This window comes from Rhinatrema bivittatum, chromosome 3, assembly GCF_901001135.1.
Source record: "Rhinatrema bivittatum chromosome 3, aRhiBiv1.1, whole genome shotgun sequence".
In the NCBI taxonomy this organism is placed as follows: domain Eukaryota; kingdom Metazoa; phylum Chordata; class Amphibia; order Gymnophiona; family Rhinatrematidae; genus Rhinatrema; species Rhinatrema bivittatum.
The window spans coordinates 375,192,785-376,346,217 of record NC_042617.1 but is presented as its reverse complement, the minus strand read 5'-3'; the positions used below and the strand labels follow the sequence as shown (position 1 = coordinate 376,346,217).

The following is a 1,153,433-nucleotide window of genomic DNA, read 5'->3' as shown; positions in this document are numbered from 1 at the left end:
TTGAGAAGTCATTTTGAATTTCTCTTTGTGAATGTATTTGTTGAGCGCACGTAGGTCTAGAATTGGGCGTAGACCTCCCGATTTCTTGGGAATGAGGAAGTATTGGGAATAGAAACCGGTGTGCGGTGTCGTGGAAGGTAGTTCCCAAATGCAGTTTTGCTGGAGAATAATGTTTACTTCCCGTAGGAGAGGGTCTTTGTGCGCTGCTCGATGTTTCTGTGGAACTAAGTGTGGTATGGTTGGAACCGATGTAAAATGGAGAGTATAACCTTCTTTTATTATTGTGAGAACCCATTGATCGGATGTGATTGTGGACCATGTTGGGAGGAATTTAGTTAATCTTCCTCCTACTGCCAATGTCAAAGCCAGTGGTGAAAGTACCCTCAAAAAGATTCCTGTGTTTTTGCTGGCTGGGATTCTGTTGTTGGGTGAACTTGTCTAGGGGCTCTTGGCCTAGGACGCGAACCCTGTTGCTGGTAAGGCTGTTGTCGAGTCAGCTGGTACAGCTGAGGCCTATAATAAGAATATGGCCTGTAGCTGCGCTGATAAGTTTGGTTTTTATATGTTGGGTATTGTCTTCTGAACGATCCAGGTTGATGTGGAGACATTAGGGACAATACAACCGTTTTTTGTTCTTTCAGTTTTGTGACTGTTTCAGTGAATTTGTCACCAAATAGATAAACTAGCTAACCTCCCATGTCGGCCAGATAATCATGGACGTCGTCCCTGATTGCGCTTGACCGGAGCCATGCTAAGCATCTTGCAGCTATAGAATTTTCTGACGTTTTTGATAACATCTCGAACCCTTTATATATGGATAACAGATGTTGTAAACCATGTTGTGGAATTCAGCAGGCAGGGTAGTCTGAGGATGCCTGTGTCAGGCATGGCTTAAGACTTTGCAAATTTTCGAACAGGTACTGGGAGATAAAAAATTGATGGTTTTGAATTTTGGCGTTAATCATACTGGATTGATACAATCGCCTTGTATGGATGGTGGTGTATTTGAATGCAATCTAGAGTTTTTTGCATTGCCGATTCTACAACAACTGACTGATGTGGTAATTGTACGGTCGCATAATAGGGAGACTCCCTCATGCGATATTTAATATCTGTTTTGCATGAAGTGGATGGAGTGGTGAGAGGTATGTCCCATGACTTCTCCATGAGGGCACTGCAACTAGCTCTCTTGGAGTATCAAATACTTTTGAAATGCCCATCATCTCCTGTCTAGGATTGTGGAGTCTTCTTGTCTCCACATTTAGAAGTAGACCTACTTTCTCTATAAACTGGGAGTGTGTGTTAAATCCTCCGGTGGGTATGCCGGTTCAGGTGTGACCTCAGCTGGGTCTGAGGGGTATCCTGTTGAAGAATAATCTGAGGAGGATGTCAAAGTAAATTCTTCTAGGGGTGTTGATGGCTTCCTTGGTTCTTCCTTCAGTGATGGCCCTGGAATAGATAGGTCTTTCCGCACAGATGGAACTTCCCCTGGAGGAAGTGTGGAAGGCAGGTTTTGTTGTTGTTGCTCTATCAGCCTCAAAGATTGTGATAACAGACATCCTATCTAGGTCATAGCTTGTGAAGCTAGCCTAGATGGTATAGACGGTAGAGGCTCTACTGGCGATGGTAGCTTAGGAGGTACAGTGGTCAGTGGGTCTTTTGGATGCACTGGTGGACCTGGTATGCCTCCAGGGGAGGATGAAAGGCTAGGCTCCCTAGGCCTTTTATGACCAGAGATATGTTTCTTGGGCGCTTCGGGTGCGATTGTTTTTGTTTAATCCTGCGTCTATGAGCGTCAGCTGCTTTTGCCATTGAGAACCTGCATCAACGTGAGTCGGATGCGTCTGTGCTGCTTCAACGCATTTTGCTCCATGCGTCGGTGCTTCGATGCGTGGATGTTCGAAGCGTGTTGGTGCTTCGGACGCGGCTCCTTATCTTTGCTTCGGGAAGTCGCACGGCAGCAACACCAGACGCATCCCCCGAGCCCTGCCCTGTTCTTGAAGGGGCATTAAGTGTGGATATTGTAACCTAGGGGGTTCAACAGAAGAAGCCTTTCTGTGGGATGCTGCCTTCTTTTTTCTCTCAGGCCCCGGAGATGATCTAACAGAAGCCTCTGAAGAGGGATAGGAGCCCGATGGTGGTGCCCTAAGTTGCTGTATTCGAGCTGCGCGCTGGCACTACACTCTGTTCATGACCAGGTCCTAGGCATATGTAACATGACCGACTGCCATCAGTCACTGACATTATTTTGCCACAAGTGTAGAATTTAAATCCTGGATGAGGCCTAATAAAATTAGCCTCTCTTGTGGTGAAAAAGTTCTCTCTTCCTGTTTTTACCTCACAACTGTAACTCAGAGTCTGGAGAGACAGAGCTCTGCTTGCTATCAATTGTGCAGGAAAAAAAATGGACTGAGGAGCCTGGTAAGATACAAGGGAGAGTACCTAGCTGAAAGATTTTACTAGACTTAAAGAGCTCCGCCACCTAGTGGCACGGAAGATGTACACAAACAGCATGGCTAATTCAGCTGCTTATCTACGTGAAAATGTTTTTTCTATAAAAGATCACCACTTAAGGTACCAGTCAAAATCTGAGATGGAGGAGGGACAGGAAGCAAGCTTTTATTGTTACTCTTAATCCAAATTCTCCCTCAGTTTCTCTGACTTTTTCCCCTCTCTCAGTTTCCCTCTCTCTCCTCTCTCTCATCCCCACAATGGCTCTCTCCCAGACATTAAGGCCTGACTCCCATGCCAAATTCTAGATGTCCAGGTTCTTTCCCTCCTTATTTTGATAAAAATCATAAAAAAGTAAGAAGTGAATTATGAATGCTTATGAGAGATGCATAAATAAACAGAAGCTATGCTTGAAGCCTTGACAATTGGCACTACTGCTTACAAAATTTTAAACTGTTGCTCATTCAACCCTTGGGTAAGAAATAGGAAATGAAAGTGCTTTGTTGCTTTACTGTCCTTCAGGGAATCCAACTACAATTCACTTCAGCATCTGGAGAGATCCAATGCTGTAACTTGGTGCAAGCTTATTCCTGGGGGAATTCTGAGCCAAACAAAAACTTATGTGCACAATGTCCCTGATTTTCAAAAGCATTTACACAATTAAAATTGGGTTTTACATGTGTAAATGCAGTTCACTCATCTAAGTGGGCTTTTGAAATTTACTACAACATATGCGAGTGAATTATCCATAGGATATTCATATGTAAGTGCATGTTACACATGTAAATGGCTTTTTAAAATTGCTATATGTTACATTTATACATGTAACATTTAAAATTCACCTGATGGGGTAATTTTCAAAATGATGTGGGCATGTAAAAGTAGCACATATTGTAGCCATTTTCAAAAGCCCATTTATGTGCATACCACCCAATTTTAAGTACATAAATTCTTTTGAAAATTACCCTCAATATATAGTTCTGCATATCATGTTTGAGTGAGATTCAGCAGAACTGAAAAGTAGCAAATCTTCAGCCAACCTCCTGTCCCCCACATTTCTGCTGCCCTAGGTACAGGCCTAGTGTGACTACTGAGCAATATCCAGGCCAGCCATCAACCCTACAGCAACCATTACCACTTCTATGAAGATGGGGCTAAAGACGGTACATAGATATTTTCAAACTTTCATCTTCATTTCATTTTTTTACACTTTCTATACTGATTGTAAAGCATGTTATTCAAGCAGCTGTACAGATTAAAGATATGGAAAAATCAAATTTAAGTAAAACAGTGATAATAAGTAAACAAAAACATTCAAACTTGAACAAATATAAAAATTAAACAAAATCAAACGACACCTTCTCTTCCCTGGCCAACCTATCCCCTAGTCTCCACCATGTCAAATCCCAGTCCTGCATTTTTTTTTCTCCCTACTGAACATTCTCAAAAGAATAAATTCTAGTTTGGAGAAAGATGACTTTCCTTATTACTTGAATATTGACACAATTTTGCATGACTTTAGATTCAGAAATGGCACCAAGCTTTAACCATCATGGCTTAACATCGCCTCTACAACAGTGTGCGGTGTCTGTCAAAAAAGGCAAATAATGTTGGGAATTATTAGGAAAGGAATGGAGAATAAAATAGAGAAAGCAGATTTACTTACCTATAACAGGTGTTCTAGGACAGCAGGATGTTAGTCCTGATGCATGGATGACATCGGATGGAGCCCGCATGGAAAACTTATGTGAAACTTTCTAGAAACTTTGACTGGCATGCTGAGCATGCCACTATTCACGCAGAGTCCCACAGTGTCGTAACATAGGATAACCCCAACTCCACGGTGTGGTGGGCGTGTTTCGTGAGGACCAATATCCTCCTGTTACAGGTAAGCAACTCTGCTTTCTCCTAGGACAAGCAGGGTGGTAGTCCTCATACATGGCTGAATCCCTAGCTACAGGCTATCCAGAACAATGAAGAGAGCAGCAGACACCTAATCATGTGCCAACGGGCCAAGGTTATTGAGGAGAAAGATTTCCAAAACCTAGGGACGAAGATTAGACACATGGCAGAGACCATTGTCTTTTCAGAAATATTACCTGTTCATGGAAAGGCTCTGCCATATAGATAACTTCAATGTTTGGCTCAAAGCATGGTGTAAATCAAGTGGTTTTGGTTACATTGGTGGCTGGGGCTGTGTAGGGAACAGTAAAAGGTTATACTGTAAAGATTTGTCTTTGGTCGGAAAGAGGATGCTAAAGTGAGAAATTCAGAGCATAAACTATGAGGCATTTAAACTAAAATGTGGGGGTGGTGGAGATGACCAATGAAATTGCCATGCGTCACCCCCAAGCAATAAGGAATTGCGAGAAGAAAACAATCAGCTCAAAATAGCAAAAAAGACGACTAAGAAGAGCAGCAATCCTAGGGATATGAGTTGGAAAGCTATGACTACAAATGCTCATAGTCTGGGCAATAAAATCCCAGACTTGCAGTTCAAGTCTGCTGGTGGAAGCAGACCTGGACATAGTTGCTGTTACAGAGACCTGGTTCACCGAGTCTCATGATTGGGATACAGCCATACGGGGCTATAACTTGTTAAGGAAGGTCAGAAAAGGGGGAGGAGAAGCTCTGTCAGAAATAATATCCAAGCAAATGAACTGCAAGGAATGGGGAGTAGAGAAGAAGCACTATGGGCCATGCAAAAAAAAAAAAAAAAAAAACAACGGATGAAGGTGCATCCTTTTTACTGGAGTGGTTTACAGGCCTCAGACTCAAATGGAAGAAGTAGGCAGAGATCTGGTTGAAGACATCCAAAAGGTGGGAAAGAATGGAGAAGTGTTGATTGTTGGAGATTTTAATCTGCCGGACGTAGACTAGAGAATCCCTTCTGTGGAATCTACCAGAAGTAGAGAGATAGTGGATGCCCTGCAAGGGGCTCTGTTCAAACAAATGGTAATGGAACTCACGAGGGAGGGAGCTATACTCGACTTAGGGCTCACTAATGGGGATAATGTGTCTAACGTCCGGGTGGGCACCCACCTGAGCACCAGTGATCAAATGGTATGGATTGATATCGCAAACAGGATTCAGAGAGGTTACACGAAGACCTGAGTTTTGAATTTCAAAAATATGGACATATCTGGAGGTAGAAGACTGGGAGGAAAAAAAAAACAAGGTGGAACAGTGGGCCAAACTAAAAGGAGCAATTACAAAGGCAACAAATCTATATGTTAGAAAAGTAAACAAAAGTAAGAGAAATAAGAAACCAATCTGGTTCCCAAAGGACATGGTTGATAAAATAAAGGCAAAAAAAACAGTGTTCACGAAATATAAAAGGATCCCAAGAAGAGGAACACTGAAGAATATCTGGTGAAACTGAGGGAGACAAAGAAAGAAATCAAGAAAGCAAAACATCAGGTGGAAGAAAGGATTGCCAAAGAGGCAAGTTGAGGTGACAAACCATTTTTCAGATACATCAGAGAAAGGTCTGAAGAGGTATGGTGAAACTGAAAGGTGACAAAGATCAATGTGTGGAGAGAAACAAAGAAATGGACAAAATATTAAATAAAAACTGCAGTTCAGTGTTCAATAAAAACGACCCTGGAGAAAGACAGTCACTAGTTGATAGGACTGTGAATGGAAGTGGAGAAGACGAAACTCAATTTACAGAAGAGAATACAAGGAAGGAGCTAGGAAAACCAAGTGGACAAGGCCATGGGGCTGGATGAGATACATCCCAGGATACTGAGGGAGCTCAGATTTGTGCTGGTGGGTCCGCTGAAGGACCTGTTCAATAAATCCCTGGTAACAGAAGTGGTGCCGCAAGACTGGAGAAATGTGGTGATGGTCCCCCTTCACAAGAGCAGGAGCAGAGAGGAGGCTGGAAACTACAACCGGTTAGCCTCACCTCGGTAATGGGAAAATTAATGGAAGACTCTGCTGAAGGAAAAGATAGTGAACTATCTACAATCTGGTGGGTTGCTCAACCTGAAGCAGCATAAATTCAGCAGGGGAAGGTCCTGTCAGACAAATCTGATTGATTTTTTTGGATTGGGTGACTAGAACATAAGAGAATTAGATCAGGAAAGAACACTCAATGTGATTTACTTGGATTTTAGTAAAGCTTTTGATACAATCCCACTTAGGAGACTTGTGAACAAAAGCTTGGAGGAGGGTGCCAAGGTAGTAGCATGGATTGCAAACTAGTTGACTGACAGGAGACAGCATGTAATGGTAAATGGAACCTACTCTGAAGAAAGAATTGTGTTAAGTGGAGTGCCACAGGGATTGGTTTTGGGACCAGCTCTGTTCAATATATTTGTGAGCTACATTGCAGAAGGGATAGAAAGTAAAGTTTGTCTATTTGCAAATAATATTAAGATCTGCAATAGAGTGGACACGCCTGAAGGCGTAGAGAGAATGAAAAGTGATTTAAGAAAGCCTGGAGAGTGGTTGAAGATTTAGCAGCTGGGATTCAATGCCAAGAAGTGCAGAGTTATGCATCTGGGATGTGGCAATCCAAAAGAGCTTTATGTGATGGGTGGTGAAAGACTAATGTGCACGAACTGGGAGAAGAACCTTGGTGTGATAGTCTCTTATGATCTGAAGGTGGCGAAGCAATGTGACAAGGCAATAGCTAAAGCCAAAAGAATGCTGGGCAGCATAGAGAGAGGAATAACCAGTAAGAAATAGGAGGCGATAATACCCTTGTACAGATCCTTGGTGAGGCGTCACCTGGAGTATTGCGTTCAGTACTGTTGCCTGTATCTAAAAAAGGATGAAGACAGGATAGAGGTGGTCCAAAAAAAAAAAAAGTGTGATCAAAATGGTGAGGGGTCATTATTGGAAGACTTATGAGGAGAGGCTGAATATGTATACCCTGGGAGAGAGGAAGTACAGGGGAGATATGATACAGACCTTCAGATACTTAAAAGGGTTTAATGATACACAATAGTCAAACCTTTTCCATTGGAAAGAAATCAATAGAACTAGAGGTCATGAAATGAAACTCCAGGGAGGAAGATTCAGAACCAAGGTCAGGAAATATTTCTTCACAGAGAGGGTGGTTAATGCCTGCAATGCCATTCCAGAGGAGGCTGTGAAGATGAAAACGGTGAAAGAATTCAAAGGGGCATGGGATAAACACTATGGATCCCTAAAGGCTAGAAGATGAAATTAAAGAAAAGAGTGCATGGGGGTAACTGGGAGAACCTTGCTGGTGTGGCAGTTGCTACCCTTAACAAATAAACCTTGATACTGTTAATGCAACACCATCATTGCTCTCTGCTTCAACAGCAGTGGGAAAATGGGAATTTGATTCAAACAGCAACCAATGATGGCTCCAACTTTTACGGTCTGGGGAACTAATAAGCATGGGGGGTAACCTGCACAGTGCAGCAGATACTGGCATAAGCATAAACGTTTTGGACAAACTTGGTGGATCATTTGGTTCTTTTCTGCTATCATTTCTATATGAGAAGAGAGCCCTTGGAGGTGTTTGCTGAGACATGTTTCGGGGTAAGTGGAGTGTGTTTGGTGATTTGAATTGCTGGGGTAAGGGGGGAGGCAGGGTTCCCAGGGGTGTAGGACGTGGTAGTGTTCGTAAAATTATTTCTCCAACACTGGCAACCCTACTACCCTCTCAGTTACTTTTCCCTATGCTTCCCTCCCTTCCTCAATATCTGCCCACCTAGGGAAGTAGGAAGTGAAGAAAGAATGGATGGCAGGGATGTACTGTGTAGCATACGTTCTCTCACACTCCCCATGCATTCTTGCTCTCTCTCTCTCTCAACTTCCTTCCCCTGTCTCATGCCATTATCCCACTTCTTCCCTCATTCCCCTCTTGCAACATGCCAGATTCATGGTATTAGCAAACCCACTCCCTCTGGAGATCCTAATCCAGTGAGAGGCACTCTGTTTTTTCTTGGCCACAATAATGAGGATTTCTGCATTCTGTGCCTCTACAGCCTTCGTCCTTACAGGCCCATGTCTATTAGAGATGTGAATCTGTTCCGGAATCGTGTTCGTAGATCCGCGGGAAATCTTCATTTCCCGCAGTTCTGACCGCTTTTTTTTTTTCCGGCTGTCCCAAACCAGAAAAACAAAAACCCACCCCAACCCTTTAAATCTATTTAGAATCCCCCACCCTCCTGACCCCCCCCAAAAACTTTCCTAAAGTACCTGGTGGTCCAGCAGGGGTCCTGGGAGCGATCTCCCACTCTCAGGCCGTCGGCAGCCAGTAAACAAAATGGTGCAGATAGCCCCTTTCCCTTACCATGTGACAGGGGCTATTGGTGCCATTGGCCAGCCCCTGTCACATGGTATGAGCAATCAACTGCCAGTGCCATCTTAAAAAATGGCGCAGGCCATCCATTGCTCCTACCTTGTGATAGGGGCCGGCCAATGGCACCGATATCCTCTGTCACATGGTAAGGGCAAAGGGCCATCGGCACCATTTTGATTAGTGGCAGCCGATGGCCCAAGAGCAAGAGATCGCTCCCGAGGACCCCCCCTGGACCACCAGGTACTTTAGGAAAGTTTGGGGGTTTTTTTTCTGTGTGCCCTTTCTTCTCCCCCCCCCCCCCAAATGATAAGAAAGCCACATGAAAATTTTGTGGGGTTTTCCTATCACTTTCAGGGACCCCCCGATACTTGACAGATTAGAAAATATCATACAATATTTTCATCCATCAGAAAAACGATCCCTAATCTCCCACAGCTCTGAAGAGATGCAATAGTTGGGAGCTCCAGGAACCACAAGCCTTACCTGGCTTTCCTTGTCAGAATCTGCGGCTCAATACCATCAACTGCCTTCCTCCCCATGACCTGCACTACCCTCTACAATAGCCAAAAACATTTTATGACTCCGCTATAGTCTCTCCCTCCCATCTTTGGCCCAAGTGGCTCCATCTTACTACTTATGCATTGCTGATGTTTAGTGCTACTTGTGAAACAGCCAATCACTGGTGGCCTTGCACCAGCATGCCCCACCCATGCTACTCTGATGTACTGCCAACTGCACTTCCAACTTCAAGTATCTGAACTGGCAACAGCAGGGAATGTGCTTCCACTGCAGGCCAGATCAAACCGTTGCTGCTGCACCCAGATCAAGTTCCTTCTGCTAATGCTGCCAAAGGCTGCATGAAATTCAGCCAAGAGCTGCATCCAGCCCTTTGGCCATAGTTTGGGGACCAGGCCTAAAGACACATGATAGCAAATCCTTTTAGATGGTAATCTGTTCTAGTACTATAGTTTACAACTTAATGGAGTAATGCGCAGCCAAAAAGTATTGTATTCAAGGTGCACAAAAAAAGTCTTAAAGGGTTAAAAAAGCAAAAGCTGAAAGCTGCATTTCAGGCCCAATTTAATTTAGTCCCAAATCCAATATGACTGCCTGTGTGGACTCTGGAACTCTCTGATCCCTTTTCTATACTGGCATCATGGCACAATTTCCATTATCAGGCAACCAAGTGGACACGTGCACCAAGCAGAGAAGGGGGCAACATAGGGCAATCTAGACTCCTGATTTTGAAGGCCAGCATATAAGGACTGGCAAACTCTACTCCCCCCCTCAACTAAGGCGATGACATATGCGAGCTCGTGAACAGCACACAAGCACATTTCTGAAATTTAATCGCTGGGAAAAAAAAAAAAAAAGAGAGACGCGTGTGATAAGTCCATACACATTTTCTGGTCGACCCAATAATGGGGATCACAGCCCGCAGGGAAGGAAGCCCTCACCCCACTCGTGCTACTTCCATACGAACAGCAGCAGATCCCGGCCAGCAGAGCTGAAGGGGGAGGAGCCAACACCATAGAGTCGGGGGGGGGGGGGGGGATTTAGCAGCGGACGCAGGGATCCTTGCAAGAAACTCAAGTGGGCCCCTAACCTCAGGCTCTGGGCCTCCTCCCTCTCACCAGCTCCCTGCGCCGCATGAGTCCGATCCCCAGTGCCTGCGCCTGCACCATCACCACCGCTGCCCTGATTGACACCGGAGCTGTTACATACGGGTCCGTCACAGCAGAGAAGACGAAGGGTGTAGCTTAACAATCCTGGGCTTTCCTCGCCTTAAAAGCTACACCAATACTCATGGGGATAAGGGGAGAGAGGGGGGAGAAATCCAGACCCCGCGTCCCTAAAACACCTCCCTCCCCTCCATCCACACCAATTTCTGCTTCGAGTTTTCTACTGCAACGTCCTCTACAAACCTGACACCCCGACGCGTGCAAACAAATCAATCGCATAAAAAAAAAAAAGGCAAAATCCATCTCCCAAAGCAAACGTGCCAAAAAAAAATAAATAATAATAAAAAAAAGTGATAAATGCTACCGTTGGCTCACAATTAACAAAAACCTTCAGTCTGACTTAATTCGTGCTCACCCGTCGGCTCCACATCCGAGGAAAATAAAATAAGGAACAAGCCGACATCATGGAGGACAGAAGGAAAAAAACAAAAGGAACATTTTGCAGGAAAATGCAAAACGAAATAACGTTACATTGCCTTCAGTCATTTAACCAGCAGGAATATGTCCTTACCCAAAAAACAGCGTTACAATATAAGCAAAAAAAAACCCCAAACCGCTAATCGATCAGGAACGCTCACCTTTCTCTTGGGCATTTTTATTTCGCTAGAGCGTGTCGGCTGGCGGAGAGCGAGAGTGGATTTGCAGCTCTGTATATGTAAGAGAAGTGAGGAATGATAATAGATACAGTTACGAGCTCCCGGCTAGTAGGGATCTCCCTCCCATGACCCCGCCCTGCTCCTATTTCTGAACCACCTACGATAACGAGACACCCGCCAACTCGCCATTCTCATTGGCCCAGCCGGCATTCTAAAAAGCCCACGGAGGGCCAAGCTCCGCCCCCCGCTTCGGATAAGGAGAGGGGCGGAGGCAAGCAGCGTCCGGCCATGCTTCCCTGTACAGTGGTAGTAAACCCCCGCGTCTGGTGGCTGTGCCGTCGGAGAGCCGCCAATCGGGACGGGGGCTGGTCCCTGGTTCAGATGGAGGGCACGTGCGCAGCTAGGTGACGTAATTGCGAGCGGCCGTTGGAGCTGGGGCTCGGCGGGGAGTGGGTGTAGGTGTGGCGCTGGCGCTCGCGCTCGGAGCGTTTTGTTGTGTTTGGAGTGGAGAGCTGTTGAATTTGGACGGCCAGCGCCATTTTATTGTAAGAGGGCTGAGGAAATTACTCGTTGCTTCAAACGGGGTTGTGCCCTCCGTTTCGGTGTTCCACGCTGAGTGAAGGTGATTCGCGTTGGAGAATTAGGACTTTCTCTAATGCAGGGGATTCCCAACCTTTTTGGGTGCATGGTCTCCTTTTCACCCACCAAAACTGTTGCTGAACCCCCCCCCCCCCCCCCCCCCCACACACACACAATACTTCGCTTTAATTTTTACATGCTGTTATATGCAATATACAGAAAAGTTATCAGGGTAACGAAGAAATAATTATATGCACAACATTCGTGATATATATATTTTTTTAATTTATATTTTATTGAATTTCAAAATTTTTCACAAAGATACACTTTGCTTAAGTAACATGATACAATTTCAAGAAACAAACACATTTCAAATTTTTAATAAAGAAACATAGTAACTTTCATCCTAGTATCCGTTAGACCCCAAGCCCTGGGGGTGGAGAATATCAAGGAGAAAAAAAAAAAAAAAGAAACCAAGAAATACAGGAAACGACCTAGCAGGTACAGCTACATTCACTTAATAAGTCAGTCTATGATTCCAGTTGCTGTTCCTATTTTCCTTGAGTGTACAAAATTTCTCAACTGTTCAGGTGCTGAAAACACAAAATTATCTCCTCTTAATTTCACTAAACACTTTGCAGGGTACCTTAAATAGAAAGAAGCCCCATGATTCAGGGTATCTTGTCTTAAGGCTAAAAAGCCTTTTCTTCTTGCTTGTGTAATTTTAGATAAATCAGGAAATATCCTAATTGGTTGCCCCATGAATGGATTATTTGCTTTTCTAAAATACTTCTTCATGACTGTGTATATACTTGTGTATATAGTTGGTTTACTCATATTGATTTATATTTATATCTAGTTTTCACCCCCCTGTTTAATGTACTCTATTGGTTATATGTAAGGGCCCCGCCCAAAAGTTAATCTTGTTCCGCTGTTATATGTAAGGGCTCCGCCCAAATGTTTTTGTTTTTTGTAAACCGATGCGATGTGTCAACGGATGTCGGTATAAAAGAGACCTTAAATAAATAATAAAAAAAAAAAAAAATGACTGCACTCGGATCAGATTCAGTCAAAAAAAGTAACCAATAATGTAGCTCTTTCTACAATTTCGTAGTGAGATGATTCAAGGTAATCTGTGAGGTTCTCAAAATCCATAGGTTGAATTTGGATTTGAGACTTTGTGCCCGATGGTAGAAAATAAACTTTGTCCATGGGTGGGGTTTGGTCAGAAGTATATTCTAATATTTCCAGGAGATATCTCCTCAATGTAATACGAGGTAATTCCCCCCACCACTTTGGGAAAGTTTAAAAAGCGCAAATTCAAGTGTCTTAGTCTGTTCTCCACATATTCGACCCTCCTACTCAGGTTGTCGCCATCCTGGATGAGGGAACTCTGCACACTTTTAATTACTTTTAAATCTTCTTCCATTTTTTTTGAATTTTTCCTGATTTTCTTTAATTTGTTCTTTATTGTTTTTAGAAATCATGTCCATTTGTTGAGATAAAGTTGTTATCTTACTTGAACAGTCATTCACAACATTACCCATATCTTTTAATAGGTCCCAAATAGACTCAAGAGTTATTGTCGCTGGTTTTGAAATCATAGTAAAGGCTGGCTGAAGATTATTCAGCATCTCACCTTCGCCTCCAGTAGCAGATGTTTCCACAGCCTGGATTCTGTCCGCCTCTCCGGTTGAGGATTCCAGCGTCTCTGGAGCGAGTGCACTCCCTGCAGTTGCCCCCTCGGCCCCCAAACCAGTAACAACCGTTCCGTGGCTCTGGCTGGTCGGCTTCTGCTGGTGTTCTCGCTCCTGCGGTGGAGGTCTGCCGTCCGGGCTCAGAGAGACTTCTTCCGAGGTCGAAGGTAACTCTCCTCTGCTTCCTTCGACAGCCGGACTCCTGGCCCCTTCATTGTAGCCGTTTCCAAGCACTGCTGAATAGTTTGCTGCCTGGTAGGAGTCAGGGTTACCGAGGGATAGATCTTACTTAGTCTTCCCCTTCCTTTTCGCCAGCATATTGAAACGCAAAGAGGAAAAAAATGTTTTAAGGAAACGCGATCCTCGAGCGAAGCAGTGCTAGGGTCCTGCCGCCATCTTGACTGCACCCCCCCCCTAAAGCGATTCATTCATGATATTAAACTTACTAAATGATGCTTACTGATATAAATTGAATACTGTAATTGCAGAGCACAGCAATAACTATACAGAAATGTACCCATGTCTGGTAACTTATGGACAACAGGCAGTCTCACAGCTGGATCTGAAGTTAATAGGAATGGACTGGTGGCTGAAAAAAAGAGACTGGCAATGGGAGGGATGGGGGGAGAGAGAGAGCTGTTGGAGGGAGAGAAAGAGCTTAATGGGAATGGACTAGGGAGAGAGACACTGGTGGAAATGTGTTGAGGGAGAAAGACTGGAAGTAAATAGCATGGAGAGAGTGACTGAAGGGGATGGACTGGTGGAGGGGGAGAGAGTAACTGGTAGGGATAGACAGCAACAATCAGGGATGGACTGGTGGAGGGAGAGAGGAGGGCTGGTTGAGATGAATTATGGAGCAGAGAGAATGAGAGACTGGTGGGGAAAGGGAAAGGATGTTTGAGGTAGGCCTACATCAGTAAAAGGGAAAGGTGGAGAGATGTGGTGCACACATTTTTTGTTTGTATTAAAAAAAAAAAAAAAAAAAAAAAATCACCTGTGACAGGCAACCCACTCTGTTAAATTTCAGTGGAGGTCCAGCGTCTCTCTCTACACCTGCCTCTTTATCAAATTCTGTACATGAAGAGACAGGCTATGTCTGGCCAGTTTTGTAGAGTAGTCTAGTCTGTGATTCTTCCTAGGCTAGACTATTGAAATGTTCTGTACATTGGTCTCTTTCGATATGAATTGTGAGCTTTCCAGTTGCTAAAGAACTTAGGCCAGCAATTAAATGTGTGGCTAGGGAAAATAAATCATCTCTTTAACTCTTCAAGAATTGCATTGTCCACCAGTGAGTACGAGACTTCAGTTTAAGGTAGTATGTTTGATACATATAATGACAAATTCAGAAAGATTGCCATTGATGCATACCATGCTGTTGGTTCCTAATCCTTCTAGAGCATTAAGGTTTCCTCAGAGGATTGCTTGACTGACGTTCCTTCAGTGTGTGATGTTCAGCTATCAGAGAGTTGGGAGCAGTGGCTAGTCCATCTTTTTGGAAATCTCTGCCAGACACGATTCAACTCACAACTTACGTAAAGTCTATTAAAAATAAGCCTGATTTGGCTTTTATTGACTGCCTGAGACTTTTGACATAGGCAACCTATTGGAACTCTGTCTCTCAGGCTGATACAGTACAGTGCGCTCCGGCGAATGTGGAGCCAAGATGGTGGCGGGCATGTAGCGGCAGTTCGAATCTGGCTGATCCTTTTCTCTTTGCAGAATCCTTGGAAAAGAATGCTTCCTAAAAGGAAAGGCAGAGTCAGGGTATATCCCTTGATGCCTTCAACTCTGCCCGGCCAGATCCCCAAACTGACTGCAATTTATCCGGTTGGGGGAGCAAGCCCCGCTGATAGGAAGCCGGTGGGAGTGGCGAATCTATCTGGGGAAACATCTCTAAGCCCCCCCCCCCCCCAGATCTGAGAACTTCAGCAGCGCCAGGACTTTACAACTCTCTAAGCTGACGCCGAGCGAAGCGGCACCAAAGAGTATTGCGAGCAATGCCGAGGGAGCAGCCTCGGAGCTGGAGGACCCCGGATCAGCAATGGCGTTTGGCGAGACTGACCAAGCAGGAGCGGTAGTGAGAGTGGAGACGGACCCTAGGATTGGAGTTGCGCCAGTCCCAATTGGGGAAGAGGCGAGAGGGAAACAGTCGAAAGAACACTCCAGGCTACAGACTCTCCTAGAGATGGAAGACATCGCTAAACCAGTAACGGTAACTCTTGATTCTTTAGGGAATTACATGCTTCATACTGCCCTATGTTTAATGGCTATTCTCAACAACTATCTTTGCTGTCGGGGAAAAATGGACAAGTTATTGCTGGAACAGGATAATCTGTTTCAAGAATATACAGACAAGATTGCTGCGTTAGAAGAATCTGCAAAGTCAACTCAGAATGTTTGTGCAAAGTTAATTCAGGACAACTAAACTGTGTCTAGAAAGCTGGAAATTATGGAGAATAAAATGAGAAGATTAAACCTAAGAGAGTTAAACTTCCCAAGAGTCATCGGTGAATTACCACGTGTAACCCTAAAAAAGTACCTCGTAGAAGTACTAAAAATACCTAGTGTATATTTTATTTATTATTTTTATATACAGACATTCAATCTCAATTGAGATATTACACCGGTTTACATTCAGGTACTGTAGGTATTTCTCTATCACCAGAGGGCTTACAATCTAAGTACCATCTCTTAACAAAGTGTACTTTTTACCATTTAAGAGGGGAGGGGAAGTTAATCAGCCACAGCTAGATATTGGGAACCTGACAGTTCTTAGAGTCCTCGCTTGAAATAATAGATCGACCTTGCTGGTTTCTTTAATTACAAGCCGTTAAGCCCGTCACAACGGGCTACATTACATTTTTGTTTTCGGTCCATTTTCGAAAACAGCACCCTCCTACACTTTTTCTCCCTCATTCCCCCTTCCCCCCTCAGTCACTCACCCCCCTTCCCACCCCTCAGTCTTACTCACTCTGTCTCCCACTGCCTCCTTCCCTTCACTCTCACCTCCCTCCCCTTCCCTCAGTCACTCCCACCTCTCTCCCCTTCCCTCAGTCACTCCCCACCCTGTCTCAATCCCATCTCCCTCAGCCCTCCTCCACTCCCTTTTTCTCTGCTCCACAACTTCTAACCCTTGCACTTACTCACATCCCTGTCTCTCACCTCTCCCTCATTCTCACTCTTCCCCCCTCCCTCCCTCGCCGCTGCCGCCGCTCCTCGTCGTCATTCGCCGCCGCTGCCACCGGACGCCGCTGCCCCCCGACACCGCCGCCATGTTTTGTTTTTTTTTGACGCTGGCTAAGACCGACGTCCTTGCCCGCACATGCGCAGTAGAGCTGTGCTCTACTGCGCATTTGCGGGCCGTCGGTCATGGCCCATTTATAAGGTAGATTGAGTGATGTAAGTCTGACTATGAGATACTACTTTCAACATTTAGGTGAAAATTTTCTGGGACAACCTGTCCAAATATTCCCCGATATGGTCAAAATAACACAGAGGAGAAAAGCCTTTTTGTTGATGAGACAGGAATGTAATACAATTGGAGCTAAGTTTCTTCTAAGGTACCCGTGCACGTGCATGGTAACATATAATAAAGATGTCTTAATTGCTCTGGAGCAAAGAAAATAAAGAATGTTTCTAGATTCTAGAAAAAGGGGCTTGTTAACATCTTCCCCTAGAGATTACCCTTTGAATGTCTCAGACAATAGTAATGAAGGATAAATGATTTCCATGCCTGTAAAGCTAATTACTGATATTTGACTTTTCATTCTTTATTTTTCTCCCTTTAAATCTATATCCACCCCCCTCTAACACAGGTTGTGGTTAAATTTTATTTATATTTGAAATTTCCTTTTGGAGTAAGATGTAATGATGGCAAGATTGCTGAGTTTCTGTGCAAAGTTTTTGTCTGCTTTTTATTGTTAAAAAATTAATAAAGAGAAAATTTAAAAAAAAATTACTAAACACCCATAAAATATTTCAAAACAGAAGACACATCAAATAACAATTAAAACTAATAGGGATAAAAAAAACCCACTGTTCTCCATACCTGGGAACTTTTGTATTCCTCTCATCCTGGGATGGCTTGGATTAGTGGTGTGAGGTTGGGTCTTTAAACTTTAGCCTCTTTCATATAGGTACATTCTATAATGCACACCTGTTCATTCTTGCACACATACTCTCTAACCCACATACATGTTCTTTGGCTTCTACATGCACTGTCTCACACTCGCAGGTGCTAACTCCTACATGCGCCTTCATACACAAGCTCTCCCACAGGCTTCCACACACACACACATGCATTTTCACCCCACAGGTCCCCTCTATCACACACAATCTGTCTCACACTTGCTCTCACTCCCACAGGGTACTTGACACACACACACATTTTCTCTCACATGCATATATGCTTTCAACCCCACAGGCTACCCCTTTCACATGCACACACTCCCACATGCTGTCTCTCTCAGGCTCCCTTACACCCAGACACACTCACTACTGCATGTTCTCTCTCATTCACACATACACAAGCTCTCAATCTGGGCTCCCCCCCTTCTCTTCTGGACCTCTTCTTCAGCAACTGCAGGATGGGGTTCACAGCAGCCAGCCATGCATCTTTGGTTGCTGCAGCTGCACTTTGCATGGAGCCCCTGTTATGATTTAGCAGACTCGTAGGTGTCAGTGGACCACAGGTTAGGAACCACTGCCCTCTTGTGTTTTTATCTGGAGGGAAAAAAGTTCAGGAGTTCTATATTTTCTCTGCCCAATGGCTCTGCTCTTGATTAAAGTCATACATCTGTTACTAGCTTTCAAGATTTAAGGAGACAATAACATTTTGGCCTATCTCTGACAATATGTGAGAAGGGCAATGTCCTTATTAAGTCCTTCTGTGTTTGATCATTGTAACATAATAACAAAACACAAATCCATATACAAAAAAATCACAGTCCTCAGAATCCTGCATCAGCTCAAGGACGGATTCTGCACAAGAACTGGCACATTCTGTGACAAGAATGTAGCATATTTACATGTTAATGTTGATTTTTATTTTAATTTGTAAAAGTAATTTTTTTTTTTTAATTTCTGTGTTCAGTAAATGTATTTTGCTTTTATGGGGGAAAGGGAGGAAATGGATCAAGAAAAGAGGACTTGAGTTGGAGGGATGGGGAAGGAATTTCAGGTGGGAGGGATGGAGGCACAGAAGGAGTGGAGAATGGGGGAATTGGGGAGGGGGAAGGGAAGACAATGTAAATCAATTGGGGAAGCGGAGGAAAAAGGAATCCTGTATTAGGAGAGAAAGGAATGATTCACTTGCAGTCCTCCTTTCCTTAATCCCTTCCTTTGTACCCCACAGCTTCTCTGCCCCTCCACACATGTCCCTCTGACTCCATTATTTACAGCTCCATCATCTTGCTCTCTGCCCTTTTCCAATCCTTTAGCTCATAGCCTTCCTCCACAGCGATTCTCTCACCCTGTAGCATCTTGTCTCCCCACTCACTGTTGGTGCCTGTATCTCCTTGCACCCTGATTCCCTTTATTCGTGCACTTCCCCACTGATTCTCTCACTTTCCCTGATCCTCCTCATTCATTCTCTTGCCCTCAAATTCCCCTCATTCATGCCACTGCATTCCCTCCAATCCCTCATTCACTTTCTTGCCCCATTCCTTCCAATCCCCTTCAATCTTGTCCAATCATCTCTTCAATCATTTTATTTCCCACTCTCCATCTCTGCATCTGTCCTTCCCATTCTGGCTTGGAGTTAGGAAGAAGACAGCAGCAGTCGCAGTACCTTAATCTGCATCCTTCCCGTTTGCTGCTTGGAGCTGCTGTCACACTTTGAACTTCAGAGGACACTGTAGTGCTGCAGAGTTTAAAGCATGACACTCAGAGCCAGCAGCAATGGGCAAGTTGTGACTTGAGGCACTGCTGCTGTCTTACGAATAAGCCAGGATCACACCTATGGGAATGATAGAGAGATACAAGGGCTGCCGCTGCTGCTCTTGCCCTGTTCTGCAACAAATCTGTGGGGAATTCCACAAGAAGGGTTGGATTTTGTAGACTTCCTGCACTCTTGGGAGAGCACGGACTCTGCAATAAAACAGACAATCCCATAACATATTGCATATGTAATATACAAAATAAAATAATACATAACTCAGGACTAAAATCAGCATCTAAAGAATCTGTATTGCATCATTAAAAAACTGAAACTATGGTCAAATAAGACCACGTCATCAAAGAATATATTAACTGGAATAAACAGACTGCTTTACAGACAAGCCTTAGAAAATGGCTGAAAAAAGCTAGGCTACAGAGCCATGACTTTCAAGCTTCTGGCATGTTTATCATGATATTTATGACACGTTTTTTCACCAGGAGAGTTCAAAGTGAGTTACAGTTTGTTACATTTAAATACAAGAATCCAGACAGAGGTACAATGAGTACCAGCTAAGGCAGCTGAGTTTGCTACATAGTTCTGATGAGATGAGCTTTCCTGTGCAGGTAAATTTAGTGTTATTTGTCAGTCCAACAAAGTACTGATTTCTGGGGCTGAGCAATGATTGTAGCGGTTTGGGTAGCATGTGTGCAAATGTCAGTATGAAAGGCTGAGAGCAAATGTTGCCTCAGGTTTTTAATAGCTTTCTGAAGGATAGGGGGTGAGGAATTCCAAAGGTTTGGGCATTATCCCAGGACAAGCAGGATGATAGTCCTCACATATGGGTGACGTCACTGGACAGAGCCCTATCACAGAAAACTTTCTATCAAAGTTTCTAGAAACTTTTGACTGGCATACTGAGCCCACTGAGCATGCCCAGCATCCCTTGAGCCACAGAGGTCTCCCTTCAGTCTTCGTTTTTCCATGCTGCAGTTAGCATCGCGGTGAAGGAGCCCTGTGTGACTTCCTCACACATCAAATTTGAGAGAAGTTTTAAAACAATCTCTTTTCATCCCCTACATAGGGGTCTCCCTGTCACCACCGGCTGGTGAGTACAGTTTTTCCCATTTTCGATCGGGTTCAAAGAATGTTTCTGTTAGAAGGCCGTCGATGGCTGTCCGGCCTTCATTATGACAACAGGCTTCAAAAAATGTCCGTGCACTCGCACAATGTCTATCACCGTCCCGCATGTCAAGTGTGTCCTGTGCTTGGGTGAGTGTCACGATGTTTCTTCCTGCCCTCAATGTGCTGAAATGACGGCCAAGGGCAGGAGGGCCCGACAAGAGAAGATGGAACATCTCTTCCATATTCAACTTATTCCATCAACGTTGACTCAATCGTCTCCGGCTGGAGCGTCTAAAAGGTTAGTCGTTCGAAAGCATCGAACTGACGGCTCCTGAGACCGGCTATCACTGACTCTGTCCTGGGCATCGGTAAAATCGACATCCATGCTTGAAAAGAAAAGCACAGAGCATAAAGAAAAGCATCGGCAGACGTCAACGTCAGAGGCCTTATTGTTGCCGAGAGAGCCATCTCCGAAGAGGTCTCGTATACAAGAGCAATCAACACCTTCGAGACCTACTACTCCAAGACTATTCCCACCAATAAAGGTGCCGGGAATTGAGCCACCAGAGGGACCTATAAGGGAGGAACTGGACTCTTTTTTTTATCCGCCAGGCAGTGAAAGAAGCTCTCCGGGTTCTTTGGCCATCGACACTGCTGGAACTGGTGCCGGTGCAGTCACCGATGCCTGCTCAGATACCAATACCGGATCTCTCAGTTTTTCAGCCAATTCTGTCAAAGCTTGATGCCCTCATCTAAGCTTTTCCGATGCAACCATCGGCACATAAAACTCTGATTCCCATCAGTGAAGATGATGCCTTGGGGGGCCTCTCTGCCATCTGAACCCATACCAGGGCCCTCTGGACTTTCTCGGCCGAAAATTCCGATATCTCCTTTGCCTCCACAAAAACCATCGATGCCTCTTTTTATACCTCATGCTTCTCCTCCATGGTGCCCTGCATCGGCCACTTGGGATGACAGAGACACTGACACTTCTTCAGAGGACATCTTGTCTGAGCCGTCCCCACCTGAAGACAGGAAAAAGTCACTCCCAGAGGACTTATCTTTTACCAACTTTGTAAAGGAGATGGCTGATACTGTTCCTTTTCAACTAGTATCAGAAGAAGATACCAGACAGAAGACCTTAGAGGTTCTGCAGTTTGTGGACCCTCCTAAGGAGGTTCTGGTGGACCTGCAACACAGGCTGTGGGAACACCCCTGTTCAGTACCACCGGTGAACAAAAGAATGTATACCATCTATCTGATGCAGCACATCCCTGGTTATCAGTGGGCCCAACTCCTGCACCAATCAGTGGTGGTAGAATCCGCCAAGAAAAAGTCAAAGCAAATACACCCCCACTCATCAGCTCCTCCTGGCAAAGAACAAATGTTTTTAGACACTCTAGGAAGAAAAGTTTTCCAAGGTTCAGTGTTGGTCTCCAGGTTAGCAACATATCAATTGTATATGATGCAGTATTAATGTAACCTCTGGAAACAAATGCAACAGCTTGCGGAGTCTTTACTTCAGCAACACCAAGACTCAGTAAATGAGATCATACACAAAGGGCTGGAGGCAGGCAAGCACGAGGTACGTGCTGCCTATGACAGTTTTGAGACCTCTTCAAGAGTAGCTGCAACTGGAATCAGTGCACGTCGCTGGGCCTGGCTCAAAGCTTCTGACCTCAGGCCTGAAGTTCAAGAGATGCTAGCAGATCTGCCTTGTGTTGGTGATAACCTTTTTGGAACAAGGGTTCAAGACACAGTAGCTCAGCTAAAAGAACACTCTGAAACTCTGCATCAACTGTCTGCTATCCCACAAGATACCTCATCTGCCACACGTCACACAGTGAGAAAGGACACCAGAAAGCCCTACTATAGACCACATAGGTACTATCCACCAGCACCCTGTGGTAGAGCATCCAGACCAGTGCAGAGAACTCAGCCTAGACAAGCGAGAGCTTCTAGGCCTCAGCCTCCTCCTCAGACAGGCCCAGCATCAGGGTTTTGAAAACCTGCCAGAGGACAGCAGCCACTCCACCAACCCGAACACAGAGTTACCAGTGGGAAGTCGGGTCTCTCTCTTTCAGCCCCATTGGTCAAACATCACAACACATCAATGGGTGCTATCAATTATAACACGAGGTTACAGTCTGGATTTTCTCACAGTATCCAAAGTCTCTTTGGATATACAAAGATCATAATCACTCTTCTGCAAGCAGAATTATCTACCCTTCTGAGAACCAGGGCTGTGGAACCAGTTCCTCGGCAGGGCAGAGGATTCTACTCTCACTATTTCCTCATTCCAAAGAAAACAGGAGGCCTGCATCCCATCCTAGACCTCCAAAATCTCAACAGATATCTATGGAAAGAGAAGTTCACAATGGTCTCCTTAGGCACCAAGCATCTCCTTCTTCAAGCAGGAGCTGGCTCTGTTCTCTGGATCTGCAAGAAGCTTACGCTCACATTCCAATATTCCTTCCTCATCGCAAGTTTCTGCATTTCCTGGTGGGTCATCAACATTTCCAATACCGGGTTCTGCCATTCGGACTTGCTTCAGCACCCTGAGTATTCACAAAGTGGCTAGCGGTAGCAGTGGCTCATTTGCACAAAAAGTGTACACGTTTTTCCTTACCTGGACGACTGGCTCATCAGAAGCCAGTCAAAGCAGGGAGCTCTCACCTCTCTCAGACTCACAATCAATCTGCTCCACTCATTGGGATTCCTAATCAACTACCTGAAATATCATCTCACCTACTGCAATTCATCTGAGCAGACCTGAACACCATAATAGCAAGAGCCTTCCTCCCAGAGGACCGTGCAGATACACTCTCCTCAGCGAAATCTTTGTGCAAAAAGAAACAGGTGACAGCAGTTTCTAACTCTGCTCAGCCACATGGCCTCCATTGTTCATGTCACTCCTATGGCCAGATTAGCCATGAGAATAACCCAATGGACATTAAGATCACAGTGGATACAAGCCATTCAATCACTGTCAGCTCCAGTTTAAATAACCCACCAACTATGTTCATCTCTCCTGTGGTGGGCGAACAAAAACAACTTGCACACAGGCCTACCCTTCCAATAACCAGTTCCCGCCATGACGTGTATTTGAGTGTCTGAGATACTCGCGCCCTAGGAGGCCATGGGAGTGAGCATGGCGGATGGGGACGCCCATGCTGGTCTGGAAATGCTGAGACCCTCTGCACCGGAGACAGCCATCTTACCCAAAGAGAGAGGGGAGAAAGAGGTAAGGCAGAACGGTCGCAACCTACAAATCCCTTATCCCCATCATGATTTCCCCATCATGATTTGTAGGTCGCAACCTACAAATCCCTTATCCCCATCATGATTTCCCCGTTTACCCAAACTTTAGGCCTAGCTCTCTTTTCTTTGATACTATTCAACGCACAATCACTCGCCAAGAAAACACTAATTCTCAACGACATTCTCTTGGACAAAAGTCCTGACCTCTGCGCCATAACTGAAACATGGCTTAAACAAACGGATACCGCACTACTAAACCAACTTCCAACTCAAATCTATGATATCTTCTCTATCCCCAGAAAGAAAAAAAGGGGTGGAGGTATCCTCCTAGCAGCCAAAAAAGAGCTAAAAATCACTCAATTCCCAATCAACTCCCCATCAAAAATAGAAACAGGTCTATTCAAATCTGACAGTCTACAAATCCTTCTAATCTATGCTCCTCCAGGCCTTCTGGAATCCGATGCTTCACCCATCCTAGAATTAACAACAACTTACCTAAATCTGGAGCATCCTGCTATAATATTGGGAGATTTCAACTTACACGTCGACGACCCCATCCTCTCAACCAATTGCGAATCCTTCCTAACCGCCATGTCGGCCATAGGGTTCAAGCAGATCATAAATAAACCCACCCACAGAGCAGGTCACACCCTGGACCTTATATTCGTAAACTCTAGCATCTCTCACTCAACTCCACCCAAATGCCAACCTGTTCCCTGGTCTGACCATACTCTAATATCTTCCGCCTTCTTGCTAGAACAAATAAGCAAAAAACCTGTCCCACAACCTGAATTCATTTACAGGAAATCTTGCACATCCGAGGAATTACACAATCATCTTGGCCCAGAACTCCCTCTCATAGACATCTCATCACCCAACTCAGCCCTCCACTCTTGGTCCATGATAACAGAAACTGCAGCCAACAATCTCTGTCCTCTGGCAACAAAAAAACTCGTACACAACTCCTCCAAAAGACAACCTTGGTTTAAAGAAGAACTTCAAAAACTGAAACACTACCTCCGACAGAAGGAAAGCAAATGGCGAAAAACACCAACACAGACATCCCTCTCTGCTTACAAACTCGCACTCCACCAATACAAAAGCGCTACATTTAAAAACAAAAAGGGACTTCTTTGCACAGAAGATCCACCATATTATCTTTGATTCCAAAGCCCTCTTTGCCTATGTATCTAATTTAACGCAAACCATGACTCCTGACATCCCTGCCAACCTAGCACAAGAAAAAGCAGAGGAGTTGGCCCTCTTCTTTAGCAACAAGATCTCCAACCTAATAACACAGCTGAGAACCAACACTTCAACACCACCCAAAACATACTTCCACCACAACAAAGACGTTACTCTACAATCCTTCGAACCCATCACTAATTCTGAAATACTGTCTACACTGAAGAAAATGAAACCTTCATCTCACCCTTTAGACCACATCCCATCCAAACTTCTCCTGCTAATACCAGACACAATCTCCAATGCTCTGACAGACATTATTAACTGTTCTCTAGCACAAGGAATCTACCTGGACAACCTGAAAATTGCATCCATCAAACCGCTCTTAAAAAAACCCAACTTAAATCCTAATGATCCTACCAATTTCCGTCCTATATCCAATCTCCCTTTCATAGCTAAGGTAATGGAAAAATTAGTTAACTCCAGACTCTCCGACTACCTCGAAGAACATAAAATTCTGTTCCCATCTCAATATGGCTTCAGAAAAGCTTTAAGCACCGAATCACTACTAATTTCACTGACCGACTACCTCATCATGGGCCTGGACAAAGGTCACACTTATCTACTGATCCTCCTGGACCTCTCAGCCGCCTTTGACACGGTTAACCACTCCACCCTACTAATCCAATTAGCAAACATCGGAATAACAGGAACAGCACTATCATGGTTCAAATCGTTCTTAGGGAACAGAAAATACAAAGTCAAAATTCACAACAAAGAATCTCAACACTACTCTTCATCTACGGGAGTTCCACAGGGCTCCTCCCTTTCACCAACGCTCTTCAATATCTACCTGCTCCCTCTTTGCCAACTGCTAACCAACTTAAACCTTAAACACTTTCTGTATGCAGATGACGTCCAGATAGTCATCCCCGTCAAGGAATCATACACCAAAACTCTAGAATTCTGGGAAACCTGTCTTCAAAAAATTGATGGACTCCTCTCAAACCTTAATCTAATACTAAACTCTTCAAAAAGCGAACTCCTCCTAATTTCATCTGAAAACAGTAACATCGACACAAACCCTCCACCCAATTTACAAACTCCACAAGTAAGAAACTTGGGAGCTATCATGGATAACAGGTTAAACCTAAAAGCATTCATAAATCAAACTACTAAGGACTGCTTCTATAAAATCCAAGTCTTAAAAAGAATAAGACCACTCTTCCATTTTCATGACTACAGAACTATTCTACAATCAATAATTTTTTCGAAACTAGATTACTGCAACTCTTTGCTATTAGGTCTTCCATCATCTCACACCAAACCCCTTCAGATGGTCCAAAACACGGCTGCTAGAATATTAACTAACACACGGAGAAGAGACCACATATCACCAATCCTCAAAGATCTGCACTGGCTGCCAATTCATTACAGAATCATATATAAGTCCATAACCATTATTTACAAAGCTATACATCAACACTCTCAGCTCACCCTTCAAATTCCTCTCAAAAAAAAAAATTCACGTCCAAAAGACCAATCAGAGAGTCCTATAGAGAAACCCTACAAGTACCACCCTCCAAATCCATGAGGCACATAACCGCCAGAGACAGGGCTTTCTCCACTGCAGGACCAACATTGTGGAACTCCATTCCACCAGATTTGCGACAGGAACCCTGCCTTCCTACATTTAGGAAAAGACTTAAAACGTGGCTATTCACGAAAGCCTTTCCTAAACTAAACCTATTCCATTATTACCTATTCGCTCAGACTTTGCCTTAATCATAGTAATTAATATCCCTACCTCATAAGGGCAATTCTTCAACGCTATAAGCACATTGACTGGCATATATGTTATATATTTAAACCCCTGCTTCTTTTCTCTGATCCAAGTTATATTACTCCCGTGTTTTATTGTAACTGCATTCCTTAGCCTTCTCTTGTTTAACGTTTTTTACTACTATTACTATTATTTTATTATTATTATTACTTAGATCAATGTTATTTATTGCCTTTTGTTCCCTATCTACTTGTTAATTGTAAACCGACATGATGCGATTTTATCGCGAATGCCGGTATAGAAAAACTTAAATAAATAAAATAAATAAATAGTGGAGTTCCTCAGGGATCTGTACTTGGAGGTGTTTTTCAATATATTTATAAATGATCTGGAAAGGAAAACGAGTGAGGTCATCAAACTTTGTGAGACTGGAAGAAAGGGCATCCAAATGGCAGATGAAATTTAATGTGGACAAGGGCAAGGTGTTGCATATAGGGAAAAACAACCCTTGCTGCAGTTACACAATGTTAGGTTCCATATTCCATCAAATGCAGCAACACTGAGCATCTTCTATTAAACTGAAACAGACAATACCAACCAATCACTACAATGTTTTACTTCTTGTTAAACTTTTTATCTCTCCTCTAACTCTAATCCCAGTTAGAATAACCCCTGTTCTATTGTAACTTTTTCTTCTGTGCACTTGTTATACTTTTGTAATGTATACTCTTACGTTTTAGCTATGTACGTTATAATGTATTGCTCACCCCTTGTTTTATGTAAACCGACATGATACGAACTTCCGTGAATGCCGGTATAGAAAAACACAAATAAATAAATAAAAATAAAATATTAGGAGCTAACACCCAGGAAGAAGATCTAGGCATCATAGTGGATAATACTTTGAAGTCATTGGCTCAGTATGCTGCAACAGTCAAAGCAAACAGAATGTTAGGAATTATTAGGAAGGGAATGGTTAATAAAACAGAAAATGTAATAATGCCTCTGTATCGCTCGGTGGTGAGACTGCACCTTGAATACTGTGTACAGTTCTGGTTGCCACCTCTCAAAAAAGATATAGTTGTGATGGAGAAAGTACAGAGTAGGGCAATCAAAATGATAAAGGGAATGGAACAGCTCCCCTATGAGGAAAGACTAAAGAGGTAAGGTCTATTCAGCTTGGAGAAGAGGCGGCTGAGAGGGGATATGATAGAGGTCTTGAACGAGTAGATGTAAATTGGTTATTTACACTTTTGGATAATAGAAGGACTAGGGGGCACTCCATAAAGTTAGCAAGTAGCACATTTAAGACTAATCGGAGAAAATTATTTTTTTACTCAATGCACAGTTAAGCTCTGGAATTTTTTTTGCCAAAGGATGTGGTTAGTGCAGTTAGTGGAGCTGGGTTTAAAAAAGGTTGGATAAGTTCTTGGAGGAGATGTCCATTAACTGCTATTAATTAAGTTTACTTAGGGAACAGCCACTGCTATGAATTGCATCTGTAGTATAGGATCTTCTTGGTGTTTGGGTAATTGCCAGGTTCTTGTGGCCTGGTTTTGGCCTCTGTTGGAAACAGGATCCTGGGCTTGATAGACCCTTGGTCTGACCCAGCATGGCAATTTCTTATATTGTGTAATCTGCAAACATAAAACACTCCAAGGAATTGCATCCAGCAAGGATCTCCAATCTGCATTCTTCCTATAATCCTCTGCAAAAACATCCTGTAGGGTCCATGTGCAGCTAAGACCAAAAAAAAAAGAGATGAAAAAGAACTGTGCCACATCCAAACCTGTGATCTGGCAATGCCTTCTGCTGAGGCTAGAATCTATCAGAATTACAACCCAACCCCCCCCCCCCCCCCAAAATTCACACACATGATTTCTGGACATATATGTAGCACCCCTATGGTTGGCCACTAGATGTCCCTAGTTCCCCCCTAGATGAGTACTATGAATTAGCAGCTCCTCCCCAATGAGGTAGCTGAAGTAGAGTTTTGAAGAGGAGTCGAAGGGAGAGGAGCCTTAGAGTGAAGGGTCCATCCCTACAGAGAAGGCTACAACGTTTCCCAGATCCTTTTGGGGAATCAAGCCTATGCACATCCGGCCAGGTTAGGAGCCATGAAGAAAAAAGTAAAGCAGCGCCTGGAGATAGACTGAGTCTGAAATACTATGGTCTGGGCTACAGCCTGGGATTTAAAGAAGGAGAAATTCCCAACTACAAATCTAAGGAATATTTGGAAGACCCCTGAAGGATCTTCGGTCAGGAGGCGAGGGCAGGTTGGGGCATCCTGTGAGGTCGGCGGGACCCAGGTAGGACTGGAAAAAATACCCAGGGAACTGTCACAAGTCAGGGCCAGCCAAGAGCAGGGAAACCACCATGCTTCCCAGTTCAAGGGAGTCAGGACTCAGCACTTACACAGGGAGAGTAAAAGAATGAATTGTACAGACAGTTACTGCACTTGGAAATTGATTACAAGTTGCTCAGAATCATTAAAACTTATTTAAACACTCATCCTGTGCTCAGCTATCTTTGCTACAAATCACCAAGGGCACATTAAAGAGAGTCACCCCACCACCTGGGCCAGAGCAACAGTTACTCCCACAAAAGGAACTTGCCCCTGGGGGTTGTGACAAAGGAAAGAAAGCCTAAGAGACATTCTTTTCTGTGCCCTCTTGAGAAAAGGGCTCCATATTTTTAAAGAAAAACAATGCAGTCACTGTAAAAATCATGCATAGGAAGAAGGTGAAAAATTCTAGACACTTGCATAATCCAAAAAATTAAAGTTAATATACTGGGAAACAGAATAAACCATTAAATCCCCAGAAAAACACATTCACAAGTCAAAACGTGTGTGTGTGCGTATATGTCTGTGCCAAAGTCACCAAATTCAAAATAATGTAGCAACAATGATCATTAATTCCAGTGCTTCATACTTGTATCTGAAGAGTGAAGTCTGTAGCATCAATAATTTGAATCTCCTTTGGCGTCCATAATTAAAGCATTACAAAGAAAAGATAAAAAAAACCCCAAACTCAGCTACAGTATACCCAAATAAGATCCATAGGCAAGTACCAAATAGCAGTCAAATCATAGTACTTCCCAAAAATAATGAATTACTGTTGAATATCAGTGAGGAACAGAATTATGGCAGTGAATCATAAGCTGAAATTGTAAACAACTTCAGCCCCTTGAGTCCCCATATTGACAAAAAAATAAAAATAGAGGGTTAGTTAGCTGTAATCAGGTATTGTTAGAACATATAAATTTGCCATATATTTTATCAGTTTGTTCTTGAGAATGTAAAATGATCAGTTTGACATTGTGAATCACTTTTAAGCAAGAAGTAAATGGGAAGGAAATTCTAATCCCCTTTTTGGAAAGTTCAGAGCAGGTCAATGTCGAGGCTCTACGATTTGCCATAAACTTCACGGAATAGTCATTAAAAACAGAAGCTTGTTGCTCTGATTTTCCAGCAAACCAGCTTTTTGGTACACTGCCATTAGTTTAAATTTATCAGCGTAATTCAAAATGCATGCAACAATAGGTCTAGGCCGCACCATATTGTCACATGCCACATCTATCCCATGGGTCTTTTCCACCAGCACTGGTTCTGTCTCGAACGAGAGACCCAAGAGTTCTGGTAACCAAACCTGGACTAGCTGGTATAGGACTGCCTCCTTCAACGATTCAGGCATTCCTATGATCCAAAGATTAATCCTTCTGTTTCTATTTTCTTGCTCTTCTAATCTGTCGACCAAAGACATATTTTCTTACTCTAGTGCCTCCAGCTGCCCCAGTATTTGATCAGATTTTGTCTCCTGAACAAAAACTCAGCCTTCTAGCTCAGTGAGTTTGGAAGTATGTTTGTCTAAATTTTACCTCATTTTATTGAGTGAGGATTGTAATTTAATTAAGGTATTTGCAATAGTCATCAAAACATTTTTTGAGATCTTTTATGAATTCCTCTTTGAGGTTAAGTAGAGACAACTCAACTTGACACCTATCAAAAGCTATGAGTCTGTTATTGTCATAAGTGGAACATGGATTTTTGTTGACATACCTCAGCAGAAAACATCAAGCAACCGAAAAACACTAGTGATTCCAGAGGCATTATACATTGGCACAGCATAAAAACAAAATAACTAAGGCTAGAGAGTAGTATTGAGCAGATTTTAGAAGGCCCTCATCAGATTTTGTGCTATGAACAATCTCTCAGACAACCAAATTACCAGAAGTCTTGGTGATTTTAATATGCATGTGGATAGACCCTCTTTCCTATAATGTTGATTTCCTGGATGCAGTGTCTTCCTTGGGTTGGACAGTTTATTGGCTCTCAAACACATTGCAGAGGTCATACATTAGATCTAGCTTTTTTGCATGAAAGTTGATCCAATAGGAACAAATTTAAATATTTTTATTTTGAAGTCCTATGGTTTGACTATTTGGCATAATGTCAGTCATCGATAACCTTCCTGTTTCTCATGGAATCTGTAGAAGTGATCACGTATTGAGATTGAACAATTACATAATATTTAGATGTCCAATTTATTTGATGTCTCCTGTAAGAATGGTGAAAAGAGTTTCTGGCTGGTTTAAGTCTTTGAATTTGGCACTAGATACTATTGCGCCATTGAAGCCCTTTAAATACAAGCAGTCATTATGCTCCCTCGTTTTCCCAGAAGAGAGGGAGAGGACTGGAGTGAGTATAAGTGTGAGAGCTTGTGTGTGTGAGATTGATATACACACATTCTCTATCACAACATATCCCACACAGGGGGGAACTATCTTAAACCGATATTATCTCAAAAAATTAATTTTTGGGAAATTGTATCAGAATAAATGTGCTCTCACAGTCGCCTGGCTCTTGCCCACATAGGGCTGCAACCAGGCCCCTTTGTACGCCCCTTCATACACCCCTGAGAAACTCCACAACAATGAATGAACCAACGACTAAACCAGAGCCAACAACAATGATCATGGACAACGAAAGAATGGTACCAAGACTACAAGCTATCAAAACCTGCCTAAACAAAGGTAAATATGGAAACTACTACTCACACAAACACAGAAATAGACACATAGCAAACGAAACTAAGAAAACTCAATCCACTAATCTCATACAAATAAAAAAGACCAAAATAACAAACAATTCCATCACAAATAATTTATTAATGATAACGTTCCTGTTAGTAAATGCACAATCAATCACCAAGAAATTCCCTATAATTACAGACCTATTATATGACACAAAACCAAGCTTCATAGCTGTTACTGAATCATGGTTAAAAAAAATCAGACACTGTCTTAAAAAATCAAATAGCACATAAAAGCTATGATGTCTTCTCAATACCCAGAATAAATAAAAGAGGCGGGGGATTACTCCTAATAATAGAAAAAAGATTTAAATGTAAACTAATACAGACTACACCACCAAGAAACCATGAAATTGCTCTGTTTGAAACGAACACCATACAAATTTGCCTTATATACTGCCCTCCTACCCTATTAGAATTAAACATCTCCCCTCTAATTGAATTCCTAACACCCTTAAACACCTCTAAACCCACAATTGTACTAGGTGACTTCAACCTACACATGGATATGCACCACTTATCCAACACCTGTCAAACACTGATAGATTTCATGACAGCAGTAGGATTCACCCTAATTACTGACAAGCCCATCCACCAAGCAGGACACTCTCTAGATTTATCTATATAAATAAAAATGTTAAATAGTTTGTACGTCGTCGCTAATCTCACCAACCGCTTAAACGAATGCGTTCAAATTTGCACACAACATTCACTTCCCATACGGGAAGGATCTTATACACTTACATTACATATAGGTCACACCTGTGACAGGTAATACAAGTTTAAAAATTGCTTACACAAAACGGTGACATCTGGTGGCCGTCAGCACAAGCGCAACCTCTTACACCTTTCACACACCACACCCCACCCCCACACAGGACTATTGTCTTTCATTCACACTCCCTCATAACACACAGAAATCCACATTCATCACACCACACACCCCCACCCACACGCCTGCCAATGTCACTTACTTCACCCACCCTCCCAAAACACACCAAAACACGAATTCCTGGCTGCTACATTGGGAAGCCACGCATTTCACACACCCTCCGAATTTAAATTAAAGTACCCTCTTCAACCCACCCACGTACTGCACTTCGATCACACACTACACCTGCTACAAGTCCGTGCTTCTCCGCCGGCACCACAGGAACGGTCCGGGACACATTGCATTCAGTAGGGCCGTCGGATGCCAGCAACCAAAATGGCGCTGGCGGACCTTGCCCTTACTATGCTATACGGAGACAACAATGATGTCGGTACACCATGTGACATAGTAAGGGCAACAGCCCGTCAGCGCCATATCCTCAGCGGACATTTGCCCTTACTAGGTCAGGAATCATGACTCACCACTTTCACCGGTGAAGGTTTGCGACATGGCAGCCGGCAGAACAAACCCTAGCACACACCCTCACCACCGGCTGGCAGTTTACACATGTAGCTGGGGAGGAGCACAGTGGGGGACAGTTCTTATTTTCTGCCGCGCGTTTTTCACGGGGGGGGGGGGGGCACTGATTCTCCACATCTCCCGAGAGGGGGGCTGTAGTGTGGGTTGCTCTTTCGCCGGGTTGGGGGGGGGGGCCCCCCAGGAAGGTGTGCTTGCATATTTAAACTATTCTTTGCTGGTGCTGTTCATTTGGGGTAAAAAACAAACAAACCACAAACTGTAACCTTTTATTGCTCTGTTCTGTTTTTTCAACTTAACCAGGCTCAGCTACTGCACCAATTGCTTTCAAATTTGGACACAACCTTGCTTTCACTTTCGGCAAGGTTCTTCTCTATCTAGATTACATAGATGTCACACGGTTACAAAAAACCCCATGTTTTTACATGTGTGTGGGGAAAACAGTGACATCTGTTGGACAGACATGCAACACACGCTATCTAACTTGGGAAATGAAGCTGCTGTACTGCGCATGCGCGGGCGGGAGCGCACGTCGGGCAGAGCGGGATCAACATGGCGCTGGGAGGGGCAGCAGCGGTGCACGTCGCACACAGCGGGACCAACATGGCGCTGGGAGGAGCAGCAGCGGTGGACCGGCAGCAATATCGGGTGTGGTGGTATCGGCCGGCCGAAATTCGACACCTGGGAGGAGCTGCGGCGGTGATCTGGTACGGCTCACGTGCACGACAGGGAGGGATCCTCGCTGACCTCACGCCTTCGGGAGCGGGCCACGCAGAACCACACGAGGGAGAGGGACGGGGGGGGGGGGGGGGGGGCAGCTGGGAGGGCATTGCAAGCCAGAGGGGATCAGAATCAGGGAAGGAGATTGAGAGAGGGTGTGGTGTCACTGACAAAAGGGTAGGGAGTAGGTGGGGAGAGGTGACAGTGAGGGGAGGGTGAATGAAGGGGGCAGAGACACAGAGGGGAGAGGTGAGTGTGAGGGGTGAGAGTTGGTGTGGGGACAGGGGAGTGAAGGGGGGGTTAGTGACCGAAGGGGGAGGGGTGAGTGTGAGGGGAGAGAGCTGGAGTGGGGACAGGGGAGGAAAAGGGGGGTGAGTGACCAAGGTGGAGGACGATGTGTGACTGAGGTATATGAGCAAGGGGGAGGGGGGAGGGGGGAAAAGAACCTGACTCTGCCACTGCAACATGTGGCCAGGCACAGCTAGTCATTTATAAAACACAGACAACTAGAACACATTAAAACAGAATATATACTGATACCGTGGTCAGACCACTTCCTAATAGAATCCGCTATCAAACATACCGAACAACAAGTGACTCAAAAAAGAGAACCCATTGAATTTGAATATCGCCCACTTTTTAATATAAGACAACCTAAAAGACAAACTAGAAGAAAAATTAGCTGAAATAGATTGCACCAACTGCGACTTTGCCACAACAGCATGGATGCAAACAACCAAAAACTTAGCTGATGAGATAAACTATAGCACTGAAACACTACCACTTACGCTAACAGACAACATCATGAGAGGTTTCGACAGCGGTAAACATTACATTTTAGTAATGCTGGACCTATCAGCGGCATTCGACACAGTAAACCATGATATCCTATTAAATAGATTAGAAGAAATAGAACTATGCAACACAACAATCAAATGGTTCAAATCATACCTAAATAACAGATATTTCCAAGTGCAAATCAAAAAACGCAATGTCAGAAAGAATAAACCTTCAAACAGGAGTTCCGCAGGGATCAGCCCTATCTGCCACACTATTCAACATATACATGCTGCCGTTATGCCACCTGCTAGCTGGTCTGGGCATCTCACACTACATATATGCTGACGATATTCAATTAATACTTCCAATTAATGACTCAATTGAGAAAACATTAACCTTAGCCAACATGTATATATAACATGTAGATATAATAAAAACAGCTCTTAAACCAGATGGAATTAGTTATTAACATAGAGAAAACAGAATTCCTACATCTTGAATGAAAAAACATCACAAGCATTCAAAACCCAATCACAATCAATAACAACCAAAAAATACAACTGGCAGAGAAAGTACGAAACCTTGGAGTGATTATCGATACGGAACTAAGTATGAAACAACATATCTATAAAAGTAAGAGAAGGTTACGCCAAACTTATGACTCTCAGAAGACTTAAACCACTACTAACACCAAATGACTTCCGGTCAGTACTACAAGCATCAATTTTTTCAAGCACTGATTACTGTAATGCCCTTCTACTTGGATTACCCCACACCACGATAAGACCACTACAGGTATTACAAAACACAGCTGCAAGAATTTTAACCGGTAAGAGAGACCATATCACCAAAACCTTAATTGAACTACACTGGCTACCCAATGAACAAAGAATTCAATACAAGACTCTTTGCACCATACATAAATTAATACACGACGAAAAGGCAGAATGGCTGAACACAGCCCTTCACGTACACGTCCCTAATAGAAACCTGAGATCAGCAAACAAAGCCCTACTAACTATTCCCTCAGTAAAAACAGCCAGACTAACGCAAGTAAGGGATAGGGCCCTATCCCTGGCAGGACCTATAATATGGAACACAATGCCTTTAGAAATTAGAACACAAAGAGACATCAAAGCATTCAGAAAAAGTTTAAAAACATGGCTATTTAAGCAAGCATACCACAAAGGGAATGAAGAGTAGAATCCAGGGAATTGTATGATGCAGTCCAAAGAACTACACACACACATCAGCTTACTCAAATGGTGTGTGTGTGTATATTTTATTTTACTTTACCTCTATTAGACTTAAGTGTTAATTTATCTTATAGCTGATATACTTAAAGTAGACATGACTTATCACAACCACTAAATAATATTTAATATGAAACTATGATACAGTATTTGGGACCTGTTTAATATAACTCAACACATTTAAGTTTGAAATTATGTGCCTTATTGTGAACCGTTGTGACGGCAACTAGCTTAACGATGGTATAGAAAAGATTTTAAATAAACAAATAAATATCGTGTATATCGCACACACAGTCACCTCATTTACTCTTTCCCAACAAATGAAGGTTTTTTTTTAAAAACCCCATCACGTGACCCACTTTTTAAAACCAATCTCTCAATATTTGTCTGAATTATTACCCAACACCTAAGTGCTCCAGATTTCTCCCAATTTTTCAATATATTTATCGCATCAACACCATTATATTCAATAGCACTACTAAGTCCTTATCTTTTTGCCATTTCCTCCGCTGCTCAGTAGGCTCGCTGTTTCACAGAGCCGCTGCTATATATACACACTCCCGTGCCTCCCGACATCGGCGATGTTTCGGCGGTAACACCCGCCTTCTTCAGGGGATTTCTCCTATATGTGCAACACAATTATTCTCACTCATATCAGTAAATATCTAAACATTTTTTTAAAACTTAATGGCTCAAACAATGCAACTTACTTTCAGTATTCGACCGCACCCGGCTCCTCTCACCGGCACTAATTCAAAGATGGCGCCTCACATTCAATCCCTCCCCCTCCAAACACTAATGCTTTTAAACCAATCAAACTCCCAGATTCTCCTCCAATCCGCTTTCAGGAAAACACTGACCAATCCACTTCTCTATTAAGTCCCTCCAGCTGAACCGTACCCAATTTAAATATCCACTTTTGTTCCTTCCGTAACAACTTAAGATCAACATTGCCTCCCTGCTGATCTTCTTTAACCACTTCCAATACTGTACATCTCAAGTCCTCAAAACCATGACCCTTCTCCGTACAATGTTGTATCAATGGGGCTTCCATAACATTTTAAGGCACTTTTATGCTCTATAAGCTGTATTTTCAATTTCCTCAACGTTTTTCCCCACATACAGTAGTTTACAAGTGCACCAAATAGCATTTATCACTTGTGTAGAGGCACAGGTAGTCCTCACAAACGGAACATATCCATATCCCAATTGAAAACTTGAAAGGGTATTTGAATGCGCCACTGCACACATAGAGCATTCCTGACATGGAAAATGACCAACTTCCTCACTCTCTCTTTCCTTAAACCTATTGAGAAAAAAAAATGTACCACAATATCTTTGATATTACTACCTCGTTTATAAGCCACCATTGGCTGATCTTTAAAAACTGCGTACGTTTGCAACATACACCAATTTTCTCTAATACTCTGAGTTACCCTCTGTATCCCTTCAGAAAATGGTAATACACATGTAATCCTATTTGATGAATTTTTCTTTTGTGGCTTTAACAGTAGGTCCCTGTTGTTCCACCGAGCCCGCTTAAGGGCTCGCCGGACAACTTGTTCAGGATACCCCCTATCCAAAAATGTTGCCCATTTCTTTAGATCTTTCTTTAAATTCTACAACAGTAGAGCAAAGTCTTCTTAATAGCAGAAATTGGCCATAAGGGATGCTATTGGCCAGATTACGTGGATGATAGCTCGAATAACTTAACGTGTTCCTGTCAGTGGGTTTTTTAAAAATAGTGAAAAAGAATCATCCTGACTCAATTTCAATCTGGATATCCAAGAAGGCAACCCTTGTGCCTCCAAAATTAAATGTGAACTCTATGGAAGAATCACAATTATTCAGCCATCTCCCAAATTCATGAAACTGTTCCTTCCCACCCTTCCAAAGTATGAGGATATCGTCTATAAAACGACGCCACAGATTTATGAGTTGTCTATAGGGACAACCCTCCAACCATCTTTGTTCAAACCACCCCATATAAAGGCAGGCAACACTCGGGGCCATTGTTGCCCCCATTGCTGTACCACCCACTTGCTGGTAATACACCCTGTCAAACAGAAAAATTTTTTTCTTTAAAGCTATTGCTGCCAAGGATATTACAAAATGTATGCGGGGTACGCACTCTGATACCCCTTTCCACTAATCTATCCTCTATTACCAGTAAGGCATCATCCTGGGGGATATTAGTATACAATGATACTACATCAATGCTCACCAATGCCACCCCCTCCAAAGACACATCAAGATCTTCCAATAACCTAATTAAATCACTCGAGTCCCTAATATGAGGGGAGATCCGGAACCAAAGGTCTCAAAAATACGTCCACAAACTGGGAAAGTGGTACCCCCTGGCCGATTATAATAGGACGGCCTGGAGGATTATCAAGACATTTATGTATTTTTGGCAGATGATAAAATACTGGTGTTCTTGGATGTTCAACCTTCATAAATTTATATTCCCGAACCGTAATCCAGTCCTTCAATAATGATTCTTCCAGTAAATTATCTATATCCATTTTCAGCTGTTCCATAGGGTCACCCTCTAACTCTACATAAAACTTATTTCTGCCATCCCATTATAGGTCTCATCCCTATATTCAGTCCTATTCATTATTACAATCGCCCCTCCCTTATCTGCCCCCTTCACTATTAAATCAGGGTCCTTACTTATTTCCCTCAAAGCCTCATCTTCAGCTCGATATAAATTATATTTTCCTCTTAGGTTGCTGGATTGTATTCTATCTATGTCTGCTTGGACCAAACGTGCAAAAGTATGGATTACAGGGTCCATATTACCAGGTGGACACCAGGATGAATGTGGTTTCACCAAAGAATCATCGGTTGTACTCCCTGGAGGAAGATTCGCAAAAAACAGTTTCAGACGCAATGATCTTAAAAAAAAATTGCTGAAAAATCTTGCAAACTTCAAAATGATTAAATTGAACTGTCGGTACAAATGAAAGGCCTCTATTCAAGGCCCTTATGTGAATATTGGTCAGTGACTTTTGGGAGAGATTTACTATTTATGTTCCTTCACTACTCGATTCCGCCCCTGGGATCGTGTCCACCTCTTTTGGTACCTCTGCCCCCCTTGCTCTTCCTGTAAACTCGGTTGAAAATGAGCCTGCCGCTCTTGTCTGGGTTCTAAAAAAGTGGGTATTTTTCCACTACCTCCCATCGATCCTGATCCTCCTCCTACACGCACTATTTCATCACCCGAGGAATCATCTGAACTGGAGTCAAATGTTTTTTGTTGTAATGACTACCTCTTCAGCTGAGGATTCATCCAAAAATAAATCGAACTCTTTTTGTAGTCTTGTTCGTCCCTTGTAAATTTTTAACACGATACTGGTTGCAGCCCTATGTGGGCAAGAGCCAGGCGACTGTGAGAGCACATTTATTCATATACAATTTCCTAAAAATTAATTTTTGAGATAATATCAGTTTAAGATAATTCCTCCCTGTGTGGGATATGTTGTGATTGATAGATTTATATGAGGAGGATTGGAAGCCTTATATAGTTAATTTTGTGTGAGTTCATTACGAAGAATGTGTGTATATGAAAGATAAAATTTGTGTGGCAACCTCCCACCTCACTAATCCACAACTCAGGGTGACTGGAAATCAAAAAGTTCCCAGGTATGAAGAATTGGGTATTTTTAAAGTCTTATTAGTTTTAATTATTGGACATATGTCTGCTATTTTTGAAATATTTTATTGGTGTTTGGTAAAATTTTTTTAAATTTTCATATGAGTTTTAAATTATTGGATGTTCTACTTATCAGCTGTTTTGAAATATTTATTCTTTTTATTAATATGGTTTTACTATTTTATATTTTTTGATTTTACTGTTTGAAGCTTTATGAGGAATAGTGATGTTCTGTTTTTCCATTGTTGCATTGCATACAGAGCATGGCTTGTTGTAGTTTCTACTTTACGTTTTGACTACATCTTGATGTTTATACTTTATGGTCTCTTTATTCGGCGAGGATCTGTGTTTTGCATTTGTGACCCCAATGAGTTAGTTTGCCAGCATGTAGCTTCTGTGTAGGGATCTATAGCAGCCTGATATTTTACTATTTGAGTCTAGCAGTTTTGAGTTTATAGTATGGCAGGTTTGCTTTAAATTCTAGGTCCATTTTTTTGCAAGCTTTTGAATTATTGCACGATGGTCTTGGTAGTGGAGGCAGTTCATGTTGCTGAGGTGACACAAGAATTTGAATATTATTTTTCTATGATGAGTGCTATTGTGAAATGCCCTTGTTCTGCCTTGCATCCTTTGTTGTCGGAGAGGAGGCGAGAAAGGGGGTTGAGACTAAAATGAGAGAGAGACTCCTGGGGATGTTAACCCTGCCAAAAAAAATCAGTTCTGGACTATCCCACTGTTGGTATCTAAACAATATACTTATGGGGGTTAATAAAAATTAATAAAAAATATGCTAAGATTTACTTTTAACAACTCATTTCGCTGGCTGTATGGTGTGATGGTGTATTTTCTCACACTTGCTACTCTTCTTCTTCTTCTGACCAGCTTGTAGCACTTGAGGACCAGCCTTGCCTACCTCTGATTTAAATCTTGGCACACCACTTCAGAAAGATTGCCTACCTCTCTCCTAGAAAATGTGAAATAATTTGGAACATCATGGAAAGGATCTCACCAGTAAATGCAGGCCAAGTGATGGTCTATGATGGGCACATCTTGAACCCACTTTATTGCTTCTGGGCCAAAAAAAAAAAAGGAAAAGTCACAATTTTTCTAATTTCCTAATTTTTTTTTTTTTTTTTTGAGGGTAATGGGTTAAAGAAAAGAGAATAAAAAAAAAAAGTGAAGGTGCAAAATGTGAATAATGAGAGAGCGCATCAGTTGCTAACATGGACAAAAAAGGACTATGGAGACCTTTTGGGTTGTCTGAGAACTATGCCATATTGCTACACTGCTGGAGCTGATTCATCGTGCTTGTCAACGGTGACTACCGCTTTTGACTTATCTTTGCATAGCAACATAGATTATGAAAGCGAACAAGGTTCATAAGGCCTATAGAAATTTATATTCAAAAGGGTTTGTCCAGTCAAACTAACACTTAGCTGGACAAACCCTGAGGTTTTACATTTCCTATTTGTTTGACTGCCCTTGAGTTATCTGGGTAAGTGGAGGGCAGGCCCGACTTACCTTGGTACATTGTCAGGATAAATTTGGACCTTTAAAAATATCCCCTTTTGTCTGGGTAACTCTGGTCACACACTTTTGTGTGCAAAGTTACCTGGAGGAAAAGGGTATGGAGCTGGAGGCATGGCAAGGATGACCTAATATATTATCTGGCTAAGTTTAGGAGTATGTCAGAGCAGTCCTAAAGTTAACCAGATAAGTACAAACAAAAAAAAAATTCCAAGCCAGCGAGCCCAATCCCTAGCTCCCCATCTCCAAAATAATATATTCTTAGAGTATAGCACATCAACCCCAAAAGGAATTGAAATGTGGGTTCTGTAGCACCCCTCTCCCGATACTGAAATTGCCCAGTGGGCTCCAGGCCATTTCCTAATTCCCTACCTCACCCTAAATTCCCATGGCTACTGGGAGCAAACTGCCAGAGCGTATGCTACCGGTGTTGCAGTTGTGTAATCCTCTTAACAATGCTGGTATGCTGTCTACAGTCCTGTGCTCCCAGCAGCCTTGGCGTGGGGTTCTGGATGAGATAGGCAGGTTGGGGCTGTGGGTGGGATTAGGAGACAGCTCAGAATCTGCATTTCAATATCTGAGATAGTTAACTTTCTCTGAGCCCTCCTGACCTCAGGACGCCGGTCAGAGCTTGGCCCCCTTCCATCAACCGAGGAGCTGAGTCGCAGGCTGATGATATCAGCGGGCATACTCAGCAGGGTGGCCCAGACACCGACCGAACGGTTGGAGAGGCAGGAGATGTCCTGGAACCCCGAGGGTTTGAGGAGCCGAGGAGAGGAGTGGAGATGGCAGAGGATGGACCCAGAACAACGGGAGAGACGAGTGGACTCGTCGAACTCTGGGTAAGAACTCTCTCCCAGCAATTGATCAAACTGGTGGTTATTACCCTGGATAACATCTGGGAACTCATGGTGAGAATATCTGCTAAACTAGATAACCAAACCCTGAAGCTGGACGAGATAGCAGCTAAGGTTGGGGTGCTCGAACAGACACAAATCAAAAGTTTTTGGAGCAGGATAATTCTATAAAGAAAATTAACGATGATATAAAAAACATCCAAAGCACTAACGCTACAATGGTCTTAGAAAGAATTTCATCATTAAGAAGATTAGAATTGATAGATTTAAATGTCTCATATAATTTTCTAAGACTCTTGAACTTTCCTATAATATCTGGGGAGATACCCTTGTTATCCTTTAAAAAATTTGCATTGGAGGTTTTAAAGATTCCTCAGAATGAGATACCAGCTACTAGAAAACTCTTTTTCCTGCCAAAAAAAAAGTAGCACACCGATTATATTTCCCTCTCAAGTTTCAGATTTCCATAATCTGACTGATTACCTAGAAAATTCTAATGCTGAAATTATTGATCGTGCAGTGCTCTTTGTGTCTTTCTTTGATGAAACAGCTGTATCTTCAATTATGAAGAATTACTTAAAAAATATGAATGTTCCTTTTTGTGGTGGTCTTGTCTGGGTATACCCCGATCTAGCTAAGTCTACGCAGCAGCGTAGAAAAGAATTCCTACTTATGAGAGCTGAGACCATAGCAGCAGGGGGTAGTTTTAAACTACGTTACCCCTGTAAATGCATAATACAACTGGCCAGAAATACGTATGTTTTCTTTTTACCACACCAACTGAGGGATTTCTTATCTGGTAGGAGACCTCCTGAAGAGGTATAAAGAGGTCTATATGGAAAATGGGTGGTGACAGGGCTTATAAATTTGTAATTGTTTCTATATATATACTCCTCGTATAGTTTAATTTCTCCCCAAGTTTCCTATGTAACAAGAGGATGATGTTTGTAATAAGAATTACTTGGAATCTGTTCTTTTGTTAAGGGCAGGATAGTCCAATATTTTGATTATAATCTCTGTATTTCTGATACAAATATTATGTTTGTATATTTGGTTTAAAAGCTGATAAATAAAACATTAAATTAAAAAAAAATATCTGAGAGAGTTATAGCCTGCAACTTTGTCAATCTTTTTTCCAGCTTTAGGAGGCAGCTGTCAAGCACCATGTGGCAATATGTTTAGTTAGTGGGGGGAGGGATTGGGCCTGCTGATCCAGGAGGAGTTTTTACTTATCTATATATTGAATTTAGCTGGTTAAGATTAAAGTTATCAGAGTATGACTTTATACCTGACCTGTTATATTCAAATATAGCCAGTTACTCTGATAACTTTAGCCAAGTATTTCAGTTGGAGCCTTGCCCACTGACCATCTTTCATAAGTTATCCAGCTAACGAGTTGGATAACTTGTCTGCTCCTTGGCTTACTGAATATGGACCTCTCATAATTTGCCTAATTTAATTCCAGTTCTATTTCCCATTGTTTATATCTCTAGCTCTACCCATCTCTACAAATTGTGGTAATTGGAAGGCAGCGAACTTTCCTCTTCCCAAATTTACTCCAATCACTATGGCATCTTCTTCCAGAAGTTTCTTGTTTTTCACCTGGGTTTCTCTCCTATCCCTTTGTTATGGAGGCAGTGCTTGCACATTTTCTCTCATGCATATTCATTGTTGATAGCCTGAAAACCTGACTGGCTGGTGGGCACTGCTGCAGAAGACCCAAACTCAATTCCCAGCCCTAACATCTGCTCCCCAATGGGGCTGGAGAAGTTGCGGAGATAGCATTCACAGCCCCTAGGAGAAATCTCAGCCATTGCTAAATGGTGGTTTTATGGTTGGCATGGGGTTACTATTATAAGCACTATACAAAAACTTAAAGTTTCCACCTCCTGGTCATACTGTGCTTGCAGTCTCATAGGGAGCTGCAGTCTATGTCCCCGATCAGACTGGCACTGCAATGTGTGGGCTAAGTGGAAGGGGCCAAGGCACCTGGCTAGTTCTAAGTGAGGGTTAATTTAATATTTTTAAATTTATTATTCTACCTTTTGTGACATCACATTCAGGCACAGTAGGTATTTTGAACCCTGGTTTATAGCCTGCTGATCTAATCACTAGGCTGCTCTTCTACTGTAGTCCATTGGAGGCCAGTTTTGCTTGGAGACCCAAGGAACAGAAGGAAACTGTGGGGCTAAAGAAATACAATTTTGTAGAGGAGCAGGAGAGATGATGCATCTGGGTATTGCAATCCAAGTTTCCCAACCTCCTGGAAGACCTCTGTGTCACTGCTAGATTAGGTGGTCCTTGATTCTGTGAACTCATCATACTTTAATCCTAAATTTGGCAGCTTCCTTTTTAACCCAAGAGTTGTATACTGATAGGACAGCCATGGAGCTTCCACAATGTTTGTGTTAATAATGCAATCCTATAGTTATTGCACTGCATTTTTCTCTGATCTTTCTATTTAGTGTTGGTCAGGAACATCAGATGTAAGAGCAGAGACTGTTCTCTCTCAATAAATCAAACACCAGCAGTTTCTATTCCTATTCAGGAATCAATATCTACATAATAAAAGCTGGAAGGAGGGTAGGTGGGGGGAGAAACACACTACAGGGTTTCAACTGAAACACAGAAATGACGGCAGAAGACAACCAACTGGCCCATCCAGTCTGCCCAGCAAGTGTTCACACTTAAGTATGAAAAAAATATGTTACTCTGACTGCTGAGTTCAGGACCCTTATTGGTAACTTTATGGTTCTAATTTCCTTCCACCCCTGCCATTGATGAAGAGAGCAGTGTGGATCTGCATCAAAGTGAAGTCTCCAATTTAATTGGTATGGGGTAGTAACCTCCGCAATAAGCAAGCTACTCCCACGCTTATTTGTTTACCCAGCCTGTGCAATTCAGTCCTTGTTGGTTGTTGTCTGAGAAGCATATTGACTGAAAACAAATTAAAGCTCACAGCTAAGACAAACCAGTAAACTAAATCTTAAGAGTAAAACTTGAAGCAAAATGAAGTTGATGGATTATTTGGTCAGCTTTATTAGTATGTATGTTGGTGAGTCAAATTGTACACAACTATTTTTCCAGCATATTCCTATTCTTTATATTTGTATGCTTAAATTATAGAATTTGATGCATCTTAGTTCAAGTGCTGAAATATTTCTGAGCCTGTAATGTTCTTATTGATCTTCACGATCTGAAGGAAAGCTGTGCTGCATATCAGCATGCCTGAATCTGTAAAGGGTTCTTAGGAAGATAGGATGGGGCCAGCCTTCAATTAACCCCCTTTTGGAGATCACACAGATTACAAACTGTCTTTGTTAAAAATCTTAAATATTACAAATGATGTTAAAATAACTTTCAGCTAACTAGGTGAATGATAGATGCATCAATCTTATTCTACAATAAAGCAGTCTTGCAAATACCCTTACAAGGATGGATTAGCCTTTATTTTACCCACAGGATAATTAGAGGCTTGAACTCTACTTCACTTGCTCAGCTTGAACAAAAGAAGCAAAAAAAAAAAAATTGAATTACTGTACATTTAAATATTCTTATGACAGTACAAGAACACTAAGGGACTATGTTAGTTTAGAGGACTAAACTACAGTGCTTTTGTCCTCTTATCTCCATGTCTATATGATCCACTGAACAGCAACTGGCAGTCTTAGAGAAAATCATTATGAAGGTGACAATATAATCTTGTGATCAGAAGAAAAAGGTTCATGTGGAAGTCCAGGAACTCAAGCATGGGTGGTCAATGCCGGTTCTCAAGAGCCACAAATGGGCCTGGTTTTGGGATATCCATAATAGATTTGCATGCACTGCCTACATATTCATCTAATGCATATTCATTGTGGATAGATTGGCAACCAGGCCTTTTGTGGCTTCTGAGGACTAGAGTTGGCCACCCCTGCCTTAGAGCAGTGTTTCTCATACTAGTCCTGCCATACCTCCTAGCCAGTCTGGTTTTCAGGCTATCCGCATTTGCATGCCTATTCAGTCTGTAACTCCTGTAGAAACAAGGCTTGCTAATGGATACTCCAGGACCCATTTGAGAAACAGCACTAATTTCATGACCCTGTGTAAATTATTTATGGGTCCATATTCAAAAGATTTATGCAGATAAAATTTGCTTTAAACCACTTAAATCTGGACCTTTAAAAAAATATCCCCCTTTGGGTAACTTTGTCCAGACAATTTTTGTGTGGACAGAGTTACTGTGATAAAAAGAGTAGGGGGTGGAGGCATAGCAAGGGCGAGCTAACATCTTTAGTTGGATATTATCATATTAAGGGCGATCTGGCTAAATTTGTGTGCACAATTTGGTCCATAAATAGCTGTCCTAAAGGTATCTGGATAGTCAGTGGAACACTTATCCAGCTAAGTTCCACTGGATAAAGATAACTGGACAAAGTTATTCAGTTATCTTACCCTCTCCGTGTGTTTTTGAAGAGGGGGCTCTTAGAGAGCAGTGTTTTAAAGACATCGAGGCAGTGGTATGTTATGGCTAGATCCTTTGTCTGAAACCTGCCTGGCTGTTGCACTGCCAATTATAGCTGTCCAGGTTTACTAGGCACCCAGATTTAGACACTTTGAAAGTAGGTGTTGGTGGTAGCATTTGCCTCAGAGGGATAAACTACACATCTATCATTTGTTTCAAATGCATGCACCTTATTTTTTCACTGTAATCCTAGCTGCACATAACAGGGGCAAGTTCTGTAAGTACTCTTCCATTCATGTAACTTTAGAGAATTTTCAAAGAGAAACTGTACAGTTTAGTGAAAACTGCCCCCTTAATGTCCACTGGTCCCTATTCTGCAAATTTAATTTGTGTAGAACAGACTTGCATCACCACAGTACAGATCTGAAACTGTGTGCATGAGAAAAAAAAAAAGGAAGTGGCTCAGGAATTTTGCAGGATAAAGATCCCTGCTATATTAATCCAGATTAACTAGAAGATAACAAGAATGATGGCCCCCTCCCCCCCTTCTGTAAAATCTTCCATGTAATTCAGAAAACAAAAATGTGACACTAAGCGTTAATAGTTCTTCTTTTGCTTCAGGCCAGTTCTCCAAATGGAGGTCCTAGAATCTGAATTTATGATGCAGCCACACAGCTAAGGGCCAGCTCTTTTAGTGGAGACCATAAAGGAACCCTTAGTCCAGCTGCTCATTTCCTGGCCTTTATAACCATACCTTGTTACTTTAGACATCTACCTGAAAGGCGACTGTATGCATGCATCTGAAAAATTTCATTAAACTATTAGGATCCTGGTTTGGATGAAATGTATTAGACACCTACAAACTATTCAATGCTTGTTAGTGTACTGCAAAGAACGCATGGTGCCAATCACTACAGTATTCGGATATCAAGTAGGGAGAAAATTCAAGACCAAATTAACAAATGAAGAAATACTCAAGCTCACAGCACAGAAATATCTACATAAAGTTTAAGGCAACAATAATGATGTTTCAATCTTGTTTTAGAAAATGTACATCTTTAACCATTATCTTACAGTGTACTTAAAAAAAAGGATTTATTAAAATCAGACTGTACAAAAATGAGTACTGTAGTATTAGAAAGAGTCTTAAGAATGTGCAGTAGCTATGGCCCTGCTTTTCAAAATCACTCTTGGGTTTTCTTTCTAAATATATAGGTATTTAAACAGCTGAAGTAATAAATACTGTAGTGAGACATCTCTATATACATTTGGGAAATGGACTGTACAATTCTCACAAAACCACTTCTTCAATTTCATCTTCTAAAGAATCCACAACTTTCACTGCTGGTCTGCTCGTATGGGGTACACGGTGCCTAGAGTTCATGCTTTTCCCTTCACTGGAAAAGACAGCGTCATCTTTTGCTCTGACTTTGTTCCCTTTGTCCCACGGGAGAGTATGACCAGCTTCAAAGTCATCCTTGCCTGAAGCAAAGGGGCTTGAGTCATTGGGTTTTGAAGAAATGGTAGTGCTGGTGCTAGTACCAAACAGCTGCTCCATTAGATTGGACTTTTTCTCTTTCTGGATATTAACATCTATATTGCTAGCAGGCTTTTCTTCTAAAATGTCACTTTTTTGAGTAAACAAACCAGGCCTTCCTGAACGTTTTCCAAAAGAAGGTGCATAACTGCCAAATGCCAAATCATTGCTAGAGTCTGTGGTCTTAAAGCCTCTGCGCCCTTGCCCTTCGGCTTTTGGGCCAGGTTCACTGCTTCCTTGCACTGGGAGGCCATTAAACAGTTTTTGTGTAGGCTCAGAAAACTTGTAGTTTTTATGCTTTTTCTCTGGCGTATCATATCTCGGCAATGAATCTGGGAGTTGCATTTGTGAAGAGGATTTTGTGCCAAAGATGTCAGTGTAAGACGTGTCTTGGTTTTCTTTGTCAATTTCATTCATCCTTGCAAGCAAAATCTCTTTCATGCGCCTTTCCTCCAGTTTGTCAAAATCCAGTCTTTCATTTTCCATCTTAGACAGCTCAGTCTCCAACTTGACCTTTTCTTCTTTATCCAGATTTCCCAAGAAGGAATTATTTTCCTTTTGGATTCTTTCAAATTCTTCTTTCTCCCATTCTGCAAAAAAATAAAATGATATAAAATTTGTGCAGATCTTGGTAAAAAGCAACACAAAATGTTCACCTTTCCCTCAAACATGATCCTTTCTCCTCTCTATGTTTTTCTCTCTATCATGGGCCACTGAACACAAAGCACCAGGAGGATGGAGTCACAGTCCCAGCACCTATTCCTTCTCTCCCAGCTTACACTTCCTTTCTAAAAGGGAGGACATGAAGAGAAGCTGAGCACTGGGAGCATGCATGCTCACTCTACTGATGATTTTGTGTCCTTTACAGAGGTGGAAATAGAAGCAGGTACCTGAAGATTGTAGGTCCCATCAGTCTCAGACTCTGTCTTGCCATCCCTCACTATAAGTGGTCATTCCTTGAACATCTACATGCTTCCTCTAAGCAAATTACTATCTGATCTAGGAATCACCTTCTACCTATAATGCTGACGAAATCCAGTTCTACATACCATACAGCACTGACACTCTAGACACACATAAAAGCAATACAATATGAACTATCCCAACTCAAACTAACCCTAAACACAAAAAAACTGAAATCATACTGCTAAGAAGAAATCCACCCATAGTTACACCCCATCCACTAGACCTGGGTAACTTTAAAATTACACCCTCTGACCAAGTACAGCACTTAGGAGTGCAGATAGATGAAAGCCTAACAATGGAAAAGCACATAAAGAAATTAACAGGCTATGTGAAACCATTGCTGACTCATGAAGACTTCCGCATAGAGAATGAGAGTTTGCAGAACTAACAGACTACTGTAATTCTCTTTTACTAGGAGTACCTAACTGTCTAATAAAAAAGCTACAACTTCTACAAAATGCCTCAGCAAGGCTCTTAATAGAACAAGAAAATCTGATCACATCATGCACTCACTGATAGCTCTACATTGGCTATCTCTACAATCCCGAATTCACCACAAAATATTAACACTAATACATACAACCATCTATTCTAATAACCTAGGTCTGGTGGCCATTGGACTACAACCATACAAACCATAGAGATCACGAAGATCTCAAAGGATTATTAGCTGTGCCAACACTACTGAATACTTATCTAACAAAAAGAGACCGTGTGTTCTCCACTGCTGGCCCAATACTATGGGCCACTACCTGAGACACTACGACTCACCCCAGAAAGAGAGAAATTCAAAAGTAAACTGAAAACATGGTTATTTTAAAATGCCTATAACCTACAGTAACTTACCTGAAATCAGAGCAAACACCAATAAGGACAACAAAATGACCTGTACTCAGAAAAAGCTCCAATAAGGTCAGACATTAATGAACTAAATAGCCCATCATACCCAGACGACACCAAAATAATAAATCTGAAACATATTTTATAAACCCCTAACCTCTTATCCCAGTACCTTTAGTTAAAACACTAGATCACCCCGTAGATCTATATCTCACTTGATTACATTGTCAATGTTATGCCTATGTATAATATGTACGTTATGCAATTACTTTGTCATTGTATAAGTCATGCCATAATATGTATGTTATGTTGTAAACCTTTGTGATCTTTATTTGGAACGACGGTATATAAAATAACTAACTAAATAAATGTTATAAATTGTACAACACAATACTGAGATCTGACCATTTCCAACACTTGGTTACTAATAATTTCAGCCTCCAGTAGCCTGCAGCAGTTCATGGGTCAATTCTGCAGCAAGCTTCTGAAATTATGTGGCACATTTTGCATTCATTTACATCTTTTTGCATATTTAATAATTACATTTCTGTGGATTGAACCTTGACCATGGATGATGGTATATAGATGGAACAGAATAGCAAATTAATTTTACGTTATAAAAATGGAATATTTTTCTACCCTGCTTAGTGTCTGTATAATATTTTTGGGGGTGTTTTTTTTTAAAGGGATCTCAAATATCAGCACAGGGAGAAATACTTGGAATGTGAAGAAAAAGCGAAGTTGCTTACCTGTAAAAGGTGTTTTCTGTGGATAGCAGGACAAATCAGTATCTAACAGTGCCAAGATGGAAAACCTCTCAGAACTCAGAAAACTCAAGTGTTTTGAGCATGCGTGGGTGTTCTGGCATGAGTCTCCTCAGTCTTTGTAGCAAGCTAATGCCAATTTGCTCTTAAACTGGTGAAAATAGGAATCACTAATTAGTGAATAGTCCCTGTCCAGTAGCAGGTAGGCTGGGACTTCCTGACTGGATTCTAACTGTGTATACACCAGAATGCGTTTTCCCTCCTGGTGTAAGTACGTTTTCTACGATGCGCAGGTGTGAGCCCTTAAGCTCAGGTACCTTTACCTGGCAAACCTCTGGTGTCTGTTCACTCTTTGTAGATAGCGCCTTCAAGAGAATTTTCAGGCTATCATCATTAAGATAACATTCTCACTTTCCTTTATTTTTTTCTCCAGCTCCTTTGCAGTGGAGCTCTAGGAGAATACGATCAGTTGACCTCTGAAAATTAAGTCTGATTGAGGTATCTTTTCGTTCTACAGAACAAGAACTTTTGACCTCCCCTCCTTGCAGAACCTTAGAATAAGGAATTGGGTGTTTGTCCCTTATCATGGACTGTGTCCAAGAAGTCTTGTGGACTCGTGTCAACCTTTTCAGAAACTCGTTTCCTAAAAAAAGTTCTTCTTTGTTCAGATTCTGAGTACTTTCTCTAGAATCAGTTTTCTTTGGCCCTGAGCTCCCCCCTGTGGTGAGAGGTGGTACACCGGAGGTTCTGGGTGGACACTTCTTCCCCTTTGGTCTTCTTTTTGGCCGAGCACCTAGATTTGGACAAACGTCCATTCCTGTACTGGCTGTCACCCTCTGTCTTCAGAGCTTCTGAGAACTCTGGGCTAGACTCCAGATCATAGGATTCAGACTCAGCTGGCACAGAGTCAGTGGGGTAAACACCCTCTGTCTTCAGAGCTTCTGAGAACTCCAGTCTGGACTTGGGATTGAAGGATTCACAACCAGCTGACAATTCCAGCATCTCTAAAAGAAAATTATTTCTCACCTGCTAATTTTCGTTCCTGTAGTACCAAGGATCAGTCCAGACAGTGGGTTATTATCCCTGTCCAGCAGATGGAGTCAGAACAAAAATTCCAAAGGGGCGGTCCTATATGACCTCATCCCCTGAGCCTCAATCCCCAGTAATTTCTGACTCCAGCAGATTGAGCACGGGACTTGCTAGTCCCCAGTGCAGGTTTTCAGGTTTTAGGCCTTTCCTGTTTTCTTTGAGGGATCAAGAATATTAAAAAAAAAAAAAAAAATAAATAAATAAATAAATAAATAAATAAAAGAGAAGGATTGAGAATTTTTAGTTAGCCTGTTTTCTGTTCTCTGGACTTGGGATTGAAGGATTCACAACCAGCTGACAATTCCAGCATCTCTAAAGCATTAATTTGCTCTCTTTATAACTCTGTATGCGACACTTCAGTATTTTGCTTTACAACCTGAGTGTTTTCGTTAACGTTAATCAAGGAAATGAACTGTGTATGCAAAACTGCATTCTGATACGGGCTCACTTGAGCTACAACATCAGTTAACTCTGACTTCTCTCACGCACCATTTGCTGGAGAGATATCAGTTGTATATTTAAAGTATCAACTTTCATTTTCTGATCATTAGGTAACAGACACAACATTTTTGAACTGTATAATCTGTGTAGTTTAGACTTGAGGTAACTTTCCTAACTCCAAGCGTTCATGGCGTACATGGATCTGAAATTGCAGCAACCTGCTTGCTTATTTGGACATGTAACTGGCATTGATCTGGCTGTGCCGGGGCTCTTATTTTCTGTCCAGTATTGGATCTAAAGTCCAATTCCTGGATTGCATATTTTACAATCCAGAAAGCATGAAACACATAGTGAAGCTTTTTAAAGTGCTCACTAAAGTCACTTTCCTTGAGAGGTGTTCTCAGAACGTTTAAGAGTTTGAAACCTCTCATAATAACTGTTTGTGTTACAACTCTTCCTGTATTGGCGGGAGATAAATCAAAATGCCTTTGTCCCTAGTTGCAACAGGTGGCATACACTTTCGGACCACAGTGGGTCTCCCCCTCCTGTATCATGCTCTGAAGATTTCACTAAGGGGGAGTCATTCTCCCATTTGGAGCAAAATGGAAAATCTGCCCTGGACTTTCCAGACAACTCAGAGCGAATTCTGTTCATGGAATTTTGTGCTCCAACCACTGAATGCAAGTTCTGTTCTAAAACATTTTCCTCACTAGGGAATAAATCAAAAGCAGTCTCCACATCTGTGTGCAGCGTTTGTACAACAGATTGCTTTAAATCAGCGTTACTTTCTTGGAACTCAGCCAGCGAACGCAAACCTCCCATTTGTTTAACAAAGATAAATCATTTGCTTGTTGTGCTATGAAACTCTCAAAATCTGCAAGCTTGTTAATCAAAGTCTTAACTTCATTATTTGTGGAACATTGTTTTGTCAGCAAAGCAAGTTGATTAGAAATGCTTTGTAACTCATATTGGGAGTCCGTGGATTTGTTGCCTGGATTTCCAGGCACCAAATTCTGTATCAGCATGGAGGTATTCCAAAAACATTTTTAGAATCGGTTTATAAACAAATCATGAAAATACTCTTTTACCAAGATATATGGCAAGATCAAACTTTAATTAGAACACTGCTAATTTTAAAGTTAAACTGTATTTAAACAGATGTAAAACTGTGAGGCACTTAGCCTTGCTTTAGCTTTTCACACGGCACAGGGAAAACAAACTTTGAAGCTTCCCTGGCAGAAGTAATAATAAATTACCTCTTATTTGAAACTGCCAGCACCTGGAAGCATTACTGGTTAACCCACTACAGGCAGAATAGCAAAACTCCGACTGCACACTATGTGTCAGCAGATACTGTAATATCATGTACTGTAAATCTCAAGTAAATCACCTCAGACTATATAAGTGTAAGTGGATTATGTCGCCACAATGATGTCACTTGTTAATTAACAAGAACTTTGCTAAAAACAAACCTCAGTGGGCCCAGCCTAGTAACCTCAAAATATCTCGGTGGAACCTCCAACTTTAGGGAGTCTCTGGTGGGAGAACCTTACAACAGTTAGCAGACTTAACCAATAACCTATGATATGAATTCTTGGCTTTGAGGAGCAGATGATACTTTTATGTGGTAGTAAATTAGTTTATTAGCAGCATATGTGAAAAAAGTAACAGTACAATTTTTTTTGTAGTTTTTTGTTTTACAGTTTCAGTGTTTGTACCACTGTAAAACTATCCATGCACTGCCATTTGAGATGAAGTATAAATGCTATCTTTAAGCCTACCTGCATTTAAGCATTAAGCAATTGACAAACTCTAAATTAACCCAACCATTAAGGTAATTTAACCTGTGATCTCAGCTTCCTTTATAGTTCTGCACAAGATATGGGCCACGCCTGTCAAAAGGATACTGTCTCACACTATGGGTTAATCCAGTGAAATCCCTCTTAGTGGATGACAGAAAACCCAAAAATCTCACGGACATCTCCATGAAGTATAACGGCAGAAAAGGGGTTAAAATACACCAACTGGCCAAAAACCTCGCAATAGGAATAACTTGCAGACAGTACTGAGTATCCAAAACTCAGTATAAATTACAAGTCTTCTGTTATTATTCTGTTATAATTTGTTATAATTGTTACCATGTTATAATGTAAAATAGGGCCGATCTAGCCCTATTCCTTTAGTTATCTGGAAACCGATGTGATATCTCGATCAAATGTCGGTATATAAAAGAAATTAATTAAATAAATAAATAAATAAATAAGTCACCAGTGCAGCAACTGCTACAGTTAAATCTGTGGGAAAGCTCTCCTATCAGAGCTTGAATAATCTGTGTACATGGCACAGGAAAGGATCTTAGCAAAGGCTCTTTCAGATAAAGTTTTCTGGAATAACGTCTAGCAAGTGACATCTGTTCAGACGATGTCAGACATCAATAATCATCTGACTTCTTCTTGTAATTCTCTTGGATATCCAGCTCCATACGGTTCCAGCTCTTCTCCGGATTGGACATTGCCAACTCCTATAGACCCAGGATCAGTGGGATGCACATATCATTTATGCCTCAATGCATAGGAATATTCTCAGTACTCTTTAGAGTTAATTGGCAAAGGCAGATGCTAGAATACCAGCTTCATAGCTGGTATTCTTGCTTGATACAACGTTTCACCAAGGATGTTCTCAGTTCTGGTCCAAGGTTTCTTCCTCTCTTTTGGGAGTTGCTGACAAGTCTCTTAATATGAAGAAATAGTCTTTTCTCTTTGTATGAAAAAGGTCTTTATAAAAAAAAAAAAAAGCCAAAAATATCACATGGCTACAAGTCTCCATTTTTTTTCTTGCTCTTCAGGCCTAGACTTTGGTTTAGTTTTTGTGCAGTGTTAGGCCCAAATGTTCGTGCTGCACATCTTATTTTAGGGCCACTGGTGTTGAACCCCACAGTATCATGTAGATGTGTTCTGTTGTCCATGGAGAACACCTGTTATAGGCAAAGAACTCTGCTTCTTCCATGGACAAGGAAGACAATAGTCCACACAAGTGGGGTCTCCCAACCTGAAGGCTGCAAGAAAACATTTATGTTCTTACATCAACAATCAAACATGCAAACTGTGTATTTTGACAAGGATGGGAGGAAGCTGAAAAAAATTAAATGAGCTCGTGAGAACTGCTTGGCCAAAAATGCTGTCTTGATGTGAAGTATATTTTAGGCAGTAATGAGCAATGAAGATATGGCCAGAAGACCAGGTGGTAATCTTTCAAATATCTTCTAAGGAAGCTGTTGAAGCTTTCACTTGATGGGCTTTCAACTTAAATAATAATAAACTATTTAATTTGGTTGACTTCTCATTGATCAAAGTGGTTTACAATAACAAAAAGTTACATAAATCAAGTTCAAAATTAAAACAAACAATATAAAAAAAAAAGTTAGGAAGTTTTGTCCTGATTGTATTTATTACTGTTATACCGAATCAGAAATCCATGTGAAAAGAGTTCTTTTTGTAACTGAAAAACCCCATTTGACTGGCTGAAGGAGATAAATAGTTGAGAAGACTGTCTTTGTTCCCTCCAAAATAGAATAATAAAGCTCTTCTGTAGTTCAACGTATGAAGATCCTGTTCACCCTTATGGACATGTGGTCTTGGAAAAAATATTGCTAATACAATAGATTTGATTTAAGTGAAACAGAGACCAGTTTGGGTAGAAATTTAGGGCAAGTTTTCAAAACTATTCTGTTGTAGAAAATTTAGGTATATGGAGAATATGAGACTAGTGCTTGCAACTCGCTTACTTTTTGTGCAGAAGTTATAACTATCAAAAACAAAATCTTCCAACAAAGGAATTGTAATTCTGCTGTTGCTAGAGGTTTGAATGGTGATTTCAAGAGGCAAGCCAGAACTATATGTAGATCTTAAAGAGCAGAAGGATCTGTAAGCATAGGTTTAAGATAAGTTAGGCTTTCATGAATCTGGGAACTGTAGGTCACTGAGAGATAGGAATTCTTGTGGTATGCTCCTACAGCACTAAAATGGACCCTGACCGAGTTTTCAATCCTGGGTCAAAAAGGCTTAAAAAGGTATTGAAGTAAGAGGGGAACAGGACACTTAAAGGGTTCCTGATTGACCCATAAACACCAGCTAGAAAACCTTTTCCATTTGAAGTTCTAAGATCTTCTGACAGAGCATTTTCTTAATACTAGAATAGCCTTACTTACTTCAATAGGTAACTGTATAAAACAGTGGTTCTCAACCTTTTTCCCATCATGACACACCTGACAGACCACGTTCACATATGTGACACACTGCTCATTACAATTTACGGGGAAATAAAAAAATGGTCCAGTATTATTTTTATTGTTAAGAATGACACAAGGAAAAGATACATATTCTGTCTGAACAGAAATTGCATAAATGGTAAACATCCCACACCAAAACAGCACCAATTTCCAGCACTTAACAGTAACCACCTTACCTAAGAAAAGGCAACACTGAAAATTACACCAGGCCTTAAGACGATACATCTCCTATTAGGAAAACGGACCAAGTCAGGCTGCTATAGAGCCCTACACAGAAACTACACCCCAGCAGAGAACCTCACCTGAATCACATGTGCTGATCCTCACCTAACAAAGAATAAAGAGACCAAAACCTATAACTAGAAGCATGCAGACAAAAACTGAATTGGAAACCGCAACAAGCCAGAGTCTCTGTATGCAGTGCAACAAAGGAAAAAAAGAAACTTCACCCATCCTTATAAAACAAATCCAGAAATATAAAATCAGTAGCAGTAAAATCATACTAACAAAAAGAACAGATTATTTCAAAACAGCGGATGAATGGAATATCCAATAATTAAAAACTCATATAAAAAATGTCTGGATACCAATAAAATATTTTAAAATAGCAGACACAAAGACCCAGTAATGAAAAATAATAATGATACAAAAAGTGTTTTGCTCTGCATAACTGGGAACGTTTGATATCCTGGTGCACTGAGATTGTTTTGAATTAGCAGGAGGAGAGATGGTTTGCTTGCAACTTTCTCCTATCTCTCTCTCTCACACTGGGGAACCTTTTGGGGAAGGGGGGAGTCTCTTCCGAAGGGATGGGCTCCACCTTAACCAGGGTGGAACCAGACTGTTGGCGCTAACCTTTAAAAAGGAGAGAGAGCAGCTTTTAAACTAGAACAAAGGGGAAAGCCGACAGTCGCTCAGCAGCGCATGGTTCGGAGAGAGGTATCTTCAAAGGATACTAATGATTAGGGATGTGAATCGTTTTTGAACGATTAAAATTATCGTCAGATAATTTTAAAATCGTCCTAAATCGTTAGAGTGCACGATACAATACAAATGCCCCTGATTTATCGTCAGGGGCATTTGTATTGTCTCGTTAAATAGGGCACGGGAATTTTCTCACAGGACAAGCAGGATGGTTGTCCTCACAAATGGGCGACATCGAGGATGGAGCCCACCACGGAAAACTTCTGTCAAAGTTTAAACAGAACTTTGACTGGCCCCTACTGGGCATGCCCAGCAAGGCACTGACCCTGCAGCCAGCAGGGGTCTCCCTTCAGTCTTCTTTTTTCCGCGCAGCAGTTGCCACGCGGTGAAAGGAGCTCTCTAACCACGTTCCTGACAGGAATTTGGAAGTTAATTTCCTAAGAAAATTTGCCCCTCAGGGGTCTCCCTTCGACAAATTTTTAGTCATCTTACGGAACCCGGTAAGTTTTTTGCCTTTTTCCATCTACTACCGTCGAATTTGGCCCTTGAGGCCTGTTGGCACTTACCGATCCCCAGCCTAAATTTTGGCTTCAGGCCATGGCAACGGGGTTCCGCCGTTGTCCGGATTGTACCCGGACTATGTCCATCACAGACCCCCACAGGGTTTGTGTGATGTGTTTGGGTAGTGAGCATGATGTCCTGACTTGCACCAAATGTGCCTTAATGACACCCAAGGGTCGCAAAGCCAGGATGGAGAAGATGGGGCTCCTCTTCCATGCACCCACCCCAACGCCATCGATAGCATCGACGTCATCGGAACCGGCACCGTCGAAGTTGTACCATCATCGTCAACCCTCCGGTGACCGTCCGCCATCGATCGCTTCTCGGCCGTCGACTCCCGTCCCTTCCCCGGATGGGCGAGGGGATCGGAAGGAAAAGCACCGCTATCGACGGCACAAATCTCGGCCTGTCGAGGATCCACAGCCATCGACCTCTGCTCAAGCCGAGCCACCGACAAAGAAGCCGCGAACAGACCGGACACCCTCCACGTCTCGTTCGCAGGCATCGAGGAAACCCTCACCCTCCCGGGGTGCGGGGGCCGTGATCCCACCGGTTACGGTGGTCCCTCCGGCCCTGCCTCAGCCTCCCTCTCCCGTCGAGCCGGGTATGGTTACCCCTGGTCTCCGGGCAGAACTGGACCGGCTGGTCCAGGAGGCCATCGAGAAAGCGATGAAGAAATTGCAACCTCCATCGGCACCGTCTCCGGCACCGGTTCCAGTGCCGCCCCCGGCACCGGCACCGGCTTCGCCACCGAGGAGGGAACCGACCACCGAGCCGTTGATACAAGCGCTAGCACCGCTACTGAGCCGCATGGAGGCGCTCATGACGGCCCTTCCATCGGTGATTCCAGTGCCATCGACAACACCACCGTCTCCGACTGGATTTTCATCGGCAGGAGAAACACCGTTCCGGATTCCCCCTTCCGGGGTGGTTCCATCGGTGCCTTCTGGTATATCTCCACCGATATATCCTTCGGTTCCATCCATTCCACGCCAGGCACCGATTCCATCGACAGCACCGAAGCCATCGATGCCATTTCTGGTTCCACCTACGGCACCGATTCCACCTCGGTTTCCATCGATGCCTTTAGAGCCTCAGCCAGGTCCATCAGGGTTACAAACCCCACTTGATCCCTACGATACCTGGGGTGATGATGATGATACATCTTCTGACACGGATTTGCCTTCGCCTCCATCTCCTACAGAGAGTAGAAAAAGATCTCCTCCTGAGGATCTATCTTTCATTAATTTTGTGAAAGAGATGTCAGAAGTTGTACCTTTTCAACTACAATCTGAAGCTGATGACAGACACCAGATGATGGAACTCCTTCAATTTCTGGATGCTCCAAAAATCATCGCTTCCATCCCTATACACCAGGTGTTTTTGGATCTGCTCAAGAAAAACTGGGAATCTCCTTCATCAGTGTCCCCAGTTAACAAAAAAGCTGACTCCACCTACCTTGTCCAGTCAGCACCAGGTTTCCAAAAACCTCAACTGGATCATCGCTCTGTTGTGGTTGAGTCCGCGCAGAAGAAGGCCAAGCGTCTTAAGCCACACTCTTCTACCCCACCTACCAGGGACAACAAGTTCCTAGATAGTGTTGGACGGAAAGTCTATCATGGAGCTATGTTGATTTCACGCATAGCTTCATATCAACTTTATATGACTCAGTACAACAGAGCCATCCTTAAGCAGATGCAAGACTATGCTGACACGTTACCAGACCAATACCAACCGCAGCTTCAAGCCCTTCTTCACAAGGGATTTGAGGCAGGGAAGCACGAGATTAGGACTGCCTACGACATATTCGATGCTTCCACAAAAGTTTCAGCCACAGCCATCTCAGCCAGACGTTGGGCTTGGTTAAAATCATCCAACCTTCGCCCAGAGGTTCAGGATCGTCTTGCTGATTTACCCTGCTTAGGCGATAATTTGTTTGGAGAGCAAATTCAGCAGATTGTGGCGGAGTTGAAAGACCACCATGAGACGTTGAAACAACTCTCATCTGTCCCACCTGAGCTGACCTCCAAGCAACCGCAAAAGAAAGACTCTAAGAAGTCATTCTTTCGACCACGCCGTTATTACCCTCCATCGGCCAGGCCTCGTCCAGCTCGATCCTCTACTAGGCCTCAGCCGCGTCAGCCTAGGAAACAAAGGCCTACTGTAGCCCCTCCTCCTGGGCCTGCGGCTGGCCTTTGACTCCCCTGTAGGGAACACATGCCAAACCCCTCTTCCGGACATCCCTGTAGGAGGTCGACTGTACCATTTTCTACAACCTTGGTTGCAGATCACCTCAGATCAGTGGGTGCTAACAATTATCGCACAGGGTTACCACCTCAACTTCATAACTCTTCCGGCAGACTCCCCGCCTCTTCAAGCGTGGAGTCTATCCACCCATTTGGCTCAATTACAACAGGAAGTATCTCTTCTTCTGCAATCAAATGCTATAGAACCCGTTCCTCCCTCTCAACGAGGCAAGGGATTCTATTCCAGATACTTCCTAATACCAAAGAAATCGGGGGGACTACGTCCCATTTTGGACCTTCGAGCCCTCAACAAATACCTTCAAAAAGAGAAGTTCAAAATGGTAACCCTAGGCGCGCTGCTCCCTCTGCTACAAAGAGGGGATTGGCTGTGCTCTCTCGACCTCAAGGACGCTTATACCCACATTGCGATCACACAATCCCATCGCAAATATCTGCGGTTTCTAGTTGGCCACGACCATTATCAATACCGTGTCCTCCCTTTCGGTCTAGCTTCTGCCCCACGAGTCTTTACCAAATGTCTCGTAGTGGTAGCAGCATTCCTCAGGAAGGAAGGTGTCCACGTCTACCCATACCTGGACGATTGGCTAATCAGGGCCTCCACCCAACAGATAGCTCAATCCTCCCTAAAATTGACAATTCAAACACTCCTTTCCTTAGGGTTTCTCGTCAATTACGAGAAATCTTGCTTAGTCCCGTCTCAAACCTTATCCTTCATTGGAGCAGACTTGGACACCTTGCAGGCAAAGGCTTACCTTCCTCTTCAGAGGGTCCACACCCTAATATCCCTGGCTCGCCAGCTCCAGTCTCAGAACACTGCCACGGCTCGCCAGTTCCTCATTCTCCTAGGACACATGGCATCCTCGGTTCAAGTCACTCCCATGACCCGACTAGCCATGAGAGTAACACAATGGACTCTACGACACCAATGGATTCAAGCTTTTTAGCCTCTGTCCTCCATAGTCACAGTCACACAAGCGCTGCGCCTATCCTTAACCTGGTGGACGACTCAGGTCAACCTCCTTCAGGGCTTACCCTTTCTTCCACCGGATCCGCAAGTAATCCTAACCACCGACGCTTCTCACATCGGTTGGGGAGCCCATGTGGACGACTTTCAAACCCAAGGGTTATGGTCCAACGAGGAAGCCGAACACCAGATCAATTTCCTGGAACTTCGAGCAATCCGCTATGCGCTCCGCACTTTCAAAGATCATCTCTTTCATCAGATAATCTTAATCCAGACGGACAACCAAGTGGCCATGTGGTACATAAACAAGCAGGGAGGCACAGGCTCCTTCCTTCTGTGTCAGGAAGCTGCGCAGATCTGGGCGGAAGCCCTCTCCCACTCCATGTACCTCAGGGCCACTTACCTGCCGGGAGTAGACAATGTATTGGCAGACCAGCTGAGCCGTGTCTTCCAACCGCACGAGTGGTCACTCGATCCTCTGGTAGCGACCTCTCTGTTTCACAAGTGGGGTTCTCCCCGCATAGACCTCTTTGCGTCTCCTCAGAACCACAAAGTGGACGATTACTGCTCTCTCATTCGGAGCCAGCACTCTCGGCCGAGGGATGCATTCTCCCTCAAGTGGACAACCGGTCTGCTCTATGCATTCCCTCCACTTCCTCTTGTGTCAAAGACTCTCGTGAAGCTACGCCAGGACGGGGGAACCATGATCCTGATAGCACCTTACTGGCCACGCCAAGTATGGTTTCCAATACTCCAGGATCTCTCCATCCGCAGGCACATTCCTCTGGGAAAGGACCCGCATCTGCTCACTCAAAACGACGGATGCCTCCTCCATCCCAACCTCCAAGCCTTGTCCCTGACGGCATGGATGTTGAAAGGTTAGTCCTTCAGCCTTTCAACCTTTCAGATTCCGTTTCTCGGGTCCTGATAGCTTCACGAAAGCCTTCCACAAGAAAGTCTTACTCATACAAATGGAAAAGGTACACATCATGGTGCACTTCTCAGTCCCTTGATCCCCTTTCCTGTCCAATCTCCAAATTCTTGGACTATTTATGGCATCTCTCTGAATCAGGTCTTAAAACCTCTTCTATCAGAATGCATGTCAGTGCGGTAGCCGCCTTCCATAAAGGTGTACAGGGTGTCCCTATTTCAGTACAACCCCTAGTAACACGTTTTCTTAAAGGCTTGCTCCATCTGAAGCCACCCTTACGTCCTCCGGCCCCATCTTGGGACCTTAACCTGGTTCTTGGTCGTCTAATGAAACCTCCTTTCGAACCTCTGCACTCCTGTGAGTTAAAGTATCTCACATGGAAAGTGTTATTCCTTTTGGCTATCACTTCAGCTCGCAGGGTTAGTGAATTGCAGGCCCTAGTTACCTATCCGCCTTACACTAAGCTCCTGCAGGACCGGGCGGTACTCCGCACTCACCCTAAATTTTTACCTAAGGTAGTTTCTGAGTTTCATATTAATCAATCCATCATACTACCTATCTTTTTTCCCAGGCCCCACTCCAACTCCGGGGAACAGACTCTGCATACCCTAGACTGCAAACGAGCTCTAGCTTTTTATCTAGACTGTACAGTTGCTCACAGGAAGAGCACTCAATTATTTGTCTCTTTTCATCCTAACAAGTTAGGACATCCTGTGGGTAAGCAGGCTCTTTCCTCCTGGTTGGCGGACTGCATTTCTTTTTGCTATCAGCAAGCTGGCATTCCCTTTCAAGACCGTGTGAAAGCACACTCTGTGAGGGCCATGGCGACGTCAGTGGCACACCTTCGATCGGTGCCGCTTCCTGACATCTGCAGGGCTGCAACCTGGAGTTCTCTCCATACCTTTGCAGCCCACTATTGTTTGGACAAAGCTGGAAGACAGGACTCCATCTTCGGCCCTTCCACCTTCCCGGTAGGGTGCGGATGCCCTTTACCAAATTCCACCCCAGTTGTAGTGCCTGTTGCACGTCGTTGGGTGCATTTGGTGCAAGTCAGGACATCCTCAGCTCGGTACTCACCCATTTGTGAGGACAACCATCCTGCTTGTCCTGTGAGAAAGCAAATGTTGCTTACCTGATGTAACAGGTGTTCTCACAGGACAGCAGGATGTTAGTCCTCACGAAACCCGCCCGCCACCCCGCGGTGTTGGGTTTGTTTTGTTTTTACTTTCTAGGCACTGCCTGTAGCTTTGAAAATCAGACTGAAGGGAGACCCCTGCTGGCTGCAGGGTCAGTGCCTTGCTGGGCATGCCCAGTAGGGGCCAGTCAAAGTTCTGTTTAAACTTTGACAGAAGTTTTCCGTGGTGGGCTCCATCCTCGATGTCGCCCATTTGTGAGGACTAACATCCTGCTGTCCTGTGAGAACACCTGTTACATCAGGTAAGCAACATTTGCTATTTGGGGGAGGGCGGGAAAACCGGCACACCAAAACAACCCCTAAACCCACCCCGACCCTTTAAAACCAATTCCTTACCCTCCCCCACCCTCCCAAACCCCCCAAAAATGTTAAATTACCTGGTGGTCCAGTGGGGGGGGGGGGGGGGGGGGGCCGGTGCGATCTCCTGCTCTCGGGCCATCGGCAGCATTTTGTCTGCCACTAATTAAAATGGCGCCGATGGCCCGATAAAAAAAAAAAAAACCCACCGACCCTTTAAATCGACCCCCCTTAGCCTCCCCCATCCTCCCGACCCTTTTTTTTTTTTAGGGAGGCCCCTACTATAATAAGGGCTGATGAGTAAAGATGGCCGGCGCCATCCATCCAGTGCTCCTACCATGTGACAGGGGCCGGCCAACGGCACGGATACCCTGTCACATGGTAAGGGAAAGGGGCATCGGCGCCATTTTTTTTTTTTAGAACAGCTGATGCCTGGGAACGGGAAATCTGTCCCCGAGGCCCCCCTGGACCACCAGGTAATTTTAAAAGGTTTTGGGGGGGGGGGGGGGGGGGGTCGGGAGGGTGGGGTGGGTTTGTTTTTTTTTAGCGGTGCGGGCCTCCCTAAAAAACGATCAGATTTCCCCCCCCCCCAGCCGATTTGATCGTTAAGACGATCTGGCACACGATTCACATCTCTACTAATGATGCATTAGAATTAAAGCATCCAGACAGTGAGGTTCCAATAATTAGAAAAATAGTCCAAGTGCATGTAACTAAAAACTCACCTGAGCTAAAAAATTCTAACTTATCCCTATCAATTAAAAAGCAGAATGAAAATACAAACAAAAAACAAACTTTGAAATGTTTGTATGCTAATGCCAGAAGTCTAAGAAGTAAGATGGGAGAATTAGAATGTATAGCAGCGAATGACGAAAGACTTAATTGGCATCTCAGAGACATGGTGGAAAGAGGATAACCAATGGGACAGTGCTATACCGGGGTACAAATTATATCGTAATGACAGAGAGGAGCACTGGGGAGGAGGTGTGGCGCTTTATGTCCGGGATGGAATAGAGTCCAACAGGATAAACATCCTGCATGAGACTAAATACAAAATTGAATCTTTATGGGTAGAAATCCCTTGTGTCGGGCAAGACTATATAGTGATAGGGGTATACTACCGTCCACCTGGTCAAGATGGTGAGACGGACAGTGAAATGCTAAGAGAAATTAGGGAAGCTAACCAAATTGGTAGTGCAGTAATAATGGGAGATTTCAATTACCCCAATATTGACTGGGTAAATGTATCATCGGGACACGCTAGAGAGATAACATTCCTGGATGGAATAAATGATAGTTTTATGGAGCAATTGGTTCAGGAACCAACGAGAGAGGGAGCAATTTTAGATCTAATTCTCAGTGGATCACAGGACTTGGTGAGAGAGGTTTAACGGTGGTGGGGCCACTTGGCAATAGTGATCATAATATGATCAAATTTGATTTAATGACTGGAAGAGGAACAGTGTGCAAATCCAAGGCTCTCGTGCTAAATTTTCAAATGGAAACTTTGATAAAATGAGAAAAATTGTTAAAAAAAAAAACAAAGGAGCAGCTACAAAAGTAAAAAATGTCCAAGAGGCATGGTCACTTAAAAAAAAATACCATTCTAGAAGCACAGTCTAGATGTATTCCACACATTAAGAAAGGTGGAAAGAAAGCAAAACGATTACCAGCATGGTTAAAAGGGGAGGTGAAAGAAGCTATTTTAGCCAAAAGATCTTCATTCAAAAATTGGAAGAAGGATCCAACAGAGGAAAATAGGATAAAGCATAAATGTTGGCAAGTTAAATGTAAGACATTGATAAGACAGGCTAAGAGAGAATTTGAAAAGAAGTTGGCTGTAGAGGCAAAAACTCACAGTAAAAACTTTTTACAATATATCCGAAGCAGAAAGCCTGTGAGGGAGTCAGTTGGACCGTTAGATGATCGAGGGGTTAAAGGGGCACTTAGAGAAGATAATTTAATCTTTCTGCGATGGCCTTATTTCTTTGCTTCGGTGTTTACTGAAGAGGATGTTGGGGAGGTACCCGTAATGGAGAAGGTTTTCATGGGTAATGATTCAGATGGACTGAATCAAATCACGGAGAACCTAGAAGATATGGTAGGCCTGATTGACAAACTGAAGAGTAGTAAATCAGCTGGACCGGATGGTATACACCCCAGAGTTCTGAAGGAACTAAAAAATGAAATTTCAGACCTACTAGTAAAAATTTGTAACCTATCATTAAAATCATCCATTGTACCTGAAGACTGGAGGATAGCAAATGTAACCCCAATATTTAAAGAGGGCTCCAGGGGCGATCTGGGAAACTACAGACCGGTTAGCCTGACTGCAGTGCCAGGAAAAATAGTGGAAAGTGTTCTAAACATCAAAATCACAGAACATATAGAAAGACATGGTTTAATGGAACAAAGTCAGCATGGCTTTACGCAGGGCAAATCTTGCCTCACAAATCTGCTTCACTTTTTTGAAGGAGTTAATAAACATGTGGATAAAGGTGAACCGGTAGATGTAGTATACTTGGATTTTCAGAAGGCGTTTGACAAAGTTCCTCATGAGAGGCTTCTAGGAAAAGTAAAAAGTCATGGGATAGGTGGTGATGTCCTTTCGTGGATTGCAAACTGGCTAAAAGACAGGAAACAGAGTAGGATTAAATGGACAATTTTCTCAGTGGAAGGGAGTGGACAGTGGAGTGCCTCAGGGATCTGTATTGGGACCCTTACTTTTCAATATATTTATAAATGATCTGGAAAGAAATACAACTAGTGAGAATCAAATTTGCAGATGACACAAAATTGTTCAGAGTAGTTAAATCACAAGCAGATTGTGATAAATTGCAGGAAGACCTTGTGAGACTGGAAAATTGGGCATCCAAATGGCAGATGAAATTTAATGTGGATAAGTGCAAGGTGATGCATATAGGGAAAAATATCCCTTGCTATAATTACACAATGTTTAGTTCCATATTAGGTGCTACAACCCAAGAAAGAGATCTAGGCGTCATAGTGGATAACACATTGAAATCGTCTGTTCAGTGTGCTGCGGCAGTCAAAAAAGCAAACAGAATGTTGGGAATTATTAGAAAGGGAATGGTGAATAAAACGGAAAATGTCATAATGCCGCTGTATTGCTCCATGGTGAGACCGCACCTTGAATACTGTGTACAATTCTGGTTGCCGCATCTCAAAAAAGATATAATTGCAATGGAGAAGGTTCAGAGAGGCTACCAAAATGATAAGGGGAATGGAACAGCTCCCCTATGAGGAAAGACTAAAGAGGTTAGGACTTTTCAGCTTGGAGAAGAGATGGCTGAGGGGGGATATGATAGAGATGTTTAAAATCATGAGAGTTCTAGAACGGGTAGATGTGAATCGGTTATTTACTCTTTCGGATAGTAGAAAGACTAGGGGGCACTCCATGAAGTTAGCATGGGGCACATTTAAAACTAATCGGAGAAAGTTCTTTTTTTACTCAACGCACAATTAAACTCTGGAATTTGTTGCCAGAGGATGTGGTTAGTGCAGTTAGTATAGCTGTGTTTAAAAAAGGATTGACTAAGTTCTTGGTGGAGAAGTCCATTACCTGATATTAAGTTCACTTAGAGCAGAACTTTCAAAAGTGTGTGTAGCGACACTTTAGTGTGTTGCCTGAGGTGTGCCGCGCAAGCCCGGTGCATGTGACACACCGGCAAGTGGGAGCCAATGCGGCCGCCGGTGGACCTCATGCCACTGGCGGCTGAGCAGTGAAGTTTCACTGGGCTGGGCTGTGCTGTGTGTCGGAGACACACAGCAGGAAGATCGGCAGGGCCGTGGTGGAGCTCCTGTCAGCATGGCCTGAAGAACAAGGTCACGTTTAAACGTGCAGGTGCTCCTCCTTCTTCCTGCCCACGCGGCCCCGGAAGAAAAATGTTGCCGGAGCCGCACGGGCAGGAAGGAGGAGGAGCATCAGCTGCGTGCAGAAGAGGAGCAGTGGGCTGAGAAGAGGAGGCGGCCCAGTAGCAGGGTCCCCACTGCGGATCGGCCCGCGAAGAACAGGGACGCCGCTGCTGCGGATCGGCCCGCGAAGTTCAGGGAGGCTGCAGAGCCCATCCTGCAGCGACCCGTGAAGAGGAGCCCAGAGGTAAGAGAGAGGCTGAGGGCCTATAGAGTGCGTGTATGAGATTAGTTGAGAGATTGTGTGCGGGAGTGAGGACTTGAATGTTTGCAGAGACAGCTTGTGAGAGCCTTTGTTTTTGAGAGAGACAGCATGTACCAGTGAGAGCCTGTGTGTATGAATGATTGTATGAGAGAGCATGTGACAGTGAGAGTCTGTACTTGAGCAAGACAGCATGTGGGAGTGAGAGAGAGCCTGGGAGTGTGAGAGTCAGACAGCATGTGCAAGAGAGAGACTGTGTATGAATGATTGTATATGAGAGAGCATGTGAGAGTGAGAGCCTGTGTGTGTGTGTGTGAGAGAGAGAAAGCATGTGAGAATGAGAACCTGACTATGTTTGAGGGAAGAAGATAGATGGAGAGAAAAGAAATAGAAAAAAAGACAATATGAAAGGAAATGGCAAAAAAATAAGAAAGGGGAGGTGGAACAAAAAAGCCTGTGACCAACCGATTAGAAAACTAAGATCAGGCAGCAAAGGTAAAAAAAAAAAGAATAAATTACTTTTTACTGATTACCAAAGATTACATGTGCCAATGTGCAAGAGTAGCACTTTCTCTATGCGGATCTCACAATGTACGAGATCAACATGGAGGAAGTGGGGCCTGCACAGAGGAGGCAGCAGAATGGGCTTCAGTGCCAATAGCAGCAATCAGCGCCTCCCCAATAGCCGTGCGGCATCAGTGACAGTGGCAGCAGAGGAATGAGAGAGGCTCCGAGGTTGCTGGCAAAAGAAAGAGAGAGGGGGGGGGGGGGTCTGCCTTTAGTGTGCATGTGTATGAATGGGAGTCTGCCTGGCGGTGTATGTGTGTGAATGCATAGGTGCCTGCCTGAGGGTGTGTCTGTGTATGAGAATGTATGGATGTTTTCCTGGGGTTTGTATGTGTGAGAATAGGTGCCTTCCTGTGTGTGGTGTATGTGTGAGAATGAACTGGTGCCTGCCTGGGGGGGTCTGTGTGTGTGAGAATGAATTGGTGCCTGCCTGGGGGTCTGTTTGTGTGAGAATGAATGTGTGCATGCCTGGGGGATGGTGAGGGAGTGGTGTGAGAATGATTGGGAACTTGCCTGGGTGTGTGTGTTTGTGTGGGAGCCAGAGAGAGTGAGAGCATGAGTGTGTATGAGAAAATCCAGGGGAGTAAGAGTTTGTGTGGGGGGGTGTGTGTGGAGGGGGAGACAGTGTCTTAGAGCCTGAGAGTGTGTCAGTGTCTGTGAGAGCGAGAAGTTATGGTGGGTATAAGAACATGAATATGTATGTATGTGACAGTGTATGTGTGAGAGAGAATGGGCATGGGAGTATGTGTGAGAGAGAGAGGATAACCTCCTAATCCTCGACAGTATCAGGGTGACTGGAAATCAAGAGCTCCCACATATGGACAGCAGGGGCTTTTTAAAATCCTCATTAGTTTTAATTATTGGGTGTTATTAGATACATGTGCTGTTTTGAAATATTTTATTGGTATTTGGGAAATTGTAAAAAATGTATATTTTAATTAATAGAATTTCTATTTATCAGTAGTTTTAAAATATTCTTTAATTAGTATGGTTTTACTATTATAACTGATGCTTTATGTTTCTTTATTTTATTTGTTATGAGGAATGGTGGTTCTGTTTTTCCATTGTTAATACACAGAGTCTGGCTTCTTGGGGTTTCCATTTCAGTTTTTGTCTAATTTGTGCTCCTTTATTTTGTATTCTGTATTTGGTGAGGGTCTGTCTCTGCTCTGTGTGTGTGACCATGATGAGAGATTCTGCTAGCATAGGGATCTATAGCAATCTGGTTTGTTTTGTTTCCTCAGTAGGTGGTGTATTGGTATTCTAGGACCCAGTGTAATATTTACCCTTGCTTTTTCACAGGTAGGGTTATTGTTGTTTGAGTCCTTGGTGTTATTACTGTTGTGTTACAATGAGATTGCAGTATAGATTTTGAATGTCTTTTTTGCGAGGTTTTGTGTTAGTTCACAATGTGCCTGGCAGTGGAAGGTGTTTGTGCTGCTGTTACTGTGAGGTGACACCAGAATTTGAAAATATCTTTTAGTATGATGAGCTGTAAGGGAAACATCCAAGCTCCATTATTTGGGGGCATTTCAGTGGATGCAGAGTTACAGAACTGGAGATGCAAGATTTATATTGACATTCTGTCCCTTCCTATAAATTCCAGACTTCACTCTCATAGCCATATAGAATTAGTTGAATGAGGCTATCAAATAATTATATAGTGTGAAACTGGCCAGCTTTTTAAAATTACGCAGAAGACCCTTTGGACTTTCTTATTAACATCAAATATTCAAAATCTGTGTTCATCCCATCAAGCTCATATATCTCATTAAAGAGGTAAATTGAATAACACAATAACTTTGTTTTATTATTGTTATTCATAAATTAGAATAACAATCTTGGAATATTATATATTTTTAATATAAATGAGGTTTTCACAAGATAGGTTGTATCGTGAAACATTTTATTATGTATATATTTAAGGAAACATACATAAATTGTCGAAATACATTTCGTTCGTTTAACCTTTAACCTCTGGTTTGCTAGTAGACTGAATTACTGTGTCCCGAAATTATGTTTGTCTAAAAAGTGTGTCACCAACATGAAAAGTTTGGAAAGCTCTGGACTAGGGGATAATCCATGAAGTTAGCAAGTACCTCATTTAAAACCGAAGAAAATTCTTTTTCACTCAGTGCATTGTTAAGCTCTGGAATTCATTGCTAGAGGGTGTGATTACAGCAATTAATGTAGCTGGGTTTAAAAAAGGTTTGGATATTTTCCTAGAGGAAAATTCTATAAACTGCTATTAATTATTAAGCAATAGTAGCTTGAGATTTATTTAATGTTTGGCTACTTGCCAGGTATTTGTGACTTGGATTGGCCACTATTGAAACAGGATACTGGGCTTGATGGACCCGTGGTCTGACCAGTATGGCAATTCTTATGTGAAAATATTATTTTCTCAACATATTATTAAGCTCTGGAATTCATTTCCAGAGGATGTGGTGAAAGCTATTAGTGTAGCTACATTTAAAAAAAGGTTTGGTCAATTTCCTGGAGGAAAAGTCCATAAACAATTATTAAGGTGAAGTTGCTGAAATCTGCTGTTTTCCCTGGGATAAGCACCTTGGCATCCTGCCAGATATTTGTGACCTAAATTGGCTACTGTTGGAAACAGGATACTGGGCTTGATGAACGTTTGGTCTGAGCCAGTACGTCAAATCATATGTTCTTATTTTTATTATTTGTTTTAAAAAGTTGTGCCTATAATGAAATAATCAAGCTAGGCAAATTACAATCATCAATAAAAACAATTACAATATACATTAAAATAACAAATAAAAACATTAAAAAACATAATAAGAATAGAATACTCTAGTGCTTTCTAAATAACTTTAAAATCCTGCACAAGTCGCAAATTCTCAGGAAACATATTCCAAAGGGAAGGGCTAATAATTGATAGAGCTCGCTTACGTGTACATTGTAAATGTACTACTCTAAAATCAGGAACCTCAAGAAGGTTAGAAGACCGCAAAGCTCGAGATGGAGCATAATGATGAAACAACTCAGACAATACTTAGGGGCATCTTTTTAAAGAGCTTTATATACTAAAGTAGTATACCTCCGCGGCTGGGAAAAAGATAAAAACTTCAAGAGACTCACTAGCCTTTCCTCTCACAAACCTTGCTCCAAGCACTGCATAGCCAAAGCCTCTCAGTCTGCCTCCTACTACTATTTGGCTTTTTTTTTTTTTTTAAACGTTTATGTTCACTACCAAAGCTTTAAAGGAGAAGAGTTCATATACAGGGCCGCTTTAATAATTTATGAAGCTCTGGGCAAATTTTTGTGCATGGGCCTCTTGTGTTTTTCCCAGATTGATCCCACCCCCATGTAAGGAACAAAGAAATATTACACTGTTACATAATTTATTTTAAACAATGCTTTCCACGAATGAAGAATTACTTACAAAAGATTAATACATAAATTGTTTCATTTTGTGATGTTTTCTGTTTTCAAAACTGAACACTTCCACTCAATGCAAGACATGGAATACAGGGTCGACTAATTCCCTCCATCCTTATGTCCTCACTCTCCCCTCAGCTTAATTCCCCTCTATCCCACCCAACAATGGGTTCAAAGCAGAACTAGAACATTTTCCTTTCACCATACAAAATATGTATTCAAATTATGCTGTCACCTCAGTAATAGCAACCACAATATTCTGCTGCATCGGAGGTGGACCCTTGGGCCGAGGTGGGGTTGACGCAACCCGTAGGTAGGGACCTACAGGTCCCCACCATCGGCAGGTGGAGTGGGCTGAAGATAGAGGCCGCTGGAGCTTCACCTATACCAGCCCTCGTTCCCCGTGGGTTGAGCCTTTGGGTGCCGGGGCCGGCAGGACTTAGGTGGGCCTCGAGGTTGGTTTGTGAAGAAAGGTGGTTCAGCCCAGAGACAGCAGTCGATAGGTGGTGTAGCCCTACCCTGGACTGGGTTCGGTACAGGAACTCAGAGCGCCAATGAACGGAAAGTAACTGGAGGCGCTTAAGCAAAGAAAGGTCGGAGCCTTGTAAGTCCACGTCCAGGGAATAGACTAGAGGAGGCATCACGGACAGGCTAGGATCAGGGCCGGCAGCAAGCAGAGGTCATGGCAAGCAGTGTAGAATTCTGGACGCGAAGAAATCTGTAGCGTAGTCAATCAAGACAATGGTCAGGGCATGGAGAAGGCAGGCGTAGTCAATCAAGGCAATGGTCAGGGCACGGAGAAGGCAGGCGTAGTCAATCAAGGCAATGGTCAGGGCGCGGAGAAGGCAGGCATAGTCAAATGTAGCAGAGGTCCAGGGCTGGAGATAGGCTGAAGAGTAGTCAAACAAAGCAGAGTCGAAATCCAGAGAGTCAGTCCAACACATATAAAGGCGGGAAGGAGGAAGACAGGAACCTGGAACCACAGGAGTCAGGAACACGACATAGAGAGGATTCTCTATAAGCAACGAGTACTCGGAGACCTGTTGCAAAGGCAACGCTATGGAGCGAGACCTGAGCTTATATACGCGGAAGAGACTGATGTCAGCATCCGGGGCCGTGGCCAAGTTCCCGCCGCAGGCTCTTTAAAAGAATTAGCAATGCGTGCGCCTAGGGAGGGGTGTGGCGCTGATGACAGAGTCTCTCCGTGGGCCACGCGGAGAGGCCCGACAAGCAGGGGCATCTTGGCTGGCAACACTGGGGACCATGGCAGAGCCGGAGGCGACCCAAGGTCGGAGTTGGCGGCCCACTGCCGTCAGTGAAGAGGAACCAGGAGCTGGTGTCCATGCAAGAAGGTGAGAGGGCCTCTGGTCTGCCAGGGGCAGCACGCGTAACATATCCCTCCACTGCCAGACACTTATGAAGTAATAAAATCCTGCACATGAGACACTTAGAATCCATAGAGAAAGCCTACCATACCATACCCAAGACCCAAATGGCAACCTTACCTATGAAAAGAGAGCACTGCAAATATTACAACACTGTTATCGGAGAACTTGTTTTTATGAGTTTTATGTTTTTGTCCTGAGTGTCTTTTTTGATTATGAATGTTCAAATTGTAAATGGCCTAGAGCCTTGGCAAATAGGTGATTAATAAATATAAATTAATTAAATAAAGCAGAATAATTGATCCCTACACAGAAACTACATGCAGAAGAATCCCTCCCCTTTGTCACACACACACACAGAAGACCCTCACCAAATACAGAAAATAAGGGACCACAAACTAGAAACAGAAACATGCAGACCCTGAGAAGCCAGACTCATGCAGCGCAACACTAGAAAAAGAAATTTGTGTCCTCCTTTACTGATCAAAATACAAAATGTATTATTTATTAAAAGTATTTATATTCCTCATATAACTGATTTTCCTGCCACCGATGCAGAGATTAATGTTGGAGTTGCATCAAAGGTGAAGCATAAGGCTTAATGGTTAGGGGTAGAAACCGCCGTATCAAGCAAGTTACCCCAATGCTTGTTTACCCCGACTGCACAGATCAATGCCTTGTTGGATGTTGTCTGAATGTAAATCCTCTTTTCCAAATTTCCCCCTGCCGTTGAACCCGTAAGCCAATTGACGTATGCCAATCCCTAAAATCTGACCTCAGTCACACATGCAGAAAGAATACAGTCTCTCACCAAATACAGACTAAAGAGACCATAAAATATAAATAGAAACGTGCAGACCAACTGAACTGGAAATCACAAGAAACCAGACTCTCTGAATGAGGTGCAAACATCAAATACAATCAAGAAATATAAAACATAAACCATACCAAGAAAAAGAATGTCAAATTAGCTAAATAGAGCAACATCCAATAATTAAAAATGTTTAAAAAATTACCAACCACCAATAGAATATTTCAAAACAGCAGACACATCACATCCAATAATTAAAACTAATAAGGAATAAAAATAAAATCTTCCATGCTCCACATTTGGGAACTTTAGATTTCTAGTCTCCCTCTGATTGCCATAGATTGGAAGAGGGCACATAACTTTAACCTCACTTACACATACACACAAACTCTTAGACACATATAGAAGCAAGCAGGCACTCTCACACACATACACACACACGTGGGCAAGCAGTCACGCTCTCATATACAAACACATGCAGGAAGGCATTCTCACACACACCCCATACATGCAGGCAGGCACTATTTCACATGCACACACACATAGCCAAGCACTGTCTCACACATACCACTCACACAGGCAAGTACTCTTTCACATGCACACACACACATAGGCAAGCACTCACACATACACACACACAAGCAGGTACTCTGAAAATACATACACACATGCAGGCAGGCACTCTTTCATATGCACACACACGTAGGCAGGCACAAATACACACAGGCACGCACTCTCATAGGTACAGTCAATCATGTAGGCAGGCACTCTTTCACACACACAGGCGCACTCTCACAAACACATAGGCATTCTGTCATTCTCACAGTCTCTCACACACACCGGCAGTCTCTCACTCTCACATACATAGGCAGTCTCTTACTCACACACACTTTAAACTTCTCCCTCTACTTTGGCTGCTGGCTGCAGGGGAAACACCGGTGGACGGGCAGGGCCTCTTTTTCTGCTGCGAGTCTTCCTATTGCTGGTGGGGAGTGGGAACCCTGCCAACATGTCATTGCTCTGCGCTGCTGCACGGGGCCTTGCTTTACTGGCAGGGAGTGGGAACTCCGCCAGCATAACATTGTTCTGTGCCTTTGCCACAGGGCCTTGCTATTGCTGGCTGCCAGCGCATCTCATGGCGTTATGGGTTTTCTTGCCAGAGGCCCCTTGTTGTGCTGGGCCTGGGGCAATTTCCCCTTTTCCCCCTAGGTAAAAGTGACCCTGCCCATATAAAAGGAGAAAAAATGAGGACAGAAAGAGGAGTTGGGATGAAGGCAGTAGACTAACTAGCCCAGACCAGAAGATCCTGGAAGCCCCCTGGTCCAGGCACTGCTCAACTGAGGGAGGGAGCTGAAGGCTTTTACCTCAGGTGCTGCCTCACCTTTTTTCCTTTTTTAAATTAAGTCTTCCTATCCTAAGACTGGAGGGAGAGTTGCCTTCTAACACTTGCCTTCTTTTCAGTCTAACCAGGTCTTAGTCCACACCATGGGATGCACACTCTGCCATCTTCTGGAGACAGATAATACTGGCAGGATAAGGTCAGCACAGATGTATATAAGGGGTAAAGTTAGTGAACCTGTTAATCTCTGTCCCCACCTGCCGGTTGGAAAGCATAACCCATTTAGCTGGAGTGTTTTGACTGGATTAAGAAGAAATGTCACATAAGGACATGTTAGGTGGGTAAAGATTTTAGATGAAATAAATGACTGCTTTGTAGAGCAGCTGGTCCAGGAACGGATGAGAAGGAAGCTATTTTAGACCTAATGCTTAGTGGAATGCAAGATTTGGTGCAAGTGGAACTGTAGTGGTGCCACTTAGCAGTAATGATCATATCTCGATCAGATTTGACTTAACTGGAGGGAGGACACTAAAGAAGACTACTGCTCTAGAATTAAACTTTCAAAAGGGAGACTATGATAAAATGAGTAAAATAGAAACAAAACTAAAAGGTGCAGTTGCAAAGGTTAAGAGTTTACATCAGGCGTGGACATCGTTAAAAATGACTGTCCTTTCTGCTGCACCAGGCCAGAATATATGGATTTCATCCCTTCATCCAGCAGATGGATGTAGAGCATTTTTAAAAAAAATAAAATCACTAGCACATACAGAATCAGTATAGTCAGTATTCTCTGCCTCCAGTTCTTGTATGGACAGATGTTTCTAAGGCCCACCCTGTTTCTAACAGATTTAATTTCTAAGACTGATTTTTTATTTTGGCTGGTATAGTTTACATTCTGCCAGCAAGCAGCTTTATTTAAGAGTGGCAATGCTCCTGTGGTTTATATCCTCAGTGAAGTGAGACTAGATTTAGCTTCAGTTCCCTGGCCCAATTGGTGAAGGCAGGTAGAGCATTTTCAAAAGCTCAGAATTAAAGAGGAGATTTGGCATTGGGATTTTTTTTCATCACACAAAAAAAAAAAAAAAAAAAAAGTTGAGCTGTGAAATAATTGGCAGTATTAAACAATTTGACTAAATAGAAAAATTTGTCTTTAACAGTGCACCATGGCTGAGAAGAGCCGCTGGTATCTCTTATGCAGCTGCAAGCGATTAGCAGCAGCTGCACGCCATGTTACCGCAGAATAGGCTTCAAAATCAGGGCAAATATAAAAAAAAACATTTCTGAGCCTGGTCCTTCTTCTAAAATACAATGTAAAGCAGTTTTAAATTTGCAGGATCCCGTTGAGTCACAGAAATCTGTGGTTGCTAATGTCATGGTGGCCATTTTGATTCCATCGAGATCAGGTTCCAGTACAATAAAAAGCTTTCCTTGGGGCACCTGGAGCCACTGCAGCTAATACTAGAAACACTCAGAAATATGACACAATAATGGACTTTAGCATTCCATCAAAAAGGGATTACTCACCAGAATTTTTCAAGTTCCTGCATCAGGCTTTTCGTGCATTACAAGGTCAAGGGGAAAGTGAAGAGTGTCAATCTCAAAGTCTACCATCACCCACTTAAGTGCCACATTTTATTAATAGACCTCTAAAGACACAGAGATTAAAGAAGTTTCTAATATATATTCCCCAGTGCATTTATGATCCAGATGAGGAATATGCAGGCAGCAGTTATGTATCCCTAGAAGAGGGAAACATTTTTTTCAGAGGGGGATGAGGATGTGATAAATCTTTTCCACAAGGAGGAGATATCAGCCTTGATTTCACAAGCTAACTCTGCTAAGGTTGTCAGTGAGTAAAGTAGAAGAGCCCCAGACTGAGAACCAATTATAAAGGGTATGTGAAATATCACGTCTACGTTTCCTCTTCATTCAGAGTTAGAGGGAATGATATTTTCAGAGTGGAAGTCACTGGAAGCTGGTTACCGGTGTTGGAGAATATTTGCCTGCAGAAATGCAAGAGCATTTAATTCTGCAGCTTAAAGTAGATGTGATGGTTTCTGCAGTGACTAGAAAGACAACTATGCCGGTGAAGGTGGAGCAGCATTGAAGGATCCTCAGGATAGAAAAAAAAAAGAATGACTTTTAAACATGTTTTTTTCTGCTAATGCTGCTGCTGTCTGTTTAAGCTATGTTGTAAGAGCACTTTTGTGCTGGATTCAGCAATCTGCAGAAGGTGAGATGGTGACAAGATTAGAATCAGCCACAGCTTATTTGTCTGATGGCCTCTATGACCCTGAGCCGTAGCTTGCCTATGGCAGATATGGCCACAGCCATAGAAGCCAGGGCTCGCACAGTGTTGTGGAAAAGCCTCCTCCCAATACAGCCCAGAGGTTTGCCGGAGGAGGGGGGGGAGGCAGAGAATGAAATGCTGCGCCTGTTCTTGTTTGTCTCGCCTCCCCTTCAGAGCCATCCTTGAAGGGAGAGGGGGAAATAAGCACAAAAATATCAATGTTGCTGCCCAGCGGAGGTGGTCTGAGCAGGATCCCCTCCCTCTGCAGTCTGGAGCAATGCGGTCCACAGATAAGATAAATGGTCGAAGCAGGAAAAGCAGAGCGCCTGCCAGCTTGAAAAAATGCCTTGGTCTCCCTTCTCCCCCAGTGGCAGTTAGAGCGGCATGGCCCACAGGGCCACAAGAAATAGAGCTTCCCCTCTTCTCCTGGCAGTCAGGCACAGGAGGAGAAGCACCACCCACCAGCCAGAAGATACAGTATTGGCCTTCTCTAAGTCTGGAGTAGGAGCAGGTGCAGCATGGCCCTGATGCTAGAAAGAGGAGTCTGGTGAATCTTGGGGCTGAAGGAGGAGGCTGCTGCTCCTTCTGCTTCCAGGGGGGGAAAACAAGTGAGAGAGCGAGAAGTGTGTGGGTGTGATTAAGCATGGCAGAGAGTGAGGGTGTGACTGAGCATGGCAGAGAGTGAGGGTGTATGTGTGTAGGTGTAGGAGAGAGACAGGAGAAAGATTTTGCACAATAATCCCCCTACTCTCCCTCTGATAATCAATGATAATCTCAGGGCATCTGGAAATCAAAAGTTGCCAGGGATGGAAAACAAGGGATTTATTAAAAAATCCTTATTAGTTTTTATTACTGCATGTTATTTGATTTGTTTGCAGTTTTGAAATATTTTATTGGCATTTGGAAAAGTTTTATGAGTTTTGCATTATTAGATGTTTTTTTTTTATCACTGTTTTGAAATATTTATTCATTTTATTAATATAGTTTTATTATTATGATTGTTTTATATTTCTTGATTTTATTTGATGCCTTATGAGAAATAATGTGGTTTCTGTTTTTCCAGTCTTGCACTGCATGCAGAGTATGGCTTGTTGTGTTTTCCAGTTCGATTTTTGTCTACTTGTTTCTATTTATACTTTATAAATCTTTTTTTTTTCTATGTTTCAGGGTCTGTCTGTGTCCTGCATGTGTGACTGAGGTGAGGGATTCTGTTAGTTTGTAGTTTCTGTGTAGTGATCTATAACAGCTTGGCTTGTTCTGTTTTCCTAATAGGAAGTGAATTGGTGTTCTAGGACCTGGTGTAATATTTACAGTGTTGTCTTTTCATAGGTAGGTATAGGAGGTTTACTATATTATTGTATTTCAGTTTACTCAAGGCTTTCTCAAGGCCAAGCCCACACCCAGCACGTGTTACCATAGATGTAATACCATATGAATTCCAAGCATCTTTTTTGCTTTTCTGGTTGGCACTATAGCAGTGCATGTAAATATAATGTACATGTTAATGATATTTTTACTCAGAAGACTGTACTTTGAATATTCTTTTTTATCTATTCTAAATGTTCAATTTTTAATTGTGTGTGGGGAAGGTGTTACTGTGGGGGAGGAGGAGCACAAGGCTTTAAGGGGGAGGATGGAATCGCAAACATGCTGGGATTTCATTTTGACATTCCTGCAGGTGCTTTATAGTGTTGACTTTGTATCTGTATAAAGCAAGAGCAAAGTCTGCAGGTGTGCAAGTGCCCATGGCTCTGGCTGGTCCCCAGATTTTCAAAGAGAAACTTCTTGGGCAGTTTCCCAGCCTCTTAGATTATGTACACTGGATATGTCTGATGATAATGAGTCTGATCTATCCGTAAAATACAGATACAAATATTGTCCATGCTCATTATTTCAACATTAGAAACCTAATTAATTTAAACATGGTGAACAGTATTTGATGTGTGGATGTATATATATTTTTGTCTTCTCTGAGCCTTTTGATGGTTATAAGTTTTAATATGCATGCCATTTTGTACCCTGCCTAGAATTGCAGATAGAGTGGGTTATATATTTTTATAAATAAATAAGGCTCCAGGCGCCAGGATCCCTGTACTGGTTCCAATTGAGCTGGAAATCCAAAGGAGCAAAATAAAATAAAAATAAAAGTTCCCTACATATAACAGGAGTCTCCAAGATCATGGGTGTTGTACGATGTGCTCAGAGTGAGGGTGCACTTTTCCCCTTGGCCATAGGTGCCGAATGACCTGGCTACAGCTCCGTTATGACCTAATAAGAGGAGTAATAAAATCTTTAGCACTCTCAGTGGGTGCAAGAAGGCTTCTGCAGCTTTGCCACTGGGCAGCAGACTGATGGTCAAAACGTCACCTATGCAAATGATCTTTTAAAGGGAAACTCCTTTTTGAAGAGGAACTTGAGTGTTTAGTTAGAAATTTAGGAGAGGCTAAGCCAAAAAAAGTTTCCAGAAGACAGGTTCAGAATGAGTTTCTGAGCTTCTAGAGGGTACCTCCGGTATAGAGAAGTCAGACTATATTGCCCTGGCAGGCAGCTTGCATCTCAATCAACTAGGATAAGAGGAAAGATGTAGTCCTTTTGAGGAGCCAAAGGACCATTTTCTGAAGCATCTAGAACAGCCACCTCCATAGAGAATACCCAATCAGGTTCTGCAAGTCCATTCTGTTACAGCCAATAGGTGGCCTTCTCCAGCAGTATTTCAAAGAGTGGATTCGCATAACAACCGACCAGTGGGTCTTAGATATTACCAGAATGGGTACGTGCTGGAGTTGGCTTACCCAGTACAGGAGGTATTATAGTATCTCCATGTCCATTCTGTACAAAGAAAGGAGAAATTAGTACATATCTGATAATTTCCTTTCCTCTAAGGAAAGCAAGTCAATCCACACCATACCAGTGGATTATTCACTCCTACCAGCAGATGGAGACTGAGTAAAGCTGACTCACTGACATCAGCCCGCCACTATCTCTAGAAAAGCCAAACTGATTATACTTTAACATGACAACCATCATATTAACAGTCAACCAATCATGCTTCCAACCAACTGGGAAACACTGAGCTCAGCAAATAAAGGTTTATATCAACTAATTTTAAAGACTGGTTATATCATTTACCAGTCCTTCAAATTAACAGAAATGACATCCTTCATGGTCTACTTGCCAGGTACATGAGACTTGGATTGGCCACTGTTGGAAACAGGATACTGGGCTTGATGGACCCTTGGTCTGACCCAGTATGGCATTTCTTATATTCTTATGACACACTAAAAGCAAGTAGGCAGCCCAGGGTGTGTTGTGGATTGGCTTGCCTTCCTTAAAGGAAAGGAAATCAGGTAAGTAGAAATTTCTCCTTCCTCTGCACTCAAGCAGGCCAGTCCACACCAACAGGATATACTAAAGCTACTCTCGAACAAGGTGGGAGGCTGCCTATGGTCCCATCAACACTGCATGCTTGAAAGCCGTGTCTCTTGAGTCCTAACATCCAAGCAGTGATGCTTGGAGAAAGTGTGTAAGGAGGACCATGTCGCTACGTGGCAAATCTTTGATGGGTGACAACAACCAAAACTCTGCTCACGAAACTGCCTGAGCTCTAGTGAAATGCTCCCTGACCTGTCTAGGTAATGGGGCATCTGCATCCACATAGGTGGCCGTGATGACTTCTTTCACCCAATGTCTGCATTACTGCTTCTCCTTGTTTACTTCCACTATGCTGCACAAACAATCAGATTTTCTGAAAGAATGAGTAATCTTCAAGTACCGCACCAGATGCCGCTTAACAACCAAGGCAGGCAACAGACGATAGCCACATCCACCTGTATCCCTGTCCAGTGTGGGCAGGGAAACAGACTGATTCAAATGAAACTCTGAAACCACTTTCAGCAAAAAGGAAGGTTCAAGTCCTAGGCTGTGCCACTCACAGAGTTATTTATAGAAATGGCTCACAGCAGAGCTTGCAGCTTGGAGACCTGCCGTTCCGAACAGACTGCTACCAGAAAAACTGTTTTTTTCTAATTAACAATTTTTTATTAAAAACAATATTACAACAAAATGCTTGAGTAAGTTGTTTTCTTATACAAAGCACAATAAAAGTATAACCATTGTTCAATGCAAGTAAACAAAATAATATAACCAAACTGAAACCCTAAGCTGTCTTTAATATATATAATAAGAACATAAAAACACAAGAAGTTGCCATGCTGGGTCAGTCCAAGGGTCCATCAAGCCCAGCATCCTGTTTCCAACAGAGGCCAAACCAGGCCACAAGAACCTGGCAAGTACCCAAATACAGGTCAAGTACCTAGTCCCCTCCCTCCCACCCATCAAACTATAAATCTTTAGACTAAGTATCAGGTGGACAAGGTCATAGGGCAGCATGGAATAAGGCTGTAAAAAGAATCAGTTATCATAGTCCCTAAATAGAGGAGCACCAAGAAAAGAAAGCAATCATATGCTGCTAACCCATATATTTGAACATCAGCACTAGGCCCCCAGAAAAACTGTTTTTAAGTTGAGCAGCCACAAAGAGACCATGCAGTGGCCAAAATTATACAAGACCGGATTAAGGTCCCAAAAAGGCACCGGTAACTACAAGGGAAAACATAGATGCTTAACTTCCTTCAAAAACCTGGACACATCTGGATGGGAAGAAAAGAGTCCACCATTGACCCACCCCCATAGCAAAGAGCTGCTATCTGCAACTTCAGAGTGTTTAAGGCCAAGCCTTTAACCAAACCTTCCTGCAAAAATTCCAATATCAATGGAATTTCAACTTTAAAAAGGTGAGAATTTTCCCCGTATAGTAGGAGAGACTCCATATGTTACACTTAAGAAATTTTTTGCTGAAGTCTTGGGATTCTCTGATTACGGATATGCCTATAGTAAATACCTGTTACTTTTTACCTATCTCTAGGAATAATATGTTAAATGTTCCCTTTCAAGGTAATCTGACAAATTTCTTAGAAAACTTAGAATTAGTGGTTATTGATAAGGGAACTTTGTTAATTTCCTTGGTCACAAATTATGAAGTAAATAAAATCATGAAAACTTACTTTAGGAAATATCCTATCACGTATTATGATTCTAATGTAAAGATATTTCCTGACTTAGCTTTGGCCACATAGCAAAGATGGAAACAATTTCTAAATCTTCGCCAAGATGTAATAGCTTTAGGATACACCTTTCTTTTGCGTTTTCCTTGCAAATGTTTAGATAAAAAGAGGGATGAATGAAATATTTTCTTCACACTAGAACAATTGGCAGGGTTTATCGATCTTAAAAAAAACAGCCCACATCATCCCCAGAGCCATGATAGTAAAAAATGTAAGTGTATCATGCCGTATAAAATCTTATAGTTTTTCTTTAGAATGTAATGGTATAATAATTCTCCCTTCTTCTGCCTGAATTAGAATCAGAATTTGAATCATTGACTTATTTTTTAAGAAGTCATATACAATTATTATATCTTTTGAAAAAGTTTCTTACATATCTTTTTTCTAACAGTGTATGACATCTGTGTTTTCTGTTATGAATCTGTTGATTTGTTAAATTAAAAAGCTATAAATAAAGAATTAAAAAAAAAATAAAAAGGTGAGAATCTCATTCTTCACACCAGCTTTCAAACATTCTCCAAACCCTAATATAAGCTGGAGATGCAGAAAATTTCCTGGCCCAGAGCAAAGTGGAAATCACTGCAGAAGAATAACCATGCTTCAGCAATCAAGCTCTCTCAAAGGGTCAAACCATAAGACAAACTGACCCGGACAGTCATGCAGTATGGGCCCCTGATGCAATAAATCCTTCCTGAGTGGTAGTCTGAGAGGACTGTCCACCAGTAGCCTCTGAAGACTTGCATTCCATCAGCTGGTAGGAGTGCATAACCCACTGGTGTGGGTTGGCCTGCCTGAGTGCAGAGGAAGCTGTTATTCACACAAACAAATTGTTAAGGTTGCAAGCAATATATCCAGTGCTTCCAAAGGCGCAACAGCAGGGTTGTTAATCTAATTTGTAATTTCAAACCTATGGAGACTTTTTCTTAGCTGTGGCTTCAGTCCAGAAAGGCGAATATCCTTTTCTGGACTTATCAGAGGCATATTTTCATCTCTCTATGAGAGAAAGCAGCCAGAAATATTATTAATTTTGTATACATCGGAAAACACTACCAATTTGGAGCTCTGCCTTTCAGGTTATCAACAGCCCTCAGAACTATTACAAAGGTAATGACTGTAGTAGCAGCATTCTTAAGGATATATGGGATTATGGTAAATCTATACCTGGACAATTGGCTGAATCGAGTAGTAAACTTGCTTCAGAAACCCAGATGATCTAGTCACATTAATTCCAAAAAGAATCTCCAAATTCTTATTACAAAAAGAATTTCACAAGTCAAAAAGCACCGAAAGCCTGGGACTATATCCAGGTTCTTGGTACCATGGCATCAACTATACACGTAGTCCTGTGGTCAAGGGCTCCCATGAAAACTCCAATTAGCTCTACTCTTGAGATGGAAGCCCCAGGTACAAGGTTACAACTATCAACTTCCCCTTCCAGATTACATTAGAGAAAGCCTATTCTGTTGGGCGCACAAACCAAATTTAGAGAGAGGTGTAATCCTAGAGTTTCCGAGCTGATATTAACAATAGGTGCCAGCCTGGGGGGGTGGGGGAGTGAGTACATTGTCAGGATCAGTATGTACAAAGTCCATCACAGACAGAGCGCGTTTGTGGTCTATAAATCACCTAGAGACAAAGGCAAGAAGATTGACCTTGTTTTATTTTCAAGCAATACTCAGGGGGAAAGCAACACAACTGTAGTAGCATTCATAAACATCTGGGGGAAGTTGGCATCAAGGGACATCTGAGGAGACAGATCTTTTTACATGGGCAGAAAAAGCAGAGTTGCCTACCTGTAACAGGTGTTCTCACAGGACAGAATGTTAGTCCTTACATATGGGTGACATCATCAGGATGGAGCCCTAACACGGAACACTTTTGTCAAAGTTTCTAGAACTTTGACTTGGCTCACTGAGCATGCCCAGCATGCCACTAACCCTGCATCCAGCAGGGGTCCCCCTTCGGTCTCGTTTGTAGCAAAAAGTACGAGCGAAAACGCACAATTAAACTCTGGAATTTGTTGCCAGAGAATGTGGTTCGTGCAGTTAGTATAGCTGTGTTTAAAAAAGGATTGGATAATTTCTTGGGGGAGAAGTCCATTACCTGCTATTAAGTTCGCTTTGGGGTAGATTTTCAAATAGCGCGAATTGGCTTACTTTTGCTGGCGCATCAGGCGCAAGCAAAAGTAAGCTGGATTTTAGTAGATACGCGCGGAGCCGCGCGTATCTGCTAAAAACCTGGATCGGCGCGCGCAAGGCTATTGATTTTGTATAGCCGGCGCTCGCCGGGCCGCGCAGCCTACCCCCGTTCCCTCCGAGGCCGCTCCGAAATCGGAGCGGCCTCGGAGGGAACTTCCTTTTGCCCTCCCCTCACCTTCCCCTCCCTTCCCCTACCTAACCCACCCACCCGGCCCTGTCTAAGCCCCCCCCTTACCTTTGTCGGGGGATTTACGCCTCCCAGAGGGAGGCGTAAATCCCCGCGCGCCAGCGGGCCTCTTGTGCGCCGGGACGCGACCTGGGGGCAGGTACGGAGGGCGCGGCCACGCCCCCGGACCGCCCCGGGCCGTAGCCACGCCCCCATACCCGCCCCAAAACGCTGCCGACACGCCCCCTAAACGCCGCGACGACCGGGCCCGCCCCCCGACACGCCCCCCTCGGAGAACCCCGGGACTTACGCGAGTCCCGGGGCTCTGCACGCGCCGGTAGGCCTATGTAAAATAGGCTCACCGGCGCGCAGGGCCCTGCTCGCCTAAATCCGCCCGGTTTTGGGCGGATTTAGGCGAGCAGGGCTCTGAAAATCCGCTCCTTAGAGAATAGCCACTGCCATTAGCAATGGTTACATGGAATAGTCTTAGTTTTTGGGTACTTGCTAGGTTCTTATGGCCTGGATTGGCCACTGTTGGAAACAGGATGCTGGGCTTGATGGACCCTTGGTCTGACCCAGTATGGCATTTTCTTATGTTCTTATGTAAAATAATAAATCATAAGTGAACCCAACTCCACAGGGTGGCAGGCGGGTTTTGTGAGGACTAACATCCTGCTGTCGTGTGAGAACACCTGTTACAGGAAAGAAACTCTGCTTTCTCACAGGACAAGCAGGATGGTAGTCCTCACATATGGGTGAATAGCGAGCTAAGGATGCCTGAGTACATGTACCAAAAGTACCCAATGACATGCAAGAGGTAAAACAACAAGGGTGGGTTTGGTTAAGAGGGCAGCCTGAAATTCCCAGTGGGTCGCTGGAAGGAAGTTGGGTTATTAAGCTGAGAATAAATTGCGCAGAACAGACTGGCCAAAGATAGAATCTTGTGTGCAAGCCTTGTCCAGACAATATGCTGCAAAGGTATAGAGAGAACTCCATGTGGCAGCCCTGCAGATGTCACCAAGAGGTACAGAACGAAGGTGTGCTACCGATGTTGCCATTGCTCTAATAGAGTGCGCTTTAACGCATCCCGGAAGCGGAAGGCCTGCTTGCTGGTAGCAGAAAGAAATACAGACTGCCAACCAGGAGGACAGGGTCTGCTTGCCCACCAGGATTCCCAGTTTAGTTTTATCAAAGGAAACAAATAGCTAGGTGGACTTCCTATGGGTTGCAGTGCGTTCCAAATAAAAGGTTAGTACACGCTTGCAGTCCAAGGAATGCAAAGCTCGCTCACCTGGATGTGAGTGGAGTCTTGGAAAGAAAGTAGGTAGTATAATGGATTGATTTAAATGAAATTCAGAAACCACCTTTGGTAAAAATTTAGGATGAGTGCGAAGCCCCACACAATCATGGAGAAATTTCATGTAAGGTGGATATGTTACCAGCGCCTGTAGCTCATTGACTCTGGGAGCTGACATTATAATGAGAAGAAAAAGCACTTTCCAAGTGAGATGACGTAGCTCGCAGGAGTGCAGAGGCTCAAACGGAGGTTTCATGAGCCGTGCTAACACCACATTGAGGTCCCAAACAGGGGCCGGAGGGCGCAATGAGGGCTTTAGGTGTAGTAAGCCTCTCATGAAGCGCGCTACGAGGGGTTGTGTTGAAAGCGAAACATCCCCTTATGCCTTTGTGGTATGCGTCTATGGCACTGACATGGACTTGAATGGAAGAAGTTTGGAGACCAGACTCCAACAAGTTCCAGCGGTAGTCTAGGAACTTCGTTGTAGGACAGGTAAAGGGATCTATTTCCTTTGATGTGCACCACAAGGAAAACCGTTTCCATTTGGACCGATAAGATTTTCTGATGGAAGGCTTTCATGAAGCTACGAGGACATGGGAAACATCGTCCGAGAGATTTAGAGATTGTAAAATTAACCTTTCAACATCCAAGCTGACAGGGAGTGGAGGTTCGGGTGATGCAGTTGTCTGTTGTTCTGTGATATCAGAGACAGATCTGAACCTAGGCGAATTTGTTGACAGACTGAGAGGTCGCGAAGGATGGGGAGCAACACCTGGCGCGGCCAGTAAGGGGCTATGAGGATCATGAAGCCCTTGACCTGTCGTAACTTCACAAGAGTCTTGCTTATGAGTGGAAGTGGAGAATAGGCATACAGGAGACCCCTTGACCATGAGAGGGTGAAGGTGTCTCTTGATGGTCTTCTGTGACTGCGATGTAGTGAGCAGAAGTTCTCCACTTTGCAGTTGTGAATAGACACAAAGAGGTCTATACTCCGATACCCCCACTGTTGGAATATCTTCTCCGCCACCGTGGGGGTTCAGGGACCACACGTGGGAATGAAATGTGCGACTGAGTTTGTCCGCAATTACATTGTCCACGCCCGCAGGATAAGTCGCTCTCAGTAGCATGGAATGTGAGAGAACCCAAGCCTAGATTTGTGCTACTTCCTGACACAGTAGGTAAGAGCTGGTTCCTCCTTGCTTGTTGATGAACCACATCGCTACCTGGTTGTCTGTTTGGATTAGGATTGTCTTGTGGGATAGACAATCTTTGAAGGCTATAAGGGCATATCTTATTGCCCTGAGCTCCAGAAAATTTATCTGATGTTGTGATTCTGCTGCAGACCAGGTTCCCTGAGTTTGCAGGTTATTGACATGGGCTCCCCAACCTAGTGTGGAAGCATCTGTTGTCAGCGTTATTTGAGGTTCTGGAGATTGGAAAGGTAGTGCTCTGACTAGATCGGACTCCTGAATCCACCAAGTCAGTGAGAGACGAAGCTGCCTGGTGACGCGGACAATGTTGGACATTGGATGGTGGGCTTGAGACCACTGGGACTTTAAAGTCCACCTTGTTACTATCATGGCAAGGCGAGCCATTGGTGTAGCATGGATCAAGGACGCCAGGTGGCCCAACAAAATGAGAACATGACGAGCCGTTGTGGTTTGGCAAGTTCGAATAGTGTTTGCAAGCATTGCCAGATTATGCGTGCGGTCCTTTGGAAGAAAAGCTTTCGCTTGGATGGTGTTGGGATCCGCTCCAATGAAGGAAAGGAGCTGAGACGGAGTCAGGTTGGACTTTGGATAATTGACTAGGAATCCCAATGATAGTAGTAGTCGCAAAGTGAGATGGAGGGAGTGAAGAACTGCCTCCGCGGCCGGGGTCCTCAATAACCAGTTATCCAGATAAGGATAGACGTGAGTGCCTAGCCGCCTCAAGTATGATGCTACTACTGCTAGGCATTTCGTGAAGACATGAGGTGCTGATGCTAGAACAAACGGAAGCAGATGGTACTGGAAGTGCCGGCATCCGACTAGGAATCAAAGGTATTTTCTGTGAGACGGGGTTAATATGCGTCTTGTAGATCTAGAGAGCAAAGCCAATCTCCCTATTGGAGAAGAGGGAGAAGGGAGCCTAAGGTTACCATCCTGAACTTTTCCTTTCGTAGATGTTTGTTCAGGGCACGAAGATCTAATACGGGACGAATACCTCCCAATTTTTTTGGTATTAAGAAATATTGGGAGTAGAAGCCCTTTCCCCTTTGTAGAGCGGGAATTAGTTCTATGGCATTGGCTTGAAGGTGGAATTTTATTTCCTCCTGTAGAAGTGGAAAGTGGTCGGTTAAATTCCACCCCAGACAAGGTGGAGAGTCCGATGGTGTAGAAAGGAAGTTGAGATGGTAACCTTGAGCCACCACCGACAGGACTTACTGATCTGTGGTGACTGTGCGCCACATGTTGGTGAAATGGCAGGCGGGCCGCCTACTGGCAGAAATGGTAAAGGAGGAAGTTGACAATTGATCTCTAGTGGGGAGTCAAAATCCCGAGGAAGGACCAGGTTGTGAAGCTGGTTGCGCTTTCTGAGTTCAGGCCTGGCGGGCTTGACCTTTTTGATATGGTCTGGTTGGATGAGCCCGGGGTGGAGGAGGGTAGTATTTACGGGTTTTAAAGGTGGTTCTCTTAGCCTCCATTCTAAACAGCCGTTTAGAATGGAGGCTAAAAACAAAAGATTTTACAGCCGAAGAAAGGGATTTAGCAGTAAGGCCATAGATGACTGGTTCAGAATTTTGATGCATGTTTTTCCTCCATGGCCAATAATAGGGCACATAATACATGAAACAGAGAAAGAGGGAACACAAGTGGCCCTTGTGGCCCCAGATTGGGAAAGGAGACCAATCTGCGGATTAAAAAAAAAAAAAAAAGACTTCTAGCCGACTAACCCTTGAGGTTGCCAGGAGTCAAAGGGCTTCTACAAGTCCCAATCACAATGGATAACCAGTCTCAATTCTCACTTACAGCTTAGCTCTTGAGAGGTAAAAACTAATTAAAAAGGGATATTTACCTTTGATGATTAGGACACTATTAAAGGCTAGAAAGAACTCATCTCTAGCCTATGTGCAAATGTGGTGTATTTTTGAAGCATATTGCAAACAGAATAGTTTTATCTCTTTGGCAATCAGAGATTAGGGATATTCTATCCTTTCTTCAAAGGATCTAGATAAAGGATTAGATCTAGATTCAATAAAAGGTACAAACAGCAGCAATTTCATGCTTTAGAAGAACAATTAAAGGGAATTTGATTTGTGTCTCTCTGTATTTTGAATTGTGTATGTTGCCATATGGAAATTGCTTAGGCTTTAAGCCATTAACAAATTTTATTTAGCAGTCCATAAAGATGATTTCCTTTGTTGAGTTAAATGTTTACGCCCACCACAAAGATCAATAATTCCACAATGGAAAATACATTTAATGTTACATGCTTTAATCAAAGCATCCTTTGAAGCTTTGAGTGAAATTTCAATTAAGGACTTAATGTTAAAAGCTGTGTTCCTTAAATCAAATCACTTCAGCTAGGCGAATATCAGACTTACATGTTTTATCTTGTAGGGACCCCTTCCTTAAGTTCACAAAGAAGTCCAGTGACATCTTTTTGCTGAAAGTATATCAGTTTTTCATATTAAACAATTTTTCTGCCAGCTTTCCAGAAGGCAGAATGTAGAGGAGACATAAAATCTCTCAAATTTTAATGTTAAGACTAATTCTTATAAAATATCTAGAAGTAAAAATGATTTTCGTAAATTAAATAATTGTTCACACTGATTGGAGGCGAGACCATCTCTAAAGCTACAACTGCTAGATGGATTAAAGAGACGATACCTTGTAACATATATGCCAAAGTTAAGCCTGCCCTTGACATTATTAAAGCTCATTTGACAAGGGCAATCATCCTCCTGGGCAGACGTAGGAGCAGTAAGGCTAATAAACATATCTAAAGCAACAATCTGGACAACTACCGTAAGTCCTTTTTTGCAAGGCATTACAGATTGGATACCTTTGGTGCATCAGTCCTAAAAGTGGGCTTAATATCCACCTACCCAGAATGAATGGGCTTTGGTATTTCCCATATGTTCTGGCCTAGTGTAGCAAAAAGAGGAGGAAGGAGAAATTATATCTTTCCTGTTAATTTCCTTTCCTTTATTTCTGCTAAACCAGTTAACAAAACCCACCTGGGAAGTTTAGAAAAAAAATAAAAAAAGAAGAAAAGGATTGGTAATTAGAAGTTGTAGAATTTCATTTTCACGTTTCTTCTATGTAAAATGTTGTGTGGCTCAAGATAAAATTTTCTGAAAGGCAACTCTTCTTTTTGAAGCTAATCGATTATGATGTTTGAGCAGATCATCAGAAAGTTTTAACATTTTAATGTTTTTAGAAAGACTAAGTACAAATTTGTAAAATGATTTAAAATTACTGAAGATTAATTATATAGTTAGGTATTTTTTTGATTAGTTATTAAATAAATTAGTTTTGATAGATGAATACTGGCTATACCATTTTCGTGTGTGTCATATGTACCAGTGATGGCATAAAAACAAATCCTCTGCCTCCATCTGCTGGACAAAGGGATGAAACACACATGTTCTTGAATGTTGTAGCAGAAATAATTTCCTTTCCTTTAACAGATAAGAATTTTTCCATTTTGCAAGCCAAGCATTAAAAAAAGGGGGAAGGAAGGCCAAATGGCTACCATCATAGTTAAAAGGCAAGGTAAAAGAGGCTATTATAGACGAAAGAACTTCTTTTGAAAAATGGAAAGAGGATCCATGTGAAGAAAATAGGAAAAAGCATAAGCATCGGCAACTTAGAATCAAAACATTGATAAGGCAGGTAAAAAAATAATTCATAAAGAAGCTACCATAGAAGCAAAAACTCATAAAACGTTTTCAAATACTTCTGAATCAAGAAGCCTGTGCGGGAGTTGGTTGGACTATTAGATGATAAAAGGGGCACAAGGCCATAGCAGAAAAACTAAATGAATTCTTTGCTTCAATGTAACTGATGAGGATGTTGGACAGATACCCATGCTGGAAATGGTATTTATTGGTAATGACTCAGAGGAACTGAAACAAATCATGGTGAACCTGGAAGATATAATAGAACAAACTGACAAACTAAAGAGTAGCAAATCACCTGGACCAGACAAGTCTGTCCTCATCTCTATGGCCTTGATGGATGGCACTCAGTCACTACCAACATGCTGGCATTGATCCTTCTGGTTTCAACTAGACTGTACCATCGCCAGTGATGCTAAGTCATCCTCCCTTTATCGCATCCAGTATACCAAAAAAAGTAGTGCCAATATAGTTATTCTTCTGCTTCTATATATTTTTTTCCCATTTTATTATGCTAACAGTTTTAGCTCACTTACCATCACGCAGTTTCTGGGCTTTTTCTTCCAGAGCCTGCTGTTCTTGATCCCTTTTCAGCTTTTCTTCCTTTTCTCTTTTCCGTTCTTGCCACTCTCTCTCTTGCCTTAAGCGTTCTGCTTCTTCTTTCAGCACTCTCTCTAGATTTTCTTTTTCCTTAACAAATATGGGCAAAGAAAATTAGAGAAAGGTTTACTTTTTTCCTTGGGATTCTTTAGGGCTGGGTGTACTAAGGGTATTGCTACCTGGTGAGGACAATTTTCAAATCTTTTTACATAGCTGCCTAAAAAGCCTCCTTGAAAACTGCCCTCCTCCCAAGTCTGTGGGATAAAAGTATGTGCACTAGTCACAGCATATGTACTTTTACATGCTCGAAGAAAGGAATGGACATGAGGCAGACAGAGAAAGGTCAGAGGAAGCAAAGTATGCTCTGGGCTTTCACTATTTGCTCGTCCATAGCCAGCCTAATTTTCAAAGGGAAAACTGGCACAATCTGTGGGACTGCAAACACTACACTATTACGAAAATAGCCCAGTAATCATCTTAGGGAAAGAAACAGGTTGAATACAACTAGCTGCAATGCAGAAAATATAGGACTGGATAGTTGCTAAATATTTTTCAAGAGCAGTGTGAAAGCAATTTCCCCAGTAATTAATAATTTGCTGTCAAAACAACTCCTTTGGGTCCCTAAAATATTCCTATGTTTAATATATCCAAGTAGCTGGTCCCCTAAGAAGAGACTAATAATGCACTTTTGAATGCAGTAGATACACACTAGCTGCCAGTTGGAAAAAGATTAAAGAAAGGTTTATAGCAGAGTTTGGAAGTTTATTATTTGAGTTACCTCACAGCTGTTCAACGAAATGGGGTATCCTATCATGTGCTGGTTTGGGAACCATTTTTGTTATGATATAGAAAATCCAGTTAACCATTGTATTAGATTTAAGAATATGTGTGTGTGGGGGGGGGGGGGGGGGGGCGGAGGGAGGTATAAAATGGTTAATAGGGCTGAAAGTATGTATAGGTGAAGTATAGGTGAAATATAAGTCTGAAGTGAGATGTTTCTGGACCTATATATTCATTATCGATGTTGATGTCTTAATAAAAAAATTAATTTAAAAACAACAAAAATCAAAACAGTATAAAAGTAATGACAGATTGTAAGAGCCCTCAAATCTAAGGTTTTATTGATACTCCCAGAAATGCCCAGGTGGTTTAGAACAGGTTATTGCAGGTAACAATACGATGAAAGAGAGAGAAAGTTGAAAACATTTTAACTCTGTCTTTTACATGTGGAACAAGTAAAGCTATGCTTATCAATATAAAAGAAAAGGTTTATTTGTTTATTTCATATTTGCTTCAATTAAAACCTGCTAATGTAGGAGGATAACAGTGATCAGAGATGACTTCACTGCTGTGGAGTGAAAGTTAATAAATGGTCGTCTGACAGTAATCCAATGGAGTCACATACACGGATAACATAACTTATGTGCATTGGAGGATGTCTGGAGAATTTTCCCAAAGAAGCTTATAAGCATGTGTAGGAACAGAGCTTCATGACACCAGACCAACTCTCAATTTAATTAGCAAAGAGAGAAAGCGATAAAGAATAATTCCCAAAACGTGAGAGCATTAGGTTATGCGTCAATCTTACTTATTATACAGGTGTTCTCTGAAGACACAAGATCAACAAGTTGATCGCAAGACTACCACATGCATCAAATGGAATGTTTTCTAGAACTTTCCCGTAAAAACTAGCAAATCTTTGTAACCTGGCTAAGGCCACTAGAAAGGAGTTCTGAAGAGTTCCTGCTCTCTAAAGAGTTCAACAAGAGGACAGAGAGTTCTGATTTTACAGTGCTTTGCAAGTTGCAAGATCTTTCCTATGTAAGAGGGTCTTGGAAGGGTTCACAGGAGTGTACAAATAGTGTTGAGTGATAGCAAGAGGTGTCATTCGCCCAAAGGGGATGGGTTTGATGAAAGGGCATAAAGGTGCTTCCACAAGCACTTGGGGAGAAGCACGGGAAGAGGAGGAGAAGAGAGGTATTAGGCTCCTTGCACAGGATCCCTAGCTAAGAGAAGAATCTGTTTTGAAGCTAGCAGCATTCCAGACTACTGTGTCATCCAGAACATCAGACTTCAAGGAAAAGAGGAACTGTTCTACCTGGAGTAGCCAACAATGGATGACTTTGTTATGGCATTTTGCTGAGAATTTATGGGATTGGAGCCCTGGCAGAAGAAAGGATTTAGCAACTGATCTTTAATTCCTTGGAGTGAAGGAGTATGAAGCGGAAAGACTATAATTGTACTTCAATTTAATGGTTTTCTCCTCTTATTTCTTTTTTTTTTAATTCTTGAATTATAACAGGCAAAGCAAAATAATATGCAATTTTACAAATAAAGTATCAAAATAAAGCAATATATCATTAATTACCCTTATAATCAAATAACAGTAATATCTAAAGAAAAACGTATACCATTGAAGAAGAATCAAAATAAGCTCCTCTTATTTCTGATATTGAGACCTCTTTTGGAGGATTAAAACTTTCTACATTTTGTCTTTGTGGTCTTTACAATAAATTCTACTTTGTTTAGAACCAAAATAAAAGGTGTGGACATTGAGTTTGTGGCCAATCTCCCCTTGGGCCTTCTAGAATATTTCTGGTCCACAAGTGATTACCGTATATATTCGTGTATAAATTGATCTCATGTCTAAGTCGATAAATGAATTTTGATGTCAAAATCGCCTATGTGCATTCACCCGTGTATAAGTACAGGTTTAAAATGAGCAATCTATCAGGAAGATAAGAATTCAAGAAAAGCCATGTCCATACTGAAAAACATCATGCAGTGCGTTAACTTTAAAACAGGTCAACGGCACGACCAAAGTTAGCCACATAATTTAAGCAGTTAACGGTTAATATTAGAGTTAGCCACTTAACTTGTGCAGCTAATTCCACTCTGTTTCAGCGGTTGGCATGCATGTATGCGTAAACCTTGAGAAGAGTATACTATACGTATAAAGTATGCATGGATAGTATATGCAGATAGTACGTGTGTACGAGTATATATGGTAATCTTTGTGGACGAACCCCATTCCGGGGTGCAGCAGTTTCACTCACCCTCTCTGCAGTCTCCGATGGCAGCCCCCGTGGAAAGGGGTGGCTACATCTTCATTGAACATGCATGGGGTTTCCCTTCAATTGAAGCAAGCCCCACATAAACCTGATAACCGAACAGAAAATGGGGTTCCTTTCTTCAAAATGATGATAAACACCAAATATACTAACGTAAACCCCAAATTGGTTTTGAGACTATACTCAGATACAGCAGTTTTTATGTGGAGCAAGAAAAGGGATCTAAGGCCTTTTTCTCACACCCAAAGACAAACCTTCATTTGAGGTCCTTCCACTTTAGTGGATTCCTTTCTAGAAGTCAGAAGAATTTGAGAGACTGTCAGAGAACCCAAAGGATTGTTTTATGTCCACCTCAATGTCGAAGCACTAAGGGATAGAGAATAAATATTGGGGTAGAACAACAAGTCTTGGTTCTGTGTGATTAGAGTTGGAACCCCAGAAGAAAAACTAAATGTCTCAATCTGTCAAAAAGAATCTATAATGATCATAGCTCTCCAGTTCTTTGCGAGTTTTATTAAGGACCTTTCTCATTATTAGGTACTGGAGGATATTTTAGGAAGAGTGTAATTATTTTAAGTTGCTGTTATTGTTGTTTTTGTATATGTTAAGGCCAATATTTTAAAAAGCCTCCAATGGAAAACTTGTTTGGCTCAAGTTAGCTGGATATATAATAAGACCCGTGGCAAAACAGGCGCTAGTTATGAGCGTGGATTTTGATCATTGTGCGCGGATGAAGCTGCCGCTTTTGCGGGATGTAAAAACAAATTATGCAAATGATTTGTATGCAGAAATCCACGCACATACGAAAAAATGCATGTACCTAAGCATGGCAAGGGCCTATGTAATAAGCAGCCGCATCCGTGCTCAAAACCTGTGCTGATAATCTGCGCATAAAAGCAAATGAGCAAACAGGTCTCCTATTAAGTGAAAATATGACCCTGGAAAGTATTTTTAATATTTCAAATAACTGTACTGCAGAAAACATGGCAAATATTTTCATGGATGCTAATTCACACTGGAATAGCAGTGAGATAGGTGCTCAGTTGGGCACCAATCTGGATGCTCCGGTGCCGATATAGGCATTCAACCAGGAGTGAATATGGATGCTCTGGTGCCCAGAAAGGCACCTAGTTAATCTTGCCGCTCAAGTGCTGAACTAGGCGCTTACTTGGTTGCGAATCTATATGATCGGGCACCCAGAAAGGCGGCTAGCTAAGAATTCCAAAACTAAGGGAATATCCACCTTGAGAGGCTGAGAACCTCACTCAGTACACATCAGGCCTTGAAAACTTTCCAAACTCTAACATAGGCCAGAGATGTAGAAAATTTTCTAGCTTGAATCAAAGTGGAAATCACAGCAGGTGAATAACCACATTTCAACAACCAAACCCTTTCAATGGCCAAACCACAAGACAAAACCAACCTGGTTGGTCATGTAGAATGGGTCCTTGCCTCAATACATCCTTCCAAAGCAGTAGCTTGAGGGGACTATCCACCAGCAGCCTTTGTAGATCGGCATACCACAACTTCCGGGCCCAATCAGGGGCCACCAAAAGGATGGTGTTGATTTGACTTTAAAGCATCGATGCTCAGTGCTTTAGGGTCCTGTCTGCGACTGAAAACCGCTGAACTTTTCCATTGTCAGAGGTCGACAACAAGTCTAGGTACGGCACTCCACAAGGAGCTGAAAGGTTTCGTCCACTAGCTCCCATTTTTCCTGGCTCCAAGTTTCTCCTGGTGAGGAAGTCTGCTCTGATATTGTCCTTTCTGACAATGTGAAAGACAGATATGGCTAGAAGATGTTGCTCTGCCCATACCATGAGCACATCTTATCACCTCCAACACCTGCTGACTCTTGGTTCCACCCCGATTGATGTAGGCAACTGTCGTCGCATTAATTGAACTTATCTGGAACGCCCGAGGATCTAGATGCTCGATGAACTACAAGCACACTAGCCGAAACGCCTGTGTTTCCAAATGGTTGATGCTCCACTGACTGTCTTCAGCATTCCAGCAACCTTGCACCATCAACTCTTGAAAGTTGATGGTGCAAGAAGGCTCGCATCTGTCATGAGCACCAACCAATCCGGCATCTTCAGGGAAACTCCCTTCCTGAGATTATCTGCCTGCAACTACCACTGCAACCAAGTCCTCATCTCCGATGATAGGAGAAGCCTCACCTCATAGTCCTGCGGCTGCAGGTTCCATCGGGAAAGCAATGTGAGTTGAAAAGGTCGCATATGTGTCCTTGTCCAGGGAACTACTTACAATGCTGCAAACACCAATTCCAGGACCTGTAGATAAGATTACACTGTCGTGCTAATAGTGTTTGTCAGGGTTTGGACTTGAGCAATCAACCTTTGGATTAGACTATCCAGCAGAAACACTCTGCCCTGCTTCGTATCGAAGAGAACACTGAGATACTCCAGAGTCTGAGATGGCTGCAAACTGTTCTTGGCTTGAATCAACCAGTCATCCAGATATGGGTGAACCAGAATGCCATCCTTAGACAATGTTGTGACTACCACCACCATGACCTTGGAGAAGGTCCTGGGCACAATGGTCAGCTTGAAAGACAAGGCCTGAAACTGGTAATGGTGACCCAGAATGGCAAACCATAGGAACTGTTGATGTTCCCGGCAAATATGGATATGGAGATATGCCTCCGTGAGATGCAAAGGTGGGTAGGGAGAATACAAGGAATTGCCCTGATTGTACTGCCATTATATCTAAGCACACCATTTCCATTCGGAAATGAATGACCCGCAAAAGATGATAGACTCTATTGAGATCCAGGATTGGCCGAAAGCACCCTTCTTTTTTTGGTATGACAAAATAAATAGAATATCATCCTGTATTTTGCTGCAATTCAGGAATGGGGATCATGGCTTTCAGGTCCAACAGCCTTTGCAATATAGTTTCCACTGTTAACCTCTTCTGAGGGGAGTTGCATGGAGATATCATAAAGGCATCCAGAGGAATGCAAAGAAATTCCAGAGCATAGCCATCCCAAACCATTTCGAGGATCCATTGATCTGATGTAATCTGGACCCACCTGTGATAAAAGCGAGATAGATGCCCACATATCTCTTGAACCAACAGGTAAGCCTGCAAATCTTCATGAAGATTGAGGGGCTCCACTTCTATAGCCTGCATCCTTCCGAGGCCTCCTGGGGTAAAAAGACTGAGACCTACCAAAGGGACAGGATCTCAAGGAAAAAAAACCTCCCTTATAAAGACGAAAATGACGGTAGTCTTGACAGCAGCCACTTGCCCAAAAAGTCTGAGAAACTGGCTTCTTATCCTTTGACAAGCAAGAGACCTGGGCTTCCCCCCAATTTGCCATCTTTTCCAACTCGCTGCCAAACAAAAGCGAACTCTGAAGGGCATCTTGGTGAAACTAGACTTAGAAATAGTGTCGGCTAACCAATTGCGCAGCCACAACTGCCATCTAGCTGTTATAATAGAAGCAACTCCTCTGGCAGCTACACGAACCAAGTCACAGCCCGCATCAGCTAAGGCAAGCAGGCCCCGGCTGCACCATAACTCCGCTATCCAAAACGGTGCTGCCAGAGTCTTGAGAAAGATATAAGGTAGCTCAAGCTACCAGGGCACAACAAGAAGCATTTGCAAATTCATCGCCACTGCTTCAAAGGCTTGCCTAAGGATAGACTCAATCCTCCGATCCTGAGGATGGTGGTTTGCTTAGTGACAGAATACACCAAAGCATCTACCTTCAGGAAATACAACTGCTTTCTGGCCTGAAGATCCAAGGGATATACACCCGCCAATGCACGCTCCCTTTTAAAGCTCACCTCTGGTGTGCTCCATTCAAGGTCATTCAACTTTGAAGCATTGCGTAGGGTGACCAATATAGGGTCCTTCTTCTGCACACTTGAAGAGTCACCCCCAGCCACTCCGAGGATCTTAAAAGTGTTGTGACCATCGCTGCCTGACGTCTCCACTATGCCCACCTTACCGTTTTGGCAACTCCCTCTTTGCTTGTTGGAAATTTGGCTGCCGCGGCATCATCTTGCCGTTCCCTTCCGGTGTCCCTGGACGAGCTGGATGCTGCGCTCCGCCATGTTTCCCAGCAGCCTAAGGGTGCACACGTGGGACGGCCCCGACTCAAGTACCAGCAGTGGTGCGAACCTCAGGGGGGTCCTCCTGAGGTGACGTCATCCTCACCGGATATTTAAGGTCTCTGACATCCCTAACGAATCGCTTTCCTCCAGGTATCGGCGGATGGGATTCGTTCTCCGCATACCTTGCTACTCTGCCTCCTCAGACTTACCAGGGGTACCCACTCCTCGGGGCCTCGCTTTCTCTTTGCTTTTCAGATCGCAGTCTGGAACCGGTACTCGCTCCTCGAGGGCCCACGTTCCCGGACTTGCTACTGAATACCACTTCTGCCAGGAAGTCATCGCTGCCTACAACACCAGTGAGTTACCATCTCTCTCTCAGAGCGTTCCCTGGAACCAGGAACTCGCTCCTCGAGGGCCTACTTCATTCCAGCTCCTGGGCTGCTTCTAAGAGACTATTGTGTGAGTGTTACCATCAAGGTTCTGTTCCTGAACTCTGTATACCCTGCCTACTCACTATATTCAGTTTCTCTACAGCTCAGTTATCCAGGATCGCTGTTCCAGTATCTGAGGGACTACAGCCCAGCCGGGCACTACCAGCTCACTACTACCACCTCTGGTGGTTCCATATAGTGTTTAATAAAAGAACTACTGTGTGTCTGTTTCCGTACTCTGAGCCTGACCGGTGGTCCCTCTCGGGATCTTCCCCCGGGGGCGTGATCATCTGCCACTGGCCCAAGGATCCACCCACAACTACCACGAACACTAACAGATTGCTAACTCCATGGATCCGGCACAACTTAATGCCTTGCAGGCCATACCGGGCCTGGCCCAGCGCATTGTGGAGCAGCAAGACGCCTTGGAGAAACTTACTTCAGCATTTCATCAGCTACACAAACAGAAGATTCAAGGCACAGCTTCCAACCATGAAGGTCAGTTACAGGAGGTAACTTTAAAAACTGCTGAACCACTGGCGGCTCCAATCCGCTTTTCTGTTGAAATCCAAAAGGCCCGGGGCTTTTTAAACCAGTGCTGCATGCATTTTGTCTTACAGCCATCTTTATTTCCTACGGCTCTTTCCAAGACTACCTATATCCTGTCTTACCTGGATGATAAGGCCTTGTCTTGGGCATCGACCTTGTGGGAGCACAAGGACCCCATTTTGCAGGACATAGAAGGATTTATGGACTTGTTTAAATCCGTTTTCAATGACCCTGCTCGAACTGCTGTAGCCGGTTCTGCTTTGGTGGAATTGAAGCAAGGCAGCAGATCATTGGCTGAATTTGCCATAGAGTTCAAAACTCTTGCGGCAGAACTCCGCTGGGACCCAAATGTCTCAAGACACTCTCTTTTGCAGAGGTTTGGATACCTGTTTAAAGGACGAGCTGGCTGCTCGCGAAACACCTGACTCACTGGACGAATTAGTAGCCTTGGCCACTCAGATTGATCACCGGCACCGGGACAAAGTGAAGGAACTCCGGCCTAAGCTGTTACCTGGGTTGAAACAGGCTAGTTCTATATCCGCACCTCGGATGGTTCCAGTAATTCTTGCTGCTGATAAAGATGAACTGATGCAACTTGGTCATGGACATTTAACTTCCAAAGAAAGACGACTTCGGAAAAAGCGCAGCCTTTGCATGTACTGTGGTCAGCCCGGCCATAATGTCTCTACATGCTCCATTCGTCCGGAAAACGGACGGGCCTAAGTCCTGCAGGAGGACTGTTCTTAGGCCATACCACGCCCTCTCCTCCACTTTCTCTTTCAGTTTCTTTGACTTACGGACTGGTCACAGTTCAGACTCCTGCCCCGGTGGACTCAGGAGCAGAAGGCAACTTCATTCTCAGACGTCTAGTGGAAGACTTAAGGAGTCCCCTCATCAAGCTGAAAGATCCACTACTGTGTGATCATTTGAAGTGGGCTATGGACGTTCCCCAACACCGCCACTTCCACTGAAGCTCAGTGACGTCCCAGCAGCTCAGTCCACTGCTGCTGATATTCATAACGCTTTCCATGTTTCACTTCTGAAACCACTCATACTCAGCGAATTTTCTTCCAAACCTCAAGATCCACCTGATATCAATGCAGAAGACGACTTAGAATTCAAAGTCGAAGAGGTCCTGATGTTCGTAAAAGAGGCAATACTTTTGAATACCTTCTAAAGTGGGAAGGTTTCGGCCCCGAAGAAAACACTTGGGAGCCTCAGACCAATATTCTGGACAAAGAGATGCTTCGTCAGTTCCACCTCGAGCATCCTTCAAAACCCAAGCCTGGTACCCGAAGAGGAAATCGCCCTTTGAAGGGAGGTACTGTTGCGACCATCGCTGCCCGACATCTCCACTGCGCCCACCTTACCGCTTTGGCGACTCCCTCTTTGCCTGTTGGAAGTTTAGCTGCCACTCGTCATCTTGCCGTTCCCCTTCGGCGTCCCCGGACCGGCTGGACGCTGCGCTCCGCCATGTTTCCCCGCAGGCTAAGGGTGTGCGGTGCGGCCCCGACTCAAGTACCAGCAGTGGTGCGAACCTCAGGGGCGTCCCCCTGAGGTGACGTCATCCTCACCGGATATTGAAGGTCTCTGAAATCGCTAACGAATCGAGTTAGCAAGTGCTTTCCTCCAGGTATCGGCGGATGGGATTCGCTCTCCGCATACCTTGCTACTCTGCCTCCTCGGACTTACCAGGGGTACCCGCTCCTCGGGGGCCTCGCTTTCTCTTTGCTTTTCAGATCACTGTCTGGAACCGGTACTCGCTCCTCGAGGGCCCACGTTCCCGGACTTGCTACTGAATACCACTTCTGCCAGGAAGTCATCGCTGCCTACAACACCAGTGAGTTACCATCTCTCTCTCAGAGCATCCCCTGGAACCAGGTACTCGCTCTTTGAGGGTCTACTTCATTCCAGCTCCTGGGCTGCTTCTAAGAGACTATTGTGTGAGTCCATCAAGGTTCTGTTCCTGAACTCTGCATACCCTGCCTACTCACTATATTCAGTTTCTCACAGGACAAGCAGGATGGTAGTCCTCACATATGGGTGAGTCAACATTATTAGGGGATAATTGCAGGCTGAGAATGCTCAGTGCACTCAGTGTGCCAGTGTCAGTCAAAGCTTTGTAGAAACTTTGATAAAAGTTTTCCGTACAGGGCTCCATCCTGTGATGTCACCCATATGTGAGGACTAACATCCTGCTGTCCTGTGAGAACACCTGTTACAGGTAAGCAACACTTGCTTTCTCTACAGTTCAGTTATCCAGGATCGCTGTTCCAGTATCTGAGGGACTACAGCCCAGCCGAGCACTTTTCAGTTCACTACTGCCACCTCTGGTGGTTCCATATACTGTTTAATAAAAGAACTAGTGTGTGTCTGTCTCCATACTCTGAGCCTGACCAGTGGTCCCTCTCGGGATCTTCCCCCGGGGGCATGGTCATCTGCCACCGGCCCAAAGATCCACCCACAACTACCACGAACACTAACAAAAAGTCTGCGAGATCAGGCTTGGCAACTCATCTCTGTGAAAGAAATGGAGAAGAGTCCTATGTGGCACCACATCTGGGGAAATTTCCCCTTCCTCACTAGGGGAGCCACCACAGTCATCATCAGTGTCATCTTGATCCACATCCAATCAAACATTTTCAGGACGTGATATGCCACGGCATTTGCCCATGGTGACAGACACAAGGCAACTCCAAGTGCGTGAACCTAAACGAGCAAGTATCACTGACTCAGACAGATGCCCCTGTAGAAAGGTCTGTAGTCCTTGAAAGAATTCCACCCGGGAAAAGGAAGATGGCTCCACACCAGGCTCCATAGGCCCGAACCTGACATCCTGAGAGAGAGTCACCCCAGAAGACGAGTCAGCCAATGGATCAACTGAAGGAGGGGAGACCCCTGTCATGACGCCTCTGGTCTCACTCCCTTCAGACCATGGGGATGGACCAACATCAGCAAAATCAGTAGGAGGCAAATCCCTACAAGCATCCAGGCAGCGCTGTCATAGGTTTGCAGAAAGCGCCAGCTGTGTGTCCAGAAAAAATGCCTAGCAATATGTGTGTAAAAAGCAAGCCCAAACTAGACACACAAAAACGTGCATCCAGAAAAAATGCTCAGCAACTCGCACCCAACAGAAAACGCAGATCTAGGCGTACAAGGAGGCACGCAGGCACGCACTGACACACAAAACCACGCAAATTAACCACTGCGGTCTAACACATGCTAAGAAGGACAAGCCTGAGAGTGGGGCCTAGCTAAAAGGCTGATCAACCTGCTGTGATTCAGCTGTCTGAACACATCATAGAACTCCCGAGATGTGAATGCTGAGTTAGACCCAATAGGAAGAATCCTCACTAAAACAGTTCTTACCTTCTTTTTTTCTTTTTATTAATATTAAGTAAAATCTTATACCTGAGCTCAGCCCTCCCTGGCTGAGAGCAGGAACAGGTCCTGGCTATGGGGGGAGAGGGCGAAAGCCTTCACCCCTGAGCCTCTTTCGGCCTGCAACCGCTAATTATTTGTCCTCGCCAACCTTGGCTACCAGACTGAATGCTCTCTATTGAGGGAGGGGCTGAACTGTATCACCTCAGGAGGCAAGTGGTGATATCATCATCTCATCTTCTAGTTTTCTTCTTCCTTTTTTTTTTTTTTTTAAACAGGCAATCCCCATTAGGAAAATGCATGTCCACCATCTGCTAGAGAAGGAGAATACTGGCAGGCTGATATCGGAGCAGGACTATATATCCATGACAACAGCTTGTTACTCGGTCTCCATCTGCTGGCAGAGCTGCATAACCCCCTGGTGGGGATTGCCTGCCTGAATGCAAAGGAATATGTTTCTTACGTAAGAGGCATAAGTTGTTTGTATTATTCTAAGTAATAAATCTGAAATGTCTGAGAACTTCTTGGATCGTATACAAAGGTAAAATAAGTGGTAATCTTCAGTAGCATTGACACTCCCCACAGAGATGAGGGGGGGGGGGGGGAAGCAAGCAGTAGCCCACAGGCTACAGTATACCCTTATAATTGCTTACAAAGCCAATCAGCACTCAGTCTGTCAAAAGTTTTTATCTAGTCAGGAATGGAGACAATGTTTAGAACAAGCTTGTCCTCCAATTGAATGGCAGTTAAGAGGAGAAAGAGAGCAAAGTGTTACACAGGATTGACTGTGATGGAGTTGAGAAGTAAAGAGCTGCAAGGAATTCCCAGAGCAGGAAACAGCCTGAGGGAGAGAAAAGCCACCCTTTATACTCCACAGCAACAGAATTAGAGAGAGTCATAAATACAAGAATCCTATCTTGATAAAGGTCCAAATCGACTGGTATAATCAGATAGTGTGTGATTATTTTTTCCTTTTCTCTAAGAAGCAAAGTAGAAGGAATGGGAAATGCTTAAAGGAATTCACAGCCAGGTTTGACTCCCCCAGCAGCTGTGGACCTTACCTGTCAGCCTGCACTAGAAACAAAACCTAAAGCATTGTGAGTTTACAACAGTACATCTTCTGAGAGAGAAGCAAAGATTACTTGCAGAACAAGACCAGTGTTTAAAACCAGCTTTTACTATAAATGGGGTACTGTTAACCGCAATTAAAAAAAACAAAAAAAAACAAACCCTTAAGGATGTCACTGAAAAAGAGAGTTCCATTTACTTTTTTCATTTTAGGGTTTGTTTCTTCCAAAAGGCTTTTTGTATTTGTGTTATTTAATTAAATTAATCTGCATTTTCTACATTTTTCTTACCAAAGACGATAACTTTTAATACATTAGTGATTTAATCTATTCATTTAGATTTCTCTTTGTATATAAAAACAGAGCACTATTTGTTGTTATTGCATTTGGGTTTATTCCACTGCAAAGTTAAGTGGGCTGCCTCTCTCTGGACCCCTTCTATTCTCTCCCTATTCCTTCTGAGTTTCAGCCTCCACAAATGAACATGGTAGTCCAAACAAGGTACGGTTGTTTTCCTTAAAGAATCCCTGGTCTTTCTATGTGGAAAGGAGGCAGGAAATCTCCTTAATACATATACTAATGTCCCATATGCCTAGTGAAAACAAAGTAAGATAGAGTGTGATAGAATAAGTATGAAAGGTGAAAACCTGAGAGTCTGGACAGAGATTCAGATCCGAAATTGCCTATTTTTCCTCCTTGTATTAAATAATCTATGTTGTGTGCTATACTTGTAGCATATATTTTATTTAATTCATTTTCTCATGTGATTCCTTTCTGTATCCAGTCTTAAACCTGGAGTGGGGGCTGCATAAGCAATTTATCTCTTTTAATTTTCAAGACTTTTCAAATAATCACAAGATTACATCTTATAAAGAAATATTGACACAGTAAAATGGAGAAATATAATTAAGGCAATACAATGCAATTGAGGTAAAGTAAACATACATGTACCATAGATAAAAGAAAAAGGAAGTGGGGACTCAGCGTTAATGAGCAATACAGTCAGGAAACAAATATAAGAAAGAAAAAAAGAGGCGTTAAGCAGATTTACGACCTTCTATTTCTTATACCGAGCTGATATGGGGTGTAATTTAGGTGTGCATGTCAAAAAATGTTCTGAGTTGAGTGGGTTCAAAAAAAGACATAATTCACATTTTGATGCCTGATGCAACACTTGCATGGATATCGAAGTATAAAATCGTGCTCCCAATTGAAGTACATCCGAACCCATAGAAAGAAAATTTTTCCTGCGAGTCCGAGTGGGCTTGGTCACGTCAGGATAAATCCAGAGCTTCTGGCCGTAGAATAGACAGTCTTTATTTAAAAAAAAAAAAAAAAAAAAAAAAGCCTCAGCTCACTATTTCTATCCATCAAAAAAGCGAATGAGACCAGTAATGCTCTTCTCTTTACAACCTCAGTTTCTTGAGATATTCCCAATATTTCTAAAACATCCAGCGATGGTAGTTGCCTTGTTACATCTTCACCTCTCGCAATTGCTTGAGGGAGGTAATATACTTTTGTTATCACTGGCATTGCAGTTTCAGGGATTTTTAACACCTGGGTAATATATGTTTTGAACAAGAGGAGTAATTACATTTATTATTGGAAAATTCAGTACTCTTAAATTATGGGATCTCAGAATATTTTCTATATTTTACAATTTTCTATTATTATCTCAGACTGAACCAGTTTTTGTTGTATCTTTTCTGTAGCAGATATCCGTTGTTCCATAACTTCTAGTTTGAGGTTAAAAGATGAGATCAAATTTGCATTAGCTAATACTTGATTTTTTTGTATCATGAGTAACTTGAGACAATGAGACTATTGTTGACCCCTTTAGACTTAAGAACAGTCCATATTCCTTCAAGAGTCATAGCTGATGGACGCTGTAATTTAAGTCCACTCTTCAGAGCATTTGGCTGGGCCCCACCTTAACCTAAAAATAGGGCCTGAACCCAAATCTGTACCTTGCAGTGATTTATTTATTTTATTTAAATTCTTTTAATATACCGATGCTCAAGACCAGGTCTTATCGTACCGCTTTACAATAAAACTTCCGTGGGGCCCGCAGCTCCCGGGGTAAATCGATCCATGCCTCCTCCAGCTCTCTCAGGGATCATCCTGTCAGCCGCCTGAATCCCCAAGATCTCCTCAGAAGCCTCTGCCCGTCGCTCTGCCTCCAAATCTCCCCGATTCATCTCCAGGGCAATTGTTGCAGTCGTCAGGTTAACCATATTATCATAGTATGGAGGGGAAGGCTTGCTCGGCGCGCCGGGGCTTAGCATGATGTCAGGGATCAGAGGGGATGGTGTTCACTCTCCCACCGGCCCTGCAGCGACCATACCTCCCGGTGTTAATGTCGAACTCTCCGCAAGAAAGCAAAATTGCTTACCTTATAATAGGTGTTATCCCAGGACAGCAGGATGTAGTCCTCACATATGGGTGACATCATTGATGGAGCCCTATTGCGGAAAGCTTTCTGTCAAAGTTTCTAGAAACTTTTGACTGGCACTCTGAGCCCACTGAGCATGCCCAGCATGCTATCATATTCTCAGCCACAGGGGTCTCCCTTCAGTCTCGTATGTAGCAATAAGCTTTAGCAAAAAATAAAATAATAAAACATATCGGACCCAACTCCGCGGGGTGGCTGGTGGGTTTCATGAGGAATACATCCTGCTGTCCTGGGACAACACCTATTACAAGGTAAGTAATTTTGCTTTATCCCAGGACAAGCAGGATGCTAGTCCTCACATATGGGTGATTAGCAAGCTAAAGGCGGAGTCATTTTGTAGTGAAGCAACACTGAAGTATTGTTGGTGAAAATGAGGCAGCCAAAGATCACAGCAGGTTGGATGTAGAAGGAGTTGGGGTTATACTGGAAACAAGTTCTTGATTGTCCTTAGGCTGAATCTTGTCGTCCTTCTTTATCCAAACAGTAATGAGCTGCAAAGGTGTGAAGCGAACTCCATGTTGCTGCTTTACATAGGTCAATAACTGGCACTGAACGATAGTGTGCTACTGAGGTTGACATTGCTCTTACTGAATGTGCCTTTACTCGCCCTTGGAGAGGAAGGCCTGCTTTTTCATAGCAGAACTCTATGCAATCTGCTAGCCAGTTGGAGAGAGTGTGTTTGCCCACTGCTTTACCCAGTTTGTTTGGATCAAAAGATACAAAGAGTTGAGTGGATTTCCTGTGGACTGCAGTGCGGTCTAAGTATGCTAGTGCACTTTTACAGTCCAAGGTATGTAAGGCCTGTTCCCCTTGGTGAGAATGAGGTCTTGGAAAGAATGTGGGCAAAACTATGGATTGGTTCAAGTGGAATTCCGTAACTACTTTAGGGAGGAATTTTGGATGTGTATGGAGAACCACTCTGTCATGTAGGAATTTTGTATTGGGTGAGTACGTGACGAGTGCTTGTAACTCACTAACCCTTCTAGCCGATGTAATGGCTATGAGGAAGATAGTCTTCCATGTGAGAAATTTAAGAGCACAGGAAGTCATGGGTTTGAAAGAAGAACGCATGAGCCTTGTTAATACCAGATTCAGGTCCCATTCTGTGACAGGTGGCCGAATTGGTGGTTTAAGGTGAATTAAACCTCTCATAAATCTACTGACAAGAGGATGTATGGATATTGGTGCATCTCCCATCTTGTTATGGTAAGCTGAGATTGCACTTAAATGTACTCTTACAGATGATGTCTGGAGACCAGAATCTGAAAGATGGCATAAGCAGTCTAATAGAGAAGTTGTGGGGCAGGAGAAAGGGTCAATGTTCTTTGCCATGCACCACAAGGTAAACCTTTTCCATTTCGAAGAACAGTTCTTTCGTGTGGAAGGTTTACGTGAAGCTATAAGCACTTGAGAGACATTAGTTGAAAGACTGAGTGGTTGTAAGATCAAGCTTTCAACATCCATGCTGTCAGGGATAGGGACTGAAGGTTGGGATGGTGCAACCGACCCTGATCCTGAGTTATGAGAGTGGGAGCTACACCCAGGCGAATTGTTTGTCTGATCGAGAGGTCTAGAAGTATGGGAAACCATACTTGTCGAGGCCAATATGGGGCTATGAGTATCATGGACCCCTTGTCCTGTTGTAGCTTCACTAGGGTTTTGGTTATTAGCGGTATCAGAGGATACGCATATAGAAGGCTTGAGTTCCAAGGGCGAGCAAAGGCATCCTTGGCTGGCTGGTGTTTCTGTCTGTGCAGAGAGCAGAATCTGTCCACTTTGTGATTCAGGTGTGATGCAAAGAGGTCTATTGTTGGTTTTCCCCAACGCTGAAATATCCTGGTTGCCACTAAGGGATCCAGGGACCGTTCGTGCGGTTGGAACTGACGACTGAAGCGATCTGCAAGAACGTTGTGGATGCCCGCTAGATAAGTTGCCTGTAGAAACATGGAATGTGTCAGGGCCCAACCCCAAATTTGAGCGGCTTCTTAAAGTTGATACAAGCCCGTACCTCCCTGTTTGTTCAGGTACCTCATGGCTAATGTATTGTCTGTTTGGATCAGAACAGTCTTGTGTGAAAGGCAGTCCTTGAACACATGCAGAACATAACGTATAGCTCGAAGTTCCAGGAAATTGATTTGAAATGTTGCTTCGAGTTTTGCCCAAGTACCCTGGGTTTGGAGATTGTCTATGTGAGCTCCCCAACCTAAGGTGGATGCATCTGTAGTTAGTTATCTGTGGGACTGGTTGTTGGAAGGGTAGGCCCTTGCACAAGTTGTCCTTGTTTGCCCACCAAAGTAGAGATGAACGTAGTTGGTGGGTGATTTGAATTGGAGAGGACAGTGGTTGAATGGCTTGGATCCATTGTGATCTTAATGTCCATTGGGTTATTCTCATGGCTAGTCTGGCCATAGGAGTGACATGAACTGTGGAGGCCATGTGACCTAGTAAAGTGAGAAACTGATGAGCTGTTGCTTGTTTGTTTGAGTGTAGCGAGTTTGCCAACAAGGCATGTGTTACTGCTCAATCCTTGGGTAGAAAGGCTTTTGCGAGGATGGTGTTCAATTCTGCTCCTATGAATTGAAGCAGGTGAGACGGCATGAGATGGGACTTTTGATAATTGATGAGAAATCCCATCGATTGAAGTAGAATATCGATTGAGAGAAGCCAGAGCTCCTTGTTGAGATTGACTTCTGATGAGCCAGTCGTCTAGATAAGGGAAAACATGAACACTTTCCTTGTGTAAGTGTGCTGCTATTACTGCCAGGCATTTCGTGAACATTCTGGGAGCTGAAGTGAGTCTGAACGGTAGCACTCTGTACTGTACTGGAAATGTTGATGACCCACCAGGAAGCGCAGATACTTAGGATGAGGAGGGAATATTGGAATGTGAGCGTAAGCATCTTGTAGATCCAGAGAACAAAGCCAATCTCCTGTTTGAAGAAGTGGAAGCATGGTGCTTAGAGATACCATCCTGAACTTTTCTTTCTTTAGAAATTTATTGAGATTTCTGAGGTCGAGGATGGGACGAAGGCCTCCAGTTTTCTTTGGAATGAGGAAATATTGGGAGTAGAATCCTCTGCCCTGCTGAGTCCGGGGCACCGGCTCTACGGCTCTGGCTCTCAGAAGGGTGGATAATTCTGCTTGTAGATGAATTATGTGATTTTCGTTTAGCGGAAGAGGTTTTGGAGGAGAGTCTCTTGGAGTTGAGAGAAAATTGAGTTGGTAACTTCGAGATATTATTGAGAGTACCCATTGGTCTGTTATTATCTGTAACCACAATGGTTCTAGGAGGAGGAAACTCGGCCTCCTATTGGCAGGTTCGGTTTTGGATGGTGGAGATGGCTTTGGTCTCTGGTGGTGGCCTCAAAAACCTGCAGCTGGTCCAGTCTGCAGTGGAGGTTGAGGCCTAGCAGCTCTAGGCTGCTTGGGTTGAGATCTTTGCTGTGGACGAGAAGATCTACCTCTGGATGCTGGTGGGTAGTAACGTCTCTGCCTGTAAAAAGGTTTTCGATATTCCTTCCTTGGAAGACGGTGAGATAATGATGTAGCAGAGTCTTGCGGAACTGACGACAGTTGGCGCAAGGTTTCTGCACGTTCTTTCAGTTGGGCCACAGCATCCTGTACCTTTGACCCAAAGAGGTTGTCACCTATGCATGGCAAATCCACCAGTTTTTCCTGTACCTCAGAGGCCTGAGGTCAGAGGCTTTCAACCATGCCCAGCGACGTGCACTTATTCCTGAGGCCGCTACCCTCGAAGCTGTTTCAAAGTTGTCGTAGGCGGCTTGGACTTCGTGCTTTCCAGGTTCAAGTCCTTTGTGTATAATGGCCTGAGCTGTTTCTTGGTACTGCTGAGGTAGGGAGTTGGAAAGCTCCTGCATCTGTTTCCAAAGATTCCTCTGGTATTGCGTCATATATAGTTGATATGAAGCAATTCTTGAATTGAGCATAGCTCCCTGGTATACTTTCCTGCCTAAGGAGTCCAGGAATCTATGGTCTTTTCCAGGAGGAGTGGAGGAATGAGGTCTTATTCTTTTGAATTTCTTCTGTGTCGACTCAACAACTGATTGATGTGGCAGCTGTGATTTTTGGTATCCAGGAACATTTTGGACCAGATAAGTGGTGTCCACTCTTTTGTTAATAGGTGGAACTGAGCATGGATTTTCCCAGAGTCTATGCTGTAATTCCAAAAGTACCGTGTGGACAGGTATGGCCAGGACCTCTTTTGGAGGGTCCACGAACTGTAAAACTTCTAAAGTTTGCTGTCTCGTGTCCTCTTCAGATACCAAGTTAAATGGTATTGTGTCTGCCATGTCCTTAATAAAATTAGTGAAGGACAAGTCGTCTGGTGGGGACTTCTTTCTACCTTCTGGAGGAGAAGGGTCAGACATGAAGCTTTTGGAGGAAGAGTCAGAACGCTTATCTTCCCATGAATCATATGGGTCTTCTCTGCAAGGGGAAGTGGAAGAAGACCTCAGTGATCGAAAAAGTCCTGAAGGCCCTGGCTGCGGATCTTCAATAGGTCTCTGTCCAGGAACTTCTTCAGCTGGGTTAGATGGAACAGATTTCGGTGGGAGAGCACCGACGATTGCGTTGAATCTATCCATCAGTAGTTGAAATAACGCCATTTCCGGTTGTCCTGGGGCCCCAGGCACTGGTATCATCAGGACTGGTTCCGGCATTGGTCCGGGTACTGGCGACAGTAGAGGCGTCGGCATTGGTAGAATCTTTGGTACCGGTGCAGTCAGCGGCTTCGGTGCAGGCACAGACATCGGCGAGGGTATCGATAGTCGATGGTCCTGTAACGCTTGCAGCACCGCTTGGCGGATAAATCCGCTCAATTCCTCCGTGATAGCTGGTGCAGGCAGAGCAGCTACACGTGGTGGCGGTGGAGGTGTTATCGGTCCTTCCACAGGGCCCTGTAGAGGTTCGATGACTGGCACATCAAGAGGAGGTGAAGGCCTCGGTGTATCATGAAGGCGAGGCCATTTGGCGGTCGATTTCTCTGGGGTTAGTAGAGCCTCCGAAATCGATAGATGGCGATGTCGATGCTTCGGTCGATGTTCCGCCGCTGACTTCGTCGATGCCACGAATGGGGTCGGTGATGAATGATCCCTTGAGCCTTCCGGACGACGTTTTTTGAGAATTAGACGTTTTGAAACTCCGGCCGGAGATGATTGAATAGAAGTTGATGGAGAAGGTAAAAGTTGAAGATGGAACAAGTGTTCCATCTTTTCTTGTCGTGCCTTTCGACCCTTCGCGGTCATTTCGGCACACTTTGGGCAAGATGTTACGTCGTGTGATTGACCCAAACAAAGTACACACTCGAGGTGTGGATCTGTAATGGACATGGTTCGATTACAGTTGGGACATTTTTTGAATCCCATGGCCATATTTCCATCGACAGCCGTCAATGAAAATGAGAAGAAAAATACTTTTACTCAAAAGAGCCAGAATGAGAAAAAATTTGCTCACTGGCCGGTGGTAACGCGGGAGACCCTGATATGGGAGAGAAAAAGCAAGTTTGCTACCGTAAACGGTGTTTCTGTAGATAGCAGGATGAATTAGCCATGCTGTCATGGGATCTGTCAATCAGGTCCGGGAGGTGGAGCTTGTCAAAGCAGAGATCAGAGCTTTGCTCTCTGCGGCTGCGCATGTGTTCCCGCGCAGGAAAGTAACGGAATCTCCTCAGTCTGTGATTAAGCCTTAGTGTAGTCGAAGACGTGGTGACTGCCAGGGAGGAGGGTGGGTCAGCATGGCTAATTCATCCTGCTATCTACGGAAACACTGTTTACGGTAGCAAACTTGCTTTTTCCCGTCGATAAGCAGGGCTGAATTAGCCATGCTGTCATGGGAGTCCCAAGCTCCCGATCACGTTGTTTATGATATATATGTCTGTACGTGATCTTTGACAGTGTGGCAGTCACCGTGGACAGGAGGATAGAGATTGCAGGATTGCTTGCCCTATCTTCGCATCCGTGGCTGCTTGTTGATCAAGGCAGCAGTGAGATGTGAAGGTTTGGAGCGATGACCATGTAGCTGCCTTGCAAATGTCTATGGGTTGCACATTCCTTAGGTGTGCTAATGAGGCCGCTACTGCTCTGACTTGGTGAGCTTTTGGCTTTGAATGTAGTTGTAGTTTCTGTTTATGGTAACAGAATTTGATGCACTGTGCTATCCAGCTGGAGATGGTGCATTTAGCCACTGGTAATCCAGGTGCCTTTGGGTCAAAGGAGACAAAGAGTTGAGAAACACGGGAGTCCGAGTTTGTCCTTTCTTTGTAGTATGCTAAAGCTCTTTTACAATCTAGTGTGTGCAGTAGTTTTTCCCTATCATTTGCATGAGGTTTAGGGAAAAAGGTGGGTAAGTCCATGGTCTGATTGAGATGGAATTGAGAAACCACTTTTGGTAGGAAGGATGGATGAGTTTGGAGAACTACCTTTTGGTGATGAAATTGCAAATATGGAGAATAATGGACCAAGGCCTGCAATTCACTAACTCTTCGTGCTGATGTTACTACAACCAAGAATACCACTTTCCATGTGAGGTATTTAATATGTGCCGAGTCCATGGGTTCAAATGGGGAAAGCATGAGCTGTTCCAAAACTATGTTGAGGTTCCATGGAACTGGAGGCTTAGAGATTGGAGGACGAATGTGAGTTAGACCCTTGATGAAACTAGAGAGTAAGGGGTGATTGGATATAGGAATATTGTTAACTGGTCTGTGATATGCCCCTATGGCACTGAGATGAACTCTGATGGATGATGTTGCTAGACCAGCTGTATATAGTGTATGAAGATAATCAATAAGCAACTCAGGTGAGCAGTCCAATAGTGGTACACCTTTGGAAGTGCACCATGTAGAGTAACGTTTCCATTTATAGCTATAATTTTTCCTCGTTGAGAGTTTCCTGGATTCTAACAATATGAATTGTGCCGAGGTGGAAACTCCCTGTTCTGTTAGAAGGAGCCTCTCAAGCTCCACGCTGTCAAGTGGAGAGATGAGTGTAGCGGGTGTAGAAGCATCCCTTGATCTTGGCAGAGAAGATCCTGGTGATTCGGTAATCGAATTGGATCCATGATGGATAGTCTGAGAAGGAAACTGTACCACGGTTGCCTCGGCCAAGCCGAGGCTATGAGTATCAGTTGAGCTTTGTTTGCTATGCACTTTTGAATTGTCCTTGTTATGAGTGGTATGGGAGGAAAGGCATATAGGAGGCCTGTCGTCCACGGGATAAGGAAGGCATCTTGGGTGATCCTGAATTGGCTTGGTCTTATCGAGCAGAATTTGGGAACTTGAGCACTGATGTCTGTTGCAAAGAGATCTATCGAAGGCGTCCCCCACTGCATGAATATGTCTTGGGCTATTTCTGTATTGAGTGCCCATTCGTGAGGATGAAAAATGCGGCTTAGCTTGTCCGCTCTTGTGTTTGCAACTTCTGGTAGGTAAGTTGCCTGGAGATGTATGCAATTTTGGTGAGCGTGTTTGAAGATTGTCAGGGCTCCTTGCAAAGGGACCATGAACCGGACCCTCCTTGTTTGTTGATGTAAAACATCGCGACTTCGTTGTCCGTGTAAATCATTACCCTGCGTCCTTTCAGGTGGTCTTGGAACACTCGTAATGCATTCCGAATCGCTCCGAGTTCCAATAAATTTATTTGCAAGTTTTGTTCTGAGATTGTCCATAACCCTTGTGTTCGTAAATCTCGAGGTGTGCACCCCAGCCCTGTGGTTAATACTGCGTTGTGAGGAGGGGAACTGAACAATGCTCCCTTGAATAGGGTGGAGTCTAGGAGCCACCAAGTTATATCTTCTCTCATTTCGGCGGTCAATGATAACTTCTGTGTCAATGGTTGCAAATGCTGTTTCCATTGACGTTTCAAGCCCCATTGCAGGTGTCTCATGTGTAGTCTGGTGTTGGGAACCATGAAATTCGCCACTGCCATGTGGCCGAGGACTACTAAAACCTGTCTCGCTGAAGGTCTCCGAGTATGGTTCAAGGCATGTAACAGAAGATGGAATTGTGATATTCTGTCGCTTGGTAGGTATGCCCTGTTGCGCTTAGTGTCCAGGCATGCTCCTATGAACTGTAACTGTTGTGTTGGTTGTAGGTGTGATTTCTGAAAATTGATTACCAATCCTAATTCTTGCAAGCATTGTATCACTTGATGGAGATGCTCAAGTAAGATGTTTGGAGTTGGGGCGATTATGAGCCAATCGTCCAGATATGGAAAGATGGTTATACCTTGTTGTCTGAGATGAGCCATCACCAGTACCATGCATTTGGTGAACACCCTGGGTGCGGCCGATAGTCCAAAGGGGAGAACTTTGTACTGGTAGTGTTGATGCCTGTAGTGAAAGCATAGGTAACGCCACGAGGATGGATGGATTGGAATGTGTGTGTAAGCATCCTTCAGGTCGATGGAACTCATCCAATCGTTGGTTTGAATCAGAGGAAGGATTGATTTCAAAGATACCATTTTGAATTTCTCTTTGGTGAGAAATTTGTTTAATTCCCTTAGGTCTAAGATGGGACGGAGGCCACCCGACTTCTTGGGTATGAGGAAGTATGGGGAATAAAATCTTTCTGATTGGGTCCCTGGAGAAATTTGTCGAATTGCTTGTTGTTTGCGAAGCAAAGCAATTTCCTCCCCCAATTGTGGTTGGAAGCTGTGAATCTTGAGAGTGGAAAGATGAGGTAATATGGGTTTTGTGACAAACTGGAGATGGTAACCGTGTCGTACTATCTCCAAAACCCATTGATCGGATGTTATTCGCTCCCAGGCTGCCAGGCAGGAATGAATCCTGCCGGGTGGTGCTTGATGTTGTGGTGGTGGCTGGGTAACTAAAAAGATGAAGTCGCTTTCACTGCAGTAGCCGGCTGTTGTGCCTGCTGTCTCTGGTTACGTGGTTTACCTCTACGTTGGTTTGAGGTATTCTGTTGTGGAGCAGGACGCTGGTACGCAGGGTAAGCCTGTGTACGAAAAGACTGGTAAGATCTGTAGGGTCTCCTGGCATATGATTGCCTACGAGTAGATGCAATATAACGACGTGTAGTCGAATAGTTAGGATGTGATGTTAATGATTGTACTGCTAGAGCTCCTTCCTTCAGTTTACCTACTGTGTCCTGAACTCGTTCTCCGAACAGGTTATCTCCTGTACATAGGAGGTTTGTTAGTTTTTCGTGCAAATCTTCACGTATCGAACTTGAGCGTAACCATGCTAGTCTGCGGGTTGCAATGGCTGTTGCAGATGCCCTGGAAGATGTTTCATATGCTTCATAGATTGACCTCAAAAGGTGTCGAGAACACTCTTTCATGTCATGAAGAGGCGGAGGTATCTGATCTGCAGTCGAGGAAAGCATACCTTTTATAGCTTGTATGCACTCATATAGGTATTGTACCATGTAGAATTGATGGTGCATAATTCGGGCATTCAACATTGAGTTATGGTATATTTTCCTGCCAAACTCATCTAAATATTTGTTGTCGTTCCCTGGTGGGTATGAGGAATGTGACTGTTTTCTTAAATCTTTGTTTTCTTAAATCTTTGCACCGCCGACTCTACTACAATTGAAGCATGAGGTAATTGTGGTACAGAGTACGGTGATGTTTTCCTCATACGAAATTTTATGTCCGTTTTCCTGGAAACCGCTGCAATTGCGTAAGGTGTTTTCCAAGATTTCTCTAGGACTGAATGCAGGCGTTCTTGTGGTGGAAGAAATGTTGGTTCCCCTGGAGTATCAAAAATCTTTAGGAGATCAAGGGTTTCTGATCTAGGGTCCGTCTCTTTTTGGACCTCTAGATGAAGTATTGTACCCAATTTTTCTAGAAATTTTGGGTATGTAAGGTCTTCCGGAGGGGAATACGGCTCCTGAGGTTGTTCCTGTGGATCCGATGGGAATCCCATAGATGATGATGGGGATGTTTGCGGTGAAGGAGAATCAAAAGATGTATCCTGTTTATAATTTGGTGAAGCTGGTCGGTTTGCTATGGGAGATGTCAGAGGCTCCACAGACAGTTCTCTATTAGTCTGCGTCTTATGTTCCGGAGAACTGTCAGCAGCAATATTAGTCATTTTGAATGATGATTGAAGAGTTTCATAAAAACCTTGTAAGGATTGGGACAATTGATAAAAAGCCTCTTTTGTACGAGGAGGCATTATTGTACGATCATCTGGTTCTTGTGACTCACATGCTTTAGGGTGCATTGGAGTGTTCTGAGGTAAAGTAGTATATACTTTAAGGTCTTTCTGTTTTTAGTCGTATATTATGTCCCTCGAATCCTCTGAAGCTGTAGAAGCGGTAGAGGAAACAACTTGTATTACCTCTCTGTGGGAGAAGGTATTTGAAGTTGGTATATGAGATGATTTAGAAGTCGAAGGGCTTACGTCCCATGTTGCACTCCTCTTTGCCGACTTTTATGGTGGGAGTGTCGTGAGTGCTTATGATAATAGTGTGACAATGAGTCTGTATGACTTCTCCGTGAAGACTGTGATCGTTTTCTACATTTTATTGTAAACTCAGTCGAATTATCTCTCGAAGTAAGGGAAATACCAGAACGAGGTGAGGTTATTGATGGAGAGGCTGAAGAAGACCTTTGTGAGGGTCCACGTCTTCGTTTCAACTCATTTTGTAATACATGAGATGGGTGCTCATGTATCTTATTGCGCGGATTTGGATTTATGCGCGGATGTAGACTTGTGCGCATATCTTTCTGTTTTCCGTACACGCAAGAGTGATCGGTGCTGATGTCTGCGGCGTCGTGCGCATAGATATAGTTGGCACCGGGCGCACAGGTGGTGTCGGCGCTGTCTGCGGCGCCGTGAGCATAGATATAGTTGGCGCCGGGCGCACAGGTGGTGTCGGCGCCATGCGCGCAGATGTTGACGGCGCCGTGCGCGTAGAGTTTCCTTTGGTTGTGCGCAGACTGCTTTGGTGCCTTGTGCGCCGATGTCTTCGGCGCCCTGCATACAGAAATCTTCTGCACCGTGCGCACAAGTGTCTTCAGCGCCATGTGCATAGAAATGTTGTACTTCTTCAAGCGCCGAAGTGTTATGCGCCGACACTTCTGTATGCACGTAAGGCGCCTTAGGCGCAGAAGTTTTAGGCACCGAGATTTTTGGCGCAAATGTGTCCTGCACCAGCGATTCTGGCTCTTTTGATTTTTGAAAATCCGATGGCCTTTGTCGGCTTGCCACATCCTTACCTCCAAGATTGGAGGATTGCGGATCCTACGATGATGCCTGCTTTTTTGAGGGAGCCGGTAAAATCGCAGGGCCAGGCGACGAATGAGCCTCCGATGGCTCCGGTGAGGCAAAAAGTTCCTGAAGCCTGTAGGCCCTTTGCTTCAGTGCTCTGGGTGACATCCTCGAGCAAAATTCACAATCTTCCCGATTGTGATCTGGTCCTAGGCATCAGTAACATCGGTCATGGACATCCGTGACCGACATTACCTTGCTGCAATTACAGGGTTTAAACCCCGATTTTGACATGTTTTGTTTATTAACGCTGAGGAGAAGAACAGCTCCGCGTGCGATCCCGCATGCGGAAAGAACAGACTGAGAAGATTCCGTTACTTTCCTGCGCGGGAACATGCGCACCGCAGAGAGCAAAGATCTGATCTCTGCTTTGGCAAGCTCCGCCTCCCGGACCTGATTGACAGATCCCATGACAGCATGGCTAATTCAGCCCTGCTATCAACGGGAAATAATCACTTTTAAATCTGATTTTTAGTCAGAAATATGTGAGAAAACTCACACAGGCTTCTGCTCCGCAATGCCAAAAGCAGCGTGGAAAACCGAAGACTGAAGGGAGACCCCTGTGGCTGAGAATATCATGGCATGCTGGGTATGCTCAGTGGGCTCAGAATGCCAGTCAAAAGTTTCTAGAAACTTTGACAGAAAGTTTTCCGCAATAGGGCTCCATCAATGACGTCACCCATATGTGAGGACTAGCATCCTGCTTGTCTTGGGATAAAAACCTCAATGCGAGGTTGGGAAGGATCCAAAGATGGTGAGCTTAATGTCACTCCTCTTAGTCTTGCCTTCCTTTTAGTGTGAGGCATTATTGATTTGAAGAAATTTCAGAAACGAAAAATGTAGCGAGAGCCCTCTTACAGCGTTTCTTACTCGGCGGCCATCTTGGAGTCCTCAAACTCGCATAAGCAATTTAAATTGGTTATGGTAAACCATCAGCAACCAAGATAAATTCCTTAATATTGATGTTATATGATCTCTAAGGTTAGAGTTGGTCAGAAGCCTGGCTGCCATAGTTTGGATATGCTTTTTATTTGTGTTTAGGGTAGGCTTACATATATTAAGTTACAATAATCAATGTGTGATATTACTAACATTTGAACTGATGTGGCAAACTCTTTAGGTTTGAAAAAGAGCCTCTGTAAGTGCAATTTGTAATTGTTCTCTAAGATTGAAGTTATCTGGCCTTGTGTTGATAACTCAGACTAACTGGGTTCCTAGATCATGAATGATAGTATGGACTGGTAAAAAGAATACCCGAATCTGAATCTTTTTTCCTAACCTACAGCACTTCCAACTTTCCTGGGATGCATTTCAATTTACTGTCCCTCAGTCACAGAGATAGTGGTCAGACACTGATTGATGTTTGTACTATGACACTAATTATCCAGCTCAAAAAGAAAGTAGTTTCATATTGCTTGCGAAGAAACATTTTATAATCAATAATCAAACTCAACAGCTGGTAATAGGGAGCTGTGCATCAAAGACATGGGAACACTTATCTGGCATACCTCAAAGTTTGATATCAAGTGCAGTCAGCGCTATTTAATCAGATAAGTGTAACTTATGCGGCTAAGTAACAGCTGCCGAACATACACCTATGTTCAGTGGCTGCTGCCTAGCCACGCAAGTCACTTACACAGCTAAAACGTTAGCCACATAACTTGAGGGCAGATTAGGGTGGAGCAAGTTAGCCGTACAAGTTATGTAGCTAACTACAGATATTCGGTCTTAGCAGCAAATGTAATACGGCTAAATTTAGAAGAGCCATAGAGCAGGTCTAAACTTAGCCGGTTATAACTTATATGGTTAAGTGCGGATATATATACATATATTCGGTGGCTTAGCTGTGCTTCTGAATATACCATGTAACTTAGCCGAATAAGTTATCGTTTATCCAACTAAGTGGGTCATTTTCTATCCCTATCGCATGCGAAAAGTCCCTTTTCGTGTGCGATAGCTACATAGGGGCGGAGTCAGGACTGGAAGAGGAGGAGTTGTGGTGGTGTTGGGGCGGACGCCGCGGAAACTTCACTGGCGGCAAAAAGGTAAGACCCCTTATCGCCGCCAGTGGCGCTATTGGGTGCAAAAGCCGGCAACGATACCACGGTGGTGCAATCGCTGCCAGCTTTCGCAGGCCCGCCCCCCCGCGATTCACAAAGCCCTGCAATTTTAGAAAATCCAGGCCTAAGTTATATAAATGGACAGCTTTTAATACTGACCCCTTTATGTATAGCCAGTTTGTAAAAATTTAAGACTCTTCTCCCTTAAAATATCATTTATATGCCAATGACATAGTTGTTTCGTCTTATAGGATCTGTGGGACATCATCAGCTGGATTTGGTAAATGACTGCTTGCAAAAGGTAGCAGAATGCTACCCTGTTTCCCTGAAAATAAGACAGTGTCTTATATTAATTTTTGCTACCAAAGATGCACTAGGCCTTATTTTCAGGGGATGTCTAATAGAGCTGCTGGCTGCCCCTGCGTCAGCCATGCCTCACCAGTGTGCTGTCAGAGAGAGGTAAGAGTGTGCAGCATTCATGGTAGTCAGCTTGGGCTGACTCTGCTGCTTTTGAACCTCTGCACACTGCTTGGAAGGGGTCCCCCGACTGGTACTGCCACCATCCCCAGATGTCAGTAATCTTGCTGCCACTGTCACTGCTGCCACATGGCTATTGGGGAGGCACTGATTGCTGCTACTGACACTGAAGCCCATTCTGCTGCCTCCTCTGTGCAGGCCCCGTGGGCTTCCACTTTCTCCATGCTGATCTCGTACATTGTGAGATCCGCATAGAGAAAGTGCTATTCTTGCACATTCCCAAAGATTACATGTGCCAAACACTAAAAAGTAATTTATTTTTTTTTAACCTTTGCTGGCTGATGTTAGTTTTCTAATCTGTTGGTCACAGGCTTTTTTTTTTTTTCCACCTTCCCTTTCTTATTTTTTTGCCAATTCCTTTTATATTGTCCTTTTTTCTTCCGTATTTCTTTTCTCTCCATCTTCTTCCCTCAAACACAGTCAGGTTTCTCATTCTCACATGCATTTCTCTCACACACACACAGGCTCTCACTGTCACATGCTCTCTGACTCTCACACACCCAGGCTCTCTCTCACTCCCACATGCTGTCTTGCTCAAGCATAGGCTCTCACCGTCACACGCTGTCTCTCTCACACACACAGAGGCTCTCACATGCTGCCTCTGCAAACATTCAGATCCTCACTCCCACACACAATCTCTCAACTCATCTCATACACACACGCACACACACACACACTCTACAGACCCTCGCCTCTCTCTCACCTCTGGGTCTCCTCTTCGCGGGTCGCTACAGGAAGGGCTCTGCAGCGGCCCTGAACTTCTCGGGCCGCGGCAGCCCTGCTACCGGGCCTCTTCCTCGGCCCTGCTACCGGGCCTCTTCCTCTTCTTGGGCCGCTGCGACTAGGGATTCGCAGCAGCCCGCGGCAGCTCCTCCTCTTCTGCACGCGCTGATGCTCTTCCTCCTTCCTGCCCACGTGGCTCCGGCAACGTTTACTTCCGGGGCGCACAGGCAGGAAGGAGGAAAAGCATCAGCGCGTTTGAACGTGATCTTTTTCTTCGGGCAAGGAGGCTCAGCAGCCGCATGAGCCTCCTTGCGCCCGGGGGCATTGGCTCCCCTCGGGATACCACTGCTCGCATCTGCCCCTAATACCTTGGAAACTTTATTTAAAAAAAAAAAAAAAAAAAAAAAAAATGACGTCACAGGATTGACCGGCCCACCGGGGGAAGCCCGATCCCCTGATAGGTCAAATCCGCCCCTGTTTACAAGGGATGGCTTACTTTCAGGGAGGTCTTATATTTAGGAATTCGGCAAAGTTTCTACTAGGTCTTATTTTTGGGGGATGTCTTATTTTCGGGGAAACACGGTATCTAATGCATAAGCTGCCTACAGAACATAGTAAACAGCAGCAGATAAAGAACTGGTCCATTCAATCTACCTGGCAAAGTGTTCAGGGTTGTAATTGTCATTCCTTCCAGGTTACCCACATTCAGGAGTTATCAGATTTTAATCAAGTGCTTCATTTCTACCCTCTTGTCACTAGGGATCCTCTGTGTTTATCCCACGCCCTTTGAATTTTATCACAGTTGAGGATATATTCCAGGTATCAACCACTCTTTCTATGAAAAAATACTTCCTGATGTTGTTCCCGAGTCCACCACACTGGAGTTTCACATCATGACCTCTAGTTCTACCATAAACCTTTCCTGGTAAGAAGGTAATTTCTTGTGCATTTTTAAAACCTTGCAGATATTTAAAAGTCAGTATCATATCTCCTCCCATCTAGGCTAGGAGAGATAGCAAATGTTGCTTACCTGTAACAGGTGTTCTCACAGGACAGCAGGATGTTAGTCCTCACATATGGGTGACATCTTAGGATGGCGCCCAATCACAGAACACTTTTGTTTCTAGAACTTTGACTAGCACCTACTGGGCATGCCCAGCATGGCACTAAACCTGCAGCCAGCAGGGGTCCCTCTTCAGTCTTGTTTAAAGCTACAGGAAGTGACAAAAAATAAAATAAGAAAACGAACCAAACACCGTGGGGTGGTGGGCGGGTTTCGTGAGGACTAACATCCAGCTGTCCTGTGAGAATGCCTGTTACAGGTAAGCAACATTTGCTTTCTCACAGGACAAGCAGGATGGTAGTCCTCACATATGGGTGAGTAACGAGCTGAGGATGTCCGAGAAATGCCCCAAATGTACCCAAGATGTGCAACAGGCACAAGGACTGGGGTGGAATTTGGTAGAGGGCATCCTGAACCCTAACGGGCAGGCGGAAGTGTGTTGGCACGTCAAGTTGTAAAAAGGTTGCGCAAGACAGATTGGCCGAAGATGGAATCTTGTCTAAGCAATAATGGGCTGTAAAGGTATGGAGAGAACTCCAGGTAGCAGCCCTGCAAATGTCAGGAAGCGGCACAGAGCATAGATATGCTACTGAAGTCGCCATGGCCCTCACAGAGTGTGCCTTAACACAGTCTAAAAGTGGAATGCCTGCTTGCCGATAGCAAAAGGATATTCAGTCCGCTAACCAGGAGGAGAGAGTCTGCTTACCCACAGGCTGCCCCAATTTGGTGGAATGGAAAGAGACAAACAATTGAGTGCATTTCCTGAGGGTAGGTGTACGGTCTAGATAGAATGCTAGAGCAAGTTTACAATCAAGGGTATGCAGAGCCTGTTCTCCCAGATTGGAGTGAGGACTGGGAAAGAAGGTAGGCAGTATAATGGATTGATTAATGTGAAACTCCGATACTACCTTAGGTAAGAACTTAGGGTGAGTGTGGAGTACTGCCCAGTCCTGCAGAAGTTTAGTGTAAGGCGGATAGGTAACTAGGGTCTGTAACTCACTAACTCTGCGAGAGAAGTTGTTATTGCCAAAAGAAAGACCACTTTCCATGTGAGATAGCGAAGATCACATGATTGGAGAGGTTCAAATGGTGGTTTCATGAGCTTTCTTAAAATCAGATTGAGGTCCCAAAAAGGGGCCGGAGGGCGCGGTGGAGGCTTGAGGTGAAGCAAGCCCTTCAGAAAACGTGTTACGAGGTGTTGTACTGAAAGAGGAACTTCCCCGACACCTCTATGGAAGATGGCTACCGCACTGACATGCATTCTGATGGAGGTTTTTAGACCCGATTCTGATAAGTGCCAGAGATAGTCTAGAAACTTCATGGTGGAACAGGTAAAGGGATCAAGGGATTGAGAAGAACACCATGATGTAAACCTGTTCCATTTGTAAAGATAAGATTTTCTCGTGGAAGGCTTCCGTGAAGTAATCAGGACACGGGAAACTGGCTCCAAAATATTAAGTGGCTGAAGAATTAACCTTTCAACATCCAGGCCATCAGAGACAAGGCCTGAAGATTGCGGTGGCGTAGGCAGCAGTCGTTCTGAGTGATCAGAAGCGGGTCCTTTCCCTAGGGAATGTGCCTGTGAATGGAGAGGTCCTGAAGAATTGGAAACCACACCTGGCGAGGCCAGTGAGGTGCTATCAGGATCATGCATCCCCTGTCCTGACGTAACTTCACGAGAGTCTTTGAGAGAAGTGGAAGTGGACAGAATGCATATAGAAGACCGGTTGCCCATGAGAGGGAGAACGCATCTCTTGGCTGAGAGTGTTGGCTGCGAGTAAGAGAGCAAACGTTCTCTACAGACTCCAAGGTCCCCCGACAGTGGTCGATAGAGGTTGGACGGACTGAGTCCATTGTGACCTTAGAGTCCACTGCATGACTCTCATGGCCAAGCTGGCCATTGGGGTAACCTGTACTGAGGATGCCATGTATCCTAGCAGGATGAGGAAGTGGCGTTGCTGAGACTGTAGTTGGTGCGCGAGAGAGATGAGAGTGAGAGCTAGCTGTCGAGGCAGAAATGCCTTTGCCTGCAAGGTGTCCAAGTATGCCCCAATGAATGATAAAGTTTGAGATGGGACTAAGCAGGATTTTGCATAATTGATGAGAAATCCTAGCGAAGTCAGAGTGTGTAAGTAAGACATAGGGAAGAGAGAGCAGCCTGCTGAGTGGGAGCCCTGATCAACCAATCGTCTAGATAGGGGTAGACGTGAACACCTTGAGTCCTGAGGAAGGCTGCTACTACTACGAGGCACTTGGTGAAGACTCATGGTGCAGATGCCAGGCCGAATGGTAGCACTCTGTACTGATAGTGCTTGAGGCCTACCAGAAATCTCAGGAACTTTCGATTAGATAGAGTTATCGCAATGTGTGTATATGGATCTTGGAGATCGAGAGAGCAGAGCCAGTCTCCTTTTTGCAGAAGAGGAAGGAGGGAACCCAAGGTTACCATCTTGAACTTTTCTCGATGGAGGTACTTGAGGGCGCGTAGGTCCAGAATTGGACGAATGCCGCCTGATTTTTTGGGAATTAGAAAGTACCGGGAATAGAACCCTAGGCCTTGTTGGGAGTAGGGCACTGGCTCTATTGCTCTGGACTGGAGGAGGAGGGAGACCTGCTCCAGGAGAAGTGAGTGGTCGGATGTTCTCCACTTCAGTAGAGGTAGGGAGTCCGGTGGGATGGAGAGAAAGTTCAGGTGATAACCTTGAGAGATTATGGCAAGGACCCACTGGTCTGAGGTGATTGTGTGCCACCTGTTGTTGAAATGGCACAATTGACCTCCCACTGGTAGCTGAGGCAGTAGAAACTGGCTGCTGCTCTCTATGCAGGAGTCAAAAGCCGGAAGCAGGGCCCGGTTGAGGAGCTACCCGCTGCTTTTGTTTACGTGGTTGACGAGACTGGGCCTTTTGGAAAGGCCTCGTGGAATGAGTCCTAGATTGTGGTGGATAGGACTTCTTTGGACGGAAGAATGACTTTTAGTATCCTTCCTGAAAGGCTGTTTGGAGGAATACTCAAAGGGCATCAGAGAGAGCTGACGAAGGGTCTCATGATGGTCCTTGAGTTCCCACACCATCCGCTGAATCTGTTCGCCAAACAGATTGTCGCCTATGCAGGGCAGATCATATAATCTGTCTTGTACTTCAGGGAGCAAGTCAGACGACTTAAGCCAGGCCCATCTTCTTACCGAAATAGCAGTTGCAGATACCCTGGAAGCAGTGTCGAAGATATCATAAGAGGATCTGATTTCATGCTTCCCTGCCTCGAAGCCCTTGTGTACCAGGGCTTGAAGCTGTTCCTGGAATTGCTGAAGCAGGAACTCTGCAAAGTCCTGTATCTGCTTGAATAAGACCCTGTTGTACTGGGTCATATACAGCTGGTAAGAGGCAATCTGGGAGATAAGCATTGATCCCTGGAAGACCCGCCGGCCAATGGCATCCAGGAATTTCTGTTCCTTACCTGGGGGAAAGGAAGAGTGGGGTTTTGATCTTTTTGCCCTCTTTTGGGCTGATTCTACAACCACAGATTGGTGATCCAGCTGAGGTTTTCTGGAATCCTGGGGTTGACAGGACCATATAAGTGGTATCAGCTTTCCTGTTGACTAGAGCAACAGAACCAGGGTGTTCCCAGTTCTTTTTGAGGAGATCCAAAAGAAACTGGTGAATAGGGATGGAGGTTGTTTCCTTGGGAGCATCCAGGAATTGTAACAGCTCCATCATTTGATGCTTATCATCTTGCTCAGTCTGTAATTGGAAGGGAACCAATTCAGACATTTCCTTCACAAAATTTATGAAGGACAAGTCCTCTGGAGGAGAACGCTTCCTACTTTCAGTAGGAGAAGGTGGCGATGGCAAATCATCAGTGTTCTGAGATGAATCGTCAGTCCAGGTGTCATAGGGATCAACACCTGTCCCTGTAGGAACCTGAGAAGGACGGGACGATGGTATTCCTGAAGGTCCTGGTCTAGGATCTGAAGGCATCGAGGGAAGTACTGGAGTCACCAATGAAGGCATCGAGGGCATCGATGGATGGATCAGTGGTGCCGATGGGTGCATCGGCATAGATGGTTGAGGCATCGGCAGGACTCCCGATGGAGGAATGCAGAACAGTGTTTCCCCTCCCGATGACAAGGTAAGCGGGGAAGGCACCGGAGCCATCGGTGACCCAGGATCCATCGGTGGAAAAGCGGCTATGAGCGCTTCCATCTTCAAGAGCAGCGGTGCCCATGCTGCCGGAATGGGATTGATGGTAGGTTCCATGACCGGCGCTGATTTTGGTGCCGGGGGACCTTGGAGTCTGCATCGCCTTATTGATGGCCTCCTGAACCATCCGGTCCAGTTCTTCACGGAGACCTGGAGCAAGCAGCCCCGGCTCCGGAAGAGAAGAAGGAGGCAGAGGCATAGCCGAATGGACCACCGTAAAAGGTGGAGTCGCAGCTCCCGATACCCGTCCGGGTGAGGGTTGCCTCGGTGACCTGGTCGCAGATAGTGTCAGTGCCTTTTCTGGATGGGGTTTCTTCGATGGCGGCTCGGACGATGGAGAGGTCGATTATTTTCCTTCATTGATGGTCCGAGACTTTTGGTGTCGATGCTTCTCTCTACGATCCCCTCGGTCCTGAGGGGGAGTAGAGGTTGTCAAAGGCCGAGAAGTCGTCAATACCAGACAGTCACCGGCCGGTGGCCGATACTGGCGCGAAGTGGACGGTGCTGGTTCAGACGACGTTGATGCAATAGATGGCGTCAGAGTTTGAGAACGAAAGAGAAGTTCCATTTTCTCCATTCTGGCCTTGCGACCTTTTGGTGTCATTAAGGCACATTTGGTGCAAGTCAGGACATCATGCTCGCACCCGAGACACATTACACAGACTTTATGCGGGTCTGTTATGGACATGGTGCGAATACAGTCCGGGCACAGACGGAACCCCGATGCCATGGCCTTTGAAAAAAATTTTGCCGCGGTACGGTCGACGGCCAGTAGGCCGCGAGGGCCAAACTTGACGGGAATCAACCGAAAACGGGTAAAAACTTACCAGAGTACCGCGGAGTCAAAAAATTCAAAGGATGGACCCCTGTGGGGTATGAAAGTTTTTAGTAATTCCGTGAGGAAAATTCCTGTCAGGAATCTCTGTGGAGCTCCTTAACCCACGTGGCTACTGCTGCACGGAAAAAAGAAGACTGAAGAGGGACCCCTGCTGGCTGCAGGTTTAGGCTCATGCTGGGCATGCCCAGTAGGTGCCAGTCAAAGTTCTAGAAACTTTGACAAAAGTGTTCCGTGATTGGGCTCCATCCTATGATGTCACCCATATGTGAGGACTACCATCCTGTTTGTCCTGTGAGAAAAGGGGACTTACTATACCAACTTTAAATATATATTTAGGTCCTTAAGTTTTTTTTTCTTGTAAGTCTTCTGATATAGACCCTACCCCATTTTGTTGCCTCTCTCTGGATGTCTTCTATCCTCTTCCTAGTTTTTCTTTTCGAGAAACTCCAGGTGAGGCCTCACCAATATCACCTCCTTTTTCCTGCTAGTTATGCTTCTCTCTGTGCAGCCCAGCATCCTCTCTGACCATAGTCACTGTCTTGTCAAATTGTTTCACTACTTTCACATCATCTATTATCACCCTCAGATCTCTCTACCTGTAGGGAATATCCCAATTTTTGCTAACAGGACAAGCAGCTAAGATGGACCCTCTGATGTCAGTAAAAGTAGACATTGGCATTTGGCTATGTAAATCCAAATGAAGAAATGAGAAAGACTGCCTTACTGTGTATGTGACTAAGCTCGGCAGATTTATGGTCCCTCCTCGCCTGGGTGGAGCCAAATGGGGCCAAGAGAAACATATAGACAAATGGTGTGGTGTGAATCTGCACAAGAGTAAACACTAGGGGCCTCTTTTTATGGCTCCTAATGCCCATCTGGGAACAGAACTTAGTTTACTGTCAGAGATGAACAACTGGCAGTCTTCAGGCTGACTGCTTGCTGAACAAGGAGAAAGACAAAGGACTGGCCAGAGTGGGAAAAATCAGCTCATTAAAAGCCTTAATTATGAATTCAACTGACTATGCAAGAAGCTGCTGAATTATGCATAGGTGAGTCCTTAAAAGCAACAGGGTGCCAGCACTCAGCGTCATGGTCATCAGCCGATCATTACCCATCAAAGAAAAGATGGCCCATTCTAATGCTTTTGCCTCCCCTGGCTGAGCTTCATGCACTACTGCTGCTCCAAGAGGTCCTGGAATAGAGGAGCTGATCACACCAGTATTTGCTACAGACTGATCTTATTCCAGTATTATAAAGACTGGACTTATTTCTTATATTTCTTCTGACTATTGTAACAGACTATAGTCACAAAAACAAGTGAAATGTTAACAGATCGTTCAGAATGCGGCTGCACATATTTTGGACAACTTATGAGAATGGGATCATTGTTTCCACTGATGAAATCTTTAAACTGGTTCCCAATCACAGCCTGGGTACAATTCAAAATTATTATGCTCACTTTTAAAGCACAGAATGATGTGGGACCTCCCTATCTGCAGGATATGTTGAGACAGTATGTACCAGTATGCCAGTTATGCTCTATGCAAAAAGAATTGTTGAGCATTTAGAGTGCGTCAGAAGTTAGACTAGAAAGGACACGGAGAAGTGCTTTCTCTGTTGTTGTAGTACCTAAGTTATGGAATAGGTAGCCAAACAATCTTAGATCAATAGAAAGATTAGGAAATATGTTAAGGCATGTTTTACCTAGCAGATAATAAATAAAAGCTAACAAAAGGGTATGTTTATGCTGTGAACTCACAGTTATAGTTCTCAACTGAAAAAAATGGAGGAATTATTGAGAGTGGGGTTTTAATTAAGTGTTGAAAGATTTTGAGTAAAAATGTTTAAACTCCCAAGACATCAGTATTGAAAGTAGTTTGTCTGCCTAAGTCCTGAATTTAGCCAAACCGCAGGATTTGAAATCCCATTGGTCTGGTCGCCCCAGACTTCTCAGGCTAACTTTTTACCTAGCAAAAAAACTCTTTTGTATGCATAATTTAGACACCCATAGCAAGTGGTGCTTAGCTATAGGCATCTTCAGCAACCTCAACAAAACTGGCCAGAAACAGGATAAAAATGGATGCTTGTACTGCTTTGCCTGTTGCAATTGAGGGTGCCCAATGCATTTGAATCTAGGGATGCACAATTCTCCCCTTAACACGTCCTTTTTTGCAGACCCTCATTTAAATACTGCATCGGGTGCCCAGGAGATGTGGCTGTGTGCACGTTAAGAAAACAGGCCCCTCTTATTGCATCGGCCCCTAATTTAGGAGCATGAGGAAAAACACTGGAAAGGCAGTGGACTGATTAAAGTGGAAATCCATCACTATTTTAGACAGGAGCTTTGAGTGAGTGCAGAGCTCTACCTTATTTTGACTGAATTCAGTGTAAGGTGGTTAAGTCACTGAAGTCTGGAGCATGTTGACTCGAGAGAGGAAGTGTTCGTCATCTGGATTAGAAGCATGTTGCTGTCCCATAACACTATAGGAACTTTTGTGGGAAACATCACATGAAACATGTCCCTCTATGAAGCAGGTGTTTTAAGTAAATATGTTATGCAAAATATAAACCAATATTGGTGATCATGAGAGTTAGGAAAATTTTTTAAAATGTCCCTGGAAACAGGTCCCCTCATCCCTTCTATGGTCACATTTGTCCCAGAGGGGACAATTTTTTAGGAAAATTCTTGAGACACACAATACAATTAAAAACATTTGACAGCAAATCCACATTCTGAATTGGTAAATGAGGGATTTCATGGTTTTCTCCAACACAATTTCTAAGTCTAGGCTCAGTTTATCCTTTTGGACTTACATGCTTTCAGTCGGACTAAATATAAATAGCCCAATGAAGAACTTCCTCACCTTTCTTACAACAGGTTCATGTTCTTTTTGTTCCGTTTCAAAACCGAGCACAAAGGGAGGCAATGGCGATGGCAGCAACTCTGCTGGCATGATGTATTCATTAGTTTGTACACTTGTTGTAGTAACACTCTGACTTGAAGCTGTAATAAAATTATAAAGAGTTAGGACTCAAATGCATGAACCAAGCAGGAAGCCACTATGAGTAATATACATAAAAATGACATTAACTAACTCATTCCAAAGAGTTTTTCCTTTGTCTTCTACACCTCTTTAGTATCCTTCTAAAAAAAAAAATTCACTTTCAACCGGTTTGAAATGTTGGAAGTCCTAGCAGAAACCCAAGCATCCATGCAGATGGGTCTATTTGGCAGACAACAAGTACAGCAATAGTAAAAAATCCTATTTATTTCATTTATATACCGTTGTTCTCTTATTATCAATCACTGCAGTTTACAGCAACTTTCAAAAAGCACATTAAAAACATAAAATCAATAAAAGACAAAATACATGCAAAAGAATAACAAAATTTGAACAAATTCTCTTTCTCCTTGGATTACTTTGCTTGGATGAAAAGTCATGTTTTCAGATATTTTTTGAAAATTTTAAATCCTTTTGGCACCCTTAATTCTATTAGCATTGTGTTCCACAGTCTTGGACCTCCTTTTGACAATACCTCACTTAATTGGGTGCTCTGAAGTGAAACACAGGGTTTTATGTAGCCAGGTCTACCTGGCAGGCTGAGCAAGGAGGGCAGATGTTTGGACAATGGCCATGCTAGCATTAGTAGCTATGTAGCTTATTACAAAGCTGCATGGTTAAACATAGGAAAGGAGGTGTGCTGGGTCTGAAGTGCGTGTAAGATTTGGTGTGCTCATCTTCCTAAGAAGGTAGAGCACAAATGAACACAATGACAAAAACTGTACTAGATAAGGAGAAATATCTTAAAAGCAGTCACTCTGTATGGCTGGCAGTTGTGATAAATCCTTGTTGTGTGTAGTAATAGCCTGCATTCCATCTCCGCATTATAATATCAGTGATTATTCACTTATAATTGCAGTTAACCCTCTCAGAATTGCATGGCTTCCTACAGTGCAGACAGGACTAACTGGGAGAATAAATGGGCCAACTGGTCTTTTTCTGCCATCATGAGTTAAGTTACTGTTAATTTAAAACCAAGTTCTAAGTCAGTAACTGCATTGGTTCTAGAGATACCTGGATTCTTTGCAGTTGTGATACCTTTTATTGGACCAGCAAAAGAATATTCAAAGATGTTTGTAGAGGAGCTTTCCAGAACACACAGGCCTTTTTCATCAGATGTCCCAGGATATATCTGAAAAATGTGGTCGCAGAAAAGCTCCTGGACATCTCAGGATAATAATTCTGCTGGTCCAATTAAAAAAAAAAAAAAAGTATCAGACCCTGCAAAGAATCTAGTTATGAGCAATGAAATATTCAAACCCACCAGGATGCTCACAGAGTGCACACGAGCACAACTGTGCGCCCTGTAGGCGGCTCCTTTGCATCTAACTAGGCACCCAACCAGATGCCCAACCAGGCACACAACCTGGATTCAAAACCTGGTCACACAGTTGAGCGCATAAGCACAAACCGACGGAACTGAAGAGGGCAGTCTTGCACACCGAAAAACACGCGAAAACACCACCGCGGCCTACCATGCAGTGAACAAAACAAGCCTAAGAGCAGGGCCTAGCCAAAAAGGCTACTCATGTTCTCTAAGCTCCCCTAGAGATGGGGACAACCATCAGATTGGCGTGCCAAGCAAGCAGCCCGGGGGGGGGGGGGGGGGGTGAAGATTAGCAAATCACTGGGACCAGATGGTATGCATCATAGGGTACTGAAGGAACTAAAAAATGAAATTTCTGATCTATTAGTTAAAATTTGTAGCCTATCATTAAAATCATCCATTGTAGCTGGAGAGTAGCCAATGTAACCCCAATATTTAAAAAGGGCTCCAGGGTGATCCAGGAAACTATAGACCAGTGAGCCTAACTTCAGTGCCAAGAAAAATAGTGGAAACTATTCTAAAGATCAAAATCGTAGAGCATATAGAAAGACATGGTTTAATGGAACACAGTCAACATGGATTTACCCAAGGCAAGTCTTGCCTAACAAATCTGCTTCACTTTTTTGAAGAGGTTAATAAATATGTGGATAAAGGTAAATCAGTAGATGTAGTGTATTTGGATTTTCAGAAGGCATTTGACAAAGTCCCTCATGAGAGGCTTCTAAGAAAATTAAAAATTCATGGGATAGGAGGCGATGTCCTTTCATAGATTACAAACTGGTTAAAAGACAGGAAACAGAGAGTAGGATTAAATGGTCAATTTTCTCAGTGGAAAAGGGTTAACAGTGGAGTGCCTCAGGGATCTGTACTTGGACCAGTGCTTTTCAATATATTTATAAATGATCTGGAAAGGACAACGAAGAGCGAGGTTATCAAATTTGCCGATGATACAAAATTATTCAGAGTAGTTAAATCACAAGCGGATTTTGATACATTACAGGAGGTCCTTGCAAGACTGGGCATCCAAATGGCAGATGAAATTTAGTGTGGACAAGTGCAAGGTGTTGCATATAGGGAAAAATAACCCTTGCTTTAGTTACACAATGTTAGGTTCCATATTAGGAGATACCACCCCGGAAAAAGATCTAGGTATCATAGTGGATAATACTTTGAAATAGTCGGCTCAGTGTGCTGCGCAGCAAGTCAAAAAAACCAAACAATGTTAGGAATTCATAGGACGGGAATGGTTAATAAAATGGAAAATGTCATAATGCCTCTGCATCGCTCCATGGTGAGACCGCACCTTGAATACTGTGTACAATTCTGGTTGCCGCATCTCAAAAAAGATATTGTTGTGATGGAGAAGGTACAGAGAAGGGCTACCAAAATGATAAAGGGAATGGAACAGCTCCCCTATGAGGAAAGGCTGAAGAGGTGAGGGCTGTTCAGCTTGGAGAAGAGACGGCTGAGGAGGATATGATAGAGGTCTTTAAGATCATGAGAGGTCTTGAACGAGAAGATGTGAATTGGTTATTTACACTTTTGGATAATAGAAGGACCAGGGGGCATTCCATGAAGTTAGCAAGTAGCTCATTTAAGACTAATCGGAGAAAATTCTTTTTCACTCAACGCACGATTAAGCTCTGGAATTTGTTGCCAGAGGATGTGGTTAGTGCAGTTAGTGTAGCTGGCTTCAAAAAAGGTTTGGATAAGTCCATTAACTGCTAATAATTAAGTTTACTTAGATAATAGCCACTGCTATTAATTGCATCAGTAGCATGGGATCTTCTTGGTGTTTGGGTACTTGCTAGGTTCTTGTGGCCTGGTTTGGCCTCTGTTGGTTGCTGGGCTTAATGGACCCTTGGTCTGACCCAGCATGGCAATTTCTTATGTTCTTAAAGGATTTCGTACTCTTCATCTTTATCTAGTAACTGTTTATTTAAACAGGTAATTTCAGACTTTAAAGTCTTATTCTGGGTGCTAGCAATTATTAGTTTCTCAAGTAAATCAGCCTCATGTTCCCCATATCGTTATCTATCTTCTGCCAACTAGGCAGAAGATAACTTCTATTAATCTATTACAGTTTTCTTGCTTCAGTTTATCTGTCAAAATTCTGAGACGTTGTGACCAAGCCCTTGTAATATCTAACAGCAGCAATATTAAGGCTGAGCTCGGTTTATTCTTATTTTTGGGCATTGTGGCATTGATATACTCAGAAATCTTATTTTCTACATCAAATGATTTTAAGTCTGCTGTGACATTAGGATCCCAGGAGTTCTTCCCACATGCTGCTGCAATCTCCAAAAGGTACTTTCCCTTTGTTTCTGCTTTTAATTCTCCCTTACTGTCCTTTTGATTCTTAACAAATGACACCTTCTGTGACCACACGATGCTAAAGTTAAATACACACAATATTCTGTACACAGTTGATTTTCTTCTGTTCTATCCTGTTTTCTGCAGATTACAAGAAAAGTTCTTAACAAAAACTATACAGTCCCAAAATAAACGAATGTGCCCTTCACACTAAAAGATCAAGAAATACACAGGCATATAAATTAAAGGCTCATAAAAACTTTACACCTGGTCACCAAATTTGTTCTGTGTTCAGACCGTGCACACTTGCATTCATGCCCAGGGGTTCTGACCTGGGGGGCTAATCTCATTGAGGTCTACACTGGGGGATACCTGAGAGGCTTATCACCTATGTGCCCACAGGACTACTTCAGGGGCTTACTCAATATAAACACACACAATTACTGAGATTATACCTGGAGGCTTGAACCCAGGAGCTTATTCCCTACATAAATAGCCACACACAAACTTTGATTCAGTACATCATGGGTTCAGGTACTTAGGAAAAAAAAGTTTATTTGAACAATAGGAGGAAAGAACAAATAAGATCAGATCATACAGAAGAAAAAATGCTTTCTATATATAAAAAGCAGTTAGTGGAGCTAGGTTTAAAAAAGGTTTGGATAAGTTCATGGAGAAGTCCATTAACTGCTATTAATCAAGTTGACTTAGCGAATAGCCACTGCTATTTTAAATCCTGACAATGTATGATTGGAATTTCTCATTTAGGATCTTCTTTCCTGCCACTGTCAAATGTAGTAATCACAATGAAGGTGCACTTACATTAATACCTAATATCAACCCCCAGAGAAAATAATCATTTACATACTCATTATTCAATGTTATTAGAAAACATAATACAAAATATTAACTATACACATTAAAAACTATCACACTCATTAACTCCCCATTCACACACAAAAATACATTGTATCACATGATAATATCCAAAACACATAGGTCTACCTCTTAATCACTAAAATGGTCATTTCTTATACCAAATGACTAATATACAATGTTATTCAAACAAGTAATATGAATCATCATATTTTTCATAGAAATAATTTTCTACCAGATGTTATGAATGATTATTTTCTCTGGGGGTTGATATTAACTGTCAAATGTAGGCCATCCTTATTGTATAATTTTTTACTGCTCCATATACGACCTCAGCCTCCAATATATCCAAATCCACTTGCTTTACATGTTTTGAAATTTGCTATCTGGCTTATCTTTTCCCTTTCCATGAACAGGCAATATTTCAGAAAAGGCAATATTCTTTACCATGGGTTTAATCTCCTTTCCCAAACACTGGAAATCTTTCTGTACTGCTTGGATATTGTTTCTAGTGAGGTTATTGGTCCAAATGGGGACACATTAGCAAAATAATTTGTACAAAGTCTTCCCACAACCTTTTCAGAAATGAATGCTGCTGTTAGCATGACAGGAATTGCCAGAAAGGGACTGTTATTCTGGGACCAGAACTGGCATTTCAGTGGTGAAATCTCTTGCTGTTTTGGTGGTGATTTTGCTAAAAGTATTTCTATTATTTGGGATTGCTTAGTGCTGAAGAAAATTCATTGGTACCCTTAATAGTTGATGGGGTTGGCTTATTGTCTGTGCTGAAGAGAGACTTAGTAGATGGTGTTAACTCTAGCGTCAATCTTTTTCCTGCACCACCTGCCTTGGAGAACTTCCTGTTTGAGAGTTACTTCTATCTTTCTCTGCACTGATATCATTTAGCATAAAAACACGACTTACCTCCCTTTTTATAGAAGAAAGCATAGTGCTTAAGCAGAAATTGTGTTATATCATGACTTAGCATGAGAAGAGTCTGCCCTTTTTACATTGGATGACTTTCTCCGGTTTGTATAAGTAGAATAAGGTGACGTTAAAAAGTCAGAGTGTATAACTCCCAGCTTTTCTGTAAGAGCAATGAGTCCATTTCTGCACATTGTAAGAAGTCACACAACAATCAGGGAAATCAGTCAAAAGACTTCTTAGTGAATTTAGGACATTTCTTGAAGCTAGTTTTGAATCTGAGTTTTGAATTTGTAGCAATGAAAAAGGGTTAAAAAAAACATATGAGTGGCAGGAAAAATATAAGTGAGCAATTTCTCATCTGTTTGCCTCAGTGAAAAGAAAAAGACTACAGTGACTACCATGGTGGGTGGCAGCACAGGAAAGTCTGTGCATGCTCAGAAAGAATTTCTTGGTCTTTCTGAGCTCTGAGTGAACTTTTCTGACTCGGCACTAACAGTTGATTTCACCCTCACTTGTGTGGCTGAACTTATACTCCTTGTCCATGGAGAAAAAAGTGTGCTTTACCTGCAAAAATGGCCTTTTGTAAAAACTGCCTGCTCGATAAAAGGGTAAACATATGCATGTACCCCTGCATATAAAAGGGGTGTACCAGGAGACATAGTTTGGGCAGGTTTAGCATTTACATGCACTTTTTTAATTTAAAAAGTATGCATGCAAATTTCCTTGGAAAAGTACCCACATACGTTAGAGGTATAAATGTGTGGGGGCACATTTCCTGGTGTTATTTTCAAACTGAAAGCATGCACATATTTTTGCTTTGAAAATTAGTGTAAAGTCTGCAGGTATAAAGTACCATTTTCAAAGTTATTTTTGCAGGTAAAAACTGTGCTTCACCCGCAGAAATGACCTGTTATAAAATTGCCTACCCGATATACATATATTCTATTCTCACATAATTTTAACAGGACTAAGCGGAGGGATTCCCAGAGGGTGGGGAAGATTTTGCACTTACATTTTGTATTTTCAGAAATATGCATATTATTTTTCTCAAAAAATATTTGTGTATGCAATAGCAGGTGTAATTGTGTGGGGAGGAATTTGGGGGAAATAATTTTCAAGGCAAATTTACGCTTGAAGTTGCCTGTAAATTTGTGCGGGCTGTTACAAACTTACTCCAAGACATCCATTCACAACACAAGTTCTACTTTCTGAAATTTTCCTTACAGTGGTTTATGATCTATAATTTTTCTTAAACAGGAACACCATTGCTGAAAAGTGCTGTATTGCCACAAATTTACACCAGTTTATGGGAAAAAAATGTCTCACATACTTTTTAAATCCTCATTTTGTGCAGTTTAAAAAAAAAAAAAAAAAAAAGTGCTTTGATACTTGGTTCTTGTACTCGCAGATTGGTCATAAACATGTCAAGACTGATCCATTGCCTTTCTTTCATATGGGTCATCCACATGCATTAATGGCAAGCCCTGGCTATGCTGAAAATACTGATAAATGGTTTGTCTAGGTCAGTGGTCCCCAAACCTGTCCTGGAGGGCCACCAGCCAGTCGGGTTTTTGGGATATCCACAATGAATATGCATGAGAGAAAAATTTGCATGTTATGGAGGCAGTGCATGCAAACTTTCTCTCATGCATATTCATTGAGGATATCCCAAAAACCCGACTGGCTGGTGGCCCTCCAGGACAGGTTTGGAGACCACTGGTCTAGGTCATGGCCTAGCCTCCTGCAGCAACTCCTCAGTAGATTCTGCAGCAGGGGTTAGAAAATTGCCTGCCAGTTTTCAAGATAATGCAGCAATTCATTTACATAAATCAAAATATAACAGCATATGCAAATTAGTAGTTTTATAGATATTCTATCGTTTTTAATTTTTTTTTTAATTCTCTCTCCAACCAGTTGTGTACATCTGAATCATTTCATATTCTCTTTTCCATTTTTTGATTCATTTTTTTTATTCTTCCATTTCACTCTTCTGTTGTAACACTTTCTCAATCCAGCCTGTTTTCGCCTCCAGCTCCTTTTCTTTGTTATCTCACCTCTCTCCCAGCCTCCCTTCCTCTAATCTTTCAAACCTTGCTCCTCTCACCTTATCTATTCCTCCCGTTTCTCTCTTACTCATCCTTGCCAGTCTTTCAAACCTTGCCCACCTCTCCCTCTCTAATTGAACTGCTTGCTTCTTTCACCCCCTTTCCCTCACCCCTTTCAATCCTCTATTCATTCTCACTTTTCATCTCTCCCCATTCTATCCTTTCCCTCACTCCTATCTTCTCCACTCTCACCCCTCTGTTCTTTTACCCACTTTAACTTTCATTTTGCTCCTCTTTCTCACTTTTATCTCTCTCATTTTGCACCCCTCTTGCATCCCTCCCCATTCTCAATTCATCCCAGCCACACTCCGTGGTGCGGTATCCTGCCAAATGTGTGCGAGGCCGTAAAGGAGTCAAGTAGCAGGCAGGTGCGTGAGAGTCTAAGTGATGGCACTCTGGAAAAGTGCGCGGGTAGTGGACTTTGTGAAGGGATGGAATGTAAGAGAAGGAGGAGAGTGTCCAATGGTAGGGATAGTGAGAGAGTCCAGAAAGAAGGGGTGGGAGAGAAATAGTTTGATGGTGGGATATGGGTGGATACAACAATGTGCTATGCCCCGGAATTGGATGGGAAGAGAGCAAGATATTGCAGTAATGATTGTCACAAGCAGTTGGGGGACATGAAGCAATCAGTGAGAAGTAGCAGGAGAGTTGCTAGTTTTCCATTATTCTACAGGCAATGGCAAATTCTGCAGCAGTTGCCACAACATTGCTGGAAACAATGTCTTTTTGTCTTGCAAATATTGTAAAAACCACAAAACTTCTTTGGATATTGAATTAATAACCACATCTGGCAGTAGAGTAGTTAAAGGGTCACCTTTTTTCCTAGGTGTGACATCTGTTCCTTTCTTGGGGGATGGCTTCGACATGCGAAAAGCATATATATTTTTTGCATCAAGCTCTTTTTCTTTTTCCTAGACATGAACAAATAACAAATACTGCAAATTTCCTGTTTATCAATTTACTAAAACACAAAATAGTCTGTAGTCTGTAGGCCCTAATATAGCTGGCCAGGAAGCAATTGACAATCATTTACAGTTCATACTCAAAGGAAACTGTCTGATCATTGCACTTGGTTACAACAGAAATACTAGCAACTCTATAAAATAGGCACACTCTTTCTTCCCCTTTTGGAAACACACCAAGTTTTCCTTTTTTGCAGTCCTAATATATTTTATTTATTTTATATCTTTTTATATTCCTGCTCACTGAAAAATCCTTTGGAATTCACTCATATCCTTGAGAAAAGGGAAGTTTTAAAGTGTTTTCTAAACAGCAGATAAGGTTCTAGTCTAAGAGTTTCTGGCAATTTATTCCAGAGCGAGGAGCCAATTACTAAGAAGGAATGAGTTCTACAATGGGTTCTACTAATCTCCTTAAATGATGGAATCTGCAAGAAAGCCCTCTGACTAGATCATGAACAGTGAGCAAGAGAGTCGCAATTTAATTTCTCACTGAACTAGGCTGGACTTTGCTTCGTATTGTCCAAAAATCAGACATAGGATTGTGCATTCAGCTTATGTGGTAACCAGTGTAAAGCTAAAAGCAACAGCATAGCCAAGATATCTCAAGTAGTCAAAGATCGCTCTGGCTGCTGCATTTTCTGCTATCTGCAGGCTACACATGAGTCTCAAAAAGAAGGCCTAGGTAATCAAGATGTAAAATCACTAATGACTGCACCACTGCTCTGAATAGATGTTGATGCAATTTGCTAACAACTTTTAACTTGGCAAAAGTTAGATGGCCCACTTGGGAGATATGTTTTTCTAAAATAAACTCTACATATAGCGGACAACTTGCCAACTATGTGCAGAAGTGCAAAGTCTATGGATACTTTTTACCCACAGACAATATCAATTTTCAAATGGGAAAACATTCTCTTTGACAACTGGATCAGAAAAAGTATGCTCCCAGGCCTGCACCTATTTGACACTATTGACGGGTAACAGGTTGCATGACCATATCACACCGGCACTGTGTACGTTGCACTGGTTGTCGATAAAATGGAGAATTCAATTTAAAATTGTTGCAATGATTCCTTGTGCTTTAAAAAGAGAAACTCCAATGTGTGTGTGTGGTGCTTGGTATTAAAGCTATATAAGCCTCTCCGCAAACTAAGATCAACTGACCAAAATTTATTAGAGGTGCCAATGATATGTCAAGTTCACCTTGATGAGACGAGGGAACTTTTTAGGAGGCTGGTTCACAATTGTGGAAAGTCTGCCAGAGGAGGTCAAAAAATTCAGTACTATGTGACTTCTAGAAAACAGGTTAAGGCCTTTTATTTTAAACAAGCTTTTAACCTTGACATTTAGTTATTTGTAAGCTTTTATATACCAAAGTTTGGATCTAGCCTTCCCGCCGGTTTACAGTTATAACAATGTTTTACAGTAATAACACGAACGTTTGAGATTTGTACATTGAAAATTGTAACAAAAATATTAAAGGTTTGTACATTGAAAAAAATTTCAAAAATGTAACATTAAACAGTAGTTATAATTGTGGATGACACCTTAACGTTTTCATGGGTAGTCATATAATATAGCAGTTCTGCCATCTGGGGAGGATAAATATGGGTTTTCACAAGAGTTGCTTGGAGTGTTATTGTAACATGATTCTCAGATTAGGGTTTTGGGGGGGGGAGAATGATTAGTATGCTTTCGTGGCTAGTTGAGGGAGTAGAGTATATGTAGGTTCTATCTTATAATTGCCCGGGGGCCTCAAAAGTGCTTGGTGTTAGACGGGTTGAGAATGTTGTTGTGCCATCTTTGTAGGCTTGTTGAAATAGCTATGTTTTGAGTAGTTTAGTTTTGTAGCCTTAGGTTTTCTGGTAAGTTATTCCACAGCTGAGGTCCAGCTATCGAGATTACTCTCTGTCTTATGGTGGCGAGTTTGGCAGAAGTGACTGGGGGGATGGCGAGTAGGGCTTTATTTGTTGAACTGGTGTTTCGTTGTGGGTTAAGTTTTTTTATGATGTTATCTAGGCAATTGAATTCTTTGTTATATATTGATTTGTGTAGGATGGATAGGGTTTTGTACTCTATTCGTTTTTCGACGGGTAGCCAGTGAAGTTCTTTTAGGATTGGGGTAATGTGTTCTGTTTTTTTGTGGCCGGTGAGTATTTTAGCAGTGGCGCTTTGTAAAATTTGAAGTGGGCGTGTGATTGTTTTAGGTAGGCCTAATAGTAAAGAATTGCAGTAGTCGAAGCTTGTGAAGATCAGGGATTGAAGTATGGTTCTAAAATCTGGTGGATTTAGGAGGGGCTTTAGCAGTTTAAGGATTAATAATTTGTTGAAACCCTTTTTGATTTTCATGGCTATGTGTTTTTTGAGGTGCAATTCTGGGTCAAGCCATATACCAAGATCTTTGACATTTTCTCTTAGTTTGATGATGGTATTGTTGATTATCATAGTATTGGAGTGTTCTTCTGAGTTTTTTCTTTCAAGCAGAATGCATTCTTGTCTTGTCCATGTTAAGGCAGAGTCTCATTTGATTTAGGAGATTTTTTCTGTTATTGAGATATGTAGCGGATAATTTAAGGGCATTTTCTAAAGTGTTTGTTACTGGAACGATTAGTTGGATGTCATCGGCATACATAAAGTAGGTGATGCCGAGACTTGAGAGTAATTGGCAAAGTGGGAGGAGATATATATTAAACATGATGGCAGTTAAGGCTGATCCTTGTGGCACTCCGGTTTCTAGTGGAATTGACTCTGAGATGATGTTGTTTATGTTTACCTGGAATGATCTGTTTTGGAGGAAGGATGTGAACCAATTTAGAGTTTTATCGGCTAGGCCAATTTCGTGTAGTCTGTCTAATAGGCTTTTATGTTCGACAGTGTCGAAGGCCACGGATAGGTCTAGTAGAATTAGTATGTATTGTTGGCCTTTATCAAAACCTCTTTAAGACTGTGTTAGATAGGGTTAGTAGTAATGTTTCCGTGCTGTAATGCTTTCGGAAGCCATGTTGAGTTGGGTGTAGGATGTTATTTTGTTTTAGGTGTTCATGTAGTTGTTTGAGTACTACCTTTTCAGTTAATTTTGCTAGAAAGAGTAAGTTTGAGATGGGCCGGTAGTTGTTTAGTTCAGTAGGATCTAGGTTTTTTTTTATAATTGGTTTGACTGTGGACATTTTTAGTCTGTCTGATATTTCTCCTTCCTCTAGTGATTTATTGATGATTGTTGCTATGATTGGTGTAATGGTTTGTGATATTTCTTTTAAAGTTCGAATTGGTATTTTGTCGATTTCATGGCAGGCAGGGTTTAGAGTTTTAATTAGAATCTCAGTTTCCTTGGATGATACAGGTTCAAATGTGGACCATGTTGTTATGTCTTTATTAGTTAGACTTATGCTGTGGGTTGTGGGATTGTTTATATTTTCTGTAATTTTGATTATTTTGTTTTTGAAGAAGTTTGCTAGCTCATGGCTTAGTTTTTGTTTGGGTGTGAGTTGTTATTGTTGCTGTCTGAGGTTAAGTTTTTCACTATGTTGAATAGGGTTTTTGGGTTGTTTGAGTAGTTTGGGATTTTATTGCTGTAGTATTCTGGTTTTGTTTATCATGTTTTTATAGTGTGCTAAGTGTGTTTGGTATCTTGCTAGTGTTAGTGGGAATTTATTTTTGCGCCATTCTTTTTCTTTTTTTCTTAGGGTTGCTTTGGTCTCTCTCAGTTGCTTGTTGAACCATGGGTTCTCGTTTTTTCTTTTGTTATCAGTCCGCTTGGTTCTTTCAGGGTTTATGGTATTAGCTATTTCTGTTGTAATTTGGAGCCATGATTGGAAGGCTTTGTTGATATTTGATAGATCAATGTTTCTTAATTGTTTTTCCGAGTTCTTGTTGTAGTAGGTCTAGTGGGAATGGTGGTCTGTATTTGAAGGAGGGATTGGTTTTTTTTACTTTGTTGTTTGTGTCGAGTGTTGTTTGACAGTGTATGAGGTGGTGGTCCGACCATGGTATTGGTGAGTATGATACAGAGGGGTTTGAGGAGAATTTGTCATTTGTAAAGATGAGGTCTCTTATTTAGTTTTATGATTGGACATGATAATTTAGCTTTGTGGCACTTTTTATCCAGTTTTATGACTAGACATGTCCATAGTATTTATTTTTAGTACTGTTTTTATGTTGGTTTATAATTGGTTTTATGTTTATGATACTTTTGTGTGTACTTTGTAATCTGCCAAGAACTAAGGATTGTGCGGGCTATAAACTGTGAAAATAAATTTGTGCAATTTAATTTTTCAGTGAAATTACACACGGATGCATATGCCCATAACTATACATGTATTAACCCCTTTCTATGTGTAAAGAGTTTGCATGTGCTGGCACTATGCGCATACTTTTATTTGCAGAGAGGGTAGGGAATTTTTCAAAAGCCCATTCCATACCTAAAGCACTGTTTTACCTGCAGAAATGACTGAAAAAGTTCCCTTGGACACCTAAATATATTTTCAGTCCTAGTCATAACCTGCTTACTATTAGCAACTGGTTCAAGTAATTTATAATTATTCATATAGGAGTAGATTTTAAAAGGTTGCGCGCGGGCGTACATGTGCGAGAGCTACCCGGCGCGCACACATGTATGTCTGATTTTATAACATGTGCACGCAGGCGCGCGCATGTTATAAAATCCGGGGTTGGCACACGCAAGGGGGTGCACAATTGTGCAACTTGCGTGCACCAAGCCGCGCTGCCTTCCCCCGTTCCCTTCCCTCCCCCGCTCTCTTTCCCCCCTACCGTTTTTGTTTTCTTTTTGTTTCCAAACTTATTTCAGCCCTGGGGCTGAAGTAAGTTGCGCCGGCCGACTGCCAGCACGCGATCCCAAGCACAGCAGCAAATGGCAACTGTGCCTGGAGCTTCAGGCCCCACCCTCAGACCACCCATGCCCCACCCCTTTTTGCAAGACCCAGGATTTACACGTGTCCCGGGGCTTTACGTGTGTCGCTGGGCCTTTTTAAAATAGGCCCAGCGCGTGTAGCCTTTTAAAAATCTGGCCCATACTGTATGTCTATTCAGCTACCAGCTTTTTCCATAAGGTGTCACAATACGCTAATTTCCCTGTTTTAATCATCATCATCATTTGTTTCATGCCTTTCCAGTCAGAAAGATCAAGGTATGTTACAAGATATGTAGGGACAATACCTGTTAGAAGACACTAATAGGGTTACAATGGTGGAAAATACAAAGACAAATAATAAGAGTGGAACGGAGGCTACTAAGGATATATGATAGAGAGTAAGGCTCTAGAAAAGATAATTAGCATGCTGGAATTGTATGCATGATAAGAATGTACATTTAACATATAGGAGCTACATAAAGCTTCAACATCTAAAAGATCTGTACACAGCACTGTGGGGGCTAACTGCAGGGGTTTAAATTGACTACAGTTGGCACACCTTGTGAGCTGGTTTAAGGTTACATATAGATTTCTTAGAAGTCATAAGTTGGTGAGTAGCAAATGCTGCTACAAAAAACCAAGGTCTTTACAAGCTTTCTGAAGGATAAAAGATCTGGAGCATGTCTGATATGGAGTGAAAGGACTTTCTATAGCGTTGGGACAGAGCCTGCAAAAGTATTTTTTTCCTAGTTCTGATGCAGCTCATAGTTTTGAGTGATGGCACTACTAGATGCATCTGTGTTTGAGTGCACCTGGTGAGAGGGTATGTAAGGGGTTAGTGCCCTTGCAGGTAGATAGATAGGTGCCATACTAGAAGTTTAAACTTAAGGTGACAGTGAGTCGTAAGTGAGAGTATTGTTTTTAGAACAGGAGAATTATGTTCAAATTTGTCTTCCTTATCATATAGGCAGCTGCATTCTGTATGAGACAGCGATTTAGGGCATTGGGGATTCAGATGTAGAGGGTATTACTACGGTAGTCTAGACGAGAAATTATTGAAGTTTGGACAATAGTTGCAAAAACATCATCTAGGAAAGGTCACAGATGGCACAACTGGAGTACGTGGTAGAGAGCAAACTTGGAGACTGCTTGAATCTAGGGTTTCATGGTAAGTTGAGAGTCTATAATAAAACGTAAAGAGTGTTGGGATTGTTTCATTAAAGACTAATTTTAGAAAGCTGTGGTCTGCTTGAACAATATCTTTGAAGGTACCCCACTCTGAAGCATGTGCTCCTGCATGACTGGCGGTCTAGTTTAAAGAGTGCTCTATCTCCTTTTTTCATTATTAATTTGCTGCTTTAATTTACAATAGTTTTTCTTTAACACATTTGAATTTGGTTTTCTGCAGAAAAGACTCATATGAGGGGCAGTAACACTGGAATACTACAATTTTTTTCCCCCAAAATCAAATATAATGAGCTAAAAGTCTCATTGTTGAGGTTCTTTCATTCATTGCTCTATTCTCTCATTTTTAGGTATCACTTTGGTTCCCAGCCCTGTCCAAGTTCTCTCAGATGGATAGGTTTTTAGGATATCTAAATGATTAAGCCTGATATATATTTGCATGCATTGCCACTATTGTTTTAGAAATGTGGTATATTAAGTTCAATAAAGCAAAATTGCTTACCTTGTAATAGATGTTATCCCAGGACAGCAGGATGTAGTCCTCACATATGGGTGACGTCAGTGACGGAGCCCTGAAGTGGGAAAGCTTTCTGTCAAAGTTTCTAGAAACTTTTGACTGGCCCTGTGAGGGCACTGAGCATGCCCAGCATGCTATGATATTCTCTGCCACAGGTGTCTCTCTTCAGTCTCGTATGTAGCAAATGCGTTAGCAAAAATAAAATAATAAAATGTATGAGGCCCAACTCCGCGTGGTGGCGGGTGGGTTCTGTGAGGACTACATCCTGCTGTCCTGGGATAACACCTATTACAAGGTAAGCAATTTTGCTTTATCCCAGGACAAGCAGGATGCTAGTCCTCACATATGGGTGATTAGCAAGCTAGAAGCTGAGTCATTTTGTATTGAGGCAACAGTGAAGTATTGTTGTTGAAATAAGTCAGCCGAAGATCACAGCAGGTTGGTTGTAGAAGGAGTTGGGATTAAATTGGAAACAAGTTCTTTAAAACAGATTGTCCATAGGCTGAATCTTGTCTTCCTTCTTTGTCCAAACAGTAATGAGCTGCAAAGGTGTGAAGAGAACTCTATGTTGCTGCTTTACAGATGTCAATGATTGGCACTGAACGATAGTGTGCTACTGAAGTTGAGATTACTCTTACTGCGTGTGCTTTTACTCGCCCTTGGAGAGGAAGGCCTGCTTGTTCATAACAAAATTGTATGCAATCTGCTAGCCAATTTGATACAGTATGTTTTCCCACATGTTTACCTGGTTTGTTTGGGTCATAGGAAACAAAGAGTTGATTGGATTTCCTGTGGGCTGCAGTGCGGCTGAGATAAAAGGACAAAGCACGTTTACAGTCCAAGGTATGCAAGGCCCTTTCCCCTTGATGAGAGTGAGGCCTTGGAAAGAATGTGGGTAAAACTATAGATTGGTTTAAGTGGAATTCCGTGACTATCTTGGGGAGGAATTTAGGATGAGTACGGAGAACCACTCTGTCATGTAAGAACTTAGTGTAGGGTTCATATGTGACAAGTACTTGTAACTCACTAACTCTTCTAGCTGATGTAATGGCTATGAGGAAGATAGTCTTCCATGTAAGGAATTTTAAGTCACTGGAATCAATGGGTTCAAAAGGAGAGCGCATGAGTCTAGTTAAAACCAAATTAAGATCCCATTGTGTGACTGGGTGTCTAATTGGTGGTTTTAGGTGAATTAAACCTCTCATAAACCTGCTGACAAGAGGTTGTGTAGAGATAGGTGCATCTGCTACGTGATTATGGTAAGCTGAAATTGCACTTAAATGTACTCTTACAGATGAAGTCTGTAGACCAGATTCTGAAAGATGGTATAAGTAGTCTAGTAAAGACTTTGTAGGGCAAGTGAAAGGATTGATGTCATTTTGCTTGCACCACAAAGTGTATCTCTTCCATTTGGAAGCATAGTTCTTCCATGTGGAAGGTTTCCGTGAAGCTATAAGCACTTGAGATATATTGGATGAAAGATTGAGTGGTTGTAAGATTAAGCTTTCAACATCCACGCTGTCAGGGATAGGGATTGGAGGTTGGGATGGCGCAACCGACCCTGATCCTGAGTTATGAGAGTGGGAGCTGCTCCCAGACGAATTGGATCCCTGATTGAGAGGTCTAGAAGAGTGGGAAACCATACTTGTCGAGGCCAATACGGGGCTATGAGAATCATGGTCCCCTTGTCCTGTTGTAGCTTCACTAGAGTTTTGGTGATGAGCCGTATCGGAGGATACGCATAGAGTAGGCCTGAGTTCCAAGGGCGAGCAAATGCGTCCTTGGCTGGCTTTTTGTTCAGTCTGTATAGGAAACAGTAGTTGTCCACTTTGTGATTCAGATATGATGCAAAGAGGTCTACTGTTGGCTGTCCCCAACGTTGATATCCTGGTCACTACTAAGGGATCGAGGGACCATTCGTGTGGTTGGAATTGACGACTGAGTCTGTCTGCCACTACATTGTGAATGCCTGCCAGATAAGTGGCCTTGAGAAACATGGGGTTTTTCAGGGCCCAACCCCATATCTGAGCTGCCTCTTGACAAAGGAGGTATGAGCCTGTCCCTCCTTGTTTGTTGATGTACCACATGGCTACTGTGTTGTCCGTTTGGATCAGAACAGTCTTGTGTGTAAGGCAGTCTTTGAAGGCATGTAGAGCATAACGTATAGCTCGAAGTTCCAGAAAATTGATTTGATATGTTGCTTCGAGCTTTGTCCAAGTTCCTTGTGTTTGGAGATTGTGTATATGAGCTCCCCAACCCAAGGTGGATGCATCTGTAGTTACAGTTACTTGTGGAACTGGTTGTTGAAAAGGTAGGCCCTTGCACAAATTGTCCTTGTTCATCCACCATAGTAGAGAAGAACGTAGTTGGTGGGTTACTTGAATTTGAGTATGGAGTGGTTGAATGGCTTGGATCCATTGTGATCTTAAAGTCCATTGTGTTATTCTCATGGCTAAACATGCCATGGGTGTAACGTGAATTGTAGAGGCCATGTGGCCTAGTAAGGTTAGAAACTGGTGAGCTGAGCCACGTTGCTAGCAGTGAGATTGTTTCTGCACGATCTTCTGGTAGAAAAGCTCTTGCCAGGTTGGTGTTCAAATCTGCTCCTATGAATTGAAGCAGTTGTAATGGTGTGAGATGGGATTTTTGATAATTGATCAGGAATCCCACTGAATGTAGTGTTGCAATTGTTTGATTGAGAGAATCGAGAGCTCCCTGTAGAGATGGACTTCTGATGAGCCAGTCGTCTAGGTATGGGAAGACATGAGCACCTTGTTTGCGTAGATGTGCTGCTATGACTGCTAGACATTTTGTGAACACTCTGGGTGCAGAGGCGAGTCCGAAAGGGAGTACTCTGTATTGGAAGTGTTGATGACCCACTATGAAGCGTAGGTACTTGCGATGAGGAGGGTATATTGGGATGTGAGTATAAGCATCCTGAAGATCCAGAGAACAAAGCCAATCTCCTTGTTGAAGAAGAGGAAGCATGGTACCTAGGGAAACAATCCTGAATTTTTCTTTTTTTAGAAATTTGTTGAGATTTCTGAGGTCTAGGATGGGCCTTAGGCCTCCTGTCTTCTTTGGAATGAGGAAGTAACGGGAGTAGAATCCTCTTCCCTTCTGAGATTGAGGCACGAATTGTATTGCCTTGATTTTCAGAAGGGTGGATAATTCTGCTTGTAGAGGAATTAGTTGAGACCGTTGTTGTTGGAAGGCTCTCGGTGGAAATTCTGGTGGAATTGACAGGAAATTTAGTTTGTATCCTTGAGCAACTATAGAAAGCACCCATTGGTCTGTTATTGTTTTCCAGTGAGTGTAAAAATGGGACACTCTTCCACCCACTGGAAGTTGTGTGAGAGGGTTTAAAGGAGTGGCTTGTTCTCTGGGCGGTATCTCAAAACCCAGAAGCAGGGCCTGTCTGAGGTGGAGGTTGAGTACGAGGTGCCCTGGGTTGTCTAGTTTGGGCACGTTGCTGATGAGGCCTAGTAGATCTACCCCTAGATGTTTGGGAGTAGTATCTGCGTGGCCTGTAGTAAGGCCTCCTTGTTTCTCTGCGGGGAAGTCATCTAGGAGGCTGTGTGGAAGGATCCTGAGGTATTTGGGACAGTTGACGTAATGTCTCTGTGTGATCCTTCAGTTGTTGTACTGCCTCTTGTACCTTTTCTCCAAATAGGTTGTCTCCCAAGCATGGGAGGTCAACAAGTTTTTCTTGAACCTCAGGCCCGAGGTCGGATGCCTTGAGCCATGCATATCGTCGAGCAGCAATGCCTGCAGCTGCAGTCCTGGAGGCAGTGTCGAAACTGTCATAGGCCGCTCTTACTTCATGTTTACCTGCTTCCAGGCCTTTATGTATTATGGCTTGTGCAGGTTCTTGAAGCTGTTCAGGCAGAGAGTTTGTAAGTTCCTCCATCTGCTTCCATAAATTTCTCTGATACTGTGTCATGTACAGTTGGTATGCAGAGATTCTCGAATTTAGCATGGAAGAGTGATAGATTTTCCTTCCCAAGGAATCTAGGAAGCGATGATCCTTGCCCGGTGGAGTGCAGGAGTGAGGGCGGATTCTCTTTGATTTTTTTGTGGGCAGATTCAACTACCACGGATTGATGTGGTAGTTGTGCCTTTTGGTATCCTGGTGCTGATTGTACCAAGTAAGTTGAATCTACCCTTTTGTTTACAGATGAAACTGTGGATGGATGCTCCCAGATACGATGTTGCAGGTCTAAGAGCACCTCGTGAATTGGGATGGCCAAAACTTGTTTGGGGGGGGATCCACAAATTGCAGGACTTCTAAAGTGTGTTGTCTTGAGTCCTGTTCTGCTTCCAACTTAAAGGGAACAGTGTCTGCCATATCCTGTATAAAGTTTGAGAAAGAGAGGTCTTCAGGTGGGGACTTCTTTCTTGATTCTGGAGGAGAGGGATCAGACATGAAATCCTCAGAGGAGGAGTCTGAATCTTGACTATCCCAAGAATCCTCTTCTTCCTATGTATAAGGTTGCTTTGATGTGGATCTTTGTGGCAGATGTAGTCCTGATGGACCTGGTAATGGGTCATCAGTGGGAGCAGGTGGAAACACATGTTCTCCAGGTTTTCTGGGCAAGGTGTCTATGACATCCTGGTATCTTTGAAGTAGACGTTGGAAGGATGGTAGGTCATGGACATCATCATCATCCATCGGTGCTGGCCTCGATGGCATTGATGTTTGTCTCGACGTCGAGAGTGGCCTTTTCCCCGATGGAGGCGGCAACATGGGCATCGATACGGGAGTAGTCGATGGTAATTGCGCATATATCGACATCGACGTGATTATTATTCTTGGTGTCGAAGTCGACTCCCTCTAGCGTTCTCGGCGTCACTGTGGACACCGGCATCGGCAAAGTTGCCGGCATCGGCATTGACGAGCCCGTCGGAATTAGCTGTTCCCTCAAAGCCTGAGATATCGCTTGTCTGATGATATCAGACAATTCCGGCGTTACAACTGATGGTACCAGAGCAGTTGTAAGCGGTGGCGAAGGCTGAGGTGCTGGATCCGCTGCAGGGCCCTGCGGGGGATCAGAAGTCGAGATCGGAGGATGAGGCCCAGACACCGAGGTTTCCTCGGAGCATGGCCGCTTTGCCGTCGACGGATCCTGGGACGTGGATTCGGTCAATGGCCGTCGATGTCGATGCCTATGTTTCGGTTTCTGCGGATCAACGGATTTCGTCGATGCGGACGAAGACAATGAGTGATCTCCCGACGGTCCCGCAGTGGATTTTTTAAGCAAAAAGCGCTGTTTCGCTCCGGCCGGAGACGATTTCGATGACATTAACTGAAGATGGAACAAATGTTCCATTTTTTCCAGTCGAGACTTTCTTGTTTTCGGCGTCATCTCGGCACATTGCGGGCAACTTTTTAAGTCGTGATTTTCTTCGAGACACATTACGCACTCGAGATGCGGATCAGTAAGCGACATTTTACGGGTGCATACCGGACATTTTTTAAAACCGGTAGCCATATTGCGGTTGACGGCCGTCGAGGCAAATATCGAAAAATGAGAAAAAATTTTCTCCTGAGGAGAATAAATTTGAGACCGAGGTACTCACCAGCCGGTGAAGAAGAAAACCTTCTGAGAGAAATTGTGAGAGAGAATATCTAATAATATGACTTTTTCAGTCACAAAGTATTGAGAAAAAATTCTCAATGGCTCCTATCCCGCGATGCTAACTGCAGCGAGGAAAGACGAAGACTGAAGAGAGACACCTGTGGCAGAGAATATCATAGCATGCTGGGCATGCTCAGTGCCCTCACAGGGCCAGTCAAAAGTTTCTAGAAACTTTGACAGAAAGCTTTCCCGCTTCAGGGCTCCGTCACTGACGTCACCCATATGTGAGGACTAGCATCCTGCTTGTCCTGGGATAAATAATTATGATTATAATAATTTCATGCATATCCTGAAATCCTGACCAGCTGAGGTATGCGAGGACAAGTTTTGGAATTATTGGGTTACGCAATTTCATAAACCCTATACTATTTCAAACCTAATCATGAGCTAAACAAAGTAGCCATTAGTGTTGCAAACTACAAAGAGCAAAAATGCTATTGAGTTATTTTATCAGGAGAGAAATGTCAGTAAACACAGTCAATAGTTACCCTGCAAGCTATTGCTAACAAATTCGTTTATTTTTCTTTGTGAAAAAGATCTGACCATTTTTAAAAAATATCAGAGCACACAATGCTAGTTAGTAGCTCTGACAGAGCTTCTGCAAATTTTCCAGCCAAAAATATATTTTTTAATTCTCTTTTTTTGGTTCAACTCTCAAGCTTGTGTTTCAAGAGTTACTTGGACCAGAGACAGATTACATATTCTGGATCCCAAAGGCCAAAAAGTGTTTAACCAGGCTGTTTGCTCATCTTCTGTTTGTGATTTTAAGTTTTTGGGGTTTTTTTGCTGTGAAAAAATGATTGCTTCTTATTTAACCTAAATATACTGCATTTTTATTTAAATAGTTATAAAATAAAAACAGAACAAAAATATAAATTCTGTACCACAAGGCATATATAATGCTTTAGTGTCTAGTGACTTCACTAACTGGAGGACTTTTAGTGAGCATTAAAAATATTTTTCCCTTCTATCTCTGAGCCTCTAGATTACAACTAGTGTTTGTCTAGGTCCTCAACTGCATAGAAACACCTTAACCAACAGTTAAAAGTTTCCTGTCTCTCTAAAGCTATAAACCAATTATAGGTTTTGACAGTGACAATGTATAAACCTAACATCCCTCTTAAAGATATATACCCTACTAAATACAGAATCTTAAAAACAAATCAACTGGTTCTGTAACATTAAGTACTGAATTATGCATGCCCTGCATCTTTGGCGATTTTACCTTTAACTTCTGGGTTAATCTCTGGAGCTCTTCTTGCAGAGTTTTATTTTCTTCCAAAATCTCATGCGCCTTCTTCCTCTCCGAGAGCAGATGTCTCTGGAAACTGCTGTTACTCAGCTCCAGGTTTCTCTGCAACTCCTGGATTTAAATATTGGCAGAACAGGAGAACATAAACAAAAAGAGCAATTAGATTAGTGTAGAATTAAAAAGTGTGTGTGGGGGGGGGGGGGGGGGGATACACAACTCAATGGAGAACTCGGAGCCTTCTGAGGAAGCAAAAGAGTAACAAAAGCATGGAATAAGCACACAGAATCCCTAGCTGTGAAGAGTGATCAACAGTGCTCATTTATTTATTTATATTTAGCTTATGCCTTTTCAATAATAGCTCAAAGCAAGTTACATTATGGTATATTAGGCATTTCCCTGTACAAAGAAGGCTTACAATCTAAAGCCTAGATTCTTGAAAAAGCGATAATTATCGCATAGATTACGCCTGTGATAAGGAAAAGGGGCATAGTCATGATAATTCAAGAGTTACCGCACCTTATCGTGCCCGTGATATTTACACTTCACAAGTTGCGAAGTCCCGAGAGAGAGACTCTTTATAAGGCTTTAATAATAGTCAACTATTAATACTGCTATAGGAGGGCCAGCTAGGGCGAAAGAACATTGTAGAAATCTCATCTTTGTGTGACTTTCTTCACTCCAAATCACGTCAAATCTTCACCAAGGTCTACTGTGCTGTTCGTACATCTCACTCTGCATGTAAAACTGTCCCTAAAACCCTAGACCACCACCAAAACCTCACCTCAAGTTACTAGCTGGCTCTCCTATAACGGTATAAATAGTTGACTACTATGTGGGCCACCCCAGAGGCGATCTCTCTCTCTCTTTAATCCACCCCACTCTCCCCATGCCCGAAACAGAATTTGCAATATCGCAAATAGCATTTCAAGCATATCGCAGTTTAACGCCAGGAAAAAAAGGTGTAGTTATTTCTGGCATTAAACATGAACGAGTGTGCACATTATATGATCGCAGGATGCAATAATGCCCCTCATTTTCATTGATCCCGCCCAAACCCCTCCCCAATCCCACCCCTTTGAATAAATTTGTAAAATTTGCATTTGCGAATTTATCGCATGCGTTATGGCATTATTGCGGGCTTTAGGGCCCTAATGCCTTTGCTAATGCCATAACGCATTTTGATGAATGACCCTGTAAGTTTGGCGTTGAAGGCATTGTGTTAGAACAAAAAAGAAAGACAAACTAGATGGACCTTATCTGCTGTCAGGTTCTATACTTTTATAAGCTCAGGTCATTGGTTTATATTCTGCCCAGGAGGGAAATGAGTTTTCCATGCGAGAATAAGCTGGTCTACGGTAGGAAAAGATTGTCAAAATGGTGTGGGGTCTGTATCAGAAGAATTAGGAGAGGCTAAAGGATCTAAATATGTACACCCTGGAAGAGAGGAAGTGCAGGGGAGATATGATACAGACCTTCAGATACCTGAAAGGGTTTAATGATGCACAATCTTCAAACCTTTTCCATTGGAAAGGAAACTATAGAACGAGGGGTCATAAAATAAAACTCCAGAAGGGACGACTTAGAACAATCATCAGGAAATATTTCTTCACAAAGAGTGTGGTAGATGCCTGGAATTCCCTTCCAGAACAGGTAGTGAGGACAAAAACAGTAACATTCAAAAGGGCATGGGATAAACACTATTTTATTTATTTAAATATTTGTTACCTGCCCTTTCATAGTTCAGGTCGGGGTACAAAAGCACATCAATAATAGTTCAAACAGACATTACCTCTTAAAAACCAAACATTACATACTAAAACATCAGTAAAATCATATAAGGTAAGCTAACTGGAAAATATGTCTTTAGTGCCTTTTCAAACAGTTTCTGCTCCTTTACAGAGTATAACTCAGCTGGTAATGAATTCCATAAATTAGGTCGTGCAACCAAAATGTTGTGTTCGCATGTCCCATCCAGATGAGCATCTGTGTGAGATGGAAATTTCAAGTACTCCCTGATTTGAAAGCTGAATAGTCCTCCTAGGTGTATAAATCTTGAGTGTGGTATTAATCCAAGTGATGGTACATTAAGTAGACTGTGAATCATGGTTATAATTTTATACTGTATGTGATATGTAATAGGGAGCCAGTGTAGGGAAAAAGAGCATGGGGTAATATGTTCACAGATGGAAGTGTTAGTAAGAAGATGAGTTGCAGAGTTTTGTATCATCTGAAGTGAATGTATGACATATGCTGGGAGTTCAATGTATGAGGAATTACAGTAATCCATGCCGGAAGAGAGAAGCAACTGAACGACTGTCCTTAAATCTTGAGGTTCCAGTATAGGTTTGAGGTGGTGTAGTAGGCAGAGCTTGTAGAAAGTAGCTCTGGTGACTGTCTTATTATGATTATTCATAGATAAGGAGGGATCAATGAAAACGTCCAAGTTATGAAGTACATTTGTAATGATATCATGGTTATTAAATTTTATCTGGTAATGTTAGATGGCGGAAATAGAGAATTATAAGCTCAATCTTGCCAACGTTGAGTGATAATTTATTCTGGTGTAGCCGCTTGTATATTGATGAAAGACAGAGAGAGAGAGGACGATTGTAATGGTAAGAACTATATATCAGCATATATAGTGCACCCCAAGGCTCACTAATAGTCTACAGAGGGTTAGATAGATAATAAACAATACTGCTGACAGTACTGAGCCTTGAGGTACACCAGAAGAAAGAGAGAAGCAGGAAGAGTGCTGAGAATTGAATGTTAAACTATTTTGTTCGGTTTGTCAGATAGGATGAGAACCAGGAAAAACCACTTTGGATCCTTAAAGACTAAAGGTCAGACATGAAGAAAAAGGTACATGAAAGTAACCTGTATAGAGCAGCAGTTACAAGTCTTAACAGAAGGCATGGGGATTACTATCCTTAACCAATTAGCCTGATGTTTGTTACAAACTGCAACATCGCTCTCTGCTTTGATGGCAAGGACAAAAAAGGGGAATTAGATTCAGACGACAGACAATGCTAGGCCCTGACATTTATGGTCTGGGATACTGATATGTCAACAGTACGGATAATGCACTGGACTGCTTCTTCAGCCAAAACGCAAAGCACATTCAAGCAGCATTATCTAAAGTCTGCTCACCCTGTAAAAACAATTTGCTAATGGGTTTGACAGTTGCTTGGTTTAGATTGTAAATATTATTAGCCTTAACATAAGGCTTGGGAGGTAACTTTCATGGGGCAGCAGTTACTACCATAAGAAACTTGCTGGGCAGACTAGATGGACCATCTAGTCTTTGTCTGCTGTCATTACTATGTGTGGGAGCTCCTATGCGCGAATGCTGCCTCATGAGCCCCTCGATATTTTTTTGTCTGAGCTTCTATATATGACAAATTACCCAATAAACTGATAAATCTGTGGTAAGAACGATGTATGAATCAAAAACCACATACATCAGGACTTAATAGATTACCAAAAAGAAAACAATTTTTTTAAACCTTTATAAGTATAATCGGATGCCATGGATGCCCTTTCTGTTGATTGGGAGACTTTGGACATAATGGCATAGACAGGCATATTGCCACATTTTGAGCCCCTGAAGGAAGATTCTTTCGAAACACGAATCTTGTTGGGCTCTGGCTCTCAGCACTATGCACCAGAAAGGCTTCTAATATTGGCCTACTATAAAGAACACAGAAAGGTCTTCAAGTAGGAGAACATCACCCTGGTGTAGCAGGAAGTGATCCTGTAGCAAGGACCTGCTCTCCAGGTGATGCATTGTCCTCGCGTACTCAGGACAAGTCTCCCAGGGCTACTGCCCAGGAGGGAAGGGTTAGGCCAGCCATCATAGTTGGTGATTCGATTATTAGAAATGTAGATAGCTGGGTGGCTGGTGGACGTGAGGATCGCCTGGTAACATGCCTACCTGGTGCGAAGGTGGCAGACCTCACGCGTCACCTAGATAGGATTATAGACAGTGCTGGGGAGGAGCCGGCTGTCGTGGTACATGTGGGCACCAACGACATAGGAAAATGTGGGAGAGAGGTTCTGGAAGCCAAATTTAGGATTTTAGGTAGGAAGCTGAAATCCAGAACCTCTAGGGTGGCATTCTCTGAAATGATTCCAGTTCCACGTGCAGGTCCCCAGAGACAGGCAGAGCTCCAGAGTTTCAATGCGTGGAGGAGATGATGGTGCAGGGAAGAGGGAGTCAGCTTTATTAGGAACTGGGGAAACGGGAGACTTTTCCGTAAGGATGGGCTCCACCTTAACCAGAGTGGAACCAAGCTGCTGGCACTAACTTTCAAAAAGGAGACACAGCAGCTTTTAAACTAGAACAAGGGGGAAAACAGACAGTCACTCAGCATTGCATGGTTTGGAGAAATGTATCCTTGAAGGATATTAAGGAAACAGGAGAGTTAGGTCATCCCAACAGAGAGGTTCCATTAAAAGCAAACATAGTCCATATGCCTATACGTAAAAAAACACCAAAGCTATTGATTTACGAATTATCCCTAACAACTGAAAAGCAGGTTGTTAATACAAAAAAAAAAAACCCACACTTTGAAATGTCTGTATGCCAATGCCAGAAGTCTAAGAAATAAGATGGGAGAGTTAGAGTGTATAGCAGCAAATGATGAAATTGACATAATTGGCATCACAGAGACTTGGTGGAAGGAGGATAACCAATGGGACATTGCTATATCAGGGTACAAATTATATCGCAATGATAAGGAAGATCAATTTTGGTGGGGGTGTAACACTTTATGTCCGGGAGGGTATAGAGTCCAATAGGATAAAGATCATACAAGAGACTAAATGCTCAGTAGAATCTCTATGGGAAGAAATCCCATGTGTTTGGGTAAGAGTATAATGATAGGAGTATACTACCGTCCACCTGGACAAAATGGTCAGACAGATGATGAAATGCTTAGAGAAATCAGGGAAGCTAACCAATTTGGCAATGCAATAATAATGGGAGATTTCAATTACCGGAAATGTTGCAGAAGCACCTTGCACGTAAGTAAATCCAGCAAGTCAATAGTGCAAGTAAAGATTCAAAGTCCCATTCACTGAGTATAAGAAATTTATTAAACATGAGTCAAGTTCATCAATCATTTAATGCGGCAACTCCATATAAGTAATAGCAAACGTATGTGTTATAAGTCCCCCGACACGGTCCCGTGTTTCGCGGAGGCTGCATCGGGAGGGACCCAAAGGAATTATTCATATCTGTAATGTAATAGAGAATAAAATAGTGAGGAGAGGAGAAAACACTGCCAAACAAGTGATATAATTAAAGGTACACATACCCATTCAAGTCTTCTCAGGAGCGCACTCGCCCTCTGATCTGCACAAACATTTAAAGAGCCGAAAAAGGCGCGAAGGGCAACTCTCGCGAGGTATTGCAATCAGCGAACAAACACCTGTAGACGGACACTTCTAAATATTGTTAATAAAACAGATACCATTCAATATCTTTGTTGAGCCCAGAAGGGGCTACTGTGTTGAGCTCAGTGCGGAGGAACCCTCGGGATTAAACAGTAAAATTGAATGGAACAGTTTAATCAGACAATAAGATATTCTGGTGGAAGAAAATTACATACCATTTTCGTTGAAATACACTTTTACTGACATGCAGCATTAGTGTACGTTGATATTCATTGTTGTATAAAAAATGTATACGTCACGATGACGTTTTTTCCCATTCAATTTGATGGGGATTTAAAGTTGTTCATTGTCTCAACAAAAATCACGCAATAAAGTTTGCTGCTACGTGCAGCACGTTCACCGGGAACGATTTGATTGGTCACTTCTCAAAACGCAGGAGTACTATAAAAAGTTTAGCCGAGATAGTCAGCAGTTAGAAGCCCGCTTGTTATTAGCCACAGACAGTTTCGTGAGTACTAAAATTTGTTTCAAAATGACTAAAATTGCTATTGCTTTAAGGAAATTAATGTTTTTCTGTTATCCTGCTGTTTCTTAGAATCTGCCCTGAAGAAACTACATGTGAAACGTTGACGTTGGCGATTCTAGGCACATACTTGTTTCAAGCGGTGAAAGATATCGCAACAAGTTTGAAAGATAAGTGCAACACTGTGGCGGGGATTATAAGCACAGACTTGTTTTGAAACATTTATATTGCAACAAGTTTACTAAATTAGTGCTACATTATAGAAGGCAAAGCAATAAGTCTTCAAACTATGTCATTTTGTCTTAAGGCATAAAGTCACAATAACTATTTTGCCTGCTCTAACTTGGGCTGCATTCTCAAGTCGATACGGACATTGTTTTCAAAGGACATTCTGCAATGCGAAAAGGCACAAGAACTTTCTCAGTAAAAATTTGAATCAAATATACATTGAGGTTAATTTGTGGTAGACCAGCCGAATCAGCTTAAAATTTATAAGCCAGAAAATAACGGCTGTGCTATTAATGATAACACAAAACTGCAAGGGAAGTTCATTCCAACATAACATGCCAAGTCTTACCAAACATCTAGAACATTATGTTCAATAATATACATATAAGTTAAAAAATCTTTTTAAAGAAAAAATATAAAAAGAGACAACAGGAAACCTATGATCGAACTCACTGGTTCTTCAAAAACCTTTGTAAAAAATACACAAGGTTTACCAGTTCTGAGGTTTCTGTCTCTATTTAAAAAATCTTTTTTTAAATTTTGACCATAGTAGAATAAAGATTGGCTTTTAATAAAATTTGTTCGTTACTACTTATCCACATACAGCTGGTTAATTTTTCCTTTTGATACATTAGAGACTAGTTGATCCCAATTTCCTTGTTTTTAGTGATAAGACTGCTGTGCCTAGTGCTGCAGAGGTCGTTTGCTGTTGGAGGCAATAATGCGATGTGAATGTATGAATGGACGACCATGTTGCCGCTTTGCAGATATCAATTAAGGGAACTTTGTTCAAGTGGGCAACTAATGCTGCGGTAGCGCAGATTTGGTGTGCCTGAGGCTTTGAGAGTAGTTTAATGGAACATGTATTGTAGCAAAAAAGTATGCATTGTGATAACTAACTAGCTATAGTCCTTTTTGAGACAGGTTGTCCAGGATCATTTGGGTTAAAGGAAAGGAACAGTTGAGAAGGCCTCGAAGTTGACTAAGTCCTTTTCTTATAGTAAGCCAACGCTCTCTTACAGTCCAACGTGCGTAAAAGTTTTTCACGCTTGTTATTATGTAGTTTTGGCATAAAAATAGGTAGAGTTATAGTTTGGTTAAGATGAAAAAATGTTACCATCTTAGGAAGAAAGGAAGGGTGAGGATGAAGTGTCACCTTGTCATGGAATAATTCAAGGTAAAGAGAGTAGCGAACCAAGGCTTGTAGTTTGCTGACTCTCCTTGCAGAAGTAATGGCAATGAGAAAAACTGTTTTCCATGTCATATATTTGATGTGACTAGAGTCTAGTTCGAAAGGTGGAAGCATTAGCTGTTCCAGTACTACAATTAAATCCCATGGAATTGGGGGCTTAGTCACCGGTGGGTGAAGCTGGATCATTCCCCTTCATGAATCTAGCAATCAACGGATGGTCGGACATTGGAAGGTTATTAAAGGGTTCATGAAAAGCTGAGTTCATGAACTCGTACCGAAGTGGTGGCTAATCCTACGTCGTAGAGTGTGTGCAGATATTGTAGTAATTGAGTGGCAGTGGATGAGAAAGGGTTTATGTTCTTTGGAGTACACCAGTCCAAGTAGCACTGCCACTTTCCTTTGTAGTTACGTCTGGTTGAAGGTTTACGTGACTGAATAAGAATATCCTCTAGTTGAGAAGGTAAACCTAAGGGAGTTAGTATTTGCCTTTCAATCTCCATGCTGAGAGATGAAGTGATTGATTCATGGGGTGAAGTAATGAGCCCCCTAATGAGCCCCCTTCCTGTGTCAGAAGATGTGGAAGGTTTTGTATTGTTATCGGTGGATGAATGGAAAGTTTTACGAGATAAACGTACCAGGGCTGTCTCAGCCACACCGGGGCTATTAAAATCATGTCTGATACGTTTTGGACCACAAACAAAGGAGAGAGGAGAATCAACTCACTCAACAAATCTAGCAAATCAAATATCAATAAACTTGTTAATTACCCGGCAAATGACAATATCATCAAGATTGTTGCTCTAATGTTGTAATCTGCAGCCTCTCGCCACGCAATGGGCCGCAGGCTGTTATCAGCTTACAGAGCTTGGTTTTGTGTAATCATTTACTGTCATTTGTCCACCCACCAAATACCTTTATTCAAAAACTTTATTGATATTTTCCTAAAATTTAAACTTTAACTGAATGAAACGTTCTTTAAATATCAAATTCAACAAATTGAATACTTAGCCAAAAATTTTTTTCATCGAGCAGCTGCAGTGCTTTGCTGTTCAATTTAAATGTCCCAACATGTTTCGACTGAAGTATCAGTCTTCTTCAGGGGAATTGTAATATCTCGAATCAGGCCAACATATTCCATATATCCCGGACCGAATTTGAAGGTCTCACTAAGGATTCTGAAATGGCGCCTCAGCGTCCTAGGAGTTAACAAGTTTATTGATATTTGATTTGCTAGATTTGTTGAGTGAGTTGATTCTCCTCTCTCCTTTGTTTGTGATTGATACGTTTTGGATGCATTTCTGAATCGTTTGAGATATGAGTGGAATGAGAGGGTAGGCATACATCAAGCCCGGTGTCCATGGAATGAGAAAGGCATTTGGAGCAATCCTTTGATTGCTGGGGTAAATTGAGCAAAAGGTTTGGACTTGTCTGTTTGCTTCCATGGCAAGAGGTCTATCCTGGGAAACCCCCACTGTTTGAAGATGTTTTGTGCTACCTCTGGATTCAAGGTCCATTCGTGTGGATGAAAAATCCGACTGAGATGATCTGCTATTACATTATCCAGACCTGGAAGATAAGTTGCTTGAATCGATACTTGGGCTTTGACTGTCCAATGTAGAATTCGTGTTGCTTCCTGGCATAGAGTCCAGGAACTGGACCCTCCTTCCTTGTTTATGTAAAACATGGCTACCTGGTTGTCTGTATATACCATGAGGCTTAATCCCCTTATCTGATCCGAGAACGTTTTAAGTGCCATCCAAATGGCTCTTAGTTCCAGGAGATTCGTCTGGTATGTAGATTCCTGAGGGATCCACAGACCTTGAGTTTTCAGTTCGCCCAGATGTGCTCCCCAACCCCTGTTGGAGGCATCCGTGGTCAGAGTTATCTGGTGAGGTAGTAAACGGAATGGAGCTCCCGAGGCAAGGTTTTTGGGAAGGAGCCACCATTGAATGTCCTCTTTCATTGCGTTTGTAATTTGAATTCTGGTGCTGAGTGGCTGTATGAACTGAGACCACTGAGTCTTTAAACCCCATTGTAAGCAGCGCATGTAAAGTCTGGTGTGAGGAACCACATAGATCGCTGCTGCCATATGACCCAGAAGTTGTAGAACCAGGTGTGCAGATGTCCGATTTTGGTAAAGTAGGCTGTGTGCCAGTGATTGTATGTTCTGCATCCTGTCTTGAGGAAGGTACGCTCTCTGTTCTACCGTATTTATGAGAGCGCCTATGAACTGAAGTATCTGAGTCAGTTGTAGGTGAGACTTCTCGAAATTGATAAGAAATCCCAACCTCTGAAGGCATTCGATCGTGCGTAATGTATGATCTCTCTGTGTAAACTGATTCGATGCTACTATTAACCAGTCGTCCAGATAAGGAAATATTTGGATCGAAAGTTTCCTGAGGTGAGCCACCACCACTGCTAGACATTTAGTGAATACTCTTGGGGCTGAAGATAGGCCAAATGGGAGAACCTTGTATTGGTAATGTATATCCCGAACTTGGAAACAAAGGTAACACCAAGAAGACGGGTGGATTGGTATATGCGAATATGCATCCTTCAGGTCGATGGAACATAGCCAATCGTGCTGAAATTGCGGTAAGATATTTTTTAGAGAAATCCTTTTGAATTTCTCTCTCTGTATGTGTTTGTTGAGTAGTCAGAGATCTAGAATGGGTCGTAGGCCCTCCCGACTTCTTTGGAATGAGGAAATATTGGGAATAAAACCCTTGGTGATGTTGATGAAGGGGAATAATCTGTATAGATTGTTGAATTTGTAGGTTGTTCAATTCCGCTGTGAGGGATGTGAAGTGGGATAGTATCATCCTCTTCGGAGGAATATGAGGAAGAGAAGGAGCGGATTGAAAATTTAGAGAGTAACCGTTTTTGATAATGCTGAGTACCCACTGATCTGCAGTGATGGATTCCCAATTGTGGAGAAAAAATTGAAGGCGTCCTCCTATGAAAACCAGTAGAGGTGGTGGCTGTATTAATTTCAAAAAGAGGAGGCAGGTTTCTGTTGAGGGGCTGGCGTTTGTTTTACTTGTCTCTGTTGTCTGGCACGACCCCTAGAACTCGGCGGAGCTGTATTTCTTGGAGGGACATACAGTTGAGGCCTATACTGCGAATAAGGCCTATTGTATGGTCTGGAGTAATACTGGTGACGGTAAGGATAAAATCGATGTTGCGATTTTTGAGAATCTGCAGGAATGCGCTTTGTTCCTTCAAATGGGAGACTGTGTCTCCAAATTTATCTCCAAAGAGATTGTCACCCATACATGGGATGTCTGCTAACTTCTCATGTACATCAGTTCGAAATGTGCTGGGCTTTGAGCCAAGTCATATGTCTGGCCGCTATAGCCAAAGCCGATGCTCTTGCTGAAGATTCAAAGGATTCATAAATGGAGCGCAGTAAATGCCGGAGTCATTCTTCTATATCTAAGAAAGATTGGTGTGGTGTGTTGTCCTCCGAAAGACACAGTGGACGCAGTTTTTGGAGTGATTCGAAAAGGTACTGCGTAGTGTAAAACTGGTGATGCTGTATCCTGTTGGTGAGCATGGAGGAGTGATAAATCTTTTTGCCAAAATCATCTAGGCATTTATTCTCTCTGCCCGGTGGAGTATTTGAATGTAACTTATTACGTTTTGCCTTGGACAAGGCTGATTCTACCACGATGGATTGGTGAGGAAGTTGGGCAGATTCGTAAACTGATGAATTACGCATCTTATATTTGATGTCAATTTTCCTTGAAGTAGCCGGTGATGAGAAAGGAGTTTTCCAAATTTTAAAGAGTAGATTTTCTAATACAGAATGAGGAAGAAGAGCAGTGGGCTCAGGAGGAGATTTGAATATTTTTAATATACCGAGCATTTCAGCTCTGGGGTCAGGTATTCTTCCTGTTTCTATCTGAAGAAGACTGCCTACTTTCTCAATAAATTTTGCATAGGTCATGTCCTCCAGAGGAGAATATGGTTCAGGTAGTCCTTCCTGAGGGTCAGATGGCATTCCCGTTGAAGAATTCAAAGAATGAACTGATGGGTTGAGTAGGAATATCTTCTTTGATCGGTTCTAGAGGTTCTATACTTGGAGGCGATGCTGGAGAACCCTCTGGAGAATGCTGTGGTGGTAATTCTTTCGTTTTTTCCAATTCTTGGAAAAAAGAGCTGAGAATATCTGAGATTTTCGTCATAGTAGATGCCGCCAAAGTACCTTGTGGAGGAATGTGTAATTTTTGCTTTGGGGTTTTTGTTGGAATTGCTGCAAGCAAAATGTCCTCAGGTGCTTTTCCCTTGTGTTGACCTTGAGGAGGTATAATCAGTGAAGGGCAAATATGTTTTGTTAATGGCATTTATAAGGAAGGAGAACATCTCTTCTCTCTAGAAACTGATGAGAGACTGGCCAAAGAACTACCACTAGAGAACAGCCTGATGATAAAGATTCAGATGCCAAGAACCTTCAATTTCTACATCAGAAGTTAAGGACATTCTTGATGAGCTTCTAGATCTTATTATCTGTTTTGCAGAAGCTATATGATGTAACTGATGGCAATGTTTGCCCGATACACTTCATTCTGGTGATTGGAGGTGCATTGTCTTAGCGCCATGTGCTTTAGGAGCGTCCAGGATTAATCTATGCTCCCTAGGTGCGTCGTGTGATAGGCCTCACGCCGTATCTGTTCCGTGCGCCCTAGTTGCTCTGTGTGCTGTATGACGCGTCGTATTCATGCTTCATACGTTTTGAAGCATCATGTTGTCTTTTTGACGATGCTGTCTGCGCAGGCTCCGAAAAAGTACCCGCCTATACTTTGCGCCACAGTTCCTCTGCCGGATCCCTGGCTCTTGAATGAGGCCTTGAGGGTGTGTGAGACCCTGGCCTGTAACGTTTCGCGGGTCTCTTAAGTCCTGCTGGTCCCAGCGAGGACACCCGCTTCGGATGGGCCTTACCCGACTTTGTCGGTCCTAGTGAAGAATGGACGGAGGATGGTGGGGCCGAAGTGCCCATGCGGAGCCTCTCCATCTTCGCGGCCCGCGGAGACATCCTTCCACAGTCCCGGCACGACGTTTGATCGTGGTCCGGGCCTAAGCAAACGTAGCAATAAATTATGTGTTACCTGCAGAAGCACTCCCGATGGTGCCGGCAATCCTCCCCGACGCTAGCTTCCCTCTCGGCGTGGCACCGCGCAAATCGGGGCTTGACCACACCCCCTTTTGACGTCAGCTGCCGGCGGAAGTGCTGGGTAGCGCGGGAAAGCTTGCCTTATTTAAAGGGAGCTGCTTCTCTTCCTCGCTGCTTCGGCCATGAGTAGCCGCGGGGAGTTTGTCTGCTGTTTTCCTGCTGCTTGCTGCCTGCCTGACCTGGACTGTCTTTGGATTACTCTGTCTGCTGCCTGCCTCTGGATAAGTTGCCTTGGTTCTTGTTTGCTGCCTGCCCTGACCTGGACTGTTTGTGGATTACTCTACCTGCCGCCTGTCCTCGAGATTCCTTCTCCAGCGTCTCTACTAGTCAAGGTAAGTGGTCACCAGTCTTGGTTCCACGTATCATTGTAACAATATGTCCATCCGTAATGGACATAATTTTGCCACATTGGCAATATTTGAAACCAGATGGCTTTGGAGCCCTCTGGGATGAGAATTCATGAGAAAAACGCGAAAAATTGACGAAAAAATATCCAGTCAGGCAAAAAAATACGCTAAGAGAAAAAAACCCCGCGTACGAATGGAGCCTCTCAATCTCCACACTGTCAAATGGAGAGATGAGTGAAGTGGAGTGGATGTAGAAGTGTCCCCTGATCTTGGCAGAGAAGATCTTTTTTTTTTTTTTTTTTTAATTTTTAATTTTGCATTTTCAAGATATAATACAATATCCATTTACAGTAGAATAATGAGATTATACAATTCTCTTTCTATGGCAATTATTATTATAACAACTTTCACTTAAATTTCCCATTAATATTAAGGAAATTTAGAGACCAAGATAAGGAAAATTGGAGCTCTCGAAACATTAAACTTAACTCAGGCAATAACTGCCCTGTAAGAAGGAACTTCCCATTATCTATTACACAGATTCAGATTTCCCAGCCAAAAAGCCCCTCAATTGCCCTGGCTCTTGAAATATATACGTCTCATTCTGATATTTCAAGACACATCTGCAAGGGTATTTCAATATCATAATTGCCCCTCGATTTACCACTTCCATTCTCATTTGCAGAAAAGCTTTCCTACGTTCTTGAGTACATCTTACAATGTCAGGGTAGATCCAAATATTTTGTCCATAATATTTAATCTTTCTGTTTCTGAAGAAAAATCTCAAGACCATATTTCTGTCCTGTTCAAAGGCAAAAGAAACCAAAATTGTTCCTCTTATTTTAATCTCTGTTTGAGATGGCAATTCAATAATTTCAGTTAAATTCAGAGACTGCTGTTCCTCTTCCTTCTGATCTCCAACATTTAAAGTCTTACGAGAAATAAAGAAGGCTTTTGTTATTACTGGTATCAGTTCCTTTGGAATTTTAAGAACTTCCAATAAGTAATTTTTAAATGACTCAGCAGGTGAAATTTTTTCCATAACCGGAAAGTTTACCACTCTTAAGTTCATGAATCTTAGAGAGTTTTCAACTGACTCAAACTTTTTTTCCATTAAATTTTCAGACTTAATTAAATTAGTTTGAATTTTTTCCATAGTTGTTACTTTAGCTTCTATCTTCTCAATCCTTCCCTGATGTAGATGAATTATCTTCTCTGTATTCATTTCTTTCTTACTCATTTCTAGAAATGCCTTAGAGATGGTATCACGGTTTCAATGGAGGTTAAAGCATTCCATACTGTTTCAAGAGTCACGACTGGGGGCTTTCTTAAAGCAAAAACCGTAGCAGGTATAATATTTACCTCTTCTGTTTCTGTGTTATTGATATTAAATTCCGGTAAAGCCCTTATGGGGGTTTCGGGAGAGAGAAATAATTCTCCCTTAGGAGTTCTCTCACCCGCTTCAGACGCCATCTCTCCACTTTCACCGCCCAGCTCAGAGAGTGCCGTTTTTTCCCTTCCGGGGCTCGGCAGATTTTCTACTTCACTTTCGCTCTGTCCTCGGGGTGGGGATGGTGTCGACGGGGCCCCCGGGCTCAGCGAAGTCGTCTCGGCCAACGGGATTGACCCGAACTCCAAGGTCTCACCCTCAGCGGCCCTCGCTTCCGGCGGTTTGGGAGTTGAAGTGAAAAAGCTCTGAATTTTCGCCTGTTGGATACCGTCTTCTTTTCCAGGTAAATTATTTCTGATCTTCGCTTTTCGCTTTGTATGCGGCATCACTCAGGCGCTGAAATTCGCTGATAATACAGCAGGAAATCGACAAAGGAAACGTAGCTTTAACCAAGAGCTCTTTCGCTACGTCTTACAGGGCAGCCATCTTGGTCTCCCGGCAGAGAAGATCTGGGCGATTCGGCAACCGAATTGGGTCCGTGATGGACAGTCGGAGAAGAAAACTATACTACAGTTGCCTCGGCCAGGCAGAGGCTATGAGTATCAGTTGAGCTTTGTCTGTTATGCACTTTTGAATTGTCCTTGTTATGAGTGGTATGGGAAGAAAGGCGTACAGGAAAGCTTGTCGTCCACGGGATGAGGAAGGCGTCCTGAGCGATTCTGAATTGGCTTGGTCTTATCAAGCAGAATTTGGGAACTTGAGCGTTGATCTCCGTTGCAAATAGATCTATTGCAGGCGTCCCCCACTGTATGAAGATGTCTTGGGTGACTTCCGAATTGAGTGCCCATTCGTGAGGATGAAAGATGCGGCTTAGCCTGTCCGCTCTTCTTATTTGCCACTCCTGATAGGTAAGTTGCTTGCAAATGTATGCAATTCCGGTGAGCGTGTTCAAAGATCGTTAGGATCTCCTTGCAACAGGGACCATGAACCTGACCCTCCTTGTTTGTTGATGTAGAACATCGCCACTTGATTGTCCGTGTAGATCATGACCCTGCGACCTTTCAGGTGGTCTTGAAAAACTTGTAGTGCATTTTGAATCGCTCTGAGTTCTAATAAATTGATCTGCAAGGTCTCCTCGGAGATTGTCCATAAACCTTGTGTTTCGTAAATCTCGAGATGTGCTCCCCATCCCTTGCGAGACACATCTGTGGTTAAGACTGTGTTGTGAGGAGGGGAACTGAATAATGCTCCCTTGGACAGGATGGAGTCTAGGAGCCACCATGTTATGTCCCATCTCATTTCGGAGGTCAACGATAACTTCTGTGTCAACGTTTGTGAGTATTGTTCCCATTGACGTTTTAGTCCCCACTGCAGGCGTCTCATGTGTAGCCTGGTGTTGGGGACCGTGAAAATAGCCGCTGCCATGTGGCCTAGGACTACTAAAATTTGTCTCACCGAAGGTCTCTGAGTATGGAGAAGATGACGCAATTGTGATATCCTGTCGTTTGGTAGGTATGCCCGGTTGCAAGTAGTGTCCAGGCATGCTTCTATGAATTGCAGTTGTTGTGTTTGTTGTAGGTGTGATTTCTGAAAGTTGATCACTAGTCCTAATTCCTGTAAGCAGTCTATGACCTGATGGAGGTGAACGAGTAAGATGTTCGGATCTGAGGCGATTATCAGCCAATCGTCCAGATACGGAAATATGGTTATTCCCTGTTTTCTGAGATGAGCCACCACCACAACCATACATTTGGTGAAAACCCTGGGTGTAGCCGACAGTCCAAAGGGAAGAACTTTGTACTGGTAGTGGTGGTGCTTGTAGCGGAAGCACGGGTATTGCCAAGAGGATGGAAGGATTGGAATATGTGTATAAGCATCCTTTAAATCGATGGAATACATCCAATCGTTGGGTTGAATCAGAGGTAGGATCGATTTCAACGATACCATCTTGAATTTTTCTTTGGTCAGGAATTTGTTCAATTCCCGTAGATCTAATATGGGGCGAAGGCCACCCAACTTTTTTGGTATGAGTAAGTATAGGGAATAAAATCCCACATGTTGGGTTTTCGGGAAAATCCGAATAGCTTTCTGTTTGCGAAGCAAAGCAATTTCCTCCCCCTGTTTTGTTTGGAAGCTTGGACTCTGTAGAGTGGAAAGGTGAGGTAGTATGGGTTTTGTGGTGAATTGGAGTTGATAGCCGTGTCGTACTATATCTAAAACCCATTGATCTGTTGTTATTCTCTCCCAGGTTGCCAGGCAAGAAAGAATTCTGCCCGGTGGTGCTTGATGTAGTGGTGGTGGCTGGGTTATTAAAAAGATGGCGTTTATTTTACTTCAGCTGTTGACTGTTGTGTCTGCTGTCTTTGGTTACGTGGCTTACCCCTACGTTGAGTTGGGTTGTGTTGTTGCGGCGGAGGACGCTGGTAAGATGGATATGTCTGTGTACGAAAAGATTGATAAGACCTGTAAGGTCTACGGGCATAGGATTGTCTACGAGTAGATCCTACATGACGATGCGTGGTCGAGTAGTGAGGTTGTGATGTTAAAGATTGGACTGCTAGAGCTTCCTCTTTTAATTTGCCAACTGTGTCTTGAAACGTTCTCTGAACAGGTTGACTCCTGTACATGGGAGGTTTGTTAGTTTCTCGTGTAAATCTTCTTGTATCGTACTAGATCGTAACCATGCCATTCTACAGGCTGCAATGGCTGTTGCCGATGCTCTAGAAGATGTTTCAAACCCCTCATATCGACCGCAGAAGGTGTCAAGAACACTCCTCCATGTCATGGTATCCGATCTGCTGTCGAGGAAAGCATACCTTTTGTGGCTTGTATGCACTCATAGAGGTATTGCACCATGTAGAATTGATGGTGCATAATGCGGGCATTCAACATTGAGTTGTGGTAAATCTTTCTGCCCAACTCATCTAAATAATCGGTTGTCTTTGCCTGGTGGGCATGAGGCGTACGACCTTGCTTTTTTGAATCTTTGCATTGCAGACTATCACAATTGACGCATGTGGTAGTTGTGGCATAGAGTAAGGCGATGCTTTCCGCATGCAAAATTTTATATCCGTTTTCTTTGAAACCACTGACAGAGAATAAGGTGTTTCCCAAGATTTCTGTAAGATGGTGTGTAATAGTTCTTGAGGTGGGAGAGATGTTGGTTCTCCCGGAGTATTGAAAATCTTCAGTAGACCAAAGGTTTCTGATCTAGGGTCTGTCTCCTTTTGTACCTCCAGATGTAATATCGTTCCCAATTTTTCTAAAAATTTTGGGTATGTCAGGTCTTCTGGAGGGGAATATGGTTCATGCGGTTGTTCTTGTGGATCCGATGGAAATCCGGTAGATTAGGATGGGGATGTTTGCGGAGAGAGAGAATCAATAGATGTATCTTGCTGTTGAATTGGTGACATTGGACGTTTTGCTATTGGGGATGCCGGAGGCTCCACCGATGGTTCTCTAGAGGTATATAGTCTGTGTTCCGGGGAACTAACGGATATTTCGATAGACATCTTAAAAGATGATTGAAGTGTTTCATAAAAACCTGCTAACGATTGGGATAACTGAAAAAATGCCTCTTTTGTTTGAGGAGGCATTGTTGAACGACCAGATTGTTTTGGTAACTCACATGGTTTAAGTTGCACTGTAGGAATTTGAGGGGAAGCACTTGGCACATCATACTTCTTCCCCATATTGCCCTCTGTGGTCTTAACTGAATTATCTGAGGATGTAGATGCAGCAGAGGAAGTGATTTGTATGATGTCTCTACGAGATAAGGTGCCTGCACTTCGTGTGTGGGATGACCTAGAAGTAGAAGGGCTCATTTCCCATGTGTCCCTCGTCTTCCTAGCCTTTTGTTGTGAGTGATGTGATCGCCTATGGTGATGGTGTTCTGTGTGGATTCCACTTCCCAACGGCGATAGTCTCATACGTTTTGATTTCACCTCTGCAGAATTGTAATCTGAAGAGGTGGAATGCTGTATCTCAGGAGACTGAGGTCTTCTTTTTAATCGCTGTGGTATTGAATGATATAGGTATTTGGACTGATGTAGTTCATTGTGCTTCGATTTGTTTGATGTCGTGTGTTCCAATGCTTTCTGTGCCTTGTGCGCCGATGTTTTCTGTAGATTGTGCACATATGTCGACTTTGTGCATAAGTTTTTGGCGTCGTGCGTGCAGATGTCTCCCGCACCGTTGTTTCTGGCGCCGATCGCACAGAAGTGTCCGGCGCCGTGCGCACAGACGTTTCTAACGCTGTGTGATTTATGCGTCAACGGTGATTTGGGTGCAGAGGGCACATAACTTGTAGGCGCCGAAGTTTTAGGCGTCGTTGTTTCCTGCGCCGATCGCTGAGGCTCTGTCGGACCTCTTGGGTATATTGTCTCGGCAAGTCCTTACCTCCAAGCCTGGAGGGTTGAGGATCCCACGACGATGCTCGTTTTTGTGAGGGAGCCGTTATTGTCGAGGGGTCAGGCGAAGAATGAGCCTCCGATGGCTCCGAAAAACTGAAAAGTTCCCGTATCCTATAAGCCCACTGTTTTTGGGCTCTTGGGGACATTCGGGAACAAAACTCACAATTTTTAAAATTGTGCTCTGGCCCCAGGCATCGGTAACATCGGTCATGTCCATCCGTGACTGACGTTACCTTGCCACAAGTACAGGGTTTAAACCCGACGTTTTTGACATAAGAAAAAACAATAAACGCTGAGGAGAAGTCAGCCCCGCATGCGATCCCGCTCGCGGGAAAAACAGACTGAGGAGAATGTTACTTTCCTGCGCGGGAACACACACGGAGCCGCAGAGACCAAGAATCTAGTCTCTGCTTTGACAGGCTCCGCCTCCCAGGCCTGATTGACAGATCCCCATGACAGCATGGCTAATTCAGCCCTGCTATCAACGGGAAAACCAAGACATAAAATAAAAATAAGAAAATAATTAAACAAGGAGCACTTTGTCAAATGCCATCTGAAAATCCAAATATACTACATCCACCGGCTCACCATTATCCACATGTTTATTAATCCTTTCAAAAAAAATTACACACTAGTGAGGCAAGATTTCCCTTAAGAACAAATCATAAGAAGCTGTCATACTGGGTCAGACAGAGTCCAGCAAGCCCAATATCCTGTTTCCAATAGTGACCAATCCAAGATACAAGTATCTGTTAAGTACCCAAACATTAAATAGATCCCATGCTATGAATGCTGGAAACAAGCAATGGCTATTTCCATTGACCAACAGCACTTTATGGACTTCTCCTCCAGAAACTTGTCCAAACCTTTTTTTAAATCCAGATAAGCTAACTGCCTTAACCATATCCTTGAGCAATGAATTCTAGAATTTAATTATGCACTGAGTGAACAAGAATTTTCTTTGATTTATTTTAAATGTGCTACCTGCTAACTTCATGGCATGCCCCCTAGTCCTTGGGGAGGCTGGGCTGCTTTTCAGTAAACTGCTCCACTGCAGCTCTCAGCTTGGGACTCCCCACGTCATGGTTAATTCGGCTCTACTTGTCGATGGAGAAAGCAAGTTTGCTTACTATAAAAAAGGGGTCCTTTGTAGATAGCAGGATGAATTAGCCATGCTTACTATTTGCCCACCTCCCTGGAGAGTGAATTACTTAGCTAAAAGCTAAGCTTTGCAATCAGCGGAGGGGCTTGCAAGGCAGCGTGTGCACAGGAACTATAGGGCAAAAACTATGAGCTAGGAGAGAGGGGTCCAATTGGTGCTATTGAATCACATCATCCACATGTCATGGCTAATTCATTCAGCTGCTTATGAAGAACCCTGTTTAGGGTAAGCAAACTTGCTATAAAGTATCACCTTAAACTACAGTTTTGCAACATGCAGAACAAGTTTCATTCCTAATTTTATTCATAAAGATTCAGTGATCACACACTCCTGTCACTTTATTGCCAAAAATTCTGGTATGGAGTACTAAGTAAAAAAGAAATAAAAACATAATCAAGTCCTCTGATGATGTAACCACAACACGGATCAGGGAGGTGCAGAGGTTGAATCCTGTCTGGATATCACCAAGGCTTCTGACACTGTTAGCCACTAGCCAGTTTAGGAACTGATAAAGTAACAGAACTCAGATGGGGTGGTCTGTAGGAGCTACTCTGGTGAAACAAACAACAGTGGGTGCCTTGGGGCATAGCCCTGGCGCTAGTACTTTTCATTATCTATATAGGTGGCATTGCACAAACACTGGGAAAAAAATGTCTATTTGCAGGTGACACAAAAATCTTTAAGTGTACTGTTAAATTAACTACTTTTCTGTAGGATTCAGAAGAAAATATCTCCACTAGGAGTACTTTGAATGTTTCAGTTGTAGCAGATCAGGATAGATAACTAGTTCTTAGACAGTAATTCTAGAATAGAATAGTCTTTTGTGGGCACCCGGTCCAGATCTTTCCTGATGTATCTCAGGAGACAATTGCGCAGGAGAACATTTTTGCTGTTAAAAAGACATGTTACCCCCTAAGTGCATCTTTCTTTTTAAAATTTCCTTGTAAATGTATTGTTATCCAACTAGGCAACCAATATGTCTTTACAGATACATCACATCTTGAGAACGTTATACTGACAAAAACTGCTGATAACCAGTAATGGGGGTTGAGTATAAAAGGAGACAAATATATTATATATTTAATGTGCCTTGGGATCCAAGATGATAGAGTTCTTTGCTTTTTCCCCTAATATTGTTAGGGGAAAAAGTCCATTTTTGTGTGGACTTGTTTATTTTTTCCTCTTATTCTTCCTAAAATGTTGCTGGTATTGCATGTGTATTTTCCTTTTTTTTTTCAATGTATATTGTGAAAAATATAATCTTCTTTAAGCATATAGGAGTATTTACTTCCAGTTCTTGAAGGCCATGAACCATTTTGGATTTCAGGATATATCAGGATTGATGGAGTTTGAACTTGCAGTCCTGGGCCTTGCAGACCATGGACTTGCCACAGGGCTACTGGCTTTTCTGGGAGTCCCAACATTTTTTCACTGTATTCCTGGGAGATCTAGACACGCCTCTGCAGCATCCTATTGGACCAGCACTGGGTATATCCCAAATTGTCATCAGCAGTTAAGGCATTCCCAGAAGGCACACAGTGCTAGTCCAACAGTCTTCTCGGTGCCTGCCTTGTGAATACTCTACCTGTCCAGTCTGTGATCCTCACCTTGTTTCAGAGTTCTTGACCTGTAATCTTGTGCAGTACTCTTAGTAATTGTGCTTCAGTGTTTCTAACTATAAATGAGCTTTTGCCTTCTAATCAAGTTCTAGTATTCATGCAGTGCTATTTTGCTCCAGTGGTTATACCCTGCAGCCTAGCTAATGCTCTTGTTTTACCAACTAGCCTTCAGGTACGCACCTTCCCTCTAAGGCAGCCCTGGATTGCTGAGCCCAGCTATTTGTGATAGAATATCAATAACTTTTCATCTGCATACAACTGGTGTAAAACACAAATTAAATTTGCCTATTTTAATTGATTTGAAAACAATGGAACATGATCAAGGGTTGAGAAGCAGTGCTTCACTGGAAAAAGAGTCTGATATTAATGTTACCTAACTTTTTTCAACTATGATACTCTGTTAAAACTCTAAATGTTACTTTGTCCTCATATATTTTTTCCTGTAAACTGTTGTGATGGCAAAACCGAATGACTGTATACTAAACATGCAGAAGATCGCTGTCCTCTCTTGAACCCAGGTTTTGTTCCTTGAGTCAATTGGGGCTGGGTCAGGGGCAGGGATTAGGTTATGCTGTGGAGACATGTTCACAAACCTCAGGGGTGAGAGGCTCTGCTACTGCACCACAGGGACATTACTGACCAGAGACTTTCATTTCATTTTATTATACATGTAATTAAACATAACCAAGCAGCCCTAGCTCACATATTAATCACTATCAGGCCGATATAGAATAGTGCGCTCGGCCGAGCGCACCGTTTAGCCCCCATTTGGCCGCGCGTTTTTGACGCGCTATTACACCTGTATTACAGTATTATACTGTAAGGGGTAACAGCGCATGGAAAACATGCGGCCAACCCCCCCCAAAAACTAATAGTGCTCATCACATGCAAATGCTTGTTGATGAGCCCCAAAATACAGAAAGTAACGGCTGCCAAAGGCAGACAATATCAGATGGCACCGGGCAAGTGTACAGAAAAGCAGAAAAAAACACTGCTTTGCTGTACACCCTCCGACTTAATATCATAGAGATATTAAGTTGGAGGCCCCCAAAATAAAAAAAATTTAAAAAAATGCCCGCAGGTTGGAAAACAGACGTTCAATTTTGCTGGCATCCGTTTTCCGAACCCGTGGCTGTCAGCGGTTTTGACAACCGACGCCAGTAAAATTAAGTATTGGCTGTCAGACCCGCTGACAGCCGCCACTTCCACCAATAAGGAAGCGCTAGGGATGTGCTAGTGCCCCTAGCGCCTCCTTATTAGTGTGGGCCCTGATTTAAATAAAGAATCGGCGCCCAGGAGAGGTGCCTGGGCGTGCATTGGGAGAGCGGGTGGTCACTTCAGAGTGCCAGCTCTCCCGCGGACCTTACTGAATTGGCCTGTATGATGGCTGAGCTAGAGAGAAGAAAGGGGTAAAGGTGGGGAAAACCCCCTTGTATTTGCAAATGAAAGCTCATTACCTTAATTCAGTTCTAAGTTCTAAATGAACTGAAAGTTTCAAAGGAGCAGGAATAAACTGCTTGGACAAAAAAACCAAACAAAAAAAACCCCCAAAAAACTAGCCCCTCCAACAACAATAGAAACAGCAAGGTCTACAGGCCTGTTTGGTCACAAAACATTCTCTAAGTATAGTCAAGCATCCCACATGTTTATTTCTGGATTTAAATGCATTTTCTATGCTTTTCAGGTTCTTCCACAACATGCACAGAACAAGTATCAAATTTAACACATTCTGTCCTATTTCTGAACATCAGTAATCTGTAAAAGCATGCAGAGTTGCAATTTCAAAGCCACAAGCTGTCCTGCATTAGGAGAGAGGGTTCACAACAAAACCAAGAAAAGCAACCCATTTTTCAGCTGTTGCAGAGCTTTAAGAAATCCTTGACTGCAGCACATTTCAATGGGATAATAAGCTGTGGCCCACACTTCCCATTACAATGCCTCTCAGAGGTTTTATGTCATGTCAAGCCTATAATCAAGCTTGGAACTTCAACAGGTATACAGTTCTGACATCACTCGGTAGGATAAATTGTGAAATGTGTATAGTTTTTCTGTTATTCTCAAATACAACCCAGTACTCTTGGAGCAATAGAAGCAAAGCAGACAGCACAATCCTAGCATGCGTCAGACATTTGCTACCCCTTTATTTCACAAACAGAAGGGTAACATACATGAAGAGGGACAGAGTGTGAGAATAATGGTAAATAGAGCTGGTAGCACAGGGTCCTCCTGCCTGAGAAAGTGCAGCAGCAGGAGAAAGGGCTCACAAGGTGGACAGGGGCTGTTCTAGCACTAACACTTGGGGCACCATCAGGCCGATGCAATATCAGTCTGTGCGGCGGCCGCGCACGCAAAAAGAAGAGACTATGCTAAGTCACAAGCACGTGCAGCACCGGCCTGAAGGAGAAGAGCAGCACGACCAGGCGTGAAAAGAGGGGCAACGAAACCCCTGCAGCCGATGGGACTCCTTTCTCGAGGCCATGAGGGATGGAAGAGGAGGAGACTGCTGCTGCCACCAGTTGTTCTGTGGGGGGAAAGAGTGGACGTGTGTGAGCGACAGCATGTATGTACGTGTGTAGGGCTCTATAGCAGGAAGAATATCGGTGCTTGAAGGCCTGGTGTGACGTTTTCAGTGTTGCCTTTTCTTAGGTAAGGTGGTTAACTGTTTGAGTGCTGGAAGTTGGTGCGGATCTGGTACGGAAGGTTTACTATTTATGGAACTTCTGTATAGAGAGAGTATTTATCTTTCCCTTGTGTCATTAACAACAAAAGTAATATTGGGCCTTTTTTTTTTAAATTTATGCCGTGGATTGTAATGAGCAGTGTGTCACGCATGTGACCATTTATTCATCAGGTTTGTCAGGACAAGAAAAAGATTGCGAACCACTGTACTATATTATAAATAGAGGTGAGCCCTAAGATCACCTTCCTTGATCGTTCTCTTCACTCCCACCTATTATCCCTGGATTTTCTTGCAGCTGGGATTTATCAGATTGCCATAAGATCCCTGAAAATTTACAGTCTAATATATAGCATAGCAATGATGGCAATAAAAGCTCAGATGAACCCTCTAGCCTGCCCAGAAAATTTCTTATGGTAGTAACTGCTGCTGAGTGCAGGTTACCCACGTTTCCCTTAAGGGTAATAACTGCCACTAAGCTTTATGTTAAGGGTAGTAATATTAATCAAAGCCCAGCAACTGACAAACCCAAAACAAAATTAATGCTAGCAACAATTTTCTGGGTGAGAAGTCTTCTTGAAAATTTAGACAATGCTGCTTAAAGTGCTTTATTTTTGGACTTGGCCATAGAAGCAGTCCTGCGCTTTTTCCATAATGTCTGCATATCCTGGAAATAGAAGTCAAGGCCCAGTGTTGGCTGTCATCTGAATCCAATCCCTCTCTTATTTTCCCCGGCCATCAAAGTGGAGAGTGATGCATTAATTCCATCAAAATCATGAAAGCTAATTAGATATAGGGATTACTACCCTTGCCTTCTGTTAGGGGTAGTAGCTGCTGCTCCATGCAGGCAACTAACTCCCATTCACTTTTTTTCTCTCTCTTCATTAAGAACATGCCATACTGGGTCAGACCAAGGGTCCATCAAGCCCAGCATCCTGTTTCCAACAGTGGCCAATCCAGGCCATAAGAACCTGGCAAGTACCCAAAAACTAAGTCTAGTCCATGCTACTGTTGCTAGTAATAGAAGTGGCTATTTTCTAAGTCAACTTAATTTCCACCTCTAACCTTTAGGGATTCACAGTGTTTATCCCATGCCTTTTTGAATTTGTATACTATTTTCATCTTCACCACCTCTTCTGGAAGGACATTCCAGGGGTCCACCACCCTCTCCATTAAGAAATATTTTCTGATGTTTATTCTGGAGTTCTCCCCCTTCCCCAGAGTTTATTTCATGACCCCTAATTATACTGTTTGCTTTCCAATAGAAAAGGTTCAAGGAATATGCATCATTAAAACCTTGCAGGTATCTGAAGGTCTACATCATATCTCCCTTGCACCTCCTATCTTCCAGAGTATACAGTACATGTTTAGATCCTTCAGTCTCTCCTAAGCCTTCTGATACAGACCCACACCATTTTGGCCATACTTCTCTGGACCGCCTCTATCCTTTTTGAGATACTGTCTTCAGAACTAAACATAGTACTCCAGGTGAGGCCTCACTAAGGACCTGTACAAGGGCATTGTCACCACCTTTTTCCTTACTGGTTATTCCTCTCCCAATAATCTGGCTTTAGCTCTCACCTTGTCACATATCCTTCGCTGCCTTCAGACTGCCAGATACTGTCACCCAAAGGTCCGTCTCCCAATCTGTGCACATTAGTCTCACAACCCCCGATCACATACAGCTCCTTTGGATTACCGCACCCCAGAGGCATGACTCAGCAATTCTTGACAAGTCTGACTACTCTTCAAGCTTTCTTAAATCACTTTTCATTCTTTCTACTCCTTCAAGCATGTCAACTGCTTGAAGGAGTTTGCCTTCTATCTTTCCACAATATCTCTCAAAGATATTGAACAAAACTGATCCTTGTGGCACCTCACTTAACACAGTTCTTTCTTCAGAGTAGGTTCTATTTACCATTACACACTGTCTCCTGTCAGTCAATTAGTTTGTAATCCGCTCAACTACGTTGGCTCCGACTCCCAAGTTTTTCATTTTATTCAGAAGACTTCTATGCAAGACCATATCAAAAGCTTTGCTGAAATCCAAGTAAATTGCATTGAGCACTCTTCCTTGAATCAATTCTCTAGTCACTCAAAAAAAAAAAAAAATCAGATTTGTCTTAAAGGATCTCCCCTGATGAATCCATGCTGCCTCAGGTCCAGCAAGCCACCAGTTTGTAGATAGTTCACTAGCTCTTCCTTCAGCAGACTCTCCATTAATTTTCCCACCACCAGGGTGAGGCTAACTGGCCAAAGGTTTTCAGCTTCTTCTCTGCTACCACTCTTGTGAAGCGGGTGCACCACTGCTGTTCTTCAGTTACAAGGAACCATTCCCATTTCCAGGGATCTATTGAACAGTTCTTTCATTGGACCTGCCATCACATCTCTGAGCACTCTCAGTATCTTGGTATGTATCTCATCTGGTCCCATGGCCTTGTCCACTTTCAGTTAGATTAGCTCTTCCCATACATTCTGTTTTGTACACAGAATTTTGTCTACGTCACCACTGCCTTACAGTCTTCTTAACCTAGTCTTTCTCCAGGGTCTTCTTTAGCGAACACCGTACTGAAGTATTGAATATTTTTGCCATCTTTCTCTCTCTCCACACATTGCTCCTTGTCGCCTTTCAATTTCATGATATGACTTTGGGCCTCCCTTCTTTCTCTGATATATCTGAATATGTTTTGTCACCTTGCTTTACCTCTATGGCAATCCTTTTTTCCACTTGACCTTTTGGTTTCCCGATTTTTCTTTCTTCGTTTTCCGCAGTGTCACTAGATATTCTTCCCTGTGTTCCTCTTTTTAGGATCCTTTATACTGCTTGAATGCTTTTCTTTTTCCTTTTCTTTTTTCTGCCACTTCCTTTGAGAACCAGATCTGTTTCATTTTCTCTTTATGTTTTACTTTTTTCCTTTTAATTTGGCCCGCTGTATAGATTATATATGTATGACAAGTTTGATTTCCAAGGATTTTATTATTATTTATATATTTTATTTGACTAGGCCTATCTGTTGTGATATCTCTAGAAAATAGACAAAAAATGCATGCAAAAAATGTGTTTCTAGTTAAATATTGCTGTTGAGAAATAGCTGGAAAGAGCAGCCAAATAGTTCACTGTTAGTACAGCTACATGAATGTTTAAATATTGATTCTTGGCTTTTCCTGGGGAAGGCTGTATAGGCACACGCAGGCCGATACAAATTAGTGCGCTTGGCTGAGCACACAGCTGTACATGTGCTTGGATGTGCATACAAAACCCCTCATGCAATAAGGGGATTAGCACGTCCAAAACAAGTGTCCAAGTCAGCACGTAGCTAATAGCACTCATCACATGTAAATTCATGTTGAGGCTATTATCCCCATACAAAAACAAAATGTAAAAAAATGTGCACCGCACATTTTTACTCTCAGTTCTCCTGTCGCATTTCACCCAGGCTATCTGCATTTGAAGCCTGGGCAGAGGAAGAATTTGCAGCATGCTGGGGCAGGGGGAGCAGCCAGGCAAGCAGGGGATTGGGAAGTAGGGCTACACACTAGTTGAGAACCACTGATATAGTACATACATAAAAGGTGATTTTAGGGCTCATCTCTGTTATAATATAGTACATATGTAAGGCCTCAGTTGTTTGATTCTTAGATGGCTAAGGTATGTTAGAAACAGGATGTCCAGGACACCCTCACTCTGAAGATCTCCTTTCCTTACTGCCCAAAGAGACACACCAATGTGCTATGATGCTGCAGGCCACATCAGAATATTGCTTCTGCACTTCAGAAGCTGTGGGTAACCACCTCTTCACAAACAGTACTCTGCTCCATCCTGTGATGTTGAACTATGAGGGGATGTAAATGACTTACGTTAGCCAGACTCCCTGGGCAGGTCTATTTGCTCTGGGGGGGGGGGATACTGCAGACACACCCAATGGCCAGACTCTGGGCACACACTTACCAGAAGGAACTGCAGTTTGTGGCCCCCTGGAAGAGAGCTATTGCTGCAACAGCTGAGCTAGATGGAAGGGGGTGGAGACTGTTCCCATTTTACCAAATTCTCAGGCAGCTACAAATGAAGGCTCATAGCACCACAATCTAATACAGGTCAATTCCAAATGAGCTGAAAAGCCAAACAAGCAGGAGGCAACTAACAGACAAAAAATATCCAAACCAACCACAAAAAAAAACATTCACACCTTTGTGTCATACTACTTAAACACTCCAAGCTCTGCATTAATAGGATTAATTGGGGAAGGCAAAATTATTTATAATTATCAGAATAGGAAATATGTAAATCAGAAATCCTGCAAAGGCCTGTTATTTATTGAACACCTCCATTTTCTGAATGTAAGCACAATGCAATCATTTTTTATTCTGATTTTCCCAATACAGAAACACCCACAGGAGTTTAGGTTCCATTTTTGAATGCTTCCTGCCCGTCAGAAATACAGGCAGCATCAAGCAAGATCCCAAATGCAGTCCGTGAGGTCTGCAGGTCCTTCATTCATGACAGGCGATAGATCTCTCTCCTCCCACTGCCACTTCTCTGGAGCTGCTGAACTGCTCCCATGTTACTCAGTGCTTCTTCAACCCTTCCTGGGAAGATCTAAAAACTCTTTTGAGCAGTTTCATCTCCCTGCTTTATCAGGCAGGTTTTGAGGTTTGTCTTTACTTGCACACGTCAATCATTCTTTATTTGCCTTTGAGCTTTCATTGTTAAAATAATTATAATGCACAATTTCATGAAACACATGAAAAACTACAAACAAAATAAAAAGAATTACAGTGTCTCTAGGGTTTCATCTTCATATATGTCTAACAGCACGTTTTCCAGTTCGGATATGGCTAAGTTCATTATAAAAGCTGAACCATAGCTACCTGCTTCCCTATACCATACTGCTTATTAATATTACTTCTAACTTCACCAGTTTTCTGTGGGTTCTATAATCAAGAATCAGACACTTTCTAAAATCTTTTGCCACAGTATTCCATTAGGCTTGTTAAATCCATACATTTCTATTATTTCAGCAACACTAGTTTTTGTGAGGATAGTTCTCTGTCTTTTTAACCCTGAGCTGCTCACCATGTAGAAGCCTGTTTCCTCATTCAAAACCTTGGCACCAGGGACTATCAACATTTGAGACTGCTACTGCATTTTATTTATAAATTGCCCCAGTTCTCCCAATTTAAACAGCAGGATTCTACTGGATGAGGTAAGGAGACTGTGGCTACCTTCAGAGCCCTCAGGCTAGCAACCATGTGTCCATGCCAGAAATACTGATTTTTAATTGTAATTTCTTTTTTCACTTAAAAATACTATTTATATACAGACATCAGCTATTTGTATCAGTTGTCTATGGAAACAATCTTTTAGAGCAGAACTTTAGGGTGCCTGCATTAACTGTGTACTACACTAAATTAACACAAAAGCCAAAGGCTGGTTTTTACTAGCTGTCTTTAGCTCTCATAAATTGGGTCTACTGAAATACCTTTGAAAAGCACAAAGTATGGTATGCACTGACATGCAAGAGATCCTAATTCTCAGATCCTGTTCCTGGTCCCCAGGCCAGCAGGGACTAGGGACACTGCAGGCCCCAGGGCAGGGAGTCCCAGCCATCTCTCAACAGCGCTATCTGTTGGCTGCTTACACATCACTCTTGCATTGGGTAAGCAGCATAGGCCCTCACAAATCTTAACATAAAACGAGAGCTTCACCTTCATTCTCTTCTCATTGCCATCCAGCCGGCCCTCTGCTTGCACCAGTTTCCTTGCCAGCTCGTCCCGCTCAGCTAAGTGCTTGTCTTCAGAAAGTTTCTTCAGTCTCTGTAAAGAGCTTTTTGTCCGGTACAGCTCGTCCTCTGCGTCTTTCAGCTTTCCCGCAGCGGTTCGCTCCCGATCCTGAGATTTCCTCAAGCGATCCCTCAGGGTTCGGATCTCGTTGCTGTGCCGAGACAACAGCTGAGAGATCTCATTCTCTGTGTCTTCAAATTTGTTGAGGGCTTTCTCCTGCCTGAACTGCAGTCTCTTCAGGGCTTTGTTCTCCTTCTGCAGATCCTCGAGTTTGATCTGGAGCTCAGTCAGCTCGTTACGGAGCTCGTTGATTTTCAGTAGCCGGGCCGACAGAACCCTTTTCGTAACAAAATCCATGTCCTTTGCAGGAGGATCCTTGTTGAGGCTCTGGGACCGAAATCCCCATCGTGTTCCTCTTTTACTCGATGGATGCTTAGGGCCCACTTTCCTAATGCCTAAAAAAAAAAAAAAAAAAAAAAGGAGAATAAAAACTATTAAGCATTTTGGTACAGTCTGTATGCTAAAAATTCTCTTTTAGAAATGAAAGTAGGAAAAGGAATCTAAGCTTTCTTTAGCACTAAACAGTTATCCATGGCTGCCGGCAGCACAGCTTTTAAATATGCACTTCATTTACTTTTCGGGTGGCTCAGAATACTTCCAGCGTTTCAATTACACCAAATTCTAATATCAATTGCACATCTCTTTCCTCATTTATATTATATGTGTTTAAATGTTTGATTCTGTATAATTCTACACATTGCTGAAATTTTTAAAATTTTGCCACTTCTTAAATAAAAATTAAAAAAAAACAAGGCTCTAGAGCAGGGGTGGCCAACCTTACACAGATCAAGAGCCAAGAAATTGAAATGCACAGTATCAAAGAGCCTCATGTTTTCCAAAGACAAGGGGTCTGGGGGAAAAGGAAGGGGGCATAGCCGCTTCTAACATTCTCTCTCTCCATCTCAATCTGCCCTCACTGTTCCCACCAGTTTCTCTCCGAAACCCCATCCTGTTCCCACTAGTCTCTCAATCCTCCAACCTCCTGTTCCCATTAGTCCCTCAATTCCACACAATTCTCTCTCAATCCCTCCACTTTGTCCCCCCAAGTCTTTCAGTCCTCCCAGCCTGCTCCCAGCAGTCTCTCCATCTCTTCCCCCAACCTGACCTCACCTATCTCTCAACTGCATCCTGGCCTTCCAATTTCTCAACTCCCCCCAGCAACCTCTCTCTCAATTCCCCCACAAGTATCTTTCAATTTTTTCCACTTTGTCCCATCAGTATCACACTTAATACTCCCACTGTCCTTCCTGTCTCTGACCAGCACCTCCCTCTTTTTCTCCTCCTGTGCTCTGTCTGTCTTTCTCTCTCTGATCCTCATCAGTCTCTCTCAAAACCCCCCATTGTTCCTGCCAGTGCCTATCTCAGGAGCTCCAGTAAAAATTCTCCAAACCCTACAAATACAGTGACAGGGGCATGGCAGCTCCAAAATTAACAGCTCCCTTCCCACCTCTTGTGATAATTCTGCCCCCACTCTTCACCCTCTGCCCACCACAAAGATCAACTCTGTACCCACCCTGTCTCCTCTGCCCCTACCTACCCCCATCTTGCTTCTCTCCCTCTGTTCCTTCCTCAGCTCTTACATACTCCTTCTGGTTCTCACACACCTACCCCATCGCTCCCAACATTCACTCCTTTACACCTCCTCTTGCACTACCTCCTCTCCTCCTTGTGTCTTTCTCAAATCCTTCCCCATCCAATCACCATTTCTGGATCTCTGGCACTCCCATTAGCCTTTTGTTTCCATTCTCCCACCTGCCTCTGTTACCTTCCCTCCACCCCCTCTAGCTGTCTCTCACCCTTCCCTCTCTCACTTCACCATCAATGGCTGTCATCCATCCTCACACATCCCCCCCCCCCCTTCTCTGCCCCACTCTGACATTTCCATTTTTCTATCTTTCCCCAATCACCATTGCTTTCTTGCATATATATCCGCGCCCCCCCCCCCCAGCTTTCTTGCACCCTTCTACTACCTTTCCCAGTTCTTTTGAACCCCTTTCCCCTCCATCCACGGCTCTCTCATTCCCCTTACATGACTCTCATGCAGCACCATATTCTGGCCCTTTCTCTTTCTCTATTTCCCCCACCAAAGCACTGGTCCCCCTCAGATCTTTTGCAGAACACATGGCAGGATGGACTTAGGGGAGAAATAAGGTGCCAGACTTAAAGGGAGAAGGGGAAGGAAATGGTATTCACGTCCACACATGTTCCTCACAGTTTAAGCACCTCCTTATTCTGTCCCCTTGCAGCATTCATCCTTTCACATCATTGCCTTCAGAAGCATTCACTGCCTCTTGCATCACTTCTTCACCTCCCCTAACATTTATTTCATGCACTGCTTCCCCAAGTATTCATCAACTACATTCACCCCCTTTCCCTTGCAATAAAATATTCAAGCCTGAATAGAACTCTGGGTGACTCCTTCCACCCCTCTGCTTATACAGTAACAGAGTAATGACGGCAGAAAAGGACCAAAATGGTCCATCCAGTTTGCACAGCAAGCTTATGGTAGCATCTGCTGCACTGTCAGGTTATCCCCATGCTTCTCTTTTACTGGGTGATGAGCCTTCTTGAAAATTCAGACAGTTCTGCTTGATGTGCATTGCTTGTGGACTTTTCCGTAGAAGCAGTCCTGTGCATGTTCCCTTATGTCTGCGTATCAGTACCCAGACCGTAAAACTCAGGGTACCGTTAGCCCCCGTTTGGCCGTGCATTTTTGACGTGCTATTATTACCTCTTATAGCGTGTGGAAAACGTGCGGCCAACCCCCCCCCCCCCAAACTAATAGTGCTCATCACATTCAAATGCATGTTGATGAGCGTATTAGGTAGTCACCTGCAATACAGAAAGCAAAATGTGCAGCCAAGCTGCACATTTTACGCTCAGAAATTAACTCCTGCCAAAGGCAGCACCGGGCAAGTGTACAGAAAAGCAGGAAAAAAAACCCCTGCTTTTCTGTACACCCTCTGACTTAATATCATAGAGATATTAGGTTGGAGACCCCAAAAATTAAAAAAAAAAAAATATCTGCCCGTGGCCTGGAAAATGGACGCTCAATTTTGCCGGCAACCGTGTTCCAAACCCGTGGCTGTCAGCGGGTTTGACAACTGACGCCGGCAAAATTAAGCATCGGCTGTCAGACCCGCTGACAGCCGCCGCTTCCGCCAATAATGAGGTGCTAGGTACGCACTAGTGTCCCTAGCACCTCCTTATTAGCGTGCGCCCAGAAAAGGTTCCTGGGCGCATGTTGGGAGAGCGGGCGCTCACCTTGGAGCGCTGGCTCTCCCAAAGAATTTACTGTATTGGCCTGATAGTAAGCGGCTGGACCTGGAGCTGTGTACACTCCCCACCAGACAAAAGACCAGAGAGGAGGCGTGGGGGCTGGACAGGATGATGAGGACTAGAGCAGAGAGCTGACTACAGACTGGGGGGAGGAGAGAATACAGCAATGATAAGCCAAGAAAACCCTCTCTTCTTGTTCCAGCCCTTCTGTCTCTGCAGCAACCAGCAGCACTGTGAGGTCAGGAGGGAGGGGGGGCTGGAGCAGAATGGCTCTTCTCTGCTGTTTTATTCTGTGCGCTTCCTACTCCAGCCCTTCTTCTCGTGTCCTCTGCCGTACTGCTTAGTTGCTATGTAGCCAGGAGGGCAAGAGCCACATTTGTACATGAAAGAGCCACAGGTTGGCCACACCTGTTCTAGAGGCTTGTGCAGATTTATTTAAAAAAAAGGAATAAACATCTAAGAAAATTATTGTAGTCAGGCTATACCATAAAAATAAATAGTTCTATTTGGTTCCCTCACTTCGTTTATTTATGTGATTGTTAAGCCTACTGATATAAGGTTTCGGATATCACTGTTCCATTTGATTTGATGAGGCATTTTGAGAAAACCATGCCGGTTAAACAGTTCTACCTAATATAGCCATATCTAAACAGTCACAGATATTCTAAGCAGCAATGGCATGCAGATACAGAAGGCTGAGTCCTAAAGTGTTATTGCTAACGATGAAGCCTAGGACGATGATCATTTAATTTGCACTATATTCAGTTGAGTCTTTGGTTGTACAATAAGAGGACATGATTGGTATATTTTAGGAATACGCAGATACTAGTTACAGTGGTAACAAGGGACGTGCAGTCTAACAAGGAACTCTCTCTATTCAAACACTGGAAAGTGAAAAGTTTCTTCGTGCTCCTGGCCCAAAGGCAGACCAGCTCAAGCTGAGAACATCGCACTCACACCACAGTCACATCTCCCTTAGAATCCACCACTTTGATTGCCCTGAATTAATCTCTCACCACAGCTGTTCCTGCAACATTTGAGTTGGCAGTTAGAGCTGAGAAACTCTGGAGAAGAGAGAGGTTTCTTTCCTGCAGCCAGTAACTACTAAACAGAGAGCAGAACGTTCATGCCTACGTCCACAGATTACGCTACTGAGACATCACAGCCAAATGACAGGGCCTGGCTGCCTGCAGGGATATCACAAGGGTTATTTTACACAGCAGTACTTGCACTTGACAAGCCAAACACGCAAGAGGAATTACAAATGAAAACAAATAGGGAAACTAATCATTTGCTCCTCTGTCCATATCAAATTACTAGGTAAAAGAAAAGCATCTCCGGCCAGCCCTCAGGACTAACAGATGCAAGAACACTGACCTCCCAGTCCTCATAGGGCTGCTACTCGGTGGACAACTGAACTAAAGCTGCAGTCATGCATCTCCCCCAGCTCCTGAAAGTCTCAACTGCCTCGATCAATCCCAAACAATCCAAAGAGAGCTGGAGGAACCATAGCAACCAGCCCAGAATCAGAATGTGGAATCCTTCAGGATCCGGAGGGGAGTGGCTGCTACTTCATGAAAACCAACATGGATGCTTTAATGCAACAGTAAGGGCTTGCAAAGGCAGATCCTGTCAAAAAAAAATGCAGATAAGCACAGCCCCATCATCCCCAATTTCTCCCTCCTGAGGACTGGTATGGAAAAACTGCAAAGGAAACTTGTTACTATATACAAAATATTTTCTCTTAAGTGTACATTGAAGCTCCATCTATTTAGATCAGAGATAAAACTGCAGAGTAGATGTATGTGTCATCTTTGCTGGCATCAATTTTGTTGTGGTCATGCGATGATCTGATTTTGTTACTTGATATTTTATATGTATGTCTGTACTTGTGCTTCACTATTAGCACAAATGTTAAATCATTTTAAATCAATAAATAAAATAGAATGAATAGTGAAAGAGCTTATGGAGAGATACTTAAAATAATATTCTTTGTCCAAACCTCCAGGTTTTTAATTTAATTTATTTAGATTTTTATATTCTGCTTTTTGCACTTTTTCAGCACTTCAAAGCAGATTACATTCTTCAAACGTATTTCTAATAGCTAATAAGAATTTTAATTATAAATATTCTGTTTTAAAATATGCAATATTGGACAAAGGAAAATTGGTTCTTACCTAACTTTCGTTCCTGTAGTACCACGGATCAGTCCAGATTGTTGGGTTATGCCTCCCATCCAGCAGATGGAGACAGAGAAGTTTTTGACTGACACTGCCCTATATCCTGAGGTGCCACCTGCAGTCCATCAGTATTGAACTGTACCCAAGCCAGATAAGAAGGAATCCATTAAAAAGATAGCGAACAACAACTAAGAGAAATTGATTACCCTCAAACTGAGCAGAGGGCTAAGGAATCTTCAAGAAAATACATAATAAAAGTCATGCCCTCACACTCCTCCTGTGCGGAACTTGACCTGAGTATATCCTCCTGGTAAAGAACTACTGATGGAGCGGACTCTCCAAAACACTCTAGTCGGAATTGCATGGGCCTCTGGACTGATCCATGATACTATAGGAACGAAAATTAGCAGGTAAGAACCAATTTTCCTTTCCCTGTACATACCTGGATCAGTCCAGACTGTTGGAATGTATCCAAGCTTCCCTACACGGGGTGGGACCCAAACAGTCCCGCTCCAAGCACACTTCCCCCAAAACCCTCAGAATCTGGGGCCTGGACATCCAAACGGTAATGTCTGGCAAATGTGTGCAAAGACTTCACGTCACCGCCCTAAAAATCTCCTGCAGCAAGATCTGTTGACACTCTGCCCAAGAGGCCGCTTGTGACCATATAGAATGCGCACGAAGACTGACCGGGACCGGACGGCCCTGAACAATGTAGGCAGAGCTAATAGCTTCCTTCAACCATCGCGCAATAGTGGCCCTAGAGGCCTTGTGTCCCCTCCTGGGTCCACTCCGTAAGATGAAAAGATGATCTGAGAGGTGGAAACTGTTAGTCACTCTAAGTAACGCAACAGAACCCGCCAAACGTCCAATTTCCGTAAATCCTTAGCAAGAGGAGAGAAAGAATCCAAATCCGGAAAGGAAGGGAGCTCCACAGACTAATTCAGTTGAAAATTCGACACCACCTTAGGAAGAAAAGGAGGGAAGCATTCTCAAGGACACTCCCGAATCCGTGATCCGTAAGAAGGGCTCCCTCAGGACAAAGCTTGGAGCTCAGATACCCTCCTAGCAGAAGAGATAGCCACCAGGAAAATCATTTTCAAACAGGCTGATACAGTAAAAATTGCGGGAGAGCGGCTCGGCGCGCGCACAGGAGAGTGGCCTGTGCGCGTGATTCAGTAAATAAAAATATTCAAATTAGGGCCTGCTGTAAAAAGCGGTGCTAGGGACACTAGCGCATCCCTCGCGCCTCTTTTTGGACAGGAGAGGCGGCTGTCGGCGAGTTTGACAGCCGATGCTCAATTTTGCCGGCATCTGTTCTCAAACCCACCGACAGCCATGGGTTCGGAAACCGGACGCCGGCAAAATTGAGCGTCCGGTTTTCAACCAGCGAGCCGTGGGCCGATTTTAAATTATTTTTAACTTTTGGGACCTCCGACTTAATATCGCCATGATATTGGATAGGCGCTAATTTCTGAAAGTAAAATGTGCATTTGCATGTTGCGGGTGCTATTAGTTTCGGGGGGGGGGGGGGGGGGGCGTTTTCGACGTGCTATTACCCCTTACTGAATAAGGGGTAAGTTGAAAACGCGCATCCAAACGCGAGTTAACAGTGCACTCCACCAGAGCGCACTGTACTGTATCGGCCTGAAAGTAAGGTCCTTTAACATTGCCTGCTTCAGCAGTTTTATCAGGGGAGCACACAATCGCCTTCAGGACCACTTTAAGGTTCCACGAGGGGCAGGGATTCCAGATCGGAGGACACAAATGCTTTACCCCCCTAAGAAAACAACCCATGTCTGGATGTGCCGACAGGGCAACCCCCCCGCCGCACCTTTCCGCGCAGACAACCAAGGGCCGTCACAAGAACCCTCAGATAATTAAAGGGCAAACCTTTCCCAAGACCATCCTGTAAAAAGGCCAAAACATCTGCCGCCATGCTCCGGATAGGCACCACTTCGCACTCCTTGCACCAAGATTAAAAAATCCTCCACACCCTGACATACGCCAAGGAAGTGGAGGTCTTCCGGGATTGCAAGACAGTGGTAACGACTGCATCCGAATATCCCTTATTCTTCAAACGTTTCCTCTCAAAAATCAGGCCGCCAGACAAAAGCGATCTGCCCTTTCCAAACAAACGGAGCCCTGACACAGAAGCTGCGGCTTCCGGCAAAACTGCAAGGGCCCGGCCACGTCAGGTTGACAAGATCCGCGAACCAGGGCCGCCTCAGCCACTCCGGAGCCATCAGAATTATGTTGCCTGGGTGAGTCTCTATGTGGCGCAATACCTTGCCGATCAAGGGCCACGGAAACATGTACTGGAGCATGTCAGACGGCCAAGGGAGAACTAGGGCGTCCACCCCTTCTGCTCCTGGCTCCCGATGTCAGCTGAAGAACCTGGGAGCCATGGCGTTGTGAAATGTTGCCATAAGATTCATGAACGGTGTGGCCCACATGCGGTAGACGGCTCAGGAAGTTTGCCTGAACATTTTCCTTTCCTGCGATGTGCGAAGCTGCGATCCTTTCTAGATGCAGTTCTGCCCAGTGGATTAACTTCTGGGCTTCCAGGGCAACTAGTCGGCTCTTGGTGCCCCCCTGGTGATTTATGCAGGCCGCTGCTGTTGCACTGTCGCACAGAATCCGTATTGATCTCCTATGCACCAGGGGGAGAAGAACCTGAAGAGCAAGGCACACGGCTCTGGTTTCCAACTGGCTGATAGACCACGAGGACTCTGCCATGGACCAATGACCCTGCACTGATCTGTCCCGACAAACCGCCTCCCAACTGGACAGGCTCACTTCTATGGTTACAACTGTCCAAGAGGGAACCTCCAGGTCCATCCCCTGGCGAAGCTTGTCTGGGAGGAACCACCAGGAAAGACTGGACCGTGAAGACTCTGAAAGAGAGAGTGGAATCTGAAACTGCTCGAGAGGGGATCCCATCGGGAAAGCAAAGCTGATTGATTGAAGAGGTCTCTTATGTGCAAAGGCCCATGGAACCAGTTCCAAGGTGGAGGTCATTGATCCCAGGACTTGCAGATAGTCCCAGACCCTGGTTATGCGCATAGCCAGCAACAAGCAAATTTGAGATTGCAACTTCTAAATCCGCTCTTCTGTGAGGGACACCTTGCCCAACCATGTGTTGAAAAAAGTTCCTAAGAACTCCAGGGTCTGGGAGGGGACCAGATCACTCTTGGCCCAATTGACTATCCACTCCAAAGATCGCAGGAGACTCAGGACATGATTGACCACCTCCCGGCAGAGAGTCTTAGCCTTCGCTTGAATTAGCCAGTCGTCCAGATAAGGGTGCACCAGCACTCCCTCCCTCCGCAGAGTCGCTGCTACCATCACCATCACCTTGGTGAAAGTCCTAGGGGCCATTGCGAGACCGAAAGGCAGGGCGCAAAACTGATCCCCTAGGATCATGAACCTCAGGAATCTTTGATGGTCGGGCCGAATTCCTATGTGCAAGCAAGCCTCTGTCAAGTCCAAGGACACCAGGAACTCTCCCTTCTGAACTACTGCAATGACCAACCGTAAGGTCTCCATGTGGAAACGCGGGACCCAGACAGCCTTGTTTACCTTCAAGTCGAGAACGGCCGGAATGTGCCCTCCTTTTTTGGCACTACGAATTAGATTGAATACCTGCCCATCCCTCGCTCCACCGGAGGCACCGGCACAATGGCCCCCAGATCGCAAAGGCGGCATACGGTGACCAGCACCACCAGCTTCTTTCCTTCGTAAGAGCATGGGGAGACGAGGAAATGATCTCTGAGAGGCTGAGCAAATTCTAAAGCGTAACAGTGACTTACAATGTCTAAGACCTTACTGGTCGGACGTAATTTTGGCCCACTGCTCGTAAAAAAGAACCAACCGGAGGAGTGGACCGGCATCGCCTCATTGGGAAGATTTTGCTGTTCCCATTTTTTGGAAAACCCCGCTTCTGCCAAGCCAGCGGCCTCGAAAGGGCTGTTCCACGACTGCTGCCTGCCTGAGGTCTGCCTGGAAGACGAACCTGACGATCTGGAGGCTCGAAATCTCCGGTTCCCCTGAAAACAGGAGCAAGGGAGGGGAGCACCCCTTGGTTTCAGCTTGTCTTCGGGCAATTTGTGAACCTTATTTTCCCCCCAAGGATTTGATCAAGTCCTCCAATTCCTTACCAAACAGCAATTTGCCCTTAAAGGGCAATGACCCCCAGCTATGCCTTGGAGGAAACATCTGCAGACCAATCCCTCAACCAGAGGAGTCTGCAAGCGGAAATGGCCGACACCATGGTTCTAGCCGAGGTGCGAAGCAGATCATATAAGGCGTCAGCGTTGTAGGATACAATGTTCCGCCTGAAGAGCATCCGAATCCGACAAGGACTTGTCCGCCTGTAATTGCTGAACCCAGCGGAGGCCCGCTCTTAACAAAGCTACTACACATAATAGCCCTATCCCCTAGGGCAGAAACCTCAAATAGCTTTTTAAGATGAAGTTCAAGTTTGCGGTCCTGGAGATGCTTTAACGCCATCGCACCTGTCACTGAAATGGCAGTCTTCTTAGGTCACTGCTGACACACGGCATCTATCTTTGGGATCTTTAGAAGTTCCAGTGCCTCATCTGGAAGCAGATACAGCTTATCCATCACTCGACTAAACCTTAAGCCCTGTGTCTGGTATATCCCTTTCCCGGAACAACAGGTCAGTCATCGACATATAAAATGGGAAGGACCTAGTTGGGCCACAGAGGCCCAGCATGATAGGATCCACAGCCCCCAAACGAGAGCTTTCCTGAGGAGCCTCAATACCCAATTCTTCCAGAACTGCAGGTATAAGAGGGGCCAGTTCCTCTCTGCAGAAGAGGCGGACCACTCTGGGGTCATCTCCCTCATTAATTGGGTACTCAGCCAGCACCTGCTCTGAGTCTTGAACTGCGCCATCCAGGTCCCCTCCTGGAAGATCCTAAGCAAGAGGGTCTTCCAGAGCTGAGAAAGGCACAGAGGGGAGTGCCTTGGTCTGTGACCCTGAGGGACATAAAAGGCTTCTACTTCTGGTGGCCCCCCCCCTCCCCGGCGCTCTGAGGTCCTGTGCATCTGAGGAGCCAAGGTCCCCCCTGCCCTGAAGCTTTTGGCCTCTTGTTTGCCTTGAGAGAAAATCCCATCTCTCCATGCAGTTTTGCAGGCTTCTAGCCTTAAAGGCCTTGTGTAGGAGGAAAACAAAGTCGGAAAGAAAATGAGAAAGAAGAGTCTGAGTCCTCCATGTCTATGCCATCATGCAGCCTACCCCCAAATCGGTTCTCCTTGGAAGCTCCAGCCTGCGGGGATAAGGGAGGAGGAGAATCTCCCTCCCCCTCTGCGGGAGATGCAAAGGTCCGCAAAATGGCGTCCATTCCCTCGCTAAGTGCGAACAGGTCTTCCAAAGGCTGCCGCACCACAGCAGACCTCCCAAACTGCTTGACGACTTGCCCTCCCCACCGGGGAGGCATAAGGAGAAAACCCCGTCGCGGGATAGCGGGCATGCACACCCCTACAGGCCAGACCACGTGGCATCGTGAACAGCAGGGGGTGGGGCGAGAACAAGCACAAACTGCGCTGGAGAAAACCTTGGCTGGCAAGGACTCAAAAAAAGGGATCCCCTGATCTGCCCTCTTACCTGCTGTAGCCCCTCAGATCTTACCAATGCACCCTTACTTTTTTTTTTTTTTAAACACCAGCTTTATCAGGAGAACAGGCTGCAGGTTATAGGTCCCTCTCAGGGTGAGTGAACCGGGCTCCCCAGTATCAACCCTGACCGGCTGGAGCAAGGGATGGTCCCCGACCCTCTGCTCAGGTGCCTCTAATACCAGAGGGGATGGTCCCACCAGGACCTAGCAACCCTCTGGGAGGCAATAGAATCTTCCTAACTCCATCTTCTTTGTAAAACAAAAAATAATTTGATGGACTAGCTTTTTTTTGTTTTCTTTTGTCAGTCAGACTGCAGGTTAAGCTCCTCCACCATCTGCTGGAGACAGAGAAATACAATACTGATGGACTGCAGGTGGCAACTTAGGGTATAAGGCAGTGTCAGTCAAAAACTTCTCTGTCTCCATCTGCTGGACGGGAGGCATAACCCAACAGTCTGGACTGATCCGGGTATGCACAGGGAATTACAATTCTTATATTCTGCATGTGTACATAAATACATTATATAATTAGTATATAGACAGATGTTTCAGTTTTTCAAAGTACATAACAAAACAGGGGTTGAATTAGCACAAATTTGAAACTTGTAGGCAGTAGCATCAATTGTCAAGGAAGCCTTGTGTTAATTCAACCTCATTTTGTGTCCGATTACCATATGGCCAATATTCAAAAAATGAATTTTTCTGAAGTACATAAAAATCATCATAAAATTTCACAAACTGGAAGCTACTGATCTTTGAACACATGAAGAAAACATGGAACTGTGCTGGAATTTGCAGAGATACATTAGTATCTTTTTTAAGTTATAATGGTTCACAAGATGGCTAGTTTTACAGCTGTGGCCAACCTATGGCTCTTTCATATGCAATATGTAGCTCTTGTCCTCCTGGCCCCATAGCAACTGAGCAGTACTGTTGAGGACATGAGGGCAGGGACTGAAGCAGGAAGCACACAGAATGAAACAGCAAAGAAGAGCCATTCTGCTCCCCACCTCCACTCCGACCTCACAGTGCTGCTGGTTGCTGCAGAGATAGAAGGGCTGGAGAGTTTCCTTGTTTCATCCCAGCTCTATTTTCTCTCCTTCCCCCCCCCCCCCCCCCACCACCACCATCTGCAATCAGCAGCAGTGGATAGGAGAGGAGGGGAGGGGGTGAGGCTGGAGCCAACATACAGGCTGATACAGTAAAGTGTGCTCTGATGGAGCACACTGTTAGCCCGCGTTTGGCCGCACGTTTTCGATGCGCTATTTTTACCCGAAAACGTGTGGCCACCCCCCCGAAATTAATAGCGCCCGTAACATGCAAATGCATTTGATGGGCCTATTAGTTATTCCCGCGCGATTCAGGAAGTAAAATGTACAGCCAAGCCGCACATTTTACTCTCAGAAATTAACCCCTGCCAAAGGATCCAAAGGCAGGGGTTAATTTCGGCTGGCACCGGGGAAGTGTACAGAAAAGCAAAAAAAAAAAAAAAATGCTTTTCTGTACACCCTCCGACTTAATATCATAGCAATATTAAGTCAGAGGCCCCAAAAATTTTAAAAAAAATTTTAAAATCTGCCCGCAGCCTGCGGGTTAGAAGATGAACGCTCAATTATGCCAGCGTCCATTTTCCGAACCCATGGCTGTCAGCGGGTTCGCGAACAGACGCCAGTAAAATTGAGCGTCGGCTGTCAAACCCGCTGACAGCCGCCACTTCTATCAAAAAGGAGGCACTAGGGATGCACTTGTGTCCCTAGTGCCTCCTTTTACCGCGGGCCCTCGTTTGCATTTTTTGTTTTTCTGAATCGCGCGCCCAGGAGAGTGGCCTGGGCGCTCGCCCGCTCTCCCGCAGGTTTTTCTGTATCGGCCTGATAACTGCTAGCCAGCTCCCCCCCCTTCTCTAGCCTTCATGATCCTGTCAAAATTCCCACCCCCACCTGCTAGCTGGTCTGCTGTTTGATGGGAAGGAGCTAAAGTGTACACAGTTCCAGGCCTAGCAACTCACTGTACTCCAAAGGCTTGAATTCAGCTGACAGTAGAGTGGAGGAAGGAGTCAAAGAGCTCCATTCAGACCAGAATAATTTGTGGCAAGGGAAAGGGATAAATGTAATGAGGGCAGAAAAGCACCAAATGGTCCATCCAGTCTGCCCAGCAAGCATCTTCTAATAGTATGGGTCACACCATGTGGGTTACGCCCATGTTTCTCTTAAGGGTAGTAACTGCTGCTCTGTGCAGTTTTCCCCAAGCCTTATCATAAAGATAGTAATATTTACAATCAAAACCAAGCAATTGTCAAACCCATAAAAAATTACTACTAGCAATATTTTTTACTGGGTGAGGAGACTTCTTGAAAATTCAGATAATGTACTTGACATTTTATTTTATTTTATTTATTTATTTAAAAACTTTTCTATACCATGGTTAAGTTAGCTAACCATCACAACGGTTTACATAAGGGCACAACAATGAAACATATGGATGGTATAGATTACAACTTGGTTATGTGCCATCATTGTACGGTAACAATTCATAATTATAAACTAAGTGTGTATATGTTAAGCTTGTTTGTTGGGAACATTTAGGCGGTTTGGTTTTACCATTACAATGCATTGTTAGGTTAAAATAACAGCTTCTGACTTTGGTGCATCTTTTTTCCTCATCTGTTTTTCTCGTTCTCTTTGTCTTTATAAAAAGCTTATTTAAAAAGCCAGGTTTTCAGATTGGTTTTGAAAATTTTCAAATTTCTCTGCAGTCTTATTTCTAGTGGCATGGTGTTCCATAGTACGGGACCAGCCAGTGACAGTGCTCTTTCCCTTACTTGCGTGAGACGTGCTGATTTGACAGAGGGGATGGTTAGAAGAGCCTTATTGGCAGATCTCAGGTTTCTCTGTGAAACATGGACATGCTTTTTAGGACTTGGCCAGAGAAGCAGTCCTGTGTGCTTTTTCCCTTATGTCTTGAAACAAAAGCAACTGTCCAAGAGATGGAATCTTAAACAAACAAATTTCTAAATACCATCACTTTAACACGGCAAGATTTGCTGTAGCCTTAAAACAAAGAGACCTCATACAAATGTGGCCGAATTACCATATGCGGGTGCACAGGACGCCACTCAGGTTATACGGTGATAACTTTAAACAAGCACCGTTATGAATGTTCAAATCATCGGTCTCTTTGCTAAGAAATTCAAGTAAGGACAGCTTGTGTCCGTTTACTGGCAAACATGAAGCAGTATGAACGTTTTACTTATCGTGGTGTTGGTAGCATTTTATAGCGGAAATATGCAGTCAGGATATAACTGTTGGCACTGGCCCGACACGGCTCGTGTTTCTTGCACCAGCTTCCTCAGGGGCCTCACAATGCCACAACTGAAAATAGAAATACACATGGTGTCAATTCCTTGTTAAGCTGCAAAAAATAAAATTGGCAACGCTTAATACCTACGATTCCAAACACTGCCGCTCTGCTCTGCTACTCGGCTGCAAATCCTGTTAGGCAGCAGGATCCGCCATTTTACTCAACACTTATATACCTACCGCGGTAGGAGGAACTCATTAATTATGACGTGGGAGACAATTAAGTTGAAACGGGCGGAGTTACTAGATAAGCGATGTCCATTCAACAGAGTCGTTTAACCCCGTCGGTGATGTGGATGCCAAGGTAAAAATCCACCATTGTTCACGCTCATTAAGAATGTGATTAATATCCCCACCACGGGTATTGGGTACAATGTGTTCCAAGATTGTCCAGCTTTTTGAACATCGGAGTCCATGTGTTCCAAGATTGTCCAGCTTTTTGAACATCGGAGTCGTTTGAATACATCTAATATGGAAGCACCTATAGTACCGCATTGCACCACTTTCAATCATACTTTTGAGCAACTTCGCTGGACAATCTTGGAACACATTGTACCCAATACCCGTGGTGGGGATATTAATCACATTCTTAATGAGCGTGAACAATGGTGGATTTTTACCTTGGCATCCACATCACCGACGGGGTTAAACGACTCTGTTGAATGGACATCGCTTATCTAGTAACTCCGCCCGTTTCAACTTAATTGTCTCCCACGTCATAATTAATGAGTTCCTCCTACCGCGGTAGGTATATAAGTGTTGAGTAAAATGGCGGATCCTGCTGCCTAACAGGATTTGCAGCCGAGTAGCAGAGCAGAGCGGCAGTGTTTGGAATCGTAGGTATTAAGCGTTGCCAATTTTATTTTTTGCAGCTTAACAAGGAATTGACACCATGTGTATTTCTATTTTCAGTTGTGGCATTGTGAGGCCCCTGAGGAAGCTGGTGCAAGAAACACGAGCCGTGTCGGGCCAGTGCCAACAGTTATATCCTGACTGCATATTTCCGCTATAAAATGCTACCAACACCACGATAAGTAAAACGTTCATACTGCTTCATGTTTGCCAGTAAACGGACACAAGCTGTCCTTACTTGAATTTCTTAGCAAAGAGACCGATGATTTGAACATTCATAACGGTGCTTGTTTAAAGTTATCACCGTATAACCTGAGTGGCGTCCTGTGCACCCGCATATGGTAATTCGGCCACATTTGTATGAGGTCTCTTTGTTTTAAGGCTACAGCAAATCTTGCCGTGTTAAAGTGATGGTATTTAGAAATTTGTTTTCCCTTATGTCTGCATATCAGTACCCCAGATCGTAAAAGTGGAGGCCCATGTTGATTGTCATCTGAATCAAATTCCCCTCCCCCTCCCCCCCCCACTATCAAAGCAGAGAATGATGCTGCAGTTGCACCAAAATCATCAAGGTTTATTAGTTAAGGGTAGTAATCCCCATGCCTTCTATTAAGGGTAGTAACTACCGCTCCACGTAGGTTATATCCCCATGCTTATCAGTACCCCAGACCTTAAAAGTCTGGGCCCTTAGTTGTCTGAATCCAAATTCCCCTTTCTCCCTCTCCCTGCTGAAGTGGAGAGTTATGTTGCAGTTGCGTCAAAAGCATCAAGGTATATTGATTAAGGGTAGTAATCCCCATGCCTTTTGTTAAGGGTAGTAACCACCGCACTGAGCAGGTTACCCCAGTGCATCCTTGGGGTGGGGGTGGGAACAGTGCATGAAGTGAATGATAAGGGAGGTAAAGGAGAAGTGGTGCAAGAAACAGTGACATGAAAAGGGGTGAATGTTGCAAGAGATTGGGGGGGGGGGGGGGGGAATACTACAAGGAGGAGCTTAGGTTGTGGGGTAGATGGGTGTGATTACTGTTTCCCTCACCATCTCTCTATAAGTTAGCAATGCAAATTGGACTGTGTGGCATCTTATTCCTCCCCAAAGTTCATGCTGCTATCTGTTCTGCAACATGTCTGAGGGACCAGAGCCTGGGTGGGGGAAACAAAGGCAGGAGAGAGGATCCAGAAACAGTGTTGTATGACAGCTATGTCAGGGGAGAGAAGGAGGAATGAGCGAGCCAGAGATGAGGTTAAAAGGCATTCAAAGGAAAGTGGAAAAGCTGTAGAAAGGTATGAGAAAGCCAAGGGGAGGATGTGTGCAATAAAGTCAGCAACGGTGAGTGGGGAAAGGGTGAAAAAATAGAAATGGTGACAGGGTGGGGCAGAGGTGGTGATGGGGTTGTATGGATGAGTCAGAGGGGTGTGTGGGTGTCAGAGTTGTAGTCTCTGTTCCCCCACCTTGTCTTCACCAGTATCTCACTTAATCCTCCAACTCTGATCCTCATGTTTCTGCCGTATATGGTGATGAATATTGCCGGGTAGCTAATCAGACGGATAAATTTTCAGTAATCAGTCTAAATGGCTTTTGATCTTGACCTCATTGCTTTCATATCTGTCATCCTGTGTAAGTGCATCAGTCACTCTCAGCCTGCACACCCCCTTCCTCTCTCTGGTTCTATTTTCTCATCCTCCAAATGAGGGAAGCTGGCATTTAGTCCCTCCCTTGCTTGGGGCTCTAGCAGGGCTCTTCCATTTGCTTCCTTGCCATTTTCCTTGGCTTCTGCTCTGTTGCCTGTACCCTGGGCTGTTCCCTTGTGCTCTTTCTGCTGTACCTAAGATAGATGGCTGAGAAGCAGAGCAAGAATGCTGGGGATGGGAGGCAGAGAAAGGGGCAATGAGGGTGTGAAAAGCTAGGAGAAGATTTAGTGGTGAGGCTGCATGAGAGGAAAGGCAGGGGGTGAAATTGGGAGACAGAGGGCTTAGAGAATGGAAGGACGATAAACTCTCAGAGGGATCAAATAGGAAAGAAAGGGAAGAGCCGTTAGAGCAGCGGGCTCTGAACAAAGTAAACCAGGGTTCAAATCCCACAACCACTCCTTGTGACCTTGGGCAAGTCACTTAGTGGAGGCATAGAAGGCAGGGGAAAAACAAGCAACTTTAGGGAAGAAAAAGATAAGCTGTAGTGACAGAAAGCATGAGAGAAGTCAGGAAGGCGTGAGGATAGAAAGCAATGAAAAGTAAAAGAAAAAGATGAAAACTGAAATGGAGAAAAGAATGAAAGCAAAGCAAAAAATTTCACAGTCAAAATTAAAACAAAATATCCAGACACAACAGAAAGGTTAACACGCAACTTTATTTTTATAATGTTAAAGATTTACATATTAAATAATGTAAATTTAATACAAATTTACCACAACAGAATATTTAAATGCTTCTTGCAGAATTTACCCTTGAGCCACAACAGGAGCATAAGAGATGCTGTACGGAGTCAGACCAAAGGTTTATCGAGCTCAGCATCCTGTCTCTGAAAGTGGCCATCCAGGTCACAAGTACATGGCAGGATCCTAAAGAATAGATCCAATCCTTTTTGCTCATAATGGAGAAATTACTTACCTGATAATTTCATTTTCCTTAGAGAAGACAGAAGGACTCGGGACCAGAGGGTTTATGCTCCTCTGCCAGCAAATGGAGATGGATCAAACTGATGTCACAGCATATATACTCCTGCAGTGACCCCAGTCTGCCAGTATTCTCTTCAAAAACAACTGTGGACAGACTAGCAAAACACTTGATTAAAAACAGTCAACCATAACTGTACTCAACCAACAAGAAACCCTGAAATCTTGTAAGAATCTAGGTACCCCAATCTAGGGACTGGATGAACACTTACCAGAAATCCCTTGGGATCCGGAGCCCCACAGGAGGAATACTGACATACTCATGCGGCAGCTGAGGGCGGGAAGCTGATGTCATCTGTCTACACTAAGGAAAACGAAATCATCAGGTAAGTAATTTCTCCATTTCCTAGTGTGTAGACAGATGGACTCAGGACTAGTGGGATGTGCCAAAGCTATGCCCGAACACTATGGGAGGCTGCCTGTGGTCCAGTCAGCACTGCCCATGCAAAGGCTGCATCCTCCTGGGCCTGCACATCCTGTCGATAAAACCTGAAAAATGTTTGTAAGAAGGACTACGTCGCAGCTTGGCAAATGTCGACAGGAGACAACAATCTAACCTCCGCCATTGACAGTGCTTGAGCCCTAGTGGAACAAGCCCCAACCTGAGTAGGCAATGGCTTTTCAGCATCCACATATGCGGCTGTAACTACCTCCTTAATCCAGCGAGCTATGGCAGCCCGCAAAGCTGGAGCGCTCTGCTTACTTCCACCATGGAGGACAAACAGGCGATCCATCTTCCGGAAAAGTTCAGAAACCTTCAGATACTGCACGACAAGTCTCTTGACATCCAAGGAGCGCAGGAGGTGATACTCCTCCGCATCCCTGAACTTATCCAGGGACGGCAAGGAAATGGACTGACTCAAATGAAAGTCTGACATCACTCTGGGCAAGAAAGAGGGAACAATATGCAGCTGTAACGCTCCTGGCATCACCCAAAGGAACGGCTCCTGGCAAGACAAGGCCTGCAGCTCAGAAATTCGATGCGCAGAACATATAGCCTTGAGGAACAACCGCAAGGATAGGCTACGCAACAGTTGGAACATAGGGCCCGCCAAGAAATCCAGCACCAGTTAAGATGCCACAAGGGGACCAGTAACCTCAAGGGAGGCCTAAGCTGCTTCACTCCCTTCAAAAAACGGACCACATCAGGATGAGACGACAAGGAACCACCATTCACAGGACCCCTGAAACAGGCAAGAGCCACAACCTGCATCTTCAAGGAATGAAGGGCCAATCCTTCATTCAACCCACCCTGCAAAAAATCCAGAATGACTAGGCTCTTAACTGAACGAGGAAGAACACCATATTTTTAACACCAGGCCTCAAATACGCTCCAAACCCGCACATAGGCTAAGGAAGTGGAAAATGTTTGAGTGCGGAGTAAGGTGAAAATCACCGTGGAAAAATACCCATGCTTCAACAGGCGAGCCCTCTCAAGGGCCAAACTGTAAGACAGAACAGAGTCAGATTCTTGTGAAGAATCGGCCCTTGCTGTAATAGATCCGGGTGTGGCGGAAGCCAAAGAGGGGTCTCCACCAGGAACCGAATAGTCCTGAGTCTTTGGGTTCCAACGAGACAGTAGCGAGCGGTGAAGAGGACCCTATATGTGCCCTCGTCCACAACTCCATTTCCAGTGTTGTCGCCATTAAGCTGATCACCAGTACATAGAACCACACCGTCGGGCCTATATTGGTCACCAATTGACACACCTGAGACATCAATTTCTGAATTCAAACTTGTCCTATCCCATGTCGAACCAAACCCCCAGATACTCCAATGACTGGGGTGGCTGAAGACTGCTCTTGGCCAGGTTCACCACCGAACCGAGCTCCTGCAACCAGGAGATCACCTTGTGCGTCACCAGGCAGCTCTCTTCCTGAGTTCAAATCAGCCAGCTGTCCCCAAGTATGGGTGCACCAGGATCCCTTCTCATCTCAAGGCTACCGCTACCACCACCATAACCTTGGAAAACATTCTGGGGGCAGTGGCCAGACCAAAGGGCAGTGCCCAAAACTGACAATGGCGCCCTAACACCGCAAAATGTAGAAAATTGTGTTCCAAATGGATAGGAATATGAAGGTAGGGCTTGGACAGATCCAGGGAGGGCAGAAATTCCACCCGACTGCACTACCATTAACCATGGCATCCATAACTGGGAAAAAACAAGAGACATTACGCAAGGAAACCAAAATGGGATTTTTCTTCGTTCTGACATGGAATCTGTACCAGGAACATCCAGCTTCCTCAAGATCTGGGAAATCTGAGCCAGCAGTTCATCTCTATGAAAGAACTGTAACATGGTAGGATACGGTTCCAGTCCCAGAGGAATTTCCCCATCCTCCAGGGAATCAGGATCAGCCTCATCATCAGTGCCATCCAGATTCCTATCTTAATTACCTGCAGCAAACAGGCTCAGTCTGGCGTTGAACCATAGGATTGGATGAGGGAGGGGCTACCGGCTGAGAGTCCGACCTGACTGGATTGGGCAAAGCGGAGGACTGCACCTGAAGAAAGGATTGTAAACCCTAAAAAAACTCCATCCCAGAAAAAGCAGCCAGATCCAGGAGAATTTGGAGCAGGGCCCATGGAACTGCCTTCTCCTGCGGAGGAGCCACTCAAGGGAGTACCAAGGTCTGGCAAACCACTGGACAAAGCTGTAACCAAACCATCATCAGGATGGGAGAACCCTGGCTGAGCAAAATCAAACTCTCCCTGAGCATCCAAACAGCACTGACACAGGTTAGAAGCCACTTCAGGCTGAGAAGCCCGGATAAGACAGGCAACACAGAGAGAAAGGCACTTAGGCTTCTTGTTCACCGTTGCCATAGCAGCAGTGAATGTGCATCCAAACAGCTCGCACTCAAAACTTTATATGTGCACAAAAATTAGGCACCCCCAAAAAATATGCACACAACTTATGTGGGAAGACTTGCGCCTATCAACAGTTTATAAAGCTGTGTGCGCAAAATGTGCACAGCACATGCACAGAGCAGACACGCTGCGCACTCAGACATCCTGTAGAGCAGTGGTTCTCAACCGATGTGTCGCCAAGAACACGCAGGTGTGTCGCCACACTTCCCGATCCCCCGCTGATCCAGCTGCTCCCCCTACCCAAGCGAAATAGGTCCTCCGCCCGGGCTTAAAATGCTGATAGCCTGGGCAGAACAAGGCAGGACAGCTGGAGTCAGCAGCACCAGCATGCTCTCTTCTTTCCGCCGCCCCATCCCCCCCGGCCCGGAAGAGGAAGTGGTGAGCAGCAGGTGTGTGCACGGGAAGAAGAGACCATGCTTATGCAGGTAGCGTCGGCGAAAAGAAGAGAGGCATAGCCTGAGGAATGAACAGCGTGGCTCAGAGAAAAACAAAGAACGTCATCAACTCCCGCGGCCGATGGGACTCCTTTCTCCGCGAGGATTGAAAATGAAGTAGGTTGCTGCTGCCTTTAGGGTTAGAAGTGGAGGAGGCTGCTGCTGTTGTTAGTTCGGGGGGGGGGGAGGGGGGGAGTGAGTGATTGAGCAAGCATATGTGTTTGAGAGAGTGTGTGTGTGTGTGTGTGTGTGTGTGAGAGAGAGATAGCATGTATGTGAATGATTGAGAGCCTGTACATGTGAAAGAGTATGTGTGTGATTGAGAGCTGGTTTAGGTGAGAGAGCATGTCAGTATGTGATTGAGAGCCTGTGTGTAAATGAGAAAGAGAGAGAGCATGTTTGTAAGCATGTGAATGAGAGTCTGTGTGTGAGAGAAAAGGACAGCATGTATCTGTGTGATTGAAAGCCTGTGTGTGTAAGCCTGAAAAGATAGACAGCATGTGTGTAAATGTGTAATTAAGAGCCTATATAAGAGAGAAAAAGTATGTATATATGTGAGCGATTGAGAGTCAGTGAGAGAGAGAGAGAGAGAGAGAGAGAGAGAAGAAAGTTGCAAGCAAACCATCCTTCCTCCTGCTAATTCAAAACAATGTCAAGGCACCTGGATATCAAAAGTTTCCAGGTATGCAAAGCAAAAAATGTTTTGTATCATTTTTCATTGCTGGGTCTTTGTGTCTATTTTGAAATATTTTATTGGTAACTAGAAATTTTTGATATGAGTTTTTAATTATTGGATATTCCATTCATCCACTGTTTTGAAATAATCTGTTCTTTTTGTTAGTATGGTTTTACTGCTACTGATTTTATATTTCTTGATTTGTTTTATAAGGATGGGTGAAGTTTCTTTTTTCCTTTATTACACTGCACACAGAGACTCTGGCTTGCTGCGGTTTCTAATTCAGTTTTCGTCTGCATGCTTCTAGTTATGCATTTTGGTCTCTTTATTCTTTGTTAGGTGAGGGTCAGCACATGTGATTCAGGTGAGGTTTTCTGCTGGCGTGTAGTTTCTGTGTAGGGCTCTATAGCAGCCTGACTTGGTCCGTTTTCCTAATAGGAGATGTATTGGTGTCTTAAGGCCTGGTGTAATATTGCAGTGTTGCCTTTTCCTAGGTAAGGTGGTTACTGTTTAAGTGCTGGAAATTGGTGCTGTTTTGGTGTGGGATGTTTACTGTTTATGCAATTTCTGTTCAGACAGAATATGTATCTATTCCTTGTGTCATTTTTAACAATAAAAATTATACTGGACCTTTATTTTTTATTTCTGACGTAAATTGTAATGAGCAGTGTGTCACACATTTGAACATGGTCTGTCATGTGTGTCACGATGGGAAAAAGGTTGAGAGCCACTACTGTAGAGGGCAGACAACATGCACAGAAGCGTGCGAAAAATGCTTCCACAGCCTAACCATGGGGCACACAGGCAAGAAGCCTAACTATGGGGCCTAGCCCACCGGAAGCTGTTCAACCCACCAGGCTGCCCAGTTCCCCTAACCCCGATGGGAGCAAGAACAAGGTTTGAACAGCACGCCAAACACGGAGAACAGAGGAAATCCTAAAACCCCGCCAACTGTCTCTTTTTCGGAAGGTAAAACCTTTTTTTTTTTTTAAACTTACCAGAGCCCAGTGTTTAACGGCTGAGTACAGAGAAGGTTTCTGGCTGCAGGGGGAGAGGGCATCTGCCATCACCACCGTGTTCGGCCTCCTGCACCCACTGCCTTTCAGCTGTACAATCAGCTAAGCCCACACCGGGAAACCCAGCTACCGGCCCAAGACACATCTGAGGGACCACGGAAATCACCTCAGGAATTCTCAACTGGGGAAGGGACCACTTGGTTTCACTGCAGGAAAGCAAGGCTTTTCTTCATGTAATTTAAAATTCTCATTCCAAAATCTGAAGCAATCCCCATAGGAAGATGCACATCCACCATCTGCTGGAGATGGAAAATACTGGTACTGTGACGTCAGCTTGCTCCGTCTCCATCTGCTGGCAGGGAGCATAACCCACTGGTCCTGAGTCCATCTGTCTACATGCTAGGAAATAAAGAGATATCAGTATTGCCAGGCCCAGGACAGCAGCATGGGGGAGGGAGAGAAGGTTAAGATTTCGAGATATATTTAACAAGGAGGGGGGAGGGCCAGGTTAGGTGATGCTGATATCTCTATTTTAAACATTTCAAGTGGGTAGGGGGGTCCTGACCGAGTGGTTTGAGGGGGTATGGGTGACAAAAAAAAAGAGCTCACAAGCTTCCTATGTCTTCAAGACTAGAAAGGTCAGGTTCAGTCCCCAATGATTTATTGCAGGAAAAGCCAAACCTGAAACACCACGATGTCCTGTTCTGGACAAAAGACACTGGAAACCTGTGAGCTTTTTCATGTCTTTCAGATGAATTAGAATAAAATGATTTTTTTGTACTTCTGTGCTGGAATCACCAGTGGTCAAAAAACTAAGATCTTTGAACAAACAGTTAAAAAAAGCCTAGGAATGATTCCAGCAGTGAAAGGAATAGAGCCAAGAAAGATTCAAGTTTGACATTCTGAGATGGTGATACGGCTGTGAGGTACTCACTGTGGTTATGCAGAGGAGTACTGGAGGCCTGAGAATTGTGGCCTTTCCTCCGTGTAGTCAAGAACTGACACTTGGAGCTAGGCGTTGGTGACTGGTCAGAGGCATATGTTGCGTCCTCGTAGTCCTCAGAGTAAGAGGAGTTGCTAATTTTATCATCGCCCGAGTTTCTGTCACAGTCAGGTTCCTGGCTCCTTGTCCGTTCTCCGTCTCCCATTGCTCCAATTACTCTTTTCCTTCAGGGTGCTTATCTAGGGCTCATTTGTGGAAGATCTCTCATCATTGAAGTGTTCCTGCAAAGGCTTCTGGAACCATCAGCTTCTTGCAGATTATGTTATCCTAGGCTCAGAGAATACATTTCCAGAGTTCATACTGGCAGCCAGTGGACCACAACAGCAGTTCAGTGCTCCAAAACTACAGGAAAACAAACTAAATCAGTTTCAGCTTTATTTGACCACATTACACATTTCAGTTAGTGGCACTGTAACTATTTTCTCTGCTGCATTTTTTTTTTAAATGGGACACCTGAATAGATGATTCTATTATGCTGTATTTCTCTCACTTTTTGGAAGGAACCAAACAAAGGTGAATCTTAAGAGATGCACCTGCACAAAATAGCAGATATATTTGTGCAAATAGCACATATTTTTTCAAGTGCTATTTTATAACCTCACACATACATATGCAAGTACTAGTGCACAAACAAATTTGCTTGTGTAAAAAAAAAAAAAAAAAAAAAAAAAGAGGCAGCTTAGGGGCATTCTAGGGCAGGACCAACATTTACTTGCACAAATTGCGATTTTATAACCTGTGAACATAGGGTGCGTATGTCTGTTAACTGCACGTATTTACTTCAGCTATTTATCAGGTGTAAATCAGAATAAAACTCTTTATAGCCAAATACTGACAGGGTGAGGGGATCTGGATAAACTGGGGGAGTGCAGGCTGAAGAACTAGAAGGGTCTTGATGTCCTAGAGATATACTGGGCAAACTGGTGGACTTATTGGTAAAACTGGTCATTTCCTTCAGGCATGCACGTTATAAAATGTGCTGATTTGCACATGTAAAAGCCAACAAGTGCTAAGAAAAATGTGAATAATATTTCCTCGTGCAAATGTTTAAAATTAGGAGCATACATACACACTAACTGAATAAACCTATGTTCCCTCTAAGGATTGGGTTGCTGTGTGCAAAGGTTTTTACTCATGAGCAAAAATGTTTGGTTTCAGTACCCTGTGAGCATTACTTTCTTTGATGCAAAAAGCCTATCAATTTTATGCTCACTGAAAACCAATCCTTAGAGGGAACACTGGTAGCAGCAGGCACGCAACCTCTTTCACACACACAGTAACAGGCCAAGCCGATTCATTAAAAAGTGCAGGAGAGCCGGAGCTCCGTGTTGAGCCCCTGCTCTCCCGACGCATGCCCAGGCACCTCTCTTGGGCACGTGATTCTGTATTTAAATAAGGCCACGCACCAATAAGGAGGCGCTAGGGATAACAGCACGTCCCTAGTGGCTCCTTATTAGCGTTAAGGATGGCTGTCAGCAGGTCCAACAACAGACGTTCAATTTTACCGGTGTTGGTTTCCGAACCCACTATCAGCCATGGGTTCGGAAAACGGATGCCGGAAAAATTGAGCATCCATTTTCTAACCCGCCGACTGGTGGCAAATCTATTTATTTATTTATTTATGGTTCCTCCGACTTAACATCGCTAGGATATTAAGTCAGAGGGTGTACACTTTTCAGGGTTGCTAGGAATTTAACACCTGCCCAAGGGCAGGGGTTAATTTCTGAGAGTAAAATGTGTGGCTTGGCCGCACATTTTACTTTCACTATTCCGGGCAGCTAATAGGCTCATCAACATGCATTTGCATGTGAAGAGCGCTATTAGTTTCCGGGGTATTGGCTGTACGTTTTCCATGCGCTATTACCCCTTACAGTATAAGGGGTAATAGACGCCGGTGGGAAACGCACGGCCAATCGCGTGTTAAACTGTGTGCTCGGCTGAGCGCACTGTTCCGTATCAGCCTGTAACATATTTACATATTCACTCTCATACTCTATCATACATACATGCTCATTCTCAAAACACATATACATTCACTCTCATTCATTCCCCAGACTCTCATACACATACACTCAATTCTCCTCTTACACACACACACAAAACAGTAACTGCAAACCCTTTGAGAAATAACACAAACCCCTTTAAAAAAAAAAAAAAAAGACACAGATGCTTGCCATACCATACCAGCACACTCAGGACTAAAACAGCAGCAACCTTATCTATGACACAGCAGCAATACAAGTATTGTACCATGCCCTAGAACACTAATGCACACCTACTAGGGTTAACAGAACAAGCCGTAACTGCTGCAAAGCCCTACAGAAAAACTGCATAAGAACATAAATTGCCATACTGGGTCAGACCAAGGGTCCATCAAGCCCAGCATCCCGTCTCCAATAAAGGCCAATCGAGGCTACAAGTACATCCCATACTACTGATGCTAGTAATAGCAGAGGCTATTCCCTAACTAAACTTGATTAATAGTAGGTAATGGACTTTTCCTCCAAGAATTTATCAACTTTTTAAAACCTAGCTTCACTAACTGCATTAACCACATCCCCTAGCAACAAATTCCAGAGTTTAATTGTGCATGGAGTGAAAAACAATTTTCTGATTAGTTTTAAATGTGTTACATGCTACTTCATGGAGTGCCCCCTAGTCCTATTATCCGAAAGAGTAAATAAAAGATTCACATTTACCCGTTCTAGACCTTTCATGATTTTAAAGGCCTCTATCATATCCCCCCCTCAGCTGTCTCTTTTTCAAGCTGAACAGCCCTAACCTCTTTAGTCTTTCCTCATAGGGGAGCTGTTCCAACCCCTTTAATCATTTTGGTTGCCTTTCTCTGTACCTTCTCCATCGCAACTATATCTTTGAGATGCAGTAACCAGAATTGTACACAGCATTCGAGGTGCGGACTCACCATGGAGCGATACAGAGGCATTATGACATTTTCCATTTTATTCACCATTCCCTTCCTAATAATTCCTAACATTCTGGTTGCTTTTTTGACTGCCGTAGCATAATGAGCTGACAATTTCAATGTATTATCCACTAGGACACTGATCTCTTTCCTGGGTGGCAACGCCTAATATGGAACCTAACCGTGTAACTACAGCATGGGTTATTTTTCCCTATATGCATCACCTTGCACTTATCCACACTAAATTTCATCTGCCATTTGGATGCCCAATTTTCCAGTCTCACAAGGACCTCTTGCAATTTATCACAATCTGCTTGTGATTTAACTACTCTGAATAATTTTGTATCATCTGCAAATTCGATTACCTCACTAGTTGTATACCTTTCCAGATCATTTATAAATATATTGAAAAGCATGGGTCCTAGTACAGATCCTTGACGCACTCCACTGTTTACCCCTTTTCCACTGAGAAAATTGTCCATTTAATCCTACTCTCTGTTTCCTGTCTTAACTAGTTTGTAATCCACAAAAGGACATTACCACCTATCCCATGCCTTTTTACTTTTCATAGAAGCATCTTGAGCCAACCTGTGCTTGCTTGGTAGAAATAAGCAAAACTGATTTAGTTTTGTGCTCTGCTGTGATGCAAACAGGTCCACCAGTGGTAGACCTGATAAACTGAAGAGTTCGGCAGCCACTGACTACAGTAGAAACCACATGTGGTTGAAACACTCTGAGTTGATCCGCCAGCTTGTGGGAGATGCCCAGCAGATAAGTAATCTGAAGAGTAAACATTCGCCCAATGCCAGATTTTTAGCGTTTCTTGACAGATGAGGCCATGATCCTGGTCCTCCCTGCTTGTTGGCCAATTAAATCAGGATGCTCTTTCCACTGAAGATGTGCAAAAGTTGATAGCACGTATCTCATTACTCTCAACTCTAGAACACTGATGTGATAGCAGATCTCTTGAAGAGTCCAGAAGGCTTGTGTTCAAAGGGTTCCAAGTATGGGTTCTCCACATTCTGGTGAAGGCATCTGTTCCTAAATCTACTTTGTAAGGGAGCAACTGAAGAGCAGCTCTTTCCTTGAGAACTCATGGGTGTAATCACCACTTCAACTCTAGTTTCACAGTCATTGTGATCTTTACTGGAGACAACAGCAGTTGGGTTAGTTGATCCCATTGGGAATGTGGACTTCATTGGAGGAAATGGATGTGAAGACAAGACACCAAAACCACATGGATGGCCACTGCCATGTGATCAAGAGCCATTAGGAGTTGCTGTGCAGACAAGCAAGGAGAAAAGAGCAGGTTGCGGAAGAATGATGTTAGTCAGTCAGGAGGAGAGAATGTTCTTTCCTTTATCGAGTTTGTGTGAGCCGCAACAAATTTGAGACTGAGTGGGCTCCATGCTTAACTTCTTGAAGTTGATCAGAAAATGTATGCACTGTAGCAGAGCTATGGCTGAGCTCACAGAATGTAATACTTTGATCCTTGAGTTTGCTGTGATGACTCAATTGTCCAAGTATGGGAAGACTTGTATTCCCTAGTGATGGAGATGAGCTGCCACTACCATGAGGCATTTTGGAAAGACTCTTGGGGCTGACAAGAGGTTTCCACTACCTCTTGTCAGCCCCAAGGATTCTTTCCACTACCAGTACTTTGTACTGGTAGTGGAAAGAATCCACCTGGAAGTGGAAGTTGTGCCAATACGAAGTATGGTTGGGTATGTGAGCATATGTATCCTTCAGGTCCAAGGCACACATCCATTTGTCCTTCTATATAAAAGGTAGAATCATTATGAGGGAGTTCATTTTTAAATTTCTCTCCGAGTATGTGTTTGTTCAGGAGTCTCAAGTCAAGAATGGGCCGTAGTCCCCCTGTTTTCTTGGGAATAAGGAAGTATCAGGAATAGAACCCCAGGGCATATCGAGACTGTGGAACTGGTTATATTGCTTGTTATTGAAGAAGCAGTTGGACTTCTAGTCCAAGCTGAGATAAATAAGATGGATCCAGATGAAGCACCAAACAATGTGGGAGGGATGGAGGCCAGGAGAAATGCAACCAGAATCTAGACTGCAGAATTTGAAGGACCCAGGAGTCCTTTGTGATCAGAAGCCACTCCACCACAAAATGTTGGATTCTTTACCCTACTGGGAGAGTTGGAAATGGATTGTTCAGAGGGATGAAAAACTAGGCCCTAGTTTGGGTTACGTCTTATGTAGATTTCTGTGGCTGGTGTTTTGTCAAGATCCAGTTGGAAGCAACCGTAGACTACTGTTGAAAAGACCGATACAGCCCTCCTATGGAAGTATGGTCGTTTGTATGGATAGAATTGACAATGTGCCGCAGGAGCAGTCAAGAGCAACTGCACTGCCACATTCCGGTCTCTGGGCAACTGTCTCACGGAGCTTTTCACCGAAAAGATTGTCCCCCTAAGCAGGGGAGGACTGCTAATTTTTCATGGACGTCCTTACAGACGCTATTCACTCGAAGGCACACCTTATATCTAGCCCCAACAGATGTAGACAAAATACGTGAAATGGAATCGGAGAATTCATATACTGACTGGAGAAGCTTGTGGATGCCTTCTTCCATGTCTAGGAGTGGATGTGGACAGTAACTGCCATGCTTCGTGCCAGGGAAAGAAAGGCTTCAACTTCTGAATAGAGTCATGTAGGTACTGCACTATGTAGAATTGATGGATGGTAATACAAGTAGATAGCATTGCTCTTTGAAAAATGTTCTTGCCAAAGTTATCTAGAAGTCTGTCTTTTCCAGGAGGAAAACTTGAGTGAATGTATGTCTTTACTTTTTTCATAGCAGATTCAACTACTACAGACTGGTGAGGAAGCTGGATGACACCAAAACCTGGTGATTGTGGGGACTCTGAATCTGATCTAACTTTTTAGTGGTTAGGGTGATCGAAATGGGAGTTTCCCACATTCTCATTTGTAGAGCACTGAAAATGTGAACTGGAAGTGCTGCTGGTTCAGTCCAATATTTGCAGAAGCCCAAACAGCTCAGAACAGGGGTCTTTGTGAACATATATGCCCAGTGCAGTACCCATCTTTTCCGCAAACTTAGAATAGGTCAGATCTTCTGGTGGCGAGGTATGGTCTGGAGAATCTAGAAAAGGATCAGAGGCTATGCCAGTAGAGCCTTCATCAAGGTATAGGTTTGCTTACCCAGGACTCCAATGAAGAGGGTGAATCAGGAAGGGCTTCCAGATGACTTGGAGGAGGAACAACTTGGTCTAATACCTTCATCCTGCTCAAATCTGCTGCAACAGATGATGAAGAACCCTTGAACAAGGGTTCAGATGAGTTAACCCTTAGATGATATTGGGAATCTGGTCTGTGGTATCACCATAGCCAGAGTGGGGGGGAAAGGCTGGAATGTTCCTTCCGTCTCCTTGGACAGAAAGGTAAAGAAATACTGCACAAAGTCTGCAATTTGGTCGAGCTACTGATGTGTCCTCTAGCCTGGAAGAGATAGCAGAATATCCTCTTCCAAGACCAAGACAGACTCCTGAACAATGACAGGTGGCCTGTTAGAAGTGAGTGGTACTATAAAAGATAACTGGGTCTGCAGTCTCCAGGCGAAGTCCCTATGCCACTACTGTAGGCAGGGTAAGTGCCCTGGTTATCGACAATGGCAGGGGCAACCTGACCCCCTCTTCCGCCAATCCAGGATAAGCTGTATAGAGTTGTGTTGGCAAAATAGCTTGATAAATAGAAGTTTGAGGTGGTTGCGTCGATAGGGTAAAGTATTTAGATGCCTTGGCATGTTTTGAAGAAACTTTAGAGATGTGCGTTGAGGAATTTGGCACAGGTTGGTAATGTGTCGGTTGCATCAAAGTTTCACCATGTGTTCTTGCACTGTGCATCACAAGATCATGTATGGAGGCCTCAGGCTTGCATGGCATTAGACTATCGAGTGTGTTGTGCAGTATGTCCTGCACAGAGCACCTTGTTGTGCGGTGGGATTGGTGGAAGGTGTGTCGGGCAAGTCGATGCACCGTGCATTGCCAATGCTTTTGGCACAAGATGATGGCTTTCTTGACAGTGCTGGTACCAATGCATCATGCTTAAAAATGTTTATGCATCTTCCGACGCAGGCTGTGATGGTTCTGGTGATTGATGCTGCTTTGCCTTCAATGCAGGACAGCTGATGGAACTGAACCCCACAGCTTCGGCCAGAATGGATGCAGAGTTTTTGAGGAGCTCCCACTCAACTCCCTTCCTGGCGAGACAGATATGGCTGCACTGTAGAATCTCCTGCAACTCCAGAGAGATTTACACAGTTCTTCAATTCAAAGCGTCCTGAACCTCCGTGATTGCAGGGACATCCGTCTGCAGGCATAGCAGTTGTTCTGGTTGTGATCCAACCCAAGGCATCAATAATTTGTGGCAGTTGGTGAGGGACAATCTTCCCACAGATACAGCTTTTAAAACCTTGCACTATTATTGTTTTCTTTTACTGCCCGGACATGGTAGAAGACGTGGCCAGACTGTGCAGAGACTTAGGTGGCAGTCTCTGGGGCACAGGGAGTAGACCTGGTGTCAGATTGAAGTCTGAGGCAGGCGGCAACGGGAGTGCAGAGAGTCTAGGCTATGGTCAAGGGCAGATAGCAGGTGGACAGTCGTGATCCAGGTTGAGGTGAGCAGCAAGTGAGAGTAATCTGGTCACAGGCTATGATCAGTTCTGAGAACCGGTCCGAGGACAGGCTGGCTAGGAGAGCAGAGGTGAAGCCAAGGCTGGAAGACAAAGGCAAGGCTGGGCAAGGACCAGGATCTGAGGCTGAAGCAGCAACTCACTACATGAAGGGTAGTCAACCCATTGCTGGAGGTGAAGAGTGTGTGTCAACAGGTTCTTTATAGAGGTCCTGGCTTCATCGGGGCCTGTAAGCCCTTTCCCATTGCGGACCCTTTAAAACAGTTGTGAGTCCCATGCACCTAAGTGCGTCGAATGGAGGAAAAGGGAGGTGTGGCATCCAGCCGCGAGGCTGAGGAACACTCATGTCACAAAGCCAATCGGGGAACCTGGATGAGTGTGCTGGCTCGTGGGACCATCCTGCAAACCAGCAAATATTAACACTATATTTATATATCATTTCTTCTTGCATATCTTTCATAACTGAGCACATAATATAAATTGGCCTTGGATCTACAGTCTTGCTGACTTTGTGTGACTGTAGTGCGAAGTGTCACATGTTCCTGACCTCGTCAGAGGGAGTCTGCAGATTACTGGCACTTTGTATTTTTGTGTCTTCACCACACCCACACATACAATATGAAATATGGTGCAGTCAACACGTTCCCAGGCTGGAATTTATCTGATCTCCGTTACTGTAAAGCACTGAAATTATAGTATCTGGTCAGTGTGACCTCACACAGTGTGAAAAAAAAAAAAAAAAAAGACTACCATTGAGGCAGTATGCTACTTGAAACATTCTTTGAATCAATCCTTGAAACTCTACAGCTTTCATATCGGAGCTTATGGCCACCCAGATAATAGGGAACATTAGCCTGCATTGGAGTCACAGGGGTTGAACCCACCCTGGTGCCTTATATCAGAAATAAAACAAAGGGTCTCATTTAACATAACATAGAAATGACAGCAATCTCCCCAGCAATTTCTTATGGTAGTAACTACTGCTCCATGCAGGTTACCCCCAAATTTTATATTTATGGTAGTAATATTTACAATCAAAACCAAGAAACTGACAAATCCATAACAAAATTACTGGTAACAACATTTTTACGGCTAAGCAGGCTTCTTGATAATTCAGACAATGCTGCTTGAGCATGCTTTGTTTTTGGACTTGGCCTGTGATTTTTTCCTAACGTCTGTGTATCAGTACCCTGGATCAGCACTGGCGGTCATCTGAATCCAATTCCCTTTTTCCCCCCCTTCTCGCCAAAGCAGAGAGAGATGCTGCAGTTGTGCCAAAACAATCACGGCTAATTGGATAAGGATGGTAATTTCCATGCCCTCTGCTAAGGGTAGCAACTGCCGCTCCATGCAGGTTACCCCATGCACCTTTTTCTTCATTTCCATCTTTTAGCCTTTAGGGATCCAGAGTATTGTTTCCATGCCTTTTTGAATTTGTTTACGGTTTTCGCCCTCAGCACCTTCACCAATCTCTTTTGTGAAGAAATATTTCCTGATGTTGGTTCTGAGTCGTACCCCCTGGATTTTCATTTCATGACCCATAGTTCTACTGTTTTCTTTCCAACAGAAAAGGTTTGAAGTGCATGCATCATTAAAATCTTTCAGGTATCTGAAGGTCGGTATCATATCTCCCCCTGCACCTCTCCTCTTCCAGGGTATTCATATTATTTAGATCCTTCAGTCTCTCCTCACAATTCTTCTGATACAAACCCCACACTATTTTGATGACCTTCTCTGATTACTTCTGACCTGTCTCTATTCTTTTTTAGATACAGTCTTCAGAACTGAACAAAGTACTCCAGTTGAGGCCTCACCAAGAACCTGTACAAGGGCATCACCACCTCTTTTTCTTATATTTGTTATTTCTCTTTCTATGCAGCCTAGCACTCTTCTGGCTTTGGCTATCACCTTATCACATTGCTTTGCTGCCTTCAGATCTCCAGACACTATCACCCCAAGGTCTCTCTCCCAGTCTGCGCACATTAGTTTTTCACCCCCCATCAGATACAGCTCTTTTGGGTTATTGCATTCCGGCTGCATGACTCTCTACGTCTGGTCACTGAATCCCAGCTACCAAATATTTGACCATTCTTCAAGCTTTAAGTCACTTTTCATTCTCTCTATGCCATCATTACACATGCACTGCAGTGGTGTCGTGCCTCTTCTCAGTTCAATATAAGAACATACGAAATTGCCATGCAGGATCAGTCCAAGGGTCCATCAAGCCCAGCATCCTGTTTCCAACAGAGGCCAAACCAGGCCACAAGAACCTGGCAATTACCCAAACACTAAGAAGATCCCATGCTACTGAGGGAATAGCCACTGCTATTCATAACTAAACTTGATTAATAGCCGTTAATGGACTTCTCCTCCAAGAACTTATCCAAACCTTTTTTGAACCCAGCTACACTAACCACATCCTCTGGCAACAAATTCCAGAGTTTTATTGTGCGTTGAGTGAAAGAACTTTCTCCAATTAGTCTTAAATGTGCTACTTGCTAACTTCATGAAGTGCCCCCTAGTCCTTCTATTATTCGAAAGTGTAAATAACCGATTCACATCTACTCGTTCAAGACCTCTCATGATCCTAAAGACCTCTATCATATCCCCCCTCAGCCGTCTCTTCCCCAAGCTGAACTGCCCTAACCTCTTCAGCCTTTCCTTAAAGGGGAGCTGTTCCATCCCCTTTATCATTTTGGTTGCCCTTCTCTGTACCTTCTCCATCGCAACTATATCTTTTTTGAGATGCGGCGACCAGAATTGTACACAGTATTCAAGGTGCGGTCTCACCATGGAGCGATAGAGAGGCATTATGACATTTTCCGTTTTATTAACCATTCCCTTCCTAATAATTCCTAACACTGTTTGCTTTTTTGACTGCTGCGGCACACTGAGCCGACGATTTTGAAGTATTTGTCTGGGGAGAACAACTCTGAGATGGGAGGAGGAAGGTATTATGTGACAGATGCTGTCTTTGGAGAATACATATTACAGGTAAGAAACTTTGCTTTACTCTAAAGACAAGAAATATACCAAATCATACGTGTGGGACTCCCTAGTTAAGGGCTGCCTTTAACAAAAGGGGAAAAGAAAGCAAGACCTGCCAATGGGAAGAAATATCTTTGTTAGGAAAATCCTTTTTAATATAGAGATATAAAGATATATAAATAGATATTTTTTAAACATGGAAGATAAACTTCAATTATAAAAATTGACCCTAGGAGGGAAAGTTTGGGCTCCATCCCTCAAACAGGCCAAACCTATCCCATCAAGATGTTTCTGCATGGACTAAATTCACATTGCAGCCCTCCAAATCTTCTCAATGGAGGTAGACTTTAGATGGGCAGCAAATGCCACCATGGTCCTAACGTTATGGGCTTTTAAACTGAGTCATACAATTGGCCAACACAACAAGGCTGTCCAGAAAATAAAAAAAAGACAACTAAAAGTAATGCACCCTTGCCTCACGGTAAGACTTAACATCAGCTCGGGGCCTGATGTTAAATCTGCTGTGTTAAAAAGGGTGCATTCGCCGAGCGGAGATTTACTGCATTGGGAGTAATAGCTAATAGCGCTTATCACATGTAAATGCCATGTAGAAGAGGCTATTAGCTACGTGCTTGTATGGATGCGCGTCTGGACGCGCTAATCCCATTATTGCATCAGGAGTTATTCTAGCACGTCCAAAACACGTGTCCAAATGTGTGTGGAGCTGTGCACTAGGCTGAGCACACTGTATCGCATTAGCCCATGACTGTGCAGACTGAAGCGATTGCCACAAAAATTTGACCTTCCAGGTGAGCTACTTGAGCTTAAAAAAAAAAAAAAGTCAAAAGTTTCAAGGTCAAGGAAGACACAGCAATAGTTAAACAATGCAATTTAATACAACAAAACTCAACCATTAAAAATTAATGCATTTTTCATTTAAACAAAAGATACATTAAGAACAAAAGATAAATCCACTGCTTTGGGCTTTATCCCCGAGGAAACCATTTAAGCTGTGAACTTCCTTAACTTTGTTTACATAGCCAGGAAAAGTTTCTGCATCCCAAAATCCAGTTTCTGGCCCTCACAGCTTAGATGCTGAAGGGGATGTAATACAGTTCTTCAGTTTCTCCCATAAAGTGTCTCAAATCCTTCTGGCTTCTAGAAAGAAATCTACAAGGTGGTCTTAAGATTTTAAATGGAAGTGCTTTGTCATCTCGAATAAGGACAATGCCCTAGATTCTGTCTCTTGCTCCAAACAAAAGTACTTGAATATCTTCTACTTATAGTTTATTTCCCAAACTATGTGCCATGGTACACTGATGTATCTTCACACCTGATGCGGTGTTCCACAGAAAATTCACCACAGCTGGATGTTCAGATCCTGGTTAACACCCAGGCTCTTAAACATGTAGAAACCCCTTTCTGAGAACATCTGTAATTAGAGCAGCTCAAAGCAATCTGATGCCTGAGGCAAGGGGCGCCTGGCCCCCTCCCCAAAAAAAGTGCGGCACAGATCAAATCAGCAAGAGAGCAAAGCGAGGGCTGGGAATCTAGCCCCTTTGGCAATTTGAAATGATGGGGAAAGGGGGGTGGAAGGGAGGGTCAGGGTTTCCAGAGGAGTGGCAGATAGGGTTGCCAGCTTCCTAGAAATATTATCATTAACACTCTATCAAACTTATCAGGAAGCCTACCACCTTCTTTGCACTCTTCCCCAGCATTTACCCCATTTGGAAACAGAAGAGGGGTGACTGATGGGGGTCTGTGTGTGATGCATTCTTTCCAGGCCGCTACAAGGGAACTGGGCATCCCTAGGCGAACCTTACTGACTTGCACCCCCCCCCCCCAAAGCCCTGCCCTGATCATATACAATTAAAAATTATGCCTGTATAATAGATTTTACAACAAAAAGGACATTTAAAAGGCTTCTGATGTAAAAATATAGCTTACAACACATATATAATATTTACATGCACTGCTGTAGTTCCAACCAGAAACCTCTGCAACAAATATAAAAGCCACATATACACACACACTGTTCTCCCCCTCCGGAACACACAATCTGCAGCAGTCTCCACCTTCAGCCTGCGTGATTACTCCTCTTTCTTCTTGGAGCATAGGCCAATGCTGTTCCGTTCTTCAGGCCATACGGGCCAATGCTGTGCCTGCTCCTTCTGGCTGCAGTAATTGTGCTTACGTCCCACCCATGAATGCCCATGCAACAACCTCCTCTTCTGGGCCCATGGGCAGGAAGGAGTCACAATTGTAGCAGTCCTGCCACTGCCACTGTGCCACCCCCAAAACTGTGGCGCTCTAGGCAGATGCCTAGTTTGCATTGTGCTCCTACTGGCCCTGCACTCTCTCCCACCCCCCATACATTCTTGTTCCCTCTCTACTTAAAATCTTTTTCCTCTTACTCCCTCCCTCCCTCCCCTCATTCATAACCCCTTTCCTTTTCAACCCCTTCCTTCCCCTTAACTCAGCTCAGTTCCCCTTCCCTTGCCTCCACTCACACTGCCCCAGTCTTCCATGGAACTCTTCTTCCTGCTCGGGGGGGGGGGGGGGGGGGGGGGAGGGGAGGTGGCAACCTTGCGGGCATGTCATGTTTGTCATCATCGCAGGTTTATTCTTCCTGCCTGAGGGGGGAAACCCATAGGCATGTCATTAAAAAAAACAAAACAAACACCACTGGCATTTTGGATCTGGATAGAGGGTAAAGCGGCTATAGCAGAATTTCTTTTTTGGGGGGGCCACTTATTGCCACCCGGCGTGCCCATCTCACCCTGCTCAATGATAGAACCACGCCTGTGTGTAATCATGCCTCCTCTTCCTAGTTATAGCATGAGTCACAGAGTAGGCTAAGTAATGGGCAGCATGCAGGGCACAGATAGCTGGGCCCCACTTTGTGCTCCACAAACATTACGTCTTCAGCTGCCGCCTTTGAGTCATTCCAGCCTCCATCCTATCTCCAGGCTGACCGAGGTGGGAAGAGCTTATTCCAAGTTTTGGGAGCAGCAGCAGCCGTGAATAAGCTCTGGCACCCACATCTGGCAGCCAAGTTAACTGAGCCAACTGCCCATACCACACCGACTTCTCCCTTTTTTTGTACTTGTATATAGAGGGCTCCGGGTCTATTATGACGTGCTCATGTGTATCTCTAGCCCCTTTTTCTCTTCCATATTTTAAAACAAAGGGAAACTGGTGAAGACTAGCTCTTCTTTTGACCATATGAATCCTCTCTATGTCCACACCATCTGCTCCATGGACATTAATGATCCACACATTTTTATTAAAGCAGGTGTGCCTTGGGCTTGAAAAGGTTGGGAAACACTGTGATAAATTAATAAATTAAATGAAAATACCCAATGTCTTGGCCAAAAATGAATTTGACCAGGGTTTGGCAAGATAGTTCTGGAAGCAGGTGGCAACAGTTTCTTCCATCCCAACTGGGGCTCAGGAGATGGAAGAGATTGCATGCTCGGCCTAGGGAAGCAGCGGCAGGACTAGGGAGAGAGAGATGGAGAGTGAGAGGGCTCAAACGTGAAAGAAAGTGCAAGTGGGAAGGAAGAGAAAAGAAGAAGAAAGGAGAGTAAGAGAGCCAGTAACTGAAGAACTGAAGGAGGAGAGAGAGAACTGCATGCTTCAGGCTTCTGAAAATGCATTTGGCCATGGCGAGTTGATTATGATTCACTCAATAGTCCAATATAAATGCGTATGACATACAAAGTCTAATAAAAATGAAATGTATGCATATAAAGCTTCAATGTCTTTTGTATCTTCAAAATCTTTTATATAGCTTTTTTTCATAGAAGGACCATCATACTACCCTAGGGTCACTTATCATCAATCCCAAATGTCTGAATAAAGAGTGAATAATCAAATTTTTTTTGCAATTTTTATCACGCATATTTAAAGCTTAACTTAATTTAGAAAACAAAAAGTGTACTTCCTTTAAGCAATCCAACAGAAAAAAGTGTTCTGTACTTTCTTTAGACAATCCAGCAAGAAAGCACCCAACATGACATGTTTCGTAGCAGAACTACTTCAGGGGCTCCCAATGTAGGCTCTTTATCAAGAATGACGGTCACTACTTTTTTCCGGCATCCTTAAAAGTAGTGTCAAAGCCCTCATAGATCGTCCGAAGCAAATGCCTTAGGCCTTCTTCCATATGAGTGACAATTTGGTGCTGTGGTCTTTCCGCTTGGTTACCGTCAGGCTTTAGGGATTGCAGGCACTCTTACAGATATTGGGTTATGTAAAATTGGTGGTGTTGGATTTTGGTGTTAAGCATGGACCCCTAAAACACCTTCCCCCCCCCCCCCCCCGAAGTTGTCGAAATAGCAGCTATCCTTATCCAGATGGCCTTACCCGGATTCGACCACTACCAATGCGTGTGGCAATTGGACTCTGCAGAAGTCAGCTGACTTCCGCATCCTGAATTTTAAATCTGTTTTCCTAGAGATGCTAGGTGTAGAAAATGGTGACTCCCACGTCTGATCCATAAGCCCGTCAAGTACCGAGTGGGATGGTAGGGCCGTTGGTTCCGCCAGGACATCTAAGATTTTTAATAGCCCATGGACCTCAGATCTAGGGTGTGGTAATTTCTTGGTTTCAAAGTTCAGTACGGCTCCTACCTTTTCTATGAACTTCGAGTAGGACAGATCCTCCGGGGATGATGAGGGTTCCCGGGGGATCTTCCAGTGGATCTGAAGGTATTCCCGTAGAAGACTCTGGCAAGGATGGCGGAGAATAAAATGGTTCTCGATATGGTCTAGAGGCCAGCGAACATAGCTCTACTCCCGGTTCCTCCTCTTCCAATGCTAAAGGGCTTGAGGGCAGTTCAGAATGTTGAGTGGATACGACCGTTTCAAAAAATGATTGAAGGATCCCGATTATCTGGGTCATTGTTTTTGAAGCTGCATCTTGCAAGGATTGAGAGGCAGAGGATTATGTTCTTTCTTTTTGCCGGTAGAGGCACTTCTTTCCCCATGTTGGGGGAGTCAGCTATTGTGGTCTGCTCCGGAGAATATTGTTGCAGCACTTTCTTTTCCTTGCTTGGAGGTCTTTCCGAAGTAGAAGAGGAAGAACGTGCAGAGAATCTTGGAGCATCTGCATCAGAAGCTTCAGACCCCTCCATATCAGAGGGGGTAAGGGTTGCCCATCTATTCTAAGGATGGTGGAAAGGTCCCATCGTTGAATCCAGTGACGCATGCTGCTTATGTGGTGGATGCGTCAATGGTATGTTATGAGTCTTCGCCTTTGCTTTTGAATGCGTCGGCTCCGGCTGCGTCAACAGCAGAGCACGGAGTGGTGCAAAAAAGCTGCAAAGAATGAAGTTTTCCACAAGGCAAAAGGCTCAATCAACCCGCAAGGCTCACTGCTCTGTGGAAAAAAAAAATTGAAGAGGGTCCCCCCAACTGGATGCGTGGTGAAGAGCATCATCTGATGATGTCACCAATTTGTGAAGACTACCATCCTGCTTGTCCTCGGAGAAACGTGGATTTCATGGAAAGTCAGCACTTCACAGAAAAAATGTTTCAGCTCATGATTTAGTTTTAATTCAGCTTATTACATACACAAGAATAATTAAAACCATAACATTCTCCAAACCTTCATGTTATGTCTGGCTCACTTAGTCTCCTGCTTCCTGTTACTCTTCTCTCCCTAGTATTTATTGGTAGGTTTCTTTTTCTTCACTTTTTTTCTCTTATCAGATGCATTTTATCCATCTAACATGCTCCATTTAAATCTTTCATAACAGCTACCACACTCCTTTAATAGTCATTAATCACACCTACTGACAGGCTATAGTGGATCAAGGGTAAAAGGTATTTTCCACTAGCACAAAAAATGGGAAGTCTGTTGGTATATCTAATAGTCTAACAATTCTTTCTAGCACACATTCACAAGAGAAACTCTGAAAAACTCTCTGCAATAACACCCCTTTAATCCCATCATTCACGAACAGACATGGAGACTATCAATTCTCTTCAGCAACGCACTCACAAACCCTAACCACCAGATGCACATTTTTCCCGTCCTTTCCTTTCGTATTTTCCCTTTCTTGTTCCTTCATCCTCCTGCTCTCCCTAAAAGCTTTCTCTCTTTTTCCCACCCCTTCATGAGCAGGGAGGATAGGATTTATCCATCCCTGCAGTACATGGTCAGCTAGGGTTGTCAATTCAACTCCCCCCCACCAAAAAAATGCCCCCAGGCCCCTGCCTTGCCCCACCTATTGGGCCTCCCCTCCTCCTAAATCTCCAATTCCCACCTCATCACGGGTTGAGGAAGGTGGGGGAGAGGGCAGCTGGCTGCTTGGAGCGTGGTAGCGGCAGCTGCTGTCAGTCAATAAATGAGCGTGGGGACTCAACATGTGCATGTATTAGAATGATAATTTTACCATGTGTTGCCAAGGTAATACTCAGACTGACTAAATAAGATAAGAAAAGAGATAAAAATTACAAAATCATAAGTCGAGTAAAGGTAGAGGTTACAAAAAGTTCAGCATCAGGAACATGCCTCACGTTTTGGTGTTTATTTGTACTGTTCCTGGTCAGGTTTCATTTCTAGTCTAGTGGCAGGATACCAGATTGTTAGCTACTATAACCACTGTTTCTCCTCTGTCCCCAATGAATATAAAGAATTTATCTTGCTCATTCTTTAGTATGACATTTAAGTTCCTCTGTCAGCTTTCAGAAATATGCATCTCTGATATCTCTGTATCTTGCACAGGGAGAAATGCATTTCTGTTTCTATTTGTCCAATGATGCACTGCATACAGAGTCTGGCTTCTTGGGGTTTCCAGTTGAGTTTGTCTGCATCATTCTATTTCTAGTCTGTAATCACTTATTCTATATTTGGTGAGGGTTTGGTTTTGTTCTGTATTTGAGTTTGAGTTAAGTTATTCTGCTAGCATGTATTTTGTGTGTAGGGAAATCCACAGTTCTCCGCTTTCTCCCGCCTCAAGCATGAGTTTCCTAACAGGAAGTCCATGCCTGAAGAGGAGCTGGGGCCTGCTGTGGAGCTTGTGAGCACTCACCAATCTTCCCTGTAAGGACTGGGTTGCTGTGTGCAAAAATATTTGCTCCTGTACAAAAGTTTTTGGTTTCATTACCCTATGAACAAAAAGCCTATCAATTTTAGGCTCACAGCAACCTAATCCTTAGAGGGAACATTGGAGCAGCATGCACACAAACTCTCACACACACACTAACACTTGCATATTCATTCTCATACTCTTTCACATGCATACATGCTCATTCTCACAAACACACACACACACTCTCTCTCATTCCTTTTATTCACTCCTCAGACTCTCATGCACATGCACTCACTCAAACCCTTCACTGCCAAACACTGAGAAGCAACACAAAACCCTCAGGACTCAAATCAGCAGCAGCCTCATCTATGACATGGCAGCAATGCAATTATTAAACCATGCCCTAGAACACTAATATACCACCTACTGGGATTAACAGAACAAAGCCTTACAGAAAAACTATATGCCAGCAGAAATACTGCATCTCAGTTACACATGCACAACACAGAATAAGGGACTACAAATTAGAAAACAGAAACATCCCAATTTTTTTCCATGTTTCCTTCCTTAATCTTTTACCAATTCCTTTTACATGGTCTTTTTTCTCTCCCTCTCTTTCTCCACCGGTCTTCTTCCCTTGCTCCCTCCATCCACACACACACTGGCAGTCACACACAAAGGCTCTCAGTCGGCCATTCAATCCCACACACACACAGCCTCTAAAATCTCACCCACCCGCCACCTACATACACACACCTCCAGGCTCTTATCCCCCCACAGCTCTCACTTTCACCCACCCACACCTACAAGATCTCACCCACTTATCCCCCATCACACAGCCTCTCAACCACACATACACAGGATCCGACCCACCCATGCAGTCAGAGCACACATATTCTCGCCCTCACCCCACACACTCATCCACCCCCACACACACAAGCAGTCACCACCCTTAACCCATGCTCTCACCCAGCCAACACACCCACACCGCCTGGGACTCGTCCTCAGCCACTAGCAGGATGGGATATGCTGGTGGCCATTGTGTCTTCTTCCTCTTTCTGGCTGCCAGCAGAATGGGGTCAGCTGGCAGCCACTGCATCCTCTTTCCAACTGCTGTGGAGCTGAGTTGAGAGGTAGCAGCAATAGGAGTTGTGTTTATCTGAACATCATCTCCTGCTACCGCAGGGTGAATTTTACACTAAGAGCTGCGAGATTGGCCTTGCAGCAGCAAGAGATGTTTGGATAAATGAGACTCCTGCTACCTAGAAAGGGGTGTGATGCCACTGAATGGATCGGGCAGGGCTTTCGTTTATCCCTGCGCGATCTGATCCCTGCACGGGGTGGTAAAAGCTACGCATGCTTGCAGCTCAGAGGGAACAGTGCCGCTCAGTTCCCGCACTCATTGACAAACTGCTGCTGCTGCCACTCTTTTAGCAACTGGCCTCACACTTAGGATAAGATGAACTCAGGATGTGGAAGTGAAGGTGGCAGCAGAAAATATGGAGTGGGCTGGGAGGGTGGGGTCAGGAACATGGGAGTAGAAAAGGAATGAATGTAAGTGTACAGCCATAGAGGGGCAGGGTAGAAGGGAAGTGTTCGCTGCTTTAAAGGGAAGTCAGCACTCAGTAAATTGTCAGCACTTATATTATCAGTTTTAAAGTCCTGCCAGTTGCCAGCATCCCTTAAATAAAACTGGTCAGACTGGCCAAACACTAGCCAGTTGACAACCCAAGAGTTGGCTGCAGAACTCCATGGAATCACAGGCAAGAAGAGAATTCCCCTCATCCAGTTAGCCATATGGCCAGGAGGAAAACGGCAAGGACAGCAGAGAGCTGCAAAGACTGGAAAGCTGTGCTCTTACATCCCCATGGCAACGGGATCTTCACATCAGGAGAAAGTCCACAGAAATCCTGCTGCTCAAAAGGAAACCCTGCAGTTTCACTGCAGACAGAAGTTAAAATGTCAGCACAGTAAATATTTATGAAGCTGCCATGATTATAACATCTGTAGTTGCTTTAAAGCAGGTTAACAGATCTTGCATGTGCTCTCTCTGTTTTAAGAGGTTTAAAGTAAACACCAATTTTCACACAGCAACAGTCGAGACAAGAAGGAAAGCACAATAAGGCCACAATCCGAAAGAAGGGTTTCCACAGCTCACTAAATATATGGGTCCCTCAAATCAAAGTGAATAACCAGTCGAAAGCAGCCACGAAGCGAGCACTCAACCTAGTCAAGTCTACTTATAAAACCTATTCACGTAACATTGTGGTTTTTAAACAGACGAACAATTGATTCTGGAAAACTAAATGCGATTAAAAAGGGGCACCAGCATAAAAAGTAACTTGGGTTCAGTGAGAAAATGTCTAAACATACTCATTGTCAACCACAATAAAATCAAGTCCATAGGAGGTTTATGGAGTTCTTTTAAAGAGGAGAGTAACTAATCGGGAGCAAGGAAAAAAAAATACAACACACCCCAGGTCCTACCTTTTTTAATACATGATTTTCTGAATGATCTCCTCCTTTATGCTTATTTGCCGGACAAAAAAGTACAACGGGAAGGCGACGGATCCTAACAGACGGCATAATAACTAATCTGCCTGTTTATTTAGGAGGTAAATGGTTGCTAAGATATTGGGGGTTGGGAGCGGTTCTCTCACTCCTGCAGTGAACAGAACGCTTCAAGGACGGAAGCTTACGGGGGAAAATATGGGGGGGGGGGGGCAGAGGAGGCTTCTTCATGCAGCACCCGCACCAGCCCGGAATTTAGCGAACAAGCTTGGAATCGCCCCGAAAACCCACGAAGCCAGCTGAGGAGGAGGAGGACGTGGAGGGGGCCGTCTCGGGCAGTTGGGGCTTTCGGTTGGCTGCCGAGTGACGGCCGAGGAGGGTTCGACGCCGGAACGTCGTGCTCCTGACTGGCAGCTGACCAGACCAATCAATTTCCAAAAAAAAAAAAAAACAGCCTCCCTGCGCCCGCACGCGTTCCCCGAGAAGCCCGGTTTTGTAATTGGGCAATGAAAGCATGGCCCGCGGCAGGCAGCGGCCTCGAGATTCCGGGGAAGGAAGGGGGTCGCGCCCGAGAGCTTTCGGCACCCTTGGAAGTGACGCGTTTCTAGGTTACTGGTTATATATAGTTTTTCTTGACATCGACACAGGAAAATAACAAAAAAAAAGGGGGGTTTATTTAATTAAGCTGCAGTATTTCTCTTGGAGGAAAAAAAATACAATGGGGTTCCCTAAGCAGCAGTACTCGGTAAGGTCGCTTAGTAGATCTTACAGTATTTTTCCCAGTGGTAAAATACCGACAGCAAAAGACTGCGACTTAGGTGCCCCTAAAGCCAACATTCTCTGGCAGCGTAACCTCAATATCCCCCCTCCCCTGGAAGTCTCAGGAGAACCCCCCTGCTGCTTTAGATGGCCAAATTATTTACAAATTATAAATAAAAATGAATAAGTTGAATCCTTGGCCTCACCATTCCAAACCCCACTCCCTTGTCCAAAAAATTATTCTTCCCTCCCATTGTCGTACGCTTCCCAGTGGTAAAATATGGTCCAGATCAGCACTGCCATTTTGAAAATAGAGCCATTCGACTGTATAGTGACGTTTGCCTATAACAGGCACATTTTTTTGGCTGCAAGGGGGTAGGTTTTGGGAGGGAGGGGGTGAAGCCAAGGACATCACTTCTTCACTTTTATTTTTTTTTAAAACACTTTGGCCACCTCAAGGGACAGCAGGCATTGGGTAATATTCAGGCTAATTTGACACTTTAAGGAGAACCCTGGGAGCATCAGGACGAGCATGAGAATGTTAGGGCCATTTCGAGATATAGTTAACTTTCTTTAAAATAATGTAGCTTCAGAATTTTTTTGCAAACTTATTTTGTTTGCATCAGATTTATTAGCAATGAGCTGATTTGCAGGCATTTGCCTGCAACTCAGCTCACCACACCACCCGCATTGCACCAGGTTTGTTGGGCGATAATGCATATTTTGAGGAGGGAGAAATGTTAAATGGAGAAACAAAAATCAAGAAAAAGATATTTTAAAAATTATGTAGGCACACCAAAAAATTGCAGAAGTACTTTACTTTTGGATGAAAAATGTTTAAGATTTTAGCTATTGTGTATGCCAAATATGCAATGCTAGTTTATGCAAATACATATGCTATAGTTACACAATGTTAGGTTCCATATTAGGTGCTACCACCCAAGAAAGAGATCTAGGTGTCATAGTGGATAACACATTGAAATAGTTGGTTCAGTGTGCTGCGGCAGTCAAAAAAGCAAACAGAATGTTGGGAATTATTAGAAAGGGAATGGTGAATAAAACGGAAAATGTCATAATGCCTCTGTATCGCTCCATGGTGAGACCGCACCTTGAATACTGTGTACAGTTCTGGTCGCCGCATCTCAAAAAAAGATATAATTGCAATGGAGAAGGTACAGAGAAGGGCGACCAAAATGATAAGAGGAATGGAACAGCTCCCCTATGAGGAAATACTAAAGAGATTAGGACTTTTCAGCTTGGAGAAGAGACGGCTGAGGGGGGATATGATAGAGGTGTTTAAAATCATGAGAGGTCTATAAAGGGTAGATGTGAATCGGACGGTTATTTACTTTTTCGGATAATAGAAAGACTAGGGGGCATTCCATGAAGTTAGCATGTGGCACATTTAAAACTAATCAGAGAAAGTTCTTTTTCACTCAACACACAATTAAACTCTGGAATTTGTTGCCAGAGGATGTGGTTAGTGCAGTTAGTATAGCTGTGTTTAAAAAAGGATTGGATAAGTTCTTGGAGGAGAAGTCCATTACCTGCTATTAAGTTGACTTGTTAATAACCACTGCTATTTCTAGCAATGGTAATACGGCATAGACTTAGTGTACTTGCCAGGTTCTTATGGCCTGGATTGGCCACTGTTGGAAACAGGATACTGGGCTTGATGGACCCTTGGTCTGACCCAGTATGGCATGTTCTTATGTTCTTGTCATAGATTCTATCTCCCTGTACTGCTATTATAGAAAACTAGGGCCAAGAATTATAAAAAATCACTCATTTATAAAATCCTAATTTTGTAAAGTCGCAAAAAAAATAGAGATTGTGACAAGAACTCTTATTGTTCATTTAGGCTTTATACAGGTGAAAATAAGTGATATGTCCCAAATAGTCATCACTGCAGTGATTTGCAGATCTTAAGAGCCTTAGACCCTGCCCTCTGTTTTCCCGTGAGTTCAGTATCTGCACAAATAAGCAGGAAACAAGTTTTCAAATATTGCAGTGCATAATAACCGAGGTAAACCTTGCTTTTTGCAATGCAACTCTGGGTTTTCATGCCAACAGTCACTATGTAATTTTCCACATCGACTGTACACCTTTCAAGGCAGTGCAGTCTTGCTGCCAACAGATGGCACTGAAGGAAGAGAAACTCAGGTGTGGGGTTCAAAAGGGATTGATTCCTCCTCCCCATGAATCCCAGAGTGAGAAGGAGCAGGTATCATGAGCCCTGGTATCTCCTCTTTGAGTGGTAATGGGCAGGCAACATTGGTCCAAAGAGTAAGGAGGAGCAGCCAGCACATGGTACCTGGGAACAGATAAGATAGAATCCTCCTGAAATGTTCTCCAATTACTCACACTTCAATGAGCTGCCCAAGACCAATATCCCCCCTGCCCCCACCACTTCCTTGTGGGAGAGGCATTCCTGGTTGACTTCTGCCTTCCTGAGGAGGGATCTTTATCCTCCACAGAAACATCCCTAGCTACCAGGTTAGGACAAACAGCTCCTTACTTTGCATAATGCCTGTGCATTGTGAAAGTGACTTTGAAGATTTTACAGGAACAGATGTTTGGTTTTTCTTGGCTGTGGATTTTGATAATAGATGCTCTTCCATTCACCGCATGGTACTGCCATAGACCCTGCAGTGCTAACTTGTGCTCTTTTAAACCCTCTCGGGGGTGGGGGGACTGTATACATGCTTCCTTCCTTAGTTCTTGATGCCAAATAAAAGGAGAAACCTGTGAAATCTCAAAAGCTCATGAACAATAATCATATTTGAAGGATTAATGCCGCTATCAAATTCTGCACTATTCATGAAATTTGGCATTTCACCTATAGGCCTTCGCATTTTGCTCAAGTGGATTGAGAATATCCCCTGGAAATGCAGCAAGTTAGAACAGAGGCCTGGTTCATAATTCAAGGGCATGCCTCTCTCACATGAAGGGGAGACAGATACTAAAAAAGGACCCCACCAGTCAAGTAGATTTTCCAATTTGATTTCTTCTGGAAAATATCTTCTCTGTGTGTCAAATACGACCAGGCAGCAAAGGTCTATATTTGGGGTCCCAGATCTTTACAAAAACAGTACTCTGCCAGAGAAGGCTGTTACCATTATTTCTCATGTCATCCTCACTAGGAATCTCAGTTTGTGCTACAAGGCAGTGCAAAGAACAACAAAGCACAGGACTGAGAAAAGTAATGTGTTTGAGAAGCTGATCTGCCTTTCAGTGCTTCAATATATTTAAGGCTGTTGAAACATTTTTCTTACAGGACATGCTCAAAGACTAATCTCATTAAAGAGAATCTATGATTACATATCTTTGCAAAAAAAAAAAAAAAAAAAAGTGGTATCAAAGTGGTCTGATTCAGACAGACAATCTCAGGTCAGATGCAAATTTTAAAACCCAGAAATGTGGATGTTGGGGCAGGAAGAAGAAAGGAGAAAACATGGAGTTGCTAGTTTCTGTGTGCGGCAAAAGATTGTAGAAGCAAATAATTTAAGACTTCAGATCTTTGGCGGGTGTCTGTGACAATCATCTACAAAACTATGTTCTTATTCACTAGGTGCACTGCCTTGGTATACCTGATCAGCTATATCAAAAAGATATTTAATACATTTCATTCTCATGTGGGGTTTTTTTTTTGGTTTCTCCTTTTTGGATGCACTGATGCTTCCCAGTATTTGTTTTCCTGTGTAAAACAGGAAAACAAGGACTGCCAGGACTCTCTGGCAGATTGTGATACTTTACATTGGAGCACCGTAAGAATTATCCAAAGACAAGCGGAAAACAGGAATAAAAACACACAACCTGAGTGGATTTCTGCTAAAAAAAAAATAAAAATTTGTCCTTGGTTTCCTGCTTGCTCCTCCCATTGCGTGGTTTTCCATTCCTGCACTTGCTCACTTTCTCCCTCTCTCTGCCTTCCTAGGGCAGGGTTCCTGGTCCCATGCTCATTCTCTCTCTGCTTTCCCAAGGCAGGTTTCCCAGTCTCATGCACATTTTCTCTCACTCCTCACAGGGCGGAGGTTCCCGGTCCCACGCTTGCTCACTTTCTCCTCCCAAGACAGTGGTTCCCAGATCTGTGCTCTCTCTCTCTCTCTTACCAGGGTGGGGTTCCCAGTCTCACACTCATGGCCTCTCACCTCCAGGTCCTGTGCATGTGATCCATGCCCTTAAACTGACTATGTGAAAGAGGAACCTGTGCACACTGTGTTTTGCCCATTTTTACAGTGGGCACCATAACACCAGTGGCCCAACGTTCAGGGGCACAACCCTAATGCTTTGTCCTTTGAGTGAATTTCTTCCCCTTCCTGCCTTAAAAATAGTTTTTTGTTTTGTTTTTTTAAACAAAGCTATGCGCATTTTGTCTTCCTAACAACATCTCATCCATGTGTGTAGGGCAATGGAAAGTGCCCTTAAGCGACCACACACTAGAAATACAGAGGTAATTGAGAGCCTGCCATCAATCACAGAAGGAGGTTTTGTATTTTTTTTTTTTTTTACCTGTTCCCCTATTTATCCCTTCCGTCCTCTGATTTGTCTCCTGACCCATCCCTCTTCTCCCCTCTAGGATCCTCTGTCTCCCCTTCCTTTTCTCCCAGTCACACAGCAGCCATTTCTCTCATCCCTTTCCAGGCTCCATTCTTTTCTCAGTAACTTATCCTACTGTTCTTTTTCAGCACCCTCCCCCTCATAGGTTCAGTGACAGATTTATGATTTTTCCACCCCTAGGCACTGCTGGTGGTGTCACCAACCCCCCCCCCCCCCCAAAAAAAAACCCCAAACCAAACCTCCATAAGGATGAACAACGGGTGTAGACAAATCTAAAATATAGCTCCACAGTTTCCTGTAGCAGATTCTGCGGCAAAGATTTAAAATTCTAAAGCACACTGAAAAACCTTTCCAGCTTTTATTTAACATAACAAATATAGTTTTCCAACCTTGCTTGTGTCTGCATAATTTATTTTCTGTTTTATGGTTGAGGATATGGGATCTCAAGTTTCAGTCACAAGACCTAAGGAAACACAACTTAATTTATTTTACTCTATATATTTATTAATACAAAAATCCTTTTTATAAGCCATACATTGTTTTCACTTAAACAACACTTTACCCCCCTTAAAATACACACACACCCCCATCTATATAATATCAAACCCACATCATTCACACCACTCACACTACAAATATTATCATAAAAATCCAACAAAACAGGATCCTATTTGTTTCGCCTTGACGAGGCTTCCTCAGGGCATTTCTCTTAAAACATTCAAATTTCCATTAATTCACAATAATGTGGTCTAACTGGTGTATTCTATAACATCATTCTTCCCATGCCTAAATCCCCCATATTCCATCAACCATTAATGTAGAAGTTGTTCAGTCCCATCTGTTGACCATAAAGTTCTTGACAAACTCCTTCTCTCTACTTCGATGTCAATATTGTTTAAATCCTCTTCAAGCACACAATCGTGTACAACTCTCTTTAATTTATCATAAAACTCCGTCTACTTCCAGTGAGACCGCCACTTCAACTGACACGGAAAAGGTACCACAAATCCCTCAAATCTCCCAGTCATGACGAACACTATCGGCGCTAAACCAAAAAAATATATATATTACACCTTTATAGATATTTTACACTATACTTCATCACAGATTCCAACAACCACACAATCTTCTACTTACCCTCAACATTTACCTCTCATACCCATATTCTACGCCAGTGGTTCTCAACCTTTTTTTGGCCAGGACACACCAGACAGACTGTTCTCACATGTGTGACACACTGAACATGTGACCATCACGGGGCTAAATGTAAACATGCACTCTGCATCCACAGGAATCCCCTCAACCCCCAGCTAGGAGTGCAGAGCAGATCTAGGGCATTACCCTGCACAACTCGCCATACAAAAAGGATATTCTGGTTCTGATGACATCTCAGTAAAAGCAAAACAAACTCCCTTTACTACCAGGCACTATAGCCTTCCTTATGAAAAGACAGTAATTTACCACTAATACATATCCTATTGAGAAAACACAATAAATAAGATTGATACAAATGCCTACATGCTAGTAAAATACCTCACCTCGGTCACACACCCAGAACCTACCTTCACCAAGTACAGAAAATACCACACATTATAAATATGAAGACAGAAACTGAAATGGAAAACCAAAAAAAGCCACTCTGCATGCAGTGCGAACCTGGAGAAATGGAAAGCGAAATACAGAAATAGTCCCAGGATCTGCAATAATGCACACAAACTAACCCGCACAAAGTTACACCTGTATTATGGAACACACTCAAACAGTAACAACCATATCTAAGAAATACAACTATTAAACCAGGCCCTAAACACTAATACATTTCCTATTGGGAAAACAGAATAAGCCAAGCTGCTATAGAGTCCCACACAGAAATAATTGTAAAGCTTTACTAATAAATATTACAAAACAGCTGTGAAACAGAACATCCAACAATTAAAAACTCATAAAAATTATTAAAACATGTCCAAATATCAATAAAATATTTCAAAACAGCAGTCATCGCATAATACCCAATAATTAAAAAGGCAGTCAGTCAATCAAGAAAAATAAATTTAAAAAGCCACTTTTACTTACCTTCTCCAGCAACTCTCCTACTCCTTTCCCTTCCAGGCCAACAGCACTCACCAGAAGCAGCAAGGGCTGCTGAAGCTCTGTCCTCACAGTCCTCTTCCTTAGTGCCCACACACACACCCTCCCACACAAGACCCCCACGACTAGTTCTCTGTCTCTCTCACACACACAGAAACACATCAACTCCCTGACCAGTCTCTCAATCACAATCACACACAAATGCTCTCACACCCATTCACACCAGCTCTCACCCAGGCACCCATTCACACCCACAAGCTCTCACCCAGGCACCAATTCACACCCATACACACAAACTCTCACCAAAAACCTATTCTTCCTTCACTGCAAGGATGGGCTTCAGTTCTGCCATGGCTTTACTCCGGCGGGCCTTCTTTTTCGCTGCCACAGGGATGGGCTCCCGTGGCGGCCTTGCTTGGTCGGGTTTTCCTCTTCACCGCCAGGGGGATGAGCTCTCGTGGTGGCCTTGCTTGGTCGGGGGGGGGGGGCGGGTTTTCCTCGTCACCGCCAGGGAGATGAGCTCCCGTGGCGGCCTTGCTTGTCGGGGGGGGGGGGGGGGGGGGGCGGGTTTTCCTCGTCACCGCCAGGGAGATGAGCTCCCGTGGCGGCCTTGCTTGGTCGGGGGGTTCGGATTTTCCTCGTCACCGCCAGGGGGATGAGCTCCCGTGGCGGCCTTGCTTGGTCGGGGGTCGGGTTTTCCTCGTCACCGCCAGGGGGATGAGCTCCCGTGGCGGCCTTGCTTGGTCGGGGGGGGGGGGGGGGGGGGGGGGGGTCGGATTTTCCTAGTCACCGCCAGGGGGATGAGCTCCCGTGGCGACTTTGCTTCGGCGTTCGCAATGACATTCCTCCCACCCCACCCCCCAGACTATGCTATGGCCCTTCTCCCTGCCTCACCGGCCAATCAAAGGCTTCCTCCCTTCCTTCTACTTCCACTGGCAGATAGAAGGGAGAAGGCTTCCAATTGGCCTGCGGGGGCTGGAAAAAGGGAGAAGGAAAGAACAACGGGGCAGTGGGATACCAGGAGACGTTACACACCTGCCGGTGCTTAGCGACACACTGGTTGAGAATCGCTGTTCTACCCTGTTGCTTCTCTCTCAAACCTTCCGGTTCCGCTTTGGTCCAAAACAAACTTTTCAAATAAAGCTGTTTCAAACTCCTCCAGTCCCCCGATCCATATGCACACCCAATTCCTTCTCTTATCCTCCTTCTGTGTTTTTTTTTAATAGTATTATTTTTACAATCTTTCAAACATAAATCTCATTTCAACTCACAATTCTACTGCCGTAAAGTATAACGGTTACCTACAACACTCACGTCTCTTCCCCGCTTCTTCTCCCAGCCTGTATGCACTTAGGACTACTTCAACATCTCACTGCCAATCCAAACAAACGTTGTATGTCATTACATTTGCAATGTGCCAAATGTTACAACCACATTTCGACTCATGATACTACCAAAAAATATACCCATAATCTGCATCAATTACCTTAGTTCCACACATCCTCCAGTGGAACCTCCCTCACAAACGCCGCACCTGCGCACTCAACCCATTTACTCCCTTTTTAAACCTAATCACAAGTTATGCATTAAAAACCCATAATGCACTGTTACCACTAACATTATTACCACTCCTGCACATTACACCGATTTACTCCCTTTTAAAAAAAAAAAAAAAAAAAATAGATTAGATCAATTGTACATCAAACCCTATAATAAACTGTCACCATTTTCCATAGTCTTCAATCACCGCAAAAAAATAACTTACAATAATGTCCGCCATTCAATCTCCCGATTTAGTCCATTAGGATCAAGAGTTTGCCACTCAAAAATAAACCTCTGCTCTTTTAGAATAAGTTTTTTTATGACATCACCACCGCGCATATTGGGCCAGATTTCTGAATCAGCGCGTACAAATCTACGCCCGATTTTTTAACATGTGCGCGCAGCCGCGCGTATGTTATAAAATCCGGGGTCAGCGCATGCAAGGGGGTGCACACTTGTGCACCTTGCGCGCGCCGAGCCCTAGGGGAGCCCCGATGGCTTTCCCTATTCCCTCCGAGGCCGCTCCAAAATCGGAACAGCCTCGGAGGGAACTTTCCTTCCGCCCCCACCTTCCCCTCCCTAACCCGCCCCATCTAAAACCCCCCCTTACCTTTGTTAAATAAGTTGCGCCTGCCTCTGGGCAGGCGTAGATTGAGCACGCCGGCCAAGTGCTGGCATACGATCCCCCGGCCTAGAGGGACTTCGGAGGCCTCTGGCCATGCCCCTGTCCCAGACCGCTCATGCCCTCTTTTTTCGAGCCCCGGGACATACAACGCGTCCCGGGGCTTGTGCTCGGCGCGCGCAGGAGGTTTTCGGGGTTACGCGCCTTTGAAAATCCGCCCCATTGTGTTCCTGAATGAAAAAAAATCTTAAATCATCTTCAACATGAGCCATCTGAATCCAATGCTTCACCAATGGAGCCTGCATTTTGTTAGTCCTAATGCAACTTAAATGTTCTCGGATTCATACACTAACCATCCATTTAGTTTGCCCAATATAAATATAATTGCATGGACATATTATAGCATAAACCACCTGCATATTCCTACAATTATATTCTCTCAATTTATAAACCTGACCCGTACAGGGGTGTACAAACGTTGAAAACTTTAACACCAGTGGACAAACTGAACACTGTCCACAAGGCACCTGTCCCCTACCACCTCCACTATCATTCATATCACTCATAAGATCTAATTAAGAGATCTCTCAATGATTTATTCTTTTGGATGGCAAATACCGGTGGTTCTCTAAAAAGAGGATTGCCCGACAAAATATGCCAATGTCTTCGAATTATCTTCTGTTTTATTGGATTTTTATGATAATATATTTTTTTTATTTATAGTTTATTAATTTCTTATACATTTTACAATGAAAGAAATAAAGAAGACTTATGGATTACAAGGATCATATTTCAAAGAAAAAGTCACAAGAATCAAAATAAAAAACTTATAATTCCAAATTTAAAGTCCACATTATAGGGGAGCTCATAACAAAAAAAGGAAAAATAATAAAAGATCACAACCATATGTGTAATGGAGAAAAAACAAACTTTTTACCAGTTAATTAACCCCAATATTTCTAAACTGCCAATATGTACTTACCCCCCTTTATCTACTAGAAATATCTCTAGGTGGGCAGGTTCCGTGAAAATAAACTTATTCTTAAGAAAAGTGACCAAGCACTTACACGGGAATTTAAGAAAGAACATGGTCCCAAGTCCAAGTACTCTCTGTTTCATTGTTAGGAACTGCTTCCGCCTTAATTGAGTGCTTCTTGAGACATCCGGGAATACCTGGACCTTTTGGCCACAGAAGCTGAAATCTTTGTTTTTAAAATACTTTTGAAGAACCAAAATTTCCTTCTTGCTCTAAAGCAAATGCCACTATAAAAAGTGGCCCTGGTTGGAATATCATCCATACATGACTCCAAAAAAGTTGTTAAATTTGGGCTGTGGTGATAACATCTAGTTCCCCTTCCCGTGCGGCCTCCTCTCTTTTCATACTGGGCACATAATAACATTTAGATATGAGAATATCTTTTGTAATACACCAAACTTCTTTTGCATATTTTTTAAACATCTCCTGACCTGAAATTAATCTGGTAACCGGAAAATTCAGTAATCTCAAATTTTTATTTCTCATAACATTCTCAATCCCTTCTAGTTGCTTATAAATCATTAGGGAATCCTTCATAAAAGTAGTCCCAGATGTTTGTAATGACATTACTTGTGAAGAGGTGGTTGCATTTGCTGCTTCCAAATGTGCAATACGCTTGCTGTGGTCTTCCAGTAAATTCCTAGTCTCTTTGGAGAAATTGGTTGATTGTACCATGGATAAAGAAAGCATCTTTTCCATTTTATTGACAACTTTCCAAACATCCACCAAAGTTATATTATCAGGATTAGGCATCTCTATCTCCGATTCCGTTGATAGAGAAATCTCATCCTGTCTAGGTGGGGTACTCTCTTTGTGAACTGGAGATGTTGATACCATCAAATTGGGGGTAGCTGTAATACTAGCCCCATTTTCTACAGAGGGTATATTGAGGTCCTGGTGTTGGGCAGGGCTACTAGAGGTACCGGAGAAGGAAATGGCAGGAATAACCTCTCGAGAGGACTGACTCACCCGCCTGAGTATATGCTGGTCCATCGGTCCTTTGATCATAGTTCCAACGGGGGTAGACGCCAAAGGTCGTATTTTCCTTTTTTTCCCCATTGCAGGCCGATTCCTCACTGAATTCCCCCGAGAAAATCTCTCCCAGGGGCGTGCCCCCTTGGCGCACGCCACTGCACAGTGATTTAAATAGGTGCAGCAGGCAGGGAAAAATGACGTCAGGATACGGAAGTCAGGTCAAAACTCAAGCGGGTAGGTCCCTTCTCACCCGGGCGCTTTCCAGCGCAACTCCTCAGTCGGTGGGGCTCCCGTCCTCTGCCGCTGCACAGCGATTTAAATAGGTGCAGCACGCAGAGAAAGATGACGTCAGGATACGGAAGTCAGGTCAAAACTCAAGCGGGTTGGTCCCTTCTCACCCGGGTGCTTTCCAGCGCAACTCCTCCATCGGTGGGGCTCCCCTTTTTATGATAATATTTGTGGTATGTATGGTGTGAATGATGTGGGTTTGATATTACATAGACGGGGGGTGTGTATTATTTTAAGTGGTATAAAGTGTTATTTAAGTGATAACAATGTATGGCTTATACAAAGGATTTTTGTATTAATAAATATATAGTGAAATAAATTAAGTTGTGTTTCCTTAGGTATTGTGAGTTAATGGTATTAGGAAACAGAATATACCTTCTGTGGTACATTATCTCAAGTTTCAGTACAGGAAGGAGATCTCAGGGATGAGGAGAGGACAGGGTGAGAGAACCTGGGGTGGGGAAAAGGAAGAGAGAGAAGGACCAGGATTGGGATGAAGAGAAAGTGAAAGAACTGGAGATGGGAGAGCAGTGTGAGACAGAAAGAAGACTGGCGATGGGGAGGATGGGAGATGGTGGCTATAGAGCCAAGCAGTTATGTCAATGGGCAGACTAGATAGGCCATGTGGCCTTTTTCTTCCGGCATCTTTCTACGATAAAGGTCAGGGAAGGGGGGGAAGAACATCAGGAATGGGAGAAAGAAGAGTGAGAGGGAGGGAAGGTTCAGAGATTGAGAAAGGGGAGGAGGGAGAATCCAAGACTAAGGGAGAGGGGGATCTGAATAGAGGTTGGATGTGGGAGGGCAGAGGAGAAATATGTCCCTATCATGCTCCAGTCCTGCTCTCCCTGGCATCTCCATTCACCTAATCTTGCACACACCCATACCAATGCCCACACACACACACACACACACAGCCTCCCTTCCCCTTATGCCTCTCCTCTCACACTCAGAGATATGCCCCCAGCTGATCCCCTCATTCCCCAGCTGTTTCTCGCCCCAACAACATTCCTCAACTTAGCCCCTTCTAAACTCCCCAAAATGACTCCCCTTTGTTCTGTCTGCTACAGCCTTAACCCTAAACTTCCTGTCTCTGAATGACAGGAGGTGAGGAGCTGGGTGAGGGAGCAGAGTACCTTTTTTTTTTTTTGCTCTACTATATTTGCTCCAGGCTCACCTCTTCTCATCCTGCTCCCCGTAGACTTCCTGGGAGGGAAAGGGCTGGTTCAATAAGCAGAGAATTCTTCTCTGCTGACAGCTTCAGCATAGCTGGAAGGCAGGAAATCTTCAGGCAGCCTGCTGTCCCAGATTTTTCCATCCTAGTCACAGGCCTAGTGTGCCTATTAAAAAAAACCCAGGCCTGCAAAGGTTCCCCTTCCCTGTCCTCCTTTCCTCATGCAGAGAACCCTCCTCTTCCCTTTTATGTCCCCTTCTGCCCCATTCACTGCAGCAGGGGCAACGGTAGTGCAGGTTTACAAGGAGTGCAACTCTGGTCAGAGAAGAAACGTGTGAGGGGCAGGACGGAACTGCTGCAAGACCAGAAAGTGCAGAGGAATAGGGCAGAGCAGCCGTGCAGCCCAGGAATGCACTCCCTATGAACCTACACTGTTGTGTTTGGTGTTCAACCTGTTGCCACCAAGGTCACAGGGACAGCATCTCCTAGTTTCTGCTGCCTGCCCAAAGCTCTGGGGCCAGGGAGAGGAGTACCCACTTATCACAGGTTGCCAAGGGCTGCGATCACTGACAGAAGCTGCCACAAGCCCTTTTTTTTAACATTTTATACTTTTTAGTAAACTCTGTAGGTCTGACAAAAATCTCTACTGTTTTGGAAAAACAATCCTACATTTTCTTATTCAGAAGATAAATTAACCAGATTTCTAGAGCAACAGGAAGCACCCCAAGATCATGTTCTACAGCAGAAATTCCTTATTAGCAGGAAGACAAATGGACATGTTTTTAAAAGTACACCAATAAAATGGTACTATTTTTTTTTTTTCAGTTTTGCCCCTTGCTAACCACTTTATCCTCCCAGGGTGGAATCCCCAGTTCTCACTGATTTTTATTTCTTTCCCAGGCCTGGGAACAGAGTAGCTATGCCTGTGCTAACACTCTTTCTGGGACAGGGGGCATCTCTGGAATGTGCTTTCACCAGCCAGGGCAAGAATCCCCAGGTCCAGGCTAATTCTCTCTCTGATCCTGTGGGATATGAAACCTGCCTTCTCCTACCAGAGCAGAAATCCTCCGACTCCTGCTGAACATGTGGTGTAAGAGCTTAAGTACACCATATGGCAGTCATTTTTACAGCAGCCACTGTGAACAGTCACTGCACAGACTTTTGTCTTTTTATTTCAGACCATGTCTTATGTTAAAAATAAAATGACTATTATTCTTCAGAAAAAATATACAATTTTTACCTTTCAAAAGAGATCTCAACCAAGTCAGGAGGGCAATGCCCTAACAGAGCATCCACACTAAAAGAGCAAGTTCTGTTCATTAGGGAACATGACCTTTTTTTTTTTTTTAGATCATATAGGTTTCTTCTTCAGATGTCCTTGATATCTCAAAATGCTCAAGTACTGCATCATCTTTGAAAAATCCATACCTTGGTCCAAGAAAAGCCATCCAACCTTTTAGCAATAACTAACAGTATGTATCCACATGAATTCTAACCAAGGAGGAGACTCCCTCCTAGTTCTACTACCTTTCTCTGCCACTTTTGACATTGTCAAACACCAACTGCTTATACAACTGTTAAATGATATCAGCACTGGAGACACCGTTCTCAGATAGTTTGTCTTTCCTTGACAACAGAACTGAGGCCAACAAATCTTCCTCGGCTAAAGACCTCACCTGTGGAGTGCCTCAAGGTACAGTGCTTTCCCCAAGCCTCTTCAATGTTTACATCCATCCAATTCTGTGTTTCACAGTCCTCTCCTTGAGGCACACCTATCCAGGAGGTTTTCAAGATTACTACAATGAACATGCATGAGATAGATTTGCATGTAATATAGATCCAGTGTATACAAATCTCTATCATACATATTCATTATAGATATCCTGAAAACTCCAGGAGAGGGCTGGGAAACACTGGTCCAATCTATCACTCAGTTTTTTTTTTAACATTGATTGCCACCTCTTCCAAACTCTTCTTTATAGTAGTAGCCCAATGGTTCCACAATCAAACTCAATCCCTCACAAACTCAGACTCCTCTGGATAAAGTGACAAAGGCATCCCTTATTACTCTTGCATTCTCTGTCTGGCACTCCCTTACTACCAAAAGATTCCCTGTGAAGTCTGGGAGTCCAACCTTACAATACATAAAATCACATCTCAAAAGGTAGTGAAGACCTGCTTTATATATCTGCACTGGATTTATCAAGTTTGCAACTATTTCAACTATCAGATTGTGTTGTATATAATGCTGACTGCTGAATTTTGTCCTACTAAGCTTGTGTGCCAATATGTGACAAGTAAGTGCAGCTGCAGGATATTGGCTAAGTTAGCAAAATGTGAAAGATATGGGAATGGCCCACATAGGAGACAAGTGTGGTCTGTATGGAAACCAACTACAAAGGAACGTGTAGATACTGATAATAGACGATCAATGTCTTCCTACAAGGCGTGGGGAGAGAGTACTGAAGGAGAACAAACATTTGGACACGAAAGAAAGAGAATGAATGTTTGGGTGTAGGTGGTCTAGGAGAAAGAAGCCAAGCCAGAATGATACGTTTCGAAAAGATCAACACTTGGCAAAGGAAATCAGGAAAAAATGTATATATACACTTGTAAGATTGTGACATGGGTAAGGATGAGTCTAGGGTGTTCAGCGACTTGCTGAGCCTGCGCCTTTCCTTCCCAGACACTATATTGTGATTGCCTCCAATTTCTTCAAAATACAGCTACAAGAATTTTGGTTGGAGCCAAAGCACCTGACCACATGAAAACTATCTTAAGGCAACTACACTGGCTCTCAGTCAAAAACAGGATTCAATTCAAAGCTCTCTGTTTCATCTTCAAGTATGTGAAATTGGCCCAAAAATACCTCTCCTCACTTCTGTGCACATACAACCTTCATTTCTCCAAATGGTCCTTCTATCCTCTCCCGTTCTGGCTTTTGCCAGACTAACTGGCACCAGACTTTGTGCTTTCAGTTGCTTTGTTTTTATTTTATTTATTTATTTTATTTAACATTTTTCTATACTGAAAGGCCGACCGGATCGCAGTGTCCGGTCGGCCGGGGTAATGTGGGCCCAGGCCCACGAATAAAGGCGGGTACGGGCCGAGTCAGAGTGCCCGGTGGGCACCTGAGAGGCCAGGATGGGGGGGGGGGGGGGGTCAGCAGGAGGTCGCGAGGCGGCGACAGCTAGGCGGGGGTAGGGGCACGGGCTGGGTGCGAGCGCACGTGCGTTCGAGCCGGGAAGTAGGGGGGTTTAATTGGCTGTGGGGGGGGGCGGGACAAAGCTGTTTGGCGGGCAGGGATTGGGGCTGCAAGGGTCTCCGGGGGAGGGTTTATGCGGGCGTTGAGCCGGCTTGCTCAGTTGCTCGTGGCTTCTGAGCGGCAGGCTTCGTTTTTGTGCTGCACGGGGGTTTTTTGGTGCCGTGCAGGTTTTTGTGCGGGGCGGGCTTGGTCCTCGGTTGGCCGCGGGAGATTAGCGCTCGTCTCGTTCCCTCAGCGCCAGTTCTTGTGGTCTGTCGTCTGGTGTGCTGTTCGTGATCCGGAGGAACAGGTTGCTGGGGAGCCGGGGGCTGCCGGCTTGTGTGTGTGTTCTGGGCGCTGGGCTGACTCGCTGGTTGTCCTCATGGAGTCGGAGGAGGCTGCCTGGGTCCCTGGAGACGAGGAGGAATTCGGTCTGCCTATCCTGATGCCGGGCCGGCCTGCTGCAGGGTCCGGGACCAGTCGGGTGAGTGCTCGGGGGTTTGGTGGGGTCCGAGGTGGCAGGGGGGGGGGGGGGGGGGGGTTTCCACAGTTCCCCTTTTGCTTCCTTGTGCTGAGTCCGCGGATGCGGTGGGGTCCTTGGTGTCTGCCTTTCCTGTGTTGGGCAGGGGGCTGAGTAGGGGCAGGGGGGCGCGGGCTTCCCGATCCCGTCCCCGGGGTAGGATGGGTGCTTTGGCTTTTGTGGGGGGGGCTGGGCCTTTGGGCGGTGAGGGGGTTGGGGCGGGGTCTGGTGGCCGGGGGCGCATTGAGGGGGGGCTTCCGGAGCCTGTTTTGGTGGGTCTGTCGGGGGTTCCGGGGGTCATTTTCCCTGGGGAGCCTGGTAGGCCTGTGTCTCAGTCCGGTAGGGGGCGGTCCCGGGGTGTCCGGTTGCAGGGTTTTGGTAGTGGTTCTCTTCGTGGGGCAGATAGGGGGTGGAGGGCGCCGGTTGGGGGGGCTGCAGTACAGGGGCGCGGGGTTTCTGTGGGCGACGGTGGGGGTGCGTTGGGTCTGCATTCCCGGCCTCGGGGGGGTGCGCTTTGGGTTGTGCCTTGCGGGGTGTCGGGGTCTGATGAGAGTGGAGTGGAGAGTTCTGGCCTTCTGGAGTTGCCTCGCGGGCGGGGCAGGCCGGGGCCGCTGGGGCTGGGGGGGTCCTGGGCCGCCTCGGTGGAGGTCGGGGGCGTTGCTGTTGATGCCCCGAGTCTCGCTCCCGGAGGGGTATCTCCGCTGGTGTCTGGTATTCTTTCTCCGCAGGAGGAGTGGGACGAGGGCCAGTGGGATGCTCCTGGCCCTTCGCAGCGGGAGGCTTGGCGGACGGCAGCGGTGTCAGCTGAGCGCGGTGTGCCTCGGGCGCCGGAGGGGCCTGTCGGTGCTGTGGTGGAGGAGCGGCTTCCTCAGGGTGAGTTGGTTATCTTTCCTCGGGAAGGGGAGAGGGTGTCGGTGGGTGCCTTGGAGGATGGAGGGGTGGGGGCGTTAGGTGCGGTGGGGGTGGCGCAAGTCCGAGGGGGGGACGACGTGGGCGTGGCTGCGGGGCGTAAGAAGGGAAAAGGGAGGAAAAAGCGAGGGCGCTCGAGTTCGTCTGCGTCTACCTCGTCTTCCTCCTCCTCCTCGTCAGACTCTTCTGATTCGGGTCAGTCCATGGGCGCCGGGGCGCCGAGTGCGGCCTCTGATAGGAACCCGCCTGCTTTGGTGGCCCTTATGGAGTTATGGGAGGAGGTTCCACGGAGCCTTAGGAAGAAAATTTACGGCAGAAAGTTTATTGATATTTTCCGGCTCATGGAGGGTCGTAGGGGTCGGAGGAAGGGGAAGAAGAAGAGGAAGACCGGGGATCGTTTTCCCGGGGCGCATCCTACGGTGGCCAGAAATGTCCATAATTGGATGCGGGCTTTTTTGCGTTTGGCCAGCGTCATAGGGCACCGGGACCCTAAGCAGTACGGTCCCTTGCTGGCGTATGGTGACGCCATTCTGGCCGCCAGCAAAACGTACGAGGGTTGGTCGTGGTTGAACTACGACGAGCGGTTCCGGGATCGGATGGAGGGTAACAAGTTCATGACTTGGGGTACGCAGGATGTGGGCCTTTGGCTGACGCAGATGACGTCCAAGACTCCTGTTAGTTCGGGACTGCAGGGCGGTAGTTCTGGTCGGCCTTTTCGTTCGGGGCCTCCCGCGGCTGGAGCGGGGCGGCAGACTGTCGGGACCGGTGATGTCTGCTGGCGGTTTAATAGGTCGTCCTGTCTTTTCCCGGATTGTAAGTTCCGGCACGTGTGCGCCTCCTGTGGGGCTGGTCACCCCTCCTCTCGCTGCGGACGGCGACAGGGGGAGGGAGGGGGGGTTCCCCCGGGATCCAAAGCCCCTGGTAAGTAAGGCCACTCCGATCAGGGTTGCTAGGGCGGCCACTCCGATCAGGGTTGAGGCGTTGGTTCCCTGGTTGCGGTGATGTCTGCTGGCGTTTGTTCCCTGGTTGCGGTGATGTCTGCTGGCGGTTTAATAGGTCGTCCTGTCTTTTCCCGGATTGTAAGTTCCGGCACGTGTGCGCCTCCTGTGGGGCTGGTCACCCCTCCTCTCGCTGCGGACGGCGACAGGGGGAGGGAGGGGGGGTTCCCCCGGGATCCAAAGCCCCTGGTAAGTAAGGCCACTCCGATCAGGGTTGCTAGGGCGGCCACTCCGATCAGGGTTGAGGCGTTGGTTCCCTGGTTGCGGGCTTACCCCAAGCCGGAGGTGGCTCGGCTCCTGTTTGACGGGTTCTCTGGGGGATTTACTATTCCGTGTGCGGAGCAGGGGTTGGTGGGTGGGGGGATCTCTTGTCCTACGGTGACTCGGTTGTTGCCGGTGGTGACGGCCAAGTTGCACTCGGAGATTGAGCTAGGTAGGATAGCGGGCCCCTTTGAGGAGCCCCCGTTGCCCGATATGATTTGGTCCCCCTTGGCAATTGTTCCGAAGCGTGAAGCGGGCAAATACCGCCTAATACATAATCTCTCGTTCCCGGCTGGGGGGTCGGTTAACGATTGTATTCCACGGGATTTGTGTGCTGTTCGCTACGCTTCCTTTGATTCGGCCGTGCGCAGGGTTCGGAGGTGTGGCTTGGGCGCCTTGATGGCCAAGGTGGATGTGGAATCCGCTTTTCGGCTGTTGCCTGTTCACCCGGGGTGTTTTCGTCTCCTGGGTTTTCGTTTTAATCACCGGTTTTATTTTGACAAGTGTATGCCCATGGGCTGTTCCATCGCCTGTGCGTACTTTGAGGCTTTTAGTTCCTTCATTCACTGGGTCGTGGAGGTACGGTCAGGGTCGCAAGGTATTGTGCATTACTTGGATGATTTCCTCTTTGTGGGGCGAGCAGGCACATTGGACTGTGCCATCTTGTTGCGCTGTTTCCAAGGGGTAGCCAGAGATTTTGGTCTGCCGCTGGCGTCCGGTAAGACGGAAGGCCCGTGCTCTCGTCTGGTCTTCCTGGGCATCGAGTTGGATTCCGTAGCCATGCGTTCGCGTTTGCCGGATGACAAGGTGCGGAGGCTGCGGGAGCTGGTACGGAGGGCGGTGGAGCGGCCTAAGTTGTCCCTGGTAGAGTTGCAGTCCTTGGTAGGGAGCCTTAATTTCGCGTGCAGGGTGATCCCCATGGGTCGGGTCTTCTTACGACGGCTGTCTGCGGCGATGGCTGGCGTGCTCCGTAGGCATCATAGGATTCGGGTGACCGCGCCGATGCGGGCGGACTTGCGAGTGTGGGACGGATTTTTGGTGGATTTCAATGGATCGGAATTCTGGCAGACGGACCCCACATCCAATTTTGCTCTGGAGCTGTACACCGATGCGGCGGGGTCGGCGGGATTTGGGGCGTATTTTCAGGGGTCTTGGTGTGCTGCGGCGTGGCCGGACGCTTGGGCTCAGTCTGGGGTAACGAGGAACATCACCTTTCTGGAGCTCTTTCCTATTGTGGTGGCCCTTCATATCTGGGGCGAGCGGTTGACTGGGAAGAGAGTCGTATTCTGGTGCGATAATCTGGGGGTGGTGGAGGTGATCAATAGGAGGTCCGCTAAGTGCCTGCTGGTGTCGGACCTCTTACGGGAGTTGGTGTTGCGTTGCATGTCTCTCAATGTGACTGTTTGGGCTCGGCATGTTCCTGGAGCTGTTAACACTATCGCTGACTCTCTTTCTCGTTTTAAGTGGGACTTGTTCCGAGAATTGGCCCCGGATGCGGATCTTCGCGGGACTTCGGTGCCGTCTTTCCTTTGGAAATTTGGTTCCCGGAAGCCTGGATGTTGCTGAGGTCTTCGCTGGCGCCCTCCACGTGGTCTGCTTACGTGGGTGGGGCGCGCAAGGTGGTTGAATTTCTTTCTTCTGTTGGTTGGGCGGGGGGCCCGGTATCGGATGGCTTGGTTTTGCTCTTCTTGGAGGAGGCCCGGCGCCTAGGTGGTTCTAGGGCGGCTGTGACTCGGCAGTTGGCCGGGTTCTCCTTCTTCATGCGAGCGCATGGGTGGGGATTCCCCTCTGGGCGGTTCCTGGTGCGGCGGTTGTTGTTGGGGTGGTCCCGGTGTTCGGCGAGGCCGGTGGATAGACGGTGGCCGATTACGCATGATATCTTGTTGCTGCTCTGGGAGTCGTTAGCGGGGGTCTGTTCTTCTCCTTATGAAACCGTTCTGTTTCGGACGGCATTCGTCTGGGCCTTTTTCGGCGCTTTCCGGGTAAGTGAGCTGGTTGCTCGGTCGGTGTCCAGTGTGGAGTTTCCCGGCCTCTTGGCTGCGCATGTGGTGGTCACCACTTCCTCGGTTGCCATTCGCATACCACGGTCCAAGACGGATCAGCGTGGCCGTGGTTCTTCGGTGGTGTTACAGGCGGTTCCGGGTTTGCGTACTTGCCTGGTGGCTAACGCGGCGCGGTACTGCCTTGTTCGAGCTTGGGGTGCGGTCCAATTTTTGGTTCATGCCGATATGCGGCCACTGACGAAGTATCAGTTTGAGATGGTTCTTCGTTCCGCCTTGACTGCCGTGGGGCTCGACGCTCGGTCCTTCGGGACGCATTCCTTCCGTATTGGGGCGGCTACGGCTGCTTCAGAGGCGGGGTTGCCGGAGGGAGTCATCTGTAGGATTGGCAGGTGGCGTTCCAGGGCGTACAGGGGTTATGTGCGTTCCAGGCCGCCCCAGCCGTGAGCAGTAGTTACCTTTGTTTTCTTTTCAGGTGCGGTGCCTGCTGGGAAGTCCGCGTGGATCATCGGCCACTCGTATACCCACTGGGCGCATAAGCATGCGTGCGGACGTCCTTATGGGCCCCATCTGGAGTTACAACGCAGGGGGGTGACTGTGTTTTGGTTGGGGAGGAGGGGTATGGTTTGGGGTGACTTGATTGCGTGTGTGCGGCGGGAGCGGGATCGGTTGGGTCCTCCGCAAGCGGTGGTAATTCACCTTGGGGGGAATGATTGGGGAAAGATGTCCAGCAGGCAGTTTATTGGTATGGTGCGTAGCGATTTGATGGCAGTGTCCCTTTTGTTGCCGTCCACGGTTCTTTTGTGGTCGGATATCATCCTGCGACCCGCTGAGGCGCCTAGGGTCATTTGGAGGAGGAGTAGGGCTAAGGCCAACCAACAGATTGGGTCCTGGTTAGAAAGGGTGGGGGGCAGGCACATTCGTTACGAATGGTCTTGGGGTTCCTCCTCAGGTCTTTTTGGTAAAGACGGGGTGCACTTATCATTCCTTGGCATGGATCTCTTTTTGAATTCCATACAGGAAGCCTTGGAGGACATTTTTCCCCGGTGATTGGGTCCGCATCTTTGGGGGGTCACGGGTTTGTTTTACCCGTGTCTATGGCGGATGGCCCGAGCCAATGCAAGTCAATTATTATGTAAAGTTGGTCGCCATTAAAGGGGGGGGCAACTGGGGGCTATTGTCCGAGTGGAAGGCCCCTTGCTAGGAGAAGGCGGGGGCCGCATTGGCCTGATTCCTTGCTCGCCAGCGGCAGGAGTCCACCGGATTAACCTCTTGCTTAATGGCGGCGGAGGTCTGATCTTGGTGTAGGGGCCGGTGGGGGTGTTTGAGTCGGTTGGCTGGTATTGACCGCCTGGCTGAAAGGCGGCGGTCAATGGGGGATGTTGGGATAAGTTATTGTTAAGCGTTAAATGTTATAAGGCTCGGGTCTCCTGGTCAATAAAGCTGCGGCCCTGTTTTTACCCAATCTTTTGTGGTGTCAGTTTGTAAAAGAGGGCGGTTGTGAGTGAGTGAGGTCCTGGATGCCCATATTACGTTATTCGTAGGACACATCATGTCGGTTTACAAGTAACTGAGAAAGGAAAATTACAATGAACGAGGAAGGGGGCTAACTGGATAATATATAAAAGTACAGGTGAAGAGAGTCAACGAGCAGAGTTCCAACTTTTGCATTCATGCTAGGGTTAGATATGCAAGTGAACTATAAACAATGCTAAGGAGGCATGTGCACTTAAGAACTTAACATATAGAACTTATTTACAGTATGAAGGAGGCAAGTGCACGTATGTACAGATAAATGCTGGTGCAGGGGGGAGGAAAAGAGGGAGGGAGCGGGAAGGGAGAGGAGAAGGGAAAAGGAGCAGGGGGGTGTGGAGGGAAACAGGGGTACAACTGAGCAAGGGTATTTTCAGGGAGAGCTTGCTAAGGGGTGAAGAGGGCGGGGTAGGCAGAGGATGAGGGGGGCTAGGGGAGGGAGGAGTATATCTTGTTGTATATCTTGTTCCCAAGATATACAACAAGATCCTACAATCCTAATGCCAATAAACTTAATACCTAGAAGAGGCCTGGCTACTCAGGCATTCCTCTAAACTCCATCTTTAGAACTCTGTCAACTGTAACAAAGTTAGTAAAGAAAAGCATCTTTACCCTTGACTCCCCAATTCAACTGCAATATAGTCCATTGATCTACTCTCCCTACTCCATTTAACAGTTTCGTATCACTATTGTTCTGCCTATACCCCTAAATGACCAATCTATTTCCCTTCTTATACACCCCTCCATCTTGTTCCCTATATTGACTGTAATCTGATACATTTTGTAATAAGAATTTAAACTTTAATCCAATTTTAATTAGCTTTGAGACTAACTTGGAAAAAGCAGAATATAAAATATAAATAAAGAACAACCTGCAAAGGATCCAGTTCTCTCCAGGATCAACACAGCTACTGGATGTCTGTATTACAAGGATTACAAGCAAAAATAGTGCTCTCATGGATCCTCGGCTAAGAGGGCACTACAAAGATGCTCCTTGACAGTAAATGGGCAAGCCCTCACGATAAAATCCCCGCAGTGTGCTACTAATTGTATAACTCCGATTCAAAACAAAATCTCACTGGCACTGACACCCACCAACTTGGTAACTGTATATATTTTTATAGCATCTCTGGTCAGAACGGTTCACCATCACTGTGCCGAGAACAGAAGCAGTAATTAAACATATTTTCAAGTTTAAGATTTTTGTGTTTGACAACCGAAATTACCTAAATTAAATAAATGGTACCCATTAACCTAACATTTTTTTTATTTTTAACATATTTATAACCCACATCCCGGATTAAAAAAAAAAAAAAAAAAAAAAAAATCGCCCAAGGCATTTTTTTGCCCTACTCAGTGGCTACCATGGAATATTGCTGATACTGAAGAAATAAATTACTTCCTTAGGCGCTACCTTCTCTGTCAGCCTCACCACTGATGCTGATGTTTGATGGAAAATTAATTTTAGAGACTTTTGTTTTACCGCGAGGCTACTGCTGCGCGGAAAAAAGACTGAAGGGGGACCCCTGCAGGCTGCAGGATTAGTGCCATGTTGGGCATGCCCAGTAGGGGCCAGTCAAAGTTCTGGAAACTTTGACAGAAGTTTTCCGTGATTGGGCTCCATCCTGATGATGTCACCCATATGTGAGGACTACCATCCTGCTTGTCCTGTGAGAATACATCTTTCTGGATAAGGCCCTAAGATTAGGGAGCATACTATATACCTAAGGAACACAAAAATTCATACTAGCAATTGCCCCCAGAAATGAAGATGAGACCAGAATTAACACTGAACGAAAGCTTTTACTTGCAAAATGAAAGGGATGGTTAACCATGAACAATATAGAAATCTAAAGATCAAAAATAAGATACCGTGCTATAAATAGGTTTGTGCATCTATGTCTCCCATGCTGAATCCCTGTGAGAATGTTCGAGAGCCTTTTCTCCATTTTGAAATTCTAACCTTAGCAAGAAGGAGCCAGAAAGGAAGCCAGGTACACCATATATACCAGAGTTGCACTATACCTCCCAAAGTTCTGGCAATGACTCACATGAAATGGATTCAGCCAGGAACAACTGATGGGGTGAATTCCAAAATGTTATTAAGAAAAGAGAGAAATGTTAATAGCAAGCCATACTTCAGTACAGCTCCATAACTATAGCATAGTATGCACAAGAGTATTTATTTTTTTTAAATGTATAGCTCGTACTGATTGCAATGTTCCAGGCGGGGTACATCATTACATGCATACATTTAAACCAACAAACATAAAACCATACTAAGGCTGATCTACCAATATAGAATAATCAGAAGGAAATCAATCATCCTATAAGCTACAACTTCAAAACTTTGCATGCTAATTGCCGAATGCTCAATTAGAAACACAGAAACATGATGGCACAAAAAGACCGCATGACCCATCTAGTCAGCCAACCCAATTAATTTAGCTTTATAATTCCTATCCATTTCTTAGAGATCTCCTGTATTTATTTTCATGCTTTCTTAAATTCAGATACCGTTTTTGTCTCTACCACCTCTACTGGAGGCTGTTCCATGCATCCACCACCTTCTCTGTAAAGAAATATTTCCTTAGATTACTCGAGTCTACCACCTTTCACCCACATCCCATGACCCCTTGTTTTAAAGCCTCCTTTCTATTGAAAAAGGCTCACCTCCTGTTCATGGAAACCTTTCAGATATTTAAATGTCTCTATCATATGTCCCCTAACTCGCCTTTCCTCTAAGGTGTACATGTTTAGATTTTTAAGTCTATCTTCATATGCTTTAGAACAAAGACCACTGACCATTTTAGCAGCCACCTTCTGGACAGATTCCATCCTGTTTATGTGCTTTTGAAGATGCAGTTTCCAGAGTTGCACACAGTATTCCAAATAAGATCTCACCAGGGTCCTATACAGGGGCAATATCACCTCCCTTTATCGGCAGACCATTCCTCTCCCTACTCAAAGGTCAAGTCCTCTGAGAAGCCACTCTTCTGTAGGGTCAAAAGTGTTTGAAAACCCCTAGCACGATCTCTCAAGCCGAACGAGCATGGCACCAGCTTTTAATCCTTAGGTAACCAAGGAACCAGAGGCTCATCCTACTTATTGGCCTTTATTTGGTTTTTTTCCCCTATCTCACTCCCAAACTAGAGTGATCCTTTAAAAGGCCATTTTGTAAGATTGAAATTGCAACGGCACAGCCATAGCTGACGCTCAACCCTGCTTAGCTTCCGAGATCAGGCTCATCCAGGGTGGTGAGGCCATAGGACCCTGTCCTGAAATTCAAACCAGACTCACCACTTCCTGAGAAAAAGCAAGCAAGAGTGATCCATCAGGGAGCAGCAAGAAGCCATCTGCAATTCATTGCCACCGCTTCAAGAACTGCTTAAGGATAGCCTCAATTCTCCTATCCTGCACCTCCTTTAAGCCACTCCCCCTTCCACAGGGATAGTCGTCCGCTTGGCAATGACACACACCAGCACATCCACTTTCAGAAAGCGCAACTTCTCTCTCTCTCTGTCGGATCCAGGAGATACAGCGCTACCAAGGCTCATCCCCCCTTTAAAACTAGCTTCCGGGGTGCCCCAATCAAGATCTATCAATTCTTGAATAGCATGCATAATGCTCTACACAAGGAATCTAAATGGGATTCTTCTCTGACTCAGACATGGAATCAGCACCCGGCACCCCTAGAAATCTTCAGTGCCTGGTAGATCTGATCCAGCAACTCATCTCTATGAAAGAGACACAACATTGTTTTGTACGGCTCCAACCCCGGAGGAATTTCCCATCCTCCAGGGAGTAAGGGTCGCATTCATCATCCGTGCCATCTGGATCCCTATCATCATGACCTGCAGCAGGTGTTGACATACGCCAACACTTACTTGTGGGACAAGCATGCGGGGATCTGCAGTTTGCAAGCCTGACCTCTTAGACTTACCACGCGACGACTGAGCAAAACTTGCAAGCGGGACCTAGCCAAAAGGATGCTCAACCCACCAAGCTGTTTTGCGGCAGACTTGCACATAGAAGAGTGTGCAAATGCTGCCGCAGACCATACCAAAAGCAGAGGGCGTTGGTCCTGCGCCCTCTGAGAAGCCTTCCCCCACTAGACGAAACCTCTCACAAGTCCCCCTCCGTCCCAGTTCCGCATCATGCTGGGAAAGGCGGGCTCAATAAAAACATCCGGATATAACTCTCCCTAGGCTTCCAAGCAGTGCTGACACAAGTTAAAGGGGGGGGTGCCAAGCTGAGATGCCTGAATATGGCAACCAGCACAAGGGTAAACACCTGCTAACAACACATTCCTAAAGCATCTTGAAAATTGTGTGCCCAGCTGCGAGGCCACACATGCGAGCATGGACAAGGCACCCAAAAACAAGGTCTGTCCAATACGTGCATACTACAGGCGCCCAAAATATAGGCGCCCAACATGAGGTAAGTAGGCACACACCTGAGCATACACCGGGGCGCGCAAGCGCAAACTGATGTCAAACTGTTTCCCGGCAGACTTGTGTGCAGAAAAGCACGCAAATGCCTACCACGTGGTGTCTAAGCAAAGCCTGAGAGCAGGGCCTAGCCAAAAGACTGCTCAACCCACCTAGCTGCCACAACTCCCCAAGCTCCCTCGGAAGCAGGAATGGACATCGGATCTTTTTTTTTTTTTTTTTACTCTTTACTTGAGCTCAGCCTGTCCCTTCCAAGTATAGTTGGTTTCCGGCTGCGGGGAGAAAGGGCTAATGCTTTCACCACCGTGCTCGGCTTCCTGCACCCGGTAGCCTCTCAGCTGATTCTCTCCTGGCAGCTAAATCCACACCGGAAAACCGGCTACCGGACTGAGGCACTTGACTGAGGGAGGGATCTGCAGTTACCATCTCAGGAAAACTTGACTGAGGGAGGGACAATAAGAACATAAGAAATTGCCATGCTGGGTCAGACCAAGGGTCCATCAAGCCCAGCATACTGTTTCCAACAGAGGCCAAACCAGGCCACAAGAACCTGGAAATTACCCAAACACCAAGAAGATCCCATGTTACTGATGCAATTAATAGTAGTGGCTATTCCCTAAGTAAACTTGATTAATAGCCATTAATGGACTTCTCCTCCAAGAACTTATCCAAACCTTTTTTGAACCCAGCTACACTAACTGCACTAACCACATCCTCTGGCAACAAATTCCAGAGCTTAATTGTGCATTGAGTGAAAAAGAATTTTCTCCAATTAGTCTTAAGTGTGCCACATGCTAACTTCATGGAGTGCCCCCTAGTCTATTATCCGAAAGTGTAAATAACCGATTCACATCTACTCGTTCAAGACCTCTCATGATCTTAAAGACCTCTATCATATCCCCCCTCAGCCTTCTCTTCTCCAAGCTGAACAGCCCTAACCAGCACAGAAGAGCGGGGCGAATTAATTTCCTTCTTCTTTTCTCCTTTTATTTCCTTTTTTTTTTTTTTTTAAAGCAATCCCCGCTAGGGAGATGCACGTCTGGAGACAAAGAATACTGGGGAACTGCTGTCAGTGCAGTGATAAGATAGATTATATATATATATATATATATATATATATATTTTTTTTTTTTATTTATTTTTTTTTTTATTTATTTATTTATTTGCAGATTTTTATATACCTGGGTACGTAAGTAACATCACCTCGGTTTACATTAAAACAATAATTCAGCATTGCGCTTTACAATATAACATAGAAACTGAACAAATACAAAACCGTGTATAACTTTGTATTAAAAGAATATAATCGAAATATAAGAGACTGTGGAAATGGTGAAGAATGGTATAGGACTCAGATCATTAGTAGTAGGCTTTTTTAAATAGCCAGGTTTTAAGGTTTTGTTTAAATTTTTTGTGACAAATTTCCTGGCGTAATTCCGAGGGCATGGTGTTCCATATTGTTGATCCAGCAATGATGAATGACCGTTCTTTTGTACTAGAAAGTCTAGTCAGATTGGGTGCTGGGATCTTTAGTTTGGCTAAATGCTGGAATCTCGTTGGGTGGGATGAAGTGTTGAATTGTAGATGATCAGTGAACCAGTGCATATCTCTGTTTTGAATGGCTTTGTGTATTAGCGTCATAGATTTATATATTATCCTGGAAGCCACTGGTAACCAGTGTAAGGACTGAAGTGCTGGGGTAATGTGCTCGTGGCGGCTTGTGTCGGTGATAATGCGAGCAGCTGCATTTTGCAACATTTGCAAAGGTTGAATTGTAGCTTTAGGTAGACCCAGAAGCAGAGCATTGCAGTAATCAATCTTAGACAAAATAGTTGCCTGCAAGACTGTATATGTATATGTATATATATATATATATATATATATATATATATATATATATATATATATATATATATATAAAAAACATGACGTCAGCTCTGTCTCCAACTGCTGGTAGATGTGTATTACCCACTGGTGTGGATTAACCTGTTTGAATGCTAAGAAATTATCTAATACTACCACCACATAGCTCTTACCGCTATCAAATCCTCGTCTAAAGGTATCACAACTAGATATTGAGAGTCTCAGTACTCAGGGATTTATGAAATTAAATTGATCAAGAATATCAAATTTCTCAAGAAACATTCATTTATTTTAAAACCAGTTACTCAACCACTTTTGAGAGGAATGGTAAGGAAGATATAGGACAAAACCTTATAAACTTTATCGGATCAAGACCTTTAACAATGGTCACACTGATGCGATGTCCTCCTGAATTAATTTTAGTAGAGCAGATCAAGGGTTCAGGAGACAAGACTATGACTTTAATGCTATAATAGTCTGCAGTACCTCTATAGTAGCAGCAGGTCCCATCTCTTCTCTGCAGTTTCAAGGGAGTCAAATGACCAGTTTGTGTCATCTGGAAACCTGGCACAGATGTCAACAATTTTATCATTACAATAGTTGGCAAAAATCATCACACTTTGTTGGGACTAGGAAAGAATTTGTTTCGGTTGAAATGTTCTTGTCTGATCGAGTAAGATAGTCTATAAACCGAAATTATTCACATGGATTATTTCCTGGGGGGGGGGGGGGGGGGGGCAGGAATCCCTTATGGGTGGTATAGCAGAGGGTATAGACAGAATGGGGATGATGTAAATAGCCCCAAGTTAAGTCTGTTGGCTGAAATTTAGCACAATTTCTTAACACATGCTAAAAAAATATTTAACTCCCAGTACAGTAAGCAAATTTAATGTTCTGATCTATCTGATGTTTGGGTACTTGCCAGGTACTTTTGACTTGGATTGGCCACTGCTGGAAACAGGATATGGGGCTTGATGGACCCTTGGTCTGACCTAGTATGGCATATCTTATGTTCAAATGGTATGCTAATGCTTTGGGACTTATAAAAAAGTAGGCACACATACAAAATGTGCACACAAACATGAATAAAATGTGTGATCAGCACAGACTGACTGCACATGGTGGGTGGGAAGAGGGGTGTAAATCTGTCGGACAGAATTTATGGGCACAAAATTGTTTTATGTGCATGACATATGCACAAAAAAATGATTTATGCTTGTTTTGTGCACATACAATCTGATTTATGAGCACAAAAATGCTTTAAGCACAGAAGACATTTTTGTGCACATAAACTATATTTGTGCATAAAGTTTTCTGTGCATAAATCCTGACTTCATGTCCCAATACCAGAACTCCTGCTTCTGTCCACAGATTAACACTGGTGCTTGAAACTTTACTCCACCTATGACCAGGAGTAAATTTTAAAATGCTAAATAAATGCTAGCACACCTCTCTGCATTGGGGGGTGGGGGGGGGGGGGAGTAATAGCTATTGCCTTCATTAGCATGGGATTTCCACAGAGAGGGCACTAAGCAATATGCAAACATCTTTAGGCCAGTGCAATATCAGCACATGTTAGAACGGGCACTCATGATTGTAAACTTGTATGCAGACAACGCAGGAATTTGTGTACTAGCATGCAGAATAAAAATTATTTGCACAACTATTGGATTTTGGACTACTTTTGGGTTAGACTGGGTGACCAACTGGGCTGAAAAAAAATTTGGCATCTGGCAACACTGCTGCCAAGTATAACGTAAAAGGTATGTTGGATAGAGGACGCCATCTTACAAAGGTTACCCCCGTATTTTGTTTCTTGTTGGACATAAGAACATGCCATACTGGGTCAGACCATGGGTCCATCAAGCCCAGCATCCTGTTTCCAACAGTGGCCAATCCAGGCCATAAGAACCTGGCAAGTACCCAAAAACTAAGTCTATTCCATGTAACCATTGCAAGTAATAGCAGAGGCTATTTTCTAAGTCAACTTAATTAATAGCAGGTAATGGACTTCTCCTCCAAGAACTTATCCAATCCTTTTTTAAACACAGCTATACTAACTGCACTAACCACATCCTCTGGCAACAAATTCCAGAGTTTAATTGTGCACTGAGTAAAAAAGAACTTTCTTCAATTAGTTTTAAATGTGCCCCATGCTAACTTCATGGAGTGCCCCCTGGTCTTTCTATTATCCAAAAGAGTAAATAATTGATTCACGTCTACCCATTCTAGACCTCTCATAATTTTAAACACCTCTATCATATCCCCCCTCAGCCGTCTCTTCTCCAAGCTGAAAAGTCCTAACCTCTTTAGTCTTTCCTCATAGGGGAGCTGTTCCATCCCCTTTAATCATTTTGGTTGCCTTTCTCTGTACCTTCTCCATCACAATTATATCTTTTTTGGAGATAAGGCGACCAGAATTGTAAAGGCCACAAATCTAGAAAAAGATATAGAAGCATCCTTTTCTTGCAGTGAGTTTTATCCAGGATGGATGTACAAGAGCAACATTATCTCCTCACACGCCTTCCCACATCTTTCAGCATCGTGATGATTTTCTCCAGCGCATAAATGAGCACAGGATTTCCCAACTCACGCAGAGGCCCCGGTAATCAACTAAATGACGGTCACTCACCCTGCACCCCTCCCACTATACACACTCAATGACAAAAGAAAAAAAAAAGTTCTATTTCAGATTACTCACTTCTGGTTGGTTCAAAGCGAGACAAATCTCATTTCTCCTTGAGAGAAAAAAAAATCCCAGTGTCTTTACCAGCTAATCCTTCTCGATAATACAAATACGCCGCACGGGGCTGGCCGAGATCCTGAAAAACATTTAGTTCCTGTCACCAACAAGTACTTGGCATGTCAAGAAAGAGGGGGAGAAGGGAGAAAATGACAGCAAGCGAGACAGATTAGGGCCCCCCCTCACCTCCTGCCGTCCTCGTGCAACTTCCAGAGAAGGGGGCCGGCGCGCGACCTGGAACTCCCCGGACGCAGCTCCGTTGCTAGGCTGCGCAGGATTACTCGTGGCAAAGGGAAATGCTGACACACCAAACACACACACACGCGTGCGCGCGGCAAAGCGCACTACGGATTGGAGGAATGTGATGCCAGATCGGATTTGCTATCCGCAGGTGGTGAGGTGGTTTTTTTGATTGCCCAAGCAGGCTCTCCTGCGGTAAAATAATCGGTTGTTGAAACAAACTTTGCGACTAGCCAGTTTTCAAAAAACTTCTTTAACCCATATTTCTTTGTATGGGTACATTTCTTCAAATGAGGTATTATGACCTTTTTTTATACTGGTTATTTAATCATTTATTTATATTTGTTAACCTCCTTTTTGAGTTATAATTCCCCCAAGTCAATGTACGGCAAAATAAATTTGACATTAATAGGTCACACTGATGGTGAAGTGAACCCAATTAGAAAACAGTTGGAGTGGATTCACCTAACTATACTGGATGGAGAATTTCCAACACCCTTTCCGCCATGAGCTCTGACCCAAGTCCTACCCCTTAGCAGTGGAGCCCAAGATTAACATGAATGGGCAGTAGGCATATAGGTTTGAGCCCTACTAGTACTCTTATCAATAAATACCTTAGAATACACCTGACAACAGATTTCTTTATAGTCTGCAACAGCCATCATGCATCATGAGTGATGCTTTAAAATATTTTGTTTCAAGCACTTACCAACATTAAAATCGCTTATTGATCTATATTAATTTATTTTATATGTATTGCAGTTTAAAAATACACAATATCATATAAAAAGTAAACAAAGAACACTTCATAGAAACATCAAATTCAATCACACAATGAAACAAATAGCAATGTATTTTTGTGAATCCTCTTTCCAAAAATGCAGAATATATCATAGCTACAATAAAACAGCAATAATCTTAAAAATCATAAGAATTTAAGATTTGCAATGGGTGAAGAACAGAACTAGTTACAAATATTTTTTATTTTATCAACTAATATAAACTTCAATCAAAATCTATTGTTTTTTTGATCATCAAAGCTATTAAAAATTCAACATCTCCTAATCATATCAAAACCACCTCTAAACCTGTCAGAATGACACCTATATCATCGAAATGCAACAAACCTCTGATGTGCAACAAACATGTACAAAACAAACACAAAGACCAACACACAAAAAAACATAAACATTAAAAATTAAGACAAAAGCCAGTATGGCCGAAACCCCTTAGTGCACTCCGAACCTAACAAGGAACAGAACAATGTGATGAAAACACAGTCCTGAAAATCGTTCTTGATGAAAGTAAGACCATCCAGAAACCAGTTGCTTCAAGGTCTTATAGCTTCTGTAGATAACAATCCTACCATGTGGCTATATGTTATTGGTGTTCTCACTGTAATAAGACTTTAGATATCCAAGGATGTCAAAATTTGATGTCTAAAGATATCAGCTCTGATGCATAACTTTTATGATGATGAGTATACATGGTAAAAAACCTATTATGCCTGTCAATCTTGTGTAGAAAGAAAGGAAATATCTCTAATTATGAAACAAGTGGAACAATCCAATTATAAGTAATGTCAGTATGCATGGAGACCTGCATGGTGTTAATGCAGTAGACCTCCCATTAACCCAGGCCCACAGATCCGGCCAAAACCGCTTTGGAAGAGCCCAGTTTTAATCCATCACAACAGTGAATAGAGCGGGTCCCAGCTTCAACGAGTCCCAACACTGGAGCATTTCGGCAAAGAAAAATGTGCCTGCATCAGGGGAACTCTCATGAATCTCGGTAAGTAATGGAAGGTTCGTGGTCAAGTCCAAAAGCAAAGCACGTTCAAGCATTAAGAAAGGTGGGAGGAAGGCAAAACGATTACCGGCTTGGTAAAAAGATGAGGTGAAAGAAGCTATATTAGCCAAAAAAAACCATCCTTCAAAAATTGGAAGAAGGATCCATCTGAAGAAAATAGGAAAAAGCATTGTTATATTCTGGTATGGTTGTGGAGTCTGGATCGTAGTGAGAGCTGACTCCACCCACAGGGAGGAACCCTGTGGGGACTCACCACGATAGGCGTGGCCTCAGCTAAGACGGACACAGATAGTAATGAGACTTTATTAGACTGGAACGTAGATGAAGTACCCACCAAGTGGAAGGATAGACATAGTCCAGAGTAGAAGGTTACCTAGTGATGATATCCCCGGTAGTGGCCCGCGGAGTGGGGTACGTCGGGGAAGTCCTCCTCCCGATGTTACACTTCTCGGGGTAGATCCGGTAGTGGCCCGCAGTACAGGGTATGCCGAGAATCACACTGTCGTTGGTATGAGAAGTGCAGGAGATCAGCAGAGCTGGGTAGATGAGGGTACTCACTCTGAAGTGTAGAAGGTGGTCTGGTGAGGCGAGCACGGTAGTGGCCCGAGGCACGGGGTACACCAAAGGTTCCATCAGCAAGATGATATTGTACTTACAAAGCTTAACGAGGCTGTGTCCCCAATCAAGAGTAGATGATATCTCCAGGTAGGAAGGCCCTCTGAGGAGCGGATAGCGAGAATGCGACAAGGCCCACAAGGAGCGGGTACCTAAGGTGTTCAAGTCCTGGAGTCAGGAACAAGTTCAAAGTAGCAATAGCGAAGCATTTCCAAGTGGAGTGGAATTCAGCAGGAAGGAAGTCCTTGCTAACTCGTAGGAAGCATAGGCCGGATAGCTTAAATACACTGGCGGGTGATGACATGCGGAGGGGACGCCCCCAAGGTTCCCGCCATGACGGGTATAAGAAGGGGCCTGGCGTGCGCATGCCCTAGGTAATCCCCGATTCAAGATGGCGGACGCGATCGCCCACACCGTCCTGGGAACACCGAGGAAGGCGGTATTTGCAAGTGGAGGCCACCATTCTTCTGAGAATCGCTGGTGCAGGGAAAAAGGAGGTGAGCAACAGAGGTCGCAGTCGTCTGCGACTGACGGGCACAACAAGCATAAGCATTGTCAACTTAAGTGTAAAATATTGATAAGGCAGGCTAAGAGAGAATTTGAAATGAAGTTGGCCGTAGAGGCAAAAGCTCATAATAAAAACTTCTTAAAATATATCCGAAGCAGGAAACCTGTGAGGGAGTCGTTTGGACTGTTAGATGACCGAGGGGTTAAAGAGGCTCTTAGGGAAGATACGGCTATTGCAGAAAGACTAAATGAATTCTTTGCTTCTGTGTTTACTAATGAGGATGTTGGAGAGATACCAGAAGAACTGAACCAGATGAACTGATACCAGATGAACTGAACCAAATCATTGCGAACCTGGAAGATGTAGTAGGTCAGATTGACAAACTAAAAAGTAGCAAATCATTTGGACTGGATGGTATGCACCCCAGGGTTCTGAAGGAACTCAACCATAAAATTTCAGATTTATTAGTTAAAATTTGTAACCTATCATTAAAATCAACGTTATCCACTATGTCGCCTAGATCTCTTTCTTGGGTGGTAGCTCCTAATATGGAACCTAACATTGTGTAACTATAGCATGGGCTATTTTTTCCCTGTATGCATCACCTTGCACTTATCCACAGTAAATTTCATCTGCCATTTCGATGCCCAATTTTCCAGTCTCACAATGTCTTCCAACAATTTATCACAATCTGCTTGTGATTTAACTTCTCTGAACAATTTTGTATCATCTGCAAATTTGATTACCTCACTCGTCATATTTCTTTCCAGATCATTTATAAATATATTGAAAAGTACGGGTCCCAATACAGATCCCTGAGGTACTCCACTGCCTATTCCCTTCCACTGAGAAAATTGTCCATTTAATCCTACTCTGTTTCCTGTCTTTTAGCCAGTTTGTAATCCACGAAAGGACATCGCCACCTATCCCATGACTTTTTACTTTTCCTAGAAGCCTCTCATGAGGAACTTTGTCAAATGCCTTCTGAAAATCCAAATACACTACATCCACCGGTTCACTTTTATCTACATGTTTATTAACCCCTTCAAAAAAGTGAAGCAGATTTGTGAGGCAAGACTTACCTTGGGTAAAGCCATGCTGACTTTGTTCCATTAAACCATGTCTTTCTATATGTTCTGTGATTTTGATATTTAGAACACTTTCCACTATTTTTCCTGGCACTGATGTCAGGCTAACTGGTCTGCAGTTTCCCGGATTGCCCTGGATCCCTTTTTAAATATTGGGGTTACATTAGCCACCCTCCAATCTTCAGGTACAATGGATGATTTTAATGATAGGTTAAAAATTTTTACTAATAGGTCTGAAATTTCATTTTTTAGTTCCTTCAGAACCCTGGGGTGTATACCATCCAGTCCAGGTGATTTACTGCTCTTCAGTTTGTCAGTTAGGCCTACCACATCTTCTAGGTTCACCGTGATTTGGTTCAGTCCATCTGAATCATTACCCTTGAAAACCTTCTCCGGTATAGGTACCTCCCCAACATCCTCTTCAGTAAATACCGAAGCAAAGAAATCATTAAATCTTTCCGCGATGTCCTTATCTTCTCTGTGCCCCTTTAAACCCTCGATCATCTAACAGTCCAACTGACTCCCTCACAGACTTTCTGCTTCGGATATATTTTAAAAAGTTTTTACTGTGAGCTTTTGCCTCTACGGCCAACTTCTTTTCAAATTCTCTCTTAGCCTGTCTTATCAATGTCTTACATTTAACTTGCCAACGTTTATCTTATTTTATTCTGTTGGATCCTTCTTCCAATTTTTGAATGAAGATCTTTTGGCTAAAATTGTTACGAGCGCGCGCGGTCGTCTCGAGCTGGTGGTGAGCCCTTGGGCCACGGCGAGAGCTAGGGAGGAGCCCCAGCCACACCGTGGGAGGTGAGCTGGGCAGGCATGGTGAGCCAGGCGGGTACAGAAGCAGGCACAGAGTCTGACCCTCAGCCGGACCTGCACGCTCATGGTAGCCAACACTGGGAAGTTGACTGATGAACGGTCCTCCGACTGTTCCCGGCCCTTTCGGACCTGCCGCTGGGAACGGCAATGGGCAGCAGGCCGGACAGAGGCGAGGGCAGACAGAGTCCTTACACAGAAGACGTCAGACGGGGGCTGAAGCAGACATCCAAGACAGGCTGAAGCAAGACGTTGAAGACATCAGGGCAAAGGCTGAGGCAGACATCGTAGACAAGGCTGGAAGGAAACATGGCACTGTCCATCAGGGCGCCCTACTCAGCCCACCCGTGGGACTGAGTCGCGGACCACCCCGTCCCAGACGCGCCCTACACAGCCCAGGAAGGCTGGTCGCGGACCACGCTGAGGAAAGGAGGGTGCAGGGAAGACAGAGCGGAAGATCCAGGCGAACAGGAACTCCGATGCTGGGATACTGACATCCAAAGCCCCTTCGGCTGGCAAGAACAGAAGCTCAAGAGCCCGGGGGACGAATCCCTCCTGTTGGCCACTCCAGGGCCCAACAGGACAGAAGGCTCAGGAGCCAGACGAGGACATCAAGGAAAAGCAGGAACTGGATCAGGACATCAGGTAGTGGATATCCGGACCAAGACAGGACAAGGAGCCATCAATACATGGAGGACTTGGATCGGCAAGGTTACAGGCGACTGTAATGCTCAATCAAAGGCCAGTTGCAACTGACAAGAAAGTCCTTAAATACTGGAGGTAGAAGGCAACTCCCTGGGAGGAGCTTGCCAGGACCGCCCCTCACTGGTCCTATAAGTGGGGTAGAGAGCTGCGGGCCGGCCCCTAGGAGAAGGGCGTCGCCAAACAGGAAGTCCAAGCGCAGAGGCATGCAAGCCACAGGCACAGCTAGGCCTCTCAGGCCCTGGAGCAAGTCCCGGATGGAACACAGGCGAGGCCCCGGCTTCGAAGCGGCCTCCGGGAGGAAGGTGAGAGACCACCTGTAGCGCAGCAACAGGGGGGATCGTAACAAAAATAGCTTCTTTCACCTCCATTTTTAACCATGCCGGTAATCGTTTTGCCTTATTTCCTCCTTTCTTAATGTGTGGAATACATCTGGACTGTGCTTCTAGAATGGTATTTTTTAACAATGATCACACTTCTTGCACACTTTTTACTGCTCCTTTCAGTTTTTTTCTAACAAGTTTCCCTTTTGAAAGTTTAGCACGAGAGCCGTGGATTTGCATACTGTTCCTCTTCCAGTGATTAATTCAAATTTAATCATATTATGATCACTATTGCCAAGCGGTCCCACCACCGTTACTTCTCTCACCAAATCCTTCGCTCCACTGAGAATTAGATCTAAAATTGCTCCTTCTCTTGTCTGTTCCTGAACCAATTGCTCCATAAAGCTATCATTTATTCCATCCAGGAACGTTATCTCTCTAGCGTGTCCCGATGATACATTTACCCAGTCTTCCATTATTGCCGCACCTCCAATTTGGTTAGCTAACCTAATTTTTCTTAGCATTTCACTGTCCGTCTCACCATCTTGACCAGGTGGACGGTAGTATACTCCTATCACTATAGTCTTCCCCGACACACAAGGGATTTCTACCCATAAAGATTCAATTTTGCATTTAGTCTCATGCAGGATGTTTATCCTGTTGGACTCTATGCCATCCCGGACATAAAGCGCCACACCCCCTCCCGGGTGCTCCTCTCTGTCATTGCGATATAATTTGTACCACGGTATAGCACTGTCCCATTGGTTGTCCTGCTTCCACCATGTCTCTGAGATGTCAATTAAGCTTATGTCATCATTCACTGCTATACATTCTAATTCTCCCATCTTACTTCTTAGACTTCTGGCATTAGCATACAAACATTTCAAAGTTTGGTTTTTGTTTGTATTTTCATTCTGCTTTTTAATTGATAGGGATAAGTTAGAATTTTTTAGCTCAGGTGAGTTTTTAGTTACAGGCACTTGGACTACTTTTCTTATTATTGGAACCTCACTGTTGGGATGCCCTAATTCTAATGCATCATTAGTATCCTTTGAAGATACCTCTCTCCGAACCATGCGCTGCTGAGCAACTGTCGGCTTTCCCCTTTGTTCTAGTTTAAAAGCTGCTCTGTCCTTTTTAAAGGTTAGCGCCAGCAGTCTGGTTCCACCCTGGTTAAGGTGGAGCCCAACCCTTCGGAAGAGACTCCCCCTTCCCCAAAAGGTTCCCCAGTTCCTAACAAAACTGAATCCCTCTTCTTTGCACCATCGTCTCATCCATGCATTGAGACTCCGGAGCTCTGCCTGCCTCTGGTGACCTGCGCGTGGAACAGGGAGCATTTCAGAGAATGCTACCCTGGAGGTTCTGGAATTGCACTTACCTAAATTACAAGCAGTCTGTTATGATTCCTCCTGCAGCCGGTGCCGCGGGAGGTCTCTCACCTCTCTTCAGCTCCAGCAAGCTCCCCGATGCTGTTCTATGCGGTCCAGAGGCCGCAGATGCCATTCTGGCATGGCAGGATGCCGCCGCCGTCGTCGTCGTTCCGCGGCCCAGAGGCTGCAGCCCCAGGTCTTTCCCGCGGCAGGGAGCTGCTCTCAGCTGACTTCTTAGCGGCAGGACACCGCTTCTTCTCCGTCGGGGCATGTTTCCGGCCCAGCCCTGTTCCTGCACTGCAGCGGCAGCATGGCCACTGTCCATGGTTCTACATCTCCTGTTTCCTGTCTTCCTAGGCGCAGGGCTGTGCCTCCTTCTTAGATTTAAAGGGCCCGTGGCCGGATATGCCCCGGGCCCCACCTGGACTCCTGCCTGGGCGTCTTCTGATCTTCAGCCCTATTTAAGGGTCCTGCTTTCACTCTGTCCTTGCCTTCGCAAGATATTAGTCCTCCATAGGACTTCTCGTCTTCACTCCTACTGGCATTCCTTGTTCTTCGTGGGAACCCTCGTTCCGTTCCTGGTCTCTGCTGATGTCTTGATGTTCCGTCATCCAACCTTGATGTCCTGAACCCCTGGTTCCTCATCCACCTTTCTTGGTGTGCCACGGTCATGGTCCGTGACCAGCCCATGGGGGGCTGTGTAGGGTGCTACGTGGTACAAGCCTTCTTCTCGTCTGCAGCACAAGCCTCCGGAGGGTCATCCTTCCCTGTAGCCAAGTCCCGTCTTGGTCCTGTTCCGTGAGGCTCATTCCAGCCCTCGGATTCACTTGTGTCTGTTTCTGTCCATGACCAAGACTCTGCCAGAACCTGCTCCGCTCCAGCGAGGTCCATGACCAGCCATGGGCGGCTGTGTAGGGTGCGCACCGGTGCAGGCCTCTCCTGAATCTTCGATGTGTTCCAGTCTCAAATTCCACTTCTACTCCTGGAGTCTGCTTTGCGTTCAAGTGTGGTCTGTGACCAGTCCCGTGGGTGGGCTGTGTAGGGCGTCCTGTGTCGCAGCCTCAACCTAGTACTTGATCCTGAATCCTTGTTTCGAGTCCTTCCAAGTTCCAAGTCCTCGTCTGAGTCTTCCTAGCGCTCAGAGTCCTTCCAAGTTCCTCGTCTGAGTCTCCATGCTCCAAGTTTCTAGTCTGAGTCTCCACGTTCCAGATTCTTCGTCTGCCCTTGCCTCCTGTCCGGCCTGCCACCTTGCCGTTCCCAGCAGTAGGTCCGAAAGGGCTTGGAGTGGTCGGAGGACCACTCAGAGACCAACCTTGCATGGTTGGCCTCACTGAGGCTGTGCAGGTTGGCGGGGGCCTGGCTTCCTAGTCTCAGCCCAGGCTCGGACATGTCTCGCCTGCCTCGGTACCACCTTGGAGTTCTCTGAGGTTGTGCCGTGGCCCAAGGGCACACGATTCCCTTGGAAATGGGACCACTCTCCTAGCGCTCCCTAACACAGTCATACAGTCCCTAAGAGAAGAGGGGTTGACAGCTCTCCCTAAAAAAATGCATGTTGGCCGAAAGGGAAGTACAGTGCCTGGGTATGTTGTCAGAAATGGAGTAGTGAAGCCAGCCATAGCAAAAATAGAAGCTGTTGAGAAGTATGAGATGCCAAGGGTGAAGAAACAAGTCAGGGCCCTTTTAGAACTAATAGGATATTACATAAAGTTTATTCCTAATTTTTCTGACAAAGTGGCACCACTCACAGAGTTATTTATTTATTTTTATTTTTATATACCGATCTTCTTGCATTGGATACAAATCAAACCGGTTTACAGTGAAACAATAAAACTTGCCTGAGAGCATTACATAGAACAAGAAACATCTAAAAAACTTTAAGTAACATGGTATTAAAGTTAACATCTTATACTAGTTGCCTTGCATAAAACAAATAAAGTTAACAAGCAGTCGAACGCATCGAATAAGTTTGGGCTAGAATGCAGAGGGGGAAGGCGGAGGGAGGACAAGAAAAACAAAGGATCAGAATGTTTGGTGGATTTAAGGGCGAGTTTGAGAGCGAATTAAAAACATTCAAAACAAACCATACTTGCCAAGGGAATTAGACAGGATGTGTAGGAACAATAGCAAGAGTGTATGGCTAGCAAGCGGGTTCTGGAAACGCTAGGCTGAATAGCCATGTTTTCAGTTTTTTCTTGAAGGAATGCGGGCAGGGGTCTTGTCTGAGGTCTGGTGGGAGGGTGTTCCATTGAGTAGGACCTGCAGTGGAAAGGGCCCTATTCCTTAGCGAGGTTTTGGCTTGAGGGACAAAAAGGGTGCCTTGGTATGCTTTTCTAATCGGTCTCGTGGAGTTGTTGGTGCGCAGCTGGAAGGTAAGATCAATTGGGGCTAGGTTGTGTAAGGTTTTATGCATGATGGTCAGAACTTTCTAGAGAACTCTATATTTGATTGGGAGTCAGTGGAGGTTGTAGAGGATGGGCGTGATGTGGTCTCTCTTTTTTGAGTTCGTCAAGATCCTGGCCGCTGAGTTCTGTAACATCTGTAGAGGCTTAATGGTGGTAGCAGGTAGACCGAGCAGCAAAGAGTTACAGTAATCAACTTTGGTAAGGATGATTGATTGTAGAACCAGGCGGAAATCGTGTGAGTGCAGAAGGGGTTTTAGCTTTTTAAGAACTTGTAATTTGAAGAAGCACTCTTTAGTCGTATTGTTTACAAATCTTTTGAGGTTCAGCTGGTTGTCCAGGAGCACGCCTAGATCTCTTACATAGGACGCTTTTTTGAGGTTGTCCAGAATAGTTGAAGGGGGGTTGGGGAGAGAGTTATTATAGAAAATAGCTTCTAATCAGGTGAAGTAGAATCCCTCAGTGTATAGAAGCCTTTAAATTTCTAAAGGGAGACTTATGTTACCCAGTATAGACTTTAAGAGGAAATTTATATTGCTGACAGATGGTAGGCCTTGGAGCTGTTTTGTCCCAACAATAGGAGGGAGAGGAGCATCCTGTTGTAACACCAGCAAGGGAATAGGCGATGGTGAAATCTTGGTGCCAAGGGGTGATTGGCGAGCCTAGCAGGTGAACCTGTTAGACCTACCCCCATCAGCTGGTGGGCACACCCTGTGGCCGGACGGACTGGAGCTTTGCCTATACCAGCTGATTTCCCTGCAGGTTGAACCCTTGGGTTCTGGCAGCCAGCAGGTCTTAGGTGGGTCCCTAGAGTAGTGGCAAAAACAAGAGTCCAAAAACCAGGCAGAGATCAAGGCAGGCAATATACTAGGAGAATCAGTAGGCAGGTTGAAGGTAAGGGCAGGCAGCAGACAAGGAGAATCAGTAGGTGGGCCAGAGTTCAGGGCAGGCAGCAGCTAAGGATGATCAAAGTCCAGAGCTGAGGTCAGAATCCAGGAAGTCAGGTCGAGGGAGGGAGAGACAAGTTGAGACAGAACAATACAAGACAGAGGAAAAGCACAGATAGAAACAGAAGCAGACAGGGCAAGGACAGGGCAAGGTAAGGACTCAGGAATAAGGCAAGAGACAAGGATAGGACTAGAACGCAAGGTCACTGGAACACAGAACGAGCAAGAACACAGGAACAAGGCAACATGCATTGATGAGCAAGGAACACCAGGAGATCTGAGTTGTTATTTAGAATAGTTGTGGGTGGATCCTTGGACTGGTGGCAGATGACCACCTCCCCGGGGGAAGATCCCGAGAGGGACCACCAGTCAGGCTCAGAGTATGGAGACAGACACACACTAGTTCTTTTATTAGACAGTATACTGAACCACCAGAGGTGGCGGTAGTGAGCTGGAATGCCCGGCTGGGCTGTAGTCCCTCAGATACTGGAACAGCGATCTCTGGAGGCTGAGCTGTAGAGAAACTGAAATGTAGTGAGAAGGCAGAGTTTGCAGAGTTCATGTACTGAATCAGATGGTAACACTCACACAATGTCTCATAGAAGCCCAGGAGCTGGAATGTATAGGCCCTCGAGGAGCGAGTACCTGGTTCCAGGGAAAGCCCTGAGAGAGCGATGGTAACTCACTGATGTAGTTGGCAGTGATGACTTCCAGGCAGAAGAGAGTACCGAGTAAGTCTGGGAACAAGGGCCCTCGAGGAGCGAGTACCGGTTCCAGACTGTCACCTGAAAAACAAAGGAGAGAGCGAGGCCCCCGAGGAGAGGGTACCCCTAGTAAGTCCGAGGAGGCAGAGTAGCTTAGGTAGGATAACCCTTGCTAACTCGTTCTGTTAGCAAATTCTAAGACCTTATATATCTGTCGCGGGTGACATCATCTTCGGGGGACGCGCCCGAGGTTCGCGTCATCGCCGGTACTTCAGTCGGGGCCGCGCCGCGCGCGCACCCCTAGGCCTCCAGGAACCATGGCGGTTTGCAGCGACCAGCCAATCCGGGGACGCCGGAGGACTTCGGCAGAAGAACACCGCGGCAGCCAATCTTCCTGCGGACGAAGAGGGAGGCGCCAAAGAGGTAAGGAGGGCATAGAGGGCATCATAAACTGACAGACACAACAATCTGTTGCTGAAGTGAAGAACTACTGCGGGGCATGTGCCTAGATAGGCGGGTTACATAATCAGGAGGTGCCATTCAGATTCTGTCACTGTGTGCATATTATGTGTGTGCATGCGTACACCTATGGGGAGATCGGGCATGGCAGTATGGCAGCTGGTTCCGGCGACATTCCTGCTGTGTGAGACCGGGCGAGTGCACGAATCCTAACACTTGTATTGTATCTTAATTAGAAATTGAAGGACAATGACAAAAATTATTCAGTTAGAGAAAAGCAATGTTTGGCCATAAAATGGGCAATAGAAAGCCTGAGGTATTATTTGATAGGCCACTTGTTCACCTTAGTGACAGATCATACCCCTTTAAAATGGCTATACTTGATGAAGAATGCCAATGCTAGACTGACCCAGTTGTACATAATTTTACAGGCATACGATTGTAGGGTGGTTCACAAAGCAGGGATAAAGCATGTTAATGCAGATTTTTCCTGAGAAATAGGAGCCCTTACCAAGGGAGGGCCAGAAAGGGAGCTCTTTAAAAGATGGGAGGTATGTGATGGAATATTCATCCCATCGTGTCTGCTGAGGGAGATGGAGAGTGGTATATGGTGAAGGAGAGGCAGGAGAAGTTAAAAGGCAAGAGGCCTCCTGGTCAAATTATAAACAGAAAAACTATGAATCCCAGAGTGTAAAGGGTTCAGTGGAATCAAGGAGCTCTAGGAGTGGGGTTTCAAAGACTAGTGTGAGTGGAAAAATCAGGGGCCATTTTAAATGCAAGAGGGAGAGGAGAGAGAAGACTACCTTTCAGCAATAGCAGTGGGAAGCCTACCCAAACAAGAGTCATAGAAGGTATGTTGACCAGGGGTGGATTGGCCTATTGTGGGATCAGGCATCTCTGGTGGGCCGGTCACATTGGCCATGTGGTATTTCAGCTCCTGTTGAGGGATTGCCGCAGAACCCGATGCGGCTCGAGAGAGGTCTCGGCGGGGCTGTGACAGAGTCCAACCCCTCGCGGCCCAAGGGAAGTGTTGACGGGGCCGCGCGGCCCAAAGGAGACCTCGGCGGGGCTGTGATCCAACCCGATGCGGCCAAGCATAGGCCTACAGGCTCGGCATCAGGACGCATCTGCGGTTGCAGGGCCACTTCCTCCCACTTCCCCCTCCGGCAGTAAATGAGCAGTGAGGGCTTGGCCAAGGCCCAGAAGAAAGGAGGATGCCTGAGAGGTGTGTGTATGAGAGAAAGTGCCGCATGTGTGAATGAAAGAGAGAGAGCCTGCAAGTGTGTATGAGAGAGCCTGAATATGTACATGAGAGTGCCTGCATGTATGTATGAAAGAGAGAGAGCCTGAATATGTGCATGAGAGTGAGCCTGTGTGTGTGCATGAAAGAGAGAGAGAGCCTGAATATGTGCATGAGAGTGAGCCTGCATGTGTGTACAAAAGAGTGAATGCCTGCATGTGTATATGAAAGGGAGCCTGAATATATGCATGAGAGTGAGCCTGCCTATGTGTATGAAAGAGAGAGAGCCTGCAAGTGTGTATGAGAGCCTGAATATGTACATGAGCAGGCCTGCATATGTGTATGAAAGAGAAAGAGCCTGAATATGTGCAAGAAAGTGAGCCTGCATGGGTGCATGAAAGAGAAGAGAGCCTGCAAGTGTGTATGAGAGAGAGCATGCCTACATGTCCTTATGAGAATACCTGCATGTGTCCATGAGAAAAACAGAGAGAGTCTGCATGTGTGTGTGAAAGCCTGCATGTGTATGAGAAAGAGAGCGCCTATGTGTGTGAAGGAGAGAGAGAGAATAAAGATTGTGTGGCCTTCTTCACCCAAATCCACAGCAATCTCTGGGAAATCAAAAGATGCCAGGTATTTATTTATTTAATGGTATGGACAGCTGGAGATTTTATAATTATTTAATTATTTGTTATTTTAAAATTTGGGGTGTTATTTCATGTGTCTGCTGTTTTGAAATATTTTATTGGTGTTTGGGAAATATTAGAACAAATTTATGTGACTTTTTAAATCATTAGGGGCCCAATATTGAAAGAATGGCTGTTTAAGTAACTTGGCTGGATATAACTTATCCAGCTAAATTACATGGTATATTCAGCAGCACGGCTATGTTGCTGAATATATGCATATATATTTGTATTTAGTTGTATCAGTTATAACCATGTAACGTAGCTGGTAAACCTATGCAGCTAAGACAAAATATTGCTACTTAGCTGCATAAGTTGTGGGTGGAGTGACTTAGCCGCATACTTTATGCAATTAACTTTTTAGCTGTATAAGGGACTTATGTGGCTAAGCAGCAGCCACTAAATGTAAGCGCATATTCAGTGGCTGCTACTTAACGACATAAGCCCTACTTATCCAGCTAAGTAGCGCTGAATGCACTTTGAATATTGGGCCCTCTATGTTTGTCGGCTGTTTTGATATATTCTTTCTTTTCATGGTTTTAATATTATGAATGATGTCTTATATCTCTTGATTTTATTGATTGATGTTTTGTGAGGAGTGATTATGTTTCTGTTTTTCCATTTTAACACTGCATAATACAGTCAGGCTTGTTGTGGTTACCAGAGCATGTTTGTGAGCGAGAGAGAACGAGTGAGCCGGTGTGAGCATATGTTTAAGGACTATTTAAGCCAGTAGGCCTGTGTGTAAGTATAAAAGAGAGCGATCGAGCCAGTGAGCATTTGTATGAGTAAGAATGAGACAGTGAACATGTGTGTGAGCATGTATATAAGAGAGCAATTGAGCCAGTGAGCATGTGTGTGAACAAGAGCGTGAATGTGTGACACAGTGAGCATGTCTGTGAGACATGCTCACTGTGTCTCACAGACATGCCAGTGAGCATGTCTGTGAAAGAGAGCATGTGAACATGTGAGCATGTGTGAGAGAGCATATGATCTAGTGAGTGTGTGTTTGAGAGAGAATATAAGGGAGTTTGTGTGAGAATGAACATGTGTGTTAGAGAAAGAAGAAAGTTGTGCATATCTCCCACCCCTTACTAATCCATGACAATCTCAGGGTGACTGGAATCTAAAGTTCCCATATATGGAAAGCAGGGGATTTATTTTAGCTTTAATTTTAATTACAGGTATAATGGCTGCTGCTTAGCCACATAAGTCCCTTATATGGCTAAAATGTTAGCTGCATACGTTGTGGACAGGCAGTGGGTGGAGTGTTTTAGCTGCATAACTTATGCAACTAATTAATTATTGGGTGTTTGCTGTGTCTGCTATTTTGAAATATTTTATCGATGTTTGGGAAATTTACAAAACAATGTTATATGTTTGTAATCATTGGATGAGGTTTTCATCAGCTATTTTGAAATATTCTTTTTGAGTTTGGTTTTATTATTATGATTGCTGCTTTATATTTCTTGATGTTATTGTTTGATGTTTAGTGAGGAATGATTTGTTTTTCCATTCCATACAGAGTCTGGCTTGTTGCGGTTTCAAGTTCAGTTTTTGTCTGCATGTTTCTATTTATACTTTATTATCACTTCATTTTGTATTTGGTGAGGGTCTGTTTGTGTTCTACATGTGTGACTAAGGTGAGGTATTCTGCTAAGCAGACATGAGGGGTGGTCTCAACTGATTTGCATGGATGGAATGGGGGTCTACAGCTTTGTTTACTCACTGCTGGTCTAGATTATGCTCTATTTCTTAGTTATTTAGGAAAAATGTGACATTTATTTTGGAGATATTTGGGCTTGATTCTGCTGGGTTTCAGAGGTGACTTGGCGTGTTGATGCATGTGCTACAGAGAAAGTGCACAAGGGAGTCAGATACCCCGTAAGCCGATTTTGAAAAAAATCCCCCGGGCTGATATTTTCCTGCAGTCCGCCCCTGATGTTGACAGAGTTGAAGTGAACTGTTTGTGGAAGATGGAATATGACCAGGGTTTATAACTGATTAGATGCCAAGATGTACTGGACTTAAAATGGTGGCAGGGGAGGAACGCTGTGCAGCTGCTCAGAACTGTGTTTTAATTTTATTATGTTTGCAACAGCAGGGAAGGGAGCAGCTAGAAGGAACCCTGTGCAGCTGCTCAGGACATTGCTTTAAGTTTATTATGTTTGCTACAGTGGGGAAGAGAGCAGCTACAAGTAATGCTGTGCAGTTGCCCAGAACTGTGATTTAAACTTTCTAGAATTGCTACAGCAGAGGAAGGAAGCAGCTACAGGGAACGCTGTGCAGCTGCTCAGGACTGTACTTTAAGTTTATTATGTTCACCACAGCAGGGAAAGGGAGCAGCTACAAAGAACATACGGGCCGATACAGTAAATTCTAACGCGCGCCCAGGCCACCCTCCTTAAATGAGGGCCCGTGGTAAAAATAGGCGCTAGGGACACTAGCACGTCCCTAGTACCTCCTTTTTGACAGGAGCGGCGGCTGTCAGCGGATTTGACAGCCGACGCTCAATTTTTCCGGCGTCGGTTCTCAAACCCGCTGACAGCCACGGGTTCAGAAACCAGACGCCGGCATAATTGAGCATCCGTCTTCCGACCCGCGAGCCACAGGCACATTTAAAATTATTTTTTTTTTAAATTTTTTGTTATTTTTGGGGCCTCCGACTTAATATCGCTATGATATTAAGTCGGAGTGTGTACAGAAAAGCAGTTTTTTCTGCTTTTCTGTACACTTTCCCGGTGCCGGCAGAAATTAACGCCTGCCTTTGGGCAGGCATTAATTTCTGAAAGTAAAATGTGCAGCTTTCTGTATCGCAGCAGGAATAACTATGCATTTGCATATTGCGGGCGCTATTAGTTTCAGGGGGGTTGGCCACGTGTTTTTGATGCGCTATTACCCCTTACTGTATAAGGGGTAAAAATAGCGCGTCGAAAATGCACGGCCAACCCGAGTTTGTATGACTTCCTTGGATTTAAACATCTTTCCCACAGTCCCCAGTCAAATTCTACTGGTCTCAACCTGTTCCCAGTCCCTGGCCACAGTCTCTTTTTCCCAAAGTTCTGAACAGCCCTCTTCGGCCACAGTGCCCCTCTACTCTGGGTGTAGTAATCTATGGCCACGGCTTTAAGCACAGTTCTGGGCAGCTGCCTATCAGGCCGATACAGTACAGTGCGCTCTGGTGGAGCGCACTGTTAGCCTGCGTTTGGCCGCCGGTGGCCGCATTTGGCCACCGGAGCGCACTGTACTGTATCGGCCTGATAGGCAGCTGCCCAGAACTGTGCTTAAAGCCGTGGCCATAGATTACTACACCCAGAGTGGAGGGTCACTGTAACAGCTCTGGGGTGATTATCTGAAGTGGCCGAAGAGGGCTGTTCAGAACTTTGGGAAAGAGAGACTGTGGCCAGGGACTGGGAACAGGTTGAGACCAGTAGAATTTGACTGGGGGACTGTGAGAAAGATGTTTAAATCCAAGGAAGTCATACAAACTTTCTTACAACCAAAAGCCAAAGCAGTGTTGTTAGTACAATTGGAAACCCTAAGCGGTGACATTTATGTTGACAAATTGCTTGTAGTTTTTGCAGCTTAGGTTTCATGTCTATCACCTGCTGTTTGTGTGGGAGGCTGACTGGGGGCAAAATAGCTTGCATACATTTTAAAATCAAAGCTGTCTCTACTGTTTTCCTCCTCCTACCCTGTTAATGCTTCATTTTAGCCAGGCTAAAAATAGATGTGCTTGGGGTATGGAAGCCTGTGCATCCTTTTAGCTGAGCAGAGAAGGGCAAAACTTTCAGCCAAACTAATTTACCTGGGTAAAACTACCCTCCCCATCCCCTTCCCCATCCTCATTTCAAATCGGAATCAGCCACTTGAACTTGTAAAGGACTGCAATTAATCCACCACATTCTTTGATATGTACATGATGCAAAGTAAGACTTTCACATTAAAGGAATGACTTAAATGGGTGGGGGCAGAGACTTGATGGAAACTTTCAAATACCTCCCAGGAGGTGGGGCCTTTTTCATAGGAAGGGAAGCTCAAGAACTACGGGGTCATGAGATCAGGGTGAAAGCAGGAAGTCTCAGAAGCAATCCGAGAAAATAGTTTGTTCGTGGAAAGGGCAGTGGATCCATTAAACAACCTCCCTTTGGAGGTGGTAGAGATGAGAAAGTGTCAGGTTTCAAGAAAGTGTGGGACAGGCACAGGGTCATTTCAGGGGGAGTGGGGAAAAGAATTAGAATACCAAGGATCAATTAAGGTCTACAGTAAATGGGATGGGAGATGGAGATGGGCCTTATGGCTTTTATATACTGTCTTGTTTTATGTTTCAGTAGGCGATACCTTCTCATCCACTTTTTGGCTAAGATACAGCATCCAAGTAGTGAGCTGAGAGAGGCCTCTTTTTGGCCTTTGGGCTGAGAGTGAGAACCTGTGCAATATGGGGAGCTAATACTTTGCCACCCAACCCCAACAGGGACATGAAACTGTTTGGATCCTGGCCAAACTGGAAGGATGAAACCTGCTGTACAACAGAGTTTTCAATAGCACATATACTCCTTCTTCAAAAGTTTATTTAAATTGCATCTTGATGATAATGAACAAGTTAAAGAGAGAGTACATACCAAATTAATTGATGACACTATGGGATTACCGAAAAATACTAAAAAAAAGGAGAGCAAAATCCCAGAACACCTGCATCAATCTCTAAGTGCTAGCAGCCAATTTATGTATTTATTTATTTATTTAAAATCTTTTCTATATCGTCGTTAAGCGGGTGCCATCACAATGGTTCACAATAGGGCACATAACTATATGTTGTAAATAGTGTCTAGAATTCTATAATTACACAGGTGCCATCAAAATACTGTAACATAGTTTCATAATAAATATTTTTTGGTGGGTGTAATTTAGAGGATATGATGATGGCTATTGCACAAAAGGACACTAGATGGTGCTTTAACACCAAATGATCCTCTATGCCAGTACACAGTACTATTTTCCTAGCCTGATCACTTTGGCAAAAAACCTTCAGTTTTTTTTAGCCACATTAACTTCTAAATTAAAACATTACTTACTATTCCTTAATGATGTCATGCAACTTTACAGAGCAACTTGTGCAAATAAAACACAGTCTGCTTGTACAATAAGATGATATGCCTTTTATAAATATAAATATATGGAATTAGAAAGGCATTTACACAAGCAGAATAATGCAAACCTTACATTAAAAACTGGATGAGCGAATGTGTTAGCCATGGGAAAGATGTGTGTGAGAAGCAGTAAAATTGGGATCTTGTATGTTCTCCTCTTCAAGATGGTGGAGTACAAAGGAGGAAGACAAAACAAGATTGCTCTGGATTAGCAGAGACATCTTGCAAGTGCTCTCACTTTGTGTCTGGCAGCTAGGATGTATCCTTAGCAGTGTGAACAGGATAACTGAGCGGTCTGGATGGGCCAAATGGCCTTTTTTATTGCCATGATTTGCTCTGCTATTATATAGTGTGCCTGTTGCTCCTTGACTTTGTTCATGCAGTATTTGTAGTCCGACTTTGCAATCTTTAACCCTCTGACTCTATCCCTACCACTATTTCTTTCTTTCAACACTTCCACCCTGTATTCACCAGTCTCTATAACTCAACCTCCTCCTCAGCTCCACTAGTATCTTTCTCATACACCTCATTCCCATCTGTTTTTATAGTGACAGTTTCTCCACCCAGTGGCTGGAAGCAGGAAGCAGTTTTCTTCCTTCCGTGGATCAATGAAGCTGGAGCTGAGGGTTAGGCGTGCCGTCCGCGGCAGACCCACGGCGTGGTCCTCTCACCTTCTTACACAGACTCCAGCTCCTGGTTCCTCCTCGCTAGTAGTGGTGGGCCGCCGGCTCCGACCTTGGGTCGCCCCCGGTGCCTCCGGCTCCTCCATAGTCCCCAGTGTTCCAGGCCAAGATACCAGTGCTCGTCTGGCCTCTCTGCGTGGCCCGCAGAGAGACGCCACTACCAGCGCCGCGCCCCTCCCTAGGTGCATGTGCATCGCTGATCCTTTTGAAGGGCCCGCAGCGGGGACCTGGCCGCAGCCCTGGATGATGACATCAAACTCTTCAGTGTATTTAAGCTCAGGCCTTGCTCCATAACGTTGCCTTTGCAACAGGTCTCCTCGCTACTCAAGTACTAGTTGCTGCTAGAGAATTCTCTCTACTCTTCGTTCCAGACCTTCGTTGTTCCCGGTTCCTGTCTTCCTCGTTTCTGTCCTGTCTATGTTTTGGACTGACTTTATGGATATCAACTTTGCTTTGCTTGACTACGCTATTGCCTATCTCCAGACCCAGATCTCTGCTCGCTTGACTACGCTATTGCCTGTCTCCAGACCCAGACCTCTGCTACACCTGACTACGCTATTGACTTCTCCGTGATCAGACCATTGTCTTGATTGACTACGCTATTGACGTCTCCGTGATCAGAACTCAGCATTACTTGCCACAACCTCTGCTTTGCTGCCGGCCCTGATCCAAGCCTGTTATTGATGCCTCTCCTAGCCTACTCCCTGGACGTGGACTTATTAGGCTTCGGCCTATCTTTGCTTGAGCGCCCCCAGTTAACCTTCGTTCCATTGGCACCTTCGTTCCAGTACTGTACCCAGTCCACCTATCGTCTGCTGTCTCTGGGCTGAACCAACCTCTCTTGCTAACCAACCTCGAGGCCCATCTAAGTCCTGCTGGCCCTGGCACACAAAGGCTCAACCCGTGGGGAACGAGGGCTGGTATAGGTGAAGCTCCAGCAGTCTCTGCCTTCAGCCCTGTTATGGGAACGCTGGAGGCGGTCCCATTTCTGGGAGATTGGGTACCCTTCGATCATGACATGACCACAGAGGAGCTCCGAGAAGCGCTGAGGCAGGCAAGGAGTGTCCAAGCGCAAGCTGAAGATGTAGAACCCTGGCCTAGATCCAGCAATGCAATGTTGGTCTCTGGGGTAGCCCTCCGGCCACTCGATAGCCCTTTTGGACCTGCTGTACAGAACAGCAAATGCGACAGGATGGACAGAGGCTGAAGGGTGAAGACATCAGACTCAGATGAAGACTCAGGATAAGTGGGGATACACACGAATAGTCAGAATACTTGAAGGTTGAGACGAAGACTTGAAGAACGGATATGGACTCAGGTTGTTTGAAGAACTGAGACGGACTCAGGTTGCTTGAAGAGAAGGACTCGGAAAGAGTCACAAAGATTCTTGAAGAACTCTGAATAGGTACTGCCACACCCACACAGCCAATCAAGGCTGGTCGCAGACCACGCTGATGGTTCCCAACTCAGGTTACTTGGAGGTTCCACAATGAAGACTCCGTTGAGGCCTACACTGAGGCGCACCCCCCACAGCCAGGTAAGGCAAGGCACAGTCCATGCTATTATGATACAGGTTATGCAGAGTTCATTCATATGGACAAGGCAAACACAAGAGGCTCCGAAGACCTGGACAAGATACAGGAAAAGGAGAAGGGCCTCAGGATCCCAGGGACTTGGAGTAAAAGGCTTGGCGCGAAGCTTGAGTGAACTCAGAGTGTGGAACCTGAAGCTAGGCGAATTAAAAGCTGGAATCTTCTGGAGGCTTATGGTGCTGATGCAGAGGACATCTGGATAAAGGAAACTGAGAACAAGAAGACATCCAAAGAAGAGGACATCAGGACCTTAGTGGATCTGAAGGACGACACATCAGGATCTGGATGAACAAGACACAGGGTCCGACGAGAGACCTTGATGAAGACGAAGACATGGAATTCCAACATGGAACAGAGTGCCAACAAGAAGCAAGATGACGAGAAGTCCTAAGGAGGACTGGCGCCTTGCGAATGCAACAAAGCAATGAAGACAGGCCCTTTTTATAGGGCTGAAGGGGAGGCTCCCACGATGACATCACAGGAGGACCACTCCCTTGCTGGCCCTTTAAAAGGTGAAGAGAGACGCAGCCCCGCACCTAAGGAGGCAGGAAGTGGGCAGGACCTTGGAGAGTAGCATCCCTGCTGCTGAGAGAAGCAGGAGCAAGGCTGGGCCGTGGAACAGGCCCCGACGCGGGAACGGCGGTGTCCAAGCCACAAGAAGAAGCTGGGAGCAGCTTCCTGCCACAGAAAAGGCCGAGGATAGAGGCCCCTTCCTCCAGAGAGGACAATACAACATCGGTGGCCTCCGGGCCGCGTGGGAGTGCTGACAACGGTCTCCGGGCCGCGCAGGAATGCACCCAGATGGCTCCCCACCTGGGCAGCAGCTGGAACGCCAGCGGTCTCCAGACTGCGTGGAGATGCCATCGACGGCCTCCTGGCCTCAGTGCAGCACCGGAGTGGCTCCAGTCGCGCGGAAGAACGTCGGCGGCCTCTGGGCCACAGGAAAAAGAAGGAGGTGAGAGGCTGCCAAAGGCAGAATCGTAACAAGCCCACTCCACCTGCCGAGTCTGGAGTCACCGTTAAAGAGCGGGGTCCTCACCTACGGGTTGCGTCAACCCCACCTCGGCCCAAGGGTCCACCTCAGATGCAACAGGTTGCAAAGGCCATGGACTCGGTGGAGCCGTGTGACTTCCAGGCCACCCCAGGCCTGGCATCCAAGGTACAAGAACAGCAACAGTTTCTCGAGGCATTGGCCTCCTCCATGGATCGTCTTCACGCCCGGCTAGATGCCCTCACTAATAATCCAGTTCCTCTTCCGGCTCCTCCTCATCCACAGCCATCTCCTTCGATGCCTCAAGCCTTATTGGCACTCCCAGCACCCCCGCGCTTTAATAGTGACTCCAGACTCTGCAGAGGGTTTATTAACTAATGTTATATGCAATTCGCTCTGCAGCCCTCCGTCTTCCAGGACGAATTGACGAAGGTCACCTTCATCTTATCCCACCTTGAAGGGAAGGTGCTGGCTTGGGCTTTCCCCCTGTGGGAACGCTCGGATTCCTTGTTGAAAGAACTGACTCAGTTTGTGGCTGTGTTTCGACAGACCTTTGATGATTCTGGGCGACATGCCGTGGCAAGCACTAGGTTACTACATCTCCGTCAAAGTCAAGGAAGTCTTTTCGACTATACCATCAAGTTTCGGACTTTGGCTACTGAGCTTGCTTGGCAGGAAGACTGCCTCCGAGCTATCTACCTGGATGGACTCTCCTTGCAGCTGAAGGATGAGTTGGCTGCATGGGAACTCCCTTCCTCTCTCAAGGACCTTATAGACCTGGCAGGCCGAATCGACCATCGTCTCCAAGAGCGTCACCAGGAGAGTCGGATGCTCAAGAAGCCTTCGCGGGTTCACTCCCATTCACCACCTATTACCAATCGTGCTCTCAGCAGTGATACTAAGGTGGTCAAGACGGAAGAGACTATGCAGTTGGGTCATGGGCGGCTGACACCGGAAGAGCGCCTCCAGCGGAGACAAACCTGTCTGTGTCTGTATTGCGGAGCACCTGCTCACCATCTTCAGACTTGCCCTATTCATCCAGGAAACTCCCTGGCCCGAGTTCAGTAGGGGTCCTGAAATTGGGCGCAACTTCTCCGGCCCTTCAGTTATCTGTATCAATTACCCTGATCTGGGATTCCCGGTCCTTTTCGGTTCTTGCTCTGGTAGATTCCGGAGCAGGAGGTAATTTCATTCTGAAGGACCTTGTTCAGCTTTTGGGCATAAAGACCTGCTCGCTTGAAACTTCTCTATGTATTGCTTCTTTCTACGGAGAGCCATTACCCGACCGAATTTCCTTGACTACGGAACCTGTCCAGTTACGTTCTGGCGCCTTATGTACAGAGGAATTTGAATTGCTAGTGTTGGAGAAATCCATCCATCCCATAGTTCTTGGACTCCCTTGGCTACAGAAGCATTCCCCCCAATTCAACTGGGGTTCGTTGCAATTGGTGGAGTGGGGTCCCTCCTGCCACCAGTCCTGTCTCCAGAAAGTCATACTGCCATCTGTGGTTCCTCTGGCTGCTACGTCCTCTGGCATACCTGCTCCCTATGCAGCCTTTGAGGACGTGTTCTGCAAGCAAAAGGCCGACCTCCCTCTGCCTCTTCGAAGGTTTGATTGTCCAATCGATCTCCTTCCAGGAGCCACGCCTCCTTGAGGATGCACCTACTCTCTGTCTCTTCCCGAGAGGAAGGCTATGAAGGAATATATCCAAGAAAACCTCGCAAAGGGATTCATCCGCCCGTCTACATCTTCCGCTGAGATGGGATTCTTTTTTGTGACTAAGAAAGATGGGACACTTTGGCCGTGGATTGACTACCGTGGCCTAAATGCTATCACCCGTAAGGATAAATATCCCTTGCCATTAATTTCTGAATTATTTGATCGCCTCTAGGGTGCCTCCATATTGACAAAGCTGGATTTACATGGAGCGTATAACCTGGTAAGAATCCGTCCCGACGACATTTGGAAAACTGCCTTTAACACCCAGGACGGGCACTACGAATACCTGGTGTTGCCCTTTGGCTTCTGTAACGTGCTCGCAGTATTCCAACAAATGATGAACAAAATCTTCAGAGATCTGTTGTACACCAAAGTCATGGCTTACCTGGACGATATTCTCGTCTTTTCCAAAGACCTTGATACCCATCGTGCTGACGTCCGAACCGTTCTTCAGCGCCCTGGTGAGAACCATCTGTTTGCAAAATTGGACAAATGCTTGTTCGAGAAATCCAGCCTACCCTTCCTTGGTTATATCATCTCCCGGCAAGGGTTTTCCATGGATCCAGCTAAACTAAAGGGAATCCGGGATTGGCCACAGCCGATGGGCCTCAAGGCGCTTCAGCACTTTTTGGGATTCCTCAACTATTATCATCATTTCATTCCACATTATTCTACTCTGGCTGCTCTATTGACGGCCTTGACTTGTAAAGGCCAAGACACGTGAAATTGGCCCCCTGAGGCCGTTGCAGCCTTCCAAAAAGGGTCCTGTCTGCATCATCCCAATCCAAATCATCCTTTCCTAGTGGAAGTTGACGCCGCCACCATTGGGGCTGGGGCAGTTCTGAGTCAAAGCACCACTTCTGGTACCATAGTTCCCTGCTTTTTTTATTCCCGTAAATTTTCATCTGCCGAGCAAAATTACAGCAAAGGGGATTGTGAGCTGCTCGCCATAAAACTGGCTCTCGAAGAATGGCGCCCGTGGCTAGAGGGTGCACAACATAAATTTACTGTGTTTACCGATCATAAGAATCTGGAACATTTGAATCAAGCACAATGTCTCAACGCCCGTCAAGATCGATGGGCCTTGTTTTTTTCCAGATTCGATTTTGAACTTCGCTATCGCCCAGCCGACAAAAATCTCCGGGCAGACGCCCTATCACGATCCTTTGAGCCTGAAGACACTCCAGAAGAACCTACTCATATCATAGACCCGGCCTGTTCCTGCTGGAAAGACGGTCATGCCCCGATGACTCCAAGAAAGAGTTCTCCATTGGGCACATGATTCCAAATTCACTGGTCACCCAGGACGAGCACGAACGTTAGCACTGCTCCAGTGGTTCTTTCTCTGACGCGAAAGCGTACGTCAAATCCTGTAACATCTGTGCACAGCAAAAACCCCCGGTCGGTCAACCTTGGGGTCTTCTACAACCACTTCCAGCACCCAAAGAACCATGGACTCACTTGTCTACGGATTTCATCGTGGATTTTCCGCCTTCAAAGGGTCACACCGTAATATGGGTAACCATAGACCGATTTTCAAAAATGGACCATTTCATCCCTCTACCGGGCCTACCATCTGCTCCAGAGCTAGCATGTCTATTCTTTCATCATATCTTTAGACTGCATGGCCTACCCAAGGACATTGTTTCAGACAGGGGTCCTCAATATGTTGCCAGGTACTGGCGTGCCCTCTGCTGAAAATTCGGTATTAACATCAGCTTAACGACCACCTATCATCCCCAAGCCAACAGGCAAGTTGAGCAAATGAATCACTCCTTGAAGGCCTTCCTGCGCGCTTACATCAATGACCGACAAACAATTGGTCTGACCTCCTATCCTGGGCAGAGTTTTCTCACAACTCTCACATTACCACTGCTACTGCTGTCTATGGGAAACAACCATGACCACCATTGCCCAAAGCTCTATCACTGCCGTCCCCTGCAGCACAGGCTACTGCGGTTGCCCTTAAGACGTTATGGGAGCAGACAAATCTCCGCTTGCGTCAGGACACTTCCCGAGCCAAGAGAACTGCTGACAGTCGACGTCACTCGGCTCCTGAATTCCTCCCTGGCCAGAAAGTCTGGTTAAGTACTTGGTATATCCGACTTTGAATACCATCCCAGAGATTCACCCCTAGATATATTGGTCCTTTCCCTGTTACCCGACGTATCATATCAGCTTCGGCTGCCTCCTTTGCTGGGAATACATAATACATTTCATGTATCGCTTTTAAAACCTGTGATTCTATCTTGGCCTGCCCGGAAAGCCCCTGAGCCACCTCCATTGGTAGCATAAACTGACACAATGTACAAGGTACACGAAGTCCTAGACGTCCGCTGTAGGGGCCGCCGGTGGGAATACCTCCTTTCCTGGGAGGGTTACGGACCCAAAGAGAATTCGTGGGAACCAGCTCAGAACATCCTGGACAGAACTCTCCTCCTGAATTACCATCATGCCCATCCGGGAAAACCCCAACCTCCAAGAGGGGGGCGTAAAGGGGAGGAGTACTGTTACGCATGCCGTCCACGGCAGACCCGCAGCGCGGCCCTCACCTTCTTACACAGACTCCAGCTCCTGGTTCCTCTTCGCTAGTGGCGGTGTTACTTCGCTGCCCGTCGGTCGCAGATGGCTGCGACCGCTATTCCTCACCTCTTGCCTCACTGCACTGACTCCTTTGGGAAGACTTGCGGCCTTCGCTAGCTATCTCCGACCTGCCCACGGGCCTCCCTGGACAGTGTGGACGCTGCCGACCACCATCTTGCCCTTGGAGCTCCTTAGGCGCACGTACGTGCTTCCTGGCCAGTCTTATGCACGTCATGGCGGGAACCTCAGGGGCGTCCCCCTCCCTCGATGATGTCATTCTCCATGGACTTTTAAGCCAGCTGGCCCTGTCTGCCTAAGTCTTGGCAACGAGTTCCCTCATTGCTGAACCTGCTTCGCTCACCACGGACCTTCCGTTCCAGTTCCTGCTTCCTCGGCGTGAGACGTCCTGGGTACCCGCTCCTCGGGGGCCCTTTCCTCATCTCTGGCTATCCGCTCCTCAGAGGGCCTTGCGCCTAGGACCACTGCCTGTCCTGTTCCCCGAGGCTTCCTGTGGAACCATCATTACTTCCACTGTGAGTACTTCGCTTGCGGACCATAACCATATTCTCTCTACTGAGGAATCTTCAGTGGCGTACCCCGCTCTGCAGATCACTACCGTGTCATCCCTACTGAGGAATCCTCATCGGTGAACCCCGCTCCGCGGACCTCTACTGTATCATCTCTACTGTGGACCCTCACCGGTGTACCCTGCTCTGCGGACCATTGCCATGTCACCTCTACAGGGGAATCCTCTCTCTTGGGTATACCCCATTCCTCTGTGTCTGTGTGACTTTCTTACTTCACTCCCCATTCCGTGGGCAGTGTCTCTCTCTCTCTCCAGTACTTGCTGTCCTGCACACCCAGCAGCTGAGACTTCACCTCACGATGATGAGGCTCACGGGGCTCCTCCACGTGGGTAGTACCATTTCTCACCTTGGCCCAGGGCCCACAAACTCACAAATCCTAATAGATTGCCAAGTCCATGGACCCGGCACAGGTCTCGGCGCTCCAGGCCATCCCTGGCCTGGCCCAGCAAATTACTGAGCAGCAAAAGATTCTGGAGACTTTGGCTAGTGCCATTAATCAATTGAATAATCAGCTGGACTCTGCCTCGACACCTGCCAAGCCCAACCCAGCTTCACATGCGTCGCCATTCCGGCCTACAGTGCCCTTGCCGGCACCTCCTCGTTTCACAGGTGACCCCTTGTTGTGTAGGGGCTTTTTGAACCAGTGCAAAATGCACTTTTCTTTACAACCTGTATATTTCCCTGATGTAGTTTCCAAGACTACATACATCCTGTCCCTCCTGGATGGAAAAGCTTTAACCTGGGCATCACCCCTCTGGGAGCGAATGGATCCGATCCTTCAAGACCTGCCGGGCTTCCTTGCCCTATTTTGCTCTGTATTTGATGACCCAGGTCGAAAGGCCATCTGCGGGTCTACGCTCTTGCATCTGCAACAAGGTTCCAGATCTCTGACCGATTATGTCATCGAGTTTAGGACTTTCTTGTCTGAAACTACACTGGGACCTGGGCTGCCTGCATGCTATATTCCTCGAAGATTTGAGCCCACGTAGCAAGGACAAATTAGCAGCACGAGAACTCCCTGAGGCTTTGGATTCTCTTATCGACCTCACTGGCCGCATTGACAGCCGTCTTCATGAACGTTCACACGAGGCCAAAGGATCCAAGAGGATGGCTTCAGGTGTCCCATGTATTCGTCCAACCTCGTCCACTCAGACTGCCACTACACACAGCACCGAGGAAGAGGAACCGATGCAAATGGGTAGTAGCCATCTGTCCTCAAAGGAGAAGAGTCATCGTCAAAGATCGGGCCTTTGCATATACTGTAGTCAAACGGGTCATGTGGTACCCTCCTGTCTACTCTGTCCAGGAAACTCCCAGGCCTAGGTTCTGCTGGAGGACTTCTCCCTCACTTTCTGACCTCACCCTCTCCTCCGCTAACTCTGCCTGTTTCAATTAACACGAATGCTCTGGAATTTCACACCCTGGCATTGGTGGACTCTGGGGCCGGTGGAAATTTTATCCTAAGACAACTCGTGGAACACCTTCGGATCCCCACCATCTATACACTGACGCCATTACTGCTCTCCTCCATTCTTAGTGAACCATTACCAGGCGAAGTTACTTTCTCCACGATCCCCATCCGACCCCACACTGGATCTCTGCACACGGAGACTATTTCCTTTCTGGTATTAGACAAGGCTATACACCTGGTGGACCTCGGACTCCCATGGTTAAAACTTCACACTCCGCAATTTGATTGGAGCACTCTACAATTGTCCCAAAGGGGCAACTCCTGCCATAAAAAGTGCCTGAAGGTCGTATCTCCGATACCTTGCCTAGCTACTACGACATCCCTTTCGGGTCTCCCACCGCAGTACTCCTCCTTTGTGGATGTGTTTTCAAAGAAAGCTGTGGACACCCTACCTCCTCACCGCTCATTTGATTGCTCTATAAACTCACAGCCTAACATTGAGCCTCCCCGAGGAAGGGTCTACCCACTTTCACTAACAGAGACAAAAGTCATGTCTGAATATATACAAGAAAAGCTGGCAAAAGGCTTCATTCGGCCTTCTGCTGGAGCAGGATTCTTTTTTGTGGGGAAAAAGGACGGCTCCCTCCAGTTGTGCATAGATTACCGTGTCTTAAACGAGATTACCCAGAAGGACCGTTACCCTTTGCCATTAATCTCTGAAATTTTTGACAGGCTCCAGGGGGCCAAGATATTTACTAAACTGGACCTCAGGGGAGCTTACAATTTGGTCAGAATACAACAGGGTGACAAATGGAAAACCGCATTTTACACCCGCGACGGCCTTTTTGAGTACATGGTAATGCCGTTTGGTCTCTGTAATGCGCTAGCGGTATTTCAGAATATGATGAACAAGATCTTCAGAGACATGCTCTACAGTTGCGTCGTGGTCTACCTGGACGACATCCTGGTATTTTCGCAAGACCTCCTGAGCCATCACCAGGACGTCGCCAACGTCCTGCAATGCCTAAGGGACAACCAGTTATACACCAAGCTGGAGAAATGTTCTTTTGACCAGGAGACAGTCCCTTTTCTCGGCTATATAGTCTCAAGCCAGGGTTTCCAGATGGATCCACAGAAGACCAAGAATATTCGCAATTGGACTCAACCAATGGGCCTTAAGGTGCTCTGAAGATTCCTTGGGTTTACAAACTATTACAGATCGTTCATCCATCACTATTCATCACTGATCGCCCCACTCACAGCCATGACCCGTAAGGGAGCTAATCCTTCTCAGTGGGCACCCAAGGCCATGACCGCCTTCCAGGAGCTCAAAGAGGCGTTCTTACGTGAACCTTGCTTGCGACATCCCAACCCCCGACAACCCTTCATCGTCAAAGTAGACGCTTTGGACATCGGTGTTGGAGCCATACTCAGCCAGCATTCAGACAATCACACCTTGCACCCGTGCTCTTTTTTCTCCCGACGATTCTCCCTGGCCGAGCGTAATTATGGAATCAGGGACAAGGAATTGCTGATGATTAAACTGGCCTTCGAGGAGTGGCGTTCCTGGCTTGAGGGAGCGCAGCACCAGATCACGGTATATACTGACCACGGTACTATATACTGATCACAGACAGGCCCGCTGGTCTCTTTTTTTTTAATCGGTTCAGTTTCTTACTCTGATACCGGCCAGCTAATAAGAACGCTCAAGCCGATGCACTCTCTCGTTCTTTCACCACAGAAGATGTTCCGGATATCCCACGGCACATCATCAATCCAACTAGAGTTCTTCTCTCCACTACACTCACAGTGCCAACTGGAAAGACAGTGGTTCCCCGACCACTGTGAAGGAAAATCCTCCACTGGGCGCATGATTCCCTGCTGGCAGGCCACCCCGGACAAGCTAGAACTCTTTCCACCCTTCAGAGATTCTATTGGTGGCCAACCATGAAGAAAGACGCTCAAATGTATGTGGAATCATGTCCCACGTGTGCTCGTCAGAAGCCGCCAACGGGCTGTCCTTGGGGTCTCTTACAATCTCTTCCTGCATCTAGTGAGCCATGGACACACATAGCCACAGATTTCATTGTGGCTCTCCCTCCTTCCAGTGGCAACAACACCATTTGGGTCACCGTGGACCGATTTTCGAAGATGGCTCACTTTGTGGCGTTACCAGGTCTTTCTTCAGCCCCAGAATTAGCAAAACTGTTCATTCGCCACATCTTTCACCTCCACGGACTCCCGAGACACATACTCTCAGATCGAGGTGTTCAATTGACAGCCAGATTTTGGAGGTCACTATGTAAAAAGTTTAATATTGCCTTAGACCTTACATCGGCCTATCACCCACAGGCCAATGGTCAGACAGCGAGGACAAACCGAACCCTGAAGCAATTTCTTCGGGTGTATGTGAACTCTCAGCAGAATGACTGGTCCGATTTACTACCCTGGGCCGAGTTCGCCTTAAACTCCCACCAGTCTGCATCTACCGGGTCATCCACCTTTCAAATAATATACGGACTCCAGCCTCTGCCTCCTCTTCCACTACCTCTGTCTGTGTCTTCTCCAGCGGCGCAGGCCTCTGCTATAGAGTTACATCAACTTTGGGAACACACCAAACAACTTCTACAGCAAGCCGCCCAGAAGTCAAAAATGTTCTACAATGCCCATCATCGGGCAGCTCTTCAGTTTAACCCTGAAGACAAAATGTGGTTCAGCACTCACTTTCTTCACTTAAAACTGTCTGCTTTGCTCCCAAATACATCGAGCCTTTTGCTGTACTTCGCAGGCTGGGCCCAGTCATGTACAGCCTCCATCTACCCACATTGCTCTCGATTCATGATGCCTTCCACATCTCGTTGTTAAAGCCTCTCATCTTGTCCGAATTCCCCAAGAAACCTCCAGAGCCACAACCTCTGGCGTCAGAGGAGGACATTACTTATCAAGTACAGGACATCCTGGACGTGAGGAAGCGCGGGAAGCGATGGGAATACTTGATCTCATGGGAAGGATTTGGCCCAGAAGAAAACAGCTGGGAACCGGTAGTCAATATCCTTGACAAAGAACTGATCAAGCAGTTCCATGTCTCTCATCCAAGAAAACCCAACCCCCCGGGGAGGGTCCCTAAGAAGGGGGTACTGTTACGCCCGTCAGTCGCAGACTGCTGCGACTGCTTTGCTCACCTCTTGCCTCACTGCACTGACACCTTTGGGAAGACTTGCGGCCTCCGCTGGCTATCGCCGGCCGGCCTGCACCTGTTCCTGGGCCTCCCTGGATGGTGTGGACGCTGCTGAACGCCATCTTGCCCTTGGAGCTCCTTAGGTGCGCGCGCGCTTCTGGGCAAGTCTTATGCACATCATGGCGGGAACATTGGGGGCGTCCCCCCTGGATGATGCCATTCTCCATGGACTCTTATGCCGGCTGGCCTTGTCTGCCTATGACTTGGCAACGAGTTCCCTCATTGCTGAATCTGCTTCGCTCACCACGGACCGTCTTTTCCAGTTCCTGCTTCCTCGGCGTGAGACGTCCTGGGTACCTGCTCCTAGGAGGCCCTTTCCTCATCTCTGGCTATCCGCTCCTCGGAGGGCCTTGCGCCTAGGACCGCTGCCTGCCCCATTCCCCGGGGCTTCCTCTTGAACCATCTCTACTTCCACTGTGAATACTTCGCTTGTGGACCATTACCGTATTCTCTCTACTGAGGAACCTTCATCGGCATACCCCGCCCTGCGGACCACTACCATGACATCACTACTGAGGAACCCTCATCGGTGTACCCCACTCTGCGGACCACTATCATGTCTGAGGAATCCTCTCTCTTGAGTATACCCCATTCCACAGACCCTGTGGCACCTCTGTGTCTGTGTGACTTTCTTACTTCACTCCCTGCTCCGCGGGCAGTGTCTCTCTCTCTCTCTTCAGTACCTGCTGTCCTGCACACCCAGCAGCTGAGATCTTGCCTTCCGACGGTGAGGCTCACGGGGCTCCTCCCCATGGGAGGTACCCTCTCTTACCTCAGCCCAGGGCCCACAAACTCGCAAATCCTAACAGGCGGTGGGCCACAAGCTCCAGCCTCGGGCCACCCCCGGTGCCTTCGGCTCTGCCATGGTCCCCTGTGTTGCAGGTCAAGATGCCATTGCTCGTCGGGCCTCTTTGCGTGGCCCGCGGAGAGATGCCACTACCCGCGCTGTGCCCCTCCCTAGGCACACGTGCATCGCCGATCCTTATGAAGGGCATGCGAAGGGAACCTGACTGCGGTCCCAGATTATGACGTCAAACCCTCCAATGTATTTAAGCTCAGGCCTCGCTCCATAGCGTTGCCTTTGTAACAGGTCTCCTCACTACTCGAGTACTTGTTGCTGCTAGAGAATCCTCTCTACTCTTCGTTCCTGACTTTTGTTGTTCCCGGTTCCTGTCTTCTTTGTTCCTGCCCTGTCTATTTTTGGACTAACTCTACGGATATCAACTCTGTTTCACCTGACTACATCTACCTTCGGCCCACTCCACCTGCCGATGGTGGGGACCCATAGGTCCTCACCTATGGGTTGCGTCAACCCCACCTCGGCCTAAGGGTCCACCTCCGACGCAACACAAAGTGGACAAATCTCAATAGTGCAGATTGGATGGGTCATTTCTGATCTTTATTCACAATCACTTGCTATGTTATTATGTGGGCTGGATGTGCACAGGCTGAGAGAGATTGCCAATGTTCCTCTCTCCTCACCTACCACTGAATCTAGTCAAGAGAAAAATATTGTCCCTGCCAACAGCCTGTCCTCTCTTTCCAGTTGTCATCAACCAGGGCTCAAAGGAAAATGCTGCTGACCCTGACCAAAGCTATTTGAAGTAGCTGTTTGAAGGGAAGCATCAGATGCATGAGGAATTTGAGGGTTGGAAAAGCTGGAGAGGAATTAACTGTGGAAATTATGAGAGGGAAATGACAGAATATTGACTGGAGGATGTAAGAGGAGATGTAGGGTGAGGGGATCATCTGGGAAGATATGAGAGAAGGCTTGGAGGGCAAAAGGTGACTGGGTAGAGAGAGAGGAGATGGAAGTGACAGAATCTGCTGGGGTTTTAAGAAGGACTTGGAGGTGAGAGAGAGGATGGACTATGGAGGTGAGAGTAGCTAAGGCATGTAGGAGGAGATCAGCTGGAGGGGAGAAGTGTTACGAGCGCGTGCGGGCGCGGTCGTTTCGAGCTGGTGGTGAGCCCTTGGGCCACGGCGAAAGCTAGGGAGGAGCCCCAGCCACACTGTGGGAGGTGAGCTGGGCAGGCATGGTGAGCCAGGCGGGTACAGAAGCAGGGAGTCTGACCCTCAACCGGACCTGCACGCCCATGGTAGCCAACACGGGGAAGTTGACTGATGAACGGTCCTCCGACTGTTCCCGGCCCATTCGGACCTGCCGCTGGGAACGGCAATGGGCAGCAGGCCGGACAGAGGCAAGGGCAGACAGTCCTTTTCAAGAAGACGTCAGACGGGGGCTGAAGCAGACATCTAAGACAGGCTGAAGCAAGATGTTGAAGAGGAGGGCTGGAAGGAAACATGGCACTGTCCATCAGGGCGCCCTACTCAGCCCACCCACGGGACTGAGTCACGGACCACCCCGTCCCAGACGCGCCCTACACAGCCCAGGAAGGCTGGTCGCGGACCACGCTGAGGAAAGGAGGGTGCAGGAAAGGTCCAGACGAGCAGGAACTCCGATGCTGGGATACTGACATCCAAAGCCCCTTCGGCTGGCAGGAACAGAAGCTCAAGAGCCCGGGGGACGAATCCCTCCTGTTGGCCACTCCAGGGCCCAACAGGACAGAAGGCTCAGGAACCAGACAAAGACACAGGGCAGAACAACCGGAACTGGAACAGGAACAGGATCAGGCAGCTTCAGGAACAGACATCAAGGCAAGGTCAGGAACAGACATCAGGCAAGGTCAGGAACAGACATCAGGCAAGGTCAGGAACAGAGAGCCATCGACGCAAGGCAGACCACGGTAGACCTGGATCAGCAAGGTTACAGACGACTGTAGAGCCCGATCCGAAGGCCAGTTGCAAAAGGAAAGGAAGTCCTTATATACTGGAGGTAGAAGGCAACTCCCTGGGAGGAGCTTGCCAGGACCGCCCACTGCTGGCCCTATAAATAAGGAGGAGAGCTGCGGGCCGGCCCCTAGGAGAAGGGCGTCGCCAGACAGGAAGTCCAAACGCTGGCAAGCAAGCCACAGGCACAGCTAGGCCTCTCAGGCCCTGGAGCAAGTCCCGGATGGAACACAGGTGAGGCCCTGGCTTCGGAGCGGCCTCCGGAGGAAGGTGAGAGACCACCTGTAGCGCAGCAACAGGGGGGATCGCAACAAGAAGGTGAAGAGGATGTCCACTGGAGGAGTGGAGATTGTGAGTAAGGATCAAGGGGAGGCTGAGTGCGGGGATGCTGAACTGCAGAGAGAGTAACCACATACCTGCTAATTTATTTTGGTTCTATACTGGGGTCATGTGCATTTTAAAGTGCTAAAACGGGGTCACATTAACTAAACGTTTGGGAAGCCCTGCATTACTTATAAGAATTAATCAGTAAAAAGAAGTGTAAGTGTTAAAATCTCATATTACCTTTACAGGTAATGTTTTTGTGCATATAACCATTCTGTAAGGAGAGAAAGGTATTTTTAATATGCTATTAATCATTCTGGGTGGTCTTATGGGACCAATAAGATGGGATACAAGTGTAAAGAATAAAATAGAGACAGCCTGTGGAGCAGCTCACTGATGCAAGACACAGAGGCTGCAGAGAAAAAGTAAATCTTGCACTGCTGAGAAATATAAAAAATGTAATTTAAAAAAAGCAATGCTGTTTCAAACATATTATAGGAACTTATTCTACTGAGACCACCAATGTAGACATACCATAATGTAAAACAGCAGTTGGCTAACGTTAAAGAATTTGATGGAACATTTTCTAAACCAAGGCAGCAACTCTAAGCCTAAGCTTAACCCTAAAGCCTCTGTTCATAAATGAACAATGTACTGTAGCTGTTGTAGGCTCTTTTGATTTGACTGTAACTATTCGCGAGCCTTTATGATGTCATCAATCACTACAGCAAAGCATTCTTTTTTTTGTCCAGCAGTTCCTCCTGTTGCTTTGAGCTTGTCATGATTCTTTACTTGCAACTGCCTGGATTCTTCCATCCTATTTTATAACCTTCCACATAGCTCAAGCCATTACAGTGATAGTCCTTGGCCAGAAGACACAGGCCACAGCTACCTCAGAAACCTGATTTACATCTACCCTAAACCTGAACAGCAAATGTCGCCACTAAGCGTTGATCAAGAATCCCTTCTGCTCAGGGACTGTGAATATCACCACCAGAGTAACCCTGGCCCTGGTCTGTCTGGGAAGAAGAAGCAGCCCTGCCTGAGATCTGAACCTGAGTCTTCTTGTGTACATTAAAACATATATGTCACAACACTGACCACATCATAACAGCACACAGCACAGCTGCTGAGCCATTGACTCGCTCGTAGTTGACCGAACAGCAAGTAGATATAATTCTTCCTGGAAGTTTGGTTAATGATTGCTCAAATAAAGGTGTAACCCCAGCCTGGTGTGCGAGTCCTGCATGGGTGGGGCCATAAAAGTATAAGTTCTTTGGGACAGGACCCCTGACTAGCTCTTCTCTGTTGCCCCTTCCCCTGGGTGTAGATCCTTTGGCTTGGGCGGGGGAAGGGTTCCTTTTGCATCCCTTTGCAGGGGTGGCTAACAATCTTTTGGGAGAGGGGCAATCTCTCTTTTTTTGTAAGTGCTGTGTGCCCAAATAAAGATGCTGGATGCACTGGGTTAGTGTCCAAACTTAAATTTACTGAATAAAATAGTTGCAACTGACACAATAGATATGCTTTCAGCACCACAGTCTTTTCCCTTCTCAATTAGTTTTAACCTCTATCTGTGCAGGAATATTTAATAGGGCAAGGGATCCTACCACCCTCCTGTGTTAGGTGAGACGGAAGTCGTAGTGGGCAGGGCAACCTTTAAGCTGTGTAGGAAAACCCTTTCCACAGATGGTCAGAAATCCTATCTTTGCACAGAGTAATCTTTCTGGTCTCCCCAGGGGCTAAAGATTGATGTCTTCTAAGTTCTTTACAGTTCTTGTACTCAGAACCAATGTCAGGAAGTATTTCTTCACGGAGAGGGTGGTGGATGCCTGGAATGCCCTTCCGGAGGAAGTGGTGAAGACCAGAACTGTGAAGGACTTCAAAGGGGCGTGGGATAAACACTCTGGATCCATAAAATCAAGAGGCCGTCAATAAAGAGTGGGTGGCTCGCCAGAATGACGGCTACTGCCTGGAGATAATACCCTTATTCAATAAACATACACACGTTTACTGCGACTCCAACATCGCTCTAAGCTACAACAGCAAGAGGAAATGTGGAAAAAAGGATTCGCACTCACAAAGCGGGGAGTACCTTGCTTGTTACGGCGGTTACTACCCCAAACCAAATAAGCCTGATACTTCACTTTCAATGCACATCCAGCATAGCTCTCTGCTTCAACAGCAGGGGAGAAGAAAAACAACCAATAAGGGCTGAATAACATATTCTGGGTAAAACAAATAAGCATGGGTGTAGCTTGCTTATTGCGGCGGTTACTACCCCTACTACCCCTAACTAATCAAGCTAGATATTTCACTTGGATGCAGCTCCATCACTGCTCTCTACATTAATGGTGGGGGTGGAAGGGAAATAGAACCAAGAGCTAAGAGAAACAGATAAGTATGAGAGAAAAAATGTGTGAAGCTTGCTGGGCAGACTGGATGGGCCGTTTGGTCTTCTTCTGCCGTCATTTCTATGTTTCTATATGTTTCAGTTAGCAGTTCTTCCACTCTTTAGTTTGTCTCAATCTTTGACTCTCCTCAGAATCCCTTATGGGAGGGATCCCTGGATGGAGGCTTTTTCTTATTCTGCTCCACTGCAGGTAGGAAGGGGCAGCCAAAAATCTTCCTCCTGGATGTCTAATTTAATAACTCTTCCCTTAACTGAAAATAACACTGGAGTTACCACCACTCCTGGGGCAGGTCTTCCCTATTCCTGGGCATCCCAGACACAGGGTTCCCCATGCCCTGAGTCCAAGAAAGGTCCAGGCGTCCAGTGAGGATCCTATCATGAAAAATCTCAAAATCCCAAAAACAACCCAGAGGAGTATCCCAATCAGCTGTAGAGTAGACTGGTAGTACCTCCTTCTTGACTCTGGTCAGGAATCCCAGGCTGGGTTAGCCTGTTCCCTCTGATTGGACCTGAAAAGCACAAAAAAAAGATAAGCTCCTCGTTATCTCCTAACTCTCCAAAACTTATAATGGACTGCCTCCAGACTCTCAGGAGAGAGCTGTTGTAAAGCTTCCTAGGGGGTTGGCCATTTCCTGACCCCCATCCACTAACCTAGTCTAGCTAATGCTTCCTTGGGCATACTGGTTACCAAAGAATGGCTCTTGGTCACAAAGGTTTGATACAATAGGTGCTGAGCATACATGCATGGGTATCAATATATAAATTAGTATGCTTTATAGAAGGTACCTTTTGTTTTAGTGCTGGTTTGAGTGAGGGGTCCAATTGTTCATTGAAGCAAGGTGAGTGATTCTGTTAGTCTATATTACATGAGATAATACTCTTAGAAGAACTTTCTGCAAGATTATATATATATTTATTTAAATGACATGTCTGCTGTGGAACACTCAATTATGGTGGGTGTAGGAGGGGTGCATTGTTTCATTAACTGAATGTTCTTTGCTACCTTTATAGCAGTGTTTCCCAACCCTCTCCTGGAGGCACACATAACCAGTTGGGTTTTCAGGATTCCCACAATGAATATACATGAGATACATTTGCATAAGCTCATGCATATTCATTGTGGAAATCCTGAAAACCCAACTGTGTGTCTCGAGGAGAGGGTTGGGAAACACTGCTTTATAATAAATATTCATTGTTGTGGAAGTTAAACACAACTAAGCTGCATGACACATGCTCAGCAATTTATCCAAACTAAAATGTATTTGTAGCATGAACATTTAGTTTCTTCTTGGCTAAGCCAATGCTTAGATGCAGTCCTGGTCAATCAGCCTTTTCCTTTTTGACAGGGAGCTATATAAGCACTCTATATGTACCTTTTGGGCCTTCAATAATTATTTGAGTGTGGAAAGTAGTTGACTTCATGGATATATTTAGAATCCATTAAATCGGATTAGAAATGTAAGCTGGTTATGTAACAAGATTACTATTAAACATTGCAGAAAATTTGCAAACACTGCACTTTAAGCTTGTAGTCATTATCTTTGTTTGCTGTTTGAGGCCTTTTTTCACCCGTGAGAATAATGAATCCTTTTTATCCCTTTAAGAAACTAAAGCCTATGAGTTTTCAACACCATGAAATTGAAAGGAAGGTGGGACCTACATGATCTCAAAGGCTGATGTACAGTATCACTGTTGGACAATTCTTATCTTGGCTCAATAAATGATATTACAGCCCTCAAACAATGCAGTTTCGTTTGGAACAAGTGTGTACTTTTTCCAGTATTTGCAAATGGAACTTTTTATTGTTTTTTTTAAGTATAGAAATCTACTAGCAATAATGATTCTGGTGAAAACTGGTCTCTTTTTAAGTTGTGATATCTTTTTATTAGATCAGTGTTAGAATAATTAAAAGATGTTGGGCCCATAAAAGTACTGTCTAAAAATCAGAATCTTGTTTTTGAATAATTGATTAAAGGAGTATTTCTAAATCAATTGGATTGAAATGCTTGTCAGAGGATGTGTAGAATAGGGGCTGACCTAATGATCTAGCTGTAGTGCCATGTATTGTGATGTGGGAGATTTGGGTTTGATTTCTGAGTCCAGCTTCTGCTTCTTGGGCTGACCAGGGCTGAGTATTCTATCAAGGCAGCCTCAGAGAGCGTGAACAAAAGAGATTAAGCCGCTGAGCGGTTTTGGCTAGTTAGCCGGATAAACGTATCCAGCAAACTAGCAGGGTATATTCAGCAGCGGATTTGTGCTGCTGAATATACCTGACTATCTTAAAGTTAGCCAGATATGTTTATTTGGCTAACTTTAGAGCAGTATAACAACAACCTGTATGTGTATTTTTCTATAAAGATTTATTTAAACAAATTATATAAAAAAATTCATTTAAAATATGTAATACATACAAAACAGTATATATTATTCATATAAACTCATACACTCTCCACATTCATACCAATACAAATTTATCACATATAAATTACACATCAAAGATATCAAAATAATTTATTAAACACTCCCCCTTCAATTTTTTGTTTTTATATATATGTATCTTTCACAGTGGTACCCTCCTTTCAATTTCTTTTCATTTCTTCTTATTCTATTTCAATGTAAATTCTTCACAACATTTTCCTCTTCCCGACAAGAGACTCCTGTTTCACCCAAGGTTTCATCAGGGGATGTAACAGCTATTTCACACAGGATCACCACTAATATAACAGGGAGCCATATGCTTGAAATCTTCTCGTTGCTAAAAATCCCGAAGCATTTCCCGCCGATGTTTCAATATTTCTTTAATACAGCAACCTTTATAGTAATCTCTCTCGTACCATCAATATTAATCATCGCCAAGATCTATTTCAATGGTTCTTCAACAAGGCAGTCTCCATAATTTGCCTTCACATACCACCGATTTTCATCAGTGCCGTTTAGCTACCAGTCATCTTTTCCGTGGCGTTCTTTGGAGCCTGAAGAAGACAGAGCAGAGAATAGCCACTTTGGCACCGCATAGCAAGGAATATACAAAAAGGGGTTGAATCAGCACAAGTTTGAAACTTGTGAACAATAAATCCAATCCTCAAGGCTTCAATTCTGGCTTTGATGACTGGAACTTCTGCTTTCAAATTTATGCTAATTGAATCCCTTAACTGTGGTGAGACCTTGGTCCAGTCTGGTGAGGGACAAGCCCCGGATCCAGAAGTCAGGGGTTAGAAGATCTATGTGCGCCCCTCCTTACAAGTGAAGGGGCTGCAGTAACTCATCACCTCAGAGGAAGATTTGGATTTTGAAAGTGTTTTCCTCTTTTTTGGTTTGTGAGGAGGTTTAATGCCACCCCTCTTCACACTGGTCTCCTTCAGAAACAGACCTTTCCCAAGAGAGGTCACATCAGGAGGAGTCTGGAGCATGGAGGAGCAGAGAGAAGTGACAAGATCTTTGAAGACCCAACCCTGGGTTCCCCACCCTTTGGGACACAGACTGGGGTTTGACAGAACTGGACTCTTGTGGACTTCAGGTATGATTTTGAAACTAAGGGGATCCTCCTCACACTTAGGGATTTTCCTGCCCAACTGAGAGATTTTATTCTCTCACTCCCTGAGGGATATGTTCTAGCCCAGGATCCTGAACTGAGGACACATACACAGATATTTATTTACATTTATTTATATACTGCAAGTTCACTAGTATTGCAGCAGTTTACAAGGTAAAAAAAATACAAAATGTTTGAATTACAGAAAAAAATACAAAAACAAAACCAAATCAAATTAGAAATAAAACATTTACAGTATAACCTTCCTCACAGTTTTATTGATGTTTAGAGAAAATTGCCCTTAAGGTTCTTTGAAGTATTGCTGAATTGATAGGAAAAGACTGCCTTGATTGATTTGCTGCTGGAGAGCAGTTCAGTGAAAGAAACCAGTTTGACAGGTGTACTTTGGTCCAGTTATTGCTAATTGACTGGATTTTATTTATTCTGAAGAAAATCACAGTAAACTTGAACATTAAACTATCCTGTCTAGCACATGCAGCACTATCAGAGAGAAAGGAATAGTAACACAGAGAAAGGAGGGAATTCCACCAAACTGCCTGAGCTTTGAAGGTCATCCTTACCCCGAGTAGAATGAACCATATTCTTGGGGCAAGAATACTGGGGAAAGTGACAATTGTAATTAGCCCTGAGATATTATTTATTTTATTTAAAAATATTTATAGTCCACTTATAATAACGAATGCATGCTAAGCAGATTACAAAGCCAAAACATTAAAACAATAATAGAAAATAAACAATAAACAAACAAAAACAGCAATTAAAATAATACTTACAGTGAAAATGCAACAAGACCCATAAACTAGATAGAAGGGGCATAAAATTGAAAGCTGTCCATTCAAGTAACTTAGCTGGTGTCACTCTGATTTATCCGGTTAAGTTACAAGGGATATTCGATGGCATGGTGCCGCTAAATAGCTGTATTCAAGCTACTATTTAGCCGAATAAGTTATATCCAGCTAAGTTAAACCTGCTCATTGAGAGGTATAACTTACCTGCATAACTTATCTGGCTAAGGCTAAATTAAGATAAGTTATCCGGCTGAGTGGCACTGCCCAGATTCGCCACTGCCCGCCCACTATCAAGCTGGCTAAGAGATAGCCAGATAGGTCCTACTTATCCAGCTAACTAGTGCTGAATGTGATTACATTATCAGGTCCAAGATGTCTAAATAATTTCAATTAGAGGTAACAGAACAGGCTTCTTGAAAAAGAAAAACCTTTAGCATCTTCCGAAACAATTTAAGGTTCTTTAAAGATCTTAGTTCAACAGAAAGACCATTCCATAAAACTGGGCCTATAATGGAGAAGCAACAGCACTGGATTTGTCAATAGGCAAACATTTAGGGGCAGCAGACTAGCTAAGATTTGCTGCTTCCAGCTCTACTGCATCTCATTCAGCAGAGAATAGCTCTTTGCTATCCTGTAACAGATTCATACAGGAGGTGGAGGTAGGGGGCGAAAGCACCAAAAGTGCCTAGAAGTGGCAAAATCCTAAATCTGTCTTGGAGAGGGCATGGTTTCTTGTCTCTTCTAATCAGACTACCTTTACTGTTGGAATCTCAAGCAGATGGAGACCAGCAGAGTGTAATTATGGTTAGGAATAATACTTAAATAATTTAGACAAATATAATGGAGGATCATCTTGTAACGATTGTGAACATGGTTAAGACTTTAAATTTTGTACGCTGTAAGACAGAAAGCCAATGCAGTTGCATAGGATCGGGGTGATATGATGAGCTACAGAGGTTTGTAACAAAATGAGCTACAAGATGAGCTACAGAGTTTTGTAACATTTGTAAAGACCGCAGTTGATATTTTGGAAGCCTTTGCAATAATGAAAACTTGTACGATAGTCCTAAAATAAGTTTGATCTAAAATTGGCAACTTGAGCTTAAAGTTACCTGCAGACATAACAGAACTTAATTGTGGAATATAGCTCAAGTTGCAATCAAATTGAAAACTTAAGGTTACGAGCGTTATCCACAAAAACAGTATCAGCCCCATCCACTGACAAAGAAGCAAGATGAGCAACTTAGGTTTCCTAGAAATCCATAATGGATATAGCACATCCATTAAAAAGGGGGTTGCATTCTTGTGTGAAAGAAGCTTAAAAGCTGGCATTGCATACTCAGAAATAATATATTCATGATGTTACGAGCGCGCGCGGGTACGGTCGTCGTAAGCGGGTGGTGGTGAGCCCTTGGGCCACGGCAGGACTCAAGGAGGAGCCCCAAGCCACACCGTGGGAGGTGAGCTGAGCAGGCATGGTGAGCCAGGCAGGCAGGAACAGAAGCAGGGAGTCCGACCCTCAGCCGGACCTGCATGCCCATGGTAGCCAACACGGGGAAGTTGACTAATGAACGGTCCTCCGACTGTTCCCGGCCCTTTCGGACCTGCCGCAGGGAACGGCAATGGGCAGCAGGCCGGACAGAGGCGAGGGCAGACAGAGTCCGTAAACAGAAGACATCAGACGGGGCAGAAGCAGGCTGAAGCAAGACGGAGACATCAGGACAAGGGCTGAAGCGAGACACAGGAAAGGTCCAGGCGAGCAGGAACTCCGATGCTGGGATACTCACATCCGAAGCCCCCTCGGCTGGCAGAAGCTCAAGAGCCCGTGGGACGAATCCCTCCTGTTGGCCACTCCAGGGCCCAACAGGACAGAAGGCTCAGGAACCAGACGAGGACGTAGGTCAAGGCAGAGACAGGAAGACATCCGGGCAAGGGCTGAAGCAGACACTGTAGACAAGGCTGGACGGAAACATGGCACTGTCCATCAGGGCGCCCTACTCAGCCCACCCGTGGGACTGAGTCACGGACCACCCTGTCCCAGACACACCCTACACAGCCCAGGAAGGCTGGTCGTGGACCACGCTGAGAAGGAGGGTGCAGGGAAACTCCAGGCGAACAGGAACTCCGATGCTGGGATACTCACATCCGAAGTCCTTACGGCTGGCAGGCACAGGAGCAGACATCAGGCAAAGACACTGGACTAGGAACCATGGAAGACCTGGATCAGCACGGTTACAGCCAACTGTAGGACCTGATCCGAAGGCCAGACATCAAGACAGAGACACTGGACAGGGATCCATCAAAGCATATGTGATCACGGAAGACCTGGATCAGCAAGGATACAGACGACTGTAGGACCTGATCCGAAGGCCCTTTGCAAGAGAACAGAAGGTCCTTAAGTACTGGAGGTAGAAGGCAACTCCCTGGGAGGAGCTTGCCAGGACCGCCCACCGCTGGTCCTATAACTAGGGTAGAGAGCTGCGGGCCAGCCCCTAGGGAAGGGCGTCGCCCAACAGGAAGTCCAAACGCTGAGGCATGCAAGCCACAGGCATAGCTAGGCCTCTCAGGCCCTGGAGCAAGTCCCGGATGGAACACAGGCGAGGCCCTGGCTTCAAAGCGGCCTCTGGAGGAAGGTAAGAGACCTCCTGTAGCGCAGCAGCAGGGGGGATCACAACACATGACAAAAAAATTAAAGACAATAACTTGTAGTTGGAGTTACAGTTCTTAAGCTAACCTCAGAAGAATCATTTTGAAGAACTGCAGCTATTACACTAATGTTGGGTGTTTTAAGAAAAGCCATTGGTTGCAATTTAAAGAAGTATTGTCACTATTTATATTTCAAGATTGAATTGCCTTGTTACTTGCTTTTCTGGAACCTACCCTTTTTTGTATTTTCAATTTACTAATTTCTTGTCAACAAAAGTGCTTTTGGAGTTGTTTTTTCCTTGTGAGGCACCATATTAAGTTTCTTTATATTTCCTGTTGCAAGTGATGTCATAGCTTTGTTGGAAGTTTTTGCACATGTATATGTTAGATCCATCAGGGTGGTTTCCTGCAGGAAAATGTTATTAGAGAATATAAAAAAGAAGCAGCTCTTCTCAATATCTCAGAGTTTTGGGCTCAGTTTTGCCACTTAATTCCTAAAAGCGGCTGCAGGTGTCAGAAGTCACCGTGCTTTCATGAAGGGCCTTGTATCCTCAAGTGCCAGGCACATCACAAAGAATGTACAGTAAGTGGTTGAAATCTAGGTCCTCCGTTGACCGTATGATATATAATAAAATGTAAAATAACAACTAACCACCAGGAACGAGAATGAGGTAGAGACCTTAGAGACCTTCACATATGCACAGCAAACTGAGGTGTTAATGCATTGTCACTTTGTTCAAAAAGTCACTGTCATCGCTTTTGTCCTGAGCTACTATTTTTGAATCATCTGTCTCATTCAAATTTTTTAAATTGCAAGTAAAAAGTCAGGCTTTACTAAGTGTTCAGTTTATGGACGGAAAACTTATCTCATAAGGGGTTCACGTGAGCTGCTGCATTATTATTATTTTATAACATAAAAGAATACCTAATTCTAGATCCTGGTGGATAGTTGTTATTTTAGTTAGTGGAACACCTCCTAGCATTTACATTACAGTACAAAAGAATTTGCCACCAAGTATCGTGAGGCACTAAAGTTTAAGAAAAGTTTATTCACTGACGAGCCTGTCTCTTCTCTAAATCGTTCATGGGAGTTCTTTGGAATTGCAAAGATCTTATCTGATTGTCATAGGGGTACCAGGAGCACTTATTCAATGCTAACCCCAAATATGTTTTCCAAGTACTTTGAGGACAAGATTATTTTAATTTGTTCTGAAATAGCCAGCCAGAGAGTAGTTGTGTCTGATGTTTCTGTTGTTACTCAGACAGTTGTCATCTCACCTGATGTACCTAATCATCCAATGGATGATTTAACTTTAGGAAAGGTACTTCCACTGGCAGAAGGTCTAATTCAACCAACACCTGATGCTTCTGTTTTAGATTTCTCACAGTATTTTGGTGTTTTACATTGTGTCAGTCAGTGACCTAGTTTCATTTCATTTATTAAAACTTAATATCCTGCCTGTTGAAACATGTTAGCCAGGCTACTTACAATAAAATCACATATATAATAATATTACATATGTGAACATGTAAATTAGACTTGAAAATACAGACCAAGACAAAAGACATATCTAAATATCACAAACTGGCTTATAACACTGTATTGCATATTGAGAATGTTAACAGTTGTAAGCTTGTTAAAAAATCATGTCTTTACTGCTTTCCTGAACTTCAGGTACTTGGGCTCTATGTAGATGTCTGAGGAAGAGAATTCCAGAGAGTTGGAGCTTGGTAGCTAAAGGAAGAATCTCTGATAGACTCAAGACGAATAACTGAAGGCAATGAGAGGTGTAAGTAGCCTTGTTGAAAGGAACATAAAGTGTGACTAGGAGAATAAGGAATCAATTGTATAATTTGAATGGTATTAGTACTTACATTGTTAAATTGTACTACCTCTTTTCAGAATCCTATCCCTTCTGGATTGATTAGGTCCACGGTAACTGAATTATCATCAGACCAATCCTTAAAAACAGGGCCTTGATCCTAAACTATTGGATCACTATAGTTCTATTGCCAATCTTCCCTTTTTAGGAAGCTAATCAAAAAACGTATCTATTTGCAACTTACAGATTTATTGGATGATGTATTTCTTTGTTGCCAATAAGGATTTCAACCACGGTACAGTACTGAGGATGTGCTGCTGGGATTGATTAACTCTTTGTGCTCAGGCTTCTACCTTAGCTCTTCTCTCCATAATTCTGAGCCTAAGACAGTATGTCATATATAGCTCCCCTAGTACTAACAGTTCTCTAGCCACTCTTATTTAATACCCCATGATTTAGGCCCTTAGTTTCCTTCTATCTATTCAGCAGGTCAGGTGGACCTGGTCTAGGACTGGTCTAGGACTGACTTATAAGCTAGTTTTGTACCTTCTATTTATTTATTTATTTTTGGTTTTTATATACCGGTCTTCTTGCATTAGATGCAAATCAAATCGGTTTACATTGAACAATAAAACTTGCTTGAAAAAGCATTACATGTAACAAAGAACATCAAAAACATGAAAACCTGTTGGAGCAATAATAAAACACAGAGTTTGAATTGTTCATCTTTACCAGATGCCTTACAGGAAAACAAAAAATGGATTAAAAATTAAAATTAAATAACATATGGAAGTAACGAGAGAAAATAGAGCATGGGAGCACTGAGTGAAAATTATGAGAGAGGAAGAGGAGAGGGAGCACTGAGTGAAAATTATGAGAGAGGAAGAGGAGAGGAGAGGGAAGGGGAAAAAAAGAACAGAGGGACCAGAAAGGTGGTTAAAAAAGGAAGGATTAGAGGGAGGAAATTATAAAAAGAAACAAACAAATTGAATTTGCCATGGTAAATCTACAGTAAGAAATCAGGGAAATGCTAGATTAAATAGTTAAGTTTTCAGATTTTTCTTGAAGGATTGATGGCAGGGATCCTGTCTAAGGTCTGGAGGAAGTGAATTCCAATGAGGGGGAGCTGCCGTGGATTTTGTAATCATAATTCACTTTGTGTTTGTTCTAGTTCCAAACCAACACCCAACAAAAAAAAAACCAACTCTCCTTATGTTTCTCTTAACTTTATTTGTAATCACTAGTGCAGCTCAAATGCAATCCATAGCAATTTTTATTCTCCATAATCAAAATCATCTAGTTAATGCCAGTTCAATCCCCATATGTTTTGCTTGTGGCAAATGTTTCCAGGGTTTGACTGGGAAATAACTGGGCAACCCGGACACCTGTAGGCTCTTATCCGCCCCCACCCCAGTCTTGCCGGGCTCCCTCACTTTCACACAAGGAAAATGCGACACGCAATTTGGATGCAAAGGCCACAACCGTTTATTAGAATCCCTAACAAGGGAGTGTTAGGATTAATAGGTATGTGGGCCCTGGGCCAAGGTGAAAGATGATACCACCCACAGGGAGGAGCCCTGTGAGCCTCACCGTTGGGAGGCGAGGTCTCAGCGGACGTCAGACACAGCTGTGGAATAGTGTCTTTATTAGTGAAATAGAAAGGCACTGCCCATGAAGCAGAGAGTGCAGGAGAAAGTCACAGAGTCTGTGTGGTGGGGTATACCCAAGGAGAATACCTCTGTAGTGAAGACACAGCAATGGTCTGCAGAGCAGGGTACACCGATGAAGCTCCTCAGTAGAGATGTCATGGTAGTTGTCCGCAGCGCGGGGTACACTGATGAGGGTTTCTCACTAGAGATGTCACGGTAGTGGTCCGTAGAGCGGAGGTACTCACAGTAGCGAAGGTTGCAGGGGAAGTCCCGGGAAACAGGGCAAGTAGTAGTACAAGGCAATTGGCCCTCCGAAGAGCGGATAGCCAGAGATGAGGAAGGGCCCCCGAGGAGCGGGTGCCAGAGCGTCTCTCGCCAAAGGAGCAGGAATTGGACGGGAAGTCCATAGTAAGCGAAGCGGATTCAGCAATGAGGGAACTCATTGCCAAGTCATAGGTAGGCAGGGCCAGCCGGCTTAAATGTCCTGGAAGGATAACGTCATCCGGAGAGGACGCTCCCAAGGTTCCCGCCATGATGTGCTTAAGACTGGCCCATGTGCGCGCACCTAAGGGATTCCGAGGGTAAGATGGCGGTTGGCAGCATCCGTGGCATCCAGGGAGGTCTGGGAATGGAAGGCAGGTCAGCGGCAGCTGGCAGAGGCTGCAAGTCTTCCCAACGGAGTCAAAGCTGCAAAGAAGGAGGTGTGCAACAGTGGTCGCAGCCGTCTGCAACTGGGCGTAACAGGGAGTCTAATTAAGCACCAAGTCTGTTCAATAAATGTTTACAAAATCACAGCTGGACAGGTGCCAGAACTCTAATATCTGCCCAAGCGGAACCACGGAGTCTCGCGCCAAGCGAGCCCTGGACAGGCATTGTGACCGCCACAAACTGGATGGGATCACAGCTTGGACCACCACAAAGCAAGCCCGCTGCCTTATCCCATCCACCGGAGGGGATCCCAGCCTGGCTGCCACAAAGCAAGCCTTGCCAGAGCCCCTCACCACATAACAGCCTTGATCCATTGAGGCCCCGAGCACGGGCCCAACATCGATCATCTGTGGCAAATGGGTGAGGGCCCTTAGGCTTCTCTCATACATATCGGCACTCCCAGCTTTCTTCTAATGCTTCTGCATTTACAAAGTCACTCCTGGACTCGGTCGCTGCCGCCACAGGGGCTCGGCACGCAAGTGTGCGGAAGCATCTTCCCACCCGCTCATGATGAGCACCCCCTAAACAATGGCTATGGCCACTGCATCTAGGTGAAAAACCTCTGCATCGCATGCAAGGACAGATTATTTCCCAAGTCTGACAAGTGTACCCCGTCCAGGGCATAAAGCTCTGCGCAGTGCCTGTTCACCCATTAATGTCGCAAATGATAACCACCTTGGAGTTGTATGGCTTTGGCTACCTTCCGGTTGAACTTGGCACAGTAACTACCCCACCACCCAATGCATATCAAGCTATGATAGGGTATGATCTCAGACCAGCAGATTTTTATGGATGACCACGAGAACGTCAGGCAGCTAAAGTCTTTCCTGATTGCATTCATTAGAGCGATGCCAACACCTTTGCCTGTCATTGCCACCAAGGTGAATGATGATTAGGTCAGGCGGTGCTAAGCTCACTCTTCTCAACTGCAACGTGGGCCATAGCTGATGGCATCGCATGCCTCCTTGACCCAGCCAATCGATTGTCCCACCTTTCTGCAAGAGCCCAAGTTCATGACCAAACTTCCCTTCAATGGCTCTTCTGTGTACATATGTGATGAATGAGTGGCTGACGATCCACTGGACGACAGCTGCAAGTGAAATAGAAAACTAGGTCATGGCGCGTGCCCAGCCAGGTGCAAGTGCAGGGGAACCGTCCTTGTGCCTAATGTATGACGCATAAGCTCCTGACCTCTATTGACCCAACCGCTGAATTGCTGCTTCCAATGCTTCCACCCAGCGGTGGAAGCATTGGAAGCAGCTCCTATGTGGAATGAGTGAGTACTAAAACATTTGCTCTGGAGTCCCACCTCTGCTATGGCTTTCTTGAGCACTGCCGAAAATTGATAGCGTGTTAAAGGGGATTAATCGCAGTGTAGCAAAAATAAACCATTCCCTTTTGGGCATATGGCTAGGTATCGGGTTACGGCTGCTACTGGACATGTCTCCAGATCCCTGACCGCTGTCAGTGTGATGACTTGGCCACGGGCACGCTGATCAGACTTAGACTGCCTCAACTTTAGGCATAGGGTGCCATCTGTGATGCTGACGTCCTCCCCTAGCAAGCCCCGCAGCTGAGATGCCTTATGCGACGGTGCCGTAAACTCGCTGATGCTCAGGGCACCGAAAAATGCCAGCACTATGGTGACTCAGAAAAACGCAGTCTCAAACTCATCAGTAGCTACTGTGGGCAAGACGTGCCACAGTTGTAGCAGCAGATCATGGGTTAGTGGTCTCCAAGCATCGTGCTGATGCCCAGCTTAGCATAACTCTTTTCATCGTGAAATGGTGCTAAGCACGACCCGTTTCAAGCTTTGAGAAAAACGCTAGGGCCATGCAACGAAACATATTCCTGGACAGTCCCTGCCGCTTGGTGTGAACAGTGTATCTAATCAAGAGGTCCTCTGGAACCCGGTGGCTGGGCCAGGGTTTGCAATGAGACATGCTTTTACTTTGCTGTAGTTGCGGACGTATGAATTCCATGTAGCTGGGGCAAGTGATCTTCGCAGCATCTTGCACCCTGTCCAGTTCCAAAAGACCAAAACTGTTCCGGGACATCTCTGCCATTTGGTTTGGTTTGTGGCGCCAGCTTCCTGAACAGGGACCACTTGCAACGAGAAAGAGAGTCAGCTATCTCATTGCGCATTCCAGGAACATGCTTCACTCATGCAACAATGTTTGCGAGTAGGCAGCATAAAATAAATTCCCTCAGCAGCTCTGCCACCAGGAGGCACTTAGAAGTCTGTTTGTTAATTGATTGAACTACTGCCTTGTTGTCATACCATAGCACCTCTTGTTGGCTGCTAAGAGCACCGCCCAGATATGCACGGTGACAACGATGGGAAAGAGCTCCAGAAATGTGATATTCTTGGTTAGACCGCACTCGGTCCAGCTATCTGGCCAGAGCTCTGCACACCAATTGCCCCTAAAATAGACATCAAAACTGATGCCTCCTGATGCATCAGAGTATAACTGAAGGTTGTTGCTGCTGACTGGGCTTGGAAGCCAGGCTGAGACACCACTGAAGTCCTTGAGGAACTTGGATCAAAGCTTCAGGTTCTCCTTGATAGGTTTGCTAACCCGCAAGTGATGATGGCCATGAATCAGTCCTACCGTGGACTGAATCAAACGATGTAGGAAAATCCTTCCCATGGAAATAACCTGCCCGGCGAAGGCGAGGCTGCCTATTAGTCTCAACATGACTTTCTCGCTGCGCAAGGTGGCAGCTACCAACTCTGACAGTTTTGCTACTTTGTTGTGTGGCAGACTGTATTTCATACACGTGGAATCAAGCTCAATCCCCAGGAAAGTGAGGGCAGTTACCAGGCCAAGGATCTTGTCTTGTGCCAAAAGGACGTCAAATCTACTCGCCAAATCGCGAAATGTGTGGTACAGTTTAGAGCATTCCAGTGAATCCTTTTTTCCTATGAATAGGAAATCATCTAGATAGTGAACTAGCGATGTTAGCCTGGAAGCCTCCTCAGTTGCCCAGTGAAGGAATGTACAGAAGATCTCAAAAGAAGCGCAGGAGACTGAGCACCCCATTGGCAGACACTTGTCATAGACAACAGGGAGCTCTGGGAGAAGTATGGAGAGGTCCCGCGGAGCCAGGAGGGTAACCCAGTAGAGAGGCAGGTTAGAGGTAGGTAGTACCTGGGCAGGGACTCCGAAGGGGAAGACACCAGACAGGCTGCAGAGTGGGAGGCGTGAGACTGGCCATACAGGAGGTACTCCGGAGTAGCAACCCTGAGGGGAGAAGCTGCGCAGCATAGAGGATGGTGATGTAATGTTGTAGGCCAACCCGCTCGACAGGGAAGCCCCAGCCAAGCCTCTACTGGTAATGTATGCAGCCCCGATGAGCGGAGGAGTGCAGGCAGAGAATAGAATGTAGACGCGACCCCGAGGAGCGGGGAGGCGTTGGCAGTCACAGAGAAGTAGGAACACACTACCCTGAGGAGCAGGGAGACTCTGGCAGTCACTTTAATAACATGTGGGTGTGTCCCTGAGGAGCGGGGAGGCGCAGACACTCTGTATAGGACGCAGGCATTATCTCAAAGAGCGGGGAAGCCCTGTTGTAGAACTCACTGATTGTAGAGGTGTTCCAGGAGCGGGAGGCCTTGCAGGGTAGGACCCAGGAGGCGTGGTGCCAGCCTGAGGAGCGGGGTAGGCAAGGAGAGCAAGTCCCTGATGCGCACACTGTCCCCCGAGGAGCGGGTACCAGACAGAGTTCCAATCCAAGAGCCTGATAGCGAAGTCACCAGAACACGAAGCAGTAGTCGAAGAGACGTACGGAACTAGTTGCCAAGTCGGCTAGCTAAGGGCGAAGGTAGAGCTTAAATACACAGGTCCAATGACATCATCAAACAGGGACACCCCCAAAGTTCCTGCAGAAGAGTACACGTGGTTGCAGCTGTCTGCTCCCAGCATCCCCCGGGAGAAGCGTCCAGAGGTCACCGCAAGCGATCCAGGGATTGACTTCCTCAGCCCCAGCTTCCAGAGGCCTCACACCCTTTGCAGTAGATTAATCAAGCTACCCGTTCATCAGGACATAGCGTCTCAACATTTGTAACCGGAACAGAGAGGAGGGATTGAAGCCGAGGCTCACGTCTCTTTAGATGTTCAACAGTTTTGTGACGTCATTAATTACGTAAAATATTCATGACGTGTCCTCTTACGAAGTACTATCTATCAGGATAAACAGTGGTAATAGACAGTAGTGAATAGGAATTTAAATTATCCTAGAAATGAATGTAGATCTAATTCAGCATTAAGTCCCGTAGGTGCAACTGTATGTAAGCGAAAGATCCAACACTGTTCTGACTGTAGCAAAAGGCGTTCTCGATCTCCACCTCACCAATGCAAGGGAACATGATCAGTTGCACAAAAAAGTAAATTGGAAAAGGAATGTCCAAATTCTGTGCGGTGTGTCACTAGGGATTCATCTTCTCTTATATTATTGATGTTAGATCGATGTTCGATCATTCGTGTTTTGAGCATCCGTTTGGTCTTTCCAATATAAAGGAGCAAACAAGGACATTGTATTAAATAGACCACCACGGAGGAATTGCAGGTGGTATTGTGTCTTAAAAAAATCTTATATCCAGAATTTACTGTAAGACAATATTGAATGGTCATTGATGACCCACAAACTGAACAATTATGACACGGTTGATGTGAGCCAATACGGTTTTCAGACTGTGCGGGGTCAATAGAACTATCAGACCTCACCAAGACATTTCTTAAATTGGTGGCCCGAGAGAAAGTAATGTGAGGTGGTATTTTGAAGACATCATGTAGCTGTAGAACATGCCAATTTTTCAAAATAGAACGACGAATTTCTAAAGCAAATGAAGAAAATGGAAGAACACAGGTATGACGTGAATCCACATCTGTGGAATGAGGAAGAAAAAGCCATTCTCGTTGACAGTATTTGGCTCGATGATAAGCTTTACGAATACATTTACGAGGGTATCCACGTGCCAAAAAACGTTCTTGTAAAATTTTGGACTGATTCTCAAAATCTGCTGTGGTTGTACACAGACGTCTCGCTCTAATGAATTGACTTACTGGCAAATTTGTCTTCAAATTCTTAGGATGGGCACTGGTGTAATGCAAATATGTATTTGAACTAACAGTTTTGCGAAAAAGTGACGTCACAAAATTTCCTTCAACCAAAGTAATCTGTATATCCAAAAAAGTAATGGAAATCGATTCAATGTTGGCAGTGAACTTCAAATGTGTGTTGCAGGAATTTAACCATAGCACAAAGGCTTTAAACGTATCTTCATCTCCTCTCCATAAAATGAAGACGTCATCGATGTATCGCTTCCACGTTGTTGAACATTTAAAGAGACGCGAGCCTCGGCTTCAATCCCTCCTCTCTGTTCCGGTTACAAATGTTGAGACGCTATGTCCTGATGAACGGGTAGCTTGATTAATCTAAAGATAAGTATACGCTTTTTCATCTTTTATGTGATAATATCTTAAAGGTGTTTTATTTATCGTGTTTGTAGGATAAAGACTCTTATCTGTATGTTCTTCATATGCCCCTGAAGAAGCTTAACAGTGAAACACTGGCCGTGTTGGGCTATCATATGCTAAAGTAAAATCTGTTAAGAGTCTATTTTTCACCGATGGAGGACTATTTTTAAGAAAAAAGAAAAAACTTTAACAAAAAATATTTTTTAATTAATTAAAATATAAAGAAGGTGAATGATTGAGAAGACCGGTTGGTGTCTTGGATAAAGTCACACAGTGTCAGGCTTGCTGACACCTTCTTAAGCTATTATTATTAAATTTAATTTGTTTCCACCTTGATATTTGATAGATTTCAATTACCCCAATATTGACTGGGTAAATGTAACATCAGGACTTGCTAGAGACATAAAAGTTCCTGGATGTAATAAATGACTGCTTCATGGAGCAATTGGTTCAGGAACCAACAAGAGAGGGAGCTATTTTAGATTTAATTCTTAGTGGAACACAGGATTTGGTGAGAGGTAATGGTGGTGGGGCCACTTGGCAACAGTGATCAAACAGTGATCAAACAGTGATCAAAGTTACAATCAACATTTGTTGATTGTAACTTTGACTTATTCCTTTTTCCTTTGTTATCTATTATTAACCAGAATTGTTATCTTAGTTTACCCTTGTTAAAATGTAAACCGATCCGATATGGTTATCTACTATGAAGGTCGGTATAAAAAAAACTGTTAAATAAATAAATAAATAAAATTTAAACTAATAACTGGAAGGGGGACAATAAGTAAATCTACAGCTCTAACACTAAACTTTCAAAAGGGAAACTTTGATAAAATGAGGAAAATAATTAGAAAAAAACTGAAAGGTGCAGCCGCAAAGGTTAAAAGTGTTCAACAGGCATGGACATAGTTTAAAAATACAATCCTAGAGGCGCAGTCCATATGTATTCCACGCATTAAGAAAGGTGGAAGGAAGGCAAAACGATTACCGCCATAGCTAAAAGGTGAGGTAAAAGAGGCTATTTTAGCCAGAGAAACATCCTTCAAAACTTGGAAGAAGGATCCATCTGAAGAAAATAGGATAAAACATAAGCATTGTCATGTTAAATGTAAAACATTGATAAGACAGGAGAAGAGAGAATTTGAAATGAAGTTGGCCATAGAGGCAAAAACTCATAATAAAAACTTTTTAAAATATATCCGAAGCAAGAAACATATGAGGGAGTCGGTTGGACCATTAGATGACAGAGGGGTTAAAGGGCTCTTAGGGAGATAAGGCCATTGCAGAAAGACTAAATGAATTCTTTGCTTCCATGTTTACTAATGAGGATGTTGGGAGATACCAGTTCCAGAGATCATTTTCAGGGGTGATGAGTCAGACGAACTGAACCAAATCACTGTGAACCTGGAACATGTAGTAGGCCAGATTGACAAACTAAAGAGTAGCAAATCGCCTGGACCGGATGGTATGCATCCTAGGGTACTGAAGGAACTAAAAAATGAAATTTCTGATCTATTAGTTAAAATTTGTAACCTATCATTAAAATCATCCATTGTACCTGAAGACTGGAGGGTGACCAATGTAACCCCAATATTTAAAAAGGGCTCCAGGGGTGATCCAGTTAACTATAGACCAGTGAGCTTGACTTCAGTGCCAGGAAAAATAGTGTAAACTATTCTCAAGATTAAAATCGTAGAGCACATAGAAAGACATGGTTTAATGGAACACAGTCAACATGGATTTACCCAAGGGAAGTTTTGCCTAACAAATCTGCTTCATTTTTTTGAAGAGGTTAATAGCATGTGGATAAAGGTGAATCGGTATTTGGATTTTCAGAAGGCATTTGACAAAGTCCATCATGAGAGACTTCTAAGAAAACTGAAAAGTCATGGGATAGGAGGCGATGTTCTTTCGTGGATTACAAACTGGTTAAAAGACAGGAAACAGAGAGTAGGATTAAATGGTCAATTTTCTCAGTGGAAAAGGGTAAACAGTGGAGGGCTTCAGGGATCTGTACTTGGACCGGTGCTTGTCAATATATATATATATATATATATATAAATGATCTGGAAAGGAATACGATGAGTGAGGTTATCAAATATGCGGATGATACAAAATTATTCAGAGTAGTTAAATCACAAGCGGATTGTTATACATTACAGGAGGACCTTGCAAGACTGGAAGATTGGGCATTCAATGGCAAATGAAATTTAATGTGGACAAGTGCAAGGTGTTGTATATAGGGAAAAATAACCCTTGCTGTAGTTACACGATGTTAGGTTCCATATTAGGAGCTACCACCCAGGAAAAAGATCTAGGCATCATAGTGGATAATACTTTAAAATCGTCTGCTCAGTGTGCTGCAGCAGTCAAAAAAGGAAACAGAATGTTAGGAATTATTAGGAAGGTGTTACCCGCAAGGGAGCCCCCGGGCGCTGGCGTTCCGTCCCGGGGTTGACTTCCGGCTTGCCGCGGCTCCGAGCGAGTCGGGTTGTGGCCACGCCCCTGCATGACGTCAGACGCCGACAGGAGCGTCGGTCTGTGCGGGAAACTTGTGGGATTTAAAGAGGGTTTTTTCTCTTCCTCTTTGCTTCGGCCAGAAGTAGTGTTTGGATTGCTGCTTGCTGTGCTTTTGGTTTCCTGCTGTTTGCCTGACCCGGATTGCTTCATTGGATTTGTTGTCTGCTGCCTGCCCTGACCTGGATTACTTCATTGGATTCGTCGTCTGCCTCCTGCCCCGACCAGGACTGTCTCATTGGATTTGTTGTCTGCTGCCTGCCCTGACCTGGACTGTCTCATTGGATTTGTTGTCTGCTGCCTGCCCTGACCTGGACTGTCTCACTGGATCTGTTGTCTGCTGCCTGCCCTGATCTGGACTGTCTGAGGAACTCCTCTGCCAGCTATCTGACTCCCGGATCCCGTCCGTTGGCTCTGAGGGACAAGGTAAGCGGTCATTGACCAATTTACCGTAACAGAATTTACCGTAACAGAAGGGAATCGTTAATAAAATGGAAAATGTCATAATGCCTCTGTATCGCTCCATGGTGAGACCGCACCTTGAATACTGTGTGCAGTTCTGGTCTCCGCATCTCAAAAAAGATATAGTTGCGATGGAGAAGGTAAAGAGAAGGGCAGCCAAAATGATAAAGGGGATGGAACAACTGAAAGACTGAAGAGGTTAGGGCTGCTCAACTTGGAGAAGAGAGGCTGAGGGGGATATGATAGAGGTCTTTAAGATCATGAGAGGTTGTTGCGTCCGTCGGACTCAGACGGCTTCGTCCCACTTGCCTCACCTCAATATTCGCTTTCTTCACCAGCCTCGGGAAAATGTCGACCACTGCATCTGCTTGCCGCACTCCCCGGCGTCCCCGGAACGGCTATGGCAAGGCTTTCCACCATGATTCACCTGAGGGCCTCCTAGGGTGCATGCGAATGTTACCCACGTCTATATTCCAACGTTGGCACGAACCTTGGGAGCATCCCCCTCGAGTGATGTCACACCATTTGGGTATTTAGGCTGCCCATTTGCTGACTGACTTTGAGTTAGCAAGGATTGGATTCGTCCGGTCTAAGCTGCTCTGCCGCTTCTTGCTGCTGCTGGAAGCTCTCTACCCTCCGGGGTTCTACTAAATTGGGTATCCGCTCCTCAGGGGCCCTATGCTTCTTTCCAGGTGCCTATCCAGTATCCAGGTACTTGCTCCTTGAGGGCCTGAGTTGTCTACCTTGGTGCCTGCTACCAATACTTCTACCTGCTGGGAACTCCACCATTACAGCTACAAGAGTGTGAGTAATCTAACATCTACCAGTCTGTCTAACCTACAGCTTCTCACTGGAAATCTGCATTGGAGCTCCCTATACCACCATTGTGGGACGGATCTCCTCAGCCGAGGACCCAAGACTGTTTCTGCAGGAATCTGCTCACTACTGCCACCTCTGGTGAACTCTACAAGCTATACAATAAAAACTATCTCTGTGTTTGTGCATCTGAGTCTAGCCCGGTACTGCAGTTCCCCACGGGGCTCCTCCCCGTGGGAGTGGCCATCACTGCAGCACCTAAGAATCCACCAAACACCTTAAAACCTTAACAGAAGTATTGATCAAGTAGATGTGAATCGGTGATTTTAAATAATGGAAGGACTAGGGGGCATTCCATGAAGTTAGCAAGTAGCACATTTAAGACTAATCGGAGAAAATTCTTTTTCACTCAACGCACAATTAAGCTCTGGAATTTGTTGCCAGAGGGTGTGGTTAGTGCAGTTAGTGTAGCTGGGTTCAAAAAAGGTTTGGATAAGTTCTTGGAGAAGACGTCCATTAACTGCTATTAATCAAGTTTATTTAGGGAGTAGCCACTGCTATTAATTGCATCAGTAGCATGAGATCTTCTTAGTGTTTGGGTAATTGCCAGGTTCTTGTGGTCTAGTTTGGCCTCTGTTGGAAACAGGATCCTGGGCTTGATGGACCCTTGGTCTGACCCAGCATGGCAAGTTCTTATGTTCTTATGTATTTTGCACAAGACAGAAAGAAATGCATGTCTGTCTCTATTTTTTCAGTGTTGAACTGCATGTAAAGTCTGGCTTCTTGGAGTTTCTGGTTCAGTTTTGTTTTCAAATTTCCATTTATAATTTGTGGTCACTTATTCTGTATTTGGTGAGGGTCTATCCATTTTCTGTTTCTATGATCAAGGAGAGATATTCTGCTCTATTTAAATCATTAGGGGGTGGAGCTACCACAGGAGGCCCTGCCCCTTTCACATGTTCAGACACTTCTTCAGTGTCTCTGGATCTGCTAGTGCAGGGGATAGCCACAAATAAGCCAGGTTTTTAGGCTATCCACAATTAAGATGCATGAGCTAGATTTGCATACAATGGTGGCAGTGCATGAAATCTATCTCATGCATATTCATTATGGACATCTGAAAACCTGGCCTGTTTCTGGCTCTTGGGGGCCGGAGCTGGTCACCCTGGGGCTAGTGTGTAGTTTCTGGATAATGACCTGTACCAATGTGGCTTGTTCTGTTTTCCTAATAAGTGCAGGGTTAATGGAAGAGTAATTTGTGTCCTAGGCTAATCTTTAGTCATGCAGGCTCCTCCTCCAAATTACCTACTGGTGGCAGCTCCAACATTCTGTAAAAAGTGCGGGACAACTGGCGCTCCGTGTTGAGCGCCTGCACTCCTGATGTGCGCCCAGGCACCTCTCCTGGGCACACGATTCTCTATTTAAATTAGGTGTCCCCTAATAAGGAGGCGCTAGGGACAATAGTGCATTCCTAGCGCCTCTTTATCAGTGGTAGAGGTGGCTATCAGTGGGTCTGACAACCGACGCTCAGTTTTACCTGCGTCGATTTTCAAACCCGCTGACAGCCACAGGTTAGGGAAACGGACCCCGGCAAAATTGAGCGTCCCCGTCTCAATGTTCATTCCAGCTCTTTTCCTTCTCATTTTAAACAGTTGAGTATTCACTTGCAGACAAGCTAGATTTCGTTCACTTTAATTCACAACGCTCACTACTTGATCTTACAAACATTCTTTTAAACTATTCATAGTAAACCAATGCTTGAAAGCCGCTTGACACCCGCCACCTGCCCAAAATGTGTCTCCATACGTCCGCGACGCCCTCTGCCCGTCTTGTGCGATGTGGGATAAGAAGTCACCGACGTGGTGCACATGCATTACTGATCTACTGCTCTTTTGGCGAACGTGTGAAAATTGTCATTGCCAATAAAGTTATCGGACTCTGAAGCCACTTTACTTTCCGCAGGTGCGGCCGCGACCGCCCGAAGCTTCAGGAAAACACTCCAGCCCCCAGAAGCCCTTGCAGCGGTAGCATCTCTTTCCCTCTCTCTGCTTGAGAGGGCGGGTACGTGGCTGTGCTCTTATCGTCCGACGCCAGGCAGAGTGCTGACGGCACAGCAGAGCGGAGCGGGCGCGTGCTGTGGCTCTGGCCCCGGGGAGCTCGAGCCGCGTCCGGAGAGCGACGCTTCCACCTGACGGCGGGAGTCGCCGTCGCCTTCCCGCGCCAGCTCGGGAGAGGAGTCGGCCGTGCTGCTGCTGCCGCCGCCGCCAGGATGGGCATCAGGGTGTTCGTTGCCTCCTCCTCGGGCTCCGTGGCGGTGAGTGTCGCACGCGCCTCTCCCTTCACGCCCCAGTTTGCTGTCCTTACCCGTTCTTCTTTCTAGCTCGCGGTCGGGTTACTGGTCTCAGCAGATTTAAAGTTTTTAAAGGAAAATGGTTCAAAGGGTCTTCCTATCGCAGACTGGTTCGCACACGGGATTTTGACAGAGGAATGGCTGGAAGCTGCCAGAGAATCGGAGCTCAGATTTGGTGGGGGGGCGGGTACGGGGTCAGGTAACTTTCAGTGGGGTCCTGGGTCGGGTGCCTTACTGCCTCTGGCATCTGCGTGTTGCACCTCATGCTTGAGAAACCTTTACCCGAGTTATCTAGTGGGGCAATAAAAAGGCTCCTGCTTTCAGCCAATCGCTTATTTTAATACTGTGGCAATGATACATTGTATCTCCGGCTATGAGCGTTATCATGAATTATGCAATGTGGGCATAGTTATTTACTTCAGGGGCTTACCACAGAGCTAATCAATAAAATATATGGTGCTTTTTTTTTTTTTTTTTAATGCCCTCAAACAGGTAGCTCTAGATTAGGCAGATGAGTATTCATACATAACACAGGGCATAACTACCTTTCTTAAAATACGGCCCCCCCCGCCCCCAACTAATTTTCTAGTTGAGTGCCGAGAAGCAAAGAATGGTTTGTGTGCTTATAGATATACATAAAGCCAAAGTCTCAGCTGGCCCTCTACTGGTACATACAGCATAGACTATAGCTAAAGTGCAAGCTTTACTCAAATTCTCTTTCAATAGATATATATAAAATTCTCACAATAAGGGACCAGCTGTTACTTTTGAGACTCTTCTCATTCTGCAGAAAGGTTCAGGCAAGCTCCTGCCTCACGGTTCCTGCAGCTGGACAATGGAACTGTATTTGTCATTGTAGTTTGTTAGGCAACCAGCTTTCTTTAGTTTGATTTGCTACCAATGTCTGCCAAATTAAAGGACATTTTATTTGTCCTGCATTTAACTTTCCTGGGACTTTATAAGGCTTAATTTCTCAAGAGTGGAAAACATAAATGCCCTTGTGTTTTTGAGATGCTTGGGATGGTGGGATAGTACAGAGAATTTTCTTGGAAATTGAATTTTTTTAAAAATGATAGTGATAGAGAAAATGTATAAAGATTGTAGAACACCTAAAATGAGACAGTAATTGGATTTCCTTTATGTTTAATAACTTGCACTAAGAAAATGTCATTGTTTCTGCAGTAAGGAAACAAGTATACTGCAGTTGACTGCTAATTAGATTTAGTATTTGTTTTCCTTAACAAGAGAATTCCCTTAGATTTATTTAATTGCAGGATCCTTTCCTCCAATGTTTCCAAATGCTCTTTTTTGGTTTTTAAACAAATACAAAATAGTAGGGAAATTTATAATTAAACTAAAAAAAATCCCTTCCCTGTACAGGGTATGAGCTTTTATGTGATTGTAACCTCAAAAGAGAATAAATAACTCTAGCCAGATTTAACAATTCATTTCACACATGGGATTGGGGTTCTGTGGACTTGCATTTATTAAGATGCAGTTGTCAGTAATTCCACAAAAGAAATCACTAGGTCCAATACTGAAAGATGAACAATTATGTGCCGTTGGACATCAGTAATCCAGAGAACAATCACTTTTTTTATTCTTTTACCTTGCTGAGTTGAACACAATTCCAAAATCAACTTAACACTCCATGCTCCTCTCTTTAAATACAATTTATCCCTCTGGTACACTAAGTTTTTATGCTACTGTCCCAATTTAGGTTTCCTTGCCTTTTGAGATAACAGGAGATGCCATTTCCTTCCAGCCCACTGGGCCAAGTCCATTAGTATTTTGTCTGACTGTAGGCCAGTCCACTGGAGTGTCCACCTTATGCCCACCACAATGCAGTTGGGTACTTCTGTACTCCTAAAGTCAATATTTCCTTTACTTCCATATTTCTTGGGTAAATAGCTCTCTGTAGACAAAATCTCCAGGGAACCCCCATTCCTTGGTCTGCTAATTAACAGCACTGTTATGAAGGTCCCTATACCCTGGAATAAACAATGTGCGCTTCCATCTGATTCATGCATACTTTAAACCACTGTAAGGCAAATCTCTCTGGAGCTTATCCTCCTCCTGCCTCTCTCCTCTCTAGAACTCTATAGAATCCAGTCTATTGCCCAGTGGACTAACTCACTTTATTTTTAATTCCAGGCATGCACAGGGAGCAGTCCATTTCCCTGTTGCTATGGATATACTTATTCTGACATTAGTTATGGACCTTACAGATTCAAATTTGTACATATTTTACCAAAGTAATACATAGTGGTTGTTTTTTTTTAAAGAGAAAAAAATCATAATAATGCTAATAACAGTACAAACATTTTTCCAATTGACTTTTTCTTATGTATAACATAGATTTCAGTTCAAAACCAATACTATAGCTCTTTGAGGGCTATAACCCAGCAGAAATGCTTTTAAAAAATGTCTTTGTCCTCTTCCAGGAGTTCACTTCTGCTTCCCATGTAAATAACCAGTATAAGCTGGGTTTGGTTGGGTTTGGTTTTAAGATTCTGATCTAGGCTCTCTGTCAATCCCTGGCTTGAGGCTTCTCCACTCTATATCAGACTTTGTGCTTTTCTGAAATGTTTAAGTGGGAGTACAACTTGGATTTCTCTAAAATATCAGTTTGCCTGTTTTCTTGGTTCTCTTCCCTCATTGTTTCATCACTTGATCTACTTTATTTAATTCTGGTCATAATGATGGCAATTTTCAAAGCTATTTTCCTGTCTAAAAATTGTCCCTCTCTTCCCAGCTGAATATGTGCATGGGCTAAGTAAATAAAAAAGAAAATGTGGGTTGTTTTTTTTTTTTTTTGCAGTGCAGAGAATAATGGAGCGCCCCAGGGATCTCTACTGGGACCTGTGCTGTTTTAACATTTACATAAATGACTAGAAAAGGGAGCAGGTAGTGAAGTGATCAGATTTGCAGAAGGCATAAAATTATTCATAGTTTTTAAAAGATGAGCAGACTGGGGAGCTGGGCATTTAAATGGCAGACTAAATTTAATGTAGAGAAATGCAAAGTGATGCACATAAGGGAAAAATAATCCAAACTACAGAATATGCATGCAATCCTGGGTTGTGAATTAGGAGTCCCCACTCAGGAAAAAGGTCATGGAGTCATTGGGACAGTATGTTAATCTTCAGTCAAAAAAGCAATAGAATCTTGGGAATTATTTGGAAAGGAATGGAGAATATAATAATGCCTCTGATAGATCTATGATGTGACCTCACCTTGATGATTGTGTGCTGTTCTAGTTCCAAGAGAGATATAGCATAACTAGAAAAGATACAGAAAAGGGGAACATAAAGAGCACAAACTGTTCCCTCATGAAGAAAAGCTAAACAGGACTCTACAGCTTGGAGGAGCGATGGTAGAGGGGATATTAGAGATTTATAAAATCATGAGTGGCTGGAATAAGTAAATGGGGAACAGTTATTTACCCTTTCAAATACTAGGGGATTTGCCATGAAACTAGCAGGTAGTAGATTTCAAACCAATTTGGCCATTTGCAAGGGATAACCTACACAGAGTGGCAGTTACAACTTCAAAACAGAAGTGATATGACTACTTCAGGGCTCAAAGAAAGCATGGGAAGGCTAACAGTATGATGACCATTATGGCCTTGGCTATGCTTGGGACAGATATGAAAGGAGGGTTGAGAGATTGGGTAGAAGCAAGGTGGGAGTTGGTGTTGGGCTACATTTGGAAATTTTATATGCACATTTACCAAAAAAGATGCATCTCAACTGGGCAGATTGGATGGGTCATTTACTATGTTACTATGAGAGTATTTTTTTTTTTACTTGATGCACATTAACTGTGGATTTAAGTTACCGGAGGATGTGGTCAAGCCATCTAGCATAGCTAGGTTTTCAAGGAGTTTGGAGAAGTTTCTGGAGGAAAAGTCCATAAATAATTATTAGCCAAGTGGATTTGGGAGTGGAGGGGATGGGGAAGCTATTGGATTTGCTGGATACTTCCTAATGATCCAGATTGTCCTGTTTTGCTTATATGGAGAGAGAAATTGATTGATTGTTTTAGCTGAAGAGGTGGAGTTTTTGGGTTTGAAATCTGACATCTTTTTTGTTGACTAAATGGTAGGCTTCTGACACTGACGAAACAATGAATTATGTACCAACTTTTGACATTGGTCATTTTGATGATAGAGAATAATTCTATCACTTTTTTTTGTTTGTTTATGAATCAGTGTGTCAACTTTTGATCTTTGATGTATAACTTCAGCCAATCAATATGACTTTGTCAGTTTTACATTTCTGATTATATTAGAGACACCAGAACTAGTAGCTCATAAATGTAACTGGCTAAAACCAGGACTGGCAGTCTGTCCTGGAACACTTGGGGGCCACTTGGTAAAAGCTGCACAATAAATAAATTCGGTTTTCTTGTTTAGTGTGGGAGAGTGCCTTGGTGTGAAGAAATGTCAGTCTGGCACTGAGAAATGAGGAAGAGATGTCTCGTGGTGTAGATTTGTCATTTTATGAAAGAGTGTCCATTTGCATGAAGGGATCGCTTATGCCCGTGCGCACATACGTATATCAGGTGGTGAGAATGAAAGCCTGGTTGCAGGTATGACAAATGGGGCAGAGGACAGAAAAAGGAGGTGATGTGAAAAGGCAGAAGTATAGTTAGGATGGAGAAAAAAAAATAAATGTGAAAATAAAGTAACATTAAAAAGGGTAGCTTGAAAGTGGGTAAAGACACTGCTACTGTAACAATGACATGGAGGTTAAATGAACCCAGCTTTATTTCTGCATCCTCTGTTTCTTTGTCCCTTCGTATCTACATAGCATTCGCTTTTGACATTTGTATCCCCTCTCCATGTTCCAGTTCTGCCCTTTTCTTCTTTCACCTGATTTCCAACTCCTCCTACCCCCCCCCCCCCCCCAAAAAAAAAAACCCAAACAAAACTGAATTAAATGCCATATTGGAGCTTGATGGCTCTAGCCACTCTGTTTGGAGCAAAGATATATAATTTTTTTTTTTGTCTGATTTGCTGAATGCTAAATTCTGAAAAGCTCCTTTGTGCCTAGAAATGACCAAGGTTGAAGTGAGATGTTGGTTAATCATGTGTGGCCTCCTTTTGAAGACTGCCTCCCCTCCCCAGCCTCTGCAGTGGCAATTCTTGTCTCCATGGTGGTAGTCTGCATTGTTTAGGTTTAGGCAATGATTCAGTTCATTTACATCTACCATTAATGAGGAATTAGCACATTTTGATTTGATTGCTGTCATTGTTTTGGTCCCACTGTTTAGTTTAAGAGGAAATGTAATGGGGAGGGGAGATGTCATGGAATGGGGATTATTCCCTGAATGCTTATTTTCATTTTGCCTTTTTTTTTTTTTTAAATACACTTTTCTGTGACTTTATTTCTGCACGGTTCAGTTGCTAACTGACCCGTATCTGCTCTGATGGGGCTTGGCATAAAATCTTAAAAAAAAAAAATTGCATGCTCACAATAATTAGAAACTAATTATCCCTTTCAACAGGCATCTGTAAACAGAGAAGCCTTTCAGACCTTAAAGGACATCCAGACAACAAGCTTTAATAGTGAGAACAGCTTCCTCCCCTTCCACAATAGCTTTGATATTTTTGTACTGGCAGAAGGTGAGTTTACATTTTTATATAAACAAATGAGTAATTTTAGCATTCCTGGGAGAAAGCTAGGGTACAAAAACATTTAAGGTTGAAACAGATATTGAGAATGTGGCTTGGGACCAGAGTCACTCGGCCTATTTAACTTTTACATTTACTACTTTGCTTTTAGATACTTATACTGTGTTAGCTGTCATGTTGTCACCAAGATCACAAACCCTCAATGAGATTGAATCTGCCACTCTTTGTAACCGTTTGTTTTTTTGTGGTGTCTGCATTTCTTGTTTGACTAAGTACATTAGATATTACATTTGCTTTTTTTCCTCTCCCTTCTCCTATATAGTGTTGTGCACATTGTCGTGCCAATAAAATAAATAGATTATTTTTCTGTACATTTGTCCATAAAAAAAAAAGTTGAAAGTCCAGAAGAGGTAGTTTCCAGAGCTTTATTGCCAAGTATACATATGTTAACTTGTTCCACTAAACAGTTCTACATAGGAAAAAAGTTATGGAAATTAACTTTTTTCTTTTTTGAGGTCTAAGGGATTTATCTTATGGATAGACACTAGTTTAAAACAGTTAAACTGTAGAGAGTTGGTGATTTAAGGGGTAATTAGGGGAGAAGGAATGAAAGCAGACTAAAATCTCATAGGGCCATATTAGACAAACTTGAAGGGATTTTGCGTGTTAATTTTTATAAAAATATGGCTCTGCATTGGCCTCTGCCCTCGTTGAACCTGCCTGAGAAATTTTTTTTCTACCTTGGATTTCATTTAAGACTACAAGAATTATCAGAGTCAGACCAAAGGTCCATCTAGACCAGGGGTCAGGAACCTTTTTAGCTGAGAGAGCCATGAAAGCCACATATTTTAAAATGTAATTCCATGAGAGCCATACAATATGTTTAAAACTAAATACAAGTAAATGTGTGCATTTTATGTAAGATCACACTTTTAAAGTACAATAAGTCTGAAAATATTACACCAGGCCTTAAGACACCAATACATCTCCTATTAGGAAAACGGACCAAGTCAGGCTGCTATAGAGCCCTACACAGAAACTACACGCCAGCAGAAAACCTCACCTGAATCACGTGCTGACCCTCACCTAACATAGAATAAAGAGACCAAAACGCATAACTAGAAGCATGCAGAAAAAACTGAATTGGAAACTGCAACAAGCCAGAGTCTCTGTATGCAGTGTAACAAAGGAAAAAAGAAACATCACCCATCCTTATAAAACAAATCAAGAAATATAAAATCTTCAGCAGTAAAACTGTACTAACAAAAAGAACATATTTCGAAACAGCTGAGTGGAATATCCAATAATTAAAAACTCATATAAAAAATTTCCAGATACCAACAAAATATTTCAAAATAGCAGACACAAAGACCCAGTAATGAAAAATAATAAGGATACAAAAAATGTTTTGCTCTGCATACCTGGGAACGTTTGATATCCAGGTGAGCTGAGATTGTTCTGAATTAGCAGGAGGGAGGGGTGGTTTGCTTGGAACTTTCTCCTCTCAGTCACATACCAGCGCTCTCTCTCACACTGGCTCTCAATTACACACCTATACACACAGTCACTCACATATACACATGCTTTTTCTCTCTCACTTATATAGGCTCTTAATTACACATTTACACACATGCTGTCTATCTTTTCACACTTACACACACACAGGCTTTCAATCACATAAATACATGCTGTCTTTTTCTCTCACACACAGACTCTCATTCACATGCTTACAAACATGTCCTCTCTTTCTCTCATTTACACACAGGCTCTCAATCACATACTCACATGCTCCATCACCTAAACCAGCTCTCAATCACACACAGACATACATGCTCTCTCTTACTTATACACACAGGCTCCTAATCATACATACACATGATCTCTCACACACAAAGGATCTCAATCATACACACATACCCTTTCACACAAACAGGTTTCCCAATCGTAAACTTACATTCATGCTCTCTCTCTCACAGGCAGGCTCTCAATCACAGACATACTCTTTCACATATACAGGCTCTCAATCATTCACATACATGCAATCTCTCACTCACACACACACACAGGATCTCAAACACACATGCTTGCTCGCTCATTCACTCTCTCTCTCCTCCACCCCCACCCTGGGAACTCGCAGCAGCAGCCTCCTCCCAACGCTAACCTCCTTCATTTTCAGCCCTCGCGGAGGAGGAGTCCCATCGGTCGCGGTTGAAGCTCTTCTTTATTTTCCTCCGAGCCGCGCTGCACAGTCTTCTTTTCGTTGGACCGACGCTGACCACACTAGCGTGGTCTCTTCTTCCCGAGCTCGCGCCCGCTGCTCACCACTTCCTCTTCCGGGGCGCGGGAAGAAGAGAGCACGCCTGTGCCGCCGACTCCAGCTATTCTGCCATGTTCCGCACGGGCTGACAGCATTTTAAGCCCGGGCGGAGGAGGACCGGGGAGCAGCTGGGTCAGCGGGGGACTAGAAAGTGTGGCAACTGATTTAGGAGATTTGTCTGCGAGCCAGATGCAGCCATTAAAAGAGCCATATCTGGCTCGCGAGCCATGGGTTCCCAACCCCTGATCTAGACCAATGTTGTATCTCCAACAGTGACAAATAGCGGGAGCTTAGAGGACGTGTATAAGGAACATAGTGATCATCTTTTTGTCATATCTTTCCTGTATTGAGCTCTTAATGATTTAAGAGAATCTTTTTTTTTTTTTTTTTTTTTTTCAAAATACTTTTTATTAATATCGGATAAGCAGGCAACAAGCAACAGTACCAAAAACAGTACAATCCAAACAACAATAATATAACTCCAAGAAATGAGATAGAGAAGACCTCGACCGCTGCCTCACCCGACACTCCTTATAATGTTATTATTACGACCCCCGCTCCCAACCCTCCCCCAAACATACCCCAGCCACACCACAGACATTCCACACTCACTACCTATCCTATACCCCCTCCCCCCCTTTTTGTACCAAGCCAATCAGATGTGTAGCCATTGAGGCGTAGTCCATCTTGTACTTCCTGAGGAAAAAGCAAGACACAGGTGTCCCAGCACTGACAGTAAACCTTGTCCGGTTTCCGGTGGCCTGCTAGAAAATCCAAATGCTCCATTTGTGCCAGAGAGGCCATACGATTAATCCAAGCAGGGAAGGACGGGCGCGACAGTGGTGTCAACCAGTCTGCCAAGATTGTACAGCATGCCAATAATATGGCAACTCTTTCTAATTTAGCCTTTGATCTGCCTCCAGGCATCGAGGTGAGCGCAGTACTTCCCAACAGCACCGCCCCTGCAGGACGTAATGCGAGTCCTGTACAAGTAGCAATCGGCACCAAAACGTCCACCCAAAATGTCTGAAGGGACAAACAAGAGAATAACCGGTGAGGCAAGGTCCCATCCATTGTGCCACATTTTATGCATAGCGGCGTAGAAACCGGCCGCATCTGAAACCTGCGAACATCATCACAATATATCCAATGTAAGATTTTGAATTGCACTTCTCGGGCACTGATATCAGAGAGCAGCCGATGTAAAGATGTAAATGAAGTGGAGATTTGAGCTTCAGAAACAGATGAATCCAAAGTTTTAGTCCATTGATCGGCAATGTGTATCATCCGATTCATGCTACTGAGTCTCTGCCCCAGCTTTTTCCAGCCGGCAATAGTATTAGCGAGATAAGCAGTGTCAAAAAAAGTATCCGCAAACTTAAGTTCCGCCGTGAGCACTTCCGAGGTCCAAGCGAAGGACTGCAAGTAGTGTCGGGCCTGCAAAAAAGCATAAAACTGCTTCGGGAGCTGATATGTTCGCTGCAGCGTAGCAAAGTCTAGGAGCTGTCCAGAAGCAGGATCATATAAATAATATGCAAATACAATCCCCTTATTCGCCCAAGATTGAAAAATAGCACCACTATCCCGCCCTGGTATAAAGTCCAAATTGTGTACCAAAGGAAGCAGTAGAGACTGAACCCCCGACAAATGATTAAATCTACGCCACCACTTCCAAGCCCTTATACAGGGGTATAGCAATACAGTTGGATAGAGCGTTCCGCTGGGTGTATTTGTTCCGCTGGGTGTATTTGTATTTGCATAATCAGCTGGATTATGCTCAAGGGGGAGTTAGGTGCCGCCATATGGGTCAGCATCCCCGCTGCACACAGTTGAAAGGATCCCATCAACCATTCCCCCACAAACCTAAGCTGGCAGGCCACATTATACAAGCGAAAGTCTGGCATATTGAGCCCCCCCCTCTCCTTCGGTAATTCCAAGATAGAGTAAGCCAGCCTCGTGCAGGCCCCCTTCCAGAGAAATTTCTGGATACAAGAGCGCAGACAACGAACATCACTCCCCGTCAGCCAGCACGGTACCATGTGCAATAGGTAAAGGAGTTTTGGCACCATCACCATTTTTACCAAGGCACAGCGGCCAAAAAGAGACAGTGGGAGGTGGGTCCAGGTAGCCAACTGTGTCTTCAACTTAGCTAAGCATGGCGATTTATATTCAGAGTATATGAGTACTTCAGGTTTCTAGGGACCCACACCCCCAAGTATTTAATTTTGTCAGGTGCCCAATGAAAAGGAAAAGGGCCCCTCCAAGTTGCAGGCAAATGTACGTTCAAAGCTAATAAGAGAATCTTAAGTTGTGGTGATACCTTTTTCTCTGCAGACAAGCAGGAACAAATAGTCACAGAAGTGGGGTGATGTCATCTGATGATGCTGACGTGGAGAAACATTTTCGAAGTTGCAGGAGCATATACTTAAAATGTGAATTAAGGGGAAGGATCCAGCTTAGGAAGACCAGTACCCAAGGGGGGTCAGAGCCTAGTAGGTATAGAGAGAAAAGCTCCCCCTCAGACTGTGCAGACAAAAAGAGAAAACATTCTCCTTCAGCATCTTTTAAAAAGCATTGGTGCAGAAGACTAGGGTGCAATCTGCCCTCTGTACAGAAACACAGACACAAAGCCGGCGCCAACAGCTTCTTATTCATAGGTACAGAAACTCTCGCACCAAAACCGATCGGAACCAAGGGTTCATCTTGGCACAGACAGTTGATTATACATTCCCCACCTTTTTTTCATTCCAGAATCCAGTTCCTTATCAGTTAAGGCTTAGTCTTTTTCTTCATTTTCTTCCTCTATCAGAATGCCATTCTTTTTGTCCAAAAATTATGGTTAGATATTGTACAAAATATGTCAAACATAATCAAGTTCTGCACAGAACTCCTTCAAGCCCATTTTAGAGAGGCGAGCTACAGTCACAGTCTTCCATTAATTCTTACCAAAAAAATCAAGCTGTTCCTGATACATCTTCTATTTTTCAGGCTTTGAAACAGAAGTCTGTGCCAGAATGCTCTCCAGTGCTTCTTTCTGATTTTGAGGAGTCTGATAATTTTTATGATTCAGATTCTTTTCAGTCTGTAGAGGGCTCTATTTGATTACCTTCAGACTCTTTTCTCTGGAATCTCCCAGAAGTACCACTCCACCTGAAGGCATGCCTTCAAAAAATATCTGAATCCATACCTCCTTAAACTGGAAGGAGATCTGCAACAGTTTGAAGAATTCCAAAGATTTTAAGATTTATTCAGCCACCAAACAGGTGAAAGCTGTCCCTGTACACAAAACCTTACAGGACTTGCAAGCTAAAACCTGGGAAACTCCTCTTTCTGTACTTCCAGTAACAAAAAATATAAATATAAAGCACAGAGTTCAACAGTATCTGACACACTTATGTTTCGTGGCTCGCAGATAGGCCCCAAGAGCCATGGCACTTTCCTGACACACTGACCTGCTGGTCTCTCCTGCACACCGCCAGGTGCTCACTCTGTGGCAGGACAGTGGACTATGAACCAGGAGACCAAGGTTCAAGTCCCGCTGTCGCTCCTTGTGACCTTGGGCAAGTCACTTTACCCTACATTGCCTCAGGTACAAAAACTTAGATTGTAAGCCCTCTGGGGATAGAGAAATACCTACAGTACCTGAATGTAAACCGGTGTGATATCTCAATTGAGATGAATGTCGGTATATAAAAATAATAAATAAATAAATAAATAAATTATGCCCCTTCAGAGATTCTCTAGGCATGCATATGCCAGACTGGGCTATATTTAAAGAGCCCGTGGCAGGAACTTGGCTGTGGCGCCTCCCGATGATATATATATTTTTTTTTATTTAAGTTTTTTTTTATATACCAACATTCAGGACGATAGTCCCATCATGCTGGTTCACAAGAAACAGGGGTGCAATAATAATAAAACTTTACAATTTGAACAATAGTGCAGAAAAAGCAGTTACATATAACAAGGAAATCAATAACTTGGAGTGAGAAGGAAAATGAAGATCAGATAATTATATATAAGTATAGATAGCATTGAATAAATAACATTTATTAACGTTATTACTAGCGATATCATGACTTCAGCCATATATAGGGCTTCCCAGAACTCCTTCCTTCTCATCAGCAGTGGGTTGCATTTTGTATATAGAGTTGCTACTTCTCCTGTGAGCCTGATCCTGATCTTCTTCCTGTGCCTGCCTTGTCTCTTCAGCCTAGCCATCCTTCCTGCCCCTCCGTGTCAGTCCCTCTTATTGCCGCCTTTGCCTGCCCTTGGACTGCCTCCTCGATTTGACCCTAGCCTGGACCCTGACTGTTCTTGTCTGCAGCCTGCCTCTGACACTTGCTTGGATATTGACCCTTCTAGTTCACTGCCTGCCTCTGACCTTAACCTGATACTGGACCTATGCATATGCCTGCTCCTTAGAGATTCTCACCTAAGTCCTGCCTGTCCCTGGAATCCAAGGGCCCAACCCAAGGGGAAAGGGGCTGGTATAGGTGAAGCTCCAGAACAGTTTCTTCCTAGCCTAGGTCCGGCAGCTGTCGGTGAGGACCTACAGGACCTTCCCTGTAGGTTAAGCCAACCTCACCACAGCAAAAAGGGTCCATGGATCTTACAAACCCTGAAGTACAGCTCCCATGTGGTTCTTTGGTGGTAGAATTGCCTATGACAAGAGCAAAACAAAATAGGAAAAATATCTTCAGTGCTGCACCTCCAGGAAAGTTATTGGACAATACTGGTTAAAAAAAAAATTAGGCAGTAGTGTTACAATCCACAATCAAATTAAACTCACCCATCTTATAACGGAAGCTGAGGAGTGCCCAAAGCATATGACTAGATTTATTTATGATTTTTTTTTTTTTATTTATAGCCTTAAGGTCTTAGGCAACAGTGACTAGAAGACTCTGTAAAAAGCTTCTAAACTCTGAGAGGACATCCATGATAGAACAGTAGCTCCATGTACTTGGGGTAACTTATCCAATGCTGCTTTTAATTTTTCGCCAAATATTATAAAGGAGCAATGCACTATATTGCAAACTCTCACAACATCTACAGCAGACCATTTTACTCAGAAGAAAAACAAACAGGTTTTTAGAAAACCATTCTACTATTCTCAAAGGAGATATTATCTGTACTCCAACTATTAACCACGTCCATTTCCTCAGCAGCAAAATAGATCTCAAAATAGGTACAGATCTCAACAGAGAGAAACTCAACAGCTACCAGTCTGTCATCCTTTCAGTGGGGAAGAGCTTCAGTTTTTCTTCAACAGTGGTCTCTCATCACTTCAGACCATTAGGCTTAATTTTGTCAGTAACATTCTTTGATTATTTTATCAATTTCTACTGCCTCTAACCATTCCACATCCTCATTTTTCATCCCTGGATCAACTCTCAGTTCTCAAGCAAGAGAGTCCTTATTACTAGCTCATGCAGTATAGCAGGGGTATTTATTTTTAGAAACATGATTGCAGAAAAAGATCGTATGACCTACCTAGTCTGCCCATCCATCCAATTAATTTAGCATTACTTCCTTAGAGATCCCTGGTATTTATCCCATGTTTTCTTGCATTCAGATACTGTTTTTGTCTCCACTACCTCCACTGGAGGCTGTTCCATGCATTCATCACTCTCTCTGTAAAGAAACATTTCCTAAGATTACTCCTGAGACTACCCTCTTTCAACCTCATCTCATGACCCCTCATTCTAGAGCCTCCTTTTTCGTTGAGAGGCTCATTTCCTATGCATGGAAACATTTTGAGAAATGTATCTGTATCATGTACTTCCCCCACCTCGCCTTTCCTCCAGGGTGTACATGTTTAGATCTTTGTCTATCCCCATATACTTTAGAACGAAGACCACTGACCATTTTAGTAGCTACCTTTTAAACTGACTCCATCCTGTTTATATTCTTTTGAAGGTGCGGTCTCCAGGATTATACATGGTAATCCAAGTGAGCTCTCACTAGGGAACTATACAGGAGCAATATTGCCTCCCTTTTTCTGCTGACCTTTCCTCTCCCTATGCAGCCATCTTTCTGGCTTTTTACCATTGCTTTATTCATCTGTTTGGCCACCTTAAAATAATCAAATATAATTACTCCCAGATCCTGCTCTTCCTTTCGGGCTGATACAGAAAGAAGTGCGGGAGAGCCGGCAAGTGCCCGCTCTCCCGACGCGTGCACAGGCCAGTGTCCTGGGTGAGCGATTCAGTATCGGCCCGCATGCAAATGAGGGCCTGTGGTAAAAGGAGGCGCTAGGGACACTAACGCGTCCCTAGCACCTCCTTTTTGACAGAAGCGGCAGCTGTCAGTGGGTTTGACAGCTGACTCTCAATTTTACTGGCGTTGGTTCTCGAACCCGCTGACAGCCACGGGTTTGGAAAATGGATGCAGGCTAAATTGAACGTCCGTCTTCCAACCTGCAGGCAGATTTTTAATTTTTTTTTAATTTGATTTTTAAAAATTTTTTGAGGCCTCCAACCTAATATCGCTATGATATTAAGTCGGAGAGTGTACAGAAAAGCAGTTTTTCAGCTTTTCTGTACACTTCCCCGGTGCCGGCTGAAATTAACGCCAGCCTTTGGGCAGGCATTACTTTCTGTATCGCGCGGGAATGACCAATAGGCCCATCAACATGCATTTGTATGTTGCGGGTGCTATTCGTTTCGGGGGGGGGGGGGTTGGCTGCGCATTTTCGATGCGCTATCACCCCTTACTGTATAAGGGGTAAAAATAGCGCGTTGAAAATGCACGGCCAAACGCAGGCTAACAGTGTGCTACGCTGGAGCGCATTTTACTGTATCGGCCCGTTGGAGGTGAAATTATTCCAAGCACAAATACTGTACTTTTCCCTTGGGTTTCTGCATCTTAAATGCATTACTCTGCATTTTTTAGCATTAAATCTTAGCTGCGAGACCTTAGACCATATCTCAAGCTTTGCTAGTTCTCTCTTTGTTTTCCACACCTTCCTGGCTGTCCACCTGTTACAGATTTTGTTATCTTCGACAAAAAGACAAACCTTTCCCAGCAACACTTCCGTTATGTCCCTCACAAAAAATGTTGACAAGGACTGATCTCTGAGACCTACTGCTAGTAACATCCCCCTCCTCCTCAGAGAGAACTCCATTTGCCACTACCATTTCTCACCACCCAGTTAGTCATTCTAGGTTTCATATCAAGGGTACTCAATTTATTTGAAAATCTTCTGTGCAGAACAGTGTTAAAGGCCTTGCTGAAATCAAAGCACACCACATCTAGCGCTTTCCCTTGATCCAACTCTTTGGTCACCCAAACAAAGAAATTGATCAGATTCATCTGGTAAAACCATGCTGCCTCAGAAACGTGTGATCTATGGGATTGTAACAAATGCACTTTCCTCTAAGCATGATTCCATTAGTTTGCTTATCACAGAGATCAGACTAACTGGCATGGAGTTCCCAGCCTCAGCCGTACTTCCACTTTTATGAATAGAAAACATATCCGCCCTTTTCCAGTCTTCCAGGACTTCTCCAGATTCTAAAGAAGCATTGAAAAGGTCGGCCAGTGGAGCTGCCAGCACATCTCTAAATTCCCTTAGGGCCAGATGGGATACATCAAAGGGTACTATTGCCTTATCTACTTTACTTTAATTTTAGTTAGCTCCTCACGAACATACTGTTACAAAAATTGAGGATTACCTCCCTTCCGGTCTTATTTGTGTTCATTTTATGTGGTCCTACTCCAGGCCCTTCTACCGTGAGCACCAGACAGAAATATTTACCGTAAGTAATTTTGCTTTTTCCTCATCAGCCTCTACATATTTCTCCCCTTCGCTTTTGAGTCTCAATGCCACTTTTTTTGCACTTCCTTCTATTACTAACATATTATTCTTCTCAGCACATTTCTGTTTATAGTTTCTGGACTCTTTTTATTCTGTATTTGGTCAGGGTCTGTCTGTATTCTGCATATGCGACCGAGGTGAGCTATTTTGCTGGCATGTATTTTCTGTTTAGAGATCTATAGCAGCCTGGCTTGCTGTATTTTCCCAAAAAGAGGTATATTGGTGTTCTAGGGCCTGGTGTAATATTTTGCAGTGTTGCCTTTTTATAGATAAGGTTGCTACTGTTTGAATGCTTATAGTTAAGATTGTTTTGGTATGGGAGGTTTTTGGAACAGACTGCCAACCCCTTTTCTGAGGTACACTACCCCAGCTATGAGTGCATATACTCTTTCTCCCCCCCCCCCCCCCCCCCCCCCCCCCATCAAAGGAAGTATGTAATCAGCAGTGGACAGTTGTTACATGACCCAGGACTCCCCTGTCTCTGGACAGGGTGTTGCGTCCGTCACTGCTAGACGCCCTCACTCCGCCCTTTTTACCTCTGTGGCCACTCCCTCCGGGCCTGATGGATGGTTAGCTGCTGTGGAGTCTTATTGCCGTCTCCCGGCATCCCCGGACCGGCACGACTCTGCGGATCCGCCATGTTCCTGATGACGTAGGGCGGGCGCGCGAGCGCTCCGATTGATGTACCAGCAAGGGTGCGAACCTCGGGGGCGTCCCCTGAGATGACATCATCTACTTCCAATATAAAAGGTCTCAGTATTTGCTAATGAATCAAGTTAGCAAGGATTCGGAATCGCATACGGAATTCGTCCAAGCTACTCTGCCTCCTCGGACTTACCAGGGGGCCTCGCTCTTTTTTCTTTATTTCAGATTGCAGATAGGAACCGGTACTCGCTCCTTGAGGGCCCATGTTCCTAAACACTCTGAAGAGTCTCTACTGTATGGAAGCTATCGCAGATACAGATAATTGTGAGTTATCATTGTTCTCTCAGAGCTTTCCCTGGAACTAGGTACTCGTTCCTTGAGAGCCTAATCCTTTCCAGCTACTGAGCTTCTTTAAGAGCTTATGTGAGTTTTGTCATCTAGTTCTGGCTATGAACACAGCATACCCTGTCTACTCACTATCTATAGTTTCTCTACAGCTCAGCAACCCTAGGATCGCTGTTCCAGTTCCTGAGGGACTTCAGCCCTGCCTGGCATATCAGCTCACTACTGCCATCTCTGGTGATTCTACTAACTTGGCTAATAAATTAACTATCTGTGTCTGTCTCCATACCCAAGCCTAGCCGTTGGTCCCTCTCAGGATATCCTCCTGGGGGCGCTGCCATCGGCCCAAGGACCCACCTATCTACTTTCCTTTACAGCCGAGTGCTCTCTCTAAGAACTCCGCTGGTAACAGATTGCTAACTCCTCCCTTCTACAGGAGTCAAGGCATAACAAGATTGCTAACTCCTCCTACCATGGAAACAGATTAATAACAGATTGCTAACTCCTCCCCCATCAGGAGTCTTCAGCATCAGATCCATAACACAGGATGACCGCGAGCAAGAGCAGCACCTCTGTTGTGGGGTCACTTGGTCCCCAACTCCCTCAGCCATGGACATGGCAAAAGGATGAAAGGTATGATCTCCCATTTGATGGACTAGAACTTTCCTCACAGAGGAGGGTCCTGCAGGCAAGAATGACTGGCGATAGCTGTCCCTAAGAAAAGACACCCATAGAAGCCAGCAGGTATGAAAGAGACTCCTGAATAGGTGAAACCCTGGAGGGTCACCAGGGAGAAACACTGGACAAGCTCCCTCATGAATAGACCTGCTGCATCAGAGTGACAGAGGGAGAGCGCTACCACTTGACCGGTTCTTGGGGCTGGCGAGAAATCGTGAGTGAATGCCAGCCAGAGCAGAGCCATCCCTTCTCCAGGAACAGAGAAATGAGGGACACTCCTCAAAGGGATGCACAGTTGGGTGTCCAGAGGGGAACCCATAAGAGTTGCCCTGGAACTCAGTCGAATCTCCCCTTCCAGAGGGGAGAGGGAAGTAATGGGATTGGGGCCTCCTGATCCTGAAAGAACTTTCAACTCCCTAGAGGAGAGCTGAGGTGCCAAAGCGAACAACCCACCATAGGTAGTAAGCCTCAGATGGGGGAGATCACCATCGTAATTCATAGAGGGGCCCAAGTGAAAACAGTCCAATGAGTGATGCTGATAATTCTTGGCTCTGGCCTCCAAGGAGATGCACCAAGTCAAGAATTGAGGCCCCGGTTCAGAGAGAACCCCTGCCAGGGCCAGAGCCCTGCTGAGGGAGGAGAGGACTCCCGAACCACTCTCCCAATGTCTACTCCCCTCAGGGTCCTACCAGGAACGCAGTCCTAGGTCAGTCCTGTTGCTGAGGAACACAACCTGTTGTGTCTGCACAGAAGGAAAAACACACATACAGATGCCCAGACGGCAAAGGGCAACTGGAGGAACAAGCCCTCTGCTGTAAAAGCATGCTGAGCGGTACTCGTGCAGTGGTACCTGTCCCATGCGCCATACCTGTGGGTGGAATCCCATGCTACAGTGCACCAAGTGCCAGAGTCTGTGACTACATGCTGCCCCATGACAAAGCACAGTGTGTGATGATGCCTCCCCCGCCAATGCTGCTCAGCACTGTGTGATGCAGAACTGACGAGGAGGCTGAGACCATGATGGGACAATGGCAGAACCCTGGTATGGCTGAGGATTGCACAGACAGGGAGAATGCCACCTGCCATTGCCCGAGGCACTTGGAGTAGATGCCTAGCTTTTCCTGACCACGCATGTTGCGTACCTATGTCACAATAACTCTAGTGGATTAAAGAAAAACAATGTGATGATGGTGTCCCCAGAACCAGTGGTGCTCTGGGTAAGGCATGGTTGAGGATAGTGGTCTATGTTGTTGCACCCTCCAGTACCTGATAACACTGCGAGAGGCGGACCCTTGAACTGTGTTGGGAATGACTCACCTTCGATTCTCTCAGTGAGCGACAGCAGCAAAGTTCCTGGCAACTGAAGGTGCCCATGGGGTTCTGCAGTTATGTCTTGAGGCCTCCAACCACAGCCACTGATGCCTAGAGCGGTGACAGGGCCCACAGGGCAAAGCCACAACAAGGGCACCCAGCGACTCTCACCCAGGGCTTCGATGTGTTTGACCAATCCTCAATAGAGTCGGCATATAGTGCCAACCCCAGCGCCATAGACGCCCATGGACACCGACCGTCTGGTCCCAGTGGAGACTCTGGTGCCCGAAGGTATCAATGTACCGGTGGTACCAAGGAGGCCATGGGCGTCTGCAGGGAGAGGCGCTGCAGCCCATACACAGATCATCGATGCCCAAGACAGCTTACTTATTCATTCGAAGGTGTCGATGCAACAAGCTTGATGGTCTTGCAAGCACTAAGGCTCCAACAGCCGTAGCCAGTGAAGGGACAGCATAGAGCTCCTCAGGGACTCGTAGAGGACACAACCAAGGAGTCTTGAGGGCACGGGATCAGTGCACTTGGATGCCCCAGCATACCAAGGTGCCTTGAGTAGATGACCCCTGCGCTTGATTCGTTCAAGGCCAAAAAACCCCTGCCATCCAAGGGCTGCAGGGTCATGCGGAGGCTTCCAAGAGCCCTGGTGGTCAATGACCTCAGGGATGACCAGGACGCTTAATAGCAAACCCAGCGCTTGGTTGGTGATGCTCGACATAGTTGATGTGGGAACGAGAGGCATCGGTGGCCCTGCACCTCGATAGCCTTGAAGGTGTCTGTGATATCAGTGCAGCACCGCATTGTGATGGCATTGAGGCCATGCACTGCGATGACCAAATAGGCAGCAGCAGCCTCAAGGGTATGCACCTTGACAGCATCGCATCGAGGGGCTGCCACCGCTTCAATCTCAACAGCCTTGAGGGTGGCCACACACGCATCTTGATGGTATCAATGGCATTGAGGGCCCCATGGTCTTGATCAGTGGCTTCAGTTTGTGCTGCTACTCCGTAACATTGGTGCCCAAGCCAGTGCAGCGAGACTCCATTTCCAATGATGCCAATGGCACAGAAGACTTCTACGGCATCGTGGACAGTCACGTACCTCGACGGCATCAAGGATAACCATGGCGCAAATGGTGGTTCTGACATCAATGTGCAATGTGTCAGACGAATGGTGCGCTGGTCACAGCTATGCATGGGCAACCATTACTGGGCATGGCACTGAGGTGCGGCAGCAAGCTGCTAGCCCAGGCTCCTGCTCATTCTCTCTCCAAAGGAGACTGCAGTGCCAAGACTAGCAAGCAGTAGGGGAGACTACGTTTTCCAAGGCTCCTGCCCGTAGAGACTAGTTCCTTGGGATGTGGGGAGGATGAGCGCTCCTCCCCACAGGAACAGCATGGTCCTCTATCCTTGCATTGTCCGAATCCATTAATGCCAATTGATCGGTAAATCAACATGGAATTCCAGCCCGGGTAGAACTCAGGCAAGTCCCCAGGCTCAGCGGCCTACATGGATCACAGACTGACTGCATAAGTCAGAATTGTTGGCACCAGGGAAAGGGAGAATGAGAGAGCGCAAGGAGAGGACACAGATACAAAACTGCTGAAGCAGCTTTTCTCTTTAAAAAAAAAAAAAAAAAAAAAAAAAGTTACAGATTCTGCTAGGCTGAACAGGGGACAATCCATCATGTGGCTGGCAGACAGTTGGAAAGGAAAAAAATAAAACTACCTTAAGGAAAAAAAACAGCTGCAGCTCTAGAAAAAATCACTTACAAAAACTGTGAGAAGAGAGCAAAGCTGAATACTGTGAGCACACGGCTTCTGGGACCGCATGGCTCTGCAGAAAAAGAGACTGAGGGACTCTGACTACAGCTGCACATGCTCAGTAGGGCATGTTTGAGTGTTCTAGAATCTGTCATCAAAGTTCCATACCAGGCACCATCCGATGATGTCACTCGTGTGTGGACTACCATCCTACTTGTCCTAGGAGAAACAACTTCTCACCAACAGATTGTTAATCATATATGTTGCACTTGGTGCAAAAGACTGAATATTTCCCATCTTGCTCAGGACTTCTGTCTGCATCTTAATTTTTGAAGAGTTAAAGTTTTTAAAGTAGTTTTAATCTAAAAGTTTTTAAATTTTATTAAGTTTGTTTTGTTTGTCTATGAATGGCAGACTAAAATGAGTTGGTCACTAAAATCAGGGTTAACTGCAAGTTATAAATCACTAATTGACTTTTATTTTGATGATTTTTCTCCTAATGGGGTAATCAGTTTATCTAAAAAATGTGGGTGGGAGTTGGTGAGAGAGGATGGGTTAAAAATTAAACACCTTCTCAGATCAAGCAAGTGACCTTTGCAAACTTGCATAACTATGAACTTAGAATTTAATTCTAATTGTAAACTACACACAAGATTAATTCCCAGATTAATTCCACAGTTATAGACTTAATCCGAGCCAGAGACCTCTGTATGGAGGTATGGAATGCCCTACCTGGGGCTTTGAGAGCTTGTGATTATAAAAATATTTAGAAAGCTACTTAAGGCACATTTGTTTGTTCAGGTGTTTCCTTAATTTTATTTTAATATTTTGTATTTAATGTAATTTTTCTGTTTCTTTGCTGTATTATGTATTATTTTTCTTTAACTGTTTGTATTACTTTGCTTCTCTTGTAATCCGTCTAGCACATCTTTTGTTATAGACTGAATAAGAAACACTTTTCAAATAAGTGAATCATCTTAGACCTCAGAGTGACCTTCTACAACAGTTTTCTTAACCTCATGACTACTGACTTTGGAGGGACTGCCTAATGTGGCAGTAATGTCTTGTTGGTGCCAAACTGTTTCCACTTTGCAGTGATGGACTTGACAGTGCTCCAAGGGATATTCAAAAACATTGAAATTTTCTTAGCCTTCCCTAAGTTGGCGATTTGAATAATGTTTATCCTGGAATTCTTTTGGCATATTTTGACTTTTGTTTCAAATTCACTTCATGCGAAAAAACTCCATGAGTCTTTATCCATGAGTATTCAGATTGGCTCAACTACTGTGACTCGACACAAGTGAGCTCTGTAACTTATAGGCCTTGTAAAGGCAATTTTTTGAAAAGGAGCTAATTGGGTTTGTTACAATAATTACTATTTGCCAACATAGACTATTGTAATGCATTGCTGTTAGGTCTTCCTCAGTCTACCATTAGACCTCTACAAGTATACCAGAATGCCGTGGCTCGAATATTGACAGGAAAAAAGAAGTGTGATCACATCACACCAACATTGATAGCATGACATTGGGTACCGATAAACTCTAGAATACTATATAAAACTGCGTGCATAATACATAATATAATCTATGGAGAAAAGACACAATGGTTAAATACTGCGCTACGGCTGCATACTCCGCAAAGAAATTTGAGATCAGCCAATAAAGGACTTTTATCAATTCCCACAATTAAATCAGCACACCTCAGTCAAGTAAAAAAGAGAGCGCTGTCAATTGCAGGATCAAAACTGTGGAATATGGTACCAACTCAATTAAGGCTGCAACAGGAAAAAAAGTTTAAAGCTGAACTTAAGACATGGCTGTTTAACGCTGCTTACACTGAAAATTAGAAATAGGCATGCACTCAAGTTTAATATCCACAGCTGTTTTCTTAATTTTTTATCTTTTAAAAATGCTAGAAGCGCTATATTTATGCTTTTAGTATTTTTACTGATTTAATACTTGTTTTATTATATTTTACTTTTTAACAACTAATGTGTTTTTTGTAACTTTCATTCTTTTAACTATTTTAGCTGTTAATTCTTTTATAACTGATTGTAATTTCATCGCTTTTATATATTTATTGAAATGTTAACTGCTGTAAAAGTTATGCTGAGACAACGGTATATAAATGACAAATAAACCTTAGACTAAGGATGTGAAGGCTTATGCAATCAAAACCTTTTGTTTTTTTATTCTTAACTATATTTGGAATATAACTACATTTTGTATATTTTTTTCATAATTGAAATGTAAAGTATGTTTTGTAGACTATTGAAACAAATTCCTAATTGAATGCATTTTGATTTGTATTTTTTAGACAATGTGAAAAAAATCTAAGGGGCGGATTTTCAAACACTATGCGTGCCGGTACTTTTGTTCGCGCCACCGGTGCGAACAAAAGTACACCAGATTTTATAAGATACGCGCATCTTATAAAATCCGGGGTTGGCGCGCACAAGGGGGTGCACATTTGTGCAACCTGCGCGCACCGAGCCCAGCGCGGCCTGCCTGTTCCCTCCGAGGCCGCTCCGATTTCGGAGCGGCCTTGGAGGGAACTTTTCTTCGCCACCACCCCCTTACCTTTGTGCGCATCGCCGGGGGCGTGGTCCGGAGGCCTCGACCACGCCCCCGGGCCGGGGCCCGCCCCCGAAACGCCATGGCACGACCTCGAAATGCCGCGTCGTTTCGGGAACGCCCCCGGACACACCCCCTTCCTCCTCATTTCGAAAGCCCCGGGACTTACGCGCATCCCGGGGCTTTACGCTCGCCGGCGGCCTATGCAAAATAGGCGCGCCGGTGCGCAGGGGTTTTAAAATCCGTCCCTAAGGGTGTGAAGACTTTTTTTTTTTTTTTTTTTAAAGACTTCAATTGTATTTTACTATCCTCTATATTCAAGTCTGGTATCTACCTACCTTTTGATTATAATTGTTCAACATTATTCTGGACTTTAAAACATTCAGCCATGTTATGAGACTGTTTTGTTTTTTAAATTTATAATTTATCACAGGAAATTTGTACAGTTAATGCAACATCTGCTTGTCAGAAAACAGATGTTTCCCCATATTTCCCACCCTGCCCCTGCAGTTACAGTTTAGTAAAACTGGGCCATTGAAAAAGCCATTTATAACAGCAACAACTTTTTTTTATTAGATATTATCCTGTAAACATCGGTTTAACTTTTTTTTTTTTTTTTTTTTTTGTCTGTCATAAACAACAAACTGACATGAATTTTAACAAAGTGAATATCACGTGTAGGAGTAAGAAACTTGCTGAGACTCAAATGGATATTGCAGGCTTGTTTCCCCTTGGTACATTTGATCTGCTATTTTTGTACTATATATAAATACCATACAGCATATAAACATATTTTTTTAAACTGTTTATTTAAAACAGGAACACACACGATAGAAAGCAGTAAACACATATCACTTGGCATACAAAGATTTCCCTTAGATAGCATGGCTAATTCAGCCCTGCTATCTGGAAGAGTCAACGTGACCGGAGTAGGCGGAGCTTCCCTCAGTGTCAGAGTTTAACTCTGTGCGTCTGCGGGTCGACTTCCCGCGCAAATCAGTTTCTCTCCTCAGTCTTTTTTTTTTCCGCGAGCTGATAGCACGCGGGGTTCCCTCTCTCTCCTCGTCGGATTTTTTGCGATATTTCGCCGTTTTTTTTCAAGAAAATATTTTCAGGCAGTATGGCGCCTAAACCCTCCAGGTTTAAGTACTGCCAATGTGGCAAAATTATGTCCATCACGGATGGACATAATTATTGCTATATTTGTTTAGGCCTGGAGCAGGGACTGCGGTCTGTTTCCCAGGGCCAGAAGACAACGCGTGGACCGAATAGCGCGTTTGAGAGCGCCCACAAAGAATAGAGAAAAAAAGCCTACATCATCGGAACCAGGAGATTCTTCATCGGCAAGGTCAGCCAAACGTCCAGCGCCATCTAAAGGGGTCGAGGTTTTACCTCCTAAATCCCCACAAAAAAACTACCAGGAGTCTGGGCTCTGTTCCCGTTACCCCCCTTGCATCTCAAAAACATTTGACGCACTTTAGTTCGAAGCGTCGAAGCCATGAGGGTAGACGCTCGGAGCATGACGCATCGAGGCATTGTGAAGTGTTGAAGCACATCGGTGCACGATGACGCAATATGGCGCATTGCCTACGAAACATCAAGGCACATCTGCTCACCATGAACGCATTAGCAAACATCGAACACCAACTACGCTTCAGCCTAGGAAAAGTACACAGAAAACAAAACATGTTCTTCAGAAGCTGTTTATTTCCATTGTGCCGCGGCCAGATTCGGATGTGGAAATGGAACTCTTTCGACTCTGATCTCAGGCTCCATAGTTCAGTGGTATTTCACTTTCTAGTGGGGCATCTACAAAGCATCCTACTCCAAAGACCACCCAGGAGCACATTGTGCCTTTCGCAGTGCTTCCTATACCATCTATTCCACTAACACCACTTCCTTTCAGGCCACAAATTCATCTTGCCTTTACAGCAATGCTACAGATATCTCAAGCATTGAATACCTTTTTTGAATATTTACAATCTACTTATCCAAGGCAGGTGACTCCATCCTCACCACCTGCTTCTCTTGGGCCTTCACAACCTATTCCTCCAGTGTTGACTCCAACTCCAGCAAGACCAGATAACCCACTTTCTCATACTTCCACGTCTTCTCCCAGTTCATCCACAGGCATGCCTTCGGATCCACCAGAAGGCCTTCCAGAGCCCTATTCCCCACCAGAAGACTTAACCTATGCAAAATTCATTGAGAAGGTGGGAAATAGCTTAAAAATACAAACAGCAACAATTCCAGATCCTAGGTCAGAGGTTCTTGGCATTTAAAACATTTTCAATACGCCACCAGAACCCACAGCTTTACCCCCACATGACGTTTAAACTGTTTTATACAAGATGTGGGGAAAAACCATACTCAACAGGACCTGCATCCAGAAAGATTGATTTGAAGTATAGAATGCGGAATTCCACCATATATGACTCGGTACAATTACCTCATAACTCTATTGTAGTAGAGTCCGCTCTATCTAAATCTAAACGCTCTAAACTACATGCTAACTCTCCTCCAGGGAAGGAGCATAAATCCATGGATGATTTTGGTCGCAAGGTCTACCATTCGTCCATGCTTTCTACAAGAATTCAGCACCATCAGTTCTATATGATCCAGTATTTGTTTGAAACTCTGCAAAATGTATGCCCCCTTTGCTTAGCTCCTGAAGACTCTTTACCTCAACCATTTACTGATATGGAGGAAGGGCTACGACACTTACTGCACTCAGTATATGAATCTTTCGAATGGTCCTCATGTTCATCTGCAACAGCCATCGCAGCCCGCAGAATGGCCTGGTTAAGAGCTAGCTCCATAAGGGAAGACGTGCATGATAGATTGGCTGACATTCCCTGCATGGGGGACAACTTATTTGGTGAGAAATTCACAGAAATGGTTGCACATCTTAAAGAGCAGAAAACTGCAGTGTTGGCACTCACAACACCCAGGGATTCTCAATCGTCCTATAGAGTATTTTTCCCTACATTCCGAAGAAATTCCTTCCCGAGACCTGCCTTCCAACCCTACCAGTCTTATCGCCCTCAAACTTATTCGCAACAGCGATATCAGGCTCCAGCTCAACAGTCACATGGACGTCCTCGTCAACAACGTCCACAAAAGCAACCAACTCCGGCACCCCAAAAGCAGACCCTGGCTTTTTTGAGCAACCCCAAGCCGCCACCGCCACCACCTTTCATCGGAGGTCGCCTGCTGAACTTCTGTACCAATTGGACAACCATCACAATAAATCGTTGGGTGTTGGATATCATAAAAGGTTATCGCCTAAATTTCATTATTCCTCCAAGCATTCCATATGTTCCTTCTCCTCTGGGAACGTCATCCCACTCCACGTATCTTCAAGCAGAGCTACACACTCTCTGCATCCAGAACTCCCTTCACAAACTTCCTCCATCCCAAAAGCCCCACGGGTTCTATTCCCACTATTTTCTCATTCCAAAAAAATCTGTCCAATCCTAGATCTCCGAAATCTCAACAAATACCTTCAAAAGGAAAAATTCAAAATGACCTCCCTAAAAAAAAAAAATTCTACCTCTCCTACAACCCAATGACTGGCTATGTTCCATAGACCTCAAGGATGCATACTCTCATATACCCATGCATCCTTCATCCTGGCGTTACCTTTGTTTCAAGGCTCTGAAGGAACATTACCAATACAGAGTCCTGCCCTTTGGCCTCTCTTCAGCCCCGAGGATTTTCACCAAGGGGCGGATTTTCAAAGGCGCGCGAATAGCCTACTTTTGTTTGCGCTCCAGGCGCAAACAAAAGTACGCTGGATTTTAGTAGATACGCGCGGAGCCGCGCGTATCCACTAAAATCCTGGATCGGCGCGCGCAAGGCTATCGATTTTGTATAGCCTGCGCGCGCCGAGCCGCGCTGCCTCCCCCCGTTCCCTCCAAGGCCGCTCCGAAATCGGAGCGGCCTTGGAGGGAACTTTCTTTTGCCCTCCCCTCACCTTCCCCTCCCTTCCCCTACCTAACCCACCCGCCCGGCCCTGTCTACACCCCCCACTTACCTTTGTCGGGGGATTTACGCCTCCCGGAGGGAGACGTAAATCCCCGCGCGCCAGCGGGCCTGCTGCGCGCTGGGCCGCGACCTGGGGGCGGGTACGGAGGGCGCGGCCACGCCCCCGGGCCGTAGCCACGCCCCGTACCCGCCCCCAAAACGCTGCCGACACGCCCCCGGAACGCCGCGACGACCGGGCCCGCCCCCCGACACGCCCCCGACACGCCCCCCTCCGAGAACCCCGGGACTTACGCGAGTCCCGGGGCTCTGCGCGCGCCGGGAGGCCTATGTAAAATAGGCTTCCCGGCGCGCAGGGCCCTGCTCGCCTAAATCCGCCCGGTTTTGGGCGGATTTAGGCGAGCAGGGCTCTGAAAATCTACCCCCAAATGTTTAGCTATAGTGGTGGCTCACCTCCGAAAACGATCAATCCAAATTTTTCCCTATTTGGACGATTGGCTACTGGTAGCTTCGGATCCGGCTACCCTTCAAGTTTGCATGAGTCAGACCATACATTGCCTCCATACGTTCCCGATAAATTACGAAAAGTCGAATCTGCAACTGACCCAGACGCTGCAGTTCATTGGAGCACTACTCAACACTTTGGAGGAGGGCCTATCTTCCGGAGGACAGGACTTTCACTCTCATCTCCCTGGCTCAGAAGTTGCACAAGCAACGACAGACATCTGCATGTCAGGTCCTTCAGCTCTTAGGCCACATGGCGGCAGCTATCCATGTAGTACCTTACACAAGACCTCATATGAGATGACTTCAGTGGGGGCTAAAAAATCAATGGTCACGGTTCCAACAACCTCTTTCCTCTCCTGTAGAAATCACCAATCAGATGAAAATAGACATTCAATTGAGGATGACTCCTGTCAACTTATCAGGAGGAGTGCCCTTCTGCCTACCTCCTCATCAACTAACCCTTACGACAGATAGGCACCCCAACCTTTCCAGGACACATCTTCTCCACTTAAAAACTCAAGGCCGCTGGTCTACTCAAGAAAGCACACTCCAAATCAACCTCCTGGAACTTTGAGCAATTTGGAAAGCTCTACAAACCTTTTCTCCGCACCTCACGGGGAAAAAATCTGATCTACACAGACAACCAGGTTGCAATGTTCTATATAAACAAAGGAGGGGGGTCAGGTTCCTGGATACTTTATCAGGAACCTGACCCACATTGGGCAACAGAGACCCTCCTACATTGGGCATCCGAGAAGGGAATTACACTTCAAGCGACTTACCTGCCGGGCCTAGACAATGTTACAGCGGATCGTTTAAGCAGAGTATTCCATCCACACAAATGGACTCTAAATCAGGAAGTAGCCCTGTCAATTTTCCAACAATGGGGTTTCCGGACCATTGACCTCTTTGCCATGCAAACAAATTGTCAAACGGAAAGCTTTTGCTCAATCTATCCCAGCAGACTCTGATAAGCTCCAGATGCCTTCCTAATTCCATGGACAGGGAGCCTTCTATATGCCTACCCTCTCATTCCACTCATCTCCAGGACAGTCCAGAAATGCATTCAAGACGTAGCGGACTTGATGCTCATAGCCCCGGCATGGCCAAGGCAACCGTGGTATGCATATCTCATGCGTCTCTCCATATGCCCACCGATTCCACTGGGGGATCACCCATGCCTCTTGACTCAAGAAGAGTGCACCCTACTCCACCCGATGCACCACTCCCTCCATCTGACAGCGTGGAGATCGAAAGGACTGTATTAAGTCACTTTGGCCTCCCTTCGTACCTAGAAGATGTGTTAATTGCCTCTAGGGAAACCATCTACCAGAAGAAATTATGTAGGAAAATGGCACTACTATGCAGACTGGTGTGTGCCTCATCAACTAGATCCTTTCTCGTCCACAGCAGCTTAGCTGCTAGAATACCTCCATATGCTTTTACCTTTCTGATTTAGCATATGCTTCAGTTCGAGTACACATCAACGCCATTGCAGCGTTTCATCATTATTATAACGGTCTCCCAATTTCTAATCATCCCCCTCATCTCCAGATTCATGCGGGGCATACTGCATTTAAAACCACCAATGACAAAACCCCCAGTACCATGGGATCTCAATGTGGTGCTAGAACAACTCATGGTTCCACCCTTTGAGCCTTTAGATTCCTGTCGCATCAAATACCTCACCTGGAAAACAGTTTTTCTTGTTGCCATTACATATGCACGGCGAGTTAGCGAACTACAAGCTCTGGTTCATTATTCTCCTTATTTGGAATTTTACCACGACAAGGTCTCTCTGCGACACACCCCCCCCCCCCCCCACCCTTCATTCTTACCTAAGGAAGTTACTCCATTTCATCTCAATCAAACAATTACCTTACCTATTTTCAAACCAAAGCCTCATCTCAATGACTGGGACAAACTCCTTCACTCCTTGGACTGCAAAAGAACTTTGGCTTATTACAAGTGAAGAACTCACTCTCCATCCAGACTATCTCAGTTGTTCCTCTCTTTCAACCAGTTTCCAAACGAACCATAGTGAACTGGTTATGCTATTGCATTTAATTTTGTTACAGCAAACGTTCAAGCAAACCAAAAGTGCACCAAATACGTGCAACATCAACCTCAATTGCTCATCTTAAACGAGTATCATTCATGGACATTTGCAAAGCAGCAACTTGGTCCTCTCTTCATACCTTCACATCACACTATTGTATTGACAAACAGGCTGCTACAGATGCTGTACTGGGAACTGCAGCCTTGTCAACCATTATCAAGCCTTAGGACTGTCTACCTTATATCGGTTGTGGTCCTAAATCTTTAACTATAATCTATACGGCCACAACCCTGGAGCTGGGACTCCCAGGCAGCATGACTAATTCAGCCCTGCTATCGATGGGGGGGAAAAAGCAAGTTTGCTTACCATAAATGGTGTTTCCATAGATAGCAAGATGAATTAGCCATGCGATCCCTCCCATCTCCCTTGACATTCCCTATTTCTACTCAACACTTTTTTATTTTATTTATTTATTTTTTATATACCGACATTCCTGTAAAAATACAAATCATATCAGTTCACAATGTTATACACCTCGCTTGGTGACAAAGAGACTGAGGAGAGAAACGGATTCGCGCAGGAAGACGACTGCGCAGATGCAGAGTTGAAAACTCTGACACTATCGGAGGGAAGCTCCGCCTTCTCCGGTTGCGTCTGCTCCCAGACAGCATGGCTAATTCATCCTGCTATCTACGGAAACACCGTTTTTAGTAAGCAAACTTGCTTGTACAGCAAAAATGTATTGTAATAACAGGTGTCCCCTACCTTTCCTGGTTAACCTATGTCCTGTACCTGCAAAAGTAGCCCAATACAGTTCCAATGCACTATTGTAAGCAGAAGATTTGTCATAATGAGTAAGTAAGTTTTTTTCAGCTACATCTTTAAGCTGTTATGCCAGTGTAACAGCAGGGGAATCGTCTTCCAAAAAGTTGCTATCGTGAAACGAGCAGTCAATACTATCTGGGCACACAGCTGCCTTTGGAAACCATTGAGATTGAGCTCCCCCACATCCCCCAGCAGGCATCTACGTGGTATAAGCTGGACCTGCACAGCCAGACATTTAGAGATTTCCCCTTGTACTTCCTTCCAAAAAGTAAATACATAAGAACAAGACCACCACATATGTAAGTATGTGCTTTCTTTGACCATGCTTTCCCCAACAAGACCTTGAAGCAGAAGATGAACATCGAGCAAAAAATTCAGGACATCTGTATGTTCTGTGTAGGAGCTTATCCATCAGTTCCACCCTTCTACATAATGAGATCTTGAATACTCTTTTCCAAATATATTTCCTCCAATCTGATAAATCTAGGTCTAATCCCAAATCAATGTTCCACTTATTTATCAGAGACTGGGGGTGTCCTTAGTACCCTATATTGCCCTATAAAGAACTTAACTACCTTTCATTGCAAACCTTCATCCATCAGGGTTTTTTTCAATTGAGTTGGTGATCTTCTAGCCCATCCAGCATCCTCCAGCTGCTGAAGAACAGTCCTATCATACAATACTCTGGAAGAACAACAAATATCATAATCCGACTGAAGGTCTTTGAAAGTGACTCTGCTGTTCTCACCCATAATTGCCCCAAACAGCTCAGGCCCAAATCCCACCAATCTCCTATATCTGGGCTAAAAATATGAAGCGGACAACGATTGTTGCAAAGTAAAGATACATGGGAGAGCACATCCTCTGGCAACTGAAGACTCTTACATACCACTGGCAGGAGGTATGTAAGAGTTAGCATGCGGAAACCTGCAGACCCTAGAAGAGGTAGGAGGGAGGAAGATCAGATTACGCAAATCAAATATTATTTGCTACTCCAGCCTCTATGGACCTCCAAACAATAGAAGAATCATGACTCAGCCAGCCAGGAAGATAACTTAGTCTCGCCGCATGTTATCATTTTTATATTTTTTTTCTGATCAATGTAAACAGCTGATATCTTCCTTGAGATACTGCTAAACTGTCTTGGAGAACTCGTGTGTGTCTAATCTTTTGGTACATTCATGCCCTTATTCGGTTCTATATCTGTGTTTTTACATTAACTAGTGTTTTGATATAAAGTGACGTTGACTGTATATTACAAAATAAAGAAATCTGGTCCATATTTCTATCACGTGGCTTTATAGTTGTTAGTTTTTTTTTTTTTCATTTGTGATTAGTACTACAAAAAATTTTTGAATTTGGCCCGTGCCTGTCAGGCTGAAAACCGGACGCTCAATTTTGCCGGCGTCTGGTTTCCGAGCCCGTGGCTGTCAGCGGGCTCGAACCGCTGGCAAATTGAGCGTCGGCTGTCAAACCTGCTGATAGCCGCCACTCCTGTCAAAAAGGAGGCTCTAGGGACGCGCTAGTGTCCCTAGCCCCTCCTTTTGCCCATTTTTACCGCCGACCCTAATTTAAATACAGAATCGCACGGACTTTACTGTATTGGCCTGATTGTCAGTTGGCAGGGGTAATTTGGAATCTTTCTGCTCTTTACTTGTCTACTGAGATGCCCTAATTTCCCTATTCTCTTAGAATCTTTCAAAGATACATAGTTTCGAGCCATGTGCTTCTGGGTGACAGTTGGCTTTCCCTCATCTAGTTTAAAAGCTGTGCTATCTCCTTTTTTAAAGGTTAGTGGCAGCAGCCTGGTTCTACTCTGGTTAAGGTGGAGCCCAATCTTTTGGAAAAGGTGTCCCCTTCCATAAAAATGATGCCCAGTTCCTGACAAAACTAAAGCCCTCTTCCTTGCACCATCGTCTCATCCATGCATTGAGACTCTGGAGCTCTGCCTGCTTCTGGGGTCTTGCGTATGGAATGTGGAGCATTTCTGAGAATGTTGCTACTGGAGGTTCTTGATTTCAACTTTCTACCTAACAAACCTTAAATTTTTGGATTCCAGAACCTCTCTTCTGCACTTTCCTAGTCCATTGATACCTACATGTACTAAAACAGCTGGCTCCTCCCCAGCACTATCTAAAATCCTATCTGTGACACATGAGGTCCGCCACATTTGCATCAGGCAGGCAAGTTGTTATGCAGTCCTCATATCCACCATCCACCTAGTCATTGAGAGAATTCACACCCCCATGGTTGGATGTACTGGTGCAAGAGAACTGGGACTTGGGACCATATGTGTTCCCTGCATCAATTTGGCTCTAAGCACAGAATTAGGGGGCTTAATATGTGTTTAATAAATGCAAGAGGGTAAAACTTAAGAACCCTTGGCCTTTCCCTGGAGGAATTCAGTAACCATAAGGTACAAGTATAAAAGGTATGGCTGTGTTGCGTCGGAGGTGGACCCTTGGGCCGAGGTGGGGTTGATGCAACCCATAGGCAAGGACCTATGGGTCCCCACCATCGGCAGGTGGAGTGGGCTGATAGGCAGAGGTCGCTGGAGCTTCACCTATACCAACCCTCGTTCCCCGCGGGTTGAGCCTTTGGATGCCGGGGCCAACAGGACTGTCAAGGGCCTCAAGGTTGAATAGCAAGAGAGGTTGGTTCAGCCCAGAGACAGCAGACGATAGGTGGCGTGGTCCTACTCTGGACTGGGTAAGGTACTGGAACTTGGGTGCCAATGGAACAAAGACTGACTGAGGGTGCTCGAGCAAAGGTAGCCTGAAGCCTAATAAGTCCATGTCCAGGGAGTAGGCTAGGAGAGGAGTCAATGACAGGCTTGGATCAGGGCCAGCAGCAATGTGGAAGTCGTGGCAAGCAATGCTGAGATCTGATCACGGATAAGTCAATAGCGTTAGTCGAAGCAATGGTCAAGGTCTGGAGATAAGCAGTAGCGTAGTCAGACATAGCAGAGAGCTGGGTCTGGAGAAAGGCAGTAGCATAGTCGGGCAAAGCGAAGTCTATATCCGTGCAGTCAATCCAAAGCATAGGCAGGGCAGGAACGAAGAGAACAGGAACCAGGAACAACGAGGGTCAGGAGATGAGTGTAGAACTAATCCCTCACAGAAACGAGTACTCGAGTAGTGAGGAGATCTGTTGCAAAGGCAACGCTATGGAGCGAAGCCTGAGCTTAAATACACTGAAGAGTTTGTCATCATCCGGGGCCTCAGCCAGGTTCCTGCCAAGGGCCCTTCATAAGGATCAGTGATGTGCATGCACCTAGGGAAGAGTGCGGTGCGGGTAGTGGCTTCTCTCTACGGACCATGCGGAGAGGCCTGATGAGCAATGGCATCTTGACCTGAAACGCTGGGGACTATGGCGGAGCCAGAGGCACCCGGGGGCAGCCAGAGGTTGGAGCTGGCGGCCCACTGCCGCTAGCGAGGAGGAACCAGAAGCTGGAGTCTGTGTAAGAAGGTGAGGGGCGCCGCAGGTCTGCCGCGGATGGCACGCGTAACAGGCTGGACTGGTTTTTGAGGGCTTCAGCCTCTAATTACCTTGTACTTGATTGGTCTTATGTTATCTTAGCAGCATGTTTTTTTAGTACTTTATGATCATATCTTTATTGGAAGGCAAATGGATTGCCATGTCAGTGTTGCAGGTTAGAAAGGGAAGGAGATCCCAAATTTTATGGGAACATTCATTCTTCCTTACAAAACATTCATTCTTCCTTACAAAAGGAAGTATAGGTACCATTTATACCACTCTACATTTCTTTTATCTTTTTTTCTGAAGTAATTTTATGTCTGCTGCTTCCTGTTCGTCTTTGGTTTTTTTTTCCCGTCGATAGCAGGGCTGAATTAGCCATGCTGTCTGGGAGCGTGCACGTGACTGAAGTAGGCGGAGATTCTCTCAGTGAGTCACAGAGCTTTGACTGTGTGGCTGTGCGGTGGTCTTCCCGCGTGAACACAAGTCCTCCCCTCAGTCTCTATTAAAAATCATTGAAATGCCACTGGAACCGATGGCTTTGCCGCTCCATCCGGTTTTGGATGGAGTCCTCCAAAAGATGTGGGAAACCCCTTTCTCAACCCTGACTGCGTCACTGAAGACTGATTTTAAAATTTTGCATGAGAAACTCCATTTACGAGTCTGCCCAACTACCACACAATTCTATTGTGGTGGAATCTGCAATGGCGAAAGTAAAAAGATCGAAACTTCATGTGAATGCACCTCCTGGTAAAGACCACAGATAGCTAGATGACTTCGGACGTAGAGCTTACCAAGCATTGCTGTTATCTTCCAAAATTCACCACCATCAATTCTACATGATGCAGTACTTGTATGAATGTCTGCAGAACTTGCGTCCAGTTTGTCAGCTCAAGACACCTTGCCACAACCCTTCCTTGACATGGAAGAGGGCCTACACCATCTACTTAGGTCAATTTACGAGGCCTTCGAATCCTCTGCTAGGTTGTGTTCAGCAGCAATCTCTGCCCGACACCTTGCCTGGTTGAGGGCAAGCGCAATTTGCGACTATGTCCATGAAAAGCTAGTGGACATACCTTGCAAGGAGATAACTTATTCGGGGACAAGTTTGGTGAAACAGTCTCGCAACTCAAAGAGCAAAGCACCGCATTACTATCTCTTACTTCCCCCTCAGAACATCACGCACCATCTCGGAAGTTCTACCCTTCTTTCAAACGCAGGTCTAATCCAAGAGACCAATTCTGACCTTTTTCCCACGTACTGGTCGCCAATTTACAATCAACTGAGACCCTCTGGTCAACCCCATCAGTCTCGAGCACGCCCACGTCAGCAGAGGCAACCCAGGCAGAGCCCAGCAACTCCACAGAAGCAGCCGCCTACTTTTGAAACTCCCCCACTCCGAGCCACCCCCACCGCTTTTCATAGGAGGTCGTCTCCAATATTTTTATAACAATTGGGATTAGATCACCTCGGATCGTTGTGTTCTCGAGATCATCCGAGAGGGTTATCGCTTGAACTTCATAGCTTCTCCATCCCTTCCTCATGTAACCCGTTTTCGAAAGTCATCAACCCAGTTACCATCACGCCGGGCAGAAATCTGAAGTCTATTAATGCAGAGGTCTGTTCAAAGGATTCCACAACAACAGGATCAGGGACTCTATTCTCAATACTTTCTCATCCCAAAGAAGTCAGGTGGGCTTTGCTCCATTCTGGACTTACAGAACCTCAACAAACATATTCAGAAGGAAAAGTTCAAGATGACCTCTCAAGAACATCCTCCCTCTCTTACAACCCAACGACTGGATGTGTTCCATCGATCTGAAGGAGGCGTACTCACACATACCCATGCACCCCTCCTCTTGGTGCTACCTCTGTTTTCGAAGCCAGAACAGACACTACTAGTACAAGGTCCTGCCCTTTGGCCTTTCCTCAGCCCCAAGAGTATTTACGAAATGTGTGGCGGTGGCTCATCTCAGACAACTGTCAATCCAGGTCTTTCCCTATCTGGATGACTGGTTTTTAGTAGCATCAGACCCACATACTCTGAGGGCACACACAGTACGCACGATCAATTGTAGACAGCTGGGTGGCTGGTGAGCATGAGGATCGCCTGGTAACATGCCTTCCTGGTGCGAAGGTGGCGGACCTCACGCGTCACCTAGATAGTATTTTAGACAGTGCTGGGGAGGAGCCGGCTGTTGTGGTACATGTGGGCACCAACGACATAGGAAAATGTGGGAGGGAGGTTCTGGAAGCCAAATTTAGGCTCTTAGGTAGAAAACTTAAATCCAGAACCTCTAGGGTAGCATTCTCTGAAATACTCCCTGTTCCACAGGCAGAGCTCCAGAGTCTCAATACGTGGATGAGATGATGGTGCATGGAAGAGGGATTCAGTTTTGTTAGGAACTGGGGAACCTTTTGGAGAAGGGGAAGTCTCTTCCGAAGGGATGGGCTCCACCTTAACCAGAGTGGAACTAGACTGCTGGCGCTAACCTTTAAAAAGGAGAGAGAGCAGCTTTTAAACTAGAACAAAGGGGAAAGCAGACGGTCGCTCAGCAGCGCGTGGTTCGGAGAGAGGTATCTTCAAAGGATACTAATGATGCATTAGAATTAGGGCATCCTATGTGAGATTAAAATCCCCCCCCCCCCCCCCCCCACTATCATATTTCCATTCATCCTGGCCATGGACAGTGAGCTGAGATTTATAAGTCTTCCTAAAATGAATGTTGAGAATATGTATTTGTCTGAAGGTGTTATGCCTAGCTGTATTTGCATTGTTATACACAATAAAAATATTGAATTTAAAAAAAAGAATTAGGGCATCCTGACAGTGAGGTTCCAATAATAAGAAAAGTAGTCAAAGTGCCTGTAACTAAAAACTCATCTGAGCTAAAAAATTCTAACTTATCCCTATCAATTAAAAAGCAGAATGAAAATACAAACAAAAAACAAACTTTGAAATGTTTGTATGCTAATGCCAGAAGTCTAAGAAGTAAGATGGGAGAACTAGAATGTATAGCAGTGAATGATGACATACACTTAATTGGCATCTCAGAGACATGGTGGAAGGAAGATAACCAATGGGACAGAGCTATACTGGGGTACAAATTATATCGCAATGACAAAGAGAAGCAGCCGAGAGGCGGTGTAGCGCTTTATGACCAGGATGGCATAGAGTCCAACAGGATAAACATCCTGCATGAGACTAAATGCACAATTGAATCTTTATGGGTAGAAATCCCTTGTGTGTTGGGGAAGACTATAGTGACTGGAGTATACTACAGTCAAGATGGTGAGACGGACAGTGAAAAGCTAAGAAAAATTAGGGAATCTAACCAAATTGGTAGTGCAGTAATAATGGGAGATTTCAATTACCCCGATATTGACTGGGTAAATGTATCATCGGGACATGCTTGTTATTGTTTGTAAGGTTTTGGGTGGACCCTTGGACACTGTGGCAGCTGACCAAGCTCACGGGGGGGGTCCCGTGAGGGGCCACAGGTCAGGCTCAGCTTTGGGACACACAACACAGTTATATCTTTTATTAGACAAATTTGAGAAGCCACTAGAGGTGGCAGTAGTGAGTAGAGATGAAGCCCGGCCTGGCTAGGGTTCCTCAGGATACTGGAACAGCGATTCCCTCTATGGCTGTGCTGTAGTGGAGAAAACTGAGAGAGTGAGTACAGTGGAGCATACACAGGGTTCTGGTATAGAGCCTCGTTGGTAAAGTTACTCACACAGCAGTTTCTCCCTGAAGGTGACACAGAAGCTGGAATAGAGGCAGGCCCTCAGAGCGAGGAGCGAGTACCTGGTTCCAGGGAATGACTCTGAGGAAATAAAGTTGGTAACTCACTGATTATGTAGGCAGCGGTTTCTTCCAAGCAGAAGAGATAAGTTCAGGCAGCGAGTCGGGGAACATGAGCCCTCGAGGAGCGAGTACCCCATAGGATAAAGTCCAAATGTTGGAGTGGCAGAGTAGCTAGGTCCGGAGAGCAAATCCCATCCATAAAGAGATCCCTTGCTAACTCGATTAGCTAGCAAAAGTGTAGGCTTTTGTATCTGGGATGCGTGACAACACAGGGGAACGCCCCTGAGGTTCACGCCAAAGAGAGAATAAGAAGCAGGGCCGCGCACCCTATGGTACCTGGACAACATGGCGGGATGCAACGCCCAAGCCGGACTGGGGATGCTGCAGAGCAGGCAGACACCGCAGCAACCAGACGTCCATCAACCGCGGGAGGAGTCGCAAAAAGGTAAGGTGGGCGGAGTGGAGACGTCGGGCAGCGACAGTCGTAACAATGCTAGAGAGAAATTTCCTGGATTGAATAAATGACAGTTTTATGGAGTAATTGGTTCAGGAACCGACAAGAGGGAGCAATTTTTAGATCTAATTCTCAGTGGAGCACAGAATTTGGTGAGAGAGATAATGGTGGTGGGGCCGCTTGGCAATAGTGATCATAATATGATCAAATTTGAATTAATGACTGGAAGGGGGACATTAAGCAAATCCATGGCTCTCATGCTAAACTTTCAAAAGGGAAACTTTGAGAAAATGAGAAAAATAGTTAGAAAAAACTGAAAAGAGCAGCTACAAAGGTAAAACGTGTGTAAGAGGCGTGGTCATTGTTAAAATACTATCCTAGAAGTACAGATCAGATGTATTCCACACATTAAGAAAGGTGGAAAGAAGGCAAAACTACTATCAGCATGGTTAAAAGGGGAGGTGAAAGAAGCTATTTTAGCCGAAGGATCCAACAGAAGAAAATAGGATAATACATAAGCGTTGTCAAGTTAAATGTAAGACATTGATAAGACAGGCTAAGAGAGAATTTGAAAAGAAGTTGGCCGTGGAGGCAAAAACTCACAGTAAAAACTTTTTAAAATATATCCGAAGCAGAAAGCCTGTGAGGGAGTCAGACCGTTAGATGATCGAGGGGTTAAAGGGGCACAGAGAAGATAAGGCCATCGCGGAAAGATTTAATGATTGCTTCGGTATTTACTGAAGAGGATGTTGGGGAGGTACCTATACCGGAGAAGGTTTTCATTGGTAATGATTCAGATGGACTGAACCAAATTACGGTGAACCTAGAAGATGTGGTAGGTCTGATTGACAAACTGAAGAGTAGTAAATCACCTGGACTGGATGGTATACACCCCAGGGTTCTGAAGGAACTAAAAAATGAAATTTCAGACCTATTAGTAATAATTTGTAACCGATCATTAAAATCATCCATTGTACCTGAAGACTGGAGGGTGGCTAATGTAACCCCAATATTTAAAAAGGGATCCAGGGCAATCCAGGAAACTACAGACCAGTTAGCCTGACATCAGTGCCAGGAAAAATAGTGGAAAGTGTTCTAAATATCAAAATCACAGAACATATAGAAAGACATGGTTTAATGGAACAAAGTCAGCATGGCTTTACCCAAGGCAAGTCTTGCTTCACAAATCTGCTTCACTTTTTAGAAGGAGTTAATAAACATGTAGATAAAGGTGAACCAGTAGATGTAGTGTATTTGGATTTTCAGAAGGCATTTGACAAAGTTCCTCATGAGAGGCTTCTAGGAAAAGTAAAAAGTCATGGTACAGGTGGCGATATCCTTTCGTGGATTACAAACTGGCTAAAAGACAGGAAACAGAGTAGGATTAAATGGACAATTTTCTCAGTGGAAGGGAGTGGGCAGTGGAGTGCTTCAGGGATCTGTATTGGGACCCGTACTTTTCAATATATTTATAAATGATCTGGAAAGAAATAAGACTGAGGTAATCAAATTTGCAGATGATACAAAATTGTTCAGAGTAGTTAAATCACAAGCAGATTGTGATAAATTGCTGGAAGACCTTGTGAGACTGGAAAATTGGGCATCGAGATGGCAGATGAAATTTAATGTTGATAAGTGCAAGGTGATGCATACAGGGAAAAAATAACCCATGCTATAGTTACACAATGTTAGGTTCCATATTAGGAGCTACCACCCAAGAAAAAGATCTAGGCGACATAGTGGATAACGTTGAAATCATCTGTTCAGTGTGCTGCAGCAGTCAAAAAAGCAAACAGAATGTTGGGAATTATTAGAAAGGGAATGGTGAATAAAACAGAAAATGTCATAATGCCTCTGTATCACTCCATGGTGAGACTGCACCTTGAATACTGCATACAATTCTGGTCACCGCATCTCAAAAAAGATATAGTTGCGATGGAGAAGGTACAGAGAAGGGCGACCAAAATAAGGGGAATGGAACAGCTCCCCTATGAGGAAAGACTAAAGAGGTTAGGACTTTTCAGCTTGGAGAAGAGACAGCTGAGGGGGGATATGATAGAGGTGTTTAAAATCATGAGAGGTCTAGAACGGCATTTCAACGACTTTAGAACTGCCCTACAAGCCCTAATATTATCCAAAATAGACTAAAACGCTTTACTCCTAGGTCTCCCGAAAAACAGCCTTGCCCCCCTTCAGCTGCTTCAAAATGCAGCTGCACGTGTATTGACAGGCTCCCGTAGAAAAGAACACATCACACCTATTCTCAAACAACTTCACTGGCTCCCCATCACAGCCAGAATTCAATTTAAAACACTCACCCTTATTCACAAAGCCGTCCACAATCCTGACATGCTCTGGTTCTCAGACAGTTTACACATCCGTTTCCCCACCAGACCTACCAGAACGCCCTACACAGCAAACATTCACACTCCTTCTCCCAAACTCTTCCACCTAACAACCACTAAACAACGTGCGCTATCCCTTGCTGGACCCTCTCTATGGAACTCGATGCCCACCCACCTACGCCTTGAGTCCTGCTCCAAAAAATTCAGACAAAATCTCAAGACCTGGCTCTTTACACGAGCATACACATGAACCCCCTTTCATCTCTCTACTTTTTCCCACTCCCCGCCCCTCCACTCGCCGCCCCCCCCCAGCATAAGACCGATTTCCCTCCCTCATCTCCCTCCCCCTAACATTTTATTGTAAATAATACACTTGTATATAATTATTTTCATTGCATTTATACAACCATTTTATAGCATTTATCTTTGTTGTTCAGCATTTATCTTTGTTCCCCCCCCCCCCCCCTCTCCCCTACCCAGTTCTCTTATCAGTTCAATGTAAAGCCCCGTTGGCTATTTTTTGTTCCATGGAAACCGATGTGATGTATCTCCTAACGAATGTCGGTATACAAAAACTTTAAATAAATAAATGTGAATCTGTTTACTCTTTCGGATAATAGACTGGGGGGCACTCCATAGAATTAACATGTGGCACATTTAAAACTAATCGGAGAAAGTTCTTTTTTCCTCAACGCATAATTAAACTCTGGAATTTGTTGCCAGAGTATGTTTTTATTACAGTTATTATAGCTGTGTTTAAAAAAGGATTGGATAAGTTCTTGGAGAAGTCCATTACCTGCTATTAATTAAGTTGAATTAGAATATAGCCACTGCTTTTACTAGCAATGGTAACATGGAATAGACATAGTTTTTGGGTTCTTGCCAGGTTCTTATGGCCTGAATTGGCCACTGTTGGAAACAGTGGGCTTGATGGACTCTTGGTCTGACCCAGTATGGCATGTTCTTATTTTCTTACAAAACCTTGGTTTTCTAATAAATTACGAGAAATCGCACCTACAGCCTACCCAGTCATTGCAGTTCATTGGGGCCCTCATCAATATGGTAGCGGAAAGAGCCTACATACCACAAAACAGACTCCTCTCTCCTGCCTAGCACAACGTTTGCGCAGCCAATCTCATTCCTTTTCACATCATGTACTTCAGCTGTTGGGTCATATGGCGGCAGCTATTCATATTTTACCTCACAGGAGACTACAGATGTGTCGCTTACATCGGAGCCTAAAACACCAATAGTCTCAATTCCTACAACCGCTAACCACCAAGGTACAGCTAACCAGACCAATGGCTGAGGGCATTTAATGGTGGCTCTCCACCACCAACCTATCCATAGGAGCTCCCTTCCGAGTGCCTCCTCATCAACTAATATTCATGACAGATGCCTCCAGGAAGGGTTGGGGAGCCCAATCTGCCAATCTCAAAACACAAGGCTTGTGGTCTCCCAAGGAATCCAAATACCAGATCAACCTCCTGGAACTATGGGCAATCTGAAGAGCGCTACAGACCTTCTCCTCTCAGGTCCAAGGGAAACTCCTCATCATGTACACAGACAACCAAGTCACCATGTTTTACATAAACAAAGGAGGAGTGTCCTGTTCATGGACACTCTGTCGGGAAGCACTTCGGATACTCCATTGGGCAGACGCATCCAATGTATCCCTCCAGGCCACCTACTTACCGGGTCTGGACAATGTCACGGCGGATCACTTGAGCAGAGTTTTTTTTCATCCACATGAATGGACTTTAAATCAAGAGGTAGCTCTCACCATATTCCAACAGTGGGGCTTCCCGATAGTCGACCTCTTTGCCATAGAAGAAAACTGACAAGCTCAAGTCATTTGCTCCATTTACCCCAGCAAGATTCTGTATGCTCCAGATGCCTCCCTCATTCCATGGATGGAGGGCTTGCTGTATGCCTACCCTCCCATCCCTCTAATATCAAGGACAATTCAGAAATGTATTCAAGACATAGCAGACATGATTCTCATAGCTCCAGCTTGGCCGAGACAGCCATGGTATGCGTATCTCATCCAGCTTTCCATAACCCCACCGATTACTCTGGGGGCCCATCAACTCCTTACAGGAAGGTGGTTTAGTCCCTCCACCTGACGGCGTGGAGATTGAAAGGCAAACATTAAAGCACCTCGGCCTACCTTCCCAGATAGAAGATTTAATTATTGCCTCAAGGAATCCTTCAACCAGACGCAACTATGTAGGGAAATGGCATTGCTACTCTGGTGCAAACCACGGAATCTTGATCCGTTCTCCTCTACTGCTACAGATCTCCTAGAGTACCTCCACTGTCTTTACCAAACTGGTCTGGCTACCACATCAGTTTGAGTGCACATCAGTGCTATTGTGGCCTTTCATCACCCCCACAATGGCCTTCCCATTTCCAACCACCCTCTGGTCTCCCAGATTAATGCGAGGTATGCTTCACCTCCAATCACCAGTGACAAAGCCACCTGTACCCTGGGACCTTAACATTATCTTAGAACAGCTAATGATGCCGCCTTTCGAACCTTTAGAGACTTGCCACGTAAAATACCTCACCTGGAAAACGGTTTTCCTACTGGCTATCTCAGCTAGAAGAGTGAGTGAGTTGCAAGCCTTAGTTCACTACCCTCCTTACTTGGAGTTTAACCACAACAAAGTAACCATTCGACATCACCCCACCTTCCTTCCCAAGGTGGTATTTGCTTTTCATCTTAATCAGACCATCGCCTTACCAATCTTCATGCCGAAGCCTCATCACAATGAGCGAGACCGCGTCTTACACTTGCTAGACTGTAAACGAGCTCTGGCTTACTATAAACAGAGAACTCAATCTCCTTCCAGACCTTCTCAGCTCTTCTTCTCTTTTAACCCCATCGACCCTGATCAACCAGTCTCTAAAAGAGCTATTGCCAGTTGGTTATCGCAGTGCTTTCAATTCTGCTATAAGAAGCGCTCTATTAAACTAGACAAAAGACCTCATGCGCACCAGATACGTGCCACAGCGACATCAGTTGCCCACCTAAAGAAGGGTACCATTGCTAGACATCTGCAAAGTAGCTACATGGTCCTTCATACTTTTCACGTCGCATTACTGTCTGCAGCAACAAGAAGCCTCTAATGTGGCACTGGGCTCAGCAGTCTTGTCAAATCTTCAACACACCGATAAGACTGTCTACTCTTTCTACAGGTTAGTGTCTGTTCTGAGCTTCTAACATGTACTTGCATGGACACAACTCGGAAGCTTGGGACTCCAGACAGCATGGCTAATTCAGCCCTGCTATCGACTGGAAAAAGCAAGTTTGCTTACCCTAAAAGGTGTTTCTGTAGATAGCAGGATGAATTAGCCATGTGATCCCGCCCGCCTCTCTAGACAGTTGAAGAAAGGACACTTGATTTGTTAATTCTGCTTGGCTACAAAGAGTCTGAGGGGGAGGACTTAAATTCACGCAGGAAGACGACAGCGCAGCTGCACAGAGTCAAAGCCCTGTGACTCACTCTCCGCCTACTTCGGTTGCATGCACGCTCCCAGACAGCATGGCTAATTCATCCTGCTATCTACGGAAACACCGTTTATGGTTAGCAAACTTGTTTTTTCCAGTCAGACTAAATGGTTTCTAGTTACGGGCAAGTCATTCTGATTCTTCAATCTAGAGGTGACACAGGAACATTGCCCCTGCCTACAGAAAGTCCGTCATTTATCTTCCAGATTCTCCTTCACAAAAAATAATACAAGGAAGTAAAACAGTTGGCAGTACTTTTTTGTTGAGTGCATGCATATAATGGCGAGTTCTGTAAACTTAAATCCTTGTGGCTTAAGAATTACTGAAAGTTCCATCATTTCCTTGATGAAAAATGTCTCTTGGGCAGTATATGATTACAAATATGGGTTTTCATCTTTTTATTTTCTAATTCCAGTAAGAACTGCAAATTTCTTTTTTCTGTTAGCTCCAGTAAATGAATTATAACTGTTTCTGTGCTGTGTAATCTGTTCTGATGATAAAAACACATGTGAGGACTGAAAGACTGGATAAATACATGAGGGGGGTGGGTGGGCAGAATGTTGGATTAAGTATGTGCTCTAGGCAATCCTTGAAGCCTTGCACCCTGCTCCCACCAGTCATACCATTTGCACACACAATTAAAAATGATGCATTAATAATTGAATGTCCCTTTTATTGTAAAATCTAAGTACAGTCTTCTGAGGTAAAAATGTCACTACTTACAACATGTATATTATGTTTACATGCATTGCTGTGGTGCCGACCAGAAAACCCTGCAGAAAAGCGTTGGAATCCATATGGTATTAGGCCTATTCTTATGTGTATTGGGTGTGGATTTGAACCTCAAAGCCATGAATAAATGGAATTAGAATAGAGTAAACCTCCTATACAAAAACAGCACTAATTACCAAAAGCAGCAACCCTACCTATGAAAAGGCAACATTTGCAAATATTACATCAGGCCCTAAAACATCAATACACCTCCTATTAGGAAAACAGAAGAAGCTAAGCTGCTATACATCCCTATGCAGAAACTGCACACTAGCAGAATACACATTACCTCAGTCTCTCAATTCCTGAAAACTAAATGTAGCCCTGGTGCAATATAATTCAGTACTCCTATAAAATCTGTAATTCTACCTTGTAAACAGAACTTTGTACCTTTTAAACCCTTGCTGGTCATTTTGTGAGATTCCTGATTTGTGTGTGATATGACACCTAGGTGTTGTAAACCTTGTTACTTAGCAGTTCTACAAACATAAACTGAAGAGTCTGCATCTGCTATGCTGTGTTCCAGCTCACCAACCTGCTCTTAGAATGGACATATTATAAAAGCCCCTAGGAGGATTATGCAGACTACTTTCTTAAACTCTTCCTTTTGGAAGTTTCAACAGACTGCACGTATGAAGGATTGATGTTTGTTCTGAGCCTTTTGTGTTATGGTGTGGCTGGTATAGGAAGAGCAAAGAAGAATAAAGAAAGCTGTTTGATCAGCTCATGGGGATAGGAACTATACCAGTCTTGCTGTGAATAGCCCTTAACTTTGCTGTGAGACTGGTCTCAGAATTCCTGTACTCTCAAGATGACCCCTGACCCACCCTACCTACCCTCTCCGCACCCCAGGCTCTATACTCCAATGTAACTCCAGTTAGAATGTACAGCCCCTTTTAAATGCTAAGTTAAAATGTACAACCTATGTTAAATGCTAAATAAGCTATCTTTATAACCAGCTATAACTGTTGTAAATAAGCTTCTATATATATATATCCTTCTATATACACTATATTTCCTCATTAACCGTTATAATTAAGCCACAATGTTTAACCCTCGCCAATTACTCACTCTTGTAAATACTGTTACGTTCCTCTACTTTCTCAGCTGCTATCCTTCCTCCTTTACCTTCTCCCCTCTCTCCCTCCCCTTTTTCGCTCCTGCTCCATTACCCACCCCCTGTTTTTTGTAACTTTCTTCCTTTTCAAGTTTATTGTAAATCGGCGTGATGTGCTCGCACGAACACCGGCATATTAAAAGCTGTTAAATAAATAAATGTGTGTGGAGGGAGCTGCTGCTGTGTTTTGGTTCTAGCTTTTTGTGATTTGCTGGTGGATATGACACTAATTATAATTATCTCCACTCCTATAAATAGACAAATGCTGTTGGAAATGCCAGTATTGACTCAAGAGTGTATACATTTTCTAGAATGTCATTTTATCTATGAAAGTTCTGTCTTCAGTAAAATTGTAAATTTATGCTAGAACAGGATTATGCTGTCCAGCAGTGTCTAGTCAATCTTCTCCAGCGACGTATTCACTCTGCTGGTCCACAGCATTATCTGCTTGATTATGACTATTTTAAGAACCAATAGAACCAGATTTTCTGAATGGCTTAAATATATTTGGGGCAAGTAGGAGGTGTAACCACCACAGATGTACCATTATTTTCTGTGAGTTGCTTCATAAGCAGAACAAAGGATTGCTCACCCACATATTTGTGCTTTTTATCCACCTCCCAGATCTCTTGATCCCCCAAATATATTTACTCATGCCATGGGCTAGAATATCTTTGCTAGGTTCCTTGCTCCAGTCACACAGCTTCTGTTTAGTCGGAGAGCAATTTTTTCACTTTATTTTCCTTTCCTTTTATTATTTATGGACTTTTCCTCCAGAAACTTCTCCAAACTTCTTGAAAACCCGGCTACGTTAGATGACTTGACCACATCCTCCAGCAACGTAAATCCACAGTTAATTGTGCATCAAGTAAAAAAAAAAAAAAATAAATACTCTCATAGTAACATAGTAAATGACGACAGGTAAAGACCAAAATGACCCATCCAATCTGCCCAGTTGAGATGCATCCTGTTTTGGTAAATGTGCATATAAAATTTCCAATTGTAACCCAACACCAACTCCCACCTGGCTTCTACCCAATCTCTCAACCCTCCTCTCATGTCTGTCCCAAGCATAGCCAAGGCCATAATGGTCATCATACTGTTAGCCTTCCCATGCTTTCTTTGAGCCCTGATGAAGTCATATCACTTCTGTTTTGAAGTTGTAACTGCCACTCTGTGTAGGTTATCCCTTGCAAATGGCCAAATTGGTTTGAAATCTGCTACCTGCTAGTTTCATGGCAAATCCCCTAGTACTTGAAAGTGTAAATAACTGTTCCCCATTTACTTATTCCACGCACTCATGATTTTATATAAATCTCTAATATCCCCTCTTCCATTGCTCCTCCAAGCTGAAGAGTCCTGTTTAGCTTTTCTTCATGAGGGAATGGTTTGTGCTCTGTGTCCCCCTTTTCTAGTTATGCTATATTTCTCTTGAAACTAGAGGAAGCACACAATTATCAAGGTGAGGTCACATCATAGATCTATCAGAGGCATTATTATATTCTCCATTCCTTTCCAAATAATTCCCAAGATTCTATTGCTTTTTTGACTGAAGATTAACATACTGTCCACAGTGACTCCATGACCTTTTTCCTGAATGGTGACTCCTAATTCGCAACCCAGGATTGCATGCATATACTGTAGTTTGGATTATTTTTCCCTTATGTGCATCACTTTGCATTTGTCCACATTAAATTTAGTCTGCTATTTAGATGCCCAGTTCCCCAGTCTGGCAAGGTCTTTCTGCAATTCCTCACAGACTGCTCATCTTTTTAAAAACTATGAATAATTTTATGCCATCTGTAAAACTCATCACTCACTGCTCCCTTTTTTAGTCATTTATGTAAATGTTAAAACAGCATAGGTCCCAGTAGAGATCCCTGGGGTGTTCCATTATTCACCTCTCTCCATTGCAAAAACCCCCACTTTCTTTCTTTTTTATTTATTTAGCTCATGCATATATTTAGCTGGGAAAAGAGGGACAATTTTTAGACAGGTCCATTTATTGGGGCAAATAGCTTTGAAAATTGCCATCATTATGACCAGAATTAAACAATGTAGATCAAGTGATGAAACAATGCACACAAAATCTCTGGCTTCTCCACTCCCATGGAGTGGAGAAGCCAGAGATTGACAGAGATTGACAGAGATTGACAGAGAGCCTAGATCAGAATCTTAAAACCAAACCAAGCCCAAGCAAACCCAGCTTGTACTAGTTATTTACATAGGAAGCAGAAGTGAACTCCTGGGAGGGGACAAAGACTACTTTTTTTTTTTTTTAAAGCATTTTTGCTAGGTTATAGCCCTCAAAGAGCTATAGTATTGGTTTTGAACTGAAATGTATGTTATACATAAAGTCAATTGGAAAAATGTTTGTACTGTTATTAGCATTATTATGAATTGTTCTCTTTTTAAAAAGCAACCATTATGTATTACTTTGGTAAAATATGTACAAATTTGAATCTGTAAGGCCCATAACTAATATCAGATGAAGTAAACCCATAGCAACAGGGAAATGGACTGCCCCCTGTGCACGCCTGGAATTAAGAATAAAGTGAGTTAGTCCACTGGGCACTGGACTGGATTCTAGAGAGGAGAGAGGCAGATTCTGAGCTGAGAGATAGGAGGAGGATAAGCTCCAGAGAGATTTGCCTTACAGTGGTTTAAAATATACGTGAGTCAGGGGGGAGAGCACATATGTTTATTCCAGGATATAGGGACCTTCATAACAGTGCTGTTAATTAGCAGACCAAGGAATGGGGGTTCCTGTCTTTTAACTATTATGGAGCTAATACAAATTTAATCTACCCAATAACACCTAACCCTCAGCCTTATCTTTAACAAAACATTTCAAGATGCAATGGGTCAACAAAAATAAAACTTTTTAAATGCATTACCAAGCATTTGCCTGGATATTTGAGGAAAAAAGAAACTCCCATTGCTACAACCTTCTATCTTAGTTGCAAAAACTGCTTTCTACGTACTTGTATAATACAGGATACATCAGGATATATATATATCTGTTGTCCACAGAACAATCTGGTTTTATATTTACTATTTCTGAAAGATCAGATTCCTGTCCTGCTCTGAAACAAATGTAACAAGGTGGGTTGCTCTTAAGGAAATGTCATCAATTGAAGACTCAAGAAATGTAGATAAGAGAGGGACTTTGCCCTTGAAGAGAGTGCAGCTCCCCCTCATGAGAAACCGCAACCCTTCTGTTTTTAGGAAGTAGTAGATCTTAGAGCAGGGCATTTATCTGATGGGATAAGCAAGATATCTGCAATATATTTTTTTAAATCCAGGGCTGATGTCAATCTGGTCAATCTTGGAAAATTCAAGAAACACACATTCTTCCTTCTCATAAACATAGAAATGACGGCAGAAGACGACCAAACGGCCCATCCAGTCTGCCCAGCAAGTTTCGCACTTTTTTTTTCTCATACTTATCTGTTACTCTTGGCTCTTAGTAACCTTTTGGTTCTATTTCCCTTCCACACCCACCATTAATGTAGAGAACAGTGTTGGAACTGCATCTAAGTGAAATATCTAGCTTAATTAGTTAGGGGTAGTAACCGCCGCAATAAGCAAGCTACACCCATGCTTATTTGTTTACCCAGATTATGTAATTCAGTCCTTGTTGGTTGTTGTCTGTATATAGATCCACTTTTCTTCATTCCCCCTGCTGTTGAAGCAGAGAGTTATGCTGGATATGCATTGAAAGTGAAGTATCAGGCTTTTTTGATTTGGGGTAGTAACCACTGTAAGAAGCTACTCCCTGCTTTTTCGTGAATGCAAATTCTTTTTTCCACATTTCCTCTTGCCGTTGAAGCTTAGAGCAATGTTGGAGTCGCATTAACCGTGTGTATGTTTATTGAATAAGGGTATTATCTCCAGGTAGTAGCTGTCATTCCCGCGAGCCACCCACTCTTCATTCACGTCCTCTAGACTTTATGGATCCACAGTGTTTATCCCACGCCCCTTTGAAGTTCTTCACAGTTCTGGTCTTCACCACTTCCTCCGGAAGGGTACAATTTTCCAACTTCTCAATCTGACCATGTAACAACTATCTTTAACATGTGCAGTTTCCACTGCTTGCAAGACAGATATTTGAGAATTCAGTTTTGCTATATAATTTGTCCAAGGCATTGAGCCGGTAGTTTTAAGCCTGGATTTTTGTTCTGGTATCCATAGTTATCTAATTCATTTATTGTACCATAGCAGCTAAAGTCCAATTCAATCTGGATGCCACCTAACAAATATCCAACATAGTAATACTCATGGATTCCTGAGCCTTTCCTATGTCCTGAGGTAAAATGAACATAGCTGGTAAAGGTGCCCGTGTGACTAAACTGGTTTTAAGGGGGATAGCTAATGTCTTTCCTCCAAGTACTGCATTATATCCAAAGACTGTTTCTTCAGATTACAGATTCTAAAACGACTCAAACCACTCTTATTCTTCCGCGACTTCAGGACAATCCTCCAAGCGCTACTGTTCGCCAAAATAGACTACTGCAGTGCCCTTTTCCTAGGCCTCCCCAAATCCACTGTCAAACCACTGCAGATGTTACAAAATGCAGCTGCGAGATTGCTGACAAGTACCAGCCGTGGCGAACACATCTCTCCCATCCTCAGGAACCTACACTGGTTACCAGTTAATTTCAGAATTCTATATAAATCAATCACCGTAATACATAAAACTATCCATCATCATCTTCAACTCGACCTGGAAATCCCATTCAAACTCCACTCCTCTAACAGACCAACTAGAGATATTCTAAAAGGCACCCTGAAATTTCCCCCTACTAAAGCATCACGCCTCTCGATGACCAAAGACAGAGCTTTTTCGATAGCTGGCCCATCCATCTGGAATAGCATCCCTTCAAGTCTTAGAGTGGAGCCTTGCCTGTTAACTTTTAGAAAAAGACTCAAAACCTGGCTCTTTCACCAAGCCTTCGCCGACCCACCAGACAATCACTAGTTGTCCTTCACGCTTACCCGTTATGGTGATCACACTTCACGAATGGACTCTGAATCTTCCAGGTTAAAGCACCATTAAGCTTCAACCCGTGCGCCCTATGATATAACTTCATATTTATTTCCTGCCTTATCTTCTTTCCAGCTTATTGCAAGCTTCCAAGTTCTCCTACCCTGTTGATTGTAACTTTGACTCATTCCTACCTACTGTTTACTTTTTGTTTACTTGAATTGTTACCCCAGTTATATTCTTTGTTAATTGTAAACCGGTCCGATATGGTTATTTACTATGAAGGTCGGTATATAAAACTGTTAAATAAAATAAATAAATATATAAGAATGCCATTGATCTATTATCAATTTCAGGAGAGATAGAGGGCAAATTGGTCATCAAATTGAGTTCAGAACCATTTGGTCTACTCGGAGAACTTGTGTATCCTAAGATCAAGTGGACAAAGATGGATCTATATCCAAAGTAGGCTTTGGTGGGGGAGGGGGTGGTTTGTACCTGAACTCAGCAAAACTCCAGATGATAAAGAAGTCTCCTGTTGTCTGTTCAATCTGGTACTTAATTCTTGCTGAACCACATTTTGGTCAGTTGGGGCCTCTGGTGGGGACTGAAGATTTTGATGGAAAAATGTTTCCCTTCCTTTTCTTGCCCATCAAAAGCCCAAACTTTTCAAACCAAATCAGGCAGAAGAGGTTGCCCCTTTGTGCTGCTGCCACGTTGTTTTTGAAGAGGCAGTTGTCCCTGGGCAGTGACATCAGCGATCACTCTCTCCCAAATGGTGGGTAAGGGCAATTGGCATTGCCCATTCTCGGCAGGCTCTCCTCTCTCCTTCTTACCCAGCAGGTCTCCCCAACCACTGCTGCTGCTGTGTTGTTTTTGAAGAGGCAGATGTCCCCGGGCAATGATGTCAGCAATCACGCTCTCCCAAACGGCAGGTTAGGGGGAAGGGCAATCATTACCACTTGTTCTCGGCAGGCTCCCCTCACCCAGCAGTCTCCCCTTTTCCTCAGACTTCTAACTCAAAATGTCACACCTTGCAATGCTGCAAGCTGCTGTTATACCAGCAAGGGACTAGCCATTCCAGCAACCTCAGTGGAGATGCTCTTCTGAAATGTTGCACCCTTTCCTTTACTATCTATCTCTTACTCCTAGCTCAAAGGGTTTAGGAAACTAGGGCCATATAGTGGAGAATCCAAGGGATCTCCATATATTGAGCAGTAGGTCTTTTATTTTTTTAGAAGGATGTCTCGTCCTTTTCTACTGCATCATTCTAGAAGCCATATTGGTCCTGAAGGAAACTGGATACTTAACAGCATCACATGATACTTGTTTGACCAACACAGTTGTCCAAAGACTATGACACCACATAGGTATCCTCTTCTGATATCAATCTCCACCCACTCTTTTTTGAGGAGAAATGTCTTCACCCTTGCCTTCCTCTTGCCCAGGTTACATGCATAAAAGTACAATATGTAGGTGAATGGAACTGAGCCTCTACTTCCTTCTCTCCTTTTTTACATGCATATAGAAAACGTGCAGTACCAGGAATTGATGGTAACTTTTTCTGCTCAGCTGCTATATACCAGGGCTCAACACATCCCAGGCACCAAGCTACGATAATGCTTGGAAATTACATGGTGGTGTCTATGGCCTGGGTGGGCCATTGGGAGGGGGCGGAGGAGCAGTGTTCGCAACATGCACAGGCTGAAGCCGGAGCGAGTACATGGGAGGAGAAGGCAGCACAATCAGTATCTGCATAATGCAGGCCAAAGAGGAGGTGACAGCAGCAGTCTGCGCAGGCCGCTAGCATGTTGATGGGCTTAGGAGGAGCTGGTGGAGACCTTTTGGTGTTTTACCTGAAAAAGGGAGACTGATGGGGGGGAGGTAGGGAAGGGTTGTTTGAGAGATAGAGAGAGACTACTGAGGAGGAAATGGAGCATTGAGAGAGCTTTTAGAGGTTGGCCTTTCCTTTGGGCCTCTTTCCCTCATGCCCCTACTCCCTCTCCCCACAGTAATCACTCCTAGACTTTTCAGCTGACTCCTAGATCTAAAGAAAATTTGTCAAGGCCTGCTGTATACACCTTCAGCTCTGTTTTGATACTGAGCAAACAGCAGGGCAAGTGTAACCCCTCTCCTAATGGGTTGCAAGAACTGATGGAGGGTGGAAGGCTCATTCTCCCAAATTTTAGTAGGTTCAAGGTGTTGGTCATGCAGATGGTGAAGTAGACCTGAATAGAAATAGCAGGGATAACTCCCAATTCTTCTACTGACTGGACAGGGAAGACACCTTCTTCCTATCCTGCATGATCTCTGGCCCCTTGCCACCCATTAGTGTGGGTTCAAAGCATAAGCAGACAGATACCAACTGTTAAAACTTTATTTCTGGGTTGTCTAGCTGGAACTGCATACACTTTAGCATAGGGAAAAATTGCCATTGCTGAATAATCAGACTTCATGGGATACAACAGTCAGGATTAAAAATCTCCTCCACCCTAGTTCTCTGGAACATAATGTTTATATTCCACAAAGTTCATTGTTTCCTTTCTCTGTCAATCTAGCCCAAACTACAAGGATCAGACTCAACTCCCAGCTTTCTCTTCAAGTTTACCTCAATCTCAACACTCTAATAAAGTAATGGGGTTCACTCCCTTAAGTTTTACTCCAAACTCCTCATGCATTCAATCTTCTCCCTTGCTCTGCCCCAGCCATAGCGCATCAAATTTCACATCCAAAGGGGATATGCCATTTAATTTCCCCAAACTACTCTCTCTTCCTGGGACCCCGCTCTCCTATTCAGTCTCCATACTTCTCCCACTCCCACAGTATGTAGATTTCCCTGGCATCCTCCATGCATTGGATCCCTTGGTGGTACTTTCTTCATGTCAGGCACCCCAGACTCCTGCAGCTTCTGGCCATTTTTTCCTCATAAGCCTTGATTTCACCCCAGCTTCTCATTATTTCATTGGAATGAAGGAAAAACCTTCTTATTCCACAACATTGGGTCTTTCCCCTTGAGGAAAAGATCTCCTGCAGGGCCATGCTACCACTGGGAGGGTCCCTTGGTCCACCAGCTGGCAGGCTGGCCTCGTCAATCCACTGCATCCTGGATGTCCCTTCCTGTACTCCTCCTCCAACACACAAGGGCAAGAAACCACCAAAAGCTCCCACTTTAATACCTCCCACTAAACCTTTGTCATCCAATCAGAGAAACTCAGACGCACCCCCACCCCACTTTAACAAATCCTGTTACATTACTCATCTCCTACATATGCCATCCAGTGGTCACTCACTAGTACTACATTCAACCATTAACACATTTCCCAAACAAGTCAAACACAATCAATCTTGGGTCTCCCCCACTGTGAATATCTTGTACAAATAAAAACCAAAAAGAGGGTGCAGTATGGGGGTCTCCCCACACAAGTACAAGCTAGTCCATTTCGTAAACAGATCTGGTGTTTGTTTTGGGTTTTTTTGTATCTGTTGTCCAGTTTCTAAAGTTTTTTTAATCTACTTGTCACTTTTGACTGTAAGAACTACAATCCCAAACCTCATGTGCTGTGATGATTACAGTACAGAAAATATCGCTTTCCTTCTACTTTCTTCAGTGTGAACTGGAACTGTGCCCTAGGATTTCTTATGCTTTTCTTGTGCATGCAATGCACTTACAGTTCAAAAGAAGCAACACAAGAAAAATGAAAAGTAAAGACTATTTCAATGAGCTTGCAATGACACATGATATGGTCTGTACTTCACTATTCAACAAAACAACTTCCAACTTAGTAAAAGTGTATGTTAGTGTTTTAAATATCATTGCCATTGCCTTTCATAACCCAAACAATTATATTTTTAATTCAGTTTTTCTCCTTTTAAGATCTTTCATATGACTTAAAACACTAACCTCTATATGGTTGCAAAATTGAAGTAATTAAGTAATTTCTCAAGTTTCACCTTTTTCTTTTTTAATCCATTCACTAAGATGTTTCAGCAACCATGCGCAAACACATCACAAATCCGCTTTATGAAGTTCAGAAGGGAGATCACGTGATGTGCTGAGCCGGGAGGACGCACGTCTCACCGGCTCCTAGGCCCACTCCGCATATTGATGATATTTCTACTGTAGCTGACAGCCTATAATCCCTCGGCACTACTCCAAAAAGTAGGTGTATGTCCACCATTCGTGCCTGGTGCAGACAGTCGCCCGGGATGACCGCGAAAACCATGAGGTGGGACAAAGACAAGCTGAAGGCGCCTGAAACTGCAATGGCCACGACTCCAGGCGGTGAGTCGCCACCCCCCTCGGGTACACTAGCTATCGCGGACATTAAAGCCGCAATTAAAGAAGCGTTGGATGAAAAATGGGGGCCACTTACTACTCAGCTGGGGGACATGCAAGAGACTCTATTGGCATTACATCTGCGCTTAGACCAGGCTGAGGTGCGGATTTCGGCCTAGGAAGATGGCGCGATCGCGAGCACGGACCATGTGGCAGCCCATGAGACCCAGCTTAAGGCCCTACAGGCTAAAATAGAGGATCTCAAAAATCGAAACAGGAAAGACAATCTCCGCTTTATGGGCTTTCCAGAGGAGATCACCGATAATTCACTATGTGCTATGCTAGAGGAATGGCTCCCAGAGGTTTTGAGCCTCCCCCACCTTCGCGGGAAATTGGTAGTAGAGCGAGCACACAGGCTCGGTGCGAAACAAGCCAATTCGACCAGATCCCGGCTGGTTATAGCAAAGATTCTGAACTCTGCTCACAAATCAGAAATCTGGCGGGCAACCCGGAACAAATCGGCACTGCTATACCAGGGACATACTATCCGGGTGTTCCAAGACTTTTCGGCTGCAGTTTCTGAGGCTCGCAAGAGATTTACCCCACTGTGCTCGACTCTTTATAACCGCGGGATAAAATTTTCTTTATTGTTTCCAGCGAGCCTGAGAATATGGTACGAAGACAATCCTTTCTCTTTGAGACCCCAGCAAAAGCTCAAACTTTTGTGGACTCAATGGCTAAATAGTACAGGAGGTGTCGGCTGTTCAGCGGAGCACAAGAGGGATATTGTTTAATGATTATCTCGTAATTCTTCTTTCAAGCAGCTCACGCAGTGGTTTGTCGGCACCCAAGGATCACACAGTTCATTTTCAGGTTCCATTTTACCCGGCAGAGGGATTCGGATTTTTTTTTTGTGTGCCTTATTTTTTTAATTTTTACCACTAGCCCTGGACCAGGGGGAGAACTAACTTTTTAGACACTCTCCCTCAAGGGGTTGCCTGGTCTGGCACTTCCCGGTTGGTAAATTGGTGGACCGTCATAGGTGCAAACTATTTGTTGGCTGTGAAGGTAACAGCTCACCACATTCCGGGCCCGGCCTCAGCAGACGCTAAAATGGAGGAACAGTGGAAACGTGTGAGGGCTCTCCTATTAAGGACCCGGTGATGTGCTCCTATCTCCGCTCCCTCCAGAGCGGGAAACCTAAGTCGGTACGACCTGGGAAAAAGCAGTACCTCGCACAGAAGGGACAGAGCATGCTAATTTCCTTAGCACAATTTTTCTTTGCAACTGTTCTCTGTTTGTTCTATAGTATTTAAGTTTCTCACCACTTGCTGGTTGTTGGGGGAATATTCAATGTTTTGCACTCTCACAGCCATTTTCTTAATGTGATGTGAAATGCGGAGTGGGTCTGGACACATGGATCCAGATCTCTATGCCTTCCGAGAGGAAGGCTTTTCTTTTGCGGACTGGGATAGGGGAATGGGGGTCTCAATATGAGTGGGGGAAGGGGGAGAGGGTGGGTTGGGGGATTAGACATGGTAAGGTTACGATATGGGATAGTAGGGGAGGGGACGGGAATCTGGGATGGGGAGCTGCCTTAAAGGTACAGGAGAGAAGATGCACCGAAGAGGTCTATCTGGCATACAATGAGCTGTAGCTAATCTTGTTGGCTCAAAATATTCAATCCTTGCTGATTGATTCTAACCACGGTGAGGGCCTCAGCTGGGAGGGCCTTCACGGGAGATGCATGACTTTCGCACGGTATTACACCATTAGTCTGGTGAATATCTTCTAAAGCCCAAGTAGTTTCTTGGAATGTTTGTGGGCTGAACTCGCCCATTAAGCGTTCTAAGGTGTTGGCTCTATTGAAACGGACACCCGCTGACATTGCATACTTGCAGGAAACACATCTTAATGACAGTGAGCATATAAAGCTTTGCAGAGATTGGGTGGGAGAAGTACAGTTTGCTTCAGCTACTACCAAGGCGGCAGGGGTTGCTATTTTAATTCATAGGAAGCTACCTATTAACATCTTGAGAGAAATTAAGGATCCGCAGGGCAGGTACATTATTTTGGTTACCAAACTCTATCAAAGAAAAGTAATACTCTGTAATGTATATGCCCCTAATACATATGATTCTCAGTTTTTTAGAAGCCTTTATACACATCTGATTCCATATTTAACGGAGGTTCTGGTGATAGGGGGCGATTTTAATACTATCCGAGATCCTCAGATGGACGCCTCTCAGGGTAGGAGTTGAACTCCGGGGCAGGGGCCCAACTATGCTGGAGACCTCGCTCCATTTAGTGGATGTATGGCGTACCCTCCATCCCAATGACAGAGATTTTACTCACCTCTCAAGAGCTCATTCCACTTTCTCACGCTTGGATTACTTCCTCATCAGTACACATGCCTTCTCTGGGGTGGCAGATGCGGGGATTGAGGATATCATAATCTCGGACCATGCTCCGGTGTGGGTTGACTTTCAGTTCAGGGGCTCAGGCTTCCCCTCTCGGATATGGCGATATCCTTATTACCTGGCGTCGGATGAAAAATTTAGGGCGTACAGCCAGACGAAGTGGAGTGAATACTCCAGTCTCAATAAGGAACATGAGGAGCAGCCTCTTTTATATTGGTATACAGCCAAGGCCGTATTAAGGGGAGATATCATTTCTTATGTAACACATAGACGTAAAAGCCTTAACCAACGTATTCTATCCCTTACTGTTCAGATGCGTAAAACTAAACGGCAACTGGCCTCTACTAACATGGCGCCCTTGCGTTCACTATATCTTTCCCAACAATATGCTTTAAACTCCTTAATCCACCAACGCGCGAAGAAAAGCTTACTCTATTATAAGTAAGTTTTATCAATACAGTAACAAGGCGGGGAAGATGATGTCGAACTTAATTAAATCTACCCACCCATCCCGTTTCGTCACAGCATTACGCGGTCCCTCCAGCAATGTGGTTAGAAACACCCCGGATATACTGCAGTGCTTCCGGAGTTTTTTTAATTCATTATATACATCGGAGGGCTGGCAAGAGGATGCATGTGCTCAGTTTTGCGCAAAACTTCCAATCCCCTGTCTCATACCAATGCAACGGGATAACCTGAACAGACCAATAGGGGTGGAGGAGGTCCGGCTGGTGATTGTTGCCTCAAAATGTTTTAAGGCCCCTGGACCAGATGGCTTTACCGTAGAATTTTTTAAACTTTTGGTAGGTCAAGTCTCTAGCACACTGGCCTCTGTATTTACCGACTTAATTGACCACGGATCATATCCGCCACATACTAACATGGCGCATATTACTTTGATTCCAAAGGAGGGTAAGGATCCCCTTTCTCTGGCCTCCTATAGGCCTATTTCTCTTCTTAATTATGACCAGAAATTGTTGGCCAAAATCATGGCTGACCGTCTAGCCAGTATCCTTACTGAATTGGTGGGAGATCACCAAGTGGGATTCGTGCGTCAAAGGTACGCCTTGTCCAACATACGCAAAATATTGATGGCCATGACTATTAGCCAACAGTTATCACACTCATATTTGGCGATTAGTTTTGATGCGGATAAGGCCTATGATAGGGTGGAATGGCCTTACTTATTTCACATACTACAGACAATGGGATTTGATGGATCCTTTACAAGGGCAGTTCATTTGTTATATAAAGATCCTCAGGCCCTGATTATAGCTAATGGAATGCAGTCTGCTCCCTTTTCAGTGACCAGGGGTACCTGACAAGGTTGCCCGTTATTATTTATTTTACAACTGGAACCCCTTTTGTTAGCCATAGAATCCCAATCAGCTATTCGGGGAGTACGAATGGGACAGCGCATTTTTAAATGTGCTGCTTTTGCTGATGACTTGTTGGTCTTCCTCACCTCCCCAAGGGAATCCCTTTCTCCCCTGTTGCGTCTTATTGGGAACTATGGGACTTTTTCTGGGCTACAATTAAACAAATCCAAGTCTTCTGCTCTGGCATTCCCTGATTCTTTAAAAAATCAATGGTTGGGCTCCTTCCCTCTACAATGGGCGGATGGACACATTCGTTATTTGGGCGTGGATATTCCCTCCGACCCTGAATTAATCCACCAAGGCAATGTCCCCCGTTTACTGCAAGACACTGTTTATAATTTCTGGACTCAAAGCCAGGGCAACAAGAACACTTTTTACTCAGCAAGAGGTTTTCAAATTCAATTTATTTGGCTTCTTAAAAGACAAGTGTTCCTGTGAGATGCGATATGCCCTCTATCTGTAATAACTAGCATCTCAATGAATATATGACATGCCCTGACTTATATAATCAAAATACAGCACTACCGAAGTTTCCAGAATCACGTCACTGCTCAAAAGCTCAGTTACAGAGATACATTATGCTGTTGTCATGACAATCTATCCTGTATAGGAAATGCTTGTGAGGACCTCCCTCAACTAAAAATTCTTCTAACCCTGTTCATCCTCCCACCATAAAAGTTCCTTTATCAACCTGGCTTTGATGCACTTTGTTCTTCTGTTCTTCTCTTGATATTCTTTGTTGTGTAAACACATAGCAAGTCTGTGGTTTCAATAGGAAACTCAGCATGAATTCCGTTTTCTGGAGCCAGGACTTAATTAAAACTGTACCCTCAGGGGCATCTTCATTTACCTGGCTCCTGTCCGTTGAAATAGGCATTTGCAAGACAAAAGCCTGCATCCTGGTTTCCTGCAAAACAAGTTTCCCTGTATTGTGGTGCAGATATTGTCATTGATGCCTTTCTGGCCTGTAATTATAGAGCCTGCCAGTAGGTCGATCTCAGGGATATTCTGCAAGTCATGCTTAGAAAGGCACTCAGAGTTCATTCACCTCTGACAGGCCACAGTACAGCAGAGGCGTCTGGGTATTTTTCCTCTTAATATTGTGTATCTGATCAATCATATTCAACACGCAGAAAACTCTACAGAGCTGGAGTCATTTACCACTTTCTTTAAGTGGTCAGGTTAATTTATTTAAAATGACCCTGATGCCCAGATGGTTGTACTTTTTACAAAATGTGCCAATATGGTTAACACAGGGGGAATTGAATAAGTTGTATAGATGCATTCGGCGGTTTCTTTGGAGGGGAGGGAAATCTCAGATTCCATTTTCTAGGTTACATGCCAGGTGGGGATGTGGGGGGATAGGGATGCCAAATATTGCCCTCTATAATTTGGCCTGTAATCTGCGGGTGGTCAGAGATTGGCTGCTAGATCAATCCTACTTTACTCCTTTGATTGCTGATTCCGCGATAACATACCCTTATGTTCCCTCTTATGTACTGCAGTCCCCACCGTCTGTCCTTCCTCTTTTTTTTTTTTTTAAAGCGCTCGGCCCTGCTGCGACACCTCAGAAGAACTTGGCAGCGGTTGACTGATTCTCTCCAGGTTTCCAGAATGTGTGCTCCCTTACTACCAATTTGGGGGAACTGAGACTTTTCGCCAGGGTCCCAATCGAGTTCTTTTCAATTGTGGATCTCTAAGGGCATACGCAAGCTGGGACATGTACTCTCACAGGACGGGGGGATTCTATCTTTGGGAGAACTACAGCAGGTTTATGGTTTGGGACGCTCGCAAACGTTCGCGTATTTGCAACTCTGCCATTACGTTCAGGCCCTGGCAGACTCCTCTAGACATCCCCAGCTATTTGCTGCCCTAGACCGGGTATTCCGCTTAGAACGTTCCAAGGCATTATCTATCTATATCTGTATACTACAAATATCTGTGTGGTTTGAATTCATTAAATATCTACTCAGTACTGGAAGAGAGATGGAACAGGGATGGAGAATTCAGAGTAACTCAATGTATTTTGCGGCTGTGTTTCAGGCGAACAACCAGGATCTCGGCTAACATGTTTTATAGGGAAATGCAGTTTAAATTTTTATGTCGCGCATATATCTCTCCACAGAGGGCTAATCAGATGTCCATAGACACTTCTGCCACCTGTACTCGATGCCCTGAGACCACAAGTACATTATCTCATATTTTTTGGACATGTCCCTCAGTACATCGTTTTTGGCAAAAGGTGGCGGATTTTTTGGTAGACCTGTTGGATGTGGCATTTCCGATGTCCCCACTATGGTTATTATTTAATTGCATTTCCCCACTTCGGATCCTGGCTCTCGTCTTTTGCTGCAGAAAGCTAGTTTAGTGGGGAAAAAGATAATTCTCTCAGTGTGGTGTTCGGATGCCCCATCTTTTTGTGCCTAGAGGAACCAGTTCCATCCGCTGATGATGATGGAGAATCTGGGGTCACAGAACTCCCCACGTAGGAGACGCCTATTTCTTTCCTTTTGGAACCCATATTTGCAACAGCTTCCTCCTCGAGCACGAAGTCTGGTGCTGAATGGCTGATTGTTTATTTATCTGGACCTTTGGGAGCCCTCTTCGGGCCTTACTGGGACTTGGGCTCTTGATTATACAGTCTGAGACGACTGGGGCAGCTCCTCTGGGGGAGGGTGGGTGATTGGGACCTGTTGATAGGCTGGAATATCTGGCTCAGTTCGGGTTTTATTCCTTTTTTGAAGGTCAGAACCTTACCTGCACACTCTTGTATGCATAATATTTTGTTGTAAGGATAAAACCAATAAAAATTGTTTGAACTAAGAAGTTCAGAAGATTCACATTAAATTCAAGGAAAACGGTCCATCTTTTCTCATGCTTTTTGGGGTTTTTTTCCTTAAAGTAGAAGGGAACTTTCAAAAGTCTGTTTTTTTTCCCCCACAGTAATTACTATCTTGAAAGTATTGATACTGTGTGCACACATACATTGTAAACATTAAAGGTAGATTAAAAGTAGTCCATGCAGAAAGCATCCATCGAGATGAGAATACTACACTGGATGTTTGGGGGGTGGGGGGGGGGGTGATACAAAGTGACAAGGTGAGGAAAGAAGAAATTAGCAAAGGGCTGAAGATGGCTGAGATTGCAGAGAAGAAGAGGCAAAGAAGACTGTGATTTTGGAGATGTGGGCGGAAAAGATGTTGCATCTGCAAGAAGGTACAAGATGTGCAAGTAGATGTGGGGAAGGTCCAGAGGAAGAGCCAAACAAAATAGATCATTTGCTAAGATGACTCAAACAAGGGGAGCATGGCAGAAGATGGTTAGGACAACAGACCCAGCATGAGTGGGAAAACACATCTAAGAGGAGTTAGTGCAAAATTAGCAGGTCTTGTTGCTAAACCTCCTGAGGGAGGCTTTCACCTAGATTTTGTTGTTAAGGATACCTATACTGTGCCTGTTTTTGGATCTTACCCAAAATAGTCGCCCTTTGTTATCAGGTGCAATAGATATAGTTTTAAATTTGTCATAAAATTCTGTATTTTAATCTAAAAGGATGAGGGAGTTAGATTCATTTTTACTCTTTTTTTTTTTTTGCAAACATACCACAATATTCATTAAATACCTAGGCATATTCTTTTCCCCTGGAAGATGGGACTTTTCACTTGGGAGAAAATGTCTAAAACTCCAGATGCTACAGCAGGAAATAGTCTGTCAGCAATGATGAAACATTTTCCAGAGAAGTATAACTTCAAAACTTGCCTGCTGTACCTCAGGGCATCTCAAATATCCATTCTTGACTCAGAACAGGGCTAAAGGGCCAGATGCACATTTTACCATATTATTCAGTCTTGGTTGGTGAAAATTATTTGAGAATACATATTCTCCTTTGTGCTATCTTTAGTCACCTCTGTTGTACCATAAGCCTTTGCTTATCACAGAGAAAAGCTCCTTAGAGCTAAACATCCTCTATCTGAACTACACACAATTGCCACAATAATTGTGCATGGACATATGAACTTGTGGGTTCTCTAACCTAGAAATGACCTTGGGAAAAGTTGTGTTGGAGAATCCAAAACATGGGCTTTTGCATGCTACCTTTTGTGGTAGTCTTTGGGCATGCTTTATTATATTTAACCCACAGAAGACCAGAATAATTTGTATGAATTTAGGTTATCCTGGAAACCAAATCTGTTGGTGACACTTGAATAGTTTGCTGTCTGCAGGAGATGGCCACAAATTTTGGTCTGTTTCAGATGATGAGCTCCACAATCTTTTTAATCGCAGACTAAACTGTTAGAAAAAAATAGTACAGCTTACCCAATGATGATTTTAATGATGGTTTATAAAGCAGCTTTATGCTGCTTTATAAACCATCATTAAAATCAAACTTTTCTACTTATGGTTTTTAATCTGATTATAAAATCATCTTATGTTACATACAGAGCATGAATACAGCTTGAACAGCTGCAGAGGACTCGGGAGACCTATAAAGTAAAGGGGCGCAGCCATAAATAATACATACCTCCTTTTTTTTTTGTTTTAAATAAAAGCTGTATTTATATGGACAAAAAAGAACTAAAGAAGCAATGAAGTCATCATCAGGCAAATTATATTTTTTGGATTTTAGAGGTCCATATTCAAAAGCCATTTAGACGGATAATGAAGGCTATATTCAGCCTTTATCTGGCTAAATTCTAGCCGACTAATAAGTTAGGAGGGTACAATTTAGCTGGATAAGTTAGAGAAGGTCCAGGGGCATAACTGGGAGGAGTTGAATTAGCCACCTAAGGCCTGGATTCTCTAAGGTCACAGATGTTACAGAATCTGGCAGTAACGGGGGGGGGGGGAGGGGGGCTTTCACACCGAATAACTACACCATTAAAGGTGTAGTTATTCGGCGCGAAACTGGCAGCGATAAGGAAACTTACCTGTTGCCACCAGCGATGTGTCCTCAGCGTCTGCCCTGGTGCCACACCGACGACTCCTCTTCCATGGGCCGACTCCGCCCCGAGCTAGCTATCTCGTGCGATAGCGTTAGAGAATGATCCCCTAAGTTAACTGGCTAACTCCGATATTCAGTTAGCTGGATGATTTAGCTGGCTAAGTCTGGTCAAGTCAAAATGCTGTCTTAAAATTAGCCGGCTATAGTTATCCAGCTAACCAGTTAATAGGGTCATTCATCAAAATGCGTTATGGCGTTAATGCGTGTTAACGCCATAATGCATGCAATAATCATGTTACCACACAGCGCGAATGCAAAATTTTGAAAGGGCAGGATTGGGGAGGGGTTTGGGTGGGATTAATTAAAATGAGGGCAATATCCACGTTTTTAATGCCGGAATTAACTACACCTTTTTTCCTGGCATTAAGCTGTGCTATATATCTGAAATGGCTGTAACACAATTTGTGATAAAGATTGCAAATTGTATTTCAGCCATTTCTGGGCTTAGGAGAGTGGAGTGGACTTGGGGGGGTAGAGGGAGAGAAAGAGAGAAGAGCGCCTCTGAGGAGGCCTTCATACTATTCAACTATTTATATCGCTATGGAAGGGCCAGCTAATAGCTTGAGGTGAGTGTTACGCCGATCGACCATGGAGGTCGTGGTTGACCGTGCTTACCTTCCCGGTGCTCAGCTTCCTGCCTCCACGCCACCCGACGGCGAGCCTAACAGCGCGTTGGGGCCTTCTCTCACAGCAGGGCTGCCGCCGCCGGCTAAGCCCCCCCCCCCCCCCCCCCCCCGACGCTGCTAAGACGCGCGCCGGCAAAGACCTTTAATTTAAAGGGCCCAGTGCAGGAATCCTGGATCCACCCTCCAGATGACATCACCTCGGCAGGACTACTTAAGCCCTTCCTGCTCTACATGCCGGTGAGTTAGCAAGGCCTCTTCTTCCTAATTCCACTCCTCAGGATTCGTTCCTGCTGATTTCTTTCAGGTTACAGACGCCTTCGTTCTGTACTCTGTTCCGGACAACCCAGCTACCCGCTCCTCGGGGGCCTTGCTACGTTCCTGTTTCACCCTTCATAAGAACATAAGAAAATGCCATACTGGGTCAGACCAAGGGTCCATCAAGCCCAGCATCCTGTTTCCAACAGTGGCCAATCCAGGCCATAAGAACCTGGCAAGTACCCAAAAACTAAGTCTATTCCATTTTACCATTGCTAATGGCAGTGGCTATTCTCTAAGTGAACTTAATAGCAGGTAATGGACTTCTCCTCCAAGAACTTATCCAATCCTTTTTTAAACACAGCTATACTAACTGCACTAACCACATCCTCTGGCAACAAATTTCAGAGTTTAATTGTGCGTTGAGTAAAAAAGAACTTTCTACGATTAGTTTTAAATGTGCTCCATGCTAATTTCATGGAATGCCTCCTAGTCTTTCTACTATCCGAAAGAGTAAATAACCGATTCACATCTACCCGTTCTAGACCTCTCATGATTTTAAACACCTCTATCATATCCCCCCTCAGCCGTCTCTTCTCCAAGCTGAAAAGTCCTAACCTCTTTAGTCTTTCCTCATAGAGGAGCTGTTCGATTCCCCTTATCATTTTGGTAGCCCTTCTCTGTACCTTCTCCATCTTCAGGGTCAGCTTGTTCCAACTAAGGACGCTCTTGGTACCTGCTCCTCGGGGGGCCTTGCCTCGTCCTGGTCCTCCGTTCCTCGGAGGTCCCTATCTTCATCTGCCTGTCTCTACAGAGTGAGTACCCCAGCTTTCCAGCTTGTCTCTTTCTCTCACCCTTTCTACAGTGTGGATTCACGGCATACCCCGCTCTGCGGACCACTACCGGATCTACAATCTATTGGTGAGAGTTCATCACCGTGGTTCACACTGAGGAGTATTAGCGAGACCACTCCTCTGGGACCACCCTCCTCTGTTTGGAGACACTCTGCCCGCTCCTCGGGTTATTTCCATCATTGGCTGTATAATAAAGACTCTCTTGACTGCTGTGTGTGTACTATTTGAGCCAGCCTATTGCGGCAAGTCCCCCCAGGGTTCTTCCCTGTGGGAGGCTCCATCTCTTGCTATGACCAAGGGCCCACAACACCACCACAACACAACAGTGAGGTATTGGTGGTGGTTTAGGGGCCAGTTTTACATGCCAGTTTTTACATTCTATGTTCTCTTGCCCTAGCTTGATAGTACTTTGTTGTGGAGTCCATCAAGCTAGGGCAAGAGAACATTGTAGAAATATCATCTTTGTAAGACTTTCCTCACTCCAAATGACACCAAATCTTCACCAAGGTGTACTATGCTGTTCGTATGACTTGCTATGCATGTAAAACTGGCCCCTTAAAACCACCACCTCACCTTGAGCTATTAGCTGGCCCTCCTATAGAGATATGGATAATTGACTACTATGAAGGCCTTATAAATACTTTCTCTCTCTCTCTCTCTCTCTCTCTCCCTCCCCCTTGCTTCATGAGTAGCAAACTGCAAGTATTGTGTGCTGTAAAAACTTTAATATACCCCATGATACTACCTATGCATGATGTGATAATTCTAAAATTATTATTGACACATCCCTTTTTCTTCTCTCTCTCAGTATTTTACCTATGCAAAGTGTGGTGCGGTAATTCTAAAATGACCATAAACACACCACTTTTTCTTACCGCAGGCATTATTCATGCGATGATGTAGCATTTTGATGAATCTAGAAGTTAGATAGCCGCCTATATTCAATAGTGTGGCTGCACTGTTGAATATGCCTCCAGTCACAGATGTGGCATTTAGTTTGCTTTGTCATGAGGAAGTTCCTATACGACTTCAGGTGTGTCTGTGTTTTGTTTTTTTGCTGTGGAGTGAATCTGCGCAGGGTGTCTGATATCTTCAGTTTACGGATTCCTCTCTGTTTGGTTGTCCATGACCCTTTGGATGTTTCTGGGTGCTAGTCAGTAAGAATGTTGATCAGTTGGCTTAAAGCAACCTGTGATAATTTGGCAGCTGTCATTCAGCACTGTTTCGCTTTTCTTTGCAGGAGCAAAGCATTTTCATGTTGGGCAAGTGAGTACATGCTTGCTTTACATTACTCCAGTGCTTACGAGTAGCATAAGGCAAGTGTAGAGGTTCTGTTTTTTAGCAGAGTATGTTCCTCTTTTTGAGTTTGCAAGCCAGGTAGAATGACTACTGTATTGTTAATCAACCTTAACCACACCCAGAAAAGACAGTTTAGCCTCTTCCACCTGTGTAATCATGATTTCAAACAAAAAATAAATCATTAACTGGAATGTGTACATCTGATTCAAGATTATTCAAAGTTGCTTACCCTTCTCTTGCACACACCCCAGATATTCTTTCACGCTCTAGCTCCTCTCTTACATCCCCAAGTCTCTTTTGTCATTTACACTCTCTCACCCCTCACAGCCAGTCTCTCATCCCTTCAAACAGCTCTTTCTCCAAACATCTCCCTGTCCAGGATCATTAGCAAAAATTTTCTTTGGGCCCCAGGCAAAAGGTGGATGACAAATGGGGGGAATCAAGGACAGATTGACAGTGCTGCCTTTTTTTTTTTTTTCATTGTTAGGTTCAGTGGTGGGTGAAAGAGGCGCAGTAGCAGTCTCCACCAGCCCATATACACTCAGCCCTGCCTTCCCCCTCCCCCCTCCCCTCCTCTCATGGTTAGTCCCTAGCCCAACAGTGATCTGCAAGCAGCAGCATTAGTTATAAGTCAGCATAGGGCCTGTAAGCTTGTGCAAGCTCACAAACTCTGCAGCAGCCCCAGTCCCTCCTCACGCAGGACTTCCTGTTACCACAGAAACTCATGCAAGGGCAATGCCTTAGCAGGGTCTATGAACATGTGCTGGCTCAGAGGCCCCACACTCACTAATAATGCTGCTGACACCTAAAGAGCACTGCTGTTTGATGCACTTGTGACTCAGCTGAAGGTTTTGTCTTCTTTTGGGGTCCTGACCTATAAGCAGGTTTAGGGGTGCAGGGATCGCTCTGCTACAAGACACTGTCAGCTGCCTTCCCACCTAAGTCCAAGAAAAGACAATGGGTATTCTCATCAGAAATAGACTTTTATTTATCAGATTTGGCAGGATATTGCATTTAGAAAATAACAATTCCTACCTCTAACATCCTGGCCACTAAGCACCAGTTTTTCCTGAAGAAAGTTCTGTATCATGGGTGGTAACAAATCTTGCCATAAACCTTAACTTGTTAAGATATTAATACTTGTGGCTAACTTACCCCTGTTTCCAACTTCAGGCGATACCTCTGTTCACCTCTGAAGCAGGTTCGGCCTGGAGAATATGGGCAGGGGAGAGGCTTGCTTCCTGGGCTTGGTGCTGGCAGAGCAGGCAGACTGTGCAGGAAGGAGGCTAACTTCTGGCTCTGGTGCTGGCTGACTGTCTGGGCTGGTTCTCACCCTTCTTCGTCTATGACTCAGTGTCACTCTTCTCACCTGAGCTGGGGTCTCCTCTCTCTGATCACCTGGCCACAACTAGCCTTCTCGATAGCCAGGAGGACTGATTTGCTTCTGGCCCCCCTTTGCTTTCAGGGTTGCTTCAGCACAGATTTCAGGATCGCTCCCAGAATCCACTCTCAGGGTTTTCTCCCAAGGTTTGTGCTTCTCTTCTTCATAGCTTGCTTTTCTTTCTTCTTCCTTGCTGCACATCTTATACTTTCCAGCTGATGAATAACCTTGTGGTGGGTGGAAGGTCTTTTGCTGCATTGCAGGTCTTTTTCTCTCCTCTCTATTACTTTGGGGAAAGAACTGCCACATCTGTAGGTCCTTTTCCTCCCTCCCATTCCTTTGGGGGATGGGGGGGGGGGGGGGAGAACTGCCACATCTTTCTGCCAAGCTGGTGTCAGTGTGTTTCTCCATCTCAGGCTGCACCCCCTTAAGGATGAGGTCTTTCTGACCTCCGCGTGCTTTCTGTCCCTGACACTTGCTTCGGGTTGTTGCCTCTGTCTGCTTTAAATTTGCACAGGAACTGTCAAACAGGCACATCTGATAAGGTATCCTTTAGTGTATCAGGACAAGGCCTCTTCATTTTCCACAGCAATAATGTTTAAAGTTCATGTGGGTAAAGTTCCTTCTCTTGCTGTGGCAGTGCCTTTTTTGGGGCCTGCCAGAATTTGGCCTGTACATGGCTATTCATAATTGGTGCATCAGTGGTAAACATGAGATATCTCCCTAGAAGACCCACAGTTGGGAAGCTCTGACTTAAAGTATTATAGCAATTTTCATTCCAACAGTGCTGCATCTGAATTCAAATCGTGAATAATAATTTATTCTTGTAGCACTCCTAATAATACTTTGGAGAGTGTGGGATTAACTGTGTTATCATTATGTAGCCTCTGTTCTCGTTTGTAAGGCTAGAAAGGGGCATACAAGAGTCCCAGGGCCACTTTGTCAATTCCCTCTCCCTTCTGTTCACAATCCAAGGCCCTGGGGGTTGGGTGAGGTTCTTGCTGACGGAGAGAAAAATAAATCCTTCAAGACCCAAGATGGCACGGGTGACTCAATTCCTTTAATCTGGGGAGGTATCATTTAAAGTTTACTAATATGGGATGTGAGCACCAGTAAAATACTCTGACTCAAATTGAGTATCCAAAGTAAATCTTTACTGTAGAAATTCTTAGATGGCAACAATTGCATTTTCCACATCAGTTCTTGATACAGTTAGCTGGAAATCGCTGTTCTCCAAATTTTCTCCCTCTGTTCAAGTGTCTCTCAATAGTTTGGAGGGAAAATGCTCACCCTTCAGGTTTTGGGCAAAAAAAGGATTTCAGGTGGAGAGGGGTATTCTAGTTAGGTATAAAAGTCTACTTCCAAAATTGAGGGCAAAAATACAAGATAAGTCTCTGGCATAAACGCCCACTTTTACCTCCTTTCCCCAGGATGAAGGCTCTGGATGGGGGCCTCCAAGTATATAAAAAAAGTTCTTACTCAACAGTTCTTTTGGAATTAGTGCCAAAAGGGGTACTGGTCTCCTTCCTACTCCAGATAATGTTCTGGGTCATAAGACCTAGTGCAAAGAGTAGAGGAACAAACTTTTTTTTAACTCAGGAAAATAGCTCCTTTACCTTCAACTTTTAACCACAAAATGCCACACCTAGCTATGATGCAAGCTGCTTTTATACTAGCAGGGGGCTGACCATTCCAGCAACTTCATGGAGGAGCTGTTCTGCAGTGGTGCACCCCTCCCTCTGCTACCTTACACCTTACTCCTAGCTCAAAAGGGTTTTAGAATTAGGGCCATGTTGTAATGATTCCCAAAAGGTCATTATAGTTATGTTTTGAGGATTATATTGGAATTTATGTGTTGATTTTGTATTTGTATGTTCATTTACCTTAGTTTTGTTTTTATTTTAATATTGTAATTTTGTTTTATGTTATGTACCTGCCTCAGGCTCTGGGGAAAGGCGTTTAATAAATACCAAGAATAATAATTTATTCTGTACTGATTTTTCTTCTGCAGATCAAGAAAAAACAACAGGATGTAGTTCGTTTTCTGGAAGCCAACAGAATAGAGTTTGAGGAAGTGGATATCACCATGTCGGAGGAGCAGAGACGCTGGATGTACAGGAACATTCCTGAGGAGAAACAGCCTGCTCAGGGCAACCCACTGCCACCACAGATCTTTAATGATGACCACTACTGTGGAGTAAGTAGCATTGTTTGCAGGTTGGGGACTAAATAATGTGCTTTCTATTTTTATTTATTTTATTTATTTAGACATTTTATACACCATTGTTCCATGTGTAGATCACAATGGTTTATAAAGTAATCATTTATTTATTTATTTATTTATTTTTATTTATTTAGCATTTTTTATATACCAAGGTAGAGCAGAGTAGCCTTCACTCCGGTTTACAATTATAACAACCTGATACATAAAACTATTGAAGACATTGAAAAAAAACAACAGCATTTAACAATCTGAGAACAGTCATGTAAAACATATGGACAAGGCAAGCTATCCCAAAGGATAGGCGTATTGAAAATAAACCAGATAAAGGTGTACCAAAGGAAAGGTACATTGAGTAGACAGAGATCAAGTATAATGATAAGATAGTCTTAGATATCTGTAGGAAACTGGATGATTAGACAGAGGGGGAATAAATGACAAAATATGGGAAGCTGTGGGATTAAGTTTTGAGATTGTTGAGCAGGCTATCAGTATGAGATTGGCAGAGTAGCCAGGCTTTTAGTTCTTTCTTAAAAGATTTTGGGTTTTCTTGAGAGGCGAGGAACTGAGGTAAAGAGTTCCATAGTTTTGGGCCGATGATAGAAATGGCTCTGTTTCTGGTGGACGAGAGTTTAGCAAAAGGGAGTGATGGAATCACTAGCTGTATTTTACTAGTTGATCTTGTTGTGCGTGGAGAATACTGGATATGAATGATGTCATCAAGTGCGGTGTAGTTTTATGATATGTTTTAATCATAATTATAACTCAACAAACACACAGGAAGTATTCATAGTCAGGCTTTGATGTCAATCCAGAGAAATGTTCTAGTACATATTAAATTGATCTATTACTTAAGGCAAAGAGTGTTGGGCTCGTGGACCCTTGGGCCGGCTGAGATGACAGGTGTAATGCTGTGGAATCCCACAGCGGGCGGCGCTGCAGAGAGACTTCGAGGAGGGCTTCACCACTGGAAGCCCGAGGTCCCCCCCAGGAGGAGCCCGTAGGGACCCGGGCCTCTTGGTCTTAGGTGGATCCTATGCGACCAAGGATCAGAAGAGTAGCCTGCTGAGGTAATCAAACAATGAGATGGCACCCAAGAAGTCCGGAGAGACTTCACCCTTGGAAGCCCGCAGTCCGTCCCCCCCCCCCCCCCCCCCCCGGAGAAGCCCGTGAGGACCCGAGCCGTTGGGGCTTAGGAGAAACCTCTGGGCGGGGATGAAAAAGTACCTGCGGCAGTAGAGGGAGACGAAGCCGAAGTCCAGGAATAAGCCAAGGTAGGAGCCAGGAATCGGATGTCGAATATCAAAACCAGGGACGGAAGCTGAAGCCGGAGTCAAAGAACGAAGCAAGGTCAGGAGCCAGGAATCAGATGTCGAATGCCAAAACCAGGGATGGAAGCTGAAGCCGGAGTCAAAAAACGAAGCAAGGTCAGGAGCCAGGAATCAGACGTCAGGAACAAGCAGGAAGCACAACTAGCTACTCCGAAGAGTGAACCTCGTTTCAAGGCACTTGGCTGGCTGTGGTTGCCGGGTTTAAATAACCCGGCAGCATCTGACGTCGTCAGGGGCCTGTCCTTCTGTTTCCCACACTGGCCCCTTTAAATCAGAAGCCCCGGCGTGCGCGCACTCCTAGGGGGCAGGACCAGCTGCGGATCGTCTGTGGAGTCTCCCTCGCCAGGAGAAGGCCGGGGTAGGCTGCGTTTCAGGCCTCTGTGGCCAAGAAGGAGCTCCCGTGGCCGGGCCGGGCCACATGGTGAGTGAAGGTCCCAGAGCACGGCCTGGGACTGCAACAAAGAGTACGGATAATTAAAACAAAATGATAGTTTTCATGTCTTAGTCAGTGAGCTGTTTTGAGAATCTTGCATTCTTTGATTTGATTTATTCTTTATGATTCGATTATTATTTTTGCTGCCCTTTTTTTTTGTGGTTTTGTATATTCTAATGTTTTAAGTTAAATTATTTACGTTTTTGAAGAGCCATGTTTTTAGCTAACGTTTAAATCTTTCTATCTGGTAAAATACATAATGCCTCTGGCAGAGAATTCTGGAGCTTTGGACCCACTATTGAGAACCCTCAATCTTATTTGCATCAGTATTATGGGAATAGACAATAGTCCTTTATTTTGAGATCTTAGTGTTCGCTGAGGATTGTAAGGTTGTAGAGTCACTCCTAATAAGCCGTTGTTATTGGACTGGATGATCTTGAAGAATGTTAATACTGTATAGTAGATTCTGGCTTGTACTGATAACATTTCTCAAGACTGCCCACATTGATGCAAAGTCCGTGAGTACTTTTTTACCTGCAAGATTTGCACTAGTTTTCAGAGGGAGAATATGCCTTGAGAATATTTCCTGGGAAATAGTACATGTAAAAAAAAACCAAAACTTTTTTCTTCTTTTTTTTTTTAATATACAGGTACTTTTTTTTTTCTATACAAAATAACTAGATTTTCAAAATGTAATCTGAGTTTCCCTCTTTTACCTAGCCCACTCCCTTGGGAACGTCTACTCTTTACTCATCACATAATACTTGGATTGTGACCTTCAGGACCTGACTGTAAGCTTTCAAAGGGTTTCCTCTCAAATTCTTCTTGTGTGTCCTAACACATTTAAAGACGTAGTCTTTTATCTCATCACTCAAACAGCAGAGCTTGCAAATACATTAATTATCAAAAGCTGTTTGTACTGTTGTACAGCCTTGATATGTCATGTGCAATATAAAGTTATCCTATTTGCTGTATGTGGTTTTTTTTAATGTACAGTATCCATTTATATAAAGCAAAACTGAAAGTTTCTTTTTAGATAACTTGTTGCTTTTTGTGCAAATGAAACTTGTGAAGTTTCTGTGTTTCTAAGTGAGTGCGTCTGAGAATCTCCTGCCTTATTCAATAAGAAACTTGAATTGTGTGCTACTGATTTTAAATTTTTCCTTTTTGTGTTACTTTCTGAGAATAACATGTCTCCTCCTCAAGGACCTAGCTTGTTGTTGGGTTTCCTTATAGGCACAGCATGGGAGGAATCCTTTCTCATGGCTCAGACTCTAATTATATGTTGGCCTCTGTCCTGTCCCTTAGCTAGCTGGAAGGAAATAGCAAATGTAATATTACAAAGTAGCCACTAGCCAGAGCTTAGAGGCTGGCTTCAATGACTTGTGAAAAACTTGGTGGTTCAAGATAGATCTAAGCAAATCGCAGCCTTTCCCCTTACATCAGGTTTATTTGCTAATCTTTGGAAAAGTGTGGGTATCCTCACACTACAAACTGTGTAAATTACAGTACTGCTTCCAGTTTATTAATATGGTAGCATGTGGCTGTTGTATACTCTACCGGCTGTAATCATTCTGGACCTTTTATTAATTCAATACAAATATACTTCTTTTTAGATAAAGGTCTGTTTGTTTATTAGATAAAGAGATGGTGGTGGGGGAGGGAAGAGAAGGGATATTGGTGATGCCAGGGGTAAAGGAGAAGAGTGGAATGGGATGGTAGTGATCCAAGGGGTTGGTAGAGGAGTATTTATTTATTTTTAACTTTTATATACCGACATTCTTGCATTAAATGCAAATCATGCCGGTTTACAGTGAAACAGAAAAAGCAGGAAAAAATTCCTTAGTTGAATACAATGAAACAGCTTAGTTAACAAAGGAAACATTAATATAAATTTTTACATATACACAAAGGTTTGCACGAAGGGGTGCACAAAGGGGAGAGCCCCTTTGTCGCGCGCCAAAGGGGCACGACGCCTGGTGTTGAGGCTGTCTTAACTGTCCAATGTGTATATATATATATATATATATATATATATGTCGACAAGAGAATTTGTGTGTGTAAATATAAATATATATGTACATACATGAAGGGTAGCATGGTGTCAAATTCTCTTGTCAACCAGTCAGCTCTTGAAGCAGTGGTCAAGCCACTAGGCAGCCACAGTGCTAACCAGTGACTTAAAGGCCCAGTTTTGTTTCTCTTCAAGTTGCTGAATGTAGAAAGCACACACAATGACACATATGGAGACAGAGAGGCAGACATGCCACATACAGACATAAACAGACTCCACAGACACCCTACAACCAGACTGACAAACAGCTACACACCACACTTGAACACAGAGAGAGGCACAGACACATCACAACTAGACAAATACAGCAGACACACCACAGCCAGATAGAGAGAGAGAGAGAAATACAGGCAGACAAACTACATTAAACACAGACACACACTCCACACCCAGACACAGGCCACACAGCATAGACAAATGATAGAGTAGAACATTTTTCAAAAAAACTCATGTGCGAGTCAAAATGTTTAGGAGCTGGAAAATTCTCTAGCCCACCCTGCCCAATATTTTTTGTGCTTTTTACCATTTTCACTAATACCTACAGTACCTGAATGTAATCCACATTGAAGTGCCTGAAAAACAGAATATAAATCAAACAAAAATAAATTGTTCCTATTTTTCTCCATATTTTTGTGTTTTTTCTTAGTTTGTTCATCTTTTTTGTTAGGCTTTGTTTTGCTTGTTTAATTCTTTTTTTATAATTACTTTGTCTTTATTCTCTCTTTAGCTTACTTTCTTCTTCTCCTCCTTCTCCTTACACCTCCTCCCTCTGTCTGTTCTGCTCCTTTATCTCAATTCTTTTCCCTCAGTGGAGAGCAGCTGCACTCTCTCTCTGAGTGGGGACCTAGTGGCAACAGGAACTCCTCTAAGGCTGGGGATCTGAGGGTGGCAGGTCTTTAAGGGTTGTGGACATATTTCTCTCTAAGCTGAGTGTGTAAGCAATCACTCATACATTTTCGGAGCATCACTTACATAAATTTTTCTCTGTGCTATTTACAGAAATGCAACATTAATACTGGCACTCAAAAATTGGTTTAAAAAATTGTTGCTCACATGAAAACAAATTTGAACCCACCTAGTCACTCCTTGGAGGACTAGGGTGGGGCATTCCATGATGTTAGCAAGTAGCACATTTAAGACTAATTGTAGAAAATTCTTTTTCACACAGTGCACAATAAAGCTCTGGAATTTGTTGCCAGAGGATGTGGTTAGTGCAGTTAGTGTAGCTGGGTTCCAAAAAGGTTTGGATAAGTTCTTTGAGGAGAAGTCCATTAACTGCTATTAATCAAATTTACTTAGGGAATAGCCACTGCTAATAATTGCATCAGTAGCATGGGATCTTCTTAGTGTTTGGGTACTTGCCATGTTCTTGTGGCCTGGTTTGGCCTCTGTTTGAAACAGGATGCTGGGCTTGATGGACCCTTGGTCTGACCCAGCATGGCAATTTCTTATCGATTCCGTAGTCCGCGGTTGTAAGGTAAGGCTTTACCCTCATTTGCGATCGATTCCCATAACCCACCTGGATGACCTATTGTTTCAGGAATTGGCTCTTTGTTGGAGCTTCTCTCCAAATTCGTTGATTTTTTGATTCAGCCTTTTGTACTGTTAAGTCGCTCCTACATCAGGGATTCAGCATATTTGATAACAATATTACAGGATCTTCACACCCCACAGACTTCTTTTTTTGTCACTTTAGACATAGTTTCCCTATATTTGAACATACCCCAGGAGGAAGCATTAGTTCTCATTTAAAACATTCTTGAATCTCGTTCTGACCCCATTCGGGTTCTAACACAGTTTCTAGTGGCTTTAACCAGATTCGCTTTGACCAAAAATTACTTTCTTTTCAATTCAGTGTTTTACCACAAGTTAAAGGCACTGCAATGGGGGCCACTATGGCCTCCAGCCTTGCATTTCTTTATGTCACTAATTTTGAGGAGAAATTTGTGTATCCATCTAGCTGGTTTTCACAGCTTTACTTATGGGTCAGATACATGGACTACATTTTTTTTTAATTTGGTTGGGCATAGACATTCAATTTTGTTTCTAGATTGGTTGAATAGTTGCAAGACTCACCTCCAGTTTAATTTCAATATACATCCCTCTCAGATCTAATTTTTGGACATCTGTATTTCTTTTGAATCTGTTTCACTACATCTATTTTTCGAAAAGCCACAGACCATAACACTCTTCTCTCCTTTGACAGCCATCACTCCCACATCTTAAAAAATAACATTCCGTCCGGTCAGTTTTTAAGATTTTGACGGCTCTGCAACTCTAAATCCGAATACATTTGCCAAGCTAAGCCTTGTATGTCAACTGTGATTTACTTTTTACACCACAACCCAAGTCTTCTGATGGTATTATCAATTGTATTTTACCCTTTTCAGTTCAGAGCAAAGTTATAGTATCCACTATTCGTCGTCATTGGTCTGTGTTATCCTTGCATGAGACGTTTAGATGTCCTCTTCGTTTTACTTTTCACAGGGGTAGAAACCTACGAGATCTGCTAGTTCACTCAGAATTAGCTCCACCACTTTCTTCCGCTTCAATTTTCAGTGGCCATAATCCTTGTGGAGGCTGCTCAGTTTGTTCCTTATCACGATCTCTAACAGTTTTCACTAACCTGGTAACCAACAAAACATACCCGTTACACTTTAGTTCAAATTGTCTAACATCAGGCGTAATTTATATCATATTGTGCCCACATTGGATTGAACAATCACATAATATCTCAAACTTAAGGTTCTTTATAATTGATGTGATATCTCCTCCACGACGTGGGGGTAATTTCTCAGAGATTTTAATTCGAAAAGAACAAAGGTGGATTTATACTTTGAACAGTTTAATACCCCATGGGTTGAATAAGGAAATTGAATAGCGCTTTTCACATAACCTTGATGAGTTCCTTTTAGGTCCTCCGATCCATGTTTGTGATTTCCACATCAGTTTTCTTTCACGTGCGTTCTCCCTCACCTCTCTCTGGCTGTTGATTTTCGTGCCAATTTCTTTCATTTTAAATGGATTCCTGTTGTATGTCATCTTTGCACTCCCGGTCATCTTCCATGTTGAAAACACCACAGGTATGTGTTTATCGTTGTATAAGCTAATTTGGTCTCATCTTTTGTTGAGTCCATGCAGTATGTTTTGTATTTGTTTTTTCAGAATTGTTAAAGATATACTCGTCCCTCACGACGCAGCCTCGCGGCGAAACACGGGTCCGTGTCGGGGGACCTGCTCGTATACAAGTGTGCTATATCAAAAAACTGTGGAGATGCCATATCAAGTAAAACACATTTTGATCCCCATTCAAACTATGCGTGGACATTAAATTTATTCTACACATTCTCTTGGATTATTTGACCCTTATTCCTACATACATCCAGATATTGGGCTTTTTTACTCAGCTCGGCAATTTTTGCAGAATTGAGGCCAGTGTGTCTTGGAAACACAGAATGCTATACATTCCCTTACGCCTCCTTTCCTTTATGCATGCAGTGGTAGTGGTGCTGTCTCGTAGAACCTTAGGTGAAAAGCACCAAAAAGGAAAGGGGAGGTGGTGGATATTTAAACTTATTCATGGAAGGAAAGAATGTCTGTTTTCCAGGGCTCTTGATGAGACTGATCTTCTTGTATACCATCCAGTGACGCAGCCTGTTTTCCTACCACAGAGTTTGCTGACTAAAGGCAGTGTCTCTTTTTAAATTGCCATTTATGTGCAGACTGAAATTTGAGAGTTAATCCATGTGCAGTGACTGTGCTGAGTCAGTTTTACCATCGGAGTCCTAATATGATGTTTCTACTTCAGGGTTCATCTGCCTGGCAAAGCCTTTGCAGTTGGCTGGGTCAGCATTGGTTCTGTGGGAAGCAGACATTGGAGACTCTTTATATCAACAAAAAGGAAATTAAAGGAGCAAGCCATGTGATTAAATTTTATTTTTCTTGCTGAAATGGATTGTTTTATAGTTCTGCCTATTACACAATAAAAACTTAAGAACAATTTAAAGACAGATGGGAGCATAAGATAACGTGCATTTTATTTCTTCTTTTAGCTCTCCCTTACTCTCTAATGCCTGGGTCTGTAGGAGTAGTGCAACATATTTCTGTTCTGTGATCAGTGTACATTAGAAAGAGAAAATAGAAGGAAAATTTAAAATATGTAATAAAATAAGAAATTGCCATACTGGGTCAGACCAAGGGTTCATCAAGCCCAGCATCCTGTTTCCAATAGTGGCCAATCCAGGCTACAAGTACCTGGCAAGTACCCAAACACCCATGCTACCACTGCCAGCAATAGCAGTGGCTATTCCTCAAGTCAACCTGATCAATAGCAGTCAATGGACGTTCTCCTCCAAAACCTATCCAAACTTTTTTTTTAAACCCAGCTATACTAACTGCACTAACTACATCCTCTGGCAACAAATTCCAGAGCTTAATTGTGCATTGAGTGAGAGAGAATTTTCTCTGATTAGTTTTAAATGTGCTACTTGCTAACTTCATGAAGTACCCCCTAGTCCTTCTATTATCTGAAATCTACCCGTTCTAGACCTCTCATGATCTTAAAGACCTCTATTATATCCCCCCTCAGTCGTTTCTTCTCCAAGCTGAAAAATCCTAACCTCTTTAGCCTTTCCTCATAGGGGAGCTGTTCTATCTCCTTTATCATTTTGGTTGTCCTTCTTTGTACCTTCTCCAGTGCAACTATATCTCTTTTGAGATGTGGTGACCAGAATTGTACACAGTACTCAAGGTGCAGTCTCACCACGGAGCAATCGAGTCATTATGACATTTTCAGTTTATTCACCATTCCCTTCCTAATAATTCTGTTTGCTTTTTAGACTGCCTTAGCACACTGAGCGGACGATTTCAATGTATTATCTACTATGATGCCTAGATCTTTCCTGGGTGGTAGCTCCTAATATGGAACCTAAGATTGTATAACTACAGCAAGGGTTATTTTTCCCTATATGCAACACCTTGCACTTGTCCACATTAAATTTCATCTGCCATTTGGATGCCCAATCTTCCAGTCTTGCAAGGTCCTCCTCTAATGTATCACAGTCTGCTAGTGATTTAACTATTCTGAATACTCTGCCATTTTCTGTGCAGAATTTGGCAATTTGGGGAAAGGAGGGTACAAGCATGGGCAGAAAAGGGGAGGGGGTCCCTGCAGTAAATTATATGTTTTTGTTTAACACCAAGTAACTTCCAAATTGCTAAGGGACATGGTGTGGGTCCAGAGTGAGATCTGAGGGAGGAAAGTACAGCTTACAGAGCAACTTCCCAGACAGCTGCAGCTATTGGCTGGACTGTGTGAGATCATGTGATCTATTCCCTCCCTCCGTGCCACCCTGCTCAATCATCCCATGTTCCCCACCATGTGTCTGTCTTCCCTTTTGTTTCTGACCCTTATTTATTAAAGGCTTTTATATACCGACTTTCTTGATACAAATCAAATCAACTCAGTTTACATCGAACTAAGCAGTAACTATAAACCAACCACTCAACGAGACAATTTAAAAGGAGCATAAAGTTACATTATAACAAGGATGCCTTAACTGGGAGTAGGAAAAAAAAAAGAGAGGGAGAACAAAGATAAAGTATTATATTTAAATTTAAATTTCATATTTAAATTTTTTTAACCAAATCTCATTAGGAGAACCTCATTTTCAGAGCTGTCTTTATCATGATGTCCCAAGGCTGCTAATAGACATTTATTTAGATTTATTACACACTTGCTTTAATATGAAGTTCACCCAAATCAGGGTACAACATACTAGAATGGCAATCTACAATAAGAGATTAAACTTGAAATTAAACATCTCAGCAAAAGAATAGGTTGTAGCTGCAAGTTCAAGGCACTGGCATGTAAAAATGTCCCTTACCCAGGGAGCTGAGCATCTGATAATTCTCCTTCATCACGTCCTTGTAAAGCTCCTTCTGCCCTTTATCTAAATCTTCCCACTCCTCCTGGGAGAAATAGACAGCGATGTCCGCAAAGGATACTGGGACCTGAGCAGAAGCTCCTGCAGGCATTTTCCTCTCTGCTTTTTCTCCTCTCAGGCTTAGAAATGAATTGAGGGGGTTCTGTCTCAGGTTGAGGAACAGCTGAGTGTTTGCCTCTTGCAGTGAAGCTCAGGGGCTTTTACAGGAACAGCAGGAGAGAAGAGAAGGGCAGAGGGTGAGACTTGGGGTTTTTTCCAGCTTGAAATCTGCAAATGAAGGGAGAAAAGACTCTGCACCTCTCTGTGGCTGTGTCTCTCTTCTCTCCCCAGCCTGTACTTCTGTCTGTCTCTCCACCTTCTCCCCTGTGGCTATATCTGTCTCAATAGGGCTCACTGCAACCCCTCTCTGGGTTCCTGGCCCAGCATGCTGTGAGGGAGGGGTTGGGACCGAATAGCCATTGCCCAGACATCAATGGAGCCACTAGGAACTGAGGGCTTTACTGTGCCCCACCTCCTTTCCCCATACTATCCTATCACATCATCAGGCAAGGGGCCTTTCTTGCTAAGTAAGAGGCTGTGGGAGAGAGGAGGAGCCACCAGCAAAATCGGACTTTTAGCACCCGATTGGTACTTCTGACTGGAATGCTGCACACAGTACCTGAAAACCTGGCTATCCAGTCCAAAACCAGAAAGTTGGCAACCCTAGGTCTTCACTGGTGTATAAAAGTGCTGTCTCCTGCAATCGGTGGGGCTACGTTCCTAAAGCACAGCAATTTTGGGAGTTGGCATCAGAGACATACCTGTGCATGAGCACACAGGGCACTCACTTGATTCTATTAGCCAGTGCCCTGATCTCAGAAAGCAGAGAAGAGACCTCTGCTTCATGTTCAAACCCCTTCCCTCCCAGACATTGTGCAGGGAACAGGAAGTATCAGCCTAGAGTGGACAGGGCAGAACAAAGAAGAACCGCTCTGCTCCTTAATCCAGCTCTTGCCTTCTTGTTCTCCATCTCTCTTTCTGTTCTGCAGGGAAGTTATGGAATGTATGAAGCTAGATTGGACAGAGCAAAGCACTCACTAATCCAAACCCTCCCCATTTGTTTCTCCTTTCCTCCTGTCCTGCAGTGAACAGGAGGTACTGGTGGTGGTGGTGAAGGGTTGAAGCTAGAGAAGTCCAGAGTAGATTTTGTCTGCATTTTTCCATTTATAATTTGTGGTCCCTTATTCTGTATTTGGTGACAGCTTTTCTCTGTTCTGTGTGAGACCAACATGAGGTATTCTGCTAACACATAGTTTGTTCTGTTTTTGCTGACAGGTGGTATATTGCTATTAATAGTTTGGATTTTTAGCCCACCTTTCCAAGTAACGCTCAAGGCGGCTTCCAAGATTTTTAGAATTTAGGAGCAATACGTCCCTGTCACTAAGAGTTTACAATCTTAAGTGGTAAATGGGTCACCGGGAGATAAAGCAACTTGCTCAAGGTCACAAGGTGTGTCAGTGGGGAAAATGGGATTTGAACTCTGGTTCTAAGCCTATTGCTCTAACCATTAGGGTGGAGGAATAGTCTAGTGGTTGGAGCAGCAGGCTATGACCCAGGGAAGCTAGGGTTCAAATCCCACTGTCACTCCTTGTGATGTTGGGCAAGTCACTTTATCCTCTGTTGCCTTAGGTACAAAATATAATCCACTTTGTAGTGCCGAAAAGTAAAATTATTAAATAAATAATGGGAAGGTAGACAGCAGGATAAATTGGACACACAAGTGGGTGATGTAATCTGATGGCACTAATACAGACAACTCTCACAGAACTCAGAAAAGATGGCTTGGTTTGTGCTCTATGTGCAGTTTCTATACTAAATGTTTGAGTGCCAATGTGGTTGACTTGGCTGTCTGCACAGAGCTTGGACCTATGCAATGAGGGCAAATGTTCTTTATTCACTGGCTGCGAGTAGTTTTTTTTACAACTGCCTTAAGTGCAGATGATCCCTGTACTGAGACCTGCTGTGTTTCAGGATCCATCAGCCTCTTCATCCTTTGATACATGAAGTCTGCAGTGTGACTTTTGTTTTATTTTTTTTAAAGGGCTTTGAGGAGGATCCATTATCCTGGGTTGAATGACATAGCTTGTCCTGTAAAGGAAGTTCCTTACCTTTCTCATGCAGCCTGGCCGGCAGAGGGGAGACAGACGGCAAAGACTGAAGTGCCTTCATCTTGTAAATTCTGAATTGTCTCGACCTCTGGAACATCCTTGCACAGTTAGGTACCTTGTGATCCAGGCCAGGGCAAAAGTAGCATTTTTGATGCATATCTGTTGAGGTCATCTTCCAGCTGCAGGGGAAATTTTTAACCTTTTAGATCCTGCTCATTGAAGGAATTATTTCCTGATGCCCATTTTTACATATCTTAGTTAACTAGACTCAAATATGGTATAAAAACATTTGAAAGAAATTAAAAGTATATGAAAAAATGTTCCACTTGTGGAATGTTGGTACCTAAAAGGTTAAAATGCCCAGGCATATTGAATAGCTTTGTTGCCAAATTAAAATCAATTTTGGGTGTTAAGGACTTATCTAAGTACTCCTACATTTGTTTTTCCCTAGAGATGACATGGAAAGACAAAAATACAATGCATACACTAAAGAAAAGGAAATAACAAAGTAGTCTTAGTGGCAAGAAAACTAATTTTGTCGAGAGCTGAAAAATCAGTGAATGTGCAATAGCTTAGACTAAAATAGATACAGAGGACTCGTGAGGTAGCGGCTGTCTGGGTGAGAAATTCCATGTATGCTGAAAAACTGTTTTTCTGAGAACTTATCTGTCCCAAGGCTGTCGTAGGATGTTGCCCACGTGTGTGGCTAATTCAACCTGTTTGTTGATGGAGCAGAATACTAATGCTGTTTTAGGGTGCGGGGTAATATTTATAGTGCTGCCTTTTGATAGGATTGTTGCCACTGCTTTCCCTGATTATGAGCAAGAAGGATTGAATCTATTTTTTGGGATCCTTCCAGGTACTTGCAATCTGAGTCTGCCACTGTCAGATATTGGATGCTGGGCTTGACGGACTTTTGGTCTGACCCAGTATGGCCTTTCTTGTGCTTTTATGTTGGACTTCAGAAGTCCTAAGTTTAAGATGCCGAAAATATACTGTAGAGAAAGCCCAGTCATGAATCCATGATTTGAAGGGTACAGAGATGGAAAGCAATAAAAGAGAAAATAAAGAAGGCAATAAATCCTGTGAATAACAGGTAAACAAAAGGAAGAGAGAAAAAGGACAACTATTGCTCTCTAGGGAGAGGACAGAAATAAGAGCAAAGAGGCTAGCATTGAGAAAATATGAAAAAAACAACTGGGAGGAGGAAGACAGGCAGAATTAAAAAAAAAATAGAGGCAAGGAGAGCAGACACATAAGCAAAGACACAGGCAAAAGAGGCAATTGCCTAAAACCATCTTCAGGTATGAAAGGTAAAGATGCAAAAGAAAAGGGGGAATAGTTAAGTTAAAAGAAGAAATTTGGGTTTAAGGAGGAAGGGGACCAACAAAGCTTAAACAACTCAATTTTTTTATTTATTTATTTACTATATAGAAAGGAAATGCAAGTTTACCTATAGAAGGAACCAAGGACTTAAATGATATGATCACAAGCAGAAGAGAAAGTTCTTAAAGAATTTACATTTATTTATTTAAAAGTTTTTATATACAGACGTTCACTGTGAGTATCACAATGGTTTACATTAAACATGAACTTAGCTTATAAATGCCTTACAGAGAACTCTTGATATATGCGAGTAAAATGAACTATTTATAAATGCGAAGGAACATAACCCTGACTTAGCTTAAAGCTCTTTATATAGAACTTTTTGTAAGTGCGAATAATTATAAGGAGGGACGTTAGGTAACTAAGAGCAAGGTTGACAGAGTTTGTGTGTTAAGTACAGTGAATAGTTATTTGAGTAACTGGATACTACGTTACGGGGTAATTATCTGAAAAATTTGATAGCATGGAATGTAGGGAATTACAGAAGATTAAAAACGGGAGATTGAACAGAAATTTGGAAGCAGGGGAGGGGGTTTTACAGAAGAAGGGTAAAAACAGAACGTTTAAAGGGAAGTCTGGGGATGGGAAGGGGGGGGGGGGTGAGGGGGCAGTAATGTACATAAATGAGTAGCTAAACTGATGGGAGCATAAGGAAGTGGTGATGAAACACTTTACAGCCTTGTTCATCTTGTCCTCAGAGATGGGAGTGATGGGTTCTGATGAACTGGGGGAGAGCAAATAAAGTCCCATGTCAGAAAAGCGGGCACTATGAAGAGGCAGTATTGTGGGCATCTAATTTTGGCAGTTGGTCTAGCTATAGAAACGCTGCTAAAGAACAGGATATTTCAGTATATTGACAAGTGAGTTGCAGGACCCCAGACAAAATAATTTCATAAGGAAAGATCCTGTCAGACTTTTTGAGATGACAAAAGTGATGGATCATGATGGATGTTCCCTGTCAGATTTTCAAGAAGGCTTTTTACACACTTCTGCATAGAATATTAACCAAACTAGTCAGCATAGGAGTAGCAGAGAAAGCTGGTAACTGGATCAGGAATTAGTTAAATAAGTCAAGGTGGGGAAGTAATGTGACCAGCAGGATACTTCAGAGTAGTTTTTCTTTTCAATACTGTTAGTAATGCTGTAGTGGGATTTGAAGAAAAGAGGCATGTTTACAAAAATCTTTTACTGGTAATCACCCAGAGAGGTGGAAAAAAAAATAAAAAGAACACTTGTAAAACCTGAAATAAGTCGAGCATTTGCTGTGCTGCAGTTCAAAAAAAAAAAAGTAAATAATCATGCATCTGGGCAACAAAAAACCATTCGCCTCTCGTTGATTAAGAAGTCAAGAGCTGGAAATTAACAGGACTGAGACCTGTGAGTGATCATCTCAAATGACTTGAATGTTGCCAGTCAATGGAGCTGTGTGAGTAATGTGCTAAGTTCTGGAGCCCATAACGTTTTGTGAGGACTTTAGGTGGATAAAAGCAGTATCTGGAATATTCGGAGGGCAGAAGAGAAAAGAGCATATGATAGAAAAATTGTAAATATTTATCAGGCTGTAGGAAGTACAAGAAGTTGCAATTTTTTCATTAAAAAAAAAAAATCATCCAAGGACGATAGGTCATAGTATGAAATTGGAGGGAGGAAGATTCAGAGGAAGGATAGGAATACTTTCTTACTGAGAGAGTGGAAACCTAGAATAGTCTATCAGTGGAAATAAAAACTGACAATTTAAATGACCGGCGCTGGGAAAAGTGTGCGACTGCGGGGGCGGGGCGGGTGGAGTATAGGAGCGAGGGGGGGGGGGGGGCGCACAACGGCCGGCGAGTGCAGCGATTCAAATCGCTACACCGCCATTGGCCGAGGCAGGCAGCTCGCCGGTGACGTGGCAGGGTTCTCTGCTAGATGGACCTGGCTAGCTACAGAGGCAGGCTGCGTGCGGGCTTGCTGTGGTGCTTGGATCGCGGGCTCAGCAAAAAAAAAAAAAAAAAAATATCCAGGGGAGCAGCCAATAGCATGCTCTGCCGAGCATGCAGAAGCGAGGTCGCGAGCGAGGGGCTCCGTCCGGCCCAGGCCTCCCAGCCCCACCCCTCGTCGGAGGTCGTAGACCCGGTTCTCAGGGCAGGGCCCTGACTCCTCCAGCCGCTTGCTCTTCCTGACAACAAGGCAAGTCTGGCATGTCCCATTGAGCTCTGGTGAGAGCAGCCCTGAGGTGGGCTCCCCCCACCCCCCCCCCCATGCCCCGGGGATGATTTTCACCCCAACCTTTCCCTGGATCCTTCTGGCGTTGATTTCCCCTACCCCCCCCTCCCGGCCTCTGGCCTCCCACCCGTGAGGCAGTGGTGGGCTCCGCCGTCAGAGCCCCTAGTCGCAGGAGAAGCAAAGGAAAATCCCCAGTTCCCAGAAAAAGCAGCAGGGGGCAGGTAGTATCCGCAGGGGAGGGGCAGGCCCAGGGCGGTATGCCAGCAGACACCTCCCCCTCGTAATACAGCCCCACACTGTAGTGCAGGAAGAAGCAGCGCTTCTCAAAAAGGCAAGCGGCGAGCATCAGGGGCGATAGGTAGCAGACCCAGAGACTTTGCTAGGGGTGGTACGGAAGGACACAGCGCTGCACACAGCAGGGCATCCCAGAAGGGGTTCAGTGGTTTCCCTCCTCTTCTGACGGGGGATTCTGGCGGTCATCCAGGTAGGCAGCCCAGTGGGAACCCTCCTTTTCCGGCGGCGGGCAGGGGTTACTGGGGATGGGGAGGTTTTGGCAGCTGGCATACATGGTATGGGGACGGGTGCTATGGGAGCATCGCTAGGGCCAGCGCTCATGGCCAGGGATGGCGAGGGTGAAGGTGGGGAAGCCCAGGACAGGGGGTATCAGCTGCTGGTGGCAGAGGTTGGGGTACGCGTGGCCACCTGGATTACAGGTCTAGGGGCAGTTTTGCGGGCTGAATGTCTGTTCCTACAGATTCGGCAGGACCAGATTACCCTGGCATGTCCCAGCAGGAGGCCTGGAGACATAGGGCATTCTTATGGCCCATGGAAGGATGGGAGTATCGAGGTTCGGTGGTGGACAGAGCACCCGAGGCAGTGGGTGGCTGTTGGGAGCAGGAGCAGGTGAGTTGGAGCCTATAGGGGTATCGACAAGGGCACGTAGGGGCAAAGAGAGAAAAGTTACATCAGTATAGTTCGGGGTTGGATACCAGCTCGTCTTCGTCTTCAACATCTACCTCCAGCGCGTCTATAGTAGACAGGCGAGCCGGGTTGGGAGAGGGCCCTAGGCAGGACATGAGGCATCTGGCCTTAGTGTCATTGATGGAGCTATGGGAGGAAGTTGCAGAGGCGTATTCGAAAGAGGAAGAACGTTAATATTTTCAAGTTATTGGAGGGCAGATGGAGAGGTAGGAAGGACAAAAAGAAGAGTAGGAAAAAAGGGAAAGGAACAACGGGTCCTAAGGTTTCGAAGAATATTTTAAACTGAGTCAGGGGGTTCTTGCGTTTGGCTAGTGTAGTGGGACACTTTGAGCCAGCGCAGTATGGGCCTTTATTGGTGTACGGGGATAGTATACTGGGAGCTTTCAAGGACTATGAAGGTTGGGCCTGGCTCATCTATGATAAGTTCAAGAATAAGATGGCGGGGATTCACCATATGTCCTAGGGTACGCAGGACATTCATCTGTGGCTGACGCAGATGACTATCAAGAGTATAAGGAGCAGGAGGCGGAGGTACAGGGTTCATTGGGTCGGCAAGTGCAGGTAGCGTGGGCGGGGGGGGGGGGGGACAAGCTCCTTTTGGGCTGCAGGGAATAGTAGTAAGGCAGGGACAGGGGTCAAAGCGGCGATCGGAAGGTCTGTATGCTGGAGATTTAACAAGGCCACTTGTTTGTTCCCAGATTACAAGTTCAGACATGCATACGCCACTTGTGGCGGAGCCTATCCAGCATCCAAGTGTTCACAAAGTCAGAGTACAGCCCCACATAGGGGGGGCAAGCAGTGAGGTCCAGTTAGGAAAGGTGGAGTCCCCAGTGGTGGTAGAGGAGTTGCGTGTTTGGTTACGGCATTATCCAGATCAGAAGGCGGCAAATTTATTGTATTATGGTTTTCGGGAGTGTTTCAGGATTCCTTATACGGGGCCGGGGAGCGGGGGAAGGGTCAAAACGCAAGGTCAGTGGTGAAGTTAGAAGTAGCGAGGGCGAAATTGTAGGCTGAGCTGAGATTAGGGTGGATAGCAGGGCCTTTCGAGGAGCCAACGTTTCATAGAATGCACCTATCTCCGTTGGCTGTCATCCCAAAGAAAGACACAGGGTAAATACAGGCTAATCCTTAATCTTTCATACCCATGAGGCATGTCAGTGAATGATTTCATTCCCAAGAGTGAATGTTCGGTGTGATATGCCTCATTCGATGCTGCTTTGGACTTGGTACGGATGGCAGGTCAAGGAGCATGGATGGCGAAGGCAGACATAGAGTCCACTTTCCGGCTGCTGCCGATATGTCCAGCGAGTGTCCCCTTACTGGGGTTTTCCTTTGAAGGGCAGTATTTCATAGATCGTTGTTTGCCGATGGGTTGTGCAGTTTCATGTGCGTACTTTGAAGCCTTCAGCTCTTTTTTGCAATGGGTTACTGAGCGGCACACCCTTTGCGACAAAATGCTGCATTATCTGGACGATTTTTTTTTGTTTGTGGTCCAATCCATGTTGGGAGCAGCTAGACGGCTTTATGGAGGTGGCAAGACGGTTGGGTGTGCCAATTGCACTGGATAAAACGGAAGGGCCTTCCGCTCAGTTGACCTTTTTTAGGCATCGAGTTGGACTCTTGTGCAATGGTATTGCGCTTACTGGCTGATAAAGTGCTAAAGTTGTGAGAGTTAGTACAAGAGGTGAGGAAGTCGACCAAGGTCTCCTTACGAAGAATGCAGTCGTTGATCAGGTGGCTAAATTTTGCCTGCCAGGTCATTCCGATGGGGAGGGCTTTCATTTGGAGGTTATCTGCAGCTACCGTGGGAATTCGTGCGGGGCATCATTTTATAAGAGTGATGCGCAGGATTAAGGATGAATTTAGGGGTCTGGGAGGTTTTGTTGGAATCTTTCAGTGGGGTGTTTATGATACCAGACAGCGAGATATCGAATCAGGTGATTGATCTATTTTCCAACGCAGCGGGGTCCGCCCCTTTCAGAATCTATTTTCAGGGACAATGGTGTGTGGAACCATGGCCAGAGGATTGGGTGTCTGAAGGCCTTACCAAAAACATAACCTTTTGGAGTTATTCCCCATTGTTGCAGCATTAGCGATTTGGGGGGGAAAGCTAAGCAACCAGCATGTGGTATTCTGGTGCGACAATCGGGGGGTAGTGCAAGTGATTAACAGATTGTCCGCAAAATGCTTGAAGGTTTCGGCACGGTTACGGGAGTTGACAGGTATGTGCTTGCAGAGGAATGTTAGCATTAAAGCTAAGCATGTCCCAGGAGTTCAAAATATGAGAGCTGATGCCCTCTCTCGTTTTAAATGGAAGGTTTTCAGAGCGTTGCCCTGCAGGCGAAGTGGAAGGCAGAGCATTTTCTGGAGTACTTTTTGGAGGCTAGGGCGGAAGAAGAATGGAGACTGATACGGAAGTCGGTGGCCTATATTGCGAGAAGAAGAGTGGTGGCTCGTTTTCTACAGTCAGCAGGATGGGGAGGAGGGCTGGTTAAGGAGGAGCTGGTGGTGCAGTTTATACTGTGGGCAAAGTACAACGGTTATTTCTTGTTTTCGGTCAAAACACAGGTCGTGGGGTTTTCTTTTTTCAGAAGTTAAAAGGTTGGGAAAACCCGGTGCTAGGGGATGGCAGAGGGATCGGGGAAGTGAAGGTGACAAAAGGCAGCCCATCCAGTATGCAGACTTGATTCGCCTGACAGAACAGCTGGCATCGGTGTGTTGGTCAAGTTCTGAGGTGCTATTATTCAAGGCGGCCTTTTCTTTGGCCTTCTTTGGGGCGACAAGGATTAGTGGGTTGGTGGCGAGTTCCAAGGTCAATGCAGTGGGTACTGGGCTCATGGTCCATCAGATGTGAGTGCAGGGTGGCATGGTTACGATTTACGTGCAAAAATAAAAAAATGATCAAAAGGGGAAGGGTCAGGTCATCACGCTAATCCCGGCCGAGAATGCATTGTTGTGCCCGGTTCGGACCACACAGGAATGTGCAAGGGCACTCCCATAAGTGTCTGGTTCCTTCCTAGTGCACGAAGATGGTGCGCCGCTAACCAGTTTTCAATTTACAAGAGTTTTGAAAATGGTAGTGGGCAGACTTGGGTGGGATGTGTTAGCTCCCATTCCTTTCGTATTGGGGCAGCGACTACTGCAGTCGAATGCAGCATGTCAGAAGCTGGGATCAAAGCCATTGGGAGATGGAAGTCTAAAGCCTTCATGTACTATGAGAAAATAAGTGACCGAGGGGGGGGGGGGTCATACTGGTTATTAATTGGATTCTCTTCTTTTGCAGAGTTAAGGGGGGTTCTTAGAGTGCAGGGGTGTGCCTGGGTCGTGGATCACTCCTTTATCCACTGGGCACAGCGGCGGGCATTGCGAAGACCTTACGGGGAGCATCTGGATCTGGAGCGGTGGAATTGGAGGATTTCATGGTTTGGCAAACGAGGAATGAGATGGGCGGAGCTTGTATCCTTCCTGCATGAGCGGGTGGATTTTGGGGGGGTGCCAAAAATCATATTAATACATTTGGGGGGCAACAATATAGGGCGAGGGTCATGTTGAGAATTGGTAGCGGGTATGAGCAAGGACTTAGTGTTACCGTTCATGAACAGCGGGGTCTGTTCATGAACGGTGGTGCCACTGGCAGACAGAGACATTACACTACACGCTTCAGGCACGATTCTGAGCAGGGCCATTGCCGTCCAAGAGTGAAGGAGCAGAAACTGGAGAAGACTCTGAGATTGAGATTGGGTCTGCTGGTTTGCTGACTTTGGGGACTTTCCAGCGTGGGGCTGAGGAAGTTTCCACCCCTATTGTAGAGCCTCAACAGTTTGCCCCTTGACCATCCCTGGTTAAGACCAAAGCATTTCATGTTGGAAAACATATGGAAGGCAATTGAAAATCTTGAGACTTCATTTTCTTCACAATTAATCCCCTAGTTCTGGAAGTAATGCAAATGGGGAAAGAATATCAAATTTGGAAGTTACAAATGTTTTCTGTTGAGCAAAAGACTGAGGAAATTAAAACAGAAATTCAAGGACTTAGTTACTCAAGAACTTTAAGTGAAAGAGGACCCAACTTTTGAAAAATAAAGTAGAAAATCTGGAAAATATCTCTCGAGGGAAAAATCTTCATTTCATAAATTTTCCTAAGTCACCACATATATCAGCTAAAGATATGTTCAAGAAATATCTTGTGGATGTTTTCAAAGTTCCAGAGCAAGCAATACTCCCTCTATCTAAATCCTTTGGTTACCTTAATTCAAAAGGGGAAACAAAGTCCAAGTGGTTTTGCAAGAAATGGAGTCTTTAATATCTACAAACATTAATGTTTCTGAATGGCTGGAAACTTCAGATAGTTCTCTGGTAGAGGCTGCTACGATGTTGATATCATTTATTTTAGAGCTTGACCGAGACTGGGAACTAAGATTATATTTCAAACATCCCTCTGAATCTTTTCTCCAGTTAAACTTCAGGATATATTCTGATGATGTGTCTAGAGAAACTCAGAAGAGAAGAAAGCAGCTTCTCTTAATGAGACCTAGAGTGCTACAGATTTGGGGCTTATTTCTTGTTAATATTCCCCTGTAAATGTTTGATAAAGTTTGAGGGCAGTTCATGTCTTCTATTTGCCATCCGAACTGTCTTCATTTCCAAGTGATAAAGTGGTTCAGCAAGTAGATGGTGCTGGAATTCCTCTGCCCCCCGACTCCCTTTCAGCTGATGAGTTTCCTCTACAATTGTAAACTCCACTCTTTCAGTGCTATTTCTTTCTATTTTACTTATGTAATTTCTTGGCATAGTGTAAAGGGATCTCCTTCTGTGGACTTCAAAGGATGTAAGACATGCTATTATTTCCTATATTGTTTTCACTCAAATTTGTGATTAATTGTTACTCCTTTTTTCATACAAATTTTTCTTCTTGTAATTCTATTAAATCTACATACATAAAAAAAAAAGAGCCTGTGTGCAGGTTTAAATATTCATCTACCTGTGATGGTAGATCAAGGAGAGCTAACAAAACTGATGGGGGTAAGGTGTGATATCCTGCAGGTGTTCAAGCTTGTACGGCTAACAAGTAGATGATATCCTTAGTTGGACCAGTGTAGTTCAGAATCATTGGTGGACTGAATGGGGGGAGTGGAGAAATCAAAGGTAGAAGAAGGAAATAAAAGAAATAAATGGCTATGGAGACGCTCTAAAATTTTAGACATTTAATATCTCCTTGCACATGACGAACTGAAAAAGATGAATTGTAAAAACTTCGGCAACACTGAATTGCATATTTTTGTTATAATTTGCAGCGACCTTGCATTATATAAAGAATATTACTGCAAATGATTCCTGTAATTCCTTGTCATTGGAGGCTGTGATTTTTGGAATCAATCTTGCAATTAATATTGGTTCCTTGATATTTTGAAAGTAATTCTGTAACAATGGAGACAGCTTTTAAGATTACTGCAATTGCGACAATCCAGTAGCAACATACCTGTTGTTCCACCCACAGAGATCCAATCTGGCAGTAACATCAGAGGTCCAGGGCCTACTATTACAAGATTACTGTCATCAAATGCAAGCAGCATGTTAAAAAAACAAAGGACTGTTTTTTTTGTTTTGTTTTGTTTTTTGCAGCCAGAGGTTTAATCCCCTTGCTGTGATTAGGGTTGTAACATTTTGCCTGCCTCATAGGATCAGATGGCAGGGGAGGTTCTCAATTTTAGCTAAATGGCCAAGAAGGGACTGTTCTCTGCTCAGAGCTCAGACTTTACATTCGATCTTAGCTAAAAGCTTAGAAACAGCATCTGTTTTAGATTGCTTCTCAAACAGGCCCAGTCATTTTAGTGTCTTTTTAAGGGTCATTCTGGAGGGATTAGAAGGGAAATGGAGCCTGTTTGCTGATGATATAAAAGTCTGCAATGGAGTGAGCATCCCAGGGAAATAGGTGAGACTAAAAATGGAAAGCCTGGCCAAAGATTTCTCAATTGTGTTTAAATCCAAAATTATGCATTTGGGGTGTAGAAATCAAAGGGTCAAATATTTCTGCTGTTTATATTGTATGTTGCCTTCAGCTTACAAGCCCAAAACAAAATATAATGCCTCTGTATCAATCTGTAGTGTGACTGCACCTGGACTATTATGTGCACTGTCTGTTGCTCCCATCTCAAAAAATGATATAGTGGAACTAGAAAAGGTGCCGAGAAAACAAATTATTTAAAACATGGAATAGTAAAGGTATTGTTGGACTGTATCAATTTCTCATAGAACGTACCAACACAATTAAAAGTTTTAAGGCTCTACAAAAAAAGTATAGCCTAGTCTCTAAGGATTTCTATGCAATACTTGCAGGTTCGACATTATGTGTAATCATTATGTCAGAAAAACTCTGAGTTCCGCAATTATGTTGATATGCAGGAAATCTTTACAGGGAAAGAGAAATTCTTGTTCACCTCTTAATAAAGGTATTCAAAACATATGTAATGATAAAGTTGATAAATGGAAAAAGCAGGCTGAAATTACTATAAAAAAGTTGGAGGTCCAGATAATGCTGCGAGATTGCTATTCTGCAGTAGAGAATGTAGCATTGAGAGAAACCGGGCTATAAACTAATTCATTGTATGTATATACCTAGGTTCCGGTTGTATATGGCCAAATGAGAGATTCAGACGTGTTGAAAATGCCTAGATGAAAAAGGATCCTTCTTCCATCGTTTCTGGGAGTGTGGGAAGATATCTGGGTTCTGGGATGAGATTTTAGTAGAATTGGGCCAGATTGTAGACTTGTCTATTCCAAAGTTGCCTAGAATGTGTCTGGGTTTATTTGATGACTCAATGGAGATCCTCACTGAACATAAGAAGTCATTCCTTAGGAAAGCATTTATATTGGCGATTCAGACTATATTGGCTAAATGGATCTCCCCGGAAGTGCCGAAGAGAGAACAGTGAAAGGCACGGTTGTATAAGTTGCTACAGTTTGAATATTTGACTGCAAAAGACAAGTCGAATGAATCATGGAAAAGATGTATGCATCTTTATAAGAACATATTAAGCAATTCTAACTGAGTTTATGGAAGTGGATTTAATATATGGAAGTCTATTCGCTTTGGAAAAGAGGAACAAACGCTGGCACAGACTATATGGCAATACAGTATGCTTGATAACTTGGTGTTACTTTCTTGCTTCAAAAGTGGGAGCGGGGAAGGTGGGGAAAATAGGATGGGTTGATGTATTAGTTAAGAATGTAAGAATACTGGATATTTGTGCAGCGTTCAACTTGTTCTTGTTGAAAAATGAATAAAGATGAAAAAAATGCATGGCAGCCACTTAAATACAGCAAAAAGCACAATCGTATACCAGATGGCTTAAACCAACCTAACTTGAGTTGGGTAAAGCCCTATCGAAGCCCTTTTTAAAAATTAAAAAAAAATAAAATCTGCATTTAAAACAAAAAAGGCAGCTGCCTTGTCATACAGAGTCCAACAACAGCATTAGGAAATCTTTTTGAGCTGTCACCAGTTAATAACTAATTCCCTTAGTCTTCTTTATAATGTAATCACAAAAACAGAGTACTTAACTTGAACACTTCTGAGCCGATCAGACTTCTCAATGAGTTCAGGGAGCATCGGTTTGACACTCGATGTTTTGACATATTATCAAATGTCTGCCTCAGGGGCTGCTGACAATACTTCTAAATCAAAACAGAGAAAGTAGTGAAAAAATTTTGTCTTACCAGAAAGAATAGTCTTTAGGGCTATATGAACCGCAGTCTCAACACATTATAAGTATGGCTACTGTCGTAGACTGAAGATATGTGATGTCACCGTACAACTATGTAAAGGATTATTCAACCACTGGAAATACAGAACGTCTTAACAGTAATCAAAAACATTAATAGAAAACTGACCATTCTATCTTTTTTAGTTCTTGGGGAGACAGTATTCCAACTAAAGATAAAACGTTCCTGCTGTATAAGCAGTTTTGAAATCACCACCTCTGACTAGGTTGAGATAACACTGCAAACCATAGATCATGAACTGAGAGCCACTGTTGTCCAATGTGTTACCAAACGAGCTGCTTCTTGTCATTTTCTTTAAATGCAACTTAGTTGTTCTTGGATCCGGATACCCACTGATCTGCAAGTCTTACCAATATAAATTAGAGGGCAGAGGCATCAAACAGTGTATGCAACTTCTTTAGATTTGCAGGTGGTGTGATGTTGTAAGGAAAACGGTTTTTGAGCTGGAAATAGTAACGTATTACAATTAAAAGACAGTGGGTAAACATTACATGTTTGACACGCAAAATGACCTCGTGTCAGTTCATTGGGTGGAATGCCTGTGATTGAAATTTTGAATGTACCAGTAGATCCTGAAGACGTACTGGTTTCTTTATAGTTATGCCAAGCCATTTTTAAATAGATTGGCTGGTTGCATATCTTTTAAATAGATTGGCTGGTTGCATATCTTTGTCACTACTCTCGACTTCTAAACAAATAATTTTTCAAAATGTAATCATCATTGGCAATGTTTCTTGCAGATGAAGTGAAACAGAGTCCTCTTCTGCCTAAATCCACAAGAGAGTAGGTAAATGCTGCCATAGACAAAAAAAGATTTTAAAGAAGAGCATGACCACGGCATGGAGGAATATAACACATGAAATGTAGAACACGGTGGGCATGTATAAAGGAACACTACATGTTTCGATGTTGGGCAAGGAAAATGTGTACATTTTGGTATTGGAAGCTCGATGTAGATATTGATACATATTAAGAGATGATACAAAATGAACATTTATGTCTTTCCTATACTGAAGAGAAAACATGTTTCTATTTATTTGAAATCTATCTGACTGTACAGTGGCAACGATGTGGACTCTGTGAGTTCCATAAGCCAGACTAGAATTCAAAAACTGTATGTTGTGCATGTTATGTTGGCTTGCACTCTCAGCCCACAATTTGTCTGAGGAGGAGGGTAGAACTTTTAAGTTTTCCCTTTTCAGTGAAGGGTGCCACCCTCGCATTCTCATTTACAGACTTTCTTTCAAATGCTGTCCCATTGATCCTGATCAGAGCACATTGCAGTTCTGTACAGCTCTGTGCATGTTTAGAAGATCGCGTCCTCCGTTGCTCTTCACCTGACTACAAGTCATGGTAGGCTAATCAACAGGAAGGATTTGTTTTGGCAACAGGTAGGTTGTAAAACACATGAAGTTATTCTTTCAGTTTCCCTAGAATGAGGATAGGGATATTTTTGTTATTGTTTTTGCATATGATCTGTGAAGAGAATAAAAACAGACTTGTCTTAGTTAATGAAAAAAGAATTCACCACCATTGTTGAATTAACTTTAGGTAAAATAGTTGCAATGGTGATAAACTGAGAATAAATTCTGGATTTTTCATCAAGTATTTTTTTTTTCCTTCCAATTCCTGGCAGTTTGACTTGATCATGTTGCCAGTGCTTACTCATTAGTCTGTTTTTTGTTTTTCTTCATGTAGGATTATGACTCCTTTTTTGAATCAAAAGAAAACAACACAGTCTTTTCATTCTTAGGACTGAAACCCAGGCCAGCAACAAAGGTAAGACTTTTTTTTTTTTTTTTTTTATGTAGGCATTTATAAGTGACTTTAACTTGCCTTCATACTTCCCAATGTAACATGCAATTGTTCTCTCATGCATATTCATTGTGGATATCCTGAAAACCCGACTGGCTGATGGGCCCCCAGGACAGGATTGGGGATCACTGGTTTAGGGCACATGAGGGAACTAAAGTATTTTTAAAGTTAGGTGGGGGAGGGATCAAACACTCATCATAGAAGGGGCTAAGGGAGGGGATTATGTTGGACCACTGGGCTGTCGTAATGGCAGGAGTCATGCCCAGTCCCAAGACTGAGTCTCTGAACACAGTAACCAAAGTCTGTTTAGACCTGGGGCATGGATTCTCTGAATTGCGAGGGGGATAAAATTCCTGTGCCCAAGACTGGCAGGGGCGACGTCCTCTCTGGATGTTCTCATAATCTCTCTGGTGCAGCATTTTCTCCAAGCCAATAACCATGTTGGATGCTTGAGTGGGTGTTCCAAAATAACTTTTACTGTAACAAATCTTCAGTAGTTTATAGTATGTGTTTATACACATTTCTCATTGTTACATCCATAAGATGTGCACAGTTCTGATCCTGTTTTTTCCGTGTAAGTGTCCCTAAAGGTGGCTGTCTCTAAGATGGTCTCTTCTCCCAGAGTTAGAAAATAGGTTCTAAGCAGGGTAGGGGTCCCCTATCCAAAATAGGTCTCTGCAAGATGAAGAAAAATATGTGAGGTCCCCAATGCTCTTGAATCACATCCACTTAGTCCTCTTGCCTTCTGGGTAGAGACTCTGATGGGAGTCTCAAACTAAATTTCTTTTCCACTCCCCACTCTCCTCTCAGATGTTGAAGATGAAACTCTGAAAGTCCCAAACACTTAGCAACAGATAAAATCCTCAATCTCCTCTCCTGGGTAGGAAGTGTGAGCAGAACTTCCTCCCAAAACAAAAAAGGATACAAAAACTTCTCAAAAGCCAGAAATACTTCTGTGGTTAGTCATCCTCCATGTATTGTAGGATAGGAACATCAGGTTTTTTCCCTGACCGCCTCCAGGAACAGAGATTTACTCTAATTCCAAAAATGGCTCTCTAAAATTGTTCTCACAAACTGAGCTAACCCTTTCCAGACTGGTTGGGTATTGAACAGGAATGTGTCTCTCCTCATTAGTATCTGACTGTAAGGCCTAGACTAGGGAACAGAGGACTCCAGAAAGAAAACATACTTCTTCTAAATCCAGTTAGATGCTGCACTATTCTATGCACTCACCTGTACTTATGCAGGCAGGAGATACCACTCGGAGAAGGTGCTGGTTAGGAATATTAAGTGCCCTCCTATCTCCCTAACATAGCTTAACCTAAGGGGGTTCTCTACAATAATAATGCTTCCTATCATTCCAGGCAAAGGTAGAAAAGCACATATAGCCAGCAATAGTATTTTGTATTGCTACTTGGAAGAGAGAAATCAGCTGCAACAGAAATTTTTCTAACTTGCTTCCAAGTTGCTATTACCCGCAAAAAAATTGCTAGATAAACTAGATGGACCGTATTGGTCTTTATCTGTTGTCTTTCACTATGTTACCAATATATTGGTTTTTCTCTTTCTCTTCTCTCAAATCCTTTGTTGTAGGCATGTACAAATAGACACTGTCCTTTATTTTTTTTTCTTCTTAGCTTTTTGTCATGACAGACTGCTTGCTCAGTCCCTACAAATGTGTGAGTTTGTTTATTTTATTTACCAGAATTTCTATACTTGTATTTGGGACAAGCCATCATATCTGTTTACAATAAATACAGTTAACTAAAATTCAAGTACATTCAAATAAATAACATAAAGAAACTGGACATAAAAGCATTAAAAAATTAACTTATTACAATCTTATTATAAAATATCAAAAAACAAATAAAATCACATAAGACAGACAAATCAGAGGATCGCTCCAGTTAAATTAATTGCCAGAAGAAATAATTGTGCTCAGGTGTTACCCTCGGTGAAAGCCTGTTTGAACAACCATGTTTTAATTCTCTTTTTAAACTGTGTTAAGTTGGTTTCTAGTCTTAAGTCTGTTGGAAGTTTATTCCATATTTTAGTCCCACTAATGATGGAGCTCTGTCTCTCACAGAAGTCAGTTTTGCTGATACCAATGAAGGGATGGATAGTAAGCCTTTATTTGAAGATCTTAAAATTCTGGGAGGTGTGTGTAGTCGTATTGCAGCTTGGTAGCATAGAGGTCTTCCCCTCCAACTGCCTGCAGATCTGAAACCAGATCAGGGATTGTCAGAGAGGAAACTAAATTTCTGTGGCCTTAAAGCTACAGTTGCCCATTTCTTGCCAGCAGTGAATTTGTGTGCAGCATTTTAAAGTGCAGTACTTTTAGTAACTTGGGTTGCAGAGAGATGTTTACAAAAGAAACCTTACCCAAAACATCATTTCTAACTAGTTATCTATGTAATGGTTGGGGACAAAATGGGCAGGATCCAGAAGTGGTTTTTGTTTTGGGTTTTTTTTTAAATCATGAAATATATGAATCCTGATTTTCTCCCTCGTTTTATTACTCTTCCAAAGCATTTTAATGCAACTTGCAAAAACATGCTAAAGACATCTGAAAGCTGGCAGTTGAGAATCCCAAACAAAAGAACAACTTTCAGAATGTGTAGACAGATGGACTCTGGACCAGTGGTTTAAGCTTCCCTGCCAGCAGATGGAGACAGAGCAAGCTGATGTCACAGTAAATATAACCCTGCAGTGACCCCAGCCTGCCAGTTCTCAGTCTCCAGCAGATGGTGGATGTGCATCTCCCTATGGGGATTGCTTTGAGCTTTTTGGAAGGAGAAATTTGGAATTCTAAATTAAGATAAATAAAGCCTCGCTCTCCTTATGTAATACCTAAAGGTCATTCCCCCAGTTGAGAATTCTTGAGGTGATTTCTGTAGTCCATCAGAGGTGTGCCTTGGTCCAGTAGCTGGGTTTCCCAGCGTGGACTAGCTGCTAGGTCAGCTGAAAGGCAGCGGATGCAGGAGGCCAAGTGTGGAGGTGACAGCAGATTGCCCCCCTCCCCCCCGCAGCCGGAGACCATCTCTCTACTCAGCCAGTAAGTGCTGAGCTCAGGTAAGGTTTTAAAAAAAAAAAAGTTTTATCTTTGAATCAGGGTTTCTACTCCCATTGGGGTTGGGGAACTGGGCAGCCTGGCGAGTTTAACGACTCCTGGTGGGCTAGGCTCCGCACTTAAGATTTTTTCTTTCACACCACGTTATAGGCCAAGGCGGTGTTTTTCATGCGCTTCTGTGTGTGCTCTTCTGCCCTCTATGGACAGTTGGTATGCACAGTGCGTCGGCTCTGCGCATGCGTTGTGCACTCAGATGTTGGATGCGCTTTTTATGTACACAAACTTTACATTGTTCACACGCTTAGCTTGGAACACAAGTTGCGAGTGCATCTTGCCGCACTTTCTTCTAGGTGCTTATTTTTTGTGTGTATTCCTCTTTCAACGCAAGCCAATCAGACGCACATTTACCGCCGCAATGATGCCAGTAAGCAAGAAGCCTAAGCGTCTTCCTATTTGTGTTGCCTGTCATATTAAGACTTCTCAGCCTGACCTGTCTTCTATCCTGCCTAGCGGCTGCTTAGACGCTCAGGGATAATTGTCTTCCTCAGATTTTACTAAGCCTGGTTTCTCCCATTCTGATGATGGGTTGGTCATGACCTTGACTGGAAGGATGCCAGACCTTGGATAAGTCCCACAAATATCTATTCCCCACCCTTCAAATATATATTGTTTTATGTTGTGTTTATTTTTTGATTTTTATATTCTCATCTAAAAAAATATTGAAAGAAGGATAAGGAAGGTTTCATATGATCACTGCAACCTGCTGTCACCAGCCTTGTATGCAGTCTTGTTGTCAATTGTAATCCATAAACCAACCTTCCTCTTACCTGGGTTTTATTTGTTTACTATAATTTATTCAAACAAGAATCTTTTTAATTTTTTTTTTAATCTTTGTGGTGAGTCGTATGGAATTTCACAGAGAATGTTTAAGGTACATTGGAATTCCTCCAATAAATATACTTTTTTACAAGCTTATTACTAATTTTAAGAAACAACTTATTTGATAGATGATTCGCTGTTAAACTGTCACAATTCGGTCATTGATTATAAATGTTTATTAATCCCGGCATGACAACTTTAAACATTTAAAGAGACCACCACTTAGAGTTTGAATCAATTTACTCTATTTCCCGGAATCTTCAAATTTTACAGAGTATACTTCAACCGTCAGCGATGCTTGAGGTTCATCAGCTACTTACTTTCAATGCCAATGATTACTATTGCAAAACATTGGCTAAATTGATTTTAAAGTCCCAGTATTGGATTATTTGAACTTTCTTCTGCACTGCTGCTTATGATTTAGAACGGCTCACTCTACTTCCCATTCTTTCGGCTCCCCAATGTTGTCAAACTTTTTTCTGCCGGGTTCATCTAGACCGCCAGCGTGATGTTAAATCTTCAGCATCTTTGTCACTTCTATATAATGTTTAAAATATGTTCCCAAGCAACTTAGCTTTCACTTTCATACCTCACCACTTGTAAATCTTCAGCAACTATTTCACTAGTGTTTCCCCAACATCTTTAAATATTTATAATGCATTCCCAATCTACTTAGCTTTCTCTTTCTTGTTCCTGACATGGCCATGTTTCGATAAATGAATTTATCTTCTTCAAGGGAGTTATTCTTTTATTCTCCTCAGCATCGGGTTGCTCCTTGCCGCTTGAAAAAGCATTTAACAAGTCTTGGTTAAGAACATAAGAAATTGTCATACTTGGTCAGACCAAAGGACCATCAAGCTCAGCATCCTGTTTCCAACAGTGGCCAATCCACACTACAAGTACCCAAACACTAAGTAGATCCCATTCTCCTGATGCCAATAATAGCAGAGGCCATTCCCTAAGTCAACTTGGTTAATAGCAATTAATGGAAATCCTCCAAGAACTTACCCAAACCTTTTTTAAATCCAGCTACACTAACTGCACTAACCACATCCTCTGGCAACAAATTCCAAACCTTAACTGTACGTTGAGTGAAAGAATTTTCTTAGATTAGTTTTAAATGTGCTACTTGCTAACTTCATGGAATGCACCCTATTCCTTTTATTATCCAAAAGAGTAAATAACTGATTCACAACTACCCGCTCTAGACCTCTCATGATTTTAAAGAATTCTATCATATCCCCCCTCATTTTTCTCTTCTCCAAGCTGAACAGCCCTAACCTCTTTATCCTTTCCTCATAGCGGAGCTGTTCCATCCCCGTTATCATTTTGTTTGCTCTTCTCCATACCTTCTCCAGTGCAACTATATCTTTTTTGAGATGCGGTGACCAGAATTGTACACAGTACTCAAGGTGCAGTCTCACCATGGCGTGATATAGAGGCATTATGACATTTTTCCATTTTATTCACCATTCCCTTCCTAATAATTCCTAACATAGTTTGCTTTTTTGACTGCCACAGCACACTGAGCCAACAGTTTCAATGTATTATCTACTATGATGCCTAGATCTTTTTCCTGGGTGGTAGCTCCTAATATGGAACTTTACATTGTGTAACTACAGCATGGGTTGTTTTTTTTTTTTGTTTTTTTTTCCATATATGCAACTCCTTGTACTTGTCCACATTAAATTTCTTCTGCCATTTGGATGTCCAATCTTCCAGTCTCGCAAGGTCCTCCTGCAATTTCACAATCCGCTTGTAATTTAACTACTCTGAATAATTTTGTATCATCTGCAAATTTAATTCTTACTTGTTGTATTCCTTTCCAGATCATTTATAAATATATTGAAAACCACCAGTCCAAGTAAAGATCCCTGAGGCACTTCACTGTTTACCCTTTTCCACTGAGAAAATTGACCATTTAATCCTACTCTCTGTTTCCTGTCTTTTAACCAGTTTGTAATCCACGAAAGGACATCACCTCCTATCCATGACTTTTTTTATTTTCTTAGAAACCTCTTATGAGAAACTTTGTCAAACGCCTTCTGAAAACCCAAATACACTACATCTACCAGTTCACCTTTATCCACAATTTTTAACCCCTTCAAAAAAACGAAGCAGATTTGTGAGGCAAGACTATCCTTGAGAAATCCATGTTGACTGTGTTCCATTAAACCATATCTTTCTATATGCTCTGTGATTTTGATCTTTAGAATAGTTTCTACTATTTTTCCTGGCACTGAAGTCAGGCTCACTGGTCTATAGTTTTCCATATCGTCTCTTGAGCCCTTTTTAAATATTGGAGTTACATTGGCCACCCTCCAGTCTTCAGGTACAATGGATGATTTTAATGATAGGTTCCAAATTTTAACTAATAACTTTGAAATTTCATTTTTTAGTTCCTTCAGAACCTTGGGATGCATACCATCTGGTCCAGGTGACTTGCTACACTTTAATTTGTCAATCTGGCCTTTTACATCTTCCAGGTTCACAGTGATTTGGTTCAGTTCTTCTGACTCATCACCCTTGAAAACCATCTCCGGAACCGGTATCTCCCCAACATCCTCATTAGTAAACACAGAATTAATTTAGTCTTTCTGCAATGGCCTTATCTTCCCTAAGAGCCCCTTTAACCCCTTGGTCATCTAACGGTCCAACCCGACTCCCTCACAGGTTTTTGCCTTTACAGCCACCTTCATTTCAAATTCTCTCTTAGCCTGCCTTATCAATGTTTTACACTTAACTTGACTATGCTTATTCTTTTTCCTATTTTCTTCAGATGGATCCTTCAAATATTTGAAGGATTTTTTTTGGCTAAAATAGCCTCTTTCATCTCACCTGTTAACCATGATGGTAATCGTTTTGCCTTCCTTCCACCTTTTCACCTGCGTGGAATACATATGGATTGCGCTTCTAAGATTGTCCATGCATGTTGGATACTTTTAACCTTTGCAGCTGCACCTTTCAGTTTTTTTCTAACTGTTTTCCTCATTTTATCATTCCTTTTTGAAAATTTAGTGTTCGAGCTGTAGATTTAAATATTGTCCTCCTTCCAGTTATTAGTTCAAATTTGATTGTTATGATCACTATTGCCAAGTGGCACCTCCACTGTTACTGTTGGGAAACCCGGCCACGGACAGCTGTGACCGGGTTCCCCCTCTCTTACCCGTGGTAGCTGGGGCTCCCGGCTGGCTCCACCATGCCGGTCCAACCTGCAGCGAGGCCTTCCTGCGGTGCTCTCCTCACGCGGGAGATGCCGCCGATCTCTGCTGGGGACTCCACTCCTTAGGTGCACGGGCTGAAGCCCGGGATTTAAACGGGATGTGGCAGGAAACCTCGGCCTGGTCCCCCAACTCTGACATAAGCTACAGAGATCTATAAATAGGCCACTTCAGACCTTCTTGCTTTGCCTTAGCAACAGGTCGTACTCTTGGAGTAGCTAGTTGCTGTCTCTTCAGTTCTAGCTCCTGTGTTTCTGTCTCCGTGTTCCTGATCCAGTTCCTGCTTCGCTCCTGCCTCTGTGTTCCAGTTCCTGCTCCTGCTTCGGATTGACTCTCTCCATGATGCAGTCGTTTATTCCATCCAGGAACTTTGTCTCTAGTATGTCCTGATGTTACATTTACTCAGCCAAATTTGGGGTAATTGAAATCTCCCATTATTACTGCACTACCAAATTGGTTAGCTTCCCTGATTTCTCTTAGCATTTCATCATCCATCTGACCATTTTGGCCAGGTGGATGGTAGTATGCTTCTATCACTATACTCTTACCCAACATACATGGGATTTTTACCCATATAGAATCTTCTGAGCATTTAGTCTCTTGTATGATCCTTATCCTGTTGGACTCTATAACCTCCCGGTCATAAAGTGCCATACCCCCACCAAGTTGTTCCACCCTATCATTGCAATATTTTTACCCTGATATAGCACTGTCCCATTGGTTATTCTCCTTCCACCAGGTCTTTGAGATGCCAATTATATCTATCTCTTCATTTACTGTTATACACTCTAACTCTCCCATCTTACTTCTTAGACTTCTGCATTGGCATACAGAAATTTTAAAGTGCGTGTTTTGTTTTTATTAACAACCTGCTTTTCAGTTACTAGGGATAGTTTGGAATTCTTTAGCTCAGTGATTCTTTACTTATAGGCACATGGACTATGTTTGCTTTTATTGGAAACTCTGTTGGGATGCCCTTCCTCTACTGTTTCATTAGAATCCTTCAAAGTTAAATTCCTCCAAACCATGCACTGCCGAGTGACTGTCTGTTTTCCCCCTTGTTCTAGTTTAAAAGCTGCTCTATCTTCTTTTTAAAAGTTAGCGCCTGCAGCCTGATTCCAATCTGTTTGAGGTGGAGGCTGTCCTTTCAGAAAAAAGCAGCCGGGTCCAGACCAAGCTTTGACTGGCTCCTCCACAGGCAAGAGCAGTTCTGTGGGACAAGCTCCATTTCCTTCTGGGCTTGGTCTGGACCCGGCTGCTTTTTCTTGTGTGGAATTTTTTTCAAGGCTTACAAGCTTTTCTTCAGGCTCAGTCCTTCGCTTCCCACATTTCTGTCTGGTTGGACCCTCAGCCGGTGGCTCCTCCCTCTTCCAGTCCTGTGCTTAAGCAGCGGAGCTCGCCTCTGCTCCCTGCAGGTGTTCCAGACAGGAATCCGGATGGCACTGATGATGAAGTTGATCCAGATTCCCTGGAAGATGGGGAAATTCCTTCAGAGCTGGAACCATATCAAACTATGTTGTGGGTTTTTTTTCATAGAGATGAACTGCTGGCCCTGATTTCCCAGACCTTGAAACAGCTGGGTGTCCCTGATTCGGATGCCATGTCTGAGCCAAGGAAGAATCCCATTTTGGTTTCCTTACGTAAAGCCTCTCATTTTTTTTTCCCTGTGATGGATGCCATTCAGGAATTGCTTGATCTCTGGAATGGGACACTCCAGAGGCAAAGTTTAAAGTGGGTCAGACATTGGAAGGCCTGTACCCCCCTGGATATGGCTGTGAGTGAGAGAGCATTTGCATTTTCCCAAAGTGGATGCACTGGCATGTGCCATCTCAAGTGGATGACTATCCCCTTAGAGGGAGGAGCGGCCTTGAAGATTGTATATGATAGAAAGATTGAGGCTATTCTTAAGCAAGCCTTTGAGGCTGTGGCGATGACTTTACAGATTGCTTCCTGTTGTGCCCTAGTGGCGCGATCTTGTCTGCTTCTCTCTCAGGAGGTTGAGTCTAGAGGGAATTCCAAAGCGGTTATGGAGCCTGCTGCTGTCTTTTTAGCAGATGCAGACTGTGATTTGGTCCATACCTAGTCCAGAGGAGTGGCTTCGGCGATAGTGGCCAGGCATCAACTCTGGTTTGAGAAATTGGTCTGCTGACACAGCCTCCAGAGCTAATCTTACCAAGATGCCCTTTAAAGGCTTGCTCTTGTTTGGGAGCGAGTTGAAGAAACTGGCCAGTAAGTGGGGCAAGTTTCCGATTCCTCGGTTGCTGAAGGAAAGGAAACAGTTACAGTGCCCCTTTTGGTATGGGGGGGTCATCTCCGGGGGTTCCAGGTGGTTTCGTCCCTATGGAGGGTCAACGTGTTAGTGGACTTGGCCTTTCTGTAGGTCTGTCCTTTCATCCCCGACAACCCAAGAGAGGAGTGGACCTTCCGGACCTTCCCAGTGAAGGTTTGCCAACCCACCTTCCAGAACAAGAGAGAGAACAGAAAGAGACGTCCCCCTATCAGAGGTGGGTCAAGATCACATCGGACTAGTTGGTCCTGGAGGTGATACGAGAAATATGTGCTGGAATTTCACAGTATTCTTCGGGATATGGTCAAGGTATCCCCTTGCCACTCCCCACAGAAGAAGCAGGCAGTGGAACTCACACTTCAAAGGATCCTCTGGTTGAGAGCTGTGGTTCCGGTGCGCACATCTCAAATTATGGGATGATATTCCATTTATTTTGTTGTGCCCAAGAAGGAGGGCTCCTTTTTGTCCCATCCTGGATCTCAAGAGGGTCAACTGTCATTTGAAGGGGACTCATTTTCGCATAGAAATGTTACGCTGTGTGATAATGGCAGTGCAGTCGGGTGAATTTCTGACCTCCTTGGATTTGTCAGAGGCTTACCTTTACATTCCCATCCAATTGGAACACCAATGCTTTCTATGCTTTGCGGTGTTGGGGCACCATTATCAGTTTCGGGTGCTGCCCTTTGGTCTAGCCACCGCTCCAGAACATTTTCCAAGGTTATGGTGGTAGTGGCAGCCTAGCAAAAAGAAGGATCCTGGTGCACCCGTATTTGGATGTCAGGCTGATTTTAGCCAAGTATCAGGAAGAGAGCCACCTTTTGACACACAAGGTTATCTTCTTATTGTAGGAGCTTGGTTGGGTGGTGAACCTGACCAAGAGCAATCTTCAGCCATTCCAGTCATTGGAGTATCTGGAGGTTTGGTTCGAGACAGGGCAGGACAGAGCTTTCCTACCGGAAATTCGGATCCAGAAATTGATGTCTCAAATGCGTCCATTGGTGAACACCATACGCCTAACTGTTTGGTCCTACCTACAGGTGCTCGGCTTGATGGTAGCTACCCTGCAAGTGGTGCCGTGGGCAAGGGCGCGTATGCATCCTCTTCAGTGCTCTCTGTTGTCTTGTTGGAACCCGCAGTCTCAGGACTATGTGGTGGTGCAGGAGAATCATCTGAGAAAAGGAGTTCCCTTGTCCTCTCCAACTTATTTGGTACTCACGAAAGATCTGAGCCTCCACGGTTGGGGGGCTCACTGTTTGGAATTAATGTCCCAAGGGCGTTGGAATGCCAAAGAGTCCTGTTGGAACATCAATCGCCTGGAAGCCCAGGCGGTATGACTGGCATGATTGCAGTTCAGCCACAGGCTGCGGGATCAAGTGGTTCACGTGATGTTGGACAACGTGACGATGGTGGCCTATATCAATTTCCAGGGAGGAACCAAGAGCCAGCAAGTGTCATAGGAAATAGACCAGCTTATGGTCTATTTCCTATGACATCTGCAGATGATCTCGGCCTCTCACATTGCAGGACAAGACAATCAGCAGAATCATTTCAGCTGATTGTGGTTTGCTGGGACCTTCCGTTCCTAGACCTGCTGGCGACTTCTTGCAGTGTGAAGGCTCCCTGATTCTACCATCACAGGAGAGATCCATGGTCCCTGGTAATAGACACTCTTGTACAGGTCTGACCGGAAGACAGATTGCTTTATGCCTTTGGCCATGGCCCTTGCTGGGCAGGATTATTTATAAGATCGAAGGTCACAGGGGGCTAGTACACCTGGTGGCACTGGACTGGCCCAGGCTTTCGTGGTATGCGGATTTGCGAAGACTCCTGTTAGAGGCTCCCCTTTGTCTTCTGCCGCACATGGATCTTTGACAGCTGAGACTGATTCTTCATGAGGATCTGACTCTGTTCTGTCTTACGGTTTGGCCCTTGAGAGGGCTCACCTGTTTAAAGCATGGTTATTTCTCTGCGGTGATTGCCACCTTGCTTTGCGCTCGCAAATTCTCCACATCCTCGGCTTGTGTGGGTTTCGAGAGATTTTGAGGCCAGGTGTGAGAAGTGGGGTATTCTTCCTTGTTCAGTTAAGATCCCACTCATCCTGGATTGTTTTGCAGGATGGGTTGAATAAAGGATTAGCCCTTAATTCCTTGAAGGTGCAGGTTGCGGCTCTTGCTAGTTTCGGAGGCCCAGTGAATGATGTTTCCTTGTCATCTCACCCTGATGTGGCCTGTTTTTAAAGGGAGTGAAGCATCTTAGGCCTCCCTTGAGGTTACCCGTTCCATTGTGGAGTCTTAACTTGGTTCTGGATTTTTTAGCGGGTCTTATGATCCGACCACTGCATAGCCTTTCTTTGCAGTTGTTGACCTGAAGACTGTGTTCCTGGTGGTTGTTTGTTCAGCATGTCAAATTTCTGAGCTGCAGGCCTTGTCTTGGCAGGAGCAGTTCTTCAGGTGACTCCGGGGGCATTACAGCTGCATACTATTCCATCCTTCTTGCCCAAGGCAGTCTCGGACTTTCATTTGAATCATCAGTCTCCTTGCTATCCCTGGAAACAATGGAAGGGAAAAATCAAATAGTGGTACATAGCAAATTCTCGCTGAACTTATGTCTGTAAATAGAATGAGTTTTATAAAACACAATTGGAAAAGAGAGAAGCTGGGCCTGAGAGAAAGAAATAGGATAGAAGTCTTATGACCAATTGAAATACAATAGATATGAGTAGTTGCCAATAAGACGATAGGTGTGGTGAGAGAGAACGGGGATGTACACTTAAGTAAGTTAGTGGGCAAGGCTGTGGAGTAAGAGAGAAAGGAGAGCGTAAAGTTAAGTATAAGCCTGTAGGAAAAGCCATGTTTTCAGTTTTTGCTTAAATTTTATTGGGCATGTTTCTTGCCATAGCTCCGGTGTCATTTTGTTCCAGCAGCTCGGCCCGGCTATGGTTATCGGACGCTTCCTAGTTGACTCAAGAGTGGTGGTTTTAAGTGTGGGGGTGTGTAGGGTGGCTGCATGTTGTGTTCTAGGGGTTCTGGAGTGTTTGTGGAAGTAAAGATCATTATTGAACCATGTCATGTTTTCATTGTGTAGGGTCTTATGTATTAGAGATAAGGTTTTGAACATGATTCTCTGCGCAATGGGGAGCCAGTGCAGATCTCTGAGTATGGGAGTAATATGTTCCGATTTTCTGTTGTTGGTGAGTATGCGTGCTGCAGCATTTTGAAGCATTTGTAGTGGAAGGATGGTAGTTTTGAATAGGCCTAGAAGAAGGGCATTACAATAATCAACTTTTGAGAAAATGAGGGATTGCAGTACAGTACAGAAATCATGTTGGTAGAATAATGGTCTTAATTTCTTTAGAGTGTGTAGTTTGAAGAACCCATCTTTAATGGTGGTGTTGATATGCTTTTTAAAGTTAAGGTGGTTGTCTAATGTGACTCCAAGGTTTTTAACAGTGTTAGTGATGTCAGGAGGAGTGAGTGATGTGTGAGTGGCAGCAATTGTGTTTTTGTAATTCTGTGGGGAAATGACCATAAGTTCTGTTTTATCAGGGTTAATAGCCAGACTGATGCTAGTAAGGAGGTTACTAATGGCGGTGAGGGCAGTATCCCATGTTTTAAGAGCATCATTAAGGGAGTCAGTGATGGGGATAACAATTTGTACGTCATCTGCATAGATGACGTACATAAGGCCAAGTTCTGTAAGTAGGTGACAAAGAGGGAGGATATAAATATTAAAGAGAGTAGAGGAGAGGGCAGATCCTTGTGGTACTCCGTGATTTATATTGTACAGTTGCGATTCATGGTTTTCGAAGTTGACTTTGTATTGCCGTCCTTGTAGGAAGGCTTCAAGCCATTGCAGTGGTGTGTTAGCTATGCCGATTTCCTTGAGCCGTGTAATGAGAATGTTGTGATTAATAGTATCGAAGGCCGTGGAAATGTCAAGCGTGGCTAGTAGGAAGGATTGACCTTTGTTGAATTCAGTAAGTATGGTGTTGATTAGAGAGATGAGCAGAGTTTCAGGGCTCATAAATTTTCAAAAACCATGTTGCAATGGTGAAAGAATTTTAAATTTTTCTAGGTGTTCAGTGAGCTGGGTGTTTACAATTTTTTCAAGGATTTTTGCTATGCAGGGAAGGTTGGAAATAGGTCGATAATTGGTTAGGTCAGAGGTATCAGCTTTGGGCTTTTTTAGAATAGGTCTGATGATAGCTTGTTTAAGCGTATTAGGGATTTCTCCGGTAGCTAATGAGCAACTGATAATTTTAGCAATTGGGGGTGCTATGATTTCAGGGATGGAGAGAAGATATTTGGTGGGTATAGTGTCACTTGGATGTGTGGCAGGTTTCATTTTTTTAATGGTATTTTGAATCTCTAGGGACGTGGTGGGTTCGAAGGCATTAAATATAGCAAAGGAATCATGTGGGATGGTTCAAGTCAGGGGATTATTACCAGGGAACCGTGCCATGATTTTAACTATCTTCTCATGAAAGTATTTAGCTAAGTTCTCACTTTTGGCTTGGGCATCTTTATTACAGGTGGGAGTGGTATTGGTTTTAGTCATTTGTGTTACATATGTGAAGAGAGCATTTGCATTAAATTGCAGGTCATGTATTTTTTTTGCATGGTAATTTTTTTTTGCGTTTAGGGTTTGCTCACGATATATACGTAGGGTTGCTCTCACGATATATACGAAGGGTTATACTAACAGTGTAACAAAAACAAACATATAAACAGAAGAAGCAAAGTTACATTCAACAAGGAGAGTAAACTTGGAAGCTTAAACAGCTGGAAAGAGAGGCCTAAGAGGGCACGTGCAGTGTAATTAGCTGAATGAGTTACCGTATTTGCCGGCGTATAGGACGCACTTTTTTCCCCACAAAATAGGGGGAAAATATGGAGTGCGACCTATGCGCCGGTATTCAACACTAACGCCATCCGGTGGGGGGGGAAGTGATGCGGTGGTGTCGGGGAGCAAAAGGCAACGGCCAATCGGGCGGCGCACCCTTGCTCCCCGACGCCACCACATCACTCCCCCCCCCCCCCCCCCCCCACCGGACGCTGTTAGTAATTTTGATTAAACTAACAGCATGCTGCAGGAAATGCTGAGGGAGATCCAGAGCCAGATCGGGTAGGCAGCTGCTGACAAAATACTAACAGTGGGCGGGGCGGGGGGGGGGGGGGGGGGGGGAAGTGACTGGCCTTGATTCCCTGCCTTGTGCATCATTCTCCTGTGCTGGGTGAAAGGGGCTTGCCGCGCTTCAGCAAGAATGATGCACAAGACAGGGAATTTTGATTGTCTACACATTTTTAAGGACAAAATAATTTTCTAACTTGGCAAGCCCCTTTTGCCCAGCACGGCCAAGTTAGAAAATTATTTTTTCCTTAAAAATGTGTAGACAAAAGGGGGGTGCGTCTAATACGCTGCTATGTCTTATACGCCGGCAAATCCGGTATATCTGGCTAGCTCTAGACCTGCTATTGAGTAGGTCTAAATTATTCACTTAACTTAAAGCTAGATTCATCATTTTGCTATAAATTTCACGAGAATAGCACCTGTGATTTAAAAAAAAAAAAAAAAAAAAAAAAGCATGGTTAGGGTAATTTTCCAGATACCGCATTGCATAAACACGAGAAGTGCCCGGACAGGCTGAGAGAGAGAGACACTCTTTATAAGGCTCTTTATATAAGTAAATTATTTATACCACTATAAGAGAGACAACTAGTAACTCAGGGTGAGGTTTTGGTGGTGGCTTAGGTTTTGGGGGACAGTTTTACATGCACAGTAGACATCAGTGAAGATTTTATGTGATTTGGAGTGATGAAAGGTACACAAAGATGAGATTTGTACAATGTACTCTCAACCTAGCTTGATTGCAGCTAGGTACAGAGTGCATCAAGCTAGGTTGAGAGTACATTGTACAAATCTCATTTTTTTATATCTTTCATCATTCCAAATCACATATAATCATTCCTGATGTCTACTGTGTGGTTTGTACCTCTGACTGTGCATGTAAAACTGCCCCCAAAACCTCACCCCAAGTTCAGAATGGCCTCTTTTACAGTGGCATAAAAAGTTGACTAATATGTGTGCCTCCCCTGAGGTTCTCTCCCCTCTCCTCCTCCCCCAAAATGGGATTTGCGATTAATATCGCAAATCCCATTTCGGGCATAACATCAGGAAAAAAGGTGTAATTATTTCCGGTGTTAAATCCTGCAATAGTATGTTTTACACTATTGCACACGTTAAGCACTCCTTATTTTCATAAACTCCATCCAAACTCCTCTCATTTGAATACATTTTTAAAATTTTGCATATGCATCTCGTGATGCGTTATTTATTGCATGCGTTATGGCATTATCGTTGGTGTTAGGGTCCTAATACGATTTGATGAATGATCCCCCCTCTGCTGGATAAATCTGAATATTGGCACTTATCTGGTTAAGTTAACTGAATAAGTTGCTCAGCTTGTTGCCCTCCCCTAAGATAGCCAGATAAATGTTTATCCAGCTAAGTAGATATCTGGATAAGTGGCAGCAGCTGAACATAGCTGGATATTTGGCATCCACCACTTAGCTGGATAAGTAGGGACTTATCTGTCTATGTAGCACTAAAAAAAAAAATCTGCCTCTATATATACAGTTATATGGTTCTGTTCATAGGAATTGTTGGAATATAAGCAGCACCAAAGGCAAGGAGAAAGAAAGATAGAGGTATGCCTCACTAATAAAGATTATATCCCATCTAGTAGCCCTTGCAGACCCACTCCCTTCCCCCTACAGGTTATACACACCCGGGGAATATTAACTCCTTGCTGTCTGACTGGAGAATAACCATCTGCTGTCTGCCCTTCAAAACAACTGACTTCAGGGACATTGTGGATAACTGAAATTAATATACCAAGTATTATAGCCTGAATTCCAAAAATTGTGGAAACCACCAGGCTGCTGCAACTATCAGCAGCTAGAAGGAAGCCTGCTTGGGCTCCAAGTTCTGGGGAAAATAAAATTCTCTATTTTGTACAAGTCTTGCTTAATACTGGCGATGGTCCTCTTCCTAAATCATAACTAACACAGTTGTAAACTTTTTTCCCCTCCCCACAGGAGGCAGAGCTGTAGAAGACATTGTAAGACAAACACAAGCACATCGTGGTGAAAAACACCCTTGCTGTTCAGCACAAGTCTACTTCCCAAACTGATCACTGTGATTTACGTTGTTTGCACCATCTGTACTCCTGCTTTCCATAGAAGTGGATCTTCCCAAAAATAAAAGGACTGCAAGGATGAATACAGAATAGTAATGAAATGGGGATTTGTGAGGTATCCATCAGCTTTTCCAGAACTCGGAGATGCTGCCTGAAATAGCCAGTGTCAGTTCTGGATTGGTATGGCTTTGAATCTTTGTAATGTTTGTAATGACAAAAGGTAGATGCAGAGAGGCAGGCAGACAGTCTGCAAATGTTCACATTGTCATGGAGTATCATACAGTATTTGTCATGGCTGCTTCTCTCGCTCTGTCTTGTGTGCAGTCCCACACCCCCAGCTAATCCCCCTGTGGTCATACAGTCACAGAGTCTAGAGGACATCCCCCGAGGGGCAACAGAAAGCTGCCTTGCTTGCAAGACAATGAAATACAAGCTGATGATCGCTGAAAGTGTAAAGACAATTTTTGAAACGTTGCAGCTGCGTCACGCTGCTTTAGGTATAGCAAGCTCTCCTTTTTGGTTCACAGGTGCCATGCAGGCTCTGTTTTATTGTGAGCACCATTCTGTATAAGCGCTTTTGGCAGATTTCCTGTGTTAAAACTTGGGCTGTTTAAACATCTGTTAAAGAAGTGAGGCCTACCCTTTTCCCAAGGAAAGTAATCATCTAGTATTTTTCATGGATACTTTATTTTTGTGTTCTGATTTAAATTGCCATAAAATGAAAATATATATTTACTTGAATTTTAAAATGTAAAGTTGTTTGCCTCTTGTAGTCTTGTGTCTCTTTTGTAGTTGCTGATTTGTTTGAAATGAATTATTGCTGTTTTAAAGTTACAGCACATTCCTAATTTTTTTTTACTTTTTTGGAGGGGGGGAGGGGTTGGGGTAATTCTTTTGAAACAGGATTTCTAATCAGTTTTGAATAAAGTCTGTAAGCAAAGATAACCCAGTGCCGTGAACATTTCTGCTTGTGGAGTGCATAAGTAAAAAATTTTAGGCAGCAGTACATAATTGAAAGGCATTCTGTTCCACCTGGTAAAAATCTAGTTTTTATTGTTAACTGGTTACTCCCTTCCCTTCCACTTCCTTCTCCTCCCCCCCTAAACACATTTTACTTTGTATGGTTTGTGAATGCTGATTACATCTGCTGTTAAATGTAGCCCAGGTTGCTTAGACAGTTCATGTTGTGGTTCAAAATCCAGTTTGGAACCAGTTGTCTAACTCAGTGGTTCTCAATCTTTCTTCGGTCTGGACACACCTGACAGATGGTTCTCACATGCATGATGCATTGAACATGTGATGATCTTGGGGCTAAATGTAAACATACACTCTGCATCCACAGGAAGCCCCCTCGACCCCCAACAATGGGTGCAGAGCAGAACTAGAGCATTGCCCATGCAACTCACCATACAAAAAAGATGTTCTGGTGACATCTCAGTAAAAGCAAAACGAACTCCTTCTACCAGGTGCAATATCCCTTCTTATGAAATGATAGTAATTTACCACCAATGCATGTCCTAATGAGACAACACAACACATAAGATTGATACAAATGCCTACATGCTAGTAAAATACCTCACCTTAGTCACACACACACACAAAGCCGACCGAGTATAGAAAGACCACACACACAAAGCCGACCTACGAGTATAGAAAGACCACAAATTATAAATATGGAGACAGAAACCAGAATGGAAACATAAAAAAGCCACTCTGTATGCAGTGCAAACCTGGAAAAATGGAAAGAGAAATAAATCACCTAACATAATCTCAGGATCTGCAATAATGCACACAAACTAAACCGCTCAAAGTTACACCTGCATTATGGAACACACTCAAACAATAACAACCCTATCTATGAAAAGGCAACACTACAAATATTAAACCAGGTCTTAAACACTAAGACACCTCCTATTAGGAAATCAGAACAAGCCAAGCTGCTATAAATCCCCACACAGAAATAATTGTAAAACTATGCTAACAAATGTTACAAAACAGCTGATGAACAGAATAACATCCAGCTTTTAAAAACTCATAAATGATAAACAATTGTCCAAATACCAATAAAATATTTTGAAACAGCAGACTCATCACATAATACGCAATAATTAAAATGGCAGTCAATCAAGAAAAGTAAACTTAAAAAGCCACCTTTACTTACCCTCTCCAGCAACTCTCCTACTCCTTTCTCTTGAAGGCCAAAAGCACACACCAGAAGCAACAGTGCCTGCTGAAGCTCTGTTTTCACGGTCCTCTTCTTTAGGGCCCACAACCAGTCACACACACCAATTAAACCCCATGGCCAGACTGTCTTTTACTCACTAATGATCTCCCTGACCAGTCTCTCTCGCTCTCACGCCAGTCACATCTGACCAATCTTTCTCTCACACACATACCAGTCACCTTCCTGACCAGTATGTCTCCTTCACACACCAGTCATCTCCCTGACCAGGCTTATCTATCTCTCACAGAAACATGTCACCTTCCTGACCAATCTTTCAATCACACACACACACATGCTGTCTCACTTAGACACATAGGGATCCATTTTAAAACCCCTGCATGTGCGTGCAGTTCCCGGCATATGCACATGGATGCGCCGACTTTATAGCATGCATGCATCGCTGCATGCATGCTATAAAATATATCTATGTGCACCCTGATTTTATAATTGTTGTGCGCATGTCGAGATTCACGCGCATGGGAGGGAATTTTGTAAAGTATGCATGGTGACGCAATCAGGCCTTTGCCCAGTTCCCTCCCAGTCCGCTCCTTAATTGGAGCGGACTGGGAGGGAACTTTCCTATACTATCTACCCTTCCTCCCTTTTTCCCCTCTTCTCCCCAATCCCTAAACTAACCCTATCTACCCTATTATTTCTTTTGTTTCAGTACTTACTTCCTCTTCGGAGGAGAAATAAATACTGCATTGGCTAGCTGCCGGCGTGCGCTTCCCCAGGACAGGACCTAATGGCCGCTGTCCCGGTTGGCCCCCACCTAGACCATGCCCCCGGCCAGCTGCTTTTTGCTGGCCTGGCATTTCTGTGTGAACCGGGAGATACGGTGTGGCTGGGCCCTTTCTAAAATGTGCTCGTTGTGTGCAGGGCCCGATGCATATCCCCCGGTATTTGCATGCACAGGCCATAAAAAATTTGGGCGTTACTGTCAATCACACTTGCACAAACATGCTCTCTTACTTAAATACAAGCTCTCAATCACATGCATATGCTCCCTCTCCCTCTGGCTCCCTCTCACTCATGACTCCTCCCCAGCACAAAAGGCAGCTGCAGTAGCTGCCTCCTACAGCCCCTGTGGCCCGAGGATGAAAAATCCCATAATCTGTGGGGACTAATTTGTTCTTTCTCCCATTACTGATCGCTGGATGCACTTCATTTTGGTCTAGGCACACGTTGCTCCTGGTTCTTTATTCATCATAGTCTTATCTTCTTCCTGTGCACCCCACTGTATATCACTTCCTGTTCTGGGCCGTGTGGGCGGGAACAAGAAAGGGCTATGCCGCTGATGTTGCCAGATTTCACTGATGCTGCCATTCCTGCCTGGACAGAACAGTAGCAGTGTTAGTGGAAGAATATCTGCATCTCGCTCGATGGAAGAGAGGGGTGGGAAGCACAACCGGGACAGTGGGTCACTGGGAAGTTGCAACACACCGATTGAGAATCACTGGTCTTAACTCCTTGGGAGAAGGAAGTTAAATGAGAATTGTACCATGGATCATGTCTAGGTTGGCTCTTAATTGCAAAAAACTGCTTGCCCAACATTTTGCTGTACTGATTTTGTCCATTGAAATAGAGGAAAGAAAATATTTATTGGAGGTGGGAAGCAAGAAGAAGGTAAAAGATATAGTTTTGTTAGTATTTTCACATTTAGTTCTGGTTTTTTTTATTCTTTTTAGATCTACAGCAAGACAAAATAAACCAGATTCTGCAAAAGAAATCATCCTAAAATATGTGTGCCAAAAAATAAACTAGATGATGTAAAAATACATTCCAGTTAGCTGAGGAAATAGGGGGAGGGAGGGTGAATAATCGTTTCAGGGAATGTAGCAGAGTATGTCCACCATCCATGACCATCATAAGTTAGAATTGCACTATGCATTTATCTTACTTACCCTGGCTCAGTTTGTTTATGTGTGCAAGATAGAGGCAGACAGCCAATGATATTAAGTTTTACAGCTCATACAGTGTGTGACATATTGTTTACTTGATGACAATGGCAAAGGTGTTTGTTTTTTATTTTAAATAAAAATTAGCCATTGAAAAGTAATTTTCCAAATGTTTTCTTTCATTTGTTCTTGTCTATGCCTATTCAAGTTTACTGATACTTGTAATGGTGAGCTGTCTATTTATTTCTTTAAGTATACTGACAAATTGTCATGTGTAAAACACCCACACATAGTACTCATTGTCTTATTAGGGTTCAACTCATTCTTTTCTTACTGTAATTTTACTTTCCAGATTAATGTATTACTACTTTTGTTAATGCAGTATGCATACCTTGAATAGATCTTTAAAAATGGAGTGCTGCATTAAGGATTTTGTCCTTGTATAGCATTAATTGAATTTTTAGTGTAAGATGGTTAAATAACTACAAAATAAATTGCATTAAAGAGCAAAATATTTTTTTTAATTATTCATTTTTGAAGTTCTTCAACCTAAAATCTGAAAAATGAATAATTATATTTCTACATACTATAGAATCGCTTATATATAAAAAATGTTACAAAATGGAGGATTAAATTACCATATTTTGCAACCACACAACCCCCCCCCCCCCCCAAAAACCCACTAGTTTATAATGCTAGCCCTATTTTTGGACCATTGTATTAAGCATTCCCGTCGAAAGCCTTCATGTGCCTTACACATAATCCGGTGGAGTCAACGCAAGACAGTATCTCTTTTATAAGGTGACAAGAATATTTTTGTAAATTTGCCTCTATTGTCCATCCTTATTTATACAGAGTTTTGTGTGTTTAGAGACATCACTATTTCAATTTCATTTGGTTGTATACATAGAATATTGTTGCGTCCATCACTGCTCGACGCCCTCTTTACCTCTGGGGTGACTCCCTCTGGGTCTGATGGACGGCTGGCTACCACGGCGTCTTCAGGCCATCTCCTTCCGGTGTCCCCGGACCGGCTCGACGCTGCAACTCTCCCATCTTGTCCTGATGCCTAGGGCACGCATGCACCTCCCGACTCTTGTACCAGCAAGGGCACGAACCTCAGGGGCATCCCCCTGAGATGACGTATTTTGCTTCCAATATTTAAAAGTCTTTGAAAACACTAACAATTCGAGTTAGCAAGGATAAGCATACGGCTACATACTCACTTTGGCTATCCAAGCTACTCTGCCTCCTCGGACTTACCAGAGGTACCCGCTCCTCGGGGACCTTGCTCTTTTCTTTATTTTCAGATTACAGATAGGAACCAGTACTCGCTCCTCGAGGGCCCATGTTCCTGGACACTCTGAAGATTCTCTACTGCCTGGAAGCTATCACTGCTACAAACTGTGAGTTACCATTGCTCTCTCAGAGCTTTCCCTGGAACCAGGTACTCGCTCCTTGAGGGCCTAATCCTTTCCAACTCCTGAGCTTACTTGAGACCTTATGTGAGTTTTGTCATCTAGTTCTATTCATGAACTCTGCCTACTCACTTTCTACAGTTTCTCAACAGCTCCGCCATCCTGGGATCGTTGTTCCAGTACCTGAGGGACTACAGCCCTGCTGGGCATATCAGCTCACTACTGCCACCTCTGCTGGTTTCTAATAACCTGTTTAATAAAAGAACTAATGTGTGTCTGTCTCCATACTCCAGCCTAGCCGGTGGTCCCTCTTGGGGTATTCTCCCGAGCACGTGGTCATCTGCCATCGGCCCAGGGATCCACCCACAACTATATCAGATTCATTACAGATTGCTACTCCTTAGCAAGATGATATGAGACTATACGGTCGCTGACTCCTCCCTCTCCAGGAGCCCGCTACACAGAGCTTTCTCTACAGATTACTACTCCTATCTGATTGCTCCTCCCATATAGCATCTTCTCCATACAGATTGCTAACTCGAGCAGCAGATATACATCAGCTTGCTAACCCCCTAGCAAATTGCTAACAGATTGCTAACTCCCAGCTCTAACACAGCGCTTTCCTAACAAATATGTACTACATATGACAAACTCAAGATTTTCAGGGTCATTCATTAAGCCACATTAGGGCTCTAACACGCATTATATTGTGTGATATTACCATGATGGTGCATGATATACATGATATTTTGTCTCCTTGCCCAGATACCCTCTCCTATTACCATGTGTAAGGAACTGCATATGCATGAGTCCCTCTTGCTGAGACCCATGCCAGTGGCGGGTGAGCGAGTCTTGGCATGGGCCAGACCATGACTGAGTCCAAAAGTGTAGGCAAGGACAAGACTGACAGCTTGCGACAAGGCTGAAAGTGCAGTGAAACCATAGGAGGAAACTAAAGCAAAGCTGAAGGATGAGAAGACAAAACCAAGCTGGAGCCAAAGGCAGGAACCAGGCTGAAGGGCTTGAGCAAGACAGAAGAAGCAGGAACCTGGAAAACTTGCTGAGGCAACAAATCCAAGGCCAGGCAGGCTCAGTAGTCTTAAGCATGTGACATCATCACTGGGGTGGGTAACTAACTCTCCCCCCAACGTGCACCGAATCATGCACACGTACTCGCTAAGCGTCAGTATCACACGCATCAGAGCGTCCAATGTCAGATCTCTGTCACACAGTGAACATCCGCTGCTGAAGAGTCTGGGAAGGCAGTTGAATTCTAACAGTACCCTGTCCTCAAGCTCCCTTCTCAAGCCTTTTCTCTTTGGCTTCTGAGGAGACAAAAGGTACTGTTTTACCAACTGGGGGTTCAGGGGTCCAGACCCAGGATCTAGAGATTCTTTGGTTTTGCAATTGAACTAAAACATTCAAAACACAAGACTTAACTGAAGAAAAGGTTGAAAGCTTGGACAAGTCACGAGACTGGTCCTAATCAACGGACAAAGGTTCTTTGGCAGGAGGACAACACAGTTCAGAATTCACATAGGAACAGGATGTACATTGAAGCAGCAAAACTGGCACTTCAGATGAGGTGGTTTGAAGTGAAGAGGCCAGAGACAAAGATTAAACAATACAATGTTGTCGGCAGCACAGATTCCATTGGTCAATCTGTAAGGGATTCCAGTCAATAGTGGTTGAAGAAGACAGCCAGGGTAGTCCAAGTACAAGAGGGCTGGATGCTTTAGATAGTACTTAATGTTCTCTTGGTGAAACCCAATCTGCATCGTGATGGGTGAGGAAGCTGTAGTCACGCTACCAGGTAGGGGTTCTCTGTCGACGGACGAAATGACAGAGGAGGTGGTGAAGCTGGTAGTAGGGTAACCACATTGATGTAACAGTGATTCTTGAATAAAGTTGCCCCCTGGCTCGAATCTACTAAAGCTTCAGTCTGAATGGAGTGTTTTCCATAGGTAAGGCACACTGGAACTGTTGGTAGCAGAGAGGAAGCAGGATGGTGCAAGGCTGCCTTCCCAATGAGTCTTTGCTTTATAATAGTTTTCCTGTCTCAGGGGGCAGTGACTGACAAAATGATCATGTGCGGCACAGTAGAGAAAACGATTTTGCGATCTTTGCCTCTGTTTCTTATCAGGCAAAAGTTGGGTATTACTCAATTGTCTGGGTTCTTCGAAGGCAGCTACCTTTGGTGGTTCCAGGATGGATTGCAAAAGATTCAGAGGTATGGGAACCATGAGCGAGGTCCGCTGAGAATTCTTCTTTTCAAGAGCCTGTTCCTGGAATCTCAGGTCAATACGAATAGCCAAGGCAATGAGTTCTTCAAGGGACGGAGGAAGGTCCTGGGCTGTAAGATCATTTATTTAGTGTTTTTTCTTGACCGACCTTCATCAGAGATATCATGCCGGTTTACATGTAACAGGGGAAAACAAAGAAGGAAGAGAGCAGTTACAAAAAACAGGGTAAAGAGGAACTGGGAGGTGCAAAGGAGAGTGCACGGAAGAAAGAGAGCATTAGGCATTAGAGGTGTGAATCATGTAATCAATCGTCTTAACGATCGATTTTGGCTGGGGGGGAGGGAAATCTGATCGAGGTTTTTTTTTCTAAAAATCGGGGGAGGGCGGGAAAACCGGCACACCAAAAAAACCCTAAAACCCACCTGAACCTTTAAAACAAATCCCCCACCCTCCCGAACCCCCCCAAAATGTTTGAAATTAGCTGGGGTCCAGTGGGGGGGTCCTGACACGATCTCCACCCACTCTCTGGCCACCGCTGCGTTGAGAAATGGTGCCGGTGGCCCTTTGCCCTTATCATGTGACAGGGCAAAGGTAGCGCCAGCACCATTTTGTTTCCTAGCTCCCGACGTCACGCGTGCGGGAGATCGCCCCCGGACCCCCGCTGGACCCCCAGGGACTTTTGGCCAGCTTGGGGGGGGGGCCTCCTGACCCCCACAAGACTTTCCAAAAGTCCAGCGGGGGTCCAGGAGCGACCTCCTGCACGCGGGCCGTATTGCCAATCTTCAAAATGGCGCCAGTGCTACCTTTGCCCTGTCACATGATAAGGGCAAAGGGCCACCGGCGCCATTTCTCAACACAGCGGTGGCCAGAGAGCGGGAGGAGATCGTGTCGGGACCCCCCCACTGGACCCCAGGTAATTTAAAACATTTTGGGGGGGTTTGGGAGGGTGGGGGATTTGTTTTAAAGGTTCGGGTGGGTTTTAGGGTTTTTTTGGTGTGCCGGTTTTCCCGCGCCCTATTTAACGATACAATACAAATGCCCCTGACGATAAATCGGGGGCATTTGTATTGTATCGCGTATCTAATGATTTTGGACGATTTTAAAATTATCTGATGATAATTTTAATCGTTCAAAAACTATTCATATCCCTATTAGGCATGAAGGCGATATAGCAAACTTATATACACAATGTGTCCCAAATTTTGGGATGTACAACTGCAAGTGTCCAGTGGCATGTACAATGTATAGACAAGTTAAACTATAAATTTCACAAGATTAAGTTGTCAAGTGGTAGCACAGAATGCACAGAAAATGTTTTACACACAAGAGAATATATCTAGGGTTGACTGGGGGGGAGATAAAAGGGGGAGAGGGCTGAGAGGATCTCTATGGAGAGCAGATAAGGCTGATAGATGGAGTTAGATTGGCAGGTTATTGAATAGAGGATTTAAGGGTAGGCTTGTTAAAGAGCCATGTTTTGAGTTTTGTTTTGAATTTATGTGCACACTGAGTTCGGGTGGCATGGTGTTTCAAGCATAGGGGCCAGCGATGGAAAAGGCACGCTCTTTTGTAGATTTGAGGTGGATATGTTTCGGAGAGAGAGTGTGGAGAGTACCTTTGTAAGAGGATCTGGTGGGTCTGGTTGAGGCGTGGAGGAGAATTGTGTCTTTCATCCAGTGCATGTTTTGGTTGTGGAGGGTTTTGTGTATTATTGTGAGTGTCTTGTAAGTTATGCACTGTTGGATGGGGAGCCAATGCAGATCTTTGAGTATAGGGGTGATGTGGTCATATTTACGAGAGTTTGTGAGAATAATTTGTTTTATTCTCTCAGATAATCCCTGCCAAAAAATGGCGGTTTGGCTATTTTCGCCCCAACCAAGTTCGGAAGCTAAGGTATGGAATTCTACCGCATATTCATCAACAGAACGATTGCCCTGATGAACACAAAGGAGCTCTGAGGCAGTGGATATGATCATATGGAATTGCTGATTGAAATTGTCCAAATTCCCAACAGGGAGATCATATATGTGATCTTGACACAGTCTGAGAAAAAAAACAGCCAGCTGTAATTCAAATTGCCTCTTGCACACGTTAAGGAATCCTCTGCATGCTTTAGAATCACCCCATAACTTGGAGGTGGCGGTAGTTGAATCAAGGACTCGCCAATCCGGATAGGTGCTGGTGCAGCATTCACCAGAACTGGAACAAAGACTGAAGCTGGACATTGGACTTGTATTACGTTTAAACGCATGACTAGGACTCAAGGCTGGTGCAAGGGGATTGGGCGCCCCGCCCCTGGTCGCAGCCCTGACTCCAGGGGCAGGGATCACATGCCGCCAAACTTCTCACAAAACACCTGGTCCAGCGGGGAGCCTGGGAGCAATCTGCTGCTCCCGGGTGTCTGCTGCCACTAATCAAAATGGTGCCGGTGGCCTTCAGCCCCTACCATGTGACAGGGGCTACCGGTGCCATTGGTTAATTGCATCAGTAGCATGGGATCTTCTTAGTGGTTGGATAATTGTCAGGTTCTTGTGGTCTGGTTTGGCCTCTGTTGGCTTGATGGACCCTTGGTCTGACCCAGAATGGCAATTTCTTATGTTCTTATGACAGAACCAGGCCTAAGAACTTGAGCAAGACAGAAGACTAGAACCAGGAGTAGAAACCAGATTACCACTTTGCTGTCCAGGCAGGCAGGCTTAGTAGTTTTGAGCGTGTGACATCTTTATCAGGGCAGGTACCTGATGCGCCCGCCAATGTGTTCCGAATTGTGCACACTGAGGAGTACGCATGCCCTAAGCATCTCTTTGCCGGGTTCTAGTATTACATACATCAGAGCGTCCAATGGCAGTTTCCTGCTGCATGGTGAATGTCCGCAGCCAAGGAATCTGGGAAGGTAGCTAGATTCTTTACACCATGACCTTCTTTGCATGTGATTTGCATGCATGAATAATGCAAATGCATGAAAAGAAGGTCATTAATAGGCAATTTGATACAAATAGTTTATTGGGGCTGACAGAAGGTGGTCAGCCACGCTAAAATATCTTCTCCTTGGAAAGCATTAGATATGCAGCTGGAGGACCGGGACCCTAACGCGGGTTTCCGAGGCTCCTACTGCACATTTAAAGCAGCCCGGGAGGGGGCGGAAAACCACGGCCAAATGGGGCGGTTGAGCGGGGGTTAGTAATGACTTCCATTTCAACCCGGGGTCACAAGTTGAGGCAGCCCCAACTCTCTCACATATAGGAAAAAGTGTTTAAATTATGTATGCAGGATGGTGGTGGTGGCCACCCCCAACATCATACTCCCACTCCCCACCCTCTACTCTCCCCCAAAACACTCCTCTCCAGAACCGCTCCTACCTTAAACTAGATTGAGCATCGGGGCTGGATGCACCCTTTCACCTGGCCCAGTTGGTGCCATTTTCCAAAATGGTGCTGACCTGATCATGCCCCAGCCATGTGATTGGGGTAAGGGCCTGGCTATGTGGATTTATTTTGGAAAATGGCGCTGACCAGGCCAGGTGCGAGGGTGAAACTGATCCCAGAATGAGATACAGTTTAAGGTAGGGGTATTCTGGAGTGGGATGGGGGTGAGGGAAGGGTGCAGGGAGGTGGTGGGCAGGTGCTGAACTTATTATTTTGGGGGGACCTGGGGTGGGAGATGTTTGATGTCAGGAGGGGTGTCAAGGGGGGGGGGGGATATGACGCAGGGGCATAATTTAAACACTCTTTTCTATTTGTGAGGGAGTTTGGGCTGTCTCGACCTGTGGCCCCAGGTTGAAACAGGGATGAGCACTGAGCCCTGCTCAACCTCCCTGTTTGGCTGCAAGTTTTTTTTGGGCCAGTGGCCCTTTATAGTGATGGCAGTCCCATGATTTGGGGCGTCTATCACGTTAAAGGGCCACTCACCATGCTGTTTTTGTGTCGCGGTGATACTAAGCAGCAGGACCTTGGCTGCTTGGTGGGAGGGGAAGGTGGGACTTGAAACAGCACATCAGTGGCACTGGAGGGCAAGTACTTTCACCGGTGGGGTTGGCACTTGAAATGCTGTAGGTGTTTTGACATGCATTGGCTTCCAGCAATTACTAGAGACCTTGAGAAGCTGCATCTGCAGCACTGGAGCTGCTCTTTAATCAGCCTAAAATTAGGGTGAAAATCAGTTTAAACCAATTGTCACTTTTGGAAATATCCAGGAATGTATGGGTGAAAATCGGTTTAAATGTAAAATGAAGGACACTAGTCATAGCCCCCACATTCATAGATCTACTAATGAAGAAGCAGAGGTGGCATTATCTAAATTTGCCCTCTGGATCACCTCTCCTCATCAAGCAGGTTTTGTGACATTCCAAGAACCAGTTCAATTGCCTCTGAAAAAGAGTAATGTGGGATCTAAGGCTGAAGCAGTAAATTGAGCCCTGAAGCAGAAAAGGTTGTTTCCAGCACAAGAGAGGGATTACTGGAAGAGTGTTCTTCCCCCTACAACTCTCCTATGTGAGCTGTCCTAAAAACTAATGCTAAAGATTGGAGACTGACTAGATTATATTTATTTATGTTTGGTTTTTATATACCGACATTTGAACTAGTATATCACATCGGTTTACAAGGAACAAATAGTTGCTTACAATGGTATCTTTACAGTATTTCTTAAACAAGACTTAAACACAGATTAATTGAAAATTAAAGTAGAGGTAAAGACATTTGACATTACAAATATTCTTATCTAGAGTAATCTTATGTAAAAAGGCAAATAAAATTTCAACAATATAATCAAGCGTTATTAAACAGATCTCATCACATGATGTTACTTCAACAGTATAGACAAGTATCAGGCAGACACATGCGAAGTAGTTCTTAAGAAATATGTGATATGGGAATGTGGCAGTTATTGGAACCTAATTACATTCGCAAGAAAGCTTTCTGAAAAAGCCACGTCTTTAGGTTTTTCTTAAAGGTTTGTATCAGGGGTTCCATCCTTAATTCTATTGGTAGGTTGTTCCATAAGAGGGACCTGCCAGAGACAGTGCGCGTTCCCTGACTGTATTCAAGTGTGTTAATTTTGGGGAGGGGATTGGAAGGAGCCCAGTGTTTGAGGAGCGTAGGCTTCTTTGAGGTATCTGAAAATGCAAGGCAGCAATCAACCAGTCTATTTTATCGTTATAAAGTGTTTTATGGATCAGAGTTAAGGCTTTGTATTGGATTCTGTATAAGATGGGTACCCAGTGCAGCTCTTTAAGGATTGGGGTGATATGGTCGGATCTTTTACTGTTTGTGAGCATTCTTGCTGCTGCAATCTGTAGCAGTTGTATTGGTCTTAAGGTGGACGCAGGAAGGCCAAGAAGAACAGCGTTGTAGTAGTCTAGTTTTGGGAAAAGTAACACCTGAAGTACAGTTCAGTAGTCATGAGTGTATAGGAGTGGTTTGAGTTTTTTTAGGACTTGAAGTTTATAATATCCTTCTTTTATTAAGGTGTTGATGGGGTTTTTTTACATTTAATTCACTATCTAGGACTATTCCTAGGTCTTTTACTGTAGAAACAATTTGATCCTTTGTTTGACATGTTTTGAATTCAGGGCTAAGTACTGATGTAATTTTGTTACATATATATAATATTTCAGTTTTGCTATGATTGAGTGAAAGGGACATTTGTGATAATAGCTGCCTTATTGCTGTCAAAGCTGTCCCAGTATTTTAAGGTATTCTCAATGGTATCTTCTTTGGGGAGCAAAATTTGCACGTCGGCATAAATGTAATGAGAGAGGCTAAGTTCAGTCAGCAGTTTGCAGAGGGGCAACATATATGTGTTGAATAGAGTGGATGATAAGAGAAATTAGGGAAGCTAACCAAATTGGTAGTGCAGTAATAATGGGAGACTTCAATTACCCCAATATTGACTGGGTAAATGTATCATCGGGACATGCTAGAGAGATAACGTTCCTGGATGGAATAAATGATAGCTTTATGGAGCAATTGGTTCAGGAACCGACGAGAGAGGGAGCAATTTTAGATCTAATTCTCAGTGGAGCACAGGACTTGGTGAGAGAGGTAACGGTGGTGGGGCCGCTTGGCAATAGTGATCATAATCAGGGATGTGAATCGTGTCCTCGATCGTCTTAACGATCGATTTCGGCTGGGAGGGGGAGGGAATCGTATTGTTGCCGTTTGGGGGGGTAAAATATCGTGAAAAATCGTTAAAAATCGTTAAAAATCGAAAAAACCGGCACATTAAAACCCCCTAAAACCCACCCCCGACCCTTTAAATTAAATCCCCCACCAAATAACTTAAATAACCTGCGGGTCCAGCGGCGGTCCGGAACGGCAGCGGTCCGGAACGGGCTCCTGCTCTGAATCTTGTCGTCTTCAGCCGGCGCCATTTTCCAAAATGGCGCCGAAAATGGCGGCGGCCATAGACGAAAAAGATTGGACGGCAGGAGGTCCTTCCGGACCCCCGCTGGACTTTTGGCAAGTCTCGTGGGGGTCAGGAGGCCCCCCACAAGCTGGCCAAAAGTTCCTGGAGGTCCAGCGGGGGTCAGGGAGCGATTTCCCGCCGCGAATCGTTTTCGTACGGAAAATGGCGCCGGCAGGAGATCGACTGCAGGAGGTCGTTCAGCGAGGCGCCGGAACCCTCGCTGAACGACCTCCTGCAGTCGATCTCCTGCCGGCGCCATTTTCCGTACGAAAACGATTCGCGGCGGGAAATCGCTCCCTGACCCCCGCTGGACCTCCAGGAACTTTTGGCCAGCTTGTGGGGGGCCTCCTGACCCCCACGAGACTTGCCAAAAGTCCAGCGGGGGTCCGGAAGGACCTCCTGCCGTCCAATCTTTTTCGTCTATGGCCGCCGCCATTTTCGGCGCCATTTTGGAAAATGGCGCCGGCTGAAGACGACAAGATTCAGAGCAGGAGCCCGTTCCGGACCGCTGCCGTTCCGGACCGCCGCTGGACCCGCAGGTTATTTAAGTTATTTGGGGGGGGGGTTCGGGAGGGTGGGGGATTTAATTTAAAGGGTCGGGGGTGGGTTTTAGGGGGTTTTAGTGTGCCGGCTCACGATTCTAACGATTTATAACGATAAATCGTTAGAATCTGTATTGTATTGTGTTCCATAACGGTTTAAGACGATATTAAAATTATCGGACGATAATTTTAATCGTCCTAAAACGATTCACATCCCTAATCATAATATGATCAAATTTGATTTAATGACTGGAAGAGGAACAGTGTGGAAATCCAAGGCTCTCGTGCTAAACTTTCAAAAGGGAAACTTTGATACAATGAGAAAAATTGTTAGAAAAAAACTGAAAGGTGGAAAGAAGGCAAAACGATTACTGGCATGGTTAAAAGGGGAGGTGAAAGAAGCTATTTTGGCCAAAAGATCTTCATTCAAAAATTGGAAGAAGGATCCAACAGAAGAAAATAGGATAAAGCATAAACGTTGGCAAGTTAAATGTAAGACATTGATAAGACAGGCTAAGAGAGAATTTGAAAAGAAGTTGGCTGTAGAGGCAAAAACTCACAGTAAAAACTTTTTAAAATATATCCGAAGCAGAAAGCCTGTGAGGGAGTCAGTTGGACTGTTAGATGATCGAGGGGTTAAGGGGCACTTAGAGAAGATAAGGCCATCGCAGAAAGATTAAATGATTTCTTTGCTTCGGTGTTTACTGAAGAGGATGTTGGGGAGGTACCCGTAATGGAGAAGGTTTTCCATGGGTAATGATTCAGATGGACTGAATCAAATCACTGTGAACCTAGAAGATGTGGTAGCCCTGTTTGACAAACTGAAGAGTAGTAAATCACCTGGACCGGATGGTATACACCCCAGAGTTCTGAAGGAACTAAAAAATGAAATTTCGGACCTATTAGTAAAAATTTGTAATAGTTAAAATCATCCATTGTACCTGAAGACTGGAGGATAGCAAATGTAACCCCAATATTTAAAAAGGGCTCCAGGGGCGATCCGGGAAACTACAGACCAGTTAGCCTGACTTCAGTGCCAGGAAAAATAGTGGAAAGTGTTCTAAACATCAAAATCACTGAACATATAGAAAGACATGGTTTAATGGAACAAAGTCAGCATGGCTTTACCCAGGGCAAGTCTTGCCTCACAAATCTGCTTCACTTTTTTGAAGGAGTTAATAAACACGTGGATAAAGGTGAACCAGTAGATGTAGTATACTTGGATTTTCAGAAGGCGTTTGACAAAATTCCTCATGAGAGGCTTCTAGGAAAAGTAAAAAGTCATGGGACAGGTGGCGATGTCCTTTCGTGGATTGCAAACTGGCTAAAAGACAGGAAACAGAGTAGGATTAAATGGACAATTTTCTCAGTGGAAGGGAGTGGACAGTGGAGTGCCTCAGGGATCTGTATTGGGACCCTTACTTTTCAATATATTTATAAATGATCTGGAGAGAAATACGACGAGTGAGATAATCCAATTTGCAGATGACACAAAATTGTTCAGAGTAGTTAAATCACAAGCAGATTGTGATAAATTGCAGGAAGACCTTGTGAGACTGGAAAATTGGGCATCCAAATAGCAGATGAAATTTAATGTGGATAAGTGCAAGGTGATGCATATAGGGAAAAATAACCCATGCTATAATTACACAATGTTGGGTTCTCTATTAGGTGCTACAACCCAAGAAAGAGATCTAGGCGTCATAGTGGATAACACATTGAAATCGTCGGTTCAGTGTGCTGCGGCAGTCAAAAAAGCAAACAGAATGTTGGGAATTATTAGAAAGGGAATGGTGAATAAAACGGAAAATGTCATAATGCTCCATGGTGAGACCGCACCTTAAATACTGTGTACAATTCTGGTCACTGCATCTCAAAAAAGATATAATTGCGATGGAGAAGGTACAGAGAAGGGCTACCAAAATGATAAGGGGAATGGAACAGCTCCCCTATGAGGAAAGACTAAAGAGGTTAGGACTTTTCAGCTTGGAGAAGAGACGGCTGAGGGGGGATAAGATAGAGATGTTTAAAATTATGAGAGGTCTAGAACGGGTAGATGTGAATCGGTTATTTACTCTTTCAGATAATAGAAAGAGTAGGGGGCACTCCATGAAGTTAGCATGGGGCACATTTAAAACTAATCGGAGAAAGTTCTTTTTCACTCAACGCACAATTAAACTCTGGAATTTGTTGCCAGAGGATGTGGTTAGTGTAATTAGTATAGCTGTGTTCTTGGAGGAGAAGTCCATTACCTGCTATTAAGTTCACTTAGAGAATAGTCCCCTGCCATTAGCAATGGTTACATGGAATAGACTTAGTTTTTGGGTACTTGCCAGGTTCTTATGGCCTGGATTGGCCACTGTTGGAAACAGGATGCTGGGCTTGATGGACCCTTGGTCTGACCCAGTATGGCATTTTCTTATGTTCTTCTTTTTTTTATTTTTTTTTTTTATTGATGAAACATAAGTTTCTCACAGGACAAGCAGGATGTTAGTCCTCACATATGGGTGACATCAGGATGGAGCCCAATCATGGAAAACTTCTGTCAAAGTTTCCAGAACTTTGACTGGCCGCTACTGGGCATGCCCAGCATGGCACTAACCCTGCAGCCAGCAGGGGTCCCCCTTCAGTCTTCTTTTTTCCGCGCAGAGGTAGCCTCGCGGTTTAGGAGCTCTGAACACATTCCTGACAGGAATTTTCCTCACGGACTTATTTAAAATAACTTTGCCCCACAGGGGTCCCTCCTCTAACTTTTCTCTGGCCGCGGAACTCCGGTAAGTTTTTTTTACCGTTTTTTGTCGATTACAGTCAAGTTTGGCCTTCGCGACCTATTGGACGTCGACCGTATCGCGGCTCGATTTTTTTCTATGGCCATGGCGTCGGGTTTTCGTCGGTGCCCAGATTGTACTCACACCATGTCGATCACAGACCCTCATAAGAGTCTGTGTAATGTGTTTAGGCCGTGAGCATGATGTCCTGACTTGCACCAAATGTGCCCTCATGACACCAAAAGGTCGCAAAGCCAGAATGGAGAAGATGGGACTCCTTTTCCGTGCTCACATCCCGACGCCGTCCATCGCATCGATGTCATCAGAACCGGCACCGTCTAAGTCGCACCAACATCAACAACCGTCCGGTGACCGCCCGCCATCGACATCTTCACGGCCATCGACTCCCGTTTCTCCCCCTCAAGATCGAGGGGATCGAAGGGAGAAACATTGCCATCAGCATCGTAAGTCTCAGACCGTTGAGGGAGCGAAATAATCGACCTCACCACCGTCCGAGCCACCATCGAAGAAGCCCCGTCCAGGAACGGCACCAACCACTCCTGCGACCGGGACATCGAGGCCACCCTCACCCGATCGGGGTTTGGGAGTCGCGATTCCGCCTGTAAAGGTGGTCCCTCCGACTGTGCCTCAGCCTCCCTCTTCTGTCACGGAGCCGGAGCTGATTGCCCCAGGTCTCCGGGAAGAACTGGACTGGCTGGTTCAGGAGGCCATCGACAAGGCGATGCAACGGCTCCAGGTCCCTCCGGCACCGAGAGTGGAACCGGTCACCGACCCGATTCCAGCAGCGCTGGCACCGCTGCTATCCCGGATGGAGGTGCTCATGACTGCCCTTCCACCAGTGATTCCCGGGTCTCCGATGGCCCCAGTGCGCTCCCCGATGACAGCCTCATCGGGAGGAGAAACACAGTTTTGCATCCCTCCTTCGGGCGTTCTGCCTCAGCCATCGATACGATGTAATCCCTCGCCACCTATTCATTCATCGGGAGCGATACGCACATCGGCGCCATCGATGCCTTCGATACCGGCACCGATGCCTTCCAGGCCATCCACAGTGCCCCCGGCGATTCCTTCGATTTTCTCGGAGCCTCAGCCAGGGCCTTCGGGTATCCAACCCCCTTCTCGTCCTACAGGTCAGCCTACTGATCCTTATGACACCTGGGGTGATGATACTTCCACAGACACTGATGACTTACCTTCACCTCCCTCTCCTACTGAAAGTAGAAAGCGTTCTCCTCCAGAGGACCTCTCTTTCATTAATTTTGTGAAGGAAATGTCAGAATTGGTCCCTTTCCAGCTTCAGATGGAGCAAGATGATAGGCACCAGATGATGGAGCTTCTCCAATTCCTGGATGCCCCTAAGGTGATCACTTCTATTCCCATTCATCAAGTTCTTCTTGACCTCCTCAAAAAGAACTCGGAAAATCCTGGATCCATTGCCCCAGTACACAGAAAGGCTGACACTACTTATCTAGTACAGTCAGTCCCTGGCTTTCAAAAATCTCAGCTTGACCACCAGTCAGTTGTGGTGGAATCGGCTCAAAAGAAAATAAAAAGGACAAAACCTCACTTTTCTACCCCTCCTGTCAAAGAACACAAGTTCCTCGACCTCGAATTCCCACTCAAACTCCACACTTCCAACAGACCAATGAGAGAAACCTACAAAGGAGCACTACAAGCCCCACCAGCTAAAGCCACACGACTCATCTCTACCAGGGACCGAGCTTTTTCTACAGCAGGTCCAGCCATCTGGAACAACCTCCCTGCAGATCTCAGAATGGAACTGTGCCTACCAACATTTAAAAAAAAACTCAAAACTTGGCTCTTCTTACAAGCCTTCCCTGATCCATCAAACTTTCATTAGATAACTACTCAGCTTATGAATATGAATTTCGAACTTCGCCCCTCCAATACTCACCTCATTTACTAGTTTGCTACCCTAATAAGCTAACTAGCTCTAGACCAGGCTTGGACATTTCACAATGTATTTAATTTAATACCCTCTTAAGGCTTCTCTTTTTCCAGCTGAACCAGCTTCCAAGTTCAAGGTCCTTGTTATTATGTAACTTTTGCTTCTCTGCTTTTGTCTCCGCTAATTATAAAAAAGTTGTTCCTTATGTTACGTTATGTTATACTGATCTACCCCTGTTCGATGTAAACCGACCTGATATGGTATTCAACCTTGAAGGTCTGTATAGAAAAATGTTAAATAAATAAATAAATAAATATTGGTCGACGAGTGTTCCAAGGGGCCATGCTTATCTCCAGGATTGCTTCTTACCAGCTGTATATGACCCAATACAACAGGGTCATTTTCAAGCAAATACAGGACTTCTCTGAAACCCTGCCTGACCAATTTCAAGAACATCTTCAAACCCTTGTCCACAAGGGGTTTGAGGCAGGAAAGCATGAGATAAGAACAGCTTACGATATCTTCGACACCTCCACTAGAGTGTCTGCAACTGCCATTTCGGCAAGACGCTGGGCCTGGCTCAAGTCTTCTGACCTTCACCCAGAAATACAAGACAAGTTCTCTGACCTGCCCTGTGTAGAAGATAATCTGTTCGGTGAACAGATTCAGCAAATAGTGGCTGAATTATAGGACCATCATGAGACCCTCAAACAGCTCTCATCGATACCTTCTGACTTCCCTTCTAGACAGCCCTTCAAGAAGGACTCTAAGAAGTCATTCTTCCGCCCAAGGAAGTACTATCCTCCACCAACAAGGTCCCGACTTATGAGGCCTTATCAGAAATCTCAGCCCCGGAAGCAAAAGCCACAAGCAGCTCCCCAGCCGGGGCCTGCTTCAGGTTTTTGACGTTCCCTTGGAGAGCAGCAGCCTGATCCCTCTGCCAGCCATACCAGTGGGAGGTCGATTGTACCACTTTCACAGCATGTGGCAATCAATCACAACTGACCAATGGGTGCTAGCAATCATTGCTCAGGGTTACCACCTGAACTTTCTTGCTCTTCCACCGGATTCACCATCTCTACAAGCGTGGAGAGTAAACGACCACTCTGTCCCTCTAGAGCAGGAGGTTTCCCTTCTTCTCCAGTTAAGAGCAATAGAACCCATCCCTCTTTCGCAACAAGGCCTAGGGTTCTATTCCTGGTACTTTTTGATCCCCAAAAAATCCGGGGGGCTTCGTCCAATTCTGGACCTATGTGCCCTTAACAAGTACCTCCAGCGGGAAAAGTTCAAGATGGTAACCCTGGGCTCGCTTCTACCTCTTCTACAAAGAGGAGACTGACTCTGCTCTCTGGACCTCCAGGACGCATACACCCACATTGCGATAGCTTCAGCTCATCGCAAGTATCTCAGGTTTTTAGTAGGCCCAAAGCACTATCAATACCGAGTGCTTCCATTCGGCCTACCATCGGCACCACGAGTCTTTACCAAATGTCTCATGGTTGTCGCAGCTTTTCTCAGGAAAGAAGGTGTTCACGTCTACCCCTATCTAGATGACTGGTTAATCAGGGCCCCAACCCAGCAAAGCCGCTCGATCGTCCCTGGATTTGACCCTACACACTCTAATTTCTCTAGGATTTCTCGTCAATTACGAGAAATCCTATTTAGTCCCATCTCAAACCTTGTTGTTCATTGGGGCAGACTTGGACACCTTACAGGCAAAAGCCTTTCTACCTCATCAACGAATGCAAACCCTCGTATCTCTCGCTCACCAGTTGCAGTCTCAGTATACAGCAACAGCTTGACAATTCCTTGTCCTTCTCGGACACATGGCGTCCTCAGTCCATCTCACACCAATGGCCCGCCTGACCATGAGAGTCACGCATTGGACTCTGAGGTCACAATGGATTCAAGCGACTCAGCCTCTGTCAACCATTGTCCACATCACCGACGCACTCCGTCTGTCTCTCACCTGGTGGAAAGATCAGAACAATCTCCTCCAGGGACTGCCTTTTCACCTGCCAGATCCTCAACTCATTCTCACCACCGATGCTTTCAACCTCGACTGGGGAGCTCATGTGAACGATCTGCAGTCACAAGGATTTTGGTCTCCAGAGGAAGCCAAACACCAGATACATTTCCTGGAGCTTCGAGCAATGCGATATGCTCTCAGAGCTTTTCAGGATTCTCTATCAAATCACGTTATCCTGATTCAGACGGACGACCAGGTGGCCATGTGGTACATCAACAAGCAGAGATGCACAGGCTCCTTCCTTCTGTGTCAGGAAGCTGTGCAGATTTGGGCGGAAGCGCTCTCCCACTCAATGTACCTCAGGGCCACCTACTTGCCGGGAGTACACAATGTCTTGGCAGACAAACTGAGTCGTGTCTTCCAACCACACGAGTGGTCTCTCAACCCCTCGGTAGCGACCTCTCTTTTCCAGCAATGGGGTTATCCCCAAATAGACCTCTTTGCGTCCCCTCAGAACCACAAAGTGGACAATTACTGCTCCCTCATTCGGAGCGAGCGCTCTCAGCCCAGAGCTGCATTCTCCCTCTTGTGGGCAACCGGTCTGCTTTATGCATTCCCTCCACTTCCTCTTCTCTCGAAGACTCTCGTGAAGCTCTGTCAGGACACGGGAACCATGATCCTGGTAGCACCTCACTGGCCACACCAAGTGTGGTTTTCCATACTCCAGGATCTCTCCATCCGCAGGCACATTCCCCATGGGAACGCACCCGCTTCTGATCACTCAGAACGACGGATGTTTACGCCATCCCAATCTTCAGGCCTTGTCCTTGACGGCATGGATATTGAAAGGTTAATTCTTCAACCACTTAACCTTTCAGATACGGTTTCTCGTGTCCTGATTGCTTCATGGAAGCCTTCCACAAGAAAGTCTTATTCCTATAAGTGGAAAAGGTATACATCATGGTGTTCTTCGCAATCCCTTGATCCTTTTTCCTGTCCAATCCCAAGGTTTTTGGACAATCTCTGGCATTTATCGGAATCAGGTCTAAAGACCTCTTCCATCAGAATGCATGTCAGTGCGGTAGCCGCCTTCCATAAAGGTGTCGGGGATGTCCCTATATCGGTACAACCCCTCGTAACACGTTTTCTTAAAGGCTTGCTCCATATCAAGCCTCCTTTACGTCCTCCGGCCCCTTCTTGGGACCTTAATCTGGTTCTAGGGTGGCTCATGAAACCACCGTTCAAACCTCTTCACTCCTGTGACCTAAAATATCTCACATGGAAAGTGATTTTCCTTTTGGCTATCACTTCAGCTCGCAGGGTTAGTGAATTATAGGCCCTAGTTACCTATCCGCCTTACACTAAACTCCTGCAGGACCGGGCGGTACTCCGCACTCACCCTAAGTTTTTGCCTAAGGTAGTTTCGGAGTTTCACATTAATCAGTCCATCATACTACCTATCTTCTTTCCCAGGCCCCACTCCAACACAGGGGAATAGGCTCTGCATACCCTTGACTGTAAACGGGCTCTAGCGTTCTACCTAGACCGTACAGATGCCCACAGGAAGAGCACTCAGTTATTCGTCTCTTTCCATCCCAACAAACTAGGGCAACCTGTGGGTAAGCAGACTCTCTCCTCCTGGTTGGCGGACTGCATATCTTTTTGCTATCAACAAGCAGGCATTCCTTTCCAAGACCGTGTTAAAGCACACTCTGTGAGGGCCATGGCGACTTCAGTAGCACACCTACAATCGGTGCCGTTTCCTGACATTTGTAGGGCTGCCACCTGGAGTTCTCTCCACACTTGGGCAGCCCACTATTGCCTAGACAAAGCCGGAAGACAAGATTCCATCTTCGGCCAATCTGTCCTGCGTAACCTATTTCCAACGTGACGTACCAACACCCTTCCACCTGCTCGGTGGGGTTCTGGATGCCCTCTACCAAATTCCACCCCAGTTGTTGTGCCTGTTGCACACCGTTGGGTACATTTGGTGCATGTTCGGACATCCTCAGCTCGGTACTCACCCATATGTGAGGACTACCATCCTGCTTGTTCTGTGAGAAAGCAAATGTTGCTTACCTGTAACAGGTGTTCTCACAGGACAGCAGGATGTTAGTCCTCACGAAACCCGCCCACCGCCCCGCGATGTTGGGTTCGTAACGTTTTGTTGTTTTATTTTTTCGGCACTACCTGTAGTTATCAAATAAGACTGAAGGGGGACCCCTGCTGGCTTCAGGGTTAGTGCCTTGCTGGGCATGCCCAGTAGGGGCCAGTCAAAGTTCTGGAAACTTTGACAGAAGTTTTCCGTGATTGGGCTCCATCCTGATGATGTCACCCATATGTGAGGACTAACATCCTGCTGTCCTGTGAGAACACCTGTTATAGGTAAGCAACATTTGCTATTTTGATACCTCAATGATCTGCTAATTTCAAAACTTTACATAAGGCTGTCACCAGAACTCCTGTCCTATACGGTGTTGATCCTGGCAAACCATTTATCCTGCAGCATAGGGAAACAAAAAATGCTTTACTTGTGCACTGTATCTAAATGATAGTGAGACTGGCAGACCGAATACAGTGGTGCTTGATTCGTGAGATATGGATGAGGTTGAGTGCAACTGCAAATGGTCTCCCTGTGAACACAAGAACAAAAGAAATGCTATAATGGGTCAGATCAAAGGTTCATCAAGCCCAGCATCCTGTCTCCAACAGTAGCCATCCAGTTCACACATACCCGTAGGATCCCAAAGAAAAGGTCCAATTGTTCTTGCTCATAACCGAGATAATCAATGGCTTCCCGAAGTCTACATGGCTAGTAGTGGTTTATGGACTATTCCCTCCAGAAACTTGTCCAAACCCTTTTTAAACCCAACTACGCTAACTGCTTTCACCACATCCTCTGGCAACAAATTCCACAGTTTGTGCACTGGGTGAAAAAATACTTTATCTAATTTGTTTTAAAAGTGCTACCCATTAGCTTCATAGAGTGTCCCCTAATCCTAGTACTATTGGAAAAGGTAAAAAAAAAAAATTCCTTATTTACCCATTCCACACCACTCATGCTTTTATAGACCTTGGTCATATCTCCTGTCAGCTTTTTCTCATAGGGGAGCCGTCCCATCCCCTTTATCATTTTGGTTGCCCTTCTCTAGTTTTGCTGTGCTGAATAGTTTTTGAGATGGGGTGACCAGTACTGCACATTATACTCAAGGTGGAGTCATAGCATGGGCTTTAAAACATAATTGTAGGTTTTGCTCCAGTCACAATTCAGTCAAGACCCATGGCACTGAAACATTTTATGGAAGGCATATTTGTGTTAGGTGCAAGATTGGGTCAGTGGACTCCCTAGCTTAGTAACAGTGGTTTACAGCCGGACTCTAAGAGTCTTCCTGCACTCTTTGTATCCTTGTTAGGTAGTACGGTATTGGTAACAGAGGAAGCAGGTATCCTTCAGTGTGGTGTTTTTCAGGAACAGGCTTTATGGTGGTATGAAGCTGTGGAAGTTACCTTTGAAAGGTCTTTAGAGTTAATTGAACCAGATTACTAAACAGGTGTGGTCCGGGCTATTGAAAGTGGTTCCTTTGATAAATTAGGCAGGAGGATTATATGTATCTGTAGCAGTTTCTACTACTGCAGTAAAAGCACTAGATACTAGTATCGAGCACCCCTTGCTCTCATTCTCATCAGGCAGCGGAAGCAGCAGCCTTAATTGCTACATGGTGATTGTGGGGAAAAATCAGAATATGGAGACCAGCCTAAAATTAGTAATACTGATTCATGATTCTAGTGGTTGAAGGTACTGGATTCCTTCACCAAATAGTTCTTTCCCATCAAAATATAGCAGCTCTGTGAAGCATACTTGCTTGTGTGATATTTTGGCTGGGGCATTAAAACATTTGCACTATACAGGTCTATATATTATGCACGTTAATAGCCACACTCCCATCTGTGATCCTATACATGATTTAAACAGAGCCGCAGATAAGATCTGTGCCCTTCTGCTTGTGTATGCTCTCACTCGAGAGCTAGCACAAGCTAAGGAACAGAGAAATAATGAGGGTCAGGTTACAGAACATTCCCTTGAGAGTACTGCAAACGGTGATGGAGAAACTCACAGATGCAGGGGAGGAAGCAAAGGTTGAAGAAAGCAAAAAGGAAATAATCAGATTTTGGTAATGTAGCAATATCAGCAACAATGAAAAGAGAATAGGCACAATGGCCTAATCAGAAACAGCAGATTGAAAAGTATATTGATAGCTATCTGTCATGTCTTAATAACAAAGCCACACAACCTCTATAACACCCCTCCTTCAACAAACAGAGCAGGACCCTGGCACAGATTCTAAACTGATTTTATATAAGGTCTTTGCATATCTCAGGAAGGATAGCAATATAACCTTATCATAGTGGAGGCATTTAGTGGTTGGCACAGACATTCCCCAGTAAAAAGCATAATGCTCTGGTTGCTTTTAAAATATTGTACAATCAGGTTATATGTAGATAGGTGGTGTGACTCGGAAGGTGGACCCTTGATCCGACGTAGTAATTCCAAGTTCCTACCGTCGGAAGGCGAGGCCAACTCAGAAGGTCTTGTGAAGTTAAAGAGGGAAATCTGAATGCAGGCGCCTCCTGCAGGTCGTGTGGTCCAGATGGCTGGTGCCTCCAGCAGGTCGTATATGACTTTAACTCACGCTCAAGGGTAGGCGAGGGTAGTCCAGGAGTCAAAACCAGAGGATATTCCGCAGCCAGTCCAGAAGTCAATACCAGAGGAGAATCAGCAGCCAGTCTAGGAATCAGGCACAAGAAGTCAACCAGCAAAACAGGAACAGAGCACAGGAACCAAACACCAACACGAGCCAAGAAGCCAAGACAAGGTCTGAGGTGCAGACCTTGCCTTAAATAGTCCCCTGAAGCTGGAGCCTGCAGGAAGAAGCCAACCCATTTCCTGTAATGGCTCCTTTAATTCTTGTCTTCTGCTGCGCGTGCGGCTCTAGGGGGGACCCAGTGGGGGCGGAGCCAGATGCGTTGGAGGACGGCCGACACCGCGGCCATGATGGTAATGCAGCAGGAAGAGCCCGCTGACGCCGCACCTTCAATGTCGGCAGGTTGGCCCACTGTGCTAGTGAGTAGCTGGCTCCGGTCGCGGCTGGCTGTGGCCGGCGGACCTAACAATAGGTCCAGCTGTTGATGGTGAAGTGTTTATTTTGAGTATGCTGGACACTGAGCACAGATTGCATATTCCTTGCCATCCACGATGTAATCATGCCATCAAAGGAGGACTCCAGAAATTGGTAAGTAGAGAGGGAAAGGACTGGCTTGGCAATTTGACCACAATTCTGGCATGTCTGCAAGCCACAGCACAGCCAGCTGGAGGGGTATATCACCCTACATTTGTTTAATTGTCAGGGTGTGCCTCTAGTCTCAAGAGCACATTAATTGAGAATATAACATGAATGAGACCAGGCACTGTCAGAAGATGACTTTTTGCAACATGTTAAACTGCTATCATGTGGGCACCAACGAAATAGGAAAATGTGGGAGGGAGGTTCTGGAAGCCAAATTTAGGCTCTTATCTAGAAAGCTTAAATCCAGAACCTCCAGGGTAGCATTCTCTGAAATGCTCCCTGTTCCACACGCAGGAACCTTTTGGGGAAGGGGGGAGTCTCTTCTGAAGGGATAGGCTCCACCTTAACCAGGGTGGAACCAGACTGCTGGCGCTAACCTTTAAAAAGGAGAGAGAGCAGCTTTTAAAATTGAACAAAGGGGAAAGCATGCATGGTTCGGAGAGAGGTATCTTCAAAGGATACTAATGATGCATTAGAATTAGGGTATCCCAACAGTGACGTTCCAATAATAAGAAAAGTAGTCCAAGTGCCTGTAACTAAAAACTCATCTGAGCTAAAAAAAATTCTAACTTATCCCTATCAATTAAAAAGCAGAATGAAAATACAAACAAAAAACAAACTTTGAAATGTTTGTATGCTAATGCCAGAAGTCTAAGAAGTATGATGGGAGAATTAGAATGTATAGCAGTGAATGATGACATAGACTTAATTGGCATCTCAGAGACATGGTGGAAGGAGGACAACCAATGGGACAGTGTTATACCGGGGGTACAAGTTATATCGCAATGGCAGAGAGGAGCAGCCGGGAGACGGTGTGGCACTTTGTCCGGGATGGCATAGAGTCCAACAGGATAAACATCCTGCATGAGACTAAATGCACAATTGAATCTTTATGGGTAGAAATCCCTTGTGTGTCGGGGAAGACTATAGTGATAGGAGTATACTACCATCCACCTGGTCAAGATGGTGAGACTGACAGTGAAATGCTAAGAGAAATTAGAGAAGCTAACCAAATTGGTAGTGCGGTAATAATGGGAGACTTCAATTACCCCAATATTGACTGGGTAAATGTATCATCGGTACATGCTAGAGATATAAAGTTCCTGGATGTAATAAATGACATTTTTTTATGGAGCAATTGGTTCAGGAACCGACAAGAGAGGGAGCAATTTTAGAGCTAATTCTCAGTGGAGCACAGGATTTGGTGAGAGAGGTAATGGTGGTGGGGCTGCTTGGCAATAATCATAATATGATCAAATTTGAATTAATGACTGGAAGGGGGACAGTAAGCAAATCCACGGCTCTCGTGCTAAACTTTCAAAAGGGAAACTTTTGGTAAAATGAGAAAAATTGTTAGAAAAAAACTGAAAGGAGCAACCTCAAAGGTAAAAAGTGTGCAAGAGGTGTGGTCATTGTTAAAAAAAAAAACCAAAAAAAACCCCCATCCTAGAAGCACAGTGCACATTTATTCCACACATTTAAAAAGGTGAAAAGAAGGCAAAACGATTACTGGCACAGTTAAAAGGGGAGGTGAAAGAAGCTATTTTAGCCAAAAGATCTTCATTCAAAAATTGGAAGAAGGATCCAACGGAATAGGATAATGCATAAGCGGTGGCAAGTTAAATGTAAGCCGTTGATAAGACAGGCTAAGAGATAATTTGAAAAGAAGTTGGCTGAAGAGGGAAAAACTCACAGTAAAAACTTTTTAAAATATATCCGAAGCAGAAAGCCTGTGAGGGAGTCAGTTGGACCGTTAGATGATCAAGGGGATAAAGGGGCACTTAGAGAAGATAAGGCCATCGCGGAAAGATTAAATGATTTCTTTGCTTCGATGTTTACTGAAGAGGATGTTGGGGAGGTACCTGTACCGGAGAAGGTTTTCATGGGTAATGATTCAGATGGACTGAACCAAATCACGGTAAACCTAGAAGATGTGGTAGACCTGATTGACAAACTGAAGAATAGTAAATCACCTGGACCGGATGGTATACACCCCAGAGTTCTGAAGGAACTAAAAAATGAAATTTCAGACCTATTAGTAAAATTTGTAATCATTAAAATCATCCATTGAACCTGAAGACTGGAGGATAGCAAATGTAACCCCAATATTTAAAAAGGGCTCCAGGGGGGATCCGGGAAACTACAGACAGGTTAGCCTGACTACAGTGCCAGGAAAAATAGTGGAAAGTGTTCTAAACATCAAAATCACAGAACATATAGAAAGACATGGTTTAATGGAACAAAGTCAGCATGGCTTTACCCAAGGCAAGTCTTGCCTCACAAATCTGCTTCACTTTTTTGAAGGAGTTAATAAACATGTGGATAAAAGTGAACTGGTAGATGTAGTGTACTTGGATTTTCAGAAGGCGTTTGATAAAGTTCCTCATGAGAGGCTTCTAGGAAAAGTAAAAAGTCATGGGATAGGTGGTGATGTCCTTTCGTGGATTACAAACTGGCTAAAAGACAGGAAACAGAGAGTAGGAATAAATGGACAATTTTCTCAGTGGAAGGGAGTGGGCAGTGGAGTGCCTCAGGGATCTGTATTGGGACCCTTACTTTTCAATATATTTATAAATGATCTGGAAAGAAATACGATGAGTGAGATAATCAAATTTGCAGATGACACAAAATTGTTCAGAGTAGTTAAATCACAAGCAGATTGTGATAAATTGCAGGAAGACCTTGTGAGACTGGAAAATTGGGCATCCAAATGGCAGCCAACTTTCCCTCTCCACTCAAACCAGAAACCTCAGTCATCATGGACAATCAATTAAACCTAAAAAGATTTATGAATAATACCACCAAGGATGGATTCTATAAACTGCAAGTCCTGAAACGGCTCAGACCACTCCTCCACTTCCAAGACTACCGGTTAGTTCTACAAGCAATCATTTTCTCAAAAATTGACTATTGTAACTCCCTCCTACTTGGCCTCCCAGCTAACACCATAAAACCTTTACAAATGCTTCAAAACGCTTCAGTCAGGATTCTAACAAAATCTAACAAAAGAAATCATATTACCCCCATCTTAAGAAACCTTCACTGGCTTCCAATTAAGTTCAGAATTTCCTACAAAATACTAAGAATCATACACAAATCTATTCACAAGCTCATCCCACTGGACCTCAATATCCCTTTACATCCACATATAACCTCCAGGCTGGTGAGAACAGCGTATAGAGATACTCTCCTCGCCCCACCCATCAAAACCTCATTAAATAAACGTTCTCTATCGACAGTAGGCCCTGCGCAGTGGAACTCTCTACCTCCAGAACTCCAGAAGGAACCTTGCCCAATCACCTTTAAAAAGAGACTCAAAACTTTGCTATTCGAACAAGCTTTTTATCCATACCAATAATCTCACCTCAATCTATCCAAATGTACACCATGTTCCGTGACTTGTCCTAAAATCTCATTACCGTTTAGTATTCATTGTATTTTTATTCCCAAGTTTTTTTTTCTTGATCCAAGTTCATCTACCTGTTCGATGTAATCGCATTCTTTCATGCGTGTTTAATGTTATAATGTAAACCAAAATGATATGTAACATTGCTACATGAATTGCGGTATATAAAAATGTTAAATAAAGTGGTGTGCATCAGTCAGTATAATACAATAGTCCAATTAATTGTAATAATAATACAATACATCCATGTAATACATCTCAAAAAAATCACTAACCAGGGATGATAACTTCAAAATACACAGTAACTTCTTTCTCATGCCCTTAATATTATTTTTATCTACAAAAACTTTCTTCAACACAAGAGTTCTTCTTAAAATACCCATATATTTAGAAAAACTTTCACAGAAAATTGATATGCAAAAAAACTTTTAAACAAAAACTTTTATATGTGACAAGCCCACCAAATCAGCCTTTGTCACCAATGTGTTATCTGAGAAGTTCAAGGAGGGAGACTTTTGGGATTTTGCTTTGAAATGTATAAATTTGTTTAAATTTAGATAGTTTGGATAAACAGTGGAGCCCTACAATTTTGGTGGATGGCCACTAGATGGCAGTGAGAGTGGTGAGGCTACCAAGGTATAAGTTATTATCTCTAAAGTACCATGGAGGGAAAGTTCCAGATATTGGCTGGCTAATGGAGGGTTATAAGTGTGGTTTTCCTTTAAAAGGGTGGATAGAGGATCCTATTAGGGAAGTGGTTTAGGACTATAAATTGTAGTCCCAACTTTGGTGGGATAAGATTTCTTCACCATGCTTAGGGGTGGAGAGTGAGCAGTAGGGATGTGAATTCATTTGAAATAAAATAGCAAATGTCAATGGCATTTCCTATTCTATTTCATGATGTTTTCAAAATGGAACAAAATAAAAACAAATGAGATTTTTATAGTTTATTTTGCTCTGTTTTGAAATAAAAATAGAAAAACCCTTTGGCTAACTTGAGGTTTCTTCGGCCTGAATCGCGGTGTACACAAGGCCTCTCTGGGCTCAAGGCTTAGGCCTAGGCCCATCCCGAAGATAGGTCCTGATGCTAAGACCTAAGCTTAGCACTGTGGCCTGATATGTTGAGGAGGCCTCAGTTTAGGCCCAGGGCCAATGCAAGGGCTCAGCCTGGAGGCTGGGTCCCATCGTCAAAGCCTTGACCTAGGCCCAGTGCCAGGCTGAGACCTCTATAATGGGACCAGGTCATACCAATGTGAACCCCTTTGGGGGCTGGGGAGACTTCTGGCCCCAGTAATTTTTGGGAGGTGGATGAGTTGGGGCAGAAGGGGTCCTAGGGAGGCCCCTTTTTTTTTGGGGTGGGGGGGGGGGTATGTTTAATCTGTTTTATTGAATTTTTCAACAACAATAAACAAAATATGTGAGGCACAGTAATGTTTGACTCTTACATACCATGTCAAGATCAATAACTATATGTAATACCCTTATATAATATTCCTAATCCTAGCATCCCACCCCTTCTACAAGAGTGTGTCAAAGTTAAAAATCACCCATCTTCACGTGTCAACAATAAATCGAACCTACAACATAAGGTGGCAACAAAACCCTATCAAAGATCATTCAAAATCTGGCTTCCCGTTCTCTGAGACCAAATACAGGGTCCAAAAGTGTAAAAAGTTCTGTTTCTTCTTGAGTTCATTTTAGTACCTAATTTCTCCTTAAATATAAGCTGATGTAATGCATTCCTTCAGTAAGTAAAACTTAAAAGGGCGAGCATCTCTTCAATAATGTGTCTTCTTCCCAAGTAAAAAACATTTTTGCGGCTATAATTTAATATATTTATTACCAAAGGAATGAGAGTAAAGATCACCAAACAAAAGAACAATAACATTACAAAATATATCAAAACCCACATCTTCTGAACATGAGAAAGTACTTCAGAATTGCTGGGTTGTTTTACGAGACCTAAAAAACCTGCCTCGGAGTTTTCACTTCAGCTTGACATTTAATACATACTTCAGTATGTGTCCACATGCTCAGAAACATAAATGTGGATCAAGAATTTATATTAAATCTCACACAAAATTATATTACTAGAAACAGCATTCATTGTCATAAAACAATGAGAAAACTGCTTAACTCTTAGGGGCAAATACAAATTCTGCTTCCATTTATTAAGCAAAGATTGAACATCTACCATGGAGCCAGTTTCCCTCAATTTGTGAAGAACAGAAAAAGAAGTAAAATATCTGTAAAACTGTTGCCCACCTTTGCATAGCAAGAAAGGAAACATCCAGGCCTTGAATGTAGTTTCTAGTTTGCAAATAAGAAAAAAATACAAAACCAAAAACCCAACCCAACCAAACTCAAAAGATCTTTGCATTTCCTGAAAAGAAAGAATTTTACCTTGTGAATCAATAAACTGAGATACTGCTGAGAGACCCTTGTGATGCCATTCCCAAAATATTGCTTGAGAGAATCCTGGAGGAATATCCCGATTGCCCAACAAAGGTATAAAGGGAAATTGTGTACAGGGAAGATGAAGATGTTTGCAAAACCACCTCCAGATCTTCAACAAAGGTTGGACTAAAATATTAGGCTTAAACTGATTTGGAAGTCTCCGAGATACAACCTGCAGGGCAAAATGTAAACTGAAAGGATGCATCAGGGGCACCTCCACAATAACAGGAGTAGACATAATCCAATCACAAACACATCCAAAAAAGGTCAAACCCAAAGTTACATGTGACCCGATGGCATCATAAACTGTGTAAGCAGCCCATATATTTCAAGGCAACAGCACCAATCACGTACCAGGCTGTAGCCTACTATCCAAAAGCCTCAGTGCCCATATATAGAAAACATTTTTGACTTTATGTGCAGTTAAAATTAGTCCACAATGAACTCTACTCTCTTAACAAGCCATGGTTGATAGTATGACATTCTACCCTCTGCTTCCATGATTATAAGAATGGATTGTATCTTGATGGTATTTCAAACATCTAGAAGCTAAACTTTATTCATCCTTTTTTATAAGCTATTGGATGCTCGAAGCGCAATATGCAGTGGGATTGAGAATTTCATACTATCAGCCATGGCTTATTAAGAGAGTAGATTTTATTGTTGACTAATAATTTTAATTGCATATAAAAATCAAATTTTTTTTTTTATATATAGGAACTAAGACTTTTGGATAGTAGGGTACAGCCTGGTACATGATTGAACTTTTGGTGCCATTGCCTTGAAATATATGGGCTGCTTCACTGTTTATTATACCAGTGGGTCACATATAACTTTGTTTTGACCTTTTTTGGATGTGTTTATGTTATATTTTTTGGGTCAAGAGGTATTTGATCTCTTTAGTGAATACTGACTTTTATAATCCAATCACCCACATGATGCAAATCAGCTGCCATATTATAAAACTTTAAATTAGGCAACCCTAGACCCCCTTGAGACCAAGATTTCATCATCAATTGTGATTGGCTACATGCCCTCTTGCAAGATCGCAGCGTTTGGTAGAGCGGTATATGACTGGGTGTCATTCGATTGAAGAATCGCATTAATACTGCTTGCACAAGTGCCTTATGAATCGCAAATGACAGGTCTTAGAATACGTCAAGATTCGGTGTGTTGACTCATGTTCCTTCATCTCTGAAAACATTGGAATTATATAGAGCCAAGTTAAATGGTTCAATAAGCCCCTGAGGCAGCTCGATAGAGCGAAACTCGGCCAGAGTCGGGCAAGTTTCAATAAAGTCCATTTTTTACCAATTCCATCTTTTCATCTTTCTGTTAAAGATAAGGGGAAAGAAAGCTAAGTGGTCAAAACCTTTTCTAGAATAACCAATAAATGAACCCAGAGCTGTAGCTAGGCAATTTGGTGCCCGTGGTCAAGTGAAAAACTGCACCCTCACCTATTTCACAACACATGACAGAGTTGGGAAACTCTGTTCATTGTTTGTACAGCGATGCCCTTGGCCAGTGCATGCTAAGCAAAAACCTTACAGCCTTGCACCCCCCATCCCATCACACCCTCCTCATACACAATTAAAAATTATGCATTTATAATAACAGATTTTACATGAAAAATAACATTCAAAGCACAGTCTTCTGAGGTAAAAATATCACTTACAATATGTATATTATATTTACATGCACTGCTGAGATGCCAACTAGAAAACCCTGCAAAAAAGCAAGAGATACTTGGAACCTATATGATATAAAGCCTACTGTAGTGCATCTTGGGCATGGGCATGACCCTCAGAGAGCCACTCAAACAGCAACAACCCTACCTGTGGAAGTTAATACTATAAATATTATACCAGGCCTAAAATAGTAATACACCCCCTATTAGGAAAACAGAACAATCCAAGCTGCTATAAATCCCTACATAGAAACTACATACTAACAGAATAACTCACTTCAGTCACACGTGCAAAACACAGATAGACCCTCAAATGCAGAATAAAAAGTCCATAGAGCATAAATAGAATTGTACAGACAAAAATTAAACTGGAAACCGCAACAAGACAAATTCTGTATGCACTGCAACAATGGGAAAACAGAAGCATTACCTTTCCTCATAAAACAAAATTAGTAAAACCATACCAATAAAAAGGAATCAAAATTAATGAACAGAATAACATTCAGTAATTAAAACTCATACAAAAATCTTCCAAACATCAATAAAATATTTCAAAACAAACATATCAAATAACACCCAACAATTAAAATAAGGATTTAAAAAATTCCCCGTTATCCATATCTTGGAACTTTTGATTTCCAGATGCCGTGAAATTGTCATGGATTAGCAGGCAGAGAGTAACTAGGGTAGTTGTGCACACACATGCTTTCTCTCACTCCCCCGCATACATACACACACCCCTTCTCTCAGTCTCCCACAATGCACACATGCTCTCTCTCGCATTCCCACACACAAGCATACATGTTCTCTCACTCTCCCACACACATGCTGTCTCTCACTGTCCCACATAGATGTTCTGATTCTCCCACACACATATATACATGCTCTCTTTCACTCTCCCATATATATATTCTCACTCTCCCACACAGATGCACACATTCTCTCTCTCACTTTTCCACACACAAGTACAATTGCTCTCTTACTTTCCCACACACAAGCACACATGCTGTTTCTCACTCACTTCCTCCTTAACATAGCAGATAGCAACAGTCTCCTTCTTCAGCCCCCGTGGCCAAAGAACGATTTCCGGCCATGGGGCACTGAACTACTTCCAGCAGGGTGCGTTCCTCCTTCTCCAAAGTAGTGTGGTCCCGCCAAAATTTACGGCATGGTAAGCGCGGCTTTAGAAAGTGAAATAGCAGCACGGCCCCACCAGAATTCGCAGCATTGGCAGTGCGGCTGCGCTGCTTTTCCACTTCTAAGGCCACGCAGACCATACTATCGATTTTGATAGGGCCACGCTGCTTTTCCTTTTGCTGAAGACTCGCTGGCTGTACTGCTCTCCTTGGTGACTTTTGGTAGCGGTACCTATGGCTGTGGCCATATTGGCTATAGGCAAACGGCGCTGAATAAACCACATTGAGATTTGCAATAACTTTGGGTTTCCTATTAATAATCTCCCCTAAATATTTGAAAGAGTCCCTTGCCCATTTAAGAGGAACTGAAGAAGAGTAAATAACCCAGTTGGCATTGCTTCAGACTTGTCCAAATTCAATTTAAGACTAAAGAGGTTAGGACTTTTCAGCTTGGAGAAGAGAAGACTGAGGGGGGATATGATAGAGGTGTTTAAAATCATGAGAGGTCTAGAACGGGTAGATGTGAATCGGTTATTTACTCTTTCGGATAGTAGAAAGACTAGGGGGCACTCCATGAAGTTAGCATGGGGCACATTTAAAACTAATCGGAGAAAGTTCTTTTTTACTCAATGCACAATTAAACTCTGGAATTTGTTGCCAGAGGATGTGGTTAGTGCAGTTAGTATAGCTGTGTTTAAAAAAGGATTGGATAAGTTCTTGGAGGAGAAGTCCATTACCTGCTATTAAGTTCACATAGGGGCGGATTTTAAAACCCCTGCGTGCAACGGCGCGCCTATTTTGCGTAGGCTGCCGGCGCGCGTAAAGCCCCGGGACGAGCGTAATTCCCAGGGCTTAGGAAAAGGGGAGGGAGGGGGCGTGTCCGGGGGCGTTCCCGAAACGACGCGGTGTTTCGGGGCGTGCTGTGGCGTTTCGGGGGCATGGTGCCGGCCCGGGGGCGTGGTCAAGGCCTCCAGACCACCCCCCCGGGACCGGAGGACGGAGCGGGGCTGCCGGCGACGCGCGCAAAGTTACGCCTGCTTTCAGCAGGCGTAACTTTGCCGACAAAGGTAAGGGGGGGGGTATAGATAGGGCCGGGGGGGTGGGTTAGGTAGGGGAAGGGAGGGGAAGGTGGGGGGAGGGCGAAGAAAAGTTCCCTCCGAGGCCGCTCCGAAATCGGAGCGGCCTCGGAGGGAACAGTTAGGCCGCGCTGGCCTCGGTGCGCGCAGGTTGCACAAATGTGCACCCCCTTGCGCGCGCCGACCCCGGATTTTATAAGATACGCGCGGCTACGCGCGTATCTTATAAAATCTGGTGTACTTTTGTTCGCGCCGATGGTGCGAACAAAAGTACCCGCGCGCATAGTGTTTGAAAATCCGCCCCTTAGAGAATAGCCACTGCCATTAGCAATGGTAACATGGAATAGACTTAGTTTTTGGGTACTTGCCAGGTTCTTATGGCCTGGATTGGCCACTGTTGGAAACAGGTTGCTGGGCTTGATGGACCCTTGGTTTGACCCAGTATGGCATTTTCTTATGTTCTTATGTTCTCTACCATACAAGCCTAACTAGCCCAATCAAATGCCTTTTCAGCATCAAAACATACTAAAAGAGATTTCCACTGCCTCATGTTTGTTTATCTTTAACTTTATTCAGATTTATTAATCGCCTAAAATAAAGCACCAGGCAATGTACAAATGACACACACATAAAATATAAATTATACATAACATAAACGAATAAAACAAAAAAATCCTGACCGTGAAAAGGAAATGCTTGAGTAGGAGTCCAAAAAGCTAATAAAATTCAAAGGATGCAGTAATTTTATGTGCATTAACCAGAGAATGTCTTTCCTTAAGAAATCCAACCTGCTCATTTGTTATTAAATTAGGTAGGATTAGAGATAATCTATCTGCTATAATCTTTGCTAAAAATTTCACATTAAAATTAATGAAATAGGTCTGTAAGAATCTGACTGCAATGGATCCTTACCAATCTTACCCCTAGATTCATCATTCTGCTATGGCAGAATGATGAATCGCTATAGCAAAATGATGTGTCGCAAAAAAGAAAAAAAAAGGGACAGGGGGCAATAGTGGGCAGCTAGCCACATCATGGCGGTGTGGTTTCGCCTCCCACGGTGCGGCTGCGCTACACACTACCACCCCCATGCTGGACATGCAAATCTCTCTGAGCCCAGGAGCTCTGGTAACTCCCTCCTCTTCTTCTCATACCTTGACTTTGGGATCTGGGACGCCGTCACGATGCCCAGAGTTGGCCTCGGATGAGTCAGCGACCACTGGGGCAGCTCCCATTGTCTGTGATGTGAATACAGAGGAATTTGGCGATGCAGATACACTGCTACTGCCATCAAGACAACAGAGCTCGGCAGTAGAAGCGGGTTATCATGGTCATCTAACCTTGGCTTCCACTCCTTTGAGAAGGGAGGAACCAGCTGGGTTCCATGAAGCAATGGTGGCTCCTAGCCGGGAAAGCTTGGTAAGCGCCATCTATGAAGAAGAATTTCCTAAGCCTCCAGTAATTACACTTGACTCTGTATGGAATACTTTAGTGTTGTTAGAAAAATCTAATTCCTCACTGAGTTCAGTGACGTCTGATATTTACCATCAAATTCATACTCTAGATCCCTTAGTTTCCTCTCATTCTTCTATGATGATAGAATTGGATCAAAAAGTAATTCATCTACACTCAGTTGAAAGTGACTTACTGAAAGGAGAGTCTGTTAAAGCTATTTGAATCTGAGACTTTTGAATTTTCCCATGTTAACCTTATATTCCCATGGGATCAGTTTAACAACTATCTCCAAGATGCATTATAAAATTCAGATCCCAATTAAAGACTTGGCTTTTCAAACAAGCCTTCCCCCAAAACCTTTAACAGCCCCACCCCAGTTATTCCTTCTGTGCATTGTAATGTTATAATGTTTGAATTGCCCTTGCATCTGTTCTCAAGGTTTTCAAGTTTGTCTGTTGCGTTTGTTCCTGTGCTTTCCTTGCTATCCTATTGGTTTCTTTGTACCCCCTCCCCATTCCCCCGTTTTTTGTAATTTTCCACTCTGTAGTTCGCTGTAAACCGATATGATGTCTCTACTAATATCTGCATAGAAGATGCCTTAAATAAATAAATAAATAGATAAAAATGTCATCGGAAGCTTTGCCACCTATCTCCAAGATTTATTACACCTCAGGTGAGAAAAGAAGAAGATATGGCTTTGGGTAACCAAGCCTCAGCTACTGCTGATCTTTCTATTTTTTTGGAAACTTCTGGTGGTGCCCAGGTTGCATATCATGGTACTTTATTTGTGAGCTTTGTTTTTTCTTCTGATTGAGTTCTCATTTTGAGATTATTTCTTTGAAATAGAGAAAAGTAATATTATGGTCAAAAGTTGTGGATTTACCTGGACATTACTAGATCTAGCCAGCAAAGAAGGATGAAATTCTTAACTATGTGTCAAGAAGCTCAGATAGTAATTTGCTACCTTTGTAAATATATTGTGAACATTAATAATATAAGATGTTTTCTTTGAACCTTCTCAATTAAGGGTCTTTCTCGATTCTCATACCTCAATTGGGGATGCCTCATGCTAATCTAGTTACCGAACTGAAGATTATCTGTTGAATTTTCTTTTCCCTTGATATTTCTTTTGTACTTTATTTGGTGTTATATTACACTCTGAAACCCTTGGTCTCTCCCCTAATTTCTTGGTGCCTAGGTCTAAGGTAAAATTGTAGTTCTAATTTTTAACTTTTTCTACATAAATGTATTTTCATTTTCTTCCTTAAGACCCTGTTTTCAGTGACTCGTTTGTTTGCTAAGTTAATGGAAATTCAATAAAAATAAAATTTAAAAAAATGCTGCCTCGGGGTGAAATGCAAAACCACTATGTTCTTCAACAATGTTGTTTTGCTTCACCAAAACATACAGCGAGTCCCATTCTTTTTTAAACCATGGAAATTCTGGCCAGGGTACTCAGTTGCTGTGGGGTTTTTTTTGTTTGTTTGTTTGTTTTTTTAATTTTTGTTCACTTCTGTAGCCAAGAAACTGCTATAAATCGTCATGTCTTATACTTGCACAACTTTACTTGCTGGGCATCTGATAGGGTAAGTACTTATAATTTTTAACTGGTTCCTGTCTCTCTAGTCCTTGTGCTCTCATTCACACTGCAACAGCTCAATTATTTAAACAACCAGGGTAGGCAAGCATTCCCAAAAGTTACACAATGTAGACAAGCTTCCTGTAGTTCTCCTTTACATCCATTAGGGATGCCTGCACAAAAAACAGTTTGACACTCAAAAACCAGGTAATGCATAATGGGGTTTCTGTTAGGAGTCTATCTCTATAGACTAGCTGAGCTGTGAGCGAAATATGATGTGAAGACAGAACCAAACTAGCAACTGGATCTAATCTGGTAGGCTGCAAGTTATCAGGCCGCTACAGTAAAATCGGCGGGAGAGCCGGCGCTCCAAGGTGAGCGCCCGCTCTCCCAACGTCCTCCCAGGCCACTCTCCTGGGCGCGCGATCCAGTATTTAAATGAGGGCCTGCGATAAAAGGAGCAGCGGCTGTCAGCGGGTTTGACAGCCGATGCTCAATTTTGCCAGCATCGGTTCTCAAACCCGTTGACAGCCATGGGTTCGGAAAACGGATGCCAGCATAATTGAGCGTCTGTCTTCCAGGCCGCGGGCCAATTTTTAATTTTTTTTTTAATTTTTAATTTTTTTTAAATTTTGGGGCCTTCGATTTAATATCACTATGATATTAGGTCGGAGGGTGCACAGAAAAGCAGTTTTTTCTGCTTTTTTGTACACTTTCCTGGTGCCGGCAGAAATTAACACCAGCCTTTGGGCAGGCGTTAATTTCTGAAAGTAAAATGTGTGGCTTGGCTGCACATTTTACTTTCTGTATGGCGCGGGAATAACTAATAGGGCCATCAACATGCATTTGCATGTTGCGGGCACTATTAGTTTCAGGGAGGTTGGCCACGCATTTTCGATGCGCTATTACCCCTTACTGTATAAGGGGTAAGAATAGCGCGTCGAAAACGTGTGGTCAATCGTGGGCTAACGCGCTCCACTGGAGCGCACTGTACTGTATCAGCCTGTATGTAATTAACTAAAAGACCTAGCAAAAATGCAGATGCTCACGTCTGGCAGGCCATGCAGAGAACCTAGGAGGCTGGATATTTGGGCGACAGCCTCACTAGTATTGCTAGCTATTTAGATTATTCCAGAGCCTTGAGGTTAGGCAAGGGCAAGACGGGTGATGGAGGAACCTATGTGAGGACCTTATATGCTTTTCTACTCAAGTTGGTGGGGTACAAATAAGGAAGATAAACAAGTAAGAAAAGAATTGAAGAGCAATTCATATAGGTTGTTTTTTTAATTTCATAGCACTTTTTTCTTAAAAAAAAAAATCACTTATGTATTTGCTTTGCTTGTCTGTCTGTGACTCTAACGCATGTGATAACTACCGCATCGCGTTGGTAATATTTAAATTTAGGAAAGGGAAGTGGTTAGGGCGGGATTAGGGCGGGCAAAAAAAATGTATTCCTAGTACTGCTGCGGGTGATAATGTTTTGCATATTATTGCTGGCAGTAGCGCCAGAAATACCACCTTTTGCAGTGGCGCAATGGGGTGATAGTGGGCAGTGCAGCAGCAACCACGGCGGGCGAAAACACACCACCGAGATGCGGCTGGCGGCCCACTATCGCCCTCCTGCCCCTTTTTTCCATGACTCATCATTCTGCTATAAATATATATAAATATATATATATATATATATATATATATATCAGAATAAAGAATCTAGGCCTTTGTAAGGGAGGTTTGCATGCATTACAAGCAGGAACCTGCAGGTCCTTCAGGTATCTCTGCTCCCTGCAGTGAAACTTTGGAAGAATTTACACATCAGCGGCTGGACTCACCAACCTCCCTGAATTGTCTGCTTTGAGTTTTGGATCTGGAAGTGCTGCTGCTGGCTTTCTGAAGAGGACAGCAAGACCAGAGCCGGGTGGTGAATTAATTCCTGGGAGATTGCCAGACCTGCTGCAGGTGGGAACAGGATCAGCTGTTTACTTGCCTGGAAAACTTGTACTTGCCAAGCATAGAATGGTAAAACCCAAGGCAGAAATGCGCACAACAATGAAGTCAGTATATTCAAGTTTAGACAATGTAATACACTCTTATAGATTCATATATATATTCAAGACACAGCTGAAATAATTGCTGCAGTGGACCATCATAACACCCATACATGCACAGTAAATAGCGTTTACACATGGGTCATGTTTAATCATAGGTCCGTGAAAAAATACACTTTTTTTTTTTAGAATTTTACATTTTAAAAAGCTCTCACATCTTCCCTCTGTTGTCTCTTTTCTAAGCCGAAGAGCTCTAACCTGTCAAGCATTTCTTCATAAGGAACCCGTCCCATCCCAGTAACCATTTTTATCACTCTTCTCCACACCTTTTCTAGTTTTGCTCTATCATTTTTGGGGCTGCACACAATGCTTGAGGTGTGGTCACACCACGGATCAATAGAGAGGCATTATAATATTTCCAGTTTTGTTCTCTATTCCTTTCCAAATAACTCCTATAATTCTATTCGCTTTTTTGGACCGCTGCCACACACTGAGCTGAGGATTTCAAAGTATTGCCCACAGTGACTTCAAGATCCGTTTGTTGAGTGGTAATTCCTAGTATGGATTCCCCACCCCTCCCCCCATGCCTATCACTTTGCATTTGCCTTCATTAAAGTTGATCTCTCATTTATTTTTATTCATTTTATTTACAGTCTTATAGCCCACTGCCTCCAAATCATTGTTTGGTGTGAGTATCAAGTACTCTTATATACACAGTTATAAAATACACAGACATTTAGATGCCCATTTCCCAAGTCTCATTGTGGGTCAGATCCAGCATAATCTGTGATGATCATTACATTCTGCTGAATTTGTGGAATGGCTTCCATTGCTGATGGGCCATGGCTGGACATTCACTCAGGTCACGTCTTCTTCCATATTCCTTTCAAAGTTAATGAAGGCACTTACAGGTGTTACTCCTTGAGAACTTGTTTTAGTTGTGTCTCAGTTTTCATGGATTGTTTTCATTTCACTTTGCATTTATAGATTTGCCTTTTCTGAAAATAAAAAACCCTCAAAGTGGTTTACAACTAATTACGAAAAAAAATACAGCAAATAACAGTATAATATGTGGCAGACCTCCTGGTCAGTCACTGTATGGGAAATAATACACTTTACAATTTATTTATTTGTTTGATTTACATTCTGCCTTTCACACGCTTCAAATTAGTAATTACAATATTTGCACACTTTTTTTTAAACAAAATAAAAAACCCAAAGGGACAAATAAATATAACATACTCATGTAAAAAAAAAATCTATCACTCACACACCACAATCCATTTATTCATCATATATACTTCACACATAACCCACACCTTCATGCATCCAATGAATCACCAATGTATATATGAAAACCCCAAACCCCTAGATTTCCTAGTCCACTGGGGGTGGGGGGTAACCCTAGTTAGAGTGTGGCAGTGTAGATTTGATTTTGAGAGAGGAGGAGTGAGTTCAGTGTACTCTCCAGGATAGGCCCACAGCTTAGCACAGAAAGGAGAGACACTGCCCTGCTGGGTCTCCAGAAGTGGACTGGAGGGAAGAGAGAGAAGCAGTGGGCCTGGATGGGCCGTGGCCCACTCACTTTGGGCTTAGGCCCTCCCAAACAGAGCTGCCTGATACCACAGCAGCACGGTGATGATCTGCCTGCGGGGATCCCACCTCTGGCAGGCAAATGAGCAGAACCCGCGGTGGGCGTCAAAGACATGCCTGCGGGGCTCCCACCCCACGTGGGCACATGAGCAGAACCGCAGCGGTGCGATGATGAAAGGCCTCCAGGGATCCCACCCCCCCTACAGGCACATGAGCAGAACCGCAGCGGCACGTTTGAAGACCTGCCTGCTAGGGTGCCATTCCCTGCGGGCTAAAGAGGACCCCGACAGCTTGGCACAAACCGGCTGAAGACGACCACGGTTCTGTGGCAGGGCACAAGAGGTGAGGGACGAAGGCTGTGAAAAGCGGCAGAGTAGCTTAGACCGGACAAGTCCAATCCTTGCTAACTCAAATTGTTAGCAAACAAAGGGCAGGCTAAATACCCGGATGGCGTGATGTCACTCGAGGGGACCGCCCTTGAGGTTCCCGCCATGACGTGGATAAAGACGTGGGTGGCCTGCGCGCACGCACCCTAGGAGGCACTCAGGAGAAACATGGCGGATTGCCTTGCCATTGCCGTTCTGGGGACGCCGGAGAGAGCGGCATGCAGACGCGGCGGTAGCCATCTTCCCAAGGCATGCGGGGAGAGCAGAGAGAAAGGTGAGGCACAGAGGTCGAAGCCATCTGAGACCGACGGACGCAACAGGTTCGGACCTGTATGCTTACTGCCCACCCATGTTAACCTTGAGCCCCCCCCAAAAAATCAGTTCTGTCTGCGTCACTGGAAAGAAGCAGAAGGATTTTTGTACTTCTGAAGTTTTTGTTATTCTGTGCTATTCCTGGCAGGCTGTATCTCCCGCTTAGGGTAGTCAGGAGGGTTCTGTGTACCTTTTTGTCCGGTTCAAGAGGAGGCTGCAGTGACCGTGCAGAGAGAAGAGAAGTAGTTTTGATCAGAGATTTAGTTTTTCAACAATGAGAAGGAAGCTGTCTTCTGCCACCCTTCCTTGCCCTGATCTGGAAGCTGTAAGGACTGCTTTCAATAGCAGGCCTTTCCTCCAGGAAGGCTGCGTCTGTTATTTGAAGAGGAGATCGAAGGGTTAAAAGAGAAGAAGGACATCTGGAGACACCCCCCCCCCCCCCCCCGACAGAGTTTCCACCCCTGGGACACAGGCCACTGTGTACGGGATTCTTTGTGGACCTCAGGTACTGGGCAGGGTATCCATCACGGTTAGGATACCCCCAGCCCACTTACGGCACTTAGCATGCCCAGTCACGGAAGATAAGCCAATTTCACGAAGGAAAAAATCCCAGAGGTAGAAATCAATTAAATCCTGGATTATGTAAATCTAAGGACCTTGGATGCAACTGCACATTTTATTTGTTGCACGTCTCAATTATGTTGGAATCAGTCAGAGTAAACTTTAATTTGAACACCTATCCTCAGAGTCTGGCCTAGTTTGTAAATGTACCTGTCCCAAAGAGCCATAGTAACACACACATATGGGAGAATACTACTGCCCAGGCCAAGAAGGTTATTCTTTCCCTCATAGAGAAGAATCCTCCCCTGGGAGAAAGAAGAATTGGGGAAAGGATGGAGCAGCTAGCCATGGTTAAGAAATTATTTTATGGTCCTTTGGAATTGGACACATTCCCCGGGAAACGGTTACAAAGAAATACTTGAATGTTACAAGCTCTAGTGCCTTAGATATTTCCCTTAGTTTTTCACCAGACTCAAAGTGCCTTAATCCTTCTAATTTTACATCTAACGTAATGTTTTTTCTTTTTCTTTTGGCCTTTCTGCTCTGCCCTCTGAACAATGTGGATGCTTTGCAGAAATCTCCATTTAATTTTATTTCCCACAGGAGAAAAAAAATTGTGGAGAGGGACTATGGACCATGGCAGGAGTTTTTGTTTCAGATTTTCTTCTCCTGAAACTTAGGGCAATGTTTAGCTTGGCTTTGGACTATAGCGAGCTTTTATCCTCATGCAGAACAGGAAATGGCCTGCATAAAGCTCAGAATTACAGGAAGAGCACTGGGTCAAAATTCTGTTCTAGTGAGTCCCCGCATTCCATATATTGAATACTGGTCCCAAAACAGAATTTCCATTAAAGTGAAATTCCATTAAGTCAATTTCCATAAAATGAGGGATTGCTGTAAAACAGATAAAATATACAAGATACTCAAAATGACAGAAATTGTGCAAAAAAGAGTTACAAAGTATAGAAAAGGATGCATTTTATTCTTTAAATGAAGTAATTTCCATCAATAATATGTGAAACTCTTTAAGTGTGCTTAGATAAATGATGTAGGAAGGAGGGTTGTTGTGTTAAACTGGGGTGTCACTGTTGAAATAAAGGCAAGAATGAAGGTCTACAAATTTGAATATGTCCATCTAATTTCCAAATGTCAATAATTCCAAATTCCTGTCTACAGCACTTGTATCATCAGTACTGTGTGAACCCTGACTAAATGGATTAGAAGTATGTCTAATTCAAAGAAAAGTCAGGACAGAAAAAAATAACCCTTTCTGATATTACTTTTCAGCTCAGTCTACTTATTGTTGCCTGAGGATCGTCAGGTAAGGTCTCAGGGGATTTCTTTATCTGAGGACACAGCTTCTGCCTTTATTCCCTTATTCATAGGCTCTAGCTCCTGAACTGCTTGTGAGTTATGCGCATTCCAAGCATGGCTTGGTTCATGTCACAGGATGTCACACAAGAAACCTGTTAGGTGGGCTGTTTGCATATACTTAGCAGCACCATTGCACATTTAGAAAAGACAACTAACTGAAGAGAAAGAATAACAGGGGTAATACATGCAGTTTAGAAGCTTTTGAAAAGATCAAATGTGGATTTTGAAAATGGCAGTAAGTGAGTGCATTCCAGCAGTGTATGCAGTCCCTGTTGAGTTCTCTCATAGCTGATCCTCTTTTTAAAGAACGCCATGGCTTTGCTTTGATCAGGAGAAACAAATGGAGGAATTGTTGCAGATTTTGGTCAGTCTCCCAGTCATTGTGAATATTGTTTACTGTTGGCCTTGACAACAGATGCCAACTTCTCCAAGCCCTGGCTTGGAAACTGCCTCCAGCGAGCCTTTAACCATTGTCCTCCTGGTAGATTATACATTGCTGATTCACTGCATGCTCTGGAGAGGCAGCAAACCTTACGAAAATGGATGAGAGGCACTGGTGGATAGCCATTAAAGTTCAAGAGACTTTCCAGATTGGAGGGAGAGAAGACAACCCTGCAGAACTAGAAGAGGTTTTCCTGCAGCCAGAAAACTTGCAGCTTATCAATGAGTTTCTGCAGGGTATGTATGCATTTTATGATTTTATGGGGCCCTGCTAAACCGTCAAAAGGAACTGTAATTTCTCCATCAGGTTTTGTATTAAAAAAAATGGTTCTTTTAAATCAAGCAAATGTACTCTTAAACAGGTTGAGCAATTTAGTCTTCTTAATTTGAAACCAAGCAACAGATAAGTACAATAGGATGGCCCAGTTCCAATTTCATGTTGCTGTGAGTGGATTTTAGTGAAAGTGAAATAGGTAATGGAATCTAGTCAATAAAAACTTTGATAAGCTTCACCCCAAATTTTAGGCATCTGAACAGTTCATCATATTCAATTTCAATTAGCTATGCAAGAACATTGTGTTAGAAGAAAATCATTTACAAGCATATATTGTGTTAAATATTTTTTGTTGACTTGTTGCTGCAATATTGCCAGTACTACTTCATCGAAAGTGCTAGATGGCTATATATGGCTTCCTACAACAAAAATGAAATACAAAATTCATAAACCCACAAATTAATAACAATGTATATGCTGTGCTCTGGCAAGAGTGGCATTTCATGTTAGTTACTAAAAGGTGTTATTTATGATATATCATTGTGATAAGTGACTCGAACTCCAAAACATATCTACATGGTTCCATTCCATGGCAAATAAGCAACAATGTATGGAATGTGCCATATGATGTCATGATATAATGGCACTTTGCCCCGCTCTACATCAAAGATGGATGTTCTATTAACACATAAGAAAGCTATGTTAGCGCCGGTTTAATATTTATGGGGTTGATTCACCCCTGGAGGTCTGGGCCTCCATTTGACAGTGTCTGAATATTGTGGCTTTGCAAATCTTGGCTGTTGTAAAAGGGTATATTTAACAATTATTCAGTGTATTTTTGAAGAGACAAAAATGTATTCAGTGTGGCCATAAAGAGGGTAATTTTCAAAGGGACTTCTGTGGGTGAAATAGTGCTTTACCTGCAGAAATGGCCCTTTAGAAAACTGTATGACTGATAAGCAAGTAAAATTAGACACACGCACACACACACACGTGCACGCGAGCACATTCACACACACGCGTGCACATGCACACGCACACACACACACACACACACACACACTCTATGTGTGCAGGGTTATTCACCCACATCTTTGTATGGGCTTTATTCACCTCCCCTTTATCCCAAATAGATTTATTCCTGATCACAGCAGGAGTGAGTCCAAGCGACCTTCCTTTCAGTCATATAGCTCCCATTATTTTCTAAGGGAGGAAAAATGTTATTTTAATATATTTTGTTTCCTCCCATGGAAAGTCATGGGAGCCAAGCCATGCCACCTTCTTTCCATTCACTCTCTTATTCCAGTGGAATTAAATAAGAAAAAAAATGTGTTAGCAAAGAGATAATAACAAGTCCTGTTTTGGCATTGTTTCTTGATGATTTAAAAAAAAAAAAAAAAAAGATACTACTGTGATTGCCAGCAGCACTTGTTTCATTAAAAGGAGCTTTCATAATCCTTATCTACTGGTCAAGCAGCCTAATGCACTAACCACACTTGGTTTCCTCCCTCTCCATTTATATGTCATGCTCACAAGTATTACAAGTAAACCAAGGTTTCCTAAATCTGTCCTGGGGACCCCACAGTCAGTTAGGTTTTCAGGATATCCACAGTGAATGTGCATGAGATAAATTTGCATATAATGGAGATGCCGTATATGCAAATTTATCTCATACATATTCACTGCGGATATCCTGAAAACCTGAATGGCTGTGGGGTCCCCAGGACAGGTTTGGGAAGCCCTGCAGTGGACACTACTTGGATATACCCTGTACACATACTCACTCTCCTGCACGCAGACCCATTATTCATGCACACACAAGACTAAATGCAAAAAACCTTCAAATGACAACAAATATGCCACAGAATAAATGTTAATTTATTTTTCAAAATAAAATGAATCCTGTTTTAAAATTATGTTCCCCTTTTCAGGGAAGCAGAAAGGAGAGGTTGAGGATGGTGTAGTCCCTGCACCTGCGGTTGGCCTCTTCTCTCTATACATGCTGCTCCAAGCCTGTACATTCACAAAACCATAAAACATATTGCAAACATAAAAAAACCCCAAACCTCTGAAGTTTATTTCTTTATCCAGATTGAGTTAAGGGAATCCATACCTTCTGGAATGATCCAAGACAAAAAAAAAAAAGTCTGAATTACCAGTGAAGAAACTATAACTATTCAATTGTTAAAAAATAGGAGGTCAATATGCAAAACTAAACATTTAAATGGTTAACTTGGAGTTAGATGGCTAACTTGAAATTATAATCGCTAACTTGGTGTTGTGGGTCCAGTGCTGGGGGAGCATGGTGGACACCACCTCCAGAGTAGCACAGGATGGCATGGTGAGGCTAGGGCTAAACTTGAGCAGTCCAGTGATGAGGCTGGAGGAAGGCAGGCAGTGCCGGAACTCTGGAACAGGATGCAGGTAAGAGTGGAAATGGAACTCTGGAACAGGATGCAGGTAAGAGTGGAAATGGAACTCTGGAACAGGATGCAGGTAAGAGTGGAAATGGAACTCTGGAACAGGATGCAGGTAAGAGTGGAAATGGAACTCTGGAACAGGATGCAGGTAAGAGTGGAAATGGAACTCTGGAACAAGACAGGACAGAACAGGACAGGACAAAGACAGCACAGAACATCATACACAAGCCTGAAGGCAACAATGCAGGGAGGCCCCAAGGGGCAAGACAGGGAGAGACCAAGAGAAGCCTCAGGGAGAGGCAAGGCCTGGGTAGGCTAGAGGTCAGGGATGGCCTAAGTAGGCTCAGGGCTGGCGCAACACATTGTGCAAGACATGCACTTGCACAGGGTGGCAGCTCCGAGGAGGCAGCGGCCTGGGTCCACCGGTGGCCGAGATAGTGGAGGCTGCGGGGCTGCCCGGGGGACTCCACCCCATGAACAGCTGAAACTAAAAAAGCCGTAGGATGCAAGCAGGCTTGCCAAACCGATGTAGGGGGGAAAAAAAGCACATCCTCTGCGCGAGCTGGCAATGGGAGCAGCGGCAGCGTTTGGATGGCGTCATCTCCTGCTGCAGCGTGGTCAGTCTCATGAGAGGAGCAGCGAGATTTCGCAGCTTCTACCACAAGACTGACTCTGCAGCAGTGGGGGGTATTGTCACTCTGGTGCTTCCCCTGCTGCCAGTTTGTACGGGATGAGAGAGAAGCCCGACACTAGTAGACTGTGTTGGGGAGTCCCTGCTTTTGGAGTGGGAGGAGGAAGAGCCTGGGAGTGACTGGGTGGGGGAGGAGCATGGAGAGGGGGGAGAAGAAAGGTGATGAAAGCATAGGAATGGGAGGAAAGAGCAAGGGATAGAGAAAAGGAAGGAGGGGGAAAAGAGAGAGGAAGCTGAGATAGAGGAAATAAGGAGAGAAAGGGGAATCATCAGATAGTAGGGGGTGAGAGGGAGGGGAGTCTTTGGAGGGATGGGTGGGGGAGGAGCTGAGTTGTGTGCGAAGGGGAGGAGGGAGAGCCTCTGGAGAGAGAGAGGGGGTGGGGGAAGAAGGAGGGGTGGGGGAGAAGGGAGGAGGAGTGGAGATGGTGGCATAGGGGGATGAGAGTGGGGGATGGAGCCGAGGTAGTGAGGCCGTGGTCTGTCTGGTGGACTCATCCATCTGCTGATGGCCTAAGTGGAGAAGAGGCTTTGGGCTGCAGGCAGACCACATCTCACCAGCAGCTCGAGTGGAGGCCACCTTGTGATCCCGATCTGATAGAGGTCAAAGTGAAGAGACGGGTCCAGAGCTCCCCGGGGAGCAATTGGAAGAAAAGAAAAGGTGAAGCCCATGCGTGTGAGACAGCATGTGTGTGTGTGTGCGCGCATATGCACGTGTGGGAGAGAGGGAGTGTGTGCGTCTGAGAGAAGTAGCATGAGTGTGTGTACATATCTGAGAGAGAGAAAGAAGGGAGAGAGTTTGTGTGCCCCTCCTCCACCACTAATCCCCAGGTATGGAGAGTGGAATTTTTTTTTTGATCCTTTTTGGTTTTGGTTGTTGGGTGTTTGATGTGTCTGCTGTTTTGAGGTATTTTGCTGGTGTTTGGGATATTAAAAAAGACAATTTAAATGAGTATTTAAATATTGGATGTTTATTCTTCAGCTGTCTTGAAATTTTTTTTATTGGTATAGTTTTACTATTATATTTGATGTTTTATGTTTCTTGATTTTGTTGTTTGATGTTTTGTGGGAAATGGTGATGTTTCTGTTTTTGCACTGTTGCGATGTCCAGTTCGGTTTTTGTCTACAGATCTCTATTTCTACTTTGTGGTCTGTTTTTTTCTGTATTTGGCGGGGGTCTGTCAGTATTTTGCATATGTGGCAAGTGAAGTGTTCTGCTGGTGAGTGGGGTTGTTTGGCAGCCTGGCTTGTTCCATTTTCCTGGTGGGTGGTGTATTGGATTTTGGGAGCTGGTGTTGTATTTGCAATGTTACATTTTCATGGATGGATTGTTGTTGTTTGAGCACTGGCAGTTGGTGCTGTTTTGGCAGGGAGGTTTGCTGTGTTTTTCTGGGGGTTGGGTCCACATTCAACATGCGTTGCAGTGGGCCTGGTGGCATGTGGGTGTTTTTGCAGGGTTTTCTGGTTGGCACCACAGCAGTGCATGTGGGTATAGTGTACAGGTTGTTGTGGGGATATTTTCGCCTCAGAAGACTGTACTCTGAATGTTATTTAAATGCAAAATCTTCTATTTAGATGCATAATTTGCAGTTGTATTTGTAGAGGGCTGGAGTGGGAGATGGGGTGCTAGGGAATCTAGTGCTCTTGCATTGGCCATGGGTTCCAGAGGAGAGGGTTAGGGTTTGGATTGCTGGAGGGAGATGAGTGAATCATTGGGGGGCAGCATGCTACTTGCTCACACTGGGCAGCAAAAAAGCTAGCACTGGCCCTGGGTAGGCTGCAAGTAGGGAAAGGGCCAGAAGCCCAAAGGCCACAAGGCAGGCTAGAAATTGAAGGCCAAATGCTTACATGGCAAGTCAGAGGCTGAAGTCCAGATGGCGACAAGGCAAATACAAAAGCTGAAGGCTGGATGGCTACAAGGCAAAATAGAGGCTAAAGGCTGGATGGCCACAAGATAAAGACAAGGGAAGGCAGAGGTCAGAAGACCCAAAGACCATGAAGCAAACAAGGAAAAGGCCAGAGAAAGCCGCAAGGCAGAAGTGGCTAGAGCAAGGAGCCAAAAAGAACTTGATGCGAAAGCATTGAGGCAAGGGACTGACTGGGATAAGTAATGTTGGAGTTTGGGTGTGGTGCAGGCAGGCAAGAGGAGGTTGGCGAGCTAGGGGAATGTCCTTGTGGAGGTCCCCTGGTGGAGCAGAGATTATAAGACTGGTTGAGGCATGAAACCAGGGATGTGCTGAAGAGTACAGTTTACAGAGGGGGCTCACCAGAGTCCAGGTAAGAGTGGAAGTGGAACACGGGAATGGAGTGCAGTAAGAGTAGAACTGGAACTCTGGAATAGGGTGCAGGTGAGCGTGTAACTGGAACTTAGGAACAAGACAGGACACGACAAAGACAACAGTGAACATGAAACACAAGCCTGAAGGCAACAATGCAGGGAGTCCCTGAGGGGCAAGAAAAGGAGAAGCCTAGTGACAGGGAGAGGCCAAGAGAAGCCTCAGTACTAGGCAAGGCGTGGGTAGGCCAGAGGTCAGGGGTGGCCTAGATAGGCTGCAAGGCAACCGGATGGCTACAAGGAAAGTCAGAGGCTGAAGGCCAGATTGCCACAAGGTTAAGGCAAAAGCTGAAGGCTGGATGGCTACAAGGCAAAACAGAGGCTGAAGGCTGGATGACCACAAGGTAAAGACAAGGGAAGACAGAGGTCAGAAGACCCAAAGGCCATGAATAAACAAAGAAAAAGTCAGAGAAGGCCACAAGGCAGAAGTGGCTAGAGCAAGAAGCCAAAAAGAACAGGATTTCGAAGCATTAAGCCAAGGGTCAGACTAGGATAAGTAGTGCTAGAGTCTGGGTGTGGTGCACGCAGACAAGAGGAGATTGACCAGCCAAAGCAGTGTGCTCGTGGAGGTCCCCTGTTGGAGCAGAGGGTGTAAGACCGGCTGAAGCATGAAACCAGGGATGTGTTGAAGAGTTAAGTTCATAGCGGGCCTCATCTGAGTCCACTGGTGGAGGGGAGACTGCAAAGAACCATAACACTGGAGTTAGATGGATAAGTTGCCATTTAGATGGATAACATTCTAAATGGCTTTGAATATTGACCTCAAGGTGATCCAAAATTGTGTGTAACCTACCTACATTGTTATCTTCGCGGTCAGAAATGGTGAGGATGGTAAAGAGAAAAAAGGACACTAAGGGCCTGATTCACTAAACTATTTTTTCTTTAGAAAATCTGTAGTGAATCGGGAATCAAGTGATGAAGAGAAAGCAACAAGTGCAAGCTACAAAGGAGGAAGTGCATACCGTTGCGCCTCCTCCAATAGGAGGCATCTTGTCTCTTTCAGAGCAAATCCCAGGCAGGATCTCTTATTGCTAAGAAGATGGAAACAAAATGCTGGGGTAGTATGCATGGAGTAGTGGTTCAACCCATAGCTAAATTGAAATATTGTTTTGTGCTTCCAGGAAAGGCAGGGGGGTAATCTGCACAGAGCCACAGTTATAACCTTAAACAGATGGCATGGGTAGTTCCAACCTTCAATAGAAGGCACAGGGGTAACCTGCAGAGACCCTCATTTACAACCATAAACACCTTGCTGAGCAGACTGGATGAGCCATTTTGGTAGAGACCCTTAGCTCCATTGTCCCTAGCTTAATCCCTAATATTAGGATTTACAGAGAGAGTTTGCAGACCATCCTTGCAGGCATCTCCACAGAGGCTTGTCTGGATTGGGCAGCAGTTCCTACAAAAGGCAGCTTTGCATGTTGGCTGGTGGGGCATTTTTAGTTGGTGTTCAAGAAAGCTGGAGATTTTTCTTAGTGATCCCCAGTGTTGGGGTCCCCAGCCTGACTCGAGGGAAATGGCTTTGCTATTGGGGTTTTGAGCTGAAAGAGTGGTGTGGTGACCCCTGGCCTGATCCAAAGGAAGAGACTCTGCCCTGGCCAGTACTCCCCAGGTCTGGAAGGGATTGTCTTGGAGGACCGAAGAAGAGCATTAAAAGAAGTTTTGGGAAGAGCTGTTTTGTTTGTTTGGTTTTTTTCTGAGATTTTTGCTTTTGGGCTCTTGTGCCTGCCTAAAGAGGATTTTCTCCCGTGCCTTGGGAGGTCAGGATAAGGCGCTATGATTCTCTCCACCCAGCTAAGAAGGGTCAGCAGTGACCTGACTAGGTACTAACAGAGAAGAAGAGAGAAGTATTTTTTTCGTAGAGTTTTGCTCCAGTTGTTTTGGGACGAATTCTTTTTGCCACCGGTTTCTGCCCATGAGAAGGACATTTACGTCCAGCTGTTTTGGGACGTTCTACTCCAGTGGTCTCCAGTAACGTCAGAGACAGGAGATCCCAGCCCCACTAGGAGCCCATTTTCCACCAGCTGGAGGGTCAGGTATTTTCCTAGTGCTTGCCATCCTAAAGGACACTGACTCAGCTTCAGCACACCGCCAAATGGACTCCATGACAGAGCAAGTCGACGTGTATGTCTTATACCCTCGCTCTGTTGAAAACCTGGAATTTGTCACAGGACTGAGGAGCCAAGGCCAGCTTTCATCGTTTGTATCACCTATGAAAGGCAAATAACAGAAATCAGCCATTTTTTGTGGCATGTTGTATGAGCCTTATTTGATATTACCCATAGTCACCCAGCAGCCATCTTCCCCTGAATTTAGGGGCCTCAGAATCCTGGCAGAGTGATTCTAGATAAGAGAACTGTGACAGGACATTGGGAACCTGGACACCATTTCAGGCTGGCATCACAGCCCCTATATTAATGGAGTGATAGTGCTTCCAATTCTGATACACTTCCACCCTTTAGCAAGGCAAGGCAACACAAGCACAATGAGTACAATCAATTGCACCCATCACCCTGGGTGCTCTGGTGACACTCTTGAGAGCACTTTTGATGTCCTTCAATGTTGCTCTCTTGCTAGGAAAGTATATGTAATTATTGGTGTGCCTTTTCAGGTGTGCAGAATGCTGTCTGAGATGTTCTGCCTATTTCTAATCAGGTTCTAATGCCTTCCAACAGCTAGCATGAAACGTTTTCTCATTATTTCCATTCAGTTTTGCTTCCAGAGCTTATTGCAGGTTGATAAATAGCATGGGGATACTTGATCATGTGCTAAATTCTCATTAACATGGAAATATAGAGTACATGTAATATGATTTTGGGCCAAAAAAGGTTTACGAACAGTAAAAATAAGGCTTTCATGCAATATTTTAATAGACTAAATCTTTAATGAGTTCAGCAATATTTTTTTCATGTAAAAATAGTTGTTTTTGTACAGAAATATCTTTTATTGCAATTTAATGAGTAGACCTTACATTCTTGCCTAGCTGCTGGCCACCAGACCCTGTTTTTCTTTGCTGAAGCTGGAGATAAGCAAACGCTCACAAAATGGGACCTGCGTGTGATTCCCGACCTGCTAAGATCCCAAGAGCTCCCAGGCAGAGGGAAAGGAAGGAACCCCAGCCCAAGCCACACACTACTGTACTTCCTGCGTCCCGAGGTAAGCACCTATCTGGATAAGACTGGGCAAAGGAATTTTGCAAGCCCTTGGCTGCATCAAAATGTAGCACTTTTTCCCTGTCCTCCCTGAGCCCACAGACCTGCCTTACCTGGCTCACCTTGATTCCATTAGTCATCTACTGCAGCCTCCAGCTTCCTCCTCTCTTCCAAAGCAGCGGAGCAGCCTTGGACTCTGCTGCTCTCTGTGTATAATGCTGGCAGTAGCAGCAGTATCACTCCCTTCTTTCCTACATGTAGGGAGTAGGGACTCAACCAGTTTGGACTCACAGTCCCTGCAGCTGCCCAGCCTTCTTCCACTTCAGCGTCCTGTTTAAAATTCAGAATTATGCGGGAAGAGGCAGAGCCACTGGGGGGTACTGTAAGCCCATGCCAGCTGAGAGCCCTCATGAGCAGGAAGGAAGAGATGCTCCTGGCACTGTGCATGGATAAGTGTGAGGCTTGGGGGTGGTCCTATTACTTTAGCAGTCAGAGGGGCTTCCCAGGATGGTTGCAGGAGCTTGGAGGGAGCAAGGTGAGATGGAAGCACACGGACTGGCGGGAGGAGAGGCAGCAGCCATGGAGGCCCTCGGGGACATTTTTGTCAGCCCCTCCCTGCCAGAGCTTGCTGTCCTGGGCAGCAAGCTTGGGGGGGCTGTCTTCTAGGTCCTGCCAGCTCTGGGCATGAGACTGGCCCAGGGATGTATGACCTAGCCTGAGAATGAAATAAGAACAAGGCCAGGGATGGCACAGGGAAACATGACCCAACGTGGGCTGGTCTGAAGATATAAGGTAATGTAGAGTCAGACCACACAGCTTACACCGACTAGTAGGAAGTTCTGAAAGGATGCAACATTATGTTGGATCAAAAACAATGATTTTTCCCTCTCAGTAAAGTTATCTGACTTCAGTCACATATAGGGGGTCATTTTTAAAGGGATTTCTGCACGTAAAACAGTGTGTCCTGCTCGTGCGCCAGTTTACCTGGAGAGAGTGGAGGCATCCCTGGGGGCGGAGTTGCGAGGGGTTTGTACTTATGGGCATACTTTGTAAAAATTCGACCATACGTGTGTGCATTCTGCAAGAAAACTGTGCTCGCGGCTGCTAGCAGGTGCAACTCATGAGGGGGTAGATTTGGAGGGATACTTTTCACAATGGATTCATGAACGCAAGTCCGCTTTGAAAATTGCTGTCACATTGGCGTAAATGGTGCAGCATAAGTTATGTGAGATATCTGGAAGTGATCCTCCCTTAAGTAAACGAGTAGAGAGGAATCACCTCCCTCACCCCAAGGCAAATTTCCCACAAGAACTTTCTGTTCTGGACTTGCAGGAGGAAGGGAGAGAAAAGGGATTTTCTTGCATTTTAAAAAGACTAAAGGAGAAGATTTATTGAAGCTTTTGCTCCAGTGGAATAAAATGGCAGCAGATTTATCGACGTGAAACATTCAAGTGTTTTCAAATGGGGAAAAATGTCAGTGCAGAACTGAATCTTTTTTTTTTGTTTGTTTGGAAAACTCAAGAAACTTTATTGGTAAAACAGTCGGTACACGTGTTGCTAAAGTTAGTACATAAAGTAGAGAAAAGAAAGAATAGCAAAGCAGAGAGAGAAAATAACAAAGATACTTTTTCACCTAAGTGAAAATACAGGCTCCCCTTTTGCATTTCTGGATACCCTCTGTACTCGAACGAACACTCAGACTGAACTGCAATTTTTTTTGGCATCCGCTTACCTAATCTTGGTTTGCTGTAATGTTCCGATGGGGTGGGGTGTGGGGTGGGAGGTTAGTAAATTATAATTTTAGATCTGTAGTTCCTCTATGCTCCTAAGAACCAAGAAGTTAGTCATTTATGTGCTTTGGAGTTCTGTTTCCATTGTCGCAGCAATGGATTCTTTTGTTGAACTGTAACTAAATTACGGTTGCCACATCTGTAAGTACATAGTAACGGCCAGCAACAATATTTTTTTAAACAGTGATTTTTCCAAATCAAAGCTGCACAGGTCTGCAAGTTCGGGAAGCTGTAATGTGTAACCCTTAGTGGGTTTTTTTTTAATCCCAAGGGCATGCAAACATTTATTCTTCGGGGCTGCTCCGGCTAATCCCTCCTCCCATATATGACTCTCTTCCTCCCCAGAGTGGATTCTCTTTGGGGGGGGGAGAGTTATCACTTATGGCCCAGGCAGTGCTGTGCTTCTCCCTGTGCTGCTGCACACCCCAGGGTGTGAGATGCTGGGACAAACCGGGCAGGACAAGGCACTGGGTGTTAAATTAAATATTTATTGATTTTGTAATACATAAAGCAAAGTCCATTTTTCAATAAAAGTGAAATTACAGCTGACTGATGTACAAAGGTGGTTTTTTTTCTCTTCTGGGTAGGCGTCCTTTATCTCTTGGGTATCTGGGCAAAGCTTCCCATGGTGGTTTTTTAAGTGCACAAAAGCTTTCCCAGCGGGTCAAACGGGAATCCTATTAGAGGGGTCCTCTCAAACACAGAAAAGTCCTGCCCGAGTCCAGTTTATTCGCAATTACTCAATCTGTCTTGATTCCATGGGGTGGAGACTTGAGTGGGAATTCCCAGAATCTTGGTTCTTCTCCTCGATGTTAAACTGGTGACTTCTCTGGCAGGAAAAGTCTTTAGAAGGTGGGAACCAGGCTGTCCCAGCTCTTGTACGCTGGGGAAGGATGAGTCAAATAAACCTCCCGCAACAATATCCGATTACTTGCTGTCTGAAAAATCTCTCGGTGGCTGCTGCTTTACCATCACTGGTGCCTGCCCCATCCAGGTTGTAGATTAGGGCTCACAGGTCTTTAGCCCTTGTCCTTTGTGTCCGGGAGGAGCCTTTTCCAAAGGGTGCAAGGTTTAAGCAGGAGTCCCTACTGAAAAAGTCTGGATACATCTTGACTATCAACAACCAGGTACAAGGGTATTGGGTGCCCTAGGCGACTCTTGCCCTGCCCCACCCCCCCCCACTTGTTTTGGCTCCGACATACGGGCCGATACAGAAAACCTTGCGGGAGAATGGGTAAGCGCCCAGGCCACTCTCCTGGGTGCGCGATCCAGTAAATAATTGTATGTAAAAGACTGTATCCGTTGGAGCGCACTTTACTGTATTGGCCTGTGTGTGCTTCTCAGGGCTGCGAGCCCTGAGAAGCACACAGTCTCTATTTCTCTTTGCTGCGAGTGGGATAGGCCCCACTTGCAGCACCACGTGGATGCTTTTCAGCGCCCCCTACGGCTCGGCGCCCTAGGCGACCACCGAAGTTCACCTAATGGACGTGCCGGCCCTGTCAACAATCTCACTCAGAAGGATCTGTCGCTGGTGCCTGCCCAATCTAGGGTGCAGAGGGGCTCAGAGACCTTCAGGTTTCTGGGTTGAGAGCCCTTTTGCCTCAAAGGGAATCAGGCAAAAATCTATCTCACTGCAACTAAATACGGGATAACCCTCTGGCAGGGATGGAACAGCTCCCCTATGAGGAAAGGCTGAAGAGGTTAGGGCTGTTCAGCTTGGAGAAGAGACGGCTGAGGGGGGATATGATAGAGGTCTTTAAGATCATGAGAGGTCTTGAACGAGTAGATGTGACTCTGTTATTTACACTTTTGAATAATAGAAGGACTAGGGGGCATTCTATGAAGTTAGCAAGTAGCACATTTAAGACTAATCGGAGAAAATTCTTTTTCAGTCAATGCACAATAAAGCTCTGGAATTTGTTGCCAGAGGATGTGGTTAGTGCGGTTAGTGTAGCTGGGTTCAAAAAAGGTTTGGATAAGTTCTTGGAGGAGAAGTCCATTAATGGCTATTAATCAATTTTACTTAGGGAATAGCCACTGCTATTAATTGCATCAGTAGCATGGGATCTTCTTAGTTTTTGGGTACTTGCCAGGTTCTTGTGGCCTGGTTTGGCCACTGTTGGAAACAGGATGCTGGGCTTGATGGACCCTTGGTCTGACCCAGCATGGCAATTTCTTATGTTCTTATGAAGAAGCCACTTAAAAAATATAAAATTCCTGGCCTTACCAGAGAGTGGAAATGTTACATCCTCACTGCTCTGAATCTAAATAAAAATGACTCCCAGGAACACTAAAATGTCTGGACTAAATAGGATGAGGCATCCAATCCAAACCCTCCGTGTTGGGAGGGAGTGAAAGGAATGGAAGGCTCAAGGATGGTAGGCTCTGTGCAGGGACTTAGTGACATCTAGTGGTCAACCCGTAGGGGTGCCATGACAGGTTTCAGGAAAAGCTGAAAATATATTGTGTGAAGTTTAGAAAGTTTTTTTTTCAGAGCTAGCAAGCAAGTCATTTCCTGGAGGGAGACTGGAGACCTCCCCCCTTCCTGATGTAGTTTGGTACCTGGAGGGTTCAGTTCAAAGGATTAAAGGAGGGCTGCTTGTAAGTTCAAACTCTCCCTTCAGAAACAGTGTCCTTTAGTAGCTCAGGCTTTTCTTCAGCTTATGTGCTAATGACACTTTTCATTTGATTTCCTAACACAATTCATTTTTGGGTAGATTTTAAAAACATATGCGCGCCGGCGAGCGCATGTTATAAAATCCGGGGCGGCGCATGCAAGGAGGGGTAGAATTTTGCAAGTTTCGCCCGGCGACGCATCGCAGCCTTCCCCAGTTCCCTCCCAGTCCGCTCCAATTAAGGAGCGGACTGGGAGGGAACTTCCCTACCCCAACTTCCCTTCTCCTTTCCCTCTCCTCCCCTCCCCCTATCCCTGTCCTATCTTTGGGTTTTTTTTTATCTTACCTGTTGCTCCTCCAAAGGAGCAGTAGCAAATTGCGCGTATTGCCAGCGCACTTCCCCGGCACAGTAACAAATGGCCGCTGTACCAGTGCCTCAAGCCCTGCCCCTCCCTGCCTCATTCAGCCCGGCTCTTGTGCGCATAACAAGGGTTACACGCGCGGCCAGGCCCCTTCTAAAATGCGCGCGGTGCGCGCAAGGCCCAGCCACACACACATAATTCCCATTTTTTACGCGCGCCGGCCTTTTAAAATCGGGCCGTTAATGTATACGTTTATAGACCACCTTTATAAATCAACAGGCCTAACTAAAGCAGTTTACATTACATATATGACAGATGCCTTGATCCGCCACCAGAAGGCCTTATAAAAATAACAGCTCAGTGAGGCTTCCATCCTTTTCAGCCCCTCCCTGGAAAGCTGTGATTTGTCGTCTCAGTGACGTGATCAGTAAATCTGGTGTGGTCATACCCTTGATAGAGGAGGTTTCTCTCAGTACACTCCCTGTCTGAGAGGGCTTACCTCATTTTTGGATGAGATATAGATTTTTGCCAGATTCTTTTTTGGATTTTCATTCTGAGGAAAACCTTGGTTCCCTTGGAGAGGGAAATACTCAATGCTGGGATCATCAGGGGCTGAAGATTTGTGAACCATCCCTCTACTCCCTAGGGCAGTGATGGCCAACCTTTTGCGCTCAGAGTGTCAAAATTCATAAAAAAAAACCGAGCATAACTCGGGTGGTGTGTCACTTCTAGAAAAATCCATAATTTTGTGATATTTGTAGCTCTAATATTAATAACAAAAAGTTATAATTTTAATATATGTTCTGTATTTATTAATAAAGCAAAACCAAATAATTCTTTACCTTACCTGCTTAGTGACTTTTTTGTTGCTGAATTTCATTGGCTAAATCTTCAATTAAAACACTCTCTCCCCCCCCCACACACACACACAAACTCTTACTCCCCTGGATTTTCTCATACACACTCATGCTCTCACACTCACTGGCTCCCTCACAAACACACACACCCAGGCAGGCTCCCAGTCATTCTCACACCACTCCCGCTCCATCCTCCAGGCAGGCACCAATTCATTCTCACACACACACACACACACACACACACACACACACACACACACACCCCCAGGCAGGCACCCATGCATTCACACACATACACCCCCATGCAGAGTCCCATTCATACACATGCACACACTAAAGGCAGACCCCCCCCCCCCTCTCTTTTGCTAGCAACCTCAGATCCTCTCTCATTCCTCTGCTGCCACTGTCACTGCTGCCACATGGCTATTGGGGAGGCGCCGATTGCTGCTACTGACACTGAAGCCCATTCTGCTGCCTCCTCTGTGCAGGCCCTGTGGGCTTCCACTTTCTCCATGCTGATCTCGTACATTGTGAGATCCGTAGAGAAAGTGCTATTCTTTCACATTCCCAAAGATTACATGTTGCAATCACTAAAAAGTAATTTATTTTGTTTTTTACCTTTGCTGTTCTGATCTTCGTTTTCTAATTGGTTGGTCACAGGCTTTTTTTCCCACCTTCCCTTTCTTATTTTTTCCCACCTTCCCTTTCTTATTTTTTTTGCCAATTCCTTTTATATTGTCTTTTTTTCTGTTTCTTTTCTCTCCATCTTCTTCCCTCAAACACATAGGTTCTCATTCTCACATGCATTTCTCTCTCTCTCTCTCACACACACACACACACACACACACACAGGCTCTCACTGTCACATGCTGTGTCTCATACAATCATTCATACACTCAGTCTCTCACTCCCACATGCTGTCTTGCTCAAGCACAGGCTCTCACTGTCACATGCTGTCTCTCTCACACACACAGAGGCTCTCACATGCTGTCTCTGCAAACATTTAGGTCCTCACTCTCACACACAATCTCTCAACTCATCTCATATACGCACGCACACACCCTCTACAGACCCTCAGCCTCTCTCTCACCTCTGGGCCTCCTCTTCGCGGGTTGCCGCAGGATGGGCTCTGCGGTGGCCCTGCTACCAGGCCTCTTCTTCTTCTCGGGCCGCTGCGACTTGAGATTCGCGGCGGCCCGTAAACGCAAGTGCTGCTCCACTTCTGCACGCGCTGATGCTTCCCCTCCTTCCTGCCCACGCGGCTCCGGCAACGTTTACTTCCGGAACGCACTGGCAGGAAGGAGGAGGAACATCAGCGCATTTAAACGCAATCTTTTTCTTGGCCTTGCCGATCTGCCTGTCGCTGTACCCGGGGGCATTGGGGGGATAATAAAAAACTAGTTTTAAAGGGTCGGCGCAGCCGATATAAAAAAAAAAAAAAATTCCCGATAGTCCACAAAACGCTGCGCGTGTCAGCAAAAAGTCTCAGCGTGTCACCTCTGACACGCGTGTCATAGGTTAGCCATCACTGCCATAGGGGGAGGCGAGCACCAGTGACAGCACTACCCAGTGTGGGATTTTTGATAGCTAGAACTTATCCTGTTTTTGAGATTGGGACCTGCTCTTTAAACCTTGAATCCTTTTGGAGAAGGCAACGCCCTGGAGCCAAAGGACAAGGGCCGGAAACCCGAGCGCCAACTTTCTACTCCCTAGAAGAGGCGAGCACCAGTGACAACACAATATCAGCCACAGAGAGGGTTTGAAAGTAAGAAGGTATTCCCATTTTTGTTGTGGGGAGGTTTTCTGATCCACCCCTCCTCACTGAGATTCGGGGCTTGGGCAGCCTGTTTCCCATTCTCCACAGACTTTTCCTTCAGAGAAGTCACAGTCCACGTAAATTCAGGAAGACCCAAGGTCATGGAGATCCTTCACAGGATCCTCCACCCAAAGGGACCAAGACATAGGCTGGGTGATCGAGATTTAACACATGGATTCGGGTAGGATGTTTCTGGTTCTAATGGGATTCCCCCACATGTAATGTGAATGTGTGATATTAGGGGGTTAGGGTTGGAGTTGCATAATTGATCTGGTCCGGTCCGGACTTATTTAATACTATTTAATACTGTGTATGTGTGGTGAGGAATACAGTGTTTGATATAAATGTACTGTTGAATATGGTGTTATCATTAGAAATATGTGTGTATTACAATGTAAAACATGTAATTAATTGTTATAAAATGTAATTTAATAACATGTCTATGTGAGATGTATAATAAAGGATATTAAGATTTTTGAATTGAGACGGATACTGAAAATTCATGGTTATATTTCTTGGGATTCCCTAAATGTGTTGGATTGTATATTATTGAGGGGATCTAGCAGTGTCCCATAGTGATTGTGCCAGATATTTTGATTTTGACAGTGCAGTAATTTCACCTGAGTACTTACAATCTTTTGATATTGGGGTTTAAGTGAGTTATAGTTGATAGTGCGCTAATTTTATAACATGCGCGCAAGTAATAAAATCCAATGGCCATGCGTGCATGCACAGGGTGGGGCAATTTTATAACCTATGTGCGGCAACGCAATCGGCTGGGCCCCAGTTCCCTCCCAGTCCGCTCCAATTAAGGAGCCGATTGGGATGGAACTTTCCTATCCCTAATCCTACTTTTCCTACCTCTTCCCCTCTCCACTCCAACCCCTATATGTATCCTAGCTATCCCCTTTTATTTTGTTTGCAACTTACTTCATGCCCTGAGTTGCGTGCGCCGGCCAGCTGCCGGCGTGCAAGTCATCAGGATAGCACAAAATGGCATTGTCCTGGCCCCACCCCCACTCTGCCCCTCCCCACCCAGACCACATCCTCAGCCCTCCTCTTTTGCAGGGCCTGGCACTTCAGCGCAAAACAGGGGATATGCGGATAGCTTGGCCCATTCTAAAATGCGAGCAGTGCGTGCAAGGAGCAACTACACACATAACCCCTGTTTTTTATATGCATGGCCCTTTTAAAATTGGGCCAAAACATATTCAGACACTTTTACGTCTGTTTATTGACTTGTCCAAGTGAAATCGGACTTCTCTGTTTTCTGCAGTTTTTGGGTGGGAGGTCTGGGTGAACTATTAGGGATTTTGGGTTACCTGCTAGAGGGTCTAAATCAGCCTTTCTCAATCCCTCTCTGGGATTCCTCGAGGGGTCGCTAGGAGTTTCACGTGAGATCATGATTGAAAAAAAAAAATGTCCTTATTTGAACTTCATAGGAAAACAATGAACATTTTGCTGAAGCTTTCAACTTCTTACATGTGTGAATAAGCGTTTTCTTGTTTAACAAGCATCATGTAATTCGCTTTGAAGTGCTGAAAAGCAAAATCTAAATCAAATAATAAATAAACAAATCAAGAGTAAGGACAGAACTCATCTCATTTCAGGTGAAGAAGAAACTCCTGTATGCTTATCTTAAGTTCCACACAGAAATAAGTATTTGTGCAGGAGCAAACAAGTTTTCACATTAAAGAAGTACATTTCATTCTTCATTTTTAGTTTAAAAAATAACCCTATTAATTGATCTCTTGATCCTTTTCATATAGGCCTTTTAAAGAGATCATGAGCTGTAGACATAATAATTTTTATGAAGGGTTTCCTGAGACCTGGAAATTATTTCAAGGGTTCCTCCATGGTAAAACGATTGAGAAGGAATGGTCTAGATAGATGAAATGGAGAAAGACCCGGTGAACTGGTGGAGATATCAATGAAACAGTGCTTCCAAGTATGTGCACAAATAAGTATTTTCAAAATGGTATATGTGGACAGCTGCTGAATACTTTGAAGCCCCATTCACATTTCTGTTTCTAGCTGCTGCCGGGACTTGGCACCACATAGCTCCACCAGTCTCAACAATGACTTCATCACAGGAAGCATTTAGGCGAACATCATCTCCTGCCCCCCTGCAGCAGCAGTAGATGGACATATGCTTAAATGCGACTTCTGCTGCTGCCCACGCCATGACCTGGAAGACTGCTGCAGAGCCATCCCAAGAGAGAGGGCCAACAGCTATTAACAGACACTATACCATTGGCAGCTAATCAGAAGGAGAGGTTCAACATGCAACCATGAAGCCCATATCATGGTGACAAAAGAGAGAAGGAGGACCCAGTGGCCTTCAGCAGACCCCATCCTGGAGTCAGCTGAAGAGCAGGAGCAGCTCAGCAGGCTTCTGTGGAATCCATCTCGCAGAGGCAAAAGAGAGAGAGAGACAACGCCATCCTGCTAGTGGCAAAGAAGAAGCTCAGGCTCATAGTGTATGTATGTTAGTCTGTGGTGGTGAGAGCCTCTGTGTGTGTGTTTATGTATATATGTGTATGTGTGTGCATGCATGGGAGAGAGAGTATGCCTGTGTTGTCTGTATGTATGTGTGTGAAAGAGAGAAAGTGTGTGTGTGCGAGAGAGGGAGAAAGAATGTGTCTGTGTGCATGTGTGGGAGAGCCTGTATGTGTGTGTGAGAGAGAGAGAGAGTGTGTGTGTGTATGTGAGAGAGAGAGAAAGAGAGAGAAAAAGAAAGATGTGTGTGAGAGAGAGAGAGAGAGAGAGAGAGAGAGAGAAAGGATATGTGTTTGTGTGTGGGGGAGAGCCTGTGTGTATGTGGGAGACAGGGGCGGCTCTATAATGAGTCAGGGTGAGGCAGCTGGTTCAGGTGGTAGAATTTTGAGGCAGCAAAAATGCCCCTCTCAGAGCACCACTGTGGCATCTGTCTCATCCTGCCTGCCCCTGCTGCGGCTGCTGACCCAGGCTGGTGGCAGCAGAAAAGAGGAAGGTTGCTGCCGCAGGCCACTGTCGAGGCCAGGCTGGTGGCGTAGAGGAGAGAGGAGGGCTGCTGCCACTGGAGGCCAGGCCAGTGGTGAGGAGGGAGGAGTGATGCCACCGCCGGAGGCACGGCTGGGGGCGGCTGAAGGGAGGAGGGACTCGCCTCAGGCGGAAGATTGCCTTGAGCTGCCCCGATGAGAGAGAGAGGTGGTGGGTTGGTGTGTTCCATTCCTTCCTCCCCACTAATCTATGTCAATCTCAGGGCATGTAAATATCAAACATTCCCGGGTATGGAGATAGGGAGGGAGTTTTTTAATCCTTATTTTTTAAAATTATTGTGTGGTGTTTGCTGTTTTGAAATATTTTATTGGTTTGGGAAACCTTGGATATTCTATTTGTCACTTGTTTTGCAGTATTTATTCTTTTTATGAGTACAGTTCTACTATTATAATTGATGTTTTATATTTCTTGATTTTATTGTTTGATATTTTATAAGGACTGATGATATTTCTGTTTTTCCCTTGTTGCATTGCATAAGAATGTGGCTTGTTGCAGTTTCCAGTTCAGTTTTCCTGCACGTTTGTGTTTATACTTATGGTCACTTTAGTCAGTGTTTGGTGAGGGTTTGTATGTGTTCTGCATGTGTGACTGAGGTGAGATATTTTGCCAGTGTGCAGCTTCTATAAAGATCTGTTGCAATACAGCTTCTTGTATTGTTGTTCCAGATCCGGTGTAATATTACAGTGTTGTCTTTTCCTAGGTAGGATTGTGGCTGTTTTAATTCTGGGAGTTAGTACTGTTATAGTATGACAGGGTTGCTACAAAGGTTCTTAATGTTGCTGGATTTTGTGTTACTTCACAAAAGTATCTTGCAGCAGAAGGTGTTTGTTGTTGTTACTGAAGTGACACAGGAAATTTCTATGGATGCAAAGTGTTAAAGAACTGGAGTTGCAGGGATTATAATGACATTTTATCCCTTCATGCAAAACCCCATACTTCACTCTCATATCCATATTGAAGAACTGGTTGAAGGAGGATATCAAATAAGTTTAATTGTAGTTTTATTGGGAAGATGAAGCTGGCTGGGTTTTTAAAAATTGTGTGGAAGCTCCTTTTTCTTATTGTATCTTTTATAGCCAATTTAAAGGCAGGGAACTGCAGTGTGGTGTATGGAAATGTCACTTTGGCCTGCCTCCCCCCCCCCCCCCCCAAATAATTCTGTCTAGAGATGCCACTGGGCAGAAGCACCAGAACCGCACCATTGATATAAAACACTGGTGGGGAGGCTGATTCCCAGACTCACGGTTGTGAACAAAGCCACCGGTGGGAAAGCCAGGCCTCACCAGTGTGAAGGGCAGCAGGTGTGTGAGGGGAGGAGGAAGGAGGGAGTGAATGAGGAGGGTGAGAAAGGGGAGGGAAAGGAGACAAGTGGGATGAGTAGGAGGAGAGTGGGTAAGGTGAGTGAAGGATGAGAGTGGGTAGGGTGAGTGAAGGAAGGGGTTGAGAAAGAGAAGGGAAAAGAATGGGGAGAGTGGATTCCTAGAGAAAGAAGAAGAGGAGGATGGGGTGAGTGAAGGAAGGGGTGAGAAAGGAAAAGGAAAATTAGGGGAGGGACTGAGAGGGAAAGGAGGAGAGGCAGTAGGATGATAGAAGGGAGGGAAGTAGGGTAAGAGGAGAAAGGGGTGAGTGAGAAGGAAAGGAAGCGAGAAGGGAAGGGAAGGAAAGGAGAAGGGGAAGGGGAAATGAAGGGAGGGGTGAGAGTGAAAGTGAAGGGAAGTTCGGGGTTGCTCCATACACACACATTATTTCTGCCATGTTTTCTTCCTTTTCCAGTATTTCAGTTCATCCAAAGGACCAGATATGACCCCCACCCCATTTAGGAAACCTCAAGGGCCCCCCTCCGTCCCTCTTGAGGATTTGACATTTCCTATGTGCCCCTTCCCTTGAAAAGTTTAGGACCCCTGCTATTAAGCAACAATGAGAAGGAAAGAAGCCCTCCCGGAACATCTGCTTTTTTATATCTCCACTGGCCCTAAATACACCAGGATGAAAAGAACCTAATGGCATTTCTTAGTTTATTTTGTTGCTGTTGTTTTTGCATTTTGTTGTCAGTCAACCTTCGTTCTTTTTCTGGTTTGTGCCTCTCTCATGCAGACAGTGATTTTATAATCCACTCTGTCTTTAGAATTTTTCTAACAGAATGTCCATAGCTTGTTTTAGGCCATTTTGTTAACTGGGGAGCAAATGGAACTGTTTCTTCCCCTTTTTATAGAATCACACTCCCTATCCCTGACGGCCTGCAATGGCAGCCCATGTGCCCTTGTTAACCCGGAGAGCTGGAGGAAAGTCTTCAGTGGTACTAGCTCTCAATATTGCCCTTCTGGCCTCTGGGCCCACCTCAGTAGCTGCAGTTACTGCCTCACAGCTTACTTAGGGGTAATATTCTGAAACCCCACTAACAGTGGCATTTAATTATCTCATTTCAGACAGGAAGAGCTGTTGACCCCCTCAGGATTGAAAGGGATGTCTTCTGTGGAGAGATAAAGGATAACCCTATAGAGAACCTCAGCTGCCTTCTGATATCACTGATATTCCCCATTCTGCGAGCCCGGAGGGACTGGGGCTGCTGCAGCCAAGAAAGTGTCACTCACTTCCTGTCAGGCCTGGACAAGTACGCTGCTGCCATTCAGGACATTGCAAATGCCACAAACTCAGAAAAGCAACAAGTAAGTAATTAAAACGTATCACTGCAGAATATGGCACCACCAAGGCTCAACGACTTATGACCTACGTACTAAGCACAAAGACCCCCTTCATCACCCAAAACACTCATCAGTGTGCTTCACTTTTATTGCACACACATTTCAAGTGCTCATCTCTGTCCATACTTGTAAACACATTACCTTGCGCTCAACTCTGGGGGACGGGATTGGATTCAGTCTCCAGTTTGCATGCTTGTGAAGGCTAGTTGAGAGTCTAATGGAGGAAAATATGAATACAATGTGATAGAGCAATACAAAGTATTATCTACATATTTCTTCTCCTAGAAACAATTAAATCAGCAAAGAGAGAGGATATATATTTAAAGATGTATTACATTTAATGCAGAGGAGTCTTCGTTGGTTGTGATATCAATAATCGGCCAACAATATAAACAGTATATATAAATGTAAAGAGTACAACATGATGAACCAGAATTTTAAGGACTTGTTAGCTACTCAACCAAGACTCTCTGACTACAAACCACATATACAGGACCAAATCAGGACCCTGCAGTTTAGCTTGCCAGCAAGGATAGTGAGTATGCAGGCCAGAACTAAAGTTTCCCCGGATCATGGAAACCCCAAACTGATGTCAGATGTCTGTACACTTGTCTGCATGTATGTCTGAAACCAACCGTCACTTGCCTTTGTGAACATGAAGATAGCACATCTAGGGGGAAAGTTGGTCAAAACGTATGGAACAGACACCTGGTTCTTTTACCATTAAGGCCTGGGTGAACCCTTAGTCGGAGCAGTATAGGTTAATGAGTGGGAGAGGATATCATTCAAATGCTGCCCCCTCCCCTTGAGGGTGCTGGAATAGCCGTCATCCTGAAAAACATTTTAAGCAGCTCTCTCCAGAGACTCTGTGGGCAGTCTCTTATGGCTTGCTTGGAGTAAGGAGGTAGTGAGGAGCCTTTTCTAAGTTGGATTTTTCAGACCAAACTGCCTGGGGATCCTGAGGTCAGGAGGGTATTTCTTTTCCAGGCTACTCACTGGCTGGTTGGGATTTTCCCTCTGGGTTGTTTTTCTGGGTTTTGATAAATTTTCTTGGTAGGAGCCTTGTGAGATCCTGGGTACCAGCTGGGCTCAGGGCATAGGGAACTTTACGTCTGGGGCTGCTCAGGTTAGGGAAGACCTGCCCTCCATACCCTCAACAAGGACGGAGGAGGTGGTGACCCAATGCAAGCAGGAACTCCAGCGTTAAACTTTGTTGAATGGGAAAAGGTCTTTAGTTTGAGATCTACGAGGATTATTTTTGGCTGCCCCTTTCTTCCTGCGTTGGAGCCGGGCAAGCTGCCTGTTTCCAGAGGATCCATCCCATCTGGGATCCAGAAAAAAAGAAACCAATGCTTGCTTACCTGTAAGTTCCTGCTTCCCTCTTCACATATTCACTTGAAACTATTTTTAAACCAGTTACAATCCAGATATTTAAACAGCTATTAATGAAAACTAGAGTAAAAATGGCTAGATCTCAGAACATGTGGGGGACTGTAATAGGAAGGCTAGACCTGTTAGTGCAGCCTTCAAACAGACCCATTTTATTTGGGCCTGAAAGGCCTCAGGGAGAAAACTGTGGCGAGGCTGCTACAGAGGTCCTCTGAGATTCCAGTTCCCTGTAACCTGAGTCCTCTCCATTGCTGCTGTGTAAACAAACTGTTGAAAGGGCTGGTGAGAAACTCTTTATATTGTATATTGTTCTTTAGACTACTTGTGGCAAGTAAACTTTCTTTTTTTTTTTTTAATTTATGGACTGCAGTGTAAATACACAACATTGGCCTTAGAGTCAGCGTTCTGAGTAATCATTATTCCCTGCCTGCCTCCCACAAGGAGTCAGTTATTTATACAACAATATTTAGGGATTTATTTGTATTCTACATGATGATTAGTCAAGTCTTGTCCCCTGAGAATTGTCTGGATTATGAGTGGGATTTATGCTTGGAATCTGGAATCATTATTTTGGCCTATCCTTATGTAAAAGTAATTAGTCTCACACAAAGGTAACCAATTAGTTAAATTAAAAAACAATGTAATTAAAACAAATCCTGATCACAAATTTAAAATTAATAAAATATTTATAACATAGTAAATGATGGCAGATAAAGACCAAATGTTCCATCCAGTCTGCCCAGTAATTTGCTTTTGGTAATAACTGCTGCTCTGTGCAGATTACCCCCATGCCTACTATTAATGATGGTAAAGATGGTAGTGACTACTGTTCCGTGTAAGTTATCCCATGCCTTCTGTTAAAGGTGATAGTAACTGCTGCTCCATGCAGGTTACCCACTGCACTGAAGGCGATACTTTGTCTCATGGAAATAAATAGAAATTAAGACTCTATCGCAAATTGCTTTGGAATTTCAGGCCAGGTTTTTATGTAGATGGGTGCACTTTACCATTCTCTTTCCAGTTTTCAGGGCTTGTCTCATGACCTTTGACCATAATCTAATACACCCCATCTGTGTGAAAACCTTCAGGTTATGATGAGGTTTACCGTCCCGATCCTAGATCACAATATGTTTATGTTTACCTTTTCTAGTTTTTAACAAGAGTGAGCACTATATCCCCTATGAATGCTAAGCAGTATGCAATATCAAAATATGTGCAAAGATGCCTGGGTCAAATAATAGTTCTACATGTAGCTGTCCATTTTAATATTCTGTTAGCGATGAGAAATTTAAATATATTGGATTATCTAGCCCTCTGGCATTAAATGACTCTTTGGTCAACCTATGCAGTTTAAGACACCAAGGCATGGTAACCAGACTTACACAGCGTGGCGGCGGTCAAAAAAGCAAATAGAATGTGAAGGATTCAGAATAAAACAAATAATATCATAATGCATCTGTAGCAATCCATGGTGCAATTGCAGTTTGAGTACTGCACACATTTCTAGTTACCTCATCTAACCTATTATTAGAAATCTGTAACCTATCATTTAAAACAGCCACAATTCCTGAAGACTGGAAAATGGTTAAAGTGATGCCAATTTTTAAAAAGGGCTCCAGGGGTGATCTGGGAAACTAAAGAACAGTGAACCTGATGTTGGTGCCCAGCAAAATGGTAGAAGCCATTCTTAAAAACAAAATCATTATCCATATAGATAGACATGGCTTGATGGAGAATAGTCAACATGATTTTATCAAGGAGAAGTTTTGTCCTACCAATCTTTTAGAATTTTATGACGGTGTAAATAAACAGGTAGATAAAGGTAAGCTAGTTGATATAGTGTATTTGGATTTTCAGAAGGCATTTAACAAAGTCCTCCATGAGAGACTGCTCAGAAAATTACAAAGTCATGGCATAGGAGGCACTATTGTGTTGTGGATTGATTAACTGGTTAAAAGACCAGAAACATATAGTAGGACTAAATTTTCAGTTTTCCAAATGGGAAAAGGTCATTAGTGGAGTACCACAGGGATCAGTACTGGGACCTGTACTGTTTAACATGTAACCCCCCACTCCAGGATATTAGGCCAGTTGAGGAAAGGGGATCACTATAGGGAAAAATCATTATGATATTACACTCACATCACTGTATACTATGCAGAGTCTTTTGGGGTTGGGGGCAAACCAAATACAATTTCAAAGCCAATCGTTCCAATACTGAAAGATTTCTTTATAAACCACACAATTTCTTTCCATTGAGTAAGAACACTGAATGAATGCACATACCCAGATTTCTATGAGATGTGCTCAGAGCTTTTCTCTATACCCTCTAATGAGAAGAATGATTATCCACAAATATTTTCCATTGCTAGGCAGGCTGAATTAACCATGCTGCATGGATCACATCATCGGGTGGCACAAGGTGGAGCTGTCTCTCAAAGCTTGTAGAGCTTTAAGCTCTACTGAGCACGTGCGACAGTTCGCACGCCATTACGTTCTAGAAGTCTCCTCAGTCCTGTTATGTCGATGCTTTGCACAGATGGCTGGAACCTGTCTTTCTCAGGTTTTCAAATTTTTACTCAGTTCTTTGCGGAAGCAAACTCCAAACAGCACTTTTCAGTGCTACCATAGACCAGAGAAAAACACTGGATTTTAAATACTCCTTGTGCGGTCACATTATGTCCATCACAGATGGACATAGTTATTACTATTTGTGTCTGGTGCCTGACCACGACCAGGCTAATTATTGCGATTCTGGAAGAATGTCAACAAGAGCCCAAAGAGCAGAAAAAAATAACATGCCTACAAACTGAGGATGCCCCGCTCTCGGCCGCAGAGACTTCTTCAGCTTTAGCGAATTCATTATTGGGTCCCAACCATGGAGGTAGGAGCTCCTCGTATTCATCCCCAAGAAGAAGTCAGGCAGTTTCTGCACAGGAGCGTCAACTGGCCTCCTTGGGGGTTGACATATGCGCCTTGGGCAGGCATAACTTTTGGAACAAAGGTGTGGGGGGGGGGGGATTTAGTTAAGGCTGAGGGGTGGGTTAGATAGGGGAAAGTGTGGGGGGGGGGGGGGGGGGCCCAAAAAAAAAGGTCCCTCCAAGGCCGCTCCGATTTCGGAGCGGCCTTGGAGGGAACAGGGAAAGCCATCGGGGCTCCCCTCGGGCTCAGTGCGCGCAAGGTGCACATGTGTGCACCCCCTTGTGCGTGCCGACCCTGGATTTTATAACATGTGTGCGGCAGCACGCGCATGTTATAAAATCGGGTGTACATTTGTGCGCGCCAGGTAGCGCGCACAAATGTACCCCTCGCGCGTGTAACTTTAAAAATCTGCCCCTATATTCCTAAAAATCTTCTCTTGAAACACATTCAATTCAAATAGGAGATCTCGGAAGAATTGACCACAAATATATAGATGAAAATCCAATTCACACAATGCCCAATAATTTCACATTGATCAACTAATCCTGATCCTGGGATTGACCTACTGATGCTATGAATTCTGTTTAAGACTTGACTCAGGGTAGTTTAAAATGTTTCTTAGTCCCAAGGTAAAATGGAATATATGCAGTTCAGACCCCACCATCCCCACACAAAACAGAGATTGAGATCTCTAGCTGGTGCACTTTAGGTTTTTCTTCTCCTTTAACCACTCAAAGTTCTAGTTTGTATTTATCTTAAAGTTTGAGATCTATACTTCTTACTACCACCTTAGCTTTCTGTGGGAAATGCACAGTTCACGGTTCTCCAATCAGGTTGGATGAACTCTAGAAACTTGGTCCCTGGTTCTGGTTCCAGTAAAGACTTGCTCAACCCCATTTTTCCTTCAGGGGAACATGACCATTCCTCTATTGCACTGTCTAGCGTATGCTTCATGCCGGCTCCTGTCTCTTGGACACTGGAAACCCACAGATGATGGGATTTCAGTAAAGCCACTACAGTCTCAGGATTTTGAAACTCACTCCTGATTGGCTGAGAATCCTTGCAGAGTTGTGGTGCTTGCTTTGAGGATTGGTTAAAAATCCTCACATTGCAATATGCAAAATTGATTCCACCAAGCATTAGTCCAAACAGGGGATCACTTTTATGTGTGCTGGATAAAATAATTGTCCACACCACAATGTGGTATTAATAAATGATCTGGAAAAGAGAATGACAAGTGAGGTGATCAAATATGCAGATGATATAAAATTATTCATAATTGTTAAAACAGCAGCGGATTGGAAAGAGCTTCAAAAGGACCTTATGAGACTAGGAAACCAGGCATCTGAATGGGAGATACAATTTAATATGGAAAAGGGCAGAGTAATACACATAGGGAAAAATAATCCCAACTGCAGGTATATGATATTGGCTCTGTATTGGGAGTCATAATCCAGGAAAAGGACCTTGGGGTCTCCTTATGGACAATACATTGAAATCCTCTGCTCAGTGGGCAGCAATGGTCAAAAAAGCAAATAGAATGTTAGGAATGATCCGAAAAGGAATGGAGACTAAAACAGAAAATATCATATTGCCTCTGTATCAAGCCATGGGGCAACTGCACCTTGAGTACTGTGTCTAGTTGTGGTTGCCCCATCTCAAGAAAGATATAGTGGAACTAGAAAAGGTGCTGAGGAGGGCGACAGAAATAATAAAAGAGATGGAGCTTCTCTCCTGTGATGAGAGGCTTCTCAAGCTAGGCCACTTCATCTTGGAAAAGAGACAGCTGAGAGGGTACATGATAGAAGTTTATAAAATTATGAGTAGGGTGGAATGGGTAAATAAAGGACAATTATTTACCCTTTCAAATAATACTAAAAGTAGGGGACACTCCATGAAACTAACAACCAGCAGATTCAAAAACAGACTCTAGAAAGTACTTTTTCATTCAGCACCCTGTCAAGCTTTGGAATCTGTTGCTGGAGGAAGTGATCAAGGCGACTAGCATAGCAGGGTTTAGAAGAGGTTTGGACAAGTTCCTGAAGGAAAAGTCCATAAACAATTATTAGCCAGGTAGACTTGGGAAAGACGCTGCTTTATCCTTTGGCATGAGCTATAAGAAATAGATCTACTTTTTGGGATCTAAGAGGAGGAAAGTAAAGCTCATGCTCCTTGTTCTCTCCAAGTGGATTTCAAGGATTGGAAAAAAGAGGATTTTGTCTTGTGGGGAATCAGAAGACTGCCTTTCAAGGAAAGGTCTCACGAGTTGTTGTCTGAGAGAAGGCATCAGCAGAGGCTCATCTTGGCCTTGTCTGCAAAAGAGGAGCATCCAGTGCTAATTTAAGGAGAGCTGCATCCACAAGTGCAGGTACCAGGAGAAGTACCCAGGGCGGCTCTCCTATATCCTCAGTACCTCTTGCAAGGATGTGCTAACCTGCTATTGATTGAGACTGATAGTTAATGGACTTTTTTTCTGTAGTGAATGTGTACTAAACCATAGGGTACCTATTGTTATTTTACCTGCAATAAAGTTAACAGGAAAGAATTTTTTTTTAATAACGATTCCTGTTTGGAGTACATTTTTTTACTTGAACTGTTTGCTGAGGACCTTCAGAAAAACCCTAAGGGCCCCAAAAGACTGGTACTTTCCCCCTAGGCAAGAAGAACCCAGGAATATAGGTGCAGGACTGTAGACCAGAAGAAGTTGGGGGAAGGGGCTACATGCAAGAAAATTATCAAAATAAAGGAGTGTTCTGGAACATTCTCCACCAGCCAATTATTATTACTCTCATCTTCTCTTAAAATTTTTATTGTTGAGATAGTGCACACCAATGGTACAGGTTAAAAACTCCAAGGAGGCAATGTTCAGTGGCAGTGTGGCTGGATAATAAGCAAACATACCTGGCTAACTTATGCTGGATATTCAGCGAATATCAATGTTACCTGACTAAGGGGGTCATTTATCAAAGTGCTATATGGTAGGCATTTTCGTATGCAAAAACGCCTTTAACGCATGCGAAAACACCATAACACATAGTGCGATGTAAATTAGAAAAAGGGGAGGAGTTTGGGGCCAAGAGGCCTGGCTTCATAATTTGTGAAGCTATATTGCATGGCACCTTTTTCATTTGCATCCAGCCTAGCTATCAGGATCCTTCTACAACCACTGGGGGGGGGAGAGAGAGAGAGAGAGAGAGAGAGAGAGAGAGAGAGAAACTAGCTATAATGCCCTCATACTAGGAAGGTATTTATACCTCTATATGAGGCTTACCTAGTCACTCGAGGTGAGGTGTGAGGTTTAGGTATCAGTGTAGGGGTTAGGGGCCAAAGATGAGATTTGTGGAATGTTCTCTCAACCTAGCTTGATGTTACCCAGGTAGAGAGAGTCCATTTTTTTAGGTTGAGAGAACATTCCACAAATCTCATCTTTGGGGTGAGTTTCCTCACTCCGAAGGTCATCAAATCTTTACCAATTCAACTCTGTCCCCCCGAAAGACTCTGGGTTATCCGGATAACATTTATATGCTTAATTACATAGCTGAATAAACCAGAGGCATTTAGCGCTTGGGGAAATTTAAATCCCAGCATGGGTCTGGTTAATTACAGACAAATGCTCTAAATATGGACTCTCGAGTGTCATAAAGCTTCTTGACTTTCTGTTGAATAAAGTATTAATTGTCATTGTTCTTGCATAGTTTATAGATAGTAGCAATTTCTGTAGAAGCAATGCATTTTCTTTATTTGTTTTCCATATACTTGTTACAGATTTTGAAAAGGCCTAGAAATATAGTGAGCATTGACTTCTTACAACAGAGATCTGCGATTTTGGATTCTGATATTGTTAGTGAAAATGAGACACTGGTTTCTGAGTGGATAAAAACTATTGATCTGATTCTGATGGAAACTGTAGATGAGCGGTAAGTATGAGCATATTATCTAGAAAAAAATTCTTGTTTTGTTAATATTGGTACAATAATACTGTCCATGGTAATCAAGGTGCTTACCCATTGCGTGTTTGTCCATGTTGGTTGGAGATTTTGCATCACTCCTTTGAAAGCATCATTTCAATGATAGCTGATCTAGACTATATTAAAAGAATGTAGCATTTTCATAGCCAAAAAGAGATGAGAATCCAGGCAATGCTGACAGTGGAAGCTTGCTGAAACCTGATGCTTATGACATAGTATAATAATATGGAAAACACGTATCTTAGTTTTCAATTCTGTTTGCTAATTGCAATAGTCCTTGTCAACAGACTCTCTCATCAATGTAATTGCTCTTGTTTTCATGAGAGATTCGCTGGCCTCTGATCGAGGCCATCTACTTCTGGAGTACTCTAATTATCTGGAGGTTAACCCCACTGCCAAAAAGATGACAATTTCAATTATTATTAGAATTAGCTGCATAGTTGGTTACAGCTTGGTATAATTTCATTTCATTAAATATATTAATATTTATATACCACTCATATGCTACAATAGCTGATCAAGGTGGTTTACAGCATATATAATACAACAAATAAAACATATAAAACAATTTAAAACTCTAACCCCACTTCCCCTTAAAACTGTACTCCTTATACCGTCTTGCCATACTCTCTTATATTCAACCCTGCCTATCACTGCTTACATAACCATGTTTTCACCTTTTTTCTAAAAGACATATAGTCCTTTTCCTGCTGTACCTCTTTAGGGGCAAATTCCACACTGAAAACATCCTCCTGCGATTCTTAATTTTTCCAACCTCTCTCCAAGTAGGCACTTGTAACAGATTTTCATCCCCAGATCTCAGCCTTCTCGGGGGAATGTACCGCATCAACAATTTACTCAAATATCCTGTACCCCTACCATGTACTGCTTTAAAAACTAAAACCATAATCTTAATATTAATTCGTGCTTTCACAGGCAACCAATGTAGTTGAAGTAGTAAGGGGCTTGCACTAACCTTCCTGGCACAGCCAGAAATTAGCCTAGCAGCCATATTTTGGGCTACTTGTAGCCTGTGAAGCAGTTTCTCGGGCAGCCCCACTAACACAGCATTACAGTAATCCAACAACAGAATAAAATAAGCCTGAATAATCTTTCGAAAAAAAACCCTACTCAGAACGAGTAATAAAGGGCTTAACTGACACGATTTAAAACATGCACGTTTTAAAACTCCTGAAACATGGCTTTCTAACAAGAAAGTAGAATCTACCATTACCCCCAAATCCCAAACTTTTTCCACCGAAAAAGGAACATGTGTAACCACTTTCTCCGGTCCTTCCCTAAGCGAAGGGGAACACTTCTGCTGCTGCTGAGGTCAGCCAACAATCAGCACAGCCTCGGGGTTCGTGAGTCAGGCGAAATAGTTCCAAAATTACAGTTGATCACATACACAAAGCAGTCAAAAATACAAATTCTTGGAATTCCTTTGACCTCCCTTGCCTTCAACACTTCCTTAATCATAGGGATGTGCAGACAAAAAAAAAGTTTAATTTTGGGGAGACGGTTGATTTAATTTATTTGTGGCTTCTTTTAATGTGTATTTTGGTTTGGTTTATTTACTGAACCAAAATAAGCTTTAAAAACAAAATAAATGAAATGGGGTCTCCTCATGACCGTGCTCCCCCTCCCCGTCCTCCCCCACCCCTGCCTGGGACCTCTCCTTGCACCACTGGAGAATCCCTGGGCCTCTATGACCCTTTCTACCATCCCCCAGAAATGAGCTTCCTGGCCCCTACTTACCCCTTCCATGAAGGCCGCAAGAAGCAAGGGGAGGGAGTGATCCCCACTTGCTTCTGCCTGGTTGCTTGTCTTTTTATAATTGGTGCCATCAGGCCCTGAGACTGTCACCAAAATGATGTCAAAATGGCTCCGGTCTCAAAGCCATCTGGTGCTATTTTGCTGCATGGCCAGGGGAAGGGAGTGGGAGAGTCAGAAGAGCTGGGGAGGCCCCAGGAAATGGCAGCTGGTGTATTTTCAGTCAAGGCTATTTCTGGTTTGTTCCATTCAGAACAAATTGAAAATGACCTTTTTCAGTTCAGATGTGCTATTTGTTTTAAATAAATGCACATCCCTATTTAATAAGAGGAATGGGACTTGCTGCCTCTACTGACTTCCTCGGTATCTACAATCTGTGCAGCTCCTAAAGATGCCCCTACTTTCCTCAGATTGGGTTTGATACAGCACCTTTGGCTGTCATCTCTCTACTCAGGTTGTACATCAGTTACATTTTCTGGATCATTAGACAAGTAACTCTTCCCTTTCTTTAAATTGAACAAGAAAGCAAACACTCTTTCCTGAAAGCAGGACAGCCACACACTGGCTCTCTCTTCCAACAACTGCTGTTCCACCTAGTGGTGCATCTTATAAACTGTGGAGAAGCCCTCCAGCATGGGATGGACTATGCAGATGTTTTATGTGAGAGTCTGTGAGAGTCCCTACAAATCTTAATAGCAAAGCATATATTCACTACAACTATGGTGGCCTCAGCAATGGAAAAATGTGTTCCTTTTTACAGACTGGATTCTGGTGGTGCAATGTTAGTGTTATTTTTAAAAACAGTTTTAAAATAAACACTATTTCTATTGCCTTTCAAAGTGTGATTTCACATATCACATTTTAGCAAGAAGCAATACTTTGTGAATACAGAGTATGGCACAGTGAGAATGCGTTCCTTGGGCTTAATACTGTGAAATTCCATAGTAACGATGATGTGATAATGGCAGTAATTGCACTAGGCTTGATTCTTTGAAATCCAGAGGCATACAATTGTAATCCCCTCATGGTTTGGGGGCCACCTAATTGGAGGGTCATAGCAAAGTCCCAGGGCCACAGGTTGTCTCCTGGATCTCTCCCTCGTTCAAAAAGCATGAGACATCAGCCCTGAGTGCTGGGGTTCACCAGTGGGGATCTGTATCACAGTCATTCGCTTTCACCTCAGTCACAATCACTGGTCAGCTTGTACTCACGTGGAGACCTTGCGTGAAAAACCAGCCCCAAAATGCAGCGAGGAGTCCGCTGTGCTGTACAATTAAAAAAAATTTACTTAAGTTTAAAAGACAAAAATCCACACAAGTGTGGCTAAAATCATAAACAGCATCAGGAAAATCATCATCACAAAAGCCACAGCCTCTTTATCCAGAGTGCACGAGCTGATAGCTCCTCTAGGCTCATCTGAACCAGTGTTCAGGCAAAACAAGGGTGGGAAAAGTTTCTTCTTCCTCTAACCTGTGCCTTCCAAAACAGCTGCTTCTTGTAGTTTCCACTCACTGTTGTCATAGACAGGGCAAGCACCAGCAACCTCCAGCCTTCCAACAGAGGGGTAAAACTGGAACTGCTCAAAACTGGAAAGAAAGTTCCTAACTCTCAAAAAACCTCCAAATAGTGTAGCCAGTTCCCCATGTGAGTGATTTTAACTGCAATCAGGGTGCTATTGGGTCCGGGTTCAAGTCTGGATTGGAGAGGAAGCTATCTTCCTGGATCCCTGGCTCAGACAGTTACAACTACAGTCAATGACTCACACTCTAGTTCGATGATCATTACTAGGTGCAAAAGTGACAATATAAGAGCTTGGAAGCCAAAAGTATTAAAATGGCTAAAAACCCACCAAACATCATAACAGTACCCTTCCATTCAGCCAGTGCAATGGAACAAAGAATAAAAAACAAGCAAAGTCCAACGTGGTGTTCAAAATAATCAGTTTACTGTAACTGAAATAAGAATATCCAGGACAACATCACAAAAGTAAAAAATAGCATTAAAGAAATGACAATGAAAACAATGTTTTCCTTATCCTTTCCAGCTCTTCTCAACACTCTCCCTTCCCTTGCATCTTCACCCATAGCAAAAATATTGCTAGAGTGCAGCTCCAGCACACTTTGGTCAAGATGGGAAAAAGTACCCCCAAGCACAAAAAATCTTTAGAAAATCCCAAACTGAGTAAAAAAAAACAACCTAATAAATTGTAATTCATCTTAAGAAAATATTTAAGTCTCTTGAGTTTTCTTCTCAAAAGCTTCAATCCTTCTCTTCACCCATGCTGTACACTGGTCACCTGGGTAAAAAGATTCTTTGGTACAGCCTGTTGGGATACTGGGGGAACACCCTTCCCTCCGGTCTGATCAATCTCTATCCAAAATTCTTCTCCAGTTGAGTAACTCTCCTCCAAATCACTCTCAGATGCTTAAGATCCAGAGATGATCTTTAGCTTCTCCAATCCACCAACCTACTTCCCAGTCGCCTTCCCACTGAAAACTGAGTATGTTCATAGGGATATTTATGTCCCACACAAGGCTCTTCCAAAAAGGTGGGGTTATGGCAAGGGACTGAATCCAAAGATCCCCTCCTACTGCTCATTGTTGGAAAAATATTAGGGAGCAAATATTAGAGACTGGCAAAGCCCCATCACAATAGCATTCCACTGGTGAGCAGAGACCCACCAAAACCTCCTGTCATGATAGCTCTCCTCATCTGCAAGGGAGTCTCACTGGAGACCCCCCCACGCTGTAACTCCAATTCTTCGGCCAATCAACTGGAGAAGAAGAAAGACTCTTTGCACATGCTCCAGCACATTTTGTATGGGGGAGATAGCCAATCCCAAAACGCTGAGAGACTGGCCATGAACGAGGGGAGGATTCCAATATGAAAACTCCCATAACGATGTTATATGGGAAAAGTATTAGAGGCAGAGGCATAGCTCTCTTACACAAATAATAAAAATATTCATATTCTAACTAGTTTGGAAATAAAATAGTTCTGTAGTTTGGTGATCTAGGTGCACTACATTCATGATACATATTGTTTATTTTTTAATTTCAGTGTTTTGTTAGTTGTTTTTTTTTTTATTTCTGCAACAGTTTAAAATTGCCTGACTGTAGAGATATCTATCTACTTATTTTGCTCTGTATATATATTCAACCACTGTCATTCTCTAATAATGCAGGAGTGCTGCCTACTCAGTGTTTTTCAAGTAACTGAGGTTAAATTGGCTTCCGAACATAAGATGTGACATCTTTTGGGTCAGACTAGATATCCATCGAGCCCAGCATCCTGTCTGACACTGGCCAATCCAGATCACCAAGAAGCACCTAGCAGATCTATTTCTTGTTGCTCCCTGGGATAAGCAATAGATTTCCTCAGGTCTACCCAGCTAATAATGGTTTATGAACTTTTCTTTCAGGAACTTGTCCAAAGCACATTTTAAGCTAGCTATGATAGATTCCTTGCTCACATCCTTCAGAAAGAAGCCCTGCTCCTCATCCTGGCCACAAAATATATGTTCTCTCTCCTTTTGATCTTGGATGGGGATGAGGCAGTGATGGGAAATATTGGGGGGATGATGAAAAGGAAGATGTGTCTGTTAATTGGAGTGGAAGAGAAATGGGAATTGGAGGTAAAGGGGAACTAGTAGAGCACCGATATAAGAGTAAGTATGATAGAGAGTGATGTGCTGGAGGGGGCTCCTGGCAGCTCACTGGAGTCCCTTGTTTATGTTATTGTATGGAAACAAAGAGCCCCTTCCCAAGTAGAGCAGAGATGTTGAGCGGTCTTGATAAGAAATTAGTAGCACATCGCTGGTGAGGAGTAAGTGTGAGTTAAGATATAGGTGCAGATGGGAACCAAATGTGTGATGCAAATTATGGCAAGACATAATGAAGAGAGGGAGAATAGGTATGTCATGAATAGGGTCTGGGAGATTAAAAGAGGAGGACGAGGTGGGGCAGTCTGGAAACAGCATTATAGAAAGGAGAAGGAGAGAAGCAAGTGGAATGAGGTAAGGGAATGAATGGATGAGTGGAGAGGGCAGAATGGCTTACAGTGAGAGACTGAGGTATGTAAAAGAAGCTGTATTTGACTACTCCCGAATTACTTCTGGAATAGGAGTATATGTATTCATTTTGAAAAGACTTGCATGATTAAAAAGAAACTCAGATTTTCTGTTTTTTTGTTTTGTTTTTTTGCAAGAAAAGCCCTTCCTTTGCTTGTGGGATGAGAGTTATTTCATTTCTATTTTATTGATCTTGATATTCTGCTTATTCCAAAACAGTCACAAAGTGGGTTACAATGCTAATGTGGCTATACTTGTACAGAATTACAAGAAATAAAACCTACCCCTCCCCCAACCCTTACCCCATTCACTATTACATTGCATACAGTACCTTCCCCATCCTACAACTGTACTCTCTCACCCTTGCTACACAATTACTCCCTAAAATAATTACAATAGCAAACAAACACTGCCATCGCAGCATGCAACTACAAATCTAAAAGTAAAATACTGCAAGATACTCACAAAACATGTAGAAAGGAACAAAGCAACTCATGTATGTTTCCTTTAATCCAGTATCATGGACCATTAAAAAACAAGTTGTGAGTATATATGGCATGTCACGTCTGAGAATTGTGTTCAAGCTAACAGTTGTGAAAGTGCGCTAGGATGAGTGGTAGGCAAGCCTCATAGGTAGAGAGCATGGCATAACGATTAGCACAAAGCGCTATAAACCTGGAGGCCCTGGTTTGATTCGTGATTGTGGGAAAGTCAAAGCTCAGATGCAGACTATGAGAAGGGAAATTTTCAAAAGACATTTACCCACATAAATTAGCTCTTTGAAAATGACCTGGCTAAAAGTGTGCATAGGCTTAAAAAATACATGTACCTTTTAAGCAGGTGAAAAATAGGCTGGTTGAGGGGTGGCGTTTATAGGTAGGGGAGGAAAAAAGTATGGCTAGATTGCATTTTCAAATCTATTTGCATTATTTGGTATGGAAAAGGTCCTCACAGAGAATGGAGGTGCAGATCTCTGCAAGGTCTTTTCCTAGTGCAATTTTTTAAGGGAACGTGTGATGGTACCTTCCCTCTGAGAGCCGGTGCAAAATCTGTAGGTAAAAGAACCCACAGACTATGCAACAATGTGGGCACTTTTGCAAATGGCTTCCATAATCTTTGGGGAAGGGACATTCAACAGCTGTGAATTATCTTGGATAGCACTGTGTGTGTTATCAGCCCTGTATGAATAATAAAGATTGGAATATGGGTTTAATTACTCGTTTTTCCAAAGGTGTGCTCAAGGTTCATTACCATCCTGGTACTGTCTCAGAGGGTTTACAATCTAAGGGGATCATTTATCAAAGTGCTATATGGCGTTTTCACATGCGAAAAGCACCTTTAATGCATGCGAAAACGCCTTTATCGCATGCAAAAACACCATAACGCATGGTGCAATGCAAATTAGGGAAAGTGGAGGAGTTTCGGGCAGGATTTCTGGCCAAGTGGGCCGGCTATGCAATTTGCAAAACAATATCGCACAGTTTTAACATAGATTTTAACCACACCTTTTTCATTTGCATTAAGTCGTGCAATATGTCTTTATTTATTTATTTATTTATTTATTTTTAATTTTTATATACCGGAATTCCTGTATGCAATACAAATCATTCCGGTTTACAAGTAACGAAAAGGTTGCCCTGGTCTGGGAGGTTAGACCGGGGTTTTGTACATAGAACATTAAACATTGAACAATAACAATCAACCATTAAACATTATTACAAGGAACATTGAAGGTAAAAATAACATTTAGCAAATGGCAATTAACATTATTAGTGTTTTGGAATAGAATGTGTGTGTACAACTTTTTACAAGGAACTTTAGTAGTGAAGATAATCTGCAAATGTACTGTTATATAGTATGTAAATAATGACTGTTAAATAAACATAACGAATAAGCAAGTACATATATGTAATTAAGTGCAAGGTGTTAATGTCAACCTGCAATGGTTGGAACTGAGAGTCATGCTGAGGTGCCTATTTACCCTCTGGAATTGAAAGGCTTGACTGAAGAGCCAGGTTTTTAACCGTTTTTTGAACTCTGGTAGACTAGGTTCGAGTCGTAGGACTGGTGGGAGCGCATTCCATTGGTGTGGTCCAGCAGTTGAGAGTGCTCTTTTTCTTAGAGTTGATTTGGTTGGAGCTGCGACTAATGTGCCTTTGTAGACGCTTCTGATGGGTCTGGAGGGTAAGTGTAGACGTAGTTGAGTTTGTAGAGATACAGGTGCGATGTTATGAATTGCTTTATGAATAATAGTTAAGGTTTTATATAGGATTCTCTGCTTGATGGGTAGCCAGTGGAGGTTGCTCAAGATGGGGGTAATATGGTCTCTTCTATTAGTGTTAGTTAGGATTCTGGCTGCGGTGTTTTGTACCATCTGTAGAGGTTTGATGCTGTTGGCGGGGAGTCCAAGTAAGATTGAGTTGCAGTAATCAAGTTTCGAAAAAATAATGGATTGGAGAACGAGGCGAAAGTCATTGAAGTGAAGGAGTGGCTTTAGTTTCTTTAGGACCTGTAGTTTAAAGAAGCAATCCCTGGTGGTTGTGTTTATGAATTTTTTTAGGTTAAGTTGGTTGTCGAGCCATGCTCCTAGATTCCTTACGTCTGCAGAGAGCTCCATGTTTAAAGGTGTGGGTTGTGCGAGGCTAATTGGGTGGGTGTTCGGGTTGTGTGAAATCAGTAGCAGCTCTGTTTTGCTTGAGTTTAGAATCAGGTTCAGGCTGGAGAGTAGTTGTTTAATTGGTTGGAGACAATTATCCCAGTAGGCGAAGGCTTTTTGAATTGATTCTGTGATGGGGATGAGGATCTGGATGTCGTCTGCATAGAGGTAATGCGTGAGCTTGAGTTGTGATAACAGATGGCAGAGGGGGAGGAGGTAAATGTTAAACAGGGTGGGAGAGAGCGATGAGCCTTGTGGTACGCCTTGATCTGATAGGATGGGGTCAGATTCTTTGTTGTTTATTCTGACCTTGTAAAACCTATTTGATAGGAATGATTTAAACCAATTGAGAGCTGTGCCTTTAATTCCTATGTTTGATAGTTGGTTTAGGAGTTGTGAGTGATTTACCGTGTCGAACGCTGAAGATAGATCTAGCAGTACCAGCAAGAATGACTGTTTTTTCTCCAGGTTCAAAAGTAATTTATCGCACTTTTCGATGTTTTCGCAAATGGCGTTTTCAGTATTTTAAGCTGCTAGGGGAGAGAGAACCTAGCCTAGCACCACGGGGTGAGAGGGAGAGAGAGAGAGCTTAACTATAAGGCCCTCATACTAGGTAGGTATTTATACCTCTATATGAGGCCCACCTAGCTACTTGAGGTGAGGTTTAGGTATTAGTGAAGGGGTTAGGTGTTGCGGTCTCGGTCGCCACGGTGGCGCCCGAGGCCTTACCTTCTTTTCGGGCCCCGGAGAGCTACCGCGTTCCGTGGACTCGGGACCCCGGCCACAGCTTCCGCCTGCCGTCCCGACCCCGCACGGGCCTGCAGGGCCTTCCTGCGCCACGCGCCAGCTCCCTCTCTGCCGCCGGCGTCCTCTCGCGGCTAGCTCCGCCCCCAGGCGCGCGCGCGCGGCTGAGCCCTGCTTTTGAAGGGACCAGCGCGGGAAAACACGGCTCCTCCCTTTCCTGACGTCAGACGCTGCAGGGCTATTTAAGCCCTGCAGTTCCCAGCCTTCCTTGCCTTGCAACGAGGTTCACTGCCTTTGGTAGCTCTGAGTTGCGTTCCTGGATTGCCTGTTTCCTGCCTGACTCTGCTTTGCCTGACCCTGCTTGCCTGTCTCCTGCCTTGACCTCGGATAGCTTGACCACGCTTGTCTTCAGCCTGCCTTGACTCCGGTCCGTGACTTCGACTCCTGCTTGTCTTCAGCCTGCCTTGACTCCGGTCCGTGACTTCGACTCCTGCTTGTCTTCAGCCTGCCTTGACTCCGGTCCGTGACTTCGACTCCTGTTGTCTTCGCCTGCCTTGATCCCGGTTCGTGACCCCGACTGCTGCTTGCTCGCCGCCTGCCCAGACTCCAGTTCGGATTCCACTCCTGGGTTTCTTCGTTTCCGCCTAAGTCCCAGCGGTCCGGGTCCCTACGGGCTCCTCCTGGGGGGACCTCGGGCTTCCAGGGCGAAGACTCCTAAGTCCTAGCAACCCGGGCTCCCACAGCTCCTCTGGAGGAGTCACGGGTTTCCAGGTGAAGCTCCAATTGCCCAGTGGGAGTTCTGCCTACCGACTGCTCCTTCGGGTCGGTCGGCCTAAGGATCCACATCCGGATTTTCTCCATCCGCAACATTAGGGGCCACTTTGACATTCAGAGTGCGACATACGAACAGAAAAGTGCACTTTTGATGTTACCCAGGTAGAGAGTCCATCAAGTTAGGTTGAGAGAACATTGCACAAATCTCATCTTTGAGTGAGTTTCCTAACTCCGAAGGTCATCAAATCTCCACGAGAGTGCATTGTTCAGTTCGTACGTTGCATTCTGAATGTCAAAGTGGCCCCTAACCCCTATACAAATACCTAAACCTCATCTCAAGTAGCTAGGTGGGCCTCATATAGAGGTGTCAATACCTACCTAGTATGAGGGCCTTATAGCTTCTCTCTCTCACTCTCTCTCTCTCTATTGCGAAAAATTTATCACAGTTTGTGCTAATGCCTATGTGATAAACAGCCTATTACCATAAAACACACCCCTTTAGTGTCTAAGTTAGTGACTGAGGCAACGGAGAGTGAAGTGATTTGCCTAAGGTCACAAGGAGGGATTTGAATCCTGGTTTTGCTGGCTCTCACCCCTCCCTTCTATCCTCTAAGTGTCAATACCACCTCTCTAACTACCCTAAAGAGACTGGTTGATGAGAGCAGTAAAGAAATGTCAGCAGTTCCACCTATTGACTGATTGATTACTTGATCCTCATGAAACTGATGTGATCAGCCTGAATTAGTTTCTTGGTTCAGCCTGTTTCACTGCTACTTGGGGAAAATGCTAGGGGTAGCACAACTTTTTTTTTTTTTTTTTTTTTAAGAGAGAAAATGAGTCCCTTTGACACCTTGTAATAAATAAGGAAAGCTATTGAAGCCATGCTCAGTGAACTGTTGAGTTGACATCAATGCCTGATTTATTTAGTGTCCTGGACATTAACACCACTCCCCTGACTGAGCTGGACTGGTGGCGTCGACGACAAAAATTGTTCTCATCCATCACGGAGCAGCTGAGAGGACGAGAATGCAAGACTGTTATCGCCCTGCTTATATTTGCCAAATCCAGACTGCTGAAGAAATGGAAAGCCCTGGACATCAGGTAAACTCCGAAACGAACTTTCATTCTCTCAAAGTGAAAGGGGAAGGGCTTGTGGAGGGGGTGTGGTGGGGTAGCTTCAGTGGCTGCTTTATTCTTCCTGGAGGAAGACTGTCTACGGTTAGCCCAGCAACTGATGCTGAGGAAAAATGTATGCCTACATGGGCGTGTTATGATAAAGCTTGGCAAAAAATATGCTCGATTGTTTTTGGTATAATATTTTAATCAGCCCCATGAAGATTACTGTACTGTAGAGAGCATCTCTCACTGTCCACACAAATGGACTTCCACTTTCTGTCTTCAGTCTTATGCAGGATGACAATGCATGTCAAAATTATTTATTTTCTTTAGCATACTGGACTTGTCATACTTCCTTCCTTCCTCCCATTCTGCTTTACTTTCTTTTATTCCTTCTTTTTATGTGCGCATAAGCGTCTTGAAGGTCCAGAGAACAGAGCCAATCTCCCTTTTGAAGTAATGGGAGGATGGTTCCCAGAGATACCATCTGAAATTTTTCTTTGTGTAGAAATTTGTTGCGATTTCGGAGGTCTAAGATAGGGCGAAGGCTGCCTGTTTTCTTTGGAATGAGGAAATAGCGGGAGTAGAACCCTTTTCCTTGAGACCGGGGAACTGGTTCGATGACCCTGGCAGTCAGCAAAGTAGAGAGTTCTACTTGAAGTTGAGATGTGATGAGAATGTTTGACCAAAGTGGAATGAGAGGAGAATGAGGGGGTATCGTATTGAATTGCCAAAGAGGTAAAAAGAAGAGACAAAACAATTTTTAGATATATCAGAGAAAGAAGGGAGTCCCGAAGCAGTATAGTAAAATTGAAAGGTGATAAGGAGCACTGTGTGGAGAGAGATGAAGTAATGGCAGAAATATTAAACAAATACTTCAGATCGGTGTTTACTAAAGAAGACCCTGAAGAAGGACCATTGCTGGTTGACAAGACCTTAGATGGAGATGGGGTAGATCAAACTCCGTTTACAGATGGAAAGGCTGAAGAGGTTAGGGCTGTTCAGCTTGGAGAAGAGACGGCTGAGGGGGGATATGATAGAGGTCTTTAAGATCATGAGAGGTCTTGAACGAGTAGATGTGAATCAGTTATTTACACTTTCAAATAAGAAGGACTAGGGGCCATTCCACAAAGTTAGCAAGTAGCACATTTAAGACTAATCGGAGAAAAAAAATCTTTTTCACTCAACATACAATAAAGCTCTGGAATTTGTTGCCAGAGGATGTGGTTAGTGCAGTTAGTGTAGCTGGGTTCAAAAAAGGTTTGGATAAGTTCTTGGAGGAGAAGTCCATTAATGGCTATTAATCAAGTTTACTTAGGGAATAGCCACTGCTATTAATTGCATCAGTAGCATGGGATCTTCTTGGTGTTTGGGTAATTTCCAGGTTCTTGTGGCCTGGTTTGGCCTCTGTTGGAAACAGGATGCTGGGCTTGATGGACACTTGGTCTGACCCAGCATGGCAATTTCTTATGTTCTTATGTTCTTCCTTCCTTTCATTTCCTTCCATCTTTTCTGTCTTCCTTCCTTCATTTCTGTAAATGTTATCCGATTCATTTGAAGCTTCCAAAAGAGGAAGTCATGTGGAAAGATGATCTACCCATTGCTTATCAAGAGATTGGGAGCAAACGGGGAGTAATTGGGCTGTTCCTTTTCCCCTTCCCAAGAAGCAGCACTGCACAGGAAAGATCATGGCAACATCCCTTCTTGGGACAATTGCAATACACATAGAATTATGAATAGGAATCTGTTACATTTATAACACAGTGGATCCCTGTGAGACTGAACTTGTGTTACTGTGCGTTTCCTGAGCTGTGATCTATTTGTCTTTTTTAACTTATAATGTATGGTGCTAAGCAAAATCCAATATTATGTAAATCTTCAGGCATTTTTGTCTAATTGTGCACATCTTTAGGAGACCTACAACAGCTCAGTTATGTGTGAGTAGGCCATTATAGGTATGCCAGCTGGCTCCAGATTCTCCCTACAATGCAGGGTTTACCATATTGCATGCAGGGCATTATGATTTTCTTAGGGATTGCATTATGGAAATCAGAACTACAAGTCCCTGCATGCAATGGATTGCATTAACCCTGTTGGGTGCATCTGCAACCAGCTGGCAGTAGGAAACCTATGTAGGTTTCCCAGGGCTGCTTACGGCTAGCCAATGGGATCTGCTTAGCTAGCTGCAACCTTTGAGTGGTTGGCATTCTACTTCATTGGAATATTAATCCATACAATAGTGAGCAAACTCTTATTATTGTGAATAAGCAATGGGGACTACACGTTATGTTATCAGACTTGAGTATTTTAATAGGACAGGCTGACCTAGTCCATGCATGTAATGGGGATAAAACCAGGACTGGATCAGCTTTTCCTGAAAAAAAAAAAAAAAAAAAAGGAACCATTTGGCAACCCTACTACAAAGGTTTTTCATCTTGCAACAGTCTAAATATGTATGCAAAAAAAAAAAGATTATTTATGATTATACCTTGAAAACTTGAGGTGATAAAATTGCCTATGAATACTCTTTATTTCATGATGCATGCTTGTGTTCCTGACAGGATAATACATTGCAGACAGCATTCTCCTGATAATGCGAGACTCATGACACAGTGACACTTTGCTGTAATGAGAAACACTGCACTATGATGGGGTTTCATTACAATATTCTGCACTATACTCATTTGAACTAGGTTCCTCCCCAGATGCATATCAGAAAAACCTCATTTAATCATACCATCTACCGTTACCTGCCACATTAATAAATCATTTTTATTCTAGACTGTGACACACAGTTATAAAGCTGCCCACATTTTGCTGGTCTTTTCCTTTTGCTTTTCAGTGTTAAATTCAAACAAGTGACACTGGAGAAATATGGTCTGTGAATGTTGTTGGACCTTTTTAATTTACATCTTGATTCATACACGTAAAATCATTTAGGCTTGTTTCCCCCCCCCCAAAAAAATTATTAGGTGTGCAAGAAATAGAATGCAAGAGTAAATCCCCACAGGACAGTGACAAATATCTCCCAAGTCTTCCTGACTTATCTTTTTAACATTGTGTGAAAAAATGCTGTGAACAGAACTCTTCAGAAGCCTTATTGTACATTGTAGCTGTGGCCCTATTGCTTTCGAGTAGCGCACTCACCAGTTCTCTCAGCAATGCCACAGGTGCTGGGTTCTGTTCCACAGCTGATGATGACATCTGCTTCCCTTTCTCTTCTTCCCAGCAGGAGTACTGCTGGTGATGCACGAGGAGAAACAATTATAAATCTTGTAATACCCTGAACACTCTACAAGATTAGACAAACTCGGTACTTGAAGATCACTATAGTGTCTACGCATATTATTTAATCTAAGAGTTAACTAGTTAAAGGACTGTCACATTTTAGCAGTGTTTAGGATATGTGTAGAGAAGGAGAAAAGAGTCAAAGATGACTCCAGGTTTATGGGCTGAGAGGACTGGGAGGATAACAGTGTTATCCACAGAAATAGAGAAAGGAGGAAGAGGGGAAGTGAGCTTGGGAACAATGGGAGCTCTGTCTTGGCATTGTTGAGTTTAAGGTGTCAGTGGGACATCCAGACAGCTATGTCAGATAAGCAGGCTGAGATTTGGGACTGAATTCCTTAAGAAATGTCTGGTGTAGAGAGGTAAATTTGGGCATCATCAGCATAAAGATAGTATTGAAAGCAATAAGAGGAATTGGTATACAGGGAGAAGAGAAGAGGGCCCAGGACAGACCCCTGAGGCACATCAATTGGTAATGGGATGGCAGTAGAGGAGGTTATGCAAGATGAAAGTATAATGGGAGAGGTAGAAGTGAATGGGCATAGCCTCACCCATGCCTTACCCCAAATATCACACCCCTTATTGCCCCAAATTACACTCCCAGCCCACCCCAAACCACGCCCCTGAGGATCCACCAGAGGAAACACTAAAACTGTGATAGGAGAGATAGCAGTGAATGGGTGCAGCTCCATCCAGTCCCCACCAGCAAAGTCACACCCTCTCCACCCTAAACCAGACCCCCCGCCCACCCTTAAGCATGCTCCTTCCCACTCCAAACCATGCCCCATATGACATAATTGGAAATGTCATGTGACCACTTTTTGATGACATCACTGGAAGTCCCTGCCACCCAAAAAATGCCCTTACGACAACATCAGAAATGGCTCTGGGAAAGGATATGCAAAGATGGATGTACAAAGGATATAAGTGGATGTAAAGCTGGGGCTTACTGTTAAAGTCGTGTCCTTAATAATTAAAAACTGCAGATGTGCAAGATGGCAATCTCATATCATTGTAAATCTTATTTCTGGTCCTATGTTATATGTTTGTACCAGAATGATATTACGATGGACAATGGTTTTTTTTTTTTTTTATATTTTCTTGTACCCTACATTTTTTGCAGAATTAAAATTATTAAAAAAAAAAAAGAAAGAAGAAAAAGAAATGGCTGTTGTTTATGATGGCAACAGAATTAATGCACCCTGTCCACTTTTTTATGACATCACCGGAAGTCCAAACAACTGCCTCCAGGGTGATGACACAGCTGTAAACAAGAGCTCCTCACCCTGGATTTCCAAGTTACTGTGATGTTGCAGGAAGCTGTCTTTCCTTCTGTGCACAGTGACAGGGAGAAATCCCCCCCCCCCCCCTTCAATCCTCCTCTCAGGAGGCTATAGTGTAAATGCACATGCACAGTGAGCCTCCCTGTCAGGCATTCAGATTGAAAGCAGATCCTTTGTAGTGTACAAAAAGATTGATTTAATAGCAGGATGTTGAGGGCTAGAAACTCAGACATGTAAAAGTGAATAAAATAATCCTTGAGTGTTTTTCAAAAAAACATACAGACCACTGTGTTTACACCTGCACACGACAACCATGCCTGAAGAGTTGTTAAGGAAAATGTATTACAGCAAACCATGTAGCTCACATAGGTGTACCTGGCCATATACAATCGGATGCAGAAATAAACCACATGACAGCTAACACATGATAGTGTTCAGGAACACAACCCTAGATAGAAAGACAGTGACTGCTCACAAAGGAGGTAATTTTAAAAGGAGTTACACGTGCAAAGGAAACATACTATTGTAGCAATTTTCAAAAGCCATTTAAGTGTGTAAAGTGCACTTACAAGTGAATATCTTATGAACAATTCACTGGCATATAGGGGCAGATTTTGAAAGCATTATGCGCGTAAGATACGCGCATAACCCCTGAAAACTTGCCCCAAGCTCCCCCTGCGCGCACCAAGGCTATCTTGCATAGGCTTGGCGGCGCGCACGCAAGCCCCGGGACGCGTGTATGTCCTGGGGCTTCGAATAAGGGGTGGGCCGGGGGCGTGTTCAGGGGCATGGCAGTGGGCCGGGGCGTGGTGACGGTCCATGGGCAGGGCCAGAGGCGTGACAGTGGTCCAGGGGCAGGAAGCCGGCGGCATGCGCAAGTTACGCGTGCCAGAGGCAGGCGTAACTCCACAGAATAAGGTGGGGGAATTTAGTTAGGGCTGGGGGGTGGGTTAGATAGGGGAAGGGAGGGAAAGATATGGGGGATAAAAAAGAAAGTTCCCTCCAAGGCTGAACCGATTTCGGAGCAGCCTCGGAGGGAACGGAGGCAGGCTGCTCGGCTTGGCGCACGCAGGTTGCACAATTGTGCACCCCCTGTGCGTGCCGACCCTGGATTTTATAACATGCGCGTGGCAGCGCACGCATGTTATAAAATCGGGCGTAGATTTGTTCGTGCCGGGTTGCAAGAACAAATCTGCGCCCTCGCGTAAGTTTAAAGATTTGCCCCATATTGTAGCAATTTTCAAAAGCTCACTTACTTGGGTAAAGTGCATTTACATGTGTAAAATCCAATTTTAATCATGTAAATACTTTTTGAAATCGGACCCAAAATCTTTAGCTTTGCAATTCTAAAATAAAAATTGAATCTGTATGAAATCCTTAAAAGACAGGAAATAGAACGCAAGCAGCAACTAGCAGTAAAGAAGGACCATAAACACTGCTTCTTTCTTGCAGATCCCAATACCGAATCAGAAACCTACCCGCCGGTACAAATGCCACATGTGAATGACAGTAGTGAGCATTAAGAACATAAGATTTGACAAACTAGGTCAGACCAAAGGTCCATCAAGTCCAGTATCCAGCAGTGGCCAATCCAAGTCACAAGTATCTGGCAGTATCCTAAAAAAGGTCAATATATCCCATGCTTCTTATCCCAGGAATAAGCAATGGATTTCCCCAAGTCCATCACTTGTTCAAACTTTTTTAAACCCAGCTTTCACCACATCTTCCAGCAGTGAATTCCAGAGTTTAATTATGCATCGATTAAAAAAAATGTTCTTGTTTGTCTTAAATGTATCACCTAGTAACTTCATTGAATGTCCCCTAGTCTATATCTTATGAAAGAGTAAACAAACTGATAAATTTATTTATTTAACAGTTTTTCTATACCGACATTAAAATACACATCATGTCGGTTTACATGATAACAAAAAGGTGGAAATTACAAATAACAGGGGGGGGGGGAAGCTAAGAATAACTGGGGGTCGGAAGGAGACCCCAACAAGTAGGAGGAGAGAAACGAGAGGAACAGTAACATCTAAGTTCAAGAGAAAAATATATTGTTAAATAAGGTGTAGGAGACCTCTATCATATCCCCCCTCATCTGTCTCTTCTCCAAGCTAAGGAGCCCTAATCTCTTTAGCCTTTCCTCATAGGGGACACATTCCATTCCCTTTATCATTTTGGTTGCCTTCTCTGTACATTTTTCTTATTTCACTGTATCTTTTTGAGATGCAGTGACAAAAACTGCACACGATACTTAAGATGAGGTTGCACCATGGAGCGATACAGAGGCATTATGAAATTCTCTATTTTATTCTCCATTCCTGATTGAGACAGAGACTGAGGAGCTCCCACTGGGACAAAACCTTTCTGATTCACAGGGTTCAGTCTTTGATATCAAAGGTGGATCTTACAATATGGAGCTGCACCAAGCTGCTGTAGATGCAGAGGCAGATTATTTGCTGGAAATCTAGAAGCAGCGGAGGTAAGGAAAAAAAATGTCTTTACAGAGTATCGATGGCAGAAAAGACTAAAAAGTCCATCCAGTCTGCTCAGCAAGTTTCTTATGGTAGTATCTGCTGTGCAGTGCAGAATACCCCTGTTTCTCTTAAGGGTAGTATCTGCCACTCCATGCAATTATCCCCAAGTCTTATGATAAGGGTGGTAATATTTACAATCAAAATCAAGCAACTGTCAAACTCATAAAAAATTACTGCTAGCAACATTTTTACTGGGTGAGGAGCCTTCTTGAAAATTCAGACAGTGCTGTTTGATGTGCTTTGCTTTTGGACTTGGCAGTAGAAGCAGTCCTGTGCTTTTTCCCTTATATCTGCATATAATTACCCCAGACAGTAAAAGTCAGGGCCTCTGTTGATTGTCACCTGAATCCAATCCCCCTTTTTCTCCCTCTGCTGAAGCAGAGAGCAATGTTACAGTTGCATCAAACGCTTCACGGCTTATTGGTTAAAGGTAGTAATCTCCATTCTTTCTTTTAAGGGTAGTAACTGCTGTTCTGTGCAGGTTACCCCATGCTTATCAGCTGACCAGCTGAGCGCCTATCTCAGCGCCCCAATAGCCAGATTCTTGATGAACTAGGCACCATGCTGGGTGCCTAAGCGTTCTGATTCATGTTCAGCTGAGCGCCTATCTCACTGCCATGCAGCGTGAAATATGAAAATATTTTCCATGTTTTCTGCAGCACACAGTTATTCGAAATATTAAAAATACATTCCAGGGTCATACTTTCACTGAATAGGGAGACTCGTTTGCTCATTCACTTTAATGTGCATATTATTGGCACATTTTATTACATAAGGCCTTACCGCGCTTAGGTACGTGGTTTCTTCATGTGTGTGTGTGGATTTTTGCATGCAAATAATTTTCAGAATATTTTTACATCCTGCAGAGACGCCAGCTTTAGCTGTGTGTGGTGATCAAAACCCGCGCTCATAACTAGCGCCTGTTTTGCCGTGGGTCTTATTACATTGGCCCCCAATGAGAGGCCAAATTTTGGGGACGAGGAAACTAAGGGCATACCCACACAAACATATATAGCAAGTTATGCTTATGGGTTCATTAAACTTCATCGATGACCAAGTTCGGGTTGTGTAAACTGGAGGATGCAGCAGCCATTCCATGAACTATGGGAACTAATGACTTAGGAGAACAGATGTCTGGATTCAAGATCTGTGAATGGATAAAGAACTCAGGGTAAAACAATGGATAATATGATGTCTATGGAGGAAAACATCTATCGCAAACAAAGAGTTATTTGTCCCCCTCTATCGACACTTAGGGGATATGGTTTGGGCGGGATGGGACATGGCTTGGGGTGGGCATGGGTGTGGCTATGTCCATTCGCTTCTGTGGGAGCGGGTGGGAATAATGGCAGGGGCCTAGACTGGAAGTCAACACTTATTGGGTGATATCATCCTTATCTCATCTGTCAAACAGTCTGATTGATGGCTTACCCATTGTATTACTTGCATAGATCAACAAGTTTGAATGTTGCAGATTATAAGTGTAACATACAAATAAATAAAAATAAATACTTTTGAAAACTGAAAGAATGCGTGCAGGTGCTTTCTTCACCCCGACTCTGCCCCTGTGGAATGCCTACCGCAAGTGCAGGGAAAAGTACAAACATAATTGAGTTACGCATGTACTTCTCTCCTCCCCACAACCACCCAGATGATTTTCAAAAGCCGATTTGCACATATAAACCAGTGTTTATGTATACAGTGTGGGGGGAGGGGGAGTAAAATATATGCATAACTCGATTATGTACGCACTTTTCCCTGCACTTGCGGTAGATGTTACAGAGGGTCGGAGTTGGAGTGGGGAAAGCATTTACATGCATATTTCAAGTCAGAATTTGCTTTTGAACAGTTTGGTAAGTGTTGCATCGGAGGTGGACCCTGGGCTGAGGTGGGGTTGACGGGTCCCCAGCATTGGCAGGTGGAGTGGGCTGAAGATAGAGGCCGCTGGAGCTTCACCTATACCAGCCCTCGTTCCCCGCAGGTTGAGCCTTTGGGTGCTGGGGCCGGCAGGATTTAGATGGGTTGGTTTGTGAAGTAAGGCGGTTCAGCCCAGAGACTGCAGTCAATAGGTGGCGTAGTCCTACCCTGGACAGGGTTCGGTACAGGAACTCAGGCCCCAATGGAACAGGAAGTAACTGGAGGCGCCTAAGCAAAGAAAGGCTGAAGCCTTGTAAGTCCACGTCCAGGAAATAGGCTGGAGGAGGCGTCACTGACAGGCTGGAGTCAGGGCTGGCGGCAAGCGAAGGTCGTGGCAAGTAATGTAGAACTCTGGACACAGAGTAATCTGTAGCATAGTCAATCAAGGCAATGGTCAGGGCACGGAGAAGGCAGATGTAGTCAATCAAGGCAATGGTCAGGGCATGGAGAAGGCAGGCATAGTCAAACTAGGCAATGGTCAGGGCACGGAGAAGGCAGGCGTAGTCAAACTTAGCAGAGGTACGGGGCTGGAGATAGGCTGAAGAATAGTCAGGCGTAGCAGAGTCGAAATCCAGAAAGTCAGTCCAATACATAGACAGGGCAGGAAAGAGGAAGACAGGAACCGGGAACCACAGGAGACAGGAACACGACGTAGAGACGATTCTCTATCAGCAATGAGTACTCTGAGTATGAGGAGACCTGTTGCAAAGGCAACGCTATGGAACGAGGCCTGAGCTTATATAAGCTGAAGAGTCTGATGTCAGCATCCGGGGCCGTGGTCAGGTTCCCGCCGCGGGCCCTTTAAAAGAATCAGCGCGCGCACGCGCCCAGGGAGGGGAGCCGATGGCGGTGTCTCTCCTCAGACCACATGGAGAGGCCCGATGAGCAGGGACATCTTGGCTGGCAACACTGGGGACCATGGCAGAGCTGGAGGCGACCCAAGGTCGGAGCTAGCGGCCCACCGTTTCCAGTGAAGAGGAACCAGAAGCTGGAGTCCGTACAGGAAGGTGAGAGGGCTAAGTAACTGTCCTCAAGTATCATAGATTACATTTTAAAGGAGATTTAATGAGAATTGATATTTTTATACATACTTAAATAGCTGTAAAATTATGGTTTTCCAAATCTGATTAGTAAAAGAAACTTTTTCCTTGTTGTGTGCAGGAAGCTTTTACTTTTAAATGACAATATAAGTACATACTTCGCAGTCACAGCTGCCAAACTCACCACCACAAGACAGAGATCAATCTCAATAGTACCTCAGATATGGAACACCCTACCAGGAAACATAAGATTGCAAAACAATACAAAACTATTCAAAAAACTACTCAAAACATGGCTTTTCCAACAAGCTTGTAAAGACGGCATCGGATAAACAACACTAACCTACAAAACACAATATCACCCAAAACCGTATAATACTTAGCACTAATGATACCCCCGGACTCATATAAACTATAAACCACAGTCACACCACACACTCAAGTGACTATAAAGCTTACCAATCAGTCCCCCCAACTATTCTCCCCAATTTTCCCCCTTACACCCTATTCTGAGAAACATATTACAATAACATTCTATCCAACTATTGAGAAAATCCATATTTAGCCCACCCAAATGGCATAACAAATACATTTATTTATACCTCTGAAAATGTAAAGATTTCATCAACACTTAACATTGTCACTGTTTATAGTTATACAAAAGTTACCTCTGTAAATGTACAAACCTATAATGTTTTTGTTATGATCTTTCAATTTTATATAACCTCAATTGTTATTTAACACTGTAAAATGTTGTTTTAACTGTAAACTGGAGTGAAGGCCAGTACCAAACTTCGGTATATAAAAGCTTACAAATAAATAAAAATAAATAAATAAAATAAAATAAATACAGCAGCAGAACTGCCTCAGAATTCCACACCTCATGCTGCAGAATCTAGCTTCTGGCTGCTGTAAAAAACTAAGGGGAGAAAGCCTTTATCAGAAGCAACGTAGAAAGGGTCGCTTGATTTGTAGCACTGTGACTGGTAGGAATAGTAAGCCTTTAATTCCTTAGGAATGCTCAAGCTTCACTGACTGAAAACATAGCTTACGCTCTAACAAGCCCTCTATTCCCACCAGAACAAAAGGCGCAGGAGCTGCTTGGATTCCCTTTTAAAGCATGCATTATTTTAAAAAAAACCCCCAAAAACAAACAAACCCCAAAACTGAAAATGGTATTAAGTTGTCATAGCTCCCAGCAGCAAGTTTGCTTGCAGCCTTCCACTGGAAGAATGAGACTCGGGACAGGGAGTCGGTGATGCCCTCAGTGCAGAGCACAACAGTATCCTGCCATTGCTTAAGGGGATAAAGCTCCAAACTACGCCGAGGCACTTCCTGTCCTGCGTGTCAAACCCTGTGACAGGCTCTGTTGGAGCATCCTCAGATAACTAAAACATCATAAAACAAACAAACAAAAAATCTCTAACTCCGGGCAATCGGAGGCAACTGGGAAATAAAAATGTGTTACTGCTTCTCTCAAATCAGCTATAGCCAGGATTACAGATTATTTTGTCTTTCTGCAGGTGTGGGCATAATAAAGAATGTGGATAGGCTCAGAGGGACACATAATTGCTTACAATAACTCAGAAGAATGATATAGGGCCCCAGAGCTTGTAGGAGTTTAAGATACTAAACATCCCTACGAGCAGGAGAACTTCAACAGGCGAATTGTACAAGAAGAGGAGCATTTGAAAATTATACACAACCAGCAAAGAGAGAAATCAGCATTAGGACTATTGCTGGGAGAGAGGAGTCCCTAAGCACCAGCACTTGCTTTTGGCTGCTCTTAATTTGTAGGCAAAAAATGAAGTGGAACTGTGGAGGAAGGGCTTGGGAGGCCATAAAAAGTCCATGCAACTACTGGATCTATTTTGTTTCCTCAAGGGAGCCAGAACTGCTCCAATTTCTCAGGTCCCAGGAAAAAGGTGGCAGAAGACCATTCTTGGTTATTCTGCCAGAATTGAAGCCCTCAGTAATGGACACTTAAAGGGGTTGAATTAGCACAAGTTTAAAGTTGTCAGTGATAGCACCATTCATCAAGGCTGGGATTGAAGCCTTGACAATTGGCACTACTGCTCTCAAGTTTCAAATCTGGACTAATTCAAACCCTTTTTTTTGAGTCTGTTCTTTCCTCTGCAATGTCTGCTTAAGTATTACCCCTTCTCCTTCTGTTCTCTGTAATACAGGAGATGTGAAGGAGGAGAGACTGGATAGGGAGCAAGAGTGTCTGTTTTCTTCTCTATCAGGCTGATGCAGTAAAGTACGCTCAGCCGAGCGCATTGTTTAACCCATGGTTGGACGCGCCTTTTGGATGTGTGTCCACAACCCCTTATGCTATAAAGGGATTAGCGTGTCCAAAACGCGGGTCCAACTCCCCCCCGTGAAGGTAATAGCGCTCATCACATGCAAATGCAAAGGGGTGGATTTTCAAAGGGTTACACACGTATGTTACGCGCGTAACCCCGAAAACCCACTCCTGTGCGCGCCGAGCCCAAGCCCCGGGACGCACATATGTCTGGGGCTTTGAAAAAGGGGCGGGGCGTAGGCGGGGAGGGGCGGTCCGGGGTCGGGGTGGGGCCGGAGCCTCCAGGCACAGCGGCCATTTGCCGCTGTGCCCGGGAACGCGGGCCAGTCATTGGCCAGCGCGCGCAATCTACACCTGCCCGGAGGCAGTCGCAACTTATAGGACAAAGGTAAGGGGGGGGTTAGGAAGGGAGGGGAAGGGAGGGGAAGGTGGGGGGCTGAGGGAACGGAGGAAGGCTGTGTGGCTCTGCGCACACAAGTTGCACAATTGTGCACCCTCTTGCGTGCGCCAACCCTGGATTTTATAGCAAACACGCAGATTTGTGCCCGCTGGGTTGCGCGCACAAATCTACACCCGCACGTAGTTTTTAAAATCTGGCCCATAGTGCTGAACCTATTAGCTATTCTCATCCAATTAAAAAAAAAAATGTGCTTCCGACATGCGCATTTTAGCCTGCAAAAATTAACGCCTGCCCCAGAGCAGGAGAATTAAAAAAAAAAAAAAAAAAATTGTGCTGGCGGTCAGGTTAGGAAAAGGGATGCTCAATTAATGAGCATCCCTTTTCATAACCCATGGCCATACACAGGTTAGAAGATGCTCATAAAATAATGCGCCCATTTTCCTAAATGGCTGACTGCCACCTCTCCCGGGCACCTGCTGCCGAGAAGGTGCTAGGGGCACGTAATTTCCCCTAGTGCCACCTTTTTACTGCGGCACCCGATTTAAATATTAAATTCGGTGCCCGGGAAAGGTGGATTGGCGCGTGTTACAGAAATGAGCGCTCAATTATGAGCACTCATTTAATGTGCGCTGCTATTGTATTGGCCTGTTAGTGCTCCAGGCCCAACCCCTCCTCTTCTCTTCCCTGCAGGCTTCCTGTAGGTGAGGGGTTGGAGCAGAAAATCTGAGGCAGAGCAGCAGGGGCCTGAAAAGAAGGACCAGAACTGCGTTCCAGGCCGTTCACCCACATATTAAACTTTATTTTTTTTGGTAGCAAAACAAAAGAAGTCTGTGTGTTATCAGCTAAGGATAAGAGTGAAAATACTATATTTTATTTTGCAGCTTTCAGCATCACATTGGATTATTTCTTTTTCAGTATTACAGATGCAGCTAATGCCACGAAAGATCGAGTCAAATACCTGGAAATGCTTCATCGTCATTTTGAGGCAATGGGTAATGAGAATAATCCAGTTAATCTCATCAATAATATCCTACCATCTTTGTTCACTGCCATCAGGCAGATGGACTCAATATCTCGTTTTTTCTCCAGAAATGGATTCCTCGGATTGCTGCTCACCAAGGTATAGAACTTTCTCCTGTAACCTGGAATCAGATTCTTTATTCATTGAGTAGAAGTTTGTTGGATATACTGGGCAGCTACTCAAAAGATCTAAACACCTAATTTAAGGAATTAGTTGACCAGCTGAACACTGAAATTTAGGTGTCTACAAAGTTGGCAGGACCAGGGGTCAGGTCAGGCACAGGAAGAGTGGCCTAGTGGTTAGAGCAATGGACTGAGAACTAGGGAAGACAATATTCAAATCTCACGTCTCCCACTGACATGTCTTGTGATCTTGGGAAAGTCAAGTTGTCTCCTATTGCTTCAGCTACTTACTTAGACTGTAAGTTCTTTGGGGAAGGGATGTATCATACCTGAATACTTATCACCATTGTACAGTGCTGTGTATGTCCAATGGCGCTGTAAAAATGATAAGCAGTAGTATTATAGGGAAAGTTAAGTTAGGTGGTTAGCACCGATTTCTAGTGCTAGCCACCTAACCAGGGAGCCTATGCTTAGGGAAATCTATACCAGGCTTTAGGTTTAGGGGCTTCAGTTTTTGGGGCCTAAGGTTAGACACATTTTCATCCTATAACTGAGACTAACTTTAGGCCCCTAAAACTAAGGCACGTAGGTCAGGCTGTAACCTTTGGCTTGCTGCAGGATGCCTCCATGATTGGCCACACTCACCTTGACATCGTGGGAAGCTGCCAAAGTGGCCAGGACACCGCCATGCTGCTGCCTCCTCTGGACCTCCTTAGGCATGCATGTGCATGGTGCACCAAAGGATAAATACTCCATGGCGGGAGAGTTTTGGCAGGTGTCCACTGATGACATCATGCGGCTGGGAATTTAAACCCCAGCCGCGCTACAGCTGATGCCTCAGCAACAGGTCCTCTTCTGGTTCCTGCAATGTGTGTTGCTCCATGTTCTAGCCTTGTCTCTTCCAGTACCTGCCTTACCTTTCCAGTTCATACCTTACATTGTCCTACCCTATCTCTGCCTTTCTTTGTTCCTGCCGTGCCTTGTTCCAGCCTTGTTCCTGTCTCTGCCCTATCTCCTGCTGTGTTCCATTCCTTGTATCCTGGCTAGGTCCAGACCTGCCATTGTCTAGCTATCTTTTGTCTGTCTCTCTGTCTCCTGGTTCTGATCTTGGATTCTTGACCTCCGCTTCAGCCTTTGTGCTTGATCTCCGCCTACCCTGACCTCTGCCTGGATTTTGACGCTGTCTGATCTTTGCCTACCCAAACCTCTGCCTGGACTTCGATGCTGCTTTTCCGCTGCCTGCCCTAACCTTGGCCTGCTGCCAGACTCCACCTGTCTGCTATCTACAGGACCCTTGTCTAATGCCTGCTATTCTCTGGAACCCAAGGGCTCAACTTGCAGGGAACAGGGTTGGTTTAGGTGAAGCCTAGACCTTGTCCCAGATAGTGTGTGTCCACCTGCTGTTGGCATGGCTCTAGTGGGTTCACCTGCCTGGTTGTGTCAACCATGCCATAGCCAAGGGCTCACACTCTGTGAAACAGGCATTTAACTTTTATTTGAATATCAGCCTAACTATAATCAAAGATCATGATACTGTCTGACACATGCCTCCTAAATTCAACAAGCTGCTACACAGAGAGAACAGAGAATCATCTCAGAGTCATATGTGCCAACGCTTGTCACAAAATCACCGAGATAGAGGCCATCATGGCAAAAGCAGATGAAGAAGTTGTTGCAATTATAAAGTCTTTGTGTGATGAAAATCAGGACTGTGATATGACTATACCAGGGTGTGCTGTCTTCAGAAGACACAGAATAAGAAAAGGTTTTGTTTTTTTTAATGTTGGAATCACATAAACATAGATTATGTAGCAGATAAAGAACAGAATGCCCATCCAGTCAGTTCATTTTTCTTCCTTGTGCGATGCTATTGACCCCAGTTAATCTCTTGCTTCCTCAACTCACTGCTTCATAACAAGGGTTCCTCTGAACATACTGTGCTTTCTTGTATTCTGTTACTGTGAGGCTCTTCCTTGCATCAACCATCCTTTCTGTGAAGATATATTTTTCATTTCATTTATTATTTATATATCACAGTCCCAGTTACAAGACCTGCCCTTAGCAGAGTACAATATAACCAAACATACATCAAAATAATAACAAATATTAACATTTTAAAAAGTTCTGATCCACCCACCATCCATTTACTAACACAGCACCCAAAATATGCATTTAGTCTTATTTCATCTGGTCCTATTCTTCACACAAAATTGCCAGGCTTTTACTCTTTCTAAAAGCCAAATAATTTGATTCCAATCAGTCCTCCAAAGATGCCAAATTCCACAGTTTAGGCGCTGCCACAGAAAAAGTTCTTTATGGAAGCTCTCCAAACGCACTTCTAGACTTGTTGGAACTTGAAGCAAAGCAGCCTGTGATGACCATATACAATGATTTCAAATAACCAGCTCCAACACCATCAATCGCATGAAAAACCAGCATCATCATCTTACTCCTGAGTCTACCCTCTTGGAACTTCATCCTGTGATCTCTAGTTTTAGAACTTTCTTTTCAGTGAAAAAAGTTTGCTTTTAGTGCGTTATTTATACTGTATGCGACCTTGTCTGGTTTCACTAGAAAGATGCCATTCAGTAAAATGTAGAACTTTCCAGTAATGGGAGATTCTGGGAGGTGTATCTACAGTATCAGTGAAAGGGAGTTCCTGCCCCCCCCGAAGGGATGAATTTGGGATGAGGATATGAAAGTGCTTTCCGCAAGGTACTGGGGGGAACTTCTGAGATTCCGAAATTTTCTGAGGCACATCTGTGTACTCTTCTTTCAAGGTGACTTTTGGTTGGTGAAAACTTTCCATCCAGTAGCTAGTGCCAACCCAATGAGTGAGCATAAGAGGAGGAAATGTGAGTGGAGCTCAGGGAAGGCATCCCCAGTGTGTTGCCTCTCCTTTGGGCTTTGCTGATCTGCTAGAGAGAACTGTTAAATTTTTCTGGCATCTTGCACAGATCATCTGGAGCAGGGGTCGGGAAACTTTTTGGCTGAGAGAGCCATGAACGCCACATATTTTAAAATGTAATTCCGTGAGAGCCATACTAACTACAACCCCCCACCCTCCTGAATCCCCCAAGACCTACCAAATTAATTTACTACAACCCCCTACTCTCCTGATGCCCCCAAGACTTGCCAAATTAATTTACTACAACCCCCCATCCTCCTAACCCCCCCCCCAAGACCTGCCAAAAGTCCCTGGTGATCCAGAGGGGGTCCAGGGCTCGCAGACAAATCTTTAATAAAAAAGTAAAATCTAACAAAACCCCCCACCCTCCTGATGCCCCCCAAGACCTCCAAAATTAATTTACTACAACCCCCCACCTCCTGACGCCCCCCAAGACCTCCAAAATTAATTTACTACAACCCCCACACTCCTGACCCCCCAAGACCTGCCAAAAGTCCCTGGTGGTCCAGCGGGGGTCTGTGAACAATCTCCTGGACTTGGGCTGTCGGCTGCCAGTAGTCAAAATGGCGCCGACGGCCCTTTGCCCTCACCATGTCACTGGGGTCGACCAATGGCGGCGGTAGCCCCTGTCACATAGTAAGGGCAAAGGGCCATCGACACCATTTTGATTACTGGCAGCAGACGGCCCTTTGCCCTTACTATGTCACAGGGGCTACCGCCGCCATTGGTCGGCCCCAGTGACATAGTGAGGGCAAAGGGCTGTCGGTGCCATTTTGACTACTGGCAGCCGACAGCCCAAGTCCAGGAGATCGCTCCCGGACCGCTCCTGGACCCCCGCTGGACCACCAGGGACTTTTGGCAGGTCTTGGGGGGGTCAGGAGGGTGGGGGTTGTAGTAAATTAATTTTGGAGGTCTTGAGGGGCGTCAAGAGGGTGGGGGATTTTGTTAGATTTTTACTTTTTTATTAAAGATTTGTCTGCGAGCCAGATGCAGCCATCAAAAGAGCCATATCTGGCTCCCGAGCCATAGGTTCCTGACCCCTGATCTGGAGTGATCTGTCCCTTAGTCTATGGGGCAACAATCTTTGTTCTGGAGAAGTGTGCTGTCAGTGTGAGGAACGAGGAAGAAGAGAAGGTCTTTGGCCTGGATTTATCAAAGTGCACTAAATATTGCATGTGATAGGAAAAGGGGTGTGTTTTATGGTAATAGGCAGTTTATCACAATTTGCACTAATACCTATGCGAAGCGCTATCTTAGCACAAATTGCAATAATGTTTTGATAAGAGCCAACTTAGCTATCAGGGCCCTCCTACCACCACTGGGGTGGGGGGGAAGAGAGAGAGAGAGAGACTAGCCATAATGCTCTCACACTAGATAGGTATTTATATCTCTATGGGAGGCCCACCTAGTAACTTGAGGTGAGATTTAGGTATTAGTGTAGGGGTTAGGGGCTACTTTTGTTATGGTCGTGGACCCTTGGGCCGGCTGAGACTGTAGATGGTAAGTGTGGGAACCCACAGGAAGCGTCACAGCTGGGAGGCGGCGCTGAAGATACTCCAGAGAAGACTTCACAACTGGAAGTCCATGGTCCCCCCAGGAGGAGCCCATAGGAACCCGGACCTCTTGGACTTAGGCGGGATCCTATGCAACCAAGGATCTGGGCAGCGGCCGACGAGATGGACGATGAGGCCAGCTGAGCCCAGGAGCTGGATGGATCTTCACCCTCGGAAGCTCACGGCTCCCCCGGGAGAAGCCTGTGAGAGCCCGAGCTGCTGGTATTTAGGAGAATCCTCTGGGTCAGCAAGTACCGGATATCTGAGGTGATGGAAGAGGCTGAAGTCGGAGTCCAAGGACGAAGCCGGGTCAGAAGCCAGAAGTCAGAAGACAAACCAAAGCCGGGGCGGACGCTGAAGACGTAGTCAGGGAACAGAGCCAGGTCAGAAGCCAGAAGTCAGAAGACAAACCAATGCCAGGGGCGGAAGCTGAAGATGTAGTCAGGGAACGGAGCCAGGTCAGAAGCCAGAAGTCAGAAGACACGATCCAGAGTCCAAACGCAGCAACTAGTGAATCAGGGGAACTGAGTGAACCTCGTTGCAAGGCGAGGTTTAGGCCAAGCTACAGGGTTTAAATACCCTGCAGCGTCTGACGTCATCCTGAGGGCGTCCCCCGAGTTTCCCACGCTGACCCCTTTAAATACCGAACCCCTGCGCGCGCTTAGGGGGCAGGGCCAGACGTGATGGGACGCCGGCGTCTCCCTCGAGGAGGGAGCACCGCGGCTGAGGCCTGGGAAGGCCGAATCGGCAGCGCAGCGGCCCGGGCCAGCCTCGAGGTGAGTGAAGGACCCGGGGTACAGCATTATGGCTAGGTTTTCTCTCTCTCTCTCTTCCCCCAAGGTCATTTTCCTGGGTGGTAACTCCAAATATAAAACAAAGAAATGTGATCACAGAAAAAGGCCATGCGGCCTGTTTATTCTGCTCATCCACACCAACTGCTCAGCTCTAAATCCCTGCACGCCCTTAGAGATCCCCTGTGCTTGATCCATGCCTTTTGAAAATTCAGGTGCACTACACTGACCAGCTCATCTTTATCCACTTGTTTATTTACACCTTCAAAGAATTCTAATAGATTTGTAAAGCCCAATTTCCCTTTACTAAAAGTATGTTGGCTTTTCCCTATTAAGCCATGCCTATGATTATGCCCAGTAATTCTTTTCTTAAGTATAGTTTCTACCATTTTACTCAGCACTAATGTCAGGCTTACTAGTGTGTAATTTTCTGGATCGCTTCAGAGCCTTTTTAAAAAATTGGTGTTATATTGGCTACCCTGAAGTCTTCGGGTACAGTGGCAGATTTTAATAATAGGTTACAGATGAACAGGAGCAGACATGCAATTAAGTTCATATTTGAGTTTGTTCAGAACTCTGATGTGAATACTGTTAGATCCTGGTATTTGTTGCTATTTATCCAACAACAGGTACCCCATGCTGGGGTCCATATTAGGAGCCACCATCCAAGAAAAGGACCTTGTAGTCTGTGTGAACAATACATTGAAATGTAGTGGTGGTCAAAAAAAGCACATAGAATGATAGCGACGATTATCTGAAAAGGAATGGAGAATAAAACAGAAAATATCCTATTACCTCAGTTTCAACCCATGGTGCACCTTGCGTACTGTGTGCAGTTATTATCACCTCATCTCATAAAAAGACATAGTAAAACTAGAAAAGGTGCTGAAAAGGGCAACAAAAATGACAAAGGAGATGGAACGGTGACCCCTGCAAAGGGAGGCTACACGGGTTAAGACTCTTCAGCTTGAAAAAGTGACATGATAGAAGTTTATAAAATCATGAGTGGGGTGGAAAGGGCAAATAAAGGATGGTTATTTACCCTTTCCATTAATGCTAAAACAAGGGGATACACCATGAAACTAACAACCAGCAGACTCAAAACGAATCGTAGAAAGCTCTTTTTCACTCAGCACACTGTCAAAGCTATGGAGTCCATTGCCAGAGGATGTGATCAAGGTGCCTAGTATTGTAGGGTTTAAAACAGGTTTGGGCAACTTTCTGGAGGAGAAGTCCATAAACAATTATTAGCTAGGTAAACTGAAGAAAGCCACTACTTACATAGATACATATATACATATACATAGAAATGACGGCAGAAAAAGACCAAACGGCCCATCTATTCTGCCCAGCAAGCTCCCACACTTATTTTCCCATACTTATCTGTTTCACTGATCACCAAGTTCAGGCCCTTTGTTGGTAATTGTTTGATTCAAATTTCCTGCCACCCCCTGCCATTGATACAGAGAGTAATGTTGGAGTTGCATCAAAAGTGAATCGTAAGGCTTAATGGTTAAGGGTAGTAACTGCTGAATCAAGCAAGTTACCCCAATGCTTGTTTACCCCGACTGCACAGATCAATGTCTTGTTGGATGTTGTCTGAATGTAAATCCTCTTTTCCACATTTCCCCCTGCCGTTGAAGCAGAGAGCAACGTTGTATATGCATTCAAAGTGAAGTATCGGGCTTCATTGGTTTAGGTTAGTAACCGCCGCAATAAGCAAGCTACCCCCACACTTATTTGTTTGCCCAGACTGTGTAGTTCAGTCCATGTTGGTTGTTGTCTGAATGCAAATCCTCTTTTTTCCATATTTTTCCTTGCCGTTGAAGCAGAGAACAATGTTGGAGTTGCATTAACCATGTGAAGGCTTATTGAGTAAGGGTAGTAATCACCAGGTAGTAGCCACCATTCCAGCAAGCTACCCCCATGGCTCTTCTCTTCATTCTCATCCTCTAGCCTTTATGGATCCACAGTTTTTATCCCTGGGAATGAGTAACAAGAAATAGATCCTAGAAGTCCACCTTCAGTTGCCAACCAGACCGGTTAGCAAAGTTAGCTGGATAAGCTTATCCATCTAACTTTGCTGGGATAGTCAGTGGCACAAAAAGTTCAAACAGAAAGAAAATGTTATTGGTGATTTAGTGCTGTGCTCTATGTAGCAACAACTAATGCTAGTCTTCCCTGGGATATCACACCAGTTAAACAGTCATTACCTTTTAGAAGGAAGCATGTTCCCATCAGTACAGCATGAACACATACAGTAATAATGCCTTGCAAATGCCAATTCCTTCTGTAGAACATATTTGAGGTGTTAAGAATTGATAAGGTTAAGCAGAAAATGTTTCTATATATAGTAGGAGAAATTCAGGAGGAAAGATATTGTCCTGGTTATAAAAATGTCATTGGAATGACCTCTGGATTTAGGATTCTAATTCAATACCTTTACAGAGTGCACTGTTTGTCAGTTGCTTTTGTGAACAACAAAGACACTAACATCTGCTCTGATCCAGTGGGAAGCATTAAAAACTTATGGTACCATATCTACATCTGTAGCTTCACATTGGCAGTATATTTTTATCTGTGTTATTTGTCTATGTACATTAAATATGTAAAATTCATTTTGTTTTGTTCAGGTATCCAATCAGCTAGCTCAGAGCTGCAGACAGTTTATAAGGGAATGCATAATGATGAAAGATCCTGAGGATGGGCTCTGGGAGAAGGTCAGGGAGCACATTGAGAATGAGGAACTTGTGCCACCACAGAAAGACACCCAGGAAAATAAACTCAAAAGAGACAAGAATAAGGGAATAGCATTAATGGGCAAGAATACTTTGCATGGATGGTAAGTAAGAAGGATAAAGTTTCACTAGGTCACCCTGAAGGAACTTCCACGTTCAATTTAACATGCACTACATCTGCCTCCTGTTTTAAAGTTAAGTGAATAACTAAAGAGGAGGAAAACAATGCTGCACCTAAAATGGCCAATAGAACATTGATACTGTAGTTTGGTAGTAGACTTATGTTCTACTGTCCAGCATACCCAGGTGATAGGTTTCCTGTTTATTGGGGGTCTACAGGGCCTAAGTATATTGCAGAAGTAGTGCACTCTGACCCTGGTAGAAGTAGGGTAAAATAGAAGGAAGAGGTAGGAAAGAGGAAAATGAATATCCGCTATAGGGGCAAGCCTTCTAAATCACTGCTAAATTAAATCTGGGAGAATGTTTTAAAACAGTAAAGGAAGAAAAAAGGAGCATGTATCTACATCTATTTATATACATACCATTATTTATATTTACATATATACATTGCAAGTTTAAATGACAGAGGAGATATTAGCATAAAATTTAGAGCCTAGAATTAGGTGTCAAGATCCAGTGTGTCAATATATTAAATATTTCCTCCTACAAACCATATTGGTCCTGGGTAAAACTGTAGATTTGTAACATTTGTTTTTATTTAATATCAAAATGGAAAAAAGTTGTACCTCCGTCACTGACTGTCTGACGTGAGGATTCAGAGGCACTGAAACAAATCACTTTGCATTTGGAAGAGATGCTAGAACAAACTGATAAGTAAATAGAAGCAAATCACCAGGACCTGATATTTACCCCAGAGTTCTAAAGGAACTCAAATATGAAAATGCAGACCTTCTAATTGTAATCTGCAACCTATCATTAACGTTTGCCACTGTATCGGAGAACTGGAGGGTAGCAATTGTAGAACCAGTTGTTAAAAAGGGCCCCTTGGAAGACCAAGGAAACAAAAACTAGTGAACCTGTTGTCAGTACCAGACAAAATGATGGAAGCTATTTTTACGAGCAGAATTACAGGGCATATGAATAAATATGGCTTTATGGAGAAAAGTAAGCATTGATTTAGCAAAGGAAAGTCATATCTTATTCTGTTATAATTTTTGAAAGTTTAAATTAGCATTTGGATAAGGGTGAGGCAATTGATGTAATGCATTTGGGTTTACAGAAGACATTTGTTAAAGTCCCTATGAGTGACTCCTGAGGAAATTATTTACTATCCCATGATTTTTAATGTCCTGTTGTTGATTGGTAGCTGGTTAAAGGTTAGGAAGTAAAAAAATAGGACTAAATAGCCTGTTGTTCCAGTGGAGAGAGGCAAATAGTGGTATGCCCCAGGGATCTGTACTGGGACCAGTGTTAGTTAACATATGCATTAATGATCTGGAAAAGGGAGAAAAGAGTGAGGTAATGCAGATTTGCAGATGACATAAAATTATTTAAAGTAGTTAAAACACGAGCCGATGGTGAGGAATTGCAAGAGGGCTATGTGAGCTTGGGGAACTGGGCACCTGAATGGCAGAAGAAATGTAATGTGGGTAAATACATAGTGATGTACATATGGAAAAATAATCCTGACTATGAGCCTGGCCCACTAAGCTTTTTTTTCCATAGCCAGAGAATCGGAGAAGACCAACTGTATGTATACACAATGCTGAGTTTCACATTAGGAATTACGGTACCATTTAGGAAAAGTACCTTGGAGTCATGCACAATACATTTAAAATCCTATGCTCAGTGTGCAGTATTGGTCAAAATAGCAAACAGAATGTTAGGAACTATTTGGAAAGGACTAGAGAACCAAACTGCAAACATCATGATATCTCTGTATGAATCCATGGTGTGAGCACACCCTGCGCATTGTGGGGTAGATTTTATAAATGTACGCACGGGCGTACTTTTGTTCGTGCACTAGGCGCGAACAAAAGTACGCTGGATTTTATAAGATACGGGGTCAGCGTGCGCAAGGGGGTGCACATTTGTGCAACCTGTGCGTGCCGAGCCCAGCGTGCGCTGCCTGTTCCCTCCGAGGCCGCTCCGAAATCAGAGCGGCCTCGGAGGGAACTTTCCTTCCACCTCCCGTCACCTTCCCCTCCCTTCCCCTACCTAACCCACCCCCCCGGCCCTATCTAAACCCCCCCCCTACCTTTGTTAGCAGATTTACGCCTGCGGAAAGCAGGTGTAAATCTGCGCGCGCCAGCGGGCTGCTGGCGCGCCATCACCCCACCCAGGGGCTGGTCCGGAGGCCTCAACCACGCCCCCGGGCCGGCGCCACGCCCCCGGGCCCGCCCCCGAAATGCCGTGTCACTCGCGGCACGCCCCCTTGACACGCCCCGACACGCCCATCCATGCAAGCCCCGGGACTTACGCGCGTCCTGGGGCTTGCGCGCAGTGGGGGTTTGGGGTAGGTTTTCGGGGGGTACGCGCGTATCGTACGTGCGTACCCCTTTGAAAATCTACCCCTGTCTGCACATTAGGTCATCTCATCTTAAAAAAAAGATATAACAGAATTAAAAATAGATATAGAGAAGGGCAATAAAAATGATCAAGAGGATAAAATTAAGAAAGGCTAATCATGTTAGGGCTATTCAGTTTGGATAAGAGACAACAGAAGGGATATGGTAGAGGTTGTGGTATGAAGCGTTAATAAGGACCAGTTATTTACTATTTCAATTAATACTAGTCCTAGGGGACACTCCATGAGTTTAGCAGATTTAAAGCAAATTTGGGAAAGCATGTTTTCAGTCAATCCACAATTAAGCTGTGGAATTTGTTGCCAGAGGATATGGTCTCTGTGTAGGGGGCTCCTTAAATTCCCCACTATTAAAGGTGCCCTCATTACAAAGACCTGTCCAGAATAAGGAGCAACTTGGTGTATTCCATTTCTAAGAGCAGTCCTTTGTGGATGTGCCAGAATGGAATGTTCTTTTAGGAGTCTAGAGAGGCCCCTAGAAGTTCATATTCTCAAGATTTATGCCAGTAAATCGGCTTTTAATTGCATAAATCTGGCCCATAAAAATATCCTCCCTTTGTTTGTGTAATTATACCTGGACAAAAAGGGGGTGGTGCTGGAGCCATGGCAAGGGCAGGCTAACATATTTACCCAGATATTGCCATACTGAGTGCTTTCTGGCTAAATTTGTGCAGACAAGTTGGTCTGCACAAATAGCTGGCCTAAAGTTATCTGAATAACTTTATCTGGATATTCAGCAGAACACTTATCTGGATAAGTTCCACTGAATATCCGCATAACTTACCTGTTCAGTGGAGTTTTTAATACGGGGCTCCTATGAATGTAAGAGGAGTTTTAGCAGTTCCTTCTGGGGCAGAGGAAGGAACAGGATCTCTCCCAGAAAGGGGAAAGGATCTTGGCCAGGAGTTTTAGGGAGCAGGTGGGAGTAGAAGCCCTCCTAGCAAAAGTATTTTGTAGTAAGAGTAGAAGCTTTCCCAGAAAAGTGAGTCAAGCTTTAGCCTAAGAAGTGTATCCCCAAACCAGGCTATTTTAAAGATAGTGGGGAACACACTCAATACCAGGGCTAAGTGCTGGACTCCTTCTAGCCCTTAATCTATCCTTCAGGGTCTCTATCTTTTTAGATATGAAAATGCCCTTAGAAAATTGTAAATGGACCTCCTATCCCCCTGGGAAATTCCCCTGAAATACCTGGGAACCATTGCTTAAACTCGAATACTTCATGTTGTGAGTCCCGGCCGCGCTTACCCGCGGCCAGACCTCCCTACCTCCTCGTTGCCGGCACAGGGTCCTCTTCATGGTGGGCAGCAGCGCGCGGGCCACGGCGCGACTGCCCCTGGACATTGGGGAGCAGCGACGGGAGAGACGCAGCGAGTCCCGCCTCTTAAAGGGGCCACGGCGCCAAAACCAGGCTGGCCCCGGAAGATGACATCATCAGCCAGGGAGATTTAAACTCCCTCTGAAGAAGGGAAGACGCCTTTGCAACAGGTTCCAGTGCTTGTCTGCTGTTCTTCTGGCTATCCTGTTTCCTGGCTTGACTTTGGATTGGACTTGGATTTGCTGTTTGCCGCCTGCCTTGGACCTTTGCTCGGATTTGGATTTCGTTGCTCGCTACCTGCCCTGACCTGAGGTGTGGATACTGTCTGACTGGCCTGACTCGGATTGGAACCCGGACTGTGTTGTTTGCTGCCTGCCTTGACCCTTGCCTGGAACCCGGACTGTGTCTGTTTGCCGTCTGCCTTGACCCTTGCCTGGAACTCGGACTGTGTCTGTTTGCCGCCTGCCTTGACCCTTGCCTGGAACTTGGATTGTATCTGTTTGCCGCCTGCCTTGACCCTTGCCTGGAACTCGGACTGTGTTGTTTGCCGCTTGCCTTGACCCATTGCCTGGAATCGGACTGTGTTGCTCGCCTCCTTCCAGCGGACTTCGTGCCGGATTGTGCTGCATAGTTTTCCACCTTCCGGAGACGAGTACACCTGAGCGCTACAGGTGGGTGCCATCCCTCGTCCCGGTCCAAGGATCCACTACTATAACACTTCAGTCTTCTCCTCTAATCTCCCCTGTACTTTATGGGCATCTCCATAGCTGTTTTGAGCTAGGGGAGCACCTGTGTGGAGGATGTTTTTTCCCTCCCTTCTCCTCCTGGCTATGGCACCATCTTCTTGGTATCTGCTCCTTCACAACTAATTATTGGATTGGCAAGGGAATCCCTTGGACTGAGGGACACCTGGTTGACTTGAAAAAACTCAGTTCCTAACTTTTCTCTCTCTCTGGAAGGGTGGGTAAAACAAGAAAAATGCACCTTGATTAAAGCACTCAAAAAAAAAAAATTAAGGGGAGAAATTATCACCCATTGGATGTAGATTGGAAATAAATCTTTTACTTACTAAGACTCCTCAGACAAGGCTTTGGCCCTATACTACACAATTTAAGGGTAAAAAAAAGCTCTTACACTCTCAAATCCAACTCAAAAGTCCACAGAGACACCAGGGGATACTTGCTAATATGCAAGCTGGAATAAACGATTGCAATAGCCTCCCAGTGGGGGTGCTGTGACAGAGATGGTTCATTCGTGAATGGCTTAGCTTCTAGACCATACTGCTTAGGAGGGATCCCACAGAGAGGAAAGGGTCCTGTCTTTGGAAGGACCAATTAGGGTGTCCAGAAGACACGTGGAACCCACACAGCCAGTGGTGGAACAATGATCGTTTGAGTCCCGGTGCAGGCCACTGATGAGAGTTCTGACAATGACTTCTGAGAGAGGACGGCTCACGCAATTCAGTCACTATGAGCCTGCACTGTTCTGGGTTGGCTGGGCTGTATAGGCACAGCCTGATTCTAGTGGAGTCCTCGCCACTGCTTGGGCCCCGGGGCAGTTGCACCAGCTGCTCTCCATTAGCTCTGCCATTGCACTCTGTGGTCTGCTGTGATCCTGAGTGTGAAGAGAAACAAACTGACTAATCCAGTCAGCATAGCAAGATGCCAGCATGGTTCTACAGAGTGAGAGGAGCTGTGTCAAAAAGTACTAAACAGAAATAGAGGAGTCCTGCCTGCAAAGGTACTGCAATGACAACAGAAAAAAACCCCAGGATTTCCAGGTACAAGAATATCTGACGTGGAGTCATTACAATAGAGGGCTTAAGAAATGAAATTCTGCAATAGAATGTACAGAATCGGCATCTCAGAAATTCGCCATATGCAAGATTGTTCCTATTGAAAATGTTTTGTTACAGGAATTCTTTTTGTGGATTTGAGCAGTCGCACCTGAAGGATGCTCAAGATTGAACCACACCCAGTGCTTTCTTGTGCAGGACAGATAGTAGAAGGGTGATTACAGCTGGGTCTAAAAAATGTTTCCATAAGTTTCTGGCGGACAGGTCCATTAATGATTATAAAGCAGTCTCTGGTCTCTTTACTAAGGTCTATACTTCTCCCACCAAAGGACATATTGAGATTCTTAGAGTAGTGAGTGGACTGAACCATCTGATATATTTGCGCTCAGGGATGCCATACACCATCACCACCTGGCTCCCTGAAATAACCAACAGTGATGAGAAAGACAGAAAGAAAGAAAAAAAAGGTGAAAGAATCCATCTGGAACTGAGAGGGGAGGGGCGGTGAGTGATCCTTGATCGGGAGACCTGCCCCCTCTGACATCACTGAGGACTGTAACGGACGTTAAACGGCGCCAGAACCCCGGGTGCCTGCGCACAGGGATTCCACACACCATCACCAGCGGGCTCCCTGAAATAACTAACAGTGATGAGAAAGACAGAAAGAAAGAGAAAAAGGTGAAAGAATCCATCTGGAACTGAGAGGGGAGGGGCGGTGAGTGATCCTCGATTGGGAGACCCGCTCCCTCTGACGTCACTGAGGACTGTGACGGACGTTAAACGGCGTCAGAACACCAGGTGTCATGCGCCGAAGGGGCACGACAAAGGGGCACTCCCCTTTGTGCATCCCTTCGTGCATCCCTTAGTGTTAGCCATTCCCATGTTCTTTTATATCCCTTGTTAACAATCCCCATATTTAAATGTTTAATGTATTTGACAAAGGTAACGCATGAATTCCTGCAAATTTTGTTTAAATGTAAACCGATGTGATATGTAAAATCGAACACCGGTATATAAAAATAAATAATAAAATATAGAGCTACCATCTAGGAGTGGCCACAATGGTATTGTCTAGAGAGTGCTGATCAGCGAAGCCCAGGATTATTCTTGTTGGAAGGTTTGTAGCTGGGAGAAGGAGAAGTCTAGTCTCCTGTCTCTTAGGAGATGGAGAGGGAAAGAGAGGAAGCAAACCTTCTATCTCTGGGTTCCCATAGCCACACAGAAATATCCCTGTGCTGGTGCTTCTGACACTGAACTATAAGTAACCTTTCCTGAAAGACCATGATCTGAGTTCCTGGTGTGAATGACGCTCTTTGCAGGAGTGTGCAAGTTTTCTTTCAGACCGATGCTATACCACGCGCTGGCTGCAGTGCACAGTTTAACCCACGACTGGACGTGTGTTTTAGACTCGCGTCCATAACCCCCGACGCAAAACGGAGGTTAGCGCATCCAAAATGCGCGTCCAATCGTGCGCGTCTGTGATAGTATTCATCACATACAAATGCATGTTGATGAGGCTATTATCTATCTATTCCCCCCATGTAAAAAAAAAATGTGTGTCAGAGGTGCACATTTTTACTCACCTGCTTCGAGGCAGGCGTCAATTTTGGAGGAGCTCAAAAAGTGTACAGAAAAGCATAAAATACTGCCGATATTATGTCTAAGGAAGTAAAAAATTAGAAATGTCCCCGTCCCCCTCCTCCCTCCCAAAAAAAGCATGCTGTCCATTTTCCTAATTGGCTGACAGCCACCTCTCCTGGGTGCCCACTGCCGAGGAGTCGCTAGGAGCACGCGATTTCTCCTAGCGCCTCCTTTTTACCACAGCAGCCCATTTGTATTTTGCATTGGGCGCCCCGGAGAGGTGGATCAGCGCGCGTTAAAGGAGCGGGCGCTCAATCATGAGTGCCCCTTTAATGCACACCGATACTGCATCGGCTTGCTTGTGTTTTCATTTCTTTAATGTCGTGCTCAGGAACTAATTGGATCTTGTGCACTCCTTAAATGTAATGGAATGTTTATCCATTGTTGAGAGAGACTGAATTCCTGGAGCAAAGCAATACTTCTGCTAAATTGAAATGCAATAAAAGAAAAAGAAAAGAAATGTGTCGTACCAAATTGTTTCAGTGGAAGAAGCTGTGTAGAAAAGACTTTTTTTTATTTTGAAACACCAATATATTCTGTCAAGTTTCTTCTTGGACTTGTTCCATCCAAAAACACCTTGGGCTCTGAATGAAATCCTTCCCTCTTGTTGGAGGATCCACGCCATGAGATTTGGGACTCATTTGGGAAAACGAGTCAGGGACTCAGCGCTTGTATCAAGTATGTCCCCCAGTTCTAGAGGTGTATTGGGGGAAGTGCTGCACAATTGTTAGGGGTCTGTTTACTAACCTGTGACATATGTTAATGCACATTAATGTGAATTATCACATTATCAGTGCCTAGGTCCCACTGCCAGCAAAGGGAGCTGCAGTAAATAATGCACATTAATATGCATCACAGTTTAGTTAATATGCCCCGTAGTCAGGTAGACTTGGGGATCACCACCACTTACTTCTGGGAGTGAGCATAAGGGAGTGGCTCGCTCTATTAGCATCTGCTGGGTACTTTTAGGTGACCCAGACTGACCACTATTGCACACAGCATGAAGTTACTTATGTTCTTATGCCTCTTTGGCAGTGAAATGGTGTTCTGATACACATATTGCAACCCTTTTCCTTTTATTAAAGGGTTTTTTTGGGTTTTCTTTTTTTAAAGAAACCCTCTCCTGGCAAATACTCAGCTATAAATAAATCAGACATTTCCAAATTTGCAAAAGTCCATTTGGCTGACATTAACTTAAGCTTCTTAAGGATGTGCTTTGGATTGTCTTGTAATTCATGACTCAGCAGATCTAAGCAAGCCATGTGACCTCTTTATGCTTGATAGATAAAAATAAATTTAGTCCTCTTCCCACAGAGATGTACTCCTGTATGCCTCTGAATGTTACAGACCCGAGATATTTATGAATATCGAGTAGAAGTACCAATATATTACAGCTCAGTGCTTATAGGTAATGCTTCCTCAGCGTAAATCTTTCATTTATTGTTTCAGCGAATCCAGAAATCAATTTGTGATACACCAAAACAGCCAGCAAACTAATAAAGTCAACAAAAAGTTCAAAAAATACCCAGTGAAGATGGGTGCAATGTCATGGAAGATTGCATTTTCTAATGTTGTTTATTTTCCTTCTATCTGTAGGATAGATGCTTGCTTGGAGCTGCATATTTATTTTCAAGATGCAGTGCGCCAGTTACGTGAAAGACTATCAGGAACCCATGGCATGCACCAATATGCTTCCTCTAGCTCAATATCCACGATTCAAGGGAAGCAATCCTCTGTACACACATCAAAAACTAGTCGTCTCTTTATGAAGAAGACTTCCTCTGTCACATCTAGTTATGGTAAGCATGTGAAAACACAGGCAGACCATTTTTAGGTGTGACTTTCACAAACGAGAGCACCTGTTGTTGAGGGTTTGTGCGTCTGTCCGTCCATCCATCCATATGCATTGGGGTATAGGCACAAATGTGCAGCTGCAGGCCCTTAGTCAAGCTGCTATGCATGCCACATACCTAGGAGGAGCAGTGGGATTCCCTTATGCTGCCACTATGACCCATCTTCAACCCCATGGCAGTTTGAGAGAGAGGGAACAGGAGGACCAGTACTACTAATCACTTCTATAGCACTACTTGACGTATGCAGTGCTCTATAAAAACACGTTTAAGAGCCAGTCCCCGCTCATTAGCACTTACAGTCTAATCAAGACAAACGTACAGAGCAAAAGAGACTTTGGGAATTTCCTTTATTAATAAAATGGTTCAGTTTAATAAAGCTGTAAGTGGTATAATCAGGGGTTAAGATTTAAAAGCCATCTCAAAACAATAGGTATTCAGACTGGATTTAAATAAGGCAAGAGAAGGAGAATGACATACCAACTTGAGAAGACTATTCCAGCCAAGTGGAAAGCATGGAGACAGGAGCTGGCAGTAGAGGAAAATGGCATAGATATTTATTTATAAAATGTATAACCCATCTATCAATTTTCCTAGGTGCGGTACAGGTGAACATACATAATAATATTTAAACATCGCTCAGTCTCTAAAAGCAACAAAAATAATTCACATGCAATAATAAATTAAATTTCATATATAAAATAGATAAAAATAACTGCCTTAAAAACACAATTCCTCAGATTCTGAGAAGATATTACAACACATAGTTGCTCATTACCAATGAATAAATAAAAATGAAATAAAAGCTGTTGCGGAGGGAACGGTGGACCCTTGGGCCGGCCTGGTGGAGGAGGACGGATGGGGCGGAGAAGGAACAGGCCGGGAGGCAGTACCAAGACTGGCGCTGAAGTGAGGTCTTCACTCTGGAAGCCCAAGATCCCCCGGGAGGAGCCCTTGAGGACCCGGACTGCTGGGACTTAGGCGGCAGCAGCGAGACTTGAAGAGGAGACAGACCAGTAGTCGGGGCAGGCGGCGGCACAGAGAGGACCAGAGATGAGCCAGAAGTCAAGGTGGGTAGCAGACACGGAGAATCAGAAGCGAAGCCAGAGTCAGGAACCAGGAAGACTAGCCAAGAGGAATCCAGAACTGGAGCGGAATCAGAAACAGCAGGATCAGGATCAGCAGGAAGAGGAACAGCAGGAACAAGACCAGGTATGCAGCAACTAGTGACTTCTGAGAGTGAACCTTGTTGCAAGGCGATTTCCCTAGTCAGACGCCGGGTTTAAATACCCTGCCAGCGTCTGACGTCATCTAGGGGGCTGGCTGGGACTCCATGCGGCTGGACCTTTAAAAGGCTCTCCCTAGCACGTGCGAGTGTGCCTACAGGGGGGGGGCGGAGTTAAGATCGGAGCTCTGCGGCGTCTCCTTCGTGGAGACGCTGCCGAGGAGAGGCCTGGTAGGCCCGAGGAGCGCCAGACCCCATTGCAGGCCGCAGCGTGGAAGGAGAGGTAAGGGACCCGGTCGCGAGTTTAGCGACCGGGACCGCAACAAAAGCAGCCTTAAACATGATTATAATAATGCTGAAATGGTCTTACAGAGCATAACTACTCACCAAAGGCCAGTTTAATTAAGAAGCCGTTTATCTTTTTTCTTACAGAGTTTAATACAACTTTCAGATTGAATGTTGTCGGATAAAGAATTCCAGAGTACCTGCCCTGCAACCACAAATGTGTGCTGTCTTGTCTTGCAAAAGCAAAATTGTTTTACAGGTGGCACTTCTAACATGTTGAGCAGAGTTCACACGGAGGGGTGTAAGGAGTGATATGAGAAGAGAAGTAGTGAGGGACTGCAGAGTGAAGGCTCTTGTAGGTGTGTAAGAAGAGCTTAAACTGTATGTGGAAATGGATAGGGAGCTGAATTTGGAATAGATTGGAGTGGAGAGAAATGGTTCAGTGGTGCGAAGTGAGAGCGTGGATAAGATTGTGATTAAGATTTCTAGCAATGTATTGAGAAAAGAAGGGACAGATTTTGGGGATGTTATAGAAAAGGAAATGACACATTTTAGGACAGTTTTGGATGTGTTAAGAAGGAAAGAGAGAGAGGAGATGAAGATGACCCTAAGGTTATGGGCTGAGAGGACTGGGAGGATGACTGTTATCCATAGAAATAGAGAAAGGAGGAAGAGTGGAAGTGGATTTAGAGGGAAAGATAAGAAGTTCTATCTTGGCCAGGCTGAGTTTAAGGTGGAGATGGACATCCAAGTAGCAATGTCAAACAAGCAGGCTGAGATCTGGATCTGGAATCCTGATGAAACTTCTGGTGTAGAGAGGAAGATCTGGGAATCATCAGCATAAAGATGGTATTGAAAGCTATGGGAGGAGATCAGATACAAAAGAAGTTAGTATAGTAGGGATGTGAATCGTTTTTTGACGATTTAAAACAATCGTCAGATATATTTTAAATCGTCAAAAATCGTTAAGAGTCGTGATACAATAGAAATTCCCCTGATTTATCGCGAAAAATCGTAAATCGGGGGAGGGGGAGGGCGGGGAAAACCGGCACACCAATAAAACCTCTAAACCCACCCCGACCCTATAAAATGAATCCTTTACCTTCCCCACCCTCCCGAACCCCCCCAAAACTTTTTACGAGTACCTGGTGGTCCAGTGGGGGCGCGGGGACCGATCTCCCGCTCTCGGTCCATCGGCGCCATTTTGGCTGCCACTCAAAAATGGCGCCGATGGTCCGATAAAAATAAAACCCACCTGACCCTTTAAAAATGACCCCTTAGCTTCCCCCACCCTCCCGATCCCCCCAAAACATACCTGGTGGTCTAGTGGTGGTCCCGGGAGCGATCTCCCGTTCTCAGGCCGTCGGCTGCCACTCATAAAGATGGCGCTGATGGCCCTTTGGCCTTACCATATGACAGGGTATCTGTGCCATTGGCCGACCCCTGTCACATGGTAGGAGCACTGGCTGGCCGGTGCCATCTTTAAAGATGGCCGCCGCCATATTTAAAGATGGCCACCGCCGTCGTAAAGATGGCCGCCGCCATCTTTAAAGATGGCGCCAGCCATCCAGTGCTCCTACCATGTGACAGGAGCTGGCCAATGGCACGGATACCCTGTCATATGGTAAGGGCAAAGGGCCATCGGCGCCATCTTTATGAGTGGCAGCCGACGGCCTGAGAACGGGAGATCGCTCCCGGGACCACCACTAGACCACCAGGTATGTTTTGGGGGGCTCGGGAGGGTGGGGGAAGCTAAGGGGTTGTTTTTAAAGGGTCGGGTGGGTTTTTTTTTTATCGGGCCATCGGCGCCATTTTTGAGTGGCAGCCAAAATAGCGCTGATGGCCCGAGAGCGGGAGATCGGTCAGAAGAAAGTAAGTAAAGACAGCGGAGATGGAACAGCACACTTGGATACAAAAGAGAGAAGGGAGATGGGAGAATAGTTAGCAGGGTAGGTAGGATCCAGTGAAGAAGAAGTTTTAAAGATGTATGTGATCACAGCATGTGTAAAGGCAGCAGAAACCATTGCATTGGAAAGTGATAAACTGAGGATGTGACAGATGGAAGGGATAACTGCAGGGGGAATGAGGTCACAGGAACAAGTAGGGAGTTTGAAAGAGGAGAGACGATGAGCTGTTTCCTCCAATGTGATTTCTGAATTGGAGGAGAAGGTGGCAGGGGCCAGAGGAAGAGAAGGATGAAGTGGGAGAGGGGGAGGTAAAAGTGATCTGGTTGAGAACTCAAGGTTAATTTTGTGAACCTTGTCATGAAAGTAGTCAACCATAGTCAGGGCAGAGAGTGAAGAGGGGGATCAGAGGTGAAAGCAATGTGAGAAGGGAATTGTGTGTGGCAAAAAAACTGTAAGGGCTGGAGGCAAGAGTTTGTCAGATGGACATACTGGAGTAGTCTTACATGACAAGTGCAACAGCAGATTGGAAGGAAGTCAGCAGGAATTTGAAATGTATGAAATCAGTATGGGCATGGGATTTTAGCTCTGCAGAGCAGTCAGAGGAAGTGAGGAAGCAGATTCTGGAGATGAACCAAGGCTGGGGTTTGGTGTGCCTTACAGGATGGGCTAAAGCAGAGGAGAGTACATTGTTGTAAGAAGAAAATGCTTCATCAACTCACTCAGACAATGTAGTAGAGGAGAGAAGAGATGAAACAGCAGTGGAAGAGGGTACAAGGGTCGATAACCTGGAGACTCCTGAATGTGGAAATGTATCCAGATCTGTTCTTGTACATGAGCATTCAAGATCACACAGGTCCCTTCTCCGGATGTGGCATGCAAATTCTAAGACATTAGTTATTTGAAGAGAATTTAATCTCAGCTGCTTGCTGATTTCTTGCTGCACAGTACAGCGGAGCAGGCTTGGTTCTCTATTAGCTCCACCCCGCCCCCTAGAAAAACGTTTATTTTAAACGTAGATTTTAAAGCATGTGGTTTGGTTTTCCATGATTCTGTAGAAAGTGCCTGTGAATTTCTCTCCTCCATAGAATCCTTCTTCTCTCCATTGACATTGCCTCTCTTTCTTTCCTCTCTCCATCGCCCTAAAAGAGCACCTAGTCTGTTTGACTGGATGACTTTCTTTGATTTTTTTTTTTCCTTGCAGGATGTCTAAATATTTGTTTTCCTGGTTTGTCAGCAGTGCAATTATATAGCCAAGTAATAATTATTGATGTTAGTAATGAAACTTAGCCATTTTTTTCTGCTTAGATCATCAGCATGACTATCAAGGCACAGGAGTGGCCATCACAGACGAGGACACAGTAATGTACCATTTGGACACACTGTGCAGGAGGTTAAAGCAGTTTTGGGATATCATTCTGAAGTTACATCAGGTACGATGGCTTCCCTGCACGCAGCCGCAGGTGTCCGTTCAGAGCTTGCAGTGGTGCTTCAGAGTTCTCATTACTGAGTCAGATGAGTTCTTCCACTAGAGGTGGGAAGGAGGGAAAAGTTTGTTTTGTTTTTGTGGGGCTTTTTCCTTATGAATTTTGTTTCCTAAAACGTTTGTTTCATTTGTTTTATTTAAAAAAAAAAAAAAGAAAGAAACGTTAACCCCCACCCAAAGGCACAAAAAAAATGGTGTCTCCTTTGCCCCCTACCCATCCCTTCCACTTGGAAAAACCACAAGGGCCAGGTTCCTCCTCAGCCCCCACTTTATCCGGTCCAGGGGGGATCCACAGACCCTTCCTCCCATTGTTCATAATCTGCTCGTTACAGCAATGGATTTGAGACTGAGGGACGGGGATCTGTATCGTGGGCTCTTAATTTTTCCACAAAAGATAGCGGATCGATGCACAGATAATACACATTTGAGGAAAATAAGAAGTTGCAAGTTGTGTGCTGAGATAACACTCAGAGTGGTTGCATACAAACAGATACATTTTAAGAAATTAAATAAAGTGAGGACATCTCATCAACAATTCACAAGTCCTTATAATCAGACAGAGTTCATAACACATATAAATATCCTCAGACAATAGTAGTTTAATCAAGTGTCATAGAATTAATTTCCCCGACATGGGACCGTGTTTTGCGACGCTGCATCGGGAGGGACAAATGCAAACCCTATGGGAGTCAGAAAAATTCTATAAATAAAACAAAATAAGTTAAAATGAAATGCAAAACCACAAAGGGCACAAAGCAAGAGGTATACAAAATTAAAGTATACATACATATATATCAGTTATACAGTAAATAATAAATTGTCAATAACAGGATTCAACCATGGGGTAACAAATCCCTACAAAAAGGAAGAAAGAGGTGTCTCTTTTTTAGTGTATATATTTTTATTTATAGAGTATATATTTGGTTTTTTTTTATTTACTTAGTAAATACAGTGATTGAAAGAATAAAAAGCTGATAGCAGAAGTAGTACTGGAGAAATAGAAAAGTATATTAAAGTAAGTTAAATGTGTAAAAACATAGGAGAAAACGAACCAGTGGAAGGCTATCAAAAATCTGTATTACATACCTGATGAAAAGGAGAAATGTGAAGAAAACAACTGGGAGTTTAAAATAATTGACCTAAAGACAAACAGATCATGAGAATGACAAAAATAGCTGAAAACATATGAAGGAAATGACTTTACTGAAAAGCAGTAAAGGGCCATTTGAGAGAGCCATGCAAAAAAATCGAGGGTTTAAAAGGGTAATGCAAAATGTAGCTCATACCTGCATAGGGAAGCTAAAAACTGCTATCCCAAATGAAAGTGGTGATCAAGGAAATGGTAACATTTGTGGAAACAACTGAAAGGTTAAGAATGATGTATGCTATACCTGAGCCAAAAAGAAAAAGTATATATGAAATTTCAAAACGTTTTTCCACCCTTGCAGGAACGGGGCTGTCATCCAGGAAAGCTCAGTGGAGAAACAAAAAATGTAAACAAGTTAAACCTTCGCCAAAGACATGAAACACAATGGGACAAACGGCGTTATACGCAGCATGAAAAGATATCGTGGTCAGGAAATCAAGCAGAGTTAGAGAGACAAAAAAAATATAATTAAAAAAAAAAACACAAAATGAAAAGGAACATTTTAATACTCGAAGCCCCAAGTAGAAAAAAATCAAAGCCCCAGGTAGAAAAAACATTAGGAAGTTGTGAAACAAAGTATTTGAAATGTTTTAATCATAGCTGATATAGTGGAAAAGGCTCGCCTGTGCCTGTGACTGTGTCAAGACCACAAAATCTTTTTCAAAGTGAAAATAACCCAGAGAGGGAAAGGTATCCAGAAATTTAAAAACCAATGGTAAAATGAGCAAATACGGTGAACCTGAGCCAAATAAGGGAGTGAACAAGTATAACTGAAGCGGCTTTCAAGTCCTGCCAAAATGGGCTGTCATGCCAGAGAGAGGCGCAGGATCACTAAATGGTCACACACACAAAAAAATCTTATAAATCAATAATATGAAATTCAGTTTACAAGAAACCAGTATTGCTACAGTTCACTAGTGATCACCCACGTCCTTTAAGAAATGATCTCTCTACGGGCCAGTTTCTTTGTTTCAGACTTCATTTTTCATGCACAGACCATGTTTTCAAGATTTCTTTCTCGTGGCTACCCCATACGCCTATTAAAGAAAGTGCACAAACGGGCCCTCTATGCACATAGGAACTGGCTTTTCTTCCCCTCTGTTTGGGAAGAGGACCCTCCGTATCACCTCCGTATCACCTGTCTGTTCCATCATCCAGAAACACTGGTCGGTATTGTGCCCTCTATCTGTCTTTTCTGATCGTCCTACATTCTCCTTTAAATGTGGAAAGAATCTACGGGATTTTCTGCTCTCTTCTTTTCTCCGATCCCCTAATGAATGTTCGGAATCCCACATAGGACATTCTCCCTATGGTCCCTGCTCTGTTTACGTGCTTTCATACACTTTATTTTTTTTTACCCACCCACAAAGTGGCGCAAACTACATTTTAGGGTAGATTTTCAGACGAGCGCGTGCACATCCATGTGTGCGCGCGCTACCTGGTGTGCACACATGGATGTGTGCGCACTACCTGGCTTGCCCACTTGTGCGTGCTGCGTGCACTGACACCCGCGGCCTTGATCAGTTCCCTCCCAGGCCGTTCCAATTTAAGAGCGGCCTGGGAGGGAACTTCCCTACCCCCTATTCTAACCTACCTAGCCCCCCCACAACTTTTTATTGTACCTCTTGTGCCTGCCTCGAGGCTGGCACAGGTTGCACGTGCCGGCACCCTGCCGGCTTGCAATCCTCTGACACAGCAGCAAATAGCTGCTGTGCCGGGGTCTCTAGCCCTGCCCCGCCCCGCCCCCTCTGCTTACACACGTCCCGGGGCTTTACACGCGTAGCCGGGCCTTTGAAAATGGGGATTTACGCGCGTAGGCGTTTTAAAATCTGGCCCTTTGTGACACACATCTGCTTGTAACACTAGTGGAGTTATTTATGTTATCATCTGCCCCTGCAGTCTGCTCTATGTGGGCAAAACAATCCGTAAGTTCAAAATTAGAATTTCTGAACATTGCTCTTCCATCTTTAACAACAAACTGGATGCTCCTCTGGTTGAACATTGGCTAATGAAAAATCACACAATATCTCACCTGCGTTTCATTGCTCTGGAGGTCCCTTATCAGCTCCCCCGTGGTGGTGAGTTTTCAACTTTTCTTATCATACTTGAATAACGCAAGATATTTGAACTTCAATCTCTAGTTCCTTGAACAAAGACATTGTGTGAAGTATTTTGTTGTAATAATCCCTTTTCCTTACTCTCTGTATTATGGCTTAATTAAAACTTAAAGCTCTACATTCTATAATTCCTTCATTTTTTTTTCTTATTATCCCCTTTTTTACTTAATACTCTTTTTTTTTTCCTTGGTTTTGTCCATCTTGCCATCTTTTACCCTGCTTTTACCTCAATTGTCCCGGGGGCTGTCACTCATCATCGTTCTTAACCTTACTTTTTTCCTCCTCTTATTATTATTACCTTACTATGTATTTTTTATTTGGCAATAGATTACCTCAGCAGGTTTTGATGTCATCTAAACTGACATTAATCTGATTGACAGTTGTTTTTGGTGCACTTTTTGAGTCAGTCAGTACTTAAACCTCTTACAACTCTGCGCTCCCTTCCTATTCGCCTAACTGATCTTGGAAGCCCGGTGTGGCCCTGTCTAATAATATAATTGTTCTCTAACTGGTTTGCTTTTGGGTACCTATTACATTGGTATAATTCTCTTTTTTGTTTTAGTAATATTATCTTCTCCTTCCTGTTATCTTTTTGGTTTCCATCCTTCTCTTTCCCTACTGGACTCTAGCTCTTGGATTACTTCATGCTGTACATCATGCTGCCGTTTGGTTCATTTCATCTCTTTGGTGATATTGGTTTCTTATAATTGGTTTTCATATTATTTATTTACAGTGGGCCCTTGAGTTACAACAGCCTCAGGTTATGACCAACCTTTCAGGTCTTGAGTTACAACCAAAATTTGACTTATGACTGGTTTTCCTGATTTGAGTCACAACCAAGTTTTGAGAGAGAGAGAGAGAGAGAGAGAGAGAGAGAGACTAGCCAAAATGCCCTCATACTAGGTAGGTATTTATACCCCTATATGAGGCCTACCTAGTTACTCGAAGTGAGGTGTAGGTATTGGTTATGGGTTTAGGGGCCACTTTGACATGCAGAGTTCGATGTTCGAACAGAACAATGCACTCTTGTGAAGATGTGATGAACTTCGGAGTGAGGAAACTCACCCAAAGATGAGATTTGTGCAATGTTCTCTCAACCTAGCTTGATGTTACCCAGGTAGAGAGTCCATAGGCAGATATCGTAAAGGAACTGGTGGAGGAGGTAAAATTGTTGTTTCTGGTAGGCTAGGCACATTTTATAACTTTTTGGTGAGCACACTAAGAAATTATTGGTGTTTCTGGTAATAACAGACATTATACAACCATTTTTTATTATAGAAATGGTTAGGTAAGGGGTGCTTTTGGGAGGTTTGGAACGCATTATGGATATTTCCATTATTTCCTATGGAAAAAATAGTTTTGACTTACAACCAACTTGAGTTACAACCAGCCCCCTGGAACCAATTAAATTCGTAAGTCAAGGGTCCACTAGTATATGAATTTTTGTGTGTGACCATTTAGTGATCCTGCGCCCCTCTCTGGAATGACAGCCGCTTCAATTATACTTGTTCACTCTCTCCTTTGCTCAGGTATGGGTTCACCGCATTTGCTCATTTTGCCATTGATTTTTAAATTTATGGATATTTTTCCTTCTTTGTGTTTTTTCACTTTGAAAAAGATTTTTGGTCTTGACATGCAGGCACGGGCTAGCCTTTTTCATTATATCGGCTATAATTTAAAAATTTCAAATAATATTTTTCACAACTTCCTAATGTTTTTCCTACCTGGGGCTTTGATTTTTTTTCTACTTGAGGCTTCAATTATTAAATTTTCCTTTTCATTTAAAAAAATAATAATTTTTTTTTCTCTCTAGTTCTGCTTGGTTTCCTGACCCTGATATCTTTTCATGCTGTACATAACGCTGTTTGTCCCATTGCGTTTCATGTCTTTGGTGAAGATTTAACTTGTTTACATTTTTTGTTTCTCCAGTGAGCTTTCTTGGATGACAGCCCGTTCCTGCTGGGGTTGAAAACCATTTTGAAAATTCATATATACTTTTTCTTTTTGGCTTAGGTATAGCATACATCAATCTTAATCTTTCAGTTGTTTCCACAAATTTTCTTTATACTTACTATTTCCTTCATCATCACTTTCATTTGGAATAGCAGTTTTGAATTTCCCCAAGAAGGTATGAGCTAGTTCTTTTTATGTTACACTTTTAAACCCTTGATTTTTTTTACATGGCTCTCTCAAACGGTCCTTTATTGTTTTTCAGTAAAGCCAGTTCCTTCATATGTTTTCAACTATTTTTGTCATTTTCATGATCTGTTTGTCCTTAGGTCAATTATTTTAAATTCCCAGTTGTTTTCTTCACATTTCTCCTTTTCATCAGGTATGTAATACAGATTTTTGAAAGCTTTCCACTGGTTCGTTTTCTCATATGTTTTACACATTTTACTTACTTCAATACATTTTTCTATTGCTGCTATCAAGCTAGGTCAATAGTACAATGTACAAATCTCATTTTTGTGTACCTTTCCTCACTCCAAATCACATCAAATCTTCACTGATGTCTACTTTGCTAATTGTACCTCTGACTGTGCATGTAAAAGTGCCCCCCAAAACCTAGACCATAACCAAAAGCTCACCCCGAGTTACTAGGTGCCCCTCCTATAGTGGAATAAAAAGTTAACTAATATGTGTATCTCCCTAGAGGCTCTCTCTCTCTCTACCTACTCCCCTCCCCAAAACAGGATTTGCAGTTTTTAGCGCAAATCGCATTTTGGGAATATCGCACAGCATAACGCCAGGAAAAATGGTGTAGTTATTTCTGGTGTTAAAACATGTGATAACATGCGTTACGCTATCGCATGCAACGCTAAGCACCCCTCATTTTAATTTACTCCACCCTAACTCCGCCCAAAGTCCTCCCATTTGGGAAAAGTTTTAAAATTTGCATACGCATCTTGTGATGCGTTATTTATCACAGGTGTTATGGCATTATCATGGGTGTTAGGGCTCTTAAGCCCGTGATAAAGCCCTAACTCGATCTGATAAATGACTCTGTTAGATCCCTTTGAAAATAGACCCATAAAAGTCTGATGTACTAAAGGGTTTTTCTATTTGTGTCTATGGGAAAAATGCTTATTATATAGACCCCTTGGGGACAAAAGCTTTAGTACATCTGTCACATAATGTTCTTTTGCTTTCTCAGTACAAAATGTTGTCAGAGCAGACAGAGGGGATACGGAAACCCTATCGGGAGGACATCACAGAGGAAGAGACCAGCGAAACTGGAAGTGTTAGTGAGCTCACAGGACCAGAAGAACATGTGTCTATAGGTATGGGAGCAGACAGGATTATTAACCAAGCCTCAAATTGCTTGCATCAAAGATAATCTGTAGAAAAGTTGATTGTTTATGGCAGGGTTGCTATGAGTGTACTAGAATTATGAGGAGACTTCCAAACTCTTAGTTCTGAGGTTGAACTACATCAGGGAAGCTTATTTATTTATTTATTTATTTATTTATTTATTTATTTATTTATAGTGTACATTGAATTAGTCAACATACCAAAAAGACCATGGCGACTTACAAACATAAATGCAACAACATATAATCAAATTATAAATGGTACACTCATATGTTTTAAATATAAATACATTTTAACAAATTAGTGTAACTAACAAACAAAACATAAACAATCTTATGAATAATAAAACTAAAAATTATAAACAACCACCTCAGGGCTACTGGTTGAACCAATAAATTTAATTATAACTAATATCCTAAAACAAGTCAAATCTAAAATCAATCTTAATAAAAACTTGTACACTTTAAAACAAACTCCAAACTAATAATTCTATACTCCAAATGCTTGGGTGAAAAAAATATATTTGACTAATTCCTGAAAGTTAATGTACTCATGGGTCTCCCTGGTGAATTTGTTATTTATTTTTTCAGATTATACAAGGACTAGGGGGCACACCATGAAGTTAGAAAGTAGGACATTTAAAACAAATCAGATAAAATTATTTTTCACTCAATATCCAGTTAAGCTCTGGAATTCATTGCTAGCGGATGTAGTTAAGGCAGTTAGCATAATTGGGTTTAAAAAAGGTTTAGGCAAGTTCCTGGAGGAGAAGTCCATAAACTACTCTTAATTAAGTTGTTTTAGGGAATAGAAACTGTTTACCAGCATTAGTAGCATGGGATCTATTTAATATTTGGGGATTTGCCAGGTACTTATATCCTGGATTGGCCATTATTGGAAACATGATGCTGGGCTTGATGAACCCTCAGTCTAACCTAGTATGGCAACTTCTTATGTTCTTATGGTCAAACGATCCAGAATGTTTCATAATCTTGGAGCTATAAAGGAAAAAGCTCTGTTTCTAGTTGTCACCAATCTTGTGGCAGAAGCTGAAGGAATACACAACAAAATCTCATCTGATGATCACAACTTGGACCAATGCTTTTTAATATATTTATAAATGATCTGGAAAGGAATACAACGAGCGAGGGAATAAAATTTGCAGATGATACAAAATTATTCAAAGTAGTTAAATCACAAGCGGATTGTAGTAAATTGCAGGAGGACCCTGCAAGACTGGAAGATTGGACATCCAAATGGCAGATGAAATGTAATGTGGACAAGTGCAAGGTGATGCACATAGGGAAAAATAACTCATGCTATAGTTACACGATGTTAGGTTCCATATTAGGAGCTACCACCCAGGAAAAAGATCTAGGCATCATAGTGGATAATACAATGAAATCTTTGGCTCAGTGTGCTGCGGCAGTCAAAAAAGCAGAATGTTAGGAATTATTAGGAAGGGAATGATGAGTAAATGGATGGATGTCATAATCCTCTAAATCACACAATGGTGAGACCGCATTTTGAGTACTGTGTGCAATTCTGGTCACCGTATCTCAAAAAAGATATAGTTGCGATGGAGAAGGTACAGAGAAGGACAACCAAAATGATAAAGGAGATGGAACGGCTCCACTATGAGGAAAGGCAAAAGAGGTTAGGACTGTTCAGCTTGGAGAAGAGATGTCTGAGAGAGGACATGATAGATGCCTATAAAATTATGAGAGGTCTAGAACGAGTACATTTGAATCGGTTATTTACTCCTGTGGATAATAGGACTAGAGGGCACTCCATGAAAGTCCACCACTTCCCTCTCTTGGTGTTAGTGATCTGTTAGCGATTTGCTAGGGAGTTAGCAATCTGTTAAAGATCTGTTGCTCGAATTAGCAATCTGTTATGGAGAAGATGCGTGATGGGAGGAGCAATCAGATAGGAGGAGCAATCTGTAGAGAAAGCTCTGTGTAGCGGGCTCCTGGAAACGGAGGAGTCAGCAATCTTGTTGTATCTCAGATATCGTCTTGCTAAGGAGTAGCAATCTGTAATGAATCTGATATAGTTGTGGTGGATCCTTGGGCCGATGGCAGATGACCACGCTCTCGGGAGGATACCCCGAGAGGGACCACAGGCTAGGCTGGAGTGTGAGACAGACACACATTAGTTCTTTTATTAAACAAGTTATTAGAAACCACCAGAGGTGGCAGTAGTGAGCTGATATGCCCGGCAGGGCTGTAGTCCGTCAGGTACTGGAACAACGATCCCAGGATGGCTGAGCTGTTGAGAAACTGTAGAAAGTGAGTAGGCAGAGTAGGCAGAGTTCATGAATAGAACTAGATGACAAAACCCACGTAAGCTCAAGTAAGCTCAGGAGCTGGAAAGGATTAGGCCCTCGAGGAGCGAGTACTGGTTCCTATCTGTAATCTGAAAATAAAGAAAAGAGTGAGGCCTCCAAGGAGTGGGTACCTCTGGGAAGTCCGAGGAGGCAGAGTAGCTTGGAACGAATCCCTTTGCGTTTCCTTGCTAACTCGATTTGTTAGCGTTTTCAAAGACCTTTAAATATTGGAAGCAGATGACATCATCTCAGGGGGATGCCCCTGAGGTTCGCGCCCTTGCTGGTACAAGAATTGGGGCGTGTGCGCCCTAGGCATCAGGACAAGATGGTGGAGTTGCAGCATCGAGCCGGTCCGGGTACGCCGGAGGGAGACGGCATGGAGACACCGTAGTAGCCAGCTGTCCATCAGACCCAAAGGGAGTCGCCACAGAGGTAAAGAAGGTGGAGTGAGGGCGTCGAGCAGCGACGGACGCAACACTTGGAGGTAAGTTTAAGAAAGATCTCTCCGGTTGTCTCATTCGAGAAAAAATTTTAGAAAGCCCAGTCTTGCACAGGAGAAGTATGGGCTGACTGCAGCCCTAGCAGAAGCCTGAAACTGAATTAAGCTGGGTTGCTGCAGTCTGGCAGGGAACGGGGAATATCAAAAAATCTCCCCTCATGTTTTTGTTTCCTTAGGGAATGTCCTTGAACTATATGTGTACTTATCTCAAGTCCTTTTGCCTGCAGCTTGTTTCCACCATTTCCTGCAGTGGAAACTTCTCTTATCCAGTTTCTCTCCGAAACACCTCCTGCCTACGAATGCCCCCAGTTTATCTGGCTAAAATCTAGCTGGATAACTAGTTATCCAGGTAGAATTTAGCAAATAAGTTTCTAAATATGCAGTTTTGCCATTTAGACAGATAACGTTATGCATCTAAATAGCTTTTGAATATCGACTTCCTAGTGCTGATTTTCACTATATGTGACATGATTTAGTATCCTAAATCTAGAAGAACAAACTGCAACACTAAATTTAGGGGAATTTTCAGTCAAAATCTTATGCACCTAATTTTGACTGGTAATGTTTCCTATATTAGGCACCTCATTGAAACAATGACCATTTTCTGAATACTGAATCCATAGTAAATAGAAATGATCCCAAAAGGAAAGCTCACCATTTTATATATATATTTTTTTTTTTATGTTTGATTTGTGATTCACTAGCAAGAATTTTTTCAAACCTAGGAGCTGTGAAGAATGAAGTCCCACCTTATCCAGCAGAATCCTTCAGTCAGAGACTGAACGATTTACCTTTACATACACTGGTAGAAGAAGATGAAATTCAGGTACAGATTTGTTTTCTTTCGTTAAAACATCAATGCTCAAAATCTCCCTTTCCCAAGTAAACAGAGCTGCCACCTGCCCTCGTTGCTGGAAGGAGAGTCGTTCGGTCAGTCATGAATATTTTCTTTTGGACTTACATACCAATGCAATATGGTATTTGCCATCCTCTTACTCTTTGAAATCAGCACCACAGGTACCAAAATGCAACAAAAAGCCAGGACTGGCCTAATCTCCCTTCCGGAAGCTGGCTCACGTGGCGCATCTGGGGCACTCTTTGACTACTGGAAAAAAAAATGCTGCTGTTTGTTACTTCAGTAATATTTCTAATGTATTCCATGTGAAAACTGCGTTGGGTTTCTACAAGATCTCTGAATCGCCTCTGTCAGAGGTTCTGTTTGCGTTCCGGAGGGAGGAATTACTGCTGAGCCACGAAAGAAGGGCAGCAGCCTGGGAAAAGCGTTATGTGGGAAACTCAAAAAGGCGCCGTGAGGTTCACCCTCTTGCTTCATTCACTTCAGAGCTCTGCAGAAGGTTCTGTGCACCCCCCTGAGCCCACTGGCAGGGAAAAAGACAGCGAGCTGCACAGCTATGACCCTGAGCCACTGGCGTTTGTAAAGCCAGACAAGAGAAGTGCAGAGGATGAAGGTGCTGAATTAAAGCTTTCAAATGAGGAAAAGCAAATACTAGGTATGAGGAAAACCAACAATAATACAATACATGTATTTTTAAATTGTATATCGCAATATCTGTAAAAATCTAAAGCACAAAAAATATACGTAATGGACAGATATTAGGGGTGCACGTGGGAAAAAATGTCATTTTGTTTTGTTTCATTTCATTTTTGCATTTTAGCACATGCTAAAGTCATTTCGGAGACAATTTTGTATCTGCTCACACAGGCTTAAATTCTACAGATACCTTTTACTAGGGATGTTCATTTGTTTAAAACGAATGGTACATCCGAACCTAAAAAGACAATTTTTGGTTTATATCGAATCAAACAAACTGAAAGTAGCCTTGCCATAACATTTTCAGGTATTTTTGTTTTCCTTCAATAATTTTAAAAAGTTACACCCCCCCCCGGGTGGGGTGTGTGTGTGTGTGTAACTTCCTGAGGTCTTCCTGAAGTCTTCTGGGTCCTCTCTGGGCCCTCTGACCCCCCACCCCCTGCCAATAAGCTGAGACCTGGCCCTATCTGGCTGGGCCAAGCTCTGATAGTGCCTCTTTGGGCCCCTTTCATCCCCCTCCAAATCACTCCCGCACAAATGAGCTGGGCTCAGGGACTTCCCAAGTCACTATTTATCCCTTCCATGGGGGGTCTTCCAGAAAGAAAGGAGCAGGAGTCATCCCCAGTTACTCCTGTCCTGCTGGAGTCCCTTTAAAAATAGCACCAATTGGCACCAAGCGTGACGTCAAAAAGATGGCCAGCCAGTGCCATTTTCTTGTACGGCTGTACTTTTGTATGCTGTACAGGAAAATGGTGCTTGCTGGCTCTGGAACCAGTGCCAATTTGATGTCACACTGGAGCCAGTCTCGGGGCTGGCTGGTTCCATTTTTAATGAGTTGCTGGCAGAGTGGGAGGGAGTGTGGATTGCTCCTACCCCCTTCGTGGTATAAAAATCCCATGGAAGGGGTAAATGGGGGCCAGGCAGGTCCCAGGCCTTGCTCATGGGTGGGGCCAGGGGGGTCTGAGGGTCTCAGAGAGTCTCCCACTGAATTTGTCTCAGCCCATCCAGGTAGGCCCGGGCCCCAGCAAACTGGTGGCAGGTGGAGGGTGGGGATTGGCGGAGCCTAGGGCGGACCTAGAAAATGGAAGCGCAGGGGGGAGGCCCCATTTTGTTTTTTTGCTTCATTTGTTTTTGTTAACGTTTATTTCAGTTCAGCAAAAGAACTGAAATCAAATAAACATTAAAAAAAAATTTAAAAAAACAAAAACAAATCAAAGTACAATTTTGGGGGCTATACATCCCTACTTTTTAACCTACAAACTTTAGACTATTTTTCAAAGGGAAAGTACATGTGTATTATTCCTTTGAAAATCATCCCAGAAAATCTACCCACACACATGTACTCCCACTTATTTGTGTAAATACAAGCCCCTCCTCAATCCTGCTTCACGCACACAGAGAGGCTCAAGACACATACTTTTACCCACATATAGGGTACACGAACAAAATGAAACATTGTTTTTGTGCCATTTCAGATGAGAAATGACAGAAAATGAAACAACACATATTACTAGTGTTTTCTATATCATTTTAAGTGAATGCACATGCACATTCCTTACTGATATTGCTGTATAAGCCATAGGCAAGTGATATGTATTTGCCTATAATCTTGTCTGTTCTTTAGGAGGAATGTGGATATTGAGACTACCACAAGTTGAGAGACATCTCTCAAGATTTATTTCTTAGGTGAAGTGGGAAAAGACACTAATATATCAGTTTTAGCTGGGATTCCTGGAGGAGGCAGAGTTGGACAACCATGGCAAGAGAGCAACAGAGTAACATAGTATAACCTCAGTTTAGTGGATGGGCTGAACAGTACACTATTTACAGATTGTTCACTCTTCCCATCACCACTGCCCTTGGGGTCATGGGTTCTTGTCTCTCGAGGAGAAGAATATCCTTCAAGACCCAGGGCTGGGGTTGAATCCCTTCCATGTGTGTTACGGTTCTTTGGGGTAGGTACACTGAGAAAACAGCCTGGATTCACTGTGTTTTGTGATTCGTTGCCAAATAATAAAGGTGAATAAATAAATATAATGTATTGAACACAGTACTCCTGGTGACATCTCACCAAAAACCTGTACAAGGGCATTATCACCATTTTTTTCCTGCTGGTTATTCCTCTCTCTATGTAGCCCAGCATCCCTCTGACTTTAGCCACCACCTTGTCAAACTGCTTTGTTGCCTTCAGATCTCCAGACACTATCACCCCAAGGTCCCTTTCAAGTTCTGTATTTCACCCCCTGTTGCATATGGTTTAATTGGATTACTGCACCCCAAGTGCTTGACTCTGCACTTCTTGGCATTGAAACCTAGCTACCAAACCTTTGACCATGCTTCAAGCTTTCTTAAATCATTTTCCTTTCTCTCTATTTATTTATTTATTTTTAATTTTTATATACCGAAGTTCTACTTCTTCAGGTGTGCCCACTCTGGTGCAGATCTTTGTATCATCTACAAAAAGGCAAACTTTTCCCTCTAACCCCTCTGCAATGTCATTTACGAAGACATTGAACAGAACTGGTCCCAAAACTGATCCCTGTGGCACTCCACGTATCGCCGTTCTCTCTTCAGAGTAGGTTCTATTTACCATTACACGCTGACTCCTCTCAGTCAACCAATTTGTAATCCATTACACCATGTTGGCACCCATTCCTAGGCTCCTCACTTTATTGCCGGACCATATCAAAAGCTTTGCTAAAATCCAAGTAAACCACATTGAGTGCTCTTCCTTGATCTAATTCTCTATTATCTGATCAAAAAAATCAATCAGATTCATTTGACAGGCTCTTCCTCTGGAGAAACCATGTTGCCTCCAGTCAAGCAATTCCCCTGATTGTACATAGTTCACTATCCTAGCTTTCAAAGAGACTTCCTTAATTTTCCTACAACTGAAATAACGCTAATTGGTCTGTAGTTTCCAGCCTCCTTCCTGCTATCTCCTTTGTGAAGCGGAACTACAATTGCTGTTCTCCAGTACCCTCTAATTTTTGTTAAGATGCTCATTAGAAGCATTTGAATCGGCTCAAGATGCATTTAAAGCCAAAATAGCGCCTACGCCAAACTGCCCACGCTGTGGATTTCACTGGGGATCCTTGTCTCATGCCTTTTGGGCATGTCCAAAGATACAATCATTTTGGCAAAAAGTGGCACATTATCTAGGACTTGTAGTAGATACACATGTCCCTCACTCTTATTATTGGCTATTGTTTGGCTGCATTTCGCCCTTGCGAGTGAGAGTTTTGGGGTCTCGATTATTTATTCAGAAAGCGTGCCTAGTGGCGAAAAAGATTATACTTACCTGTTGGAACGAGTCTACGAGCCCCTCTTATTGGGCCTGGCGTAATGGTTTACACCACATGATGCAGATGGAAGCAACTTCCGCGAGATTTTCCCTTGGCCAGAAGAAGAAATTTATGGCAGTTTGGGACTTATATCTACAGACTCTTCCACAGCGAGTACGAAGTTTGATAATCAATGAGTGATAAACAAGGTTGGGTGGCTTCATATGGACTTCCTCCATTTTCATGTGAATCTGACGTGATAACGTATTGCTGGACATGTGTTAATTTGTATCCTTGAGGAGTGGGTGGGGGGGCGGGGGGAGTGGTTACATACTATTGTGTTCACGTGCTGTTTCTTACATTGTGTGTACCCAGGGATGACTCAGGAATCCGTTGTCCCTTGGACAGTGTTTCGTATTGTAGCGTATTATGAAATAATAAAAATTGTTTGAACCTAGAAGCATTTGATTGCCTTTACTCATTGGAAAAATGTTGTGACAACCAACAATTCTTCCCAGAAAGATAAATCAGTTCCCATATGTTTACTTTATTTCTTCCTTTAAGACTTCACTCTTTCCCTCTTTATTTTCTTGCTCACACCTAACCTTACCCCTTGTTCCAAAAGTTATTTGCTGGGTATGTGTACCCCATGCTGTGAAATATTGCTAAAAAGGCTACTGTGGAAGGACTAGCATAAGGCAGGACCCAATGAACTATTTTATAGTATCTTTAATATTCTCTCCTTTCAATCGCTCATACATACAGTAGAGTAAATAGTGTCAAATGCATGTGGTTTAGGGGTAGGATCGAGCACCCTCAAAACCTTCTTCCTCCTATTTTCCATGAGTGGCCAATAGCTATCATCTAAAACAGGGGTCTCAAACTCTGGTCCTCGAGGATGGCAAACCAGTCAGATTTTCAGGATGCATGAGATTGATTTGCATACAATTGAGGCAGTGGGCATGCAAATCTCATGCATATTCATTAGGAATATTCTGAAAACCCAAGTGGTTTGCAACCCTCAAGACTGGAATTTGAGACCTCTGCTCTACAATAAAGAGATATTGCTTGAACTCTTTGTTTCATAACCTGGTGTTAACACTAACTCTAAATGCAAAAGAGATCTGTAAAAGAGAGTTTTATCCTGTGCAAGTAACTTGATGATAATTTTTCTATTGATATTGGAGATGTTTTGTTTCTAGCTGACCTTTTCAACTGGGAGGACCTAGAAGATGATGGACCTATCTTGTCGTTAATAATCAAAGAAAAACTTAATCAAATGATTGATACACTAGCACAAACTATTGACACGGATGTGCTGCTGGATATAGAGAGACGGTGAGAACCAAAGAGATTATACAATATAAAAAATTTTCTAAAGTAGCTTTCAGTCCGAATCAGAGTTCTTGATTTCCACCTGCCTGTTGGGTTTTGAAGATATCCATGCTGAATATTCATGAGATGTATTTACATGCCCCACCTCTACTGCATGCAGAGGCATCTCATGTATATTCATTATGGATATCCTGAAAACCTGATTGGCTTGCAGCACTTGAGGATGAATTACCAACCTAGATGAAGAGCAGGAAATTAAAAAAATTACAATTACTGTTAGGATTACCATTAATTTAAAAAGTACCATCTGTTATTTAGCTGCTCATGGTTTATCTTTCAGATTTTTCTCAGTTTGACTCTATCCAAGAAGTAATTAAATTTATATCTCTTGTGTCCCATCTTTTCCCCAAGTTATATATGAACATGCCCCTCTTGCAAATAATTAGCAGTATGAAAAGTTTACTTTTCACACCTTGGATGAAGCTGATTAGCATTAACCAAATGAGTCTGCAACATTTTTGCCAAAGCTCCCCATCGGTTTTTACCTTTTCATGCCAAAGATTTTGCAGAAACCTTATGGTGAAAAACTGCTGGCTTATCACATGGAGGCCATTTTCAAAACTCTGCGGGTAACCGTAAAGTCCTTAGATTATTTTATTCACACACATTGCACCAGTTCTCAAAAGGAAAGTGCACATGCATTTTCCCTTAGAAAACTGCCTAGGGAAAAAGTAATCACTTTTTTCATGCAAAACAATGTACACATTTTTGAAAATGCAAAACTACTAGAGATGTGAATCGGAACTGAAATCGGATCCGATTCTGGTTCCGATTCACATCTATAGAGATGTGAATCGGAACTGAAATTGGATCCGATTCTGGTTCCGATTCACATCTCTAAAAACTACATACCCTGTTGCCTCCCTTGATCTGCCCTTGCCCCTGAGCCTGCCTACTTTTCTCAATGGTAAAAGCGCATGCAGTGTTGATCCCCGCATGCACTTTTACCCTCTTACAGGATGGGGGGTTTTCAATCGGCCTATTTGCTCGGGTAAATGGCTTCTGAAAATTGCTTTCTCCCATTATTTGAAGTTTTCTCACATCTAAATTTAAGAAGGACAACTGCCACCACTGCATGAAACATAAATCCTAAAATAAAATTATTTTCACAAGTTTGCAGTGTAATATCTGTATAAATGGAATGTATTGAACATGATTTTCTCCTCTTGTTTTTTGTACTGACCAATGGCAATGCAGCTTTCCCAGCACTTTGGTACATTAAAGAGGAAAGCAAGACAGCTGGTAACTTGTTTTACTACTATTGCCATTTAACACGTCTATAGCACTGTTTGACATTCTCAGTGCTGTACAAAAACATATAAGAGACTGTCCCTGCTCGGAGGAGCTTACAATCTAATCAAGACAAACATTCAGGACAAAAGAGACTTTGGGAATATCATTTATTAAGAAAATGGTTAAAGATTAAGGAGGCTGTAAATGGGACAATCAGGGGTTAAGATTTAAAAGCAGTCTCAAAATGGTGGGTTTTAAGATAAAGCGAGAGAGGGAGCATGTTACACCAGCTCAGGAAGTCTATTCCCAGCATTTGATGCTGCTAGGTAGAAAGGACAAAGTCGGGATTTGGTGAGTGACTTGGATTTCATGAGGAGGGCTGTAGAAAGAGATCAGAGAGAGAAGAGCTCTTGTAGGTGAATATAAGGAGCTTGAACTGTATGTGGAAACGGATAAGGAACCAATGTAGTGACTTGAAAAGAGGGGGGTTCTATGGCTGTAACAATTTTGGCGAAAGGTAAGTCGAACAGTTGAGTTTTGGATGAATTGTAATGGAGAGAGATGGCTCACTAAGAGACCTGTGAGGAGCAGGTTGCAATAGTGGGAGGTGATGAGAGCGTGAATAAGGGTTCTGGTGGTGTGTTCAGAAAGGAAGGAATGGATTTTGGTGATGTTATGGAGAAAAAATGGGCACATTTTAGCAGTGTTTTGGATATGTGTAAGGAGAGCAAATTCAAAGATAACTCCAAGGTTAGGGGCTGACTGGAAATGGAAGATTAATGTTATCCATAGAAACAGAGAAAGGAGGAAGAGGGGGAAGATAACAAGCTCTGTCTTGGCCATGTTGAATTTAAAGTGGTGGTGGGACATCCAAGCTGCAATATTAGATTGAGACCTGGAACTGGATTCCTCGTGAAATTTCTAGTGTAGAGAGGTGAATCTGGGAATCATCAGCATAAATATGGTATTGAAAGCCATGAGAGGAAATCAGAACACCAAGGGAATCAGTACACAGAGAGAAGGGAAGAGGACCCAGGGGCACACCAGTTGATAGTGGGATGGCAGTAGAAGAATACCTACCAGAGGAAAAAGTGCAATGGGAGAGAGATAAGAAGCTAACCAAGGTAGACAGAGTCCTGAAATTTGTCAGGAGAGAATATCAAGGAGTAAGTGGTGATCAACAGTGTCAAAAGTAGCAGATAGGTCAAGGACGATAAGGGTTGAGTAAAGATCTTTGGTTTTAGCCATAAACAGATCAATGGAGGCTTTGGCAAGCGTTGTTTCTGTGGAATGTAGAGGGGGAAACCCAGACTGGAATGGATCAAGAATGGCTTGAAATGAACAAACGTCAAGGCAGCAGCAGTGAATAGCATGAGCAAGTAGTTTGGAAGCAAAAAGGGAAGAGGGAGCTGGAGCAATAATTGGCAGGACAGGTAAGGTCCAGTGTGGGGTTTTTGAGGAGTGATGTGATCACAGAGTGTTTGAAGGCAACAGGAACAGTAACAGTGGAAAGCGATAGATTTAGAATGTGACAGATGGAAGGGATGACTGCAGAGAACATAGAACTGAGCAACTGGGTGGGAATGAGATCAGAGGAGGAAGTAGTGAATTTGGAGAGGGAAAAAAGATGGACAGTTTCCTCCTGTAAGGATTCTAGTCTCGGGTTATATCTCCCCAGGAGCAGTACAGGACTGCATGGCTGGATGCTGGACAAGACTAGGGCTGGTCTTCCGCCTAGCCAGCCCTCTCCCCCACTGGTTGAGCTCTTGGGTTCAGGGAGCCAGTAGGTCTTAGCTGCAGCGGTATAACAGGGTGAGGCTATGCAGGTGAGAGCATGGCTGGTCAGACTGGAACAAGGCTGGACAGGCTGGTAGTCTGGAGCAAGGCTGGATAGTCTGGAGCAAGTCTTGGACAGTCTAGAATCTGATTAATTGGTACAGGAACAGGACACAGAGCTGGGACTGAACATAGACATAGATAAACTGGAACTGGCAAGGACTAGAACTAGGTACAGGCTGGGGCAAAACAATACATAGGCAAGGCAGGGGAAAGGATACTAAGGCTAAGACTTGGAAGAACAGGATTAGACAAGGCAGACACGATAGGACTGGACATGGGCTAGACAAAGAACACAAACACAAAGAACACAAAGGCCTGAAGGCAGCGAGATAGAAGTCCTGTAGGCTGCTAGGCATAAAGAAGCCAGTAAGCACGGAGAGGCCTGGAGAGGCCATAGAGCCAGGCAAAGGTAAGATCAGGATCGAATGCCCCAGGGCTAGGCAAAGTCTAGGATAGGCCACAGAGCAAGGTAAGAACTGAAAGCCGGCCTGAAGACCACAGGGCAGGGTGAAAGATAGCAGAAAGTTTGAGGACCACAAGGCAAGGAGCAGGGAGCGAGAAGACCCAGAAGCCACAAGGCAAGGCAAGCCTTGGATAGGCCGCAAGGTAAGGAGCAAGAAGGCCTGCAGACCACAAGACAAGGCAAGGAACAGTGGCCATGTCAAAGAACCAAGAGTGATTCCATGAGAAGGCAAGGATGACATGGCAAATCTGGGTTACATAGGGCTGGAATTTGAGTGTGGTGCAGGCAGTGAGGAGGAGCATGGCAAAGCTGGAGGCCAAGCTGGCTAAGGACTCCTGGTGGAGTGGAGGCTGTGAGACAAGCTGAGTCAGGAGGCAATTGAGGAGGCTTAGCTCTGAACCGAGCTCACTGGAGGCCTCTGCAGGTGGGGAGGCATCATAGTAGTCCTAAATAAGGTTATGATGAGGCTGCACAGCAGACAAAATCGTAACACCTCCACTGTGACTTCAGAAAAGGAGGAGAGAGTGGTGGAAGCCAGGGAAAGGGTAGAGGAATGAAGTGGGGGTGAGGAAGGTAAGGGTAGCCGATTGAGAACTGAAGGCTTGTCATCGAAGTAGTCAGCCATAGCCTGGGCAGAAAGTGAAGGGAGGAGGAAGGTGAAGGAAGTTTGAGGAGGGAACTGAATGTGGCAAGGAGACAGTGAGGGTTGGATGCAAAAGAGTTTGTAAGTTGGATGTAGTAAGTAGTCTTGCTTGACAAGTGCAATAGCAGACTGGAAAGAGGTCAGCATGAATGTGAAATTTATGAAATCAACATGAGCATGGTTTAGTGTGAAAATTTGAAATTGTTTCTAATAATAATAATAGAGACTTGTTGCTATATATGTCAAAGGGAGAAACAAGTTTCAAAGAAAAGTTGTAGGTTTTATGGCAATCCATTAAGGAGATATCTGGAAAATACCATTGGAGATTACTACACCAATAATTTTTCACACGAGCTAAATAAACTAAATGAACTGATCTAATCTGAAAATAAGCAAAAAGCAGATAATGTGTGACTATAATGCAAGGAAAAAACATTGAATTAGAATAAAGATGCATGCAAAAAAGAAAAATTAACTCTAAAATTCTGGGTATGAGAGAAATGGTGTATGTTTAGGGGCTTATTCCACTTCTACAAGACTCGTGCATGTCGATTTTAAAAGGAATGCGCATGCGCCCATAAATACACGTATCGGCACACAAGAGGAGAGACCCTGCAATTTTATATTGTGTTCGTAAGTATGCACATATCATTTAAAGAATCCCTCCGCATATATTTGGGCTAGGGTTTTAGCGGCTTTTACGTGCATATGCAGACGGATTTTAAAACATGCTCGCGTGAGGAAAAACAGTTTTAACAAGCAGTTCACCAGTTTGTCCACTTCATATCGAGGTCTTCAAGACCTCTCTGCTTCTTCATCCTGCATACCCCATACCTAAAACTCGAGATCTCCAGACTTGCTCCTCATCAGGAGCAGTAGTAAAGTTGCGCAGATAACAAGCCGATGTGCGCCATACTCACTTTTTTTAAAATGCGGATTTACGTGTATGAATTTTGGCCCCACCCCAGAACGCCTATGCCACGCCCAACCTGCCCCTTTTCTACCCCTTCTTCTTGACACACGCACGGGTATGTATGCGCATACACTTTTAAAATCGACCTGCTGGGTTTTTTGGTCAGGAAAGTTTCACTTCTTCTGTGCAGAAGTCTTTCCACTGCCCAATGCTACAAATCATTAGACACAATGGGGAACAATCAGGACTGGTTCAGCCCGATCCTGGAGACTTAGAGGTATCTGGCAGATACCCCAGCCCCAGGGTATGATTAGAGTTACCAACTGGTTGATCTGGTCCTGAATTTGTGGTTCTTCTTGTCTTAGGGAGTTCAGAAATATGAATCCATGTGTGTAACTTGGCAAATGTAGGACTGGATCATTTTGCTCTACCACATGGATTCAATTGTAAAGCAGGCTCACGGAGTCACCTTTCTTATAGCTTACAAGGGCTGAAAAGCCAACTAGAAGGAAAGATATTTAGCATTTCACAGAAATAAACTCTGGGTAGGAGTTTGAGAGATACATTTAAGCAGCGGTGGCTCCAATTTACTACAATTTGGTCAGCTCTTGCAGGGGTAGGAACTCCAGTCTTTGAGTGCCACAAGATGATCGGGCTTTCAAGGTATTCACACTGAATATGTATGAGATGCATTTGCTTTCTACTGCATGCAAATGTAGATATGCTAAAAACCCGACTGGTTGCCTGCCCATGTCATACAATGATCTTTGAATCCCGCCCCCTCACCATCACCCTGGCTAAGAAATTCAGTCAACTATTTCATACCTATGCTTTTTCAGAATTATTAGCATTATTAAAATACATTTAAGAACCCTTTTTAGGAACCCATTTTAAATATGACTGCCAGTGCACTCCTCAGAGCTGACCAATTTGTTGCTGTCTCTCACTAGAGATATTGCAGGTACACTGCACGGAAACAGAAAAAGTAACATGGCAGCCATAGACTGTCCAGGAAAAGAAAAAATACTCCAAGAATCAGAGGACAGAAAAAATATTTCTGGGCATGGGAAAAGAGACTTTGATGACTTTTTTTGGATGCATATCTCAGAAGAAGGATTTTTCTCCTCTGAAAGCATCATTTCTTTATTGGCTATACTGTCTTTCAATGTTATATCATGCAGCACCAAGCAAAATGCGTGCATCCATAGCAGAGTAGCTAAAATGGCATCTATGCTGACCCCACGTGGCTGAGCTTGTTTGTCTGCCTGTGTTTTCATGGAAGCCCCAAACATGTTTTCTGCAACAGTAATCTTTCCTTATCTTTTACATCCTCCCCGTGGTATCAGGTGTCACTGCTCATTGCAGCTCCAGATCAGGATCCGGAGCACGAGAGCCGTTATGCCTGGCACAGAAAGAAATGTCACTGGAAAGAATAAGAACGGGTTGCGTGACTCTGCAACATAAAAAGGCAACGTTGCAGCCCACATCCCTGGAATCCCACAGTTACGTTGGAAAAATAGCAGCAGGCTCAGTTGCAGTAGACAGCAATTATTCTCTGTCTTCATTTAAAAGCAAATTACAGGCAGCTGACTTAATGGCAAGGTGGAACCTCAAGCTAATTCTGTGAGCAAGAATAATGAATGCCTTGGCAGTAAATGGGCTGAGATTATGCTGACGTATTACATGGCTGTAATGAACTGATAATTAACAACTGGTGTTTCCGTTTCCAAAGAGAACGCAATCCTTTTGAAGAAGGGTACTCTGAATTCCTGGTGATGAACCAGCAGCTGGAGCGGTACCTCTCCATATACGTACAGGCGCTGTTCCTCAGGAGGATGCAGGCTAAGGAGGCACTTTCCATCCTTCAGAGGTAAAAAAAACCCCACAGGCAAAGACACTCAGGTACCCGCGAAATAGGTCAGAACACAATAACATCCTTCCATGCCTGGGGGTCTGAGCAATGCCACCACAGCCCTCCCAGCCCCGGAGTGTGGCTCTCAAGTCTAGACCTCCTGCCAAAGCTGGATTTAAGATATTGATGATAGGGGGGTTGGGAGTGACCAGAGTGCCATGGTGGTACCTCTCTGTCCAATCCCATTGTTATTAAAGTGTCAAGTTGGGGGGAAAAGTACCATTTCGGAGTCATTTTGTAACACTTATTAAGAAGCAGCATGGTGATTATTATAGCACATTATGACACTGTCTTTTGAAAAAGTCTAAATTTTCATTTCAAATACTACAACAAGTTCCATGAATTATTTATATACGGTGCCAGTACTCACATGCTTCTTGGAGGGTGGGATGGGAAGGGGCAACCACTCAGAGCCTTACCCCTTACAACTGGCAACAGAACCAATGAAATAGCATTGGCAATATTATACCCAGCCCTAGAACACCAATACACTTCCTAATGGGAAAACAGAACAAGCCATACTGCTACAGATCATTACCCGTAAACTACATACTATCAGAATACCTAAGCTTGATCACACAGACAGAACACGGATAGATCCTCACCAAATATGGAATAAGTGACCATAAATTATAAATAGAAATATGCAGACAAAAATTGAACTGTAAACCCCAAGAAGCCAGATTCTGCATGCAGTGCAATACTGGAGTAATAGAAACAGAAATGCATTTCCTCCTGTACTGTGCAAAATATAAAGATATCAGAGATGTTGTATACTTTCACATTCGCAAAGCTAACATATCTGAATCACTAAACCGAAATGAAAAACTTTTTTTCCTGCCTTTGTTGTCTGGACATTTGTACCCTAACATAGCATCCCTTTCTCACAAAAGCGACAGGGGCTCAACACACACACACACACACACACACACACATACACACACACACACACACACACACACACACACACTATTTTCAAAAGCCCCGGGGCTTTACTAAAGGGGCGGTCCGGGGGCGGGATCAGAGGCTCCTGGCATAGCGCCATTTGCCGCTGTGCCAGGGATAGCGAGCCGGCAGTTGGCCAGCGCGCGCAAATTACTTCAGACCCAGGGCTGAAGTAAGCTTGGAAACAAAAACAAGGAAAAGGTAGGGGGAAAGGGCAGGGGAGGTAAAGGAAGGGAAGGTAGGGTGAGGGGGTAGGAAAGTTCCCTAGGAGGGAACAGGGGAAGGCAGTGCGGCTCGGCGTGCGCAAGGTGCACAATTGTGCACCCCCTTGCACGCGCCGACCCCCGATTTTATAACACGCGTGCTAATGTTATAAAAACTGGGCATATATGTGTGCGCACCGGGTAGCGCGCACACATGTACGCCAGCGCGTACCTATGAAAATCTACCCCTAAGGGTGGGAAGAAAAATGTTGTTTTATTTTTCATTTTGGGGGTTTGATTTTCCACGAATTTCATTTTGTTAAATGTTTATTTCATTTATTTAGTTAAAAAAACCCCAAACCCAAAATAAGCATTTATGTTAAAATATTTTTATTAATTTTCACAAAACCATACAATCAGCAAGATATGTTTAACCAAGTTAATAACAGAACAATTAGCCCCTAACTATTCCCACCATCTCCATCCCTCCCCTTCCCATAAACAACCCTCCCAAAAAACAAACAAAAAAAAGAAACTGGGCCTCCTGAGGCGTCTCAAGCCACCCACCCATCCATCTCACCTGAAAAAATACCAGGGCCAGGATTCTCCCTGGCCCCCATTTACCTGGGGATCCAATATTGAAGCCTAAGTCCAGGCTGAAGCCTGGTCCTTGCATATGGCATAGTCTGAGATCGCAGTGACCTATTGAAGTCTATGCCTATGCAAGGCTGAGGCTTTAGCCTGGGCTTAATCGTCGGGATGGTCCTGATGCCTAGGCCTAGAATGAAGCCTTAGCCTTGAGTAGAACTAGGCCACAGTAGGTCGCCGTAACCTTGGCCAAGCACTACTCAAGGCCCAGGCTTTAAGGCCAGGACTCATTGCCCAGGCTTTGGTTTAGGCCAGGGCCCAGGGCCCGGCCTGACGCGCTGACCCAGTCTGGAGCCCGGGTCCCAACACCGGGGCCCAGGCTCAGGGTCAGGACCAGGCTCAGGGTCAGGCTCAGGCCTCAGAGTGCTCATCTTCTGTCTTTTTGTTTCTTCGGCTCTTGAAACCAACTGATACTGTCCTCTGGGGTCATGCTGGAATTAGCTCCATCACATTCACCCCAGCAGATGGCACCATTTTTATGTATAGCAATGCTGTACAATGCCGTACATCAAAATGGCGCCGTCCACTGGGGTGAATATATCGGAGTTAATTAACTGTGGCATGACCCCAGCACACAGCATCATTTGGCTTTCAAGTGCTGAAGAAAGAAGATGAAGAAGAGGAGCTCCCAAGCCTGGGCCTGTTCCTGGGCTGAGGCTCAGGCATCATGACCTGGCCTCCGAGCCAAGGCCCTAGATCTGGGCCAAGGCCTTGGTATCAGGACCAGGTCTCTGAACTGGGTCACAGCATTAGACCTGGGCTCGGGCCCCAGCCTAAGCTGAGGCTCAGTTGTCAGGACCTGGCCTCAGGGTTTGGTCCCAGAATCGGGACTGGTCCTGGACCATGATGATGGATCTCCAGAGCAGGTAAGTTTATAAGTTATTTACATTTTTGGGGTCTTAGTCAAGACCCTGGTGTTAGGCCTGGCCCTGGGCCGAGACCCTGACATTACATTTGGGCTGTGGCCTATGCTTAGGTGAGGCCCCGGTCTCAGGCCTAGGCCCAAGCCCCAGAATCACACTTTGGGCTAGGCCAAGTGTCTTGCTTTGGGTCTCGGCCTAATGCATAGGCGAGGTTCCGGTTTTGGACCTGGGCCTAGGCTTGATGGATCAATTTTGTTTTCAAAACAAAATGTAAAAACCAATGACATTTTGTTGGATTTTCAATTATTTCGCTTTGATAACAAAATTAAACAAAATAGAAAATTACACAAAATGTCCTATTTCATTCCTCCCGAATGCCCATTCCTAATGGACAATGATAGATGCTTGGTGACCCCAACATTAGTCCTCCCTACCACATATACACACACAAAATAACGATGATGAGGGCTTGGAGCCCTAACATAACACATCCCACCCCCTCACATTACCTTTTCCCCTTCTTCCCCCCCCCCCCCCAAGAGTTCTTTCTCTGTCTCTCTTCACTCTTTCCCAATAGGCAGGCTGAATCCCCACAAGTCTCTTCATTGCACGAAGATTGGACACAGGGAGGAGATGTGGAAGCGGCATCAGATGCATATTTATTTTGTGTGTGTGTGTGTGTGTGTGTGTGTGTGTGTGTGTGGTGGTGGGGGGGGGGGGGCTTCAGGGTAATTCAGTCAAGTGGAGGAAAAGATGCCGGTACTCAGTACTAACATGCACCCCCTGAAAAAACCTTGCATTTATACTACTTTTGGGTAAAAACACAGGAAGCAAAGATCGAGAGTGACAGAAATATTCAGTATAAGATCTAGAGTGACAGAAATATTCAGTATCTTATAGACATGGCCTTAAATGCATTGGAGTCTTCCCTGATATCTTCCAGCCAGGACTCCATCACATTAGAAAACTTCCTGCTTCCAATGGCAGCAGCACACTCTATGGTGTCTGTACTATCCAATCTCATTGTGGCAAACGTAGTCATTTGTAAAATTCAATATCATCTAGGGCTGTACATAAAGGAGATCAACCACGCATCCCTCAACACAGCTTGGATGATGGTCATTCAACTCATCCTTGCCATTAGTAATAATCTTATATTCAACTCAAAGTTGTTTGTCTTTTTCTGTAGGGGAATCTGGTTACTTAAATGACTTTACTTGTCAGGAAAGGGATAATGAGAATCATTCATATTGTAATAAGGCTGATAATTTATTTCGTGGCTCGCAACTAGGCAAGGCCCAAATGCTTCATTATATGCTCATTCTCTCCCACTTTGCCACAATTAAACTTCCTGTGCAGTGTCAGTTTCAGCTTTGATTAGTATGCTTTTATTCACCAGCTTCCTTTGTGGCAATTGGGTTGAATTGAATTCTAGCTAAATGTGATTAGTTTGGTTTAATACAGTAAATTTAATTTTGAAATTCTATCATACTGAAACTTTGGTGACACATGTAAAATTGTCATGCCAATAAAGTTATTTGAATCTGAAAGTTAGACTTCCATGTAGAAGAGATGGAGAAGTCAAGAACTGGGTCTAGGTTGCTCTGCTCTTGTAAACTTTTGTGGGCATGACATATTAGGGAAAACTTATTTACAGTATCATACATTGAATGAAACTTGCTTCTCTCTGAAGGTTCTCTGTGGTTAGTCATCGCCAAGGTATTCAGCCAGTGATCAATGAGTGCTATGTGGAGGTGTTTGACTGGTTCTCTGAAGAACTCAAGGTGATTCAAGAAATTTATGAAACCTTTAAGGTAAATATCAGAATTTTTCTAGCCTATAGCACCCATGAAATAACATTTAATTCAGTAAATTCCCACAGTACTTTTTCAATCTTCCTTTCACCTTTTGTCTTCTCAAAATAACAATTCCTATTCTAAAAAAATGAAAGAAGATTGTGTACAGTATTCCTGTAGAATTATTTGTAAATCTATATTATTGGCAAAGATTATTGAAAAGAGTGTGTTATTCCAGTTAGACAGTTATATTGAAACAGAAAGTATATTGGATGAATGCCAATCTGGGTTTAAGAAACAGCATAATATGGAGTTAATGCTTGCAATGTTAGATGAATTACATAAACACTTGGAGCGGGGAAAATGGCATTTTAGTACAACTTGATTTATCTGCTGCCTTTGATACGGTAGACTACAATTCATTGTTGCAGCAGCTTAGAAAAATGAGTATGGGTGGAATTGTTTTAAAATCTTTTTTTTTAATGAGTCATTTTTAAAGATTTCAGTTAGGAGCAATACAATCCTCTTCGCACAACCTCTGATCAGGAGTGCGTCAGGGGTCTGCCCTCTCATCCATGGTTTTTAACATTTATATGTCTCCAATTGGCCCTTTTTAAAAAGGATTAGTTTTAACATATTTCATCTATGCCGATGATGATCAAGTATTTTATTCCTGTACTAGGGGTAATTTCCCTGGGTCCCATTTCACTCAGTGTAAGAATAGCATTGTTGCATCTGTGGACCACTGGGTGGAGTCAGGATTGACCTTACCTGCAGGGAGGTCAAGGCAATGGTCAGAGGCAGACAGCGGTCAGGCATATCCGAGGTCCAGGCAATGATCAGAGGTAGGCAGCGGTCAGTTGTATCTGAGGTCAGACTGAGATCAAAACCAGGTATCCATCTGAGGGAGGAGGAGAGGGACGGATGGGCAGTGCAGGCAGACAAGGATAATAACAAGCCGGCAACATGAACGGAGATGAAGACAGAAGACAAATGAGAGACACCTGGACAAGGGCTGAAGACAAGCTGGACGAGGAACTAAAGGCAAGCTGGATAAGGGCAGGAATGCTGGAAGCAATATGCATTACTCAGGAGTAGGTGAATCAGTTGCTGATGCAATGAGAGAAGGAGCGAGTGAACCCTTTGTAGGACTTAGCTTATGAGGTCATCAGTGAGTGCCATGGATCTTTTCCCACCATGGGTCTTTTAAATAAGGAGAGGTTAGGAGTGCGCATCTAAAGAGGAGTGCGGCAGGATGGAGCAGGTGGCATCTTACTGTGTCCCGTCACGCAGAGAGGCAGCAGAATCCTGCTGTGTTAGGAGCCTGGGTTGAAGGCCTGACCGGGGAGGTGAGTTTGGCAGTTCATGGGGGCAGCCTGTGAACCACAAAATGTAACAATAATCCCCCTCTTAAGCCCCCTCCCCGAGGCTCTGGGCTTTCTGGGGTACTGCTGGTAAAAGTCCTTCAGGAGATTGGGGTCTGAAATGTTTGAGGATGGCTCCCAAGAGTTTTCTTTTGGGCCATAATTTTTACATGAGATTAGATATTCAGTCTTTTTTTTGTCTCTGGTAGGAGTCAATATCTCTTGGACTTTGTATATATCAGCTGCAAGGGCAGCGACTTCCTGCAGTTCAGATGGGATTCTGGAGGGCCATGAAATCCCCACTGGTTTAGCAAGGACATTTGAAACATGTAATGGACTTTTAGCATGGGAGCTAGCCTTAGCTGGTACATGACGGGGTCCACTTGTCGAAGTACTGGGAATGGTCCAATAAAATGTGGGGCCAGGCAAATGAAAGGAAGTCATAGACGTAAGTGCTGAACTTTCTCCTTTATCTTGAATTGGGGAGCAGGCCTTCTGTGAATGTCATCCATTCTCTTGGTCTGGGCGGCGGCTTTCTCAATCAGCTGATTAGTCCGGTCCCATAGTTCATACAGTTCCTAGGTGGACAGCTTAGCCACCAGCGATAGAACTGTCACAGGCAATAGCAGAGGAGGTAGAGGCTGTTTCCCATAAACTAGTTGGAAGGGCGAGGAGGAAGTTGCTGCTTTGACATGGTTATTATGAGAGAATTCGCCCCAAGGTAGAAGAGTGGCCCAGTTGTCCTGATGTTCATTGACATATGAGTGAAGGAATGTCTTGAGGATATGCTTGGTTAGCTCTGCTTGCCTATTGCCTTGTGGGTAGGAGGCCATTGTATAATTGAGCGTGCTGCCAAACATTTTGCAGTGAGAATGCCAGTATACTGAGGGTATAAGTTTTGGTAGTCCATGTAGGTGAAAAATGTGGAGGATGAAGAAATGTGCCAGTTCTGGAGCCAAAAGAAGTTCTGGTAATGGAACGAAGTGGTCATCTTGGAGAAACAATCAATCACCACTCATATTATAGTGGCGCCATTAGGGATGGGGAGGTTCACGATAAAATCCATGGACAAGTGGGTCTAGGGTTCTCTGGGGCTCACAATGGATGTAACAGCCTACAGGGTCAGCCATAAGGCACTTTTTGCTGGGCACAAGTGGGGCCACCAGTAGTGTCGTTGAAACAATTCAAGTGTTCGTGCCTGTCCAGGGCGACCTGCGACACAGGAATCATGGGCCCATTTCAACACTTTCTCATGCAATCTAGAAGGTACGACAATCTTCCCTGGAAAGATGGATAACTTTGTGGCCAGACATATCTGGGAAGTTCTGTAACATCTTCATTCTGGAAGGAGCGAGAGAGAGAGTCTGCCCATTGGTTCTTAATCACTAGGTGATACCATGGTTCAAAATCTAAGCGAACGAAGAACAAAGACCAATGAGCCTATCATGCATTAAGTTGCTGAGCTTTATGTAGATGTTAAAGGTTCTTGTGGTCTATGTATATTGTAACATGGTGCTGAGCTCCTTCGAATAGGGGATGCAATTCCTCAAGAGCTAATTTGACAGCCAGGAGCTCTTGGTCTTCAATGCTGTAGTTGCATTCATCTGGGGAGAACGTCTTAGAAAAGAAGGAACATGGACAGTGTACTCCTTCAGAAGTGTATTGACTGAAGACAGGCCTGACCCTCAGGGTAGAGGCATCTACCTCTAGGATGAAGGGTCATGTAGAATCCGGGTGACATAAGTAGTGCTTGTCAGCAAAGGCTACTTTAACTGTTGGAATGCATTGATAGCCTCTGGTGTTGGCACCCTTGTGGGTAAGGGCAGTAAGCGGGGCTGCTGTGGGGAGTAATTTGGAATAAATTGACAGTAATAGCACTCCCCAAGAACCTATGCAAGGCCCAAAGGCCCACCGGGCAAGGCCAATGCATGATAGCTTTTATCTGACCAGGATCCATCCAGAATCCGTCTTGTGAGATTATGTATCCAAGGAAGGGAAGCTTCTCTTGCTTAAAGAGACATTTTTCCAGTTTGGCATAGAAATTATTCTCTCAAAGGCTTTGCAGGATGATGCAAACATCTCTTCGATGGGAACTCAGGGTTTGAGAAAAGATCAATATGTCATCTAAGTATACGACCACTCAGATGTAGAACAGATTGCGAAAGATCTTGTTGATCTTTTTCTGGAAAACCACCAGGGCATTGCAAAGCCCAAAGGGCATGACCAAATACTCGTAATGTCCATCGCAAGTGTTAGATGCTGTTTTCCATTCATCCCTGGGCTTGATATGAATGAGGTAGTATGCACCTCTGAGATCCAATTTTGTGAATATCTTGGTGCCCTCTAGGCGATTGAAGAGCTCCATTATTAGAGGTTATGGGTAACAATCCTTCTTAGTGATGGCGTTCAGGCCGCGGTAGTCAATACATGGCCTGAGTGACCTGTCTTTTTTCACAATGAAGAAGAACCCAGCCCCTGCTGTAGAAGAGGAAGGACGGATAAATCCCCATTCTAAATTCTTCTGGATGTAAGCAGACATGGCCTAGGTTTCCAGGAGAGACAGGGGATAAACCCATCTGCATGGCAGCATAGCCCCAGGGATGAATTCAATACCGCAGTTGTTTGTGTAATGAGGAGATAAAACCAGCATTGTAATCTACGTACTGAGGAAAAAGTCCTGGGAGTAAGGAACCATCGTCAATGGATGAGGAGGTTCTATCTACACCAAGCAAGACTCTGTACACTCATGGCCCCATCGGGCAAGCTGTAAGGCAGACCAGTCGAAGTGTGGTTGATGCTGCTGGAGCCATGGGAGGCCCAGGATTGCTGGATGGATGGCTCTGGAGATCACGAGAAGGCTGATTTTTTATCACGTGCAGGAGGCAGGTGTGTAACACCACTTACTGTGGTCATGGTAACCTGGTCTGGTAGTGGGATTCTGTAGACTGAAGAGATCATCAATGAAGAAGTCATCTGAACCATGGGAATCTGGAGTTGGTCAACTAGTTCATTTAAGATGAAGTTTCCTCCTGAGCCAGAATCCACAAATTAAGCCCAAAGAAAATATTTATAACCAAGAAAAATGTTGCTGTAATTATTTGAAGTTTGAACAAGGGCAAACTTGATGAACTGGTGGTAGTTGATAGTTTTCTTCAGTCAAAGTAGGAATATCCCTACATATATTTGTTTTGATTATTTCAGCCCTGCTGTTTTCAAAGCATATGCTACTCCCTTTGTTCAGACTGTTTATATAGAAAGAATATCTTTAAATTGTTAAGGGGATTTCTTTCTTTCTTCCACAGGATGATCCTGTAATTCCACGGAATATGCCCCCTGTCACTGGTGCTATATTTTGGTCAAGGCAATTGCTGTCAAGAATTGAAGATGTAATGAAGGCAAGTCAAGGCATATATATTTTTTCATAAACTTATAGCTTTAATAATTTTTGTTACTGAGAAGCCATACAAGGTTTCTTTTCAGATCCTACTAGGAATCATTTTCCTCCTGAACTGTATTGTTGTGAAACTGAATTTAAGTGAGTCATGGGCATTTCATCTCACACCTGCAGCCAACATGAATATAGGTGGAGCAGTCAAGTAAAGCTCATTCCCAAACGATGGTTCTAGTTTACTCCTTGTTCGCTGATGACAGGAATCTATGAGAGGTGTAGAGCAAAGATTATTTTTGAGTACAAAAAAAAAAAAGAAAGACAGAAAACAGAGTACAGAAGAAAGAAATGGAAAAGGGAAATCAAAGAAAATGTGAGTGAAGGTCAAAGATAGGAAAAATAAAAGTGTGGCTAAAAAAATACAAGAATTTAGAGGTAGATTTTCAAAAGGTATGCACACGCGTCCATGTGCGCATGCTACCCGGTGCGCATACATGTACATGCGATTTTATAACGTGAGCGCTGGTGCGCGCATGTTATAAAATTTTGGGTCAGCACACTCAAGGGGGGGATAGAAATATGCAAGTAAGTGTGGCGATGCATCATCCTTCCCCAATTCCCTCCCAGTCCGCTCCAATTCTACTCGAAGCTGCAGAAGGAGGAGGAAGTGGAGTGCTTGTCCCACAGGCCTGGGGAAATGAGGATTGAGGTGAGATTGAGAATGCATGTATGTGTGGAAGAGGGCGCGAAATGAATGAGTGTGCATGTGTATGTATGAGTGTGTGTGGAAAAGGGAGAGGAGTGAGTGCGCAGATGTATGCGGAAGAAGGAGAGAAGTGAATGCATGTTATGTGTGTGGAAGGAGAGAAGTGAGTGAGTGCATGTGTGAGTGAGAGTGCATGTGTAATATGTGGAAGAGAGAGAAGTGAGTGTGTATGAAAAAGGGAGAGGAGTGAGTGTATATGTGTGTGAGAGAGTGCATGTATGTATATGATAGCGGGAGAGAAATGTGCGTGTATTTGAGAAAGTGCATGTGTGCGGACGAGAGAGGGAAGTAAGTGTGCGAGAATGAGCATGTATGTATGTGAGTGAACATGTGAGTGTGCTAGTGTGAGAAAGAGAGAGCTTGTGCAAATGATGCTACCGCACTCCCCCCCACCCCCCACAACAATCTCAGGGTGACAGGAAATCAAAGGTTCCCAGGTATGGTAATGGCAACACTACTAAAGAATAAAATAGTGGAATACCTTAAATGGGTTATGGGATCCTAGAACGCATGGGTTTCACAAGGTGGAAATCTTGCCAACCCAACGAATAATTTCTTTCAAGTGACCAGAGATCAGGGGGTGCAGCCTCAGATGTAACCTCAGCCCTCTTGTGCAGGGAAATACCTACCATTCCTGTAAGTCACCTTGAGCATGGATTTGGAAAGGGAATTCATTTGGTGAGAAAGAAATGTAAGTAAACTAAATCTAAAACCCAAAGCTGCTGGGAATGCTTAGTATACCTGGATACGTAAGGGGCCAGATGCAGTAAAGGTTTATTCCCATTTTGGTCTATAGGAAAAATGCTTAGTACATCTGGCACAATACATCTTAGCACATTTAGGATTGATATTGTGGAAGGGTTAGAAGGAAAAGTTTGCATGTTTTCAGATGACACTAAGATCAGTGCTGCCTATCAGATGCGGCGCCGGAGCCACCAGGAGCAGGTGAGTGAAACCTTTGCTCCTGGAAGGGATGGTTTTTACTATGGGGTGTGTGTGCGTGGGGGGAGGGGAGGGGTCCAAGATGGCTAACAAATTGTTTGAAACTGAGAGGGATTCAAAGACCGGGGTGGTTGCGATTGACATGTAAGGAGAGTGGACCCTTGTTTGGTAGTGTGGTTGGTGCAGCCTAGTGGGCTCACCCACTAAGTGTATACCAACAGCTGGTGAACATGCCCTGAGATGGAACAGGAGCTTCACCTTTACGAGTCCCTTTCACTGAAGGTTGAGCCCTTGGGTTCCGGAGGCCAGCAGGACTTAAGCGATGGTACCACAGGGCAAGAATAGAGAGAGAGTCCGGGGCCAAGCTAAGGCAGGTGGCAGTCAGAGAGTAACCGGGTACAAGCCAAGGGTCAGGGCAGGCAGCGAGCAAACGAGGTACCCGTCCAGGCAGTGGGCAGTGGCAGGCAGCAGGTGACGAGTCGTCCAGGTCCAGGCAGTAGTCAGATCCGAGAAGCCAGTCCAAGGCAAGGGTAGGCAGCAAGGCAAGGAGGACTTGATGAAGCAGAGCAGGCTGGATGGAGGAGGATGAGGCAAGGCAGGGCAGGCTGGATGAGACGAGGCAGAAACCAGGAAACACGAACAGCGGCAGCACACTCTGCAGAACAAGGCAAGAGACCCATTGCTGAGGCACTGGACTGAAGTGCGAACGGGGTTTAAATACCCAGGTGCGTTAACATCACCAGGGAGCGCCAGGTGTGCACGTGCAGCTAGTGGGGCCGCTGTCAGGAGGAACAGAATGCTGGCATCCATGTAGCTGAAGAGAACACCACAAAGTCTTTTAAAAGTGCTGTCATTTATAATCATCAGTCATTCAAAATGTGAGTTCATGTAATTTTTTGAGAATTTTTTTACAGCATTTAAAACTTAAACCATCCCTTCAAGCATTATTTTATGTAATTAAAGACTGCATTTATCTCAGTGCTTGGTATTCCGGGAAAAAAATGCTTCAGCTCCCTTAAGCACAAGTGTGTCAATTGTCCGAGAAGTCTCACAGGAACCTTCTTCTTCTTCTTAACCTGACATTGCATTACGTTTCGGAAGGAAACTTCCTTCATCAGGGGCCTACCAGATTACACTAGTTCCTCATGCAGAAATCCCAGTTTCTAAAAGATGCATCGAAAGTATCAGAACAGCGGAAACTCACATCAGTCCCCCTGTATCTTTTAAAGCACAACGGCACAAAAGTTATAAAATACACACAGCAATCTATGGAGAATGAACATGACAATTTCTTAACTTTTACTACCACAAAGTTTTGCATAAATGACGAAGCTGCTGCCGCTGTCTTCCGTGCTTGTATTCAGCAGAAATGTTGTATGGCCGATCCACGGCTGACCGCTCCATTTAAAAGAAAAAAGGCACCTCTGTTCTCCTTCTCCTAGCTCTTGTCCGTAAGGGAGGGGGAAAGAGAGATCGTAGGAGGCGAGAAAGGAAGAAACGTGAGTGGGGCAGGGGAACAGAGAAACGGGGTTTGAGGGGGAAGAGAGAATGAGGTGGTGCAAGAGAGGAAAGGGATAGGGGCATGGGAAGAGAGGGAGGGGTGGGGGGGGGAGAGAGAGAGATTGTGTGTGTGTGTGTGGTGGGGGGGGGGGGGGTGTCAGGGAGACAGAGAGGGAGATGATGGGGAGGGAACAGTGCTTGACTGGCTTGGCTCCGCCAATTAAAAAGGCAATCAGATATTCAAACATCGAGGAAACTTTCAATAAAGCACCAGAAAGTTGCATTTTCCATAGAATGACAAGGGGGTCACATAGGAAGCTGAAGAGAGAGGAACTGTAAAGGAATGTGAGAGAATTCTTTTTCACTGAAAGGGTGATGCACACCTGGAAGAGATTTCCAGTGGAGGCTATAGGAGCCAAAATAGTGGCAGAATTCAAGCATGCATGAAATAGATACCAGGGGACCTTAGTGGCAGAGAGAGGGAGGGAGAATACCACAGATCAGCTAGGGCCTGTGACACTACAGGCACAACCAGGCAGACTGAGTGGGCAAAACGATCCTCTTCTGCTGATGTCTGTCTCAATATTATGCAAGTGAACACTGGCGGATGATTAGTCAGATGTCAAACCAAGTGAAGGGAGTGATTTGAGTAATTGGGTTCTATTGTGTTTTCTTAAGGGTATTTCGGTAATAAATGACAATTTTGTAAAGCACACACACATATGTGAATTTTATATCCACACTTACTACATTTTACTTAGTCATAACCATCTATATTATTTCTCAATATTAAACAGTATTTTCTTAATTTAAAACAGTGAAGGATTTGTCGATATATACATTTATAAAATGTTATGATTTCTTAAGTTTAACAATTGTGTATTTTGAGTTTTATATATATTGAAAAAAACGAGTGGGGTACTGGGAGTCCTCTATACCAATCTGAATACATTCTTAATTGCTTGCTAATCTCAGAGTAAGAGAAACTCTAATGTTTATAATTATGCAGATGCTGCAGAACAATACTTTTTCAAGTAACCAAACTTACCTTTTATGTAAGAGTTTTCACATGAGGCTCAGGGACCTATTAATCATAGCCACAGGAATCACAGTCATGGCTGGCCCCAGCTTCCAGTGGCTAGTAGAGATGTGAATCGTGTGATCGATCGTCTTAACGATCGATTTCGGCTGGGGGGGGGGAGGGAATCGGATCGTCGCAGTTTTGTTTTTTTAAATATCATGTAAATCGTAAATTGGGGGAGGGCGGGAAAACCGGCACACTAAAACATCCCTAAAACCCACCCCGACCCTTTAAAATAAATCCCCCACCCTCCCGAACCCCCCAAAAATGTCTTAAATTACCTGGGGTCCAGTGGGAAGGCGGGAAAACCGGCACACTAAAACATCCCTAAAACCCACCCCGACCCTTTAAAATAAATCCCCCACCCTCCCGAACCCCCCCAAAATGTCTTAAATTACCTGGGGTCCAGTGGGGGGGTCCCGTTGTGATCTTCCACTCTCGGGCCACGGGTGCGTCATATGACAGGGCAAAGGTAGCGCTGGCTACCTGTCATATGACAGGGCAAAGGTAGCGCCGGCGCCATTTTGATTCCTGTCCCCCGACGTCACGAGCGTAGGAGATCGCTCCCGGACCCCCGCTGGACCCCCAGGGACTTTTGGCCAGCTTGGGGGGGCCTCCTGACCCCCACAAGACTTGCCAAAAGTCCAGCGGGGGTCCGGGAACGACCTCCTGCACTCGAATCGTGTTGCCGTAATGAAAAATGGCGCCGGCCGTACGGCAATATGGCGCCTGCCGTACGGCAATACGGCAATACGGCCATATGGCCGTATTGCCGTACGGCCGGCGCCATTTCTATCAACGCACCCGTGGCCCGAGAGTGGAAGATCACAACGGACCCCCCCCCCACTGGACCCCAGGTAATTTAAGACATTTTGGGGGGGTTCGGGAGGGTGGGGGATTTATTTTAAAGGGTCGGGGTGGGTTTTAGGGATGTTTTAGTGTGCCGGGTTTTCCCCCCTCCCCCTTCCCCTCCCCCTTCCCCTCCCCCTTCCCCCGATTTACGATTTTTGACGATAAATCGGGGGAATTCCTATTAAATATCGCCTCTAACGATTTTTGACGATTTAAAATATATCGGACGATATTTTATATCGTCAAAAAATGATTCACATCCCTAGTGGCTAGTGCCTGTGGCTAGTTCCCATTTCATTCCTGACGGTATTGGAGAGAAACAGGAAGAATAGTACAGGAAACCAGAGATGGCCATGACTTTGATAACTGTCTGGGAACTGCAGCAATGTTTTGTTTTTTTTTGTGTGTTTCAGCTTTTGTGATTTCTGCTTATATAGTAACCAGCTGCACAATGATCTATTCTGAGAAGTCAATAAAGTGTATCTTTATTAAAAGGGGCACTTAAAATTCTTTAGGTACTTATGAGTGGGCTGAGTTGCATACTTGTGTGGTTCATTTTAGACTTTGTTTAATAGCCAATATAAATGAAATGTCTCCAAATGTCTCCAGCTGAGGTACTGTGTTCGCCTGTTTATAAAAGGAGAATTGAAATAAATAAAAATGCTACATTGAAAAGGGAGACAATTCAACTATCATAATAATTCTTGTTTATATGATGCTCTCCGTGTCCACGGTACTGTCCCAGAAAGGTGAGATGCCTGCAGAGTTCTTGCATTCACGTCTCCATGTCCTTTCCTCAAGCTTTTCAGAGACGTGAGACTCGTGGTACCACCCCATGCGTATACTCAGACAGTGAAGCTGTACAATCGAATTGCGAAAGCACTGGTATCGTATGAAGCTATGTGGTATCAGAAGTGGAAGACAAATGTGGACAAGGGACTCGCTGGTTTCAATGTCACTTTGCTTGTTCGCAACCCTTTCACACAACAGCTGATGGTAAACACAGATATGAGGTAATACAAATAGTATTGTTTTGACTTTAATACCAAATTGTAGTCTGATTTAATTATTAATACAGTCAGGATTAACTAATTAATACAAGTCCGTGTTGTGCAACCATATATCAATCACTGGAAGGTTTGTTGGAAAACTTCCTAATGACTAGTGGATGATATTAGGATATCAGGTAATGACCATGCCTGAATCTATGACATAACTACCTACAGATGGTTTTGTGATTCAGAACTATCCGCAGATGGTTTTGTTGCCAATATAAAGGCCTTCACATATGTTTTTTCCATTTGAAAGAGATGTGAAGGTCATGTAAAAAAATGCTACATCTACACAATCTGAAATGAGGATTCAGTGAGCATGAAATAGATGAAATCTTGATTCTTATTGGTTAGAAGTATTCCAGACAGATTTTTGTATAACTGATGAAATATGTCTTTGGTCGTTTGATTTACTTTAACATTGTATTGTTAATATATACAGAATTCTACAAGTAATTGAAGAAACAAAATGGATGATGAGATTTGGCATTCAGATCCCAGAGGCGGCCATGTTAGCTTTTAAACAGGTATGAAAGAAAGCACCTATCCAGGATTCATCTTGGAGGTTTTTACTTCCAAATAAAAACCTCCAAAACTGAAGAAATGGAAAAAAGAATATAATTATAGAGATTGACATCAAAGACTTTGTGTGGATAACTTTTGTGGCGGTATTCAAAAAGGAAAATAGAATGTTAAGAATTATTTGGAAAAGAATACAGAACAAAACTGTGAAAATCATAATTCCTTTTAATAGATCCATGGGTCAACTGAAACTTGAGTATTGTATGCAGTTCAGGTTCCTGCATCTCAAAAAAGACATAGCGGACATGGAAAAGGTACCGAGAAGTGCGACAAAAATGATAAAAGGAATGGAAAATCTTCCTTATGTAGAAAGGCTAAACAGATTAGGGCTCTTTAGCTTGGAAAAGAGACAAATGAGAGGGGATATGAATGAAATTTATAAAATTATGAGTGGGGTGGAATGGGTAAATGAGGAGCAGTTATTTACCCTTTCAAACAACAGTAGGACTAGGGGACACTCCATGAAACTAGCAACCTGCAGATTTAAAATGAAACATAGGAAATTTTTTTTTTCACTCACTGCACAGTCAAGCTATGTAATCTGTTAACCCTTTTCAGGACGAGAAAACACAATACAATAGGCTCAATGATGAATATATTCGGGGTGGACCGGAAAGGGGTTAAGAACATAAGAAATTGCCATACTGGGTCAGACTGTGAGTCCATCAAGCTCAGTATTCTGTTTCCAACAGTGGCTAATCGAGATCACAATTACCTGGCAAGTATCCAGACATTAAATAGATCCCATGCTACTAATGCCAGTAATAACAGTGGTTATTCCCTAAGTCAATTTGATTAATAGCAGTTTATGGACTTCTTCAGGAACTTATCCAAACCCTTTTTAAACCAAGCTATGCTAACTGCCCTAACCACATCTTCCAGCAATGAATTCTAGAGCTTAATTGTATGTTGAGTGAAAAATAATTTTCTCTGATTTCTTTTAAATGTGCTACTTGCTAACTTCATGGAGTGCCTTCTAATTCTTCTATTATCTGAATGGGTAAATGTGAATAGGTTATTTACTCTTTCTTGTTCTCTCATGATTTTATAGACCTCTAAGAGGTTTATAGACCTCTAAGAGGTTAGGGCTGTTCAGCCAAGCTGAACAGCCCTAACCTCTTTAGATTTTCCTCATAGGGGAGCTGTTCCATCCCCTTTTTCATTTTGGTGGTCCTTTTCTATAACTTGTCCAATGCAACTATATCTTTTTTGAGATGTGGCGACCATAATTGCACACAGTATTCAAGGTGTGGTCTTACAATGGATCAATACAGAGGTATTATGACATTCTCCTTTTTTTTTCTCCATTACCTTCCTAATAATTCCTAATATTTTGTTTGCTTTTTCTGACTGCCACAGCACATGAGCTGACAATTTCAATGATCTTTTTCCTGGGTGGTAGCTCCTAATATGGATCCTAACATCATGTAACTACAGCATGGGTTATATTTCCCTATATGCAACACCTTGCACTTATCCACGTTAAATTTCATCTGCCATTATGATACCCAGTCTTCCAGCCTCACAAGCTCCTCCTGCAATTTATCACAATCCGCTTGTGATTTAACTATTCTGAATAATTTTGTGTCATCTTTAAATTTGATCACCTCACTCGTTGTATTCCTTTCTAGATCATTTATAAATATATTGAAAAGCACTGGTCCAAGTTGCCAGATGACATGGTAAAGGCAACTAATATAGCGGAGTTCAAAAGAGGATTGGATACGTTCTTGAAGGAAGAGTTCATAAACAGTTATTAGCCAGATAGACTTTGGAAAGAGAGTGCTTATCCCTGGGAGTGAGATACAAGAAATGGATCAACTATTGGGGAGCTGCCAAGTACTTGTGTCCTGGACCAGGCACTGGACTTAATGGACTTTAGTCTGACCCAGCATGGCACTTCTTGAGTTGTTATGATTTGAAAATTTCCTCTGCCAACCACATACATTTTCACCTGAATTTTAAAAGGCCCCCTACGTGTAAAATCCAGGGGTTATGCACCCTATCCTGGGAAGCGCGTACCGGCAGCCGGCCAGCGCACAGAACATATTTCATCTATTTAGATGAAGTAAGTTCCAAAATGTATTTACCGACATTTGATCTGACATATCACATTGGTTTACAGACAACGTAAATGGTGCTGGAAACATAAATGTTTTCCTATTGTTTCATACATTAAAACTTAGAATTAAACTTTAGCTGAACCAAAATTAACTTTAGCTGAACAAAACATGTTAACAAGAAATTAAAAGGTGTTAGTGGGAACTTAAATGAAATTAACATAGGCTAAGGACACTTGTCATTATAGGATTTATCATATGGTTTCAGTAGGGAGTCAATATAGATTTTTTTTTTTACAGGTAAGCAATATATTCTTTCTCAGTGTTATTGATTGATGGGCAGTTTTGATTGGCGTCATGTTATTGATGCAAAAGCTTTTGGAAAGAGCCACAGCTTTAGGATCTTCTTGAAAGTTTGGGTCATTGGTTCTAAAATAAAGGTACAGAAAGGGGTTTTAGGGGTCGGGGAGGAGAGGGGAAAAGGGAGGCAGAGTAGGAAGGGGTAGAGGAAAGTTCCCTCCCAGTCTGCTCACTTAAGTCATAGAGGTGGCATTTGCACTCATATGCGTGCACCTACTTAAAATTGTGCGCACATGTGCGTGCATACAGCCTATTTTATACCATGCATGTGAGCCGGCAAACACGCACACATGTGCACCCAAGCGACTATTTCAAAGTTACCCGTCTTACTCATATAAAAGCAAACTTATGGGGGGTAAATGCATCTAATTAATGTGTGTAAAATCTACTCACGTATTCCGTTAAAACGGAAAGGAAAGATATGCATGATTATCATTTGGGCACACTTATCTAGTTAAATTCCTACTTACCCAGCTAAGTAATGCTTTTACCAATTCATCCAGATAAGTAGCGCCAGACATGTTCTGGCTTATCCGGCTATTTAGCAGCAAGGTACTAATTAGCTAGATAAGTCTGAAAAGCAGTTTAATTCAATTTAGCCGGATAAATCAGAACTAATCCAGATAAGTTGTGCTTCTTGGCTAAGTGGGATTTTGCATGACACATGCTTTTACATACGCATGCATGTTTGCGCACTTATGTCCACATATTTAATAACCTAAACATATACATGTAGGCTATAAAATACTGTACCAAATTTGCATGCACACAGGTTTGAAAGTTATCCTCCTAGAGGTTAATTTTCAAAGGGACTTCTATGAATAAAGCAGTGTTTTCTGCATAGAAATGGGCTTTTACAAACTTGCCCATCCAAAATGCAGGTAAATTTCAGTGCATATATCATGCATACATGTAATTTTACCCAGACTGTGTAGAGGCTTTCTGGGCATGGGAATGGGGAAAGGAATGGACTTACATGCACACTTTTGAAAATTTAAACATATGCACATAAATTTATGATACAATCATATCATGCCGGTTTCTTTGTAAACCTGTTCTTTGTAAACCGGCATGATATGATTGTATCGTGAATGCCGGTATAGAAAAGCTTTAAATAAATAAATAAAATAAATAAATTTATGTGCACCAAATAGCAGGTGTAGGTCCATGTGGGTAAATTTGGTGGGATAATTTTCAAAGCAGATTTATGTACTCTGCTCGCACACGTTCGCAACCTTGGTGTTCTTATTGACAATCATCTCACTTTCAAACCCTTCATTAAATCTATCATCAAGGACTGCTATTTTAAACTCCAAACCATAAAAAAACTCAGACCACTGCTACACTTCTCTGATTTCCGCACTGTACTCCAGTCTATCATTTTATCTAAGGTAGACTACTGTAATGCACTCTTCCTTGGCATTCCCGCAACACATACCAAACCCTTACAACTATTACAAAACGCTGCCGCTAGGATACTATCAAATTCAAAAAAAAGAGACCACATCACCCCCACACTTATTGAACTTCATTGGCTCCCTATACACTCCCGAATTCTTTATAAAGCCCTTTCCATCATCCACAAAAGTCTGTTGAACTCCAACCTCAATTGGATCAACCCCCCACTCCTCCCCCGTACCTTGAATAGACCCACACGTACAGCCCTCCAAGGAACCCTACGTGCCCAACCTATCAAATCTTTCAAATTATCATCCACCATAAGCAGAGCTTTCTCCCTTGTCGGCCCCACTATATGGAACTCCCTGCCTCCCGATATACGCCTGGAAACATACACACCCGCTTTAAAAAAAAAACTGAAAACATGGCTCTTCCAGCAAGCTTACCCCATGTCACCCTCCATTACATAACTCCCCACTGCTTGACTAAGAATCGCCTATATGACTAAGAATCTATTTCTCAGAAGTCGCCTTACGCCCAATCGATTTTGTACATTGACTCTGCTATTTATGTTCATAGCTATATATATAGTTTTGTTTATACGTATATAGTGTTTTGCTGTATCTATTTATTGATTTTATGGACTTTGCCTGGCATAGTCAGTTCTATCCCCTATCCATGTTTCAGCCTCTTTGTTCTCAGTTACATGTAAGGGCCCTGCCCAAAAGTTAACTTGTATTTCTATGTTATATGTAAGGGCTCTGCCCAACGGTTACTGTTTAATTGTAAACCGATGCGATGTGTGAACGGATATCGGTATAAAAGAGACTTTAAATAAATAAATAAATAAATATGAGGCCAGGCCGGTACACAGTGCACTACACTTCACTTTGAGTCCGACGAACGTGGAGTCGGGACCAAAGGACTAGGATTTCCAAAGATATATCCTGTGCACCACTGATATAGCGGGTGGGAACGGCAGTGTGAACAGAATAAGGTGTATTTACCCTTTGGATTGAATGACGACTCGTTATAAGAAGCTTATATTTGATCGTCTCTTGGACACTTTTTAAACTATTCAGATTTTTTTTGTGAAACTCTTTTGACATCTTTTTTATAGCTGTATAAGTATATGCATTTTTTGTCGTTTTTGTTATTTGTTTTTCCCCCTTTTTTGTGGAGTATAGATGTGGTGTGTGTCTATTTTTGTGTATATATATATATATGTGGTATATATGTTAGTCTGTTTTGTATGCGGTGGGGTTGATATGGAATATAAAGGAATTTGTAAAATATGAGTGGAAAAAGGTTTTTTTTTGGGGTGATGCTTAAATTAGGTTTCAATTGCAAGAAAGGAATTTTCATAATAAATAACAAGCAACTGGATTTTATAATAAATAATTAATAAATTTAGTGAGGATTTGAGTAGTGAGCTATTGTTTGACTGTCTTTTAAGCATTATTGCGAGTTGTTTGTTGTTTTTTGGGTAATAAACTCAACAAACATAATAGATACATAAAAAAATCAATAAACAAAAACATTAAAAACAAAAACATAATAATATAGCTGTGAGGGTATAGAGTTTTAGGGCCCTTACACTAGTACAGTATTATTCTTTTGGAAATACCCAATTAGAAAGTCATTATTATTATTGGAATGCAAATAACATGCAGTGGAGGTTGAGGTGGCTTTCTGGTTCCTGTCTTCAAAGCAATTTATTTTGAGGCTCAAATATCATTTATAGATATTATAATTTTGTATTTAGCATGCTGTTTTATATTAGTGAGCATTAGTTTAAACATGTTTTTTATATTATTGATTACTGTAGGTTTAAATTATTAGTTATTTGCTGTTGTAATAATATGTTTAAGTTCTAATTGTGTTTAATAAATTTTATTGTAATCCTCTTTGAACAATTTTTGGGAAATCAGATTATAAATTCATTAAATAATAGTAGCAAGCATTCTGAATGTGTTACTGTTATTGTCGGGCTTCTTCCATCAAGATTCTCATTCTCATTGTAATTTACTTGAAGGGGGAGAAGTTTAAACTGTATAGGAGTCACTTAGAAGGCATGCTGCAGGAATATGAACAACTGCAAAAGAATATTCCTCGCTGCCTGACTGGGCTCTTCACCCGTCACTTGGAAGCTATGAACCATCAGTTTCATCCCGGCTTGTCTGCCTTATCCTGGAATAGCATCAACATAGAGGGCTTTCTTCACCAAGCCACTGCTGCTGTTGCAAGGTACCGGATCACGGCATAATAATGTCGATAGCTGGACTTATGAACCAGCCATCATCCTATAGCAAAGCCAATTTCAAAGCTGGCTCTTACTTTCAACAAAAGAAATAATACGTATGCAAAACAGTGTCAGTTCTGATAAATTTCAACTTCGATCATTTTATTTTCACTTGCTACTTTTTGTACATCATCCACCATATTTTAAATTTTCTAACAGTTTATTAATCTACATTTTCCACCTTTAAAGCAAAGGGAGTAATTTTTAGAACTGCACAAAACTGAGTTTTACTCGCATAAGTGGGCTTTTGAAAATTCCTATTATATATGCTCTTAGCTTCTCAACAGATTTTAGGCACAAATGTGCATTTTAAGAGGATAACTTTCAAAACTGCTCGTGTGCGCCCATTTAAGCGAGTATATGGACGCACGCAAATTTACCACTGTATTTTATAACTGCATGGATATGAAATGCACAGGTTATAAAATATGAGTACATATGAACACACAAATATTCTCATATGTAAAAATTACAAGCCATGCAAGTTCGGACTTATCCGGAAAAGTAGCAGCACGTATATGGATAACTTCCGATTTTTCTGGCCAAGTAGCGGCAATTAGCTGGATAAGTAAAAAAAACCCCACTATATGTCCATCTAAGAAGCACTTTTCAGTCTTATCCTGCTAAGTAATGCCTGCTGCTTCTTAGCTGGATAAATCTGAATATTCTTGGATAAGTACCGCTACTTATCTGGATAAGTTCAAATTGGTCTGAAGTTGCTGCAAAGGTGCTAATTAGCCAAATAAGTCGGAATTTAGACGGTAAGTTTAAAATAGCTGCACAGGCGTACATGAACACGCATATGCCGGCTCCCGCCCATGGACATGACCATTATATAACATGCGTGCATCTTATAAAATCAGCTAGACGTGCATAAATGTGCATGCCTTTTTATATGGATACGCAATATGCCGCTTCTACCGCGTAAGTGGGAGGGATTTTAATATACACATGTGCCAACACAATTACCAGTTAAACCAATTTGTTTCCACTTTTCCCAGTTACAGGATAGGACTTCCTAACTCCCCTAGATAATTAACCTCACTTTTACCCTACCTACCCCAACCCTTAAAACCTCATTGACTAACCTAGTTTTTTTTTGTTTTATAACTTACACGCCATCTATAGCAGAAGTAAAGTTACGTGATAGGGGACCCCAGTGCACGCTTGTGCATGTAAATACTTTTGGGCTGGTTTCCAATTAAATTCCCGGAACACCCATGCCCTGCTCCTTTTTTGGACTTTTTCTTTTGTGCGCTTACTGGGAGATACGCACATTCATTGATGTTTCTTAAATTATGTGCGCCACACGCCGGCCTGAGAGACGTGCATATCTCCCTGATTTGGCGCAAGTAGAACTTTTTAAAATCTACCCTTAGCCGGGTAAGTGTGTTTAAATGATAAACCTGCATATTTGCATTTCAGATATTTAAGGGATACACAAGTAGATTTTACTTGTGTTATTTTACTTGTGTTATTTTACTTGTGTCATCTTCAAAAAACCATCACGTACTGGAACGAATGCCTACAGCCCATCAAAAACCTACTCTCAAGCCTCAACTTAGTATTAAATGCTAATAAAACCGAAATGCTCATTATCTCTCAGGATCCACGCACAATCTCTTCCAGCCTTTCTCTACCAAACACAAACAACTCGTTCTCATCTGATGTCAGAGACCTTGGAGCATGGCTTGATAATCATCTAAACCTAAAAAAGTTCGTAAACAATACCACAAAGGACTGCTTTTACAAACTGCAAGTCCTCAAAAAACTTAAACCCCTCCTTCACTTCTCCGACTTCAGGCTAGTACTACAATCCATTATTCTTTCTAAGCTCGACTATTGCAACTCCCTGCTACTAGGTATACCCGCCAACACTATCAAACCATTACAGATGGTTCAGAATTCAGCGGCGAGAATTCTTACTAGCACTAACAAAAAAGATAATATCACCCCAATCCTTCGGAACTTACATTGGCTCCCCATTAAACAAAGGATACTCTATAAGGTACTCACTATCATCCACAAAGCGACAAACAAACTAGCTCCCATCACATTAAGCTCTCAACTCCAACCGCACACTTCCTCCAGACCAATCAGAAGCGCATACAGAGGAACACTGCATGCTCCGCAAATAAAATCATCATTGAGCAAACGAGCGCTATCTTCAGCAGGCCCACACCAGTGGAACACGCTTCCCCCAGATCTTAGACTAGAACCCAGTCATCAAGAATTCAAAAAAAGACTGAAGACATTTCTCTTCCAACAAGCTTTCCCAGACGCTTAATCTTACTGTGACGGACAGACTTCCTAATTACTAGGTATCCCTTAATTATGGACACGGTATCAAGTACTACTTCTAAGAATCTGCAACTGGACAATTATCTTTGAGCTCTAAAACTCACTTTATTTCATATATATATTTGGCATTGCTTATATTTATATTTATTGCTACGTTAAATAGTTAAACTTCTCATATAAAATATTATATTTCTTTATTTATTACCAGTTAAACTATTATTACTTTATTTAGCACTATGTTAAATTGTCAACCAGTTATACTGTTCCATATGTTCTACGGTTCCATGTAAAGCTCCGCTCTCTGTTGAGCAGTTCTTTGTTTTATGTAAACTGGAGTGATTTGTAGTCCCTACAAGAACTTCGGTATATAAAAATAATAAATAAATAAATAAATAAATAATTTAGGTACATTTAGCTCCTACAAGTCAACTTTTATATGCGTAAGTCAGGGATTTTTCTAACATGCACGCGGCAATGAAATAACCGGTTTTACCAATTAGTCTATCAGTTTGCCCAGTCCATCTGCTCGTCGTGAAAACCCTCCTGGATCTTCAGCCTGAAGTCTCCCCATTTCACCCAGACCCCCCCACCCAGTCATTTTTTCAATGTTTACGATCACATTTACATGCATAAATTGTTTATAAAATAGTAACTTACCCCAGCCCGCCCCTTTTTTACACATGTAAATTATTCGCAGACCCTCATTAATATGTGTATGTCAAAGTTTTTAAAAACTTTTAAATCTTACACAAAACGGCTCACTGCCTCAAAATTTATCAACTGACAAAAACCAATTATATTTGAGGATTAATGCTTAAAGGCATATATTGTGATTCATAACGCTTTAACAAACTATACCAGGGGAGGTATCAGATAGAAGTGCTCACAGTCTCACAGGCTCTTGCCCTATACAGGGCTACAACCCTTCTCATGTATCGGCACTGTTAAATCACGTCATCTACCATTACCCCTTGGTAAGCCTGTTTTATTTGTGTTCTTTATAATAAATCACCAAAAACTTTTCTTAAAAAATTTTTCTTTTTTACCCGTGAAAACTAATCACCATTATATTGTTATGTGATCTCTCTATTCAATAAAATTATTTAGTACTATAACTTAATGAAATTACTTATCTTCGCTTATTGTGTGCTCATTTGTTTGTTATCGGCTGGCTTCCTGCCCGACATTGTCAATGTTTCGGCGCAACAAGTGCGCCTGCTTCAGGGGCTTACTGCTCAATATTCTACAAAAAACACATTTTTGTTATTATCTTCTTATAAATACATTTCTTGAAGACTAAACACTCAATGGTACTCACTATTCACGTTAGCACTTTTTCACCCGCTCTCTCACAGCATTCAAATATGGCGCCTAAACACCTTCTCTATCTCAATGCCGGAAATACCTATGCTCTTTATTTCCTGTCAAGCATTGTTACAACATCTATCAGCTGATTTGTCTAGAACACTGACCAATCGACCTCCTTATTAAGCCCGTCTGGGGCTACTGTTTGTAATTTAAAAATCCACTTTTGCTCATGTTGTAATAAACGTAAGTTTAAATTGCCTCCTCTTTCGTCCTGCTCCATCACCTCTAACACCGTACTTTTTAAATTCCAAAAATCATGTGATTTATCTACACAGTGTTGCACCAGCGGGGCCTCTAATCTATTACGTTTCAATGCACTCTTATGCTCTATTAGGCGAGTTTTCAACTGTCTTGTGGTTTTGCCAATGTAAAAAAGACCACAAGGGCACCATATAGTATATACTACAAAACTAGAATTACAAGTTGACTTTTTTATAGGCTTGAACCTTTGAAGTTTATCTGAGGGGATATTGATGTTAGAATGAGCTAATGGGCACATCACGCACGACCCACATGCAGAATGTCCTTCTCGATTTACTTCATACTGTAGGGAACTCTGAAAATGTGATCTCACTACTTGATCTTTTATATTTGTTCCTCTTTGGAAAGCTATTAGTGGTCGAGATCCAAAAACTGAGTGTACTTGGAGGACATTCCAGTGGCGTCTAATGCTGCATGCTACCTCATTCGCCCCCTGAGAATATGGCAAAACACATGTTAAACTTGATGGAATTTTTCTCTGTTGTGGTTGTAGTAGATTTTCTCTGCAATTCCAACGTGCTCTCTTGCAAGCTTGTCTTACAATTTTTAGCGGGTAACCCCGGTCTAAAAATCTCTGGCTCATTTCTTGTGATCTAACTTTATATTCTCCTATTGTTGAGCACAATTTTCTGAGCCTTAGAAATTGGCCAAACGGGATACTATTTTTTAAAGGAAACGGATGACAACTTGAATATTCCAACAATGTATTGCGATCAGTTGGCTTTTGATAAATCGTGAAAAAGAACTTATGTTCTTTAATTGAGATGTTTATATCCAGAAAAGAGACCGAATTCTGATGAAAAATATAAGTAAATTGTAAAGCTTGTTCACGAGTATTTAACCATTGAATAAACTCTTTAAATAGAGCTTCAGTGCCTCTCCACACTATGAAGATATCATCGATAAATCGACGCCATACCAAAATATTCTGTTGAAATGGAGAAATTGATAGCCACTGTGATTCGAAGTGTCCTACATAAAGACTCGCGACACTAGGGGCCATTGTGGCTCCCATCGCGGTACCTCCCACCTGTTGATAGTACACTTTATCAAAAACAAAAAATTTTTTTTTCAAAGCCAATGCTGCTAGTTCAACTATGAAAGTAACTGGTGGATGAATCTTTAAAGATTGTGTTGTTAACTGGGAATGAATCACTTGCAAAGCCCCTTCTTGGGGCACATTCGTATAAAGGGACACGATGTCAATTGTGGCTAAAGAAACTTCTTCAAAAGGGATATCTAAAGTTTCTAAATACTGTATTAAATCTCCAGAATCTCGAACATACGAGGGCAAGGAAGGTACAAGAGGACGTAGAAATGTATCCACATATTGAGAAAGTGGTTCAAGCAATGAACCTCGTGACGAAATAATAGGACGTCCCGGAGGGTTCTCTAAATTCTTATGAACCTTTGGGAGATGATAAAAGGTTGGCACCCTGGGATGTTCAACCTTTAAGAAACGAAACTCTCTTACAGTGATCCAACCTTGCGCTAAGGCGTCCTCCAAAAGGATGTCTATATGTTCTTTCAACTGCGGTGTAGGATTAGCATCTAACTGTTTATAAAACTGTTGGTCTGATAATTGTCGTAGTGCCTCCATCCTATACAGATCTCTATTCATTATAACCACCGCTCCTCCTTTGTCCGCACTTTTTACTACTAACGTTGGATCCTCTCTGATTTCTTGTAATGCCCTATTTTCTTGCACGCTTAAATTAAAAAATCTTGATCTGGAATCAATAAGCGAAGATAAGTAATTTCATTAAGTTATAGTACTAAATAATTTTATTGAATAGAGAGATCACATAACAATATAATGGTGATTAGTTTTCACGGGTAAAAAAGAAAAATTTTTTAAGAAAAGTTTTTGGTGATTTATTATAAAGAACACAAATAAAACAGGCTTACCAAGGGGTAATGGTAGATGACGTGATTTAACAGTGCCGATACATGAGAAGGGTTGTAGCCCTGTATAGGGCAAGAGCCTGTGAGACTGTGAGCACTTCTATCTGATACCTCCCCTGGTATAGTTTGTTAAAGCGTTATGAATCAAAGTTTTTAAAAAAGCATATACCAGTACTCGTGTATATGCTATTTTGTGCATGCAAGTGTTATTTTTTTTTTATGTTCGCAACTTTTGAAAATTCACCTTACAGTACATAAATGGGCTTTTGAAAATTGCTATGATACTGTATATGCTACTTTTACACTCATGTGGGAACGAGCAGTGATTCCCACAGGCCTGGAGAGAGAATGCAGTCTGATTCCACTCTTCTTAAAACAGTTCCTCTTTATTATACTTCACACATGCATTTCAATATACAGTGTTCTCCTCAGACAGTGTACTCTCTTATTTTTACCGTATGTTGCTTCATCTCAGCTCAAGGTTTACACAATGTTATGCACAGGAGCTGTCTTCCTCCAGGAGACCTCAGGCCTGGTCTGCTTATCCCCACCTGGATCCCAGCTCTTAGTCCCCAGTCTCTGGTTATGCTCTCTGAGCCCCACCTGCCCCGTAGGATCCCGCCCACAGAGCATACTTTCCTTAAGGCATTTAAGGTGAACCAGGCATCTAGCTTGGTCCCACACAAGTAAATAGAGGAACACTAGGAGCGCTGCCTCACATACCCCTCCCCTCAGCTTGGACTCGTCGGGCCAAGTATCCCTACTCTCTCCTGGCTCCCTTCCAGGAGAGTCCAAGACCTCCCAGTCCCCTTCACTTAGGATTACCCTTGATCACATCATGACCATTACCCCCATGTGCCATACACGCAGTGCACATCCCCACTCCTTTAATTAAGTCCTTTGCTGGCTCCCGGTTTGAATTCTACCCCGATGGAGCTATATGGATCAACTAGAAAACCACCAGTGCTGGCTCCTCTGTATCCTCCATTGCTGGAGTCTCCATAGCACCTCCCTCTGGGTTCTCTGTGGACTCTTCCCCCCAGGTTCTCTGCAGCGCCTCCCTCTGAGCTCTCCATGGTTTCTTCCTCTGTACACTCTAGCCACTCACCCACGCCGGTCGCTGGCTTCTCCACAGCCTCACTCTCCATGGCATTTCTCCTTTGCCTTTCCATGCCCGCTCTCTCTGGGCTTCTCATGGCAGTTGTCTCCTGATAGTGTTTGGGCACCATACAGGGCCTTCCTCTGGACAGCCTGTAGCACTGACTTCGAACTTCTCACTACTGCCTCCTCCTGGACAGTCTGTGTTACTCTCCTCAGGGCTTTCTGTGACACCTCTCTCAGGATTCTTCACAACCCCCTTCTCTAAGCTTCTCATAGGAGCTATTTCTGGACTTCCTGTTCTGTTTGGGCACCCTACACGGTCTTCACCAGGACCACATGTAGTGCTATCCTCTGGCCTCTCAATGCTGATCCGTTCTTGGCTAACCACAGCCTCTCCTCCTAGGGCGCGTTGCCAGAGATAACTGAGCAGCTGGTCAATCTCTGTTGCAGTCGCCTTTATCTCTGCCACCATCTGCAGCCTTCCATCTTCCTGCCCAGCCAGGGCACCTGGGAGTGTGTTTCTGGCATCTCAGCCTCTGCTTGCCTCTCAAGCACCAGTACCTCCAGCCTCAGGTTTTCACTTCCCTCTTCCCCCTGCCCTTCTTCCATTCACTGCACTTATAGGCCACTCTGGCAGCTTCCCCCAGGGCCATGCCCTGTTCAGCACAGCCCTGCTACACTGGTGTTCCTTTCACTTTTCTTTTCAAGGCAAAAAAGTAAAAAGCTTGCTTGACCAGCAATAACTTGCTCACTGTTAAATCCCTGTCTGTCTCCATCAGGGCTTCTCCCTTTAGCTGGTTCAACCCTAAAACTTTCTGGCTGTCCCTGCAACCAGGCCCACACACACTGTTTCATCTCTACCTGAAACTTTTCTCTTCACTGCAGCTTCTGCCACACCCTTTCACAAACCACCATGCACTCCTGCACTCCCTGTGATCTGTACTTAGTTTAAGAGCCACAGGCACTCTGGGTTCTGAACAGCATTTAGATCCACAGGTCCTCTTCACAACTCTCTGCACCTCACACAGACAGTTAGTTGGAAGTTTTTGTTTTTCTGTGCACTGTTTAGAAAAAATCCAACGCATGACACCATATGTGGGAATGAGCGGTGATTCCTATAGGCCTGGAGACAGAATAAAGTCTGACTCCAGTCTTCTTAAAACAGTACCTCTTTATTATACTTCACACATGCACACCAATACACTGTCTCCTGCTCAGATGGTATACTCTCTTACTTATAGTATATTGCTTCATCTCAGCTCACGGTTTAGACAGTGTTACACACAGGAGCTGCCTTCATCCCAGAGACCTCAGACCTGGTCTGCCTATCCCCACCTGGATCCCAGCTCTTATTCTCCAGTCTCTGGTTATGCCCTCTGATCCCCACCTGCCCTGCAGGAATCCTACCCATAGAGCATACTCTCCTTAAGGTGGACCAGGTATCTAGCCTGGTCCCTCAAAGGTAAATAGGAGAATACTAGGGGTACTTCCTCACAGTGCATAAATTATTTTGAAAACTATCCCCATAGAATACATTGATTTCCCTGTGGTATGATTTTTACCCTTTTGATTTCAACTGCAAAATAAAATATCCTGTTCACATCAAATAATATTTACAATTTGGAAATCTTCATTCAGCTTTAGTTTGTGAATAATGTATATTTTTTTCTTATACAGACTTAGAAGTCTTGTGCAAGAAGTTTCAGATATCATAGAACAGATAATTGAAGCAACTCTTCAGAAGATGGCTTCTCTTGACCTTTTTCCTGCAAGTGAGGTTTTTACTGTGCCAAAGGTATAGTTGTGCTATGTAGATTTATTAAGATGTGGGTGTCAGCTTACTTTTGCCTGTAAAGAGCAATACTTACCCTACTGTGAGCTTGTTAATACTTTAAAATACTGTAATATAAGATGCCATTAACTGACAAATCCATTGATGCATATGGGCAGTTATCTGCTGTTAGAAGCTATCTTTGTAGAGGGAATTGCTGAAATCAACCACAGGCTAAGTCCTAGAAATTGCTTTAAAAAAATGTTTGTATTTTAAGCCCATATTACTGCAACTTGCTGCCATCATCCTAGCTTTGAATCAAATACAGCAGTGGTATTCGCTACCAGCCCTCAAGGTCTGTCAACAGGTCAGGTTTTCAGGTTATTGCTAATAAATATGCATGACATAGATTTTTATACACTGGATAAACTCTTGTGACTATAGGTAGCATGCTGTTAGTCTGCATTGCTGGGAATTTGATCCAATGTAGGCCATGTTATGACAAATGTCTTGCTGTTTCTTGAAACAATTATCAAGAAAGCGGTCACTGGTCCATTGTTGGAATTATTAGAAAAAGCAGAGTTTTTTGGCCATCAGACAGGGCATAGTACAGAAACTGTTCTGCTGAACCAAACAGATGATTTGTGATGGCACGTAGATAGTAGTAAGGGCTCAGTGCCGATCTTCTTCAACCAGCTTTCAGACCTGTTGATCACGGTGTTTTCTTGGACCAAATGATGACTTTAGTTCTGGGAGATATCATGTTAAACTAGTTTTGATCCTTTTTGTATGCTAGATCACAACAGAAGGCATGAGGGTGATAAGTTTTCTAATTCACGGGTCATGATTTGTGGAGTCCTTCAAGGCTCCATTTTCTGTCTACTCTTTTTTTATCTCTCTCTCTCTCTCTTTATATATATATATTGCTAGGAATGATCATCAAGAAATACAATATATTTTTATGCAGATGATGTCCAGTTTTTTAATGTCATTTAGCCCAGATTATGAAGCATCAAAAATACCATAAATCAATGTTTACGAGATATTGTGTCTTGGATGAGGGACTACAGTTGGCGAGGGACTACAGTTTTTCTTAAAGGTATTGTGACAGCCGTCACCAGTACAGTCTTGGCTGGATCAATTATATGGCTAGGTGTAGCAGATGGGCTCTTGGAGTCAAAGGAGCAAGATGACACATCGGCCCATTGATTCTTTACACCTGGGCAATATTGCAGCTCAAAGTTGAAACGGTTAAAGAAGAGAGACCACCGAGCCTGCCTAGGGTTCAGACATTGAGCTTGATACAAATACTCTAAGTTTTAAAGATCTGTATATATATCATGATTCAGTGCTGGACCCCCACCAACAACTTCCTGGCAACAGGACTTGTGGAGAGGTACTTCGTCGACCTAGGGTGGCCTCTCCTACTATTCATAGGCCCGGGAGTTTTCCCGGCTTAATAGGGCACAAGATGGGGTAATGACCAGTACCAGCACAATACAGGGCTTTCTTGATAAGCAAGTAAGTCTCAATCCCCAGTAGTATAATTTCTCTTAGCGGTAGAGAATTTCTTCAAAAGGTATGCCCAGGTTACCAATACCCCTTGTTGATTACTTTGCAGGAGAACAGCCCCCACTACAATGGTGGAGGCATCGACCCTGATTACAAATGGTTTGGTGGAATCTGGGTGGTGTAGACAGCGGTCCAGAGTGAATTCCTGTTTGAGACACTGGAAAGCCAGTTCAGCTTCTTCATTCCAGACGTGAGGGTTTGCCCTTTTCCTGGTCAGAGCTGTGAGAGGAGCCATCAATGAGGAAAAGCCATACACAAATTGTTGATATTAATTTGCAAAGCCTAAGGATCTCTGTGGGTTAGGAGAATTCCAATACTGCTGTTAATTTTGCTAGGTCCATGCGTAAACCAGTCTGAGAGACAATGTACCCGAGAAATGGCAGTTCTGTTTGCTTGAAGGAGCATTTCTCTAATTTAGCATAGAGTTGGTGCTCCCTCAGCCACTGCAAAACTTGTTGAATGTGTACTCGATGTTAGTTAAGTGTCTGAGAAAATATCACGATGTCATACAGGTATATCACAACATGAGACTGGAGAAGATCTCAGAATACCTTGTTGACTATGACTTGGAAGACTGCGAAGGTATTACATAACCCAAATGGTATGACTAAATATACATAATGGATGACCTGGTGTTAAATGTGTTCTTCCATTCATCTGCTTCCCAGATCTGATTAAAATTGTATGCGCCACACAGGTCTAGCTTTTTAAAGATATGGGCCCCTTTCAACTGATCAAATAATTCTGTAATGAGGGGAAATGAGTAAATATTATTCTTAGTGATTGCATTCAGGCCACGATAATCAATACAGGGCTGCAGGGAGCCATCTTTCTTCCCCACAAAGAAGAACCCAGCCCCTGGCGGAGAGGAGGAAGGGCAGATAAAGCCCCTTTCCAGGTTGTCTTGAATATAGTGTGTCATCACCTCGGTCTCTGGAAAAGACAGGTGATAAACCCTGCCCCTGGGGGCATCTTCCCAGGTATCAAGTCGATATGACAATCGTACACCCAATGTGGGGGTAAGACTTCAGCTTGTTTTTTTACTGAAGATATCTATGAAGTCTCGATAAGAGGTAGGCAACCCAGGCAAGATAGGAGTAGAGTGACAAGGTTCAAGAGAAGAGGTCAAGAATATGGTTATGCATGGTTCCTGGCAGATGGGACACCACTTGGAGTGTTCTAAGGATCCCCAGTCAATTTGGGGCTGATGTTGAGACAGCCAGGACAGGCCGAGGACTACTGCATTCACAGCCTTCAGTAGAACGTACAGATGAATGGTTTCCTGATGATGATGATGATCAGTGCGCATATGAAGCGGGGTCATGGTTTTGGAAATGTGCCCAGGTAGGGGTTCACCAGAGATGGAGGACACCAGAGGAGTTTTCAGCGGTTCCATGGGAATGCTGTGCTGGTGCACCACTGATTCATCTATAAAGCTGCCGGCCACTCCAGAGTCCAGGAAGGCCTGCAAATGTATTATGGAGTTGTTCACAGACAAACTTACTGGCAACAGGACTTGTGAAAAAGTACTTCGTTGACCTAGGGTGGCCTCTCCTACCATTCGTAGGCCCAGGAGTTTTCCCAGCTTAATAGGGCACAAGATGGTGTAATGACTGGTACCAGCGTAATACAGATACAGATTCAAACTTCTCCGTCGCTGACATTCCTGTGGTTTGAGTCTAAGGTGATCCACCTGCATCGGTTCCTTGATGGGATTAGGTTGTGCATGCATTCCAGAGGGAACCACGGGTCACTGAAATTGCAGTGCCAGATGGAACAGGCGACAGAAGTGGCATGCTCATGGAAGCGGAGGTCTAGCCGAATGGCCAAGCAAATGAGCTCTTCCTGGGAGTCTGGTATTTCTCATCCTGATAGCTCATCTTTGATGGTCTCTGATAGGCCTTGCTGAAAAATAGCTACTAGACTATCATCATGCCACAGTAGTTCTGAGGCTAATGTTCGAAACTGAACTGTGTACTTCCCCACGGTTCAGGAACCCTGGCGAATCTGCAAAAGGTTAGATGCAGCCAAAAATGTCATCCTGGTTCATCAAAAATAAGACAAAAGACATGGAGGAATTGATCTAGGTTTCCTAAAATTGGATCCTCCTGTTCCCAAAGCAGGAAGCCCAGTTGAGAGCGGCTCCTCCTAGGAGAGATAATACGAAGGTTACTCAGGCTTTGTTGGCAAGGAAGAGAGCTGCCTGCAGGATGACACTGATTGATGAACCCTTGATATTCCCATGTGTCGGCAGAGGAGGTAGTCGAGGAAGCATAGGAGTGGGGGGCACTGGGGCCGATGGTGGAGGAGCTATGGCTGATGCTGACAATGGAGAAAGAGCATCGATCCAGACCACCGCGTGATCTGGTCCAATTCATTCTGTTGCTGCTGAATTCATTATGACATACCAGAAATGACATGTAGTGTGGTCAGCTCTTATTTATTTATTGATTTGATTTTATATTCTGCTTTTTGGCACTTCAAAGCAGATTACATTTAGGTACTATAGTTATTTCTCTGTCCCCAGAGGACTCACAATCTAAGTTTATACCTAAGGTTTATACCTTGGGTAAAATGACTTACCCAAGGTCACAACGACAGTGCGATTTGAACCCTGGTGTCCTTTATTCAAAGCCTGCTGCTCTAACCACTAGGTTATTCCTCCCTCCATAGCTTTGGCAAATTGTAAGGAGGGCAGCACTTGCTGGGGTCCGTAAACCCTTTCAGACTGACTGTAGGTGGTATGGAACCCCTATGTGGTAAAGTAGCCAAAGTGCCACATGGGAAGACCCGGGTGTCTAGCTTGACCATGGGCAGAGAGAGTCCAGTTACAAGCACTGAATAGAACAGGTGGAAAGCAACATAAGATCCAAGGTCAGAGCAGGTGGCAGGCAGGTGAGATTCAACACAGTCCAGGGTCAAGTCAGACAGCAAGCAGGCAGAATCCAGAACAGTCCGAGGATGAGACAAGCAGAAAGCAGGCGGAACAATCCGAGATCGAGACAGGCAGCAATCATGCAGAATCCAGAATGATCTGAGGCTGAGACAAGCAGCATCCAGAACCTAGCACAGAACGAACAAGGCAGGGACCAGGACGCAGACCAAAGGAACCTGTTGTCAAGGCAAGGAGTCCAGGTCCAGGCAGGCTATATAGTCTGGGGCATGTGACATCATCATCGGGGTGACTACCCAACTCTCCCACCAAGGTACACAGAATCGTGTGCACAAATGCACTCACATGCCTATGTGTCCTTCCACTGGGTCCTGGTTATGTGCATGTCAGAGTGCCCAATGGCAGCTTTCTGTTACGCGGTGAGCATCCGATGCCAGGGAAGGTGGCTGTTTTCTAACAAGAATCGGCAAATAAGTACATAAGTTACATTGATTTTCAAAGAAGTCTTAAGTGCATAAGTCTGCTTTGAAAATGATGCCACCAAATGTATCCACACAACTTACACCTGCTAAATCATCCATGCAAATTTTGTGAAATTTTACCTGCATACTTTAAAAAATTTATAAGTATACATAGAAGTCTAAATCCCTCCCAGCTCTGCCCAGGAATGCCTCTGCTTAACCTCGATAAACTTGCATGCAAATATGGTATAGGTACATAAAATTACCCACATATAGGGCAGGCAATTTGGTAAAAAGCTATTTCTATGCATAAAATACTAGAGGTGTGAATCATGTGATCGATCGTCTTAACGATCGATTTTGGCTGGGGGGGAGGGAAATCGGATCGTCGTGTTTTGTTTTGAAATCGTTAAAAATCGTAAATCGGGGGAGGGCGGGAAAACCGGCACACCAAAAAAACCCTAACACCCACCCCGAACCTTTAAAACAAACCCCCACCCTCCCGAACCCCCCCAAAATGTTTTAAATGACCTGGGGTCCAGTGGGAGGGTCCCGGCGCGATCTTGGCGCGATGTCCCACTCTCTGGCCACAACAAAAAAAAACCCTAACACCCACCCCGAACCTTTAAAACAAACCCCCTCCCTCCCGAACCCCCCAAAATGTTTTAAATGACCTGGGGTCCCGGCGCGATGATCCAGGCACGATGTCCCGCTCTCTGGCCACGACTGCTGTGAAGAGAAATGGCGCCGGTGGCCCTTTGCCCTTATCATGTGACAGGGCAAAGGTAGCGCCGGCGCCATTTTGATTCCTAGCTCCCGACGTCACGCGTCCAGGAGATCGCTCCCAGACACCCGCTGGACCCCCAGGGACTTTTGGCCAGCTTGGGGGGGCCTCCTGACCCCCACAAGACTTACCAAAAGTCCAGCGGGGGTCCGGGAACGACCTCTTGCACTCGAGCCGTATTGCAAAATGGCGACGGCCATACGGGGTCAGGAGGCCCCCCCAAGCTGGCCAAAAGTCCCTGGGGGTCTAGCGGGGGTCCGGGAGCGATCTCCTGGACGCGTGACGTCGGGAGCTAGGAATCAAAATGGCGCCGGCGCTACCTTTGCCCTGTCACATGATAAGGGCAAAGGGCCACCGGCGCCATTTCTCTTCACAGCAGTCGTGGCCAGAGAGCGGGACATCGCGCCGGGATCATCGCGCCGGGACCCCAGGTCATTTAAAACATTTTGGGGGGATTCGGGAGGGTGGAGGTTTGTTTTAAAGGTTCGGGGTGGGTGTTAGGGTTTTTTTGGTGTGCCGGTTTTCCCGCCCCCTGTTTAACGATACAATACAAATGCCCCTGACGATAAATCGTGGGCATTTGTATTGTATCGTGCACTCTAATGATTTTGGACGATTTTAAAATTATCTGATGATAATTTTAATCGTTCAAAAACGATTCACATCCCTATAAACAGAAGTCCTTTTGAAAATTATTCTTCCAATGGCTAGTGCCTGTCTTGCTTACAGAATTGTTTTTTGCAATATATCCATTTGAAATTATCCCTGGTAGCTTTCTTGACAGTACCTTCACCCTCTAAACTGAGACATGTGAGGTCATGGGGACAAGTTTTTTGTTGTGTGGTTCCTATGTTATGGGGTTCTTTGCCATCAGAAGCTCAGTCAGATGATATATCTATCTATCTATCTATCTATCTATATATAAAAGAGTGGGGAGAGAATGGAGCCTTGAGGGACTCCATAAATCATGGACCATGAATTAGAAAACTTGTTACCCCATGACATCTATTGTGATCTAGCATACAAGAAGATTAAACTAGCTTAACCCGATACCTCCCAGAAGACAAGCCATCTGGTTTGAGACAAATGCATAACTTTTTAGGCTAGCATTTGATATCTAACAGTAAATATATGTTTTTAATATTTATTTATTTATTTAAAGCTTTTTTATACCGGCATTCATGATAAAATCATATCATGCCGGTTTACAGAAAACAGGGGAGTGATAAACATTGAACGAAAACTGGTGTTGATATGTAGCGAAGAAGTTACAATAAACAAGGGAAAATTAGAACTTGGAGAAGAAGAAGAGTAGCTGGAACGATTTAGTCAATTACAATAAATTAATTAATTACATAGTGTTCAGATTAATTACATAGTGGATGTAGTATTTTTGGAGAAAGTTATGAGAGTCCATTGTGATTGTCAGTTGTAATATATCGGTAATATATCATTGTGATTGTCAGTTGTAATATATCGGTATATTAGTTTGACGGGTTTTAATTTGATAGGATCTATTGTGACAATATTTTGGGGTTATTTCTATATCTTGTTGGATTTTGTTTTAGTGTGTTATTGCTTTTCATAGTTTTGTGAATTTATGTAATTTTATTAGTGGTTTTAAACAAATATGTATACAGCAAGTCCTCAACTTAAGGTGTTTTGACTTACAATGATTTGATTTTACAACCATATTCAGTTTTACAATGTTTGGTTTACTGAGTATGAGGCCCAGTGCAGTGATATCAGCAGGAAGAGTACCAGGGACTTCTTTTCCTCGTAACAAAGTCCTGTAGGCATGCCTTAGCACTTTCCTCATCAGATTGTTTGGATATTGTGTTATGTCAAAAACAATATCCAAGCAACTGAACTGCAAGGTTCATGGGGAAGAGAAGAAGCATTATGGACCATCCTAAAAAAAGAACATCATGCATCCATTTTTACTGTTGTGGTCTTCAGGCCTCCAACTCAAAGAGAAGAACTGGACAGAGATCTGGTCGAAGACATCCAAAAGGTGGGAAAGAAGGGAGAAGTGTTTCTCATTGGAGATTCTAATCTGCTGGCCATAGACTGGAGAATCCCTTCTCCGGAATTTACAAGAAGTAGAGGGATAGTGGATGCCCTTCAAGTGGCTCTGCTCAAACAAATTGTAATAGAACACAAGAGGAAGGGTGTGATACTCAAACTCGTGCTCACTAATGGGTATAATGTCTCTAATGTCTGGGTGGATGCCCACCTGAGCACAAGTGATCATCAAACAGTATGGTTTGATATTGCAACTAGGATAAAGAGAATTCACACGAAGACCCAAGTTTGGAATTTCAAAAATATGGGGGTCACACCTGGAGGAAGAACTAGAAGACTGGTAGAAAATGTGGGAGGTGGAACAACAGTGGGCCAAATTAAAAGGAGCTATTACAAAGGCAATAAATCTATATGTTAGAAAATTAAACAAAAGTAAGAGGAATAAGAAACCGATCTGGGTCTCAAAGGAGGTGGCTGAAAAAATAAAGTAAAAAAGAACAGCATTCAAGTAGTATAAAGGATCTCAAAAGAGGAACACAGGGAAGAATACCTGGTGAAACTGAGGGAGAGAAATCAGGAAAGCAAAAAGTCAAATAAAATAAAGGATTTCCAAAGAAGTAAAGCGAGGTGACAAAACATTTTTCAGATATATCAGAGAAAGGAGGAAGGCCCGAAGTGGTATAGTAAAATTGAAAGATGACAAAGAGCAGTATGTGGGGAGAGATGAAGAAATGTCGGCAATATTAAACAATTACTTCAGTTTGGTGTTCACTAAAGAAAACCCTGAAGAAGGACCATTGCTGGTTGACAAGAACGTAGATGGGGTGGAGAAGACAAAACTCAGTTTACAGAAAAGATTGTATGACAAATGCTAGGAAAACTGAAAGTAGACAAAGCCATGGGGCTGGATGAGGTACATCCCAGGGTACTGAGGGAGCTCAGAAATTGGGTTGAGTGTCCACTGTTCAATAGATCCCTGGAAATGGGAATAGTGCCACGAGATTGGAGAAGAGCTGTAGTGGTCCCATTTCACAAGAGTGGGAGCAGAGAGAAGGCTAGAAGCTACAGGTCAGTTAGCCTCAACTTGGAGGTGGGAAAATGAACAAAATGTCTGCTAAAGGAAAGGATGGTGAACTATCTACAATTTGGTGGGTTATTCAACCCAAGGCAGCATAAATTCACCAGGGAAAGATCCTGTCAGACAAATCTGCTTGAATTTTTTTTGATTGGGTGACTAGAAAATTTAATTGAGGAAGAACACTTGATGTGATTTACTTAGATTTCAGCAAAGCTTATGATACAGTCCCGCATAGGAGACTCATGAACAAAATGAGAAACTTGGGAGTGGGCACCAAGGTAGTGGTGTGGATTGTAAACTGATTGACTGACTGGAGACAGCGTGTAATGTTAAATGGAACCTACTCTGAAGAAAGAATGGGGTTAATTGGAGTGTCACAGGGATCAGTTCTGGGGCCAGTTCTGTTCAAAGAAGACATTGCAGAAGGGATAGAAGGTATAGCTTGTCTATTTGCAAATTATAGTAAGATCTGCAACAGAGTGGACATGACTGAAGGAGTAGAGAGAATGAAAAGGAATTTAAGAAAGCTTGAAGATTGATCGAGGATTTGGCAGCTGGGAATCAATGCCAAGAAATGCAGAGTCATGTATCTGGGGTGCGGTAATTCAAAAGAACTGTGTGTGATGGGGGTGAAAGATTAATGTGCATGGACTGGGAGAGGGACCTTGGGATGATAGTGTCCGGTGATCTGAAGGTGACAAAGCAATGATACAAGGCGATAGCTAAAGCTAGAAGAATACTGGGATGCAGAGAGAGAGGAATAACCAGTAAGAAAAAGAAGGTGGTGATACCCTTGTCTCAATGGAGTACTGTGTTCAGTACTGGAGCCCATGTCTCAAAAAGGATAGAAACAGGATGGAAGCATTCCAAACAAGGGTGACCAAAATGGTGTGGGTCTGTAACAAAAGACTTATGAGGAGAGGCTGAAGGTTCTGAATATGTACACCCTGGAAGAGAGGAGGTGTAGGGGAGATATGATACAGACCTTCAGATACCTGAAAGGTTTAAATGAATCACAAACTTTGAACCTTTTCTGTTGGGGAGTGCTAGGGAGCGGTCCTGATTTGGGAGAGAGAGTGTGCCTTGGGCCACACCACAGCCTCAGAGAAGGACTCTGGAGAAGCGCCGAGGCAGGTGAGATGTATCCGAGCATAGGCGGACAGGCTGAAGACTCTGGGTCCTGATCTCTGCCGAACCTGAACGCACCAGAAGAGGCCCAGCAATGCTATGCTGGTCTCTGGGGTAGCCCTCCGGCCACTCAATAGCCCTTTCAGACTCGCTGCCTGGGAACAGCAGGTGCGACAGGACGGACAGAGGTCAAGGACAGGCAATGACTCTGGAACATAGAGACTTGGACGAGACAAGGCACATGGAGACTTAGGTAGGCACTACCCCTCAGGGCGCCCTACACAGCCCCCCCCCTGGACTGGTCGCGGACCACCCTGTCCCACTGCATGCCCTACACAACCTGAAGAGGCTGGTCGCGGATCACATGGAGAGCAGGACAAGTGCAGTATTGAAGCTCAGGATGAAAGAGGAATCTGGGCAGCACTTAAAGATTAACGCTCCAATGACTGGGAACAGGACACCGGATCAGATACAGATTTACTCATAGGATGGTCATCTGGAGGCAGAATCCAGCGGGCGGGACTAGGCTGGAGCCTGGCCGGAGCCAGGAACTAGAGGATTAGAGACAACTGGAAACAAGGACTGAAGTACTGGAACAACTGGAGACAGGAACCGAAGAACTGGAACATCCAAGGACAGGAACATCCGAAGAGAGGAACCGGCAAAGACTGGGACATCTGAAGACAGGAATATCAAGGCAAGAGACAGACAAGGACACAGGATCCGACGAGAGACTAGGAGCTCCCAAAAAGGAAGAACGGACCTTGAAGGGGAGACAATGGACCTCGGAGCCTCCTGGATGAAGACACAGGAACAGAGCATCCAGGAGCAGGTAGCTCCTTGCAAAGGCAACGAGGGACTGGTGAGGAGCCTTTTTATAGGGCTGAATATAAGAAGCTGGGATGACATCATCAAGCAGGGCCACGGGGCTTTTCCTGCCCCAGGCCCTTTAAATACAGAGAAGAAGCGTGGCCGCATGCCTAGGAAGAAGTCAGGGCCGGGAACAGCAGTGGCAGTTTTCTGTCACAAAGAACAGAGGCAGAGGCTGGAATGTTGGTGGTTCCCTGCTGCACAAGAAGAGCTGGTCGGCAGCAGCTCCACCTGCTGCCAACAGAAAACAGCAGCAGCACTCCTGTCGCACGGAGGCAGCGACGTTGGCGGCCTCCAGGTCGCAAGGGAGGAGCAGCAGTGGCGCTCCTGCCACATGGGAAATGGCAGCAATGGTGGAGGCACTTGGGCCACAGGCAGCGGCAATGACAGTGGCCTCTGAGCCGCAAGGAAGAGAGCTTGGTGGCGCTCCTGCCACGCAGGAGAGGAACGGTTGGTGGCACTTGGGCCGCATGAGGTAAGAGGCTGCTTGCGGCTGGGGTCCGTGAGCAGCATTGTAACAGCACCCCATCCTCAAAGACCCCCTCCTCAAGCTTCCTTTCTGTAGCTTGTAAGGGTCAAAGTTATACCATCCCTACCATCAGGGGGAGATCGAGGATCTAAGAACTGAAGTTGGAATTCCTTGGAGGGACTGAAGTGATGAAGTATACAAGGCTGAAGACATGGAACGGAGATAGTCAAAGGTTCAGAAGAGGACATATACAGAACATCACTGAAGGCGCGGATTATACATCTTACTAGGTTGCAGGGCAGCTGGACTGCATCTTGGGTTCTTACTTGAATAAAGACAATCAAGGTCGTAGGAAGAGTATCGTCCATATACTGTCTTGGAAATGGTAGGGAGATTGGTTGACGGAGAATCATTTCTTGTATTTTCCAAGGCTGAAGTGATTGTTGAAGGAATAAGAAATTAAACCACAGAATTAAAGCTGAATTAAAGGATTCCAGGGAAGGCTGAAGTCCAAAGATTCTCCTGCAGCTGAGGATCTAGACAAGGAGTCTAGGCAGCGAACTGGAGAGTACCGGTGAACTTGATATTTCTTGAAAACTGAAAACATTCCAATGGTTATCCAAGCCCTGGTTGAGCATGGGGAGATGCACATATCATTTGGTACTGGAAAGTAGTTCAAGAGCAAGACAGATATTTCAATGGCAAGGTGGCAAATGTGAAACTCCTTGCTTGCGTTATTCCAATAGTCCTAGATTGAGTAAGGAGGCTATCTCCAGGTAGTCACAGAGTGGATTTTACTTTCTGGCAACAGACTGAACATGGAAGTCCTCTTGCTGGTATTTGAACTGTATTCTGGCATAGACGCTGGTAAACACACTGTTGCTAGAGGTAATCCCATGATGATGAAATGTTAGAAGTAACACAAGAACTGGAAGGGGCACAGGCCTTCTTGTAGCTTGCCTTGGAGGCCGAACCCTTAGGAGAGACAAAGACTCAAGATCATCTTGGTTTTAAAGATGATACTGACCCTTGAGTTCTCTTGACAGACGATAGAATTTGCCAGGTGCCATTTAGCAGGTCAGAGCCTTGGTAAGGGAGGACCGTCTAAATACAGCCTATAGAAGAGTAAGTAACCAGGCATTCTCTGAAGTGCTTGAGAACCATGCCAGAGGCAGTAAGCTAGAAGAGACATGGATGGACAGGTGTCTTCAGTAAGCTGATGAAGTAAGCTCAAGGTTCTTCTGAGACCAGACAGAAACCAACAATACCTTTTCCAAATCATCACCAACAGCTTCCTACTTGAGCGTGGCAAGAAGATGTGTTGAAGCACAATCACAGAGAGATGGCGCTGGTCCTTGGAGCGAGATGAAGTGTGATGACATTGCAGAACTATGGATAGATGGTCTCTCAATTACGCCTTCACGCCTACTACCCTTCAGCAGGGTAGTAGAAACCAGGGAGCATCCAAGAGAAATGCCAGCAAGACCTTTGCTCAGATGATGAGGCACAATGGCTGAATCGAGCATCTGCGCAATGCTCGAAGGTAGTGAGGCAGAACTAAAGCATGGAAGGCGGTCAAAACTTGGAAATGCCATGAGTAACAACAAGCGGAGATTAATTGGTGGTTGAAACATAAGTGGAAGTGAAGTTATCCAGACTCCAATGAGAAGATTGCAAGAAGATGAGGTGCAGGTGCCTCCTGCAGCACTTTGAAAATTCACCCTATACTTATTTTTAGCAAACTTATGTGCAAATCCCAACTCTGCCCCAACTCCAGCCCCTGCCATACTCCTACTTTAAGTGAGCATAAAAGTATGTGCGATATCGGGTTATGCTCATACTTATTTGTGCACAACGCCTGTACAATTTTAGAACAAGCAATTTCTTCACATAAACCTGTGTTTTATGATTGAAAATGACCCTCTTAAAGAATTTTTCATAAAGTTTTATTTAATCACTGGGACTTTGGATCTATGATTTTATATCATCTCATATTGTCCTTACCTTATCTACAATTTTGTAAAACACGAGTTAAACATGTATTATTTTTTAAAATTGCACCTTTAGCTGCAAGTCCCAGTGGATGTCCACTATCAGATAATGTATGTTGGATCTTGAAGCTGATTAGTTGTAAGAAAAGTTCTTTTTTTTTTTCTTTTTAAATAAAAATTTAGCCTCTGTGAATATGGTTTCTTGAGAGAAGTCTAGCAGCTTGCTATGCACAAAACATTTATTATACTTATACAATTCGGATTATTTATTCTTTTTAGAAAAAAATAATGAAACATTTGAAGTAAGTTGCAAATACTGTTCCTTTGAATTTCTTATTTTTTTGTCTGTTCAACAGATTTTGATAGTGAGCTAATATCATCTATATTTGTGGCTGAATGCTGTCTTTCACCTTTTTATCCAGAGTCCTGCAGAGTTAGTAGAGTTGATAATGTCCTCCGTGATGAATCGGAAATCTGAATTACAAGTCATGGCAACTATTGTTAAGGATGCAATTTCTAATGTGATTTCAACGATAAAGAATGCTAAGGTAAGACGTGGCTTCAAGACCCTTATGTACAGATTCAAAACTGTGGCAGGGCTCTAAAAGAATTATGCCCCCTTCTTTTTAAGATTGGTGTGCATGGAACTGGCCAGAATGCTGCTCATGTGAAGGCTGCTATTACACGTTCCTACCCCCAGCTGCATCAGACATTAAGAAGCAGGCAGCAAGGGACACTTTCATCTTCAGTTCACTCAATTAGTGACTACTCTGAGGAAATAACCGATACAGTTTTAGGTAAGTTGTGATGGCAAATCATTGCTTTCATGGGGTCCTGTTCTGTTTTTTTAACTATCTTTTTACTACTTACATCTTGCATATCTGCAAAGCTATGCTATCACCTCCAGACCTATTGTGCACATCCGCCGTATCCTTGACTAGTCATCTACTGCAATACCCTCTGCACCTTCATGTCCTCTCATCTTGAACCCTTTGCCTAATGGCCTCCTGGAGTCCCAACTTTCTAGACTAGAGATGGACAACTCCAGTCCTCGAGGGCCCCTAAGCAGTTGGGTTTATAAGATAACTCATAACAAATATGCACTAAATAGATTTACATAAAAGTGAGGGAGTATGCATTGCAAATCTATCTCATGCATATTCGTTAGGGACATCCTGAAAATCTGACCAGATAGGCGCCCTCAAGGACCAGAGTTGTATGTCCCAGTTCTAGATTTAAGTATGTCCAAAATGCTTCCGTATCAAGGCTCCCAGTTTCCTGTGGCAGATCAGGCATAGATTTTGTGACAAAAATTAAAAATTTCTGCAACATATTTGCATAAATTTAAATTACCTAAAGGGGGTGTGGCAATGTGAATGATAGTAGCTTGGGAAACTGTCAGGAGGAATAAGGAGGTAGAGACTGGCTGTTTCCTTTTGTGCAGTGAAAGTGAAAAACAAAGCAAACAGGCAAAATGATGCAGCTCACCTTAAAGCTCAGGTAGCGCAGAGACATTAAACATAGCTGGTCCTCTCATAGTGTGGGTTCCTGTCTGCTTGCTGGGGCCTCTTTAACTCTTCTGGGCCCTGACTCCTTATAGTCTGGCATGGGGAGCCTCCTTTCACCCAGAATCCCTTACAGGGCTAATCCTTAAGGAGGAGCGGTCGGTATACTCCCTCCCAGGGAGTAATTTTATAGCAGTCAGCATAAGTGGATATGTTGTGCCAGTTTTCAAGGTGAACTTGCACATGTAAGTTCACCTTAGAAAATTATCCTACCAAGACTACCCTTACACAGTCACACCTGCTAACTTGTGTGTGGGAATTTTTCGGGAAAAGTTACGTGCATATTTTTGAAAATCCAAAAGTATGCGCGTGACATCCAAACCTCTCCCCAGCTCCACCCCCAGTCTGGGTAAACTTACAGGCACATAAGGTCACCCGCATATCGGGCAGACGGCTTTCTAACGGGCCTTTTATGTGGGTAGAGCACCGTTTTACCAGCAGAAATGCCTTTCAAAACTACCCTCATTATGTACAAAGTCAAATGTTCTCTTGTTCGTTTTACAATACAATTTTTTTCATTTTAAGCATACAGTAAAATCTTTGCTGTATACATCTTGTTAATGTCCTATGTTGTTTTTATTTCTTCCCTTCTTAATTTCATGTTATTCCTTTCTTTTATGTTTTTATTCTTTTTCCTTTTTTTTTTTTTCCTGTTGTCTCTTTACAGCCTATCTCCTCCATCACAAATGTGCCTCATGGTAGCATTTTCCAACCAGGGACTAAAACACTGCAGCCGTAATTAATGCATCCATTTGCCTGTCGTCCTGGGAGCAGGATAATTTGAGCAAAATTTCACCAGTCAGGTGCAAATCTGGGGGAGAGGAGGAGGGGAGGGAGCGTGGGCCTGACACCGACCCTGCTAAAAATGACCTTTGATCTAATAAGGGCGAGAGAGTTTTCAGCAGGGTCACATTGTAGCGGGTAATGTAACAGTAAAGGAAGCCACTTCTTCTAACTGCGTATATACAGATGTAGATTTATTCTGATTATGAAAATACAGAAACATTCTCATTGTGTTGGATGTCAGATAATATTTTGTTAAACATTAACAATTATTATTAATGTTAATTACAGTTTTCACGATGCGTACTGTATAAGTAGCTTCGTTCTTAATGTTGTTTTGGGATCTATAAGGGTAAAACAGAGGTAAGGTGGAGCAATTCTAAATTCCTGTCTTTTATTTCTGCATTGACACTGACATATGTCAGAAACGTAAGTGGGGAGACAGAGTCAATGTGCAGAAATACCTTTCCTCAGTCTTCTCTTTGTCTCCCACAATGAAGCTGTGACATTGCTTTTTATTTTCTTCTTGGATGCCTTAGGGATGCAGCTAAACATTTGTTGAATGGATCCAGTATGTACAAATCCCCATAGAAGGGACTTCGTAATCAATGTCCCATATGACTAGCCATGCTATATGATACTGGCCATATGGCTACTTGGTAGAAATTAGCACAAATGTCCATCTGTATATTTTTGCTGAGGCCAGGTGTCTGCGTTTTCTTCTGCTGAAGTCCTCATATTGCCAGCGGTTTTAGGTTCTAATCGGTTCTTATCAATCTTTAGCAAGTTGCTGGTCCATTGTCTTGCATTTGAACACATGCAGAAGCTTCAGTCGAAGTCTTCAACCCTTTTTGTTTTTACAGTCCCTTTCAGCATTTGCAGTGTCAAAGCAGCAAATATAAGACTCAAACAAGTACTCCATCACGTTATACCTTAGTCCCTCCCATTCTTTACTCCTAGTTCCTGCTTTCATCCATTTTCTCCTTCCCTCTCTTCATTCCTCTTTCCACTCTCCTTTTCTCAGTACACTGCCCCCTCCCATCTGTCATTTACTTCCCTTCTTTGCCCACCCCGTGGCTCTCCCACTCTGGTCGGCCCTGCACTGCTCGGCTCTGCAGTTCCCACGTGAGCGGCATTGTGCCAGCAATAACCCAGAGTTTTCACTGTTTACCGGGGCTCTGACTTAGAAAGGGCGCCTCACACTTCACTCAGGAAATGGAGAACTGTGTCATTGCTTGCTGAGCTGGGTAATCGGAGCAGCGCCGCAGCAGAGCAGGAGGCAGCGGCCGTGAAGCTGAAGGAAGCATCAAGCGAGCAGTGGAGCCAAGGGAAGATGGGAGTTTGGGACATTTCCCGCAACTCCATGATCGCGTCCCCAGATTTTGCAGATTTGCAAAAGTGAGGGGCCCTGCTGCAGCGCTTTCTTGCACTAATGATGTAATGATTTAATAGTGAACACCAGCAAAGGAAATCCACAACAAATATCGAATAAATGCATATCGTCTTGCGAATAACGATAAGTGAACGCATCAGCAAGCCTGGCAGCGTGCCCTCTTATAAACGGGCCGCCCGGACAGCTCCATCATTTGCGAAAGACTATTTTATAATTTTTTAGTGTTGCATTAAAATGTTATAATTGTGATTCAATTCATAGTGACCTCGGCTCCACAGCGGCTGTTGTTTTGCATGCCGCTTCCTCAGGAGCCCTGTGATCACTTAAAACAACCAGTCTTCAAACATTCCCATCAATGTGCAGTTTTTCTTCACATAGGACTTCTCGTCTGGTGAGACTTGAATCACAATATTAACATTTTAATGCAACACTAAAATATTATAAAATAGTTTTTCGCAAATGATGGAGCTGTCTGGGCGGCCCGTTTGTAAGAGGGCACGCTGTCAGTCTTGCCGATGCGTTCATTTATAGCAAGGCGTATACATTTATTTGATATTGTTGTGGATTTCCTTTGTTTGTACTCACTACTAGGGTTGTTGGAAATTCTTGGCTCTGTTTGTGTGTACTAATGATTTAATCACATTGCTCCTAGCTTTATGCTGTTGTTGGCTTTGTATCTTTTTTTAGGTTCCATTAAAAATATTGTTGCACTGGACTTTAGACTCTCCCATGAGATTGCTCATGCCTGCCATATATCTCAAACAACATCACTTATCACTCCCATTCACCTGTTCATTCGGTCTCTCAAACTCTTGTTGCTTCACTGTTCAGTTCCCAACCTTGTCATGGTTGATAGAAAAGCTCCTTCTTCCTCTGATACCCCCTAAAATTGGAACCAGCCCTCTTCTCTCTTCCTTTGGGAAACTGATTCTTTCGTTACACTCAGATCTTATCCAGGAGCTCGTCTTTTCTCTCCTCTCACTGATTCTCCTCTCACTGATTCTCATTTTCGTATAATAGAAGGACTAGGGGGCATTCCATGAAGTTAGCAAGTAGCAAATTTAAGACTAATTGGAGAAAATCATTTTTCACTCAACGCACAATTAAGCTTTGGAATTGGTTGCCAGAGGATGTGGTTAGTGCAGTTAGTGTAGCTGGGTTTAAAAAAGGATTGGATAAGTTATTGGAGGAGAAGTCCATTAACTGCTATTAATCAAGTTTACTTAGGAAATAACCACTGCTATTAATTGCATCAGTAGCATGGGATCTTCTTGGTGTTTGGGTAATTGCCAGGTTCTTGTGGCCTGGTTTTGGCCTCTGTTGAAAACAGGATGCTGGGCTTGATGGACCCTTGGTCTGACCCAGCATGGCAATTTCTCATGTTCTTATGTTCTCCATTAGCCTGCTTGATATCTTTGCCTAGTAAGGTATTCAGGCACTGAGGCCAACCCTTCAGTTTCACTTCTCATGCTTTCCTCCCTCTTCCTTGACTTATTGTATCATTTTATCAGATGTCCCACTGTGGCTGTAAAGTGTTTAGGGACACATTTCTGTGAAAAGTTGGTATGTAAAACTGTACTGTAATTAAAATAGTGTTTTCAAGTCCCTATATATAGCATATAATATCTTGGATTAGAAGAGCTGAGGTACCTGCCTTCCTTAGGAAAGGAATGGCGTTGCTGGCAAAGAAAAGTAGTTTTGAAGGTCACTCTGGTTCATGGCTGCTGGAGACTCAGGCTGAAGCAACCAGTAAGCATTAGGCTAGGTTGGGGAAGAACTACTCGCTACCCTTCAGATGGTAGAAACACTAGCAGCATTTTTTTTTTAATAGAAACCGGGCAGAAAATTAATTGAGCACAAAACTGGAATTATTTCAAGTACGGCCTTAAAAAGCCATTGGTGCTGAATTTCCATGAACATTTTAAAAACACTAAATCAGCAGGAGGAGGAAAGGTTAGAATTGTGTCTTCAACTATTTATCTCTTGTTTTATATTTTTCAACAGAATGTCATTGCACCTTAAATTTAATAGAAAGAGATGGCTTTGCAGGAAATCCAAAATGGACACTCTCTTCAACTGTTGACCTTACTTTTACAATGATGCAAATTTTGTTCATTTTTCTTTTTTCTCCTTTTCCAGAGCACTTTTGTAAACAGATCTACCAGGCTGTTTATATGAGCATCTGCCGTGCTTTACTTCTGTTGGCACAAGTGGCAGGGTGTGACATGGATGCCATTACAAGGGACACAATGACTCCATTTGGCAAAACAAAGATAAGTAGTTCAGATACATCCACTCAAGCGATTGGCACCGACACCCTTAAAGGGGCAAGCAAAACTTCTCCATTTGTATCTTCTCTGCCAGAAATGATCATGGGAAATTCACGGAGATCCCATGTCTTAAGGTAAACTACTGATATCTAAATATGCAATATAATAGTTATAATAATAATAATTATAGCAGCAGCAGCGGTAAGAATAATTTGAGAAGATAGAATGCAGAAAAATGGATACCACTGAAGAACTTATTATCAAATTTCATAGTGTCAGTTTATTGAAATTATAGGTGTGCTAGTGCCAATAAAAAAGTCATGTACACATTTTGCTAACTTATTTCTAGTTTGAGTAATGATTACTACAGTCAAGACTTGATACCTATGATTACTAAGAACCATAAGAACATAAGAACATGCCATACTAGGTCAGACCAAGGGTCCATCAAACCCAGCATCCTGTTTCCAACAGTGGCCAATCCAGGCCATAAGAATCTGGCAAGTACCCAAAAACTAAGTCTATTCCATGTTACCGTTGCTAGTAATAGCGGTGGTTATTATCTAAGTCAACTTAATTAATAGCAGGTAATGGACTTCTCCTCCAAAAACTTATCCAATCCTTTTTTAAACACAGCTATACTAACTGCACTAACCACATCCTCTGGCAAAAAATTCCAAAGTTTAATTGTGCGTTGAGTGAAAAAGAACTTTCTCCGATTAGTTTTAAATGTGCCACATGCAAACTTCATGGAGTGCCCCCTAGTCTTTCTATTATCCGAAAGTGTAAATAACCGATTCACATCTACCCGTTCTACACCTCTCATGATTTTAAACACCTCTATCATATCCCCCCTCAGCCGTCTCTTCTCAAAGCTGAAAAGTCCTAACCTCTTTAGTCTTTCCTCATAGGGGAGCTGTTCCATTCCCCTTATCATTTTGGTCGCCCTTCTCTGTACCTTCTCCATCGCAATTATATCTTTTTTGAGATGCGGCGACCAGAATTGTACACAGTATTCAAGGTGCGGTCTCACCATGGAGCGATACAGAGGCATTATGACATTTTCTGTTTTATTCACCATTCCCTTTCTAATAATTCCCAACATTCTGTTTGCTTTTTTGACTGCTGCAGCACACTGAACCAACGATTTCAATGTGTTATCCACTATGACGCCTAGATCTCTTTCTTGGGTAGTAGCACCTAATATGGAACCTAACATTGTGTAAATATGGCATGGGTTATTTTTCATCTGCCATTTTGATGCCCAATTTTCCAGTCTCACGAGGTCTTCCTGCAATTTATCACAATCTGCTTGTGATTTAACTACTCTGAACAATTTTGTATCATCCACAAATTTGATTACCTCACTCTTCATATTTCTTTCCAGATCATTTATAAATATATTGAAAAGTAAGGATCCCAATACAGATCCCTGAGGCACTCCACTGCCCACTCCCTTCCACTGAGAAAATTGTCCATTTAATCCTACTCTCTGTTTCCTGTCTTTTAGCCAGTTTGTAATTCACGAAAGGACATCGCCACCTATACCATGACTTTTTACTTTTCCTAGAAGCCTCTCATGAGGAACTTTGTCAAACGCCTTCTGAAAATCCAAGTACACTACATCTACCGGTTCACCTTTATCCACATGTTTATTAACTCCTTCAAAAAAGTGAAGCAGATTTGTGAGGCAAGACTTGCCTTGGGTAAAGCCATGTTGACTTTGTTCCATTATCATATACTGATAAAAAAAAACCCTGCTGTAGTAATAGAAGGCTTTTTAATGTAATGGAAGGCTTTTTATTGTTGCAGATCCATTAAATTGTTGATATATGTAATGAACCTTTCAGATTTTATTTGTGAAGTCCTTTTGAGTTAGAATGTTGAAGCCATAAGAAACATCTTCAGCTATATCTATATAGAAGGTAGAAGGAAGCGGAGCTGGGACAGGCCCTGGTTAGGGAGTGGAGGTAAAAAATGGAAATAGAGTCCTATAAGAGAAAGGAAAAAGAAAAGATTGACAATGAAATGTCTCATGTGCAAACATAAGGATGGATTCAAGCTTCCTACAGCACATTATTTGGCTGGAGAAAATGCAGCTTTTCATTAAAAACCATGATAGATCCAGGGAATCCTCTTTTATTTAGCTAAAAAGAAATAAAGATTTTATATACACATTTTGAGCCCAAGATGTTGCGCCGGAGGTGGACCCTGGGGCCGAGGTGGGGTTGATGCTACTCGTAGAAGGGATCCTACGGGTCCCCACCATCGGCAGGCAGAGAGAGCTGATGGACGGAGGCCGGCTGGTGCTTCACCAATACCAGCCATCTTTCCCCGCGGGTTGAGCCTTTGGGTGCCAGTGCCGGCTGGACTTAGGTGGCCTCCGTCAGTGATCGAGGTCAGCCCAGAGGCAGCAACTAGTGTAGGTATCAGTCTGTACTGGACGAGGCGGAGTCCCAGAGATCCAGGCGCCAATAGGAACACAGTTTGTCAGAGGGCGCTCGAGCAAGAGCAGGCTGAATGAACCACATCCAAGACAAAAGCTGAAGAGGCATCTTTAAGCAATCTGGGATCAGGGCTGGCGGCAACCTGGAAACAGTGGCAAGCAAGGCTGAGGTTTAGACGAGGAGAGAGTCAAAAGGATGGTCAGACAAAGCAGAAGTCCAGGGCTGGAGAGAAGCAACGGCGTAATCAAGTGATGCAGAGGTCCGGGGCTGGAGAGAGGCAATGGAGTAGTCAGGCAATGCAGAGGTCAAACCAGGTCAGCAATCCGAAGGAGAGACGAAGGAACAGGAACAAGGAAACAGGAACGAAGGCAATCAAGATCTGGAACCAGGAACTGAAGAGGCAACAAGTACTCGACTAGTGAGGGGACCTGTTGCAAAGGTAATTTGAGAGAGCGGAGCCTGGGCTTATATACCAGAGCTCCGCTGACGTCATCATCCGAGGCTGCGGCCAGGTTCCCGCCGCGGGCCCTATTTAAAGACTAGCTGTACGTGCGCGCCTAGGGAGGGGTGCGGCGCTGGTCGAGACGGCGTCCCTCCGTGGGCCACACAGGGAGAGGCCCGACGCGGAGCATCAGGAGCTGCAGCAGAGCCGGAGGCACTGGGGCGGCCCGAGGACGGAGCCGGTGGCCCACAGCCGCCAGAGACAAGGGACCAGATGCTGGATTACTTTGAAAGAGGTGAGGGGGCCAAGCTGCAGGTCTGCTGCGGCCGGCGCGCATAACACAAGAAGGAACCTAAATAAGATTAAAATATCAGTATAATATAATAATTTCATTATTTTCTAGCTTAGGTGAATGGAATGCATCACTTTCTTTTGCATAATGAATTTATTACTGGGTAACACAGTTCACTATAGAGCATGCTTGTTTATTTTTATTAATATTTGAAGGCAGACCTGTCATTTATGTACACTGTATTTTATCCACAGAGCCTACCATTGCCTTGCTCTTAAATTTGTATGTTCCACATCATTTAATTGGTTCTTTATTTTTACTTTGTTTTTGTAAAATGCATGGTTTTGCTCATGTCCACCATTCCATATACTGTCAGACCTATTTGGGATCTGTCTTAGCTCACTTATTTCCCAATGAGTTCTTCATTGCCCAAAACAACAGTCCTACTGTGGTCTGTGATCTATCTAGATATGGGGTAACAAGTATTCACCTGAAGCTTCTGATCTTATCTTCCCATTAATTTCCTCTATTTGGAAATTCAGAGACCAACCACCCCAGAAGCCAGTAGTCTCCCTTCTGGCATAACATTTAATGGCAATTAAATTGGCTAGTATTTGTCTTTACTATAGCAATGCCTACTGCTGCCTTCTTTAAGACTAATGTGGAGATTGTTTCACTAATTCTGCAAGTCCTATCTGAAATGATGGGCTGGGGATTCCAGTCAGGAACTAAGCTTGTGTCTACCCAGGAGCACCTCATGATACAGTTCTAGTATGAAGGTCTACGGTTGGTCCACACAATGGAGCCTGCTATGGGGATGAATATTCTGAGGGACTCAAGTCTTTTTCTGTAGTTAAGCAAAGACTTTGACTGGACAGTGGCCAAAAAAACATCATGTTTATCTTCAGCTGAGGTGCCACAGTTGCTTTCTATTTTACTTATTTCTGGATGATCTTATACTCAGTCTTGTTTATTGACTTATATTTTCTCTACAGATTTAAATTAATGGTCATTTTCAAGATCCCAAATATTGTGATTGATCCTTCAGTGGAAGTAGCTCAAGATGCCGTTAAGCGAGCAGCTCTTGCCATAATAAGCATGAGTGATTCTCTAAGCTGGTGGTCAGGGGAGTCAAAGGGGACATTGTTCCTCTCATCTATTTCAGAAGATGAGACAATCCAGCACATTTTAAGTCATATCTCTGAAGTGATGATTAGTAAGTAAAGTTTCTAAAATACATTCTGTTCTTTGATTTAAAAAAGTTGCAACAATAAAATAAATTTTATTCAGTTTACTACTCCATAAAATAAAAATGATAGTTAAATTGTACAAAGAATTTATTAGGCATATAAATCTCAATTAGAACACTATTTCAGTAAATAATTGTGGTTGCTATGTTAGTCCACTTGAATGTGTGGAAATAAAGATCAATAAACCAAAGAATATAACATGGCATTTTTTTAATTGGACTAAATACATTTTTTTGACTAGCTTTCAGGAGCCATACCCCTACGCCCTCTTCATCAGACTAAAACAAAACGAGCAAAAGATGGGAGTATAGTGTAGTTCCCAAAAGCTAGTCAAGAAATGTATTGACCTTTATTTCTGAGAAAATGTTTTTAAAATGAAGGTGGACGGGATCCTAGAGATTATTGCCATCATTATGTATTTAGATTCTACTTGATATCACATTGACCTGATGATAAGACTCAGACCTATTTGAAAAACGCTTTTCAAAAAATACACCAAAGTCTTGCAATCAGGAAATAGGACTTGCAGAGGAAGAGGCAGAATTCAGCGTGAGGGCCAAGGAGGAGAGAGGCAGCATTAAGCCTGCCTGGGGCCAGAGAACAGATAGGAAGGGCTTTGCCATGCCTGGAAGATAGCTTCAGGATTATGAGAAGTGGGTTAAAAAAGGAACAGAAAGGAAGCGGGGAGGGTGGAAAATCAATAAGAAGGAGAGAGGAGAAAAAGGACAAATGGGAAGGATGGGCAGGGGAAGAGAAATGAAGGGAGGTGAAAAGGAGCAAGGCATCCTATTCAAGCCCATCTTATAGTCAGACTAATGCAGCAGGTTCTAAAGCACTCAAAATTCTATAGAATTTGTGCTAATTTTGCCTTCGTTAGGTCAACAAAACCAAATAATTGCATATTGAAGGGAGGCTTGTGGGATATATTTGAATTTGATGGACTGATGCCTTCTTACAACTAAACTGTATATTTCTCTGCGAGGACCAATGGCAGTTCTCCAAGAACAAATTTAAGGTTTGGGTTATAAAAAAGATCAAATCTTTGAGTCAGTTTACATTTTCCAATATTTAAATAATACACCATTCATCACAAAATTTAATTTCCTGCAACTCTGGAGAAAAGAAAAAAATTCTCAGGAAAAGAAAAAAACTTGCAAGCAAAACCTTCTCTAAACAATGCCATGGCACATTTGCTCCCCAAAATGCTAAATGTAACAATTTGGCAAATTTTCCTCGGTGCTTGTTGTGCATGTTTTCGCTCACATGGCATGTTCTGTGTACATTTGTCCCATTCCAGATAGTACAGGAAATTCAAAATGTGCACAAAAGATGAGCTATTTCACCGCTCTGCAGGCAAATTGACTTGCAGACTTTTTCCATATTTTTTGCTCAGTATTTGCCAGAAACTTAAATTTGGCCTTAACCCATTAAATAGGTGAAGGCTGTAATGAGTGGGTCTTTTTTTGTTTTAATTCCCTTTAGCAATCAAACCGCAGTGAAGATTCTGGCAATGAGCTGAAGGGGGCAGGGAGCGTGTTATCTATCTTCCAGTTCTGCCATCTTGCCTTGAATTCCTGGGCAACCAGTTTACCACTCAGCGGAGTCAAATCAGTGGCAAAACTGCAGTTGCTAAAGTGCCAGTAGTAAACAAATCAGTGGTTCTAAGCTGGACCCTGTCATTGCCTTAGCTTGTCGGGTTTTCTGGATATCCACAGTGAATATGCACGAGACAGCTTTCCATGCTCTGCCTCCATTGTGTGCAATTATATCTCTCAAGTATATTTGCTATGTACATCCTGAAAACTTAACTGACCAGGTGGGAACCGAGGACCAGATTGAGTACCACTGAACTAGAATAATTAAAATATCAATGTGCCTCTTTCTTGGTTTCTAAGTTTCCATTCTTTTTTATCTTAATATATTTGTTCTGGTATTTTTGTGGGATAAAAGGTACATTGCCTTTATTATAGCTACACCCGCCTGTTTTTTCAGAGTGTCCCATTGCATTTTGTGTGTAAGGTTGCCATCTGGCTCCAAATTTTCAGGACTGGCTGATCCAGTCCTGGTTTTACTCCCTTGCACGCAAGGACTAGTAGTGCTGTTTTTCTCAGGAAAATTAATCAGGAAAGTCAGAAGTAAAAGTCCATGCATGAAATCTGGTAAAACCTGGATTGGATCGACCTGTCCTGATAAAATGGATCCTGTTGGCAGCCCAAATTGTGTTTCATTTTGATGATTTCTTATTCTTTACTGCTTTCTAGCTAACATTAAGACTTTTCATTAATAGATGAGGATACATAACACAATTTTGGTATTTACAAATGGTACATGTGAATCTGAATTATATTTCTCAATTAGAAAGGTGGCCTGTGTCGTGATTAAATATCTTCTCCAAATTACATTTGCACAGCAAAATAACACACACATAATCTCATCAAAATCAATTGTTGCACATGATTGCTTTCTGAGGGCCTCGCTGAATCACTTATTGCGCTTTCTGATAGATCATCAGCACAGTTGGTTAAATGCTAAGATGTCTCCATGACATGGCAGGGCAGACATTTCTCTCTGTGGCTGCTAGTCCCAGCATTGCTTTTGCTTAGATAGAAGTGTCTATATGCATCATATTTGCCATGTGCATCTGTCATTGGGGTCTGTGTATTCTCTATATAAAAACATGCTACATGTGTTTTCCTTTTTTTTAAATTGTTATTTATAGTTCACTAATGCAGTTTATGCCATAAGTTTGAAAATCATGTGTAGTAACAAATTTCCTCAAGGATGCTGAAATTGGGGCCTTTTTACTCAATAGGAATTGATCTCTTTCTAATTGGGAATATATATTTGAAATTACAATGTTTCTATAACATAAAAAATGCCAGCAGTCTCTCACTGAAGGAGAGCATTGGGATCTTGCTCAGGCTAGGAGTTGCTGCTCAGCTGATCCTGAGTTATCATTGCTTCTTTCACCAGAGCTGATGCCTTCAGTCAGTAACCATGTCTTCCATTGGAGCCAGTATGATTTCTTGTGGAAGGATGACCTGAAAAGACAGTGGAAAGAATTTCTGGCTGCTAGTTGTGACCCTTTCCTCATTTGCAAAGAACTGGAGCGAGTTTTTAACATCGAACAAGAAATAGAGGCATTCAAAGAGGTGCGAAGGTTATCTATGTTCACAGGACTATTAGAATTAGGAAGAATTAAAGTTTAATATTGCATTTTACATGGCTGTATCAAAGCATTTCTTAATAACAATATTAATCATTTAGCATTATGAAGTAACTTTCATCCATTGCTTTGCTTAATTTCTGTGTCCTCTGTGTATTAATGATAAGGTTTCATAATATGGGAATGTGAATGATGGAGCTAAGGGCTGGAGTATCAGTGCATGTGTACAGTTATAGGTCCGAGCAGTGTAGTGCTGTGGCTGATTGTGATGAAAGTGTATGAATGCTGGGTGGGCATGAGTGCTTAATGACTACGACGGGATGCTAACCAGGTAAGTAGGGACTTATCAGAGCTGCTTTGCAAAGGATAAGTGTTCGAGTGTGCCACAGCAATCGCAGTGCTGTCTCCTTAAAAGTGAAGAGCTGTGGTTTCCCAAATCTTTCCTAGCATTTGTTAACTGATTCCATCTCGATGGCATCATATATATATATATATATATATACTGATAGGAAATAGGGTGGCGTGATTCAGCTCCCATGATTTTCCATAGGAGGGAAAGAAAAGAAAAAATTCCATTTTTCAACCTATTGGAAATAATGGAAACTGTGCTGACAAAAAGGAGGCCATTCAGCCTCTGAGAAAGAGCAAACATAATAAGGGTAGAAGCCCCCGGCAATGAAGTAAAAGCTCCCTCTGGGATGGGACCGGATAAGGCTTGACAATAGATATTATAGGACGGCTTTATTTCTTATGCACTATAAATATCTTTTTTTCCAGGTTCAGTCAAATATATTTTTTAGTATACCAAGACAAAAGAAATAGTGGCCTATTTTGACCATAGATAGTTGTAAACACGAGACATTTGGCCATTGTTTGTCGAGTGGAGGTCAAAGTCTCTGAGGGTGAATCAGCCCCATTGCTGTTTTAGCTCTGCTCTGTGGAAACAGTACCCAGAGCCAGCACTGAAACTGGGAGCCAGACTTACTAACATAGAGAAGGTTATGTTTGTTTCAGATGTGCTATCATTTTGAAGCATATTGGTATTATTTTTGGATGAATGACATTTTATTAGTAGAATAAATATTATTAATAAATGCATTGAATTTATCTAATGAGGAGGGAATATGCTACATTATATATATATATATATATATATATATATATATATATATACAGTAATATTTTTTTTTTTACTGGTTAGGTTTCCCAAGTTGGATGTTGTTGTTTAGATTTCTCACTTATAAAAGAAACTCTAAAAGGGTTTGCAGGAGCTTGGAAATTCCAGTATGCTGCAGTTTTGCACCAAGAAGTTAAGGTAAGCCAGTAGCCTTACAGACTCACCCTTAGCATCCCTTCAGGGTGCTAAGCCATAGTAGTTACATTAAGTGCAAGTTCATCTGATAGCTGCAAAAGGCTACAGGATAAACATTCAAAAAGCTGCTGAGTTATCCTGTTAATTTTGAAAAATTAACTTTCTCTGGATATTCAGATGCAGCAAGCCAGCCAAACTTGCAGCTGAATCGCCAGTTAAGTCTAACTGCACAGAACTTGTGAGCAGCCATTTGTGTAGCCCCACTTAGGCTAACAAATGTAGGTGGCTAGCTTTGAATATTCCACTAACTAGCTAAAGTTGAAAACCATCCCCTGCACTCATAGTGATTTTAAGTAGACAGAGTTTAGCCAGATAGAGGAAGGGAACATTTTTAATCAATTTGATTTATTTGGATGATTGCCATTTTTAACCATATTAATCTTTTGAAAGTTGACTCTTAAGTGATAGTATCTAGGCAGACAGTCCAGCAGTTGAAACATTCAATGGCCATAACTCCTTTGCTTACAAATGTGGAGGAGTATCTGGCAGCCAAGAAAGCCAGGGTTCAGATTCCACTGCTGCTCCTTGTGACCTTGGGCAAGTCACTTCATTCTCCATTATCTCAGGTACAAACTTAAGATTCAAAGCCCTCTGGGGTCAGGGAATACTTATTATACCTGAATGCAACTCACCTGGAGCTACCAATGACAACGTGAGCTAAATCTCAAACAAAAAGCTGGGGGCCTGTAGGGTTAATTATAATTTTTGAGAAATCATAAAAGTTATTTTGAATTTGTTTTATTTAGAACAAGGACTCCTTCTGTTTGTCTAGCGTTAGAGGTTTTATTTCAGTTTGTTGATTTAAATACAATTGATCAGAGTTGCAACATAAAATACACATTTGACAATACTATAAATAGAATAATATAGTCACATTTTTCACAAGCTTTGAAAAGGCACCAAACACTTGTAAAGATTTCTTAATTTATTGTGCATGCTAACTAACCCCACAATTAGTTAAAACAAATTTCTCAAACCTCTAAAATACAGGATGTGGACTCCAGTGGCATCTGTGTCTTGAAAGCATCTCAGTCTTTATTTCTTTCAGAAATGTGACTACGAGGCAGCTTGAACATTGGGAGGCCGATATTCAAAGCGCGTTTAGTGCTAGTTAGCCGGATAAATAGAACTTACCTGGCTATTTAGTGGCTATTGAATATCCAGTTATGTTCAGCAGTTGCTAGATAGCTGGATAAGTGACTTATCTGGGTATCTGAATAGCCGAATAAGTTGTGGGCGGGCAGTGGGCAGATGGGGGTGGTACTTTTTAGCTAGAGATGTTATCCAGCTAAGAAGCAATATTCAGCATTAGGTGGATAACTTATCCAGGTAAGTTAGACCTGATCAATAGAAGGTCGAAACTTAGACGGACAAGACTTATTTGCCTAAGTAGCAATTTATCCAGGGATATTCGGCAGCATAGCCGTGCTGCTGAATATCCTGCCTAAGTTACAACTAACTTTTAAATGGCTGTTCTGAGATTTTTGTCCATCATTGATTTCTTCACTTGTCAATCAGAGGGTAGGGCAGTGATGGGCAGGGAGCTCCTGGGGGATCCATTATTCAGTAAGCCGGTTAGTAGACAAGTTACCCGGCTAAAGTTATCTTTAAAAGATAGCCAGCTAAGTAGCACTGTCAACACCCTCAAAATAAAAGTAAGACTACAGAGCGGCCAATCCCTTCCCTCCTGCCCCCTAAAATGTAATAATAAAGTCTTTCCAACCCGTAGTCTCCTACCCCAAACCCCCCCGGATCCTGGTCGCGATTGTTAAACGCTCCGGCTGCCTTACCCCCCACCCATCCACAACAAAGAATCATGGCCCTGTCGTCCCCCCCCCCCCCCCCCCCCCCACAATCCCCATCCCGCCCACTATCTTTTTTCTATCTGTGCTGGGAGCAAAGGACACGCTGTCCCACTCCCAGCGCCTCCAGCGCTGCTCTGACAATGGCGGCGCTAGAAGTGTAAGTTTACGTTGAAGTTTACTCTGTCAGAGCAGCACTGGAAGTGCCGGAAGCGGGGCAGAGGGTCCCTCACTCCTGGCACAGATAAAAAAAAGGTTTTGGCCAGTATGGGGAGGATCGGGAGGGTGAGGCCAGGCACCATGATTCTTCATTGTGGGTGGGTGGGGGGAGGCAGCTGGAGTGTTTAACAATTGTGACCGGAGACTGGTCTCCGTAGTCTCCTACCCCCACTCCCCCCAAAAAGGTTTGGGGGGAGTGGGGGTAGGAGACTACGGGCTGGAAGACTTTATTATCACCCTTTGGGGGAGGGGGCAGGGATTGGCCGCCCTCTAGTCTTACCTTTGTTTTGTAGGGTGATGACAGCGCTTAAGGCCTTATAACTTTATGCTTGCTCAGAAACGCAAGGCCGAATAATTTTAGGCCTGCTCAGAAATGCAAGGCCGTATAATTTTAGGCCTGCTCAGAAGCAGGTCTAAAGTTGTCTGGATAACCTAGCCGGATATACCCGATATTCAGATAGGTTAGCCGGATAACTCAACCCCTCCCCAGAATGCCCCTAAAACACCTAGTTACCCGGCTAGAATTTAGCCAGATAAGGGCTGAGTAAGCCATGTAAGCCATTTAGATGGATAACTATTACGTTATCCATCTAAATGGCTTTTGATTATGGACCTCCTTGTTTTTAAAGCCTTAGATGAACATATACATATTTTAAGAGTGAACTGAGGTTGCTCTGTTATTGCGATGCATGACTGCAATTACTATCTGTATTTACATTCCAGTTTATCTTCCTTGGTTGCAGAAAAATCTCACAGCTGCGGTAAAATATAGGGAGGAAGCACATCAGAAACTTACTGTGCCAGTACAGACCCTGGAACAGCTAAACTCTTCTCTCGGGCTCTCAGAAGAGCTGCAGGATATGGAGAATAAAATTGATGGGGTGTATCGGCCAATAGAAGATATGTACGAACAGCTGAGGTAGGCCTGCTCCCAAAATAAAGTCAAAGATAGATACACAGTAGTGGGAGCTGCTGGAAAACAATACCATGTAAGGATATGGGACTGTGTTTTATTGATTTTGAGACAACTGATTATCATGCTACGAGGATGATCTTAATGTGTACATCTCAATTGATTAAAAATAATGGATGAATATGTAAGAAAACATCTATTCATTTAAAAATGTTTATATTTCACCTATATCAATTAATGTGCTAGGCGGATTACAACAATGTATGAATCAATACATTTATAAATACATTCAAAAATAAATTGCAAATAAAATAATACAAAACATTAATCATTAGTATTTCCTGACTTAAGCACTTATGAATGTTTTGAGTTTTCAATCCCTTCACTCTGCCTTTTCAGTAACGACAAAAGAAAGCAGTGTTATGTTATAGTCTCTGTTTTGAACACATGATTGTATTTCATAACACTGCATATAAAAAAAATAGTAATTTTGTTCTCAGTTTTATTGCTCAATTCTATTTGCATTTTCTTGTCCTCTAGGCTCTATCAGATACAAATACCAAGACAGGAAATGACTGATGTCAAGCACTTGAGAGATAAATGGACAGAGCTCATGCAGCTAGCACATGACGTGGGTATCAAATGTACAATATTGTTTTCTGCCTACATTCACGTTCATCGTTTCCTACCAGTGTTCTGAAATCTCTTTATTCATTATTTTGGGCCCTATCCACTAATAGTTTTTCACATTGACACAAAATGAAAGAAAACCTTTAGTATAAAGGCCCATTTGTCATCAAATAAAATGAAAACTGACTGGGAGATGCATTAAGACACAGTAGTGCTCTAATATGTGATAAACAACATATATCACGCACTAGAACACTATCGCGGTGATATCGCACGATATACATGATAATTTGTATGACCCTGCCCAAGTTCCCTCCCCTATTACAATGATCTGCTTTTCATGTGATTTGCATGCATGAATAATACAAATACATGCAAAGCAAGTCATTACTAGGCATTTCCATGTTCATATTTTATCACAGCTGACCAAGAAAGTGGTCAGCCACGGTAAAATAACAACATCTCCTGGTGATTTGTTAAATGTAACACAGAAGCCTGGAGATCCTAGTGCGGGTCCCGAGGCTCTTGCATTACATTTAAAGGCCGTGCTAATGGAAAAAAAGTGGCACACCAAAAAAGAGAGTTTAGCGAGGGTCAGGGCTGACTCCCGGCTCAACAGGATCACCATGCAAGGCGATCTTGACATTCAAAAGTGTTAAAAAAAAAAAAGATATGGTGATGGACCCCCCAAAACCTTGTCATTGAAACATAAATGTTGCCCCCCTGGTCCTAAAACATATGGCCTGTGAACCTCCTCAACTCCCCACCCCAACAGATACCAAAATTGTTGGTGATATCCAGACCCACCTCCCCTCCCCACCATCCCCCAAATGTAATAAAAATAATAATTGGGTGTTCAGTGGGAGCCCTCCCGCACCCCCCCAAACCTGAAAAAACTGAAGTAAATCCCTTGATGGGGCCTGAGCCCTGGGCCCGATCAGCATCATTTATCACGTAATGGGGCAAGGTCAGGTCAGCGCCATTTTGAAAAATGGCACCAATCGGGCCCAGGGTTAGGGGTGCCCTGGACCCCCTTGAGGGATCTGCTTCAGTTGTTTCAGGTTTGAGGGGTGCAGAAGGGGGGTCGAGTTGGTCCCCCACTAAACGCCCAATGATTATTTTATTACATTTGGGGGGTGGTGGGAGGAGGGAGGGGGCACTTTATCACCAATAATTTTGGAGTTGTGTTAGGTTGGAGGGATGGGGAGGTGGGGTACCTCTGGGGCTCCTCCCCATTGGCTCCCACTTCAGCCGGCACAAGGATCCACTCTCATAATATCTGGCCTGGCCACTGTTGAAGAAATCAAAAGCTAGACCGATGCCTTGGAAATATTGTATATTATTTAATTAAATTTTTTTTGTATACTGCTTATGCAATGTGATTAGATCAAAGCAGTTCACAGAAAGTATATTCATAATAAAAACATAATCAGTATAAGATCATACAATAAAATAAGACAAAAACAATAATCACACATTAAAATGAGATATAAACAAAAACAAAAATATATCATAACACTCATGGAAATGACAGAAAATTGAGATGCCTAAAGAGGACCAGATGGAATTTAGTCTACTGGTGCCTGTTTGTAAGCAAGGGTGCATAAGTAGGTTTTTACTTTAGGTTTTTCTTAAATTCCCTTGAGTCCGTTTGAAGCTGAGGTGATTTGGAATAGAGTTCCAAAGGATAGGGCCTGCCACTGAAAGGCATGTCATCTGGCTGTCTGAACAGAAGGGACTTCAAGAAAATGTTTTGTTCAAAGAGCGAAGCTGTCTGGAGGGCCTATACAAATAAAGAGAGGTACATAACCTGATGGCTAATTTCTTATGAAGGAGATTATTTATTATTTATTTATTTTTTATTTTTAACTTTTATATACCGACATTTCTGTATAAAATACAAATCACACCAGTTTACAATAAAACATAACTTCGCCTGTGAGCGTTACATAGAACAATCAACAAATTATACTAAAAAGCATACATTACCTTTGTCAGAAATGTAAAACAATTATAAAGAAGAAATTGTTAACAAGGGATAAAAGATAACAAGGGGAATATTTAAAACTAGGGGATGCATGAAGGGGTGCAGAAGGGGGGTCGAGTAGGTCCCCTTCGGCGTGTCGAGTAGGTCCCCTTCGGCGTGTCGAGTAGGTCCCCTTCGCGGTTCGACGCATGGTGCGCGGCGCCTGCTGGCTTGGTGCTTTTAACGGATCAGTTCCGTGAGCAATGACATCGGGGGAGGGGTGGATCCCTCAGACCTTTTATTCTTTTCAAATTCATCATCTCTTCCCAGTTTCAGCGCTGCTTTTTTTCTTTTTTCAAATTTTTTTGTCTTTTTTACCTCAGGTGTAATCAGGTGTTTTCCAGATAGTGGCCAGCTCTCCCCCTCAGCGGCGCCTGCTGGCTTGGCGCTTTTAACGGATCAGTTCCGTGAGCGATGACGTCGGGGGAGGGGCGGGTCCCTCAGACCTTTTATTCTTTTCAAATTATGGATAATCGAAAGAATTTTATAGTGTATTTGGGATAAAATTGGAAGCCAGTGTAAAGAGTGAACAACTGGGGTAATATAATCTCTGAGTTTAGATCCTGAAAGAAGATGAGCTGCATTGATTTGTACTAATTGAAGAGGATGTAATGCAGAGTCTGGAAGACCTAAGTATAGAGCGTTACAGTAATCTAGCTATCCTTCAGGTCTGGTACAAACAGCATATCTTTCAGGAGCATTCTGTGCTTGCGTCCAGCTATGGTGGTGTATTCTAGCTATTCCTGCCCCTTTTCTTCTGAAGGAATCCATTTCCCCTCTGCCATGAATACTTTATCTTTCACACTGTAATCTATGTCTATGAAAAATCTTTATTACTTGATTGTGCCCACATCAATACACCAATTTTCCACCTTGCTTCTCTCAAGGAGTTTAAATCTACAGCTCCAAAGCAATTTAGCATTTTCATGGCTGCTTTCAATCTTAGTTGCTTCTATTTCCTCAGCTGATGATTGATTACTATTAGGTTGTGTTATCACTGCAAGGGGGTAGGCAGTTCTTCAAGTGGCCCACCCCTTTGCAGTGATAACCTAGCCTGGACTTGGACTGCCCCTTGGCCTAACCTCCTTCTGTGTGGGTTTCTTTGCCTCTCCAGAAATGTGTTTGCCCACAGGCTTTACATCCTGCTGTAAGAGGAATGTTTTCTCTTTTAGGCTGCTTTGATACATCAATCCCTCCATCTGCAGCAAGGGCAGTGTGAAAATCCTTTAAGGTCCATATTCAAAAGCATTTAGCTGGCTAACTCAGAAGTTTCATAAGTTTCATTGTTAAGAATAACAAGAAGTATGATTTATTTTTTACACATAAACATATATAGAAAATAAGAAAGAAAAAAATGAGACAATAAAATGCTTTTTGATGTTTTTGAATCAGAATAAAAGGTTTACAATGGAAGGGGATTTTTTAAGACTGGTGACTGATCTACCTATCCGTATGCTTATATGTTCCATAGAGAACTTGCATATAGATTCTGAGGTCTTTTTCCTCCTGGATTAATTATTCTTCAACACATGTTGGTATAATTGAAATTTTGGTTTCAGTAATTTATGTGGAAGCTTTTTGTGATTTTTTAACTCAGAAGTTAGCCAGCTAAATGAATGTTTGCATACTTATCTGGTTAATTCTAGCTAGCTAATAAGATAGCCAGCTAGATTTTAACCAGCTAAGTTAGAGGCATTCTTGTGGCATAACTAGAAGGGGCAGAGTTAGCCAGCTAATGGCCTAATTTTTAAACACCCCCCCCCCCGCGTGGCGCCGAGCCTTGCACATGCTGAGCGCATTTTAGAAGAGGCCTGGCCATGCGCATAACCCCTGTTACATGCACAAGAGCCAGGCCTCTATTAAGGGGTGGTCCCAGGGGCAGGGAGGGGTGGTCCAGGGGGCAGGGAGGGGCGTAGCAGGAGCCCGCCAGTACAGCGGCCATTTGCTGCTGTGCCAGGAGATCGAGTGCCAGCAGCCTGCTGGCGTAAGTTCAGAAATAAAGAAAACTACAAAAGGTAGGACATTGAAAATGGTCGTAGATGAGAGGGGGAGAGGATAGGTGGAGGGAGGAAAGTTCCCTCCCAGTTTGCTCCTTAATTGGAGTGGACTGGGAGGGAACTGGTGGAGGCCTGATCTCGTCGCTGCATGTAATCTGGCCAAATCTCTCCTCCCCCTGCACGTGCCAGCACGTGCATGTTATAAAATTGCACGCACATGGAGGTGCTTGCGTATTTTTAAAAAATCTACCCTTAAGTTAGCCAGCTAAGTCTGGTTGGGCCAAAGACCTGTCCTAAAGTTAGCTGGCTATAGTTAGCAGGCTAACTTTAATATAGACAGCTATATTCAATAGGTGGCAGCACTAATGAACATAGATCCATAGTTAGCCGGATAAGTTTATATGGCTAACTTTGTTATCTGGACTATGTCTATGTTAATGTATATTAACTATGACTATGTTAATTGTATATTCTACTTAGTTCATTGTAAACCGAATTGATTTGATTTGTATCAAGAAAGTCGGTATATAAAAGCCTTAATAAATAAATAAAATAAATAAAATGTCTGAATATGAACCTTTTTGTATCTTTCTCTCCCTCCCCCATGCAGGGCTGCCTCATGGTGCTTGTGATACTTGCCTTTGTCTTCTTTAGTTTTTAATTTCTGTGAATAAGCCATGAAATTAGCATGTGGCACATTTAAAACTAATCGGAGAAAGTTCTTTTTCACTCAACACACAATTAAACTCTGGAATTTGTTGCCAGAGGATGTGGTTAGTGCAGTTAGTATAGCTGTGTTTAAAAAAAGGATTGGATAAGTTCTTGGAGGAGAAGTCCATTGCCTGCTATTAATTGAGTTGACTTAGAAAATAGCCACTGCTATTACTAGCAATGGTAACATGGACTAGACTTAGTTTTTGGGTACTTGCCAGGTTCTTATGGCCTGGATTGTCCACTGTTGGAAACAGGATGCTGGGCCTGATGGACCCTTGGTCTGACCCAGTATGGCATGTTCTTATGAATCTGCCTTCACACAGTTCAGGTTTCTGACTCATTCTGGTTTAGTCTCTAGTGTGTTTATATGCACATCATGTGTGTCTGGCAAGTTACACAATAATATTTCAATCACATGACCATCTATCAAAATTTCTCCTAAACATTTCAATTTCTTTATGATTTTTATCACAGTAGTAATATCCTCTATCATTACAAAGAAGAAACAATTTGCTGTTTAAATTACATCTTTCATGTAATCTTTTCAAAATTTCCACATCTACCACGCATTGATGCAAACACGGATGTGTATTAATTGATTATTGTCAACAAGAAAACAATATTTTTTGTTTCAATATCTTTCTGGTCCAAAAAAGTCACATTTTCAATAGATCTATTATTGTATATCACATCCTATACTTTTTCTTTATTCAGCAGCATTTTCACCTTCAATTTTTCCTGGAAGATACCAGCTTATTGCCTTGAATAAAGTTGCCAGATTTTATAAAAACTTTGAGCCTTTCCATTGTCAGTCTGAAGTACAGAGTTCTAGTTGTTGCCTGGATACTGTAGAAAACTGAATTAGATGAAAGAAAGGATAATCCAAATAAAATGTAATGCACAAGCTCTTGAGATCACTGCAGCTGGAATGTGAAATGTTTATCGCTTAGGGTCTGATTTACTAAGGCTTTTCTCCCATTCTGTATGTATGGGAAAAATGCTTCGTTAATGAGGCCCTTAGTTTCCAAAGGCACATTAAATAATTCCAGTAATTTTAATTTTTGATAATGACCATTTTGACAAGATCTCCTGGCACACACAATAATTGGACTAGTTATAGCAAGGCAATATACAAAGTGATAGCACTGTAATGAGATACATTTGTATAAGGTAGTTCAGGCCACAAATTGATCATTTGAAACAATTATGCAAATATGCTGTTTGTATCAAATATTTAACTTTGCATTAGATAGACACTGAGATGAAATTATGTTGGCATAAATCAAATCAAATAAATGTGTTTCTTAGACCAGCTGGCTGTAATTATTGCATAAATAATAAGAAAAAATAATTTAAGTGCTGTGCCTTCTTCTTATTCAGGTGAAAGAGACTTTGATAAAGACAAAACAAGATGTGTTTAAACAGGAACTTGACAAGCAAGTTAAGGTGACAATATCTTTTCCTTCATTTATTGATTTCTATATACAGTAACTTTATTTTATAATAGAATTAAGGGGAATGACACCTGGTTTACTACTAAAGAATTAGAAGTTGCACATTTAAGAATTAGGGCGTGACTCGCTATGGGTAAAAGACTTAGAGGATAAATTTAATATAGGCATGAGTGCACTGATGAATACATATAGATGGGTGAGCATGTGCAATCCCACGTATTTTGTATTGTGCGCATAAATGTATTCACACTGTACTAAATATGCTTAAATCAGCCCTAAATGGTCATGTATTTGAAAGAAGATATGTAGCATGTATATTCAACATAGCTGGATAAGTAATGTTTTATCGCTTATCTGACTATATTTACTTAGCTGCATAAGTGACGGTTTTTGAGACTTATCCAGCTAAATGGCAGCAAAGCCACCACTCACCTGGAAAAATCAAAATTTATCCAGATAAGTGGCACAAATCTCCTATAGGGGGATTTAACTCGTGTATTTTCCAAGGCACTTGTCGGATTTTATGCAGTAAGTCATTAAATTTTGCAACATGCCCTTCCAGAGAAGGTGGTAAGACGAAAGTAGTGAAAGAATTCAAAGGGGCATTCCAAATTATACTGGACTGAAAATTTCACATTGAGGAAAAGAAAAAAAAATCACAACAAAGTCTGGTTTTGGTACTCGGCAACAATGACATTGACTCAGTTATAGTTACAATAGAATGTTTTACTGAAAGAGCAAAATAAATGGTTTTGAATCTTTGCGCACACACACACACAGATACATGTATGTGTAAATACAATTTATCTACACAGACAAATTAACAATGATATGATGTATACGAAACACCAAGAGGTCCATGTTCAGCCACTATGCAGCTTGGCAAGTTATCCAGATAAACCTGTCCAGCTAAGTTAGCCTGCATACTCCTGGGCCAAGGTGAGTGGCTAAGTATAACCAGCTCTCCTAAAGTTAGCCAGGCAAGTTCATCCAGTTAATTTTAGGACAGGGGTATGGCATAACCAGAGTTAACTCAGTTCCTCCACGGAACACCCCCATCTGCCACTTAGCTGGATGAAAACTTATCCAGATAAATAGTTATCTGGCTAAGCGGTGGTTGCTGATCCCGGGGAGATATTTAGATGCCACCACGTAGCTGGATAACTCAAAACTTATCCGACTAAGTGGTGCTGAGTATAGACCTCCAAAAAAAAATACAAATTTCTGGCAACTCTAACTGTTGGAGTAAAAAATAAAGTCAAAGAGCTCCGCAAGCAACATTTATCAGTCATTTCAGTTCAATCCTACTGTGAATGCTTTAAAGAAGATCCTTCAGACCCTCTGGTTCCAGATAGCAGTTGCTTCTGCTGTGCTTGCAGATTTTTCCTCCAAATTTCCAGTCACCGCTGCAGTCTTTAAAACATAAATAAAGAAGTAGAGTTCTTTCTCCAAAACTTATATATCAGTTGGAGAAATTCATTGCAGCACCTCTCACCTCTAGGCTCAAAATGACTACTTATCAAAAAGAGACACTGCAGAGAATATTGCAAACATTAGTAAATTTATTAAAGCATTCTTACTGACCTCTGTGTACAGGGAAATCATTATAAGGGTTACATACACTTGTACCTTTAAGCCTACACAAAGCAAGCTGATTTTCCAGCAGAAAATACCCACCTACATGGTGTTTGAATATCAGGTTATTGCAGCTAAAGGTACTACTGCCAATATGCATCATTTTTAAAGCACTACTAAACATATGCGGGTCTGTACAGATACACATAAGAAACAGTCCCTGCTCCACAGAGCTTACAATCCAGTCAAGTCAAACAAGAGAATATCATAATGCCTCTGTATTGCTCCATGGTGTGACCTCCTCTTGAGTATTGTATTCAGTTCTGGTCACCACATATCAAATAGATATAGCAGAATTAGAAAAGGTGCAGAGAAGGGTGACCACGATGATAAAGGGGATGGAACAATTCCCCTATGAAGAAAGGCTAAAGAGATTAGGATTCTTCAGCTTGGAGAAGACACGGCTGTGGGGAGATATGATAGAGGTCTATAATATAATGAGTGGCATGGAACGAATAAACATTAATCAGTTGTTTACTCTTTTGAAAAGTACAAAGACCAGTGGACACACAATGACGATACTGGGTAATATATTTAAAACTAATTAGAGAAAATATTTTTTTACTCAACACATAATTAAGCTCTGGAATGCGTTGCCAGAGGTTGTGGTGAAAGATGTTAGTATAGCTGTGTTTAAAAAAAGGTTTGGACAAGTTCCTGGAGGAAAAGCCATTAACAAGTAAGGGAGAGTTGCAGAAATCCACTGCTTATTCTTGGGATAAGCAGCTTGGAATATATCTACCCCTTGGGATCCTTCCAAGTACTTGTGACCTGACTTGACCACTGTTGGAAACAGGATACTGGGATAGATGGACCCTTGATCTGACCTAGTATGGCAAGTCTTATGTTCTTAAGAGTCTATAGGAAGTGCATTTATTACAGAGAAGTGGTTAAGGTAAATACACACATATATGATTTTAAAATGAAAGTGGAAAGTCCACGTGTTTGCTGCATGTCTATAATACTTTTTTGAAAATTAAATGTCTGTGCATAGTTTTCAAACATACCTCTGAGATACCCCCTTCGAATGCCCACAGATTAAGAGTGCCTTTCAATATCATATAGGCCTTTTTCACAAAGAATGCAAAAAAAAGGGAAAAAGAATTCCACAGCAGCCATCATTTTTTTTTCACCACACAACACTGCTCCAAACTGCCCTACAACACCAGCCCTGACAATTCCATTAAAAGCTACCAAATATTTACTACTTGTTAAAGCTAGCATCAGCAAAAAACAAGCTATCATTGGTACTATGCAAACTGATCATGGAGCACTTCCATGGGGAGTGTTGAATAAGGTTGTGCCTCATTCCTTTTTGCCTCAGTAAAGATAATGCTTCTTGTTATATTTAATTTGTCCTCAGAGTTTTGTGGTGGAGGTGATTCAGTTTCGAAACAGTTTTGACACGCATGGTCCCACTGCTTCTGGAGTAAGACCTGAAGAAGCTGTTTCGCGGTTGCATGACTTCCAGGAAAAGTAAGTCTGTGGGGAATAAGATGCTTCAACAGAGTTTGTTCAGAGCACGTGATTCATAGGAAGAAGTACTGAGTATTTGGAGACTTTGTTTGATGTTTGGCAAACATTATGAAACTTACTTTGACTCATCTATAGCAGTGTTTCCCGATCCATTCCTGGAGGCACACATGGTAAGATAGTAAATTACAGCATATAAAAGCCAAAATGGTCCATTCGGTCTGCCCAGTTGAGATTCATCCACTTTGGGTAGATGTGCATATAATTTCCCATATGCAATCCAACAACAACAACTGCCTCCCCCAACATGTTTTACCTTCCTTTAAACCCTTTTCCCACCCTCCTACTCTTGCCTTCTATATCTGTCCTAAAATCTGATACAGTGATGGCCTCCACCCTCCTCCATTGGAAGGCCATTTCAGTCATTGTCATCTTTGACGTTAATTCTTACAAGATCAATACTTAAGCCATCATCTAGGCCCCCTTTTGAGACTTACTATCCAGTTTTGTATTGATCCTCATAGCCAACAAGGTTAGTGAGGCTAATGTCCTAAAAAGCCCAATATCCATTCTCCCCATATTCACTGAAATTTGGGTTTTAATCATGATCCCTCCATACAGGTCATTCCAGGCAACTTGTAAGCTTGATGCTGTTGGATCATAGCTGTTTAGGGTTATAACTGCTACTCTGTTCAGGTTATCCGAATGCCTTCTTGGAAACCCAATGCAGTCTAGCCACAAAGAATATGCATAGCATATTTTCCTTTTTCTGCACATAAAAGTGCAAGTGTACTGGTACTATAGGCGTATTTTTACGCATAAAGAAGGTAGGCAATATTCAAAGAACCCATTTCCAGGCATAAAAAATACTGTTTTACCCTCGTAAATGTCTTTGAAAATTGCCCTCCCTCTGCCATTGGAATATACGTTTATTGAAGAAGATTCACTGACAGTTGATGACCTAGAAGATCAATGATATCTGAGCCTTTTTGTGTTTTCCCTGCAATTTTGGGTGTTTTCAAATGATGACAGAAATCTGAAAAGTTACCTAAAAGACAGCACAGCAAAGGAGGAGAATTTCTTATGGAAACGCATCAAGTGTTCTAAAACAATGCCATGACCGTGAGCTTTTCTTTTGTGGCCATGATAATATTCCTTTAAAGGTCTAGACAGCACTTAAATGCTGCAACAAAATGAGAAGGGTATCGCCTCCGTGTAACAGGAAAGAAGCTTTCTGAGAAGATTAAAGTAAGGATTTCAAAAGCTGCTGGCTGCTTGTTTATGGGCTACCAGATTGTCTCTTTGAACTATAACTGCTGGAGTCAAATAGCAGCCTGGGGTTTGTATGGGGGTAAAGGGCCAGAGAAACGTTTTCTCTGGTTCAAAACACAAAGCAGAATTAAGCGCCCCTGCTGAAAGAGTGACCAGGAGAACTATGCTTCTCCCTGATCTCTCTTCTTTTAAACGCATCATCCACGTGCAGTTGCACAGCAATTTGAAATATTTTCTTTAGAAAGGATCCAAATGAAAGCCACATAGTATCGCAGACGTTTGTATACAGTGAGGCATTGCAAATCTTCATCCAAAGAAAATATGTTTGCAGCAGATGAAGATTTTGCATTTCTAATTTTGTGCTTTAAATGTTAGATTCCCTTCTTTCAGATGCCACACTAAGTACCTTCTTGCTAATGACTTCCATTTTCCTTCAGTCCTTGAATTACTGCCGGTCCCCCTTTGCTACCATTGTTCATGATGCCCTTAAATTTCTCAGTCCTGCTTCATATGTCTGTCTGTCGCTGTTGCCTTTGTCTAAACTGTAGATTTTTCAAAGTAGGGGCCTCAGATCTTCTGTCCTGCCTTGTTTATTTAATTTTGTAACTCTTGTATAATTATAATCCTTGTGTCTCATTATACAATTCTATACAATAACCAATCGCTTTGGGCGATTATTATCCGTAAAACAATTAACAAATGAAGTTAAATAAATGTTTATGTGTATTGAGGGTACCTTATTATTTTATAAATAATAATATTTGTATACAGATTCCAGGTTTATGATGCCAAAAGAAAAACATTGAACTCAGTGCAGAGACTTTTTAATGTCATCCCAAAGAAATTTCCAGAGCTGGACAGGACTGAAAAGGTAACGATGGTCTTTAATGCGTGTCTTTTGCATGTGCATTTACGTTACCGCCAGTTTCCTGGTCATAAAGCTAATAGACATGCAAATTAAGCCTTCCTCTACAAAAAAAAAAATATTAAAATGTGGAAGAGGAAGGCGTGAGATGGAGAAGACATGTAGATGGAAAGGTAATGGAAAGAACAACAAGAAAGAAGGTAGGAGAAGACAGACGATTAGAGACGAGAGAGAACAGTTCAAAGAGAAAAAGTAGTAGACATCAAAGATAGAAGAATTTTATTTTCAGTTCAGATGTTGAATTATGTAACTTCTGAAAATTTTAAATTATATGTTGCATTTTCTGTACTTCTTTAAATATGGTAATGGTGTTGTGGGGTTATTTAAGAATGCGGCTGTACGGTTCATTTTAAGGTGAAGTAAGTCCTAAGAAAATGATGGTGTAATTTTATTTTTGTGCTAATGGTATGTGGCAGAGAAAGGGGGAGCCCCTGTTTTGTAGAACACCTTGTGGTAGTGTCCCATAGAATATTATGAGCATGCACTGGGGGAGTGTGATGCAGACAGAGCTGGGAGGGCATCCAGTATGAGTGTACTGAGAAGCAGCAGAGGGAGGAGGAATAGCCTAGTGGTTAGAGCAGTGGACTATGAACCAGGAGACCAAGGTTCAAGTCCTGCTGTCACTCCTTGTGCAAGTCACTTTACTCTCCATTGCCTCAGGTACAAAAACTTACAGCTCGATCCAGTAAAGTCCGTGGGAGAGCGGACTAACGCGCGCGCACCGGCCCCTCGCCGGTGCGCGCGATCCAGTATTTAAATTAGGCGACGCGGTGCAAACGAGGAAAAAGAGGCGCTAGGGACACTAGCGCCTCCTTTTGGCCTGGAGCGGCGGTTGTCAGCGGGTTTGACAGCCGACGCTCAATTTTGCCGGCGTCGGTTCTCGAGCCCGCTGACAGCCACGGGCTCGGAAACCGGACGCCGGCAAAATTGAGCGTCCGTTTTTCGGCCCGACAGCCGCGGGCCGAATTCAAAATTTTTTTATTTTTTTTTTTTACTTTTTTTTTACTTTTGGGGACCTCCAACTTAATATCGCTATGATATTAAGTCGGAGGGTGCACAGAAAAGCAGTTTTTACTGCTTTTCTGTGCACTTCCCTGGCGCCGGAAGAAATTAGCGCCGACCTTTGGGCGGCGCTAATTTCTTAGAGTAAAATGTGCGGCTTGGCTGCACATTTTACTTACTGGATCGCTCAGGAATACCTAATAGGGCCATCAACATGCATTTGCATGTTGAGGGCGCTATTAGGTGCCGCGGGTGGGCCGCGTGTTTTCCTCCCCTTACTGAATAAGGGGTAAGGGAAAACACGCGTCCAGAGCAGGGTGACAGTGCGCTCCGACGGAGCACACTTTACTGGATCGACCTGTTAGATTGTAAGCCCTCTGGGGATAGAGAAATACCTACAGTACCTGAATGTAAACCAGTGCGATATCTCAATTGAGATCAAATGTCAGTATACAAAAATAATAAATAAATAAATTTGAGGAGATACACCTCACACGAGATCTGTGAATCCAACAGCAGAGCATTTCCATCCCAGTGATAGCCTACTCTAAGACTGGATCTGTGAGTAGGTATACAGTATAGAATGATTTCCATACCTAGTAGGTATGGAAATCATTCTATACTGTATCCTAGGGACACCGGTTTTCCCTTCAGAAAGGCAACAATGAAGCACAGTGCTTTCAAGTACTTAGGTATTTTTTTTTAGAACATGATCTGGACAAGGGATTTTAGTAAAATCTGAACTTTGTATGTTGACACTGCGAATCTGAAACCAAAAGCTTAGCACATTTTCTGGTGAACTGTGCCAACTCAGTTGTTCCTGTGGAGCGTGGTGTGGATAGTTTTCTTGTAAATAAAAGCCAGACCAGCTGGAACCACACTTTTGGGAGTGTTTGCAGTTATTCCAGGGTCTTGATTATTATAATTCAGTGCTGCCAGAGAAAAAAGCTTGGTCACCCTTGCCACTAGCGGTCTACCTTTTGATCATCCACTTTTAAAAGAATTCTTCAACCATCTGGACATATTAGTCCCGAGTACCATTTACATAAATTAAGCTAAAGGGATGTAAAAGATTTAGGTTACAGTATTCTGGCCAACCGGAGACACATTCTAATCCTGCACGCCTTTCCTCAAAAGCAGTTTGACAGCGTGGGCCTTCTGAGACAGTGCATACTCACAGTCTGAGCAGCGGTGCTTCATTTGTGGCCTGGGTTTCCACTTTAAAATGAAGGCCTGCGAAAAAGGAGGAGCTATTTGCAGGGACTCCGAGCACGTGCACATGTGCAGAGCCAGATTTACCCTGTAAACATCCTTAGGCTCAAGAATGGGTGCATAATATGCATGCATGTGTGTGTGTGTGTGTGTGTGTAAGTCAGGGGGCTCCCCCTCCAAAGATGCACCAGCTGCCAGGGAGTCTTCCTCTGACTATGCACCTCAGCGTATTTGTCCCCCTGCCTCCCCTCCCCCCCCCCCCCCATATTTATTCCCCTGTCTCTTTCCCCTTCCTTCTTCCCTCACATTTGTCTCCTGCCATTTTTTTCCAGTCTCCTTCCCAACATCTGTCTATGGAAGCAAGAGCCTCTGGGAACCACTCAGACCTGACACCCGACACCAAGCTCCCTCCTCAGTGTGCCACTGTACTTGTGATCCGACACCAGCAACCTCAGAAGGCATCATAAATAAATCTCTCTGCTGGAGTCTTACGTAGCAGTGCTACGGCGGTGAGAGCTCACCATCCCGCAGCTACCAACCTGACCACCCTGTAGGTTTTGTGCCAGCACTGCAGCACCTGTGAGCAGGTTCAGAGCATGCGTGGCCAGTGCGTCCTATCCGCTGATCTTGTGCACTACGAGATTAGCAGGTAGGAAGCGCCGGCCCATGCGAGCTAGGAGACTGCTCGCGGTTGCTGTGGTGAGGGCCCAAGACACCTCCGGGCAGACAGTTTAGCAGCTGCCGCAGGATGATGGGCTCCGTGAGTCCTGGGAGCCTGCCTTCTGAGCCTCTTGTGTTGGGCGGCAGTTCCCCAATTTTTGCACATGACAGCATGAGAGGCCATCCCAGAGTGGGAGACTCCTGCCCAAAGTGGAAGACTTGGCAGGTCTAGTTTTCTTTCACTCCCACCAAGCCTCTGACGCCTTTTTACAGTGTAATAAGCTGCCCCCTCCCTACCCCCCTCATTTTTGGTGCTCTGGCTCATAGTAGATGCTGCACGCAGGCAGAACATATGCAGGCTCCCAGAGCCTTTCTGTGCTTCTCAGGGGGAGCACAGGATTTCAGCAATGCCTCCTGGGGAGTGGGGGTGGGGTGGAGGAAGGGCGTTATAAAGTCTTCTGCCTTGTGTTTAATTATTGTAACCTTCGGTCTTTTTCTCCTGTGTGCCCAGGACCTGCAGTCATTGGGCACCCTCTATAACCTTTTCCAGAAGTTCATTGACTTTGATCAGCGATTTAGAAACACATTATGGGCTGAGGTCAAGTTGAAGGAAAGCAATAAAGAGGTATGATCACTTCGACTGGCCTATTTTTAATGACTTTTTAATAAAAGGAAGAATCTTCTTAAAAGGCTTTGCTAATGTAACTTCGTTATGCAGTATTCAGATCTGGAATGACAAAAAGTGCACTTAAAAAGACATTGTTAAGATTCATAAAATGGGAATTTTAAAATCTATAGATCTTGAAAATAATGTGTTTCACTATCTAGTGGGTTTTTTTTTTTTTTTTAATATCTTTCATTTTTTAAGCCTTTTGCTTGACAGTTGTAAGGACATTGGGTGCTGCACCATAGTGAGCAAAAGTCATCTGTACTGTTTTTGTCTCCACTTCCACTGGGAGGCAGTTTCATGCATCCAACAAACTTTCTGTGAAGAAATACTTTCTGGATGTTCATGGCAGGGAAGGACTTACTCACTTGAGCTCAGCCTTGGTGCTTCTTTGAGTTATCTTGGTGGACGGTGACCAGTAACCAGTGATGGTAGGGAGAGAAACTTTCAAAACTGCACCCGGGCCCCTATATACATGTGTATATGAGTGCCCTGTAATTTACTACTGTATATTATAACCAATATACAAATGATATGCGCAGATTATAAAATACGAGTACATACGTGACCACAAATGCTTGCATATGTAAATACCACGAGCTGTACGGATGGATGCATTTTTCAGACTTATCCTGCTAAGTAATGCCTGCTGCTACTTAGCTGGATAAATTGGAATTTGCCTGTCAAAGTGGAGGCACAGGCGCTACTTACCTGGCGAAGTCATAATATAGCCGGATAAATGTGCGCACGTGATATACTCCCGTATTTGAACTTCAAAATTTAAAGGGATACGTGAATAGATTTTACTTACATTTCTAAGGTGCATTTACCCATTGTAAGTCGGCTTTTACACACGTAAGTCAGGGAATTTTATAACATGCGTGCAGCAATGAAATGACCGGTTTTACCAATTAGTATACAAGTTCACCCAGTCCATCTGCAACTTATAAAGACTCTCCTGGCTCTTCAGCCTGAAGTTCCCCCTTTTCACTCAAACCCCCACCCAGTCATGTTTTCACTTCTGAGATGTTTATGGATCACTTACACCTGATATTGAGCAAGAGTAAATATATGCAAATAAAAGACTTATGTGCATCACATTGGCAGGTTGTAAAAATAATAATTTCTATAACTATTGGCCTCAGCGCAGAACGCTGCTCTGGTGTCTTCATCCTCAGCTGGATTCTTGGCGAGAGTTTCCCTGCTGGAGTTAAAGCCTTCACTCAGCTCCAGAGAGAGAGACTTCACCTCCCTCCACAAACTTGCTGTCTCTTCTGCCAGTGTCTTTATCAGAGAGTACGTGGATGTTACTGCAGTGGGGGGTATTTTGGCTCTAACAGCAATTCTGGCTAGAAGAAATGCAGTGGCTAGTAGCATTGGGACTGGCAAGGGAAGGCAGAAGATTCTGGTGCTACCCAGCATGGGCAATGGTCTAATTCCTGGAGCAGAAGGAGAGGAAGCAAAAGGCACTAGGCCAAAGGAACAGATGGTAATATTCTCCTCCCATGCAGCTGAGGCAACATCCAGATCCCAATGCAGTGCTCCGATAAGGCCTAAGTCAGTTACGCTGGATTCTTTGCGGACCGCTATTTCATCTATGGAGAAGTCCATTACTCATCATTTAGAAGATATCTCAGTAACTGTGAACGTTTTACAATGTAAATCTTATGATGGTGCTACTCTTTTGGACTACGATATAAGAATGATTGAGTTTCAGACAAAGGTGGTGTTCAGCAAGAGTTTCTTGTTTTCTGGGAGTTCTCGGGGTGTATGAAGGCGTGTGCAAAGGGGGCTGCCCCTTTGTCGCGCCGAAGGGGCGTGACAAAGGGGCAGCCCCCTTTGTATGCCCCTTCGTTCACCCCGAGAACTCCCAGAGAACAGGAAACTCTTGCTGAACAACTATGGATCACCAAACATGGACAACGGAAGAGAAGAAAAGGTAACACAAACAATTAGAGTCTGCCTAAACAAACGTAGGTACTGCAGAAAAGACATGAAAAACTACAAAGACAAAATAAAATACAAAGCAACAAACACTTTACAAATAAATACAAACAACCTAATACAAATCAAAAGAACAAAAAACATAAGCAATGGAGATTTAAACCTACTAATGGTCACCTTCCTACTAGTAAATGCACAAGCCAAAAACAAAAAATTCCCAATAATCACGGATCTACTCTATGACATCAAACCTAACTTCATTGCAATAACAGAATCCTGGCTAAAAAAATCTGACAGTTTTAAAAAACCAAATAGCGCACAAGAACTATGATGTATTCTCAGTTCCCAGAGCAAACAAAAGAGGAGGCGGTCTCCTACTAATAACTGAAAAAAAACTTAAATGTAAGCTCCTACCCATAATACCCCTAGCGAACCATGAAATTGCTATGTTCGAAACACTTAACATACAAATATGTCTCATTTACTGCCCTCCAAGCCTCCTTGAACTAAATATGTCACCACTAATAGAATTCTTCACAACACACTCAAATACAACAAAACCCACAATAGTGTTGGGAGATTTCAACTTACATATGGACGTACACCCTTTATCAAACACCTGTCGAACCTTAATGGACATAATGACAGCCCTAGGGTTCACATTAATTACTGAAAATCCAGCACACAAAGCAAGACACTCCCTTGACCTGACGTTCATAAATAGTAACTTCTTAGAACACATTAAAACAAACTATTCACAAATCCCATGGTCCGATCATTTTTTAATACAGTCCACCATTAAATATACAAGACCCCAACCAAAACACAAAACAAAACCAATAGAATTTAAATACCGACCGCCATTTAACATCGAAACCTTAGGAAACAAACTAGACGAAGAACTAAAAGAATCTGAGTTTAAAGATGGACACTCAGCAACAAATACATGGATAGAAACGATGAACAAACTAGCAGATGAAATCAACCCAATAAAACACACCCTCATCAAAGAACCTAAGCAAACAAACCCATGGTACAACCAAAAAAATAAAAGAAATCAAGCAAAATCTGAGAAAAAAAGAAAAAGACTGGAAAAAACACAAAACTAATTAAAACCTAACTAGATATAGAAAACACCTAGCCTACTACAAAAAAACAATCCTTGAGACAAAAAAACAATACTATAGAACAAAAATTGAAAAATTTTCAAATAATCCTAGAACATTATTCACCATAGTAAAAAACCTTACCAATGACACAACAGAAGCTCCCACAGAGTTACCTGAAAACAAATGCAACGAAATAGCTCAATACTTCAATGACAAAATTAGAAACCTCAAAAACAAAATTTCAAACACAACAAAACAAGAAATCAAAATATAAGAGACAGTATACATTGGTCCACATTTGAGGAAATAACAGAACCTGAAGTTGAAACCATGTTTTTTCTGTAGCCGCTTGCTACCTCGATGTCCAAGTTCACTCCACCTTGTTTTTTGGAACTTTGCCTCTTGTTCAATATTAAGTTAAGTTAATGTTCATCCCTTGTTCCATGTAAACCGGTATGATATGATACGCATCATGAATGCCAGTATAGAAAAGCGTTAAATAAATAAATAAATAAATGTTAAAAAAGATAAACCCAGCCCCACATGTATTTGACACCATACCAACAAATGACATAAAAAAACTAGCCAACATAGTCGCCCCCACATTAACAAAAATCATAAACCTCTCCTTAGAGGAAGGATCCTTTCCAGGTAACCTAAAAGGAGCAATAATTAAACCAATTATAAAGAAAAAAAACAGTGACCCACTTATACTGAGTAACTACAGACCAGTATCAAATCTTCCACTAATAGCAAAATTAATAGAACAAGTCATCCAGAAACAACTAGCTGAACAGCTTGACAACAATAATATACTCTACCCTTCACAGCACGGATTTCGCAAACATTACAGCACCGAAACCTTACTTCTCTCATTGATGGATAGCATAATGAGAGGCTTTGACAGTGGGAAACATTACATCCTCCTAATGCTCAACCTATCATCTGCCTTTGACACAATAAATCATGACATACTGCTAAATAGACTCGATGAAATTGGATTAAAGGAAAAAACTAAAGCCTGGTTCAGATCATACCTAAGTAACAGATATTATCAAGTTCAAATAAAAAAACGCATTGTCAGAGAAAATAAATCTAATAACTGGCGTACCACAAGGATCAGCACTCTCAGCTACACTCTTTAATATCTACCTACTTCCACTGTGCCATCTCCTAGCTGGACTGGGTATCATACACTACATATACACCGATGATATTCAGATTTTACTTCCAATCGAAGACTCACTGGAAAAAACACTAAACCTAGCAATCATGTACCTTGACATTATTAAACAGCTATTAAACCAAATGGAGCTAGTCATCAACATAGAGAAAACTGAATTCCTCCATCTTGAACGAAAAAACATGACAGTCATCCAATTCCCGATCCTACTAAAAAACAATCAGAAAATTGGAATAGCCGATAAAGTACGGAACCTTGGTGTAATAATAGACACAGAACTTAGCCTCAAACAACACATGTCATTAAAAGTCAAAGAAGGATATGCCAAACTAATGGTCCTCAGGAAACTTAAACCGTTACTAAATCAAACTAACTTCCGAACTGTCCTACAAGCTTTAATATTTGCCAGCACTGACTACTGTAATGCCTTACTATTAGGATTACCGTACACGACATTAAGACCACTCCAAATACTCCAAAACTCAGCCGCAAGAGTTTTGACAGGAAAAAGAAAAAGAGATCATATAACTGAAACACTAGCTGATCTACACTGGCTGCCAATTGAATACAGGGTAAAATATAAAACCCTTTGCACTATACATAAACTAATCCATGACGAAAAAGCTGAATGGCTAAACACAGCACTCTGCGTCCACGTCCCTAACAGAAACCTGAGATCCGCCAACAAAGCCCTCCTAACCATCCCCTCAGTAAAAACTGCAAAACTAACTCAAGTCAGAGAAAGAGCACTATCATTGGCCAGACCGTTACTATGGAACACCATGCCCAAAGAGACAAGACTACAGAGAGATTTCAAGACTTTCAAAAAGAGCTTAAAGACATGGCTCTTTAGAGAAGCCTGTCCACAAAGAGAGCGAGAAAGAGAAAAACGCTGAAAGCTGTACACATAAAATCTTCATACAGCACTAGCACATTTTATGTATGTATGTCATGGTTTTGTCTATTGCACCTTTTAAATTAAATGTATAATTTAACAGTCTTTATCTTAAGTCACAGGTCAGATTAATCATCACTAAACTCTTAGCCATTACTATGAAACGATGTTACAGAGATCATCGCCATTCCAGATAGTCTATGGGAAGTAGCCACGCCCGCTGCTGCCAGTTCCCATTTCAGTCACGTCCCCGGTAGCCCAACTCCCTGCAGTCGACCTACACCGCCTGTGGATTTCCACACGACGCGCATTGATCAAAGCCAGTCAGGTAGCAAAAAGGTATGCCGATCAGCGACGAAGACCATACCCGCCTTTGAGGCCGGGTCAAAAGGTATGTCTGAGCACCCAGTTCATCCGCCTGAAGCTGCCATTCCCACGATTGGCCCCTCGATTTATTGGGCCATTTCCCATCATTCGACAGGTTGGTGCCGTTTCATATCAACTTCGTCTACCGTCTTCACTCAAGATACACCACACGTTCCATGTCTCCCTCTTGAAGCCCCTGTTGTTATCTTGGCCTTCCAGTACACCTCCGACTCCCCAACCTATTGCCTCCGAAGACGACCTCACCTATCAAGTCCGGGAGGTATTGGACGTACGGAAGCATAGAAAGAAACGGGAGTATCTGCTCGCCTGGGAGGGGTTCGGCCCCAAAGAGAAACCTGGGAGCCGTTGGCCAACATACTAGACCGGGGCTTGCTTGAGCAGTTCCACAGAGATCATCCGTCTAAACCCAGGCCTCCAGGGAGGCGCCCTAAAGAGGGGGGTAATGTTGTGTTCCGTGCCGCGGACGACCGCGGGCACGCCCCCCTACCTGACCGCAACGGCGACCCACCTATGGTGGGTCGCCGTTGCAGGTCCGGTGCCCATTGTCCCCGCATGTCGACGCGGGCCTCCGGGTTGACCGCCGGGCTGGGAGCCGTCCCTACTCCTCCCGCAGGGCATCAGACAGCTTCTCCTCCACGGCCAGAATCCAAGATGGCCGCCACCATTTTAGTCGCGAGGCCACGTCTCCTCACCAGATTTTAAAGGACCTGATCCCTTTAATTATCTTCAGCTGTCTCCAATGAGCCAGAGCAGAGAAAGTATAAAAGGAGGCTTCCTCTGCTCATTCCTTGACTTGGCAACGATTCCCGTTAGTCAGGTCTGCTTGCTTTGGTGAGTCTTCGTGTGTTTGGATCCTTGCTCCTTGGTTCCTGTCTCGTCTTAGTGATTCCTGGTTCCTGACTTCGGATTGGTAGGATAACCGTTAGGGATGTGAATCGTTTTTGAACGATTAAAATTATCGTCAGATAATTTTAAAATCGTCCAAAATCGTTAGAGTGCATAATACAATACAAATGCCCCCGATTTATTGTCAGGGGCATTTGTATTGTATCGTTAAATAGGGCGCGGGAAAACCGGCACACCAAAACAACCCTAAAACCCACCCCGAACCTTTAAAACAAATCCCCCACCCTCCCCTACCCCCACCCTCCCCAAATCCCCCACCCTCCCCTACCCCCAAAATGTTTTAAATTACCTGGGGTCCAGTGGGGGGGTCCCGGCGCGATCTCCAGCTCTCTCTGGCCACGGCTGCATTGAGAAATGGCGCCGGTGGCCCTTTGCCCTTATCATGTGACAGGGCAAAGGTAGCGCCGGCGCCATTTTGGTTCCTGGCTCCCGACGTCACGCGTGCAGGAGATCACCCCCGGACCCCCGCTGGACCCCCAGGGACTTTTGGCCAGCTTGGGGGGGGGCCTCCTGACCCCCACAAGACTTGCCAAAATTCCAGTGGGGGTCCGGGAGCAACCTCCTGCACGCGGGCCGTATTGCCAATCTTCAAAATGGCGCCGGCGCTACCTTTGCCCTCACTATGTCATACAGGCGACGGTCTCTGTGCCAGAAAAGTTTCTTAGTTTCCACTGGGGGAAAATCGAGCCCAAAGTAGTTATCGTGCATGCATAGTAAAATGTGATTATTTAAAACAGAAATATTAGTTGCAATAATCTATCAGGTTGATTTTAAAAGTGTTACCTGCGCAAAAATGCCCACATATGCATGTATGTGGGCTACACGCGAGCAATGCGGGTTTTAGAAAGCCGCTAAATATGCGCATATGTACTCCTGTGTATGTGAGGAATAAGGGAGCGTAAAAGGGCATGGGCATTCTGAGGCAGGGCCAAGACTTACCCACGTACCTTCTGTATTTCTAAACCACAGCAGGCACACTCTATTTATTTATTTATTTATTTGTCGAGTTTTATATACCATCCGGTTTTGCCATCACAACGGTTTACAAAGTTTCGATGTTTAACAGAGTTTCCAAAAGATTCCTATGATTGTTAATATAGATATTGTAGGCTTTATAAACATAGTTCGGATGTCAAACTATACAGTTTCAGTTATGTGTTATATTACGTGCTTGCATTGGCTCCACATGTTTGCATAGGGTCAGAAAGAGGGAAGTGGTGTTTGAGAGTCATTGGGTGAGTTGGTAGGCTTTGGTAAACATCCAGGTTTTTAGTTCTTTTTTGAAGGTTTTTAAGTTTTGCTGTGTTCTAAGTTCAATTGGGAGGGTGTTCCAGAGTTTGGGGCTTCCTAGGGATATGGCTGTCTTCCAAGTTGAGGTGAGTTATTTGGAACGAGCAGGTGGAATCTTTAATAGACCTTTATTAGCTGAGCGGAGGTTTCTGTTTGGAGAGTGCAGTTTTATGGATATACTTAGCCAGTTTGTTTTTTGTATATTATTTTGTGTAATATGGATAGTATTTTGTATTCTATCCTAAATTTTATTGGGAGCCAGTGTAGTGATATAAGTGTAGGAGTGATGTGATCATGTTTTTTAGTTCCAGTGAGTATTCTTGTGGCTGTATTTTGGAGGATTTGGAGTGGACGGATGGTGTTGAGAGGTAAGTTGAATAGCAGGAAGTTGCAGCAGTCCAGGTTGGAGAAGATGAGTAGTTGAAGGACTGTTCTGAAGTCATTGGGGGAAAGGAAAGGTTTTAGATGATGTAGGGTTAGTAGTTTGTGATATCCGTCTTTGATTTTAGTAGTGATGTGGTTCTTGAAGGAAAGTTCATTGTCAATTATGACTCCAAGGTTGCGGGCATGATTGACAGGTGAGATTGCAGCTTTTTGGTTCATTAGGTTGAGTGGTGGTAGTTGAGGATCGATGTTCTTTCTATCCAGTATGATTATTTCTGTCTTATCGAAGTTTAGGATGAGTTTCATGTTGGTTAGTAGTTGCTTTATTTTGGTGAGGTAGATGGCTGTCTATAGAGCAAGGGGCGGATTTTAAGAGCCCTGCTCGCCGGTGAGCCTATTTTACATAGGCCTACCGGCGCGCGCAGAGCCCCGGGACTTGCGTAAGTCCCGGGGTTTTCTGAGGGGGGCGTGTCGGGGGCATGGGCCCGAACCACGCGGCGTTTTCGGGGCGTGTCGGGTGCGTTCCGGGGCGGGCCCGGGGGCGTGGCCGTGCCCTCCGGACCCGCCCCCAGGTCGCGTCCCGGCGCGCTAGCGGCCCGCTGGCGCGCGGGGATTTACGTCTCCCTCCGGGAGGCGTAAATCCCCCGACAAAGGTAAGGGGGGGGTTTAGCAGGGCCGGGCGAGTGGGTTAGGTAGGGGAAGGGAGGGGAAGGTGAGGGGAGGGCAAAAGAAAGTTCCCTCCGAGGCCGCTCCGATTTCGGAGCAGCCTCGGAGGGAACGGGGGTAGGCTGCGCGGCTCGGCGCGTGCCGGCTATACGGAATTGATAGCCTTGCGCGCGCCAATCCAGGATTTTAGTGGATACGCGCGGCTACGCGCGTATCTACTAAAATCCCGCGTACTATTGCTGGCGCCTGATGCGCCAGCAAAAGTATGCCAAATTGCGCGGTTTGAAAATCTACCCCCAAGTCTATAGATCTCGAGTTTTAGCACTTATAGAACAAGGCGAGGGGTCTGGGTCAACTGGACAGCATGCAGGATGAAGAACCAAAGGGGTCTGAAAGACCTTGTTATTAACTGGACAAGCTGGTGGACTAATTGGAAAACCGGGAATGTGCCTCGCTCGAAATGTTTTAAAATCCGCTGATAGATGCATGTAAAAGCCGACAAAGTCCTGTGGAAGACACACGCATGCTAGCTGTGCTCGAGTAACCTCTTAAAATCAGGAGCATACTTATGCGTGGTTGGTGTATTTTACAACATATGCGTGCAAATACACGCACAATTAACAATTCCAGCGTATCTTCACTTGCGCCTATATGGGTGTATGCACGCTCGTTTTAAAATTATCATTTTGGTATATCAATAATTTAGATATTAAAACTAAACAAATTTGTGGCCCATTTGCTATTAGAAACATATCAGTACATAACATGGAAATGAGTGATGACATATGATAGGGGTGGATTTAGCAGTAGACAGAGTAGGCCAATGCCTACAGCTGTAATGCAGAAGTAAGCTCCAGCGACTGCTCCTGCATGGCTGGCTGGTGCGTCATCGGGTGGGGAGGGTAGAATGGCCGGCTGTCCACATGGCAGCCAGGAGCACAAATCTGCTGCAGATTTTAATGACGGAAAATTCTAATAGTTCTAAATTAGTTTCTTCTTCTGGATTCTAGGAACATAGATTGTAAAAAGAAAGAACAAATGTTTTAACCAGAGAAAGATAATATTACAAAAAAGCCAGGATAATACATTCAGGGTTATTTGAGTGAAAACAGGGCACTGGGCCTTAGTGTTGGAACCAATTTAAAAATATAACTTTGTTTTCTAACGGAAAAACAGTTTCAATTTACAACTCTTTGCCTTAAGATGCGGTTTTCAGGAACCAATTGTGATTTTAACTCTGTGGACATCCTGTACCTGAAAATAATCCTGACCTGCTGTTTTAGACCAGCATTGGATTTTCATTGTCATGTGACTGCTTGGTTTGAATAAATGTTAATCTAGTAACCTTGAAAAAGCAAATCTGGTTGGTTAGCCTACCAGCAGATTTGGTGCAATGGAATTCAAATATACTTAGGACAGATAAAGAATTTGAGGGTAATATTTGATGAGAATTTAAATGTTATACCTCAATTAAAATCAATATTAAGATCAGGCTTCTTTAAACTGTGCACATTGTGTCATATGAGATATGTTTAGGTCCTTAATGATTTTTGTACTTTAGTGCAGTCTTTTGTTCTATCATTGATAGATTACTGTAATTGTTTTTACTTAGGTTTGTCTATATCTAGCAATATTGCAGAATTCTGCTGCTAGTTTGTTCATGGATGGTAGACCTTGGGGTCATGTTACCCCTCTATTACATGAACTACACCCCCTCAAAAGCGTATTTGTTTTAAACTACAGATCTTAGTGTTCAAGGCATTAAAGTTAAAAGGGCCTGCTTATTTTCAGATTTGTTAAGTAATTATGTTCCTAATCATGTTCTTCGTTCTGAGGAGATGGAACTTTTAAAGGTACCATCGTTAAAAGCAGCACATTTGTCAGAGACACAAAATCAGGCCTTTTCTGTTATAGGCCCTATTGTATGGAACTCATTGCAAATTGAGCTGTGTAAGATCTCTGACTTGAAATTATTTCTTAAGAGATTAAAAGCTTATTTGTTTTTAGAAGCTGTTGGATTGTAGTGTTTTCTTGTATATTTATATGCTTTTAATGTGATATTTTATATTTTAAGATATTAGTTTGTATATGTATGGATTTTGTTTAATTTAATTGTTGTAACCCACCCAGCATAACAGGTTTAATATGGGTGGTAAATAAATGTTTTAAAATAAATAAATAGATAAAATAAAGAAACTCAGAGTCATAGAAATGTAATGGCAGAAAAAGACCATATGGCCTATCTAGTCTGCCCATCCAAATCAACTATTCAGCTGTACAATCCCTACCACTTCCTCAGAGATCCTCAGCATTTATCTCATGCTTTTTTGAATTCAGATACTGTTCTTGTTTCCACCACCTTCACTGGGAGGGTGTTCTATGCATCCATTATCCTCTCTGTAAAGAAATATTTCCTTAGATTATTCCTGAATCTACCCCCATCACCCTCATCCTATAACCTCTTGTTCTGAGCCTCCTTTCCTTTGAAAGAGGCCATTCTCCTTGACATGGAAACCTTGGAGGTATTTAAATGTCTATATCAAAATTAACTGTTGTGTCATAGTGTGATTTCTCCACTATCATCAGAAATGAGGGTTTTAGCATGAGGTGTCATTTATTTTCTTCTTGTGTATTTAGATTGAAGAATATGCATCTGAATGCCTGGTGTGGGATGATAAACTGAAGGACTGGGATGCATATAATGAAATGGCTGGGGAGATCAAAATCTACGAAGACGTCTTTCCACTCTTACATAAATTGGCCGTCAAGGTACTCATTATGCAGGGCCAACGCAGTATGTAAGCAGCTGCCTTCTTATATGAGTGCTTACTCAAATGCCGTTAGATATTCTGTGGTATCTATTATAAGGCTGAATAATTTAATCTTAACTTTACTGGCCATGTAAGTACAAATTCCATCCCTAAGAAATATTAAACTGCAGTCTAGAAAGTGGACACAAAAATGGACAATCTCACCACAAAGCAACTCTTTGCTCAGGAAGACATTCTTCTAAAAGACCGGTCAATATATGTGTCAAAACTATCCAACTTTCTACCTCTACATGTTCTGTAACAACAAATGATTCCTGGAATTTATGTATTTCCAACTTCTACTTTGATGAGAAACCCTCTATAGTGCTTAGAAATCTGATACCAGTGGTCTGTACCATAAAATATAGATTTATAGACTTGCAGTTGTCACTTGAAGTTTCTTTTCTTATCAAACAAATTACCACAGTATTTTGGGCTTGATTTATCAAAATATTTTTGCATAGGGTGCAAACTGAAGAATCCTTATGACAAATGAGAACCGTAATTGTGATTTAACAATGCCCTTTTCTTGACCGTTTAGACTTATTCATAGACTTCATTGGGGTTAAGAGTTATCAATTTTATTGTTGCTATAATTTCCACTCATAAAATTGAAAAACCCACATCCACTAAACCTCAATTATTTTCTTTTTTTCTTTTCTTTCAACCTTATATATCTCTAAAACGAGTAAAAATTCACAAATCTTCTGTATAGACAAAAATTCTTCTACGTAGAAAACATTTTTTTTAATGGAAAGTGGTTGTTTCATAAACATGAATCAGGAAGTACCATGCAGGTTACCTCTGTTCTTATTTGTAATCACGAACAAACCACCGTCCACCTTATATTATTTATTAATCGTTTTCTCAAAACTTCAAAAAATTCAAACCAGTATTCATTGTGAATTTTTGTCTAAAAAATGAGAATAGTCCGCTACTCGAATCCCCAAAGTCAAACTTTTTTGGAAAAAGATGTTTTACAATGATGATATATCTTTCTACATTCAATGCTGATCTCTTTTCATTATTGAAACTTATTACAGAAATCTTAGCTCAGTCCACGCTGATAAATAGGTCGCTGAGGAACAAGTCCATGGTAGCGCTTTAGCCTGACATCGCCAGGTTTCAAAACAAATTCTTCTTCAGGGGAAACCGCTTACCCCAAAACTCATCTGATTGAGCGCATCACAAGCGAGCTGAGATATGAAAGAGCGAGATTTATTCAGATGAAATAAGTATACATCATTGTGAGCTGAGATGAGTTTTGGGGTAAGCGGTTTCCCCTGAAGAAGAATTTGTTTCGAAACCTGGCGATGTCAGGCTAAAGCGCTACCATGGACTTGTTCCTCAGCGACCTATTTATCAGCGTGGACTGAGCTAAGTATTCTGTAATAAGTTTCAATAAAGAAAAGTGATCAGCATTGAACGTAGAAAGATATATCATCATTGTAAAACATCTTTTCCCAAAAAAGTTTGACTTTGGGGATTCGAGTGGCGGACTATTCTCATTTTTTTTAGACAAAAATTCACAATGAATACTGGTTTGAATTTTTTGAAGTTTTGAGAAAACGATTAATAAATAATATAAGGTGGACGGTGGTTTGTTCATGATTACAAATAACAACAGAGGTAACCTGCATGGTACTTCCTGATTCATGTTTATGAAACAACCACTTTCCATTAAAAAAATGTTTTCTATGTAGAAGAATTTTTGTCTGTACAGAAGATTTGTGAAATTTTACTCGTTTTAGAGATATATAAGGTTGAAAGAAAAGAAAAAAAGAAAATAATTGAGGTTTAGTGGATGTGGGTTCTTCAATTTTATGAGTGTGATTATTACCTACATTAGTGGATTTTGGGTTTGGTGTGTTACATAATTTCCACTCAGGCAGGTGAGGTAAGTGCCCTAATGAAATTTCTAATTACAAGCATGATCCATATTGTTATTATTCCTGTTAGTTAGCTCGCCCTTGTAGGCTTAGATTGAACACAGACTTACAGAATTCCTTTTGGGGAGGTACAGTATCTTATTTTGATGACTTCTTCTTCCTTCAGGGAATTCGGAACCGCCACTGGTTACAAGTAATGGCAATTACTGGTAGCAACTTCCCACTTGAGGCCAACGTCTTCAAAGTGTCTCATTTATTAGACATTGGATTGTTAAAGTATGTATACCACTATCAGATTACATGTAGATTAATTTATTTTAGCACAAAAGTTGTTTAAAGGTGAATTTTAACCAAGTGTACGCCTGTGTTCTCTAGCATGGCCGATTGTGAAGCGGATATCTGAAATACAATATTAATATAAATGCAAGGGTGTCACCAAAGTGTCCCTTATTAGAGATATCGGAGTCCTTGCAGATGCTCAATGATGAAGTCAGAGGAGGAGTGTGTAATGACACCCCCCAACTGGGAGGTGTTCTAAAGAAATGTTTCATAAAACTCAAGCACTCACTTTGGCTCTTGTTTTCATTCATTCTTCCAACCTACTAGAGAGTTTCAGACACAGGATGAAAACGCAGCTTTCCAGCAATCAGAAGAAAATTCTGTACAGCCTTTCACCACTAGAAAGAATTGCCATAAAGAACCCACAAAACAACCATGACAATAATATTAAGCCAAATATAGCAATACTAAAACACCGTTATAGATTCGCTGAAAGTAATATTTTTGTGTAACTTGTGGATACCTCATAAACTTTGCTTGGGCTATTATTAGGAAGCCTCACGCTTGGGTTCTGCAGCGTATTAACTTGCTGCTGTGCATGTCAATCACAATGTCTTTTGACTATGCTCCCGCTTTTATAATCATCGGTAACCACATAGTTTACATTTTTTGCTCTTTTTAAATTTTCACTCTTTTTATAGTTATGCAGGTAAAACTAGACCCTTATCTGAGCTTGTCAGGACAGTTTATAACAACACCGACCCAACCCGACACGGTACGTGTTTCGTGGGCTTCATCAGGGGTGTTTTGAGTCACTGTCTCTCTGCATATACTGCTGCACGGCTTCAGCTTAACTTTGGCAGTAACCCGCCAAGAACTCATAGATGGCTTTTTAAACCTAAACAGGAAGTCCAGAGGGTTCCGGAACTGTTATAAACTGTCCTGACAAGCTCAGATAAGTGTCCAGTTTTACCTGCATAACTATAAAAAGAGTGAAAATTTAAAAAGAGCAAAAAATGTAAACTATGTGGTTACCGATGATTATAAAAGCGGGAGCATAGTCAAAAGACATTGTGATTGACATGCACAGCAGCACGTTAATACGCTGCAGAACCCGAGCGTGAGGCTTCCTAATAATAGCCCAAGCGAAGTTTGAGGTATCCATTTGCTACCATCCGTCCACTCCAAATACTACAGAACGTAGCCACCAGAATTTTAACAGGAACTAAGAAACACGAGCATATTACCCCAACCATGTGTCCACAAGCCAGTTTCTCCACTGCTTTATTTAAAGCTGCCAGGGAATCTTTAGTTCCCATTTTTACACGTTTAATAAATCTCTCATTGAAAGAAGGTAATGTCCCTGAAAAGGTAAAATTTGCAGTTGTCCATCCTCTTTTAAAAAAAATCTAATCTTGACTCCTCTGACCTATTGAATTATAGGCCAATTTCCTCCTTGTCTTTTCTTTCAAAAATTCTTGAGTCCTCTGTTTTAACTCAATTATCAAATCATATAGAGAAATATGAAATCCTTGACACTCATCTATTTGGCTTTTGCAAGGCTCTCAATACTGAATATTTATTTTTTTCTCTTGTTGACACCATTAGAAGAGGCATTGACAATGGCCATCAATACATACTTATTTCATTAGACATCTCCTTGGAATTTGACACTGTGGACCACAATATTTTATTGTACCGCCTGCAAGAAATTGGTTTATCTGGCACAGTATTCAATTGGTTTCATTCTTATCTCTCAGATATCTCTCAAATCAAAACCGGTGTTCCTCAAGGTTCTGTATTTTCATCTCTGCTTTTCAATATCTGTCTATCACCCATATGCAAGATTCTCTCAAACTTGACTGATGCTTATAAACTCTATGCAGACGATATTCAATTTCTCATCCACATTTGTCCATCCTGGAACGGCATTATTGATCATCTTAATATTTGCTTCTCCTCAATAAAATCTTGGTTGGATCACAACAAATTATCGCTAAACATGTCAAAAACAGAATTCCTAGTATTCTCCAGTCCTTACTCCCAGATATCACAGACCACCATTTCCATCAATACTGCAACATTTACCATTAGTAAACAAATTAAAAGTTTAGGTGTTTTTCTAAATAGCAATTTGTCTTTCAAACCGTAAATTAAGTATGTCATCAAATAGGGTTTTTTTCAGACTTCAGTTACTTGCTGGCTTAAAAAAACTTCTCTTCACTGCTGAATTTTGTATTGTTCTTCAAGCTTCTTTATTCCCAATTATTGACTACTGTAATGTTTTATAAATTGGTCTTCCTGCTGCGACTCTACGACCTATCCAACTCTTAATCAACTCGGCTGCATGACTCCTGTCTGACACAAAACGCTCAGATCACATTACACCAACTCTAATTCATCTCCATTAGCTATCCATATCCAAACTCATCAAATATAAACTGGAACAATAATATATAAACTTCTGAATGATGTCTTTTGTCCATGGGCCAACTCCTTCCTCAAATTTTACCAAGCCACTCATTCTCTACGCTCATCACAACACTTCCTTCTTGAAGTCCCCTCACCAAAAACAGCACACCTCTGTATTACACGTGAATGCTCCTTCTCCTCTGCCGGACCTTTGTTCTGGAATCTCTTCCCACTCGAAATAAGAAAATGTGACTGTCTTAAAAAGTTCAAAGGTCTTCTCAAGACCCATTTGTTTAAATCTGCCTATTTTTGAGTTTAATGATTTGAAACAGTATTTTAATTTGCTATTCTTTTATGCTTTTTAATGTAATTTTATGTTTTCTTTTGATTGTCAATTATTTTATGCGTGTTTCATTGTTAACCGCCTAGACCATTCTGTGTTAGGCAGTCTATAAACCTAATAAATGTAAATGTAAATCATTTATGTGCACCAGCACTGAAGGAAATCCTATGCATGATAGACTTCTTTAACGGTGATCAGAACCATTCATATCTGCCAGAACTGAAGAAGGTCAAGAACCCGATACTGCCTGCAGTGTTTCAAACCACAGCATCTGCATCAGAGGCATAGTGAATAATAGTTAAAAAATCTTAGCATAAAATGTATGGTACACATAGAAACTTGTTTGAAATTAAAACAGAGCTCAAATGATATTAAATAGATTTTAAACTCTACATCATGGGTGTCTTATTAAAAAGGTCATGAAATTGTAAAAGATGTATATAAAAAGTTATGAATGAAGAGTCTATAGATGTCATATTCCTCTGCTAATAGCATGTGCCCCAAATTCTGTGAAGGCAATTTAGAGAGAAATCGTGTGAGAATGCCTTCAGTGGCAGCCCCCTAAATTCTGGAATCCTCTCCCTTTGCAATGTATCTTAATTTTTTACCTCTCTATTTTTTGTAAACATCTCAAAGCCTAACTTTTTCAAAATCTTTTAATTATTGTTATTCTTATTTATTGATTTTGTATATTTTGCAATGCTGGATTGTTTTATGTTAATTTATTATTTGGTCAATTGTACGTCACATTGAGCTATTACAAATATAATCCACAAATTGAATAAAAAGTAATAATAAAAATTCATGACAACCTGCAGGTTCCAGGATCAATTAATTTCTGTCACAAAAGCAGCCAACAAGGAGCTAGAGTTAGAGATCAAAATGAGAAAGGTGGAAGAGGAATGGACTGAGCAGGTAAGACTTCAGCATTGAATTCACATTGTCAAAATGGCATGAAACTGCTGAATGAAAACAGCAGATATATTCATAGCTACTTTGTAGATTTACCTTTATTAGAATGAATAACATAACTGAGCCTTAAGTTGATGATCTAGGGATCTCCTGTATCTATGAGGGCAGCTGGATGGGTATCAGCAGATTACCACTCAAGAGTAAAGTGTGGGAAAGAGCCTCCCACAGACCTGGAGGCAGAACTTCAGTCTGACTCCAGCCTTTCTTAAAACATAAACTTTATTCACAGCTTCAGTCATATACACAGCAGTAGACTGACTCTAACATCAGTCAGTGTACTCTCTCTCTACTCACAGTTGTGCTGCTTCGTCTCAGCTCAGTGTGGACAGTGTTACGCACAGGAGCTGCCTTCCTCCCTGAGACCTGGCCTGGTCTGGTCATCCCCACCTGGATCCCAGCTCTTATTCCCAGCCTCTGGTTATGCCCTCTGAGCCCCACCTACCTGAAGATTCCTGCCATAGAGCACGCTTTCCTTAAGGCATTTAAGGTGGACCAGGCTAAAGTCTGGTCCTGCACAGGAAAATAGGGGAACACTGGGGTGCTGCCCCACATACCCCTCCCATCAGCTTGGACCCATCGGGCCAACCTTCCTACTCCCTCCTGGATCCTATCAAACAGAGTCCAAGACCACCCAGTCCCCTTCTCTTAGGGTTACCATCGGCCCTATCATGACCACCACCCTGTGTGCTGGGTTGAATTTCACCCCAATGGAGCTTCATGGACCGACTGGGGAACCACCAGTGCTGATTCCTCTGTATCCTCAGTTGCTAGAGTCTCCACAGTGCCTCCTTCTGGGTGCTCTGTTGTCTCTTCCTCCAGGTTCTCCGCAGAGCTTCCCTCTGGGTTCTCTGCAGTTTCCTCTTCTATACATTCTAGCCACTCACCCACGCTAGTTGCTGGCTCCTTGCAGCCTCACTAGTTGGGGGTCTCTGCAGCGCTGCCTTCTGGGCTCACCATGGCATCTCTCGTTTTCCTTTCTATGCCCTCTCTCTCTCTCTCTGGACTTCTCACGAGAGTTGTCTCTGGACTCCTGGCAGTGTTTGACCACTCTAGAGGGTCTTCCTCGTGACCTCTTGTAGCACCAACTTCAAACTTCCCCATACTGCATCCTCCTGGGCAGTCTGTGTTGATCTCCTTAGGGCTCTCTGTGTCCCCTCTCTCAGGGTTTTTCACAGCCCACTTCTCTGCACTTCTCACAAGAGCAGTCTCTGGACTCCCAGTAGTGTTTGGGCACCCTATGTCGCCACCTCTTGATGAAGCCATCGAAGCTCCTCTCCACACAGAAGTTGACGATAGCCCAGGGTGCTTCCTGGTTCCATTCTTGTTCATCCCAGGCCCGCTGACTCCTTGCCAGGCTTTCTTGTAATCTCCTGTCTCCCTCCTGGAGATTCTAGATTAGGGCCTGCAGCTTCCTTCAGTCATGCTTTCAGACTTCTGCAATCTGGGCTGCAATATCCTGGCTGCTCTACTCTAGGTTTCCTTGTGGCTGCACACCTCCCTTGCAGAGTGGCTTGCTTGCTGGAAGAGGGCCCTGCCCGGCTTCCATTCACCACACTCACAGCCCCTTCTAACAGTTTCTCCAGAGCCATACCATGTCCAGCACAGCCCAGCTGCACCAGTTTTCCTTCCTCTTTTCTTTTTTCTCAAGGCAAAAAAACAACAACCCCTGCATAACCAGCAATAACTAAATCACTATTAATTCCCTGTCTAGCTCCAGCTGGCTTCTCCTGTTAGCCCATATAAACCTACCACTTCCTGGCTGTCCATGCAATCAGGCCCACACACAGTTTCCTCTCTTCCTAAAACTTTAAACTTTTGGGGTTTTTTTCTTCAGTGCAGCTTCTGAGCCACACCCTTTCACACAAACTACCGTACTTTGTGCGCTCCTGAACTCTGTACTTTGTTTTAGAACCACAGGCCTTCTTCACAACTCTTTCTGTACTCCAAACAAACACTTTCTTGGAGGCTGGTTTTTTTTTCTGTGCAAAGCTTTAGAAAAATTCCATGCATGACACCATATGTGAGAATGAGCAGTAATTCCCACAGGCCCAGAGTCAGAAATTCAGTCTCACTCCAGTCTTTCTTAAAACATAAACTTTATTCACAGCTTTAATCATATATATAGCAGTAGACTCTCTTTATCTTCAGACAGTGTACTCTCTCTTTACTCACAGTTATGCTACTTCGTCTCAGCTCAGTGTTTGGACAGTGTTATGCACAGGAGCGGCCTTCCTCCCAGAGACCTAGCCTGGTCTGGTTATCCCCATCTAGATCCCATCTCTTATTCCCTAGTCTCTGGTTACATCCTCTGAACCTCATTTGCCCCACAGGATCCCACCCATACAGCATACTCACCTTAAGGCATTTAAGGTGGACCAAGCGTCTAGCCTGGTCCTGCACAGGAAAATAGGGGAACACTAGGGGCACTGCCCCACATAAGGATTACAAGAAATAGTACTTTATGCTCACTATCCCTAAATATTCAGGGGGTAATTTTGTACCAGCTCACATAAATGTCTGGGCTGTTACATGCAAATATCTCACCAATTTTCAAAGCAAATTTACACGCCTAAGTTTGCATTGAAAATTATCCCAGCAAAGGTTCCCTCATAAGTTACATCTCCTAATTTGTGTGTGGAGTTTTTCCCACAGAAGTTTACATGTGTAAATCCAAACTTCACCCCGGGAGACCTCTCCACTATGTATGTAAAATTACATGTAATTTATTTGCATACCGGGCAGGCAATTTTCAATAGGGGCCGTGTCTGCAGGTAAAGCTTTGATTTAGCTGCAGAAGTTCATTTGAAAATTACCCTCCCTATGTTCGATGTCTTTAACAAGGCAAGCTGAAAATAACTTTGTTCACCAGTGTGCAAAATGTTTAACAGATAGCACTTATCAGTAACTAGCCCATGCCGCAGCACCCTGCTGTTTATGGAAGGCTGAGCAAGATGTCACCCTTGTCATGGAGTGGGCTCTTAGTATCTTACCAGCTAAGAGGAAACATAACAGGTGCAAGGATGGGAATAACATCTTACAGTAAATATATAGGTGAACACCCCAGATTTGCTGGATCACTGCTGCAGTATGTAGTGCTCTATGTGGCTGCCTGACATTAGATTTCTAATACGGATTGAACAAGAAGTTCCATTTGGATTTCCCCTTGTGAACTAGATTATGCACAAAGGCAATGAAAGGCCTGATGCAAAGAATGTCAGCTGTGCGTCTGAGCATGTGTACATACACTGAGCATCGATATACTGTATAGATATACATTATACGTGAAACATTCTATAGGTATATGTTTAGCGGTTGTCTTTTTTCCAGAATATTGGTTTCTTGTTTTTCTGCTGTATTTTGATGCAGTAGAACTGAGGGGCAACAGAATTCTCTCTGCTACAACTTAGGCATCCTTGTGACGAAAATCTTCAGAAGGATAGCTATGTAAGCCTGGTGTAGCAAAAAATGGCAAGAGGTGGGTGGCACTTTACAGACTAACCAACCTATCAAGAGGCATGAGCTTTTGAGACCATTTCATCAGATGCATGAAGTGTCGTACAAGAGATGGATAAAATATACATGATGATGGGTGTGGGATGGGGAAGAAAGATAGATAGATAGGGAAGGAAGGCATGCCATCCATCTCTTGTCATTTAGGTCTTTTTGGAAATGTATCGCAAATACCAGAAAGTATTTCTGTGAATTTATTCAATGCAAACAGGTGACCTTTGAAAGATGCTAAGATTATTTGTGGTCTTATATGTTGCCATCATTAAGACATACACAGAGTGTGCGTGTGTATGTTATTTATTTGCTATTCCTCTGTGCCCTTCTCTTTATTCATACATGTGGTTTAATAGAATGCTGTGTCAATGATTTTTGAAGGTGCTGAATTTTGAGGCCTACAAGAACAGAGGGCCGATATCCCTGGTCAAAGAAGAATCCCTTCTTCTGCTGGAAGAGTTGGAAAATGCCCAGATACTGATGGCACAGATGCTGATGTCAAAGGAGATTGACCCACTGAGAGAAGAAGCCAACTTGTGGGCTGAGAAGCTGAAGAGGGCTGGGGATGTTTTGGAGCTGTGGGTGGAAGTGCAAGAGCTCTGGCACTGTCTCGAAGAAATCTTTAGCCACTCCTCAATCATCAAGGTCAGCAACTCCTTCAATATTCTATGAACAGCTATTACATTTATTTGCTTATTCTACTCAACTAATAGTGGAATTTACAGGAGACACACTTTTGCCCACTGTGTCTCATGACCCAAGTTATGGTCCATCAAAGCAGGGGTCACACAAGGTCCCAGGGCACTGTCCTCTCAAAGTCCCACAGCCCTGGGGGTAGGATTCTTCCGAAGGGGTGTGGGGGGGGGGGGAGGGGAGATGCAGGGGAAGGATATACTTTCAAGGCCCCAAAGTGCAGGAGGAAGCAATCTCTCTCTCTTCTGGGTATTCTAGTCTTGTGAGTATAAGTGAATGTGAGTTCCAAACAAACAGGCAGGGCACTTTGGTTGGGTGTTTCAAAACAAATGATACTGCTGCAGGTCTTCAGTAATAAATATTTGGCAATATGCACACTTCTTCTTGAGACAGACAGTTATCTCAGTGCTCCAAACTTCTCTTTATCTATGCAGGTGTACCTCAGCACCTTGTGGGCTCCAGAAATATCTCACCCTCCAGGGCAGGGGTATTCTAGATGTAGGCAAAAGTCCCTTTCCAAAAATACTGGAGGTCCAAACATTATCTCACATGCCACAACTTCCAAATGTAATTCTTCTCTCAGGTGATGAATCTTCTGCAGTGTTGCATTGGAGGTGGACACTTGGGCCGAGATGGGGTTGATGCAACCCATAGGTAAGGACCTACGGGTCCCTACTGTTGGCAGCTGGAGTGGGCTGATAGGCAGAGGCCACTGGAGCTTCACCTATACCAGCCCTTGTTCCCCGCGGATTGAGCCTTTGGGTGCTGGGGCCGGCAGGACTTAGGTGGGCCTCTGTATAGAGTTGCAAGAGAAGTTGGTTCAGCCCAGAGACAGCAGGTGAGAGATGGTGCGGTCCTACTCTGGACTGGATAATGTCCTGGAAACTCGGGTGCCAAAGGAGCAAAGGCAGACAGAGGGCGCTCGAGCAAAGATAGGCCGAAGCCTGATGAATCCATGTCCAGGGAGTAGGCAGAAGAGGCGTCCAGTGGTAGGCTTGAGTCAGGGCTGGCGGCAATCCAGAGGCAGTGGCAAGCAAGGCTGAGGTCTGATCACGGAGATAGTCAATAGCATAGTCGGACGAAGCCAAGGTCAGGGTCAGGAGATAGACAATACGTAGTCGGACAAGCAGAGGTCTGGGGCTGGAGATAGGCTATAGTGTAGTCAGGCGAAGCAGAGGTCTGGAGATAGGCTGTAGCGTAGTCAGGCAAAGCAGAGTCAAAGTCCGTGTAGTCAATCCGAAGCATAGGCAGGGCAAGAACAAGGAAACAGGAACCAGGAACGAGGATCAGCAACGCAGGGAAGAGACGAATCTCTTAGTAGTAACGAGTACTCGACCAGCGAGGAAACCTGTTGGAAAGGCAATGCTAAGGAGCGGAAACTGAGCTTAAATACTATGAATAGGTTGACGTCATCATCCGGGGCTGCAGCTATTTTCCCACCACAGTCCCTACTTAAGGATCAGCGATGCGCGTGCACCTAGGGAGGGGCACGGTACAGGTAGTGGCATCTCTCCACGGGCCACGCGGAGAGGCCCGACAAGCAGTAGCAGCAGGGCTGGGAACGCCGGGGACTGTGGCAGACCCGGAGGCGCTGGTAGAGGCCCGAGGATGGAGCTGGCAGCCTACTGCCGCCAGCGAGGAGAAACCAGAGGCTGGAGTCCTTGTGGAAAGGTGAGGGGGCCATGCCGCAGGTCTGCCGTGGATGGCACTCATAACATTGGAGTCTCCAGATGAACAATAAGTTCTTACTCAAAGTTCTCCTCTTCTGCTAGAAAACTCACTTGTCAGACAATGGGGAAGACTCCTTTCTTCCTTACTTCTGTGCAGGAAGGATGGCATCAAAATTTCCCCCAAAACAAATACAAAATCTTTACAAAAAGTCAAAAACAGGAAATTCCTTTTAGTGAGTCACCACTGATCCTTCCACGGCTTGTAAGATGGAGAGCAGCAGAGTCTTCTCTACTGCTGGCTTTCCCATGTTAAGGGACTCCCCCCAAACACCCTACCCCTGAACCAAGGACCAGGGATTTGAAAGGAAAAATTCTAAAAAGCAAGTCCAAAAACTTGTACCCCATCTTACTAGAGATCTTGTGTACCAGCAAGGCAACTGTCCCCTTCCTATTCAGTGCAAAACCCAAGCTTTGAGGCCTAGCACACTAAGAATAGTAGGGGAAAACTCAAGCCAAACAGCTCCTTCTCTGAATGACAACTCAAAATGCCACACAGATCTATGCTTGCCCTTGAGACCGGAGCCTCTCCCTACAGTGACCCTACAGGAATGCTGTATCCAGCAGTTTGCTCCACTCATACACTATCTATTGAGGTCTTTGACTGGAGCCATCTAGTGGAGATTCCAAAGGGTTGCCACTCATGTTTAGTGAATGACACCTTTGTGACTTAGTTCGTTGTCCGGGGTTTAGATCCCCAAGCCCTAAACTTTAAAAACAACTGGTCAGTGTGCTTTATGGCCATTTCCCACCAGATGGGACTTGTTAGCAATGGGACCTTGGTAACTTTTGATTCATTTTGTATATCACTGTGTACATCAACAGCATTTAATCATTATTAAAATCTAATTATTGTTGCAGTCTTGTACTGAACTAAGTCAGGGTAACAGAGGAATGCTTGTCCTGGGGGTGGAAATTCACTCTGTGGTGGAGATACACTCCAGTCACCAGATGAGTCTAAACCAGGGCCCAGAGGGTTGAAAATGTATTGCTCTTTCATACATTTTTCAAAGCAAGTTTATTTACTCTCTTATAATGGTACTGTAACTGATGCAACAATAATAAAATGGAATTGATCAAATCTGTAGGGGGGAACTGCTCCTGACTTATCTTTAACCTGCAATTTGAATGTGAGACGTGACCACATGCACATATGTGAATCCTTGTCTCTTGCCAACTGAGTATTAATTACATATGCACAAAATACCCCCCACAACACACACACAGAAAGAAAAGACAATTTATTAAAACAACAGCTGCTTGTTTGAGGTGTGGGTGTTGTTTTGGAACACTTTCAAGAGTTGCTTTTCTGAGTAACTCCACTTTTGTTCATCATTAGGAACTACCCCAGGAAGCCAGACGCTTTGCTAGAGTTGACAGAAGCTGGGTCCGAATGATGCGCATGGCCTACAAAACAAAAAATGTTCTACAGGTGGGTTTGCTGAATACCTTAATTGAAAATCAGTAAGAGGAATGAAGTAAACTAGTCATTCTGACCCTACCTCGGGGACTTTAAAGAACCTAATATTATTAACCTTTATTGCTTCAATCATTAAATAACCTATGGAGTTTTTTCCCTTATAGTTATGATTTCTGTTAGAGGTCTGGGGCTAAAGCACAACATTCCTGTTCATACCCCAGATCAGTCAGGACAGTTGGCTTTTGCATCCCTACCAGCAGATAGAGGCAGAGAATAAAAACTTTTCAGGCACTGCTACATAACTGAGTGCCACCTGGAATCCCTCAGTATTTCTCTGTCTCCAGTAGATGTAGAGGTGCACTCCTGCAGTCTGTGAGAAATTAAAAAGAAAGAAAAAGAAAACAAAAGAAGAAATAAAAGAATTCCTTAGGTGTGCTTCCTGAGGTGTTAGTATCTCTTAGTATCAGGTGGAGCCGGGCAAGCAGAGGCTTGGCGATGCTTGGTCTGGTCTCAACCCACAACATCTGGAGGGACTGAAAGCTAGGGGCCTGGCACCCTTTCTCCTACCGAGGTCTTCTCCCCCCTCACCACAGTCCAGGAGCAGGAAAGTATAGCCTGTATCTAGGGTTTCCTTTCTCAGAGGCACCGTTCCTTTAAATTTAAATAAAAAAAAAATAAAAGGGAACAGAATTAGAAGGGCCATGTGGTGTTTGTTCAGCGGCAGGAACCTCTTGCACCACGGGGAGATAGAGCGCGTCAGGCCCTTGACCACTCCGGGAGTTAGGAACAGTTCAGGGAAAGTGACTCACACCAGTGGCAGGCCTCCTTTGATCGCACCACATGATCTTTTATAATAACGCCAACCTCATAGCACGGGGGGAACTGCTGGGCCTGTAGTTTGTGCCGTGGATGGCTCAATGTGACCGTGCTTTGTGCTGAGTGTGCTCGGGGGGGGGGGGGGAGGGAATCTCCACTGAGGCAGCCAGCAGGACGTGAGTCACCAGGGCCAGCTGCAGAGTTCCTGGATGGGATTGAGAGTGCAGCCAACATGTCTGAGGACGCAGCAGGAAACAGGCTGTTTAGAGGGGACCCAGGGACTCCCCTCTGCCATTGTCTCCCATGGACCAAATAACATCAGAGGACCATGGTAGTGGCAGGATCCTGAGGAGTGTATGCTGGATGAGGAGTCCACAGATCTTGATGGTTTTTCAGCAGATTTTGTGCTGCTCCTTCACAAGGCCTATTTGGCTAAGAATGGAACATGGGGGAAAGTGCCCACTGGGCCAGCAGCCACAATGTCCCAATAAGAGGGCGAATATGGTCCCAACTGGAGGGTCTGGGACTTTGCCAAGGCACCTGGGTCTCAGATGTTCTGCGACAGAGGATGAAGAGATTCATAAGATTCGGCTGACCTGCAGGAGGATCTGGCAAATGATCCAGGGAATAATGGCCCCATGGATGGTGATCCAGATGCCGATCTGGATGCAGGCAAAGATACCCCTGACCTGCATGAGATTCTGGTTGTGGAAGGGATGACCTGAGGGTTGTCCATTTATTCCGGAAGAAGGCGTTACGTCCTCTTATTCCACAAGTCCTAGAGAAGTTAAGAATTAAGGTCACCCAGGAAGAATCTGATAATCGAGTACACCCAGTTCTGGATGGACTATGGGGACTGCCAAAGGCCTTTCCATTGCTCAAGAAGATGAAGAATTTAGTGAACTAGGAGTGGGATACTCTTGAGGCTGGCCTCAAGGTTGGCAGGGCAATGGAAAAGTTGCACCCATTGACGGAGGAGACCTTGGACCTTTTGATGCTTCCCAAGGTAGATGCTTCAGTCTCGGCAGTGACCAAGAAGACAACCATCCTAGTGGCAGGGTCAGCCCTGCTAAAGGACTTGCAGGATCATAAACTAGAGATTCAGTTAAAACAGATGTTTGAGGTCTCGGCCTCGAGCCTTCAAGCAGTGATCTGTGGTAGCTTAATGCAAAAAGCCTGTTTATGTTGGGTGCAGAAGGCTCAGGAAAAGGATTCTATCCTGGCCGCCAATTCCAGCCAGGTGGCCTGGTTGGAAGCAGGGGTGGTCTATGTGGCAGGTGCACTTTATCATTTGGTTTGCACATCTGCCAGGAACATGATATGAGGCAGTGCCCTTAGTATCCCTTTGTGAGCAAGTGCAGGACCAGGCTAGGAGTCTGATCCCTAAATCCTGTAGAGGGAGAATGTCTATGGGTGGCAACCTACTAGGTGGGAGGTACATGGTGGGTGTGCCCAGTACAGGGGAGGATAAGTTGCTGAGCCAGCGGGGAGAGGATGGGCCCCATGGATCTGGGATCAGGAGCTCCAGGTCAGTCTGAGAGTGGATATGAGGAGGTTTCGATCCAGCAAGGGTTCTTTAGCCTTGGGACAGAAGCAAACCTCGAGAAGACAGTAATCCTTTTCGGGTGCCCGCAGGTTTTTCACTCGCAGAAGGGAGGTCGGGTCTAAGGGGGGTGGATGCCCTGGTTCTTCCTTGGCCGAAGGGGATTCTGCTATATGTGTTTCTCCATGGCCTCTCATAGGCCATGTATTGCGCTACATAGAGCGATACCCAGACAAAGTGGTTCTGGTGGCTCTGGAATGGCCACGGAATTCATGGTTTGTGGATCTGGTGTATCTCACAATAGACGGGCCTGTCAAGTTGGCTCATCTGCAAGAGTTGCTTTGACAAGGACCCCTCTTCTCAGATCAGACGGATCATTTTTGTCTTACGGCTTGGCTTTTGAGAGGTGGCATTTACATCTGAAAGGGTACTCGGAGGCCATATTTGCCACCTTGCTTCTGACTAGGAAGCCTTCTACCTCTCTGGCATATGTCAGAGTAGGGAGGGTGTTTTAGTCCTGGTGTTTCGAGGAAGGTCAGGAGCCATTGGATGTGGATATTCCTCAGATCCTGACCTTTTTTGAAACAGGGATTGTCAGAGACTGGCCTCTAACTCGCTTCAGGTGCAGGTAGCAGCCTTAGGATGCCCTAGAGGCAAGCTGCAGGGGAGGATATTGGCCTCTCATTCAATTGTTGTTCGTTTTCTGAAGGGGGTCAAGCACTTGCATCCATCAGTTTGTTAAGTTGTGTCTGGACTGGAATCTTAACTTGGTTCTGGAGGTTCTGTGTGGAGTTCCATTCAAGCCTTTGCGGAGGGCGTTACTGAAGGATCTCACATTGAAGGCGGTTTTTCTGGTGGCAATTTGTTCTGCCTGGCAGATTCTGGAGCTTCAGGCTTTATCCTGAGGAAATCCTTTTTTGTGGATTGCGGTCAATGAGGTGATGCTGTGTATGGTTCCCTCATTTTACCAAAGGCCATCTCCTCATTCCATGTTAACCAGATGATGGATCTTACGGCATTTCTGAATTTGTTATTGGAGATTCCACATGCGAGGGAACCTCACTTATTGGATTCTGTTGTGGTATCTTAAGATCACTAACAGTTTTCGTTGGTCAGATCATCTGTTTGTATTGTTCACTGGAGCAAAGAAAGGATGGAAAGCATCTAAAGCCATGATTTCTCATTGGTGAAAGGAAATTATTTTTTCAGCTATCTGGGCCCAGAGGGGTTGTGAGCACATTCTACTAGGGCACAAGCAGCTTCCTGGGTAGAGTGTCAGTTGGTGTCATCTCAGGAGATCTGTAGAACTGTGATAAGGTCTTTACTTAACACTTTCACCAGATATTACTGATTGGATGTTTGGGCGCTGGAAGATGATGCGTTTGGTGAGGTGCATTGTGAGTGAGACTTTTGGATTCCCGCCCATAGGGGAGCTTGGGTACAACCCACTTGTTTGCACTGATCTGGGGTATAAACAAGAAAGGAAAATTGGTTCTCACCTGCTAATTTTCATTCCTGGAATACCCCAGATCAGTCCAGAGGCCCATCCCCTTGATTCTGAAAGACTGCTGTAGCTGCAATTAAGGTCTGTTTCAGAGCTTTCTATATGTAAATAGGTTGAGCCAATATGTGGAGCCAATAGAACTAAACAGTTTTTGGTTCCTTTGTTGGATGTGAGGGCTCCAGTTCAGGAAGCTCCAACCCTAGGTTCTCTGTTCACCCTAGAAGGGAAAGTTTAATTGAGTTGGTTTTCTTCTATGTTGGCTTGGATACAGGTCAATACTGAGGGATTTCAGGTGGCACTCTCGGTTATGGAGCAGTGCCTGAAAAGTTTTTATTCTCTGCCTCCATCAGCTAGTGAGGATGCAAACCCTCTTGTCTGGACTGATCTGTGGCATTCCAGAAATGAAAATTAGCAGGTAAGAACCAATTTTGCTATACGCTGAACAGCCCATCCGACAATCAATTGTGACAGCTGCCGACAAGCTACCAGTTGTAAGAGACAAGGTGGCAAATGGTAGCCTTTAAATCTGTACAGAAACCTTTGCAGATAACAGGGCAAGATCATGTGGCAAATGGAAGCCCTGCTGCTTTTCTTTTGAAAATACTTTGTTGGTTTAAAAAAACAAAACATAACATGCTATGGGGGGGAGGGCAGAGTGAGTGGATAAAATCTCGGGAGAAGTCTCCCAGTAGTTATTGTTGCCGAATCTTGTGCTGATTGCCCACCTCTGAAATGATTGCGAGGGAGTTGAAGCTGCAGCTAAAGCTAGAGCTGAAAGCTCGAGAGAGGCAGTCATCACAACTGGAAAGTACTGGATGGCTAATGTTAGTCTGGGCTGAAAGACAGGTGTTTTAAATGCATTTTCCCTACTTGTAACCTAGGAGGGCAGGAAGAATATGTAAGAATATAGAACAGAGCCAGCAATGGGAAAACTCCTGGTTCCAGAAGCCCATACTTTCCATTCTTAAGCCACTGATAGCTCAGTGAGTACAAGAGAATGGTAATCAATCAAGGGTAAACACAATGAATAGCTTTTTATTGCATATTCAGCTGATGCACAATCACTTTGGCAGCCGGATAGACCTGGGGATGGATCCATATGCTGGATTTTGAGTGGAAACATGGAAATGGATTGCTTCCTGTTGTAGGTCCCTCTGGTGTTACCAAGCATGTCGGAGTCATTCCATAGTGTTTATTGTGACATTCCTGCCTGGACCCATTTTGCCTCTTCTCTGGTGAGATGGAAGTGAGTCAAGAACAAGAGCCAGAGATTTCTAAGTCCTTAAGATCCCTTATAATACCTGGGAGGATACAGCAATGTGATTGATTTTCACATGTCAGAAAGGCAATTAAGATAATGAATCATCTAAACTATAGAATTTACCGTTTCTACATTCAACTAATTAAAAACTATCTAAAGAGGAAAATCAGGAAAGAACCTGTATACAGCATCTTCCTATTTAATTAACTATTTCTTATAAAAGCTTCCAAGATGTCTTGCACTCGCATATTCCATGAGCACAGTTTTAAGTGGCAATACAGGTTACTGAAGAATTATTGCTAAATTTAATTTTCAGAGTCCCAAAAAGACAGTCTATGAGAGGAAATGTGCGACAGAGAATAAAGGATAGTTTCACTCACTAATACTTATCTATTTGTACTACTGGAGGAGAAATAAATCCCAGAAGTAAGCAATTACTGGGAGAAGTGAAGAGGAGGAAGCTTGTTCAGAACATGGCGCCTCAAGACGGGAGCTATTAGAAGCATAAAAGTAAAAATGGTATAATAGAGAGAATGAGACAAAATATCAACAGAGAAAGTACACAGTACATCAGCTTTGCATCTCTCTCTCTCTCTCTCTCTCTCTCTCTCGTTCTGCCCAATGCATCTAAAATAGCTCCAGACCTGCCACCTAATTTTTAATGTTTGAACAATAGGACCTTGCATACCAGAATGTGAATGTAGAGGTGGAGTTACACAATGACAATGTTTCAGAGGTGGACTGGTAGCAGATTTTTTTAAATTACATACAAACAAATGGCAAATAAGGGCTGCAAGCAATGTTCCTGCTAACCTGCATGGGGAACTTGCCTGGCTGCTCCAGCCATCCCACAGTTTGAGCTATGAAGGGTCAACAAGTCTGGCAAGATTACAAGGCCTTGTACAGTTCATGTACTATGAGATGGCTGGAATGCCACTAAATTGGTAGAAGGGAGTCAAAGGTCTCTTGCACAGGTCAACAGGAACATTGACTTCCCATTCCTGATGCAATATCGCAGAGCCTGCCCTATTTCAAGCTTTCCTCTCACTGATTGTGTCATGCTTTCTCGACTTCTGTTGCTAATTGGGCCTCCTCTGTCTTCGCATATTCATTCATTCCTTACACCAGGGGGTTTTCAAACCAGTCCTTGAGTATCCATTAAATAATCTGGTTTTCAGGATAGCCACAATGAGTATTCATAAGATAAACTTGCATGCACTGTTTCCATTGTATGCAAATCTGTTTTATGCATATTCATTGTGGCTATCTTAAATATCAGGCTGACTGGAGGTTCATAAAGACCCAGTTGAAAATTCCTGATTTATATTACTCCTTCCTCCCTGGAGCCTTATATCATTCATGCTTATTCTACAACTTCCTTTCCACTGAAAAATGCTTTATTCTTGAGCATTATTTCTACCTTTTGAGGTATTTGAATGTCTCTATTATAATCCTTCCTCTGCCTTCTCTCTACTAGGGTATACATATGTAGGACTTTAAGTCTTGTTTCGTAGAACTTATGGTGCAGATTCTATTCACTTTCGTAATCCTTCTCTGGACTGCCTCTGCTCCATCTGATAGCCTCCAGAACTGGACATAATACTCCAGATGAGATCTTACTTATGAGCTGTACCATACAAAAGCATTATCATCTCGGTTTTCTATAAGTATTACCCCTTCGTATGAAAGCGAAACAGTCTTCCAGCTCTCACCATTGCCTTATTGCTTCAGATATGAACATTGCATCTATCCCTCTTCTGACTCCTCTAGTTATGTACTTTTTTAAAAAATACATTTTCTTCCTGTTTCTGAATAATATGGGTAACAAAACAAAATTCAGCTTGAGCATATAACCCGAGGAATGGAAGATCACATTCATGCCGATGCAATACCGTGCACTGGCCACAGCGCATATCTCAACACGTGATTGGACGTGCGCTTGGGTCCTCTGTCCATAACCCCGATGCAAAATGAGCAGGTGTTAATTCTTGAGAATCCCAAAATGTTTACTGAAAATCAGAAAAGACTGCTTTTCTGTAGCTCCTCCGACTTAATATTGTGGAGATATTAAGTCAGAAGAACTGAAAAAGGAGAGCCCGAAAAAAAAAAAAAAAATAAGGAAAAGGGGCTCTCAATTAATGAACGTCCATTTTCCTAACCCGTGGCTGTGCTCAGGTTAGGAAAACGGACGCTTGTAAAAATTGAGCGTCCGTTTTCCTAATCCGCTGACAGCCACCTCTCCTGGGCTCCTGCTGCTGGGGAGGCGCTAGGGGGTGCACAATTTCCCTTAGCGCCTCCTTTCTACCACCGCAGCCCATTTAAATATTACATCGGGTACCCTGGAGAGGTGCATCGGCGCACGTTAGGGTGAGAGAGGACGCTCAGTCAGGAGCGCCCATTTTCCACGCACTGATATTGCATCGGCCTGTATATGCTTCACTCCCCCGAGTGAACGTGAATGAGCTGGAGCACTCTGGACAGCTAGGATTCAGGAAGTTTCTCACTAAGGGCGGTGTCTAGAAGACCCTCATTTTCATTGTTGCAGTATGTGATTATTTCCCCCCCCCCCCTTTCTTGTTTTCCTGCTTAGTGCTGCTGTGCAGGAGATGCTCCCAAGGAAGTCATCCTCAAGCACGTACAGCAAGAGCTGGAGGTCTGCTTTAGGTCTCTCGGCAATTACTTGGAAAGGGTGAGGCAGGCCTTCCCTCGCTTCTACCTCCTCTCGGATCTGGCCCTCCTTTCTTTGCTCAGCCAGCCGAATGACGCCAAGCATCTTCGGCATCATCTAAGGTAACAGCAGGGATGATTGCGGCAGTAAGTCTGAGAGTGGTATTTTCAGCTCGTCTCAACGCATTGGATTATTGGAGTGCTTCTCTTCTTCTTGTAGGTCTCTTTTCAGTGGTGTTTGTGAGATTGGTGTGGAGGTGTTAGAAGACGAGAAGAACGAGAGCCCTGATGAGGAGCTGGAACAGTTTCTTCCTATTCCTGATTCCATGAGTGTCCGATCAGGAAATGATGGCTGGCTGTCATTTGGACAGAGAAGCAGATCCCACATGACGGACAGTGAAACTATTGTACAGAGATCGCTAAAATCCGTAAGAATTTATCTTCAATGTCAGGAAGCTTTTTGGGGTTTATTTCAGACTTTGCGCCAAGAATGAACCTAAGAGAGGCTTCCACATCTGATGCCATAACATTCCATAGATACCGTGGTGTTTATTATGCTTAAACCAAAAGCAGACTGGCATGAGAATATCCCGGTGTTAACAGATGTATCTGTCATTGGGATAAGATTCTCCCACTTCCGGTTGTAAATCCTACTACACTATTCTCCCACTGCCACCGTGTAGCAGTCATGGTAGTAACAGATTCCTTGTCAGAAAGGAAGTCTCACCTGAGCTGGAATTCTTCAGTTCCTTCTGACTCTCCTCTGCCTTACCCAGATCCTACAGCGGTGAGGCACCCGAATCTTCCCCCCAAAATAAAAAAACAAGTACAAAACTTACTGCCTGATTCACCGAGGCTTTTCTCCCATTCTGTGTCTATGGGAAAATCCCTTGATGAATCAGGCCCTTAAGTAGATCTGCATTGGATGTACACTCCAGCATCTCCTTTCCCCTGTCCTATGTTAGACATATAAGTATGTAGTTAGCTCACTGTACATAGGTCAGATTTGGCCTCTGAAATAAAACTGGGGCAAGAGAGCCATCTAGGAAGCCAAAGATGACAAAAGAAAAATGCAGAAAGATAAGAAAGGAAGGAAAATCATCAGTTTATGCAGTTAGTGTCAGACTCAGTTATGCATGGTGATATGAAAGCATTCACTCCTTTCAAATTGCATTCTGTCAAGCAGGAAATCCAAGTGGTGAATGCCTCTCTACATTACCTATGTGTCCGTTCATTTTGCCAACTTTTCCAAATTCTTCACCATTTTCATTTTTATAGCCTGGTGTGTCCCAGGAGGGCAATCATCCAACATTGTACAGAGCACCGATTAAAGGCATGACCGCTGTATCTGTGACTGCCGGTGGTGGGGAAATACTGCATTTGGATGAACAGGTAGGATCTGACTGGCCTAGGGCATTGACAGGTCGATTGTTAGTATCTAACATGGTCCTCAACTGCAAAATAATCTGCACTCCAACAGTAACTGAAATACTTAAGGCTCAGTTTACTATGCCTTCCCCCCAAACACAGAAAGGACTTGAGTGCCTCACTTAGGTGGCCAAATTGTGCCTGCCTATATTCAGGAGATTTTTCAGCTTCAAATTTAGGATCCCGTGTTCAGCTGATAACTGGCGGCCCAGATTTAGGTTGTTCAGACTTGAGCATCACCCGGTTTCACTGACTAGGAGTGAAAATCATTGCTAGCCGGCTGAGTCTTCTGCTTTATTAAAGAACCCACCGCCTCCTTGCTCCAAAGTTGGAGATCATCCCCTGTCACTTTCTGATTAATAAGCAATCGCTGCTCATATTCCACTCTCCCCCAAGCCTCTCTCATAGTACCCACGAGTACAAATAGGTTTCCCGATCCCTCCTCCCTCCCTCACATTTCCTGCTGAATTAATGAATGCCAGTTTCTATTGGCTAAAAAGCAGTGACGGTCTGAGGTTATTAAATGCAAAAACAAAGAAATACCTCAGTGCTGCTAGTAAAGTAAAAAGAATATTCTTAAATTAAAAGTAACATAATTTATCAAAAGAAAGAACTACAAAAAAAACTTCTGATTAGGGTAAAGAAATATATTTTAACTTCATTTTTGGAAATGTTACTAGAAGGCATTGTTGCGTTAGTTATGGGGATTTTCCTTTCTGTTTTATTAATTTGCTTTAATTTACATTTTATTATTATTTTGTTAGTTTGTTACCTTCACAATGCAAAGAATCATGGTTTGTTTAGTTGCTCCAAACTTCTGATCAATCCAGGTAGCCATCACATCGGAAGTGAAGATTTGGCTTGATAAGTTACGAAGTTCAGTATTTAGGACCATGGAAAGTAATATATCCAGCTTAGTCCAGGAGGTTGATCAAGCAACTGTTGAAGAATGGATACAAAAGGTAAGGGTTTGCCAGATTTTCAGTGCGCGCTCATGCATAGGACTCTGACTTTCCTGATGCACAACATAATTTATCAGTCTGGAGCAAAAATCTTATTTCTGCTTCATGCTTATGTCCGTAGACAAAATGCCTAAACTAGTCATGCTGCAGACAAATACAAGATCAAGTGCATCTCCATTGACATTTTACATCTATAATCAACTCTTTGTGATTTCAGCATATGCAGACTATACATGCAAATAGATACAACAGAAGTAGATCTTAATGAATCATAGTTCACAATAGCCTTAATTGTTAGTCCTTCATAACAAAATATAGGGGTCATTTTTCAACAGGGTGCCTAACTACAAAAAGCCCACATGTGCTTTTCGCCCCACACAAACCCGGTCAGTTTCCAAACATAAGGTACCCATGCATATTGTATTCTGAATATTGGATTGTTATGCGGCTAAAAGTCTGTACATACACTTATATGATGAAAAATAGCATCAACTATGCACATTAGTGGCATGCCTACCTCACTCAAATTTTTGAAATGTAAATGTATGCACAAAGCATACAACCCTGCCTCTGAAATGCTCCCCCAAAACACCTCTGTTTAATCTAAAAGTATGTACATTATATGTGGGTACTTTCAGGTAACTAAAAATCTACTAATGAGGATTCAGTCAATCTGATAGAATTACTGGTTGCCCATATTGGACAAAATCTGGTAGCTGTCCTTCTCAATAGGCTGTTAAAGCAAGTGACAGTCAATGATATAATCCCTAAGAGGCAATGTGGCTTTCATGTTGGTAGAAGCACCATGGATATCATATTCACAGATAGACAGCCATAGAAGAAATGTCACAAGTTGCACCAAAACCTCTATGCAGTATTGTAGGTTTAACAAAAGCTTTTGAGTCTGTCAGTAGGGATGAACTCTAAGAGTTTAAGAAAATTGGTTGCCTAATATACAGCATGAGGGCTTTTTGTTCAATGCAGATCAGAGAGCTTCCTCATCTCCAATGGAGTCAAACAGGGATGTGATCCCTTTGCGGGGTCACCTTCAGAGGTTGCTGAGTACCAGCCAATTGTTGGCAGCCACTGGAAAAATTGCATGGTTCATGCTCTGAGGAGCAGTTTATGCCTGTGAGGCCCAAGAGTTCACTGGACAAAACCAATCCACTTCAAAGATTGTGTTCCAAAACAGAAGAAATGTTTACGGAAACAATCAATAGTCTAGCAGAGCTAGAATCACACCACAATTGAAATGAAAATCAGATCCAAACAGAGTGTAGTTTCTTCCAGAATAACAAATCACATATGCCAGACGCAGGTGTTATGCTGCTTAAGTTCAGTTCTACAACTCTAAGATCCCAGGACATCCCATCAAGGCTTTTTATCTCTTCAGACCCACACAGGAAAACTGCAGAATCCCCTTGTTTCACTCTCTTACTTATACTGACTGGCTTGCCCAGGAGAAATGCTCCTACTGCTTTCTGGCGGTAAAGTCTTCTTGAGTTGGTCCTTGCCACTTAAAGAGAACCCCTCTCTGCCACAGATTACACAGGATACAGCTTCTTGCTGCCCTCCCTGGCCCCCAATATAAAACATGCACAAACCAACCCAGAAATCCTTCTGGCTCCAGACTATAGCTCCTTCCAGTGCCTTGTGGAAGCACCTACATACTCCCCAATTTGCTCATCCCCTTTGGGCGAAGAACCCTCTTATCATTCATAATACCAGCTACACTCTCAATTGCTACAATACCATTGTTGGAAAATTCTTCATTTTAAAGAATAGCACACCACACTCTAGTGAACCAAAAGGTCACACTTGCTGTCAACAACACACATACAAATTTGGAAATCACAAAAAACCCCATTGTTTTTGATATTTCGTGTAATCCCCTTCCTCCGTTCTCTGGGGGTCACCTTCTAGCACTTCAAGGGTGAGAACAGCATGTCAGCAGTCCCTAAACAGGAGGGCCAAGGGGAATCAGGCACAAAAACCCCCCCATTAGTATACACTCAAAATGTTGTTCCAAAACAGAAAAAATGAATTTATTGTAATGTTCAAAAATCAAAGTCCAATAAAGGCAGAGAAAGTCCAGTAAACAGCCCAGACTTCAGAAAACAGTAATCTCACGTCTTATCCAGTTCACTGAAACTCACGATGGTTGATCACTCGTTTTCACTCAAGCTGCTTGAGTTACCAGTCCCAAAAGAATCTCAACCTTCTAGGCTTCCACTAAGGCCCATTACTTCTTTCAGACCCCAGAGAAAACAACCTGAAGACTCTTCCATCCAGAATGCAATCTTCCAGCTTGGAATTCCTAAGGGAAGAGAAAGGAGGCTCTGATTGAAACAGATTACAGATATTGAAAAAAAAATTGAATATGGCATGTACAAAATTTTGGACACCCTTCCAATTGATTCATTAGTACTTTCTTTTTAAGTTTTTAAAATAAGGCCCAAAACATTGATTGACTTGTTAGACCTCCAGTTAGTCAAGTGAAGACAATTCCATGGTTTTAACAAATACTCTGATTCTGATTGTTGTTCTGTCTACTTTCAACAATCATGGGATCCTTTAAACAGCTGTCTGAGCTTTTGAAAATGAACATAATTCACTCCTACAAAAAAGGGGAAGGCTATAAAAAAAAACTCTCTTAATTCTTCCAGTTAGCAATTTCAACTGCCAGAAACATTGTTCAGCAATGGAGGTTACATGATACTGTGAGATCAGGGTAAGATCTGGAAGACAAAAATAAATCTGATAGAATTGCTCAAAAAGTGGTCAGATCTGCAAAACAGAACACACAGATCATGCAAATGACCTGCTGAAAAGTTAATCTGACACGGACTACAGATCCACAATACAGCACTGTTTATATGAAGGGTGCTTCACTCCCTCACTATTAATACTACTCCTTGACTTAGTACAGATTTAATATCCAGCATTTTTTTGACCATCCCTTATAATCCCTCTCCTCAGGTGGCCGGGATGGGTCAAGCTTTCCCTTTAAAACCTGGGTTGAGCATGTACAGAATGTGGTTGTTGTTTTGTTTTCAACGTCGGGCCTCATAGCCTGTTCCAGAGGGGAGAGGACGATGCCCTGCTTGTCAGTTCCCCCACAAACCTGAGAAAGTCACTGTATTGGAACATATTAGAGAGATCTTTGTTTTTCCTGATCTGTTCCATTTCAGGACAGAAGTCACTCCTGACTGAAGGGGAATAGGATAGGGCAGTGTTTTGCCCTGCTCTAGTACTTGTGTGAGGTTTTGCAGTTGCCGAGAAGAGAAAGTGGAGAGTGTTTTGCTTTTTTATTTTTGTTCATTTTCTGCCACCGATTTCCTGCTCACCAGAGGGAGAGAGGCGTTTTGAATGTTTGGAAGTATTTTGGACTTTGCCACCTGAAGATCAGCATTAGGGAGTACCATCTGAGAGACTGAAATCTATCCATCTACTGGGAGCCCATTTTTATGGTCACCTAAGAATGTGGGTTTTCCAGGTATCTCCAGCCTACAGGAACACTTACTCTGAAAGAATTAATAGAGGAACAGGCACATGGGACTTTTTTTTTTTTTTTTTTTTTTTACAGAGCTTCTGGAATTTTTATTTTGCAAAACTGGACTTTGAACACTTTTCCTTGGTTACAATAAAGTTAATTTTTGAACATCCATGATCAGTGTTAAGCCTGTTTTCTTCTACAAGGAAATGCCCTCAAGCTGGCACATCTGAACTGTGAGAACCAATTTGTGAGAGATTTAAGAGACTGTGGAACGGTCCTCACCCCTGTGAGCCTAAGGCCTCAAGGTTTATCCTTCTTACCGGAAGATCCCTGGCACTCCAGTGGCCTGCTTTTGAGTTAAGACTGTGTTGAAAGGAAATCTGGGAGAGACGGTGGCCCTGGGGATTGTTGCGTGCCCCTGTATTTTGGGAGTCACCCAAAGAGGGGGTTACATATACAATGATCTGAATGGGAGAGTTGTCATAAGGAAACTTTTTTTTTATGACCTCATCCCAAAGGTCATCATTTAAAGAATGCAAAAAAACCCCAAAAACCCTTGAGAAGCCTGAATCTTTTTGAAACAAAGTGCTTTGGAGTGATGAAAGGAAAATTGAATTGTTCAGCCACATCCGTGCAAGATACATTTGGGGGAAAAAAAAGGAATCATTTGAAGAAAGTAACACCTTGCCAACTGTTAAGCATGAGGGTGAATCTATTATTATTTGGGGGGGGAAGGGTTTGGTAGCCAGTTACACAGGAAATATTGTGTGGGTGAAAGAAAGAATGGATTCAACTCAATATCAACATATCCTAGAAGCTAATGTCCCACAGGCAATGAAAAAAATTGAATAGGAAAAAAAGGTTAAATATGTCAGCAAAACAATGAACCAAACATACCTCAAAATCAATCATGAAGTTGTGAGAAATTGAGGAGAACCTTGCGAGACTGACAGACTGGGCATTGAAATGGCAGATGAAATTTAATGTGGACAAGTGCAAAGTGATGCACATAGAGAAAAGTAACCCACACTGTTATATGGTACTAGGAGTTACCTTGCAAGAAAAGGATCTGGATGTCATTGTAGACAGAAATCCTCAGTTCAGTGTGCAGTGGTGGTCAAAAAAGCAAGCAGAATGTTAGTAATTATTAGGAAATGAATGAAGAATAAAACGGAGAATGTTGTCATACCTCTGTATCGCTCCATGGTGAGACTGCACCTAGAGTACTGTGTGTAATTCTGGTGTCTGCATCTCAAAAATACATAGTTGATCTAGTAAAGGTACAGAGAAGGATGATGAAACAGTTCCACCATGAGGAAAGGCTAAAGAGATTAGGGCTGTTCAGTTTGGAGAAGAGATGGCTGAAAGGGGATATGATGTCTATAAAATCATGTGTGGAATAGAACAGGTAAATGTGAATCAGTTATTTACTCTTTCAAAAAATCAAAGTCTAGGGGCCACGCTATGAAATGAATAAGTAGTAGTTAAAACATTATTTTTCACTCAATGCACAATTAAGCTTTGAAATTCATTGCCTGAGGATGTGATAAAGGCAGTTAGTGTAGTTGGGTTTTAAAAAAAGGTTTGGACAATTTCCTGGAGAATTCCATAAACTATTAACCAGGTAGACTTGGGGAAAGCCTGTGCTTATCCCTGGGCATTAGCAGCAGGGCATCTACCTCCTGTTTGGGATCTTGCCAGGCACTTGTGACTTGGATTGCTCACTGTTGGAAACAGGATACTGGGCTTTGTGGATTCTTGGTCTCACCTAGTATGGCAATACTTATATTATGTGTAAGTACGCATTCAAGTAAGCATTTTCAGAACAGTATATGTGCATACTTTATAAAATACCTGCTTCCAAATTTAAATCAGGCTTATTAGGTAGACATGTTATCTATTTTATAAGGATCTCTGGTGCTGAACCTCAAATAAATATTGGAGTCATTTTTAAATAAATTAGTGACTATATACTCCCACTACTTGGCTTCCTTCCAACATAGCTGACTCTGATCTCCCTTCAGATATTGATTATGTTTTCCTTATTGTTCTTGTTGAGCATGCATCAGTCAAAGGAACTATATAAATACAATGAATTACCAAGTAAATAATTATGCATTACATATTAATTAATATTAGTATTTTGTTTCTATTAATGGCATCAATTGTAATATATATATACCGTATATATTTTTTTTTTTTCATGACAGTACCCAGCACAGGTTGCAGTGCTTGCCCTGTTCTACAGTTGGACTAAGGACTGTGAAGCTGCAATTGCAGAAGCAAAAATGAACCATAAGGCCTTACCTGGTGCCAGAAAAAGCTATTTAGTAATGTGCACCAGGTTATCTGGTGTGGTTTCTAAAGGGACTTGGAAGAACAGTGAAGAGCCCATCACGCAGTGCCATAGGTTGAAGCTGGAAAATATGATCATGGTATGAAAGATATCCTTGAAGATATGTATGCTGGTGGTATACCTCGTGATGATTTGTAGAGAACATTTTACTTTTTTCTACATACAAAATGTGCTTTCAGTGCTGAAAATGGTTTTAAATATGTAAAAATATGGTGACATGATGTTATTCTAGTATTCATTTCTGAATTATTGTGAATGATTGGATAAATAGGCATGCTTCTACTTACTAATAGGGTAATTTTCAAAAGAAAATGTAATTGTAACATACTATCGTAACAATTTTCAGAAGCCCATTTACCTGCGTTAAGTGCACTTAGCATGGGTAAAACCTATTGAGAATTCAATGGCATATATTGTAGGAATTTTCAAAGTCTGATAGTATGCCCATACATAACATAATACTGTAAACCCTCACTTATTGGAAGGGCCACATAAATAATTCTACCTCTCAGCTGTGTGATTTAGGATGGGCATGTGTAACATGTTCACACAACTAAAAGTTCTCTCATGTTGGAGAGGAGAGGCTGGAGCAGAAGGAAAAATAAAATAAGAAAACACAAAATATTAGCAAAATCAGTGCATGCACATTTACATAATTGAGAAATCCTCAGCCATGCAGTGATCCCTTTCCGTCAGAACACAGATGGAACTTCCATTGTCTATTCCTTTCTGCAGGACTCTGTGGTCAAAGTTCTGGGAAACTCGGGGAAAATCCTCACAGCTCGCTCAGTCCCCCAAATAACACTTAGGGGTAGATTTTATAAATTTACACATGCGCGTACTTTTGTCTGTGCACCAGGCGCGAACAAAAGTACGCCGCATTTTATAAGATACGTGCGCAGCAGCGCGTATCTTATAAAATCCGGGGTCGGCGCGTGCAAGGGGGTGCACATTTGTGCAACTTGCGCGCGCCGAGCCCTGCGCGCGCTGTCCGTTCCCTCCAAGGCCGCTCTGAAATCGGAGCGGCCTCGGAGGGAACTTTCCTTCTACCCTCCCTCACCTTCCCCTCCCTTCCCCTACCTAACCCACCCACCCCCCGGGCTTATCTAACCCTTCCCCCTACCTTTGTTATCGAAGTTACACCTGCTGGAGGCAGGTGTAACTCTGCGCGTGCCAGGGGGCTGCTGGCGCACCATCACCCAACCCGGGGGCTGGTCCGGAGGCCTCGACCACGCCCCCGGGCCGGCACCACACACCTGACACACCCCAAAACACCCCAAAATTCGCGCCACCCACCCGACACGCCCCCGACATGCCCCCCTTTGCGAAGCCCTGGGACTTATGCACGTCCCGGGGCTTTGCGCGTGCCAGAAGCCTATGCAATATAGGCTTGGCGCGCGCAGGGGCGTTTTAAAAGGGTTACTAGCGTACCTTATGCGCGTAACCCTTTTAAAATCCGGCCCTTAAATTCTTATACTGTGTAGGAAACAGAAGCACATCCCATTATAGTAAAAGAAGAATTTGTTAGCATTGGAAAATTAAGAAAATTAGCTTTTTGTAGGTTATAACAGAAAAAACAGAAACTCCAACCTTTCTCTTTCTGTTCTAATTCAAACAAATTAAGAATGAGTTCCCAAAGTTTCCATCTACATTCTGGCCAGAATATTAGCACAAATTCTCATTTTATAAATTCTCACGTGATTGTTGAATACTTTTGACAAATTTCTCTGCAATACAGATGGCTGATGAAGCAGTTGATGATGCTTGGGAAATCCACGATGATGCTCCATGTGGGCCAGATGATCTTCTCCAAAATAAAATAAAATTCCTTCTCTTTTCTGAATAAACTCACAACAAACCTTCTGAAATTTCCTCAAAACTAATATGTAATTAAAATAATGCGGCTGACTTAGACATTTTTCAGCCATGTATATTTTATCTATACTTTTGCCAGAAATGGTATTCTACCAAGGAAGCACCAAGATCCTAACTTGGGTCCCGATGCTCCCATGGTAGAATTAAAGGGCCATGCGGTCCAACATGCCCCCCCCCCCCCCCCACACACACACAAAAAAAAAGATTTTAGAAAATCACCTTTAAAGTGATGGGGGCCACCATCGGATATTTACAAGGCCCCTGTCGCCTTTTTTTGTCTCCCAGACTTTTTCTGAGAGAAAAAAGAATGTGGCAATACCGCCATGATATTTTGTGGGAAGGAATAAAATATCGTAGGACAGACCCCCCCCCACCCCCAAGATATTGGGCCCCTGCTGAGAAGAAATGTTATGGCTTTGTGAATCTAGGCCTAAGTTTGCCTACCACTCATAAAATACAGGCACTAGATTAATACTGTTTATTTTTCAAAGAAAGTCCACAACCTCAGTGTCTATCTTCATGCAAAGTTATCAGTGAAACTATATAAACAATCAGTTGTTCAGAACTCTTTTTTCAAGTTCAAAGAACTGTGTCACCTCAAGCCTCTTTATAGAATCTTCCAACTTTCACTCTATTCTTCAGTCTCTTGTGTTGTGTGGCATTGATATTTGCAATTCCTTTCATTCAGGTTTATCTCTATCCACTATATGGCCATTATAGATTATACAAACCTCAGCAGCCCGTTTACTCACTGGATCTCACATATGCGATCACGTCACTCCTGTTCTTAAAGTATTACATTGGATACTAGGGATGTGCAGACAAAAGGTTTTCGTTGATAAGTTGAAGTTGAGGGTCGATTTCGTTCAATATGGACATATGGAGAATTCCATAAGTTGAGGGTCTGTCCATACGTTCACCGGTTCCCTAAATAAAAATTTAAACCCCTCACCCTCCTTAATCCCCCCCCAAGACTTACCAAAACTCCCTGGTGGTCCAGCGGGGAGTTAGGAAGCCATCCCTGCACTCGTCTGCGATTTCCTCATGGCGCCGATAGCCTGTGTCACAGGGGCTGCCGTGCCATTGGTCAGCCCCTGTCACATGGTCACCGGCGCCATCTTGTACTCCTACCACGTGACAGGTAGGTCATGTGGCAGGAGGTCGCTCCGGGACCCCCGTTGGACCCAACCGTAACTTTTGGCCAGCTTGGGGGGGCCTCCTGACCCCCCCAAGCTGGCCAAAAGTTCCGGTTGGGTCCAATGGGGGTCCGGGAGCGGAGGCGCGGAGGAGCACGTGACGTCCGCGTCACTCCGACGTGACGCCGACGTCACGTGCTCCTCTGCGCCTCCGCTCCCGGACCCCCGCTAGACCCAACCGGAACTTTTGGTGAGCATGGGGGGGCCTCCTGACCCCCCCAAGCTGGCCAAAAGTTCCGGTTGGGTCCAACGGGGGTCCGGGAGTGGAGGCGCGGAGGAGCACGTGACGTCCGCATCACTCCGATGTGACGCCGATGTCACGTGCTCCTCGCAAAGGAATACAGGGATGGCTTCCTGACTCCCCGCTGGACCACCAGGGAGTTTTGGTAAGTCTTGGGGGGGTCAGGAGGGTGGGGGGTTTAAGTGTTTATTTAGGTTCAACGTATTCAACATAGCTATGTTGAATACGTTGGAACTCGCGATGCGTTTCTGCTCAAACCTTTTTTTTCTCTTTTAAAAATATAAGTTGCGTTTTACATATGCGTTCAAAACGAATGCACACCCCTATTGGATACCAGTTCATTGCCGTATACAGTATAAAACCGCCATAATTATTCATAATCTTCTTTACAACATCTCTTCTCCCTGAATACAGTACACTTTGAGAATTCACACTCCTTCACATGCTCTGCATTCTGCAGGCCAATGTCTGTTGGACATTCCATCTCCCAAAACAGTATGCGTCAGAGAAACTAGAGAATGCTCCTTCTCTATTCATGCCCCACTCTCTGGAATTCACTGCCAAGTCACATACAACTGACTAAAGATCCCATTGAAAACTCATTTATTTCAAGATGGCATTCCCTTAAGAATAACCTCTGTATGTGCTTCCTCTGACTAATGTACCAGTAATCCAATATGATTTTGCATCATCTCCTTTGGGCATCTATTGTCTTATATAATAGCTCCCCTGCTAGCTGTGATGCTGCAAAAACAGTATATTTTCGATATATTGTATAACATCTTATGCAGATTATTTGGTGACTATTGTTTATATGTTACTTTCATTTTACCCCACCCCAAACTAATAGAAGGGGCAGGTAACAATTTCAAATAAATAAATAAATACTAGCTTGAAATAAAACAAAATCAGGAAAAATCTAAAAATCCCCTTATTTGACCTTGCTATAAAAAACAAGGAAACAAACAACTATCTGTTTTATTACTACTGGAGAAATAATTTTCTTCAAGATCATTACCAATCAGAAAACTTCCAACTACCAGAAACTGCTTTTCCTTTGTTATAAGCAGCAAGCTGGAGGCTGCAATTAAGGTCTCACCTCATAACTACATCTCTGTATCTCTCACTCTGTCTGTCCCAATTTGTCTCTTTTTTCTTCAATAACTATTCTTTTTTCAAAGGGGCATCAGTGATTGGTAATCAGTCTCATCAGCATTCAATCCCTTGTCTCTCTTTGGCTCCACGCAGGTATTGCCTACCCAAGCTCTCATGCAAAAGTCTACGATTGATCATTTTAAATGAAAATAGTGTCCCATAGGCTGACCAAGAAAAGCAAATTATAATAATTTCTAATATCCTCCCTGTTCCAGTAATGTCCACTTGGTTTTGCTATTGGCCAGTGGATGGACTTTGCCAGTCTCTTAACTTGCAGTTATAAGACATAGTCTCTTCAACTTATTAACACTTCAAAGGGAAATACAATTCTCAAATGCCTATCATAATAAGGTTGATTATACTTTTTTTCAATGAATATCTGCTGGCTTCAGCCCTTAGGCATTTTCTCTATGACTGACAAGCAAAAGGATCGCAAAGAGTTGTTTACATGTCATCATTTGTCCTCTAAATTTGCTTGCAGAGAAAGAAATATTTAACTTAATACTTACATTAACACAATTGATTTTAGCAGACATGGACTATTTGGCTCACTTGGGGCCTGATTTTCGAATGCTTTTGCCCCATTCTGTGAGACCTGCTTGAATGAAAGGGTGAGACCCTACCAGGTGGCTCTGGTAAATTCAAGCTCAGGCAAGTTTGAGACTTGGACTGAGCCTTATATTATAACTAGTAGTCCTGCCCCTGAGGAACTGGATTGGTTCTCAGGCCCTAAAAGGGATTTCTAGAACAAGGAAGGGCTGTTGAGTTGCTGTGAAATCCAGATTTGTGATTAGGAGGTCTGCATTCTAACTGGAATTATTAGACCTGCATTGTAAGTACTTATTTTTGGATGTGGTTTACCTGAGATTAGGAGTGAAGCTACCTGGAACCACTATTGTATGTGTTATAACCCATGCTAGAGGAGGGCACTGCCCTTGTTTTGAATTTCCTCTATGTTGTCTGCTACGTGTTACTGGAAATAAAATCAAACTTGGAACCTGAAAGAGACTGTGGTTTCAGTATCAGGCTTGACACTAAGTAAGGAGTTCTCAGTGAGGGCTGCAACCAGTTTTGATTTTTGAGATATCCGCAATGAATATTCAGATACATTTGTCTATCCTAAGAACAAGGCTAATTTGCATAGCTTGATTACCCTGAATTCCATAACTGTTTGTGGTCAGAGATGATATTTTGGATGTCCAAGTTTTTGACATGTAACTTCTGTGTAGCCTTTTGCATATGTATGGCCTGATGCCCTAAGGCTTTTCCCCCATTTCCTGTGTTTGTGTTGAAAACAAAAATCTTAATAAATTGGGACCCTAATCCTCAAAGCATAGCCATCATATTGTAATATGTTGATGAACCTCAATAGGCTAACAAAAGTTGTATCTTTTTGCAGTCCTGGCCCTGGCTAATTATATTTCCAATTGCAGAGTCAAAATCTGCTCATTGTAACAGTGCTGGGTGTAAGAATTTAGGAAGTAATTGCTTTATTGTCACTGTCTGGCTTTTGAATAAAATAGTATGATTTCCTTTTTTTATCAGCATATCCTTTATCTATGTGACATCATGGAGAGGTTGACAGCCAGCAGGATCCAGGAGGTCACAGACTTTGACTGGAAGAGAGCCATGAGGCTCTATCTGAAAGAGCAAGGTGAGTGTTGACTAGATTGTGTATCCTTGGAATTTGAAATGATACTTTTAGCTGTTTCCTTATCTGGGGCCCTCCTTTTCCTTTACTAAAAAATAGATGAAATTCTATCAAATGTTGAGAAACAAGGGGTGCACAATTCCCTCTATTGCGAGCTATGGCAATGTTCTCTTGTGCTCTTACAGGAAAATCATCCCATACAAACTTAGGAAGTCACTTACTATGCCACGATATTTCACTGCTTGAAGGGAAAAATTCAGCAGGCCGTTGAAAAACACCATGGAGGAGGGAGGCATTTCTGTGCTGTTTTCCCCTTCATGGTAAAATATAGAATATAGAATATAGTGGCAGCTTCCCTGCGATATCTTTTCCTGTGGAAAAATTCCACAAGAAAAAATATTGTGGAGAAAAGGAAAGAAATTGCATGATGGTGGCCCCTTCACCCGGGACTCCCTCACTTCCTGTAGAGGGGGTCCAGAAGGGGAAAAAACGGAAAAAAATAGAATTGACCATCACATCTCAATGCCCTATTTCTCTTCCCAAACCCTTTCCTTTCCACAAAAGTCAACTCTCCCTTCTCAGCCCCTCTCAATACAACCATCCCCTCCCAAAGAAAGCTAGCCCATCCCCTTGAACCCCATACACCCCCTAACCTACTCCCTTCGGTCGTACCTAGTAGTCTGGGTGGGGACCTGTCCTTTCCTGTTACCAAAATGGACTCTCTTTATGGGCAAAGGCCCCCGGTATCAATTCCGCTAGGAGAGCAGCTAACGGTTATAGGGTATGTTCAAATTTCACATCAGACCACATCTTCCCTTTTTTCTTATTTTAGTGTGAAACATATCAAAAGAGAATCAGTGGCAATCCCTAAAGCTGTTCTGAATCTCCAAGCACTTACAATCACTTTTATAAATCATATGTTTCACTGAATACATATCAAAACCAACGAACATGATGCAATGGCCTTACGTATTTCCTTGCATCATATTCTAATATTCAGTTGCTATGCCCCTAGCCAATCATGGGTCCGATCTACCATTCCCAACCCAATCATATATTTATTTACTAATTTATATCATAATGCCATAGCACACCCCGCTACCAATCACTTAGATCTTAAGGCCATGTACCCTTATCAGCCATCTTAGGCCTCAAGGTTCTGTGTCCCTTATGCTCCATTTTGTAGAAGGCATCATGTGATGTTTTCTTCACCTCAACTTAAAAACATGTTTTTCATCCCTCAAAAACAGGAAGTTTTGCAGTTTTGTTCTAGCAAGGCTACTGGTACAAATCTAAAATTGCCCTAGATTTCAGACAGCATGATTGCAACATTATAATCATAAGACACTAGCATGTAGAAACAGCATTCTTAGCCTAACTTAAAAACTTTTTCCACTGTGACACTCATCTAATTAGAGATCCAAGAATCTCCGAGGTCCCAAATTAAGGACCTCTTAAAACTCTAATTCCATATTTCCTGGTATCGTGGTGGCTCCCTGGTAGTCTATTGGAGTCCAGAGCGCATCTAGGGCAGAGTCTAGCTGGTGCCATTTTGGAAAATTATGCTGGCCAGCCCAGAGCATAGAGAGCCACTAAGCTATCAGGGACACTCCAGACCACTAGGTATGATTGAGAGGATGGGCTAAGGTGAGGAGGGGGGCCTAGGGGGTGGTTAGTTTTTTTGTGGGGAGACTGGCTGGCATTGACATGTGGGGGGGGGTGTTGGGAAGGGGGGATAGACTATGGTGGAAAATGGAGGGGTTTGAGAAAGGGTCAGGATGTTGTCACGCAATGGTCGATTCTATTTTTTCACTTTTTTTCCCCTGCTAGGCCACTTCTACAGGTGGCAGGGGGTGGGCAGGGGGTCCTTGACATGTTGGAGATGTTATTTCTGGCCAGTGTGGCCCTTTAAATTTCAGCACAGAGGCATCCTGATGCATGTTAATGTCCTGATGCCTTGAGAAAAGTTAGCTACAACTCCTGAGCTGTAGCTAACTTAACAGAAAATAATGCTGCTTATGTTGTTCCAGAAAAGCTGCATTATTTTAGTTGCATGATATTAGGCATGAATACATTGCTTTGCATGCATTTGCAAAAATTATGCATGCAAAGCAGCTCATTTACTCCTGGATGCACTAAGCCACAATGTTTTTCACAGGAGAGATTCCACTATCTTGGGGGGGTGTTGCTGCACTAGTGGGGGCCCCTCACCCTAAAGAGCATTTCAGCTGTATGGCACGTTCTTTGGTCTCACGGCCAAACGCCGCAGTACAGAAGAAAATGGCAAGCGGCCCTTTAACGCAATAGCAACTCCAACCTCACGGGACCGCCATCACCTTAAAGGGCTGCTGACCCGATAAAAAAAAAAGTCACGTGCAAACGGGGAGGCAGAGCGGGGGTCAGTGCTGATTTCCGTCTCATTGCAGGGCCGACAGTTGAGGAGGCCCCAACTCTCCCAAAATGTTAATAAAAAAAAGAACTGTGCGATGTCAGCCTAAGTCCCCCCTTCCCCCTCCCCAATGCTAAAATATAAAATGTGTCCCTGGTCCCTGCTGCCAAACCCCCACCCCCCACTCCCCAAGTGACAGTGATGGGCCCCTCCCCCCCCCACTCCCCAAGTGACAGTGATGGGCCCCTCCCCCCCCATCCCCCCATATTGGGGGCAGGCCGGAGGTGGGAGGGAGATGTTCCAGGAGGAGCAGAGTTAGCAGCTTAACTTATGCAGATAACTCTGGTAGTGCTGTAAGGCCGTCCTAAAGTTAGCCGCATATATTTATCCGGCTAACTTTAAGATAGCTGGGTATATTCAGCGGCACTGCTGTGCCGCTGAATATCCTGGTTAAGTTAACTGGAGAGGTGTATCTGGCTAACTTAACTAGCCACTCCACGACTGAATATTGGCCCCATATTGTGTATGTGTAAGTTAACTGGTTAAACGACTGCCTAGCTTATTTTCCCTTGTTACAGATGGACTGTCCAGACCTGCGTTCAATATACTGGATGCGCAGTATGAATATGGCTGTGAGTTTTATGGTGCTGGGATTCCCCTCATTCTGAATCCAGTGACGGAGAAATGTTTCTTTATCATATCACAGGTGAGGATCAAGAATTACCTGCAATGATAGGAAGGAGCGCATGAGATGATTTTGTATTAGCAGTTTGCATTAAATGTGGGATAATGTGAAACCAGCCTTCATTTGCTTGAATCATGTGAGAATGCAGACTTAATATTTTATATAATCTCATTTTGATTCTACAAGAAATGTTCCAATCTCACAGACGTTTATCAGAAGGATGAGAAACATTTTGATGCCATAATTTATTTTATACATCTACATTTTTTTCTTTTTGGTATTTGTAAAGAAGAAATAAAATGTTAGAGTGCACTGTACAAATCAATTCCTTTTGTACCTTTCATTGATTCAAACAGCAAAAAGCTTCTGTGATGTCAGCTTTGCGGTTCGTAGCTCTCTATTGTATATGTAAAACTGCCCCCCCCAAACCTAAACCACCCCCCCAAACCCCACACAGAGTTAAAAGTGCCCCCTCTTATAGTGGTATAAAAAAAGTGACATATTGTTCTCTGCATAGTCTCTCTCTCTCTCTAAAAAGCTTGTCGCATGAGCACAACACACAAAGTGTTACTCTATCGCATTTGATGTTAGGAGCTGCTTTTTACCATTAACTCTGCCCAGACTCCTCCAACTTGCATAGCAAATGTCACATTTGCATACTAGAGCACGTTACGGCATTATCGCATGCGTTAAGGTCTTAAAGTGAAATGATAAATGACCCTGTTAGTTAGGGGGCGTTCCAAAGGCATAACTGGGAAGAGTTGAGTTAGCTGGCTAACAGGCCGATACAGTAAAAATCGCGGGACAGTGGGCGAGCACAGGCCTCTCTCCTGTGTGCGTGATTCAGTAAATTAATTTATTTAAATTAGGGCCTGCGGTAAAAAGAGGCGCTAGGGACACTAGCGCGTCCCTAGCGCCTCTTTTTTGACAGGAGCGGCGGCTGTCAGCAGGTTTGACAGCCGACGCTCAATTTTGCCGGCGTCGGTTCTCAAACCCGCTGACAGCCACGGGTTCGGAAACCGAACGCCGGCAAAATTGAGCGCCTGGTTTTCGGCCCGACAGCCGCCGGCCGATTTCAAACATTTTTTTTTTTTTTTAACTTTTTTTAACTTTCGGGACCTTCGACTTAATATCGCCGTGATATTAAGTCAGAGGGTGCACTTTCCCGGTGCCGAGAGAAATTAACGCTTGGCTGCACATTTTACTTTCTGAATCACGCGAGCATAACTAATAGGGCCATCAACATGCATTTGCATGTTGCAGGCGCTTTTAGTTTCGGGGGGGTTGGACACGTGTTTTTGGTGCGCTATTACCCCTTACTGAATAAGGGGTAAAGCTAGCACGTCGAAAATGCGCGTCCAAATGTGGGTTAACAGCGCACGATTCCCAGGCCCGGGAGCCATTTCGGAGGCCTCGGCCATGCCCCCGAAACGCCCCCGGGCCGGAACCATGCCCGCAGCCTGCCCCCAAATGACACACCGCCGCGACATGACCCCCAGGAAAGCCTGGGACTTACGCACGTCCCGGGCTTGCGCGCGCCGCCGAGCCTACTCAACATAGGCTCGGCACGCGCAGGGGGAACTTCGGGCAGGTTTTTTTGGGGGGGGGGGGGTCTGGCACCATATGTGTCACTGGTTTACTGATACCCCTTATAAGTATTCTTTGTTGAAAACAGTGTGATAAAAATTTGGTATTGTTACAGCTGAGGAAGGGTGGCACTTTCGTTACTGTAGGTAAACACTGGAATATAATCTGCATATATTTACAGTGTAATTACACAATTAGCCAAAGGTCCTTTGCTCTTCTCAGTGAGCTGCAGCAGTGACATCTGCCATAAGCGGTGTCACAATCAATCATATTCTAATGCAATCTTTAATCATTAGTTCCACCTTATACAATGCTTTTAAAAGCAATATAGAAGAGCCACACTGACATACCCTGATGATACCCACTTGACTCTGAAACTTCTGTTCAGCATCCATATAAGCGAGCTATTGTACACCATTGCTTCCCAAACTCAGTCCTCAGGCCCCTTCATCCAGGACTGTTTTTCAGAATAACTCTTAGACTTGTAGACCAAATGCACGGATATAAACTCATGAATATGGTGGAGAATCCTGAGGACTGAGTTTGGGAAAACCCTTGTATATTATGAAGCAGCTGTTGATGTACACCTGTTGTAGTTTTCCTGATGTCACTTGGAATATATGCATGGGATGATCTGTTTCCTCCTGCTTCATTGGGCTTCCAGTTCCACAAGCTTTCAATCCTAACTGTCTGGGTGGTGAGTCCTTATTTTTACGTCTCTCTACCCAACTAAACCAAGCCATTGCAGTTATGGTCCCCAGCTAGGGGCCCCATATCACAGCATCTTCTGTAACCTGGTTAATGTGGACCCTGCTCAAGCCAGGATTTCTCCACAGGTTTCCTAGGAGTTGCTGGAATCTTCCCAAAGTGGAAGGGACATTGAGGTTTAGGTGGCATTAGAGGTTTGGGGCTGGCACTGGAGGTCCTGCAAGTACAGCATTGGAGATAGGGTGATGCCACTGATAATAACTAGGGGTGGCACAAACTAAATCTATCACTGACCCTAAGTCTGGCCACCAGGTGTTGCCAATGAGTGATGATCGAGGCCCCTCAATCATCACTCTACAGCATCCCCCAACTTGGCTGGCCTAGGGAGCAGTGCCCTGGCTCAGGAATCAAACTCAGGTCTTCTGCATGGCAGTGTGCAGTACTTGCTACTTTGCCACTGGGCCAGATCTATGCAATGCCTTAACCACAGTATAGTTTATGATCCATAGTATGAAAGTAGTGCTACAAAATAGATATATGCATAGATTGAAAGATAGATAGATATAGATAGATGGCTATAGATATAGTCTTGAAAGAAAGAGATCACCATATTTTGTTTTGAATTGACAAAGTCTGTCAAGTTAACAGTATATCTACTGTAGATGGGGTTAAAGGTCGCAGACATGATAACACTTGGAACAGAAACCGAAACTACAAAGGGGTTTCTGGTTTAACCCTTCAAGAATAACATTAGAAAAAAAATTGGCAGCTGAATGTTTAAGGATGCAAGTTTTTCAGACTACTATTAAGGTCTCTCAGGCAGTGTCTAAAGCTGAAACTGATGAATAGCTATTAGGCAATTACAAGAAGACTTGATCAAACAAACTTCTAGTCTGCTTTCTACTCAAACCAGTCATATAACTGTATTTCATTATGTTTTAAAGACACTACAACAAGAGAATGCTGTAGCCCTGCAAGGAGATCACGGGGTTGGGAAAACAGAAACTATCAAGGTAAAGGCCTGTTTCTAGCATTTAGTTCTGAGAGATTTTGCAAATATAAATTGGGCCTGATTTTCAAAAGCATTTACATGCTTAAAGTTGGGTTTTAACACGTGTAAATGCACTTTGCCCGAGCGAGCTTTCGAAAATTGCTACAATATATGCCTTTGCAGGGGCGGCTCAAGGAAATCTGCCGCCTGAGGCGAGGGACGAGATGGCGCCCTCTCGCTCCACCCTCCTCTCGCCCCGCCTCCATCCCTCTGCTTTTCAGCTGCTGCCGGCCTGGCCTCCAGCGGTGGCATCAGCATCCCTCCTTCCTCCTCCACGCCGCAGGCCTGGCCTCTGGCGTCATTGTTGTCCCTCCTGCATGCCACCAGCCTAGCCTAGCCGTCGGTGACAGCCCGCAGCAGCAATCCTCCTCTTTTCTGCCACTACAGGCCTGGGTCTGCAGCTGTGGCAGGGGCAGGGGCAGGCAGGGTGAGGCGGACACTACAGTGGCATTTTGAGAGGGGCTATTTTTGCCGCCTCAAAATTCTGCCGCTTGAAGTGGCCAGCTCACCTTGCCTCATTATAGAACTGCCCCTGTGCCGCTGAATTGTCCAAAGGATTTACTCATTCAAGAGCACTTTACGCACGTAAATGACTTTTGAAAATTGCTAGAATAATAGTTACATTTACACATGTAAATCCTTTTGAAAATTACACCCCATTATATTTAAACAAGCAATTTTAAGGACTTTACTCCTGAATTATTTTAAACCCCTCCTTAAAAAAACACCAATTTCCCCACCTTTGAATTTGCTGAAACGTATGTATATTAATACCAGATGCAGAATTTGCACTTGTATTGTTTCCCTTTGAAAACTGACTGCAATACAATTGACTGCAGGCTGAAAGTTGCCATGTACATTATAATGTGTTACATTCACCGCTCATGGGATGACGACATGAGCGTCTTCACTCACCCGCCATGTAGCACAGATGCCAACACAATCTTCCTCCTTAGGCATGCGCGCGCCCGATGTCTCCTTATTTAAAGGAGCCCAGCAATGACATCATCTCTTCAGCCCTATCAAAGGGTCTTACATAGCTTCCTGCCTCACCTCAGCAATGAGTCATCTTGCTTCGTCCAGTTGCCTAAGCCTTGACTCGTCGGTCGGGATGGCAGGAAATTTGAATCAAATAGTTACCAACAAGGGCCCTGAACTTGGTGTTAGATGAAACAGATAAGTATGGGAAAATAAGTGTGGGAGCTTGCTGGGCAGACTGGATGGGCCGATTGGTCTTTTTCTGCCGTCATTTCTATGTTTCTATGTCTGTCTTCAGCCTTGCCTCAGCCTTGCTTCATCCAGCTCTTCAGCCATGCCTCAGCCTTGTCTTGTCCAGCTCTTCAGCCTTGCCTCAACCTTGCCTTGTCCAGCTTGTCTTCAGCCTTGCATTAAGCCTTGCTTTGTCCAGCTGTTCTTCAGCCTTGCCTCATCCAGCTCATCTTCTGCCTTGCCTAGCCTTGCCTTGTCCAGCTCATCTTCAGCGTGCCTCAACCTTGCCTTGCCAGCTTGTCTTCAGACCTGCCTCAGCCTTGCCTCATCCAGCTTGTCTTCAGCCTTGCCTCTGCCTCGCCTCATCCAGCTTGTCTTCAGCCTTGTTGTGCTCAAGCCTTGCCATAAGTCCTGCCGGCCGCCAGAACCCAAGGACTCAACCGGCAGGATTGGTGATTGGTCTAGGTGAAGCCTTAGCCTGACCCAAACCAAAGTATTGTTATCCAACTGTTGGCACTGGCCCTGTGGGCTTGCCCGAGAGGCTGCATTAACTGTGCCACAGAAAAAAGGGCTCATTTTCACACCAGTCGTTAGTTTTCTGAGGCCATGAGCTCAGCGAATGTGTTTCTGCAACAGGCCATTACCGAATCTGCCACCCAAGTACAGGAGCAAAAGGCTGAGTCCTATGTGACTTTACTCAACAAGCCCAGCAGCAGTTTGATCACCTGACTAGGTTACTTCAGGTTCTGACCCAGCATTTGGATACTGTGCAGGGCCAACTTCAAGGTCCGATCCCAGCTTTGGTAAACCCTACACTAGCACCCATTTGGGTGCCATGGAATCCATGATCCAGCTTCCGCCACCTCTGAGGTATAGTGGCAATCCCAAGGGGTGCAGATGGTTCCTCAATGTTTGCAAAATGCACTTTGAGCTACAGCCGGCTTGTTGTTTTCTGGTTATGTCAAGATTATGTATATTCTTTCATTGTTAGATGGTCCCACTCTTGCCTAGGCAACGTCTCAGAAATTTGGATAACTTCCTACAGCAGTTCCGCATGATCTTTTACAAACCCATGCGTGTTTCGTCCACTGCTCAGAACTTCTTTGCATTCGTCAAGGCTCTCGCATGGTGGGCAACTATGTAGTAGAATTTCGTATTTTAGCTTCGATGCTTGGTTGGGGGTGACAACAGCCAAACTGACATTTTCTGGCAATGATTATCTGGAAGAATAAAAAATGAACCAATCTAAGCCAGAAACCACAACCTAGAGCCTGGGTGTCTTGTAAAGCTGCTGGCTGTCCACAGCTCTTGGAAACAGTCCTCATGGAGGTAGAAGCCACTGCCAAGAAAGCAGGGTTTGTCCTCATCCAACATAATGTTCCTGAGATACGTAAGCCACTTTTCTCTCTTGCTGAAGGATTTGTGCCAGCCAAAGAGAATCACCTAGTGGAGGCTCCCCTACAACTACCAGAAACCCAAGAAATACCTGCAACTCATGTCAAGTCCCCCAAGTTCCTAGATGATAAAGATGTACTATTGATGTCTCCCCAGAAGCTGAGACAAGAGGTTTGGGAAGGGGGATACTGTCCCATTCACTGCTCATGGGATGACCCCATGAGCAGCTTCACTCACCCAACACTGGACCCACCACGTAACACAGATGCTTCCGCCATCTTTCTCCCTAGGCACACATGCCTGACATCTCCTTATTTAAAGGGCCCGCAGCAGGAAGATTCAGTGGTGCCCAGTGATGACATCATCTCTTCAGTCCTATAAAAGGGCCTTGCAGAACTTCCTGTCTTGCCTCAGCAACAGGTCGTCCTTCCTCATCCAATTGCCTAAGCCTTGCCTCATTGGACTGTCTTCAGCCTTGTCTCAGCCTTGCCTCAGCCTTCCCTCATCCAGCTCATCTTTAGCCTTGCCTCAGCCTTGCCTCGATCAGCTCATCTTTAGCCTTGCCTCGATCAGCTTGACTTCAGCCTTGCCTCACCCTTGCCTTGTCTAGCTTGTCTTCAGTCTTGTCTTGCTCAAGCCTTGCCATAAGTCCTGCCTGCCTCCAGAACCCTAGGGCTCAACCCACGAGAGGGGCAGTAATGGTGAAGCCTTAGCCTGGCCCGCACCAAAGCACATTCTCCAGCTGTCGGCACAGGCCACAGCAAGAAGGGCTCACTCTCATGCTGTTTGTTAAATAATAGAGGCTCTCAGTAGGGATGTGAATTGTTTTTTGACGATTTAAAATATCGTCCGATATATTTTAAATCGTCAAAAATCATTAGAAGCGCGATACAACAGGAATTCCCCCGATTTATCGTCAAAAATCGTAAATCGGGGGAAGGGGGAGGGTGGAAAAACCGGCACACTAAAACAACCCTAAAACCCACCCCGACCCTTTAAAATAAATCCCCCACCCTCCCGAACCCCCCCAAAATGCCTTAAATTACCTGGGGTCCAGAGCGGGGGTCCCGGTGTGATCTTTTACTCTCGGGCCTGCGGTGCGTTGTAGAAATGGCGCCGGCGCTACCTTTGCCCTGTCATATGACAGGGCAAAGGTAGCGCCGGCGCCATTTTGTTTTTTGTCCCCCGACGTCAGGAGCGTAGGAGATCGCTCCCGGACCCCCGCTGGACCCCCAGGGACTTTTGGCCAGCTTGGGGGGGCCTCCTGACCCCCACAAGACTTGCCAAAAGTCCAGCGGGGGTCCAGAACGACCTCCTGCAGTCGAATCGTGTTGCTGTATGGCAAAACGACAGTCCCCAAGGACTTTTGGCAAGTCTTGTGGGGGTCAGGAGGCCCCCCCAAGCTGGCCAAAAGTCCCTGGGGGTCCAGCGGGGGTCCGGGAGCGATCTCCTACGCTCCTGACGTCGGGGGACAAAAAACAAAATGGCGCCGGCGCTACCTTTGCCCTGTCATATGACAGGGCAAAGGTAGCGCCGGCGCCATTTCTACAACGCACCGCAGGCCCGAGAGTAAAAGATCACACCGGGACCCCCGCTCTGGACCCCAGGTAATTTAAGGCATTTTGGGGGGTTCGGGAGGGGGGGGGGATTTATTTTAAAGGGTTGGGGTAGGTTTTAGGGATGTTTTAGTGTGCCGGTTTTCCCGCCCTCCCCCGATTTACGATTTACATGATATTTACAAAAACAAAACCGTGACGATCCGATTCCCTCCCCCCCCCCAGCCGAAATCGATCGTTAAGACGATCGATCACACGATTCACATCTCTAGCTCTCAGGCCTGGTTTAAGAAATTATGGGACTTAATGCAACATCAGATTTGGATGTCTCCTCTCCCTTACCACATACACTCACATTTACATTTTGGGCTGAATTTTGAAATCCGTTTATGGATATAAAACCTGCTGTTATGCATGTAAATGGCTGTTCTAAAATTGACCCATGTTTAGTGTGTGTAAAAGTAGACACATAATTCAGTATTGCCTGTACTTTTATGTGAACCAGAGAGAAGTGTTCTGGGGGTGGGGGGAAGAGTTCAAACTTAAGCTTATATGATATGATTTTAAAAAGTATATGAGCAAATTAAGTTGCACAAGTTACACCCTCCAAAGAGCAGGTGCAACTATGTGCCAATTATTCTGTGCGCATTACCTCATCACTTAAGTGCAGATTTTCATAGTTAACATATGCGCATAAGTTCACTATGGAAATTCGGGATAAAGTCTGCATGCAAAAGGTATGCATAGATTTTAGCCTTCCTCACACAGTTATAAAATTATCTTTCCTGTAGCAAAGAAAATTACATCCCAAAACAAAATTCTCCCCCTCTCCTTTTTGCCAAACAAATAGAAAATCTCCTCGTTCAGTTTGCAAAGCGCTTTGAGCTTTTCTTGCAGAGCGGAGAGAGATTCAGCACTTTCCTGTTATGTTACTCCTGTGGGGCAACAAAATAAATAGCTTCCATTTTAAGCCCTGCAGGGTGGATGTATCCGCAGAACAGTAACACAGCAGAAGCAGTGCAGTGGGCATTGGGAGCTATATCTTACTGCCGCTCTCAGCCTGCTTGGGGGCCCTAAGGAATGGCCCTCAGGAGCAGTGGTGCCCAATGCAGTCACACTGATTACTATAGCTTTAAACCAGCTCTGCAGGCTATTCAGAATTGCTCCTATATTTTTCATTATGTTGATAATTTAATGAGATTTCACCTCTTTTTACAGAAACTTTTACCAGTGGTAACATTTTCAGGTTAAATTTTGAAAAAAAAAATTTAGTTGGGCATCATGTAAATGGAGGTGTTATGTGCATAAGTTGGCCAAATTTGAGCAATGCAGATTTTTTAAAAACATCTTAATATATGTACATAGTTCCATTACACATGTAAATTTGCTTGCACAAAAAAAGGACGATTTGAGGGCATGCTTATGGTTTATGTGCATAACAGTGATTTTCAAAATATCATACATGTGAACAGTATATAGTTCATTTTACACCACATATTCAAACAAGCAAAGTTAGCACAAATATCTTAGGTGTGTATCCACTCCATTTTCAAAGTCAACTTGTGCGTTGATCTTGTGTTTAAAGATAAAGGGGATTTGAGCTAGTGTAAGTTGGGGTTCCTAGGGAAATGTTCTCCCTAATCCTGAATGCCACTCTATTGGATCCAAAATAAAGAGGAAACAATGAAATTATGCTAAGGCTTATTATACAAATTCTCCACATACATTCCTTATCCTGTGAAGCTGGTCAAATAACTCTAAATAGAAATAACTAACCTCAATCTAAGATATATATATATATCACCTGAAGTTTAGATTTTTACCTGGGTGTGTCTCTGTGCTTCCTGGATGCTCTGTGATGTCTTCAGTTCTCAGAACTTCCTGTTGTCTGTTGCAGTCTTCCTGGTTTGAGTTTCCATGCTGATGGTTTTGTATGCAGTCATCATAAACGAGCTTAGCATATCATTGTAGGAATCTGGCTCTTAAATGGCTGTTGTCTGGTGCTTGGCAGCTTTATTGCTTAGCCAATTCATAGACTCTGTGTGATTGCCATTTTATGTCCAGTCCTGCTAGATATCTTATTGGATATGACTGAATCTTCTGACAATCAGTGTTGTGCCGCGATCCCCTACCTGACCCGCGATGGCAGGGAGGCCGCGGCAGCTTCGGGGGAGGCCGCGGGAGTCTGGCCCCAGTTGTTCCCGCGCACCAGCGTGGACCTCCGCGGTGGCTGCCGGCTTGGGAGGTGTTCCTGCTCCTCCCTCGCGGCATCGGGCTGCTTTCCTCCGTGACCGGGAATCCAAGATGGCCGCCGTCCTCTTAGGTGCAAGGCCATGCCCCCTTACAGGATTTAAAGGGACCTTGTCCCTTTAATTGCCTGCACCTGTTCCCAATGAACCAGACCAGGGGAAGTATATAAGGAGACTTCCTCCGCTCACTCCTTGATTTGGCAACTTCGTTGTTCGAGTCTGCTTGCTTCGGTGAGTCTTCTGGTGCTTCGGATCCTTGATTCGTGGTTCCTGTTTCTTCTTGATGATTCCTCGGTGTGTGACTTCGGACTGGCAAGTGGTGATCCCTCGGTGTGTGACCTCGGACTGGTAAGTGGCGACTCTCTGGTACTCGACCTTGGACTTCTTCCGGACCATCATCTCCGAGGGCCCACCTAAGTCCCAGCGGCCCGGGTCCCTACAGGCTCCTCCCGGGGGGACCATGGGCTTCCAGTGGCGAAGCTCCAGTTGGCCCTTGCACCGACCTCACGACCTCTCAAAGGTCCACCTAAGTCCCAGTGGCCTGGGTCTCTACGGGCTCCTCTCGGGGGGACTGCAGGCTTCCAGTGGTGAAGACCCAGTTGGCTTCTCCGACGTCACAACTCTTCACTTTCTCCATGGTTGCCTCAGTCTTCAGTGCTGAGGGTTAGCCGGTTCCATCTTCTGTTCCGCCTCGCCACCCGACGGGGGAACCTAAGGACCCATCTCCTAAGGTAATACATCCTCCCGTTGGTCCAAGGGTTCACAAGCCTGATCATAACAATCAGAGGGTACTCTGCAACATCAACAGTTTGTTACAGTTTTGTGTCAATTGGTTACAAGTCTGATTGGATGGCTAGGCTGTGAACATCATATCCTATTTGGTCATCATGGCATGTTTAGCCAAAGTCCACAGCACTTTCCTGAAATATTTTTCTGCAGATAGTTGTTCAGACATCTTCCTGCACTATACTGAACTTTGTATGGATCTCAGGACTTTGCTTCTTAGGGACTCATGCTAGAATTCATATATGGTTTGTTTGATATCTAAAACGATTAAACTGAAGTCAGTCTTACCCCCTTACTCCACCCATCTCCATCAGTTTCCTGCTTTTGCCTCTAACTTCTGAGAGAGGAAATGTCTCTGTGTATGTGACTATCTTACATACATCTGTAAAAAGGGTAAAAGTTACTTGCCTGACTCTGAGAAATAGATTTAGTCTTTAAGCTTAGAAAGGAGAAATATATATAAAATATAAATAAAGTACATTTCTCACTAAGTGTTCCCCTCAGATATGCCTTTATATTAGCAGAAGGCATCTGTATTGCTTCCAGCCAGTGAAGATTTGGGCATCTCTGGAGTAGTGGTGATAGAGTTGGTGTTGGAGGGGGGGTCACCTTAGCTTACTTTTGAGGTGTCAGAGGTATCAGTGGCCCAGAAAAGTCTTGGATGTCTTTGGAAGGAGGGAAGGGTAATCCAATGGGGGCTTTTGTGTTCAGGGAAATCAAAGGTCCAAAGATGAATGTTAAATATTAATGCATTTGCACATATTTAACACTATCTTCTAGTAGACAATAAATTTGCCAGTAAATTAAGTGATTCTTTGTACATAGAGTGATATGAGCTGAGTTCATTAGCATTCTATTTGCATAATTTGCATTTACATGTGGACTAATTTTTAGAATATACATGCATGCCTAATTAAGCATGGATTTTTACCCACACTAAATTCATAGTGGCTATCCTGTTATTTAGCATGCATGCTAAAAGCCTTAGGTGTGAACTCTTTGTGACAGCATGCACTAGTGACTTATCCCCATTGTACTCCCATGAGTACACAGTGCACTTAATGTGCTAAACATAAACAATATTTTTTCTGCATTTTCAAAACTATTTTTCTGTAAACTTTGGAAAACAAAATGACATGACATAAATCTGGGAACCCTAACTGTAAGCATAATTGTAGGAGGTGAAAGACACAGGCTATGTGTACTAAAAGGTTAATTGAATGCTACTGTCAATTGTCATAATTTCTGTAGGAAACAGGTTTCATGTTCTGATGTATTTTGTCAACAGGGTTTGTCTTACTTACTTGGGAAGTTCCTCTTTATTTTTACATGCTGCACCCATGTTGATGCAACTGCTCTTTGCCAAGTGTTGCAAGGAACGGCTCTGGTAGGTACAATAAAAGATTAATTTCCAGAAGGACTTTTGTGGGTAAAACAGTGTTTACGTGCAGAATTGGCCTTTTATAAAACTGCCTGACTGATAATGCCTCAGGTGCAAACTTAGGGGATGATTTACTGTCTGAATACAAGTAGTGTTATTTTATAGGCCAGTATGATATCCACTATGTTATTTAAGTGTCCTTTGTTATTTTGTCTGTTTTTATATTATGCATGTTTTTATTTTGTACCCTGCCTTGAATCATGTGACGAGTATGGGCTAGACTTTCTTCAAAATAAATAAATAAGCTGTGTGAGGTCTTAGTTTGTAGTTCAGTAAACAGCCTAATGCAGAGATAACACGCTGTAGTTCAAATACCATGTGTTACCTCTCCTCTAAAAAAAAAATCCCAGCATAATGCCAGTATGATAATGGGCTGATCTGCATACAAATTCATGTAAATTATTACTAGTAGATCCTATGCTCATCAAATAATGTGGCATGCCTCAAAATTCGCAAGCCACCTTATTTGAGTAAATGTTAGCTACTCCTCAAGAAGTTTAGCTAACTTTCCCCGGAAGCATCAAGATGCTAACACACGTCCCACTTATCCTGGGGCTGTGTTAAAAACTCCAAGCAGCCCGAAGAATCCACCACAAGTCTTCCAAAAACCCCAAGAGGTGTTGTGACACTATTGTCCCCCTCCCCCCAAGCCATCCTTTGAGGTGGCCAAAGTATGAAAATAAAATTTTAGAAGTTTAGGGACTGTTATTCAGCCACAGAGCAGCTAGTTAAATTAGCCAGATATAGTTATCCAGCTAACTTAACAGGAATATTCAGTGACTTGGTCTTAACTTATGCGGCTAACTCTGGCCTGCCATGAAACGCTTCCTGGATTGCCCCTGAATTATGGGCTAGATTTTAAAAGCCCTGCACCGGCGGCCTATTTTGCATAGGCCGCCGGCGTGCGCAAAGCCCCGGGATGCGTGTAAGTCCTGGGGCTTTGTAAAAAGGGCGTGGCCGGGGCGTGGCCGGGGTCAGGGGCGGTCCGGGGTGGGTCCGGGGGCATGGCGACAGTTCAGGGGCAGGCCGGGAGGGTGGTCCCGAGTCCCCCGGCACTGCGGCCTGTGCCGGGGGATGCCAAGGCGGCGCGCACAAGTTACACCTGCTTCAAAGGTAGGGGGAGATTTAGGTAGGGCTGGGGGGTGGGGTAGATAGGGGAAGATGGGGGGATGCGGAGGGAATGGAGGCAGGCTGCGCGGCTCGGCGCACGCAGGCTGCCGATTTTGCGCAGCCTTGCGCACGCCGACCCTGGATTTTATAAGATACGCGCGGCTATGCGCATATCTTATAAAATCCGGCGTACTTATTTAAGATCTACCTCAGCATGCCTAAATTCTAGGCACATAACTCAATTTAGGCACATACGGCAATGAATATTGCCACTTTGCCATTTAGATGGATATCTTTTCAGTTATCCATCTAAATGGCTTCTGAATATCAGCCTCTTAATATCCCCGGTACAGGCCCTGCCTGTTTCCTCCTAAATCCCTTTTTCTTTTGAAAAAAAAAACCAAAACAACCCAGACCTCTTCCCCCCTTCCCAGTCTTTATCTTGATAGCTCTTGTGGTCTAGTGGGGCCTGAAGTGCTTCATAGTGCTCTGAGCCCCCATTTTGAAATTGGCATCAGCTGGCCACATAATGACTTTTGCTTGTGTCAACTATCGGGGCATTTACGCTGCGGTATTTTTTCTGGTGATGTTTTACTACAAGGAAAATACTACGGGATTCACTAAGCCGTTGGATTTGGTGCCGCAGATTAAAGCATCCCTCAGTATTTTCCCCTGAAAATACCTCAGTTTAGTAAATAGACCTCTTCGAATATAAACCCTTTGGGAAAAGGGAAATATTTACAGTACCTGAAAGTAACTCGCCTTGAGCTGCCAATGAAAAGGAGTGAGCTAAACCTAAAATAAAATAAAATAAAATACAAATAAATTAATATACAGGTAAGCTTACAGGTATGTGTCCTGTTCTCATGTAAGTTTAGTCAGACTGAGCAGAGATGTGCCAGAGGATGGAGTTGCAGAGGGGTTTAGATTTATATATGTACTTTTGGATTTTGAAAACCATATATGTAAATTTTCAAAATAAATTTGCATGGATGTTTACAACTTGTGAGGGTAGATTTTGTGGGTTAATTTTCAAAGCGGACTCATGTGCGTTTATGCATAAGACTCAGGGCGGCTTACCAGCATCACAATAACAACAAAAATGATCTTGTAGGATCATTTCACAGTTGGAGCGAAATTAAAGTATAGCATATAATTCTAACTTACTCATAGCTTGTTAGACCTAAATATAATAGTGAGAAATTTGTCTTGAGCAGATCCTTGATTCATGTTTATTTTTAGGCAGTCAGAGTCCATGCTTTCAAAATGTGAAGGTACAGATGGAGACAGGTGGGAGGACAGTCACTCCTACACACCATGGGATCCTGTTTAAGAGGATAAGTGAAACTGTGAGGGAACAGGAATAACATTTACAACATATCGAGTAAGCCATCTGGCTCCATGGGGAAACCAAGCGACAAAATAATCTCTTATTTTCAGCTACACTTAACTAAAAAATAGAGTCATATGAAACCAGACCCATGGCTCGGTCATAATACCATATGCTAAAGTGCAGGAGATCTGTGTTTGAGTCTCCTCTTTGCAGACAGGAATTTGGGGCGGGGGTGAAGAGCAAGCAGATGGACTGGAGTGAGGGGGAAGGTTTCAGGGTTTGCTGAAAAATTGCCCAAACTTAGCATTTGATACATTCAAATTGCAAAAACTAAGTGCAGGGTATAGCACTAAAACTAGTGGTGCGAGGTATTGTCATTTCTTATAGGTATCATTTTAAACGTTTTAAAATATGAAATATATAATTTAATACTGAAAACAGAAATATATTTCAATAACAACTAAAATGAAAATGATTATGATTGCTTTCTCTAGAGGGCAATTTTCAAAGGCATTTCTGTGGGTGAAAGAACGTTTTTGCCCATGGAAATGGGGTCTTTGAAAATGTCCTACCCTCTTTACCACGGTGCCGCTATGAGCATAACTTTACGTGCAGGTAGAAGATGCGTTCCCAGGGACAGGGTTTGAGAGGAGTTTGCAGTTACGCACGAAAGTTTGTAGTTTCAAAAGTATGTGCATTCAAGGTGAGCCAGCTGGTCTAGTGTATTGGGATTTTCAGAAGACGTTTGACAAAGTCCCTCATGAGAGGCTCCCCAGGAAATTGAAAGGTCATGGGGTCAGAGGCAGTGTCCTATTGTGGTTTGGAAACCGGATAAAGGGAAACAGAGGGTGGGACTAAATGATCAGTTTTCTGAATGGAGAAATATCATTAATGGAGTGACCCAGGGGTTTATATTTGGACCTGTGCTACTTAGCATATTCGAAAATGATCTGGAGAAAAGAACAATGAGTGAGTTGGCCAAATTTTCAGATGACACAAAATTGTTTTGCAAAGTTAAAACAGCAGTGGATTGTGAGGAACTGCAGAAGGATCTTGTGAGACTAGGAGACTGGGCTTGTAAATGGCAGATACAATTTAATGTGGGCAAGTGCAAAGCAAGTCACGTAGGGAAAAATAATCCCAACTATAAGTACACAATGCTGGTATCACCCAAGAAAAAGACCTCAGAGTCCTTCAAATCTTCATTTCAGTGTGCGGAGGCAGTTCACAAAGGCAAACAGAATGTTAGGAATTATTTGGAAAGGAATAGAGGACAAAACTGAGAATATCATAATATCTTGCATAGATCCATGGTGCCACTGCACCTTGAGTATTGTGTGCAGTTCTGGTCATAGGGATGTGCAGAGGGACGCCATACGTTGCATTCGGGATTCGTATTCGTCGGGGAAGCAGATATGTTGCATTCGGCAAAGTGGGCCCCCCCCCCCCGATACGTTCATGCGTTAATTCTTATTCGTTTCCCAGCTAAAATTGAATTAACTACAACCCCCTCCCTGGTGGTCCAGCGGGGGTTCCGAGAGCCATCTCCTGCATTCACACCCTCGGCTGCCGGTATTCAAAATGGCGCCGATAGCCTTTGACCTTACTATCGGCGCCCCTGGACCACCAGGGACTTTTCGCAAGTCTTGTGGGGGTCAGGAGGGTCCCAGCCATCCATTGCTCCTACCATGTGACAGGGGCCGACCAATGGCCCCTGTGACATAGTAAGGTCAAAGGCTATCTGCGCCATTTTGAATACTGGCAGCCGAGGGCATGAGTGCAGGAGATGGCTCCCGGACCCCCTGCTGGACCACCAGGGAGTTTTGGTAAGTCGTGGGGGGTTTGTTTAAATTTGCTCCTGGCCAAATAATTTGTCGCAGATTTGTTGTATTCGTGGGGAATCGCGATACATTTCGCTTCCCCACGAATACAACGAATATGGCCCTATACGTTGTGGATTACCAATACGTAGGAAACGAATGCACACCCCTGTCTGGTCACCGTATCTCAAAAAAGACATACTGGATCTAGAAAAGGTACAGAGAAAAGTGACAAAAATGATAAAGGGGATGGAAAAGCTCCCTCATGGAGAAAGGCAAAACAGATTAGGGCTCTTTAGTTTGCAAAAGAGACAACAGCGAGAACATGATTGAAATTTATGAAATCATGAGTGGGGCGGAATGGGTAAATAGCAAATGGTTTTTTCCCCCTTATTAAATAACACCAGGACCAGGAGACATTCCATTAAACTAGCAACCAAAAATTTTAAACCAAATCAGAGGAAGTATTTTTATGCTCAGTGCATAGAATCTGTTGTCAGAGGGACGTTGTCATGGCAAGTAAAATAGTGGGGCTCAAAAGAGGATTGATCAAGTTCCTGAAGGAAAAGTCCATAACAGTTATCAGCCAGGGAGACTTGGGAAAGCCAGCGCTTATCCCTGGGAATGAGATACAAGAAATGGATCAACTATTTTGGATCTGCCGGGTACTTGACCTGGACTGGCCATCATCGGAGACAGGATGCTGGGCTCGATGGACCTTCTGATCCAGCATTGCATTTCTTATGTTCTTATTTTCATGGACAAAGTACCCACACATTTAGCAGGTGCAGGTCTGTGCGCATACTTTTTCTGACTTAATTTTGACAGGGAATTTTTCCCTTTGAAAACTGGCTCAATGTCTGTGGGTAAAAAGCTCCTGCAGACTTTACACTTTCGCACACAATTTATAAATTGCCCCCTTGTTGTCCAGGGTTTCCCTTACACAGACTATTTGTTTTATTTTCTCTTTTCATCTCTGTCTTCTCCTCCTAACTCCTTTTTTCCCTCATCTCGTCTCATCCCTCCATCCAACTGTATTTCTGAGATCTTTCTTTTTCTGTCTTTCATCTCAGTTCTTTCTACTCTTCTGTTACTGTAGGTCTCTCCCTCCGTCACCTTCTATCATTCACTTTTTCACCTCCCCACTTCTAGTTTCTCTCTTCTTTCTCCCCTCTTTTATTCCTCTTTCTCTTCCATCATCTCTTCTACTGTCCACCTTTCTACTACTACTACTACTAGTAGTAGTAGTTATTTCTAAAGTACTACTAGACTCACGCAACGAGGTACAGAGCCACATAAGAGACCGTCCCTGCTCCATGGAGCTTACAATCTACTCAAGAAAGTGATACATGACTAACAAGTCTTTGGGAAGTGTATTTATTGTAGAGAAATGCTTAGGATTTAAAAGCAGCCTCATAATAAAATGTGAGTTTTAAACTGGATTTGAATATGGCCAGAGAGGGAGCCTGATGCATCAACTCAGGAAGTCTATTCTAGGCATATGGCACAGCAAGGTGGAAAACACAGAGTTGGAGCACAGATAAGAGCAACTTGTTCAATGAACAGAATTTACGAGGAAGGATAGAGGTGGGGGGGGGGGGGGGGAGAGAAGAGAAGGATGATGAGGAACTGCCCATCTCTAACCCTCACAGGTTCTCCATCAGCTCCTGTCTGGTTACCCATTTTCCCACCCCAAAAGTCTAACATCCCAGCTGTGACTCCCCTTTTTAACTCTTTGTTTTGAGGCCCCCTCTGGCTCCTCCTGCTCACCTTTAGCCATCCATCTCTTCTCTCTGACTAACCCCTTCATCTGACCTCTCTGGCTCCTCCTTTCAATCCTCCATCTGTCCTCTCCGATTCTCCCCTCTATAATTCCTTCAGCTCCCCTTCAGCCATCCATTCCCGCCCTGCAGCTTCCTTGTTCCCTTCAGCCCTTCATCCCCTTCTTCTGCGACTTCTCTCAGCCCCTTCAGTCCTCCATAATATTTTTATACCTCTCCTGTGGAGACAATGAAGGATGACATTTTTCTGCTTTACTAGTAAGGTTTTCCTCCTTGTTAACTTCCTGTCATGTAGCTAAAAGGAGCGTTTCCCTGCAAGGTGAGCTGGCATGATTCTTCTCTATTTATCTTTTATTTATATTCCACCTTTCAGGCACTTCAAAGCAGATTGCATTCAGGTATTGTATGCATTACTCTGTCTCCAGAGCACTTACAGTCTAAGGGCCTAGATGCAGAATGGTAGAAAAGCTTTAGTAAATCAGGCCTTACGTTTCTTCCTGAGGTAATGGAAGATGAAGTGACTGGCCCAAGGCCACAAGAACCAGCAGCAGGATATGAACCCTGGTTTACAACCAGCTGTGCTAACAATTAGGCTTTCCTCCACACCAGACTATCCCTTTCATTGTTATTTTTGGATATGTACAGCTTTTATTTAATTCTTGTGTTTATCCTGCCAGCTGGACTTGTAAAAAGAAGAGCAAATACATTGTTCCTTTTTTATTTATTCACTGAACTTTTTTTTTTTGCTGTTCTTTGGTACCTTTACTTATACTATACAACTGTAATCACTGGACCCTCTGCAATGAGCCAGTCCTGACACAGTTGTGTTTCAGCACATGTGGGGATACATCAATCAATCACTTCAACATTTACTAGATGCTCGTCAAAATATGACTTCACGTGATTGTTTGATTGGAGTGCTCCGTCAGCGGGCACTGGCATGTGCTGTCAGGACTGTCTCAATACAACATTTATTCACTTTAGATAAGCACTGTTATTTGATATATGGAACATTTTATATGCATAAAAAATTAACCAAAAAATATGATGAGAAATAGAGGGGCCTATGATTATAATTAGTGGCATTATTTGTGCCTGTTTGTGGATTGAATCGCATTGATATGAGCATGAGATATTTTGAAAGCACTGTCCAACTGACCAGCCATAGCTCAAGAACCTTCTACTGGTACTGAGCAGCACATCACATGGAAAGTTGTGTCTTTATGCAGATTATCAATTCTTGTGGCCTCTGTTCTCCTCTTTGTTGCCTAGGATGGCTGCTGGAGCTGCTTTGATGACTTCCATCTCTTGTCTAAAGACGCCACTTCAGTTTTCATGCTTGGAGCACAGATTATTTATGATGCACTTAAAGCCAAGATCCCGACATGCACGTTGTTCAACGGACAAGAGGTTAGCAGTGACTGCAGACAAGTATGACCTAAGAGGAGTGCTTGTGGAGTTGACATCCATTCTGCAGTGGGCAAAAATAGGATACTTGCAGTAGCAAGATGTACCTCGGCTGTGGAAAATTTCTGGCTGGAGCTGTTTGGTCAGGTCTGAGGAAAAAGATATTTGGACCACTTTTCGTGGATCTTCAGTTCTGTCTCTTAGAGATTTTACTTGGGGGGAATAGGTTTTTGCACACCTCCTGCATTTTGTAGGCCCAAGCATTAAGTCTGTAGATCTGTCCTTATATAATCTGAGAGAAGAGCAGTAAGGACACATAATCTTCACACTTGATCAGTGCATGTGACGCTTCGCACAGTGACTTCCCAGAAGCATCGAGGCTATTACTAGTTTGGAAAGTATCTGGGATAATTGTCCACATGTGAGTGCGCCAGAATATTTTCTTTAATATAAATCTCTTAAAGTCTAACAAACACAGCATACAAATGTGTAATGATGATAATTCCCTTGGCATCTTTTCATTTACATAAACAAATAAAACATGGGAGTTTCTGTTTTGGGGGGTATATTTTCATAATAATCTAAACAGAGCTAAAAGCAGTTCCAGGCTATCACATTGTGTGTAGGGATGTGAATCGTTTTAGGACGATTAAAATTATCGTCCGATAATTTTAATATCGTCTTAAACCGTTATGGAACACAATACAATAGAGATTCTAACGATTTATCATTATAAATCGTTAGAATCGTGAGCCGGCACACTAAAACCCCCTAAAACCCACCCCCGACCCTTTAAATTAAATCCCCCACCCAATGACTTAAATAACCTGCGGGTCCAGCGGCGGTCCGGAACGGCAGCGGTCCGGAACGGGCTCCTGCTACTGAATCTTGTTGTCTTCAGCCGGCGCCATTTTCCAAAATGGCGCCGAAAAATGGCGGCGGCCATAGACGAACACGATTGGACGGCAGGAGGTCCTTCCGGACCCCCGCTGGACTTTTGGCAAGTCTTGTGGGGGTCAGGAGGCCCCCCCCAAGCTGGCCAAAAGTTCCTGGAGGTCCAGCGGGGTCAGGGAGCGATTTCCCGCCGCGAATCGTTTTCGTACGGAAAATGGCGCCGGCAGGAGATCGACTGCAGGAGGTTGTTCAGCGAGGGTTCCGGCGCCTCGCTGAACGACCTCCTGCAGTCGATCTCCTGCCGGCGCCATTTTCCGTACGAAAACGATTCGCGGCGGGAAATCGCTCCCTGACCCCCGCTGGACCTCCAGGAACTTTTGGCCAGCTTGGGGGGGGGCCTCCTGACCCCCACAAGACTTGCCAAAAGTCCAGCGGGGGTCCGGAAGGACCTCCTGCCGTCCAATCGTGTTCGTCTATGGCCGCCGCCATTTTTCGGCGCCATTTTGGAAAATAGCGCCGGCTGAAGACAACAAGATTCAGTAGCAGGAGCCCGTTCCGGACCGCTGCTGTTCCGGACCGCCGCTGGACCCGCAGGTTATTTAAGTCATTTGGGTGGGGGATTTAATTTAAAGGGTCGGGGGTGGGTTTTAGGGGGTTTTAATGTGCCGGTTTTGCGATTTTACGTTTTTTTGATTTTTCACGATTTTTCACGATATTTTACCCCCCCAAACGGCAACAATACGATTCCCTCCCCCTCCCAGCCGAAATCGATCGTTAAGACGATCGAGGACACGATTCACATCCCTAATTGTGTGTGCTTTTAGCTGGGTTTGCGCACGTGCGCTGCCATTTTCAACCGTACCCACTCCAGTCTGCCCCTGATCGTCCACCCGCCCGCACGCACAAATAGCAGGTAACTTTCAAAGGGAAGTCAAGAACAGTAATGGAATTCAAAAGGTCACAGGGTAAACACAGAGGGTACTTTGTGGCTAAAGGATAAAAATCAAGAAAAGGGGGTAACCTACGTTAACTGGCGGTAACTTGCAGGGAGTGGCAGTTACTACCCTTACATTAAAAAAAACCCCCAAAAAACAACAACTTACTGGGCAGACTGGATGGACGGCTTGGGTCCTTTTCTGCCAACATTTACTATGTTACTATATAACCCGGGTACTTTCCCTTTGAAAATTAGCTGCAGGGTATGTGTGTTAAAAGTGCATCTGTGGATTTGCAACACAGCAGGCTATTCAAAAGTGCCCCCACGATACATCACAAGAACTACTGCAACTCAAATTGACATTAAACCCTAAAAAGACTGAAATCATCTGGCGGAGTAGAAACTCATCAACAGTTAAACCACCTGCCCTAGACCTGGGTAATTTTCAAATGAATCCCTCAAATCAACTACGGGATTTAGGAGCACAGCTAGATGAGAACCTCACAATGAAAACTCACATCAGTAAATTAAGACAGGTTATGCTAAGTTGCATATTCTACATCGATTAAAACCACTATTAACTCTTGCAGACTTCAGTTCTGTACTGCAAACACTAATCTTCTCAAACCTTGACTACTGCAACTCCCTACTACTAGGTCTACCAGCAAGTCATTTAAAACCACTACAGTTATTGCAAAATACTGCAGCAAGACTATTACTAGGATCTAGGAAATATGATCATATTACACCATCGCTGATATCACTACATTGGTTACCAGTACATCCAGAATCTGCTATAAAGTATTAACACTAATATTCAACATCATTCATTCCAATAACACTAGCTTGTTAGGAGTGACACTACAACCTTACATAGAAATGAAATGACGGCAGAAAAAGACCAATCGGCCCATCCAGTCTGCTCAGCAAGCTCCCATACTTATTTTCCCATACTTATCTGTTTCACCAACCACCGAGTTCAGGGCCCTTGTTGGTAACTGATTCAAATTTCCTGCCATCCCCTGCCATTGATGCAGAGAGTAATGTTGGAGTTGCATCAAAGGTGAGCATAAGGCTTAATGGTTAAGGGGTAGATTTTCAAAAAGCGCGCCTTCGCGTACTTTTGTTGGCGCATCAGGCGCCAACAAAAGTACGCTGGATTTTAGTAGATACGCGCGTATCTGCTAAAATCCTGGATCGGCGCGCGCAAGGCTACCGATTTCATGTAGCCGGCACGCTGAGGCCGCTCAGAGGCCGCTCAGAGGCCGCTCTGAAATCGGAGCGGCCTCGGAGGGAATTCGCTATCGCCCTCCCTTCATCTTCCCCTCCCTTCCTCTACCTAACCCACCCCCCTGGCCCTGTCTAAACCCCCCATACCTTTGTTGGGGGATTTACGCCTCCCGGAGGGAGAAGTAAATCCCCGTGCGCCAGCGGGCCGCTGGCGTGCCTAGATGCGACCCGGGGGCAGTTCCGGAGGGCGCAGCCATGCCCCCGGACCGCCCCCGGCCGAAACCACACCCCCGGGCCCGCCCCCAAAACGCCGTATCCCGCCCCGAAAACGCCGCGCCAATCGGCCCCGCCCCGACACGCCCCCTCGGAAAACCCCGGGACTTACGCGGGTCCCCGGGGCTCTGCGCGCGCCGGCAGGCCTATGTAAAATAGGCGCACCGGTGCGCAAGGCCCTGCTTGCGTAAATCCGGGCGGATTTACGCGAGCAGGGCTCTTAAAATCCGCCCCTATGGGTAGTAACCGCTGCATCAAGCAAGTTACCCCGATGCTTGTTTACCCAGATTACACAGATCAATGCCTTGTTGGATATTGTCTGAATGTAAATCCTCTTTTCCACATTTATCCCTACTGTTGAAGCAGAGAGCAATGCTGTATATGCATTCAAAGTGATGTATCAGGCTTAATTGGTTTAGGGCAGTAACCGCTGTAATAAGCAAGCTATCCCCACACTTATTTGTTTACCCAAACTGAAGTTCAGTCCTTGTTGGTTGTTGTCTGAATGCAAATCCTCTTTTCCACATTTCCCCCTGCCGTTGAAGTAGAGAGCAATGCTGTATATGCATTCAAAGTGATGTATCAGGCAATCCTAAGCGAACACTAAGATCTCAAAATAAAGGGCTACTGACTATTCCCACAAAACGGAGCACACATCTGACGCAAATGAGAAATCAAGTGTTTTCCAGAGTGGGTCCAAAGCTCTGGAATTCTCTGCCTGAGACGTTAAGTATTTTATAAGATAAAAAAGAGATTTAAATGTGAATTAAAAACATGGCTATTCAAAAATGCATACAATTGAACTTAAAAATATCAGGATATTCAGAACCACAAAACAAGAAGGACTAGATCAATGTTAATATGGACTAGAAATTTTGACTTGATAAATAAATGCCTGCCTCTGCATACCACCTCTGTAACCAATCCCTATTGTCTATTCGTTGAGTAACAATTATGAATGTCACTTTATAAACCATTGTGATCTATAAATGGAACTCCGATATATAAAATGTCTAAATAAATAAATAACGAGTAGCTATGCATAGAGACAGAACTATGGTTCACAAGTCAGTGTTAATAAATTATTGGGACTTTATTGTGTTAGCAGATAAAAAGCAGTTTCTGTTTGAAACAACAGCATTTCAGAATGGAGGCATTTGTTAAGAGTGCGATCGTTTTAAAGCTCTGGAAGGAAACGTTGGTTTTCAGTATCATTCAACTGCCATGCTGTGAAAGAGTGGTTGACTTCCCAAACTATCATGTTCCCTTTCCAATTCCACCTATTTATTCAGTGCATTACGATTTCCTTCTCTAATTTTTATTTTTTTGCAGATTGCCGTGGACATGAACTGCAGCCTGTTTCTTACAGTGCACTGGAGGCCAGGATTCCAGAAACTTCCGAGAGAAACGCTTGCTCTCTTCCGAATGGTGGCGCTGGTGGTGCCGGATTTGGCTGTGCTTTTGAGAAGGAAGCTTTCCAGTCTGGTCTTCAAGAGCCCAAAAGTCCTTGCACAGCGTCTTCAGCTTATCTCTGACCTAGTCAAGGAACAGCTGTTAGTATTCCTGACTGGGGTGCAGGAAAATGATCCTCATGGAGATGTGAATTTTGCCACAAAGCCATTCTGTCATGTTCAGATTATTAACTTATACTTTTGGGGGTAAATTTTCATACCTACACGCGGGCGTACATGTGCTCAGCCCAGGGCGTACATGTGCTCAGCCCAGGGCATTTTTTTTTCTCAATTTGCAAAGAATAAAGATTTGGGCTGCTTCAGAGGATATTCCTCTCTCTTCTGCAAAGATTTATACCTTGGCATGCTGTATTGCACACCTCTGAATTTTACAGACATGAGACCAAAGTAGTGTAGAGACATCAAGCTCAACCTTCTTCAAAATCCCTATTTCTGGATATTTATTTACAGAGGTCACCTGCAATGACTCAGAAGGGCAGACTGTGGAACTTAAATTACTTTTCGCACTATACAATAAATCTCTTCCTGATCCCAGCTAAGTGGCTAGAGCAAATGCCTGGCTCCCAAACACTGGTATTTTTTTATACAGTTCCTTTAAGTCTGACCTATGAAGTTCTTTAGTTTATAGCATCCAACATCAGTTTCTATTCATAGGGACTATTAAAACAAGCTTTTAAAAATCATAAGCTTGATTGTCATAGAGGCTTGAAAATGCATTAAATTATCTGATAACCCAGGTACAGGGATGCTGGGACCATAATTATTGGCTATTTCTATAATAATAATAATAATAATAATAATGATTTATTTATTTTATTTATTTATTAGCTTTTATATATCGACATTCATTGGTACATCATGCCGGTTTACAATATAACTGAAGGAGGAAATTACAAAAAACCAGGGTGGGGAGGAAGAGGGAGCAGATAGGAAGAGAGAAGGGCGAGAGAAACATAGAAACGACTGCAGAAGAAGACCAAACGGCCCATCCAGTCTGCCCAGCAAGCAGAGAGGAAAAAACAGGAAGAGTAGAAAAGGAACAGTACCTAATGGAAAACAACAGAGGAAACATAATAAGTAGCATTGCTAATTATATACTCAATAAGGGACAGTGTGTAACCTTATCCACTGTGGATAACCTTATATAAATTATACACTCCAAAAAGTATTATATACAATAATAACAAAAAGTATTATATACAATAATATACATTATCTTTAACTAGTACATACAGGAGATGATGATGATAATAATAATGATTAGAATTTAAAGAGCTACTTTCATCAAAACAGAATTCAAAGGTTTTTTTGACACAGACACCTTTGGGGTGGGTGGGTCAGCAGCACATTTCTGGTCCCTAAATTGCTTGAAACTTTCCAAATGGAATATGGGAAAAGCAATAATGTAGTTATTGTTTACCCAATTATAGTTTGGCAAACCGAGGTACAACAGCCTATGGTCCAACAAAGATAAACTTGATCTCACATCCTTGTACTTCTCCTGTTTGCTCAGTACTCTGACCATTAAACTATAGCACAACTGAATATCATACACTGACTCCTATTTGTTTAAAAAAACAAAACAAAAAAACCCCCAAGAACCCCAGCTACTAAAATTTTTTCTTTTATTTTTTATTATTGACTTCAAATTTGCAGCTAAAATCTTCCTGTATTTATTTCAGTAATCATGTTAGGTCAAAGGATTTGCTTGAGCAGGTCTTACAAGGTGCTGAAAACTGAAGAAGTGACATTTCTTTTACCAGGCCGGAGAAATGCCATCACCACGTCAGCCTGCAGTGTCTGCTTGGCGTCATCTCCCGAGCAGGTCAGAAGAGGGAGGGTGAAAAGGTGGCCAAGGCCCTACTGAACCGCATGGGAGTCGGAAATGACGGGGAAAAAATATCTCGCTCCGACGGCCTCACATCGACCCAGCAGTACCCAGCGCATAGAACAAGTATGACCAGCAGGGCAGGGCAATATTTTCCTACCTAGCGAAGACCTTGACCCTCAGGTGCAAGTTCTATCCAGACACTGGTGCTCAGGCACAGTCAGAAACGTTCCTTTACCGGCCGAGAGTAGAAATTAAAATGTACTTTAAATGGGAATACCCCATAAAAAGGCAGTGCTCGTCACAAAGCATGTATTCTCCATTTGGTATGCATATAAGTTTGATTTTTTTTTTTTTTTTCAACAAAGCTGCAGGTCCAGGCGTGAAAGCCAGGAATAGCAGAGACAGAAAAAAGATGTCTTCCAACCCAGGAGTAGCAGCTGCAAAGGAAAGTCATGCTATCATGGTGGAAGCCCTGCAGGAAGTCCTGGGCCCAAGGATGGTGGGCAATGTAAGCTCCGTTTTCATGTCCTTAGGTTTTTAATCGGAATAAAAGTAGTTTAAGAGGGGTAATGTTGGAGATCGCCCTCAAATATATGAGGGTTATGGGGATCTTGAAAACTATTCATTATAGGGCTGGCTCAGAGATACTGCTGCACACTGCCATGCAGAGAGTCTGCATTGGATTCCCAAGCCAAGACTCTCTTTCCTGGGCCAGCTGGACCTGGGGGGGATGCCACAGAAGCAGCGTTCACAGCCCCTGGCTTGACAGATGGTTGGTGATTAGTTGTGAACACAAGGAATCAACAAAGAATCATCAAAAAGAGTTCATGTGGTTAAGTTGTGGCAACAATTACTGACTCAGTTACTGGATTCCAGATTGGGATTTATAAGATAAATAAAAATCAGTACAATAAGAACAATTTTTAAGTGCATGCAAAAATGTTTTTATAAAAATGAGTAATATGGGACCGATGATTATATAATATCTGGGCACAGCAACGAACCGGTTGCTATATGAGCATTACGATGGATTGGCCCCAGATATGGTCCTTATAGCATAAATTTGAGTACATGCAGTATTAATATTTGATTAGAATAAAAACAGAGTGGAATTGTAGTACATGGAGTACTGCCTCCATTGTATGTAAATATATCTCCTGCATATTCATTGTGGATATCCTGTTTATGGCTCTCCAGAACTGGAGTTGCTTAGCCTTGACCATTGTATGTGCTCTTTGTGATCTGGCTCCCCAAGCTTCTTATATATGCAGCCAGAAGAGTGCCGGGCTGCATAGAGAGAGGAATAACCAGTAAGAAAAAGGAGGTGATAATCCCCTTGTACAGGTCCTTGGTGAGGCCTCACCTGGAGCACTGTGTTCAGTTCTGGAGACCGTATCTCAAAAGGGACAGAGACAGGATGGAGGCGGTCCAGAGAAGGGTGACCAAAATTGTGTGTGTGGGGGGGGGGGGGGTCTCCATCAAATGACTTATGAGGAGAGGCTGAAGAACCTACATATGTATACCCTGGAGGAGAGGAGGTGCAAGGGAGATATGATACAGACCTTCAGATACCTGAAAGGTAGAAGAAAAGCCTTACAGGTAGATTTTAAAAGGGCTGCACATAGAAGGCCCAATTTGAAAAGAGCCGTGCGCATTAAAAATGGAGGTTACACCCGTGGCCGGGCCTTGTGCGCACTGAGCGCATTTTAGAATGGGCCCGGCCACACGCGTAACCCCTGTTACGCGCAGAAGTGCCAGGCACTGCAAAAGGGGCGGGCCGGAGGGCGAGGGCGGGGCAGGGCGGGGCAGGGGTCGGGCTGGGACATTGCCATTTTGCACTGTCCCGATGACTTGTGTGCCAGCAGCCGGCTGGCACATGCAACTTACATCAGCTCAGGCATGAAGTAAGTTAAAAAAAACAAAAGGAAATTTCCCTCCCAGTCCGGTCCTTAATTGGGAAGAAGCCCTATTACATCGCCGTGCGTAATTGAAAAAATCTCCCCCCTTGGAGTAGGCCACCCACCCGTACATTAAAATACGGTGCACATGTTGTAAAATTGATATGAGAAAGAGAGAACCTCTTTATAGAGCAACTCTGATTCTCTATATATGGACCATTGTAAGGGGGCACTTTGATTCGGGGTGAGTTTTTGGGAGGTGAGTTGGGGGGGGTGTTACAGACACATTCAAAGGTAGTCATTGTACAATTGACATCATTAAAGAATTTTAAACCTTATAAGTGATGATAATTCTAACAAGAAAAGTTGATTTGTACACTGCAGTCTCTGCTAGCTGCATTGTACAAATCAACTTTTCATTACTTACAATGGTTATAATTCTTTACTGATGTCAATTTTACAATGAATACCTTTGAATGTGTCTGTAACACCACCACCCCCAACTCCAACCCACCTCCCAAAAACTCACCCCGTATCAGTGTCCCCTTACAATGGTCCATATATAGAGTATCAGACTGAGCTTTGCAAAGTATCTCTCTCTCTCTCACTCTCACTCTCTCTCTCACTCTCTCTCTCTCTTTCTTTCTCTCTCCCTCTCTCTCCCTCCCCCTCCTGTGCCTACTGAGAAGCTATAATACATGTGCTGCACTGCAAACACTTTTTTGTGGGTGCACATACATCATGCCCTTCCTGGCTATTAAAAATTCATGCAGCCCACTTACATGCATATGTGGTGGGTTTTGCATGCACGCATGGCTTTTAAAATGTACCTCTTAGTGAATTAGGCCATAAGGTAGCTGACTTTGTTTTTTGGTTTTTTTTTTTAGTTTTTCAGTGCGATGGCGATTTGGTTTAATATTTCTCTCCCTATCCCAAGAAAATGGGATTATTTTGTCAGGAGTACTGTACATACTTCTTAGAGCATACCTGCTGATGTGAAGAAGGAAACAGATACCTAAAAGCACAGTTTGAGAATTTTTGCACTATGTATATTAATAACCGCTGCATTACTGAGCTAGCTGTTAATACAGAGTATGTAGCATTTCATTCCAAACTCAATCAAAATATCTACCATAGTCATATTAGAAACCTGTTTTGAGCCAGGCTGTAAGCATATTGTGGAGATTCTGTTGTCAATCCAAAACCTGTTGGAGGCTGTGCTTTGGTAATTTACTAGAAATGTGCAAGAAAGAATCATAGCCAAATAATTCAATTCTGTGATAAAGTGCTAGGGTCTAGGTTGATGCCATAATTGTGAAATGCTATACATATAATGTGACTTTAACAGCCCTTGAAGTGTAATCTCTTAGGGGTCATGCCTTGCTAACTACTACAATTAAAATCAAAGTGCTACATCATTTTAAATCGCACATCTGCGCACCTTTTAAACTGTTAGCTTGCTCAGATGGGTCTATGTACCATTTCACTTCCATGGCCACCTTCCCAAGATGCTTTGACTACATAGATGGAATAATGTCAAGTGATCATCTTAGCAGCTTATTTTTTTTGCGATTATCAGTTTTATAACATGTGGTTTTTAAACGCAGAAAGCAGCAAAAACCATGGTTGTGGAAAAATTTGCAAAAAATGTCTTCTTCCATTTTTTTCAATATAGAATTGCATGGGAAAGTTTTTGACCAAAGCAAAAAAAACAAAACAGTAGAATTTTCCCTTGTTTTCTACATTTGCAAACTTTGTGTATTTTGTTTCTATTAAAAATAAATTGGAGAGCTGTACACTGGCCGAAGAGCAAAAATCATATTTATGAATGCTGCGCACATCACGTTTATATTGTGCATGCTTGAAACATGTGACTGTACATATGACCAGACAGATGTATCGAAATAAATGCTAGCTGAAAGTAGGCAAATAAATTTGGCACTACAGTAATAATGGGAGATTTCAGTTACCCCAGTATTTATTGTCTCAATGATTCATTGGTTCAGTGTGCAGTAGCAGTCAAAAAAACAAAACAAAACAGAATGTTAGGAATCATTAGGAAAGGAATGGAGAATAAAATGGCGAATGTCATAATGCCTCTGTATTTCTCCATGGTGAGGCCACACTTAGGGGCCAATGCAATACAGTGTGCTCAGCCGAGCACACTGTATAACCTGCAGTCAGTCGTGGGTTGAATAGGCGCTAATGAATTCCCTAATGCATTAAGGGGATTAGCGCTTATTCAATGCGCGTCAACGCAGAGTGAGTCTAATAGCGCTAATCACATGCAAATGCAAAAAAAAAATGTGCATCTAGGACGCACATCTAGCCTGGAGCAGGCATTAGTTGCTGAGCGCTCCTTAAACCAGTACAGAAAAGCAGAAAAAAATGCTTTTCTGTACTGCCTCCTACTTAATATCATTGCGATATTAAGTAGGAGGAAAAGTGAAACTAAATAAAGTTAAAAAAAATAGAGAAAAACCCCAAAACACTGGCAATCGGGTGCAGGAAACAGACGCTCAAATGACAAGCATCTGTTTCCTGAACCCCGCGGCTGTGCGGCATTTAGGGAAACCGACGCCAATATACTAGGCATTGGTATTCCTAACTGGTGGACCACCGACGCCGATCGGGTTTGCATTAGCAAGGAGACGCTAGGGGTGCGCAAGCAACCCTAGCACCTCCTTACTAACGTGACCCCCTAATTTAAATATTGCATGGCGCCCCCAAAGGGGGTGCCTGGGGCGTGTTAAGAAAGCGGGTGCTGACTGTTCAGCGCCCGCTTTCTATACAAATTTATTGCATCAGCCCCTTAAAGTATTATTTGCCGTTCTGATCGCTGCATCTCAAAAAAGATATAGTTACACTGGAAAAAGTATAGAGAAGTGCAACCAAAATGATAAAGGGGATACAGTGGCTTCCCTACAAGGAAAGGCTAAATATGTTGGATATGTTCATCTTAGAGAAGAGATGTCTCAGGGGGAATATGATAGAAGCTTATAAAATCATGAGTGGAATAGAATGGGTAAATAGAGTGGAATAGATTGTTTACTCTTTCAAAAAATACAAAGATTAGGGGGCACTCCATAAAGTTAGTAAGTAGCACATTCGAAACAAATTGAAGAAACTTCTTTTTCACTCAATGCACAGTTAAGCTATGGAATTCATTACCAGAGGGTGTGGTTAAGGCAGTTAGTGTAGCTGGGTTTAAAAATGGTTTGGACAAATTCCTGGAGCAAATGTTAATAAATTATTAACCAAGTAGACTTAAGAAGTTCCCACTACTTATCACTGTTTGGAATCTTGCTAAGTACTTATGACCTGGATTGGCCACTGTTGGAAATAGAATACTGAGCTTGATGAACCCTCGGTCTGACCCAGTATGGCAAGTTCTTATTCTAGAGAGGTTTATTTTTTTAGATGTCATAAATGACTGTTTCATGAAACAGTTTGTACTAGAACTGATGAGAGGGACAGCTACTTTAGATCTAGTCCTCAGTGGAGCACTCAAGGGATTACTTGGTGGGGCTGCTAAACAATAGCCATCATAATGCAAATTTGACGTAATCACTAGATGGAGGACATTAAGTAAAACTTCTGTAGCAGCATATAATTTTAAAAAGGGAGACTATGATAGAATGAGAAAAGCTCCTCACTACCTTCTAACGTCAAACAAATCATAAGGGTCTGCCCACAGATTCTTTGGAGAGAGCTACTTAAAAAACCTTCCCAGGGGGATGGCCATTCCAGCACTCTCATGCAGGCCGATACAGTAAAATCAGCGGGAGAGCCACTCTCCGAGGCGAGCACCCGCTCTCCCAACACGCGACCAGGCCACTTTTCTGGGTGCGCGATCCAGTATTTAAATGAGGGCCCACAGTAAGAAGAGGCACTAGGGACACTAGCATGTCCCTAGCTCCTCCTTTTTGATAGGAGCGGCGGCTGTCAGTGGGTTTGACAGCCGACGCTCAATTTTGCCGGCATCGGTTCTCAAACCTGCTGACAGCCACGGATTCGGAAAACGGACACCGGCATAATTGAGCGTCCGTCTTCTGACCCGCGGGCCGATTTGTTTTTAATTTTTAATTTTTTTTTAATTTTGGGGCCCCTGACTTAATATCGCTATGATATTATGTTGGAGGGTGTACAGAAAAGCAGTTTTTTTCTGGGCAGGCGTTCATTTCTGAAAATGTCTGGGCAGGCGTTCATTTCTGAAAGTAAAATGTGCGGCTTGGCTGCACATTTTACTTTCTGCATGGCGCAGGAATAACTAATAGGCCCATCAATATGCATTTACATGTTGCGGGCGCTATTAGCTTTGGGGGGGGGTTGGCTGCGCATTTTGACGCGCTATTACCCCTTACTGTATAAGGGGTAAGAATAGCGTGTCAAAAACGTGCGGCCAAATGCGGGCTAACAGTGCGCTCCAGCCTGAGGTGCTGCAAAGAATGGTAACCTCTCCCATTTTCTAACCTAACCTGTACTAGCTGAAATAGGAATGTCCCAGGGCTTCCTGGTAACTTGACTGAGGATCCGTCTCAAGTGGAATGTAAAATTTTGACCCTCCATACTAGAAATGTTATCAAAGTGCATGAAACTTTGAGAGGTACAGAAAACCTGGATGGCGTTTCTGGACTGGTAGATCAAACTTTTTTTCCCTTCCACTTCCAGAAACATCAATGATATTCATAAACATCCTGGAGAGTGATTCATTTGGGTAATTCAGAGGAGCGGTAGGCTTGTTCACACTGAATCTGGATTCAGACTAGAATGAGTTTGAATGTGATGAGAATGACATGAATTGGTTCGCCCATCCCTAAAACCTCAAATGTGAGGGACAGGTTCATTCCTAAAAACAAGCTTTCCCTAGCCTAATAGCTCTTTAATTATTTATTTCCAGGTATTTATGTTCCAGAAATTGACTGAATGTTCTCATTGGAGCACATTGGAAAAATAATATTAAAAAAATATCATATAACAATGCAAGATGAGCAAGACCAAATATAACCAAAACAAACAAAAATAAAGGGCCAAATTGCCCTTGCAATCAACCAAAACCTTAATACAGTATTGCCCTTGCATAGTCCAGATACCCCAGCAATCAGCAAACACAATAGCCTGTAGGCCCAGGATAAGAACATCAAGCAAAACCACAAGCCAGAAGCTTGAGAAAACAACAACTTGAATTTTTTCCTAAGTAAAAGATTTCTACCCTAAATGGAAACAGTAGGGCCTTCCAAAGGTCTGGCCTGGCCCCAGATAAGGCTTGATTTCAGGTCTCAGTCAAAGAAGCCACTTTATGAGAGGGGACCACCAACAGTGTTTTCCCCGTAGAGTGCAAAGAGCACTCTGTTTTATGACAATTTCTATATTGTTCCATGTCAATAGCAAGAGAATAGTTTAAATTATCCCCTTTTCCATTTTGATAAAGAGCTTCTATAGACATTTTGCACTGAGATTCCTAGGACTTGTTCCATGGCGCTTATTAGATTAAATAAGAATACATCTCTGCAGGAAAGTTCACTGACATTACCATTGCTATTACTGATGTTTTCGCAGAGTCTTGCGGTCTTCAAGCAGATTGTTAGAGATGTGTTTGCAGGGGCGTACGATCCATCTGAAATCGAACAGGCGTCTCAGAATGACCTGGAGAGGGCTATTGCAGCAAAGGTTGAAGAAAACCATCTGTTCTGTCATCTGCCATGGGTGAATAAAATCAAGCAGCTCTTCAGCTTAGCGCTGGTACACCCTGGTAAGGCTGCATAATTTAGCTTGGAAATCGACATTGTTCCTTTTGTGAAAGGAGACCATTCCATATTATAGATAGAGAACTGTATTACCTAATTCATGAATGCCTAGGCGATGTTTGTCCCTCATATTTATGTAACTGTTTGTAAAGCTCTGCTTTGCAGCTCTGATGTTGAACAGCGGAGTGAGTGAGAGAGGCACTATACGCTCTGGGGCCAGCAGTGTGATTCAGTGATTAATGACACTCAGTGGGAGACTTGGATTAGATTCGCAACTCATAAACTTAGCTGCCCCATGGAGTGATTGAGCTGGGTGTGCTGAATAATTAATATATTCCTCCTGCCCTCCAGGAGGGGAAAGATGGAAAGCTGAGCCCAGCAGTGGAGGGACATCCTGGCTGAATTATGAGTAGCATTTACAATAGCTCTGGGCAGGACTGTCCCAGTGGCTTTGTATTACTTCTGCATTCTGCCATGCAGTTGGTCTGGGTTCAGCTGGTGAGTCAGGACTCTGTTATTGGCGTAGGGAATAGTATGGAGCCATCACTCACAGCTGTGTGTGTGTGTACGGAGGGGGAGGGGTCCCAGTCATTGTACAATAGTGACACCTAGTGGCAGTAATTAGGTCCAGCGACTGCAGGGCTTTTGAAGGATCTGTGGGGTGTGTGACCCTTTGCTAAGGACTGTTGCAGCAGTGACTGGGTTAAGTGGATTGCGAGGGGATATAAAAGAAAAGAAAAAATCCCTGGGTAGTTGACGAAAGGCTGATAGCCACAGTTCTGACTGAGCTGGAAGCCCAGAACAGCAGGAGGAACCTGCTGGGCCAGAAAAAAAAGGCTCTTGGCATACCATAAACCATTTTTAATCCCAATGTAGGGGATAAAACAAAGGGCCAAAATTAAGTTTCAGATTAAAAAAATAAAATAAAAGCACAAGTCTGCAAGACAATTTTGATGCAATGTTCGTTTTGTCCAAGGATTTAATTTCCTGTAAATCACAAAGGGGTAAAAATCAAATCTACAGGAAAAGGTAACGCAAGCAAAAGCGTCTGCCAGAAGAGGTGTGGGACTTTTGCCGGAAAATGCCAAATTTAAGATCTAGGCAAAGTTTCCACCGCACTTTCTGCCGAACTTTGCTTGCATGACATCTCCCTCTGGAATGTGTTTCCCTTCTTAAAAGCTGCAGAAAATTAAGACCCTGATGTTTTAGTTCAAAAGTGTGCAAGGAAACAGATTTGGGGAGGGAGAGGGTGGCACTATTTTATTTTATTTTTTTGTTTGCCCTGCTTTCTCAGGGTAATAATGTTCCAGCAAAGCAGTGAAGTATGGGACTGAGGACAGAAGCCCAAATGACGGCCAGATAGAGGCAGGAGCTGTGAGCCTTACAGAGAATTGAGTAGCTCTGATGACAAAATGAAAGTTGCTTTGATTGCAAATGTATAGTAGATTGCAAATGTATAGTAGCTGTGGGGCGGTCATCCACGATGACCGCCCCACAGCTCACCTCAACGTCACCCCCCCAAACTACTCAGGAAACTCAAACAACCCAGCGAACCCAAACAACCCAGGAAACTCACTCACGCCAGCCACAAGAAACCTAGGCGTAACCATTGACAACCAACTTAACCTCAAACGCCACATCTCCAATACAATTAAGGATGGATTCTTCAAGCTTCAAACACTGAAAAAACTAAAACCCCCTACTCCAAGCGCACGATTTCCGAACAGTCCTTCAATCAATTATTTTCTCAAAACTCGACTACTGCAACTCCCTCCTCCTTGGCCTCCCAGAAGTACACATCAAGCCCCTCCAAGTTCTACAGAACGCTGCCGCCAGAATCATCACCAACAGCAGAAAATCCTCCCACATCACACCCACTCTCAAAGAACTCCACTGGCTCCCCATCACACAAAGAATCCAATATAAAACCCTCACCCTCATACACAAAAAAATAAACAACAACGAAATGAACTGGCTAAATACCGCAATTCACCCATACCCCACGCAAAGAAATCTCAGGTCCTCCAACACTGGCCTTCTCTCTATCCCTGATTGCAAATCTGCACACCTCAACGCAACCCGCAAACGAGCCATATCAATAGCGGGCCCCACCCTGTGGAATTCCCTCCCACCCCAACTCAGAAACGAACCCTCATCGCAAGTCTTTAAAAAACATCTCAAAACATGGCTGTTTCTAAAAGCTTTCCCACCTGACACTTAACATGCCCGAACGCCACCCACACCTCCTGACTGCTTCCCTGACTGACTGCACCCCTTCCTGACTGCTTCCCTGACTGCATCCCCATTCCCCTCGGACCAACCCACCCACCACCATCCCCCCCACCCCACTCCCCAACCCTACTCCCTTATCACCCACCTCCCACCCCACCCTGTGCCCACCCTCCTGCCTTTTATCATTCCTGAATCCTGTATATAACTACTATTTATGTTAAACTATTTATTCCACCTTCTCCTCCTCAATCTTTTAACCACTCTTTTTACTTAAGACATAACGAAATGCTTACCATGTTATCGTGTATATAGTTTCCATGTTATAATGTTAAATAGTTAATATACCATGTTATAATGTAAAATAGGGCGGACCAACCCCCCCCCCTATTTCTCTGTTCCCTGTAAACCGATGTGATATTTCGATCGAATGTCGGTATATAAAAGAAAATAAATAAATAAATAAATAAAATAAATAGATTGGTTTAAAGTGAAATAAGTTCACTTCAAACAGGAGTCAATGGGATGAATCCTGTCTAGTGCATAATTTTGCACAATTAGGTGCACCATGGCTAAATGAGTCACTTAATAAATGTGCTTGCACCTCCTGCAATCTTCTCCTTGTGATCTTACATATCTGATGTCAATAGCTTTTCACATAGAGGGTCACCAGTAAATATAGCAATGCTAAAACTACTGCGGAAATAACCTATTCGTGGCACAGTGCTGGGGTTTTGCTTGTAGTAAAGCACCCTGTGAAGTGCTTTAATACAAAAATCAGCTGACTTCACTGGCCCTTGAAGTGCAATCTCTGTAGGGTCATGCCTTGCTATAATTGCTCAGATGTGTCCGTTCACCATTTCACTCCCATGACCCTATTCCCAAGCTATCCTTGCTAATTTACATGAACTAATCTAAAGAGATCCTCCCTAGCATCCTAATTGTCCACTGTCAGTTTAATTAACATGTGGCTGATTGCTTTCCTCATGAACCAGGGTATGAGGTTTCATTAGAACTGTCTCAGATAAAAGCTTTTCTTTCCATTTAAGAGCACAGGAAAAAGGAAGGCGTGTCAAATGCCTTCCAATGGGTTCACATTAAAAAGTGCATATAAAACTTTGTCTTATTAATCGCCTGTCTTCCCTAGTCCTGAATCAGGACTCCTGTCTGACCTGTTCACTGTGTTATGGCTGATTCACGGTCGACAATCTGAGTATAAATGTGCTTCTCAGTCCAAAGCACGCTGTTCGAACTGGAAATAAGCAGCAGGGTCCAACACTGGAAGCGTTTCTTTGCTTAAAATGAAATGCTGATTTCAGCCTATGTGACTTCTTTTCATTTTCCTTGGTTGTTCATTTTCTTTTAGGGATCATCGTAGCTGGTCCACCGGGGTCTGGTAAGAGCATGTGCATCTCTGTGCTGCTGCAGGCCCTTAGCCTTCTGCCCAGCATTCAGCAAGAGGAGGCCCTGCCGGGAGCAGACGGCACTGCCAAAGTGACAGCTCACAAGCTTGTGAAAATCAACCCTTTCAGCGCGGACAGTGTTGCCTCGATGTTTGGTACTCAGACGTCCTCCCGCCTCTGGGTGGATGGGATTGTTACCTATGTCTGGAGGCGAGCCATGAGGGTAAAAAGCTTGTACTGTTGGTTCTGCTGACAAAGCAGTGGAGGCTCTAGCCTTCTCTGTGAGAGAACCCATGAATCTTGCTGACTTTATCTGTACGTTATGGTTTTTCACAGAGGAAACAAAAGGTTGAGTGGATCCCGACCATAACTAAATTAAAGAAGGCCTCGTATTAGACTTGATCATTTATTCAAAAAAAAAAAATGTCCCTATACCTGTAGAAAAGCTATGCATCAGGCAGCTACTGGAGATTTTTCCTCCAGAATTTCAGACATTACAGTTGTACCCTGAGCCTATAGTAATGGGTTAAGATAAGTTTACCATGTCTTGTAAGGTGGGGTCAGGGTAGAGAAAGAAGATGGTCATCAGAAGGTTTTTACCCACAGTTCTCCCATGAGTGGGGTGGAAAGTCTCTCTCTGGAGCAGATTGTACCCTTGGAGATGTGCTGTTATTCATCAGCATGAGGGGCCCTGATGAGCCGTGGATAGGAGATTCAGCCACGACAGCCAAAAACTCAATGTAGGTTTTATTCCACCGCTCCATACAACACGAGTCAGCATTTAGAAAGGTAATAGAACAACTTATATCCAGTAGCATAGTTCATAGTGTTCCCTGAACAATCCAGACAGAAGCCTTTATAGGTCCTAGGAGTGGGACTTTAGAGAGAGAGAGTAGTGGGAATGAGACTTTCACTGTCTCTATAACCTTTCAAGAACTCTTTTCAAGAGAGGCAAATAAAGGGCACACCTCTCTGGCTACTACTGCTGCTCTCAACCCTCAGAGCGAGCCACATCCAGTGCTCGGCGCATACATTACAGGTGCCAGAAACACATCAGAGAGCTCTCTCTCCCCTTCTCGCTCCGCCTGGGGGGGTGGGACAGAGGCTGGAAGGACTCAGAGGAGGAAGCTCGGGAGGTGAGGAGCTGCTGTGTGCAGTGTGTGTGTGTGTGTGTGTGTGTGTGTGCAGTGTGTGTGTGCGCCCAGCTATCCATGCTGCGTGTTAATTCCCACACTCCAAGGCTCATGCTTTAAGTAGGAAGAAGAGCCATGCATGACTGCAGGTGTTCTCAGAAATGAGCTCCTACAGGCATGGGCACCATCGCTGGTGTCTCTTGTTGCTGTGAGGTGCTGAGAGCAGAGTCCGGGTGCTGTTCTGTATCTGAGCATCAGGCAGTGGTGACTTTTTTCATGGCACCCCTGATCCAGGCCCAAAGGCACACCAGCGTGTGCCTGGAAAACCCTGTTGTAGGGAGCTCTTGCGGGGCTTTGTACCCAGGCAGCATAATCCCTTTCCTGGATGAAAGTTCACATGAAGCAACAGCATTCCTCTTCAATAATTCAAGTTACAAGTTTCAGGTTGTGTTTCTGAGTACAGGATGGCAGAGAGAATCCTGAAAGTCAGTGAGTCTACCTCAAATTTTAAGGGGGGGATGATCCTAGGGCCAGGATCTACCAAGAATTAGAGAGAGATTTTTCTCTCAATTCTCTCTTCGGTGAACAATTCTGAAGCAGCCTGTCCCAGATTCTTCAAGATCCTAGGAATGGGATCTCTCCCAGCGAGCAGAGATTGTGCTTCTTTGTCTCCCCTGAAATTTGTAGTCAGGGAATCAGACTGCCATATACACATAGAAAAGATTTATGTGCCAGGTACATAAAGAGGCTTCTGCAGTCCATTTTCCTAGCTTCACCCTCTCTCCTTTCCTCAGTCAGCAGGCAGCTTCTTATTTAGGGAGTCAAACTGCAAGGAAAGAGACCTAAGTGCAGGGCACAGACAGCTTTTAGCCTGCCAGCTGGAAAGCATGGCCTGATTCTCAGTCTAGATTGACAGAGCTCAACCTAACCTGTTACAGTGAGTAACTCTGTTACTCTTTGTGGGTGGGGAATGTGATCTCTGCTCGGGCAGAGAAGGGGCGAGGTGGTGATAAGGTGGGTGTCAGGTAGGTGGCTTGTCAGAAACATGGCAACTGATCTATTATGCAACCACCTTGGGACTGGGGTAGGTCAGATAATGGGCAAAGTAAGAAGCAAACACAGGTTGGAGGCATTAGCTGGCCTAAGGTGGAAGAGAGGCTGTGGTCCAAAAAAGGTTGGGCAGCTGGATTTACTCAGTCAGCCTCTGAAACAGTTAACTTCGATAGTTGGCGTTTGGGTAATAGGTCAGTTAGTGTACTTGGGCATTAAGTTAAACTGCTTCTTAGCTGTCTGCATATATAGTATGAGGAACAGAAGGGCTTGGGATCAACCATGTGTAACACCTGGATCTGAGACAGCTTTTAGGTATTGAATTCCAGGGTTCACTCACAGGTGCACACATTAAAATTCATCTTCAGTTGTTCTTGAAAGTTGGGGAGCAGCTCTCAGCACGGCAGCCCGCTCTCTCACAGAAACAGAATCTCTACGCTGATCGGTGTTCCAAAAGACTTTTGCTTTATTTTACAGAAGGCACGCAACGACTCAAAATTAAGGACATTTCTAGTCCAGTACTCATGTAATCTAGGATTCAGTAATACAGGAGACTGGTAACAGCAGAAGGCAAAAGCAAAAAGACATACAACAGTCCGCCAGCAGACCTCCTGAGCTCTCTGATGTGTTTCTGAGCTCTCTGATGTGTATGCAGACGGAATCAGGTGAAACGCCTGGACTCCCAGCTCTGTAGCTGAGCAGCTCCCTGAATCAGAATCATCTCTCAGCAGCCTCTCTCACAGACTCCCCTTTGACACTCTCCATCTTCTCACTAGAAGAATCACTTCATCCACACAGGACATAACAGCAGATGACAAGATTTAATGGCACAATAGCACACTTTTAAAGCATATCCCCAAATTACAATTTTTCTGCAAAAGGAGACCTATGTGTTGTTTTTTTTTAGTTACACATGCAAGATTTGGCAACAAGAATTATGAATTTGTTTCCTGAGGTGCAAATGGCCTGAATTCCTTCTATCTAGAAAGGCTAAGCCTCCAAATTGCTATGACATCAATCCTCTTATCTTCCTTCTGTGCAATCTTACTTCTGTGCAATCTTTCTCTGGTGCAGATTAAAAGGTCAAGCTTTCACCAAAATATTTGGAGGTCCACATTCAGTCACAGTCCAGATAGTAAAGTCAGCCGGGTAAATTTAATCAGCTAACTTTGGAGGTATATTCAGTACTGCAGCCATGATATTGAATACAGCCAGCTATCTTAAAGTTATCTAGATAACTTTATCTAGGACAACCCTAGGGCACAAATAGACTTAGCTGGATACGTTATCGGAGTTAGCCAGATAACTTACTCAGTTAACATAACTTCTCTCCAAAACACCCCCAAAACACTCCTACTTTCTCCAGCTAAATTTTAGCCAGATAATGAGAAATCTGGCTGAAATGTAGCCGGATAAGTGGCCAAATATTTGAAAGTCGGCATTTAACTGGATACCTTGTGCATTATCTGGCTGAATGCAGTTGAATATGGACCTCTTAGCTGATGTTGTGGGTGCTAGAAAGTTTTATTTGGTTCAGTTTATAGCATACTCAGCTAACCAAGGAAAGGTAACCTGGGCAACCAATCATTTTTGCATGTATTTTTTGTTCAACATTTTGCACTAGGAGTATTTGTAACATTTATCCCATAATGTAGAATGTAATGCAGAGATTTAAACTATCAACACGATGAAATAATTTGCAACTTCCAAGCAAGCTGCAGGTGGATAATTCAACTGGGCTATATGTATAAAAGCCAATGACACTTAAAAGTATTTGTTGTTCTACAGGAGTCAGTTTTCATGGTTTGTTTTTGTGCAGAGTCACAGTAATACATGGATTTGTTTTGACGGGCCACTCAGTTCCAGCTGGGCTGACAACTTTAGCAGTGTTCTTGGACCAGAGAAGGTAATATTTCCATGACTGTGGAGTCATGAGATCCATAATTCTCAAGGAAGAAAATGACAGTAAAGAACAATTTACTGAAAATATTACGGCCTGATATTGAAAGCATGTTCTGCGCTCGATAACCGGTTAAGTGACTTATCTGGCTGTCAGCCGGCTTGAAAGTGGGTGGGTAGTGGGTGGATCTGGGCAGCACTACTCAGCCAGATAACTTATCTGGCTAAGAAGCAATATTTAGCCTTAGGCAGATAAGTTATGTGAGTAAGTTTTACCTGCCAATGAGCAGGTTTAACTTAGCAGAATATAACTTATTCGGCTAAGTAGCAGCTTGTACGGAGATATTCAGCGGAATAGCCGTGCCGCTAAATATCCCGTGTAACTTAAGCCGGATAAGTCATATCCGGCTAAGTTACTTAAACAGCCATCTTTCAATTTTGGGCCCTATATGACTAGAGAGCAGAACTGATGATGTGAAAAAAAAATCCATACATGGAAAACAGATTTGCATAGAAAATATTAATGATCTCTAGGAAGCAAGTCCCGAAGAGATTAGCGAGTTTTTCTTTTATGGCTCCTCATGACTCTGAGTTGCCTACATATGTTTGTCCTATGACTTTTAGGTATTACAGTTTCTGTTCGGGACAATGGATAAAATTCACGTTTTGTTGGGAAACCACATTGTAGCACAGGAATCAAAGGAGGCGTGGGCAGAGGTTTCCTACAATTGATTGACCCCACCACATACGAAAGGAGTAAGGAGAAAATAGCCCTCTCGCTAATGACTCTTTCGTGTGTAAAATGAGGAGAGTAAAAGTAATAGACTGCAAAATATATGATGAATTCTTATATAATTAAATTCAAAGCAACATCATATTTGTGCAACGCTAATAGCATTTACAATGTTTGCAGGGAGTAAACCTCATATAGAAATGGCAGGCTTTAACTCAGATAGCCCTGTCAGCCATATAAATGGTTGTGCGGTCACAACTTTGATACCATTTTAAAATGAGGAGAGAGCATGTAGCCTTCACTTGTGTAAGGGAGGGGCATTGTAGAAAACTCTCTCTCTTACCTCTGTGTAAAGAGGAAAAAGATTTAATCATCTGCTGACCAAAATTCAGATCAGCTACTGCATTTCAACTCTCTGAAAGCTACAGACCAGGAGGTAACAGCTGTGCACCATTTAGTGCAGCTTGAAGAGAGAAGTAGGTAAAATCATGCTGTCTCTGTGTGTGTGTGTGCATATGTATACATTTGTATGTAGATATAACTTCCCTTCCAATATGAATGAGAGGAACCAGCTGTGGTTTGATCCTGAGCAGGGGAAGATTCTTGAGGTATGTTCATTAAGGCCCAAAGGGAGCAGTCTCCACACTCTCTGTGGTATTCAACAGAAATCTTTAATGTAACTAAACCTGAATTGTGATAATCTGGCATACGGTGCATTTACTGGGTGAGGAATCTGTATTTTCCATTTACACATTCACCAGTCACAAGCAGACAGGATAACCTTCCTTTTACCTTGGCAGGTTTTCCTGCTGAATGCATTCAGGGAACTGCTGGGCTCTTCAGTGCCCCTTTGCCCCTGAAATCCAGTTTGACTGCACTGATCCCCTGCAGGACCTTCTCCTCTCCTATGATGCACCATGTTGGCACAGACTCCTTTTCTCCCTAATGTGTAGTACCTTGGTTACACTGACTGGACAAGTCAGCATAAAGCTCGTTATTCCATATTCTTCTCTGGACAACCCAAAAGTGGAAATCTCCTGCCCTCAGAGATAGCTGTTTATTCTTAGGAAGGAGGGCGTCATACCTCCCACTCTTTGGGAAAACTCACTCCTCCTTAGTCCTTGACCTGAGGACCTAAGAACATTTTGGGAAAGGAAAGCTTTAAACTTGCTTTCCCTTTCCTAACTCTGTTAAAGAGGGAGAGAACTCAATGACCCCGCCTTTGCTCCCCATACACAACTCCTATATTGTCCCTGTAACTCAAATAAGAGAAGTCACTCATCGAATCTTGTAGAAACTCTAGGGCCAAATCCATTATTGCTTGATGATGCTCTTTCAAATTGGACCTGACCATATCACATACTACTTACTACCAAAAATATTCCCTTGTAAAGGGAAGACATTTTCTCCGTGGAGGATCTAAAGGGTCCCTACATTGCCCATGTGTTTAAGGCAATGCCTGTGGGTATGCAGGTGTAGAGATCCTATGCGGATCTTCACTAGTAAGTGTCCTTAGTGTTAGGACCCATTAGTAAAGTAAGAGCGGAGCATACCATTTTGCTACAGCCCCCCCATTAGAGGCTGCTGCAGTGGTGGGCCCCTCTCTGTGTAAGAGCAGGTGACACCTGGGATGAATGTGGGATTTTCGGTTAGAATTTGGAAGAGAAAGATCAGATTTTTGGTGGCTCCCCTATTCCTGTTTAGCTTGAACTCAGATCTTTTGCTGAGAAGGGTAGAAAGTAAGACCACACCTTGCTAGTTTGCAGCCTGTAACTGCTGGAGTGTGTCTCAGTGATATTTTTTTTAATTATGTTTTGTTGGTTCCCCCTATCACAGTTCAGTGTTGGATGCAGCCCCTCTGCAAAGTGAGGCTAGGAAGAGAGAAAAAACATGTTCTGACTACCCCCAGTGGCTGGATTGTGGCATCTCTAAGTTTTGAGACTTTTTGGAGTCTGGTAAAGTTTTTTTGTTTTTTTTTGGCAGGAAGTTCTGCTCACCCTTCCTGCCCAAGAAAGGAGTGGGAAAGACCAGGAGCTTGATCTCTCTGCTGTGTGATTTTGGGGATTTTCCATCTTGAATAATCCAGTGTAACATTTGAGAAGAGAACTGGGAGGTTTTTGGGTTTTTTTTTAAAAAGCATTTCATTTGGAAGAATGAGAAGAGACTAGAAACCCTTCACAGGAGTCTCTAATCCCAGGAGAACAGGACAGAGGGGAATGGAGGTTGTGGAATCAAGAAGTGGGAAAAATGGTCTGGAAAATGGTTCTTTTCTACCACATTGCTCAGTGATTCTTCAGTAGCCCCGGGTTTTATAAAAGACGTAGTTTATTTCACGTGTCTCATGTTCAAATAACTTTAAATAGATCATGGGTATTTAAGGAAAGGGAGAACTACCAGACATAGGAGCTCCCTTTCCAGCTGGGGCAGCCTATTTTTCCTCTCCCTGGAGGGAAAGGAACCCCTGGGAAAAATGCCAAGGGACCACACACATAGATTAAGTTTGGAAATTGGAGTTTGTGACTTATCATGGCTGTAACTGGAAGGAAGTGTATTTGGTGCCAACTAATTACAATAGACAGGGTATCCCAGTAAACCTTTTCTTTGGAACTCCCAATCTGAGAGTCCAGTTTGTTTATTTGGCACTAAAAATCACAAGTACTAAGCTTGCCCTTCCCAGAAAGGCTTTTATTTGCACAAAACCTTGGACCCTGGAGAGATATCCCCTCTCCCATTCGGAGAATCCATGCCAGGGTTTAGAGAGACTTTGCCCAAACTAAGCGTTGGCACTGAGTGTGACCCTCCCTTCCTTCCTAGCTAGCATTAGAAGAGGGGCTGCACATGTAGAGCTTAGGCTGTGTGTACACATGTGAGATGGGTCTCCCAACAAGGAGCCCTTGTTTTAACAGCAAAGAACCCCTGGAAAATATTCTGGATGGGGGAGGCTACCTGGAGTTAGTTTTACTGTGTAAATTCATGGGAAGTGTGGAAATATAGGGTAGCAGACACTGTCTGTTTCTGCTAATTGCATTTGGAAAATCTGGTTTCATGAATGGGCACTGGATTGGCCTTCTATCTGGAAAATCACATAAGGCATTTGAACTGTGTCGGTGTGAAAGCGTGGTTAAGGCTCTGTGTTAGAGTGTTCCCCTTTAAGAAGGAGGGGCAGCAAAATCCTGTAGAAGAAGTGTTAAAAGGGGTGGTTAAAGATACGGCAGGAGGTGCTGGGATTTTGGAGTTGGAAAGAGCCCAGCAGGGGACTGGGTTTACCTGGGCAGCCTCTCCTCCGAGAAGGCCCTGATAGGCTTTCCCTCGCAACGGTTTCTTCCCTTTGAGGAGGTGTTTCTCTTCAAAGGAAGGCAGCCGGGGGGGGGACTTAGCCTGAGTCTGGAGATCCCACAGGCAGTGGGAAGGATGAAGGTGGAGGGCTGAAGACACCGGGGAAGTTCTGTGCTTTTGCTGGGATGGGGCAGAAGAAATGTCTGAAGGCTTATAGAGTTTCTTTGGAGAAATGAGAGACTTACTAAGTGTACAGTGAGTGAATATGGAAGTATTTAATGGGTGGAGAAACTGATTTAAGGTTGGGAGAAGCATAGTCTATTTAGAAAGAGGAATAATGAATGGTTGTAGTGATGGGAGGGGTCCTGGCTTTCACTGTGAGTACTTTAAAATATTGGAGTAATTGTAAGAAATTCTCGTAATCCAGGGGAAGATGCATATAATTCTAAGTATTTAGTATTTTGACCTTTCAGTCTTGTAACTTTCATAGCCTATATGTGTGAGCCTAGTTAGCCTTATCTGATCAGGGTTTTCTTACTCTCTATTGTAATATGCTCTGATTGCTGGCAGCACCAGAAAATAAAAGTTTGTTGGCAGAGTGACCTCCATTTTCTCTGGTATGGTGAGATTTAAACAGGGGAGATAGCAGTCAGAGGGGAATATAGAAGGAAGTCTATTAAGTTTGAGATCCCTATCTAGCTCAGACCTGCCACATACCCTCCTTGCCTCTGGGCCTTGGTCCACTAGACCAGAGGTTCCCAAACCTGGCCTAGAGGGGACCCCCAGCCAGTCGGATTTTCAGGATATCCACAATGAATATGCATGAAATAAAATTTGCATGCTTTGGAGGCAGTGCATGCAAATTTATCTCATGCATATTCATTATGCATCTCCTAAAAAACCCGACTGGCTGGAGGTTCCCCAGGACAGGTTTGGGAACCTCTGCACTATACCATTTGCTTGTTCCACATTCCAGACCCTTTCATGTCTTATGTGCCCCATCCAGGTGGGATTACACATGGATGAAGAACTGAGGAGGAACTAAAACCATCAGGAGACAACAAATCTCAGGATATAGAAGGGAGAGAAGATCTTAGGGAAAGAGGAGCAAATAATTATACTATCCACACAATAATTACATCAATATCTATTAGATATTCTCACGTTTTTAGTTTGTTTATACATCAGGAAAGAAAGAATGATCATTTCAGGAGCTGACGTCATTGGATTATGCTCTCTCATTCTTTGATCCTGGTGGTTCCTAAAGAAAGTTCCTGAGTTTTCAGCTCATTATGGTCGTTTATACTTGGATGCCATAAGTCCATGTAGAGTGAAGTCAGCTGTGACCACTCTAGAATAAACTAATATGAGTTACAAATCTCTGTGTAGAAAACAATTAGCCACAATACTTTCTTTATTACATTGAGAAGAAAAATACAATAATATTAGTTTGCATAAGAAGGTAGCACCTACATAGTTTGAGCCAAAACAAGAAATATCATCTAAGAAGCTGCAGTAGAGCACATAAGCCTTTAATTACTATTTTCTGTAGGCCTCTTCTCTCTCATTGCGTCCTTGTAACAAGTCAGTGAAGAGCCGTGCAGTAGAATTCACTGATGCATAAGAATCTGAGAGGAGATGTGATGTGACTGCTGTGGCCCCTGCTACTGAACAGAGAGCACAGTCTTGCTTCATGTAAGCCACATTAGCCAGGATCTAAACCAGTCGCCTACAGGACCATTCCCCTGAGCCATCCAGTCTCCTGCAAAGCCCCTTAATTTAATATGTCTATCATAAAAGACCTGAAATCCATAACTTTGTTATATTTCTAGGCCTTCTTTGATCTAATACATCACATTTGCTTACTTTTGAAGGTGCTCATTTTATATATTTCCTAGTTTTATCCATGGGTTGTTTGGATCCTTGTTTCCATATTTACCGTTGGGAAATATGGTCTAAAAATTGTTCTTTTCTACCATGTCTCTGATTTTTCGGTAGCCCCAGATTTTATTATAGGCATAGTTCATTTCATGTGTCTCAACTTTAAATGATAACATTTAAATGAAGATGTTGGCATAGTAAGGATAGTATATTTGCCAGAAGATATGCTTATAACTTTCAGGCTTTTGAGATGAAAATGATTTCTCTCTTGGAGTGAGACTCACAGTCCAGGATGTGCATAAGTGGTCTTACCCCAGAAATATCTACAACTATCTACAGTCCAGTGGTTTGCTAGATGCGAGGCAGTATGGATTCACCAGGGGAAGGTCATGTCAGACAAATATTATTTATTGTTTTGATTGGGTGACTAGAAAAATGGATCAAGGAAGAGCACTCAATGTGATCTACTTGGATTTCAGCAAAGCTTTTCATAGGGTCCTGCATAGAAGGCTTGTGAATAAAATGAGAAGATTGGGAGTGAGTGCCAAAGTGGTGGCATGGATTACAAACTGGTTGACTGATAGGAAACAGAGTGTAATGGTAAATGGAACCTACTCTGAAGATAAACCATATTAAGTGGAGTGCCACAGGGTTTGGTTTTGGGACCGGTTCTGTTCAATATCTTTGTGAGTGATATTGAGGAAGGGATAGAAGATAAAACTTGTCTATTTGCAGATGATACTAAGATCTGCAATGGAGTGCACATGCCTGAAGGAGCAGAGAGAATGAAAAGAGATTTAAGAAAGCTGGAAGAGAGGTCAAAGGTTTGGGATTCAATGCCAAGAAGTGCAGAGTCATGCACCTGGGGTGTGATAATCCAAAAGAGCTGTATGTGACGGGGTATGAAAGACGGATGTGCATGGACCAAGAGAGGGATCTTGGGGCAATAATATCTGGACATCTGAAGATGGCGAAGCAATGTGACAAAGTATGACAAAGTGTGACAAAGTGATATCTAAAGTCAGGAGAATGCAGGACTGCATAGAGAGAGGAAAAAGGAGTATAGAAAAGGTGATAATGCCCTTGTACAGTTTCTTGGTTAGGCCTCAGTTGAAGTACTGTGTTCAGTTCTGGAGTCCATATCTCACAAGAGACAAAGATAGGATGGAGGCAGTCCAGAGAAGAGTGACCAAAATGGTGTGGAGTCTCTATGAGGAGAGGCTGAAGGATCTGAATATGTATACTCTGGAAGAGAGGAGATGCAGCCAGATATATGATACAGACCTTCAGATACCTGAAAGGTTTTAATAAAGCATATTCGACAAACCTTTTCCGTTAGAAAGAAATCAGTAGAACAAGGGGGTCAGAAAATGAAACTCAGGGAGGATGACTCAGAACCGTCAGGAAATATTTCTTCATGGAGAGGGTGGTGGATGCCTGGAGCGCCCTTCCAGATGAGGTGACGAAGATGAAAAAAGTGAAATAATTCAAAGGAGCATGGGATAAACACTGTGGATCCCTAAAGGCTAGAGGATGGAAATGAAGAAAAGAATACATGGGAGTAACTTGCAGGTGCAGCAGATACTACTCTTTACCAATAAGCCTGATGCAACTTCAACATTGCTCTCTGCTTCAATGGTAAGGGGTAATGCGAAATTGATTCAAACAGCAACCAATGAGAACCCTGACGTTTATGGTCTAGGAAACTGATAAGCATGGGGGGGTAACCTGCATGGAGCAGCAGATACTACCATAAGCTTGTTGGGCAGACTGGATGAAATATCTGGTCTTTTTCTGCTGTCATTTCTATGTTTCTATATCCAAAAAGTAAACTCATACTCGTTATTGCACTAAATCAATTATTTAACATATATATGCAGAAAATAACTCCAGGACTTAGTTTTCATGATACTAGATGTACCTCCAAACCCTGCTCCAAAATCCAGCACAGATATGGCCTGCTGCTAGTTTCTTGGAGGAGGAGGTTGATAGGATTTGAATGCATAAACTCTTGTTTATGCATGTAAATCAGCTTATGAAAAGTATTAGTTGATTACATGCGATCATTTTCCTACACTCGCGGCAGGTTCTTTGGAGGAGAGGGGAAAATATTTATGCACATACTTTTGATTTTAAAAAGAGTGTGTGTAAACATACATGTAGAAAGTTACATCTCCTTGGGAGTGGGTATGTCTTCCTGGGTGTATATCCATGCACCTACCAGCTGAACTTGGGATTTTTCAAAATGGACTTAGGTACATAATTCTGCTTTGAAAATTCAGGCTAAAGTTTGCGGTTACTTGGTACTCACAGACATTAGCCATGTGAGGGCTGCTGAAAATCACCCTCTTGATGTCCCAGTTTTGAAGGTTAAGGTAACGCACCTGCCTCTGGTCTTCAAGAGGGTACTGTCTTCAGCTGGATTCTGTATGGGCCACTTAATAAAACTAGTGGGTTTGACAGTGTAGAATTATGAAAGCAGTCAGTCCATCATATCCTGAGCTATTTCCTTTCCTATAGCCTGCTGTTCACCTATCACGCCTAAAACTTAAAGTTATGAGGCTTGAGACCTTATAATTCTAAACCCTTTATTAACCCCTGGTTTTTCTTAGTTATCACACAGCCACTCAAATACATTAGAATGCAACTTTATTTTTATTTTCTCTTTGTTACCTGACAGGGTTAAGAATTCATCCCAAAACATCATAGAGTTTAAGAAATTCCAGTTAGCTTCAATGCAGGACATACTACTTGTTAGAGCATGAGACCAAGTTAACAGCTGAAAGAAGCATTTAAGCTTGTTACAAACAACTTACATTAATTTTTTAGAATCTGCCTTCACAGTTTAAGGTTGCACAAACACACCCCAATATGGGCTCATTCCAGTGTATTTCTTTAGGCAAAACCTGCAGTTTCTTCTAATGGTCATTTAGTTAATATTCCTGTGTAACTGCAAACTTTCTAGTGCAGGACTCATGAAACTAAACCCAATCCACAGACCTCTTATAACCATATTATTTAGGATTCCTCTTCAACAGTAGCTTTAAGCCATTATGCAATTGCTCTTAGCAGATCAGTAAGAAAGCCCCATTAGCTGCAAGCACTCTAAATTAGTACAGTCCAACCCCCTTAACATGCAGTTTTTCCTTACAGATTACCAATTAGGGAAGTTCTGCTAACTGCAACCTTCTGAAGCAGTGTTCTTGGATTAAACATACAGTTTCTCTTAGTAAACCACTCATCAACAAGTCCCTGTTAATTTCAAATATACTAAAGCAGAACTTTGTTCCTTGAGAGCTTAGATTACAGAGCCACAGTATAACTGGTTACTAAAGGAACCCACAGCTCCTATATTCATCAGCTTTTCAATGTTGCATAGCTAAGCTTAATCTCCCTGTTCTTTTTCCTTCAAGATAAGTGTTCAAAGACTTGAATATCGATCACTTTGGCTTTAGGGTGAGAAAGCCAAAGGCCACCCCACTACTGGTGGTTACAATTCTCCAGTGCCCCCTAGTGGGGACACCAAAGATTGAGAAAAAAGAAGGGAGGCCTAGAAAAAAGGCTGTTGGCTGTTTCTACAGCTTGCCAAAATGTTCTGAACCTATTTTTAGGTCTTCAGGGAGCAGCTAAAGGCCACCTCATCCTCATGGTGGTTACAATTTTCTGGTGCCCCATGGTGGCATCACCGAAGATTGAGACAAAGGAAAGAAGGCTTAGAAAAAAAGCAAAATGGCTGTTGGATGTTTCTGCAGCTTGCCCAAAATGTGAAAATGCAGCTTGTAAAAAAGGTGGGGCCTACACCATCTCCTTAATGGAGGGTGGGAGGATATTGGAAAAGTGAAGGGAGGGGGGTCCCTTCTCAGTAGGAGGTAGAGAGACAGAGGCCTGCACTGTCTCCTTGATGAGAAGGGGGGCACTGCTCGCAAGCCTCCTGAGTCCCCTTTTCAGCTGGGGGTTCAGGAAAACAAAGGAGCATAGGGAAAAGTTGAGGATGAAAAAGGGGTTCCCCTTCTTGATGGGAAGAGAAATGCCCAACCGCAGAGGGTGAGGGGTCCCTCTAACCCGCTATCTCAGCCAGGGAGCTCAATGGGGGGAAATCTTTCATTTCTGCCTTCTCAGCAGGAGGGGGTTGCCAACCATGGGGGCCCTCAATCTGCCTTTTGGTGGGGGGAGGGAAGGCAGGGTTGCTGACCATTAAAATGAAGGGTAGGTGAGCAGGACAAAAAAATGGGGGTGGGGGGGGGGGGGGGACTCCAAGCTCTATTTCTCAGTGGATGGGAGGGGAGAAAAGGAGGGTCTCCTACTCCACTTTTCAGTGGAGGGGAGGGGGGTCATCATAAGTAAAAGAAAAAACAAACAAACAATGCAAATGGAAAGAACTTAAATATTCAGTTTTAAGGTATAATGGGATGGAGGGGAAGGGAGCAGAGTACCCTGTCTACTGACCACCAGGGAGTGAACTCTTCCACCCAGCCAGTGGACACAGTGCAGAAGTGCTCCTCTTTGATCCGGGTGTGCACCATGGCCTTAAACAGGGCCCCAGTCAATCTCTCCTGCCTCGACTGCCAAACTGCTTGCCTAGAAGTGAGCAGGAGAAAATTGACCAGGGCATCCTTCTGTCACAGGGGCCCCTTTCTAGCCGCACACCCATAGATCAGGAGATGCAGGGTGAAATTTAACCAAACTGCAGACACCTCTTATATACTGGAACAGTCACCAAAGGAGATTTGACTAGTCACATTCAATGCTCATTTGTCCCTGTTGGATGTTAGCCAAAATCAGCAGGCAAGGAATTATGGGGAATGTAGTCTTAAATCCAAGTGATCACAGTTTCTCAGCCCTGTTATTCTCAGACAAGGAAAAAATGTTGCCTTTTTAAAGGCACAGTCCCTTTTCTATGCAGGAACTACTACCAAATCATCACAAAAGCAAGTAAAAAAGCGCAATGAATAGATGGTAAAATATGGTAGGAGGAACAGGACAGATCGTGACGAGAAGGAGTCAAAACTTCAATGGCAAAGAGAGAGGGAGTGAGAGTACATAGGAAAGCAAGAGAATAAGCTACAGTCAGAGGAGAAAATAAATAGATGATTTAAATTCCACTTGTATTATTGAGTTACTAATTACTGTCAGCTTTGCAAATGTTTTGAAGGATTTTCTAGCGCCAAAGATATTCTACTCTAGATTGCAGAAAACATATGTATGTATGCACATTTTATAAATACTATGTTCACCTGAGCCCCCTCACACAAAGAGAGTATGCCAGCTTATCATACTTACCATATTTTCACCCTTAGAAAGGATGTCAAGGGCTCAGAGATCTGGTATTTCCCCAGCTAATTTCAGCCTTAACTAATGGTACATAGCCCAAGTATCATTAACCACAGCCATGTAAATGTCCAAATATCTCATGCTGCATAAAACATAGATGGTCCATCTCAAAGGGTATTTGGCTGTCTTGCAAAATCTGCAGTATAGAAAGCTTATAAGAATTTTTTTTTTAAGTAAATAGATGTAATCCCCCCCACCCCAGGACAGGGGTGCATAAAACGTTGAGAGGGTTTGGCACTACTTTTATAAGCTGAGAGCCAGTTTCTCAGGATGGGGTTCAATAGGAGCTTGGGTCAAGCAGATGATATAGTGGACACAGGCCCAGAGGATAGTGTGAACTGGCATCTTTAGCTAGACAGGCATCTCAACCACAGAGGAACCCTCCATAACCCCCCTCAGACTGCTATTTCTTTTTTCCCCATCCCTCAAATACCAGAAAATGAAACTCACTCCATAATTTATTCTAAACCAGTGGTTTCCAAACCTGCCCAGAAGGACCCCCAGCCAGTCAGGTTTTTAGGATAAGCACAATGAATATGCATGAGATAAATCTGCATGCACTGCTCCATAGCAGGCAAATTTTAACTCATGCATATTCATTGTGGATATCCTGAAAACCTGACTAGCTGGGGACAAGTTTGGAAATCTCAATTCTAAACCAACAAACTTTTATTGTGTAGGTAAAAACAATAGTCAAAGAATAAAATAAAGTAGAATGGATTCACTCATTAAGGTCATAGTGTTACATACCTAAGCTGAGGTGGTTATCAAAGAGACAAAGAAAAGTACATGTAAAGATGCAGATGTCCCCTTATAAAATGGAGAACCAATTCACATTTACAACATCTTCTACCCTCCTCCTGTAATGAGGGCAGTTTCCTAACCATCTTAAAGGACTACATACCCTTAACCCCAAAACACTTAGTTGCCATGACACATGGCACATTCTTCTCCCCAAGTTCAACATAACAATGTGCCATCTAGTGGTCATGAATATCATCACACTTAAATTTTAGTTAACCTGAAAAAACAATGTTTTGTTTTGTTTTTTCTGTAGTGGGGTCATACTAGAGAAGCATTTTGGGCACTCTCTCCAACCTAGAATTATTACAGAGCCTTCACAGTGATGGAATAAGCTCCCTGGTGGGAGACCCGTCACATAGTCATCCTATGTAAAACTGAAAAAATATATGGTGTAATCATTCTTGATGTTAACCCAAATTTTATAATTCTCTCCTTTTTAAATGTCTACAAGATACAATGATTGCTTCTTCATTGTTTCACTGGTAGGTTCTGCAGCTCAGTAATGGAGACAGCCTTCGGTTAACAGAAAACATGAAACTCCTCTTCGAGACAAATGATCTGGAGCTTGCTTCACCTGCCACCATCACAAAAGCAGTAAGTAAGCAGAACAGATGAGCGTATTGCAATTAATTGTCTTCTCTGCAAAAATAATTGAAGTAACGATGAATTTCAAGTAATTTGACTGATTAACTTAGAAAACATTATTTCTAGGCATGTGCATTCATTGCTCCATTTGTCTCAGTGTTACGCACATATCTGATGAATGGATAGTAAGCACATCAAAATGGATGGTGTGCGTGTATGTAGTCAGCACACTACATCTGCATACACTATCCGTTTTGGCATGCCTACTATTCATTCGTCAGATACATGCATATTGCTGAAACGAATGAAATGAATGGAGCAACAAATGCATATTCCTAACTATTTCCCCAGGAATGCTCTGTTTCACAAGTCTGAACTGTTTAATGCCTGTCCTGTTTTATTTTTTTTTTAAGATGAGGCTATTACAGCTGAAAAACATAATAGACTTTAAAAGTTTCACAAAGGAAAGTCCCCTGTTTAATCCCCAAGTTGAGTCTTCCACTGCCTGGGTCAGCTAAGGCTGGGGATACTTCAGAGGCAGCAATCACAGCCCCCGGGGGTAGGAGTCATGGTCATCGCATAAGGGTGACAGCTGGTGGCTGAATTAGGAGTATGTTTCTGGAAGGAGTCCTAGACTGTCATCTGAAAATCCCCCCCCCCCCCCCCAATGCTCCTAAAAGTACATGGGTTTCACCAAAAACTTGGAGCCCCATTGGAACCTCTTGGGGGTTGGGATCACCAGCTTGAGGAAGGGAAGGAGAAGGAGAGACAGCAGGGTCATTGAATATTCAGTGGGCCCCATTGTTTGGTAAGTTGGTGTGAGGGGGTAGATCAGGCTGCAGCAGACCCTTTATTCACTCATGGTGGAAGGAGGATTGAGCTGCAGAAGTTCCTTCTTTAAGATTAATGTAACATTTTCCCAGCCACCAGAAGGCCCTGCGACCGGCCGCACTCAACCTGGAAAGACAACGGGCCTCCCAAGACATCATTCCTGCTTCTTCGCAGCACAGGTGCCACAGCACTATCATGTGCACCATAGGTGCAGACGCACACGCTCTTGCTTCATTTACAGGCCCTGTGGCAGGGAAAGGGTGACATCACACAAACATGATGTCAGCTCTGGCTGGGTATTTAACCCATGGCCTGCTGCCAGCCGGTGCCTTAGCAATGGGTCTCCTGCCTTGATATAGTGCGTGTTGCTCTGTGTTCCTGTGCCTTACTCTTTCATCTTCCTGCTGGTTCCTTGTCTCCTTACCTCCTTGTTTGCTTCTCAGTTGCCTCACCTTGCCCTGTTCTTTCTTGGTTGTCCTGTGTGGGACCTGTCTTTATACCTTGTCCTGCCTATCCATTTGTCTCTGCCTGCCTTCCGGTGTTGACCTTCGCTTCACCTGGACTGCTCTCTTGCCTATTGCCTGCCATTGACCATAGTTTCGGACTTGGACTACAATTTACAATTTCTTAAAATTCATGAATCACTAGATGCACAATGGCTCTTGGTGATTTACAGTAAAAACATACGTAATCATATCAACATACCAATAAAATACAATAAAAATATACTGATAAAACACATTCATAAAGCAATTGCTTTGCATGCCAGATGATAGGGTCTAAACTCAAAAACAAGAATGATCACAAGTAAACTAAATTAAACAGATAGGTCTTCAATTCAACTTTCAATTTTTTTGTATCTGTCTCTAGCTGCAACTTAATGGGTAACAAGTTCCAGAAATCTGGTGATGTGAGAGAGAAAGTTCTTTCTCTAGTTTCTTGGAGCCAAACCAGTTTGTGAGTGGGTATCTCCAGCAAGCCTCTATTCTGTGAGCATAAATTTCTAGTAGGAGTGTAGATTTTAAGAAGAGCATTTGCCCATGGAAAAGATTTAAGTTAAAGCAAATGATGCACCATAACTGAAATCTTGTCTTTTATATGTCACCGAATCAGAAGCTAATGTAACTTGTAGAACATGGGTGAAATATGCTCTTCAGCAGGCATACGAGAGATAAGACGTGCAGTAGCATTTTTTAGTAACTGAAGTGCTTTTGAAGCTACAGCAGGAGGACCTAGGTAAGCCACATTGCAATAACCCAGGGATGGTAAAATTAAAGCCTGGACAGCAAAACAAAAATCATCAGCATTAAGCAGTGGCTTAAGGCCACAAAGTAAACATAACTTAAGAAACCAGATCTGATAGTAGCCTTAATCTGCTGCTAGAAAGCTGGAGTCTAACTAGACACCAAGACTTTTAAAATAAGAAGAAGTGTTCAGTGACATACTATGACATAGCAATGTGGTAGGGATATCAGAATCAGAGATGTGCTGAAGTACCAGGAGGTCTGTCTCCATCAGGTTCAATGATAATTTATTGCATGTCATTCAGGATTTAATAGAGGACATGCAAAGAGATAACAAACTAGACGTGCAACACAGGAAGGTTGCAGTTCAATGTAGAACTGAATATCTTCTGCATAGATACGATATCGCACGCAGAGTCCCACAAGTAATTTGCCAATAGGTGCTAGGTAGATGTTAAAGAGCAAAGCTGAAAGGGAAGAGCCTTGCAGAACTCCGATGGGAATATCGTACCAAGGAGAGTAGTTGGCATTAATTCTGATTTGATGGGAATGGTCCGACAGATAAGACTTGAATCTTATGCTGCCTGTCACTAACCCTGCTATGAACCTTGACTACACCTTGCTTGCTATTTGCCCTGACTCTTGGCCCAAACCCGGTAACTGATTAACCGCTGCCTGCCCTGTCTTCAGTTTGGCCCTGGACTTTCTCATCTTGCTCGTTCTGTGGGACAATCACCTAAGTCCTGCTAGCTCCTGGAACCCAAAGACTCAACCTGCGGGGAACAGGTTTGGTATAGGTGAAGCTTCTGTTCTGTCCCTGCCCAGCACAGGTTTGCCAGCTGTCAGCATGGGTCTAGTGGGTTCGCCAATTAGGCTGCGCCAATCACGCCACAGCATAAGGATTCACTCCCCTTACAGTTAAGAGCTGGGACATTAGCAGCGCATCAATTTGCTGATCTCTCAGAAAAGTGTAACTACCCCTCTAGGGATTACTACAAATTGAGAGACTTAACATGATTCGCAGTAACCAATTTTAATATTAATGAGCTGCTTTGCATACATATAAGCAGTTCATCAATATGTTTTATGTGTTAGGCTGAGTTAAGTACACATTACTATTAACACGGAGTAACAGACTACCGTACTAAAGTGTGTTAATGCAAACTTTAATGTGGGTTTATATATGTTTGACATGTTAATGCTTGTGTTAGTGTTAATGCACTATATTGCATAGACCCCTAAATGTATAGTCCCAGCAAAATAGGTGATACATCACTGCAGTAGATGTAAAGTACTTACGGTAAGTGTCAGTGTAGTCAGTCACAATAACAGACAGGAACTTGAATATGGCAAGTCCTGTTTTATCATTACTTTGTTGCATTTGTTGATACTCTTTGTTCACATATAATCTCCACACTGAGACCCAGCTAATGTGGCATTTGATTTAAACACCTCCTGTAAGCAAATCAGAAAGTTGTGGTATGCCGTTTGTATTTGATTTCATGACAGAAATCCAAACAAGAAGTCACTGAGCAGAGGAAAAATTGTACAAATCTCTTTGGCCTCTGTTCCACAAAATTACTGAGCCCTGTAAAAGTTCAAATATCTGGAAATACTTTGCTCAAGCGATGACAGCAGGTAAAGACCAGACGGCTCATCTAGTCTGCCCATTTTCCCAGAGGGGACGGAGGCATTAGGATTTAAGTACTCCTTACCTCCTTTATTTTTATTTGTTGTATTTTGTATATTTGCAATAAGGAGGTTGGAATTTAATTTACTATTTTATAGGGATGTCATTCGTTGCTCCATTCGTTTCGACAGTAGGAGCGTGTCTCATGAATGGATAGTAGGCGCGCAAAACAGATGTTATGCGCGTACATTTATTGCTGACTACTTACACGCACACCATCAATTTGTGAGATATGCATATACCATTGAAACAAATGGAGCAACAAATGCACATGCCTACTATTTTATCTTTGGTACATTATTGCATTTTGCATTTTATTTCAGTTGAATGTGATCTATTATGATTGCTGATTTATTTATTTATTTGTGTTTGCATTCTATTTTTATGCTCTTTTGTGCATTATAGCATGGTTCGAGCATCAGTGGTGATGAGAAGGGATATAAAAATAAATTTCTTATTTATATTATTCTTAATAGTAGTACCATGAACCTCACTTGATCTTTACCTTCATTCTCCTGTTCCTACCATTGTGAATCCTCTGAGCTTGTCCTGGGCTTTCTTGAATACTGATGCCTTTTTTGCTTAAGGAAAGATAGAATTTATGGGCAACACTGGCAGAGTCTTCCCAGTATCAGCAGAGCAGGACAAACACAATGCATTCTCACGTAGGGAGCAATAATCACAAGTTTTTGTGCAGGTATGCGTGGATCACTAACTGCCCCTGGCTCTTAATGCAGCTCAAAGTATTCTTGCTGTTTATTTCATAGCATGCGTACTTTCATCCAAATAAAAAGTGCTGGAGTGAGGTAGAGGAGTAAAAGTACGCATAGCGATTTCATTTTTAAGTCTCTAGGCGTACTTTGTACTGAATCCCAAGCAGTGAAAAATGGGAGGGTGGGAAGATTTAATTGTTGGTTCAAATGAAGGCTGAGAGAGTAGTGCACTAACACATTAAGTGCTAAATAGGGTATAATCGTTGATATTTACTCTGACTGTGTATCTCATGAATTCTGAGTATTACTCTATTCGGAAGTGTGCAGAGCGACTGGATGAAAAAGCAGAAATAAAGCTGAGAGTTTTGGTATTATCTGAGAGAGTGGTGTATTTTTCTTTGCGGGGGCTTTGTTTGTGCCAGCATTAACGCAGGTGAGAGGGGCCAATGCTCTCCCTGACCGGTCAAAGGAAGGAAAGCTACCCCCTACTGTTTCTACTGGGGTCCACTTTACCATTTACATGACCAAGAAATTGGAACCCACTAAATAAATTTGAAAGTATGTCCTCCTTTATTCACTGACATTATCTCTCCCCTACGAAACCAGGGAATATTGTATATAGAAGGAGAAGCACTTGGTTGGACACCATTAGCTAAAACTTGGCTGGAGGGAAGAAACCAGCAAGAAAACACTGTAAGTAGAATTTTTTTTTTTTTAAACAATTGTGAACAATAGTGAGCCATAGTAACAGAGAGCCAGTGTGACATTTACTTTACAGGTTCTGCCTGTAAGTCCCGGGGCTTTCTTGGGGTGGGCGTGTCGGGGGCGTGATGCGATCGGCGCGTCATCCGGGGGCGTGTCGGGGGGGCGTGAAACGGTCGGCATATCATCCGGGGCGGTGCCGCGGGCATGGTTTCGGCCCGGGGGTGTTCTAGGGGTGTGGTCACAGCCTCCTGACCAGCCCCCAGACCGGAACATGGCGCGCGGCAACCGGCCCGGCGTGTGCAAAGTTACGCCTGAGCAGGCGTAACTTGTGCGACAAAGGTAGGGGGGGTTTAGATAGGGCCGGGGGGGTGGGTTAGGGAGGGGAAGGTGGGGGGAGGCGGAAGGAAAGTTCCCTCTGAGGCCGCTCCGATTTCGGAGGCCGCTCCCATTCCCTCCGAGGCCGCTCCGATTTCGGAGCGGCCTCGGAGGGAATGGGCAGCGCTCGCAGGGCTTGGCGCGTGCAAGTTGCACAAATGTGCACCCCCTTGCACGCGCCGACCCCAGATTTTATAAGATACGCTCGGCTACGCGCGTATCTTATCAAATCTGGCGTATTTTTGTTCGCGCCTGGTGCGCGAACAAAAGTGCGAGCACGCGCTTTGTTTTAAAATGTACCCCTATGTATCTAACACAGCTCAAGATGTGGTTTCCAGCACATTAACACCTTCCTCTGCAGTGAAAGGCAGTAAGACTTCCCAGCAGTTTTCTTTTTCTTCCACTAGAGGTCTGTTAGTACCTGCTGGGTCTGCATTTTCCAGAGCTCGAAATCAACCTCCCCAGTAGGTTTAGGGTCTGTACCAGGGAAACTCTGCAGCTTGTAAGAAAGAGTTATAAAGGATTCGTATTTTGAGTTGTAACCACATGCTGTACATTTTCCTTTTGCACATCAGTAGATACTGTAATACTAGTCGGTGTATAGTGAACCGATAAAGTTGTACTAATGTAGGGAGTTTGGAGTTTTGGCTTCAAATCTTAGAATTTAAACTTTTTTTTTTATATCCATTGCTTTTACCTGAAAAGCTTGTAATAACAGATACCCCATGTGCCAGTAATTGCATTATTCTCCTTAATAGCTTTTGCAAATTTCTCTGCATTGTAAAAACTAGCGGGCACTGCTGCTACTCGCCCTTCACCATTTGGCTTGCTGTGAGAAAGTTCATTTAGTAGTGGAGACTCTGCACTTGTTTGCATCATCATATTGACATGAGATTCTTGCTGACATTGCCCATTTCAGGCGTTCCAGTCTGGTCATGTTTCCATGGGTTTTAAGAAAAGTATGTGCAACATATACTGATAAATCAGCTGAGACATCATCAATCTTGGCTGCAGAGTTAACTTGCGTTAGCTAGCTGCAGAAAGGCGAGAACATGAACATGGGAAAGGAAACATTTTTTTTGTCCAGAACTAGCAAAAGTGCAATATGAATGCAGGAAATGAAAGATGAATGAAGAGCCGAGGGTCACTCAGATTTGTTTCTTCACTTACCAGTGGAAATCACAACTTCCATATTTGCTGTCTTACTCCTTTATAACCTTTGGTGGATTATAGTTACTAATTATAATCTGTGCACAAAACAGAATATGCAGGTACTATTTATTTTATAGTAAATATTTTCCAGTCAAAATATCTATTTTAGAGACAGATTTGAGTCATTAAAAGCCAGTTTGGAGATTACAGAATTTTATTGTTCTGAGTGACCGACACAGCAGCAAACATTTTAATCCATACACAAAGCTGACACTAACTTTTGCTTTTTTTTTTCCCTCCACTTTAGGTACTTTCTAAAGCCTTTTACAAGATTTTGGATCCTATATTCAGTTTTGTCCTTCAAGATGCCAAGTAATGCCATACACTTTATGTCATAATTCTGTATGCAATATATAATAGGTCACCATGTGAGGCCTAGGTAGTAACAGTGGAGGATGCAAACCTTCCTGAGAGCTTGGGGGCAGATGACGGTCAAATTTCAGAGACTGAGATACATTTGAATTGCATGTATGTCTGAGACACGGCAAATGCAGAAAGGTTCCAGGGCCATAGAAGAATAAATAGGTAAGCAGAAGACAGGGCAGGGCAAGAGGTTATGGGAGACCATCACACTTTAGGAAGGATAAGGGATCCAAGGTTTATGATATTGTACAAACACATAGCAGTTTGGTGTGCTTTATTAGAGTCATAAAATAGTCCATAAACTGGTTTGGGGAGAAAAAAATTGAAAATATTGTTTCTGGAGTCAGCCCATCAGCTAGTACTTTGCACTTTCAAACCCAGTGGGATCTCTGGGTTTGATTCCGGGCAGATTTGCTTTTTTCTGGTGGAGAGGCACACTACCGCAGGCAATAAAGTTAGGCACTGCTGTACAGGAACAACTAGCCTTAGAGATAGCAAGTAGAGATGTGAACCGGAATCGGTTCGGATTCCAGTTCCGATTCACATGTGGTTTTTTTTTTCATCGGGCCCAATCGCGGTTTGTTTATCGGCTGCGCCCGAGCCAATAAACAAAAAAACCCACCCCAACCCTTTAAAACTAATAACTTAGTTTCCCCCACCCTCCCAACCCCCCAAAAAACTTTTTACAGGTACCTGGTGGTCCAGTGGGGGTCTGTGGAGCAATCTCACGCTCCCGGGCCATCGGCTGCCACTAATCAAAATGGCGCCGATGGCCCTTTGCCCTTACCATGTGACAGGGTATCCGTGCCATTGGCCGGACCCTGTCACATGGTAAGAGCACTGGATGGCCTGCCCCATCTTGTGCTCCTACCATGTGACAGGGGCTGACCAATGGCACCGGTAGCCCCTGTGACATAGTAAGGGCAAAGGCTATCGGCACCATTTTGATTACTGGCAGCCAATGGCCCGAGTGCAGGAGATCGCTCTCGGACCCCCGCTGGACCACCAGGGGCTTTTGGCAAGTCTTGGGGGACCTTCCTGACCCCCACAAGACTTGCCAAAAGTCCAGCAGGGGTCTGGGAGTGATCTCCTGCACTTGGACCGTCGGCTGCCAATATTCAAAATGGCACCGAAAAAGCGAAAAAAAAAAGTAGCAAGAGAGAGGGGAGAGAGGACGGGCAATCCTACGCTCGGGATTGCCAGTCCCCTCTCCCCTCCTCCCGAAGCAAGGCGTGAAAAGCAGCCTTGCTCCGGGAGGAGGGGAGAGAGGACTGGCAGTGTAAAGCGATGAAGCAACTTACTTTTTTTGCAGCCCCTCTCCGGAGACGGACATCGGCGAGGACGACCGTGGCTCCCCTCCCCTGCCTCCCCTCCCCTGCCTCCAGCTGCCCGCGAAGATAGACGCATCACACGGGCGAAAGCAGCCCCTGTACCTGCAATTGGGCCGCTCAAGACGTGACTTCATATGCCGTGACGCCAAACGTCGTGACGTCACGCCTTGAGCGGCCCAATTGCACGAACAGGGGCCACTTTCGCCCTTGCAGGTGTCCATCTTCGCGGGCAGCTGGAGGCAGGGGAGCAGCGGTCGTCCTCGCCGATGTCCGTCTCCGGAGGGGGGCTGCAAAAAAAGTAAGTCGCTTCGTCGCTTTACACTGCCAGTCCTTTCTCCCCTCCTCCTGGAGCAAGGCTGCTTTTTGCGCCTTGCCTCGGGAGGAGGGGAGAGAGGACTGGCAATCCCGAGCGTAGGATTGCCCGTCCTCTCTCCCCTCTCTCTCTCTTGCAACTTTTTTTTTCGCTTTTTTTTTTTCGCTTTTTCGCTTTTTTTCACTTTTGTTGCTTCGGGAGGAGGGGAGAGGACTGGGGCTGCCCGGGAGACCAGCACCCATGGACGCAGCCAGGGCAGGTGAGCGGGGGCTGGGGGAAAGTTTGCTGCCTACCCTTACCCCTGCCTCTAACGCAGGGGTAAGGGTAGGCGGTAAGTTAGCAGGTTAAACGCGCGGCAAAACGGCAGGGTAAAAAAGCGATAGTCGGGGCGCGCGTTACTGGATGGTAGGGAATAGCTAATTCGATTGTTTACATGTAATATACATGTCGCGTGCGGAAGGGGTTACCCGGGGATTTAAGAACGCGGTAAGAGTAGGTTAAAGGGGATTGTGGATCGCAGGAAGGGCTAACGCGGCCGGAAAGTGAGTAGAAAGTGGGTTAGGAGCGGAGTAAACGCGGCCGCACTTTACTGGATTGACCTGCATGTTACTATAGGAGGCCCATCTAATAACTTGAGGTGAGGTTTAGGTAGTAGTGTAGGGGTTAGGGGCCATTTTTACATGCAGAGTGAGACGTACGAACAGAACAGTACACTCTTGTGAAGATTTGATGTCCTTCGGAGTGAGGAAACTCACACAAGATGAGATTTGTACAATGTTCTCTCAACCTAGATTGATCAAGCTGTTCTGTTCGTACATCTCACTCTGCATGTAAAAGTGGCCCCTAACCCCTACACTACTACCTAAACCTCACTGCTTCTCTCTGCAGTCAGAAAACGCCATAATGTGATTTGATAAATGACCCTGTTAATTGTTTCTTGGCTAGCTTTCAGGATTAAAAACTCCCTTCCTCACATCTAACCTATGTTGTAATTAATATACAAAGATTACTAAAATGGCTTCAGTGACACATGTTTGTTTATTTTCTCCCATTTTATTCCGCTTTTCCGGTAATAGCTCAAAGCAGTTTACATCAGTAAAACAATGCATGCAATGAAAGGAACAAGCATTTGGTCTGACCTGTTTGTTTCCTCAGACCCCTTGTTCCAGTCACAGAGGTCGGGCTCTTCAGCACCTGCGCTAACCTGCTGGCGGCAATGCTAAACGACAAGGCTCAGAGCATCGGAGGCCAACTGCACATTGAGCGACTTTTCATTTTCTGTCTGATTTGGTCAGTAGGAGGACTCCTAGAAGGGACCGAGAAGAGGAAGTTTAATGAACTTCTAAAGGTTTATACCTCAGTGTAGGTATCATGTGGCACTGTTGCTTTGTTGACCGATGACATTTTTACGGAACATGATGGGTGTGTTATGATATTGATGATTTGCATTCCATTTATTGTCTATTGTCCATTGTTAATTTTTAGATTTATACTTCTATGTCCCATGCTTCTAGTATGTTATAGATACATGTAACCACAAATTAATGAAGCAGCTACCTCTCCTTAATCTGACACGTAACAAAGGAGAGAGGAGAATGAGCTCACTCAGTACATCTTAACACACAGGCGTTTTGCATAAACTGTTTTACTCAAAGTGACTAACTAGACAAATGACAATATCATACGATGTTTATGCTCAAACAGTGTAATCTGCAGCCTCTCACCGCGCAATGGGTCACAGGCTGTAGTCAGCTCATAGAGCTTAATTTTTTGTAATCATTTACCGTCATTTGTCCACCCACTACCTTTATTTAAGCCATTTCATTAACTATCTAAAGAATTTTTTATTAGTGATTTTTAATTAGAACAGAACGTTCTTCTAAATGTCAAATCCAAAAATAGAATACTTAGCCGTCAGTATTTTTCAGACCAGCCACTCCGGGCTTTGCTGTTTAAATTTTAACCAACCCTTGGGTTGGTTAAAATTGGTTTTTCAGACCAGCCACTCCAGCCCGGAGTGGCTGGTCTGAAAAATACTGACGGCTAAGTATTCTATTTTTGGATTTGACATTTAGAAGAACGTTCTGTTCTAATTAAAAATCACTAATAAAAAATTCTTTAGATAGTTAATGAAATGGCTTAAATAAAGGTAGTGGGTGGACAAATGACGGTAAATGATTACAAAAAATTAAGCTCTATGAGCTGACTACAGCCTGTGACCCATTGCGCGGTGAGAGGCTGCAGATTACACTGTTTGAGCATAAACATCGTATGATATTGTCATTTGTCTAGTTAGTCACTTTGAGTAAAACAGTTTATGCAAAACGCCTGTGTGTTAAGATGTACTGAGTGAGCTCATTCTCCTCTCTCCTTTGTTACGTGATAGATACATGTAATACATTTTTATCATATATATATATCATATCATATATATATGATATATATATGATATGATATATATATATATCATATATATATCATATATATGATATATATATGATAAAAATCCTTTTTATCTTTTGAAAGAAAGAGGCTGTTTTTAAGGAGATGCATGTTAACATTATTTTCCACAGTAGGGTTTTAACTGTTAGACAGCTATTACCCTTACAACTGGCTGTGAAATTAAAAAAAAAAAAAAAATCAATAAATATATTGTAGCCTAGCTCAGGGCAGGATATTCTATTTGTTGGGTTACAGGCAAACAAGTATATTAGCTCCCCCGCCCCCTCCCATACCATTATATAACTACATTCTTAAAGCTCCACAATCGATTTTTAAACCCCGCTTCTCCCCCATCCTCCAGCATAATCACATCCCTCACCTACCCTGGCATAATCACCTTCACCATTTCCCTCATCACATTAAGTCCTTCTTCTCCCTCCCGCCCTGACATAAATCACATCCCTTCCCCCCCCCCCCCCCCCCACCCCCCACTCTGGTATAATGTCGTCCCCACCCACCCACCCCGGCGTAATCATATAACCTTCCTCATCCACCACCCACCCCGGCGTAATCATATCACTGCTTTATCCCCTGCCGGTTTCTGGCATAATCACTTTCTGCATCCCTGCCCCCCCCCCCTTCCCCAGCCTGATCCCCTCCAGCAGGCAGGATTTGTGCTTCTTACCTGCTGCTGCCTCCTCCCCTGCTGGCTTCTCTCTGCAGTCAGACCTGCATGGGGCTGGCGGGGGTCTCGGGAAGCCATGGGCCCCGTACAATCTGACCGCAGAAGGAAGCCAGCAGAAGAGTGAGCAGAAGCAGTTAATAAATGCTACTCACGACTCCTCCTGCCAGCTGAATCAGGGGAGGGGAAGGGGGCTGGGAGGATGGATAGAAAGACTTCCTGGGGGGAGGGTGTTCTGGCTCGGCCTTTTTCTTTTTTTTTTTTTACCTACGTCTTCTTTTTGTGACGAAATAGGGAAGGTTTCCGAGATCCACCAATGGAGGTCATCATTACATCTATTTGTAAACTACTGATCTGCAATTAAATTGTATGCTACATTGCAGTAATAATTCATTGTCTTATCTTTTCGTAACATGGAATGACCGCTCTACCTCTCTGTTCTTATAGGTTACCAGATTATGACCATGAGATTTCAGTGTTTGATTACTATGTAGATGAGTCTGGAGAATGGGAGACCTGGCAATCCTGTTTACCAGAAATGACTTATATAGGAAGCACAGATGTTTTGGGGGAGGTGTTTGTTGAGACTCTGGACACGGTAAGTATACTTAGATAATAAGCAGATATGCCAGCACCTTTGCTTCTGAAATTCTCTAACCTCTCTATTTTTCTTAAGTTTTGAAATCCTGTTTATAAAGTGCTTTAGACAGAAGAGCACACATGTAATGAAATATTTTAATATACTATCAGGGTTACTCCAGGACAGTGCCACATTAGGTAGACGTTTGGAATGCATGAATCTCCTTCAGCCTAGCTCAAAATCCAGTTCAGATATTTGCCTTGAATTGTCTTGGATAATCAGAGGCACTTTAACCTGGTCTAAATCTTACACTTATTTTTTAAAATCTGATTATGTTTGAATTAGACTTGGTTAAGAACATAAAGGAGAGACTGAGAGACTAGCTATAAGGGCCTTCTTGTAGTTAGGTATTTATACCTCTATAGGAGGCCCACCTAGTAACTGGAGGTGAGGTTTAGGTAGTAGTGTAGGAGTTATGGGCCACTTTGACATGCAGAGTGAGACCTACGAACAGAACAGTACACTCTTGTGAAAATTTGATGACCTTTGGCGTGAGGAAACTCACACAAAGATGAGATTTGTACAATGTTCTCTCAACCTAGCTTGATGGACTCTCAGCAATGGGTGCAGAGCAGAACTGAGGCATTTCCCTGTACAACTCACCGTACAAAAAAGATATTCTGATTCTGGTGTCATCTTAATAACAGCATCACAAACTCCCTCTGCTACCAGGAGCATTGTAAAATAGTACAAACAACCCCACTCTGTACATATATATCAAATCTGCTATACCTTAGCAGCACTAATTCCAAGAAATGAAACAGCAATAGCCCTACCCATAAAAAAGGCAGCAGTTCACTACCAGTGCAATATAATCTTGAGAAAATACAACAAATAAGGCTGATACAAACCTCTAGTAAAGTACCTCATCTCAGTCACATACACACAGAACACAGACAGATCTGCCTTCACCAAATATAGAATAAAAGACCACAGATTATAAATGTGGAAACAAAACCTGGAATGGAAACCCCAAGACCACCTTCTCCATGCAATGCAAAACTGGAGACTAGAAATTTCCTTCTACACTAAGCAAAGGTCAAAGATAGAAGAAATGCATATTCTCAAAACTGATATAGTATGGATCTTGTACCCATTCACCCCCCTCACTTCTCCCAACTACCTCAATCATCTCGTCACATGCTCATATCCCTGTCCAACATTCCCGACACATCCCCACCCCACATCCTCTTCCCCATTCTCCCTTTCTGCTCTTCCCTACCCAGAATAGCTCTGACCACCTCTTTTCTTCCAGCTCAGTATCCCCCACCCCCTTCTCCCCAACCCAGCAGCCCACACCTCCATCTCTCTCTCTCTACTTCCATTTCTCTTCCCAATCCAGCAGCCTCCAACCCCTCCCTCCTCCACCTCTCCCTACCCAGCAACCCCAACTTCCTTTCCTCCATCCCTTCCTGCCCAGTAGACTCTTGAACTCCTATCTTCCCATGCCTTCCTGCCCAGTACATTTCCCCCTCTTCCTGGCTCACAGCCAGCAGAAAAGACTTCAGTCTAATCCAGAGTCTTCCTCCCTTTTTATCAGCGGCAGATGAGGGCAAGAAGCACTGAGGAGAGGAAGATGAGGCAGGAGCAGTGGATCTATAGAGCAATCAACTCTCTTCCTCATGCTTCTGCTTTCACATCCAGGCCTCATGAGGTGAAGAAAGCATCAGCAGCCTCACTGCCAGGCCAGACAGAGGAAGATAGTTGTTGGTCCTGCCGGGCCCATATGAACAGGAGCTGGTGATCTGGGTGAAGGAAGAGGGAACAATCTCCCACTGGCCAGGAAGAGAAGAAAGAAGCAAGAGCAGCTTCCTGTCATACCCAATAAAGGAGGAGTCAGCCAACCCCTGCCCAGACTGATGAAGAAAGATCAGTCTTCTGCTGGCTCTGCGACACAGCTTTCAGGACCTCTTGACACACTAGTGTGACCCAACACACCAGTTGAGAACCACTAATCTAAGTACATACCCAATAATTTGATCACATCAACAAGAGGAATACAAACATCTTTCATACGAGGAGCCAATTTAATATTGGTTTTACTTTTCCTAAACCAAATTGTTTCAGATTTTTGAGGATTAACTTTTAATCTATGATATACAACAACTACACTCCACTAAAGAATCTGAGTTGAGCGCTGCTACTACGTGGATGTCGTCAGAATATATTTATTTATTTATTTTTTTTAACTCTTTTCTATACTGACATTCATGAAACATATCATATCATATCGGTTCACATGGAACAAGGGTATATAACATTAACATTAAAGAAGAAGATGTTACAATGAACAGGGGGTTATGGGAACTTGGATAACTGAAAGTGCAGATAACAGAAGTTTAACAATATAATCTTAACAAAATAAATACTGGTTGTACCATGGATCACATATAGAACACGCTATAAATATTAGAGATGTGAATCGGAACCGGAATCGGTTCTGATTCCGGGTTCGGGGACAATCGGGGAATTTTTTTTGTGCGGTCCGATTGGTTTTTTTTTTATTGGCTGCACCCGAGCAGATAAACAAAAACCCCACCCTGACCCTTTAAAACACATGCTTTATCTTCCCCCACCATCCCGACCCCCCCCCCCAAAGCTTTTTAAAAGTACCTGGTGGTCCAGTGGGGGTCCCGGGAGTGATCTCCCGCTCTCGGGCCGTCGGCTGCCACTAATCAAAATGGCGCCAATGGCCCTTTGCCCTTACCATGTGACAGGGTATACGTGGCATTGGCCGGCCCCTGTTACATGGTAGGAGTAATGGACGGCCAGCGCCATCTTTAAAAATGGCACGGGCCATCCAGTGCTCCTACCATGTGACAGGGACCGGCCAATGGCACGGATACCCTGTCACATGGTAAGGGCAAAGGGCCATCGGCGCCATTTTGATTAGTGGCAGCCAACGGCCCGAGAGCGGGAGATCGCTCCCGGGACCCCCACTGGACCACCAGGTACTTTTAAAAAGTTTTTTGGGGGGGGGTCGGGATGGTGGGGGAAGCTAAAGCATGTGTTTTAAAGGGTTGGAGTGGGTTTAGGGGTTGTTTTGTGTGCCATTTTTCCTGCTCTCCCCCAAAACGATAAGAAAACCCCACGAACAATTGTGTGGGGTTTTCCTATCGGCTTCGGGGAGCCCCCGATTTCTGATGATTTTGAAAATATCGTACGATATTTTCAATCGTCAGAAAAACGATTCACATCTCCTTCACTTCCATGATTTCCGTTCAGTTCTTCAAGCCATATTGTTTTCAAAGATTGACTACTGCAACGCATTACTACTCGGTCTACCCGCCTCTTCTACTAAACCTCTACAGATGCTGCAAAACGCAGCAGCCAGGATTCTTACCAACTCGCATCGTAAAGACCACATCACACCAATTCTTAAAATCCTACACTGGCTACCAATCCACTATAGAATACTCTTCAAGACTCTCACTATCATTCACAAATCTTACCAACAATCCCCTCTCCAACTCTCCATCCCCCTCGAACTTCATGCTTCCACAAGGCCGATCAGATCCGCATACAAAGGCTCTCTCCAGGCTCCCCCAAGCAAATTCTTGGTCCACAACTCCAACCATAAACGAGCACTTTCGACAGTGGGTCCGCTACACTGGAATTCTCTCCCCCCAGATATATGTCAGGAACAATGCCATCTATCTTTCAGAAAGAAACTGAAAACCTGGTTGTTCGTCCAAGCCTACGGTTGACAGAACCTCTATCTACCAATATTGTCTCTTTCACCCTCCTACCCATTCCCTATCTCCTCCCTCCCCCCGCCCCGTTCCCTGCCCTGACACCACCCCCCCACCTCCGCTTACCTCCCCTGTTCCTCCCTTTTTACAGGAAAATGTTTTCCTAATAATTGCCTATGATAAATCACCAGCCGAATTCTGTAACCTTTTGTTAACTTTTATTAGTCTTGCTACTTAATTGTTCTTGTTGATAACTACTCTCAGTACTCTCCAGTTATATTTTGATATTTTTCCTGTCTTTCAAAGCCCATGTTTTTGCTCCCTGTTTAATGTAACTTTATCTTTGATACAGTTGTTTAATGGTTTCCCTTTGTTCCATTGTAAACCGGTACGATAAGACTTGGTCTTGAGCATCGGTATATTAAAAGAACTTAAATAAATAAATAAATAAATAAATAAATAATAAATATGGCACTTATATACAAAAGTAATAAGTATGGCTACAATGCAATGCACTGACAATACTGGAAGTGAGGTTTACAGATGGATAAAGGTTGTGTCTTTACAGGTTCAGAGAATTAGGAGTAAGGGGTTAAGAGAGGGATTAAGAGAATTAGGATCAGGTTATGGGAAGGCTTGTTGGAACAGCCAGGTCTTGAGTTTTTTCCTAAAGGTCAACAGGCAGGGTTCTTGTCTGAGGTCTGGAGGCATGGTATTCCAGATGGTTGGCCCCGCTGTAGAGAAGGCCCGTTCCCTGGTGGATGTGCGAAGGGTGGATTTTGTGGTGGGGGCGTGAAGGGTTCCTTTATAGGCCTCTCTTATAGGTCTTATAGAAGTATGCAGTCGTAACGGGATATGTAGGTCAAGTGAGTGCTGATTGTGTATGGTCTTGTGAATAATGGTGAGGAACTTATGCAGGATTCTGAAGCTTATAGGGAGCCAGTGTAGATTCCTGAGGATGGGCGTGATGTGATCTCCTCGGTTGGAGTTTGTCAGAATTCTGGCAGCAGCATTCTGAAGCATCTGAAGGGGTTTTGTGGTAGAAGCGGGGAGTCCCAGCAGGAGGGATTTGAAGTAGTCTATTTTGGAAAATAGGGTAGCTTGGAGGACCGTCCTAAAGTCGTGGAAGTGGAGGAGGGGTTTAAGTCTTTTTAGAATTTGTAATTTGTGGAAGCAGTCCTTGGTTGTGTTGGTGACAAATTTCTTTAAGTTCAGACGGTTGTCTAGTATCACGTCGAGATCTCGTGCTTGGGTCACCATGGTGGTAGAGGGGGTCGGCTGTGAAAGGTCATTGTGATTTGGGGAAATGAAGAGGAGTTCAGTCTTGGCTGAGTTGAGGACTAGGTTTAGGCTGATGAGGAGGAGGTTGATGGAGTGAAGGCAGCTGTCCCAGAACAACTAAAAACCCTATTCTTAAATAATAGCAGGCAGGGGTCTAAGAATAAATTGAAAAGCAACAGAGAGAGACTGGATCCCTGAGGAACCTCACAAGTCAAACTTGAAAGTGACGTCCTTCCTGAAATGATTTAAACCATTTCAGCACATAACCAACAATACCAAACTACTTCACATGAGATAAAAGTAAATCATGGTTCACAGTTTCTAATGCTGAACTTATGTCACTTGATACATAAATGACATCTTTACCTTTATCAATGTGCATCCTAACTGCAGTAATTAAAACCACTAGAGCTCTTTCACAACAAATGTTTTTGCAAAAACCTGATTGTCATGGATGCACAACATTTACCTTTTGAGCAAAGTCATTTAATAGAACAAACACTGCTTTTTCCATTACTTTGATAAAAAAAAAAGGTACATTTGAAACCGGGTGATAATTCTTAAGGTCAGCTGGACTTAAAGAGGCTTTCTTTGGGATAGGATGCACCAAAGACTGCTTAAGACAAAGGGGAATGGTACCATGATTAAGGCAAGAATTAACAAAAATTATTCCAAATTTTTCAAGGCTGAGCTCTCTACCAGGGCAGAAGGCATAGGATCCAAATTAGAGGTTCATAGATGCAAGGGTTTTTTCCATGCCTGTCATGACCACTGGACTAAAGGTCATCCATGAACTCTGACCCACTAAATTCCCATCACCAGGATTGAAAACATCAACCTACACAGGCTGTGGGACAGATGTAGCAAAAGACTGCTAAACACAGGGGCGGATTGGCCTATCGGGGTATTGGGCATCCTCCGGTGGGCCGGTCGCGCTAGTCACATGGTCTGCCGAGCGAGGCTGTGACAAGAGCCGCGCTCGGCAGACCACATGGAATCCCCGGGCTGGTCTTCATCGGGAATCCGCCGCTGGCTGAACATCTGTCACCTTTTGTTTAAAATAGTTGGCAAGAGTTTCAGCTGAAAGTGTAGGAGAGAGAGGAGCTAGGACAGAGTCACAGCCAGACAATTCAGCCACCATTTGAAAAAGGTCTGTTCTCAGCTAAATCCAATTGCTTAACCATATAATCTCACTTAACCTTCTCAATCTCAGTTTTGTAAAAAAAAACAAAAACAATTGACACTCTCCAAGTCTGTAAATTCTCCTCACATTTGTAACCTGTAAAAATTTGGACTCTGATTATCCAATGCCCTCTCACAGACATTTCCATCTGGATGGAGTAGAGATTTAATTTGAATAGGTTCACCCTTCTCTATTTAACACTTATCACAAGTCTACCCAAATATTGTAGTCCTCATTGGCTATGGTTAGTTTAGTTACATGACAAAATGTATGGTTTAGTTTCAATTTTGGTATTAGCAATTTTGTAAAAAAAAATTCAGTCATATTTAGGTTTACTGAGCTCCCAATTTATATCATGGCTAGAACCTCCAGTAACCTCAAAATTACCTTGAAGAAATCTCTTTTGTTTGTGTGCTCATTTTTTTTTATCATTGATATAGTTTTGTACTTGGACATTTGAAATGATGTGCTTGTAAAATTGTGTCCTCCAGATAATGGTCCGTACATTTTTGGAGTATGCGAGCATGGGATCTCAGCATATCTTGTTAATTGGACCTCCAGGTTCAGGGAAAACGGCCATGATTAATGATTTCATCAGCACACAAGGTATGTGTATGTGAATTAAAATGTGGATGAGTAAAATGGGCAAAGCTAGTGCAAGGGTATTATGCATCCTAGATGAACCTTACAGCCTTGCATCTGCCCACCCCCTCCCCCATTGCACCCTCTCCACACTCAATTAAAAATTAAGTGTAACCCCCTGTATACCTGAGATCATCTTCCCAGCCTTGGGGAGCATTGAGGTCACTATCCCAAGGTGGGGGATCAAATCTTCAGAGCCGTGAGTTGGGGGCATGATAACCTGTAGGGCCAGTACCAGGCTGAGAATACTCCACACAAACAAATCACTCTCCAGACTCAAGTTGTGCTCCAAAAAGTAAATTGTTTACTGAGGAATCTTCAGAGTCAAACATCACGATAGCTCAAGCAGATGTAGAAATTAAACACAATCACAGTTCCAGAAAATCTCTAACTCTTGTCCTTATAACTTCTTTTCCTTAAGTAACAGTTTCTTCTTACAGTAACACAGTGTCTCTGGTTACTTTGATGCTTTTCTTTTGAACAAATCTAGCCTGGTCCTCTCTTTATTTCCCTTAGCTAGCAAAATACTCACAAAAATGCCCTGTTCATCTCAAGGAAAAATCCCTTGAGGTGCAGCATCAGGATCCTCCGAGCCCAGTGCAAGTTCCCTCCGGCACACTTTGTCTTCCTGGTCCAGATAAGCTCCTACCACAGTTGAGCACAGGCTTTATCTTTTAAACTTCCAGGCTGTATTGCAACCCTCTGCTTCTTCTCTTCAGGCCTCTGGAGATTTTTAGGAGAAAATCTCTGCCCCATGTCCATTACTCCCTTCTGTAATCCTGGGTGAGGATCACAGCTCCACCCAGTCTCTTTCCCTTGCAATCTGGAGCAGCCCCAGACTCAGCAGAGTCAGGGGTTATATCACTTCCCTTCAATGTCTGAGCCCCTAGGGGATGTCCCCCCTTATCTGTCAAGAAGGGCAGGTAACACCCTTTGACCAACAGATGACCCAGAGCCCTGGAACATTCCTACACTGGCTCCAGGGTAACTTATTGCCATCTATACATCCTGTCCACTTCCAACAGATGTTGTATACTGTTTGAGGCTCTGCAGATTTCCCATAAGGGGGAAACCTCTATTTTACCATAAAACCTGTTAGCACTGTTAACTTCTATACACTCTTGTGCATATGGGCCACAAATACATTTATAATAATAGATTATACCTGAAAAAGGACATTCAAATAACAGTCTTCTGAAGTAAAAAATATCACTTGTGGCATTCTATAGTGCCAACCAGAGAACCCTGCAAAAAAAGTAAAAAAATACATTTGAAACTCATATGCTATTTGGCCTATTGTAATGTGTGTTAGGTATAGGCTTGGCACTCAGAAACCCATTAGTAAACAAATTACAATTACAATATAGTAAACCTCTCATAACAGCAATTAATGCCAGCACTCAACCAGCAAAAACAAAACTTATGAAATGGCAATGCCACAAATATTATACCAGGCCCTAAAACATCAATACATCTCCCACTAGGAAAATGGAAAAGCCAAACTTCTATAAATCCTTACACAGAAACTGCACACTAGCAGAATATACCACCTTGTAACACAAACAAACCCTTACCAAATACAGAATAAAGAAACCATAAACTATAAATAGAAGTATGCATATAAAAAACTGAACAAATCACCCCAAGCCAGACTATGTATGCAATACAACAATGAAAAAACAGAAATACTCGTAATGGCAAAACCAACCCTTACCAAAAAATATATACTTCACTAATATAAGCCACAATAAAGAGCACTCATCTACTGCATCTGATTATTTACTCACATCCTCCCCATTTTTTAGATTTCTATTGATTAGTAGCAACATTAGCATTCCTTCTAAAAAATCAAACAATAAAATCAAGAAATATAAATCAATAGTATAAATGTTGTGCTAGGAATGGACCCTTGGCCTGGTGCAGAATTGGTACGGCCCTCTGGTCGTACCCGGAGAGCGCCTGCCACCAGGAGGTGGAGCACAGGAGGAGACAGAGGCTAGCTGAAGCTTCGCCAATAGCAATCCGGGGTTCCCTCAGGTTGAGCCCTTGGTTACCCTGGCCGCCTGGTCTTAGGTGGGCCTCGCAGGGTCTCCTAGAGAGAAAGTTCAAGGGAGTGCCCACCACGAATAAGGGTGCGCGGTCGGTGTCCAGACAGGCAAGACCAGAGGTCGCAGGAGGCCAGAAGAGAGTGTCCGAGTGTATGGCGAGGATCAAGGCCAGAGTATCAGTCCAGAATGGTCAGCCAAAGCAGAGTTGGTATCAGAGGTCAATCCGGGCATAGTCAGATCAGGCAGAAGGTTAAGTTCCAAGTGGCAGTCAAGAGTAGTCGGAGTTCCAGGCAGAGGTCAGATCAGGCAACAATCAGAGTAGTCTGAGTTCCAGGCAGAGGTCAGGTCAGGCAGCGAGCAGGATTACTCAGAGAACAGGAAAAGGTCTGTACTGTGAAATCAGTTCGAAGGGTACTACCAGGAATGGAGAGACGAAGGAACAGGAGACGCTGGAACAGGAGACACAGGAGACGCTGGAACAGGAGACTGAAACAGAGACTGGAACAGGAGACACAGGAGTAAGACACTGGACTGCAGGAAGGCAAACTAGAGACACCAGAGTGTACAACCCAATTGCCAAGGCCCCGAGCTAGGGGCTGGGCTGAGGTATATATACCTTGAATGAGTGACGTCAGAATCGGGCGCCGCCCGAGGTCTTCCCACACTTGGCTCTTTAAATTAAGCTGAGCTCTGTGCGCACGCGTGCTAGGGGGCGGGGCCGACGCCGAGGAGGACGCCAAACCCCAGCGCAAGGAGAGCTGCGATGCCAAAGGCCATGAGGGAGCTGGGGATGCTCATGGAGCACGCGGGCGGACAGAGCTGGAACTCGAGGCAGCGCTGGTAGAACTCGAGGTAGAACTCGAGGTAGAACTCGAGGCAGCGCCAGGTAAGCGGGCCTGGTTGCGGAGCCAACGTGGCCGGGGAGCACAACAAACCATAAAACCATAGAAATTATAAAAACATGAATATTTCAAAACAGCTAATGAATAGAATAACATCCAATAATTAAAATCTCAACTAAAAATGTCCCAAACATCAATACAATATTTCAAAACAGCATACACATAAAACACCACCCAATAATTAAAACTAATAAGGACAAAAAACATTTCAAATCTCCATACCTGGGAACTATTGATTTCCAAACGCCCTGAAATTGTCATCGCTTAGCAGGGGAAAGGAGACGGGCTGTGTAAGAGGTTATATACTCAGGAACCCCAGAACGCCTTGAGAACAGGGCTTAGCTATCTGGAACCGGTCCACTGAAAGATAGAGAATTCCAAGTATAGGCTGTTTCTTTTGGCCCAAGAATATAATGTAGGCTGAAGGCAGAGCAAAGGGAGGCCCAGGTCTCCAGGAACATGATTAAGAAGGGATAGGCAGTACCTTAAGAATAGCTGGCCTGTTTGTTTTATTGTATAAAATGGGGGAAGACAGTTCTTTTGCATGGCTGCTGGATTTGTGTTCTGCAAACTATGAATACTGGTGGGTTTGTTGCACTGTGAAAATAAAGCACTTAAAAGAAGAAAAAAATAACCTTGGCTGCTCATTTCTGTGCCACAAGCTAGTACTCACAAACTTTCTCTTCTCTCTCTTATACACACACACATTCTCAGTCACAGGAATATGCTTTCTCTCATTCTCACACACACGTGCTTTCTCTCATTCACACACACACGCACACGCGCGCGCTTTCTCTCACTCATACACACATGCAGGCTCTCCCACATGCATGCTTTCTCTCATTCTCACACAAAAACGCGCTTTCTCTCACTCATACACACATGCGCTTTCTCTCATTCTCACACACACGCGCGCTTTCTCTCACTCATACACACATGCAGGCTCTCCCATACGCATGCTGTCTCTCATTCTCACATACACATGCGCTTGCTCTCATTCTCACATACACATGCGCTTGCTCTCATTCTCACACACACGCGCTTTCTCTCACTCATACACACATGCAGGCTCTCCCACACTCATGCTGTCTCTCGTTCATTGTTTTCTTCCCTCTGTAGCCACAAATGCCAGCAGCAGCCTTCCCCTTCAGCCCCTGCAGCCGACAGGACTCTTCCTCTTTCTTTGGGCTGCGGGGGGCTGACGTTTGTCTGCTTCCTGTTTCTGACCATCCATGGCTGATACATCTATTCCTGCTCCTACAGACCCCGCTGCAACTCTTCATACTGCTAAACCCTTCCTGGCCCATGCTACTTCTTCTGGCCGTGTGGCTCCTCCTTCTCCTGTTCCTGACGGCCACAGTGGCCCGAGGCCGATGCTACTTCTTCCTGAGGTGGTCACTGTCCTGCTGTTCCTCCTCCTGCTGATGGTGGCGGCATGGCTGCTTCTTCGTCCCGTCATGCCACACCACTTCCTCTTCTCGACCATGCAGGTGGGAAAAGGGAGGACATGCTGCTGCCACCCCCAGACCTGTGGTGCTCTAGACAGCCGCCTATTCTGCCTAATGCTTCAACAGGCCCTGAAAATGGGACTTCTGTATTCACCTTTGGAAAATTAAAACCATTTCTGATAATATATAACTTGGTAAACTTTGATCTTTTCAGACAAATCCCAAACACTAATCAAAAGAATGGTTTTCTCAGGGTCCTCAAGGGCCAGAGATCTCCAGCAGCTCATAGGACAAAACATTGTTCACAGACAAGGTGAGAAATGAGTTTTGAGAATCTGCTTTTTGATCTCTCTGTGCTTGTTTGATATCATCCTCTTTATTTTTTCTGACTTCTTTTAAAGCTATTAGCTAAATAGTTATAAAACTGGCTTATAAAATGTTTCAGTTTGGTTAAGTTAAAAATGAAGTAAAAAGTTGAGGTTATGAATGAAGTTAGGGTTTTGATGAAATTTGATGAATTTTGATGAAATCAACACTGGGTGCCTAGGGGCAAGCTCCTCGGATACTTTTAACCTGCGGGGTTTGCACCAAATCAAAGCAAATGTACACGGGTACTTTTACTTTCATTATTGCCCAGTGAAAAATTACCTGTAGAGATTTGTGCCTGCTTTCTCTGCAGGTAATTTTTCGAACAATACAATCAAACCCACCCATGTTGTTCTTTTCTCTGCTCTCTCTCCATCCCCGGGATCACCCTCAATCTTTGCAGTTAAAAACTTACACGTTGTTGAAAAGTGCATGCACTTTTACCCGCAGATAGGCTGGGTAATATTGAAGGCTCCCTTTTCCTCAGGTAAAACGACTTCTGTATCCACAGATATTTGCCTCTAAGAAGGCAATTTTCCAAACATTTCATTCAGGTAAACAGTTTACATGTGCAAAAAGCGTGTTTGAAAATTCCTCCACCCCCCCAATGCTTCAAAGCAGGTAAAAAGTGCATGGATGCAAAGCACCTACATTCCTCCACTGGCTTGAATTTTCAAAGGGAAATTCCTCAGGGAGTTTCCCCTTGAAAATGATCTTGCAGACCTGTAGGTACAAAAAATTGTCCCCTAAAAATCTGAAGTAATGCTTATTCTGCAAGCAAGAAGGAGATGTTTATCCTGTAAGGAAGGTTGCACATATCTGTATGTAACCCCCAATCCAATGCTTCTCCTGAATCAGGGGCACAGCTGAATGATAAGGAACCATATTATGAAACAATGTATTTACTTCCTTTCTTCTTTGGAAATGCAAATATTTTTAAATGAATATTTGCTAACTACTGTAAACCAATTTGATATGCTTGCATGAAAAGTCGGTATATAAAGAGTATTAAATAAATAAATAAATAACATAAAACACCCCATAGAATGCCCCCATAGAACATAAGAACATATAGAAAACAAAATCTAATACACAATCAATAGTTTGCAGTCACGGAATCTGCAGACTAGACATTTTTCTCCTTTTGCACGCCTAGCAGGATATTCTTTATTGATGCTCTTCCCATTAGGACTTTCCATGGTACATGGGTAAGTTTTTGTAGATCCTGTTCTCCAAGCAGTGTAACTGAGAGACGGCTGAGGGGGGATATGATAGAGGTCTTTAAGATAATGAGAGGTCTTGAACGAGTAGATGTGACTCGGTTATTTTCACTTTCGAATAATAGAAGGACTAGGGGACATTCCATGAAGTTAGCAAATAGCACATTTAAGACTAATCGGAGAAAATTCTTTTTTACTCAACACACAGTAAAGCTCTGGAATTTGTTGCCAGAGGATGTGATTAGTGCAGTTAGTGTAGCTGGGTTCGAAAAAGGTTTGGATAAGTTCTTGGAGGAGAAGTCCATTAATGGCTATTAATCAATTTCACTTAGGGAATAGCCACTGCTATTGATTGCATCAGTAGCATGGGATCTTCTTAGTGTTTGGGTAATTGCCAGGTTCTTGTGGCCTGGTTTTGGCCTCTGTTGGAAACAGGATGCTGGGCTTGATGGACCCTTGGTCTAACCCAGCATGGCAATTTCTTATGTTCTTATGAGAAAAATTCTCCTGGTTGAAGGTGAAGCCTCCTCTTTATGGCTGAGAGGCTCTCCCCTGAGAATTCTCTATAATGCATAGTCTGAAAGCCTCTGCTGCCACTCATTGGTGCAGAAACTCCTGGGGTAAATCCACAGGCCTGGTAATCTTCCTCTGTTCCAGACTGTAAGTCCATGTCTTAAAACAGATAAGGAAATCTCTAATGAAAAGGATAAATACCCCCTTTCATTAAATATCACTTCTTGGTTCTTTCACTCAGAATCCTCCTGGATTCCAAGCTCTACTTCCTCTCCTGAAGGCCTGGCCCTTGACCCCCAGCCACTTTCCCTGGAAGAAAGTTAGAAAAAAAGAACAGGGAGCCCTCTGGGCTCTTCTGCTGTATCAAAACTTCTCCCTTGTGCTATAGAAATCTCTCCCTTGAGTCTTCCCACTGGAAAGTGTCTGTATGTTAACAACTCCTAGTCTCTGACCTCACAGGTGAGGCTGAAAGACACACAATAACATAGTATACTCGGCAGAAAAAGACCAAATGGTCCATCCAGCCTGCCCAGCAAGTTTCTTATGGTAGTAACTGCCACTCTGTGCAGGTTACCCCATGCCTTATGTTAAGGATAGTAATATTTTTTTTAGACTTATATTCCACTTTTCACAGCACTTCAAAGTAGATTACATTCAGGTACTGTAGGTATTTCCCTATCCCCAGAGAGCTTATAATTTAAGTTTGTACCTGAGGCAATGGAGAGTAAAGTGACCTGCTTAAGGTCACAAGGAACAACAGCAAGACTCGAACGCTGGTCTCCTGGTTCGTAGCCCACTGCTCTAACCACTAGGCTACTCCTCCACTCCTATTTACATTTATATTTACTATCAAAACCAAGCAACTGTCAAACCCATAAAATTATTGCTAGCAACAATTTCTTCCTCCCCCAAAGAGCTTACTAGGGTGGTGAAACAAGAGGCCAGGGGCCTGAGTGTTGAGTGGCATTTTCCTCCTCCAGAGGAACTACCTAACAGGCTGATACAGTAAAATTTGCGGGAGAGTGGGCAACTGCCCGCACTCCTGGCGCGCGCACAGGCCACTCTCCTGTGCGCGTGATTCAGTATTTAAATGAGGGCCCACGGTAAAAAGAGGCGCTAGGGACACTAGCGTGTCCCTAGTGCCTCTTTTTTGACAGGAGCGGCGGCTGTCAGCGAGTTTGACAGCTGACGCTCAATTTTGCCGGCATCGGTTCTCAAACCCGCTGACAGCCACGGGTTCGGAAACTGGATGCCAGCAAAATTGAGCGTCCGGTTTTCAACCCGCGAGCCGCAGGCCCATTTTACATTTTTTTTTTATTTTTAATTATTTTTTACTTTGGGACCTCCAACTTAATATCACCATGATATTAAGTCAGAGCGTGTACAGAAAAGCAGTTTTTACTGTTTTTCTGTGCACTTTCCTGGTGCCGGCAGAAATTAACGCCTACCTTTGGGTAGGTGCTAATTTCTAAAAGTAAAATGTGTGGCTTGGCTGCACATTTTACTTAATGAATCGCACAGGAATAACTAAAAGGGCCATCAACATACATTTGCATGTTGCGGGTGCTATTAGTTTTGGGAGGGATTGGATGTGCGTTTTCGATGTGCTATTACCCCTTACTGAATAAGGGGTAAAGCTAGCGCGTCGAAAACGTGCGTCCAAACGCAGGTTAAGAATGCGCTCCAGCAGAGCGCACTGTACTGTATCGGCCTGTAAGAGAGTAGGAGCACGAATGGGGTGATTTCACGTGAACATATGCCCATTATGGTCTTGAAGAACAGTGTCCAGGGGAACCTGCATGGAGAGGATAATGAAGTGGAGATTGGTAAAAAGGCCCTGAACCACAGGAGTTGTGAGTAATGTTATGGGAAATGCAATTGTTGTATTTGGTACCTGTTGGATGAGAGTTTTGATATGAATATGTCTGATAATTCAGCCCTCCCTTACAACTGGGAGAGAGAAAAGACAGTGGAGGGAATAACAGGTTGACCCGTCTGGTCAGCAGTAGTTGTAATATTCACTGTAATGGAAGCTCGTGATTTTCTGACTTGTTCAATAACAACGTTGTAATATCTTCTCATCCATGTACATAATTTTGGTGGCTGGATATTCCAGAAAATAAAGTTGCTGTTTGGAATTTTGATGCACTGTGTCTTTCTCCATCATTCTGCCAGCCTATTCCTATGGATGGAGTCAGAGATTATGGAGGGGTTTCCTCCCTATCCTTACAGTACAAGTGTATGTAGAGTCACGTTACATCATGATGTCACCATAACTTCCACTTCACCATCTGTATAACTGTTTAAAGAATCCACAAAAATAAATTTAGGATGGATGACCACTGCATAACAGGAATGTGCCATTCCATCATTTTATGTACCCGGTTGGATGGTTACACATGGAAAAGTCACCTCTGCCTAATGGTCAGCACTTAGCAGCAAAAGAGACACTACTGGTCTAAACATCTTAAACATGCAGGAGCTTTTTTCTGCGAACATATCTAGTCACTCATGCATCTCCTTCCTAGCTATTGGCTCTGGAGAGTGGGAATTAACAGGCAGCACTCAGGTCATGGACAGCAGGGCCCCACGTTGTGCAGCACATGCACAATGTACTTAGCACCTCTTCCTTGGAGTCCTTCCAGGCTTTGATGTGTCCCCAGATGGAGAGAGTGTGCACTGAGCACTCTATGTGATGCACTCTTGTATATAGAGGGAACTGTTCCATGGGGAAGGGCTCATGTGCATCGCTGCCCACTCTCTCCCTTTGTTTTAAAATTTGGAAAAGAGATTGTTGGGGCTTTCAGTGCAATTCTAGCTCTTCTTTTGGCCATCTGAGTCCTCTTCATATTCCCATTGATGCTCTGCAGAGTTTGGTGTACCACACAATATTTTTGTTAATGTAAGTGTGACTTGGGCTTAAAAAGTTTGGGAAACATTGGTTTAAAGCATGGGAGCTTGTATACAGATCTGCTCATGATGTTAGAGGCCAAGGAAGGTAGACAACAAAACTGACTTGAATAAGGTGTGGTATCCTGCAGCAAGTCAAGCTTATATGGCTAACAACTCAGATATATCTTTAGAGCAGTGTAGATGAGAATAACCAGGCACACTGTGTGGGACAGCTGATACTCTAGCTATTGTCATGATGTCATCTCAGTGGAAGTGGGTGGGCAGTGGAGTGCCTTAGGGATATTCTGTACTGGGACCTGTGCTTTTCAATATATTTATAAATGATCTGGAAAGGAATACGACTAAGGTAATCAAATTTGCAGATAATATTAAATTATTCAGAGTAGTTAAATCACAAGCAGATTGTGATAAATTACAGGAGGACCTTGTCAGATTGGAAAATTGGGCATCCAAATTGCAGATGAAATTTAATGTGGATAAGTGCAAGGTAATGCATATAGGGAAAAATAACCATGCTGTAGTTACTCGATCTTAGGTTCCATATTAGGAGCGCCCACCCAAGAAAGAGATCTAGGCGACATAGTGATACATTGAAATCGTCGGCTCAGTGTGCTGCAGCAGTCAAAAAAGCAAACAGAATGTTAGGAATTATTAGCAAGGGATTGGTGAATAAAATGGAAAATGTCATAATGCCTGTGAATCACTCCATGGTGAGACCGCACCTTGAAAACTGTGTACAGTTCTGGTCGCCGCATTTCAAAAAAGATATAGTTGTGATGGAGAAGGTACAGAGAAGGGCAACCAAGATGATAAAGTGGATGGAACAGCTCCCCTATGAGGAAATACTAAAGAGGTTAGGACTTTTCAACTTGAAGAAGAGACGGCTGAGGGGGGATATGATAGAGGTCTTTAAAATCTTGAGAGGTCTAGAATGGGTAGATGCGAATTGGTTATTTACTCTTTCGGATAATAGAAGGACTAAGGGGCACTCCATGAAGTTAGCATGTAACACATTTAAAACTAATCTGAGAAAGATCTTTTTCACTCAACGCACAATAAAACTCTGGAATTTGTTGCCAGGGATGTGGTTAGTGCAGTTAGTGTAGCTGGGTTTAAAAAAGGTTTGGATAAGTTCTTGGAGGAGAAGTCCATTACCTGCTATTAATCAAGTTGACTTAGAAAATAGCCACTGCTATTACTAGAATCAGTATCATGGGATATACTTAGGGGGTCATTTTCTATCAGTATTGCACGCAAAAAGGGACTTTTTGCACGCGAATCATCCCTTTTCGCGTGCGATAGCTTGATAGGGGCGGAGTCAGGGCGGGACCGGAAGAGGAGGAGTCGGGGCGGCGTCAGGGCGGACACGGTGGTAACTTCACTGGCGGCGATAAAGTGAGACCCGTTTTCGCTGCCAGAAGCGTGCCCAATAGCGATAATACCACGGTGGTACGATCGCTGCTGGCTTTCTCAGGCCTGCCCCCCACTTCTCCCCCTGTTACCGCGGCATTCAGAAAGCCATGCGCTGATAGAAAATCCAGGCCTTAGTTTTTGGGTACTTGCCAGGTTCTTATGGCCTAGTTTGGCCACTGATGGAAACAGGATGCTGGGCTTGATGGACACTTGGTCTGACCCAGTACGGCAATTTCTTATGTTCTTATGACAGAAATAGGAAAATGCATTATAAGCCAGTTGTCAAGTTTTGAGCCTCTTACTACTGTAAGCCACAAGGTGTAGAGTTCCAGCTTGGCTTTATTCAGGTTGATAACAGTAAATAGTAGTATCCTGGCTTACAGAATGCAAGTTTAAACATAAACACAGAGAATTTAATTTTCAAAAGATTTGTGCATGTAACTGTAACATACTATTTATAGCAAGTATATTTTATGTGGGCGAAACCTATTAACAAGTCAATGGCATGTATTATAGCAATTTTCAAAAGTTCATGTAAATCCCAGTTTTAAGCATGTAAATCCTTCTGAAAATTACCCCATAACTTTACTTCAAGGGAGGTTTCTTTAACAGGGTTTCCAGTAGTCTACTCCAAGTTCAGTATCTTCATAAACCTCTCCAATAAACAGACAACAACTTACTTCCCCGAGAATTCATGGGATCACCCACGGGGTTCAGCGCACTAGTTCAACAGCCTTCAGATTGCCTTTTTGTAAACCCTGAAGACCAACCCAGTTCCTCAGGGGCACGGTTGCAGAGCATACCTTCAGGCTGCAAGCAAAGCCTTCTAGCCTGCTCAACTGCAGTTTATCAGTCACTTGGCAACTGACAGGCAAAGTCCAGCCTCCTGTCCCAGCAATCTGCAAGTTTGAGGCTAGTCAGAGATTTTTTGCCCTTACATCCATTTATCAAAGGGCATTAAAACTGTGATTTGAATTTATTTATTTAAAAGTATTTATATACCGCTTTTTAAAATAAAATTTTGTCAAAACGGTTTACAACAAGTTAAAATAAAGTGAAAATAAAATATAACTAAAATAAACATAAAATACATAAATTTAGCTAAGTAGCTAGATAATTGCTAGCTAAAAAAAAGAAATTATTAACTAAAAAATAATAATAATGGTAACATGCCATGGGTAATCAGAATAGGGAAGGTAAAAGGGATGAAGGGGGGGGGGGTGGCAAATTATTGGATTAAAATATCCTAAGAAGAAAGCAGATGGGATGATTGGGTGGAAAGTTGAGGTAATATGTGTCTGATGGGTGAAATTTGAGGAGATGAGAACTTCATTTTTGATCGGGGAAATGCTTAGATGGAGTATTAAATGCTTGTTGAAAAAAGAATGTTTTTAAAGCTTTTTTGAAATGATAAGGATTTGATATTAAACGGAGAGGGTTGGGTAAAGAGTTCCAGAGAGATGGTCCCGCTACTGAAAAAGCTCTTTTCCTGGTAATATCTAATCTAGCCTGTCGTGGTGATGGAATGTCTAAGAGATTTTGAGTAAGTGATCTTAAATGTCGGGTGGGTTTGTAAATGCGGAGTAAGGTGCAAAGCCAGGTGGAGGAAGAGTTATAAATTAAGCTGTGAATGATTGAGAGTACTTTGTATTTTATCCTGTATTTTATGGGTAACCAGTGAAGAGATTGTAAGATAGGTGTAATGTGATTGCGAATGGAGGTACCGGATAATAAGCGAGCTGCACTATTTTGAACTAATTGTAGTGGGTGAATTGATGAATCAGATAGACCTAGATAAAGTGCATTACAATAGTCTAAACCAGAGAAGATAAGAGATTGAAGGACAGTTCTGAAATCACGATAGAAAAGAAGAGGACGAAGACGTTTCAGAAGTTGTAATTTATAGAATGATTTCTTTGTTAGAGAGGAAATTTGTTGTTTCATGGATAAGTCTGTATTTATAGTTACACCTATATTTATGGCATGACAATTAATTGGGATGGTTGAACCATTGAAGGTAAAATGAGATGGTGGGCCTATAGAGGAGTCTGTAATGGATGTTAAGTGAACTAGTTCGGTTTTTGATGGATTTAATTTTAAGCGATTATGAGATAGCCAAGAGTTAATGGTGGATAGGGAGAGTGAGACTAATGATAGAGTATCGGACCAGGGGACAAGAAATTGAATGTTGTCTGCATAAATTTTGAATTGTAGGGTGAGTGAAGATAAAATATGACAAAGCGGAAGAAGATATATATTGAATAGTATGGGAGATAGTGATGATCCTTGGGGAACGCCGGATGGAATTGTGTAGGGAGTGGAGGATTGATGGTTGATATTAACTTGTTGAGGGCGATCTGTAAGAAAAGATGAAAACCAGCTTAATACTGTTCCAGTGATGCCTATTGCTTGTCGACCTGAAATGAGAATTTGGTGATCGACCGTATCAAATGCTGCTGAAATATCTAAAAATACTATAATATAATCTGTGTATGAATCAAATGCCCGAAATAATGTGTCAAAGGTAGATAGAAGAAGTGTTTCTGTAGAGTGTCCCTTTCTGAAGCCATGCTGGTTAATGTGGAGAATGTTATTTTCGGATAGAAAGTCGGAAAGTTGACGTAAAACTGCAGATTCTATTAGTTTAGCTAGTGATGAGAGGGAGGCAATAGGTCTGTAGTTATTGAGATCGGCTGTACCTTTTGTTTTTGATTTTAGAATAGGTAACATGGATGTTTTTTTCAGATTAGATGGAAATTGTCCTGTTTCTAACGATTGGTTAACTAGACTACTAAGAAAAGAGTATGCATGATGACCAATAGCTTTGAAAAAGGCTCCTGAACAAGGATTGTAAGGTGAATTCGAGGGTTTTTGTTTGCTGATTATAGTTTGAATTGAACTGTCAGAGACCGGGGTAAATTCGGACCATTGATAATTAGGTTCTTTCTTGACACAGGTGGGATAGGGCAGTTGTGAAAATTCTATGGAAATGTTGGTTACTTTTGTTTTAAAGTGATTGGCGATTTTATTGCAAAATATTGTATCATGATCTGCGAAGTTTTCGTTATGTGGAGTGATTAATGTTTTGACTATATTGAATAAAGTATTGGGATTTCCATTGGCTTTGGAGATTATCTTTCCATAATAGAGTTTTTTGGCTTGATTTATTTCTTTATAATAGTGTCGGAGGGTACATCGATATGCGTTTTTTGCTTCAGTTGTTCTTATATGTCGCCATTTTCGTTCCAGCTTTCTAAGGTGTGTTTTAAGTTGATGTAGAGGTTTTGAATACCAGGGGGCATTGGGCTTCTGTTTCCTGTTGTTTATTTGATATTGTTTATATGGAGCAATCAGATCTAACGTTGAAGTAATAGCTGAATTCCATTTTGATACTGAGTCTTCTATATTTGATGATATGGAGATAGGTAAGTTAGGTGTGACTGCTTCTATAAATGAATCTTGATTGATAAATTTTCTTTTAAGTATTGTAGGTTGTTTTCTAGATGTGTGTCTACTATGCTCTAAGGTAAGGGAAAAGTGAATTCTGTGATGGTCTGACCAGGGGATGGGAATAACTTTAATATCTTTCAAAGTTGGTGTGAAAGAGAGTGGATTAAAAAACACAAGGTCTAGAATTTGACCTTTTATATGAGTTGGAATTTTAATAAGTTGTTCCCATCCTAAGCCGGCGAAAGAATCTAAGAGTGAGTTTGTAACTGTAGATGGTGTAAGTATATGCGCATTGAAGTCGCCTAATAGTATAGTTTTACTTAAATCTACAGGAATTAGCAGCACAGATAGCACATGATTCACTACAGGGCAGAAAACCTTTAGTAAATCGTGCATTAAAACTGTTGCTAACGTGTGCATTAAAATCGCATATTGACCACCAAACCCCAATTTATGGCTGTTTGGGATGGCGGAGTCGACACATCCGCATCTCTACACCGCCGATCTCTTATTTATCATGCGAGCGGGTCTGGTGGGTAAACAAATCATACTAAAGAATTGGATAAAAACAGATAGACCTAATCATGAAGATTGGTTTCGAAAGTTGGTGCTCTTGTGCTCTATGGAACATGCCCTACTCACAAAACACACTCCAAAGAGGTCTGTACTCATTCATTCCATCTGGGCAGGTTTTACGGAGTATTTGGCCCCGAAGGTGGGTTTTTTACCAGATGTCTGAGTGCACAGTTTTTGCCGGCTATATGACAAGGAAGACACACCTCCAACGACCTACAGGCACGAAAATGAACTGTTACAGCAACCAACATGGGGCCAACACTGGCGATTCCCGGGACGGACAACAAAAAAAAAAAAAAGATTCTCTTAAGTCCCTTGACTCCTCGAACTTTTATGTCCCTTGACTCCTTGAACACTAAGGTTTTTCTATGGGGGGGGGGGGGGTTCTGCGAAAACACAGTTGTAAAAGGTTAAAGTTTGTTGTCTATTTTGAAAACCAATAAAGATATATAGAAAAAAAAAAAATCGCATATTGATATGTGGTTTTAATGCAAACTCTTTTTGCATTAACAGCCACATTAATGCAGGTGCACATTTTATTTAAATGAGGAGATTTGCATATTTTTCCATGTTATCAGCTCATTTAAATAGTTCATATGAAGGTCCAAGTTAATGGAGAGAAAAGCACATTAGTACTAACACAAATTCATTAATGATAATAACGTGCATTGAACATCTGTAATATGTGCATTACTGTTATTGTGCCCTGATAATTAGGCCTTGTAGAGAGAAATGGAAAAATGCCTCTAACTGAAGTGCAACATTCATTTCATAGAACATCAAAGTATACATAATGGATATTGCCTTTCTTCCTCAACTTACAATTTTTACTATTTCCCTATTATACAAATTTAAAATCTTTATTCTTTACATTTTTGCCTGGCAGTTTCCTCCTGCTCCTTTTGATTTCCAGTGTAGTCAGATCTAACCTCTGCTGAGCTATTGAGATTTTATTCACACCCAGGGATTTTTCCTGTTTTATAAATTTCACTGCCCTCCCATCCTCCCTCCCTTACCTACATCCCATGCCCCACCATCTAACTCAGCTATTGCAGTGACTATTCTTGACCAGAGGTCACAGACGGCCACAGACGGCATGCACCCTGAGACTGTTACTAGATGCCACCATTGTGCGATGGCTGAAGCGATGCTTCTGCAGCATCTCCAGCCCCAGATGGTTAAAATTCAGGTTTTGAAAATAACAGTAAACCTACACCAGCAAGGCCCTGTCTCACCAAAAGAAAGGAATGATCACATACTGATGATCTGATCTTCTAGACATCTGTTTGTTCCATTAATCTGTCATTTTATTTAAAGTGGCTTATTCAGTATTCAAATGTACAAAATGAGAGCATTCTTGCACAGCTATTGATAAAGAGATAATGGGGTAGATTTTCAAAGGGTTAGCGTGCACAAATGTACCTCGTGCGCGTTTCTTTAAAAATCTACCCCAATCTGCACAAGAGAAGGAAAAAAAATAATTTCTATCCCCGATCTTCCATTTCTGAAACTTGTTCACACTTTCCAGGAATTTTGTTATCATAATCATGCAGCCATGCGCACGTACTTATAGCTGACTGATTTCAGCATCAGGTGGCATAGGGCTGAGTAAGACACCATCCAGCTGCTCTCTGGAGAATACCCTTCTCTTTATCCCGTTCTCATCAAAGGTCAATAGAAGCATTTCTTCTTCAGAAAGAGCCTTGCCATCACACTTAGAGATTTTCTCTTGATTCTTTGTTGCAAATGTCTAATTTCCCGAGCCCCGATTTTTAAACGGGCCCTGATCTCCATCAGAGTTTCTTTGGATGAGTCCTGTTTCATTTTGAGAAATGGATGGTCCATATGTGAAGCTTGCATGTCTTCTGGTGACTCCGTTTTCAGATGTCTGAGCTAGATGTGTGTGCAATACATGAAGTCTAAATTGTTGTGCTCATTTTATGTAATTAAAATATACCACTGGTGTGCTGAAACATTTCAGAAAGATGTTGTATTATAAACATTTTCTTTTGCAGGTTTTATCTATGGAGCAAGAGATGGAAAAACATTCCAGTTGTTTGTAGATGATTTGAACCTTCCTCAGCCTGATGAAAATAATGTACAATGCTGTAATGAGGTATAAGCACAGTATTCAGTTTTATTAAATATTCCCTTCACCATCTATACACTATCCATTTTAAGTTTTTAAAAAAAAAACCCTCCCTCTCCAGAAAATAAAGCAAACTTTTGGCCAGAAACATAAGGGCCCCTTCTTTCTGAGTTGATTCAGGGAGATATAACTGTTTGATCAGTCATTCAAATGATAAAGCTGACTGGATTTAGGATTTACTTTACAGGTTATTTAGATATTTAAACGGCATTTATATTCTGCTAGTCCAAGATAAAGTTCTCAGTGGAGTATAGTATAATAGTAAAACATAAAAGAAATTATAGTGTAACTAAAATTAAACACATCATTAAAACACATACAAACAATGCAAATACAGGAAAGTCTATACTAATTTCTGACTTGCTTCTGGTCATCACAACACTTTATCCTTTTCTTCTCCTATACATAATGTGTACAAGGTTCATTTCAGCAATATTCACCTCTCAGTACTTGCACTCGGTTTCACCTCTTCCACCCCAAGAAGGCTCTGAAATAATTAATTTAACAGGATCAGCACAGGTAAAGCCTCAATCCCAGGGTGCCATGGGCAAAGCCCAAACAGATACCATCAGAAAACCAGGCCAGATCCAGTGTCTGACTTCCACCTACATCGTTTCCCCAGAGACCTTTCTTCCATTTTCAATCTTTCTTCGTGACCTGGGTGGTGAAGAGGTGTCATCTTCTAGCTGGGACTCCATTTGGATGCAGCCTCACCTTCTTACAAACAATGAAGTATTCTTCACAAGCCCCAGGGATGATTCAGGTGCAAACCCTCTCCATTTCTGCCCTTACATTGTAAAAATGTTGTTAGTCACCTTGAACCTAAATCTGAAAAAGTGAGCTAAAAATCCAAATTTCCTTTTCCTTCTCCTTCCCAAACGCATAAAGGTTGATTTTAAAAGCTTTTCGTGCATGAAACCTAGGAGATACGCACATGTCTCTGGCTGGAGCGCCTCATCGATTTTAAAAAGCGCATATCTTCCGGTACATGCACGAATCAAAAACTTTAAATAGGGGCAGGGCATGGGCGTGGTCTAGGAGGAGGATGGCGTTCCGGGAAGTTACTTTGAAATGTGCGCATAACTTGACTTCTGCTATGGATGATGTGTAAGTATTAAAATAAAATCACTAGGCAAGTCAGCAGAGGTTTTAAGGATCAGGATTAAAAGGGTAAAAGGGAGATTAAATAACTGTGGGGGGTAGCAAATCTGATCCGTTGTCTGGATGAACTGGGAGCGAACTGGATAAAAGGGAAATTGCATTAGCACGTGTATCTAATAAAATCCAACCACTTACGCAGTAGAGGCAGCATTGTGCACACATGCAGGCGTCCATATACAATTGTGCACACATGTATTTATTTTATTTATTTATTTAAGTTCTTTTAATATACAGATGCTCAAGACCAGGTCTTATCGTACCGGTTTACAATAAACAAGGGGGAAAACCAGTTAACACTGAAAGCGAAAGTTACATTACAACAGGGGATGTGGAACAAGGTTGTTAGAAAAAAGGGATAGATTAACAATTTCTAACTGGAGAGCAGTGCATGTAAGCAGAGAGTAATTGCTTACATGGTAAGAATTATATACAATATACACAGAGGAGTCGATTAGGCAAGTTATATAACTGGCTGTACACGCATACATGTATGCGTGTACAGCCAGTTATATATGCACATACGTACGTATGTCATAAAATGGCTGCGTCTCTGGGCGCGAGCCGGCATACATTTTTGCCTGCGCAGCTATTTGAAAGTTACCGTCATGGACTAAGGCAATTCCCTACTTCAATTAGCCCCAAAAACAAACATTTTATTGCCAAATGTTTGCCAAATCCTTCAAAAATAATACAATGGATGTACATTCCTTCTGAAAATTATTTTTTCTTTATAGTTTGTGGTGGTATTTTAGTTTGCCTTCCAGAAATAAAAGACTATTTCCAAATTAGGAACAGATGCAATGTTTGAACTAGCAAAACTTAACCAGCCTCCTTAGATCTGACTCATAGTATGTGTATTGACCAAGAGAAGGTTTGGAGAATTCCCAGACTGGCGAATTGAAATCCTGATTTCCCACTGACTCTCTTGTGTGACTTCAAGCAAGTCAATGTATGTCCCTGCATCTTTGTTAATTCACCAGTGTTTGGGTAAAAAAAAATAATTACATAGCTTCTTTACCCCTTTCGTCCCAGCTCCCTCCTCACTCCCCTTCTCCCAGTGATGGTTGCTTATTGGCATGTTAGAATCCTATTTGGATAAAAAACACTATTCAAATTGTTATAATTTTTCTGGTATTGCATTCACCATATGACTCTCTTCCTTAGCTATTGAGGCTGCTGCTAGACGATAAAGTTCTGGTGAAACCGTATAAGCCTTTTGAGTGGCAGTCACTGCAAGGTCTGGTGGTGCAGGCCGCCATGTCACTACGGGAATATGCCAGCAGCACACCAAGGACCTTCAACCAAAGACTTTTGGTAAGCAACATGGATCTTGCACCTTGAAGGATGTGATACGATCTGAAATGATCCTTTAAAATGTTTTCTGTTTTTAATTTTTGTAAAAAAAAAAAAAAGAATCCAGCATAAAGTGCGTACAATTAAAATGACGGTGGCCAGTTTTAAATATGAGAAATGGTACACTATGTATGAATTGTGCTCCTTATGTCTAAAGGGCACAACACTGTGGGACGCTATATGATGTAGAGTCCTTCATGCTGTGAGTAATGAAGCTCATGCAAATGTGCCATGAGCTTTAAGAAAAAATGTCAAAATATTGACAGTGTCGACTTGTGAATTTAACAGCATAAAGCCCAGGCAAAGCTACTGAAATGTAAAGCTTTGCCAATTATCATCAGGGCAAAGTTTCCTTTACTGATCAGAGAAAGTTTCCTTAATCACAATCATTCATTAGAAAAAAAAATCAAGATGGGGAAAAAAACAGGACATTTTTCAAAGTCACAACTCTTATTTCAGGTCTCATAAAACTTCCTAATACTTCCCTTCAAATCTTTTTTTTTTTTTTTTTTTTTTGCAATCTGTGATCTTGCTCAAGAAAATCTAGCCTGATTAACCCAGTTTTGTGGTTACTCTGCTAAATTAGCAAGTCATCAACTTTTTAGATCTATGATCACAGTCAAGAAAACAGGATAGTAATACCCAAATTATAGGCTATGTATTGGATTGCAGTCACTGTGCTTTCTCCATACACTGGGGCAGTCCTTAAAGGAGATTTGACATGGATAACTATAATGTTTATCCATGCAAAAACTTGTGAAAATTGACCTCACAATGTTTTTAGTAGTTGGAGAACCAGTGTCTATGATGAATAGGAGTAACATTAGAGAGAGATTCCTCTGAAAATGTGCTAATGTTGATAAAGCATGAAGAGGCATGAAATGCATATCGCAAGATATAGAAACAAGCTGCAGGAGTAAGCTGGGGATTTAGTCATTCATTTGCATGAGAATATAAAATATGTCATTTCTTCAGCTATAGGCCAAAGAAATCCATTTATGGTAAATAATGGCACAATCCTAATTTAACATCCTGCAGAAACTGTTTTCATCCCAAATGTAAATACTTTCTATGATGGTGGAAGACAATTAATTTTGAGGTTGATATTAATTTTTAAATCAACTCCTTGACTCATCGGGTCCTACTTGTCTTAAGAATGTACTAAAAGAAAGGACAGAATATTGCATAAGACTGTAATGTGAAAACATGGCATCATCCTCTTAAGCCTAAACTGCTTTTCTTAAGGAAATCAGAACTATAAAGCCCAAAGTTTTGATTGGCCGCGCTCATAAAATTGGGGGTTTACGCACTTGGCTGGGCCCTGGGTGCACTGCACGCATTTTCGAAAAGGCCCAGCCACGTGTGTAACTCCCGATACGTGCAGAAGTGCCGGACCTCAAGAAAGGGGCGGACCAAGGGGGCAGGGAGCAGGCCGGGACAGCGCCATTAGACACTGTCCCGGGGAAGTGAGTGCCAGCAGCCGGCCAGCGCATGGAGTTTACTTCTACTCCAGAGAAGCAGTAAGTATTGAAATAAAAAAATTGAGCAAAGCTAGGAAAGGTTTAGAGGTTGGGGAGGAGAGGAGAGGGGATGAGGGAGGAAGGATAGGGTTAGGGTTAGGGGAGTTCCCTCCCAGTCTACTCCTTTATTGGTGCACACTGGGAGGGAACTGGTTTAGGCCCGATCGTGTCGCTGCGTGTATTTTTCTAAAATTCCCCCCTCCCCCCACGTGCGCAGGAGGCCACCAGCATCTGCGAACAGGACCCATATTTTATAACATGCGCACACCAGCGCACGCATGTTATAAAATAGCTGCGTCCATGTGCGTGCACCAGGAATAGCGCACACATGAACATGCATAGACCTTTTAAAATCGACCCCTAAGTGAATATAGGCAGGGTCCTGAAAACATGGAAACAGTTGGTAACCCTAAACACAGGGGAAGGCGGAGCAATGTTTGTCTTTGTAGATCGAGGCACAAAAGGCAGTGCTTGAAACTTCCGGTCATCATCTTACTCAGTAGCAATGCCTTAACTAGAGCCAGTCCAGTATCATGCAACATGTGCCTTCTAGACCTGTCCACAGAAAAGGGGATTCAGCAGAGCTGGCTGAAGGGTTGGAGAGTGAGTGAGGAATTCTTTAAGGGGAAGAAGCAAGAAGAGAAATAAAAAAAAAAAGGTAGGAAAAAGTAAATGATGATCACAAGCAAAAATCCACAAAATGTATTAGTGACACTCATTGGCATTACTTTTTTTATTTGCAGCGACACTTTGCAATTTTTCATCTTCCAGTTCCAGAGGGATTGCAGCTGCACCAGGTTATTTTCTCTGTGCTAGAGGTATGGATTCAAAAAAATCAATTCATGTGAAAGTTTCACGATCTGCACTGCTTCTTGTTTTCAAAGTCCTAGCTACTGTCTCTTGTAGTTAGTGGCTTCCCAAACGGATGTAATATTTTGAAGCCAATATCCAGCTGTGGGGAGTCTGGCTAAGTTGGCCGGATAAACTTATGAGGCTAACTTGCCCGCACTGCAGAATATATCTGGCTAAGTCAAAGTTAGCTGGAAAAGTTTATCTGGGTAACTTTAGGATCGCCTTCATGCAATTCTTATCCTTATTATCTGGCTAATGCTGAAAATTGGCATTTATGTGGCTAACAGGGTAATTTATCAAAATGCATCAGGGCGTTATCGCTCGCGTTAGGGCCCTAACATTCATGATAACACCGTAATGCATGCAAAAAATACCGCATTGCAAATGCATATGCAAATTTAAAATTAGTATTCGAGTGGGAGGAGTTTGAGCAGAGTAAATGGAAATGAGGATCAGTTAACATGGCATGCGATAAGGTAACACACAACAATGCAGGTTTTAATGCCGGAAATAACTACACCTTTTTTCCGTGCGTTAGGCCTACGTTAGCTGTGCATTACTGGCCAAAATGGTTTATATCACAAATGCTGGTTCAAAAGGGGGAGGGGAGAGAGAAATAGAGAGAGACTTTGTGGAGGGTCACTTATAAGTTAACTTTTTATACCACTGTAAGAAGGGCATTATGAACTCGGGATGAAGTTTGTGGGATGGAGTAGGTTTTGGGGGGGGCAGGTTTACATACAGAGTCATAGGTACGAACAGCAAATTTGCCGTCAGTGAAGATTTACTGTCATTTGGAGTGATGAAAGATAAGAGTAGATTTGTACCATGTTCTCCCTACCTAGCTTGATGCACTCTCTACCTAGCTAGGTAGAGAGTAAATGGTACAAATCTACTCTTCTTTTACCTTTCATCACTCCAAATCACATAAAATCTTCACTGATGGCAACTATGCTGTTCGTACGTATGACTGAGCATGTAAAACTTTCCCCCAAAATCTACCTCGCCGCTAAACCTCACCCCAAGTTACTAGTGCCCCCTCTTACAGTGGTATAAATAGTTAACTTGTATGTGAGCCTCTCTCTCTCTTTCGATCAGCAGCCCGAACTGCCATTTGTGATAAAAACATTTTCTGTAAGTATTAATGCTTCTGCGGCAGACTACTCAGCATACAATGTGAAAATAACATGCGGTGTGATAAATGTTTTCAGCGTTGTGGTAAATACCTATGCGATATTAGGGAAATTATTCTAATCACGCCCCCTTTTCTATGGTAGGTGCTATTTCCATGATATTTATAGCATTTTGATAAATCTAGGTCTAAGTTAGCCAAAAGCTAACTCCATCGCAGAATACCCTCACCCCACTCCGACTTATGTAGATAAAAAGTTAGTAAGCATGTGCATTCATTGTTCAATTTGTTTGATCCGTTTTTGGCAGTATGTGTATATCTGACGAATGGATAGTGGGCATGCAGAAGCAAATAGTGCATGCGTATGTACTCTCAGCGTACATACATTTGTTCTTGTGCACCCACTATCCATTCGTCAGATACACACGTACTACCGAAACGTATCAAACTGGAGCAATGAATATACATCCCTAGACGTTAGCAGGCTAAATACCAGGTGGTGAGCATGACTGGATATTTAAACAGTTCCATTTGTCCAGCTAGGTCTGAATTTAGTCAGATAAATGGCACTGAATATTTATTTATTTATTTATTTATTTATTTTAAAGGTTTTTTTTATATACCGCACAATAAGGCATATATATGTCCGCCTAGGTGGTTTACAAGAGTACAAACATAATTTATGGCAAAAAAAGGTTGACACAATTAAAATTAGAGTACATATATATTATTTTTGTTTCTGATAATAGTATAGTCATAGGGATATATAACTGAGATTATGTTCTATAGGCACTGTTAACAGATTTTCAGTGTTTTCTTAAACTCTTTATGATTTGCTAACAGTTGGATTTGTTCGGGAAGAGAGTTCCACAAGGTTGGACCTGCTACAGAGAAGGCCCTGTTCCATATTAAAGTCAAGCTTTCTATTCTGACTGAAGGAATTCCTAACATACATAGAATATGGGCCTCTTTCATTTTGGGAATGGTTTTGCAAATGTTCTGCAAAATCTATGTTTAGTTAAACTGTTTTCAGTATACTTTTAAGTAAATTTTCAAAGGCCTGTGCCTGGTCACGAATGTAAACCCTTTCGGGGTTTACATTCGTGACCAGGCCTTGCATGTGCCATGCGCATTTAACAATGGGCCCGGCCCTGCGCATAAACCCCTGTCTGCGCCGAAGTGCTGGGCCTCTCAAAAGGGGTGGGCCAGGGGGGCGAGGGGAGCGGGGCGGGGGGCGAGATAGCGCCATTCGATGCTGTCCCGGGAAAGCACGTGCCAGCAGCCGGTCGGAGCACAGATTACTTCTGCTCCAGCAGAGCAGTAAGTACTGAAATAAAAAATTTGGGGTTAGTTAGGTTAGGTTTAGGGGAAATGAAATTTCCTTTGGGGTACAGTACTTCAGAGCTATGTAAAAAAAAATCAATGGAGACTCCATACTGGAATATGCATGAGTTATATATTTTACCAAATCTTAAACTTAACCAGTTTCATCACATATTTGGCTTGTTTAGGGAGCAATAAATACACTCAGTTTCCTATAGCTGTTGAGCAGCTGGCATTTGTAAAATGCTTGATGTTCTATTTCTTAAACAATAAATTCTCCATTCATAAACTTGCTTCCTTAAAAATAAAATCACAGATGCCTTCTCCGGATTTACCATTAACAACTGCCAAATGCCATATGCCAGCAATTTAGAAATTGTTCTCGCTGTGGCATCTCTCAAACCATCTGTCTTCGCACCAAACACACCGCACATGAAGATGGTGGCATCTCTCGAAAACACTTGCTCCCTGAACAAGCCAAATATGTGATAAAATATACTCCTAGTACATGTTTATTTATATTGTGAATGGCTTTTATCCATAATGATATTGTAACCAGCTGTCACTATATGTATTAATGTGTAATATCCCCGATGAAGCTGGATGTTTCGGCAAAAAAGAGCCTTTTGTTGGGAATATTTAAATAGTGGTTGGGGAAAACTGGAGATATTTGGGAATATTTGAACAGTGTTTGGGGAATATTTGAGAAATTTGGGAATATTTTGGAAACTGGGCTAAAGTTTTAATAGGAGAATATTTTCTATGATGTAAATGTGATTGTGTGTTTTAATTATGTATTGAATACATTTTATATATTTGTTACCAGGTATTTTTTTGCTTGCATTATTATAATTGATACTTGGTGGTATACCTTCTTTTATTTGTAATAACTGTTATGGCATAGAGTTCAACAGGATAAAGAGACTAAATGCACAGTAGAAATTTTATGGGTTGAAATCCCATGTGTGTTGCAGAAGAGTATAACAATAGGAGTTTATACCCTTCTACCTGGCCAAAATAAAACGGACAATGAAATGCTAAGAGAAATTAACCTAACCAATTTGACAATGTGGTAACAATGGGAGATTTCAATTATACCAATCTTGACTGGGCAAATGTAACATCAGGACATGCTAAAGAGGTTTAGTTTCTAGGTGAAATAAATTACTGCTTCATGGAGCAATTGGTTCAGGAACTGTCTAGAGAGGGAGCTATTTTAGATCTAATTCTTAGTGGAATGCAGGATTTGGTAAGATGGGTAATGGTGGTGGGGCCACTTAGCAATAGTGATCATAACATGATTACATTTGAATTAATGACTGGAAGGGGGACAATAAGTAAATCTAGCAATAAACTTTCAAAAGGGAAACTTTGATAAAATAAGGAAGATAGAAAAAAACTGAAAGTTAGGAGTATACAACAGGCATGGAAATTGTTTACAAATACCATCTTAGAAGTGCAGTCCAGATGTATTCCATGCATTTAGAAAGGTGGAAGGAAGGCCAAATGCCTGCCAGCTTAGCTAAAAATTGAAGTGAAAGAGGCTATTTTAGCCAAAAAAAATGTTCCTTCAAAAATTGGAAGAAGGATCCATCTGAAGAAAATAGGAAAAAGCATAAGCATTGGCAAGTTAAATGTAAAACACTGCTAAGACAGGTTAAGAGAGAATTTGAAAAGAAGTTGGCCATAGAGGCAAAAACTCATAATAAAAACTTTTTTAAATATATCCAAAGCAGGAAGTTAGACCGTTAGATGATTGAGAGGATAAAGGGGCACTTAGGGAAGATAAAGCCATCGTGGAAAGACCAAATACATTCTTTACTTCATCGTTTACCAATGAAGATGTTGGGGAGATCCCTGTTCTGCAGACAGTTTTCAAGGGTGATGATTCAGATGAACTGAACCAAATCATGTGGAAGATGTAGTAGGCCAGACTGACAAACTGAAGAGTAGCAAAATGCCCAGACCAGATGGTATAAATCACAGGGTTCTGAAAGAACTAAAAAATGAACTTTCATATCTCTTGAGAGTAATTTGTAACCTATCATTAAAATCATCCATTGTACCTGAAAACTAGAAGGTGGTCAGTGTAACCCAATATTTTAAAAAGGCTCAAGGGGTGATCCAGGAAATTATAGCCCGGTGAGCCTGACTTCAATGCTGGGAAAAATAATGGAAATCATTCCTAAAAACAAAATCGTGGAACATATAGATAGACATGGTTTAATGGGACACAGACAGCATGGATTTACCCAATGAAAGTCTTGCCTCACAAATCTCTTTTTTTTTTTGAGGGAGTTAATAAACATGTGGATAAAGGTGAGCCAATAGAAGTAGTATATTTGGATTTTCACAAGGTATTTGACAAAGTCACCCATGTGAGGCTCCTAAGAAAATGGAAAAGTCATGGGACTGGAGGCAATGTACTTTTGTGGATTGCAAACTGGTTAAAAGACAGGAAACAGAGAGTAGGATTAAATGGTCAATTTTCTCAGTGGAAAAGGATAAACAGTGGAGTGCCTCAGGGATCTATACTTGAACTGGTGCTTTTCAATATATTTATAAATGATCTGGAAAGGGAAGTGATGAGTGAAGTGATCAAATTTGCAGAAGATACAAAATTATTCAGAGTAGTTAAATCATAGGCCGATAGTGATGAATTCCAGGAGGGCCTTGTGAGACTGGAAGATTGGGTATCCAAATGTTAGATGAAATTTAATGTGTACAAGTGCAAGTTGATGCATATAGTGAAAAATAACCCATGATATTGTTACATATTGTTAGGTTTCATGTTAGGAATTACCACCCAGGAAAAACATCTGGCATCAAAGTGGACAATACACTGAAATTGTCGACTCAGTGTGCTGCAGCAATTAAAAAAGCAAACAGAATGTTAGAAATTATTAGAAAGGGAATGGTGAATAAAGCAGAGAATGTCATAATGCCTCTGTATCACTCCATAGTGAGACCACACCTTGAATACTGTGTACAATTCTGGTCACCTTATCTCAAAAAAAATATTGATGTACTGGAGTAGGTATAGAGTGACCAAAATGATAAAGGGGATGGAACAGCTCCCCAATGAGGAAAGTCTAAATAGGTTAGAGCTGTTCAGCTTGGAGAAGAGACGGCTGAGGGGGGATATTATGGAGGTCTATAAAATTATGAGAGGACTAGAACAATTTAATGTAAAACAGTTGTTTACTCTTTTAGGTAATACAAGGACTAGGGGGCACACCATGAAGTTAACAAATAGCACATTTTAAACAAATAAAAAAACCTATTTTTTATTCAGCACCTAATTAAGCTCTGGAATTCATTGCCAGAGCATGTGGTTAAGGCAGTTAACTTATCTGGGTATAAAAAATGTTTGCACAATTTTCCTGGAGAAGTCCGTAAACTTGCAGTCAAGTTGACTTACAAAATAGCCACTGCTTATTATCAGCATTGGTAGCATGGGATCTATTTAATGTTTAGGTACTTGATTCCTGGATTGTCCACCATTGGAAACAGGATACTGGGCTTGATGTACCCTCAGTCTGACCCAGTATGGCAACTTCTTCTGTTCTTAAATCAGTCCTTTAAATTAGTACTGACTACTTGTGGAGTTTTTTTAATATTTAAAATCAATAGCTTTTTCATACTGATTGCAAGATACTGGTACTAGGTGTACATTTTTGAGTTGTAAACACAGGCTAGCTCAGAGTCATGCTCTGGTTTACACAGAATTCCTACAGACTAGATGATATCCTCAGATCGCTCAGAAAAGAAGTGTTGGTTAGATCAAGCACATACCATCTACAGTGAGTCAAAGAAACTAAGGGTGTGCATTCGTTTCAAACAAATGCTGAAAAATTGATGAATGAGGCCATTTTTAGTTTGTTCAATACCAGTTGTGTAAGAAACAGGAGATCCCATTTACTATACACTTGCTCTTACCACCTGCTGTTTGTCAGTGCCAGAGACAGGATTCTAGGTTAGATGGACATTTTGGTTGACCCAATGCAGCAATCCTTAGGTGCATATGTTCTTATACGAGACAGACAAATTCTTAAATTTCAGTAGCACACAACGCAATGCAGCCTGTCATCTGAAGTGTGGGAAGGGAAACATATGGTTGCAATGCATACAATCAGTTGTGGACTTAAAGTTTCATGTTCTGTTTATCTGCAGGCTAACATGGGTGATAAGGATGGTCTGCCTTTAGCGGAAGAACTCCACACAGCTCTAGTCAGAGCTTCCTGCCGTCTTTTGAAAGCAGTGAAAAAAGTTCTGATTCCCTCTGGAACTCCAGGGAGACAACATTATCTTTTCTCACTAAGAGATATTAATAAAGCATTCCAGGTACAGTGCCAAGTGCTCCCAATCAATCCTCTCTTTTACATATTTTGCAGCTTTTTAAGATCGTTTCGAGTGAGCTTTGGTGAAAGCTTCACTAAAGATATTCCTCACAAACCCTGTTTCTGCATTTAATATGGTAACATAGTAGTTGTCAACAGATAAAGACCTCGTGACTCACCCAGTCTGCCCAGTTTTCTTTTGCCTACTTTGTCACCACAGGGGTGGCCATCTCCAGACCTCAAGAGCCGCAAACAGGTCTGGTTTTTCAGGATATTATATTTTATTATATTTATTTATCTGGAATGAATATGCATGAGATAGATTTGCATGCACTGTCTCCATTGTTTGCAAATACAGTATATTAATTGTGGATATCCTGTTTTGGTTGCTGCCATTTCTATTGGTAAGTAGTTCCAGATATCCACTACCCTTTCAGTAAAAAAAAGACTTCCTGGTGTTTCATCTGAGCCTCCTCTTTCTAACTTCATATCATGACCTCCTTGTGCTTGAACTTATTTATAGACATCCCTGGAAACTGTTTCTTTACCCCTTTCAGAGTCCATCTGTTTCCAGTCTCGTTATTTACCTTGAGCTGAATTTTCAAATGTATCTAACAAGCTAAGGGCAGGAGTCATCATTCCTCGCGGAATGATGAATCCTGCGAAAAAGGGGGTGGGGCGAGGGGGGGCGGGCCTGTGAAAGGCCGCAGCTGTTCGCACTGCGGCGGTGCGATTTCGCCGGCCGCAGTACAGCCAGCTGCAGCCTTTCGCAGCGAATAGCGACACCGTAAAAGGTGTTGCTATTCGCCGTGCTACTGCCGGCGATAATGTGCCTCATATTTTCGCCAGCAGCGGTGCCATGGCCAACTCATCCCCCTACCCACTCCGACTCCTCCCCTACCCACCCCAACTCCTCCCCTCCAGCTAATTTAAATCCTATCGCACGTGATAAATGTTTAGAAAATAACCCCCTAAGTCAGAACATAACCAACTAGATAAAAAACTTTGAAAATTTGCCAGGGCTGAGTGGCTAAATTTAACCACTCTAAATGTGGATCAGTGGCAGGATTTGGTTAGGAGAGGAAAGTTATGCAATGAGCACTGATTTACAGCACTAGGAACCTAACTTACAAGGTCATTTATCATTTCACGCTAGGGCCTTAAATAACGCACTTCAGCATTAAGAGAGAGAGAGAGATTCTGGTACTTTCTATATATGTACCACTTTAGAGGGGGTATAACTAGAGGAGTTGATTTGTACAACACAAATCTACTCTTCTAGTTATACTTTTCATCCATTATAATAACTACGAATCTTTAGTGATGTCTATTTTACTATGAATACCTCAGATGATTTCTGTAATACCCCCCCCCCAACCCCCCCACCTTCAAAAACCCACCCCGATTCAAAGTGCCTCTGTACAATGGTACATATAGAGAGACTCTCAGACTAACTCTACATAAAGGTGCTCTCTCTCTCTCTCTCCCTCTCTTTCTCTCTCTCTCATGTATTAAGAACATAAGAACATAAGAAAATGCCATACTGGGTCAGACCAAGGGTCCATCAAGCCCAGCATCCTGTTTCCAACAGTGGCCAATCCAGGCCATAAGAACCTGGCAAGTACTCAAAAACTAAGTCTATTGTTACCATTGCTAATGGCAGTGGCTATTCTCTAAGTGAACTTAATAGCAGGTAATGGACTTCTCCAAGAACTTATCCAATCCTTTTTTAAACACAGCTATACTAACTGCACTAACCACATCCTCTGGCAACAAATTCCAGAGTTTAATTGTGCGTTGAATGAAAAACAACTTTCTCCGATTCGTTTTAAATGTGCCCCATGCTAACTTCATGGAGTGCCCCCTAGTCTTTCTACTATCTTAAAGAGTAAATAACCGATTCACATCTACCCGTTCTAGACCTCTCATGATTTTAAACATCTCTATCATATCCCCACTCAGCCATCTCTTCTCCAAGCTGAAAAGTCCTAACCTCTTTAGTCTTTCCTCATAGGGGAGCTGTTCCATTCCCCTTATTATTTTGGTAGCCCTTCTCTGTACCTTCTCCATTGCAATTATATCTTTTTTGAGATGCGGCGACCAGAATTGTACACAGTATTCAAGGTGAGGTCTCACCATGGAGCGATACAGAGGCATTATGACATTTTCTGTTTTATTCACCATTCCCTTTCTAATAATTCTCAACATTCTGTTTGCTTCTTTGACTGCCGCAGCACACTGAACCGACAATTTCAATGTGTTATCCACTATGACACCTAGATCTCTTTCTTGGGTTGTAGCACCTAATATGGAACCCAACATTGTAAAATTATAGCATGGGTTATTTTTGCCTATATGCATCACCTTGTACTCATCCACATTAAATTTCATCTGCCATTTGGATGCCCAATTTTCCAGTCTTACAAGGTCTTCCTGCAATTTATCACAATCTGCTTGTGATTTAACTACTCTGAACAATTTTGTGCCATCTGCAAATTTGATTATCTCACTCATCGTATTTCTTTCCAGATCATTTATAAATATATTGAAAAGTACGGGTCCCAATACAGATCCCTGAGGTACTCCACTGCCCACTCCCTTCCACTGAGAAAATTGTCCATTTAATCCTACTCTCTGTTTCCTGTCTTTTAGCCAGTTTGCAATCCACGAAAGGACATCGCCACCTATCCCATGTGAATCAGCATGTGAAGTGAAAAATAGCACAGGTGTGATAAATGTATTGCACCTTGTGGAAATTGCCTATGCAGGAGCAGGGTAATTAGCCTAACCAAGCACCTTTTTTGATGAATCTAGGGGTTAGATGCTCAAATCAAGACACAAGGTCATCTGGCTTAAATCTAGTCATCTATACCTGTGTCCAGAGGCAGCAGTCTCCCATGCTTCACACCCGATGTTTTCAAGAAATGAGCCAAAAGACAGCCCCACCCCATCACCCTTCCTCCAACCAAATATGAGTCATAGAAGAGCCCCTTTCGCTGCCACTCAACATACTAAAGAAATGAACCATGGAAAAGTCCCTTCCACCTGATGTCATTTTAAAAAGTTATCTCTTTTCCCCCTTTCCTACCCCAAGCCTCGCCCCCTCACCCCAGAAGATCCTAATGCTGAGTCATCAGGGGGACACAGCCTTACCTCCTATTAGTCCAGCATCCTGTATTTGTCTAGTGCAAGCATGGCTCATAATACATAGGGAGGGAGGATCAGGGGGACTGTCCCTTGGTCATTTCTTCAATGCACTTTTAATCCCCTCTTCAGGTACCTCCCTGGGGCTACTTTACTCCCAACTTTGTCTTTCTCTACTCGCAATCCACTCAGTTCACTGCAGAAAGGAGGATTCAACCATCGGGGCCCTAGGTTCATAAGAGTGGGCACCAACACATGTACTCTCAGTCTCTGCTCCCCAGATGTACTCACACTGAGGATGTCCTTGATTGGCACCTCAAACTCTTAAAATAGACATTGAACACTCTGGTGGAGTGTACCAAAAATAAATTTACTATAACCAATAAACATACTTAAGTCCAACTAGCAACACAAATTCTCCAACTGATCTTCTCACAGACTTAAATAATTCAAAATGTTTTCTTTACTCAGTTCTACTGACTGAGTCAGTGTCCCTTAGATGACAATCACGAGGCACACCACAACACTCTTTAGTCATGGAATGAGGGCTTCTAGTGGGGATTTGGATCTCTTTATCTCTCTCATTCTCTGATGATATAACCAAAAAAATGTTCGAAACCCAAAATGTCTTCCTTCTCAGTGGGTAGGAACTGATGGAAAAATGTGCTTCCCAAATAATAGGAACAAAATCTCCCAAACTTCTTCTCTTTTATTCTCTGTCAGGTCATTGCTGCCCCTCCTTACTGGTTGATAGAGAATCACAGCACCTTATCCCAACTTTCCAAAAGAAGAGGTGAATATCCTCCTTGGGGAGGACCAGGCTCAAAAACAACAAACTCTTCTCAAAAACAACAGCTCTCTCAAAACCCATCTTCCACTTTCCAAAGACAAACCCTTCCAAACCTGGGGTCATTGAGCCCTAATCCTTGTATTATCTAAAATAGTAAATAACGGATTCACATTTACCATTCTAGTCTTCTCATAATTTTATAGACCTCTATCAAATCACCCCTCAGCTGCCTCTTCTCCAAAAGCACTAACCTCTTTAGCCTTTTCTCAAAGAAGAGCTGTCCCATCCCCTTTATCATTTTGGTCACCCTTCTCGGTACCTTCTCCAGTGCAACTATATCTTTTTTGAGATGTGGTGACCAGACTTGCACACAGTACTCAAAGTGAGGTTTCATCATGGAGTGACAATGTGGCATTATGACATTCTCTGTTTTATTCACCATTCCCTTCCTAATAATTCCTAATATTCTGTTTGCTTTTTTGACTGCTGCAGGACACACTGAGCCAACGATTTCAATGTGTTATCCACTATGATGCCTAGACCTTTTTTCTGGGTGGTAACTTCTAATATTGAACCTAACAACGTGTAACTATAGAATATGTACTTGTCCACATTCAATTTCATCTGCCATTTTGTTGCCCAATCTTCCAGTCTTGCAAGGTCCTCCTGCAATTTATCACAATCTGCAAGTGAATTAACTACTCTGAATATTTTTGTGTCATCTGCAAATTTAATCACCTTTTTCGTTGTATCTCTTTCCAAATCATTTATAAATATAATGAAAAGCAACAATCCAAGTACATAACCCTGAGGCACTCCACTGTTTACCTTTTTCCACTGAAAAAATTGACCATTTAATCCTACTTTCTGTTTCCTGTCTTTTAACCAGTTTGCAATCCATGAAAGGACATCGCATCCCATCCGATGACTTTTTAATTTACCCTTTCATGAGGGACTTTGTTAAATATCTTCTGAAAATCCAAATACACTACATCTACTGGTTCACCTTTATCCACATGTTTATTAACCCCCTCAAAAAAAGTTGCATATTTGTGAGGCAAGACTTTCTTTGGGTAAATCCATGCTGTCTGTGTCCCATTAAACCATGTCATGTGATTTTGTTCATTAGAATAATTTCCACTATTTTTCCTGGCACTGAAGTCAGGCTTACCAGTCTGTAGTTTCCCAGATCACCCCGGAGCCCTTCTTAAATATCAGGGTTACACTGGCCACTAGGGGTGTGCATTCGTTTTGAACTTAAATATAAAACGCAACTTATTTATTTTTTTTAACTTAAAAAAGTGATGAGGCATAAACGATCGGATTTCCAACTTATTCAACATAGCTATGTTGAATACGTTGGAAATTGCGATTGTTGATCTAAATAAAAATTTAAACCCTCACCCTCCTTAATCCCCCCCCCAAGACTTACCAAAACTCCCCAAGCTGGCCAAAAGTTCCGTGAGGGTCCGGGAGCGAACGCGCGGGGAATCACGTGACGTCCGCGTCACTCCGACGTGACGCCGACGTCACGTGGTCCATCGCGGTTCTGCTCCCGGGCCTCCTGACCCCCCCAAGCTGGCCAAAAGTGCCTTTTGGGCCCAACGAGGGTCCGGGAGCGGACCCGAGGGGAATCACGTGACGCCGTGTCACTCCGACGTGACGCCGACCTCACGTGCTCCTTGCAAAGGAGTTCAGAAATGGCGTCCTGACCCCGCTGGACCACCAGGGAGTTTTGGTAAGTCTTGGGGGGGGGGGATTAAGGCGGGTGAGGGGTTTAAATTTTATTTGCACATATGGACATAGACTCAACTTATGGAATTCTCCATATGTCCATATTGACCGCAAATGACCCCCCCTTTCGACCTATGGACTTATGAACTTAAACTTTTGGTCTGCACATCCCTACTGGCCACCCTCCAGTCTTCAAGAACAATGGATGATTTCAATGATACATTTCAAATCTTTACCAATAGGTCTGAAAGTTCATTTTTTAGTTCTTTAAGAACCTTGGGGTGTATATCATCTGATCCAGGTGATTTGCTACTCTTCAGTTTGTCAGTCTGGCCTACTATATTTTCCAGGTTCACCTGATTTTGTTCAGTTCATCCGAATCATCACCCCTGAAAACTGTCTCCAGAACCAGTATCTCCCCAACATCCTCATTAGTAAACACCAAAGCAAAGAATTAAATTAGACTTTCCGCGATGGCCTTATTTTGCCTAAGTGCCCTTTTATCTCCTCGATCATCTAACAGTCCTACTGACTCCCTTGCAGTTTTCCTACTTCGGATATATCTTTTAAAATTTTTATTATGAATTTTTGCCTCTATAGCCAACTTCATTTCAAATTCTCTCTTCGTCTGTCTTATCAATCTTTTACATTTAACTTACCAATGCTTATGCTTTTTCCTATTTTCTTCAGATGGATCCTTCTTCCAGTTTTTGAAGGAAGTTTTTATGGCTAACATAGCCTGTTTCACCTTGCCTTTTAACCATGCTGGTAAACATTTGGCCTTCCTTCTTCCTTCCACCTTTCTGGACTACACTTCTAAAATGGTATTTTTAAACAATGTCCACGCCAGTTGTACACTCTTAACCTTTGTAGCTGCACCTTTCAGGTTTTTTTATTTTCCTCATTTTATCAAAGTTTCCCTTTTGAAAGTTTATTGTTAGAGCTGTACATTTACATATTGTCCCCTTCCATTCATTAGTTCAAAGTTAATCATGTTATAAACACTATTGCCAAGTGGCCCCTCCACCGTTACCTGTCACTAAATCCTGTATTCCAATAATAATTAGATCTAAAATAGCTCCCCTCTCTTAACTGACAAACAAGGGCAGCTAAGATAACTAGCTATTTGTAATGTTGCATTTTGTGCCACTTAGAGATAGTCATTGTGTGGCTAAAAGGGAATGATATAACTCTTGTCCAATCACTAGGTGTTGTAGTGCAAAAATGAATGGCTACTTCATGCACATTATTTGTAGTTAAGTCACTTCTGTAGGGGTTGAGTCGCCTTCTTGTGCAGTGAGCTATGAGTGCTAATGAGGAGTTATCCTACAGAGCAGGAACCTGAGACTGGGGCTCAAATCCAACTCTTCCGATTTGTCATGAAGAATGCAAATTACCAGGCCAATAGACTGCCATTTTTATGTATTTTAGAAGATCATTATTTAAAAACAAAAAAGCTATTCTGCAATTTTGGAATCTACTACCACATAATGGCAGCTATATAAAATGTTTAGCCAACAGAAGGCATGCCTTTCATGTGAGGATTACAATTTTCAGAGGTCAATGCTTATTTGCATAAATTGGCTGACTCAAAATTGTCCAGCGAATATCTGACTAAAGGTATGTGCAGACATCAACAGTGGAGGTATGTTTAGCTGGATAAATCTTAGGTGGGCCCAGAGAGGGGGGGGGGGGGGAGGCCATATTGAGGTGGTGGGAGGGAAATAATGCTGTTAGGGATGTGGACCCTTGTGTTGTGGTGTGATTGGTGCTGCTGGACGAGCAAGCCTGTCTGACCCACATTGACAGCTGGCAGTTGTACCCTGAGTGGGCCAGGCAGGAACTTCGCCTATACCAACCATCGCCCCCGTAGGTTGAGCTCTTGGGTTTTGACGGACGTTAGATCTTAGTAGTGCCCCTGGAATGGTAGCCAGGGGAGAGACCAATTCCAGGTAAAGGTCGGGGCAGGCAGCAGACAAGCAAAGATCCAGGAGATAGGCTGAAGGTCAGAGAAGGCAGCAGATAAGCAAAGATCTAGGGGGCAGGCAGCAGACAAGCGAAGATCCAGGACCAAAGCAGAGGGTTGAGTCCAGGATGCAATGAGGAGCGTCAGATAGTAAGCCAAGGTCAAACCAGGAAGTCAAGCCAGGGAAAATAGGCAAGACAAGGGACTGGGACAGACCAAAACACAGAGGAAGAGGATTGGGCAAGGAAGAAGGACCAGGACACAGAAGCATAACAGGAGGCAGGACATAGGAAGACAAGCAGCAGGGACAAGGACAGACAAGGCAAGGAGAAGCAACACACATTGAGGAACAGATCCATCAGGAGACCTGTTGCCAAGGCACCAGATGTTCCTCAGAAGGCACCTTTTATGGAGGAGTCCTGGTGATGTCATCAGGGGGGCACCGTGACTGAGTTCTCACTGTGAGCCTTTTAAGAAGCTAACCATCGGGCGTGCATGTGACTAGTGGAGGATGTGGGGAGCAGTGTCTGGTGGCGTTCCATGCCATGTTGAGTAACTTTTATTGAAGGAGTCGATGTCCTGGTCGCAGGGATGATTGGGCGGTGTTGGGGGTGAGTGAGTTTCGCGAGCCACCAAACCTAACAAATTCACATAGATTACATTTTCAAATGTATTGACTTTATTTTTAAGGGAAAAAATACCTGCAGAAAAAAGCATAGGCAAATCTCTGTGCATACTGCTTCTTGGGGTTGTTTTCAAAGGGGAGGTATGGTCATACTTTCTTTTGAGTTCCTGTTAAAGTACCCATGGATCTTACACTTGTACAAAAAAAGTGGTCTCCAGATTGGTGCATTTTCTTAGACTGATGTATTTTCACATTACTCCTTTGAGGTGTGAACTCTCAATATATTTATTCCTGGTAGTGTCTTCGGAGACTATCGAATGAAGACCGGGAGGACTCCACCACAGTGATTTCTTTCTGGCAGCATGAAATCCAGCGTATTCTGGAAGACAGGCTGTGTCGCCAAGCAGATCAGAACTGGTTTAACAGTGAATTAAATCAGATAATTACTGAGGTAGTAGATCTTCCTTAAGAAATAAAAACAGGCTCAATGCATTTTGATGTGAGAAGTGACAAACACCTCTGTGAAAAAAAAATCACAATATGACATTCTATCAGTGAAAAACTATTCAATAAGAAAAGAAATTCACTGAGAAAAATGATTGCATTTAAGGAGGCATGTATATATAATGAAAGCAAATTGTGAGTTTTATTTAAATAATCGTGAAAAAGAAGGGAAAAAACCTTAGAAACTGATCATACATTAAAAATGCAAATTTCTGATTCTTTCAGTCATAAGTCAAAAAACTCTTCTTATATCATTCTTTTTTAAATTTTATAATAATGCAAAAATATTTTTTGAAAAAAACATAAACTGCTGTATTCACTTGTTTGGAAAGAATATGACAAAGACAAAAATCACTCTGACTCTTATCCTATTGTATGAGATTCCACTAGAGGTAACGTGATATCAAGCAAAAAGGAAACATCTCTGTATTAGACACATGCATCATCCCATTATTGTAATTTCCAGAAAAAAGGAGAATGGAAAGCCATGTGGTTCACGTTTTACTCACCTGAACTAGGTCAGGGAATAAAAAATGTTATTAAAAAGCTATCTCTAGATTGAAAAAAAATTCATACTTAAACTTCTCTTCTTAGGCCTGGATTCATCATTCATCGCTGAATGATGAATCCAGCAAAAATGGGGGGCGGGCCTGCGAAAGCCCGCAGCCTTCGCACCACCACGGTGTCTTCGCTGCCAGCTTTCGCACCGAATAGCACCACCATGAAAGGTGGTGCTATTCGACGCGCTACTGCCGACGATAGTGGTAATGTTATCACCGGCAGCGAAGACACCACCGACTCCTCCCTCCCCCCGCCCCGACTCCTCCCCTCCCTCTAATTTGCATTATATCACATGCGAAAAGGCCCTTTTCGCATGCAATATGGCCTTATCGCATGTGTTAGGGCCCTAACGCACGCGATAAAGCTTTAGTGAATGACCCCTTAGTTACCAAATTTCGACCCACAGATTTGCAATCCATGTGATTTATATACTATTTTGTTCAGATGAAAATTTGATTGGCTATTAAAATAATAGGCTTAAAGAAAATTTTGCTAATTCTTACTTTCAAAAAAGAGTGCCAGTCAACTAGTTCATTGGAGATTGGTCCTTTTCTTCTCTACTCTGATTGATCCTTTTATGATGTATAAAAATGGAGGCTGTTTTGAAAAAATCATGCCAATGCGACAATCAAAAATAAAGTATTGTTCTTCTATATATGATTAATTATTAAAATGCCAAACTCAAGCAGATTTTTAATAGATGTTGCCCATTTCAAAAAATACTCTTAATAATGTTGCTAAACAATAAATCAACCTTTACTCTTTATCTCAAATAGTAACTTTCAAAAACAGTGCTACTGAAATAACCAATCAAAAATCAGTCCTTTATTTGCCAAACAGCATAACTAGAATAACCAATCAGAAATCAGTAGTTCCACTGATTGGTCATTTGGTTTCCTATACTAAAATAATGCTTTAAAAAAATCACAACAAACAATCAGGATAAAGAGAAAGCCGACCAATAGTTGGCTACTAGACCACAAAGGCGTCAAACTTAAAAATTCTTTAAATATTTAATATGTAACTTGCTTTCATTAAATATCTGCCTCTTCAAATTTAATTATTTTTCACAGTGAATTTTTTTATTTGAAGCACATCTGATGTACATATATTTTGGGGTCTTGACAAAGGCATGTTCCCAACGATTACACTTTATCCTGCAATAAAAGATTTGCAGGATAAAATATGTATACATCTATCAGTTATATTATTGTATTATCATTTTTACAGTATTATTGTATTATATATTTGATATGTTTTTATTGCAATGATATTGAGAGTGTATTTTAGTCTATTATCTGTGCTCTAAATCGCCTCAAGCTCTTTGCAAATCTTGGTGAATAAATGTAAATAGTAAATAGGCACTGTCTGTCATGTTACTTACACTATAAAAATATAATAGAATATAAATTTTTTTTAAAAAGTGTCACACTAAGGCCCATCAAGAGCCACAGGTTGAGGATAATCATTTTATAAAACAGGAAAAAAATGCAGAACCTAAGCACTTAAAGAATATTGCTAGACATCTGTTGGATGTAGAACTAGTTATTACATAGCTCAAATAACTCTTGTATGAAGGCAACATTTGACATTAGAAAGATATGCAACTAAGATTGGTCCCTCCTGACACAGCTTCCTCAAACATAGTCTGTGTTGGAGGACCATGAAGGATTTTGCTCAAATATCCTGACAAGACTCTATGAATGCAATAACATTATATATGTGTGAACAGCATAGATAGTTTTGGGCATTCTAAGTCTGTGCCAAATCTCTTGCATATTTCCACTGAAAATAAATTCTACATCACAATTCTGGAATTTTCTAGAATTTTTCAGATATCCCACTGGAGTCGCTGAGGAAACACTTTATCACATTTCCTTTGGAAAATAAATTTTCCCATCAAGCCAGTGCTGGCAATTTGAATAAAGGTATTAAGGTAAGAAAATAAAGCAAGCAAAACAATAGCATTTGATGCTAGTTTCATTTAAAAGTAACTCAGGTGGCTGACTTGATAGAATTCTTGATGTAAATATACAGTATACCTGCATTATGGAAGCCCTATCTATTTGTATGTTATATGGCAAAATAGTTCTTAAGAAAATCTCTAGCTCTCTACATCCCAAAATGAACAACCCACTCTAGTTTGATCTAACTGAACTTAAAACTGATTTTAATAGATTTTGGTCAACTTGGAAGGAAAGTTGTACTTTCGGGGCTCTGGAAAAGCAAGCTTGGCCTGTTTATTTTCGGTCATTGAGGAAGATGTGGTAATTGAAGTCTCTGCCATCTGCATTAGTCTATGGAATATTTCTCTCCGGGCATTTGGGAGGCTCCCACAAATAGTCTACACAGTGATTTCCAGACCAGAAACAAACATGAAAAAAGTACTGCACTGAATGACAGTCATCATTTATTAATCGATATGAAAAAGGGGAGGACCCTGAAAGAACCTGGGATTCCACCTGAGCATTTCCTATTTGTGACCTCATTTTAAGCCTTCACAAAGAATGAAAGAATTAAGGACATCTTGTATTCTTTGAACTTATCTGACTTTCCTCACATGAGTCTATCTACTCTGAGTTGTGGTAAATCAAGTACCTATAATGATTGCTCAGAACTAAAGCTGTCCTGAACCTTGCAATCTAAGAGGACCGATTCCGTATATTTTTTCTTCTTCCAGTTCTAAGGAAATCCCATAAATTGATTCAAGTCAAGTTGCTAGATACCTAAAAGATTTGAGGCTTGGGCCTATAAACATCCTGCCACTGCTGGCCCCTTCTCCCCTCCCCTCCCCATATACACACAAACGTTCATGCATGCATAATGCATCTCTTCTCATCTTCCCCCTATAAAATGTACATAAAATAACAGGTATAACAGTTTTAATGTGGCAGCAGTTTATAGGGAGACCAGAGAAAATTTGTAGTAATCTCCTCTCAAAATAGGCAATTCCCCAATACCTACAAGCACATTTTGTTACTACAAAGTGTAAGGACCCAAAGGCAAACTTTCAGGGCCGGCTGGAGGATATGCTCTAAAGATAAAGGGCTGGATTTTAAATCCCCCCACATGTTCAAAAAAGCATACCCAGGATTGACTGGGCCCTCTACCGGCCGCTCACGTCACTGTTAAACACCCACCTGTTTCCCCCTCCCCATCCCTTCCGGCTCTTGTTCCCTAGAAAAAGCTCTCTACGGTATTTGTTCCTATGTGTAGATCAAACTTTCGCTATTTCATGTTTCATATATGTCAATGATATCTATTTTATTTAAAAAAAAAAAAAAATGGTTCTAGTTGCTAAGTTGACTGTTAAGCATGCTGCATGTTTTGCTCCATTTAATATCTTATTGTAAAGCCTGTTGCTGAATTATTGTTTGCTGTAAACTGAGGTGATGTACTGTACGTGCCGCGGTATATAAAAAAATCTCTAAATAAATAAATAAAATGTAAAATCTGGCCCTTTACGTGTGCTGAGCCTATTTTTCAAAAAGGCCTGGCCACACACATAAAGGTCGGGCCCTGAAGTAAGTTGGGAAAAAAAATAAAACCCCCCCAAAAAGATAGGACTTAGGGGTTGGGGAGGAGAGAGGAAGGGGAAGGGAGGCTAGAGTAGGAGGTAGGAAAGTTCCCTCTCAGTCTGCTCCTTAATTGGAGCGGACTAAGAGAGAACTGGGGAACACCGCGATGCGTCGCCGCGCGAAACTAGCAAAACATATAACCCCCCTTGGGCGCACCGCGTGCACATGCGTGCTTGACCCACCGAATTTATACCATGCACACTCTGAAGTGTTGAAAACGGAATATAAATCAAATGATAATAATAAATAATATGAGATGGAAGAGAAGGAGTAGAATGGCAGCAGAGAAAAAAATGTAACGAAAAATGCACCAAAAGAAGAGATAAATAGAAAAGGGAAGGCAGCAAGGAGACATTATCTGCAAAAGAAATAGAGACATGACAGGGAATGAGAAAACAGAAGGAAATGCTAAACCAGGTAATTAAGCCAGAGACAGCAGAGGACGGAGAGTACTGCATTGCCTAATAAATTGACTAATCAATGTAAAACATCCTGAGACCTGGAAGGATCTCACAGAGATAATCTACAGGTAGGAAACTGCACATTCTGGGCCGGATTTTCAAAGCCCTACGCAAGTAAATCCGGAGGATTTACGCTCGCTGGGCCCATTTTAGAAAGGCCCGGCGACACGTGTAAAGCCCTGGGACACGCGTATGTCCCGGGGCTTCGAAAAAGGGGCGGGGCCAGAGGCCTCCGCCACAGCGGCCATTTGCCACTGTTTCGGAGGATCGCGTGCCGACAGGCTGCCGGCACGCGCAACTTGCGCCTGCCCAGAGGAAGGCGCAAGAGGTAAAATAAAGGTCGGGAGGTTTAGGATAGGGCTAGGGGGCGGGGCGGGAGGATTAGGGGAAGAGGAAGGGAGGTTAGGTTAGGGGGTTAGGAAGTTCTCTCCAAGGCTGCTCCAAAATCAGAGTGGCCTGGGAGGGAATGGGGGAAGGTCGTGGGCGTCAGCGAGCGGAAGATGCACTAGTGTGCACCCCCTTGCGCGCGCCAACCCCCGATTTTATAACATGCGTGCACCTGCTCGCACATGTTATAAAATCGGGCATCCATGTGCACGCACCGGGTAGCGTGCGCATACGGACGCATGCATGCACCTATTAAAATGTACCCCAAAGCTGAATCAACCAAATAAAGGGGTAGATTTTAAAACCTTCGCGCAGACATCCATGTGTGCGCGCTACCCGCTCATGGACACCCGATTTTATAACATATCTGCGCATGTACATGCATGTTATAAAATCGGGGTTGGTGCACGCAACGGGTGCACAATAGTGCATCTTGCGCACACCGATGCCCACGGCCTTCCCCCATTCCCTCCCAGGCTGCTCTGATTTCGGAGCAGCCTCAGAGGGAACTTCCTAACCCCCTAACCTAACCTCCCTTCCTCTTCCCCTAACCCTCCCGTCCCCTAGTCCTATCCTAAACTCCCCCCCCCCCCCCCGACCTTTATTTTACTACTTACGCCTGCCTCTGGGCAGGTGCAAGTTGCGCGCGCCGGCAGCCTCCCGGCACGCGATCCTCCAACACAGCGGCAAATGGCCACTGTGCTGGAGGCCTCTGGCCCCGCCCCTTTTTCAAAGCCCCGGAACATTCACGCATCCCAGGGCTTTACATGCGTCACCGGGCGTTTTAAAATAGGCCCAGCATTCGTAACCCCACCTACGCACGTAGGGCTTTGAAAATCCGGCCCAAAATGTGCAGTTTCCTACCTGTAGATTATCTCTGTGAGATCCTTCCAGGTCTCAGGATGTTTTACATTGATTAGCCAATTTATATTCTTTTTCAGGCAATGCAGTACTCTCCGTCCTCTGCTGTCTCTGGCTTAATTTTCTGGTTTAGCATTTCCTTCTGTTTTCTCATTCTCTGTCATGTCTCTATTTCTTTTGCAGATAATGTCTCCTTGCTGCCTTCCCTTTTCTATTTATCTCTTCTTTTTGTGTATTTTTTATTACATTTTTTTTTCTGCTGCCATTCTACCCCTTCTCTTCCTTCTTGTATTATTTATTATTATTATTATTATTATTATTTGATTTATATTCCATTTTTTTGACACTTCAAAGCTGATTACATTCAGGTACTGTAGAGATTTCCCTATCTCCAAAGGGCTTACAATTGACAGTAACTTTCAAACCAGCACGCGAGCGCACATTTGTCGGCCCATGCACAGGCCCACGGGCATTTTATAACATATGCGCGCAAGTTATAAAATAGTCTGGCCACGCGCACATGTGCGTGTAAATCCTACTTCTACCGCTTAAACTGTGGGATTTTAAAAGGGGCGCGTACCCACACCATTCCCAGTTTTACCAGTTTGGATACCAGTTCGCACAGTTAACAAATAGGTCCTCCAGCTCCCCCCCCCCCCCCAACCTGGTTTGATAGCCTACACATCCCCCCAGTTATCCCAGACCCTTTAAACCCCTCAGAAATGGCTTGATCCTTTTCTTTTTTAACTTACACGTCCTCGATAGCAGAAGTAAGGTTGCATGGCAGGGGACCTCGGCACGCGCCAGGGTGCGTAAGTATTTACACGCACATTTCTGGTTCACACTTCGAAATGCTCGTGCCCTGCACCTTTTTCAAAACTTTGGAGATGTGCGCCACAGGAGATACACGTGGCTTTTAAAATCCACGCGGCATGCGCAAGCCCGACTTATTCGCCCATCCCCTAATAAATGCTCGCGCCGGGCTTTTAAAATTCGTCTTCATGTTTGTACCTGAGGCAGTGGAGGGTAAAGTGACTTGCCCACGATCATCTTCTTCCTGTTCCTCCAATTTCTCCTGTACTCTCTTCTCCCCGCTTTTCCTATCTCTACCTCCAGTGCACTCTTTTACTTCTCCCCTTCTGCGTTCTCTCTCCTTTGCTCTTTCTTCATTGCCATCTTCCTCCAGTACTCTTCCCAATCCTTCTTTTCTCGCCTTCATCTTGTGCTCTTTCTCTGCACCATCTCCCTTTATTTCTGTGCTTTCTCACCCCTACCCCTTCCTCTTGAACTCTCGGCATCTCACCTGCCGTCAGTACTCTTTTCTTCCATGTCTAACTCCTGCATTCTAACCTCTCTGCACTCCCCTCCCCATCCTCATTTCTCCTGAGATCATGCTCTTCTCCCCTTTCTCTGTCACCTTTTTCCTTTCTCCAGCACTTTCACTTCTATTTAAGCTGTCCTCTCCCCTGCACTCTCTCCTCACCCCTTCCTCTTGCATTATCTCCTTTTCCTCTTCCTTTGAACCTCTCTCCTCCTTCCTGCACTCTGCTCTCGCATTCTCACCATTCCTCCTGCAGGCATTGTCTCTCTCGTTTCCATTTACATAAGCACATACTCTTTTCTCCTTTCTACTTTTTTTCTATATTATTTATTTTCTTTTATTTATTTATTTAAGACAATTTATATTCCCTTTTCCAAGTAAACTTGTTCGATGAGGGTCACAACAGTAGATACATAATAAAAACATAAAGCCATAACAAACTTCATATCACAATTGTTCTCAAAAACAAATATACTTTAAACCTTAATCCTAAAAAGATCTCCTGCAAACTTTCTGAAGCATAAGCTTGCTGAAAAAGCATAGTTTTAAGAGCTTCTTAAACTTTAAATAATCCTTTTCTCCTCATAAATGTTCTGTTAAAGCATTCCATAAAACTCGACCTGACAATTAAAATAATGTATTTCTTGATATTTTTGATCTATAAAGTCTAAAATTTGGAACATCCAACAAATTCTGTTCATTAGAACGCAATGGATGAACCAGCACATAAAGAGTTAATAGGTGATTTAACTCATTAGGGGAATCACCATATACCATCTTGTGAATAGGCTTTAATATCTTAAAATGGACCCTTTGTTGCACTGAAAACCAATGAAAATTTTTTTTAAAAGGAGCAATACTTTCTCTATGCCTAGCCTCTGTTATAATTTTAGCTGCAGAATTCTACATTAACTCAAGTGACTACAGCCAGTTTTTGGTAAGTCCAGATAGAGGGATTTGCAATAATTAAGTCAACTTAAAAGCAGTGGGATGAATTTTCAAAATATTAACGAGCATATACACACATACATAGCTTTTACTTACGTAAGTGCTATTTTAGAAACATCAAAAGTATGCACATATTTTCACTCTCATGTACACATTTATGTGCAAAAAAGGGGCAGTCTAGGAGTGGAACAAAGAGCTACGCATACAAGTCACTATTTTATAAGAGATGTGCATTTGTCAATGTATTCATGTAATTTTACACCTGCCTATTATCTAGTGCAATTGATATCGGACTCATCTATTGTTTACTATTGGTTGGGCGGGAGGTCTGGAGAACTGGAGGGAGTTCAGAGTGAAGAGCTAGGAGGGTCTCGATGACCTGGAGAAGGATTGGGTGAAGTGGTGGAAGTTTCAGCAAACTGGAGATATCAATCTCACGTGCATGTTTTAAAATATACCGACTTCTGTACATAAACTGAGCGCGCCCGATCTTGTCTGAACAGGGTTATATGCAAACAAGTAGCAATTTGTTTTGCGTGCATAAAATAAATGCACATGTATTTGAAAAATAGGTAGGAAAAATGCACGCTTTCAATGCATTGCAGGTAATCACATGTAACTATATATATGTGCATATGTTTGGGGGTAGACATGCACATATTGTAAAATCTGTGCACACCTCATCCGCATAGATTATAAAACACTGTCGTAGATATCTGTGTGGCCATATGCACGTGTATATGGGGCCACATGGAGTTGTCTGAAAGTTATCCTCATAGCTTCCACAACTTTCCTTAAATTGCTCTTATTAGTGTAATTTCGCAATGATTTTAATAATTAGTTAAAAACAGTTCTTACCACCTTCCTTATCTGATTTTGTATTGTCAAAGCAGAATCTATATGTACTCTTCCTTCACATTTGGGATATTTATGTTTTCTGACATAGAAATACCCGAAAGTAACCTTTCATCTTGTCCTTACCAGAGAATCTTTGTCTTTCGGATATTTAACACTAACATATTATCCAACATCCAACTATTAATCATTGACACACAGTGGGCAAGAAACCCGTCTGGAAAACCACTATCTGTTCCACAAGGAATAAGTAACTGAATATTATCGGCTTAAATATAATAATTTACATCTTCAATATATCAGTTAATGGTTGTAAATATATATTAAATAATATAGTGGATAAAGCCCATCCTTGTGGAACACCAGATGGTACAGAATTCCATGGAAGACATATTACCAGTTTTTACTTGTTCTCTTTGTTAGAAAAGTTCTAAACCATTTCAAAACTGACTATCTAATTCCAATCAACTGTAACTGAGTTAATAACATGTCATAGCATACAGGATCAAATGCTGCACTCACATTAATTTGTACAAGTACCTTTGCATTCTTCCCATCAAGCCCTGAATACAGGTTATCCAACAAAGCAAGCATACATATTTCTGCACTGGAGGTCTCTCTAAAACCATATAGGTAAGAGTCAACTAAAAATTAATTCTATTACCTTAGACATTGTAGGCAGATTTGAGATTGGTTGATCATTTGAAATTTCTAATGAAGGTAAAAAACAATTCTTTTTTACAGGGCATATCATAGCCCTTTTCAACACTTCTGGTAATTAACTTCTTGTAAGGATGTGTTTACAAGTTTCAGCAGTACTTTATACTTAACCATCTTTTAAACTTTGGAAGATCCAAAAAGGGCATGGATCCATAGGACTAGATGTAGTTTTCACCTGCAAAATCACATCTTTCATCCTAGTTACTTTAAACATAGAAAGCTCAGACCATTCTTCTAAAAACAATATCCAACTCAATCTCTTTCAATTTTACCTTATCTCTTTCTAAAATAATATGCAAATTCTCTTTCGTTTTCTTAAAATATTGAACTAATACTTCACTGGCATTTCCACATCTAATTTTCTTGGTGGATTTAATAAATGCTGCACTCTACTAAACAATTCTCTTGTGTTGCTCAATGAATTCTCAATACACAGTGGGGTAGATCTTAAAAACATACGCGAGCGCGTACTTTTGTTCGCGCACCAGGCGCAAACGAAAGTACGCTGGATTTTATAAGATACGCGCGTAGCTGCACATATCTTATAAAATCCGGGGTCGGCGCGCAAAAGGGGGTGCACATTTGTGCAACCTGCTTGCACCGAGCCCAGCACGCGTTGCCTGTTCCCTCCGAGGCCGCTCCGATTTCGGAGCGGCCTCGGAGGGAACTTTCCTTCCACCCCCCCCCCCCCCCCCCCCCGCACCTTCCCTTCCCTTCCCCTACCTAACCCACCCCCCCGGCCCTATCTAAACCCCCCCTACCTTTGTCGGCAAAGTTACGCTTGCTGAAAGCAGGCGTAACTTTGCGCGCGCCGGCCGGCAGCCCTGCCTCGTGTTCCGGTCCCGGAAGCTGGTCCGGAGGCCGCGGCCACGCCCCCCAAACACCCCCGGGCCGAAACCACGCCCGCGTCGCCGCCCCTGAAACCGCGTCACTCCGGGCACGCCCCGACATGCCCCTTTTACAAAGCCCCGGGACTTACGCGCTTCCCGGGGCTCTGCGCGCGCTGGCGGCCTATGCAAAATAGGCGCGCCGGCCCTGCACACGTAAATCCGGCCCGATTTACACGCGCAGGGCATTTAATATCCGCCCCTTTGTGTAGTAATCTTTCCAAGTTTCATAAACACATTTTTTTTACAGCTAGCCAAACATTCAGGCCTATCCAGTACCGAGCGGTAGGAAGAGTTGCGTTAGTGCCTACGGCACCCATGGTTACCGCCCGCACAGTGCAGCTCACCTACCGCTCGATCCTGAAGCCTAATTATATGTAAATGTAAGCCGCGTCCGAAAAGCCTTAGGCCCGCGCAACCCAGGATACTGGATAGAGCGCCTATACAGGATCCTGGGTGCGCGGGCCTAAGGCTTCACGCCACGCTGGTATCTGTCATTTCAAATGTCATTTGAAATGACAGATACCAGGAAGCAACGGCGGCGACAGCGCAGAAACAACGGCGAAACGACTTGTCAGTGTCCCCCCTCCTCTCGGAGCAGGGCACGAAAAGCCACCTTGCTCCGGGAGGAGGAGGGACACTGACAGCGGCGAAGACAGCGGCGAAGCAACGGCGAAGCAACGGCGAAGACAGCGGCGAAACGACTTTTCAGTGTCCCCCCTCCTCTCGGAGCAGGGCGGAAAAGCCGACTTGCTCCGGGAGGAGGGGGGACACTGACAGCGGCGAAGCAACAGCGAAGACAGCGGCGAAACGACTTTTCAGTGTCCCCCCTCCTCTCGGAGCAGGGCGGAAAAGCCGCCTTGCTCCGGGAGGAGGGGGGACACTAGCAACGGTGAAGCTTTCCCCCAGCCCGGACGCCGGCAAAAAACTTACTTTTTTGCAGCCAGCCATGAGCAGGAACACGATCTGGCCTGCCTTAGCTCCTCCCGACAAGATGGCCGCCTGCACGGGGAAAGCGTGCAATTGGCCGCTGAAGACGTGACGTCACGACATCACGTCTTGAGCGGCCAATTGCACGCTTTCCCCGTGCAGGTGGCCATCTTGTCGGGAGGAGCTAAGGCAGGCCAGATCGTGTTCCTGCTCATGGCTGGCTGCAAAAAAGTAAGTTTTTTGTCGGCGTCCGGCTGGGGGAAAGCTTCGCCGCTGTCATCTCTCTCCCCCCCTCCCGGAGCAAGGCTGCTTTTCGCGCCCAGCTCCGGGAGGGGGGGAGAAGAGATGACAGTGGCGAAGCAACTTACTTTAGCTTTTAAGTTTTTTTCGCTTATTTTTTGGATTCGCCGCTGTCATCTCTCCCCCCCCCCCCCTCCCAGAGCAAGGCAGCTTTTCGCGCCCTGCTCCGGGAGGGGGGAGAAGAGACAAGCGGCGAAACAACTTACTTGCACGGGGGAAAGCGGTCTCCGTGGCAGCCCCAGTCCTCTCCCCTCCTCCCGAAGCCAAAAAAAAAAAAAAGCTTTTTTTTTTTGGCTTCGGGAGGAGGGGAGAGGACTGGGGCTGCCACGGAGACCGGCACCCATGATCGCGGCCGGGGCAGGTGAGCGGGGGCTGGGGGAAAGCTTGCCACCTACCCTTACCCATGCCTCTACCGCCTGGGTCAGGGTAGGCGGTAAGTTTGCAGGTTAAACGCGCGACAAAACGGCAGGGAAAGGTAGCGTTAGTCGGGGCACGGGTTACGGGATGCTAGGGGAATAGCTAATTGGCTCGTTTGCATGCAATATCGAGCTAATTCGCTCGTTTGCATGCAATATACATGCCGCGGGCGGAAGGGGTTACCCAGGGAATTTAGGACGCGGTAGGAGTAGGTTAAAGGGGATTCGGGATCGCAGGAAGGGCTAACGCGGCCAGAACGTGAGTTAAAAGCGGCTTAGGAGCAGGGTAAACGCGGCCGCACTTTACAGGATAGGCCTGATTGCAAATAAAAGGGGGGTTTTTTTGTCTCAATAGTCTTTAAACTCCTCCATTTTCTTTTAGCTCATCTAACCTCTTGCCTTAAATCCATCAACTCCTTACTAAACCATGGTGTGTTTTTCCTATTATCTTTAACAGAAATTTCCCTTTGTTCAATACATCATTCCATTTATCAACTAATCCAGCAACATCCAGATTCACTAAGGAAAATGTTTCATTTTTTTCTATCCAACCAACACGAAAACTTTCAAGATTCACAGCATTAGGCACCCTTTATTCTACCATATCGTCAGCTTTAGACTTCTTTGGAAATGTTACTGATACACTAATCACCAAATCATGAGACTATAAAACTTCAAAAACATCCATTCCTCATAGTCCCCTTGTCAGCTTGATTCCCAGTGTTTTCATGTCCCACCCTCACCTTCCATCTTAATCCTCTCTTTCCCCCACCCTGGCATATCACAAATTAATTCCTGGTGCCCTCTCCAGCAGAAATCTCCTCTCCTATCCCCAGGCAATAGACTGCCTGCTATTATGTATGTGTGTGTGTTGGGGGATGGGGACGGGAAGAATGACAGGCAGGGAAAGGTTAGTTTAGGGAACAGACTAGTTCTTTTTTGCTCTGCTCTGTCCACTCAAGCCTCAGCTATCCCTTTCTGTTCTCTGTACATTGCCCAGGAGTGGAGGAGCTAGGGCTGTTCTTTGTTGAGCAAGATTCAGGGCACTAGCCAATAGATTTAGAGAACAAGCCTTCTGTGCCTATGCCTAGCAATGCCCCACTATGCCACCCTTTTCTTTGTTTGAATGAGTTCTTTACCTAACATCCTTCTCATTCCAGGTTTTGCTACAGTGCACAGCCCACATGCCTGATGTTAAAAGGTGCTTGCAGACTTATCTGCAGCACTACAACGAGGAACTCGGAAACCAAAAACTACAACTTGATTTGTCAAAAAATGTCATCGACCAAATCATACGTATCCATAGAATCCTGGCGTATGAGAACAGGTAAAGATATGTTTCTCTTTTATTAAGTAACAGCCAATCTTAATAACACCAGCTTTTTTATGCACACCACATTTACATTGTATTTCTTCAATATGTAGGTAGCGACCTTTATTAAGAGATCTAGAACAGGTGGAAGTTCTGATTAATTTTCAAACTCCTATAAAATTGAGATTATGAGCTCAAAATGTCCCCAAACTAAGTAAACCAGCATTGGCTAACTTATTCAAAAGTCAAGAGGCTTACACTATTATTGCCTGTTGAATTTAATAAAGCAGAATGCAAAATACTGCTTTATACAAGTTGTGTTAAAGGTCACAATGCAAGAACAGTTTTCCAAAGTGCAGTCTTACTAATGGAATATGACAGCAGTGATGGGTGCTACCAGGTATTTTCTTTTCCATGGTAAAGATTTTCAATACAGAAAGGCAAATTAGAACAATCCATGTTAATTGTTGCGCCAGGAGGTGGACCCTTGGCCTGGTGCAGGATTGGTAGGCTCCCTGGTTGGACCCAGAGAGCACCTGCCACCAGGAGGCGGAGCACAGGAGGAGACAGAGGCTAGCTGGAGCTTCACCAATAGCAACCCGGGGTTCCCTCAGGTTGAACCCTTGGTTACCCGGGCTGCCTGGTATTAGGAGGGCCTCGCAGGATCTCCGAGAGATAAAGTTCAGAGGTGTGCCCACCACAAACAAGGGTCCGTGGTCGATGTTCAGATCAGGAATCCCAGGAGCCAGAGCCAGAGAAGGCCAGAACAGTCTCTGAATGAAGAGCGAGGATCAAGGCCAGAGTCAAGGGATAGCATAGTCAGCCAAAGCAGGGGTCAATATCAGTGGTCAGTCTGTGGATGGTCAGTCAGGCAAAGGTCAGGTTCAAGAAGGTGATCAGACGTGGTCAGTGTTCAGGCAGAGGTCAGTTCCAGGCAGTGAGCAGTCGCGGTCAGTGGACAGGCAGAAGTCAGTTCCAGGCAGCGTGCAGACGTGGTCAGTGGACAGGCAGAGGTCAGTACTGGGCAGCGTGCAGACGTGGTCGAGGAAACAGGCAAAGGTCAAATCCAGGCGGCGATCAAACATAGTCAAAGTAACAGGCAGAGGTCAGTACTGAGAAGGCAGTCCAAAAGGTACTACATGGGGAGAAGAAGGAACAGGAGGACGCTGGAACAGGAGACTGGAACAAGACACTGGAACAAGGCACGGGAACAAGAAGGCAAACTTGCTATCACAACATGATCAACCTGATTGCCAAGGCAAGGAAGTAGGGTCTGACCACTTCCTTTTAAGCAGCCGTGGAGCTGGAATCCACCCCTGGCCCTTTAAGAGGCCGGGTGGTCCGCACGTGCCTAGGGGCGGGGCCGATGCCATGGAGGACGCCGAGCCCCGCCGTGAGGCAAGGGCACTGGAGACGTCGCGGGCTGGAAGCAGCCATGGAGGGGATGTGCCCGGAGCTGGTAGAAGGCGTAGCGAGGTATGCAGGCCCGGCCGTGGACCGTCCGCAACCGGGAAGCACAAAATTAATAAACAATCAGACATTAATACAGATGTCACAAAAACAAAGGAAAAATAATTTCCTCAGTAAACTGCAAAAGAAGGATTTCAAGAAAAGAAAAATGAAAAAAAAAATATACCTCTTAAAAAGTATTAATCAGAAAAGACCAGGAAATAGAGCGAACATATGCAGAGGAAATCCCATCTCAATCAGTGTAAACAAAGACGCATCTTTTTCAAGAGGAAAATGAACACAATATTGACAGCAAGTATCCTTCAGGAACAGAAAATGAGGAACCATGGAACACCCCCCCCCCCCCCCCCAATTCAGGAGAATGTCTGTGTGCATTGAAGAAGGACGGGCAACTGATTTGGGTCAAAAAACACAGACCATTTTTTTGCTCAAAAATAATCTTACACTTGCAGGGACAACTGAGATAAAAAGAGGCTCTCAAGCCAATCACCTCCTGCCTCAGAAACAAAATCCTCACCAATGCACCTGTGTTGCTCTAACAACATTGGGATAGATCCTGATTTTTTGCTGTAAATTATTTTTTAGCTTTATTTCAGAACCTAATCGTAATCTGGTTCTAATAGAAAAGACACTATTAAAGGTGAATTTTAAAATTAGGGGATATATGAATATGTTGGGCCGGCGTATGCCTGTTATGATGCTGCTCGCGGAGCCCATCCCACGAGCAGCCTCTCACCTCTGAGCCAGCCGGCGCCTGACCATCTCCCGGCTCGACGCCACAGGATGACTTCTTCTTGCGACCTAGGCCGCCCAGCCCAATGCCCCTGTATTGGCAGGAGGGGCCACTGTTGCCTCTTCGCGGCATGAAGCCACCGCCGGGATGCCTCTTCATGCAGCATGGAAGCCGCCGCCAACTGTCTCTCTTCACGGCTCTGGTGCTGCCACCGTTGCCTCTTCACGTGGCGGGGATGCTGCCAATGCCACTGCTTGCTCCTGCCTGTCCCCGGGCCTCTAGGCACGTGTGCACCTCAGTGCAACATTTAAAGGGCCAGCGGTGGGAAAAGCCCCATTGCCCCAATGGATGATGCCATCTTCCTGTGCCCTGTCCAGCCCTATACAAGGGCTCAGCTTGTTCTCCTTGGGGCCTTTGCATTGGATCTTCATGGTCGTCCATGCTTCTCCTCTCCGGTTAAGGTCCTCCCTGGTCTTCTCATGTCTAGATGGCTCTTTGTTAGATGTTCCTGACATTCCTGGTCTCCGTGGATGTTCCTGTTCTTCGTTGGAGGTACTTCGTCATCTCTTTGGTGTCCTGACGTTCCTTGTTCCTGATGTTCCAGCATTCCATGTTCCTGATGTTCCTGTCCTGGTCCTGATGTTCCCATTTCTGGCTCTCCTTACTGCTTCCAGGTTTCCTGCTTGTCCACCTTTCCTGACGTGCCACCGTCATGGTCCATGACCAGCTCATGGGGGGCTGTGTAGGGCGCTTCATGGCACAAGGCCTGTCTTCATATCTGCAGCACAAGTCTCTGGAAGGCCCTTGTTTTTAATGCTGAGGTCTGTTCCTGAATCCGAGTTCCAAAGTCTTGAATCCTGAGTCTTGAATCCTATCCCCGGTCATTGGAGTTCCTTGTTCCTGCTTCTGTCCATGCCCTAGACTCAAGCTAGAACCTGCTCCACTTCTACGTGGTCAGCGACCAGCCACGGGCGGCTGTGTAGGGCGTGCCTCGGTGCAGGCCTCTCCTGAATCTTCAACGTTTCCAGTTCCAAGTCTCCACTTTCTTGCCTGGAGTTTGCTTCGCTTCCGGCGTGGTCCGCAACCAGCCATGGGCAGCAATGTGTAAGGTGCACTGCGGTGCACTACTCACCCTATACTAGAGCCTGAATCCTGAATCCTCACCTGAGTCTTCCAAGTTCCTGAGTTCTATGTCTTGTCTTGTTCCTGCGCTCAGCCTCCATCTAGCCTCACGCTCTCATCGTTCCCAAGTGGCAGGTCCGGAAGAGTTACCAAGTGGCCGAAGGGCTACTCTCGAGACCAGCATTGCATTGTTGGGACTCACCTGTGCATGTAGGTCCAGTGGAGGTCTGAGCCTGCCTTGTTCCAGTTGCTCTATGTTCCACATCTTGATCCTGGTCCAGCCTTGTTCCAACTCCAGTCCATGCTTGAACACTCTCACCTCCCATGGTGTGTGTCTTGGGGCTCCTCCCTGAGCCGAGCCTGGTCCAAGGGCTCACATCCCCCTAGAGCAAGCGACCGCACCGTGCGCTCGCAACAGGCCTATATGCCAGATTATCTTAACTAGGAAATCACACAACTTCTATGAAATAGAAACATTTATATCCGTCTCTGACTCCTGGGTGTTAAGTCTTTCTTCAGTTTTCAGCATAACATCATGTTGTAGTTCAGTTTTGGGTCCTATTTATCAACTTGCATTAATGTGCTAACGCTCACATAGCAATGCTAGAAACACCGGATATAGGTCATGGTAGCAGTGTACTGTGATCCAGGCTGAATATTTAGATATTTAAAGTGGAGGGAGGGACTAGAAGGCTAATTTGGGCTACATTATAATGAACCCAAGCTGGCAAGGGGAGGGATGAGACCAGACCCATACCCCTTCAACTTTGCCAATTTATATGTATTTCACGTGCTCTGTAATGTGACGCTGATTGTTCTTTTCTTGGTTCTGTTTTATTGTTTTGTTTCTCTTGTTTCTCTTGGTATATAATTTGCCAATTTAAATCCTGACAGATGGGTTTGGGGTGAGGAAAGCATGGGGGCTAAAGGCTTGCCCTGGCAAGACTCATGAGTTAGAGCTTGTTGAGGGAACTGTGATTGAACTACTAGGCCCATGGGCTTCTTTTTTTTCTCTAAATACCAGCACCACTTAATTGGCTATATATTCTTTTGAATGTAACCTCTGGGCTAATATCCTCCATTGGAGTCCAAGGGCACTCCTCACATACTGTGTTTAATCTATCTTCCAAGTCCTATATTTTCATTAAAACAAACCTCCTTCCAGGATTCACCATGGGGGGCGGGAGTAGATTTCAAGGCCCTGGGTGTTGTTAAACTCCATTAGTAAAAATTAAGCTGGAGGTCAAGATGAGTTTCCAACACAACTTTACTGATAGCTCAATAAAAATGACTTATAAATGGATGTTACAAGTCCAATCTTCAGTGTTTTACACAAAATTACCTCATCTGAGTGAATCTGTGACTCAGTCTTTCAAATAACTGAATTTACCTTCCCAATATGAGGGACAGTTTGGAAACTTCCTCCTAAAACTGGGGTTGACTAGATGACTTATTTCAATACCCAATTCACCATACCTTAGACAAGATGTCTTGGATAGATTTCTTGCAGCTTCTCCAACCTCTTTCATTCCCTTGTAAGTAACTGGATGGCATCTCCCAACTCTTCTCCAGAATATTTATGATATTTCAAGTGGTTAACACAGGATTAGTGCCACTGTTTGCCTTCCCTTCTCCCTTCCTCTTCAGGGACATTGGTGGATGCCCCTGTCTCCTCCTAGGGCTGCTAACTTTTCCATGGAGAAAGACCAGTCACTTGGAGGGGCGGCCCCAGCTTCCCCCCTTCTTCCCTTTCAAATTGGGCCTTGATTGTTTCCTAGGGAGAAGCTGCCTGCCTGACTTCAGAGCTCGGGTTCAACTCTCCTCTTTCTCTCGACTCCCACAACTATGGAGTTGACATGCTGCTTCACTTTGACCTCATCTAAGTCCCACATGGTGCGACTCTGTCTCTCCAAACTAATTAGTTGTGTCATACCTTATAGCGTGTACGGGTCTGAGGATCCCCTGGATCTTTTGCCCAATTCTGTACCTGTGCTGAGGGGTTCCAATGTGAGCACTTCTGGTCACTAAAGTGTTGGCTTATAAGAACCTATCACACATTCATCTACCCTTCCCCCTTTTTCCTCAACTATTATCTCATATTTCTATATAAATAGCTATTTTACTCAGAGAGAGAAATGATATAGAAAAGGTGACTATATTTTCTTTCAGCAATAATAAGACAGATTACAAAAGAATGCAAGTAGAAAAGCATATAAAAGCAAAGCTAATCTAAATATACATATATGTACAAATCGGTGGCAGTGTACTTTCCAGCAAAGATTGCCCAGTCAGGCAGGTGAAGCAGTCACTGCACAAGGATGGAGATCATGGGCAGTACTGGGGGGGGGGGGGGGGGGCCTTCTCTCCAATTTTTTGGTTCTTGGCACAGTCTTTTATGCTTACTGGGTGTGTCACCCTGTCCTTTGCATCACCAAGTTCTTCACACTTCTGCCCCTACATCTCCCCCTCTCATGAGTGGTGACACAGTGGCACGCCCTTCTTTTCCTGTCTCTGTCTTTTTGTTTTACTTCCTGGCTTTGCCATTTTACTCTTTCCAGTACAGTCGTTATTTTACTGTTTACTCTATTTCCAGTAACGTTTACAATTATAAGATTATACAAACTTATTTTTATTCTCATGCCTATTTGCTCACAGTATGAGAAAACTGTCTAAACGCAGCACAGTGCCTGCCTGTATTGTATAGTATGCCACTCTTTGCCATGCGGTTTCACAGAGTTACCAAACAGAAATTAGCACTAATAACTGTAACAGCAGGCAGAGTTACAGCAGGGAGCAGGCAGAAAGAACTCACAGCTTTTAACACAGAAAGGCTTTTTTTTTTTTTTTTTGAGTACTTGTCCCAATAGATGCAGGGAATGAACAGAAAGATCCCACAGCTTCTAACACAGATAAGCTTTATTTTTGTTCCCATCTTTACCATGTGCAGTATATATATGTGTGTGTGTGTGTGTGTGTGTGTGTGGTTCGTCTGTGTGCTTTATGCACCATACATACCTGCTGCTGTTTTGCACTGTCCTCCTGCCCCGGCTATTTAAATTAGTCCTACACAGGCCATGGCATGGCCAAACTGTAAAGTCAGAAGCCCAATAACACAGCTCGGCTGTGCTGAGGCCTGCGCAGGACTCACTTAAACAGACAGGGCAGGAGGACTGCATGAAGCCGCAGGAGGTGCAGCAGAACTAATTGTCTTTAGTTTGGAGAGATGGGGGCTGCACCGGCGTGGGACTTAGATGAGGTAAAAGTGAAGCAGCGCGTCAACTCCACAGCTGTGAGAGATGCAGAGGAGGAAGAGAGTCAAACCTGAGCCCAGAAGACAGGCAGGTGATTGGAGCGCTGCCAAGTTGGCACCTCTTATTGGCACCTGGTCTTGCCTGACCGGGTTTTACAATGTCCAGTTACCCTTGTAACTGGACATTGTACAAAGGCTGGAAAACCGGGCTGTCTGGTCCAAATCTGGGCAGTTGGTCACTCTATCTCCTTCACACTTCTCCAGGTGAGGGAGGCTGAATTACTCCTAGCAAGGGGAATTCAGCTGACTAACAAAATTAGAACCAGGTCTTAAAAACTCCAAAGAAATGGAAGGAAGGGTGGATGAAATGTCCTTCAAAAGAATTTCAGAATTAGAAAATGATATTCTTTAGCAAAAAGGAAGTATCAAAGTAATATTTTCCCTTTGCAAATGTTGTGGGGGTAGAGCTATGGCCCAAGGTGGAGTTGATGCTACCTGTGGGGAAACCCCCACGTGTCCACGCCATTGGGAGGCAGAGCAGACTGGGAAGCAGTGGCTGACTGGAGCTTCGCCAGTACTAGCCCTCGTTTCCCGCAGGTTGAGCCCTTGGGTACCGGGGCCAGCTGGTCTTAGGCGGGTCTCTGTGTAGTTGATCCCGAGGAAGGTGTTCAGAACAGGGAGCCAGGAAGCAGGGTCCGAAGGAGCTGAGTTCAAGACAAGGCCTGGATCCAAAAGCCCGGACAGGCTGAGGCAGGCTAGAGGACAAGAACACATTAAGTCCGGGCTTGTAAGTAGGTAGAAGCCTAAAAGAGGCCAAGTCCATGTAATCTGCTGGAGGCAGAGTCAGGTCCAAGCTGGAGTCGGGAGAGGCGGCTAGAGACAGAGTCAGGTGCAGACTGAAGTTAGGGCAGGCGGCTGAAGACAAGGTCGAGTACAGGCTGAAGTCAGGGCAGGCGGCTGGAGACAAGGTCAAGGTACGAGCACAGGTCAGAGCCAGGAGTCCGTCCAAAGCGTGGTCAAGAGCAAGCGAGGGTCAAAGCCAGAAATCCGTCCAAGATAATCAGGAACAGGAAACAGGTAATTGGAACTCAGGAACTGGAAACAGGAACGCAGGACTGGAACAAACGAGCACAGGAGCAGGAACAGGAATGAAGGAGTAGCAACTAAGCACACGACAAGGCAAAGACAAAGTGGCGGGGTCTACCTTAAATAGCAGGGCCCAGCGACGCCTTCATCCCGGGCCGCGGGAAGGTTTCCCGCCGCGGCCCCTTTAAAATCGAGAGAGGCACGTGTGTGCCTAAGACAAATGGCTGAGAATACGAGGTGGCGACGACTGGGACCGGAGGAGGCTGCAGAGCAGCCAGAGGAACCTGGGGACGTGGTAGGAGTGCGAGCGTGTTGGCGGCTGCCTACCGCTGCTAGAGAGGAAGGGCCAGGTCCAGGACCCAGGCGCCGAGGGTGAGTATGGCCGTTGCGGGCCTGCCACAGCCGGGAAACACAACAGCAAATACCTGATGATAGAGGTTATCCCCCCATAAACGCATTTATTCATTTCCAAATTTAGTAAAAATGATCTACTTTTCTGCAGCTACTGCTTCATAAGTATTACAAACAACATTCTACCATGCATTCAACTTAATATAGGATCTGTCCTTCCAATTCTTAAGAATTAATTTCACAGCCAAACTAACCAAAATAACAAATAATTTCTTTGCCCTTGCAGAGAAATATTGTGCTAAAGCAAGAGATTTCCAAATAAGAAATATATATATATATGAGAATTCTTCATGAAATTGTAGAATCCAAACTGATTTCCAATAATCTTTTATATTTAAACAATAATAAAGCATATGTGAGAGCGTTTCTAATTCTTTGGGAACAAAAACAACATTTTCTGTCAATTTGTACCATGAATTTGGCTGTCTTACAGAGAGTCCAGATTGCCATATGTGCTGCAAGAAATTATATTCGCATGATAGATACTGACAGTGATATCTATTTAACAATTTTCTATACCGAACTTCATGACAAGCTTCATATCAGGCCGGTTTACATCAAACTTAGGGGTTAACTTAACAAAACCATATAACAAGAAGGCCGAAGCGCAGATACAAATAACAGGGAGAATGAACTTGGGGGCTAGAGTAGCCAGGAAATAAAGGACAGAAGAAACTGGAGGATGAGAACATATGAATATCAGTGGTTGGGTCGGTCATTTAGTCTATTGGGCTAAATGAAAGTATTGTTGCAATGTTAGGCTTGAGGGAAGGCTTGGACGAAAAGCCAAGTCTTGAGTTTTTTTCGGAAGGTAATCAGGCAGGGTTCCAGTCTTAGATCAGTCGGCAGGTTGTTCCAGATGATGGGGCCAGCTGCGGAGAATGCCCGTTCTTTCGTGGAGGTTAGTCGTGAGGATTTAGTTGGGGGAACTTGAAGGGTTCCTTTCTGTGCCGCTCTGATGGGTCTTGCAGATGTGTATAGTTTGAGTGGGAACTGAAGGTCTAAAGGTAGTTGGTTGTGTATGGATTTGTGGATAATAGTGAATGCTTTGTGCAAAATTCTGTATTTAATAGGTAGCCAGTGTAGGTTTCTAAGTATAGGGGTGATGTGAGTTCTCCGGTTAGTGTTGGTTAATATCCTGGCTGCTGAGTTCTGGAGCATCTGTAGTGGTTTAGTGGCAGAGATCGGGAGTCCTAAGAGGAGAGTGTTACAGTAGTCTGTTTTGGAGAATATTGTTGACACAATATTGCTACAATTATCTAGAAGGATCTGTCCCAAAAGAGCAATCCTCATTTAGGTTTAACTGTTGCATTTAAGTCATTCTCCCATACCTCCTCTGTGCCTCCTATACACCCTTCTATTTTCCCAATTTTAATAATGTTGTAAAATCTCAAAACCATCTTCGGAGATACCAATAATTTAGAATAAACTAATATATATTCTGCTTCCTTATGTAACTCAAATTTTGTTGCAAGTATATAGTGGCAAAGCTGAAGCCATTGCTAATTCTGTAAGTTAAATAGCCCATATACAATGGGTAATTCTTGAAATGCCATTAAGTTTATCATTTTCCATAATTTATCCTAAAGACAGTCATGTAGATGATCAAACTATCCGCAGTCTAGGCAAACCCTGTGAGAAGCTTTCACCTGCAGGGTTGGCCAAAATAATAAAATGAGAACTATGCGGGTAATTTTGCTTTGTGCTTGCACAAATATTTGCCTGCTTTTTTTGTGTGAGGTCTTTGTTTAGCACAACTAAGCAGTTAGTTTTGATTATTCAAAACTTCTCGAGCAGTGCCTCCCCCCGATATAATCCTGTCCCAAGAACACCCCCAAGGACACGTGTAAAAACTCCCATATTGTTGTCAAATGCAGGTAGAGGGTGGACAATAACCAAAAAGCCCAGTTCTGTGGATACAGCAGCATTCTACCTTATGGAAAGGCCTTGCATTATTGCTCTCCCACCCCTCTCTCTTGTGTTTTAAAGGGAGCTTTTTGCCAAATTGGCAAACTTTTCAATTTTTGCCAGGTGGAGCCATCTTGATCTCAAGATTTTGAAGTGCTTTACGAGTTGCTACAATTATTAAACGACTTAGCATAGTCGAACCAGATATCAGATGTAAAGCTTGTTCCCTCTCTAACGCCCACCATCTAAGTGTGTGTCATTCATTTCACTTAATTGCCTTGATTAATTACCTTTGTTTGGTAAGAAAGCGGAAGGAGCCAATGGCTGAAATCAGTATCCTCCCTGTTGCAAAAGATATGCCCGATGATAAGCACTAAAACTGAGAAAATTCCCCTTTCCTGTTCCCTCTCTCCCCAATCCCTCCCCCCTTATTCTTACTTACCTTCACTTTATACAGAGCTATGGGCAGCATTTTACCCCTTCATAAACATTTTGTCAACATTTGTTACGTGCGGGCGCTTTTAATATGCGTACCTTGAACTTGAAAACTGCCCCTGTAAAATCTTCCCATCATGGCCCACAAGTAGCAATTTGAGACGACAGCAATTTGAATTAAGACAAGTGGCAATTTGAACTAAGAACAAATCTCTGCTGCGTGCTTCACCCAGGCCTCTTCTTTCAGTCCATCCCTCCTTTATTTCCTCCTCTTGTTTTTTTCTGCTGTTCCATAGGCATTGTGCAGGGCGTTAATGCTTCTTTCTGACAGCTGGAAGTTTGCAGTTCCAGTCCTCTTCGTCACGGGACTGGATCTCTGTGGTGGAAATTTCTCCCACTTGGAGCCCTGAGATTGTCTTTCTGGTTGCCTTGAGTTCTGTAAGGACGAGTGACGAAAACAATAACTTGTATGTAGGGGGGAGGGGGTGTTTTGTAATTAAAATGTGCTTTCTGAATTTTAGTGAAATTGATATTTTGAAGTTAATTAGAAAAAAAAACCCCTTTCCAAGTGGGGCAAGTTTCCCCTTCCCTAACTTGCTGCTACACTGCCTCTTTTTCTCGCTAAAAAGTTGTGTATTGTGGAAGGCTTTGCATGAAAGTAGGACTTTCGGAGCTTCATGTTAACATGAGCATTTGATCTGCTGTGCAGTAACTGAGTGACTGTGTTTCCACAGTGGGAATATTCTCCTGGTGGGCACCGTGGGCTCCCACCTTCGCACTCTGGCGAGACTTGCCCTCTATGTAGCTGATGTGCTCCTTCACTCAGTGGACCCATCGGGAGAGAGCAACTTTATCAACAGCTTGAAACTGGCCGTCCAGATGTGTGCTGTGGAAGGGAAGGCTACAGCCATTTTGCTAAGAGTAAGCTTCAACAAAATTGCTGCATTTCATTTCTCATGGGATAATAAAAAGTGAAATTATTTCTAAATAGATTTAGAGCCAGATGGTATTTGATGCCTTTTGGTCAGCAAGAAGGGTTCCCTATCTCACTGGGTGCTTCTCCCCTCCCTCTCACCCTCCCCTCCCCTCCCCTCCCCCATCCCATTCTTCACTGATGATCTCCCTTTCCTACTTGCACTCTCTCTCCTAGTCTCTGCCTCCTCCTCTGCTTTCTACTCACTATTCTCTTCCTTCTGTCACTCCTCTTCCTCCTATGCCCCTCCACCTTCACACCTCCTGATCCCCCCTACTCTTCCTTCCAGCCCTCTGGCCCTTCTCCTCCCTTTTCATTCTCCCAATGCTTCCTGGTGTGGGCATGTGGCCATGGCTCACACATTTCTTTGGAGCGATACAGAAGCATTATGACATTTTCCGTTTTATTCACCATTCCCTTTCTAATAATTCCCAACATTCTGTTTGCTTTTTTGACTGCCGCAGCAAACTGAACCGACGATTTCAATGTGTTATCCACTATGATGCCTAGATCTCTTTCTTGGGTTGTAGCACCTAATATGGAACCTAACATTGTGTAACTATAGCATGGGTTATTTTTCCCTATTTGCATCACCTTGCACTTATCCACATTAAATTTCATCTGCCATTTTAATGCCCAATTTTCCAGTCTCACAAGGTCTTCCTGCAATTTATCACAATCTGCTTGTGATTAACTACTCTGAACAATTTTCTTTCATCTGCAGATTTGATTATCTCACTCATCGTATTTCTTTCCAGATCATTTATAAATATATTGAAAAGTAAGGGTCCCAATACAGATCCCTGAGGCACTCCACTGCCCACTCCCTTCCACTGAGAAAATTGTCCATTTAATCCTACTCTCTGTTTCCTGTCTTTTAGCCAGTTTGCAATCCACAAAAGGACATCGCCACCTATCCCATGACTTTTTACTTTTCCTAGAAGCCTCTCATGAGGAACTTTGTCAAACGCTTTCTGAAAATCCAAGTATACTACATCTACCTGTTCACTTTTATCCACATGTTTATTAACTCCTTCAAAAAAGTGAAGCAGATTTGTGAGGCAAGACTTGCCTTGGGTAAAGTCATGGTGACTTTGTTCCATTAAACCATGTCTTTCTATATATATTCTGTGATTTTGATGTTAGAAAACTTTCCACTATTTTTCCTGGCACTGAAGTCAGGCTAACCGGTCTGTGGTTTCCCGGATCGTCCCTGGAGCCCTTTTTAAATATTGGGGTTACATTTGCTATCCTCCAGTCTTCAGGTACAATGGATGATTTTAATGAACCAAATCACTGTGAACCAGGAAGATGTAGTTGGCCAGATTGATAAACTGAAGAGTAGCAACTCGCCTGGACCAGATGGTATGCACCCCAGGGTTCTCAAGGAACTCAAAAATAAAATTTCAGATCTATTAGTTCAAATTTGTAACCTATCATTAAAATCATCCATTGTTTCTGAAGACTGGAGGGTGGCCTATGTAACCCCAATATTTAAAAAGGGCTCCAGGGGTAATCCGGGAAACTATAGACCAGTGGGCCTGATTTCAGTGCTGGGAAAAATAGTGGAAACTATTCTAAAGATCAAAATCACAGAGCATATAGATAGACATGATTTAATGGTACACAGTCAGTATGGTTTTACCCAAGGGAAGTCTTGCCTCACAAATCTGCTTCATTTTTGTGAAGGGGGTTAATAAGCATGTGGATAAAGATGAAGAGGTAGATGTAGTGTATTTGGATTTTCAGAAGGTGTTTGACAAAAGTCCTTCATGAGAGGCTTCTAAGAAAACTAAAAAGTCATGGGATAGGAGGCAATGACCTTTTGTGGATTACAAACTAGTTAAAAGACAGGAAACAGAGAGTAGGATTAAATGGTAAATTTTCTCAGTGGAAAAGGTTAAACAGTGGAGTACCTCAGGGATCTGTACTTGGACCAGTGCTTTTCAATATATTTATAAATGATCTGCAAAGGAATATGACGAGTGAGGTTATCAAATTTGCAGATGATACAAAATTATTCAGAGTAGATAAATCACAAGTGGATTGTGATAAATTGCAGGAGGATTTTGCAGGATTAGAAGATTGGGCATCCAAATGGCAGATGAAATTTAATGTGGACAAGTTCAGGGTGTTGCATATAGGGAAAAATAACCCATGCTATAGTTACACGATGTTAGGTTCCATATTAGAAGCTACCACCCAGGAAAAAGATCTAGGCATCATAGTGGATATTATTTTGAAATCAGTTCAATGTGCTGTGGCTGTCAAAAAAGTAAACAGAATGTTAGGAATTATTAAGAAGGGAATGGTAAATAAAATGGAAAATGTCATAATGCCTCTGTATGGCTCCATGGTGAGACCACACCTTGAGTACTGAGTACAGTTCTGGTTGCCACATCTCAGAAAAGACATAGTTGTGATGGAGAAGGTACAGAGAAGGGCTACCAAAATAATAAAGGGGATGGAACAGCTCCCCCATGAGGAAAGGTTAAAGAAGTTGAGGCTGTTCAGCTTGGAGAAGAGATGGCTGAGGGGGGACATGATAGAGGTCTTTAAAATCATGAGAGGTCTAGAACAGGTAAATATAAATTGGTTATTTACTCTTTCGGATAATAGAAGGACTAGGAAGCACTCCATGAAGTTAGCAAGTAGCACATTTAAACTAATCGGAGAAAATTCACTCAATGCACAATTAAGCTCTGGATTTTGGTGCCAGAAGATTTGGTTAGTGCAGTTAGTGTAGCTGGGTTTTAAAAAGGTTTGGAAGAGAAGTCCATTACCTGCTATTAATCAAGTTGACTTATGGAATAACCACTGCTATTACTGGCATCATTAGCATGGGATCTGCTTTGTGTTTGGATACTTGCCAGGTACTTGTTGCCTGGATTGGTCACTGTTGGAAACAGGATGCTGGGCTTGATGGACCCTCGGTCTGACCCAGTATGGCAATTTCTTATGTTCTTATGTTCTTGAAAGCTCACACACTATTACACATTTCTTGTCCTTTAAAAAGTATCATAATCTATAAGGATTTCAGTTTTCTCTAGGATCAATATAGCTACTAGAACTGTACTCCAAAATTGTTTTAAAATTTTAATGAACTGAAAATGTCATTATGTTGGCCATTCTAGACAATAGAATAAAAAAAGAGGAGTTTTGTAAAATCATTAAATATCTCTTAATTGATCAGATCTTCCTGTTCTTTCTGCTAGGCTCAAGATCTAGTGAAAGAGCGTTTTCTAGATGCCATCAATAGCCTTCTCATAGGTGGAGAATATCCACCTCTGTTCTCTACTGAAGAAATGAATGACCTCTTGCAGGTAACGGGTCTAAGCCAAGGTGTTCAGGGACATTTTATGAGTCAGGGGGTGCAAAGGAGCAGTAATTAATTGTTTTTCTTCAACAACAGTACTTCTTAAACCAGATCTAAATCATTTGCAGGCCGATACAGTAAAGTCTGCGGGAGAGCGGGCAAACGCCTGCTCTCCCGGCGCACGCACCAGCCACTCGCCGGTGCGCGCGATTCTGCCATAAAAACGGGCAAAAGGAGGCGCTAGGGACACTAGCGCGTCCCTAGCGCCTCCTTTTTGGCAGGAGCGGCGGCTGTCAGCAGATTTGACAGCCGACGCTCAATTTTGCCGGCGTCTGTTCTCGAGCCCGCTGACAGCCACGGGCTCGGAAACTGGATTCCGGCAAAATTGAGCGTCCGGTTTTCAGCCCGACAGCCGCGGGCTGAATTCAAATTTTTTTTTTTTAAACTTTTTTTACTCTTCGGGACCTCCGACTTAATATCGCCATGATATTAAGTCGGAGGGTGCACAGAAAAGCAGTTTTTACTGCTTTTCTGTGCACTTTCCTGGTGCTGGAAGAAATTAGCGCCGACCTTTGGGTCGGCGCTAATTTCTGAAAGTAAAATGTGCGGCTTGGCTGCACATTTTACTTTCTGTATCTCGGGGAATACCTAATAGGGCCATCAACATGCATTTGCATGTTGAGGGCGCTATTAGGTGCCGCGGGTTGGACGTGCGTTTTCCTCCCCTTACTGAATAAGGGGTAAGGGAAAATGCACATCCAAGAGGATGCTAACAGTGTGCTCCATCAGAGCGCCCTGTACTGTATCGGCCTGAGAGTTAGCTGTAGAAATAGAACCTTTAAACTGTTTGATTTCTTTTTGTTCTGCTCTCAAAAGAAAATAAAAAAGGTACATTTTCAGTAAGCCGCCTGACAAATTCCATGTGTGTTTTTCAGCCCATTCCAACCAGCCTGATCTTCAAACAGAGAATACTTGCATACTTTGTGTTTGAAGATCAGGTTGCTGAGTGGATAAAAAGTCCACACGCACCTTATATCCTCTCAAGTGGGAATGTAAAGTACGTGGGTTGAGCGTGCTTGTACATTTTTTAAACAATGATTTCTGTGCATAGTTTTCTCCCCCCAACCAAGTTATGCCCCAGGCGAACACCTCTTTTTACTGCAGCTATAGGTATGTGTCACAGTAACTGACAGCAGAAAAAGATCATCCGGCCCATCTAGTTTGCTCAATTATTCTGTCCACACTGCTAAGGATGTGCCCCAGCTGCCAGCCACAGAACATGACATCCGCAAGATTTCTTCGTAACCAAGACAGTCTTTTTTGTTTTTTTCTGTCTTCTTCCTTTGTACTCCACAATCTTGGGTTAGAAGAGTTGGGGAATAATCTAAACAGCCAGCAGTATTAGTGTGGCCATTGCCCAGACATCTGGTCTCCTGAATCCCTGTTTAGCCTACCAGACCTACCAGACTGTGCGAGTGCCTGCATTTCCACCAGGACTTCCAATTATTATAGAACTTGCAGCCTGCCAGACAGACCCTGCCAGATGGATGCTAGAGTTACCACTAGGACTTCTAACATGCCATATTAACCACTTTGCCATACATTCTGGTCGCCCCAACACTCTTGCCAAATTCTGTGCAGAAAATAGCAGAGGAGACCCCAGCATGCAAGGCGAAAATGGAAGGCCCCCGTGTGCTGTGAACGGTGTGCCCTGGCCTTCATCTTCGCCGCGAACAGCGCACATCCCGCGGCACACGGGATGTGCCTTCCCTTTTCGCTGCGAACAGTGTGCCGGGCCTTCATCTTTGCTGCGAATGCTGGTGAGAGAGAATGTGTGTCAGAGAGGGGAGGGGAGGGTGAGAGAGAGCAGGAGGGTGTGAGAAAGAGCATGGGGGGGGATTCCTGTGAGAGAGAATGTTTGTGTGTATGAGAGAGGAGAGGGTGATAGAGAGCATGGTTGGTAAGAGGGGAGGTGGGGAGGGTGAGAGAGAGCAGGAGGGTGTGAGAGAGAGCATGGGACGTAAGAGAAGGGGGCTGGGGGATGCTTGAATGTTTCAGAGAGAGGGAGCTTATGTGCGAAGGAGTGTGTATGTGGTGAGAAATTGGGAGCTCGTGTGTATGAAAAAGAGATTGTGTGTATGTGAGGGTGCTAGCCTGTGTGAAGAGATTGTGTATGTGTGAGACAGAGCCTGTGTGAAGGGCTGCCTGAGAGAGAGACATAGGTAGCTTGTGTGAGGATGTATGTGTGAGAGAGAAAGGGAGCTTGTGAGGGTGTGTATGCAAGAGAGGGGGGACCCTGTATGAGGGGATGTGTGTGTGTGCGAGAGAGTGAGGGAGCCTGTATGAGGGTGCGTGTATGTGTATTAGAGAGAGGGAGCATGTGTGTGAGAGAGGGAGGAACAGAGGGAGTCTATGTGAGGGACAGTTCTGAGAACAGGGTCAAAGTCTGGGACTAGCAATAGAGTGGAAGGGGTTGAGCCTAGAGGTGGAGGGGAGAGATACTGGCAGGTGGAGGAGTTGGGGCCTGAGAGGGCAAAGTGGCCAGGGAAGTAGAGAGAGCGAGTGGAAGGGACACTCTTACAGTGAATTTCTAGGGAAATTTTTTCTGTAATAATTTAAAATTTAATTAGACTGTCATGTAAATTGTGTTATTTTGACCAATATAAAGTTTGCAGAATTTTGCAGAATTTTCAGTCTTTGTGCACAGAATTTTCAGTTTTTGTGCGTAAAATTTTAAATTTTTTTGCGCAGAATTCCCCCAGGAGTACAAAACAACGCTTGGGGCAATTTAAAATGATTATTGTAAACTGCTGTTGTCACATGTATTTGTTAAAATTTGATGATTTCATCACCAGCAGAGTCATTAAAGTGGAGTACAATCATGTTCCCATGATACACCAGACCATTCTCATTCATTTTAATTAAAATTACAAAGTTTGGAGAGAAAGAATAGATAAAAAAAATATATATATAAATGCATTTTGCTGCTATTTGTCACTCAAGTCATTTTCCATAAAGCATATTATATAATTGTAAAGAATAATATATGCTTGCACATTAATGCCTATTATGGTTATTTGTTTGAAAAAAAAATGTTATCTTAGGTATTGGGCCCTGTCTTGCGTCGTAAACATCCGCACCTTGAGTATGACCCAGTTAAGTACCTTGTGTCTCAAGTGAAGTCCAAGCTGCACATAATTGTGTGCCTCCCGCCACACCACAACCTATTGAAGACTGCATCAGAGTAAGTCTCCCAAGTGCAGCGAAACGCCAGGCTATCCCCTCCGTGCCTTTACTTCAACTTTAGTAGTTAAACTCGTTTCCAGGCATTTATTCTCCATAGCAACTGCTGTTAAAAAGAGGAGATAACTTTTTTTTTTATTTGCAAATCTGATTTTCTTTTCCCATGTAAGATAGCACACAGATGGAGATCAAGAACTCTTAGCACCTTCTTTCCTTTTCCACCGTCCCTCACCCCCTACTCTCTTGGAACCCGTTTATATACTCATCTGATTTGTGTGAACTGGTTAGCATGGAATAACTATGAAGCAGTAGCTATAACTGAGATTTTCTGACTGATGCACAGTAGGACAGAAGCATATATATACTACCATGGCAGTTTCATTCCTGGTGCAATGTCATAGACCCCAGGCCTAATCGCTGGCTTTCCCCTTGCCTTTTAGCACGTAGGAGATCCTCTGTGCTGCTTCCATGCTTTTCTGAGTTTGGTTACTGTTTTTGTCTGCACCACCTCCACTGGGAGGCTGTTCCATGCATTTACCACCTTCTCTGTAGAGAAATATATCCTGACGGTGCTCTTGAGTTTTCCTCCTTTGAACTTCGTACTATGCCTGGTGTTCTAGAGCCCTTTACCCTCTGAATAAGGTTTGCTTCTTATGCGTTATTGAGGCGTCTGAGGCATTTAAATGTCTCTGTTGTAGTTCCCCATCTCCTCATTTCATATAACTGTTGGTGTAAACCCTGTGCTATTTTTATAGCTTTTTGCTGAATCACCTGCACCCTTTGTACAGCCTTTTGAAACTATGCCTTGAGAAGGATATAGAAAAGGTGGAGGCAGTCAAGGGAAAGACAAATGCACCTCAATCCAAACTCTTGTTGGTATTTTCCCAATAATTTGTGAATTGAACCATGATAGATAAGTGAATGTAAGAACCAGAAGAGTTGAAGACTTGAAATGGCATTACTCTTACGCTTATGCATATTCCGTCACCTATGAGGGGTGAATTTCTCAATAGGCAAAGTAGGCAGGTGCCTATGGGCAGCCACCTTGTAGTATGAGTCACTCGCTTTATATATCAGCTGTGGCTCCATGCCATCTTATTTGGGGAGGGGGGAGAATCAGTTAGCTGTCCACATGCCTAAGGGCAGCCAGGGCTATAAATCTGCCCCTGGGTATTTGTATTGCTTCCTGCTCCCATGAGGCCTTGTGACTGAGTTCTCTACATGTTGAAAAATAATTAAGATTGTAGACCAGACTCTTGTCTGGTTGTGCTTGCAGTGTCAACATTCTGTGTGGCTATGTTGGCCGTTTTCTTTTCAGCTGGGTCTGGAATTTCAGAAAGAAACTCAAGGCTTCCCGTAACAGAATAAATTTTGATGAGTGTTAAATCATTGACATGACCAACATTGTCTTTTTACACACAGAGTCTTGCACTCTTCTAATGTGTGGCGCTGAGATTCAACTTGATATGCTTTCAAAGCCGGTGCAAAGTAAGAGGGCAGGAAATTTCTCTGCAGGCTCAAATTTTCAAAGGAAAACTCCCCAGGGAGTTTTCCTTTCAAAATTGGCTTGCAGGTACCATGGGCAGTTTTACGGTTGTCCATATGCTGTAGCTCCCACATAACAGATGTAGTTTCAGTGTTTCTGGGAAAAAATGTGTGTCATGTTCCTGTCTTGGAAACAAATGTTTTCATTCTAGGAAGTATCCTGGGTTCCTTTATGGCTGCCAAATGATTTGGATTGATAACTGGTCAGAGGAGACGATTTGTGACAAAGTCCGGCACAACTTCGCTAGGCAGAAAATACTGGAAATGCACACAGAAGAAACAAGGTGAATGATTACACCCTGCTCTCAAATAACTAAACTACTTCAAAGAGAATTCTCAATTATTTATTCTAAAATTGAGTCACAGGTATGTCTCTGTTGCTTTCAGTTACAAAATATAATATTTAGGGTCAGATTTAAGATTCAGGCAAATGTAGGGCAAAAAAACCCAAGAAGTTGAAAAGTGGCTGCTTGAAGCAGTGCACAGTGGTGTTTTTCCTTCCAGGACATCTCCCAACCCCTCCACAATCCACCGCACCCAAGTCTGTGGGAGGAGAGGAGAGCAGAGGCAGTGGGAGGGGACGGTTGCAGTTTGCTCCTCCTGCTCTCCCACTCAAACTGCTACAGGGAGTAGTGGTAATGGCTAAAAGTCCCGCTGCACCTCCTACTCTCCTTCCCGGTGCTTACTATATATCTGCAGCCTCTTGACTGAAAGCCCGTAGCTGCTCATGCACACCTGCCTCCAGATGCATTTGGAAAGGACGACAGTCGGATCATTTCTGAGCCCCTTGCCTGGGGCTTTTTTTTTCAGCTTTGCCTACTTGGGTTTTCTTGCTGATTTCCTCCTCTGAGCATGTAAACTCTGTCACAGTCAGCGAACAGTAGGTTTGTGCTTCCTTGCTGTATATTGAGGATCCTTTCAGATCTGACTTTTAATCTCGGCAACAGGTGCTTCTACGTTCCAAAAGGCCCAATCCTAATTACTCAGCATGTGGCGTTTCTCAGATTACCAGTGCTTGATTTTATTTTTCATTATTCTAGGTTGGGATAACAACTAGCGTTAAATGGGATCAAACTGTAGGGCAGTGCTCTATTAGCTATGGGGTTCATATTCAAAAGCCATTTAGATTTATTTATTTTTATATACCGACATTCAATCTCAATTGAGATATCACACCGGTTTACATTCAGGTACTGTAGGTATTTCTCTATCCCCAGAGGGCTTACAATCTAAGTTTTTGTACCTGAGGCAATGGAGGGTAAAGTGACTTGCACAAGGAGTGACAGCAGGACTTGAACCCTGGTCTCCTGGTTCATAGTCCACTGCTCTAACCACTAGGCGATGGATAACCTAACAATTTCATCTGAATAGCATAGTTGGCTATATTATTCAAGGCTTGTTGTTATATTTTGTTTGTATATTTTTTATATTTGTTTGTATATTATATTGAACGTCGGTATAGTAACAATAAATAAATAAATATTCAGCCAGATACAAAAAGGGGCGTTTTGAGGGTGTTCCAGGGAGGGGCTGAGATATCCAGCTAACCTAACCGAATATCGGGTATATCCAACTAGGTTAGCCGGATAAAGTTAGACCTGCTTCTGAGCTGGTCTAAAGTTATTCATTCTTGTGGCCAGATAACCAGCCACTTAACTGGATATCTTCAGAAAATATCCAAATAAGTGGCAAACTTAGTGAAAAAAAAAACAAAGCAGGCCTTCAGGCCCCGACTAAATCCCTCCCCCCTCCTCCCTCAATCCAAACTTCATGGTTGGACCCTGCTGCCCCTTCCCCAAAAAGCCCAAATCGGAATTAAAAAAAAAATAAGGGCTGGGGTCGGCACCATCTCCCCTCCCCTCACTCTCCACTTGCTTTTCTAAATCTTAATATCTGCAGACCCCCTCCTTCTCTATGCCCATCCTTACCCTCTTGACCCTCCCTGTACCTTAAAGAGTCATTTCTCTTCAGCCCAGATTGCGGCAACCTGCTACCACAACCCAGGCCCAGCTCGTTGGGAGGGTCACTAAGGAACTATATTGGAAGCACAGGCTTCCACCGTAGGGCTCCGGAACTATGCTAGAAGCATACGCTTCCGATGTCGTTCCTTAGAGAAACTAGACGCGCCAGGCCCAGGTCGCGGTAGGAGGTTACCGCAATCCAGGCTGAAGAGAAATCACTCTTTAAGGTACAGGGAGGGGAAGGGTGGATATGGGGGGAAGGAGGCGGCCAGCAGATATTAGGATTTAAAAAGCAAACTTGGAACTTGAGCAGGAAGAGGGGGGAAGGGGAGAGTCTGGCACAGACTACCGGTCCTTATATTGTTTTTTAAAATTCTGATTTGGGCTCTTTGGGGAGGAGGCATCAGGTCCAACCATGAAGTTTAGATTGAGGGAGGAGGGGAGAGATTTAGTCAGGGCCTTTAGGCCTCTGTTTTTGTGGGGGGGTTTTCAATATGTTTGCCACTTAATCAGATATCTTTTGAAGATATCCAGTTAAGTGGCTGGTTATCCGGCCACACAAGGCTGGATAACTTTATACATAATTAGCTATTTTCAAAAAAATATCCGGTTATTTTTAAAGTTATCCAGCAATCATTAGCCATAAAACTTTATTCGGGGATATTCAGTGGGACGGTTACCCCACTGAATGTCAGGGACAAGTTATCCGGCTAAATTAGCCAGATAACTCGTCCACTAAATGTCCAACTGAATATTAACATTTACAATGTTTCTGGAGAAAAACAAATTCTTTGTAGGCCGAGATACTTTCTGTGACCCGGGTCTAAATTCTGCTCCTATGTCACTAGCAAAGTGTCCTTTCACTTGTTCTAACATGTTCACTTAACCTCTGCTTTTGATTATTTTGTGATTGTGCTGTTGCAGAAGACTATGGTATTGTTTCTCACCCTCTAAGGCCTAGATTTATCAAAATGCTATAAGTATAGCAAAAATAGCACCTGCGTTTAAAAAAAAAAAGAGGGGGCATGGTTAGAATAATTTCCTGTTTACCGCATAGGCAATTTCTGCAACATGTGATACATTTATCACATCTACCATTGGGTGGGGGGGGAAGAGCGAGAGAGAGCCTCTGAATAGACCTCAATATGTCACTCTCTGTTCCTGGTGGAAAAGTCCATAAACAATTATAAAGATGGACTTAGGGAAATCCAGTGCTTATCCCTGGGTTAAATAGCATGGAAACCTACCTTTTGGAATCCTGCCGGGTATTTGTGACCTGGATCGGCCACTGTTAGAAACAGGATGCTGGGCTTGATGGACCTTTTGTCCTGACCCATTATGGCAATTCTTGTTTTTATGGTATTTTCTTGTCCTGTCTAGCAGACGAAATTCTGCCTTAAAGTGTCTGAGACAATTCCAGTGCAACATTTACCTAAGTGTAATTTTATTGAATCCATAAAGCTGGTGCCAGGACCACAAAAAATTCAGCACCAGACCTCTCTTATTTTATGTGCCCCAGCTTAGGCTTACACTTCTGTTAGACCAACCTAAGAATAATTCAAAAATAAACTTTTGAAATCGCATAGCTCCCTTCATCAGAATATCTGAAAAAAAGACCTACAGTATTTGGCCTTGGAACCTCATGCACAAACATTGGTGAATTATTCTTATCTTTCACTGATCTGGTGAAGGGAATATAACTCTTGAAAGACAGTCACAACTATATAAAGTTAATCCAATGAAGAGATATCACCTTCAACCTATTAATTGATTTATTTATTTATTTTTATTACGCTTTTCAGCACTTTAAAGCAGATTACATTCAGGTACTGTAGGTTTGCTTGTTGACTTTATGCCATAAAACAATAAATGAAATAATACTCTGAACCTGAAGAGTACAATGCATCTCACCCAATGTTTTTGTTGTGTGCTACAGAGAGAAAGTTGTAGAGGCCATTTCCCTGATTCATAGACACATGCTGCAGGTGTGCAATCAAATTCCTTGGGTCGGAGGCCATGGTGACAAGATGTCAATGACTTGCCTTGAGAAAGGTAGTGAAAAGACAGACACCGTGGAAAAGATGGATCAAAGTGATTTTCCATATTCCAAAGAAATTATCCAGGTAAAAAATAATGACCCAGTTATAGTAGTAAGTAAATCAGCAAATTTCACCTCAAAGGGATGCAGAATTCCAATAGTTCTGTTGGTCCTGAAGATAACTTGATTTTTTTTTAAGGTTGTGCTACCTGTAATTGGGCCAATGATAAGAATGATTCACTTCTGAAGAAGGGGCCTATATGGTCTTAGAAATGATATACTACAGTATCTTTAGATTATTCTTGCTCTGATCCAATGAAAGATATCATAGCTTGCAAAAGATCCAGAATAAAGGATTAAAGGTCATAGTTTGATCGAGTTACTGTCATCTATGTCTCAAGCAAAGCTATTACAACTTTTGTCAGATTGCTTCATTCAGTCACTTGTTCTGGGTTCTGAGGCCCAGCATTGAGGGTACATAAAGTGGGAGGATGAAAGAAACTTGCCTAAGGAAATGCAGCTGCTCATGTAGCCAGGTCTGTCTGGCAGGTTGCGCAAGATACTTAGGAGACCACATGTTTGAGAAATAGCCATAATAATATTGGTGGCTATTTAGATTATTACAAAGCTTTGTGGTTAGACATGGGAAGGAAGGGGTGCTGGGTGTGAACCAGGTAGGGAATCTTATTTGCTCATCTAACCAAAATGGTAGAGCATAAATGAGGAAGGCGGAAAAAATTGTTCTAGATAAGATGGCACCAGCTGTCCATTGCTCCTACCATGTGACAGGGGCTGACCAATGGCACCGGTAGCCCCTGTGACATAGTAAGGGCAAAGGCTATTGGTGCCATTTTGAATACCGGCAGCCGACGGCCCGAGTGCAGAAGATTGCTCCAGGACCCCCGCTGGACCACCAGGGACTTTTGGCAAGTCTTGGGGGGGGGGGGGTCAGGAGGGTAGGGGGTTTATTTGTTAATGATACGTTGCATTCGTGGGGGTTCGCCATACATTTCGGAACCCCACGAATGCAACGAATAGGGACCTATACGTTACGGATTGCGCATTTGTTCAAAATGAATACACATCCCTAATGTCAGAGACGCCGAGAAAATCAAAGGCTTCCCATTAAAGAATGAGCAAGAAAAGCTCTGTCTAATCCTGTGGGAAAGAGGAGAAACAGCAGCTACAGCAAGAAAATAAGTGGTATCCTGCCACCAGGCCAGAAATGAAACCTGACCAGGTACAATATGGGCCAGCACCAAAACCTGAGTATGTCCATGTTGTGCTTTCTGTCATCCCGCTGTTATTTTTCTTTATTCTTTATTTTAATCATTATGTATACTACCTTGGTAACATGTAAAATTGTCATGCCAATAAAGTTATCTGAATCACAATATCATCTGTTAAAGTCTTGTTTCCAGTGATGGGTTTGTTACTTTATTGTATGTTTAATGCTTTATCTTAGTTTGTTTTTACTTTTATAAGCTGCCATGATCTTTTGGAGTGTGCAGTCGATAAATAATTGTAAATAAAAGAAAAAAATTAATAAATCCACCATCTGGAACTTGCAAGGAGCTAGTATTACAATTTAAAACGTTTCTGTTATTGAAAACTTAGATACATGCTCCTTGCACACGTCAGTCCTTTCAGAAAAGCAGCCTAGATTCAGGGGGGATCTAACTATTACCAGCTCATGCCAAGATCCTTAGAGTGAACCAGCAGAGTGGATCAGATCAGCTCACTTCCCTCCTAAAAAGAGCAGGAAAACATCTTGCACTTTCTCTCAACATACTGTCTAAGATCAACCAAGAAGAACAGTTTTCCTATTGGCAGTTGAACACCAATCAGAACAATTTCCTTCTTGGCAGTCACAGCAGGATGACTGGGCTACTTAAGGTCATTAAGTCTCAGGTCATTAAAGATGGCTCCTATGCAGATGTATGCACAGTTAACATATTCTGATAGGCAATCAGTGTTTGCAGAATAAATTAGATGTAGCTTGTTGTTCATGGGAGGTCTGATAAGTCTCAGTTGTCATTCCAATTAGGTTGGTATTTAGTGAAATAGACCCCAGGTGTTTTCTCACTTCAGCCATAGGCTCCTTAGTAGTGTCCCTGTGTGGGGTTTCTACTTGTTAAATTTCCCCCCCAAAAAATACAGACTTGGATATCCATTGTAGTTCCAACCTGGGCTGACTTATTTATTCACATGGGGCGGATTTTCAAAGGGTTACGCGCGTAACCCTGAAAACCCGCTCCTGCGCGCGCTGAGCCTATTTTGCATAGGTTCAGCAACGCGTGCAAGCCCCAGGACGCACGTATGTCCCGGGGCTTGAAAAAAGGGGTGGGGCGGGGCAGGAGCCTCCAGACACAGCAGCCATTTGCTGCTGTGCCCAGGATCGCGGACCAGCCGTTGGCCGGCGCGCGCAACCTACGCCTACCCAGAGGCAGGCGCAACTTATAGGATAAAGGTAAGGGAGTTTAGGTAGGGCTGGGGGGCGGGTTAGGGAGGGGAAGGTGGGGGGTGGAAAGAAAGTTCCCTCCGAGGCCGCTCCAATTTCAGAGCGGCCTCGGAGGGAACGGAGGAAGGCTGCGCGGCTCGGCGTACGCAAGTTGCACAATTGTGCACCCCCTTGCATGCACCGACCCTGGATTTTATAACATGCACGCGGCTACGCACGCATGTTATAAAATTGGGTGTACATTTGTGCGCGCCAGGTTGTATGCACAAATGTTTGCCCGCGTACCTTTTAAAATCCGGCCCATAGAGATCCATATTCAGGAAGCTGGCGAGTGAACAGGCTACGTCCCGTTTTTACTGTTTTTTTACTGTTAATTGCTACCTCTGTTCTCTGTATCGCCCTGAGCGAACATTTTAGTTGCATTGTAAACCATTGTGATATGTATATTTTACAGGAACATCGGTATAGAAAAGCTAATAAATAAATAAATAAAGTTAACTAGATAACTTGTGACTGATATTCAGCGGGTCAATCCTCCCACTGAAGATACGCAGTGAAAGTTATCCAGGGAAGTTTGCCTGGATAACTTTAAACCTAAATAGCTATATTTGAATACATTGGTTATGTTTAAAGTTACACGGTCTATATGCCTGAATATTTGCCGGCTATGTTCAACATATAACTGATGAAATACAAAAAAATCCTTCCAGGCCGCAAGGCCCAATTCCTCACTGCCCCCAAAAAAGTGAAACTTATGTTGAGACATTGCACCAGTCAGCAGCCCCTCTGAACCCACTAAAGAACAAAAATAAGGTGCGATGTGGAAATCCCTATATATTTTGTTAGATATTACTTAATTATGCATTAAAACTTGTTTTCAGGAAAGACTCCAACTCTTAAACCCTGAGAAGACAAACAATATGAGGAATGAGAGTTTTCTTGGGCCGAGCACGTTACAGATCTTCTTGGATAATTTCACATTTATTTATCTGAGAAAGAGAGCAGAGCAAGAAGATTTAGTAAGAAAGCTAAAGTAAGTGGACTTTTCCTTTTATCTAGTGTACTTTGTCTTTTTTAATTAAACTAGATGTTTTTCACTATTTAACAGTTATTTTAGGTTTTAAAATATCATGGGCTTTTTTTTTTTTTTTGTGAGTTTTATCTCACTCTGTGATGAGGTGAAGACCCTAAATAAATCCGAGCTTATGTGCTTTATACCTCTTGAGAACTATAATAGTGGATATTTTTTTATCATAATGTGAAGAAATTTACTTTTACATTTTCATATTATCCTTTTCCAGTGAAGTCAAGTGCCCCTGAGACAAGGTCATTCCAAAGCATGCAGGTGGATCTGGCATTTTTTGATTGGCTGATCTGGTGGAAGAACAGCCTCCTACCTGTGAGAGCACCTGGAGGCAATGAAATAGGGACAGTTACATTAATAATGGAAAATATTTAGTGTTAAATCTAGGAGTGGAGGAGTAGCCTAGTGGTTAGAGCAGCAGGCTATGACCCACAGAAACCAGCATTCAAATCCCAAGGTCATCCTTGTGACCTTGGGGAAGTTACTTTACCCTCTGTTGCCTCAGGTACAAAATTAGATTATAAGCCCTGTGGGGGGATAGAGAAATACCTATAGTCCCTGAATGTAATCTGCTTTGATGTACACTTTGAAGGGTCAAAAAGCAGAATATAAAAATCTAAATAGGAAGAACAAGTTTCAAAGGCATTTCCATGGGTAAAACAGTGCTTTACCCAGAGAATTGGTCTGGTATAAAACTGCCCCCTAAACAGGCTGGTGTACAGCCATATGTAAGTCCTGTGTATGTATAATTTTACCTGAAGTGAGAGGTGTTCCCAGTGACTGGTGAGGAGGAGGTTTGCACTGACCTCCACACTTTTGCATTTCCTAAAATATGCATGCAAAGTTTCTGATAAATCTCTACACACATTATAGCAGGTGAAATAGTGCACGGGTAGTTTGGGTGGTTTAATTTTCAAAGCAAAAGTTTCACACATCAAGTTTACTTTGAAACTTGGTGTAACATGCACCTATTTGATGTTAAATGTATGCGGGCTGGTAAAAAATGATCCCCTTGCTGTTTAACATACTGTAAATTAAAATGTAAAGATCCTTAAAAAATAAGCAAAGCACTACTCCCTACAGCATATGGGCTTGATGGTTGCCATTTTCTTTCTATTAATGTTTTCTCTCAGTGTTAGATTATTTATTGCTATTCTACTTGGTTTCTCCCAGCTGTGTACGGTTGGTTGAGAAGCTTCCTATGAGGCCGGACTTACACAGATAGCTCCATGACTGGTGAATTAATCACGTTATTGAGGCTTAAATTAGTGGAGAAATAAAAGTGACGTGGGGAAGTCTCTTCCCGAAAGCCAAGGGCCAACAAATAATTTTTTTTTGTGGTTATTTAAAGTTACTGGTATCCCCCCAAATCTTCATCCAATGTCTAACATGATGCAAGAGAATAAATTACATGTATTTATGTATATATGGAGGAGAGAGCTTTAGACCTGCAGGGATTCTCCTATGCAGTATGGATTTGTGGTGCACTGCACATAGGCTCACATGATTCTTCCTTCCATCAGGACGGGGCTAGGAACGCTCGCTCAGACCAGAAGAGATGCAAAAGTGACCCAGGAAACTGTCAGCCGTCTTGGCACAGAATTCACGGAAGCCAAGATCACGGTGGCCGACATCCTAAACAAACTGATCACCAAGGCATCAGCTGTGGAGAGACTGAAGGCAGTTCTTGGTAATTTTTTTTTTCTTTTCTAAAATTCTTTTGCTGCGAAGAAGGAAAAAGCTCATGTAGCCCCCATTCTTCAGTGTCCTCTCTGAAACAGGCATGCGGCCAGCTCTGGGTACTGCAGACCCGGATTCAGGATTCTTCCTGTGTGGGACAGCAAAACAGCTGTAAGACTCAAGTGGATCATTTGCACTGTCTTACAATAAAACATCCTCATGCTGGGTGGCGCGCCGTCATCCGACCCGGGGGCTGGTCCGGAGGCCTCGACCACGCCCCCGGGCCGGCGCCACGCCCCGGTCCTACCCCTGAAATGCTGCGTCATTCGGCCCCGCCCCTGACACGCCCTCGACACGCCCCCTTTAAAAAAAACCCGGGACTTACGCGCGTCCCGGGCTCTGCGCGCGCCGGCGGCCTATGCAAAATAGGCGTGCGAGGGCCCTGCTCGCGTAAATCTGGGCGGATTTACGCGAGCAGGGCATTTAAAATCCGCCCGTTAGTGTTTGGGTAATTGCCAGGTTCTTGTGGCCTGGTTTGGCTTCTGTTGGAGACAGGATGCTGGGCTTGATGGACCCTTGGTCTGACCCAGCATAGCAATTTCTTATGTTCTTATTTTCTTACCCCTTTGTAAGTTACTCTGACGTCATCATCAGTTCTTCATTTTCACCAGGCAAATCTCTTGTCATCTCCTTTTCTCTGCCATTCACCCCAGAAACCTCCTCCTCTTCTACTTCCATCAGCTCTGGTTCTGTTTCCTCTTTGTAATCAACCTCTCCCTCCCTCAGTTCGGCTTCTTCCCAATCTAGGTCAAACTCACCCCTCCGTGTTGGTTCCCTAGGAACCCAGGACCTTCGGGCTTGGTCCCTCCTACCTCCATGCCCACGCCCCCCCCCCCCCCCCCCCGCCTCAGCAAAGGGGAATCTGGGACATGTAGTGCTGCAGGATTGTTCCTGATACCCGGGTTTCCTCTGTCTTCGTCTAGCTCTCTGCCTTTGCAGGGACAGCTGATTAGGGACAGCAGGGCGTTCACCACAGATACTGAAAAACGGCCTACCTAATCATCTAAATCACTGTTTGTCAAACCGCTTATAAAAAGACTTCCCATTCTATAGCTAGGCTTAGCCCATAAGGTTGAACTGTACGCCATGAAAAATTGTTTGCATTGAGATAAAAGGGCTATTATATTTCCTCCTCGTTTTAATGTCAGCTGTTGTATGACAAAAAAAAACCTTGTTCTAATAAATCGCGGGGTTGTACCTGCCATTGTTTATCTAAAGGAGCTTCTAATTTATTTGTATGGATGCAGCTTTTATGTTGAACAAACCATGATTTGATGGCATGTTTTGCGTGACTGACATTTATCTTATGACAAGAACATAAGAACATAAGAAATTGCCATGCTGGGTCAGAGCAAGGGTCCATCAAGCCCAGCATCCTGTTTCCAACAGAGGTCAAACCAGGCCACAGGAACCTGGCAATTATCCAAACACTAAGAAGATCCCAAGCTACTGATGCAATTAATAGCAGTGGCTATTCCCTAAGTAAAATTGATTAATAGCCATTAATGGACTTCTCCTCCAAGAACTTATCCAAACCTTTTTTGAACCCAGCTACACTAACTGCACTAACCACATCCTCTGGCAAGAAATTACAGAGTTTTATTGTGCGTTGAGTGAAAAAAATTTTCTCCAATTAGTCTTAAATGTGCTACTTGCTAACTTCATGGAATGCCCCTACACAATCGCATATATTATTTGCTTTGCCTCGCAATCAAAACACCCAGCAGACGATACTGCATTGCCATAGAAAGGATGCGAGAATGTTGTAATTACTAAACAGTTTTCACACGTCACACATTTTCCTCACTGATGTGGTCCTTTGTATTGCATCTCCTGGACTGCTCTAGGGTTATGTGTAGGGGAAACCAGTTTGTCTTGTAGAGTGCAGCCCCCGGTGCGAGCAAAGATGGGTTTTTCTTTGACTGTTTCATGTAGAGTCAACATCTCCCAATGACCAATATCCAGGCCCGGATTTAGGCATTGGAAACATAGGCAGCTGCCTAGGATGCCAAATTTTGAAGACGCCAAATACCCAGACCTAAAAGCAGCCTTCTCCAACTTATTTTAGGGCCCAAGCACCGCTGCCACATCGAAAAGGCACTGCTGTGGCACTCTGGCCAAAAAACCCTTTCATACAAAAAAACAAAAAGAGAAAGCCCTTATTTTTTTTTAAATAACAAATTTAATCATTTTACAAATTCCCTACTTACATAATATTCAAATTACAAATTCTATAATTCGGCGAATCCTACCCTGTGATCACACCATTCACACGCTCCATACCTAATACAAACAGTTCCTATTCCACTACATAAAAACTAATTTTACATAAAACATATCCTCTATCATCAAATCATATGACAAGGCATAATGTGAAAATGTCCTCATACAACATGTAAATATAATCGATGCATTCCTAAATCCGCTGCATAGTCTCTAAATTCTTGGAACTTCTCTTGTCATATTCTCCTCTCAGTACTGCTTGACTTCCCATCTTAAATGTAGCTCACACGTTATCTAGCTAAATGGTGAGTTTGGAATATCCCCTTTACTGATCTGGCTAAAAGTTAGCTGAATAAATCATTATCTGGTTAAGTTTTAATTGAATAAGAGAGGGGTGCATTAGGGGCATTCTGGGGTGGGGATGAGTTGGCTGAATAATTTATCTGGTTAACTCTGATTATATACAGGTAGCCGAATATGTTATTTGGCTATCTCTATCTATCGGGCTGATACAGTAAAAATCGCGGGAGAGCGGGCAAGCGCCCGCTCTCCCAGCGCGCGCATAGGATTCTCTCCTCTGCGCACATTCAGTAAATTAATTTATTTAAATTAGGGCCCGCGATAAAAAGAGGCGCTAGGGACACTAGCGCATTCCTAGCGCCTCTTTTTTGACAGGAGCGGCAACTGTCAGCGGGTTTGACAGCCGACGCTCAATTTTGCCGGCGTCGGTTCTCAAACCCGCTGACAGCCACGGGTACGGAAACCGGACTCCGGCAAAATTGAGCGTCCGGTTTTCAACCCATGAGCCTATTTCAATTTTTTTTTTTTTTACTTTTTTTAACTTTCGGGACCTCCGACTTAATATCGCCATGATATTAAGTCGGAGGGTGCACAGAAAAGCAGTTTTTACTGCTTTTCTGTGCACTTTCCCGGTGCCCAGAGAAATTAGCGCCTAATTTCTGAAAGTAAAATGTGCAGCTTGGCTGCACATTTTACTTATTGAATCGCGCGGGAATACCTAATAGGGCCATCAACATGCATTTGCCTGTTGCGGGCACTATTAGGTTCGGGGGGGGGGAGGGGTTGGACGCACGTTTTGGATGAGTTATTACCCCTTACTGAATAAGGGGTAAAGCTAGCACATTGAAAACATGCGTCCAAATGCCGGCTAACAGTGCGCTCCATCGGAGCTAACAAATTTAATCGGAGCGCACTGTACTGTATCGGCCTGTATGCCTGAGAGTGGGTCTAAAATGATGCAGGAGCATGTTCCCAGATAACTTTAGCTTAACTGGCTACATTCAAAGAATACAACTGATTTTAAGTAGAGCTGCAGTTAAAAAAAAAATGGTTGCAGGCCTAGTAGCCCTATCACTGGCCCATACAACTGAGCTCAAAATCCAGGGCTCTGCCAGGCCGAGCCTGCAGACCCCTCAAACTCATCTTTAAAAAGGTAATTTTAAAAGGCCAGCGCTGGCCTCCTTCTCTCTTTCTCTCTGTCCAGTTCTACCAAAATTTGCTCTCATGGACCCCCTCTCCTCTACCCCCACCTCAACCCTAACCATTCCACCCTCCTGATACCTTTAAATTGTTGTAAAAGTTGTGGGTCCTGTTCATGGTAGGCTGTTTCTATGATCCAGGCTGAAGGAGTACAATTTTGTACGAGTAACGAGTTGCACGGACAAAATATAGCCAGGAAGCAGGGGGAAATTCTCAGATTTGTTGGACTCTTCACTGTCTTTAAAAGCTTCTGTTAATAAAGTGGCTCGGACAGCTTTTTATAAGCTTAGATTATTAAGGCCTCCAAGGCGAGTGCTGTTGTTAGAGAATTTCAGATGTGTAGTACAGGTACTTGTACTTAATCATTTAGACTACTGTAATTCCATTTTTTTTTTTTTAGGTTTGCCAGCTAGTTTACTGAAAGCTCTGTAATTAAGGGGGAATTTTTAAACGCTGGCGCGCACTATTACCAGCAGATACGCGCGTGGCCGGGCTGTGCATACACCGAGCACATTTTCATAGTGGCCCGGCCACGCGCGTATCTGCCGGTACGCGTGGAAGTACCAGGTTTGTGGAAAGGGGCTGGCCAGGGGTGGGGCAGGGGCTAGCTGGGACAGCGCCCTTAGACACGCTGATTTAGATGACTAGGTAGGTCCAGCGCGCAGAACTTATTCCTGGTCTGTGGAGCGGGTAAGTTCTGAAACAAAAGAAATAGGATAGTTAGGGCATGTTTAGGGGTCAGGGTGGAGAGGGGAAAAGGGAGGAAGGTTAGTTAGGGGAATAGGGAAGTTCCAGCTGCTCCAATAAAGGAGCAGACTGGGAGAGAACCGGGCAAAGGCCCGATCGCATCACCATGCGTGTGTTAAAAACTCCCCCCTCCCCCCGCACACGTGAGTACCCGTAGGCACGTGCATGCACCAATGCAAAATCGTGCACGCATGCGCGCGCGGGTATCGGATTTGATAACATGCACGCGGCGATGCGCGCATGTTATAAATCGGCACGTCCATGAGCGTGCGCTGGGAACCGCGCACGCACATGGACGTAGAATGCTGCTGTGACAATTAGTTTTGCTTTATGACGTGGAACGGTCACCGATAGCTGAAAGAATTCAGTTCAAGTGATACACCATCATTCATAAGGCCTTGTATGTAGATTTATATTGTTTATCATATAAGTTAGTAAGGTATACACCTGCTCATTCCCTCTGTTCTGTTTCTCAGTGTTTATTACGAGTGCCGTTATCAACTTCACAGAATTAGATTGAGGGCTTTTTCAATTGTGGCACCAGTAATTTGGAATACTTTACCATTGTGCTTTCGACAGGAACAGGAGTATTAAAATTTCGCAAATTAGTTAAAGCAGATTTATTTATGCAGGCTTTTTCAGGTAGGGTATGAAGATTTTTGTGATGCTGTTTAATATTATGATTTATTCTCTTATATATAAATTATATATTATTTTACATTTTCATTATTGTTTTATTGATGTTAATGTCATGATGTTTGTCTAATTTATGAATGTATATTTCCAATCTGCGCTGAACGTTTCGGATTTAAGGAATATAAGATGTGCAAATAAATAAATAAATAAATATCGTCCTTAAAAGTTTAACAATTAGTAGTAAATAATAGAGAAACAAGCCATTGTTGCATGATTTGTATCTATTTCTTTTGTTTTTGCTTTGTGGTGAGAAAGGCAGAGGTGATGAGACTCTTCAGGTATTCCTCTCTCAACATGATGCTGACTCAGAAGATGACGAAGAAATCCAGGACCTGCTGAAAGAAGGTCTGCCAGCGTTACGCATTTCATTACTCAAGCCTCAAATCTCATCCTCAGTGTGTGTAGGATGCTGCTGCTCCCCTCCTTGCCCCATCCAAACTGTGGCATGTCACTTTACACAACTCCACTGGTTTCCTATCATTCTTAGGGCCCACTTTCAAGGACTCATTTTAGATAAAATATTAATCTCGTCCATCTGAAAGGGTTGAATGTAAATGATCTTGACAGGGTAATTTGCCACTGGAATACAAAGCTTGAATCGCAATTGTGATTGTATGCCAGGAATGACATATTAGAGAATGTACTAAGAAGCTAAATTTTTTGCAAATGGTGTTTTGTGTGCTAATTCCCTAAAGAGTGCACATAGGGGTAGATTTTCAAAAAATGCGCGTTCGCGTACTTTTGTTGGCGCACCAGTCGCAAACAAAAGTACGCTGGATTTTAGTAGATACGCGCGTAGCTGCTAAAATCCAGGATCGGCGTGCGCAAGGCTGCCGATTTTGGGCAGCCGGCGCGCGCCAAGCCGCGCAGCCTGCCTCCGTTCCCTCCGAGGCCGCTCCGAAATCGGAGCGGCCTCGGAGGGAACTCGCTTTCGCCCTCCCCTCACCTTCCCCTCCCTTCCTCTATCTAACCCACCCCCCCCGGCCCTATCTAAACCCCCCCTACCTTTGTCCGGGGATTTACGCCTCCCAGAGGGAGAAGTAAATCCCCGCGCGCCAGCGGGCCGCTAGCGCGCCGAGACAGGACCCGGGGGCGTTTCCGGAGGGCGCGGCCATGCCCCTGGGCCGAAACCACGCCCCCGGGCCCACCCCCGAAACGCCGCGTCCCGCCCCCAAAACGCCACATTGATCGGCCCCACCCCCGACAAAAAACCCCGGGACTTACGCGAGTCCCGGGGCTCTGCGCGCGCCGGCAGGCCTATGGAAAATAGGCGCGCCGGCGCACAAGGCCCTGCTCGCATAAATCCGCCCGGATTTACGCGAGCAGGGCTTTTAAAATCCGCCCCTCAATTTGCAATAAAGCACACTGGTTATAGATTTTGCACACAAAACCCAGTTTGTGAAAAATTTGTCTCCTAGCTTGCTACAAGTGGAATTTTATCCATATTCAAGATTAATGAGCTGCTACGATGCAATATCATTTAAAGCAGCTCAATTATGACTGGCTAAAACCAGCTTATGAAAATGTCTTGGCGGGCCAGTTTTAGCTGAAATGATAGCTACGTTTCATGCTATGCTTACTTTTTTGCAGGAAATTTCAAACACAATTTCTCTGCCCTGCTAATCTACCTTGGTCGAAAAATTGCACACAAAATTAGTGGTCCCCACAAGAAATCTCAAGAGTTAGTAAGTGACCCTTAAAGAGCGTCAGAGTGAGAAGTAGGATTTGAGCCCTGGTTTCCTTGCTACTCTGCCCATTGCTGTACCTGCTTCATTTTATAATGTTTGTCTTGTTTTATGGTTTTAATTTCAATTTTATTTTTAAATACATACTGTATGTGGTTATGTTGTTCACTGCTTTGATTTTTTTTTTTTACTTGAAAGGTGATTAAACAAATATTAAATAAAGGAAAGGAAAGCTAGCTGCTCCTTCTCCACAGTGTAAACACTGGAGCAAAACAGCAGCAGATAACACAAAACAAAACGCAGAGCATAAATAGAAGAGCTCATCCTATCTTTATTTTCCAGATGACTTGGATGAATATGATGAAGCCTTCTACCACATGAAGGAGGTTAACAGCAGATCCTTTGTACATGAGATTAATGAGAAACTAGAGACAGCGAGAAGTGAACTGGAAGCAGTGAGGAACAATCTGAAACATGCCAAGAACCAGGTACTGGCCCAGCACGACCATGGTTAGATTTCTCAGAAGGAAAAAAGATATATACAACAGCTTTTGATTTTTGTGGATCCAAGTCCTAGCAAATGTAATAATTCATATTTTCCCTTTTGTTTGCAGGTAATGCACTGGTGCAGTAAAGTGGACAAGGGATGCGTCGAGAGACTAATTCATTGTCAGAACCCACCATACTTAGTGGCACAGGTAGGCAGTCATATACTCCGGGCGTGTGTGGAGATACCGTGCTATGCAACCCAACTAGATTGTGTTCAATGTCAGCTAGAGGTTCCTTTTTTTTTTTTTTCAAAGACTTCACTCAGGATTCAGTTTGCCCAAATTCAGGGCTTAGAAATAATTTTCGCAGATATATATATTTGACTTTGGTAAACAAAAATAATTCCAACCCAATTTTAAAAAAAACACACATCGGGCGGCCCTCCCCTGTAGCCTCTCCACCCCCAAGGTGCTCAAAATAGAATGTAAATTGTGCCAGGGCCTCCCCTTGCAGTTCCCAAATCCCCCCCCCCCCCAAAGTGGCCCAAAAATATATAAGATCTTCTGGGCTTCCTCCCACCTCCCCAAGTGCCAAAACAAAAAAAAGGTCCTGGGATCCCATCTTGTACCTCCCCACCCCCAACCCTTCTCCCGCACACCCTACATTTTTAAAAGGGTGGGGCCGGGGCACTCCATCACACTCACCCCAGTCAGCACCATTTTTCAAAATGGTGTAGACCTGACCTTGTCCCAGCCATGTGACTGGGGCAAGGTCCAGGCATCAGACCTCAGCCACATAGCCTGGGTCTGTTTCCCCAGACCTGGCTGGGTGCAAGAAAACACCCCGGCCCCACCGAGGGACCTGTTCTGGCTTTTAAAGATTTGGGACTGTTGATACCATTTTTCAAAATGGCGTCAACTTTACCTTGGCCCTGTCACATGATAAGAGCACTCCGGGCCCACATTAGCAACCAGATGCTCCCTCGGGAAAATACCTACAGCTCCCTCAAACACACTAAAATAACAGAGCTGACTTTTTTCTAAGTTAACCATGTCATTTTATTAACACTGGATTGCTTATGCATAAGCTGCTTTGCATACATAAGGCAATTTATGCATGCAAAGCATCTAATTTCCGTAAGGGTAGGAAATTTTGTGTTATATTGCATGATAACGCACATAGTGCCGTGATAGTGTCGCAATATGGCAATATCACATAATAAACAGTATTTAACGTGCAATACATGCTATTTAACTTGTGATATTGCCTTATCACAACTTAGTAAATTCTAGCTCGAAGTTAGTCATTGGTGTATAGGTTAGAAGTGGTGACCTATTTCGACCCTGTTATAAGTGAGGAATCTTTGAGAGAGCTGTTCCTATTCCACTGCATGGTAATCTATTGCTCCCTCCATAAGATATATGTTACTCTTTTATTATTTGCTGGTCTGAATGAAAAGGATTTTTTCCTCTTCAAGCTGCTGGTTTTAAACATTTATTTCATGTCTGCATCACACCACCCTATATATACAAACAGATGTAAGCTAAAGTCCACTAAAAAGCCTGTGTGATAATGTCATCATGCATACATACATCATTCTATCCTATATCAGCCAGATTTTCAGTATTATCTTATAGTATTCAATTCTGTCTCAGATATGCCTACTTAGCAGCAAACCTCTTTTAAACCACTTTTCTGGACATGAAAGAAAGCAAGAAAAAGGATAGAATGGCTTATACTTGGCCCTTAACACTTTGCCAGGGAGAATGGGGCATTCTGGAGTCTGGGTTTACAAACACTCCTGGATGATCCTGTCACAGTGATGACACAAGTTAGTAGAAATGTGCATTCATTTTCAAAGAAATAGACAATGTCAATGAAATTCTGTATTTTGACTTGTTTTGGGAGCACCACAAAATGAAAAAAAAAATGACATTTCGGAAAAATGATTATTTCTTGTTAGTGCACACTAATGGGACTTAGGGGTAGATTTTTAAAACTACATACACACATGTTATAAAATCTGGGGCGGCACGTGCAAGGGGGGGGTGGAATAGTGCAATTTTCACATGGCAACACATCACGGCCTTACCCAGTTCCCTCCCAGTCTGCTCCAATTAAGGAGCAGACTGGGAGGAAACTTCCCTACCCTAACCTCCCTTCCCTTTCCCCTCTCCTCCCCACCCCCATCCCTATCCTAGCTACCCCTATTTTTTTTGTTGTATCTTTTGCTCCTCCAAATGGCTGCTGTACCGGCCACCTCCAGCCCCACCCTGCCCTGCCCCCTGGACCGGCCCTCCCCACCCCCCAGACTGCCCCTGCATAGTAACCACTGGATTTTACGCATGAGGTTTTTTAAAATTTGGCCATTAGTGCACACTAATGGGACTTAATGCACACTAACGGCTTTAGTGTGCACAAACTGGATTCACCCAAGTCACTTCCCCTGGTCACCAGTCACGCCCCCCCCCCCCCACCCCCAAACACACAGATTTACACCAGGGGAATTCAAAGTATGCATATCCCAAAATGCCATGTCCCCTTTTCTAAAATACGAAGGGATTGGCAAATTATAAATATGCATTTGCAGTACATGCTTTTGCTGACTAGAACTTGATGCTATTATTACATCATTTGTTGTTTACACTTGTTAATAGACACTGGCCATCCTCCTATAAATACCACCTTGCAACTTTGGTAACACAAACAAGTAACTAAGGAGACAACTAATGGGAATGCAGAGCCATACCTCTAGCTAACAAACTGCTCCCCAACTGACAATGGTAACATTTTTAGTTAGTGTGCACTAACTATAGTTAGTGTGCGCTAACATCCAGTTAGCGCGCACTAAGTCCTGTCTATGCGCACTAACTCCAAAATTAGGAAAACTAGTTAGTGCGCACTAATTTCGAAATTAGGAAAATTCAAAATGAACACCTCCCAAACCATTTAAAAACCAAAATCAAACAGATAACGACCTGAAACGAAAACGACACAAAAAAAAAATCAGTGCACAGTTAGTATACAATAAGACATTGCTGTAATTTCAGGGAACAAAATTGACTAACCATGATATTGTGAACCCTTGCACTAACAAATGTCTGTAAATCAAACATGAAGCTTCAATGATATGATCTTTAGCACCATGATTAAAGAGCTGTAAAGTTGCTTACAGTATAATATTAGAATAACCAAATATACTAACTTTGTAGCCAGACAGGACAGCGAACTTTTGACCTTACATCCAATGTATGCTGGTATTTCTAGCCTCTGCTTTTTCCAATCTAAAATCAGCACAACAGGTACGATGGTACATCACATGGGAGTGTCATTGAAACCAGCACTGGTTTAAACTAAGTCATCTTGTCAAAATTGGGTCAGTTGGTATCTCTGCCTAAAGCTGATGAATATGTTGTATTGTATGTTTATATGTATACAATCGCTGTAATGAATTATGCTGTAAGGTGTCTGAAAGATTTTATAGTATCATGCCAAAGAAGAATATCGCAGATTTACCATATTAAAAATGAGATAATATAGCTAGAACATCATAACCATATTATAAATGAGATAATGTAGCTAGAACATCATAACCATATTATAAATGAGATAATGTAGCTAGAACATCATAACCATATTATAAATGAGATAATATAGCTAGAACATCATAACCATATTATAAATGAGATAATATAGCTAGAACATCATAGCCCATTATAAACCCATTTTGTCTTCCCTGAAGATACTGGAGATGGTTCTAGTTCTGACTGATTTCATTCCCAAAACTACCATTGCATCAGACTCTCACAGAACTCCAAGGTACCCAGTGGAAAGCACTGATGAGAGAGCTATCTCACGGATTCCAGCTGCTCAACTCACTAAACAAGCACAGAGGAAGCAAATCAAAGGTAATAACATTAATAATAATATTAAGTCTTTCTCATAATTATCTTTATCTAAAGCATGTCATAGATTTTCACCAATCACAAAATAATATAGAGCTCCATTCACCCATGGAAGTTTGAGTCACCATTAGGAAACTAGCATCCGAATAGCAAGTTTTATCAAATGTTATAAAAGGAGGTATTCAACAGCTATTCAGTTTTGAAACTCTCAAAAATACATTCAGAAGAGCCTTTAAAAAGTTATTGGAAACACACAGAAGGCAAAGCCAGCCTATAAACTCCATTATTGAGTTTCACTCCTCTTCCAGATATGCTCACAAATAGCTATTCACTCATTTATTTTTTTATTTATTATTTACAACATCTCTAGGCCGCTTACGCCAAAGCCCTAAGTGGCATACAATAAAACATACATAATACAATATACAGACCAAACAAAAATATAAAGAAACAAAACAGAACATCAGCCAAATACATTCTTGCAAATGTCAAATATACCTGCCCTAAACATAACCAGCCAGAATATCTGCCTGCACAGAGATCTTATGAAAATGTTATGTTTCTGCCTGCTGCACATCCTCCTCTCCACCAGCGGTCCTCGGGAGCCTCGCTTACAGCTGGGCAAGTTGCCTCCTCACTGATCACATGACGCCTCAGTTCCAACCCTACTTAACACAGGCTGTCCATTTCCTCTGCGCCTTTTCATTGAGACACCTCAGCTCCTTGACCTGGCCACCTTCGTCTTACCATTCTACCTTGCCTTGTGCCCTACCCTGGCCTCCTGCCTTGATCTATGGCATTCCAGGCCTATCTGCCTTGCTTTGGGCCCTTCCAGGCCTCCTGGCCTTCTACATGCTCAGTTCCCTCTTGGGCTTTTCTGCCCTACCTTGTGGCCTTTGGGGCCCCTAGCTGTACCTAGTCAATCATGTGACCTGTTTGAGTTTTTTTTGTTTCCTCTTGCTTGTCTAGTCCTGTCCTTGTCTAGTCCTGTCCTTGCCAGTCCTTGTCTAGTCCTGCCCTTGTCTTGCCCTCAACTCTAGCCTTGTTTCCATCGTGCTGGTACCTAGTCCCAGCTCCTAGTTGGACCCTATTTCCTGTTCTCAGTCTGTACCTAGTTCCAACTCCTGCTGCCCTCAGTACCAGCCTTGCTTCCAGCCCTGCCTACATCCAGCTCCTTCCTGCCCTCAGCATCAGCCCAGACTCCAGTCCCTGCATGCATCCAGCTCCCAGCTTGTGTCTGTATCCTGCCCCAGTCAGTGCCTGTATCCAGCTCCCAGCTTGTTCCTGCATTCAGCTCCAAATCTGTGCCTTTATCCAATTCCCACTAGGCACCGGCACCATGATGTTCTGCAGAAGGCAAGTCCTACCAGCCCCTAGAACCCAAGGGCTCAACCTGCGAGGGAGAGAGCTGGCTAGGCAGAAGACCACCTACAGTCCTGCCCTGCAGCCCTGCATTACTTCTGTGGGGGTGATCCCTGATGCCAGCCAGCCAAACTGTGACAGAAGACTTGGCTATGTGGCTTTATATTAAGTTCCTAGAGGTCGCTATTCTATTCCTAGAGGTCTCAGAAGAGAACATAGTCTAGACAGCCTCACCTTTACTATTTAGGTCTCATTATTTTTTATGGGAGGAAAATATTTTCTTTTCTTTTCTTCTTCAGGAGCTGCCACTGGTAGTTGAGCCTTACCTTGAAGAATACTGATCTAGATACACTTCCCAGAACCTCCCCTTGCTGGAAAATTCTCCACTACACCCATAGAGCAGAATGTAGTGGCCTAACAGGGACCACAAATAAAAATCTCAGAATGCAAATATGGAGTCAGTCCAGAGTACACAATCAAAACAGGAAACAGCTTCTTGACTTCAAAAATCACCAAAGACTAATGCAGTTCCTTATGCTTCTTAAGTCACCTTCCATCCAACAAGATCCTGGTCTTTCCTGAAAAGTTTTTACCTCTTCAGCCTGAAGGGAAATCTGCAGAATCCCATTCTTCTCTCATGCACAATTACTTGCTGGAGGTGGGGCTTGTGAAAGGCAGACCTCGCCCTGATATCTGGGTTAGACTCCCTGTTCTTCCATCCTTTCCAGTTTTACAGGAAATCAACCTCCCCTGTAGATCCAAGAGGCCCCAAAGTAGATCCTAGCTGCTCTCCCTGGTCTCTTCAAATGCTCCTGAGTGCTTCCTTTGTCTCTCCCTCTCAGGACTCAAGGAGTCCTTTTTAGGTTAATCAGATAATGACTCACCCTCTCGGGGGTGGACCTTCGATTCTTTCAGATAAACCCTGACACCCCATCTTCACTGCTAGAAGATTCCGCTTTTTATTAAGAATAGAAAAACCTATATACTACTCTTAAGGTCTAGAAACCCCTTACATCCAGAAGAGAAAAGACAAGCAACATGACAGACCCTATTCAGAGAAAACACTTGATGACACACACTAATAAAACAAAGAAAAAAAACAGATACCATACCAACATATCAGACAGAAATAGACATCACATGAAAAAAATACCCTTGAAATGGATCTACTCTAATAGCCACAGCTGGTCCTTCAGGACCTTAAACTCCTGGGGCTCATTTAGTAAGTGTGATATTTTGTCACGGGAGGGGACACATTCCATGGAGAGGGGGCATTCCCACAGTAATTAGGGTCACCATTATCTTAAAGGGCCACTACAGCCCAAAAAAGCACCGCCCCTCCTTCAAAGTGAACCTGCTCCCTGGGGCAGGCCCGCAAGGGCAAAAGTTAAAAAAAAAAAAAAGTAAGTCCCACAGTAACACCCTGTCGCTTTCCTAAAACCCTCCCTTTTACAAAAAAAACTCACCCCCTCCCCGCCCGTTAAACAACCCTTCCCCCTGTTCCCAACCCCCACAGAGGCATCCAAACCCCTCTCTTACCCTCCCCCCAGAAGCCCTCTCTTCCATAGAAGACTTCCCAGATCGAATCGATTGTACAATTATTATTCCTATTAGTAATCATTGTGCTATGCTTAGGAAAAATGACGTTATGCTGCATACTCCATGACCTTTTGTGGTCTACTAAAGAGCATGCTTTTAGGGTTTTGTGCCGAAGTTACAATCACAGGCATGACTGCGATGAAAGATAAAAGAAACCTCAGCTTAGCATAAAGGTCTTCAAACATTCATGTAATGTACTTTAGGGGGAAAAAAGCAGATATTTAAGATTAGGATAAGATCACCATCCTGGGTCTTTTTTAATTATAAACAGGAAGAGATTCCAAGGACAAAGTGGATAAAATACGATGGAAAAGTTTACAGAACTGCATGGGCGACAGCAGCAAATTTGTCGAAATGATACACTAGTAAGTCTTCTGCAGAAATGAACATGTGTATACAGAGTTTGTTACGCATATCAGTAACCATAGGAACTGTCATAATACATACAGTAGGGTCCTGCATACAAGGCCTGTGAGTACAAAGGATCTGGATCCATTCTGGTCTAACATACTATGACATACTGCATTTTGCTGCTAAAACTGCTGTTCTGGTAAGGATTATATGGTGGGTTTTTTTCTACTTTTTCTTTTGTGGGAAGTCTTTTACTTTCTCTAGCAGCTTTGAAAAATGTGTATCTGTCTATATCATTTGCACTATTTGTGTGTTTGTCACGGTTGAAAAATCATATTAGTGTTCACTCCTCTGGACATTTACTGATTGATTTCATTTACTTATGTTAGGGCTTCTGATTATTGGTTAAAATTGAAAAGCCCCAATAAAACATCCCTAATGGGGAAGTTTAGGGGGTTTTTTCCTCACCAAAATTCCTCAAAAATAGCCCTACCTACCTGGTGGAGCTCCAGTGTTATCATCGGCCACTGCGAGTCAGGAAGAGGCACAAGATCAGTGACCAGATGATGTCATTGGAGCAGGAGCGACCCGCGAAAAAAGATGTGGCTCTTGAAGAGGAGACCAGTGGGGCAACCCAAGTCCACTGATCCAGGAAGAGATGCTGTGGGAGGAATGACCTGGCACGGAGCCCAAGCCCCACCTGCAAAGAAGAAGTACCTTCTGGAGAAGTATGAAGATGGAGGAGGAGGGAGGAAGAGGGAAAAGGGAAGGGAGGGACCCACCAGCTACTCAGCCTCTCAGCCACACCCTATACACACACACATACACCTACCCATCCCCCAGCTGTTCACCCCCACCTCCTGCTGTCCCCTAACCACACAAACCCACTCCACTGCAATCATCCCACAGCCACGCACACAATATCCCCGATCACGCCCTATAGCTACATACACCCACCCTGCACCCTACCACCATATACACACTCTCACTCCCCCCCTCCTGATGGCCTCTCTTCTCCACCCTCACTCTTCTTTTGTTTTTAATTTGTGGTAGGCTTTTGTATAGTTCTTTTTTTTTTGTTATAAACTTGAATCAACCTAAAAATGCTCCTAGAAATATTGTTTGCAATCCTGATAAACACTTATGGCAGGTCCCTTCAAATATACTTAATTTCCTGAAAAATAAACACCTAAATTTGCAGCTTATAAACAGCTAGGGTCCAGAGGCCCTAATTATGAGGTGCTTTCAACAGTTATTATTATTAAGTTATTAAGTAATTATCCCCTTACAAATCTTTACGCCCCACCGTTCTTCTTTTTTCTCTTTCCCAGTTATCCTACCCCTGTTTTTTGTAACTGCTTCCCCTTGCACAAGTTTAGTTCTACTGTTCTATGCACCCCTTGTTTCTATGTAAACCAGCATGATGTGACTTGTTCATGAATGCCGGTATATAAAAAACCTAAATAAATAAAATAAATAAAACCTTTAGCAGCAAAGCAAATACAATGATTTTCTTTATATTTGTCAATATGACATAATTGTCTTAACATTTATTGGAGGCATGATGTAAGTATGTGACATATATTTGAGGATGGCATCAGTTTACTCTAACCTCACCAGGCGTTCCTTCCTTCAGACGACCAAAAAAAAAAACCAAAACTTGAAAAAGCAGCAAAAAGAAGACCTTAGACATTGGAATGAGGTGGACCAACGGGACTATGGCCCAACTAAAATCAGCGCTTCCCACAGTTTCAGCATCTTTGGTCTTGTTGCACAGCATTCAGCTGTCTTCTTAGAATGGCAAGCACCAGGATGACAAACGATCAAAGAATTGAAGTTGATTGGAGAAGACTCAACTACAAAGGGAGATTAGTTTATAGAGTTCGAAATGCAAATAAAGAGGAGGCAGAAATCAAACAAGAACATAACGCAGATAGCAAGGCAACAGTTTGAGAAAATGGAAAGGTTTCATTGCAGAAGAATCAGAAGAGAATGGCGCACTAGTAAAGTAGCAAATGAGATCCAAGATGAAGCAGAGAGTAGATGACAAATGCAGAAAGAATGGGAATAGTAAAAAGAAAACACAAAAAAGGAACAAAGAAAATGTCATAAAAGAAATGAAATGGAAAGACAAAAGGTTTGCAGAGACAGTAATGAACCTCAAGAAAGATTAAAATTAATTAATATAGAAATAAAACTTAAGACACGTGTACATAGATGCGTCGATTTTATAACTTAGGTGCGTATATGCACATATATGCACGCGTTATAAAATCAGCTGTCCATGCATACATGTGCGCATGATTTTATATTGACACATTCATGTGCACATGAATACTGTCTCGAGCGCATAAGTGGGGGCAATTTTAATAGGTATGCGCAGCTTCGCAATAGGCCTTTTCCCAGTTCGCCTCCAGTTTGCCCCAGTAAAGGAGAGGATTTCCTAAACCCCCTAGCTAACTTGCCTCCCTTTTACCCTATTAGTCCCGAGCCTTAAAACCCCATTGACTAGCCTCATTTTTTTTGTTACATACTTACCCACCGTCCATAGCAGAAGTAAACTTATGCAGTAGGGGACCCCTGGCACGCGCTTGTGCGCGTAACTACTTACACTCTGACTTCATGGTGCAGTCCCGGCCCGCTCATTCCCTGCCCAGATCATGCCCACTCCAAGCCCCTTTTTCATGCGTGTACCAGCAGATATGCACGTACCCAGACGGTGTTTAAAATCTGCGCAGCCGTGCCAGGCTGAGTCATGCATGTATCTCACAACTTTGGCACACGTAAGGCTTTTAAAATCGACCAGATACTGGTTAAATGGAATTGTGGCCCATCACTCGTCTCTTCTATCTGTTTAGTTTGCAGAGTAGAAGAGGGAATGTATTTCTTATTTCTGTTTCTCCACTGTTGTACTGCACATAGCCGCTTTCTTGAGGCTTTAGTTTAGTTTATGTTATTAACATGGTTAATCACTTTCATTTTTTTTTCTTCAAAATAGTTTTTATTGGGGAGGAAACATTACCATGCTGTGACAAAAAGAAAAAAGCAAATAAACACACAGTATAAGCAGCACAGACTAAACGGCACAGTAACTTAGGCAGAACAAGTAGCGCCAACAAACATCACACGGAACAGCTGGAAATCTCTATCTCATTACATTTTATCAACTTTTATCCCCATCCCCTGTGTTTTCCCATTTCCCAACTCTATCACTCTCACACCACACTCACACCCCCCTCCAACACAAACCTCCGCAACCCATTCCTCCCCTCTCCGTCCCCCTACCCCCCTACCCAACCCATGGAGACCAGGGCTACGGCCACCCAAAAGTGTAACCACTCTCTCGCAATCCATCTTTAATGTCATCCGGCAATAAGTGAGCACAAGCGATCCAGCAAGCCCCATACACTTTGTCCGGTTTTCGCTTGCCAACCAGAAAGTCCAAACATTCTAACTGTAAGAGGGAAGCCATCCGCAGGAACCACCCTCGAACGGGGGCGACGCATGCGGGTCCACCCACACTGCTAGAATGGTACGGCATGCCAACAAAGCCGCCATTCTACTAAATTTGTCCATCGATCGATTGCAGGTAGCAGAGCACGCTTGCGGGCTAAAGAGTAGAAACTGTCCAGTCGTCGGCTGCTGAACCCCAGTGCATGAAGAAATGATAGCGAAAACATCACTCCAAAATGTTCCTAGAGAGCGGCACTGAAAGAGATGATGCAAAAGTGTTCCCTCTTCCTGGCCGCATTTAATACATAAAGAGGAGTCCGTGAGTCCCACGGACTCACGGACTTATCTTGAACTGACAAACGCCATCGTAATATATTCCATGCAGAATCTTAAATTGGACTTCCCGCAATCCAATATCCGGGACTTGCTTATATAGCGCTGCAAAGCATTGTGCCATGTACTGAGGGGTAAGAGGCGTGGCTAGCACATCAGACCACTTGGCTGCCAAATAACCTAAACGATTATCCTGCTGCACAGTTCGGCACAATTTAATCCATCCAGAGATAGTATTGGCAAGGTTGGCAGTGTCGAACATCTTAGTGACAAACTTCCTCTGCTGCTAAAATCTCTGGTGTCCAGTGTAGAGAAGACAATAGTGCCTGACTTGGAGATACGCAAAAAAATGTTTGTTAGGTACCTGGTAAGTTTGGGCCAACGTATTAAAGTCCATCAGCACATAAGTATCATGGTCATACAAATGACATGCGTAAACAACACCTTTTCAAGCCCAGGTCTGGAACAGAGCGCCACAATCCCTGCCAGGTACAAATCCCACATTTCCAAGAAAAGGTAGCAAGAGGGAGGTGATCCCCTCCATGCCACACTGCCTGCGCACCCATTGCCAAGCGCGAATACATGGGTACATTAATCACTTTCATTTTAATTTTTGTCTGCTTTTTTCTATTTCTAATTACCAGTCACTTATTCTCTAATTGGTAAGGGTCTGTCTTTTATTTGCATGTGACAAGGTGATGTATCCTGCTAACATGCATTTTCATTGTAGGGATTTATCACTGAGTAACATTTCCCTCTGTAGCTACCTGAACAGTTTAAAACTTCCGACATACAATATTTCTTCTTCATACCTGCAGACACAGACAGTATTACATATGCTCAGCAACCTATGACTTATTTATAAGGACATTTCAGTGACTCCAATTATGCATAGATTTAAGCAGCTAGATAGATGCAAAGCTGTGTGTGTGTTCTGTGAAGATCTGTGCACAGCAGAAAAGAGGCATGAAATATAACTGAGGGTGTTGGCATTATAGAATGCATTTTATTTTGTGTTTTCTAAGCCATTTTCAAAGCTTATGTTTTCCTTTTAATATGATGCTGGAATGTGGAATACTCATCCCTCAGGATCCATTTCCAGCCAATGAGGCAGCTCCAAGAACCTGCAGCATTTTTGTTACTAAAGGTTATATGCAACACTTAAAATATCTCTAGACAGCTGGTGGATTTAAAATAATCGTATAATGAACAGAAAAAGAGAAACCTACCCACGCATCTGTTTAAGTTGATAGTGCTGAAGTCCTGAGAAGCACTGGGCTTTTAGACAATGCGTTCTCACTACCAGACAAGCCGATACAGTACAGTGCACTCCGGCTCAAAAAGGTGTGGTTTACGCATGTCATTTGTATGACCATGATACTTATGTGCTGATGGACTTTAATACGTTGGCTGCCAATTACTGCGGGCCCCAATTTGAATAATTGTTTTTTTCTGAATCGCACTCCGATGGAGCGCACTGTTAACCCACGTTTAGACGCGCGTTTTTGACGCGCTAGCTTTACCCCTTATATAGTAAGGGGTAATAGTGCGTCGAAAACGAGCATCCAATCCCCCGAAACTAATAACGCCCGCAACATGCAAATGCATGTTGATGGCCCTATTAGGTATTCCCACGTGATACATAAAGCAAAATGTGCAGCCAAGCCGCACATTTTACTTTCAGAAATTAGCACCTACCCAAAGATAGGCGATATTAAGTCAGAGGTCCCAAAAGTTAAAAATAATTAAAAAAAAAAAAAAATTTAAAATCAGCCTACGGCTCACAGGTTGAAAACCGGACGCTCAATTTTGCCGGCGTCCGGTTTCCGAACCCGTGGCTGTCAGCGGGTTTGAGAGCCGGCAAAATTGAGCATCAGCTGTCAAACTCGCTGACAGCTGCCACTCCTGTCAAAAATGGTGCCGGACATCCAGTGCTCCTACCATGTGACAGGGGCCGGCCAATGGCACGGTTACCCTGTCACATGGTAAGGACAAAGGGCCATCGGCGCCATTTTTATTAGTGGCAGCCGACAGCCCGAGAGCGGGAGATCTCTCCCGGGGCCCACTGGACCACCAGGTAATTTTAAAACATTTTTGGGGGGGTCGGGAGGGTGGTGCAGGCTAAGGGAGCGGTTTTAAAAGGTCGGGGTGGGTTTTTTGTTTATCGGCCGACAGCCCGAGCGCGAGAGAACGCTCCCGGGACCCCCGCTGGACCACCAGGTAATTTTAAAACATTTTTGGGGGGGTCGGGAGAGTGGTGGAGGCTAAGGGAGCGGTTTTAAAGGGTCGGGGTGGGTTTTTTGTTTATCGGATCGGGCGCAGCCGAGAAACAAAACCGCGATCGGACCGGCCAAAAAAAATTGCACGATTTGAACCGGAACCGAACTGATTCCGGTTCCGATTCACATCTCTACTGTTCTGTATATAATAGCATTGTTTCAGTCTGTGCCTGTTCTTGTGCTGCAGTGAGGTTTTGGGACAAGTTTTCTTCTTACTGTGCATTTTAAGCTAAATTTAATTATTCCTTATCTATGAAATCAGTAAAAAGAAATGTGTACGGCAATACAGTTAAAGATACACAAACATTGAACTAAAAACATCACAGGATGGAAAGGAAAATTGCTACTTTAGTGATAGCTGTTTTACTCCCCTTATTGTGCTCCTATTAATCCTCCTATTAGTGTTGCTGAATTGGAAGACGGCCTGCCAGACCAGACTCTGAAGGACGTTGAGGCTTACCTTGGGAAAGCCAGAGAAGGTTCTCAAGGCGTAACTGGTGAAGGCTCCTTGCTTGAAAATGCTGCTCCTTGTAAGTAATTTAGGACAACTTTCAATTTCCGAGATTATGGAGCCTATACGATTAAACTCGCACTAAAATAAAGTTTAGCACACAATGTAGTAAAAAATTGAATGACAGCAGAAAAAGGCCCACGTGGTCCATCCAGTCTGTCAGCAAGATTTTTTTTTTCAGAGTAGTAACTGCCACTCTGTGTAGGTTACCCCAGTTATCACACGTTACTCCTTTTCTTCATCATTTCCATCTTTTAGCCTTTAGGGATCCTCTGTGTTTATCCCATGCCCTTTTCAATTCCCTTGCTGTTCTTCTCTTCAGTACTTCTTCTGGGAGGGCATTCCATGCATCCATCACATTTTCTGTGAAGACATAGTTCCTGACGTTGTTCCTGAATCTACCCCCTTGGAGTTTCATATCATGTACTTGCAAAAAATATAACATGTACATTAAAATACCATTTAAAAAGTCATGCAAAAATATGTAGCATATGCATGATAAAAAAATGTTCTCAATAACATGGTCATGCTGTAATGCAATGTAGCCAGTCCCCCGCTTGTATGGTTATCATCAACCCAGGAGTGCTGCTGGTTCGGGTTCAAGTCCAATTGGGAGGAAAGCTAATCTCCTGGCCCCCAGTACAGTCAGACTCTACTGAATACAACAGAGAGATGTGGTTAGTGCAGTTAGTGTAGCTGGGTTCAAAAAAGGTTTGGATAAGTTCTTGGAGGAGAAGTCCATTAACTGCTATTAATCAAGTTTACTTAGGGAATAGCCACTGCTATTAATTGCATTGCGCGTATCTTATAAAATCCAGCGTACAAAAGTACGCCCGTGCGTACATTTATAAAATCTACCCCAGCATGCGCAAGGGGGTGGACAGTTTTGCAAAATTCACACGGCGACGCATCGCGGCTTTCCCCAGTTCCCTCCCAGTCCACTCTAATTAAGGAGCGGACTGGGAGGGAACTTCCCTACCCCCTACCCATACTCCCTCCCTCTTCCCCTCTTCCCCTGTTTTCCCTGACCCCTTAAAAGATCCTACCTTTTTTTTTTCTTTGTTTAGAACTTATGCACGATCCCCCTGCACAGCAGCAAATGGCCACTGTACCAGCCACCTCCAGCTCTGCCCCGCCCACTGGGCCGCCCCTTTTACGAGGCCCAGCTCGTGTACGCATAAGGAGGGTTACGTGCGCAGCCGGGCCCCTTCTAAAATACACGCGGTGTGCACAAGGCCCGGTCACACACGTAACTCCTGGATTTTACATGCGGGGGAGGGTTTAAAATTCACCCTTAACTCTCAGAAGTCTCCCCAAGTCTTTTGAGTTCCTTTCTCAAACCAACAAATCCTTTTCACCCTTGCTGTTAACAGTTTGCTTGGACAAAGAGATTCTTTGATGCAGCCTTCTGGGACACCGGGGAAACGCCCTTCCCTCTGGACTGATCAATCTTCTAAAAAAGTCTTCTCCAAAATCAACAAAATCTTACTCCTTATCTTCCTTCAAGTCACAAGACCTCACAGGATGAGGCAAGAACCATCCAGAACTCCACTCCCTCTCCTCGCTCTCCAACACACCTCACTACTAAGCATACTCCCCAGAAGTATTTCCCCCCAAAAGGTAGAGTTATAGCAAGGGGAGGAATCCTGAATAATAATAAAAAAAAAAAAAGAAACTCCCACTGCCCATTGCTGGAAAATTACTAGGGATCAAATGTTAGTGACAAAGCATAGCCCCGTCACACACTGAAATCCAAAAATGCATTGGTATAATAGCATGGCCAAGAAATTGACTAAGAGGAAGTTAATTGGTGGGATCACTAAACTGAGCATTCTCAGTTCACTTCTCCACTTGGCTCCTCCCACTGGCTTCCAAAGGGTATTCAATTAAGCCTGGCAGATGGGAGTTCTTTACCAGTTGTGAGGGAAGAAGTGGGGGAGGACCAGCTATACAAACAAGAGTTTTAAGGAATAATCTGCATCTGCTATGTTTAAATATGAGAACTTGCCAATGGAAGAACAATAACAATCTGTGAGAACTGATCATTCCAAGCCTTTGCCATGTTGTCTGATACTCTTCCTAATATAAGACAGCATTTGTTCTTCCTCTAGCACTCTTTTTTTCAAAATTAGAATTAAGTTCCCCAAAATTCCCCAGAAATTTTGTCAGAATTAGAAATGGTCTTGTTGGTACCTTAATAATAATAGTAAAAGTCATTATAATCAACATATAAATAAGAAGGGGCTAGCTGTATTCCTGTAACTCTTTGGCAAAGAGATGTCTACAAGTTGTAATGAAGGACTCCTAGAGTACTTAAAAAGTGGATACACAATTACTTTTATGGTGTGCTGCTTTTGATGCACTAATTTAACGTCATAGCTAAGAACAATTAAGAGTGCCCAGGATTTCTTTATTTTCCATAGAAAACCAAAGACCATTCTGAAATATATTCATTTTCGATTACAATGGCGAAATGTGCTTGCCATGCTAGTCCACTTGGATACATGGAAATAAGGATCAACAAACAAGTTATAGGTGATACCATTTTATTGGACTAATGTAATACATTCCTGACTAGCTTTCCAGAGTTTTGCTTCTTTCATTGCGTCAAAGCTAATGAAAAGATAATCGCCTACATCTTGTTTGTTGACCCTTTCTTTCTACTCCATTAAAATGGGTAATACTGATGCTAATTAATGCTCATTTATTTATTTACTTATTTATATACCATTGTTCTGAATCAATCACAATGGTTTACAAAATAAACATATAAAAGTAAATAAAATCAGATTAAATCATAAATACATAGTCATAATAAGAAAAATAAAAATAATGGTTACATCAGTAATAATAATACATTAAATAAATAATTAAAATCAAATTAAAAAACACATAATAAAAGAGAATTAAAATAATGAAAAAATAAGCCTCAAGTAATCCTCTTCCAGGTCCATCATAAACATTGTGACATTATTCTAATATGCTTGTTTAAAAAGCTGGATCTTCAAATTTTTCTTAAAAACTAAAAAATGCCCTAAGTATGTGCAATCCTCAACCCATGTGCCACCCAGATCTCCAGGGAAGGCAGAGTCCCCTGAACCAGGGCAGTGGCAAAATAATTTTACCTGCACTTCCTCTATCCTTGCCGAATGACCATGGGTAAAGAGCATAAAATCGCAGCAAGGTCCTGTGAGAAAGCAAGCTGTGAACAGATGCCAGCTACTAGAAAACTACATTTTCAAGGTTGTCCCTTACAAAAAGGCATGTAACCAACATTGGGGTATGCTGCAGTCAAAGTGACTGCTTCTGTGGAAATTTGCACAATGCAACATGCAAGGCCAAAAAGAATCTGATACTTTCCATTTCTGTACAAATAATGCTTTCTGTACAATTTGTTACCCTTTCATTGGTGTAAAGCCTGCTTGTGTTTCTTGGGTTACCTGCAGATGCCACACCCCAGTCTATCGCTCCTGCCAAAAAGTTTGTACACCCTGACAATGCACAGACTCGGGATCCAAATAAGGGAGGAATAACCATTGCAGCTGCCAGGTATAGCTCTGAAGATGCAGCTACTCTTGTGGCATTTGTTGTTGCCACCGTGGAGTACACGAGGTTGTGCGAGCCCCTGAAGCGTTGTCTTATAAGAGTGGCAGACCTGGAAAAGGAGAAAGAGGATCGCAACATGAATGAGCAAGCAACACCAAATGTAAGTGAAACCACTACTCAGCTGCCATAGAAAGTGATGACTTCACCAATTCCACTTTTTTCTTCAGGGCACTCCGGTACAGTTTAAATCAGGTGGTCTCAACTAGGGACCTTTTCTTTTTTTCTTGTGAAAGCGCTGATAGCTTCTAAATCCTTTTTTTCCCAACTTCCTACCCCTCCTACTGATGGGTTAGTTTACACCTCATTGTGTGTGTGTGTGTGTGTGTGTATATATATGGGTAGATTTTATAAATTTGCGCGAGCGCGTATTTTTGTTCGAGCGCCAGGTGCGAACAAAAGTACGCTGGATTTTATAAGATACCCGCGTAGCCGCGCATATCTTATAAAATCTGGGGTCGGCGCGCGCAAGGGGGTGCACATTTGTGCAACTTGTGTGCGCCGAGCTCGGCGCGTGCTGCCTGTTCCCTCCGAGGCCGCTCCGAAATTGGAGCGGCCTCAGAGGGAACTTTCTTTCCACCCCCCGCACCTTCCCCTCCCTTCCCCTACCTAACCCATCCCCCCGGCCCTATCTAAACCCCCCCCTACCTTTGTTGGCAGATTTAAGCAGGCGTAAATCTGCGCGCGCCAGCGGGCTGCTGGCGTGTCATCACCCGACCCGGGGGCTGGTCCGGAGGCCTCGACCACGCCCCGGGCTGGCGCCACGCCCCCGGTCCCGCCCGAAACCGCCCCCTTACCCCGGACACGCCCCTGACACGCCCCTCCCCGCCCCTTTTACGAAGCCCCGGGACTTACATGCATCCCGGGGCTGTGTGCGTGCCGGCGCGCAAATGCCCTGCGCACGTAAATCCGGCCAGATTTACGCGTGCAGGGCTTTTAAAATCCGGCCCATATTGTATATATTGTTTTTTTTATTTATTTTCTTATTTGCTTATTTATTTTATTTATATACCACATATCCAGTACAAACTATAAAAGCGGTTTACACTAAATTAAACACCAAAATTTAATACAATCACTGACAAACACACCAAGCCAAAGGCCTGCTGCCATCTAACCACAGTACCAAAGATGGCCGATCAAATTACTGACCAGCCCCCAGATCCCTACCTTGGTCATAACATGCCAAGACAGACCGCAATCCCACACTCCATCTTACAGATTCGTGAGTTCTGTCTCCCAGAGAACAGGTGCGCAAATAAACTAATTTACAGAACTTCACAGAATTAAGTTCTGTTGTCACATGAATAGATAAATCATTCTACAATTTTTGGTGCAACTGATGCAAATGCCTGCCTCGCATAATGAACCAGCCGAAACATTGGAGCCCCCATGGCTGCCAGTTGGGCTGTCTGAGAGACCTAAAGGCATGGCCTAATATCACGATGGAACAATATGCTGTAGGAAACTACCCTAAAATGCACTGGAACAGGTTTTGCTTTGAGTATTCTGACTCAGCTGGCAAAAAGATCGGCCCAGAGACTGAAGAGAGGATCCCTGCACGTGAGCAAAAACCTTGTTTTATTCTGCTGTCCTTTTTTTTCAGTGGACGTAAAGAGCATCACAGTTGGAGTCTATTTTCCTTTCCCTCTATAGTTACCGGTACTTCTGTTTGAACATTTTTTGGTTTGTCAATAATAAGGCTTGTGGTAGGGGTATGACTATCACTGAAGCAGGAGAAGCAGTTGCCTTGGTGTAATCCTTTACGACAGCCTCTCTGCCCAAGACACTAAATCTTGCATGGAAATCTAAAAAAAAAACAATTTCTGGTTGTATACATACAGGATTTACTGGTCTAACCCATGAAACCATAAATAGCAATATAAATCAAAAAGATAGGCAAAGCCTCAAGGCCTTGTGTCTCTTTACTATCCAGATATTTTGCTACATAATGAAGGAGAGACTGTAGGCTTTGGCCCTTGATATTTTGCAGTTTAGTACTGGTCAGCTGTATACTAGCACTATACTGCAATGTAATGGAAGCAAGCAGATAGTCCACAAACCCCACTGGCACTTGTTCATTAGTGTGTATAAAGAGACCCTTGCACATATCTAGAGTTTTATCATGAAGGCTGTTTTGTCTACTTTTTAGCCTTCTAAAATGGCCTTGGAGTGTGCACAGTGAGAGGAGCACCAGCAGAGGGGGATGATGAAGTGGGCAAAATAAAGGCGAGGGGGCAAGGCCTTTCTTGTGGAACAGGCGCACTGAGGGGCCTGGAAAGCACTGTTTTTATGCATTTGTTCACGCGCACCTTTACACATGGCACATTTTTTCCAGTGTCTTGGTGTTGCTTCTGACCAGAAACCTTTGTTTGTTTTCAGGAAGCCGAAAGCGCTGAGGAGGACCTGACGATGCTAATGTCTCCAGAACCAAGTGCACCAGCCGCTGAAGACTTATCCACTCTACAGTCAGAGGTATGAAGACTCAAAACTGGTGCTGCTACAGTCACTAAGGAATGGTACTACAGTTTTTACTCTCCAAGAAGGAAAAAGGAATTAGGCACCATCTTAAAATGCAGATCTTTTTCACTCACGAGGATCCTACAGTTTTTTCTGTCGAATTGGTCAATAATTTTGTTTGTCTGCTGTAATCAGATTTTTCCTGATCAGACACATCATGAAGAACATTATGGGCCAGATTTTATAACATGCGCGCAGGCGTAGATTTGTTTGCGCAACCCAGCGCGAACAAATCTATGCCCGATTTTATAACCATGTTATTAAATCCAGGGTAGGCGCGTGCAGGGGGTGCACAATTGTGCAACCTGTACGCCGAGCTGAGCCGAGCAGCCTGCCTCCATTCCCTCCAAGGCCGCTCTGAAATCGGAGCGGCCTCGGAGGGAACTTTCCTTCCACCCCCCTCCGCACCTTCCCCTCCCTTCCCCTATCTAACCCACCCCAAGGTCTCCAGAAAAGCCACCGGGCCGGGGGATGGAGAGCCGGCGCGTGCAAGTTACGCCTGCCCGGCGTAACCCCCCCCCCCCCCAACCTTTACTGAAGAAGTTACGCGCACTGGCTCTCCATCCCCCGGCCCGGTGGCTGTTCCGGAGGCCTTGGTCCCGCCCCCAGAACGCCCCCGGGCCGGCGCCCCGCCCCCAGAACGCCCAATTTTCAAGCCCCGGGACTTACGCGCGTCCCGGGGCTTGCGCACACCGCCGAGCCTATGCAAGATAGGCTCGGCCCACGCAGGGGGAGGTAGGGGGAGGTTTTTGGGGGTTGCGCGCATATCTTACGCGCACAATCCTTTGAAAATCTACCCCTATATGTTTCCATGTATTTGTTTTTCTGTAAGAACATCTGGTGAAATTTCAGGGACACAAAAGTTTTCATGTTGACTGAGATATAATGCATTTTAAGGTAGACACTAACTCTTTTTTGTTGTGTTGTGCTCCTAGACTTTATTTATTTATTTATTTATAAAAGGTATTATACCACATTATCTGTCAAACAATAAAAGTGGTTTACAATAGTTCACATACATAATGAAAGCAAATAAACCCAAAACAATACATAGCATAAAAGCATAAAAATAATAAAATAATAATAAAAAGCATATAACAACTAGCCTGCTACAAACAGCTCCATACCCATCTTCCACCCCATAATCCCTGATTTCTCAGACCTTATTGATATTACTGCATAATTTTAGAAAATAGATGTGACTTAACCAGCTTTCAAAATCATAAATACTTGCATTCATTTATTCTTTGCACTTGTGAGTGCCATGCTCCAGTATGTCCTCTCTGTTCTGTACACAGAGCAGCAGCATTCCATTCTGCAGCATGAAGATCAGAGCCTGGAACAGAAGTGTTTCTTTGTCTCAGACTTGCTTACTTTAAACAAATCATGAATTATTACCTCTAACTTGACTGTGGTTATGAAAATGCTATTACACACCAGCAAGGCCATTAATTCAAGCGTTATAAAAGTACTGCCTTCAGAAGACTTGTGCCATATACCCCAGCCAGAAGGCACTTGCTAGCTATTCCATGTGTTGCATTATAGGGATGAGGGGGAGCTCTAAGTGTCTTGGAAGTACCTCAGAATGCTGCCCACTGTGATTCTACCAAGACTCATCCTGTAAACTCCTGCTCTGATGTTGCTTAGCATTGATCAGCACATAGATTAATGAAGCAAGTCTGAATAGTACCATGGTCAGAGACAACCACAGAGAGTATCTTTATGGGAAGATAAAGGGCGAGGGAGTTGATAGTCTTGCTATCTCTCCACCTATCCCCATCCCATCTCAGCTCACTAGACAACCTGAGGGTGTCTGTTCCATATGTAAAAATGAAAACGTTGGGAAGCCAGGGTAGGCAGTAAAAATTCCCACTGCCTACCTTGGTTGCCCTATGTGCTCCATAATTCAAGTGAGAAAAGGTTACCTTCTTTATTTCTTCTAAACCAATGCTTTTTTGAAGTTTGCAAAAGTTAAGTATTGGTGTGAAGCTCTAGATACAGCTGAAAAGTTTTGGTGCCGTAGGTCAGGTGGAAGTGGCAGCCTTACACTGAGAACAGGATTTTGGTCATTGCAGGTTCAGCAGCTGCAGGCTCAGTACAACCTTGCCGTTGTTCACAAACACACTCTTGAAGAGGAGCTTTGTTGTCACCAAGAGAGATTACAGGCGGCGCTGGACGTTCTGGAAAGGTCCGCCTCTCAGGGAAATCAAATGAATACCTTTTTGTTGACCAAACAATAGTATCAATATTTCTAAGTATCCGAAGAGATTTCAACAAGCACAACTACTGTTTAAAGCTGTCACTTTTCTTTCCCCAAACTTCTTAGTTATTCTTTGTTTGTTTTTTTTAATTTATAGTTTCCCTGTACGTACCCGGATCAGTCCAGACACCTGGGTTGTGACTCCGCACCAGCAGATGGAGACAGAGCAAAACTTGACGGGCTCCCTACATATAGTAAGGTGCCACCCACAGCCCCTCAGTCTTTCTCTGTCTCCAGCAGATGGGGCAGGTCCACCCACAGTCTCGGGGATCCTTGGTTGTTTTGGCTCGGGGTAGTCAGTCAGGGATCTATTTCGGTTTTTTTCTCTCTAGTCCTAAGTAGTTAGGGCAGTGAGGGTTTGCAAAAAAAAAAAAAAAAAAGAAGAAAGAAGATAAAGCAGAAGATAGAAGTCTCCCGTCGGGGGAGCCTCCCAGGAGGGTTGGAAGGTCCTGAGAGGACCATCCCCTCCAGGTCGAGGCCGCTGCTGAGGGTCGAGGACCCGGCCTGTGCTGGCAGCAGCGTCGGGGGTGACACCGGGGAGCCCGGTTCACTCACCCCCGCTGGAGCTGAAGACTTCAGGACCACGGCTAGCGCCTAAGTAAAAAAAAAAAAAAAAAAAAACAGTAGCGGTTTCTTTCTTTCTGCTGACCTTGCGGCGCCGGCTCTCTCTCCCTTTCGCCGTCGTTTTCGCCGTTCGTGCGGTCGTTTAGCGGGAGGGCGGCGCTGGTTGGGGGGTTCGTTCTTCGCGCGGATGCCGAGAGGGTCAGCGTGTCGCGCGTGCGGCGCTGTGCGCGCGCGTCTCTCCCGAGACGGGGTCTGCTCGAGCTGCGTCTCCGGGGGCGAGGGCTCGTCGGCGGTCGCCCGGGGGGGTCGATCGCGGGGGGCCCGTTCGCCGTCGCGTGCCGGAGGCTCGGAGGCCGCGTCCTTGGATCCGTTCCCGCTTAGCGCGGGAACGGAAGCCATTTTGTGCAGTGTGAGGGACGCCACGAGGAGGGCCCTCCAAGATGGCGCCCAGCCTCCCTCGCTGTCGCCACAGCCCAGGATTTCGGGGGGAGAGCCCCCGGGACCCCGCGGGTCGGGGACCCCGAGTGCTGGGGAGGGTTCCTCCGGATCGGAGGGCTCGTTTTCTGAAGATTTCTCGCTTCTGCTGCAGAAACTCGCAAAGTACAAAAAGTCTCGGCTGAAAGCGGGAAAAGCTTCGGGGGGGAAAAAAGATCATTCCCGGCCCCAGAAGAGAGCCGTTCGGACCCGGGAGGCCCGGGATGGGCCGCGGGAAAAGAGACGGCCGCGTGGTGAACCGCAAGACTCGGAGACGTCGTCTACCGCCTCCTCGGACGAGGACGCGATGCCGGGAGCCCCTGAAGACCAGGAGGGCCCTGATGACGATGGACAGGCCCAACCGGGAGCCGGCAAGGGCCCACAGGCGGCTGAGGGTGATGACCCCAAGGTCGTTCGCCTGTTTCGTAGGGAAGAACTTTATCCCCTTATCCCGACTATCCTGGATGAGATCGGCGTGGATCCTCCACCAGTGGAGTCCCGGCAAGGCGTCAAGATGGATCCGGTGCTGCTGGGCCTGGCGGGTCCTGCGCTGGCGTTCCCTTTTCACTTCTCGGTCACAGATATCTTGTTCCGGGAATGGGATACCCCGGAACTGGGGCTGAAGGTGAGTAAAGCTATGGACAAGCTTTATCCCCTTCCGGAGGATGCTCTGGAATTGCTGCGCCTTCCACGTGTGGACGCGGCGGTGTCAGCGGTGACAAAGAGGTCTACCATTCCCGTTACGGGTGCTACGGCCCTCCGGGATATCCAAGATAGGAAGCTGGAGGTGCAGTTGAAGAAGATCTTCGAGGTGTCCGCACTGGGGGTGCGGGCAGCCATGTGTAGTACTTTTGCACTGCGAGCGGGTCTCCGGTGGGCCCAAGTCCTGCAAGCCAATGCCGACCTCTCCTCCGGGGAGGCTACTCAGGCGGATAACTTGGAAGCGGTGATTGCCTACAGTGCGGATGCGATGCACGATGTGCTCAGAACTTCGGCCAGAGCTATGGTAGCGGCGGTCTCGGCGCGTCGGCTCCTCTGGCTTCGTAACTGGGCTGCGGATGGGGCATCCAAGGCCCACCTGGGGTCGTTACCTTTTAAGGGAAAGCTCCTGTTTGGCAAGCAGCTGGACGACCTGATGCAGTTCGTGAGCGAGAATAAGGCTTTCAAGTTGCCAGAAGATAGACCCAGACCTCGGTCGTCCTTCTCGGCGAGAAACAGATTCCGGTCTAACCGTCGGCAGCGGCCACAGAGAGCGACAGGGTCGGGTCAGTCCTACCGGTCCGGTTCGGCTAGATCATCCTCCTGGTCGCAGTCCTTTCGAGGGAAGAAGTTCAATAGGACCGGTGGACCCTCGTCCGGCTCGGGGTCCAAGTCGGCCCAATGAAACGAGACGGGTCCATTCCTCGTCGCCGCCCGCCCTCGTACCTTACGTGGGTGCGAGGCTCACCCTGTTTTACGAGGCATGGACCAGAATCACTTCCGACCAATGGGTGCTCGCTGTGATAAGAGGCGGTTACGCGTTAGATTTTGTGCGGCTCCCGGTGGACAAGTTCCTCATCTCACCCTGCAAGGCTCTCGTCAAGCGCGCCGCTGTCCGGCACACCCTTCGGCGTCTAGAGGACCTGGGCGCCATTACTCCCGTGCCGCAGGATCAGCAGGGCACGGGAAGGTACTCCATTTATTTCGTGGTCCCAAAGAAGGATGGAGCGTTTCGACCCATCCTCGATCTGAAGGGGGTCAACCGATGCCTGCGGGTGCCGCGGTTCAAGATGGAGACGATCCGCTCGGTGATTGCCGCGGTTCGTCCGGGAGAGTACCTCGCTTCTCTGGACCTCACGGAGGCGTACCTTCACATCGGGATTCAGCCGGCTTATCACCGGTACCTGAGATTCTGCATACTGGGAGGCCATTACCAGTTCAGGGCGCTTCCCTTCGGCCTCGCTACGGCTCCACGCACTTTCACCAAGGTGATGGTGGTGGTGGCTGCTCAGCTCCGGAGGGAAGGGCTGCTGGTGCATCCTTACTTGGACGATTGGCTCATCCGAGCAAAGTCGGAGGCCGGGTGTCGGCAGGCGATTGCCAGGGTCCTCCAACTCTTGCGCTCGCTCGGTTGGGTGGTCAACCTGGCCAAGAGTCATCTGCAGCCTACGCAGCAGTTGGAGTATCTGGGGGCCCTGTTCGACACCGAGAGGGCCATGGTGTCGCTGACTCAGGAGAGAGTGGTCAAGCTACAGCGTCAGGTGCGCCACATTTTGTCCATGCGGTGTCCGCTGGTTTGCGATTACCTGAGGGTCCTGGGTTCCATGGCGTCGACCCTCGCTCTGGTCCCTTGGGCGTTCGCTCACCTGCGACCGTTACAATCAGCGTTACTTTCCCGTTGGAAGCCGGTTTCGGAGGAGTTTTATCTTCCGCTGCCTCTCACGCCCTGTGCCAGGGCCAGTCTGCACTGGTGGCTCTCCCGGGATCATCTGTCCTGCGGGGTGTCTCTGGTCATGCCCACCTGGACGGTAGTGACGACGGATGCCAGTCTACTAGGCTGGGGGGGCGGTCTGCGGAGGCCGCTCGGTCCAAGGACAGTGGTCGAACCAGCAGTCGAGGTGGTCCATCAACCGCTTGGAGACCAGGGCGGTGTCGTTGGCCCTGCAATCGTTTCTCCCGTGGATACGGGGCCAGGCGGTTCGGGTGCTCTCGGACAACGCGACCACGGTGGCGTATATCAATCGTCAAGGGGGCACGAGGAGCCAGCAAGTAGCGGAGGAGGCACGGCGGATCATGATCTGGGCGGAACAACACCTCAGCGGCTTGGCGGCGTCTCACATCGCAGGTGTGGACAACGTGCAGGCGGACTTCCTCAGCCGGCATCGGCTGGATCCAGGCGAGTGGGAGTTACCGGACAGGGCGTTTCGCCTCATCTGTGCCAGGTGGGGAACTCCACGCCTGGACCTGATGGCCACCGCTCAAAACGCAAAGGCCCCTCGGTTCTTCAGCCGTCGGAGGGAGCGGGGCGCAGAAGGAGTCGATGCTCTAGTGCTGCCCTGGCCCACGGACGTGTTGATATATGTGTTTCCCCCGTGGCCTCTGATAGGCAAGGTTCTGCGCCGAATCGAGTTGCATCCGGCGGACGTGATCTTGGTGGCGCCGGAGTGGCCACGGCGCCCGTGGTTCGCGGACCTCATTCAGCTGGCGGCAGAACCTCCACTTCGTTTCCTCGGGGCCGACTCTCTTCTTCGACAGGGTCCCGTCTGTTTGGAGGATGCGGATCACTTTTGTCTCGCGGCATGGCTTTTGAGAGGGCGCGCTTAAGAACTAAGGGGTACTCGGAGGCTGTGATTGCTACCTTGTTGAGGGCTCGTAAACAGTCCACGTCCTTAGCCTATATGAGGGTGTGGACAGTTTTTGAGGACTGGTGTAGTACTCATGCGGTGGATCCTGTACGGCCGCCTGTGCCGGGGGTCCTCGCCTTTCTCCAAGAGGGCCTGTCCAAGGGGCTGGCCTGGAGTACCCTGAAAGTACAGACGGCTGCACTTGGTTGTCTGCGCGGGAAAGTGCGCGGTGTGTCCTTAGCGTGTCATCCGGATGTGGTGCGCTTCCTTCGCGGGGCTAAGCATTTACGCCCTCCGGTGCGGAATCCTTGTCCGTCTTGGAACTTGAATTGCGTGCTCTCGGCGCTTGGGGGAGCACCGTTTGAACCTCTTAAGCGGGCGACGCTGAAAGATCTTACCTTGAAGACCGTGTTTCTGGTAGCCATTGCGTCTGCTCGTCGGGTCTCGGAGCTGCAGGCCTTATCCTGTCGGGAACCGTTTTTGCGTTTCTCGCAGGGCGGAGTTTCCCTGCGGACTGTGCCGTCATTTTTGCCTAAGGTGGTGTCCTCGTTCCACTTAAATCAGTCAGTGGACCTCCCAGGTTTTGAGGTCGGGGACCAGATGGACAAGGGGATGAAAGAGTTGAGGAAGCTCGACGTCCGCAGGGTCCTGTTTCGGTATCTGGAGGTTACGAATTCTTTCCGGATTTCCGACCATCTGTTTGTTCTCTGGTCCGGTCCCCGCCGGGGGTCTGCGGCGTCGCGGGCCACGATTGCGCGTTGGCTCAAAGAGGCTATTAGCTCCGCATATCTGCTGCAGGGTAAAGTGGCGCCTAAGGGGCTTCGTGCTCATTCCACTCGGGCGCAAGCCACGTCCTGGGCCGAGGTGTCTCAGGTGTCCACGCAGGAGATCTGTAGAGCTGCGACGTGGAAGTCCTTACATACTTTCACTAGGCATTACAGACTTGATGTCCAGGCGTCTGAAGCGCCGGGGTTTGGGGCGAGTGTTCTCCGAGCGGGACTCTCTGCTTCCCACCCTCGGTAGTTTGCTCTGGTACATCCCAGGTGTCTGGACTGATCCGGGTACGTACAGGGAAAGGAAAATTAGTTCTTACCTGATAATTTTCGTTCCTGTAGTACCACGGATCAGTCCAGGCTCCCGCCCGTCTGTTTGGTACGATGAACAAAGAGAGAGAGTCCGCTCGCTTGGTTAGTCGTACTGCTATTGTTCCAGTTCTTGGCTTATTGGCTTATTGCCGCTTGCCTCTGGTCTGATGTTTTCGGTTTTCAGCCAGGGGGTGTTTGAATTGGTTAAAATTGTTCTAGTTAGTTAGTCGGGCACTGGTTTGCTTTGACAGTTCGTTCGACTGAGGGGCTGTGGGTGGCACCTTACTATATGTAGGGAGCCCGTCAAGTTTTGCTCTGTCTCCATCTGCTGGTGCGGAGTCACAACCCAGGTGTCTGGACTGATCCGTGGTACTACAGGAACGAAAATTATCAGGTAAGAACTAATTTTCCTTTATTGAATTTTTCACAGTTATTACAATCATGAAAATACATAACTCTCATGCCAAAATATCCCATAAATATCTAGCAAGAATAAACACCATATTATTCATATCTGGCATAGTTATTCTTATATTGATTGGGTGACCATATGATGAGCAGATCTGTGCAGAACTAGTAATAATCAGTGGGCATTAGACTGTGTAGAAGCAACAAAGATGAACCATAAGAGTGGTATTGTGATTATTATGTATGGAAATGCAATCTGAAATGTGATTTGATGATTATTGATGATACTTAAATTTGCAATTATATAAAGAAAGCTACATCTATCCAGAGACTGCCTGGATCAGTGTAATAGTTTGGTGGTGGCAAGGCACATCCAGAAAGACCACAGAGCTCTAGAGAGCTAATATCGGGAGATACGCATGTGGCTGGGCCACATGGGCACTGTGCACATTTTCAAAGCAGCCCGGCCACGTGCGCATCTCCTGATATGCATGGAAGAGCCGGGTTTCAAAAAAGGGGTGAGTGGGGGAGGGCTGGGGCCAGGGTCTGGGCGGAACATGGGCAGGCAGGGACAGCACCAATAGATGTGCTTCTGGTGAAGCTCGCGCCGGCGAAACTTATTGCTGCTCCCGGACTGGGAAGGAACTGGGGAAGGCCTGATCACGTCGCCACGTGCTTCTAACTAAAATCCTCCCCTTGGGCGCGCGAGTCGGCAACTGCCCGCACAGGTTCGTGCCAATAAAAAAATCGGGCATGCATGTGCGTGTGGGTATCGGATTTTATAACATGCATGTGTTGCCACCCGCATGTTATAAAATTGGTACATCCATGTGCGCACACCAGGAACTGCGCACACATGGACGCCCGCGCGCCCCTTTTAAAATTTACCCTTAAGAAGGCCAGATATTCAGATAATGGCCATGATAATGTTATTGGGTATTTAGATTATTGCATAGCTTTCTGGTTAAACATAGAAAGGGAGGGAACTAAATAGGGGATCTCATCTGCTCATCAAGCCAAGATGGTGGTGTACAGAGAAGAAAGACAACAAATAGGGGTAGATTTTAAAAGGAGCACATGCGGCGTACATGTGCGCGTGCTACCCGGCGCGCGCACATGTACGCCCGATTTTATAACATGCGCGCACATGTTATAAAATTTGGGGTCGGTGCACACAAGGGGGTGCACAATTGTGCACCTTGCATGCACCGAGCTGTGCTGCCTTCCCCCATTCCCTTCCCCTAACCTTTCCCCCCTCAGTCCTACTCTAAACCCCCCCCGACCTTTGTCTTACAGTTGCGCGCGCCGGCAGCCTGCCGGCACGCGATCATCCAAAACAGCGGCAATGGCCGCTGTGTCAGAGGCCTCTGGCCCTGCCCCTTTAGTAAAGCCCCGGGGCTTTACGTGCATCGCCGGGCTTTAAAATAGGCCCGGCTTGCATAACCTTTTGAAAATCCAGCCCATACTGTCCTGGATAAGGAATAGTATCTTACAAGTGGCCACTCTTTATGAAAGGCAGCTAGGATATATCCTTAGCAGTGTGGACAGGAATAACTTGACAGACTGGATAGGTCAGCGGTGTTTTTCTGCCGTCATCTACTATCTTACTATGTAATGTAAAGTAATCCAGGAGGCTCTTTAAGTTAAAAATTATCATGAGGCATGGATGCTGTTTAAAAACACCATCTTGGAAACCCAGAAAAATGTATACCATGCATTAGGAAGAAGACCAAGCAAGTGCCAGCATGGTTAAATGGTGCGATGAAAGAGGCTATTAAAGCCAAATGGACTCTTTCAAAAACTAGAGGATAGGTCCAAATGAAGAAAATAGAAAAGAGCTTAAACATTGGCAAGTTACATGTAAAGCATTAATAATGCAGACCAAAAGAGAATTTGAAAAGAAGATTGACAGAGCAAAAAAAAAACAAAATAAAAATGTTTTCAAGTATATTTGAAGCAAGAAGCCTGTGAGGGAGTTGTTGAACCACTAGACAACCAAGGGATAAAAGGGGTATTCAGTAAAGTCAAGGCCATAACAGAAAAATTAAAATAATTCTCTGCTTCAGTCTTTACTGAGGAGAGTATCAGGGAGATACTTTTGCTGAACACATTTTTTGAGGGCAATGAATCAGAAGAACTGAAGCAAAGCACAGTGAACTGGAAAGACATAATTTCTGAACCACGATCCTGTGTTTTAAAACTAGCTCAACACTCAGGTACTAGGAGAGCTTCAGGACAAATAAGGGCCATCTAGTAGTTAGGTATTTACTGGTATACCTCTACATGAGGCCCACCTAGTAACTTGAGGTGAGGTTTAAGTAGTAGTATAGGGGTTAGGGGCCACTTTGATATGCAGCGTGAGACATACGAACAGAACAGTACACTCCTGTGAAGATTTGGAGTGAGGAAACTCACACAAAGATAAGATTTGTACAATGTTCTCTCAACCTAGCTTGATGGACTCTCTACCTGGGTAGATATCAAGGCATCCGGGTCTAGTGTTTATGCGGATTGTCCAAGGTGGCCTTTGTATTAGGATCTGGTATAGTTGTTTCAAGGCAAGCTTGGTGCCTCCCTCAATGTGGAGAGCTTCTATCTCAGGGTCCGATTCTTCATGAAGATCCGGATCACTTTTATCTTATGGCTTGGCCCTTGTGGTGGCTTATTTGGTTTGGAGAGGTTGTGAATACTCTTCTGATGGCCAGAAAGGTGACTAACTCATTGACATATGTTCCAGTCTGGAAGAGTTTTGCACAATGGTGTGCTGAAAATTTGTTTCATCCCATGAGAGGTTCAAACCTGGAAGTTCTGGATTTTGCAGGATGGTTTATCCAATGGCTTAACTGTTCATACCTTGAAGGTTTAGGGGGAGCTATCACATGGTTTGGATGATAGATAGAAGAGAATCTCCTGTCTTCTTATCCAGTTGTCTCACATTTCTTGAGAAGAATGAGGCATATTAGTCCTCCAATAAGAATCTCTGTCCCTTCTGGAACCTCTTTTTTAGTTTTGGCCTTTTTGGGCATGGCTGCAGTTTGAGCCTCATATAGGAAAATTCTGTCAGGCTGCTCACCTTGAAGTCTGCAACTAGTCTGGTAGCAACCAGAGGGATTTTGGAATTATAAGCTAGTCTTGCGGTGAGCCTTTTTTGGAGATTTCTTAGGATATGATCAGGGTGAGAGTGATATCTTCTTCCTCCCAAAGGTGGTTTCCTCCTTTCATTGGAATCAGGCTGTTTGCTTACCCTCATTCGGTAGGAGTACTGATTAGGAACACTATGGATTCTTGCATCATTTGGATGTGAGCAAAGTGCTTCTGCGATATCTTTCCTTGAGTCAGACAGTCCATAACCCTCCCTTACTGCAGTGCAAGAAGAAAGGTTACACTTGAAGAAGCTATACATTCAGGCACGACTATTATGAGACCACTGATGTCCTTCTTATTGTGCTTCCCATTTCTGTTTGGGTTTTTGGTTTTGGAAGCCCTGTAGCTAAATAAATGAAATAATAATAATAATGGAGAGTAAAGGAAGATGAGATATTATATTGTCCACGGTTAGCTTGTTACAGGTAATACTGGCAGGCTGAGGTCAGCAAGGATGCGTATAAGGGTGACGTCAATGAATTTGTTTGCCTTTGTCTCCATCTGCTGATTGGGAAGCATAACATATTCGTCTGGATTGGTCTGACTGGACTCAAGGAAAGCAAATTATCAAGTAAGTCCTAATTTCTCCTTTATGCTGGGTGAAAGAGTCTGATTGCAAATCTCTCTCCTAAAGTGTGTCAGAAATTAGATGCAGCTTCTGTAGCGTACTGACTTTTAGCCACAGGAAAAAGAGGACTTCTGGGATTGTGTATAGGCTGGGGGAGGAAAACAGGACATGGACATTCACATAACCAGCAGGTGCAATGCATGTGGATGTTTTTAGCTTTTCCTACTTTGTTCTTGCTAACGTTCAAAGCGAACGCAGGTAGTTTCTCTATTATAAAACTGGCTTGAAGTACACACATTAAAAGCAGCTGTTTAGTTTTGGTCTGGTGGTTAGAGCAATGGGCTGTAAACCAAGGAAGCCAGCGTTCAAATCCCATCTTTCACACAGACATCCCCTGTGACTTTCTGCAAGTCACTGTCTCCTGTTACCTCAGTTATCTACATAAATTGTAATCTCTTTGGGGATGGGGGACAGATAATTATTGTACCTGAATTCTAAAAATACTGTAAGCCACTTTGAGTATCCCTTGGCATGTGTTTTGAAAATTGCCCCCCAAAAATTACATTTTATTTTCATACACATGGAACTCCAGTGTGCATGCTGTTCTATGTGACTTGTGACCTCATTCTGTAATAAAAGGGATATCCCAAAGCATCTCTCCTGTGTGCTCTTCCAACATTGCATTTCTAAATGTTTATAGCAATGCCAGCCCATCAAAAACAACACCAAGCCAGAAAAAAAGCAAGGCAGTGGACATTCTTTTAGCACAAATAAATGTAATTCCGCACAGTCTAGAAATTCAACAGAGTCGGCTTTACCATGCGACTGTCTTGCAGTGCCCGGAGAAAACAAAGCTGCCTGTAATGGCAATCAGTCATACAGCTCACCGTGGGGATATTGTTCATGTCCAGGGCATACTTTTAGATAACATTTCATTCTTTCGATGAATGTGTTTCTTCCTTTCAGTTTGAGAACCCAAGAACAAGACTGGAAAAGAACGGTGGAGGAGAGCAGTCTCCCCGAGCTCCTTACAAATTGTCTCATGGCTGCTGCCTTTCTCACCTATTGCTCAGCTCTCAGTGTTGACGCCAGGTAACTTTTGACCTGTTTTCTTGCCATCCAGACCTGCATACATTTTGTGGGTTGATCCTCGTAGTTAAATATCAACTGGCTCATTTCTTTCAGGACTAGGTAGGGCCAGTCCTGGTTTTCATCTCTCTTTCTGTCCCACATCCCAGCCCTCCTCATTCTCTCCCATGATCATGCAGCTTCCTGTAGGATTTATACAGGAAACTTGATCCAGGGCCCACATTCTCTGCTTTGCAGACTGTCAAATCAAGGACTTCTGGACTAAAGGCTTTCTCCACGTGGCAGAAACTCTCTCTGCCGGTGGGGTTTCCAGCTTATCTGAACATGCCAAAACCTCTTATCTCTGGTGCACACCTCCATACAGCCTGAAGTCCCAATACTGTTTTGTCTACTACACTTAAATAACGGGTAACTGTAATCTAGACATTTTCATCCCTAGGAATTGCATGATGGCCTTTCTCTTTAAAGTCTGTGAGAGCTGCAGCCTGCCCATTCCCACCAGAGTCCTGCTCAAAGACGTCACTCTCGCCCAGTTTCTGCATACTCCAGTACGTATCTAGCAATTGCCGCTCTGTTATTGTACTGTCCTCATCTCTGCTAATGGCTACAGTCCACTCTCAGAAGGTCCACTTAATTAGAGGATTCAGATGGGAATCTTAATCAGAGTCAATTTAAAAGTGGAGTGGAGAAATAGCCTAGTGCAATGATTACCATATCTGTTCTGAGAGTCCCCCAGTCAGTCGGGTTTTCAGGATATTTGCAATGAATATGCATGAGGTAAATTTGCATGCACTGCCTCCGCTGCCTGCAAACCTATCTCATGCATAATCAGCGCAAATATCCTGAAAGCCTGGCTGGATATGGGGTTACCAGGGGCAGGCTTAGGAACCAATGGTCCAATTGTTAGGGCAGCAGGTTGAGATCCAGAGAGACCAGGATTCATATTCTACCTCTGAGAAAAAAATATCAGCCAAATGTAAATAAAATGAATTTTAGTAAGAAAAGAAATATAAAGGTGTTTCCATGCTACCAGCCTGTTCAATAGATGCTTAAGAATGTAAGATAAAGATCAAAATCATAGAGCAGATAGAAAGACATGGTTTAATGGAAGACAGTCAACATGGATTTACTCAAGGGAAGTCTTGCCTCACAAATCTGCTTCACTTTTTTTAAAGGGGTTAATAAACATGTGGATAAAGGTGAACCGGTAGATGTAGTGTATTTGGATTTTCAGAAGGCATTTAACAAAGTCCCTCATGAGAGGCTTCTAAGAAAATTAAAAAGTCATGGGATAGGAGGCGATGTCCTTTCGTGGATTACAAACTGGTTAAAAGACAGGAAACAGAGGGTAGGATTAAATGGTCAATTTTCTCAGTGGAAAAGGGTAAACAGTGGAGTGCCTCAGGAATCTGTACTTGGACCGGTGCTTTTCAATATATTTATAAATGATCTGGAAAGGAATATGACGAGTGAGGTTATCAAATTTGCGGATGATACAAAATTATTCAAAGTAGTTAAATCACAAGCGGATTGTGATATATTACAGGAGGACCTTGCAAGACTGGAAGATTGGGCATCCAAATGGCAGATGAAATTTAATGTGGACAAGTGCTAGGTGTTGCATATAGGGAAAAATAATCCTTGCTGTAGATACACGATATTAGGTTCCATATTAGGAGCTACAACCCAGGAAAAAGATCTAGGCATCATAATGGATAATACTTTGAAATCATCAGCTCAGTGTGCTGCAGCAGTCAAAAAAGCAAACAATGTTAGGAATTATTAGGAAGGGAATGGCTAATAAAATGGAAAATGTCATATTGCCTTTGTATCACTCCATGGTGAGACCGCACCTTGAATACTGTGTACAATTCTGGTCGCCGCATCTCAGAAAAGATATAGTTGTGATGGAGAAGGTACAGAGAAGGGCTACCAAAATGATAAAGGGGATGGAACAGCTCCCCTTTGAGGAAAAGCTAAGGAGGTTGGGGCTGTTCAGCTTGGAGAAGAGATGGGTGAGGGGGGGGGGGGGATATGGTAGAGGTCTTTAAAATCATGAGAGGTCTTGAACAGGTAGATGTGAATCGGTTATTTACTCTTTCAGATAATAGAAAGACTAGGGGGCATTCCATGAAGTTAGCAAGTGGCACATTTAAAATAATTGGAGAAAATTCTTTTTCACTCATTGCACAATTAAGCTCTGGAATTTGTTGCCAGAGGATGTGGTTAGTGCAGTTAGTGTAACTGGGTTTAAAAAAGGTTTGGATAAGTTCTTGGAGGAGAAGTCCATAAACTTCTATTAATCAAGTTGACTTAGGGAATGGCCTCTGCTATTACTGGCATCTGTAGCATGGGATCATCTTTGTGTTTGGGTAATGAGAATAGCCTGGATTAAATAATGAAACAGCTCAGCACAAGTAGAAGAATGTATGTTGTCTATATGAGAAAGGCAACCTTGAGTGAGAAACAGAAACAGTTTGTTTAGAGATTTGCCAGAGTCTCAAGGCCTGACTACTGAGCGGGGAAGAAGGGAGTATACCAGATATTGTACCAGATATTGCACCTGATGTTCTTAGTTTTAGTAAAAGTTCCAGTAACTTTCCACTCCAAATAAGGAGCAGTTCCGAGAGAGAAAAAAAAGTAAAACATTGTCAGCAATGCTTGTATATAAGAAAGTAATATACTGCTTAGAGACTGGGTAGATTTGAAAGCCTGCCACTGTTAGGCGGCTTTTGCTACCCCCAAGAAACCGTTCTATTCTTTCTTGCATTCTGTACTTGTCTTTATCTTCATCCTTTTCTTAATAAAGATAATTCATTAAGATAAAAGGCTGTTAGTTATTCTTGAGAACCAGACTTCTGCCCAAGAAGTATAGGCTTCAGGCTGTGAACTCCCTGAGTGCCTGCAGCCTCAGGTAATGATTCTTTAAACATCCTGAGTGACACAGCCCTCAGGTTATGAACAGTACCTGCCAGGTTCTGGTGGCCTGGTTTGGCCTCTGTTGGAAAGAGGATGCTGGGATTGATGGACCCTTGGTCTGACCCATCATGGCAATTCTTAAGTGCCATGCTAGGTCAGATCAAGGTCCATCAAGCCCAGTGTCCTGTCTCTGACAATGGCCAGTCTGGGTCGCAAGTACCCGGCAGATCCACAATAGTTGATCTATTTTTTATATCTCACTCCCATGGATAAGCGCTGGGTTTCTCAACATCTTTTTTATGTTTAAAAGTAGGCGCATAAATTAACCCCGCATAAGGTATACCCTCTGGAGAGCAGGCATAGCTTTGCACACATTATTTTGTGTGCATGCCAGGCCTATTACCCAAGCATTTCAAAGCACACATTCCACTTTAAAAATGTGGAGTCAAGTTCTGCACGAAAAAGGGACATGCAGAGTTTACCCCATTATGCTCAGTTATAAAATTGCCCTCGTTAAGGCCAAATTATGATATTGGGAACTGGTCTCTGCAAAAATGTGCCTGAGAGAAAGATATCTGTTGTACATGCATGTGCTCTGTGTGCTTTGCAACAATTAAGTTTCATTCACAAACTCTTCACTCTCTTGCTGTTTGAGATATAGATCATGTTTTAAAGTTTTGGTACAACTGAGCAATATTTTAAATTAGCGCCATTTGACTCACTGAAATTCAGAGCTTTGTGACAAGGGTGACTTTTTGACACATTCCCTTTTGTTTCCCCTGGGGAGTTGGTGTTCTTAATGTGGGTGCAGTGAGTGCAAAAGAAATATTCTGGAGTCACTTCACTAGTGTCCCAAATAAAAGTCTTTACTGTTAACAATGATGATGAATAGCGTAAAAACTCAAACTGCAGCACCACAGAATTCTCTTCTCAGTTTGTTACAATCTCTCTCCTCTATCTGTGCAGGACTCACTTGTGTCAGGACAAGGGAATACATCCACTCTCTTGGATCATGTGAAGTGGAGCGATGTTGCTTTCTTTTACTCACAGTTAGCAGATCTTCTGGATCTTCTTTATTTCACAGTCTCTTTAGGTTTCTCTCTCTGGATCCCTGATGGGAAGGATCCTCTTTAAAGCAAGCAGTTCTCTTGCTTCTGCAGGAAGGAAGGGGCAACCAAACTTCCTACTGGATCTTCTAACAAAATACTCTTGTCCCCAGAAAACTGAATTTAACACAGGAGACCTCCTCACAGCGGGTCACCACCCTTTCAGGGGTAGGTCTTCCCTGTCCCTGAGCGTCCCACCCACAGGTTTCCCCACTCCCTATGTGCAAGAAAGGCCAGGTATGCAGTGAGGCTCCTTCAATTAAAATCTCAAAAATCCCTGAAGATAGACCCAGAGGGAGAATCTTCACCAGCCAGGTTGTGGACTGGAGAAAGAACCCCTCCCAACCCTGGTCGGGTATCCACAGGCTGGGCTAGCTTTCTTTCACTGACTGGACCTGCAAAAACCACCAAAGACAAACTTGTCTCTAGCTCAGACCTCTTTGCAAACCTAAAGGAAGTGCCTCCCGAACTCACTGTGGAGAGCTCCTAAAGAGACTCTCAGGGAGTCGGCCATGCCAAACCCCTCAAAGGGAGGGGTTGCATTTGAATGGAACCTCCCTCTAACCTATTCTCTTGCTAGCTAAAACAAGGGATCACCCAGGTCGTACTGGTAACCTGGAAAGGTGCCCAGGTTACATATTATTACTAGTTTAATAGTTTAATCCAAAGTAATTACCATGACTCTCAGTACAGGCATCCAAACATTCAAAGTCCCACTCCACTGAAATGGGCCTGCCTAAGGCTGATCCTGGTGAAACACCTAGCAACAAACACAGATTTAAAATGCTGGTGCCCATAAGCAGGAATGTAGAGCAAGAGGAGGGGCTGGTAGAGTACCACGGCATCATCTCTTTGAAGTAGCACCAGCACGCAGCCCTAAAGTAAGCAGGAGCAGAATCTTCTTTGGCCCGGCTATTTCGCATCTTCAAAAGCTTCTACCCTAGACATTTGCCTATTGTTTCCAATCTCTAAATCCTGGCCTGAAGCAGGCAAGCTCCATGAGAACTCATTTTATGAAATGTCTTATGAATCTTAGTATATGTAGTTATTTTTTATTATCTGTGCTTATTTATTTATAACCCACCCTGATAAGATAGGCAGGAAATCAATTTGAAGAAATGAATAAATAAATAAGGGCACAGTTTTATGCTCATATCCAGATGGAACCTATGGGAAATGAAAACACTTAACTGAACACCGGAAGAGGCGTTCATAGAAGCTCTGTCAGTGGATCTCCCTCAGATGGGACACTCAGAATGATTAGCCAGTGCTGCAGCACGCTCGCTGGAACCCAACTGACTAGAGGCTCTGATTCCAGTTCAAGTGGCATGCACACGGGTTCTCACCATTGTATTTGGTTAGTTAATGCCATTCAGTGTTTCAGGAGAGCCCAGATACTGAAACAGAAACTCATAATACTGCTACAGACTACCACTACAGATGTGTGCATCTGTGTCTGTGTGCAGAGGCAGTTTTAAACCCATGGAGGGCAGGAGCTAAGGAGTGGGCTCAACCAGTGGCAGGTGCCCCAAAGTTCTGCCTCAGGGATTTCACTCAGCTTTCCTAAAGGGGGTCCATTATGATTCCTGGGGCCCTGCTCCATTGCCCTATCTCCCTCCCTCTGCTAAATTTACGAGTGTTAATTTCCTGCTAGGCACAGATGTTTCTGTGTGTGAGCAGTTGAAAAATGACACAGATGGACGTGATCAGACAGCCGAGACATTTCACAGTCTACATTCTGCAAAGATGGCCAAAAATGGAATGAGTGGTGATAAATTTTACTCTCCATAATCCCGAATAAGGTCCCAGGACCCACAACTCAAACATAGTCTCATTACATTATATGTTGCAGTTGGACACTGCTGGCGAGATAGTGGACCCTTGGGCTGGCCTACCTAGGCCAGACCTACCTAGGCCCTAGGTGACAGGGTAGGCCAGGAGGCGGAGCTGCAAGCAGGAAGTGTTCACCCGGGAACCAGGAACCCCCCGGGAGGAGCCCGTAGGGCACTGGGACCTTGGGACTTGGGACAGAGGCAGAACGTCCAGGGGTAGAGATAGGCTTAGACCGGGACGAGAGCAAACAGGAAGGATAGGAAGTCCGAGGTACCCGGGAAGCAGGGGACCGGCTGTACAGGGCTGAGGGCCGGCTGAAGGCAGGGCAGCGGGCGGCAGCGGAGTCTGTAGCAAACCGGAGGCTGAAGCAGGCTGTAGGCTGAAGCGGAGTCGGTAGCAAACCGGAGACTGAAGCAGGCTGTAGGCTGAAGCGGAGTAGGTAGCAAACCGGAGGCTGAAGCAGGCTGTAGGCTGAAGCGGAGTCGGTAGCAAACCGGAGACTGAAGCAGGCTGTAGGCTGAAGCGGAGTCGGTAGCAAACCGGAGGCTGAAGCGGAAGCAGGCCGGGGTCGGGGGCTGGCTGCAGGCTGAAGTGGAGTCAGAGGCAAACCGGAGTTAGAGGCAGGCAGCAGGCAGAAGCAGAGTCAGAGGCAAACCGGGGTCAGAGGCAGGCAGCAGGCTGAAGCGGAGTCGGAAGCAAACTGGAGTCAGAGGCAGGCAGCAGGCTGAAGCGGAGTCGGAAGCAAACCGGAGTCAGAAGCAGGAAACGTGGAGATCACCAGGAACGCAACTAAGAACAACTATGGAGTTGTGAACCTCGTTGCAAGGCGATGAGAGAGAGTTTGGACGCCGGTTATATCGGGGCTCGGGCGTGACGTCAGCAGGACTGGTGGGGCCAGGCTTCCGGGAGTTGAGCGCTCAAGACGGGCGTCCTTGCGCGCGCGAGAGACTGACGAGAAGCAGGCACGTAATGGCGGCTGCCACGTGGAGTGAGAGAAGCCCCCGGGGTCCAGAGCGGGTGGAATGCGGTGATTCCTGAAACGGAGGTAGGCGGGTTTGAGCCCTAAGCGGAGGGAAGCGGTAGAGACCGCAACATTATATCTTCCCAAGCTGTTATATTATCTGAGAGTCCATGGTTCCCTGAGCTGAGGGAAGAATAATCTTCAAGATCCTGTGCGTTGCTATTACTCAAATCCCACTGTACAGTTCCTGTATACACAGCGCCAGTGCTAACATTTTGTGCTTCCCCACCACCTGGTTCTGTTTTGTTTTTTTTTTAACACAAAATTTTGTTGTTTTCCCCCAATAACAAGCACACTACAGAAAATGTCAGTCTCACGCTCGGTCAAAGACCTCCTGTCGCCGCCATAAAAAAGCTAAACCATGCTGCTCTAAATTCCTGCATAGAAACTACATGCTAGCAGAATACCTCACCCCGCTCACACACGAAGAAAACAGACAGACCCTCACCAAATACAGAATAAAAGAGTCTATAAGTTATACATAGATATGTGATGACAGAAACTGAACTGGAAGCTGCAACAAGTCAGATTCTGTATGCAACGGAAAGCAACGGAAAAACAGAAACATCATTAGTCCTCTAGAATGAAACAAAATCAGGAAATATAAGTCAGTCATAAGAAACCATACTAATAAAAAGAATATTGCCAAACAGATGACAAATAGAATAGCATCCAATAATTAAGAACTCATATAAAAAGTTTTAAACATTTCCAAACAGTAATAAAATATTTCAAAAGAGCAGACACATCAAAGGAAGGAAAAATCCCCCGCTTCTCATTCCTAAAAACGGCTGTCGCCCTGAGAATCTATGTGGGGGCTCGTCACAGTGAGCTCGGGAGGCACTTTCCTTTTAGGTTCAGAAAGCGCAGAGGTGTAGAGAAGTTTAACTTTTGTTATATTTTTTCCAGGTCTGGTCAGTTAAAGCAGGCTAGCCCAGCCTGTGGGTCCTGGCCAGGGTCGGAGGGATATCTTTTTCCAGGCCACAACCTGGCTGGTTAAGGTTCCCTCTGGGTCTAATTTCAGGGATTTTGAGATTTATATTGAGGAGCCTCACTGGACACCTGGGCCTGTTTTGCCCACAGGGATTGGGGAACCCTGTGGGTGTGCCACCCAGGGAGAGGGAAGCTACGCCTCTGAACTGGCTGTGAGGAGGGGACTTCGCTGTTTAGATTCTGTTCCTTTTGGGGAAAGAACATTTTTTTTGTTAGAAGATCCAGGAGGAAGTTTGACTGCTCCTTCCTTCCTGTTTCAAACAAGAAATCTTGTTTCCAAGAAAATCCTTATCATCAAGGATCCTGAGAGAGTACTAAAGAGTACTAAAATAAAAGAAGATCCAGAAGATCTCCTAACCGTGAGTAAAGGAAAACGACATTATTGGGGGACACCCATCTGGTGATCACCACACTGAGGAGAGAAAGAGAATTTGCTCTCTGTGGTATAGATTCTGTAACATTTTTACTGGTTTGGAAGCGTTTTTGCCCAGCCTAAAAGACATTTCTCATCTGGGAGCTTCACTTCATCTTAACCCAAGAGAATGGTTGGTTTCCTTTGTCCTGAATCAAGAGAGTCCTGCACAGATAAAGGAGACAGACTATAATGACTGGAGAAGTCTGTGGTGCTGCAGTTTAAGTTTTGTGCTATTCATCATCAGCATTAACAGTAAAAACTTGGACACTACGAAAGTGACTCCAGAGTACTTATTTTGCACTCACTGCACATACATAGGGGACAATCATCTTTCCCAGAGGAAACTACACACATCAGGGAATGTGTAAAGAAGTCACCCCTGTCACATCAAGCCCCTAGAAGTTTACCTTCACCCCCATCTCTAGGGGATCCGGCCTTGGGGGAAAGAGCTAGCCAGTGAGAGGTTCCATCCCTGAACAGCAATAAATACATGTTTGTACCCACCCGTGCAGGACAGTTACACCAGGTTAGGGTTACACACAACTACCTGGGATGTTTTCATTTATTTTTATACCAACCCTCCTAACTCAGACCAGCTTCAGTCCTTAACCAGAGGTCACAAACTGCAATTCCCTCAAGTACTCAGCTAGCATAGAATTTAAATCTGGCCTCTATGTGTTGCCGTTGAGTGATGGCTGAGACTCCCTCCCTTCCTCCCTCCAGAGGTGGTGAATTTTGCCTCCTCAGCACCCACAGTTATTGCAAATCTGGAGAACAGAAGCCCAGTCCAGGAGTTGAACCTAGGCCTCCCACCATCACTGAGTTACTGGTCTGTTCCTTAAAAATATGGGACAGATATTCAGAAAAAGCTGAGCTCCTAAATTTAGGCCTCTAACCCCCTCATTTATCAAAATGTGCTAAGGCGTTTTTGCATGTGAAAATATCTTTAATGCATGCAATAGCTCCATATTGTATGGTGTGATGCAAATGTGAAAAACAGGAGGAGTTAGGGCAGCATTAAGCCATGTGATAGCTTACAGTAAGGTTTTATTGCATTGTCTCCTGAAAGGCCTGTTTTAGTGGATTTGAAGCTCCTGGATAGGAGAGAGAGAGAGAGAGAGAGAAGCCATAATGTCTTCTCCCTAGATAGGTATTTGTATCCCTATGGTAGGCCCACCTAGTAACTCGAGGTGAGGTTTAGGTATTAGCTTGATGGACTCTCTACCTGGGTAACATCAAGCTAGGTGGAGAGAACATTGCCCAAATCTCATCTTTGGGTGAGTTTCCTCACTCTGAAGGCCATCAAATCTTCACAAGAGATCACTGTTCTGTTCGTCCATCTCACGTTGAATGTCAAAGTGACCCCTAACCCCCTACACTAATACCTATATCTCACCTCGAGTTACTAGGTGGGCCTACCATAGGGATACAAATACCTATCTAGGGAGAAAACATTATGGCCAGTCTCTCTCTCTCTCTCTCTCTCTCTCTCTTCACATAGGTAATTAGTACAAATTGTGATAAACTGTATATTAGCATAAAACACACCCCTTTTGTTATTGCACTTTGATAAATCCGTACCTAAATTAGGCATCACCTTTCAGCTGAATTTAGATCCCTAAGTTTTCATCTGAAAAATCAAAAAAATTTAGGAGTCTAAAAGTTAGGGACCTAAATTTAGGCCTGCTATTTATTTACCTAGATTTAGGGTCCCAAAATCAGTGCTAAGCTCCTAATTTTTTCCCATCCTAACTCCATCCCCGTAGCCACCCACTTTTTAGACACCTACATTTAGGAGGCTAATGAAACTAGAAGCCGAAATTTAAGAACTCAATCCTAGTAAATTTTCAAAAAAGTTCAATTTAGGAGCCTAACTCCAAAAGCTAGGAGTCTAAACACTGAAAATTGGCCCATGCTTTTTAAGCGTGAGCTAAACCTTCCAATACTATTTAGCACTAGCTTCCAGAAACAAAATGACATATATGATTTATACTTCTCCTTCAAGAACTACTATTCTAAAATTTAAATTATTATATTATTATTATTTATTGCTTTTCTATACCGATGTTCATATGCACATCACACCGGTTTACTTGGAACAGTATAGGAACAAAAGTCTGGAATCAGAATGGAAAGGAAGTTACATCTTAAATTTTAACAGCTCAGGGAGTCTGCCCTTTCTCTTGGTGTGGGGCATATTGGTTTAGGAAAATATTCAAATTCCCTCAAAACCCAGGTGGTACAACTAGGATCTCCGAACGAGGCTAAGAAAGTTATTTAGTCAGAAGGGGAGAGAAAACACTTACAGTTCTGAGGAAAAATTGTTGAATTTTTGAATTTTCAAAACTTCCTGAAGATCTGGGACAAAGCCGCGCGCCCCTTTGGCGCGCGCGGCTTCGGCAGCGCGCCGCAGGGGGGGGGCCGGTTTTAGCCCTACCGGTCCCTCCCCTCGATGACGTCAATGGCGCGCCCAAGCTCACAGGGAGCTGGCAGTCCGGCGAAAGCTCCGTCGGGCAGGAAATTCAGCTGCAGGTAATTGCACGGGCCGGGATTTCTCCTCACCCTTCTGACTCTGTTCTCTCTGTCGCCCTTCTAAGCGCCGCAGGGGGGGCCGGTTTTAGCCCTACCGGTCCCTCCCCTCGATGACGTCAATGGCGCGCCCAAGCTCACAGGGAGCTGGCAGTCTGGCGAAAGCTCCGTCGGGCAGGAAATTCAGCTGCAGGTAATTGCACGGGCCGGGATTTCTCCTCACCCTTCTGACTCTGTTCTCTCTGTCGCCCGTCTAAGCGCCGCAGGGGGGGCCGGTTTTAGCCCTACCGGTCCCTCCCCTCGATGACGTCAATGGCGCGCCCAAGCTCACAGGGAGCTGGCAGTCCGGCGAAAGCTCCGTCGGGCAGGAAATTCAGCTGCAGGTAATTGCACGGGCCGGGATTTCTCCTCACCCTTCTGACTCTGTTCTCTCTGTCGCCCGTCTAAGCGCCGCAGGGGGGGCCGGTTTTAGCCCTACCGGTCCCTCCCCTCGATGACGTCAATGGCGCGCCCAAGCTCACAGGGAGCTGGCAGTCCGGCGAAAGCTCCGTCGGGCAGGAAATTCAGCTGCAGGTAATTGCACGGGCCGGGATTTCTCCTCACCCTTCTGACTCTGTTCTCTCTGTCGCCCGTCTAAGCGCCGCAGGGGGGGCCGGTTTTAGCCCTACCGGTCCCTCCCCTCGATGACGTCAATGGCGCGCCCAAGCTCACAGGGAGCTGGCAGTCCGGCGAAAGCTCCGCGGGCAGGAAATTCAGCTGCAGGTAATTGCACGGGCCGGGATTTCTCCTCACCCTTCTGACTCTGTTCTCTCTGTCGCCCCTGACTCTGTTCTCTCTGTCGCCCCTGTTCTCTCTGTCGCCCCTGTTCTCTCTGTCGCCCAGAGACCCCGACTGGTCTAAATTCTCCCTTATCTCAACCATTGATTGAAAACTTCCTCAAAACATTAAATGCGGTAACACCGGGAGGCAGTTCCGTTTTGGTGGTTGACCAGGAGCAGGTTCAATCACCTCAGGATCAAAATCAGATCTCATTGAGCCCCGGAGCCCCTATGACTCCAGATCCGCCTAACCTGACACACTACTCAAATCCAGAGACGACAGATCCTACCAAAGATGTGGTTCTGCCGTCTAACTTCGGGGAGGACTTGGGGTCTCCCCACTGGTTGAAGTAGGGAGGAGCAGTGGGGGGGATTTTTTACCCCAAAGTCCCTCAACATCAACACCGATTAGCGATAAAGGAGGGGCAGTTATTCCATCCATGAGAATGGATAACAGCCCGCAATCTGGCAAGGTTTTACCTAGGAAGGAAAGCTCTGAGGGGAAAGATTTACATGCGGTTACGTTAGAAAATATAATGGGGAGTACTAATGGATTTGAAAGCTTCAATGAACAACTTAGAAATCAAAATGTCTGAAGTACAAGCTCAAGGGAAAGTAATTGAAGATAGATTAAAGAAACATTCTGAGAGAATTGAAAATTCTGAAACAACATTAAAACAGATACAGCAAGTACAGATAGGATTAATAAAAGGTGAAACAGCTAATTCAAGAAGAATAGAACTAATAGAAAATAATCTCCTGTAAAATGTATTTCCCCTATGGAACAATTTAAAAGATTTTTGAAAGAAAATCTACAGTTTTCCCAGGAAAAAATTCCACCAATAGAAAAAATCTTTTTTATTGAAAGTAAAAAGAAGGAAAAATCAAATTCTATTAGTCCATCGATGCATTTAGAAAATCTAACAAATTTTCTAGAGGAAACTATGGGAGAACAAATTGATTCAAGGGGAACGTTGTGCGTAAGGTTTTCAAGAATGGAAGATAGGGACAATATCTTGAAATTATTTTTGAAAAATCGAGACAAATTGTACTTAAAAGAAAAAATGTGGATGTACCCAGACATCACACGATGTACTCAATTAAGGAGGAAAGGTTTTCTGCAGATGGGCTCCGAAGTTAAAAGCTTGGGAGCCCAGATGACAGTTTATTTTCCTTGCAAATGTGTGTTAAAATTACTAGGTGTAAGGTATGTTTTTCTAGAACCCTCAGAGCTTAAAAAATTCCTGGAGGCTAAATCATCTAATAAACCTGCCTAGATTGGTCATAGATAAATAAAAAGTAAATAGCATTTATATCCCAGGTAATAATTTATAACTCTTTTTTTTATAATTGCTTCAGATAATTCTATGTATCTAGGACCTCTAGATTCCTTATAAATGGCTTATATAATTGTTAGAATTAGTAAATGAAGATATTTAAGTTTGATTGATTACTTATTATATATAGCCTTTTCAATGACATGTGTATTTGCTGTCTATAATATGTAAAATTGCATAAACAAAATAAAAAAAAAAAAAAAACAGCTCAGGGAGAATCAAACAAGGGAAGAGTGAAGGAGAGGAAGAATAGGAAGTCAAAATACGATAATAGCAAAGAAGCTTATATTGATATCAACTGTTGAACAAATTGAAAACAACAACTGAAGAACTGGCTGAATTCCGATTCCAATTCACATCGCTAATTTTTTTTTTTAGGGAGGCCCGTGCCGCTAAAAAAAAAACCCCTGTCACATGGTAGGAGCACTGGATGGCCGGCGCCATCTTTAAAGATGGCGCCGGCCATCTTTACTCATCAGCTATGGGCGCCGGCCAACCAGTGCTCCTACCATGTGACAGGGGCCGGACAATGGCACGGATACCCTGTCACATGGTAAGGGCAAAGGGGCATCGGCGCCATTTTTTTTTTTAGAACAGCTGATGCCTGGGAACGGGAAATCTTTCCCCGAGGCCCCCCTGGATCTCTCCCCGAGGCCCCCCTGGACCACCAGGTAATTTTAAAAGGTTTTGGGGGGGTCGGGTGGGGGGGTCGATTTAAAGGGTCGGGTGGGTTGTTTTTTTTTAGCGGCGCGGGCCTCCCTAAAAAAAAAGGGCCAGGAGGGTGGGGGAGGCTAAGGGGGGTCGATTTAAAGGGTCAGGTGGTTTGGTTTTTTTATCGGGCCATCGGCGCCATTTTAATTAGTGGCAGCCAAAATGGTGCTGATGGCCCAAGAGCGGGAGATCGCGCCGGGACCCCCCCACTGGACCACCAGGTAACAACATTTTGGGGGGGTTTGGGAGGGTGGGGGAGGGTAAGGAATTGGTTTTAAAGGGTCGGGGTGGGTTTAGGGGTTGTTTTGCTGTGCCGGTTTTCCCGCCCTCCCCCAAATAATTCCCGTGCCCTATTTAACGCTACAATACAAATGCCCCCGACGATAAATCGGGGGCATTTGTATTGTATCGTGCACTCTAACGATTTAGAATGATTTTAAAATTATCTGACGATAATTTTAATCGTTCAAAAACGATTCACATCCCTAATGTGTGCTAGTTTATGTGAGGGTATCGAAAGAGTTCCATTGAAGGATGATCTAGTGGATCTTTGTGAGGTCTGGAAACGTCAGTACAGACTCTTTACCCTCTGCTAAAATGTACATAATTGCTGGCTAGAAACTCTCCCCCCAAAAAAATTAAGCTAGAGGAGTTAGGTTAAGCCTGTGAGTGGTGAGATTTTGTTTGTAAACCATTTTGTATGCGAGCACTAAGTGAGAAATAGGGGCACCGGGTTCATGGAGGGGGAGGGGAGGCAACGCTTTCCCACAGCCAGGAAAAAAATATTCTGCCCCCACTGCTTCGAACAGGGTCCATTCACCATCTGCGTGCCCCACGTTGTCAAACTGACCCTCACTTCTCAATATTTTATGTGCCTGGTTGGTGGGGTTACATAGGAAAAGTGATTTATAACCTGGAAGTTACAGACCTGTCTTCATGTGCCTCACATGAAGGGGTCACATTTAGCATTTTTACAAAGTAATGCTAACCACCAAAGGCCACTTAAGAAATATTTATTAGCAATTATACATTCCTGACACACTGACCAAGCTGCAGTCATTTCAAGGGACTGATTTTTTTTTTTTTTTCCATTTTTTAAGATTGAAAGGAAAAAACTGGAAATGAAAGGGCTCCCCAGGAACAGACTGGCCCTGGACAACTCCTGTGTCCTGACTGCTGCAGACGGTAACGGAGCCTGGATTCTCGTCTGTGATCCGACCGCACAGGCTGTTCCCTGGATTGAAGACCATCTCTCGCGGGAGTGCGCGCAAGTCCAGTATCACGTAAGGGGCTCACGTGCCATCGGGCTTCACGCTGGGGACAGACTGCTTCAGATAAAGAAGTGCGGGTAGCTCCGGCAGCAGCAGGGCGGGTTCTGTGCTTCGCAGGGATCGTGCTTTTTCATTCAGTGCATCAGATGGGAGCCCCATGGGACTCTTCAGAGTGCCACACGGCTCTCTTCATGGCCATTACCCACCAGAGGGGGTGGGAGGGTGGACAGGGGTGACCACCCTAGGCCCATACTTTGGGGGAGGTCCTGTGCCACCATTGTAGCCCTATTCCCGACACTATAGTTTCAGCTGCGGAGTGACTAAAAGATGGGCACCACTGGCATTAATTCTGTGTTCTCTAGCTGCACACTTATAAGTGTTTTTAGTACTGCACTCACCTGCTTCAACAATCAGTGTTGGGGCTGCCAAAATGAATGGCAAAGTAGTTAATACAGAATACAAGATTAGTTGTTGTCACATTCTACAATGTTTATCATTGTGTTGAACTGGATATTTTGCTTTATTTTTAAACAGAGTTTAAAAATAAATAAATAGTTTGGAAAGAAGGCCACTAATCGGTTCATCTGCTCTGGTTTTGAACTCTTCAGGAGCTTTGTTCCCAGCTGGACTCATGCCTGACAGATGGACGTCAGCTTCTTCTTACCTACTGTGATGTAGAGATGTTAGCCGGAGATGCACGGCTCACTCAGATTCTCCGTTCCAAATCTGAATTTCAGCAGAATAAAGTGCCGTTTAAAATGATGGTAACTGCACGTGTGCTTCCAAGCTTTGGCAGCTCAGATACGAGCTTCACAATATTTCTTTTCAATTATCATTATTGAGGTTCATAGTCAGACACAGTCCAGATAGCAAAATTAGCCAGATAAACTTAGCCGGCTATGTTAAAGTTAGTTGGCTAACTATAGCTGGCTAAGTTTAGGACAGCTCTTTGGCTTGACCAGACTTAGCCAGCTATGTCATCTGGCTAACTCTGAATATTGGAGTTAGCCAGTTAACTTTCCGCCTAACTCAACACCTCCCAGTTACGCCCCCTGAACGCTCCTAACGTATTAGCCGGCTAGAATACTACCAAGATGTGTAACCAAATGTTAATTTGGCTGGCTAACTTTTGAGCTAGCCAGCTAAATGCTTTTGAATATGGACCTCACCGCAAATAATAATAGTAATGAATAATGTGGTTATTCTTGCTCGTAATATTAAAGTTTCTGTAGCACTGGCCATGTTTTCAGCACTAGAAAAGGTGTCTGTAGACATATCAGTACTGACGGGCAGTAAACAAGAAGCACAACGCTGACAGGAAGGCCAAGCGGCAGGAGAGGTACCTGACTCAGAGTGGCCGGGAAGACATAGGACATGATAGAAGAGAGCACATAATATGCTGAAAGGGTGGTCTAGGGGTTTATAGCAACAGGATGTGTACTAGGGATGTGAATCGTTTTTGAACGATTAAAATTATTGTCAGATAATTTTAAAATCGTTCTAAATCGTTAGAGTGCACGATACAATACAAATGCCCCCGATTTATCGTCAGGGGCATTTGTATTGTATCGTTAAATAGGGCACGGGAATTATTTGGGGGAGGGCGGGAAAACCGGCACACCAAAACAACCCCTAAACCCACCCCGACCCTTTAAAACCAATTCCTTACCCTCCCGAACCCCCCCAAAATGTTAAGTTACCTGGTGGTCCAGTGGGGGGGGGTCCCGGCGCGATCTCCCGCTCTCGGGCCATCGGCGCCATTTTGGCTGCCACTAATTAAAATGGCGCCGATGGCCCGATAAAAAAAAAAAAACCCACCCGACCCTTTAAATCGACCCCCCTTAGCCTCCCCCACCCTCCCGACCCTTTTTTTTTAGGGAGGCCCACGCCGCTAAAAAAAACAAAAAACACCCGACCCTTTAAATCGACCCCCCCCTCCCGACCCCCCCAAAACCTTTTAAAATTACCTGGTGGTCCAGGGGGGCCTCGGGGGGCCTCGGGGAGAGATCCAGGGGGGCCTCGGGGAGAGATTTCCCGTTCCCAGGCATCAGCTGTTCTAAAAAAAAAATGGCACCGATGCCCCTTTGCCCTTACGATGTGACAGGGTATCCGTGCCATTGGCCGGCCCCTGTCACATGGTAGGAGCACTGGATGGCCGGCGCCATCTTTACTCATCAGCCCCTAATCGGAAACGATTCCAATTCACATATCTTAACGATCAGATTTCCCCCCCCAAGCCGAATCTGATCGTTAAGACGATCTGGCACATGATTCACATCTCTAATGTGTACCAGGGAAAAAAGGGTTCAAATCCCTTTTTCTCCCACTTACATTGTGACGTTGAGCAAGTTCCTATAATATGCTGATGTCTGTCTACCCACTTAGAATGTAAGCACTATACCTGAAGTTGAATAATGCTGTGAGCCATCTTGAGCCTCATTTGGAAAGGTGAGCTAAAAATCCAAGGTATTAAGCTTCAGAAGCTTTGGGAGGACATTAAGAGATAGTGATATAACCTGGGAAAAGGAGATATCAGTGGCAGCCTTAGGGGGGGGTAGCACACTGAGCAATCAACCAGCGCCCCCTAAATTTCACAACACATTTTTGGAGGATGAAGTTTTTGCAAGGGATCAGCCCTATTTGCATTTTAACACTTAACTACTTATCTAATTTACCCAAAGAATATTAAAAAGATCCATGATACAACTTTAATTGCAGTTTCATGGGCTGGGTAAAATAAAATTGAAATTTAAAAAAATGTCGGACTTGCTTTATAGATCATCCAGATTAATCCTCTGAAGAGACCCAAATGGCAATCTTACCTAGGGACCCCATCCCCCTAAGGCTACCACTGGTATCACCAAAGACATGTTATTTGTGCTTGACCATTTCTGGCCTGGGTGTGATGTTAGGTTGCCAGTCATGAAGTAGAGTGCCAGCCCAGATTCCGCCTCTACCTGCACACCACCAGCCTGCCTGAGGAGATACCAGCAGAGATCGCAGCTTTCTACCACGTGCTTTACTTCTGCCAGGACAAGGAGGGCTTGGCAGAGCAGCTGCTGGACAGATTTGTACAAAAGGAAAAACAAAGAATGAAAGAGGATCATTTGTTATTACAACAGGTAAAATGACTTTCAACTTTAATAATCTGTGTCGGTGGCTATGAAACCAGACTTTTTCTCTCCAGTTATTTTTCCTGGGGTGGCACAGTGTCAAACAAGATACCCAGGTTCACATCCCAGCTTTTGCACACCAGTCAGATGGGATTGGGAGGACTGGGGTAACCTGCCCTCACACTCCCTCAGGGTGAGCACTGCCCAGAAACATTTGCTGACATTGAACTTTTGTCCAGTTGTAATTTCTCTCTCATGCATTTGCTAGGATATAAACAAAGCCTGGTTTATTCTAATAAGTTAAAGTTAGGTAAAGGCACATTTTGCATGTTACTTCTGTAATGCTATACTTTAATACAAACCTTGCTGCATCCTCCAGCTTTAAGGAGAGGTCAAAGGGTAGAACAACCTGATTAGGTCTAAATATTTAACTAAATTGTAAGAAATCTTGTAGAGGAGCTTGGAGAAGAGATGGCTGAGGGGAGATTATGATAGAAGTCTATAAAATAATGAGTAGAGTGGAACGAATAAACATGAATCAGTTTACTTTTTTAAAAAGCACAGACTAGGGGGCACACAATAAAATTACTAAGTTGTATATTTAAAACTAAGAGAAAATATTTTTTTACTCGATGCATAATTAAGCCCTGGAATTTGTTACTAGAGGATGTGGTGAAAACTGTTAGTGTAACTACATTAAAAAATGGTTTAGACAAGTTCCTGGAGGAAATGTCCATTATTAAGGTACAGATGCAGAAATCTACTGCTTATCCCTGGGATATGCAGCTTAGACTCTATCTACCCTTGGATCCTGCCAGGTACTTGTGTTCTGGATTGGCCAGTGTTGAAAATAGGATACAGGGCTTGATGGACGTTTGGTCTGGCCCAGTATGGCAAATGTATTGTTCTTATGGGTATGACTGAAATTATGTGATATATTTCTGACCACTGCATTTTTCTCTTGCTGCAAAATCAATATTTGGGTCAGCTCAACTCTTCCACAGAATAGTCTCATCTGAAGTGTACATAAATCACATTTCAATTGGTAGCTTCTAGAGTATTATGGGGCTGATCATCTCAATTTGCCTGGCTACACTTTGGTGATAATAATCACCGGCAATGGCCAATTTGGAGAATTTGATTGTTACCAGTAAATACTGCTGAAATGTTTAATTATGCAGATGGTGGGCTTGATTAACCCAATGTATTATGGGTCAGAAAGGGTCTAATAGCAGGAAATATTCATGATTTGCTGAATTTAAACTGTCATAAAATTAAAAGCTATAATTTTGATAAGCACCTAAAAAGATATTTCAGCTCTGTAGGAGGAGGGATGACCATAGACACTCCATTCCCTATTTCTTCAGTTCCTCGCAGAGGCCTACTTCCTAGGACTCATTCGCACAAATTTGTATAAATCTGACTTGGCAGGTCAATCCAAGATGGTTGAACTAGCAGCTCACACTTGAGCTTGTCTCTATTTTGTCTTACTATACCTGGAATTATGCCTCATTCTGGCTGAAAACAGAGGGCTAGAGAGTGGGAGGTCTTGACAGCTCTTCTATCGAGCCCTTTGATGGGTCCGATGGATGCTCATGTGAGTCGGGGAGCCATCACTTCGGGAGTGTGTTTGCTGGAAGTGGGTCAGGAAGAAGTAAGACTTGACTCTCTCCCAGAATTATCAACATCTCTGTCCTCGGAGGAACGGACGACCTCTGCAAATCCTGCTGAGGTGAGATTGCTTGACCCGCAACAAGGTACGGTGCTAGTTGTTGATGCCAGCAGCATTGAGCTTCATTCTGAGCCCACAGGACCTGCTGGAAGCACCTCAGTTCAGTGCCGTTTGAGAATCTTGGTGTTGAAGGGGAGATTCCTGGAAGCGTTGCTCTGAAGCAGTCTGGAGAGGACACTTTTGAATTACCCCAAAATCAGTCATTACATTCAAAGACATTTGGGAAGCAATTCAGACTTTAAATAATAATATTGTAGTGCAGATGAAACTGGTGAATTGTATAAAGGTTTTAGAGACCCAACTGAAATTTATGGAAAATGAAACTAGAGAGATTAAAAAATCCTGCAAGGCCTTTAAAGTTGAGCTTGAAAGTACATCTGCTCTTCAGTAGGCCCTGCTTAAAGAAAATCAGCTCTTATCAAATAGAGTCGAGCAAATGGAAAATCAGATGCGGGGGAGAAATCTCCGTTTTATTAATTTTCCAAAGGATCCATATATCTCTCCTAAAGATATGTGGAAAAAATATCTAATGGATATTCTTAAGATTCCTGAAGAGGTCCTTCCGTTGGTTTCAAGGGTATATTATATACCATCTTTCAAGAAAGGTTCTCCTGATCAAAAGAACATGCAGGTTCTTACTCCTACTGTGCCAGTTAGCCTGGACCTTACCACAATTTTGGAAACATTTGAGAAAGATCTGGTCATTCCGGCAGCCCTCATTGTCTCTTTTCTCTTGGAGTCTGACAGAGACTGGATTCTTAAAATGTTTTTTCAACATCGCTTGGAAACTTTTCTAAACTTAAAAGTGAGAGTTTATCTGGACTTTGCCAGACAAACGCAGAAGAAGAGGAGGCAGTATCTATTAATGACGCCCAAGGCTTTAGAATTGGGTGCTTTCTTCCTTCTTAAATTCCCTTGCAAATGTTTGATTAAATATCAAAATGTTACCTATATCTTTTTTCAACCATCTCAACTGTCATCTTTTCTGAACGATAAATCGTTACCTATTTTAACTTCTCTCCTATATATATATAGCTCTCTTTCTGCTAGTTATTTCCTTAAGATTACTGTATAATTTTCCTAGCGTTGTGCTCTTGGATCCTTCTATAGAGGACTTGGATTGTATGAGACATGTAAACAGTTTCTATATAACATTGTTATTTTTGTTTTGTATTTTTTTCCTTACTATCTCATGGTTAAAAATTTTTTTGCTTAAGTCTTTTAAGGACTTCCAGGAGTCTTCTGTGTGAAGTATACTTCTTCCGGCCTCAAGCAGGAGTAACTCAAACTCAGATGGTTACTATCACTACATAGTTCAGCCACATATATGGAATAAAAATTTCTATAAATAAATAAATAAACAAACAGATAAATAAATAAAAGCTACATCTAACCACACTCTGAACATGCTGAAGCCGGATTATATAGTAGAATATTGATCAATCGCAAAACAGGGGGAATGGTCAACACCTGGGAAGGATCTAAAAATGCAAAAATGTCCCAGCAGATGAAAATATATGTGGTAAGGGTAAGAAACCACGATTACACAGGGGTAGAATATTATTTTTCAACCATCTCAATATTATTTTAATCCAATCTCGTATCCTGTTCAAAACTCTATCTCTCATTCACAAAAGTATCACCAATGAAAACTACAATTGGCTCTGCCCCCCACTCCTCCCTCGCACATCCACCAGATCCACACGTCCTGCCCTCCAAGGAACACTCCGTTCCCCCTCTATCAAACCCTTCAAGCTCATCTATACAATGAACAGGGCTTTCTCCCTCGCCACCCCCACTCTTTGGAACTCTCTCCCTCCAGATCTCCGCACAGAAACATCCACACCAAAATTCAAAAAGAAACTAAAAACTTTTCTCTTTCAACAAGCCTACCCTCCCGCTACTCCATCCACATGATGTATTAAAACCTATTGTTCCATAGGGCTGTTTGATTCTCTTGTAAATATTTTGTACATATAGTTCATATATATTATAAAACCTGTGTTTTCTATATCTATTGTAATTCCATTATCGCTTATTCTATAGTTACTGTTCTATGAAATGCTCTGCTTACCTTTTGCTTCTTGTAATACCTTTTAATTTTAATTTTTATAGTTAATGTTCCATGTAAAGGCTCTGCCTACCTTTTTTGAGTTAAATGTACACCGATACGATGTGCAAACGGTTGTCGGTATATAAAAAACGTTAAAAATAAATAAATAAATAAATAAAATAAAATTTTTATTTTTGGCTTCTACTCCCTGTGTAATGTATGCCAACAGATTGCTTTGATTGCTTCTCCTTGGCTGTGCACACTCATTCCCCATTTGTTCTCAACTAGGTGCATTTACTATGACTCCCTCACCCGCTGCAACCTCAACCCCGGCTCTGAGGCAGGAACCTAACCTAGGCCTCTTCATGCAGCAGTTCATGGCCATTTTACAAAAGCTACACATTGAGGCCAATATTTATTTATTTATTTTTCTATACCGATATTCAATAAGGTATATCACATCGGTTCTATATATAATCCTCAATTGGATTAACCCCCCACTCCTCCCCCGTACCTCGAATAGACCCACACGTACAGCCCTCCAAGGAACCCTACGTGCCCAACCCATCAAATCTTTCAAATTATCATCTACCATAAGCAGAGCTTTCTCTCTCGCTGGCCCCTCCATATGGAACTCCCTGCCTCCCGATATACGCCTGGAAACATACACACCCACTTTCAAGAAAAAACTGAAAACATGGCTCTTCCAGCAAGCTTACCACACATCACCTGCCATTACATAAACCCCCACTGTTTAACTAAAAATTGAGTAACTAAGAATTTGCTACATGACTAGGAATCTATTTCCCGGAATACGTCTCATGCCCATCGATTTTGTACTTTGACTCGGCTACTTATGTAATTAGCTTTTGTAAATAGTTGTGATTTTGCTGATTTTGCTGTATCTATTTATTGATATCACGGACGCTCGCGGCATAGTCAGCTCTATACCCTATCCCACTTTTAACCACCTTGTTCTCAGTTACATGTAAGGGCCCTGCCCAAAAGTTAACCTGTTTTTTCAATGTTATATGTAAGGGTTCTGCCCATTTGTTCCTTTTTAACTGTAAACCGATGCGATGTGTAAACGGTCATCGGTATAAAAGAAACTTTAAATAAATAAATAAAAATAAATTTAGTAAGACACCAAACAGCAAACTTATCTAGGGAAAGGTACACATAGAGCTTTATGTGCATACTTTAATATTCCCACTGAATATATTGGATAAAGTTACATGCGCAATTCTTTCCTGAGTAAAGTCGGGTCTTCTATTTTTCTGACCGGTCTGATATGATAGCACTGAATATGTGCACTCACTGCGTAAACCCACACCAATGCCCCTTTTTGTGAGCCCAAAATGTATGCATTTGGGGGAGGAGGTAACATTTTAAGACTTGGCTTTTGTACACACAACTCCAGAGTTACATACACACACATACACACAGAAGCTTTTGAATAATAACCTCATTATTTTTTATTTGCCAAAACTGGCAAATACATTTTGTCTATAAAAGATTTAGTGTCTCAAAATTTGGGGGAATTGAGCTTGGTATGAGCGACCCCAATAGAAGTAGGTAATGTATGTTAGGGTTGTAAATCCAAACAAAGTGTTGTTGGTGTCTTTGTCTTTCAGGGATGTCTGGAGAATATGGAAGAGCTTGCAGCCCTGGAAGGAAGAATGCTGGAGATCCTGCAGAGCGACATCACCCTGCTGCATAACCTACCTGTGGCTAAGAAACTGAGCAACCTGAAACAGCAGCATCATGAAGCCCTGGAAATGTACTTTACTCACATCTGGAGTTTCTTTTCTTTCTTTTTTTGGGTGGGGAAAGGATAGAGAGGAGATCATAAATGATGTTCAGCTTACTTGAATAGAAATAAAACGTGAGATAGCAGCACTCATACTGCCATTTCAAACAGGACACAGTTCAATCCAATCTCCCTTGTTTCCTGAAGTAAAGTCACATCAGCAGGAACTACCTGGGATGATGTCTCTAGGACAGTGATTCTCAGTGCTCTGTGTGCAGGAGGGAGGTCTAATGAGGTCATCAGACCATTCAACTAGGAGGAGGAGAGCTGCTTGGGTGCAAGTTCACAACCCATCGGCTACTGACTTTCTAGCCTTGGGCAGGTTACACTTTCTTCTCCTATCCCAGTTGCTGTTAAGCACTAATGTATCCCTAGCTCGGGGACATAAAATAATGAGCATTTTAGCTGTAGAGAACAGTGGTATCTGACCCATTTAGAGTAAGAGCCAGTCTCTCTAATTAATTTAGTAGCTTCAGAAATATGGAGCCATGCAGATGGTGGCATGAACCCAGCTAGAGGCAGTTGGACTGGTCAGTGAGTTGTCATCCAATACCCATGAACCCTGTCCCTCAATTATCTGTAAGTGCTGGCCACCCAAACAGGCAGATGCAATATCGGTGCACATTAAAGGGGCACTCATGATTGAGTGCCGACTCCTTTAGCATGCGCCAATCCACCTCTCCTGGGCACCCAGATTTAATATTTAAATTGGACGCTCAATTTTATGAACATCCGTTTTCCTTAACTGTGCACAGCCATGGGTTAGGAAGGGACGCTCGATAATTGAGCGTCCCTTTTCCTAACCTGACTGCAGTGCCGGCATACTTTTTTTTTTTTTTCTTAATTCTCCTATTTCGGTTCCTCTGACTTAATGTTGCGATGATACTAAGTCAGAGGAACAGAAAAAAGGAACAGAAAAGTAGCATTTTCTGCTTTTCTGTTATTTTTCTGGGCTCCTCAAGAATTAATGCCTATGGAGAAGGCGTTCATTTTTGCAGGTTAAAATAGCTAATAGCCTCATCAACATACATTTGCATGTGATGAGCACTGTTGCCTTCGTGAGAGATTATATATGTGTTTTGGATGCACTAATCCTCTTATAGCATAAGGGGTTGTGGACGCGCATCGAAAACACATGGCTAATCACGGGTTAAACAGTGCGCGCGGCTGAACACACTGTATTTCATCAGCCTGTTAGAGTCCCACAGATTTCATGCCACTCCAAGATTAAATCAAACACTCAACTTTATTTTTCTGGGATGTCCAGCCAGCAACTATGTACATATTACATTGAAGATATACAAAGCAAACTGAATTATTCATGAGGGCAATAATTTGGATCCCAAAGTCTGGAATACCTCCTTCCCTTTCAACAGTCTCCTCTCTCACCTCCATACCACACTCTGTCAGAATGCAGAGCTTATATTCTCCTCTGCCATAACTTTGTACAATATCTCACATTATAACACTTCTCTCATCTTCACAAGGGAACATGACACCAGACCCCACTTCTTCTTAGTCCTAGTCCCCCTGTCCAACATTGTGTAGGCTTCCCGGGTATTATTCACACGCCTGTCCTCATCTCCCATCTCCATATTCGAAATGAGGAATCACTCTTCTGCTCCTATCCACAGGCTTTTCCCCTTGAGAGACAGAGCCCTTCCAGCATCCACTCCACTCTGAGGGGTCCCCAGGCCCACCAGCCCACAGGCTGGCCACTCCAGGCTCCCTACATCCTGGAGGTCCTTCTCTTATTCCCAATTCCAACCAAGAGACAGTCCTTCCCGCCAGACTGGCCCAGGTTTTATACTCTCCTAGGCCACTCCCCCACCAATCAGAACCTTTAACCTTCTTAAGGGGAAATCCACACCAAAACCTTAATAACATTAAGGTTAAAGCATTTCAATGGAAGCTTCTTTTTGTTGGTATATTATCATTATTTGTCGTTTGGTTTGAGTAAAGTAAGATTAATGAAAGTTTTTATTTTGTTTTATTATCAATGTGTGGCTACTTTGGTTTGTAAGCCAATACTTTAAACAAAGAGTTAAAAAAAAATAAAGCATATCTCAGTGGAACACAATAGAAGCAGTTGCTCAGCATTGAACCAACTGCCATCCAGTGGTCACTTAGCAGTGCTGCTCGCACAATAATTTTCCACAACACTCCCAACCAAGGACACCCTGTGCTCTTCCACACGCAAAGCTAAATCGTGGATAGGAACACAACTAGTGACCGTTCCCCTCCCCCCCACCCCCACCTAGACACACACACACTAATACAAACCTCATTTCCACTCACTTCTCCTGTTTGGAAACGTTTATGAAGTCTGGGTGCCAGAAATGTGTTATCAGCTCTCACACACCAGCAGTGACTGAACCTTACATTTCCAAAGTATTAAATTCCAAAGAATGTTGGGTACCTATTTGAAATTACAAAATTGTTACCCCTGTTTTCAGTTCTCTTACTTTCAGTGCTTGTGAGAATAATTCTCACTCCTTAGAGATTCAAAAGAAAATACCAGGTCAAGGTTCTGGGGTGGGGAAGGGTTAACGTTTTGTATGTGTAACCCACTCTTGAGGTCACGCTTCCAATCCCTGCTGAGCACTGACCCACTCATTTCAGGGTTGGGAAATGTGGATTCTGTGATGAGGTCCTTTAGGGCCCCAAAAGTAATCAGTCCACATTCAGGGTTTTGTGTTCCGAACAAAAGTTAAAGTGTTACTGAGAAAAACAATCCAAAAATCATCATACCAAAATAGAGACAGGCCAGAATACAAAATATAGATAGGAAACAGCTTCTTAAGTTCCAAAATACCTGCTGAGGCCACTCTTCCAGGTAAGCCAAAGAGAAAACTGCTTACAGTTGATGACTGTAATATAAAGTAACTTCCAGTCAGTAACTTAAACCTGTATGAGCTGCAACTAGGGATGTGTGAATAATTCTGTCCATTTCAAACCATGCAGAGCCCATCCTAGTTCAAGTTTATCATACTCTGTGAATCTTCCCGAGGTACCAGCAGGAAGAGCCACTGGATTTTCTTTGCTGGATCTTAGGGAGATCTGATGCGATGCCATGGAAAGCCACTGCAGATCTGCCGAGTCACAAAATCTGCAGTGGATTTCTATGGACCCCGCCCCCATGGATTTTCAATTCAGTCTGCATTTTCTTAAGAAGAGGTTCTTCAAATTGGTTGGAGTTTGTGCATCCCGAGTTGGAAATCACAGGGCAGACAAACTGAGGTAATCTAAAGGGCTTGTGGTTCCAGAATTGTTTTAATTTCCTGGGACTCATTTACCTATTTACAGTAAGTAAACATTCACCCAAATAGATCTACTAGCAGAAACTGTATTTACTTTATAGCAAAACTGACATATCTTCTTTTTCAGGAAATTAAAAATAGCAGCTTCGGAGAAAGCCATTCTACGTGCCAGAGAAGGTTTCCGAGAAATTGGTGTAAGAGGTGCCGTGATGCTTGATACAGCCCTGATGCTTAGACAGCTCAATAGCATGTATCAGATCAGTTTTAAGCAATTAATGGAGCTTTTTGACATGTCTATAACTCATTCAGAAAGGTGAGGATCATATAGTTTCTTATTATGTCAAAATAAACCATTTATTTCCCACTTATTTTGGTTCTAGAATGTGTCTGTATGACAGTACCCCTAGTTTTCTTCTATAAACCTGTGCAGGACCAGGCCAGATGCCTGGTCCACCTTAAATCCCCTAAAGGGAGAATGCTCTATGGGAGGGGCCCTGAAGGGCAAAAGGAACTCAGAGGGCAGGACCAGCTAGAGGGAAATAAGAGTGGGATAGAGAAGCCCCCTCCCTTCAGGAGTAGGAGCTCCTGAACAGTTCTGAGAAGTGCGTTGTAAAGAAGACTGCAAAGGTAGGCAGTAATTGTGAAGTTCAGTTAGCTGTTTGATTTAATAAAGAGAAACTGTGTAAGAAAAACTGGAGTCAGTGTGCTAACTACTCCAGCTCAGGCGATATTGCTCAGACAGTTCTTACATATGGTGTCATGCATGAGATTTTTTCTCTAAACCTGGTAAAGAGAAAAGCCCACAGCCACCAAAAGGAAGGAAAAAAATTTGTGTGTATATAGCCTGCCAGAAATCTACTGCTGTAGTGTGCACCAGAGCACAGAGAAGAGAAAGTTTGGAAGTAAGAAAAGTGTGTTTGCTGTGGTGCCTACCAGATGTAGCTGAAGGCAAAAGGGTGTGGTTTACACTAAAACCAATCAGCGCTGCTAGGACTGCAGATCACAATAAAAAAAAGAGAAGGGTGAAACTGCCTTTAAAGAAGAGAGTGAGGGTAGGTTTGCTGTGGACTAAAGAGACAAGTTCTGTCCAAAGTTAGGACCTGTATCAAAGGTATAGTAAGAGCAGCTGAAGCAGCTTTTGTTTTGCTTTTTTTTTTCCTCTATTTGAAAAAATAAAGTGTAGCAGAAAAAAAAAGCCAACAGTTGTGCACTGGGTTGAAACAGGGCGTGGTCTGTTTACAGACTGAAAGAGTCAGTGTGGTGTGCATAGGGCCTGGCCCTAATAAACTCAAATTCTAAAGAAAGAAACAGAAAAAAGCAGCACCAGAATGCCGCAGTTTGGAAGCATGAATGAAGGAGGCTGGCAAGCTTGGATTCAGAGCCTCCTCAAAGGAGAGAGAAAATATCAGGAGAACCTCAGACAGAGCCAGTTGTCCTGGTATAAGCTTAAAAAGTCTCTGGAAGCAAGCAATGCTCTTCTTGCCACCCTTACAAAGGGGAACTTATGTGGACTGGGAGCTGAGGAAGCCACTGCAAAGAACCTGATCGGAGCCCAGCAGCTGAGGGATGCACCTGACTGCATGCAGCTCAAGCCAACAGGAGGACTGCCAAGGCCTGAAGCCTGCAAGAACTGTGTTGGAAGAAACAGAGAGCTCATGGTGGAGCTTCATAGCCGTACCAGGAAGTGACAACCCAGAATGCCCTGAAGGGGGCAGCATGGAGTGACCTGTAGGATGGAATGTTGTTTGGCCTAGCACTGACATGACAGGGAAACCAGAAGGAGCTGCTGCCACCCGAGACCCCAAAGGGAGATACTGCCATGACCCTAGAGAAAGGAGCGGCAAAAACTGCAAATAACCTAAAGGAGGAAACCGTGGAGAGCTCAGAGGGAAGCGCTGCAGAGAATCCGGAGGAGAACCCATAGGGTGGTGGTATGGAGACCCCAGCAACTGGGGATATGGAGGAGCCAAGGAGTGGCTCTACAAAGGAGACCTCAGACGTCAGGAAGCGCTCGCAGCTTGTAACAGACCAGCACTTGATGTCCTCTAACTAGTCCAAGAAGCTCCATCACAGAATTTGAACCCGGAGCTAGCGGGGTAACCCTAGTAGGAGGGGCTTAGAATCCCGGGCTTAGAATCCCGGGCTCAGGCCTAGTTGGCAGGAGGCCAAAGGAGGAAGACTGGTGATATGAAGCACTTCCCTCGTTAGAATCCAGAGCAAGTGAGGACGCTTGGCCCGATGGGTCCAAGCTGAGGTGTTGGGGGGGTGGGGAGGGAGTGCCCATAGTTTTCCCTTATAAACTGGTACAGGACCAGGCCAGATGCCTGGTCCACCTTAAATCCCTTTAAGAGAGAATGCTCCATGGGCGGGACACTGCAGGGCAGGAGGAGCTCAGAAGACATGACCAGCTAGAGAGAAATAAGAGTGGGATAGAGAGGCCCCATCCCTCCAGGAGTAGGAACTCCTGAATCGCGCTGAGAATTTGTGTGTAAAGAAGACTGGGAAGGTAGGCATTAAATGTGAAGTTGAGTTTTCTGTTTGATTTCATAAAGAGAAACTGTATAAGAAAATGCTGGAGTCAGTGTGCTAACTGCTCCAGCCCAGAGGTTACTGCTCGGCCAGTCCTCACAGTGCCTAATGAGGCATTTTTCTTTCCTTCTTCCATCCAAGGTCCTCTGTTAAGGGTGTGATTGGCCGCTTGACTGGTAACGTCTTTTCATATGTCACCAAGTCTCTGCTGGAGAAAGACAGACTGGTTTATGCGTTGCTGGTTGCGTTTGAGGTAAAACCTTTTTAACCAGGGTTTTCATTTCCTCTAAACTGGCTTTCTTTACTTCCACTTTGAGGATGCTTTTCAAAGGAATTTGCCCAGGTAACTAAGCAGTGAAAAGACTGGGGCAGATTTTTAAAAAGTACGCACGCGCATACTTTTGTTCGTGCAACCGGCGCAAACAAAAGTACGCTGGATTTTAAAAGATACGCGCGTAGCCGCACGTATCTTTTTTAAAATCCGGGGTTGGTGCGCGCAAGGCTGCACAAAATCGGCAGTCTGCGCGAGCCTAGCCGCGCAGTCTGCCTCCGTTCCCTCCGAGACCGCTCCAAACTTGGAGCGACCTCGGAGGGAACTTTCTTTCCGGCGCCCCCCACCTTCCCTTTCCTTCCCCTAACTAACCTGCCCCCTGGCCCTAACTAATTCCCCCCCTACCATTATTTCAAAAGTTACGCCTGACCAAGGCAGGGTAACTTGCGTGCGGCGGCACGCCATGTTCCGGTCCGGGGGCTGGTCCGGGGGCTGGTCCGGAGGCCGCGTTCATGCCCCCGGAACGCCCCCCGATGACACGCCGGCCGCGACATGCCCCCTGACATGCCCCCCCCCCAGGAAAGCCCTGGGACTTACGCGCGTCCCGGGTGCAACATAGGCTCGACGCGCGCAGGGGGTGCAAGGGGCAGCTTTTCGGGGGATACACGCATATCCCTTTGAAAATCTGCCCCACCATGTGCATCTTTTATACCGTGGGTGGGACCAAGAGCAGGTGGGGAAAATAAAGTATGTGGAGAGATTTCTTTTCAAAATCTCTGTGCTTACTTTACCAGGTGTACACTGCTCCTTCAGTTCCTGCTTGCCTTGAATTTTCAAAGAGAAGCTCAGTGAATTTGGCAGGGGGTGGGGAAATACTTGATCTTCATCAGCTTTGGCATACACACAAAAAAAAAAACTGAGTTCTTTTTAGTGAATAAGTCCCTTTGTGCACTGACAACATTCAGTGAGTAATTGTGGACTGCCAGTTATAATCAGTGACGCAAGAACCTTAGCTGTCCCAAGAGCTTACAAAGTTAAACTCAGGTTAACCTTAGAAAAGGATCTTCTGTACCCACCTACTTTCTTGCTCTTCTTTAAATTGATTTCAAAAGCTCCAATAAAATAGTTTATTTTATTTATTTAATGATTTATTTACTGCTTCTTCCAAATGGCTACAAGATGGATTACAATCGCATAAATAAAATTACACCGTGCAGTTGCTGTCTTTGTCTGACTTTAGGTAGAATCATGTTTTTAATGTAGGAACGTTTCCACTTTACATTCTGTAACAGGTAGAACATTCTCGCGGGCACATTAACCCTGGGGAGAAAGAGTTTGTCATCTCTCCAGACCTCTGTGCTGCATCTCTTCAGAGACTTGGATTGAAACCTTCTGAGGCACGACAGCAAACAAAGAATCCTTTTGACTGGATGTCCGAAGAGCAGTTTAAAAATGTACAGGTAACACGGTAAAATAATTTAATCGTTATAGGATTTTATCACGTGCATTTGCATAATCTGAGAAACTCATACCTAAAGTGCCATCTGCTTATAGCATGGAAATCCACTGAAATCCATGGCCTAACCACGGAATTCCCACAGCAGCTCCGAGTTCAAGTGATCAAAGCTCTGCCATAACTAGCCACGTGCATTGCAGTCTGGGCCCAGCAAAGGCTGCACGAGGTGGCACCAGGAGGAGACCCTTTACACTGGAAGCAGTAGAGCCCCCATGTATATAGCACATGGGAATCAGCTCGAGCAAAGACATGGACCTTTTCCTGGCTGCTTCTGCTTTGCAACGGGAGAAGGAGGGAGAGGAGCAGCAGCCACAGTACGAACAAGGAACATGTGCTTGTTCCTGTGCTGCTACTGCCTGCTTGGAGGGAGGGGATGGAGAGATGACATGTGAGTGGCTCAACCCAAGCCCTGTATGTCTGCCACTGTGTGCCCTGCCTCCGACACAGGAGCCTCCCCCTCCCCCTGAATTGCCACTGTGTGTTGAGACAGATCTACAAAGATCTTTATTTGTAATTTTTTATACTGCATATGTTCTTGCTCATGGGTTTGATCATCAGTTGTAGTTTTACTGTAATACTTAAGTGATTACTAAAAATGTATTTATCTTGTCTGTGTGTCTCAACTAGAGTGTAAGTTCCATGGAGCAGGCACTGTTTCTTTACAGCTCTCTGTCTCACTTTAGCATTAACTAAAAATGTATATTCTGCATTCTTCACACAAAGGGTTCGAAGCGGATTACCCAATGATAAAAACATACATAATGAACGGACACAACAAAAATGCAAGGAACAACTAACACACAAAATAAATGACTCAATCATGCCATGCACATAACTTGCATGCCTTTGCTGCCTGCCATGTGTAGGAGAGGAGGGTTCTCACAGTGGTGTGCTTGAAAACTGGTGTGAATGTCTCATTGTAGTCTTGGCCATACTTCTGCAAGTAACCTTTGGTTAATACCTTATCCTTGTGGCACTCTACCTCCCTCTTCTGCATTGTGCTTGACCTTGAACAGCCATTACAACTGACCCTCTTGTTCCCTGGTGGCAAGCACGGTCTTGTTCTTGTGAAGAGAGTCTAACTACTTATCTGGCTATGTGGTGACCAATGACTGCAGCTGACAGTGGCCACCGTTTAGCCAGATAACTCTTTAGATGGCTAGGTTGCGCTGGATATCTGCCTCGATGTGTGTAAATATCATTTTGGCTTGCCCCCCCCCTTCCTCCGTACTTGTCTTGCTCCCTGACACCACCCCAAATACTTCTGTCTAGAAACTCCACTGCTACTCTCTCAGCTGTGTCCACTTTGTTGCAGATTTTAGTGTCATCTGCAAAAAGATAAACTTATCTTCTAACCCTTATACTCACAAAAATATTGAAAAGAAACTGACTCCAGGACTGATCCCTAAAACACTCCACTAATCACGCTCTCCTCTGAATGAATTAATTTACTACCATCACCCTTTGTCATCTATCACCCAACCAGATTTAAATCTAGATATAGTTGCGATGGAGAAGGTACAGAGAAGGGCAACCAAAATGATAAAGGGGATGGAACAGCTCGCCTAAGAGGTTAGGGCTGTTCAGCTTGGAGAAGAGACGGATGAGGGGGGATATGATAGCGGTCTTTCAGATCATGAGAAGTCTTGAACGAGTAGATGTGACTCTTTTATTTACACTTCCGAATATTAGGACTAGGGGGCATTCCATGAAGTTAGCAAGTAGCACATTTAAGACTAATCGGAGAAAATTCTTTTTCACTCAACGCACAATAAAGCTCTGGAATTTGTTGCCAGAGGATGTGGTTAGTGCAGTTAGTGTAGCTGAGTTCAAAAAAGGTTTGGATAAGTTCTTGGAAGAGAAGTCCATTAATGGCTATTAATCAATTATACTTAGGGAATAGCCACTGCTATTAATTGCATCAGTAGCATGGGTTCTTCTTAGTGTTTGGGTAATTGCCAGGTTCTTGTGGCCTGGTTTTGGCCTCTGTTGGAAACAGGATGCTGGGCTTGATGGACCCTTGGTCTGACCCAGCATGGCAATTTCTTATGTTCTTATGTTCTTGGAACTTCTTCTCTTCTCTCTATATATATTTATTTTCTTAGTATTTTGGTCTCCTCCCATGGCTTTCAGTACTATCATTAAGCAGATGACTCCCATATCTATCTCTGTACACCAGAAATATCACTAGGAATCCAGTCCCAAATCTCAGCCTGATTGTCTGACATTGCTGCTTGGATGTTCCACCTCCACCTTAAACTTAATATGGCCAAGCAGAACTAATCTTTTCCTCATTTCTCTATTTATGTGGATAACATTGTCATCCTCTTGGTCCGCTCAGCTCATAATCTTGTCGTTATCTTGGACTTCTCTTTCTTTCTCTACACACATGCAAAACATTGCTAAAACATGCCAATTCTTTCTCCATAACATCACCAAAATCTGTCCCTTCCTTTCTGAACACACTACTAAAATTATTATTCATATATTTATCACCTCCCAATTAGGCTACTGCAACCTGCTCCTCACAGGTCGCCCACTGAACCATCTCTTTCCAATACAATTTATTCAAATGCAATGCACCTTGACTGCTTACCTCATGGGACATTTCTGGGTCCAGGACTGACCTGGCAGGAGCCCCCCTAGGACAGACTACGTCGGTTCTCATGTCTTGGCGCCTGGTGCCTCCACCTGGGGAAGAAGGTGTTAGGAAGTGGGATTTCCCTCCCTTAACCCCAGGAAACAAATGGGACTTTGAACAAGGCTGGCAATATGTACAAATATTTACAGGTTTATTAGACTGTACAAGCATATACATTTCTACACGACTATGTAAATGGCTAATAGGATGTCAAACAGCACACTTATCTACTCATGGTTAATAGTCTGTCTACACAACTATATAGATTTCTACAAGATAGTAAGAACATTTAGTATTTGGCAATTTTGGTGTTGTTGGCCCCCGCAGTATACCACTAAATAGAATGGAAGGGACCTCTTGCATCCCCACTTACTCAAGTATTATTATCCTCCCCACTTTATCCCAAGTCTCACCTATGTGAAAAGATGCAACTGGGCTAGTGGGCAGTGATGGCCTGGAGGGGGTTGTCCACTGTATCTAAACCATCTCCTTCCGCTCCGCTGAAAGGCGCATGCCAATGCTGGGGTCCATGCACTCCTGGGGGACCCAACTCCACCTCCCAGACTGCCACTGGGGTCCATGTCCTCCTGGAGGACCTGAACATAAGAACATAAGAAAATGCCATACTGGGTCAGACCAAGGGTCCATCAAGCCCAGCATCCTGTTTCCAACAGTGGCCAATCCAGGCCATAAGAACCTGGCAAGTACCCAAAAACTAAGTCTATTCCATGTAACCATTGCTAATGGCAGTGGCTATTCTCTAAGTGAACTTAATAGCAGGTAATGGACTTCTCCTCCAAGAACTTATCCAATCCTTTTTTAAAACACAGCTATACTAACTGCACGAACCACATTCTCTGGCAACAAATTCCAGAGTTTAATTGTGCGTTGAGTAAAAAAGAACTTTCTCCGATTAGTTTTAAATGTGCCCCATGCTAACTTCATGGAGTGTCCTCTAGTCTTTCTACTATCCGAAAGAGTAAATAACCGATTCACATCTACCCGTTCTAGACCTCTCATGATTTTAAACACCTCTATCATATCCCCCCTCAGTCGTCTCTTCTCCAAGCTGAAAAGTCCTAACCTCTTTAGTCTTTCCTCATAGGGGAGTTGTTCCATTCCCCTTATCATTTTGGTAGCCCTTCTCTGTACCTTCTCCATCGCAATTATATCTTTTTTGAGATGCGGCGACCAGAACTGTACACAGTATTCAAGGTGCGGTCTCACCATGGAGCGATACAGAGGCATTATGACATTTTCCGTTTTATTCATCATTCCTTTTCTAATAATTCCCAACATTCTGTTTGCTTTTTTGACTGCCGCAGCACACTGAACCGACGATTTCAATGTGTTATCCACTATGACACCTAGATCTCTTTCTTGGGTTGTAGCACCTAATATGGAACCCAACATCGTGTAATTATAGCATGGGTTATTTTTCCCTATATGCATCACCTTGCACTTATCCACATTAAATTTCATCTGCCATTTGGATGCCCAATTTTCCAGTCTCACAAGGTCTTCCTGCAATTTATCACAATCTGCTTGTGATTTAACTACTCTGAACAATTTTGTGTCATCTGCAAATTTGATTATCTCACTCGTCGTATTTCTTTCCAGATCATTTATAAATATATTGAACAGTAAGGGTCCCAATACAGATCCCTGAGGCACTCCACTGTCCACTCCCTTCCACTGAGAAAATTGCCCATTTAATCCTACTCTCTGTTTCCTGTCTTTTAGCCAGTTTGCAATCCACGAAAGGACATCGCCACCTATCCCATGACTTTTTACTTTTCCTAGAAGCCTCTCATGTGGAACTTTGTCAAATGCCTTCTGACTTTGCCTCCCAGACTGCCACTAGGGTCCCTTTGCCTCCCAGACTGCCACTAGGGTCCCTTTGCTCAAGGGGAACTGCTTGATCTCCAGATCTGTCACTGGGGTCCCCTTACTCAAGGGGAACCACTCTTCCTCCAGGCCTGCTGCTGTTTTTCAGTTCTCCTCCCTTGGTAGGAAGGTTTTCCCTGGCTTGGGTTTACAGCTCTACTAGGTTCATGGCTATTTTAACATTCAGTGGTTCTGGCCCTCCACAGTCCCAGCTTTCAGAGATTTTAGCTCCGCTAAATTCCATGGCCAATCATGTGCTGTCACCTAGCCTGGATAAGTCACTTTCTGTCAGCCTGGCTTTTGCTTTATCTGTTGTCTGACCCTGTATAGGTCACTTCCTCTGTCAAAAGGCCAAGACTCAGGCAGAACCACAGAGAGAGAATATATGCACACTTCTCCATCCTTCTTGGCCAATCCCCTTTTCTTGTCTGGGGACTTGGTACCCATGTGTCAGAATACCCTTGTTAGTCAGGGTGAAAATCTGTTTGCTTCCTAGGACTGTTTGCCAGTACATTTCTTTCATAAATCCCTTTCCCAGTCATACTTCTGTAACTTAAGAGTTTCAATCCTCTGATATATTTTTTTCTAGTGATATTTTCTACAAAATTACCAGCAGAGGTTCAGGGAGCTGTGACAAGCAAATCCCCTACCTGAATATCTGACTAATCTAGTCAATATTCAGTTAAGTACCTTTACACTAAGTGGTCTGACAACCTTTTCAATTTCATTCTTTGTTTCCTGGGCTGGTGGCTTAAGTTATATAGTTTCATTGTCCTCCTTTATTTTCTCTGCTGCAGTTCACTTAAATGGTTGCATGCTCAAACCTCTGTCTCTTGTGAGCAGGGTTTCACAATGTTCAACTGCGTGACTTATCTTCCACCAGTGCCACTATACACATATTCCCTCATTTCAAGTCACTTCATTGGCGCTCTCTCTGTTCCCTCATACAGTTCAAGCCTTTCTTACTCACCACAAGTGCATTCATTCTGCAACTCCTCATTAGGGATGTGAATCGTTTTTTGACAATTTAAAAAAATCGTCAGATATTTTTTTAAATCGTCAAAAATCATTAGAGTTGGAATACAATAGAAATTCCCCCGATTTATCGTGAAAAATCATAAATCGGGGGAGGGCGGGAAAACCGGCACACCAAACAACCCCTAAATCCACCCCAACCCTTTAAAACGAATCCCCCCACCCTCCCGAACCCCCCCAAAATGTTTTAAATTACCTGGTGGTCCAGTGGGTGGGGGGGTCCCGGCGCGATCTCCCGCTCTTGGGCCATCGGCACCATTTTGGCTGCCACTAAAAAAAATGGCGCCGATGGCCCGATTAAAAAAAAACAAAAAAAAACAACCCACCCAATCCTTTAAATTGACCCCCTTAGCCTCCCCCCCCATCCCGACCGCCCCCCCCCAAACCTTTTAAAATTACCTGGTGGTCCATTGGGGGCACGGGGAGCGTTCTCCCACTCTCGGGCCATCTGCTGCCACTAATAAAAATGGCGCCGATGGCCCTTTGCCCTTACCATGTGACAGGGGCCGGCCAATGGCACAGATTCCCTGTCACATGGTAAGGGCCATTGGCGCCATTTTTATTAACGCAGCCGATGGCCCGAGAGCGGGAGATCGCTCCCCGCACCCCCACTGGACCACCAGGTAATTTTAAAACGTTTTTTCGGGGTTCGGGAGGGTGGGGGAGGGTTTTTTGTTATCGGATCAGGCGCAGCAGATAAAAAAAAAATCGAGCCGGACGATAAAAATTTTAAGATTTTGAATCGTAACCGGAACCGATCAGATTCCGGTTCCGATTCACATCTCTACTCCTCATTACTTCTCATCTCTCCCTATACTCATGTGAGCGCTCAGGCGTACAGTGCAATGGAAGTTGTTAGTGATAAAACATCTGTTTAATTAAAAAAAAAAAAAAAAAGCTCTTGAATTTTCCTTACATCAATATGTTGGTGGGAAGGTATTAATGTCATAGTTTAATGTATTAGTTAACTGATGAAATATTCCATTGATATTTTATTAAGTGAACTTCAATAAATTTGCTTTCAAAATTAAAATAATTGCTCCAGAGATGTAATTATTAGTCTGATTTATTTCTGTTGTTATTACTTTGTAACACCTTCAGATCCTAGCGATGTATTACAACTGGTTTGGAGATGTCTTTGATCGAATGTGTAAGGATGGGAAGGATTTGACATGGAAGACATTTTGTGAGAGCGAACAGCCAGAAGACCCTGCAAAGGTAAGCACAGCACACTGTACAGTGGAGAGTACACTGAACAGCTGCTCCGGCACCCCTCCTCCCCCCCACCCTGGCACAGCCATAGGGCTTCCCAAACCTGATCCTCGGGACTCTACAGCCAGTAGGGTTTCTGAGGTATCTGCAATGGATACATAGCAAATAGATTTGCATATATTGGAGACTCAGCATATGCAAACTTATCTCAGGCAGGAGAATCATGACTGAGGTTAAAGATGAACAGTTTTATATATGCTTAGCCAAACTGGATAGCAAGATTTTTTTTGTGAGATTTTTTCAAACTTTTTTATTCATGAATAATTATTTCAAGGAATCCCTCTGCTGCACATGTTAAAGAAGAGGCTGTAGAACTGTGCTAAAGAACATATTTTAATGAGATTTTGCGTTGAATCATCTTGGTTTTTTGTACTGTTGGTTAGAGCAACAGGCTACAGACTAAGGTTCAACTCCCACTGTCGCTCATTGTGACCTTGGGCAGGCCACATTACCCTCCGCTGCCTCAGGTATAAACTTACTGGTCATTTAGCATTTCGCATTAGGGCCCTAACACGCGCAATAAATAGCTCAATGTGCTTTAGTAGGCAAATTGGAGGAGTTAATGGAAATGAGGGTCTCCTAGTGCGGAATGCAGTAGAGTAACACGGGATTCAACGTCAGAAATAACTATACCTTTTTTGTTTCTGTTCTACCCACATTAGCGGAGAAAACTTTTGAGAGAGAGTCAATATGACATGCTATATATTAGAGATGTGAATCGTGTGCCCGATCGTCTTAACGATCGGGTTCGGCTAGAGGGAGAAAAAAATCTGATCGGTGGTGATGTGAATCGGAATCGGTTCAGATTCACATCATTAATTTTTTTTAGTGAGGCCCGACACTTTAAAATTGACCCCTTACCTTCCCCCACCCTCCCAAACCCCCCCCCCCCCCCAAACTTTTACGAGTACCTGGTGGTCCAGTGGGCGCTCTCGGGCCATCGGCGCCATTTTGGCTGCCACTCAAAAATGGCGCCAATGGCCCGATAAAAAAAAAAAAACACCCTCCCGAGCCCCCCAAAACATTTTAAAATTACCTGGTGGTCTAGTGGTGGTCCCGGCAGGTTTGGGGGGTGTGGTTTTACCTACACAGTCAGAGGAATTAACTGCAAATGTGAATTCACTGAAGAATTTCTATCATTTGAATCGATGAACGGTGTCAACACGAGGAAATGATTTATACAATGCAGTCTCTAGCTAGCTTGTTTGAAGCTTGTTGGTACCTTTCATCGATTCAAATGATAGAAATTCTTTAGTGACTTCAAATTTCAGTTAATTCCTCTGACTGTGTATGTAAAACCCTGTTCAGTGTTGGATAGAAGAGAAGCCCACCTCTCCACACAGAGACGTCATCATTTGGAGACAGCGTGTGCCTGATAAAAGATGGCCTGCTTAGGACATTGGGGACTGGCTTACAGAATCCTGCTGCCTGATTCTTCTGTACTTTGCACTTTACCGGCACTAGCACCTTGAATGGGTTCTCCTGTTGTTGCAAACCCTGTTCTGTTGCTGGATTGAAGGGAAGCCCACCTCCCCACACAGTGATGCCATCAATTGCAGCTTAGGCAGACCCCGCCTAAGGGCCCGCCAAAGGGTGTACCCCTTTGTGGGCCTCTTCGAGGACTCTGGAAATTCATTAGGTGTCCTTTGTTTTAAAGTTTGCACATAAAGGCATATCATCTATAGTAAGTACTAATGAAACAGTTGAACGTTATGGGTGAATGAAAATTGTGATACTTGTACATGCTGACTATTTGATAGCATTGTGTGTATCTTACGGGTTTTAAATATGATTAATGTTGTTCCTATTATAAGTGGACAACAAAGAAATATGGTGCCAATCAATCTGGGTACACTAGATGAGGTAGAAATCTTTTGTATTTGAAAGAACTACAGCATGCTCTGACTGGTAGTTAATGTAAATAGTAATTAACCTGTAATAAATATTGGCTACATAAATGCCAGATCAGTAAGAAAGAGAGAAGATTAATATACAGGAAATCATGAAAAGGTATCACTCTGATTTTGTTTTTAGTGACAGAATCATGGCATCTTGAACATAACATTCTTCGTAAGGGTTGTTGCCTGAGATATATACTTACATACAGGAAACTCACCAGCAATATCTTAAGTTAGGCAATTAGACTTCTCTATTCCACCAGCACTTGAAATACTATTAATAAAGATATATGATTGGAATATCTATTTAATATTCTTTTCCCCATCTTCAACAGCCATCACCTATGACCAATTGTTGGATTGTTTAACATCTTTGAGCCTTACGTACCAAAAATTATTAATAGTGGGGGATTTTAATATCCACGTAGATGACCTGCATTGCAGTCAGGCTCATGGATTTTTTTTTCTGCTATGATAATTGGGTTCCAATAATTAATAGAAGTACCTATCCATAGTGCCAGACACACTTTAGATTCTGTTTTATGATAACAGAACCTTCTGCAAGAAGTCAAAGACCTGAAAGTTAAAGAAATGTTATGATCTGATCAAATCCTAATTATTTTTAAGATTCAGAGTATTAGGAAAGATTTAAACCAGTCTACTTGCACTAAACAACTTTTGCACCCTAAAGTTAATTTAAAGGAGTTTAAACAGTGGGCAAATGAGAATGCAGATCATGATTGGGAATTGGCCACGATCCAGGAATCAGCAGAAAAATAGAATTCTAGCCTTCTGATGAAGTGGACTCTGCCCTCAGAAGCTCATGCTGTAATAAATTGGTTAGTTTATAAGGTGCCACGCGATACCTGGAATCATTTTAGGGCATGTTTGAAAGTTCTAGAATCTTTGAGATCAAAGTTCCAGACCAGGGCTCCATCCGATGTTGTCACCCATGTGTGAGGACTAACATCCTGCTGTCCTCAGAGAACACTGTTACAGGTAAGCAACTCTGCTTTATCTTTCTACTCGGGTCAGAGTACTGCCAATATGGGTGAGCAGATCTGTTCTCCAGATTTTGATCTGTCAGCCTTCCTTGAGCAGTCGAGAACTGAGATGCTTGAATCGATCACCCTTATTGCTACATTTTTTTCTAGAATCTAATAAGCAATTAACCTTATGGTTATTTTTTTTCTAAACGACAGGCCTTGTTTTTGGGGAAACAATTGCAATTTTCCCTGACATAGTCAGAGAAACTCAATCTTAAAAGGAAATCATTTCTTGCAATGAGACTAAGAGTCTTGGCCCTCAAATTCCCATGCAAGTGCCATATTACTTGTCAGGGAGCTAAGTTTATTTTCTTTGATCCCATGCAGCTGGAGAACTTTCTACAGGACAGGGAAGTTCCTGTTTTAACTACTTCTGGAGGAGACAGTATATGTATTTAATTTTCTGAGTTTCCTTTTAGATTTAATCGCTGAATTCTCATTTCACCCTATATAATGTGGACAAATTTACATTAAGCATATGTCTCATTTTATTTTTCCTTCTGGTTAGGGATGTGAATCGTTTTTTGACGATTTAAAATATCGTCCGATATATTTTAAATCGTCAAAAATCGTTAGGGCCACGATACAATACCAATTCCCCCGATTTATCGTTAAAAAATCGTAAATCGGGGGAAGGGGGAGGGCAGGAAAACCGGCACACTAAAACCCCCTAAAACCCACCCCCGACCCTTTAAATTAAATCCCCCACCCTCCCGAACCCCCCCCCAAATGCTTTAAATTACCTGGGGATCCAGCGGTGGTCCAGAACGGCGGCGGTCCGGAACGGCCCCCTCAATTGAATCCTTTTGTCTTCAGCCGGCGCCATTTTGCAAAATGGCCGCCGCAAAATGGCGGCGGCCATAGACAAAAACGATTCAACGCAGGAGGTTGTTCCGGACCCCCGCTGGACTTTTGGCAAGTCTTGTGGGGGTCAGGAGGCCCCCCCAAGCTGGCCAAAAGTTTCTGGGAGTCCAGCGGGGTTCAGGAAGCGATTTCTTGCCGCGAATCGTTTTCCGTACGGAAAATGGCACCGGTAGGAGATCGACTGCAGATCGTTCAGCGGCGGTCCGGAACCCCCGCTGAACGACCTCCTGCAGTCAATCTCCTACCGGCGCCATTTTCCGTACGGAAAACGATTCGCGGCAAGAAATCGCTTCCTGAACCCCGCTGGACTCCCAGAAACTTTTGGCCAGCTTGGGGGGGCCTCCTGACCCCCACAAGACTTGCCAAAAGTCCAGCGGGGGTCCGGAACGACCTCCTGCGTCGAATCGTTTTTGTCTATGGCCGCCGCCATTTTGCGGCGGCCATTTTGCAAAATGGTGCCGGCTGAAGACAAAAGGATTCAATTGAGGGGGCCGTTCCGGACCGCCACCGTTCTGGACCACCGCTGGATCCCCAGGTAATTTAAAGCATTTGGGGGGGGGGGTTCGGGAGGGTGGGGGATTTAATTTAAAGGGTCGGGGTGGGTTTTAGGGGGTTGGCTCACGATTTTAACGATTTTTCACGATATTTTTAAAACCCAAACGGCAACAATACGATTCCCTCCCCCTCCCAACCGAAATCGATCGTTAAGACGATCGAGGACACGATTCACATCTCTACTTCTGGTTTCTAATATTTTAATGATTTTGTATTTTTTATTCAATGTCTCTTGATATGGCTTTGGAAATTTCTGCACCCAGCACCTAGTTCTCTAAGTGCATACTTGTTGTTTTAGGTTTCACCACTAACCTTAGATAAAATTACACAGCAAAGTGAGTTCTACATGTAAAATTTAAAAACCATTACATGTTAGAAAAGGACAATATCTATTGCACTAATCAAATAGTATTTATCTTGATAATCTATGTAACCAGAACCTTAATGGCACTTTCTATAACATATATTATCCAGTTCAATTTTAATATTCTTATGTGGCTGTTTGTAAACCGTTGTGATGGTATTTAACTTAACGATGGTATAGAAAAGATTTTAAATAAATAAATATATAATTTGAAAATAATAAAAAGATATAAATAAAGGGAAACCTCTCACCTAGAAGAAAGGGTGAACAAAAACTTCCTTCCAAAATATCACAAAAGAGAGAAATGGCTTATTAGACAGAGTGTGAGCTAGCAGCAAATCTCTAACCTTGTGTCTATACTCCTCACTAAGGCTTTAGGCCTGCAAATCAAAGACAGAGGAGCAGGTGATAAATAACTCCTATTCTCTCAGGAGTAGCCTAGTGGTTAGAGCAGTGGACTTGCGACCAGGCTTCAAATCTCACTGCTACTACTTGTGGCCTCTGGTATGAACTAAGAGGGTCATTCATCAAATTGTATTATGGTGGGTGTCAGGGCCATAATACAAGTGTTATTTTTTGCATTGCAAGATGCATATGCAAATTTTTAAAATTATTCAAAGGGGAGGAGTTTGATTAGAGTTTATGAAAATGAGGCATAAGAACATGCCATACTGGGTCAGTCCAAGGGTCCATCAAGCCCAGCATCCTGTTTCCAACAGTGGCCAATCCAGGCCATAAGAACCTGGCAAGTACCCAAAAACTAAGTCTATTCCATGCTACTGTTGCTAGTAATAGCAGTGGCTATTTTCTAAGTCAACTTAATTAATATCAGGTAATGGCTTCTCCTCCAAGAACTTAACCAATCCTTTTTTTAAACACAGCTACACTAACTGCACTAACCACATCCTCTGGCAACAAATTCCAGAGTTTAATTATGCATTGAGTGAAAAAGAACCTTCTCCGATTAGTTTTAAAAGTACGACATGCTAATTTCATGGAGTGCTCCCTAGTCCTTCTATTATCCGAAAGAGTAAATAACTGATTCACATTAACCCGTTCTAGACCTCTCATGATTTTAGACACCTCTATCATATCCCCCCTCAGCCGTCTCTTCTCCAAGCTGAAAAGTCCTAACCTCTTTAGCCTTTCCTCATAGGAGAGCTGTTCCATTCCCTTTATCATTTTGGTCGCCCTTCTCTGTACCTTCTCCATCGCAACTATATCTTTTTTGAGATGCGGCGACCAGAATTGTACACAGTATTCAAGGTGTAGTCTCACCATGGAGCGATACAGAGGCATTATGACATTTTCTGTTTTATTCACCATTCACTTTCTAATAATTCCTAACATTCTGTTTAATGTTGCGTGTAATAGCTTGATAGCAGCTAGGTAGAGAGTGCATCAAACTAGGTTGAGAATACATTGTACAAATTTATTTATTTATTTAGGGATTTTATATACCGATTTTCTTGATACAGATCAAATCAACTCGGTTTACATAGAACGATAGTACATTAACAGTAACTAGTCAAACCTCAAAAGAGGAGACAGATTAGGAGCAGAAGGTAAAAGTTACATTATAACAAGGGTGAATAACTTGGAATTGGAAATGAAGAGACAGATAATCAAAGTAGAGAGATATAACAGAGAGAAGGGGGTTGAAGCCAACCTCAGGAGAATAACTCTAGCATTATAACATAATTATATGACATTCTGCTAGTTATTGAAGTACAGCTGATTGAATAATATCTTAGTAGAATATAGTCTAGGAGACAGGAAAGGCTCTACCGAAAAGCCAAGTCTTCAGTTTCTTTACTTTATGTACCTTTACTCATTCTAAATCACATCAAATCTTCACTGACTGTGCATGTAAAACTGCACTCTAAACCCTAGACCACCACCAAAACCTCACCTCGAGTTACCAGTTGACTCTTACAGTGATATAAATATTTTACTTATGAGTTCCTTATAAAAAGAGTCTCGCTCTCTCTCTCTCTCTGCTGTGCGATTCTTTTAAAATTGGCCCCTTAATGAATTGGCTAATATCCAATAATTAATAACTGGTAATAAAATATTTAAAAATGTACCAAGTATCAATCAAATATATCAAAACAGCAGACACATCTAATAACATTCAATAGTTAAAACAAATAGGGGTGAAAAATAACTCCAGTTCTCCTTACCTGGGGACTTTTGATTTCCAATCATCTTGAGATTGTTGTGGATTAGTGGGAGAGACAGAGCGTGAACACTTTATCCTTTGTCTCTCATATACCTCCTAATATACCTATTCATTCTTTCATACACCCATGTTGACTCTCATGCACACTCCTCTCTCTCACACACAAACACAGACTCTCACTGTCATTGGCTCTCCCTCCCTCACACACACACAGGATCTCACACATTCACTGGCTCGCCCTCATAAACACAAGCTCTCACAAATTTACTGACTCTATCTCTCTCGCGCATACACACACACACACACAGGCTCTCTCACACTCAACTTTCTCTCCTTTCCTCACACTCACTGGCTGTCTCTCACCCACACACAAAGGCTGTTGTACATTCATTGGCTCTCTTTCCCTCATATATATATACACACAGCATTTCTCACTGGCACTAGATCGCTCCCCTTCACTCACTCACACATGCACATCTATAGGTTCTCTCCACCCCCAGGGTCTTTCACACTCACTTTCTCCCTCAAACACACATCAAGCTATCTCTCTCCCTCAGACACATACACGTTCTGTCACATTCAAATACACTCTCACACAGGCTCACACTCATTGGCTGTAACTCTCTCTCTCACACACACACACACACACGGCACTTTCTCTCCCTTATATACATACACACAGGTTCTCTCATATTCACTGACTGTCTCTCCCTCAAAAACACACACACAGGCTCTCACACTTACTGGATCTCTCTCCCTCATACACACACCAGGTGCTCTCAGTCCCTCATACATTTTCTCTCCCTCACACACCCACAGACTCACATTCACTGGCTTTCTCCTCCACACACATACAAAGGCTCTCTTCTTTCCCCCTCCAATAGGCTCTCTTCTTCCCCTCTCCCAACATGGTCTGTCCTTCCACCCCTCCCCCACAAACTTTCATTCCACCACCACCCCCCAACAGGCTGTCTCCTAGAGGGCTCCTCTGCTTCAGCACACCAGCAGCCTCACTGGGCCTCTTGTTACTGCTGTAGGTGGAAAGGAAGATATTAAAGGCCCCTGCTAGGCCTCTTCATGTTGCACTGCAGCAGGAGGAGAGGTACAGATGCCCCGCTGGGCAGCTTCATGTTGCACTATGGGTAGGGTGGGGTTGGAGGGAGATGCTAAGGACCCTCTTCCTGTTGCATGGTGCATTGCGGGCAGGTGGAAGGGAAGGGAGATATACCGATGGTCCCATTGAGCTTCTTACTGTTGCACAGTGGTTGAGATAGGGAAAATACAGAAGGCTCTTTTGGGGCCTCTTTCTGTTGCACTGTGGGTGGGAGAGGAGAGATAATGAAGGCCCTGCTGGGCCTTGTGCTGTTGTGCCACAGGTAGGAGGGAATTCCTTAGCTGCCGAAGATAGAAGGGGGAAGGGGCATGTGAAAGCAAGTCCTCCATAGTAGTGTAGCACGACCTTTGGCTGTAGAGTTAAACCACAGCCACTTCAGGCAGAGGTTTGAAATGCGGCTGCTACGCTGGACTGGGGGGTTAAAATCCAGACAATTTCCAGACATTTTAACCCTCCAACTAGCTTCCGGACACTGCAAGGAAAGACACCTGCATCTTCAGCCTTGTGCTAAGGCTTATTCTCAACAGTTCCCTCTGGGGCAGATTTTAAAAGGTACGCGCGTGGCATACATTTGTGCGCGCTACCCAGTGCGCACAAATGTACTCCCAATTTTTTAACATGCGCGCGCAGCCACGCACGTGTTATAAAATCAGGGGTCGGAGCGCGCAAGGAGGTGCACACTAGTGCACCTTGCGCGCATCGAGCCCTCGGGGAGACCTGCTGGCTTTCCCCGTTCCCTCCGAGGCCGCTTCGAAGTCGAAGTGGCCTCGGAGAGAACTTTCCTTTCCCGCCCCAGCCCGAAAAAACAAACAAACCCTGTGCGCGATGCCTCTGGCCCCCGCCCCGCCCCTTTTTGCAAGCCCCAGGACTTACACGCGTCCCGGGGCTTTACGCGCATCGCTGGGCCTTTTGAAAATAGGCCCAGCACGCATAACCCACCTACACGTGTAAATCTGCCCCTCTGTGTCCCATGGTCAAAAGGGTTTTGTTACTACTCAATCCCTTCCTATTAAGGAAGGTAACACTACACTAACACAATACCACTAAACTGATCTCACACATAGGCAAGGTTTGTTAAGGCCATTGATGCCATAATATTAAGGGGCAACCACTACTAGTAAGGGGCAGATATTGGCACCCCCCATTACAGCAACCTCTCATGGGGGGTGTTCACGCCTCTGGCCTATATTGTACACATGACATTTTACAGGTATTTACTCCTTAGTAAGTTTCTCAGTGGGTCTTTACATTTTTATATCCTTTATGCAGTGCTTGCAAAATAGTTAAAATCTTCAAATGTAAGCCAGGCCGCCGAATAGATCTGTGGAGAACATCGGAGTAGAGGCTTGTTTCCTTCATACTATTTCTTTGCCTTGAGAACTGCAGAAAATGCCTCATACTAAGAGAGAGGGAAAACTAAGGGGAGTAAATGTTAACTCACCCTTAGTCGACCCTTGACCGCCTCAAATCGGAGGATTTTTCACAGGAGCCATAACCTCGTCGCCGGAGAGCTTGGTCGATGGGGGAACGACGGTGGAGCGTACGCCGTCCTCCTTGACCTAAGATGGCACGCTCAGCCCTGGAGAGCCGAGCAGACCCGCTCACCCCAGGAACTCGCACCTTCCCTGGCTTCGGAGGACGCGGGGGCAGACCCGGTGTCAATCCGGGAAGGCAGCAGCACAGCCGAGCAGGAGGAAAGCCCGGGAGACACCCGCGAGCCGCAGTGGCTGGGAGGTCTGAGCCGAGGAGGGGAGAGGACAATGATGGCCTCCCTGGCTTCCACGCCATCGGTTTATGGAGCAGCAGGGACATCAGCCTTACAAGGTACACAAGGGGTGAGCGGAGAAACTGAAATGGGAACAGGAGAGGCCCAGCTGAGAGCTCTAACAGCGAGCTCAATAACATCAAGGCCTGAAAACATTACTATGGATGGGATTTGGACTGCATTAAAGTCAATAGATAACTCAATTAAAATGTTGTCCCAGGTAACATTGGAAACAAGGAACCAGACAGTTCTAAATAATAATTTATTATCAACCTTTAATAAGAAGGTGGAAGATCTGGATAGGAGGACCACCACTATGGAAAATATTCAACAAAAGCTGATTACATCTGAAAAAATTGTTAATAAAAGATTAGAGGTGGTTGAAAATTCGCTAAGGGCACATAACCTTAGAATTTTTAACTTTCCAGTAATAAGATCAATTTCACCCTTGGAACTCTTCAAGAGTTATATGAAGCAAATTTTAAAAATCCTTGACACAGCTTTACCTGTGATAGTTAAAGCATACTATTTGCAACAGCGTGGCCAAGTAGAAGAACAGAATCCCCCAGGAGGTCAAACATCAATCTTGGATTTAACAAATATTCAAGAGACGTCGCTGGAAACAGGGATTGATGCTAAAAAAACATTACTCATATCATTCGCATTCCTCTCGGAACGTAATCACATTATGAGATTATTCTTTAGAAATAAACAAATTCCTTTTTATGGCTGTCCAATTTGGATTTTTCCAGATGTAGTCAAAGTTACACAAACACGCTGAAAATAATTTCTTGTGATGCGCCCTGATGTAATTAAACTGGGAGCTAGATTCACTTTAAAATATCCTTGCAAATGCTGTGTCAAATATATGAATAATAATTATCTTTTTCAGGAACCAGAGCACCTTAGAGCATTCTTAGTGGCACGCTCCTTAGAAGCACCCATTTTTGGCTCGGTGTAAGGAATTGGAATTGGTTGTTGCTCTATTCGATGAGCCAGTCTTTACTTATATGTTTTTCTAACATTAAAGAACGCTCCCATGTCCGCCCCCCAATTTTTCTTATAACTTAGAAGTCTGCAATATGCTGTATGATTTGGAATGTGTGTGTGCCATTACTCTGTAACAATTTCTTTTCTTCAATTAGACATCGAATTTTCTGTACAAGAGTTTGTCTTGGAATAATTTCAAAATGTGAAAATAAAAGAATTAAAAAAAAAAACAAAACAACAAATGTAAGCCATAGGTGTAGATTTTTTTTTTCTAGTATTGTTCTTACAATAAGTCTTGCAGGCAGAACGGGGACCGTTTTGTGAGGTTTTACTTTGTTTTGTTGTAGGTGACGTGGCCTGAAGGGCTAGAAAGCCTGACTCTGCTTCAGCGCTTGCTTGTTCTGCGGGCTCTCCGAATGGACAGGATCCTGCCATCCATTTCTGGTTTCATCAGTGGAACGCTGGGGAAAACGTAGGTGCCATTCAGCTAATCTCTATACTATTCCTTTTGACTTAAAAGATTTGTGTGTTAAACCTTCAAAGAACTTTGAATAGAATAGAACCCAGCTCCGGATTTTTGGGTGGATGACCTGAGTGGTACCCCAGGCTGCCATGAGCAGGGGGGGTGCTCTGATCACTGCCAGCATCACCCATCCTGTGACAGCATAGCCGTGGCAGATCCCTTCCCACTATGGCTGAAGAGATTCCCACGAAGGGGGCGCCATCAGGTGGGGGGAACCACCAGGTAGGGGGAATTGCCCAGGGCACCAGTTGCCCAAAATCCAGCCCTGATAGTACCCCTCACCCTCAGGTAACTGGTGCCAATAGAGGGGGAACCTGGCATACAAGAAACTTACTGGACCTCACTGAGAACTAGAGACTCTGTGGTTTGCGGGTTCATGATTAACTAGAGATAGACAATGACACTATGCGCACACTGTACCAACCTGGAAAAACCCCAGCTTTGTGATTTGGACCACACCAGGACCGATGGAGGGGGAAACTAGCACACAAGGAACCTACTGGGCCTTACTGTGAATTTAGAGACTCAGTGATTTGCACTTCATGATGAACTGGAGATAGACAATGCCACTATGCACACTCTGTACCAGCCTAGGCAACCACCACTTTGTAGGTGGACCACACCTAGATGACTGCCCAGGAGTCAGCAAAACACACACAATAAATAAAAATAAATGTTTGTTTAGCTGAGAAAAATAAAAGAAATTAAAGCACGTCATCAAGCAAAGCAAAAACAAAATCCAAGTAGGTGTGTGTGTGTGTGTATGTACATAGTGCAACAAGAATACCACCTAATTGCACTATACCCCATTATAACAATCCAATAAATTATAAGGAGCAAAAAGGGTGTATTATCCCTCCCCCACAAGAGATATCCAAGAACCAGAATGAAACTTAGTTTTCCTCTCCAAAAGTCTCTCTGAACAAATGCAGTCCAGATGTAAGTTTGCTGCTGTCCCATCATAATACTGATTTATCTTTGTTTAAGTGTCCTGAAGTCATATACTAACTCCAAGAGGGATGTGATGGATGAAAAAATTCCCAAGAAACTGTAATGATGAATGTTACAATCTTTTTTTTTTTTTTTTTGCTAAGTGGTTATGTCCAAGCTTACATCTTCTAGATCTCAGAGTGTATCAAACTGACCTACGCTCTGCAGCTGCAGTGTCCCATAAAATTCACAGTTAACACAGGAGCCTACCCCCACCAACTGACTACCAGGGCAGGGTGGGTGTGACTCTGAGCAGGGACCCTGCCTCCTGTGACACTGTGGGAAGGGCTGCAAATTCCAACCCTTTCCGCAGAAGGAGTCCGTTCCTGCGGAATTACCACCGGAGGCCCAGGAATTCTGCAAGGGCAGCCTTCTGAAAGGGGATTGGTCCTTTCACTGTCAGATGACAGAGGAGGGACCAATCAAGTGAAGGAGTGGCACTGTCAAGTGCCAGTTCAGCCTGGAGCTATACCGGGCCGGCATTGACAGAAGCCTCGCTTGAGGAGGCAATGTCTTCTCCTTTCTGGGCTGGGTGTCTCTGGAGTTGAGAGAGGGTTTGGAATTTAGTTGGCCCAGTTAAGGTCTCGTGCCTAATACGCTCCTTTACCTTACCCTGCAATTTGCATGTGCCCATGCTAATCCTAGCGTGGGTTTTAACTCCTGCTTTAGCACATGACTTTTCTGTGCTAAAACCCCTATTACGTATTGGGGGTATCTTAGCACCAAAAGCCCAGCACTAAAATGGAAGTAATAAGCCAGGCTAAGGTCAGGGCCCCTTATTATATCTGATGCAGATCCCTTCCTCTCTAGTACCAACCACTAAGATCCCTTTTCCTGTAATAAAGGACCATATAAATTAACTGGACACAGAAATATCAGAAAAGGACTTTATTTTTATAAAGTAAAATAAAAATGTACATACTTGGTAGCCCAAGGTGAGTTTCATTCAGGTACTGAACATATTCCTCTGTCCCCAGAGGGCTTACAATCTACATTTGTACTTGAGGCAATGGAGGGTGAAGTGACTTGCACAAGGTTGATGAGGGAGTTGTCAAGCCTCAGTGGGGATGGAAGAGAGAGAGAGCACTAGTCTTCCATCCCCACTAAGGCTTGACACCCCCTCCCTCTGTCCTGCGCAGGAAAAGAAAATGACAACAGCTGCCTTTTTCTAACCTGCACAGCTGAGCTTCGTGTAAATAAAGGCTCCGTGCAGGCTGACCCTCTCATGTCCTCGCCTCCTTCCTCCGCTTCTGGCCCCGTGCAGGGTGACACTGCTCTCTCCCAATGTTTGAAAGACTACATACGCAAAAGTTTTTTTCTTTTTGTGCAACTTTCTATAAGCCAAGTTCAAATTTGTGCACTATGAGCCAGTGTAATACAAATATCATCAGGATTTCTTGTGCGCACTATGTTTTGCTCTGTGCGGAGGATTCATGACCTGTGTGTGTGTGCGCGCACATGTGAACAGCCTAGAAGCAACATTGCTGTCTCACTCCCTCCTTCTCTGCCTCGAAGCTCCTTCTGTCTCCGTCCTCTTTCAGTCAAAGTCTCGATCCTCTCTCTGGCTCTCATTTTACTCACTGGTCGCTGGCCCATTCCATTGCCGGCGCCTGTCGCTCTCAGGCTTCCTATTGGCTGCGTAGAACCAGGAAGAAAACATGCTGTTGAGAAATGCATCTGATCTGCATGGTGCAAGTGGCTTAAAATAGTTTGCTGCCACTGCCTCTCTCTGCATAGTGTTGATCCATTGCAGCTGCTGCTATCTCTCAGGTGTGCCGCTGAGACTTAGCTTCTGCTGATTGGACTCGAGGCATGGGCCCCATGTGCCCGGCACTAACGACACCCCTGTGACTTAGCAAAATTACAATCATCAAGGCAGGATCAAAAGAGTCTATGCAACTGGGGCTGAATCTGCACCAATAGCTGAACTGTAACAAAGGGAGAGACAAGGTCTGGTGCTTCACATCAGGAGACCTCTCCTGGTGAAACTTATGTTCCTCCATATCTGCTTCAACTGGTTAGCTTGTTCTGTGGTTTTGGGATTAGGGGCCAGAGGATGGGAGGTCCACTAAAGGTTAGCCTTATTCCAAGTAGCTGGCCTGAGCTGGTCCCTTACTGGAAGGGGTGGGGCTTCAGCGTTAACATGGTCACCCTGAGATCCAGTGTGAACAGCGGGAGCTTCCATGGACTCACACAGCAATCCTCTCTTTTTTTCTCTCTCTCTCTCTTACTTTCCCCCAATCCCCAAGCAAGCATAAGACACAAGTTTACCCAGTTCTGTTTTCCTATATTGATATTATTATGGCATTACTCAGTCTTTCAATAGGACCTCAATTATACGGGCCATGTTGCTAACTGTTGCAGTACATGTGGTTTGTTCTGCATAAGTAACTTCAGTGCTGTCACTCGTGACAACCATACCCTGACTGCGAAGCAAGACCCCAGCTGCAGAGGGGAAAGCTGTCATAGTGCTGGGTTTTTTTGGTTTTTTTTTTGGGGGGGGGGGGTATTCCATATTGTCTGTAGCACACTGTATGTGGCTTTCTGCAAAGCATTAGTGGCAGTGTGCAGAATGGTGCTGGATCTTTTTGATCAGGTTTGGGAGGTTACAGGTAACTATGGGAATATTTCATATTCAGTGTGAAGTGCAGGCAATTGAACTTCCAGAGAAGCAGCTATTTCACTGGTGCCTAAATATGTAGTAGATAAATTGTAAACATTAAAGTCTCAAGTTACCCAATTTGAGATGGAAAAATGAGGCTAAGCAAATTTAAAAAACACTGTTCAAAGGTATTCTGAGGAGGGTCGGGTTGCCAACTGGCTCCCCTTTTTTTTTTCAAAACAGTTTGATCCAGTTCTGGTTTTACCCCACTGAATGCAGAGACTTGTAGTTCTTGTGTTCCTATTGATTTCCCTATGAAAAACAAAACTGCACCACTGCTTGCAGAGACTTGTAAAGCCAGGGCTGGATGAGCCTGTCCTGAAAATCTAGAGCCAGGTGGCAACCTTAAAGAAACAGCCATGGGCAATGCTGAAGAGCAGAGAATTGGGCAATAATAAACATAATGAGGGATTTGGGACCCACTGGGCTCCAAGCCACAGAGTGCATTAGCTGCCTCGTTATACCATATGTGATTTGACCCCCCCCCCCCCCCCCTATTATCCTCTTTCCAAAAAGCAAAATCATTTGCGTGATGCTGGTCCTTTATAGAAAAAGGTTAGGAATCTACACTGAGACATGTTTCCAATTCCATTCCAATTGAATTGAATAAAGTAAAAGCAGCTTTTGTACTGCCCTGTGCGAACAAATACTGTGCTCCCCCCCATTCATTCAGTCTCTTTCCCGGGCCCGTCAAATAAAGCCCAGCTCTGTCCTGCAATCTATAGTTTTAAAAACTGATCCCCCTCCCCCGAAACTCATGGATAAGGAAGTGTATTGGGTACCCTAGGCAAACCTTACAGCCTTGCACACACGTCACCGCCCCCCGCCTCCCACCACACACACACACACACTCCCACACTCTTTACAGACACACACAATTAAATTATGTATTTAGAAAATATTTTACATGAAAAAGAACATTCAAAAAGTAGTCTTCTGAGGAAACATATCACTTATAATATGCATATTATATTTACATGCACTCCTGTGATGCCAACCAGAAAACCGCAAAAAAGACACTTGGAGTTCCTATGGAATTAGACTTTTTGTGATGTGTGTTGGGTGTGGGCTTGGTCCTCAGAAAGCCATGAATAAACAGAATCTCCCATACTAAAAGAACCCTAATCACCTTATCTATGAAAAGGCAACACTGCACATATTACACCAGGCCCTAGAGCACCAATAATACTCTTATTAGGAAACCAGGCTGCTATAGATCCCTACACAGGAATTACATGCCAGCAAAATACCTCACCTTGGACACATATGCAGAACGCAGAGAGACCCTGACCAAATGCAGAATAAAGAGATCAGAAAATATAAACAGAAATGTGCTGAACTGGAACCCACAACAAGCCAGCCCCTCTATATGCAGAAACAACAATGAAAATCAGAATCACCATCATTCCTCATAAAATATGAAATAAAAAAAATGAAACTTCAATCAAAATAGTAAAACCATTTTAATAAAAATAATAAATATTTCACAACAGCTGATAAATGGAACAGCCAATAATTAAACACAATTTGTAAAAATTTCCCATATACCAAGAAAATATTTTAAAACAGCAGACACCTCATAACTCCTAATAATTTAAACTAATAAGGATTAAAAACTCTTATGCTCTTTATACCTGGTAACTTTTGATTCCTAGCAACCTGAGACTGTCGCGGATCAGTCAGTGCACACGAACTCTCTTTTCTCTCTTAGATACACACTTTTATTCTCATATGCGCCCTCACAAACATACTCACACGCATTACACATGCTCTGCCACATGGTCACTGACACACACACACATAACATGCACTCTCACATATGCTCACTGGCACACACACTGTCACACAAGCTTAGATTCACACGGGCTCACACTCTCATACATACTCAGTGACTCACTCCTACTCTTTTCCCCCTTCTGTCTCAGAGTAAGTAGACAAATAATGTACTCACCTTGGTGGTCAGGAGTATTCAGGAAAGGCCCCAAAAGAATATGATATGAATAAGCTCCATGTTGCTGTTTCAGCATGTAGTGATCCTCATGGGTAGCGGAAGGCTAGAAGGCCCGGATGCTGGGTTGGGAGTAGGGAGCTGATAATTTTTTTTCTGTAGCGGGCCAACATGAGGGCAGTCGTGCCTGAGAGTAGCGGGAAGTGCTCAGCCTGTGTTGAGGTAGCACTGGGAAGTTTCTCTGTTCCTGTCGCCGGCAGGACCGGTTGAAGCAGGGCAGGGCATGTGTGAGGGAGGGAAGAAGTGGTGAGAACAGACCCATGCAGCCACGTTACCACTGCCGTTGCTGTGTGATGCCTAGAAAGTAAGGAGAGCCTTGGGGGAGGAGAGGAGGAGAGCAGGCTTATGGAGACTCCTTACCGCTGCCGTGTGCAATGAAGGAGAGCCTTGGGGAAACGAAAAAAAAAAATGTTGCTGCAGAGTCTGGCACTGGTTACAGTGGCTCGGCAGGCATGGGGCCACTGCAGCCAACACCAACCACATGATTGGTCGAGTCGGCCCACCAGGGAAAGCCCAAAGCCCCAACAGGCCAATCCGGCCCCCATGAGCCTCCTGTCATCTTCAGGTTGTGGTGGGAAGAGCTCCACAACAATCCACCGGTCTTCCTGCTTGGAGGGTGGAAGTGGAAGCTGTGTGCGCTGGCAGGAAAAGTTGTGCGCAAGCGTGCACACAAATTAAAGGGAACACAGCCAATGTTACACCAGGCCTCTCATTTTCAGCCGGCAGCCTCTCTCCTTCTTTAGCCGCCAGCGGGTTAGGCTCCGCTGTTGTCCTCTCCTACTGCTGCCCTTCTCGGGTGTGCTGCAACGTGCAAATGCACGGTATGCACACCCTGTCGTGCCGGGCCTGAGTAAAAGGAAAGAGGGTGTCGCAGCCTGGACTCCATCTTTTTCCCAGGAGGAAGAGATGAGAAAAATTCAGTGTTTTCTTCCATGGGAGATAATGAGTTACATGAGGTTGGCTAGACGAACTCCTGCTCTGAGCAAAAGTGTAGAGGCCTTGGGAGCTGAATAAAATCCTCATAACTAAGTGGGTGACTGACTATCCCGTGGGAGCCTATGAATGGAGCATGCAGGTTGGCCCCGCCTCCTGTGTGCTCCAGCTATTTTTTTTCAGGTCTTTCCTAATACCTTTTAGAGTTTCCAAAACATATTTCATTTTTGTTTCATTTTGTGTTTTAGCTGTAATGTTGTGTATTAACTTTTATTGTAAGTGGTGTTAATATTGTTGGATTGTATTTGTATTTTAATATGTTTGTACTTTGGCATATGTCTGTAAATCGCTTTGAGATTGTTATGAAGCAATCAATAAATGTAAAGAAGTAAATAAATGAAATAGTGTCCAAATCTTTATTTTCTTTCTTTCTTTTATTATTTGAATTTCTATCTATCTTCTTATACAGTGCCCTAAGGTGGCTTACATTACATGCAACATACAATATAATAAAAATAAGACATTCTGTAAAGTACAAAATAAGAAAACACAGAATATAACAAAATAGTTTTATGTGATTTTTTTTTTTTTGTAATCTGTACTGAACTTCATGGAATTGTGGAATATAAAATGTGCAAATAAATAAAGTAGACATAATACATAACAGCCAAATAAACAAAATAGTAAGACATAATATCCCTTTTTACGATAGTAGACATTTGAGAAAATCTGATACCTGATTGCTATTCACCAAGCTGCTCCAAGCCTCCAGAAGTGAAGCGAGCCTTAAAGGATTTCTTAACAGTTTGCACTTTCAGTCTTTCAGTGCCATTCCCTGCACTCTGGGTACCAGTGCCGTCCTGCCAGTCTGAAATATCCTGGCTCTAATGGCTAAAGCAGCATAAATAGTAAAATGTCTTTACAGAATGCAGCTGGTGATTGAAGCAAACAAACTCCTGCATGAATCTGATTTTGCTCTAATTCATATTGAATTCTTGAAAAGGTATTAGTGCCGTCTCATGAAGCACTCTCAGCATCACGGATGAAATTCAATGGAGATTGGAGAATGCTTCTGTGCAGGTGGTATGCTAGCAGATACACACAGAAATATAACCTTAGCTGCTGATTTGGAGGGAGCAGGGTGAGAGATGGAGGAAAAGGGTACATACAACAGAAGATGCATGTCTTTTGTTCCAAAATATAAAAAGATGTAAAACAAAATACTATATATTGTGTTCCGAAAAGGATATTTGATTTACTCCTTTCAGTAACACTGATGAAGAGTAGTTCTGACTAACATGAGTTCTACCCAGCCTCCCCCGCCCCCTCAAGTGTTGTTGGTATATGTTCAGTGCTTAATTCATGATACATTAACTTGTAATTATGACAGTTCCCTTTGGCTCTTCTCTGCCCTGGGTGCCACTCCTACCCATTAACATCAGGGTCTCGATTAGCGGTGCAATGTCCTTAGTAATCCTTCTGGTCATTGAGAAAACTGGGGTTTTGGTAGACTGCAATTCCTTTTAAAGAGCCAGTAAGAAAGTTGATACAGCACATGAGCTTTTCAGAAGACCTGTGTGGTCTGCAAAGTTCAGATACGCCCCATCATTTTTTGTTGTTGTTGTTGTTGGTCTTTTAAAAAGTGTCCCCACCTACTGAGAATCCAGGTCTCCATCAGCCAAATAAATATGCCCAAGGAAGCTTTCCCCTCTTGTGAGGATATGGTAAAATGACCAATCTCTGTAGAAACTATCTGTCCTGTGATCTGCGATCAGAGAGGCGTTACACTGCTTAATTCTGCACCCCCCTACTAGAAAGATGTGATGCACTGCCAGCATTTTAGGGAGTCTAATTCATTTTGTGGTGCTAGATCAAAGGAGCAGGTGAGATCCTGATGTTTTACATTGCATAAAGTTGCTTGAACTTTTTATGCAGGTATGTCGCAGAGGTCAGGGGAGATCTTCAGAGCAGCATGTTGCAAGCATCCTTTTCAAGCCCCTGTTTACTGATCTACAGCACTGACAGCGACATCCCACGCAAACTCTTCATGGACTTTGCTAAAAGGAGGAGCCATAAAACCCTTGTGTTTTCTGTCAGTAACACCGATATGGCTGAGAAAAAAATAAAGGAAATAATGACGCATGGCATGTCGGAGGTGAGAAATGTTCATATATATCCTTTTGTCTTGGTTTGGAAAGCATTGCCATTTCTGCTTAAAGGTGAACTCCTTGCTGAGAATTTCGGGTGGTTGATAACCCAGCCAGACGGAAGTATCCCTTTGGCTCAATCGTGTTTTAGTCTTGAGCAAACTGTGAGCCAACAGACCCTGAAGTGGACTCTGCTACTACTGTGAGTATCCATTTTGTGCTATCAACAGCAGAGCAATGATGTCAGAAGGCCCTGCCCACTGTGGTAAATACTGAAATTTGGGACATTGATAATTTCTCTGCTGCTGCGGACCCAAAAAGATGTTTCTAGCAGTACTAGAGAACTCTTCTCAAGGTAGGAAGGACAGACACAGAGGGTGGTGACAAGGGTACTTATCCTACTTTGGTCTTTGTCAGTAAAGCGAAGTGCCTCCCTTGCTCAACTAACAAAGAGAGACAAGGTCACTGGTGTATTTATACAAACTCCATGTTGCTTATACTTATGTGGCATTCTCATGACATGGCATTGACAAGATGTAAGGAGTTCGACCCAATATTGTCCACCGGTTTAAGACAAGTTATAGTGGGTACATTTTCCTGATGCGGTCCTTGCTACATAACACCAGCTGATGTTGGGATGTGATTGGATGTTTGGGACTGTATTTAAATGCTTGGGGCTTTTGTAAGTTCTGCTACAATTATGTGGTAACTCTTTGATTGGAGATGTTATAGAGATTTTTGCATGAACACAAGAAACACATATATTTATTCTAAAAAAAAATAGCACTCTCAGGGTTAATGATAGAGAAGGCCAGCATTGGCTGTTAAGTCAGATTGATTACCAGCTTGCTGAAACACAGTATAGAACTTAACACTTATATGATAAGCAACATGGGTGGTTTTATGAATATACTAGCGACCTTGTCTCTACTTTGGTCTTAAACACATCGTTCACCCAAGAGGGACTTTCACCTGATTGCATTACAAGTCATCTTGAATTCTGAACAAGGCATTCCCCTTTCCTATTGGATTAAGAGATGTTGATGTCTTGACAAATCTATGTAAGCATAGAGATGGGAAATCCTACCCAAGGTCAGATGGTCTTTTGAAGGACTGATTATTGGGAAATGTCCTGATAAATTATGTAATATAGTTGCAGTGTGAGTCTATTTAGATATGTAGAATAAAGGTCAACAAACAAGTTGTAGGTGATACCCTTGTATTGACAAAAGGAATGTGTATTTGTTTTAAAACAAATGGTAATCCAAAACAAATCTGACATTATCATTGTGGTTTGTTTTACTCAAAAACATGCATAATTCCCCCCCAAAATCCTGAAAATGTTTGGGTTCATTCATTTTGGAAACTAGCATGCACTATTGTGTGAATAGCATGCTGTATTTGCAAATAATGTACACTATTTTCTGAAAGAAATACAAATGAAACAATTTTTTTAAAAAGCCCATGAAAAGAAAAAGCAAATAAAAAAAATTTATCCTAATGTAAGCCCTCTTTAGGAGGGCGACTATATACACCACAGAGGCCATAAAAGTATTTGTAGTTCATGGGACTGGATCCACCCATGCTAGCTCTCTCCCCAGTCTCTCTCCCCAGGGCCTGAATCCTTTACTGGTGGGGAAAGGAGTTCCTCCTTCCAGGCCCAGAGTGACAGGGGTGGTACAGTAACCCTTTTCCCTGTAAAAGGTTTACTTCCTGTGCTACTGTGAATGATGTAGGTGCCAGTAATGTACAGGAGACCCGTGTTTTGAGTGTTCACAAATAAACTTTACTGAAGGTGAATTACACAAGTCAATGACACAGTTCAAACCATTCTTAGCACCACAGATTTTTATCTTTGCTGTTCACAGTCCTTCCTCTATCTGTGCAAGGGTATCTTACTCCCAAGGTAGGAGAAACACTCACTCACTATCCAGGGCATGGATAAATGAGGTTCCCAAGTGGACAGCGTATCCTTTGTGTGGGCAGGAAAAACCCCTCCAATGCTGGTAAAAATGGTAAAACAGAGTGAAGACTCCAAGTGAGGGTCCTCAAAGATCTCAATTTGGGCTCACAGTTCTCCCAATGTCCAGTGTTTCTCTCAAATCCTTGATGGAAAAGGATCCCCTCTGGAACACGCAGCTCTCACACGATGTTCCGCCGTCAAGCAGGGTAGGAAGGGGGCAACAGAAACCTTCCTCCCAGATCTTATAATCAAAGTTGATCTTAACTCCAGAAAGACTTGCAGCAGGTCACCACCATTCCTCCGTTCTCAATGAGGGTTTCAAAGGGGCATGTCTTCCTTACCCTGGCCCCCCAGAGGGAGACTTCCCTGTAATCTTCCTCCAAGCTAAAAACCAGGGGGCTCACAAAGCTTCTTACACCCAAAAGAAAAAAAAAATCTTTCAAAACAACCCAGAAGGACAACCTAACCAGGCAGAGAGTGGACTGGAAAGGCAGCTTCCTAAACTGCAGGCTAGTAGTGTGTAAGTCCAGAGGTAGGCCCCAAAATTCAACCGAGGCAGAAACTCCTGACTCTTCCTAACTCTAAAACCAAAACTGCACTGCCCCAGCTTGCACTACTGCAAGCTGCTTTTATTAACTCGCAGGGGAACGGCCATCCCAGTTCCCTCAAAGGGAGGGGGCTGGACCAAAAGGAGCCTCCCCTCAGTCTCCACCTCTCTGTCCCCAGCTAAAGGAATTAAACTAAGAGCACTCTGGGTAATGAGCCCAAAGGGTCATTAAGGTAAAATGAACCAAAATGAAAAAAAAAAGGTTTCCCTGCACATCCCTATTGGACAAACTAATATATTTCTGATTAGATTCTGAGAGTTTTATACACCCTTCATCGTCATTGAAATGATAAATATACTTGTTTGGAGCAAAAGTTGTACAAGTTATCGGTACAGTGGGTAGACATCACTACCTACATGGTCCATGATGATAATTAAGAAACAAATTCTAGAATCTAAATTAGGATCTTGGAAGTTTGAAGATGAGGTTTCTGGAAAGCTGGTATTCTAAAAGTAAAAGTGTATGGATTTTTTTTTTTTTATGGAAATTATAAAAAAAAACAAAACAAAAAAAACATGGCTATAGAAAATGGTACCTTCTTGTACTTTCTGGAAAGCTGCTAGATCTCTATATGGTATCATAATAACTACCCTATCTCTTCTTTGTTCTAGGGAGTTCTTTGTTTTCCATTCCAAGCATTACGTATTTCCATGTTCTTATTCTACTCTATTAAATTACTCCTCCACCTCTCTAATTGAGGTGGTCCCCTTTCTATAAAAAGTGTGCTGCACTTGCCACTCTGGAAAAATTTCTAACACCTAAATTTCTAACATATTATGCTGCCCCCATCCTCCACTGCTCCACTTTCCTTTCACCAGATATCTTTCCTGTCCCTCCACCACCTCTCCTCTCGGCCATAGCAACAAATGAACACTGGAGAGACAGTTTTCTGTTGATATTATTACACATTATGACTCATCTCCAGAGAAGAGTAGCACAAAGAGACTGAACCTGGGTAGAGCTTCGGCTCACAGGATGTCATAATAGCTTCCCTTGAGACATTTTTCCACAGATATTGTTTCTCATTTCAGCTGTATATTTGGATGACAGAACAGTATAAATCCAATGGGGATATCCTGCTCCATTTATTCATGAATTTAATTGTGACATCCCTTTTATTCCTTTGCAAATATAACATAGTTTTGTACCCTTTTTCATGTGAATTTGGCAGCCTCCATTCCTCTTGCCATATTGGTTCATCTTTATATACTTAATTTTGTTAATCTGCCTCTCACTGTAACTACTTCCCACCTGCCTCGAAGTTTAGTTTTCAACACTGATAAAAGACAGGAAACAGAGGGTAGGATTAAATGGTCTGGTTTCCAAATGGAGAAAGATTGTTAGCAAATTCATAAATGATCTGGAGAAAGGAACAAAGAATGAGGTGACCAGATTTGGAGATGCCACAAAATTGTTTTGAGTGGTTAAAACAGCAGCAGATTGAGAGGAACTGCAGAAGGACCTTGTGAGATTAGGAGACTGAGCATCTAAATGACAGATGCAATTTAATGAGGACAAGGGAAAAATAATACGCTTAGGGAAAAATATTCCCAACTACAGGTACATGATGCTGGGTTAGGAGTCAACACCCAGGAAAAGAACATCAGAGTCCTTGTGAACAATACCGTGAAATCAGCTCAGTGGTGACGGTGGTCAAAACGGCAAATATAATGTTAGGAATTATTTTCCTCTTCCTCGGTAGTATACAGAACAAAACTGAGAAGATCATAATATCTTTGTGTGACCCACCTCAGGAGGCATGTCATACTCTACTCTGGCGGGGCCATAAACTTATTTATAGTTCTTCAGGGCAGGGACACCTGACTAGCTCTTCGTTTTGGCTCTTTCCCTAGGGTGTGGATTCTTTTTGTAGGGAGAAAGAGTTAACTTTCAGTGCCCAAGTGCAAGGGGTGACTGACTCTTTAATGTTATCCCTGGGAGAGGAGTAACTTTCTTCACTGGGTTAGTGTCCAAAATAAACATTGGTTAACACTAGTTAACAGTGATGAGTAATGGCATAATAAACCTGATTCCAGCACCACAGGCTTCCTTGTTTTCTTTACAGTCCTTGTTCTCTATCGGTGCAGGAATATCTTACATCAGGACCAAAGAAACTCCCAGTCTTCAGGGCTTGAATAACCAGAGTTCCCAGGTGGTCAGAGTAGCCCTTAATTGGGTAGGAGACCCCTTCCAAACTGGTATAAATGTAAAAATCGCTGTCTCTACACAGAGAGTCCAAATAGAAACAGAAAAGGACGGCAGAAAAGGACCAAACGGTTCATCTAGTCTGCCCAACAAGCTTATGGTAGAATCTGCTGCACCATACAAGTCGCCCCCTTACTTAGTTTCCAAAACCATCAAAGTCAGGGCCCTTGTTGGTTGCTGTCTGAGTCCAATTCCCTGTTACCTCTTGCTGTTGAAACAGAGAGCAGTGTTGGAGTTGCATCCAAACTTTCAGGCATGTTGGTTAAGATACGGTCTCCAGAACTGAACACAATACTCCAGGTGAGGCCTCACCAAGGACCTGTAGTAGGAGGACTATCACTTCCTTTTTCTTACTGGTTATTTCTCTCTCTATGCAGACCAGCATTCTTCTGGCTTTAGATATTGCCTTGTCATATTGCTTCACCGTCTTCAGATCACTAGACACTATCACCCCAAGGTCCCTCTCTTGTTCTGTGCATAACAGCCATTCAGCCCCCATCACATACAGCTCTTTAGGATTACCACACCCCAGATGCATGACTCTGCACTTCTTAGCATTGAATCCCAGCTGCCATATCTTCAACCACTGTTTAAGCCTCCTTAAATCATGTCTCATTCTCTCCACTCCTTCTGGTTTGTACATTCTGTTGCAGATCTTAGTATCCACAAAAAGACAAACTTTACCTTCTATCCCTTCTGCAATGTTACTCACAAATAAATTGAACAGGACCAGTCCCAACACTGATCCTTGCGGCATTCCCATAACACCATTCTCTCTTTAGAGTAGGTTCCATTTACCATCACACGCTATCTTCTATCCGTCAACCAGTTTGTAATCCAGGCCACCACCTTGGCGATCACTCCCAAGCTTCTCATTTTATTCACAAGCCTCCTATGTGGGACTGTATCAAAAGCTTTGCTGAAATCCAAGTAGATCACATTGAGTGCTTTTCCTCGATCCTATTCCTTAGTTACCCAATCAAAAAAGTCAAGCAGATTTGTCTGACAGGACCTTCCTCTGGTGAATCCATGCTGCCTCTGGTCCAGAAATTCTTCTGACTGTAAATAGTTTACTATTCTTTCCTTCAGCAGTGTCTCCATTACTTTTCTCGGTTTGTAGTTTCCAGCCTCCTCTCTGCTCCCACTCTTGTGAAGCGGGACCACTACCACTCTTCTCCAGTCACTTGGCACCAAGCCTGTTTCCAGGAATCTATTGAACAGGTCGTGCAATGGACCCGCCATCTCTGAGCTCCCTCAGTATCCAAGGATGAACCTCATCTGGCCCCATGGCTTTGTCCACTTTCAGTTTTCCTAGATCTTCCCATACATTCTCTTTTGTAAATGGATTTTCATGTACTCCACCACCCTCCATTTTCTTGTTAACCAGCGATGGTCCTTCTCCAGGGTCTTCTTTAGTGAACACTAAACTGAAGTATTTGTTTAATATTTCTGCCCTTTCTTCATCTCTCTCCACATATTGATCCTTTTCACCTTTCATTTTCACTATGCTACCTTTCTCCTTTCTCTGATGTATCTGAAAAATGTTTTGTCACCTCACTTTACCTCTTTTACAATTCTTTCTTCTGCTTGACATTTTGCTTTCTTGATTACTTTCTTCATCTCCCTCAGTTTCACCAGATATTCTTCTTTGTGTTCCTTGCTTTGGAATCCTTTATATTTCTTGAATGCTGTTCTTTTTTATTTTATTTTAGCAGCCACCTCCCTTGAGAACCAGATAGGTTTCTTATTTCTCTTGCTTATGTTTACTTTTCTAATATATAGATTAGTTGCTTTTGTAATTGCTCCTTTTAGTTTGGCCCACTGTTGTTCCACCTCACTCATTTTCTTCCAGTCTTCTAGTTCTCCCTCCAGGTACTTCCCCATTTCAACAAATTCCGCATTTTTGAAATGCAAAACTCAGGTCTTCATGTGACTTCTCCATATCCTGTTTGTGATATCAAACCATACCGTTTGATCACTGGTACTGAGGTGGGCACCCACCCAGACATTAGAGATATTATGCCCGTTAATGAGCACTAAATCAAGTATAGCTCCCTCCCTCGTGGATTCCATTACCATTTGTTTGAACAGAGCCCCATGTAGGGTATCCACCAAATTTCTACGTCTGTTAGATTCTGCAGAATGGATTTTCCAGTCTACATCCAGCAGATTAAAATCTCCAACAATCACTACTTTTCCCTTCTTTCCCGCCTTTTGGATGTCTTTAACCAGATCTCTGTCTAGTTCTTCCATCTGATTTGGAGACCTGTAAGCCACTCCAGTAAAAATGGATGCACCATCATCTGTTTTTAGGATGGCGCAGCATCCGGGGAAGGGCCATAGGAGCAGGCCAGGCGCTCTCCCATGGAGGCACACCTGGATACTGTTCTAGCTCTCCAGGTGCGGTTGACCAGCGGCCTGGATGTCATGGAGAGTCTGGTGGTGCAAACGGTGGCCATCTTACAGGACCTGCGAGTGGCCAACAGGAAATTATTGAGCTGCTGGTCATGTCCTGGGCTCCTCGAAGCTGTCCACTGTTTCCCTGTCAATGATGATGCTTCTTCTCGGCCCCTATCCCCATCCACTTCCCTTCCCCATCCCTGCCTCCAATCGTGTTATTTTTCTACATATATTTTATTTTTGTATTTTGAATGCTTTTATATATGATTAATAACATTTGTAAAAAAAACTGTTGGTGGTTGTCCTGTGTACCCAGCATTCGAGGGAGGATGGATTTAACTGTATGATGTTACAGAGGCTGTAAGTGGTAGTGGTGGGTATGGGGGAGCGCTCAAAGGATGATGATACAAGGGGAGAGGCATGACAGATGGTTGGAGAAGAGGGGAGGGAGATGGCAATGATGACATAAGATCCGATATGTTTCATATTTGCTTGAGTTAAAAATCATGCTTTATTTTATGTCAGTGACTAATTACCTTGAATAGTTCAGGCCCAGGGTCCCCACCTTTATCATAAGAACATAAGAAATTGCCAAGGGTCCATCAAGCCCAACAACCTGTTTTCAACAGAGGCCAAACCAGGCCACAAGAACCTGGCAATTATCCAAACACTAAGAAGATCCCATGCTACTGATGCAATTAATAGCAGTGGCTATTCACTAAGTAAACTTGATTAATAGCCGTTAATGGACTTCTCCTCCAAGAACTTATCCAAACCTTTTTTGAACCCAGCTACACTAACTGCACTAACCACATCCTCTGGCAACAAATTCCAGAGCTTTATTGTGCATTGAGTGAAAAAGAATTTTCTCCGATTAGTCTTAAATGGGTTACTTGCTAACTTCATGGAATGCCCCCTAGTCCTTCTATTATTTGAAAGTGTAAATAAGCGAGTCACATCTACTCGTTCAAGACCTCTCATGATCTTAAAGACCTCTATCATATCCCCCCTCAGCCGTCTCTGCTTCAAGCTGAACAGCCCTAACTGCTTCAGCCTTTCCTCATAGGGGAGCTGTTCCATCCCCTTTATCATTTTGGTTGCCCTTCTCTGTAGCTTCTCCATCGCAACTATATCTTTTTTGAGATGTGGCGACCAGAATTGTACACAGTATTCAAGGTGTGGTCTCACCATGGAGCGATATAGAGGCATTATGACATTTTTCATTTTATTAACCATTCCCTTCCTAATAATTCCTAACATTCTGTTTGCTTTTTTGACTGCTGCAGCACACTGAGCCAATGATTTTAAAGTATTATCCACTATGATGCCTAGATCTTTTTCCTGGGTGGTAGCTCCTAATATAGAACCTAACATCAAAACAATAGCTCATAAATAAGAAACAGAATTCATTGCTTTCATAGATAAAATACTTTTATTTTGCTAATACTCATGGGTGGTTCCAAGACCGCAAAGCAGAGGCTATATCTCTGATGGCACTGATCATTTCATTCATCAACCTCGAATGAGTAGCCACTGCACCTGTGATCTCGGTGTGGATTTGCTTGAGTTCCTGGAGCATTGTGTTGGTCCTGTCGTGATGTTATTTTGGACATGAAGTGCTCACTTAGCCCTTCAATACCAAATAATGCCTCTTCTAGGTCACATGCCACTGTTGCCTGTTTCTGGTCTGGTGCCGCAGGTGCCTCTACCAGGGACGGTGCCACAGGTGCCTCAACCAGGGATGTTGCTGCAGATGTCTCTGCCGGGAATGGTTCCGCAAATGTCTCACGTCCCTGGGTTTGAGATGTGACTTCGACCAGGTTAAGTGTGACAAGATCCTGGGTATCACATCCTGTACTGGTTCACTGGGGGACTCCTTGTTGGACATTGGGAAAACAAATTCCGGCGTGGGATGGATTCATTTTTTTCCTCAGCAACATCTGCCTCATTGACTCCATCTGCAGTGAAAGATGGACAAAAACAAGTTGAAGTTCTAGTTCTCAACTGTAGCCCTCCCAAGAGCCCTAAAGAAAAACATGCAATGCAAGCAAGATGGTACCAAATGCATACCTTCACTTGCTCCAGTGTCAGCGCCGTACAGTGCAGGCACACCAGCCACGAACTCTGGCCGCACAGTACTCAGAACAAGCTCCTCGAGGGGGGTCAAAACAATATTACATGGTGGCCCTCCACTGGTCCTCTTTGCTGCCGCCTCCATTTTGGCAACCTTTTCTTTAACCTCTCTTCTAGTTTTGAGCCACCAGTGCTGGACCTGTTTGACCTCCCTGGGCATAACAGATAGGGAGCTGACATCCAGCGCGATCCTCTCCTTAGATTTGAAGGGAACTTTGTAGTTCTCATAGACAGTGCAGCACAGTGGGGGAGCAATGAGAAGTTGGGTATGATCAATGAAAAATTGGCTAAATTGGAAACTCTTGTTTGCTATTATTTGCTATTATCACTATTAAAATTGAAATGTGTGCTCTTTTGACAGAAGTTCCACGAATTCTCCAGTGCGTGCGGGATACTGTATAGTCGTCCGATACAGTAAAATCAGTAGCATAATGGATGCTGTTTTTTTCAACCTTAGAGTGCTTTTTTGGACCATTTTGATTTGTGTCTTATTTGAATACTGTATTGCATGTCTAAGAAACAGAGTTATGCGTGCGTTAAAAGCATGGGAATCTGATAGGGGATGGAACAGCTCCCCTATGAGGAAAGACTAAAGAGGTTAGGACTGTTCAGCTTGGAGAAGAGACGGCTGAGGTGGGATATGATAGAGGTGTTTAAAATCATGTGAGGTCTTGAACGAGTAGATGTGAATTGGTTATTTATTCTTTCGGATAATAGAAGGACTAGGGGGGCACTCCATGAAGTTAGCATGTGGCACATTTAAAACTAATTGGAGAAAGTTCTTTTTCACTCAATGCACAATTAAACTCTGGAATTTGTTGATAGGGGATGTGGTTAGTGCAGTTAGTATAGCTGTGTTTAAAAAAGGATTGGATAAGTTATAGGAGGAGAAGTCCATTACCTGCTATTAATTAAGTTGACTTAGAAAATAGCCACTGCTATTATTAGCATCAGTAGCATGGGATAGACTTAGTTTTTGGGTTCTTGCCAGGTGTTAAGGGTAATAGCAACTGCCACTCCATATACTGGGGTATCGGGTGCAAGGAGGCTGTGATGGAAATGTGTGACTATTTTTATATATATCACCATTGAGATATAATGTGGAATTCTTGCCTGGGAGGTTTTCTATTGATTTTCATAGATGGAGGAATTTGAGAATCAGTAGGTCGGAACATTTATGGGATGGGTGTAGGGTTTATTCCTTTGTTATCCTGCAGGAGAAGTTTCATTTATTAGCAAAAGATATTATCAAGCGAAGGACTGTTTAGAAACTATGAGGGTTAAGTCCAATCTTCTACAAGGACTTACTTTGGGCCTCATTTACTAAGCAATTTTCCCATAGACACATGTAACCCCATCTTCTGGCAAAGACGTAATGCCAATGGGGCCATAAAAGTATTTATAGTTCTTTTGGGGCTGGCTCACATTTTTATTTCCCTCACACATTCTCTTTCACCTCAGGGCTGGTTTCTTTTACTGATGGTGGGAGATATCTCCTCCAAGGCCCTAGGTAGTAATGGGATGACACTGTTTGGTTTCCATGATAAAGGTATGCCTTTTTTGTCCTTCTGGTGGATGTGAGCGCCAAACAAATGACACAGGAGACTCTGGGTGAGTTTCTAAAAATGAACTTTACTGAAGGTGTTCTCTGAATAGTAATTGGCACAGTTCATATCAGTTCTTATCCTACTGTTACAGTTTCCACTCTCTAAATCTGTGCAAGGGTCTCTCTATCTCTTCCATCCAAGGTTTGGATAAATGAGGACACCAAGTGGACAGGAAAAATCATTGAATAATACAGTCTATGCACAGACTCACAAATTTCTCTTTCCCAAGTGGGGGTCCTCAGATGTTATTCAGTATTAGCCTTACTCACGGTTCTCTATTGTCTCTCTTCATCTCTTACTTTTCTGAATCCCAAGATGGAAGCGAATCGCTTGGAAGACGCAGCTCTCTATGTTCCTCCAGAAGTGTAGGATGAGGAGCAGAGAAACTCTTCCTCGCTGATCTTCTTTCCAAAAGTCTCTTTCCCAAACTTAGTCAAAACACCGGAAGGCCCATGCAGCGGGTCACCACCATACCTTTGTCCTCCAGGAGGTTGCAGAGGGGCAGGTCTTCCCTATCCCAGGTCCCCCCAGGGAGAGGTTCCCCCATGACCTCCCTCCAGACAAACACCCAGGGGTCTTGCAGGCTTCTTACAAAAGAAAATCTTCAAAAATCCTCAAAAAACAACCCAAAAGCCTACCAAACAGCCTAGGAATGGACTGAAAAACAGCTTCTCAACCTTTCCCAGGAACTGCAGACAAGGTGGTACCTGAGTCCAAGGGTAGGCCCAAAAATCAATAAAGGATAAACTCTAGTACTTTCTCCTAATTACAAAACCAAACTGCACTGCCCTTCAGAGCTCTCAGGAAAGAGCTGCTTTTATCACAAACCAAGGAAATGGCCACACCAGCTCCCTCAAAGGGGGGGGCTGTACCGAATGGCACCTCCCCACAATGTCCAACCTGACTACCCTCTCCAGCTAAAGGAGTTACCCAGTGGGTGATTTCACACAGAATGAGAGAAAAGACTTAGTAAATCAGGTCCTTTGATTGAGGGTTTTTGTGATAAAGTGGATAGTCTTAAGGGGGTGATTTCTAAAGTTTACTCACTGTAAAATGGGGGCAGGGCCTGTGCTAGGTTTTTTTGCTTCCCTGTGTGAAAAATTACTGTGCTGAACCCCCCCCCCCCCCAAGATTCATTCAGTGCCTATCCAGCTCTGTCCTGCAATCTATATTTTTAAAAACTGACATGCCTCCCCACCCAAAACCCAAGGATAAGGAAGTGTATTAGGTACCCTAGGCAAACCTTACAGCCTTGCACAAACGCCACCCCCCTCCACACACACACACACACACTCACTCCCACACCCTTTACAGACACACACAATTAAATTATGCATTTATAACAAATTTTACATGAAAAAGAACATTCAATAATAGTCTTCTGTGTCAAAAATATCAGTTACAACATTCATATTATATTTGCATGCACTCCTGTGGTGATAACCAGAAAACTCTTCCAAAAAAAACACTTGGAGCTCCTATGGAATTATAATGCATGCTGGGTGTGGGCTTAGCCCTTAGAAAGCCATGAACAAACAGAATTGCCATTACGATATAGTAAACCTCCCATACCAAAACTACCCTTACAACCTTATATATGAAAAGGCAACACTGCACGTATTACACCAGGCCCTAGAACACCAATAAAAGCTCTTATTAGGAAACCAGGCTGCTATAAATCCCTACACAGGAATTACATGCTAGCAAAATACCTCATCTCGGTCACATATGCAGGACACACAGAGACCCTGACCAAATACAGAATAAAGAGATCAGAAAGTATAAACAGAAACGTGCTGAGAAGAACTGAACTGGAACCCACAACAAGCCAGCCTCTAAATGCAAAGCAATAGTGGAAAAACAGAAACATTACTATTCTTCATAAAACATAAAATCAAGAAATATAAAACATTAATCATAATTGTAAAGTCATATTCATAAAAGAATATTTCAAACCAGTTAATGAATAAATATCAAAAATTTCCCAAACACAAAAAATAATTTCATGAATTTAAAATCCAATTAAACATGTTCTATTTCCCCCCCCCCCCCCAAAAAAAAAATATTTCAAAAGAGCAGAATCATCAAATTACACCCAATAATTAAAACTAATAAGGATTTTAAAATATGCTCTCCATACCTGGGATCTGATTTTCAGTCACCCTGAGATTGTCATGGATTGGGGAAGGTAGGGCCGCACAAATTTTATCTTCTCTCTCACACACATGCACAATAACACATTCATTCTCTCACACACTCCCTCTCTCTAACATACACAGGCTGCCTTTCCCTCACCCTCACAGATACATTGTGTGTGTGTGTGTCTATGAGAGCCTATATGTGACACACAGGCTCTCACAGGCGCAAAATATACATAAACACACAAGCTCTCACACAGACACATTCACAGGCACACAGGTTCTCACAGACACGCACATAGGCTCTTACACAGTCATACACACACACACACATACTCACATACACATAGCATCTCAAACAGATACACACATAGGATCTCAACAGACACACACATATGTGCACATAAACAGGCTCTCAGACATACACAGGCTCTCGCTCATTCACACATACATACAAGCTCACACTCATGGTCTCCTGTTATCATCGGTGGGATGAGCTCTACCATGGTCCCGCGGACTCCCTTTGCTGTCTTTGGGCCGTAGCAGGATGAGCTCCACCATGGTGCTGTGGGCCTCCTGCTATCTGTTTAATTGTTAATTGTTATTTTTCAATGTTATTTTTCAATGTTCATTATTCGATGTAAACAACCCCGGTCTGACCTCCCAGACTGGGGCAATCTTTTCGTTTATTGTAAACCGGACTGATTTGTATTGTATACAGGAATTCCGGTATATAAAAATTAAAAATAAATAAATAAATAAATAAATAAATCTTCAGGCCATACGGCCCTCTGATCTTCCTGCTTGGGGGGTGGAGTGGAAGCTGTGCCTGGATGTGCTCGCACACATGCTCAGACACAGAAGACAGGCTTCTCCTTCCATCACCAGCGCTCTCTCCTTCTTCGGCCACCAGCTGGTTAGGCTCCGCCGCCGGCCTGCAACCTCTCCTGCTGCCACCGGCCCGCCGCCTCCCCAGGTGTGCCACTCCATTCAAATGCATGGTATGCACACCAGGACGTGCTGGGCCTGAACGGTGATCTAACTGAAAAGTCAAAAAATATTTTAGCCTGGGAAAGGGACTTGAGTGCGGTTCTGGAACAGATGACTTGCAATATGTGTTTTCTTGAGATGGGTAAATGTTCTAACTCTATTTTACTTGTTGAGAATTGGTTTATGGTTTTATATCGCTGCTACCTGATGCCTGAGCATCTCCACAGGGTTTATTCAAGTTTATATGATAAGTGTTGGTGTGGATTTGGGGACATAGGGTCTTTTTTTAATATTTGGTGGCAATGTTCTCTAGTTAGTGATTATTGGGACATGGTTTTGAGATTGGTTCTAGAGATTAGAGTTGTTTCACTGGATAAAGTCCCAAGGGTTTTTCACTTAAGCTTACCAGTCCCAAATGCTCTTGCTAGGCTACAAATTTTGATATTGCAGGTTATTATAGCAGCTCAATGTGAATTGGTGTTCTGGTGGAAAAGACTATTGTAATCTACTTTGGCTTTGGGTAACAAATGTCTTCAGCAAGTGTATTATTTGGGGACATTCATTGCTGTAAAAAAATAATACTTTGAATAGCTTTGAAAATACTTGGGCTCTCTTTCAACTGTGAATAAGTGCTCACTAGTACTCTTGAGTTTTGCTTTGATTGTTGGAATCTATACATCTGTTTATGTAAAGGGTAGTGATATTAGGGGGTCGGAGGAGTGTGATGCGAATAGGCAGGAAATAGGGGATATAAGTTCTTAAATTTTTGATTGGAAATTATTGATGTGCTTCTACTTGCTGGTGAATTGTTATCGTGCTATGTTGTATGTTGCTGTAGAATAGCCGAGTGAAATCTGTATAGGCTGGAGTAGGAATCACGTTGACTCCAGCTTTTCTTCATGTAACTTTAACTTTTATTCATGTAATCAGCAAAACAACGTAACAGTAGACTGCCTACCTTTGCAGTGTATTCACAATACAAACTTCCAGAGAGAGTCAGGAGCTCCTGCTTCTGGAGACGAGGGACCTCCTGATCTCAGCTGAACTCACATTCTTATCTTCCTTCCAGCAAGGTCCCACCTGCAGGGTGCTCTCTCACTGTGGGATTTAAGGTGAACCAGGCTAGATGATTGGTCCTGAACTGGTCAAGGAGGGGATTCAGGACCACTCCTTCACATGTCCTCCTCCTCAGCTTGGACCTGTTGGTCTGAGCTTTTTCACTCCTCCTGGACCTCATCCAGGGAAGTGCCTCAAATCACCACTCCCCAGCAAGGCTTGGGGTTGGAGTTCTAGGGTCACACCCCCACACATTAGAGTTACCCCAGATAGCACTATCACCACTACCCACTCTGTGCCCTTTGCCTAGCGTGCACCCTCAGTCCTTTAACTGAGTCCATTGCTGGCTCTGGGTTCCACTCCTTTCTCGACCGAACTCATTGGACCTCATGTGGGTATTTCCATGGTGGTTTCTCTCGCATTTGTTGTGAGTGCTCTCCTGTCTTCTCTCCAGCGTTTTGTGCCACCTCTGTGCTGTCACTATCACTACCCACTTATATGGGTAAAACCCATTTTTAAGTGTGTAACTGCTTTAGAAAATCAGGACCTAAGGCTTGAAAACTTTAATCTTGGTGAATACTCAGATCAAGGGTGGTGGTATTTGTTCAGTTCCATCTCTATAAAAAGCTTTGGTATGTCCATACCTAGAAAAATAAAATAGTACGTTGGAAAGAAAACTTGAGATATTTTTATGAAAATATTGCTGTTCTTTTTCCATTAAGGGTTATTGGGTTTTCCTGGAAAACATCCAGAATTCCAGCTCTGTGATGACATCTGTATTAGAGATTCTGAGAGAAAGCAAGAATCCCGAGAAGAACTTCCATCTCTGGCTTTCAGCGCAGGCTGGCCCTGCACTACCCATCAGGCTGCTTCATCACACAGTGAAGATTGTGGTGGACACAGCAATGGTAATCCTGTGTCCAGTGATTAGGCATGACTTGCCATTTCCTTATCTCTTATCTAGTTTCCTATCATTTAAGTTGTTTTATTTTACAATGCATCCAGTATGAACCAATGTCACATTTCAGCAAATGCAATAATACAGAAATTCCCAGCATATTGTTTAATTAAATCTATATAGCATTTAGACATATACTATAGACATGCAGAATTTAGTAGCCATAGTGATCCTGGAGAAAACTGAAATCTTAGTAGGATGGGATACTTTTTTTTTATTGGACCAGCATAAGAATCATCAAAAGATATAGTGAATGTGTTTTCAAGACCCCATGGGAAGGGACCTATGTGATTTTGAAAGCTCTTCTCTATAGCATCTTTTCATTATTTTTATATCTATAGTATCCAATGAAAGTATCACAACCTATTAAGATTCCAGTCAGAATGTACATCTTTATTTATTTATTTATTTATTTATTTATTTATTTATTTATAACTTTTATATACAGACATTCAATCGAATATCACATCGGTTCACATACAACCAGGGAGCAAAAAACTAGAAAGATGAAAGGAAAATTAAAGTTACAATGAACAGGAAGTCGTAAGGAACGGGATAAGATTGAGGAAAGGTCAAGAGGACCAAGTGAATAACTGCATCTACATCTACATCTTTCAGCAGAGCTGACATGTTCTAAAGAAAATGTGTTCCTTGCAGCTCTGATTTTGCTTTTGGCTTCAGTTCAGAGTCTACAGTCTAGAACAAAATTTCAGAGTTCAAGGTCATCAGCAACTCCTATCCTGTGGGATAGTATGGGTCTTCTTAGTCATCTCCTTGCAATAAGGTATTTGGTATTTATGTTCTGAAGATGAGTTTATACAAGGAAGGAATGGTTACTCTGTGTGTGTAGACATTAACTTCTAGAATATTTTCTACATTCTCTCATAACTTTCTCTGCAGTTGAAGAACACAGTTGATGTGGTACATTAAATGCTGAAACAAAAAGGACTAATTAATTAGTTTCCCTAGTTGCCATACATAGGAATACAGTAACTGACCTACTATTTGTCCACCTTGAAACCTGCAATTGTTCAGATAATTGGAAAAGTCAGATAACTAGATTGATGACGTTTATACACAGGAAAATCAATAAATGAGGTGAATTTAAGCTGTTTGGTTACTATGCTTAAAATAATTTCTATATTTATATTCATTTGATATTACACCTTTTTCCAAAGTCAGTCTCAAGGCAGAGTACAACAAATTTAAATAAATTGATGCATTTGCACAGCTTATAATCCGAGTCAGAAGTTACAATTAGACTGGCATTGGGAACCAGCATAGGGAACCTATTTTTTATATAACTTAGAGTCCTCTCTTTTTCCTTTTGTATATAATAAAGTTCCTGATTAGGAGTTCAGGAAGTTAGGCCAAGGGGATGAGAGTCTCTGTGGGGAAAGATCTGGCTGAAAAGTCATGCCTCTGCTTTTTTTCATGAATTTAAGGTAGCATGGTTCCAGGCGTAGTGTGGATTCTTACTGAAGTTAAATGAAAAATACAAGGCAATGCGAAGCATAGAATTTTTTTTTTTTTTTTTAATGAAACTGCTTGAACATGCTATAAGAATCTGGAACCTGGATCTGGATTTCCTGCTGTCCCATGGAAAATTTTTGGAATTATCATTTCAAGCTGCTTAAACATGCCAGAAGAATCTGGAGGCTGCAACCTGTAAACTGTTGGACATTGGTATCTTCAGGCAGAAGGCTGACATGTAGGCAAAGGGATGATATAAGATTATGGTCCCCCGGAGGTCTTCACACTTCTCTCTCTGGCTCAGGAATGAAGCAGGGCTCTCAGAAAAAAACCCGTTGGTTCTGAGTCTACTTTCCAATATGCAGCAGTGGGCATAAAAATAAAATACATGAAGGCAGGTCTTCATATAATAAAGGATTTTATCTAAGAAATGAGTTTGACTAGGTATACAGATATTAGCAGATCTCTGTAACTGGAAGTTGCTGCATATTTGAGATGACTCTTTAGCAGAGAGAGAGGACTGAATCCTTAACTCTTTGTGTTCTGTGTTCCCTTCTCTACAGTATGGGGTAGTTTTATTGTTTTAAAAATGAGCCAATATCTGCATCTGCATTCCTTCAGTATTCTCTGATGTGACAATGTCTCTTTGATTCTTCCAGGACCCACTTATTAGCATCTAGGTATGACTTTCCTGGAGAAAGAAGCCAAATTGTATTCCTTTAAATGTTCCCAGCAAGCTAGGGGCAGCTATTATGCAATATTACTCAGTGTGCAATAGCTCAGGCCTTTCAGAGCAAAAGCTCAAGCTTGGGCCTTACTTTAGCCAAGTTGAATTGTAATATGGGTAAGCCAGGCAGCCTTGCTGAATAGTATTATACTATTGTATAATCATATTCACTATTGTATAATACTGACAGATGAGTAAGAAAGATGCTGATGATGGTGGTCAGCCCAGTAGAAAAAATGCAGCTGACACTGGTCGATTAGTTGGACTTATCTGATCTATGGACATCATCCAACGAAGCAGTTAATTAGTCCAATTGGATAGTTGGTGATCAGAAAATAGGTCAGTTGCTTTATAAGTGTGACAGGGCACTAAAACAGAGCATGGTCACTAGTTGGGCCCTTGGACAATTCTGAGGTGAATGAACATAAGAACTTAGCCTTTACTTTTGGGACTGAGTGATGTCCAGTATAACAGAGGTTTATCATGGAGATTTGTACATCTCTTTAAGGTAGTGTTTGAGAGAAAACCACTAGAGGAAGCATTCCTGGGCTTAATATAAGTTGGTGCTCATTGGGATATGAGACAAAGAACAGGATATAATCTGGCGGAAAGCTGGAGTGAAGGCTGGGGGATTTTCTCTCTCCTTCTTGTAGTCATGGCTGCAGTAGATGCAGAATGTTCTCTTGGGCAGTTCTACTGAGCTACCTGGGAGGAATCATGTGCAACCCCTGTGCCAAGGGTCACTTTCCCAGCCCTGGGGAGCATTTGTCTGGCAACCCCAGGGTGGGATAGATTTCGTCTCTGGGCATGGGCTGGGGACAGGATAACCTGTAAGGCCAGACTGGATGAGAACACTTCAAACACACTTCAGAAAATCCAATGTCCACACCTTACTTGTGCTACAATGAAATAAATATTTATTGTAATCCAAAGAGAGAGAAATAGAAGAAAGCATAGTTCAAACTCAGAATAGATTTAATGGTCATATTGGTCAAAACACACAATTCCCAGTTCTTCATGTTGTCTCTTCCAGCTGTTTCACTTTAGCCTATGAGCACAAATGATTCCATCTCCTCTTTTGTCTTTTGCTGCACTTCACGTTCAGCACTCTCTCTCTCTTCCTTTCTTCAGGGTAGTCTTTCACAATCAGCACTCTCTCTCTCTCTCTTCCTGTACATCAGGGAAGTCTTTCACAATCAGCACTCTCTCTCTCTTTACTTGTGGGACCAGTGAGGGACCCTGGTGCTGTGGTGACCTCTATTATAGAAGGCACCACTTCACATCCACTTCAGAAGCAATTCATATTCAGACACACACTTTAGGAGTGTCATCAGAGTCTGTACATCCCCAGTCCTTTGCTGAAATAACCAGCTGTAATCCTCCCCAAGGTCCAGCCAGTCCCTCCAATACAGTTCTTGAGCACAAGCCCACATATAAATATCTTCCCTTTTTGATATTCAGTACTCAGTATTCAGATTCAGTTTACAATCCAGCCTCTGTACCCAGAAGCAGCTCTTGAGACAGTGCATCCCCCTAGTCCACTGTTAGTCTTGAGTCCTGCATTGAAATAATCAGCTGCAACCTTCCCCTCAGGTCCAGCCCCCCCCCCCCCCCCCCCCCCCCACAGCACAGTCTCTGTATCCAAATTCCAAACTCCAAGCTCTTCTTACTAAGTAAGAACTTATAATCCTCTCTCATGCACTTCTGTTCCACCTCAGGAAAGTTGGAAATCCCTGGCATTCTTTTGCTCACACGTGCAATCTACACTGGTCTCTCCTCTCAGTCCAACCCAGACTGTAGGTCCTTGGTAGTGCCTCTGGATGAAGCACAAATGTTCTCCTCTACTCTCCTTGGCTTCCAACCCACCTTGTAGGCTCTTGCTAGCACTTCTGAATGAAGCACTGCTGTTCTTCTCTAGAGCCTTCTGTTGTCCTGGCTCCTTCCTCAGATGATCAGCCCTGAGCCCTGTGCACATACTCCTTAAATACAAGTGCAACTCACACTACCATTGGAGAGCAATCACACTTGCCACTCACCACACACTGCACACACACCTACAAAGCTGGCCTTGCACCACACTCCAGAATCTTCGTCATTATAGGAAATAGGATAAACTTTTAACCTTCCACACCCCTTATAGGAAGGGCTTCCTACTATCTCCTCCTAATAGCCAACCTCCTTAAGATAAACTTTAAATAACCTTGGTTAACCAAAACATTCTCATTTTAAAGTATAAGCTGAACTTTTAAACTCCCCCTTAAACATTAAGGGGCCAATACAATACAGTGCGCTCAGCCACGTGCACTGTATTGTATTGCAATAGGGGGATTAGCGCCTATTTAACGCGCGTCCGACGTGGAGTGAATGAGAGAGCGTTCATCACATGCAAATGGATGTGAATGAGGCTATTATTCATTCACTCCAATGCAAAAAAATAAATGTGCATCTCAGACACACATTTATCGCTCAGATATTAACGCCTGCCTGGAGCAGGCGTTAATAGCTGAGCGCATTGAAAAAAGTACAGAAAAGCAGAAAAAAACTGCTTTTCTGTACTTCTTTAAAAGTTTAAAAAAAAGAAAAAAAAAGCCTCAGCCAGCCGCATTGAAGACCAACGCCTATATGCTTGGCGTTGGTTTTCATAACCGGCAGACCACCGGTAATTGCGGGGTCGCGTTAGCAAGGAGACACTAAGGTTGCACAAGCGACCCTAGCTCCTCTTTGCTAGCGCGACCCCCTAATTTGTTTATAGCATGGCGCCCCCCTTGCGAGTGCCATGAGCACATTAAGAAAGTGGGCGCTGAAAAGTCAGCGCCCGCTTTCCGCGTTTATTATAGCATCGGCCCCTAACAATGAATACATAGCCCTAATACAAGAGAGCTACACCACTAATCTAATGACCCCTTAGAGTTACACATGGAATTTGCAAGTGTAGAACTCCATTCCTGTGCCAGGGAATAAGATGTAAAAGGATTTTCTGATTACCTAATGCTATCTCTTTTGCAAAAGAGGATGGACTAAGGGCTAGTCTCTGCTAAGGAGAGATACAACAATAATCAAACCGCCAACACTAGTCTTAAGAATTATTAATATTACTCCCTCAGATCAAGTACAATACCTAGGAATATAAATCGATGAGAATTTCACCATGAAAAAGCATATAAGCAAATTAATAAAAACAGGATACACCAAGCTGAGAATATTACACCGACTGAAACCTCTACTAACAATACAGGATTTCCGCACTGTCTTACAAACACTAATATTTTAAAACTTAGACTACTGCAACTCCCTATTACTAAGTCTACCTTCAAGCTTAATAAAACCACTACAGCTACTCCAAAATGCCTTTGCTAGACTATTACTAGGAACCAGGAAATTTGGCCACATCACCCCCTCACTGGTGGCACTGCACTGGCTTCCTCTACAGTCCAGGATTCATTATAAAGTATTAAGCCTAACTTTTAATATCATCAACAATACTGACTCATGCTTATTAGGAGTGTCATTTCAACACTATGCACCACAGAGAACCCTAAGATCACAAAACAAGGGACTTCTAATGGTGCCTTCTACTTGGAACACACATCTAACTCAGATAAGGGACCAAACGTTTTCCATAGCAGGCCCCGAGTTGTGGAACTCCCTTCCAGAGTCAGAACAGAATAAAAGAATTTCAAACGTGAACTGAAAACATGGTTCTTTAGAAAAGCTTGCGATCTAACATAAACCACCAATATACTGAAAACCTCATAGTCAACACAAGTGACAATGACAGTGAAGTTAGCAATAAGTAATGATTGTTGTAAAGTGTGTAGGTAGTTGAATTAGAATCTGCATTTGCTGTAATGCTGACTTTGAAAATGTATGAATATGAAGTCTATAAATCCACTGTTATATTAACCAAGAATATGTACGAACATGAATAAGAAGAGATATCTGATGTGGTTTTGACCTAGATTATGAATGCTGGCACAGAATTTAATTGTTGAACAAGATTATGAGCGGTGATTTTGTAAACTGTTGTGATCTTATTCTGGAATGACAGTATATAAAACGCCTAAATAAACAATAAGAACAGAGAGGAGCTGATGCTATGCTAAAAGAGATTTTTGAAGGACTTGTGTTTTGTAGTTGTTGTCGTTATTACTGCCATTAATAGTGTAAGAAACCTGTGTACCCTGAGAAACAAGTGATTTTTACAACTGTGACTGCTGGTAACCCCAGAATTTTGAAATAAAAAGTTTTGCTTGACGATACCCTTTGAAGTCAGACCCTCCTTTTTCCTAAGGCATGAGTTCAGCAGAAGCCATTATCAGTTGTGGTAGAAGTTGGGGAGCAATTAGAGATGGGTCACACAAGGGAAAAAGGCATTTGGGGAGCCTTCTCTGTCCAGCTTGGTATTTACAGCTCCAGCCTCTGAGCCAGGTCCACCACACCTTCTGCTCTACCATTTCAGGTTTTGAACCCACATAGAGACTGTTGCTCTATTCTCAAATAGGAATCCAACCCTCTATCACTTTATGTGCCCTAACAGGTTACATAAGAAAAAAGCTTTACTAAATAAACACAGTGATCTTACTGACTGATCCTAACTAGGTTTTTTGCAGTTTCTGGAAGATTCAATTTAATAAGTAAATAAGTATCTGATAGATTCTTTTCTTCAATGCTGCAGAATATTAAAGGTGGTCTGATACAGTCTTGGCAGCTGGTTGACCAGGAAACCCTCGGTCAGAGCAGGCAGCCGGAGTGGCCAGCCATTCTTCATAACCTCTGTTTTCTACACTGTGCTGCAAGATTGAGAACTCAGTATGGAAGCACTGCAGGGTGGAACTCCAGAGATGTGCTGTGCTTTGGAGTCTCTGAATTTATGGTAAGTCTGTATAATCTGAATGAACACCAAAAAAAAAAGTGTTAGGCAATATCATATCATGTGCCTTGCAAGCAGTATAAAAATTGTCGTGCGGGCTTAGCAGTATCATCGTATAGAAGTCTGTTTTCAAAGGGATAAGCCTCCTAACTCTGGGAGATGTGGCTGAAAATGAGCTTAATTTACCTGGACAAAATTTAGTCAGCTAAGTCAGACACCCTTGAAAATGAAACTCATAATGCTTATTTTGTGTTGCAAAATGGATAAAACTCTCAAAATGCCGGGAAAAATCATAGAAGGTATTCTAAATAATAAAATCACAGAGCAAATAGAAAGGCATGGTTTAATGGGAAGTCTTGCCTTACCAATCTGCTACTATATTTTTTTGAAGGGGTTAATAAATGTGGATAATGGTGAGCTGGTGGATGCAGTGTATTTGGATTTTAAGAAGGCGTTTGACAAATTCCCCCATAAGAGACTCCTGAGAAAAATAAAAAGCCATGAGATAGGAAGCGATGTCATATTGTGGACTGCCAACTGGTTAAAAGATAGGAAACATAGAGAAGGTCTAAATGATCTGTTTTCTCACTAGAGAAAGTTAAACAGTGGAGTGCTTCAGGGATCTGTACTGGGACCGGTGCTTTTTAGTAAATGTATAAATGATCTGGAAAAGGGAACAACAAATGAGGTGATCAAATCTGCAGATGACACAAAATTATTCCAAGTAGTGAAATCACAAACGGATTGTGATAAATTGCAGGAAGACCTTGCAAGACTGGAAGAGTGGGCATCCAAATGGCAGATGAAATTTAATGTTGACAAGTACAAGGTGATGCATATAAAGAAAAGTAAACCCATACTGTAGTTATACGATATTAACTTCCATATAAGAAGTTACTACCCAGGAAAAGAATCTAGGCATCATTGTGGATAATACTTTGAAATCCTCAGCTCAGTCTATGGCAGCAGTCAAACAAGCAAACAGAATGTTAGGAATTATTAGGAAAGGAATAAAGAATAAAATGGAGAATGTTATAATACCTTTATATTTCTCTCTAGTTAAACCACACCTAGAGTACTGTGTGCAATTTTGGTCGCTGCATCTCAAAAAAGATATAGCTGAACTGGAAAGGTACAGAGAAGGGTGACCAAAATGATTAAGGGGATGGAATGGCTCCCTTATGAAGAAAGACTAAAAAGGTTAGGGCTGTTCAGCTTGGAGAAGAAACAGCTGAGGGGGTGATATGCTAGAGGTCTATAAAATCATGCGTGGAAAAGAACAGATAAATGTGAATCATTATTTAATTTTTAAAATAATACAAAAAGTAGGGGACATTCCATGAAGATAGTAAGAAGCACATTTAAAACAAATTGGAGAAAATTATTTTTCACTCAATGTACAATTAAGCTCTGTAATTCATTGCCAGAGGATGTGATAAAGGTAGCTAGTATAGATGGGTTTAAAAAAGGTTTGAACAGGTTGTTGGAGAAGTCCATAAACTGTTATTAACCAGACAGACTTGGGAAAAGCTGCTAATTATCCCTGGGCATCAGCAGCATGGGATCTGTCTACTGTTTGGGAACCTGCCAGGCACTTGTGACCTGGATTGGCCACTGTTGGAAATAGGATACTGAGCTTGGTGAACCCTCGGTCTGACAGAGTATGTCAGTTCTTATGTTCTTATGTAAGTGCTTTTAAAGTGCAAACCAACTGAATAACAAATAAATACAAAGTCCTTCAAGGCATGCTTATTTAAAAACTGTGAAATAACACTCGATTTTTCCACATCTGACAGCAGCCATGTTTTGTTTTGCCATAACATGGCTACCACAGGGAAATAACATTTTCACTGGATTGGTTACTTGAAAAGAAAAACTTCAAAAAGATGATAGCAAATCTACATCCACAACAAAGTACTGCTGAAAACTAGCCCCAAAATAATGGGGGAGCAGACAGCAGCATGCACAAAGGTGACACTTTTAATAATGTATTGAAAGGTATGTTTTATGATAAAGCCTAGCACTTTTTTGGTGTTCATGCATATTTTTTTTTCCTTTTAGCGAGTGAGTATTGCTTTAGTGATTTCACCTCTCCTGTTTCTATGAGACTGTATAAATATTCAGGCATTGCTACCTGTCTGCTTCACCACACGCAGCAGGATATGCAGCCAGTTTCTTATCAAAGGGGCTTTTGCCAGCAGTGCTGCACTCAATGAAACACTCTCTGTTATATTCATATTAGTAAATATAATTTCTCATGTTGCACTCCCCACCACAAGCATAGGGGTAATTCATAGTCTGTTCCAAAGGAGGGGGGATGCAGGCTACATAAACAGTTTTTAATTTTGGGAATCTTTTCACATCTTGACCAGCGTATGCTGGAGCTATCATCCAATTATCCTACCCCCACTGGGAAGATACTTCTGATATGGATAATGATGCATGAGAAAGAAGGCTCTTTAGAAGATCTAGAATGGACAAGAAAATTACTGCTTTTCTCATCTTTGATGCTGATTTGGTTTTCTCAGTCTTGGCTTAGATATTTCTATTTAAGTTACAGTAAACAATCTATTTTGAACACCAACTCAGGACTCTGTTTGTTTGTTCTTTTTCCTTTTACCCAGTGCTGTGACTGAATGGATGGACCCTGGTTTGAATTTTGTCTATTTTGCTGATTCTGGCTTCCTAGCTCTTATTCTGGACAGTTTGGCACCTCTTGGAGATTTTTTAGCTAGATTGTGAAATTGAGACTGTGATAGTGATTGTCTGTGCCAGGGGCCCTGAAAGATAATTCTTTCTCCCCATACGGACTTGAACCCGGAACCATGGCACCCTTGGTTGAGGCTAATTACCCACAAGGGGGACCGGCCACACTCTCTTTCCCCTTTGTTTGCTTTGTCCTTGTTGTTAAGTTCAGCTGGGGAAGTTCTCAAACTGGTGGGAAGGAAGCCACACTGCTGGATTTATTTATTTTTATTTATTTACTGTACTTACTTGTTTTTAATTCACGCTTTCTCATTGGTTGCTCAAAGCGCATTGCAGGAATGCAAGGAGAGGAGGACTTTGTTCTCCACTCTCTAGCAGAATCTAGTGGTGGCCCTGGTCACTCCCCTAGCAGACACATACCCAACCATCCTGACTCTTCTTCATAGTTACTAGAAAGAAAATTGGCAGGTAAGGAGCATTTTTCTTTTGAAAAAAATAAGTATTTAGGTAGCTTAATTGAAAATATTCTGATTATATAGAAGTCTACAGTAAAAAAAAAAAATAGAAACCCAAAAAAACTAAGGTAATTTTACCTGGATATTTTTATCTGGCCAGACTTACCTGGGAAACTTTATTCATTGCTGCCCAGATAAGATTAAGTTACACCCTGGAAACAGTCCCAGTACCATCTCTTCTTTCCTTAGTAAATTTTGTATAGGTCATGATTTGCCTCTACGAAATGTGGCTGGGGAGCATGGGAAGCAAATCAAACCTCAAGATTTGTCTGGCAATCTCCCATAGTTAGCCAGATAAACGTTTTAAATATTGATCTCATAGCTGCTATAGGACATGCAGTATATTTTCAAAAATTAGAAGGAAACAAAAGCGAAAAAAAACCTCTGCAAGTCCTAAGGAATGTTCTCATGCCATTATGGTTGATTAAGCCATGGGCAAGTACCACAAGGTCCAAATCTCAACAGGTCAAGCTTGCAGGGCTTCTCACTTTTCATGGTAAACAAGGTGGAATATAGCCATCTACTTTTCATTTTGTAGCATTCCTCCCAACTGAACTAAGGAACCTTCTTGTGTCTACTGCCCCGACTTGGTATTAAAAGGGCTAATACAATCATTTTATCCTGAAGAAAAAAAAATTGCTTTTTGTAGATCCATTAGGAAAGATAAATCTAGTTCACTTTGAAGATCTATTCACTTAAAAATATATGTATTTACAGTTTCCTTTCCCATCCCCTGTATTGATTTTTGTATAGATTTGTCTGGTTCAGAGGAGCTTCGGCCTAACCACCTCTAAGGCAGCTGAATGCCTAGGTACAGTTATTGAAGCTGGAAGTACATACTGAGAGAATGCAGGAATGCAATGGAAAAAAAAATATCTTTTTTGCTTCTGCTCTGGCACAGGAAGGTCTGCAGCTACTGAAGGGTGAATTTAAAGATGAAGATCTTGAAACCGGAGGAAAGGCGATTCCATGGGATGCAATCCGATATCTACTTTCTGAGGTAAAAGTCACGTCAGAAGTGATGGGTTTTTGCAGTTATTCTAATTGGTTAAATGTGAGACCATCCAATATTTCTAGCCTAGAAAATCTATTGCAGTCTAACAACAATGTCAGGTTCTACACTTCAGAAAACACTTTGCTTGTCTGATAATAAGTGGGTGGCAGATAAGGTGAGGCACTCTGGCTTAGTGTTGCATTTGTCTCCCTGCAGATCATCTATGGACGCAATGTGACAGATGACTCTTGTCTGGCAGGTTTCACAGCCATGGTTGATTATTGGATAAGTCCTACTGCAGCAAAGAGAGGCTGCGAACTGACAAAATGTGAGTTACTGTAAGCCCCTTTCAGTCCAGATGTTTCTGTGCTTTACCATAGGGCATGAGGCCATTCATTTTATCAAAACAGCTTTCAGAAATGAGAATGATTTAATAGAGTCTTACAGCTTGCATTTCTTCTCTCAGAGCATGATATTGGCAGTAGAGGACTGAATGTAATGTTAGTGTAAAGCAGATGATTGTTTTTTTATTATTATTATTATACTGCAGCCTCTTTCTTAACTTCACATTTGGTAGTAGAATAAGGGGCTAAGAATAGCACACCAGCATGGCCAGTATGCAAGTCATCTATGTTCAGATTCTTCCTTGTGGGTTTATACCAATAAGATCTCTCTTTTTCTTTCTTGCCTGTGTGTGTGCATGCACTATGAAGAGAAAACAGCATGCTTACCTGTAATAGTAGTCTTAATGGAAATCAGCTATACAAGTGGGAAAGGGTGACTGATTCATCCTTCTTGTCAAAAAAAGGAGAAAGTTTACTTTTAATGTTAGAGCAATTTTCCTGGCAGTTCAGTGCTTAATTCCAGGTACTATACTTTTTGCTTGCTCTCTGACCACCCTCCCAACCCAATGGAACCCCCATCACCACTGCGGAGAGTCGCTGACAGGGAATGAGCAAGAGCTTCAAGTTACAAAAATCTCTTCACAATTTTGTTTTTCCCCTGGAATGTTTCACAGGGCTATATTTTAATGCCACACATCTTTGGAAAAGCATTTTAATATAAGCAACCTGTGACTGTTGAGCCACTGCTTCTGTAGAGGTAAAGAAGGCTGTATGACTTACCAATGTGAGCAATGCATAGTCTGCTTCCATTAGTCCCCTGTCTCTGGGCCATGACAACATCTGAATTCCCCTGTATTTCCTGTAGTTTCTAGTTTATTGGTTTTTTTAATATACCGTCGCATCAGTAAAACCTTCACAACGGTTTACAATAAAATGGAAGCAATGAAAATACAATAAGTCATTAAAAGTGAATAGATGGCTATAAAATAATAAATAATTAAAAGTAGTAGAAGTGTTAGAATCATAAAGATACAAGAGAATGGCAGTTACAATATAAATTACAAAACATTATAAGAGAAAGTAATCCTTAGAGTTAAAAATTTCTTAAATCTAAACAGTAAGCAAGAGGTCATTTGTTAGTTAAAAAGCCATGTCTTAAGCTCAGTCTTAAATTTCTTAATGTCTGCTTGACGTCTTATCTGGGCTGGTAACGTGTTCCAGAGTTTAGGGCCGGCTATTGAAATTGCTCGCTCTCGGACCTGACTAAGATGTGCTGTCTTTATTGGTGGAATTGTTAAAAGGCCCTTGTTTGCCGACCTGAGATTTCTTTGTGGGATATGTAAACGGATCGCAGTATTTAACCAGTCAGTTTTTTCGACATAAATGATATTGTGTATAATATATGCAGTTTTATATTGTATGTGGTATGTGATGGGTAACCAGTAAAGAGCAATTAACCCAGGTGTAATATGGTCGCATTTTTTACTGTCAGTCAGCATTCCGGCGGCATTCTGTAACACCTGAAGGGGACGGGTTGTGGAAAGAGGGAGTCCTAGAAACAGGGAATTGCAGTAATCAATATTAGAGAAGATCAAGGATTGAAGGACTGTCCTGAAATCATTCATTTCAAGTAATGGTTTTAAAGTAACCATCTCTCAATTTAGTAGATACATTTTTTTTCAGGCTAAGTTTAGAATCTAGGATTATTCCAAGGTCTTTTACGAACAAGGTCGGCTTTATCTTAATGTTATTCTCAAATGAAAGTGGGGGGATGACCTCGTTTCTACATTTCCTTTCTAGAAGTATTATTTCCGTTTTCTCCATTTTTAACACAAGTTTCATATGTAGGAGGAGGAGGAGTTTTATGGCGTTTAAATATACCGCAAATTATCTTAAATGTTTTTTCAATGGTGTCTTCAATGGGGACAAGAAACTGGATATCGTCGGCATAAATATAAACATTTAGACCTAGTCCTGTAAGTAAATGACAGACTGGTAATAAATATATGTTAAAAAGGGTGGCTGTACTTGCCCTAGTAATGCCTAACACCCCTGCCACATGAGGACTTTACTTGTGTTAGCAAACTACATCAGATGGAAGCCAGGGAAAGGATGACAAATTGGCAGTTTTGCTTTTAGCATCTTTAATCATAAATATTTAAAATCCAAAGTAAGCTTATAGATAAGCATACACAGTGCAGATATAGTCACTTCAGAATGCAAAGAGAAAACCTAGATTACAAATGAAGTTTTGGCTTTCACTTTGCAGTAAAGTACAAGATTCCGGCAGCTTTCTTTAACTCGGCCGCTTCCATGACTTCCCTGGTACAGGCCTTGGAAGCCATCCCTCAGCACTCTCTGGACGCCCCTGAAGCTTTCCACATGCATCCGTCTCCAGCAGTAAGTGGCTGCCTTTATATTCTGGGCCTGTATCTGATTATCTGATAAGTGAGTAAGTTTGCAAATGCTTTCATTAGCTACTTATGGAACTGCTCTGATGTGATGTGATTGTTCTAGAGACGGAGAATATGGCGGCAAATAACGACTGCAAGGCTCATACAGTCTACCCATTTTCCTTTTCCAAGGATGCTCCAAATTTCTCTAACTTCATCCTAGCTTCCCCACTGCTATAAAGTTCCTCTGTGTTTATCTCATGCATTCTTCAATTCCAATATTGTTTTGTCTCTACCACGTCCATTGGGAGATTATTCCACGAATTCACTATGCTTTTTGTAAGGAAATAATTCCTTTCATTACTCTTTGTCTAACCCCTTTCCAATCCCACTTGAGCTTCCTTTTCACTGAAAAATATATAGCTCATGTGCATTATTAATACTGTGGAGGTATTTGAATGTCTCTGTCATATCCCTTTACTCCACTACAGCAGTCATAGATAGTTCTTTAAGGCTCATGGTACAGGCTCTATACCATTCTGTTAGCCACTGTGCTCTGCCACGTCCATGGGAACCCAGCAGAAAGCAAGGCTTTTGTGTTAATCTGGCTTTTTCAGTCAACAAATCAAAGTAATTAAATATACTAACCACAATTCCTATTTAAGTGTGTCAGAGGTCATATTACTAGCAAAAAAATCTGAAAAATTAAAAGGTCTATTGCAGGCCAACTCAAATGCAACATCATGTTAGAGCATACACATTTCCAGAAATAGTTTACCTTCACCACATACCTTGTACTTTTCATATGAGTGTCATCTCTCTTTTTCCCCTAGATTTATTTTGGGCAGGACCGCTATGTCTTTTCTCAGCTGAAAGTGCTCTGTGATTTGATGCCACTGTATGATGAAAGCAAAGGGGTGATGGCACAGGACCTCATCGGCTCTCAAAAACGTTAGTAAAATCATCAGCGGTCTATTACGTGGTGTATGGCTGTGTCTTGAGTAAGAAGTCTTCAGTTCAAAATAAAACAAGTTGCCTTCATTAGGCTGGTCACAAGCTCTGCAGTTGCAGCAGAGTATTAGCTACATATTCTTTTAGGTGGTTCACCTGAGACCAACAAATATCATCAAGATCCCTCTTTTCAGTTCATTTCATTCCTAGGGTGAGCTGTTAGTGTTTGAGCTTTTTCTGCACAGACGCTCGCAATATTGATGGCCTCTCGTTTTACATTTCAGGTAAAAGGAGGTTAAAAAAAAAGTGCACAGAGCTTGCCAATCAGTATACTTGTAGAATTTTAAAACAGCATCTTTTCTGCTCAGATATTTAATTTCCTACAAGTTAAGGAAAAGAAAACAACTTCCCATACATGTAAAAGAAGATGCTGTTGGACTTTTGTCTGATTCTTAAATTTAACACCTTTGGACGCAAATCCAGCAGGACTTGTTGCAGAAATCATTTGTTTTTGGGGTTTTTTTTTTTTATTTCCTGTGAATTTTGTCCCCTTCTAGTAGCAGGAAATTATATGGCTAAGAGATTCCAAAACTGGGCAAGGAAAATGACCAATTGTAGACTTTTTTTTGCAATATTTTTTGCCCTGCGTTTAGTCAGAGCTTCAGTTTGGAGCTCTCAGAATGTCAGTAAAATGAGGAGAGAGTCTATGCTGATCCTTAGCAGAATCCCCTGAGGTCCTCGTGCTGCTTCGTGCAAAGCATGAACATAGCAGGAACAGCTGAAGAGACGATTCAGGGAAGGGGCGTTTGAAACTAGAAGGTATGACTGTGATAAAACAGCGCATACGTCTTTTATTCCAAACACAAGGAAAAATATAAGGACTTAACAGGGGCAATTTTGAGGCTGCCATAGGGGCTGGCAGGCCCTTGGAAAAGTTATCTCCATGGGCTTGTAAGGTTCAAAGGATCTCCCCCCCCACCCCCTTCACAGGGTTTCCATTTGAAAATCAGGCCAGTGCTGCACAGTGGGTACTTTTACCCACTGTCGTGGTGGTGGGGATGGGGGGGACAATTGTCAGTGACCCTTTTTATGCAGTTTATGTAAACAAAAGTCTGAAAATTACACTGCCCATGGATAAGAACATAAGAAGTAAGGTCAAAAAAGCAAGCCGATTTAGGAATAACTGCAAAAGAGGAAGCAATAGAATCAAGAAGATCCTGAACATAACCCATCATTGATAAAGAGGAAATACCCAACTTGGGGGATGATTATTACTTTATATAAACCATTTCCAAAAAAAATAACAAAAACTCAGTAAGGACCAAATTTAAAAACTGGCAGAAAAAGGAACCCCATATATTTGCGAGAGTTTGCATTCGTAGGAAATGTAAAGATCACTCAAAAATGCTGCAGCTTTCTTCACTATGGAATAAAAAACAGCTGTACAAAAAAAAAGCTCCTAAAACGCCTGAAACCTAGTCAGCTCAAGCAATTTCAAAGTAACAGAAGTTTAGCTCAAGGGATACATTTGTCACTAGATACAAATCTGAGCCAAAACAGTATGGGCCAGATATTAAAAGGGTTACGCGCGCCAGGCCTATTTTAAAAAGGCCCGGCGACGCACGTATAGCCCTGGGACGCGTGTAAGTCCCAGGGCTTTACAAAAGGGGCGGGGAGGGGGCGGGGCTGGGTGGTCCAGAGGCGGGGCTGGAGGCTTCCAACAGAGCAGCCATTGCCGCTGTGTCGGAGGATCGCATGCTGGCAGGGAGGGAATGGGGGAAGGCAGCGTGGGTTGGCGCACGCAAGGTGCATAATTGTGCACCCCCTTACGTGCGCCAACCCCTGATTTTATAACATGCGTGCACCTGCGCACACATGTTATAAAATCGGGCGTACATGTGCGCGCGCCGGGTAGCACGCACACATGTAGGCCGTGTGCGCTTCTTTTAAAATCTACCCCTATGTGTACTACTTGGGATGTGCACACGAATTTTTCCCATTTTCATGTTGTTTGTTTTCTGAATTTAGAGGGTTTTAAGGGGGGGGGGGTTCATTTTTTCATGTTTTTGATTTTCAGGAAATAGTGCACCCTATTTGCCAAAAAAAAAAACCCAAAACACTACACAAAATTGTTTTGTTTTTAATTTTCAATTCATTTAAAACAAAACAAAAATGGACTCATTTGTCCCATTTTGCACTTTTGTTTCAAACGAATGTACGGTCTTAAGCACTGCATGATGTGTGAAAAGCACTGAGCGGCATGCGGACAGTCATTAAATCTGACCCAGAGATATGAAGAATTTGCTTTCTCTTCTCAAGTTCTAGGCCTGCAGCTTAAGGAGAAGCTAGGCCGCCCTCACTCACTGTCATGTGTGCTACTGGGAGAGAAGACGGCAATAGGAAGGCCTTCCCAGATCACCTCTACCCAGATCCTCCCCTCACCTGCGAGTTCTTGTGCTGCTTATCATATAGACTTACCTGGTCACCCTGAGATTGCTGTTGATTAGCAGATGGCGGGGGCTGGGGGAGAAGGAATGGAATAATATGTATCTGCTTTCTCTTTTCCACTCCCCCCCCCCCACCACCACCACCACAGTTTTCTCTCTTTCTTCCACCCACCACCAGCACCTGTCCCCCCTCCAGAGATGATCATATTTTCCCCTTCCTCTCTCCCTGACCCCAGCACTCTCTTTGTTCCCATCCCCTATAAGTCACAGCTCCATGACCCTTGGCTGAGTGAGTCCCAGGTCCTGGAATCACAGCTGCAAACTGAGTTTTGTGTGTGTTGCTGACATGCATGCTCACCCCCTCCTCCTGTGCAGACATCGTAGAGGGGCAGTGCCCAGCCTGTTAAGCACACATGACAGCGCTCAGGCCCTGCACTGAACTTTGTTTCTGGTGTTGCTGCTGCTGTGCTGGGCCAGCACTGCTCTACACAGGCTACTGGCATGGCAGTCACCGCCCTGGATGATGGCATGGCAGCAGCAGCAGCAGTAATCCGGTGCCTATCAACATTTTGCGCCAGAGGCCGTTTCCTATATTGCTTACAGCTAAATTTGGGGTTTCTGTGTCTTTGTACATGAAGAAGGGAGAAGCTTATGAAAGCAGGACTGGCAATGTCTTACAGATGCGCACTGCCTTTGTACACAGGTAGATCTGCTTGTTCTGTTACATCAGTCACTGATCTCCCTTCAAGAACTGAGAGTGCCCGGGCCAGTGACCTTCTGAGGCACTCCCAAACAATGGAGCTATGGGACATCTGCTGTTCTCTCATAGCTAAAGGACCCAAGGGTTGGAACAAGGTAAGTGTTCTCCAGCCCATAGCATGTGGCACTCACCTAGCCTCTTAAAAGAAATTCTGAGAACTCAGAATTGAAAAACCTAAAAAAAAAAAAAATGGACAGTTTTTCAGTATTGAGTCTCAGCCATAATAACCAATGAGGGTAATTGTTGATGTAGAAACTAGGGGTGTGAATCGTGTGATCGATCGTCTTAACGATCGATTTTGGCTGGGGGGGGAGGGAAATCTGATCGTCGTGGGTTGTTTTTTTTAAAAAATCGTTAAAAATCGTAAATCGGGGGAGGGCGGGAAAACCGGCACACCAAAAAAAACCCTAAAACCCACCCTGAACCTTTAAAACAAATCCCCCACCCTCCCGAACCCCCCCCCCCCAAATGTTTTAAATTACCTGGGGTCCAGTGGGGGGGTCCCGGCGCGATCTCCCTCTCTCTGGCCACGATTGCGTTAAGAGAAATGGCGCCGGTGGCCCTTTGCCCTTATCATGTGACAGGGCAAAGGTAGCGCCTGCGCCATTTTGGTTCCTGGCTCCCGACGTCACGCGTGCAGGAGATCGCCCCCGGACCCCCGCTGGACCCCCAGGGACTTTTGGCCAGCTTGGGGGGGCCTCCTGACCCCCACAAGACTTGCCAAAAGTCCAGCAGGGGTCCGGGAGCAACCTCCTGCACGCGGGCCGTATTGCCAATCTTCAAAATGGCGCCGGCGCTACCTTTGCCCTCACTATGTCATACGGGCGACCTTGTAGTTTTCTCCTTGAAACTCCGTAGTTTCCTCACTATACCTGAAAGGCACACTTCATTCTCCTTCCTCTCCTATATAGTTTCATGTTGATACCTGTAATTCCTCTTCTCCTTATCTTTTGTAGATGTGCATGGACCCGATTGGGGTCCATTCCAACTCCTTTCTCCCCTCTCTCCTTCTTTCTCTCAATAAGATTGAAAGTCATCCTCTCCTTAGATCTTGGTGATCTCAGATCCATCATGCATGAAATGAACCTCTCCCAGTTGATAGCAGAACAAAAACTAAATTAGCTTAACTGAGTCCCAAAGTACTGGGAACTCCAAAAGTAAATAAATTAATGAAAGACTTAAAAGTGAATTGGGAAGGTAGAAACTCCCATCCAAATAATATGCTCCATGGAGACAGAGGTTAATCAATAGAAAATTAGAGAATGCTGCCCCTACAAAAACAAAAGGGGAATCCACAGGATAAAATGGTGCCTTGGCTCTGGGACATACCATTCATCAGCTTCCTCATGGGGAGCAGCGAACCCACAATGTTATCCTTAGGTCTGTCCCCATACCAATTGGTATAGTCTTCTACCTAGCTCTAGTAGGGAACTAACTGGATCCTACACATATATAACAGATAGGGCAGCAGACAAGCAGGGCTACAGATCCCAAGAAACTAGAAAAATAAATAGATATAAAAGTATTTTTCCTTTGTAGTTTTACATTGGATATTAATGGTAGAGCAATACACTGGGCTGATTATAACAGGGGTTCTTAGCTTAATCCTCAGGACACACCTAGCCAGTCAGGTTTTATATCCACAAATAATATGCATGAGAGAGATTTGCATATAGTGCTGTGCATACAAATCTATCTCATGCATAATTATTATGGATGTCTTGAACACCTGACAGGCTAGGTGTTTCCCAAGGACTGGGTTGAGAACCCTGGTTTAGACAATGCCCTGCAGTGGCATTCACCTGTTAGGTACAGCATCCTGAGCTGGAACATTCATTCTCTTTAATGTTCTTGAAAGAAACAGTGTTAAGGCTATTGCAGGCCTTAATGTACATAACACAGTTAAAAACACCAATACAGTTCAATAAATTCAGCTTTAACATTAACGTGGCCTAAATGCTGCTTCATGCACTGAAATGAAAATCATGCTAATGAGACATTAACACGTTAATGCCAAAAAGCTAAATTTAACTATAGCTCAAGAGCTGTAGTTATCTTTCTTGAGCTGAGTATCACACACTAATATATGTGCTGACTCTCACATGCTCTACCACACACACAGGTTCACTCTCTCACTCACATACCCAGGCTCCCATTCTCACACACACAAAACACTCAGGCTCCCATTTTTACACACAAAACCCCCAAACTCCCATTCTTACACACAAACACAGGCTTCCATTCTTATATACACACACACAGCCTCCCATTCTCAAATACAACCAACCAGGCTATCATTCTCTTGCACATAAACACGCAGATTCCTATTCTCTCTCACACACACATCTTCTCCCTGCCCTTCCCCTGGTGATTGCTTAAGAAAGCCAGAAGCTCTGACTTAGAACTGCTTCTTCCTCCCACCTACCTGTGGCACTGAACATCTCTGCCCCAAATCCCTCCCCACTGCCAAGCACCTCTCCAAAATAGAAATGCGTAAGCCCCACCCCCAGTTCAAAACCATGCCCCCATCAAAAATGCCCAAAATCGCAACTTCTTATCCAAACCCCCTTCACCCTGGATGTCCTCTTGCCACTAGGAGTCTCTGGTCTTTAATGGAGCAGAAGTGATCTTCAGTTACTCTTGCTCTGCCGGTGCCAGATGGCTTCAGCTGATTCAGAGCTCCTCTTTGCTCCATGCTTGAGAGTCAAAGAGAAACCTCTGGTCAGCTGGCTCAGCAGGATCAACTACAGATTGATCTTTCCCATTAAAGACCAAGGGACTCCTATTGATTAAGCAGGGAAAAGGTTTGTGGGGATGTGCTGTGAATTTTGGCATTTTGGGTGGGGGAGGGGGGCAAGGGGCAGGGAGAGGCCTGCCAGGTTGAGATTTGTTGTGGTAGGGGTGCTCAATGCCATAGGGGTAGAGTCTAAGTTGGGGCTTCCGGTCCTCTTAAACATTCACAGGGTGGGAGGGAGCAGGATTGCACATTCTGGGAGGGCCATTACAGTTTGCTTGTATATTTAATGAAATGTAAGAAAGTTCAGTTGGGACTGATGCTTATTCAGTTTTTTGGTCCTGAACTCTGTGAGATATAGAGACCATTAAAAAAACAATATATGATAGTGTCTAGCAGTCCTTATTAAAATGTATTCTATACTGTGTTTTTTTATTATCTTTCTCATAGGGGGACAGGCTTCTCTGTTACTCCCTCCTGTTGAATGTCTAGATCTTTTACATCTGTGGAAAACCACCATACAGGACACCAAAAATTGTGGTTCCCAAACAAAATTTCTTCTTACTTGTAAGAACTTTATAAGAAAATAAATATTCATAGTCCAATTACTGCATACACTTCATCTAAGACAGTTCTCATGGTAAAGGCCACTTCCAGTGGTAAAAACAGTTAGGGATGTGAATCGTTTTTCAACGATTAAAATTATCGTCCGATAATGTTTATATCGTCTTAAATCGTTATAGAACATGATACAATAGAAATTCTAACGATTTATCGTTAAAAATCGTTAAATCGTGTTAGTGCGCACTAACTCGAGTTAGTGCGCACTAACTCGATTTAGTGCGCACTAACTGAAAATGATACAAATAAACACTTTCCAGGTCACTGAAGGTCAGTTAGGAATGAATATGTGTTCCTATTGGCTGGCTGCCCTCTTATCTATTGATGTTACCAAGGTTACCACTGAGGTGATGGTTGGGGGGATGGGAAATGGAACTGGAAACTAACGAACACCAACAGAAAATGAAACAAAGTGTTCACACTTCCCAGGTCAGTAAAGGTCACTTAGGAATGAATATGTATGTATGTATTCCTATTGGCTGGCTGTGCTCTTATCTATTGATGTTACCAAGGCTAATACTGAGGTAATGGTTGGGGGGATGTGAAATGGAAACAGTTGGAAGCTTGACAAAAAAAGTAATGTAATGATCAGCACTCACGTGACTAGAACTTGTTTGTTTATTATTTTTGTTAGCAGGCACCTGAAATGCTAGTGCATGTTGAATTTGCCAATCACTGTGCATTTTAGAAAGGTGGTCCTGGCTGGAACTGTACACAGTTCAAATATATGTAATTGATTGTTGGTAAGTGTATTTTTTAAGTAGCCACACTGGCACAAGTATGTTTACTTTTCCTCCTACTTAACTCACTAGCTCAGCTTTGTAAGAAGGGCTTCTCTGCTTGTGTGTTGTTTTTGTTTGGTGTGAGGAGAGCAGAAACATCAGATCTTTATTCAATCTACTACAGTCATCTCTTACAGTGCCCTATCCCTATTAATACCAGGAGTGTTGTGATCTTCCTGCACACAGTGCCCTAACCCTGATACCAGTCTGAGACAGCTCCCTCCCTGCATTACTAGTGAGAGGCTGGCTTCACAGACAGGGGGGAGCTGCCTGACCCTCACTCCTGACTTCCCCCATGTCCCAGCTAGTGAATGGTGTGTGGGTGAGGGGGGGGGGGAGGATGGTGAAGTCTGAGACAGCTCCCTCCCTGCATTACTAGTGAGAGGCTGGCTTCACAGACAGGGGGGAGCTGCCTGACCCTCACTCCTGACTTCCCCCATGTCCCAGCTAGTGAATGGTGTGTGGGTGAGGGGGGGGGGGGAGGAGGATGGTGAAGTCTGAGACAGCTCCCTCCCTGCATTACTAGTGAGAGGCTGGCTTCACAGACAGGGGGGAGCTGCCTGACCCTCACTCCTGACTTCCCCCATGTCCCAGCTAGTGAATGGTGTGTGGGTGAGGGGGGGGGGGGGAGGAGGATGGTGAAGTCTGAGACAGCTCCCTCCCTGCATTACTAGTGAGAGGCTGGCTTCACAGACAGGGGGGAGCTGCCTGACCCTCACTCCTGACTTCCCCCATGTCCCAGCTAGTGAATGGTGTGTGGGTGAGGGGGGGGGGGAGGATGGTGAAGTCTGAGACAGCTCCCTCCCTGCATTACTAGTGAGAGGCTGGCTTCACAGACAGGGGGGAGCTGCCTGACCCTCACTCCTGACTTCCCCCATGTCCCAGCTAGTGAATGGTATGTAGGTGAGGGGGGGGGGAGGATGGTGAAGTCTGAGACAGCTCCCTCCCTGCATTACTAGTGAGAGGCTGGCTTCACAGACAGGGGGGAGCTGCCTGACCCTCACTCCTGACTTCCCCCATGTCCCAGCTAGTGAATGGTGTGTGGGTGAGGGGGGGGGGGAGGATGGTGAAGTCTGAGACAGCTCCCTCCCTGCATTACTAGTGAGAGGCTGGCTTCACAGACAGGGGGGAGCTGCCTGACCCTCACTCCTGACTTCCCCCATGTCCCAGCTAGTGAATGGTGTGTGGGTGAGGGGGGGGGGGAGGATGGTGAAGTCTGAGACAGCTCCCTCCCTGCATTACTAGTGAGAGGCTGGCTTCACAGACAGGGGGGAGCTGCCTGACCCTCACTCCTGACTTCCCCCATGTCCCAGCTAGTGAATGGTGTGTGGGTGAGGGGGGGGGGAGGATGGTGAAGTCTGAGACAGCTCCCTCCCTGCATTACTAGTGAGAGGCTGGCTTCACAGACAGGGGGGAGCTGCCTGACCCTCACTCCTGACTTCCCCCATGTCCTAGCTAGTGAATGGTGTGTGGGTGAGGGGGGGGGGGGAGGATGGTGAAGTCTGAGACAGCTCCCTCCCTGCATTACTAGTGAGAGGCTGGCTTCACAGACAGGGGGGAGCTGCCTGACCCTCACTCCTGACTTCCCCCATGTCCCAGCTAGTGAATGGTGTGTGGGTGAGGGGGGGGGGGAGGATGGTGAAGTCTGAGACAGCTCCCTCCCTACATTACTAGTGAGAGGCTGGCTTCACAGACAGGGGGGAGCTGCCTGACCCTCACTCCTGACTTCCCCCATGTCCCAGCTAGTGAATGGTGTGTGGGTGAGGGGGGGGGGGAGGATGGTGAAGTCTGAGACAGCTCCCTCCCTGCATTACTAGTGAGAGGCTGGCTTCACAGACAGGGGGGAGCTGCCTGACCCTCACTCCTGACTTCCCCCATGTCCCAGCTAGTGAATGGTGTGTGGGTGAGGGGGGGGGGGAGGATGGTGAAGTCTGAGACAGCTCCCTCCCTGCATTACTAGTGAGAGGCTGGCTTCACAGACAGGGGGGAGCTGCCTGACCCTCACTCCTGACTTCCCCCATGTCCCAGCTAGTGAATGGTGTGTGGGTGAGGGGGGGGGGGAGGGTGGTGAAGTCTGAGACAGCTCCCTCCCTGCATTACTAGTGAGAGGCTGGCTTCACAGACAGGGGGGAGCTGCCTGACCCTCACTCCTGACTTCCCCCATGTCCCAGCTAGTGAATGGTGTGTGGGTGAGGGGGGTGGAGGATGGTGAAGTCTGAGACAGCTCCCTCCCTGCATTACTAGTGAGAGGCTGGCTTCACAGACAGGGGGGAGCTGCCTGACCCTCACTCCTCCGGGGTATTGTGATCTTCCTGCACACAGTGCCCTATCCCTGATACCAGGGGTGTTGTGATCTTCCTGCATGCAGTGCCCTATCCCTATTAATACCAGGAGTGTTGTGATCTTCCTGCATGCAGTGCCCTATCCCTATTAATACCAGGAGTGTTGTGATCTTCCTGCATGCAGTGCCCTATCCCTGATACCGGGATGTGTGCAAGAAGATCACAACACCCCCGGTATCAGGAATAGGGCACTATGTGCAGGAAGATCACAACACCCCCAGTATCAGGAATAGGGCACTGTGTGCAGGAAGATCACAACACCCCTGGTATTAGGGATAGGGCACTGTGTGCAGGAAGATCACAACACTCCTGGTATTAATAGGGATAGGGCACTGTGTGCAGGAAGATCACAATACCCCTGGTATCAGGGTTAGGGCACAAGTTCTAGTCACATTGACTGATCACATTACTTGTTTTGTCAAGCTACCAACTGTTTCCATTTCCCATCCCCCATATACTGTCAGTAGGAAACTTGGTAACATGAATAAATAAGAGGGCAGCCAATAGGAATACATATTCATTCCTAAACTGACCTTAACTGACCTGAAAAGTGTCAAATTGTATCATTTTCAGTTAGTGCGCACTAACTCCCAGTTAGAGCGCACTAACTCCCGTTAGTGCGCACTAACTCGAGTTAGTGCGCACTAATCGGAAAAAAACGATTTTTAACGATTTTTTAACTAAAAAATCGTGCCTAAGACGATTTTCTTGCCCTGCCACACGATTTCTATCGTTAAGACGATATGGAAAACGATTCACATCCCTAAAAAACAGACAGTCCTTCTCCTTTTGCCAAAGGACTTCCTGCTGTAGTCACTAAATTACATCCTTTAGGTTTGAAGATAAAGCGGCTGAGCCCGCTGATAATTTACTAGCCCCAGATTTAGATGGAGATGGCAATCAGCCAGTGAAATCCAGATCTTCCTAATGTGAGTAAATTGTTTTTCCAATTAAGGAATACCTCCAGGGGTGTGCTCTTAGGTCCATCACAAAAGATAGTTGCCCACATACTCTGGTGTGGGATGTGTTCTGTCCTTCAGTTTCTTAGATGAAACTCTGAAAATCAGCAGTCTCTTTAAGCAACCCTGGGAGGAGGTCTCACCCCCTTCCTCCAGAATCTTCAGGCATAGTGGGGATCTTTTCCCAAAGCTCTTCTACCTCCTTCTCTCGATATGAGGATAGCGAGAACTTGTGCCCTCTTCCTTCCACAGCAAGCTTGGAACTCTCAGCAAAACTTACTGGGGCTGTGCTCTGCATCCTACTGACAAAACCCAGTCACAGCAGCTTCCTCTATGGCTGTACCATTCTCTGAGTTAGAGACCTCTTCTGTCTTAGACCAGGGTATTCGTTTCCTTAGTATGGACATACAGCTGCTGAGGTAAGAACTACAGTTCCTCATGGTAAAGCACTTTTTTTTATTTTACACTCCTGCACTGAGGGTGTGTCTCTCCCCTCTCCAGAAGCCCAGGAGGTCAAGGAGTCAAAAGCCTTTTCTTTCACCCCAGATGTAACCTTTAAAGTTAGCAAGGTCAATGCGTCGTGTTGCTGAATCACTCATAGGAAAAAAAGAACAACTTTACAAAAAGGATGAAGGTAGTGCTGACTAGAAGTAAAAATCTGGAAGTCTGACGTAGACCAAGTAGACATTTGAAAACTTCTTCTCTTATATGTAGTTCCCCTTAAGTGAAGTCCATGATCCTAGCCACCCCGCACCATGCTAACAGGGTAAGCATAGTTCTCCTGCTTGTACCATGGGCTTCAATATCCTGTATGATGTTTGAAAACTCTTGTAGAAAAATGAATGAACACTGCTCTTTTTACAAAAAGCAATTTGCCATTGATTAATGGATGAAAAGAAAAACTTTTGAAAATAGGGCCCAATGTCTAATCTGTGCAATTTTATTTTAAGGACTTTATTAATGAACGGCTGAAGAAACTTGGTGGGAACACCCCATTTAACTTGTTCATAAAGAAGGAATTGGATCAGCTCATGTCTCTTCTGTCAGAAGTGAGGAGAAACCTACAGGTGAGTCAGAAAAAGGAGCCTAAACACTGCTCTTGGGCTCAACAAGAAAAGAAAGAACAACCTGGCCCTCTTTGTCATGTTATTTCAACATTCCCAGTATTAATGTAAGCTTTGAAGAAAACCCAATAGTTTTATCTACAGTGGATTATATGCAATAATGTGGTAGACAAAAATCCAAAACAGAGGAGGGCTAGCTAATGGAATGGTTTATAGAGAAAGAGGTAAGGGTTAAAAAGAAATCAAGAGAGGTTTGCAGAGCATCATATTAGAAAGTTATGTGTACAAATCTTTGAAGTCTTGTTAACAAAATCACTGACTACAGACAGGGCCGGATTTAAGATTTTGGTGCCCATTTGACACTGTGCAGGCACACTGGCCTAAAGTAAATGGTCTGGATATTTTGTACCTTGAAAAGGTGGTGCCCTAGGCAGTTGTCTGTGTTGCCTATGCCTAAACCCAGGCATGCCTGTAGGCCATATGGTTGCAATTGCAAATCGGGAATAGGATGTGACCATTCCAGGCTATAATCTCTTCAGAAGAGGCAGAATAGGGGAAAAGGGGGGGATGGGGAAGAGTTTACATTAGGGACGCAATAGTGGCCACTGAAATACATTGAGGGTACTATACAAACCTCTGATGTTGGAAAAAAGATGGATTCTGATATGTTGAGAGAAATTATAAGCTTGTAGACTAGCAAAACCTACCAGATATAGATTCAAACCTATCTGCTACAGCTTCAGCTATGAGTAGAGAAGTCATGGATGCCTTTTAAGAGGCATTCTTCAGGCAACTAGTTGGCGAGTTGATTGGATTTGGTACTAAGAAATGGAGACTATGTCCACTGACATCTTGATAGCAGAAAATTTAGAGTCTAATGATTATAAAGTGTAGTCAAATACTCAGGGCTGGCACATCCATTAGGCAAACTTCAGGGGTCGCCTAGGGCGCCAAGTCATAGGGGGCATCAAAGAGGAGCCAAGTGGTGCCGCAAATGGGGCCTATCCCACCCGTGGCAAAGAGAAATAGAGACTGTGTGCGGCCCTGAGAAGCACACAGTTGGCGCCGAAATGGGGAGGGGGAGGCAGCGCAAAGGTCGCCTAGGGCGCCCAATACCCTTGCACCAGCCTTGCAAATACTGGACTCAGGTCTTAAGTAGTAGTAATAGTAGTAGATCTGAACTGAGCCATACTAGGATAAGGATCCTCGACTTCCTTTTGACTCTAAGATGATGAGTGATTGTGTAGAGGAAGCCCTATCAGAAAATCAGGATCTGAAACGTTCAGTGTAACTATGGACAGCAATAAAAAAAGAAGGTAATAAATCTACTGTATATATAAGGCAGATTAATAAAGGGAAAAGACACCAATATGGTTCTCTAAGGAAGAAGCAGAAATTGTAAAAGCAAGGAGACTAGCAATTAGAAAATATTTTGAAACTTCTGGTAATGACGGAAGTCTGAAGAGATGTGTATTGGTGTGCTCTGGGGACCCCCCCCCCCCCCTCCGAAATAACCAGCTACAGCTTTGTGCTTTGGATTTTGATTAAACTAAATAAATGTTGGAGAAGCAGTGGAACTAGATGGACTCTTTCACAGTTTGGAGACATGGAGTGATGAGTGCAAAGTCTGGGAAAGCGGCATGCGAAAAGGGAAGGCTTATGGATTCCAAGATGGTGATGGAATCACCTCGGCCTATAATGGAAAAAGTCATGGCAGTGGTTTCAGAAGAGGTTATACTCATTATTTCTAAAAGTGTCTCTGTGGCATTAGTGGACAGGCTGTCCAAAATTCAATCCACAATAGACGAAATCAAACAGGGCTTGGATGCACAAGGCCTGCATTTGTCGGAAGTGGAGAATCAAATATCAGCCTGAGAAGATCATACAGGTCAAGTGGATGTACATATTGCCACCCTCCAAAAAGAAAATGCAGAATTGATGGCTAAAATTGAAAACCAAGAAAATAGGAACCAGTGGAACAATTTAAAAGTAATTGGTCTTCCGGAAACATTAAAATAAAGAGATCTGCCTCACTTGTTCAAAAAATGACTCCCAGGGGCGGTAGATTTACTTTCTTGGCCACACTTTACAACATGCAAATGAGCGCATAGGATAGGGCTGGTGTGGGAGAATGACAACGGGCCAAGACCGGTAATAACCCATATTTTAAATTGGGCTGAAAATACTAAATTTTGAGTGTTTATCATGCTAAAGGCTCTGTCGAGTATGATGGGACTAAGATCTTACTATTTAATGATTATTTGGCTAAAGTGGCAGTGCTCTGAGCTACATATAAATGGGATCTGCTCCACAGTGCTTTTTCCTGCAAAGCTCCAAATCCAACATGTGGGCAAGATACTCTTTTTGTCAGACAAGAACAAATGCACAAATTCCTCTAAGAGCTGCAAAAGTAGTCGGAATTACAAACATGCACATTAGAGACATTTTTTATTTATTTATTTAACTTTTTTATATACCAACATTCAAGACGGTGGTCCCATCATGCTGGTTCACAAGAAACAGGGGTGTAATTATAATAAACTTTACCATTTAAACAATAGTGCAGAAAAGCAGTTACATATAACAAGGAAAACAATAACTTGGAATGAGAAGGGAAATGAAGATCAGATAGTTATATATATGTATAAATAACATTGTAAGAGGTGGCTATTAACGCTAATACTAGCGGAGCGTGTTGAATGAAGGGAGTTAGATGGAGTTGGAGTTAGGAAAGGCCTGCGTGAACAGCCAGGTTTTGAGACATGTATATTCTTTATAGAGAATGATTGTACTGGGTGCAGGATGGAACATTTCTTTGAGATGTGAATGTGCACACAGGAATTTTCAATCAGGCTGTTGAGTCTGTGTATGTGAATCCATATGCAGCCATTAAACAAGTTTGAGTTACTTTTAAATGCATCTTAGTCACAACAGCCTATCACCACGAATATTGGACCACGCTATAATATGCATAGTAAGGGGGAGACTACTGTGCCACATCCAGACACTTTGCAAGTCGTTGCCCAATTAAGCCGGGAAACTCCAGGACCAAGGTCTGATGGGAGATGCCTTCCTAAATCATCCCTGCACCTCTCCACTCCTACTGGAACCGGTAAGTCTTTCTCTTGGGGACATTCACCTTGATACTCTTGCCTTCCTGGATACCGGCACTGGGGGCAGCTTTGGTCATGAGGCCTTGGTCTATCACTACTAGATACTCCACTCTCAAATTCCTCCATATATGGAGAACCTCTGCCTGGGCATGTTACAAGAGCCACCGCTCCCCTTACCATGCACACTGGTATCATGCATGGGGAGCAGATCAGTCTTTGTCTTGCCAAAAGCAAACATCTTAGACCTGCCATGGTTCATGCTACACCAACCTCATATTGACTGGGCACATTACAGATTGGGAAATGGAGCCCTCACTGTCATGGGCAATACCTCACCAAGGTTTCTTCAATGGTGTCTCTGTCTCAGACTGCCATCGCAATACACAGAGTTTGCAGATGTGTTTAGTAAACAGCAGGTAGAACTCCTGCTGTCTCATTACTCTTACAACAATGCCATTGATTTGGTTCCTGGCAAAGTACCACCCAAGGATAGAGTATACCTGCTCTTTGCCCTAGAGACTGAAGCTATGACCAAGTATATTAAAGAAAACGTGGACAGAGATTTCATTTGCCCATCCTCATCACCTGCAGGGGCTGGATTATTTTTTGTTGGGAAGAAGGATGGGTCGCTACGTCTCTGAATTGACTATCATAGTCCTCTTCCTTTTATCTCTGATCTCTTTGACCGCCTTCAGGGTGCACAAATATTTACCCAGCTGGATCTTTGGGGGGGGAGGCATATAACATGATCAGGATTTAAGAAGGAAATGAATGAAAGTCCATTTAATACCCGCAACAGACACTATGAATACCTAGTGATGCCCTTTGGTTGTGCAACACTCCTGCAGTCTTCCAACTTATGGTCAACGAGATCTTTCAAGGCCTTCTCTAGTCTCATGTAGTAGTTTACCTGAATGATATCCTGGTCTTCTCTAAGTCCTTGTCGGAGCACTGACATCATGTGAAACAGGTCCTTCAGACTCTGTGAGCACCACCTCTATGATAAGTAGAGAAGTGCACCTTAGAACAGGAAGAGCTTCCCTTCTTAGGATACATCATGTCTCGCCAAGGCCTGCTCTGTGGACTCCAACAAGTTAAAAGCCATATTTGAGTGGCCCCCAACCTGAGGGCCTCAAGGTGCTGCAGCCTTCCTGGGATTCGCAAGTTACTATAGGCAATTTATTTATGATAACTCCACTTTGGCGGCCCTACTCATTGCCCTTATCAAGAAGGGTTCAGACACCAAGAATTGGACCCCTGATGATATTCAAGCCTTCAACAGCCTCAAAGAGGAGTTCACCCATGATCCGTGCCTACACCATTCAGACCCTTCCAAGCCGTTCATCCTGGAGGTAGATGCATTTACTCTTGCAGTAGCACCGTCCTCCTACAGCATAGTTCTAATGGTACTCTCATGACCTGTTCCTACTTTTCAAAAAAATTCTCTCCTGCAGAGAAGAACTACACCATTAGAAAGCGAGAGCTAACAGTGGTCAAACTAGCTTTAGAGGAATGGCAACATCTGTTGGAAGGGGCCAGATATCCAGTGACAGATCACAAAAATTTGGAACCCTGGCACAAGCACAGCAACTGAATTCACGGCAAGCCCATTGGTCCCTGATTTTCGATTGGTTTGATTTTGAGTTGCGATACCATCCCTCTGAGAAAAACCATTGACCCAATATCCTCTCATGCTCCTTCAATAGTGAAGGCTCTCTAGAGGGTCCATGACATATCATAGACCTGCAAAAATTGTGATTGCTTCCACGTTCACAGTTCCTCCTGGGAAGACTGTTGTTCCCCTGCAGTTACGCCAGAAGATTCTTCACTGGGCTCATGACTCTTTGCTGCCGGGTCACCCGGGTATCACCCAAACCTTGAAGATAATCTTCTGATACTTCTGGTGGCCTCAGATGAAGGTGGACGTGAAGTGGTACGTAGAGTCTTGCCCCACTTGTGCAATGAATAAGAGTGTGTGAGCTTGACCTTGAGGGTTTTACAGCAGCTGCCAGCCCTCAAGGAACACTGGACCCACTTGGCTACTGACTTTGTTGCTGACCTTCCCCTCTCTAGTGGCAACACCACCATATGAGTGGTGATGGATCAATTCTGTAAGATGGCACATTTCACATCCCTCCTGGGGCTCCCGTTAGCACCTGAATTAGATCAACTCTTTGTTCAGCATATCTTCTGCCTGCATGGACTTCCCCTTCACATTTTGAAAGATCAGGGAGTGCAGTTCACAACTCAGCCTACCATCCCCAGAGCAATGGACAAACTGAGCGAGTAAACCATAATCTCAAACTATGTGAAACAATGCTAGGATAATTGGGCATCTCTACTCCCATGGGCTGAATTCTGCCAAAATAACTATGTGAGTAACTCCACTGGGTTGTCACCCTTCCACATAGTCAGGCCTATCCTGTAAAGTGCGGCCGCGTTTACCCTGCTCCTAAGCCGTTTTTAACTTCGTTTTCGGCCGCGTTAGCCCTTCCTGCGATCCCGAATCCCCTTTAACCTACTCCTACCGCGTCCTAAATTCCCTGGGCAACCCCTTCCGCCCGCGGCATGCATATTGCATGCAAACGAGCGAATTAGCGCGATATTGCATGCAAACGAGCGAATTAGCTATTCACCTAGCATCCCGTAACCCGCGCCCCGACTAACGCTACCTTTCCCTGCCGTTTTGTCGCGCGTTTAACCTGCAAACTTACCGCCTACCCTGACCCAGGCGGTAGAGGCATGGGTAAGGGTAGGTGGAAAGCTTTCCCCCAGCCCCCGCTCACCTGCCCCCGCCGCGATCATGGGTGCCGGTCTCCGTGGCAGCCCCAGGCCTCTCCCCTGCTCCCGAAGCCAAAAAAAAAAAAAAAAAGCGAAAAAAACGTTGCAGCCCCCCTCCGATGTCCGGACTGGGGCTGCCACGGAGACTGCAACGGCAAAGCGACTTTTCAGTGTCCCCCCTCCTCTCGGAGCAGGGCGCGAAAAGCCGCCTTGCTCCGGGAGGAGGGGGGACACTGACAACGGCGAAGACAGCGGCGAAACGACTTTTCAGTGTCCCCCCTCCTCTCGGAGCAGGGCGGAAAAGCCGCCTTGCTCCGGGAGGAGGGGGGACACTGACAACGGCGAAGACAGCGGCGAAGCGACTTTTCAGTGTCCCCCCTCCTCTCGGAGCAGGGCGCGAAAAGCCGCCTTGCTCCGAGAGGAGGGGGGACACTGACAGCGGCGAAGCAACGTACTTTTCTGAAGCCATCATCAGGAACACATGCGATCGTAGCTCCTCCTGATGAAGACAAAGATGGCCGCCTGCACGGGGAAAGCGTGCAATTGGCCGCTGAAGACGTTATGTCGTGACGTCATGTCTTCAGCGGCCAATTGCACGCTTTCCCCGTGCAGGCGGCCATCTTTGTCTTCATCGGGAGGAGCTTCGATCGCATGTGTTCCTGATGATGGCTTCAGAAAAGTAAGTTGCTTCGCCGCTGTCAGTGTCCCCCCTCCTCTCGGAGCAAGGCGGCTTTTCGCGCCCTGCTCCGAGAGGAGGGGGGACACTGAAAAGTCGCTTCGCCGTTTCTCCGCCGCTGTCTTCTGGCTTCGCCGGTGTCCGGGCTGAGGGAAAGCTTCGTCGCTGTCAGTGTCCCCCCTCCTCCCAGAGCAAGGCGGCTTTTCGCGCCCTGCTCCGAGAGGAGGGGGGACACTGAAAAGTCGCTTCGCCGCTGTCTTCGCCGTTGTCAGTGTCCCCCCTCCTCCCGGAGCAAGGCGGCTTTTCCGCCCTGCTCCGAGAGGAGGGGGGGACACTGAAAAGTCGTTTCGCCGTTTCTCCGCCGCTGTCTTCTGGCTTCGCCGGTGTCCGGGCTGGGGGAAAGCTTCGTCGCTGTCAGTGTCCCCCCTCCTCCCAGAGCAAGGCGGCTTTTCGCGCCCTGCTCCGAGAGGAGGGGGGACACTGAAAAGTCGCTTCGCCGCTGTCTTCGCCGTTGTCAGTGTCCCCCCTCCTCCCGGAGCAAGGCGGCTTTTCCGCCCTGCTCCGAGAGGAGGGGGGGACACTGAAAAGTCGTTTCGCCGTTTCTCCGCCGCCGTCTTCTGGCTTCGCCGGTGTCCGGGCTGGGGGAAAGCTTCGTCGCTGTCAGTGTCCCCCCTCCTCCCAGAGCAAGGCGGCTTTTCGCGCCCTGCTCCGAGAGGAGGGGGGACACTGACAAGTCGTTCTGCCGTTGCTTCTGCGCTGTCGCCGCCGTTGCTTCCTGGTATCTGTCATTTCAAATGACATTTGAAATGACAGATACCAGCGTGGCGTGAAGCCTTAGGCCCGCGCACCCAGGATCCTGTATAGGCGCTCTATCCAGTATCCTGGTTGCGCGGGCCTAAGGCTTTTCGGACGCGGCTTACATTTACATATAATTAGGCTTCAGGATCGAGCAGTAGGTGAGCTGCACTGTGCGGGCGGTAACCGCGGGTGCCGTAGGCACTAATGCAGCTCTTCCTACCGCTCGGTACTGGATCACCCTGACTGCATCATTCCCGTACACTCAAGCCTGTCCCAATTTTGGCCCTTTGCCCTGCAGCTAATCTGATGGGGCAGGGAATCTGGGAGTTCTGGCAGAAGACACATCATCTCCTAGAGCAAGCTGCAGAGCAGTTCAAGAGACAAGCAGACAAGAAACGTCATCCAGCACCTCAACTTCACCCAAGAGACTAGTTTGACTCAGTATGAAGAATCTGCGATTGAAGATGTGATCTTTAAAGTTTGCATGTGATTCGTGGGTCCATTTCCCATTGAGCAACAACTGGGTCCCATGGCCTACAAATTCAAATTACCAGCATCTTTATGGATTCATGATGTCTTCCATGTATTTCTGCTGAAACCTGCAATTCTCTCTTGGCCGGGCAGACCGCCCCTCCAGACTACCGTAGTTGCTACAGAAGACACTCAATTCAAAATCCAGGAGCTCTTGGATTCCTGAAGGGAGGACGGGATACTGTTAAGATTCACTTATCTGACACTGCCAGACAGCCATGACCTCAGCGCAACAGCAATGCTGCCGAGCAAAGCCCCAAATGTGCCATGCCGCAGCTAACTCAGCTCCTCTTAAAGTGTGCGTGCACACAGTGCCTTCCCTTAAAGGGTAGGTGGTAGGAAAATCCCTTTGGCACCCTTTGACAACATCAGCCAGTTCTCACTACTTAAGGGATCACCATTGCCTTAGCAATAGGTCTCCTGTTTCACAGTGTGTGTTGCTCTTGTTCCTGGATCTTGATTGTCTCGGTGTTCTTGTGTTTCTGGTTCCTGTGCTTGTCCAGCCTTGCGACATCCTGCCCAAACCTTGGCCTGTCTCCTTCAGTCTGCTGCCTATCCTAATCCCAGCATACCCTTGGACCCTTGCTTACAAGACCATCCTAGGGACCCACCTAAGCTCTGCCGGCCGCCAGAGCCCAAGGGCTCAACCTGTGAGGGAGGCAGCTGGTATAGGTGAAGCTCCAGCATGTCCCACTATAGGGTGCATTTGCCAGCTGTCAGCATAGGCCTCGTAGGTTCACCTACAAGCTGCATCAACTGCGCCACTGCAACAAAGGCTCACACCCACGCCACCCATCACAATATTCTGCTACCAGATTAGACTATTATTACATTGTAGGTCCAAGGACCATCAGATAAGATTGTCAAGACAGGCACTGCAGTACCAAACCTACCTCTTGGAGGATGTCATATTTCATCACACACAGATGTTGTTCAGCTTCTAGAAATTATGTACAAGCTTAATAAATTGCTAAGATTAGGGACACTAGTGCTGGGGAGATGCAATGTTTTGCATATCACCTGTGAAAGGTACTAGTCCTGTATAATCCTTTAGATCCAACAAGAAAATAGTTAAGATAAAAAGAGAAAGTAAGGTTATTGAGGAGGGGGACTAGCAGAAGACAGAAACCATAAATAAGTTCTTATACTTGGTATATTCAGAAGGGAAAAATAATATACTTACTATAATTCAAAAATGATGAATTTGGAGACCATCATACACAGCTACCAAACAATGTGATACGAGTGCCATCATATAATCATTGGTCACCCTGAGTCCATTCTTGACCAATACTTATTTTTTGTTTAAATGCAAGTAAAATGCCCAATATTTATCATGGCTTGTATATGGAAGTCCCCAAAATTATAATTTTTTTGAATTATAAGGGTCTTTCAACATAGCTGGTTATATAAGTTTTTTAGGTGATTGTATTGCTCTGCCTTGAGTAGTTCATTTAATATAGTATGATAAGTGATTCAGGCCATGATCTTGGTATAGGCCTATGTATAGGAGATTTTATAAATAGGTTCTCATATTAGGGTACATATACAAGCCATGATAAGCATTGGGCATATGTTGCAAAAAAATAAATAAATAAAATCATGCATCATGGTAATAAAGAATGTATTATTTTTACATTTATTATTTAGAAAGCACCACCCATGTTCTGCATATAGGGTATACTTAAAACAGAGTGAATTGTGTTTAGCACCTTATTTTATCTAACAATGGAAAGGCAAACAGCACAAACCTTTCAACGAACCTACCACACAGGGTTTACATTTAAGGGAAATTGGATGAGCTGTGCAGGATAGAAGTGTCTAGAGAGGGTGCAATGAATGATGAAGAAAAGAGGTACTGAGGGTAGCCTAGGTCTAAGGGTTAACAAAATGCTTTGCGAAAAAAGTAGGTTTATGTTCTAAGGATAAGGTATAGCAGGAGATTAAACATAAAGGCAGGAGATGATAAAAGACTGAGGGCCAAGCAGAGTACAAGGATCAAGGGTGTACACAGTGCAAGATGAGGGCTAAAATATTGTTTATTTATTTTGTACAATTTTTGTTGATCATCTACAACAGTAGTCCAGAACTTACTTACTTATATATATTTTTGTTATGTTATTTTCAAGCTTTGTTCACTGTCTTGGGTATCTTTTCAGAAAGGAGATATATAAATAAAAATACTATGCACCACATCCATGTTGTAAAATGAAAATACAGTTTTTTCTTGTTGGATTAACGTAGTTCTAACAAGCATTTTCCTTTACTTTGAAGGCCATAAAGAGTGCCACAGAGTCAGGCAACAGTTTGGGTGACCAGCTATCAGATACAGTCATGTCTGTTCTCAATGATCTGAATCACAGACGGGCTCCTGACCACTGGTGTCGGCTAGCAGGATGTATCAGCTTTCCATCTGAGTGGTCTGTTTCATCCTGGATTGGTGAAGTACAGCAGCGTGTTACACATCTGGAGAAAATTCTACATCTGGTTAGTAACATCTTATAGTTTGCTTCCTATATTAAACATATTTATTCAGAAGTGTTATGTTATATTTATATTTATAGACAGCTTTCCTTGAACAAAGCTCAACCTAAAGTAGTTTACAACAAAAATAATATAATAAATATAACGGCTCACCGCCCACGCTGCCCTGGGCTGCCACTCCTCTGCATCTTTGACCACATCTCCAGCGAGCCACTCTTCTCCTTGGTGCCAGTCAGCAGCTTGTACCTCCTCGGGTCCTGGTATCAGCAGGCCTTGTCTCTGATGGGGCTTCAGGGTTCCCCTTAAAGGGGGTTGGGGTGAAACCGCCTCCCCCCAATCCCAAGATAGTGCAAAGAGACAGTTTTCTTCAAAAACAGTTTATAAGGCAATTCAAATGTTCATTACATTCAGTCCTTCACCAGCCCCCACCTCCACCAGTTCCTGGGAGCTCAGTGCTTGAACCTTTAGCACTGCCTCCAGGTTCTCCAGCTCCCCTGTGGCTGGTGCTTAACCAGTATTACTATTGTAAGTCAAACCCCCTCTTTTAAGCCTTTAAACCCAACATGATCTTTAAAGCCCTTCCTCCCCACCTTCCTTTAAGGTATCCTTTGCAAGCTTCTCCCTTACTGATCACTCAGTATCCATTACGGAGCCGAAGGATTCCTCGCCCCCAGAACCTACCTCCATCTCTTCCTCCTCCTGTTCTGAGGAGCTAGCCTTTTCTGGCCATTGCCACCATGCCGGCACGCCCCCTTCCTCCAACTCCATCGATTCAGCTGTGTCTGACTCGTTATCCTTTAACTCTGCCACCTGTTCCCCCATCTTGCTCTACCCATGGGTCAGGTGGTGGTTCTAAGAACCTGGGAGTTGTAGTTTTTCCTTTCTTCGGCAACGCCCTCTGCTGTCTTCCTCTGGTACTATCTGACTTCCTCTTATGCTTCTGGGGCTGTTCCTGACCCCGGCAGTGCTGCACTGCATCACAATATAGAAACATGACAGCAGAAAAAAGACTGTAAGGCCCATATAGGCTGCCCATCTGCCCAATTAATGTAGCTTTATGATTCAATCAATCCTTTAGAGCTCCTCTGTATTACAGCATTACAAAATTGCACTGACCAGACTTAAAACCTATTCAAAGTTTCTGACATCTCAGAATGTATGCTGAAATGCTAGAATGTATGTAAAAGGTCAAAATGTATGTTAAGGTTCAACACTGAGTTTTGCTTTTTTTCTTCTGACTTAATTTACAAGAAATAGCAAATTATAATGTCAACCAATTAGGAAAATGTTATACAAACAAATTAACTCATTGGTGTGTAAATTTTAGGTGGTGGCCTATGAAATATACTGCTTCAATAACATTCTCTGAGACTGTTCCTGATTTGCCTTGCTGGTAATTGCACTCTCCTGGAATATTCCAATAAAAGATCTTTCTCTTGTAGCTGCCGGTGTTGTATTTATTTATAGTTCATAACAGCATCTTCTTTATTAAAACACTGATTTTATATATTATGCTTTATTTATCTCCTTAATTCGTATTCCTGACAGGGCCAAGAAAAAATGCCAACATATTGGCTTGGAGCATTCAGTAACCCTAAAGGTTTATTGTCAATTCTAAAGCAAGAAACCATCCGTCGTCATTCAGAACAGACAGGAAACATGGAATCCATAATACTTAGAACAGAGATAACCCAGAGAGACAAAGACCATGTAAGTATCATAAGTATTGCCCATGACAAAGCAGACTGTCACTTCTGGAAAAGCAGTATTCTATTCTTTTGTAAAAAATAACTGTTTTCCCAAATTGTGTGCCAAAGGACCTCCCTGTAGGAGGGAGGTTAAGTTTTTTCCACAAACTGTTGGCCACTGAGACAGCTAGGTACATTAGATTGTTAGAGATAGTAACAGATTGTGACTATTGGAATTCCGTCCAAATCACCCATCCAAAAGAGCATTCAAGCTCATAATTCAGCAGGAATAGGTTGGAAGTCTGCCATCTTGCAGACTAAAGTGATCAAACCTATCCCATTGCAGGTGGGTATTTTACTCCAGGCACTTTCTGGTTCCCAAATAGACTATGGGAGAATTCAGAGTGATCCCAGACCTAAGGGCCTTTAATAAATTTCTTCAAAGATGAAATGTTCAAGATAAGCTCCCAGGGTTCTATCATTCTACTTCTAGAGAAGGGGGAGCAGGTTATGTTCTCTGGAGCTAAATAAAAGTCCTACACCTGAGCAGAGCCACATCCATGTCACAAGAATTTCCCCACGTTTCTGGGGAGGATACAGCATCTTCAGTACCACATTCTGCCTTTTGGCTTAGCTTCAGCTGTGTGGGTCTCATTGAAATTCATTACAGTTGTCACAGTCTGCTGGCACAGACTAGGGTGCATGATTTTCCATACTTAGATGATAGTCGGGTCAAGAACACATATTAAGCAGAGAAGGACAAATCAGTGCAGGCCTCCCACTGGGTGTTATCATCAAAGCTCAGGGACCAGGTCCACTTCCAGATAGACTTACTTCATAATCACGAGTGTGAGTCTTCTACATTTGAGCATTTTACTGGTGTAGAAAGTTCAATCGTAACTTCTACTCTTTAAATTTTAGGAGACTTTATGAAAAACTCTAGAATTTTTGTGAAATGTGATATTTCTAAAGGAGAAGAGTCACATTATACTGTTGTTGCTCACATCTCACATTGTATTACCCTGTATTACTTGGTATTTCAGATGCAAAAGTCCATTCACTGACAAAGGAAGGATTGAAGTCCCCATTGTTTTCTGTTTGCTATTGTAAAAATCCATTTACATGTGAAATAGGTTATTTGTTATAACTGACATATCTGGCAAGACTTCATACTTCATTCAATAAAACAATGTCCCCCCTCTCCCCCTAGATACGAGACCCTCCTCAGGAAGGAATGTTTATATATGGAATTTATTTATGGGGAGTTTCTTGGAACAAGACTGATGCAGAACTTCTTGACGCACCACCACAGAAAAGTCCTTGCTCCTTACCCGTCATTCACCTGCATTGCTTGCCCATGTCAGAGAAGACTGGGGGGAACGATCTCCAGAAAGCATCTAATGCATATGCATGTCCAGTGTACATCTCCTCAGCATCTGTTCGAGAGCCTGTTCTATACCTTGACATCCACAAAGAGAATGTATTGTCTTCTCGGTGGGCTCTCCGGGGCATGAAGGCAACCATCCACCCATTCTGATCTTACTTTGCAGACAGAATTAATGGAAAACTGTTCCAAGGGACAGCAGCTACGATAAATGTGCACAGAGCCAAGATCAAATAAAAATTATTTTTTGACAAGTGATGGTGTATCGAATACATATTTTATTACCAAAATAAACTAATCCTGGCATGTTTTGGCAAGAGTAAGTGGGTACTCAAAGAAAGGAAACAAGAAGGCCTGATTCATAGCTTGGAAGATAATAATAAAAATAATTATTTTTATAGGGCTACTAGACATGTGCAGTACTGTACAATGGTAATGAGTATTCAAGTATGAGAAGTCCCTGCTCCAAACAGCTAGCATTCTGAGTGGGAACCTGAGGTACCTGAAGACATAATTTTGTGTGCAAAGCAGCTCTGTTGGAAGGTAAAAAAAATAAAAAACCTTGAACGAACTTGTATTCTTTTTTCAAGCACTGATATTTAGTCATCCTTCTGTTACCACAGTAAACATTACGTCTTACGTATTAAGAGGTACTTTCAGACACTTACGTGCACAAAAAGTGGTTTTATGCTCATAAGTGGCTCTTTGAAATAGCCCCAGTGAAAATGCTTGTAAAAGTCCGTGGAACATGATTTGGTGGGTACTTGTACACGTATACTAAAATAGACATTCTGGGGGCCAGAGTTGGATTGGCATATCCCTGCATATTTTGGATTTTTGAAGGTGTGCATGTAAATCTGCATGCCTAAAGTAGCGTAGCCTAACTTTGTGTACGTATGCCACGAGGGAGTGGGGGAGGTTCCTCTCACGTCATAGCAGATTTATAATACATAATCCACTTGGAAAATTCAGGCTAAATTCTGCAGGCAAAAAGTCTTTCAGCCTATGCGGGCTCTTTGGCTATTACCCTCTCTGTGTTACTGGCCCAACATGAAATTAATCGAAAGACGCAGAAAATGTTTGATAGCCTAAGCAGCTTTCATGGCCTATGAGTAAGAGTAAAAGAATAGATCATCAATTCTTTGCAGGTTTAACTTTTCAGATTATCAAGCAATATTTACCCTGAATATTCATTTGTGTGAATATTTTGCATATGCCAAGGAGCATATCCGAGTAACCTGTTCAGGGGGCAGGATTTTCAAACTGACCGCACTGGGACAAAATCTGCTGGCACTCTCTCCCTGCAGACTTTGCACGTACTTTTGTTTCATAACTTGCCACAGGCACAGTGTACCTGCGGAGGTTTGCACCTGCTGTCCCTGCGGACACTTTTCTCTTGGAAAATGCCACGCGTAGATTTGAAAACACAATCTAAATGCGTTATTTGTGTTCTCCCAGCTCACATGCCCCTGGCAATGCCTCCTGTAGAAGAGGTTAAGGCAGAAAGCATGCCTTTCAGCCACATTGAGGAAAGGCATTTCCGGGCAGCCAATCTGGGTATGGCTGCCTTTGAAAAATGTCCTCCCCATGAGGGCAGATGCAGACCAACTGGCCCATCCAATCTGTCCAGTTTTTCTGCAGTGGAAGATTACATTTTTTTTGTTTGTTTGTTTTAAAGCCAAGTTTCTGCAGGTCAGGGAAAATAATTCCTTCCTCTACCCAGAAATGCCATCTGCTTAAACACCTGGCTCAGATCTCAAAAAATGACCCAAACTAAAGCTTGAAAAATAGAAACAAATCACAACATAATAGATTCAGCTGTATGAAGAACTCTATGAAAAAGTGTATTTTGCAACCGTCATATATTGCCACAGTATGCTTGTTGGCTTATATAAGCCCGTGGAGCGCTGGGCTTGTCTAATCATTCTATACTCAAACAATAGTAAACTTGTGGAACGTTTTATCAACTCAGACAGCCATGGCTAAAATATTCAACAGAGAGAAAAGAAAAGTGGACAAGGTTTTAGAGGGAAATGATTGGTGGGGGGATGATGTCTTTGGATTCCAGGGAAACCTGCTGAGCCAGGTGTTTACAACATAATAGATTCAGCTGTATGAAGAACTCTATGAAAAAGTGTATTTTGCAACCGTCATATATTGCCACAGTATGCTTGTTGGCTTATATAAGCCCGTGGAGCGCTGGGCTTCTCTAATGATTAGACAAGCCCAGCGCTCCACGGGCTTATATAAGCCAACAAGCATACTGTGGCAATATATGACGGTTGCAAAATACACTTTTTCATAGAGTTCTTCATACAGCTGAATCTATTATGTTGTAAACACCTGGCTCAGCAGGTTTCCCTGGAATCCAAAGACATCATCCCCCCACCAATCATTTCCCTCTAAAACCTTGTCCACTTTTCTTTTCTCTCTGTTGAATATTTTAGCCATGGCTGTCCGAGTTGATAAAACGTTCCACAAGTTTACTATTGTTTGAGTATAGAATCCCTTTCACTGTTGGATGTGCAATATACTTCCTCTAATTCTGAGATGATACCCCCTGTTTCTATTGTTTCTCCCAGGATAAAAAGATGCCCGAGAGCTCCCTGCAAGGTTAATTTTAATACATATGTAATTAAACCTTCCTCCTTAATTGGTTTGGACTGTTTTCAGTATACACGAGCACTTGTTAGCTTAGTGGCCCTTTTTTTTTTTTTTTTTAACTATTACGCTACTTCCATTACACCCCCAGACCCTACCACCAGCAAAATGAGCTATAGCCAGGGCCAAGATCCAGGTCTCCCACATGTCAGGGTACAAGATTGCCACAAGGCAGGTTCGTCAGTGATTCTGACTTTATTACCTGAAGAAATGTTAAAGTTTTTGATACATCTTCCTACTTGGCCATTCCCAGGTTATGAATCCATGCATGTCTGAGTGTTTACGTGCAATGATTCAAATCCAAACAAGTGCCACACTGCTAACTGCAAGTATAAATATAGCTGAATAGTAAACCGATGTTTAAAACAGGGAATGTATAGCCATAAAAAAAAGGTGCATCCATTCCACTTCACAAATTTGTAAAAATATTAGAATATACGTGGAGGAAAAGGAAAGTAATAAGGCCGAGAAGCAACAGAGGAACATGTAAGAAATACCTACAGAATCTGAATGTAATCCGCTTTGAAGTGCCTGAGAAAGTGGAATATAAATCATTAAAAAAAAAAAGTTTAAATTTTGTGGTCAAACTATTATTGCTACCTTGTGAAAAAAAAAAAAGCACAGTAGAACTAGGAGCTATTTCAAGTATATAGCTCCAAAGATATGAAAAACTGAATGTGCATGCCCCTCCCCTATCAAATCTGGGGTATGGCCAGAACTTTTTTGGAAGAGCTCAAGGTTAACATGGGGGGGCACTGTGACCAGTCCCCCACCCTATCCGATGTGGGTCTTCAAGGCAGAGGCTACACCCTTTCAGTATTTCCAGTCTCTTTACCTCCCTGCCCTGTCTCTGCTGTGTCTCACTCTCCCTCCCTGCTTTAGGAAGGTACTTACATAATAGTAAACAGGGCCAATGCAAGGGTATTTGATGTCCTAGGTGAAACATAAGTCTTGTGTACTCCCCTTGCACAGCTATCAGTGGCAGCTGTTGAATGGCATTCCCCTCTCTTGCCCCACAAACATCTCGCAGGCTCCTCTCACCCTCTACCAAGTCCTGCTTCCCCCTCCCTTTGCCCACTGTGGATACGACCCATCCTTACATGAAAATGGTGCCATCCTCTGGGTGGATGGTGCCATTTTTAAAGTTCCTTCAGCCGGAGCAGGAGTAAGTGGGCTTCACATCTGTCCTTAAGAATTCTGAGGTCTGTAGGAAGGGGGTAAGTGGGAGCTCCCCAACCCGGCAGATTTTAATAGCGGGTGGGAGGGTCCCGGATCCCAGTCTCACTTTAATTTAAGTGACTGGAGAGGCCCAAGGAGGCCGAGCTGGGCAGCCCTGGGCTCCAAGTTCAATTTTGGCAGGGTAGGAGGATACATGGAAAGATTCCACCCTTTATTTTGTAAACAGTTCAGTTTTCTTTTGGAATTTAATGTTTTGGGGGGTTTTGGATTTGGCAAATGAACCAAACCAAATAAAAGAACATTAAATAAACCAGAAAACAAAACACCCCCCTCTTCCCAATAAAAACAAACCAAACTGAAAATGTTGGGCTGCACATCCCTACTCAATATTGGGGGTGCTTGAGCACCCACAGAACTAGCACCTAAGGTGCCATGCACAGGAAAACCACAACTGAACTATTCTGTTGAGCATGGTGAAGGGACCTGTATCAAGCATGTTTCAAAATGTTTGAAATGACCTTTATAAATGAATTACACATGAAAGTCATAGAAGCAGTATGTTAATCATGTTTTGAATGATAGATACACATAATTTTCAAAAGGATTTATACACAAAAAAAGTAGCACACCTCGTAGCAATTTTCCAAAGCCAATTTACGGGCTTAAAATTGCATTTATGCACATAAAACCTATTGATAATTCAACACCATATATCATAGCAATTTTCAAAAGCCCATTTTTGGGCTTATAGTGCACTTATGTGCGTAAGTGGGCAACATTGCTACAATATATGCTGTTTGAATTGTCAATGGGTTTTACACACACAAATGCATTTTATGACTGTAAATGGGCTTTTAGAAACTATTATATGTGCTACTTTTATGCACATACATCCTTTTGAAAATTACCCCTAGTATGGTTCAGTGTCATCTTCTATAAAAATGTGGGGAAACCCATATGCAAATGATGAAGCCACCAGAGCTTTAGGATTACCTAAAGCAATCTGCTTCTTAGTTGCTGGCACTGTTCATGTGGCATCCAAATCAGTTTGGGCTATCAAGCCCCATTCTCCTCATTCAAACCTGCGCAAGGTAAAACTCTGATATCACCAGGAAACCTTTCAACCGTAAGCATAGCCTCCTAACCATAGATTTTATGTTCATTTGTATCTCTTTAAACACAAAGCATTACTAAGCTGCTGCGTTTTCCTGCTTGGAGAAACCAAGAAAAACACAGAAATTCAATAAAAACACCATGCAGTATCTGGTGTAATTTTATTTGCAGAAAGAAACTTATCTACAGCTCATCCTTGTATTACAAAACCTCATGCCTGATGGCTGTGGGAAGGCCAGTTCATTAATAACCTTTATGTTATCAGTAGGCTGTACAAGTAATTGAATACATTTGACATTCATCAAACAATAAACATAACACACAGTACAAAATGAAATTAAATTTATCAGTAAATAAATTACAAAACAACCAATAGATACATTATTATTCAAGATCTCAGTCTTTCAAAGTTACAAGAAAGCATGCGAAGGAGGTTTTAGAAACAGATTTTTGGGGTAATTTTAAAAAGGATTTACGTACATAAATGGGCTTTTGAAATTTGCTACATATGCTATTAAATTGTCAATAGATTTTACATGCATAAGTGCACTTTAAGTGCATAAATAGGCTATTGAAAATTGCTATATGTTTTATACACATAAAACCTTTAAAAAATTACTCCCTTTGGTTCTACAGTAAGCACTTAAAAGATATGTCAATTTATCTTCCACTTGTTTTCCCTTTCTCCTAACCATGTTTCTTTTTGTATCTACTAGTAGAAACCCACAAAACATTTGCAGTCAAAATATCTTTATTGTAATACTTATGTAATTACTGGATTTAAAATTATTCTTTCATCAAGGCCTTTAACAGAATCAAAACTCAGGGGAGGATCTGGATTTGCAGGGGAAGGAGGATCAGGATTAGGGGGTGGTATAGGTTGGTGTCCCTTTCTTGGCTCCAATCCTGCTCTACCTTTCAACTGCACCACCTCTCTTCCTTCCTCTCTATTCCAATCCCCATTCTTAGATCCCTCTATCATCCTCCCACCCTTGGTATCCTCTCAAATACACACCCACCACTGGGGCCAATCCTCTCTCACACATATTCCTCTGGCACTGTTCACCTCTCGTCAATCCCTTCTAACTCTCCCCTTTTCTCCCACCCATTTCCACCCCCCCCCCCACCCAGCTGATACCTAATATTCCCTCCCAACAACTGAGCCCCTCATATACATCGCAAAACTACAGATTCACTTTATCATTCCTTCCAGTGTCTCTTCCTGCTGCCTGGTATCTTCAGTCCAAGGCAGCACCCAGGTATCTGCCACCACCCCGAAGCACACCAGCTATGGCCCCACAGTACCACCCAAGCACAATGTGGCCAACACTGTGGCCTTCACTGCCACAACACCAAGGCTCCTTCTGCCATTGCTGCGCCGAGTCCCCCGCCTCCACTGCCCACTGTTGGCACACCTATGGCCTGCCTTGCTGTTGTTGCTTCTGCCACCAGTGTGGCCTGCCTTGGCATCACTCATTTCCCCCACTGTATAGTACTGGTGCTTCTGCCTCTTATGCTGTTCACTATGGAGCCTTGACTCCTCAGCCCAACTCAACATGCACATGCCTGTTCAAGACAGATAAACCCTACTCATTTTAATTGAACATACTGACACCCTGTGTCCACTGCTGGTACTTCAGCATCTCATGTTTCCAAGACTGCTAATAGATGAGAAAAATGCTTAGTACATCCGGCCTTACATGCATCAATATTTCTACAACTCTTACAAAAAACACTGGACTGTAGGAAGGAAGGAAGGTTCATTGTTCAGTGCAAATGCCTTCACTAATTATCAGTACTATACAGAATTCAGGACTTTACACATTGTTAGAATATTTGTTTCTCTTAGAATTTTCCCAGTGCACATGTCCCGCCTCTAATGTGAGTTTCATTAATTCAGACTACATATACAAACTTATATTACAGCAGCAATGTTCAGTTTGCCTTTCCAAAATGAATCACCTTTAGCTTGCCTTTAAAATATTGACATGCAGTGCAATTAAAAATCATTTTTAAAAAAAATGCTTTTTAAAGGAGAATGCATATAATACAGCAGATTTCACAGTTACAGATTAAAGCCTGCACTACAATCATTCTGCTTTCAGTGTTTCCACAAAAAAATTCCATTCTCCTTGCTTAAAGATTCAATCCAAGCAGAAACCTTCAGGTTATTTTGCAAATGACAATTTCTTTCTTGCTCTAAAAATTCTATATGACCAAAGATTTCTGTCAGGAATAGTCAAATAACACCAATGTTACACTATCTTTATTCCCTTAACAAAAATTGTTCCCACAGTCCCAGATTTTGATGATCCAGGAGAAATATTCTGTTTTCTAGTGATTATCATACCAGTTATCATTATGCACACCCTAACTCTACAGTAATAAGAGAAAAAAAAATAAAGAATACAACTAAGTATATTTCAAATAGGAACTCCATTAATGCCACTACAAAATTAGAATGACAAATATGAAGAGGTTAGTAACTTTCACTGTAACACAGGAAGACAGAGTCAAGAACATATTAGCTGTTTATCCATTCTGAAAGTGCACTGTAACTTGTGCCTATGCAGGGCAAGGGCAAGGGCCTGTAAATTCATCAAATCAAGCTTCAGTCCTTTTCTTGGTTTGGTTGATGAGGTGACCATCAACTCTTTCTCTTCCAATGGTCCAGGCACATCACCTCCATGACCCTGGTTCTCCTCCACACCACACATTGCCAAGCATTCATTTGCAGTCGCTATCCTAGCCAATTCTTGCAATATGACCCATATGATGATGTCAAGGCTGAGTGTTGTGATAATATACATTTCAATGGACTACTTTGTGATTTTCAAGGCCTTGTTAAATGCAGACATATCTTTACATTTAAAACAAGATAAAGAAAACTTCCGTTGTGCATGAAGAGAACAGAAAGAGAAGGTGGGTGTACAAAGTGTTATTTCTGCAATAAATCTTCAGGCAAATCAATGTCCTGATTTAGTTTAAAACTGGTTGTTTGTAGAGCTCATAGCTATATGTTGCAGAGTAGGACTGTCATAATTGTAAAGTAAGTATAGATAACTGTGTATATGCATGTAGTAATATTTCATCTGATCTACATGCACATAATACTATCGTTTCACATTCTAGTTTCTAAGTTTAAACAGTTCATTAATAAATGTGTAATCAAAGAAGCTACAGTCATTCAGGCAATAGATTGTACTATGGCTCTCAAGTTTAGCTCCTAAAGACAGTGTAATTATTTTCAAAAAAGTAAAACAAAATGCTCTACACTTCAAGAATTTGCTACTTTGTAGTGACTGACTTTATAAAGGAAATGCACATTTCCAATTATATTCCATTGTAAGAACAACCAATATCAAAGGTTTCAGAAGATAATACTGCTAAAAAAAAAGAATGAAGTAATCAATATCCTTGCAGGTTTTGAATTTTTGAGGGTCTACTTATTAATAAATGTATTCCTATATTAGGGCAACGTTTAATATTTTAGGCCCATAATAAATATTTAGACACTTGCCAGATCTATTTTTAATCTGTTCAAAAGCCTTGAATGTTGATACTTAATATATCGGCTAGAAAGTCAAATCAAAAAGAGAAAATATAATAATAATTTTCACCAATGAACATGCGTATCTTAATTCTTTCTTTAAAATGTGTTTGCGAGCACACCAGCTCAAAAAGGAAAGGGGACTCTGAAAGCAGCCCTCAGTGATTTTTTTCTCCAGGAACTGTCATGTGTTTTTAAGTGTTGCCCCTTTTCTACATTGATTCCTATAGAGCTGGGGTGAGAAAATGTTTTGGAAAGTTCCTTGCTCTTAGATTTTTCTGAGGTTCATGTGTAGGAAAATGAGGTTGCGAGCAGGCACAGATTTAAGCTGGGGCAACATAGCAACTGCCTCTGGTGCAAACTTTCAATAGATAAGGGAACGCTGCCACTGCTGCTATGCCTCCATCCAGGCCTGCCTCCCAGCTGCTTACCTAAAGTGGCGACATCCTAATCCTGCAACTTAAAGAAAGAAATTCAGCATGAGATCTGCAGCTGCTGGCTGCAGGCTCAAGGCCCTACCCCCTTCTCTCAAACGGGCTCCTGTTATTATACAAACCCATGTTGGGGGGGGCATGCTTCGAGCATGCGGCAAGCTGCTGCTGCAGGCCCAATGCTAAATTTATTTTTTTAAGTTGCTGCTGCTGCTTTAGGTAAGCAGCAGGGGATGGCCCACCCTATCTTGGAGGGAGGAAGGGGGCACTCGTTCCCCTCCCTGGCACTGCCTATGGATGTCAGAAATGCTTTTGTTATTAGTATATTCTGCAGCTTAGAGCAGGACAGGGGTATGGTTTCCTTCATTATATGCTCATTTGTGTGCAGTTCACCATTATTCAGCCAACTGAACAGGCTCTGCTCAGGACTGAATTGCAGAAATGTATCCTAAATGGGTGAATCAAGCCCCACAGGTTTTGGAGCTATGCTGAATATTGCAGTGAATGGGACACATAATTCCCTTAATCATATTTGGGAATGCTAACTGATTATTCATGCAGCAACATTAAACTGTGGATAAAGATCATTTCATCATGATCAGTTAGCTATACAACAAAACAAAATGTGCTGATTGACATTTTCCACCCCCAAGTAGTTGGATTATGCTCCACGCTACCTTACAAAACATCAATGCAAACTCACCATGACCTCCCAAAGCAGTGCAGACACTGCCAGCACATTTTACATGTGGCACTTCTGTAAGTTAGTTGAATTCCAAAGTTTTAAGAGATTTCATTTTCCACAAAACAAAATATATAAAAAATTTACCATGGCGTTACAATAGTTGATTATGATACCTAGTGTTTCTTGTAGCACTAAGATTTTATATTATGAAGCAAATAGAGTATATAAAAAGTGCTTTCTCTCAATAAAATTAACACTTTTCTTTAGCAAGGCATGTACATCAAGTGAATGAATAAATGAATGCATATTTATAAAATAAAAGGCAGACTTGATTGCTTTGAACTAGAAGAAATGACTTCTGTTCTCTCCAAATGGTCAGAAGGGTTTCTTTTCCCTGAACAGAGAAGAGTCAATTCTAACATGATTTTCCAGTGATAGCCCATGTGTCTGAACTGCTGTACCAGGGTGATAAAGAATGATCCCTTAAACATACTTTGCTATCCTCAGCTGCTATCTAACTGAACACCTCACTGGGGTTAAAAGAAGTAGAATTCGGATTAGTGCTCCAGGAACCTATTACTCGTGTCTATAGTGCCAGCAGTCATTCGAAGCACTGTCATTTCTTTATTAGCTTCCTCTACTCTTAACAAATCCTAAAGCACCTGGCTTGAAGATATATCTATATTATACATAACAAGTTTATGTTGGTTTGGAGAAAAGGTAAAAAAAAAAAAATGACATCCTGGCAAAGTATGTGACTAATACTTTGTGAAAAAAGCAATAAAATATGAATTAAAAAAAAAATGACATAGCTTTCACGTTCTCCACTCATTTTGCTCATTCTGTACCTTCTTATATCAAATTCAACAAAAACATCACACAAAGTTCAAGGTAAACAATGGTGGTGGTATCCATGAAACAAAAATGGCCTTAAGAGAAAACAAAACCAATTCTACTTTTTATCTAAATTCAGTCTTTCGAGATTTTTTTAAACTAAGCCTCTGCATCACTGTAATCTAGTCCTGACACAGACAGATTCCACCTACAAATTCTAACTCCACAAATGCTGACAATGCTATTGCTCTACTGTTTCAAATGATATATTAGTCATACAGTAAACTTTTTATTTTATTTTTAAAAATTTATAGGCCACACTATCCAAGAACATTCATAAAAAAACCAACCCCAAAACGTCACATCTCCATACAATACTAGACATATATAATAATTACAAATGAATTACGTAGATTACATACCCTAACCTTTCTTTAAACACAAAAATACAGATGTCAAAGCAAAGGTTACTTTACATATTCTTAATAAATTCTGCTCAGATGAAAAAGCATTACAAACAAACCAGAAACTGTGATCTAGTCCATGGTACTATGAAATGGGTGCAAAACTGGATAAGGGCAATGGTAGGACCTCAGCCAGCTGGCGCCGTTTTGAAAAAAGGCACCGGAGTTAGAGCCAAAAAGGGTGCTACAGAACTCCAGGGAAGTTCTGATAAACGGGTTTGGGATCTCCATTACTTTTTAACTTTTATTACTTACTGTGGCTGCCTTATGGAGCAGCGGGGGAGGAGTGGGACAAGGGGGGTCTATAAGACATCCCATAATTTTACCTGTACTGGGGGGGAGTGATTCAGGCTTCTAGGGCCCTTTAAGAACCTGGAAGATCTGGGCTGCAGGGCCGCCACTGCGCTTCATTATTTTTGGAATATTGCCAGCAATATTTTTTCCCACGGTATTTTACTATGGGCAAAATATTGCAGGGTTTATAAACTATGATACTTGATATTACAGATTAGAAAATTCCAAGGTCTTTTCCCCCTCCAGGGAAATTATCACAACTTAGTAAATGACCCTCTTAGATTTTAAACTCTCTGGGGACATAGAAATAATTACCATAGTTGACTGCAACTCGCCTTGAGCTACCAATGAAAAGGCATGAGCTAAATCCATAAATAAAAAAAAAAAATAAATACTGAGATAATTTTCAAAAGATTTTATTCATGTAAATGGGCTTTTCAAAACTGCTACTTTTACGAGCATAATTCCATTGAAAATTCACTCCACAGGGCAAAATTTTCTAAAGGTTTTACTCAGGTAAATGGACTTTTGAAAACTGCTATGATATATGATACTTTTGCACAAGTAACGCCTTTGAAAATTCACTCCATAGTTGGGAGGAGATACAGGCATCTTAAAGAACAGGACTACAATAAATATAAAAAAAAAAAGGATCAGCAGGGATGACTTCTCCCTTTACAGTCCTCCTGCTCCCTTCTCCCCTTTCTTCCTCCTCTTCCCCCTGTCCTTTGTGGATATCCTCTCTGCCTCTCTTGTACCTCCTCCTGCCACTCCACTGCTCTATTCCTGGGAGCTCTATGTGCCCCTCTCCTCCCACATTTTGTCCCTCCTACTCTCCCTACTCATCCTTCCAGCTTTCTCCTCTCTACTCATTCTGCCAGTACTAACAGTAGGTCTATTCACCCTCCTCAACCCCTGTCCCTCCTCCCATTCCTCTTGCCCACTCTGCACCTTAACTATTCTTGTCCCATGTGCACTCCTTATCCATGCACTGGTACCGATACACCTAATCACTCGCACGCCGCATTCCCTCAGCCATCTCTTCTCCAAGCTGAAAAGCTCTAACCTCTTTAGCATTTCCTCATAGGGGAATCGTTCCAACCCCTTCATCATATTTCTAGCATTCAAACTCTAGCACAATCAGTGACGAGACTAGAACAAGCGACCCACTCAAAAGACACAACAGAAGACAGAAAGAGTACAACAAAGGGTCAAAGGCACAGGGAAGACACCACACTCCAACAAGACTGAAGACACTATGGTGGAAATTTTCGAAAAGATTTATGTGCGTAAAATCAGCTTTTGAAAATCATTCAGGAGGGAGCTATACGGGAATAAGTCTGCACATAAATCGATTACTTGGTAACTTTTTCCACACTTGGGGTACATGTCCCGACGAGTGGAGGTGGGGCGGGGAAAGCAGTTATGTGCACACTTTTGATTGTTTTTCAATATGTGTGTAAATGTACAAGCAGAAAGCTTCACCTGCATGTGAGCAGATGTAACTTCCTGTGCGTATATCCATGCCTGGACCAGTACAACCCGGGAATTTTCAAAGCAGATTTATGCACATGCCTATCTGCACATTCTTTAAAGCAAACCCATCACTACTTAGTCCAGCTACTGTCTTCCTACTCCTTCCTGTCAGCGTGGACACTGAGGGTACACGCAAAGCTGTTTATCGCTCCTGCGAAAGGTGGCGGCCAGAAAGCAGAATGAGGTGTTTGCACACAGGTATGGAAAGCTGCGCATGCAGGCTACAGAAGCGTTATAGAAATGATTAGTAGTAGCTGTAGTAGGTTATGCTGTCATGATTCCACACATTCAAGCTAAGTTGCATAAAGTTTTAATGAACCATGCATGTTTTTACACCAATGCAAGTCTCCCATGTGAAAAAAAAAGAAAAAAAGTCACACTGGGTCTTGCCTGGCATTAGTGAATCACACCCTTAATAAGCCACAGTATGCTAAGAAACTTACAATTACACTCAGGAGATTTTATTTTAGAAACTGCTATTAAGCTGTCATTGTTTACATTCAATTTTCCATTACTGCTGCTTATTGCGATCTTTGACTACAATGAAACCAATGACTATGTTTCCTCCTAAACCAGTGATGAGTAATTCCCTACTCTGCAACCACTACTTAATAGGCCCAGTAAAAGGTTAAAAGACAGTCAGCGATGCTCTACCTAGAACTAATTCCATTACAGAGAAAACAACTTTCTATTCTGTGCTTACTGTAATTCTCATGCAAGAGATTTCATGATGTGGATTTTTCAGGTATTAAGACACCAATGCATGCAATCAATTACACATAGTAGATGCTGGAGCATAAGGACAACTTGGACCACTCAGTCTTCCCAATTGTACATACCTACTGAGACCTCTCTATATTGGAAAATACTTACATATCAAGTTATATGATTTTTTTAATTCATACAAAAAACACACTCAGATGTTTATCCTTTTTTGCACAATATAGCCGAGATCAAACTGTAGAAGTTGGGTACATCTTTATTGTACAGCATTTCTCAACAGTTTACTTATAATCTTTTGTCCAAGAGTGTTGGCTATGATGAAGTGATATTTGGCTCATCCCACTGAGTAGTCACCTATGCTCAGCATTTACGAAAGGAGAAATGCACTTTACAGTATGTGCTTCCTGGCTCAAATGGCCACATTCCATCCTAGGGAATGTGGCCTTTTGAGCATTACAGGAAGTCGCTGCTGTTAGGCAGGTACTGAAAGTGGGCTGAACGGGAGCTAGCGGCCAGGGCCACAGCAGTCAAATTAGAAGGGGAGAAATACGCATGCTAAATTCAGGTATAGAAGGGGGAGAGTAAAGAAAATTCTACCAATATCGGTGACCCTATATTTATTAGGAAAGTCTGAAAAAGCATGTTATTTTATTAAAATACAACAACTAATCCCACTGTCGTCATGTAATTAAATGTTATTAATATATGTGTGTTATTAGTTGTTTGCTATTTTTATCTGTTATTGTAATCCACTTAGTAGGGCAGGTCCACTATAAGCCGATTATAAATGCTTTCAATAAATAAATCTAGAAAAGAACTTTTATTTGATTTATTTGGCATTTATCCAATGCCATTATGCAAGGCACTTTACAACAGCAGCAGAAGGGTGGCATATGTACATCGAGAGACCAAAAGGATGTTAACCAAAGATAATGCGGAATTGAGGAGTTCTGATCCTAGCCTTGAAGACCCGACATAGCAGAGCATCCTGAATGTCCAGAGAATGATTATTCCATAGGAAAGGTGAAAAGAGTGAAAAAGCCTGAAAGCAAGAGGAAGCTTGGAGGGTGCACATCGACACAAGGAGTGTCCAGTTACATGAACGAAGAGCGAGAGGGGGACTGTGCCGGGAAGTAAAACTAGAAAGATAGGAGGAGGTTAAGTTGTGGATACATTTAAAAGAAAAACCAAGAATTTTGAACTGACAATGATATTTAACAAAGAGCCGGTGCAGAGAAGCTGTGAAGGAAAACGTGTGAGAGAAATGGGAACAGAGAAAGATGATGCGGCGCTGAGTTTTACAAGATGTGAAAGGCTCAAAAGGAAGACTCGGGGAGACCAGCCAGCAGACTATTACAATAGTCTAAGTGAGAAATGAGAGGGAGCATGAAGAAGAGTGTGACTGCCAGGCATCAAAACTAAGAGGAGCAGGAATCCTGGAGTTTATAAAATCGAGAACTGACAGAAGAGCGGAAACTGGAATTAAGAGAAAAAGGAGAGGATGGGATCAAAGATGACACAGATCGATCCCCGGGTCGGGTCTTCTACTCCTTGAGTTGGCTGGGACATGGGATGCTATAGAGGTAGCATTCACAGCCCTGGGAGGGGAGGAAGTCATGGCCATGGCTTAAAGGTGACACCTAATGGCTGGATTCAGGACATATGATTACAGAATTACCAAAGGACCATCACTGGTCCTTTGGTAATTCAATATAGGGCAAGGCTCTCACTTGATGAGCCTTGACAGTCTGGGATCTAAAGGTCAACCAGTGCATAGCAATGTACGATACAGTCTGCTGTCCAACTGACAACAGCCATGCCCAGCTTGTGAGGATCGTAGGAGATGAAAAATTGAAAAGTCTGATGATGTGGTTGAGCTCTCTTTAGATAACTTTAAAACGAGCACGCGCACGTCCATACACCCATGTATAGGCACGAGCGCATGAATACGCTGAAATTTTAAATCATATGTGCAGCTGCATGTGTATGTGAGCTACTAAAGAATAGCAGTGCTGGAGTTAGAGCACTGCGATCATAACCGGGGAAAAAGGGCGCTATGTTAATTGTCGCAGTGTTGGTGGAAAAACCCGAGCCCAGTTATGATGTAATGTTGGGGTGGGGGAGTTGGTCGGGGGAGGAGGGGGAGTACCCTGTGTAGCTGGAGGGGCTGCTACACAGGAGGACTGGAGAACAGTGGGGTTAAGGTTCTCGGTGGAGCTTGCTCTCGCTGGTTCGAGGCGGAGCAAGCGGAAAGGGGGGAGGGTAACTCCACCATTGGGGTTAAGGTGGTGGAGGAGAAGGAAGGGTGGGGGATGGGTGGTGGTCGAGGGCACAGTTTTGGTTATTGTTAAAAGTTAATGTAAGGGCTCGGGTTAGTTTTAACGCCAATCTGCGGCCTAGTTTAATGCCAATCAGTGGTGCGAGTTTTATTGGGGGGTGTACCTGGTAGAGCGAGCGCAAGTCTTTTCTCCCAGAGTTATTTTAAACGGTCACTCGAGCAAATGTATTTCACACATCTTCCTTAGGATTTTGTCAACTTTAACGCACATAGGTAAGCAGATTTACAAAAATGCTCGCGCAAAAGACATTTCCAATTTTACTAATTAGTCCACTAGTTTGCCCAGTCCATCTCGAGATCATCCAGACCCTTCTGGTTCTTCAGCCTGCACGCCCCTGAACTGAACCAGACCACTCAGCCAGTCATTTCATACCTAAACAGAGATTTATGCAGACTTACACCTCTCAAGAGCAAAAGTAAACTTGTGCAGTTAACAGCCTGTCATGCGCTGCGTCTGCCGGATTAACATGTGCAAATTTTGGCCCCACCACTCCTGACATGCCCACACTCTGCCCCTTTTTTTACACACGCACGTGCATATATGCACAAGTTGATGCACTCGGCCCATATACTTGCATATATGGAACCTCTTAATGCAAGCAAATCATTAAAAATTCACCCCTAAGAAGGAAAATTTCAGACAACTCCCTGCACCACATATAAGCACAGAGATCCACAATAGCATTTTATAATCTGCGTGTATCCGATATGTGTTTATTATAAAATAAAGAACCAATCGAAGAGAGGGAGAAGGATCAAATGTCCAATCCACAAAGTTTACAACTAGTTAATAGCAAATGACAATATCATACCATTTATTGCTTTGGAATTTCAATCCGCGGCCGCGGCCCATTGCGAGGCGAGAGGCCGCGGATTGAAATTCCAAAGCAATAAATGGTATGATATTGTCATTTGCTATTAACTAGTTGTAAACTTTGTGGATTGGACATTTGATCCTTCTCCCTCTCTTCGATTGGTTCTTTGATAATAATAGAGAGGTGTTCTGCTTCTGTGTTTTGTTGATTATTTATTTATTATAAAATATACATATCTCTATCCCCAACATATGTACATATGTATATTTACGCATGAACATGTGCAATGCATTGAAAGTGAGTATTTCAATGCATTACATGTGTGTACTTTTCCTACCAATTTAAAAATATATGCATGTATATTCTACACATAAATAAAAGTAAGACTTGCATCAAAACCGATTTGTGTGCGGAAGTCGTTATATTTTAAAACGTGTTGACAATTTAAATGACCAGTTTTCCAATTCCTCTACCAATTGGCCCAGACCTTGTCCAGTTCGAGTCTCAGGTTCTTCAGCCTGAACTCTCCTGTTCACCTAGACCACCCAGCCAACAGTACACAATAAACACGTTTCTTATCAATTATACAAGATAATTAGCAGGTGTAAAATTACGCGAGTAAGTTGCCAAATGTACGTGCTTAAGTCTCTTATAAAATAGCAACTTATATGTGTAACTGGTGGCCCCGTTCCAGAATGCCCCTTTTTTTGCACGTAAGAACACAAGACTTGCCATTCTAGGTCCATCAAGCCCAGTATCCTGTTTCCAACAGTGGCCACTCCAGGTCACAAATACCTGGAAGGATTCCAAGGAGTAGATAGATTCCAAACTGCTTATCCCAAGAATAAACTGTTGGTATCTGGCAACTCCATCTTAATAATGGTTTATGGACATTTCTACCAGGAACCTGTCCAAACCATTTTTAAATGAAGCTACAGTAATAGCCTTCATTACATCCTCTGGCGACAAATTTCAGAGCTTAATTATTCATTGAGTAAAAAATATTTTCTCTTGCTAGTTTTAAATGTATTACCTAGTAACTTCATTGTATGTCCCCTAATCTGTGGACTTTTTAAAAGAGTAAAAAACTGATTAATGTTTACTCATTCCATCCCACTTATTATTTTATAAACCTCTACTCCAAGCTGAAGAGTCCTAACCTTTTTAGCCTTTCCTCACAGGGGACTTGTTCCATCCCCTTTATCATTTTGAATACACTTCTCTGTACCTTTTCTAATTCTGCTATATTTCTTTTAGATGTGGTGACCAGAACAGCACAAAATACTCAAGAAGAGGTTGCACCATAGAGCGATACAGAGGCTGTATCATATTCTCTGTTTTATTCTCCATTCTTTTTCTAATAATCCCTAGCATTCTATCTGCTTTCTTGACTGCTGCTGCACAATGAGCAGAAGATTTCAACCTATTATCAATGATGATGCTTAGATCCTTTTCCTGGATGGTGACTCCTAATGTGGAACCTTGCATTGTGTAGCTATAATTTGGGTTATTCTTCCCTAAGTGCATCACTTTCACTTGTCCACATTAAATTTAATTTGCCATTTGCATGCCCAGTCTCTCAGTTTTGCAAGGTCCTCTTGAAATTTCTCACAATCCTTTTGAGATTTAACAACTTTGAATAATTTTGTGTCATCAGCAAATTTGATCACCTCACTTGTTGTTCCCATTTCCAGGTCATTTATAAATATATTAAAAAGCAGTGGTCCCAGAACAGATCCCTGGGGCACTCCACTATTCACCTTTTTCCAATGGAAAAATTTACCATTTAGCCCTAATCTCTGTTTTCTATCTTTTAACCAGTTGACAATCCACAATAGGACACTCTCCCCTATCCCATACCAATTTAATTTCCTATAGAGTCTCTCATGAGGGACTTTGTGAAATGCTTTCTGGAAATCCAGATATACTATATCAGCTGGCTCACCTTTATCCACATGTTTATTTACACCCTCAAAAAAATGTAGCAAACAGGTGAGGTAAGACTTCCCTTGGCTAAATCCATGTTGGCTTTGTCCCATTAAACTACACCTATCTATATGTTCAGTAATTTTGTTCTTTATGATAATTTCTACCATTTTGCCTGGCACAGACATCAAATTTACTGGTCTGTAGTTTCCTGGATCACTCTTAATTCCTTTTTTAAAAATTGCTGTTACATTAGCAATCCTCCAGTCTTCAGGTACCACAGACTATGTTAATGATAGTTTACAAATTTCCAATAGCAGGTCCGCAATTTCGTTTCTCAGTTCTTTCAGCACTCTGGAATGTATACCATCTGGTCCAGGTGATTTGCTACTCTTTAGTTTGTCAATTTGCCCTAGCACATCTTCAAGGTTCATTGAGATTTGTTTCATTTCCTCTGAATCATTACTTTTGAATATCATTTCTGGCATGGGTATCTCTCTTACATCTTCTTCAGTGAATACCAAAGCAAAGAATTAATTTAGTCTCTCTGCTATGGCTTTGTCATCCCTAAGTGCCCTTTTGCCCTTTGATTATCAGTTGGTCTGACTCTCTCTCAGGCTTTTTCCCTCAAATGTACCTGAAAAAGTTTTTATTATGAGTTTTTACTTCTACAGCAAGCTTTTTTTTCTAATTCCCTCTTTGCCTTCCTTATCAATGCTTTGCCTCTAACTTGCTAGTGTTTATGCTGTTCCCTGTTTTTTTAGCTAAGTGTGCGGAAAACTTAAAGTATATGCATACTTTTAGTGTTTAGAAATTAGTAATTATGTGAATACATGCTACTTATGCACATATATGTTAATGTTTAGGCATAAAACTCTTTGAAAATTCATCCCTAAGGCCCTGCTCAGTACAATGAATGGAAGGCCTTTCCCCCTTTATGTGCATGAGATCTTGGAAAGAACCTGAACAAAATAGTGGCTTGCTTCAGATGAAAAGCAGAAATTACTTCAGGTAAAAAACTTAGGATGAATGATGAATATTACCCTATTGTGGGAAAACTGTAGGTACGAAGAGGAAGAAATCATTGCTTTAACTTGCTGACTCTTCTAGCTGAAGTGATGGCAACTAGGAATGCCACTTTCCATGTAAGAAACTTCAAAGAAATTGACTCCAAAGGTCTGTAGGGAAACTTCATAAATTGCATCAAGACAACATTGACATTTCATGGCACCTGTGACTTCACAACAGGAGGTTTCATATGCCACAGGCCTTTCATGAACATCAATACCAGGTGATGAATGGAGATCAGCTTCCCATCCACCTGAAGGCAGTAAGCAGAAATAGCATTTGACAGAAATGCGATGCACTTTGACAGAAAATGTACTGAGACCTGAAGAGGAGAGGCAGAACAAGTACTGAAGCAGATCTTTTGGAGTACAGGCAAACAGGTTTAAAAGCCTACCTAACACCAAGATAAGAAACATTTCCATTTAATACTGTATGCTTTTCTAGTAGATGGCTTCCTAGCTGAAATTACAATGTCCTCAAGTTCTTTGGAAAGCGATAATGAGGAGACTATTGAGTGCTCAACATCCATGCTGTCAGAATGAGGGAGGGGAGGTTTGAATGACATAGACAAACCTCTTCTTGAGTTACTAGATCCTGACTGGATCTCAGGAGGATCAGTGAACGAACTGATAACCTAACGATGTAAGAGAGTCACACTTGTCTAGGCTAAACTGGAGCAATGAGGAAAAGCTGTCCCAATCATACAGTATCTTCTGCATCATCCTCACCACCAACAAAAGTGAAGAGTAGGTATAAAGCAAATCTGCATCCCACCTGAGCTGAAACTATTTGGAGCAGATCTAAACTTGCTCTGAAAAATGAAGCAGAATTTGTTGATTTTTCTGTTGCTTTCTGAAACTAACAAATCAATTAATGGGCAACTCCAGGAATAGTCTATCTATTACATATTGGTTAGGGATCACTCATGAAGACAAAGAACTCTGCAGAGGCAATCCATCAGCATGTTGGAGATCCCAAGAAGATAAGTTGCTTGGAGAAAAGTCCAGTGACTGACAGACACCTCCCAAATCCTCAGAGATTCCCTGGCAGAAAGTTCAGGACCTGTGTCCCCTTGTTTGTTCATATAGATTATTGCTACTTGGTTGTCAGTTTGGATTAGAATTCTCTTTTATGAAGAAAATGCAAAAATACTCTCAATGCATACTGAATGACTCGTAGCTCTAAAAGGTTGATTTATAACAGACGTTCCATTGCCAACCAAATCCCCTGAATCGGAAGGAGCCTGCGTGCATGCTACACCCACTGGTGGACACATCCATCAGTGTTACTTGATGAGGCAGATTTCAAAGGGCAGCACCTATTTCCAGAATGTTTGGATCTAGTTACCAATAGAGAGACGTTTTCATTTCCATGGTTTCCTTTAAACGATGTGTTAAGGGGTGACTCAGTTGGTCCCAATGAGAGCGGAGACCCCACTGAAGCACCCACACTGAGGTATGTAAAGGGACTATATTCACAGCTGCTGCCAATTGTCTCAGGAGAACTAGAATTGATCGGGGCGGGGATTGATCTTGCTGTAGAAGACTCCGGTTTAGCACTTGAATACAAGATGCTCGATCTAATGGAAAGAATGCTTTCTCCTCCAACCAGTCTATTCAAGCTTCCATGAACTTGATTCTCTGTGTAGGGACAAATTTCAACTTGGCAAAGTTGAGTTTGAAGCTTAGAGCTTGAAGTAGCTGGGTCTTCTTCTGCAGGGAATCTAACACTTCTGCTGGAGAAGACCCTGTCACCAGCCAGTTGTCCAGATAAGGGAAGATACAAATCTCTTGACAACAAAGGTGTTCTGTCACAACTGGTCGGCCTTTCGTGAAGCCCCTCAGGGCCATTGAGAGGACAAGGAGAATTTTTTTTGGTAGTGGGAAGAATCCACCATGAATCTGAGGTACTTCTAATGAGAGATCCAGGGCGCACATCCAGTTTCCCACTCATTTGAAGGGTAGGATGGTGTGGAGGGCATTCATTTTGAATTTCTCCTACAATAGGTTCTTGTTCAGTCTTTGTGAAAATAGAATAGATCTCAACCCTCTGACTTCTTGGCCATGGTCTTTTGGGAAGGATAGGTTCCATTGACCGCTGGCTAAAAAGTGACTATTTCAAGACAGAGTTGAATCAAGTGAGATGGATTGGAATTGAAGGCTAAACACTGGTGCAACACTGGGGGATGGAGAAGCACAAACAGTGATGGTATTCCACAGTCTTGAGGACCCAACAGTTCTTGGTGATCTTCCATTATTCTTCTAGGAATAGGTGGTATTCCACCCCCCACCCCCCCACACACACACACTCACACCTATTGGAGGGGTTGGAGCCTAGACCCAGATTTGTGTTTGATCTGTTATGGCATGTCAGGCTGACATCTCTTATGTGGTCATCTGTGTTCTAGAAGTTGTTGATCTGGTAGTGCTGCTGAAATTAGTGGAAAGGCATCCCTGGAAGAAGGAGTGCTTGAAAGTGAAGTACGGATCTCTAGAGAAAGAAGGCTATTTAGTTCCTGTCAACAGAGACTGAAGAGCCATGTGTTTTTCCTTGATTTGGACCACAACCTCCCTGTCAGTATCCCAATAGATTATCCATGGAGCATGGGACGTTGGCTAACTTGTCATGAATGACTTCACGCAGACTGTTATCCCTTAACCAGGCCATCCAGTTTGCTTCAATAGCTGCTCCAGAGGATCTTGCCGTGATGTCAAAGGTTTCATATACTGAACGGATGAGATTGCACTCACACTCTTCAAAATTCAGAATAGCATGCTATCTCTCCTGCTCCCTATTCAAAGACTGCCAGAGGCTTAAACTTATTTATTTTTATTTATTTAGAGCTTTTCTATACCGGCATTCATGATACAATCACATCATGCTGGTTTACAGTTAATCGGGGGGTGTAGGAAACCTTAAAAAATTTACAAGTGAAGAGGAGCAAGAAAGTTAAAATACAACAAGAGAGCTGAAACTGGTGGAAGAGGAAAAACCAAGCCAGAGTAATTTAACAGTTGGATGATCAATTATTTACATTGTGCTGAAAGACTCTCAATAGTTGTTGCGGTGCTTCAGTTAGATTTGGGAAAGGCTTGTTTAAACAACCAAGTATTAAGCCTTTTTCTAAAAGTTAGTAAGCATGGTTCCTGTCTGAGATCCGGGAGGATGGAATTTCAAATAGATGGTCCTGCTGTAGAGAAGGCCCGGTCTCTGAATGCTCGATGATGAGTAGATTTGGTTTGGGGGACATGCAGTGATCCTTTGTAGGCTTCTCTGATGGGTCTGGAAGAGGTATGCAGTCTGAGCGGGATTTGAAGATTAAAAGGGGCTTGGTTATGGATGGATTTATGGATGATGGTGATGGTGATGGACTTGTGAAGAATTCTGAAATGTATTGGCAGCCAGTGTAAATCTTTAAGGATGGAGAGATGTGGTCTCTTCTTCTAGTGTTTGTCAGGATTCTGGCTGTCGCGTTTTGGAGCATCTGAAGAGGTTTGATGGAGGAGGAAGGGAGACCTAGCAAGATAGAATTACAATAGTCTATCTTAGAGAAAATTACAGCTTGGAGGACAGTTCTGAAGTCTTGGAAGTGAAGGAGTGGTTTGATTCTTTTTAGTACCTGCAGTTTATAAAAGCAGTCCTTGGTTGTGTTGTTGATAAATGTTTTTAAGTTCAGGCGGTTGTCGATTAATACTCCTACGTCTCTTGCTTGGGTGACGAATATATTAGATGGTGCACTTTGTGTGGAATTACTGTGTTCCGGGGAGATGAGGAGTTCAGTCTTAGCTGAATTTAATATTAGGTTTAAACTAGCGAGTAGACGGGTAATCTCTCGGAGGCAATTTTCCCAATGCTCGAGTGTTTTGGTGATGGATTCTTTGATGGGGATTAAGATTTGCACGACGTCGGCGTGGCATAGCGGAAGAAGGTATATATTGAAAAGAGTGGGGGATAGGGAGGAGCCTTGAGGAACTCCTAGGGAGGAGTTGTAACGGGGGGATTCTTTATTGTTGATTTTGACCTTGAAACCTCTGTTACTGAGGAATGTTTTGAACCATGTAAATGCAGTTCCTGTAATTCCAATGTCCGACAGCTGATTGAGGAGGATGGAGTGGTTTACCGTATCAAAAGCCGTCGAGAGGTCAAGAAGAATCAGTAGAAAGGATTGTCCTTTATCCAGGCCCATGATGAGATGGTCTGTCAGAGATATGAGTAGGGTTTCAGTGCTTTAAAGCCTTGCGGAACCCGTATTGTGTGGGGTACAATATATTGTGATCTTCAATGTAATTTGAGAGTTGTGAATTGACTAATTTTTCCATAATCTTGGCTATGAAAGGAAGATTGGAAATCGGGCAGAAGTTGTTGGGATCTTTTGGATCCAAATTCGGTTTCTTTAGGAGGGGTTTAAGAGGGGCAAGTTTAAGGTTGTCTGGAAAGATTCCCAGAGAAAGTGAGCAGTTTATTATATCAGCCTGGGGTTTGGAGATGATGTCAGGTATTAGAAGGAGAGGTTTTGTTGGGATTTGGTCGAAGGGATGGGAGGAAGATTTCATTTTCTTTAGAAGCGTTTGGACCTCTAAAGCCATAGTGGGCTCAAACGATTCAAGAGAGATTATTTTGTCTCGTAGTTGGTAAGCACTGGTAGGAGAGGTGGGGCTAATTGGCAAGCGCATTAGGAGGTTGGAGATTTGCTTTGGAAGATGAGAGCCAGTTCATCAGCTTTGGATTGAGCTTGGTCGTTAGGGATAGCTGGTGCGTTAGTTTATGTTAGTTCTGCTAGTTCTGCTACGTAAGAGAATAGTGCTTTGGCGTCGAAGATGATGTTGTGAATCTCGTGAGTGTAGAAATCCTTTTTTGATCTCAAGGTAGAGCTCCTGTAATGGTGGAGAGCATGTTTGTAGGCGGATAGTGTGCTAGGGCAAGGGCTTTGCGCCAATTGCTCTCTTTCTTTCTGAGGCTTTGTTTCAGTTTTCTGAGTTCATTGGTGAACCACGGATGTCTTTTTGGCGAGTTGGGGTTACGTTTTTTTGTTGCTAGTGGGCATAATTGATTTGCTACTGTCTCTGTGATATTGCTCCACGATAGGAGGGCTGAGTTAGGGTCTGAGAGGTCTATGTCCAGGACTTCTTTAGCCAGGTGGTTGTTGAGGTAATCGGAAGAGCAGGAACTTCTGTATGATAACGATTGAATGGGGTGTGTGTTACGGGATTCTGTCGTGGTGAAGGTGGCGGAAATTAATGCGTGCATACAGGGGGGGATAAGTGATTGATGCCAGAATTTATAAAGATAAGGTCCAGAGTGTGGCCAGCTTTGTGGGTAGGCTTAGTAATGATCTCTTTGAAGTCCACAGCTGAGAGGGTGGAAAGAAAAGCCTCACAGTTGGCTGTTAGTGTAGTGTTCTCTACATGAAGGTTGAAGTCTCCAAGCATTATAGCCAGGGTGTCCAGATTCATGTGTTTTGCAATGATCTCTACGATGGGGGAGGGATCTGATTCCAGAAATCTCGGCGGGGCGTAAATGAGGAGGATTTGGAGTTGGCCTGTTTTGAAGAAGCCTACTTCTAGTTTTGAGTCCGATTTTGTTGGGAGTTGGGTGAATCTCAGTTCTTTTTTGGCTGCTAGAAGAATGCCCCCGCCTCTTATGTCGAGGGAGGGAAAAGAAGTCGTAAACCTGTGTGGGGGAGTTGATTTATTAATGCTATATCTTTTGGTTTAAGCCATGTTTCTGTTATGGTGCAGATGTCCGGTTTTGAGTCTAAGAGATAGTCGTTGAGGATCAGTGATTTCTTAGTGAGGGATTGTGCGTTGAATAGAGTCAGGGAGAACAGCGTGAGGCCTAGGAGTTGAGTAAGAGGTGAAATCATGATTGGGACGAGGGTATTAGTGGTGGGAGGTCGAGATTGCATAGTTGCTTTTCTAGTGGAGAAGAAACTGTGATGAAGAATAGGGATTGGGCAACCCGGAGGCATTATGAACTTGTTGTGAGGGAGCGGATGGGGTTGACAGTTAGAAGAAGCTGGATGCATGCTGGAAGAAGCTGGATAAATGCTGGAAGAGGCTGGATGACTGCTGGAAGAGACTAGAAGGATGTTGGAAGAGAGTAGTTGAATGATGGTAGAGCCTGGATGAATGAAGGAAGAGACTGGCAGAATGCTGGCGGAGACTGGTTGAATACTGGCAGAGAGAATTTAAATGCTGGCAGAGAGAAGTTGAATGCTGGCAAACAGAAGTTGAATGCTGGTGGAGAGTAGTTGAATGCTGGAATAGGGTGGTTGGAAGCTGGAAGACTGGATGGATGCTGGAAAAGGCTGGGTTAAGGGTGAGGAATAGGACCCTGGTCTGAAGTGAAGAATGTAGAGAGAGTTCAGTAGCTCTGAAGTTTCACTACGGAGCTGCACGAAGGGGTGCACAAAGGGGCAGGCCCCTTTGTTGTCCACCTTTGGTGCACGGCGCCGGGAAGGAGCCTGGGCTTTAAAACCCAGTGAGTCGCTGGTTTGTGTCGTCACCATTGCGTCCTGGCCCGGATTAGCTGCAGGGCTCTGCCAGCCAAAGAAGAGGCGGAGCGGGCGTCCTGGTGCGGCCGCGCGGTGCTGGGCGCCTCGTGGTTGGCGAGGGGATACGTCGGAGGTAGGAGTATTTCAGAAGGCCTTACCCCGATGGGCTCTCAGCACAGACTGTACAGGCCTACTCTCAAATCTCCTGCCATCCGTCGGGTCCGTGGGGAAGAGGATCTCGCCGGGAAGGAGCCTGGGCTTTAAAAACCCAGTGAGTCGCTGGTTTGTATCGTCATCGGCACGCCCTGGCCCGGATTCGCTGCAGGGCTCTGCCTGCCGAAGAAGAGGCGTAGCGGGCATCCTGGAGCGGCCGCGCAGTGCTGGGCGCCTCGTGGTTGGCAAGGGGAGACGTCGGAGGTAGGAGTATTTTAGAAGGCCTTACCCCGATTGGGCTCTCAGCGCAGACTGTACAGCCCTACTCTCAAATCTCCTGCCATCCGTCGGGTCCGTGGGGAAAAGGATCTCGCCGGGAAGGAGCCTGGGCTTTAAAACCCAGTGAGTCACTGGTTTGTGTCGTCACCGTTGTGCCCTGGCCCAGATTGGCTGCAGGGCTCTGCCGGCCGAAGAAGAAGAGGCGGAGCGGGCATCTTGGAGCGGCCACGCGGTACTGGGCGCCTCGTGGTTGGCAAGGGAAGACGTCGGAGGTAGGAGTATTTCAGAAGGCCTTACCCTGATGGGCTCTCAGCGCCGACTGTACAGGCCTACTCTCAAATCTCCTGCCGTCCGTCGGGTCTCTGGGGAAGAGGATCTCGCCGGGAAGGAGCCTGGGCTTTAAAAACCCAGTGAGTCGCTGGTTTGTGTCGTCACCAGCGTGCCCTGGCCTGGATTGGCTGCAGGGCTCTGCCGGCCGAAGAAGAAGAGCTGGAGCGGGCGTCCTGGAGCGGCCGCGCGGTGCTAGGCGCCTCGTGGTTGGCGAGGGGAAACGTCGGAGGTAGGAGTATTTCAGAAGGCCTTACCCCGATGGGCTCTCAGCACCGAATATGCAGGCCTACTCTCAACTCTCCTGCCCTCCGTAGGGGCCGTGGGGAAGAGGATCTCGCCGGGAAGGAGCCTGGGCTTTAAAATCCAGTGAGTCGCTGCTTTGTGTCGTCACCGTTGCGCCCTGGCCCAGATTGGCTGCAGGGCTCTGACTGCCGAAGAAGAGGCGGAGCGGGCATCCGAGCGGCCGCGCAGTGCTGGGCGCCTCGTGGTTGGCAAGGGGAGACGTCGGAGGTAGGAGTATTTTAGAAGGCCTTACCCCGATGGGCTCTCAGCGCCGAATGTATAGGCCTACTCTCAAATCTCCTGCCGTCCGACGGGTCAGTGGGGAAGAGGATCTCGCCAGGAAGGAGCCTGGGCTTTAAAACCCAGTGAGTCACTGGTTTGTGTCGTCACCGTTGTGCCCTGGTCCAGATTGGCTGCAGGGCTCTGCCGGCCGAAGAAGAAGAGGCGGAGCGGGCGTGCGGTGCTGGGTGCCTCGTGGTTGGTGAGAGGAGACGTAAGAGGTAGGAGTATTTTAGAAGGCCTTACCCCGACGGGCTCTCAGCTTCGACTGTGCAGGCCTACTCTCAATTCTCCTGCCATCCGTCGGGTCCGTGGGGAAGAGGATCTTGCCGGGAAGGAGCCTGGGCTTTAAAAACCCAGTGAGTCGCTGGTTTGTGTCGTCACCGGCGCGCCCTGGCCCGGATTGGCTGCAGGGCTCTGCCGGCCGAAGAAGAGGCGGAGCGGGCGTCCTGGAGCGGCCGCGCAGTGCTGGGCGCCTCGTGGTTGGCGAGGGGATACGACGGAGGTAGGAGTATTTCAGAAGGCCTTACCCCGATGGGCTCTCAGCGCCGAATATGCAGGCCTACTCTCAACTCTCCTGCCCTCCGTAGGGGCCGTGGGGAAGAGGATCTCGCCGGGAAGGAGCCTGGGCTTTAAAATCCAGTGAGTCGCTGGTTTGTGTCGTCACCGTTGCGCCCTGGCCCAGATTGGCTGCAGGGCTCTGCCGGCCGAAGAAGAAGAGGCGGAGCGGGCATCCTGGAGCGGCCGCGCGGTGCTGGGCGCCTCGTGGTTGGCGAGGGAAGACGTCGGAGGTAGGAGTATTTCAGAAGGCCTTACCCCGATGGGCTCTCAGCGCCGAATGTATAGGCCTACTCTCAAATCTCCTGCCGTCCGTCGGGTCAGTGGGGAAGAGGATCTCGCCGGGAAGGAGCCTGGGCTTTAAAACCCAGTGAGTCACTGGTTTGTGTCGTCACCGTTGTGCCCTGGCCCAGATTGGCTGCAGGGCTCTGCCGGCCGAAGAAGAAGAGGCGGAGCGGGCGTCCTGGAGCGGCCGCGCGGTGCTGGGTGCCTCGTGGTTGGCGAGGGGATACGTCGGAGGTAGGAGTATTTCAGAAGGCCTTCCCCCGATGGGCTCTCAGCGCCAAATATGCAGGCCTACTCTCAACTCTCCTGCCCTCCGTAGGGGCCGTGGGGAAGAGGATCTCGCCGGGAATGAGTCTGGGCTTTAAAACACAGTGAGTCGCTGGTTTGTGTCGTCACCGGCACGCCCTGGCCCAGATTGGCTGCAGGGCTCTGCCGGCCGAAGAAGAAGAGGCGGAGCGGGCGTCCTGGAGCGGCCGCACGGTGCTGTGTGCCTCGTGGTTGGTGAGGGGAAACGTCTGAGGTGGGAGTATTTCAGAAGGCCTTACCCCGATGGGCTCTCAGCGCAGACTGTACAGGCCTACTCTCACATCTCCTGCCATCCGTCGGGTCCGCGGGGAAGAGGATCTCGCCGGCAAGGAGCCTGGGTTTTTAAAGCCCAGTGAGTCGCTGGTTTGTGTCGTCACCGGCGCGCCCTGGCCTGGATTGGCTGCAGGACTCTGCCGGCTGAAGAACAAGAGGCGGAGCAGGCGTCCTGGAGTTTCCGCGCGGTGCTGGGCGCCTCGTGGTTGGCGAGGGGATACGTCGGAGGTAGGAGTATTTCAGAAGGCCTTCCCCCGATGGGCTCTCAGCGCCGAATATGCAGGCCTACTCTCAACTCTCCTGCCGTCCGTCGGGTCCGTGGGGAAGAGGATCTCGCCGGGAAGGAGCCTGGACTTTAAAACCCAGTGAGTCTATGGTTTGTGTCGTCACCGTTGAGCCCTGGTCCAGATTGGCTGCAGGGCTCTGCCGGCTGAAGAAGAAGAGGCGAAGCGGGCATCCTGGAATGGCCGCGCGGTGCTGGGCGCCTCGTGGTTGGCGAGGGGAGACGGAGGTAGGAGTATTTTAGAAGGCCTTACCCCGATGGGCTCTGAGCGCCGAATATGCAGGCCTACTCTCAACTCTCCTGCCGTCCGTCGGGTCCGTGGGGAAGAGGATCTCGCCAGGAAGGAGCCTGGGCTTTAAAATCCAGTGAGTGGCTGGTTTGTGTCGTCACCGTTGCGCCCTGGCCCAGATTGGCTGCAGGGCTCTGCCGGCCGAAGAAGAAGAGGCGGAACGGGCGTCCTGGTACGGCCGCGATGTGCTGGGCACCTCGTGGTTGGCGAGGGGATACGTCGGAGGTAGGAGTATTTCAGAGGGCCTTACCCCGATAGGCTCTAAGCGACGACTGTACAGGCCTACTCTCAAATCTCCTGCCATCCGTCGGGTCCGTGGGGAATAGGATCTCGCCGGGAAAGAGCCTGGGCTTTAAAAACCCAGTGAGTCGCTGGTTTGTGTCGTCACCAGCGTGCCTTAGCCCGGATTACCTGCAGGGCTGTGCCGGCCGAAGAAGAAGAGGCGGAGCGGGCGTCCTGGTTCGGCCGCGCGGTGCTGGTTGCCTTGTGGTTGGCGAAGGGATATGTCGGAGGTAGGAGTATTTCAGAAGGCCTTACCCCGATGGGCTCTCAGCGCCGAATGTATAGGCCTACTCTCAAATCTCCTGCCGTCCGTCGGGTCAGTGGGGAAGAGGATCTCGCCGGGAAGGAGCCTGGGCTTTAAAACCCAGTGAGTCACTGGTTTGTGTCGTCACCGTTGTGCCCTGGCCCAGATTGGCTGCAGGGCTCTGCCGGCCGAAGAAGAAGAGGCGGAGCGGGCGTCCTGGAGCGGCCGCGCGGTGCTGGGCACCTCATGGTTGGCGAGGGAAGACGTCGGAGGTAGGAGTATTTCAGAAGGCCTTACCCCGATGGGCTCTCAGCGCCGAATGTATAGGCCTACTCTCAAATCTCCTGCCGTCCGTCGGGTCAGTGGGGAAGAGGATCTCGCCGGGAAGGAGCCTGGGCTTTAAAACACAGTGAGTCACTGGTTTGTGTCGTCACCGTTGTGCCCTGGCCCAGATTGGCTGCAGGGCTCTGCCGGCCGAAGAAGAAGAGGCGGCGCGGGCGTCCTGGAGCGGCCGCGCGGTACTGGGCGCCTCGTGGTTGGTGAGGGGAGACGTCGGAGGTAGGAGTATTTTAGAAGGCCTTACCCCGATGAGCTCTCAGCGCCGAATGTGCAGGCCTACTCTCAACTCGCCTGCTATCCGTCGGGTCCGTGGGGAAGAGGATCTTGCCGGGAAGGAGCCTGGACTTTAAAACCCAGTGAGTCGCTGGTTTGTGTCGTCACCGGCACGCCCTGGCCCAGATTGGCTGCAGGGCTCTGCCGGCCGAAGAAGAAGAGGCGGAGCGGGCGTCCTGGAGCGGCCGCACGGTGCTGGGTGCCTCATGGTTGGTGAGCGGAAACGTCCGAGGTGGGAGTATTTCAGAAGGCCTTACCCCGATGGGCTCTCAGCGCAGACTGTACAGGCCTACTCTCACATCTCCTGCCATCCGTCGGGTCCGCGGGGAAGAGGATCTCGCCGGGAAGGAGCCTGGGTTTTTAAAGCCCAGTGAGTCACTGGTTTGTGTTGTCACCGGCGCGCCCTGGCCCGGATTGGCTGCAGGACTCTGCCGGCTGAAGAACAAGAGGCGGAGCAGGCGTCCTGGAGTGTCCGCGCGGTGCTGGGCGCCTCGTGGTTGGCGAGGGGATACGTCGGAGGTAGGAGTATTTCAGAAGGCCTTACCCCGATGGGCTCTCAGCCCCGAATATGCAGGCCTACTCTCAACTCGCCTGCCGTCTGTCGGGTCCGTGGGGAAGAGGATCTCGCCGGGAAGGAGCCTGGGCTTTAAAACCCAGTGAGTCGCTGGTTTGTGTCGTCACCGGCATGCCCTGGCCTGGATTGGCTGCAGGGCTCTGCCGGCTGAAGAACAAGAGGCGGAGCAGGCGTCCTGGAGTGTCCACGCGGTGCTGGGCGCCTCGTGGTTGGCGAGGGGAAACGTCGGAGGTAGGAGTATTTCAGAAGGCCTTACCCCGATGGGCTCTCAGCGCCGAATATGCAGGCCTACTCTCAACTCTCCTGCCCTCCGTAGGGGCCGTGGGGAAGAGGATCTCGCTGGGAAGGAGCCTGGGTTTTTAAAGCCCAGTGAGTCGCTGGTTTGTGTCGTCACTTGCGCGCCCTGGCCCGGATTGGCTGCAGGACTCTGCCGGCTGAAGAACAAGAGGCGGAGCAGGCGTCCTGGAGTGTCCACGCGGTGCTGGGCGCCTCGTGGTTGGCGAGGGGATACGTCGGAGGTAGGAGTATTTCAGAAGGCCTTCCCCCGATGGGCTCTCAGCGCCGAATATGCAGGCCTACTCTCAACTCTCCTGCCGTCCGTCGGGTCCATGGGGAAGAGGATCTCGCCGGGAAGGAGCCTGGGCTTTAAAATCCAGTGAGTGGCTGGTTTGTGTCGTCACCGTTGCGCCCTGGCCCAGATTGGCTGCAGGGCTGTGCCGGCCGAAGAACAAGAGGCGGAGCGGGCGTCCTGATGCGGCCGCGCGGTGCTGTTTGCCTTGTGGTTGGCGAAGGGATACGTCGGAGGTAGGATTATTTCAGAAGGTCTTACCCCGATGGGCTCTCAGCGCCGAATGTATAGGCCTACTCTCAAATCTCCTGCCGTCCGTCGGGTCAGTGGGGAAGAGGAACTCGCCGGGAAGGAGCCTGGGCTTTAAAACCCAGTGAGTCACTGGTTTGTGTCGTCACCGTTGTGCCCTGGCCCAGATTGGCTGCAGGGCTCTGCCGGCCGAAGAAGAAGAGGCGGAGCGGGCGTCCTGGAGCGGCCGCGCGGTGCTGGGCACCTCGTGGTTGGCGAGGGAAGACGTCGGAGGTAGGAGTATTTCAGAAGGCCTTACCCCGAAGGGCTCTCAGCCCCGAATGTATAGGCCTACTCTCAAATCTCCTGCCGTCCGTCGTGTCAGTGGGGAAGAGGATCTCGCCGGGAAGGAGCCTGGGCTTTAGAACGCAGTGAGTCACTGGTTTGTGTCGTCACCGTTGTGCCCTGGCCCAGATTGGCTGCAGGGCTCTGCCGGCTGAAGAAGAAGAGGCGAAGCGGGCATCCTGGAACGGCCGCGCGGTGCTGGGCACCTCGTGGTTGGCGAGGGGAGACGGAGGTAGGAGTATTTTAGAAGGCCTTACCCCGATGGGCTCTGAGCGCCGAATATGCAGGCCTACTCTCAACTCTCCTGCCGTCCGTCGGGTCCGTGGGGAAGAGGATCTCGCCAGGAAGGAGCCTGGGCTTTAAAATCCAGTGAGTGGCTGGTTTGTGTCGTCACCGTTGCGCCCTGGCCCAGATTGGCTGCAGGGCTCTGCCGCCTGAAGAAGAAGAGGCGGAACGGGCGTCCTGGGACGGCCGCGATGTGCTGGGCACCTCGTGGTTGGCGAGGGGATACGTCGGAGGTAGGAGTATTTCAGAGGGCCTTACCCCGATAGGCTCTAAGCGACGACTGTACAGGCCTACTCTCAAATCTCCTGCCATCCGTCGGGTCCGTGGGGAATAGGATCTCGCCGGGAAAGAGCCTGGGCTTTAAAAACCCAGTGAGTCGCTGGTTTGTGTCGTCACCAGCGTGCCTTAGTCCGGATTACCTGCAGGGCTGTGCCGGCCGAAGAAGAAGAGGCGGAGCGGGCGTCCTGGTTCGGCCGCGCGGTGCTGGTTGCCTTGTGGTTGGCGAAGGGATATGTCGGAGGTAGGAGTATTTCAGAAGGCCTTACCCCGATGGGCTCTCAGCGCCGAATGTACAGGCCTACTCTCAAATCTGCTGCCGTCCGTCGGGTCATTGGGAAGAGGATCTCGCCGGGAAGGAGCCTGGGCTTTAAAACCCAGTGAGTCGCTGGTTTGTGTCGTCACCGTTGTGCCCTGGCCCAGATTGGCTGCAGGCCTCTGCCGGCCGAAGAAGAGGCGGAGCGGGCATCTTGGAGCGGCCGCGCGGTACTGGGCGCCTCGTGGTGGGCGAGGGAAGACGTCGGAGGTAGGAGTATTTCAGAAAGGCCTTACCCCGATGGGCTCTCAGCGCCGAATATATAGGCCTACTCTCAAATCTCCTGCCGTCCGTCGGGTCAGTGGGGAAGAGGATCTCGCCGGGAAGGAGCCTGGGCTTTAAAACCCAGTGAGTCACTGGTTTGTGTCGTCACCGTTGTGCCCTGGCCCAGATTGGCTGCAGGGCTCTGCCGGCCGAAGAAGAAGAGGCGGAGCGGGCGTCCTGGAGCGGCCGCGCGGTGCTGGGCACCTCATGGTTGGCGAGGGAAGACGTCGGAGGTAGGAGTATTTCAGAAGGCCTTACCCCGATGGGCTCTCAGCGCCGAATGTATAGGCCTACTCTCAAATCTCCTGCCGTCCGTCGGGTCAGTGGGGAAGAGGATCTCGCCGGGAAGGAGCCTGGGCTTTAAAACACAGTGAGTCACTGGTTTGTGTCGTCACCGTTGTGCCCTGGCCCAGATTGGCTGCAGGGCTCTGCCGGCCGAAGAAGAAGAGGCGGCGCGGGCGTCCTGGAGCGGCCGCGCGGTGCTGGGTGCCTCGTGGTTGGTGAGGGGAGACGTCGGAGGTAGGAGTATTTCAGAAGGCCTTACCCCGATGGGCTCTCAGCGCCGAATATGCAGGCCTACTCTCAACTCTCCTGCCCTCCGTAGGGGCCGTGGGGAAGAGGATCTCGCCGGGAAGGAGCCTGGGTTTTAAAAGCCCAGTGAGTCGCTGGTTTGTGTCGTCACCGGCGTACCCTGGCCCGGATTGGCTGCAGGGCTCTGCCGGCTGAAGAACAAGAGGCGGAGCGGGCGTCCTGGAGTGTCCACGCGGTGCTGGGCGCCTCGTGGTTGGCGAGGGGAGACGTCGGAGGTAGGAGTATTTCAGAAGGCCTTACCCCGATGGGCTCTCAGCGCCGAATATGCAGGCCTACTCTCAACTCTCCTGCCGTCCGTCGGGTCCGTGGGGAAGAGGATCTCGCCGGGAAGGAGTCTGGGCTTTAAAACACAGTGAGTCGCTGGTTTGTGTCGTCACCGGCACGCCCTGGCCCAGATTGGCTGCAGGGCTCTGCCGGCCGAAGAAGAAGAGGCGGACGGGCGTCCTGGTAGCGGCCGCGATGTGCTGGGGCACCTCGTGGTTGGCGAGGGGAATACGTCCGAGGTAGGAGTATTTCAGAAGGCCTTACCCCGATGGGCTCTCAGCGCAGACTGTACAGGCCTACTCTCACATCTCCTGCCATCCGTCGGGTCCGCGGGGAAGAAGATCTCGCCGGGAAGGAGCCTGGGTTTTAAAGCCCAGTGAGTCGCTGGTTTGTGTCGTCACCGGGCGCGCCCTGGCCCGGATTGGCTGCAGGACTCTGCCGGCTGAAGAACAAGAGGCAAAGCAGGCGTCCTGGAGTGTCCGCGCGGTGCTGGGCGCCTCGTGGTTGGCGAGGGGATACGTCGGAGGTAGGAGTATTTAAGAAGGCCTTCCCCCGATGGGCTCTCAGCGCCGAATATGCAGGCCTACTCTCAACTCTCCTGCAGTCCGTCGGGTCCGTGGGGAAGAGGATCTCGCCGGGAAGGAGCCTGGACTTTAAATCCCAGTGAGTCTATGGTTTGTGTCGTCACCGTTGAGCCCTGGTCCAGATTGGCTGCAGGGCTCTGCCGGCTGAAGAAGAAGAGGCGGAGCGGGCATCGTGGAATGGCCGCGCGGTGCTGGGCGCCTCGTGGTTGGCGAGGGGAGACGGAGGTAGGAGTATTTTAGAAGGCCTTACCCCGATGGGCTCTGAGCGCCGAATATGCAGGCCTACTCTCAACTCTCCTGCCGTCCGTCGGGTCCGTGGGGAAGAGGATCTCGCCGGGAAGGAGCCTGGGCTTTAAAACCCAGTGAGTCACTGTTTTGTGTCGTCACCGTTGTGCCCTGGCCCAGTTTGGCTGCAGGGCTCTGCCGGCCGAAGAAGAAGAGGCGGAGCGGGCGTTCTGGAGCGGCCACGCGGTTCTGAGTGCCTCGTGGTTGGTGAGGGGAGACGTCGGAGGTAGGAGTATTTTAGAAGGCCTTACCCCGACGGGCTCTCAGCTTCGACTGTGCAGGCCTACTCTCAACTCTCCTGCCATCTGTCGGGTCCGTGGGGAAGAGGATCTTGCCGGGAAGGAGCCTGGACTTTAAAAACCCAGTGAGTCTATGGTTTGTGTCGTCACCGTTGAGCCCTGGTCCGGATTGGCTGCAGGGCACTGCCGGCTGAAGAAGAAGAGGTGGAGCGGGCATCCTGGAACGGCCGCGCGGTGCTGGGCGCCTCGTGGTTGGCGAGGGGAGACGGAGGTAGGAGTATTTTAGAAGGCCTTACCCGATGGGCTCTCAGCGCCAACTGTGCAGGCCTTGATGATGCAGCCATTTGAATATTGCATTATGTAGAGACGATGTGCTACAATGTGGGCATTGAGCATCAAACTTTGGAAGCCTTTCTTCCCAAAACTATCAAACATCCTGGGGTCTTTGTCTAGGGCAGTTGGGAGAATGGGGGTGTTGGAAAAGATTCTACTCTTTTTAGCCCATTTTAAACCAAATTTGACTATCTATCACAGCTGGACTACACCAAACCCAGGAGTCTGCTAAACTTTGTTTTTAAGGTCCAATTTCCTGTCTACTGGGGTGAGGAGGTTGGATCATCCCACATTCTTGTTTATAAATCCTGCAGAATTTGATGTATTGGGATTGCTGCTTGATAGGAAGAAGCTTCCAAAATCCAAAGGAGTCCAAAGACTTCAGTGTAGGGATCCCTGTCTTTATAGACATTGACTCTCAGTGCCGTATCCAGATTGTCTAGGAATCTGAAATACAAGAGGTCTTCTGGTGGAGATGAATGCTCTGGAAAGTCAGGTAAGGTGTCTGAGGGAATCCCTGTAGACTCTTCTTCAGAACAGAGTGGTGACCCTTATGACCCAGATGAAGAGGAAGTCAATCTGGGCGAGGACCTTAGTCACTTCAGAGAAGAATCCAGAGGGGAGTACAGCACTGTGTATGTCGTGTAGTGCTATAAAAATGTTAAGTAGTAGTAGTAAAATAATTCTGGGCATGTTTCAATCGGTGGTGCCCCATGACCCATGCTTAAAATGCTGGCTAGACTACTTCCCAGAAAAGGATGACCTGCCTGACTGAGATAGGTTAGCCTAAATCACTGGGACTTCTGCTGGGTGCTTCTGAAGTATGCAGGAAAGAAGGACTCCCCTTTGAGGGAAAAAATCCAAAATTCTTGACAGAAGAGGCTGGAGAGTGCCCTCCTTGTTACTGACTGTTAACAAGGTAAAAGAAACTCTTTACCAATTCAGTTATGTGATCCATTGACTGTTGTGCCGTCTGGCCTGGCATTGGAAAACAGACATCTTCTCTAACATGAGTACAGGGTCATACTCTTGAGAAACATGTACTGAACTCCAGGAGGGAATCCCCCTCCTAGACTGAATGTGTTGATACCTAAAGATCAGAGGCACAATAGAGCAGATAGGCTTTGGAGTTTCCAAACACAGTGGGTAAGACTCTCGTGAAGTGCTCAACTGGCTTTATTTATCCAATCCACCCTGGTCACTCAAATGGCAAGCCAAAAGCTAGCCAGATAAATTTTGCCCTGTTAATTTTAGCTGGATATTGAGCCTGCATACTAGCCGGTTAGTTTTTACTCTGCAGATTTTTAATATTCACTGCGCCGGGCCGGCCGCTGGCACGCCATGGTCCGGTCCGGGGGCTGGTCCTGAGGCCACGGGCACACCCCCGGAACGCCCCCGATGACATGCCTGCCGCGACATGCCCCCCCCCCCCCGACACGCCTCCGACATGCCCCCCAGGAAAGCTCCGGGACATACGCGCGTCCCGGGGCTTTGCGCACGCCAGCAGCCTATGCAAGATAGGCTCGGCGTGCGCAGGGGGGGTTTGGGGTAGGTTTTCGGGGGTTACGCGCATAACCCTTTGAAAATCTACCCCAAACTGAATACTTATAAACAGAGATGAAGGAACAGATACCAAGGAGAGTGAGAAAAAGAATGGACCTAGTAATTAACCTTGATCAGCACCTACTGTTAGTAAAGAGGGACCATACAGAGAGCTGTTGACTAGAATTTTGATAGTCAATAAGATAAGGGGAAAATCAATTACAAACCAGACCAAAAACACTCAGGGACAATAATTTGTTGAGAAAATTGTGGCTTAGGGTGTTAAATTCAGCAAACAAGTCAAGGAAAATAAGGATACAGGACACGTCACCATATAAAGAAGTCAGAACATGATTAGCAAGTGGGGCAAAAAAGATTCAGTAGAAAAGGATGGGTGAAATGCAGACTGAGAAGGAGGAAGAGTGAAGGAGGATAACAGAATTCCAGCAGTTGGGCATACACATCTCACTCCAGGATCTTACAGAGAAGCAGAAGCAAGGAGATCAGATGGAAGCTAGAGAGAGAAAGAATGCAACTGATTTAAACAGTTAAGAAAAAGTCCCAGTGGAGAAGGATAAATTGAATATAGCAAGAATACACAGAAGCACAGTACGATTGTTGAAGCTGTGGTTTTGAAGTACAGATCAAATCAGAGACTTTGCTGATGGAGAGAGTGAGAAAGAGAGAGAGGAATAGAGAGGAGATAAGAACAAAAACCATTTAGGGATTTAAATAATTACAGTCATCTAACTAATTTTTTCTTTTTATGTCTGAAGTAGGCATATTTCAAACTATAACAATTCTAACAGACACTTAAAATCTTGGCTCTCAGTTGTCTGTAAATATGCTGATATATAGCATATTTTATCCTAGACAGCATACCTCTCCCATTCTTTAAAATGTTTTTCATTTTTACTTTTTTTTTATATATAGTATTTTTTGTCTATTAATGCATGCAATCATTTAATAAAAATGACTGGCCCCCAGCAGTTACCTATTGGAGGCAGCCCCGGGTGAGCCATTTTGTTCCTTGTTTGGACCTCTCTGCTCCCTGTTGCACCGGAGGGTGGAGCCCTTGGAGGACGCTATAAGACCAGCGTCCTAAGGCGCGCCACTGCCGCCGGCGCGCCACCAAGCCGCGCGCTCCTAAGGGGCGCGCGGCTTTGTTCGGCTTCGTTCGGATGCGAGAGGTCGAGAGGTTACTATTTCCTGATAAAGAGAAGCTACCGCAACAGAGGCTAATAGACTGCATTGTTACCTGAAACGAACAACCTGCAATCGAAAGTTATATAAGATGCCTCCAAAACGAAAGGGCAAGGTAAGGGTGTATCCCCCCTTGCAGCTTCCGACATTAACACAGCAGGAAATTGTACGTTTTATGGTAAATCCTGCATTAAATCCAGTAGCCAAAGAAACCGCTGATTCTGGCCCTAAGGGAGGTGGATCAGAATCCATGGAGGAGGCTTCACTGAGCCCAAATCTGGGACTACCACCAGAGTGGAGAGCTTCTGAAGTAACACTGGAACAGTCTCATTCTACTGATGCCACGCCACCTAGTGAAGGAGGCGTTGAGGGGAAAGCAGATCAAAGAACAGAAGTCCAAACTGCTGATAGAATGAGCTTGCCAGAGACTTTAGAACGACCCACGGTGGTTACACTGGAGGTATTGTGGGACATGATGGCAGCGATGTCTTTAAATTTAAAAGGGTTAGAGAAGAAAATGGATGTTAATGCCAGGGAAAATAAACAGGAAGTAATAGAGATACAGAATAAATTAAAAGCCACAGAAGATAGAGTTAAAATCTTAGAGGATATGGGTAAGAAAAATGTGGAATTCCAGGTAGCCGTCGTCAAAGACAGGGAGTTTCTTTCCAGGCGAATCGAGATATTTGAGAATAATGTGAAGCGATTAAATTTGAGAATGTTGAATTTTCCTCGTATAGCAGGTGAAGTTCCCATGGAAACTTTACAAAGATTCTTTAGAGAAACTTTGTCTCTTTCAGAAAATGATTTGCCTGAGATTAGTTTTTGTTATTTTCTCCCCAATAGAAACCCCAATGTGAATATAGAGGAGACTCCCTTTCAAGGGAATCTGACAAACTTTTTAGAGAGTACAAATAATCAAATTATAGACAGGGGTACTCTATTAGTTTCATTTATGAATCTTCTGCAGCTAAACAAAGTGATGAAAGTATATTTTACAAAATATCCTATTTCATTCAATGAGGGTGTAGTAAAAATTTTCCCTGACTTATCCACACTCACACAATTGAAAAGAAAAAACTTTCTGACTCATCGTCAGGAAGTAACAGATATGGGATATTCTTTTATACTTCGTTATCCCTGTAAGTGTGTGATTAAAAAACAGCAAGATACGTTTATCTTTTTTTCTCTGGACCAATTGAAAATATTTATAGAGCAAAGAAAACTGGCAGCAATGTCTCCCATATCCAGTGAATAATGAGTAAACGCAGGAATTACAATGCAGAATATTTCTGTTAAGTTTGAGTTTAAAATCTCCCTATTAGGTAATAAGCCTTTGTTTCTCATTATAAAAGATGTTGAATCCAAATTGCAATTGATTATATCATAGTTGATGTTAAAAGTCTGGAAGAGATTTCTTGTTAAATTTCTAAAGAATATGTATTTACTTTGTAATATTTTTTTTTAAATCAATAAATATATAAATTTAAAAAAAAAAATGACTGGCCCAATTTGATTCTCTCCATATGCAGCGCTGTATTCAAAAGTTTAGCAGCCCTGCTAAATTGTAAGGTTCACTGAATCTCTATATGAACAGAAGCTGACACAACCTCTGCATGATACAAAGTTAAACATAATATAGTACTACCATACAAATAAATAAATATATATATATAAAATGACAAAACCTGAAAAAACCAGAAAGCCTAAAAATCAATATAAACAAAAGTAGGTCTCCTGGTGCAAAATCTATAAATCCAACATAACACAAAGGGGCAGATTTTCAAAGTCTATGCGCATAATATACGCGCGTAACCTGAGAAAATCTGCCTCTGCGCCCGCCGAGCCTATTTTGCATAAGGCTCGGCAGCGTGCGCAAGCCCCGGGACGCGCGTACGTCCCAGGGCTTGCAAAAAGGGGTGTTCCAGAAGCGGGGCCATGGGCTGGGTGCCGGCCTAGGGGCGGGACTGAGGCCTCCGGCACAGCCGCCGTTCTGAGGGGTGGCGCGCCGGCAGCCAGCCGGCGCGTGCAAGTTACACCTGCCCAGAAGCATGCGTATCTTTCGAGATAAAGGTCAGGAGGGGAGTTTAGTTAGGGTTGGGGGGCGGGTTAGATAGGGGAAGGTGGGGGAGGGGCGGAAGGAAAGTTCCCTCCGAGGCCACTCCGATTTCGGAGCGGCCTTGGAGGGAATGGGGAAAGCCATCTGGGCTCCCCTAGGGCTCACCGCGCGCAAGGTGCACAAGTGTGCACCCCCTTGTGTGCGCCGACCCCGGATTTTATAAAATCGGGCATAGATTTGTTCACGCCGGGTTGCGCAAACAAATCTAAGCCCTCGCGCTGTTTTTAAAATCTGGCCCAAAATATGCTAGTGTTACAAACAATTAAATTAAATATGTAACACACTTTACACAAGTGAAAAAGGTGCCTTCAGGAGAGTCCCCCTTTCCTTACCAGGGACCATGGAGATCTTCCTGAGCAGCAGTCTGCTGCTGGCAACAGTTTGAATACCCCACTGCTGGGTCCATCGAGGCGTGGGGATCCTCACAAGGTGGCAGTAAGTGGCACACCTAAGCTGCACACCAAAGGGGCACACCCCTTATGATGTTTTTTTCCCAGAGAATGGGGAAGAAGAGAAAGGGTAAAATAACGTCTCCCTCCATTTCTATGCTGTGTATCGGGCAGGTAACTCTGAATATTTCAGTAGCAGAAGTCACTCTAAGTTTGGAGGAGTATTCTACACCACCTAAACCTCAATCTGTACATGGAATAATTAGAGAACTCATTCATGGTCCCCTGGTATCTTGTGGTCCCTTTCAGTGGAGTTTCTGAGGATTAATGGGAATCTATAGCGAATTTGTCCTATTGTAGGTGGTTCTGCGGGAGAGGAACTTGACGTTATAATATCAATTTCTTCAATGTCGCTTGGCCAAAATAGAACTTCAGCTATTCCAGCCCCTACTCCTCAACCTTAAATACCTTGCTTTACTGAGGCATAGCCAGGTACTGAACCAGAGAATATAACACTGGAAGACATTTGGAAGATTGAATCTCTTATTGAATCCAGTCTTTCCAGGACAGTTAACCAACTATATCTTTATTCAACAGATGTTACAACTAAATTGTCCGATTTAGGCCTGAATTTATCAAAATGCACTAAATATCGGATGCAATAGGAAAAGGGGCGTGTTTTATGGTAATAGGCTGTTTATCACAAAGGGCCAGATTTTTGAACCCTTGCCACCCTATTGACCTTGCCACCAGGTCTCGACCTTGCCCCTCCAAGTAAGCTCCTTTCCTCCTGGACAGCCCTCATTGCCAAGCCCAGATACCCATTACAACAATAGGTTACATATTTAATTTAATTTAATTTAATTTAATTTAATATTTTGTAATAGTAGCATATGTTGTGGTGTTAAGTTACATTTATAGGTTTTGCATCAGGGAGCTTACTTTTGTTTACAAAGTTAAACATAACAGCTTTCTGAAATTTCTAATGCAAAATTTCTATTTATTTACTGATTTTTAACAGACTGAAAATCATAAAAAAGTGAATATGGCATTTGGAAAAGTTTGGATACCTGTCTAGTTGATGCATTACTTCTTTTTTTAAGCTGTTAATAAGGTCCAAAAAGTTGATTGACTCATTAGCTCTTCAATGTTGTGAAGGCAATTCCACAGTTGAAGAAATATGCTGACTCCTCTAACCTCTCAAGCTGTGACTGATGTTCTGGACTACTTTCAACAACCATAGGCTCCTCAAAGCAGCTGTCTGAGCATTTGAAAATGAAGATAATTCACTCTTACAAAGCAGGGAAAGGCTATAAAAAATATCTGCAAATGCTTCCAGTTAGCAACTTCAACTGTTAGAAACACTGTTAAGGAATAGAAGTTACACAGAACTGTTGAGGTTAAGGTAAGATCTGGAAGACCAAGAAAAATATGATAGAATTGCCCAAAAACTGCTCAGATCTAAAAAACAGAACCCACAGATCCTTGCAAATGACCTGCTGAAAATATTAGCTGACACTGGAATAGTTGTCCACAGTACACCATTGCTTACACAACAATGTTCAGCATGGGAGATTGTCAGAAACAAATCTTTTTTTACAACTCCATCACAAAGTCAATGTGTAAAGTTTGTGAACTAAAACCTTGATAAGCCTGAAACATTTTAGAAGGTAATGTCCCACAATCAGTGAAGAAACTGAAGGTGAAAAGAGGTTGGATATTTCAACAAGATAACAATCTGAAAAAATGCCTCAAAATCAGCCATGAAGTACTTACAAGAAAAAAGATGAAGGCTTTGGAATAGCCTTCATAGTCTTGAATGTTATTGAAAATTTGTGGGGATTGCACACAAATAGTCCTAAGAACATGTGTGAGTTAGAAGAGTTCTGTAAGGACAACTGGGAAAAAAAATTGCAAAAACAAGACTAGAAAGACTTAGCTGGCTACAGGGAACATTTATAAATTATTATTTCTGCCATAGGAAATGTTACATAGTACTGACTGAAATGGTATCCATATATTTACATATGCCTTATTCATCTTTTTATTTTCATTCTGTTAAAGTTAGCAAATAAATTGTAATTTTGCATTAAAATTGGAGAAAAATGTCATGTTTAATTTTGTGCACAACCAAAATGCAGAGATAGTCTGAAAACTTTAAGGAGCATACAAATAAAAAATAGAATTAGATACAGGGATGTCAGCAAGCTTGGAACTTTTAAGTCCTACCTTAAGACTTAACATGGTCTATGTTGGAGAACCCGGGCTACTCAATCATTCGCCCCATTAATACAATCTTTTAAATGTATTAGAATTTTTTGAACATGTTCTACTACAGTTAAAATATCAGCTCTGAATAAAATTTCTCACTGATTGTACACACTACACACCAGCGACTTGATCTAGAAATGTCCCATATGGACTGAAGAAATAAACAATTAATCCTAAGGCATTGAAAGATAGAGGTAGAGATTGAGTCAGCGTCTGTTCACTTAAAAGATTCCTTGAAACACACCAGGGGTATCTAAACTTTTCCATACAACTGTAAATATATTTGTAGCTTAATAAATATTGTTAAATTGTACAGCACTATTTGTAATAATACATAAATATACTGTTAATAATAATGGTAACGTGATTTTAGTGTCTCTTCTTAATAGTAGAGCACATGAATTGACAATAGTAAAAATCCAGGCTGCCTAATGGAGTCATGGTAGTGCAGGAAAATTAGTTTAAAGATCAGGGTCAAGAGTGTTGCAGGAGTAGCAGCCAGTCTGGGAAGAGTGGATGAACCAAGTATTTCTCACAAGAGGTTATTTGAGGACTGGTCTCACAAACCATAAAAGCATAAACATAAAAATCTATACACTCTCTTTTAGGTCTAGAAGATATTTTAATAATTTTCCAGAATATTTTAAGTTTAAAGAGCTTCTCACCCCATCAAAATGCCCTTTGTCTTTAAGACAGAAAATGGCGAGGATGAACTTAGAGCATTTTATACGTTTTTTACATTGTTTTATAAATTATTTCACTGACTCCTGTTCTTCAGGTACTTTGATTAGAAAGTGCCAAAAGGAATGTGATGCATGAATCAATCCACCCCCACAGTGTGGAGTTACTATGATGTTGTAAAAGATTCTTCTAGCCTACTGCTAGTAACAGGAATGATTGCTTCTATCTTTTGTGAAACAGTGCTTCTTGTGCACAAGAATTTCTCAAAGGTAGAGATTACCAAAAGCAAATACTTTTGCACTCGGTGCACTATCAAGCTGTGGAATCTGTTGCCAGGGGACATGATCAAGGCAACTAGCATAGTGGGGTTTGAAAGAGGTTTGGACAAGTTCCTGGAAGAAAAGTCACATTATTATACAGGCAGACCTAAAGAAAGCTTTTGCTATCGCTGGGCGTGAGTAACAGGAATTAAATCTACTTAAACGGATCTATCAGGTACTTGCAATCCTGGATTGGATGTTGGGCTCAGTGTACCTTGGTCTGGCCCAGCATGGCAATTCTTATGTTCTTACGATTTCAGGACAATCAAACTAGATCAAAACAGATCAACTAAATGCTGACATGGTCTGGAAAAAAACTGAGACCCATTTTATATGCCATTTAAGGTCTAAAATAGCAATGCAAGATTCTGTGAGAGCTCCCCTTTAAGTCTATTACCTCTAGATTTATGGGAGGGTGCTGTGTGTGTTCTCCAAGAAACAAGAAGAAGAAAAAGTTCAGGGGCCACCAATGAAGGTAGCAGATTTTCCCTCCGGTCCTCTTTCCATTCAAGAAAAGAATACAATACCTGGGATTCACTTATCTGATTAGATGCTGATCCAAGACATATTGTACCATTTTGGAAGACAAAATGAACATACACATACAATACATGAAATGAAGTCAGGGCCACCATAACGTAGAACATCTTGACTCCAACAGCAAATAAACATGACTGAGCTTTTAAAATGACATGGTCAAAATAATGTTGAATGCTTTGATCAGAGAGAGCACAACAATATTTTGAAATAAATTGTCAACAGAAAGCAAATTAAAATGATTTAACAGTTAGCTTATCATTCAGAAAAGCTTGCCTCTTATATAATAAATTCCATTACTCATGATTTTAACCTTTGGATTGCTGATATAACTGCAAAGATCCTGTATATTCTCATAACATCAGCAATCAAAACGTTTACACACAACTCACCAGATCTTAAATAAATAAAATTAAAATGATAATAAAAAAGCAACTTAAATGTGCTTTTGTTTTTTGCGCTTTCAGAATGCTTGAACAACTTTGATACCAATGATGGAAGGATCTGTATGTCCTAAATCATCAGTAGCCTTTGGATACTTTACAGTGTTTCACCAAAATAGGGGTTCCTCATTGCTGTCAATTTACAAGGCCTTGTTAAATTATTCCCTTTTTGCTTTCCCCTTCCTCTTTTTTCTTCCATTTTCTAGCACCAGTTTGTTCTCTGGTTTGCACAAGCCATTTGCCATTACCCCATTCACTGCTAATTTTCCAGTCTTGGCAGGTCTTTTAGGTTCCTTGTATGTCCGATAGTAGAAGTTTGCGAAGAGTATAATGAAAGTGATAGCATAAATGATCAGAGCCCAGTGCATCCATTTTGGGAATGGGCAATCGATGTACAAAGACAGGGCTGTGTGACCAATTGTAACATGGAACTGGACCTGAAAAAGAACACATAGACTGTATTTGTAAGAACATGTGACTGAGTTTCAAAGACCACATTTATCTCACTTCTCAGCAAAAAAATGTTATTGTCACATAAAAACAGAAATGATGCAGACAAAGGAATGCTGAGCCGGCTAGTGCAGGGGTCCCCAAACTTGTTCTTTGACAGTCTCAACTCATTCGGGTTTTCACGATTGCCACAATGAATATACATTAGGTCTATTTGCATGCACTACCTTGGACTCGTGATTTTGGCAATGCAGGGTCATCACCACAAAATAAAAACTTCTCAGCAAAATACTGTAAAGTTTAAAACACAATCTTTTTCTTGAGTACTTTTCCTACATTACTAATGCTGTCTAAGATTTTTTTCCTCTATTTTTATTCACAGACCACTTCTCAATGTAGAGCAGGACTTCCCATACATGTCTTAGGGACTTTATCATCAATTAAATTTTCACAAACTCCACAATGAATAAGCATGAGAAATTTGCATAAATTGGAAACTCATCATGCGAATTAATTTCATGCATATTCACTGCGGCTATCCTGGGGTCCCCAGGACGGTTTGAGAAGTCCTGATGTAGATTCATCGTTTTTTCAATTCAGTGCTAATCCAGCTCAAGGCTAGGTTAAATAATGAAGAGGCTACTCTTAGCCAGCTGGCTTCATGCTCTTTGCTACAGCTTCTTTGAGAGTGTCTTTTAAATACACACTTGATTATTTGACAGAGTCCTTTGCATTTTGACTATAAATGTAAGACGTCCTTCTGCTATTCTATTTGTGTTTGCATAATTTAACATCTCTTCCACACCTATAATTTCAGAGGTCAGATTGGTTTTTCAAAAGCTCTGCTCAGCTAACTTTTGGAATTAGTAAGACAAAAGCCAAGTTTTGAATATTTCCCTTGTCAAGCAGATACATTTTGTGAGGATTCCAGAGAGTTTGAGCAGCCAGAATGCTCAGAAGGAAGTAAGTGCCTGCTTAAAAGGTAGATTGGAGAATAAGGTGCAGGCCAGAAAGTGGAGGGCATGTGGGTTTGTAACAATGGAGAAGAGAGCATAGATATTGGAGAACTTTTGTCAAAGTTACTAGAAGCTTTGACCAGCACACTGAGCATGCCCAGCATACCACTATCCGCACGTCCATGTGAGGTCCCCCTTGTAACACAGAAAAATACAAGCGAAAAAATAAAATAACAAACCGGAAGGAGAATCCAACTCCATGGGGAGGTGGGCGGGATTCCTGAGGACTAACATCCTCCTGTCCTAGGAGAACAACTGTTACAGGTAAGCATCTGTGCTTTCTCCTAAGACAAGCAGGATTGTATTCCTCACATTTGGGTGAATACCAAGCTCCAGGCTGTCCCTGATAGCAGGTGAGACCACAGCTACCGAACAAAATGCCAACAGGCACAACAACTGTGGTGCTGTTGGTAGACAGGGGACTGCCTGGCTCCCACCAGGTGCACTAGGCAGGAAAAGCTGGGTTCAGGTCTGGAACAGATTGTGCAGGATGGATTGACCAAAGACACTGTCCTGATGTCCATCTTGTCCAGGCAGTAGTGAGCTGCAAACATGTGAAGAGAACTCCATGTTGCGGCCCGGCAGCCCGGCAAATTTTGACGATGGGGACTGCTCGCATATGAGCCACCGACATTGGCATAGCCCGCACAGAGTAAGCTTTAACTCTGCCGGCCAGCGGAAGACCTGATTGCGCATAGCAGAAGGCGATGCAATCCGCCAGCCAGTTGGATAAAGTCTGTTTACCCACCGCCACTCCCAGCTGGTTTGAATCGAAGGACACAAAGAGCTCAGTGGATTGTCTGTGACTAGCTGTGCGATCTAAATAGAAAGCCAAGGCCCTCTTGCAGTCCAGAGTATGAAGAACCTGTTCCTCTGGGTGGGAATGAAGCCTACTAAAGAAGGTGGGTAACACGATAGACTGATTAAGTTGGAAATCAGTCACAACCTTAGGCAGAAACTTAGAGTGCGTATGCAAGACCACATGATCGTGAAAAAACCTTGTATATGGCAGGTATGTAATCAAGACCTGAAGTTCACTGACCCTACGAGCCGAAGTAAGCGCCACCAGGAATATAACTTTCCAGGTGAGGAACTTCGTGTTGCAGGAATGCAGCGGATCAAAGGGAGGTCTTAGGATGCAACAGGAGACCGAAGAAGAGGCTACAGCTGGAGTAGGCCCCTCATAAAGCTGCGTACTAAAGGCTGCACCGATACGGGTGTACCGGCAATGCCTCGATGGTACGCACTCACAGCGCTGAGATAGACCCAGACTGAGCTGGTTTGCAGCCCAGTCTCGGAAAGGTGCCACAAGTAGTCCAGCAGCTGGGGAAGGGGGCATGTAAATGGATCCAAGTCATGCCCCGCACACCAGATGGAGAATCTTCTCCACTTCAAACTAGGACTTCCAGGTGGAAGGTTTCCTAGAAGCCACCAGCAACTGGGAGACACTGTCCAAGAGGGCCAAGGGCCAAAGAATGAAGCACTCAACATCCAAGCCGTTAGGGCCAATGCCCGGAGGTTTGGATGACGCAGGGTGCCCTGGTTCTGCGTGATCAGATCGGGCGCAGTCCCCAGTCGGATGGGGGGGCCTGATCAACAGGTCCCGCAGGAGAGGGAACCAGGCCCGTTGGGGCCAAAAAGGCGCCAAGAGGATCATGGTCCCTCTGTCCTATTGAAGCTTCAGCAGGGTCTTCAAGGGGAGCGGGAGAGGAGGGAACACATGCAGTAGACCTCTCCCCCACTGGAGGGAGAATGCATCGCAGGCCAGATGGCTGCCCCCCGACGACAGGGAGCAAAACCTGTTCACCTCGTGATTGTGCGGGGAGGCAAAGAGGTCCACATCTGGAGTACCCCACAAATGAAACAGATTGGCCGCTACCTCCAGATTAAGGGATCATTCATGTGGCTGGAAGGAGCAACTCAGCTTGTCCACCAGCACGTTCAGAGACCTGGGCAAGTATGTCGCACGCAACAACATCCTCTGCAACAGGGCCCGGGTCCACACCTTCACCGCTTTGTGACAGAGGAGGAACAAGCCCGTGCCTCCCTGTTTGTTGATATATCAGAACTTCTTTGCAGGACAACCAGTCTCTGAATGCCCACAGAATGTAGCGAATTGCCCTGAGCTCCAGAAAGTTTATCCAGCAGTGGGCTTCGTGGGCGGACCAGAGACTCTGCGTGTGGAGGCTGTCCACATGGGCGCCCCAGCCCTGAGAAGAGGCAACGGTTGTACCACCTGAGGCGGAGTAGCTTGGAAGGGAACTCCCTGCTGCAGGTTGGAGATGTTCTCCCACTGGACAGAGATGTCCTCAAGGGTTCCATGACTGAGAGAAAAGAGAAAGTAGGGTTAAATGGTAAATTTTACCAATGGCGAAAGGTGAATGAATAGTCGAATGCACCAAGGATCTGTTCTTGGACCACTGCTTTTTAATATATTAATAAACGGCCTGAGAATAGGAACAAGTGAAGTGATCAAAACTGCTGATGACACAAAATTAAGCAAAATTATTAAATCACAAAAGAATTGTAAGAAATTGCAAGAGGACCTTGCAAATCTGGGAGACTGGGCATGCAAATGGCAAATTAAATTTTATTTGGACAAGTGCAAAGTGATGCACTTAAGGAAGAGTAACCCAATTTATAGCTACACAATGCAAGGCTCCACATTATGAGTCACCATTCAAGAAAAGAATCCAAGCATCATCACTGACATAATTAGAAAAGGTACAGAGAAAGGCAACCAAAATGATAAAGGGAATGGAACGATTCCCCTATGAAGAAAAGCTAAAGAGATTAGTCCTCTTCAGCCTGGAGAAGAGATGGCTGAGGGGAGATATGATAGAGGTATATAAAATAATGGGGGAGTGGAACTAATAAATGTTAATCGGTTGTTAACACTTTCAAAGAGTACAAGTTCCTAGAGGAATAGTCCATAAACCATTATTAAAGTGAAGTTGCAGAAATCCACTTCTTATACCTGGGATAAGCAGCATGGAATCTATCTTCCCTTCAGGATTTTGCCAGGTACTTGTGATCTGGATTGGCCACTGTTGGAAACAGGATACTGGGCTTGATGGACCTTTGGTCTGACCTAGTATGGCAAATATTTACTTGAAATATCATCCCATGATCCAGGAAGCCAAAATGCTCACGTCACGTACTTATGAAGAAGATAAGCAACATTGTCTGGAAAAGCTAAGAGAAGCTGCGAAAGTAGTCAGGAAAGCAAAGATTCAAATGGAAGAAAAGAGAACAAATGGTAAAATGAGGGGACAAGACTTCTTTCAGATATGTTAGTGATAAGTTGAAGAATAAAAGTGGCTTTGTGAGGCTGAGAGGTGGAAAGAAAATTAATAGGTAATAAAATTTCCTCTTTCATTTCGTCCTGCTACACCAGTCCAGATGAGTGGGAATTACCAAATTCTATCTATTTTGGGAGGAAGAAATAAAGGGGCTGCTCTGAGGATGCCTGCTCCAAAGGCTGCATCCTCTCTAGCAAGAACATCTAATCTGAAATATTAAAAAAAAGAATGCTGAATGATGGTCAGATTCCCCCCATGGTCTAGTTTAAAAGCTGCTCCATATATATATATATATATATATATATATATATATATATATATATATATATATAATCACATAAAATACATATTACTCCATCTGAATGAAAAAGGTGTGAACCACTATTTTCCGCAGGCCCAAAACACACACTACCTAAAATAACAAAATAAAACACAAAAACAGTAAACCCCTATAGACCCAAATGGATTGCTCCATTATATATTAATAAATAGAGACAGATCAAGTTAGACAATTTAAAAATTGACATTATGACCGCCAAAAAAAGAACTTTAAACTTCAGAGCTATCTTCTTAGCAATTTGTTGGATGTTATGCATTAAGGTAACATTTGTGCTTCCTGGAGTTGTTTCATGCCCCTGTGTAATGTTTCACTCCTATATCAGCAGCCTCATAATTTTCACAAGTGGTTAAATGGTAGCCAGGCAAAAGGCATCAAAAGTAAATCTTAAATATTTATTGAAACATTATTTACCTTTTTGAGGTGTATATCACTAAATTTGATTGTAAATATTGCTACCCTTTACAAAAATGCATAGGCGTAACCTGCATGGAGCAGCAGTTATTACCCTTAACAGAAACATGGGGGTAACCTGCAGATGTGGCAGTTACTACCATAAGATCCATGCTGGGCGGATTGGATGGACCATCTTTTTCTGCCTTCATTACTACGTTACTATATTTTACAGCTCTTCATATGTTAGTAGCACTTTAACTGAATTTTTGAATTGGTTATGTTGCAATTCCACTACAAACAAATAACAGCCATACAATTAGCTTCTTCAGTTACAGGATTTTTCAACAAAGACAAAAACAAATTTGAGCTATTACTTGCTTACCAGTTGTAAAATAGTTAAGTATCGCTTCCACCACAGGTACTTCTGAAGTTGAGGACCACACGAAGCTAATCCATAGTACAAGTACATAACCACATGGATAAAAGCATTCATGTGAGCTCCAAAAAATGCTGTTAGAAAACAATATTAAAAATATTTAATTAAGACATTACTAAATGTTTAACTTTAAATAAAACGCATACCCCATATGTATAAATTCAATATACAATACATAAAATCTATACTTGTGCAAATGTTAAATACATTTCCAAGAGCAAAAAATGTTGCTTTTAGAATGTTTACTGATCTGGAAACAGAAATAAATTCTCTAGAAATGGAATGCCATGATATAATAAACTGCCTCTGATCAGGTCTGACCATTACCATGAAGGATAATTTTAAAAGAATGGCACGAGGCCATATTTATGCGTATATGGGCTCGCGTGCACAAGCGCATGAATTTTTTATTGTGTGTGCGCAAGTATGAAGCACAATATACAATATACACAATTTTACATATACATTGCATGTGTATGTTCTGCGTTCATTTGCTTGTGGTCTTTTGTTCATGCGCAAATTTGCGCATGTAACATATTTATGTATGCTCCCATGTTGTGCAACTTCCAGTTCTTCTGGGTTGGCTTTATTCCGCAATGCCATCACCAGCTTGCCAGCTAAACTTCACCACCAGAGTTGTCACCTGGTAGTGAAGCATGAAAGTGTGCTTGAGGGAAAACATGCAGGCCAGACATTATACTCACATGGGGTAAGTAGATTATGGCTAGTAGGGTTGGGAGCTGGTTAGGCTATGCATGGGGGGGTCACTAGGGGGTGGTACAGGGGCATGGGGGTGAGGGTGGGGCTGGTTCCTCCTCATGATATGGAAGAACCAGGACATGCAAACACCAAAGCTGCAGGCACAGCAATCACTGCACCTAGGAGGCAGAGGGTAATGGTTGTTGGTGACTTGCTTCTGAGGGGCACGGAGGTATCCATCTGCTGACCAGACATGTTGTCCTGGGAAGTGTGCTGTCTGCCAGGTGCCAAAATCCAAGACATTACGGAGAGATTGCCAAGAATCTTCAAGCCTACTGACCATTATCAGATGCTGCTCATCCATGTTCGCATGAATGATACTGCAAAGTACCACAAAGACCTTAACAAAAGTGACTTCATGGCTCTGGGAGAGAGGGTAAAGCAGATAGGTGTACAGGTAGAATTGTCCTCAATCCTCACAGTTAAGGATAAAGGCCCAGGCAGAAGATAAATGGGTGGCTGCTTAGATGGTGCTGACATGAGCATTTTGGCTTCCTGGATCATGGGATGATATTTCAAGGATTGCTGAGCAGAGATGAGATCCACTTGTTGAAGAAGGGCTGCAGTGTCTTTCAACAGAGAATGATAAACCTACTGAGGAATGGTATAAACTAGAATAATTGGGGATGGGTGAACAAAGCCCTAAGGTAAGTAAAACATTAAATACTTATATAGAAATGGAAACTATGGGAAAAAAGGCAATATTTGGAAAGCTATGTACCCTAATGGTCATAGTATGGGGAATAAAGTCCCAGATCTAGAGGCTGTCATGGAAGAAGCTGATTTAGTAACTGTCATGGAGACCTGGTACACGGAAAACTATGACTGGGATATAGTAATGCCCGGCTACAATCTACTCAGAAGGACTGGGTAAGAAGGAAGGGAGGAGGCATAGCACAATATATAAAAAAATAGTATTAAAGCAACAGCATTGCTGGGCTTACAAGGTGGGTTAATCTGGAAAGAGGGAATGGATAAAGATATAATGATATAATGGAGGATATTCACAAAATTGCTATGAAAGGGGAAGTGCTATTGCTAGGGGATTTTAATCTTCCAGATGTTGACTGGGATATTCCTACTGCAATATCTTCTAGAAACAGGGAGATCCTAGATTCTCTGCCAGAAGAACTGTTTGGTCAGTTGGTAACAGAACCCACAAGGGAGAGGGAAATACTGGACCTAATGCTTACCAATGAGGACAGCATTTCTAATGTTGTAGTGGATGATCATCTGGGAACCAGCGACCACTGGATGGTGTGGTTCAATATCAGGACACAAGAGGTGAAGGTTTATTCTAAGGCGAGGGTCTCCTGGACTTCACGAAAACTAACTTTCTCAAAATGGTGGAATTCCAGGGAGTCGATAGCTGGATGGGAAAATCTAGGGTAAATAGAAGGGCAGTGGGCAAAACTAAAAGGATATAGGTAACTAATCTTTTTGTTAGGAAAGTAAATAAAGGATTTATAAATAAATTGTGTGTCCTTGGTATGGATCCTAGAGACTGAATGAGTTCAAAATTGGCTGAGTGGGAGGTGACAAAAGGTAGTGGTAAATGGAATTTTCTCTTGAGGAGGGAGTTGTTACTAGCAGTGTACCTCAGGGATAGGTCCCTGGACCATTTCTTTTCAACATTTTTGTGAGCGACATAATGGAAGGGTTGTTGAGGAAGGTTTGTCTTTTTGCTGATGATAGCAAAATCTGTTACAGGGTGGACAGCTAGGAAGGAATGGAAAACATGAGAAGAGATCTAGTGAATGTCAAAGAGTGGTCAAAGGTCTGGCAGCTAAGATTTAATGCTAAAAAATGCAGAGTAATGCATTTAGGATGCAAAAACCCAAGGGAAAGGTACAGTATTGGAGGTGAAATTCTTCTAAACACAAAGAAAGAGCGGGATCTGGGGCTAATTGTGTCTGATGATCTTAAGGTGGCCAAACAAGTGGATAAAGCAACAGTAAAAGCCAGAAAGATATTTGGCTGCAAACAGAGAGGAATGGTCAGTATAAAAAGGAAAGTGATATTGGCCTGTAGACGTCACTGATGAGACTTCACTTGGAATACTGTGTACAATTCTGGAAACTGCACCTTCAAAAAGATATAAACAAGATGGAGTCGGTCCAGAGGGTGGCTACTTAAATAGTCAGTGATCTTAGTTCTAAAGCATATGGAATAGACTTAAATATCTAAACATGTATACCCTAGAGGAAAGGCAAGATAGGGGAGATATGATAGAGACATTCAAATATCTCAAAGGTTTACATGCACATAAGGTGAACCTTTTTAAATGGAAAGGAAGCTCTAAAACGAGGGGTCATAAGATGAGGTTGAAAGGGGTTAGACTCAGGAGTAATCTTAGGAAATATTTCTTTACAGAGAGGGTGGTTTACGTATGGAACAGCCTCCCAGTGGAAGTGGTGGAGACAAAAACAGTAACTGAATTCAAGAAAGCATGTGATAAATACAGGGGAACTCTAAGGAGGTGATGAGAATGATAATGCTAATTGGATAGTTGGGCAGACTGGATGGGCCATACGTCTTTTTCAGTCATCATGTTTCTCTGTTTCTAGGTTAGGTTATTGGGGTCACTAGGGGGCACTATAGCGATGTGGTGATGTGGCTGGTGGGGACTCAATATGGCCTACAGGTAGGGCAAGTGTCAATAGTGAGCGACATTGCGGAAGGGTTAGAAGGTAAAGTTTGTCTATTTGCGGATGATACTAAGATCTACAACAGAGTGGACACACCGGAAGGAGTACAGAGAATTAGATGGGATTTAAGGAAGCTGGAAGAGTGGTCGAACATATGGCAGCTGGGATTCAATGCCAAGAAATGCAGAGTCATGCATCTGGGGCATGGTAATCCAAAAGAACTATATGCGTTGGGGGTGAAGGGCTGATGTGCACGGAGCGGCAGTTACTACCCTTAAGAGAAACATGGGGGTAACATGCACGGAGCGGCAGTTACTACCTTGGGAAGCTTGCTGGGCAGACCAGATGGACCATTTTGGTCTTTGTCTGCCGTCATTACTATGTTACTATTTAGATACAATAACAAATATATATTCTATTAATAGCATGATCAATGTACATACAGTATATTGCCAATTTAATATAATGCAAGAGTGAAATTGTAGGCAAGGACAACAAGAGAGGACTTAAACTAATAGTCACAAGTATAGTAAAGGTGCAATTATGAGCTAGAAATTCCTCTGGGACATGTAATATTGTTATTATAGGCAGAATCCAAATGAAATAAATAAATAATAGATTTAATCGTGGCCCTGATAGCTGAGTAAACAAATGTTCTTCTTTCAGAAGAGAGAGATTTGGCCCTGTCATACACTTCCTGTTACTCTGCAAAACTATATGCCCTGTTGTACCACAGTTATCCCTTCTTTATAAGCTATTACCGGAAAGGGATATTCACACTGGCTGGACTGCCCAGCTGGCTTCCTCATAAAAAGGAGTAGGACGGCGGTTCATGGAGTGTCCCTGTTCTGGGGTACTTTTGAGCCTGGTGGCAGCACACCTCATCTAGGTGCATTAAGAGTGTGCTAGAAGTCATGCTACTCACTCCAAACATTAGAGGTCACAGTAGCAGCTACAGTGCACACAGGGACTGTAAATTTAAAACAAGCGTGCACACACTCACATACATGCATATGTGGATGCAAGCACATGTACCCTGGAATTTTAAATCGTCGGTCCAAGTGCATGCATATAGTATAAAATATGCCTAGTGTATGTATATGTGCTTCTAATTTTAAGTGGTTACGCGAGGAAACATTATTTGCGTACTTTTTCTTAGGAATAATCAGCTTTTACATGCACAAGTGAGCACATTTTAAAACATATGCGTGTGAAGAACATAACCAGTTTGACCATTTAGTCCACCAGTTTGCCCAGTCTTTGTCTAGATCATCAAGACCCCTCTGGTTCTTCAGCTTGCACACTCCCCAGTTTACGCATCCCCCTCATCCAGTCCGTTTTTGGCTATAATGAATTGTATTGTGACTTATACCTGAAAAAGAGCAAAAGTAAATATGCGAAGGTAACAACCCAATGCGCGCTGTGATGGCCGGTTTTAAAATTGGGATTTACATGTGTAAATGTTGGCCCCAATCTGGAATACCTCTGAACCATCCCAAATCCGCCCATTTTTTCGTGGGGCCAGCAATGGGAGCGGGCGCTCTCCATTGCTGGCCCCACGCATTGGAATGCTCTTCCGACCCACCTCAGGCTAGAACCATGCATGACGAAATTCAGATCCCAATTAAAAACCTGGCTTTTCAAACAAGCCTTCCCCCAAAACCCTTAGCAGCCCTCATTCTATGTCATGCGATAATTGTATATGCCCGTTTATATTAACATGTTACATCTGTTTACTGTTACTGTTTACTTTGTTATTAATTATGCCTATTGCTATTGCTTCTTTCTTTACTGCTTTCCTTTGGTTCGTTGTATCCCCTCCCCCTTGCCCTGTTCATTGTAATCTTCATTTCTATAGTTCGCTGTAAACCGATATGATGTCCCCACGAATATCGGTATAAAAGTATCTTTAAATAAATAAATAAATAAATAAATGTTCTGTTGCTCATGCATGCACATATATGCACATAATTTTCTGGGGCCCTATATTCAGCGCTGGCTGGGTATGTAACGTAGCCGGATATGACTTATCCGGCTAAGTTACAAGGGAATATCCGGGGTCAAGGCGCTACATAGCCGAATAAGTTAAATCCAGCTAGGGTAGATTAGTTCTATGGCTGATGTAACCTAACCACTGAACTTAATTGGATAAGAAAAAATATTGCTACTTAACTGGTTTTTAATCGGATACACAGTGCCTCCCAGATCCTCCCACTGCCCGCCCACAAATTAGCCAGCTAAAAGATACTTATCCAGCTATCCAGTGCAAAATCTCCTTGTTAAATGTAACTTTGCCTCCTGTGAATGACCTATTGTTAATTGGTTGTTAAACAATGTTAACCCCCAGGTTCCATGTAAACTGATCTGATATGACATATGTCATGAAGGTTGGTATATAAAAGAATTAAATAAAAAAATAAAATAAAACAAGAGTTGCTCGCTCTCGGCCTATATGCTAACATATATATATATATATGTGTAATCTTGTGTAATATATATAATGTGTAATATATATATATGTGTAATCAATAATCTTCTCTAAGTTAGATTATTGCAACTCCATTCTATTAGGTCTCCCATCTTCTCACACTAAACCCCTCCAGATGGTCCAGAACACGGCGGCCAGAATACTTACAAACACAAGAAAAAGAGACCACATATCTCCTATTCTCAAAGACCTGCACTGGCTGCCAGTTCACTATAGAATTTTATATAAGTCCATTACCACCATCTACAAAGCTATCCATCAACTCTCTCCGCTTAACCTTCAAATCCCATTTAAAAAACATACCTCCGCCAGACCGATCAGAGAGTCCTACAGAGATTCACTACAGGTTCCTCCTTCCAAAAACCTTTCAGCACATAACTCTCAGAGACAGGGCATTCTCCACAGCAGGACCTACTCTGTGGAACTCCATCCCACCAGAACTGAGACAGGAACCCTGTCTTCCAACATTCAGGAAAAGACTTAAAACCTGGTTATTTATGAAAGCCTTTCCAGACTCCAACTGAACCTTAATTCACCTTAATCAACTCTGACCACCCAACAGGGTAATCAAAAACTTTGCCAGGTTTGGCATTTTTGGCATTTTTTCTTTTTCTCTGTTAAATTACTATCACCTCTTCACCGTTCCAAGTTGTATTACGTCCCTGTTTTATTGTAACTGCTACTTTTTCTTTTAGCACCTGTTAATGTTATTATTTATTTTTCCTTTTGGCACACCTTGTTATTTGTAAACCGGCATGATGCGATTCCATCGCGAATGCCGGTATAGAAAAAACTCAAATAATAATAATAATAATATATGGGCCTTTTAATACCAGCAACTCTTTTAAAATTCACTCCAAAATTTTGAATTCCTATTTTTCTGTAAAGACTGAGAACCTGAAGAAGAAGGCCCAGGAAACAGAGGAGGTGGCTGGACCAGATGCGTCCCAAGCAGTAAGTTCATGATATGGCCTTCAGGGAGATTTTCACATGGTCCATCTCCTGCTTCGATCGCCAGCCACACTATTGGCCTACCATTCAGCATGACCCTGTCTCTTCTTTGAACTTAAACAAACCCTCATGAAAACACACTCTGACCATGGCATTTCTATGGGTCACGGGCAGCACTGTCATGAAGCATTACATGGAAGTCAGCCTCGGGCCTAGCAGGAAAGTCTTCATGGTGTTCAAACCCACTCTTAAATTTATTACCACTGAAAGTACAATATAAGCCCCCTATCCTAGAAACACCCAGACTTTATGTGCTGCATCATGACCGTTGACTGCAACCAAACCCTAACTACCCTGACACAGAGTCTACCTACAAACCCATATCACTAATGAAGCACCATCTAGAAGAAATACTAAAACTGAAGTGTCCGTATATCTAGTAACCATTATATGGATTTTCCCCCACCTATATGATGGCATGTCCCGCAGCTAAGAGCACTTCTTTTTGCCTACACCCCTCTCAGAAATGAATGCCCTCTAACTGCCTGTATGATCATGCACATCACACCCTGGAGCATACGAAAACATGAAATGACAGACATTTTATGTTCTCTTCACAGGAGGAGGAGGAGAAGGGAGGAAATGTAGGAAGATGACGATGAGGGCCATGTCCTTTCTTCTGCTGATGGAGCCTAGGCCACTGCTTGGGGGCCTGCAGCCTCCAAGATCGGCTTCTCCTCCAACATCATCATCAGAGAACACAGTGATGGCAATCTAGCCCCTCCCCCCCACATACAAGAGGCCCAGGGCCAGAAAATGCAGCCATCCAAGTAGAGCCTTCTCCCCTTTCTACTCCAGGGACTGAGGCCAGCCAGCCATTGCTGGCCGAGGGAGGCCAAGACCCCTAGTGGCCCCTCCCACCATCATCTGCTGACCTGGCAGTAGCTCCTGAGCCTGGCTCAGTGGCTGAAGCACCTGCTCCAGGCCAGGAGCCTGTGTCTCAGGAGGCATTTGGCCAGGGAATGAGGATTATGGTGGATGAGTTGCAAGGAGTCCAAGCTGACCTCAGGAGTCTGGCCACTGTGTTGGAGCAGCTTCTCGAGACTCAAGATTGCCTCATGGATGCTCTTGAACTCCTTGGCATGAGGCCATTACCATTTTGAACAGAGTCTTAGGCCTTCAGGACCTGTCCCTTTTTTATGTATAGTTATATCCCTATATTTTCCCACCCCACCCCTCTTTTAATTTAAATTGTAAACAGCTATTTTAAAGTTTTAAATATTTCAAAGATTTATAAAATGTTTATAAATTTATATTTACTTTGGTCTCCATTGTTACATCCTATGGTTTATTTTCTACATCAGTAAAGTCCCTTTAAGGACATCCTATAGCCATAACTATCTATTCATGTTGCTTGCCATGCAGGTTTGTCCACTTGTTATTCTCCTCTTATCTACCCTTCCATCAACATTTAAATTTGGTTTAGTTGTGTTAAACCTGCACCCCTAAAACAGCTACTAGTAAGGGGGCCCTGAACTCAGAATTTTAAATCAACATGTACGACTTATCCCTCCTAAAGGGCACTAGATGTAAGTGCTGCCAAGCCAGAAGTAAGGGTTTAGTGTATAAAGTAACAATTACGTATCCTCTTAACTAAAATCACAGCATAGGGAGCTAAGGAGCACATATGAAGTGACCCTTTCTGAATTGGTAAACTTCACAATAGAGAAGAGGTGTTGTATAGATGTCCCGCTAGGAGCTTCATTCACCTGAAACAGACTGCTGCTGAAAATTCAACTAAGTAACCTCCATGTCCCACAGACTTCAAATGTCACTGAACAGAAGTGCTATCTTCTGCATACTATAGAGATTGAAGGCCTACCAGCTTTAATACAGGGGTCTGAAAAATGTACAGAAACAAGCCAACCCTCTCCATGCTCACACTGGCTAACCTGGCTGGTAGGGCCCTGCATCTTTCCTGAAAGCTCCCTGGTTCCATCTGCCAAACCATAAATGGAGTTTAGCACATGTGTATCGCTTCTAGATCTACCCTGAAATGCAGATATGCCAGTAAAAAAGAACACATTACCCTGTGATCTAATAAACATAAAGGATCATCTGCTATTCAAGTACTCTCACACAAAAGCTACCAGCTGAGAGCTATCAGGGACTCCTTGATTTTCTTATGGCCTGGTTTGGCCTCTGTTGGAAACAGGATGCTGGGCTTGATGGACCCTTGGTCTGACCCAGTATGGCATTTTCTTATGTTCTTAGACATCGCCCCTCACTCACCTCCACTATGAGTCATTTTTAATCACCCTCACACCAAACGTATTCCAGCCAGCCATCTGAGAACCAGAAGATGGTTCAGACCTATTAATTTAATCGGCTGTTTCACAGGACAAAGTGTTATTAGCTGAGAAGAAGCTATAGAAACCCATTAGAAACTCTTGGACTGATATATAGTAAGATACAGCACACATAGAAATTACTAAGAGATAGATAGTAGGGGAAAAAAGGAAGATGTTCCATATGGAGAAAAAACTTTATTGAATAAAAAAAGGACCGATCCTAAAATATATATCATCCAGGATCCTAATGATTAGGTATTCATCCACACATCCCATACTTTTCTAACACCCAATATATTCTTATTGTAGGTGGAATAGCAGCAGGCTCTGTTGCGCCCGTCGGTCGCAGGCAGCTGCGACCTCTGCTGCTCACCTCTTTTCTCTCCACTGCTTCTAGTCTGGGGAGGAAAGCCGTCTCCGCTTTTCCATGCCGACCCTCATGGCATTCCCGGGACGGCGTGGGCGCTCCTGGCAGCCATCTTACTTCCGGGGTAACCTAGGGCACGCGCGCCTGGCCCCTTCTTGAGCGCGTCATGGCGGGAACCTCGGGGGTGACCCCACCACATGACGTCACCCGCTTCTACTACTTAAGCTCAGCTGACCTTCAGTATGATGAGTAATTAAGGATTCCAGTCCTGCTTATTCCGCCATTCTGCAACTCTGGTTGCTGTTCCTGTCTGAGTGTTCTTGGTACCCATTCCTCGGGGGCCTCTCTCACACTTAGGGCTATCCGCTCCTCGGAGGGCCTCTCTCACTGCCTCTGTTCTCTTTCAGTGAGTCTTGCATCATTCCTTGGATGACCTGGCCCTGCTCCGTTCCAGGTCTTCTCGGTGTCTATGCTTCAATCTACTTCTTCAGTGCCGAGTGACTACAGTGCCTGCTCTCCACCTGCCTCTACCTTCACTGTGTGGATTCTCGAGTTACCCCGCTCTGCGGACCACTTCCAGATCCATACCATCTTGTGCAACTTGCCACCAGCATCCGGCCTACCCCGCATTGCGGACCACTACCGGATATCGCCTGCACAGACACCAGCAAGAGAAGGTACTCTTCAGGGCACCCCGCGCTGCGGGTTACCACCGGCTCTGAACTACCTTGTGTACATCCATCTACTATCTAAGGCCTATCCTGCACTATGGGCCTCTACCAGAGATATCCTACACAAGCACCACTGAGAAGAAATATTTCCAGGACCATCCAGCGCTGCGGGTCCTACATCTTGGACTAAGTCATTACTTATGCCTCAGGTTACCATTGCAGTATAATAAAGTTATTTCTCTGTTGTCCATCATCACTGAGACTCCGCCTGTCGTGGTGAGTCACCACAGGGCTCCTCCCTGTGGGTGGAGTCTACCCTCACCACGACCCAGGGGCCCACTGTCTAACATAACAGGCTCCATGGCATAAGGGTCAGGCAAGTCTGGTCCAGGTTTTTCCCACATTGCAAACTTTATGGAGAAACACTAAACTTAATCCTTAAGACCTTGAGCCGAATGATCCAGCTGTAATCCCAAAATATGTGGAATTTGTGCCTGTATTTTATTTATTTGATTTATATTGTGCTTTTTTTAGGTATCATTCAGATACTATAGGTATTTCCCTATCTCCAAGGGACTTACTATCTGTTTGTACCTGAGGCAATGGAGGGTGAAGTGACTTGCCCAAGGTCAAAAGGAATGGCAGCAGGATTTGAACCCTATTTCTATGCTTTTTAGCCCACTGCTCTAAACACTGAAGAGCTGGATTCCAGTGCATGTCTTCCTTCTTGCACCATGTCTCAATGCATATAATTCTCACATTCATTTTAAATCCTCCATCCAGCAGGATTAAACCCTATGACCCTCAGCATCACTGGGAATTGTGATCCAAAAAAGCATAGGCTTAAATATCTTAGAATACCTAGTCATAAAGCCATGCTTTTGCCTTCTTTCTGAATCTTAGGTACATGTTCTCAACCTGCAGATCTTAAGAAACAGCATGTCAAATTGTTGATGCAAAACAAAAACTATTCTACTTCTGGTTACAGATAGTCCAGAAATACCCAGTGGTGCAGTGGATAACAACAACTGTTCTAATGATATCAATACCCTTATCAGCACATAGCATGCGAGGAGGTTAGCCAAATAGCTGGGCTCACCCCAGTGTAAACATTTAAAAACCAGGGTAAGCACTTTAAACTGCAGTCCAGCTTTGACCGCAGTCATGTAAAATGGGAGTGACGCAATAGCTGAGAACAATACTGCACTCAGTAATCGAACATCAAATGAAAGAAATGCAGAGAAATTAAGAGTCCAAACACTGATCACCATGTGTTTACACCAATTTTTAACTTGGAATGGCAACTCCACTGTCTCATAGAACAAATATGTCTGCATGTATTTTTCACATGCAGACATTACCCTGGATTATTAAAGAGAACTTATATGCAAATTCCTGATTAAGCGGCCTGAAACAAGCATAAAAAACCTGTAGAAAGTTATACCTGCTCTATCAAGGGTAAATCTTATGGGGCCAATTTTAATATCGGCGCGCATGTGCGGGTGGGTGGCATCGCATGGGATTTTACAGAAATATGCGCGAAGACGCAAGTAGGGTTTTCTCAGTTCCACCTCAGTCCACTCCAATTAAGGAGCGGACTGGGAGGGAACTTCCCTATATCCCTTCCTACTCTGCCTCTCTTGTCCCCTCTCCTCTCCGATGCCTAATCCCTACCTAACTAGCGTAAATGTTTTTTGTTTTCTTGCTTACTGCTCCTTCGGAGCAGATGTACCTTCTGAATGCCAGCCGGCTGCCGGTGCGAGTTTCCTCAGGACAGCATCTGATGGCGCTGTCCTGGCCGGTCCCCTCCCCACCCAGACCCTGCCCCACGGCCTGCCCCTTTTCGATGGCCCGGCACTTTGGCGCGCACTGGGAGATAATTGCTTGGCCAAGCCGTTTCTAAAGAGCACTCGGCGCGTGCTTGGCCCAACCATGCGCGTATCTCCTGGATTTTACATGTGCCTAGCTTAAAAAATGTGGGCGTTAGGGGTCGATTTTCAAAAAAGCGCGCGTGCGTCCATGTGCACACAGTTTCCGGCATGCACGTGGACACAGCTATTTTATATCATGCGCGCGGTTATAAAAAAAAGATTCCCACGCACATATGCGGGGCCTATTTTAATGGCGACACATGCATGTGCGGGCGGGTGTTGACTAACCCGTACAAGGGGAGGGATTTTTAAAAAGTATGCGCGATGACGCGAGTAGGCCTTTCCCAGTTGCCTCCCAGTCCCCCTAACTACTCTTCCTACCTTTTCCCCTCTCCTCTCTGACCCCCGGCCCCAACCTATCTAGCCAAAAGTTTTTTTATGACTTTTCCGTACTGCTCCTTTGGAGCAGAAGTAATTTCTGTGCACCGGCTGGCTGCCAGCGCATGCTTCCCCAAGTCAGCGTCTAATGGTTTGTTCCCCGCCCCTCCCAGACCTTGTTTTTGATCTTCCAGCACTTCTGTGCGTACCGGCAGATATGTGCGTGCCCAGGTCACTTTTAAAATGCACTTGGCCCGGCCACGTGTGTTATTTCCAGGATTTTATGCGCGCCAGGCTTTTTAAATTTCGGGCATTTGGGTGTATGTGCACACTTTTTAAAATAGAGATGTATGAATGTAAATCTCAATCCCATTCCACGGAATGCTTATCCTCAGTTTGTATAAAAGTATGCGCAAAATCGGGTTACACACACATACTTTTATGCAAACTGCACCCAGAGCTATTTCATAAAACTGTTTTGAAAACCAGGCCTGAAATGGAGTCAACCTATTAGTATATTTTGTTCCGAGTTTGCTCACCAGTGACTATTTCTCCTGACAGCTTCATGTATAATATAGCACAATGGCAATTTGATGTTATAAATCTGATATGCATTTGGAAAGTTAATAATACAAATACAAATAAATTGTCTGCTCTTAGTCTTAGAGAAAAACAGATGTCAACAAACACAGACCTATATGAATTATACCTTGCCTTTGAATGACGAGACTTAGGGGTGCGTGCATAAAATATATGGGGTAGATTTTCAAACCGCGCGATTTGGCGTACTTTTGCTGGCGCATCAGGCGCAAGCAAAAGTACGCGGGATTTTAATAGATACGCGCGTAGCCGCGCGTATCCGCTAAAATCCTGGATCGGCGCGCGCAAGGCTATCGATTCCGTATAGCCGGCGCGCGCCGAGCCGCGCAGCCTACCCCCGTTCCCTCCGAGGCCGCTCCGAAATCGGAGCGGCCTCGGAGGGAACTTTCTTTTGCCCTCCCCTCACCTTCCCCTCCCTTACCTAACCCACCCGCCCGGCCCTGTCTAAACCCCCCCCTTACCTTTGTCGGGGGATTTACGCCTCCCGGAGGGAGACGTAAATCCCCGCGTGCCAGCGGGCCGCTGGCGCGCCGGGACGCAACCTGGGGGCGGGTACGGAGGGCGCGGCCACGCCCCCGGACCGCCCCGGGCCGTAACCATGCCCCCCGGGCCCGCCCCCAAAACGCTGCTGACACGCCCCCAAAACGCCGGGCCGACCGGGCCCGCCCCCGACACGCCCCCCTCAGAAAACCCCGGGACTTACGCGAGTCCCGGGGCTCTGCGCGCGCCGGTAGGCCTATGTAAAATAGGCGCACCGGCGCGCAGGGCCCTGCTCGCCTAAATCCGCCCGGATTTAGGCGGATTTAGGCAAGCAGGGCTCTTAAAATCCGCCCCTATATGCGCATAACTAGCTTGTACTCGCATACATGTTATTTTAAAAACATCAAAAGTACATACGTATTTTTGGTCTCATGCATACATTTACACATGAAAAAAAGAGGCATCTGGGGCATTTCGGGACATGGCCAAGTGCTATGAATGCAAGTTGCATTTTATAAAAGACTTATATGCATACCTTTAACATCTTTGCGTAATTTTACACCTGCTAATTATCCGTCTGTTTTACTATTGGTTGGATGGGAGGTATGGGTGAACTGGGAGACATTCAAAGTAAAGAACTAGGAGAGTTTTGTTGTCCTGAAGAAGGACTTGATGAAATGGTGGAGGTTTCGGCAAACTGGCGATTTCAATTATGGGTGCATGTTTTAAAATATACCGACTTCCACATGTAAACAGGGTTTTACATGAGCAAGTTGTAATGTTTTTTTGGATGTAAAATACACAGGTGTATATTTTGAAAATAGCTAGGAAAAGTACATACTTTAAAGACATTGAAATATGTGCTTTTGATGCATTACAAGTATTCATACATAACCATACATACATGTATGTTTGGGGGGCAGGCATACAAATATTTTCAATATGTGCATATTTCAATGCACAGGTTATAAAATATTGTCATAGATCTCCATGTGGCCATATACATGCAATTATGAGACCACACAGAGTTGCCTGAAAGTTAGCCTCCCTGGGTACAAGTAAATAAAAGTAATGATGACTAATACTGTCATTGCCTGCACTTTAGCTGGTCAATTGACAAATGGTGAACTGCAGTCCCCAGCTGGGAATAATCTACAATGAATCAAGGTGCACAGGCAGACTTGTGTGGGGACATGGTTGCACAGCCTTTGCCAGCATTTTTAGTCCTTTCTATAAGCACAGAAAAAATATAACCCAATGTTCAAACAACTACAAAAGAATAAAAGCACAGTACTCACATTGACCTCCTGCGACCCACTTGATACCAATCCACCAGAGGGTAAACATGGAACAATGGTGATAAACATGTAGGAAACTGATCTGGTTGAATTTTTTCCTCAAAATGAAAAATACGGTATCAAAGTACTCAACTCCTTTGGAGACATAGTACCACCACAATGCGGAAGCTACCTGTAAACAAGGAGATGCAAACAATAAGAACAGCTTGCGATAAGTCGACAACTAGCCCACACAGACCTATCAACATGCACGCAGAAACCAGGAAGAAATCTGAAGGCAAGGACAGCTTTTCACACTTAACATGACTGATGGCATGCTGTGGCTACACTTTAAAGTCCCAGCACTAACTAAATTGTTCAAATCATCAAGATACCCGTTTTGGAGGTATAATGCTTCTTCTTCTTTAGGAATTCTTCTTAAGACTCCTTTCTTTTTGTCTTAATATGCTGTATTGCCATATTTTATAAATATATTTATTTTTTTAAATAAAAAGTGTAATGGCTACACCCTTGTTAAAAAAAAATGTCCTTTCCTAAAGTTCATTCTTCGGCTATACATGCTACGTTCTATGCTACTCTTTGTTAGCCCTGGGGTTCTGACCCCAGGGCTAACATGCATAAATTATGCATGCATAAATTACAGCAACATGCATAAATTATAGCAAATCTCAATGGGAAAGTAGGGGTGTGCGCATATGCACAACTCTCTGTTTTGATTATCATCCCATTGAAACTGCTCACACAAAATTAAACCTGCTAAATTGCCTCAGAAATTGTCTGGAAATTTTAAATGCATATTTTTTAAAATGCAGAAGTATGCACATAGGTGCAAAGCCCTCCCCAGCCCAGGCCTGCCCCTGGGAAATTATGCACGAACATGACATTCGCATGGAAGGCCACCTGTATATCTGGTGAGCAATTTTGTAAAAAGCCATTTCTGTGCATCAAACAGTGCCTACCCACGGAAGTCCCTATGAAAATTACCCTCTGAGGGTCATTTTTGAAACTCGCTGTGGGACTTGCAGTCCTGTAGATCCAAAACCACATTTTCACAGGGAGATGCGCCATAGAGTTTCCCGTTGAAAATGTGGGCCGGCGGGGGAACAGGGTTCTTCTCAGCTTTAAAGCAGCTGCAAATGTATCCCCAGGAAGTCTGTATGGAGATTTCAGAATGTAGCCCTTACACATACTCTCCTTCATTGACCCATCCCTGCACTTTTTTTTGCTACAGATAAAAACACTTATTCTGTGGACAATGAGGAAGGAGGGCAATTTTCAGCAGCCCTTATGCATAGAAAGGTTTAAAAGTGGTCCTCTGACTAAGGCTGTTTCAGGAGTGAAATAAAAATATGAATAAAGTTGGAGACGTACACTTCCAGTACTAAACAAAGCAGGTGCATGTCATAGTATTTTTGTGTTTCGGTATTTTTATTGATCCTCCGGTAAGCTCAAATAATGCAGTATTTTCTGTGGGTGGGTCTAGCACTGTAACATCGGCAGGGTATAAGCAGTCCTGAGGAGCAGTGAGAGTTACAAGGACCAATATAAGCAATAACCTAAATATGCAAAATCCAAACAGATAATCATTTTAGATACACGAATGGTCTCATTTTGGTTTCCCGTTTGCCTACTGATTTATCTTACGAAAACCAGTATAAATCCATGTAAGCAGACATGGCTACGGCGAGAAAACCAAACAAAATCAACAGGAGCACTCTTTATGAAATGCACATAAAAGGGAGGGGCCATACTGATTTTGTCCAACTAAACTGGCAACTGAATTATTTCATCATGGCAGAAAAAAAAACTATATGGCCCACCTAGCCTGCCCATCCCTTCAATTAATCTAGCTCTTACAATTCCCATCACTCCCTCAGAGATCCCCTGTATTTATCCCATGATTTCTTGGTTTCAGATAATATTTTTGCCTTCACCACCTCCTCTGGGAGGCCGTTTCATGCATCCACTACCCTCTCTGTAAAGAAATATTTCCTAAGATTACTCCCGAGTCTACCTCTTTCCGCCCTCATCCCATGACCCCTTGTTCTAGAGCCTCCTTTCCACTGAAACCTTTGAAATAGTTAAATGTCTCTATCATATCTCCCCTCTTCTCTAGGGCAGTGGTTCTCTACCTTTTTTTCTAACAGGACACACCTGAGAGATGATGCTCACATGAGTGACACTCTGAACACATGACCATCATGGGACTAAATATAAACATATGCTCTGCTTCCACAGGAACTCCCCGCTTCCTAAAAATGGGTGCAGAGCAGAACTAAGACATTTCCCTGTACAACTCACCATGCAAAAAAAGATACTCTGATCATAGTGTCATCTCAATAAAAACATCACAAACTTCCTCTACTACCAGGTGCATTATAAAACAATATAAAGCCTAGAAAAAAACCCAAACTCCCACTCTGTACATGTCTATCAAACCTGCCATACTGCAGCAGCACTAACTCCAAGAAATGAAACAGCAATAGCCCTACCCATGAAAAGGCAGCAGTTCACCACCAGGGCAATATAATATTGAGAAACTACAACAAATAAGGCTGATACAAATCCCTACATGCTAGTAAAGTACCTCATCTCAGTCACAAACACAATAAAGAACACAGACCTGACTTTACTAAATATAGAATAGAAGACCACAAATTACAAATGTGGAAACAAAACCTGGAATGGAAACCCCAAAAAGCCACTCTGCATGCAGTGCAAAACTGGAGAACTAGAAACAGAAATATATTTCCTCCTACACTAAGTAAAGTTCAAAGAGAGAAGAAATGCATATTCACAAAACTGACATATTATGGCTCTTATATCCAATCACTCCCCTCCATGCAGCCATCAGCCCTCACTTCCCCAATTACTCAATCATCCCTTCACATCCTCATATCCCTGTCCAACATTCCCGATACTCCCCACCCCTCCGCACTATCTGCCCTGTGCTCCCTCTCTCCCCTGCACAACACTCCCATCCTTCCCTACCCAGCATGCATCTGACCACCTCTTTCCCACCCCTTCCTGCTCAGCATTCCCCTGACCTCTCTTTTCCCCCAACCCAGCAGCCCCACACCTCCCATCTCTCCTCCTTGCCCAGCAGTCCCATCCCCTCCTGCCTCCACCTCTCCCTACCCAGCAACCCGAACCTCCTTTCCCTCACTCCCAATCTTCCCACACCTTCCTGCCCTGCACATTTCCCCCCTTCTCCTGACTCCCAGCCAGCAGAAAAGCCTTCAGTCCAATCCAGAATCTCCCTCCCTCATTACCAGCAGCAGATGAGGGCAAGAAGCACTGAGGAGAGGAAGAAGAGGAGACAGCAGCAGCAGCAGCAGCAGCAGATCTTCAGGGCACGCACCTCTCTCCCTCATGCTCCTGCTTTCACATCTGGGCCCCATGGGGTGAAGAGTGCTTTAGCAGCCTCAATGCCAGACCAGGCAGGGAAAGATAAAGTTGAAGTCCTACCGGGCCCATATGAACAGGAGTTGGTGGTATCTCACTCTAATCTATGTGAAGGAGGAGGGAACAACTTTCCACCGGCCAGGAAGAGGAGAAGGAAGCAAGAGCAGCTTCCTGTCATGCCCAATGAAGGAGGAGTCAGCCAACTCCTGCCCAGACTGATGAGGAAAGATCAGTCTTCTGCTGGCTCTGCGACACAGCTCCCAGCACTTCCTGACACGTTAGTGTGTCCCGACACACCTGTTGAGAACCACTGCTCTAGGGTATACATGTTTAAATCTTTAAGTCTATTCCCATATGCATTAGAATGAAGACCGGTGACCATTTTAGTAGCCACCCTCTGGACCAAATCCATCTTGTTTATATCCTTTTGAAGGTGCGGTCTCCAGAATTGTACACAGTATATCAAATGAGGTCTCACCAGGAACCTATACAGGGCAATATCACCTCCCTTTTTCTGCTGGCCATGCAAGCATCTTTCTGGCTTTTACCATTACTCTATCCACCTATTGGCCACATTAAGGTCATCAGATACAATTGCCCCCTGATCCCGCACTTTCTTTATGCTTAGAAATAATTTTGTCTCCAATATTGTACCTCTTCCTTGGATTTTTACAGCCTATATGCATTACTCTGCATTTTGTAGGATTAAATCATAGCTGCCGCTGCTAAAAAAACGCAGAGTATGCAGTTACGCCTTCTTAAAAAAGAACAGCCACCAACTGCTAGTGTTACAAAGTGAATTTTCAAGGGCAACAAATATATTAATCTAACCCGATGAAAAATAGTCTTGATTTCTAAGACTTTATGTAGCCTTTTCCAGCTTGTGTATTTGAAACATTTCTAATAATAGTTTTAAAATATACTGAGTCTCACTTCACTATCAGTCTAGTGAAACAGCATTTTGTTTTTCACTCTTGCTGCTGCTCTTTCATTTGAACTATAAATCTGTTGCAGTACAAATGAACTGTAAGTAAAACACTGCTATTGCAATAAAATTATCGGATCGTATGATTTCCAAAATGGTATTATGTATGAAATACTCAACAGTAGAAAAATACTGGCCTTTCTGACCAGGACATTAATCTCCAGAGGCATCTTTACCCCCTACGCTATATAATCTGTTATTCAATAAGCCCCTTTCTGGGAAAAGATTTTCTGGGGTTATGGGACAAAACTAAGAAAGGTTTAATGAGTTTACACCTTGCAATTCTGGGGTAGCCTAAGTTTTCTGACATCTGTATAATCACAATGCCCTCATGAGAGAAGGTCACATTATCCTCAGTCTTTTCTTATCACAGTTCCATTAGTAATCTACTGATCAGTCATCATTTTCCCAAACTTCTAATGTGTAAATACACCGCCTTCCATAGCTCGCTGTCTTCCCACCTGTTTTTTTCATTAAAAACAAATAGCCTAAGATAATGTTCTTGTCATCAATTTGACTTTACATTTCATTCATTAAAAAAAATGAAACAAAAATTGATACCTGCAGACTCAGAGCTTGCAATTCTGTCCTTTTTATCTATCTGTCTTACTTGCTTCTCCCCCAGCTAACAAAACAGAAAAATCAGTTATACGTGAGTACCTATACCTAGATATTCAGCAGAACTTAGATCCCTGCCGGTGCTGAATATCAGCCCTAGCTGGATAAATGTTAGCCATGCCCTCAAAATTCCCTTCACCCTGCCTCAATATCTGGCTAAATTATAACCTTTCACCAGTGAAAGGGGTGGGAAAATTCAAATCTTGGGGTTTGTCAGGCTAATTTAAAAGGTAGCTGTACAAGCTTTTCTGAATATCAACTTCATCTTTATGGTTTTTTTTACAATAACATGGGACTCCGTTACTAAAAACTGGATTAGTTTGTTTGTTTTTTAACATGGCTTTGTAAAATTCTCTGGAAGGTGTATGCAATGCCTTAGCGCTACCCTTAGCACCTGCTCAGGGTTAATCTTGCGGACACTCAGAATGTGCTGCCAAACACTGCCCAGGCCCATCTGCACCTGTGCACAGACCTCTATCCTGGTAGACTCCCAGCCACCAACTGGATTTTCACTTGCCTCTAGGTGTTCTCTGAGGACAGTCGGCTGCCAGTTGTCACACATTGGTGACATCATCGGACGGAGCCCAACTTATGTCAAAGTTTCTAGAACTTTGACTGAGCCTCGTCGAATATGTTCCAGCATGCATTTTACCTTGCATCCACACAGGGTCTCCTTCAGTCTTATAGAATTCAAGAGAAGAAAATAATAAAAGAGAAGAAACCCATGTAAGGGAACTTCAACTCTGCTGAGTGTGCTGTGGTGATCAAAAAAGCAAACAGAATGTTAGGAATTATTAGGAAGGGAATGGAAAATAAAACAGAGGATATCATAATGCATCTGTATCGCTCCATGGTGAGACCGCACCTTGAATACTGAGTGCAATTCTGGTCACCCCATCTCAAAAAGGAAATAGCTGAACTGGAGAAAGTGTAGAGAAGGGCGACCAAAATGATACGGGGCATAGAACGGTTGCCTTATGAGGAAAGGCTAAAGAAGTTAGGGCTGTTCAGTTGGAGAAGAGGCGACTGAGGGGGGGATATGATAGAAGTCTACAAAATCATGAAAGGTCTTGGACAAGTAAATGTAAATCGGTTATTTACTTTCTCAGATAATAGAAGGACCAGGGGGCACTCCATGAAGTTAGCAAGTAGCTCATTTAAAACAAATCAAAGAAAATTCTTTTTCTCTCAGCGCATAGTTAAATTCTGGAATTCATTGCCAGAGGATGTGATTTCAGCAGTTAGTGTTATTGGGTTTAAAAAAAGGTTTGGATAAGTTCCTACAGGTTAAATCCATGTTGCGCCGGAGGTAGACCCTTGGGCCAAGGTGGGGTTGATGCTACCCACAGGAGGGATCCTACGAGTCCCCACCGTTGGCAGGCAGAGAGGGCTGATGGATGGAGGCCGGCTGGCGCTTCACCAATACCAGCCCTCGTTCCCCACGAGTTGAGCCTTTGGGTACCGGGGCCAGCTGGACTTAAGGTGGCCTCCGTCGGTGGTCGTCAATGGATGGATCGAGGTCAGCCCAGAGACAGCAACAGGTGAAGGTATCAGTCCATACTGGAAGAGGCGGAGTCTCGGATACCCGGGCACCAATAGGAACACAGTCAGACAGAGGGCACCCGAAAAAGAGCAGGCCGAAGCCTGAATAAGCCACGTCCAGGACAAGGACTGAAGAGGCATCGTAGAGCAAACTAGGTTCAGGGCTGGCGGCAATCTGGAAGCAGTGGCAAGGAAGGCTGAGGTCTGGATGAGGAGAGAAGCAAGTGCATGGTCAGACGAAGCAGAAGTCCAGGGCTGGAGAGAGGCAACAGAATAGTCAGGCAATGCAGAGGTCCAGGGCTGGAGAGAGGCAACGGAGTAGTCAAGCAATGCAGAGGTCCGGGGTTGGAAAAGGCAACGGAGTAGTTAGGCGATGCAGGGCATGGCGCTGGTCGGAACGGCGTCTCTCTGCAGGCCACGCGGAGAAGCCTGGTGCGGGAGCAGTAGCAAAGCTGGAGGCACCAGGGGCGGCCTGAGGACGGAGCCGGCAGCCCATAGCTGCCAGAGACAAGGGACCAGGCACTGGATTACTCTGAAAGAGGTGAGGAGGCCGAGCCACAGGTCTGCCGCGGCCAGTGCGTGTAACAATCCATAAACTGTTATTACGGTAATTAATAAGCAGTAGTAGCTTGTGATCTGTCTAATGTTCAGGTACTTGCCAGGTACTTGTAACTTGGATTGGCCACTGTTGGAATCAGGATACTGGGCTTGATGGACCCTCAGTCTGACCCAGTATGGCATTTCTTATGTTCTTATGAGTGGTGGGCAAGTTTCATGAGGACTGAACATCTGTTATAGGTAAGCAACTTTGCTATCTCAGAGGATAAGCAAGTTGGCAGTCCTCAGAAATGGGTGAATCCCTAGCTAAAGGCTGCCCCCCTAACATAAAAGGGACCAACAAAACACCAAAATGGGCAGAACAACAACTAGTTTTGTTGGTAACAGGGGGGGCGGGGGGTGTTGCAGCCTGAAAACAAACAACAGACTCTATGCAGAAACTGGGTTCGGTTCTACACCTCAAACAAGTTCCAAAAGACAAAAACCTGCTGTCGCATCGGCCACCTCTATGCAAACAATAATGCAATGTGAATGTGTGGAGAGAACTCCATGTCACAGCTCTGCAGATCTCTTCCATGGGAACTGCTCTTAAGTGGGCCACCAATGCTGCCAAGGCTTTGACAGACTGAACCTTGACATGTCCCCCAAGATATAATCCCGCCTGGGCATAACAGAAGGAGATGCAGTCCACTAGCCAATTTGAAATCATCTATTTGGCAATGGTGACACCCAACTTATTCCTATCAAAAGAAACAAAAAGTTTGTTTTGTTTATTGTCTTCTGTCCATTCCAGATATAAAGCTAAGTCTCTTTTGCAGTCTAAACTGTACAGGGCTTGTTCACCTTGATGCGAATGGGGCCTGGGAAAGAATGTTGGCAGGTGATAAGACCACCCTATCATGGAAAAACTTAGTGTAAGGTGGATAAGTCACTAAGACCTGGAGCTTGCTGACCCTGTGTGCTGAAGTGACTGCCACCAAAAATATGACCTTCCAAGTCAGGAAATTCGGGTCACAGGACTGCAGCAGCTTAAAGAGAGCTTTCATCAGCTGAGCTAACACTACATTGAGGACCCAAGAGATAACATGAGGCTTTAGGGGAGACTTCAACTGAAGCAGACCCCAACTATAGGCTGTTCAGAAATTGACATACAATCTACACCACAGTGGTATGCGTCAACTGCACTTAGAAGAACTCTAATGGATTTGGTCTTTAAGCCAGCCTCCAATAGATGTAGAAGGTAATCAAGCAGTTTTTGTGGGGAGCAGGAAAACAGAACTAGGGCCTTCTGCCCATACCACACGTAAAACCTTCTCCCCTTCAGTCCATAAGATTTTCTAGTGAAAGGCTTTCTGGAAGCCACCAAGACCCGAGACATATTCCAAAAGATTGAGCGGTTGCAATATTAACCTCTCAACATCCAGGCTGTGAACAATAGGGCCTGGAGGTTGAGATGTAGGAAACTGCCTCAATCCTGTTTCATGAGATCTTGGGAAGTCCCCAGTCTGATCGGTTTCCAGATGGGCATCTCCCTGAGGAGTAGAAACCAGATCTGTCTTGGCCAATGAGGGGGCTATGAGGATCATACTCCCTTTGTCCTTGTGAAGCTTCAAGAGAGACTTTGCTACCAGTGGAGCTGAAGGATATGCATATAGGAGACCCTCGCCCCAATGCTAGGCGAGGGCATCTGAGACTGGTTTGCCGCATGTCCTGTACAAGAAGCAGAACTGAGGAACCTTTATGTTCCAAGGCGCTGCAAAAAGATCCACATCGGGCTTCCCCAGAAATGAAAGATCTGGTTTGTGACCCCTTGGTCCAGAGACCATTCGTGAGGTCTGAAGGCACGATTCAGTTTGTCTGCTATCACATCTCTACTCTGGCCCAAGGGATAGAGTCCATAACCAGATCTGGACCACTTCCTGACACAGGAAGTATGGTCATGTACCTCCCTGCTTGTTGACATACCACATTGCTACTTGGTTGTTGGTTTGGATAGCTGATCACCCGGAGCTCCAAGAAATTGATTTGATAAAGATATCCTGGGTGGACCTTAGACCTTAAGTCCATTTACATGAGCTCTACAACCCAGGGTGGACATATCCATAGTGAGGACAATTTGGGTAGGGCATCCACTATCTCTCTACTTCTGGTAGATTCTTCAGAAGGGATTCTCCAGTTTACATCTGGCAGATTAAAATCTCCAACAATCAACACATCTCTCTTCTTTCCCACCTTTTGGATGTCTTCGATCAGATCTCTATCAAGATCTTCCGTTTGAGTCAGAGGCCTTAAAATGGATGTATATCATCTTCTTTTAGGACTTCCCATGCTTCTTCTCAATTCCACCTTCCTTCAGTTGCTTTGATATTGTTTTTTACTTAGCTCAAAAGGAACATCATCAATGTAACTGTGTTGTTAGGATGTGACACCTCATATTTTGTGTGGAGCCTCTCAATACTTTTCAGAGGGTGCTCTCGTCAAGTCGTTTTTCAAGCGTTAACCATAATATGTGGACTCGGTTATACGCTGTATAGACTCATTGATTTTATAATCACTGGTGTCAGCAATCCCTGATCTTAAAGCAATGGATTTGCAAACATGAAACAGAAAAAAAATTTTTAAAGAATTTTTTAAGGTTAATTATGCGATGGAAAGCGTTCACTTATCGTATTCTGCTGAGCGTGCATGGGTGACAGCTTTTTTTCACAAACACCGGTTTAAACCCGACACGTCCGTGTTTCGTGGACTTCTTCAGGGGTTTTTTACTTTCTCAACGGTGTCTGAAATATAAACAATAGAGGTTAAACTTCTAGACCGTAATTTCAAATGAAAGTTATGTTAACACATACGTCATCCAATGCTGTAGGCATACATAGTTGAAAGCTTGTCCCATCTTATAGACGCTTCGTGCGCGATCACAGCTTGAAAAAGCAGGATCCGCCATTACTCTACCGCGCTTTATTTAAAGAGACATTTCTCAGTCAGCTGCAGACCAGTCGAAATAATGCCGGAAGTGACGTTAACAGACTCAGGCTAAAGTAATGATGTCCACTCAATGGTGTCATTGAGTCCTGCTGGTGCTTCAGTAGCCAAAGTAAAAATCCACCATTGTTCTCTGTGGTTGAGATGGTTCATGACGTCACCGCCCCTTGAATTGATTTGTACCTGTTCTAAAACAGTCCATTTTAATTGGTCAAATGTATGCAAATATTGGGAACAGTGTTTGACAATTGGGGCTTCGATGTTCCCTGTATTGATGCGGCTCCGATGTTCACGTAGTCTGACTTTTATCTGCCTTTTGGTGCGACAACACAACAGCACAACTATTTTCAGTTTAATGATGCATTCTTTTTACAGATCCATGGCATTGCAATGGGGTCCTCAGTGGCCCCCTCAATAGCCAACTTAGTTATGGACTGTTTCGAATGTTCATTCATTTATTCTTCAACCTGGTTTTCACACATCAGTTTTTGGATTCGTTATATAGACGATCTTTTATTTTTTTGGACAAAGGAAGAAACAAATTTACAGAATTTCTTATCGTGGATTAATAGTTTGGATCCTGACTTAAAATTCACCTTGCAATCCAGCAAAACACAAGTGCCATTCCTAGACATCATGATCTATAAACAAGCTACCACTCTTCACACCACTATATACCGTAAGGATATTGAAAGAAATAATCTCTTGCGTTATAACAGCTTCCATCCGCGTGCATTTAAAAATGGCTTACCTGTCAGCCAATTTTTTAGAATACGCCGTCTCTGTTCCACCAAAACTGATTTTAAAGCTCAAGCGCAAGTTTTGGCATTAAGATTTTTTGAAAGGGGATATCCATTTTCAGCGGTACATCGGGCTTACAAACAGGCTCTTTATTCCCCCCGTGAATCACTCTTACAGTACCGAACAAAGGATCCAGTGACAGCTAGTATCTGTGTTTTACCACACACAGACAAATCGTATCTAATTGTTGAAAGTATTAGAAAACACTGGCACATCTTACAATTACATTCCTCTTTCAATGAAACTCCATTAATTTCTTATCAACGCAGCAGTAATATCAAGGATCAGGTGGTGCATGCTTCTTTAACGCACACTAAACCTAAAATAGCTGATGGCACACACACCAGATGTGGAAGATGCGACATCTGTGAGCTCACCATTGAAGGGCATGAATGGCAACATCCCACCACTCGAAAAATCTATTACAAAAATGCAAATACCACATGTGAATCCACACACATCATTTATCTAATCCAATGTCCATGTCCTCTACTATATGTGGGTCGCACCAAAAGGCAGATAAAAGTCAGACTACGTGAACATCGGAGCCGCATCAATACAGGGAACATCGAAGCCCCAATTGTCAAACACTGTTCCCAATATTTGCATACATTTGACCAATTAAAATGGACTGTTTTAGAACAGGTACAAATCAATTCAAGGGGCAGTGACGTCATGAACCATCTCAACCACAGAGAACAATGGTGGATTTTTACTTTGGCTACTGAAGCACCAGCAGGACTCAATGACACCATTGAGTGGACATCATTACTTTAGCCTGAGTCTGTTAACGTCACTTCCGGCATTATTTCGACTGGTCTGCAGCTGACTGAGAAATGTCTCTTTAAATAAAGCGCGGTAGAGTAATGGCGGATCCTGCTTTTTCAAGCTGTGATCGCGCACGAAGCGTCTATAAGATGGGACAAGCTTTCAACTATGTATGCCTACAGCATTGGATGACGTATGTGTTAACATAACTTTCATTTGAAATTACGGTCTAGAAGTTTAACCTCTATTGTTTATATTTCAGACACCGTTGAGAAAGTAAAAAACCCCTGAAGAAGTCCACGAAACACGGACGTGTCGGGTTTAAACCGGTGTTTGTGAAAAAAAGCTGTCACCCATGCACGCTCAGCAGAATACGATAAGTGAACGCTTTCCATCGCATAATTAACCTTAAAAAATTCTTTAAAAAAATTTTTTCTGTTTCATGTTTGCAAATCCATTGCTTTAAGATCAGGGATTGCTGACACCAGTGATTATAAAATCAATGAGTCTATACAGCGTATAACCGAGTCCACATATTATGGTTAACGCTTGAAAAACGACTTGACGAGAGCACCCTCTGAAAAGTATTGAGAGGCTCCACACAAAATATGAGGTGTCACATCCTAACAACACAGTTACATTGATGATGTTCCTTTTGAGCTAAGTGTCAATATATACATCATTACTTATACAGTTCATCTTTGATATTGTTTTTGACATAAAGAGCTATTCCTTCCCCTTTTCTGTCCTCTCCTCCCTTAACAAGTTATAGCCCAGTATGGCCATATCCCAATCATGAGAATCCGTGAATCATGTCTCCATAACAGTAACAAAGTCCAAGTCCACTCCACCATTAGGACCTGCAGGTCTGGGATTTTATTGCCCAAACTACAAGCATTTGTGGTCATAGCTTTCCAATTTTTCTCCCTTGATTTGTTATGCTTCCTAGTCGACTCTTCTGCTTTTTTGAGCTGATTGATTTTGGTTTTTCTCTCTTCCCACTTCCTGTATTGCTTGCGGGTGGCATGTCAATTTCATTGGTAATCTCCTGCCACCCCATTCTTTAGTTTAAATATCTGAATCGCGAAAAAAATAGATTTGAAATAAGTAGACCAAAAAGTTGCCAAAGTGAGGTTCTCACCCTACCGCGAGATGACAGGCTCCGTGGAAGAGAGTGAAGGGGACTCCATGTGGTCTTGTGGTATAATGCATACTGGAACATGCTCAATGAGGCTCAGTCAAAGTTCTAGAACCTTTGACATGTTTTCTGTGCCAGGCTCCATCCAATAATGTCACCCATTTGTGAGGACTGCCATCCTGCTTTTCCTTGGCGAATGGTGGATTCTAAAGACACTGAGACCCCAACCAACCCAAGGTAACACAGTTCCTAGAAATGCATCTACAGACAAAATACAAAAAATATTGGGATTGCAATCAGTCACAAGACAGAAATAACAAACATACCAGGTCATTTATCAAACCGCGATGGCCGGGATCGAGGTGGTACAATGCAAATTAGGGGAAGGGGAGGAGTGTGGTTATGGTTTTCATGGAGTTATGTCCCAGCAGCACTGTGGGTGATAATGTTTTCTACAATATCACCGGCAGCACCACAGGAAAACTACACATTTTCCTGTGGCGTTATGAGTGCGAAACTGTGAGGCCCGGCCGCAACCGTGGCGGGCGAAAACACACCGCCGCAATGTAGCCGGCTGCACAGTTTTGCTGCCCCGGCCCTTTTTTCCATGCGGCTCATCATTCTGCTATAAATATAAAAATATAAATATAGCAGAATGATGGATCTAGGCCTAAGAAGTGTACTAACAAAGAGCAAGAACAATGAATTGAAAAAAAAAAATTTGCAAACATCAACAGGTAAGACAAGAATTTATACAGTTAATGCTAACTAGACAAGTTTCAATGTAGTTAGTCAATGCCTGGGGAGGTTTAGGAGAGGCTGTCCTCACAAGGATGTGAAGAGCCGGGGCAGGGTCTGGCATAGATCTGGTTCCTCTGCACTCCCAGCCAAGACAGATTTTTGGCAAACTGTGGGCTAGATCATTCTGGAGCTGGTAAGGCACAACCACCAATGAAGGCCCAAGGCACGATCTTCCTGACCAACAGCAGTACAGAATGGTGCGACAGTACACCACCTTGAGGAGATTGGGGGAGGACAGGAATAAAGAGGGGGCTTCTAAAATTAAATCTGTACTTGAATGGCTCACAATATCTAAGCATAAGAAACTCAAAAGATAAGATTGTTGTTCTGGATTTCCAGATCCCAAAGAACATATAAAATGGGTTCTCATCCATACTAACTGGGTAATTTTAAAAGGAACGCACGTGCACCCATAAACGTGCGTATCAGCGCGCGAGTAGAAATGTGCTGCAATTTTAAAACATGTGCGCAAGTACGCACGTAGCATTTAAAATCCCCCTGCCGCACGTTAGTGTGCGCAGAATCTTAAGAGGCGACTTGCGTAAATGTCCCATGCGTATTTCTGCTAGGACTTTAGTGGCTTTTATGCGTGTGTGCAGGCAGATTTTAAAAAATGCTCGTGCAAGGGAAAAAACTGTTTTTCAATTAGTCCATCAGTTTGTCCAATTGATATTGAGGTCTTCAAGACCCTTCTGGTTCTTTATCCTGTAAGCCCCCCCACTTGACCCCAAACCTTCATGCTGTGCTAAAAGTCCTAAAACGCAAGATCTCTAGATTTGCTCCTCATCAGGTCCTGCAGTAATGTTACGCGGATAACAAGCGGCTGCGCACCATGGTCAGCTTTTTTAAAATTCAGAATTATGCGCGTAAGTTTTAACCCTGCCCTGGAACAACCATAGCTCGCCCCTTTTCCACCCCATTTAGGCTTGATGCATGCATGGGTTTGTACGCGCGTACTTCGCGGCTTCTTAAAATCTGCGTTGCTTACGGGTGGCCTGCATTCGCACGTATGTGGCCGGTTTTGCGCAAACAACGCTTTTAAAATCTACCTGTAAGGATTTCTCTGTCTAAACAGTTCATTAGACCTATTTCAGTCTTTTTCAGTTTTAGGAGTAATTTGATGATTTCCACTGAGTCTGCTTCGTTTTTAAAAACTAGCAGCAAGGGATTCAAAATGGTAGTTCTTTGAGTGACTCTAGTGCTGTTAGTACTGCAGACATGTGAAATAGTGCCATTGGCTTAATCTAATATGAAGTTGTAATGCTAAATTTGTTTTGGCTACAGTTAATAATAATTAACTTCAAGGTCCTTTTAAAAACTAATTTGTTCAAGAAAGCATTTTGGTAATGGTTGCTGATTTGATTTGCGGAACTGGTCTTGCCTCTGTTTTGTTTATTGTTTTATTTATTTTATTCATTATGTATGTAATATTGTTCAATGCTTAGAGCTTAAGCATTGGCCTCTTATAAATCCACATAAATAACTTCACAAATAAACATTGTTTGATATGAGAGGTATAATTATACCTTCTCCTATTCTACTTGTAATCTTACCTTTACTTTTGTTTATAACTGATTTACATTACTAAGAAATAATTTAAGCATTTATGATTAGAGTAGTTTCTTGAAGCATTTACATTTAATAATGATAAAAATTAAATTTCAAAACACTAGGGAGATAAGATTCTCAAAATTTCCATGTGTGAGCCTGTCCCCTGCTCTACACCAGTCTGACTCGACTCTATGTACCCCAGGGGTCCATAAAATAAAAAGAGATCTGATGCTGGTTTTCATGATCTTGGCACCAACTCTGTAAGTTAAAAAAAAAAACAAACAAAAAAAACACAAACCAAGTTAGATGGTTGATTGGGCCTAGCTTAGAGGCTTAAGGGAATAAAAGTCTCTTGCTGGATAGGGAAACTAAAAATCAGCTTTTCCCCCCTGTGACCATCAAACTGCCACCATACATAAATCTTCTGTCTTCTCTCTTTCTTTTCATTGGCAGACAAGTAACTTCCCTGGAATTAAGTCATCATAGTCTCACACAATGATCTTTTCTTCAATCTCATCACAATTTTTATTCTTCTGGGGTACCAGCAGTCAATCAAGAATACAACACAATACACAAAAGGATGAGTCATAGGATTCCACAGCAAAGATAACAACAGCAATATAAAGAAACACACTCTTGGGCCCCTGGAGAGAGAGAGAGAAAGACTAGCCATTATACCCTCACACTAGAGAGGTATTTATATCTCTATGGGAGGCCCACCTAGTCACTCGAGGTGAGGTTTAGGTATTAGTGTAGGGGTTAGGGGCACTTTGACATTCAAAGTGAGATGTTTGAACAGAACAGTGCTCTCTTGTAAAGATTTGATGACCTTGGGAGTGAGGAAACTCACCCAAAGATGAGATTTGTGCAATGTCTCCACCTAGCTCTCTCTCTCTCTCTCTCTCCCTCCCCTTAAACCTACTAAACATGGTCCCCCCAGTGGTTGTATGTAGGAAATACATCAATTCTGGCACTTATTGCAAACTGTGAAAAGTTATCGCAGTTTGCGCTTCACATAGGTATTAGCGCAAATTGTGATAAACTGCCTATTACCATAAAGCACACCCCTTTTCCTATCGCATGCGATATTTAGTGCATTTTGATAAATCCAGGCCTAAGAATCACCCAAGAATCTCTACAAGTATCACCCTTTCCCACTCAGACTTATATACACAGGGTACAAACCCCCTAGAGGTTATTTCTCCACAAACTTACTTAAAGGAATAGGCAACATTACCATCCTGGTCCACCCAACAATCCCCCTAATATAAGCAAAGACAAAGGTTACAGTAAACCCTGGTTTGTATGCTGTAGTGAAGTACGTGCTCAGGTTCTCAGCAATAGTAACTTATTTATTAGATAGAACTCACCCTAACTTCATGCTCGTTATCTGAGTAATCCACAGTCTGGCAAATGTAACTGTATCCTGCAGCTTTTGCACCTAAAAACAGCTGGAAAATGCAATCACAAATATTAAGTTAATATACTTAATGTAATGTAATGTAATAACTATAACATATTAAAGTCACAGTATTTAGCAGCACCATTTAACATCAACTGTCAAATCAAGATATACTTAAGCAGCATTACTTTGTACTACTTTTTGTCAATATTCAAAACAATTTTTTCAGCTTTGAAAACAGACAGTACAGAAGCACAGACTATTATAACCACAGTGCCAGCAGGAAAATTGTACTGAGCATGGGACTGCAAGCTGGCATGCACTCACAGTCCCTGTCATGGTCTCACTCCCTCCTTCCTTTTCAAACAGGAAAACAGCAGGAGGACGATGCTCAGTACACCTTCCTAACACTTCTGTTTGACAAGTAATGCACCACACACTTCACATTTCAAGAATATCACTCCCAACCTGCAAATGGGTTAATCTGAGAGTTAATTTTAAAATGTTACATTTTGGGGATTTTGAGAAGCTTAGCTTCTGTGGCCGTCAGTTGGCCACTAGGCTCCATGGCTCAAGTTCGCTATGGCGGGAAAGATTCAGTTTCACATCTCCTGGGCACAGCATGGAGGTGCTGTACCCGGGTCTAGGGAGGGAGGGAAGAACACCGACGCTAATGCGGTGACCCTTTTCAATTAACGAATAGTGCTAAGGGTGCGCCTCAGAGGAAGCACCCCACCAGCCCTTGGGGAGGTGAAGGTGCCAGGATAGCAGCACCATATCTATTTTTAAAAAAAGCAGCATTTTGTAATGCTTGAAAAAGTTATGACTATGGTTATCTCATTTCTGTGACCCAGTTCTGACACAAAGGACAATGTTGCTGCTGCTTTTGATTTCTGTACTGATGCCCCTTGTTCATCATAGCATCGGCCTACTGCCAGGGAAACAAACACGGGCAAGGCTCATTACAATGTCACTGTAGAATCACTGGTGCCCAGAGAGAAGAGGATCCCTAATTTAAAAATATCTATTTCAATTTAAAAAAAACAACATTATCAACGTAGATAAAGTTAAACTTCAAAGGCAAAGGACAAACAGCGACCTCTTTATCACCAGGGTGCAGAGTCTCACAGCAACCTACTAACCCAAAGGAAACCACCGTGCTCACCTGCTCTTGCTGCCCTGCCTAAACAACATGAAAAGGTAAGACAAGTTTGAGGTGTGGGGAGAGTAGATCCCGCACAAGGTATGGAGGGAAGGGGTGCTCTACTAAAGCTGCAAGAATATCCAGCTGTCCCTATTCAAGTACCATAGTATATTTTCCAAATATAAGGCATCAGCCAGAGGAAAGTACGAGTGACCTGAGAGCATGCTGCTGGCTTCTCTCTCCAACCACACTGCTGTTGAAAGGGGTTTTTTTATATGCTTTCACAGTGATTTATCCTTTATTTTGCTGTCCTGTTTATGAATGCCAACCACAGCAGTCTGCATAAGTTATCTCTGCAGCCAAAAACGTCAGATGATAGCCCACCCCTGAGAAAGGAAAGGCTGACTAGGCTTAACTGTGTGCTTAGGGACACTGATAGAAAGCTGAATCCTGGAGATAAAAGCAAAGAGGATAACTTCAAAACTGCTTGCATGTGCCCATATACGGATAAGTCTAAAAAACGCTACTTAGCTGACTAAATCAGATAGCCAGCTAAATATCACTTGTAGACTTATCCAGCTATCTGACTTAGCTGGATAAAGAGCGGCTTAAGACTTATCCATCTAAGTCAGGGGTCAGTAACCTATGGCATGTGTGGCACAGCTGCGGCGGCATTGCACGGCACAGCACTGAACAGCTGAGCAGATGCCGACCTCCGCTGCCGCTCTGATTCAGGAAGGTAGCTCTGAGCCTCACATGCTGACAGCAAGGGTCGCATTCAACCAAACGTCATCTCCTGCTGCTGTGGGGCCAGACTCGCAGCTCTTATCACGAGATCGGCCCCCTGGCAGCAGGAGATGATTTTTTTTATTAAACGCAACTCCTGCTGCCTTGCACCCCATGATCCGGCAGGCCACTATGGTGGAAGAGAAAGAGAGGACCCAGTGGCTACCTGCAGATCCAATTTCACTGGCAGCTGAAGAGGCCCGGCAGGCTGCCATTGAGCCCATCCCTCGGCTGCTGAAGAGAGAGAAAAAGGGAGGACCCCAGCAACCGCCAGTAGATTCCATCCCACTGGCAGCTGAAGAAGGGCCCATTCTCAGGCCCTGAGAGTGTATATGTGAGCCTGTGTGTGTGTTGTGAGCTGGTAGGGGTGGGTAGGGGTCTGCCTGGGAGTGTATGTGTGTGTGATTGCATGAGGGGGGAGACAGAGAGAGAGAGCACGTGTGTGTGTGTGTATATGTGAGATTGCATATGAGACAGAGAGAGAGCATGTGTATGTGAGATGGTATGTGAGAGAGCGTGTGTGTGTGATTGCATATAAGAGAGCATGTGAATGAGATTGCATGTAAGAGAGATAGTGCACATGTATGTGACTGCATATGGGAGAGAGATAGGGTGAATATGATTGCATGTAGGACAGAGAGAAAGTATGTGTATGACGGCGTGCAGGAGAGACAGATTTTGTGTGTGACTTCAATTGGGGGGGGGGACAGAGAGAGCATGTATGTGATTGCATATGAGAGAGAGACAGAGACTGTGTGTGTGACTGCATGTGGGAGAGAGAGAGAGAGAGCGTGAATGTGACAGCATGTGGGAGAGAGAAAGCATGTGTGTGATTGCATTCAGGAGAGAGAGTTTGTGTGTAGCTTTATGTGGGGGGAGAGAGAGTGTATGTGATTGCATATGAGGGAGAGAGGGAGAGAGAGCATTTGTATCATTGCATGTGGGAAAGAGAGAGTGTGCATGATTACATGTGGGAGAAAGAGAGCATATGTATATTGATTGAATGTGGAAGGGAGAGAGAGAGCATGTGTGATTGCATGTGGGGAAGCGAGCAAGCATGTGTGTGTGATTGCATTGGGGGAAGAGAAAGAGAAAGTGTGTGTGTTTGTGTGTGTGTGTGCATGAGAGAGAGAGAGAGGAGAAAGTTTGTGTGACCTCTCTCCCACCCAATTAATTTATGACCACCTCAAAGTGACTGGAAATCAAAAGTTCTCAGGTAAGGAGAGAAGAATTTTTTTTATCCTTAGAAGTTTGAATTATTGGGTGTCGTTTGAGGTATCTGCTATTTTGAAATATTTTATTGGTGTTTGGAAAATGATAAAACATTTGTGTATGAGTTTTTAATTATTGGATGTTATTGTGACGCTTCAGCTGGTTGTGGGAAGGCCCGCAACCAGTTACACCTACCCATTTCACCGCCAGACCCTGAAGACGCCGCCCGGACTCCCTCACAGCAGACGGAGGCCTTCACATTCGTGCAATTACATGCACACCTCCCCTCGCTATCATGGCCCCGTGGCGGGCAAGTCTCTAGAGGTGCCTTCCTGATGACATCAATGCGACTGGGTATTTAAACCCCAGCCATGCTCCCAGCCCTTGCCTCAGCAACAGATCCTCCTGCCTAGCCTGCAGTGCATGTTGCTATCCTGTTTCCATGCTCTTCTTGCCTTGCCTTTTGTCTTATTGCCTTGTCTGCCATTCCCTGTGTGTTCCTGCTGTGTCCTGGTTCCTTGGGCCTTCCTTCTGTCTGTCTGTCTCGGCCTGTCTTCTGATTCTGACCCTTGTTACGGACATCGACCACTCTCCTGCCTACTGCCTGCCATGATCCCTGATATGGACCTCGACCATTCTCCTGTTGCGCCTGCCTTGGCCTCTGCTATGGACCTCGACCATTCTTTTCCTGCTGCCTGACCCGATCCTGGTCTGTACCTGGACCTTGTCTCTTTGCTGTCAGCCCTGACCTCCGCCTGTGCCTGGATTCTCATCAACCGCCTGTTAGAAACCCTCATCTAAGTCCTGCTGGCCCCTGGAAACCAATGGCTCAACCGAAGGACAAAGGGGCTGGTAAATGTGACGCCCAGTTCCAGCTGGGCCAGCTGTTGGCATGGGCCTGGTAAGTTCACCTATCAGGATGTGTCAACCATACCACAGCCCAAGAGTTCACTACCCATGACAGTTGTTCTATTAAACAGCTGTTTAAAATATTATATTTATTGGTATGGTTTTACTATTATGATTGATGTTTTATATTTCTTAATTTTGTTGTTTGTTTTATGAGGAATGGTAATGTTTCTGTTTTTCCATTGTTGCACTGCATACAGAGTTTGGCTTGTTGTAATTTCCAGTTCAGTTTTTGTCTTCATGTTTCTATATATACTTTTTTATGGTCACTTTTTTCTGTATTTGGTGAGGTTTGTATGTGTGACTGAGGTGAGGCATTCTGGTAGCTAGTGTGCTATTTCTATGTGGGCATCTATAACAGCCTGACATGTTTTGTTTTCCTAATACAAGGTGTATTGGTGAGGAGGGGGGAGGGAGGGAGAGACATTTTTTTTCTTCTCCTTTTTTATAATTTTGTTTTTATGTGAGAAAATCATTGCAGTTTCAATCATAACTCTTGAATATTTTAACTGAAAATTAATGGCAAACTGAATATTCAAGAGTTATGTGAAGGGAATCTGGAGAATCAGGGTGACCGGTTTGTGGCACTCATGGACTAGAGTTACCTGACCCCAATTTAAATCTTGGCACACCACTTCAAAAATGTTGCCTACCTTTCTGGTGCTCACAACCCAGCAAACGACTAAGGAAGTGCCCCAGAGGTACAAAGGGGAGAGGAGAAAATCAAGCAATGGATCCCAGGTATTTGATGGGATGTACCTAAGGGATCCTTTTTTCCAGCTTACCCAGAAAGGCTACACATCCCATTCAAAGATAACAAAAGAACCCTGAGGGGCAGGATAAGGAACCACAGACTTGTAGATTTATAATTTTAAAATATTTTGTCAAAGAGAGAATTCTATCACGTGCAATACTTCCCATGTTAATTATCAACCTCAGTAAAGTTTATATTGGAACACCTCTGCCAATCTGAAGAACCCTTAACGCCCAGGGTCTTGGAGGTTGTACTCCTTCTTCCAGTTTTGGGAGAGACTTAGCCCTAGTATTGACCGTGAGCCCTCAAATTCACCTGTGTATGGGTTACACATACATTTCCAAAAGTATGCATGCAAATTTTCTTGAAAAAAATCTGCAAACAAATTAGCAGATGTAAATGTGTACAGATAGTTTTGGTGGGCTAATTTTCAAAGGAAAGTAGAGACTGTACAAATGGAGGGGACTTATGGGTGGGGGATAGTTAGGGGGGTAGTAAGATAGCTATTTATTGAAACAATTGTATCTAAAATTATATAGAGAATATTGTAAGAATTTTATATAGAGGATTATATATTGAGAATGGAAGGGTAGAGGGGGAAGGGGGGGGGAGTTAACTTATGTACAGGTTGAGATAGATAGTGAGACTGACTCCAGCTTAAAAGGTATGCTTAGAGGCGATGCCAGAATATATTAGTTAGAAGGTAGTGTAGGAGAGGGCTGTTTAGGAGTAGGCCTGTTGAAACAGCCACGTTTTTAGTTTTTTTTTTTAATTGGTGTGAAGGTTTCTATCTGGAGGTCATGTGGCATGGAGTTCCACAAGGATGGACCAGCTAATGAGAAAGCTGTTTTCATTGTGGAGGTAAGTTTTGTGAGCTTATGGGAAGGAAGGTGTAAGGTTCCTTGGTGAATTGTGCATGTAGGTCTGTTGGAGGTGTGGAGTAGGAGAGGCTGTTTAAGCCATTGAGTGTTTTCATTTATGATAGATTTGTGTATAAGGAATAAAGATTTGAACTGTATTCGAGAGTTGATGGGAAGCCAGTGTAGGTCTTTCAGTATGGGTGTGATATGATCTCTTTTGCGGGTATTGGTTAGGACTCGGGCAGTGGCGTTCTGAAGGAGTTGTAAGGGCTTGGTGGTGGCGAAGGGGAGGCCGAGGAGTAGTGAATTACAGTAATCGATTTTGGAGAATATTAGAGATGTGAATTGGAACCGGAATCTGATCGGTTCCGGTTCCGATCCAAATCTTAAAATTTTTATCGCTTGGCCCGATTTGAGTTCTGATTATCGGCTGCGCCCAATCCGATAATCAAAACACCCTCCCGAACCCCCAAAAAAGGTTTTAAAATTACCTGGTGGTCCCTGTGACATAGTGAGGGCAAAGGTAGCGCCGGTGCCATTTTGAATACTGTCAATACGGCCCGAGTGCAGGAGGTCGCTCCCGGACCCCCGCTGGACTTTTGGCAAGACTTGTGGGGGTCAGGAGGCCCCCCCAAGCTGGCCAAAAGTCCCTGGGGGTCCAGCGGGGGTCCGGGAGCGATCTCCTGCACTCAGGCCATATTGCCAATATTCAAAATGGCGCCGGCGCTACCTTTGCCCTTTCACAGGGTAAGGGCAAAGGGCCATCGGCGCCATTTTTATTAATGCAGCCGATGGCCCGAGAGCAGGAGATCGTGCCCCCGCTGGACCACCAGGTAATTTTAAAAGGTTCTGGGGGGGGGGTCAAGGGGGTCATTTTAAAGGGGCGGGTGGGTTTTTTTTTTTATCGGGTCATCGGCGCCATTTATATTAGTGGCAGCCAAAATGGCGCCGATGGCCCGAGAGCGGGAGATCGCGCCGGGACCCCCCCACTGGACCACCAGGTAATTTAAAACATTTTGGGGGGGTTCGGGAGGGTGGGGGATTTGTTTTAAAGGGTCGGGGTGGGTTTAGGGGTTGTTTTGGTGTGCCGGCTTTCCCGCCCTCCCCCCTCCCCCGATTTACGATTTTTCACGATAAATCGGGGGAATTTCTATTGTATCGCGACTCTAACGATTTTTGACAATTTAAAAAATATCTGACGATTTTTTTAAATCGTCAAAAAACGATTCACATCCCTAGAGAATATAATAGATTGGAGCTCTGTGCGAAAGTCAAAGAAGTGTAGTAGTGGTCTTAGTTTCTTCAGAGTGTGTAGTTTGAAATAGCATTCTTTTAGGGTGGCTTTGATGAATGGTTTTAAAGAGATTTGGTTGTCTATGGTGATTCTGAGGTCCCCTCCATTTGTACAGTCTCTACTTTCCTATATTTGTAAAACTGTAAATACTTTTCTGCTCTATATGACTAAGATAATCGTTTTTCATATTTAATCAAATGTTTTACTTTGTTCTTTAAATGCGTTCAAATGTTCTCTCATGCGTTTCATGTAACGGTTGTGCCGTTTCCCCTGGCCTTCCGCCTGTTCCTTGTAAACCGGTACGATGTGCAAACGGCTATCGGTATATAAAAAAATGTTAAATAAATAAATAAATAAATAAATAAATAAATAAAGGGAAAGTTACACGTATACTTTCTTTTTCAAAATTAGTGTCACTTATGCATGTGTTTCATTTTACATTTATGCTCCCCAAAATGGGTGAAAACATTTAGTAAACAGGCCTCAGACTAAGGCTACACGGCTTATGTTCAATGAACCTATGTAGAGCCTTGAGAGGACTGACCCCTGCACCTAAGCATAAAGAACAGTCCCAAAGTAAGGGCCGAACATGATGAGTTGACCATAGTTAGCAGCCTTTATATCATGACTGGAGGACTCCTTTATCTGAGATTCTGTTTGTTTCCAACACATCCTGAATAAAAAGTGTACCTCTCAGCTTGTCTACTTTTATCTACAGTGTGCTAATTTCTTTGTACAGTCACATGTACCCTGATCACATGAGCACGGTGAGGGCTGGTATTCAAATGCGAGCTAACACCTTGGTTAGCAAGGTAAAACAGGCTTGATAAAATGTAGAATACAATTTTAAAAGGTCTTAAATTAGTACACAAAATCTCTAGTAAGCTTTTGTGAAATCCCAAAAGCAAAATGTACAAAAACACTGAAGTATATATATATATATTTTTTTTTGGTTTGTCCACTAAAGGAACATGATAAAGTATTTATTTTCAAGTGCATAATAAGCATTAGTAATGACATTGAATGATTCCTGTATGGTTTAGCTCATAGAATACTTGCCTTGACTAGACAATATGAGAACTTGATAGTCTGTATGTCTCAGGACTATATTTCATTCCAAAAGTTAGTTCCCCAATGACAAGGTACAATGAACTTAAGACTAACCTCTTTGAAGATAAAGAAGTTCAGTATAACCATTCCAAAATTGTAGACAATCAGTAAAAAGCGCAGCTGGATAGGTTCTCTATTCTTCATCCATTTAGGACCCAGCCACACAATGAGGAGATAAAGCGTGCTTATAGCCAGGGTAGGCAATGGAGACTGCATCAAAGGCCAAACCTCAACACGTTTGTCTGGGGAAATTAAAACACGCTAGTTAATAGTGCTAACACTGCTACAGGCATTAAAATGTAACAATAAACATTATATCTGTTGCTTGCAAGTTTATACTGTCTCCAGCTCCATCATTAACACAGTAAAATTATCAGCATCTAAAGGGCCAACATTTGTTAGTATTGCCAAGGCCCTTATATGGGAGAGATAAGGCTCCAGGACCCAGTACCTCTAGCCTTGCTGAGAGAGAGAGAGAGAGCCTAGCCCTAATGCCCCAACACTAGATAGGTATTTATATCTCTATGGGAGGCCCATTTAGTAACTTGAGATAAGGTTTAGGTATTAGTGTATGGGTTAGGGGCCACTTTGACATTCAAAGTGAGACGAACGAACAGAACAGTGCTCTCTTATGAAGATTTGATGACCCTCACCATGAGGAAACTCACTCAAAGATGATATTTGTGCAATGTTCTCTACACCTAGCTTGATGTTACCCAGGTAGAGAGTCCATCAAGCTAAGTTGAGAGAACATTGCACAAATATCATCTTTGAGTGAGTTTCCTTATTCCAAGGGTCATCAAATCTTCACAAGAGAGCACTGTTCTGTTTGTAAGAACATAAGAACATGCCATACTGGGTCAGACCAAGGGTCCATCAAGCCCAGCATCCTGTTTCCAACAGTGGCCAATCCAGGCCATAAGAACCTGGCAAGTACCCAAAAACTAAGTCTATTCCATGTCACCGTTGCTAATAATAGCGGTGGTTATTATCTAAGTCAACTTAATTAATAGCAGGTAATGGACTTCTCGTCCAAGAACTTATCCAATCCTTTTTTAAACACAGCTATACTAACTGCACTAACCACATCCTCTGGCAACAAATTCCAGAGTTTAATTGTTCATTGAGTGAAAAAGAACTTTCTCCAATTAGTTTTAAATGTGCCCCATGCTAACTTCATGGAGTGCCCCCTAGTCTTTCTATTATCTGAAAGAGTAAAAAAACGATTCATATCTACCCTTTCTAGACCTCTCATGATTTTAAACACCTCTATCATATCCCCCCTCAGCCGTCTCTTCTCCAAGCTGAAAAGTCCTAACCTCTTTAGTCTTTTCTCATAGGGAAGTTGTTCCATTCCCTTTATCATTTTGGTAGCCCTTCTCTGTACCTTCTCCATCGCAATTATATCTTTTTTGAGATGCGGCGACCAGAATTGTACACAATATTCAAGGTGCGGTCTCACCATGGAGCGATACAGAGGCATTATGACATTTTCCGTTTTATTCACCATTCCCTTTCTAATAATTCCCAACATTCTATTTGCTTTTTTGACTGCCTCAGCACACTGAACTGATGATTTCAATGTGTTATCCACTATGACACCTAGATCTCTTTCTTGGGTAGTAGCACCTAATATGGAACCTAACATTGTGTAACTATAGCATGGGTTATTTTTGTCCACATTAAATTACTTGTCCACATTAAATTTCATCTGCCATTTAGATGCCCAATTTTCCAGCCTCACAAGGTCTTCCTGCAATTTATCACAATCTGCTTGTGATTTAACTACTCTGAACAATTTTGTATAATCTGCAAATCTGATTACCTCACTCGTCGTATTTCTTTCCAGATCATTTATAAATATATTGAAAAGTAAGGGTCCCAGTACAGATCCCTGAGGCACTCCACTGAGAAAATTGTCCATTTAATCCTACTCTGTTTCCTGTCTTTTAGCCAGTTTGCAATCCACGAAAGGACATCGCCACCTATCCCATGACTTTTTACTTTTCCTAGAAGCCTCTCATGAGGAACTTTGTCAAATGCCTTCTGAAAATCCAAGTACACTACATTTACCAGTTCACCTTTATCCACATGTTTATTAACACCTTCAAAAAAGTGAAGCAGATTTATGAGGCAAGACTTGCCTTGGGTAAAGCCATGCTGACTTTGTTCCATTAAACCATGTCTTTCTATATGTTCTGTGATTTTGATGTTTAGAACACTTTCCACTATTTTTCCTGGCACTGAAGTCAGGCTAACCGGTCTGTAATTTCCCGGATCTCCCCTGGAGCCCTTTTTAAATATGGGGGTTACATTACCTATTCTCCAGTCTTCAGGTACAATTGATGATTTTAATGATAGGTTACAAATTTTTACTAATAGGTCTGAAATTTCATTTTTTAGTTCCTTCAGAACTCTGGGGTGTATACCATCCGGTCCAGGTGATTTACTACTCTTCAGTTTATCAATCAGGTCTACCACATCTTCTAGGTTCACCGTGATTTGGTTCAGTCCATCTGAATCATTACCCATGAAAACCTTCTCCAGTACGGGTACCTCCTCAACATCCTCTTCAGTAAACAAATGTCAAAGTGGCCCCTAACCCCTACACTAATACCTAAATGTCACTTCGAGTTACTAGGTGGGCCTCCCATAGAGATATAAATACCTATCTATTGTTAGGGTATTAGGGCTAGGCTCTCTCTCTCTCGCTCCCTCTCTCCTTCCTCTGACAACAGGCATTGGAAAAACCTATCACACAGCTTAACTCTACTGAAAAAGGTGTAGCTAAAATTGGTTTTAAAGCTGTGCCCGCCCCTAACTCCTCCTCTTTTTCGGATTTGCATCACACTATACGTTATGGTGCTATTGCATGTGTTAAAGGCGTTTTCGCATGTGTCAAAGGTGCTTAATGCATGCAAAAACGCCTTATAGCATTTTGATAAATTACCCTATTAGCCAGTTAGAACTTATCCGGCTGAGTTACTATGTATATTGAGCAGCACGGCTATGCTGCTGAATATATGTGTATAACTGAGCTCTTAGCTGTATAAGTCTAGCTGGCTAAGTTTAGATTTGCTCTTTGGCACATCTGGCTTAGCCGTGCAACTTATGCGGCTAAGTCCATATATCAGCAATTAGCCACATAAGTTGTATGGCTAACTCACTCCACCCGATCTGCCCACTTTATGCCCACTTCTTAAACAGCTAACCTTTTAGCCATATAAGGGACTTATAATGCTAAGCAGCGGCGCTGAATGTGGGCACATATTCAGCCACTACTTAGCCACATAACTGGCTAAATAGTGCTGAACAAGCTTTGAAAATCGGGCCCCCTTTGTTTTGATTACAACACTTTTTAGAAGCTTTAGAAGCTGTATGCTTGTTGAATGAATATTGTTCTGAACTGTGTGCCATGGCACTCTCGTGTGCCTCCAGACCTGATCAGGCGTGCCGTGGAAAAGTCACCACTGGCTCAGATCTAGACCAGAATATGGGCTCTGTTCTCAGCACCTCACAACAAAAGGCACCAGCAGTGGCTCTTTAACATGTAGGAGCTCCTTTCTGAGAACATGTGTAATCATACATGCCTCTTCCCAGCCACAGTATGAGGCCTGGAGCGTGGTAACTAATGGGCAATCTGCAGGCCACGCATATCTGGATCCCAATTTGGACAGCATACACATTGCACATAACATCTCATTCTCTTCCTCCTCATTTGAGGCCTTCCAGCCTTTGTCTTATTCCCAGGCTGAATGAGACAGTGTGAACATGCATGTGTCTCATGCACTAAGCATGTTCACACTAAGCAAGTGTTGGGAGCAACAGTAACAGTAACATGCAGCAGCCAAGGTAACTAACTGAGCTGGTTGCCTGTACCACACTGACTCCTCTTTTTTCCTGCCCTTGAATGCAGAGGGAGCAGGTTCATTCTGACAGGTTACTGTGTATCTCTGACTCCCTCTTTCCCTTTATTTTTGTTTTTTTGTGAAATATGTTTATTAAGTTTCATAAGTTTCATAAATGGCATATAGCAAATTACAAGCCTCGACAATGTGTAGTCCCTTGAACAGTAAGGGCATATAGTACAATGGCAACACGATGAAAATGTCTTTCAGAACATAACAGAGCATACATACAACAACAGATAGCTGTTTCATTCCTCAGAGCTTTGTAGCCAACCCTCTGTTCCAGTTCTTTAGAGATGTGAATCGGAACTGAAATCGGATCCGATTCTGGTTCCGATTCACATCTATAGAGATGTGAATCGGAACTGAAATCGGATCCGATTCTGGTTCCGATTCACATACTACAAATAAACATAGTGCCAATCCCTCCCCCTATCCGCCCCCCTCTCCCCCCTTTCCCCATGTGTATGTGCTTGCTATTACCTGCTAAATTCCTTGCAGAGTCCTTTAACCTGTGGACGGGGGCAAATATGCATTCAGGGGCTGCCAAATTTTTTCTACTTCTAACCAGCGCTTAGCCGAGGTATGTCTGGCACTACAGAATTCCAGAGTGTATAACTTAATAAACAAGGTGAACCAGTGTTCGTGCTTCAGGGCTTCTACATTCACCCAACCTGAAAGGATTACTTTCTTTCCTATTAATCCTGCTTTACGGATAAATGTGTCCATCAACCGATATCCCTGATAAGGACGTCTGCGCCACCCCAAAGAGCCACCACATGGGATCCAAAGGGAGGACCGTCTGTAGCAACTGGCTACACGTTTGGGTCACTTGCGACCAAAATGCTTTGATCAAAGGGCAGGACCAGAAACAATGATAATGGAGCCCTCCTCCAGTTCGCACTTCATGCAAGAGGGTGAAGCGATAACTTTAGCCTTAAAGGCCCAGATTGGGGTCATGTAATAATATCGCAGGAACTTATATTGCAGCTCTCTATATAATACGCTTTCTGACCATTTGGTTAGATCTCGAAAGCAAAGCGAAAATGCTTGCTTGGATAACGTGAATTCCGACCAGGTTTGCCATCGACTATAAATAAGAGCTAGACAATCTATATCTGGTACTAGCTGTAATGCCTGTTGGTAGGCCGCTATGGTCGGTTTTCTTAGCTGTTGGGCTAACACCAGCTTATGAAAGGTCCAAAAGTGAGGCATCGGCTCAAAAAGGCTCCTCTTAGTACATAAGAAATGCCGTAATTGTGAGTATGCAAATTGGTCAGAGCTGGGGAGATGGTACGCTTCCTGCAGCTCTAAAAAAGTGAGCAATTGTCCTGTAGTTTTAGAAAAACATTGATACACCCATTTCAGGCCCTTACTTTTCCATTTATGGAATGGGGAAGCTGAATGGGCCGGGGGAAATAGTGGATGATCACAAATATCTAAAAAAGCGGTCACCTTGAAGAGTAAATGCATCTGCTTACATAAGAAGGCCCAAGCAAGACGACATGCCCGTATCCAGGGTTGGGCAGCAACTATGGGTGACAAGTGTTCTTTGGGCAGTTGGACTATCACATTGAAAGATCGAACCTCCAGCCAGTCTTGTAGGGCTGTCAGAGGCGTATAATGGGTAGCACCCCCCAGCATATCCCGCAGATGTCGCATAAGTGCCGCTAAATTATAGGTTCGAACATTGGGACAATTCAAACCTCCTTTATAGATTGGATTCATTAAGGTTTGCAGGGCTAAGCGCGCCTTCTTCCCATTCCAAATGAACCGGCGCAATACTGCGTTAAGTTCCTTGCAGTGACCCTGAGTGAGCCATACCGGCAGCATTTGTAAGACATATATCCACTTTGGCAAGATCATCATTTTAAATAATTGAATTCTGCCTGAAATCGAAAGGGGCAAATTCTGCCATCGCTCAAGGGCCCGCCTCGTAGTGCTGAGTAGGGGTTTGACATTCACTTTATACAAGTCTGACAGGACCTCTGGGATTTTAATGCCAAGATATTTCATCGTGCCTTTGACCCACTTTAGCGGGAAGCTCCCTGTCCAGATGTCTCACACCTTACCCCCCACATCCAACGTCTTGGACTTGTCGTGATTCACACGTAATCCCGCAAATTTGCCATAATCGGATTGAATAGATAAAAGGAGGTGCAGGGAGTTGTGAGGATTGGAGAGGTATATCAAAATATCATCCGCAAAGGCGGCTACCTTGAATTCATGCCCATCGCCGCCAATCCCTTTGATGACCGGATTTTGGGCGATTTTCCTGAGCAGCAGATCTATCGCCAGAATATACAATAGAGGTGATAGGGGACACCCTTGCCGGACACCCCTCCCAATGTGTACTGCTTCTGATTTGTATCCATTTGCTACAATGTGGGATTTGGGATTTCTGTATAGTAATGAGAGAAAAGTAAAAAAATTACCCTTAAATCCATACCTCTGGAGACTGGAAAACATATATGGCCATGAGACCCTATCAAAGGCCTTTTTAGAAACGAACCCTATGGCCAACGCAGGGATCTTATGGTGGAGAGTAGTCGCCATGGCCGATATGAGATGAATAATGTGAGTACAGGCTGGTCTATTCTTAACAAAGCCGACCTGATATTCAGAAATGAGATTGGGTAGCAGGTGCCCCAGCCTGTCTGCTAATATTTTTGCTATAAGTTTGAGATCACAATTGAGTAATGAAATTGGATGGTATGAGGCTGGTTGTTGGAGGTCTTTTCCAGGCTTGTGGAGGACTGTGTTGTATGCCGTATTAAAATGTTCTGGGAGGGATTCCGTCTGGGTTGCTTCATTAAAAAAGGATGTGAGTAGGGAAACTACCTGGGACTGTAAAAGTTTATAAAAATCAAAAGAAAAACCGTCTGGGCCCGGAGCTTTTCCCCTTTTACTCGTGGAAATGGCATTGGAGACCTCTAATGGGATAATTGGTCTATTCAAGAATGCCAATTGAGAGGCTGAGAGAGTAGGTATAGGGAGCCCATGGAAAAATTCTGCTTTCTCTTGTGCCCCTCCAACCACATCATCAGTGTATAGAGATTCGTAAAAAAAAAACACGGAAGGCTTCGCAGATATCTTTACGGGATGAAACTACCTGCCCTGTGCTAGTTTTCATGGTTGGAATAAATGTTTTCCCTCTGTGCGCTCGGACTAAATTGGCCAAGTGTTTGTCAGCCTTATTGCCATATTTGAAGAAGTTCCTCTCTGCTGTTTGGAATGCCTGTTAGGCCCTTTGGTGTAGTAAGCAGTTGATATCTCGCAGTACGCTAAAGTAAGCCTGTTGCTAGACTTGAGTGGGGTTAGTGGACATTTGTTGCTTGTGTGTTTGCAGTTGGGATTCTAACCTTAATATTTTTTGGTTCAGTCGTTTTGTCCTGGAGGCCATATATGAAATGATCTCTCCCCTTAAAATGGCCTTAGCCGTTGCCTAATACAGTTGAGGATTTGTCTTGTGGGAGTGGTTGTGGAAATCAAAGTCTTTCCAACGGGATTGGAGAAAATCCTTAAAATCCGGATTTCCCCAAGAAAACTGGGAAATCTCCAAAACCGTTCATTGGGTTCTTTATCTTGAAATTTCAACTCAATCCATATCAGAGCATGGTCTGATACCGCAGAGGAGCCAATGGCTGCCTTAGTGAGAGCCTGAAACCCATCCTGAAGGGTTAATATATAGTCAATTCTAGATAATGTAATATGTGCATGTGATACATGGGTGTAATCCCTCTCAGTGGGGTGTAGCGTACGCCAGGAGTCAATTCGTGAGAGTTCCTGACAAAGAAATGCAGCTCCCTTCCCTGCACTACTCGGAGAAGCTGGACCTGAGGGCGACCTATCCAATTGAGGATCGTGTGTAAAATTAAAATCTCCCACAACCACTACATAGCCCTGAGCATGGGCCACGAGCTGCGTTAATACATATGTGTAAAAAGCGTGGGAGTAGGTGTTTGGTGCATATATACAGCAGATCATAACCTTCTTTCCTTTAAGTGTGCCAATGATCATCATCAACCGCTCCTCCGGGTCCTGAATAGTTTGGGAAACTGTGAAAGAAGCGGATTTATGTACCAGAATTTCCACGCCCCCTTTTTTCCCTTTAGCAGTGGAGAAGTAATAGGCTCCCACCCAATTTTTCTGTAGTTTTTGGCTCTCGTTTGCAGAGAGATGAGTTTCTTGAATGCAGGCAACTGTGGGGTTACTTTTTTTCAGCCGCTGGAGGATTTTGTACCTCTTAATCGGTGACCCCAACCCATTCACATTCCATGATATAATTTTTGTAATATCACCCATAGCAAGAAATTATTGGACTTTGTGCAATGGCAGAATCCGACCCAAGGCAGACATACCCCTGTTCGACCATCCACTCTCCAGCATTATTACTCTCAACAGCAACCAAAAGAGAGAAAAACAATATTGGTACCAGTAGGATTGACATCTCCCCCTGAAATCGATAAGCCCACCTCTCCCACGTAAGGACCATAGCTTTGCAGAAAGACACAGGACACATGACCACCCCCCCTCCCAGCCCCCCCTCCCGGACCCCCCCATCCCTCCCACGCCCCCCACCCCCTGCCCCATGACCCCCCCAAAAAAACTTTGCCCTTCCTAGTCCCCTTTAAATGGGGAGAGAGTCATGGTTGGATGCAGGCGGGTGCCATGCTCCCCTCACATCAGATGCCGAAGGTTTATCTGTGTGATACCAGGCCGCTTGCATCCATGGCAGAGGTTTTGATGGTGCCTTTAAATCTGATCCCTCTCGAGCCTTAAAAATCATATCGCCCGAGGTAATCACCGCAACATGCTGCTCAGTGGTCCATGCCTATCTGAGCAGATAAGGTCTTGAAGCTGAAAAAGCGAAGTGAATAACATGCAACAGATAGGGGCTGGCAGTAACTTGTTAAACTAGGAAGGACTTCTACGCCCGCCATGGGAACATTCAACCTCCGGGGCATCTCCAAGCTAAAGCCTTCAGTCCAAACAGCAACAGAATCCTCCAAAACCTCTAGACGCCGATGAGGAATAGTGTCAGCCTTATTTTCTGACATAGTCCCCCCATCGTGCAGGGGCCCCTGCGCTTCGGATGGTAGCTGCTTGCCCTTTAAATGGCTGACCAGGCCTCCATGTTTTAGCGCATCGATTGAGCCATGAACTGCTGAGCCGCCTCTGGAGTCTCAAAGAGGTGGGTTTGGTTACCGTGCCACACTTTAAGGCGGGCTGGGTACTGCAGTGTGAAACGCACTTGCTTAGCAAACAGAGTGGAACATATTTGAGAATAGCCCCTCCGTTGACCCGAAACCTTGGCAGAGTAATCCTGGAACATTCTAACTTGGTGGGACTCATAAGCCAAGTCTGGTACACTCCGGTAAGCTTGTAGTACTGCTTGCTTTTGTGCATAATTGAGGACCTTTGCTATGACTATTCTGGGTCTGTTCTCACCTTCTCTGCGCTGCCAGAGGCGGTGGGCCCTCTCGATCCAGAAGACAGGGAGCAGCTCCGGAAGGTGGAGAGCATCCGAAAGCCAACTCTCCAGCAAGGTCCCCAAGTTTTTTTTTCTGACAGGGATTCCGGGAGCCCTAGAAGCCGAATATTGGACCTTCTGCTTCTGTTTTCAAGGTCCTCTATTTTTGTGGCTTGTGCCACTATTTGTTGCTCCAGTCCCAGTACGTTTGTGTTGAGGGTCTGTGCGTCGTCTTCCAGCTTTCCCACCCGCGCCTCGATTTGCTCGAAATGGGGATTCAGATCTGAGAGAACAGAGTGCATTTCTGTTATTTGGGAGGAAATCATCGCTAGTTTTACATTCAAAGCCTCCATCAGAATCGATTTAATTTGTTCCGAGATGGCTGAGGAAAGTTCAGTTGCGGTGCTGGTTGTTGGTGCCTCCGTCGCCGCCGCCGCCATCTTGGCCTTGCCTGCTTTCGATTTTTCTTTATCCTTTTTCCCAGCTCTAATGGGCATTCCTGCAGGTGAGCGCTGCATATAATTAGTGATGGACATGAACCCGGTCGGTACCTCCCGTTTCAAAGTGCTGAGTCAGCAAATTGCAGGCTTAAAAAAAAGGCTAGAACGGAGCGTGGCACCCGGAGCCCTCCTGAGCATGTCTTGCCTCGCTCACCACATCACGTGACCTCCTTTCCCTTTATTTTAAAATTTAGAGGAGAGACTAGTGCAGTGGTGTCCAACTCCGGTCCTGGAGAGCCACAAACAGGCCAGGTTTTCAGGATATCCACAATATGCAAAAGATACAGCAGATTTGCATGCACTGCCACCATTGTATCCAAATCAATCTCATGCACATTTATTGTAGATATCCTATAAGCCTGGCCTGTTTGTGGCTCTCCAGGACCCAAGTTAGTCACCTCTGGACTAGTGGTTATTCAGTGTTTCCTTAGCTTTTCTTTTCACCATATAAGTCCTCCATGTCTGCACTGCCTACTCTGCAGAGGCTGATGTGCCACACAAAATATATTTTTTAATGTAGGTGTACCTTGGGCTTCTAAAGGTTGGGAAACGCCAGTCTAGAACATAAAAATGTAGTTTTATAATCCTTTCTAAAATTATTTTTGCCTGATCAACAATATCAGAACTACACTTATAAAGCCTACAATATCTATGTTAACAACCACAGGAACCCTTGGAAACTCTGTTAAACATCGAAACTTTGTAAACCATTGTGATGGCGAAACCGAACGACGGTATATAAAACTCGATAAATAAATAAATAAATAAGGATTGCATAACCAATTTTTTGAAATTTATAATAAAGCTACTGTTTAGTAATCGACTCTAATTGGAGTGAGACATTGAGTTATACCAATACAGATCTGCAGAAGAGCACAGAAAGACCATCTGTTTTTGAAGATAGTGTCACAAATTTGAAAGGGACAATTACATCTTTAATAGCAGTTGCTGCACAGACTTATTTGGACAGAATTACGTTGAGATTTTAGTATTGTCGGGTACAAAGAATTCCGCAAGGTTTAAAAATGTTTAAAGAACCTAAATTATACAACAAAAATACAGGTTTTGTGGCTAAATGGAACTCAATTCTTAATAAATGCAGTTTAGACTTGATGATATTACATTATATACAAAGCTGAGATAACAACACATGAGTGATACTGAGGAGGTTGTAGTTCATCTGCCTTAGTAGTTGACTCCAGAAGACATCACAATCTACCTTGGGTCAGAGCTGCTCCAACCATGTGCTCCTTGAGAAGCTGGCTAAATACTAAGGAGCATGCAGCCCATCTGCATACATCTTCCAGCTGCCTATCAGGATACTCTAAGTTCTTGGGCATCCACCAGCTGCCCAGGAGGTGCATGCCATAGCATTAGGTCAGTAGATTTTTTTCCCCTATTTCATATGGCTCCACTACATCTACTCTTCCTAATAATAACTCTCGTCAATCTTTTTCCCTGATGCAAACCACTCCTAATATCATCTACTGTCTTCATTCTCTATATTCTTTACTTCACCTACAATTCTCTCTTCTGTTCACAGTTCTTGAGTTCAAAGTTTTCTTCCTCTCATCCAGCCATCTCCACGCTCCCTGACAACATCTCATCCTCATCACTGTTGTCACACCTCCACCTCTCTTCTTATTATCCTGCAATTTCTCCTACTCTCAGATGAGAATAACAATCAGAATCCTGGACCTCCAAGGCAACTTTCACCCTATCAGTATATATCAAACCATTACTCCTCCAATCTTATACCTATTCCCCTCCTCTTTCTTTCTCATGCTCCTTGTGGAATGCATGTTCTACTTCCAAAAAGCTTGCTTACATTCATGACCTCTTTATCTCTCATGCTGATCATTTTCTTGACTAGACTGAAACCTGGCTTTCCTCTGAGGACTCTGCTTCAGTTGCTGCTATTGTTGCGGCGCCCGGCCGTGGAAAGCTACGACCGGCTCTCCATACCCCTTCTGCCGCCCATTGTCACCGTGGACCGGCGCGCACAATTTGGCCTGCGGCGGGCCGACCGCAGCCTTCCACGTGGCCGCTAAATGCCATCTTTCCAGCTGGCAGGGCTACTCCTAGGCGCGTGTGCGCGGGAGGCTCCACCCTTTAAAGGGGCCGTGGCGGGAAACTTCGGCCTGGCCCCAAAGGATGACGTCACCTCTTCAGGGTATTTAAACCCCACAGCAGACTTCAGCAACTTGCCTTTGCAACGGGTCTTCTCTTCGGAGTGCTTAGTTGCTGTTCCTGTGATCCTGCGTTCCAGTTCCTGCTCTGCTTCCTGTTCCTACCTTCGTTCCAGCTCCTGCTCCAGTCCTTGTGATCCTGCTTCCAGTTCCTGCCTGCCAATCCGTGCCTTGCTCCTGCCTCCAGCCTTGTCCCTACTCGTATCCAGTCCTCGGATTTTTCTTCAGGTTTGACCTCAGCTTGTCTCCTCGTCCTTGCTTGTCTGCTGCCCGTCTTGACCCTTGGCCTGTTTCTTCATTCCGCTTGTCTGCTGCTTGCCCCGGATCTTCTGCCTGGACTCCGTTTCCGCTTCTTCTCTGCCTGCCCAGACCCAGACTGCTATCCCTGTCAGCCTCTTCACCTGCTTCACTGAGGCACCCACACCTAAGTCCTCCCGGCCCCGGCACCCAAGCACTCAACCTGCGGGGAATGAGGGCTGGTATATGTGAAGGTCCTGTCGGGTTGTCCTCACCAGCGCCACCTCCCGGAACCAAGTTCCATTGGGGGCAATCCCTCATTGGTCACCACCACTCGCTCCGGCTCAAGGGTCCACAACCACAACAGCTGCATGGAAGTCATCTTTTCTCCCATAACCTCACACTAATCTGCAGTGGTGGTGTTGGACTGCTGCTCTTCTCCTCCTGTAAGTATCAACCCCTTCTATCCCCTCAGTCTCATTCTTTTTCTTATTTTGAGGTCCTCTGCTTCCACCTTTTCACACCACTTACCTCTCTGGGTGGCTGATTTTATCAACTCTCTGAAAAATCTTACCTCCGCTTTTCTTACTGACTTTGATTCCTGGCTTTAAAAACATGCCAGACTGGGTCAGACCAAGGACCCATCAAGCCCGGCATCCTGTTTCCAACAGTGGCCAATCCAGGCTATAAGTACCTGGCAAGTACCCAAAAATGAAGTCTATCCCATGCTACTGATGCTAGTAATCACAGTGGCTATTTTCTAAGTAAACTTGATTAATAGCAGGTAATGGACTTCTCCTCCAAAAACTTATCCAAATCTTTTTTAAACCCAGCTACACTAACTGCACTAACCACATCCCTTGCCAACAATTTCCAGTGTTTAATTGTGCATTGAGTGAAAAAGAACTTTCTCCGATTAGTTTTAAATGTGCTACATAATAACTTCATCGAGTGCCCCCTAGTCCTTCTATTATCCAAAAGAGTAAATAACTGATTCACATTTACCCATTCTAGACCTTTCTTGATTTTAAACACTTCTATCATATCCCCCCTCAGCCATCTCTTCTCCAAGCTGAACAGTCCTAACCTCTTTAGTCTTTCCTCACGGGGAGCTGTTCCATCCCCTTTATCATTTTGGTCACCCTTCTCTGTACCTTCTCCATCACAACTATATCTTTTTTGAGATGTGGCGACCAGAACTGTACACAGTATTCAAGGTGCGGTCTCACCATGGAGCGATACAAAGGCATTATGATATTTTCCATTTTATTCACCATTCCCTTCCTAATAATTTCTAACATTCTGTTTGCTTTTTTGACTGTTGCAGCACACTGAGCCAACGATTTCAATGTATTATCCACCATGATCTCTTTCCTGGGTGGAAGCTCATAACATGGAACCTAACATCATGTAACTATAGCATGGGTTATTTTTCCCTATATGCATCACCTTGCACTTATCCACATTAAATTTCATCTGACATTTGGATGCCCAGTTTTCCAGTCTCACAAGGTCCTCCTGCAATTTATAACAATCTGCTTGTGATTTAATTACTCTGAATAATTTTTTCCTGGATGTTAACTCCTAATATGGAACCTAATATTATGTAACTACAGCAAGGGTTATTTTTCCCTAAATGCATCACCTTGCACTTGTCCACATTATATTTCATCTGCCATATGGACACCCAATCTACCAGTCTCGCAAGGTCCTTCTGCATTTTATCACAATCTGCTTGTGATTTAACTACTCTGAATAATTTTATGTCATCTGCAAATTTGATCACCTCACTTGTGCCCCTTTCTAGATCATTTATAAATACATTAAAAAACATCAGGTCTAAGTATAGATCCCTGAGACACTCCACTGATTACCTATTTCCACTGTGAAAACAGACCATTTAATCCTGCCATTTAATCCTGCTCTGTTTTCTGTCTTTTAACCACTTTGCAATTCATAAAAGGACATCGCCTCCTATTCCATAAGTTTTTAGATTTCTTAGAAGCCTCTCATGAGGGAATTGTCAAATGCCTTCTGAAAATCCAAATATACCACACCTACTGATTCACCTATATCCACGTTTATTCACCGCTTCAAAAAATGTATGACGGATGATTTTAATGATAGGTTACAAAGTCCTATAATAGGTCTGAAATTTCATTTTTTAGTTCTTTCATAATCGTGCTTGCTGAAATTTCATTTTTTAGTTCTTTCACAATCGTGCTTGCTACTCTTCAGTTTGTCAATCTGGTCTATTTCATCTTCCAGGTTCACCGTGATTTGATTCGGTTCATCTGAATTGTCACCCTTGAAAACTGTCTCCAGATGGGTATCTCCTCAATATCCTCATCAGTAAACACCAAACGCAAGAATTAATTTAGTCTTTCCGCAATGGCCTTATCTTCTTTAAGTACCCCTTTAACCCCTAAATCATCTAGCGGTCCAACCGACTCCCTTGCAGGCTTCCTATTTGGGCTATATTTTTTAAAGTTTTTAATATGACTTTTTGTCTCTATGGCCAACTTCTTTTCAAATTCTCTCTTAGCCTGTTTTATCAGATTTACATTTAACTTGCCAATGGCTATGATTTTTCCTATTTTTTTCAGATGACTCCTTCTTCCAATTTTTGAAGGAAGATCTTTTGGCTAAAATAGCCTCTTTCACCTCACTTCTTAACCATGCCAGCAAATGTTTGGCCTTTCTTCCACCTTTCTTAATGTGTGGAATACATATGGACTGTGCTTCTAAGATGGCATTTTTTAACAATGCCCATGCCTGTTGTACACTCTTAACCTTTGTAACTGAACCTTTTAGTTTTTTTCTAACAAATGTTCTCATTTTCTCAACATTTCCCTTTTGAAAGTTTAGTGCTAGAGCTGTGGATCTTATTGTCTCCCTTCCAGTCATTAATTCAAATTTGATTATGTTATGATTACTATTGCCAAGTGGCCCCACCACTGTTACTTCTCTCACCAAATCCTTCACTCCTCTAAGAATTAGATCTAAAACAGCTTCATATCTCGTCGGTTCCTGAACCAATTGCTCCATCAAGCTGTCATTTATTCCATGTAGGAACTTTATCTCTCTAGCATGTCCTGATGTTACATTTACCCAGTCAATATTGGAGTAATTGAAATCTTCAAAACCAACGTGCAAGGAAAAAGTTTCAGTTCCACCACAGTATACTATAGAAGTTTTCAGTTTTTATTCTTACAATCAGTAGAAATCGGCAACTCCACGGTAGTATGTATAATCAGGTATCAGTCCCCCGACACGGTCCCGTGTTTCGCTGGTTGCTGCATCGGGAGGGACCACATTACATATAAATTCTAGAATACAAACACATTTAGTCAAGGTGGAACATAAGATAAGAGGCTAATACAGCAGCAAAGATACAGTGTATACTCACATCCTTTAATCGGAGCATGGAGCGCAAACACCCTCCCTCTGTCAACACAATTTAAAGAAGAAGCCTTGGCGCCAAAACAGGTGTCATCGCGAGAACGTCAGAATAAGTCCCGCCCCCATTTACCCGAATAAGTGCCATTCAATGTCCTTATTGAGCCCGTGGGGGTGAATAGTTTTTAGAGTGAAAATCCATCTCTGTTCTCTTTTACCTAACATCTCAGCATAGTCCCCGCCCCGCGCAGAGGGGGAAACAATCTCTAAAACTGAAAAAGTAAGATCAGAGATGGAATTGCCCGAGTTAGTCCAGTGGGAGACCAGGGGTTCTTCAGATCTGAGGAGTCTAATATTGGAGCAGTGCTCAATAATTCTAGTTTTCACCATTCTCTTGGTTTTACCGACGTATAACCTAGGACATGGGCACTGTACCACATAGACCACCCCTTTGGTTGTACAGTCAGATACCCCGCGTTTTACCAACAAATTAAAGGCACAGCCATGGGGGCCACTATGGCCCCCAGTTTGGCTTGTCTCTATATGGACCGTTTTGAAACCACCCTAGTATATCCTTCAGAATGGTTTTCAAGGATATCACTCTATCGCAGGTACATTGATGATATTCTGATCATCTGGACAGGGTCGGACATACAATTTTTCCTGTTTCTTGATTGGTTAAATTCTCTGAATCCTCATATCCAATTCAATCACTGTATTCATTCCTCACAAATTTCATTTTTGGACATCCTCATTTTTGTTGAAAATAATCGCTTTGTCACCACACTTTTTCGGAAGTCAACTGACAGGAACACGCTGCTGGCTTATTCAAGCTGTCACCCCAAACCCCTCAGGGATAATATTCCAACCGGCCAGTTTCTTAGACTGCGGCGTTTATGCTCCTCCCGTGATGACTTCATACAAAAATCCAGGGTGATGTCTTTAAGATTTTTGGAGAGGGGTTATCCCTCTCGTATTGTGAAAAAAGCCTTTAAAAGGGCATTATACACCCACCGGGAATGGCTTTTCCTTCCCTCGTCTGCTGATGCTGATACATCTTTTAATTGTATACTACCATTCTCTGTTGTCAGTAAAACAATATCTTTAATGATTCGTAGACATTGGCAGAATTTAGCATTATCCTCTTTACTGCGGGGTGATTTACGTTTTTCATTTCGCCGAGGTAGCAATCTTCGTGACCAATTAGTACACACGTTATTTGGCAGGAACAAGGTGGACACTCGAGGGATAGGTTGTCATAGTCCTTGTGGTCACTGCACGATGTGCAGCCACACTTCAGTCTCCTCCTCCTTTCAACACCCTGTCTCTGGACAGACTTTTCAATTACGCGGGGTATCTGACTGTACAACCAAAGGGGTGGTCTATGTGGTACAGTGCCCATGTCCTAGGTTATACGTCGGTAAAACCAAGAGAATGGTGAAAACTAGAATTATTGAGCACTGCTCCAATATTAGACTCCTCAGATCTGAAGAACCCCTGGTCTCCCACTGGACTAACTCGGGCCATTCCATCTCTGATCTTACTTTTTCAGTTTTAGAGATTGTTTCCCCCTCTGCGCGGGGCGGGGACTATGCCGAGATGTTAGGTAAAAGAGAACAGAGATGGATTTTCACTCTAAAAACTATTCACCCCCACGGGCTCAATAAGGACATTGAATGGCACTTATTCGGGTAAATGGGGGCGGGACTTATTCTGACGTTCTCACGATGACACCTGTTTTGGCGCCAAGGCTTCTTCTTTAAATTGTGTTGACAGAGTGAGGGTGTTTGCGCTCCATGCTCCGATTAAAGGATGTGAGTATACACTGTATCTTTGCTGCTGTATTAGCCTCTTATCTTATGTTCCACCTTGACTAAATGTGTTTGTATTCTAGAATTTATATGTAATGTGGTCCCTCCCGATGCAGCAACCAGCGAAACACGGGACCGTGTCGGGGGACTGATACCTGATTATACATACTACCGTGGAGTTGCCGATTTCTACTGATTGTAAGAATAAAAACTGAAAACTTCTATAGTATACTGTGGTGGAACTGAAACTTTTTCCTTGCACGTTGTGTTTGGATACTTGCTTAGTGTAAGGTTTGCTTCTGTTATCTTTTGAGTAATTGAAATCTCCCATTATTACTACACTACCAATTTGGTTAGCTTCCCTAATTTCTCTTAGCATTTCATCGTCCGTCTTAACATTTTGGTCAGGTGGACGGTAGTCACTCCTATCACAATACTCTTATCTAACACACATGGGATTTCTATCCTTAAAGATTCTATTGTGCATTTAGTCTCTTGCAGGATCTTTATCCTGTTGGACTCTATGCCATTCCGGGCATAAAACTCCACCCCCCTCCCGGCAACCAAGTTGTCCTCCTTATCACTGTGGCATAATTTGTACCCTCATATAGAACTATCCCATTGGTTATCCTTCTTCCAACATGGCTCTGAGATGCCAATTAAGTCTATCTCATCATTCACTGCTATACACTCTAACTCTCCCATCTTACTTCTTAGACTTCTGGTATTCGCATACAGACATTTCAAAATGTGTTTTTTGTTTGTATTAACAACCTACTTTTCAGTTGACAGGAATAATTTGGAATCTGTTAGCTCAGGTGATTCTTATAGGCATATGGACTACTTTTGCTTTTATTGGAACCTCTCTTTTGGGATGCCCTAATTCTCCTGTTTCATTAGTATCCTTTGAAGATACCTCCCTCCGAAGCATGTGCTGCTGAGCAACTGTCGGTGTTCCCCTTTGTTCTAGTTTAAAAGCTGCTCTATCTCATTTTTAAAGGTTTGCGCCAGCAGTCTGATTCCTCCCTGGTTAAGGTGGAGTCTGTCCCTTCAGTAAAGACTCCCTCTTCCCCATAAGGTTCCCCAAAACTGAATCCCTCTTCCTTGCCCCATCATCTCAACCATGCACTTGAGCTCTGCCTGGCCCTGGGGACCTGTGTGTGGAACAGGTAGCATTTCAGAGAAAGCTATACTCTGTGCTGAAGTGACTGCCACCAAAAACAGGTGCGCAGCAGCTCAAAAGGAGCTTTCATCAGCTGAGTCAACAGCACGTTGAGGTCCCAAGATACAGCAGGAGGTCTTAGGGGAGGCTTCATTTGAAACAGGCCCTGCATGAAATGTACAACTATGGGCTATACAGAGGAGGGCATACCATCTACACCGTGGTGGTATGCGCCAATCGCACTGCGATGAATTCTAATGGAGTTGGTGTTTAAGCCAGCTTCCGATAGGTTTAGACAGTAGTCAAGCAGTTTTTCTGTGGGGCAGGAGAAAGGATCTAGGGCCTTCGGCTCACACCACACAGAAAACCTCCTCCACTTTAGTCCGTAGGACTTTTTAGTGGAAGGCTTTCTGGAAGCCACCAGGACCCGAGACACATCCCCAGAAAGATCAAGTGGCTGCAGGATTAACCTCCCAACTTCCAGGCTGTGAGCGACAGGGCCTGGGGGTTAGGATGCCACAGCCTGTCCTGATCTTGCGTGATGAGATCCAGGGAAGTCCCCAGACTGATCGATTTCCGGATGGAAAACTCCTGCAGGAGTGGAAACCAGACCTGTCTGGGCCAATGAGGGGCTATGAGAATCATAGTCCCTCTGTCCTCATGAAGCTTCAAGACAGTCTTTGCCACGAAGGGAATTGGAGGATACGCATTCAGAAGACCTTTGCCCCAAATTCGGCCAAGGGCATCCGCGTCTGGTTTGCCATCTGACCTGGAAAGGGAGCAGAACCGAGGCACCTTCCAGTTGCAGGGGGGATGCGAACAGATCTACAATCCGATTTGCTTCCTCCTGGTTCAGGGACCACTCGTGGGGTCTGAAGGCCTGACTCAGCCTGTCGCTATCACGTTCTCCGTTCTGGCCAGGTACATGGCCCTGAGCGCCATACCATGGGCCAGGGCCTAGGACCAGATCTGGACCACTTCCTGACACAGGAGGTACGATCGCATGCCTCCCTGATTGTTGACATACCACATGGTTACTTGGTTGTCAGTCTGGATTCAAGACAATTTTGTTGGACAGCCAATCTCTGAAAGCCCATAGCATGTACCTGATTGCCCGAAGCTCCAAGAAGTTGATTTGACAAGAACATTCCTGAGCGTACCACAGCCCCTGGGTACCGAGCCCATCTACATGAGCTCCCCACCCCAGAGTACATGCATCCATGGTTAGCACAATTTGAGTAGGGAGATTCCAAAAGGAAATCCCCCAACACCAGGACAAAGAGTTGGATACAACCTGGAGACTCTGAGTGGCTTGGCGCCAGTGCTACCTTAGGGTCCATTGGGCTCTACGCATATGTAAGCATGCCAAGGGAGTGACATGGACGATTGCGGCCAATTGACCAACAGCCTCAACATGTGCCAAGCTGATACCTGCTGTCTCTGTTGCACCTCTGTCGCAATGGTCACCAGAGCGAAAGTTCTCTGGTACAGTGGTTCTCAACTTTTTCCCATCATGACATACCTGACAGACCATGCTCACATGTGTGACACACTGCTCATTACAATTCACAGTGGAAATAAAAAATAAAGGCCAAGTATTATTTTTATTGTTAAGAATGACACAAGGGAAAGATACATATACTGTCTGAACAAAAATTGCATAAATAGTAAACATCCCACACCAAAACAGCACCAATTTCCAGTACTCAAACAGTAAACATCTTACTTAAGAAAAGGCAACACTGAAATTATTACACCAGGCCTTAAGACATCAATATACCTCCTATTAGGAAAATGGAGCAAGCAAGGCTACTATAGAGCCCTACACAAAAACTACATGCCAGCAGAAAACCTCACCTGAATCACATGTGCTGACCCTCACCTAACAAAGAATAAAGAGATCAAAACGCATAACTAGAAGCATGCAGACAAAAACTGAATTGGAAACCGCAACAAGTCAGAGACTCTGTATGCAGTGCAACGAAGGAAAAAAAGAAACATCACCCATCCTTATAAAACAAATCAAGAAATATAAAATCAAAGGCAGCAAAACCATACTAACAAAAAGAACAGATTATTTCAAAACAGCTGATGAATGGAATATTCAATAATTAAAAACATAAACAATTTCTAGATACCAATAAAATATTTCAAAATAGACACAAAGGCCCAATAATGAAAAATGATAAGGATACAAAAATATGTTTTTCTCTGCATACCTGGGAACGTTTGATATCCAGGTGCCCTGAGATTGTTTTGAATTAGCAAGAGGAGGGATGGTTTGCTTGCAAACTTCTCTCTCTTTCACACTGGCTCTAAATAGTTCACATATACACATGATTTTTCTTTCTCACTTATATAGGCTCTTAATTACACATTTACACACATGCTATCTGTCTTTTCACGCTTACACATACAGGCATTCTCACACACAGACTCTCATTCACATGCGCTCTCTCTCTCATTTACACAGAGGTTCTCAATCACATACTGACATGCTCCATCACCTAAACCAGCTCTCAATCACACACAGACACACATGGTCTCTCTTTTATTTATACACACAGGCTCTTAATCATACATACACATGATCTTGCTCACACACAAAGGATCTCAATCACACATGCATACTCTTTCACACAAACAGGTTTCAATCCAAGCTTACACATACAGGTTCTTAGTCATACACTTCCATTCATGCTCTCTCTCACACACAGGCTCTCAATCATACACATACTCTCTTTCACATATACAGGTCTCAATTATTCACATACATGCTGTCTCACTCATACACGCACACACACACAGCACCTCAAACACATATGCTTGCTCATTCACTCACTCTCCCCCCGCCCCCCCCCCCCCCCGAACTAACGACAGCAGCAGCCTCCTCTACTTCAACCCTAAAAGCAGCAGCAATCTCCTTCTCTTTCAGCCCTCGCAGAGTCCCATTGGCTGCAGGGGTTGACATTGTTCTTCGTTTTTCTCCGAGCTGCGCTGTTCTTTCCTCAGGCCGCGGCTCTCTTCTCTTCTTCGGGCCGACGCTGCCTGCACTAGTATGGACTCTTCTTCTCGCGCACACATCCTCTGGTCACCACTTCCGCTTCCGGGCCGCGGGGGGAGGGGGGGAGGAAGAAGAGAGCATGCCGGTGCCGCTGACTCCAGCTCTCCTGCCACGTTCCATCCAGGCTTTCAGCATTTTAAGCCCGGATGGAGGGCCTATCTTGCTTGGGTAGGGGGAGCAGCTGGGTCAGCAGGGGACCAGGAAGTGTGGCGACACACCTGTGTGTGCTTGGCGACACACTGGTGTGTCAAATGCATGGTCCAGATGGCCCCTGCCTGAGACGTTCTCTTGACCAGCCAATCGTCCAAATATGGGAAAACATGCATTCCCAATCTGCGGAGGTGCGCCATCACCACGACCAGGCAATTTGTGAAGGCTAGTGGGGTGGATGCAAGTCCGAATGTTAACACCCGCTACTGAAAGTGCTGTTTCCTCACCACAAATTGGAGATACTTCTTGTGACTGGGGAAGATCTCGATATGGGTGTATGCATCCTTTAGGGTGAGGGAGCATAGCATCTTGATCCCCCTTTTTGCAAAAGGGGGATCAAGATGCCAGGAGAAGCCATCTAGAACTTTTCTTTTTTCAGAAATTTGGTCAAAGATCTCAGGTCTAAGATGGGACGGAGTCCTCCTGTTTTCGTTGGAATCAGGAAGTACCTGAAGTAGACTCCTCGCGCTCCTTGCCCTGGTGGTATGGGCTCTACCACTCTGGCTTTTTTGAGGGAAGAGAACTCCATTTGTACCATGTCCTGATGTGCTACCAGCCCCCAAAATGGGCACAAAGGGCAACTTGGTGGGACACCCAATAGATTTAATTGGTATCCCTGGCAGACGATAGACAAAACCCACTGGTCCGAGGTTACACTGGGCCACCGGTTCGCAAACAAATGCAGCCCGCCCCTTACCGAAAGGTCCATCATCCTGGGTAAAGGCAACTGGTTTACACTCCCTATGGCCCAGTCAAAACTCCGTCTCCGGAGTTGACTGAGGAGCTGGCTGCGGCTTGGGAGCTCTCAGCTGCCTGGAACAGCTGTGGGAGCTCTGATGGTGTATATGGGATTGAGGAGGTGGAGGATAGTACTTTCTTTGGGAAAAGAAAGACTTCCTGGGTCTCTGCCTCGATGTCCTCCTTTATGAGAAGGACAGGTCCGGAGTGCTGGTGGAGAGCTGTTGAAGGGTTTCTTGATGGTCCTGGACTGAGCCTCATCATCCTTCACTCTATGTCCGAAGAGATTCTCTCCAGTCCACGGCACGTCAGTGAGTCTTTCCTGTACCTCTGGTCTGAGATCCGAGGCTCACAGCCATGCCAGTCTGCAGGCACCAATTCCTGTTGCAGACATCCTCAAAGCTGTTTCAAATTCATCATAGGTCGCACTGACCTCATGTTTTCCACACTCCAAACCCTTCTGTACCAGCGACATGAGGTTGTTTTGCTGCTATTGAGGCAGCTGCTCAGCAACCTCCTGCACCTGCTTCCAGATGTCCCGCAAGTACTGGCTCATTTAGAGTTGGTAGGCAGTGATGTGAGCAATAAGCATGGCACTTTGGAACACTTTCCTCCCAAGAGTGTCCAATGCTCTATAGTCCTTCCCCGGGGGCGCCGAGGAGTGGACCTGAGAGCACTTGGCCCTCTTGAGAGCGGATTCGACCACCACCGATTGGTGGGGCAGCTGATGCTTATCAAATCCGGAAACCTTTTGGACAACATAAACCCTGTCCACTTCTTATTCACAGGAGGCACTGTGAGGGAGGTGTTCCCAAACCCTCAGCAGCAACTCCATAAGGATTTCATGTACTGGAACCAGCATGGTCTCATTAAGAGGCTCCACGAACTGAAGAACCTTACACATTTTGTGCCTGGCATCTCCTTCAGTCAAAAGCTGGAATGGGATGGCCTTCACCATCACCCTGATAATCCTGCAAAGGTTAAGTCCTTAGGCGGGGACTTACTTTGCTCCTCTGGAGGAGAAGGGTCTGACGGGAGACCAACCAAATCCTCGGAGGAGGATTCCATCTGATCCTTCCCCCAGAGGTCATAGGAACCCTCATCCTTACTGTATACCTCAAGGGATGGGGGCCTAGGTGCTCCGCTGACGTCCAGAGGTGCAGGCACCGATGGAACTATTCGGAGGACTACTGGCCTTGGTGTCTCCGCTGGCCTTGGTGGAGCTTCCTCGGGGGAGGAACCGGTAACGACCACCGTATCAGTAGGGGGAGGCTTTGGTGCCCCGCAGGGCACTGGTGCCTTCCTGGGAACTGATGCCAGCTGGGTTGATAAGGCACTGATAAGCACACTGAGCTTCTTCAGAAGTGGTTCGTGGGTGGCACTGGTTCTGGTGCCGTGGGACCAAAGTCTTGCAGCGCTCGCTCCACTGCTAGCTGGACTCGATGCTCCAGCTCCTCCTAAAACGTTGCCAATGCCAACACTGACTGGGAGGAAGGGGGGTAGTCAGATCTTCCTCAGACTCGTGAAGGGGATCGACTGACACCAGGACCGGTGGAGACTGTCGCAGACCCCAGGCATCAATAGAGATTTGGTGCTCCTTGCCTCGGGGTTGCTTCAGGGCATCGTGGCAAAAGCCGCCGTATCCCCATACCCGGCACCATGTATCGACAGAGACCGGTGCTGATGCTTCTTGGTCTTCCCATGATGCTCGGCCTGGTCGAGGACGATGAAGCAGATGTCCTCTGCCTGGAGGAGATCGACAACAGCTGGTCTCTGACACCCCTATCCAGTGGCAATCTTGACAGAACTGAAGGTCCCGCTGATTTTGATGCCGTGGTGTCCATCGGTGCAGCTCTGAGGTCCTCCAGTGCCAATGCCAATGGCTCGGACTTATTCGACCCGAAGAGGTTGTCCATCTTGTCGGTCGAAACCGATGTCCCTTCGGGGTCATCTGGGTGCACAAGTGGCAAACCTGGATGTCATGTGATGACTCCAGGTAGAGAATGCAAACCTTATGAGAATCAGTGATCGACATGGTCCTTGGGCACTGGGTGCATCAGCAGAAGCCAGATGTGGCCATGACGAGGCGAAACAGGAAAAAACACGGAACTATGGTGGCAGGGTTCGATGGAAGACGGGCACCGATGCACTGCCACCACGGGGGGAACCGACCACAAAAAGAAAGTTACCCGAGCACGGAAAATCCTAACTAGGGGCACTACGGGGCGGCACTGAGAGGAACTCAGTGACGGAATTTCGAAGAAAGACAGCGAAAAACCACAAAAGCAAAGTTTTCCATGAAGAAAAAAGCCAAAGGGGCGGATTTTCAGAGCCCTGCTCGCGTAAATCCGCCCAAAACCGGGCGGATTTACGCGAGCAGGGCCCTGCGCGCCGGGAAGCCTATTTTACATAGGCCTACCGGCTCGCGCAGAGCCCCGGGACTCGCGTAAGTCCCGGGGTTCTCCGAGGGGGGCGTGTCGGGGGCGTGTCGGGGGGCGGTCCCGGTCGTCGCGGCGTTTTCGGGGCGTGTCGGCAGCGTTTTGGGGGCGGGTACGGGGGCATGGCTACGGCCCGGGGCGGTCCGGGGGCGTGGCCGCGCCCTCCGTACCCGCCCCCAGGTCGCGGCCCGGCGCGCAGGAGGCCCGCTGGCGCGCGGGGATTTACGCCTCCCTCTGGGAGGCGTAAATCCCCCAACAAAGGTAAGGGGGGGTGTAGACAGGGCCGGGCGGGTGGGTTAGGTAGAGGAAGGGGAGGGGAAGGTGAGGGGAGGGCGTTAGAGGATTCCCTCCGAGGCCGCTCCGATTTCGGAGCGGCCTTGGAGGGAACGGGGGTAGGCTGCGCGGCTCGGCGCACGGCGGCTATACAAAATCCATAGCCTTGCGCGCGCCGATCCAGGTTTTTAGCAGATACTCGCGGCTCCGCGCGTATCTACTAAAATCCAGCGTACTTTTGTTTGCGCCTGGAGCGCAAACAAAAGTAGGCTATTCGCGCTCCTTTTAAAATCCGCCCCAAAGGTTTTGGAGCGCAATCCAACTACGAGGCTGACAGCTCCGCGGAAAAAAAGAGACTGAAGAGGGACCCTGCATGGACGTGTGGTATAGGGCATGCTAGGCATATGTTTTCTGCATCGGGCATCTAATGATGTGAGGACTGCCATCTTGCTTGTCCACAGAGACATAACTGATTCACATGTACCCATTCTATTCTGCTCATGATTTTATAGACCTCTATCATTTCTTCCCTCAACCATCTCTTCTCCAAGCTGCAGCCCTAATCTCTTTAGCATTTTCTCATAGGGGAGCCATTCTAACCACTGTCATCATTTTAGTTGGCCTGATCTGTATCTTTTCCAGTTCAACTATATCTTTTTTTAGATGTAAAGACCAGATTTGCACACAGTACTCTAGGTACGGTCTCATCATGAAGCGATACGGAGGTGTTATGGCATTCTCCGCTGTATTCTCCATTCTTTTCCTAATAATTCCTAACATTGTTGCTTTTTTGACTGCCGCCACACATTGAGCTGAGGATTTCAAAGTATTGTCCACGATGATGTCCAGATCCTTTTTCCTGTGTGCATCACTTTGCACATTAAATTTAATCAGCCATCTGGATGTCCAGACTCCCAATCCCGCAAATTGCTCCTGCAATTTCTTACAGTCTGCTTGTGATTTAATAATTCAGAATAATTCTGTGTAGTCTACAAATTTGATCACCTCACTCATTCTGTTTTCCAGATCATTTATAAATATAATAAAAAGCACCACTCCTTTCCTATCTTTTAGCCAGTTTGCAATCTACAATAGATCATTGCCTCCTATCATGTGACCTTTTACTTTTCTCAGGAGTCTCTCATGAGGAACTATGTCAAACACCTTCTGAAAATCCAAATACCTTATATACATCAGCTTACCATTATCCACGTGTTTCTTAACCTCTTCAAAAAAAGTAGCAGATTTTCGAGGTAAAACTTCCTTTGTGTAAATCCATGAGCCATGTCTTTCTATATGTTTTATGATTTCGTTCTTTACAAGTTTCTATGATTCTTCCCAGCACTGATGTCAGAATCACCAAAGTATAGTTTCCTAGATCACCCCAGGTCCCTTTTTAAAGATTGGTGATACATTGGCCACCCTCCGATCTTCAGGTACAACAGATGATTTTAATGATAGGTTACAAATTACTAGTAATACATCTGCAATATCATTTTTCAGTCCTTTTAGAACTCTGGAGTATATACCATCTGGTACAGGTGATTTGCTACTCTTTAGTTTGTCAGTCTGCCCTATTACATCTTCCAGAGTTCTATCCAGGGCTCTTGTATTCTTTTCTCTGGGTTGATTTTCAAAAACATTTACATGCGTAAAACTATGTTTTACGCATGTAAATGCACTTTACCCATTTAAGTGGGCCTTTGAAAATTGTTACAATATATATCATTGAAATATCAATAGGTTTTACCTGCATTAAATGCACTTTTGAAAATTGCTACGATAGTATGCTACATTTACATTTGAAAATTCACCTGTATTATTTATACTAATTCCCTTGGTGCTCTGATCTTCTTCTATGGCATTCAATACCATCTTTATGCTGATGATGTCCAGATTTATTTATTATGTATGTTTATGATGGAACCCACTATGAACAATGGAGCATGCAAAATAATAAATTTTTAAAATAAATACATAAATACATAAATTTACCTCTCCACATCAGAAATTTAATCAGGAATCTAGTCCCAAATCTCAGCCTGCATGTCTGACATTACTACCTGGATGTTCTATCGCCACCTTAAACTCAACAATTCAAGACAACTACTTATCATTCCTCCGAGCCCACTACCCGTCTTTCCCCTTTCTCTATTTTTGTGAATAATATTGTTATCCTCTCAGTCCCCTCAGCCTGTAACCTTGGGGCCATGTTGACTCTTCTCTCTCACTTTCTCTACACATAAACAAAACACTGCTAAAACATGTTAAGGTCCATATTCAGACACTGTCCAGCTAACTTTGGAGGTATATTCAATAGTGAATATATAACTTTGGAGGTATATTCAATAGTGAAACTACTGAATATAGCCATCTATCCTATAGCTGCCTAACTTTAGGACAGCTCTTTGGCCCAACCAGACTTAGGGGGTCGTTTTCTATAGCTTTCGCACACGAAAAGGGACTTTTCGCGTGCAATAGCTAGATCGGGGCGGAGTCGGCACCGGAAGGGGAGGAGTCGGGGCGGCACTTGGGCGGCGACAACATCGCTGATGATGAAAAGATAAGGGCCCTTATCGCCGCCAGTAATGAGCCCAATAGCACCACCTTTCACGGTGGTGCGATCGCTACTGGCTTTCGCAGGCCCGCCCCCACTTCACCACCCTGCCCCCCGGTACCTCGCGATTCACTAAGGTAGAGAGTCCATCAAGCTAGGTTGAGAGAACATTGCACAAATCTCATCTTTGGGTGAGTTTTCTCACTCCGAAGGCCATCAAATCTTCACAAGAGAGCACTGTTCTGTTTGTACGTCTCATTTTGAATGTCAAAGTGGCCCCTAACCCCTACACTAATACCTAAACCTCACCTCGAGTTACTAGGTGGGCCTCCTATAGAGATATAAATACCTACCTAGGATGAGGGCATTATGGCTAGGCACTCTCTCTCTATTTAGTGCGTTTTGATAAATCCAGGCCTAAGTCAATTCCTCCCAGTTATGCCCCTAACTTAGGGGGTTATTTTCTAAAGCTTTATCACGTGCGTTAGGGCCTAACTACAGGAACCCAGAACTGTGTTCCTGTAGTTAGGATTACAGTGCACTTTTCCACATTTAATTTCACCTGCCATTCGGTTGCCCAGTCTCTTAGACTCATAAGGTCTTTCTGCACTTCCTCACAATTTGCTGCTGTTTCTGTAAAAGTCCGGTTTTAGATGTTTGTGTGGTTATTAAAATTAATTTTTTTATGGAGTAAGAATGAAATAAAAGATGCTTCTGTCATAACAAAATTGTCAACATGGATACCATCAAGTCCTGATGATCCAGCCATTCAGTCATTTTAATAAATTGGTATTGAGAGAGTTAGCTTGAGTACAATCTTCTACTAAAAAAGTATCCACAGAGAAATGTTTTAATTGGCCATGTCTGAAATTGTATGTTGGAAAAAACATGTGCTTGCTGAACACAAAAGCTGTTTGAAAAATGAAAGAGTAGTGGCGCCTATATATTGACCTGTTTAAAATACCAACAAGTCTTTTCAGATTCACATTTCCTTGTAATTACAACCACACTGGAGAGGAGGGGATTTTGTGAAGCAACTGCTACAATTAAAACACTGGATCATCCCTCTGGGAAGTTGCATGAGCTGTCCCTCTTTCTCTGATATTTATTTCCTTCTAAATTGCATTGCGTTTACCTTATGTGCTGCAAAAGGAAGGAGAAACCAAGGACCTTTCCTGCGGTTGGGTCTGACCCTCCTCAGGTAGTCCGAAGTGCAACTTTGCTGGGAGATATGCCATTAGAAGGGTATGGGAGGGGAAGTTCAGTTCCCTTCTCTCCCTGGCTCTGAGACATCATTGAGTCCAGCATCCAAAATGCTGCCAAAAGATCCAGCCCTTAGTTGAGTATCTGAATTACGTCCAGTGGGGTTGCCGGCCAATGACGTTATGGCTGCAACGCTGGGGTCAGGGAGCATGGAGGTACCCTCCGAAGGTACAGTAGCTGCCCATTTCTCTATGGGGTCTTCTCAGTGCTCAGCAAGAATCTACGGACACTGCTGGAGAGGAAGAATTCCCTGTTTCTTTTGCTGCTGCTTCTTCTTCTCCCTTGTCACTTTCACGGAGTCCCTGCAGCAGTTTCGATTTGGTGAGACCAACACGTTTCACTTTGGAGTCATTATGGGATGCCATACCGGGGGGGGGGGGGGGGGGTGGTAAGTACAGTTTTACTTTCTTCAAGAAAAACATGATAATCTGGACCAGCGTTTGCGATCTGTAGACACAACGTCTTCTGATTTGGAACAGCAATTTTTAGAAATTCAAGCTGAAGTTAAAAAAGAGAAGCTTGTTCAAGACTGTTTTATTAAGGAGAGGACTCCCATCTTGAGAAAATTGGAGAATCTGGAACATTTTGGGAAAAGAAAAAACTTACAGTTTATTAATTTTCTTGAACTTCCATCGGTCTCTCCAAAGGAGATGTTTAAAAGAAAGTGCCTGAACAAGCGAGTCCACCAACTTAAAAAATGTATTTACCTCCTTTTAAGAAGAAAGAAGGGGTTGCCTCTGCTTTTCCTGATCTGGCCCTGGCTATGGCTGCCGACGAGAACTTAAATGTTACTCAAATATTGGAAACTTCAGACTCTCTGGTGGCTCGACCTTCTACTTTGACTGGGTCTCTAATGTTGGAACCCGATAGGGTCTGGCTCCTGAGGCTTTTCTTTAAACACTGGACTGAGATCTTTTTACAACTTAAGGTCAGAGTCTTCCCAGATGTGGCCGGGCAGACACAGAAGAAGCGCAGACAATTTCTTCTGATGCGATTGAGAGTTCAGCAATTAGGAGCTTTTTTTTTTTCTTCTTAAATTTCTGTGTAAATGATATGTTAAATATCAGGAGATCATGGTGAGGACTTAATATGCAGAATGATATATAATGTGTGATTTAGTTTATATTGAATGTTGAATTTTTCCTTACTTTCTGCTTACTAATTCAAGTGTATTTTTCTTGAATTGCATTGCAAACACATAAATAAAAAATAAAAAATATCAGGAGATCTCCTGTATATTTTTTAACCTATTTAGCTGACTAGTTTTCTAAATAGTAGATTACCTCAATCAGAGGTTTCTTCATCTCCAGTTATTGTTTGATATTTTGCTGAGTTGAATTAGGTTCTGATATATAGAAAGCACCGAGAATTGTCATAGGTCACATTTTCGTTTTATTTTATTCTTGAAGTTGTGGTATTGTACCCCTCAAAATTGAGGACTTGTAATGGAATCAGTTTATTGTATACTTTTTTACTTTCCTGTTAAAATTCTACTAGTGCTTCTTTGTTTTCTATCAAGAATTGTATGGTCTTGAGTTTATTTGAAAAACTGCATCAATAGTAAATCAAATTTTTTTAAAATGACTGGAGATATTGTTTATAGTCTGTCGAACCTATAGGACTGGATGCAGATAAGGATTTGTCAGTATTTCATTAACTGCTATAAGTACCTGTTGAAATATGTCCTGCTTAACTTATTTAAGCTGTTTCAAGATGAGCTGACAAATTCTGGCACGTGGCTTGTATGCTGTTGCCTAGTGAAGTGGATAATATAGAGGGGATATTTGATGGCTGCAGAGGAAATTATGTCACTGGTAGTATCTGATTAAATAGAGGATAAAAGATAGGCATTTATAGCTGCAGTTCATGTTAGAGAAATGTAAATTACTAGTCAGTTGATGACATCTGATACCCTCCAATTTTATTTTTAAAAAGTTGTTAGAAGCTGTGTGCTCCTTGGATGAATGATATTGTTCTGGACTGTGCCTAGTGCATAGAAATGTAGCTTTACACTCTTATTTTTAAAAATTTCTATGTAAGATAAGCCTAAAACAATAGGGACCTATTTTCAAAGAGTTTAGGCTTCTACCTTTTGGAGTTAGGCTCCTAAATTGGTGCTTTTGAAAATTTACTAAGGCATAGTTTTTTTAATTTAGGAGACCAAGAAGCTAAAACGTGGGTGGTTACAAGGGCAGAGTTAGGGCCAGGAAACAAAGATAGGAGCTTAGACTAGGCCCTTAACTTAGGCACCTACATTTAGGAAAATAATTAGCAGCCCTAAATTTACATCCCTAAGTTTTAGGGTCCTAAATCTATGTGCGTTTTCTGCTGAAAATAGGCATTTTTTTTCAATTCTTTATTGCTTTACAAATGATTACAACAAATAACACAATACAGTTGAAATTACATAATAACTGAATCCCATCACACTCTTCAGGTATATACTTTATACTCATAGCAATATTTTTAACTATTCAGTTACTATTACTTTTATAAAAGGTAAATCAAAGTGAAATCTTTCCATTTAAAGCGGTTAAATTGGGTAATAATACATAATATAAGAAAAAATATGCATTATCAATGACCCAATTTAAACTTTAACTACCGGTGATTTAAACTGCCTAGAAGACCCTTGAGATCATCTGGGTCTGTAAATGAATAATCCTTACCATCCAATTTAATTATACATCTACATGGATACTTAAGAATAAAATACCCTCCTTTATCCAGAACCTCCTTCTTCAGAAGCAAAAATTTCTTTCTACGTAACTGAGTTGGTTTTATTAGGTCTGGAAAAATCCATACCTTTTGACCATAAAAAGTCTTCAGTCGGTTACGAAAGACATTTTTCATTACGTTGTCTCTATCTGTTATAAATGCAAACTGGATTAACAAAGTTCCACGTTTTTTAACTTCTAGGGCTTCTTGAGATTTTTGCAACAAGTCAGTTATTTCCATTGAGCTACTTTTAGTTAGCTTTATTTCTGATGGTTCTTTTTCTCTCTCCTTTTCATCTCTTATTGCCTGTTCTTATTCCATCTTCTTTTTCTTTACTCTTACATAAAAGGCTCTGACTATAACTGGTAAAAAATTATCTGATATTTTCAATATTTGTGTTAAATAATTTCTGAATAATTCCAGAGGATCCATCTTTCTTATAATGGGAAAATTATTAACCCTTAAATTTAATGATCTAATAGAATTTTCAAGAATTTCCAATCTCTTATTAACCTCCTCCTCAACGTTTATCTGAAGATTTTGAATCTTTTCTATTTGTGAAACACGCTTATCTAGCTGGTTTATTTCTTTTCCTTGATCTTCTAATTTTACTGCATTTTGTACGGAAGAACTAGTTGTATTCATTACTACTTCAGTTAATTTATTAATTGACATCTAATTTAACCATATAATTCCATAAACTTTCTAAGGTTATATTAACTGGTTTCATCAACTGCGTTATCTGATTTAATTACAACTTCAATATTATTACATTTTGCTTTAACAGGGTTGGTTAATTTTGGTGTACTAGTTTCTCTCAGTATAATACTAGGATCCAAAGTGTTCAGTTGGGATATAACTTGAGTCATTTGTTCAAGTGATTTCTGTACTTCAGTAGATAATTGTTTGGACTTTCTGGGGTAAACCCCCCTTCTATTCCAGGTGGTGAAGGTGTGACCGGTGCCCCCGGGCTTAATGATGTTTCCTCAACCCGGGGAGATACTTTCCGCTCTAATATATCTCCCACAGCGGTCAGCCCTCTAGGGGTATTCTGTGTTGAGTCTAACCATTCCGATATAGTTCTTTGTCCTGTTTCTACTGTTGCTACCCCAACTGAAGGCCTTAATTTGGCCTTTCTTTTGATATGTGGCATATTACCAAAAGAAAAACTTCAAACGTATCAGATGGGATAATGTAGTGAATTTAAACAAAGATTTCACTTTTGGAGGCAAAAAGGAGTAAAATGACTTAATGCAGTAAGTCCTACCTCAAGTGGATTTAAAGTTGCAAAATCCTGAGTTTTTTAATCCACCAGGAGGCAGATCCAGCAAAGCCCAGCTTTAGCCGCGCGCCCCTTAAGCGCCGCAGACAGGGCACTTTTATACTCCACTTCCCGGTCCGGGTCCCGCCTCTGAAACACGCCTCTCAGCGTCGTAGTTCCCAGCTGGCGATGAAATAGTTACCGTCGGGGCAAAACAACGTTTACCCCCAGATTCCTCAGCTGCAGGTAAAATTAAAGCGCTTTCTCCTCTGCTTCCTGAAAATAGGCATTTAACTCAGGCACCACACTAGCGGGCCGATACAGTAAAAATCGCGGGACAGCGGGCGAGCACCCGCTCTCCTGTGCGTGCAATACATTAAATTATTTAAATTAGGGTCTGCGGCAAAAAGAGGCGCTAGGGACACTAGTGTGTCCCTAGCGCCTCTTTTTTGACAGGAGCGGCGGCTGTCAGCGGGTTTGACAGCCGACGCTCAATTTTGCCGGCGTCGGTTCTCGAGAGCGCTGACAGCCACGGGTTTGGAAACCGGACGCCGGCAAAATTGAGTGCCCGGTTTTCAACCCGCAAGCCGTGGGCCCATTTTAAATTTTTATTTTTTACTTTTTTTAACTTTTACTGCTTTTCTGTGCACTTCCCCGGCGCCTGCAGAAATTAACGCCTACCTTTGGGTAGACGCTAATTTCTTAAAGTAAAATGTGCGGCCTGGCTGCACTATTGGGTCCAAACCCCCCCCCCCCCCCCCCCCGAACTATTGGGTTCGGGGGGGGGGGGTTTGGACGCCCGTTTTTGACGCGCTATTACCCCTTACTGAATAAGGGGTAAAGCTATCGCGTCAAACGCGCATCCAATCGCGGGTTAACAGTGCGCTCCACTGGAGCGCACTGTACTGTATCAGCCTGTTAGGATGCTAAATATTTAAGAACTCAGCTTTATTTGAATATCAGCCCCATAGTGTCACTTCCCATCTAGAGCACTGGCAGGATTCCAGACTAGCCATTCAGCCAAATACTTGCGCATTCAGTCAGGTTTCAACTTTCTGCTTAAACCCTAAATACAGGTCTACTGGCAAATCTCCTTAGACAGCTCACTCCAAAGTACTGGCCCAGCACAGACAAAGAGACACCGAGGGAACTGAAAGCTGGGCTACATGTGCCAGCCTCAGGGTTCTGGTAGAGCGGTACCAACCAACCAGCTTCTTTAGGAGACTGGCATCCTTACTGACTTCCAAAAAGCTTCTGAAATGTTAATGGGCCAAAGAGTCTGGATTTTCCTTGTTGTCACTGGACCTAGATAGGAGAGAAGGAAGTCCTTTCTGGCTATGTGACAAGAAACTAGAATTTTGGGTGCTTCTTTTCTCTTGCGCTGTCCTTGTAAATGTCTAGTAATGTACGCACAGGTTGATTATGTCTCTTATGAATCAGAACAGTTACTTTCTTTTCTCAATTAAAAAAGATTTTCCAGTCCTGTAACTACTGAGGTGGCAGGGGTTGGGCGATTTGGCTGAGAGTGTTTAATATAGGTACTTACACCTCTCGTTAGACCTTCACTTATTTGTTTTTTCTATTTGTTATTATTTTCCTCCTTACATTGCTGGTATTTTACCTCCCCTTGAATGTTTGAGGGTCCTAGTTTGTGACTTTTATTTATTTATTTATTTAGAAACTCTTCTATACCGTCGTTAAGTTAGATAACCATCACAACGGTTTACAGCAAGGCACGATAATGAAAAGATGAGTGGTATAGATTACAAATTAATCATGTGCCTTCATAGTACGGTAACAATTTAATACAATAAACTATGTGTGTAAGTTAAGCTTGTCTGTTGGGAACATATTAGGCAGTTTGAATTTAACATTAAGACTTTGTATTATTTAGTTTTGATTTATTTGGTTTTCTTGTATTTCATTTCCTAAGTTTCAACACTGCTGTTGCAAGAATTTTTTCTTGTGGAGATGTGCTAAAAATTATAAATGAAGAGATTAAAAAAAACCCCAAATAGTTAAAAAAATAATGTGAACTCGGTATGCCACCAGGCACCAGTGAAGGCCACAGAGAAGGGGAGCTGCTCTTCCTCATAATTAATCCCCAGTTACTGGCCTGGCTGCACTGTTCTGCAGCACCTGCAGTTTCCATGGAGTCCTACTGGGCAGACCCTGGCACAAGGAGCTGGTTATAGTGCATGCAGGAAATATCCAGAGTACAAGTGATTGTCTGCAGACCTGAGGCGGACAGGTATAGCGAAAGTGAAGTTTAAAATAAGCATTTCTAACTGAAGCGTTACTTCAGGCTAACATGGTTAATTTGGCATATAAAGGAAAATTATGTTTCTTACCTGATAATTTTCGTTCCTGTAGTACCAAGGATCAGTCCAGACTGCTGGGTTATGTCTCCCCTCCAGCAGATGGAGTCAGAGAGAAAACTGAAAGCACCTCCCAGATATACTGGTGCGCCACCTGCCGTCCTTCAGTATAATGGATAACAAAGCAGAAGAAGAAAAGAACTCCTCCGCACCCTTAGCCAAAGAACCATTGCAACTGTCTAGCTCAAGTAGTAAGTAAGGTAAAAACAGTTCAGAGAAGGCCAACACTAATAGAACGCAATGCGCAAACGACGCGAACAACAAATCTGCAGTCCTAATACATTCCTTCCCAAAAAATTGAGAAAAGGTTCACTTACCATGTTCAAACCAGAAGTGTAATAGAAACGGGATTCGAGCGGAATCTCCTGCACAAGATAGGGCGGGCGTCTGGACTGATCCTTGGTACTACAGGAACGAAAATTATCAGGTAAGAAACATAATTTTCCTTTCCCTGTACGTACCAGGATCAGTCCAGACTGCTGGGATGTACCCAAGCCGCCTCAAATGGGATGGGACCCTGAGAGTCCCGCTCGAATCACACTGCTGCCAAAAGAATCAGCCGACGGCCCCCGAACATCAACTCGATAATGTCGGGCAAAAGTATGCAACGACTTCCAAGTGGCCGCCCTGCAAATCTCCTGGCTAGAGACCAGGGTACTCTCAGCCCAGGAAGACGCCTGGGAACGGAGAGAGTGAGCTTTAAGCCCGTCTGGGACGGACTTACCACACCCAATGTAAGTGGCCGCTATCGCGCTCTTCAGCCATCGGGCAATAGTTGCTTTAGAAGCCTGTAAACCCTTCTTGGCTCCCTGCCACAACACGAAGAGATGATCCGACCGCCGAAAAGCATTGGTGACTTCCAAATAATGCAAGAGCACTCGACGAACATCCAAACGCTTCAAGTCGGACCCATGAGAAGATTGCAGCTCCTTCTCCGAGAATGACGGCAAGTCCACGGACTGATTAACGTGAAAAGCCGATACGACCTTAGGCAAGAACGAAGGAACCGTACGTAACGACACCCCTGAGTCAGAGATACGCAAGAACGGATCCCTGCACGATAGTGCCTGTAGCTCCGATACCCGACGCGCGGACGCTATAGCCACTAAAAACACTGTCTTGAGGGTGAGATCCTTTAATGTGGCTCGCTTCAGTGGCTCAAAGGGCGCGACGGTGAGGCCCTTGAGCACCAAGTTTAAGTTCCATGAAGGACAAGGGACTCTGAGAGGAGGACGCAAATTTCGCACACCGCGCAAGAATCTGGCCACGTCCGGATGACATGCGAGAGAGGAGCCTTCAATCTTTCCCCTCAAACAACCCAGAGCCGCCACTTGGACTCTCAGAGAACTGTAAGCTAAGCCCTTTTTCAGACCATCTTGAAGAAAAGTAAGGATATCCGCTATCACCGCACGACGAGGCTGAACTTGGGCGGCCGCGCACCAGGAGTCAAAAACTTTCCACACCCTGGCATAAGCAAGCGTGGTAGAAGGCCTCCGCGCGCGAAGCAAGGTAGAAATCACCGGTTCAGAATAACCTTTCTTTCTCAAGCGCCTCCGTTCATAAGCCAAGCCGCCAGACAAAAGCGATCCGCCAGATCGAAAAATACTGGTCCTTGACGAAGAAGGTTCGGAAGGTGACCCAACCGTAACGGCCCGTCCCCGGCTAGATTGACTAGGTCCGCAAACCATGGTCTTCTTGGCCACTCGGGAGCCACCAGAATCACTGGACCCTGATGGGATTCGAGACGCCTCAACACCTTGCCGACTAAGGGCCAGGGGGGGAACACATATAGTAGGATGTGACAAGGCCATGGAATCGCTAGAGCATCCACCCCCTCCGATCCGTGTTCTCGCCTCCGGCTGAAAAAACGCGCTGCCTTGGCGTTGAGCCGAGTTGCCATCAGGTCTAGTCGCGGCACACCCCATCGCCGGGTGATGAGACTCATCGCCTGGTCCGAGAGCTCCCATTCCCCGGGATCCAAGTACTGACGGCTGAGATAATCCGCCTGCACGTTGTCTACGCCTGCGATGTGAGTGGCCGCGATGCGGGCGAGGTGGCGCTCTGCCCAGGTCATTAACAAGGATGCCTCGACCGCCACCTGCTGACTTCTCGTGCCGCCCTGGCGATTTATGTATGCTACCGTGGTTGCGTTGTCTGTGAGGACCCGAACTGCCCGTCCCCGCACCAAGGGCAGAATCTGACGCAAGGCGAGGCGGACCGCCCTGGTCTCCAGACGGTTGATGGACCACGAAGCTTGGCGAGGGGTCCACGACCCTTGTACCGCACGTGATTGGCAGACAGCCCCCCAACCGGTCAGGCTGGCATCCGTCGTCACTGTGACCCAATCGGGGGGCTCGAGGTCCACTCCCTGTAGCAGATTGTCCGGAACCAACCACCACGCCAAACTGGAGCGCGCCGGCTCCAACAGCGGCAACTGTACTCCGTAATCCTCGGATTTCTGATCCCAGCGCGAAAGGAGAGCCCTTTGCAACGGCCGCATATGCGCAAAAGCCCACGGTACCATCTCCAGAGTAGATACCATATGTCCAATGACCTGCATATAGTCCCAGGCTGTGGGCAAGTGGAGACCCAGCAGCCTCTGCACCTGACACATCAGGTGGTCTATCCTCTGCCGAGTCAGGAACACCTTGCCCACCAGGGTATCGAAACGAGCTCCCAAAAATTCCAACTGCTGACTTGGAACTAGCTGGCTCTTCGCGAAGTTGACCACCCAGCCTAGCGACTGCAGTTGCTGCCCCACCAACTGAACCGCCCTGTGGCAATCGCTCTCCGATTTCGCCCGTATGAGCCAATCGTCCAGGTAGGGATGAACCAATATCCCTTGCCGTCGCAGGGAGGCTGCGACCACCACCAGAACCTTGGTGAACACTCTCGGAGCCGTAGCTAGGCCGAATGGGAGGGCGCAAAACTGGTAATGTTCTCCCAACACCATGAACCTCAGATACCTCTGATGCCGTTCCCGAATTCCGATGTGGAGATACGCCTCGGCTAGATCCAAAGAAGCCAAAAACTCTCCCTTGTGGACGGCCGCAATAACAGACCGTAGCGTTTCCATGCGAAACCGGGGAACGCGTAGCGCCTTGTTTACTCGCTTCAAATCCAGAATAGGACGGAACGTACCCTCCTTCTTCGGAACTAGGAAATAAATGGAATAGCGGCCCGTTCTTCTCTCGTCCGAGGGAACGGGCAGCACCGCCCCGAGGGTCCGCAAGTGGTTTACCGTCTGGGCGATAACCAGTTGCTTTTCCCGAGGCCCGCAAGGCGATATCATAAAAAAGTCCCGGAGGGGCCGAGCAAAATCCAACTCGTAACCGTAGCGCACCACGTCGAGAACCCACTGATCCGACGTGATTTTGACCCACTCCTCCCAAAACAGGGATAACCGACCTCCGATGCGGGGGAAGGAGGAGTGAGCCAGTGCGCCTTCATTGGGGGGGTTTCCCGGCGGGCGGTTGCTGGGAAGCTCCCAATCGCTGCGGCCGCCTGCCACGAAAGGAAGAAGACCAAGGGGACCATGACTGCGATCTTGGGCCCTGCTGTTTTCTGCGAAAAGGAACCCCCCCTTCCGGAGCGAAATCTGCGCTGCCCCCGAAACCGGGATCGCGCATTCCCGAAAGGACGAAACTGCCGGGGCTTGTCCTCCGGCAACTTATATACCTTATTATCCCCCAGGTCTTTGATGAGTTGATCCAATTCCTCACCAAACAATAACTTCCCCTTGAAGGGGAAAGCGGCTAGACGTGACTTAGACGAGGCGTCCGCCGACCAACGGCGAAGCCAAAGTAATCGTCGAGCAGCGACCGCCGAGGACATAGTACGGGCAGAGGTTCGCAACAAATCATACAAGGCGTCCGCTGTGTAAGCCACCGCCGCCTCCACACAGTTAGCCTGCTCCGCCTCGGCAGGCGGGAGCTCCTGTGTGGTGAGCAATTGCTGAACCCAGCGGAGAGTGGCTCTCTGCACCATACTGCTGCACGCTGCTGCACGGACCCCCAGGGCCGCTATTTCAAACATGCGCTTCAGGAGCACCTCTAACTTCCTGTCCTGAAGATCCTTCAACGCCACGCCTCCCGTAACCGGAATGGTAGTATGCTTCACCACGGCGGTGACCGCCGAATCTACGGCAGGAACCTTAAAAATTTCCAAAGACTGTGAGGGCAGAGGGTACAACTTATTCATAGCCCTGCTAACACGCAGGGAAGCCTCTGGAACCTCCCATTCTTTAGATACCAGCTGTACAACCTTGGGATGTAAAGGAAAAGTTTGCGGGGGGGCCCTCAAACCCGCCATTGCTACATCCCCCGTAGAGGTATCTGTGTCTTGCTGCGGGGCGGGAATCTCTAATTCCTTTAACACATGCTGGATGAGAAAATTCAGCTCATCCTTGCCAAACAGGCGCAAAATTTCGGGGTCATCCCCCTCGAGAGCCTCCTGTGGCTCCGAAACCCCTGCCCCCGCAGCATCCGGAGATCCCTGGTCGACATCAAGTCTTCCCGGATCACTGGCGCCCCCTAAAGATACGTCACCGGCTCCCCCTGAAGCTCCCACTTTTCTGGTCCCCCCCCGCTATGCCTGTAATAGGGGACACCCTAGGAATCTTCACGGGGGGGGGGGTCATCCGGTTCCCAGCCTGCCTCTGCCTCCAAGAATGCCTGATGCATCAAAAGGACAAATTTGGAGGAGAAAGGAACCCTCCGTTTAGAGGAGCCCGAAGGGGGAGGGGCCGGGGGACCATTTCTGTCAGTTCCACAGCGCGGGCTCAAATCGGGCGGCAAAAGAGGAGAGGAACCCTCCTCCTCCGATTCCATCTCGGCAGGCTGCCGCGCTCCTAAAATGGCCGCCGGCTCCCCCTCACAGGGAGGCGGGGCTGTCGACCGCGCGGCAGCCAGCCTCCCCTGCCGCGTCGAAGACATCGGGATCGTGCCGCTGCGGGCAGCGCTCGGCCCCGGGGAGGGTCCCTCGCCCCCGGGAATACAACGGGAGCAGAGACCCTCCCTGGAGAGTCGCGCCCCCGCTCTGCCACAGGCATCCGGAGACAGAAGACAAAAACGCGCCAAAGGTAAGTGCTTGTACAGAAGCTAAAAAGCGCGCCAAACAGGCTGGAACAAATCGCCGGGTGAATAACAATCCACCCCCTCCGGAGTCCCTGGTAAGCGCGGCAGGCTAGGGCAAGAAACAGAGCACTGCCTACAACCAGCAGGGCTTAAGTGCTCGCAACGGATCAAATTTTTTTTTTTTTTTTTTTTTTTTTTAATTTGAGAAAAGCCCTCTTCAGTTTCCACTGGTAGCAGGGGGGGGGGGGAGGATGACCGGCCCACCGGTGAACTCTCCCCTGAGACCAAAAGGACACTTAATCCGGGAAAAAAAAGGGAGAGCGAAGCTCTCCACGCCTGCCTGAACACTGAGCCCAAACGAGCACCGCTGATAAAATAATAACCAGAAAGCAACAATCTCTTTTTTTTTTTTTTTTAAACAAGGGAAAACCCAGTTGAGCTAGACAGTGTAGATAGTTTAGGCGGAAAAAAGAGAAGAAAACACCTGAACAGAATTTTAGTCAGGACAAACCGCAGGTTATGTCTCTCATCTGCTGGAGTCAGAGGAAATACTGAAGGACGGCAGGTGGCGCACCAGTATATCTGGGAGGTGCTTTCAGTTTTCTCTCTGACTCCATCTGCTGGAGGGGAGACATAACCCAGCAGTCTGGACTGATCCTGGTACGTACAGGGAACAACACATTTATGTTTTAATCTCTTTTACTGAATTCTAATTTTATTGTACACAATGTTGTACTGTGCTTTCAGCAACTTGCTTGAGAAGGCATGTTAGAAATAGAATTGCTCTGCTATGCTAACCATGTTTCCTGAAATAAATTTCCTGTGTGTTCTGCTTGCACACTCCACGGAGCAAGAACTATCTGTACAGTGCTATGTACATCCAGCAGCACTATAGAAATAAGTTGTGGTAGCTCTTCTGCATGATAGCCCCCCTGTAGGGATTATTAAATAGCTCCTCTTTGCTGCGGAGGCATTCCATATCTACACCCGTCTTGATCTCTCTGGGAAGCCTCTCAAAGCTTCAGCTCTAATTGTCAATGGCAGGAAACAGGGTCTGTCTAAAATATCCATCTGCCAGTTATATGGCTATTAGATCTTAAACAGATCTATTTCAAAAGGAACTAAATTATGAATGTTAAGTATTGACTATCATGCCAGTAATCTCTGTACTAACATTTTGAAAATAAACTGCCCTGCTGTATATTTATAAGAGGTGACTGGTTATAGCATGGGACTAAGATAGGGATAGCGAAGTCCAGTTCTCAAGTGGCAGAAACAAGATTTCCATAATAAATATTCATGAGCTATATCTAAACTAAGAGACAGATTAAATTATAAGCTTTAGCTATCCTGATAATCAGACCTGTTTACATCACTTGAGAACCATCTCTAAACTAGGCCATCAGACTACTGAGCTTTAACCAGATATTATTTCTGGGTTCTAAGTTTTAGCTTTGGTTTATGCATCTGGAAATATTTATAAATCTGTTTAATGTCTTTGTGTTGTTTTAAGGCGGTCCATATTCAGACACAATCCGAATAGCAAAATTAGCCGGATAAACTTATCCGGCTAACTTTGGAGGTATATTCAATAGTGCAGCCGCACTATTGAATATAACTGGGTATCTTAAAGTTAGCTGCTAATTATAGTAGGTTAACTTTAGGACTGCTCTTTGGCCTGACCAGACTTAGGGCTGGATTCATCATTCCTTGCGGAATGATGAATCCCGTGAAAAAGGGAGCAGACCTGCAAAAGACCGCAGCTGTTCGCACCGCGGCGATGCAATTTCGCCGGCCGCACTGCAGCCAGCTGCAGCCTTTCATGCAAATAGCACCACCGTAAAAGGTGGTGATATTTGCCGCGCTACTGCCGGCGATAATGTTCCTCACATTATCGCCGGCGGCAGTGCCGTGGCCAACTCCTCCCCTCCCCACCCCGACTCCTCCCCGCCCCACACCTACAGCTTATTTGCATCCTATTGCACGTGAAAAGGCCCTTTTCGCGTGCAATAGGGGTTTAGAAAATAACCCCCTTAGCCGGCTATGTCATCTGGCTAACATTGGATATCGGAGTTCGCTGGTTAACTTAGCTGGCTAATTCAACTCCTCACTATCATGCTCCTAAATTATCTGGCTAAATTCTAGTCTCCTATCTTATTAACCAGCTAGAATTTAGCTAGATATGTGCCGAAATATTTATTTAGCCCACTAACTCAGAAGTTAGCGGGCTAAATGCTTTTGAACATGGATCTCATAGTTTTTAATTATGTGTATTTGAATATATGTTTTTTTTGTTGATTTTATTATGATATTACTTATGTTTTAAATTGTAAACCACCTAGTTATTCCCTGATAAGCAGTACATCAATTTTAATAAATAAACTGTCCTTATCTACTATGGCATTACAAAACTATTCACTGCAGGATATGTTTCTGAAATGCTACTGCCCTTAAAGTGTGCAGAAATCATCTTTGAACAAAAAGGTACAATATAAATGCATTATTAAATATAGAAATGTGACAGCAGAAAAAGACCATAGCATCCACATCAACTATTCAGCTTTACAATCCCTACCACTTCCTCAGAGATCTTCTGTGTTTTAGTCCTTGCTTTCTGGAATGTATTTACAGTCCTTGTCTCCTCTACATCCATGGAAAAGCTGTTCCTTAAATCCACTACCTTCTGTAAAGAACTATTGCCTTAGATTACTCCTGAATCTATCCCCTTTCATCCTTGTTCCATGACTCCTCGCTCTAAAACCTCCTCTCCTTTGAAAGAGACCCACCCCCAGTGCACTGATACCTTGGAGGTATTTAAATGTCTCTATTATATCTCCCCTAACCCACCTTTCCTCAAGGGTATATAGGTTTAGCTCTAACAGACCACATCCTCATGGGCCTAGATAAAGGGATTTCATTCCTGCTTATCCTCTTAGACATCTCTGTGGCGTTTGACACCGTGAACCATAACATCCTTCTAAATCGTCTTGCAGACATTGGATTATCCGGATACGCCCTCCAATGGTTCAACTCCTTCCTCAATAACAGAAGCTTCAAGATCACAATCAATAATAAAGAATCTCCTAATTTCAAATCCACTCTAGGCATTCCACAAGGCTCCTCTCTATCCCCCACCCTCTTCAATATCTACTTATTGCCCCTCTGCCAGCTACTCACAAACCTTAACTTAATTCACTACCTATACGCAGACGACGTTCAGATATTGATCCCTATAAAAGAATCCCTTCCTAAAACACTCGCCTACTGGGAAGACTGCCTTAAGTCCATCAACCGCCTACTCACCAGCCTTAACTTGGTACTCAATGCAACCAAAACAGAAATCCTTCTTATCTCTCCCGACCACTCAACCAGCCATGATCAGACTGCGTCAATCCCTCAGACCACTCAAGTTAGAGATTTAGGGGTCATCCTCGATAACCATTTAAACCTAAAGAAATCAATCAACAATGTTACGAAGGACTGTTTCTACAAGCTTCAAGTTCTGAAAAGACTCAAACCCCTTCTTCTTCTCCAGGACTTCAGAACTGTCCTCCAGTCAACACTGTTCTCCAAAACGGACTATTGCAACACTCTCCTCTTAGGACTCCAGATGCTCCAGAACTCAGCAGCCAGGATCTTAACCAACACCAACCGGAGAACTCATATCACTCCTATACTTAGAAATCTACACTGGCTACCTATCAAATACAGAATCTTGCACAAAGCACTCACCATAATCCACAAATCCATCCACAACCATCTACCTCTAGACCTTCAGTTCCCTTTCAAACTATACACATCTGCAAGACCCATCAGAGAGGCTCACAAAGGAACCCTTCAAGTCCCCCCAACTAAATCCACTCGTCTAACCTCCACCAAAGAACGGGCACTCTCCTCAGCTGGCCCCACCATCTGGAACAACCTGCCGACTGATCTAAGACTGGAACCCTGCCTGCAAACCTTCCGAAAAAAACTCAAGACTTGGCTCTTCCTCCAAGCCTACCCTTAAGTGCTAAGACTTCAACAACACTCTCATTCAGTCTCAACCATTCGGCTAAAATGCCCGGTCCAACCACAGCATAAACATACTTTCTCAGCCTCTAGTTTTTTCTATCCTTTTATTTCCAGGCTACTCTAGCCCCCAAGTTCCTTCCCCCTGTTATTTGTAACTGCGCCTCGGCCTTCCTGTTATATGGTTATGTTTCTTAGTTAATCCCTTAGTTCTATGTAAACCGGCCTAATATGAAGCTTGTCATGAAGTTCGGTATAGAAAAATGTTAAATAAATAAATAAATAAATCTGTCCCCAGACTTATTTATGTCAACAGAGTGGGGGGGGGGGGGGGGAGAGAGGGTTCAATTTACACTGTTTTAAGTTGAACACAGTTAGTTATTGGCTTGCTATTACTGAATGATATGAGCAAGATTTCCCTAAGTCTTGAGCATGGCGTAGGAAAGAAATGTTGAAAGAGATTGTAATGCTAATAAGTAACAGAAAATATATCATTAACATGTCATTAATGACCTTTCAAAGAATGGCAAAGTTATTGGCAAAACACTGTCAAAGCATGGCTGCTGTGAGTTTAGCAATGCTGTGGTATGTCTTAATTATACAGCAACAGACATCAGATAATTATAACAAGTAGTGTCTGTCAAACCCCTTCAACAGACTGCCCTATCTAATAATTTCCTCCAAACAAAACAAATGTTTACCACAGCAGTATAAGCAACTCATTGCTTACTCTCTCAGGACTTAAATTTGAACTGCAGTCTCATTTGTCAGAGATGTTCATAGAAATAAATGGAACCCTCCCCCGCAAAAACAACCCAAGGTTTAATAAGTACTTTGAAACATGTGTGCACGCGCCCACATATGCACATATTATACTATAGTATTTTATAACATGCGAAAATACACGTACGTTTGCTACACATGTGATCATATGAAGGCCTAGGCACAAATATGTACGATGCTTTGAAACCACATATTTCAATGCATTGAACGCAAGTACTTTACTTACCTATTTTAAACATGCGCAGGGCCAGCGGAAGCATTAGGCAAACTAGGTGGGGGCCTATGACGCCAGAGTCCCAGGGGCAGCAGCTGCGGCAGCAAGAGAGAAGAGACAGCTGCTGCTGGCAGGATATTTCACCCAACCCGCCTACAGGCTCAAATCAAACTAGCTTGACTCAAGCCGGAAGGGGGGAGAGCGACGTGACGGATGGGTCACTCATTGGTGAAGCAAAACAACAAAGAGCACTCAATGGGTCCTTGAAATCAAATCGAGAAACACAAAAGGCACCACCAATATCACTTAAAGATCGCTTCTGGCACGCAAACGAAACTCCAATGTATGAATAAAAATTATTAATAAAGTAGGAGCCGCATCTGCAAGCCTGACAACGTGTTCAAACTCACCAGGTTGAACCTTCCGGTCTTTTCTTCATTTGCGGCTCCTACCCGGCTGCGAAGTCTGCTGTGATTGTTACGGCTGTTAAGCCTAGAAAGAATTTTTTGAAATAGATGACTTTATCAATACAGTGTATCGAGAGACTTGCGTCCGGATAGAGGAGGTTTTTCACCCCTGACGAAGCTGCAAGTTGTGCAGCGAAACACCGGCCGCTGTCGGGGAGATTGTTTACATACAGAAACGGGACATTGCGATACTGGTTACGCTAATCCAAAGGCAATTGATAAAGTCATCTATTTCAAAAAATTCTTTCTAGGCATAACAGCCGTAACAATCATAGCAGACTTCACAGCCGGGTAGGAGCCGCAAAGGTTTGATATGCATTTTATGCAGGAAAATCGGTATAAAAAAACTAAAAATAAATAAATAAATAAAGGAAGAAAGAAAAGACCGGACGGTTCAACCTGGTGAGTTGTCAGGCTTGCAGATGCGGCTCTTACTTTATTAATAATTTTTATTCATACATTGGAGTTTCGTTTGCGCGCCAGAAGCGATCTTTAAGTGATATTGGTGGTGCCTTTTGTGTTTCTCGATCACTCATTGGTGAAACATCCTGCTGGCAGCTGCTGAGCTCCCACTACCACTGCCTGCATGTGGGCACATATAATTTACGTGCAAAAGTAAACGAGGATTTACTTATGAAAGTCTGGATTTGCACAAGTGACTCGGCCAATTTTATAACATGTGCACATCGAGGACATTACCAGCTTTACAATTAGTCCAGCAGGCCGCCCAGTCTTTCTCCAGGCCATTGAGACCCTCCTGGTTCTTCAATCTGAACTCTCCCCCAATTTATGCAATCCTTCCCCCCCAGTACTACACAATAAACATATTTATTAGCACTTATGCCAGATAAGTAGCAGGTGTAAAAATACACAAGTTGGAAACGGTACGCGCATAGGTGTTTTTTAAAATAGTAACTTACGCGTGCACATGTTGGCCTTGCCCCGGAACACCCCTACACCGCCCCTTTCCTAAATGCACATATTCACATGCAAAAGTAAATATATGTGCGTACTTGTGGCTTTTTTTAAATACAAAGTACACGCATAGCAGCTATGTACACGCATCTATGCTAATTTTTGCATGCTTAATGCTTTTAAAATTCGCCTTTATGTGCGAATCAGTACAGAATCATGAGAAAGTTTACAGATGCATGACGGAAGAACGAAGGAAACGTCATATCAATCTCTGTCCCTCTTTTGGATTTCTTTTTTCACTCTCTTTCAAATTCACTTTTGGGTGACTGCTCCCATTGTCTAATGCTGCAACGCGCAAGGGGCATGGCTGCCATTGACAGGGAATGGAAGGACTGCACATTCTGGGCACGGCAAACCATGAACTGCAGATTGGATCTGAAGACTCTCGATTCATCTGAAAAAAAAAAAAATCTATACCGCAATTCATCAGCAGTCATAGTCCGTGGATTATTGGCTAACAGTACCCATATGGGCTAGAAAGGAGAAGGGGAAAAAAAGGCAGCTCCCTGTATGCGCAGCCCAACCACTTTCCCCTCTCCTCGTGGCACTGATGTAGCATTCTGCGAGCTGAAATCAACCCTCCCCACCTCCTCATACAGACTCCGGACAAAGCCTACATCCCCTTCCACACACTGTAACGCTCCCCTCTCTACCCACACCGAGCAGCGGTCACCAGCCAGCCAGGATAACTACCAAGCAAAAGAGGATGAAATCCTGCAAGACCGCACTGCAAGCCCCCCCCTTGCAGGCCCCGCCCCAAGTTGCTGTTATAAATAATCCAAGCAGCGCCTGCCGCCGATATCAAAACCCCTGTCAGCACAAATGGAGCACTTCACCGAATGAGACAGCAGGATGGGGGGCGCGGGGGGGGGGGTGGCTGCTCCCGGCTCCTCTGTAGCAGCACAGCGGCACAAGAGCTACCGCACTGGTGGTACCTCAGCATCCTGACAATGGTGGCAGTGGGGGAGCTGAGAGGACGGAGAAAGAGGGCATGTGACAGCGAGGCCATTTCGGGGGGGGGGGGAGTGAAGCTGCCCCCCCCCCCCGCCCCTCTTACCTGCAATGGTCAGGCTCCAGGTGTAGAAGTCCAGGGTGTCATTGACCATGTGCGCAAGCAGCTCCACCAGCCCTCCCCGCGCCTCCCAGCTCAGCAGCCCCATCCTTAGTAACACAATACAACCCCCCCCCTCCCCGCCCCTGCAGTCACGAACACCCCAGCCCGACAGAGGAAAGCAAGAGGGAGCTTCCCCTAGCACAGCCCGCGCCCGGCAGGACGCTGCGAGGCGGCTGCAGGGGATCGGCAGCAGCTCCCTCACGTGATACGGTTGCTACGGGAGATTCCGCCCTCCCTCCCTCCTCCTCCTCCTCCTCCCTCCCTCCGGCTCGGCTTCCAAGTGCTAGCGGGAATTGTTACTGTCTGGCCTACTGGTAGAGGAAAGGCAAGAAAAGGGTGGGGGGGTTTGCTTTTTCTCTGCTGCCTGTTGCTGGAAAGGGATTGTTCCCTCTCAGTGGGTGTCAGACTGCTGATCCCGATTCGCGTAACTTTTTTTTTAGCGCGACTATTTTACATGTGTTGCCCAAAATAACATACAGAATGATTAAAAGGGTAAGAAAATGAAAAATTACCAAATGATAACAAGGTGCAGGTCAGGGCGAGTGCAGCATCAGGAGCATGTCTCAGGTTTTGTTGCTGATGCATAGTGCCCCTGGTCAGGTTTCGGTTCTGTTCTGGTGACAAGACGCCACATATTTTGCTGCTATAGCTGCGCTTTCGCAAAGGATCACAAAGAGTTTTTCGTGCTCATTCTTTTGTGGAACGTCTTTGATTTTCTCTGTCAGCTTTGGGAAATGTGCATCTCTGATATCTTTGTATTTCGAGCAGCACAGAAGGACATGCATTTTTTCTGTTTCTATTTCTCCAGTGTCTGGCATACAGTCTGGTTTCTTGGGTTTTTCATTTTAGCTTTTATCTGCATCTTTTTTTATTTCTAGTCTGTGATCACTTATCTTGTATTCGACGAGGATGTCTGTTTTTGCATGTGTAGGGATCTGTAGCAGTCCATCTTATTCTGTTTTCCAATTTGTACCTCCCGATATGAGGTGTATTGGTGTTCTACAGCCCATTGCAATATTGCATTAATGCCTTTGCGTAGGCTGGGTTGTAGTTGTTCTAGTTCCTAGTATTGGTGCTGGATTGATGTGGCTTGCTACATAGGTGCTGATTCTGTTTTCCCCCAAGATTTTGTGTTACTTCTCAGAGTGCCTGGTAGTGGAGTTAGTTTGCTGCTGTGTGTTTCTGTCAACATGAAGAATCTGTTTGCAGAACTGGAGGTATAGGATATCTATTGGGGTTCTGTCCCATTTTGTATAGATTGGGATTAATGATGTACCCCAGACCTAACTTCCATAATAAGAGGATTGGTAGTGCGGTAATAATGGGAGACTTCAATTACCCCAATATTGACTGGGTAAATGTATCATCGGGACAAGCTAGAGAGATAACGTTCCTGGATGGAAT

The 1,153,433-nt window shown here is 43.8% G+C and overlaps 5 protein-coding genes and 1 long non-coding RNA gene across 22 annotated transcripts in view; 3 read left to right on the top strand and 3 right to left on the bottom strand.

The window, feature by feature from the left end:
* HMGN3 (high mobility group nucleosomal binding domain 3) overlaps positions 1-11,208 on the bottom strand; it is an 82,788-nt gene extending 71,580 nt beyond the window's left edge. For 4 of the 5 annotated variants that reach the window (XR_003855643.1, XM_029595572.1, XM_029595574.1 and 1 more), the window contains exon 1: positions 11,058-11,208. Coding sequence is in view for 4 of the 5 variants with exons in the window: in XM_029595572.1 (XP_029451432.1) it covers positions 11,058-11,072 (15 nt within the window). In the remaining variant the exon portion in view is untranslated. The remainder of the gene's footprint in view (positions 1-11,057) is intronic. The other variant, XM_029595575.1, reaches the window with a different exon arrangement.
* Positions 11,209-11,369: 161 nt separating this feature from the next.
* LOC115087879 lies at positions 11,370-158,416 on the top strand. Of its 3 annotated transcripts, none has more exons than XR_003855642.1 (3): positions 11,370-11,479; positions 13,214-13,518; positions 158,319-158,416. It is a non-coding gene; the product is annotated as an uncharacterized LOC115087879 (long non-coding RNA). The 3 variants fall into 3 exon arrangements; XR_003855640.1 differs by lacking the exon at positions 158,319-158,416 and adding an exon at positions 15,071-16,230; XR_003855641.1 differs by lacking the exon at positions 158,319-158,416 and having other exon boundaries at positions 13,214-14,341.
* On the bottom strand, positions 46,097-258,346 carry LCA5 (lebercilin LCA5). 6 transcript variants are annotated; one of them, XM_029595558.1, is made up of 10 exons: positions 258,148-258,346; positions 257,920-258,040; positions 255,705-255,782; positions 206,197-206,607; positions 182,153-182,682; positions 152,300-152,437; positions 138,719-138,815; positions 130,159-130,298; positions 91,522-91,675; positions 46,097-48,447 (listed from the first exon to the last, which is right to left on the bottom strand). In XM_029595558.1, exons 4-10 carry the CDS (start codon positions 206,408-206,410, stop codon positions 47,612-47,614), a joined length of 2,109 nt encoding a protein of 702 aa, XP_029451418.1. In that variant the 5' UTR covers positions 206,411-206,607; positions 255,705-255,782; positions 257,920-258,040; positions 258,148-258,346; the 3' UTR covers positions 46,097-47,611. The 6 variants fall into 6 exon arrangements, with proteins under 6 accessions (XP_029451418.1, XP_029451419.1, XP_029451422.1 ...); XM_029595559.1 differs by lacking the exon at positions 255,705-255,782; XM_029595562.1 differs by lacking the exon at positions 206,197-206,607 and having other exon boundaries at positions 258,148-258,345.
* A 134-nt stretch (positions 258,347-258,480) lies between these two features.
* On the top strand, positions 258,481-432,500 carry SH3BGRL2 (SH3 domain binding glutamate rich protein like 2). 6 transcript variants are annotated; one of them, XM_029595566.1, is made up of 6 exons: positions 258,481-258,496; positions 304,009-304,123; positions 388,593-388,778; positions 414,784-414,864; positions 416,538-416,579; positions 431,014-431,237. In XM_029595566.1, exons 2-6 carry the CDS (start codon positions 304,115-304,117, stop codon positions 431,182-431,184), a joined length of 489 nt encoding a protein of 162 aa, XP_029451426.1. In that variant the 5' UTR covers positions 258,481-258,496; positions 304,009-304,114; the 3' UTR covers positions 431,185-431,237. The 6 variants fall into 6 exon arrangements, with proteins under 6 accessions (XP_029451426.1, XP_029451427.1, XP_029451425.1 ...); XM_029595567.1 differs by lacking the exons at positions 258,481-258,496; positions 304,009-304,123 and adding exons at positions 317,709-318,102; positions 323,650-323,767 and having other exon boundaries at positions 431,014-431,235; XM_029595565.1 differs by lacking the exons at positions 258,481-258,496; positions 304,009-304,123 and adding an exon at positions 317,724-318,102 and having other exon boundaries at positions 431,014-431,199.
* Positions 432,501-477,864: 45,364 nt separating this feature from the next.
* LOC115088599 (dynein gamma chain, flagellar outer arm-like) lies at positions 477,865-1,013,725 on the top strand. Its single transcript, XM_029596857.1, has 106 exons — positions 477,865-478,042; positions 486,506-486,678; positions 499,583-499,822; positions 507,935-508,086; positions 519,081-519,254; positions 532,958-533,162; positions 541,071-541,279; positions 550,068-550,270; positions 555,044-555,168; positions 561,640-561,766; positions 565,351-565,451; positions 565,968-566,136; positions 570,664-570,799; positions 577,680-577,817; positions 582,212-582,332; positions 586,981-587,073; positions 593,009-593,220; positions 593,702-593,786; positions 599,695-599,906; positions 608,575-608,692; positions 622,362-622,487; positions 622,571-622,736; positions 627,820-628,084; positions 632,127-632,347; positions 635,355-635,533; positions 636,749-636,862; positions 639,684-639,859; positions 640,394-640,484; positions 646,601-646,666; positions 649,673-649,785; positions 651,826-651,925; positions 655,365-655,478; positions 666,922-667,053; positions 669,150-669,259; positions 672,836-672,932; positions 676,875-677,138; positions 680,253-680,345; positions 688,048-688,247; positions 688,345-688,552; positions 689,403-689,516; positions 690,383-690,514; positions 696,221-696,445; positions 702,379-702,487; positions 705,452-705,579; positions 708,798-708,866; positions 717,388-717,486; positions 724,857-724,994; positions 729,658-729,878; positions 731,561-731,751; positions 731,994-732,136; positions 739,086-739,278; positions 742,869-743,128; positions 746,908-746,994; positions 759,499-759,606; positions 764,682-764,768; positions 766,615-766,679; positions 769,530-769,736; positions 771,946-772,096; positions 778,786-778,900; positions 783,549-783,647; positions 795,801-795,901; positions 798,260-798,409; positions 800,712-800,786; positions 807,449-807,619; positions 816,173-816,325; positions 818,765-818,875; positions 829,764-829,930; positions 841,065-841,251; positions 844,519-844,626; positions 847,724-847,863; positions 849,560-849,691; positions 853,305-853,491; positions 856,749-856,900; positions 858,475-858,641; positions 864,113-864,202; positions 865,885-866,030; positions 866,157-866,240; positions 869,774-869,939; positions 873,169-873,262; positions 879,716-879,843; positions 883,271-883,530; positions 885,810-885,902; positions 888,023-888,135; positions 898,740-898,865; positions 899,302-899,410; positions 913,645-913,827; positions 914,424-914,579; positions 916,728-916,937; positions 922,348-922,493; positions 925,911-926,096; positions 928,454-928,565; positions 929,876-930,043; positions 936,764-936,880; positions 948,060-948,184; positions 956,764-956,983; positions 972,798-972,983; positions 979,909-980,106; positions 984,226-984,324; positions 984,535-984,646; positions 986,932-987,062; positions 987,889-988,006; positions 991,157-991,308; positions 999,602-999,718; positions 1,009,889-1,010,101; positions 1,011,647-1,011,808; positions 1,012,997-1,013,725. Exons 1-106 carry the CDS (start codon positions 477,904-477,906, stop codon positions 1,013,321-1,013,323), a joined length of 15,756 nt encoding a protein of 5,251 aa, XP_029452717.1. The 5' UTR covers positions 477,865-477,903; the 3' UTR covers positions 1,013,324-1,013,725.
* A 43,327-nt stretch (positions 1,013,726-1,057,052) lies between these two features.
* ELOVL4 (ELOVL fatty acid elongase 4) lies at positions 1,057,053-1,152,047 on the bottom strand. The gene is made up of 6 exons (XM_029595557.1): positions 1,151,973-1,152,047; positions 1,103,866-1,104,053; positions 1,095,711-1,095,791; positions 1,079,192-1,079,363; positions 1,064,276-1,064,403; positions 1,057,053-1,058,829 (listed from the first exon to the last, which is right to left on the bottom strand). Exons 1-6 carry the CDS (start codon positions 1,152,019-1,152,021, stop codon positions 1,058,551-1,058,553), a joined length of 897 nt encoding a protein of 298 aa, XP_029451417.1. The 5' UTR covers positions 1,152,022-1,152,047; the 3' UTR covers positions 1,057,053-1,058,550.
* Between the last annotated feature and the right edge of the window lie 1,386 nt (positions 1,152,048-1,153,433).

Excerpts from the sequence above, each read along its gene's own strand:
- LOC115088599 (XM_029596857.1), top strand. The coding sequence starts at position 477,904 with ATGGATGAGAGGCACTGGTGGATAGCCATTAAAGTTCAAGAGACTTTC. Across the intron at positions 593,221-593,701 it reads ATGGTAAACACAGATATGAG|AATTCTACAAGTAATTGAAG; the intron begins GTAATACAAATA and ends TAATATATACAG. Across the intron at positions 798,410-800,711 it reads CCTTCAACCAAAGACTTTTG|CGACACTTTGCAATTTTTCA; the intron begins GTAAGCAACATG and ends TTTTATTTGCAG.
- ELOVL4 (XM_029595557.1), bottom strand. The coding sequence starts at position 1,152,021 with ATGGTCAATGACACCCTGGACTTCTACACCTGGAGCCTGACCATTGCA. Across the intron at positions 1,104,054-1,151,972 it reads CTGGAGCCTGACCATTGCAG|ACAAACGTGTTGAGGTTTGG; the intron begins GTAAGAGGGGCG and ends TAATTTCCCCAG. Across the intron at positions 1,064,404-1,079,191 it reads GTGGGTCGCAGGAGGTCAAT|CATTTTTTGGAGCTCACATG; the intron begins GTGAGTACTGTG and ends GTTTTCTAACAG.
- SH3BGRL2 (XM_029595565.1), top strand. The coding sequence starts at position 318,058 with ATGGGCATCAGGGTGTTCGTTGCCTCCTCCTCGGGCTCCGTGGCG. Across the intron at positions 388,779-414,783 it reads ATGATGACCACTACTGTGGA|GATTATGACTCCTTTTTTGA; the intron begins GTAAGTAGCATT and ends TTCTTCATGTAG. Across the intron at positions 416,580-431,013 it reads TGCTCAGTCCCTACAAATGT|GAATTGTTGGAATATAAGCA; the intron begins GTGAGTTTGTTT and ends TTCTGTTCATAG.
- LCA5 (XM_029595558.1), bottom strand. The coding sequence starts at position 206,410 with ATGGGAGACGGAGAACGGACAAGGAGCCAGGAACCTGACTGTGACAGA. Across the intron at positions 91,676-130,158 it reads ATGAACCTGTTGTAAGAAAG|GAAAAAGAAAATCTAGAGAG; the intron begins GTGAGGAAGTTC and ends ATATTTGTTAAG. Across the intron at positions 48,448-91,521 it reads AGCCCAGAAACTGCGTGATG|AATGGGAGAAAGAAGAATTT; the intron begins GTAAGTGAGCTA and ends ATTTTTTTGCAG.